The 958,750-nt window shown below is 49.2% G+C and overlaps 11 protein-coding genes, 5 long non-coding RNA genes, 2 other non-coding genes and 1 pseudogene across 60 annotated transcripts; 11 read left to right on the top strand and 8 right to left on the bottom strand.

The window, feature by feature from the left end:
* Positions 1-17,432: 17,432 nt before the first annotated feature.
* Positions 17,433-33,754, top strand: DNAJB12 (DnaJ heat shock protein family (Hsp40) member B12). Its single transcript, NM_001017946.1, is given in 11 exon segments — positions 17,433-17,572; positions 24,951-25,128; positions 26,500-26,645; positions 28,483-28,668; positions 28,790-28,869; positions 29,942-30,051; positions 31,736-31,908; positions 32,455-32,516; positions 32,519-32,523; positions 32,526-32,552; positions 33,681-33,754. Coding segments are annotated over 11 exon segments (1,107 nt in total). The 5' UTR covers positions 17,433-17,439; the 3' UTR covers positions 33,688-33,754.
* LOC107131941 (uncharacterized) lies at positions 20,888-43,561 on the bottom strand. 3 transcript variants are annotated; one of them, XR_009493290.1, is made up of 3 exons: positions 43,470-43,561; positions 22,861-31,885; positions 20,888-21,161 (listed from the first exon to the last, which is right to left on the bottom strand). It is a non-coding gene; the product is annotated as an uncharacterized lncRNA (long non-coding RNA). The 3 variants fall into 3 exon arrangements; XR_009493289.1 differs by lacking the exon at positions 43,470-43,561 and having other exon boundaries at positions 22,861-30,185; positions 31,685-31,772; XR_009493288.1 differs by lacking the exon at positions 43,470-43,561 and having other exon boundaries at positions 22,861-29,279; positions 30,060-31,736.
* Positions 43,562-44,987: 1,426 nt separating this feature from the next.
* On the top strand, positions 44,988-59,192 carry LOC112444774 (uncharacterized). Of its 2 annotated transcripts, none has more exons than XR_009493291.1 (3): positions 44,988-45,726; positions 49,568-49,804; positions 51,132-59,192. It is a non-coding gene; the product is annotated as an uncharacterized lncRNA (long non-coding RNA). The 2 variants fall into 2 exon arrangements; XR_009493292.1 differs by having other exon boundaries at positions 49,568-52,032; positions 52,726-59,191.
* Positions 59,193-59,203: 11 nt separating this feature from the next.
* LOC112444749 (uncharacterized) lies at positions 59,204-73,718 on the top strand. The gene is made up of 2 exons (XR_003033101.2): positions 59,204-60,022; positions 73,471-73,718. It is a non-coding gene; the product is annotated as an uncharacterized lncRNA (long non-coding RNA).
* A 2,674-nt stretch (positions 73,719-76,392) lies between these two features.
* Positions 76,393-78,424, bottom strand: DDIT4 (DNA damage inducible transcript 4). The gene is made up of 3 exons (NM_001075922.1): positions 78,386-78,424; positions 78,008-78,263; positions 76,393-77,734 (listed from the first exon to the last, which is right to left on the bottom strand). The coding sequence occupies exons 2-3, from the start codon at positions 78,201-78,203 to the stop codon at positions 77,241-77,243; spliced, it is 690 nt and encodes a 229-aa protein (NP_001069390.1). The 5' UTR covers positions 78,204-78,263; positions 78,386-78,424; the 3' UTR covers positions 76,393-77,240.
* Positions 78,425-104,650: 26,226 nt separating this feature from the next.
* ANAPC16 (anaphase promoting complex subunit 16) lies at positions 104,651-114,975 on the bottom strand. 4 transcript variants are annotated; one of them, XM_005226446.5, is made up of 5 exons: positions 114,897-114,975; positions 113,537-113,698; positions 111,885-112,053; positions 106,510-106,584; positions 104,651-105,475 (listed from the first exon to the last, which is right to left on the bottom strand). In XM_005226446.5, exons 3-5 carry the CDS (start codon positions 112,024-112,026, stop codon positions 105,360-105,362), a joined length of 333 nt encoding a protein of 110 aa, XP_005226503.1. In that variant the 5' UTR covers positions 112,027-112,053; positions 113,537-113,698; positions 114,897-114,975; the 3' UTR covers positions 104,651-105,359. The 4 variants fall into 4 exon arrangements, with proteins under 4 accessions (XP_005226503.1, XP_005226504.1, XP_005226505.1 ...); XM_005226447.4 differs by having other exon boundaries at positions 113,576-113,672; NM_001014960.1 differs by having other exon boundaries at positions 104,660-105,475; positions 113,537-113,672; positions 114,897-114,922.
* ASCC1 (activating signal cointegrator 1 complex subunit 1) lies at positions 114,575-224,464 on the top strand. 6 transcript variants are annotated; one of them, XR_816208.4, is made up of 11 exons: positions 114,760-115,096; positions 116,646-116,781; positions 117,681-117,780; positions 121,859-121,956; positions 127,138-127,316; positions 159,571-159,707; positions 171,535-171,654; positions 189,579-189,703; positions 194,274-194,359; positions 222,498-223,050; positions 223,702-224,464. XR_816208.4 is itself a non-coding variant. In XM_010820598.4 (11 exons), exons 1-10 carry the CDS (start codon positions 115,028-115,030, stop codon positions 222,612-222,614), a joined length of 1,167 nt encoding a protein of 388 aa, XP_010818900.2. In that variant the 5' UTR covers positions 114,760-115,027; the 3' UTR covers positions 222,615-222,654; positions 224,072-224,464. The 6 variants fall into 6 exon arrangements, 5 of the variants coding, with proteins under 5 accessions (XP_059738539.1, XP_010818900.2, XP_010818899.2 ...); XM_010820598.4 differs by having other exon boundaries at positions 222,498-222,654; positions 224,072-224,464; XM_010820597.4 differs by having other exon boundaries at positions 222,498-222,654.
* Positions 128,402-129,364, bottom strand: LOC783294 (voltage-dependent anion-selective channel protein 3-like; annotated as a pseudogene).
* LOC112444781 (U6 spliceosomal RNA) lies at positions 182,837-182,943 on the top strand. Its single transcript, XR_003033151.1, has one exon. It is a non-coding gene; the product is annotated as a U6 spliceosomal RNA (small nuclear RNA).
* Positions 224,465-231,868: 7,404 nt separating the features above from the next.
* SPOCK2 (SPARC (osteonectin), cwcv and kazal like domains proteoglycan 2) lies at positions 231,869-257,128 on the top strand. The gene is given in 11 exon segments (NM_001101115.1): positions 231,869-232,270; positions 245,162-245,170; positions 245,539-245,584; positions 245,844-245,958; positions 247,041-247,155; positions 248,781-248,895; positions 249,315-249,434; positions 249,938-250,156; positions 251,592-251,654; positions 253,121-253,258; positions 253,355-257,128. Coding segments are annotated over 11 exon segments (1,275 nt in total). The 5' UTR covers positions 231,869-232,081; the 3' UTR covers positions 253,501-257,128.
* Positions 257,129-257,615: 487 nt separating this feature from the next.
* Positions 257,616-265,264, bottom strand: LOC104969714 (uncharacterized). The gene is made up of 3 exons (XR_816223.4): positions 260,103-265,264; positions 259,674-259,760; positions 257,616-259,380 (listed from the first exon to the last, which is right to left on the bottom strand). It is a non-coding gene; the product is annotated as an uncharacterized lncRNA (long non-coding RNA).
* A 34,720-nt stretch (positions 265,265-299,984) lies between these two features.
* CHST3 (carbohydrate sulfotransferase 3) lies at positions 299,985-337,936 on the bottom strand. Of its 18 annotated transcripts, XM_059882466.1 has the most exons (8): positions 337,844-337,932; positions 328,634-328,728; positions 319,485-319,607; positions 318,417-318,598; positions 317,989-318,060; positions 309,193-317,861; positions 307,638-307,859; positions 299,985-306,163 (listed from the first exon to the last, which is right to left on the bottom strand). In XM_059882466.1, exons 7-8 carry the CDS (start codon positions 307,775-307,777, stop codon positions 304,864-304,866), a joined length of 1,440 nt encoding a protein of 479 aa, XP_059738449.1. In that variant the 5' UTR covers positions 307,778-307,859; positions 309,193-317,861; positions 317,989-318,060; positions 318,417-318,598; positions 319,485-319,607; positions 328,634-328,728; positions 337,844-337,932; the 3' UTR covers positions 299,985-304,863. The 18 variants fall into 18 exon arrangements, with proteins under 18 accessions (XP_059738449.1, XP_059738445.1, XP_059738448.1 ...); XM_059882462.1 differs by lacking the exon at positions 328,634-328,728 and having other exon boundaries at positions 318,386-318,598; positions 319,454-319,607; positions 337,844-337,936; XM_059882465.1 differs by lacking the exon at positions 328,634-328,728 and having other exon boundaries at positions 319,454-319,607; positions 337,844-337,936.
* On the top strand, positions 306,159-346,701 carry LOC132344156 (uncharacterized). The gene is made up of 3 exons (XR_009493287.1): positions 306,159-306,280; positions 310,565-310,639; positions 346,088-346,701. It is a non-coding gene; the product is annotated as an uncharacterized lncRNA (long non-coding RNA).
* A 57,965-nt stretch (positions 346,702-404,666) lies between these two features.
* On the top strand, positions 404,667-437,130 carry PSAP (prosaposin; the record flags this gene model as incomplete). Its single annotated transcript, NM_174161.3, is given in 14 exon segments — positions 404,667-404,739; positions 422,858-422,991; positions 425,058-425,132; positions 425,692-425,817; positions 426,756-426,959; positions 427,343-427,486; positions 428,586-428,642; positions 432,779-432,910; positions 434,417-434,512; positions 434,839-435,025; positions 435,112-435,269; positions 435,589-435,669; positions 435,959-436,066; positions 437,036-437,130. Coding segments are annotated over 14 exon segments (1,578 nt in total). The 3' UTR covers positions 437,072-437,130.
* Positions 437,131-438,371: 1,241 nt separating this feature from the next.
* Positions 438,372-898,753, bottom strand: CDH23 (cadherin related 23). Of its 12 annotated transcripts, NM_001191206.3 has the most exons (69): positions 831,527-831,593; positions 824,157-824,234; positions 760,363-760,505; positions 759,359-759,406; positions 759,154-759,246; positions 702,617-702,811; positions 698,916-699,044; positions 690,267-690,345; positions 650,221-650,333; positions 647,238-647,426; positions 624,663-624,668; positions 622,724-622,873; positions 622,081-622,239; positions 591,843-591,907; positions 574,223-574,460; positions 572,701-572,806; positions 571,029-571,156; positions 566,151-566,223; positions 564,115-564,231; positions 560,307-560,419; positions 558,966-559,073; positions 552,452-552,641; positions 551,997-552,142; positions 549,110-549,329; positions 547,292-547,444; positions 545,156-545,269; positions 542,276-542,424; positions 532,006-532,066; positions 530,959-531,107; positions 526,155-526,290; positions 524,263-524,651; positions 523,334-523,435; positions 523,017-523,019; positions 518,947-519,096; positions 517,778-517,906; positions 516,464-516,592; positions 515,138-515,365; positions 476,959-477,180; positions 476,580-476,699; positions 475,770-475,950; positions 465,655-465,788; positions 464,897-465,106; positions 464,273-464,380; positions 462,520-462,622; positions 461,154-461,279; positions 460,260-460,463; positions 458,282-458,740; positions 454,880-454,996; positions 453,552-453,776; positions 452,490-452,659; positions 452,130-452,267; positions 451,023-451,142; positions 449,130-449,307; positions 448,782-448,993; positions 446,469-446,660; positions 446,173-446,286; positions 445,387-445,516; positions 445,037-445,288; positions 444,796-444,957; positions 443,099-443,355; positions 442,660-442,757; positions 442,130-442,250; positions 441,967-442,046; positions 441,795-441,835; positions 441,584-441,644; positions 440,975-441,104; positions 440,705-440,827; positions 440,226-440,330; positions 438,372-439,420 (listed from the first exon to the last, which is right to left on the bottom strand). In NM_001191206.3, exons 1-69 carry the CDS (start codon positions 831,591-831,593, stop codon positions 439,094-439,096), a joined length of 10,065 nt encoding a protein of 3,354 aa, NP_001178135.2. In that variant the 3' UTR covers positions 438,372-439,093. The 12 variants fall into 12 exon arrangements, with proteins under 12 accessions (NP_001178135.2, XP_059738605.1, XP_059738604.1 ...); XM_059882623.1 differs by lacking the exons at positions 516,464-516,592; positions 517,778-517,906; positions 518,947-519,096; ... (31 more) ...; positions 824,157-824,234; positions 831,527-831,593 and adding an exon at positions 439,517-439,581 and having other exon boundaries at positions 439,402-439,420; positions 515,138-516,109; XM_059882622.1 differs by lacking the exons at positions 516,464-516,592; positions 517,778-517,906; positions 518,947-519,096; ... (31 more) ...; positions 824,157-824,234; positions 831,527-831,593 and having other exon boundaries at positions 438,452-439,581; positions 515,138-516,109.
* VSIR (V-set immunoregulatory receptor) lies at positions 481,568-506,578 on the top strand. Its single transcript, NM_001080347.1, is given in 7 exon segments — positions 481,568-481,769; positions 492,892-493,317; positions 494,152-494,208; positions 500,221-500,328; positions 504,201-504,228; positions 505,538-505,734; positions 505,895-506,578. Coding segments are annotated over 7 exon segments (936 nt in total). The 5' UTR covers positions 481,568-481,687; the 3' UTR covers positions 505,933-506,578.
* On the top strand, positions 528,238-543,060 carry C28H10orf105 (chromosome 28 C10orf105 homolog). Of its 3 annotated transcripts, none has more exons than XM_015461036.3 (2): positions 528,238-528,711; positions 538,712-543,060. In XM_015461036.3, exon 2 carries the CDS (start codon positions 538,717-538,719, stop codon positions 539,086-539,088), a length of 372 nt encoding a protein of 123 aa, XP_015316522.1. In that variant the 5' UTR covers positions 528,238-528,711; positions 538,712-538,716; the 3' UTR covers positions 539,089-543,060. The 3 variants fall into 3 exon arrangements, with proteins under 3 accessions (XP_015316522.1, XP_015316521.1, XP_015316523.1); XM_015461035.3 differs by having other exon boundaries at positions 528,238-529,517; XM_015461037.3 differs by lacking the exon at positions 528,238-528,711 and adding an exon at positions 535,127-535,905.
* Positions 898,754-903,056: 4,303 nt separating the features above from the next.
* On the bottom strand, positions 903,057-948,247 carry SLC29A3 (solute carrier family 29 member 3). 2 transcript variants are annotated; one of them, NM_001080223.1, is given in 6 exon segments: positions 903,057-904,479; positions 908,810-908,972; positions 913,763-913,989; positions 921,583-921,665; positions 944,546-944,844; positions 947,945-947,988. In NM_001080223.1, coding segments are annotated over 6 exon segments (1,425 nt in total). In that variant the 5' UTR covers positions 947,946-947,988; the 3' UTR covers positions 903,057-903,827.
* A 748-nt stretch (positions 948,248-948,995) lies between these two features.
* On the top strand, positions 948,996-949,067 carry TRNAR-GCG (transfer RNA arginine (anticodon GCG)). The gene has a single exon. It is a non-coding gene; the product is annotated as a tRNA-Arg (tRNA).
* The last annotated feature ends 9,683 nt before the right edge of the window (positions 949,068-958,750 follow it).

Genomic DNA, 958,750 nt, shown 5'->3' with positions numbered 1-958,750 from the left:
TTTTCTCAACTATAAAATGACAGATAGGGTTCAGCCTAATGGGCTTAGAGATTTTACTCCATGTCCAGAAACCTCTCCCTCAGCTCTTCTCCAGGGTACCTCCAACCTCCAGAACCTCCAGGTAATGCTCCCTGGCAGGATAGGGTCTCACTGCCAATGTAATAGAACCCCAATACCAAAAGCCCAGTGCTTCCTTTGAATCCTGAAAGTTGGTAGGGAGTGTTTATCAGCAGGAGAAGAGCAGAGATGTGGGTCTGCACCTGTGGACTGTGCCAACCCCAGCATTTTCTCCAGAGCAGTTTAATAAGTCTAGTCCTAAGATCTTTTCTGGGAGCAGATTAGATTCTCTCTCAAAGGAGTTTGCCAGTATCTTCCAGTCTGTGCTTTCTTGGGGTACGTATTCTTGGTACCCAAGTGTAGCCTTTGTCTTGCTCATTGTCTCAGGGCTGAGGATCAGCAAAATATGAGCTTTTTCTTAAATTTGTCCCATGGTCCCCAAATCACTCTCTTCCCCAGTCCTTGTCTCTCCAGCCTGAAAGAAGAGTCCCATTCACAGCCTATGTGGGGCATTCATTCCCTCAAGGAGAGACCTGCCAATGGCCTGCGTTCACCGAAGCTGAAAACCAGAGCACAGAAGGAAAGGGAAGGATCCCACCCACAACATCTTAGACCCGGCATCAAGAGCACAGGTACATGGAATTCCAGCTGAACTCCCGTTAGCTCCTAGGAGAGCCTGAGGAAGCAGAGGAGGTACGGGTGCTCAAGAAGACGGGAGAGCCACACCTCGGCACAGCAGGGCAAATGTGCAGATAAGAAGCACAAGCTAAGGCACCCAGAAGAGACCAGATGCCCCAAGGGAGGCTTTGACCAAGGATGCCTATAAGTAGGCTGAGAGGATTTTAATAGGCAGAGTTTGGAAATACAGAAGGCTGATTTGTGTTCTCCTTTTATTCCCATTGTTTTTCTGCCTAGATAGGATAACCTTTCCCTCTGCCATCAAGAGTCACATCAAACTGTCCCTTTGTTGACCCTCTTCCAGACAAGATTAGTAGCCCCACCATTACCTCCCAAGGATCACTTGCCCACCTATAAAAGCACTGCTGTAATTTGATGTAATTTTTGTGAGATTGTCACCCATCAAGTTCAGACCCGAAGCAGTGACATGATCAAAGGAACTGTCCACCACCAAAAGCTAATTTTAAAATATGTCTCAGACAACGTAGAGGTGATACTAGCAGTGCCTCAGGAAATTCCTCCCGAGATAGACTGGAGTCTGGGACCCTTTCCCAGAGTGCTTGCACTTGCAGCTGGACAAACATCTCCTTGAGCAACAGAATGCAGAGAAACTACACGGAATTAAAAACAACAGCATGCCTGCCTCAATCAGTGCAGTGATGAACAGTAAGATAAAAAGCTACAGACCAACTGCCACTTAGGTGCCAGGAGCAAAAGCAGGGTACTGCGCATGATCCCTGCACACAGCGCCTTCAAGGGAATGGGCAGAACACCGAACCCACCCTCCAGCCCCAGCGTGATCCACTCCTATTCTCACCCCATTGAAGGAACAAGCCTGCCCTCCATGTGAGAGCGAGCAGGGCACTTGTTACCTGTTCTTGCCCTTTTGTGCTAGTCTAAGTCCCAATAAAGCCTCGCCTGAATTCCTTATCTGGCCTCTTATCAATTTCTGTTAAAGAATCTAGGGACCCAGGTCAGCTGCTGCTGCTGCTAAGTCACTTCAGTCTTGTCTGACTCCATGTGACCACATAGATGGCAGCCCACCAGGCTCCTCTGTCCCTGGGATTCTCCAGGCAGGAATACTGGAGTGGGTTGCCATTTCCTTCTCCAGGTCAGTGGCACTCCTAAACACACATACACACAAAAGTTGTCTACTTTTTGTTCTCTACTTCTTAAAAAAAAAAATAGGACTTCCTGGTGGTATAGTGGGTAAGAATCCACCTGCCAGTGCAGGAGACATGGGTTCGATCCCTGGTCCAGGAAGATTCGATCCTGGTCCTGGAAGAGCAGCTAAGCCTGAGCACCACAATTACTGAGCCAGTGCTCTAGGGCCCATGAGCCGCAACTGTTGAGACTGTGAGCTTCAACTGCTGAAGCCCGTGCCCCTAGAACCTGTGCTCTGCAACAGGAGAAGCCACTGCAGTGAGAACCTGAGCACCACAACGAAGAGTAGCCCCCACTTGCAGCTAGAGGTAATCCTTCACACAGCAACAAAGACCCATCACAGCCAAAAAAAAAAAAAAAAATTGTTTTAATATTTAAAAGTAAAAAGAAAAAAATAATAACTGCAGTTCTAGCCCTTAGGCTTTGGACAGGAAAAGAAACTAAGAGGGGAGCCAAGCTGCTGGGCTTCCTTGATGGGCTCAGATGGGTTTCCTAGATGATCTAAGAGGAAGCAAGGAGAACATGGAGAGAGGGTTAATAAGGAAAGAGCATAAGAACATACATGATATTCAAAAATCATCCTTTTATTAGCATTTAGTGCCTGTGCAGTTCAGGAAGCAACAGTTAGAACTGGACATGGAACAATAGACTGGTTCCAAATAGGAAAAGGAGTACGTCAAGGCTATATATTGTCACCCTGCTTATTTAACTTATATGCAGAGTACATCATGAGAAACGCTGGTCTGGAAGAAGCACAAGCTGGAATCAAGATTGCCCGGAGAAATCTCAACCTCAGATATGCAGATGACACCACCCTAATGGCAGAAAGTGAAGAGGAACTAAAAAGCCTGTTGATGAAAGTGAAAGAGGAGAGTGAAAAAGTTGGCTTAAATTTCAACATTCAGAAAACGAAGATCATGGCATCTGGTCCCATCACTTCATGGGAAATAGATGGGGAAACAGTGGAAACAGTGTCAGACTTTATTTTGGGGGGCTCCAAATTCACTGCAGATGGTGACTGTAGACATGAAATTAAAAGACGCTTACTCTTCAGAAGGAAAGTTATGACCAACCTAGATAGCATATTCAAAAGCAGAGACATTACTTTGCCCACAAAGGTCCGTCTAGTCAAGGCTATGGTTTTTCCAGTGGTCATGTATGGATGTGAGAGTTGGACTGTGAAGAAAGCTGAGCACGAAAGAATTGATGCTTTTGAACTGTGGTGTTGGAGAAGACTCTTGAGAGTCCCTTGGACTGCAAGGAGATCCAACCAGTCCATTCTAAAGGAGATCAGTCCTGGGTGTTCATTGGAAGGACTGATGCTGAAGCTGAAACTGCAATAGTTTGGCCACCTCATGCGAAGAGTTGACTCATTGAAAAAGACCCTGATGCTGGGAGGGATTGGGGGCAGGAGGAGAAGGGGACGACAGAGGATGAGATGGCTGGATGGCATCACCGACTCAATGGGCGTGAGTTTGGGTGAACTCCGGGAGTTGGTGATGGACAGGGAGGCCTGGCGTGCTGCAGTTCATGGGGTCGCAAAGAGTCGGACACGACTGAGCGACTGAACTAAACTGAACTACCTAGTTCTACATCTGATTGGAATGTACACACTGAATCAGACTATGAGGCAAATGGGAAGTCCAAGCAATGACTGCTACTAGATCAGGAGGAAAGGACAGCAGCATGGGAGCCAGGAGCCAGGTCCACAGGCCAGAGCATCTTCTCCAAGCCCAAGCATAGCCCAAGCCAGGTAATGTGTCCCAATAAGCAGCTCAGAAAAACAACGTGGAACAGAGTAGTTCAGCTTTCAGGCTTTGGGTGCCACCTGCTGGCAAGAAGGCTCAGCGCAAGGGAGTCACTGAGCTCTGGAGCAGGGTAGGGGAATCGGCTGGAGTCCAGCCTGGCCCCAGTCCTGCTCTGGAGAATAGGCCTCCCAGGGACCTGGGTGGTGTGGGCTGGAGCTGGATGAACAGCCAGTGATGGACCATAACCATAAAAAAAGATGCGGTGGATATGATGATACTCCTGAGGGAAGGGAAGCAGCCATGTATTGTTCTCTGTGGCTCCAGAACAGGAATTTTTACCAGCAAGTGAGAGGGTAAGAGTCATGTGGCCGGGCATTGAGCAAAGTCTTCAAGGAGTTTGCAGAAGGAGATTCAAAGTGAGGTGAAAAGAAAAAAAAAAGCAGTAAGGTTAAGTGTAAGCTGTGTGATAGCACTTAGAAAAGCAGAAGGCTATCTAATCCAGGTTGGAATTTCAAGACAGATTTGCAGAGAATTTTATTTTAATTAAAAAGATATGAGCCCTGATGGTTGAGTGATTATTCAGTCGCTCAGTCCTGTCTGACTCTTCAGACCAATGGACTGCAGCACGCCAGGCTTCTCTGTCCTCTTATCTCCCAGAGCTTGCTCAAATTCATGCCCATCAAGTCGGTGATGGCATCCAACCATCTTGTCCTCTGCTGTCCTCTTCTCCTCCTGCCTTCAATATTTTCTAGCATCAGGGTCTTTTCCAATGAATCGACTCTTCACATCAGGTGGCCAGAGTATTGGAGCTTCAGCTTTAGCGTCAGTCCTTCCAGTGAATACTCAGGGTTGATTTCCCTTAGGATCGACTGGTTTTATCTCCTTGCACCACAGTCCAAAAGCATCAGTTATTTGGCACTCAGCCTTCTTTGTGATCTGACACTCACATACGTACATGACTACTGGAAAAACCATAGCTTTGACTATACAGACCTTTGTCAGCAAAATGATGTCTCTCCTTTTTAATATGCTGTCTAGGTTTGTCATAGCTTCTCTTCCAAGGAGCAAGCGTCTTTTAATTTCATGGCTGCAGTCACCATCCACATTGATTTGGGAGTCCATCATTGTTTCCATTGTTTCCCCATCTGTTTGCCATGAAGTGATGGGACCAGATGCCATGATCTTAGTTTTTTGAATGTTGAGTCTTAAGCCAGCTTTTTTACTCTCCTTTTTTCACCTTCATCAAGAGGCTCTTTAGTTCCTCTTTGCTTTCTGCCATAAGGGTAGTGTCATCTGCATATCTGAGGTTATTGGTATTTCTCCCGCAATCTTGATTCCAGGTTTTGCTTCATCTGGTCCAGCATTTCACATGATGTATTGTGCATGGAAGTTAAATAAACAGGGTGACAATATATAGGCTAGACATACTCCTTTTCCAATTTTGAACCAGTCTGTTGTTCCGTGTCTGGTTCTAACTATTGCTTCATGACCTGCATACAGGTTTCTCAGGAGGCAGGTAATGATCTGGTATCCCATGTCTTTAAGAATTTTCCACAGTTTGTTGTGATCCACACAGTCAAAGGCTTTAGCATAGTCAATGAAGCAGAAATAGATATTTTTCTGGAATTCTCTTGCTTTTTATGTGATCCAACAGATGTTGGCAATTTGAACTCTGGTTCCTCTGCCTTTCTAAATCCAGTTTGTACATCTGGAAGTTCTTGGTTCATGTTCTTTTGAAGCCTAGCTTGGAGGATTTTGAGCATGACCTTACCAGCATGTGAAATGAGTGCAATTGTGTAGTAATTTGAATATTCTTTGGCATTGCCCTTCTTTGGGACCATTGAGTAGGAGTTAATAAAGCAGGGAGGAGGAGTGTCTGGGCAGAGGGAACAAAGTATGCAAGAGTCCAAAGGCCAGAAAGCATGTCTCTGGGGATGGAAGTTCTAGGATGTATCCAGGAAGTACAGACTGGGAGTGATTTTGTGACCCAAGGATTAATTAAGATTGGTGGTCATTCACAAAAAAGATAAAAAATACAGTTGGGCATTTTGAAACACTATTAGTTATAGATAACTATTGAAACCTATTAGTTATAGATAACTAACACATCATGATTGAAATTTTTAAAAAGTTAGAATGGAATATGATAATGAAAATACTAGATATGAAAATTTGTCAGACACAGTTAAAGGGAAAGTTAGAAACATCTTAACAACTTCCATACTTATTTACAGAAGATGGGCTGACAATTAAGAAGCTAGGCATCTGCCTCAAAAAGTTGGGAGAAGAACAACAGATTAAAACCCAGACAAAAAAATAACAGAAAAAATAAATTTTAAGAATTTTCAAATGTATATAACTAGATACTATCACAGTTTAAAAAATAATACTATAGACAACTTATGCCAATAAATCTGAAATGAACAGTTGCCTAGGAAATATAACTTACTAGACACAATAAAAAAATAAAAATCTGAATAGACTATGAAAGTGAAAGTGTTAGTCAGTGATATCTGACTCTTTGCTACCCCATGGACTATATAGCTCTCCAGGCTCCTCTGCCCATGGAATTCTCCAGGCAGAAATACTGGAGTAGCCATTTCCTTCTCCAGAGGATCTTCCCAACCCAAGGATCAAACTTGGAATAGACTAAGCTATAGTAAATTCATAGCATCCCTACTCAATGGACATGAATTTGAGCAAACTCCGAGAGATGGTGAAGGACAAGGAAGCCTGGAGGGCTGCAGTCCGTGGGATCACAAAGAGTTGAACACAACTTAGCGACTGAACAATAGTAAATTGAATCAGTAGTTAAAAATCTTCTTAGAACAAAAAATACCAAGCCCAGATGGCTTTATATAAGGATGAAGAGAAAAATAGAACCAAGTTCTATAGGACCCCAATAGGAGTTTGGACTTCTGTCTTAATGCCACGTAGGAGACACTGAAGGGTTTTAAGCAGGAAGATGACATAATGAGCTTTGCGTTTTGGAATGATGACTTTGCCTACAAGGCTACAGATGGATTGGAGCGGGATCCAGGTTGGAGACTGCTATAATAATCCAGTTAACAGATGCTAGAAGCCTGGATTAGGGGAATGGCTGCAGAGTTGGAGAGTTGCTAACAGATTTGGAGATTTGAAAGATGTTTCAATCACGCCTGAGGTGAGGCGTGAGGATGAGGTGTTCAAATCAGAGGATGGTGAGGGAGAGGAAATAACTCAGCCTGAAACCCAGATTTGCTTGGGTAACTGCGTATGTGATAGTGCTCTTCAGGAGGGTTGGGAGGCTGAGAGAGCCAGGTTTGGGTGAAGAATGATGAGGCAATTTTTTGATATGATGAGATGCCTGAGAGAGATCCCAGTAGAAATATCTAGTAGGTAGATGGGTATGTGTGGACCCAGGAAGGGAGTCTCCGAACCACCTGGGTTCTCCCAGTTTCAAGACCAACTAACCACAAACACATGAAGTCTGAATCAGTGTCTTAACCAGCTCCATCTCTTGCCCAATAGAAGCTGGGAATAGAGGCCATCGAAAGGAGTTTGAATCAAAAGAACCCATGCTTGGTGGGATGTCCTTGAAGCAGACATGTTTGGTAGAAAGGGCTTCAAGTGCCCTTATCCTCCAGCCTCTGGCTTTCCATAGTTGTGAAGTCTCCTCCTTCTCTAGGGAGAAAGAGCAAATGACTGAAGTGGAGATCCAGAGGTGCTATAGGGAAATCTTCTGGTGTTCACCCAACAAATAGTTTGTTAAAGCTCAGATTGAAAATTCATCAGTCATTCACACTCGGGTGAATTTTACATCCTCTTCAATGCGAGGTTTAGGTTTCCCTCTATTTTTTTAACAGGTGAACATTCACATGTTTCCAAAATCAAACTCATATTTTAAAAGCATACATTGGAAAGCCTTATGCTCAACCATTCACACAGCTGCATTTCATCATTTATCAATAAAGGGTGGATTCTTCAGAGACATTTTGGAGCCTAGAACTCTGAAAGGGAGGCCTTGGTGGGTCACATTTGGAGGCAGCAGGGGACACTGGGGAGTCAGAGAGCAAAAGAGCAAAGGACGGGAAACGGGACATTCCACTGACTTGGCACTTCTTCCTGAAGCCTTAGGAAGGAATTTACCCTGGCTAGCTCAGGGAAACTCTGGATCAAGTGTTTGGGAACAGAAAAACCTCTCATTCTATTCATTTAACAAATACGTATTGAACCCCTATTCGGTATCAGGCTAGTGATCTGACCATGGAGAGTATGAGGGCAAGATCTCCATCCTGGTTTAGTATGAGACAGGATGTAATCAGACTCACAAGTGAAGAGCAACAACTGTGCAAGGCAGTCAAGCCAGGTTTCCATGGAGGGGTCAGGTTTAAGTGCTATGGGAATTCAAAGCAAGGAGAGCTCTTAGAGAGTCAGCCCTTTCTCAGCCTCGGCCTCCGATGTCATCTCCCCGAGGAAGGCCATCCCCTTCTACACACACAAGTAACAACTCCCTCTTCTGTGCCTCTTCAAGTTTACACCCAACCCCACTGTCGTACTTAGCACACTGTCCTCTAATTCTTTTAACACCTCCCTTGGCATATGTGCGTGATCAGCCATGTCTGACTCTTTGCAACTCCGTGGACTGTAGCCCTCCAGGCTTCTCTGTCCATGGAATTTTCCAGGCAAGAATACTGGAGTGGGTTGCCATTTGCTACTCCAGGGGATCTTTCCAATCCAGGATCAAACCCACATCTCTTGCATTGGCAGGCAGATTCTTTACTACTGTGCCACCTGGGAAATCAATACCTCCCTTACTAGACTGCAGACTCCCTGATGCCGGGTTCTGTCCTTTATTCACAGTGCATCTCTGAATCCCGGAAACTCTAGAGTGCCTGGCTTTCAGAATAAACATCTGACTTTCTGTTTGTTGATGTTGTTTTGGGAACTGCCTCGGGTCTTAGTTGCAGCGTGTGAACTCTCAGCTGTGGGCTGTGGGATGTGGGATCTAGTTCCCCAACCAGGGATCCAACCTGGGTCCCCTACACTGAGGGCTCGGAGTCTTTTTTTTTTTTTTTGCACATTTTTAATTTTTAATGTCAAGCTTAAAGAAAAGTTCCAAAAATAATACAAATAATATCCATATAACCTCTGCCCAGATTTTTCACTTGTTCTTATCATTTCACCCCATTTCTTTATTATTTGTCTGCTCCCCACCCAAAAAGTTTTTTTCTAAACTCTTGGAAGGCCTGCTGCAGATATCATGGTTTTTATTCCCATGAAGTATCCCACATACTTCAGTACATATTTCTGAATTTCCTAAGAATAGGGATATTCGGTTAATAACTGTAATAGTACAGTTGTCAACTTCAGTAATTTAACATGGATAAAATACTTTTATTAAATCTACTGTCTGTATTCTAATACTGTTAACTGACCCTCAGTGTCCTTTTTAGCACTTTTTCCTTCTAGTACAAGATCTAGTCCAGGATCAGATATTGCATTTCATTGTCATGTTGATAAAGTCTCTTTTAATCTGGAACACTTTTACAGCCTTTCTTTGTTTTTTATGATATTGTCATTGTTAAAAAATACTGCCTCTACTTTGTTTTTTTTTTTTTTTTTTTGACAGCTTTAATTTTTCAGCACTTTATTTTTTTTTTTATTTGATAAATTTAACGCCTTTTATTGCCATACCTCATTTTACTGTGCTTTGCTTTAGTGAGCTTTATAGATACATGTTGTTGTTTTTTTTTTTTTTACTGGACCACCAGGGAAGTCCCAAACATCTGACTTAAATTAATTCCATCTCTCCACAGAGGAGATAGAGTTTAAGCTTAGTCCTGAAGAACTAGTTAGACTTGGACAGGTGGCGTTAGTTGTAAAGAACTCTCCTGCCAGCGCAGGAGACGTAAGAGATGTGGGTTAGACCCCTGGGTCGGGAAGATCTACTGGAGAAGGAAATGGCAACCCACTCCAGTATTCATGTCTGGGAGATCCCATGGACAGAGGAGCCTGGCAGGCTACGTCCATAGAGTCACAGAGAGACAGGAAGCAACTTAGGACGCACACACAAGAGATTTAAGGAGGACCGGCAGATGGATAGGGGTGGGGTGGAATGTATCTGAAGAGAGATGAGGAGGGAACCGTGGGAGACCAGAGCATGTTAAGGTCAGACTGAATTCTTGGTATCCTCCAAGAAATCTGGAGGCTGGTGGTCACCTAACACAAGGGCTGTTTCAGATCTGGGAGCAAAATGAGAAGCTGAGATTCAATGGGAGATTCATTTCCCCAGTGACTTCACCTGGTGGAGCACCTGGATATCTGTGGCAGCAATTAAAGATATTATGTCTCTTTTCAGACCTCATCCTCCCATCCATACCATGATTCAGCTAATTAGGATAAAATTTCTAATTTTTTCCTTAGATCAACATCATGACATCTTGATTTCAAGAACTATCAAGGAGAAACTAATTTCAAGTCACCCTGCATATCAGTTCCATTTTTAAAAAACATCTATAGACCAAGGGCCATAATATTTAACATAAACTGAGCAAAAATGTGGCTCTCTTCCTGGCCTTTTAACTGGGAAAGGACCGTAGAAAGTCAAATTGCTTCTGCACAAAAATCATGACACCTGGTTTGGGATTTTTAGGAAATGGAGGGAGTGATTACATAGAGGTTGGGTAGACCAGCATTCAGGCTCAATTTATAATCCCTTCTGAAACAAGCCTTTCTGAATTGAAACAGTTCTGTGAAATAAGGCAGGAAAATGTCCTACCATGCACAGACTCCCACCCAGCCTACCTCTCCAGATCCATACTACTCCAGACCCTGCCAACCAAGCCAAATTATTGACTATGAACTCAAAAATGATTTGCCTTGGAAAGAAGAGGCGTTTACCAGCCAATAGCTGAGCAATCTGGAGAAGGCAATGGCAACCCACTCCAGTACTCTTGCCTGGAAAACCCCATGGACGGAGGAGCCTGGTAGGCTGCTCTTATCGACCCCTTAGTGCCTCTCTAAGAGTCAGGCACGACTGAGTGACTTCACTTTCACTTTTCACTTTCATGCATTGGGAGAAGGAAATGGCAACCCACTCCAATGTTCTTGCCTGGAGAATCCCAGGGACGGTGGAGCCTGGTGGGCTGCCGTCTATGGGGTTGCACAGAGTCGGACACGACTGCAGCGACTTAGCAGCAGCAGCAGCAGCTGAGCAATCAAAGTCCAGTTCCTTAACACAATAAATTATAGGCTGCCTTTTACACACAGCACCCTCTTCACAAAATGAAGTGCCTGTTGTCAGCCCAAGGAGGGGGGACCTCATGACACTCAGGAGATAGAAGACATACTTGGCAGGAGAGGGGACAACCTAGCAGTCCTGGGTCAACAAACCTGAGAGAGGCTATTTGATAGGTGTCGTAGTGTTTACCCTTTAACACATATGAAGGACCTAACAATTTGTGGAGACCTTCACTTTCTCTACGTGTGCATGTGTGCGTGCTAAGTCATTTAAGTTGTGTCTGACTCTTTTCAACCCTGTAAACTGTAGCCTGCCAGGCTCCTCTATCCATGGGATTCTCCAGGCAAGAATACTGGAGTGGGTTGCCATGCCCTCCTCCAGATCTTCCTGACCCAGGGACTGAATCTGCTCTCTTGTGTGGTGTTGTTGTTCAGTTGTTGTTCAGTGTGGTGGTGTTGTTCAGTTGTTCAGTCGTGTTTGACTTTTTGTGACCCCATGAACTCAGTATGCCCGGCTTCCCTGTCCTTCACAATCTCCCTAAGTTTGCTCAAATTCATGTCCATTGCATCCGTGATACCATCCAATCATCTCGTCCTGTGTCGTCTCCTTCTCCTCCTGCCCTCAATCTTTCCTAGCATCAGGATCTTTTCCAATGAGTCAGCTTTTCACATCAGGTGGCCAAAGTATTGGAGCTCAAGCTTCAGCATCAGTCCTTCCAATAAATATTCAGGGTTGATTTCCCTTAGGATTGACTGGTTCGATCTCCCTGCTGTCCAAAGGACTCTAAGTGTAGGGCTGTCTTATTGAAACCCTTCACCTCAGATTGGGACTTGAACCCATGTGCCAGGATTTGAACCTAGCCAAAACCCAGCTTGGGACTAACCCATGTGGCCAGGCCAAAACCTACGGTGTTGCAATTGAGATCACACATCTGGTTTCTGGACCTAATGAAGCTCAGGTTCTCGATGTCTCATCACAGAAAGAATTCAGTGAGAGACAAAGTGATAGGTCATAAGTGGATTTACTTAGAAACACACTCTGTCTTTAGAGTGTGGACCATCTCAGAAGGCAAGCGTGGCCTTCAAATGTGGTGTGGTTAGCCTTATGGGCTGGGTAATTTCATAGGCTAGTGAGTGGGAGGATTATTCCAACTATTACGGGGAAGGGGCGGAGATTTCCAGGAATTGGGCCACCGCCCACTTTTTGGTCTTGGAACCGGCAGGGCACCTGTGGGTGTGTCATTCGTCTTGCTGGTGAGCTACAGTGAGCATACACTGAGGCTCAAGGTCTAATGGAGGTCCATTTGTCCATCATGGGCCTATCTGGTTCTAATCAGTTTATGTCACATACTCGAACTATGTTATTCTTTTAAATTTTGTGCCCTGCCCCCTTCCCTCCTGTTTCATTATTAAGGAGAGGCTGATTTCTTCACTACCAGGACACTCCCTGTTGGCCAGCTTAGAGTCTTCATGGGGAAGTAAACAATGTGAATGGAAAGGAAGGTTGGATGTGAAGAAATTTCCAAGGGTGAACATGTAGCCAAGGAGGCCACAACCTTGCTGCTTATTACATGGAGAAAATAAAAGCTATCTGAAAAGATCTGCCAGCTGGCCTGCAGCGTACCTAACCGTACTGCCTCCCTCCTGAAAATCAGTGTCGTCCACGTCACTGTAAAGCCACGCAGTCGCCATGCCCGTAGACCACTGCCTCTGTCTATTCTTGTCATCTCCTCTCTCTCCTTTTACCAAAATGTCTTGACAGTTAAATAATTCCTATCACAAAATGCTATAATATCTGCCATCTTAAAAACCAAAACCAGGATTTCCCTAGTGGGCCAACGGTTAAGACGGCTGGGGGCCTGGGTTCAATCACTGCTCAGGGAACTGAGAGCCTTCGTGCCAAAGGTATGGCCAAGACTTCTCCATGTTCCTCCTCACAGTCCCACTCTCCATCCATTTCTTCCTCACGCTCACTCCCCAAATTCATTCCTGTCGGACTTTTACCACTACCACGCGCTGACAGCAAGCCGGTCAAGTCGCCCTCAACCTCCACCTTGTAACAGCCACTGCTCATCTCACGGTGCTTGGTCTCCCACATGGTTTCCTGAAATTTGGCCACTCCCTCCCTCTTGAAACTTTTGTTAAAGTAATTTTACCTTATGAGTTACTTTTCTTCTCTTCCAGACGTCTAAATATGGGCATGGTAAAGGGCTCTACCCTATCTACAGTCACTTTCTAGGTACATTTAGTTCCAGGCTTTAAATACTATTTATATGTCTTTGTCTACCTAGTCTTCAAACTTTAAATGTCATTTTGAAACCATTTACCTCAGATTGGGACTCGAACCCTCATGACTGGGACCTGAACCCAGCCAAAACTCACAGTACCTGGTTTCAGGTCCTAACAAAGCTCAGGTTCTTGATGTCTCATTGCAGAAATAATTCAGTGAGAGACAAAGTGATAGGTAAGAAGTGGATTTATTCAGACACAGAGAGAAGCACACTCCACAGACAGAGTGTGAGCCATCACAGAGGGTGAATCCAGTGGCTGTGAAATGTGGCATAGTCAGTTTTAATAGGCTGGGGAATTTCATATGCCAATGAGCGGGAGGACTACTCCAACTATTTAGGGGATGGGGCAGAGATTTCCTGGATTTGGTCTTAGTGACTTGGAACTGTCATGGCACCTCTGGGAGTGTCATCTCACTTGCTGATTCAGGATCAAGGTCTAGTCTTGTCCCCCATCTTTGGTCCCATTTGATTCTAATCAGTTTATTTTGTGTCCTTGGGCTGTGTCATTCTTTCAAAAGTTGTGTCCTGCTGCTTTCCCCCGTTACAATTTATGTATACTGATAATTTCCAAAATTATATTTCCAGTCCCATCTTCATCCCTAAACCCTACATATATACAAATTTCTACTCCACTTGACTCCAAAAGACATCACAAACTTAAACCACCCTAAATCAGACATCTAATATTCCTCCTACCAAATTGCTCCTCTCATGAACTTCTCCCAGTTTCAGTAAACAGAAACAGTTCTTCCACATACTCAGGGCAAAATCTTGGAATCATCCTTGACTTCTTTCTTTCTCTCACATTCTACATCCAGTCCATTAGAAAAATAATTTTGATTATCTTCAAAATATATCCAGAATTTGACTACTTCTCACCACCTCCACCATCACCTTTATCCCAGGTTACTATTAATTCTCACCTGGATTATAGTTCAGTCACTCAGCCGTGTCCGACTCTTTGCCACCCCATGGACTGCAGCATGCCAGGCCTCCCTGTCCATCACCAACTCCCAGAGCTTACTCAAACTCATGTCCATCAAGTCAGTGATGCCATCCAACCATCTCATCCTCTGTCATCCCCTTCTCCTCTCACCTTCAGTCTTTCCCAGCATCAGGGTCTTTTCAAATGAGTCAGCTCTTTGCATCAGGTGGCCAAAGTACTGGAGTTGCAGCTTCAACATCAGTCCTTCCAATGAACATTCAGAACTAATTTCCTTTAGGAAGGACTGGTTGGATCTCCTTGCAGTCCAAGGGACTCTCAAGAGTCTTCTCCAACACTGCAGTTCAAAAGCATCAATTCTTCAGTGCTCAGCTTTCTTTATAGTTCAACTCTCACATCTATACATGACTACTGGAAAAACCATAGTCTTGACTAGACAGACCTTTGTTGGCAAAGTAATGTCTCTGCTTTTTAATATGCTGTCTAGGTTGGTCATAACTTTTCTTCCAAGGAGTAAGTGTCTTTTTATTTCATGGCTGCAATCACCATCTGCAGTGATTTTGGAGCCCCCCAAAATAAAGTCAGCCACTGTTTCCACTGTTTCTCCACCTATTTGCCATGAAGTGATGGGACTGGATGCCATGATCTTCGTTTTCTGAATGTTGAGCTTTAGGCCAACTTTTTCACTCTCCTCTTTCACTTTCATAAAGAAGCGCTTTAGTTCTTCTTCACTTTCTGCCACAAGGGTGGTGTCATCTGCATATCTGAGGTTATTGATATTTCTCCCAGCAACTTGATTCCAGCTTGTGCTTCATCCAGCCCAGAATTTATGGATTATAGTTCAATTCAGTTGCTCAGTCTTGTCTGACTCTTCGCGACCCCATGAATCGCAGCACACCAGGCCTCCCTGTCCATCACCAACTCCCGGAGTTCACTCAGACTCACGTCCATCGAGTCAGTAATGCCATCCAGCCATCTCATCCTCTGTCGTCCCCTTCTCCTCCTGCCCCCAATCCCTCCCAGCATCAGAGTCTTTTCCAATGAGTCAACTCTTCGCATGAGGTGGCCAAAGTACTGGAGTTTCAGCTTCAGCATCATTCCTTCCAAAGAAATCCCAGGGCTGATCTCCTGCAGAATGGACTGGTTGGATCTCCTTGCAGTCCAAGGGACTCTCAAGAGTCTTCTCCAACACCACAGTTCAAAAGCATCAATTCTTCGGCGCTCAGCTTTCTTCACAGTCCAACTCTCACATCCATACATGACCACTGGAAAAACCATAGCCTTGATTAGACGGACCTTTGTTGGCAAAGTAATGTCTCTGCTTTTCAATATGCTATCTAGGTTGGACATAACTTTCCTTCCAAGGAGTAAGCGTCTTTTAATTTCATGGCTGCAATCACCATCCGCAGTGATTTTGGAGCCCAAAAAAATAAAATCTGACACTGTTTCCACTATTTCCCCATCTATTTCCCATGAAGTGATGGGACCAGATGCCATGATCTTCGTTTTTAGAATGTTGAGCGTTAAACCAACTTTTTCACTCTTCTCTTTCACTTTCATCAAGAGACTTTTTAGTTCCTCTTCACTTTCTGCCATAAGGGTGGTGTCATCGGCATATCTGAGGTTTTTTATATTTCTCCCGGCAATCTTGATTCTCCCAGACCAGCATTTCTCATGATGTACTCTGCATATAAGTTAAATAAGCAAGGTGACAATAAACAGCCTTGACGTATTCCTTTTCCTATTTGGAACCAGTCTGTTGTTCCATGTCCAGTTCTAACTGTTGCTTCCTGACCTGCATATAGGTTTCTCAAGAGGCAGGTCAGGTGGTCTGGTATTCCCATCTCTTTCAGAATTTTCCGCAGTTTATTGTGATCCACACAGTCAAAGGCTTTGGCAGAGTCAATAAAGCAGAAATAGACTTTTTTCTGGAACTCTCTTGCTTTTTTGATGATCCAGCGGATGTTGGTAATTTGATCTCTGGTTCCTCTGCCTTTTCTAAAACCAGCTTGAACATCAGGAAGTTCACGGTTCACATATTGCTGAAGCCTGGCTTGGAGAATTTTGAGCATTACTTTACTAGTGTGTGAGATGAGTGCAATTGTGCAGTAGTTTGAGATTATAGTAGTAGCCTCCTAACCCTTATCCGTGGTAAGACTCTTACCAAATCTCGCTGGGGAGGCCACATAATATAAGGACTGAGAAATGACTGATGGATTTGCCAGTGCAGGTCATTAGTAACTTTAGTAAGACTGCTTTACTGGATTGATAGGTAATGTGAAAATCTGACAGAACTGGATTCCACAGTACAGTGGGATTCTATATGCTCCTTGTTGATCTGTAATAACTCATCAAGAAAATTCTCCTTTCAGAGTCTTTGTATTTGCTCTTCCTTCTGCCTGGACCACCTTTCTTTCTGGACCAGGTAGTCACATCTGGATTATCTGCTCTCTCTCTCTCCTGAATTCAGTTTTCTGTTAAAATTACAGCTTCTGAGAGCTTTCTCCTATCAGGTTATTTAAAATAGCACCATCCACTCTCAATCCCTTTACTTCTTTATCTTTTTTTTTTTTTCCTTCTTAGCATTTATCACTATTTGAATATATCTTTTTATCCGACATCTCCCCACCCCCACTACACACACTAGAATATAGGCTCCATGAGGGCAGGAACTTTTTTGTTTTCTATTATATATTTAACCTGGCAAATAGCGGGTACCCAAATATCTGTCGAATGACTAAATAAGAAACCTTCGTCTCAAATGCATAGAGTTACTACCAAGAACTTGCGAACATACAAAACTTTAAGATCTCGGCAAATGACCGCTTGGAATGTGGGCTTGCACCATTAGGGCCTCTCTTAGACGTCCCCCTGGGATTTCTTTGGAGAGAATGATGCTAAAGCTGAAACTCCAGTACTTTGGCCACCTCATGTGAAGAGTTGACTCATTGGAAAAGACCCTGATGCTGGGAGGGATTAGGGGCAGGAGGAGAAGGGGACGACAGAGGATGAGATGGCTGGATGCCATCACTGACTCGATGGACGTGAGTCTGAGTGAACTCCGGGAGTTGGTGATGGACAGGGAGGCCTGGCGTGCTGCGATTCATGGGGTCGCAAAGAGTCGGACACGACTGAGCGACTGATCTGATCTGATCTAGACGTCCCCCTCTTAGAAGACATACGGTAGCGCTTCCGCCCTCGCTCAAACCTCAGGGAAGGAGGGGCGGAGGGTTTATGTCATCACCCTGCGACCGCCTGCCCCTAGACGCGCCGGCTGCTGGCGCAGCCCTTCGCTCCCCCGGCCTCCCCCTCCCTGGTTCCGCGCTCTGGTTCCGCCATGGAATCCAACAAGGATGAAGCCGAGCGCTGTATTAGCATCGCCCTTAAGGCCATCCAGAGCAACCAGCCGGACCGAGCGCTCCGCTTTCTGGAGAAGGCGCAGCGGCTGTACCCGACGCCGCGAGTTCACGGTGAGTGTAAGATGCCGGAGACACTGAGGGGACATAAGAACCGATGGGGGGAATACGGGAACGGACCGACGGGAGCAGTTGGAGGAGGGGGAGGGGTGGCGAGGCGCGGCTACGCATGCGCACTGAGACGCGCGGTGGCCTTCGGGAGGTGTAGTCTTTGGCGCCCACCTCTCTCCGGGATACTGGACACTTGGTGACAGGGGCAACGGTGACTTTAGCTTTCCGGGTGCTTGCTGAACCCTTTGAGATTTGGAGTTCCCAAGAATGAGAGCCTCTCTGACAGATGGGGCGAAAGGAACTTATATGGAAGCGAAATCGAACTACTTTTCCCAAGGGGCCATTCGGTGGCCCAGGGCCAGTTGCCGGCCTGGGAAATATTATAGTTTAGGAAAATAAACATAACTCCTCTGAAGGAAGAAATAAGTTCCAGAGAAAAAAAAAGGACTTATGACCTTCGGACGGCCTGAAAAGTCATCTCCGTATGTTCACTCCCTGGCGTGTCTCCGGGCTAGGGTCAAGGACCACCCTCACCAAACTAGAGCCTGCCTTTTTCCCTTTCCACACACCCCCTCACTCCCTCTTGGAGCCTCTTCTCCTGCTTGCGAGATTGAGAGCGATGGCCTCAACCACTCCCACCTACCCTCGCCCCCAAGAGTCCGTCAGTGGCCGGCCATATGAGCGGCAGGACAGCACCAGGCTGCTAAGCAGCCCTGGACTGTTTCCAAACCAGAGAGGGAACAGTGAGGTTGTCTGTACTACTCTATCCAGGAAGCCTTTTTTTTTTTTTTCTTTAACCTAAGTCTTCTTCGGAGTTTTTCTTCACACACGCTGGAGGAGAGAAAGAGGTAGTTCATTAAAAATACAGAGTTTGTACCTGCAATTACCACTAAGTAAACTGGCCGATAGCAGGTACTTAGAAGACGGGAGTTTTCATCCTAACTGCTACGCTGTGATCTTTCTGAGCTTGGGTTTCCTCAACTGGAAAATTGGAGGGCTGGCACAGATAATGTGACAAACAATCATACCCAAAAGGGCTTTTCAGTTTAGACAGCTCTTTCAGTGCATTTTTTCTCTTGAGCCTGCCCTATCGGGGAGGCAGAGCAGATCATTATCTTTGTTCTGTAGATAAGGAAATACCTCAGAGGCTAGGGACTTGTCCAAGATTACACAGCTAGAAATTAGAAAGTTCTGTGACTCTTTACATGTTTGCTAAAGGAATAAAATGAAACTGAACGGCAGCAGTTAGCTTTCTAACCCTTCATGCCCACATTATGAAATTGAGAAAGGGGAGTAGTGGTGGAAGAGGTAGTCTAGAATGCCCGAGTTTTTCTCCCTCCTGACTGCAGGTTTGGCCTGTTTGCTTTAGAGAGAGTTTCAGTCTCTCTTTTCCACAGCTCCTGAAGTAACCTGCTCAAGGAACTTTTCTACGAAATCACAGTCTGTAAGAGGGCCCTCTGTATACGGGGGCGTGAGGGCAGCTCCCAGACTGACTCTGGTACTTCTGGAGGTTCAGAAATAGGCAGCCAAGAATGGATGGTAACAGCATGGCCTGTGGAACTCTTCTGTTACCAGGCCCCCCGGGTACACGTCAAGTGCCTGGATGGTGTCCTTCCTGGGGCACAAGTACTGGAATTTGCTCAGGCAGAGGCGTGACCTGCTGCATATTTGTCATATTCATATTATTCTGGAAGGGGTACATGCCTCTCAGCTCTCTGTAAACTTTACCTTGTGCCATTTGCAGCCCTGCACTGAGCTGACGAGGAAGTAGGGGTGATTTAGGCTTGAGATAGGTAAACCTTGATTAAAAAATACTAGGTAGTTGTCTACACTTGATGTTTAAAGTTTGAACTCATTCCACACACTCATTTAATGCAAAGACTTCTTTGTTTTTGTTTGCCAAGTCTCTGCTTGGTGCTAAGTGGTTGTAGAAGGATTGGTAAGATGTGATCATTCACCTTAAGTAGCTTATATCTAGTGAAGGAGACAGTTACAGAAAAGATGATATTGCAAACTGTAAAATGAGAGCTGTGATTAAACAGAAATGAAGCCCAGTGTTAGATGCTGAGAACCTCTGGGTGGATGTGAAAAATGCAGTCCCTGCCCTTCACGAGGCGGAGGGGAGTCTTGGGGGTAGGAAGCATGGAGAGTAAATGATAAGTAGTCTCGTGACAGGGATGTGAAAATAATGGTAGATCATAGTGAGGGAAGGCTTCAGGGAATAGGATAAGAGGGCGCGTTTTAACTGCACTTCAGAGGAGAGTAGGGGGCTTGAGAAGAGCATGTGGGGGGAAAGATATGGAGGCTGCAAGTTGTAAGAGATGTGGGGGAAGAGACTGAGAGTAAGAAGATGTGGAGGCCGTGGCGGTGGTAATTGAGTATGGAGGGGCCTATGGTGAAAACAGGATGGGACCAGACTGGGGGAATCCTTTCCTGTCATACCCGGATATTTTCACTTTTTTCTGTAGTTAGTGGAAAAATGACTGAAGTTTTTGATAGCAGGTGGAAGATAGGCTACTGATCTTAAAACAACATATAGGGCTGTTGAGTGGGAAGAGAGACTCAAGGCAGAAATCAGTTGGGAAGCAGTTGTGTGGCGTGGGTTAAGTGTTACGAGGGCCTAAGGTCAGGCAGCATGGATCAGAATAAATTCACTGGAGGAGAGGTGCTGAGGCCTCTGAAAGAAGGATGCTGAGGAGAAATGGGGACTCAGAATCCAACCCTATGTGATCAGGAAGAAACCAAGCTAAAGAACAGAGTGGTGGGCAGAGATGGGCAGAGTGCAAGGTGCTGGTGGGATGTTCCAAATAAGCTGTCAGGTTGGAGCTCAGGAGAGAGCTCCCAGTTCCGGCTGAGAGTGCCGTCATCAGTTGGATGGAGCTCGCTGGCTGAGGTCACCATGGGAAGGTGTGAATGTGTAGCAGAGGTTACTGCAGGCAGTCATTGCCACATCTGCCCGTAGCCAAAGGGCAGAGACAGAGGAAGCAAGAGGTGAGATGGAGCAACAGCAGAAGAGGCGGTCCCAGGAGGGCACAGCGGCCAGGTAGCCATGGAGCCCTGTGTCGAGGAGGTGGAGAGCAGCACTGCCAGCTGCTGCAGAGGCATCGTGGGAAAAGGGCAAGTCAAGAAGTGAAAGGCGGAAAATCAAGAGCATCAGAGGAGGACTGGTCTTGGAGACGTAGAAGGACAGACAGGAAAAGTTTAGGAGTGAGAGGAGGCTCAGAGAAATCTTGAAGACTCCAAGGACCTCACAGTGAAAGAGTCCAAGAAGACTTGGAACTCTGCTGCAGGAGGTGGGATGGGGACCAGGGCTACTGATGTGCTCTGGAGCAGGGGTGGGGCCCTGAGGTGAGAGTCACAGGGCCGGGGGAATGGAGCCAGTCGGTCCCTTTCTGAGAGTTTATATCCAGTCCTGCAGCCTGGTAAGCAGTGGCTTCGCCTCGGGCTTAGCGACAGTGGTGGAAGGCACTGCACTTTCCTGGGAGCTGTTAAGAACATCTGCAGGCCTGTGTGTTTCCAGCATCCAGAGTGAAGGTTAGCCATGGAGGACAGCTCGGCTGCCTCAGGTTCTGTGAGGCACCTGCCACAGAGACTGACAAGGTTCAAGATGAATAGCTGGTAATGTCATGATTTGGGCTCATGAACCGGCTAGCCCCAGGAACAGGCCAGCCAGGGAGGTGAGGGGACCCAAGGTGGGGGGCTGGGAGGCTCCAGGGCTTCAGAAGGTAAAGTCTCAACACTCAGCAGGCTGTGGACTGAGTTGTAACCAAGAGATGTCAGGAAGTCCCAGACTCCAGGTCCATGCTGACGCTGCCCAAGGTTTTGGCTGGTGCTGGCTCTGGGGTTCAGGCTCAGTCAGGGAGGCCAGCACACGGGAGAAGAGAGGACGGGCCACTGAGAGGGTTTGGCATTCAGGGTCTAGGAGTGGGGGATGTTTTAGGACTGGCAAGGTCCAGAGTGTGGAGCCTTCTGTTCAAGTTGGTCAGCCTTTGTGTACCCCATTGTGCACTCAGTCCTCCATTTATCTTGTTTTATTGAATCTTCTTTACCCCCCTGAACAACCCTGTGAGGGCAGGGACTGTGTCTTCACTGAGGAATTAGGTAACTTGACAAGGCCATGTGGCTAATTAGCAAAGGATCCAGACTGTGCAGCCCCACTCCCGGGCTCTTGCTCTAATCTGGCCTCCATCTCCCGGCCACTTTGAGCACTGCAGGTACCTAGAGAGCCTGGAGAGGAAGTGTTCCCGGTGACACAGTGTTTGCTGGAGGTGGTGCTCGGTGCTTTGCCCGCATTCACTCATTTGCTGTTTGAGCTGTCTTGAGGGAGACCCAGGTTTACATGGAGAAGCTACGTTGACTTGCCCAAGGAAACAGCGCTGTCGAGTGGCAGGGCCAAGTTTGAAGCGGGCAGTCCGACTGTCCAGTCTGGGTTTGAGGAGGGGTCTCCTCTAGTAGCTTTGTCTGTGCAGATGGTCTCACCTCCACCTCAGTGGCTCCTGCTCCCACCCCAGCTTTGGTCTCTTCCTCCAGTTTCCCTTCTTTCTAACCGTCTGCCAGCTTTTCTGAGAAGGGGCAGAGTTGGGATTTGAACCCATCCCTGTCTGTCTAACTCTATCGCCACATTAAGCTATTCTGTTGCCTACTCTTCTGTGACTTTGCTTCCCAGGCACTGTGCTGTGAGGCGTGTAGCAGTGAGACAGCATGAGGCACTCATATCCACGGGCTGGCAGAGGGGTTGTCCTGGCCACAAGAGAGTCTTAATTGTTAGCACCCATAAATCTTGAATTGCCACCTCAAACAGCAGTCTTCTGTGTGACCCAGAGCACATTCGTTCCCCTTTGCGTTGTCTTTGTGCAGTGTAGGGAAACTAGAAGGGCTGATTCCACATAACTGCCTAAAAAATCTTCCAGAATCTTCCCTGAAAGGTACCAGAGAGAGTCCATCCCACTTCCTGGCTGATGCTCCTGTGTATCTACAGTAACTGAATGGCCAGTCATATTTTCCTGAGGGCATCAGCCTGGACCCCTGGGGCTTCCAGAGAAACCAAAATAAACAACCTCTTTAAAAGCCTTAGGAAACCAGCAGACCGGCTCCTCGCTCAGTCCTGTCTTGATCAGCATCACTTTGTTGGTTTCTACTTTTGCCGTTTCCTTGGTACCCGGTGTAAAACTGGAGCCTGGGATGGCTTGACATCTCATGCTTACAGCTGAGTCCAGAGCCTACTGGGTGCTGAGATTTTGCCTCCCCAAGATGTGGCGTGCCCTGCCCACCCCGCACCTTGGTCACCTCACCTCCCTGGCCAGCCAGCTCATCAGCGCAGGTCGCAGTATTAGCAGCTCCTCATTTTGAACTTTTACTGTATGTCAGCGTCTGTGCCAGGTAGATCCACCTCTCATTTTATCCTCATCTGCTGTGTGGGGACATCCCCTGCAGGAGGACGTGCCAACCCACTCCACTCTTCTTGCCTGGAAAATTCCATGGGCAGAGGAGCCTGGCGGTGGGGTCATGTGGTCAAAAGAGTTGGACACAGCTGAGCGCGCGCGCACACACACACACACACACACACACACAGTGAGGAAACCGAAATTCAGAGAAATTTCACCAATCCGCCAGAGGTCGGAGTGTTAGGCTGGACAGCGGTTCGAAGCCTGGGTCTTTGGGAATGAACTTCTTTCTCAGAACAACATGGCTGGAAGGAGCTTCTCCTGCCAGGCTCATGTGGTCTGGGATGGCAGAGTAATCAAGAGCATGGTTTCCGGAACTGGACATCCTGGAACTCGAGTGCTGCCACTCACCTTGTGTAGCCATGGGCAAGGTGATCAAACACAGCTCCTCCCTTGTAACAGGGATGACAGTGATGAGACCCAGCTCTGAGGCCACTGTCAAGTTTAAATGGGCAAGGACTTCCCTGGTGGCGCAGTAGATAGGAATCTGCCTGCCAGTGCAGGGGACAGAGGTTCCATCCCTGGTTGAGGCAGATTCCACATGCTGCAGAGCAGCTAAGCCCATGCACCACGACTGCTGAGCCCGCGCTCTAGAGCCGGCGCGCCACAGCTAATGAGCCCCTGTGCAGCAGCTGCTGAAGCCTGCGTGTCTAGAGCCTGTGCTCCGCAACAAGAGAAGCCACCGCGATGAGAAGCCCACGCCCGCAACTGGAGTAGCCCCCGCTCCCTGCAGCTGGAGAAAGCCTGAGTGCAGCAACGAAGACCCAGCGCAGCCAGAAAATAAGTAATTAATTTTTTTAAAAAGATTAAATGAGCGAAAACATGCAGAGCACTGTGTCCAGGCCTGCTGACTCACGGTGAGCGCTCACCACTGCGGCTTCTCTCTGAGCACCCTCTTGGGCTTTGCTGCAGGAGCCCCTCCACCCCCTCGTGCAGGGCCAGCTCACCTGTCAGCCTCTGTGCATCTCCCAGCTGCTGACTCGGTGAGAACGTGCAAGTGTTCCACAAGTAGCGCAGCAGCGGCTGTGGCTCAGGATACAGTGGTCCACTCGAGCCCGAGTGCTCTGCTCCCTGGAGCCCGGCTCTGGGCCTCCTCCAGGCCCACATGCATCATAGTGCCTGGAGCCCAGCAAACACCTGGCATATTTGAAGGAAGCTGGGGACCAGCCAGGCTGCACCGCTGCCCCTCCTCTGCACGGAGGGGTCCCAGCTCCCTGCAGTGGCCCAGACGCCTGGATTCCCAGGGTGCTGTACCCCAGGCATGACTCAGGGGCTCAGAGCTGGCTTTGGGCCTGTAATGAGTGGGCACAGGGGACTCCTTCCAGAGATACGGGCCTTTCTTCATTGAATCAAAAGGCACCAAGGACTTGGGTTTAGATATCTGTGAGCCTCTCTGAGCATGACCGCTAATGCCCTGTACAGACTGTGAACGCTGACGCAGGACATTGGGCGTGGCCAGCTGTTTGAAGAAGGTAAACGGTAGCAAGCCATGAAGCAGATGTGTGTCCTGAGCCGCACACACTCCTGGCCCCTGGGGCACTGTCACTGCTCCCTGTCCTCTCCACAGCTAGCGGGAGGAGGCCTTCCTCCCAGTCCCTGCTGACTCTTATGGTCCTGCCAAGTGGAGCCCCCTTACAGAGCACTTTGCCTATCTTGGCACTCAACAGAGGGTGGCTGTTACACACATTACTTTGGGATTTTAAAAACCTAAAAGATTAATAGTTTATTTTTGTGCTGGGTTTACCCTCAGAACTGTAGCTCCTCAGAGAGCAAGCAATTATCCCCTTAGGCCCTCAGGCCCAAATCAGGAAAGAAGCAAGCTATGTTGGGAAGAAGAATGGGTGGGGTGCAGGGGTCCTGGGATCTCCCAGGGCCAGGTAGGCCCTCAGCTGCTGCTGGAGCAGGAGCCCTGAACAGTTGTCTTGCTTTCTGCACAGCCCTGATCGAGTCCCTCAACCAGAAACCACAGCCTGCCGGCGACCAACCCCAACCCACAGAGGCAACTCACACGACCCATAGGAAAGCAGCTGGGGCCAACACGGCCTCAGCCAACGGTGAGGCAGGAGGAGAGAGCACCAAAGGCTACACCGCCGAGCAAGTAGCAGCCGTGAAAAGGTAAGAGGACTGGGCGGGCGGAGGGCCAGAGCCCGGGGCTTGGGACATTTTCACATCTAGAGAAGGCTTCCTGCCGCCCGGCATCCACCTCGCCTGGGAGGACCTTGAGGCTGGAGGATGCTCAGAAGTTGGGCTCACAAGGCCCTCTCCTATTTCCCATGAGGCCCTGGAGTCTAGTGCGGGCCTTGGGGCCCCGCTGTCCCCTGATGCCCCGGCAGCCCACAGCAAAGGCTGGAAACCGCTGATGCTCCCAGCCTCCTCAGCCACAGGCCAGCAGATCCTGGGCCTCTTTACACAGCCCTGTTTGTCAGAGATGAGGTCTGGTCTCCCCTACAGATACTCCCCCAACCCACACTCCTGCCCCCAACAAAGACCCTTTCAGATCAGAGCCTGTGTGGGGTAGGGTGGAGACAGGAGGAGTTATCCCTCCAAGGCTTGGGCAGGCCCAGCACGGAGCAGCTCACACCAGGCCGAGACAACCCAGCCATGGCTGCTCAGGATTAGATACTCCTGCTCTCATTTCTCCAGAGGCCTCCTCACCAGCTAGCCTTGAGAGTCCCTCTGCGGTCACTCCCCCATGGTCCTGGCTGCTAGTGAAGATGTTGTCAAGCTTCAGGCCTGTGTGTGACCCAGTGTGACGATAGTTTCCCATGAAAGTATTTGCTGAATTTACATCTTTCTGACCAGACAGCACTTCGACCAGGCAAGCCCATGGGTTGTAGGCAGTAGGAACCAGTGACGGGACTTTTCCTGGTGGTCCTGTGGCTAAGACTCCACGCTCCCAACACTGGGGCCCAGGTTCGACCCCTGATCAGAGATCTAGATCCGACATACTGCAACTAAGACCCAGCACAGCCGAATAAAAATGAGTATTAGAAAGAAAGAAAGGAAAAAAAGAAGAAGAAAGAAAGAAACCAACTGTGGGCCAAGAGTCAGGGAGTCTCCAGGGACCCCAGGAGTAAAAATTAGAGGGAGAGAAACAGCGTCTCTTCAGGGCCCTCCGATGGGTGAACAGACACCTTCCACGTCTGGCCTGTTTGCCCCCTCAGCCTCTGATTGCCAGGAGGGCAGAGCTGCCCAACACGGGGCACACCTGCCCCTGGGCAGAGGTCCCTGGCCGACAGTCCTTCCTAGGTGCCTGCAGCGAGGGTGCTGTTGTTAGCTCAGGGAAATGGTTCCTGGCCCGGCAGAAACAGTAGCTGCCCCCTCTTAAATCCTAAATATATTTTTGCTGTCTCCGCTGGGCCTGTCCTGCTGGTCCCCCAGCCTGCTCAGAGCTGGGCGCCCACACTGCTCTTTCATCAGCCACCTCCCTTCCCAGCCTGGGCCCACGAGAGCTCCCTCGACAGGTTCTACTCCCTCCTCCTCCAGGGTCAAGCAGTGTAAAGATTACTACGAGATCCTGGGAGTGAGCAGAGGGGCCTCAGATGAGGACCTAAAGAAGGCCTACCGCAAACTAGCCCTCAAATTCCACCCCGACAAGAACCATGCGCCTGGCGCCACTGAAGCTTTCAAAGGTAAGCTGACCTAGGTTTCCTATGTTTGGGTGTTCTGATCTCCTATCCTTGGGAGGGAAGGAGGGGCTTTTCCTGGAAGTTGCCTTGGACCCAAGTCCTCCCAGCTCAGGAGCTGCTTTTGGGAAGAAGGCCCTGCAGTCGCCTCCACCCAGCAGTCGCAGAATGCAGATGGCACCGCTCCCCTCTCTCCTTCCCCCTCCCTCCCCGGAGTTACAGCGTGGAAGCTGAGAACCAGTGCCTTTGCCAAGGTCACATGCTGATTGAGGGGCTGAAGGAGGCCTCCTGACCCACCCGTGTCACTTCCACATCCTGGGAGCTTGAAAATAGTTTCCCTGTTCTGAGAAGCTGGATGGCCTGGCTTAGAGCTTGCTGGCCGCCTCAGACCAGCAGCCACAGCCAACCCACCCATCTCTACACTCACACACCCCACACATACACACCACGCACAAGCACTCACCTCCAGTAGGGGACATGGCAGTCTCTCTGGACTCAGGGCCTGTTATTTCTGGGGAGGGGGCTTCAGTTCTGGCTGAAAACATAAGCTGCCCTTTAATCGTTTATATTTTCATTGAACACGTCAGGCACGCGTGCCGGCTCTGTGCCAGTGCTGAGTTGCTAGGCCTGAAGTTCCACAGACATCCCTTCTCTTTTCTCACACATGTCTGTCCTCCACGGGACCTTCATGGTCTTAGGCTCACCTCCCTCTGGGGTGTGGTGACTGGCCCCCTTCCCCGGCCCAGGCAGGGTGCTATGCTGTACCGGGGCTATGACCATCGCCAGGTGGGGAGCCTGCACAGAACAGACCCCCAAGATCCCATGTGCCTCTCTCGGGGCCACTCCAGGTGCTCAGGGCGCAGTCTGCAGGCATCTTCCCCTACTGCCTGTCCACCAACCCCGGGGCAGAAGGATAAAGGAATGAGGAGGCAAGGCAGTTGGAGTTAACGTTTCTGCAGCCCTGGCCTCGGGGCCCCGTCACAGTGGGAGGAGGAGAGGCATTCTCATTCTCGTCGTTGCTCGCTCTGAAGCAGATGCAGCTTTGACCTGCTGCCTTGAGGGTGTGGGCCGCTGGAGGAGGAGAGACTAAGGAGGGCTCAGAGCTGGGGCCTTCCAGGCACAGGCTTCCCCACCCCCGGGAGCTCTAATGGGGGCCAGCAGAGGAACCGCAGCTGGGACCTGGGCCCCAGGGAAGAGAGGGCTTGCCCAGGCCACACCACCAGCAGTGGAGTCCCGACTAGAGCCCGGGGACCTGGTCCCTCTTGGCAGTTCCTGCTGCTCTCCGGTTTACAATAGCACGTCACGTGTTTGTTCAGCCCCTGTGTTATGTTGTGGTGACTTGAAGATTACATACCCTCCAGAAAGGATGCCCCATCCCACCAGACACCCCAGGAGAAAGGAATGAGGAGGAGGTATTTTGGTGGTTTTCATAAAGTCAGAGAGCAGACCTGAAGCATGACTCACCTGGGTTTGATTCCTGGCTCTACAGCATCAGACCTGTGTGAGCTTGTACTTAACCTCCCTGAGCCTCAGTTTTCTCATTGGTAAAATGGAGATGAGTTCTTAGGAGTAAGTAGGGTAATACCCATAAAGGACCTGATCGATAGAAAAAATTGGACCATCATCAGGTGGTGGAGAGTGAGGACTGAGTGTTAATCCTCCACCCAGTCCAGCCAGGCTGCCCCGATTCATTCAGAGGTGTTCCAGCATCCATCCTCCCGCCCCACCCTCCGCACCTTAGGGCACCACTTGAACACCTGAAGGAAGTGAGCACTTGGCCACCATGGGCCTACACCCCCAGCATCCTCGGACCTCACCTTTCTGCCTCCTTTCTTGCTTCTAGCCATCGGCACAGCATATGCGGTACTTAGCAACCCAGAGAAAAGGAAGCAGTATGACCAGTTCGGTGATGACAAGGGCCAGGCAGCCCGGCACGGCCATGGGCATGGGGACTTCCACCGCGGCTTTGAGGCTGACATCTCCCCTGAAGACCTCTTCAACATGTTTTTTGGTGGTGGCTTCCCATCTAGTAAGTTTCCCTGCTCTCCCCCACGTCCAGGCCTCCCTGGTGGTGATGGTGGGAGATGGGATGCCAGCCTCTCTCCCCTTCCCAGCAGCCCCACTCCTGACTCAGTCCCTCTGACCCCCAGGTAACGTCCACGTCTACAGCAATGGCCGCATGCGCTACACGTACCATCAAAGGCAGGACCGCAGGGAGAACCAGGGTGATGTGAGTGAGGAAGGGGTGGGTACGGGGAGAGTGCCTAGTCCCACCCAAGGGGGGAGGCCTGGAGCGGGGAATACCTTGCTCTCCTGCGACAGCAGTACCCCCACAACTCAGCCAGGGAGCTAACTTGGTCCCCCATTGCCATTCCACGAAAGGACACCAGAGGGAGCCACACTCCACAGCACCCACAGCTGGAGTTGGGTGTGCTGGCCTCTGCTGGGAATGCAGAAAGCTCCCTACTTCCAGGCAGGTTCCAGTGTTAACGGCCTTCGTGAGGTCTATATGTTCTTAAGGTCAGAAGATGTTTTCCAAGCAATGGAAGGTTAAACTTCACAAGAGAATTGTGAAGGATGACAACATAGGGTTGGGTCTTCTTGCTTCTCTTCAGTATCCTTTAAAAATGTGTACAAGAGCTGTAACAAGACAATGCATCAAACATCCTTTGAGTGCCACAAATTATAAGAACAGGTGGCTGACTGAAATTAAAGCAGTTAGCTAAGATTAAAATACTGTGGACAGTTGCAGAATATTTAAAATTATACCAGGCAGAGGGTTCTCTTTTGCTCTGATAACGTGGCCTTCTGTTTTTGTTTATTCATTTTTTAAACTTTTATTTTGTGTGTATTTAACATACAGAAGTTTTTTAAAATCACAAATTATCACACACTGGACAAATTTATTTTATAATTTCTCAACTGGCAACTTTTAAATTGGTAATACAGTCATAGGGTTCAGAATTCAGAAAGGTAGATATAGTGAAAGCCCCCTTCAAGCCCTGCCTCCCATTCTTCTGAAGGCAGACACTTTTGCTCGTCTTTTTTTTTTGTATTCTCTCATAAATATGTATACCCACCTCCCACCCCAGTATTTAACCCCAGTTGCTGCTTTGTTTTTATTTGGGGAAACTGGCAGGTAGAGGGATTTCTGTGTTTGGGAGCCCATGGGAGGGAATGGGAGAGAGAGGCATCCTGGCCTGTCTGCACAGGCTCCCACCACCTGGGCTCCATTGTGGTGTTTGCCGCCAGCGTTTCCCTCACTAGGCTCAGCCTGGGTGACCATTGGCTCTTCCCTCCAGGGTGGGCTGGGGGTGTTTGTCCAGCTGATGCCCATCCTCATCCTGATCCTCGTGTCAGCTCTAAGCCAGCTCATGGTGTCCAGTCCACCCTACAGTCTGAGCCTAAGACCGTGAGTACCTGCTGCTGGGGTGAGTCCAGGTTCATGGGTACACGGCGGGTGGGGCGGGAGCTTGGGAGTCTCAGCCCCCAGCAGGGGCCTTCCTTCCCATCCTCTTCAGCAGGTTCCTGATCAAATTGCAGATGCTGCTTAGAATCAAGAAAATAGACCTTGTTAAGCTGAGGTTCTCGATCTTTTTATGGTCATAGTCCCCTAAGAAAACGCAGTGAAACCTGCAGCTCTTTTCCCTAGAACTCTGTGCATGCACACTGTTCTGCATATGGTTTCACAGGTTTCATGACACTCTCCCCATCTCATCTGCTGGCCTTGAAATAGGAACCTCTGTTCTTCCATTCCGCTTGAGGGCCCTGAGACCATGAGAAGAACAGAGGCTCTAGAGTCAGGGCAAGGGTCTCTTTGAATCCCAGCTCCTCTACTAACTAAGCAGCTCTGTGACCCTGGACTAGTTATGTAACTTCTCTTGAGCCTTTGTTTCTTCACCTACAAAATGGGAATATCTGCTTGTGATAATTAAATGAATAATACACATAAAATACCAGGCTCATTAGAAATGCTTGCTAACATTTGTCAAATGAATATACGGTCTCAACCACTGATGGTGAACTTGGGCAAGTTATTTGCCCTTTTAAGGCATCAGCTCCCCTCATTTATTTCCAGCACCTGACCAAGTATCTGATATAGAGGGACTGCTTGGCTTCTATGGCTGGAAGCCCAGTGCTCCCACCTAGCGGTCAGGCTTAGCCTGGGAGCCTGGCAGGATCCCTCTGAGCCAGCAGGGGGCAGAGTCGGTCCACTGGACCCGCACCAGCCAGCACAGGCACTCTGTGGCCTGATGCCAGCCTTTTTCTCTGTAGCTGGAGAGCTGAGAGGCAGGAATGGGCAGACAGAAGCTGTCCTCACCAAAGCACTAACTTCTATCAACATGTAGAGGCTCTTCCCTGAGCCTGCATGCATGTATGCTAAGTCACTTCAGTCATGTCTGACTCTGCAATCCCATGGACTATAGCCTGCCAGGCCCCTCTCTCCATGGGATTCTCCAAGCAAGAATACTGGAGTGGGTTGCCATTTCCTCCTCCAGGGGATCTTTCCGACCAAAGGATTGAACCTGCCTCTCTTATGTCTCCTGCGTTGGCAGGCAGATTCTTTACAACTAGGGCCGCCTGGGAAGCCCTGAGCCTGCAGTTGGAGCTCGAAGATTCCAAGAGGTGGAAGGATACAGCGCCTTAGAATCCTTCCTGTCATTTTGTTCCTAAGGCTCTTCACTCTGGACTGGGAGCCCCTGGATAGGAGGGCAGGCCTTCAGCAAGGGTTGGCTTAGGGGATGAACAAGGGAATGGAAGCACGGGGAGCTCAGGTCACACAACTCATCACAGAGGGAGCCTGCGCTCACCCTGGGTTCGCTGCTGCCCTGACCAGGCCCTCCCAGAGAGGGCTGCTCCCCAGAGGCCCCAGGCAGCAGTGTGGTAAGCAGAGCGCTGGAGGCACACCTTGCCGTGGTCCAGGCCACTCTACAGGAGGGCGCCTCATTCTTTTCTCCAGAGCAGCAGGGAGTTCCTGCTCCAGCCCTACCCCTGTGACCTGTGTGGCACCTTATGCTGGGGGCCCCAGTCATCCCTAGTGCTACCTTGGGCCTGTGGACCCCCGCCCACTTTGCGCTTGGTCTGTTTCTGGCCAGGTCGGTGGGCCACGTCCACAAGCGAGTCACTGACCACCTGAACGTCGTCTACTATGTGGCAGACACGTTCTCCCAGGAGTACACAGGCTCCAGCCTCAAAATGGTTGAACGGAATGTGGAAGATGATTATATTGCCAATCTTCGAAACAACTGTTGGAAGGAGAAACAGCAAAGTAAGTTTGTGTGTGTTTGTGTGTAGGGGTGGGGGGGTGTGTGTGCACAAAGCCTGAGAGCTTGGAAGAAGAAGGCGCTGCTCCCCCCGTGATCTGTGGGCCAAGCACCTGGCCCTGCCCTGCGCCAGCCTTGGCCCAGCCAAAAGCCACCTACCACCCCTGTGTTTCCTGGGGCTAGGAGCCAGGGGCCACCTGGAGATTTCTTCCAGCTTCCCATAAATCACTGCAATCAGCCTGTTGTTTGGCTGCCATAGGTAACTATGTAGAGAGAAATTGGGGCAAATCTCTTGGCCACTCGCTGATTGGATATCTGGATCTATCTTGGGGCCCTGGGGCAGTCTGACCAGGATGACAGGTTCTCACCTTGGCTGGCCTCACCTGTGCTCTATCAAAAGGGGCCTCTATCCTGCTCCCCAGCAGGGGTCTACCCTAAAGGGGTTCTGCCTCTGTCCCTGGGCCCGTAATCGCCCTTCCCCTCCTGCACAGACCGTGCTGACATCATAGCAGCCTTAGAAGCACGCCCTAACCTGCCCCATTGCTTTGCAGAGGAAGGCTTGCTGTACCGGGCCCGCTACTTTGGTGACGCGGACATGTACAACAAAGCACAGAAGATGGGGACCCCAAGCTGTAACCGACTGTCAGAGGTGCAGGCCTCCCTGCATGGATAGTCCTGGGCCAGCCGTGCCACCGAGGTCCAAGTATGAGCCAGGGCCTCCTCTGCCTGGCGACTCCTGGCAGCTCTGGTCTTGGTCATGAGGCAAAGGAGGGTATGAGGAGGGAGGGTGGGAGCCCAGTGATCGCGCAGCACAGTTTCCCTGTCCTCAGCCTCACCCCAGCCTGCAGAGTTGGGAGTGCTCTGGGGTGCGTGGGGAAACTGAAGTCTGTGTCAGCCCTCCAGGATGCCTCCATGCCACCCTTCCCTGCCCCCTGGCTCCAGAACTGAGGGGTGCCCAGGGCTGCTACTCATGCTCACTTGGTCTACTCCAGCCGTATGGCCCCCCAGGGCCCTTTCCCAAGTGTTACAGGCTGTTATCTGTGCCCTGGGATCTAGGCCGCCTGGTATTACTGGGCAGTCAGTAGCCCCCCACCCCCCGCCACATTCCCTAGCAGACACCAGGATAAACTATGTGGGGATGGGTGAGCGGACAGCCCTTCCTCTGCCCCTGTCCTTCCAGGCAGGAAGAAATGTGGTGCGCGTGGGAGGGAACCCATGTGCAGGGCAGGGACCCGACAGGCTGGGAGCAGGAGAGCCCTGCCCCCAGACTGGTCCTAGTCTGGGTGGAGCAGAAGCACTCTGAGCAGCTCTACACCTGGCAGCCACAGGCATCTGACTGCCCATGCGTCTCACCTGTGGTCTGAGGAAAGGAACAAAAGGTCACAAGTTCAGGGCCCAGTGAACAGAGAGCCCTCAGCACAGAGAAATGGGAGGAAAAATTAAAGGTGGTGGTAGCAGGCTCTACCACCCTACCCTCCCACCTTTACCCCCTTACTGCAGGCTCTGTCCCCAGCATGTGCCAGAGGGGACAGCTTGGACCAGGCCCAGAGGAGTGTGGGCAGAGCTGGTCAAGGTTCCTTTTTAGTTGGTGCTCTGCCCAACACCTCTTCTGCCTGTGTCCCCTCAGCTGCAGGCTCTGCTCTGAGGCCATTTTCTGGTGCCTCTGGGAGAGAGGAACAGACTGCAGGGCCCAGGACTTGGCTTGTCGGTGGGGGCTAAGCTCCAGGCTGCGGGACACATAACTGCCAGGCTAACTGTTAACCACTCTCCTCCTCAGACTATGAAATCCCTGGAGAATTTTTGGTGACATGCACTGAGCCAAGGTGATGGACTATACACTTAAGGAAAGACAAAAAAAGAAAAAAAAAATTAAAATGGAATTGGAGGCCGAACGCTGCACAACTGCCCTCTCTCTCACCCAGTAAATGCAGAAAGCTCTTAGGACAGACAGGAAAACCTGCCACGGGGCTGCTTCCCTTCCTCCCAGGGCTGGCAAACGCTCGGGCTCCACATCAGCTCTCTCCTAGGATACAGAAACCATGGCAACGAAAGTAGAATGTAAAACTTGCAGCAAATGTCTGTGGGAAGGGCTGGGGGAGGGGGTGCCCAACTGCCTTTCTTCCCCCCTCCCAGGAGCACCACCATTCACCTCAGTGGAAGCAGTCAGATGTGTTGGCCAAGGATAAAGAGGAAGAGGAAAGAGAACTCTCCATAGAATGTAATTTATAGATACGTGTATATGTATATATCTATTTATATGTAAATAGCACATATAAAGATATATAGAGAGAGAGTCTACTTTTTGAAACTATGCAGGGATTTGGTTAGGTTGTTGAGTTGATTTCTTCCCTGATTTAGAAAATGAGACCTGTTTGGGGAAGGGAGCCTGGTCTGTAGCTGACAGCAGAAGGAAAGTTGGGTCACAGCTTCTAATGTTGCCCTCAAGCCCAGCCTGTTTTTGATGGCAGCAGTAATCATGATAGCATAAATCTGTAGAGAACTTGGAAGGCTGCCAACTTTATGATTAAACTGGAGGGGAACAGGCCATGGGGAAAAGAAGGTGCCCCTAGGGCCAGGTGCCAGGTCAGTATTGTGTCATGATAGAGGCCCCAGATGGCCTAGGGGGATGAGCCTACCCACTGTAAGTTAGGTCAGCTCAGGTGGCACTTAGTCCTGGCGTCCAGGAGCCCCCTGACCCCCCACCACCGAGAACAGCAGGATTGGAGAGGGGAATCAGGTTCTGCCTGACCACCTCCCCGTTTAGTCCCTATGTGAGTTTTGCCTTATAGGTGCCTCCAGGCACAGCCCCGTTGTTGCTACTGGTTTTTCCTAAGTCATGGACCAAGGCTCCAGAAGGCTTTTCTTCCAAGAGTCATCCAGGTGGCACCCAGGACCCTGGGGCAGCAGCCAAATCCTGAAGAAAGTCCATGACCATGGGCACCTCTGTCTCTACCCTCCAAGGATGTGATGCCACCCGGCCTTCTCTTGCACTTTGGACAAAGGATGAACCAGAAGGTTTTCTTATCGTCACCTTCAAATGAGGATTTTTCTCAAAACAGCAGTTGCTGCCAGGGGAAGGGAGGGAGGTTTTATCTATTCCCACAGTTTATACTGGGCCTTTTGGAATTACCGTTTTCCCCATATTTTCCTCTCGTGGTGGGTGTGTCAGCTGAGCCTGCCATCCTCCGAAGCCTTACTACCCCAAACCAAGTTGCCAGCCAGGAGGGGGTCACCACCCTCCCAGAGCTTCTCTTGGCTCTTTTTTTAAAAGTCTCCCAACAAGTAGGATTCTTGCTGGGAAAGGAAGCTTGGTTAAGAAATGTCAAATATGGTTTTTAAACAAGGTCCTGCCCTGTGATGAAGTGGCTGCCCAGCCCAGAGAGATGCTCAGAACTGGATGCGGAGGAGAGCGCCCTGCCCGCGGTGGCCCCGGTGCTCCGCCCCAGCACCCCAACCCTCTGGTCTCAGTAGATGTCCCTAGACGGGCTGAGCCATGTGCAATAAGAACACAGATCCTGACGGATCCCCTGAGAAGCTGTATTTCTTGAATTAGAATTCTGAAATTGTATATCTATAAATATATGTTTATTATGTGATTGGTGGGTCTGTGTTGAGCAAGGGGGCCAGGTTCGGAGGGTAGAAGGGGGTACGAACACCTGCTGCTGCTGACACCGTCCTGCCAAGACCACGAGGAGTTTGGTGGCTAGTCGGCACGTCCCCTCGCCCCAGCTGACAGCCACTTCAGTCACAAGTGGTGTTTCAGGGCTGACTCCCATCGCAGTGAAGAGTAAGCAGCTCACTTAGGCCAGGACCCAGGGGAATCCCTGGCACTAATCCAAGGTGGGCAACCTGGGCCTCCCCTAGGTCCTACCCCTCTGACTCCATCAGGCCTGTGGTGAACACAGCAGATTTAGAACCTCCCTTCTCCCCAGCCTGGAGCTCCAGCCCACCCTGGATCCAGAACAAGGGAAAAGTTCTCAGAGTTTCTTTCCATCTCTGGCTGCACACTCTTCCCAGCCATCCCTGCCACACCGCCCCCACAGCCTACCCTCCTCCCCCATGGAAAAGTTAAAAATGTGGCAGCCTCCGTGAATGGAGCAGCAGATCTGCCCGGGCCTCCCAGAGACAGGGCCCGGCAGCCCTGACTGGTGGCCTGAGGCCCCTCCTGCTGCAGCTCCAGCCAAAGACAGGCCGGCTGCCCGGTGGTGCCACGGCAGCCCGGGAGCTCATTGGCTGCCCCCACCCGGGTCACTGCGGCCCTCGCCCGGTCTGCGAGCCACCACTTGTTGGCTGCGGTTGGCAGGGGCGGTGCCAGCCGCCCCCATTCAACCCCCCTCAAGTCCCCCTGCCCTCAGTGTGCAGTTCTATGAGCCAAAAGGGGCGGACAGACTCCGTCTGACTGTTTGCTACAAAAAGAGCCTTTGACAAGTGTCCCACCCACTGTCGGGTGGCACAACAGGGCCCGAGTCGGTGCAAGCTCCCGGAATCAGCCGGCTTATCTCCTCATTCTAGACTTGCACCAAGGGGCAAGGAGCACACACCCCAGCCTGACTGTAGCCTCATCCCCACCTAGAGTTCCTGGGCAGAGTCGCCTGGCTGTTGAGAGGTGCACAGACTTGGATGAATAGACTGTTGACACAACGTGGGCTCAGAATCTTTACCAAATGTCACACCATGTGGTCTGAGCCAGTCAGCCCATTTCCCAGAGCAGGAGACTCAGACCCTGAGGCAGGGAAGTTCATGCCCCGAGAGCCTCTATGAAGCCGTGCGTGTATTTGGGGTTTATGTAGCAGAACAATCAGTCCTTGAAGGGTCAGACCCACTCACACCAAGTAGAGTGGCAGGAGCCCTGAGTCAGAAGGGTGGGAGTGGGGAAAGGCCATGCTAAGGGAAATGAGACTTAATCTGGGGGGGCTGGGACTGGGGGCAGGCTGCCCTCAGGAGCTATGCACACTTACTCTCTCCCGGCGATGAAAGAGGTGTCCACCTGCTGTGCGGGCAGCTTCCCTGAGCTGGCCACACACTCCAGAGGCAGGACAGCAGATCCGTCAGTGTCGGCATGGACCCCACAGCCCAGCTGTGTGGACTGATCCCTGTACTGGTTGGGTGGCCTTGGGCATGTCACTTAACCTCCCTCTGTCTCGGTGGCCTCATTTTAAAAATGCAGATAATAAAACCACCTACCTCAGTGGGTTACTGCAAGGAGTAAAAGTTTTCCCATACGTATTAAAAAAAACAAAACAGGTACACAGGAAGGTCTATGTGTTGTCTGTCCTCAGGGAAGATTCACCAAGCACCAACTGGAGTCAAATCCCACTCCAGACACGAAACCACAAAGGTGACTGAGACTTGGGCTGCCCTGGAGGCACTTGCGGCCGGGTGGGTGAGCCTGGTGTTCAGCAGACCCCAGTGAGCAGATGACTGTGACAACAAAGCTGGGAGCTTTGGTGGTGGTGAGAGCAGCTCTCAGTAGAGAGACCCATCTATGAAGGAGTGACAGTGGGCAGGGCTTCGGGTGGGCAGGCACTCTGGCTGGAGGGGACGGTGCGGGCACCCTGGGAAGGTACGGGAGGGAACAATGCATGCACCAGGTCCCCGGCCTATAGTTGTCAGCTCACCCAGTCACACCCAGGGGCCTTGGGCAGAGAAAGAGACCTTCACCGGGAATGAAGGAACAAGAGCCCCTGCGCCTCCAGAATCCTGGCTGTTGGGTTCACTCTGTTAGGGATCCACCAAGTGTGTCTGAACCTTTGTCGGTGCTGGGCCCTGCCCTCAGGGAGGCAGCCTTGTGAGGCCAGTCGCACAGGACGGGGGACAGAGGAGTTGGGGGAGAGGTTGGCAAACTCGGAAGCCTGTGCTGTGGCATTCACACCATCGCCCTGTCCCCGCCCCCTACCCCCTACCCCACTCCTGACCCTCATGGAGGGATGTTTCACCGGGCACAGAGCCCAGGCTTCCTGTTCCTTTCAACAGCCCCACAGCTGTTTGGGCAGGAAATAAAGTTCCAGGGCCCAGACAGGACCAGGGGTGTGATGGGCATCTTCAAGACGCCCACGTCCAGGTAGCCCTCCGAGAGTCCAGGAGTCCGGACTTTGCTCTGGAGAAGAGCGGGCAGTCTGACCTTGTTTATTGCGTCCCCCCTTCCCCTTCATTAGTCTAAATAAAGCCCCAGGGGGGACCTGGCTGCCTTTCTTAGCTCCGACTTTGTCTGGGCTTTTCCCTGGGGATGATGGGGTGCAGTTCCACAGTGGAGCTGGTACTGGTGAGGCCGAGAGGTCAGCTTAGGGCATTCAGGATTCTGGTCCGCAGCCCCACTACCTGACCACATGGGTGGTTGCCGTTTTTCTGATGGACACCGTGAAGGGGTCCGAGAGACAGGCACCCGAACAGCGCAGGAGGATACTGACAGACTCGATACAGAGAAGTGGAGGCCGGAAAAGTGGAGTGAGGTCCCCCTCCTGTCTCCAGGTGACCTCCTCTCTGACCTTGCAGACCTTGCAGGGGCCTGGTGCAGCCCCTTCCACCCACCCTTCCCTGACCCACCACCCAGCTCCTTCTGCCTGCAGCCTCCCTGAGCCTCTGCCATCCTCCTCCCCCAGAAGGCCTGACTATGTTCACACAGCCTGGGTCTGCCCTGCTGTCTCACTGGAGGAGCTCATGTAGTTCTTGGAAGGAGGTTTCACAGCCTGGAGAGGCGTGGGCCTGTCTGGGGCCTGTCCACTTGTTCAGTGCTGCGGCCCCAGGGCCTGGGCACAGCGGGGCATCCATGAACACTGCCGAGGCACAGTGGGGCACCCCCAACACCACGGCACCTCTCTGATGGCCACTCATAGCTGTCCCTCTGTGATTTTCCTCCCAGCCCTGCCCAGGGTCACCCTCCAAGTAGCTTTGCAGCCATAACCCCTCTTGCAGGACCAGGGGCACTTCTGCCACACCTGACAGGGCTCCCGGGAGGGCCAACATCCAGCTGGACAGATAAGATGTGTGAACCAGTCTGTTGTGAGATGAGCACTAAGTGAGGCCTTTCGCTTTTCCCCACCTCCTGAGGGAAGCAGAGTCCTGCTCAGATGCCCACCACGTCTCCTCTCCTTGTGGGAGGGTGGCTGGACCAGGGGTTAAAGTGAGACTCATAAGCAGTGCTCTTGCTCAAGGACACCTCTGACGGCTGTCCGAAGCGTCCCCACCCCAATGGGTGGAAGAGGACATGTTCTCTGGCTCTCAGGCCTCTGCCAGGTGGCGCTACCCACTCGTGGACTCAGACCCAGTTCTGTCCCTTGCTGCCTCAACGTGGCCCTGGCCACAGGCCTCAGGGTCACCGCTGACAGGCTTTGCTACCTGCTGGCCACCAGCCCAGGGCCCTGGGTGCTGAGGATGGCACCCTGGACCCCGTGCGTCAGACCACCTCCCACGGTGCCACATGGGCAGCAACTGTTTCCATGGTATTCCGGGGAAGGGGCTTGGGGCCACTCCTCTTGGGACTGTGTGGGCCTCAGTCTTCCCCTGGTCCCTCCTCAGCAATGAACCACTGTGCACAAAGTCCAGAGATCAGGTTTCATGCCTCAGCTGTGAAGGACATTTGTATCATATTTCATTTGTATCTTTTAAAATTTTTTTGTTATAATTGTAAAATTATACATAAAGAAGCACTTTTCATTTGTATCATTTAAACATTTTTGTGACAGTTATCATCATTCCACAGACCACACCAAGTCCTTGATGTCGACCTCTGTCAACCATGGAGCCTACCGGCTGCTAGCCTGACTGGGGTGGGCTTGTACAAACAGGCCAACCCAGGGGTTCAGGTCCCTCCCAGATGCAGCCTCACCCCAGGACCTGAGCCTGGGGTTCACGCAGCAGCGCGGGATCCAGGCCACGGGACGGAGTTGTATGACCTACATGTGTTTGTGTTATTAGCTCCAGAGCTGGCAGGCGGAGGCAGTGACACAATCCGAGGAACTGTTGACTCCGCTCAGGGCCCTCCCCACGCCTGCTGCCAGAGGAGCCGGCATGAGGACTGCACGTCCCCGCAGGGCCCTGCTGATGTCAGTGCCGGCGGGGGCCTCCCATGGGCCCTTGGGTGACCCTGGTCAGCTGCCTGGTCTCTGGCATCCTCTGTACCCATTTGTGCAGTCCCAGCTTCTGAGGTCCTGGCCTCCCCACTCCTCCCATGCTCCCTCGCCCTCCCCACCCCTCACTGGGGAAGGTGATGGGTGGGGCCGGAGTATCCCTGCCTGTTGGTAAGCTGGGAACAATGACCCCCAAGATGAGGAAGCAAGTTCCCCCTCTTTCCAGCCTTCCTCATAGATTCCTACCTCCTCTCTCTGTTGGTCCCTGTTGCTGGATGTTGCCAGCATCCGGGGATAAGCTAGGGAGAGCTGGGGCCTTGGCCAGGTGCCCCAGACTGCGGCTCCAGGGAAGGACCAGGGCTTCAGGCGAGGTGCCCAGCTCTGACCCACAGGTGGGGGGATCTTGAAGCCAGATCCCTGTCACACGGGAACCTCAGGCCTGTCCTGAGGACTGGGCACATGAGATGAGGTACGTGGAAGTTCTCTACGAGCCTGGAAGTGCCCCACAAGGTTAGCTGTGGTGTTGGTTTTGGTACTGTAACTTTCCTGAGACAGGACAAGGGGCCTGTGGCCACACAGAACTCTGCAACAAGGGCTGAGATTGACATCAGTGTCAACAGGAACCGGGAGCTAGAGAATCGAGTAGAAGGTGCCAGGTGCTGGGCTTGGGGTCTAACTCCAGGCTGCTTGGGAAGGGCAGCAAGGACACCCTTGCCCTCAAGCCACAAATAATAGTGTTGGAGAGGGCAGGCACGCCGAAGAAGGGCCTCATACTGTGTCTGCCTGAGCCCTTGGGCCCCTGTGGGGGCAGGGGACGGGGTGGAGGGGGCCACCGGGCATTTCAATTGCCCACTAAACAAAGCAGGTCCCTCTTGTTCAGTGAGTGCAGTTGGAACTTTGGAAAAGAGATTCCACTACAAAAATGAATATTGAAAAACCAGAGACCTCATCTAACCCCACAGCTTCACCAGTGAGGAAACTGAGGCCCAGAAAAGAGAAGTGGTTTGTCTAAGGCTGCCCAGCTCAGTTGCATCAGAGCTGCTGCCTAGGCTACTCACCGCTGGTCTGCGAAAAAAGAGCCAACACCCCGAGGACGAGGAGGACAAAGGCAAAGCGGGGTGCTGCCATGAAGGTCTGGGCCTCCGCCACAGCAACTCTGACGTGACCCCCGAGGTGAGGCCTCAGGGCCAGGGGCCATGATGAGCAGATGCTGATCTGGGATGGAGAGGAGGGCAAGGCCTCCTCTGCCCACTTCTCTGACCAGCTGAGAGCTCTGTGGGTGGTCAGCCCCCTGCAAGCCCTTTCCAACTAATCAACCACTTCACCCCCTGCTTTCCAGCCTGCTACCCGCTTCTCCAGGCACTGTCTCACAGAACTCACTGCAAGTAACCGCGGCAGGCAGACAGGCGCCCCTCTGCCCATTTTACAGTTAAGCGCACTGAGGCACCGGCAGTAAGTGGACCTGGAACTGAGCCTCCCTGATGTCAGAGCTGTCCTCTCGACACTATTTCCTGATCTTTTCAATGTCTTTCCTCTGCTCTTCCTCCTCCCCACAACACGGGCTCTGCTCTCCCTGCACCCAACCCTGTGCTGACTGACCCTACTTTGCCCTCACTGGCTTTAGCAAGGAGTTGCCCCAACCAGGGGCTTCCCAGGTCTCTCAGTCCACAGAGAGCTACCCGCCTTTCGCAGAGCCTGGGCCCAGTCCCTCCCCAGGAGGTGAACTTGACTGCAGAGCAGGCTCGGGCCAAGAACTTGGTCCTTCAGCCATGACTGGGTGGGACTAGGCCGGGACATCCAAACAAGCTCCTGACACCTGCCCTTTCCCTAAGATACAGCCCACATTTCAGTGCCAGGGCAACCAACTGTCTCAGCTTATCCAGAACTCTCCTGGTTGGCACTTAAAGTCCCCAGGAAGTTCCTCATACCTGGGCAAGCTGGGACACCTGGTCACCCTACTCAGCATACACGTACCTAGGGTCTCCACGCCTTCCCCGCCCTCCACTGAACAGGGTCTTTCTTCTTTCTATTCCCCTGATCCCCACTGAGGTCAGTGAGTCCACTCAATCTGTCTGGCCCCCTCAGACTCGGCTGAGGCCTAGCCCAGGCCCAGAGTAGAGTTAAAGGCCCAGAGTCTGCTAAGGTGAGCAGAGGGTCTACAACCTATTGGGGGCAGCCTACTCTAGACCCTGTGAGAGAAATAGCAGAGGGAGCCCACAAAAAGCCTAGTGGGATCCTGGGTCTTGATCTCAACCCAGCTTTATCTTCAGGCTGGGAGGTAGGTCACTCTGGGTGACCCCAGGTGGGGGAGCCCTAGAGCTGGAGTCAAGCAGGGCTGCCTGGGGCTCACTGAGACAGCTTCTACCTGTCTGGGCTTGAGGTGAGTCATTTCCTCCCCCAGCTGGTATGAGGCTGGGAGGGGAAAGGAGGGGATAGTATCTAAAAATAGTAGGGCCCAGCCTTGGAGATACCCAAAGAGCTTCTCCTTGGGCAAGGGAGGAGCCAGCTTCTCACCAGAGCTGACACCAGCTGTGACTTCAGCCAGCTGCCTGCATCCGGCGGAGGAGAAGGGCGCCGCCCACCCCTTCCCAGGCTCAGAGTAGGGTGCTGAGGTGTGGAGGAGGCATCTGGAGGGCTGAGGCACAAGTAGCATTGGGGTGGAGTGGGAGATTGTACCGAGGCCTCGAGCAGACAGGGCCGGCAAAGAGGAGGGTGAGTCTGTGATTTGGAAGGCTCGGCCCTGGCAGGAACGGCAGGGACTGGATCACCAGCCTGGATTTCCCTCCACATCATCTCCACAGAACCCGGTTCACTCCCCACCCCTACCCACACACAGAGACACACACGCAGATGCACAGACACAGCCGCACACTCAGCTGGCCTGTGAGTCACTTCCCTCTAAGAGGACTTATCCCCCTGCTAAGTGGGACTCAATTTCCCTGGTCAGCAACACAGACTGAGGACCCACTGTGTGCTTGACCCACACCCTGGGAAACAAGGAAGCGAACAGTAATCATGACTGTCCTTGGCCTTGGGGACACTTTAAGAGGCCCCCTCAGGAAAGGGCAGCAGAACAGCCAGAGCAGAAACATAAGAGGCAGGGAGGGCCCTGAGCGGTGGGACAATTGGGAGGCCTCGGCTCAAATCCTGGCCAGCCGTCTTCTACCCACAGGACCTGACACGTTACTTGACCTCTCCCTGTCTCAATTTTCTCATCTGTATAATGGATGATATATAAGGTCTTCCTCACATGTCAAATGCCATATTGCCTATAGAGTCTCCAAGCAAACAGACCTGTTTCCATTAAAGCTCATGGTGTGAGGCTATCAACTTAAAAAACCAAAAAGGCACCACAGGCTTCAGTACACATTTGTAACTTAAAGACCCAAAATGATAATATTCTGCCTGGCCCCACTCGTGACAGGTTAAGATGAGCAGCGGTGTAAAACTGCATTTTACAACAACAGCAATGGCCACTAGTATGAACACATCATAGTTACCTCATTTTCTTTAAAAAAAAAAAAAAAATGTATTTGTTTGGCTGTGCCGAGTCTTAGTTGCAGTGTATGGGCTCTTCGTTGCAGGCGCTCGGGCTTCTCTGTGTCTCCAGGCCTCCAGAGCGCGCAGGCTCAGTGGCTGTGGACGGGGGTGCTTAGTCGCCCTGCAGCATGTGGGATCTTAGTTCCCCAACCAGAGATGGAACCCACGTCCCCTGCATTGGAAGGCAGATTCTTAACCACTGGACCATGAGGGAAGTCCCCCTCATTTTCTCTTGTCCTCACAACAGCCTCATACAGCAGGCATTATTATCCCCATGTCACATGTGGAAAAATGGAGGCCCAAGGACAGTAACTTGCCTCACATCATACAGGTAGTATGGGGCAGAGACCATGTTTGGACCCACTCTTGAGTCCAAACTTTTTGTACTTCGTGGGGTATAAGTGGAGGTCTGTTATGTCTGGAGTTGGGTCTGTGACTCTCTGACTTTTGGAGGAAGGGGCCCTTGGAGACTAGCCTGGGGTGACTAGACTATGCCAAGCCTTTAGGGGCTGCCTTCTGTCTCAACTCCCTCACCCTGAGGCCCCACCTAGAAACACAGAATGTACTCTGCCCTCTCTCGGGGTTACCTCTTGTACTCACAACAGCCCCGTGAGGGAAATACCACAACTCCCACTTGACAGAAAAGGCAGACAGATCAAAGGGATCATGAGCCTTTGGTGGCCACAGACCTGGGGGAGGCAGATTCTGCGCCCAGTGCTGGCCCCTCAGACTCCTAACTGAGGCTCTGTCCCCGCACCCCGGCTGTCCGATTTCAAAGGGGAAGGGGCAGGAATGCCTCTGCTCTCTCAGGCTTTTCACACTTTCCCAGAACCGTCCCTGTTCCCTCCTGCTAGGTTGCACGTAAAGCCCAAAGCTTGCATCACTCAGTGGGCCCCCGGCTCCAGTAAGAGCCTCTTTTCTGTTTCTGTGGGCTTTCCCCACCGTTATCTGAGTCATCCTCTGCCGGTCCCAGGAGAAGGGACAGAGGAGGCCTCTTATCCCTACAGTACAGATGGACAGACTGAGGCAGGAAGTGACTTAACTCCAATGCGTCAGGGGCCAGGGCTGGCAGCAGTCCAGGCCAGGAGGCCACTGGTGGAGTTGGCAGCACCCGGGGTGCCACGCCTTCAGTTTTTAATGCTGTAGAGTAGGCACAAATATCAAGAAATGTGTGTTGTGTTGCAGGCCCTGGGTGGAAGGACAAGTGATACTGCAGAAAAGATTAATCTGATAAAGGAAATAAAACAGACAAAACCCAGCACCCAGTCTTGCTCCTGTTACAGACTCCCTGAGCCCAGCCAGGTAGGGCTTGTAGCTCAGTTTTCTCCTCTATAAAAATCATCAGGGTTATCCTTTATTGGGTGACTTCTAATGACCACTGGGTCTTAACACTTTATAGGCACTGTCTTATTTAATTCTTACTACAAGCCAGTGAGGTTGGTATGTGTTAATACTATCATCATCTCCATTGGACAGATGGCTTACCTGAGACTCAGAGAGGTTAAGGAACTTCCCCAAAGACACAGCGCTTGTTCCAGCAAGTATAGGACAACAAATCTAGGGGCTGGCTTAGAACAGCTCTCCAAATACAGAGGCAGAGGGGCCTCCGCGCGTGTGACGCCCACGTGGAGCTGCCCAGGTGTGTCTGCAGGTTGGTAACAGGAACTCATGTGTCTGTCAGCACAGTACGGGGGGCGTGGAAGGACCAGAGAAGAACAGAACGCCAATCGCCCGGGGTATAAAGAGCCAGGGCACCCTGGAGGCAAGGGGGATGGGGACAAGCCTTTCCGCACCGCCCACCCGTGCTGGGCGGAGCCAGAAGCCGACGGCGCCCGCCCCGGAGCCCAGCACAGGTGGCTGGGAGAGCAGGGCGCGGGGAGAGGGCGTAACTGCTTCGGGCGGGTCCCGCCGGCACCGTCCCCTCCCCCTTCCCAGCCGCAGCCCCTGACGGGCCCAGCCGCACGTTCCCCGCGATTGCCTCATCCGACCGCGGCGGCTCGCGCCCTCCCGCACGTGTAGCACACAGCACACCCCTGGCACCGGGAGGGCGGGGCCGCCGGGGCTGCCCCCGGCCTGTCCCTCCCCCTCCCCGGCCCAGACCACGGCCAGACTGAGTCCCCAGCGGCCCATTCACCCGGCTGCCGGAGCCTCACCCAGACACCTTTGATGGCTGCCCTTTGCTCCGTCTGGTCCGGGTGGACAAATGAGGGAAATTGAGTAAGCCAGCTTACCAAAGCAGGAAACTCCTGGCCACTTTGTTACGCATGATTTTTCAGCAACTTTTCGGGGGGAGGCGGGGCAGGGAGGACTTCTGGAGTGAGGATGACTGGGGACTCATGCCGTCTTCCGGGCTGTGAGCACCCTCCAGGATGACTGGAGACTCATGCCGTCTTCCGGGGCTGTGAGCACCCTCCAGGCTGGCCTCACAGCCCTGTGTACCTCCCAGGCCAGGCACAGTGCTTGACACTCGTGGGTGTTCCACAAATTCTGAAAATGCATTTCCTCACCCTCTTCCTGTTTTGAGTGGCTGCCAGAAAGAATGCCCAGGTGAAAGGGGGCGGGCTTTAGTGCAGGAGCTGAAAGCTGGCTGTTGGGGCTTTAGGTTTTGCCTTTGGCAGTGAGTTTGCTGTTTCTCTTGGGCAAATCCTTGATCTCTCTGGGTCACATTTCTGGGGAACTCAGTAATAAGGTAACGTGCTTGGCCCTAAAGCTCAGGACAGACTTTGAACTTCTAGCAGGAAAACGAACCTTCCATTTAAAGCAGAGATTTCCTGTCGAACATTAATATTCTCCTGGATCTTTTAGGCAGGAGCCCACAGTATTCTGTCTAGACTCAGTGACATGTTGAGAGGCTCTGTTGAGAGAATCAAGTCCAAGTTCCTTGGCTTGGTATCAAGGCTTTCTCACGTGAGTTCCACCCAGCCTATCTAGCCTCACCCTCAACCTCACCCCTACTCTGTAGCCTTAGGGGGAATCTCAGACTTCCCCAAACATACTACACACACAAGGTGTTCATACAATTCTGTCCTTGTTCATGCTGTTCCCTCTGCCCAGAATGCTCTTCCCTACACTCCTCAAATGATTGGCTCCTGACACAGATCTCCACTGAAATGACACCACCCCAGAGAGGTCTTTCTCCAGTGTCCAGGAAAGCAGGGGCTCTGGCTCTGATATTCCCTTTAGCACTTCCTTCCCTCCTCGGCTCTTATTGCACCTTGGGATTAGAAGTTTGTCTTTCCACTGGACTGAAAGGTCTATGATTGAGAGACCATGTTCATTTTCTTCATCTCTATATATCCAGCATTTACCAAGATGCCTGGCACATAATTAAGAGGTTAATAAATATTTGTGTGAAGGAAGAAAGGGTGGATGATTGATTAGCAAAAACATTGAGAACAACCTACATGTCCATCAGTAGGGGATTGCTGTTATAAATGATGGCATGGTGGGATACGAGGCAGCCATTAGATAGATATAAACCCACATGGAAAAATGTTCCTGGTGTCTCAAGAAGTAAAGAAACGAAGTTGGTTCCTTTCTAATTAAAAATGTCAGAGCATGACATTTTTTAAATGTCAGGAGCATGTATATAGATAAAGACACAGATATGTCTGTAAACATAAGAAAAAGTTGACAGCGTACGTCAACTGAAATACCCCTGAGGAGCAGGATACAGACATTGTCACGGTTTATTTTCTATCTAGTACCTTGCTTAGACATCACCTCCTCTGAGAACCCTTCTGATGCTGCCTTTGTGTTGGAGGAGCTGCCTTGGAGCGTGCAGGCAGGTGCTCCAAAGCAAGGCCTTGGTGTTCCTTCCTCAGAGCCCATCCAGAGGCCATCGAGTGCGTGCAGGCAGCTGGGACGGGGGACAGCAGCTCCCCTGGGTGCGTGAGTTTGTCCACGTGCAGGTGAAAGCAGAGCTGCTGAGGACGAAGAGCAGACTGTCTCTACCCGCCCGGTGACATTGCTGCAGGTGGTCTTGGGCTATCAGAAGAGCTCCAAAATGCGACAGGAAACCTGGCCTCCGTGCGGGTCTGCACCCAGCCGGCTCAACTGCAGATTTGAGACAGTCAGCTTCGGCTGTGGGAGGTGCACAGGGCAGCTCCTCACTGTCCACTGGGCGCCTCAGAGTTGAGAGGGGTGAGATGCAGTTCGGTGAAAACAGGCCTCCTGCAGCCAGCTCGCTTGGCTCTGTCCCACGGTGTCTGTCCCATGAGGCCTGGGACCACACAGTTCAGACCAGCGGGGCCAGGGGAGAGGAAGGAAGAGCGGCCAAGGGCTCAGGGTCAGATGTCTGCGTTTCTATTCCCACGGGTGCCTCTCATTATGCTTGTCAGGAAACGGAAAAGAGCGCAGACCTTCGCCTTCACTTTGTTTCGGATCTCAACCCAGTCTCTCTTCCCCTTGCCTGTCTCAGAAAAGGTTTCCCAGCTGGACATTCACGGGGTGGTGCAGGCGTGGGCCCTCCATCTGGACTCACCTAGTGTCCAGTGGTTTCCTGTTCACACCTACCAACCCTGTGACCCTGGACAAATGGCTTTGCCCCCTGTACCTTGGTTTCCCCACTAAATTAGGTAACGCCCGGGAAGCGTTTACAAACGGGCCTCATACCTGCAGGTGTATCTGTTACTATTTGTGTAAGCTGTCTTACACAAAAACAAATTGTCTATCTGTCTGTCTGGGGTAATAACCATGCCTATTTCACTGAGCTGTTGTTAGGATTAAGTTAGATAGTGCGTGTTAGATGCTTGGTGTGTTCAGTGTTTACTTGTTTTACTAAAGATAATAAGATGGAAATACAGATCCCTGTCCCGGGGATGCCGGGAGTGGGGTGGGGGGTTAGCATGGTGGCTGCTAGTGACATCCCGAGAATGGCGTGCAGGGCCTCTGGTGGCCCAGGCAGTCATGTTGGTTCAATGGTGGTGTTACTGTGCTGGGTGTTGCTGAGTTGTCTGGTTAGTCAACTGCCTGTTCCCTCAGACCCATGTAAACCAGCTCCATCTGGCCTAACTTTCCCAATGCACCATCCTGGCAGCTGTCACAGGCCCAGAGCACTGGGCAAAGTGTCAGGCCTGCTGCAAAATATGTTGGAACTTTATCTGACCCCTGGCTCCTGTCCCATCCAGAAATACATTGGCTGAAACTTGCAGCCAAGCTCAAACAAGCCTGGGGGTTGGAGGGGGAAGGCGGTTCTGAATCACAAACCAGCCATTCCCTACACCCTGCATCTTTGTTGGCCCCCTTTTTATTTGCACGGTTCTACCGATTAATGCTGTTCCTAGTTATGAAACAGTTTTGAAAACCAAAGGTTTAATCCTGAGCCCTGGATTTGCAGATAAGGGGAAGAGGACTGTGCCCCCAAACTCAGAGAAGTTCATTGCAGAATTTTCTTCTTTTTCTTCTTTCGCTGTTGATTTGCGGTCACCTTTCTGGAGGCCAGGATGATCCTCTAGGCCACTGTCTGGAAATCCCCAGAAAGAGGCTGTGACAATGGCAGCGCTGGCAACCACGCTGGACTGGCACCTGGCCAGCTTTGGAGAGGGTGGTGCTAAGTCTGGGAGTCTCCACCCCAGTCAAGGGCTGGTGGAGTCTGCATCCCTGCACCGCCAGCCCAGTCTTTGTGACTCCCCGAAGGGGGCTCCCAGGCAAGTGTAGCAGGCCCCCAGGCCAGCAGGTCTTCCTTCAGATGCTCCTAAGGCTAAATCTTAGAATTAGTCTTAGTCTTAGAATTCTAAGTCTTAGAATAAAAGGAATTCCAGGAGCACCCCACCCCAAGCATGCATTTGGGCTTTCAGAGAGCTGGCTCACTAGAGAAAGGAAATGAGGAAAGGGAACGTCAGTGTGGTGTGGGGCAAAGAGTTCTAGATACTAGGTTAATTTTCAAGAGCTCCCAAATTTCCCATTACACGGGTCATACTGTCAAGACCCTAAACTTCACAGATTTGAAATTCATCAGATTCAGAATTTTTGAAAAATCAGCCTTGTCAAATTTGAGTATGGACTGGATATGAAATGACATTATGGAACAATTGGTTTTCTCAATGTGCTTATATAGGAAAACAGCCTGTTCCTAGGAAAAGTTAAAATCGCTGTCATGTCCTGCTTGCGACCCCATGGACTGTAGCCCGCCAGGCTCCTCTGTCCATGGAATCTTCCAGGCAAGAATACTGGAGCAGGTACCTGTTCCCTTCTCCAGGGGATCCTCCCAACCCAGGGACTGAACCCAGGTCTACCCACATTGCAGATGGATTCTTTACCCTCTGAGCCACCAGGGAAGCCCAGGAATACTTGAGTGAGTAGCCTATCCCTTCTCCCCTACATCTTCCCAACCCAGGATTCGAACTGGTGTCTCCTGCATTGCAGGTGGATTCTTTACCAGCTGAGCTACCAGGGAAGCCCTCATTCCTAGGAAATTCATGCTTAAATGTTTGGGGCTAAAATATCATGATGCCAGCAACTTCTTTTCAAGTGGTTCATCAAAAAAACTTGCTACAGATAAAGCAAATCCTGCCAAAGGTTAATAATCGTTGCATTTAAGTGGAAGGTACATAGGTGTCTATTGTGCCATTCTTGCAGGATTTCTATTTGTGTGAAGACTTTCTCCCTAAAATCTTAAAGGGAAAAAATTTAAATAAAATAAGCTATCCACGTGCAAAACAAGACAATGTGTAATTCAGCCTGCTCCAGCTGAATTTTACCTCTTTTCTGAGGACAGAAATAGTAGAAACAAGATGGTGTCCAGGATTGCAGAGTTGAGCCAACCAAAGAGAACAAATTATTTTTAAAGAGTTTATTAAGTACTTGTCTGGAAACAGTACTGGTAGTTAAAAATCCTTTTAGTTCATGGCCAGTGGAGGACTCATTGTGGAATATGGGAAATTTCAGCCCTTTTAGCTTATTGGCACCAGATTTAACACAAATCAGGAAACACATTTTGAAGACTTGCTATGAGCATGGCCCTGAAACATCACCAGAGGTGTTTTTCCCCTGCCTACAGTCTGATACTGCGTGCAGGGTAGCCATAATTTTTCACTGTGGTTTTTATGGGCTGAATTGTGTCCCCCACAAAACTCCTATGTTGAAGTCTTCATCCTTAGTGCCTCAGAATGTGAACTTATTCAAGAATAGGATCATTGCAGATGTCTTTAGTTAAGATGAGGTCAACAGCGTGGACTCTATCCAATCTGACTGGTGTCCTTATAAAAAGGGGAAATCTGGGCACACGGAGAGAGCCACATATACACAGAGAGAACAACTTGTGAAGATAAAGGCAGAGACGGGAGTGCTGCTTCTACAAGCCAAGGAACGCCAGAGCTTGCCCGCAAACCATCAAAAGTTAGGAGTGAAGTATGGACTAGATTGTTCTTCGGAGCCTTCGGGTGTCAGCGTCACTGGGACCTTTATTTCAGATTTCTAGCCTCCAAAACTGTGAGACAGTACATCTCTGTTGTTTAGGCCATCTAGTTTGCGATTATTTGTTATGGCAGCCCTAATCAACTCACACAGTAGTAAAATGAACATACCATAAAATTTGCTATACTAACCATTTGTAAAGTATCCAGTGAATTAAAGACATTCACATTATTGGGCCACCATTTTTTTAATTTTTTTATTTTTAGCTAGGGAAAAACCCAAGACTGTGGGAAAGTTGGAAACCCTAGTTGCATATCTGCTTCTGCTTAGCTGAGTGACCTATTTCATCATGTGCACAGTAAAGAGACCGGCAGATGACTTCCTGCTCTGATACTATCATTGCACGTATGTGGAGAAATTATAATAGCAGTAATAGCTCACAGCTTAGTGAGCAATTATTACGTTCCAGGACCATGCTAAGGGCTTTAAAAGGATTATCTTCTTTTAGTAATTACAATAACTTTATCAGGGAGGTATCATTAGTCCCATTTTACAAATGGGGAAATTGAACCTCAAAAAGATTAAAGAAATTAATTGAGCCTCGATTTTGGCAGCCCTGGGATTTGAATGAAGGTAATAACCACCACTGTGCCTACTGCCTTCTAGCTCTTTTGGCCACACTGGCCTGGGAGCAAGTTAAAAACAGAAGGTACTGATTGGATTGAAACATAGTTTATGTTTTTGCCAAATCAGCCAACTGCTCTAGAGCCCCACTTGCACAGTGGTTACCAACCCACCCAGCTCTCTCGTGTCCCTCCTTGTGTTCTGGAGGGACTCTGAAGAATCCAAGAATTCTAAATTCAAACTTGACTTTCCAGGTCATTCTGAAGTTATATTTTAACAGCTTCTTAGGTTGACTTACACATTTTGGATATCGATACATGTGGTATATGGGTTTCCATTTGTGTTCTTTCCAGTGCCCCAAATGACAGAGGCAGCCTGGTTACTATGGTTCCCCTGAGCCAATGGATCTCCAGTGGCCTCCCAGTGGTGGCCAGAGCTTGAGAGTCTCTTAGAGTCAAATGGAGAAGCCACAACCTTTGAGCAGGGACCAGGCCAAGATCTGCCCTCCAGCAAGTTCACCTGTTTGCATCAGGAGGCAGGAAGGTACGTTGCTGCAGCATGGGGAGAAGCCCAGCTCACCCACCTGGCCTGAATTGCTGCTCCACCCACTGCAGAGCCTCCTTCTCCATAACGCATACCCTCCTGCTCAGCCCAGATTTATCTCAGTTCTTAAATCACATTTGTTTTCTATCCCTCTGCATACCCCTGTTCCCCAGAATAGAAAAATCTAGAGCAGGTTCTCTGGCCAAGGAGAAGGAAAGACGGAGTCCTGGAGAAGATGACAGGGTGGAGGGGAACTCGGGGAGAAGACCGGGGACCCTTAGCCTTAAGAACGGGGACCCTTAGCCTTAGGGTGAGTGAGAAAGCAGGAGGAGATGGGTAAGCTGGACGGCTCAGCGCTGCACAGTGATCCTGCTGGGAAGAGCCACTGTGCCTTATGGAAGGAGTAGGCGGGGAGGGGGGTAGCTGGGCAACTCAGCAAGGCCCGGGTGCTGCAGAGATGGGCTACCGTGGCCTCTTTGGGTGGACTGCAGCCCCACGGCAGAGCCAAAATAGAAACACTGCCTCAGCTTGAGGCTTGATGAGGAGATGAGGGGGAGATGGCAGGAGGCTGAAAATGCCCATGTGTGGCTGTTGCCCCATTCCAATCCCATTCTCCCAAACACCCTGCAACTGTGGCCAGGACTGATGGGCTTCTGAAGCACAACGGTGACCAGTTCCCTGTGCCCCTCACAGCATGTCTCTGGGCCCAGCCAGGCAGTTGTTAAACCCATTTCACCAGCGAGGGACATGAGAAGCGGAGAGGTGATATGCCTCACTTGAGGTCACACGGCCAGGAAGGTGTGACCACGAGGTGAGGCCAGCAGTCAGGCGTGGGAAAGGAAAACCAGTGGCCAGATTCCAAAAAGGACACACGACGCTCCAGCATCGGAGCTCCCACTGATGGAGCACTTCCCGGATGCCTGCTCTCTCGCCCAGCCCCCCTGAGCCTTGGGAAAACACCTAGAAGGTACTTATTATCCCCATTCTGCAGATGAGGCATCAGATGCCCAGAGATGTTAAGTCCATTGCCCAAGGTCACACAGTTGCAAGTGATAAGACGGACACCCCAGGTCAGGGGGCAGAGTGTATGCTGGCCTTGTTTACAAGTGTGAGCCTTGAGTACACGGGAGAAAAACCCACAGCGAATGCGTGTGTGAGACAGAGGGCCCGATTCCAAGCAGCGGGCAACAGCTGTGCTGGCAGGAGCGGGTGGGAATGCATGTGAGAGCGCCGCTTTGACGGTGGCCAGCAGCGCGTGGGAGTGTGTTGACGGCAGGGTGTGGGGTGGCAGTGCCATTGCCGTGTGTATTTCTGCTGGCAGCGGAATGTTCTGGTCTGTGTTGATAAACAACAGTTTGGGCAGGCACAAGGCTGGAGCAGGACAGAGGAGAAGCACCAGGGGCGGGCGAAAGCAGGAGGAGGGGGTGTGTGCCCAGGGGTGACGGTGGCCCAAGCCTGCAGCTCCTAGAATGAGGGGCAGCAGGATGGTGACTCTTGTTTTCTCAGCTGACCTCACTGGGTGCAGGTCCCTTTACAAACCACCTGCCCATAAACATGAGAAACAGGAGCGGGGAACACGCTGTGAGGAAGAGAGGGTTCTTCCTGGGTTGGTAGTTACACGGATGGAGGTTTAATCAACAGCTGAGGCCAGTGGAAACACGTCATGATTTCCATGGCCAAGCAAATTCCTCAAAAGTCAGCTTCTTGGAAAAGGGGTCACCCCTAAGACCAACCCGGGTCATGACTGTAATTGGAGCACCTGAATCTCACCCTCACCTCCTGGCAGATGCTGGTGTAAGCCTGCCAGCATCATCCTGGGAGTCACCACATGCAAGACTGCCCGGAGCTTAGCCCACACCCCATCACTCCCTGGGCAGGTCCTCCCATCAGAATGCCCTGTTCACCTGCTCCCTCTCCATTAGCTGAACTGTATGCTATCTCCGCAACCCTAGGTATTCCTCACCTCCTCCTGGATGCCTTCCAAACTTCCTGGATGGCCTTAGAACTGCCTCCTTCAGAACTCCGACCTCTCCTGTTGTCAGGGCCTCACACAAAGGCCTTGCCATGTGGATGGACCCTAACCATCTGCTCTGTGTGGGGCACTGAACTGGGCAAAACCCAGGGGCTTTGAAGACCCCTGAAGCTCCAATAGCTGCCCTCAGGGATCTTATGGCTGGCTACAGTTGGGGTGCCTGCTGGTTCATAAAGGGATTGAAGTACCCAACTGCAGGGCATGAAGTCTTGTCCAGGGCATTCATGCCACAGCCTGGGTCCTGCCACAGTCTCCCTCCTGACTTGTAGTTTCCCTGATGTGCCAGGCTCGCCCAGACCTCTTAGTCTATACAGATCCTGTTCCCTCTGCCTGGGACTCCCTTTCCTTTCTCTTCTGCCTGGCAAAGGCCACTGTTTTCTAGATGATAGAAATGTGAGTAATTTTATATTCATTTTTATATTGTTTTCAAATCACTGGGTATATATTATTTGTCTAATTAGAGAGGAAGATAATACCCATTTTGTTTTGAGAAATAAATACTTTGACTTAAAAAAAAATGACAATTCATTACTTGGAGAGGCAACACCTTAAGTCATTACGTGTCTAATTTTTCAGATCAGGGAGTTTTGAAAAGGATCCCCGGAGAGGATGGAAGAAATGCAGGTTCCCTGGCTCAGGTGGCCCACGGGTGGCCCAGCAGCCCCAGTGGTTCCGAGGGCAGCCAGGCCTTCGACTCCAGACCTCGGAGATGAGCCCAGGAGCTGCCAGAGCGGTGGGAAGGGAAGAGGGCAAGCTAATAATGCCTTGCCACCCTGGCCTGCTGTTCCTGACACGCCCTCATGGGGCAGGGCCAAGATGAGAGGTTCCCAGTTCCTTTAAGTGGGAGCCGCCACAGCCTCGCCGTGTCTAATAGACACTGGGGAAACGGCAAGGAAGGCTGCCTTGATGGCAGGGTGCACCCAATCTTTGGGCTTGGATGAGGCTTGGAGAGGTCATTCAGTCCATTCTTCTGCCTCTAGGCAGCACTGACATGATCCCAATTGGGCCTTTATCTTGTTCTGAGGACTCCCAGTTTCCCTCCTCGGCCAATCATTCTCGTGCCTAAACATTTCTAGCCAGGAAGTACTTCCTCATGTCTAATCCAAACTCTCTCCGCCATGGGATGCCATCCTATGGCTCTTGTGAGTCTGGCTAGAGACAGGAAAATGCCTCTTGCTTCCCTGCCTCCTCCTAGGTCGGGAGCCCTAGAGCCTTGAATCAGGACCAAAGTCCTGTCTGTGTGACCCTAAGCAAATCGCTACTACTCTTTGAGCTTTGGTTTCCTCACCTGTAAAATGGGGCCAATGATATCCATAGTGTAGGAACCAAGAGGACTGAATGAGACTGAATGCAAATGTGTGGAAGAGGCATATAGCTTGCTGCTAACGTGAGGCTATAATTATTAATAATAATAACCACCATCCTGGCTGAACCATTGTACAAAATCGTTTCCATTGTGAAGGTACACAGGGTAGTTTTAGGTGATACAAGAACAGGTATTTTAAATGAAAATTTAATGTGTGTTAGAAAAAACCCTGGCACATCAAATCCAGGATTTCACAAATATTTAACAAGGGCAAGTTAAGACAAAAATTGAACATGGTTTTAAAGAAAACTATTAAGTAAACGATGCTCCGGGTAGCACAGGGTTAGGGCAGAAATTGTAAAGGTGGTTTGGAAAATGCCGGCTGAGTGGAGACAGACGGGATGTGGGAGGAGGAGGTTAGTTCTTCAGAGTGGGCAAGAGAGGCTGAGCCGGGGAGGGAAGTCCCCGGGGACGGGAGGAGACACCTGTTGAGCGGCTGTTGAGCATCCTGCCCACAGATGCAGCCCTCTCTGGTTCTGGAACAGTTTGTCTTCCCCAGAGCTGGGTTGTTACAAATTCCAGCAAGGCTGGTGGGCAGGCAGGGTTGGGATTTCCTGCCCACAATCATGGTCCCCAAGAGCTCAGAGCCCTCTCTGCATGCAGCTCTCCCCTCTGGGGAGAACTGAACAATACCAACTCCACCCTGGAATCCCTGCTGCAGCATCGCCCACCCATGGTTGCGAGCCTGTGGTGTGGAACTCAGCCAGTGACTGGGAAACCACAGCTTCCCAAACAGATCCCCTCTTCCACGCTCAACGTGGGGCTGGCCCAAGAGGCCCTGGCAGAGAAGGTCCTCTGAGACCCACTGTGTGCCGGGTCCCTCTCTGAGCACCAGGGACATAGAGTGAGCAAGAGAGGCCCCTGCCTTTCAGGAGCTCACAGCCAAGCCAGGGAGACCCACCTCTCCAGAGGTTTTGGGAGAAGCTCCAGGCCCCTCGTTTATCTTCCATCCCCCAAACCTAGAACTGAGCATTATTATGCTTCCTCTTGAGCTGGGGTTCCTCAAAGCCTGGGATCTGTAGACGAGTTCTCTGGAGTTTGAGAGCTCTCTGTGAGACTATACAATGTTTGTGTTTTCATTTGGAAATAATATAAAAAATGAATATAAACATATTCTATATCATCTGGATGCCTGGCTCACAGCCGATTATGGAATCACAAAGTTTTAATGTCTACATTTGCACTGATGTTTATAGAAAGCAGTTAACTTTTTTTTTTAAGCGGAAGCTACATACAGTAGAATATACAAAGCTTAAGTATAGAGCTGGATGAATTTTCACAAAGAACACATCTGTGAAATCAACACTCAGATCAAGAAACACAATATTATTACTGCCCTCTGGACACCCTCCTTAAAATCTTCCACATCCCCCCAGAGGTAACCACTATCCTGACTTCTCCGAACTTGATATAAGTGGGTCATATAGGATGACTCTTTCTTGACCCTGACCTCTTTCTCTCACCCTGTGAATTTCATCCCTGTTGTTGGCCTGTAGCCATAGTTGACAATGGTTTTAGCTTCTAATCCAACATTTCTCAAAGTGCGATTTTCAGCAGTGGTTCTAAGGGGTCTATGAATCCACCATTTGGAGCAAAGCAAATGTGGGTGCCTGCTGACTCATAGATTAAAACACCCAACTGCAGGGCATGCAGCCTTGTCCTGTGCGTTCACTCCACAGCCTAGGTCCTGCTGCAGTCTCCCTCTTGACTTGTAGTTTCCCTGATGTGCCAGGCTCGCCAGGCCTCTTGGTCTTTGCAGATGCTCTTCCCTCTGCCTGGCACTCCCTTCCTTTGCTCATCTGCCTGGCAAAGGCCAGGCATGTCTTGTGCCTCTGAAAGGCTACTTCCTCTGGGAGGTCACCCCGGCTTTGCTGGGCGGGTTCAGGCACCCCTTCTCTTGTGAGCCCTTTGTGTTCTGCCCATGTTCTCCCTGCAGCATTTATCACACTGTGCGGTCATTGCAGGTCTGTTTCCTAGTTAGGCTGTGGATTCTTCTTCTTTTTTATTGAAGTATAATTGATTTACAACGTTGCCTTAGTTTCTGACGTACAGCAAAGTGACTCAGTTACACATACCTACATGCATACACTTATTCTTTTTCATTTTCTTTCCCATTGTGGTTTATTACAGGATTTTGAATACATTCCCTGTGCTGTACAGTAAGACCTTGTTGTTTATGTATTTTAAATATAGTAGTTTTTATCTGCTAGTCCTGAATTCCTAATTTATCCCTCCCCACCCTTTCCCCTTTGGTAACCATAAATTTGTTTTCTGTTTGTTTGTGCGTGCGTGTTAAGTCACTTCAGTTGTGTCTGACTCTCTGTGACCCCATGGACTGTAGCCCACCAGGCTGCTCTGTCCTTGGATTCTCTAGGCAAGAATATTGGAGTGGGTTACCATGCCCTCCTTCAGGGGATCTTCCCAGCCCAGGGATTGAACCAGTGTCTCTCACATCTCCTGCATTGGCAGGTAGGTTCCTTACCACTAGGCACCACCTGTGAGTCTATTTCTATTTTGTAGATAAGTTCATCTGTATCATGTTTTAGATTCTACCTGTAAGTGATATCATATGATATCTGTCTTTCTCCTTCTGATTTACTTCACTTAGTATGATCGTCTCTAGGTCCGTCTATGTTGCTGCCAGTGGCATTATTTCATTCTTTTTAATGGTTGAGCAGTATTCCATTGTGTTGACGTAACATGTCTTCTTTAACCTTTCTTCTGTTGGTGGACATTGAGTTGCTTCTTTGTCTTGGCTATTGTAAATAGTGCTGCTAGGAACCCTGGGGTGCATGCATCTTTTCAAATTAGAGTTTCCTGCAGATATATGCCCAGGAGCAGAACTGCTGGATCATATAGAACTCTATTTTTAGGACTCTCCATACTATTTTCCATAGCGGCTACACCAATTTACATTCTATATTGTGGGCTTCTTGAGATGGGGAGTATGGAGTGATCTACTGGACTCACTCGTAGAAGGACTAACGAGGCTGTCTTGCTGCACCCCCACCCAGAGCCATCAAGGGCAGGGGCAGGGCTTTCTGTCCTGGTTCACCTCCCTCGTTAAATATGGGTTCAGGTGGCCCCAGCATCCCTGTATCATCAGCAAGGGTGGACAGCGTCAACCCTGTGGCATGGGGCTTCCTTAGACAAGCCACCACGCCAGGGAATTAAAGGCCTAGACAGCCCTGCTTGGGCCCAGTGCCAGGCCCCAGGGCCCAAGGGTGAGATACTTTACCAGGTAGGCATCGGTTTTCTCATCTGTAAAATGGGGACAATGAACCTGGTCACCTTCCTCTTTCCTGGGGAGAGTTCAAGGTTAATGAATGCCCAAGACCGGACATGACTATACTGACGATGGAGTACAAGCTGCCTGGAGGGAAGGGAATGGCCTTGGTGACCTTGGTTCTCTCTTCCTGCCTAGAACTGAGGGACTGTGAGACCCATAGTTCAGCTGTGGCTGCTAATCTTGGTCCCCCACCCTGCCCTGGGTGAGCCTTGGCTCAGAGGCCCTAACTGCTTGCTAGGCACCTACTACCCTTATTTCTACCTAAACTGCCCAGCCTCATGCCCTGCCCCTCCAGTGCTATGGCCACTTCCAATACAGTAAATTGGATTTCCTTGTCCCTTCTAACAGAAGCCTACTCATAGTGTTCTGCCTCCTGGCAGCCTTCTTTTTCATCTACGCTAGTAGCATTTAAGAAGGGCTTGGGCCCTACCTGGCCCTCAACTTTGACCCCATCCTTATCCTAAGGTAGAACTGCCCCCCCCCCCCCCCCCCCCCCCCCCCCCACCCCCGAGTGTGACCTGGCCGCTCCTGGGAAGAGTAGTCTCCGCGGAATGGGGGTAGTAAGATGTAGCTCCTTGTTGCCGTGACAACTAGAAGCACTTCTGTAAGCCTCTTCATTGGCTACTGAGGTTGAGATCCCGCCTCTGCCATCAGAAAGCACCAACCAGAAGCAAGCAGAGTGAGTAGGGGCGATTAGAGCTGGTGAGCGTCTAGCTTCCTAAGAGGCAGGGAGACTCAGGGACAACTGATCGCACCTATCCTGGCTACAGTGGAGGTGTGTCCAAGAGTCTGTCGTGGGTGAGGGTGGGGGTAGGGGAGCATCTCGCTGGACGTTTCTCAGGCCGACCTGGGTGAATGGACAGGGGAGGAAACAGTTTTTCTTTTCAGCAGTTCAGGCCTGGGAGGTCTAGCTCCGTGAGGCTGAGGCTGAGGCTGAGAGTTCCCCGAGGGCTGCCAGGCGGAAGCGGGGCCGGGGAGGAGGCTGAGGAGGAAAAGTATTAGGGAAGGGGGTGGGGAGGATCTCACTAGTAAAAGAGGTAAACGTTCCTGGAGGTAGGGGTCTGGGCTTGGAGTCACCAAAGAACCGAGTTTGAATCCTCTCTCTGTCCTTGCCAGCACACACGTGTGCCTTCCTCTCTCCGTTTGGGGGAAGGATTCCAACACTCATGACTTTGTGCAGATCCTTGTGCTGAACATTACAGGACTTTTCCCTCCGTGATGCCCTCAAAACGACCCTGAAATGGGTGGGTGCCATTTACAGGTGAAACTGAGGCTCAACGAGGCTACGTGGAGAAAGCCGAAGGTGAGCTCAGTCCCCAGACGTGAGAATGACCTGGCAGTTATCTGGAGGGAAGTGGGAGGTGCCGTTCCCACCCCCACCCCCAGGCATCCTGGCCTGTCCGGAAGGAAGGGTCGTGCCAAGCCTTGAGGCTTGCGTGGTTTCCTTTAGCAAAACTGCGTCAGGCTCTCTCTGGGGGGTAAACCGCCTCTGACTGGTGACAGCCTCTCTACTACTTAAGATCAGAAAGGGGAAACCTGTAGATTTCATTGAAGTTCCTGTGCAGGAGACGTGGGTTAAAGATAAAGCCGCCCTTGGGGAAGGAGGGAGAGAGTGCTTATAACTTTTTGCCCTTTTCAAAACCGCCTAGAATTACTAATGGAAGGCTTCATTTAACAATAACAGAGCCATTTATTAATTTAGCCTAGTTGGGATTGAGACTTGGCAAGAGGTGGCCCTACTATGGGACCGCTCTGATGTGCTCCAAGGGAGGGGCTGAGCCAGCAGAGTGGGTGGTGGAATTAATCTTAGATTGGACCTAATCTGAGCCTCACATTCTTCATCTGTAAAATGGGCTTCATTGTGAGGAGTAGGAAAAATAATCATGACACCCACTAGAGCTTTTCTTGGTGCCACCTGTGATCCGGATGGAAAAGCAGTCCTCCCTGAAGAGCGTCCTCCACTCCACCCCCACTCCCCAGAATTTCCTGGGACCCCTCAGTTATAGGAAGAGGTTTTTTCCCAGATGCCCTTGCAGTTCACATCCCAGGGCCAGATTTGTTAACACTTATGCTTACTCCTTGGAAGGAAAGTTATGTCCAACCTAGATAGCATATTAAAAAGCAGAGACATTACTTTGCCAACAAAGGTCCGTCTAGTCAAGGCTATGGTTTTTCCTGTGGTCATGTATGGATGTGAGAGTTGGACAGTGAAGAAAGCTGAGCACCGAAGAATTGAACTTTTGAACTGTGGTGTTGAAGAAGACTCTTGAGAGTCCCTTGGACCGCAAGGAGATCCAACCAGTCCATCCTAAAGGAGATCAGTCCTGGGTGTTCATTGGAAGGACTGATGCTGAAGCTGAAACTCCAATAATTTGGCCACCTCATGCGAAGAGTTGACTCATTGAAAAAGACCCTGATGCTGGGAGGGATTGGAGGCAGGAGGAGAAGGGGACGACGGAGGATGAGATGGCTGGATGGCATCACCGACTCGATGGACATGAGTTTGGGTGAACTCCGGGAGTTGGTGATGGACAGGGAGGCCTGGCGTGCTGCGATTCATGGGGTCGCAAAGAGTCGGACACGACTGAGCGACTGAACTAAACGGAACACCTAGGACTTCCCAGGTGGCACTATTGGTAAAGAACCCCCACCCCTGCGAGTGCAGGAGATGTAAGAGACATGGGTTTGATCCCTTGGTTGGGAAGATACCCTGGAGGCATGGCAACCCACTCCAGTATTCTTGCCTGAAGAATTTTATGGTCAGAGAAGTCTGGCAGGCTATAGTCCATGGGGTCGCAAAGAGCTGAACACAACTAAAGTGGCATAGTACAGCACACATGGAACACTAAAGAGTTGCTGCTGCTGCTGCTGCTGTCACTTCAGTCATGTCCGACTCTGTGCAGCCCCATAGACGGCAGCCCACTAGGCGTTAGGTGGCTAACACTTAACAGTCTAAGTGTTGGACTCTGATCAACCCTTTGAATCACCCTGGAACAACCCTTCCTTTCTTCTGAAAAATGCTTTTTATCACCATCCCCTTTTTGTAGATGAGGAAACTGAAATTTACAGAGAGGTTAAGAAAGTTCACCATGTAAATTTCAGACTCTTTCTGATGCAAGTGACAGAAAAACCTGACTCAAACTTGTTTATACCAAGAAGAGAATTTACTGACTTGGGAAACAAAGTTGAGGTATGGTTTGATCTGGAAGCTCGAACGTATCATAAAGGCTGAATCTTTCCACTCTGCCATCAGTGGTCTTCTGCAGCTCCAGGTTCATATCATCCCAAATTCTAGGTCGGTAGAAAAGCATCTCTTCTTAGTAATCGTGACACAGGTCCCAGGATTTACTTCAATTAGACTACTGGTGGTCATATAACCACACAAATAAAAACCCTGCCCGGGAAGGTTCAGTGCTGTCTGATGGGTCTGGTCACAGGTCCCATGCCAGCAGCCTCACCTGTTCAATGAGCTGAAAAGGAGGAGGAAGAAGTGTTTGTCCAAAGAAGCACTGGAAGAGATGAGGGATGGATGCCCGCAGCTAATCTACCTCTGTCCCCCACACCGATGTCACAAGGTCACACAGCTGAAAAGAGGTAGACCCTGGCAGTCTGGCTCCAGAAACCATGGCCCTTAGGTGCTAGCCTGGTACTAAGGTTCTAGTAGAGATAACTTAGATATGGGAGATGAGGCTCCCCCTCACCCTGGGAGGGAGCCCACCACTTCCTCACTGGTCCCAGGTCAGTCCTCATCACACCTGGTGCGCATGTCCACCTCCGGCCCTGGCTCTGTTGCTCCCTCGCAGGTTCCGGAGCCCTTCTTATAGCTGGGCCTGGGCTGTTGCCAGCCACGCTGCCAGAGGCACTCCACGTGTTGGAATTATGCACTGTCCTGGGGGCAAGTTGCTTTCTGTTCCTACAAGCAGAGAGGAGGTTCCTCAGCGGCTGAGACTGTTCTCCCTTGGCCCCTATGTGGTCCTCCTCTGGGACCCGGCAGAATTTGTGCAACAGGCAGCAACTGTGATTTTGAGGGACCCTAGGAAGGTCCTTCTCTAACCCCTATATTCCTCCTTTACTTTTGAAAATTCCACCACTAAATAGGATTTCACTCCTTTGATTCCTGTGAAGATTCAGATTCCTCTGAGAGGGGGGCATAGTAGGTCTTATTACTCATTCACACTTTAGTGAGATGTAGTTTACAGAATCTTTCCCGAGAGCAGGTTTTGTTATCATGGCCACCATTTATTGAGTGCCTGCCATGCATTCTCCCCTGATTCAAGAGTTTCTCGTACATTATCTCATTTAAATCTCACAACTCTGTGACGTGAGTGCTGAAGTCTTCCTTGTTTTACAGATAAGAAAACTGAGGCCCACAGAGGTTAAGGATCCTGCCCAAGGTTTTCAGGCAGTGGAGCAGGAATCTGTAGGAAGTCTGGTTCCAGAGCCTTCCCTGCCTACCACGGCACCAAGACAGTCCCTAACACTCTTCAGTTTACAAATGGGTTCAGTGTATTCACTGACATCTTTTGGACCTCCCTACAATTCAATGATTTAGTTGGTAGGATCATCCTCATTTGTCAGAGGAGAATGTTGAGGAGGCTAAGTTCAGTCAACTGGCGAGAGGCAGATGCAGAATTCAGACCCAGCACACTCCCATCTCTGCTCAGCTCTCCGTGACCACATGTGGCAACACTCAATGAGAGGAGCTTTGAGGCAGCTCCGAGATGGGAGAAGGAAGATGCAGTGGGCACGAAAGCAGCTCCTTCCTCTCTTCTCCCCCTCCTCCCTCCATCTCTTCCTTCTTTTCTTCCTTCCACTCATTCATTCATCCACCTGGGCACCAAGAATGGTCAAAACAAATGGCCCTCATGCCCTCATAGGACTGACAGTCAAACAAACAGAAACACTTGCCATTTCTTAAGTGTTAAGGATGAGCTGGGCCCTGTGCTGAGAGCTGAACATGCATCATGTTTCAGAGCCCTCTTTATCAGGCAGGAGACTGGGACTTAGGAAGGGAAAAGTGCATTATGTCACTCATATTTTAAGTCCATTCAGACCTCAGGGTTCCAGCATCTCACCACTGGGCTGAACTGCCTCGCTCTTGGGGTACAGTGAGGAGCCAGTGAATATGTTCAAAGTGATAGACACACACACACAGACACAGCCCTGGCTCTGTGACCCTAGCACCTGAGTCAGCCATCTCTGCTGTCTCCAGCACCAGGAGCCGGGCCCCATCCCATACAGAAAGGTGACGGGAGAGGCTGGTACACTTCAGAACCTCTGGGTTGAAACTCCCAGGGACGCTGAATGAGAGTGATCTAACCAGAGGTGCTGGAAGGAGAAACCAGGGCCTGGGGTCCGGGGGCGGTGGGGCAGGGGTGGGACAGGGAGGCCCTCCCTGGGCAGCCTTTCAGCATGTCTTCCTCGTGCCTCAGTTCCCCCTTCTGTAGGTTGCTGTGCTCACAGCTGTGTTTGAAGTAAGAGCTATCAGACACTTCCTAGAGCTGGCAGGATGCTCCATCCTCCCCACTTTCTGACCTGGGTTTTCTAAGCTCTTCACAGGGATTTAGTTTCCTACTTTACAGATGAGGAAACATGGCTGAGAGAGGCTGACACATAGCCACATAACGAGTGTTAGAAATGTGATGAGAACCCACCAAGGTCTGAGTCTACTGCTCTGGCAAGAATCTATTAAGCACTCAGTGGGGCGTCAGAGTCTGAGCTGTGCCCAGGACACACAGCAGTGAGCAGGACGGGCTTGTCCTTCCTCCAGGAGCACCAGTTCCAGTGGAGGGTGACAGACAAGGGAGGAAATGTTGAGAATCTTAACAGGACAAAGTGGCAAGAGCCAGGAGACCTTTGGCGGGCAGAGGTAGACTCAGGGTTGTCTCAGTTCCTGTACTTGGGAGGACCCGGGCAAAGGTTTGATGACTGGGGAGTTGAAGTGGGGAAAGCTGGGATCTGGGACCAATATTCCTGGCTCAAGTGGCGTGCTGACTGGGAGAGGGAGTTGGAGCTGCCCCACCCTCAAAAATACCCAACCAAGGCCACTTTCAGCCTCTGTCGGCTGCTTCTCAAGTGTGCTCTGCCTGCAGGGAGTTTCCACCTGTTGATTTCCTTGTCTCGGGTGATTTCCAGTCCCACCTGCTCTCCTGGAACCCAGTCCACTCACCGTTCTTGCCCGGCATATACCAGGGTCACTCTGAGTAACTCTAGGGACCCGGGGTGACCTTAACTGCTTCTGATTCAGTTTGACTCATCCTCCCCATTTCTGGAAGGTGGCTCTTGGCCATTCTTATGTCATGCTTGGGCACCCGGGGCCTGTGGGAGTGGCATATCTCCCTCCCCACTCTCAACGGGTTAACCAGGTGGTTAACCAAGTCTGTGTCACACAGGGGAGGTGCGGGAGCCCTGAGGAGGGAACCCTCATCTGTCCAGATTAATTCACTCCCTCTCCAGCTCACTTTGGACATCTCCTTTCCAGTGAGCATGGACATTGTCCAGTCTACTTTCCTGTTTTTAACCGGAAAAGGACAATGTCTAGGAAGACTGTTGTTAATTGACCACTTACTATGAGCTGGGCACACTGTGCTGCTAAGTCGCTTCAGTCGTCCCCGACTCTGTGTGACCCCATAGACTGCAGCCCATCGGGCTCCCCCATCCCTGGGATTCTCCAGGCAAGAACACTGGAGTGGGTTGCCATTTCCTTCTCCAATGCATGAAAGTGAGAAGTGAAAGTGAAGACGCTCAGTCATGTCCTACTGTTAGCGACCCCATGGGATTTTCCAGGCAAGAGTACTGGAGTGGGGTGCCATTGCCTTCCATCATTAAACTCTCAAGCACTTCATTATTGGTCTTCATTTTCTAGATGTGGAAGGCAAAGTTCAGAGAGGGAGCTTGACTTGTCTGAGGTCACATTGCATGGGATTGGCTGAGCTGGAATTGGAACCCAGGTATTCTTGACTCCAGAGTTGTTTAGCCAGGGCCCCTCACCTGACCATGCCTTCTGCCGCCCACAGGAGGAGGAGGACAGAGGGAGATCACCCAACCCCCAGCCTGAGCCGGTGCAGATCCAGCCTCACACATCCTCAGGATCCCTTCATTGTGGTATTGGAGGGGATAGAAGCCCCATGAAAAGCCACCATTTGCTTAACCCAGGGGTCTGAGGGCCATCACTGTCTTGGTGGGCAGAAACCCAGACTACAGACCCATAGGAAGTGATCGCCTCGTGAGTGGGCCAGATGTATGCTGCTTGGTAGGAGTCATGGCTGGTCAAACCACCTCATTTTTATGACCAACCTAGATAGCATATTCAAAAGCAGAGACATTGCCAACAAAGGTTCGTCTAATCAAGGCTATGGTTTTTCCTGTGGTCATGTATGGACTGTGAAGAAGGCTGAGCGCCAAAGAATTGATGCTTTTGAACTGTGGTGTTGGAGAAGACTCTTGAGAGTCCCTTGGACTGCAAGGAGAGTCAACCAGTCCATTCTGAAGGAGATCAGCCCTGGGATTTCTTTGGAAGGAATGATGCTAAAGCTGAAACTCCAGTACTTTGACCACCTCATGCGAAGAGTTGACTCATTGGAAAAGACTCTGATGCTGGGAGGGATTGGGGGCAGGAGGAGAAGGGGACGACAGAGGATGAGATGGCTGGATGGCATCACTGACTCGATGGATGTGAGTCTGGGTGAACTCCGGGAGTTGGTGATGGACGGGGAGGCCTGGCGTGCTGCAATTCATGGGGTCGCAGGGAGTCGGACACGACTGAGCGACTGAACTGAACTGAACTAAGGCCTGCCACCTCAGCTCCCCTGCCCTTTTCTCTCCTGTCTGCTCCGAATCCCTCCCCCAGGTCCCTCCCACCCAACCCTGCCTTCTCATCAGATGAGGCTGCGTACCCCACAGTGGACGCTAGTCACAGGTGGCTTTTGAGCACTTCAAATGTGCCTAGTGCAGCCAAGGAACTGAGTTATCATGTTCTTTAATCAATTTACATGTAAGCTTAAAAACTGATACTTGATGCAGTGGTTAGAAAACATTACAGTACGTTTGAAACAACCTGAATATGTGGGTCTACTTTTTCAACTGCAAATTTCCTGAAATCTAAATACAGATCATTTTCTGACAAAAATTTAACAAGTGTTTTGTATGTAAACGAGGTGCCACATCGTGAAGACAGAAGCAACAGTTAGAACTGGACATGGAACAACAGACTGGTTCCAAATAGGAAAAGGAGTTCATCAAGGCTGTATATTGTCACCCTGTTTGTTTAACTTATACACAGAGTACATCATGAGAAACTCTGGGCTGGAAGAAGCACAAGCTGGAATCAAGATTGCTGGGAGAAATATCAAAAACCTCAGATATGCAGATGACACCACCCTTATGGCAGAAAGTGAAGAGGAACTAAAAACCCTCTTGATGAAGGTGAAAGTGGACAGTGAAAAAGTTGGCTTAAAGCTCAACATTCAGAAAACGAAGATCATGGCATCCGGTCGCATCACTTCATAGGAAATAGATGGGGAAAACAGTGGAAAGAGTGTCAGACTTTATTTTTGGGGGCTCCAAAATCACTGCAGATGGTGACTGCAGCCATGAAATTAAAAGATGCTTACTCCTTGGAAGGAAAGTTATGACCAACCTAGATAGCATATTCAAAAGCAGAGACATTGCTTTGCCAACAAAGGTTCATCTAGTCAAGGCTATGGTTTTTCCTGTGGTCATGTATAGATGTGAGAGTTGGACTGTGAAGAAGGCTGAGCGCCGAAGAATTGATGCTTTTGAACTGTGGTGTTGGAGAAGACTCCTGAGAGTCCCTTGGACTGCAAGGAGATCCAACCAGTCCATTCTAAAGATCAGCCCTGGGATTTCTTTGGAAGGAATGATGCTAAAGCTGAAACTCCAGTACTTTGGCCATCTCATGCGAAGAGTTGACTCATTGGAAAAGATTCTGATGCTGGGAGGGATTGGGGGCAGGAGGAGAAGGGGACGATAGAGGATGAGATGGCTGGATGGCATCACTGACTCGATGGACGTGAGTCTGGGTGAACTCTGGGAGTTGGTGATGGACAGGGAGGCCTGGCGTGCTGCAATTCATGGGGTCGCAAAGAGTGGGACACGACTGAGCAACTGATCTGATTTGATCTGAAAAAGAACTCATTAATATTTTATGTTGATTGCATTGAAATGATAGTATTTTTAATATATCAAATTAAAATGTTAAATATTATTGAACATTTAAGTATTTAAACTATTATTAAGATTACTTTCACCTGATTCTATTTTTAATGTAGCTATTAGAAAAATTTTCAATTACTTATGTGGCTCATATTATATTTCTATCAAACAGTGCTAATCTAGAGGATAAATGTGTGGGTTCAAATTCTGGCTCAGTGTGTCCTTGCAACTTACCCAACCTCTCTGGCCCTCAGTTTCCTTACCATTAAGATAAAGATAATAGCAGCACCTCCCTCATAGAGTTGTTCAGAGGAGTAAGTGAGATAATGTTTATAAAGCATTTAGCACACTGCCTGGCATACAGTAGTCCTCAGGAAAAAACAACAACAACATTATTATAGGCTTCCTTTTATCATCGAACCCAATTGCAGTTCAATTAAACTCAACAATATATATGGAGGGCCAGCTATGTGCCTGACTCTGAGGAGTCAATGAGGAACAAGCTGGCCTCTGTTCTCATGCAATGTGCATCCTCCAGGAGGGAGGTGGCCACTGAAAGAAACAAAGAAGAACAGGTAGTGATGAGTGCTGGGGAGAAAATGAAGCAGGGAGGTGTTGCTAGAGACTGCTACAGCAGGAGTGGCCAGGGAAGGTTTCCCTGTTTAGCATGGCCGACTTGGAACCAACCAGGTGATGCTGTGAGGGAAAGGTGTTTCCAGCAGAGGGAACAGCCAGTGCAAAGGCCACAGCCAATCCCCTGTGACGGCTATCTGTCTCCTGGATTGCACCATCTGCTTCATCAAACTTTCCACTTCTTTCATCTACCTCTCTCCTGGCTACTGCCCAGCTCCTGTGTTCATGGCAACCTTTGTAAAGCTAGTCCACATTATTCCTCATCTGTTCTGCTGTCTCCTGTCTGCCCCGGAAAACCTCCTCCCTCCACTGGCCCTCCAGCTCAGGTCCCCTCTTGCAGGGTTTCCTCTGACGGTACCTGTCCCTGCTGGTCTCTCTCTGGGATTCTTCTAGATCGAACACTTTGTTCTACACCATCCCCATTCTCAGTCGGCCTATTCTTCTTTCTGTGGCAGTCGTGCCCTTTTTCCCAGGGCAGGAACCAGAATCAGGTCTTCCATTCTTCCTAGCACTCAGATGAGCTGTCCATTAACACCTATGGATTGCCAGATCCCCCGGGGAGGCATGTCTGCCCAGGCAGAGTGGAAAATCCCTGGCTGCGGGGAAAGGCCGTGGAAATTTCTTCTTAACATTCTCCTTACAGACTTGGACTTGTCCCAGGAAGCAGTGAAGCCTTTGCCCAGTGACCTGCAAGGCGGCTCTGTTCTTCCTCCGGCCCCGCCCCCGCCCCCGCCCCCACCCCCACCCCCACCCCCCCCACCCCCACCCCCACCCCACCCCGCCTAGGCTTGAACCCAGGGAGCAGCGATAGGGCGGGGCTCCGGGAAAGCAGCAGAGCAGCAGCTGGCCGCTGAGCTCTGCCGCAAAGATCTCTTGGTGTCATCCAGTCCAACCCCCTCAGTTCAAAGATAAAGAGACAAGGTCAGGGGCAAAAGCATGCTAGACTGCAGATTTCCTCTCTCCAGTTTAAGCTCCTTCCATTGGCCCACGTTCCTGGGTTTCCTCATCTGTAAAATGGGAATAATAATAACAGGACCTACTTCACAGGACTGGTGGTATGTTAAGTGAGCTAAAGATGTAAGGGTGAAGTGAAGTGAAGTGGTTCAATCGTGTAAGACCCTTTGCGACCCCATGGACTGTACCCTACCAGGCTCACTCCGTCTACGGCATTTTCCAGGCAAGAGTACTAGAGTAGGTTGCCATTTCCTTCTCTAGGAGATCTTCCCAACCCAGGGATTGAACCCTGGTCTCCCGTATAGGCAGATGCTTTACTGTCTGAGCCACCAGGGAAGTGAGCTAAAGATGTAAGGATAAATGTAACCCTAAGCCTGCCCTTTCTCTAGCCCTGTGGGGGAGTGTGCAGTTCCCACTCTGCCTGCTTCTGACTTCTGGGGGTGGGATGGGGAGAGCAGGAGGGCCTCAAAAGGGTTTGACGTTTATCACCGGGTGCTGGCAGATTCCAGCAAGGCTTGCCCAGTGTTGTCTGTAGGTCTACAGCACGTCTGGCCCATGTTCGTCCTGCTGCTTTTTTAAATGTCAGTAGATGCAAATTTGGTGAGTAAAGTACATATTCCCTTAACATTGTTACTGAAGTCACAGGCTTGTTAGGTATTCACCCAATGAATGATGCTGCTGCTGCTGCTAAGTTGCTTCAGTTGTGTCTGACTCTGTGACCAGGCTCCTCCGTCCATGGGATTTTCCAGGCAAGAGTACTGGAGTGGGGTGCCATCGCCTTCTCCGAATTAATGATGGTAAAAGTCACAATTTTTGGAGGCTGAGAATTGGTTGGGGGCAGGTTCTCCAGGCCTCAAGCCTTTCTCTCCTGGGGCCCAGGTCCCTCTCCTGTCCTCCGAGATGTGCCAGCCTGAATCAACTCTACTACTCTGTCCTCATGCCTAGATTACCCTCTCCCCTCTGAGGGAATGGGAATGTGGTGATAGGAGGCCCAGGAGAGAGAATGAGGAAAGCTGCCTTCACATTTTCAGGGCTGAAATCGCGTCCTTCCTACTCTGGGACCCTGTTCTCACTCTGTCTCCAAATTCCTGCAGATTCATCACCCTCATTCAGCCCTTTACCACTTACCACCTATGGGCATGGGTGCAGTGGGCTTGACTCTCCACATTGTCCTGATGTGGAGAGGCATAAAAGTGTTTGGAAGTGTTGTGCACTGTTGGTAGGAATTTAAAATGGGGAAAATGATATAGAAAACAGTATTGTGATTCCTCAAAAAATTAGATCTAGAATTATCATATGCTCCAGCAGTTCCACTTCTGAGTATATATCCGCCCCAAAATCAAAGCAGAGTCTCAAAGAGATATTTGTATGCCAATGCTCATAGCAGCATCATTCACAATAGCCAATGGAAGCAACACAAATGTCCTTTGACAGATGAAAGGATAAGAAAAATGTGGTATATCAATATACTGCAATATTATTCAGCCTTAAAAAGGAAGGAAATTATGACATTTGCTATAATATAATTGAACCTTGTAGCTTTGTGCTGAGTGAAGCAAGCCAGGCAGAGTAAGACAAATAGTGTATGATTCCACTTATGTGATGTATCTAGAGACTTTAAATTCATAGAGACACAGAGTAGAATGGGGTGGGAGATGAGGCATTGTTATTTAATGGGTGTAAAGTGTCTGTTCTGCAAGATGAAAAAGTTCTGGAGATGGGTCGCACAGCAGTGTGAATATATTGAACACTACTGAACTGGACACTTAAAAATGGTTAACATGGTAAATGTTATGTTATGTGTATTTTACCGTAATAAAAAAGAAAGTATTTGAAAGTGGTTCCAGTGGGCCTCTCGAGGAGCTGGTGGGTTTGTCTTTTCTTCGACATATATGCATTGAACATTTTCTAGAAGCCAGGCACTTTTTTAGGGCTGACGTTCTGTTGGCAGAGACAGACACTAAATACAATTTGCTCGTGGCTTCTCTTTACCTTCCTTAGTGAAAAATTTACTATATTTACACTGCTACTTCTAAGTCGCTTCAGTCGTGTCCAACTCTGTGCGACCCCATAGACGGCAGCCCACCAGGCTCCCCCGTCTCTGGGATTCTCTAGGCAAGAACACTGGAGTGGGTTGCCATTTCTTTCTCCAATGCATGAAAGTGAAAAGTCAAAGTGAAGTCGCTCAGTCGTGTCCAACTCTTAGCAACCCCATGGACTGCAGCCTACCAGGCTCCTCCATCCATGGGATTTTCTAGGCAAGAGTACTGGAATGGGGTGCCATTGCCTTCTAAATGGAACCCTAATTATAGCACTATAATAATTTATGCTTTAAAACTTCTAGGGGTCATTTTATGTACTTTTTCATGTGTGTTAAAATTTTTTAATCGATGTATAATTTACATACAGAAAAATGCACCCTTTTATTAGGTGTTCAATTCTATGGATTTGAAAAATGTATACTTAAAAAAAAGTTTTATTGATATAATTTACAGGTGTGCTGCCGTCCATGGGGTCGCAGTCAGACACAACTTAGCAACTGAATTGCAGATTTCCCCTGTTAAAAGTGTACAGTTAAATGGGTTTTAGTATATTCACTGAGTTGCAGAATTAAGAATGTTATCATCACCCCCAAAAGAAACTCTATATCCACTAGCATTCACCCCCATCTTCCCCTGTCGCCCAGGCCTAAGCAACTCATTTACTTTCTATTTCGATGATTAGTTTTTTCTGGACATTTCGTATAAATGTACTCATACAATATGTGGTCATGACTTGCTTCTTTCACTTACCATGACATTTTTGAGAACCATCAAATGTGGTAGCATGGATTAGTACTTCATTTTTTTAATTGACAAATAATATTTCCACTGTATGAATATACCATGTTTTATTTATCCATTCATGTGGATGGACATTTGGTTTGTTTCTACTTTGATATTATGAATAATGCTGCTATGAAGATTCATACATTCATACATTCATTCATTCATTCATTCATACATTCATACATACATTTCATTTCTTGGGTATATCTTAGAAGTGGAATTGCTGTGTCATATGGTAACTATATGTTTAACATTATAAGGCACTACCAAACTCTTTTCCAAAATGACTGTACCATTTTACAAACCATCCAGCAATGTATGACGGTTCCAGTTTCCCCACATCCTTGCCAGTACTTGGTATTGCCTGCATCTTTGATTATAGCCATTCTGGTAGTATGAAACAGTATCCTGTTTTACACTTCCCTAATGACCAATAGTTAAAACAATTTTTTTCATAAATGCTTATAGGGCATTCATATATCTTCTTCGAAGAAAGCTCTATTCAGATCTTATGTTCATTTTTTAATTAGGTTTCATGAGTTCTTTATATATTCTAGATGAAAATTGCTTATCATGTATAGGGTTTGTAAAATATTTTCTCCCAGTTTGTGGGTTGTCTTTCTACTTTCTTGATAGTGTCCTTTGAAGCACAAATATGTAAAAATTTTATAAAGTCTAACTTGTTGATCTTCTCTTTTAAAACTTGTAATTTTGGTGTCATATCTAAGAAGTCATTGCCTAATCCAAGATCATGTAGATTTACTTCTATATTTTCTTCTAAGAATTTTATAGTTAGTTCTTCCATTTAGGTCTGTGATCTACTTTGAGTTAATTTTTGTGTATACATAATTCTTAAAAAATTCAGATATTACGGTATAATTTACATTCAATAAAATTCACCATTTTAAGCATACAATTTAATTAGTTTTATGTAGGTATACTTTTAATCTTTCTTGATTGTTAGATTTTTTTTCCTGGGAAGTTAGGGATAGGGAAAATTGAATATATAGCCATTTTCTCTCTCTCATTTTTCTTTGCCTCACAGTTTTGCTTGTAAACGTATGTGTGTGATTATGTGGGAGTCTGTGTGTGTGAGAGAGAGAACTTTGACTTTACCATCAGATTTTTAAGGGTTCCCACTTACTTTGGCTTCGTCTTGCAGGTCCACGGCCCCATTTCATTGTATGTAGGTTGAATAAATGAATGCAGTGATCAAGTGACCATCTATCTGCCAGTGTCTGCCCTCTGGAGCCATCAGTACTGCCTGGCCACAGATATTTTCATGCAGCTGCCCATTGTTGGGACTGAGATGGAGACTCCCCAGCTGGGACCCTGCATGGATGTGTCTGGGTTTAATGGACTGTTTTCTAATTTGTGATTCCTTCATAAAGAGCCCCCCTTGCAGGATAATTATAGAGTCCTGTATTCATCTATTAATTGGGCCTGATTTCTATGCCTCATGTTTCCTCAGCTTGCTGCCCCAGCAGCAAAAGCAGGATGAGGCTGACCGGGACACCTGAGCTGGGGAAGCAGCAGGGTTCAGTGAATTGAGCCAAAGGCCTAGGAGGTAGGAGACACTTTTCCCTTCTTACCCCTGCTCACTGAGCCGCTCTGAGCCTTCGAATTTCCTTCTGAAACATGAGGCAGAATTAAAGGAACCTTATATAGGGTGCTTAATATGCACTGGGTTTAGAAAACTACAGCTTAGAAGTGATGCTATCTGAGCACAGTAGCCCAATATGATGTTTTTTACAAGAACTTATTAAGATTATATGTTGACATGACTGTTGTTAAGGTGATGACTTTAGAGCATTAGAGGAAAGTCAGATCAGAAGGGAAGGCAGTCAAAGGTGGTTTCTATCACAGGGTGTCTGCTCTGCCACAGCTCAGGCCTCCCATCTCTTGCCCAGCCACTGACTTCCTCTGCCAGTGCTGGACTCCAGTTATACATTTTTCCAGATGGAAACTGCAGTCTTTCAGTAATTCAGAAAGGTCTGAGTGTCAGGCTAACTACTGAAAATTCATAAACCCTGAAAATTGAGGTCCAGCGGGAAGTGGGACCTCAGGGTCCCTCCCACTCAGGGTCCGCATGCCTAGACTAGTACCTGCCCGGCTTTCAGGCCACACTCATGGCCTTCCTGCCTCAAGATCAAGGAAATCAATACAAATTTTATAGGCCAAACAGAATGATTTCAGAAAGCATTTTTCAAAGTTGGATTTTATACGGAAGTCTCATAAGCTTTATTAGCTTTCAGTCTTGGCAACAAAGAAACCTGCTTCATCTTCTCTTCAACAGCCCAATATCTAGGACAAAGCTCCCTTAGGCCTCATAAGGGGGTCTAAGAGTCCCAGCCTCGGGGGCTCTTTCTATCCTATTTGGGGGGATTTTCAAGCACCATGAGGATGAGGAAAGGGAATCTGGCCACAGGAAAGAACATCTTAGCTGAGCCTTCTTGGGAATGCAAGTTTTCCTCTGGTCTTCCAGCTAAGAGAAGGAATGACCTGAGGGTGCTTGCTGCTTCCTGGTCTAGGAGAGGGTTAATGCTTACCACTCTATCCCTCTCTTGCTTCCAAATACCAATAAGACTCTCTAGACATGATTGTTTTCCTCTTTGGGGGCCAGGGAAGCACAGCCATGAGAATTGCCCCTGATCTCAGTTCCTGGGAGAGTGCCCCCAGACACCACCGAAGTGCTAAGTCTGCCTTACTTTCCACCCTGAGGGGTTAAGAGTGGGCAAGGACAGCCAAGGTCAGAAGAAGATATGGTCATTTAGGGGTTAGGCCTCTGTTAGTAAACGTTTCTGCTCCAGCCTGGACCTCCCCCCAGCTCCAGATGCACAAATCCAATCACCTACTCCAATTGGATGTCAAATAGACATCTATAAAACTGTTTACTAATCTGTAAAACTTTACTAACCCTCACCCCACCCACCCCTCCCAGGGTGGCTATCAGGAAGATGTGCCAAGAAGTAAGGGCTCTCTTAAAACTGCTCTGGGCACCTTCTTACTTTTACCACCATTTTCAAATCTAGTTCTAACCACTTCATTCATCTTGGGGAACAAGTCATTTCATTCCACTAGAGACGTGAGTCTTCTAGACCATCCCGAAGTTCAAGACCGTGTCAGGATCCTGAATGAAAATGCAGATTCCTGCGGCCCTGCCCCAGACACATGCAGTCAGAATCTCCACCAGGGCAGGGGGCTCTGTGTTTAACTCAGGCCCCAACAGATTTGACTCTACAATCCAGTGGAAGAACTACTGTTTCACAGTTGGGCAAACAAGGTCTGTCTCAGACAAGGAAGAGAAACAAAGGAGATAACAACCCTCCAGAGGCTGGTGTGGGAGGACTGGCCGAGTCGCCGGGAGGGAGGAGTGGGAAGGGCCCTGGCCTTCATCTGGCCCAACCCCAACTTCACTGATAAGGAAATTGGGGCCCAACGAGTGTAATGAGTCCAGGTCACCAAGAACATTCACGAAATGTTCTGGAGTCGCCTGGCTCCCAAAGCCCTCGCCACGCCTCCTGTGCGTGTTGTGTGTTTTGTTCCTGCCTGGCAGGTCTTGCCCCTCTCTGAGCCCTAAGTTTCTTGTCCAGTCAGAGGCTTGAACAAAGTAAGTCTTTTTCAAACTCCATGCCTTTTGCTCCTGCTCCCTAGCCTGTTCTTGTCCGGAGATAAAATGTGTAACTTTCATGACTGTAGAACCAATAGAATGTGCCTTTTTTCACACACCCAAAATGTCTTTTGCAGTCCTTTAAGTGCCTGGAAGAACCGTGGGCTCAGCAGTCCTTTGCGCCAGGCCCTTCTAACCCCAGGCACTCAGGTGAGACTCTGACTCTGTGAGGTCTGACTCCCTCCTCAGCTTCCAGGGCTTCTCCTTGGTAGCCTCAACCAGCAGAGCAAAGGGAGCCAGGGTTCTTGACACAGAGGGCGCTCAGCCTGCATACCTCCATTACCGTGCTGGCACGGGGCCTCAGACCTTCCTGAGGAACAGAGAAACACCGAGCTGCACCAGAGTCTGACAAAACCCACCCTCTACAGCACCCATCTCCCTCCCTTTTATTTCGTGGCACTAATGAGAGACATGTGTTTTAACAAACTTTTTTTTATTAGAAAAGTAAAAAACATTGCATAGGTCTTAATACTTGAACATCAAGTGTATTCATGAACAGCGAGTATCTTCATGTAAACAGTTCTAGATGGAAGATCCAGATGGTACTCCTCTGGGGGAGGGGTGCCAGCCCCTACCCCAATCAGCCCCATCCCCTCACAGCTCAACCCTTTAGTACACATCCAAGGATGGGCCACACACAGCTCCCAGGTGTATTTATTCTTCAAGTGTCAAAGATCCCCAAGTGATCCTAACACCCACCCCTTTCCTACTCTTACATTCATGCGTCTGTAAGATAGCTGCCTCGAACAGGTCAGTAGTGAAGCTATGATCAAAAAACAAAAACAAAGAACCAAACATTTGGGCCCTTCAGACCATGAGATACACGAATCACCTCGATGACCTCCCCCCCTCCCACCAGGGCCAGCTATGGTGAAACACACATCCCTCGAAGAGGCCAGAGCAGCCCAGCTGCTCTCCCGGCTCTGTCACACCACTGTTGCCTTAACTGTCAGTAACAGTAAAAATAACTGGGTACATGCTACATACACATCCAGTCAGAAGCCTGGTTGGCCCCTAAGCCTTTGTTCATGCTACAGTACTGAGGGGCAGTGCGTGCCTCCAACTGGGAGCCACCAGCTCACACCTCAGTGAGCTTCCTAGGGAAACACTGTGTTCCCCCCACCTTGACTTTTCTACCCTCAGGTGGCTGTTGTCAGTTTTCTAAGGGCAGGCACCAGTCCCTCAGCCTCTGCTTGCCCCCCACCCCAAAAGTTCAAAATTGTCTCTGACATGGGGGCGTTATCGGCCCCCCAGGCCCAAGTTCAACACTCCTCGATGAGAAGTTGCTCCGAGCTGTACAGTTTCTTCTTGATTACTCTGAAGCCAGTGCTCAGCGTCAGGGACTGGCTGAAGCCAGGGACGAAGGGAGAGTTGGCAGAGCTAAACAACCCCTGGATCTTGGGCCAGAGGCGTGAGTCCAGGCGCAGCACGAGGGTCAGCTGGAAGGTGGGCACCAGGCTGGGGTCGAGGGCCAGTTGCCCCACGCTGTGGCAGCTCTTGCCCTGCTCTACGCAGACGTCCAGCAGCGCCCCTCGCAGGCCGCACGGCTCGCTGTAGGCCAGGCGCAGTAGTTCTTTGCCCACCTGGCTCACCAGCTGACCCGGCATCAGCAGGCGCGCGGGGCGCCGCGAGCCCAGTCGGGCCTGGGCCAGGCTCTCCTGCAGCAGCTGCATCAGGCTGGCACACAGGTGCTCATCCTCGGGATCGCTGAGCAGCTCGAAGTCGGGCAGGGACACCCCATCCAGGTATGCAGAGTCTGCAAGGGAAAGCAATAGGGGAGGATTAGGTAAGAGAAGCTCCAAACGGGGGAAGTGCTGTTTCGCTAAGAAACCAGCACTTGTTCCCACTCCGTGCCTCAGTTTATGCCCCATGATAGTACCCTATACCTCAATTCCTCTCCTCTGCTTGCCCCCTTCCGCAATCCGGATTCTGATGGGATAGGAAGTCTAGGTGGGCTTTGACTCCTAGCGCGGTGTTTCCTCACCTCCCCGGCCCTTCTACTCGCGTCCGGCTCCTGCCTACCGCTTACCTTCCTCCGGCCCAAAGCCACTGTTGCTGCTGTCCAGGGATTCGCAGTCCGAGCTCTCCAGGCTCCCGCAGCGGCCGAGTCCTTCTTCTCGGGCCGCCGACCCCCACGCTGAGCGCGGCGGCTGATTTGGGGTGGGAGTTCGGGACAAGGACGAGGACGAAGAGGACGACGAGAAGCGATCCCAAAGGCTAGGCATAGTGAGGATGGACGCCAGGGCGTCTGCCGATGAGCTCAGGGTGCTGGAGCTCAGAAGACGCTGTAAGAGAAAAGCGGTTCAGATTGGGCGTCAGTCTGGGGGCTGGATCAGACAGAGCGCTAAGACCCCCACGGCCGAGGCCTCTCGGCTCAACGATCAGCATAAACAGAAGGGACACTCACCAGTTACTGCGGTCAGCGAGGACTGCTGGGACAAGTGCGTACTGCCGCTTGAATGAGTGCGCGAACTGGTGCCAAGCCCCGAGCTCTGCCCAGACCTGTCCCTTCTACCCACCCGCACCTCCCCCTAGGCCTGCCGCGGTCCCTAGCACCAGCGCCGAGAGACCTATAAGGGCTAGTGCAGAGAGGCCACACCCCTTCCGCGAGGCGGCCCAATCCAGACCCGGGAGTGTGGCCCACCTCGGCCAATGGGCTTCAGGCGCACGTTCGCAACGTTCTCTCCTGCCCAGTGACAGCCGCCTGGCCCCGCCCCCGTTGAGCCCCAGAACGCTCGGGGACGAACCCCCGAGCCGCGGCCACGCCCCCTTTCTGGAAGGGATCTGTGGCGGCTGCAGCTGCCAAGGTCCCCGAGGGCGCTCGCGGCAGGGGAGGATCAAGGAAAGACTTGTTTATTATACGGTCGTATTTCTGATGGAGGGGGTAGGCCGCAGCCGCGGGGGGAAGAGGCAGGGGAACTTGAGGGGGCAAGAGGCAAGGAAAACGGTTGCACCCAGCGTCTGAGAACCTGCGAGCTACAGGCACAATTGGGTGCCCGGCTGGATACTCGTGGGACGGCGGTGCGGGAGCAGACGTTAATCCAGCCGGCTCTCGCACACGTACCCCACGCTAACCTTGCCTTACGAAAGGACTGGGGGTGGGGTGCAAAGACTGGGCTGCTCCGGGCACCGTTCTCCCTCTTCCCGGCCGCCCCACCTGCCCGCCCGCCTATTACTCTCCAGCCCCAGGGGATGGACTAATGCGGGGGCCAGGGTCCGTGCCCGGAATGTGAGCCTGGTCCCCAAACAGTGTCCGCTCCTTCCAGCTGCCTACAAGAAGAGGGTTTGGGAAATGTGGTTAAAGCAGTATTGATGGGCCCGGGTTCCTAGCGCTTGGTTCTTGAGCTGGGAACTGACTCTCATCATAGAGACACACAGACCCACCCGCGTGCCCGATGGACCGACTGCGGTGCGGCTGTCTCTCCAGTCCGCAGCGGCGAGAGAACCCAAGGCGTCTGCTGGGTCCTAGCGCCCGTCCTCACCAAAACGCTTTGTGTAAAAGACCCGGAGAGTTGCATCAGGATCAAGGACCTAGATCTCCAGAAAAAGCCCCGGAGAGCAATCGCCATTCCCTGTTTCGTCATTCAGGCGGTGCCACAGAAAATGTGACCCGACGGCGGTAATATAGAAAACTAACAGAGATTGCTGACGGTGAGAAGAGGTTCTGACAGATTCGACCTTTATTTACTTAAGAGATTTATCAATCTGGGACACAGAATCCTGATGGAAGAGAAAACCAAACTTACATCAGACGCTCCCGTGCCGGGGCGGGCCAGAGCCTAACCAGATCAGACTGGCGGGCCTCGCTTCCGGGCAGACTTGTGCGACCAAAGACACTCGCCACTGGAGTAGTCAGGCCGCTGCCATCCACACACCCCGCTCCCATTAAAAAAAAAAAAAAAAAGACTGACCCGTGGGTCTTCCGGGTAAACCAAGACTTAAAACTGTAAACGATCAGAATTCAAACCCTGCACCCCATCAGCTTCCAGCAGATGAGAGAACCATCTCTGGAGACAAATTCATGGATAAAAAAGAAATCAGATGACTCAGATTAGGAGATACCTTAAAGACTGCTGCAAAATAGAATAGTCTTTTGGCTGCCAGAGCTTTCGAGGCCTCCACACTGGCCCTTTCTTCCTATTCTTCCAGCTCCAGTAACTTGCTGGGAGCCTTAAAGACAACAGTTGGGTGAAGTGCTTGGAAGACTGAGGGGAGATGACATCCTCTTGAAATTACCCTTTACTGAGGTGAAAAGAAAAGAGTTGGGGTGACCTATATGGGTGTGTCTTTCTGTCACTCAGAGTAAAGATCAGGGAATTAGTTTATCAAGACCGTTCTCTCCTCCCAGGCTGACTGGACTGGGGAGACAGCAAGAGACAGAGTGGTTTTCTTCTCTCTCCCCCATTCCCTGCATGAAAAAACATTCTGAAAAATGTGGAACACTAATCTATGAAAAATAGAGGTTTTGTAAGCAAAAGAATCCAGAGTTATTCTAGAAAGGTCAGTTTACTAGGAATCATTCATTCATTCAATAAATAGCCATCATGGAAGTAGTGTGTTGTGGAGCCATATACTGTGTGCCAAGCACCTTTTTTCATTCACTGTCTCATTCTGTTAATAAAACAGCTTAAAACACACACACACACACACACACACAGCTTTTTATAATTGGAAAGGGTTATGTTAAATGAGCACTGGATAATTTTGTTTCTTAAAAAAAAAAAACTCCATTAATGTTGTCTCATTGTTTTCAAAAAGTGATGAAAAAAGGACAGGCAGTCTTAACCTTAAAGGTTTTTCCCTTGTAGGAGAGAGTAGGCTATAGGGTAAAAGACCACCCAGGAGGAGGCCTAGCTGCAGGGGGATGAGGGTGGAGGGCAAAATGGCTTCTCCACTGACATTCTTCACCCATACTGTTGTCTGTTAGGAGAACCTTTGGATCTAAAGGGGAGTTTCTTAACAACCCCTCTGAGGGGCCTGGTTGAAGGGTCTTGGTTCATGCTGTGAGGTGAAGGGCAGGATCCCTTCCCCAAGGCAGTGGCTGGAAAGACATTGTTACCATCTCACATACTGAAACAGATGGGATGAAGGGGGACCCCAAAAGGTGGTACTTGCAGGAAGGAGACAGCTACATCTCCTAGCTTCTGAGCCAGGCCTCTTCAGAGCCTTTAAAGATCCTATGAACCCCGCATTTGGTGTGCTTCTCTCCCTCTCAGGCCTAGGCTGGCTGCTGGTCAGGCTTGCCTGGACATGTTTCCACCAGCAGATTTTGAGACCAGCTCTGGCATCCCATCCTCCAGGAAGACCTCCCCAGCTGGTGAATCCAATTCACCATCCCTTAGATGCCCCTCCTTGGGTCATCCTTGCACCTCATGCGCATCTCTGTTAATAACTGTTTCCACTTTAGTTTTCTCACTGGACTATGAGCTTCTTAAAGGTGGTGTTCTTCCCTCTCTCTCTCGTTTTTTTTTGGCCACACAGAATCTTAGTTGCCTGAACAGGGATCTAACCTGTACCCCCCTCTATGGGACAGCAGAGCCTTAGCCACTTGGACCATCAGGGAAATCCCTGTTCTACTCAACTTTCAGTGTAAAGCACATAGTAGAGGCTCAGTGAATACTCCTTGGATGAACAAATGAATTAATGGATAAAGCAAGAAGGTGGATTCTCTGAGAACCGCAGGCCTACATTTGGATTTTCATGATCTGGTGGACTTTGGGGTAGGCCTTCAGAAGAACTGCTTGCTACCTTTCTATCCCATTTCTGACAAGTGCTGCCAAAAGTGTTGGATGTATCCGAATATTTCCCTTCTTCCTTTGCTCAGGTCTAGCAGCGGGGCTTCCAAGATAACCTAATTCTTTCAGTTGGAGTACAGTCGGCAACCCCAGGAAGCTGGGGAGAGAGGTGCATTGTGGGAAACGCACACATTGTCAGAGAGGGCTGACTTGTGGGAAATCTTTTAAAGCAATTTGTACTTTCCTTTCGAGTGCCTTAAAAAAACTTAAAAAAAATTTTTTTTTATTGAGATGAAATTCAAATATAAAATGAAACTTTTTAAAGTGCACAAGTCACTGGCATTTAATGTGTGCACATGCTGTGCCCTCACCACCTCCGTCCATTCTACAATATCTTGATCATCCCAAAGGAGACCCTGAGCTCACCGAGCAGTCACTCTCTTCTACTTTTGAAGTTTATATTCCTGTGTTGGTGGTAGTACGGATGTCCCTTTGCACAACTCCAGAGGGCATTGTTAACCATTCAAGTCTGTGCATTTACATGTGTCTTCTGGGGAAAGCACGCCTAACATAGACACAGTGTGCAACATGGAATCTGCGCCAAGCGACCCTGAAAGGGAGATGGCTGAACTCCCAGCAGCAATGGGCTAAGTGTCACGTCCCCTGTGACTCAGGCCTCTGGAGTTGGTAACCAGGTCCCAAGTCCCAGTCTCTGTGGCCAGGGCCCTGCCCATGCAGACACTCCGCATCTTCCCAGGCTCTGCTGTCTTCCCGTAGGACCCACAGCAGCCTGCAATTTAAAGTCAATGAGCACTCACCCCTTGGCCACCTGCCCCTCCCTGTTCTGGTGGTTTCTGTCCTGCGCACAGGTTCCCAGGGCCTCAGTCTGGCAAGTTGCTCCAGTCGGGTTTGGGGAGTTTAACCAGATCTTGGGGTGGGAGTGTGGTTCTTGGAACCCCAGAATTCAGGATGGGAACCCCTGAAGGCCAGCTGGCATGCCTGTGTGGCTGTGCTTGGGGCGCCTCCACAGCCCTTTGGAAGCATGTCATTGAGGGGAGTGGAGGAGGCTGGAGGAGCGTGGGGGGTAGGGAGAGGGTGGAGCGGTGGTGGGAGGTGGGGACAATGAAGCCAGCAGAAGTGTTCCCAGGACTTCTGTGGCTTTTTTACTTGAAAAACAAACAACTTGGTCAAAATAGCAAGATTATAAGTGCACCTGGTTTACTAGGAGGGCTGTGAAAAGCTGTTGACAGCTGAGGACTACCGTAGGATTTTAACTGTGCTGTTGGAGGGATAATTAAAAATTCAGTGAGGAATCTTTTTGCAAATAAAGCTACTTTTTGAAATGGAAATACTGACAATACATTGTATTATGCAGCCTTTCAAAGAAGCTTTTGAATTGTATTATCTACTTATACCCAGAGGAATGAACATAATACCATTCTACAGAGGAGCAAATTGAGGCCCAGAGTGAGTGTCCTATAATCTTTCCATCAACTAGTGGCTTTTAAGCCTGATTGATAATTAGAATCTTCTGTGGAACTTGTAAATCATAGAGTCCCACCTCCCCAGCCCCCATTCTGATTTGGTAGGTCTGAATGGGACCCTTTTGTACAAAACCTCCTCGGGAGGTCTTGATGCTCTTGTTTAGTTGGGATGTCTGCGAACTGAGGACTGACTTCTCAGGAAGAAGGGTAGGCCCTGGAAGGAACACTGGGTTGGCTCCCCAGCCTCTCTGTGGGTGGGGGGTGGGTTCGGGGTTGGTGAAATGGCAGACAGCTATGGAGAGTAGGCCTACTTGTGGCAATGGTGAGCTCACAGGCAGCCAGTTCTGCTGGGCTCCCAGGTTTCACAGGAAGCCATTTCCTCTGGGGACAGGACAAAGGGCCGAGGGAACCCCAGGAAAGGCTGGCTTGTTAAACCACCATGACAAAGGCGGAGGATAGCCTGAGGCTCCTGCAAGAATTCAGGTTACCCGTTGCACTGATGAAAGTCCTGACGGCCTACCAGACCTCACTGCTCCCCTCCTCGTCTCCCATGCAGCCAGAATTGCCCATGGGACCCAGACTCCAGGCACTGTCTCTTTTCTCACTGACACACTGCACTGCTTCTCAGGAAGGAATCCCATCTGCGGGGTCAGCTTTTGGCCAGCTTCCCAGAATCCCTCTCCCATCCTAGCATCTGAACTCTTATGAGAAAAGAAAATAGTGAAGTGGAGGGAGGGTGAGGCAACACCCCTCTCCAGTTAGTACCCAAAACTGCTTTCTGAGGCAAGCCCAGGTCCTATGAAGGGACAAGAGTCAGCTGACCCCAATTCAGGCCATTTGGCTGCTAAGGATGAATAGGGTACTGGGCTGTGGCCTGAAGCAGCCCCTAGGAAGCATAATGTCTTTGAAACTCAGTATTTTCATTACAAAGTATCATTTTATTTTATTACTTTTATTACAAATAATATAATCTTGCATTCTATTTTATATTTTATCTGTGTAGGGGAATTTGTGTTAATTTTAGTAGCAAACTTTAAAATGACTTAATATTAAATTTCTTAATCTTCCCTGCCCCCACAAAAACCCTTTTTAACAAAAGATTCACTGCGTTTATCCTGTGGCTTCATATACTGCTGGGGATTTTCATACCCCAGTTTTGAAAACCCAGAACTAGAGAGTCTCAAAGGCCTATTCAAGCGCCACAAAGATCATAACAAAGAAAAAAAAAAGATTTAAATTCTATGGAGCTCCTTTTCTAAAACTCCCAGGCCTGACCTGTAGGGTGGTGGACCATCTGGAGGAGGCCTGCCAGAGAAGGTAGAAACAGACGTCCCAGTTCAGTCCTTTCAGTGTGCTTGCTTTTTGAGGGTTTCCAATTGCCATATATCAAAGGCGGGAGGCGGGGTCAGGTTGGGCTTTGTTCCCTCAAGCTGGGGGGTGGAGTAGGGGTGGGGGATGACCAGGGTGATCAGAAGCTGCTACCCTGGGGACAGCCTGAATCTGGGCTTGCTGCCTGCCTGGGAAGTAAAATGAGCTCACCCCCTCTACCCCCGCTGCTACACACACACACAAGAAAAGAGAGACCTCTGGGTACCCCCTAAGGGGCTGAGGTGAGGTGAGCGCGGCTAGATTAATACTCAGCAGAGAGAGAAGTCAGTCCTCCACTCTCAGGATTCTTCTTCATGGAGTGAGTGAATCTTAAAATCTTTGAATGTTAGGGCCTGCAGCCCCAGGGAAAGTGCCTCTTTTAGGAACCCCCTCCCCACTTTATGGATAAGGAACCAAGCTGGAGAGCAGGGAGCCTCATGAGTTCTCCTAGCAATTAGGCCTTATTCAATCTTCAAGAACTTTCTTTTCCCAGGCTTGTAACCCCTTCCTGGCTCCTGTCAAGTTTCTTAACTTCCCTCAGAATTGCGGCTTTTCTCTCTAGTGGCCTTAGTAGCCAAAGGCTTGAAAAACTCAGGTCTGTGCAAAAAGGCAACCACCCAGGGTCTGCATCCTGGGTCTTTGTCTGGAACTCCTTGGCTTGCTGGTGATGACAGCTGCCAGTTCCACCTGGCAACACTGCCACCTCCTCACAAAGATCTTTGACCTTTCTGGAACTCCTTATGGTTTTAAAAACACTCATATCTTTAGCATCTTCGTAACTCTGTCAATAAAAACAACTTTTATTTGCGTAGTGTAGACAGGACAGGCCTCATCAGTGTCATTTTACAGATGAGAAAACAGGCTTGGATAGAGGCAGGGACTTGCCTAAGGTCACATAGCCAGTCGGCAGACTGGAGCCATGACTCTAGATCTAGGCTCATTTCCTTGATTCCAAGCCCCTGACTGATACTCTTAGTTGTGAGCCAAAGGAGACTGCATTGCTGGGAAAGGGGTCAGTACACGCTGGGGACACATGGTGTAGAACAGGTGGAGTGAACACCTGGAGTCGACATGGTGTTGTTGACAAAAAACTTTCTCTGCTGGTTTGGCTCTTATTTTATCTGATGAGGCTCTTCCTCCCCCTGCAGAATTCAGCAGGGCCCAGCAGTGCTGACTCAATGGCAAAACAGTGTCGCCCAAGGGATCACCTTCAGCTAAACAACCTCAAGCCCAGAAGTGACAGTGATTCTGTCACGTTCCCCCATCCCAGCATCCTCCCTGAGAGCTCTGGTCTCCTCTAGGAAGGCCCATCTGTGAAGTGGTGCGCTGAGGGGTCTCTCCCTGCCCCATCTGTTCCTCTTGTAACCCACAAAGGACAGTTTGACAGAGGAAGCTAGAAGCCATGGCTCAATCTTTTTGTACTTAAAAATCAAAGGCAGAGAAACACACACACACAAATCTAGACCTCTAGATTCTGCTCTGGGAAGAGGTGTACTTAAGAGCTGAATTGACTTCCCTAGAGCTGAACCGACTTCCCTGCTGTGATTGGTCTGCAGTGGGGGCCAGCGGGATGGGGGAAGGGAAGACCCTTCCTCCCTCTCCTTTCCCCTCCCACCCCCTACCCTCAACCGAGGTGCGCCCTCTGGGGAGTCTGGCAGTGGAGGTGACAGATGCTGAGCAGCTGACTGGGGAGGGGGTGTCCATCTCCACGGACCCCTTGGTGTGTGCTGAGGGGAACGGGGACGTGACTTGGAGAACGTGTGCGTGGGGGACGAGGAGAGGGTAGGAGGGAAAGTGAGACAGGGGAGGAGGGCCGGGCCAGTGATAGCTCCGCCCACTGCGGGGGGAAAGGAAGGGGATGACTCCTACCGTCTTACAGGAAGGCGGCCGGGCTGCGGAGATGCTGAGCTCAGCGCTACGGCCGTTGGGCTGCTGGGTGGGGGCAGGGCGAGGGGCCGGCCCCTCTCTCGGTGAGGGCAGAAGAGCGGGGAGAGAGGGAGGGCGGAGAGGCTGAGGAGGCCCTCACAACCCTGAGGCTGTAACTCTCCTCCGACCGGGTCTGCTAACAAAGCGGTCTCTGTTGGGGTAGGGGAGGCCTTCTGGGTTGCGCACAGAACCCTTATGAGGGTGGGCGGGGGAGTGTTTGTGAGTTACCACCCTACACCCCGACTTAGGTGCAAGAATTCATGGCAGAGGCCGAGCGCTTGTGCCCTCTGACCCCAGGATTTGTTCGATGGAAGGAGCGCACGGAGAAGTGCCTGCTCCTGTAGGGCTGCAGGTCAGAACTGCCCGGGCCAACTCCAGCCCATGCAGGAAGGGACTTTTATTTAAGGTAACCTTATAAAAAAGCAGGGAAGGTCAGCTTGGGAGAGGAGCGAAGAAAACTTTGGACCCACTTGGCACAAATGGTTACCTAGGTCAAATGGGTGGGTGGCTGGCTATTTTTGAGCTGACCTACATACCTATTTGCCTTTTTATCTTTTTATTATCACACGTGGTTATTATGGGAGCTTTTCCTTAGTACTCGGTGCTGCATTTACTGAGGGCTGCACAATGAGGCTTGTTTGTCATTCTCCCAGAAAGTTTTAAGAGTCTCTGGCCCCAGGAAAGGACATCAATAGGCCAGCAGAAGCTTCACTAAGTTGCTTCTCAAAGGAGCAGGATCTGAACCCAGATGCACCAGTCCAGAGACAATTAGCCTTGGAGGCCAGGAATAACATTCAGATTTGACAGCAATGTCCCTGAGTTTTGCCCAGGCTGGTTTAAAAGCTCCCTCAGCCTGGGCCTCATTGCTTGCCAAGGTTGACCCGTGGTGCTACAGCCCCACACTGGCAGGTGAGGCTTCTTCCCTTTACAGGTGGAGAAAATGAGGCAGAGACGAGTTGTGGACAGAACTTGATTTGGGAGTTCCTGCTTTGGTTGTGGAGGTAACTTTGTTATCTTAAGGAGAAACAAGGAGAGCCTAGAACTATTTTACTATTGCTCTGCTTCCCACTACCTTTAGAGCAAGTCTGGCTCCATACCTCGGCCTCACAAACCTCCAGCTTGACTATCTCTAGCTGCATCTCCTTCCTGAAGCTAGGAGGGGAAAATCACAGATGGTTCTAATTACCTCTGAAATGCTCTTACATTTTCCATAAAGTACAGTATGCCTGGCTTTGTGTATACAGCCTTGCACAGTAATACGTATGTAGATGTGCAAAATATATACAGCCACATACAGTGGCTCACAAAGAACATCAGCAAAGTAAAAGCATATGATTTACAATATTTTTAATCACGCTAAAGAGAAACAGACATGTAGACTTGGAAGTGAGACTGGCAGAGGTAACATTTCTGTCTTCTCCCATCTGGTGCCCTCTCTGGGGCATGAAATCTTTGGCTCCCAGGAGGAGAATGGGGGATGCTTGCACTCCTTAAACTGCTCTTTTGTGCTTGGATTTTCTTCCAAGGCTGGTATAGTTGACTTTGCTCAGGTTCCCTGTGGGTTACTTTTCCTCTGTGAAGTCAAGTATCTTCCCTTCAGCTTGTTCCCATCTTCACACAGATTACCCTTCCCAGATCCCCTTCTAGCTCTTGTGATTCATACTCCAAGCTTGTCTCAGCTCCGGGCCCTCCAGGAGCCCTTTTTGAACACACTTGGAAAGTTCCACATTCCCTGGCTGGTGAGTGCAGGACAGCGAGTCCAGCCCAGAGCTGCCTGCCTGTGAAGCTAGTGCTCAGTTCTCAGAGCTGTGGATGAGCTGTGCTCTCTTCTCACCTGATGTATATTGAAATGATCCTCTCCTGGGCGTGATGCTCCATCAAGTTGTAAACTCCTTCAGAGGTCACCTATTTTAAATCTTTAAACACCTAACACCACAACTTGCCCCAACACACACACATATGTCCCTACCTCTGTATGTTAGCTACATATGGTATGTGCTCAGTAAGTATTTGGCCTGGGGAACTCTGCTACCACTGAGCTCTGATAGCGTGTCTTACTGTCACAGAAAGTTAAAACTGAAAGGGGGATTTCCCTTCTCATCAGCTGAGAAGAGTAAAGGGGAAGTGGCCTAGAATGGAAACCAGATCCCACGGTCTGCCAGCTTCACAGGCCCTCGCTCCTGGTGGCCCCCTCCCATCTCCTTGGTTGTTTCCTTTCAAAGCCCTCATCCCATATGTAATTATCCATGTATTTATCTGTGTGGATGTACAATGCCTTTCTTTCCCACTGAACTGCAAGCTCTGAGAGGCCGAGGTCTGCATCTGTTTCATCTCAGAGCTCCAGTGCCCGGCACAAGCCAGGGCCCCAGAGTTCTCAGCATACAAATATGAAAAAAGAAAATGAATATCCACGTGGCCTGAGAACCTCCTTCCACTTTCCCAGGGCAGCACTGAGATTGGCTCGAAAACTGCACAGTTGATAGGCTGTCCTTGTCACGACCTCTAAGGCTAACACCCTGTCTTGAGCTTAAGACCAAGGAGGAAAGATAAGACACCTCGTGTGTAACCCTAATGCAGGGAAGACAGCTGATCCAGGTATGATAGACTGGGTGTTGCAATCCGGCGGCGGTGTGGAAGGCAGATTGGAAGTTTGAGACCAGAGGCTGAGAGTCAGTTAGATAGTGACAGAAAAAACTGAAAACCCCCTTGAGTGTCTGTGGCAAATAGTTAAATAAGCTCCAAATCATGGAGCATTATGTGGATGTTAAAAAGAGTGAGGTCAGTTTTGGAAAAATGCCCAAGATATGTCGTTAGGTAAAAAGGACAAGTTGCAGAACAGTTTGTATCCTCTCATCTCATTCTGAAAGTAAAACAGAGGACGCTCCCCAGCAGACACACACTTAGATGTGCAGAGAAAACATCTAGAAGGATACTGTCCACAGAGGTTATCTCTGAGGGATGGAGGGGAGGAAGAGGCTTTTACTTTTTCACTTCATATCTTTTTTGTTTGTTTTTCAGGTTAAAAACTAAGGTTACCTTTATTTTGCTTTGTAGAGACATTGGAAATTGGATTTTTATCATGAGCTTGTATTACTCTCAAAGATTTTGGGGTTTTTTTTTTTTTTGCTATTGAAGGACTGCTGATGGGGTTTGGGGTTAGACAGAGGTGGGGCAGAGCTGCGGCAGTGGAAACCCAGTGGGAAGGGGCCACTGACAAGATCTGGACAGAGGGAGGGAGGGTCTGGGACAGCTCTGTGGTTCCAGATGGGGAGAAGTGAGGATGGCTGTGGAGACGATTGTGGAAGCACGGGGCAGTGTAGGAAAGGCTCGTTCAAGGTGACTGACCTCCACAGTGCCTGTGACCCTGGGTAGGTGACAAGGAGCCCAAGGCCAGGAAACTAACATTTGGGAACAAGGGCAAGGAAAGGAAGAAGGTCGACCTTTAGGACCCTACGGATTCCTTGGCTGTTTCACCATCTTTGAGTACAGACCGTTCTTGCTGCAGCTCGGAAACAAATAGAGCAAGGAGGGGCCAAAACCAAAGGCAGCAGGAGGAGTGGTCTTCCACTGGCCGGTTGCGGGTGTGGCCTGGGTCTCTGCCCCACCCCCACCCCCACCCCCGCCTGCTCTTGTGGGCACACGTCCAGGCTCTGGTGAAAGGTCAGGGCTTCTGGCCCCTTCTGGAGGCAAAGCAAAGGAAATCAGACTCGAATCAGGAGCAAAGGAAACCAGAACCCAGCTGTTCATGGGGAGATTGGGAAAGAGGGAGCTGAGTTGGGGCAGGAGAAGTTTCTTGGCTCAGATAAGCCCGTCAGAGCCTGGAGAAGGTCAAAGATGAGGAATGTTCTGTGATTTCTAAGACAGCAGCTCATTTATCCCGTGAACACTTGCTTGGAGCCTGAGTCCGGTGCTAGGGCTGCCACCGTGCACGCTGGGTACAGCCTCATCAGAGGGACTGTGTTTGGAGTCCCATCTCCACGTCTCCCTACAAACGTGCCTGTGAAAGGAAAGGGGCACTTTCACGGGCCTGTTCAGTCAGCACTCCAGCCCCTAAAGGAAGTGTTCTTTTACAAATCAAGAAACTGAGGCTGGGGAAGACAGTGCCTTGCCCCTGACCGCATGGTTAGGACGTGTTAAAACTGGGATTCGAACCTGGGTGTGCCTGTGTCCCACTTATAATTTGGTTGCTTGGAGCTCAGAACACATTTTCCCATCAAAATAATGCTGTAAGTGGTGGTTTGGTTGCCATAATGGCCTAGCTCACCCAGGGTATAGCTGGAATTAATTCTATGTTTCAGTGCGGTTGTGGATGAATCAGGCTTCTGTGGGCTAGCCTGGAAACCCACAGGAGAGGGAAAATGCATTTCAGGGTGTGCCCAGCTGGGAACTCTTGCCCTTACCATAGCGCCTGATTCAGGGCAGTCAGGGGATTGGTGGCTCAGGGAGCACTTGCTCATTTCCAGAGCTCTTCCAAGCCAGCCCTGGTGAGTTCTAGCTGTTCACTGGACGGGGCAGAGCACTGGGCAGGTTTGGGGTTTCTAAGACAGGGAGTGTTACGTGAGAATATGCACTGATTTTCAGACTCTGACCATCTTAGTCCTCTCCCTTCTTTCCTTACACTGCCTCTCAGCTTCCTGCAGTCATCTTTTATCTTCTTCCTCTAGGATGGATCCTGAAGACAAGATCTAGGATTTATTTTCACCACTAAATCTGATGTCTGTCTGTGAAGTATGTGGGCAATAATGACTGCACAGGGTTAGAAGTGATAGAGATCAGAGCAGCTGCTAAGAGAAGCAAGGATCCATCAAAGCTTCTAGAGTGACTTCAGGGAGAGCAATCACATATTCATTCAACAAACATTGGCTGTGGGTTTGCTGGTCAGTGTACTCTTTCCTTTCTTGGCACTTCTGTTGCCAAAAGAATCCTGGGAAGGACTGAACATGGGTCTCAAACCCAGAATCTTAGCATTGGAAGAAATCTTTTTCCAGATGGAAACTGCAGTCATTCATTAATTCAGGAAGGTCTGAGTGTCAGGCTAACTATTGAGAATACATAAATCCTGAAAATTGGGAAGTGACTTGCCCAGCATCTCAGCTCAGGGTCCCCATGCCTGGACCAATACCTGCCCTTTCAGGCCACTCTTGTGGCCTTTCTGCTTCAGGATATATCCCAGTCAGCTTTTACGATTCCTCTGATTTGGAGCCTAGAGCCTAGGGGAAGGCCAAAGGGAAGTAGCAGGATTCCTTTCTCATGGACAGTAACAACAGCTGGACTCTACCCTGAAGTGAGAACTAGATTTCCCACTGGTGGGGTTCTGAAGACAGAAGACATTTCTCAGTTCTTTCAGTGAGTCACCTGCTCTCTAAATTCAGGTCTTCACAAGTACTATTACCTCTGCTGGAAGCTCCCTTTCCCAGCCTCCTTCCTCTGGCTAATTCCTAACTCCCCTTTGGGTCTCAGTTTGAAGAGCTCTTCCTCAAGGACTTTTCTGGGCCCTCAGCGTCCTTAGGTCTCCCTGCTCTGCATGCAGTCACAGCACTCCTGACTTGCTCTAGGATAACCCTGGACCCTTGGAATTGTTCTTGCTTATTGAATGCGTTTCTTTCCAGAAGACTCTGATCTCTAGGAGGGGCCAACACCATGGCTGCCTTCCCTTTGTTTGTATGTTTGTTTTTAGCAATTGTGTGCCCTTTATCAATCAGTGCCTACTTAGTACACAGTAGGTGCTCAGTGTGCAGTTGGGAATGACTTTGCTCCATAGCTACAGGCTCGGCCTTCTTTCTGGTGAGAGATTTCCATTCAGGTCGTGAAGGTCGTCCAGCAACTGTTTACCAAGGACCGGCATACCCACAGGATACAAGGATGATTTGGAAAAAGAGGTTCACCGTCTGGAATTGACAATCCAGAACTCATTTTGAAAACTGTAAAAATCTCTTCTAACCAGAGTGCTTCCAGCCCCTCCTTAGGCCCCTTTCCTGCTCTACTGGCCCATTGATTCTTGGCTCCTTGGGCTGGGGCCCAGCATATTCCTCTGAGTTTCAAGACCTACCCAGGCCCAGAACAAGCCAGGCCTGCTGTGGGGCTTCACACAGGCTCCTGGTGGCAGGTCCAGGGAGCTGAGGCACAGGGCAGACAGCACTGGGCTCTCCAAGCTCCTCTGGACAGTGCTACACCACATGCCTAAGCCTTTAGTTGTTCTGGAGAATTTGTTAGGAAATCACCTTTTCATCAAATTCATCTGGAGAGAAACTTTGAGGGTAAAGGCTTACATTCATTTTAATGATTTGAAGTGCTGGTCTTAAAATAGTTATCCCTGAAGTGTCGGGTTTGCACAGCAAGTAAAAGACATTACTCTGCCAACAGAAGTCCATATAGTCAAGGCTATGGATTTCCCAGTGGTCACATATGTTTGTGAGATCTGGGCAGTAAAGAAGGCAGAGCATCAAAGAATTGATGCCTCTGAACTGTGGTGCTGGAGGAGACTCCTGAGAGTCCCTTGGACAGCAAGGGGATCAAACCTGTCAATCTTAAAGGAAATTCACCCTGCATACTCATTGGAAGGACTAATGCTGAAGCTGAAGCTCCAGTATTTTGGTCATCTGATGTGAACAGCCAACTCATTGGAAAACTCCCTGATGCTGGGAAAGATTGAGGACAGGAGAAGAGGGTGTCAGAGGATAAGATGGCTGGATGTCATCACTGATGCAGTGGACATGCACTTGGGCAAACTTTGGGAGATGGTGAGGGACAGGGAGGCCTGGCATGCTGCAGTCCATGTGGTCGCAAACAGTCTGACATGACTGGGCAACTGAAGAACAAAGTGTCAGGACATCTGGGTCCAAAAACCTTGAATTTCTGATTTTGGTTGTTCCTCCCAGTTTCCCAGAGCCTCAGCTTTGTCATCTGCAGGATGTTTTGTTGTGAGGAACATGAGATGTTACTACGTGGCAGTGCCAAGCAAGTTGAGGACGCTTCATGATGATCGGGAACATCAGTGCCCACAGTCTGGTCGTGGGGCCTCACACAGTAGGGAGGGCACAATGGAAGTGGCCTCCTGGGGTCCCACAGTGGGCTTCGTGTGGTGCAGGTGAGCGAAGGCTGAGGCTAGCGAGAGGCAGCACTAGGACCCAGGGGCCGAATCTGGAGCGGCTCAGCTGGGTAAGTTCACAGCCAGAACACAATGTTCTCAGTGTACCCACAGGAAACCCTGAAGAGGAGAGCTGCACATGGCCTTCTGCTGGGTGTGTTCTGGTCCTAGCCTTTTATTCTTTTTCCTAACCTCAGTCCCCACTTTCACATCCTGTGACCTGCAGAGCTGCAGGGCCCCACCCTGCTGGGCTGGTCCCAGGCCCTGGGAGAGCAATCAATGCAGGAAGCCCAAAACCTGGCTGGCCTTCACCATTTTCAAATAAGACCGTTTGCTTCTAACCTTGGTTTCCTGAATCAGCCCTTTGTGATGGAAACTTTTCACGGTGCGGAAGGCAGACACAGGGGACAAAGTTGGGTTTCTAGCTGAGGCGAGGGTCTTGGCTCAGAAGTAAGGGAAACAGCTGATACCTCTGAACCACCTCCTCCCTTCCTCCCTGAAGGCCAGACTCCACCTGGGATGGGGCGAGGGCCTCCACGGCTGCTGCATAAATCAGGAGGAACTGGGAGCTGCCTGGGAAACCAGGGCCAGGTTTGGAGCAGAACGTTGTATGATGTGGTTCCTAGTTTTTATTTCCACGAATGCTATAATATGTTGTCCTACCGAGCTATTTTTATTGAATGAAAAGATTTTAAAAAAGCAAACCTCTACAAAACCAATAGCCCTCTGTTACAGGGAAGGACAAGGTGAACTTTTCACTTCCTTCCCCACAGCCTATCAGCTCATCTGCGGTTTGGTGTCACCCACACTTTCGTGTTATATTCAATCTCAATTTTTGCCTCCTTGTTTTTGAAACTGCAAGAGCAAGGCTTTTAAACTCATGTTGCTCCTGCATGTTGCATGAGACTTGCAAAAGAGTCTTTTTAGTGAGTTGTCACAACTGATTGCAGAGAGGCTAGATGCCAGCCTGGAGGCAGAGGTAAGCCCAGAGAGTAAACAGTAGGGGAGTCTGTGAGCAGCCAGCACCACCCAGCTGTACTCAGCAACCTGAGCTGTTGGGGGCAGCAGATAAGCAGCAAAGCTCTTCCTTTATGACACCCACAGGTCTGCCTCCTTAATGAGGGGCCTGGTCATTGAAAATAAACCCTGGTGCTTATATTATGCTCCATTAATAAGGCTTTTTCCACTCTAGCATTTCAGAGTCTTTTCCCAAATCTTGATTTGTAAGAGAGTTTTAGTATGTCCTCCCCAGAGGCTGATAGAGATTCGACTGGGTGCTTCCCAGACTTGTCCAAGCTCAGGGATTCCCTTCTTAGAGAAGGAACTTCCCCAAAGCCAGCACTACTCCTACTCCGGGGAAGTAAGCACAAAGCTTGCAGCTCCCAAATACCTGGGGTCTAGTCTTAATTTTGCCAATTTGCTGTGCAACCCCGTGCAAGTCACTTTCTCACTTGAGACTTCAATATCCTCATTTATAGAAGGAGAGGGTTTGGTCAGACACCATGGCTGTTACAGGTGTAATTGTGTCCCTCCTCAAAGTTTATATATTGAAGTCCTAACCCCAGTGACTTAGCGTGTGACCTTATTTGGAGATGTTATTGTCTAGTCACTAAGTCATGTCCGACTCTTCGCATGCCCATGGACTGTAGCTTACCGGGCTCCTCTGTCCATGGGAATCTCCTGGCAAGGGTACTGGAGTAGGTTGCCATTTCCTTCTCCAGAGGATCTTCCCGACCCAAGGATCGAACCCACATCTTCTGCCTTAGCAGAAGGGTTCTTTATCACTGAGCCACTTGGAGATAGAACCTGAAAAAAGGTAATCAAATTAAAATGAGGTCAGTAGGGTGAGCCCTAATCTAAGATGATGACTGGCATCCTTAAAGAAAAGGGAGATTTGGACACAGAGATGTGCATAGAGCAATGATGATGTAAAGAGACACTGAGAGGAGGTGATCATGTATAAGCCAAGGAGAGAGGCCTCAAATAGATCCTTTCCCTCACAGCCTCCGGCAGGAACCAACCACAGTGAACCAGCCATGGTGGCATCTTGATCTTGGGCTTCTGGACTTCAAAACTATGAGGTAATTAAGTTTCTGTTGTTTAAGCCACTCAGTCTGTGTACTTTGTTATGGCAGCCCTAGCCCAAAGGAATACAGTTGCCAAGGCCCTTCAGCTCTTAGACTATGGGATTCTTTCCTGCCATCCCTTGGTGGCTTCCTCTGCCCCACATAGCCTTTCTGCTACCCTCTCCCAGTAAGTAAATGGCATTATGTGTCTGAAGTGCTTAGCACAGTGCCCCACATATAGTAATTCCTCACTACATATTAACCATGATGAACGTTCTTCGAGTGCCTGGATATGACCTGTACCTACCCCGGGAGCCTATGTGCCAAATGAGAGGTGTGGGTACTGAGCCTGGGCCCTCATGGTCACTCATACCTTCATTCCCGAAGCCTTTCCTATCCCCCTTGGCAGCTTTTTTTTATTTTTGAAAACATTAATTTATTTATTTGGCTGCATTGGATCTTGTGACATGCAGGATCTTTCAGTTACAGCATGTGGAATCTCATTCTTTGACCAGAGATTGAACCAGGCCCCCTGCATTGGGAGCGCAGAGTCTTGGCCACTGGACCACCAGGGGAGTCCTCCTCCCCTCGGCAGCTTTTCAACTGAAGAGTATTAGAGTGACACCTTCTAGAAGCCGAACTCTTTTTTCATGGAAAGTTCATTCTGGCCACAGAGCCAGTAGGACTCAAAAGAGACTGCAAAAGCTCAGGCTGGATGATGGTTCCTCTGTTCTTAGATTCCCCAGGGTCATGAAGAGGTGTAGAACTCTGAGGTTGAGCCTCTGCTTTCATATTTGCTCAATGAGGATGCCCGCTGGTTGGCAGCAGAGTAAGGCTTAACTACGGGTGCAGCTGGGGCTTGCCATCCCAGGCAGCGCAATGCTGCCTTCCTGTTTGGGCATCCCTCCCCGCTTCTGCTGCTTCTCTAGCTCTGCTCTCAGAATGAATTCTCCTCTGTACTGAGAGATGGCATGGGGATGAGGTCTTGCTTTCTTCCTGGCTCCTGAGTCTATAGGTCTCTGGAGGCGATAGCACCTGGATCCTCCAGCTACCATCTCAGGCAGGCTGGGAGACTGTGATTTTCCTTTCCATGATCGGGAGTGCTTTCAAAAAGCACTCTAGCCTTGAGCATTGAAGCAGTATCACAGAATGAGCCTCGAGTCTTCTCTGGGCAATGACACTGGTCCAGGATAGAAGGTCCTGGGTTGTCCTCTAGGCAGTATATTGGAGAGCTAAGTTGCCCTGACTTCATAGAATATTCCAGACTTACTGTATTTTGGAGACGCTGCAGAAAGTTAAGTGGGTAGAATCTGACTTCAACAACCCCCAAGCATGAACTTTAGGTTTGCTAAACAGATGAAATGCCCGTACTTGTGTGGTTTATATGCCTGGAGATTTCTGAGAATAAGGAGAGGGAGAGAGGGTGTGGGAGTTTACTTCAGGCCTTCAGGGCCAGGCAAGGAAGGAGGAGAAACCAGTCCAGGGGGAACAACATCTCTCCGCATTGTCCATATACTTTAAATTTGATCCCTTCAGACTGCCTCTTATCCTGGTTTGGCTCAGAGCCCAGAAGGGAGGTTCCTTCGGTAATTCTGAGCTTGGAACATCTGCCTTCCCCTAAAAGTAACTAAATAAGTACAAATCTGTAAATGCTTCGTTTCTCAGCCAGAGCAACAGCACCGTGAACAGTACTGCCTGGTGGCCGGTAAAGATCACTCTGGTGCCTTATGCCAGGCTAAGGGGTTTAACCTTCCGGGCCCTGAGGAGCCTGCTTCCCCAGTTATTTATTGTGAAGGGCAGGATTCTTGGCCTCTTTCTTAGGTGTACCCTGGCCCTGTCAGAGAAATGCTGTCTTGATGGAAAGTAGAGCATGGCTCAAAACAGTCTGGTTCTTGCTTCCTTCTCCTGAGAGGGCACACCCCTCCCCAGTTTACAGGCTCAGCTCCAGCCACACCAGATGACTTTCGGAGTTCCACGAATGCAGCCCTGCCTATGCGCGTGCTAGTCCCTGTACTTGGAATGCTTCTCTGGCATCTTCCCCTCTGACCCCGACTGACCAGTCCGCTCAGGCCCAGGCTCACCTTCCCTAGGAAAATGTCATCTCCCCTTCCTTCCCACCACCAAGCCCTCTTGGCTTCCACAGCACCCCGTATAGACCAGAGTCATGGAGTTATGGTGCTGTACAGATTCCGTGTTTCTGTTGACTTCTCTGCTTTTTTCACTGGTCCAAGTGTTTTCTCAACTGGCTGCAGGAGAGTTACACGAGACCCCTAATTATAGACCTGTTGGATCCCAGGAATCATGCTAGCGAGTCTGTATTTTTATTAAGCTTAATTCTGAGGCACAGCTAGGTTTGGGAACTATTGCCCCTTCTTTGTATTTCTGTTGCCTTACATATTACCAGAGACATAGTTGCTGCTGCTGCTAAATCGCTTCAGTCATGTCCGACTCTGTGCGACCCCACTGACGGCAGCCCACCAGGCTCCCCCGACCCTGGGATTCTCCAGGCAAGAACACTGGAGTGGGTTGCCATTTCCTTCTCCAATGCATGAAAGTGAAAAGTGAAAGTGAAGACGCTCAGTCGTGTCCGATTCTTCGCAACCCCATGGACTACAGCCCACCAGGCTCCTCCATCCATGGGATTTTCCAGGCAAGAGTACTGGAGTGGGGTGCCATTGCCTTCCACTCAAGAAATGTCTGACCCTTCTAATCTTTCTCTGGTAACCTCTTCTTGTTTTTACTTCCTTCTCTCACTAGCCCCAGACCAACCATCTGCTTACCCTCTTGTGCTTACCGTATAACCACCAACTATGCATTTTTTTTCTATTCCTACTGCCAGGCTGCTAGGAGCTCCTGGTATACTTCTCCAGTGACTGCTGCCATGGCAAATTTAGGGACTTGAACTGCAAATGGCCCCTGAATGTGCTTGGCAGTCTGACCCTGGTCAGCTCCTTCCCATTCTTCACAGGGACCATTCCCAATCCCACTGTTCCCGCCTCCTGCCACAGGCCACAGACCAACTTGCCTCCTGCATCACAGAGAAAAAAGGAGCCTACTGATGGGAACTCCCTCAGCTTCCTGCCACCTCACCTGCATTTACCCACATCAGCACTACCCTTTCGCCCTCCTTCCCCTCTAATAATCGCCCCACCTGGGCTCTGGGTCCCATCCCTCCCACTTGTCAGGGACCTCACACCCTCAATTATGCCCTCTTTCTGGCCTCTCCCCAAAACAAATGTCTTGACTGTGTTTCTTCCTTTAACTGTCATGCTCCCTGCCCCTCATTTTTGCTTCCCCTTACCACTGAACTTCTTAAAAGTGTTGCCTAGATTTGGCCCCACATTTTCACCTTCCACTCACTCTCCCAGCCACAGCAGACTGGCTCCGCCTCCACTGTGCCACTTAGGTGGCTGCTCTCGAGACAAGGTCACCAACAAGCTCCTTGGTAAAGTCCCAAGGCCTTCTCCACCCCTGTCACTTAACGGCTTGGCTACACCAGATACTGGTGTTTGCAGCAGCCCCCTTCTTAAAATGTCCTTTCTCCTGGTTTCCCTGATGCCATATTCCTCATTTTCCAGCCATTTCTGGTGACTTCCTGCCACTTGCTTTCCTGGGCTCCTCCTCCTCCTCTGAGAAGGTTCTAATTCTCTTCTCACTCTGGGTTCTCTCCCTGGGCAGTGCCATTCGTGCCTACGTTTGGCTGCATATCTCTAGTCTGGAGAGTCCCAAATCTAACTCTAGCCCAGATCACTCTCCTGAGCTATAGACCAGAGAGTCAACTGCCAGATATCTCCTTGAATCCACATCTCTCCCTGTATCCCTGTCTCAGTGAATAGAATCCTGTCCATCAGCTATTTAGACATGAAACCCAGGAGTCTTACTTGAATTCTCCAAGTCTGACGAGTTAACCAGGTCCCACATAAGGCTATTCCTTGAGTAACTCTCAGTTAAAATCTATCCTCTTGTCTCCACATTTTTAAGGTTGCAGTTAGGTCTCCCCTGGATTTCCATGACAGCTTCCAAAAGGATCTGGGTCTTATCACCACTAATTTGCACTGTGCCTTGCAGCAGCTGCTGCTGCTGCTGCTAAGTCGCTTCAGTCCTGCCCGACTCTGTGCAACCCCATAGACGGCAGCCCACCAGGCTCCCCCGTCCCTGGGATTCTCCAGGCAAGAACATGGAGTGGGTTGCCATTTCCTTCTCCAATGCATGAAAGTGAAAAGTGAAAGTGAAGCTGCTCAGTTGCGTCCGACTCTTCTCGACCCCATGGACTGCAGCCTACCAGGCTCCTCCGTCCATGGGAGTTTCCAGGCAAGAGTACTGGAGTGGGTTGCCATTGCCTTCTCCTTCCTGGCAGCTAAGATTTCTAAAGTGAAACCAGATCTTGTCATTCCCCTACTTCAACCCCTTTAATGGTTCCCCACTGTCCTCTAGTTGAAGTTCAAATTCCTTAGCAAAACCCATCAGGTCCAGTTTTGTCTCATCTCTTGTCTTTATGAATCATCCATAACAAAGCAACCACAGCCCCACAGAAGCACGATGCCCTGCCGCACTCTTGGGCCTTTGCATATTTCGTATCTTCCATCTAGAGTCCTTCCTTCTCACCCCACCTACTTGTTCTCCAGGTCTTAGCTCGAGTGGGTTGCCATTTCCTTCTTCTTCTCTAACCCTTATTCAGCTGGGTTAGCTGTCTCTGATTTTACATGGTTTCTGTTATCATACAGTTTTTAGACTGAAAATTACTTTTATCTCTTTTAATATATCTATATAAACTCAAAGCCGATGACTGTGTCTTGATTGACAGCATATCCTCAGCAGCTAGCAGATGCTAGACACAGAGTAAGTGCTCAGTAAATGTCTGTAGAGTGAATAAAAGACATTTGGAAATAAACATCCACTCTGTTGTTCCTTTGGAGTAGGAAATGGCAACCCACTCCAGTATTCTTGCCTGGAGAATCCCAGGGACAAAGGAGCCTGGTGGGCTGCTGTCTATGGGGTTGCAGAGAGTCGGACACGCCTGAAACGACTTAGCAGCAGCAGCAGCTGTTGTTCCTGGTAATAAACTGTATGTTGTTTCATTACCTTCCCTAAAGAGCTTATATTATAAAAATGAAGTAAGTGGATTCTGGAGAAGCAGCTTCTCTACAGAGACTGGTGGAGGAGGAAATGGCAACCCACTCCAGTATTCTTGCCTGGAGAATCCCATGGACAGAGGAGCCTGGTGGGCTGCCGTCTATGGGGTCGCACAGAGTTGGACAGGACTGAAGCGACTTAGCATGCATGCATGCGTTGGAGAAGGAAATGGCAACCCACTCCAGTGTTCTTGCCTGGAGAATCCCAGGGACAGGAGCCTGGTGGGCTGCCGTCTACGGGGTCGCACAGAGTTGGACACGACTGAAGCGACTTAGCAGCAGCAGCAGCAGCAGGAAGACTGGACAGGCTGGAGAAATCAGAGTATCTGGAGAGGTGGAGAGCAGCTTGTGGATGCTGACGTGCGGAACCACCATCGGGCCTGTGTGCCGGAGCCTATGAGGAAGGCAGGGAGCCACCAGCATCATCTTCCCAGGCTCCTCCCATGGCTGTTTTGGACACAGCTTCCACTTGTCAGTACAGCATTATAGAGAGCTCTAGGCTGGGCTCTGGCTTATTGTCTTGTCAATTAATTGCCTTAGGCGTTTCTCCAGTATGGATGCTGCACCATAGCTAGCCCAGCTTCCACATGAGGGTAAACATAAACATACAACAAATTCATGCTTCCATTCACTCAGTAAATACCTGCAGCATACCTACCATGTGCCGGCTAGTGTCCTAGCTACTGAATATACATACAGCAATGAATGAGACAGGTAAGGGCCTGTTAACCAGGCGGATGAACTAGATGGTCTCTAAGATCTCTTCCATTCAGCTCTAAGTTCTGAGACTCCCTCTTTGACCAGATGCGAAGTAAGAAGGCAGGCTAGTAGCACAGGGTCCCGTTCCAGCCTCCTCCTCCCATTCTTCACTCTTGGTGCCATTTCCATCGCAACTCAGCTCTGGGAAACCAGAGATCCAGCATCATTTGCCTTCTGCCTGCAACCCCAAACTTCCCCAAGTATCTGTTAGTTAAACCTTGTACCTCTTTTGTGGAGAGGATTTGTCTTGCTTGGAACTTTGGGCAATTACAAGGAGGCCAGGCGAGATACTTTAGGCAAGGTTAGGTGCTCTGACAAAACGAGAGGGAGAAGCATAACGGCCTTTTCCTCCAAGTGTACTATCTCTTGGGTTTGCCTGAAAGGGAACCATGTCCTTGGGCTGTTCCTCCTCTTCCTTGTAGATGATAGGCATCTCCTGGTCCTATCTCTTTTCTTCTACCTTTGGCTTGGCCTTAAGGTCCAAAGTTTCTACACTTCAGTATCTGGCGTTCTGATCGGAAACAAGGGATTCAAGGCCTCTCAACCATGTGGGGGAAGGGAACCTGAGGGCTTCAAGTAAGTGGACTGAGCAGAGAGATCGTAGTGTCAGGAACTTGATTTAGAGTTCCAGACCACTGTCATTCCAGGTAAGTATCACGCATAGGATGGCACTAATAAATAAAGCACTTAAGCTTATCAGTGAACACTGAGAACTTCGATGCTGATCTTAGATAATTAAAGTAAAAAAGTAAGATTTTTAACTTCATAAAAGTAAAACCAGCTTTATGTAAGTTTTGTGTATCAAACTGATGTGAACAATTCTTTATTAGCAAATTCTGCCTTCACATTTTCTAGTGTATGACAAACTAGAAGGCATAAAGGTTTGAAAGGCCTATATTGTTAACTGTACTTTGGTTAATAATCTTGGTACTTTACCTTCTCTGTACTGGTTTCCTCAACTGTCAACTACCTGCCTCATTTATCTCACAGGGTTGATGTGGGATTCAAGATGAGACATTTATGAAACTGCAAAGTGTTTTATGCACTGAAACACTCGTTACCATCAGCTTTCTTAAGATGGAGGCTGTCTGTGAAATCCTGGCTGTTGCTGCTAAGTTGCTAAGTCGCTTCAGTTGTGTCGGACTCTGTGCGACCCCATAGACGGCAGCCCGCCAGGCTCCGCCATCCCTGGGATTCTCCAGGCAAGAACACTGGAGTGGGTTGCCATTTCCTTCTCCAATGCAGGAAAGTCGCTCAGTCGTGTCCGACTCTAGCGACCCCATGGACTGCAGCCTACCAGGCTCCTCCGTCCATGGGATTTTCCAGGCAAAAGTACTGGAGTGGGGTGCCATTAGCTGCCATCTTCCCTGTCTTCCTCCTTGCACACACAAGGAGGAAGACAGGTATACACACACAAGGTATGTATCCCTTAAGCATCTAACTTCATCATGCCGAATCTTAAAAGGTTATGTAGATACTGACATAGCTACTTCCAATCAGTTCTTAAAGGAAGAGGAAGAGGCTGTTCCTTCATTGAACCTTATCACCAAGCAGTGAGAGGAAGCAGGGAGGGTGGTATTAAGGTTTATTTCCTCCAGGTAGTTAATTCATTTTATCACTAGAAAAAAAAAGATTTTAGTGTTTTTCTTTGTATGAGGCACTGGGTTGGGGTCAGTGGGATGAAGCATGATACATATATGTGTGTGTATGTATATATATATAAACCTTTCAATTTTATATATATATGTATATAAAATAATCTCAGCTTTGGAGCCTGGCACACTCAGTTCAAATCCAGACTTGGCCACTTACTTAGCTAGGCAGCCTGGGCATGTAGTAATGCCTTTTCTGAGCTTTAAGTTCATCTGTATTAGGGCTTTTTTAAAATATCTTGCAGTGTTACTGAAAGGACTATAATTAGTTCCTTTGAGTGACTGGCACATAATGAGTGCAGAAGTGATGAAAGATGAACAACAGGTCCATCTTCAAGCCCAAAGCATGGTAATAGGAGTTATAGATGAGACATAATGACCAACAGAAACGTGCAGAGAGGGAGGGGCCATCTTCAAACAGTGAGGGTCTTGTTTCTGGCAGCACTCAAGGAGAAGCTGAACGGTCTCTGGAAAAGGTGCTTCAGAAAGTATTTCCACTGAACTCTATAGATCTCTTCAATTTCTAAGGCCATGAAAAGAAATGTACAACTTAAAGAGACAAAAATTCTTTAAGTTCAATACCAGAGGGTAAAGACGAGGTAATATAGTGGGTGGGTCCTCTAGTTACATAAATCAATGAAAGTCAGTGATTGTTTCTAAACTGTCACTAAAAATATGATTGCAAGGTTTATTGCAGACTAGGTATTTAAAATTTTTCCTTTGGTAATCATGAAGATGGTTGATACCCAAAAGGACAATGTTAGGAAATTCAATGGCTTTCAATAATAGAACTGGTTTAGGTTAAGAAGTATTACATGGAAATTAGTGAGTTTGAGGGCTGGTAATTTTTGTGCTCTGATGTGCTTCAGAGACAAGGTTAGTGGGCTGAATTGTCAGTAAACTGCCATCTGTTTTAAGTTCCAAGATTTTCTTCGGAGTCTGGGCTTACGTGGCCATGTGTGGGTCTTCATCTTCCCTGTGCTCAGATTCCGTATCAACTCAATGAGGCCACCACCTCCTTGTCACGGAGTATGTATTAAAACGTTCTGAACTCCTGAGATTAAGGCCAACTGCTACTGGGATTTTATTTATTCATAATTAACTGACTCTAAGCAGGTCAGGAACAAGTTATTAATGAGGAGAAAGGCAAATTCTGTCTGGGGCAAAATTTGCATACAATCTAAATGATTCTCCTAACTATGTAGTGTGGACGTGGGGGTCCCATGAGGAAAAACAAAAGATTATCTCTTAGCTTATCAGGTTTTTCCTTATCATGGTTAAAAACCTACTTAGATGTTGATGATAAATTCATATACTTCTAAAAAAACAAATATCCCTGAGATGAAGCAAATCTACCATTTGTTTAGGAGAAATGGTTTTTAGATTCCCTTCTTATAAAAAAGTAATTTGACCTCTTCCCCCTATCCCAAATCCCTGAGGCTTTGAAAGGATAAAGAAACCAATTTGGAGTTCTTTCAAAGGATTTATTTGCTACAGAATTGCCAGAGCCCACCAACAAGATGAACTCAGGATTTCTGTGTTTAAAAGGATTTTGCTCACTGCTTTATTTTTACAAGAACTTCAACATTCAAAAAGCAATTCTTTTTGCCAGCATTGGCATGCCTAGAAGAGGTTAGAAAAAGTTAGAATCTATAGAATTAGATGTCTAAAAATAGAAAAAATCCCAAACATTAAAAAATTCCTAATTTGGACAAGTCCTGAGTCGAAATCACATTCATCTGCAAAAAGAAGGGTTTTAGGTCAGAAATGTATTTTATAACTTCAGATCCTGACCTTGGACTTGACTGGTGAGGATTCTAGGAACTGCGTGAATGACAGGAGGGATGTCTTTCATCTGGCCAATTCTGCCATGTGTCCTGGATTGTGAAGTTTTATAAATCTCTTTTAAACCCAAACTTCCTGGTTCTCTGATGTCGACCGTCTAAATCCAATTCTCAATACTTTTTTAAACAAATAAGCAAAACATTTCCCTGCAAGATCACACACTTAAGAATTTGTTGCTTGTGTATAGACACAGAGAAACCAAGTATGAATATGAATTAACAGTTCAGTGATGGAGCCGTGAATCTCTGGATGGCTATATACATTGTAAGAAAAGTTCCTTGCTAGACCTGCACTTGCCGTGCACCCGAGATGACCATCCAGGCCAGGTTAACCTGAAGAGGGTGTGAACCCCAGCAGCTGCTCGATGGGTTTAAATCGCCATTCATCTGCCTCCAGCTCTTCTACCAAACCAGCTAGTTTTTCCATCCGAGCAACCTGCTGATCTGTAAAGAACCAATGAGATAGTATTTATTAATTATACACCAAGCAGCAAGATGATGACTGATTTAAAAATAATTTCTAGAAAGATTTTTTCCCCCCTCAATATTCTAGTAATGGGGTCTTACCCTATGTTGTCAGAAGACCTAATCTTTTAATTTACATTTTATTTTTAATTGTAGGATAATTACTTAAGACAATCTTAAAAAAATAGTAGTACTTATATTCCATGCCATTTGTGTACGAAATTTGTGACTGCTACTAAGAATCTAGGGTTACAAGTAGTTAAGAATCTGTGCTTCCACTGCAGGGGGAACTGGTTCTATTCCTGGTTGGGGAACTAAGATCCTGTATGCTACAAAAAACAAACAAACCCAAAAAGCCAAAAACCTAGGGTTACAAGCAATTGCAGCTCCCCCTACCCCCACCCACCCCAACATTATGTTCTCAGGGGAGAAACAGTCTGGTTTGGTGGTGGAACAGAGTTCCCTGATGCATAATGAAGACCTGGTGAGGCATGATAGAGTAGAAAAGGTGTTACCAGGATCTTCGAATCCAGGTAGACCAAGAAGTATTACATACACACCCGAAGATGAAGACAGTGCTACCAGTGGAGGACAACAGGAAAAGAAGCTTTCAGGAAGGAGTGGAAAAAGCAATACAAGAGGAGAAGGAAATGGCAACCCACTCCAGTGTTCTTGCCTGGAGAATCCCAGGGACGGGGGAGCCTGGTGGGCTGCCGTCTATGGGGTCACACAGAGTCGGACATGACTGAAGCGACTTAGCAGCAGCAGCAGGAAGCATTAACTCCCCTAGAAAACTAACCCCTCTGACTTCAAATTTAAGCCTTAATGTAACATTATGTGTGGATTAAGAGCTGTAGAATGTTCTTGTCTGCAGGCAATTTGGGAAGTCCACTTGAGTAGCCTTGCTGAGTTTTTGTTACAGAGCACTCTGACCTTTCTAAGTGCCCCTCTCCCACCCTTCCGCTCCCTAGTAAGTTCATTTTCAGTTAAGTACACAGTACTCATGTGCTTACCATGTTTCACCTGTTTAAGCGTAGACGCCACTTGATAGCTGAAAACAGATTCACAGAGGAATCTCTCAGAGCCGTCTAGAAACAGAAGAGGACAAGTTTTAATCTGCTCCAGTCCATTTTAATCTAATGGCTTCTGATAAACGTAGTAAACACATCCATTCTCCCTGCTTTTACATTCAGGTCTGGTTTTCAGTGTTTACAAAGGGCTTCTGTTTCACTTAGAATTAACAATACTGTGTTATAAAAGCTACTTCTATACCTAGAATGTTAAAATAGTCCCTCTACTTGTTCAAGAGTTTAAAAATAGTGTTAAAATAACAAAAACAAGAAACCCCAGTCTGATGTCCTGGTCAACATTTCTCCCATCCTAACTAGACAATTTCTTAATGTTCTCCTATTTTGTATGTCAAGCAATCACTGACAACTAACGCATTTGGCCATGTGGCCCTGAACTTTGAAAATACAAAGGTACACCAAAACTCTTAATCGTTTTCATTCTACAAAGTAAAGTTGAAGAAAAACAGCTATTGTCAATATTTTGTATATCAAATTATATCACAGTGACCATCACAAACACTGCTGGGAAATTTCATTCTGTAAACGCAAATTGTAACCTTGATTTTCCAACTAAACCAGAACACTGCAATTTGGATGGTGATAAAAGTATGGTGCAATTTCAGAACCTAGCATTGTACTGATGCCAAGAACTGGATACATGAAGGTAGCTAATTCAGTCACCCCAGTACTTGGAAGATGATTGTGAAACATAAGCTAGTTCATGTTATTCCTTATCAGGCAAGGGCTGATCCAACAAAACATACCCCTAAAGACGTAGAACTCATGTAGGAAAATGTGACTTCATGGGGTAGCAGAAACCATTCAGGGAAGGGATCTTATTGCAGAAATTCTAAAACAAATGAAGGTAGAGGACATGGCTGTCTTTTTTTAGATGGCAGTTCATGCCAACACTGCTGGGTGTCAAGCACTCACCCATCAATCACGGGTTGCTGCCGTCAACCAGCTATTAAGTGACAAGGAGACAGGACTAACATATTCTGGCTTCATGCTGAGTTTCACACAAGGAAGACCTCATTTCAGAAGCTCATGATAAATAAGAAAAACCATAGATACTATATTCAAATAGCTTAAATATATGACCAAGAGGGCTTCTAATATCTTCAAAATTGGTGCAAAAATATAATTATTCCATACATAATATGTATGAAAATTATTATGTATTAATATATATGCATCGGAGAAGGCAATGGCACCCCACTCCAGTACTCTTGCCTGGAAAATCCCATGGATGGAGGAGCCTGGTGGGCTGCAGTCCATGGGGTCGCTAGGAGTCGGACATGACTGAGCAACTTCCCTTTCACTTTTCACTTTCATTCATTGGAGAAGGAAATGGCAACGCACTCCAGTGTTCTTGCCTGGAGAATCCCAGGGATGGGGGAGCCTGGTGGGCTGCCGTCTATGGGGTTGCACAGAGTCGGACATGACTGAAGCAACTTAGCAATATATATGCATATTATATATTATTTCAAAATATAATTTCATATAGTGATGTAGACTTTGAGGAGAGTGTTATTCTTTAAACTCAACTTCTTTTCTAAATATTGGAAGATGATTCTAAATATTGTGTCATATGGGGATATGATCCCATTCCCTCCTCCCACCCCATTCCTCTGGCAGAATGTAACTCATTTATAAGTATATCATCTAAACTGAGCAAAAATTTAATTTTCAATTATTGAATATTATACTGGCTGTCCAGTTTAAAGATCTATGATGTTAAGATGATATTACTGAGTTTTTCAAATAAGGGAAATGTAAGCCAATGATATTACTGAGTTTTTCAAATAAGGGAAATTGCCTGAAAATAACTATGAATCCCACAATGGGAAGAGGGACTGTGTGAACATTTGACACTAATGATGCAATTTATTATGCCTAATAAATTGTGTAAGTATGCCAGCATTCATACCCTTGCTTAAAGAATCAAATTATAACTTAAGTTTTATTTTAGGAAGAGCAAAGCATACGGAATTAGAGCTCTTCTCAGGTGGTTTGATTCTGAACTTGAGGATATCACACAAGGCAGTGGGGATTCTGGCTGTAAGGACCAGGCCAAGATTTGTTTGCAAGCTCTTCAAAGTGCTACCTCCCGCTTACATTTAATCACAGGTGTTATTAGGATAAATGCTTAAATTATAACATTTGCATATTTCCCTTGATAATGAACTTCAAAGCAAAAGGATGTAAGCTAATCTTTCAAAAAGGCACTTGCACATCACTTTGCTGCTTTGTATGTCTATGGAACACATTTTTGCTGATTTGCAGCTTTGTATTAACCACAAAGTCCACTGCTTCTTAGCTACATCCTATTAGATGTGATATCTGTAACAATCTAAAGTCTGGAATTTCTCCAGAGAGGAGTCAGCCTGGGGCAATCTGTCTTCCATTTAGAAATTGTAATCAAACTCTTTGTAACACACCAAGTAGCAATACATCAGCTTTCCTCTTAAGGGACAAGTAAAGGTTATAAATGGTGAAAAGTTCAGTAAATTGTCCAAATCTAACACTACTGTTAACTCCAATAAATAGAATGCTAACAAATTCATTTAAAAGCCTATTATCCCACAGCGGGAAAACAGGCAATGGCAGATAATTTATGCTCCAGTGGCGTACGATGCCACCAAAATCCAGCCATTTCAGACTGGAAGGCAGTCTCTAATTTGCTTACTAATATCTGGGTGAGAGAATCCTAGCCAAAGGCAGGGGAATGTTGAAAAGTCCTGTACAGTATACTGCTTATGTGAGGTGTCTGATATCAGACAGCAGATACACAAAGAAGTTAATACACAAGGTTAAGTACAGGTTATTTGGGTTTATTATCCTAGACTAGGAGGATGCAAGACCAAGTTGAACCTGTTAAGATAATAAACAGCACCTAATTGCTTTTGTTCTTGCTCTGAAGAGGCAACCCTTCCTACTCTATTTTCATGCAGGCATATCTCAGAGATGTCGTAGGCCTGGTTCCTGACCACTGCAATAAAGCAAATCACACAAATTTTTTAGTTTCCCATTGCATATAAAAGTTATGTTTATACCATGCTGTAGTTTGTTAAGTGTGCAATAGCGTTATGTCTAAAAAATACTGCTAAAAAAATACTAACCACCATCAAGCCTTCAGGGAAATGTAAACGTTTTGCTGGTGGAGGGTTTGAAATACTGTCAGCATTACCAAAATGTGACACAGAGATAGGCAATGAGTAAATGCTGTTGAAAAAATGGCGCAACATACTTGTTCAAGGCAAGGTTGCCCAGACCTTCAATCTGTAAGATACACGGTATCAGCAAAGCCCAACCAAACAAGGTATGCCTGTATTCCATTAAACTACCGTAAGAAAAACGGTCAGGTACACGTGCATTAGATTACTCGCATAGTAGTATCACCCATAAACATAGCAGGATGAGGTATCCAAATCTACCATCCCTTTTAATTCAAATTTAAGGGTAGCCTTTTCAGTTTAACATTTTTCACTTGACTCAAGATAGTTCAAGGGCTGCCACCTCTAAGTTTTCATAGTTTGTCCTTAAATGTATAGGTGAAACTTTAAACCTAAGGAAGAAATCCAAAACTGGGCACTGCATATTTAAACTTAAATTCATTCTACAGTAGAAAGGCAACACAGTCCCCCGTGAAGCATACTGGGATGGAATAAAAGTGGACAGAACTATCACTTGTTAGAACATCAACATTTAGACTAATCTCAGAAGCCTTTCTTCTTTAATGTTTCCAAGAAGTCTGGTGTACACCAACAAAGAATGCTGACAGCTCTGAGACCACGGAGGTGCCACATGCATTAAATTCCTCTTATAGCTAGACTTTAAATGACTTTAATCTTAAGCGTTCGTTGTTAAATAAGGATTCCTTTTCTGCTGCCATAAAACTCATTAAGCAATTTAAGTACCTCCAACTTTTGATTTGTTTTGGGAGAAACTTCCTAATACCAGGTCTCTGCAGCATATAACTTCAGTCATAATTTATTTTTAGTGCCAAATATGGCAAACAAGGCCCTAGACGTTCACTACCTCCAGACTCCGTGATGTTAGCTTGAGTATTCAGCTAATTGAAGAAAACAAAAGGGCATAGACAGAAGTATCAGTACATACACCTCATATGTATCACTAACTACAATATCTGATTGTTTACTTCACCAATCATGATTTGAACCAATTCTAAAAAGTCTTCCTATGTTTAGTCCCAGTCCTCCCTATGGTCCCAGTCTTCCTATGTTTTCCTGTCACAAGTGATACTTCTGTCTGAGTTGGCTTGATCCAAACCTCTGCTTTTTATTATACCTGATATAAATGAAGACCACCCCCCAAAAGCTGACTCTTAACTACAGTCTGTGCCTTTCTCAGATATTTCCAGATTAATTTTTAAGTATATTTACTGAAATTTGCAATATTTAAAGCAAAAAGGATCAATATACAATTAAGCACAGATGTGCTAGAATCAAGATTTTTGAATCTTTAATAGGTTCTTGGCTGATTTTTTCTGAGGTAGGAAGAATAGTTTAATAGTTAAGGGCCATTTTTATGAGAATCCCCTGGATGTTAGTCGAAATGGAGATTCCTGTGCTATAGACTAATTTGGAATCTATAGGTGAGCCAGAAATGTGCATTTTAAATAAGCTCTTTAGGAGGTTTTAATGCTCTCTATTAAGAATTTATTGGTCCATCTCCTAAAGTGAAGTGTACCTGATGAATTCTAGGTGCTAAAGTTGTTTCATGCTTACAGCCTGTGCCCTGATCTTGGCCAGCCAGTTTGCAAATGTGTGCAGAATAAGATGGGGGATGATTGGATGCAGATCCAGCTCCAGTGCTTGAGAAACCACACCACACTGTCCTGCAGTGGGCCACGTAAGAACAGTAGATTGGTTTTTATTTTCTCTCAGAATCTCTTCATCTATCTATAAGTGAATTATATTAGAAAAAAAATATATGAAACCTACTAACCATAGGGAAGCTGACTGGTGCCAGGATAAAGCAAACTGGAGCAGGAGTGTAATGGAATTCCTGGTTCAAGTGCTGACTGTCTTTTCACATGGTCAAATCACTTTATCTTTTCTGGATCTAAATAACTCTAAATGACCTCCATGATTTCCAAAGTCTTTTTCAGCTCCAAAATTCTAATTCTGGAGAAACATTTGTGTTTTAAAGATATTCTGAAATGAGGACAAGAGATGAAATGTGGAGCTGAAATCAGGACAAACTCGTAACTAATCCACTTAATAGCTTCTTTACAATTAATATTCATTGCAGGTCTGAATCCAATTATTCAGCAAAAAGCAGCATGAGATCACCTTCCAACATCTCTCCAGCTCCTTTGGGGTAGGTGAAAAGGGCTTTCCGTGGTGGGGCAAGGTCTGAGACACTGAAACCAGATCCAGCGACAGAACTTCCACTGACCCCACCAGCTGAGGAGGAGGACGAAGAGGCAGCCATTTCCTCTCCAGTAGAATTCTCACTTCACTACAGAGAAAGAAAAATAACAATTGGCAAGTTTATGGAAGTGAGACTGACAGCATTTCATTCCAGCTACCATGAAAGCCAGCATACAGTTTAGTCAAGAATTAGTTCCAAATTTTTCTACCCTCTGTACTCCCACGATCTTTTATGGCTCCTTGGGCCAAAACGTCACTCAGGATTTTAAGTGAAAATATGTTTATTCTTAGTTTTTCTACACAAAACACTGCTTCCTACCATTAGCAAACTGTTTATGTCATTTGGGATTGACTGTGGGTGATTTATGGGTTATGAAAGGGTGATATGGCAGTGCCAAGGTAGCAATTTGACTGAGGAAATAAATTATATGAGGATAAAACAACCATGCCTCATGGGACAGTTTGTCTTGGATACATCCTGACCAAGCCACACCAAGAAATTCACTTATAAAATTTTCCAAATAAAATTTCAGAATAACACTATGTTCTGTTCCCAAGGAAGGGGAATGGTTAGGAAATACATACTGGCCCTTTCATTAAATTAAAAAAATTTTTTTCATCCAAATGTAATACCCAAATTGATCACTTGGTGGTGTCCCAAAACTGGAACAAAATAGTTCAAGAATGATCTTAGAATCATGGCTTATTAGGAATTAGAGGGGCTGTGAGTGTTTAATCCTGTATCAAATTAAAAAATCAAAAGGTCCAAATGTAAATGAGAAAATCTGTATACCAAATACATGTCTCCTTTAACAAGTTCAAAACAAAATAGAAGCTTACACTACACATTTACAGAAGATTCTAAAAGGTTTATGTTTTCCATATAAAAAGAACAGTCTTCTTTCAAACTCAGAACTATCATTCAAGACATAAAACAGCCAGGGTTGAAAAGTGGAGTGCAGAATTAGCACTAATTTTAACACATATAAGCAGTTTTCTGCTGAGATGGAAAGATTACCTAAGTAATTTTTAGCTTTAAAGATTTAGGTTAAATTTTGAATGCTACCAGCAGGTGGTAACCAAAGTTAAAGTGAAACTCACAATAAACCCTAGTTTGGAACCGCTCTATAAAGGCAGGCATTCTGATTACCAAGACCAAACATTATGCTTGGCTTATACCAACTAGCTGTTGATTTAAATAAATGTTTGCTAAATGAGTTAACATTTCACAGGAACCACAAGATTCCTTAAAGATCATCTAATCCAATCCCCCCATTTTGCACATAGGCATACAGACTTCAGCTTATTTGTTGTGCCATTTTTAAAGCAATGGCTTCATTGCATTGTCATGTGCTATATGGGGTTCCCAGGTGGCTCAGTGGTAAAGAATCCACTTGTCAATGCAGGAGACATGGGCTCGATCCCTGGGTTGGGAAGATCCCCTGGAGAAGGAAATGGAAGCCCACTCCTGTATTCCTGCCTGGGATCCCATGGGGACACAGGACCCTAGTGGGCTATAGTCCTGGGGCTGCAAAGAGTCAGACACGACAGAGTGACTAAACAACATGTACCCTGTGAGAGGTGAAACAGCACAGTGATTAAGAGCTCACTCTGAAGCCTCTTGGCCCAGGTTCACGTCCTGGCTTTGTTACTTGCCGTCTGATTCTGGACAAATCACTCGACCTCTCTGCTCCTCAGCTGCCTCATCTATAGAATGCAGATAATGACAGTACCTACATCAGAGGTGTCAGGAAGGTTAATATAACTAAAGCATTTGAACACTCATAGGCACAGTAAACAACAGCTATCCAAAACTACCAATGAATATTTAGTCCTGAATCTTTTTTTTTTCTTCTGCAGATTCCAGTTTTTGATACTTACTATGTTTCAACACACTCATGGGAAAAGTCTTAATTCTCTCCATTTGACACAGTGTCAATGTCACATGTCTCTTAGAATGGAAAGCATGCTCAGCGAAGAGGGAAAATGCACCCCATACTTTCATTTTAAGGTTAATGATCTTAGGAAGAACCCTTTTCTTAGGAAAAGGGGAAGGAGTTGTCTTTCTACTCTCAAGGCCTAGCACAGAACCTGGATTGCAGTGTTTCCTGAATGAATCAGGAACAAATGACAGAACACAGGGCTAGCAGGGGATAGATAAGTTTGATGTCAGGAGGGTGGGTTCATTACTGGTTTTTCTCCCTCATTCTATAGATCTATTTGGACAACTATTTTTCCAATTAGGCTGCCAGGCCCAAGGTAGGTGCTCAGTAACATTTGTTGAATATTTAAATCCTAATGATGACATAAGCTGGGACTTGACCCAATAAGCTAGATTGCAAGTAGAGATTCTTACAGGAGAGCAGGGATATTGCATGGTTGTGTTCACAGTGACAGGATGATCAACACATTTACTTCATGCATGATAGGGATGACCTCATATTCATAAACCACTTTCCTTCCTGGCAGATACATGCTTATATTCTTGAAAAGAATCCTTTTTAAAAAGTCTCCTTATCAAAAAGACAAGCAATTATTAAACTCTATCATCAGAAATCATTCCAAATAGCTGGATTACCAATCAAAAAGGTGCTGCAGCTAAAAACAGCGTAGGTGGAAAGGGGATGAAGAGAAGATGGGTCAGAACGTCAGCTGTTCCCAAGCTAACTCCAAGCCATGACCCCACACCCACCCAGACCTCTCCAGGGGGCGACACCACTGGCGCCATCCCACTGCGCAGGCGCCACCGCTTGGCCCGCATGCGCAATTGTCTCGTGCGGCCTGAGGAAATTTCCTCTTACACGCCCTCTGCGGCAGGCTCCAGTTCCTCCTCCTCCTTTCTCCACTTCACTAGTCCCTTCAGGTAGGATCTCAGGGATCAGCTCCCTTTCCAGCAAGCTCCTGAGGGTCCCTGAGCCCTCGACCACTTACCTCGGCTGCTTTGGCACTTTACAGCCCCGCCCCCAACTGAACCGGCTGCGTTTTCCAAGACGAGGGCGGCGGCGTGCTCGCGCCCGTGCGGAGGGAGCCCGCGGCGGCCGCGGCGTGCGCGTGCCAGTGCAATGGTGGGCGTGGCCGGGGCGGAGAGCCGCGGAGACCCGGTTCTGGGAGAGACACCTTCTGGATCCTTGGTCCGCTCTCACTACAGCGGTTTTCCTACCACCGCGAAGTCCTCTTTTCACTTTCTTTGACGTACTGGGGTTGATTTTTGCTCGCTTTTATGATTCAGGGTTTCATCTTCCTTCCCGACTTTGTAGGCCTTCTGCTTTCCTTTCTGTCTCTCCAAACCACCACGGAGCAGGATTAAATTGGCTATTCCCCCATCCTTCCTCCTGAGCAGTCTTGCAGCCCAGGGCCTTATAGGAAAGGCAAATGGAGGGTTTGCTATCTCTGAGACAACCCTCTATTCCAGAGCTCAGTTTGAGGACCTACCTTGACATTGACTTCTACTTTTGTGGCGAGCGTTTTTTTTTCTTTGAAAGGTCCTGGGAAATTGAGTATTAGGGTGTAATGTCATTAAAGTATTGCTAGTTATGCCTCCTCTTTCGATGTTCAAGTCTGTTTACTTTATATATTATTGTTTCTCACAACACGAAACTAACTCATTGATTCTGTAAGCAAATTACCAATGAAAGCGATTTACTTCCTGAGGTTGGATTGAGCATTAGTGTGTTTAGTAAGGATTGATCTTTTCGGAGGGGGACTGCTTAGGTTATTTTGGGTTTCAAGACCATGTACTATATGTGGTAGGAACCTTGGTTAAACATAACCAGAGTTAACCTAAGAAGCTTTGTTTCCTAAATTGTTAATTCATTAAGTGGTGACTAGAAACTTGGTTTCTCCTGAGTGATGTACAGTTTTTGGCAGTGACCTACAGAAATTGAATTCCTTCCCTCAGCAATGTGTTAGTTTGCAGAACCATGTTGGTTAAGTTATATTTTAACTTTGTTTTAATAGGCAACTGGATCTAATTGTTGAGTATGTATTTCTAGCACTTGTAAAAGTAGTTAAGGATTTTTTTGTCCTCCCCTTGAGGATAAATGTATTAAACATCCCTAATTGTCTTAACTGTCATACTGGGTAAGAGCGTGAGACGCTTCACAAATGTTCAGATAAGCACAGAGGTTGAATTTTACTCCTTTTGCTGCTGCTGCTGCTCCTGCTAAGTCGCTTCAGTCTGTTGGACCCTGTAGATGGGAGCCCACCAGGCGCCCCCGTCCTTGGGATTCTCCAGGCAAGAACACTGGAGTGGGTTGCCATTTCCTTCTCCAGTGCATGAAAGTGAAAAGTGAAAGGGAAGTCGCTCAGTCGCGTCCGGCTCTTAGCAACCCCATGGACTGCAGCCTACCAGGCTCCTCCATCCATGGGATTTTCCAGGCAAGAGTACTGGAGTGGGGTGCCATTGTCTTCTCCTTTACTCCCTTTAGGTTAAAGTAATGAAGAACCTCTAGTCTCTCTTCCGAAGTCATGGACAGGCTCAGTATTTTGTAATCACTTTTTTTGAGGAATGCTGAATAGATTGCAAATTACTGTCTTGAGTGTGCCAGGAGTGGAATAGTGTAGTGGAAAATGCAGCAATTGACTTAATAAAACAGCTTCTAGATAGGGGAAATCTAGTGGAAACAGTAATGCTTTTGCTTAGGGTGTACTATGAACTGATGCCCAATTCTGTCCTTGTAGGCCTGTATAAAGATCCACATAATCATGGAAGTTCTGCGTCCACAGCTTATAAAAATTGGTGGACGGGTTTATAGGAAGAATCCCATCCAAGAACAGACTTATCAACATGAAGAAGAAGATGATGACTATTACCAAGGTAATCTTAGTTGCTCTTTGGTCAGATTAGAAGTACAATGTTATCTGTATTGTAGAAGCAATTCTTTGTTTCAGTGTTTCTGTGTGAGCACTGAAATTTGACTTGTTGGCCCCTCATAGCTCCCTTGTTGATTCTGAGTGGGCTGGTAATTTAGTTTGATGAGGTATTCTCAGTTCATAAGTTAAGTTGTGTCATCTTTGTGCAGAGGCTTAAATGTAATAAGGGGTAATTTTAGTTAGCTATTAATATTAACAATTAATTATCTGTGGTAAAATTAAGTTCTTTTATCTGTAAAGCTATGAACTAGTTTTTATGAATTGTTGAAATAAATGAACATATGCCCAATATTAACTGTTATTGTTGTGTCATAATTTTTCTTTTCTTCTCTGCAGTCATATACAGGCAGTTTCAAATATACAACTGACGTGGCTGTTTCCCTTTAGCCCTGGGGCCTTGAGCTCTTTTATTTCAGCCTCCTGTTTTCTCTTTGTCTCACTCCTGCCTACCTCATTCACTGAGGTGATTTTGTGTCCTAATACTAAAAACCACTGAGTTGTACATTTTAAGAGGATGAATTTTATGTGAATTATGTCTTCGTAAAATAGTACAAAAGATTTATTTCTGGGAGAAAACAATTAAATAGTGGTATGTAGATACTCCTTTTCCAAGGTTCCAGGATTGGAAGATTTAAAATAGTCATGTGTTTTTATTCTTTATTTGTTTGTCTAAGAGCAGGTGAGGAGGAATGTTGGAGCAGTGTTCTGCAGTGTAACGTGTATGGCTGTTCTTTTTGTGTGTGTGTTGCTTTTCTTTAAACCTTAAGAATAGTTGGACAGCTGAGGAGAAGAAAGACTGTTGTCCACAGAGCAACTGAGTGAGGTGTTATGGTTTCTGTGCAGGCCTCGTGGAGTGTGCAGAAGAGCCCTGTGAAACCTACGAGGTGGTGCAGACCCCACAAGGTTTCCGATGTACCGTGAAGGCCCCCAGCCTACTCTACAAGTGAGTGATGCCCCTTGGCAGCTTCATGGGGAGGCACTTCCAGGAAACTTAGAAGGAAGCTGCTGCTTCTCTTTTCCACACTTATTATAGTACTTACTAGTGACAAAATGGTTTAGTGTTTAACATCCTAGAATTTCTAAAGACTAATTGCAGATCAGTTTCATCGTTCCATATACATCACCAAAGCCTGTTGATTTTTGCCTCTTAAGTATCTTTTGAATCCACCACTTACTTTTTCTTTATAGCCATTCTGCTACCTCTTCTGTGGATTATTTCAAATAGCCTACTTACTGGTCTCTCCACATTGATTGTTGCTCTCTTCCAATCAGTTCTTCACATTGAGGGTGGAATAATCTTTTTAAAAGGAAAACCTGATTATTTTATTAACTTTGCTTGAAATCCATTAACATTCTTCCATGGAAGATGGAATTTTATTCCATTAGAGCAGTGGCCAAAATCTTGAACGTGACTTAGCCAGCCCTGCATTTTTCAGTTTCAGCTCACACCACTCTTTCTCTGGCTTTGCACTTAAGTTTAACTGGTTTTCTTCAGTTCCTCAAATGTTCTGGGTTCCTTCCTACCTTCTAGCTTTGGCATATGCTGTTCCCTTTCCTTACATTACCTAGTTATTAATATATTCTCCTTCCTTAGGGAAGCTTGTTTTGACACCGGCATCCCCACCCGCCACATTGATTACCGTAGTATATGTTTTCATTACACCACTACTTTTCTTTTATAGCATTTCTCAAGCCTCATGTTTATATTTATTTGTCAGCTAGTTGATGTTTCTTCCCCTAGACTGGAAACTACTTGAAGGCAGGAATGTGTCTGTTCTGTTGTCCTCCAGTTCTTGTCAAAGACTAAAATGCTTTTTCCGGAATCATCTTTAGTTTTAAATTGCTTGGAAGCTTTGTGATCATTTCAGTCTGTGCCTGCTTGCCTTCGTGTTGATCATATTCTGTCTCTTATTAACCACTAATATCGTTAGCTCTTGTAGCTGGCTGGCTTCTTTTGGGCTTGCACCTCTGAAGATAGGATGGTCTAGGAAGTCATAGATTGTATTTCTGTGTTGTACCGATGAATAAAGTCTGTCTATACTTCTCTATGAGAGAAGGTCTACAAATACAGAGTCATACACCTTTAAGTTCCAAGAGGCAAATAGTTGCATGTTTTTCAACTTGAGAATTTTCTGAAACACCTAATGAGGATGACATTTCTCTCCTGGAATGGGACCAAATGAGAAACCAAATGCGAATCCTGACAGCTCACTTTCCTCTCAGGTTTCAGGCACATTTTCTAATAAGAAATGTGATTTTAGAAAGCTGTGACTCAGATTCCTTGTAAAAATCAATGCAACATGTCTTCCTTAATGTATATATTTGTTACTGCTAAGGTATGTAAAGATTCCTTAAATGTCTGATTCTAACCATATGACCTTTTGAATTTTATATATTCTAAATACTCATTTTGTTCCAGATGACTTGCATGTTACATTAAGTATTGGTTCTGCTAAATCCTAATTAATAGACAATATTTACTAGGAAGACTTCTTTCTTTTTTCCTTTCTTCTTCCTTCCTTCTCTTCCTCTCTTCCTTCCTCTCAGTCTTATTGACAAATGATTGACCTACATGGAAGATTTCTTTCTGAAGAATCATTTATGTAAGCTTATTTGGTCCAAGGAAGAAATTAGTTGACCAAACTAACTTATAATCTAAGTCTAATAGTGGTGCACATGTCCACAGACGAGGTCTAATACTGTGGCTGTCAACTTCAGGTACAATTAGAATCACCTGGGGAGTTTTAAAAACTCCCAATACCTAGGTGTACCCCAGACCAGTTGAGTCTGAATCTCTGGGAGCTGAACCCAGGCATCATTAATTTTTATAGCTACCCAGGAGAAGGCAATGGCAGCCCACTCCAGTACTCTTGCCTGGAACATCCCGTGGGCGGAGGAGCCTGGTAAACTACAGTCCATGGGGTCGTGAAGAATTGGACACAACTGAGTGACTTCACTTTCACTTTCATGCGTTGGAGAAGGAAATGGCAACCCACTCCAGTGTTCTTGCCTGGAGAATCCCATGGAGAGAGGAGCCTTGTGGGCTGCCGTCTATGGGGTCGCACAGAGTCGGACACGACTGAAGCGACTTAGCAGCAGCAGCCAGGTGATTCCAGTGTGTAGCCAAGATTGAGAACTACTTGATCTGGCAAGAATTTCTACTTATACAATAAACGAGTCATCCTTTCACTGTTTATCTGTATTATTTTAGTGAATGCTTTAGACTTTCCGTGTAAACCTCTTTTGGGTCTGTCTGTACTCTTAACTGGAAGGATGCCATCATGGCTTTAATGAGGATGACATGGTCTGTACTGAGCTATGTGCCAGTCACTGGGAAGTCCTTTTATATATGATCACATTTAATCCTTACGACCAACCTTATGATACTTAGGTATTATTCACTCCATGTTTTTAAGTGAAGTAGTGGGGTACCATTGCCTTCTCCGAAGTAGTAGGCTAAGAGTGGTTAAATGACTTGGCCAAGGTTTGTTTGCTTCTAAAGCCTCTTTAACCTCAACCACTTCCCTTTCTAAGGTGCCTAGACTATTAATAACACTTTGAACCAACAACTTTATGAGAGGTTTGTCCACTAGCCATGTGCTAACAAATAGGAACCTGACTGAAAATACCCCTTTATTGATAAGACCTGGAAAGACAAAGGCTGAGGGGGTTGGTGCTACATAGTCCCTAGCTCAGCACAGAGAAAAACTACATGGAAACTGTGGAGTTCCAGTCCTCCTCTGAACATCTTGTTTTATAAAAAGCGGCTTACTACAATAAATCTTAAAGGAAATAATCAGACTTGGTTATCCCATGTAAAAACAAATACAGGAATTTTAGACATAGTCACCAATGCTGTGAATGAATGTGAAGTCGCTCAGTCGTGTCCGACTCTTTGCGACCCCGTGGACTGTAGCCTACCAGGCTTCTCCGTCCATGGGATTCTCCAGGCAAGAATACTGGAGTGGGTTACCATTTCCTTCTCCAGGGGATCTCCCCGACCCAGGGATTGAACCCAGGTCTCCCGCATTGGAGGCAGACGCTTTAACCTCCGAGCCACCAGGGAAGCTCACCACCAATGCTGTAGTGTACTGTAATTGAAATCATCGAAGTCAAAATACTGTTGATGAGGAAGTTTTTTCTCTTAACTTTATGGTCCTGTGATGGTCTCTTAGTGCTTTATTTAGACTCTGAAACTTTTCTCCTGGGATCCAGTAGTCTCATTTGCCTTGATACATCTAATTACTATGGGTTCCAGAAGATAGCTTTGGATGGTCAGAATTATTTATACTAGGAGGCCTAAGTAAGTAATGTGAGCCAATAGATGATTGGAGTCAATAAAAGACAGTAGGAAGTGGCAGGGATTGTGATGAATTCATATTCCATTTTCAGAAATGAGCTCATGTTCCAGCCTGTTTTTGCCATTGAGTAGACAGATCTCCTAATTTTTTGAAAGAACTTAGAAGTCTATATTTTTTAGGTGAAATTTCCCAAACAACACATGTCTATGTGTTTGAATTCAGTCTGAGGGTTACCTCTTTCTGTGCTTGCATCTTGGTTGGTGGACCCTGCTCTTTGCTAAGCTCTTTACCATTATTTAATGAATGAAGGATAATTCCCTTAGGATGAATTCAAAATGTAGTTAATTTGCTCTCAAAGAGGGCAAGATTTTCCCCCTTCAAACTGTAGACCCATTCAAGTGTCCAATGAGACTATGCTAGCTTTTCTTTCACTTAACTGCAGACCCAGATTTTGAATCTAGTTTTGAGAAGCAAACAGGCATTGGGTATAATTATTCTTTCTATGCATTGAATTGGCTGTAGGACATCGTTTTGTCAGTGAATATAATGCAACACGTTCTATAAAGCTATATGACTTGTAATTTCCTCTACGAATACTGAGTTTTTACTGAAGCACTCTTCTATGAGGGAGTATCTCTGGCCACATATGATTTAAATATGATGGAGTTCTTTATTCGGGTATATTTTGACTTACATTAATTAACTTTCTCTATATTATAGGCATATTGTTGGAAAGAGAGGGGACACTAGAAAGAAACTAGAAGTGGAGACCAAAACTTCTATTAGCATTCCTAAGCCTGGACAAGAAGGAGAAATTGGTGAGACTCTATATATGTTTGCAGTCACTTTTGTATGTGTATGGAATAATGTGACCCAACTGAGTTTGATGATTATATTTTTTGTGTGGTTCTGTAGCTATTGTCCTTTTTATATCAGTATCAGTCTCTCAGATGAGGAAAGATGTACTTACACAGCCTTATCTTGATTTGAGTACCTGGGCCTTAATTTGATACTTTACTACACACTGATGGAATAAAGCTTCCAGATTTTGTTGTGGACTAGGCGATTTCTTGTATGCTTCAGTAGCTTGAAATGGAGTTTGTGAATTATTTCAGGTTAGAATTAGAGGGAAAAAGTGAGATCAGCAAATTTGAAATGAGGTTCAGCCCTTTCCCTATTAGTTATCTTGTTTGTATCTTGCTTTGTAGACTAGGAAGGAAATTGTAAGAATAATAATTAAAACAACAACCTGATTCAAGTAAGTGTTCAGGTGAGGAAAAGTAGTTTAGCAATAGAAACCATGTCAGAAAGTTCTGTACTAAAGCATCAATGTGAACCAGGTGCACAGACTTGTGTTGTAAAGTGACTTTGAGTGAGGGGTACTGAAGGGACAATTTTTAAAACAGTAGGAATTTTTCAGCCTCAAGTAAGTGCAGCAGCCTCCAATAATCCATTTTCCATAAACATTCATGGATTGTATTAAGTCTTAGGAGAAAAGAATTATAAGTACTCTTCTTATTTTGTTCTATGTAAAAATAATCACTGTGGCAGATAAGTAGCAGTTGACTTTAGAGTGGCTGTCCAGAAGAACTTTCCATGATGGTGAGTATGTTGTATATTTGCAGTATCCAAAGAGCCACTAGCCACTCGTGTGAGTACTTGAAATGTGGCTAATGTGACTGAGGAACTGAATTTTAAATTCTATTTAATTTTAATTCATTTATCTTTTAATTTAACTAGCTGCACGTGGGCTCCTATTTTGGACAGTGAAGTGCTGGAGTTTTCCCTAGCCCCTTGGTAACGAGTAAACTCTTTTTTGTTTTTTGGCCACGTGGCATGTGGGATCTTCATTCCCTGACCAGGGATTGAACTGGCAGCCCCTGCATTGGGAGGGTGGCGTCTTAACCACTGAACCAGGGAAGTCCCCATGAGTAAACTCTTAACTTCAGAACTTTAATGACATTTTTGAAGGACTCCCATTAAAATAGATATTTAGTTCATTAGAATTACTGTTTTAAAAAAAAAAAGCTTGTGTCTTTCCCTAAGTGTTAAAGTTCAGGCTACAAATACTGAAGTAATTTTATTAATTGCATTAAAGCTTATTTCTCTTTTTCTGATTTAAAAATTAATACATGCTTTCAAAAAGAAAAGCTTGTAGAAATTATATGTAAAGTATAAAGGAAAGTCTTTTATGTTATGAACTTCAGCCATAATTGTTGCTAACAGTTGAATCTGTTCCCCATTTTTTTCTATGAGTATAGTAACAGATGGCTAATAATTTTTATTTTGGTAAAAATTATAACAGGCAATAAATGTGAAGACCTTAGCCATTTTAAGATACTGGAGTCATTCCAAAACTTATCCAGAAAAGGTTAGACAGGTTATTGACTTGAAAGCCAAAATATTTCAGTGTGAATAATAAGGGTGTTTAATTGTTAAAAGTAAGAATTTAGTGGAACTAATTTAATTGAAAAGCAAGAGGATAAACTGGCTTATTAGTCTTGTAGGGAAGTAAAGTATATAAAAAAATTGAATTTACTGGTTACAGTAAATTGGGTTCTGATGTGAAATCAAAACTGCAGTTGCATTGATATGGTATATGCTGTAATTAGTTGTTTTGCCTCTCCTAAATTAGAGAAACTAGAGAAGAAAATGATCTGGTAGGTTTCAATTTGCTTCCCTGGTGGCTCAGATGGTAAAGCGTCTGTCTGCAGTGTAGGAGACCCAGGTTCGATCCTTGGGTTGGGAAGATCCCCTGGAGAAGGAAATGGCAGCCCACTCCAGTATTCTTGCCTGGAAAATCCCATGGATGGCAGAGCCTGGTAGGCTACTGTCCATGGGGTTGCTAAGAGTCAGACACTGAACGACTTCACTAATTTGTCCTCTAGATAAGAATTTGGTCTAGTCTGTTTTGAAGCCTCAGGCAGTGGGATATAAGAATGATTTTTTTGTGCGTGTTTTAGCTGTATCCGATTCTTTGCGACCCCATGGACTGTATTTGGCCAGGCTCCTCTGTCCATGGGATTCTCCAGGCTTTTAAAATTATTTTGTCATTTTAGTTATGCAGTTGGTTTTTATAAAGTTCCACATTAGTGCCCTTGTTTTCTTCCTCTGTATCTCTTGTTGTAGTCCTTAGACCCATGTCAAGTAAATTCTGACCCGCTCAGATATTTGTAGTTTTAGAATATTTCTAACCTCATCATATTTGCTCTGTAGTCATTGTTTGCTCAACTTTGAATCTTTTTCTGGAAATAAGTCTGAGCACCTTTGACATGCCCTTAGCAGTTTTCTGTGTTAAAAAAATGAAAACATCTTACTAGTCTTATTCTCTGCCAAACTACCTTCTTAGTGCAAAAGGATAGATATAGTAGGAGTTTTAAGCTTCCCTCCCCTGCATACCTTTTTCTTTTAGTCTCTTACCATATTTTTTTCCTTGTACAGAGATAGTTATAGTTTCTACTTTAACATTGTTCCAGTTTACCATTGAGTCCTCCTTTGTCAGTCTTTCTATGGCACATTATTTGAATGCCTGCTTGGACACTTCCCTTCACCGGGCATTTGAATCTTTTGGATTCTCAAAGTGTTCTACTGAAAATACAATTATATCATCAAAAAAATACTGTATCTCTACTTCTTAATTTTTTTGTGCGTGCTTGCCAAGTCGCTTCAGTTACGTCTGACTCCTTGCGACCCCATGGACTGTAGCCGGCCAGGCTCCTTTCCTTTGTCCATGGGATCCTCCAGGCAAAAATAACTGGGGTGGGTTGCCATGCCCTCCTCCAGGGGTCTTCCTGACCCAGGGGTTGAACCTGAGTCTCTTACATCTCCCGCATTGACAGGTGGGTTCTTTAGCACTAGTGGCATTTGGGAAGCTCTCTTACATTTTTTGGTTATGACTTATGTCAATTTTCTATTTAGGCAAACAGGTTTTAGGCTTTCTGTTCATTCATTCACATGTGCGTGCGTGAGTGCTCAGTTGCTTAGTCGTGTTTGACTCTTTGTGACCCTATGAAATGTAGCTTGCCAGGCTCCTCTGTCCATGGGTTTCTCCGGGCAAGAATACTGGAGTGGGTAGCCATTTCCTCCTCCAGGGAATCTTCCCGACTCAGGGATGAAACCAGTGTCTCCTTAGTCTCCAGCTGTGGCAGGCAGATTCTTTTATCATTGGAATCCCAGTTCATTCATAATTTACTTCTTTTCCCAGAAATTTCCATCTTGTTTCTTTACAACAAAATGGATATGATAATTTCATTTTCATTAAAAAAAATAGGCTGTTCTTGTAGAAAATTTCAAATGCTTTAATGGGAAGTATTAGGACAAATAAATGGAATTATTTGTTCCATTCCAAGCAACTTCTGCAGTTGCTTGGAAGGAGCAAGCTTTGTGGTTTTGAAAGTACATAGCAGATGTTGCTACTATTGGAGTTAATACTTCAGTATTTCACATCATATTCGGAAGTCTGTCCTTGCCTCTTTAGTAAGTCCTCCATTGAGATGGCAGTTTTGGTCACTGTCCTATCTTCTGCGTCTGTCCTTAGCTTCTGTTTTGAACCAAGCACTGCCAGTTCTGGAACCTAGAGGTTTAATCTCTATTAAACAGAGGTTATGTAATCCTTAAATGATTTTTTTTTCTGTACAGATTGTAGTGTAAGGTTTTGTGGTTTTTCCTCTTATTTTCATTTATATATAAAGACAGCCCAGATCAGAGAAGACCAAGTTACATTAAGGTGTGGAAATTTTATATCCATACATACAATGCAGATATAGATAAACATTTTTACTTAACCTTGTATTTTTCATACAGTTAGGGTAGGATCGTATATATTGTAGTAGACTCCGTTTTGCTCTTTTACTATAGCAAATTGCTAAAAATTTTGCCACAGTATTTTTTAAAATTGAGGTAAATTCACATAACAGAAAACTCCACTTTTTTTGTTCTTAATTTTTATTGTTTGAATTTCTGTGTAATACATTGTTCTTTTTTTTTAAAATGGTAGAATATACACAACATAAATTTACCATTTAGACCACCTTAAAGTGTTGAATCGAGTGGCATTATTAGTACATTTACAGGCTTCCCTGGTAGCTCAGACTGTAAAGAATCTGCCTGCAATGCAGGAGACTCAAGTTCGATTCCTGGGTGGGAAAGATGCCCTGGAATAGGAAACATTTACAGTTGCTTGACAGCCACTGTCTAGTTCCAAAACATTTGTCAGCCAAAAAGGAAACTTCATACCCATTAACCAGCCACTCGCCATTCCTCACTACTCCCCAGATCTTTGTCACCACTCATCTGCTTTCTGTCTCTGAATTTGCCTGTTTAGATAGTTCCTATACACAGAAACATGCAACATGTGGTCTTTTGTGTCTAGCATCTTTAACTTAGCATACTGTTTTCAAGATTCATCCATGTTTTTGCATGTATGATTACTTCACTCCTTTTTTGTTTTTGCCAAATAGTATTTCAGTGTATGATAATACCTAATACCACGGTTTATTTGTTCATTTATTGGTTAAAGAACATTTGTGTTTTTCCACCTGTTGGCTGTTGTGAATAAAGCTGTTATGAACATTTGTACAAGTTTTTGTTTTTGTTTTTGAATACTTGCCTGTACTTCCTTTGAGTTTCTACCTAGGAGTGGAATCCCTGGGTCATGTGATATTTCTCTGTTTAATTTTTCATGGAACTGCCAGACTTCTACATATCAGCTGCACCATTTTACATTCATACTAGCAAGGTATGAGGGATAGCTTTGTAGCTTTTGAATTCATTTTCTTACTTCATCAGACGGTCTTAAGGTTACTCTGTTTAAACCTCATTCTGCTTAGACTGGATTCATTAACAGCTTTCTTACCCTTGATACTGTCTGCTGTTGAGAATTATGTACACATTCATGACAGTTTTGTTCCCCAGAGATGACAGTTTTAAGAGGTCACCTATTTTACAACCAACTGATGGTCCTTGAGCGTGTTAAATCTTTTTTTTTTTTTTGCTTACAGTAATCACTGGTCAGCATCGAAGTGGTGTAGTTTCAGCCCGAACTCGGATTGATGTTCTTCTGCTCACTTTTAGAAGAAAGCAGCCCTTCACTCACTTCCTTGCCTTTTTCCTCAATGAAGCTGAAGTTCAGGAACGATTTCTGAAATTCCAGGAGGAAGTACTGGAGAAGTGCTCCATGGTAAGCAACAAATAGAACAAAATTAAAAGTTGAAAAAGTATAAGGAAGAGTAAAAAAATGGCTCATAATTCAAACAGTAGAAAGATACACATCTCTTCTCCCACTGAAAAAGGGAACCATTTCTGATGGTTTCTTTTAATTCTGAACTGAAAAAAAATACCTACAGTTGTATCAGCACATAAGTTTGCATGTATTACAGAAATATCCTCTAAAGGATGACACAAAAGGATCATCCTAATGTACCTACCATTCTGCACCTTGTGGGTGTATTTTTATTCATTTTAGCACATGTATAGATTCCTGTAGCCACTTAACCACAATCAGGATACAAAACAGCTGCACTCCCCCCAAAAACTCCCTCACGTGGTCTCTTGGAGTCACCTCTTCCTCACCCCAAACCTTGGGAATCACTGATCCCTTCTTGGTTACTATTAGCATTGTCTTTCCTGAATATATACTATATGTTTTCCTGAGAATGTACTATATGTGAGATTGTGTTTTTTTTTTCACTCAGTGTAATGGCTGAGTGGTCTGTTTCAGTAGATTATCCTCTTTCATTGATTTGTTTCCAGTTTTTGGTAATTATAAGTAGAACTACTATAAACATTTGTGTAAAGGTTTTTATGTGAACATAGTTTTCATTTCCTTAAGTACCCAGGAGTGGGATTGCTGGGATCTATGGTAGGTATTTTTTTTTTTTTTTTATGTTCCAAATGTGATGGGTTTATTTTATTTTACTCTGATGCAAAACCAAAGATTCTACTACCATACAGAGACCAATATATTGCAAGGTCATGAAAAAGTGGTGTGGGACATGCAGGACGTGATAGACAACTGGAGGGTCAGGTCATCTCCTTTGAACATGACACTACACTGTCGCTGAGGAACACTTTGAAAATAACACTGTGGAACTGAACTGAAACAGGGCAAGAACGTGACCACTTCCGGGCATGCCTTCAAGCACCTCCCTTAGGATGGACTCAGTATCTAAGTTTCAGTGTGGGGAGGAGTACACTTCTTTGGAAGAATAAAACGTTCACACTTTTGAATTTCACAGAAGAATTTTAAGGCCAAAATATAGTGGGTTCATTTCTCTTCACCTCCAGGGACAAAGCTGATGCTTTATTCAAAACCACATTAAGCTTCTAGTTCAAATCCCAGACCAACCTTGTGCCCTCCTGCATTGAAGTTCTTTTCAATCGATTAGAGCTGACAGAGTCAGTTTCACTCCTGGTCGAAGGGTCTGAGTGTAACCTAGTCCAGTCAGGCTGGCATTGTTTACTTTAGCAGAGAGAGAAGTTCTGCAGTCCAGCTTGTACTTAGCAGCGATGCCTAGGCGGGTGTTGTTACTGCCGGCTGTCCACTCGAGGTTTATCGACATTTCAATCTTCTCATTCACTTTCTGGTAGATCAACCCTCCAAACTCAGTGCTATCATTCACCTGAGTGTGCAGATGGAAGTCTGCGGCCTTGTAACCCATGGCGAAATTATTCTGTGACAGTTTGGATTTGGCTGTGTCAAAACTCAGGCCAACCTTCAAAGGCCAAAACAGCCCAGCCATAGATGGTTGGTCCTGAAAAATCTATATCAACATTACTGCCAAGACTGAAACAATCCCGTTAATATGAAGCCTTCAATTCCCCATTCTTTTCCTGTGTTCAGTACAAATACGATATTGAGTCAGTTTCAACCCTTCGGCCAACTTATTCTCCCAAGAGATTTCTGTCCCAAGAGTATTGTCTGTGTTCCACTTCTGGGTGAAGGTCAGTCCATAGTTACAGATCTTGTATTTGGTCTCTAGGTTGCCTGATGCTTTCCCTGTATCAGTGTAAGCATGACCAGAAGTAGAAAATTCCATTCCACTACATGACTTGGTTCTCATATCTATTTTGACCATGCCAAATCCATATCCTTTGTTGAAGACATCTTTGGCAGCCTTTCCTAGGTCACAGTAAGTCGGCGTGTTACACATATTTCCAACCGGAGGGCCCGTCCGCTCCACCAGGAGGGGCCTGTCCACTCCGCCAGGGCACCGCTGAAGGTCTTCTTCGGACCATGCTCGCAGCACCTGCACTAGGTGTATTTTTAACTTCATAAGAAACTACCAAACTGTTTTTCAGAGTGCCTTTATTACCTTACACTCCCATCAGCAGCATAAGAGAATTCCAGCTGTTCTGCATACTTACCAGTATTTGCTGGTGTTGGCAGTTTCATTTTAGCCATTCTAATGAGTGTGGTGTGTAGTGAGATGTTATGGTGGTTTTAATTTGCATTTCTTTAATGGCTAATGGTGTTGAACATCTTTTTATTGTGTGTTTTTTAACCATTCTTATATCTGCTTTGGAGAGGTGTTGACTTTTTTTTTTAAGATTTGTATTTTTATTTGTTTTTGATTGTGGTGGGTCTTCGTTGCTCATGTAGGCTTTCTCTGGTTGTGGTGAGCAGGGGCCGCCCTTCGTTGCAGTGTGTGGGCTTCTCATTGTCGTGGCTTCTCTTGTGGAGCACAAGCTCGAGGTGTGTGGGCTTCAGAAGTTGCAGCGCATGGACTCAGTAGCTGTGGGATCTTCCTGGACCAGGCAAGGTGGATTCTTAATCACAAGGGAAGCCCATGTTCACTTCTTATGCACAACTTAAAACTGTTTTCTTACTGCTGAGTTTTGAGAGTTCTTTTGTAAATGTTACACATACAAGTCCTTTCAAGGATATGTGATTTCCAAGTATTTTTTCCCAGGCTGTAGCTTATCTCTTCATCCTCTTATCAGTGACTTTTATAGAGCAAAAGTTTTAAATTTTGATGAAGTCCAATTTATTAATTCTTCTTTTATGGATTGAACTTTTAATGTCATGTCTAAGAACTTTTTGCATAGCCCCAAGTCACAAAGGTTTTCTCTTAGAATTTTTATGGCTTTGCTTTTTTACACTTAGATCTGTGATCTAGTTAATTTTTGTATTTGTTTAAGTTGTAAGGTTTAGGTCGAGGTTCATTTTTTTGCATATGGGTGTCCATACTGTGTTTTCTCAATCTTGTAGTAAAGAGAGGAATAAAAGCATGTGGATAAAATAGAATAGTGGTTAGGATTTTTTTTCGTTCTTGAAACAGATGGACCTACATCTGATTCTGGGTTCTTCAATCTGTATAGACTTGAACAAGTGAACCTCTCCAGATTTTTACAGCCTGCTTTGGAGAGTTGTAGGAAGGATTAGATGAGATGACATATAGTACTCAGCATGGTGCTGGATACAAAAGAAACATTTGATAAAAGGTAACTGCTATTCCTGATATTTTTATGACTGGTTAGGTTAAAAGTATTACTTGGAGTATTCAGAGTAGATAAGCCCTCTATTTGATAGTTGTGAGCAAGGTCAGAGAAAATGATTTGGTGAGCATTTTTGTAAGATCCTTTCTTCTTTTTCCTTTCCTTTTTTCATCTTGTCCATATTGCTCGAGCTGGGTCTTAGGTATTAGGATAGAGTGAGATATAGGTATCCAGATATAGAAGTATTAGAATCCAAGTACTTTTGTGGGACGGGGGTGACAGTTCATCAACTTGATTATTTAATATGATAAGAAGATAGAGACTGGGCAGATGTGAGCAGACAGTACAGAACCATATAATCTCAAAGTTTCTTAGCATTTGTGTGCTTGAACAAAGGTACATCTATAAGTTCAGTACTCAAATACTATACATATGTGTGTATCCATGCATACATATATATGATTAGAAAGCCATCAGAATATTACTAATTGTCATTAGTCAACCACCAGAGTATCTTTTTTCCTCTTAAAAATTTCATAGCAAGAGGATTTATTCTCAGTGGGAGTGGAGGGTAGGGTAGGAGAAGATCAGGAATATTGAAGTTTCAGTACAGTTTGAATAAATTTTGTGGGGGTCGTGCTGGTAAGTTTTGGAATTGTTTTACCTTGTAAACACCACTTGTTGAAGCTCAATGATTATTTATTTTTTGAAATATTACAAATACCTGGTATGTGACAAGCAGATTGTAATAAATTGGCCTTTTTCTTTCTCTCTCTCTCTCTATATGTGTGAATGTTTTTCACTTTTCTTTCGTTTCCTGGCATGGGCTGAAAAGGAATAAATATTGGAATGATTACTTTAACTCAGCTGGAATGAGATTGGCCACTATGTGTATCATGCTGGCCTTAATCAGTCCCAAGTACTTCCTTCCTGCTCTCAGGGAGACTCCACACTGACATGTCGTCTTCCTGCTTTTAAATCAGATCTTGATAACAGCAGGGAAGTAAGCACAGCATAAAACAGTAAATAAGGAACCATTATCTACCTATTACTGAAGAAAGTTTTACTGAATTTAGACTGATAAGCAGATGACCATAAAACCATGCAGGCATTTTCCACTGGTACTCTTTTATTTTTCCGACTGAGGAGAGTTCCTTTCTGGTGACTTTGAAGAATGTATACCTGTTCATTGAGATATCAGTGGTTTCCTGAAAGACCGTGTGGCTCTCAGTCTTATTTTGACTCCTCTGACACTTATCTGACATCTCTGATGAGAATTTCTTCATCTCTAAAATAGGAGTGGTCTTAGCATTTTCTTCCTTATAAGAAAGAGATGACCTCTCTTGGTATACAGTTGGCTCATACATTTTAAAAAATTTACATATGTATGTATTATGTATATTTATTTAAATTGTCACACACACTGTTTTCTAATTACCTTTTTGGGTTTGTTTTTTTTTTTTTTGGCTGTACATGGCTTTTGGTATCTCACTTTCCTTGACCAGGGATGGAACCAGGGCCATAGCAGTGAGAGTCCGAAATCCTAGCCACTAGGCAACCATGGACCTCCCTATCTTTTTGATTTAACAACATGTTTTGGGTCAATATATATAAATCTAACTGGTGCCTTTAGGTGCTGTAAAGATCCTAGTCTGTGTATGTACCCTAACTTATTTCATCAATCCCCTGCGATGGACCACTAAAGGAAACTATTTATATTAAATAATGCTATAATGAACATTTTTGTAAATACATCTTTCTGTTTTTGGCTGACAGTTTCTTTGGGGTACATTTTCTGATAAATTCTTAGAATTGGAATACATGGGTTCAGTTCAGTTCAGTTGCTCAGTCGTGACCGACTCTTTGCGACCCCATGAATCACAGCACGCCAGGCCTCCCTGTCCATCACTAACTCCCAGAGTTCACTCAAACTCATGTCCATCGATTCGGTGATGCCATCCAGCCATCTAATCCTCTGTTGTCCCCTTCTCCTCCTGCCCCCAATCTTTCCCAGCATCAGGGTCTTTTCCAGTGAGTCAGCTCTTCGCATGAGGTGGCCAAAGTATTGGAGTTTCAGCTTTAGCATCATTCCTTCCAAAGAAATCCCAGGGCTGATCTCCTTTAGAATGGACTGGTTGGATCTCCTTGCAGTCCAAGGGACTCTCAAGAGTCTTCTCCAACACCACAGTTCAAAAGCATCAATTCTTTGGCGCTCAGCTTTCTTCACAGTCCAACTCTCACATCCATACATGACCACTGGGAAAACCATAGCCTTGATTAGACGGACCTTTGTTGGCAAAGTAATGTCTCTGCTTTTGAATATGCTATCTAGGTTGGTCATAACTTTCCTTCCAAGGAGTAATTTCATGGCTGCAGTCACCATCTGCAGTGATTTTGGAGCCCCCAAAAATAAAGTCTGACACTGTTTCCACTGTTTCTCCATCTATTTCCCATGAAGTGATGGGACCAGATGCCATGATCTTCGTTTTCTGAATGTTGAGCTTTAAGCCAACTTTTTCACTCTCCACTTTCACTTTCATCAAGAGGCTTTTTAGTTCCTCTTCACTTTCTGCCATAAGGGTGGTGTCATCTGCATATCTGAGGTTATGATATTTCTCCTGGCAATCTTGATTCCAGCTTGTGCTTCTTCCAGCCCAGCGTTTCTCATGATGTACTCTGCATATAAGTTTAATAAGCAGGGTGACAATATACAGCCTTGACATACTCCTTTTCCTATTTGGAACCAGTCTGTTGTTCCATGTCCAGTTCTGACTATTGCTTCCTGACCTGCATATAGGTTTCTCAAGAGGCAGGTCAGGTGGTCCTGTATTCCAGTCTCCTTCAGAATTTTCCACAGTTTATTGTGATCCACACAGTCAAAGGCTTTGGCAGAGTCAATGAAGCAGAAATAGATGTTTTTCTGGAACTCTCTTGCTTTTTCCATGATCCAGCAGATGTTGGCAGTTTGATCTCTGGTTCCTCTGCCTTTTCTAAAACCAGTTTGAACATCTGGAAGTTCATGGTTCACATATTGCTGAAGCCTGGTTTGGAGAATTTTGAGCATTACTTTACTAGCGTGTGAGATGAGTGCAACTGTGCGGTAGTTTGAGCATTCTTTGGCATTGCCTTTCTTTGGGATTGGCATGAAAACTGACCTTTTCCAGTCCTGTGGCCACTGCTGAGTTTTCCAAATTTGCTGGCATATTGAGTGCAGCACTTACACAGCCTCATCTTTCAGGGTTTGAAATAGCTCAGCTGAAATTCCATCACCTCCACTAGCTTTGTTTGTAGTGATGCTTTCTAAGGCCCACTTGACTTCACATTCCAGGATGTCTGGCTCTAGGTGAATGATCACACCATCATGATTATGTGGGTCGTGAAGGTCTTTTTTGTACAGTTCTTCTGTGTATTCTTGCAACCTCTTCTTAATGTCTTCTGCTTCTGTTAGGTCCATACCATTTCTGTCCTTTATCGAGCCCATCTTTGCATGAAATGTTCTCTTGGTATTTCTAATTTTCTTGAAGAGATCTCTAGTCTTTCCCATTCTGTTGTTTTCCTCTATTTCTTTGCACCGATTGCTGAGGAAGGCTTTCTTATCTGTCCTTGCTATTCTTTGGAACTCTGCATTCAGATGCTTATATCTTTCCTTTTCTCATTTGCTTTTCGCTTCCCTTCTTTTCACAGCTATTCGTAAGGCTTCCTCAGACAGCCATTTTGCTTTTTCGCATTTCTTTCCCATGGAGATGGTCTTGATTCCTGTCTCCTCCATCCATAGTTCATCAGGCACTCTATCTATCAGATCTAGTCCCTTAAATCTATTTCTCACTTCCACTGTATAATCATAAGGGATTTGATTTAGATCATACCTGAATGGTCTAGTGGTTTTCCCTACTTTCTTCAATTTAGGTCTGAATTTGGCAATAAGGAGTTCATGATCTGAGCCACAGTCAGCTCCCGGTCTTGTTTTTGCTGACTGTATAGAGCTTCTCCATCTTTGGCTGCAAAGAATATAATCAGTCTGATTTTGGTGTTGACCATCTGGTGATGTCCATGTGTAGAGTCTTCTCTTGTGTTGTTGGAAGAGAGTGTTTGCTATGACCAGTGCTTTCTCTTGGCAATACTCTAGGTAGGTGTTGCAAGAGGGCATCAGAGGGCAGACACACTGAAACCATAATCACAGAAAACTAGCCAATCTGATCACACGGACCACAGCCTTGTCTAACTCAATGAAACTAAGCCATGCCGTGTGGGGCCACCCAAGACGGGCGGGTCATGGTGGAGAGGTCTGACAGAATGTGGTCCACTGGAGAAGGGAATGGCAAACCACTTCAGTATTCTTGCCTTGAGAACCCCATGAACAGTATGATACATGGGTTAGGCGAATGTAAACTTAAAATTTTTTGATAGATTTTTTCCATTTTATTTTAAAAATCAACTTCATTGAGTTACAACTTACAAAGTATGTAATGCACATATAATATAAAGCATAATGCTTAAAATATAAAGCATATTTTAAGAATATGCTTTGAGTTTTGACAGACATAAGACATATACAGCTGTGCAACAACCATCAAAAACAAGATGTAGAACATTTCCATTAGCCGAAAAAATTCCTTTGTGCATCTTTGCAGCCACTTCCACTTCCTGCCATCTCATCTCCTACCAGTGATTCCAGCCAACCACTTATCTGCTGTTACTGTTGGATTTCCCTTTGCTAGAGTTTCATATAAATGGATTTATGCAGCATGTAGTCTTTTTGTTGTTGTTGTTGTTTGGTTGTGCCGTGCAGCATGTGCCATCTTAGTTCCCTGACCAGTGATTGAACCCATGCCCCCTGCAGTGAAAGCACGGAATCTTTACCTCTGAGAAGACCCCAGGATATAGTCTTTGTGGCTTTTATTTTTTTTTTTTTGTTCAGTGGAACGTTTTTGAGCTTCATTCATGTTGATGTGTGTTACAGTAGTTCATTTCTTTTTATTGTTAAGCATACTCCTTTGCATGACTGTACCAAAATGTGTTTAGTTCAACTCTTTAAGTGGTTTCTAGTGTATTGTAAATGAACCTATTTTAATCATTTGTATAACAATCTTTGGGTTAAATATGTTTTTGTTCCTCTTGAGCAGGTACTTAGTATAATTGTTGAATCAAGTGCAGATGTAGGTTTAATTTTATAGAAAACTGTTAAAACTATTTCAGGTGTGGTTGTGCCTCTTCCTACCACTAATGATGTGTGAAGAGTTTAGGTTTAACATTTGGTGGTCTCTCATTTTTTAAATTGTTTATTGAAGTATAGTTGATTTACAATGTTTTGTTAGTTTCTGGTATATAACAAAGTGATTCACTTACACATCCATCATACACATACTCTTTCATATTCTTTTCCCTTACGGTTTATTGTAGGATATTGAATATAGGTGTGATATAGTAGGACCTTGTTGTTTAGCTATTTTATATATAGTTTGTATCTGTTAATCCCAAGCTCCTGGTTTCTCTCTCACTAATCCTTTTTACCCTTCGGTAATCATAAGTTTGTGTTCTATGTCTGTGAGTTTCTTTGTTTTGTAAATAAATGCATTTGTATCATATGTTTCCACATGTAAGTGATGTCATACGGTATTTGTCTTTCTATTGGACATATGGCTAGCACCTCGAATATAGTGTTGAGTAGAAGATGTGAGAGAGGACAATCTTTCCTTGTTGTCCATCATAGGGGAACAATATTCAGTCTTCTACTATTATTATTATTGTGTTTTTGACTACACCACAGAGCATGTGGGATCTTAGTTCTGTTGCAGTGAAAGGGCTGAATCTTCACTGCTGGATTTCCAGGGACGTCCTCAGTCTTTTATTATTAAGTTTTACAGATGCTCTTTATCTGGTTAAGGAAATTCCATTTTCTTCCTAGTTTGCTGAGAGTTAAAAAAAATCAAAACTGAGTATTAAACTTTGTTAACCTTTTTTAATATGAGATTTACATATTTTCCTTCATAGTATAAATACACTTGATTACATTTATTAATTTTTTTAATGTTAAGCCAGTCTGGCTCTTCAGATAACCTCACTTATTTTTTGATGTATTATAATTTTTATATTTTCCTGGATTTGTGCTCGCTTTAGCAACACTTATACTAAAACTTGATTTTGATGGATTTGATTTATTAGAGCTGTGTTCTTTGGAAGGAATGATGCTAAAGCTGAAACTCCAGTACTTTGGCCACCTCATGCGAAGAGTTGACTCATTGGAAAAGACTCTGATGCTGGGAGGGATTGGGGGCAGGAGGAGAAGGGGACGACAGAGGATGAGATGGCTGGATGGCATCACTGACTTGATGGATGTGAGTCTGAGTGAACTCTGGGAGTTGGTGATGGACAGGGAGGCCTGGTGTGCTGCAATTCATGGGGTCGCAAAGAGTCGGACATGACTGAGCGACTGAACTGAACTGAACTGAATTATTAAGGATTTTTATATCTGTTCATAAGAGATACTGGTTTTAGTTTTTTTTGTGATGTCTTCACCTGTATGTGTTTGTATAACTAGCTTCAGGTGTGTAGCAAAGTGATTCAGTTGTGTGTGTGTATATATGTGTCTTCTTTTTCAGATTCTTTTCCATTATAGGTTGTTACAAGACATTGAATATAGTTAGTTCCCTATGCTATATAATAGGTCCTTGTGGTTTATTTATTTTATACATAGCAGTGTGTATATGTTAATCCCAAACTCCTAAATTATCCCTAACTCTTACCCCCCACCCCTGCTATACTTTCTGGTAAACAAATTTGTTTCCTGTGTCTGAGTCCATTTCTGTTTTGTAAATAAGTTCATTTGTATCACTTTTTTAGTCTTCATCTGGTTTTGGTATTAGGGGTAGTACTGACCATCTGATTAAAAACCAGATTAGTCAAGTGAGTTAAGAAGTGTTCTCTTCTAACTTTCTGAGTTCATGTAAGTTTGTGTAGGTATTGTTTTTCCTTAAGTGTTTAAGAAAATTCATCATTGAAGCCATCTAGATCTGTAGGTTTCTATTGTCTGACTCTGTGACCACAAGGATTGTAGCACACCAGGCTTTCCTGTCCTTCACCATCTGCTGGAGTTTGCTCAAACTCATGATCTTAGTTTTTTGAATGTTGCATTTTAAGCCAGCTTTTTCACTTTCCTCTTTCACCTTCATCAAGAGGTTCTTTAGTTCCTCTTTGCTTTCTGCCATTAGAATGGTGTCATCTGCTTATCTGAGCTTGTTGATCTTGATTCCAGCTTGTGATTCATCTAGCCCAGCATTTCACATGATGTACTCTGTGTATAAGTTAAGTAAGCAGGGTGACAGTATACAGCCTTGAAATACTTCTTTCCCAATTTTGAACCAGTCCATTGTTCCTTGTCCGGTTCTAACTCTTGCTTATTGACCGGCATACAGATTTCTCAGGAAGCAAGTAAGGTGATCTGGTACTCCTTCTTTTTAAGAATTTTCCACAGTTTGTTGTGGTCCACACTCAAAGGCTTTAGTGTAGTCAATGAAGCAGAAGTAGATGTTTTTCTGGAATTCCCTTGATTTTCCTGTGATCCAATGGATGTTGGCAATTTGATCTCTAGTTCCTCTGCCTTTTCTAAATCCAGTTTGTATGTTTAGAGGTTCTCGGTTCACATACTGCTGAAGCTGAGCTTGAAGGATTTTGAGCATTACTTTGCTAGCATGTGAGATGAGTGCAATTGTGCGGTAGTTTGAACATTCTTTGACATTGCCTTTCTTTGGGATTGGAATGAAAACAGACCTTTTCTGCCGGGGTCCAGCCCCGGCTGATCCAGGGTATTCGAAGGAGAGACGGCATAGGCAACCTGTTTATTTAAATATTTTATCAAAGATGTAAAGAGTAATAGGATGAGGATAGCTCAGTAGGAAAATTTAGTGGAGAAAAGAGGCTGAGTAGCTTGGTTTACCCGGGAGACCAATAAAACTTCAAGACAAGAAGTTTGCACCTCTTACGTAGGCCGCAGGCGTCCTTCTGTTCTCCTGAAGGAGAGGAGACACTGAGGCCTCCCCGGTCGGATCTTAGAAGCCCAGGCATAATTAGCAAGCATGGCGGGTTCCACACTCCAGATGGAGACTTAGCCAGAATTTGAGAGAGAGAGCGACATGGGGAGACCAAGTTTCGGTGAACAAGGCCCGCACTTTATTTTCCAAAGTAGTTTTTATACCTTAAGTTGTGCATAGAGGATAATGGGGGAAGGGGTGGAGTCATGCAAGGACAGCAGTCCTAATCGAAGCCAGGCTTTCAAACTTACCATATGCAAAAGTTCAGGTGAATTACATCATCTTCTGGCCAGGAGGCCTGTTAACATTTTAAGAAACTTATCTTTCTCTAAAGGTGATTTTTCCAAAGTCAGGCACCAGCCTCCAAAAAAGCATTGGACAGAGCTGCATTCCTATAGGGCAAAGGTGAGGTGGGCTCAGTCAAGAAAAGAATTAACTCAAGGGTCCCAGGTTACAAACATTGAGGCTACTACTTACATTTCTATACACCCATTATATCAATCAATACACTGCCAAGGACACAGTAGGTAAGGAGTATGGAGACTTAGCAGCAAACATTGGCCCAATAAGTGAAAAACCCTTCACCAATACAATTTCTAATCAATCTTTTAACTACTCAAAGGAATCTGTGTTTAGACAGTTTAGAACATCTCCTGCCTCTCACAGTTGGGAGGCTCTGAACAATCACATGTGGCCGGAAAAACCTATTCAGGCAGGCTAGAGGATTTCCAAAGGAGTTTGTAGGTTGAAAACACTGTCACACCCAGGAATTATTAACTGGAGCTGTAAGCTAACTCTCTTTTTTCAGAGAGAGGTAGTTGGGGACAGCCCCCCGTAAAGTCAGAGGTGTAGGTGAAAGCACAAAGCAGAAAGTAGGCAGACTCTGGTTTTGGGGGTAGATGCTCGAGAATTTCCAGGGGGACTCCTGAGGCTCGATCCCGCCTTTGCGTATGTCGAGCCTCCTTCCTCATGACCTTTGTCATGGGTGGAGCTCCTCACGCTGGCTCCCGGCAGTGATAGAATTCCAGTTGAGCTATTCCAGATCCTGAAAGATGATGCTGTGGAAAGTGCTGCACTCAATATGCAATATGCACTCAATATACAATATGCCGGCTCCCAGCATCTCCCCCTTTTTTATTTCTTAAAACAGCCAAATGCAGCTCAGTCGCAAGCTTCTGAATGTTCTGCCGAAGAATCCTGACAATACAAAGAAGAATGATTATGAGAAGCAAAATTAGATCTAAAGATATTAGACAGAATGTTTTTTTCAGAAATAAAGTTAGAGAAGGTGTGAAATAAGTCATTAGCTGCTCCAGCGGCGGTAAATCCAGTCTAGAGTGTTCCAGGGTCTGTATTTGATTATGAAATTTTTCTAAGTCCGGGCCAATGTCAGAGCTGTTCCAAACACCTGAGATATGATTTTTGATTTTTTCCCATTCATAATCTGTCTCGTTTACCTTTAAAGATGTCACGCATGTCCACTGGTAATCAGCGTGGCATGACAGAGCCATTTTCACTTTTAAAGCCTGTAACTCAGTCCCAATAAGCATTATTGCCTCTTCCAAGGCATCTACTTTCATCTCTAATTTCCTATCTATAAGCTTCTGTGTTGCTAGAGTTAGTGAAACATTTTTAGACATGATATCAACATATTGGGCAGTATGCACTTGTTGAGTCAATGATATTGCTGCCACAGTAGCAGAAGCAATTGCTGCTATTAAAGCTGATATTCCTAAAATAAGTAAGCCCACAAATTGTCGCGATTGCATTAAATCCTGAAGCTGTTGTAATACAGCAAGACCAATAATTATCATATAAATAAGTGGTTACATCATAACATAAGGTGGACATTGTAACACTACAAAGGAGCAAACATTATATTGAGGGTTTAAACAAGATGAGAGCATGCATTGTTCACAAGTCACTACATTGGGTCCACCAGTGAAAGTCATATGTACATTAAGTTTTCCAGAATCGTTGGTAAAGAGAAAAACATAAGGAGAGGGTAGACAAGCCAAAACAGAATAAGTAGAATTATTTTCCGGTTGGAGTTCGCGCTGCAGCAGCCCCGTCGGTCCCGCCGGGATCTCTATGTTTATCTTGCCTCCCCTTCTGGCGGGCTCCTCTTTTGTGATCGAAGCAATGGGGGAACTGGATGTCTGGGGGACTGCAACATGGCGAATCAGCCTGTTCCGGATGTAAATTGGAGAATCTGCATCCTGTGGAAAAATACAAGCACATCCTTAACCGCTAGTTAATAATGGGTCAGGACCCTTCCATTGTCCTGAGAGGAGGTCCTTCCATTTGACTAATGGTTTTGTGTTTAATTGCTCCAGGCACCAATGATGAAGCATTGCAGTAGTTCCAGCCAGATCAGTATTTAGAATATTTATTACAAAAAGAGCATGTTGCAAGATTTGATGGGGAGAGCTATACTTAAACTCCCCTTCTTTTAGTTTTTGAATGTGGATTTTTAATGTTTGAATGCGCTCTTTCAACAATGGCCTGTCCCTGGGGAGATTATAAGGGATGACCGTATTATGTTTAATTTGAAACTTTATACAAAATTCCTGAAAAGACTTAGAAGTGTAAGCAGGAGCACTGTCAGTTTTCAGAGCCTTTGGCAGGCCCAAATATGAAAAACAAGTAAAGAGATGTTGTATCACATCTTTAACCGCCTCTCCGGTACGAGCAGTTGCAATAATAATGTGAGAAAAGGTATCTACAGTTACATGAACAAAGGACAGTTTTCCAAATGAAGAGACATGAGTTACATCCATTTGCCAGAGTACGTTAGGTTTGAGACCGTGAGGATTAACTCCCATAGGTAGACTATTATAAACAGTGGGGCAGTGTAGGCAAGAACGCACAATCTCTCGAGCAGTCTCTCTGGGAATTTGGAATTGATATCTTAAAGCAGTAGCATATTGATGATGAAGTGAGTGAGAGGCTCTGGCCTCCTCAATCACAGTAGCCACTGTATTTCTGGTTAACAAGTCAGCCAAATCCAGTCCCCACTGCTGAGTTTTCCAAATTTGATGACATATTGAGTGCATTGAGTACAAAAAAGATCTTCACTACCCAGATAATCACGATGGTGTGATCACTCACCTAGAGCCAGACATCCTGGAATGTGAAGTCAAGTGGGCCTTAGAAAGCATCACTACAAACAAAGCTAGTGGAGGTGATGGAATTCCAGTTGAGCTATTTCAAATCCTGAAAGATGATGCTGTGAAAGTGCTGCAGTCAATATGCCAGCAAATTTGGAAAACTCAGCAGTGGCCACAGGACTGGAAAAGGTCAGTTTTCATGCCAATCCCAAAGAAAGGCAATGTCAAAAAATGGTCAAACTACTGCACAATTGCACTCATCTCACACGCTAGTATAGTAATGCTCAAAATTCTCCAAGCCAGGCTTCAGCAATACATGAACTGTGAAATTCCAGATGTTCAAGCTGGTTTTAGAAAAGGCAGAGGAACCAGAGATCAAACTGCCAACATCTGCTGGATCATGGAAAAAGTAAGAGAGTTCCAGAAAAACATCTATTTCTGCTTTATTGACTATGCCAAAGCCTTTGACTGTGTGGATCACAATAAACTGTGGAAAATCTGAAAGAGATGGGAATACCAGACCACCTGACCTGCCTCTTGAGAAACCTATATGTAGGTCAGGAAGCAACAGTCAGAACTGGACATGGAACAACAGACTGGTTCTAAATAGGAAAAGGAGTATGTCAAGGCTGTATATTGTCACCCTGCTTATTAAACTTATATGCAGAGTACATCATGAGAAACGCTGAACTGGAGAAGCACAAGCTGGAATCAAGATTGCCAGGAAAAATATCAATAACCTCAGATATGCAGATGATACCACCCTTATGGTAGAAAGTGAAGAACTGAAGAGCCTCTTGATGAAAGTGAAAGAGGAGAGTGAAAAAGTTGGCTTAAAGCTCAACATTCAAAAAACTAAGACCATGGCATCCGGTCCCATCACTTCATGGCAAATAGACAAGGAAACAGTGCAAACAGTGTCAGACTTTATTTTTGGGGCCTCCAAAATCACTGCAGATGGTGACTGCAGCCATGAAATTAGAAGACGCTTACTCCTTGGAAGGAAAGTTATGACCAACCTAGATAGCATATTGAAAAGCAGAGACATTACTTTGTCCACAAAGGTCCATCTAGTCAAGGCTATGGTTTTTCCAGTGGTCATGTGTGGATGTGAGAGTTGGACAGTGAAGAAAGCTGAGCGCTGAAGCTTTTGAACTGTGGTGTTGGAGAAGACTCTTGAGAGTCCCTTGGACTGCAAGGAGATCCAGCCAGTCCATCCTAAAGGAGATCAGTCCTGGGTGTTGATTGGAAGGACTGATTTTGAAGCTGCAACTCCAAGACTTTGGCCACCGGATGTGAAGAGCTGACTCATTTGAAAAGACGCCGATACTGGGAAAGAGTGAGGGCAGGAGGAGAAGGGGACGACAGAGGATGAGATGGTTGGATGGCATCACTGACTCAGTGGACATGGGTTTGGGTGGACTCTGGGAGTTGGTGATGGACAGGGAGGCCTGGCTTGGTGCGGTTCATGGGGTCACAAAGAGTCGGACGTGACTGAATTGAACTGAGTGCATTACTTTAACAGCATCAGCTTTTAGGATTTGAAATAGCTTGGATGGAATTTCGTCACCTCCACTAACTTTGTTTATAGTAGTGCTTCCTAAGGCCCACATGACTGCATATTCCAGGATGTCTGGCTCTAGGTATGTGACCACACCATTGTGATTATCTCAGTCATTAAGAACTTTTTGGTATCGTTCTTCTGTGTATTCTTGCCAACTCTTCTTAATCCCTTCTGCTCCTATTAGGTCCTTGCCATTTTTGTCCTTTATTGTGCCCATCGTTGCATAAAATGTTTGTTATCTCTGATTTTCTTGAAGAGATCTCTAGTCTTTCCCATTCTATTGTTTTCCTCTATTTCTTTGCATTGTTCACTTAAGAAGACGTTGTTGTCTCTCCTGGCTGTTTGCTGGAACTCTGTGTTCAGTTAGGTATATCTTTTGTTTCTCCTTTTCCTTTCACTTCTCTTCTTTTCTCAGCTGTGTCTGGTGCTGAAAGTCAAGTCTGTTGCTGTAAAGAGCAATATTGGATAGGAACCTGGAATGTTAAGTCCATGAATCAGAGTAAATTGGAGGTGGTCAAGCAGTAGATAGCAAGAGTGAACATGGACATTTTAGGAATCATTGGACTAAAATGGACAGGAATGGGTGAATTTAATTCAGATAGCTGTTGTATCTACTACTGTGGGTAAGAAATCCCTTAGAAGAAATAGAGTAACCCTCATAGTCAGTGAAAGAGTATGAAATGCAGTACGTGGCTTCAATCCCCAAAACAACAAAATGATCTTGGTTTGTTTCCAAGGCACACTATTCAACATCACAGTAATCCAAGTCTAGGCCCCAGCCACTAAGGGCCAAGAAGATGAAGTGGAACGGTTCTGTGAAAACCTACAAGACCTTGTGGAACTAACACCAAAAAGACATGTCGTTTTCACTGTAGGGTATTGGAATGCAAAAATTGGAAGTCAAGAGATAACTGGAATAACAGGCAAGTTTGGCCTTGGACTACAAAATGAAGCAGGGCAAAGGTTAAGAGTTTTGCCGAGAGAACATACTGCTTCTGCTACTGCTAAGTCACTTCAGTCATGTCCGACTCTGTGCGACCCCATAGACGGAAGCCCACCAGGCTCCCCCGTCCCTGGGATTCTCCAGGCAAGGACACTGGAGTGGGTTGCCATTTCCTTCTCCAATGCATGAAAAGTGAAAGTGAAGTCACTCAGTCATGTCCGACTCCCAGCGACCCCATGGACCACAAGCCCACCAGGCTCCTCCGTCCATGGGATTTTCCAGGCAAGAGTACTGGAGTGGGGTGCCATCCACTGTCATAGAAAATACCCTATTCCAACAACATAAGAGATAACTCTGCACGTGGACATCACCAGGTTGATTATATTCTTTGCAGCCGAAGATGGAGAACCTTTATATACTCAGCAAAAACAAGACCTGGAGCTGACTGTGTCTCAGATTATCAGCTCCTTATTGCATAATTCAGGCTTAAATTGAAGAAAGTAGGGAAAGCCACTAGGCCATTCAGATATGACCTAAATCAAATCCCTTATGATTTTACAGTGGAGATGATGAATAGATTCAAGGGATTAGATCTGGTAGACAGAGTGCCTGGAGAACTGTGAATGGAGATTCATAACATTGTAGGTTTCTGAGAAGGTTTTAAATTAGGAATTTATTTCGTTGAGTTAGAACTATCCAGAGTATCTTCTTCTTGAGTATGTTTTTGTAATTTGTGTCTTTGAGAGAATTTGTTTGTTTCATCTAAAGTTTTTGAATTTCATTAGATGGAAATGTTCATAATATTTTATTATTCTTTCATGTCTCTCGCCCTGAAGTGATGTTCCCTCTTTTCTTGCTGACATCCGTAATTTGTGTCTAGTCTTTTATTCCTGATCTCTCTGGCAAGAGGTTTATCAGTTGTATTGGTCTTATAAGAAGAACAACAAAAAGCTTTTGGTTCCACTAATTTTTCTCTATTGTTTGTTCATTTTCTGTTTCATTGACTTCTGCTTTTATCTGTATTGTTACATTTCTTATGCCTAGCTTTGGGTTTAATTTGCTCTTTTTCTGGTTGCTTAATGTAGTAACTTAAATTACTGATTTGAGACTTTTTTTAGTATTTTAGTGTTTTAAAAGTATTTTAAGTAAACATTTTTGAGATAATTGTCAATTCATTTGCAATTATAAGTCTTGTGATTTATTTCATCTATTTAGAAGTATGTTTAGTTTTCTACATTTGGTTTTTTTTTTTGTTACTGTTACAGATATCTCTGTTACTGATTTACAGTTTGATTCTGTTTGTCAAATAACGTTCTGTACAATATCAGTTCTTTTAAATACATTTGTACCTGTTTTCTGTTATAGAATATTATCTATCTTGGTAAATGTTCTATGTACATTTAAAAGGATGTACATTCTGATGTTTTTTTGTTTTTTAATTGATCTATAAATCTATAAATATAGCATCTAGTTGTTGGTGATCATTGTCTTGTATATCCATATTGATTTTCTGTCTACTTGTTCTGTTAATTACCGAGAGGACTGTTGAAATCTCCAACAGTACTTGGAGATTCGTCTATTCCTCCTTTCAGTTGTGTCAGTTCTTCCATATCTTCTTGGCAGGTCAGTTCCTTTATAATTACAAAGCATCCCTTTTTATCCCTGACAGTATTTCTTGTTCTGAGGTCTACTTTTTTAGATATTAATATAGCCATTCCAGCCTTCTTTGCTTTGTATTTTTCATTGTATATATATTTTTATTCTTTTACTTTTATTTATTATTTTTAAGCTAATTATTTTTGACTGTGCTGGGTCTTCGTTGATGGTTTCAGACTCTCTCTAGTTGCAGCAAGCGGAGGCTAGTTTTTGTTGCCATGCTCAGGCTTCTCATTGTGGTAGCTTATTTTCTTGCAGAGCATGGTCTCTGGAGTGCTTGGGCTTCAGTAGTTGTGTTATGTGGGCTCAGTAGTTGTGGTACACAGGCTTAGTTGCTGCATGGCATGTGGGATCTTAGTTCCTAGGCCAGGAATTGCACCCATGTCCCTTGCATTGGCAGGCAGATTCTTAACCACTGAACCATGAGAAAGTCCCTAAGAAGATTTCTTAAAGATAGCATATAATTGATTTTTTAAAAATCTGGTCTGTCATCTCTTCCTTTTAAGTGGAATGACTAGATTGTTTACTTTTAATGTAGTTATAGACATAGGTGGGTTTAAGTCTACCATTTTGTGATTTTTTTTTTTTTTTGGTCTTATCTTTCCTTTGTTCATGTTTTCCTACTGTTTTTTAGATTGAGGGTTTTTAAAACTTGCATTTTCTTGACACTGTTGGCTTATTAGCTACAACCGTTTTATTTTTCAGTAAATCTTCATAGGTTTACAATATATATTTAATTCATCACCTTCAAATAATATTACATAACTTAACATATAATTTAAGAACCTCACAATATGTCATTTTTTTCCTTCCTTCTATCCTTTGTCTGATTGTCATTAATCTTGCTTCTATTTATAAACAACTTTCTGTAAGATTTCTTATAGTTTGTTGGTACTGGATACACTTTCAGTTTTTTTTGTATGAAATAAGTCTTTAATTTGTCTTCTTTTTCGAAAGATAATTTTTACTGGTTACAGGATTTTTTTTCTTTTGGAATGTTTTTTAAAATTATTTATTTATTTACTCTTGATTGGAATGGATCTTGGATGCTGTATCCTGTTTCTCATTGGCATTTTCCTCAGGCTTAGCGTCCACTGGTGATTCTTACCTGATGATTCTAGCACTTGCTCTTCATTTAGTATTCAATTTTCTGCATTCATTTGTAAGTAGGGGACCTTCCTTCTCACCTTACTTTTAAATTTATTTGTTATGGGTGTGATTTCATAAATTTTCTTTTCCAAGGGCTTATAATTTACTGTTGTGCTTAATTATTTTGATACTTAAATTATCTCAGATTTATCTCGGAGTCCTCTGAAGCCTTTTCTGGGGATGCATTTTCTTTGGCCTGTATTTGTACTTTTGTTTCAGTTCTCCCATATATATGTATACATGTCTGCTTTAAAATGTCTTAATTTCTCTAAGGTCTCACCCGGTGCCTCCCCTTAGAGCTTTAGTTATTCTGTCGTATTCTTCTGCCGGTAATCTCTTGTCCCCGGTAAAAGATCTGTCGTCCCCTGTAGTTCCTTTTCTCCCTCTGCAGGCAATTAACACTTCTTATAGTGGCCTCCAACCTGGTATCCAGACTGTGCTTCTGTCCCCAACAGCACTGCAAGTTAGGCAAGACAGAAACCAGTTCCTCAGGCAGCCTCTTAATAAGCCGGAACATTGCAAACCACTTTTACTCTTCCTTCTCCCCTGTTGGAGGAGTAGAAACTGGGTGGCTTCTTTCTGATCTGTTGTGATGTCCTAGGGCAGAGTGTAGGGCAAGGGGTAGATAGAGAACATGAGGGTTCCTACCATTTTGAGTACAGTTTTCCTTTGGTTAGGCATTTGTTTGGTTATTGCAGGTTCTTAACTCATTTCTAGCATTCTCCCAAAGCTACTTTCGTCCATATGTTGTTCATTTAGTGTTTCTGTCTGGGAATGAGAAATGAGAGCTTGATTCTTCTTGTGTGATTGCTCCCTCTTCCCAGTCCCTAACAATCACTAATCTACTTTCTGTCTTTATGAATTTGCCTATTCTGAATATCTGATAGAAATGGACTCATACAGTATGTGGCCTTTGTCTCTGGGCATCTTTCATTTATAATGTATTTAAGATTTATCAATGTTTTATCATGTAGTGCTACTTCATTTCTTTTAATGGCCAAGTAATATTCCATTGTATGGCTATACCGCAGTTTGTTTATGCCTTCATCACTTGGTGAATATTTTGAGTTGTTTCTGCTTTGGGCTTTTATAAATAACACTGCTATTCATACATGTTTTCTTGTAATAATTTGTAATATTGTAAACAAGGCTGAGTTTACCGTTTTTATTCATTTAATTGACCTTGATCTGATAAGAGAAAATAACTCTTCCATTATGCTAGACAGTGTTCTAAGTGCCTCCTTTGCTTATTTTGTGTCATCATCAGTGTATCCCTTTGAGTTAGATACTGCTTTTCCATTTTACTTATTAAGAAACTGAAGTTTAGAGATGATAATTTTCTCAAGGTACCACAGCTAGTAGGTCCATCATGCTAAGCAGGATAGATTATGCAAAGTTGTGTAGGTCCTAATAACGGCTGCAGTTTATATAGTCCGATAGAACAGATAGATGAAATTGGTTCTTGGAGTCACTGTGGAAAATTATTTGAATGGGAAAAAAAAAAAAAAAAAAACTGTTTAGGGGCTTTCCTGGTGATCCAGTGGTTAAGACTGTGCTCCCAGTGCAAGAGGCACAGGTTCAATCCCTGGCTGGGAAACTAGGATCTCACATGCTGCACGTCATGGCTAAAAACAAAACCGTAATACCAAAAAGCCTCCAAAAGCTGTGTAAATTGAAGGTCTTTTGCTTATCTGTAACCACTGGCATCAGTCTTTCAGCAAGATTTCTTGGGCCCAACCTTGACTAGAGTTAGGTAGTAATTTGCACAGTATGGGCTTCCCTGGTGGCTCCTACGGTAAAGAATCTGCCCACAGTGCAGGAGAACTGGGTTTGATCCCTGGGTCGGGAAGATCCCCTGGAGAAGGGAATGGCTACTCACTCCAGTATTCTTGCCTGGTGAATTCATTCCATGGACAGAGGATCTTGGTGGACTACAGTCCATGAGTTCACAAAGTGTCGGACATGACTGAGCAACTGACACGTTCCCTGAGCATTCAGAAAAGCTCCCCAGGGTCTTCCCAGTTGTGCTTGGGTTTTTCAACTCCAAATCATATTCTGTTCCCTAATAGTTAAAGTTATCATGTGAATCAGATGTTAAAAAGAAGGACTTCTGTTCATTAGGGTTATCCATCTTCACTCCTGAATCGGGACTGCAGGAGGTAAGATTCTTTATCTTTTTAAAAATTCATTCATATTATTAATTTTTTTCTTTCTTTGAGAAGGCGAATTTATCCTTCTTTGTAGCTGTGCCAAGTATGTGAAGTTCTTTTGGGATCTCTGAGGTGCAATAGGAATATAGGTAATGTTGAAAAAGGAATTTATTAGTTTACATTTAAATCTTCCTCTACTATATTAGGTTTCTACTGCTATGTGATAAATTACCACAGTCTTAGCTTAAAACCACACTCATTTATCATTTCACAATATTGTAGTAGTTTTGTAGATCAGAAGACCTGGTGGACTCTATGGCATTCTCTGCATAGAGTCTCGCAAGGCCAAAATCAAGATATTGGCCAGACTGATCTCTTATCTGGAGGCCCTGGAGGAGAATCTGCTTCCAAGGTCATTCACATTGTTGTCAGAATTCAGTTCCTTGTGCCTATAGGTCTGAAGTCCCTGTTTCCTTGACATGTGACTGTTCTTGTTTCTGTCATATCCTTTTTGTGCTTCACATCTCTGCTTGTGCCACCAGCCAGAGAATACTCTGCTTTATAAAGAGCTCATGTGTATAGATCAGGCTTACTGGGATAATCTGCCTATATTAAGGTCAGCTGTGCCATATAATATAGTATAATCATAGCAGTGATATCACATTCACAGGTTCTATCCACAGTCAAAGGGGATTCTACGAGGTTAAGGGTCTCTGAGGGTCATTCTTAAAATTCTGCCTGTCATAGCTATTAATGTTCATTTTAAAACATTGTGGTGAAGGTCACATTTTTGATTCAGCAGATAACTTTTCTACTCCCGGGTTTCATCCTTCCCTTCCCTCACCCTTCCTAGAATTCTTTTCTTCCTTAAAGTAGCGGGCCCCTTTTCTTTCTTTATTTGATAGTATGCTTGTCCTTGATCTCACCCTTGACTCTCTTAAGGAAACCCTGTATTTACCTTTTAGAATAACGTTTCCTGAAATCATTTTCTTTTCTGCTGGTCAATTATATAAGAAATGTTGTTTGACTCTAGACGTTATCACCATCATCCTTGTGCTTCAGCTCCCTAAGCCTGAGTATTTAATGTAGGATTTAGCTACTCACAGACATAAGCAAGGTATTTTTCATCTATGTGATCTGCAGATGAACTGCACTTTTACTCTTTCCTATCTTGCATTAAGATTCAAAGATGTCTCATTGTCTGCAAGTTCAAGAAGCATAATATATTAAAACCCTGTATGTCTCTCAATCTATCTATAGCTAGTAATGCTGCTATAATTTCATTTTATCTCACAGCAGGGCCTAGTAGAAAGCACATCAGTAATGAAAAATAGTAATTCAAAACTGTGTTCGGTGGAGCATTCTGAAAGCTTATAGATATGTCTGAAGCAACAGGGGACTTTTTTGGCTGCCTGGAAAACCTAAACAGATTATGGACCAGAAACTACATCATCCTGCTCATACTGTAGTCTGAAGGCTGACACTAGGCACAAATGGCTCTTGGATCTGGGGTTCATATTCTGTCCCCAAGTTAGGATAATTTTTTTCCATTTAGTATTATTCCCTGAAGAAGAAAATTTATATATAAAAGCTTTAGTGTATAATTTGGGATTTTTCATGTGTAAAGGGAGCTGCAGGATTTATAATTATCTTGTGAACTAATTTAGAATGAAGACAGATAACAGAGATACCTTGGAGATATTGTAAGTTTGGTTCCAGACCACTGCAATAAAGTGAATATTATAATAAAGTGAGTTACATGAATTTTTTGGTTTCCCAGTTTGGTGTCTAAAAGCGTATATATCTTGATTAAAAATGTTGTTTGAAAAATGGTGCCAGTAGTCTTGCTCCACTCAGAGTTGCTACAAAAACCTCAATTTGTAAAAAAACTTATCTGTGAAGCACAGTAAAGCGAAGCACAATTAAACAAGGTGTGTCTGTAGTTGTCTTTGATTGTAATAAAAGTTGTGAACGCCTGAGGTCTTTTGTTAGGTGGGAAAGTCAGAAAGGAGGTGGTATAATAACAAGATTCATATAGTGCACCATTTGGATGGAGATGGTGGTTGTGTTTATCTTTTATTCATTCGTTAACTATTTTTTAAACATCTATTATTGGCCAGACTATATATTTTATACTAACAATGGACTTTACCTTGGATCTTTACCTTTACTTTAATATGGACCCCATATTCTAGTGGGGGAAAATAGTGTTCTTATAGAAGGAGTTACAGTACTGAGAGTTAAGTGCTATTAGAGGGAAGTACTCTGCAACCCACTCCAGTACTCTTGCCTGGAAAATCCCATGGATGGAGGAGCCTGGTAGGCTGCAGTCCATGGGGTCGCAAAGAGTCGGATACGACTGAGCGACTTCACTTTCACTTTTCACTTTCATGCATTAGAGAAGGAAATGGCAACCCACTGCAGGGTTCTTGCCTGGAGAGTCCCAGGGACAGGGGAGCCTGGTGGGCTGCCGTCTATGGGGTCGCACAGAGTTGGACACGACTGAAGTGACTTAGCAGCAGCAGCACAGTGGGTACCCAGGGAAGAGATTCTCCAGTGTTTGGAAAAGGCTTAATAAGGGAGGCGACACTTGAACAGTCTTGAAAGAAGACTTTTGCTGTTGTAATAATAGTACAGGTTACCATGTAGGAGATGAGTGTCTAACCTGAATAGGAGGTTTACCATTAACTCACCACTACTGTTTAAGTGATCGTTGTCTTTGGGAATAAATGTAGGTTGGTAGGTGAATTGCCAGCTGGTACTTACAAGTAACTTATGGAGGAACTAGTTAAACTTTTAGAAAAGTAGGTTTGAGTACTCATTGTGCTTATCTACTTAAGAGAGATGTATCCTTTAGTGAAGGGGAGATACTCTTTGCCCCTTTTTAATGGGTAAAGATATTTAAACAATAAGTGAGAACATTCATTTTTTTCTGGTCACTGTAAAAGCTGATCCTTGAATATTTGCTCTTTGTTTTTAAGAGCCTCTCTTCTTTCCTGTAATTATGTCTGAATAGAATTTATAAAATAGAACAGTCAAAACCCTGTTTTCTAAGCTTATTCAACATAACAACATAACATATAGAGACTCTCAAAGTCCACTTTTGTGAGCATTCTTGAATAGATATGACTCAGCAGAGCCTGATTAACTCTTGGCTGTGCTTTAGAAGGAAGAGTAAAGATGGCATTTATTTAGAATGTTGCATAGTCACATGAAAAGCGAGAAGGGGTAAAACCTGCACTTACTATATACTACTGTGTTCCAGAGGCCTCAGCACAACCCTGTTGTCTGTTTTAAAGATGATGAAATTGAGTTTCAGAGCAGTGACTAGCTCACCTCAGGTAATATTGATAAGTGACAGAAATAGAATTTGACCCTAGGCCTACCTGGTTGCAAAACCAAATGCTCTTTTTTACCAGTCTGCCTATATGAATAACTTTCCTGTGTGAATGAGGTTTATATCATTCACCCAGGAGTGATTTTCTGGGATTTGGCCATAAAGAAAATTTAATGAGCGTAGGAGGAGAAGGCTTCCATACTAATTCCCTCTTTTTCTTTGCATAGAATATCAGGAAGTGAATAGGTGGACACCTCACAAATAACCTGTTTTGTACTTATTTATAGGTTTTGTGAGAGCATGTAAAAAATCTATATAGGACCTTTGAGTTAGAAGTAAACTAGGCCATCTCCCTTATCTTACAGAGAAGGAGACCAAGGTCTAGAGAAGTGAGATGGTATGCCTGATCATAGCTGGTTTATGACTGCATTGAAATTAGAACCTGAGACCCTATATTCCAGGTTACAAGACTTGTAGCTAAATCCCAAGCCTGTGTTATACCTGGAGTTCCTGGAAGATGATACATATGTGAATATAATTGGAGGATTACTTTTTTGTCTGTGCCTCTCAGCATGTTCTGTCAAGGCAGTGTGCTGTAAATTATGTTTTGTGTTACATGTTTGGATCATATTCATAGTCATTCTTAACTCATGTAATTGAGCATGACCTTTGGGATCTGAATCTGAGAGGCTTCATTTCTGCTAGCTGAGAGCTCTGGCAGATATATCTTAAGTTATATCCCAACCTCAACAGATCAGTTTGAATTCTTATTGGGGCTTTTTGTTTTGTTTTTATTAATTTATTTTTAATTGGAGGATAATTGCTTTACAATGTTGTGTTGGTTTCTGCCTTACATCAGCATAAACCAGACAAAGGTATATATATGTCCTCTCCCTCTTGAACCTCTTTGCCACCTGCCACCCCATCCCACTCCTCTAGGTTGTCACAGAACATCATACAGCAAATTTACTCTGGCTGTCTATTTTACATGTGATTAAGTAATGTATATATTTCAGTGCTACTCTCTCAAGTCATCCTACCCTCTCCATTCATCCCATCCCATCTCCATTGCTATCCTGCAGACTTATTAGGGCTTTAAGGGAAGAAAAAAACTGAGCTAATCCATACTTCTCTCTATTGGCCTTTTCCCCAAACGTGGCAATTGTTAGATATCACTATGCCTCCTTAATTGTTCATTCTGATAGGACTGCCAGCAGTTCTGCCCAGGAGTGGAGCCTGAGGGCTGGATTAAAAGTGAGATCAGTGAAGAGCCTGTGACCATGTGGTTGGTGATTGCTAGTAAATCATGGAGCTATGGGCTTCCCAGGTGGCACAATTGGTAAAGAATCCATCTGCCAATGCAGGAGGCATAAGAGATGTGGGTTCAATACTTGGATTGGGAAGATTCCCCTGGAGGAGGGCATTGCAACCCACTCCAGTGTTCTTGCATGGAAAATGCCATGGACAGAGGAATTTGGTGGGCTACAGTCTATAGGGTTGCAAAGAGTCGGACATGACTGAAGCCACTTAGCACGCACACACGCACGCTGAGTTACAGCTTGACGTTGAACTCTGAGCTTGGGCTTAGGCCTGCACACAAGCTTTCTGTGGAGGTAGCTTTTGCATGTATTTTTTTCCTTAGATGAGGTCTTATTTAACAAATAAAGAAACTGAGGCTCTTAGATGTGGCTTAGCCGTGAAGAATACACCCCCCACCCCCAGTCGAGATAGAACTGCCCTAGGGAATTCCTGTTACTTCACCCTTTGCTTCTGCTTGCTGGGTGGAAGGTCACCACCATTAGAATTTTCAGGCGCCAGCCTGGGTGGCCAACCTAATGAAGTAAAATAGTTCCAGCTCCGAGTAATGGTGAACTTGGAGCAGGGCCCAGTGTAATTAAGCCCCTGGAGTAAAGAATTTGTTGTTGGCCTTTATTCATTTCAGTGAAGAGGGTTGCGGGTAGGAATATGATATATTCCAAGCAAAGAAAAACAGTGACTGTAGAGATTTATGCCATTGCCTTGAAGATTGTTTTGTTCCACATTAAATTTAGATAATTCAATAGGAGAAGAGCTTTTCTTGGTAGATGGCATTCCTAGGCAGGGTAAAATTTAGGGCGTTTCTTCATTTACTAAAAGATTGTACAGTAGGGTTGCATATGCATTATATGATCTCCAGTATAGTTGAAGACTGTTGGAACTCCTATGACTCAGAATTCCCCCAGACTTCAGATTATGTGGCCTTTAGGTATCCTATCTGCTCCTTTTCTTCCTCTTTTGCATTATCTATGTTTGGCTTCCCAGTATTTGGGATTTTTTGTGGCCAGTGAATTCAAATTGACTAGAGTGGTAGACTCCCAGAGAATAAGGTAAGTGAGTAACATAATACATTTGTGTTGTTTTTAAATGTCTAAGTGGGCTTCCCTGATAGCTCAGTTGGTAAAGAATCCGCCTGTGATGCAGGAGACCCTGGTTCTATTCCTGGGTCGGGAAGGTCCACTGGAGAAGGGATAGGCTATCCACTCCAGTATTCTGGCCTAGAGAATTCCATGGACTGTATAGTCCATGGGGTCGAAAAGAGTTGGACACAACTGAGTGATTTTCACTTTCAAACCTCTGAGTTTGTGGTAATTTGTTACAGTAACAATGGGATACCAGAGAAGGCAATGGCAACCCACTCCAGTACTCTTGCCTGGAAAATCCCATGGGCAGAGGAGCCTGGTAGGCTGCCGTCTATGGGGTCGCTAAGAGTCGGATCCGACTGAGTGACTTCACTTTCACTTTTCACTTTCATGCATTGGAGAAGGCAATGGCAACCCACTGCAGTGTTCTTGCCTGGAGAATCCCAGGGACGGGGGAGCCTGGTGGGTTGCCGTCTGTGGGGTCGCACAGAGTCAGACACGACTGAAGCGACTTAGTAGCAACAGCAGCATCAACGGGATACTGATAATTTTAAACTCACAGAAAAGTTGTAAGACTGAGAATAGTACCCTTTACTCAGATTTGCTTGTTGTTAATATTTTACTTTATCATTCTCTTTTTCTCTTTTTTCATTCTTTCTGAACTTCTATAAAGTGCATTGCATATGTCACGGCCCTTTACACCAATACCTCAGTATATATTTCCTGAGAATTGGAATTTTTTTGAATAACCATGTATATCTTCCCATGTTTGAGTCATTTTTATTTTTGTCAAGTGTCTTGTTTATGTCTGTTTTCCATTGCTTAATAGCAATAGTATTTTAGTCATTTTCCTTTGGAAGTTCTTTATATATTAGAGATATTACCCCTTTATCTGTGACACTATTGTAAATATTTTCTTCTAGTGTATTGTTTGTCTTTGGACTTGCTTATATATTCTGCCATATAAAAGTTTTCTCTTTTTAAATAATCAAATTTATTTGTCTTATCTCTTATTACATCTGGATTTCTAGTCTTAGTTTGAAAATCTTTTTCTGCCTTCAGGTTAAAGAAGAATTTACCCATTTTTTTTTTCTTGTATAGTTTGTTTATTTACATTTCAGTCTTTAATTTGAAGTTTATTCTTGTGTCTGGTGCAGTGAATACATATAATTTTATTCTTTTTCTAATTGACTATCCAGTTGCCCTAATACAATTTATTAACAGAAACGATACTTGCTTCAGTGATTTGAGATAACACCTTACCTTCCACAAAGATTTTTGTATGTACATGGTATTCTTAACATATGTTAAAAGACCTTTGGGAAGTCATCAAATCCAGAGGGTCAACTAAGAGTTGATCAGACGGTCAAATGAAATATTCCATGATAATTGAGTTATAGGAGAAAACTTATTTCAGGATTGCTAAGATGCTCTTAAACAGAAAAGACATATACATTTTTATATTTAACAGCTTTATTGAAGTACAGTTTACTTAAACCCCACCCCTTTCAAGTGTATGGTTCAGTCATTTTTAGTAAATTTACGGAGTTGTACAATCATTACCATAATCTAAATGTACTTTTAGAACATTTCTGTCACTCTAAAAAGATCCCTTATGCCTAATCCCAGACAACCATCTGTCTTTCAGTCTCTATAGATCTGCCTTTTCCGGATATTTCATATAAATGGAATCATATAATATGTAGTTTTCGCATCTGGCTTTTTTACTTGGCTATTGTTTTTGTGGTTTATTCATATTATTGCTGTTGCCCAATAGTATTTCATTGTATTTCTATACTAAATTTTGTTTAGCCACTCGTCAGTTAATAAACATTTGGATTATTTCCATTTTTTGGCCTTTATAGATAATATTGCTATGATGTTCACCTACAAGTCTGTATGTGGACTCAGGCTTTCGTTTCTCTCGAGTAAAGTCCTAGGAGTGAAATGTCTGGGTTGTATTGAAATTTCATGTTTAACTTTTTGCAGCTGCTAAGTCACTTCAGTCGTGTCCGACTCTGTGCGACCCCAGAGTCCGACTCTGGCAGCCCACCAGGCTCCGCTGTCTCTGGGATTCTCCAGGCAAGAACACTGGAGTGGGTTGCCATTGCCTTCTCCAATGCATGAAAGTGAAAAGTGAAAGTGAAGTCGCTCAGTTGTGTCCGACTCTTCGAGACCGCATGGACTGCAGCCCACCAGGCTCCTCCGTCCGTGGGATTTTCCAGGCAAGAGTACTGGAGTGAGGAACTGCCAAACTTTTCCAAAATGGCTGCATCATTTTACACCCTCCCAGCAACGTGCAGTTTAGTTTCTCCACATCCTCACCAACACTTGTTATTGCCTGTCGTTTTGATTATAGTCATTCTAGTGAATGTGAAGTGGTATCTCATTTTGGTTTTGATAGACTAATGATATTTAGTGTCTTCTCATATGTTTACTAGCCATTAGTATATCTTCTTTGGTGAATTATACGGATACTTTGCTCATTTTTAAGTTGGATGGTGTATCCATTTTATTACTGAATTTTTAAAAACTTAAAAAAATTGTATTTATCAGATATATGATTTGCAAATATTTTTCTCCCAAATAATTTTTTTTCTCTGTGGCTACTCTTCTTACTTTCCTAATGTGTCTTTTGAAGCACAATTTTTAACTTTGATCAAGTTCAGTTAATCCTTTTTTTTCTTCTTTTATGAATTATGCGTTTGGTGCTCATATCTCAGAAAAGGATGTATGGCAAAACCAATACAATATTGTAAAGTAAGAAAAAATAATAATAATAAAAATAAATAAATAGAAAAGGCAAGTATTAAAACTACCTTTCTTTTCATGGAATTATGAAATTTGCCTTATTTTCAGGACTAGTCTGGTGATCAGACCCATTTATTGTGTGAGTTTTATTGAAATGTGCAAGGCCTTGCTTCTGCGTGATAGCCACATTGTTCCAGCTTTTCAGGGCAACTATTACTGGAGAGGCAGTGTAATATTGATCAAAAGTGTAGGCTTTCGGACCTGCCTACCTGGGTTTGAATTGTAGCTTCATTGCTTCCTACCAGTGTTGCTTTGGGTTAGTGGCTTTATTTCTCTTTGCCTCAGTTTTCCTCATCTGTGAGCAGTGAATACTACTACTTTGCTCACAAGATATTTGTCTATATAAAGTTTGTAAGAAATGCTTAGGGCAGAGTAAAGGGCTTAGAAAATATTAGATCTTATTACTAGGGAATCAATTCTCAATTGTAGTTCGTGATAGGGTTGTGCATATTGGCATCATTTGGGGGACTTTGCTTGCCTTTCTAAAATGACAGCTTCTGCCATGAGTTACAGCAGCTAGGGTTTGATAAGCATTGTGCTTAGTCTTCCTCGACACTTTTAAAGTTGATTGTTCCTTAAAATCACTTTCATTAAATGAGGCAATTTGAGTTGATCTGTAGAATCATAAAACTCTTCATTAGATGTAAAAATAGGTCAAGCTCTGTTAACACTTAGAAAATGAATACTCTATTAACTCCTTTTGCCAAGGCAAAATTAGTCTTAGGCAAACCAAGAATTGGGATATAAGACTATCTGCATTTGATAAATACGTTCTTCTGCCTTTAGGCTGATTTACTAGCACAGAGATCAGATTATGGGATAAGAACTTGAAATTCAGAGGTAGAATTCCTGTTTGTTCCTGTTGGAGGAGAAGATGCTCAACTTTTTTTTCTTGACTTCATTTGCAAAATGAGTTCAATGAAAGTTGAGACCTAATTACTTTCAAAAGGGATTCATGATTTAATAGGGGACTAGTATCAGAATATATAAAGAATCCTTATAATTCAACAATAAAAAGACAGAAAATGGGCAACGGAGATGTACAAATGTCCAACAGGGACATAAGAAGATGTTCAGCATCATTGGTCAATAGTGAAAAGCAGATCAAAACCACCTCATAGTAGATGCAATACCATTTTATACCTACTAAGATGACTATAATTTAAATTATAAATTTAAAAAGGAAAATATTAAGTATTGGTGAAGGTGTAGAGAAATAGGAACCCTCATACATTGCTACTTGGAATGTAAAATTGTTGAGTTCCTGTGGTAAACAGTTTGGTAATTTGGAGAAGGCAATGGCACCCCACTCCAGTACTTTGCCTGGAAAATCCCATGGATGGAGGAGCCTGGTAGGCTGCAGTCCATGGGGTCGCTAGGAGTCGGACACGACTGAGCGACTTCACTTCCACTTTTCAGTTTCATGCATTGGGGAAGGAAATGGCAACCCACTCCAGTGTTCTTGCCTGGAGAATCCCATGGACGGGGAAGCCTGGTGGGCTGCCGTCTCTGGGGTCGCACAGAGTCGGACACGACTGAAGCATCTTAGCAGCATCAGCAGGAATTTTGTGATTATGTGGTTTTTGGCTCCTATATCATTGATCCATTTTGATATAGGTTTTGTATATAGTATGAGGTATGGGTTCAACTTCATTCTTTTGCATGTAGGTATTCAGATGTCCCAATATCATTTGTTGAAGAGACTCTTCTTTCCCCACTAAATTGTCCTGGCACCCTGGTTGAAAAGTCAGTTGGTCATGGATGTGTGACTTTATTTCTTTCTGCTCAGTTCTGTGCTGCCATTTAGTTTTGTATGGGCTGAGTTTCTTGTTTTTCTCCCTTTGATAACAGGATCATGGGGTTGATAGCAGCATTTTCCAGAATCCTAAAAAGCTTCACCTAACTATTGGGATGTTGGTGCTTTTGAGTGAGCAAGAGATCCAGCAGACATGTGAGATGCTACAGCAGTGTAAAGAGGAATTCATTGAGTGAGTAATCCAGAGGAGTGGGGAGGGTGGTTGCCCTGTACTGGCCTTTTTTTCTGGTATCACAGACTTGTTTTTGGCCTAGGGAGCTGGGTGACTTGGAAACAAGATTTGTTGACTGACCCATTTGTAACACTTAACATTGGGTTTCTTGTGTGAAAGGTTTAAAGTGGATTTAAAGCATATATTTACAAATTTGTATGGAAAGGCTCTACCTTAAATTTTGCTAATTCACTAAGTAGTTTTTATTCTTTAACAGGACATCCCATTCCTTTGTCAAAAAAGAAATTCTCTTCATTATCTGTGTTAGTGTATTAGTTTTCTGTGCTGCTGTAATACATTACTGCAAGATTGGTATCTTAAAAAAACCCAAATTTATAATCCTATAGTTCTGTGGGGCAGAAGTCTGATACGGGATTCACTGAGCTATTATCAAGGTACTGTCAGGGTTGTGTTCCTTTCTGGAGGCTCCAGGGGAGAATCTGTTTGCTTGCCTTTGAAGTCCTGTTTTTAGAGGCCACCACATTCCTTGGCTAGTAGCCTTCTTCCTCCTCCTTCAACACTAACAACATTGCATCTGTTTGGCCCTCCGTCTGTTGTTACATCTCTCTCTCTGGCCATAGCAGGGACAGGTTATCTTCTTTTAAGGATGCGTGTGATTTAATTGAACCCACACAGGTAATGCAGAAAAATCTCCCCACCTCAAACTCTTAGCCTTAATCACATCTGCAAAACCGTCTTTGCTCTCTTTGAACTAGTGTATTTACAAATCCAAAGAGTAGAACACGGGCATCTTGGGAGGGCTCTTACTATGTTTACCATGGTTACTCAGACATTATAAGATGATTCCCTAGGAGAGTCTTCATTGTATTTCAGAAAAGCAGCAGACTTTTTCTATTTTTTTCAAATTCAGGTTATTTTGTTTGAGTCAATAAGGATACCAAAAAGTATCCAAGCAGTCTGGACAGGGAGAACATTGCTGTGCTGATGGCTGACTTCTTATTCTTTTTTATTGTAATATTTTAACTTGTATGTACATCTGACCTAACAGGTCTGTTTCAAAGGATCATCTCTCCCCACTGACCCCTTCCTTTACTCTTTTCGCATAAGATTGATACAGAACAAGAGCAATTTGAAAATTGACTCGCTTGAATAATTTTATTTTTATGCAGTTAAAAATACAGTTCAGTTCAGTTCAGTTGCTCAGTCGTGTCCAACTCTTTGTGACCCCATGAATTGCAGCACGCCAGGCCTCCCTGTCTGTCACCAACTCCCCGGAGTCTACTCAAACTCATGTCCATCGAGTTGGTGATGCCATCCAGCCATCTCATCCTCTGTCGTCCCCTTCTCCTCCTGCCCCCAATCCCTCCCAGCATCAGAGTCTTTTCCAATGAGTCAACTCTTTGCGTGAGGTGGCCAACGTACTGGAGTTTCAGCTTTAGCATCAGTCCTTCCAAAGAAATACCAGAGCTGATCTTCTTCAGAATGGACTGGTTGGACCTCCTTGCAGGCCAGGGGACTCCGAAGAGTCTTCTCTAACACCACAGTTCAAAAGCATCAGTTCTTCGGCGCTCAGCTTTCTTCACTGTCCAACTCTCGCATCCATACGTGACCACAGAAAGAACCATAGTCTTGACTAGATGGACCTTTGTTGGCAAAGTAATGTCTCTGCTTTTGAATATGCTGTCTAGGTTGGTCATAACTTTCCTTCCAAGGAGTAAGCGTCTTTTAATTTCATGGCTGCAGTCACCATCTGCAGTGATTCTGGAGCCCCCCAAAATAAAGTCTGACACTGTTTCCACTGTTTCCTCATCTATTTCCCATGAAGTGATGGGACCAGATGTCATGATCTTAGTTTTATGAACGTTGAGCTTTAAGCCAACTTTTTCACTCTCCTCTTTCATTTTCATCAAGAAGCTCTTCAGTTCCTCATCACTTTCTACCATAAGGGTGGTGTCATCTGCGTATCTGAGGTTATTGATATTTCTCCTGACAATCTTGATTCCAGCTTGTGCTTCTTCCAGCTCAGCGTTTCTCATGATCTACCTTGCATATAAGTTAAATAAGCAGGGTGACAATATACAGTCTTGACGTACTCCTTTTCCTATTTGGAACCAGTCTGTTGTTCCATGGCCAGTTCTAACTATTGCTTCCTGACCTGCATACAGGTTTCTCAAGAGGCAGGTCAGGTGGTCTGGTACTCCCATCTCTTTCAGAATTTTCCACAGTTTATTGTGATCCACACAGTCAAAGGCTTTGGCATAGTCAATAAAGCAGAAATAGATGTTTTTCTGGAACTCTCTTGCTTTTTCAAAGATCGAGCGAATGTTGGCAGTTTGATCTCTGGTTCCTCTGCCTTTTCGAAAACCAGCTTGAACATCAGCAAGTTCACGGTTCACATATTGCTGAAGCCTGGCTTGGAGAATTCTGAGCATTACTTTACTAGCGTGTGAGATGAGTGCAATGGTGTGGTAGTTTGAGCATTCTTTGACATTGCCTTTCTTTGGGATTGGCATGAAAACTGACCTTTTCCAGTCCTGTGGCCACTGCTGAGTTTTCCAAATTTGCTGGCATATTGAGTGCAGCACTTTCACAGCATCATCTTTCAGGATTTGAAATAGCTCAATTGGAATTCCATCACCTCCACTAACTTTGTTCATAGTGATGCTTTCTAAGGCCCACTTGACTTCACATTCCAGGATGTCTGGCTCTAGGTAAGTGATCACACCATCATGATTATCTGGGTCGTGAAGGTCTTTTTTGTACGGTTCTGTGTATTCTTGCCACCTCTTCTCAATGTCTTCTGCTTCTGTTAGGTCCATCCCATTCTGTCCTTTATCGAGCCCATCTTTGCATGAAATGTTCCCTTGGTATCTTTAATTTTCTTGAAGAGATCTCTAGTCTTTCCCATTCTGTTGTTTTCCTCTATTTCTTTGCATTGATTGCTGAGGAAGGCTTTCTTATCTCTCCTTGCTATTCTTTGGAACTCTGCATTCAAATGCTTATATCTTTCCTTTTTCCCTTTGCTTTTCACTTCCCTTCTTTTCATTATAGGGGAGTGGAATGCAAAAGTAGGAAGTCAAGAAACACCTGGAGTAACAGGCAAATTTGGCCTTGGAATACGAAGGCTTCCTCAGACAGCCATTTTGCTTTTTTGCATTTCTTTTCCATGGGGATGGTCTTGATTCCTGTTTCCTCCATCCATAGTTCATCAGGCACTCTATCAGATCTAGTCCCTTAAATCTATTTCTCACTTCCACTGTATAATCATAAGGGATTTGATTTAGGTCATACCTGAGTGGTCTAGTGGTTTTACCTACTTTCTTCAATTTACGTCTGAATTTGGCAATAAGGAGTTGGTGATCTGAGCCACAGTCAGCTCCCGGTCTTGTTTTTGTTGACTGTATAGAGCGTCTCCATCTTTGGCTGCAAAGAATATAATCAGTCTGATTTCCTTGTTGACCATCTTGTGATGTCCATGTGTAGAGTCTTCTCTTGTGTTGTTGGAAGAGGGTGTTTGCTATGAGCAGTGTGTTCTCTTGGCAAAACTCTATTAGCCTTTGCCCTGCTTCATTCCGTATTCTAAGGCCAAATTTGCCTGTTACTCCAGGTGTTTCTTGACTTCCTACTTTTGCATTCCAGTCCCCTATAATGAAAAGGACATCTTTTTTGGGTGTTAGTTCTAAAAGGTCTTGCAGGTCTTTATAGAACCGTTCAACTTCAGCTTCTTCAGCTTTACTGGTTGGAGCATAGGCTTGGATTACCGTGATATTGAATAGTTTGCCTTGGAAATGAACAGAGATCATAAAATACAGGTCCCATCCTATTCTGACATGGTCTTGTAGAAATGGGCTACCTATTCACTGGGTAAAACAAGGTAAAATGTTTTAAGTTTTTTCTATAGTTATGTTGTATATATAAGGAGATCCAACCAGTCCATCCTAAAGGAAATCAGTCCTGAATATTCATTGGAAGGACTGATGCTGAAGTTGAAACTCCAATACTTTGGCCACCTGATGCAAAGAGCTGACTCATTTGAAAAGACCCTGATGCTGGGAAAGATTGAAGGCGGTAGGAGAAGGACATTACAGAGGATGAGAGAGCTGGATGGCATCATTGACTCAATGGACATGAGTTTGAGTGAACTCAGGGAGTTGGCGATGGACAGGGAGGTCTTGTGTGCTGTGCAGTCCATGGGGTTGCAGAGAGTCAGACACGACTGAGCCACTGAACTGAACTGATGTTGTATATGAAACTGTAATACAGAGACTTATCTGTCAGCCAGTTCTCATTTTTTTCATTAATTATTTTGAAGACAAAATATTTTTCTTGAACAAAATCATAAGCTGATCAGGTTTGCAGCTACCTGTTCTTTCTGAATTTCAAACAGCAAGGAATACTTTGTCTTGTTGTTTGCTTAGTGATGGAAATATTTTCTGTCTTATCTTACCTAAAATTCAAAATAACTTGATGTTTGTATTTAGATATTTATAGTTTTCCTTGCATAAGATAAAACTTTATGCTTTACTTTATGAAGCAGAGCCATTTTACCTTGTTTAAGATAAAATACTTCTGATACTTTAACTTCCCAGATTACTTTTTGTTAAACAGAAATGGAAACAGCTGCATTTTTTGGCTGCCATTAGGATAATCCCGCAAAGAAAAAAACTAAAGGCAGATAAAATATTTGTTTAAAGAAGTATTTGTTTTTTTACTTTATGAAAATCAGGTCACAGGATTTTAATCATGGAAGCTTTATCCTGAGCTATGTGAGGATTTAGCTGAGTTCTTCCCTTTTATGTCTGTTGGTGCCTTTTGTGACTAAATGCCAAATCTGAACCCTTTAAGCATGTCAGGGTTGGTGTGCATAGGGAATGAAGAGCGTCCTTAATAGTTACTAAGAATTTTTGACATGACAGGATGAAAACAGTAATTGTAGTTTTTCAAATTCAGCAAAGCTTTTGAAATAGGACACATTACCCTGCCAAAAATCTGCAGTGCAGGCAAAAATTTTTTGAAGATGCTCTTTTCAAAAAGCTGGAAAGATTTGAAACCAACAAGTAAAGCAAGCCTTTCCAGCTGCCTTCTCTCACCTTCTCTGTCACATACACTTGTTTAAAAAGTATATAGTGCAAAATTAATTTACCTGATTGGCTAGGGGGATGATAATCAGTATTGGTTGTTTGCCTCGATATGCCTGATTTTCCTAAAAGAAAGAAAAGTGAAAGTGAAGTCACTCAGTTGTGTCCAACTCTTTGCGACCCCATGGACGACTGTAGCCTACGAGGCTTTTCTGTCCATGGGATTTTCCAGGCAAGAGTACCAGAATGGGCTACCATTTTCTTCTCCAGGGGATCTTCCTGACTGAGGGATGGAACCCTGGTCTCCTGCATTGCAGACAGATGCTTTACTGTCTGAGCCTCCAGGAAAGCCCAAGTACTTCTAATAAAGCCCTGGTGGGAATTGCATCATCTACCTTCTTTTTCTTCACTATTGTTGATCTTTGATCTCAATCTTTGTACTTGGTATGCTTTGAAAAAATGTCAGTAAATAATGGCATTTCTAACCCCAGCCTTTTATGATGTAAAGATTTCAAATTAAAATATAAAAATGGAAAACATTGGGAATGAATTTGTGGTTGTTCAGTCACTCAGTCATGTCCTACTCTTTGCGACCCCATGGACTGAAGCACACCAGGCTTCCCTGTCCTTCACCATCTCCCGGAGCTTGCTCAAACTCATGTCCATTGAGTCAGTGATGCCATCTAACCATCTGATCCTCTGTTGTCCCCTTCTGCCTTCAATTTTTTGTATAACATGCTGTAGCTTAATTTGATGGCTTTTTAAATTGAGATATTAAATAAATGTGGCTGTATTGGAATCTAATTAAAACTGTGGTGATATATAAATATTCTAAAGAAATGGGTGGTTGAACATTTGTTTCAAATTTGGGGGTGGTAATTAAGTTTAAGGGATGTGACTTGACCAGAAATAGAATTTTGATTCCAGTTCTTAAGCTTAAGGCTCATGCAGCTGTGTAGATTTCAGATGAATTACTCAGTGTTCAGTAAGTCCTGACACTCAAGTGTGTCCCTTGTGACTTTTCTTTGTGAGATATGAAACACAGACAGTGCAGTGGTTCTGAGTATATAGTCTGACCAATATGCAGCTCTTCCTTAGCTCCCGTATCACTCAACTCATACCTGAGTGTTCCCAGTAGGCCTGAAGTAAAACCAAATAAGTTAAAAAGGGAGAAGAATGAGGAGAGAAGAGAAGGGAAAATACCCAAGGGCAAATGTTCCTAATTATTGCCTTGGATATGTTTCCATTGTGAAGTGTGCTCACTGGTGTCCCAGGTGGAATAGTTTGGTCACCAGGACAAAGAGCATTTATCAGCGTTTTTCTTTACTGCTCTTTAATTCTCTCTCTTGATAAATCCTAGAGATACGTTGAAAGAGTTTCTGTTCCCGCTGGTAAGGCAGACTTTGGATCCTGTTTCAGTGTTTTGTTTTTGGTGCTCCATCTAATTCCAAGGGCTTGAGGTCGTTTAGAGTGAGGGCGTATATACAAAAGAAATGTTAAGACAGATTAGAAACCATAAAGATGGAATGGGAAGAAAATTCTATCTAGAAACTGAGGTTTGATAATAATTGTGCTAGAACATTAAAATTTAGTGCTGTTTTCAAGCGTCAGTGTATTTGAACTAAATTCTAAAAAGGAACACACCAATTATTAAAGTTCTTATCTGACAAAAAGAAGCATAATAATTTTAAGGGAGAGAATCCTTTTCTGGCTCTCAGTCCAAGAAAAATTTGTGTAAATCTTAGCATAAAGAACCCAAGAATGATGATGAGCAGTGTCTTTAACGGGAGTTTTGCAGAAGATAAAAAAAACATTGTTCACGTGGGTGTGACGTGAAATTGAGGGTGTAACATTAAGTACAACCTGGTACAAGTTTTTTAGTGGGAAACTAAACCAATGGTATGGTGCCTTCTGGTGGTCTAACAATGCAGAGTTGGAGCTGAAAAAAATGTAGAGGAATGTATACTTAGTATTAAACTTTTTTTTTTTTCCTGAAAGCAGTTTTGTTGACTGCACTTGAATGGATTGAATGGCAGTCTTTCATATTGAATTCTTTGGCTATTACTAGGACTGAAGATACCCTGTATTGCTGATTGAAGCTAAAGTCTTCAGTCAGGTGATATTTCAGAGTTCGGCTTGTGTTTTCGAATATCCCACTTACTGGAGGTGGTTATAGAGATGATTGAGGCTGTTATTTTTTCATTCAAGTGACTGTATGAAATAGCTGGGTTATTTAGTTTCTTAGAAAAATTCTGGTCTTGTGAAATAATAATGGCCTTAATGTTTTAAGAGGAAAACAACAGAATGGGAAAGACTAGAGATCTCTTCAAGAAAATTAGAGATACCAAGGGAACATTCCTGCAAAGATAGGCTCAATAAAGGACAGAAATGGTATGGATCTAACAGAAGTAGAAGATATCAAGAAGAGGTGGCAAGAATACACAGAAGAACCGTACAAAAAAGATCTTCACGACCCAGATAAGCACGATGGTGTGATCACTGACCTAGAGCCAGTGACTTAAAGCTTAAAGCTTAGAGCCAGACATCCTGGACTGTGAAGTCAAGTGGGCCTTAGAAATCATCACTATGAACACAGCTAGTGGAGGTGATGGAATTCCAGTTGAGCTATTTCAAATCCTGAAAAATGATGCTGTGACTATGCCAGCAAATTTGGAAAACTCAGCAGTGGCCACAGAACTGGAAAAGGTCAGTTTTCATTCCGATCCCAAAGAAAGGCAATGCCAAAGAATGCTCAAACTACCGCACAATTGCACTCATCTCACACACTAATAAAGTAATGCTCAAAATTCTCCAAGCCAGGCTTCAGCAATATGTGAACCGTGAACTTCCAGATGTTCAAGCTGGTTTTCGAAAAGGCAGAGGAACCAGAGATCAAATTGCCAACATCCGCTGGATCATGGAAAAAGCAAGAGAGTTCCAGAAAAACATCTATTTCTGCTTTATTGACTATTCCAAAGCCTTTGACTGTGTGGATCACAATAAACTGGAAAATTCTGAAAGAGATAGGAATACCCGACCACCTGACCTGCCTCTTGAGAAACCTATATGCAGGTCAGGAAGCAACAGTTAGAACTGGACATGGAACAACAGACTGGTTCCAAATAGGAAAAGGAGTACGTCAAGGCTATATATTGTCACCCTGCTTATTTAATTTTATGCAGAGTACATCATGAGAAACACTGGACTGGAAGAAACACAAGCTGGAATCAAGATTGCCGGGAGAAATATCAATAACCTCAGATATGCAGGTGACACCACCCTTATGGCAGAAAGTGAAGAGGAACTAAAAAGCCTCCTGATGAAAGTGAAAGTGGAGAGTGAAAAAGTTGGCTTAAAGCTCAACATTCAGAAAACGAAGATCATGGCATCTGGTCCCATCACTTCATGGGAAATAGATGGGGAAACCGTGGAAACAGTGTCAGACTTTATTTTGGGGGGCTCCAGAATCACTGCAGATGGTGACTGCAGCCATGAAATTAAAAGACGCTTACTCCTTGGAAGGAAGGTTATGTCCAACCTAGATAGCATATTCAAAAGCAGAGACATTACTTTGCCAACAAAGGTCCGTCTAGTCAAGGCTATGGTTTTTCCTGTGGTCATGTATGGATGTGAGAGTTGGACTGTGAAGAAGGCTGAGCGCCGAAGAATTGATGCTTTTGAACTGTGTTGTTGGAGAAGACTCTTGAGAGTCCCTTGGACTGCAAGGAGATGCAGTCAGTCCATTTTGAAGGAGATCAGCCCTGGGATTTCTTTGGAAGGAATGATGCTAAAGCTGAAACTCCAGTACTTTGGCCACCTCATGCAAAGAGTTGACTCATTGGAAAAGACTCTGATGCTGGGAGGGATTGGGGACAGGAGGAGAAGGGGACGACAGAGGATGAGATGGCTGGATGGCATCACTGACTCGATGGATGTGAGTCTGGGTGGACTCCGAGAGTTGGTGATGGACAGGGAGGCCTGGCGTGCTGTGATTCATGGGGTTGCAAAGAGTCGGACACGACTGAGCGACTGAACTGAACTAAACTGAATGTTTTAAGGGAGTCTATCATTAGGATTCCTAAAGAATCTCCCTGAGCCTTAATTAAATATCAGTAAGACTTTTTCGTTTTTCTTTATTTGGAATTATCTTTTGATTAATCCTAACATCCTGTTGTCTCTGAGCCAGTACCACATTTTATTCAATGATAATATAGGCATATGTCCATAATCACAAAATTGTCCAGAACATCTTCTTCATTTATAGTGGAACATATACGAAGTACTCACTGTATATAAGGCACTGTTCCAGGTGCTGGGGATATGGGAGTAGAAAATATGAATAGAGTCCTTGGCCTCATGGGACCTAGAGAAGGCTGTGTGGTGAGCTGAGTTTTAGCTGGGTTTTGGGTTGGCACAGCTATTTACTTGTTGAAGTATAAATCTGTTTAAGGGGTCTGTGAAGAAAGCAAGATGGTGGGTTTTATTTAACAGAAGAGCAATACATACTAGCTTTATAAAAGCCCAAAATTGTGGATAAACAAGATGTCCCTTGTAGTAGTATTACCTAAAGATAATTACCATCAGCACTTTGGAGCATATGTGCCCATACTTTTTTGTATTCATATATGTATTTTTGCTTTACGGTGTTTTACTTACAGTAAAATTTATGGATCTTAAGTGTAGTTGATGAATTTTAATAAATGTGTACACCCGTGTAACCTCACCCAAATCTCCATGTAGAATATTGCCATCACCCTAGGTTGTTCCTTCATGCTCTTTACCAGTAAATTCACTTCTTCCAGAAGTAACTGCTGTTCTGATTTCTGTTATCATAGATTAAATGTGCTTGTTCTTTAATATCATATAAATAGGATCATTAAGCACATATACTTTTATGTTTGGCTTATTTTTCATGTATGTGCAGTATATATACATCTTGTATTTGGCTTCTTTTGCATGTATTTTTTTATTTTAACTTTTTAAAGAATAATACATTTATATGGTTCAAAAAATTTTTAAGTACAAAGGATATGTGGTGAAGAGTTTCCTTCCCACTGCTATCCCACCAAGCACTCTGATCTCTAAAGGCAACAGATTTTAGCAGTTTCTTTGTATTGTATCAGTTCAGAGATTTTACTTATGTACAAGCATATATATGTGTATGTGTGTGTGTATATGTATATAATGTATATGTTTAATTTTTCTTATCTCCATCCTTGTTGGCTTCTCTGGTAGCTTAGGTGATAAAGAATCTGCTTGCAGTGCAGGAGATTTGAGTTCGATTCCTGACTTGGGAAGATATCCTGGAGAAGGAAATGGCAACCCATTCCAGTATTCCTCACTGGAAAATCCCATGGACAGAGGGGTCTGGAGGGCTACAGTCCATGGGGTCGCAAAGAGTCGGACATGATGGAGTGACTAACACTTCCACTTTCCATCCTTTGTACAAATAATGAAACTGATTAAATATTTCATCAGGGGTTGCAAAATGGTGATATTCTGATTCTGTTTTTACTTCTGCATTTATCTGTTGGAATTCTTCTGAAAGAACTTCATTGGCTGTGGTTGGATATGTGCCTGAATTTATGATTATTTGGGCAAGGAATTGAATTGCTTGGGCAAAGGGTTTCTATTCTTGAAGACTTTTTATAAATATTGCCAACTTGCTCTTAAAGATGTGTTACCAATTTGCACCTTCACTGTTGTTACATGAATAAAGTACTGTTTGCAATTTGAATTATTAGAAATAATGAGGTAAAAACTGGTATTTTGCCGAATGTTTTGCCTTGTTTTAGGTTTGAAGGATTCATTAACAAACCACTCATTACACACAAATAAACAATTTTAACTTCTAATAGAAGATTATTTAACTTAATTCCAATATACAGTCATTGGGGGAAAAAAGAAATAGAAACAATAGAAGATGCAGAGTATACATCACCAAATTGAGCTGACACCTACACCCAGACTTGAACCCTTCTTGGAAATACCTCATTAACAGCAATCTGGAGTCTCAATTGGAAAAGGGCCCTGGGCCATTCATCTACTCCGTGGGCGAGATTTTGAATTGCAGTTTGGGGGGGCTCCCGTTTATAATCCCAGGCCACAAACTGGTATCATCATCAGTTTGTGTGCAGAAATGCAGCTGTGGTTTTCTTTTACGATGCTGATTGTTTCATCTTGTGAGTCACCAAATTTCCTTAGACTCCAATAGGGTTAGCCAGGCCTCCAGGGGCTTGAAAAATTCCAAGATCCACTCCCTTTCTTAATCTAAAGTGCCACTTGACTTACTGGTAACGATTGGTGTGTTCACAAGCAGGCACGTAGTCCAGGCAGGGCCCAGACAAGGTCAGAAGTTGGTTGGAATCCTCTCCCCTACATCTAAAGCCTGAACAAGACCACCTCCATTTTAATTTCCCTAACAGCTGGAGAGGTGGGCAGTGTAGTAAATGTCTTTGTCAGTCAGAACTGTCATTACTTGGCCTTTGATTAGACATTCTTAGATATGCTATTAATAATAAACTGGTTTTGGGATAGATGTGGTGTGACTTTAGGAATACTTGTGGTTCTAGTTTGTGTTCATTAAACATGTATCAGTTTGAAATTAGAAGGACATTTAAATCATATTAGTTAAATAAAACCTCAACAACTTCATTTTTGTAATATTTGACTATATTTATCATATTTCAAAATATAATAGCCCTCTTAGCTTAAAAAATTTTGAAAATCTAATGTTTTTTCCTTTGCAGTGACATTTCAGGGGGCAAACCCCTGGAAGTAGAGATGTCAGGGATAGAATACATGAATGATGATCCTGGCATGGTGGATGTTCTTTATGCCAAAGTCCATATGAAAGATGGCTCCAACAGGTATGTTTCTGAAGTATTCCTTTGTTTTAATCAAGAGGTGCCTCAAAGCATTCCTGAAAGTTCAGGTAGTTTTGATTCCTTTTCTTTGAGATCTTATTATTGTAAGGAGTGTATTGTATTTCTTATTCTGAAATAGTAAGTTAATATTTTGCAAGAGGAATTTGTTGTTGGAAGAAGTTATCAGACTTTTAGTTTGGTAATTATTTAATTACTTGGTTGGTGGATATTGATAGTAGCAATCTAGTTTTTATGGAACTCAGTGCTTCCTTGATGTTTTCTAGGATAATAGGAGGCAGAAGAATGGCATACTAGGATGGTAGTTTCAAAAGTGACATAATGCAGATCAAATGAATAAAAGGGCAAAACAGAACTGTAACACAAATTACATAGGAATATTAAGATTGGATTAATATAAAATTCCTAGATCAGTGCTTGGCACTTGCTGACATCATACATTAAAAATGGTTGCTGCTTTTAATTTTTGTTACTACCACACCTTAATCCCTGTTAGAGATTCTCAGTCTGCAACCCATGCTATTTCTGAGGCCATTTTCAGTGTTAGTGCTATTTTTTAGCCTATGCAAGGCCTTTGGTGAGCAGAGGAGCCCATCTTGAATCGGAAGTTTGTTTTTGTGTAGCCTTTTCACTGGGACAGGATAAAACAGAGCTCACACAGAATAAAAAATCCTCTAGAGAAAATCTGTGTCTCTAGGCAGGCCTCCAAATTGCTTTCCTGGAGGGTCTCTTGTAAAGTTTCGCTTATCTCAATTTGAATTAATAATCTCAGTTGTCTCCTCTTTCAGTTCCAATGAAAGTGAATTTTGAGTTAATGGAAGAAAAAAAGGGTACAGAATCAGTTTTTTGTGTGTGATGAATATCAATTATATCTCAGGAAAACTGGAGAAAAAAGTACATTAATATCACTACTAATTTCATCAAAATCTCTTAAGTATGGGAAGCTGTCAAGCTCATGGTAGCAGATACATGTTTTCCAAAATTCTTGTTTTCACTTGAAAGCTTGAATTTTGTTATTGGAAAAAAAAAATACTGGTGATTGTTTTCCATGAAATTCTTTTTTGAGAAAATGTCTGCCAAAAAGCCAAGTCTGAATAACCATAATTTGTCTGTCAGTTGTTCTTTGAAGCAAAAATGGTATTCTATGGACAAAGAGGCTAGTTGAGCTATAAATCTAAGAAGCTTGCAAATGCCTCCTACAGACAGCCATATAGTCTCATACAGTCCAAGTGATTCATACATCCTGCTAATTTCTTCACACAGAGTACTGAAGACACCTACTCAAGGGCTGAGATTCAGTAAAATTGATCAATTTAATTTTAATGGGCCTGACTTTGTGCTTAGATTGTTTTATCTCTATTTTATCTTCATAACATTTATATAAAATAAATACTTTTATTATATCCATTTTATAGATGAAGGAGGTTCAGAGAGCTTAAATAACTTGGCTAAGGAACACATAGACAGCAAAACCTTGCTCTGAATTCCTGCGGTTTTTAGTGTATGTATTGTGCTCGGCTGAGTAGAATAAACTGTGTTGCAATTCTTATTCCTAAAATAGAAAATTGTGACCTACGTTTCTTTGGAAAGTGGTAAAGTTCATATAATAAAATTCATCATTTTAACTGTTTTAAAGGCTATAATTGAGTGGCATCAAGTATATTAATAGCATTGTGCAACCATCACCACTGTCTAGTTCTAGAACATTTTTATCAACCCAAAAGGAAATCCTAGACCCAGTAAGCAGTCACTCTCAGTTTCTCCCTTCCCCATATTTCCCTCTTCCCAGCTCCAGCCTCTGGCAGCCACTAGTCTAGTGACTCCGTGGACTTGCCTATTCTGTATATTTCCTATAAATGAACCATACCGTATGTGGCCTTTTGTGTCTGGCTTCCTTCAGTGTATGTTTTCAATATTCATCCATATTATTGCATGTATCAGTACTTATTCCTTTTTATGGCTAAATAATATTCCATTATATGAAAGGATACCACATTTTGTTTATTCATCAGTTGGTGGGCATTTGGGTCTGTTTCCACCTTTTGGCTATTGTGAATAGAGCTATTTTCAGTTCTTTGGGGCTGACTCACTTTTAAAAATGTTTTAAAGTCATGTTTTTTATTTCCTTGATAAACCTCGTAATTTTATAGAACATCACAGCGACTCAGCCCAACCTCTGTCATTTCCTTATTCTCTGTTTCGAGTCTTAATTTTTGTCACTACCTTACTGTTGTGAGACTAAAGTCTGTGATAGCGTATAGTTAGGCAGTTAACATGAAGCTATATGGAAAATTTACATGGATTACAGTGTTTCATTAAATAAAATAGTGAATTTTTCCTAATCTAGGGCTTCAGGTCTGTTTTACCATACATATGTCATAGACTGCACAGTTTTGGTTTACCCTATTGGAGGTGGCTCCCAGGAAGAGAGGGTGGTCATTAAGTAAGGGTAATGAAATCATTACTTTGAGTGTTTCCGTTGATTATGTTTAATGGTTAGATCCTTAGTTCTATAGAAGGTCTTTCAAGTATTATGTTGTTGTTCAGTTGCTAAGTCGTGTTTGACTCTTTGTGACCCCATGGACTGCAGCACACCAGGCTTCCCTGTCCTTCAGTCTCTCCCGGAGTTTGTTCAAACTCATGTACATTGAGTCAGGGATGCCATCCAACCATCTCATTCTTTGGCATCCTCTTCTCTTCCTGCCCTCAATCTTTCCTAGGATCAGGGTCTTTTCCAGTGAGTCAGCTCTTGGCATCAGGTAGCCAAAGTATTGGAGCTTCAGCTTCAGCATCAGTCCTTCCAGTGAATATCCAGAGTTGACTGCCATGCTCTCCTTGCTGTCCATGGGACTCTCAGGAGTCTTCACCAACACCACAGTTCAAAAGCATCAGTTCTTTGGCACTCAGCCTTCTTTATAGTCCAACTCTCACATCCCTTCATGACTACTGGAAAAACCATAGCTTTGACTATACGGACCTTTGTTGGCAAAGTGATGTCAACTTTCAAGTATAGAAAAGAATTGCTTTTTGAAATGTGAAGGAAAATAAGAGCTATAGAAGCTAGATGTCTTTTGAAGATAGTGCTCAGACATAATTTGTCCTTACATTAATGGAAAGGAAAGGTCTTAGGAGGTGAATGTACCCTTTATGTTCCCACAAATCCAACCAAAGTGGGAGGGAAGTGGGTAGGGCACAGCCTTTAAAAGAATGACATAGGCTTTGTTGCCCAGTCATGTCCAACTCTTTGCAACCCCATGGACTGCAGCATCCCAGGCCCCTCGTCCCTCACCATCTCCCAGGGTTTGCCCAAGCTCATGTCCATTGCATTGGTGATGCCATTCAATCATCTCATCCTCTGATACCCTCTTCTCCTTCTGCCCTCAATCTTTTCCATCATCAGGGACTTTTCCAATGAGTCAGCTGTTTGCACCAGATGACCAAATACTGGAGTTTCAGCTTCAGCATCAGTCCTTCCAATGAGTATTCAGACTTGATTTCCCTTAAGATTGACTGGTTTGATCTTTTTGCTGTCCAGGAGACTCTCAGGAGTCTTCTTGAGCACCATAGTTAGAAAGCATCAGTTCTTCTGTGTTCTGCCTTTTTTATGGTCCAACTCTCACAACTGTACGTGACCATTGGGAATACACAGCCATGACTATGCAGATCTTTGCCCGCAGAATAATGTCTCTGCTTTTCAACACACTGTCTAGCTTTGTCATAACTTTCCTGCCAAGCCATAAACGTCTTTAGATTTCAAGGCTTCAGTCACCATCTGCAGTGATTTTAGAGCCCAAGAAAAGGAAATCTGTCACTACTTCCACCTTTTCCTTCTCTAATTGCCATGAAGTAATGGGGCTAGATGACATGATCTTAGTTTTTTTTTTTTTTTTTTAATATTTAGTTTAAGCCAACTCTTTCACTCTCCTCCTTCACCCTCATCAAGAGCCTCTTTAGTTCCTCTTTACTCTGCCATTAGAGTGGTATCATCCACATATCTGAGGTTGTTGATATTTCTCCTGACTATCTTGATTCCAGCTTGTAACTCATCCAGCTTACATCACTGCCTTGTTCTAGTGAAGGGGCTGTGTAACTCGATGAAGCTATGAGCCATGTCGTGTAGGGCCACCCGAGATGGACGGATCATAGCAGAGAGTTCTGACAAAATGTGATCCACTGGAGGAGGGAATGGCAAACCACCCCAGGATACTTGCCGTGAGAACCTCATGAACCCTATAAAAGGATGTAGCCATAGGGCATGACAAAAGCTGGTTATAACCAACTAGATAGAAGATGGCAGAAGATTTGACTTCCGGTGGACCTTGAGCCTTACTGTAACCTCATTGTAATACATTAGCACTAGCTAAGTGACACACTCACCAGCTCCATGACAGTTCCAGAGTGTGTGTTGGTTATTCAGTTGTGTCTGACTCTTTGTGACCCCATGGACTATAGCCAGCCAGGCTTCTCTGTCCATGGAATTCTCTAGGCAAGAATAGTGTAGTGGGTAGCCATTCCCTTCTTTGGGTATCTTCCCAACCCAGGGATCCAACCTGGGTCTCCTCCATTGCAGGCGGATTCTTTACCTTCTGAGCCACCAGTTTGAAGGCCAGCCATAATAGGTCAACATGTGGATGGTGACCCAATTCCTGGAAATACCTGCGCCTTCCCAAAATAATTGGAATAATCCTACCATTCATTAGCTAATGAAATTACCCAGCCCTGTAAAAACTGACAGCCCCATACTCTGGGGCCCCTCTTGCTTTTTGAGATGGCCCATGCTCTGTTCAGTATGTTTCTTTCTACATGAATTCACTTCTTGCCTATCACTTTGTGTCTCACTGAATTCTTTCTGTGATGAGACATCAAGAAGGTGAGCTGCGTTAAAACCCTGAGGCCACGTGTGTGATGTGTTTCAAAACCGTGGGTTCAAGTCCCCATCTGAGCTGCATTGTTTCACAGCCCTTACAGATTTTGCACACTTGCTATTATGAGGGCTTGTAAGTTGAAAAGTCATGTGAAATGTTGACTAAATCCACTAATAGGATCAAGCAAGAACATTTTTTTAATAACTCTCATCTCTCTTGGAGAAGGCAATGGCAACCCACTCCAGTATTCTTGCTTGGAAAATCCTGTGGACGGAGGAGCCTGGTAGGCTACAGTCCATGGGGTCACAGAGAGTCAGACATGACGGAGCGACTTCACTTTCATCTCTCTTACTGCTCTGTTTTCTCTTTTTCCTTGCCCATTCCACTTCCACAAGAAGAGACACATTTGTGTTATTTCAAAAAGATTTGTAGATTTCCCCTCCCCAAATTGCAGTGTCTAAGGGACTTTATATACCTCTTATTTAACTCGACATTAAAACTGTTTGAAGGCCTCCTCTGTGCAAGGTATTTTGCAAGACTGTAAATTGATAGAGAAATGAGTAAGACATAGCTCTGTTTTTAAGGTACGTCCAATCATTTGTGTTTTTTTATGTGAAGAGACACTGTTCAATGCAGTCATGGAGGAGAGGCCTTGTTGTAATTAAAAAAACACTCAGCTTTCTCTGTATGGTTTCATATATTTTTAAATCAGAGATTCCCTTAAAATGCTTGACTGTGAAGTACCTGACCTTCAAAAGAATGGAACCACTTAGATCAGATTTTTCCTCTGAAAACAGAGCTGGGACAGTATCAGTTCAGTTCAGTTCAGTCGCTCAGTCGTGTCCGACTCTTTGCGACCCCATGAATTGCAGCACGCCAGGCCTCCCTGTCCATCATCAACTCCCGGAGTTCACCCAAACCCATGTCTGTCAAGTTGGTGATGCCATCCAGCCATCTCATCCTCTGTCGTCCCCTTCTCCTCCTGCCCCAAGTCCCTCCCAGCATCAGTCTTTTCCAATGAGTTAACTCTTCGCATGAGGTGGCTAAAGTACTGGAGTTTCAGCTTTAGCATCATTCTTTCCAAAGAAATCCCAGGGCTGATCTCCTTCAGAATGGACTGGTTGGATCTCCTTGCAGTCCAAGGGATTCGCAAGAGTCTTCTCCAACACCACAGTTCAAAAGCATCAATTCTTCGGCACTCAGCTTTCTTCACAGTCCAACTCTCACATCCATACATGACCACAGGAAAAACCATAGCCTTGACTAGACAAGCCTTTGTTGGCAAAGTAATGTCTCTGCTTTTGAATATGCTATCTAGGTTGGTCATAAGCTTATTGTTAGATCCTTACATTTTGTAAAGCCTTGACTATGTAGGGCATTCAACCATTTTACTCATTGCTTAGTAGTCAAGTATTGCTAAGACTTAAGCATTGAACACAGTGGCTATTCTGTTCTGTCTCTTACTCTCACAGGCCTTCACCCTTGCCCCTCTAGAGGAATATCTTCCTCACATTAAACTGAGCATGTGAAGCCAAGTCAACTTCCTTTTTCCCTCACAGTCTTCCTGTTTTCATCATACCCACCACATTCAGTTTCACACTCATTCTGAAGAACGGCGTGCATTCTCTCTCATGAGGCTAACCCTTTATTTACTCTGGGACCCCATTCTTTCTTATCTCCGCAAAGACCTGACCCCATCAGTTATTCCATCTTGCAGGGCGTTTCCAGTCCCCTTTTCCCTCAGGCATTTTTCAAGTGCCCAGAATGTGAGGCGCAGTAGACCCTAGGGATTCTTTGTTATGGATGAGGCAGATATCAGTAACTAGAATACGCTAGGGTGAAGAGTGTTACTGAGATTCTGGAGGTGCATGGATTGAGGCAGTAGCAAAGATAAGAGAAAAAAAGAATAAATGCACACAATAAATAAAAAGAAATCCATATCAAGATAAATCACAATGGAAGTGAAGAACACTGAAGACAGAAGAGTTTAAAAGATGCCATCTATAGAGGATTAACTATTATCAGGACTGCGGACTTCTCAGTATTAACAATGGAAGCCAGAAGACAGCGGGCTGTTTTCTAGAGAAAATGGCTGTCAACCTAGAATTATTTTTTCATTTAAAAAAACATCTTAAAAAACAAAAGTGAAATAAAAACTTCTTGTGTCTAAGTGCTGTCTTTCCTTATTTCTATCCTTCTTTTTCCTCAAGTAGACTTTAAAATTCTTGGAGGGCAGAGGGTTTGTCATACAATTTGTAAATATACATTTACCTTTCCCCCCTCAAAAGTGGAAAGAGCGAGCAAGAGAGAAATAAACTAGTTAGTCTGAATATATAAACATCTTATCAGTGGCTATTTTTTTGATAGTAATTTTTTTTTCTTTTAGCTTATCAGTAAGTTTTTTTGTTTTTTTTTTTTTAAATAAAATGTTGGTAAAGCAGGCAAGTGTTACACTTGCTCAGATATACCTGGTACACTTCATCATACCGAGGTCAGTAGTAATCGGTATGTGCATGTAAGTGACAGAATTATGGTTTGACCCAAATGTGTTTGGCTGTAAAGCCTATGCTCATGGGGCAGAAAAGGGAGTTTAAAAATAATTGGAGACAGACCACTCTTTTGAAAAGTTTGGTGAAAAGATGAGAAAAGTGTAGTTAAATTCTACAACTGTGCAGCCCAGCATCCCTGTACTGTCTTCCAGTTTGCCATCTTCCTTTCATATTATTTTCTCTCAAAAAACTAAAGCCTCCCAGATTGGTAAAATGAAAATTAAATGGCTCCCTTTCCCCCTGCCCTGACTTTCCCTGTATTCTTCTGCGATAGATTGTAAGCAGAGCAGATACTGCTGAGAGTCACTGTCTGTGCATTTGTTTTATACAAACTGGACCACATTGTTCATATTATTCTATACTTCTTTTCAAGAAACATTACTTAGACATTACTTTATGCCACTGTGCATAGGTCCTACTACTACATCAGCCTTCCCAAGCTTTAACCTATATACAGTAGGACTTACTATGACTTAAAAATCTCCCATCCTTTTACATCGTTCTTTGAGTTAGTTCATATTCTTCAGTCTAAGTAGTTAAGACTTCGGACGACTTCAGTCTAGTAGTTAAGATCTTGCAGGATGAAACCAACTTAATATTTCATCTTGATTTTCCACTGTCTTGCACTTGCCCCAGGCCCTAGCCGGCTTCACTGCTTATTGATGATCCTTTGTATCTTTCTCAGTGTCGTTTCTTATGACTAAAATTTCTGTTGCTCCTCATCTCTTTCTGTCCTTCTTGCTATCCTTCCTTCTTTTTGCTCAAGTAGACTTTAAGATTCTTGGGGGCAGGGAGTGTCTTATTTCAGCATTATGTATCCACTGGCTTTTATAATTCATGGCTTATAGTCGATGTTCAGTAAATGTTTGTTTATTTAAGTGATTTACTTATTCAGCTGATTTTCAAAGGTGAAGTGAGTCTGGTTAACTACTCACCCCATCCTCCTGGTAGCCTCTTCTGGTCTCAACCTAACAGTACTGTCTTCCACCTTTAAATTACCAAAGCACCTTGCATTGTTTGTGTCATTACCAACGTCCTCTTTATAGTTATTTTAATAGATTGTGAGTTCCTTGATGACAAGAACTGTGTGTGCTTAGTTTTTAATTCTTTCAGTGACTGGCATAATGCCTGTATACAGTGAGCACTCAGGAAATGTTAATTGGATAGAACTGAGTTAAATTGGGGGGGTGGTGGCAAACAAAAGTCTGGAATTTGTACTTTCTAGGGAGTCAGTGATCATTCTGCTGTACATTTCCAAGCCTCTGGAATGTTTGAATGCTGATAAGCCTTTAAAGTAAGCTCAGATTCAAGACATTAATAACTGGCTTCTGTTTTCAAACACAGAGTTCTGTCAAAATGATAGGCTGCTTAAAAATAATTTGTTATTTTTCTCACAGCAATTCTGTGTTGTTTTTATTTTGCTTATGAGGATGCAAAGGCATAGAGAAGCTTTGTGACTCTTTCATAATCAACCAGGAAAGGATCAATGAAGTAGGAATTGAAAGACTATATTACTGTTAGAAATATACTGACATACTGTCAAATGTAGTATCTGTGACAGCAGCCTGAAATTTAGTGTGTGTTTCTAAGCACCCTCAAGTTCTTTTAATAGATCTCCAAAGATTTGTCATCTGACTTCATGCATACATACCTGCAACAGCTTATTCATGGAGCACTGGTGATTTGTCAGTTAGGCATTAACTTAGGTGCCAGTTAATCCTTGGGTGCCAGGATAAGGGAGTGAATAAGATAAAGAGCCGGCTTCATGGAGTGCACAGTTAATTGATAGCAGAGCAGCACTGGCTGCCAGGAGCCTTGGAGTCCCTTTCTCTCTGTCATGACTGAGCACCTCAACCTGTCTGCTTCATTTCCTCTTGTCTAAAATGAGCAGGTTACAGTAGAACATTTTAAAGGACTTTAGTCTCTTCAAAGTTCTGAGTGTGTAAGTTTGGCAGGAGTCTTAATTTTCCAAAAAGACAAAGCTGGAAACTGGACTCTTTCATTTGATCAATTTAATTTCCTTCCTCTAGTATTAACATGCTCGCTGTTTCTCTCTATCTGAGCTCCCTGTCCACTTCTTTAATAGACAAGAAGGAACAGGGAGGCATCATTCTGTTGTGATTTGAAATTGAGGGGAATTTTGCAGTGCTTGATTATGTTTAGACTTGTTACAATATTTTAAAATATTTTAAAGTTTATGAGGTGTTGTTAGTTAATCAGAAACTTTAGACATGATAATGTAGGTCCTGGCTTGGAGAGCCACATGCACAGTTAAGTAAATCAAGTAACTGCAAAATCAGATTATGTGCATTGTGAATATATTTTATTTTCCCTTTAGGAATGTAGGAACAAAGTCATTTTCTTGAATCAGTCCTCTTTCTCCATCCTTATCAATGTATTATTGGTTAACCCTTTTGGTTAAAATACTGGTTTAAATACTTGAGAAAAATATTTTATATCATGGGGAAATATTCAGGGTATATTAAATAAGCAGGTTACAGAAAACTGTTTTGTCTTTTTAAAATTGATGTCTGTCTGTAGCAAAAGACTTAAAAATTATCTAACCCCCAAATAAGTGTTTCATCTGTGGGTGGTAAGGTTTTTTTTTTCTTTTTCTCCTTTTTTGCACTTTCCATTGTTTTTTATAACTAGCGTATTATTTTTGTAATCAGAAAAAGATTAAGACAACTGTGCAAGGAAGCACAGCATCTGTTTTAACTGGCTTCCATGCCTTTGGTTTTCCCCTCGTGTATCTTGCTTCTCACCTGGCTGTCTTAGGCCTGCCAAGACTGCAGCATCCCTGCCTGACACACAGGAGCCTTCACAGCCTGCTTCTGCCTGTCTCTGCTTCATCGCTGCCCTTCTCTCTCCACAGAATTTCTCATGATCCGGGAGTATGGTTTATTCTTTGATATACACTCTTTCAGTTGTTCAGGACAAAAATTCTTTTAGAATCATTATCTTCAACTCCTGACTGCAGTGTATTAGAAAAGCCACCATGCTCCTCGCCACCTGCATTGGTGCCATGCCCGCCACCTGGCTTGTGACAGCCTCTGGACTGCCTTCCTGCTTCCTTCCTTGCCCACCACTGTCTCCTCCATAGGGCCGTGAGAGGCTTCCTTTTAAATGTCAGTCAGATTATGTCCTTCTTTTGCTGAGAACTCTCCAAAAGCTCATTACCTCACATGGACTAAAAGACAAGTCCTTACAGAGGCCCAAGAGCCTTACAGAAGCCCCCGTGACCTGGTCCTCCCGCCTCATCACCTCTCCTCACAGCTGCATTCCACACACTGATTTCTTCCTGTTCCTCTGTCATGCCATGCTGCCTCAGATGACTGTGTCTGCTGTTCCCTTTCTCTGAAATGCTGTTCCCCTAGGTCTGTGCTCAAGTGTCACTTTATCAGGGAAGTCATCCCCGAGCACTGTGTCTAAAATAGTACACTCACCATCAGACCCTTTCTCCTCTCTCTGTCACATTTTGTTTTCTTAATGGTGCTTAGCACCACCTGATGTCAGGTACGTGTTTGTTTATTGTTTGTCTCCTTCCACCAGAATGTAAGCCACTCTAGGGCAGGGACTTGTTCGCTCATCTCTGTGTTCCTATCACCTGTGACACACCAGCCCTTCTTGTCTCATTTGAGATCTTGTTCTGTCAATCCCCTCTCTTGCTAAGGTTTCATCTTCCATCTCTGTTGGATAGTTTTCTTGTTGTCAGTGAGCATTTTCAACTCTTTCTCATTGAAAACAAATGCAGTGCTCGCTTCGGCAGCACATATACTAAAATTGGAACGATACAGAGAAGATTAGCATAGCCCCTGCGCAAGGATGACACGCAAATTCGTGAAGCGTTCCATATTTAAAAAAAAAAAAGAAAAAGAAAACAAATGCAAATAACTTGCCCTTGATTCTTTATCTAGTTACCAAGGCAATTAGTTTTTTCCCTTCCTTGTGAGTTTCTTGAGTTTATGTGCCCGTATCCCTTCCCTGTCTCACTGGCCTCTCCCTTGGTCCTCTGCAGTAAGGCTTTTATTGCCAGTATGCCAGTGAAACTGCTCTAGCAAATAATGTTATGATTTTAAGAAATAAGTAGGCATCTTTTGCTCCTTTTCTTACTTTACTTTTCTTTTTTTGTTTATTTTTTTATTATTTGTTTATTTTTTTACTTTACTTTTCTATAGCATTGTACTATACTGAGTATTCCTCCCTCCCCTCACCCCACCCACCTTTTGTAATTCTCCTTTCAGCCTTTCTGAAGTTTTCCTTTTCTTGTTCCTCATCCTTATTGTTTTAATTTAAATTTATTTTTTTAATTGACGGATAATTGCTTTATAGAATTTTGTTGTTTTCTGTCAAACCTCAACATGAATCAGCCATAGGTATACATATATCCCCTCCCTTTTGAACCTCATTCCCATCTCCCACCCCATTCCACCCTTCTAGGGAGATACAGAGCCCCTGTTTGAGTTTCCCGAGCCATACAGCAAATTCCCTTTGGCTATCTGTTTTACATATGGTAATGTAAGTTTCTGTGTTACTCTCTCCATACATCTCACCCTCTCCTCCCCTCTCCCCATGTCCATCAGTCTGTTCTGCATGTCTGTTTCTCCATTGCTGCCCTGTAAATATATTCTTAAGTACCATTTTTCTAGATTTCGTATATATACATTAGAATACGATATTTATTGTTCTCTTTCAGACTCACTTCACTCTGTATAATAGGCTCTAGGTTCATCTACCTCATTAGAACTGACTCAAAGGTTCCTTTTTGTGGCTGAGTAATATTCCACTGTGTATATGTACCACAACTTCTTTATCCAGTCGTCCGTCGATGGACATCTAGGTTGCTTCATGTTCTAGCTATTGGAAATAGTGCTGCACTCAACAGTGGGATACATGTGTCTTTTTCAGTTTTGGTTTCCTCAAGGTACATGCCTAGGAGTGGGATTGCTGGGTCATGTGGTGGCTTTATTCCTAGTTTTTTAAGGAATCTCCATACTGCCTTCCATAGTGGCTGTATCAGTTTACATTGCCACCAACAGTGCAAGAGCATTCCCTTTTCTCCACACCCTCTCCAGCGTTTATTGTTTATAGACTTTTTGATGATGGCCATTCAGACTGGTGTGAGGTGATATTTCATTGTAGTTTTGATTTACCTTTCTCTAATAATGAGCAATGTTGAGCATCTTTTCATGTGGTTGTTAGCCATCTGTATGTCTTCTTTGAATAAATGTCTGTTTAGGTCTTTTTCCCACTTTTTGATTGGATTGTTTTTCTTGCATTGAGTTTCTTGATTGTTTTTCTTGTATGAGCTGCTTGTATATTTTGGAAGTTAATCCTTTGTCAGTTGTTTCATTTGCTATTATTTTCTCCCATTCTGAGGGTTGTCTTTTCACCTTGCTTATAGTTTCCTTTGCTGTGCAAAAGCTTTTAAGTTTAATCAGGTCCCGCTTGTTTACTTTTGTTTTTATTTCCATTCCTTTAGGAGGTGGGCCATAGAGGATCTTGCTTTGATTTATGTCATCGAGTGTTCTGCCTATGTTTTCCTCTAAGAGTTTTATAGTTTCTGGTCTTACATTTAGGTTTTTAATCCATTTTGAGTTTATCTTTGTGTATGGTGTTAGAAAGTGTTCTAATTTCATTCTTTTACATGTAGCTGTCCCGTTTTCCCAGCACCATTTATTGAAGAGGCTGTCTTTGCCCCATTGTATATTCTTGCCTCCTTTGTCAAAAATAAGGTACCCATAGGTGCATTGGTTTATTTCTGGGCTTTCTATCTTGTTCCATTGGTCTATATTTCTGTTTTTTTTGCCAGTACCATACTGTCTTGATGACTGTAGCTTTGTAGTATAATCTGAAGTCAGGAAGGTTGATTGCTCCAGCTCCATTCTTCTTTCTCAAGACCACTTTGGCTATTCGGGGTCTTTTGTGTTTCCATATGAATTGTGAAATTTTTTGTTCTAGTTTTGTGAAAAATGCAATTGGTAATTTGATAGGAATCACATTGAATCTGTAGATTGCATTTGGTAGTATAGTCATTTTCACTGTATTGATTCTTCCTACCCAGGAACATGGAATATCTCTCTATCTGTTTATGTCATCTTTGATTTCTTTCATCAGTCGCTTATAATTTTCTGTGTACAGTTCTTTTTGTCTCCTTAGGTAAGTTTATTCCTAGATTTTTAATTCTTTTTGTTGCAAAGGTGAATGGGATTGATTCCTTAACTTCTCTTTCTGGTTTTTCACTGTTAGTATATAGAAATGCAGTGATTTCTGTGTATTGGTTTTGTATCTTGCAACTTTGCTAAATTCACTGATTAGCTCTAGTAATTTTCTGATCATCCTTATTGATTGTCCTTGCGGGTTCCTTTTGGCCCCTTACATAGGAGTGTCCCATAAGGTCTCTGTTCTTGGCTGTCTTCTTGCTCTGACTCCTCCTCACCCTGTGGTTGCATCTTTCCCACACTTTTAACTACTGTTTTTGCACTGATGACTCCCAAGTCTGTCTTTGGCCCAGATTTTTCTCTTGAGCCTCAGGCTTGTTATTTCGATCTGTCTCCTGGACATGTCCCACAAGATACCCAGTGCCACACATGCAGAAGTATACACACTGTTAACCCTCTCTCCACCACTTCCCACCTGGTCAGTGACACTCCTGGTCATTCAGTTAAGGTGTGCTCTTGGGAGCGGCTCTCGGCTGCCTCCTCTTCTGTGACACTGTGGTGCTTGCGGGTCCCAGCTTCTCTCTCACAAGCTCTTTTGAGTATTAATATATGACCTTGTCTCTGTTCTCCCTGTCCCTGCCATAGTTTAGATATTCCTCCCTTTCTCCTTTATAGTGTGGTCCTCTGAAGCCAGACTGCATGGGCTCTCATTTTGGATATATCACTTATTAGTTACGTCCCTTGGTCAAATTTTATAACTTCTCTGTGCCTCAGGTTCCTCACTGGTAAGATAGAGATAATTTATCATGAAGATTAAATGATTTAAGAGATACAAAGTGCTTAGAATAGTGCCTGACACATCATGTTTGTTATTATTTCTATTATTAATACCACCTAGCTGACCTCGGTACCGCTGGTCCCTTCCCTTCTGAAGCATTTTCCAGTCTTCCACAGTGTGAGATTAATGAATGGACATCTGACAACATCATTCCCTTTTAAAAAATTTCCGTGGCTTCCCATTCTCTGACCACTTGCTTACATCCAGTTCATCTCCACTTTTTTCTCTAACTTGTTACAGTTATATTAAGTAATTGGTAGTTTTCAAGGTAAGCTGTGGTCTTACATGCCTTGGCATCTTTGCACACTATTTCTCCTGCTTGATGTGTCCTTCCTTCCCTAGTTTCATCTGAAAATCTTTAATAATCCTTTAAAACCATACTTATTTTATTTTTTAACATTCACTTCTCAGTTTTTAATCAGTCAAATGCATGAGTTAACCAATCATAGCAAGTAGTTACAGAAAGTATAGTACAGTGGTGCTCTGGTAGATACAAGACAGATATGCTGTTGAGGAGCAGACAATCCAGTGGGGAAACAAGACAGACAAACGTGAAACATTAAGGGACTGTCCTTGGGAAGGTTAAGTAGAGCCTACTTAGTGGGGTAGCATTTCAGAGAAGAGCAAACTCATTGGTCATGGATACTGAGGGGTGGTTGTGTTAGGTACTTAGAAAGACTTCGTGGAAAAGTGGGATTTTAATTGGGCTTGGAAGGGTAATGAAATCTGTGTAGATGGAGGGAAGGGGAAGTGGGCGTGTGGGGCCCAGGTAACAGAAGGCAAAGAGGCGGCAGTTGGAAGCTGCTCAGTGGAGGAGGCCTGCTAGGAAAGTGTGCATGTTGAGGAGTTTGAGGATGTGAGGCCGCCTCAGCAAATGCTGTGGCAGGCGGCAGGGAGTTATGGGGTCTGCAGAGCAGGAAGTACCCTTGGGTTCTGGTATGTCCTATGCCAAACTGTACTGAGGCAAAAGGAAAACTCAATAATACTGATCCTGCCTTCATTCAGAAATGTGATATTTTGTTCATCCTGAGTTTTTTTGCATTAATTTTGAGTTTTAAAATATTGCATTAAAGCCTTATTTATCTCCTTTATAAAAAAAAAAATTAGTTCTTGTGATTACTGCATTTTTTGGCACATCCTTAAATTGTGTGCCTCAGGCAAGTGTCTCACTTACCTCACCCTCATCCCAGCCCTGTGTTCTGTTTCTGGAGGTCAGTGGTGAGGGTCTGGAGGTCAGTGGTGAGGGTATGGATATTTATTTTATTATTATTAATTATAGCTTCTTGTTGTTGTTCAGTCGCTCAGTCATATCTGACTCTTTGCGACCCCATGGACTGCAGCATGCCAGGCTCCCCTGTCCTTCACCATCTCCTGGAGCTTGCTCAAACTCATGTCCATTGAGTTGGTAATGCCATTCAACCATCTCATCCTCTGTCATCCCCTTCTCCTGCCTTCAATCTTTCCCAGCATCAGGGTGTTTTCTAATGAGTCAGCTCTTTGTGTCAGGTGGCTTACTCATGTTTAAATATTTTTGGTTAGTAGACAGCATTTAATAGAAACAATTAAGATAAAGAAGTTAGAATTACAAAAATATTAATTTGGAACTTTGAAGCCTGAAAAACATGAAAGGGAAAAGAATCCTTTGTGCTTCTGAGATAATCTCTACAGGAGGATAACCCCCTCTTGCTTCAGCGTATGAGTGCAAGCAGAAGATGGTTGTTTTGCCCACGTTCTATAACTGAGAGATAGGGGTACCAGAGGCTGCTGAACTTGTGGATATAGGCATTGGGCAACTCAGCTGTTGCAACCAGAGATTCTGCCCCATGGCCTCAGGAAAACTCCCACAAATGGGCCATCCAAGGTGAGCTTGACCCACATCTCATATAAAACAGACCCATCCAGCCTGCTCAAAGAGAAGCCGCTCACTGGGCCACAGTGTTTTACCACAGGCCATGGGCATCCCAGGTGGCACAGTGGTAAAGAACCCACCTGCCAACGTAGGAGATGCAAGAGACTCAGGTTCAATCTTTGGGTCTGGAAGATCCCCTAGAAGGAAATGGCACCCCACTCCAGTATTCTTGCCTGAGAAATCCCATGGACAGAGGAGCCTGGTGGCCTACAGTCCATGGGGTCGCAAAGAACTGGACATGAGTGAGCACACGCAAGTGGCCCAAGAAGCAGTGGAAGATTCACAAACCCTCCAAATGTCTCAGGGCCACTTGCATCTGGGAAAAGAGGTGGTGTGTGATACAAAGAGCATTCCTAGTATGTATACCTAACATGTAAAAGCTAAAAAAAGTGAAATCTGTTGTTCATTAGTACACTGGTGACGAATGAAAGATTTTGAGCCAGGAAAGTTAGAGTGCAGTACAAATCTCAAAAACAAACAAACAAGGGAAAAGTTAAAAGGAACACACTGCTCTCTGTGCTCGTCGCCAGGTGAGCTGTTCTGTCATTTGATGCAGACCTCCCTGTCAACACCTGTGTTCAGAGAGCACTTCACCAGGCCCAGGGTGGACGTTCGGGCACAATAGGTAAAAACCCCAGGCTGAACTTCACCGTCAGGTACGTGGGTGGTCACATAAGATGGCTGTTTTCTGAATACTCCAACCAAGATCTGCTCCACCACACCCTTGCTGGAATAATGACCCCTTCTCAGTGGCACAACTGGCAAAATTCTTCAGAACTGAAGGGGAGATAAAGAGTTTTTCAGACAAACAAAAAATGAAGGAGTTCATCACCACTAGACCAGCCTTATAAGAAGTGTTAAAGGGAGTCCTTTAGGCTGCTGATCAGGACACCTGAACAAAGGGAAAAATTCTTGTGCAAGAATCGTTTCTGGTGGAGGTATTGGAATGAACAGCCATCACCAAGACAGAACTCATCCACTACAGAGCCCCAGTGCTTAGAGCCAGCTGGAGTCCCTTTGGAGCATCAGTCACGGTGCCTGTGGATTTTCCTGTAGTCGTCTTCACTGGTACCGCACTTCTGCCCCTTTGATGTAGTGGCCAGGGCTGCCGGGAACTTCACAGTGCATGCTCTTTCCCAGGGAGTAAATGTCTTGAATCGAGTTGTGGCAGACCTCATTTGATCCTGGCAGAAACACATCAGTCATGGTAGCTTTTGGTTCTGTGACTGGATTGACCACTAAAGCACTTTCTTTCAGGCAGCTCTCTGTTGAACCTGGCTGCTTGCACCAGATTTCCAAGATGATAAACTTCCATGTTCCTTCAAGACCATGCTTAAGCCTCCTGTGAAAACCTGGCCCCTCCAAATACAGTTGGTCACTCCCTTAACACTCACCATGATGTTCTGCAGTTGTTTCCAGGTCTGTTATCCACATGAAGCTGTGTGTTTCATGATGGTGGGGACTGCAGCCTCTCTTCTGAGGGCCTTGTGCAGTAACCGGCTCAGAGCAGATGCTCTGTAAATGTTGAATTTGTAATCGGGGTTCAGTTTACTAAGGTTTCTGTGCTGCTTTCTTCAATTTCCGCAGGCTGCAGGAATTGGTTGATCGAGTGCTGGAACGTTTTCAGGCATCTGGACTAATAGTGAAGGAGTGGAATAGTGTGAAACTCCATGCTACAGTCATGAATACTCTGTTCAGGAAAGACCCCAATGGTAAGTGTTCCATAGAACCACAGTACAGTTTGTGACCACCAAGATCTAATGATATCCCTGGGGTTTGAAGAATGGGCTATCAAAGGATCTCTGACATATCTTTTTTATATCCATTATCTTGTTTTGATGAGTACAGTGGAAGAGGGCAGGATCATATCGTGCATGGGACTGTATAGCTTCTCAAATCTTATACTCTTCTTGCACATAAGGTTGCTAGATGTAGCAAATAAAAATGCAGGATTCCTAAGTAAATTTTAGGTGGACAGTGAATAATTGTTTTAGTGTAACTGTGTCCTAAGGAATGCATGGCAGCTTTTTTTTTTTTTTTTTCAGGAACAAGAGAAGATTAACTAATAAAAGTAAGTGTTAGAGCAGTGATTCTCAACTAGAGGCAGTTTTGTCCTTCCAGAGGACATTCTCTGGAGACACTTGGGTTGTCACAGTTAGGGAAGTGGGAGTGGGTTGATAGTGGCATCTAATGCATAGAGGTTAGGGGTGCTGCTTATCTCTCTCCAATGCACAGGACAAGCCCCTCATAATGAAGAGTTTTTCAGCCCTGCATGTCAGTAGCACCAAGGTTGAGAAACTTTGTGTTAATGTTTTTTTTTTCCCCTCCTGAATCTAAAAGCCTTCATATAAAAATGCCTTGTTTTAACCCTTTATTTGGGATAATAATCTGCATTTTAAAAAGGATTATTTTTCTTCCCATCCCCACCTGCCAAGTGAAAGCTGTCTGGCACATTCAGCATCTATTTGAACAGGAGCTACAAATTCAAGTTATGTGCAGCTTCTTCTTTAAAGCCTGTTGTTCAAAATATACCACCACCAAAACCCCATATATAGGTTTTATTACCTTTGTTAGGACTGACCTTGGTTTTAGAAAGTCTTCATTGGAAGAGGACTTCATTAGGACTCCATTGGAACCCATGAACTATTTAAGATTTATAGTTTAGGACAGTTTTTGTATCCCTTTTTGCCAAAGTACATCTTTTAATTTCTCTCAGATACATACCAGAGATCTCAACTGTAAGGTGGTTTGGTTTGATTAGAGCCATTGTAGGACTGAGAGAGACGTAGCTATCCAATTCTTAGTTCTAGTGTTATGTTTTTTTGATGCTAGATTGTATTTTAAGACTTTTAAAAATAAATTGTTGTCTTTAAATCTTAGTTCAGAGCTCTTACAACTTATTTCATGCCCCATTATTACCTAACCTCAACATAAAAGAGTTGAATTATATAGGAATCTGTTTCTTTTAAATTGTGTGGATCCAGATGTATATTCAGTTGGCACCAGAGCATCATATAGGAAAATATTCTGTGTTGACAGTCTAGTTATCCTTTCCTATTGACAGATATTTTAAATGTAACAGCTTTATTGAGATATAATTCATATAGTATATTATTTATCCATTTAAAGTATATAATTCAGTAATTTTTAGTATAGTGAGTTATGCAGCCTTTACCACAGTACATTTTGAAACATTTTCATCACCCCAGAAAGAAACTCTCTAGTTACTGGCAGTGACTCCCCGTTTCCCCCTTGCCGTTCAGTCCTCGGCACTACCAGTCTACTTTCTGTACAATGAATTTGCCTTTTCTGCGTATTTCACATAAATACTGATAGAATCATGCAATATGGGATCTTCTGTGACTGGCTTCTTTCACTTAGCATAATGTTTATAAGGTTCAGCCATGATACAGTGTCATTCCTTTTTATTACCAAATAATAACCCATTGTATGGACATAGCACATTTTATTTATCCATTCAGCAGTTGATGGACATTTGTATTGTTTCCACTTTTGGGCTATTATGAAAAATGCTGCTGTAAACATGTATGTATTTTTATGTTTTCATTTCTATTAAGTAAATACTGAAGAGTGAAATTGCAGAGTCATGATTAATGCAAAGTTGTAACTTTTTGCGTAACTGCCAGACTGTTTTCCACAGTGGCTGCACCATTTTACATTCCCACAAGCAGTACAATAGCCACCCTGCCTTATCTGCAGGAGATACATTCCAGTGTCCCCAGTGGATACCTGAAACCATATACCAGACATCCTATATTTTTCCTATGCATGAATACCTATGATAAAGTTTAATTCATAAATTAAGTACAGTAAGAGATTAACAACCAATAGTAAAGTAGAAGAATTAAACAATATACTATGATAAAAATTATGTGAATGTTATCTATCTCTCTCAAAATTTCTTCTTGTACAAATTTAATGCCTTTTTCATTTTCACCAAGCACTTACCATGCACGGTGACCATAACTCTTGCGGTTTGAGGTGTAACAGCAAAACTAGTTATGAATTTATTTTTCCTTCATCCCAATTTCATTGATAGATTTGTTCTTACTGTAGATCTTAGCAAACTTTAGCTAAGATTTTTTTTCTTTCCTTATTAAGTCACGAACTTTCACCTTTTCACTTAAAGAAAGCACTTTATGGCTTTTCTTGGGCATCTCCAAATTGCTAGCATCACTATTCTTGTATTTTGAGCCCATGATTAAATAAAATAAGGGTGATTTGAACACAAGCCAGTGCAATACCTTGGCAGTCATTATGATAACCGAGAGAAAGGGGTATGTTGGACAAAGTGATGATACTTCCTGGGTGGGATGGATCACACTGCTCAGAATGGTGCATGATTAAAAACTTAGAAATTGTTTATTTCTGGAATTTTCCATTTAATGTTTTCTGATCTTAGTTGACCATGGGTAACTGAAAAGGTGGAAAGAAGAACCATGAACAAGGAGGGATGCAGTACATCAGGGCTTCAATTTCTCTACATCTTTACCTGCACTTATTATCTGTCTTTTTTGTTATTGCCATCATCTTGAGTGTGAAGTGGTATCTCGTGGTTTTGATCTACATTCCCCTCATGGCTAATGCTATTTACTTATAGATTTTGAACCTGTTAGTAAACATTTCAATCTCCAGATTTCATTACTGCTTTTTTAAATTGACATTTACCTAGTATGAATTTTGCTTTATAAAGTTTCACGTTTTCTTTTAACAGGGGACCTATTTTTACGTTGTGAAAAACTTTGGGCTCTTTATAAGAGAATAGTTCTCATTAGAGAAGTAGTCCTATAGTTACCCAGGTGTAATTCTAATGGACTTTCTAAAATATATTATCTTCCTGGGATTAGCTGTTTGAATATATTTTATCAGTTCTGATGTGCAATCTCCATAGTTACATACAATAAAAGAGTATACTCAAAAGTAGAAATACACATACTTTTAAGTGTCTGTTGGTGGGCAGGAAAAAGTTGGTATTTCAGAAAATATCCTGAGAGTTAAATAATTCTTGAAGATGTTTTGAATTTTATATACCTTGGATACTTCTCTATCTTGTATTTTCTTTTGAAAAGGCTGTTGAATACATTGTTTTGCTTTTTCATAATGGTTATCCTTTTCTTTGATATCCATTTTTTTCCTGCTGTATTTGAAGGACAGCTTTTGGTATAAGCAAGCTAAATTAATACAAGGATTTAGAGCACAGCTTTGATGAGGCTAAGGTCATAGATTTGCAGATTTCTGTGTAGAACATAAGGATACCTTTGATTGGAACTGGAGAGGTTTTTCTCATTTCAGGGGAGTCCTTAAATCAACCCAAACCATGATTATCAGCATTTTTTACTAGTTAATGGGTGAACTTTTATGTATTTAAAAATCTGTACAGCTTATAAGGAATCTTGGGTTTTAGACTGCAGGGAATCTTTGGAAATCACCCACTCTTAACTTCTAACTTTGTAAATGAGGAACTGAAGAGATATAATTTGCCTAAGAATATGGTTTGTTATGTAGTTTATGTACAGTGAGTACGTGGACAATGTTGAATGAATAAATATATACCAAATGAGTTGATGACAGAGCTGAGACTAGTCTCTCGACTATAATAATATGATGTTTTCCCCTCCATGTTAAGTTACTTTCCAGGCTTCCCTCATAGCTCAGTTGGTAAAGAATCCACCTGCAATGGAGGAGAACCCTGTTTGATGCCTGGGTTGGGAAGATCCCCTGGAGAAGGGATAGGCTACCCACTCCAGTATTTTGGGGTTTCCCTTGTGGCTCAACTAATAAAGAATCCGCCTGCAATGCAGGAGACTGGGGCTCGATCCCTGGGTTGGGAAGATCCCCTGGAGAAGGGAAAGGCTAGCCACTCAAGTATTCTGGCCTGGAGAATTCCATGGACAGTCCATGGGGTCGCAAAGAGTCGGACACAACTGAGTGACTTTCACTTCACTTCACTTCACTTGTGGCTCAGCTGGTAAAGAATCTTCTTGCAATGCGGGAGATCTGGGTTCGATCCCTGGGTTGGGAAGATCCCCTGGAGAAGGGAAAGGCTACCCACTCCATTATTTTGGCCTGGAGAATTCCGCAGACTGTATAGACCATGGACTTGCAGAGAGTCGAACACCCAGAGACTTTCACTTTTTCACTGTGTTACTTTCTAGGTAGTACATGAAGGTCTTGCTAGTTGTCCCTGTAGAAATCCAAGAGGAAACAGACAGCTCAATAACCCAAGCTTCTGTTCTAACACTGTCTTTGGAATATTTACAGCTGAAGGCAGGTACAATCTCTACACAGCGGATGGCAAATATATCTTCAAGGAAAGAGAATCATTTGATGGCCGAAACATTTTAAAGGTCAGTACAAATCTGAGTGAATTGGAAATCCTTTGGCATGTGTCCTAAAATAAGGGAGGACAATAAGTTTTCCTTTTAACAGTAAAGTATATTTTTCTTATACTTCCCATGAGGATTATTGACTGAAAGGACTGTTAAATTTCTTTTCATTGTCCTAAAAGAGAAATCTTTTTGACCTGTTAAGGCTGTTGGTGTCTCTTAGAGTACTTAAAGTTGATGATTTAAGAAACAACTATACTATTTGAATCCATAGGAATAAGTTGATTTTAACCTTGTGAGTCTTACTCTGTATTTTACCCTTGAAGGACTGAGTATGCATTTTTTAAGTGAAGAATTGTCTTGTTCTAGTAGATTTTTCTCTTCACCCACAGAGTCACTCTCCAAAGTTCCTGTGTAATCTATTTTTACTCAGGAACAGCCCATGTGCTAAAAAGTAGGTGGTCCATTTCTGACTGTTGAGGATTTGCTTCTGAGTGTTAAATTAACCTATGAAATTTAAATGAAAAGGGTTCTTCAGGATTGCATTATCTTTCTCCCACAGACCACATTCTATAACATCCACAGTTTAGGCCCTCTCTGTCAGGTTAACATGCCATTGTGCCTCTGGGAAAAGGGAAACATAAGTTGATATCAAAGGAAAGGTTTTTGATTCTTCATTTTACTTGTTCTATAATGGTTTGGGTCATGTATTTTCAAGGCCATGGGTGTTTTTTGGAGCTGGGAGGGAGAGGATGTAAATAATAAAACTTCAGAGCAAGCTCTAGCTTTAGAAATGTTTTTTTCTTTTTCCTCCATTCCTTTATCTTGTCACTTGACAGATTTCTTGCCAAATGCCTAATGTGACCCCATTGCCTCTAATTAATGACATCACTCTTCAGCAGCTGCAAGCTTCTCATTGCAGAGCCTAGCAGAGCAATGGCAGCATTCTCTTTAGGCAGGCATTCCAGCTCCCACATTACAGAGCTTTGTTGATTCCTTCTTTTCCTTGATACCTTTCCTCTCTTTGAATAGTTTTATTTTCAGAGTAGTTCTGGTAGCTTCAGTTTGAGTGGCAGGTTGCTAATGAATTCAGTTGCAGTTAACTTTTTTCCCAGGCCACAGCTTTATTGTGATATGAATCTCTTTCCTCCTCTAGCTCATTTCCTGAGGCTTTTAAAATAATAGCATTAATTATTTTGCTTTCTTTGTTACTGCTAATTTGATAAAGAAAGAAGCTAGATGAATGGGGAAAGAAATCTGTTGGAATGACTCAAGCCAACTTGGTTTCTTTGAAATTAGAATTAAGCCCAAAAGGTATAAGGTATATTGATGCAAGTTGCGGGTGAGGTGCTTTGACATCTGTAAGAAGGAGGTAACCACAGGTAGCCTGAGAAGTGGCTGTATGAACAGTATGGGTCTCTTGTTTGGTATTTAACTTCTCTCATTCTGGAAAGTCAGTTTTCCATTTAAAGATGCTTGACTTGGAAATCTTTCTAACCCACCCCAATGATAACATGGCCATAGCTCCCTCTAGTGTTGACAAAGCTTGCTGTAATAGTTGTACCCTTACTGTTTAATGCCTAATTGGAGTTTTAGAACTGGGCCCAGCGAGGTTCTTGCAAACTATTTAGTCCAGTTCCTCATTTTACTCTCTAAGGGTGCAAGATCCAGTATGGTTAAAGTGACTTGTCAAAGGTTATTGCTAGATAGTAGCAGAGTTTGAATCAGAAAAAAAGATTTAAAACTCACAAATTAGCTTTTCTACCTTCTTCATAAAGATGCTCAGTGTTTAGGCAGAGATCAGTAGATACTTGAAATTGGGCCTCTCCGTTTGAAATGTGATAATATCTGACTGGACATAAATGTTGGGGCAGTGGATATGCCAGTTAGTCTAAAACTGGCAAATTAACAATTAGACTTTTGAGGTGAATGTAATACTAACACCAACAGAAATACTGACTGTGTGCTATCTGTCAGACCATGTGCTCTGCAGATAAAACAGTCATTATGATACAGTCCCTACCTTCCAGGAGCTTCCTATCTTTGAGAGATACAGCAGATTAATAGGCAGTATTTTAATATATAGTATAAAATGATGGGAGCAGATTATGAGATGGAGGAAGAGAAGTACCTTTGAACACAGTTCCTTTGAACACAAGTAGTTGTAACAAAATATCTTTTGATAGAATCTATAACATATTATTTTTAATCATTAGTTCCAGAAAATATAATCTTTCACTTATATTTAATCAAAGGAATTAACTTTTCTTTGAGAATAAAGATAAAATGTAGCATCCAACACTGATTCCCCAGACATATAAGAGGTAATAGCTATATTTATAAAGTAGCTATAGCAGTGCACTTTTTTGGAATTACAAGTCTTTCTCAATTAGAATATGAAAACACATGGCCCCTGAATCCCTGGCAAAAAAAAAAAGCAAGAGATTAAAAAAGCCTATGGATTATATATGTAGTTTTTGTACCACATATAATTATTATGTTCAGAAAGGAAAAAAAATCACTTTCACTAACAAGATAGGAACTGACTTGGAGTAAACAGAAAGGTTAACAGCATTGGTTGTTAAGGAGCCCAAGTATATGTGCGCAGCATATTGACAGCTACACAGGTCAAGGATCAGGAATGCTGGTGATGGGAAGCAGCCTTGGAAAAAAATCAACTTCATCTGCTATTCAAAGAGAAACAAAACGAGAATGAGAGTCATTGCTCATTGCTGTAAGAATTTAATGAGTAACAGCCAATTGCTATTCTACTCCATGAAGAGAATTGGTCCTTTTGATTCAGTGCAATATTATGTGTTCTGGATGCCTTAATAAGAAAAAAAAAGATCTCCAATGACTTTTGGAGGTAGAAGCTATGTTTTTGTTTTGTATAGCTCTTTTGAGAGTTCTTGCAGCTATTATAGACTAGTATCTGATTATTCCTTGTTAAAATAAGAATTTTATTATTCTAAGAAGGACTTTGAAAGAAGAACTGACAACTAGAGAATCATTCCCTTGTGTTTTTCAAACCAGAAAAGCAATGTATTTAGTAGTGGTAGTTTTTTATGAAAGACTGACAGATGGCTCTGAAAGGAGGATGTACATGCGAGTGAAGACGACCTCGGCCTCATTAATAGGATAGTGTGCTGTCAGAGTTTCCATTTCTCATCTAAGAGATAGGAGCGAAGATGTGGTTTGGTTATCTGTAACGCAGTGATAAGCTTGTAAATGGAGAAATCATGCTGACCTAAAAACATTCTGCCAGGAAATAACTGCTCCCTCACTAGCTAGAAGTAGGATAGTCATTGACTGCCAGCTTCTGGAGGGAGAAGTGGTCTTAGTTGTTGGGGGCCAGCGTGAGGCGCTCCGCCCATGGCAAAGGTCATGAGGAAGGAGGCTCGACATACGCAAAGGCGGGATCGAGCCTCAGGAGTCCCCCTGGAAATTCTTGAGCATCTACCCCCATAACCAGAGCCTGCCTACTTTACTACTTTGTGCTCTCCCCTACACCTCTGACTTTACGGGGGGCTGTCCCCCACCACCTCTTTCGGAGAAGGAGTTAACTTAGAGCTCCAGTTAATAATAATTCCTGGGCGTGATAGGAGTGTTTCAACCTACAAACTCCTCTGAAGGTTCTCTAGCCTGCCTGACAGGCTTGTCCGGCCACATGTGATTGCTCACAGCCTCCCAACCGTGAGAGGCACGAGATGCTTTAAACCTTCTAAAAACAGGTTCTTTAGAGAAGTTAGAAAATTATTAGTATAAGTATAGTGGGCTGATTATAAATTGTGTTGGTGACGGGTTTTTCATTTGTTGAGCCAGTGTTTACTGCTAAGTCTCCATTTCCCCTGCCCTTATACACATTAATGAATATATAGAAGAAATAAGTATTAACCTTTGCTATAAATCACGTTAGACCTTAGGCCAAGTAAATTCTTTCCTTAACTAAAACCCACTACACCCTCACCCTATAGGAATGTAACTTTATTTGAGTGACATCTGTTTTAAGAATAATCACCCCTGGAGAAATAAGTGTTGACTGACCGCTGTCACAAGGAGAGGGTCGTAAATTGTCAGCAGGGCCCCCTGGCCAGAAGATGATGTAACACCCCTAAGACCTCTGTATACATTTGTGTGAAGCACCTGACTTTAATAAAAGTCAGGACTGCTATCCCCACGTGACTTTTGTATAACGTCTCAGTGTATAAAAACAGACTCTGGAAAATAAAGAATTGGGATCAGTTCCTCGAAAGACTGGTCTCCCCATGTCGCTCTCTCTCTCACTCTGGCTGAGTCTCCATCTGGAGCGCGGAACCCCCCAAGCTTACTAATTTTGCCTGGGCTTCTAAGATCCGACCGGGGAGGCCTCAGTGTCTCCTCTCCTTCGGGAGAACGGAAGGACGCCTGCGGCCTACGTAAGTGGTGCAAGCTTCTTGTCTTGAAGTTTTATTGGTCTCCTGCGTAAACCAAGCTACTCAGCCTCTTTTCTCCACTGAATTTTCCTACTGAGCTATCCTCATTCTATTACTCTTTACATCTCTAATTAATGTCTAATTGAAGCTATTGTATCCTGATCCTCGCCGACGCTGTCTCCCCTTCCAATACCCTGGATCAGCTGGGGCTGGACCCCGGCACTTAGTGGCAGTCTTGTTTGGGGGACCTATGAAATGCCCTTATGCAGTTGAATCAGTATTCTAAGACTATGCTCTCAGCAGATTGAATAGGGGTGCAGTTTTCACTTTCATGCATTGGAGAAGGAAATGGCAACCCACTCCAGTGTTCTTGCCTGGAGAATCCCAGGGACGGAGAGCCTGGTGGGCTGCCGTCTATGGGGTCGCACAGAGTTGGACACGACTAAAGCAACTTAGCAGCAGCAGCAGAATGTACTGTAGGTCCAAAAGCAAAGGACAAAAGTGCCATTTCTTTAGATACTTAAAAATCCTGGAGCATATAAACCAAGTAAAAAGCACATGTGTTTCCATTTTATATATAAGAATATTTAAATTTAGAGAAAGAGGGAATTGTCAGTATTTTACTATATTAATATTTAATAGTACTTTACCTGAGAATATGATTTAAATCTAGCTAGCTACATTGAGAGTTTTCTTGAAATATGTAAATAAGAGTGACTCAAGTATTTCATTCAGTTTTGCTCTTTTTCCATCTCTGGCTCTTAAAGTATTTAAGAGGACAGTAGAATGAATACATTTAAATGAGTGCTTTATTTAGTTTTTGTTACTTAGGGAAGTTTCTATAAGGAAGATGTTTAAAAATGCATGCTATTTATTCTCTTGGTAGAAGTGCACAAACATATATGTACTTTTAAACAAATAATCATAAAGTGAACAATGTAACTAACTACCAAGGTCCAAAAGCAGAATGTGCCTCACATGCCCCTCCCTGGCCAACTCTGTGGTCTGTTTGTCTTAAGGTAACAAAGGCACAATTAAGTTCCTAAACACTGTTAGTGAAGAGCTTTGTTTTCAATGATTACTTTGTTTTGGAGTATTAGAAGAATACTGAAAAAAGGAATACATTTTTATTCTTTCAAGGGAAGAGAGATTAGATTGAGAACTCAGTCATGATTTTTTTTAAGAATATATTAATGACTACAAAGGAAGACAAGCATTTAGAAAGTATATTATTTCTGAGGAAGAAAAGATTGTGTTTTTTTCTTATCCAATTCAGTACTAAGCTGTATTACATACTGTTCCTGAAAATTACTCCTTAGTCTTGTGGTTCATCTTTAGAACTTTTTCCTCAAACTTACCTTTTTCAGAAAGCCTGTCCTTGAAAATCTATCACTAAATGTTTCATTGCACTATTACATCAGTATTAATAACAGCAAATTGAATGTAGAAAGAAGTTGTTCTCATTACCACCACAGCTGTGGTAGTATTTTTGCTACCTGATATTTCTGTGACTTGAAATTTTAATTTTATTTAAGTAGAATCACTAAGCAGATGCCACTTTCTCTTTAAGCTGTTCATGCTTATACACCATGGACACTTACTAACTTCACTGTGCTTGGACATCCTAATATTTTGTAATAGCTTTTATCCATACATTGAAAGCAATCACATTGTTCTTGACAATCATGTAAAATAGGCATCTTGTTAGAGGAACAAGTGTACAACTTTCTGAAGAATTTCACTTGGAAAATGAAAATGAGATGCTGTGGAAAAGGTTTCTGTCAGAAGAGAGTTCATAGAAATAACATATATACCCACATATGTATATATTCAATTAAGGTTTAGAAAATAATGTCAAGGAAATCTCTGACAGTGTGGAGAGAGACAGAAAATATGAGGGAAAAAATCTGATGAAGAGGATCCTCAAGCAGTGCAAAAATTAACTGTTAGGATTCTTAAGGGGAGAACATAGACCTTGGAGTCTTGAAGTTGGATGAGAGCCCCAGGACTGGTAGTGTTTCCAGGGACTTGGCAATAGTAAAGAAAAAAAAAAAAAAAAACCTCTCTGGAAGAAAGTCTCATCACTCTCTGCCTAAAAATATTCTTCCAAAGAATTTTTGCCCCCCAAATGTCCAACACACAAATAACTAGGCATATGAGGAAATAACCCACCATGAGCAAACAGACATCCAGAACTCATAGACATGAAATAACTAAAATTATCATCAGACTTTGGCTAAAAATAACTTTTTTCTAATCAGGTAATTGGAAACTATTGCAAACAAAAAGTGATGTAGCAGTTTTGAAAAAGAACCAATTAGAAATACTAGAACTGTGAAATACTAGAACCATGAAACTGTGTAAGTGAACGTAAGAGCTCAGTGGATGGATTTGGCAGCAAATTAGATACGGCTGCAGAGGGAAATAGTGACCTAGAAATTATATCAGAAAATATCCAGCATGTTACATTTGCAGAGAGGAAAAGTAAAAATTACAGATAAGAGAAAAAGAGGCATATAGGAGAGAATGAGACATCCTAACACACATTTAATTTGAATCCCAGAAGGAGAGGAGAGAGAGAATGGGCCAAAGCTGATGAAAGACATCAACCTACAGATTAAAGAAGCCAAGTGAATTCCAGTTTTGTTGAGTGAGCTGATATTGCACTTTTCTTTCCTACAACTTGTGACTGAATCATGGACAGCATTAACTAAACTACTTAGACCCCAGCACTTTTTAAATTGAATGTCCAGAATTCGTTGGCAGTATCCACATTACAAAGGACAAAAACCAGGAAATCAACAGAAGAATGCTTTGATTAAAGTTGTTATTTTAATTTTTTTTTAAAGGATAAAAGGTATCCAGGAATTCTTTTTACAGTTTTTGTAACTTTCTGCAAGACTGAAACTTCATCGACATACAAAATTTTTAAACTAAAAAAACAGCAAGGAAAGAGAAGGGAAATAGGACACTGCCGTTTGTTATAGTTGTTTTTGTTTTTTTCTTAAGAAAATTTGCTGAAGTCTTTCCTGTGTTTTGTTCAGCATTTAGGATAGATGCAACTTTTATTAATTCTTGATCTTACCACAAAATTTGGCCCGTTTAATTTCAAAGGGTATTAGAATTTAATGTAAGAAACAGCTTCCTGAATAGGGTGTCTCATATTGAGCAAGCTCCTAATAAGGTAGTGAAAGTGAAAGATACGACTTTCACTAAAATGTTTTTTGTTTTATTTAAGAAAATAGTGTATATCTCTATAAAGCCATTCTTCCCACCAGCATCCCTTTCAGGCTTTTCCCTACTTAATTCCATGAAACCTATCTGTCAGCTCTATCATTACACTGAAACAGCAGGATAAAAAAGTCAGCAACAGCCCCCATTTGTCCTGTGCCTTGACCTACTTTTATTTTTCCCAGTAACCACATTGAGAATTTTAAGCCCTTTTCTCTTTCAAATGTTCTCTTCTCTTGGCTTCACTGGCATTTGGTTCTTGCTGGTTTTTTCCCTTTTTCTAGATATGCCTTTTTTTTTTTTTTTAATTCATTGGCTTATATGGCTAGGTCCTGAAGTTTTGTCCTTATCTCTCACTTTTACTGCAGTCTTGTTCTATCCAAATCCCACTCATTCTTCAGAGTCCTATACAGATGTTACGTCCTCTCTAATGGTGAGGGCCATCCCAGTCAGTGGCAAGCTTCCAGCTCTCAGTGCCTTGCCTCCACCCCTTACTTTGTGCAGAAACTGTCAGTGCTTAGCCATGTCTCTTGTGCTGGCAGGCATTCAGGGAGCTAAAACTGTTTTCTACAAAGATCAGAAACCTGTAAATTTCTGTTGATTTTTCTTTTCAAAAAAGAAAAGAAAAAGGTTTTGTTTGACGAAGGGGGTGTTTTTTGCCCCATACTTGAAATTGTAAACTCTCAGGAGTCAGCAAGCTATGGTCTAAGGACCAAATTTGCCCTGTTACCTGTTTCGTTGTGTGGCCCTCAAACTATGAATAGTGTTTCTAGTTTTTTAATGGTTGAAAAAAATTAAAAGAAGAATAATAGTTCATGACATGTAAAAATTATATGAAATTCTAATATCAGGGTCTCTAAGTAAAATTTTATTGGAGCACAGCAATCTTCCTTTATTTATCCACTGACTGCGTTTGTGCCACAGCGCCATAGTTAAGTAGTTGTGACGACAGAGTATGGCTATTTCATTCTTTGTATGTATGTTTATACACGTATGGGACTTCCCAGGTGGATCAGTGGTAAAGAATCTGCCTACAATGCAGAGACTCAGATTTGATCCCTGAATCTGGAAGATCCCCTGGAGAAGGAAGTAGCAACCCACTGTAGTATTCTCGTCTGGGAAATCCCCATGGACAGAGGAGTCTGGGGGTGCTACATACAGTCCATAGGTTTGTAAAAAGAGTCGGACATGACTTAGCAAGTAAACAACAGCAACTTGAACCTTTATGGAAAAAGTTTGTTGACCCCTGTCTTAAAGGTTAGTATTTAGTTTAATTTTTTTTTAAATTTCACCCAATGTCCTTCCTGCTTTATGATTAGATATGTGCTCATATTTAATAGGCACTCAAGATATATTTTGGAGAAGGCAATGGCACCCCACTCCAGTACTCTTGCCTGGAAAATCCCATGGATGGAGGAGCCTGGTAGGCTGCAGTCCATGGGGTTGCTAAGAGTCGGACACGACTGAGCAACTTCACTTTCACTTTTCACTTTCATGCATTGGAGAAGGAAATGGCAACCCACTCCATTGTTCTTGCCTGGAGAATCCCAGGGACGGGGGAGCCTGGTGGGCTGCTGTCTATGGGGTCGCACAGAGTCGGACACGACTAAAGTGACTTAGCAGCAGCAGCAAGATATATTGGTAGGCTGCAGTCCATGGGGTCGCTAAGGGTCGGACACGACTGAGCAACTTCACTTTCACTTTTCACTTTCATGCATTGGAGAAGGAAATGGCAACCCACTCCAGTGTTCTTGCCTAGAGAATCCCAGGGATGGGGGAACCTGGTGGGCTGCTGTCTATGGGGTCGCACAGAGTCGGACATGACTGAAGTGACTTAGCAGCAGCAGCAGCAACAGCAAGATATATTATTGCCAAATTCAGACTGAAATTGAAGAAAGTGGTGAAAACCACTAGACCATTCAGGTATGACCTACATCAAATCCCTTATGACTATACAGTGGGAGTGAGAAATAGATTTAAGGGACTAGATCTGATAGCGTACCTGATGAACTATGGATGAAGGTTCATGACATTGTACAGGAGACAGGAATCAAGACCATCCCCACGAAAAAGAAATGCAAGAAAAGTAACATGGCTGTCTGAGGAGGCCTTACAAATAGCTGTGAAAGGAAGGGAAGCGAAAAGCAAAGGAGAAAAGGAAAGATATAAGCATCTGAATGCAGAGTTCCAAAGAATAGCAAGGAGAGATAAGAAAGCCTTCCTCAGCAATCAGTGCAAAGAAATAGAGGAAAACAACATAATGGGAAAGACTAGAGATCTGTTCAAGAAAATTAGAAAAACCAAGGGAACATTTCATGCAAAGATGGGCTCAATAAAGGACAGAAATGGTATGGACCTATCTGAAGCAGAAGACATTAAGAAGAAGGGCAAGAATACACAGAAGAACTGTACAAAAAAGATCTTCGTGACCCAGATAATCACGATGGTGTGATCACTCACCTAGAGCCAGACATCCTGGAATATGAAGTCAAGTGGGCCTTAGGAAGCATCACTACAAACAAAGCTAGTGGAGGTGATGGAATCACAGTTGAGCTATTTCAAATCCTGAAAGATGATGCTGTGAAAGTGCTGCACTCAGTATGCCAGCAAATTTGGGAAACTCAGCAGTGGCCAGTTTTCATTCCAATCCCAAAGAAAGGCAATGCCAAAGAATGTTCAAACTACCGCACAATTGCACTCATCTCACATGCTAGTAAAGTAATGCTCAAAATTCTCCAAGCCAGGCTTAAGCAATACGTGAACCATGAACTTCCAGATGTTCAAGCTGGTTTTAGAACAGGCATAGGAACAAGACATCAAACTGCCAACATCCGCTGGATCATCGAAAAAGCAAGAGAGTTCCAGAAAAACATCTATTTCTGCTTTATTGACTCTGCCAAAGCCTTTGACTGTGTGGATCACAATAAACTGTAGAAAATTCTGAAAGAGATGGGAATACCAGACCACCTGACCTGCCTCTTGAGAAACCTATATGCAGATCAGGAAGCAACAGTTAGAACTGGACATGGAACAACAGACTGGTTCCAAATAGGAAAAAGAGTACATCAAGGCTGTATATTGTCACCGTGCTTATTTAACTTCTATGCAGAGGACATCATGAGAAACGCTGGGCTGGAAGAAGCACAAGCTGGAATCAAGATTGCCAGGAGAAATATCATAACCTCAGATATGCAGATGACACCACCCTTATGGAAGAACGTGAAGAGGAACTGAAGAGCCTCTTGATGAAAGTGAAAGAGGAGAGTGAAAAAGTTGGCTTAAAGCTCAACATTCAGAAAACAAAGATCATGGCATCCGGTCCCATCACTTCATGGGAAATAGATGGGGAAACAGTGGAAACAGTGTCAGACTCTATTTTTTTGGGCTCCGAAATCACTGCAGATAGTGACTGCAGCCATAAAATTAAAAGACGCTTACTCCTTGGAAGGAAAGTTATGACCAACCTAGACAGCATATTAAAAAGCAGAGACATTACTTTGCCAACAAAGGTCCGTCTAGTCAAGGCTTTGGTTTTTCCAGTGGTCATGTATGGATGTGAGAGTTGGACTATAAAGAAAGCTGAGCGCCGAAGAATTGATGCTTTTGAACTGTGGTGTTGGAGAAGACTCTTGAGAGTCCCTTGGACTGCAAGGAGATCCAACCAGTCCATCCTAAAGGAGATCAGTCCTGGGTGTTCATTGGAAGGACTGATGTTGAAGCTGAAACTCCAGTGCTTTGGCCACCTGATGCGAAGAGCTGACTCATTTGAAAAGACCCTGATGCTGGGGAAGATTGAGGGTAGGAGGAGAAGGTTGGATGAGATGGTTGGATGGCATCATTGACTCGATGGACATGGGTTTGGGTGGAATCCGGGAGTTGGTGATGGACAGGGAGGCCTGACCTGCTGTGGTTTGTGGGTTCGCAAAGAGTCGGACACGACTGAGCGACTGAACTGACTGACAAGATATATTATTTATGTCATAAGTATTGAGTTAACAGCCGTCAATCCTATTGCATTTTTGTTAACTCTTTTCAAGCAAATATTTTTTAAAAATTAGTTTATTAAATTGCAGAAAAGAGAGCCCAGAGTCACAATCCTCTGTTGATAAGTTTATTTTCCAGTTAAATTTGACTGTAACTTTATTACTTCACATCAGCAAAGTTCAGCTGATAGGAATAATTTTGAGCTTGAATTTACACTTAAATTTCTTTTATTTCAAAATACATCCAAAATTAGTCTTGTGTTTGTCTGTGAAAGTGAAAAAGTGAATGTATTAGTCACTTTTCGTGTCCAGCTCTTTGCAACCCCATGTACTATAGTCTACCAGGCTCCTCTCTCCATGGAATTTTCCAGGCAAGAATACTGGAGTGGGTAGCCATTCCCTTCTGCAGGGGATTTTTCTGACCCAGCAATTGAACCCAGGTCTCCTGCATTTCAGGCAGGTTGTTTAGTGTCTGAGCCACCAAGGAAGCCCATTGTGTACACTGATTAACTTGAAACATGAACAGTGATTTCTTTCACATTTTCATTTATGCCTTATTGCAGAATGTATTAATAAAAAATATTGAATGAAGAGTAAATGCCAGTGAACTTTTACGTAAATCAGTCCCAAATATATTACTAGCATGACTATCAGAAAAATGTGACATATAGGAAGGAACCTGTGATAAGACACCTTGCCACAATATGGCCTCTCTTGCTTTGCTGTGTTAGTGATAAAGTGTGGCTCAGCCTTCATTCTTGATGATTACAGAATGAAACTTAAGCAAATGGGAGATGTAAGAAATCATTAGGGGCTTTTCATATTTTGCTAGTAATAGAAATAATATGTTTTATGTTAAAAATCTGAAAGGCTTCTGCCAAGTGATAGGCGCATCAGATATATAAGGAAAAGTACAGTTTGAAGCGCTTCAATTTGGTTTGGTACATTTCTTGTTTTAGATTATTAGGTTGGGGGCAGGGGGACAATTTAAATCCAAGTAGGATTTCACCAAAACTTATCATCTGAATTTGCTTCATGTGTCACTTTGCCTGGAAAGTGAAGTCTTAAAACACTAATGAGGGCACCCAAAAATATGACTGTCAGTGAGGCAAAACCGTTCTTAAAATGAAACTGGAAAACAAGCTCTTAGCTGATTTTGACAGAGCCAGCATCCATTCTAGAAAGATGCACCCTCCCTGGTCTGTTGCTGTCTGTTTATACAAGATGTTTTTTCCTCCCTTCACTCTCTTTTGAATTTCTGTTTATTGGCTGTTCGTCTTTGCCATGGTTCTGGGATACTTCATGCCTTGTCTTGGCTCAGGCAGGGAATGACAGGTTTGGAAAGCCTAACCTATGTGATGACAAGAAATAGGAGAAGACAGTGAGAGTAGAAAGTAATTATTTGGTTAAAATTACTTTTCTTAAAATCGCTTCTGTGTTTTATCAGAATGAAAAATATTTTATTGAATCCCTCCTCAATGTAAAACACTAAGCTACTGTTTGCTGTATTTCTGGGAGATGGGGACAGATATTCAGTTGGTCTCTCTGATCCCATTGCTGTGAACTCTTTGAACAGTGTACTTGTTATTATTGTGGGAAATATTCATCTCTTTTATATATTCATTTCTAGGGGTCTAGTATATTAATTTGGGTGTACTTTACAAATGAAGGGAGTTGGGTTATGATTCACTTGGATCCATTGAGTTTTATGGGGTTTTTCAGTTGCGGTAAAATATACATAAGATTCACCATGTTAACCATTTTAAGTATATAATTCAGTGGCATTAATAACCCCATCACACTGTCCTATAACCATCACTACCATCCAGCTCCAGAACTGGATCATCCCAAGTTGAAACTCTGTACCCATTAAACAGTAACTTTATTCTCCCCTCTCCTCCGCCCTTAGCACTCATTATTCTGCTTTCTGTCTGTGAATTTGGCTCCTATATGTACCGCATATGAGTGGAATTATACAATATTTTCCTTGTTTCTGGTTTATTTTAATCCTATAACATTTCCAAGTTTCATCCACATTGTAGCATGTATCAGGATCTAGTTTTTTTTAAGACTGACTAATATTCCACTATATGTTTACATGCCCATATAATATTCCATTGTATGCATTATATGGGCATGAATTATATATTCCATTGTGGTTTTTTAGCTACAATGTAAACACACTGCAAAGAATCTGATGCTGGGAAAGACTGAAGGCAAAAGGAGAAGAGGGCAGCAGAGGATGAGATGGTTAGTTATTAATAGTATCACCAACTCAATGGATATAAATTTGAGCAAATTCTGGGAGATAGTGGAGGACAGAGGAGCCTGGCATGCTACAGTTCATGGGGTCTTAAAGAGTCGGACACGACTTGGCAACTGACCAACAACAAGCCAGCATAAATCTGTACCTAGAGATGGTGGCAGGGCACTGTCTTTTTTGAGTCAGCCTATTGTTTAGAGACCAGGCCAAATGAAACCATGTTAGATTAGGTGGCTTGGTGCCAACAAATGTCTAAGTGTTATTCCAAATGTTGGAGGACATCATGGGAAGAGATAAAGAAATGAGAGTGAAGTTCATGATGCCATGAAACTGTGATGATTTCTTAAGAAATAATGTCCTCTTTCCCATAACTCAGTGATGAAGCAATTTTAGAATTAATGCTCATAGGTGGACATTACTATTACAAAATAAAAGTAGAAAAACAAAATATAAATCATTCAGAACTCTAGTTCAAAGTTTGTTCTCTCAGTTGTAAGTTAAAACATTGATACCAGTTCCTTAAATTGTAGAGGTCTTGCAACCCCTGAAGTGTGTTGGCGGGGTGGGAGTGATAACCCTACCCCTGTCCCAAGGCCTTTTGCTTATTTGGCATTTAGCCCACACCTTAGCAGAAGGGAAGGAGGCCATCTGGACTCGATTACAGATAAGAGTGTGTCATAATAGATAATGTTACATTGGTGCTACTGAAAGCAGGTCTCCTATGGTCCTGACAGAGGACAGAATATTTCATGTTTTGTTGTCTAATAAGATAAGATAATTTAGTTGAAAATCTAAGATAACATGTGGCAGCCTCTCTCCCATCTTCCAAGGAAGCATTTCAAACCCAGCTATTTTTTAGACAGCTCCTATTTATATGTCTATATACTCTTGCCAGTGCCTGATGTTGCCAAGGGGCCTCTGATTTGCTCTTTCAACTTTTCTGATTGCTGTTCTCCCATTGGAAAAGTTGGAGAGGAGGTGGCTGCACCTGATGGCCTTTTCTCCCATCTCATTGTTCTTTTTCCCAATTTGTCACTTGACACAATAGTCAGCATATTTGTGCCCTGCCAGCCTAAAGCTGCTTGCCCAGAGAACCCCCAGGCTGAGCAGAAATCATCTCTGCCCCTTTCTGCTGACTCGCACTTCCTTTCTCCTGTATGATATGTATGATACAAAGATCAAACACTTACCTCCTGTTGCTATTGTTTGAGGGACAGTTATGAGTAATCCCTGAGGGAAGATGACCAAGCTGAAAGTAAGAGTTGAAACACATTTGAATGAGCATTAGGTCGCCGCCTTCTGAAGGAAAGAATTTATCTGTGGAAACAACCTAGATTCTGAAAGGGCATCTGCCCTTAGGGTTGGTGGGCACAGGCTTAGGGCATTGAAGAGTTCCTGCTCGCCAGCAGCCACCTGGGGCAGTTTTGCCCTGAAGAAGCAATAATATCCATGCCTGAAGGCAAAGCTTTCTCCGGAAGTAATTTTGCACCAAACTGAATCCCAGCGGCCTCTCTCTGATGCTAATTCTGCATGGTGCTGTGGAAACTGGCAGAGCGTGCTGGTGTGTGCTGAGACGAGGTCGGGTTCTTCAGCCGTGTCAGCACAGCCTCTTCTCTCTTCCTGCCTCCTACCTCCACCCCACATTTTTTTTCTTGCTACTTTTAAAAACCGAAAAGGGAAGGGAGAGGAGGGGAAGTCCCTTGGCATTTTGAGTATTGAGATGCTCAGCAGAACTGCCTGGCATTCTGTTTGTATAGAACGGTTTTAATTCACTCTCTTAATAGGTCATTTGACCTTACCAGCTGAGTCTTAAACTTGATAATCCTCACGTCAGCAGGGAGGCTCAGGCCACATATCCAGAAGTGCAACCCTGCGAAATTATTTGAAGGAGGTTTTAAAGCCTTCATTCCTTGGCTGTTTTGTCTGGCTTCTGCCTGATGGCTCCTCAGGTCAGGCTCCTCATAACATTCCTCATGCTCACTGCAGCCAAGACAGGCACATGGCTTGGGAGCAGAATCAATGAGGGAAGTTCACATTCCTCTTCTGTGTGCGCAGCCTGATGACGTTCCCATGTCATTGAAGTCAGTGGAGATGAGACTTCAGCTCTGGTGACATGCAAGCTTTTTGGTACTGATGTAATGGAGGTGCCAAAGCAGGAGTGATGTGTTAATAGGGTTGGAAAATTGCGGCTGAGTCCTCTGATTACAGAGGTAATTGACGATAAGGATTACTTCTCACACAGACTGGCCTTGACTTGTTCCTTGGCTCTGAGGTGCCCCTGGCCTCCTGGAAACACATTATGTCCCATTTTTATTGGCTATTATTAGCTGTTATTATTGGCTGTCTCACCACTGATTACTGTAGTCTCAGATTTCAGATTAGATGTGGTATCTGAGGTGGAGTTAGGGCTGTATTTGGAAAAGACTGGGAGAGTAACCATCTAACAGCCACATTGTCTTTTATTCTGAAGTAGATGTTTCTGCTCCATTCTTTAAAAATATTACAGCCCCATGAGACCAGTTGATGACTGCAGAGACTGTAAGCTATCAGAGTTCCTACTTGACTTTTCTTACTTTCTTTTAAGGAAGCTGCTTTTTGTCCTGTGATGATGCATTGGAGGTTTTAGTTGGTGAGTGACAATAATAGAGCTCAAAATACATTGATAATTTATCTTCCTGTAACTACAGAATATCCTTGTAAGGTGTTGTCCATGTGTAAAGATGGAAAAATTGAGGGATAGAGTAGCTGTGTGGTTATTGACAGGAAAGCACTGAAGTCTCGTTTGCCCTAAGAACTGTTTTGATTTCTCTCTTCAGTAAAAAAGAAGTTTCTATCTTTGGTTTCCAGGTGAAGTTGTATGTGTTTGTGTGTGTTTGGAGGGACATGGCTTACCTCAGTGTGAATAGACTCCATTGTATTCTTCCATGAAGATTTAGAAAGAATCCATGTGAGTGCAGCCTATATGAATATTTTTTTCGTGGATGGAAGGTGTTTTGGACCTGAGATGTCAGATCATCATTTTCCTTCTTGTGTCTTTGCATCTCTCATATTTGCTCTCTTTGAAGTAATGTCACACATAGCCAGAAGGAAAATGCAAGGTCCAGGAAGGCTTGAAGGTTGGAATTGCTGGGTTCCTTGACAGAACTCAGAATCATTTTTTAAGGTTTGGGGGATTTTAACAAATAAGACTTTGAAACAAAACTTACTTGTGGGAAAAGAAACTTATTTGTGATCCCAACTCTTAAGTGAGATTAGCAATATAGCATATGAAAAGCTGTGTGGTATTTTTCAAATTTTTATCTTCTTAGTCAGTCTGATGTCCACATCTTTCTGTTTACTGTCTGAGTCTTTTTATTATTGTACCTAGAGGCCAATTGGGTGAAGAATACTTGTGAAGTATACCAGTATTTATTTTGTTGTTTTCAATTAGGATCCTCCAAGGGCTATGATTAAAGTTTTTTCACATTACTTATTTCTCTTTCATGGCCACAAATCCAAGTGACCACTTCCTTTGCTGTCAGATTGCATACCCATAGCCCACAAATGGAACTTCTTCCCCACTTATTGTTCTTCCGTACAGATTTGTTACTCAGATTGTGAGAGAAATGCACACTGCCATGTAGACATGGCCTGCTGCTGGCCTATGTTTTAGGCCTGCTCCCAGAAACTGTTAAATTTATATCACAGTGTTTGTGGTCCTAGCCTGTCTCTGTTTCTTATCTTATTTAAATGAGGATAGTATCGCTGAGCTCTGGTTTATGTCACAGTGATTTTTGGAAGGGTTAATGATCTGGGCTTTGTGAGATTCTTATAGATCCTTAGATGAAAGGTGTTATTTAGCCTCAGCAAGGCTTCCTGCAGGAGTGCCTTCCAAAGAGCTCAAAGTGTTTGTCAGACTGTCTTCCATTCATCCTCATACCATCCCTGGTAAGGAGGGAAGTGGGTGAGCATTACAATTAAGTACAAAATGGTGTTATTACTGTTACTTTTATCTGTAAACAGGAGGTAATTGTGAGAAATAGAAGTTGGTAAAACAGATTATAGAAGAAAAACACTGGGAAAACTTCAAAGTAGTGTGCATTTGCTATCCCTGTGTACTTTAGGCTTCAAAAGTCTAATTGCCATACATGGAAACAATAAAGATCATCCTTTGTTGGGGGAGAAACAGGACCCACTCTGTCCTTCTAAATACTTGCATTAATTGAATACTAGTATTATTTTCAATTGCACCAGATTATGTTCTAAGAGTTAGTTTAACTCGCATATATCAAGAATGACTATAAATTTCATAGGACTTACATTTAAAAACTATATATATAGTTGGTTTACAATATTATGTTAGTTTCAGGTGTACAGCAGAGTGATTCAGTATTTTTATAGATTATACTCCCTTTAAAGTTATTTCAAAGTAATGGCTATGATTCCCTATAGTATATGATATATCTTTGTTGTTTATCTACTTTATACATAGTATTTTGTGTCTTTTAATCTTATATCCCTATCTTGCCCCTTCCCTCTTCCTTGCCACACTGGTATCCACTAATCTGTTTTCTGTATCTGTGAGTCTGTTTCTATTTTGCTGTGTATATTTGTTTTATTTTTTAGATTTTATATATAAGTGATAGCATACAAATTTGTCTTTTTCTGCCTGACATATATAAGTTAAGTATAGTACTCTCTAGGTTTATGCATGTTGTTGCAAATGACATAATTTCATTCTTTTTATGGCAGAGTAATATTCCTGTATATACACACACACACACATTTATGTGTATATGTATGATGTGTGTGTGTATGTGTGTGTGTGTATATATATATATATATATTAGATACACCACATCTTCTTTATTTATTCATCTACTGATGGATACTCACTTTGCTTTCATTTCTTGGCTATTATGTAACAGTGCTGCTATGAATATTAATGTGCATGTATTTTTTTGAATTGGTGTTTAAAAATTTTTTTAAATATATACCCAGAAGTTGAATGCCTGGGTCATACTCTGTTTCAGTTTTATAAGGAACCCGCATGCCTGATGTGCCAGTTTACATAGTGGCTGGACCAGTTTACATTCCCACCAACAGTATAGGAGGTTCCCTTTTCTCCACATCCTCATCAGCATTTGTTACTGACTTTTTGATGGCAGCCATTCTAACAAGTGTGAGGTGTTATCTTATTGTTGTTTCCATCTGCATTTCATTTGTCTAATAACGAATGAAGTTGAACATCTTTTCATGTGCCTTTTAATCATCTGTATGTCTTTTTTGGGAAGATGTCTATTCAGGTCTTCTGCCCATTGTTTAATTTTTTTTTTTTTTTTGGTTGTTACTGAGTTGTATGAGCTGTTTACTTATTTTGGATATTAACCCCTTATCAGCCATATCATTTGCAAATACTTTGTCCCATTCATTAGGTTGTCTTTTCATTTTGTCATTGATTTCCTTTGTTACGCAAAGCTTTTAAGTTTAATTAGATGTCATTTGTTTATTTTGGCTTTTATTTCTTTTTTTTTTTTTTTTGGCTTTTATTTCTTTTGCCAGGAATTACGTATTTTGAATCTTCATTTTAGACTTCAAAACTGAATTTCCTCTTTTTGAAGTCATATTAGACAGCAAATAGCTCGCTGAGTCTACCTAGCACAAGAAATAGATTTTCTTAAAGGAGAAATCTTTGAAGAGAGTGGCCACTACTTTGTCTAAGATTGAAGAAAGAGAGTGGGCCTTATTTGGGAAGTCCAATAGACAGGGATCTCCAACATGTCTGTCATTATGCTGTTGAAGATTGGCCATTCATTCAGTTCTGTAGCTTGAGATTGTAGACATGAGAAGGTTCCTCTCCACCCTCCTCCCCACTTCTCACTGAGATTTTCAGACTCATCTTTTCAGCCTCGTCACATGTGGAATTATTTCTGGTATTTTATGGTTGTGTCACGGAGCCTGAGAGGAAGGAGTAGAAGGTCTGAAATGAGAGCGAGGAAAAATGACCACAATTAGCCCTGAAGTCTTGCTCTTTGCTTTCTTTCAGTGTATACCACTATACTACCAGAAATAATAATTCCTTCTGTGTTCTCCCTAGGAAACAACCATGTACAAACTAAAACATGGTAGGCTTCACAGATCATGTGAGCAGGGCACACCAAGATGGTTAGATCTTGGTCTTGAGATTCTGTCAAGGAAGCTTTGGTTTTGACCAAAAACCTTTTCATCTTGGTGGTCCACATTTCTCTCTTTACTCGGTAATAGGAAAACTTTGTTTAATTTTCTGAAGATAACTGTGAGTAGTAGTGTAGTCAATAAAGGGTAGCAACCGTGTGGTTGACATTTTTCAAATGTCATACTTAAGTTTTAAATTTTCTTCTTAAATTGTCCAAATTAGTACATATTACTTACAAGTGATGTTGCAAATATTGGCGGTCTTAAACTCTGTTTTTATTTTCTCATCAAATATTTATAGTTTTGTGCAGCTGTTCATTGTTTTATTCCTTTATGGCAGACTTCAAAAAATACTGGCTTCCAGCACAGCAGGGCTCTATGTGTGTGCGCATCAGAAAGAAATGTTTTCAGAAAGAAAAAGGTTTAGGTTTCAAAATCCCCAAGGAATTGTTATAAAACAACAGTCAGGAGAAAAAACTCAACATGATTTAAATACCTTGCTGTAATTCTTTTTGAATTTAAAATTTTCCTGTTCTATCTTTTATTTTCTAAACAATAGACCACTTTGCTCTTCTTGGGCTATGTTAGCCTAAAAGGAGCAACCAAGTTTCTCTTTTCTAAACTTGTAGTTTAAGCTTTTTCTTCTTCTCCATTCAGGTATCTAATTAAATGGAGCCATTTAGTTGATTTGTGCTTATTTTCAACCAGAATTCAATTAAAATTCTTATAGCTGAACTAGAGCCACTGATTCTTAAACCAGGTCCAAAATAAGAGATTACAGTGAAAGTAGAAATGACAAGGAGAGAATATGTTCATCTCAGCTTTTGGGAGTTTTGTGAGTCAAGCTTCCTCTCTTGTTTAACAGGGCCAGGTTTTAAGGGATCTCATCTACTAGGAAAGAGTGCAGAGGTTAAAGAGCTTAGACTCTAGAGTTAGGCTGCCTGAGTTTGAGTCTTTTTTTTTTTTTTTAATTTATTTATTTTGGTTGGAGGCTAATAATTACTTTACAGCATTGTAGTGGTTTTTGCCATACATTGACATGAATCAGCCATGGGAGTTTATGTGTCCCCCATCCTGAACTCCCCTCCCACCTCCCTCCCCATCCCATCCCTCAGGGTTGTCTCAGTGCACTGGCTTTGAGTGCTGTGTTTCATGCATCGAACTTGGACTGGTGATCTATTTCACATATGGTAATATGCATGTTTCAATGCTATTCTCTTAAATCATCCCACCCTTGCCTTCTCCCACAGAGTCCAAAAGTCTGTTCTTTATATCTGTGTCTCTTTTGCTGTCTCGCATATAGGGTCATTGTTACCATCTTTCTAAATTCTATATATATGCATTAATATACTGTATTGGTGTTTTTCTTTCTGACTTACTTCACTCTGTATAACAGGCTCCAGTTTCATCCACCTCATTAGAACTGATTCAAATGCATTCTTTTTAATAGCTGAGTAATATTCCATTGTGTATATGTACCACAGCTTTCTTATCCATTTGTCTGCCGATGGACATCTAGGTTGGTTCCATGTCCTAGCTATTGTAAGCAGTGCTGCAGTGAACATTGGGGTACACGTGTCTCTTTCAATTCCGGTTTCTTGGGTGTGTATGCCCAGCAGTGGGATTGCTGGGTCATGGATCATATGGCAGTTCTATTTCCAGTTTTTTAAGGAATCTCCACACTGTTCTCCATAGTGACTATACTAGTTTGCATTCCCACCAACAGTGTAAGAGAGTTCCCTTTTCTCCACACCCTCTCCAGCATTTATTGCTTGTAGGCTTTTTGATAGCAGCCATTCTGACCGTTGTGAGATGTTACCTCATTGTGGTTTTGATTTGCATTTCTCTGATGATGAGTGATATTGAGCATCTTTTCATGTGTTTGTTAGTCATCTGTGTGTCTTCTTTGGAGAAATGTCTGTTTCGTTCTTTGGCCTATATTTTGATTGGGTCATTTATTTTTCTGGTATTAAGCTGCATGAGCTGCTTATATATTTTTGAGATTAATTCTTTGTCAGTTGCTTCATTTGCTATTATTTTCTCCCATTCTGAAGGCTGTCTTTTCACCTTGCTTATAGTTCCCTTCCTTGTGCAAAAGCTTTTAAGTTTAATTAGGTCCGATTTGTTTACTTTTGCTTTTATTTCTCTTACTTTGAGAGGTGGGTCATAGAGGATCCTGCTGTGATTTATGTCAGGGAGTGTTTTGCCTTTGTTTTCCTCTAGGAGTTTTATAGTTTCTGGTCTTACATTTAGATCGTTAATCCATTTTGAGTTTATTTTTGTGTATGGTGTTAGAAAGTGTTCTAGTTTCATTCTTTTACAGGTAGTTGACCAGTTTCCCCAGCACCACTTGTTAAAGAGATTGTCTTTTCTCCATTGTATATTCTTGCCTCCTTTGTCAAAGATAAGGTGTCCACAGGTGTGTGGATTTATCTCTGGGTTTTCTATTTTGTTCCATTGATCTATATTTCTGTCTTTGTGCAAGTACCATATTGTCTTGATGACTGTAGCTTTGTAGTATAGTCTGAAGTCAGGCAGATTGATTCCTCCGGTTCCATTCTTCTTTCTCAAGATTGCTTTGGCTATTTGAGGTTTTTTGTATTTCTATACAAATTGTGAAATTATTTGTTCTAGTTCTGTGAAAAATACCATTGGTAGCTTGATAGGGATTGCATTGAATCTATAGATTGCTTTGGGTAATATACTCATTTTCACTATATTGATTCTTCCAATCCATGAACATGGAGTCTTTTTTTTTTTTTTTTTTAATCAAAGTGTTGTTGTTCAGTCACTCGGTCGTGCCCAACTCTTTGCACCCCGATGAATTGCAGCACTCTAGGCTTCCCTTTCCGTCACTATCTCCTGGAGTTTGCTCAAACTCATGTCCATTGAATTGGTGATGCCATCCAACCACCTCCTCCTCTATCACCCCCTTCTCCTCCAGCCTTCAATCTTTCCCAGCATCAGGGTCTTTTCCAGTGAGTTGGTTCTTTGCATCAGGTGGCCAAAGTATTGGAGCTTCAACTTCAGCATCAGTCCTTCCAGTGAATATTCAGAGTTGATTTCCTTGCTGTCCAAGGGACTCTCAAGAGTCTTCTCCAGCACCACAGTTTGAAAGCATCAGTTCTTCTATGCTCAGCCTTCTATATGGTCCAACTCTCACATTTGTACATGACTACTGGAATTGAAGTATAGTTGATTTACAATGTTGTGTTTGTTTCAGGTATACAGTAAAGTGATTCACTTGTGCATACATGTGTATCTTTTTTTTTTCCAGATTATTTCCTCATGTAGATTGTCACCCAATATTGAGTATAGTTCCTGGTGTTATACAGTAGGTCCTTGTTGGTTATCTATTTTATATATAATAGTGTGTATAGGTTCAGAGAAGGCAATGGCAACCCACTCCAGTACTCTTGCCTGGAAAATCCCATGGACAGAGGAGCCTGGTAGGCTGCAGTCCATGGGGTTGCTAAGAGTAGGACATGACTAAGCAACTTCACTTTCATGCATTGGAGAAGGAAATGGCAACCCACTGCAGTGTTCTAGCCTGGAGAATCCTAGGGACGGGGGAGCCTGGTGGGCTGCTGTCTATGGGGTTGCACAGAGTCAGACACGACTGATGTGACTTAGCAGCACCACCAGCAGCAGTGTGTATAGATTAATCCCAAATTCCTAACTTATCTCTCCCCCACTTTCCTCTTTGGTAACCAGACATTTGTTTTCTATGTCTATGGGTCTGTTTCTGGTTTGTATATAAGTTCTGAGTTTTAATCTTAGTTTCCTTTTTTTCCCCTTTTTCAAACTTTATGAATGTCAGTTTTCTACTGTTTACTTGCTGTGTATTCTTAGGCAGGTTACTTTAGCCTTTTAAACTTCACATTCAACTCCAAAATGAGGAGGCCATTAGATAATCACATACAGCCCAAAGTGTAATGCCTGACATGCATGGTTACTCAGTAAACTCTGGCTGTTATGATCTTCATTTCATTAGTGTTATTGTCAACACTTATATGTTTGTTGTTCACCTTGATGTTTTAATATATAACAGTATTTGCATTAGGTAACTTTGTTTTAAAAATCTCCTGTTATGATATATTTGAGTTTATAAAAGTTTAAATTGACATGGCAAAAATCACCATAAGTAAAGTCAAAAGACAGATGACAAACTGGGGGGAAAATATATTTGTGATTCATCACACAAGTAGTTCATTTCCCTAATATATAGAGAACTACTACTCAATTTAAAAAAAATGGACAGTTGTAAAGTTTTTTATGGGATGTGCTTCCACTTAACTGTGCTATAGATTTCATGCCTTTCATTTATATTCTCAGAGGATACCAGGCAAACCCGTGGTTGGAGAAGGGCTTGAGATACACAGCTAAAGATACGGACCTGAATTGTCTGTTTTTCCTATAAAATCGCTCCACTCAGAATTATTCTGCTACTATCTCTGATGCCCTCACATACCCTGTCATCCATGACTTTTCTCATCTCCTGTATTCTCCTTCATATCCAGAAAATCACAGAGTCTGTTCTGTGTTTCATTCATAGTATTTCACATCTGCTCCAATCTTTCTAGGCCCACTACTAACTATTTTTAGTCAAGAGACACTCAGTATGTCACAACTTAACTACTACCCTCGTCTCCTTTTCTTTATTTGCTTGTTCCTTTCTCTAGTTAGCGTGATATATATCACACCCAGATTAAGTTCCTTTGGTTTTCATCTTGGGCCCCAAGCTTACTCAGAAGCCTTCAGTGGTTCCCACCATCTAGAATGAAGTCTCACTTCTGAATCCCACCCTCAGGCCCCCTGCCTCCCTTAATCTGATTCACCTTCCTTATGTCTCTAGCCTTAGTGCTTCTCACTGCCTCTCTTTAGGAACCCTGCATACATCTAAACCGATCTCCTTGGCCCTCCAGACCCATTTCTGCTTTCACGCTGCCCTCCCTCCTCCTCTTCTCTAAGTCTTGGACTTGCTATGAGGCCCAACTCAGTGTCTGTCTCTTCTAAAGGGCTTGTCTAGAAAGCAAGCCCTCTCCATCGTTTTCTTACCTCCCATTGCATTTACTGATTGCCTGTGCCTCTCCTCCCACACTTAACCTTTACTGTCTATATTGTGTTAGGTAAACTTTTTACTTGAATACATAACACAATAACTTGTCACAGGGTGAAACACAGCCGTGTCATCAACATGCCTCTCTTCTGACACATACCCCGTCTCCCTAACCAGATGGCCTGGGATACAGCACCATGTTATATGCCTCTTTATAGAAAAATGCACATCATCAGGTGCTCAGTGACATTCCAGATCAAAAGTTTGAGTCAAGCCTAGGCTTTGACAAATAAGAAACATAGAAATTTAAAGGAATATATGAAATTTCTGTTACTAATAAAATTTTTCTTCACTAATAAAAATTTTCTTCATATTCAACTGAAATATACCTTCAGTTGAGGTATAATTAGAAGTAATACCATTGAGTAGGTCCTCAAGGATTCCTAGGCAGTGATCTATAAATAAAATCTTTATGCCCATCTAAACAGGGCCATGTTTTCTCTTTTCCAACACAAAGTACACAGATATTTTCAACATTTGTTTTTGTTGTCATTTTATCCAACAAATATTTATTGATCATATACAGTCTCCTGGCTACAGTTACAGCATATAGTGGAATTCAGCTTTGACAAACATAAAATACCCTTCTTCCAGAGTGCTTATATTTTAATGAATCACTAGAAATAATTGGTAGAACTAAAATAAAAGCTTAAAACTGAAGATATAACAAGATTAAACATAAAATAACTATGAAAGATTGTTACTAAATCATCATAAATAACACAGAATAAGGACATGGGGACAGAAAAGGCCAAGATGAAGCTTGACAGTGCAGTAGGGACTTTGGATAAGAAATTCATTTGATTATGTGGAAGAAGATGGCAACCTATGAAGGTAGAATAAGGACAGGTTAAAAAAGCGCCTGCAATGGGGGACACCTGGGTTCAGTCCCTGGATTGGGAAGATCCCCTGGAGGATGGAAAGGCTAGCCACTCCAGTATTCTGGCCTGGAGAATTCCATGAACTGTACAGTTCATAGGGTTGCAGAGTCGGACATGACTGAGTGACTTTCACTTCACTTCATCACTTCAGAAAGAGCAGAGACGTGTTGTAAACATCATAGGCAATATTTACTTTTCAATAGTGCTTTGCAGTTTATAAGGAAGGTACTTTGACTTATTCATCTTTTTGAGTCCTTGCCCTTTATGGTCTTGTGTTGTGGGTGGTGGTGTCTGTCCACAGCTCCCACATGGCCTGTTGAAAGTTTAGACTGACTTCACTCTTCCCACCCACTGCTCTTGCTTTAGAGAAGCAAGAGAATTTGTGTTCAGTCTTCAGTTTTGTAATTACTGCATTGAAATCACATCCCAGCTAACTTCATTATAGTTGTATGTACTCTTTGCTTCAAACCTAAAGCATGAGAAATCTCCCTGTCAAATCATGCCAAAGTGAAGTCAGAGATAAGTACCTCCCAGCTCCTAGCTGTGGTGTCTCCATCTCATGGAAACATAGGCACAAAGAGGAGAACCATGGGCTGCTAATCCCTAAAAAGTAACTCTTTAAAAGTATTATGAGTTCCCTTTTAGTTTTGTTTTTGGCTTGTTTTTTATTGCCCATTTGGTTATGTCTTTTTTGTACCTAGAAGGCTTCAGTTTGTAAAGCTACAAATCTGTCGGTCTTGTTGACGTGGTTTTCACTTCAAATTAATGTTCAGCAAAGGGGATTAGCCAATAAACCTTTCAGGCAGTATTTTCTTACACAAAAGTGTGGATATGGTTTGAACATGCTGCCAAAGGCAGGAAGAGAAGTTAATTGTGTAAATCAATGTAGGCAGGAGCTGATCACCTTTCTGAAAGACAAGACAATGCAGCGCATAAGCTCTAAATAGATCTTTGGGGTCAAGTTGATGTCATGTTGAAGAATCAATATTTACTGGGCTTTATAAAGTTAGCCTTTAATGAACCCCAGGCACTTTGCTAGGCGATTAACTGCAGGAAGAGAAAAGGTGACAACGGCTAAAGTCCATGGCTGTAGAGAGTAAAAAATGAAGAGACAAGACAGTCACTTGCTAGTGTGCAAAGGTCTCAGCCTTAGGTTCTACTCAAGCATTGTTGGTTCACGTACTGAAAGGCTTTCTTGGGATCATGCTGACATTTAAGAAAGAGCAACTCTTGCATCCTAACAGGAAAAGGGCAGCCCTTTGCTCTTTGATGCTCCTTCTCTAAGCATTGTAGCTTAATTTTCTTGGGATGAATTCTGATGTCATTTTGCATTCTGCCTTGTAAATGTGCTCATCATGGGAGTAGGTCTTTCTCATAACGTGGCTCATCCCTTCCTCTGACAAAGCTGAACGCTTTTAAAATAAAGAATTGTAGTAAAGAGCATTTACTTTAAGATGCTGGCTTGAATCCAAAGTCTAATGAAAGGTTTTTGATAAACATTATCATTTGTACTTGTTATTATCATTGAATAGAAGTGTTTCCCTGGCTGTTTTTTGTGTGAGAGTGTTCTGAACTCCTCGCTAGGTTATCAAAATCATTTGTAGGGCAGGAACCTTATCTTCTGTTTATTTTAGTCACTGTTTCTAATAAATGTTGTTGACGAGGTAGAGGAATGTATTATATCAAATTTTATCCTGGCTGTAACAAAACTAACATTCCCCATGGTCAGTAACTGAAAGTCCATAGAAGCAGCTTTGTTAGGCCATGTGAATCAGGGTATGGCCCCAGGATGTTTGTTACAAGTTCTTGGTGGTATCTCCTCAATAGATACATTTTGGAGTTGATTTCTCAGACCTCTTTCTCTAGTGCATTTTGTCAGAGGAGTCTTTTCAATCAGTCGACGAAGAGTTGCTGTTTTTTCCTCAATCCCACTCCTATCCCTGCTCTCTAGGATCATTTTTCAGATGAGAATACTGAGAAACAAAGCATAAGAGGTTTATTAGGATTGTTGGGGACACACACAGCAAGAGATTTTTACAAGAGAATCTGGTGTTTACTATTTTTGTCTGTGATATTCTTTGGATATTCATTCTGGGTTTTTTATTTTTCCTTTTCAGCTATTTGAGAACTTCTACTTTGGTACCCTAAAGCTCAATTCAATTCACATCTCTCAGAGGTTCACAGTGGACAGCTTTGGAAACTATGCCTCCTGTGGACAGATTGACTTCTCCTGAGGTGGATCTTGGGAAGCACTGAAGTTAAAATCCTCACAAGGTGCTGAGGGAGAAGTCTCATCACTTTAAGCGCCAAGGAGGGATGTGGGAAACTGGGGATAACTTCCCTGGGCGGCTCCCCGAGGATGCCACAGTGCCTCCTGGTTGTCCACAGTCACCGCAGTCAGCCGGGATGGTTTTGGGCGTGGGGAGAACATGTGCCTGTAACATATGCCTCTTCATCTTTCTCATAATCTACCTCTCTTTCCAAAGCTCTTCTCTGGAAATGTACCTCTGAAGCCCATTGGAGCTCAGACTCATAGTATTTCTTACATACCTACTGATTTTGCCCCAGCCTTTAAACTTTTTTGTATTAATATTAATACTTTAAGAGAATTACAGATGTGTGATCTTATTAATCTCTCCACCTAGATAAAATATCAACAAATTCTAGAAGGTTTGTATTTTTCCCTTCCTCTTACACTCTAATTTTTAATCAGTACCCAGAATTTCTTTTTCATTGTGGTAAAAAAACACAGAACATAAACTTTAGTCTTAAACCACTTAAAAGTGTACAGTTCAGTAATGTTAATTATATTCATCTTGTGAAATATCTCCAGAACCTTTCGTCTTGCAAATCTGAAACTCTGGACTCATTAAAAAACTCTTCTTTTCCCCCTGCCCCCCAGCAACCACCATTTTACTTTCTACTCCTATGCATTTGACTACCTTGTATAAGTGGAATCATACACTGTTCATCTTTTTGTGACTGGCTTATTCTCCTTAACATAATGCCCTCAGGGTTTATCAATGTGTAGCATGTTACAGGACTTCCTTCCTTGGTAAGAATGAGTAATATTCCACTGGATGATACAGTCATCCCTCAGTTTCTTTGGTTCCAGGACCTCCCTCTGTATCTGTGGATTCTCAAGTCCCTTATATAAAATGGTATAGTATTTGCATATAACTTATACATACCATCCTGGATACTTTAAATCATTTCTAAATTACTTATAATGACCAAATACAATGCCATGTAAATAGTTGCCAGCACACAGTAAGTTCAAGTTTTCCTTTCTGTAACTTTCTGAATATTTTTGGTCCACAGTTGACTGACTCCACAGATGTGGGATCCATGGATGTGTTGAGGGCCGATTGTACCGCATTTTGTTTATCCAGTCTTTCATCGATGGACACTTGGGTTCCTTCCACCTTTTGGCTGTTGTGAATAATGCCCTATGAACGTCGGTGTACCAATATCTGAGACCCCGCTTTCAGTTCCTTTACTACTTAGAACTTTAACTTAAGCAAAATAACTGGTAAAGGTTTCAGCCTCTTACTTTGATCTGTCCTTTTTCTTCTGAAGTTGGTCCCTTTTGTGCTCTCTCAGTTCCTGTCTCTTCACCCTACCCCAGCCCTTGCCTTCCCATACCACTGACGGAGCTGCAGTATTTGGCTCTTTTCTGTTTACTTCCCAGGGCAGCAGCAGTTGAAATGGTGATATCAGCAGGACTGTGCAGTTTCCCAGGAGAATGTCAGCCACAGAAGGCACTCCTTTGCTGCAGACCGGCAGAGGGTGGGGGCTCCTCTGCTCAGCCCCACCCGTCAGCCCTGCCACTTTCTCTGCTAGGGAGCCCCAGCCTCACTGTCACCTCTCATCCCTGCCCCCCTACAGCTTTCCTCCCTCCGTGGCCTCTGTCTTTCCTTCACCACTTAGTCTCATCCTGATTATTATTTTCTGTTTGAGAAGTCTGATTCTGAACCCCATGTGTTAATAAGGCCACTAACTGGTTAAGACTGTATGTAACACTCAGATTTGTTATCCTTGTAACAGCACAAATCATTTGTGAATAAATGGATTTCTAAAGTGACTGTGTTTTTCTTCTGGTATTCCTGTTTAGTTTGTTTGACCCCCTTGGTGTACATTGGGATACGATGCTGCCATCACTTATTCGCTGGCATAGCTATTTTATTCTTCCAGGACTTAATATTGGTGCCTGCCGGGTTCGTTGTTTTCCCAAAAAAGCTTTCTACAGGTAATATTCAGTTTTTATTTAAGTGGAGCTTTTACTTTGCTCACCTCTGATTGTTCAGTGGCATATGGGAATAAGCGCTCCCAGGGGTAGTACTGAATAGCAGAATCGAGTGTGGAGTTGAGTGCCCTCATGTCATCTTGGTTTTGCTTCTAACTGGCTTCTTTCTGACAGCTACCATTGAGCGACCTTGGCCAGAAAATAAAGATGTCTTCTTTTGAGTATCAGAGGTATGATTTCAGTTTTTAGAAATAAAATTTTTGTCTTTGGAAAATGTAACTTTATATGTTCTTGTTGTTTAGTTGCTAAGTTATGTCTGACTCTTACGACCCCATGGACTGTAGCCTACCAGGCTTCTCTGTCCATGGGATTTCCCAGGCAAGAATCCTGGAGTGGGTTGCCAGTTCCTTCTCCAGGGGGTCTTCCCAATTGAGGGATTGCACCCATGTCTCCTGCATTGGCAGGCAGATTCTTTACCCCAAGTCATAAATTCTTAACAGAAATTCTGTTATTTAGTATTTAGAGGTAACCGAGCATGTAAGGACTTAGCATTACTGTTAAGTGGAGTTTTCCAGCAGCTACATGAATAGGTGACATCATCAATCTGATGGTTAATAGTGTATGCACCTGTGTATTTTTGTGTTTTGTAGAATTTTGTAGCTTAGTAGTTATCAGTAGAACTGGCGGGGGGGAATGTGTTTATGTTTTAAGTTGGTTTTTTTTTCCCTGGATGCCAGTAGACAAATTTTTGAGACACCATAGCTCTAAAGAAAGTACACTTTTAACTGCTTATTATGGAGAGGGAGTAGCAGGTAGTTTTGATGTATAACAGAAATTTTATGAAGAGCAACAGTGTAAGCAAATAATTTTTGATGGCGCTAACAGAATTGTTTAAGATTCCAGGTCCCCTTTCACCAAACTATAATGAGGTCAAGGTTGGAGGATTTGATCTCTACTTATCATCCAGTCTCCCTTAGTGTTACCAATTTGCAGTTCATTCTGCACTGAAATAGAGTTAAGTTGTAGCTAACATCACTCCGGTTGACTTTTTTTTTTTTTTTTTTTTTGACTTTTAAGGCACCACTGGCTTCACCCTTAACTCTTTTTAAGAAGAGGAGGGGGAAAAGAATCTCTCACCACGATTGTTACACGAGATCTGTATTGTTATAAAAAGAACTTTGTTGTGAGAATAGTTTTGTGGGGTTTTTTTTGGATGGGGCATAAGAAGTTACCCCCAAATAAACTCCATATCCTTGGTAGAGACATGATAAATATTACTTATAATGGTTATTTTTTAAGTGAACTTCAGAGTTTACTAAATTGGACACTGATGAGACTCCAGCTTCATAATGATGAAAAGCTTAGTTCGGGTTTGCTCTTGCACTCTGCCATTTTCCTGGCGCTAAAGGGAGCCAGAGGGGTATGAGTTAAGGAACACCTCTCAGATTCTGTCTTTATACCTGCAGGGAGATGGATAGCCAAGCCCAAGGATGTTATAGGTAAGAAAAGGGGCAGCTGTTGTGGTTGTTTATCAATAACTTTGTTGTTAATAAAATGATCTCTTAAAGGTAAAATAAGCTTACTGTGTGAAAAAGCATCAAGCTATATATACTTTTATGTCTTAAACTTTTTCCAGTCTGTGTGTTATGTTTCAATTTAAATATTCGTTTAAAAAATAAATTTCCTCATCCACAAGCTACTACTTCTTATGCATTTAAGCACATATATCATATTGCTAAGTAATTTTTCACAAATGATAACAGCCAATATTAACAGAGTATTCACATTTGTCATTTATTTGTAAATGTGTATTTATTCATTAAATCTTCACAAGCCCACTTAAGTTGGTGTTGAAGTAAAGTGAAGTGAAAGTTGATCAATCATGTCGAACTCTTTGCAGCCCCATGGACTATACAGTTCATGGGATTCTCTAGGCCAGAATACTGGAGTGGGTCACCTTTCCCTTCTCCAGGGGATCTTCCCAACTCAGGGATCGAACCCAGGTCTCCCACATTGCAGATGGATTCTTTACCAACTGAGCTATCAGGGAAGCCTTGATAAGTTGATAAGTTGGTGTTATCGTACCTCATTTTAGAAACTGAGATTTAATAAGGTTAAGAAATTTGCCTGAGGTCATAAAGCTTGTATCTGTGGTTCTCAAAATGTAATTTTTGGACCCCTCGGAGTCCCTGATTCCTTTAGAGGGGTGAGAAGGTCCTATTATTCTCATGAAAATACTAAGATATAATTGGCCTTTTCCACTCTAATTCTCTCCTGAGTGTACATTGGAGTCTCCAGAAGCTATGTGATATGGTAACATCACCACACTGATGGTTAATAGAATTGTATGTGTGTATATTCTTATGTCCTCTAGAATTTTATAAGGTGGTAGTTTTAGGTTTTAGATACGTGTTTTTTAGAGATAACTTAGTTTGCTCTCAGTACTTCTGCTGGGCTATTACTGGCTACTTCCCGTTTTACCTGCTGTTAGGGGCTGAATCGTGTCCCCTGAGAATTCATGTTAACACTCTCACCCCCTAGCACCTCAGAATGTGTCTATTTTGAGATAGGGCCTTTAAAGAGGTCGTTAAGTTAAAATGAGGCTGAGGCTATTACTGTGGGCCCTAAGCCAGTCTGACTGATGTCCTTATAAGGAGAGGAAATTTGGACACATGAAGAAACATTGGACCCCAGACTACCAAGATCATCAGTCCCTGGGTCTGTCTGCAAAAATGTTTGGTTGATGATATTGCCTAGTAACTGGTGATTAGAAGAGTCTGAGAATGACATTGAAACTGACCAATACAGAACAGACAGGGCCAGACTGAGGACGTTCCTTTTGCCTCTTCCCTGATCATCCACACCCTCAAGGAATGGCCAAGAGACAGAAAGAGGCAGAACATTAAGCACAATGAGATTGTCAGCATTGCCCAGCAGATGTGGCACTTACTTTTAGTTCAAGAACTGTCTGGAATCATTAAAGAGATCCCAGGGACTGCCCAGGCTGTGGACTGCAGTGTTGGTGGCTGCCGCCCTCAGTGACATCATGGATGACATCAACAGTGGTCCAGTGGAATGCCCAGCTAGTTAAGGACAACAAAGGACAATACCTCAATAAAGTATCATTTGACAACCAAAAAAGAAAGAAGCATCAGCTATGTGCATGTATAGAGCAAATACCATGTGTGACAATAAGAAGGCAGACATCTGCAAGCCAAGAGGAGACAAGAGAAGCCAAGTCTCCCAGCAGCTTTTTCCTTTTTTTTGGCTGTGCCCAGGGATCAAACCCGGGCCCAGCAGTGAAAGCAGAGTCTTAACCACTGAAGTACCAGGGAATTCCCAAGTCTGCCAACACCTTAATTGTGAACTTCTAGCCTCCAGAATTTATTGAAAACATAAATGCTGTTTAAGCCACCCAGTCTGTGATATTTTGTTATGGCAGCTCTAACAAACTAACAACACTCGCTATAATGCAGAAGCTAATCTACCTTTCTTTCTTTGGGCCAGACATTAAAGAGATTTGCCAGAGTATAAAACAGTACTACATTTTGTGGGGAGTAGGGTGGGGAATATAATTTTTTTCCTTAAAATACATTATTTTGTTAATAGGAGTCAGTGTTGTTATTTTTAAATAAACTTTTTGGATGTGAGAGTTGGACTATAAAGAAAGCTGAGTGCTGAAGAATTGATGCTTTTGAACTGTGGTGTTGGAGAAGACTCTTGAGAGTCCCTTGGACTGCAAGGAGGTCCAACCAGTCCATCCTAAAGGAGATCAGTCCTGGGTGTTCATTGGAAGGACTGATTTTGAAGCTGCAACTCCAATACTTTGGCCACCTCATGCAAAGAGCTGACTCATTGGAAAAGACCCTGATGCTGGGAGGGTTTGGGGGCAGGAGGAGAAGGGGATGACAGAGGATTAGATGGCTGGATGGCATCACTGACTCAATGGACATGGGTTTGGGTAGACTCCAGGAGTTGGTAATGGACAGGGAGGCCTGGCGTGCTGCGGTTCATGGGGTCGCAAAGAGTTGGACACGACTGAGCGACTGAACTGAACTGAATATTAATTTTTCCTTGAAAGATCTTTTAGAGCAGTTTTAGGTTCACAGAAAAATTGAGAGGCCGGGTTTTTTTTCAAGTACAGTATATCAGTGTCTATATTGTATATCTCATTTAAACAAAAATAGAAGTTCTTTGGACTCCTCTATAATCTTTCAGTGGACAGGAATCCTGAGACCAGAAATCTGAGAACTGCTGCACTATACTATGTGCATGCATGCTCAGTCGTTCAGTGGTGTCCAGCTCTGTGACCCTTTGGACTGTAGCCCACCAGGCTCCTCTGTCCATGGGATTTTTCAAACAAGAATACTGGAGTGGACTGCATTTACTCCTTCAGGTGATTGTCCCAACCCAGGGATCAAACCTGCAGGCAGATTCTTAGTGCTGAGCCATCGGGGAAGTCCAACCTGTTATATATGGTCTTCTATAATGAGCTTGCGTTACCCAGTAATACACAGTGGATCCAAGTAGTATGCAGTGGATCACATTAGTTGTCAATAGATACAGAGTTACATTATTTTTAGTGTCTGCAGAATAGCCTTTTGTATGTTGTTATAATTTAACTCGTTGATCCCTAGCTAATGGACATTGATTGGGTTTCCAGGTTTGGCTATTTTAAATAATTCTGGATTGAACACCTTTGTTTGTATTTTTATGTCTGTGAGGTCCTCTAGAAATGAGGTTAAATGGTTTTAAAGAGGTGGTTAAATTTAAGTTTCTTATTTGAAAACTAAGGCCTTCTTCCATTTTGTATTGCTAAATATTAAAAAAAAAAAAAAAAGTACCATTTATCAAATATACCCAGCAACTTTGAGACCCCTTTGGTTTGAAAAGGCTGACCTGCCAGTAAGTCTCTCAAAATTTAGGAGAACATTTTCTTCTTTATAGTTAATGTCCGTTTTCTACAACTTTTTTCTTATCTGGAAATTTGAATTTTCTCTAAGTAGCTTTACAGTAGAATTAACAGTTCTGGATTGTTGTTGATTTGCCCATGGCTAATATTGACCCGCCCATGGCTAATATTGACCCATCTTGAAGGTGCTACAGAAGGCAAGTCCTATTGGAGGCATTACCCAGAAATATGGGAAACATTTTGACCTTCAAGGGTCTGGAAACAGCTATTGTCTTATTGATGGGCATCTTGTTAAAGCCTTTCCAAACTCTTTATTGGGCAACCATAGTCATTCCTGAAGATCAGGGACTTCATAAGATAGCATTGACATGGGAGGTGTATGGTATCTAGGTTCTGCCTCCTTAATGACTGGGAGGCACATAACTAGCTTTGCTAGAAGACTAGGATTGAAATGGAAAAAGATGGCAAATGTTAGTATGTATTCAGAACTATGGGACATCAAAGCTACCTCTTCCCAGCCTGCTGCTAAGTCACTTCAGTTGTGTCCGACTCTATGCGACCTCATAGACGGCAGCCCACCAGGCTCCCCCGTCCCTGGGATTCTCCAGGCAAGAACATTGGAGTGGGTTGCCATTTCCTTCTCCAATGCATGAAAGTGAAAAGCGAAAGTGAAGTTGCTCAGTCGAGTCCAACCCTCAGCGACCCCATGGACTGCAGCCTACAGGCTCCTCCATCCATGGGATTTTCCAGGTAAGAGTACTGGAGTGGGGTGCCATTTCCTTCTCCGTTCCCAACCTGAGGGAAGAAGAAATAGCATTTTAGAAATGTTCACTATGCCCAGGCACTTAGTATTTAATTTTGCATGGGTTCCACAGCAGTCTTCTGAGGTGAGTGGCATCATTATTAATTTATAGATAGAAAATAGATATTTTGCCCAAGAACCCAGCTAGTAAGAGGGGGTCCGCCCTCAGTCTATATGACAACAAATTGCTCTTCCATTATACATTGCGGCTGCGTACAAGTGGGCAGGGCAAGGCTGCTTTATTTACTGTGAGATGAAAACATTAATGGCCCGGGCCTCATTGCATCAGCACCTCTAAGTCCAGCTGCAAAGAAAAAAGAAAACACGGAATGGGAGCTGTTGTTTTCTGTTTTCCCAAGGGACCCCAGCCCAAGCCATTGATGCATTCAGAATTCCCAGGCAAGCCAGACTCAGGGCAACTATGAACCTTGTAACCTGTATTTTTTCTCCCTATCGATTAAGATCATGTTTTTCATTGCCTTTGATTTCTTTCTTTTTTTAAAATTTGTTTGTTTTTTCAATAAAAACAATCCAGGGCTTGGGTCCCAAAAGTTTAATATGTTTTGTCCTGTCAGATTATCTGTTTCCTCTTCAATTTATTTGTGATATAAACCTTGCCCCATTTCTGCTCCGATCCTGGGACTGTGCCCAGAAATGTTTAAGTCAACACATTTCTAAAGGCAGTGATAAAGATCACAATTTTAACAAAAACACCTCAAAAAAAACCAGCCTCCCCACACCCTCTTCCCCAGTGACTTATTAAAATCAACTTGAAGTCAGAACCGTAGCAAATGTGCCTATTTCAGATGTGAAGCCTCAAGGCAGATGAAATGGCCAGACATTTGCCTTTTAGGGTTGCCCTCAGAAGAGCTAACAAAAAGGGTGACAGCCTTTAAACAGCTGCCTGGGGAGGAGGACATCTGCCTCTGTTTTACCAGCTATTCAGTGCTCAGGCCTTGCCTTGAAAAGCGCATGTGGGGCTTGGCAGCAATAGTTCTGAGGCAGCCAGTTGTTATATGGCTTTTGTCTTAACGAAGCCACCCATTATTGTAGAGCCATAACTCGCAGGAAGCCAGCTGTCAGGGCTATGGCGCAGGCCCATCTGGGTGGGAGGCAAGGGGAGAGAAAAGAGTGTCTCTGGCCAAATTCCCTTTTAGACACCTGAGCCTGGTTGGCTTTGTAACTGGAGAGTTTTGTCTTTTCCTAACTCCCATCTTCCCTGAGGAGGCCCAGCACCGATTTTGATCTCTACCCTTGGAGAGACAGCAGGGACATCTTGGGATTTGGATTCCTTGGTTTGCAACTCCCTAAGTGCTGGGCTGGGCTGGGCTGGGCTGGGCTCTGCAGCGGCTGACTGGCATTTGGCGCTCCGATTAAGCGCTTCCCTTTGAAATCTACCCCCTCCTTTTTTTTTTTTTTAAACCAGGTATGATGATGTCAAACGTGATGCTGATGCTACAGTTACAGACACGGCCCCTACTGGCGCAGCCTCTCTGATTCTCTGTTCCTCTCCACGTCCAGCGCTGGGTTTTTTTTTTTTTTTTTTTTCAGACAAGTGCATCTCCTAACCAGGTCACATTTCAGCAGCGACCCACTATCCGTCTGTCATCGGAGTCAGACCGCAGGAGGAAGGCTGAGGAAGACGAGGACGTTTGCCTCGCCAGCTGCGGGGTGGGAAAAGGACATTAAAATACTGCAGAAGTCAAGACTCCCCCACCCTCCAGGTCGAATTCAGACCACGATGCGCGCTCGGGGCTGCGGGCGGCTGGCGCTGCCGCTGCTGCTGCTCTCGGCAGCTGCCCTGGCCGAAGGCGACGCCAAAGGGCTCAAGGAGGGCGAGACCCCCGGCAATTTCATGGAGGACGAGCAATGGCTGTCGTCCATCTCGCAGTACAGCGGCAAGATCAAGCACTGGAACCGCTTCCGAGATGTGAGTCTGCAGGGCCGAGGGTCCGCGCGGGGGGTTAGGGAGGGAGCTTCGGAGCAGAGACCCTGGGGCCAGGAGTGGCGGTGCCCATGGCAGCCACGGGCTCCCGCAGCCCAACCGGATAATTGCACTGAGAGTAAACAGCGCGCACCCACCGGGCTCCTGAACCCCTTCCTCATATTCCCCTCAGCCCCGGAGCTGGCGACCCCCAGTCCCATACATACATGCCCCGAGTGAGGAGCTGCTCTGGGGGCGTGCGTTAGCGATCAGCTCTCCTCTGCAGGCTGGATGCGGAGAGGGGTGCGAGATGTGGAGGGCAGGGGGAGGAGGCAGGGAGGGAGGGACGGGAGCCCCGGCTTTGGCTGAGTCCCTGACCTACTCTTTTTTTTTGGCGAGCCACCCCCAGGTGTCCCCAAGGTGGGTGGATGCTGCAGGTTCCACATACGGGCCACTGCGGAAGGAGCAGGTCTGGGTGGGGCCGGCGGGGAAGGCAGCATCTTCCTGTGCTTGCCCTCTATTTCCATCTTGGGCTTTGGGCTGGGGGCAACAGAAAGGACCGGCCCACGGTTGGCGCTTTGAGTTAGGGTCAGGGGGGCGCTCTGAGCAATCCTCCTAAAGGCGAGATGGTGAAAGGCGTGTCCGTCCGTCCGTAATGGGGGGCGGGTGACGGCAGTGAAAATACCATAGGCCACCTCTGGGTGGCCGCCAGAGCCAGGTCTGGGGTTCCCATTGAGGGACGCGAGCACTAATGGAGGATAATTTTCCAGGGCCAATCTTTCATGGGGTAGAATGACCCAGAAGTTGAACCTCCAACCTGGAGGGAAGACTCCCTAGCCCAGTACACTTGAAAAGAGTAGACAGCTCAGTAGCTGGGTCGGGGGACCCTTTGCATACGCCCGCTGGAACCCAGCTTAACCTTGTGCGGAACTTTGCCGTGTAGGGGGTGTGGAGGTGGCTGCGGAGGAGCAGGCAACACTGCAGCACTTTGTTTACAGGCACCTGTAGATCAGAGGGGAAACTGAAGGCTGCCTCGTTCCCAGAAGGGGAAGTAGGAGTGAGGAGGGGCGCGCAGAGGGCGTGGCTGGGACCCAGAGCAGGGGGGGGCGGGGGGGGGGCGGGGGGGGCGGGGTGTGAGGTGGAGGATGGGCCCGGATGCTCCAGAGAAGAGGAACGCAAAGTCCACCACCCGGTGCTCTCCAGCGCCCTAACCCCAGGAAGCCTCTTCTACGGCCCCGTTCTTGCTTCTCCAGTTCAGTTCCCCAGATTCCCACAGCAGACCCACGTAGTATAACACCGTGACCTTTCTCATCGTATATTGTATGCATCCAAAAGTTCCTTGGCAATGCGTTTAGAACACACATGCTTCATGTGATAACCAGCCGAAGGATGGGAGCAGGCAGATACGCATCTTTTTGTTCCTGTGAAACAAACGACTGTTTATCTCCAAAGTCAAACTGGTGGGTTGTAATTCATCAGAAGGACTCGCCGGCTGCCTGGTCCTCAGGGCTGAGTGGCCTGGGCCCCAGCCTGCGGTTTTCCCCACCCATGGCTGGTCCAGCGACGAGCCTGGCACTCCAGCAAGGCCTCTTCCGAGTCCCCTGCAGGCCCAACTCAGATTAGCTGCAGTCTCCTGCCGCTGCCTGGGAAGCAGCCCCGCCACAGCAGTAAGAGGGTGGCAGCAGGCTGGCCCGTCCTGAATCCATGTGTCACTGGTCCAGGCCTCCCTCTGACTCTCTGGCAGTTTGCTTTTCCAAAATGGAACTGGTGAAGGTCAGAGAGAAAAGAAATGCTTAATCAGAGCAGTACAAGTTTAAAAATAAAAGATTCCTCCCCACCTTCCTTCTTCCTCTGACTTCCAATAGCCAACTCTGTGGGTGAGGATAAATGACTGACTCCATGACCCCCTGGCACAGGGCTGCCCACCTGTCTCCCTGTACTGGTGCCAGTCACTTCCCACTTCCTCCCATGCTTATCAGAAGAAAGGCACCAGAGTGAAATTCTGCAAGATCTGCCTCCATAGGATTCATGGAAAGCTTCAAGGCATGTAATGGTTTGGAGGGTCTCAGGCACTTTATAGGGTAGATTTCCTCTAAAACCCCATTTAAGGTAGCCCTGGCTATAGGAGAATGGGGTCAGGGAGAGAAGGAGGACAAGGAAGGCTTGGCAGGAGGGCCTGGCTGAAGGGATTCTTTGGCAGCCTCTGCAGAAATGCGGGAGGCTGCTAGCTCAGAGCCGCTGTGCTGCATAACTCTAGGGGTGCCATCATGTGAATGATGCCCCTGGAGTGAGTTGTGCAGTGCACAGACCATACACAGGGGCCATGCCAGGACTGCAGACCATTGTCATCCCTCCTCTGTTAGTAGAGGCCCCACTTCCCACCCTAAGGACTGAAGGCCTTCTAGTTGGGCACAGTAGCATTGGGCTTTATGTACCTTTCATCAGGCAGGCTTTCTTAAAACTATACTCCTTGGCTCCTCAAAAGAGAGGTAGGAGTTTCTCTTGAACCTCTAAGGCATTGCCAGGTTGAGCAATCTTGTTGACTATCAGTCACAAAATGGTGCAGGGCCCCCACTCTGCCTTGGTGCAAGGGAAGCACACAAGCAGGGGGAGTGGAATATCCTTGGGGAAGAGGATCAAGGAGTCGAGTGTGGGTGGGGGCAGTGTCTCATTAAATGGTTGGACCGAATTGAGGGCAGGGAGATTGAGGGAATCACGTCAAAGCGGTCAGGAAAACCAAGAAGAGAAGGAAAGCGTGGCCATGGTTCCAGCGTGGAATTGGTCTGAGCTGGTCAGCCGGGAATTCAGCTTAGCATTCTTCCTCTGAGCAGTAGGATTATTGATGGGGGGTAGGGGGTGGTAGGGGGTATTGTGAAGGGTTTACTGACAGAGTAATCCTCCTCTCCAGTGGGCTTGGGGCTCTCACATGTGTCTGGATAGATCGCTTTTAATGCCTCGTGTCCTGTTTCCAGGGAGGAGGGAATTTCAAGTCAGAGGAGCTGGGATCTGGCTGCGCCCCAATCTGTGCAGGCCTGGGCTTTTCGGAGCCCTGCTCCCCGGTGCTCCCATCTCTCGATTTAACTCCCTGCAGAAGTGGGTGGATTTTACTGCAGTCTTTGGAACAAAGCATCCAGGGCCTCATAGATAGAGATGGACACTTGAGAGGAGACAGGCCATTACGCAGCATTCTTCCAGGCAGGCTCCAGGAGCTGGCTGGACAGTGCTGACTCCTCTTTATCTTCTTGGCTCCTCTGCTTTGTACTCCACTTCGGTTACATTTTAATGATATTTATGAGTGTCCAGCACAGCGCTGGGCACCTGGGAGGCACACATCGCTGGCTGTAGGGGGTGTTTACCTCTGCCAGTCCCTGCAGTCAGCACTTTGTCCCTGTTCTCTCTGCCCCCGCCAGCACCCTGTGAGATACTTACCATTACTCTGTCGTCCAGCCATTTTCCGGCTCAAGAAAAGGAGGCACTGAGAAGCTGAGTAACGTATCCACTATCAAATCGCTAGCAAGCGGCAGAGCTGGGGTTTGAACCCAGCTCCTCTAACTCAACTTTGCTTTTTAGAACTTTGTGCCTAACACTTAGTGGAGATGGAAGAGAAGAGCCTACCCTGGCTCGTGTCCTATGGGCTCAAGGATGCCTGGCCAGGAGCACCGCCTCCTTGGAAGGAGGGCTAGGGTGCTCAGTGTCTTCAGCAGCCTGCCACCAGCCTGGCCTAGTGACCCTCCAGAGGCAGCTCTCCACCAAGGAGAGGCATGAGGCCTGGGGTCAGGTTCTGACTCTTCCGCTGCCTGGCCACACAATACCAGGTACATCACATAACCTCTCTGAACTTCAGTTTCAGTCTGGGAGACTGAGCATGAAGACATCTTGTCTGAGGGCTGGAGGGCATCCATTTCAGGCAATAGAGAAAGAAACTTCAGCCCCATAGAAAAACCACCAGATGGATCAGTGTTTCTGGGGCTGGTTCACACCAACCTCCATCTCCATGAGAACAACACCGGTGTATGTGCACTAATTCACTCACTCACTGCAGATCTTAGCACCTCCCTGGAGCCCAGGACTTCACCATGAACCTAGGGTCTGGCCCAGAGAAATACCACCTGCTAGCTACTTAGTGATTCTCATATATGAGAATTCTCATATATTCTCATATGTTTATATGAGCACCAAGTAGGCCAGTAGCAAGTTTCAGCCACAAAGAGGCTCCCCTCTCTCCACCTCACACAGCTGAACCAGGGCAAGTGTGGGATTGAGCTGCACAGGTGTTTGTGGATAAGTGTGGGTGTGTGAGAAGAACCCCAAACTGGGTCAGGATGGATTCCATCTTTGGGGTTTCAGGCTGGGCCCCACTCTGGCCTCCACCTCCTCCAGCCTAGTTTCAAATCCTCTCCCACCCTGGAGGAGCTGGCATCACCCAGAGCAATGTAGCATGGTGAGGGGCTCTTGAACACCCAGCAGGGCTCCAGGCCTTGAGCAGAGAGGGACAGGAGAGGGCGAGAAGAGCACTCTGCCTGGAGAGGCTGTCTTAGTCTCCTCTTGACTTCCAGGCAATCTGAAGAGGATGGCCAGCCCACACCACCCCTCCATTCTCCAGAAGGTCAGCGGGCTCTCTGGAGGAGTGGGAGAACTCTAGCCTACCCTGAGCCCCAGGGGCCCCAGGAGGGCTCTCGGCTTGTCTTCCTCCCTGGCAGAGCCACTTCCCTTTGCCAGCCCTTGATTTTCCTCTGGGTTTAATGGGCAGCCCTTGTCATCCTGTGACTCCGGAAGATGGCACTAGAGCCCACCTACCGCCCCTTCACCTGCATGAATCTCTCACCCCCCCACCCCCACCCTTGCCACAAGCTGAGCAGCAAGACTTTGGGTTTAGGAAAAGGATTTTCTTATTTGCTCTTTAGGTAGCATTTATGACCAGATCAGCATTGAGTGCGTACTAACCAGAGACAAAGGAACCTGAGAAATGAAGCCTAATGGCATCCCAGGGCAAACACCAGTCTGGGGATGGCCATGTCGCCACTGTGTAAGGTTCCCGTGCAGGTATCACGTGAGTCTTTTTAGTGCTGTAGATGGGGAAAATGTGTCTGTGCTTCGTGGGCAGACCCAGGCCCAGCTTCAAGCCAGGGTGATATCTTGAAATGTCCCAGCCTCTGATCCCCTGAGGGCTCAGCCAGTGTTCAGTTGTCGATATAGCCCCTTCCTCGGGATTCCTGCCACGTTTATTGGCCATAAACTCACTTGGCACGTGTTGGTACTGCCTCCCTGCATCCTTTACACTGTGGGCTTATAAAGAGTCCTCCTGCTGGTATGTATCACGTTCCTCCCAAGGCAAGTCCCTGAGGGCAGGGTTTAGAGATAGACTGCTTTGTGACCTTACACCCCATCCTCAGAGCATTGCATGTGGCTGTGCACATAGTCGGTGCTCCATATAAATGTATGCACCATGGAATGTGAGAGCCAGGAAGGATCTCAACTAATCTGTCCTCTGAGCCCCTCCCTCTTCCCTCCAGGTAGCAGCTGTCATGGGTTCAGGTGGGGCTTTGGGCTGAGCCATGCTGACTCTTTGGGGTGCTCTCTTCCCCTTTCTGGGCCCTGAATGGTTGGGATAGTCAAAGCTAGAACCCCAGCACTGACTCCAGTGATTCATTTGTACGATAAGGGAATGAAAGATGCCAGGAAGGAAGATTGCCCTCAGGCCTCCCTGTTTTCCCCACGTTTACCAGCCTGGACCTGGGTGCAGGCAGCCTCCTTTCTCCTCGGTGAGGGGGTGCATAGGCGACTCAGAATTTCCCCCCACCTCAGTGGGCCCAGAGAGCAGGTCACCCTCCATCAGACCTGTGTGTGGGTGAGCACAGGGCTACCTCAGGTGGCAACCAGGTTCCCTGAGACAGGGCATCCTGCCCTTCCAAGTCTCTTCCCCGACATCTGAGAACAGGTCAAAGCTGCACACAGCAGGAAGGACAAGCCAGGCCCAGCCGGTGTCTTACCCCTGCTTGGATGCAAGCTGCTGACTCCTTCCCTGATCCCTGGCTCCTTTGCACAGGTTAGAGGACATGGAAGAGTCTAAACTTGTTCAGGCTCCTTTTCCGCTCTTCAGTTTAGGAGGTTTGGGCAGCAGAATCATGGAGCTTGGCAGCATTAAGCACTGGGCACTTGCAGGTAAAGAAAAGGACCAGACACAATGCCACATGCTCTTTCACGACCCCATTCCTGTGCTTCCTCAGCTCCAGTGTCTGGGCCTCCTCAGAGAATCCTGGATTGCAATCCTGCCCCCCACTCATGTTCTAGAAAGGAAACAGAGGTCCTGAGGCAGCTCAGAACAGAGCTCCAGGTCTGCTCTCCCCTGTTTCTCTCTCCTATTCTCTGTCTTCTGTGGACCCCTGGGACCACTGCCTGAACTGGAAACCCAAGGACTGGGGTCTGAGATGCCCCTGGAGCAGTGGAGAGCTCAGGCCCCATGGAGTCTGGGGGTGGGTGGGGGCTGGTACAGGCATACCTGAGGCCAGGTAGAGATCCTGGCATGCAGGGAGCAATAAGCACATTTTTGTCCTCCAAGGAAATTCCTCCGAGGGGAGAGGTGGGAGGCAGGGAGTCTGCCAGATGCCTGTCTCCGTCTGTTTGTCCAGGCCTCACACAGCCTCCACCACTCCCTCTGAGAGAGGGGCAAATATTTAATGACTGCCCCCCTCCCTTCTCAGTCTCCTCCGTGTGGAGGGCGCTGCCTCCTCAAGATGCCTTCTGCCTGGGCATGCGATGGGGGTGTCAGCCTCAGCTGAGGAGGAGCCAGACGGCCCCCACTTCACCCCTGCTCGTTCCTTTCTGGGCCCCTCCCTCTGTGCTCCCTGCTGGTTTGCAGGGAGTCACAGCAGGAGCCCCCAGCCACAAGTTCCCCACTCCTGGGCGTTCTCAGGGGACTGGGTTCTGTCAGAGGTTCCCTCACCTGAGGAATGAGGCAGAAATAATGCCAGCTACAAGGCTTTTCAGAGGTTGAGAGAGGCCTGGCGCACTTCCATTTTTAGAGGTTCTTGATCTATTAAAAAATTTAAAAATGCCATAATAGGGTTACAGAAGTTGTGGTTTCTTTAAAGTCTCATGATGCACCTCTTTCCGTCCTGTCAGCGCATCTTAGAGCCTCAGCTGGAGACAACATCAGAAGTCTGCATTTGAGGCTCCTTGTGACTATGAGACCGGGAAGTACCTCTCATCTACCTTGTCCCCCAGACTCCCCGTATGTGCGAAGAACCCAGCTTAAGTGCTCCTATTTTGTGGGTTTTGAAAGTGTATGGCTTTACAGTTTGCAAAGTGCTCTCACAGCCACACTGAGTCCCTCCACACCTCAGGGAGGAAAACAAGAAAGTCATCCTCACTTTGTAGACCAAAGGCCTCTCCAGCCCACATCTTGTTGGCAGTCAGAGGCCAGGCCAAGTGGATACCCACATTCTATGCCAGGGCGGGGGTAGGCGGTGTCTGTCTCCCCATCACGCTGTGCTGCAAAGAGGCAGGTGGAGATTCGCCCAGGTTGTTTTCAGCCCTGGGGCGCTGCTCTTCTGCTTGATTCACTGCCGCGTCTCGTCCTCCCCACCAGATGGAGAGGTTGGGAGAGATTGGGTTAATTCAAGCTGTGAAGTGAGCGGGTGATTCGGGTGCTAATTAAAATGACAGGAAGTAAACAGCACTTGGAAACACCCAGCATGTGCCCCCCTAAGCCCAGCTAGGCCTGCGCACTCACCACTGTTTCTCCCCCAGCTTGGCACAGTGGGCCCCGTCTCCATGGCAACCGGGCTGAGCTGCCGAGATCAAAGCAGGAGATGGGTTAGCTCCAAACCAGCCCAACCAGGGGTGTGTGAAGGGATTCTGGAAAATGCCTGAAGAAGGGGGGCCCCCAGGTGTCTTCCTCCACCACTCTCAATCCCTCCATTCTGCTACAAGACTTCCAGCCTAGGGGTTGGAACAGAGCTGGTGTGGAGGGAGAGTCACTCATGGGCTGGGGTTAGGCCTCCTGGGTTCGATTCTGAGACTTTTTTTTTTTCTTCTAACATTTAAGGAACAGTGAGAGTCCTGATTAGGGGCACAAAGTCTGGAATCCCAGTTCTTGGAGTTCTAATACTTTTCTGCTGTTCAATTTGATGTGTGATCCTGCATAAGTCACTTAACCTCTCCAAGCCTCAATTTTACCACCTGAGAAATAGGATAATAGTAGTAATTTTCCCTTAAATTTTTATGAAGAGCAAAATGAGCCAATGAGTGTGAAATGTTTAGTACAATGCCTCCCACATGGTAATTTGTGAGAAACTATTAGCTGTTCTTGGGTATTTTTAGGTGAACTTCATATGGTCTCTGCCCTCAAGAAACTGGCCATCTAAAGAGGTCAGAAGCTATGGCATTGCTTCATGTAGCCAGAGTAATAATAAACTTCTGCTAGGTACAGTCGGCCTGAAGGAAAACTAGATATGGGGCAAAGTTAGGGAGGATAAAGTTTGAAAGCTGAGTTTTGAAATATGAATTGAAGTTCTGGGGGCTGGATGCAAACACATTCCAGAGCGGGAAGAAGGCTCTGCTGAGGCCTGGCCAGACTGAAACATCTGTTGGAAGGACATGGGGACAGGAACAGACTGAGAGAAGATGGACTTTCTTCTGTTGGTGACTGGGAACCTGTGAGGGTATTTAAATATGATATTTATTGTGGTTATTTTTTTCACCTTCATTACAAAACTAATACATGTTCATTGTAGAAATTTTGGAAACTTATGAAAAAAGGCAGAAAGATGCTGAAATTCTCTATTCCTCTCCCCAGGGGAAGTCACTGTTAATATTTTGATTTTCATCCTTTTTAACCTAATCATCTTTTAAACAGTTTTTTTCAAAATGAGAGAAAGTTGCATATTCAGTGAAGGGTTTAAAGATAGGAGAAATATGATCAGAATTATGTCCTAGAAAGATCCCTGTGCCTGCAGGGGTGTGGGAGTTGGGTGGGGCCAAGGACAGCCCAGAGGAGACCCTGAAGTACTTGAGGCCAGGGCTGCTAGGGTGGCACCAGTGGGTGTGGGGAGGGGAGGGCAGGCTGGAGAGAGAGCAGCGGGTGGAGTGGGCTTGGTGTCATGAGATTTGAGAGAATAAATTAATCTGCACTTCAGCCACAGCATCCCTTTGGACTTCCCTGGTTGCTCAGACAGTAAAGAGTCTGCCTGCAATGCGGGAGACTGGGTTCAATCCCCGGGTCAGGAAGGTTCCCTGGAGAAGGAAATGGCAACCCACTCCAGTATTCTTGCCTGGAAAATCCCATGGACAGAAGAGCCTGACAGGCTACAGTCCATGGGGTTGCAAAGAGTCAGACAGGACTGAGCAACTAACACTTTCTTCACTTTCCAAAGGAAAAGGCTTCAAGCTGGAGGTTGAGAGTCAGGAGACCCGGGGTTAGTGAGTTGGCCTGAGTGTTTGCTTTGTGTGAGGTGTCCTCAGAAGGAAGTGAATGACTGCTCTTTTTCCTCCCTGAGGCCCGCTGTGAGAGCAAATGAGAGCATTAGACCAAGAGACAGAGCTGGAAGGACCTGACACCTGAGGGCTGTTGCCATGGGCTCACTCAGCTGCCTGCTGAGCACCAGGGGAGCCCAGGGCTGCCTGCCCTGTGGGCTTGGGTGGCGCCAGCAATGGAGGGCTGAAAAAGTTCCTCAGGTTGTTCCGATGTTCAGCTGTTGCTGAGAGACACCCCAAGAGGGCAAGTGACTTGCTGAGGACGCACAGCGAACCAAGTTTAGAGCAAACTGAGGGTCCAAAGTCCTTGCTACCCATTCCCCTTGTCCCCGTAAGAGCAAAACTTTCCTGTATAGGGTTAGGGTCATAGGGTCAGGCCCAGATGGGAAGTCCTGGCCCAGCTCTTCATCTGTCTTGGGACCCTTGGCCTATTGCCCTGCCTCTCTGAGCCTCCATTTTCTCTTTTTTTTTTTTTGTTGTGTAGCTGATCCTATCCATTCTGCCCTATTCACAGGAATCTGAGAATAAAAGGAAGACAGACATAAAAATACATGGAGAGGATTTAATTTAAAAACACCATGACATATAAGCCGCTTATATATCCCAGCCTTTCCCCATGTGCCTGCCCTGTGCTGAGCACCCCTGGGTGCAGCGGTGGTCATGGCTGGTTCTACTACCAGATAAAATAGATGGGCTTTCCCTTTGCCTAGAGCTTTGGGTCTCAGCCTATGACCTATCTGCCCTCTACCCTGGCCCTGGCCCCAGAGTACTGGAGGTGGGCGCTTCCAAATCCCCATTTCTCAGGAGAGGACAGGGTTGATTGGCAGCAGAGCCGGGATGGAAACAGGCCTGTTTGCTGAGAAGTCTCCGGTGCCCTTATCAGACCGTTTCTCATAATTGCTAGTGAGCCCATTTGGGTGCCGTAAACAGACACCACTGCTTTGAAAGGCATTGTTCACACTTGCCAACAGATGCCTCCTTTGCACCTTACAGATGGACCAGCCCACACCTGACCTTAGGAGCTCCTAAGTGTGCCCCTGGTCTCTGCCTCAGAGCAGCCATTCCCATGTCACCCACTGGACTTCCTCATCGCCCCTCTCACTGAGGCCCCTTGGGGTGACCCTGCTCACACTCCTGTGTCTTTGCTGTCCCAGTGGTGGCCGCTTTCTTCTCCACTTGCAGGGGCCCCTCGTGTAGCCTCTCCCTGCTCATTTCCTGCCCCTGCACTATTCTTCCATCTGAATTCTCTGGTCTCTTCCGCTATAACAGCTTTTATTTGTTGAGTATTCTGTGAACACCAGGCACTTTTCAGACCCTATCTCCTTTTATCTCCAAGTGGTCCCAGGAGATAGATGCTAAGCTCCAACAGGCCAAGGTGCTTGCCCAGGGTGTGCTGGTGGGGAAACGTGGGCTTCTGTGTGACTCCAGGGCCCTCTCCTCATCACTCTTTTCTGACTAGCTTCTCCCATTTTCCTGGGAGTAAGGGCCCTGGGATCTAGAACCACTTAGGCCTCCCCCTACCTCATCCACAGCAGTGGAGACAAGGAGCTCAGCTAGAACCCAGAACAACACTTGTATATGAAAGGGGCTCAAACCTTGTATCCTGAATGAGAGGAGGGAGTCCTACCTTTGCTCAGGTTGGGGTGGGTGGGGATGGCTCCCCACCAGGGCTCTTACACAGCAACTGGACAGGGAAAGTCCCTTTCTTAGAACTCTGTCTTCCACCAGCCCACTTCCCCATGGATTTCTAATCAGAAATTCTTGGTATTGACCTTTGAGGACCTACTCGGTTCTGAGTCTCAAAGGCTTCTGCTCACAGCCTGGTTAGAGGTTAAAGCAGCAGGGTAGGGCCAGAGTGAAGGGGGAGTGAGCAGGCATCGAGGCCCTCGGCTGACACCCCTCCCTGGTCCAGTTCAGGTGTGGGTAGGTTCTGTGGTACACACACCTCGTTGGTTGAGAGCGGGTGACTCACACCAGCTACTTCCCCGGTCCTCTTCATAACCTCATGCCCACTCCCCTCCCAAAGAATACCGGGTTGGTGAGAAGACCCCAGTTCAGTGGAGGCCAGCCTCTGCCTTTGCCCCAACTTGTAACTCTAGCCTCAACCACTTGGCCACGCTCAGCCTCATTTCCCATCCATGGTGGAGTAGACACCGCAGGAGGGACCCCTCACCCTGATGAGTTCCTGGAGAAGAAGGGCTGGGTCTGGGCTGGCTTCCTTTGGTTCTGACAAACAGGGAATTATGCTGTAGTTCCCTGAGGGCTGCCCTGCAGTCTCTGTAGAAGCTTGCCCAGGGCAGGGCACAAGAGGACTCCAGCCGCCCTGTGGAGTCAGTTGGCTTCCTGAGCCAGGAGTGTGGGCTGGCCTGTCCAGTGCCCAGGGGGCCGCCCAGGCCAGGTTCCCTGGAAGCCCCTCCTGTGGCCTTCCTCCTGCTGCTCCTGGATCTAAGGGCTGGGGACACTTGGCTGCTTGGACACATATGTGGGTTATTACTTCATTTTCAGATAAAAGATATCTAGCATTGGGTGAACTTTATTGAAGCATCCTTTTTACCTGTGAACACCCAGCACACACTGTTGCCTTGGGTCCCTAATGGTGTGTTGTATCCAGCAGAGCGTTCTATGCTGGGCACCAGGAGACCTGGGCTTTGAGATGGTGGGACCTGGATGAGGTCCTCTCTTGTCTCTGGGCTTCCTGGCTTCTCCTGCACACAGCGGGGGCTGGGACAGATGACCTCAGAGGGGCTTTTCAGGATTTTCTGAGTCAGGATTTGCAGCTGGATGGTGGAACTGAGAAAGCCATCAGGAGGGGCCAAGACCCCCCTTTCTCTCAGTACACCATTTGAGTTCTTCAGGAAAGGTAGATGTTGACTGAAAAACAGTCCCCAGGCAGCCCAGAAGGAGAGGCCCGTTCTGCCTCACTTGCATGGTGGGCAGGTGTCAGTTGAGGCGACTGCCCAGGAAAGGACCCTGGCAGAAGGAGAGAAGGCGTTTCTGAAACAGCCAGGGCAGAGGCATAAGAATCCCTTCCCAGGCAGTACGGCCCCTCAGACATCCGTCCTGGTGGTGGGACCAGGGCTGGGCCTTTGGGACCATCTTCAGGGCCTGGAGTGGAAGGATGGGACCTCGTTCTCAAAGCCCTGATCCTCACCTCTACTGCTCCTAAGGCCAGCCTTGAGTGTGCCCAGGCCTTAAGCTCTCTACTGTAAAGACATAGGAATACCATCCTCCAATTGGAAGCTGTAGAGATCAGAGGACCGTAGCAGTCAAAGATTGTTGCCCAGCACCCACAGTCACATGATGAAGGCCTGGGGAGCCCTGAGACCTTGTGGTCTGAGGATAGGCCGCACACTAAAATCACCGTCTCTCCCTCTCTCCTCCTGCTCCATTTCCCGTGGCCTGCTGATGCTGCCTGATCCCTAGGAGGTAGAGGTGAGTTCTGCCTGGGGCCCCCTGCATAGGTATCTGTAGCTCTACACCCCACTCTTCTCCCTTGCACCCTCACCCCAATTTCTCCTTCCCTGCAGCATTCAGTGTGGGATGGGGGGGTCGGAAATAAGGAACTTAGGGATAAGGCCAGAAGGGATTCTGGACATGGGTTTAGGGGCTAAAGGTCTGGGGCAGGCAGCTGGCAGGGCCTGGGTAGACAGGGTCACCTGGGAAGCCACCAGAATGGTGGCAGTTGGCATGAGGAAGCAGTGGCCCGGGCCCTTGCTCTGTTGGCCCTGGAGTTGAACTTTGGCTCTAGGTTGTAAATCTTAGCCCTTTTCTACCCCCTCACCCACTCTGTCCTTCCCTAGGATGACTACATCAAGAGCTGGGAGGACAATCAGCAAGGAGATGAAGGTAACATGCCCCTCTTACAGGGGAAGGTGACTGATACCCATGAGGACTTGTGACCAGAGGGCAAGTCCTGATTGTGGCCTTGGAGGCTCCTTGGGGAGCCAGGCCCAGATCGAGATGAGACTTCCAAGTTGAGGAGCTGTGGTTATCAAGGGCTGCTAGTGAGGGGGGGCTTCCCAGCTTAGAAGTGGGGCTGTGGGCTCCTGGGCTCTCTGACACTGAATCCCAGATGACCTGTGTTCTAACTCTACATCCTCTGCAGCCCTGGATACCACCAAGGACCCCTGCCAGAAGGTGAAGTGCAGCCGTCATAAAGTGTGCATCGCCCAGGGCTACCAGCGGGCCATGTGCATCAGCCGCAAGAAGCTGGAGCATAGGTGAGGGCCTTGGGGAGGTGGAAGGGCTGGAGGGGGTTTGCTTAAAGAGCAAGGGCTGAACTGATCCTCTCCTAGGTAACAATTATCTTTTGCTGCAGATCAAACTACCCCCAAACTTAGTGGCTTGAAGGGACAAATGTGCGTCATCATACAGTTTCTGAGGGTCAGGAGCGAAGATGTGGTTTTATTGGGTGGTTCTGGCTCAGGGACTGTCAGGGGGTTCCAGTCAAGATGTGCGCTGAGGCTCCCTCATCTGAAGGCTGGACTCAGGCTTGAGGATCCACTTCCAAGCTCACTCACTTGGCTGTTGGCCCTAGTCAAGTGGACCTCGCAGAGGAGGGAAGCAGTGAGGAGCATTTGAGGCTTTAGCTCCAGTCCAAGGGCAAGACCCTACCTGACTCGAAGACCCTTGGAGAAGGTCTCATCTTCCTCCCCTCTCTGCTTAATCATATAATCAGTGACCAGGGACTTGGGATTGCAATCTTAGATGCCTTTAGGGGCCTGGCAGGTAATGTAAATGCGTGAAGAGAGAGCTTGCATTGGTGATGAGCCAGTCTGGTAGGCCCAGGCCTTATGGAAATGCGGGACCAGGACTCCCATATCTTCCATTTTACCTAGGCCAGAAATCCAGGATTCTTTATGTGAACTCTTCCATTTTGCAAATGTTGGTACATAACCCAATTGAAAACAAAAATCCTTGGTGGTGCAATAAAATTCGGGTCTACAGACCACAAGTGGCCCTCGGGCCATCAGTTTGCAACCTCTGATTTGACCTGACCCCTTATGCCAGTACAACTCCCATTTACATCTTACAGTTGAACCTGGAGTTGAACCTGAGGGCCCTGCTGGAAAGGGGAAGCAGGGAGTGTCTATACTCTGCCTGATTGGTTCCACTTTTGTGAGCGAGAGGAGGGTCTGACTGGGGGTGATGGGAGGCGGGGCGGGAGCAGGGAGGCAGCTGCAAATGCTGTAGATCACCAAGAGCAGCTTCTTGTTGGAACCAGTCTCCTGCACCCTCCCTTCCTCTGTCTGTCTCATGTTTGCTTCCATCCCTGTGCCCTCCTATCCCACTCCTCCTGTAGGATCAAGCAGCCCGCTGTGAAACTCCATGGAAACAAAGACACCGTTTGTAAGCCCTGTCACATGGCTCACCTTGCCTCTGTCTGCGGCTCTGATGGCCACACTTACAGCTCAGTGGTGAGCAGCCATGGTCCCAGGTGTGGTGGAGGGAGGGTGCACTTGGGGCTACAGGGAGCAGAGAGAACAACTCAGCCAGGCCTTCTGCGTGGCTCCCAGTAATGATGCGGGGCCAGGCGCGCTTGTCAGCACATCAGTGTGGCCAGCCACAGTGCGGACACCAAGCCCAGGAGCCTGAGACAGATCCTGCGCCCGACCTTGGGCAGGTGAGGGGTAGGGCCTGGAGGAGGCCGGTAACTACAAGTCCGAGCAGGTGAGGGAAGGGCTTCAGGAAAACATAGAGGGCAACAGAAGAAAGGAGTTCTGTCATCCAGGTGTTGGGGGTTGACATCTTTCCATGGTTGGGTATCCATATGGACAGGATGGTTCACCTGCAAGCAGCAGGCATTCTGGGACAAGAGGAAGTAATCCTTCATGAGATGACAGTGTGGGAGGGAATGGTGGTCGGGGGAATGAAGACCAACTTTGTAGGGTTTTTGTAAGGGTTAAATGAGACAATATTTGTGAAAGCATAAACTTTAAGTACCATAGAAATGCAGGTGCTAATTGTGAATGCTCCTACTAGCAGTGAGGACTTGTTTGGTGTTTGGGGGGCATGGACTATTAGCTGGAGTTGGGTTCTAGGCTTAGGAACCCAATTGGGGTGTGAGGCACATTTAAGAGTCATCTGCTGTGGGTGATGATTGAAGTTGGGGAGAGGATGAGGTCACCAGGGAGAAGAGGAAGGAGAGAAAGAATAAGCCAGAGGGCAGAAGCTGCCTGGAGGAGGCAGAGGGTTACAGAGGAGGCAGGCAGAGCCAGTCGGGGTGGGGAGGAGAGCACCAAGTCATACCACCTGAGGGCAAAGCGAGGTGTGGGCAGGAGGCTGTGGTGTGAGGGTCCCTGCTCTGCCCAGGGAGGAGGTGGAGGTCATTAGAAGGTCTGGATTCCAGCTCAGCCCTGTGGCCTTAGCTGAGTCACTGGGCCTCTCTGAATGTCTGTGTTCTCTGCTGAGCACAAGAAACACAATTTCTCCCTCATGGAGCTGAGGGGGACCAGGTGAGATCATGTAATAAGATGCTACCAGGACCTGAGTTTCATGAGCGGTCATCCCATGGGGAGAAACCAGACACCACCACAGAAAAATGCTTTAAAAGCAAGGAATAAATTAACCTCTCAGAAGCTCTAAAGGCCAGGGAATTAGCAGCAGCAGCAGTAGGTAGTAGCTGTTTGTTATCAAGAGAGCCCATGGAAGTGACTGTGGGAAGGCCGCGAGGGAGGGGCCCATAGCTGGTTACCCAGGGGCCAAGGGACTGTGGGGAGGGGGAGGAGAGGCCAAGAGGGCAAGGAGGGGTGGGTGCATGAGGTGAGGGCATGCAGGTACCCTGGGAAGGACAAATGTGCAGAGAGGGCAGGCTGGTGCAGAGTGGGGATCCCGGGAGCATTTCATTTCCCGCTTTCCTGGGTCTGCTTCCTCTGACCAGTGGGCACCTGTGGCCTGCAGAGGGAGTGGGAGGGCCTTTCTGTGCTATTTGCAGGTCTGGCCCTCCCATCTCCAAGGGGGAAGGCAAATGTGGCTGCCATGGTAGGCTGGAGGGTGCCCCCAGCAGTGCCCCCGACACCCAGCAGACTTTCTTGTCCTGCAGTGTAAGCTGGAGCAGCAGGCGTGCCTGAGCAGCAAGCAGCTGACAGTGAGATGCGAGGGCCCCTGCCCCTGCCCCACAGAACAGGCCGCCACCTCTACCTCCGACAGCAAACCAGGTAATGAGTGCTGGGCCACGGCAGGTTTGGGGTGGGGAGCGGCTCACTGCCAGGGCTCCTGGGGTCCTCCTTCAGAGCTCTGAAAGGGCAAGGGAGGTTTGCAATGGGAAGGGAGAAGTGACCAAAACCAGGAACAGGCCTGAGGGACCTGTGGAGCTGGAGGGTCTGGTTTGCATGGAGCAGGAGGGCTTGGTCTCATCACAGGGAGCCGTGTGCTTTTGGTCCTAGGGAGTGAGGGGGAGGGGAAGATGGGAGAGGAGGAGAGAGAGCCTCTGGTTTCTAGCTCCCTTTTCCCCCTGGCGCTCCTCGCCACTGCCCGGCCTCCAGGCCTGTAGGGCACCACCCCCAGCCGAGACCATGCTTGCTGCTTCACCCCACCTTCACCCTCTACTCCTTTCTCCCTGTTCTGCCAACTGCAGAGACATGCACCGGTCAGGACCTGGCCGACTTGGGGGATCGGCTGCGGGACTGGTTCCAGCTCCTTCATGAGAACTCCAAGCAGAACGGCTCAGCCAACAGCGGAGCCAGCCCGGCCAGCGGTATGGGAGCTGCTTGCTGTGCCGGGGAGGAGGGCGGGAAAGTGGGGAGATGGGTGTGCACTGGGGCCAGTTGGCTCCACTGGGGGGTACCCACATTTTTCCCCCTCCTGCCAGACACTGAGCGCCTCAAAGAGCCTAAACTTCAGAACAAGGGGAGGTAGGCTTCAACTGGACTGGAGGGGTTTGAGTTAGCTAAAAGGAAGAACTCCTTAAAATGGGTGGAAAGAAACTAAACCCTGAAATGAGCAGCCAAGGGAAGGTAAGGAATTACTTTCCCTGAAGGTCTTTCTAAACAGGATTTTGACTGGTTTGGGTGGTCCTGTGAAGAGGCTGAGGGGTGGGCCTTCAGCTGTTCTTGAGTTTCTCACCCCAGTGGTCGGATTGATTCTGAGCTGTCCTGACCCTGAACAGAGAGCTGGGGCTGACAGAGAGTTGGAGGGATGGACAGACAGATGGATGGAGTGATTACCTCAAGCAGGTCTGAACTGTGGCTTTCTCCTCAGGGCTGGACAAGAGCCTGGGGGCCAGCTGCAAGGACTCCATCGGCTGGATGTTCTCCAAGCTGGACACCAGTGCCGACCTCTTCCTGGACCAGACAGAGCTGGCTGCCATCAACCTGGACAAGTACGAAGTCTGCATCCGCCCCTTCTTCAACTCCTGTGACACCTACAAGGACGGCCGGGTCTCCACCGCTGAGTGGTGCTTCTGCTTCTGGAGGGAGAGTGAGTGGGCCCCTCCCCAGGCCCCTGCCTGCCATGCGGGCTCTGCCTCCTACTCCAGGCTCCCTCTGGGAGTCAGGTGGCTACCTCTTGGCCACCTCCCACCACCCAGAACCTTGCCAGCTCCCCAGCTTCCTGCACTCTTTAGCACCTCATCTCTTGGAGCCCAGGGGAACCAGCACGTGGACCCCCTTCCTCAGCAGGCCCTGAGTGGATATTATGGGTCCTGAAGCTTGTGCACTTTTGGAGGCCTACTTTGAGGAAGAGTATTAAAAACTACAAATGTAAAATTTCTAGGGCCCCTCAGAGGGCTTGGAAGAGACTAAGGGGTCCTGAAGCTGAAGCTTCATTGGCTTCTTAGTGATTCCACTTTTGAATGCATCTCATAGTATACGCCCCAAATATGGGTGTGCATGTGATCATTAGAGATGTGGTGTCATTTGCCAGCTTTTTATATCCTGAACCAAAGCGGGACACACACCTAGAGACCACCTAGGTCAAGGGGTAACCATCATCGATGGGGAAATTGAGGTTCCAAGGGGTCAGCTGACCAGCCAGAGGTGGGGCAGCCCCTGCTCTGCCTCTGGTGTTTGGCCTGGTCCCCACTGTGGTCGTGTGGTGGGAGGGTTACAGCATCTGTGGCCTGAGGCTGAGGCTTCCGCTAGGGCTCCACCGTTAGCTGGTTTGGGAGCCTGGGCAACTGAATGGGGAGATAACAATACCTCAGAGACTGTTGTGAAGATGAAGTGAGAAAAATCTGGGTGCAGAGCACCATGTAAATCACAGCTCCCCCTGCCAGTGTCTCATGTTTTGATCAGTCTCATTGTCCCTAACTGTCCAGGCTTCCACTCTCTCCGCATGGCTCCAGCAGCACTTATTACTTCCCAGGCCTTTGGAGCTCATGCTCTCTGTTCTGTACAGCAGCCGTCTAGCTGGGAGCTGATCTCATTTTACAGCCAGTCGGGCCTCATGCTGGGAAGGGCTAGGGGACTTCTCAAGGTCACAGACAAGTTAGATTTGGCTGCCAGTTATTTTCAGGCCTCCATTGAATGTTCCCTCCAGTCTTATGTTGCCCTGGAGGCCTCTCACCCTGGGGAATCTGTGCATTCACCCCCACCTCCTCTTCTGAATCCTGTTTATTTATCCCATGAGTCCCCAATACCCTCCCCAAGGCCCTGGGGAGCCTCAACCCATCCCACAGCCTTGGAATAGCCTCTCTCAACTGGAACCTGGGTGTTCTCACCTGGCAGAGCCCCTCTGTCATTTCAGGGGACCTTAGAGGGATCAGTGCATCCCGCAGTCGGCAGTGTGTCAGAGCCCGGGTATTTTAATTTTGCAAAGCCCCCTGCCTGGTTGCTAAGCCTTGGGTAGGGGGGCTCAGTGAGTCCCGTCAGCACCACGGGCTGGCCCCCATCAGAGGCTGCTTCTCTCCCCACAGAGCCTCCCTGCCTGGCAGAGCTGGAGCGCATCCAGATCCAGGAGGCTGCCAAGAAGAAGCCAGGTGAGGAGGCAGGTGCCCCAGGGTACCTCTGAGGCCCAGAGGCTCTAGCCTGTGGGTGTCATGGAAAATGCTGAGTTCAGAGGAGGCCCTGGCTTAGGAAGACAGGAGAGGGAAATTCCTCTCCTGTTTATCCTCGTGGTGAGGCAAGGTCTCCCAACCAGCCCCTCAGTGTGTTTTAAGCACTAATTTTGTGCCCATTCCTGCTGGGACTGTAGGTAGAAATACGGAAAGTTCCTTGAACCCTCCTTTCAATTCAGTTCAGTCAGTCAGTTCAGTTCAGTCACTCAGTCGTGTCCAACTCTTTGCAACCCTGTGGACTGCAGGGTGTGCAAAGCTGAAGGGAGGACCCCCCCCCCCCACAGCAGATGCTCATGTTCTCAGCAAATACTTGAGTGCCAACTCTGGAGAGACAGCAGTGAACCCTCGCAGATCAGAACTGATGGGCAAGACAGACATGGTCCCTGGACTCAGAAAGCACACAGGCTACTTGGGGAAACACAACCCACAAATTGACACAACAGAAAGAGCTCCTGTGTGTGTGGTGCCGAGGGAGAGCACAGCGGACAGAAGTCAGCAAAGGCCTCCCTGGGGTGCTGGTGTCCAAGAGGAGAGCTGAGGGGATGAGAGTGAGCCAGCCAGGAGCAAAGCCGAGGGCAGGGAAACGTTCTTGGGAAACAGAAAGCTCATGCTCTTGGCTGAGCCTGGTGGGTGAGCGGACAGATGTCCACGAGGCAGGTCCCATGGGGCCTCCCAGTTCCTGAGTGCAGCCTGGCATTTAACTGAGCAGTGACACCAGCGTACATGGAGCCCCCTAGAACCTCCCACAAGGCCGTACCGACTGAGAGCCCAGTGGCCCTCGGGCTGGGTGTAGCACCACTTCTGTCAGGAAGCCAGTCTCTGCCTCCTGGGAGCAGTCCTCTCTGGTCTGTGCTCCTGGAGCGTGTGCACTGAGCAGCTGTCCTTTTACACAGGTCACCCCACAGAGTGGGCAGTCTGTCTATCCCCAGGGCCCCGGGGTGGGGGTCTCACTGAGTGAACTAAGGAGCAATCTGAAGGAAAGTGGGGGGCCCCGAGGGCAGGTCAGAATCAGAGGGCTGGGAGGAAAAAGCTGGGCATTAGCAGGCCTAGGCACAGCCCAGGATCCAGGGCGTCTGGCACAATGAGGTCAGATTGGCCATCCTACAGGACTGGGGGGCCGTGGAGGCAGATGGGACCCATAGCAGGGGCTGAGCAGGTGGCTTAGAAAGGAAGGCTTTTTTTTGTTTGTTTGTTTCTGGTCAGTTGAACTGGAAGAAACGTTGGCGTCCAGCCCTGGGTGTCCGAGCTTGTTAAGTGGTTGGTAGCTGGTCTGGCTGGGCTCTGGTGGGGCCCACGTGCTTGTGAGTCCGAGGTTCCGGGAGCCACCTCTCAAAGGAGCCCACACCCTGAGGCCCCTGCTCTGACCCTATGGGGCCTGCCCCACGCAGGGATCTTCATCCCGAGCTGTGACGAGGATGGTTACTACCGGAAGATGCAGTGTGACCAGAGCAGTGGAGACTGCTGGTGTGTGGACCAGCTGGGCCTGGAGCTGACCGGCACCCGCACACACGGGAGCCCTGACTGTGGTAAGCCAGGGGCCGGCAGCCGGGGGCCCCGCTTGCTGGGCTGGGCTTCCCTGCCGGCAGGGTCCTAACCTGCCCCTTGGCTGGTTCCCCTCACAGACGACATCGTGGGCTTCTCAGGGGACTTCGGGAGCGGTGTCGGCTGGGAGGACGAGGAGGAGAAGGAGACGGAGGAAGCAGGCGAGGAGACAGAGGAGGAGGAGGGCGAGGCGGGCGAGGCGGACGATGGAGGCTACATCTGGTAGACGGCCCACGGGGAACCGGGGCAGGCCAGGGTGCTGACGGCCGGGGAGACACGGCAGCAGAGACCTGGACAGAAGCAGGCAGATTACAAATGGATCCAGAAAATACAGCCTAAAGGACCCTGGCTCCAATGGGGAGGACCAGACGTGTGAGTGCGCATGGCACGTGTGTGGATGCACGGCCAGGATGTATGACTGCGTATGCAAGAGTGTGTGTGTGTGTGTGTGTGTGTGTGTGTGGCATGCACTGACAAATGTGTCCTTGGTCCACACTGCTAGTGGCAGAGGGTCACCCAAAGGCCCCTAAGGTCTCTTGTGGTTGTTTTCTTCCATTTGTTACTTTTGAAATACGCACATTCACACATATGCACACCCTGCAAAGTGAAAATTGATTCAGAATGGCTTCTGTGCCCCCTTGCCAGCCCCCCAGCCCCATCCAAGCCGCCCTGTCACCCTGGGGTTCCTGGTCCTGGCTTTCTGTCCTTGCCTCAACCAGCCCCCTCCTCCTGCCTGTGCCCTTCCCTGCTCCCCGCGCCCACCCCCACCCCGCCCCCCAGCCCTGTCCCTTCTGGAGTCAGGCCCTGGCCTGGTGGGATGGGTCCCAAAGGGGAGGGAGGGCAGGGAGCTGTCTGCTGGCCGGTTTGGCTCTGACATTCCCCCTCCTCAGACTCAGATGAGGTGAGTCGGGCACCCACCTTAGGGAGCCCTTTCCCTCTGCTGGACTCTCCTCCTAACCCAGGCCAGGGCGAGCCGTGGTGGCTGAGAAGCTGGGGGCAGAGGCTGAGAGGTGGGGGAGGAGAAGCACTCGCCAGGCTGCTGGGATGGTGAGGGGGCCACGTGAGCGGGGGCGGGGGGTGGGGGGGGCGCCAGCGGGAGCTGCTTTTGCAGATCTCTTAGAGCTCTTAGGAGGAGAGGCGGGGTCGCCCTGATGTCAGAACAGCTCGGGCCTTCCCTGCAGCTCTCGGTGGGGCCTGGTCTGTGCTGCTCTGTGGAGGCAGTGGGTGGCAGTTGTACAGCTGAGCTCCCTCTGCTCCTGTTGGGGTGGGGGTGCACACCTTCCCTGTCTCCCTGGTTGGGGCCCCCACTCCAGGAGCCTAAAGATCAGGCAGCAGATAAAGAGCCTGGGTCTCGCCAGTGTGTGTGCCACCTCCTCCCTGACCCCTTAATAAATGCTCCCCTCCCATCCAGACCCATAAAGGCATTGTCCCTGAGGTCCTGTGACGGAGGGGACAGCTGCAGCCTTCTGCCCTCAGAGACCACGACATTTCCCGTCCCTCCTCCGAGAGAGGCACCCCTGGGCTGTTTCCAGCCCCAGTCCTCTCAGCTCCTTGGCTTTTCCCTCCTCCCCTATGAGGGATCCTAGGGCCGCTGTAGTGGAGGGCCTCTCAAGCGCTGGGGTGTTTAGGGCTGCGAAAAGTCAGAGGGGACGGGTCTGGGGTAGCCAGAATCTGAGGCGCTGTCTCAGTGCTTCCCCAAATCTGCTTAGCAGGTGGCAGCTGGGGTGGATGAGCAGGTACCCCCTGGTTTGTTTTGTTTTTTTTCCTACTCTGTCCAGTTCTCCCTGTTGAAGCAAATTTCCTAACACTTTGGTAAAGAATTTCTTTCCTGGGTTTGGGCCTCTGATGCCCTATGGTGTATGGCAAGTGCTGTGTGTATGTGTGAGTGTGTGTGTGTGTGTGTGTGTGAGCCAAGGGGGCCTGGCGTGTGAGGAGGAGCACCCTGTGTGCTGGGTGGTGGCAGGTGTGGGGTCCATGTGGTGAAGTTCCCTGGGCAAGCCTCCCAGCCTGGCTCCCTGGCTTCTTTACTTCCACCCTGGGATTCATATCTTCTAGGTCCTCCCTTGAGGGGAAATAACGAAACTCCAGTTAGCCCCATGAACCGCTTCTCATTCTCCAGCACAGTTCCGGCTGTTAAGGTGTCCCGCGCTGCCCCAGATCCCCCTTGCCCGTCTCCCGCCCCGCTTCCCAGCCTCCCAGCCCGCCCTCTGCTCCCCTGCTCGGTTCAGGGAAACACCGGTCCAGTCAGCCCTCTGCTCTCTGAGCGCAGCCCCTCTCAGAGCTACTTGAAACTTTGTGCTCTCACAGGATTGGAGTCTGTCTGTTTCCTCCCTCTGCCCTGGCTCAGACTTCTGGAACCATCTCCTGGGCGCAGCTGTTGAGGATGTTGGGGCGTCCTGGGGTGGAGGAGGGGCGCCCCTCTCCTCTCACAATGGCCCTCCCCTCCTGGGGGCACGCATCCTCTCCGTGTCTCTGGGTCTTCCGGCTGTGCACATTTTTATGACCTTGTATATATGTTGTAGAAAGAAAGCAAAAGACACTGAACTAGACGCTGGTGGGACTCAGGGGTCCAGCCTTGCCCTGTCTGAAGCCCCTATGCTGCTTCACCCCACTTTCTGGGACCGAGGCCCCCAAAGTTAGACCAAGCAGCTTGAGCCCAGTGGGCTGAAGGCCTTCAGGTTACTTCCTGTCAGACAAGGTGCAGGTTTCCTTGTGAGCAAGACTGCAGGGCTGTCCCTCCTCACTCCTTGGATGTGTGCCCTCGACCAAGCTGTCTGCCACCCGGCCTCTTCTGCATCCCTCTTCTCTGTGTCCTCTCTCTGTCCTGTCCCCACTCCCCTGGTTTAGGCAGGCAGTGGAATTTGAGTTGTGTTGAAAAGAGCGTGACCAGATTTTCAAAGAAATTTCTGGCCTGGCTCTAGAGCTGCCCTTGGCCACCCCAGTCTCCTTTCCCCTGGGCGCTGGGAGAGACAGTCACGTCTAAATGGGACAGGTTGGAGTCAGAACAAACAAATGTGCCTTGAGAGACCACTCAGAGAGGATTCAGGGCAATGGGGAAGGAGGTGTGAGAGCTCAGGAAGGAGGAGGAGGGAAGCACAGCCGATGAGAGCGTGAGGGGGCGTGACTGCGCCCCAGTACCCCCTGGGGCTGTGACCACACGTGGCCATGGCCACACTTCCGTCCTCATGCCACCCCATCTGGGCAGGCCACCCACTCACCCCTCATGAGCTCCATGTGCTTTCAGCTTCACCAGAGTGGGTGGGGGGTCCATGGGCATCAACCTGGGGACCCTCCATTTCACCAAAGCCTCCCCCTCAGCCCTTGGGGAGAATGAATGGCTAATCCACTGACCCCCAGCATCATCATGAGGCTGTGGACTGGCAGGGGTCAAAGGGAAGAGACACTGGGGGTGCAAAAGGAGACTCGAGACATCCAAGGAAGTCCCAAGCAGAGCTTATAGCCTGAAGCCTACTTAAACTGTGTTATGTGCAATAACTGAGCTTAGAGTTAAGAATTGTGTTCAAGTGCTTGGATTTCCGTCTGTATATTTAAGTGCTGAAACTGTATCTCTCAGTAATTTTAGATGTCTTTAAAAAAAATCGAAAAACAAAGTGTTAGACCGTGTCTGTGCATTGATGGGCACTCAAGCGTCCCGTGGGTCACCCACCCTCTCCCCTGTGCCCCGCCTCCCTTTCACATGCCCCCTCCCCCCACTTCTACTTGGGGACCCTGCCTCGTGTTGTCTTTATCTGCCTATTAACTCAGCCTAAGAAAGCAAGTACACTTCACACATGCATAAAGGAAATCAAATGTTATTTTTAAGAAAACTGAAAATAAAAACTTTATAAACACCACCTACTGGCACTACTCTGATTATTCTCTCCCTCGGTGTCATTTTTCACAAAACAAGTTCCCAGAGTCCAGGCTTCTGGTCAGCAGGCTTCTCTTATTCAGTTTCATATGTTAGACCTCCATGAGGGTGGGGCTGCGAGGAGGGGCCTGATTTACTGGGGGAGGACCAGAAACAACTTAGAAACATTTTTGGTATTATTGTAAATATACGCGCTATATATACTTGTAGCTGCTAAGCTGCTAAGTCACTTCAGTCGTGTCTGACTCTGTGCCACCCCATAGACGGAAGCCCACCAGGGTCTCCCGTCCCTGGGATTCTCCAGGCAAGAACACTGGAGTGGGTTGCCATTTCCTTCTCCAACGCATGAAAGTGAAAAGTGAAAGTGAAGCCACTCAGTCGTGTCCGACTCTTAGCGACCGCATGGACTGCAGCCCACCAGGCTCCTCTGTCCTTGGGACTTTCCAGGCAAGAGTACTAGAGTGGGGTGCCATTGCCTTCTCTGATATATATTTGTAGATAGGCCAATAAATATATCTATATCACAAAGCAGAGATCAAACTCTATATTCTGCTTTTTAAAATTCAGCCTGTTATGAATCTTTTCCTATGTCATTAAAATTATTTGAAGACATGCCTTTTAAAATTTTTGTTTTTAATTTTATTGAAATATAGTTGATTTACAATGTCGGTTATTTTCAGATATACAGCAAAGTGATTCAGTAAAGAATATATATATTCTTTTTGGATTCTTTTCCATTTTAGGTTATTACAAGATATTGAGTGTAGTTCCCTGTGCTATACATAGGTCCTTGTTAGTTATCTATTTTATTTATAGTAGTATGTATATTTTAATCTGAAACTGCTAATTTATTCCTCTCCCCCACCCCAATATGACTGTAGTAGTTGATGTAGTATTCCACAATATGGATGTACTCTAATGAATTTAATCATTTCTCTGTTTTTTAATATTTCTATTGTTCCTAGTTTCTTGATACTCTCAGCTCTAGCCCTAGAACTTGATAACCATGACCTTGGTCAAGTCATCTGCAGAGGTGGAGAAGTCATCTCACAAGGATCACATAGAAGTGGTTTCTCAACAGTGAAGACCCTGCATAAATGTCTAGCTCTGCCCCTCGTGCCAGCCCATAGAGCAGACTTTGCCCGTCTGGCTGGAATAGATCCTAAGGAAAAGGAGCTACCTTCTGGGTGGGGGGAGTCTGTGTGCACTGGTTTTCTGCTCTCTGACACTTCTCACTGTCACCCGCAAGGTCAGAGGTCACCTGACCTTGTCACCTGGAGGCCCAGAAGTCTTCCTGGAAGGAAGTGTAAAGATGGATATGACTTGCCTAGAAGCTGCTCCCAGCATGCAGGTTGCAGGAGAAAGTAGGTTGGAGATGGAGATGGAGATCCCTGGAAAATGGTTCATTCTCTGGGTTTGTGGGGACCTATAGTTTTGGAAGTAGGGGTGCCATGGGGAGGTGTGGGGTCCTTGAGGTTGGATTGGTCAGTGGAAGCATCTTATACCAGTTTGTGAAGTAGGTACTATTATTAATGCCCATTTTGCCAGTGAGGAAACAGTCTCAGAGAAGTTTGGTAACCTGACCAAGGATATGCAGCTAGTGTGAAGCCTTGATTCTGTTTCCTAATTACTACCTCACACAAAGCAGGCTGTTATCAGTGTCCAGTGACTGCTCCTTGTATGGCCCCCAGGCTCCCAGAGGAGGATGGTCACCCTCACAGGGGTAAGCCAGGAAAGCTTCCTGGAGGAATGGGACTTCAGCTAGGCCCGCTACACGGGGAGGAGCTACCTAGTAGCTCAACCCTGGTCGCATATTGGGATCACCTGAGGGAGTCCAGGCCCCAAGCCCCACCCACAGAGATTCTGATTTCATTGTTCTGCGTTGGAGCCATCACTAGATAATGCTGATATGCAGCCAGATGTGGCATCCAGACTAAGCAGATGGGAGCAGGGCATGTCCCTTAGGTGAGGGCAGGATGTGCAAGAGGCCAGGGCAGGAAGAAGCCCGTGAGGAGCCAGGACTGGGCCCCTGTCTCTGGGTGGGGGCAGTGTGAGGTCTGCAGGCCAGGTCACGGGCAGGAGCCAGGAGGTCCAGCGGTCCCCTGGCAGTAGGTCTTCCTTTTATTGTTTCATCTAATGTCAGTCACCAAGCCAGGCCTGGGTACTGGATCGAGGAGCCTGTAGTCTGCCGTATGTGCCTGTGTCCACCCCTTAGGAAGTGTGAGTATCTTCAGCCTGCAGGGAAATGTTGGTGTTTGCACTTCATGATCAGCATTTGTTCAGGCAATGGGGAGGCAGAGGCTAGGCAGGGCCCAGGCTTCTGGAAAAGTTCATCCCTTGTCATCATAGCCCAGCGTCCTGGGTTCCCAGGGCGGTGGACAGAGGGCATCTCCCAGGGCAGGCCCAGGAGCTGACGCAGAAAGCGAGTGACTGGGATGCCCGCTGCCACTGCTCCTCCTGGACATGGTCCGTCAGCCCTGGTCATCCCACCCGCTCCCTGCACTGTGGCTGCCACCCTGGTCTGGTACCTCGCTTTTCCACCGGATTGAGCCTCCTGGAGACAAGGACTGTGTATTTACTGCTCTCAGGTGAGTAGCCAGGACCTGAGAACAAATCTAAAAGAAAAAAGAAAGTCACACATAAACCCATAGAGAACCAGCCTCCCCACCACCTACCCTGTGGGCCCCATGCCTGTGGCTGGTCTCATCCTCTTTGGGTGGAGTGAGCTTAAAGAGGGGGTAGTTTTGACCAAGAACAAATAAGACACCAAACACAAAACAACAGCAACAAAACACCCCCTAGCTTAAAAAATAATTTTAAAAAATTTATTTTTGAGCAACACAGGTGAGGGAAAGGAGGAAAACACAAATGTTTCTCTCTTTCCATCAGCATCCCACGTGCTTATTGCATTATGTTGCTTAATATTCCCAACAACCCCAAGAGACAGGTATTATTACCCATCCACTCCCGTTCATGCAGGCAACAACTTCGCCTCCAGGGGGTGACCTTGATTCATTCCTGTATCCATGACGTGAACCTGGCCAGGCCGACTCCAGTGTGAGCCTCCGCGTTCTTCGGCCACTGCTGGGTGATCCTGCAGTGAGACAGAAAGTACCGCAGAAAACAAGCCATGGCAAACGCGGACAGGAGTGTGTGTCGGGGAAGAGCTCGGAAGCGAGGCCACCTGGGATTTGCCTGGTCCGGTCTCCGAACGTGGGTCAGCACCTCCCCACGAGCCCCAGTTTCTCCAGCTGTGAGAGGACGGGGTGGGACTAGACTACCCGGTTTTGTGATTCTGTGCCAGAGTGCAAAGGCAGGAGTCCTGACAGGCTCAGAATTTTCTTGCTCTCCCTCTCACATTCCACATTTCCTCTAATTAACCCCAAGGGCTCACACATTTGCAGAGCAAAATTAACTGTGCTTTAAAAAGAATGCTGGAGAAGGGCTGTGAGCTGTGGGAGCCATCTTTTGGAAGGCTCAAAAGACCAAAGGATGGAGTGACGACTGGAGGTCGAGAGGCTGGGGCCAGACGGACCGGGGTGCTTCCTACAGTTGAGGGGACAGGAGGAGAGAGCCATGCACTCTCCCTTCAGCCTGAGCACACTGCCACATGGCAGGGAGGGGCCGAGGAGGTCACCTCGCTGACACAGTTCCCCAGCGGGCGGCTGGGGCAGACAGTGGCCTCAGGCCCAGCCAGGTCAGAGCCTTCACGTGCATGATTTCATCCAAGCATTACACGGACGAGGACATTGTTACACAACTGTCTGTGACGAGTCCTCTCACTGCTGCTGCTGCTGCTGCTGCTGCTAAGTCGCTTCAGTCGTGTCCGACTCTGTGCGGCCCCAGAGATGGCAGCCTACCAGGCTCCCCCGTAGTCCCGCTTTATAGAGGCGAGGCAGAGGCACTGGTAACAAAGCGCACGAGGCTGAGTGCCAGATGAAGAGGGCACGTGGGCGGCTGGGTGCTGGGCCCCTGGGGACTGTGACAGTCAATCCAGCTAAGTGAGGAGAAGGGTGGGTGGAGGGCAACACTTGCAGATGGCTTGGTTCCCAGAGGACTTGCTCCGCACCAGGCCCTGTGCTGTGGATGCACTGACCCGGGCCATCTCCTTCACTCCTTGAGTCCAAAGAGCGTGGGGAGTTCTGAGGGACGTGGAGTCCCGAGACAAGAGGTGTGGGGTGGGATGGGAGGAGGCCTCCCCTGCCCTCCAGGGGAGGAGGGCCTGTGCCCAGGCAACAACAGGTCCCAAAGCCCACGGGATCCCTAGCAGTTCCTCAAACACAGGCCAGGGCAGAGGCTGCAGGACGAGCCCACCTCCATGCTCCTCTCCTAGAGTTACAGAACCCCCCGATAATGGCGGGGCCCCTGGCCACCTAGACAAAGGCCACACCTCCCAGCCTCCCTTGCAGCTCCCCATGAGCAGAAGTGACAGGCACCACTTCCTGGTGGTGGTCTTCAGGAGAAGCTGCCATACCCCCACCCCCCAGCCCAACTCCTTACTTGGGAACACAGACACAGCTGCTCCATCTGAGGTGATACAACCGGAGAAGCAGCCTGGGCCTCACTCACCCCAGAGTCACCATTCCAGCCAGTAGAGAGACACGTAAGTGTTTATTTTGTTTAAATCATTGTTATTTTTAGCCTCTGATACAAGTGCCAAGTTGCTTCAGTCATACCTGGCTCTTTGCGACCCCATGGACTGTAGCCAGTCAGGCTCTTCTGTCCATGGGATTCCCCAGGCAAGAATTCTGGAGTGGGTTGCCATGTCATCCTCCAGAGGATCTTCCTGACCCAGGGATTGAACCCACATCTTTTATGCCTCCTGCATTGGTAGGTGGGTTCTTCCCCACTAGCACCACCTGGAAAGCCCTCTGATATAAGAGCTAAATCTATATCTGAATTACGAGGGTCTCGAACTCTTTTTCCCTGACCACAGGAAGAAGTAGATTTTACACTGGGCTGTGAGCATGTAATCAGAATAGGCCTTCATGAAGCAATACCACCCCTTCCCACACTCTGCATTCAATATTTTAACTTTAGTTTTTAAAATAAAATGCTTATCGTGTGCTCACTAAATTTTGTCACGACCTGAAGTCTGAAAAACACTGTTGAGGCTATTACCCAGGTTGACGTTGCTCCCCTCAGGCCACCAGCTTTCCCACTTTTCTGTGACCACCCACTGCCCCTCACTATCTCTCTCACACCACTCTTTTTTCCCCCTATTTCTAATAGTCATTTATTCAAAAGACTATGAATTACTTACTCTGGGGCAGAAACTGCTCGAGTGATCATCCTGTTAACAGTAGCTGGGAGCTACTCTACCCTAATCAGTGTTCAGGGGAGGCTTCCTGGTGGAGGTAGCGTATACATTGGTCCTTGAAGGGCAGAGATAAATGCGGATGAGCAACACATCGCAAGACTGGCCTCAGTATTAGCCTCTCCCAGCCTCCCAGTCTTGAGGCTCTAGCCACATGGTTCTTGCTTCCCTGCCTGAAAAGAATCCAAATCTTTCCCACCATAGGGCCCCCACACTCTGTTCTCTGTGGCTGGAATGCTTTCCTCCCCTTTGATCACCCGGCTTCTACGCACTGCTGAATCCCCAGCACTGATCACCTGATCTGTGCCTGTCTCTAAGCAGGTGGTGATCGATAAGTGTATGTTGAATGAATAAATTCTAACTTAGCCCGATTCATCTGTTGCTTGGACAACTACAGCAGCCTTCAAACTGGCCTTCTAGCCCCTTCCTTTCTAGGACTCTTGGTCCATCTTGGTCACAGCTGCCATGGAGGCAGGATTTGTTTCCTCTACATAATACCCTCAGTGACTCCCTATTACCCACAGAGTGAAAGTCAAATTCATTTTGACTGACCTCTTAGGGGCCTGATGATCTGACCCCCGCAGTCCTTTTGCTCCTCCTCTTCCTCTTCTTCCTCTCCACCTCCTGTACCTCAGAGTCTTAGTTTAGTCTGTACTTCCTGCCTTGCCCGGAGCCGGCATATTGCATATTGAGTGCATATTGCATATTGAGTGCAGCACTTTCCACAGCATCATCTTTCAGGATCTGGAATAGCTCAACTGGAATTCTATCACTGCCGGGAGCCAGCATGAGGAGCTCCACCCATGACAAAGGTCATGAGGAAGGAGGCTCGGCATACGAAAAGGCGGATGGAGCCTCAGGAGTCCCCCTGGAAATTCTCAAGCATCTCTGCCTACTTTCTGCTTTGTGCTTTCACCTACACCTCTGACTTTATGGGGGGCTGTCCCCCACTACCTCTCTCTGAAAAAAGAGAGTTAGCTTACAGCTCCAGTTAATAATTCCTGGGTGTGACAGTGTTTTCAACCTACAAACTCCTTTGGAAATCCTCTAGCCTGCCTGAATAGGTTTTTCCGGCCACATGTGATTGTTCAGAGCCTCCCAACTGTGAGAGGCAGGAGATGTTCTAAACTGTCTAAACACAGATTCCTTTGAGTAGTTAAAAGATTGATTAGAAATTGTATTGGTGAAGGGTTTTTCACTTATTGGGCCAATGTTTGCTGCTAAGTCTCCATACTCCTTACCTACTGTGTCCTTGGCAGTGTATTGATTGATATAATGGGTGTATAGAAATGTAAGTAGTAGCCTCAATGTTTGTAACCTGGGACCCTTGAGTTAATTCTTTTCTTGATTGAGCCCACCTCACCTTTGCCCTATAGGAATGCAGCTTTGTCCAATGCTTTCTTGGAGGCTGGTGCCTGACTTTGGAAAAATCACCTTTAGAGAAAGATAAGTTTCTTAAAATGTTAACAGGCCTCCTGGCCAGAAGATGATGTAATTCACCTGAACTTTTGCATATGGTAAGTTTGAAAGCCTGGCTTCGATTAGGACTGCTGTCCTTGCATGACTCCACCCCTTCCCCCATTATCCTCTATGCACAACTTAAGGTATAAAAACTACTTTGAAAAGTAAAGTGTGGGCCTTGTTCACCGAAACTTGGTCTCCCCATGTTGCTCTCTCTCTCAAATTCTGGCTAAGTCTCCATCTGGAGTGCGGAACCCGCCATGCTTGCTAATTATGCCTGGGCTTCTAAGATCCGACCGGGGAGGCCTCAGTGTCTCCTCTCCTTCGGGAGAACAGAAGGACGCCTGCGGCCTACGTAAGAGGTGCAAACTTCTTGTCTTGAAGTTTTATTGGTCTCCCGGGTAAACCAAGCTGCTCAGCCTCTTTTCTTCACTGAATTTTCCTACTGAGCTATCCTCATTCTATTACTCTTTATATCTTTGATAAATATTTAAATAAATAGGTCGCCTATGCCGTCTCTCCTTCAAATACCCTGGATCAGCTGGGGCTGGACCCCGGCACTGCCTGAAAAACTTTCTCCATTCTCTTCCTTTACATGGTAAACTCCTACACATTCTTCAAAACCCAGCTCAAACATCATGTCTCCTTCCCACCTCCACTCTGCTTCTGTCCCTCCCTGGCCTATATTCTATCCTAAGATCCCTGGGCTGCATTTCCTTGATTCCCTGGGTTTTCCCTGCTGGAGGTCCTTGAGGGCGTGGATCATGTCTTGTCACATGTGTTTCCTTGAGTCCTGGGCCTGGCACAGGGCAGATAACCAGGATGTATATGTTAAATAAATGAGTGGCTAGATGAATTATCTTGTCTCAGTTCAGCCTGACATCTTCCTTTAAAAATCATCACTCCTGGTGCAGTTTATCACCACTAACTTCTCTTCAGGTACGTGAACAATTTTACCCTTTCCTGTAGACACTTTCTTCAAATTGCTGCCAAGCTAAAGTATCACAATCATTTCATGTTGAAAACCAAGTGTCAACATTTTATAGAAAGTGCTGAAAATTTTATATTTAGTTAAAAGAAACAAGCTTCTATAATTTTTTTTTAAATCTAGTGAATTTGGTGCATTCAGGTATATGAAATTTTTGCCAAATTGGCTGCCTTACTGCCTCCTGAGCTACCCTCCCAGCTTATATTTCAAAAGAAACACTAGCCCAAAGGAATGATTCTCTAAGAATGGAAATGGGTGTCCTTTTGGGTAGAAAACAGAGAGGCTTTCATGCATTATCTTATTTACATTGTGCTTGGGTTTTTCTTGCAGTCACACATTGTGCTTGGGTTTTTCTTGCAGTCACACTCCTGTGCTTTTTTAGCGTCACCCCAATAGGACCAAGTACTCACGTGCTCATCAGAAAGTGTTCGGGTGACCTCTCTCAACTGGAGAGAGGGCCACCAGCCTGGGTGGGAACCATGCTCCTTTCTCTCATCGGCTGCTTGGCCACTGGGGATGGGAGAGTGTGGAAACAGGACCGTATCAGCCAGGACCCTTTGGTGCAAGCAACAGAAACTCAACTCAAGACTAGCCTAGGCAGAGAAATAATTTACTGGCCCTCATAAAATAGGAAGATATTGGGGCCGTTCTTGGAAGTGAAGGATAAAGTCTAGGAACCAGGGCCTCTGTGATGGCAACTGTGAGGTCAGTGCCCCGAAGGCTGTCCCCGGTGCTGCCTGATTCTCATCAACACTTTATTGTTTCTTTTCACCTGTTGGCCTCATTCACTCTGACTCCTGTTGAAGTGTTCTCCGTGTGGCAGAGAACTTGGCGGCTCAAGCAAAGAGAGAGCTGCTTGCTCCCAGAGTCTACACATCAGTCACAGGAAAGAACGACTGGACCCATCACTGCTGCCAGGTGGGTGGGGTGCTGTGAATGGCCAACCTGGATCATATATCCACCCCTGTGGCCAGGACATGGGCTGTGACCAGGGGAAGGGACACAGGCAAGCATCTTGGAAAGATACAAACTAATAGTCCTCTATACAAATGGTGATTAGAGTAGTTTCAGATCAGATCAGATCAGTCATTCAGTCGTGTCCGACTCTTTGCGACCCAATGAATCGAAGCATGCCAGGCCTCCCTGTCCATCACCAACTCCTGGAGTTCACTGAGACTCACGTCCATTGAGTCAGTGATGCCATCCAGCCATCTCATCCTCTGTCGTCCCCTTCTCCTCTTGCCCCCAATCCCTCCCAGCATCAGAGTCTTTTCCAATGAGTCAACTCTTCGCATGAGGTGGCCAAAGTACTGGAGTTTCAGCTTCAGCATCATTCCTTCCAAAGAAATCCCAGGGCTGATCTCCTTCAGAATGGACTGGTTGGATCTCCTTGCAGTCCAAGGGACTCTCAAGAGTCTTCTCCAACACCACAGTTCAAAACCATCAATTCTTTGGTGCTCAGCCTTCTTCACAGTCCAACTCTCACATCCATACATGACCACAGGAAAAACCATAGCCTTGACTAGATGAACCTTTGTTGGCAAAGTAATGTCTCTGCTTTTGAATATGCTGTCTAGGTTGGTCATAACGTTCCTTCCAAGGAGTAAGTGTCTTTTAATTTCATGGCTGCAGTCACCATCTGTAGTGATTTTGGAGCCCAGAAAAATAAAGCCTGACACTGTTTCCATTGTTTCCCCATCTATTTCCCATGAAATGATGGGACCAGATGCCATGATCTTCGTTTTCTGAATGTTGAGCTTTAAGTCAACTTTTTCACTCTCCACTTTCACTTTCATCAAGAGGCTTTTAGTTCCTCTTCATTTTCTGCCATAAGGGTGGTGTCATCTGCATATCTGAGTTTATTGATATTTCTCCCGGCAATCTTGATTCCAGCTTGTGTTTCTTCCAGTCCAGTGTTTCTCATGATGTAATCTGCATATAAGTTAAATAAGCAGGGTGACAATATACAGCCTTGACGAACTCCTTTTCCTATTTGGAACCAGTCTGTTGTTCCATGTCCAGTTCTAACTGTTCTTTCCTGACCTGCATACAAATTTCTCAAGAGGCAGATCAGGTGGTCTGGTATTCCCATCTCTTTCCAAATTTTCCACAGTTTATTGTGATCTACACAGTCAAAGGCTTTGGCATAGTCAATAAAGCAGAAATAGATGCTTTTCTGGAACTCTCTTGCTTTTTCCATGATCCAGCGGATGTTGGCAATTTGATCTCTGGTTCCTCTGCCTTTTTAGCCTGAAGAAAAACCCAGTAAATATCACATATTTTACTTAGCTTGCTCGGGAGACCAGGACTTTTAGAAATTTAGACGCTTCACACTTAATTCCAACCGACTGACCCCACCCACCCCACACACATCCCTTCCAACTAAGCTCACTGCCCACTGCTCAGAGAATAAATATTCCTAGAATGAATGGATGAATGAATCAGTCAATCAGTCTATATATGCATAGCCCACACTTTCCTGCTTCTGGGCCATCCACTGCTCGGTTTCATCTGGAACATAGGTCACCACTCCTGTTTCTGCTTGTTTTGATCATGCCCATCATTTAAGGCCCACTTCAAGTGCTGCCTCCTCCATGAAACCCCTGAGCCATAACCAGTAGGGATTTGTTTCTTTTTAAGAGTGGTTTCCCTCACTCTTTATAGACTCCATAAAGATTTTGTGTTGTTTTATAGACTTTTATAGACTTTATATGATTTTATGTAGTTTGTATTATGTATTGGTTTAGCAGGAAGAGTTTCCAACAATTAGGCCATCGCAATTACTTCATCACACAAGTGGGAGGTAGTAAGTTCCTTGTCCCTGTAGGCTTTATTTATCTATTGATCGATCGATCAATATGTATTTATGTGGCTGCACCAGATCTTAGTTGCGGCATAAAGGTTCTTTTTTTTTTAACCTGTGGCATGTGAACTCTTAGTTGCGGCATGTGAGATCTAGTTCCCCGACCAGGGATTGAACCTAGACCTCTTGTATTGGGAGTGCAGCATCTTAGCCACTGGGCCACCGGGGAAGTCCATCCTATAGACTTTAGAGCAGAGGCCTGTTTGGGGGTTGTTGTAAAAAGGTGAGGACCTCTTAGGTACTGTAGATTAGTTTACTAGGACCACTGTAACAAATTACCACAAACTGAGTAGCTTTAAGCAACAGAGATTTATTCCCCCACAGTTCTGGAGGCCAAAACCCCGAAATTACATCAGTGGGGTTGTTGCTTCTGGAGGCTGTGAGGGAGATGCATTTCCACGCCTCTCTCCTGGCTTCTGGTGGTTGCCAGCCATCCTTGCTGCTGCTGCTAAGTCGCTTTAGCAGTGTCCGACTGTGCAACCCCATAGACGGCAGTCCACCAGGCTCCACCGTCCCTGGGATTCTCCAGGCAAGAACACTGGAATGGATTGCCATTTCCTTCTCCAATGCATGAAAGTGAAAAGTGAAAGTGAAGTCGCTCAGTTGTGTCCGACTCTTCGCAGCCCCATGGACTGCAGCCCTTCAGGCTCCTTCGTCCATGGGAGTTTCCAGGCAAGAGTATTGGAGTGGGCTGCCATTGCCTTCTCCGCCAGCCATCCTTGGCACTCCCCAACTTGTAGACACATCACTCCAGTATCTATTTCACATGAAAGATGTCTCTGTGTCCTCTCTACTTGTTATAAAGACACCAGTGGTTGGAATTTAGAGTAATCTCAAGATCCTTAACTCATTCCATCCACAAAGACCCTGTTTTTCAAATAAGATCACATTCTGAAGTTCCTGGTGGACATGTACCTTTGGGAGACACTATTCAACACACTCTGGGGAATCCTGTGTAGGACAAACTAACACAAATCAAAGTGGCCACAGTAGAGGCCAGACAGGTACCTGGAGAGCACAGACCTCAGCCCCAGGCATCCTCAGGTCTGGTTTTCAAAAGAAGCCAGAGGTCAGACTTTGTAGGGAAAACATCTGGATGTTTAAATGTGAACAAAATATTCAAAACCTGAGAAAGTATTATGATCTATACAACTGTATATTTATAGACAGTACCTCTGTATATCAGATTTGGCCTGCGGAGCGTCAGTTTATGACCCACCAGTGGAAGCTACAACTTGGCTTATAATGAGTTCAGAAAAGAACACGGCCCATGCACTTCTGCGAGAAGCCACCAGATGGCGCGCTGGCCATTGCATTAGCCAGGATTGGGAGACGTCCAGGGGCTGAAATCCAACAAGTGATTTTTTTTCAAGTCAGAGGTGGTGGGTGGAGGCGGGGTGGGGGTGGGGGTAAAGTAGAGAAGTGGGATTAAGTTGATGATCAGAGTTCATTCCATTTAAAACTTTGCATCCTTTTCTCTTTATCTTTGATGCCTGCTGTTTCTTGTCTGCTAGTGATACCTACTCCCTTGGCAGACAACACAAGTTAAAAAAGTAGTAAAGATATTACTATAGGAAAAAGAAAGGAAGAGCCAATTCAACAGCTTTTTCTTATTATAAATACATCAATTAAGTTAAAAAAATTGACACATACACACAGCAAACCATACAGGATATTCCTGCCTCCCACTGCTAACACCAGCTATGTATGTCTCCCTCATTGCTTTGAGAGTTCTGAATTCAGGGACTGGGACTATTTTTGTTGTTATTGCACATATATAATACACTTCTCTTAAAAGGAAAATTCTGCATTGTTTGTACAACTGAATTAAGTACATCAGAATAGATGATTGCTAACTTCTATATTTATGAAAGTGAAAGTGTTAGTCACTCAGTCGTCTCCTACTCTTTGCAACTCCATGGACTGTAGCCCGCCAGGTTCCTCTGTCCGTGGGATTTTCCAGGCAAGAATACCTCAGTGGGTTGCCATTTCCTTCTTTCTGTATACATGACTCTGGTAACTGTAAACTTGGAAAATTCTGAAGATGGGAATACCAGACCACCTGACCTACCTCCTGAGAAATCTGTATGCAGGTCAGGAAGCAACACTTAGAACTGGACATGGAACAACAGACTGGTTCCAAATAGGAAAAGGAGTACGTCAAGGCTGTATATTGTCACCCTGCTTATTTAACTTATATGCAGAGTACATCATGAGAAACACTGGACTGGAAGAAACACAAGCTGGAATCAAGATTGCCAGGAGAAATATCAATAACCTCAGATATGCAGATGATACCACCCTTATGGCAGAAAGTGAAGAACTAAAGAGCCTCTTGATGAAAGTGAAAAAAGAGAATGAAAAAGTTGGCTTAAAGCTCAAAACTCAGAAAGCAAAGATCATGGCATCCGGTCCCATCACTTCATGGCAAATAGATGGAGAACCAGTGGAAACAGTGGCAAACTTTATTTTGGGGGGGCTCCAAAATCACTGCAGATGGTGACTGTAGCCATGAAATTAAAAGACCCTTACTCCTTGGCAGGAAGGTTATGACCAACCTAGACAGCATATTAAAAAGCAGAGACATTACTTTGTCAACAAAGGTCGGTCTAGTCAAGGCTATGGTTTTTCCAGTAGTCATGTATGGTTGTGAGAGTTCGACTATAAAGAAAGCTGAGCACTGAAGAATTGATGGTTTTGAACTGTGGTGTTGGAGAAGACTCTTGAGAGTCCCTTGGACTGTAAGGAGATCCAACCAGTCCATCCTAAAGGAGATCAGTCCTGAATATTCATTGGAAGGACTGATGTTAAAGCTGAAACTCCAGTACTCTGGCCACCTGATGCAAAGAGCTGACTCATTTGAAAAGACCCTGATGCTGGGAAAGATTGAAGGCGGGAGGAGAAGGGGACGACAGATGATGAGATGGTTGGATGGCATCACTGACTCCATGGACATGAGTTTGAGTAAACTCTGGGAGTTGGTGACGGATAGGGAGGCCTGGCGTGCTGCAGCCCATAGGGTCGCAAAGAGTCAGACTCAGACTGAACGACTGAACTGAACTGAATTATGGGGAGGGGACATTTCCAGGAACTTAATTACACCTAATCAGTTTCAATTTTAGATGCAATGCTTAATGATGTGTTCTTAATTTGTAATATAAATGTATATTTTTTATAATGGAAGTGTTAAACATTCACGAAAAAAGGACGGCATAGTATAACGAACCTGGGATATTGGTGTTGGCTCTGTGTGATACTCATCATGCTGTTAGGAAGCCCAAACTATCACACATGAAGCAATCACATGGAGAAGCCCTGAGACTACATGAAAAGAGAGAGAGATGCTTGGTCATCCCCCCAGCCGCCACAGTCCTATGCAGTTCCAATGCCAGCTTCCCACTGACTACAACCTCATGGGATCGTGAGCTGGAACCACCCAACTGAGCCCAGCCTTGACTTCCCGGCCCACAAATACCATGAAAGATAATAAGATGGTTGTTGTTGCTTCAGGCCACTAAGTTTTGGGGTGATCTGTTAGTAGGTAAACAGAGTGTTTGGGAATTTCCCCCTGGGGATAGGTAGATAAGCCTTGGGTGGAGTGAATAACTTTCTGTGTGATCTGATTTCAGTCACCCCCAAACATTCTGTTGTTTGTGCCAGAAAGACCACCATTAGAGGCTGGCTCTTTGAGATGTGTCTTTGACTCTCCTGTGAGAAGTGAACAGAGTTTCAGACCCCATCTCACCCTACACCTCTTTGATGGAACGAGTCAACTCTTTTCCTCAATGGGGTCAGCAGAGGGGAGCTGCAAGGCGTACCCCTGGACAGACTACCTGTATTAGCAGACCCCTCAGCCACACATCAGATTTGTCCTGCACCCTAAGGCTAGACAGCAGGAGGCTTTGTAACACATACGTTTTATATACAACTTAAATACCTAGTCATGGCATTATATGACAGTGACTTCTACAAGACAGTGACTCTTAATTTCTTGGGAGCTGCAGTCATTTCAAGAAACTCATGAGACTTTTCATCTTTTTCCCATAAAAATACCCTTAGGCATATAGACATACAAATGTAGTTTTAGATTCTATAAATAAATACACTCTTTATCAATATAAATAAATTTTATTATCTAGCTATAATTTTAATTGTTATGACTGCATAACATTCAATTGTGTGGCGTTATTGTAATTTATTTAACCAGTCTCCTATGGTTGGACATTGGGCGGCTTCCAAGGTTTCTGTGTTTTCAACTGTACTAAAAACCTCTGCCCCAAGATTTTTGTAAGCATCTTCTCCTGGTTCTTAGTTTTTGCTGGTTGCATCTTATGTGTCCTTGTGGCTGTTTTGTGTTTTTGGAACAAGACAGGGCATGTTTAATAAATGCATACAATGTTTTAGAAGTGAGAAATACACGAGTTGGAGCCTCCTCTTGCTGTAGCCTTGGGGTGCAGCCAGGGGCTCCTGGCTTGGCCTCACCCAGGCCTGGGAGAAGGGAGGGTACTGCATGGAGGGGAGGCGCTGGGAATGTTTTCCAGCCAGCAGGGTGTCAAGGATGCCTGTGATGCAGGCTTGGGGGGGAACCTGGTCTTGCTACCTAGCTGGAGGAGCAGTAATTTATGTCGTGGGATGAGGAAAAACAGGAGCTGTGTGTTCCGTCCTGGAGCCAGGGGTCCCGGGGAGTGGGGTGGGAATGTGGCAGGAAGGTGGAAACAGCTGCCTTCCAAGAGCCTGGGTGCACCGGCCGACAAATCTTTATGTCCATAAAGTGAGCCTTCAGCAGTGGGCAAGGGCTTTTCCTGGTGCCACCAGCAGCAGCCAGAGCCTGCCCTTGGAAGTGGGCAAGGCCCAATGAAAACAGGCGGCAGAGAAAGGGGCCTTTGTGGAGAGCGGAGGGTGGTCGGGGGGCTGCAGGGAGGTTGCCAGTGCTGTGTGGCCAGGGAGGTGGCCGGCAGGTGCTGCCACCGGGTCACCCCTGTTTACTGGAGGAAAAAGCCCAACCCAAACTGAAAGTTAAAAATTCGGTTTTATTTGGAGATCTTACTGAGGACTATAGCATGCACAGACAGCCTCTCAGATGGCTCTGAGGAGCTGCTCTGAAGAGATAAGGGAGGAGTCAGGAAGAAACCACAATTGAACATCAAAAGATTACAGCTAATCACAAAAAAACTGTTATCTTCCGTTAATTATTGTGGGAAGATGCAAGAATCTGGGTTCATTGAAATTGTTCTCCAGACTATCCCCTACATAGTCTTAACTATCTAGGGCCAGTATCCAAAGCACAGAATTTTTCCTGCTTTTCTCCATCCTGAACTCCCCTCAGCGTGCACGGTCAGTGGGAAACTGCTGTGGCTAATGGCTCGATCCTTGTAGAACTGGGGCAGTGGCAGCGGTCCCTGTCCACACTCCGATGCTGCTGCCCTGGTGGGGGTGAGGGTCGCTAGCTGTGAAAGGGACCGTATGGAGTGTATATTGTGCTAGGGGGTGGGGACTTTGGTCTCCAAAGCGGCCTGCCTTCCTGCCTCCCTTCCTTCTTCCCTCCTTCCCTCCCTTTCTCCCTTCCTGCTTTCCTTCCATTTTATTTTTGTTCTTGTTATTCTTTCATTATTTTTCTTTTAAAAGGTCTTTCTCCTACTTAATTTTGGTAATTACAAGAGTGACATGGACTCATTTGCTTGGTGAATCCATACAAAGATGGAACCAGGCATAGAGATCCTCTCCCTCCCCATTCCCGTATTAGCCCTGGGGACCCTTTCACCCTCCACATGTCTGTACAAGCACGTGGAAAGTTCTGTACAACTAGGATCTTACTAATATTTGCTAAAAAAAAACCAAAACCCAAAACCCACCTCAGGCCTCGCTGTCCCAGTGGTTTTTAGCATGGAATATTTAGAAACATGCTAAGGTTTTTTTGTTGTTCCTTTTTTTTTTTTTTTTGACAATGAGGAGGCAGAGTTGGTGTGACCTGAAGGGAAAAGGGATGCTGAATGTCCTGTAACGTGTGTGGCAGTTCTGCACCTGAGGTTCCCGGAGTGGCCCAACTTGGCAACACACTTTCTAAATTTCACAGGATGTGCACAGTCCTCCAGACAGTGGAGCTGTGTCTAATCTACCTTTAAAAAAAAAAAAAAAAATGCAGACTATGCAACAGGAGGAATCTACCGTGTCCATTCAATCATTTCTCTTATAGAGAAATGGCTCTTCAGATACTTACGTTGTTTCGAGTTTTTTTTTTCTCCCCTATTTCAAATTGTATCACAAAACCACTTCTTTTTATATATCCTTTTGGTGGGTGCTTCTATTCCTCTAGGAAACCTGTCAGTGTTGGGCTGTGAGGCTATAGTATATGTATTTTGTGTTTTAGAAGAAAGCGTCAGGTTATTTTTCCAAAGAGTGATGCAGTGTGCTCACAGCAGAGCACAGCTGGCTTCCCAGGCACTCTCAGTGCCCCTGGCTGTTGCTGTTTGATGTTTGAAATTCTTGCCTATTTGCACAGTGAAAACCAGTATTTCATTGTGGCTTTCATTTATATTTTTCTGATCTCTGAGCATCTTTTAACACTTTTTTTGGCCACTGCTCCATAGATGCCTCTGGGGAGGCAGTCCCTCTGGGAGTCAGGGGATCCCTCGGCAGTAAAGTGCCTTTCTCATCACATCATATCAAAGTGTATGGTCAACATGACTTACCACTGTTGATGATAACCTTGCTTAGTAATCTTTGCACAAAGGCCCTGCATTTTCCTGTAGGACCAGGCCCTGACTCTAATATATATATCCTTCAGCACCCGCTGGGGCAGCTGCCCAGGCTCCTGCCTTCCCAAACCTGCTTGTCTGCTCTCCAGGATCCCTAACTCTTGGAGACACAGGGCAAGCTCTCCTGAAAACTCTGCCTATGCTTCTGGGTCACTAGATGGCAGCCCCTCCTCCTTGCAGGAACCCCAAGTATCCATGCAGAATTCTGAGGGTCCCCCCTACTGGCGACAGGGTGAGCCACCTTCCCACCGTGGGGCCAGGTGAAGAGTTATTTGTCATCTGAATTTTTTCCCCTCAAGGAATATCATCCTCCACACCGACTGAGTGAGGGTGGAGGCTACTGGGGTAGGGTCAGTTTGGCTGGCATTGAGGGCTCTGGGGAAAGGGGTTAAGCCCCAGATGGGCGGCTCTCTAAAGCCTGGGCCCCATTCTGCCTTAGAGATCTGCTTTGCTTTTCTGCGACTTTTTGAAACCATGGGACAAGTCTCTCACCTCCTGTTATGCAGCTGAATGAACAAGTGCATCCCGGTGCTGATTCTGGGCCCTCTTCATAGAGACCAAGCATCTGCTGTACCTCAGCCCGAGTCGGGCACAGGGCCACAGCGGTGAAACAGAACCAGGCAAGGCATGGACTCTGAGGGTGCTCTCACATGACAATGAATCTGAAATAAAGCGGATAGCCAGCAGTCCTGGGCATGAACACCCAGCAAGCTGGAGAGGAGACTGCTCCTCTCAAGCAGATTTGCAGTGGGGGTGGGGTGGGGGTGGGGAGCGGGCAGCGTTCCTAAGAAAGAGTTTAAACCGAGACCTGAAGGGTGAAGGGGCAGAAAGTGTTCCAGGCAGAGCTAAGTATGCACAATGTGAGAGCTGCGAGTTTCAGTTTTATTGGATAACTTACTGAGGACTACTCAGTAGAGGGAGGAACTGCTCCGAACAGGGAGGCGAGGTCAGCATAAACCTGATTTTGATGAAGGGGGTACATGCAACCAAGCACATATCTCAGTAGAAGTTGCTGCTGGTCACGCGGAGCAGAGGTGTCAGTTAGTGCTTTTAGCGCTTTTCTAAGTGTGGGAAGATACAAGAATCCGCATTTGAAAAAAAATTTCTCATGGAAATACTTACCTGTCTGAAGGCCTGTTTTGTCGGTTTTCCCAGAGCACAGAGTGCCTTGTCCTGATCTCTGTTCTGAACTCCTGGGCGTGTTGAAGGTCAGCAACTGCAGTGACTAATGACTTAATTCTGTGGAACTGGGTGGCGAGCGACATTTTTTAGTTAGCAGGTCAGCAGGACAATAGATCTCACCCTGCCGTGAAGAGGGGAGGGATAGCTCCTGCGTCATCCCCACTGCTTGCCTGCCAGCCTCAGTTCTGGTGGCATTTTCCTGGGGTGGGCGTCCCCAGACACAGCTGGTTGCAGGTGTCCGTCTCCACGGCTGCCAGCCACCTCTGGGCAGGAAAGTGTGGGCATCAGGCCTGCTCTTCCCTGTTCTTCTGTCCTCCAGCCCCACCCTGGCCTTGCCACCACCACCTCACCCTGTAATTTCTCTGTCTGCCATGGGAGCTTCTTTAGGATTTAACTGGAACTGCTCCCTCAACCCCCTCCCTGAGACAGGCCTCGGCCCACCCCCCACCATCGCCTCCCTGCAGAGGCCTAGGTCATGTGGTGTGGAAGACAGGGGGCTCAGGCCTTGTCTGGCCCTACTGTGGCTCCCTTCTGGCGTGTCATGGATCTCTCTGCCTCTTTCCAAACTCTTAGCACAGAGTTCATCTGCAGGGAATGTAGAAAACTCCTTAGGATCTCAGATGGTAAGGAACCAGAGGTAGAAACTGTCCCCATGCTGCGGAGGGAAAAACTGAGGCCGTATCATAACCTGCTGGCTCAGGGGCTTCACAGTGTGGGGACAAGAAGTCAGGCCTACAGAGTGGGGCTCTGTCCTGGTCTCCACCAACCACGAGGTCTGGCCGTGGAAGACTCTCAGAACCTCGGTTTCCCCGCCTGCAAGTGGAGATAAAGCTCTTTCTGTCAGGGCTGCCATGAGGTGTAAACAAAGTTAAAAGGCTGCAAAGAGACTAGCTCCTGGGGAAAACTTGTTGTTTGTAAGACAAGCCCCTCGCCTCAGCCCTGCCCAAGCCTCTGAGTACGTAAACCTTGAGCAGCTTCAGACAGAGCTCAAAGGAACAGATGTTGGAGCTGCATCTTCCTGAGTAGCCAGGAGGAATGTGGGAGGGGCAAGGGGGCAGGAGGCAGACATTCTTTAAGGGTGTCTATGTGACAGCGGCCAATTTTGCCCTGTCTCTGACCCCAGTTCCCTATCCGTAGAGAAGAATCCTAAAACCTCACCGATGCATGTATTTATTAGCAACTCATCAAATTAGAAGCTGTTATTATTACTGTTACTATTACTATTAGTTGCTTTGCATCGATGAGGGAGATGTGGGGCAGACATGTGTCCCTATTTTACAGATGAGGACAGTACGCAATAGGGGAACCCCAATGACAGACTTGCCTCCTCTCTGTGCATCCTCGCAGAGAGAGAGGAGTGGCTCTGGAGATGAGGTGGGTCAGGGCGGGCCTGAGAAGCAGGGCTAGGATCCAGATTAGGTCACTGGGGGACAGGGTGCTGGAGGAGACGAAAACAAGCCCAGACCATTTCCTGGTTGGGCGCTGAAAGCCAACACCACCTCTTTCTGCTCCATAAATAAATTTCACATTTAAATAAATATGGAACGGCATGACATTATTTTCCTTCTGCAAAAGAAAAGAGCATTTATCCGGTCTCCAGAAGCTGGTTCCTTATTTCCAGCTCCTCTCTGACCTCACCCAGGGGCAGCCGGAGAAAAATTTTCTCATCCCCTGGGGGGAGTCGGGTCAGGAACAATGTGTGGGCAGCTCTAGGTCCCAAGCCGCAGACAGACTCTGTTCCTGAAATTCTTCTATAGGTAGTTGTTGGGAACTCCAAGTGGATTTTCCCTCTGAAGTAATGTTGTCAGGGCTTCTTTCGTTCCCAGGCTGGCCCAGAAGCCTGTTTTGGAGGAAGGGAGGAAAAAACAGGGGTGCAGGAGTCAGATTACCTGGGGTAACCCCAGCTCTGCTGTGTGACCCTGGGGAAGGGACTCAGCCTCTCGGGGCCTCATCTCAGGCTGTCAGGGTCAGGAGATAGTTCTCCAGGGGCCTCTGGAATTTCTGGAGTCTTGTGACACCTTTTGTTCTGGACTATCTTTCCAAGGGTGTTTGTTTAGCAAACAGCCTTGGCAGATAAATACAGTGTCTCCCTTGGGCAGAGGGCAGATTTGTTTGCTTTCCAGGACAATAAAAACAATGTCTCCTCCAAGGCAAAGATCCAGCAGGTTTGCTAGAAGCCGCTTTTATAAGGCTGCTGCTGCTGCTGCTAAGTCGCTTCAGTCATGTCCGACTCTGTGCAACCCCATAGACGGCAGCCCACCAGGCTGCTGTGTCCCTGGGATTCTCCAGGCAAGAACACTGGAGCGGGTTGCTGTTTCCTTCTCCAGTGGAAATATAAGGCTTTATAAGGCTAGGGGTTTTCTAGTCTCAGGATTCCTTGGCTGTGACACCAGCCCTTTGTGGGCACAGAGTTCCCCTGGGCCTGCCTCCCCCTTGGCCCATGAGACAAGGGGGCAAAGGGAACCGACATGCACATGGAGCTCGTGTCCCCTCTTCTACCTGCGGGTCTGTTGTCTCTGTCCCAGAAGTCTTCTACCTTTATTCAAGGCACTGGCAGGCTGGCTGCTGGCTTATGAGCAAGAGGGAAATCTCAGGCCTGCCGCCATTCTTGGCAGTCCATGCCTGACTCTAATACCCACCCTGCTGTGGGAGGGTAGGAGGCCTGGCCCTTGGTGGGGAGTTAATAAATGATGTTTGGAACAATTTTACTATCAGCGTATGGGAGGCCAGTTATTCACAAAGAGCCAGTGAGAATTCCCACCCAAGACGCCAGCAGTACAGCACGGCCTTGGCCCTGGGGTTAGGAATTCCATCCCGGCAGGATCTGACACAGGCTTTCTGGGGCAAGGGCTTTCTAGGTAGACTTCAAGTCCCTTTTGACAACCCCCTCAGCCTCCTCCCCTCTCAGAGGCAGCCTCTATGATCAACTTGAAATACATCTTTCCAGGCCTTTCCCTGTGCGTAGATATGCTTAGAGAATGTATACTTGACTTTTACAGAAATTATTTATACTATATTATCTTGCACTTTTCATTTTTCTCTTAAAAATACATCCTAGACACCTTTCTGTGTCAGCCCACTTGGCTCTTAAGAACCGCTGGACAGCGCTTCTAGAACGATAGTTTTGACCGATAACAAAATTCACAAGCTAGAAGTCAGGCGGTCTATTTTACTTGGCGGGCTTTTTGAGGACTTCAAGTCCAGGAGACAGCATCTCAGATAACTCTGAGGAAGCTGTTCTGAACAGGCAAGTGGAGGGGGTGGTGGTGAGGGGGTGGAGGGAGGCAGGATATTTAGGAGTTTTTACCAAAGAAGACCAGGTAGGTGGAATATCAAAAGATTACAGTTAATAAAGGAAAACCAGTTATCTCAAGGAATTTGGTGCGTTTCTGTATATGGGAAGGTGCAAAAGTCTGGGCTCACTGAAGTCATTCCCTGGCTATGAACCTCAGCTCTCTGGGCCTGGTGTCCTGGGTTTTCTCATCCTGAGTTTCCTCAGGTGTACCCCTGGGGGTGACTGCTACACGGGCTTGGCAGTGGGCACCCCCTTTGTCTCCATCCTGAGTTCTCTCAGGGCTCACCATCCAGGCGGCCATAATGTAATGGCTTGGTGGCTGCAGTATCCATTGTTTACTGAGAGTTTACTGATAGTTTTAGTTCTCAGCTGCCATTTATTTACTACTCCCTTCTGGATGGACATTTAGTTGCCTCCACTTTTCATCAGCACAAAGATGCACACCGCACATATTGAAACACCTCCTTTGGATATGGGTGAGGGCTTCTCCAGGGCAGAAAAGAAGGTGACACTGCGCCCCCCGCCCCCCGCCCCACCACCCCTGCAGATTAGAAATATGGCAGTGGGGACCCTGAAGGGCTGCAGACTTGCTCAGATCCCCTGGTGGGTCGGAGGATGCAGTGATCTTAGCCCCGGGGCTCCCTCTTCCTTTCCACTAGGAGTCTCCACCCTGAGGGAGTGAGAGGGCCAGGGCACCAGGCTGCGGGGGAAGGAGGTAACGGGGGCTGGGCCGCAGCAGCTCTCCCCGAGATGCTGGCAGGCCCAGAGGAGACAATTGCTGAGGCACCAGAGAGGCCCCTGAGGAGCCATCATGGGGGTACCCAGAGGGGAAATACATGCTTGCCAAGGGCTGCTGGGCCCCACGTTTCCTAAGAACCCTCTCCTGGGTGCCCCAGTTTGGAGAGAGGCTCTGTCAAGGATGATACTGGACTTAAAAGCTAGGAGGTCCTCTTGAGGGGCCCAGTCCTCTCAAGCTCAACCCAGAGACCGTCCACCAGTCCTAAGTCCTCTAGGTTGTAGCTACCTGTCACATATCCCTGTGGCCCAGACACTCAGACCAAACCAGTCAGGCAGCCCACAGGGCAAGATCTGAGGGAGAGACCAGCAAAGACCCCAAGCCAGGCCTCAGAAACGCCAGCGCGTGTCCACAAGAGCCCCTGCCAGGCGCTGTGCTGGGCTTGCCGAGGGCAGCTAGGAAGGCACGGCTTGCTGAGGTCAAGCTAGCACAAGAATATGACATCCAGCGTAACAAGTAAAAGAGAATGAACTCACTGTTCAGTAACTAACAACTCTCAGTACTTCCTGGGAACTGACATGCCAGGCTCTGTGCTAAGTTCTTTATCCTATTGCCCCTATCATCACATTAACCCTGTGCGGTGGGCTTTATTATAACCCTGTTTTGTTTTTTTCACAGATGAGAAAATAGCTCAGAGAGGTTAAGGAACTTGGTCCAGGTCCTGCAGCTAGTAAACCAGATGCCTGGGACTCAGACCCATGCTTCTGACTCTGGCCTTCTGCTACCAAAGGGTTCTTAACCTTGAGACTCATGGACCCCCTTGAGACTCTAATGACAGCTCTGAACCTTCTAATCAGAAAAAGTGCCTGCAAGATAAACATCCAACCCACTCACAGGCGTGAGGCCCCCTTCCTGAGCAGGCGGCTATGCTCAGAAGGGCCCCAGGCCTGTTGTTGGCATCATGAAATTTTTAATACTTTCTGAACAATGGGTTCCACATTTCGTTTTGCCCTGGGCCCTGCAGATTATGCCCTGCATAAGCCTGCATTTCTTATGCACAAGCCACACACCACAATTTGCAAACGACTTCAGATGTGCAGGAATCCCACGACACCATTCAGAGACTCAAGAAAGACACGTCTTGCTTTCCCCTGCTTCCTGGAAGGCCGTGTATGTGTACACACTGCATGTGTGTGTTTGCAGGTGTGTGTGTGTGTGTGTGAGTGTGCTGTGCGTGTGTGTAGCACACTGCCAGGTAGAACTGTGTTCCCTGGGGAAGGGAGCAGAGGAAGAGGTGGTGGGCTTGGCATCGCCCTCCACACAGTTCGTGGAGCAACTTCTTCACCTCTGAGAGAGTAAACCCAGTCCTGATGATAAACAGCCCGGTACTAAACCCATGTCCTTAAACACCTGCCACCTCCTGAGACAGGACAGGAGGCTTTGTCCAGATGGCGGCCTCAGGGTAAACACAGAAAGGTGGCCAGAGGCAGATGCTCAGGACTCTCTGTGCGCACCCCTGAAAGCAGAGACTCTGGTGAGGGTTGGGCACTGGGGTGTCACATGTGTCCCTGAGGACATAGAGGGCAGAGAGAGCCTTTACAGTCAGGAGCGGGCTGCAGGGGGCCTTTATGCAGTTTTCGCTCTTATCTGTGTCACCTTGGGCAAGTGGTTTAAGTCACCGTGACTCAGTTTTCCCACCTGTTTAATGGTTGTTGCTGTTGTTCAGTCGCTCAGTTGTATCTGACTTTTTGCAGCCCCATGGACTGCAGCATGCCAGGCTTCCCTGTCCTTCACTATCTCCCGGAGTTTGCTCAAACTCATGTCCATTGAATCAGTAGTGCAATCCAAGCATCTCATCCTTTTTCACCCCCTTCTCCTCCTGCCCTCAGTCTTTCCCAGCATCAGGGTCCTTGCCAATGAGTCGGTTCTTCACATCAGATGGCTAAAGTATTGGCGCTTCAGCTTCAGCATTAGTCCTTCCAATGAATTTTCAGGGTTGATTTCCTTTAGGATTGACTGGTTTGATCTTCTTGCTGTCCAAGGGACTCTCAAGAGTCTTCTCTAGCACCACAGTTCAAAAGGCATCAGTGCTTCAGCACTCAGCCTTCTTAATGTCCAACTCTCACATCCTTACTGTTTAACAGGGATAACAGTAATAGCACCCATGAGGTTATTGTGAGTGTTGAATTTAGTCAAATGTCCTTCCAACATAGCATAATAAATGATAGCTATTGTTGCATTCCTGGAGAAGGAAATGGCAACCCACTCCAGTATTCTTGCCTGAAAAATTCCATGGACAGAGGAGCCTGGTGGGCTACAGTCCATGGGGTCGCAAAGAGTCAGGCACAACTGAGTAACAGAGCACATTGTTGTATTATTATTAAAAAACTGGATAGGAGGACAGGGCTTCAAGCATAACAGCTGTGGTTTTAGTTCAGGGCTTTATTCTTCTTGTTTTTAACCATCCCCATGTGAGATACCACTGTGGGGGCAGGATTCTGTGGCTAACAACTAGGGAACCAATGCTGGGATGGGAAGTGCCCTGAGGGGAGGTGAGAATCTGCGGGGAGGCTCATCCCTCAGGACAGGGGTCCCAAGATCCCAGGAGGGACCTGGATTGGCCGAGTCTGAGCCTGGGGCTCTCTGCAGCAGTTGGGTTTGAACAGGAAAATTTCTTTTCAATAACAACAGCAAAGGGCTGTTTCTTTGTCTTCAAGGGTGACAGATTCCTGGCTTCCCATCCTTACTCCCCACCCCCGCCAGCCTCCCTGTGAGCCAGGTCACAGGGAGGAGCTGTTCCTGGCGCTCGCGTGAACCACCTCCTGCCTCAGAGCAGAGCAGGGTATCCAGGGGCTGAAGGAGGCCAGCAGCAGGGCTGGAATGATGTCCTACACCGGGGCTCCCAGCAGGTCAGAGCTCCACCTGTGCTGGGGGTCTGCCCTGGGGCTCTACGGGACTGACTGAGGGGGTGGCCTTTAGTTACCACTGTCCACCCTCCACATCTCCCAGAGTAGATGTGATTTTGAAGTTCATCCCTGCCATGCATGTGTGCTAAGACATTTCGCTCGTGTACAACTCTTTATGACCCTATGAATTGTAGCCCGCCAGGCTCCTCTGTCCATGGCAGAATACTGGAGTGGGTTGCCATGCTCTCCTGCAAGGGATCTTCCCTAGCCAGGGATTGACTCCATGTCTCTTATGTCTCCTGCATTGGCAGGTGGGTTCTTTACCACTAGTGTCAGCTGGGAAGCCATAAGTGCAGTTAACATTTTTTTTATTTAAGATTTTTTTTTTTTGGCTGCGCCAGGTCTTAGATCCCATGGCATGTGGGATCTTTGATCTTCATCATAACATGCATGCAGGATCTGCAATTGTGGCATGTGAATTCTTAGTTGCAGCATGTGGGGTCTAGTTTCCTGATCACAAAGCAAACCCAGGCCCCCTACATTGGGAACAGAGTCTTAGCCACTGGACCACCAGGGAAGTCCCTAAGCTAACATTTTTGAGGCTCTCTACCTGCTGAGTTCTCTCCTAAGCTCTTTATCTGCTTTATGTCATTAAACTTCACAGCATTCATTAACTCCAAGAGTTATCACAGATGAGGAAGATGAGACTAGAAAGGGACAATAAGCAGGTAACAAACTGCAGTTCCGTTCAGGGGATGTCAGACCTACATCCTCAACCATGGGCCACTCAGACCCTGGGCCCCAAAACCACAGTGTCACGCTGACTTCTCTCCACGGGACAGAGGCCCAAGGAGGCTGGCAGGGTCTGAAGGCTGAGAGGGAGTGGTCCTGTGTGCCCTCTTCCTCCTCTGGCCAAGATGACTGATGACTCACTCTAAATAACCCTCACACCTTGGTGGCAGAGGAAACTCTGAGCCTTACTTTCAGGGAAAAAAAAAATCAGGTTGGGTAAAGTACTTGATACATCATAAGTGTTGCATAACCATCTGCTGTTATCATTAGCTTTTGAATGGGGTCACTGGCCTCCCCAGCCTGCTTCGAGGATGTTCTATAATCCTCCACTGGAAGGGTGAGGACTCAGCCTGAGGGTGAGTAACTTGCTTGGGCCACTCACACGCCTCATTGCTGGCACCTTGACCCTCATAGACACATCATCCCCCTGCTGGAGCGCTGAGTAATAGGGGCGGGGGCAGGTTGTGAGTGGACGCACCCAGGGAGAGAGAGGTAAGCCAGAAACCAGAGACACATAGCGAGGAACTCAGGAGGCCAGGTATGGCTTGACCATTCCCCAGGTGTGTGGCCTTGGGTGGGACGCTGACCCGCTTTCATGGGATTCGTGGCAGAGAATGATAGGCGTGACACCTTGACCACACCCCAGCCAGGCTACTTTGAGTCCTCTTGTGGAATAGGCCTTAACCTTGAACTAGAAAGAGCTGAACAGGACTTCCCTGGTGGCACAGTGAGTAAGAACCTGCCTGTCAATGCAGGGGACACAGGCTCCATCCCTGGTCCAGGGAAGATGCCACATGCTGCGGGGCAGCTAAGGCCAAGTGCCTCAACTACTGAGCCCATGCTCTGCAACAAGAGAAGCCACCGCAGTGAGAAGCCCATGCACCACAGTGAACAGTAGCTCCTCACTGCAACTGGAGAAGGCCTGTGCAACGCAATGAAGACCCAGCATAGTCAGAAATAAATTAAAAAAAAATTTTTTTAAGAGACCTGAACAGACACTAACAGTTTCTAACAGCTCAGAGCCGTATTTCTAGGATGGATCCTGGTCCCTTTTAAAGTGCCCACTTGGGAGAACTCATGGCTGCTGATAGAACTGACTGTCCCAGCTGTTACCTGAAGAGATGGCCCACCTCCCAGCCTCCATGGGAGGGGAGGGGCATAACCTCTACAAGGCCAGTGAGCCAACACTCAAGGGTTTCATTTGGACCAACGCCTTGGTCTTCACTACCCTGACTCTCCCAAGCCCCTGCTTACCCACTTCCCTCTTCCCTCATTCTCCCTTTAAAATGCCCAGGCACCTCTGCACAAGTCCAAGTTCAGTTTAGCTCACATCTGACTCTTCTCCCTACTACAGTGGTTATTACTGATTAAAATCTGTCCAGACCACTCTAACTAGTGCCAGGCTCTTTCATCTTCCTCAGAGGCATCTCAGGCTTGCTGTGAGAGTTTAGATGAGATGCTCAGCCCATTGCTGGGCATGGCCTCGCTCATCGGGCATCTCCACCGGGTGTGTTATACTTCTGTGGGTGGAAGGTGTTAGAGAATGACATGCAAGAACATCGACACCAAGACTTTAAAACTTTTGGATTGTTTTCTTCCTCTCTGGGCTAAGCAGAGAGGAATCCTGCACCAATCCAACAGAGACTTACTGGGCGTGGTGTTGGGCAAAGACAAAAACTTAGGAAGATAAAGATGGGATCTGTGTCCAGTGGGGCTGGGAGAAGTAAAGGGTAGGAACCTGGGGTAGACGGCAAAAAGGTATGTGAATCAACACACGAGCACACACACCCTTTCCCGTGTCCAGTTTGTTTACTGTCAGACCCTAGGAGGCGCAGTAGGTCAGCTGTCACACCTCCCAGATTTATGCTGGGGCCAGACTGCCATCCTAGTTCATAAAGACGGGAAAGACAGAGGCATCTTCCTTCTAGATCAGGCCTATGGTTGGGACCTGAGAGATGAGAGCCCCACAGCTGTCTGTTCTAAGGAGAACACTGCATTCTATTTGGGTGGAGCTGGTAGAGAGGAAGAGGGGTTTTAATTTATAGGAAGTTTTCAACATCCTAGATGAAGATTTTATTTATAAGAATCCTAGTTTAAATGGATATCATATTTTTTAACGACAAGTGTAAGAGTGGTTTTGTGAAGTATGATCCTTGCTTTTGGAGACTGACAAGAATAACATGATTAATTCTCATCATCAACATGGCTCCAAATGCTTTATAGACCTCCCATTTCAGAGGAAGTAATTATCACCTTGGATGGAGAGTTAAAATTAGTCAGACAGACTAAGGTACAAGTTATTCATCTTATTGGCTCTGTGTGACCTTGAACAAGAATTACAGGCTGAATTATGTCCTCCAAAATTCATATGTTGAACTCCTAACTCTCAGAACCTCGGAATGTGACCTTATTTAGAAATAGGATTGTTAAAGATGGAATGACTTAAAATGAGGTCATATTGGAGAAAGGAGGGCCCCTAATCCAATATGACTGATGTCCTTATAAAACGGGAGAACTTGGAGGCAGACACGCATAAGGAGAACACCATGTGGAGATAAAGGCAGAGACTGGGGTGAAGGTTCTACCAGCCAAGAACCACCAAGGATGCCAGCAGACTACCAGGAGCTAGGAGATGGGCCTGGGACAGACTCTCCTTCACTCCTCATGGAAGAGACCGGCCCTGTCAGACTTCTAGCCTCCGGAGCTCTGAGACAATCAATTTCTGTTGTCTAAGCCACCCAGTCTGTGGTACCCTGCTATGGCAGCCCTAGCATGGCACCTCACCACTCAGTCTCAGTTTTCTTGTCTGTAAAATGGGGATAATAATAGTACCTACTGGGAGGAGCAGTATAGAGGTAGGGGGGAAATAAAAGCGTCATTACGGGATTATATGAAATCGTGTGCGTGAAATTTTGTAAAGCATTATGGGATTTTCCAGGCAGGAGTACTGGAGTGGGGTGCCATTGCCTTCTCTGTATAGAATTTAAAGAATCTTTTTATTTCATTCAATTTTTAAAAAATGGTTAAAAAAAAAATACAGTACTTACTGTAGCAGAGATAGTGACAGTCACCAAATGTTCTGTTTGTTCCCTCATATTTCCCACCCCCCTGAAATTGGGTAGGTGTCACGTGATTAGCACTGGCCAATGGCCTGTGGGCTGAATGAATGAGTCACTTCTGGGAGAAAGGATAAAAGAGATGGTGTACAACCCTCCAGTTTTTTTCTCTACCTCAGCACCAAGGCCTCCTGTTCAGTTGGTTGAGTGATAAGATCAAAGCTACCCGGCTTGCTGAGTCCCTGTATGAAGGAAAGACGCCCCAGAGAGGTTCATGGACCCACAGCAGACTTCGTGTAGATAAGAAGTAAATCCTTGTTATGTTAGGCCCTGAGACTTTGGGAACTGTTTGTTACCACGGTACACTATCCTACGCAGACTAAAACACTACCTCTAGGACCGTTGTGAGGATTAAATGGGTCAATACATATAAAGCAAGTGGCATATAGTAAGATGTTCGTTACAACAGTAAAGGTTAGCTACAGCTGTGTGACTGTAGGTAGGCTATGTGACCTCTCTGAGCCTATTTCCCCTTGAAAATATTAGAAGCAATGACAGCATCTAATATGGAGTTGTTGTAGGGATTAAATAAGGTTCTACTTATAAGTGCCTGGCCTAGGGGTGGTAAAGTGTGTTCATTCTTCTCTCTCTGCTTCTCATTATGGCGGCCTGGTCAATGTGCTTGCCTGCCTGTCTCTCTGAGGCTCCTCTGAGCAGGACTTGGCCGGCAGCCACTGACCTTTCCCTCCCTGATGAAAATGCACTGGGCCCCATTCTGCGGTGAAGTCATTACCGAAGCATCTGCTCTTTGTTTTGTAAATCTTCCCACAGTGGGGCTGGAGGCCCACCCTGACACTGCTGCCAGGTCTTGGAGGCGGCTTTGTGCCCATGCAGACTGAGGATCGGCTGTGTGCTAGGCAGACTGCACTTCCCAGGGCTGGCCAAAGTCTTGTGCTCAGTGGACCTCGGCTTTTCCATGGATCAAGATGAGTCAGCTTTCCTTGGGCTGCGTCATAAGGAAGGCGTGCCATAGGGGCTTTCTGTGCCATGTGCAAGGAAAGGGAACATTTCTCTTGAACAAAGGGAAGAGGGAGGACGTTAAGACACCAACGGACCTGCAAACTGAGAGCTGAGAGCTGTGACCAAGTGCTGAGGCCCCAAAGATCAGCCAGAACTAGGGGCAGAGCAGGGATGTGCAGAAATGACCTCTGTGAAGTTACAGACCTGCTAAATCAGAGAGAGATGTCAAGATTTTCCTTTAATGTAAAAAAGGAATAGATATTAGGTAAGGCCATGGTTGAGAACAGCTGGATTCTACTAAGTACTTCACTGTTAACAGCTGTTTGTGCTGAATGTGCTCTTGTAGTTGATCTCACTTCAATTGGCCATTGCGGTGTTAGCGGTGGTTCTGACCAGGATCTCCTGGGCCCTGGTGCCGAATCCAGCCTCTGTACCTTGACAACAAATTAAATCTCAGAGACAGAGTTTTGGGTGAAGTAGAGAATAGCTTCGGAGAAGGCAATGGCACCCCACTCCAGTACTCTTGCCTGGAAAATCCCGTGGACGGAGGAGCCTGGTAGGCTGTGCAGTCCATGGGGTCGCTAGGAGTTGGACACGACTGAGCGACTTCACTTTATTTTTTTCACTTTCATGCATTGGAGAAGGAAATGGCAACCCACTCCAGTGTTCTTGCCTGGAGAATCCCAGGGACGGGGGAGCCTGGTGGGCTGCTGTCTCTGGGGTCACACAGAGTCGGACATGACTGAAGTGACTCAGCAGCAGCAGCAGCAGCAGAGAATAGCTTTATCGCTTTGCCAGGCAAAGGAGGCCACAGAGGTCTAATGTTCTCAGAACTGCGTGTCCCAACCTGGAGGTGGGTAATGAGATTTATAGTAATGGTTCAAGGAGGAGGGTGTGATCAACTCATGGACATTCTTCTGACTGGTTGGTGGTGAGGTCAGCGGGCGTCAGCATCATCAGCTTTCTTCTGGTTTCAGCGTTCTGGGGTCTCAGAGCTTGTGAGCAGCATACAGTAAACTTTCCCCCCTGGTGGGGATTTCAGCATCTGTAATACAGCTGATATTACTCAGCAGTATTGTTATGTATATTCCCTGAGGGGAACCAGGACCCTGCCCCATGCTGCCCTATTGTTTCTTGACTGTTCCACCCTGTCTCTAAATCCATTTCCTTCCCTAATTAGTGACCGGCTGAATCTGTGGCTAGGAACTCAGGGAAGGTCATGGAGGCTAAATGAAGCCCATTTCCCGTAATCAAGAAATGGGGGACACAGAAAGGCTTTTGTGCCCAGGAGCCCCATGGGGTCTTGTTTGGCTTCAGCCTCTTTAAATAGCAGTTGTCCAGATCCCACTTCAGATCACTTGGGTCAGTCTCTGAGGACAGCAGGAGGCAGTGGCTCTCAGTGTGCGCCAGGGACCTGCAACACCAGGGCACTAATCTGGTTAAAATGCAAGTCCCCTAGCCCCATCCCAGACCAATTGAATCAGGAACTCTGGGGTGGGGTTCCCAAATCTGCAATTTAACAAGTCCTCCAGGAGAGTCCTACGCACAGGAAAAGTTTAAGAAACAGTAGATTTTTGTATATAATTGTATTTATTTTCTTGTCTCTTTTTGGCTGTGTTGGGTCTCTGCTGCTGCATGTGGGCTTTCTCTAGTTGCAGCGAGCAGGGGCTGCTCTCTAGTTGCGGTGCACGGGCTCCTCATTGCAGTGGCTTCTTTTATTGCAGAGCGTGGTCTCTAGAGCACAGGCTCAAGAGTCATGGTACACTGGCTCAGTTGTTCCATGGTGTGTGGGATCTTCCCGGATCAGGGATCAAACCCATGTCTCCTGCATCTGCAGGTAGATTCTTTACCACTGAGCCATCAGGGAAGCCCAGTTGGTAGTTTTACTGTGTGTCCAGAGTTGAAAACTCCTGGGTTAGTTTAGGACCTTTGTGTTTTTAAAATGAGTGAGTGGGTGAGGATTGAGTTTAGCGGCCTCTTCAGTGGTGACTTATTTCCTCCCTGCTGAGGTTCAGAGTTCAGGATGAGAGGAGCTGGCCTCTACTCCCTGTAAGGTGAAAGGGGACAGTGACCTCCCCATTCTTTGAAAATCTGCATACGTGAGTGAGAACGAGGCCGCACGGTGAGCACTGCTGCCCCTCTGCTCTCTCACCAACACCCGTAACAGAGGGGGCTGACAGGCTGAGGGCATCCTTGACGAACTGTATTTTGAGACAGTATTGAAAAATGCAAAGAGGTGGAGCCCAGGCTCCCTTAGCTGCAGCTTAGTGCGTCCCAGCTAAGCCAAGTTCACACCCTGAAAACATAAAGCCTTTTTCTTGGGTTTTGGCACATTCTTCACAATCCTAATCCTGGAGGAATTATTTTCTCATTTTGGAGTAATAGAATAGTTGTGGGAAGTGGGTGGAGTGGGAATTTCTAGGAATCACAGCTTTTTTTTTTTTTTCATTCACTTTTTTATTTTCAATTTAATGTCCCTGACTGCTTGTTCCTGATGCTCCACCCAGCAACAGTTACTCTGCTTTGTCTTGGGATCATGTATTGGTATTTCCAAGCAGAAGGGACTAAAGTATGCGTCTGGGTTAAAGCAACTGGAGGATGAGATCTGGCTAGAACTCCATACCCTCTGCTTTCCCAGCCTGGAAGGTGTGTGCGTGTGTGTTCACCTGGGTATGTCTATGCAGGGGACAGAACATGTCCCCTGATCTGGTTCTTCCACACCTGAAGAAATCTGTGACCCATATGAGCCAGCTCTTGTCTAGTGAGGGGCCACAGGAGAGGAAAGAAATCGAGGGTGGGTGGACACCTGCTGGAGGCTTCTGTGGGTTCCAGGGGCATCTCTTTCTCTCCCTGGCTCATCCCTCTGGATTCTGAACACATCAGCTTCCCGTACATGCCTTGCGCCCTGGGCACACCTTGGTCCTCACTTGGTTATTAACCACCCTCCTCTTTCCTGTCTGTCTCTGCCTTTCAGGGCTTCTGCTGGCAACACTGTAGGGTTTCTCCTTGGCTTCTTCCAAGTCTGCTGGGCTAAGGGAGATGTCTTGGATTTATGAAAATCAGCCCCATATTGGGACCAGATGCTTCAGAGAAAATGAGGTGGTCAGGACGAAGTCAAGAACAAACAGGGGAAAGAAGGAGGCCCAGCTGTGAAGGGCAGTCTCCTCCAGGGGCTTCTGAAAAGTCTCCTTTCTCCGCGCAGCCTCTGCTCCTTCTCCCAAACCAAACATTTGCTTATGGTTTTTGTAAACTTCCATGTCTCACTCTGGGGCCAGCACACCAGTGTTTGCTGGGCTGTTTCTTCCTCTCTGTGGACAGGGGCGAGGAGGACGGAACACGGGAGTCCTGGCAAGTGTGAATTGAATGCCTTGCAGGAAGTTGAGGGCAAATGCCAGCCCTGAGTGGGGACAGCTAGCAGACATGGCTTTCCGAGGTGGGTGAGGAAGCAGGCAAATGTTCAGGCTCTTCTCCTTCCTAATTGCATGACTTGTATTATCAGAAACATAGTTAGTTATAGAAATCATAGCAATGGTGATGATAAATCACCCTGGGGCACTGTACTGAGAATGTCACACATACCTTCTCATTTAGAGCCTCCAACACCCCCTGAGCAGGCGCTTTGGTGTTGTTATTACCTCCATTTGTACTTTGAAACTCAGAGAGGTTTCCATGAATCAGGGATGGAAGTGAGATTTGAACTCAGGCAGCCTGATTCCAAAGGCTACACTCATTTTTCTCTTTTTTTATAGAAATCATGTATTTGACCGGGCCCGGTCTTAGTTGCAGCCCACAGGATCTTTGATCGTCATTGTGGCATGCAGGTTCTTAAAGCTGCTGCATTCCATCTCTTAGTTGCAGCACGGGGAATCTAATTTCCTGACCAGGGCTCGGACCCAGGTCGCCTGCATTGGGAGCATGGAATCTTAGCTACTAGACCACCAGGGAAGCCCCCAGACTCTATGTTCTTAAACACTATGTGATGAATGTAAGGAATCCATGTTTGTTAAAGAAATTGCTTAAAATTCGGATAAGTAATTTACTGTCAACAGTTTGGTTTATGTCTTTCCAATCATTTCTCTGTGCAAAATATTTCACATTATAAAAAATATTTTATGTAAATGGAATTTTATAGACTACTTTTGTTTAATATATCCTGCTGCTGCTGCTACTAAGTCACTTCAGTCGTGTCCGACTCTATGCGACCCCATAGACGGCAGCCCACCAGGCTTGCCCGTCCCTGGGGTTCTCCAGGCAAGAACACTGGAGTGGGTTGCCATTTCCTTCTCCAACGCATCAAAGTGAAAAGTGAAAGTGAAGTTGCTCAGTCGTGTCTGATCCTCAGTGACCCCATGGACTGCAGCCTTCCAGGCTCCTCCGTCCATGGGATTTTCCAGGCAGGAGTACTGAAGTGGGGTGCCACTGCCTTCTCCTATATATTCCTATAATATATTCTAGATATCTTTAATGTCATAAAAGGCCTTCTGCATGATTATTTTAATAGTTGCAAAGTATTCCATCATATGTGTAACCATAATTTATTTGACCAATTCCTTATTATTCAATAGTTGAGGTTTTTTCTGTTTGTTTTTCACTGTTAGAAATGTTTAATGATTTAAACATTAAATCTTAGCATTCAGCCACAGTTATTTCCTTAGAATAAACTCCTGTACTGGATTTGCTGGATGAAAGGGTATGAAAAATGTTAAGGTATTTGATGCATATTACCAAACTTTCCTCCCAGTAGATGAATGGGTGTTTCTCTATGCCTCCACCAGCACTAGGTTTTAGTATTTTAAAACTGTTGCCAACTTAAGAGGTCCTTGTTTTAGTTTGCATTTCTTGGCTGTCTGCTGAGTTCGAGCTTTATGCCTGTGTTACTGTGGGCCTGTATCTGGAGGGCAACAGGAGAATTTCCTCTAGCAGCTCTGCGTGTGATATTTCTGTCTCAGCTCCACTCTTCTGGCACTGAAAGCCAAGTCCTAAAGAGAATCTCTGGTCCCACTGCTTCTTTCTTGGCCAGGATCCTATGAGCGCTGTTAGCAGAGGCAGATGACATCTGCAGGGATTGCCTAAGACCCCAGACAACTGGACTAACAAGCGCCTTTTATATGCCCCTGTCGCCAAGAACAGGATTGAGGGTGCCAAAGGCCTGAGCACAGTTCCCCACGGTGATGTGGCACAGCTGTCCTGAAGTCCAGTCCAGAGCAGAAAGACCTGGGTTTGCAACCTGGTCCACCCAGGGTCTGCCTCTCCAAGGCTTAGTTTCCTTACCAGTAAAATGGGGGGATAATGAGTAAAATGATCAAATCAAGAGCCAGTTTCACAGGGATGGAAGGATCATCCAAGGAGATAATGCTTGGAAGGTACTGGGCGTGTGCCAAACTCAATAAATCATCATCATTATGATTTTTTAAATTGTTCTTTATGACCTTATATATGAGATTACTCATCTTTACCTTCCTCCCCCCACCCCCACCTCCTCACCCCCCCACCGCCACCCCCTTTCCCCCCACCCCCCGCACACACAGCAACTGCAAATCAGTTTTCTTCCTTTTTTTTTGGCTACCGTGGATGGCATGAGATCTTAGTTCCCCAACCAGGGTTCAAACCCATGCCCCCTGCAGTGGACACATGGAGTCTTAACCACTGGGCCACTGGGGAAGTTCCTCATTATGATTACTGATCAGTTGTGAGTATCTGGAGGGTTTTGAGAGAGGTATTTTGAGTGAATAGAGGTCTTAGTCCTCTGAGGAGACTGATAAAGCTCAGGGAGCTGTTGCTACAGGTAGAGACTGAGTGACGTTGCATTGCCAAGGTCAGAAAGGAGCTGGTGACTTACACTTGAACCAGTGAGGTCTAAACCACTTGAAATTGGACAGTGCCATCTGTCATATGCAGGGAGGGACGGACGCAATCGTTGGGTCTGATGGTAGGTTTTATTTTTCCCTTATTGGGAATTTATTGGGACAGATGATTACAAATTAAGCCATATCAGAATTGTTGTTGAGTTTCCAATGAAATGGAAAGTATAGAAGTAAGTGATACTGAGTCTGCCTGGCAAGTCTGACACAGGCTGTCTGTTGTCACACAGACAGGGACAGTGCTCTTCGCTTCCATGCCCTGCAGCCCGATGTGGGGGCTGCATGTTGTGAGCACAGAGCCAGTGTTTGTTGGGCTGAACTACTTCTGCTACTTTTCATCACAGCAAATTCCTTAAATCTTGCAGACGTTCCGTTCCTTTATCTATAAAATGGGGAAGTCATTTCCACCTCAGTTGAGAGTGGTACTGAGGATTCAATAATAGACAATGAGTGAGTCCCCAGTACAGTGCTAGGGTCATTGTAGGAGCTCAGGAAATATTCATTAAATGAAAATGGTGCCAAAAAACGGAAACAACCCAAGTACCCATCAGCTTACAGATTTATAAACAAAATGTGGTTTATCCACACAATGGATTATTATTTAGCCTTAAAAAGGAATGAAGTTCTAATACATTCTACAACATGGATGAACTTTGAAAATTTTATGCTAAGTGAAAGAAGCCAGAAACAGGTGGTCATGTGTCGTATGATTCCATTTAGAATTTGTCCAGAATAGACAAATCCATCGAGACAGAAAGCAGACTTGCAGTTGCAGGGCATACGGGGTTTCCTTTTAGGGTGATGGCTACATATTGCTTGCCTGTGTGCCTGCTCAGTCACTTCAGTCATGTCTGACTCTCTGTGACCCTATGGACTCTAGTCCACCAGGCTCCTCAGTCCATGGGATTCACCAGGCAAGAATACTGGAGTGGGTTGCCATTTCCCTCTGCAGGTTACACATTATGAATGTCCTAATTTCACTAACAGTAAATTTTAGGTCATGTGTGTATTACTACAATTGGAAAAAAATGTTTATTCCAATTGCCTCTTAAACTTCCTCTCCATTCATTCATTCATCCACCCAGCATTTGTGCTGTGCCAGGAGACACGATGTGAAGGCTTTCACCGAGACTTAACCACCCGTGAAAGAGAATATGAAGGGCATGTATCAAGAAGTAAGTTGTCAGGAGCATTTCCCTGTTGTGAGCTCCTTGGATTCCTACTTCCAAGGGCAAGTCTCAACATGTCTTCTCAGCTGTTCCTCTGCTCCCAGCCAAGCGAGACTTGCTTCAAAGTGGTAGGCTTCAGACCAAGTCTGAACACACTTCCATTTGGGCCAGCCAGACCCCTCAGGGGCCAGGTCATCAGGGAGAAGTGCTGCCCATTGGGCAATGTTTTGAATGAATTGACTTAAACCCAAATCTTCTTGGTTCTCAAGGGTCAGCCTTTCCACTCATACAGACAGAAGGTAGAGGGCAGTTTTTTCCTGGAAAGGGAACTGCTTAAAGAAATCAACATCAAGTCAGAGGAAAGAGACTGCTGAAACACAGAAGTGGATTAATGAAAGCTTCCAAAAGGAAAGGGAAGACTAGCTCCTACTCACTCAACCAAACTCTGGAGGTTGCTCTGTGGGCCGTCTGAGGGTCGTTCCTGGAAGCTCAGCACTGCTTTCTATGATTTGTCCTGCTGGGGCAGATACTGAGGGACCTATTCTATTTGGTCCCAGCTTCCACTGTGAGCTCTATTTAGGATTCCCTATAACCTTAAAAGGGCTTCCCTGATGACTCAGTGGTAAAGAATCCACCTGCCAATGCAGGAAATGTGGGTTCAACCCCTGGGTTGGAAAGATCCCCTGGAGAAGGAAACAGCAACCCACACCAGTATTCTCACCATGGGGAATTCCCTGGACAGAGGAGCCTGGAGGGTGATAGTCCATGGGGTCCCAAAAGACTTAGCAACTAAACAACACTAGCCTTCAAAATATTTGTTGATGCATTGATTAACTGAGGCATCCAAAAGTGTGTGAACATTGGGCGAAGGACCTCTGTCTTCAAGTAATAGCAGCCACTGTCTACTCAGGGCTTACCATGAACCAGACATGCTACACTCACCCTTCACATCCTTCACAAATATTATCCCTGTTTTAATACATGAGCAACCCAAGGCTCAGAGAGGGCAGTGTACTGTCCAAGGTCACACAGCTGGGACACCTTGCTGGAGAAGAGCAGACTCAGGATGACTTTAGAAAGCTGGCACATAGGGAAGAGGTTAGGCTTGTTCTGTATGATCCCAAAGGAAACCCTTTGGTTCTGGATCTCCACAGCATTTTCGTGGCCTGTGGGGTCCTAAAAGATGGAAGTGGGAGACTTGAGGCAAAAGATGGGACAGAAGGGTCTTCAAGGATTAGGGATGTAGATTCACGTGCTGACACTGCTGGTCATGCCAGCTCTCTGTGCCTCTCTCTTCTCATCTGTAAAATGGGACGTAACTGGTCAGGCCAGCCCACACTGCTTCACTCTATCTATCATTCAGCAGCTCCCTACAGTTCTTGGGATCAAGTCCAATCTCTTCTTAGCATGGCTTGGAGGCTCCTTCATACTCAGGTCCTAGCTTTCCTCTCCAGCCTCCTGCTTCGTCACCACCTCAACCAGAGCAAACCGTTTCTCGGTCCCCAAACCCTTCAAGTCCTCTTCATCCTCCAGGTCTTTTTGCACGCTGTCTCCTTGGTCACCCTGTTGAACTTTCCTGGGTGGGCAAGAATGGGGTGGCATTTGAACCCAGGCACTGAGGATTGCCCTTGTGAGCATCACAAGAGCACACCCAGGGGCCTGTTAGGCCCCGCAAGTGAGCATCACCTACTATGTGCATCAGAGCAGAACGACATGGAGGACTTTCCAGGGAGGGCAGCACTGGTATGGATCAGATGCTGCTTGGCGCGTCCATCCTCTGCGCGGGAAAAGCACCTGTGCTCCGCCTCACTGTGTATTCTGGCCTCCTGCTCCGGTGGGCAGCAGCTGTTTTGGGGTAGGGGTGAGCAGGTGAAATTCAGGTGTGTGTGTGGAGAGATGGCGAAGGGAAGGGGGAAGGTTAAATTCCACGGTGTTCTGACCAGACAGACCTAGGCAGAGTCCTTGGTATCCAGAACTAACCACGTTATGCCCAAGGTCTAAGCATTAAGGGCCCCTCAGTGGGCCCTGTCAGGGGAAAGCCAACTCAGACCTCAGCATTCCACCAGGACTTCAAGCGGGGTTTGAAAACTCAAATGCTCCAGGGTCTGGGGTGCTGTCCTAATGAATGGGGTCGTACTGTGGCCTTCCTGGCCCGTTGCTTTCTCCCTTTGGATGGCCATGGATTTACAGAGAGAAATCCATGTGGCCAATGTGTCCGTTGGAAGTAAAGCATCAATACTGATGCCGTGATCAGTGCTGCCTTGTATTGGAGAGACCAGAGGGAGCCCAGGCCCTGCCCTTCTCCGCAGCTGCAGCCAGCTGTTCTGCCAGGGTGAGAGCCTTGGGTGACTTACCACCCCAGGGAGCAGGTGCTGTCAGGCCCCTCCCCTCTCACATACCTTACTTTGGAAACTTGCACGGTGCTCTGGAAACTTCCAACCACTTGTATCTTCCTTCCTTTCTGGGCCTGACAGCTTTTTTCAGAATTCCAGGATGTTGTTCTGCCAGCAGGGCAAGTGCTAAGGGAATTAATACATCCCAAGAATGGCCTTCAGCCCAAGACTGACGGGTCTTTGATGTAGATATACTCTCAGTGTCTTTGCCTTGCCCCTCAGCTCGGGTCATCCTGAGGTTCAAGCTTTATGCACCCCCTGGACGCATTCAGCTCCAGCTGTCCACGGTGGCCGCTGGCTCAGCACTGCCCCCTTTGCTGCCTGTCTCCTCCCCTCTTCCCCTGCTGGGCCGTCTGCAGCTCCATCATAAACCATTTGTTCTCAAACCTTTGTCTCAGCATCAGCTTCTTGCGTGACTCAAAGCAAGAGGCCTGATTGTCAACATGAAGCAGAAATCTGCTTTTTATATAAAATCCCTTAATTTTTAAGTGTTGGTCAGTTGTTATAAACAAAAGCAGCCCACTCATGGACCACGCATCCACAGGGTAGATTTGGTCCATGGCCAGTGGTGTGTGGGGCTAGGTGTGCACTGGGCCTGGCCTGACCCTGGCATCCCTTAAATGCTTGGCATCATGGCTGTGGCTATGCTCATGGGTGTTCTTTCCAGCAACGTGGCTGTCTTCCTTCCCTGCATCTCTGAGAATGTCTCTTCCTTGTTGTCACTCTCCTTTCCCCCCTCCCTCCCTTCCTTGTCTCCCTCATTCTGATTTTCTTGGGCAAGCCTCTCCAGCTGAGTCTTTACTGCTTGCTTGCTCTTCTAATAAACTGCACAGCAGCATTTAGCAAGGGCTTTACTAGCTACTAAGGGGTTGCATCTCCAGGGAACCTGTTTACTGTTGGTAACCTTTGTCCAGATATTTTAGAAATGGTTCCTTTAAGAACTACCCCAAGCTTGAGTTTCTCAGATCAGTAGTGTCCTGTGATGTTTATGCCTGGCCTGGCTCTCCAGGGTCCCCACTCTCCATAGGGGTCACTACATCTTTTGGGTAATGCCACAGAGGCCCCACAGGTGTGGGTCGATTTGAAGATGCCAAGGGTTTCAAGTCACCCCGGCAGGTTTTATGACAGCAGCATGGATGCCTTGGAGCTGTGAACTCTGACCCCCAGTGACCCCCAAGGCTGACTCTTGCTCCTGGCCTGCAGCTCAGTTAAGGGGATGGGAAAGCGGGAAGGGGCCCTGAAACCCTGGGCTTTTTCTCCCTTGAAGTAGACAGCTACATCACCTACCCCCTTACTGTCTGCTTACCATGGCTTTTAGTCCTAAACACTTACCCTTGCAGGTTTCTGGTAAGTACAAATTGTTCTGTAGAATGCCAAAGTCTTGAAAATCTTATTCAGGAAAAAAAAAAAGTTTACGTGATAAAAATTCCACCCATAAAGTTGGTTTTGAGGGAATCCTGGTAAACTGGATCAGTCAGAGGAAAGCAGGGCTTCTCGGAGCCTTTGATACACTAATGTGAACTGTACCTCCTTACAAGAGGTTAGGTGACCACAGGTCCTCCAAAGAGATTTGGGGACATTGCTGTGGACTCCAGGACCTGGCAGGGCTCTGTGTACAAGTGCACAGGCCCAAGGCCTCTCTCTGCGCGTGATCAAGCTGCCCGCTAGGATCGAGCCAGCTGACTGGCTGTCTCAGCGACCCCAGGAGGGTGTTCGGCTCCTTCCCAGGGTGGATAACTTGCAGTGCAGTACAGGAACATACAGGAGCCCTCAGAGGTCTGGGAGTGGAAAGAGGCCTGGCCTAGGCTGGTGGCTGAGAGTGGGAGGGTGGGGAGGTCTCCAGGCTTCTCAGCTCTATGATTAGGGCAATTTGTTTCTCCAGGGGGCCATTTGTGGTAGGAAACACAGCCTAGAAATTAAGCTAAATATATCCAGTGCCCAGAAGATTGGAAACAGCAGTGGCACCTGGCTGGGGGCCGCATGGCCAAGATTTCACCCAGGCTGGGGTGTCATTGTGCTGCTTCTGTATTTTAAGGGTTGGGAGGGGAATGGTCTGAGTTTCCAAGGCTTGGCCTGGGTGAAATGACAGATACAGGTTTGAATTTGGGGGGAAGAGGCCTTCTGCCCTCATATCATGCTTTCCTCTGTCACCCCCTCACTCCCGGGACTACTGTCCCGTTTTCAGCTGTTCTCTGCCTCTTCGTGGCTGCTGCTGTTTCCGCTTTTCCTGTGTCCCCAAACCCACAAAGTTCCACAGGCTCTGTCTTCTTGGGTTCTAAAATGAACCGTTCTTCCTGGGGGAAAAACTGTTCCCTCCAGGTGGCTGTTAGGAAACAAAAGCGTGGAAATTTAATTTGGACTAAGTTGATATGACTGATACAGCATGTAACGGCACTGCATTTCTTAGCTGCAAGGGTTCTTGGAAATCTCAGGTGATTCTTGAAATTTATTTGAAGGCCAAATGAATGCACAGCTGCTAAGTGGGAAAGCGTTGCCTGCCCTTACAGCTGACTTCAGTCCATCCCTAAAGGGGTATTTTTGGAACAATGGTTGTCAACTATTAATTACACCTTTCATTGTAAAGGCACCTGGGGTACAAATTAAGGGAACTGACTTACCCAAAATCACAGGACCAGAAAGTGGCAAAGCTGGGACTTGTCACCAGGTCCCCTGGCCTCTAACTAATGTCCCTGTCTGACAGTGCCTGGGTATTTCTCTCTCAGACGCTGTCCTTGCAGCCAACTCCAAACTGTTATTGCCAGCTCTGCCATTCTGGTAACATAAAGAACATTCACCTTCACCACAGGCCCTGCACGTATCCCTACTTTCCGTGCCTTTCACCTCTCAGGAACAGGGAGCAGTTTCTGTGACTTGCTTCATGCTGGAAGCTACCCCTTTCCTACGGCTGCTAATTTTTTTTTGTTAATTTTTTTTTTAATTTGCCCCAACACCGCTTTATTGAGATATAATTGATGTATAAGTTTTCCTGTTAATTTTCACAACCTAATTGCTGCTGAGAATAAATACAAAGAGGACAGAGACACATTTCAGATTCTGCTTGTTGCATGTTTTCATTTTTAATTAAATAATTCACATTCTGTTCTGCAAAGCAGATCCTGACTGGCAGTAGCCACCAGCTTTCTGAAGGCAACTCCTGTATTTTCAGGAGACTGTAGCCACGGCAAGAACATTGATGGCAAGGGGGCTGGGAGCAACAGGGCCAAGCAGGCTGAGCTACATGCTACATATACAGATGTGTGGACACATATGTACATACCAGGCCACCTATGGCCAGGAAAGGGGTATCCTGTACTACGTGGCCGTGAAATATGACATAAGGCCAAGGTCTTGGCAAAAAGAGTTTGCAGGATCCAGGAGTGAGCAGGTGAATCAGGCAGATTTGGCCTAGAAAGTATAGATGAAATGGAGACTTTAGGGGGTGCCCCGTTCAAGCCCAACGTTAGAAGAAGCAAGATACATAGGTCATTTTATTTGACAAATAAATACAAATAAAATACCTGGTCCACAATATGGGCTAGGCCCTGAAGACGGCACCACGTAATCTTGGAAACGCATAACTAGTTAGTCCCCCATGCACAGTATGGAATGACAAAGGTCACAAGATCCTAGGATCTTGAAGTTCTTAAGGCATCTGTAGTTGCTAATTCTGCTTCATCCTTTTGAGGTAAAGAGCAGCTTCCACTCTTCCTGAAACCATGGTAGTTGAAAGACCACGTGGCTGCATTCAGGAAACCCTGGGCCTCCTCCCTCCCTTTCTAACTGGACTGTGTCCTAGGACTCTTTCAGGCAAACCCATCAACTTTGGATTTCAGAGGATGCCTCTTCTTTAAATGTGAGCAGACTGACAAGACCCGCTTCTTCTTGGATCTCATCAGTCTGCACAAATTTAAAGGAGTATCCTCTGCAGGCATCTGTTCCCCCCATCCCCTCCCTGCCTCAGGGACACAGCCATCCAGTCTTCTGCTTCCATCCTTCATAATCCAGGGCCTCTTAAGGGACAGGCCCCACAGTCAATTAACACAGGCCCAGGGCTGGAAGAGACCTTCAGGGTTAGGACTAGAGTATTGGATGCTTACACCTCGTGTCTGCTGCTTGGCCAAGCATACCTCTTCTGGGACACGGATTCCCTGGAGCTCATCTGGAGAGCAGAGGTGGAAAGATGTCATTGCAATGGGTTCGGTGGGACTTTTGCTCTTAAGGGTTTGGTCAGCAGCTGTCCCATCAGACCAGATTCTGGCACAGCTCCCAGGCTGAGGGTGCTGGCAGACAAACATTTTGTTTTTCCGTTTTTATTTTCAAGTGAGTACATCACATAAACAGACAAAGGGCTAGAATTTGCCTGTTTCTCTCCACCTTAGTGATAACTTGGTGATAACCCGCAGGAGCTGTGCTACAGAGCCCTGCACATCTGCACTTCTTACCTCTCTATGGGACTCAGGAATCCTGCCCCCTCCCAAATCCTGCTCCCATAGCCCTTTCCTCATGTCCTCATCCACTCCAAGATTTATAAACAAGGTCCAGAGGAAACGCCAGGAATGGGTAGCAGGGGTGACGCCCTGAGGGTGCTGGACACTGCCCTGTCTCACCAAGGCCTGGAATGTTCTGGGCTATTTTTATAGGCTGGGCTAAAGAGGTCTTCATGAAGAAGAAGAAAATGAGTAAACGCTCATTGCTGAATGAGCCTCTTGTTCTGAGGGAGCTGGTGGCTGGCAGAGGTGAGGCCTCAACGCTCCCTGTCTCCAGGCAGGTGGGTGTTGCAGAGGGGAAGGCTCCGGTGTGAGGGGGGAGCACAGCGGGAACAGAAAAACAAACCAGGGCTGGCCTTGCTGGAAAACGAGGCACTGCCTCTCAGCCGGACCACTCTCCCTAACACAGCTCCCTGCTGGTAACACCTCAGGTGGGTCTCCAATCAGGTCCCAAGGAGTATAAAGTCAGTAATCACCCCACCCTGTCCTCCCTAAAACCCCAAGGGTTCCCAGAGCATTGCTGAGCCCAAGGCAACACTCAGGTGAGTTGTGTCTTATTTCAGACACGTGGGCAAAGGTAGTAATGCAGAAAGGGTCTTACTGTCATATCTTCAAATCAACAAGAGGGAAAAACCCAAGCTAAAAAAATACCCGGCAGCTGTCATGACTCCCATGCTCTCAGCTTTGTCCTCTGGTGTACTTTGAATTGTCTTGGAGTGTCCTTGTATACATGAAGTGAATGGCTTCTATTACTGTTGTCTTTCTTGATTTGGGTACAGCTTTGAGTCCCTGCAAATAATAAAATATTTTTCCATCTCTTCTTTGTCACAAAATAAATAAATTAAGTCAACCTGCAGTGTACAAATTGTCAATGTCCTGAGAAGTCCCAAAGGTCCATTCTCCACACAGTCCTCAGGACTCAGGGGTAGAGGCCTTAGCCCCAAAGGCATAGGAAGGAAAGAAGGAAGGAAGTCTGCTATCCACACTAGGAGAGCCCCAGGACCCAGGAAGGGTGCTGGATAGAGGTGTCTGACCCCCACCACCCCAAGTAAGGGACAGTGGAGGGAGCAGGGCAGGGGCTGGGGAAGAATGGCCAGCACTCTGGGCCTGCCAGAACCATCCTGGCACCACTCTGCCCTAGGATCAAGTTTTCAGAGCTAGAGTATCTTTGGACCCAAATTAGAGCCAGTTCCCTGCACAGTTTATGCTTGGGACTATAAAACCTAGAGATTTCCTTGATCGGTTGAATCCACGGTGATGGAGACCCAGGGCACTGATTGTAATGGATCCCACAAGATGGCCACTGTCCTCACCTTTTCAAAGGCTGGCTTTCCACCAGGATGCACCCCTCTCTTCCCTAGAGCAACCCCAGCTGGACTCAGATCTTGTATTTCCCTGCTGTCCATAATACTCGAAACAAAACTCAGCCCTCCAGGCTTGATAATGGGATGGATCTGATACAGAGGTTGTCCAGGAAATCAGAAACAGCCCTTAGTGAACTTCTGTTTCTTCCTGCAAGTTCTCAGGGGGTACTGAGTTCTACTCCCTGGTTTTGGGTGAGAGTGGGGAAAGGCTTCCGCTTTGGGGACATTTGGTGCTTGATCATAGGCTCCTGATCCCCCAGGAAATATGTTAGGGCTTGGGAGAGATTTTCAAATCTGGCCTTTTCTTGAGGAGGGGTGAGAACTGCTAATTTATGCTGCCTCGGACACTCAGCAAAGAACACTGGTGATTTCTGAGATCTGTTCCACATGGGTTCAAACAGAAAAGCCCGTGGGGCACTGTGGGCTGCCATGTGGCCATCCAGGCTCTGATCCTTCTGGAGGAAGTTTCCTTCTCCTAATCCTCTGGCTCCAGCAGGATCTGAAATGCTCTGCACTGATCCTCCCAGCCCCGCTCAAGGCCACAATGCTTCCAAGCAGCACTCCTGCAGAAACAAACCTGAAAATATAGCCACAAGAGACCAAACCATAAATAACTTAAAACACTCAGATCATCCCATGTTGAGCAACACTCTTCCTAGAGCCCTAAAGGAGGAATTCCAGACACCAACCACACAACCATGACAACCAACCATGTGGCTGACCTCGGTCCACTGTCTTCTCAGGGGAGGGGCTATCCTGATGTGACTTTTCCCCCAAGAGCGCTCTATACTTCCATTTGGGCCCTGCTCCACAGAGGCCTGGCTGGAAATGACAGGACTCCTGAGCTGCCTTTTGTCTCCAGGGATCACAAATGCTCCTGTCACTCAGGCCTGAAGCAGCTTTCAAACATGGACATGCTCTTGGGGAGTCAACCAAGCTGGGACGGGGCCTTCAGGCTGCCATCACACGGGGGTCAGACACGCCAATTTAAAACATGCTGCCTACTAGCAGCAAGGACAGGAGGGAAGTAGCCATGAGAATCTAAGGGGGGCAGAGGCCATGCACTTAGCAGTTCTGTACCCATCATCCAGCCTCAGACTTACATGGGGAATAGGGTCATGGTTCACTCCCCCATCCTCCTGCATGCTGCAAGCTAATTCATTTGTCCTGTCCGACTCTTTGCAACCCATGGACTTTGGCCCGCCAGGTCCCTTTGTCCATGGGATTTTCCAGGCAAGAACACTGGAGTGGGTTGTCATGCCCTCCTCCAGGGGATCTTCCAGACCCAGGGATCCAACCGAAATCTCTTATGTCTCCTGCATTGACAGGCGGGTTCTTTACCACTAGCGCCACGTGGGAAGTCCCTCCCTCATGCTCTAATAACTCTGAAAAGCTTTTTTTCTGTATGTATGTGTGCATGTATTTCTGTTTTTCTGTGTGGGGTGTGAATGTAGGTATGTGTCTTTATACGTATATTTTGTCGCTCTATATAGAGCTGATTTCACCTCTCCCAGTGACCCACTCAAATGCTACACTGGATCATGAAGAAATTCAGAAACCGAAAGGTTCACACTGAGTAAAGCAGGGGGTCTGACTGTGGCTAGTTCATGTCGGAACCCCTTCCGGTTGTTAAATAGTTGTAGACCCTTGCCCACTAGGTCTACAGGCCATCTATGTGTTTCATGTATGTTTCTCTGTGTGTGTGTGTGTGTGTGTGTGTGTGTGTGTGTGTGTGTGACAGAGAGAAAGAGGGAGAGAAAGGGAGAGGAGAGAAAGAATTGTGAACAGGCCCGGGCCTGCCTGGGTCTGCTCAGGAGACGACAGTCCCTTAGGTCTGGGTTTGACAGCCCTCAAAAGGGCCGGCCACCGTCCTGTTCTCAGCGGGAAGCCCCGGGCCCACAGCTGCAGGGGAAGCGAGCTGGCTGGGGGCCTACTTCTACAGCGCAGGCGCGGCTTACGCCCGATGCGTCTTCCAGCCCACGCCCTGCGGCGGCGCCGCAGACTCCCCGCGGGCCTGGGTGAGGCAGGCAGAGCGGGACTTTCAACAGCAGGGGTGCTGGCACCCTGGGCCCCCTACGTGACCCAGAAGGTGCCGCGCTCCTCCAGCAGGCTGACGGAGCGGTTGGAGAGCGAGGCGGCATCCTGCACCGGCTTGTAGCCGAAGAGGCGCATGGCCGGGCCGCAGGCGGCCTGCACCACCTGCGCCAGCTTGAAGGGCATGCTGAAGCGCCACTTCTCAAACTGTTCCGAGGAGTTCTTCTGCGTGGAGTAGATGCCATCGTGGGCCGCTTGGGTGTTCTTCTGGATCCAGTCCTCCACCTGCGGGGTTAGGGGGATGCCTGCAAAGCGATACATCTCCTGGGCCTTCTGCAGCGGCCGGAGGGCCACGTCCTCGTAGCGCACCAGCATGTAGCGGCCCCGCAGCCAAGCCGGCTGCCTCAGGCCCAACTCGGCGGATAGGCGGATGCTCTCACAGTTGCCCTTCAGCCGCAGCACCTCCTCCTCCCTCAGCTGGTCCTGTCCCTTGGCCAGCCAGTTCTTCCAGGTCTCGTACTTGTCCGCGAAGGCCACCATGCGGGAGGCCAGCACAGCGCGGGGGTCGCGCACCAGCTGGATGACGCGCAGGTCGAGACGGGGGTCCTCGGCCAGCGGCTGGAGGAACTCCAGTTGCCTGATGCGGACGGCCTTGATGGCCATATGCTCCTTGCGGCGGCAGGCTTCAGCGGCCAGTGTCATGTTGAGAGGGCCACAGCGGCGGTTCTTGCAGGGATACTTCTCGAAGACCTTCTTGACGAGGGGCGTGCAGACGGGGTCCTCGCAGAGGGAGCGGCTGGAGCCCCGGCGGAACACGAACTGGGTCAGGTGGTCCTCGGGCGCCGGGATGATGAAATGCTCCAGGATGTACAGGTCGCACAGGAAAAGCTGCTTGAGCACGTCGCGGTAGACCAGGGCTGAGCCCGCGGCGTTGGCGCCACCCTGCTCGAAGGACACCGTGCGCTCGATGTGCCACAGCGGCTCGAAGAGGTAGAAGATATTGCCCTGCTGATTGAAAAACTCACCCACAAACGAGGAACCAGTGCGAGTAGTGGCCATGAGGAGCACGTGGCGCCGGGGCGGGGCCTCGGCGGGTGGGCGGGGTTCCAGCTGCTCCCACTCCTCTTCCGCCTCCAGCGTCTGCTCCTCCTCGGCCTCCTCTGCTGGCTCCATGCCCAGTTGCAGACTGAGGTTTCGCAGGCGGCTCTGCAGCTGCAGGAAGGCCGAATCCAGCTCACTCAGTGACAAGAGGGATGCGTTCTCGGCCAAGACCAGGGCTGGGTCGGTGCTATTGGCATCTACCAGGGATTGGGGGATCTGCTTCAGCTTGTCTGAGACCCTGTGAGAGCAAAGGGATACCGGGATCAGTGATTGACTGGGGACTCTATCCCCTGTGCCACCCTAAGGAGCGTCCCAGGATGACCACCCAGAAGCTGACGTTGAGGCAAGGATTTGAGTAAGTAGTTTATCTGGGACATGATCACAGGGGGAACGGGTAGCGACTTGAGAAGGAAAATAGCTGTGGCCAAATTGCTCTGCCAGGGGAACCCCAGGTGACAGTGTAGACAGAGCACACCTCAGGATTCCCTCACCCAGGGGATGTGAAACTGCCAGGTGGCCTTGGCTGAAGGCTTCTCCCAGAGGTATTTACTCCCCAGGACTTCTGGCTTGCCAGTGTGCAGGTGGAGAGTTGCAGGGGCTTGCAGCAGGACCCAGTAGGCACAGACTGGAATAGTCCATGCTGAGGAACCCAGGGAGGGCACCAGCATAATGCCTACTAGCCAGCTGAATTCCTAATCTGCCGATTTTGGTTGATGCTTCTGTGCAAGGGTTGTGCCTGAGGGAGAGGGTCTATAAATCTTTCCATGTATAGCAGGCTCACTAACAGGGCCACTGCACACAGTGGTACACTCCCAATCTATGCATCCTACGTGTAGCCTATGAGAGTGCACACCCCTGGAGTTGAGCAGTACACAACCTGGGCGGCTGAACATGGTAGCCCTGCTGACAAGAGTATCTGTACCAGAACCCTGCCTCATAGTCATCCATGACTTTATTTGGTTACACCAGATCTTAGTTAAGGCATGTGGATCTTTAGTTGCAGCACGACGGATCTAGTTTCCTGACCAGGAGTGGAACCCCAGAGCCCCTGCACTGGGAGAACAGAGTCTTAATCACTGGACCAGCAGGGAAATCTCTCATCCATGACTTTGGATTAGTATAGGAAATATGCTGTTAGTGTGAGGTATCATCCTAGGCCAGGAAGTTAACTAATCATAATAGCAACAGCCAGTAAGCACAGGATACCAACTGTGTGTTAGACACTGGGCTAAATGCTTTTACATTTTATTTAATCTTTACAACAAAGCAGGCCCCATTGTTAGCCACATTTTAGAAGAGGAACTTAAGGCAGAAAAGTGAAATGATTTATCTAAGCTGTCACAGCTAGAAAGGGCCAGAATCATGGGAATTCCCTGGCAATCCAGCAGTTAGGACTCTGTGCTTCCACTGCAAGGGGCATGGGTTCCATCCCTGGTCAGGAAACTAAGATCCTGAAAGCTGCATGCTGTGGCCAAAAAAAAAAAAGGGCGGTCAGAATCAGGATTCCAACTCAGGATGCTTGAGTCCAGAGTCCAAGTCTTACTGCTGTGCGGTCATGAGGACGTGGATATGACCTGCCTGGGCACAGGAGGGGCTTGGTGATGGCTGGCTGAAGGATTGCCTTTCTTGGTCCACAGAGAGAGCCCTGCAGCCACCTCTCTGCCCCCACCCATCCCACCTGGATAAGGAAGACTTGTGTTTGCATCCCTCACCTTGATATGATTTTATTTTCCTTTTCAATGAAGACAAAAACCACCACCACAAAAGCCAGGAAAAGGGCATATTTGCTCCTCATTCTCAGGCTGTGCAGAAAATGTCGGCAGTCCTGGGGCAAAGACAATCCTTTCTCCATGGGGCAGGGTGGGGCCGTGGGCACTCAGCTCAGGGGCACCACTCAGGACGTGGCTCGTCCTTCCCGTGGGGGACACCTGGTCCTGTGGAGAGATGGGCAGTCAGGACACCCTTGTCTATAGTTGAGAACAAATAGGAGCTTTTCCACCAGATGTTTGGGGATCCCAGCCCTGTTTAGCAGCCAGAACTCCAGACCCACTCTCCCAATGGACTGTGCCCCAGAAACTTGAAATCAGGTCATTTAAAATGTTAACGAACCTTCTGATTCATCCATGTAACTTCCATCAAATTTATGCTTTGACCTCATGAGTCAAAGGCAAAAGTACAAACAGAATACTCCTTGCAGTATGTATTTGCAATAGCAAAAAAGTACAAACATCTAAATAAAAAAATGATGGATTATTATGCAGCCACAAAGAATGAGATGGATCTACTAATGCTGATATGAATAATCTACTATATATAGTTATATATAATGTGTAGATGTTATAGATAAGCAAGCTGCAGACATAGTCTGCATATAGGATAGAGTTTCTTAGCACTATTGACATTTTTCAAAATTAGCTTTTACTGGGGTACAGTTGACTTAGAATGTTAATTTCTGCTGTACAGCAAAGTGAATCAGTCATACGTATATCCACTTTTTTAAAGATTTTGTTCCCATATGCTCTCCTTATTAGTTATCTGTTTTATAGATGGTAGTGTGTGTATGTCAATCCCAGTCTCTGAATTTATCCCTCCCCCTCTTTCACCCTTGGTCATAAGTTTGTTTTCCACATCTGTGACTCTGTGCTTTGTAAGTTCCTTTGTACCATTTTTTAGATTGCACGTAGAAGCTGTATTAGCTGACATTTGTCATTCTCTGTCTGACTTCCTCAGTATGATAACCTCCAGGTTCATCTATGTTGCTGCAAATGGCATTATTTTGTTCTTTTTTATGTCAGCACTGTTGACATTTTGGATCAGATAATTCTTCGTTGTGGGGGCTGTCCTGTACATTGTAGGATGTTTAGTGGCATCCTTGGCCTCTACTCATTAGATACCAGTAGAGTGTCCTCTGCTCAGCTGTGACAATCAGAAATGTCTCCAGACATTGACAGATGTCCTCTGGGTGAGGGGGAGTGGGTAGGGAGGGGTGGGGCGGTGCAAAATCATCCCAGGTTGAGAACTTCTGATGCAGGATGAAAAAAAATTAAGGGAGAGAAAAATATAAATGCTAGATACAAGTGGACTGTGACGGCAGGGAGACACGAGGCCAGTAACAGGAACGGGTAGGTCAGGAGAGAAGGGTGAGGTGAGTCTCAGCATTTACTGTGTAGCATTGCGCACTATTAGAAATTTTACCATGTGGATGTATAAATTTTACCATGTGGATGCATAAATGTTTTAAAATTAACTAAAGGTTTTCCACCATACCATGTGAATTTTAGCAAAATCCTTCATACGGCTTGGCCTTCAGGTCTCAGCTTCGTGGGGCAGCTTCCTCCTGGATAGGTTAGGGCCCCCTTGGCCCCACCGCATTATGACCTGAGACTCTGTCATAAAGCACACCCACTTGAAATGACTTGTTCAGTGCTGACCATCTCTTTGTGGAGGGCAGGCAGTTGTCTGGGCCCCTCACTATCCCTTAGTACTGGGCCAGGCACACAGGAGGCACTCATGCATGGCTGCTAAATGACAGAATGGTTAAAGGAATAAATGACTCCTAACTGAAACTGTATATATTTTTAAAAGCCAGAGCAAATACACCATTGCCCAGTGCAGCCTGAATCACCATTGCTTTCATTTATCCTCACCATCAAACACATACCTGTACCCCAAGCCCCCAGATTCCAGCACAACCCCCTCTTCCAAAAGTCTCTCTGTTTCTCCACAAGGACTCTCATCCATGGGAGACAGTCTGCTATAAGTTTAGAAAAGTGTTATTGTGACCTTGTGCATCCGGGAGCATCCTTCTTTCTGGGAAAGATGAATTTTTTCCAAGCTGATATTGACGCTGAGGAGTGGGAGGGCTGAAAGGAGGGTCCCCAGGCTGCAGCTTCATCATACAATGGAAGTGGTTTTAGGGACAACCAGAAAATCTACCCTCTGGGGAAAGCAGTGAGACTCAGGTTCTGCTTATGAGAAGACAGATGTGTACCCTGGCAGCCAAAGCGGAGGGCCTCAGCTGTGCAGGGCAGAGCGGTGGGGGGGCCGGGGGGGCGCAGCAGGCAGCTCACCCTGGCCAAAGGACAGGGTGCTTTGGGAGTAAAGGTGGGTGGACATGAGCCAGGAGGGAAGAGGGCTGCAAGGCCAGTTCAAGGGTAACTGAATATTCTTGCCTCTTCCTAATTCTTCTGGGCCATTTCCATGCACTTATTAAATATCTCCTGAGCACCTACTATGTGCCAGTCTAGGCACTGCATCCCACAGCAGGGAACAAGCAGACCCCACCCATGCCCTCATGGGACTTATACTCTGGTTGAAAGAGCCAACTAGAAGGATGTGAGTTGATGAAATTTGTTGACATTTATAAAGTTACTACTCTGTGCCTAGTAGCATGCCAAAGACTTGATTTGTATTTCCTCATCCCACAAAAGCCCTGTTAGATAGTGACCCATTTTACAGATGAGGAAACTGAGGTTGAGAGAGATTAAATAATTTGCCCAAGTTTCCTCCAGCAACAGCCTGATTGCCGCTCCCAAATCTAAGTCATTCCAGCCTCTCGAGGTTCCACAGTGACACCCCCGCTCCACAGCACATATGATTGGACTTTGCAGTTGATGGCGTGTCTGTCTCTCATTCCTAGGCTACAAGTTCTCTGAAGTCCAGACCAGCATCTAGAACAGCACCTGCCATGTACCCACTGCCCAGCAAGTTCCTGGTAAGTCAGCTCACTGAAGCTGCTGACTGGCAGGCGGTCAGCATGTGTTTGCAGAACTCTGGGCAGGGCTGTGTTCCTCACTCACCCAGTTTAGCCTGTGGTGTGTGAGGCCGCCTGTCCTGCTAGGAGGGTGAGACCCAGTACTGAGTGCAGAGCACAGAGGATTGAAATATTGGCTTTCTTCCCTCTAGGCTCTCAGCAGAAAGGGCCCGGATCTGATGATGTGAGGGAAGCAAAGGAGCTAGGACCAGAAGTCCTGGGTTCTTGTTCTTCCTGTTTGTCTAACATGCTGTGTGACATTGTATAAGTGACTTAACCTCTCTGGGCCTCAGTTTCTTTACTGGTAGCATGAAAAGGGTGGTTCCTGCTGTATAATGTTGCTCTAAGGAGCAGTATCTGGTGCATGGAGAGGGAGAAAAAGCAGGCATAGGGCACAGGGAGTTGTGTTGGCTGTCCTCTCTCTTCTGGGTCTAACATTTTTGGTACAGTTTACAAAGTTGACTGTGTTGATGACAAATATCCTGAACCTTCTCCTTCCTTCCCTTCCAGGAAGTGTTTCTATTTTTGACTTGCTGTCCCAGCCCCCTTAGCCCCTGAATAATACAGGGTTCCTGAGAACCTTGCTGACATTGCCCTAAAAGGAAGATACGAGGGTGAAAACTCCCTCCAGATGAAATCCCAGGCAGGCTGTTGGCTCCTCGGCCCTGGTCCAGGCAGGCTGCCCCTAGGGTTAGCTTTGGAAGGCCAGCAGGCAAATGGGCAGTCAGGAGAGGGTGGTTTAGAGATCCCCAGACCCAGGAGGTAGCAGAGGGTCACAGATGCCAGGTCACAGGGTCATGGGGGATGGCCGAGATGGGGGTCACGCACGTGGCCTGCAGGAGGCCCTTTGCAAGAAGTGTGTCTGTGATATCTGCGACACTGGACAAACCCTCCCTAGAGCTGTGGTATCCGCCTTGCTTAGCTCATGGGAAGAATGAAAAATTCTTCCTTTTCTTGGCAGATGCCATCTCTGGGGGAGTACTCGATACCTTTCTTCCCCTCAACACCCAGCAGTAACGCAATAGCCAAAGGAAAAGGTGGTATCCCCCTGCTGGGATGCCAGCAGAGGTCACACTGCCAGGGCAGCAGGGCCAGTGGTGGAGAAGGCCAGGGGCACATGCCGGCTCAGCCTTGCCTGAATGCAGGGGAGCAGGGCAGCTGTCCTGGGCCCAGTTAAACTCAGGACTCAGCTCAGAGTCCCTCCCTGCCCGCTGACCTAATGTGGACCGTCTCCCTTCTCCCTGTCCCTTTTAGCACCTTGCTTGCTCCCTTCTTGGATGGAAATGTGCTTGTTCACTGCCTGTTTCAGCCACTGGCGTGTGAGCTCCCTCTGTATCCCTGCTCCGTGTGCTCCAGGCACAGTAAGTGCCTCTGTAGAATGAATAGTTGAATGCTTTTTCCGAAGAATTTAGCCCACTGTGAGATGCTCAGTTATTCTAAGTTGATGGAAAATACAAAGAGAAAGAAGAAAAAGCCACTGTTCCCTATCTGAGTGAAGCAGGTCTATGCTGTGGCCTGTGCTGCATGTGTGCACTGAGTATTGCTGATGTTTAGTCGCTCAGGCGCATGCTACTCTTTGTAACCCTATGGACTATGGACTGCCAAGCTCCACTGTCCATGGGGTTTCCCAGGCAAGGGTACCAGTGGGCTGTGCGCTGAGTGCCCCCCAAACAGGGACCGAGTGGATACTACATGCATACACTACGGGAGTGTGCTACAAGCGTGTACTGCGGGCCAGCCTTTGTGCGTGGGGCTTCACATATGTTAGTCTCGAATTGTCATGACAATCTGGGATACCCTTTTGAGGTATAAAAGAACCTCGGCCTGTGGCTTTCAGTTCCAAGTCTCCCCAGCTACGTGGTAGTAGCAGGGAGGGCAGAAAACAGCGGAGGCAGCCCAGGCAACCCCAGTGAGGGAGCCCTGGAAAGAAAGCAGGCGGTGATCTGAGGCCCTACACTCCAGGCACTGGCTTCCCTACCCTGCTCTCCCCTCGGGGCCCTTTCTGCTCAGGCCTCCCTCGTGACCTGGCAAAGGGCCCTCAGCAGAGAACAGTTTTGTACTTGGATGGCTTCCTCCCGTGGAGGAGGTGGGATCCCAGACTCTGCTGTGAATGCTGCTCTGATAAGGGACGGGCCCTGCCAGACATTGCATCAGGCAGCAAAGCTCCACTCCCCTCGCTTGGCTCGCTCCGGGCCAAGAGCACAGTGGGGATCAGGGCCTCTGCTGTGGCAGGCTCTGCTTACAGCCTTTCCGCCGGCAGGAGGAGGAGCTGCCTGGGCTGAGGAAGGCCAGGGGCTGAGACGGAGGAGGGTCCTGGGCAGAGACAGGAGCAGTGAAGCCCATTGTGGGGAAACTCTGAACCTACTCATGAGCTGCAGCCCTGGGGGCTGGGAGGTACCCTGACCATGCCAGGTGCCCGGACACCTAGGAGGGGAGACCTTGGAAGGGCTTCCATGAGTGGCTCTAGATCCCCTTGAGTGGAGGCAGGGGGCAGGGCCAGGAGAAGGAGCACGCATGCTCAGAGGCGATCTCTGCTGGGAGGATGCAGGAGTCCATTCAGTGGCCTGTCCAGATGAGGTTCTGTTTCATGTAAGGATATCCAGAGATGGATATCCAACTTAGTGGGCTGTCCAACTTGGTGTCTGACAGGAGAGTAAATGCCCAAGTGCCATTACATGAACCAGGGATGGAAGGAAGAAGAGAAGGCATGAGAGAACAAGGAAGTAGATGGGGACCTGGCTGAGGGATGCTCCCCTGCACAGCCTGGGGGTGTCATTCCTTCCCAAATCCCTCCTGTTCCGGGACTCCAGCTTCCTCTCCTAAAAACAAACCATCTAAAACTTTCTTATGGGCACATGTCCAGCCTCAGCCAAGACAGAGCCAGAGCAGACACTCCCAAGTTGGAGGTGTGTATCATCTGAGCAACAGTGGACATCTAAGAGCTTATGAGAAGCCGTGGGCCAGAGCCATGGGATGGACCAGAGGGCTGAGGGCTAGCCTGGTGTGGTGGTGGGCGTGGGGGTTGCCACAGACTCTCAGGGAGCCATCTCTGGAAGGACAGACCCCCGCGGCCCCTCAGCCCTGTTTTCCTGTGTGAGGATGGGGGGGAGAGTTCTCTCTACCCTCATTTGACACAGTCACTTCATCAGGGCCTGCTCAGCTGTGTGAGAAACACATTTTGTGCAAAACGCTGACAGCTGCATGGATACAGGGCCCCAGAGAATAGTCCCCACCCCCCTATCAGCAAAGGTACTTCCCGTGTCTCTCACGCTGGCCCTGGGCCAGGTCAGCGCCGAGCCACTGCTCTAGGCTTTCTAGCCCTTGCCTAGTCAAGGGTTGCAGCAGAGGCTGGTGTCCAGGATGCCCACAGCTGTGCAGCCGGGCAGCCAGGTGAAGAGTCAGTTGGCTTGTTTGGAACTGACCTCTATGTGAGCTGAGACTCATGGCCCAGGATGTGCACCCAGCCTTGGGAGTCCAACGTGTGAGAAGCGCCTTGAGTGTCTCAGCAGACGGGGGCTGGTTGAGGCAGTGCACTGGCCCGGTGAAAGCAAGCCATGCGGGGGTTACAAACGCTGACGCACAGCTGCAAAGATGGAATGTTGAGTGATGCTTCTTTACACTTTCTACCTTTTTGTATTTGACTTTTTGACAACCATACCTAAACCACTTTAATTAAAAAATTTAAAAATCTAATCTGAAGCTTAAAAAGAGAAATGTAAAGTTACTTTGGAAATGGTGTGGGAAATGCACTGAGGAAGGAAGGACTGGAGGCTGGGAGACCAGGCTGTCCCTTTTGCGCAGGTCCAGGAGAGGGGAGGTGGTCTGAGCAAGTGGGGAGAGCGTGGAGGAGAGGAGGGAGGGACACATGGGACCTTAAGGAAGTCAGTGTGGGGCCTGTGACGTGCACAGCGTACATGAGCCTGAAGGACGGCGTGCTTAGGAGAAATACGCCAGCCATGAAAGGACACATCCCATATGCTTCTGGTGGTAAAGAACCCGCCTGCCAATGAAGGAGATGCAGGGTCAATCCCTGGGTAGGGAAGATCCCCTGGAGGAGAGCATGGCAACCCACTCCAGGATTTATGCCTAATCTCATGGACAGAGGGGCCTGGCAGGCTATGGTCCCAGGGTCACAAAGAGTCAGACACGACTGAAGCAACTTAGCCCGCACGCATGCACTTGAGGTGCCTAGAGGAGCCAAATCAGAGAGACAGAAAGGAGAAAGGTGGTTGCCTGACCCTGGGAGTTAGTATTCAATGAGGACACGGTGTCAATTTGGGTAAATGAAAAAGTTCTGGAGATAGACTGTGGTGAAGGCTGCATAACAGTGTGAATGCACTTAATGCCTCGGAACTGTGCACTTAAAAACGGTTAAATAATACATTTTATGGTATGTCTGTTTTCCATAGGGGAAAAAAGTGAATTTATAAACAATAGGCAGGGGAAGGAGGGCAGCGGAGGACTCCGGGAGGGTCTGTTGTTCATTCCTTGGACAGCAGCCCCGTATTGTGCTGTGCCCACAGCACCTGGCATGAGGCAGGGCTCGTAATGTTTGTGAGGCGAATGAATTGATTCATAACTGTCTCTAAAAGTTGGCTGTGGTTTCTCGTAGTTTTTCTTCCCCCATGCTACATGCCAATGCAGGAGACGTGAGACTCAGGTTCACTTGATGGGTTGGGAAGATCCCCTGGAGGAGGGCATGGCAACCCACTCCAATATTCATGCCTGGAGAATGCCACGGACAGAGTAGCCTGGTGGGCTACAGTCCATAGGGTCGTACAGAGTTGGACAGACAGAAGCAACTTAGTGTGTGCGTGCACACACACACTCATATACACACACACACACACACACACACACACACACACACACACATATATAGAAAGGGAGAGAGACAGACAGACAGACAAGACAGCCTGGAAAAGCCTGAACAAATCATACAGGGACTCTCTCCACAACTGTGGCTTCTCTTGACTTCTTTGCTTTTACACGTTGACCTTGATGCCCTGTGACCTTAGGAAAGGAACTTAAACTCGATGGTTTCACTGTTTGTCAGTGGGACACTTACAGCATCTATTGTACACTCAGTGGTCATGAGGAACCCAATGAGAAGATGCTAGGGCAGTGCCTAACCCAAGCCCAAGTCATAATAAATGGTCCTACTTAGGAACCGCTCACCCTGTCTTTACAGATGCAGCAGATTCTGTGGCTTGTGATTGGTGGTGAGTACCGGATTGGTTGCAGTCGGGTGGGGTCTCAGTCTCCTACAAATACCAGGGTGAAGGAAAGTAATGACCTGACCACAGCTAGAAGTATCCCTCAGGCAGAGCCAATATCCTGTCATTTATGGACAGCATTTGGCCCTGGGCATCTTATCCTCACTGTCAGCCTCATCTGGGGATAAACGTGCTGACTTCCCTGTCCCAGGTACTATAGTCAGCCCCGAAGCAGCAGAGAAGCTGGACAGAGACCCAGAAAGACAACAGGCAGAACCCTTAAGGATGCTCCCTCCCCAGCTTCCCTGTAGATCAGCGCTGCTCACAAATTCCACACGCCCCGCCTGGCCAGGAAGCTCTGAGTGTGCTGATGAGAGTGTGGCTGCAGAATGACAGGAGCCTGGGGTACAGGGGACCCCTGTGGAGGAGCCGGCTCCACTCTGGCTGCAGTGAACAGAGGCAGGAGGCCTCAGAGCTGTCAGGCTGGGGTCAAGTTGAATGCCAGTGGATTTTGCCCCCAGGACATAAATCATGCTGTCGGCAGCAGCTCAGGCCAGAGCCTTATACAAAGCAGCTTGACTTTCCAGCTCTCATTGTACTTGCCTTCAGCAGTGCAAGTCTGAGAGGGTGTTTCTTTTGGAAAGGTCCAAGGGAAATCTGTCCTGTACCCTACCCCACCAATCAAGAAAAACATGGCTCTTGCCCTAAAAGTGCAGAATGTCAGAACTGGAAAGGGCTTGGAGATTTTCTTACCTACCCTTCCTCATTTTTCATCTGTAGCCATTCAGGCTCAGAGAGGGGATGTGCTTCACGAAGGCATGACTGGATAGTGACGATACTTGAACCACTAAAAGGTCTCCTGCCTCCCAGGTTAGTGATGGCCCTGCCCAACTTTATTACCCTGACTCTCATAGCTTCGCCCATCAAGAACCTCCAGCACAGGGTTGTCAGATAAACAGTACACATTCCACTCCGCAGTCCTATGCCCGGGGCAGACATCACTGATCAGTCACTGTCTTCTTTTCAGCTGAGACTAGATGTGGCCTCACACGCCTTCTCAGTGCAGTGCCAATCCATTAGAGCTGGCGTGTGAGATCAAATCAGCTTGCCTTTCCAACTTTATGGGATCCTTCCTGGCTACCAAACGCAGTTCCTTACCACCCTTTGGTTTGCCATTCTGCCATCTGACATCACCCCCCAGTGCCAGCCAAGTTGCAAGCCTCCTCTTACACAAACCCTCCATCTGAACATGCCTTGTAGATCTATCCTCCAAACCTTTGATCTAGCACATAAAACCCTTTCGGGTTTCCCTGGTGGCTCAGTGGTAAAGAATCCACCCACCAATGCAGGAGATGCAGGTTAGATCCCTGGGTTGGGAAGATCCCCTGGAGAAGGAATACTAACTCCAGTATTCTTGCCTGAGAAATCCAATGGACAGAGGAGCCTGGTGGGCAACAGTCAACGGGGTCGCAAAGAGTGAGACATGACACAGCAGCTAAACAACAGTAACAGTAAAACCCTTTACTGAACAAAAGCACATATTATAATTAATGGTGAGGTCACTAAGAATAGTTAAAGCATCAAATGGGGGAGCAAAAAGTACTTTTGAAAAGAACTGCAATGGATACAAGGTTCTTATGATTCCACCTTCCTCCCTTGCTTGGCTTTTGCTTTCATGAACGAGAGCAGAGGTAGAGTTACAGAGAGCCTAGGACACTGCACAGAACTGCTGCCAATCCATCCCACACCACGGCTGGCAAAGCTCTTCACACGGCTAATTTTATATTCTTACTCACATACCTTTATATGTTTTCATGAATAAGAGCCAAAACTTTAAAAGTCTTAGGGCTTTCCTACAAAATGTTTCTTGGGTTTTGGGAAAACTTGGGCAAGTCCATAGGAGTGTGCCTTGAGTGTGAACATAATCTGCCATGGGTATTACAGCAGGGAAGGTTGAGGTCAGCTGCCTAAAGAAAGCATATAAAGGGCAAATCAAAATGGGGCGTGGTCCATTAGATTGAAGAACAAAATGTTCTTTAATATTCTGTGTGGGTGAAATTCTGGGCAAACAACTGGCAGAGACTTGGTACTCACCAGGTACCCACATGCTCTTTGCCTTCCCCAGCCCCTCTTGCAATTAGGTTGGGCCAGTGACCAGGTTTTGACCTGTGGGGATGGAGATAGGTTAAAGTGATGTCAGTCACTTGAAGTCCTGGTCCTTAAATTGATCCCAGACACCCCCCGGGTCCTGTCTTCTCTTGCTATGGCAAGACTGGAGGCCACATGTTCCAACTGGCTTACTGCAAGGTGGAAGTGGCCCAGATCCTGAGCTGCTGCTCAGGAGCCACCCTGCCTGCATCAGATGGGATGCAAAATGAGCCTTTTTGTACGGCTGAGCCACCATGACAGGATTTCTGTGATGACTGGAAGAGAAAAAAACTCTCAGTACCTGGGCCCAGGATCCCCTTCCTGCTTTCTCCCACTGACTGACCTTCCTAAGGAGACTTCGAACCTTTCTGCACCTGGAGACTGTCCATGCAAGGGACAGATGGAGAGAGGGGAATTTCTTTTGCTGCCTGGTTTTTTCCCCCAGTCCTGCTGTCTTCAATGCAGAGGACACAGAATTTGGATCCTCCAGGGTAGTCCTCAGTCCCACAGTTTCCTCCAAGCTCCTTGCTGTTAACAGCAGGAAGGGACTTTATTCCTAGCAAAAACAACAACAGAAAAATCAGAATCCCAGCCTCTTCTCTTTTTCACCAGGGAGTTCTGCCTGCCCTCCCAGCACCAGCTCTGTGGGGGAGGAAGGGGCAGGAGAGAGGGCAGCCCCGGGGTCTTAGCCCACACTGACTACTGCTATTGTCTGGGCTGCTCCATGGCTGCCAAGGAGCCCATCTGTATCCAGCCCCTCCTGGAAAGGAGAGGCGGAGGCTGAGGGTGGGGAGAGAGGTCCAGGCTATCGATAGCTAACTGCTCCGAGGACTAAACACAGGCCCCATACTTGCAATCAGTCTTGGCTTGAGTGCCAGCTCTCCCATTTGACGATGATTTAGTCGCTAAGTCATATCCAACTCTTGCGACCCCATGGACTGTAGCCCGCCAGGCTCCTCTGTCCATGGGATTCTCCAGGCAAGAATACTAGAGTGGGTTGCCATTTCCGTCTCCATTTATTTAAGCTCTCCCATTTATTCTCTAGTAATTTTAGGGAAGGTATTTAATCACTCTGAGCCTGGGTCATCCCCACAGGGTTGTCATGAACATCAGCTAAGCTGGTGTGAGGCTCTGAAAATAGAGAGGATGGCACACAGGCTGGTTGTTATTACAGGCTTGCACCAGTGTGCGCCTGAGCCTGTCTGTGCTGACTGCACCGCTGGTTCACCCTCTGCGTGTACATCTCCCCCACAGCTGGGCTGTAGGCTGCTGCAGGGGATGGACACTGGCTGATTCCCTTCGCCTTTCCCTACAGAACCAGCCCAGAAAACCTTGGCCTGCTCTAGCTTTGCGGCTGCTGTTACTACTGGCCAAGCCTCTCCTCTGTAGCATGATTTGGAGGGACGCTTACCTAATGCATCAGGCCCCAGGCCTAGACACACCTGGACAGGACGGTTGCCAGTTTCAGGCTTCTCAGCTGGGAGGGCAAGTCAGTTGCAGTTCCTGGGCCAAGTCGATCAGTTGGAAGTGACTGCCTGGAGCGCCGCGTTTGCAAAGGTCGATCTCTGCAGGAAGAGAGTACGGTGACTGCTTGGTGATATCTGCCATGTCTAGAGGGGTAGCGTGCTGCTACGCATTTGCTGACTCTGCCTGAGCACTGCATTTCGGCCCTGACAGCACGTGAGAGTTATCTGGAGTTTCAGAAATTACTGAGGCCGGGGTCCCACCTCTAGAGATTACAATTGAGTTGGTCTGGGTATGGCTTGGGCATCAGTTGTTTAAAGCTCCCTAGGTGATGGAAGATTGAGAGCCACACCTTAGAGCACCCAGCTTCCTCTTAGAGAGCACCATCTCAGGGCATCTCAGCGGAGCCACTGCCCGGCGTGCACACTAGCTCAGCTTCAAGGCCAGACTGGCAGGGGAGCTGCTGACCGGGGCTCGATACCGGGTGAACATGCCAGTATTCTTGTTTTACTCAGGATACAGTGCTTGGAAGCTTCTAGGTTAGTGTTTGAGTGTTCTGTTTAAAACCAGCCGCCCGATACCACGGCATACTGCTCAGCTGTAAAATGGCACAACTTAAATGAATTTGGGAGTATTGAGTGAACAAAGCCAGTTTTAAAAGGTGACATACTGCATGATTTCTTTTCTATAACATTCTTGAAATGACATTATAAGAGAGAAAAACAGATTGTTATTTTTAGGAGTTTAAGAAGGGGTGGGGGTGGAAAGGAAGTGGGCACAACTGTAATACAGCAGCATGAGGGGTCCTTGTGGTGACGGAAATGTTCTGAACTTTGGCTGTATCAGCATCAGTATCCTGGTTGTGATATTGCAGGAGTTTTTCACCATTGGGGGAAACCAGGTAAAGGGTTCAAGGGATCTCTGTATTATTTCTTAAAACTGCATGTGTGTCTGTAATTATCTTGAAACAAAAGTGCAATTAAATAGAAAAAAAGAAAACTAGGTTTTGAGGAGATCTTTGTAAAATGCAGCGAGAGGTGAGAGATAAGAATGAGCAGAAATGCATTTCCCGGGGCAGGAGCAGCATAGGAGTTGAGTCCAGTCGGGAACTCCAAGTTTGGCTTTTTGGAATAGCAGGAACTGGCTACTCTCCTGGGGTCTATTCATGTGCAGGGACAAGCTTGGGGGAGGAAGCCCATCCTCAAAATAGGGGAAAAAGAAAGAGGGGGACAGGTCTCTGGAGGGATGACAGGACATCTGAGCCCCCGTCAGCTGGAAGAGCTGGTGTGGATGAGGTGCTCAAACTGGGCTGCCGCATGGCTCAGGGGTCCCAGGGAGGCCTGAGTAGGAGGGTCAGGCATGGTCCTGAAGCGAGGAGGTCTGGGCAGCATGTGAACTGTGCAGCACTGTCCTCAAGGTTGGTGATACCTGGCGATCCTGGGTTATCTCTGAACTGCTCATGGGCCTACCACGGGGCAGAGCAAGCGTCAGGATGTTTTGTGCCAATTCTGTAGCTCGCAAGCAAGGAGGAGGAGGAGAAGGGTTTGAGTAACTAAGGTGGAGTGTTTGAAAAGTGAATACATTTGGGAAAGTCCCTAGGGAGCCTCTGGCTGATAAATGCTGATAGTCAACCAGTAAATTCATTTCCTGAGTTCTTCCTTTGGGCCAAGCAAGGGAAGAGGCACTGGGAATAGAGGGGAGGAAGACAGTCTCTGCCCTAGGGGAGCTGAATCATAACAGAAGTTAATACTTCTAATGAAGCAGCTACTGTTCCAAGCACTTCACACACATGTATAAATGGAGTCCTCAGAACCATCCTGTGAGGAAGGTGCCCCAGTGCCTTCACAGATAACAGTCACAGCTCTCCCCTCCCCCCCATCAAAGCACTCAGCTTGCACTCCGTTGTAAGGTAAAGCTGGGATTTGAACCCAGGAAGTCTGTCTCCGTAGTCCATGGACTCATCCACTGTCTTTAGCACTGAGTGGGCAGATTTGGCCAAAAGGCAGCAGCTGTGTGGCAGGGGGCAGATCAGAGTCCTGGCCAGGGACCGGTCTTCCAAGACCAATACCAACTTGTGCAACTCTGAACATCTCCGGGACCTCTTTATGTCTCACACGCCTTCTCTAAGACACGCATGGCCCTAAACACAAGGCTGCTGGAGGGCCCTTTGAGGAAATGTGCTTTGGAGGCACCAGGCCATTGCTGGCCTCCCATGAAATGGGAGCTTAGCGGCCACCCCAGACTGGCTGCAGGTGACAGTGAGTAGAATGCTGCTCCTGGTCCCGGCCCTGTAGTTCCGCACTGCAGCTGGGCTGCTACAGGAGGGCCGGATTCCAGAGACTGAGTGGGCTTGAAAGTCTGAGGCAGCATCATGAAATGCAGAAGGAAGAAGAGGATGGCACCTTGTGGGCACCATTCCTTCAGAATCAAGTTCAAGCTCTTCCACGTGGTGTTCCACCTGGAGATAACCTGGCCCACACTAGCTTTCCAGTTGGTCTCCACACCTACCTCGCTGCAGCCTCCACCCTGGCCAAATGTACCCACGACTAGCAAAGGACGCAAAGACAGAACATGGCAGAACTGAGATTTGAATCCATGTCTGGTTGGCTGCAAAGTAGGGGCTGTGTGGTGAGGTGGAGGGAGCATGGATTAAGGGGTCAGATGCACCTGAGTTCTTCCTATTCCAGCTCTGCCTTTGTGACCCCAAGTGAGTGCCTCACATTTCTGTGCCTTGTCTATAAAATACGGTTAGTAATATCCCTGTATTAACACCTTATCACAAACTTGGTAGCTTAAAAGCACATATTTATTATCTTGCAGTTCTGAATGTCAAGTCTAAGATCAGTTTCACTGGCGTAAAATCAACAGGCCTGTGCTTCTTCTGGAGTCTTGGGGAGACCTTCTTCCTTGCCTTTTCCCGCTCTCGTGGCTGCCTGTTTTCCATGGCTTGTGGGCCCCTTCATCTGCCTTCAAAGCCAGCAGTGACTGGTTGAGCTTTTCTTAATGCATTACTCAGGCCTCTTCTATAGTTAAATCTCCCTCTTATAAAGACCCTGCTGATTTTACTGGGCCCACTTGGATAATCCAGGATAATCTTCTTATCTCAAAATCCTTAATCACACTGTAAAGTTCCTTTTACTATGTGGAATAACATGTCCGCAGATGTGGGGATTCATACGTGGAGATCTTGGGTGGGAGGCACATTATTCAGCCTCCCACAGCAGGTGCTACATGAAACAGGTCGCATCAAGTTAAATTCTCAGCGTGGTGTTTAACCAGTAGAAGACTGGTGATGTTTAATGTCAGCTGGGCACGAGAAGCACTTAGCTTTTACAAAATAGTGCCGGGGTTCACTCCGAAAATTTGGGGTTGGGGAAAGTGTCTATGCATTGGAATTTTTATAAGCTCCCTAGTGACTCTGTTGGGCAGCCAGGGTAGGGCTGATTATAGTAAGCGCTGAATTCATGTCAGCAGTTATTCTTATTCCCACAGCTACTTAGCTCCGAGCCTCAGTGCCCAGGAGCTGTTCAATAGACGTTTGTTGAATTAGACTGAAGTGAATCACTCCTGGGGCCCCAAGCTATCCCTGGGATAGCATGGGAGGGGTGAGAGGGCTTCTCACTGCTGCATCACAGGGCCTGAAGAATGAGGTTCTGTGGGCAGACAGATGCCTCGGCCTCTGAATCAACCTCACACCCAGAAGTAGCTGCCTGGGGGGCTGGAGTCTCTCCTCCTCTCCGAAGTCCAGTCAAGGGGCCCAACCAGGCAGAATCCAGTCATCAACGGGCCATTGTTAATGGAACAGAGGGGGCTCTGTGCCCATTTAACACTTCTCTCCCTCACGAAGCTGCTCCCAGCTGAGGGCTGGCTTCTGGAGGACTGCGGAGCTGGGGAGGGGCCCCAAGGCTACGAAGGGAACGAGGGAGGATTCCGGGTGGGGGCTGAGCCCTCTGGTTGGAGGAGCAGAGGCAGCTTGGGACACAGGCCAGTCTCGTAAGTCAGCAGGGTGGAAAGTCTGGGCACTGAAGCGGCCACTCAGGCCAGGAAGAGTTTCCCATTAAAGCTGGGGATCCAGGGACAATGAAACCCACCAGACCCCAATGGGAGCCAGGGGACAGCTTTCTCTGTGGGGTGGTCACACTTGACCTACCTCCTTCCCTTTCCAAAAACAGAAAAGTGAAATCCACACGGTAAATGGTGCCTTTCATTGCCTATAGAACAGTGTTTTCAAAAGGGCTGGGAGGGTTTTATGTTCTGTGGGCTTGGGATTAATAGGCAGGCAATTCAACCAGGGCTGGGTATAAACGTCCTTTTGCTTAGCAGACCTTTTCTGTATTCAGGAGGGTGGATTTCAGGAGGATGGTGTTTAAGATCCCAAAGATAGTGCCTGATCAGTCTCCTCAAAAATGCCAGAGACCTACAGTTCTTGGGCTAAGGCACCAGCAATTCTCATCTGCTGAATACAGCAAATTCTCTGATCGTTTCTGCCAAGAGAGTACATTGCTTTAAAACATATTCTAGGAGGGTGGGATCTCAAAGATGGGGGCCTGGATCAGCAGCAGCACCTGGGAACTTGATAGAAATGCACATTCTTGCCGCGCCACCCCCCATTCCCAGCCCAAACCATCTCAGTCAGAATCTCTCGGGGGTGGGCAGAGGACTGTGTTTATCAAGCTCTGCAGGTGATGCTGATGCACGCTCAAATTTGAAAATCACAGTTACAGAGCCATACGAAACTTCAGGTTGTAGAGTCAGTTTGGTAGGTTGGACAAGCTTTTTTTTTTTTAAAGAACAGAACCATGAAGGCAGAAAATACCAGAGTGTATTACGGATCTCTAATAAGGATAAGCATGGGTCTCATAAGACTTTTGTTTCAGTGACGTGGATGTGTCTCTGTCTGAGGTTTTGGTCCCAAAAGATCGAAAGCTATTGTTCTAGAGCCAGAATGTACTACAGATAGTCCCGGACTTAAGACAGTTGACTTTTAAGATGGTGTGAAAGTGATACACATTTGGTAGAAACCATAATTGAATTGGGGCTAGGCTGTACAATCAGCTGGGGCTTCCAGTCAGCCACATGGTCAGGAGGGTAAACAACCGATACACTTAACAACCATTTACACCCACACAACCATTCTGTTTTAAACTTTCGGTAGAGCTCAATAAACTACAAGAGAGGTTCAACGCTTTCTTATAAAACAGGCTTTGTGCTAGATGACGCCGCCCAATTGTAGCATTCGAGCCACACTAATGTCAGGGTTCTGGACACGTTTAAGGCAGGCTAAGGTAAGCTATGATGTGTGGGAGATTAGGTGTATTAAATGCATTTTCAATTTATGATGGATTTATTGGGATGCAACCTCATCATAAATCAAGGAGGATCTGTAATTCAGCCAACTCATTTTTTTGTCTAATTTGTCTGAATTGGGAGGTTTTAAAGATTCCGGCATGAGAGTTCCCTTGCCCCGCACCAGACCCTCAAGTAGATTACTGAACAGATGAGGGGGCCTGCTTTGGGGGCAGACAGCCTCTTTACAACACCGGCCTAAAGCTGAGTTAAACTGTGTGTTTCCCCCATGTTTATAAAACCTTCTGTCCCTCCACTGCTCCCCTTTCTTTATATATATATATATATGCCTGAGACATATGTGGACCATAGGTAGTCAGTTACATCTGGGTAGTAGATTGAGGGGTGATTTGTTGCTTTCTTCTCAGTGTTTGTCCATTTTACTTGAATTCTGCATGCTGAACATCTTTCATTATTACAAAAATAAAACATATAAAGCCGAGGGTCCATCTCTGTGTGGAAATACAGAAAAGGAAAGCCACTGCCCAAGGCAGAGATAGTGCTGCCCGAAGGGCCACCCCTCCCCCATGCATGCTCTAGGGCTTAGCCCAGACCTCACAGGTGCTCAGAGCCCATTCCCTTAGAAGAAGAGCACTGCCCCCTCCCACGCTTCAAACTTGTCACCCTCTTAGAAAGCCCTTTGGCAGCTCCAGGTTCTCCAGGCAGCCCTTTGGACCCTGGTTGCCGCCCTTTCTTTCCTTAGCAGCTGAGAAAGGGAGGTTCCAAGAAGCTAAGTGGTCACCCACTTAGCTAAGCCCAAGGTCACCCAGCAGGAGGTACAAGGCTGTGAAGGGATGTGAAGGGCAGGTCTGCTGAAGGCCATTCTCAGGGACTGGGCTCTCCTAGCGGCACTCATCTCTGCCTTGTGCCATTCTTGGCACTTTCAGATTCATTTTACTGTTTGCTGAACAGCACGGACTGAAGAAGAAAGGAGGGGAGGAGCAGGGAGGAAGGGAAGGGAGTAGAGGCGGGGAGAGGAAAGCGGGTGGGGAGAGGAGCACGCAGGTCTCTGGTTATACTCAGAATAGGAGTGAAGGATGCGCCCTATCTGTGTGCCCCTAGCGGACTCGGAACACTCAGTCTGGCCAAGAGGCGGCATGGTCTGGTCAGATCCCCATCGCCAGGCCCTGACCCCACAGGCCCCAGCTGCGGGCCCCCGCCCAGCCAGACCAGAGGGGAGAATGGACAAGGGGCAGCCTGGAGCCTGGAGGAGCCACTCGCTGTAGATGGGGACAACCTCGGGCTGGCTCCCTGGGGCTGCCGGGATGAGGGATGTGAGGGCCTCCGGCTATGCTGCGTGGGTGAATCCCAGGTGACCACTGAGGAGTGGGGGCTAGGACGTGGGCAGCCAGCGCAGCTCGTAAGGGACAGCTTATTTTACATTGGTGTGTAGCTGATTAAGTGTTGTGATAGTTTAAGGTGGACAGCAAAGGGACTCAGCCATACATATACACACATGTATCCACTCTCTCCCAAACTCCTCTCCCATCCGGGCGGCCACATAACACTGAGCAGAGATCCCTGTGCTATATGGTAGCTCCTTGCTGGTTAGCCATCTTATTTGCTTTACAGTGTTGTGTTGGTTTCTGCCATACAATGACATGAATCAGCCATAAATATACGTATATCCCCTCCCGCCCTGCCACCCCTATAGGTCATCGCAGAGCACCAGGCTGAGCTCCCTGTGGGTTGCCATTTTAAATATAGCAGTGTGTACATGTCGATCCCAAACTCCCTAACTATCTCTTCCCCCCAAGGCAAACCATAAGTTCTAAAACTGGACAATTTAAAAGCAGCTTATACACAAGAAACTGATAATGCTGGTTGCTTTCGAGGAAAGACCTGGGTGTCTGAGTCAGTCCTGGGAAAGAGGTTTCACCACCATGCATCCTTTTGTACCTTTCCAATTTTATACCGTGGGCCTAGATTAGTTACTTTGATAAAATTAATAAAACTAAAAATAAAATAAAAGCAGGTGCCAGTTTACTACCTGTAGAAGGAAAGGCAAAGTTCCTTGGAGGTGAGACTCTCATTTTGGAAGAGTCATCTGAACAGGCTTTTGAATTTAAGCAGAGGCAAAGCCAGAATCCCATCCCAGAAGGAAAACTTGGGGGCGGTGAGAAGCAAAACTACCCCTACAGCCGAACTTAACAGTCTGCTTTCTCTGTGAGAAAAGTGACAGCTCTCCAGAAATTATTTCTTTAGTGGCTGGGCCTGAGACTGACAAGATGGGAGGAGCTGGCTTGGGTCCCCTCCCTCCTGTGCGGAGAGGAAGTGCCAGGAGGAGCCGCCCTGCAGACAGTGGAGTCCTGGGGGATTCCCAGACATGCCTGGGGGAGGGGGGACAAGTGGACTTGTGCTCACCACGTGGGCCTCGGGCATTAAAGGGGACAAGGGACCCCTCAAGGCTGCAGACCCCATAGACCTCTGGGAATGTGGCACCTGTCTGCTGAGAGTAAGGCGGGGGTAACATGATGGGTAATCACTGAGGCAGGGCCTCTGGTGGAGGCCTCTTGTTTCCTGGCCCTTCCCCAAGCAGGCAGTGTCAGGGCCAGGGTGGGGCTGGCACTCAAGCAGAGAAGGAACCTGCTCCCCTCCAAAGCCTGGGGAGAAGCTCTATGGCTTCAAAAGTGCTCCCAGAGAAATAGTGACTCATGGCCCAAGGGAATCAAAGCTTTTCTCACCCCAGAGGTTATTCATCCTGCAACACAGGGATCTGGTGATGACAGATGAATCAGAAATACTAGTCTGAGAGCAGCCAGCCTGTGTGGCTCAGTGTCAGAGGGCAGGCTAACCCCTCCCTCTTCCCGTTGGTCTCTTAGCAAAAGGGAGACTTAGGAGTCTCAGTTCCTCCGTTTTCCTGCCAAAGGAGTTCCAGTGCACCAGAAAACTTCTCTAAGCTTCAGCGTCCTAACCTGTGAATTGGGAAGAACTGTGCCCCTCTAGCTAGGTTGTGGTGTGGGTGAGAGGGTGCCACTCAGCACAGGGCTGGCCACCAGCCCCTCCTGCTGGCTGGGAGGGCGTGGGGAGTGGTAGCAGCAGCTGCGGCAGCCTGGCATCCTGTGCCGTGGACTGGGTTGAGGAAGCTGGCACTCGCCCCTCGCTTGACTCATACTCCTTTTCCAGGTCAGGCCCACCAAAACCAGGACAGACACACCGCCCACCCCACCCCCCACCCCGCTCCGAGCCCCGGTGCTCCTTCCAGTGGGAAGAGTCTCACCCCAAATGGCCACGTCAGCAGGGTTTGCTCAGCCAAGGAACCTGGGAGCTCTCTGTTACCTCTTATATATATTCACAACCTCCAACAAGCTCTGGGGAGTGACCCACACTCTTGAGATGAAAATTCTCCTGGAATTTCCTGTCTGCACTGCATCATTCGGCAGACATAGGTTCGGTACACCCCACCTTCTATGATTGTCCAGTGGCTTTACTTGAGCCTGGAGTGGCTAAGTACACCTGGAATAGGAGAGCCAAGGGTTTGAATTGTGGCTGTGTGACCTTGGACAAGTCACCTAGCCTTCTGGGCCTCAGGGATGGCATCTATAAAATGGGGCTACTTCATGCAATCAGATTGACGCAAATAAATCACTTAACCTGAGGACGCCTAGTACATAAAGAGCTCGCAGATTCTCAGCTGTACCTTCCAAGAAGGCGGAGGCTGCTGGCACCTGGCATAGTGCTGGGCACACTTTTACTTTTAAGAAGTGATTCCAGTGGAATAGCAGCACCATTCTTAAGGGAAAAGCAGCTCTAAAACTTCAACCCAGCAGTCTCTTCTCACCCAAGATTCCAGTCGCAGGCTTGGCATGGAGGTCCTTTTGGAAGCTCTTCATGCCCATCATCACTTCCAGAAGCTCCTGCCGCATCCAGGTGGGGCTGGAGTGGGAGGGGGGCAGTGGGAAGATGGGAGACAGAGGTTGGGGAGAGCTCAGGGCAGGAAGCCGGGGAGCTGACCTGGTCCTGCTACCTGGGTGTGCAGGTGCCCTTGCAAGGCTCTGGGCACGAGAACTGGCAGGTGGGCAGCACACAGCGAAACTCAGTGATGCAATGTTTTCCCAGAGTGACTCAACAGCTTGTCCCTGGGCTCTGAACAGTGAGCGGTGTGCTGTGGCCCCGGGGCATCCTCATCTCCTTGCCTGAACCTTTCCTTCCCTGTTACCACCCTCTCCAGCCTAGGGACCCATGGCTCTTCCACCCATGCTCTGCTTCTGGCCGTGAGCCCCGGCCCAGGGGAGGTCCCCAGGCTGCCTCCGTCATGTCTCTCTAATCTCCGTGTTGAAGAAAGACCTAAGCGCCAGACAGACCTGCGTTTCACTACTGCCTCTGCTTCTACCTGGCCGAGTGACCTTGGGCAGGCTACCCTACCTCTCTGAGCCTCAGGTGCCTCATCTATAAAATGGAGGCAGTGCTAATAATTTTGTTTTATTAGTTGTAGGTTGCTTAGTGAGAAGGTTTGTAAAATGATTGGCATACAGCGGGTGTTTAGCAAACAGAAAGCTTGACCTCCAAAGGCCTCTATGATCTGACCTCAATTTACTTTGCTAGTTGCCTTAAAAAAAAAAAGGATGATAGGTCACTCTTCATTTTATTCTCCTATCACCGCCATGTTCAGTTCAGTTCAGTTGCTCCGTCGTGTCCGACTCTTTGTGACCCCATGAATCGCAGCACGCCAGGCCTCCCTGTCCATCACCAACTCCTGGAGCTCACCGCCATGTAGTGGATACTATTAGTATCTCCATTTTACAGGTGATAAAAGTGAGGCATAGAGAGGCTAAGCAGCTTGGCCATGGTCACACAGCAGTGACTGCGGACGGAGGCTCCTCATGCAGACAGCCTGGCTCCAGAGCTTGCACGTGTAACCACCTCCTCCCTGTCTCTTCTCTCTCTCTCTCTTCTTCGTCCATCCCACACACTGCAGTTCAGTGCAGCTAGACTCCTCACCCACCTCTGCACTCGATCTGAACCTGCCCATACCTGTGCTTGCTGCCCGGGCTCGCCTCTTTGCGCTGGAAGCCCACCTGCTCCGTGAAACCATCCCCAGATCCTCCCTCATGTGCACCTGTGTGGGCTCATTACCGTTGGACTCCAAGGTGGTTATTCGTGCCCAGGTGTCCTGCCCTCTTCTAGCCTGGAGGCACCTTCTGCCCGGCGTGGTGTCAGGCATGAGCAGGCACCCAAGGCCAGAGCACCCTGGTCAGAGCATCACACGTGTGCTCCCTGGGTGGCGTGGAGGGGAGCCCAGCACTAAGGGCCCTCCTACTTCTGCGAGGACAGCTCAGAGGCTGCAGCTGGAACCACTCCCAGGAGGCATCTTGCCAGCTGGGCTTCTGTGACTCTGCTCGGGGAAAAGGGCTCACTCATGGGGGCTTCTGCAGCCGAGAGGGTTGGGTTTGAGACCCAGAAGAAGATGAATGGACGTCTGTCCAGTGAGGGGAAAGGACTGAGAACTGCGTGCTGTTAGGGCCCATACTGCACAGTCTGCTTAACTCCAAAGGGTCTCTTGGAGGGTTTCAGGCCCATCCTCGGGATCCCAGCCCAGAGCCCACAGGGTAGTGACCACAAGAGGCCATCCACCCAGGGTCCCACTCTCCCATTCCTTCCTGGTCCCATACAGGGCCTCTGGTCCACATCAGCTGCCCTCTCCCACTCACTATGACTCCACCACCTCTGCCTAGACTCAGATCCCTCCCTAACAGCAGCATCCTCTCCTGGGAGACTGGGCACTGTCCCATGCCTCCTTCCTCCTGGGGCCCAGTGTCACACCCATCATTTGTGCTCCCCAGTCAGGCATGGGTGCTCAGTGCTTGCCGGGGGCTGCACGGGACACTGGAGACACGTGAGAACAAGGCAGACTCTGTCCTGCTCACAGAGCTCACTGCCCGGTGGAGACCACAGAGCACGAAAGCAGCTGGCGCAACAGAGCAAGGCAGAGTGTGAGGATGGGGACGTGCAGGCAGCCACAGAGAGGGCCACTGACGGAGGCTTCTAGAAGGAGACATCTAAGCTGAGGCCTGAGGGTGAAGGCAGCTGGCCATGAGAAAAGAAGGAAGGAGAGAGTGTTGTGAGTAGGGTGTACCCTGGTCACAGTAACGAGAGGACTGTCCTGCTGAGCCGTTCCGCCCCTCCAGTCGAGGCTCCAGCAAGGTGGATACACCCAGGGTCAGGAGCACTGACTCTGGAGTGAGGCAGCAGGGCTCAGACCCAGCTCTGCGCTCACCAGCAGCAGGGTCCCAGCAACTTCCCCGTCTGTCTGGTTCTGTCTGCCGGTCTGTACAACGGTGATCACACGGTACCTGCTGCCAGAGCTTCCAGTGAAGACTCTGAGTGTGGGCCCAGACAGCACTAATTAAGCACAGGGTGTGCAGCCAACTGTTAGCACCAGCTATCTCCTGTGTCCCCAGCCCCAAGGCCCCTGCGCCAGATGCAGAAGGAGGTGGAAAAGTGAAAGGGCAGTGGCATCTGTCAAAGGCAGAAGAGGACGGGTCCTGACCTCTGTGGTCACAGAGGCTTTTATTTCTTTATCCTGTGAGGATAACCTCCCCTTCCTGGTTCTAGGTTTGCAATAATCTTGGGCCTCTTCAGGCCTGTCTGTCCTAACCCTGCAGATTCAGGGCCCCAGCCTCTTTCAGACGGCCCCGCCCACCCACCTCAGAAGTTGTGAAATGCTTTGCTGAAAATCATGCAGTCTCAGCCAGGGGGGTGGCCCAGTTTGTTTTCAAAATATTTCCTCTGATAGTGCTATTTTGGCTCAGACATGTTAGCACTTTGCAGAATCCTGCAGATGGCGAGGCAGCTGGAGCGGAGAGGAGGAGGGAAGCAGGGAAGGGAGTGGGAGAGGCCCCGGGCCAGGGCTCAGGTAGCTGTAGGGGCCCGCCTGGGCACGGGTGTCACGTGGCATGCTGGGACAGGCGCACACAGGATGGGATCGGGCCAGCCTGTAGTGGGGAGCTTTCAACTGTCTAAGCTGTGGAGCCTTCTTATGAACCAGAACTTTCCTAGGAAACCCAATATGTAGAACAGATAAATGGGGGAGAGGCCTGGAACCCCCCTCCATCAGGCTTCTGAGGGGTCCTTGTTGAACTCCGGGGCGCCATGAAACCCAGTGTGAAAACTGATGCTGCTAAAGGAATCATAACCTTCTCTGGGGGAGTCAGTGCCCACATTGTTCTAAAATAAAGATCTTCCTAAGGGAAAGTGGAATGATCTTCCTAATAAGTTCTAATTCAAGCCTAGTCCAGAGAATGCCATGCATCCTGAGAACCAGGACTCAGAAAGTGCAAAGTGACTGATCCTCTTTGCTGACAAGTTTGTGAGCACCTCTCTGGGAAGCCTTGCGTACTTGGGCCTGAGTGTGTGGGGCAAAGAGTATGTGGTGAGCAATAGTTAGGGCACATTTCTAAACTCCTCACAAATACAAATTCATTTATAGCCTTATTACTTATAACCTATTACCATCCCCCCTTTTCTAGGAAACTAAGGCCCAGAGAGGTTAAGTAACTTGTCCACGGTCACACAGCTACTAAGTCGTACAGAGGGCACTATCTCATAATTTGTCTTTTGGGATGAGTGTATTGCTGTGCTTATCTTTCTCTCTCTCTGTGTATGTGTGAGTGTACTCTGGCCCATAGTGATTTGTGTTAATCTGTGAGTATGTGGGCGTGCAGTCTCTTTTCCAAGACTGCAAGCCACAGGGCTTACCCCTTAACTTGCCTCTCAGAAGCCTGGCAACCACAGGACAAAGGGCTCCGGCATGGGGGCAGGACCAGTCTAGGGCTGGTGCCCATTCCCGGGATCCCAGGGGGTTCAGTTTGCTGACCTGGTAGGCACAGCCACAACAGTGGGAAGCCCCCCCTCCCCCGGCCACTCCCTGTGACTGAAGCGGAGTCCTGAACTGGCAGTCCCACCGGGGAGCTACCCCCATCCTGGCAACCTGGTTCGTCCCTTCTTACCGGACGCTGGGTTTGGAGTGGGTCAGCTGAATCAAAGGAAGGTATTAATGTATCACGAGTTTACTTCCTACCCCCCCAGACAGAGAACTTATAAGAGTGCTTGAGCCTCTTGAAAACACTGTTGTGAACTCACACCACCAGCACCCTAAACAGGGCCTAAGCTGATAGAACTCTGCTCAAAAGCAAAGATCCCTGACCCCTGACCTGCTGGTTAGTCCAGGAAGCCCCACAATGTAAACGGGGTTTTGAGGGTTTCTTCACATGTGAGCCCACCTTGGAGAAAATCAGCTTTGCTCCGTCCACTCTAAACTGATGATTAAGATGCAAATCTTTCTTAGATGCCACAAAATTGGAAAAAGCCCCACCATCCTTCATCATCAAAGTCAAACTCACCACGAGAGACCACCCTGCCTTGCTGAGCAGGGCGGAAGCGGGGAGACTTGCTCAGATGGAGCAGGGCTGTGCCGCAGCCTCGGGCAGTCTCCTCTCCCACAAGCTCCTGTTTCCCCAGCCACCAGTGTGCCGGCATCCCGCAGCACAAGGCCAGGCTGGAGGTGGGGGTGTTCCCTGACTTTTGAGGCTCCCAAAGGCAAGGAGGAGGGGCTGGACGGGCAGAGGCAGGAAGGAGGGACCTGGTGAGGCCCCCAGTGAGCCAGGTGAAAGCACGGAGGCCAAGACAGAGCTTCCCAGGCCAGCTGTTTACTTGCGGCATTCAGGAGAGGCTGAGCTGGGGACTAACTGGCTTATTTATTTTCCACACTTTTCCCTTCAAGTCCTTTTCAGAGAGCCTTCTGGAATTCCACTGATAAATTTCCCAGAGTGCAAACAACCATGGTCCCTCAGCACACAGCCATCTTTGTGGGGCAGGAGGGTAAGGGGAGGCATGGAGGTAGGGAGAGGCATAGAGAAGGAGAGATGGGCTGTAAAGACCTGAAGTTACTGATGCTCAGGGGCTCCCATGGCCTGCATGCCCCTCCTTCCAAGCTTGCAGAAGCAGGGATGTGCTGGGGTATGCAGGAGCAACTGCCAGATTTAGGTCGATGAAGACAAAGGCGGAGACCTTCAAGCACAGAACAGGCTGTCCAGCCTGCCAGGGGCACAAGCCGTGGAATCTGCAAGCTCAGAGCAGGACAGGCAGCGTAGCTACCACCTGTTTAAGCATCAGACAAGAAAAGGGGACAAGTATTTCTGTTTAAAGAATGAAAAGGAGAGCTGTTTTCCTTTCTTCCTGCGTGACTTCGTGAAGGGCAGAGGCCCGTCTGAGCATTTCCACACGACTGATACTTGGCTCCCTGCTTTATCACTTTCCAGCAGAGGCACTCACAGCTGCTCCCTGGTCTTCACCCATCCTCTGAGAAAGTCCCTAAGTACCGCCGTGTGTCACACACTGGAATGGAGCCAGGGGACAAAGATGAATAACCCCACCCTTTGGATGGGGCAGCTTCTCCCCATGCCCAGTCTCCCAGCTTCCATCCTGGACAGTGAGTCCACGCCACAGTGAAGCAGGGAGAGGGCTCCAGTATCTATGCAGCTCAGCACTATAAAGGCTCTGGCACTCACCCAGGTGGGCTTACTGTGGAAGGTGGGCAAGGCTGGCTGGGCTGTGCTTATCCTCTGCCCCTTGTTTAAGGTTGCCAGCTTTCCCCATACCATGAACATCTGTATCAGAGGCACTGGGGGTAGAGATGGGGGTAGGCAGTGCTGTGGCGACTCTGCTCCAGCAGGGGTACCCCCTCTCAGCCCTGGGGCTAGGGAGATAGAGTACCAACCAGGCAGAGAACACAGCTGTCGCTAAGTGCCTGGAAGGGAGTCCTGAAGGCAGCATAATTCACATTTGCTGTTGTTCAGTTGCTAAGTCATGTCCGACTCTTTGTGACCCCATGAACTGCAGCATGCCAGGCTTCCCTGTCCTTCACTGTCTCCTCGAGTTTGTTCAGATTCATGTTCATTGAGTTAGTGATGCTATCTAACCACCTCATCCCCTGCAGCCCTCTTCTCCTTTTGCCTTCAATCTGTCCCAGCATTAGGGTCTTTTCAGTGAGTTTTTTCTTCGCATCAGTTGGCCAAAGTATTGGAGCTTCAGCATCAGTCCTTCCAATGAATATTTAGGACCGATTTCCTTTAAGATGGATTGGTTTGATCTCCTTGCTGTCCAAGGGACTCTCAACTTACACTTCCTTCTTAGCTTTGTGACCTTGGGCAGCCACTGCACCCCTCTGAGCCTCATTTCCTCATCTGCAAAGTGGAACGGTAACTGCTGTCCCTCTGTGGGGGTTGTGTGAGAAAGCGTAAGCTGGGGACCAGACAGCCATGTGGTTATCACAGCCCCGGCTATCTCAGCTCTGCCTGTCCATCTCTCCTGAGGACCAGACAGTGCCACGGAGTGTAGCTCTCATGGGGGTGTGTGGGGTTGGGGGAAAGGACCTGCCCATGGATATTCAGGGAGGGCTGATTTTCCTGTGTAATAGGAAAAGACCAGAAGGGGAAAAGAACATAGTAATCCATTTGATGATGTTTACCTGGCAGTTTCTGCCAAACTTGTGACTTGTATGGTCACAGTGGTAGCTTTGTCCCCATTTCTCAGATAAGCAATGAATCATCTCTCATTGGAATTACCCTCATATCTGCCCCACAATCACTCCCAGGCCCCCTCTGTTTCCCGACTCCAGATGCATATGGAAGGCTGTAGCAGCCTGATGGCACCTATCCTTGATTTCCATGATCCATGGTATAAGCCAGGTTGGGCAGAGTGAATATAAAAAGAGGACTGCAGTCAGGGGCCCCAGGACCCAGTAAGTGCTTCAGTGTTGCTTCCTTGTTGCTATGGAGAACCAGTTAGGGACCTTAGAGGCAGCTGGGCGTGGTGGAAGCAGCATGGGTTCCTGAGTCAGACTGTCCAGTTTCAAATCCTGGCTTTGTTCCCTCACCAGCTGTGTGACCCCCAAAACGTTACTTAACTTTTCTGAACCTCAGTTTCCTAATCTGTAAAATGGTGATAAGATGCTATTTATTGGGAGGTAATGTAGAGCTCGTGATTCACAGAAGACATAATTAAGGTGGAAAGGTGATACTGGGAAGGGACTGGCTGCAGCGCTCCACCTGAAATTGGGGGTGGCCAAGCCCAGATCGCACTCTCGTCTGGGACCACATTCCTGGGTGCTGCCTACAAACTTTGCTCATTTCAGCATTAAGACCATTTAGATACTTGAAATGCACACCAAACCTAGTGACAAAGGGGTGAGGGTGGGGGTGGGGAATGACACATTTCTTTCTGATTACACGGCCCAGTCGCCACCGCATCGTTGCATGTTCCCAATTCCATGCCAGTAGGGAATCAGTCCCAAGATTGCTTGCAATCCCAGTTCCGGGAACATGAGATGTTTCCACTCCTCTGGGAAGCTCATGCCAGCTGGTGCAGAGGAACCCACCCAGTACTCGGTACAAGGACTGTGACCACTCTTCCACCTGCTGCCACCAAAGAACCAGGCCACTGATGCAGGACACAGCTCCTGGATCCTTCATGAGAATTCATCTCCTTCCAGGGCAGTAGGAGCCAGGAAGAAGATCCCACGACACTCCCAGCTTAGCCAGATGCAGACATGGAGCCTTTCTTACTGCCCCTCTTAGGGAAGCAGAGGCCAGTGTTGAAACTCAGGCCCCCAGTGCCAGCCCACAGGGCACAATGGAATGTGCTACTTGGGCTAAACGGATCAAGCAGGGCTCCCTGGAACCACTCAGGGCCCCGTCCTCTGCCGAAAAACCACTTCCAACCCATCTGAGGCCACCTGGCTTGGCTCATAGAATGTCCCTAACACATATAAATTATGGGTGTCATTGTTCGACAACTATTTATTGAGTACCAGCGACATGCTTGGCACTGTACTAGATCCAGGACAACCTCTGAAACGTCCTGGAGTCCCAGGACACCAGGGTATCCAAAATCAGATACAACTTCAGTTGCAGTGAAAATAAGACTTCAGGACTGCCATGCTTTCTCCACGAACTCAGTCTTAAACATCCCCTACCACGTTTTACGGGCTTCCCTGGTGGCTCAGACGGTAAATCGTCTACCTACAATGCGGTAGACCCGGGTTCAGTCCCTGGGTCGGGAAGATCTCCTGGAGAAGGCAATGGCACCCCACTCCAGTATTCTTGCCTGGAAAATCCCATGGACTAAGGAGCCTGGTAGGCTACAGTCCATGGGGTTGCAAAGAGTCGGACTTCCCTTTCCCTTTCACCACGTTTTACACACACACGGCCGGAATCTCCTCAGCCCATCCCCTGGAAGTCCCTGTGAGGAAGCACATCCGCTCGGGGGAAGGGTCTGTGCTTCCCTCTCAGGCCCTGTCACTGCCACCACCCAGCTGTCCAGGGCATCACTGCCTGCCAGTCTTCTCTGCTCACAGACCCTAACACTGGCGGATCTGAGTTTATGAATCACTCCCTCCTTTCTCCTGGCCTCGCCTCCGGAAGGACGGCGCACACCCAGACACATCAACCAGACACTGAGTTTCCACACCAAACTCAATCCTGACGAACCCGGAGAGCCGACTGCAATGTCTGATTTCTCCTCCCCACTCCTCAGTCAGCCTCGAGGTGCTGGCCACGACTTTTCAAAGCCAAGGCAGCCCCTCTCCTGGCCAGTCTCGCTTTGGGGACGCCTCACTGTGGGGCAGCAGACAAAGACAGTGGATTTACTTGAGGGCTGGAGGACATGCTTGGTGTAAAAGATCCAAACACTCCCAGAATTGTACAGTCGGGCTGAAGCGGTCGGTGTGGCGTGCATGCGTTGCCTGTGGCTCGATGGGTGATGAGCTGTGCGTATCAGGCAGTTGTGAATCTGGCTGCAGTGGATCTGGAGGTGTGGGTGCCTGCGTGGAACTTGCCCCGAGCCGAGAACTCCCTCTCCCACCTTCGGTTTCTTCCCCTCTTCTTCCAAAGTTTGGCGCGCGCGCCCGATCAGGCATGGTCGGGGTGTGCACCATTGGGCCACCTCCCCCTACCCCCGGTGGCAGCTCCGGGGATGCGGTCGCCCTACTTACCCCGCCACGGAGCCTCCTCCAGCGGGGGTGGATCCGACTCTCCGAGGCTAGGGTCCGGCGCCGGCAGCATCCGCCCGCAACTTTGCCCTCCTCCCGGCAGGACCAGGCAGAAGCAGCTCTGGGACTCCAGTGCCCTCGTGGCCCCGGCTCTGCGCGCCGCCCCCGGGGGGACAGCGGCGGGGCGGAAAGGAGGCGCGGCCCCTCCGGTTCGCACGCCGGGCGGAAAGCGGCGCCAGGCGGGCGCCGTCCTGCGCAGCGAGCAAGCGGTCCTGCCTGGCTCCCTCCCTGCTCGGCCGGAGTCCGCGAGCGGCCGGCAGCGGCGGCAGATTCCTGAACCGCGTCCAAGGCGCCCGGGGAGCCTCCTCCTCCTCCTCTTCTTCTTCCTCACCCCACCCAGCTCCCACCCCTGCGCCCCAGCAACTTGGGAAACGTTGGCGAAGTTGGCGCAGCTCTGGCTGCGCGATGGGCCTCTGGGTGGAAGCAAGGGAGGAGAGGGAGGAGCTGAGGGGGTGTGGGCGGCCCTCGCCCCAGCCCCCGGGGAGCTGCGCTCGGCAGGACCCTTCCGTGGGTCTTTGTTCCCAGTGCTGCCTCAGCCCGCCTCTCCCCTGGGACTCTCTTAAAGACGCTGGGATCCCTACTCGCTCTCAGAGAAGCTGGGAAGAGCTCGCCTCCCGGGTTGGGAGGGGAGGGGGAGGGGGCCTGGAGTTCCTCGTGGCTTCACCCTGCCAGAGCCCCTCAAGCCCTTCCGGCCGCCCATCCTATTGAATCAGAGTCTTTCTAAACCCACGTTCCCTTTTGAATTAATGATTAAAGTGTCTATCCCAAACTTTATTCCCTTTCTTTCCCCCTCGGAATTCAGCCCTGTGCTAACCGAACACTCATCAACCAGGGTCAGATGACTAAAATTGCTTCTGTTGAGAACATTGTTAATGTACTGCGGTTGCTGTTGTGAATAACATTGTTAACGTACTGGAATTGCTGTTATTGATGTCGTTAATGTATAAACTCAGGTGGTTTCTCCAGGGCAAGGTAAGTTAACAAACCCCTGAGGCCTGGACCACCTGGCCAGAGGTGGTCGTGACCCTCAGAGACATCCTGACTCTCAGAACCTGAATGTCACAGAAAGTACAGGGAACTATATTCAATATCTTGTAATAACCTATAATGGAAAAGAATCTGAAAAAGAATATATATATATATATACATACATATATATATGTATAAACACACACATACATATACACATACATGTATAACTGAATCACCTTTATACGGAAACTGATACAACATTGTAAATTGACTACACTTCAACTTAAAGAAGGTATTGTGGCTCGGCCTGTAAAGCATCTACACGCAACGTGGGAGACCTGGGTTCAATCCCTGGGTCAGGAAGATCCCCTGGAGACAGAAATGGCAACCCACTCCAGTACTCTTGCCTGGAAAATCCCATGGACAGAGGAGCCTGGTAGGCTACAGTCCATGGGGTCGCAAAGAGTCGGACACGACTGAGCGACTTCACTTCTTCACTTCAACTTAAAGAAAGGTTAAAAAATGCCACAGAAAAGTCCCAAGATGATGATTAATCCCAGCCTCTTTGTTGTTCTGCTTTATAACCACCCCCGCCCCTGCCTCCGGGAAAGACCAAGTGGAATTGATCTGAGGCCTGTCCCCCACCCCCTTGCTGAGTGCCCTGCAGATAAACCCTGTACTTTCTTTCTCCACAACCTGGCCTAGGTATATTGGCCTTGCTACTTGTTGAGTGAGCATACCTGAGTTTGATTCAGGAACAGTTTTGACCACCAGGAAGGGACCACCAACTGGAACTGTTTTGTAAAAGGGAAGGCAAATGGCTTGAGTTTCTTTGTGTATAGGCTTTTATGCTGTTGTGTCAAAGTGAGCCTTTTGGAGCTGATTGGGCTTTGGGCCTTTTGGAATTGGTTTGTTGTTATCTTTGTGTGTGTGTGTGCGTGTTTGTGTTAGAGAAGGTGCACTATTTTAATTGTGGACATGGCAAACACAAATTCAGTACCTAAAAACAGCCCTTTAGGATGCATCCTGCAAAACTGGACCGGCTTTTAGTTCTGATTCCATGACTAACGCCAAAATTATTATTATTATTATTGGTAACAATGTGTGACCATGATATTCTTTAGACTCTGGAGAAAAATGCCCGAGGTTGGGCTCATTTGACAATCCAAAACTAATTCTGCCAGCTTGATAAGACATCTTTTCAGAATTCTGACCCTAAGGGAACAAGTTCTAGGAGAAACTTGCTTTTCTCTCCCTGTGCCTTGAGATGTGAATATTCTACCAAGGCTCTCAGGAACTCCTGTCTTATCTAGACATCTCCAATTCCTGAAACTGACAGGAAAAATGGGGGGTAGGGGAATGCCTTTTTAAACTTAACTTACTCCAACTGTTAGTTATAAACTAAACTGTTAGTTATAAACTAGTGAGTTTTATATTGTAACCCCGATTCACAATTAAGTTAAAATGAAGCTCTGAGATCTCTAGTTGTGTCTGTCTGTATGTCTGTGTGTACCTTATACATACGATGTATCTCTATTTACAGACCTTATTAACAAGATTAATGAGCTCTATTTAATTGGCTTAAAAGGAATTAAGCGTTACATAAATTCTCAGAAATATAAAAGAAACCAAAGAAATTTCAGGTTTATGTGAGCTGGGAAATATTCAATATTAAATTAACTTTGGCATTTAGGTCAATTTTTGCTGGTTTAATCAGACATGTCCTTGGAGCCATCGACATAAATTTTTTATAGTATCTAGGCTTACTGGAAGTCAAATAAGATCTGCTGCAAAATTTGTCAGCAAGAAAAATAACTTGGTATGATGAAATTTTTTTAAAGTAAATTAAATGTAAATGAGATGAGTTTTTTTAAGGAGAACTCTTTAGGAATAGTTATGTTTTATGGCTGTCTACTTAAAAACAGTTTCTTCAGATATTTGGTACCTTGAAACTTTAGAATTTTGTTAAGTTAAACAATATATTTATTGACTAATGTACAAGTTTGCCAGTCAACAGAGTGTTAATGTAAAAGACAATTCATAATTGCTTATTTCTTAGTTTTCACTAGAAATTAAGTTTTTTAAGAGTTGAGAATTCTAATATATGAAATTAAAACTAAAATTTAGTAAGGAAAACATCTTTGTATGCAAGGAAAAGAAGGTATAAGAAATGAAAAGGCATTTTTTTAAGAGAAAGAAGGAAATTTAGTCCTAAAGCTGGTTATTTCTAAATGGGAAAGAAAATAAGGGACAGATTAATATGGGTATAGAAAGTTGTGGAAGCTTTGCAAGAGGGAAAAGTTCTTAAAAAGAAATTCTATGTGTAGTCAAGACTAAGATTAGAATTAGTTTAATTGAGTCAATGAATTTTAACATTAAAGGTAAGATGGTGCAAAACCTCAGTTAGGTTTTTCTATTAAGAGAACACTTTTTTTTTTTTGACTGTTGAGCTGCTGTTGATAACAGATTGTTAAGTTTCTTTCCAAGCTTTTAAGTTATTAATTTTTTTTATCTGCTTTTGAAATCTTTTATTGTCATTTGGTTAAATGATTATTATTTCAGTGACCTGTAATCGTATTTAACCAAGTGTGGTACCTCCTGAGCGTGGTGCAGCGCCCCCTGGAGTCCAAGGCTAGCGTAGTAATGGGCTTGGAGTTGGAACACAAACAAAAAACCAAAAACCTCAATCTGCACTTGGCATCTGTCATTCTCAGTGTGTGTAGATGAGAAACCCAAAGAGGACTGAGAATGACCCAGGCCTTCCCGGGAACGGGTCCTCACCGGTGCAAGAAGTCAGAGGTCCCTGTTCATTACCTGGGTCCAGACCATCCAAAGTCTCAACCAACTGGCAGCTGGAGGGGTCCTGGGCAGTGTTCCAGGCTATGAGATGAGACCTTGGTATCTCTTATAGTAGAAAAATCCGACTGGGCGCTTCCCTTATGTTATTAACCTGCGTGCGTGCTCAGTCGTATCTGACTCTTTGTGACTCTATGGACTGTAGGCTGCCAGGCTCCTCTGCTCTTTCCTCCTCCAGGGGGCTCTTCCCCACCCGGGGATCGAAACTGCGTCTCCTGCATCGGCAGGTGGATTCTTTACCACTGAGTCACCTGGGAAGCCCTGTGTTACTAACAGTGACCTTCGAGAGGGGATCAGACCCCAGCTCACTTCCTGGTTTAGCTCCTGGAACCCCTCCCTCTGCAGCTCCCTCTGTTGCTCTCACCTCACATCACAGAGGCTGGGCCTCTGCCCCTGAGTCAGTCTGCAGGCTCTCCAGCTTGTTTCGGAGTAGGTATCATGGCATATAGGTTTCTCCAGACCCTATCTCTTTTCTCAGAGGTGAGAGTCTCCATTTCAACCCCACAAATCTGTCAAAAAGCTATGTTTAACTGCACCTGCTGTTCTTATAAAGGAAGGCCTTCCTGTGGGACCTGCAGAGTCTGGAATTTTATTGCCAGAACGTTGTGATGGCCCCAGTGGATACAGAGGTGGAAACGTAGACTGTGTTACTACCAGATTATAGATAATGAAATTCTTTGCTACCGATGTTCGTCAGGGGTGAAGAGGGTGCGCCCGAGTGGTCACTGAGCAATTGCTGTTGAGCACATACTGGATATGGGGCCCAGAGAGGTGAACAAGCCTAGGCTCGCCTTCTGATTAGAGGAGACAGACCTACATGTAAACAAGCACTGATCAGTCCACATGCTGTGTGAGCTGAGGCTGGGGGTGGGGACAGAGGTCTCCAGAACAAGAGCACAGGCTCGCACAGCTCCGGGGGGATCAGGCTCGTCGTGGAACATGGTGTGACTTGGCCCCTGGGACTCTGCAGTGTGACGGCCTTATTCCTGGAGCTGAAGACTGCAGGCCTGGGCTTAAGAGATGAGTGGAAGTTCTGCAGGTGGGAAAGAAGGTAGCGATGAGCTAGGGCTTCCTAGGTAAAGGGACCAGCAATTGAAAGAAACATAGGTGTGAACGAGTATTCACTCCTCAAGCGCGCCAGCCACCACTTGGGCCTTCAGTGAGGGTGTCTTGGGTGCAAAAGGCAGAGGTAAAGAATGAGGATCTGATCCAGGACACTGAGAATTTTCATCCTAAAATCGTTTCCAGGCTTAATGTCTCCCCACAGTTGCTCTGCTAAGAGAGTTAGTCTCTCTCTCTCTTTTTAATGATGTTTGAAAAATTGAAAGAACTTTCCAGGCCAGAGGCAGAATTGCAGGGTAGTTAAGATTGTGGGAGCCTGAGCACCATTTTAACCAAGTGATCCGATGGATGAAATAAAAATTCACACTTAAAAAACAAGTGAAATAAAAAATTCTAAAAATTCACACTTTAAAAGACAAGAAAAATTTAAACAAAGTTTTCTCTGCTCTTTCACTTCCTCTCTTCCCTCCAGCACACTTTGTACATCTGCATTGCATGTTAACTAGACCTTGACAGTGGCAGAAATACCTGCTTAACCAGAAAGATCCATTTTTCTCCTTGTGACACTAGTCACGTAACTCCTTAACAGGCATCTTTCTTTTCTCAATCCTGTAAAGGGTCACGGTGATCCACCACTCGCTTTGTATGTGCAGATATCTTTGGTGAACTTGTTATTAAAATGTCAATATATCATTTCCTTTAAAGATGTTGAGTTGTGCAGAACAGACTGGTCAGATGACCTGGGGAGATACCAGCCACATCTAAGGGAAGTTCTTAGCTAAAATACTTATTTCTGACCTTATTAATATTACTAGCTGTATTACTTGTATTCTGCCTATTTTACAAGATTCTTTTACAAGATTATTGTTTCTTGCATTTCCAAATGTGTGACTGAGCCTCTGATAAAGATAATGGTGACTAGGCAATTTGAAACAGTTGACCAAATATATAGGAGAAGGCAATGGCACCCCACTCCAGTACTCTTGCCTGGAAAATCCCATGGACAGAGGAGCCTGATGGGCTGCAGTCCGTGGGGTCGCTGAGAGTTGGACACGACTGAGCGACTTCACTTTGACTTTTCACTTTCATGCATTGGAGAAGGAAATGGCAACCCACTCCAGTGTTCTTGCCTGGAGAATCCCAGGGATGGGGGAGGCTGGTGGGCTGCTGTCTATGGGGTCGCACAGAGTCGGACACGACTAAAGCGACTTAGCAGCAGCAGCAGCAGCCTAGTCCTATAAGATCATGATGGTAATAGTGTTAACTCTAGATATGGGAGGAAGCATTAAAAGGGAACTGTTTCCTGAACCATAGCAGATTAGTAAGAAAGGCAGTCCAGAGGCTTTTGGTTGCTCTTAACAGGGTAATAGCACAGAGAGTGGCTTATCAATGAAATCTTCATCTGACTTGAGAAAGAGCATCCTTAAGGCTATGGGACACATTGGTCATGAAATGCCTCCCAAACTTTGGTCGAAATTAAGACTGAAAGAGAGGGGATTAAGAATGTTATAAAAAATGTTACCCACCACCCAGTTCTACAAGGAATCAAACTGTTATTGACTGCAGTTGTTGACCTACAGTACGTGTTGAAATGGGTTCAGGGATCCGGATGAGGCACTTTGTGCCTCTAGGGAAACTGATAGAACTGGTCCTCAGATAACTGGATATGTTCAGGAAAAATTTTATAAACTCAGATTCTTGGATCTTCCCATACTTGGAAAAGCACTAAAGCCATGAACTAAGATCTCTGTTCCTCCAAATAATAGTAACCTTCTACCACAACGTGGGCTTGGTTGCTGTGGACCCCCTTGCCAAACTCACATATATACTGGCCTCCCCAGAGAGTCCCAAAGAGTTCCAAACAGTTCTCAGAGCTCTTAGAAAGATTGTCTCCCAGATTATAATTCTCAGGTTAGCTCACATAAAATGTTCCACTTCTTTCTTAGATTGACTGCTGATTAATTTTTTCATCAACATTGACACAAGCTGAGGTCACTAATAATGGGACCCAGCGACATCATGTGTCTCCTGATATGATGGACGGGAGGGAAGGACAACGTGTACAGTATTCCTGCCCCCAGAACCACACACATCACTCGAGTCTCATCGTGAGGAACCAGCAAACAAATCCAGACTGAGAGACATTTGCAAAAAACAATTAGCCTGCAATATTTAAAATGTCAGTGACATGAAAGATAAAGGAAAAGGCTGCGAAACCATTCCAGGTTGGCTTCTAAGCCAGCAGGCAGGCTTCTAAGGTGGTCTCCAGTTATAACCCCCTCTTTTGTGTCTTATGTATCATCACCTCGCCTTGAATGTGCCTGGGTCTGGTGACTTGCTTCTTTTTTCTTTTTTTATTGAAATATAGTTGATTTACAATATTGTGTTCATTTCAGGTATACAGCAAAGTGATTCAGTTTTTTTTTTCCCAGATTCTTTTCCATTATAGGTTGTTATAAGACACTGAATATAGTTCCCTGAACTATACAGTAAATCCTTGCTGTTTATCTATTTTATGTATAGTGGGGTGAATCTGTTAATCCCTAAGTTATCTATCCCTGCCACCCCACCATCTTTCCCCTTTGGTAACCATAAATTTGTTTTCTGTGCCTGTGAGTTTGTTTCTGCTTGTCAATCATTTCATTTTTTAGATATATATATTTTTAGATTCCACATGTAAATGATATAATATTTGTCTTTCTGACTTCACTTAGTGTGGTACTCTCTAGGTTCATCCATGTTACTGCAAATGGCAATATTTCATTCTTTTTAAGGCTAATATTACATTGTATAAATACATCATGTCTTTTTATCCGTTCATCTGTTTTATTTTTTTAATTTTATTTATTTATTTTTGGCTGTGCTGGGTCTTTGTTGCTGAATGCAGGCTTTCTCTAGTTGGGACAGGCTGGAGCTACCCTCGAGTATGCAGGCTTCTCATTGCAGTGGCTTTTCTTGTTGTAGAGCATGGGCTCTAGGGTGCACGGGTTTCAGTAGTTTGGGCTAAGTAGTTGTGGCACACAGGCTTGGTTGCCCCATGGCCTGGGGAGTCTTCCCAGACCAGGGATGGAACCCATGTCCCCTGCTTTGGCAGGTGGATTCTTAACCGCTGGACTACCTGGGAAGTCCTATCCATTCACCTGTTGATGGACACTTAGGTTGCTTACATGTTGATGACTTGCTTCTAATGAACAGAGTACAGCAAAGGTGATGGAATATCATGTCTGAGAATCTGGAAGAATGTGTTTAGATTACAAAAGGCTATGACTTCTGCATTCTTTCTCTCGTTCTTCTCAGCTTCCTTGGTGTGATGAAGCAAATCGCCAAATTGTGAGATTACCCAGTGGAGAGGCCAGTGTTTTAAGAGACTGAGGCCCTCAGGCCAGTAGACTGAATCCTGCCAGCAATCCCTGAGTGAGCCTGGAAGCAGATCCTGTCCCAGTTGTATCTTAGGATCACTGCAGCCTTGGATAACACCTCAGCTGAAGCCTTGAGCCAAATAGCCCAGTGAGGCCACATCCAGATTCTTGACCGACAGAAACGGTGAGATGTTAAGTTTTGGGGTGACTTGTTATGCACCTACTTACAGGTAATACAGCTACTAAATGTAATGTCTAATCTTGAACTGGATTCTGGAACTGAAAAAAAAATCAACATGAAAGACATTATTTTGACCATTGACCCAATATGAATAGGGACTGAGTGAATAATAATAATGTGTCAATATTTGATAACTGTACTGTTTTGTAAAATGATACTTGATTCATTAGAGATACACACAGAAATATTCAAGGTCATTCTACCACTTCCTCTCAAAGGTTCAGGAATAATAATAAAAATGTGCATTGTATGTAATTATATATAGCATATATATTATATAGAGAGAGTTTCATTTATTTATTAATTTATCTGTTGTGTAACAAACCACCTCAAAACTTAATGACTTAAAACAACAGAAACGTTCTCCCTGTCTTGTGGGAAACTGGGCTCTCGCTCCACCTGGCATCGGCCGAGGCGGCTCACTCTGCTGTGTTCAGCTGACAGGTGAGCTGCGCTGGGCTGGAAAGTCCAAGAGGCTTCACTCCTACGTGTGGCGCTTTAGTGCTCCTCGGTGTGGCCTTTCTCTCCCCACATGGCTGGCCTGGCTTCCTCCTAGCATGGTGCTTTCAGAGTAGTCAAGCCTCTTATGTAGCAGCTGCCGTCCAAGAGAGAGGAAGTGTAAGCTTCTCAACCTCTTAAGGGAGCCCAGCCACATGCTGCCAAGGAATTGCCGAGCCACTCTTGGGATCTGAGACATCTCCTCTTCTCTGGGCCAGGAAGAGGTGATTGGCAGTGACTCAGGGGAGAACCCTGTGGGCAAAGGAAGAGAGGAAGGGGAAGGATAAGAAGAGGCTTCCCCCACTGGAGTTAAAGGGCCCGAGGCCCATGCGCCTAGAGTAAGTTTTTCCCTCTCCCCGCTCAGCTCCCTGGGCCCCCATCGTTTTACCTTAAGAGCTCATTTAAAGATGTCAAGGAGTGAAGAAGGAGGAAGAAAAATGGCACTTATTGGGCAAAAAGTGCCAGGAGCTGTACCTAGGTTATTTTATTGAATCCTCACAGCAGTCCTACAAAGAAACCGTCATTATCCCCTTTGCAAAGAAGAGATACAAGAGGTCTCAGCAGGGGAGGTGACTAGAACCAACTCACTGCAAAGGTATTGGATCAAAGGATGTATTTGCGTCTTTACTCAGCAAACATCTTTTGGTCCATGATTGTGCCGGGCTTGGAACACTAGGATGAATGTTGTTTTTGTCAGCTGTTGCTGCAGTAATGCTGCAAAACAAACATCCTCCAAATCCCAACAAGAGGTATTATCTTTCTCTTTCCTAGGTGCACTGGGGTAGGGGGAGTCAGCAGGGGTTTCTGTTTCAGACCACAGGTTGGCTGGGCTTGGTCTGCTCTTCATATCCCCATATTCCACATGGACCAGTGGCCAGCCTGGGGCACGTTTTTCTCAAGGAGATCACAGGAACACAGGCAACAAAACAAACCGCCTGAGCACATTTAAAGCTTCTGCCAACATCACTCGCCAGAACAAATCCCATGCCCAACCCCAGAGTATAAAGGTAGAGAAGTCTGTGTATCCACCATGAAGCCATGGTGATGGCATAGAGAGTGAATTCTGTGATGAGGGGAATGCATTGAGACCAGGGATCCAGTCTGCTGTAGGTGACAAGACACAGGCCTTGCCCTCAGGAGGCTTAACAGTCTAGTGGTGGAGGTGCTCATAAAGACACAATTACACTGCAGTGAGGGAAGTGCATCGAGGAGCGGTATGTGTGTGCACGTGTGTGTGCATGCAGGCGCAGTCTGGGACCATGGAGACGGTGGGTCCCTGCAGCCAGCTAGACATCTGGGCAGACTTTCTGGAGAAGGAGGTGCTCAAGATAAATTCTAAAGGATAAGATAAAATAGGAGCTCTTGGTTGAACTGGAGAGAAGTGACAGGGAAGCGAGGAAAGGCATTGCAGGCAGTCACGACTGTGAGCACAAAGGCACGGAGACTCAGGAGCAGAACGGTGTGTGTAAGAAAACCAAGGAGCTGCTCGATGGAGGCAGGAGCCCAGCCGTGGGGGGCCTTTGTCAAGTGCTTGATGGCATCTTCCCTTCACCCCCAGAGCACTCCCCACCCTTCTCCGCTGCACTCCCTGCCCTGGGTCACTGGCCTGTACGGATTGCATCCAGAACCTCTCTCGTTCTGGGAAGACAGCAGAATGCGGTGCTAGCCTCTCTCCAAGTGCTCCCTGTTACCGACTGAACCCTGTCCCCCTGAAATCCACATGTTGAAGCTCTCACCCCCAAAGCGGCTGTACTTGGAGATAGGGCCTTAAAGTATATAATTAAGGTTCAATGAGTTCATAAGGGGCCTAATCCAGCAGGAGTGGTGTCTTTGGAAGAGGAGGAGACACGCGAGATCACTCTCCGTCTCTCCATGTGCTCACAGAGGACAGGCCATGTGAAGACAGAGAGAAGGTGGCTGTGTATAAGCCAGGAGGAAAGGTGTCACTGAAACCAACCCTGACAGCACCTGGATCTCGTACTTCTAGCCTCCAAAACTGTGGGAAATACATTTCTGTTGATTGAACCACCCAGCCTGTGGTATTTTGTTATGACGGACCTAACAGACTCATATGCCACCCTTCCTGTCCCCCACCTGTAGAAAAGCAACTAGAATAAAGAAAGCAGAAGAGTCACAGACAACTTCTACAGCAAAGCTAGGTGACATAACCCATAAGCTCAAAATACTGATTGTGTGGGGACAAACCACTGTTAACTAGACTTACATGATACTGGTTTCTGTGAAGGCGAAAGCAGAAGGAAGACACCTGGGCTTCTGATGGTCCTGAGAACAGTTGAATTCTCACATCACCAACTTGTATTCAATCGCAGGCCAATTCAAAAGCAGCTGAAACTAGAAAATACTTCTCATATGCAATACTTCCAGTTTGCATATGAGTGCCAGGGGACTGCTGTGCAGTGATATCTGATGATGCTGAGAACCATCTGGGTCCCATAAACTCATTTTTGCCTCCCCTTTACACTCTTAAAACTAATAGGCTGAAGCCCTCTTTAATGACAAAGTCCCACACTGGGACTTGGAGAGTAGAATCCAAACTAATCAGGACAGGAACACTAGGGACAAAGAAAGAAAAACTCCAGACAAAAATGGGGTTGGAGGATGGAGGATCAGGGGGTCTCAAGAAGTACAAACGTGTGTGTATGTGTGTGTGCATGCATATGTGTTATACACACATTTATGTATGTAATTACTGAGGCAGATTTTATTTTCCAAAGATGACTGCAAAAATCATCTCACCCACATGCCCTTCTTACAATGTGGCCTTGACTTTTGTCCCTTTAAATGGTGGGACCTATGTACCTGACTGGAACTTTGTGACTGACTTGACCAACAGAGGTAGAGGCCGTGTGGCTTCCAAGACTGCTCAAACGCCATGCATGTCCACTTCTTTCTTAAAATGTTCACTCTTGGAAATCAGCCACCAGGTTGTGAGGAAGCCCAACGAGCCACATGAGGAGATCACAGGTAGGTATTCTAGCAGACAGCTGGCAGACAGCACCAGGTAGGTGAATGAAGAGATGTCTTCCAGCCGGGGCCCCAGGCATCATGATGTCAGACGTGCCTTCTTCACTGCTCTCTTTGTGAATGTCTGACCCACAGAATCCATGAACACAGGAAAGGGGTTATGTTCTACACTAAGTTTGGGGCGATTTGTTTTGCAGTACTCGTCGGAACAGTCACTTTGTAAACTCAACAGAATGAGGAGCTAAAGATCCATGAAGCTAGAAAAATAACCTTACTCACCGCATGTCTCCTAAAAGTACTAGAAAATTCCTTTTACTTTAAAAAGGAGCATCAGGAAGCCATTAAGGTTGGATCCTGAGTAAAATTATGAGAAAAAGAGCAATGAATTGTAAAATAACATATTCTACAATTAGTAAAGGCACATGTCAGAAAAACATGTCCACGAAGGAGGGGAAAACTTCATATTTCCAAAAAATTAGAGAAAAAATTTAAATGATAGAAATTATGAAATTAAAACATAAAGTAACAATAGATGAGCTCAGAAGTCAGGTGATTAGGGAAAGATGTTTTGAAAAGGATGATGATAAAGTCAGAAAATAAATATAAAAGAACAAGAATCCATTTCATAAATGAAGATGAAAAGAATAGGAATAGAAGAGAAAATAACCATAATAGAGAATATTTTTCAAAGAAAACTAAGATAGAAGGAAGGCGTTTCAAAAGAGAGATAAAGAGATAAAAAAAGATTTGAGAGTGATAGAGCAGAGAAAATACAGAAAAGGAAGAGTCAGCATTCATGCAGTAGGAATTAATGAAGATCCCTGAAGGAAAGCAAAGCAATGGGACAGAACAAATACAGAAATCTATAACTCAAGGAAATGTTCCTTGCAGAGAGCCTGGCCTGAAATTTCATACAGAAGAAGCATACCATATGCCTGGGCAAATCAACCCTGAGACTTATATCTAGGGCTTTAAAGGGGAAAAAAAAAAAAATTAGAATACAGGCAAAAAGACCAAATCACTTAAAAAGGAAAGAAAAACAAATTGTCATCTGACTTTTCAACAGCAATACTTTATGTTACAGGACAATATAATGACATATTTCAGGAAATATGAACAAAAGATTTTTATACTGAGTGAAATTGACCTTCAATATAAAAGCTGAACTGTTATGAACATGGAAGAACCCAAGAAATTTTGTTCCCTTGAGCTCTTTCTGGATAATCCAGGCTTCAAAAAACCAAAAACACTAGAGAATCATTGATATTGTCTTGCCAGTTAATAATCAAATAAGGAATCATGGAGTTAAATATCACCATTTTGCATCCCTAATGAGTTAATGGGCTTCCCTGGTAGCTCAGCTGGTAAAAAACGGTTGCTCATCTGGCTGCCGGCAATGCAGGAGGCCCCATTTTGATCCCTGGATTGGGAAGATCCCCTTGAGAAGGGATAAGCTACCCATTCCAGTATTCTTGGGCTTCCCTGGTGGCTCAGACAGAAAAGAATCTGCCTGCAATGCGGGAGACCTGGGTTCAGTCCCTGGGTTTGGAAGATCCCCTGTAGAATGGCAACCCACTCTAGTATTCTTGCCTGAAGAATCCCCATGGACAGAGGAGCCCGGCAGGTTATAGTCCATGGGGTCGCAAAGAGTCAGATACGTCTGAGTGACTTTCATTTTCACTTTCAATGAGTTAATGGATCCAGGCATTGATCATCTGTGACTGGTAATAACGCAAAAAGAAATATCATCAGACATTGTGCATGCCCTGATGGAAGAATGAAATATCAAATATTAAATAGAATTGTCCAGAAAAAGAAGCAGAAGAGGGAGCAAGAGGAGAGGGAGGGGAAGGAGAAATGAACATGGATCTGATAAAGCCTATAATCTAACTACCAATTTAAGGAAATACAGTGACAAAGAAACAGGATTAGAATGATGCCCTCAAGACCGACACAATCCAGACTGTGGGAAATTCTGCAGATAAAAGACACAAGTCTTCCAACAACAACTAAGTGAAAATTGTAAAGAGAAAAATAAGAGATGGATAGGAAACTTATAAATTAAAATAAATTGAAGGAAAAAAGCAACCTAAATCCATATGAATCAAACAGTGTATGGGATTCATTTGGATCCTGATTCAGTCTTCCTAAGAAATGCATAAAATAATTGGTAAAATGTAAACTCTGACGGCATCTTTGGTGATTTCAGGAACTATTGTTAAATTGTGAAGATGGGATAGTAGTATTGTGGTACTATTTTTGTAAAAAAGAGTTCTTATAGAGTTACATAGTGAAATAGTAACAGATGAAATTTCCTCCCAAATATCTAGGGTTTCCCTGGTGGCTCAGAGGTTAAAGCATCTGCCTGCAATGCGGGAGACCTGGGTTTGATCCCTGGGTTGGGAATATCCCCTGGAGAAGGAAATGGCAGCCCACTCCAGTATTCTTGGCTGGAGAATCCCATGGACGGAGGAGCTTGGTGGGCTACAGTCCATGGGTCGCAAAGAGTCGAATATCTGAAGAGGAGGAAGGAGTGGATGGGAGCAGAGATGAAACATGATTGGCCATGTGTTAATAACTGTTGAAGCTGCTTCCTTACAATAGTCGCTTTATTTTATATGTGTTTGAAAACTTCTTCAATAAAAAGTTCAACAGAAGTCTCCCTGTGTCTCCTGGTACTTGATATCAGGCAGATGAGGAGGGGAATGGGATACACAGTCTTCCAGGCAGAGACCAAGCGAGGGAAGAGCTGAGAGGGGAAGGGAAAGTGGCCAGGAGCCCAGATGGGGTGGGCATGGTCAGTGGGGAGAGTCTCGAGTCTCCCCACACAATGGAGTTTGCACCTTCTTTTTTTTTTTTTAATTGAAGTATAGTTGATTAACAATGTTGTGTTAGAGTCTGGTGTACAGCCAAGTGATTCAGTGATATATATATATATATACACACACACACACATGTTCTTTTTCATATCCTTTTCCATTATAGTTCAGTGCAAGATATTGAATATAGTTCCCTCTGCCAGTAAATCCTTACAACTTATCTGTTTTATTTATAGTAGTATCTGTTAATTTCAGACTACTACCTCATCCCTCCCGCCAGCCCTTGCTTTCCCCTTTGGGAACTGTAAGTTTGTTTTGTAAGTCTCTGAGTCTGTTTCTGCTTTGTAAATGAGTTCACTTGGATCATATTTTGGATTCTACAGAGAAGTGATACATGGTATTTGTCTCTGATTTACGTCTTAGTATGAGCCTCTCTGGGTCCATCCCTGTTGCTGTGAATGGCATTATTTCATTGTTTGGTGTGGCCGATAGTACCCCTTGTATGTGCCGCATCTTCCTTACCATTCCCCGTCGATGGAGTTGTTTCCACGTCTTGGCTACTGTGACTAGTGCTGCTGTGAGCGTAGGAGTGCGTGTTCCCTTTTGGAATTAGAGTTTGGAGCTTGCATCTTCTTTAAGGAGTCATGGGGAGAAATGGCAAGCTTTCAAGTAGAACAGCGGCAGATTTGTCCCTTGGGAAGGTCACCATGGCTGCAGTGACAAGCGTTTGGCGGGGGAAAGCCGCTCGGCATCCAGGCAAGGAGCAGGCGGTGGCCTGGACAGCTAGTGGCCGCGGGGATGGGGCTGGTGGGCCTAGTCAGGATTTGATGAGCAGATGGACTGAGAGGGCCTCCTGCCTGATTGGCTGTGGAGGAAGAGGGAGAAGGAGGGTGGTGGTAAGACAGAAGCCCACTGGTGCCGGACCCTGGTCTAAGCACCTGACTTAATGAGCTTATTTCACCTTCACACAGACCGTCTGTAAGGCTATTAGCGTAACTGACGCCGTCTTGGGCCTGTTGAGTTCCTCCTGTCCTTCCACTGACCCTACCCCAGCCTGTACTGCACAGTAAATCACTTCTCTGTCTGCAAGGACTTGGTAGTTAATAAATGCTGTTTAATAATCATCTGGACCAGGTGACCGCTATGCCCTGTTAGTCCCCAAACAATGATAAAGACCTGCCCCCACGAGACAAGTTACTCATTCCTGAATCTTGAGAGTAAGTTATCCTGTGATAACAGATCCATTGATGAGATGGAGCTGCCTGCCTCGTTTTTCTGTCTCAAGACGCCTTTCTTCTCAGTTCAGTGGCCATTTCTGTTCCCTCCATCCTCTAACACCCTTTGAAGAAGATGACTGTTGTCGTATCTGGGTTCCTAGAAAGCAAAGCCTGAGGCCAAGAGCTGATGCCCATTGCTGTGTTAGGAAGAGTGACCCCAGGGAGCAGGAGGGAGGAAGGGATGGAAGTTAAGCAGGGAAGGAGGCAGAGTCGAAGCCAAGATGTGTGATCCACCTGGCTGCCTCTGGGTGCACTTGAACGATTGCCCTATCCCCAGGGGGTATCCTTTAAGATGGCATATAAAATGCAACTCAGGACAGCTGGACCACGAGGCATAGGAGGGAGAATTTATCCACAAGCTCCTGTTTCTTACTGGCCAGTGTCCACCCCAAAGGGCTGTACACACACACACACACACACACACACAAAAGCAGAGCCATAGGCATCCTGCGCTTTGATGGCCTCAGAGAAGCCCCAGGACAAGAGGCCAGATGCGTGCAGCATGGTCACGAGGCCAGGCGCCGTCAGGCTCCACCCTGGCGAAGCTGATCACAGCGCATGCAGAGCTCATTGCCACTTCAGTGGTTAGAGTAGCAGTAGAGGCCAGGAGCTGCTCAGGTGTGGCTGAGAGCACACCCCATCATCGTTCACAGCACACACCATCATTATGCCCATTTTAAAGGTGAGAAAACTGATGCTTACTGAGGTCACTCAACTAGTCAGCAGCACAGCCAGGATTCAACCCCCCATGGTTCGGCTCTAAAGATCGCATGCCTTTTTTTTTGAGGGGGGGTGGCTCTGTGTCAGGCCTCAGCTGTGGCACGAGGGAGCTTCCTTGCATTGTATAAGACCTCTTCTTTATGGCTCAGACTCTAGCTGTGCTGTGTGCAAGCTCAGCAGTTGCGTCACACGGGCTCCAGAGTGTGTGGGCTTCAGCAGTTGTGGCGTGGTGGCTTAGTTGCTCTGAGGCACGTGAGATATTAGTTCCCTGACCAAGGATCCATCAAACCCGAGTCCTCTGCATTGCAAGGCGGATTCTTAACCATTGGACCACTGGGGAAGTCCCTAAAGATTGCATTCTTATCCATTATATTAAGCTGAATCTCAGAGGCAGTGGCCCCACACCTCCAGTTTTAGTGGGCCTAGGGATTCCAAAGCTTTCTGGAGGTGTGAAGGGAAATAGAGCCACCAAAATAGACTTAATTATTGGTGAAGAAGGGCTGTAATGTGATAAATATAATTAACACTGCTGGATATGATATATGAACGTTGTTAAAAGAGTAAATCCTGAGTTCCAGTTTAAGAAAACAATTTTTTTTCTTTAATTGTGTATCTATATAAGATGATGGATGTTCACCAAACTTGTGGTAATCACTTCAGGATGCTGGTAAATCAAATCATTATGCTGTACACACTATATTTATATAGTGCTGTGTGTCAACTACATCTCAATAAAACCAGAAGAAAAAAAAATGTTAACATGATTGGGGGGAGTTTTCTAGTGATCCAGTGGTTAGGACTCCATGCTGTTACTGCCGAGGGCCTGGGTTCAAACCCTGCTTGGGGAACGAAAATCGTACAAGCTGCACTGCATGGTCAAAAAAAATTTTTTTAATTAAAAAAAAAAAGAGAAGTCGAGAGTAAGGGGGAAAAGGTGAGCAAAGAAATATATATTGGAAAATAGCTTTGCAATTTATAATTAACCACTAGTTTATTTAACAAATATTTACCATCACATGTCCAGCCCTGTGCTTGATGCTGGCGAGGCGGAGGTAAAACCAATGCACTCTCTCTGCTGGTGAGCTTGCACACTGGTGATGAGACAGACATGCATTAAACATTCCACAGCAAGGAAATCAGTTCTGCCACCTGCTGGCCATGAGAGCTTTCTAAGCCTCAGTTTCCTCATCTTTAAAATGGGCCAGTAGCAAACTCTGCAGCATAGGTGCTCAGCATGGTGGCTGACACAGAGTGTGGTAGTGCTTGTTACTGCTGTCATTGTGTGGGAGATACAGAGGGAACATCCCTTTATCATCAGGCCCCTTGTGTTCCAGATCAGCAGCTCCCATGTCCTCTGTTTCCCAGCCTTGAGCACAGTGTTCCAGCTACCCCATCTCCCTGCCAAACAATCCGATGCCTGGCATTCTCTCTTTTTTGTGATCTTGATCAGAAACTAGGTCAGCAGATCAACCCTGAAGCCCTGGAGGCCTCAACCCACTTGGAGTCTCTCTCCAGGGCTGGCTTAGGCAATGAGGGCTTGTGGGCCGGTGGGATGCTATTCAGAGATGCCTACAGAAGGGAAGGCAAGAGGCCAGTTTTCTGGGTGATGAGAATGCTCATGGGGGTGGGGAGTCAGTTGAAGAGCACAAAAGACTGTGTGACTCTTATTACAGGCCTGGCAATGGGATACCCACCTTGGGTCCAGGCTGGCCAAGTGTATGCCTCCTTAGCTGTGGTGGGAGGTGTTTTATGCAGGGATTGGCCAGCTTAGTAACTCCCACCCTGTGGGAGTACTTTGAATCGGCTCTGCTGCCAGACTCAGAAATACTGAAGTTTCCTGCCATCCACTCAGATCCCTTTGCTTGAAACCTCCCAGGTCGGAGGTGAGGGAGCAGCAGAGGCGGATGGCAGACCCTTTTGTAGCCCCTCCTTCTAGGGCCTCTACCAGGAAAGCCTGGGACTGGAGGCATGCTCAGTCTCTCAATCACGTCTGACTCTGCAACCTCATTGTCTGTAGCCCACCAGTCTCCTCTGTCCATGGGGTTTTTCAGGCAAGAATACTGGAGCAGTTTGCCATTTCCTCCTCCAGGGGATATTCCTGATCCAGGAATCCAACCTGCGTCTTTGCCGTCCTGCATTGGCAGGCAGATTCTTTACCGCTGTGCCACCTGGGAATCCCGGGAGTGGAGGACCTGGGTGCAAATCCTGAGCCCAGCCTCTAGCTGGCTTCATCTGTCACATAGCCTCTCTGAGCCTGTGTCTTGGGCAGGATAGCAGGATGGAAAAAGTACCTGTTTTGGAATCAGGCAGATCTGGGTCTGAATGTAGACTTCACCCAAGAATTTATTCAACAAAGCTTGCTGATTTTCCCGAGTGGGCCCTTCCTGTTCTAGGTTCGGGGATTCAGCTGTGATCAAAGCCACCCAGATCCCTGTTTTCAAGGGGCTTCCAGTATGCAGGCCACGGACAGTCAAACAGTGTGGTGGAACAAAGTGGAGTGTGGTGTGATGTACCATTTAGGGGTAGCACGTAGAGGTGCGTGCTGTGAAGAACTGTAACTCAGGGCAAGGGACAGAGAAGGGTTCTCCCGGGGCAGGTTACTTTAGGTAACGTGCTCAGGGAAGGAGCTCTGGCCCTGGTAAAGCTCCTGGCCCAAATCTGAGCCTCAGTTTCCTCATCTGTGACCTGGAATGAAGCATGCCCACCTCCCGAGGGTCAAATATCATCACAAAAACCTTTGTCACCCAGAGTAAGTGATGCCAGAAAAAAATGGCGTGTTTTTAAGCCAAAGACTCACCTCCAGTGATGTGTGGTCAGGGAAAGACAGTGTAGCAAACGAACTCATCCATTTTCTGATTTTATTTCCTTTCTTTTTCATTAAGGTTTCTGTGTATGTTGATGTATTAATACTCATTAAATAAATGAAAATCTGCCCCTGAGAAACCCCAAAGGAAACAATCTCAACCATTTTGGGTTCTCTGTAAGTCCTCAATAGCACCTGAGCTTCTTATGAGCAGTTAGAGGAGGCGCACGATGGAAGTTGCGTTGTAGTGAAATAACTCGACAAGCACACGAAGGGTTCCTGGAGTCATCTTTGAGGCAGAAGAGCAGCCACGTCACGACTGCCAGGCCAGGTCAGTGGGGAGCCAGAGGTTACTCTACGTCTGAGCTGGGTATGGGGCTGCTCCTGCCAGTCTCACACTCAGCACCAGTCCTTCCCCTGTGAGAAGAGATGTCACACTCAAGATGGCCAAGCCCAGTTTAAGGGTGAAGAAAAGGCGGATGCAGAAACTCCAGAGGCCCAACCTCCTCCTACCCCAGTTTTGACACCACAGCACCAAGTCCCGACCCTCATTTGCAGAAGAGGCTCTGGCCACAGAGCATCACCAGAGTGTGTGTCGAGGGGCCATTTTAGGGTCTAAGTTGTCTGCTGGGAAATTATAGTACAGAGGTGGCTAGGCTCCCAAATGACAGGGCTGCCAGGCTAACTGGTAATTGGGACGGATAAAAATAATCTATGGCTGAGGGCAGGAGGTGAGGAGTGGGATCTCCCCCTTGGAGAACTGGGGCAACAATAGACGTGGCCTCTCAGACACTGGTGGAAGGGCCACGACCCCTTCTGCACGGAGCTTTGCTGCCACATTGGCTGCCAGGAAGCCACTCCTTTGCCCCGAGTCTGTGCCAGAGGCCCTGCCCCCAGGGTAGCCTCTGTTACCCAGCCTTACAGCAGCTGATGGTCACCTCAGTGCCACCAGCTGACTGTCACTTACACATAATCTTGGTAAGAAACAGAATTGAAAATTATAATTCTGGGTTATTTTGCTTTTGTCCAATCTTAGGTATCTGATATTAAAAAAAAAAATACTTGAGTTATTTTAAGTCCAGTTTATATGACTTGTAGTGTCTTTTGTTTTATTTAGGAATGACTGGGAAGGAAAGGGGGCTCCCAAGTGGTGCTAGTGATAAATAACCCACCTGCCAATGCAGCAGACATGAGCTGTGGGTTCGATCTCTAGGTTGGGAAGATCCCTTGGAGAAGGAAATGGCAACCCACTCCAGTATTCTTGCCTAGAGAATCCCATGGACAGAGAAGCCTTCTGGGGTCGCAGAGTCGGACACTACTGAAGTGACTTAGCACGCACACAGGAAGGAAAAGTTTATATGCATTAAATTCTCTGGGAGTCAGGTGCAGTGGTGACCAGTAACTTGTTTTACTGGTGCCCAATTCTGCCTCCTCCTCAGCTGTATGTGAGTTTTGGGGCTCTGGGGTGCCCCTTCTTAGGGCTTCAATGGAAGCCAGAGGAGATGGTTAGGCTGTTCATGAAGGCAGTTTGGACATCATTACTGTGGACAGTTGTATAAAGCTCTTCATCATCACCTGTTCCAGCCCCTTGTGAATCTGTCAGGGTGTGCGTGGGGCTGCAGAACGCTGGGGCCAGCTTCCCAGGCTTGAGTGCGGTAAATGTTGCCTGGTGCTGCCGCCTGGTGGCCGTTTCTAGGAGAGAATTTCCTTTCCTTGACTCTTGAGTGCTATGCTAGAATTGGCCACCAGAGGGCAGGATTCTCCACACTAGGCATCTGGCTGAGGTTCCCTTGTGGAATTCCAGCTTCATAAAAGTCGATTAAAAAAAAAAAGCATTGAACTGTAATTCTTTTAATTGAAGTACAATCTACTTTATGTGAGTTTTCAGGTGTATAATTCAGTGATTTCATACATTGCAATACCATCACCAGGATAAGACTATTTGCCCTCTGTCACCATTCAAAGTCATTACAATATTTTGAATGTATTTTTTGTGTTGTACATGATATTCTGTGACATAATTATAAGTGGAAGTTTATATTTTTAGTCCCACTTAAGGTATTCCCCTCATTGCCCCTGTCAGACCACCACCAGTTTTTCTCTGTATTTCTGAGCCTTTTTCCATTTTGTTACCTTCACTTTTTTAAACAATTCCACATATGAGTAAAATCAGAGTGTTTTTATCTTTCTCTGTCAGGTTACTTCACAAAGCATAATACCATCTAGATGAATCCATGTAGTTGCAAATAACAAGATTTCTTGCTTTCTACATTAAGTAAGATTTGAATGTCTGTGTGTCTCTATGGACTTCCCAGGTGGTACTTCAGTAAAGATCTGCCTGCCAATGTCACGGATGCAGAAGACTGAAGAGAGGCGTGTTCAATCCCTGCACTCCAGTATTCTTGGCTGGAAAATTCCATGATCAGAGGAGCCAGGCTGGCTGCACTCATGGAGTCGAAAAGAAGAGGACACGACTGAGCAACTGAGCACACACACATGTGTCAGTGTGTTGCTGTGTTCAGTCGCTCAGTCGTGTCTGACTCTTTGAAACCCCACGGACTGCAGCACACCAGGCTTCCCTGTCCTTCACCATCTCCTGGAGCCTGCTCAAACTCATGTCCATTGAGTCAATAATGCCATCCAACCACCCCATCCTCTGTCGTCCCCTTCTCCTCCTGCCCTCAATCTTTCCCAGCATCAGGGTCTTTTCCAATGAGCCGGCTCTTTGCATCAGGTGGTCAGAGTATTGGAGCTTCAGCTTCAACATCAGTCCTTCCAATGAATATTCAAGATTGGTTTCCTTTAGGACTGACTACTTTGATTTCTTTACTGTCAAGGGACTCTCAAGAATCTTCCAACACCACAGTTCAAAAGCATCAGTTTTTTGGCGCTCAGCTTTCTTTATGGTCCAACTCTCACATTCATATACGACTACTGGAAAAACCATAGGTTTGACTGTACAGACTTTTGTTGGTAAAGTGATGTCTCTGCTTTTTAATACACTGTCTAGGTTTGTCATGGATTTTCTTCCAAGGAGCAAGTGCCTTTTAATTTTGTGGCTGCAGTCACCGTCCTCAGTGATTTAGGAGCCCACATCTCCATTTTCTGTACCTGTATGGATGACACACAGGTTGCTCACACAGTGCATTTATCTTTTCAAATTAGTGGGAGTGTGTGTGTGTGTGTGTGTGTGTGTATGTGTGTGTGGAGAAAGACACAGGATTGGGTCACACGGTAATTCTACTTTTAATTTTTGTTGGAATTCCCACACTGTTCCCTCAGTGACTGCAGGAATTTGCATTCCTACCAACAGTCCAGGACGGCTTCCTTTGCTCCATGTAATCACATGCTTGTTACTCCTCGTGTCTCCTAGTCTTTCCTGTCCTGCCGCAGCCCTGGGCCACCAACTCTACCTAGACTCTGCTTCCTCTTATTTCCTCTCGCCCACTTGTCAGTGCGGTCACTGTGAGCATGTCCCAATTCAGTGTCCCGTGCTTCAGGATTCCTAAACACAAAGGCCAGCTCCTCCCTGGTTTCCCGGGCAGGTGAAGCCTGCCAGTGCCCCCCGAACCCTGCGCTCCGTGCCTGCCTCCCCCTCCCTCAGTGAGCCACATACACTGGGCTGTGGCTCTTCTGGAGCTGACTTTCCAGGGAGAGCAGATCATTCTTGTTCAGAGCATTTGCTTCGTCAGCGTTTGGGGCCCTGTCACGTCTACATTGTCCCAGAACGTTGTCATCACGCCGAAAGGAAAGCCTGCACCCTGACGCAGGCACTCCCCGTCCCGCTCCCCCAGCCCCTGACAGGTCTCCTCCCTGTGGGTTTGCTATTCCTGGATGGTTTATAGAATCGGAAACGTGTTGGCGGTGACTCTGGGACCCAGCTTCCTTGCACTTCTCAGAGCGTTTTGGAGGTTCATCCACACTGGGGCCCGTCTGAGAGCTTCGTTCTGCTCCGTGGCTGTTATCATCGCAGCCTAACTAGCCTCCTTCTGCTCCTGGAGGGCCCCGAGCCTTTCTTGCCTCCAGGACCCCCACTTCTGGCTCCTCCCTCAGCCTGAAACTCCCCTTCCCTGAGCAGCACCTGAGAAACTCCGATGCCTTCTCCAGTTTCTGTCTTGCCTGTGAGGATGAACAAGACCTTCCCTCACGTGCTCTTAGGGCACCTGTCCTCCTTCAGAGCCTCTGAGTTTTTTCTTTTTTTTTATTCTTTTGGCCACTCCACGGGCCAATGGAATCTTAATTCCCTGACCAGAAATCAAACCCTCGCCCCCAGCAGTGGAAGTGGAGATTCTGAACCGTTGGCCCGTCGGGAACTTTGCGTGAGTGAGCTTTGATTTGGGTGCCTGTGAAGTCTTTCTCAGGCCTGCCTCCTCCAGTAGGTGCCGCGGCCCGTCTCAGCAGGCCCCGGGGCCCCTGGGTCCTCAGTGGCTGCTGGGCAGTCCCTGACTGGCACTCTGGAGGTGCTCCAGCGTCTTTTCTGGATGGAATGAACAGTGGATGGTGTTTTAAATCCCCTACAGGGATGAACTGTTTTATATGTGTCCAGTTCTTTGCACTTCAGATGCAGTGGTGATCAGAACTGGCATCCAAGAACTTGTGGGTCTCTAGTGCCCAGTTCTATATCCTCCTCAGCCCTGTGTGAGTTTTGGGGTCTGGGGTGCCCCTCACTAGGGCTGTAGTGGGAGCCAGAGGAGATAGGCTGCTAATGGGAGCACTTTGGGCATCATTACTGTAGACAGTTGTATCAGATCACTCCTGCCCTGGGTCTTTCTTGTCACCTGTTTCAATCTCTTGGGCATCTGGCTGGGTGTGAGGCTTCCAAAGACTGGGAACATTTTCCCAGGGGTGAATGCAGCTAATGTTGCCTTTTGCTGCCCTCTTGTGGTCATTTCTAGGATAGCAAGTGCCAGTTTCTTTGTCTCTCGGATGCTATTCTAGAATTGGCCACAAGAGGGAAGGATTCCTCACATTCAGTTCAGTTCAGTCTGTGTCCGACTCTTTGCGACCCCATGAATCGCAGCACACCAGGCCTCCCTGTCCATCACCAACTCCCGGAGTTCACTCAGACTCACGTCCATCGAGTCAGTGACGCCATCCAGCCATCTCATTCTCTGTCGTCCCCTTCTCCTGCCCCCAATCCCTCCCAGCATCAGAGTCTTTTCCAATGAGTCAACTCTTCGCATGAGGTGGCCAAAGTACTGGAGTTTCAGCTTTAGCATCAGTCCTTCCAAAGAAATCCCAGGGCTGGTCTCCTTCAGAATGGACTGGTTGGATCTCCTTGCAGTCCAGGGGACTCTCAAGAGTCTTCTCCAACACCACAGTTCAAAAGAATCAATTCTTAAGCGCTCAGCTTTCTTCACAGTCCAACTCTCACATCCGTACATGACCACTGGAAAAACCATAGCCTTGACTAGATGGACATTAGTCCTCTGGCTAAGATTCTCTGTGGAACCCCAGCTTTGTGAAAGTTTTGAAAACAACAGCAACAACATTGAACTGTAATTCTTTATTTTTGTAACTGAAGTACAAGAGACTTGCTGTAAGAGTTTCAAGTGTATATTACAGTGATTTGATACACTGCATAATGATCACCAGGAGAAACCTTGTAGCTTTCTCTCACCATGCAAAGTTGTTGCAAGATTTTGGGTATGTTCCCTACTCTGTACATTATATCCCATGACATAATTGTTTTGTAATTGGAAACATTTTTTAGTCTCCATCAGTAATTCTATGCATCTCCCCAGCCACTGCCCCTAAGGAAACCAAGTTTTTTCTCTGTATCTCTGAACCTGTTTCCATTTTCTTATGTTCATTTGTTTTTGTTTTTTTGATTCCACATATGAGAGAAATCAGAGGTTATTTTATCTTCTCTATCAGACTTAACTTCATTTAGCATAATACCTCCTAAGTATATCCAGGTGGTTGCAAATGGCAAGATATCTTGCTTTTTACAGCTGAGTAATATTAAATATGTGGTAATAATACATGTGTATGTTTATTTATAAGTATGTATGTACATTGGAGAAGGAAATGGCAACCCACTCCAGTATTCTTGACTGGAAAATCCCATGGATGAAGGAGCCTGGGGGCTACAGTCCACAGGGTTGCAAAGACTCGGACATGACTGAGCGACTTCACTCACTCATGTATATACATACATTTATTAGTATGTGTATATATTTAGAAATATGTGCATCACATCTCCATTCTCTACACCTGTGTGGATGAGCACATAGAGGACTTCTGTGTTTTGGCTATTGTGAATAATGCTGAATTGAACATAGGAGTGCATTTATAGGCCTGCATTTCAATTACTGGCTTACTGGTTTTTTCTCCTGTGGATAAATACATAGGCTGGGAATCGCTGGGTCACATAGTAGCTCTAGTCTTAGTTTTCTCATGACTCCGACACTGCTTCCCACAGTGGCTGCACGAATTTGCACTCCCACCAACAGTCCATGACGGCTCTGTAACACTGGTTATTCCTTGTATTTCCTTGTCTTGCCTGTCCTGCCACAACCGTGGGTTATTAGGTCTGGCTTATCCTCTCTCTCTTGTCTGCTTTTGCCCACCGGTCAGCGTGGTCACTGGGAGCCTCTCCCCACTCAGTGCTCCATGCTTCAGGACCCCTAAACACGGAGGCCAGACCCCTCCCTGCCTTCCCGCCAGTGCCCCGCCCTGGGCTTCCCTGCCTGCCTCCTCCTCCGTCACTGAACTCCACGCACTGGGCTGTGGCTTCTTTGGAGGTGAAGTCACAGGACATCAGCTCAGTCTTGTGCACAGCACTTAGTCCATCCAGCATGTTGCGCCCCCATCACCTCTGCCTCATTCCAGAACGTTGTCATCACCCAAAAGGAAGCCTGCACCCCTGACGCAGTCACTCCCCAGCCCCGACAACCTCTCGATGCTTTCCCTCCCTGTGGATTTCCGGAGTGTGAATCCTTCACAGACACAGAGTCATGCAGGAGGTGACTCTGGGACCCGGGCTCCTTTCACTTCTCAGAGTGTTTTGGAGGTTCATGCACACCGTGCCCTGTCTGAGAGCTTCATTCTGCTCTGTGGTTGATACCATTGCAGCCTAACTGGCCTCCTTCTGCTCCTGGAAGGTTTTCTTGCCCCAGGTTTTGCACTTCGGGCTCTTCCCTCAGCCTGAAACTCCCTTCCCCAGCATCACCTCAGAAACTCCTACACCTTCTCTAGTATCTTTTTCTTGCCTTTAAGGATCAACAAGCCCCTCCCTCAGATGCCCCTAAAGCACCTGACCCCCTCAGAGTCCCCGAGGGAGCTTATTTTTGTTTTTGCCACTCCAGAAGTCCTGTGGGATCTTAGTTCCCCACCTGGGATCAGACTCATGCCCCTGCAGTGGAAGCTTGAATTCTGAATCCCTGGACTGCTGGTAAAGTCCCGTTAAGTGAGTTTTTGTGTGCTGGTGAAGTTTATCTTCAAATCTGTCTCCCCCACTAGATGCCAAGACCCAGCTAGGCAAGATCTAGGCTTTCTTGCTCATCCTGGGTCCTTGGTGACTTCTCTCCAGTCCCTGGCACTCTGGAGGTGCTCCAGCATCTTTTCTAGATGGAATGGACTAGTGAATGGTGTTTTACATCCCTTATAGGAAGGAGCTGTTTTATGTGTCAAGTTCTCTGTGAATCAGGTGCAGTGGTGTGAAGATGGGTCAGGCTGCTGTTGGGGGCAGCTGGGCATCGTTACTGTGGACAGTTGTATAAGGTCACTCCTGCCCTGGCCTGGCTCTTGCTCTTCACCTGTTTCAGTCCCTGAAACATCTGACTGGATGTGGGGCTTCCAAAGATTGGGAGCAGTCTCCCAGCGGTGAGGCAGCTACTGTTGCCTTGCGGTGCCCTCCTGTGGCCATTTCTAGGATAGCAGCTGCCAGTTTCCTTTCCTCTGGGAGGCTGTCCTAGGGTCGTCACCAGAGGGCAGGATTCTCCACGCTAGCCTTCTGGCTAAGGTTCCCGGATGCAATCCCGGTTCCAGAAAAGTCAATTTTGAGAAAGAAAAACAACATCATTGAACTGTAGTTTTTTTTCTTTTCTTTTAATGTAAGTACAGTGGACATACTATAAGAGGGTGTAATACACTGAGGTTTCAATACATTGCAGATTGGTCACCTCTATAGGTTAGTTGCCTTATTGTTCTTCAGGCACTCAGTCATGTCCTACTCTTTGTGACCCCATGGACTGCAGCACTCCAGGCTTCCCTGTCCTTCACCATCTCCCAGAGCTTGCTCAAACTCATGTCCATTGGGTCGGTGATGCCATCCAACCATCTCATCCTCTGTCATCCCCTTCTCCTGTTTTCAATCTTTCCCAGAATCAGGGTCTTTACTAATGAGTCGAATCTTTGCATCAGGTGGCCCAAGTATTGGAGCTTCAGCATCAGTCCTTCCGATGAATATTTAGGATTGATTTCCTTTCGAATTGACTGGTTTGATTTCTTGCAGTCCAAGGGACTCTCAAGGGTCTTCTCTAACACCGCAGTTGGAAAGCATCAATTCTTTGGTGCTCAGCCTTCTTTATGGTCCAACTCTCACATCCATACATGACTGCTGGAAAAACCATAGCTTTGACTATTCGGGCCTTTGTTGGCAAAGTAATGTCTCTGCTTTTTAATACAGTGTCTAGGTATGTCATAGCTTTTCTTCCAAGAAGCAAGCATCTTTTAATATTATGGCTACAGTCACCATCTACAGTGATTTTTGGAGCTCAAGAGAATAAAGTCTGTCAATGTTTCCATTGCTTCCCCATCTATTTTTCATGAAGTGATGGGACTGGATGCCATGATCTTCGTTTTCTGAATGTTGAGCTTTAAGCCAACTTTTTCACTCTCCTCTTTCACTTTCATCAAGAGGCTTTTTAGTTCCTCTTTACTTTCTGTAATCAGGGTGGTATCATCTGCATATCTGAGGTTGTTGATATTTCTCCTGGCAATCTTGATTCCAGCTTGTGCTTAATCCAGCCCAGCATTTTGCATGATGTACTCTGCATATAAGTTAAATAAGCAGGGTGACAATATACAGCCTTGACGTACTCCTTTTCCTATTTGGAACCAGTCCATTGTTCCATGTCCGGTTCTAACTGTTGCTCCTTGACCTGCATACAGGTTTCACAGGAGGCAGGTAAGGTGGTCTGGTATTCCCATCTCTTTAAGAATTTTCCACAGTTTGTTGCAATCCAGGTAGTCAATGGCTTTAGCGAAGTCAATGCAGCAGAAGTAGATGTTTTTCTAAAATTTTCTTGCTTTTCATATGATGTTGGCAATTTGATCTCTGGTTCTTCTGCCTTTTCTAAATCCAGCTTGTACATATGGAAGTTCTTGGTTCACGTACTATTGAAGCCTGGCTTGGAGAATTTTGAGTATTATTTTTCAAGGGCATGAAATGTGTGCAATTGTGCAGTAGTTTGAATTTTTTTTTTGCCATTGCCCTTCTTTGGGATTGGAATGAAAACTGAACTTTTCCAGTCCTGTGGCCACTGCTGAGTGTTCCAAATTTGCTGACATACTGAGTGCAGCACATTAGCAGCAGCATCGTTTAAGATTTGAAATAACTCAGCTGGAATTCTATCACCTCCACTAGCTTTGTCATAGTGACGCTTCCTAAGGCCCACTTGACTTCACACTCCAGCATGTCTGGATGCTCTAGGTGAGTGATCACACCATTGTGGTTATCTGGGTCATTAAGATCTCTTTTGTATAGTTTTTCTGTGTATTCTTGCCACCTCTTCTTTATATCTTCTGCTTCTGTTAGGTCCATACTGCTTCTGTCCTTTATTGTGCCCATCTTTGCATGAAATGTTCCCTTGGTATCTCTAATTTTCTTGGAGAGATAGCTAGTCTTTCCCATTCTATTGTTTTCCTCTTTTTCTTTGCATTGGTTACTGAGGAAGGCTTTCTTCTCTCTCCTTGCTGTTCTTTGGAACTCTGCATTCAGATGCTTATATCTTTCCTTTTCTCCTTTGCCTTTAGCTTTTCTTCTTTTCACAGCTATTTGTAAGGCCTCCCCAGACAGCCATGTTGCTTTTTTTCATTTCTTCTTTTGGGGGATGATTTTGATCACCACCTCCTGTACAGTGTTACAAACCTCTGTCCATAGCTCTTCAGGCGCTCTGTCTATTAGATCTAATCCCTTGAATCCATTTGTCCCTTCCAGTGTATAATTGTGAGGCATTTGATTTAGATCATACCTGAATGGCTTAGTGGTTTTCCTTACTTTCTTCAATTTAAGTCTAAAGTTGGCAATAAGGAGTTCATGATCTGAGCCACAGTCAGCTCCTGGTCTTGTTTTGCTGACTGTATAGAGCTTCTCCATCTTTGGCTGCAAAGAATGTAATCAATCTGATTTTGGTGTTGACCATCTGGTGACGTCCATGTGTAGAGTTGCCTTATGTCACCATACAAAACTGTTACAATATTTTGAATGTATTCTCTATGCTGTACACTGTATCCTGTGATGTAATTGTTCCATTGGTGTAAGTGTTTATTTTTTAGTTTCTCTCATTTATCCTCCTTACCCCTTCACTCACCTCGTTTCTGGCAACCACCAGAGTTTTCTCTGCATCTCTGAGCCTGTTTCTGTTTTCTTCTGTTTATTTATTTTTGTTTTTTAGATTCCACATATTAGTCATTGCAGAGGGTGTTTATGTTTTCTTTCTTACTTACTTCACTTTTCTCAGTATAGATGAGTTGGTTTTATTTCCGTATGTTCAGTTGTGTTTTTTTGTTAGTTTTTTTTTTCCAGATTTCATACCTGGGTTCAATTGGATTTTTTGTTTCTTTGTCTTATTTTAGTTAGATTATACCTTCTATTGGAGAAGGCAGTGGCAACCCACTGCAGTACTCTTGCCTGGCAAATCCCATGGACATAGGAGCCTGGTAGGCTGCAGTCCATGGGGTCGCTAGGAGTCGGACACGACTGAACGTTTTTACTTTTCATTTTCATGCATTGGAGAAGGAAATGGCAACCCACTCTAGTGTTCTTGCCTGGAGAATCCCAGGGACGGGGGAGTCTGGTGGGATGCCGTCTCAGGGGTCGCACAGAGTCGGACACAACTGAAGCGACTTAGCAGCAGCAACAGCAGCAACATACCTTATATATTTATCCATGTTGTTGCAAATGACAATATAGCCTTTACATGAGATGAGCTATATTCTATAGTGTATATACATCCCATCTTCTTTATCTATACACCTATTGCTTCCCACTTAGGTTTCTTGCATACTTGGACTATTTTGAATGATGCAGCAGTGAATATAAGGATGCATATATGTTTGAAATTACAGGTTTCATCAATTTGGTAGGTGGCGCTTTCCACTAGCCCAGTGCCTGCCAGGCCCTTATATTGAGGCCCTTCTTGTAGGTGGGGATTCTGCACTTTTTGGCTCATCATATGGCCTGGGGTTCAGGATCTGTTGCTCACCTCCTTGTCTGTGGGTATGTTCCTGGAACTACCGGGGTGGGGGAGTATTTCTAAATGGCACTTGCCAGTACAGTGTCCTTGGGATAGAAGGAGTGACCAAAAAGTCTTTTTCAGTTTCACTGTCCCCAGTGTGGGTCTCCATTGCCTCCTTCCTCTCTGGAGGTTTGCCAAGGTTAGCAAGTGACCTGATCCAGCCTCCTTTAAAATGACTGTCTCTGGGCTGAAACCAGAGCCCATGAGATTTTGTTTCTGCCCCTTTTTCCTCTTGCCAGATGAGGAATCTTAGTTCCCTGGCCTGGGACCAGGGCTTGAACCCATGCCCCCTGCAGCGTGCAGTGTGAGCACGGTCTTAACCACTGGATCACCAGGGAGTCCCTTGCACGTGCCTTTTAAGAGGAGAGGCTATGTCCTACCACCCTCTGGCTCTTCAGTACCCATACCCCTGAGGGCCTTCAAAGCCAGACATCCTGGGGGCTTGTCTTCCAAGTGCAGGGTCCCAGGTCTTGAGGAGCCTGATGTGGGGCTCAGACTCCTTGCTCATTGGGCAGAACGTTCGCAATTGTGATGGTCCTCCTGTTTGTGACCACCTACCCAGGGATGTGCGTCTCGCCTAGACTGTGTCTCTGCCCTTCCTGCCTGTCTCGATATGTTTCTGTGTGTCTATCTTTAGCTGTGGAAAATCTTTTCTTCTCCTCTTCGGGTCTTTTTCTTAGGAAGTTGCTCTGTAATGAGTTGTAATTTTGGTGTACCCGTTGAAGGAATTGAGCTCCGGGTCTTCCTACTCCACCATCTTGGTTGGCCAATCCTTGAACTATAATTCTTATATTGTACACTCACCCACTCAAAGTGTACCATTCTGTATTTTTTAGTGTATTCATAAGAGTTGTGCAACCATCACCACAATCTAATTTTAGAACATTTCGTGACTGCAAAAAGAAAGTACCCTCCATTAACTATTACCCCCCAGCCCTGGGAAACCACTAATCTGCTTTCCATCTCTATAGATTTGTTTGTTCTGGACATTTTGCAGCAATGGGGTCAGACAGTATACACTCCTTTGTGACTGGCTTCTGTTTTTTATCACAATGTTTTCAAGGTTCATCCAGGCTGTAATATGAACTGGTACTTTATTTCTTTTTATTACAAAATCATATTATATGGATTTATCTCATTTTGTTTATGCATTCAGGAGCTGATGGATAGTTGGGCAGATTCTACTTTTGTCTGTTGTGAATAATATGGCTATGAACATTTGTGTACATATTTTGTGTTAGATATATATCTTCATTGCTCTTGGGTGTGTACACGTCAGAATGAAATTGCTTAACTCTTAGGTTTAACAGTTCAAGAATTGCCAGATTTTTCCCCCATTGCTGCTGCACCATTTTATACTCACTCATTTATTTTCTAGATTCCACATATAAATGATGACATATTATTTGTTTTTCCCTACCTGACTTATTTTACTAAACATAACGCTCTCCAAATCCATCCGTGTTGTCGAAATGGCAAATTTTCATTCTTTTCAATGACAGGGTAGTATTGCATTGTCTGTCTCACGTCTTCTCCATTCACTTATCTCCTGGTGGACACGGAGCTTGCTTTCATGACTTGGCTGTTGTAAATACTGCTGCTGTGAACGTGAAAGGCATGTATACTTGTAAGTTAGTGCTTTAATTTTCTGTGAATCTATAGCCAGGAATGGAATTTCTGGACTGTGTGGTAGTTCTGTTTTTGGCTTTCTGCGAACCTCCATCCTGTTTTCCACAGTGGCTGTACCAATTTACATTCTCACTAACAGACAGTAGGCATCGCTGTCCTTCATGCCTTTACCAGAGTTTGTTATTTGTGGTCTTTTTGATGATAGCCATTCTGACGGGTGTGAGATGTGATACATTTTGGCTGAAGAAAATCTAGCCTCACACAGTATGTATTTCGAAAAGAGGAGGGTTTTAATAGCCTTTGCAGATAATTGTGGATTTTCTTCCTTGTTGCTACACAGAAATCAACAAGTGGTAGTTTCTTTTTTTTTTTTAATTTAATTTTTTAACTTTACAATATTGTATTGGTTTTGCCATATATCAAAATGAATCTGCCACAGGTACACATGTGTTCCCCATCCTGATCCCTCCTCCCTCCTCCCTCCCCGTACCCTCCCTCTGGGTCGTCCCAGTGCACCAGCCCCAAGCATCCAGTATCGTGCATCAAACCTGGACTGGCGACTCGTTTCGTATATGATATTATACATATTTCAATGCCATTCTCCCAAATCATCCCACCCTCTCCCTCTCTCTTTAAGGTTAGTACAGTGTGGAGTCTGAAACCGTATCAATGAACATGTCATACTCTCTTACTTTAAAATGTTTGGGTCTTTCTTGTGCTCTGTTGTTGAGTCACTCAGTCGTGTCCGACTCTTTTGCAACCCCATGGACTGTGGCCTGCCAGGCTCCTCTGTCCATGGGATTTCCCAGGCAAGAGTGCTGGAGTGGGGTGCCATTGCCTTCTCCGACCTTGTACCCTAGGTGGACCTTTCCCTCGGGTGTGGTTTTTATTGTGCACCCACATTGGTCATTTGGGAAGTTTTGTTAACCCAGTGGTTCAGATCTTCCAAAAGACGACACACATCATTCAGATCAGATCAGTCGCTCAGTCGTGTCCGACTCTCTGCGACCCCATGAATCGCAGCACGCCAGGCCTCCCTGTCCATCACCAACTCCCGGAGTTCACTCAGACTCATGTCCATTGAGTCAGTGATGCCATCCAGCCATCTCATCCTCTGTCGTCCCCTTCTCCTCTTGCCCCCAATCCCTCCCAGCATCAGAGTCTTTTCCAATGAGTCAACTCTTCGCATGAGGTGGCCAAAGTACTGGAGTTTCAGCTTTAGCATCATTCCTTCCAAAGAAATCCCAGGGCTGATCTCCTTCAGAATGGACTGGTTGGATCTCCTTACGGTCCAAGGGACTCTCAAGAGTCTTCTCCAACACCACGTTTCAAAAGCATCAATTCTTCGGCACTCAGCCTTCTTCACAGTCCAACTCTCACATCCATACATGACCACAGGAAACATCATAGCCTTGACCAGACAGACCTTTGTTGGCAAAGTAATGTCTCTGATTTTGAATATGCTATCTAGGCTGGTCATAACTTTCCTTCCAAGGAGTAAGTGTCTTTTAATTTCATGGCTACAGTCACCATCTGTAGTGATTTTGGAGCCCAGAAAAATAAAGTCTGACACTGTTTCCACTGTTTCCCCATCTATTTCCCATGAAGTGATGGGACCAGATGCCATGATCTTCGTTTTCTGAATGTTGAGCTTTAAGCCAACTTTTTCACTCTCCACTTTCACTTTCATCAAGAGGCTTTTGAGTTCGTCTTCACTTTCTGCCATAAGGGTGGTGTCATCTGCATATCTGAGGTTACTGATATTTCTCCCGGCAATCTTGATTCTGGCTTGTGTTTCTTCCAGTCCAGCGTTTCTCATGATGTACTCTGCATAGAAGTTAAATAAACAGGGTGACAATATACAGCCTTGACGAACTCCTTTTCCTATTTGGAACCAGTCTGTTGTTCCATGTCCAGTTCTAACTGTTGTTTCCTGACCTGCATATAGGTTTCTCAAGAGGCAGGCCGGGTGGTCTGGTATTCCCATCTCTTTCAGAATTTTCCACAGTTTATTTTTTCCACAGTTTATTGTGATACAAACAGTCAAAGGCTTTGGCATAGTCAATAAAGCAGAAATAGATGCTTTTCTGGAACTCTCTTGCTTTTTCCATGATCCAGCGGATGTTGGCAATTTGATCTCTGGTTCCTCTGCCTTTTCTAAAACCAGCTTGAACATCAGGAAGTTCACGGTTCGCATATTGCTGAAGCCTGGCTTGGAGAATTTTGAGCATTACTTTACTAGCGTGTGAGATGAGTGCAATTGTGCGGTAGTTTGAGAATTCTTTGGCATTGCCTTTCTTTGGGATTGGAATGAAAACTGACCTTTTCCAGTCCTGTGGCCACTGCTGAGTTTTCCAAATTTGCTGGCATATTGAGTGCAGCACTTTCACAGCATCATCTTTCAGGATTGGAAATAGCTCAACTGGAATTCCATCACCTCCACTAGCTTTGTTCGTAGTGATACTTTCTAAGGCCCACTTGACTTCACATTCCAGGATGTCTGGCTCTAGGTGAGTGATCACACCATCATGATTATCTGGGTCGTGAAGATCTTTTTTGTAGGGTTCTTCTGTGTATTCTTGCCATCTCTTCTGAATATCTTCTGCTTCTGTTGGGTCCATACCATTTCTGTCCTTTATTGAGCCCATCTTTGCATGAAATGTTCCTTTGGTATCTCTGATTTTCTTGAAGAGATCCCTAGTCTTTCCCATTCTGTTGTTCTCCTCTATTTCTTTGCATTGATCGCTGAAGAAGGCTTTCTTATCTCTTCTTGCTATTCGTTGAAACTCTGCATTCAGTTGTTTATATCTTTCCTTTTCTCCTTTGCTTTTCACTTTTCTTCTTTTCACAGCTATTTGTAAGGCCTCCCCAGACAGCCATTTTGCTTTTTTGCATTTCTTTTCCATGGGAATGGTCTTGATCCCTGTCTCCTGTACAATGTCACGAACCTCATTCCATAGTTCATCAGGCACTCTATCTATCAGATCTAGGCCCTTAAATCTATTTCTCACTTTCACTGTATAATCATAAAGGATTTGATTTAGGTCATACCTGAATGGTCTAGTGGTTTTCCTTACTTTCTTCAATTTAAGTCTGAATTTGGCAATAAGGAGTTCATGGTCTGAGCCACAGTCAGCTCCTGGTCTTGTTTTTGCTGACTGTATAGAGCTTCTCCATCTTTGGCTGCAAAGAATATAATCAATCTGATTTCAGTGTTGACCATCTGGTGATGTCCATGTGTAGAGTCTTCTCTTGTGTTGTTGGAAGAGGGTGTTTGTTATGACCAGTGCATTTTCTTGGCAAAACTTTATTAGTCTTTGCCCTGCTTCATTCCATATTCCAAGGCCAAATTTGCCTGTTACTGCAGGTGTTTCTTGACTTCCTACTTTTGCATTCCAGTCCCCTATAATGAAAAGGACATGTTTTTGGGGTGTTAGTTCTAAAAGGTCTTGTAGGTCTTCATAGAACTGTTCAACTTCAGCTTCTTCAGCATTAACAGTATGAAAAGGCAAAATGATAGGATACTGAAAGAGAAACTCTGCAGGTCAGTAGGTGCCCAATATGCTACTGGAGATCAGTGGAGAAATAACTCCAGAAAGAATGAAGGGATGGAGCCAAAGCAAAAAGAATACCCAGCTGTGGATGTGACTGTGATAGAAGCAAGGTCCGATGCTGTAAAGAGCAATATTGCATAGGAACCTGGAATGTCAGGTCCATGAATCAAGGCAAATTGGAAGTGGTCAAACAGGAGATGACAAGAGTGAATGTCGACATTCTAGGAATCAGCGAACTGAAATGGACTGGAATGGGTGAATTTAACTCAGATGACCGTTATATCTACTACTGCGGGCAGGAATCCCTCAGAAGAAATGGAGTGGTCATCATGGTCAACAAAAGAGTCCGAAAGCAGTACTTGGATGCAATCTCAAGAACGACAGAATGATCTCTGTTCATTTCCAAGGCAAACCATTCAATATCACACATTGTTAAACAGTGGCAAAAATAGCAGGCATGGATTTCCCTGGTGGCACAGTAGATAAGAATTCACCTGCCAATGTGGGGCACGTGGGCTGTATTCCTGATCTGGGAAGACTTCACATACTATGGAGCAACTAAGTCTGTGCCACAGCCACTAAGCCTGCACGCCGAGAGCCCATGCTCTGCAACGAGGGAGGCCACTGCAATGAGAAGACCAAGTGCCGTGATAAAGAGTGGCCCCGCCCAGCTCGCTGCAACTAGAGAAAGCCTGCGTGCAGCAGGGAAGACCCAGCACAGCCAAAAATATATAAATTAATTTTTTAAAAATAGTATTCATTAACACTGCCACTCATCTCAGTAAAGTCTTTAAATATTGGGAAGCTGTCAAGCTCATAGTGGTGGATACAAGTTTTCCAAAATTTTGATTTCTGCTCGAAAGCTTAAACTTCATCATTGATAACAAACATGATCAACTATTTTGCCTTGAAAGGACAGGCTCATTCTGCTCATTTTATAAAGACTGCCAAATAGCCAAGTCTGAATACCCAAGGTGTCTGTTGGCTGTTCTTTCCAGTAAAAACAGTGTTCCGTGGACAAAGAGGAGAATCAGCGCCAACGCTAATGAGCTTTCTAATGCTTTTCCTCCACAGTCGTCTACCCAGGCTTCCAGCCAAAGTGCTTTATACAGCCTGCCAATCTCATGACACGGAGTATTAAAGGTCATATACTCAAGGGCTAAGGGTCAATGGAATTTATTATTTTTACTGCTTCATCAAGGGTCCTCTTCAGTAATACTGACTATTTTTTCACTGTGACTGTGCGTCTATATAGGACACAGCCCAGTTTCGGGCTACTTCCTCGCTTCCTGCTGGAGTGCCAGCAGTTTCACCCACTGTGGCTTTTTAATCATCAGATGTTATCATAGTGATATCAGCACTGCCCTGGAAGAGTCTCAGGGACTCCGGGGGGGTCCATGGACCTCACTAAAAATCAACAGATAATAAAACTTACTATACATATAATTTTTAAGAAGCTATAATGAGGCTTCCCTGGTAAAGAAGCTGCCTGCCAATGCAGGAGACACAGGTTCAATTCCTGGTCTGGGAAGATCCCCCCATGCCGCAGAGTGATTAAACCCCTGAGCCACAGCTGTTGAGCCTGTGCTCCAGAGCCTGGGAGCCGCAACGACATGCTACAACTTCAGAAGCCTGTGTGCCCTAGAACCCCTCCCGCTCAACAAGAGAAGCTACCGCCGTGAGAAGCCCGCACGACACAGCTAGGGAAAAGCCCAAGCAGCAGCTAAGACCCAGAACAGCCAAAAATAAATAAATACATAAACACATAAATTAAAAACAGTATGATGTCCCAACTGGTATATAAAGGAAAAAGAAGGTCATAATAGCCTATGTGCATCTCAGCTGGTACATGCCCACCGATTCCACCAGCAGGCCCAAGGTGGCACAAGGGGAAAGAGGCTGATGGCACATTAGAGCATCACATGCACCTGGCTGCAAACGCAGGGGCCGCAAGGCTGCTGTTTTGGGGACTTGAATTCCGGGAGAGATGTGGCTGTTCCACTGTGATTTTCTGAAATGGGTAAAACTCTTGGTAGAATTTCATACAAAACAAACTATATTTTCCATTAATTTGCCTCCTCAGAGTGTGTTTTAAAATCTGTAAACCCTCTTGTGCTAAAGTGTGACATGCAGTCTGGTGTTCTTCACTGATGCGAATATCTGAAGGCACATACGAGAATCAGGAGCGGGCACGGACGATGTTTCTGTCCTGAGAGGCAGCCTCGAGCACTGTGGAATCGGCGTCCTCAGCCTCTGCCACAGATGCCAGGGGCTCCCCTCCCTCATCACTGCAGTAAGCCAGGATGCCTCCAAGGGCACTGTCAACAGGGAAAGTAATCAGTAGTCAGTCTAAGAAAGGAATGGAAAATTGTCTTCAAGATAACCTGAGGATTATAACCCAGGAGATGGTCTCTCAGAGAGCGCTTAATTTGCTCTCTGAGGGGAGAGGCCAGTATATGTTATTTTTTAAAAAGTTTTGCATGTCTTTTTTTTTATAATTAATGAGTTTATGGCTGCACCGTGCTTCTCTTGGACTTTCTCTGGGGGAGGGAGCAGGGGCTACTCTTCGTCGTGGTGCACAGGCCTTCTCATTGTGGTGGTTTCTCTCGTTGCAGAGCACAGGCTCTAGGAACACGGGCTTCAGTAGCTGTGGCATGCCGGCTCAGAAGCTGTGGCTCCTGGGCTCTGGACTGTGGGCTCCAGTAACTGGCACACGGCTTGGTTGCTCCGCAGCATGTGGAATCTTCCCAGACCAGGGATTGAACCAGCGTCCCCTGCATTGCTTATCCACTGTATCACCAGCGGAATCCAGTGCATATGTGATTTTGAGGAAGGGGTGTGTGCAATCCAGCATACCCCTTGGTAGAAGGTTCCTGCTGTTCATAAGCAGCAGCTATCATAGTTAATGTTTTTAGTGCTTTTCTAAGCATGAGAAGATGTAATTAACTGAGTTAAAACTTTTCTCTTGAAAATGTTTGATTATCTGAGGATCAATTCTGTCGGGATGAGCACAGTGTCTGAAGAAGCACACTCCCATCGGGGGTACTGCAGGTCAGCAGCTGCTGCGGACAGTGGCTGGCGGGGCAGCTGTGGGAACTCAGGCCCCTCCCAGGGAGGGACGCGGCCCAGCGTCCCCACGCCCCACTCCCGGCTAGTGTCCAGAAAGAGGAGCAGCAACCTCCAAGCAAGGATGGAACAAGAAATGGTCACACAGGAAGTGCACAGGCCCTGAAATGTCTAACGTGCTGGGTCCACGGGGATGTTTAAACTCGCCTGCTCCGCCATAGTGAGGATGGAAAACGGAGGCCTGGGGCCCAGTGTGCCATTTCCTGGGGCACAGTCAGCCTTTGGAATTTCTCATCTGTAGAAGATGAGAGTGCCTAACTCCAGAAACCCTTCCTCTGTTGTGTTCTGCTGTGGAACCACTGCCATGCACTTCCTTAGCTTCAAGTGGAAATCTTGGTTTCAAAGGCCCAGAGGAACTCGGTGGGGCTGGGTGTGGGTGCATCACAGGGCTCAGCTGAGTGACTGTGAGCCTGCAGGAAAGCGGCCTGAATTCTACGTAGAATCTCTGTATCTTAATTGTTGGCAACAAAATGAAATTTTTATAAACCAAACATGATTCCTTGAAGACTGCAGTTCAAACACATCCTTCAGGGGATGGACTCAGTGGTCACCGGTTTGCTTTCTCCTTGATTGGAAATCCCCCCTCTCCCTTCCCAGTGATGTGGATGACTGGACCCCAGGGACTGTGCTCAGAGGCTGGCTCTGGGGAGCAAACCTGCTTCCTTCAGATGTGGTCAGAGCAGCTGCACAAGCTTCCTCATTGTCGTTACCTCATGATATGCAGTCCCGGAGCTTCTCCAGCTCCATTTTAGAACTCAGGAGGCGAGAGCCTCTGAAGGGATAGACCAACAGCAAGCTGGTGGCAGGGCCTGGGCCAGGGGAACGTGGGTGGAGGTGGAGCTCAGGCCTCCAGGCTCTTTCCTCTCCCAAGTGGAGGGTGATGCCCATGTGTTCTCAGCACTTCAGCACTGCCCACTCACGACCACCCAGTCCCCTCTGGACAGGCCAGGAGGCTCCGGGTGCAGGGACAGGGAGCACTTTCCCAAAATTCTGACTCTTCCTAGTTGGACTCCCACCTCTGCCCTCAAGGGCCCACTTACAGTGCTTCCCGCCCGTTTCCTCTAGGACCAGTTTGCCCTGCTGTGTGAAAGGATGAATGGATGGATGCCCGCAGGCAGGCACTGAGATACTCCCAGGCCGCCCGCGCACTGCCACGCCTCGTCTTGGCCAGCACCGACCTGCTGCGCCTGGCGCCCGCCGGGTCTGCACCGACTGCCCCGCCGGCCCGGCGCTGCCCCTTCGTCGCCGTGTGCGTCCTTGCCTCCTTCCTGATGGACCACCTTGAACTTGAAATCACTGGGCGCGGTTTCTGATCCTCTTTCGCTTCCCTTTCTCCGTAGACCAGAAGCTCAATCCATTAGGGTTGCTTAAAATTGTGTTTTGAAAGCGGATGAGGATTGCAGAGCCCACACCATCCGTCCGCAGGGTCAGGCGAGTCTTGTGCAAGTTTGGGGAGGAGAAGGGTATCTGCAGAGGGAACAGAACCTCGGTGGCCCCAGGAGCTTTAAAACCCCCACCCCACCCTGCTCCCCGATAGCTGGTTTGCAGTCACTGTACTGGAAAAAAGTCAGGATAAAGGTTACTGCTCCTGGAGGAGGTGGAGCAGTGCTTGGGAACTGGCTCGTGGAGGGCATTGCGGGAGGCTGGCCAGGTTCTTTTTCTTGGTCTCGGTGGCATTCACCTTGTAGTTATTATTAGTTAAGCCATACATTGGAACCGTAGGAGTTTCTGTTTCTGTGTTTTATTTTCCAGTGAAAACACTTAAAAGATATTCAGCCAATTAAAAGCAGACACATCACTTGCCAACAAAGGTCCATATAGTCAAAGCTATGGTTTTTCCAGTAGCCATGCATGGATGTGAGAGTTGGACAATAAAGAATGCTGGGTGCCAAAGAAATCAACCCTGAATATTCATTGGAAGGACTGATGCTGAAGCCAAAGCTCCAAAACTTGGGCCAGCTGATGGGAACAGCCGGCTCATTGGAAAAGCCCCTGATGCTGGGAAATAAGGCTTCAATAAGGCAGGAGAAGGAGGAGGTGGCAGAGGACGAGATGGTTAGACAGCATCACGGACTCAGTGGACGTGAAATTGAGCAAACTCTGGGAGATAGCGGAGGAACAGAGGAGCCTGGTGTGCTGCAGTCCATGGGGTTGCAGAGTCGGACGTGGCTTAGGGATTGCACAATAACAACCAATTAAAGTTGTAAAAGTAAAATTCCAGTTCTGATTTTCTCCTCCCTCCTTCCCTCTCTCTCTCCATCTCTTTCTCCCCCTCTCTTTCTCTTTGCCTCCCTGCCTTTTCTTTTCTTTCTTTTTCTTCCCTTCCTTTCTTTGAACAAGTTTTCTTTTTTCTTTCACTCCTTTTCCCCTTTCTTTATCTTTCTCGGTCCACCTTTAACAAATACTTCCTGAGGACCCACCATGTTCCAGGGAATGATCTGGACTCTAGAGCTCCACTGGTGAGCAGATACGGTTCCTGTCTCCTAAGAGCTTACCGTCTAGTGAAGGGAGGTTGACAGATGAATGGGAAAACAAATACTGCATCACTGCACATTGTGATACAGATTCTGCAGGAATGGCATATATCAGATTTTTTATATGCATGCTCAAGATGCAGAAAATTTTGTATAATATGTATATGTAGACTTGTAACAATATAAGGATCATATACAATACCTACTGTTCAGTAAATTGTCTTTCTCACTATAAAGCAAGGAGTGTTGCCCACCATCCAGTTTTACAAGGATTAAGTCATTAACCACTGCAGTCACTGACGGACAGTACCCTGTAAAGAATTCTGGGTGAGAAACAGGATTAGGAGCTCTGTGCTTTGGAAAAGCAGGCCCCTTAGATAGTTGGTGATATCTCAGAAAAAAATCTAATGGATCTAGATTTTTTGCATCTTCCCATACACAGAAGAGCACTAAAATCAACGGAGACATCTGAGCTATGACTAGTAATAATCTTCATGCTTGGCTGCATTTATTATTCTCTCCCTGAGATCATATATATACTGACTTCTCCTCCTCCCTCTTCAGAGCAGTCCCCTCAGAGCTTCTGAGAGGCTGTTTCCTGAGCTGTAGTCCCCAGCAGGGTCCCCGAGTAAAACTGAAACCCACAGGGACTTCCTTGGCTGTCCAGTAGTTAAGACTCTGAGCTTCCAATTCAAGGAGCATGGGTTCGATCCCTGGTTGGGGAACTAAGAGCCCACGTGCCATCTGATGTGGCCAAAAAAACAAAGAGAAAACTGAAACTCACAGTGTTACACTGTGGATTTTTCTTTCAGTCCACATCACTTAAAAATGCATCATGGGAAATTTTCCCCTGGGACACGCAGGCTGCCTTGTTACTTTTGATGGCAGCCTAGCGTTCCTACAGTTGTGGGGTTGCTGCATCAGTGCCTCTCCGCAGATCACTGGAGCCAACGTGGTCCTGGAAGCAGCCTCCAGGACCTCACAAGAAGGGGATTTTGTGAGGTTTGTGACTCTGCCTCTTTTTAGCCAGAGCAGTCCTGCTTTCTTGTGGGTCTTCCACTCTGGCTGCACACGGAGCCACTTGAAGCTTTTTAAAACGCTGAATTCGGATCTCTAGGAATATACATTCTTTTCCACTATGGTTTATCTGAGAATACTGAATATAGTTCCCCGTGCTATACAGTGGGTCCTTGTTTATCCATTCTGCATGTAACAGTCTGTGTGTGTGTTTCTGCTCCGTAGATTGGTTCATTTCTGTCACATATTAGATTCCACATGTAGGTGATGTCATACGATATTGGTCTTTGTCTCGATGACTTCCCTCGGTATGATAGTCTCTAGTTGCATCCTGCTGCAAATGGCACTATTTCCTTCATTTTTCATGACCGAGTAGTGCTCCATTGTATGTATGCATCACATCTTCTCTATCCATCCCTCTCTCAGTGGACATTTAGGTGGTTTCCGTGTCTTGGATATCATAAAGAGTGCTTCTGTGAACGTCAGGGTGCAGGTATCTTTTTGAATTACGGTTTTCTCTGGGAATGTGCTCAGGAGTGGGATTGCTGTATCATATGGTAGTTCTATTTTTAGTTTTCTGAGGCACCTCCATCGTGTTTTCCATGGTGGAGAGCCTGACGTTTTGCTGCATCCACAGTGGCGCATTAAGCAATCATGGGGGTAAAAACACAGAGGCTAATCGTGTGCATGCACGTACATGCACATGGAGAAACGAATGCATTATATTGCATGAAAAAAGCAAGTTCCAAAACAGGGCTTATATATTGTGTTAAAGGAAATAATATGTATGTGTATTTGTGTATATATCAGATGTTCAAGCTGGTTTTAGAAAAGGCAGAGGAACCAGAGATCAAATTGCCAACATCCGATGGATCATCAAAAAAGCAAGAGAGTTCCAGAAAAGCATCTATTTCTGCTTTATTGACTATGCCAAAGCATATGACTGTGTGGATCACAAGAAACTGTGGAAAATTCTGAAAGAGATGGGAATACCAGGCCACCTGACCTGCCTCTTGAGAAACCTATATGCAGGTCAGGAAGCAACAGTTAGAACTGGACATGGAACAACAGCCTGGTTCCAAATAGGAAAAGGAGTAAGTCAAGGCTGTATATTGTCACCCTGCTTATTTAACTTATATGCAGTGTACATCATGAGAAACGCTGGGCTGGAGAAAGCACAAGCTGGAATCAAGACTGCCAGGAGAAATATCAATAACCTCAGATATGCAGATGACACCACCCTTATGGCAGAAAACGAAGAAGAACTAAAGAGCCTGTTGATGAAAGTGAAAGAGGAGAGTGAAAATGTTGGCTTAAAACTCAACATTCAGAAAACGAAGATCATGGCATCCAGTCCCATCACTTCATGGGAAATAGATGGGGAAACAGTGGAAACAGTGTCAGACTTTATTTTTCTGGGCTCCAAAATCACTGCAAATGGTGACTGCAGCCATGAAATTAAAAGATGCTTACTCCTTGGAAGGAAAGTTATGACCAACCTAGACAGCATATTCAAAAGCAGAGACATTACTTTGCCAACAAAGGTCCATCTAGTCAAGGCTATGGTTTTTCCAGTGGTCATGTATGGATGTGAGAGTTGGACTGTGAAGAAAGCTGAGCACTGAAGAATTGATTCTTTTGAACTGTGATGTTGGAGAAGACTCTTGAGAGTCCCTTGGACTGCAAGGAGATCCAACCGGTTCATCCTAAAGGAGATCAGTCCTGGGTGTTCATTGGAAGGACTGATGCTAAAGCTGAAACTCCAATACTTTGGCCACCTCATGAGAAGAGCTGACTCATTTGAAAAGACCCTGATGCTGGGAAAGATTAGGGGCAGGAGGAGAAGGGGACGACAGAGGATGAGATGGCTGGATGGCGTCACCGACTCGATGGACGTGAGTCTCAGTGAACTCCGGGAGATGGTGATGGACAGGGAGGCCTGGCGTGCTGCGGTTCATGGGGTCACAGAGAGTCAGACACGACTGAACGACTGAACTGAACTGAACACGTACATCTGTGTATGCTTGTAGATAAGTGTGTATGTGACTAAGAGGACAGTGACTAAGGCTTTAGATATTTAATTAGTTGGCAGTGCCAGCTCTTAGTTGTGGCACGCAGGATCTTTAGCTGTGGCGTGTGAACTCACTTGTGGCGTATGGGATCTAGTTGCCTGACCAGGGATTGAACCCGGGGCCCCTTGCACTGGGAGCTTGGAGTCTTAGCCAGACATCCTGTGGGATTACAAAGGTTCTTTCACTTTTTACTTTCTATTTTTTCTGACCATGCCGTGTGGCTTGCTCTATCTTAGTTGCCTCACCAGGGAGTGAACCGGGCCCTTGGCAGTGAGAGCACGGAATCCTAACCACTGGAATGCCAGGAAATCGCCCACTTTTACTTTCACACACATCTATATTAATTTTTTTTTTTTTACCAACAGAAGGTATTAATTTATAATCAGGAAAGTGTTTAAAATATTTTCCATTTTTTTAAAGAAGAGAGCTCCAACAAGCAGAATAAACAACCCAAGTTCCCTTGCTCTTATCCCACAAAGGCCACTGCAGTACCACTTTGGCCTGTGTGCTTCCGATTTTTCTCCTGTGCCTGGTTTAGATATCAGTTGTCATTCGGCATGCGTAATTTCACATCCTGTTTTTTCTCCGCCTGCACGTTAGTGTCAGCGTTCCCCCCAACCATGAGAAAGCCCTCTCAAAGAACACTGTAACTGGCTGTGTAATAGTGTATGACTGTCTCAATTGTATTCATAATTTTCTTATTGTCAGCTATTTGGATCATGTCCAGCCTCTTACTCTTATGACTAATGCTGTGTAAACATCTTTGTCCGTAATGCTTCCCTGCATTTGGGCTTTAGAATCCATTCCCAGTAGTTACATTCCTGGGCTAAGTGGAAAGAATGCCTTTAAGTCCCTGGCACTTCTTGCTGAATTGCCCACGAAGGAGAGGAGACTGTAGCCACTGCCCTGTACCTCTCGGAGCCTGCCCTCAGGAGGTAGCTTTCTACTTCATTTTCTAAGAAGGCCAGTTTCTTTTCTGAATCTTCCCCCTGCAAACAGACTCCGTTTTCCCTACTTCTGTCCCCCTCTCCCCATAGTTTCGTTGACTGAGCAGGGAACTGAAATCATGTCTGGCCCCGTGACCGACTATGACTTAACGAAAATCACTTGACCTCCCTGGACTTTTATTTTCCTCTTTTAGTTCCTCCTTCCTTCCCACTTGGCTTGAAAGATGATGCACCTGCCCTTGCTTTCCGGTGATCAGGTGGGGCTGGAGAGTATTCTCTGGAACTGCTCACACCTTCTCCCCAGGTGTCCTCCGGGGATCTGGCCGGGAAGGCTCTCTTGCTTGCGAGGGGCACGTCCTGGTGTCTTTCTGGCACGCTGGCAATGACCTCGTACTGAGAGGAAGTTGCTCTGTTTCCCTTTTCCAGGCCCTTCTGCCCAAGGCCATTCTCTCCCAGGTAGGAGAGCAGGGGCTTGTTGGCTCACAGTTCTGTTTTTCACTTTCTTGCAAACCAATATAGAGACGCTGTAAGTGGTGTGAAATATGATGGGCCCAGCTAAAGACCCGGGACCAAATCAGCCTGGAGATCTGGGTTCAAATCCTGTCGCTGCCACTTCCTGATCGGGCAAAAGGTGTTGAGTGAGCACCTCGTCACGCCAGACACTTCTGAGCCCTGGGAATTCAGTGACCATCACAGTGGACCCAGGCCCTGTTCTCACAGATTCTTCCAAGTTTTCATAACAGTATAGTCTGCAATGAAGACTATGCCATGAATATGGATTATGACTCAAAATTCTCTTACCTGATGTTTGTTTTTTTCTTAAAAAAAAGGTGACTTAAAAAACATGAATCAAAGAAAAAGTGATTAAAAAATTTAGGCTGTATGGTCTTTGTCAAGACCATCAGAAGGGATGGCCTATGTAAAATTGTTTGTGGTGGCGGTGGAGGGGACGATGAAGATGACAGTGATGTCTGAGATTTAGGAGGTCCCGGAGATGGGCACTTGGGGAGGTAGGACATCTCTTGGTCTGCATGGAGCCTTGGTGGCCCCCTTCGGAATCTCTTGAGGCCAGGGCTCCACTGTAGCCTCCTCTTTGTCTGTACCCAGCATCCAGCCAGCCTGCCATGTGTATCAGGGTGAGCCAGGTGGAGGGAAGGACTATGTGTAATCCCTTCAACTCACAGCTGATTCCTTTTCCAGGGAGAAGGCCTGTCTTTAAAAGATAATAATTAAAAAAGTTATTTATTTACTTACTTGGCTCTGCTGGGTCTTAGTTGAAGCATGTGGGATCTAGTTTCCTGACCAGGGAGTGAGCCTAACCCTGACCCTGCACTGGGAGAAAGCAGTCTCAGCCACTGCACCACCAGGGAAGTCCCAAGAAGACCTGTCTAGTCTCCCAGTGAGTCCTGTGTCTCTAAGCTCAGATGAAGCGGCCCCGAGATCGTGAGAGAACAGTGAGGGCTGTTGCAGGCTGAAGCACAGCCCTGGGCCGGGCTTGGCCTCTTTCTGGCCTCCGGTCCCACGCCTGAGGCCACTTCCAGAACGTCACTGGATGGAGGCCTCCGGTTTTCTCTGGGAGGCAGCCACCCCAAGGCCTCTCAGGAACTGATAACACTTATCTGCTGCTGCGCAGGCTGCCAGTGCTGTGTCATCAGGGACCCCTTTGAGGTCAGTCCACATATCTTGGGATGTGCTCCCCCGTGGAACCGAAGAAGACTGCAACAAATTGGATAACCCTGGAGCTGCATCAGAAGGACGCATTAGGCATTTGTCAGACTGGGCAGAGTGTGGGATTCCAGGCGCTCACATCCGAATTCCTCTGCTCCTTCATTTATTCACTAAGTCATTCCCCAGTGCAGTCGTCCCTCGGGAGCCACAGCATTTGGTTCCGGGACCTCCATGGACACCAGGATCCGAGGATGGACACCTCCCTTATGTAGGATGGCGTAGTGCACTTGACCCCTGAGCAGCACAGGTTACAGCTGCGTGAGTCCACTTATACGCAGATTTTTTTTTTCAATAATAAATACTGTAGGACTGCATGATCCAGGGTTGCTTGAATCTTCGGATGCAGAAACACAAATACGGAGGAACTGCACACGTGGAGAGCTGACTAAAAGTTGTATGCAGATTTTCAGCTGTGCAGAGGGTTGGTGCGTCCAACCCCTTCCTTCACCAAGGGTCAACTGTATTTGTATATAACCGTATGCACATCCTGCCCTATACTTCATATCATCTCTCCTTATAAAACCTAATGTTAATGCAATATAATGCTATATGTATAGTTGCCGGTGTGCAGAAAATTCAAGTTTTTGCTTTTTGGAACTTTCTAGAATTTTTTTTTTTCCCTCCTCTTTCAGAAAACATTTGATCCTCAGTTCAATTGGTTGAATCTGTGGATTTGAAAACTGCGGACATGAAGGGCCAACTACAGTGATTATCTGTGGCCCAGACTGGATCTGAACTGTGCCCACTTCATCTAGAGAATGTCTGGAGCATGTTTCCAGAGCACTTAGTGTGTGCCAGGCCCTGACCCAGAGGCTGGAGATGCAGCAGGATTGAAAGGGGCCTCCCCGCTCTCCATGCTTGTCTCCTGTTGTCGTTTTCTCCCGCCACCATCCTTGGCTGTCCAAGAGTGCTCTTACTTACGGTGCAGCGTACTTGAATGTAAGTGCCTTCCTTACACTTATGACAGCAGGGTGGCAGGTATGGCGAGTGTGGAGGCTCTGTTGGTTGCGGTGACCGGAGAGCGGACATGAGAGCGAAGGTCTGGGGAGAGACGTTCTAGGGAAGGGAAGGACGAAGGGTCATAACCCCCACCTTGTGGGAAGGAGCTGGGTGCATTTGAGGAGGAACAGGCGACATCTCTGAGCAGGTAAAAATGATGGGCATTGGAAAAGACAGCTTGAACAAGGCAGTGGTCTTCACAGTTTTTCTTCACAAGCACCCTTTAAAACACATTTGAGGTCTTTTTAATCATACATTTAAACTTGCAAAATGATGCTTTTTGTGGCTTGCTGTATGCTGTCAACGTTTTAAAACTATTTTTTTTCACCCAAACTTGGGGCTGCAGCTTCAGTTCCTTTGATTTGAGAAGCTTATCTGTCACATCAAGCTGTGTCACCGCAGTCAGCCAAGCAGACTTACCTTAGTATCAGAAAACATCTGCCTTCAGTTTTTAAATTCAAGTAAGTATGCATCCCCATGGCAACCTTTTTGCTTCAGAGTTCTAACTGCTGGGAGGCGGCAGGAAGTAGAGCCTTGTTGGGACCTGCCCTCATCGCTGTGCTCTGGGGCCTGGGTCTGCCTCATGGTTCTCTGTCTCAAACTGCCCCTTCCCTGGGTGCCAGGAGGTTGTCATGGGGGTGCTCCCCAGAGAACTGGGGTTAGAGTCAGAGAAGGACACCCAGGAATGGGTACATGGGAAAGCTAGATGGGTGGCCTTGGCCATGCTGATGTCTTTGTGTATCCCAGGAGCCTCCGTGGGCATGGATGGCTTTTAGGGAGGGTTCTGTCAAGGGCTTCCCTGGTGGCTCGGATGGTAAAGAATCCTCCTGCAATGCAGGTGACCCGGCTTTGATTCCTGGGTCAGAAAGATCCCCTGGAGAAGGAAATGGCTGCCCACCCCAGAATTCTTGCCTGAAGAATCCCATGGACAGAGGAGCCTGACGGGCTGCAGTCCACGGGGTCACCAGAGTTGGACTCGACTTAGTGACTAACACTTTCACGCTTTCACTTTCGTCATCTCTGCACTGATTCGCCACACCCACATTCCTGGCATGCATGCTGGAAAACAGGCAGTCAAGGGGGGAAACAGGAGACCCCCAGAGGCCTCTGAGACCACCCTGGGAGGGTGGGATGTGGTCCGGACTAGGGCAAAGGTGGTGAGAGGTGTTTTCATTCAGTAGATATCTGGCTGCCCCCATGCCGTGTTCTGGAGCCTGACACACTTCTCTGGAGGGGTGACTGATCCTGGGCTTTGTATAAACAAAGGGACTCAAAGCCTAACCCTGCCACTAAGCAGCTGTGTGACCTTGACAAGGCCGTTTCTCTGGGGCTCTTTTGTCACACGGGAAAGGTTAATCTGACGTTGCCTAACTCTCAGGGAGTGGTAATGGTGAGCTGGTGAGGGGGTGGGCTTTGGGAGGGCTCACCCCACTTTGTGCGTCCAGGGGTTAGGGTCCCAGAGGCCCAAGGTTTCCAGGACCAGCACCAAGGAACCCAGCTTGGCTCTTCCTCCTGGCACCGTCTTGAACTTTCTCGGCCCAAGCTCACCCCTCAGAGGCATTTCCCTAATGAGTAACCTCCCTGGTTGTGATCTGAATGGCCCAATTCATAGGTCAGAGGAGAGGCAGAAAGGAAGGATTTACCAGCAGGCCCCAGGATCCCTGGCCCAGCCTGGCTCCACCTGTTCCCCCTTCACGGTAGTACCTCTGGCGTCAGTTTCCCCTCTCGAGGCCCTGCTGTGTGCCAGGCTGACCTCTGAAGGCACAGCACGGAGGTTCTAATGGGAGAGTTTAGACCTGTGCTGGGTGCTAAGTCGCTTCAGTCGTGTCTGACTCTTTGTGACCCTATGGACCGAGTCTGCCAGGCTCCTCTTGTCCATGGAATTCTCCAGGCAATAATACTGGAGTGGGTTGCCAAGACCTACTAGGTACCTAAACATCTATTTCTGCTTTATTGACTATGCCAAAGCCCTCCTGTGTGCAGAACCTGCCTGCCTATGAAGACCGCAGGTCTGGGAGGCCACACACACCAAGGCACATAGCAACCCAGAGTAAGAAACACTTGGCGAAACCCAGTGCTGGTCAGCGTCCAGGCCGTGCTGGGGGTGGGGTGCAGGTATCAGAGCTCCGACTGGCTGGAGCTGGACATTTGAATTTGAATTCTCCTGATCTCCTGGGGAGAAATCTGGAGCCAGGCCCTTGGCCTCGTCGAGCTGCTGGTGTCCCAGGCCTACATTACAGGGATACACCAGACGGGTCTAGAGCTCTCAAGGGGCACTTTCAGCTCTGAATGATTTCAGTCCACTGTCGTGGGCCGTGTGCTACTGTCCCCTGGGACTGAGGCTTGGCAGGACAGGAGCTTCAGTTTCATTTCCCATTGGGTGCACTTCCTGTGCCCAGGGAAACCTTAGCCCCTGTGTCGATTGACGCTCTAACCCACTGCGAAGCTCAGGACACTAGGTGGGTGGCGTGACCGATGACTGATCACTCACGAAAGTGTCCTAGTCAGGATGAGAACCTCAGTGGTGCTTTGACTGTGGGCTGTGGGATCCACCCACACCTCACCTTTGAAGCCTCCCAGAAGTCCTAAATGGGGAAGGGAAATTGAGGGAGCAGCATCAGATCCCCTGACTCATGGGGCACCCCAGCGCCCAACAAGCCTGTGGGCCCTGCCCTCCTGCAGAGAAAGCCTTTTCCATAAATACCAGCTGCTCCTGGCCAAGGGGCAAGGGCAGCTCATGTCCTTCTCAACCCTGTCACTTCCAGAATCATGTTTGATAATTCGTCCTCTTCTTTCCTTACGCAGGCTTCCTTATGCCTTAGAGATTAAGTGAACTTGCAGGTTGGTGTTCTTAGCAGTGTTTCCAGGACAAAAAGGCCAAAACTGCAGAGGAAGTGCCGTCCAGGGTGTCTGGAGACTTGGGCTTAGCCTCAGCTCTTGCTTTTCTTTGCGTGGTCTTGGAAGAATTCCCTGTTTCTGGGTCTCAGTTTCTCTTTCTGTAGAAAGAAGATCTTGACCTTGGGGGCTCTTGGGGGGACTGAAAATTCTGTCTTAACTGGTCTTGGTGCCTTAGGATCAGGGTCTCCGCCGAGCAGAGGAGAGCCCACGGGCCCCAGCCAGGGCTCCACTGCAGGCTTCGCTCAGAGCCCAAGGGAGGAACCAAGGAGGAAGGGAGTACAGGTTGTCTGAAAGTGCTGACATTTGGTTTGGAGACTTTGGTCCCATATTTGCAGCTCTGCACGTGACCCCAGGCCTTCTCAGCCACCCAGTAGGTCCAGGAAGGGTGAGCCTGTGGCCGGGCTTCCTACCAGAGCATGTGACCAGGTGGCCGCAGGGTGTGACTAGCATTGAACTTCCTCAAGGCTGTGATTCCAGGCGGGGGTGGAGAGGGCCTCTGAGAGTGGGTGCTGGTCACAGCTCCTTCTGGGCCCCTCTAAGTAAGGCCTTGCTCCAGGTGAACGAAGCTCCTCTCCCTTTTTACAGTCCTCAGGAGGTATGATTGGGAAATGACATTTACCTCCTTCTTTGTGCTTTCCAGAACTTTCTTAATTATAGGCAGTGAACATACCTGCTTTGATAATCAGGGGAGAAGCCGGTTATTATTTTAAATGCCAGTCCTCAAACTGTCAGCAGACATTCCCCTAATTCCTCCCAAGGTCAGAGAGGGCAGGTGTAAATGCCCAGTGACGTCAGAACACACACACCCCCGAGACCCCTGGGCTTCTGGGTCACCGGGGGCCTGAGAACAGGATGGGGCCTGGCAGCCTGCCCCAGTCTCTCCCGGCCCATTGGTGATGGCGACAGCACACCCGGGGAGGCATATGTGTCACCCAAGGTCCTGCAGCTCTTACAACGAGTGGGAAACAGGAACCACGTCTCCCGGCTCCTCAGGGCCCCTTCTGCGGGCGACAAGCCCCTGGACCAGGAGAAGCTCTTTTGGGAGGCAGAAGGCAGGCTCCTACATTCCTGAACCCAAATGTTGTCAGACATTCTCCGAGCACCTGCTGGGTGTGCTGGGGTTGGGGTGTGGGGGGATCTGCGGGAGCACCTGAGGGTGTGGGCAGACCAGAGGAAGCAAGGGCCCCTGCCCACAGCCAGCAAGCAAGCTCACAGGCAGCTGGGCTTGGGGGGGGCTGGTGGCGGGGGGGCCAGGGGATCTCTCTCCTTCCCCAGCATTGACGTCACCACCCCTCCAGTTCCTGCAGGCCCCCAGGGTGAGATGCCCACGGTGATGTGGCTGTAGGGTGCTCGGGCTTAGGGGGACTTAAGTCTTGGGATGATACAGAATTGTGGAGCAGAAACAGAGCCATAGCAGGGGTGTGGAATGGAGAACAACTGCCCCCTGGGATGCACAGGCTTTGGGGCAGTTCCCTACTTTCTTTGTCCACCTGAGGAGACCTTCTTCTCTTGCTCTTAATAAATAAGAGAGAAGCAACGCCCATCCCCCAACGCCTATACCATCTTCTTGCTTAGGGTTCCCTTATGCAGTGCTAAGAAATTGTCATCACAGAGTCGGACATGACTGAAGCGACTTAGCAGCAGCAGCAGCAGCAGCAGGCCTGTGCTGGGCTCTTTGAATACCTTGATCTCATCCAGTCCTTACAGCAGTCCTATGACCGTGGTGCCGCGTTCTCCCCATTTTCTGGATGGGGACACTGAGGCTTGGTAACTTGCCCAGGATTTCACAGTTGGTACAGCAGGTGATAGAGTTAATCAGTTAATAGTTTTAACCTTCTTTATCTTTTTTGAAAATGGGTAGTGCCTTTACATGATTTCTAAATTAATTCTAAAGGAAGTTTCGTAAAAAGGTTCCCTTCCACCTCCCCTAAATTCTTCTGGAGATATTCTATGCAAATATGATAAAATATGTGCTGTCCCTTTTTAAACACAGATGGAGCATAATAGACAACTTCTCTGTGCTTTGACTTTCCACTTGCTATCATTACATAGTTCAGCATTGCTTTCGTGCTATAGGAGCCACTGGAGGTCCCAGTGTGACTTCAGGGTCATGACCCTTTAATATGTCTCAGGAGAGGCAGAATCGGTCAGAATCTGGGAAGGCCTTAGGTCTGGTTTCTGTGACAGGGTGTTTTTGTTTGTCTGCTGTGTGTGTGTGTCTTTTAGTTAATAGACTTTATTTTTTTTAAGTAGTTGTAGGTTTGTGGAAAATTGAGCAACTAATAGAGTTTTCCGGAGAAGGCAATGGCACCCCACTGCAGTACTCTTGCCTGGAAAATCCCATGGATGGAGGAGCCTGGTAGGCTGCAGTCCATGGGGTCACTAAGAGTCAAACACAACTGAGCGACTTCACTTTCACTTTTCACTTTCATGCATTGGAGAAGGAAATGGCAACCCACTCCAGTGTTCTTGCCTGGAGAACCCCAGGGACGGGGGAGCCTGGTGGGCTGCCGTCTATGGGGTCGCACAGAGTCGGACACGACTGAAGAGACTTAGCAGCAGCAATAGAGGTTGCATACGCCCCTTCTCTCCCTCCCGTTTCCCCTATTACAGCCGTATTGCATTTGTGTTGTATGTTTGTTACAATTAGTGAACCAGTTGATGCACTGTTTTTATGTTTTTTAAATTTCATTTCTTCGGCTGCACTGGGTCTTAGCCTTGGCACGCAGGATGTTCTAGCTGCGGCATGTGGGATCTAGTTCCCTGACCAGTGATGGAACCTGGGCCTACGGCACTGGGTGTGCAGAGTCTCAGCCACTGGTCCACCAGGGAAGTCCCTTGATGCACTGTCATTATCTAAAGTCCATACTTTATATCGGCTCCCTCTTTGTGTTATAGTTTTGACAATCGCATAACGTCCTGTACCCACCATTTCAGGATCACACAGAACAGTTTCAAATCCACCTACTCACATCCCTCCCGCTTTCCCCACCCCAGGCCACCACTTATCGTTTTACTGATTCTCTAGTTCTGTGTGCCAGGGTTTTGAAGGGCACGCCTGCCCTCTTCATGGCTGATGCTCCCAGCTCCAGGGAAGGACTGGAGGCCACTCAAGGGCTCAGATCAGGGGGTCTGTTGAAAGCTGTCAATTGATAAACCTAAAACAATTTAGTCATGTTTGAGGTCCTTTATTCAAGGGAGAAACAGCCCACAGCTTAGGGGGACACAATACCCGACAAGCAGGGGCGCACTCTTGCTGAGGAATTTGAGGCAGGAGCACATTTTCACAGCATTAGAAGAGGCAGTTTGGAAACAGGACAAGATTGGCTAAAGCTGATGGGTTCTGTTTTCTAGGGTCCAGTGAGCTGGCTAAGCTGCCGCTTGGAGGACTGTGATGGTGTACGGCAAGTTTCCTAGCCAGGGGTTTCCCATCAGTAAATTAAGTAAGGCTGACCTCAGCATGTTGATTTGTGACTTGACGAGGGCAGTCCCCATTTTGTGAGTCCTGATACACGCGTGAACTTTCTCAGAACTGACCTCGCTGTACCCCAGAGGAGCCCACGAAGGAGTCAGGCGCTGCATGGGTCTCCTGGGCAAAGGATCTGGATCATGAAGGGCATACCTTCCTAATCCTCCATGGAGAGAGGGGAGAAGAGTTGCTTAGAAATTGTCTCCTCTCAGACAGGGTGGGTGTTCATTTATCCATCTGCATTCCCACCGGGACTGCCACCTCCTGAGGACAGGAAGACATCTCCGCCATGAGGTGCCCAGCGCTGGCCAGGACTGCACATCAGTTGAACTCGTGGCTGAGTGGGCAGATCTGAACTTGAAACAGACATATGCCTCCCAGGGTTACAGTGATCCCTTTCCGTGGGCTCCGCTGTCTTCAGCTGATTTCATAGGGTGTAACAACTGTGATGAAATGACTGTGGTCCAAGGATCTTAGTCTACTGGCCCAGTGAGAACTTTAATGTCTTCAGAGCCCAGAGTTAATGAGGCTCACACACCAATTGGCAGCAGTCTCCCCACTGTGATCAGGCTGGCCAGACAAGTTACAGAGTCTGCTCTGGGCACGTGGAACCTGAAACGGGAAAGGTGTTGTCTGATGGCATCAGGCGCTGCTGGCCCCTGTGCCTTGAGTATTAAGATGAGTATCCCAGCTCTGTCACTCCAGGGCAATTCTGGGCATTCTCTTTCTTTTTTAAAAAATATTTCTTTGGCTCTGCCAGTCGTCTGCGGGATCTAGTTCCCTGACCAGAGATTCAACCTGGGGACCCTGCATTGGGAGCATGGAGTCTTAGCCACTGGACCACCAGGGAAGTCCCTGGGCATTCTCAGTGGAGTCTGTGTGGCATTGGCCTTGGCCCCAGACTCTCTTGGGGTTGAATCTTGGTTTTGCCACGATCAGGGATATCCTAGGTAAGTCAGCCTCCTGAGACTCAGTTTCTCTGTCTGTAAAATGGGCATGATCCTTGATTTAAAGATTTGAGCCCATGTATGTAGAGCGATCAGGAGGGAGCCTGGCGGGTAACAGCCTGTCGGTTAATGCCAGTTGTGGTTGTGGTTGCTGTTGGATAATGCCAGATTGCCTTTTTGGTTCTTCTCTCCTGCCTCCTCTAAAATCCAAGTTCATTAGGAAGCTTCGCTTGTTAAAGATATGCTAATGTACTCAATGTGATTATTGAACAGTTCTTGCTTTCCTTTCAGGCTCAGGAACTAACTCTTCAGTCTAATCTTATCTTTGTTATTGTTCACCCTCCAAAACTGACCTGGAGCAAGGGCTTGTGTGTATTCTAGAAGTCAGAGAAAGAGAATGATGCCTGAGGCTGGAGGGAACTGGAACACTTTCCAGGAGGTGAAAGGCAGGTGCTTGGGACTGAGATTAAAGTGTTAAACCAGGAGGACTGGAATGGTCTGGTCCCAGCTCTGTTCCCTACTGGCCTTGTGACTTGTTCTGTCACATTCCTCTTTGGGTTTACTATAGTTCTCATTCTGACATTCACAGATGGACAGTGGAGGTCTGAGAATCTCCTGAAACTAGTGTAAAATGTTGTGTCTGAGCATTTTTTTGGCAGAGTGCTCCCAGCTTTCAGCAGATTCTCAAAAGGGTTCCAGCCTCTTGGGCTGGCAGACATTATTGCAGTGACTCAGCTGTCTCTCATGGGCTCCAATGCCCACAGCTGACTCACCAATGCGAGCTCTTAGCAGCCCCCAGACCAGCTCCCCACAGAGCACCCAACTGGCTTAGCCAGGCGTGGTCCACTAGACTATACCTGGGAGCAGAGCTCTGGGGCCAGGCCGCATCCTGGCGGTGGTCAGCCTCCAGAGCAGACTGGCTGCCTGGGACTAGGCTCATCTCCAGCCCAGAAGGTGGCAGAGCCCCAAGGTGCCAAATGGAAATTGGGCACCAGGAACCTTGACAGAGCCGTGCACCCAGTGGGCACTCTGGCTTCCCTGGAGAGCGTAAGATAACACCAGGCCCTAAGTGTGGCTTTTCCATTCAGCCTGTGTCTTTCAGTTCAGCATCCACAGCCTCTGGTATATACTAGATGCTCAGTAAAAGTACTGCTGAAAATAACAAGACAGCTACTTGAGAAGTGAGTCAAGTGCAGAAGGGGCAGGAGGGAGCCTTGACCACCTCCTACAGCATACAAAAGGCTTTCCTCTAGGAGTATCATTTTAACTGAGTTTTGAAGGTTAAATAAAAGTTCCCCAGGGAAAGAAGTAGAAAAGGGAATTTAAGGTGAGGAAGTAGGTATTACTGGGCACAAAGATGTGAAACCACACAGGTTATTCAGGCAACCCTCAGTGGGGGTGGGGGGCAGAGTGGCTGGGACCATGCGAGGGAGGGGCAAGGCTGGGACTTCGAGGGAGCAGATTGCAGAACTGGGTTAGGGCCAAGGTTTGTGTCCTTTATCGAGCCCATCTTTGCATGAAATGTTCCCTTGGTATCTCTAATTTTCTTGAAGAGATCTCTAGTCTTTCCCGTTCTGTTGTTTTCCTCTATTTCTTTGCATTGATCGCTGAGGAAGGCTTTCTTATCTCTTCTTGCTATTCTTTGGAACTCTGCATTCAGATGCTTATATCTTTCCTTTTCTCCTTTGCTTTTCGCTTCTCTTCTTTTCACAGCTATTTGTAAGGCCTCCCCAGACAGCCATTTTGCTTTTTTGCATTTCTTTTCCATGGGAATGGTCTTGATGCCATGATCTTCATTTTCTGAATGTTGAGCTTTAAGCCAACTTTTTCACTCTCCACTTTCACTTTCATCAAGAGCTTTTGAGTTCCTCTTCACTTTCTGCCATAAGGGTTGTGTCATCTGCATATCTGAGGTTATTGATATTTCTCCCGGCAATCTTGATTCCAGCTTGTGTTTCTTCCAGTCCAGCGTTTCTCATGATGTACTTAGCATATAGGTTAAATAAGCAGGAGCCTTGACGAACTCCTTTTCCTATTTGGAACCAGTCTGTTGTTCCATGTGCAGTTCTAACTGTTGCTTCCTGACCTGCATACAGATTTCTCAAGAGGCAGGTCAGGTGGTCTGGTATTCCCATCTCTTGAAGAATTTTCCACAGTTTATTGTGATCCAAACAGTCAAAGGCTTTGGCAGAGTCAATAAAGCAGAAATAGATGTTTTTCTGGAACTCTCTTGCTTTTTCCATGATCCAGCGGATGTTGGCAATTTGATCTCTGGTTCCTCTGCCTTTTCTAAAACCAGCTTGAACATCAGGAAGTTCACGGTTCACATATTGCTGAAGCCTGGCTTGGAGAATTTTGAGCATTACTTTACTAGTGTGTGAGATGAGTGCAATTGTGCGGTAGTTTGAGCATTCTTTGGCATTGCCTTCTTTGGGATTGGAATGAAAATTGACCTTTTCCAGTCCTGTGGCCACTGCTGAGTTTTCCAAATTTGCTGGCATATTGAGTGCAGCACTTTCACAGCATCATCTTTCAGGATTGGAAATAGCTCAACTGGAATTCCATCACCTCCACTAGCTTTGTTTGTAGTGATGCTTTGTAAGGCCCATTTGACTTCACATTCCAGGATGTCTGGCTCTAGGTGAATGATCACACCATCGTGATTATCTGGGTCGTGAAGATCTTTTTTGTACAGTTCTTCTGTGTATTCTTGGGAAATGGATGGGGAAACAGTGGAAACAGTGTCAGACTTTATTTTTGGGGGCTCCAAAATCACTGCAGATGGTGACTGCAGCCATGAAATTAAAAGACGCTTACTCCTTGGAAGGAAAGTTATGACCAGCCTAGATAGCATATTCAAAAGCAGAGACATTACTTTGCCAACAAAGGTTCGTCTAGTCAAGGCTATGATTTTTCCTGTGGTCATGTATGGATGTGAGAGTTGGACTGTGAAGAAGGCTGAGCGCCGAAGAATTGATGGTTTTGAACTGTGGTGTTGGAGAAGACTCTTGAGAGTCCCTTGGACTGCAAGGAGATCCAACCAGTCCATTCTGAAGGAGATCAGCCCTGGGATTTCTTTGGAGGGAATGATGCTGAAGCTGAAACTCTAGTACTTTGGCCACCTCATGCGAAGAGCTGACTCATTGGAAAAGACTCTGATGCTGGGAGGGATTGGGGGCAGGAGGAGAAGGGGACGACAGAGGATGAGATGGCTGGACGGCATCACTGACTCGATGGATGTGAGTCTGAGTGAACTCCGGGGGTTGGTGATGGACAGGGAGGCCTGGTGTGCTGTGATTCATGGGGTCGCAAAGAGTCGGACACGACTGTGCGACTGAACTGAACTGAACAAGGCTTGTGTTCTGAGAAGAGATGTCAGAGAAGAAGGAGGACAGCTCAGAGCAGGGGTGTGAGAGTGGTGCTGTGCACCCCTAGATCTCCCGTCAGGACCAAGGGACTGTTAAACAAGACAGCAGGCCCCAAATGGAGTCATTTATGTTAATCCTGGTGGCTCCAAACTGAGACTTCATTACAGTATTGGATTTTCCAGAAATGGAATCTTTAACCAGTCATTCGGGAATCACCTAGTGAGCAGTCAGCATTAAATGGTCAGGTCATCTGGCTGATAGACTCCTGACATCCCCTAAAGGAAAGTGACCAAGCCAAGCTGCTTGTCTTGACCTAGTCAAACTTGACCTAGTATAACGTCTTTGTTCCTACTCCCTTCTGTCCATTACAAGTGTTTCATTTTGTACAGCTCCTCCAAGCTCCTTCTTATCTCCCAGATTGCATGCTGCAACAATTCATGAATTGTTGAATAAAACCAATTAAATCTTAAAAATCTACTCAATTGAATTTTGGTTTTTAACAGAACTCATTTCCCTTTTGCCTAGAGTGCAGCCTGCTAAGGACTTACATTTGCACACTGGTCCTCATCAGCTTGGGCTGCCACAGTGAAATACCACAGAGCAGGGGGCTTAAACAACAGACATTTATTTTCTCACAGTCGTGGAGGCCAGAAGTCTAAGATCAAGGTTTCTGCTGATTTGGTTTCTGGTGAAGACTCTCTTTCTGGCTTGCAGATGACTGCCTTCTTGGCATGTGCTCACATGGCCTTTCCTAAGTGTGTGCAGTTGGGGTTGGGGGTTGGGGTGCAGGGGGAGAGCAAGATCTCTGGTGTATCTTCTGATAAGGATGCTAATCCTGTGAGATCAGAGGCCCACCCTTATGACTTCATTGAACCTTCATTACTTCCTTAGGGGCCCCATCTCCAAATATAGTCACTGCATGGGGATTGAGCTTCAATGTTTGAATTTTGGAGCAGGATACAAGTATTCAGTCCATACTGATGGATGAAGTGAAAGTCGCTCAGTCGTGTCTAACTCTTTGCAACCCCTGGGCCAGAACACTGGAGTGGGTAACCTTTCTGTTTTCCAAGGGATCGTCCCAACCCAGGCCTCCTTCATTGCAGGCGGATTCTTTACCAGTTGAATCACAAGGGAGGCCCATACTGATGGATAGCCCCTGTTCAGGAATTGCCCTCAGCCAAAGGGAGCCCCTGGCCCAAAGTTCTGCCCCTCCCCTGGGACACTGTTATACTGAGGTGCAAGGGCCATTCCTCTTGCCTCAATTGAGGACAATTCTGCAGGGCCATCCCTACAACACGGGGGTGGGCTGAGGGCCTCAGTGGCAACTTCACTGGAGTGCAGTTTCCCCCTCTGCCCTGTCTTGCTGCCCTCATTGCCTCACAGGTGATTCTGGGAGCATGTGCTGAAAACTCCTGCCCACACATCTCAGTCTCAGAGCGTGTTTCCCAGACATGTGAAAGATGGCAAGTACATGTCAATCCAAGATCCAACTTTGATCAGCTGGTCCTAGCAGCTGGAGTACTGAGTTGAAGAGGCTTCAAAGTCAAGTTCTTCTAGTGATGTCTATCATGGGTGAGGGAGCAGGCACGGGGACGTGTGTGCTGGATGTCCAGCATTCCGCAGAGAGCTGTGGTGTTACAGATGCCAAGTTAGGAGAGCTGTAGGAAGGAGGAACAGGCCAACAGGGTCAGAGGCTAAAGGGAATGAGAAGCTGCTGTTGGACTTTCCAAGTAGATTTACTATTTTACTTTCAAAAAGCCATTCCATGGAGCAGTGGGCAGGGTTATGGTTAGTCTGGAGGGTAAACAATTTAGGTGACTGTTTCAAGGAGCAAGGAAGTGAAGGGATGGTATGAGAAAGTAGCTGAAGTGAAAGTCAGGGGTGATATTTCTTTTAGGCTAGGAGAGCCTTGTGTATATTTATAAGCTGAGGGAGAAGAGTCAGTGGTGAGGGGGAAGACTGAAGATATTAAAAAGAAAAGGACAGTTGATGGAGCAAAGCACTCGAGGGATGAATAATAAAAATATTTGACAACTGGGAAAGTATGAGGAGCAAAGAGAATGAACACACCTAAAACTTGTAATATTGTAAATCAACTATACTCTAATTTTTAAAAAGGAAAACATATATTAAATATAAAAAAGAATGGACAGGGTATCAATTCTGTCCTCATAGGGATCAGTCATAGGAGCTGATCAGCAAACGCACAGGAGGGTTTAGCAGCTACAGTCTGGCCTCACAAAAAGAAGAAAAGGCATTTCCTTTTCAGAGATGGAAGGAAAGAGGTAAAAATAGGAATTGAGGATGAAGAAGACAAAGATGCGGTTGGGACTTGAGCATTGTTGAAAAGATCTGGAAGATAATAAAAACTTGAGATAATGAAACCTTAAATGAGGTATGGATGTGTTTCCATAAGTAGTAAAGGTGTATAGTACTTTAGTGGAGGTGGTCAATAGTGGGGGATAGTAAATAGTGGAGGTGGATAATATAAAGCAAATGTAATTATCAGGGATCCAGGTTCTTGTTGCTTTGTCATCCATAGCAAGGCTTCTACTTCATGGCCCAGAATGGATGCTTGAGCTCCTGCCATTGTGTCTGCAATCCAACATAAGAAAGGAATTTGCAGCCACAGCTGATGTTTAGCTGGTGCAAATCAACAGCATTGTTTAGGAGTAAAATTACTGAAATACTTCTGTTGTTGTTTAGTCACTAAGTCATGTCAGACTCTTTTGTGACCACATGGACTGTAGCCCACCAGGCTCCTCTGTCCATAGGATTTCTCAGGCAAAAATACCAGAGTGGGTTGCCATTTCCTTCTCCAGGGGATCCTCCCAACCTAGGGATCAAATCTGTCTCCTGCATTGGTGGGTGGATTCTTTACCACTGAGTACTAGGGAAGCCCCAAATACTTCTGTTTTGTTGTTCAGTTGCTAAGTCTTGTCTGACTCTGTGACACCACGGACAGCAGCATGCCAGGCTTCCTTGTCCTTCACTATCTCCCAGAGTTTGCTCAAATTCATGTCCACTAAGTTGGTGATGCCATCTAACCATCTCAACTATCTCATCGCTGCCCCCTTCTCCTTTTACCATCAATCTTTCCCAGCATCAGGGTCTTTTCCAATGATTTGGCTCTTCATATCAGGTGGCCAAAATATTGTAGCTTCAGCTTCAGCATCAGTCCTTCCAATGAATATTCAGGGTTGATTCCTTTAGGCTTGACTGGTTTGATCTCCTTGCTGTGCAAGGGACTCTCAAGAGTTCCCCAGCACCACAATTCGAAAGCATCAATTCTTCGGCACGCAGCCTTTTTTTATGGCCCAACTCTCACCGACTTCTGTACCAGCTGGTAAATAACTGCTGACTCCCTGATGCCCATTCCTCTGCTTACTCATCCTCTGGGACCACCCGATCCTCCAGGACAACACCTTGGCTCAGCTGGGATCTTCCAAGACATTCCCCCAACATAATGGTCAGTGTCCTGGCAGCGAAAGTGAAAGTTTTAGTCGCTCAGATTTGTCAAATATTTGCACTGGCTGTTTCTCTTCCTTTTAAGAACCGGACCTTAAAGTCACAAAATTGGCACGTGTTCTTTTATTTCATTGGCCAGAATGAAGTCCTTTGGCTGCAAGGGAGGTTATGAAATCTCTTTTTTCTGCATGGCCATATGTGCAGACAGAAGTAGGGAGTTTGATTACTAATTATCAAGATCAAGGGAAAAAGCGGTGAAGGATATTAGGAGACAGTAGCAGACTCGGCCACATGGGAGAGCCAGAAAGGTGCCAAGTATTAATAGCACAGAGGGATTTGTGAGCCTAGTTGACACAGTTGATTTCCCCAGAAGTCCAGGGTTGGTGGGAAGAGAGGAAAAGACATCAGAGGCTAGGAATTGGCCGGGGAGAGTTAGGGGTGCTTCCAGGATGAGGGGGAGCCAGGGTGCAGCTTTAGCGCCAGACAGCTGAGCTGGGCCTTCCCAGTGGATGCCTCTGTTCTTTCAGCTGTCTTGGCCAAGGGCTGTTTCCATTGTAGAAACAGTGACAGATGGATGCTGTCCAGGGCCAGAAGGGGAATTATTCATCTTATAGCTGGCAGTCTCACAGATCTCAGGTCCCAGAAGTGGGGCCTTATGAGGAACTGGGACCCAGAACTGGAAAGCCGTCAAGAACCCCACCAGGATCTCCAGCATGGCTCACATTTCTGAGGAAAAATATCTTTACAGTTCCTGAAAACTTGAGCTCATAGTAGGGAGGAAAAGAAGGGGATTTTCTTTTACCTTTTAAAATTTTTTCCCATAATTTTTTTTAAAGTATAAAATAAAACATGGACATGGCAATGAGTGAAATAATGTAAGGAGGGTACAACCCGAAGTCAAGACTCTTCCCACCTCTGATTCTCTGTTCCTCTCCTGAAAATCCTGCCACTTCTGAGAGAGAAGGGCATGCTGCTGCTACTGCCCCACGCTTCAAAGCTGCTTCAAGTAACATTGTTTCGTCCAGGCCTATTTCCTTAGCTAGCCCATCATCTTTCAGCATTTGAAATCTTTCCAGTTTCCACTGTTACAAAGGGCCCTTCTGTGAACACTTTGGATAAAATACTTCTTAGCTCTGGATTACTTCTTTGAGGGGGGTACAAAGCTAGGAATGGTATTATAGGGTCAAGGGGTCCAAATAGCTTCATAGCTCTTGTTGCCTACGCACAGATGGTTAGGAAGGTATTTTAAGAGGATTTAAGCATCTACTGATTTGGTAAAAAATGATCATAACCCACTTACTGCTTTTATATTCTTTATTAAAATCCTATCCTTACATGGAAGAGGGTGGATTAAGGAACATATTACTCTTGTGTTCCAGGTGTGCAAATAAAAGGCATGAAAAGTTAATCACAAAAACGCTGACATATCCCTGTGGTTATGAGGGAGGTGGGGTATTAAAAAAGAGTCATGGTTGGTTCAGGCTCTGTCAATAAGTAACTCTGTGAGCGCAGTAACTCCAGCAAAGTGAGAGCCTGTGACCTGAAGGTCTCCAGGTTTCCTCTTGGCTTGGGGTCTTGTAACCTCTGCATGGGATGCTTTGCCTCCTTCACTGATGAGAAGCTGGGGATCAGGCTGTGTCCTGGGACCCCACGTCCCTTGCCCTTATCTGGCTGTTTGGGTGATGTGCCCCATGCTGTGCCTGGACTTAGGAAGCCTGTGGATGGGGGCAGCCGTGCAGCCTCCATCTTGCCACTGAGGCCAGTCAATGAGGCATCCAGTTTAGACCGAATCTTGTCCCAACTTTACTCAGCTCTTTCACATCACCCACTGCAGGGCACACTTCCCCATCCTGCTCCACAGTGGGAAGTAAGAGCCGTGGTGTGGAGGAGGTGAGGTGGAGGAGGTGAGGCCAAAGGTGCCGAGACCTCTGTCTGTGGCCTGTTCCTAAGATTGTCACAGATGGATGGGACCCTGGGTCTGCCCCTCCCTGGTCAAATGTAACCTTGGATAAATGCCCTTCCCATTCCAGGTCTGAATGTCTCATTCGGTACAATGATGGAATGAGACTAAATGACCTTTTAGGGTCTGCCCTAAAATTAGGCTGAGATTTCCTTCCCTTCCTGCCTTTGAACTTTTAGGTACTTGTCCTTTGGGAGATGGTGAGGTGAGGATCATCATCTCTGTGCTCAGAACCAGAGGGTCAATCATGGATAGAAGGCGAGTGGCTTTGTGAGCCGCCCGGGCCTTTCTCATTCTGGAGTAAGGAGACAGTTGAGCACCAGACAGGGGGGCGGGGGCTGCTTCCTTCTCCAACAAGGCCACTGGCTGATTTTTAGCCTGATTCTCAATTCCCGCTTCACTTCTTGTTCCCTTCTCCAATGACTCATGCACTTCCTATCCTCCCCCATCTTGCTCCTCAGTCCCTTTCCTCCTCCAGGACAGACCTTAGTAGGGCCTTGGGATGGAGTGTGTTTGTTGGGAAGGGGAAATTTTCCCTTCCCTTCTTTGGTTCTTTTTGATTGGTCAGATAATTAAAATGATGTGAGGCAGATTAACAGAAAGTAAAATTTAATTTCATATGTTCAGGAATCCCACAAACAGGAGCAAGCCAGAGACAGAGAGGTAAAATGAGATATATACCCCATTTTGAGATAAGGAATAGAGTAGGGACCTGGGGCTTCCAAGGACAGGAGGGTCTCCCATAGGCGGATAAGAGCAGATTTTTAGGTAATTAGGGATCTGCCCTGCCATATAGATGGAGGTCATGTAGATAAAATGTGTCCCTGGTAATAACTCTCTGGGAAAAAATTCCCAATTTATTTTTTTTAATTTCCAATTTAAATTCTTCTAGGTAGTTAAGGGAGAAGCAGTAATTTCTCTTAAGTCCACAGGGTCTCCACTGCCTTTGATGCGAAAGACAAGTGTGTGCGTGCTCAGTCGTGTCTGACTCTTTGCAACCCCATGGACTGTAGCCCACCAGGCTCCTCTGTCCATGGAATTCTCCTGGCAAGAATACTGGAGTCGGTTGCCATTTCCTACTCCAGGGGATCTTCCCAACCCAGGGATAGAACCTGCATCTCTTGCATCTCCTGCATTGGCAGGCAGATTCTTTACCACTGTGCCACCTGGGAAGCCCCTTATTACCCATTGTATGTGCGTGTGCTAAATCGTTTCAGTCCAGTCCGACTCTTTGCTACCCCATGGACTGTAGCCCACCAGGCTCCTCTGTCCATGGAATTCTCCAGGCCAGAATACTGGAGTCAGTTGTCATGTCCTCCTCCGGGGGATCTTCCACCCAATATCAATTCTCAATCAGCCAACCATGTTTTACTTTGTTGACATGATGACAGTCGCTAGTCAAAGATAGTTTAAGACCTAAGAGGGGAAAAATGAAATAGAAAACCACTGTATGGCATTTCTTAAACTAACACGTTGGATGGGCGAAAGACTCACATGCCAAAGTGGCACATCTGAGACCTGCCGTGAAACCCTACATATCTAATATTGGAAAAACCGGTCTGTGAGTCATAGGGAGAAGGGATGGTGGATGTGAAATGTGAAGAGGGAAAATCAGGGACCAGAATGAAGCTACGCGCTAGCCCAGCCACTTAAATACCATGAATGTCAATTTAGCTTTGGGTCAGGTGGTGAGTTTGAGTTCTGACTGTGAAAGCTTAGAAAAAATAGATAACCTTTTCAATTCTCGGCTGAAAAATGGCCCTAATAACAGAAAATGGCACGTCAGAGAAAACAGGTGAGGCTTGAAAGATATTTTATATAAATAATCCGTCACGTCTTCAATTATGTATTCTTTTCTGATGACCCCTCCCTCTTTCCGCCCCGCCCCGCCTCGCCTCCCCTCCGCGCAGGCGCCCTGTGTGGCGCTGAGTCAGGCTGCGGCGGGGGGCGGGGCGGGGAATTCGGACCCGCCCGGCGGGGATTGATCTTGCGCTTGCGCAGTGGGCGGCTCTGGGGCGGAGCAGGTTTATATTCGCCGAGAATCAGCTGACGCTCTGCATTGCAGACTGCGGACTCCGGTGGCGCCATGTACTCGTTCTTCGTCCTGGCCAGCCTCCTAGGCGGGGGTAAGCCCTGAGAACACCCCCCCCACCCCCAGCCTGGGGTAGGGGTCCTCCGCAGAACGCGGCCCGCTCGTCCTGGAGCCGGCTGTACCGGGCCTCACTCCTCCGCTCTCCGTAGGGATTGGCGGGGGGCACGCACTGCGCAGGCGCGTGCGCAGCGCCTGGTAGCTGCTGGGCGGAGGACGGGCTGCGGGAGGCCGTTGGAAACCTGGTTGTTAAGGGTCTGGGGTCCGGCGGGTAGGGCAGAGGAAGTAGCGTCTCCCTCAGGGCCTAAGTGGGCGTGGCCGGGGCTCACCGGGGCCGTCCCTTAAACTCTGTCCTGCTCTCGGGGTGGGCTAGTAGGATGACCCCTTCCAGCAGCTGTGTTCTGCTTCTGCTGGACGCACGTGATCGAGATGGACTGGAGCCTCAACTTCTGGACAGACTTCGGCCCTTGGCCTCTCTTGCCCCAGTTTTTAAAAATATTAAAGTTGCAGGAAGCACAGAAGTATTCTGTATCTTCTGAGTTGATGCTTATCTTTGTATCCATGTTTACTCTTCACCCTATATCTCGAAGATGATATGAGGGTTTTGTTGTTTGCAGTGGAGCTCTCCTTTCATCTTGCATGGCCATTGGCCGGCTTTCGCAGTGGCCTTTATGTTGGTGAAAATGTAGGTACCTGAGAAGTTGGCGCTACACAGCAGTATTCTTACACCCACTAATTGTCCTGAAGTAGTACTAATGGTTGTTAAAATCTCTACAGGGCCGGGCTTGAGGACTAGCTGCACTGCCTTCCTGGAATTAGAAAGGCCCTATGCCCTCCCCACACCCTCAGCCTTTGTCTTCACATCTTAACCTCATTTAAATCATCATGGCAAAGGGCACGGAGTGAGATAAATAGAGCCAGAGTTTAATTTAAATACAGAGAGGTGCTTTCAGATAATAGCCCAATGAGGGAAATAAATCGGGGCTTTACAGCCATTCTCAGTCTGTTTCTGGTGAACTGTAATTTAAGGGCTCGCTTCCATTTTAACTCATGCAGCAATCCAAATTTAAATTAAACCATAACAGAACGGATGACAGTTGATGGAAAAATCAAAGAAATAAGTTATTTGTAGGTGAGATAGATTTAAGGTGTTTTTCCTCATGTTAGCTTTCAGCAACTGCCAGGAATGTGTCTTAACCTTAAACCAAGCTCCTAACCTTGTATTACTTGTGGATTATGAAAGGCGATCAGTTTATATAAAGATTTTTGGTTTATAATCACTGAAGAAACTTTTTCTTGCTGGGGTTGATACTTCTTGTTATTCCATGGTCTGTAGTCCCTAATTTATCTATCCTGATTGAGAACAATTATTTTGTTTTTCAGTATCCAGTTTTTCTTACTGGCAGTGAGTCACTCCTCACAAGACCCTGAGGGGTTCTGAATCACACCACACAAAGAGGAAATGTCCTCCTCTGGTACAATAGACATGGGAGTGTGGCTAACCAGACAGTTAACCTAGACACCTTCTTCCCAGAGCACTTGGGAGATAGGAGTGTGTAATAATGTGCTCTAACCTTGCTGCCCAGCCTTCAGGATTTCGGCAAGGTCATGCTCTGAACTGGAGAAGGAAATGGCAACCCACTCCAGTAGTCTTGCCTGGAAAATTCCATGGATGGAGGAGCCTGGTAGGCTATAGTCCATGCGGTCACAAAGAGTCGGACACGACTGAGCAACTTGAGTGATTCATACTCTGAACACAATGTGTGAATGCCTGCTTGCTTTGACAGTTCTGGCCTCAGTGTTGGTTTTTGAAAAGATAAAAAATGTTTAGGGTTGATGTTGAGCTTGTTAATGGAGGTGCCTGGTGATGGCAGCCATCATTTGCTTCCTGAGAGCGTGTCATTCTGGATCTGCGGAGGCTTTCTGCCTTGTGTTTCAGTGATGTCCTGGTGGTAGAGACGTTTGCTTTTGAGTTACTTTTCCAATCATCCTGTTGCTTGTCCTTTTTCTCCACCTGGAAAAGAAATGGCTCTGACTGCTCAGGAATGAAGATACCGAGACTCTCAGAAATGACTCCCCCAAACCGTAGGCCATTTACTGGGGAAGTCAGAATCAGAACCCAGGACTCCTGACAGTGCTTGCTCTTTGTCTGTCCTTCCATCAACATGAACTGCTTAATTCTTTACAAATTTATTGGGCTATAATTTACACACAGAAAACACGCACATTTTAAGTGTACAAATTGAGTTATTACTGCTGTGAACAAGCCCTCTCCAGAAGCCCCTGTGCCTCCCCGTCTCTCTCTAACTTGTCCCAAAGGAGACCACTTGGTTAGCTTCTAGCACTGTCGATGTAAAAACCCAACTGCTGTTTTTGAGCTTTTTATACATGGGATCATATAGTGAGGATATACTGTTGGGTGATTCTTCTAGTGGAGAAAGGCAGGCCCAGTGTTAATGAGGTGAAAAGTATAAGACTTGTGGCTTGGTGTCTGGGAGGTGGTACATATTCCCTAAAGCTTAGCTGCCTATTACTGGCACTTGTGTAGAGGCTAGCCAGCTGAACAGTTTGCCCAGCTGAGGCAGGTAGCTCTCTAGGGATGCTGCTGCTGCTAAGTCGCTTCAGTCGTGTCCGACTCTGTGCGACCCCATAAATGGCAGCCCACCAGGCTCCCCCGTCCCTGGGATTCTCCAGGCAAGAACACTGGAGTGGGTTGCCATTTCCTTCTCCAATGCATGAAAATGAAAAGTGAAAGTGAAGTCGCTCAGTCATGTCCAACTCTTAGCGACCCCATGGACTGCAGCCTTCCAGGCTCCTCCGTCCATGGGAGTTTCCAGGCAAGAGTACTGGAGTGGGCTGCCATTTCCTCCTCCAGGGGATCTTCCCGACGCAGGGATTGAACTCGAATCTCCTGCATTTTAGTAGGCAGATTACCACTGAACCACCTGGGAACCCATTTATAAGATGCAAGACATGATTATGGCATGCCTGCTGAATATCACCAGTTTCAGTTCTCACCTGTCAGAAAGTGAAAGTGTTAGTCGCTCAGTTGTGTCCAACTCTTTGGGACCTCGCTTCGGGTTTCTTCTGCCTATGGGATTCTCCAGGCAAGAATACTGGATTGGGTAGCTATTCTCTTCTCCAAGGGATCTTCCTGGCCCAGGGATTGAACCTGGGTCTCCTGCTTTGTAGGCAGATTCTTTACCAGTCTGAGCCACCAGGGAAGCCAATTCCAGTTTTCACCTGTCAGGAATTTGGACAGTTTCCCTGTTTATCAGTTTTTAGTCAAAATCAACATTCATAGTAATATGAATATAATCGTGAAGGGGTTATTTGTATTAGCTAATCAAGGATTTATTAAGTGCTGTTTAATTGCATTTGACAAGGTGTATCCAGTGCCACCTACAATAGCTGAAGTGTATTGGATCAGGTGGTCTGAGTTTTTCTAGATGAGGAAGGGGAACTTGCTCCTGCATTTTCTTGAGATGTGAAACCGTGGAATGGCAGGCTGTGGCTTGACTGGATTGGGAAGAGGAAGGGTGAACAGGGAACTGCTGGCTGGGGAAAGCACCTAATAAGGCATGGGACGTTCTCAAGACCAAGACCTTGCCTCATTGGGCTGGTGTGCGCTGCGGCTTCTGGACGCGGTCTTCCAGCATGGGCATTCTGAGCCGTGGTCCTGACACCCATGATTTAGTCTTCCTCCTGGATGGAGGGTCTGGATTTTTCTTGCCTTGTTGTTATTATTATTTTTTAATCATTTAAAAACTGATGGTAAATACTGTAGTGATTGGCATGAAGAATTTGACTGTTGGCAAAAGCACTCATTCCTTTACTTCTGTTTCTTGAAGTTCCAGAAAATAACCCCTGAATTGTGACCTTGGGTAATGGCCTGTGCGTTGAAGAATAATCTGTCCAAATTTCATGTTTTCTTGTGGAATTTGTAATTCTTTAATATGGGAGTGAGATGATACTGTGGAATTGAAGTTTTAACTAATCACGCCACTGACTGTATGACCCTGGGCAGTTTTCTTAAACTGCTTCCTCATCTGTAAAGTAGGATTGATAGTCATTCCTATGTAACTGGGCTGTAGTGATGCTTTCATAGCTTACTGAATGACAGGGCACAGGTAAGCTTTGTTGTCACACCATGTATAGAAGCAGTGTGTGTTTGGTAATGTCCTTGTTCTGCCGGCACAGCAAACCCTCTCAACCCTTGATTTTGTGATGTCTCATGCCTTCTTTCATTTCAAAAGATGTAAATTTAACAACAAACAAAATTACATTGACTTGTAAATGTGTGTGTTGGTCATAATTACTGGGTCAGAAAACAAACCAGCGTAGGTAGTCAGCCATTAGGAGGGAGGTGGGTAGGAGTTTGGCTGGGCAGCCAGACTCTCAGTTTATACATCAGTCTTTAACAGAGCAGCCCAGCAGATCACGTTGGCTCCCGGTAACCTGACTGCTCAGATTCTAGGCCCATCGTTACTAACCATGGTCCCAGAGCCTGTTCCACACCCCTTCTGCGACCTCTCACCCCCAAGTCTGGTTCCCTATCCATCAGTGGAGGTGAACTAACTGGGTAAAAACTGCACATCACAAACAAGTTACATTATGGTAATAGGGCAGAGAGGAAAAAGTCTGTCTCCCTCCTTCCACCTTCCCCCACCCCTACCCCCACCCTCGTGCCCTTCCCAGAGGCAGCCTGGTACCAGCTTCTTTAGGAACCTCCCTGGTCACCTACAGGTGACTGGGTGTATAATTCCCCTTCTGTTTTTCTTTTTAACACAAACACATATTACACTGTTTGCTCCTTGCTCTTTTTTTTTTTCCCCCAATCATGGAGCATCCTGGACATCCAGAAAAGTAGAAGAGTGATTATAATGAAGACCCATGTGTATTTGTTGTTGTTGAGTCACTAAGTTGTGTCCGACTGTTTGTGACCCACGGACTTCTGCACTCCTGTCCTTCACTGCACTCCTGTCCTTCACCATCTCTCAGTTTGCTCAAACTCATGTCCATTGAGTCAGTGACGTCGTCCAACCATCTCATCCTCTGTCATCCCTTTCTCCTCCTGCCTTCAGTCTTCCCTGGCGTCACGATCTTTTCCAGTGAGTCAGCTTTTTGCATCAGGTGGCCCAAGTACTGGAGCTTCAGCATTCAGTCCTTGCAATGAATATTCAAGGTTAATTTCCTTTAGGATTGACTGGTTTCCTTTAGGATCTCCTTGCAGTCCAAGGGACTCTCAAGAGTCTTCTCCAGCACCACAGTTCTAATCCCCTAGTTAAGATACGGAGAAGGCGATGGCACCCCACTCCAGTACTCTTGCCTGGAAAATCCCATGGATGGAGGAGCCTGGTAGGCTGCAGTCCATGGGGTTGCTAGAGTCGGACACGACTGAGCGACTTCACTTTCACTTTTCACTTTCATGCACTGGAGAAGGAAATGGCAACCCACTCCAGTGTTCTTGCTTGGAGAATCCCAGGGACGGGGGAGCCTGGTGGGCTGCCGTCTATGGGGTCGCACAGAGTCGGACACGACTGAAGTGACTTAGCAGCAGCAGTTAAGATACAGAAAAACCCACCTCCTTCCATAGATAACTGCCTTCCTGGGCTTGGTGTTTATCATCCCCCTGCAGGTCTATCTTTATACTTTCATGCATGTAAGTGTGATCTTCAGCAGGTATGAGTAGTATTGTTCAGGATATTTTAAACATTTTATAAATAATATGTATTCTTGGGTTTCTTTTTTTTTTTTTTTGCTAATGAGGTTCATTTTGAAAATTTAGGTCTGTTTAATTCATTTTCACTACAGTACAGTATTTCATTTATATGATACTTATTATCCATTCTGTTGCTAGACATTCAGATTATTCCAGTTTTATTTTTCTGCTGTAAATAACTGCTGTGCACATGAATAGACACTTCCCTACAGGATATACCTAGAAACAGAATTGCTGAGTTGTAGAGTATATCTGGGCTTCCCTGGTGGCTCCAGATGGTAAAGAATCTGCCTGCAGTGCAGGAGAACGGGACTCCATGCCTGGGTCAGGAAGATCCCCTGGAGAAGGGAATGGCAATCCACTCCAGTATTCTTGCCCGGAGAATTTCATGGACAGAGGCGCCTGGCAGGCTAGAGTCTATGGGGTCATAAAGAGTTGGACAGTATCTATTTTCATCTTAATTAGAAATTGCTGAATTACTTTCTAAAATGATTTTAGGAATTTCTGTTCCCACAGAATATGTAGTTTTTAATTATTAACATTTGATGTCAAACTTGAAATTCTGCCATGGTAAGAGAAAAAAAATGAGGTGGGTTTTTCATTTGCATTTCTCTATATCTTTAGAGGTTATCCATGCTAATTACAAATCTATACTACTTACCTTTCTAAAAATTTTTTCAAATTTTGGAATAATCTTAGATTTACAGGAAAGTTGCAAAGCTAGACAGTGAGTTTCTGTGCACCCTTCACCCTGTGTGCCCTGCTGTCACCATCTTGTGTGATCACTGTGCACTTGTTAGAAGTGAGAAATTCAACTGTTAACTGGACTGCATGGGTGTCCCAGGTGGCTCAGTGGTAAAGAATCTGCCTGCCAATGCTGGAGACTCGGTTTCAATCCCTGGGTCAGGAAGAGCTCCCAGGGGAGGAAATGGCAGCCCCCTCCAGTCTTCTTGTCTGGAAAATCTCATGGACAGAGGAGCCTGGTGGGCTATGGTCCATGCAGCCGCAGAGTCGGAGACAGTTGAGCACGCATGCAGACTGCACACTTTATTTGGATTTTACGAGTTTTCCCACTAAGCAAACTAAGTTTTTGTTCCAAGAGTGGATCCAGAGTACCACATTGCACTTCAGTTATCCTGTGTTCTTAATCACTTTCTGCCTCCCAGCTGTTTAAAAAAGTAGCTGCAGCGTATTTTATTGTATAGATGTTTCGATTTAGTTAAACCTGTTGATGGACATCTGTGTCCCAGAAAAAGTGAGATGGATTCTAGTGACACTTCTAAATTTTAAAATTGAATTATCCATAATTCATATTTTGGATAGATACTGCTTTTGAAAGGTAATTCTTTACATGACAGGAGATGTTATAGAAAGTTCTTTTGGCCAGTCTTAGTGATGTCACTTATTACAGTAAAAAAAAAAGTAAAAGATAAAAGCCAAAACAAAACTCCCTTGACAGCCATGCTGGGCTGCTGTCCTACCTGTGCAGGCGCTGACACCGGAGGGCCATGTAGGAGGAAAACCTGCAGTTTATTCTGCATGGTCACGTCTTCTGGTCCTCGCATACTTTGAAGGCTTCTTCTCCCTCTCCTGTCCGGTCAGGGCTGCTGAGCTACTGTGGCTCAGAATTTTGCGTTTGTGTTCTACCGGTCTGGGACATCTCCCTTTTTAGATAATCGTGTGGTTCCTCTCTGCTTAGCTGTCGTCCACTGCTCTGTCTGAAATGGCTGTGCCATCCCGCCCCCGTCTTGCTTTTCCTTGGCTTCATGTTTCTTCATAACACTCAGCTCTGCCTGGCGTCACGTGAGGTGTTTTTATTTGTTGTCACGGTCACTTACTGGGTCTGCAGCATGCATAACAGTGTTGAGCACCTAATAGGTGCTCAGCACTGCTGGACTGCGGTGTGAGGCATAGAAAGTAGACGTCAGCTCAGTAAACCTGAGTGCTGGTAGCACCAAGTCTTTGCCACGATTAAAGAAGGCATTTTCTTTTATTAACTGAAACTAATTTTGAGACGTCGTGTTTAGGAGCTGCCAAACCAAGAGTGGCTTTGGATTCAGGTGAACTGTTGGCTTTTAATACCAGCTTGTGTCCAGACTAGAAACTGCCCATCCCTTGTCCCCCAAGCCTGCTGGAGAGGGTTTTGTGTAGGGAGTAGGGACACCAGAGCCTAACATGACTTAGATACCCCTGGTGGCCCTGATAATTTCTGGAAGTTATTTCCCCTCCTTTTGGTTCCAGAACTTGATTGTTCCTACATGTTTTAATGCAGTGGTTCTCCAGCTTTTTGGTCTCAGGATTCTTGTGTATTCAGGAGACATTGAGAGACCCCCAAAGAACTTTTCTTCATGTGGATTATATCTGTTGATATTTACCATCTTATAAATCGACAAAATTTTAAAAATAATGCTTAAAAAAATAAATCCATTGCATGTTAAAATACTGTGATTTTAATGAAAAATAGCTCTTTTCATAAACATAAACATACTTAGGGAAGGAAACAGTTTCTTTTCCAGTTTTGCAGTCTTTTTAACATCTGGCTGGACTTTCAGTTGCTTCTGCATTCATTCTTTGCACTGTCACATGTCACATATTTCCAGAAAAATTCCACTGCTGCTTTGTGGGTGAATGACTGAAAAAGGCAACTAGCATCTTCATATTACTCTTATTATGAGAATTTTGACCTCACGGACCCTCTGAAAGAATCTTTAAGAAGACCCTCAGGGTCCATAGACCATACTTGGAGTGTGAACCACTGGTGTAGCTGATTTGCAGGAACTGCAGGTGTCAGAGTAGGTGACCCTTCCCGAGAGTTCACCGTGTGTCCTGCTCTCTTCTAGGAGCTTTTTGCTTAAAATCGATTTTATCCTCACAAGAGCCCTCACGGGTGAGAACAACTAAATCAGAATGCTGGGGGCATTGTAGTATCCTGCCCTCATCCATGCTGTGGTCTGAATTTTAGATTTCGGCATTTTCAGTGAAGGTGGCATTCTTTTTAAGTGTTAAGTGAAACTTGTTGTAGACACACACGTGTCTGAAACTTCTGTTTTATTTTACATTTAATTTAATTTATTTGGCTGCGTCAGGTCCTAGTTGCAGCCCGCAGGGTCTTTAGTGGAGGCAAGCGAACTCTCAGTTGCAGCGGGTGGAATCTAGTTTCCCGACCAGGGATCAGACCCAGGCCCCCTGCATTTGGTAGCATGGAGTCTTAGCCACTGGACCACCAGGGAAGTCCCTGGAACTTTTTAGTTAATAAATAATCAATGTGGGGTAAGCCCAGAACACTCCTTATTAGTGGAGTTTGCATGAAAATCTTTTTTTTTTTTTTTAAAGAATATTTTCTTCTTCAGGGGTGCTGAGACCACCTGGCTGATTAGCAGGGATGGGGTAGAGCCTGGACTGGCTGCTGGCTGAATTGACTCCTGGGCTGTACCTTGGGCCACGCAGACGTGCATTTTTGACTTCTGCCTATACCCATCCATGTGGATGTTAGGCAGTCCTGTCTGGCCCTGTGGCATAATCTTACCTAAGGTGATTTAAGTCCATCTCTGATCATTAACCTAATAGGTTGGCATGTTGGCAGAGCTTTTGCTGATAGTTTATATTGGACTAGAGTGCGCTCGTTTTTTTTTTTTTTTCAGTGTCTGTATTGGAGTATCGTTGATTGACAGTGTTGTGTTAGGACTGGATGCTCTTGAATGAAGGAGATAGGAATTTCTTTCCCCCAAATTAATTATGCCAAGTTGAATCGTTCTTTTACAATCTTAAGATCACCTTGCCCCTCAGTGTGTGTGACCACACAGGGCCATGTGCCTGAGCTTTCTTCACGTGGATTAATTTCTTCCTAGAATGGTTGGGCTTATGAGGAAAATTTAGAAACATGGTGGCAGCGGGAGAGGAGAAACAGGGAAGAAAGAACCTTTGTCTTAAACAGTTGATGTATGGCAAAACCAATACAATATTGTAAAGTACAAAAAAATAATAATAAAAAAAATAAACTATCTATGTAGAGAAGAAAAAAAAAAGAAATAATAGCTTATCTGGGCCAGAGGTAATGGGATGTCAGCCTAGGGAGCTTGAAGGCTTTATTGCCACAGATTTCTTTTGTGATAAGAGGAATATTTGGACCTTACTTCCTCCAGATCAAGGCAGGTTGCCTCTTAGCTAATGCCGTTCTGAATGATTAAATGGGCAGTGTTTTTATTCAGCTCTGTGGAATGTTCTCCAAAAGCAAGATCCTACAGAGAAGAGACAAATGTTCTTTGCCATCGAAGGTATTTGTGACACCAGCTGTTTCACCGAGTAGTCAGTGTTGACTGCATTGTATTATCTCCTTGCTCTTAGGGAATCTAAGTGCACAAATTCTCCTGAGAAATGTCTGAATGCGGGCAACCCGAGGTAGATGCTGCCCCTCCTGGGGTTCATCTCTCTTGGTTTCCTAGCAACCTGCTTGTTGCCATGGCAGTGCATTACCCCGGCATCAGATCCACTGCCCTGTGGAATGTGTGCTGAGTGTTCTGATTATTGATAACAGGGATGCTGCTTGCATTTTCTGTAACACTCTCCCCCCACCTCTTTTTTTTTATAATCTCATTTGAACAGTATTTAGCTTATGTTACCGGAAATATTTAAAAAGAAAAGGTTTTATATGGCTAAAATAATAAGACTGATTGTTGTAACCAATAGGGCATAAAATACACATTCTAGGAATAATTACCCCCTTCATTCTCAGGTTGTTTTCGAAAATCTTTGTCAATTATGTTGTGTACATAGATATTTAAATATCCTTAATAAAGTTAAGCCTTAGTAAAGACTTGTCATTTGGAGACTATTTTGTTGAGTGAGGTAGATGATTAAGCTGCTATTAAAGTTAGCCGCCAGTTGACTGCAGGCAACAGAGACCTAGAATAATGATGGCTTACATGTTATTGAACTGTTCTTATCTATCATAGTAAGTTCAGGAGCCAGGCAGTCTAGGGTTGGTATAGTGTTTCTATTTCCAAAAGAATTCAGAGACCCACATTCTTCTGGGTTAATGTTCAGCATCGGAGAAGGCAATGGCACCCCACTCCAGTACTCTTGCCTGGAAAATCCCATGGACGGAGGAGCCTGGTAGGCCGCAGTCCATGGGGTCGCTAAGGGTCGGACGTGACTGAGCGACTTCACTTTCACTTTTCACTTTCATGCATTGGAGAGGGAAATGGCAACCCACTCCAGTGTTCTTGCCTTGGAGAATCCCAGGGACGGGGGAGCCTGGTGGGCTGCCGTCTATGGGGTCGCACAGTGTCGGACACGACTGAAGCGACTTAGCAGCAGCAGCAGTAGTGTTCAGCATCCTTGAAGTTTAGCCCCTTTCTCTGTGGCCCATCCTGGCTGCCAGAGTTCCTGCTATCACATTTGTCTTTAAAAGTTCAGTAACCTCTGCTAACATCCACCCCATCAGCCAGAATGTGGTTTCATGGCCAGATCTTGCTAAAAGGGGAACTGGGAAATGCGGCTTTTAATTTTGGCAGCCTTATATGTAGCTAAGAATTTGTAGTCTGTCCCTTTGAAACGGGTGGAGAATAGATAGAGGGAGCAACTTGTGGTCTTTGCCACACTGGGCGATAATTGTTCCCTATGACAGGTTGTAAGATTTAACAGACTTTCCCCTGATTTTAAAGGTAACATGAAAAAAAGGTTAATTTATGCCAAAACATAAAATTAGGATGTGCCCACCTCCCTTTGTCATCCCCCCAGGTTCACCGTTAATAACAAGCTGGTTTGTCATCAGCTGAGCTTCTTAGGTACTAGGCACTGTCAGTGCTGTCTCTGCTTTCTCATTAGTCTTCCCAGAATTCCTGAGAAGAGGGCACTCTTACTTTCCATATTTTGCAGGTATTGTGGCATTAGTGAGTTGTCCGAGGCTTGGCTGTCATAGGCAGCAGAGCAGGGGTTTCTTCAGGTCTGTCTACCCCTGATCACCAGGGCAGTGATCATGGTGCCACACTGCTTCCTGCCCTTCCAGAAAAGGAGAGGTTTTGAAAGGGCTTTTTAAAAAGGTGGGTTCCAAAAATATTTTGAACAGTGGCAGCTTTCTTGGGATTGGAGGGCAATCGGCCTGTAGCTGCAGTTACATGAATTGCGGAAAGCATTTTGCTGGTGCTCTTACTGGTATCTTGCTGGGCACCTCTCGTTTTCATTCATGCAGGGCTTGTTGTTTAATTCCTAGATACGCAGTGTCTGCTCCTGGACTCATTAACAGTATAGCCTGTGCTTCACTCTCCTTCTGATTTCTGGGTCTTAATTTAGCAACCAGCAACTTCTGAGGTTGTTGGGGTGCAGCTCTCCAGGTCATTGAGGTGCCATTTAATGACCTGATTAAATGTAGAGAAAGCAAATTGAACAGCCTTGATTCAGCTATTTGTGGAATGCTTGTTCTGGGCAGGGTAGTGGACCTGAGAAAGATCTGGTTACTGCTGTGGATAGTAATAGTAATGGTGCTCATTGGACTTTCATAGCTTGCCAGCACTGCACTAACTTTGTTTTACAAAGATTAATTTTTACAAATCCCTTGAAGTAGGTACTCGTAAAAGGCCCATTTTGCAGATTGGAAGACTAAAGTTCTGACAAGTCATGTGACTGGAAGTAATAGAGCCATGATCTGAACCTTCACTGATTTCAGAGCCAGTCTGGTAGGGGATAATGTAGATAAATTAAGATTCCGGAGATGGTAAGGAATGATGGTTGAGAGAGTAGTACTCTGGCAGTTGAAAGTGCATAGTTTTGTCATCATGTTTCTCAAAACAACCCAGTAAAATCCTCACTTAACAGATGAAAAACGAACTCAGAAGGATAATGGTTTGCTTGAGGTCATTTGGACAGGTCTTGCAGGCAGATCTTATTTTCTTTTCAGTAAACCACGTTTTAACTTAGACAGTGGATACGTCGCTTTAGAAGCTTCACTCTAAACTCGTGATTTAGTTCCTTCTCACTTAAGAAGTCGTCATGAGAGCACCTGAAGCGTACATGGTTATGGTCAGCTCTCCCCCCTCCCCTCTCCCAGGCTTACTGAGGATTTTTGGTCAGAGTCTGGAGCTGCTGCAAGCAAAGCCCATGGCTGATCGGCTCATGGCAACTGTTCTCAAGACAGTAGAATTCCATTGCAGCCCATCTTTGATGACTTACATGTGGAGTGGTTTAGAACACATCTGCTTATTTTCTTTTAAGCCTGGGGAGTAAAAAGGGAATAGAGCACCCACCCCTTTCCTAAGAGAATAACAATTGAAGTCTTTAAAAACAAAACCAAAACCCTGTTCTAATAAAATGGAACTTGCCTGTGGTGTGTAGTGACTCTGAGGCCATTGTTTGTCTGACTTCAGCCCACCAGTGCTTGTCACCGAGGGCTCGAATGCCAGGCCCTTGAACTAAGAAGCATGGTGCTTGCCTCACCCTGAGCAGTGATCCTACTTACTATGACTGACTTAAATCAGAAATCTCCAGGGGGTCAGGCAGACGTTCTAAGAACTTTCTTCGAGTTCAGGCTGTTGCCTCAGAGAAGGAAGTTGGTATTTGGGGGCAGTGTGGGAAGATCAAAATAGAGATGAAAGCTTTGCTGGGAACATGTTTTGAGAAATAACACCTAAGAAAGTAGTTTAGGGTAATTTCAACATTGGTTATGTGTAAATACTGAATGTCATTTGCCTCGTTATTATGAGAGTGAAGACTTGAAGCCCCTAGAGGTCCCCCCCGCTCACCACTCAGGATCCCTCTTACACAGAATCCATCACAGGTTGGGCATTTTCTTTGCTTGGTTGCTCCTGCTCTTGGCAAGGTCATCATGTAATGAGCCAACCCACTGCCTTTTTACGTCCTGTGGATGTTAGTGTTTCTTACCTTGAGCTGCGGTCTGCTTCCCTTCACCTCTCCCCACTGCGCTGAGGTCTGAGGTCTGGGGTCTGCCCCCGTGTCCGAGGTGGAAGGTGTCCTTGGCCTGTGATGGTAACTGTGCATGTCCTGGAAACCTTTCGTTTCCCAGCAGAACGTCTCCAGTCTCCCGGGGGCCTCACCTTCCCACCTGTGCGCCCCTCACTGTCCCAGGAAGTAGGCACACACCCGTCCGTGCTCTGCCTGCCTGTGCCCCCGGGTCCTCCCCCACCTCCGTCCTCGTGCTGTTGGCTCTTGCTGCCCTGTTCTCTCTTCCGGCTGCACAGACTTCAGATTGAAACCTAACCCAGAGGGTTTTATTTGTCCAGCTGTCCCCTTCTCTCCTTGCTGCCCCGCTCCCTGCTTGGTCTTTCTGGGTGGAGCCTTGCGCTCCATTAGGTGCCCGTCATCCGGATCTCCCGCCTCCCTCTTGCTTCTCCCACATCCCACCTGGAGACACTAGCGTGTGCTGTCACCCAAAGGACCCATCACAAGGGCGGAGTGCCAGCTGGGGCCCTCCCCAGTGGGCCTGAGGTCTGCTGCAGCCCGGCTCCTGAGAAGAGAAAGCCTGGTGCTGTGCCTTTATAAAGAGCACTGCTCCCCACTCCGCGCACCCCGCACACACTCCCGCCCCCGCCCCCTGTCTCTCCTTAGATAGTCTTTCAGGTGCCACTTCATTTTCAGTTTGGAAGAAGCCGCCCCTGGCAGTTTGGCATCCTCCTTGCTGCTCCCAGGCCGGCACTGCAGTGTCTGTCCCTTCTGCTCTGGGGTCCAGGAGTCTGTCTGTCTTCACCTTGATCTCGCACCCAAAGGCCCTGTGCTTGTCTCAGTGGGGCTGATGATTACATCTTCATCTTAGTTGTTCTCCCACTTCTGTGGAGAAAAACCACGCTTACCACTAGAGCTTGCTCTGTGCACAGCTGTTGAGAGCCCCTTGAAAGGGGTGTGAGGGTTTTGTGTACAAGAGCATTTTCTGGGGAAAGGATCTGTGTCTGAAACTTGTTCTGACCCACTATTTGGTTCCAGGAGACCAGCTCCTGGAATAAGCTCTGAACCTCAGCAGGTAGCTCGCTGGCATCACCAGGCTTGTTTGAGCCTTGTTACCAACCTGAGAAAACGCAGTTGTTTCCGGTCATCTTAGGAAATCCCGCCACAGGCCATCTTAATAATATGCACCTTTGTAAATTTGGCTTTAGGTTGGAGGTAAATGGGGATGTGTAGCTGAGAACTGAATTTCTAGGAGCTGGGACTTCAGTTTTCATTTCTCAGTGCCCATGAAGTCTCTTAGGTGTGAATCAGGTGACCTCCTAGGTCTACCAGATGGGCTACCTTGCATCTTTTATCTCTAGTTCTGAGGTGCAGGCTTGTTACTACTCAGTAACTGTTGGAATTGGGAAATGACCTTGGGTTCTTGGTAGCTTGACCGATATCAGATAAAAGGGGCTACTTTTTAAATTTAGAATGGCTTGGCCAAAACAAGTAGCAAAGTCTTTAGAGCAGGGGGTTACTGCTTCAGGTTCCTAAGGGAGTAAACAAGTACAAAGCATTCTTGGCTGCCTGGGCCTGTGATGGTGCGTCCTGTTCCTGAAACCTGATAGATTTCGGTCAGTTCCTAGCTGGGAGAGTCGGATGAAGGTTGTCCGGGACTGTGTATTTGTAAGGATGGAGAATGGTGGTCGGGCCCTGTGCAGGCAGTGCTGTTCACTGGCCCTGCTTTTGTCTGCTGAGGTCCGTCCTGCTTCTCTGTCCCACTCTGTGTTCCTTTGTGCAGAGACTCGTTTTGCAGGCTCCTGTTGGTAATTTGCGTTCCCTGTGTGGAGATGGAAGCAGGCAGTGTGTTTTCATGGGTACCGTTCAGGAGAACCCCGAGACCAGTGCCTGGGAGGAGCGTGGGAGGTGCTAGTGGTAGCCCCCGGTCTGGGGCTGTCTCTGTGGCCCCCTCACGGCTCAGAGCCCTTACCCTCGTGACTCCGCCCGCTCCGCCGTCCCTGCCTGCAGCTGAGGGCCCAGCCCCGCTCGGCTCTGTTAGGGTTCACTATCTGGGGAGTGTGGTGCTGTTGTGAACCTGGCACGTGTCTTCCCACAGAGACCAAACCAGACCAACAGCTTTTGGCATGCGGCCAGTTCTGTTGAGCTCATGAACTGGTTGTGGGTTGTGGTGTTTTTGCTCCAAAAGGTCAGAGAGGGCTGTAATCTGGGCAGCAGGTTGGGAATTTGTTTGTTGGTGTCTGAAGGGGCGCACATCATCTGACTTGAGCTTTGTGGTAATGTGCGACTCCCATCTTTGCATGAATAGTTTGTGGAACTATAACTAGACTTGAATGCTAGTAAAGTGTTACAGCAATGGCATTTCCTTCCTTACGGAGGGAGAGCGCCTGCCACCCTCATTGTGTGTAGCCCATGGTGGGAGGGTGGGTGTGAGAGAGAGAGGTGTCTGTAGAATTTGCCGTGTCCTCTCGGTTTACTGGGTGAAGCAGCATGATGCCTGAGGTGCTAAATCTGTTTGTTTCACGGCTCTGGGGTTTTCTTCCCAGACCCCCACCAAATGTTTTCTGTTTGCAATAGAAGTTCAGCCCTGTCATGATATATGCTGGAATTTGACCCCTGGGCGGTCGTCCATCTACGTGCAGCCTGATATAATCTGTAGTTTCCTAGTGAGGTGTGAATGTGAGAGTTTTCTTGCTGTTTTTCAGTTACACAATTAAGGAATACCATAGCAATGGCAGCCCACTCCAGTACTCTTGCCTGGAAAATCCCATGGACGGAGGAGCCTGGTGGGCTGCAGTCCATGGGGTCGCTAGGAGTCGGACACGACTGAGCGACTTCACTTTCACTTTTCACTTTCATGCATTGGAGAAGGAAATGGCAACCCACTCCAGTGTTCTTGCCTGGAGAATTCCAGGGACGGGGGAGCCTGGTGGGCTGCCGTCTATGGGGTCGCACAGAGTCGGACACGACTGAAGTGACTTAGCAGCAGCAGCATAGACCTGTTCTAAGAAACACACAAGCGCTCTCAGGCAGTTTATAAAGTATTGTTTAAAAATTACACACACACAACATGCCTTTGGGAATTAAATAATTTAGCCAACCACATTGTTTTATTTTCTGATTTTTGTAAAACCCCAATTTCGTATTCTTTTTGAAATTTTTTGGTTTGACATACGTCATCTTTATAAGTATACTTAGCAGCTGCATATTTTGGTGAGAATATCACTAGTTTCCCCTGATTTTTGAGTTTCCCCTGATTTTTTGACCATTTGGCTTACATCTGCCTTTTTTTAATATGGTAAATTTTACTTAATATATATACTTATGTGTGTCGATTTTACCTGTTAAATTACTGTATTTCCTGACAGTGTTTTATTAGAAGTGGACTTTTGAAGAGGAATTTCTCTCTCCAGTTCTTAAAATATATTAATACATTTTGAGAAATGCTTACCAGTCACACTGCTGTCAGCCTTATAATAATGCATTTTTACCACAAATTTGTCACTGTTTTGTGACAAGGTTTTTGTCTCCCCTTGGCTATTCAGACATATGGCGCCTTCTCACTTTAACCTGCGTTTCTTTGGTCCCAGGTGACTCTCTTTATTTTTTGCTAATCCCGTTTCTGTGGCTGTGACGTCTATGCGAGTACTTGCCTTGTTACACCATAGATGAAACTCCATGTGTGCAACTGGTTTCAAGTGGGCACACATATACTTTGTGATATCTCAGTAGCTATGTAGTCTTGTTTTTTGCTAGTTGATTTGTTTATATGCAGAAACTCACCCAATTGATTTATAAAGGGTCTTGTCTACTACAACAACATTCAGTTCATTCGCTTAATCGTGTCTGACTCTCTGCGACCCCATGGGCTGCAGCACGCCAGGCTTCCCTGTCCATCACCAACTCCTGGAGCTTGCTCAAACTCCTGTCCATTGAGTCGGTGACGCCATCCAGCCATCGCATCCTCGGTCGTCCCCTTCTCCTGCCTTCAGTCTTTCCCAGCATCAGAGTCTCTTCCAATGAGTCAGTTCTTCATATCAGGTGGCCAAAAATATCAGCATCAGTCCTTCCAATGAATATTCAGGGCTAATTTCCTTTAGGATTTACTGAGAATGCAAGAGCCATTGTTTTTTAGGCTATGAATCTTGGTGGTCTCATTCCAGTTTTTTAAGCTTTGGCTAGTTTTCATTCTGTAGAAGTTTGAATCTTGTTTTTAAACCTGCCAGTCTTTTATTTTTTGATTTCTTTCTTTACTTCGTGGAAGTTTCTAATGATTAAAATGACTGGTCTGTTGCCTGATACTGTTCTAAAAATAGTGGTCGAGGAAAACCGTTACTGAAACCAGTGAACCAGATGGGTAGTCCCTCCCCACGCGGGACACAGGAGGCAGTGCAGCTCCTCGGCTGTGTGACTCGCATCTCCCGTAGCTGGGCAGGGGCGGCCGAGTGTTCCCACAGAATGCCAGGGCCCTATCCCGGGGCAGCGAGGGAGGCGGGCCTCGTGGGAGTGGGCCATGTGCTCACGCTGGTTCTGCTTGCAGCTCTCGCCAGCCCCGTCCTGGGCCTGAGGGAATGTACCAGAGGCTCGGCCGTGTGGTGCCAGAATGTGAAGACGGCGGCCGACTGCGGGGCCGTGCAGCACTGCCTGCAGACCGTCTGGAGCAAACCGACTGTGGTGAGTGTCGTCTGGAACGGCTGCCCGCAGTGCAGCGCTCTCTCCTGCCTCCTCTTGTTTGCTCCTCCGCATGACCCTGGGGAGGCAGGACCTGTTTGTCAGGGGCGCTGGGCGGGGTACCCACAGGGAGTGATGGAGGGCTGGCGTGGGGAGGCCCCCCTCCGCCAGTCACTCATGTCTTCATGCGCAGACGGGCAGGAGGCCTCCGCATGTGCCCCGCTCTGTGCTGTCTGCCCCAGATAAGGTGTGGCTGCCATTCCCGGGGCTGCACCCATGGGTACAGCTCTGCCCTTGTCACTCATCAAAGTAGATGCTAAGCTTTTGAAAATCTTTTCCCCCTCTTTTGCTATTTTCTCTCTCTGCCTCTCAAACAGGCACATCATTGATTCAGACCCTAGAGCTTGGTAGCTATCGAAATTTTATTTCCAGTTACAGCCAACCTGGAAAAGATGCCACTGATTTTTCATCTGAGCAGTGATAAATATATAGCACATTAATGTGGGAAAACTCTTGAGATGACAGACCTCAAGTGCGCACTGCACGCAGTCTGAACCTTCTCAGGAGACACCCAAGCTCTGCTGCTGAGTCAGCCGACTCTGGGAAGTGCTTCCACCCATGGTACAAGCCAGCTTTGACTGTGTGGAGCCTGAAGTCTTAACACTTGTCTGTGGCTCCTAGTACTTCACTAAGAGAAGAAGAGTTAATTAAATAACACTGCTCTTTAAGTTTCTGAATTCACTCTTGACCTGCTATCTGTGGCCAGAATTTCAGATTTTGTTTCTCATTTGCTTCTGGTCTTGTTTTTAATACTGCTTCCTCTTTTGAAGTTTAGTGTGTCATGAGGAGAGCTTTTTAGATCTCTCTCTCTCGACAGGGCAGTCTTAATGGACATCTGAACCTCACGGGCACTCATTCAGGATGGCCAAGTGGCTCCATGCATGGGATTAGCCTGATTAGGTCCGAAGGTTCAAGGCAGTTTCTCTAAATGCAGCTGAATTCACAGGTGTTCCTTTATCTCACCTGTGTCAGTTGAGACGTGTCAGTTCCTTCTTCATGGGTCGAGAATCAGTTGACGTACGGAAGGGAACACCCCACAAGCTTTGAGGACTGGCTAGACTTTGCATGGTCCTGGGTCACGGAGGGGTGCCAGGTTTTCCGTCTCTGAGCTCTGCAGCGGTGACGTGTGGCCCCCACTGGCGTGCAGCACGGCCCAGGAGGTGGAAAGCAGATGAAGGGCTGGCAGTGGCGTCAGTGTGAGTGTGCAGAGGGTCTGGCTGGGCCTGTTTCCCTGCCTTCCCCTCCTTTCTCTGCACCACAGTACCAATTTTCTCTGATTTTTGCTACTCTGATTTCCAGCTGGTTTTTAAAAATAGTTATTTACTTAGGCTTCCCTTGTGGTTCAGCTGGTAAAAGAATCTGCCTGCAGTGCAGGAGACTGGGTTCGATCCCTGGGTTGGGAAGATCCGCTGGAGAAGGGAAAGGCTACCCACTGCAGTATTCTGGCCTGAAGAATTCCAGGGGCTGTATAGTCCATGCAGTCACAAAGCGTCGGATATGACAGAGTGACTTTCACGTCACTTAGCCAGGTCTTGGTTGCAGCAAGCAGGATCTTCAGTGGACGTGAGCAAATTCTTGGTTGTGGCATGTGGGATGTGGTGCCCTGACCAGGGGTCAAGCCCAGGCCCCCCTGCATTGGGAGCATGGAGTCTTAGCCACTGGACCACCGTGGAAGTCCCTCCAGCTGATAGATTTCGAGCCTCAGTTTCCTCACAGGTGTGCTGTGAGCAGGTATATGAAGTGTGGCTGGCGCCAGGCGCACTGAGCGCGGCGCCGAGGGGTGGGGGGCACTCTGTGCCTCCCATAGGAGCGTGGAGTAGTGATCAGCACACCTGATCCTCCCCTGTGGTGTCCGTGCTTCTCACCTGGGTTGGGGACTGGCCTGTGCCGTGTGTCAGAGGTGGCCCTGGCTGGATGGAGTGAGAAAGAAGGCCGCGGTGATCTTCAGCCACGTGCAGTGTGAGTTTTGTCTTACAAATACAGACCTCTCTTGTGTTCTTTCCTCTTAGAAATCTCTTCCCTGCGACATATGCAAAGATGTCATCACTGCAGCTGGTAACCTGTTGAAGGACAACGCCACCGAGGTGGGCCGCCACAGTGTGTGTGGCCGTGTGTGAGTGGCGGCTGTGTGGCTGTGCATCGGTTCCTCACAGAGCTGTGATTCTGGGGTCCAACTGGGAATAGTCCAGGCCCAGGTGGGAAATAACTGTCCCATGGGCCACAGACTGTTTCTGTCACATGATCCCCCCACCCCCATCCTTTAGAAACGTAAGAACCTTTCTCAGCCGCCGGCTGTACAAAAACAAGCTGTGGGCACTAGTTTGCTGACTCCTGAGCTCAGCATTAAATGCCCTTGGTTGACAGGGAGTTTGTATCACATGCTGTTAACCTTTAGGTTCATTTTTTGGCGATTTCTGCTCAGAGTTCCCTGTGCCTGTCAGATTGCAGGTCCGAGCATCTCTGTTTTGAATAGTGCTCGCGTCTGCTTTCTGCCTCATTGGTCTAACAGAGTCATGGCTCCTCACTAGCCCTCTCCCATGTCCTTTTCCCTGAGGGCCGCTGGAGCTGGAGGGCCTCTTGCATTCTGTCCCTTGGCGGAGAAGAGGTCCATTCTGGTCTGACTCTTGGCTCTGTCCTCTCTAGCAAGAGATCCTCATGTACTTGGAGAGGACCTGTGACTGGCTCCCTAAGCCGAACATGTCTGCCTCCTGCAAGGAGATCGTCGACTCATACCTCCCAGTCATCCTGGACATGATTAAAGGACAGATGGTATGTGATGGAGAAGAGCCTCTTTTTTTAGGGCACCTCTGAAGCCAGGGGAGGTTCCAGATCAGGTTACAGTGACCACGATGGAGAGTTCATTGGTAGATTAGGATTTTGTCAACAGATCTTTTCTACAGTTTTAATATCCAGAATGGCTTTGGCACAGCAGGCCACTCAGCTTGTAATGGTCAAGGGTTGGGGAGGGCATAGGAAATACGGGAAGTCATAGAATTATTGAGGGAATGTAAACTGGTGTAACAGTTATAGGTGTTGATTTGATAACTCATGTCAGCCATAAGGATGCTTGACTTTCATTTAGTAAGTATCTGTTATGCATAAACCGCATGTCATAGGTTGGGTTTTCAGCAAGGAACAAGGAGCCAAGTTCGTGAATTTGGAAGAACTCTAAAAACCTCTAGTGGGGCGGGGGTGTCCTGGGCGGGGACCACAGTTTTGGTGCGGAAAGCAGGGCTCACCACAAGACCTCAGGCCATGTTCCAGCATTGCCGGTGCAGTGGGGAGTCCTGGGAGGGGTTCACGGGAGAAGCGACAGGATCCTTGTTCAGAGGGGTTGATCTGGGTCCCACCAATGGGGAGCTCCGAGAGGGGAAGCTGGCGGGACGGTCAGGTATGAGATGTGAGGCGGGTGGGGGAGGCGGAGAGCCGCACGTTGTCTTAGAGGATAAATGGACTAGACCTGCTGGTGGACGGGGCTGCAGGCAAGGGGAGAGTTAGTCGTGCCTTCCAGGTTTGTGGCCCGTGCCTCTGGGAGGACGGTGGTAGCACCATTTGTTAAAATGGAGCTGCGGAGGGTTGAGTGGTTCAGTTTGAGGTGCCTGTGAGCTGGGCATGGGCACGTGAGTCAAGCAGGGAGAATTCTGAGGCACCAGGTGGCCTGTTTGCTTCTGGGGCAAGGGTTTCCATTTGGGCCTCTTTCCCCCCAGAGCCGTCCCGGGGAGGTGTGCTCCGCTCTCAACCTGTGTGAGTCTCTTCAGAAGCACCTGGCGGAGCTGAATCACCAGAAACAACTCGAGTCCAATCAGATCCCGGAGCTGGATATGGCTGAGGTGGTGGCTCCCTTCATGGCCAACATCCCCTTCCTCCTGTACCCTCAGGACGGCTCCCACAGCAAGCCCCAGCCCAAGAAGGTGAGGCGCCGGGCCAGGCTGCTCAGGGCCCTGTTTGGGGTTGGGGTGGAACCAGAGCTGAGACACAGAAGGGGCAATGTGTACAGTTCTGAACCCGGGGCCTCATTCCTTCACCTGACTCCACAGTTACCCCAGCCACCCTTCAAATGGTTGAGCCACGGAGATTCTGAAGAACTGGGATGTTTAACATGCCCCCTTTCCTGTTAAGTTTCACTGTGATAAATGCCTGCATGGTTTTAAACTTCAGTCACTTTAGAGCCTATAAAAGCACGTTAGGAACTGTTTAGGGACTCACTTCTAGTGCTATAGTATGAGCATGTAGGAGTCTGAATACCCTGAGCTGTTTAAGGAGGGTGTAGAGCCTAACCACCCCGTCTGTCTAGGCTAATGGGAACGTCTGCCAGGACTGCATTCAGCTGGTAACCGACGTCCAGGAAGCTCTGAGGACCAACTCCACCTTCGTTGAGGCCTTGGTGGACCACGCTAAGGAGGAGTGCGACCGCCTGGGGCCTGGCATGTCCGACATGGTGAGCCTTGCCTCCTGCATCGCAGGGTGTTCTGGGCCAGGGAGCTGGGCTCTGGAGATAGGAGTGGGACAGCCAAGAAAGCTCACTTCTGGGGTACCACTTCAGGTTCCACCTAAGGGCCCTGAGGAAGAGATCGTTCTTCTTTTCTCTCAGTTGCCACGTGTGTGAGGAACAAGAATAGAACCACGTAGAACCCTGGTTTGAAAGGTTGGGCTGTCGTATGTTCATAACTGTGCTGTCCCTGCCACCCGCAGGGCGGTTCCCTGGGGGAAGCTCAGGCCCCTGGATGGCAGGAGGCTCGCCCAGCACCCCTTCTTTAACTCTGGAGGATGTTGGTCCTGTGGAGTCAGAAATTCTGTTAGCTCCACGAAGGTTTTATTTCTTGGACCCTCATGAGATTGACATCTAAAACCAAATGCTGTTTAATGCCCGACAACTTGGAAGCTAAACCTCTGTTAGACCTGGACTCCTGGGTCTGGGTTCTAGAGCCACCTTTCCAGGTGGAGCTCTGGAAGCTAAGGGTCCCTTTCTGTCCACGTAAACCTGGGACACTCTTAGCCTCATTGAAGAGTCTTTGTATGTTTGCTATGTCAGTTGGCTTCCCCAGACTAACCTCTCTGAGGGCTGTTATATCACCCTCCGTTTTCTTGCTTATAGACACTTCACAGTCATGACCAGAGGGTCTGCAAGAAATACCTAGATATTTATGAAAATCATTATAACTTAACTGGATTATACTAGATTTAAACTTTATAATCCTGTCTAAGAACATGTTAAATGAATTTGGGAAGTAATCTCAAATTGATCAGTGTATCTCACAGTTACCCTAAATTGCCCCTGAGTAGTTGCTGTGTGACCTTGGGGAAAGCAAGGGCCATAAAAGGAGATTGGAGGACCTCATCTCTAAGGGCCTTTGGAAAACATTTTCAAAACACTTTGCCATTTTTTGTCTTATTGAGGCTGCCCAGAATAGACATTGATAGGATTCTGCTCTTGGAAACCTGCCTTGATATTTGCATATTGACACTGTTGGAAAGGCTGGCGTGGTGGTATATTATTGTAGCAGTGTTTTACTAAAAGTGTGTTTCTGTCTCTCCAGTGCAAGAACTACATCAACCAGTATTCGGAAGTTGCTATCCAAATGGTGATGCATATGGTAGGTAGCATTTCTCTTTGTCTCAGGCTGTGATTTCTAGGATTTTGAAAGTTGTACAGTTTATTTTCCCTTTTTTACCTTTGAGTACTGAATTAAACCAAAAGGAGCCCTCTTTGACCACCTACAGTTTAGTACCGCCCCCTCGCGTTCCCCGGGCCGGGGAAGGGCGGGAGCAGCCTGACCTGGGGACTGCCGTGGTGGCTTCCTGGCGGCCTGTTTGCCTCTGTGTCTGTGAGCCGGCCATCAGATTTCCGGTATCTGGCCTCATTCTGGGACCCGTGGGAAAAGCTGCTCTGTAGCTTGGCCAGGCCTGAGGATTGCTCTGTTGTAGCCTGAGTTCTGAACGAGGAGAATCCGCCTCCCACGGTTGGTCCTCGCTCTGCAGCAGTGTCGGCTGCGGCTGCTGCTTGAGCCCGTAACCGCTGCCCTTGCTTCTGATACATCCAGGTGGTTGGGGGTGGTCCTCCACTATTAGAGGCAGAAAACATCCATCGCGTGGAGGGAAGCCAGCTAGCTCCATGCAGGGAACGGTACAGAGCAGGGTGGTCTGAAGGCATCCTCACACAGGGAAGATGCCCTGGCCTCGTAGGATCTATCTGATCCGCAGCGGGTGAGGGGTGGGTTGTATTTAATACTGCTTTCTGTCTGTCATGCTGACTTCCTAACTGCGTTGAGATTGGCCTACAGTTCTTAAGTTTGTTCTCTAACCAGGGATCAGAAAGCCATGGCCTGGTAGTTTTATTGGAGTATAGTGATACCCATATTTGCACTGTAATAGTAGGATTGAGCAGTTAAGACCTTAGGGCTGTAACGCCTAAGTGAGTTACTCTCTGGCCCTGATCTGACCACTCAGGGGTTCCATCAGGCATAATAGAATTTTTGTGGAAATATTACTCACACCCTGCCTTGTTCTAAAAATAGTTTAAAGGCAAAGGGCTTTTGCATACAAAGACATGCTGCTAAAGCAGGAAAAAATAAGCCTTTGATGTGGCATGGTCTAGTTAAGTGCTTCGTCACAGCTAACAAAATATTTTTATTATTTTTAAAAATCATGCTGTATAGACATATTTGGAAATAGGGATAATTACCCGTATTTTTGCATTTTTGTCTAAACTCGTCTTGGTCATTAAATATACTGCATGTACAATTGCTAAATGGCTGCATAATATTTCCACTGTACAGATAAAATTCCTTATGGCTGGTGTTGAGGTTGTTTTCAGGTTTGCTCTTAGGATAAACCGTATGATGAACATCCGTAGAGCCAAAGAGATAGACATGCACATCCCTGTTTTTTCCCCTCAAGATAGGTGAATGGTAAGTAAGACTGGATTGCTGAGTAAAGGGCAAGGCTTTGGCGCGCGGGCTTGCCTCGAAGACGCCACAGGTTTAGTTTCGGACCACTGCAGTACAGCGAATCAGATCAGGATAAAGTGAGTCAAACAGATATTTTGGCTTTCAAAAAAATTTCATTTGAAATTTCATATGAAAGTTACGTTTGTACCACACTCTGTGAAATATGCAGTAGCATTAGGTTTAAAGAAACAATGTATATACCTTAAATAAAAATACTTTATTGCTAAAAAATACTACCACGGAAGCCTTTAATAGTAGTAACATTAGAGATTATTGATCACACAGATCACCTTAACTAGTAAGATAAAAAATTTGAAGTACTGCAAGAATTACCAAAATATGACACAGAGACATGTAGTGAGCAAATGTAACAGAGGGGGTCAGTAGACTTGCTTGAAGCAAGGTTGCCCCAAACCTTCAATTTGTGTAACCTGTGACGCTCACCAAACTGAGGCATGCCTGCATTGTCAGACCAGCCTTCCAGGCTGGCATTTGGCCACCTGGGGGCAGTCTGCCCTGAGACCTGGGCCAGGGCTCCATGGCCTCTCTGGGTGTATTTGATGTTCTAAGACGGTGCTCTGATTTGAGCAGCCCCGTGTCTTGTTCCCGGCTGCTCATCACCAGCCTGAGGCGAGAGCCTTGCAGGCGAGGTGGGCTTGGCTTCTGAGCTAGGAGAGCCCTTCATAACTGGTGCTTTCCGGGGACTTGCTGCTCAGGGTTCCGATTCGTTGTCAGGGACAAGGGGACGGTGCACAGACAGGCTGGACAGTGTGGTCTGACCCTTGAAGGGAGAGCAGCTTTCAGGCCCCCATGTGCAGGCAGTAGTAGGCTCAAGGAAGGTTGCTGATAGATGCCTGAAAGGGCATTTCCCCTAAACTTCCGGTGACAGACGTTTTTACACCTAGTTAACTGCTTGATTATTGTTGTTTCAATTTTTTCTTAACTGTTGTGTCCTTTCCTTTCTCTTATTTTCATCTCCAATTTCCTGTTTTTTTTTTTTTTTTTGTTCAACAGCAGGATCAGGTATGTGATGGGGATTTGCTTGTAGTAGTGGTTTGCTGCTGCTTGTAGTTATTTTGCTCATCTTTTTTTATATCAGCTCTGACAGATACAAGGAATGATTGTGACAGGTGGGCTCCCTCTCTCTGTTAACGAATCGGCTGGCAGGGGGAGAGTCTACATCTCTCCTGTGTGATTCAGCACTGGAGGGGTCAGGGGTTTCGTTTCCCCTGCAGGGGGACCCGAAAATGAAGCCTGCAGAGCCTTATGCTCTGGTCAGATGGGGGAGTGGCCGGCCACGTGCAGGCCACCAGTGGGTGGGGAACCGTGGGTGGCCTCTGGCCACTGCTTTCTGCAGTGCAGGCCTGAGTCCAGGGGGACGCCTTGTTTCTGTCAGGCCTCGGGAGAGCATTGCATGTCACAGTCATGTTTCTCATCAGCCCGGAAATGCTTCTGCTGCATGAGTGAGTCATTTGCAAATAGCGAGCAGACTGTTCCCCTGTCTGTTGGATCCAGAGAATTGGAAACAATCTCTTGATTATAGCTTCTCCTCCTCTGGGTGATGGGGTCCTTTGGGTTCTGGAGCCACATGAGACAGCTTGAGAGCAAGGCCATTGGTGGCAAAACCTGGGGACTGAGCCCCCCGACTGGACTTACTGAACCAGTGCCCTTTCAGGGTTGTACTGAGCACTGCCCTCCTCTAGTTCTAGAATTCAAGATTTTCAAAGGTATTATGAAGTCTAATAGGAGAACACCTTGGTTGAAATACCTGAATTTTCACATAGGCGTCCTCGAGGAGTTAGTATAGCAAAACTGGTCAGAGACAAAGCATCCATACCTCCTGATCTTGGTCTTTTTTCTAAAAAGCTTGCTCTGTCTGCAACCCTTCTCTGATTTTTTTTCCCCATTCTTAAAGCCTGTCAGAGATAGGATACCATGAGCCATGGCAGTGGGCTCGCTCTCTCCCATTAATAGGGCTTGTTTCTACAATCCTCTCCTCGCTGCTTTATGGTTTGGTGGTGGGAGGCAGATGCCATCAGGCCAGAGCAAGTTGCTGAGCGCGTTTGTTTACAAAGTATACCCAGCATGTATACTTCACTTGCTCTTGGCCACCTTCATAGTGAAATGGTTAAGGTGTTGTCCAGACTCTAGTTCTCTGTGGTTTGGTGTCTGGAGGGGAAGGGGATCAATCTGTGGATCTTCTGACTTGAACAGCTTCATCACTTGGGGAGACTGGGCTTTGGTGTGTGCTGTGTGTGTGCCATTATGAACACAGGCTGTGATTTTATAAAAAGTCAGCGTTTCCCCGTAATGCATCATTTTTAATGGTCCTGCCACCGAAAGATCCGGTATGGTTTTATTTGTAACACCTGGGGCTTAGTTAGGTCATGGGCATGCTTGGTTCTTCCTCCAGAAAGAACATATAGCTTACTTCCTCCTGAGAGCAAGCCAGCTTAACAGGAAAACAGGTTCTAGAACAGGCCAGGTGGCCTTGGAGAGGATTCGCTTGCCGGTGAAAGGTGTCAGGGGTCGTGCTTCTCTGGGTGCTCCCTGGCTGGAGCGACCTTGGTTGCTGATCTCCCTTCAAAGCTTTGCATGGCCTCCTCGGTACATGTGTATTTGCACAAGCCCCTTAGATTTAACATGAGTCTTCGCCTGACCAAGCTTTGACACTGGGTCTAGGATGTTCCTCCAGCACCGTGACCTTTGTGTGTAGCGCGTGGGACGGTGTGTGGGGGGAATGCGTGCCTGCTTCTTAACAGCTGCTTCTGTGCTCTTTTCAGCAACCCAAGGAGATCTGTGTGCTGGCCGGCTTCTGTGACGAGGTGAAGGAGATGCCCATGAAGACCCTGGTGCCTGCTGAGGTGGTCTCAGAGAACGTCATCCCTGCCCTGGGGCTGGTGGAGCCCATCAAGGTAGCCGGTGCCACTGGTTTATGATGGCCCGCCCTGCACAGCACACACGCCTGTGGCTCCCTGCTCGGTTTCTAAGGTTACTTGAGTTGGGGACCATTAGTTTACAGCATTCCCCTAAACTAAGCAGCACCCTCATTGTCATATGTTTCTTTCCCGAGTTACGTTCCCTAGTGCTCATGGGATCAAGTCTGCGTTTTTAACACACCTTTCAAGGCCACTTTCCAGTGCCTGGCTCCAGCCAGATCTTCCTGATGCGCTTTCTGTGGCCGCTCCCGCATCCTTCGTCACACTGTAGCCAGGGTCCCAGCTCGATGTTCCTAGAACACTCCCAGGGTTTGTGCAGGAGCGTCTCTGGGTGCTGCTGCTTGTGTTGTGTTGTTTCCTGAGCACCCTCCACTTGGTAAAGATCTCCTTCCTTCGATAATTGACTTCTGTTCAGTGTTCTTGCCTGGAGAATCCCAGGGACGGGGGAGCCTGGTGGGCTGCCGTCTCTGGGGTCGCAGAGTCGGACACGACTGAAGCGACTTAGCAGCAGCAGCAGCACTTCTTATGGGTGAGGTAGTGTTCTAGAGATTGAGGCCTACAGTAGTTCGTCAGCAGTGAACAGAATCACCCTTGTGTTCAAGGAGCACCCAGGCGTGCGGTGTCTCACCACCTGGCACGCATGTGCACTTCTTGTTCTGGAACTTTCCATGTTAGTGTTGCTTGACCTTTAGTGGTCTTGTTTCTTCCTGCAAGCTTCTCAGCATATGCCCTGTGTGGACCACGCATGGGTTAGGTGTCTGACTGCCCTTCCCGCTCCTGCCCAGTCCATATGCTCAGAGGCTGTGGCCCATCTCGCTGACTGCATTAGTGGCCAAAGTGGAGAAGTATAGCTTGTACCCTTAGACGTGTGTGGTACTTAAAATTAAAAACAAAATTCAGTTCCTTGGTTACGCTGGCCACATTTCAGGTGCTCTGTAGACACACATGGCCAGTGGCTGCTGTACTGGATGGTACAACTAGAGAAGGTTGTCATGGAAAGTTCTGTTCAGCATTGTTTTATCAAAGATAGGCTCTAGGAAAGCAATCTCAGGTGCTGAGACTTGAAAGTCAGGAGACGATCTCAGATGGGTTTAAAACTGTCTTCTAAATAGTAAAATACTGGGTCCTCTGTTCTACTGCCTCCTTCATCTCCCCAGAATGAATGCTGAATGATGAGGTGACTGGAACCAAACAGATGTTGAATGGACAGCTCTCTAGGGTTGGGGGACAGTTACTGCTTCTCGTCCTAGTTTTGGGTGGGAGGTGGAGCATTAGGGAAAGGGCCAGGTTTCCCACTGTACAGGAATTGCAGGGCCCAGGGCTCAGACACGAGGAAGAAGCCCCGCCCTGTTTGGAAAGCAGCAGAAAGTGGCTTCTGGGTGACACTAGCCCATCCTGGCCTCGGCCCCCTTTTAGAGGAGCAGGACCAGGGGGCGAGGCGAGGCTCTTGGTGGCAGTGTTCTTCTCCTGCCCTTTTAACAGAAGGACCCAGCCCCTGCAAAGGCTGACATTTACTGCGAGGTGTGCGAGTTTGTGGTGAAGGAGGTGGCCAAGCTGATTGACAACAACAGGACGGAGGTACGTGGATCTGGGGGCGTCTGCCGTGGCAGAGGGACAGCTCTCCTGGCCCTGGAGCCAGAACAGCCTCGTGGGAGGACCAGCAGAAGACCTGGGCTTGGCCCTGGCGGGTGAGGGACAGCAGCCTGGAGGTTGGAACACCCACTCCCCACCAGCAGGTCCCTCTGGGCTGGGGCTGGAGGAGGCACCTGCCCTGCTCTGAGCTCTAACCTTTGGGGGACAGCACCTTGCTTGTTGGCTGGTTTCCTGGTCCCATCAGCATTTTCAGAGTCTCTTCACCCCCATGCGGCCTCCCACCTTCTCACTGAGCCTCTCTCGTGTCTCAGGAAGAAATACTTCACGCGCTGGACAAAGTGTGCTCGAAGCTGCCCACATCCTTAGCTGAGCAGTGCCAGGAGGTGGTGGACACCTACGGCAGCTCCATCCTGTCTATCCTTCTGGACGAGGCGAGCCCCGAGCTGGTGTGCAGCATGCTCCACCTCTGCTCCAGCCGGGGGCTGCCGGCAGCGACGGGTGAGCTCCGGGGTGGTTGGGGCTGGCTGGCCCCTCCTGGGTGAGGCGGGGCCTCGCCGCCTCTGAGCCTGGGCTCTCTCGTGTAGTCCGTGTGATGCCGAGGAAGGACGGTGGCTTCTGCGAGGTGTGCAAGAAGCTGGTGGGCTATTTGGACCGGAACCTGGAGAAGAACAGCACCAAGGAGCAGATCCTGGCTGCCCTCGAGAAAGGCTGCAGCTTCCTGCCGGACCAGTACCGGAAGCAGGTATGCCGTGGGCTGCTTTCGGCCCAAGTGTCAGCACCTGCTCGGGGAGTGTAGGCGCTGGGCACTCATCGACTGTGCCTCTGGGTGAAGTTTGCCATTTCTGCCTCTGGCGTGGAGTCCACTGGGATTTTCTTAGAGGTGCCCTGTTGGCCCCAGTGGAGCCACCGGGAGGAAAATGAGCAGGTGTGGGTCGGTAGTTCACCTGGGCAGGGAGGCTGGCAGGGCCAGGAGTTCTGGCAGAAGAGCCTGTCGAGCACCCGCCTTGTCTGCCCGCGCGCTGCTTGCACTCACCCAGACCGCGCTGCTGTTTCTCTGACAGTGTGACCAGTTTGTGACGGAGTATGAGCCAGTGCTGATAGAAATCCTGGTGGAGGTGATGGACCCTTCCTTCGTGTGCTTGGTAAGCCGTGTGCTAGGCTGGTAGTTTCCTGGGTCGTGCCGCCTGGCAGGGGAGTGCTGTGTGGACCCTGGAAGGGTTCCTCTCAGATCTGGGGCTGGAGGCAGAGTCTGGGGACAGTGTATGAGAGAACCAGGCTTCCAGGCCCCACCACTTTACCGAGCAACCTTGCCTTTTTGGGAAAGTGCTTATTAGAGCTCTGATTCTAGCTGCTTCTAGCAGCTGATAATCTCAGTTTTGAAAAGGGTTAGGTGAGCAGACCTAATACTTTCTGCTCCTCTTGACCATATAGAAGATTGGAGCCTGCCCAGCAGCCCACAAGCCGCTTTTGGGAGCTGAGAAGTGTGTCTGGGGCCCGAGCTACTGGTGCCAGAACATGGAGTCGGCAGCCCTGTGCAACGTGAGTGACTGCTCTGTGGGCCCGCCTGCCAGGCCCATGCCTGTGCTCTGGTGGAGTGTGTGACGCCGAGGAGAGGGAGGCTCAGCTCTCTTTGTCTTCGGGTTAGGATGGGGGCGTGTGGTCACCAGCAAAAGCAGGGCTCCCTGCGCTCTCGTCTCAGGGGTGCTGGGTGGCAGGGGATGTTCTCCAGTGTACTTTGCTCCTGCTTTCTTGCTTCTGCCTTTGGTTCCCTTGTGACAGGGTCAGGTTCATAGGAAGTCAGTCACCCGAGGGATTGCACAAGGCCTGTTGGATTCTTGCACAAGGCCTCTTGTCCCTTGGCTCCCTCTTGCCCTGACTGGAGCCTGGCCTGGTTCTTCACCAGGGCCTGGCAGAGCTCTTCTCGAGCCACCCTGGGCGCTGGCTCCCAGCTGGGCGGCCACTCCTGGGTGACCTGTGCTGCTTTCCTGGGTGGAGACGTGTGTCTCAACTTCTGTTACCTGGTGTTTCTTTGCGCAACTTTCTCTTCCTTGTGGGGATTCTTTCAGTGAGCCAGTGTTGAGGGTGTGAGGCCCCCCCACCTCCAGCCCTTTGCCCCAGTACTCTGCCCTGCAGCACAGTCCATGGTGGAGTGGGATCCCCCGCTTTCCTGGGTACTTGGGCCAGTTCTGAGCTGGTATGAGCAGCTGAGTGTTAGCTGAGGAGTTTTGCCTTGGGGCCCTCTCTACAATCAGAGGGAGGGGTCCTGGCCCTACCTGCAGGGGCGCTGTTCACCCACTGCTCTGGACTCTTGCCTTACGAGTCTTAGAACCCCACCACATACTATGCCTGGGTTTAAGGGAGATAATGGCCTGGGTTTTCAGCATGTGTGCCCTCCGGCTGAGCTGGGCCAGGGTGTCGGGTCCTCTTTCTGGGTGCAGGCTCATGTGCTAAGGGGCGAGCGGTGGAGCGTGTCACCTGCAGACTAAACTGTCCCCTCTCTCCTGTCAGGCCGTCGAGCACTGCAGGCGTCACGTGTGGAACTAGGGGCACGTTCCGTCCTGGAGAAGCTGCAGCGTCTTTTCCTGCTCGTGTGTCTGGGGGAACGAACACACATCTGTTGACTTTGTTATAGAAATAGGACCCCCTCTCCCTCAGTCCCTTTCTTCTCCCCCTCTTTGTGGCGTTGCTGTCAGTGGCATGCTGACGTCGTTGCTTTCGTGTCCCTTTCTCTGCTAGACAGATGCCGACACGCGTACACTGGAGGTCTTCTGAGTCTGTCCCGAGTCTGTCCCTGCGTGTGGTTATGTGGAGGAGAGGGGGCTCTGGCTGGGACGTGAGCCGGAGCCTCCGGACGGAGGTGGCCCGTCCTCCTGGCTGGGCTTTGGGTGCTGGGGCCTCTGCCTGCTCTAACGAAGGAGTCGAGTCACCACCCCCTTTTGCGGGCCTGCTGACTGCAAAACAAAGGCAGTTTTATATGACAGATGGGAGACTTAGAATAATGAGGCTTTTTAAACAATGCGGTTCTCACTGTAACAGAGCTGGGGGGTGGGGGGGCGGGCTCGCTACCCCTGGGTCAACCTTCAGTTCGGCTTTCTTGTCTTTTCTGATGGATGTGGTTTTGGAGTTCTGTGGTTCTGGGTGGGAGGGGAAAAAACCAGTTCAGCTGAACGCGCCCTGCTAGCTCTCTGTGGAGGGCCTGTGGCTGCCTGTGTGCGTGTGTGTGGGCCCTCGTGGCGCCTCCTGCCTGCTCGTGCCCACCCTGGTGCCCAGCGCCAGCACCGCTCTGGGCAGGACGGCCCCTCCCCTCCGACCTCCCTCTTGTAGATGTTCTTTTTGACCTGCCAGTAAATGTGGATGGCAAGCTCCTAAGCCTCTGGCTTCCAGGTAGAAAAGGTCTGCTGGGTGTGCCGTCCCAGGGCCTCGGCTGCCGCCCTGCCTTCTTCTCTCCTGTTTGGCTGCTTCTGTTCCACTTCCGGTTGCCAGGAGAGAGCAAGACATGCGGTTGCTATTAAATGAACTTAATGATTTTTTGGTTTGTTTTGCACTAGAATTTCTGTGATTTAACAATAAAGTCTGTCAACCACAGCCTGAGTGTGTGTGATACCTCAGCCAGAAGAGTTTGGCTTCTGAAGGGCTCTTGAGGCTGTGAGCTGTAAGTGCCCAGCAGTCCTCAGGCCCCATTTGGCCACAGGAATGAAGTCCCATCTCTCGTTCTCCGTGGCAGCCAGTGGTCAGGGAGTGCCCCCGAAGATGGGTCCAGCTCTGGCCCGTGCTCACCCCCACCGCCCCCCTGCCCCAGCCCAGCCCCACAGGTAAGTTTACCAGAGTGACATGCTGGTTCCTTATGAGTTGCTTTTCTTTTTAAAATTCAGACCATTCCAGAGACGTTCAGTGCATACCAAGTGAACAAAACCGAGGGTAAAATATTGAGGGAATAACTTAGTTTAAAAGGGGGATACACACGAACATTCTACATTCAGAACCCAAGGGGAACATCAGTCGTTTTCTCTCTCTGAGCCGGGAACGTCTGGGAAGCCAGTGAAATGGAGCGGGTGCTCTTTGCTGACATTGACTGTGTCCGTGTGGCGAGACAGGAAGGACTCACTGCCCCACCTGCATGTCCAGTCAGGGCTGTGGCAGAAATGTGTTGGGGCTTGAGCTGGAGTCCAAGAGTCAAGGCCAGGCCGGGCATGCCTGCCCTGGGCTCCCGTGCAGTGGGCTAGGGTTGGGGGGACAGGGCCGGCTTGGCCTCTTTCAGCTCAGCCTGGGCTGAGTTGGACCTCAGACTCCTGGAGTCTCGGTGACCCTCCTTACCTCGTCCCTAGATGCTTACCATTTGTTTGGTTTTCTTAGAAAAATAACTTTTATGAAGGTAGAGATCAGATGCTGAATGAGCGTCTGGCAGAAGTGGAATCTGGGCAGCTGAGGCAGGCCCTGTTGCTGGGCCAGCCCCAGGTTGTGTGCCCAGAGCTGCCCCCGGAGGGGCCCGCACCCCGGAGGTCCTGCCCCTGCTCTGGCGCCTGGAGGGGCTGGGCTGCTCATACCAGGTGGGCTCCCCCCATCGAGTCACAGCTCCGTGATCTCCAGGGGGCTCTCCATGATCACGTCTCGAAGCTTATGCAGGGGTGTGGATTTGGCAGACTCTGTGCGGGCGTTGCGCTCAAAGGCGCTGGCCTCGGCCGTTGTCAGCGTCTCCAGCGAGCGGCCCAGGCCCTTCTGGTCATCCTCGGGCAGGCTGTTGAGGTCAGTGGCCAGCAGCGTGCCCGTGCTCCCGTGCATCACATGGATCCCGTCTGGCCCTCTGAGCTCGGTAGGCGGCTTGTGGCAGAAACGCAGGCTGCCCTGGCCGGGGCTGCGCTCCCCTGGCTCCTCTTCCAGCTCGGTCTGGATCAGCTGCAAGAGGCCAGGACCCCCACATGCTCAGGGCCTGCCCCTGCGCAGGTCAATGGCCCCAGAGTCCCACCTGCTACGGGCTTGTTTTCTCCTTACTGCACACAAGGAACCCCGGGCTTGGGTCTCAGAAGCCTGCGCAGCCTATGACCGTGTTGCTCAAACTGGGTACAAAGGAGAACCATAGATACGTCTGGTGTTACAGGTGTGTTTCTGCAGAGCATGGGGTTCCTATGAGAATCTGTGTAAGTTCCTGTATTCACTCAGATCTACGAAGATCCCGTGACTGCAACTGTGGAACCTGGACTTGCTACCGGGCTGGCCTCAAGCAGGATCAGCTCTCACTGTGGCAGGTGGGAAGTGTCCACAGTGGAAGCTGGAGGGGACTGATAAGGTCGAGCAGAGTCTCAAGAATGGTGCTTCTGTCCTGTGTGGAGCTTTTCAGTTTTCATCTATGGCAGTGGGGAATATTGGCCCAGCTGGAGATCTGAATTTTTTAGATAAAGTCTGACTGTTTAAAGTGATTGACGCGGCACTGCAGTCAGTTTCTAAAAATGACATGATCTGTCAAAGATACCTTCTTGGGGGTTTCTCAGTTCTGAGAAACACTGCCTCAGCACCCACCCATCCCTGAGAAAGCCCACTGCAGAGTCCAGAGAGCAGAGCCCAACTGACTCTCTGGACCTCCACCCACTGCAGTCCTGGGTCCCGGCTGCATCTCAGAGACTCGGAGGAGGATGAGAGAGGGAGAGGGAGAGAGCACCCCCAGGGCTGGGGCACAGCACACAGCTCCCGGCCCACCCGCTACCTCGGAGATGGAGGAGTGGCTGGAGGAGGCTTTTTGCACCATCCGCTGTGCAAAGAGCTTTTTGAGCCGCAGGTAATCCTCCAGGACCACCTTCAGCAGCGAGCCCTGGGGGAGGGAGAGGGTTAACCCCCACCAAGGCCCTCCCCTTCCTGCCCCACCCCCCACTCTCCCCTAACAGGTGAGGGTAATGGAAGGTGACTCTGGGGATCTGATCCTAGGGTAGAGGGTGGGAGCAGAGCCTGCTGACAGCGGCCAGCCAGACCCATGTCGCTGGAGTCCTGGCCTTGAGGCCACTCAGGCTGAAGCAGCTCATCAGCCCAGGGCCACTCTCTGTTCTGGCCCCCCAGAGGGCAGGTCTAGCTGAGGCCCTAGAGGTGGAGGAAGCTGTTTCCCAGGACCCTCCCCTGTCCCTGCATCCTCTGGAGTAAGTCCAAGCCCAGCCAGGGGTCTGGGTGCAGGAGCCTGCCAGGACAACTCACCTTGATGGGCCCTTCCCGGATGATCTGGCCCAGCTTGGCAATGTTATCATACTCCTGGATAGCAGCCCGCAGGTACCGGTCATCGTCAGGCTTGACCGCTGCTGGTTCACGCCCGAAAGTTCCCTGGGGAGAGGAGGTGTTGGCTGGAGCAGAGGTAGACGGCGCGCACACACGTGTACACACAGGCACACACGTGTACACACAGGCACACACGTGTACACACGTGCATGTCCCGCATGGCTGTCCCCGCCCGCTCTGGCCCAGGCTCACATGGGTGCGGGTGGGGCTGTTCCACAGGTCAGCGACCTCACTCAGGTTCTCCGGCAGGTCATCCTCGTGCTCAGCCTGGGCGGCCAGCTCCAGGTTTCGGCAGAAAGGATCCAGCCACACAGGGTTGGCCCTGCAGATGGAGTGGGGTTGGGGGAAGGCTGAGAAAGGAAGGCTGGAGTGGACAGACACTTCTGATGCCTTTGAGGGAAACAGGCCCCCACTGTTTCTTTGGCCGTACCTGGCACAGGACTGGGGGTTGAGGGTGGTAAAAAACGCCCCTTGCCTGTGGCACCTGTGGGTGATCCTCCCCTCAAAGATCCCACAAGAACCAGGACAAGTCCCCATCTGGATCAGCTTTGGTGCGGAGGCCGCCCCTTGCACCTGGTGCCCAAAACCGATGTCTCCCTGGAACTTGCAGCCCAATCAGGTTGGGGAGCCCAAGTCAGGGTGGAGAGAGGGTGTTTGGGCCAGCAGGGGGCACCCACACCCCAGGTTTCAGCCAGTCCATGATGCCCTCAGGGCCTGAGAGGCAGTAGGGACTTTACCCCAGCTTGGTCCAGGGTGTGTCTCCCTACAGTGCACCCAGCAGGGTTCAGGGACCCCACTCACCCATCGAAGGAATACTTGTTGGTGTTGGGCATGTCCATGATGTCAATGAAGCCACGATTCCCTGTAGGAGAAGGGTTGGGGTGTGGGGTAGAGGGGTACACCCTGCTGGGGCTGGGGAGCTGGGCCTGAGCCAGCCCTGTGAGGCCCTGGCGGTCACTCTAGGGCCTCAGGGGCCCCTCCAATCTCCCCACCCATCACAGCCCTGTCTTACCTGCGGAGCCAGCCACGATGGCTTTGAGCTTCCTCTTGTGTCTAGAAAGAAGCAGAGGGGCTGGTGAAGGAGGCTGGGGCTGGACTGGCACCTTAGGGCCTAATGGCCCTGCCTGCCTCCGTGACTGTCCGCAGTCAGCCTGTCTCAGGGCAGGGCAGTAGGGGTCACTCACACGGTCCTGTAGTACCAGTTCATGAGGATGAAGAGCATGGCAGCCAGGAAGAGGAGAATGGCCAGGACAATGATCGCCATCTAGGGGAGCAGGGCCGGGCCTGAGTGGGTGGGAGCACCCAGGGCAGCACGGGGCCTGGGGGGGTGGGTGTCACCAGGGGTACCTGCAGGGCAGACATGTCATCGGGCGGGCGGACAGAGATGGCGGGCTGCACGTCCAGGACATTGTAGTTCCGGAACAGATTCCTCAGTTGCTCCTTGTTTTCGTCGATCATCTGGATCACCCTGGGCGAGGGGGCAGAGGCCTCAGCCATTCCTCAAGAGCTCGTCCCACTCAGGCCAGTCTGCCCCCAAATTCACCCCCCCACCAAGCCTTGGGAGGTTCAGGCCCCCTCAGCTCAGATAACCTTGTATCTTACAGCTTCACCATCCCTTCACATAAGATCCTATTTGATCCTCACAATTGCTGTAATAGTCCCATTTCACGCATGGGAAGAGTAAGGCTCAGGGTAGATCTCTCTGTTCACACACCTTCTCTCTACCTGCCCTGCCCACCCCTGGGTGAGAGCCCCCCATTACAGCAGCCATGATGGTGTTACCCTGCTCCCCAACTCCAGGGTCAGGGAAGGCTGACAGACCCAACTCCAGGGCAGGGGGCAGACAGACAGACAGCTGAGCACAGATGCACACCCACCGGTCCACATCCAGGATGTGGTTGGTGTCGCGGTTCACCACGTGGATGAGCAGCTCCGTCTGTGCGAAGTTCACCCGGCCCTTCTTGTCCACGTGGAACTGGGTGAGAAGGGCATCATGGGAGGCGTGGCAGGACAAGGCGTGGGAGGGGCAGGCCTCTTCCAGCAGCCCCTCCTGCCCTGCCAAAACCCCAGCACTACTGAATGCCCCCCAAGGGTCAACTTCAAGGCTGACCACTGAACTGCACTGGGCCAGACAGTTATCAGCCCCATTTTATAGAGGAGGAAACTGACGCCCAGAGACATGGAAGGACCATGCTCAGGCAGCTAAGAAGTGACTGATCCCTTTCATGCACCCCGATCTCTGCACTGCTCTGTCCCTGTCCTGGCCCCTCTTCTTGCTCCAGTGCCCCTAGACCCAGGGCAGGTTCCTCAGGGTACCTGAACGTCATCGGTGTTGACGATAGCACCGGTGATGTTGGACAGCAGGCGGATGAACTCCTCCTCAAAGCCACGCACGCGGTCGGGGATCTCGTTAATGACAATCTTGACCCGCTGGTCGTCCCTCAGGATGTAGATGCCGATGACAGCTGTGTCATTGTGGCCAGCCAGGTCCCGGGCCATGATGTCCACCACAAAGTAACCAGGGCTGTAGGCCATGAAGAGGTCGAAGGTGCGCAGGATGCCATCCACACTCCCTGCAGGGAGAGCCCATGGCTGGTGCACTTTCTCTAGAGAATTCTGCTGCTGCTGCTGCTGCTAAGTCGCTTCAGTCGTGTCCGACTCTGTGCGACCCCAAAGATGGCAGCCCACCAGGCTCCCCCGTCCCTGGGATTCTCCAGGCAAGAACACTGGAGCGGGTTGCCATTTCCTTCTCCAATGCATGAAAGTGAAAAAATAAAGTGAAGTCGCTCAGTCGTGTCCGACTCCTAGTGACCCCATGGACTGCAGCCCACCAAGCCCCTCTGTCCATGGGATTTTCCAGGCAAGAGTACTGGAGTGGGGTGCCTTCGCCTTCTCCACTAGAGAATTCTAAGTTTTATTTAAACATGTGGCATACTAAAAATACAACTTGGGCTGCACTGGCCCAAGGATGACAAGCTGGACCCTGCCATCCCACGCTGGGAGGCTGCGGAGCACTTCTGAGCACCCCCCGTGTCTGTTTCTCACATGTAACACATGCGCCTTGGAATTTCACAACCACAGCAGAGAGATGACCGGCGGTGGTATGGCACAGTCTTCTCTTAAAAGACTGGATTCAGAGACTTAGATCTGGGTTCAACATCCGCCACTTTGTAGCTTTGTGACCTGTAGCAAGCTGCTTATTAGTTTAAGAGCAGTGGGAAGTTGGAGGACAAAGCGATGGTTGTCTGGTGGTGTGGCTGGAGGTGGCGGCACGTGAACCAGACTTTAGAGGGTGGTGAGGGGAGCATTCTGAAGGCGGAGATGAAGGTCAGGATGGTGTTACAGGAAGTGAACACAAAGGGATCCAAGGCCCGGGGAGGATGGTGTGAAGCAGGCTGAAGGAATAGTGAGTAGTTCAGCCTGAGTGGGACCCGTGCCCGTAAGGGTAAAATAAGGGCTGTGGAACCAGCAAGCGGGATTAGAAGGAAGAGCTGATGGGTCTAGAAAGCCAGGCCAAAGAACCTGAATTGATTGCTGTGGGCAGTGAAGGGCAGGGAAGTGGCTGGAGGTTAGATTGGGACACCCACTGGGACACCTTCTAGAACCTAACCCAGAGATGCTCAGCTCTCCACACAGGCAGATGCACAAGCAACCATGCATACTTTTAGGGTGAAGTGTGCTTTTTGAATTCTGGCTCCCCAGTGCCTACCTAGTACAATGCCTGACACAGGGGAGGGTGAGGTGCACAAGTGGAAAGAGGAGGATATATGGAAAGGAGAATGGGGAGATGGATGGGCAGATGAATGAATGGATGCATGGGTGGACAGATGGATGGATGAGGAGATGGGAAGAAGAGAAGAAAGTGGGTGGGTAGATACAGAGATGGATAGGTGGATGGCCAGATGGGTCAACAGAAGGACTGATGTGGCTGACTGGCCACTTATACCTTGTGGGACCCCCATAGACCCTATTTTGTTCAGACCTATACTCCATGAAGTGGCTGGAGCCCCTACCCATTGTGAAGACCTGGCCCACGTCCTCAGAGTCATTGGCCAGGGCCTGGAAGTAGTGGATGGCCAGGATGCTATAGAAGACAAGGCTGTTGTTGCCAATGTCTGCGTCCAGGGCCAGCACCTGGATCAACTCTGAGCCCACTTTGGCGTCGGTGGCCACTCCTGCAGGAATAGGCAGACGAGTGTAAGCGGCAGAGGAGAGGCCACGCCACACCCCAGGCCCAGGCTCTGGTCCCTGCACCTGCAGTGTACTCAGCCTTGGTGAAGCGTGGCGGCTGATCGTTGATGTCCTCCAGCACGACACGCACTTCCTGCAGAGTGAGGTCAGTGACCAGGTCAAGGGCTGGGGAGGGCCTGCGGGGAGGTGTCCAGCTGCGATTGCTTGAGGCCTTGACGATGAAGGAGAAGACGGCTTCGCGCTCCCTGTCCAGGTCCCTCAGCACCAGCAGACGCCCGTCGGGCTGCAGCTGGAAGTTCTTCTCTTCATTGCCGACTGAAGGGGACCGTGGCACAGCATGAGGGGCCGGGAGGGGGCACATGTGGGTCATTTCCAGCCCCAGCGTAGGGAGGCACCACCCTGCCAGGCCCCACCTGCGATGAAGTAGTACACGATGGCGTTGGAGCCCTCGTCTGCATCCACAGCGCCTGTCACATTGCCCACAAGGGTGCCACGTGGTGAGTGCTCGGGCACCGTCAGCAACTGGTACTGGGGGCTGCCTTTCTGCAGAGGGAGAGGGAGGTCATGGGACGCCAAGGGAAGGCCTGAGCCTCTGCTCCTGCCAGAGGGCACTGGGCAGTGCCTTCGTGGGTGCTGAGGGAATTTCCTGCCCAGGCCTAGAGAAACTGCTGTAACCTTAAGGGAGCAAGCGTTGGGCTGGAGAGACCCCTGCTCTGCCCTGAGGGAGTGTCACCCACGACTTCCTCCAGGAGGGCAGGGCTGGCTGGGCACATTCTCCAAGGTCTCCTAGGACCTGATGGGTGTTTGAACAAGGGGGGCTGCATGTGCACACATACACACTCTCACACACACACATACATGGAGTCTCCAGGAAACATCACGCCCTGTGTGCACACAAGATGAGAAAACTGCCAAGTTAGAGAGTCTGAGTCCACACGAAGAGGCTCAGCCCCAGCTCACTAGAGCAGAACTGACTTTCAGGCTCCTTTTGTGAGCGTGTATGCAGACACGGGAACGTCAGCTCCAGGAGTCAGGCATTTCTGTCTGCATTTTGACTGCTGGGTAGTGCCTTGACATAGTAGCTGTTCAGACAATATTTGTTCTGTGAAGTGCCGGGCAGTTTCCAAGTGTCCACGTGTGTCTACAGCACAGTGTGGACAGTGTGTGGTGTGACCGGCACAGGGGAGGGGTAGGCTCACTGGCGGCCTCACGAAGAGGGGTTCGTTGTCGTCGATGTCCTCCAGAGCCACCTGCAGCGGCTGCATGGTCTCATAAGGCACCGGCTGGCCCAAGTCACTGGCCACCAGGATGAGCTGGGGGAGGAGAAGTGCCGTCAGAGCGGACGAAGGGCCCCAGGCAGGCATCCCCGGAGGACAAGTCACTACCCTCGCAGACATTCTAGGTGGGGACTAGCGGTCCTGCGCCCATAAGAAAGTCTCTTTCTCGGCCGGCCCCGGCCCCGGCCCCGCCCCCGCCCCGGGCCCCGCCCCCTTACGCTGTACACTGCCTGCTTCTCCCGGTCCAGGCGCTGCGCGGTCTGGATGAGGCCGCTGATTGGGTCGATGGTGAAGTACTCCCAGTCCCGGTTGCCTGTTGTCTTCAGGAAGCTGTAGCGCACGGCCCCATTGAGGCCCTCATCCTTGTCCGTGGCGTAGACCTCGTACACGTTGGAACGCAGTGGGATCTCCTGCAGGGGGTACAGAAAGAGGCATCCTGAGAGAATCCCAGCTCCCAGAGCAGAACATCCTTGCCACCTTTCAGCATTCCTAGGAAATGCCTGTCTGCTTAGCTGGACTCTCCTGGAGTCTGAGCACTTGCTAGAATGTTCCTTCACCCCCAACCCCAGCCAAGGCCACTGCCTACGGACAGTCCAGCCTTGGATCCACCATGTTCCAGACTTGGGGTGACCGCCCTTCCAGGGCTATCCCATCCCTCCATCCCACTGCATGCTGAGGTTTAGAAGACCCTGAGAACCACCCTCTGTTTCTAGGCCTACTACCCCAATCACAGGAGCTCTAGGTATCCCCAAAGAACACATCCATCCAATGGGGTCCCTGAAAATGGGGAGGGCATGCAGGGAGGGTGATTTGGTGGCTAGAGATTAGACATTTGGGTTCAAGTCTGTTACTAATTCACTCTGTGACCTGGCCACTTCTCTTCTCCGACCCTCAGGCTCCCAAGTCCCTTAAGTCTGAGCTATCAAAAAACCTAACAGACATCAACATTGGCCCATGAAAAGGTTGCCAAGGGCACAAGAAAAAGAACAAGATTTTGGCTTTCAGTTAAAAAAGCATCAGCTCAGCATGATTTCACTGTTTTATCTCATTGATCACGACAATCAGAAACTCCAACTGGCAGTTACCTCTAATAGATTGAAAGTGGGATGACAGAGGTAATTACTTAACAAATGCTGGTTGTTCGAGAAACATGAATCTTTCAAATATGGACCCCTTGAAGGGAAAAAAAACCAAACTTAGTAAAAGGGGCCCTTTGGTGTGGAAAAGAACCATGCTTAGTCGCTCAGTTGTGTCTGACTCTTCGTGAGTCCATGAACTGTAGTCCACCAGGCTCCTCTGTCCATGGGATTTTCTAGGCAAGAATACTGGAGTGGGTTGCCATTTCCTTCTCCAGGGGATCTTCCGCACCCAGGGATCGAACCTGGGTCTCCTGCATTGCAGGCGGATTCTTTACCGTCCGAGCCACCAGGGAAGTTACAAAGAACTAGATTATTATTAATTTATACACTGCCTCGTTCTGTAAAGAAGATTTGAGGCAGTGGACAAGAATGTATAAACTATAATAAGGGTGAATGGGTTAAAAAAATCAGAATAGAGAAAAAAATGATTGGCAGGAAGATGGAAACAGAGGGATAGGAGGGAAGGTGTGTACACGAACATGTACATCAATCAAGGTGGGCTGACCACTCTGAGCTCTCTAGTGAACAAAGAAAAGAGGGTCACTGTATCACTGCAGTAGACACAGGTTAAAAAAAAATCACAAGGTAAAGGTGTAGTGTTTCCTAGAGCTCAGCCCTGGGAGAAATTCATCGTGTGGGGCCTCAAATGAAACAGAGTGACAGCGAGGACTTAACACTAACATTCTGAGATGTGGAGAGATGCTGAGCCCACTGGCTCATTTTCATTTCGGGAGAAAAGAACAAGTGGGAGACACCCCAAGTATTCTTTCAAGCAGCATTTTGGGCTTTGGTGCTGAGAAGAAGGAGGGGAAGGGCAGGAGTCCTTCCCTATCTTTATAAGACATTTGAGAATAAGGCATGAAAGAAGAATTGGAAACACACACTCAGCCACTTCCCCTTGTTTCTTATTTTGATGATCATCCTCAGGTCCCAGGCTGTCTCAAACACTGGTATCAGCAGGAACAAGAGACAGACAGGAGGGGCTGCATGTTTATTTTGAGACAAGTATGGGGGAAGTGGCCTGTGGGGAAACTGTCCTTGGCAGACATTTAGGAGCGAGAGATGGGACACCTACTATTATTAGTCCCACTTTGCAGACGGAAAAAAAAAAAAAGACTCAGAGAAGTCACTTGCTCAAGGTCATCTGGCTGGTAAGTGAGAGAGTCAGATGTGGGTCCAAGAGCTTTGGCTGGCACAGCCCTTCTTACTAACCGCTGTTCAGCTCTGCCCTGTGTGGCACTGAGCTGGCTGGCTCCCTACTCTGGCCTCAGTTTCCCTGCTTTCGCAGTGGGGGCCCCTTCAGCCTCAGGCTGCAGAATGACTGCAGAATACAGAAGTAGACTGGATCCAGGAAGGGGTGCAGGTGGCAGGAGGCCCCGGGGACAGCAGTACCTCTCTGATGTGGAGGACAGTGCCATTGGGTGGGCGCACAAAGACGGGGCGGTTGTCATTGACGTCGATGACCTCCACCAGGAGCATGGTGGTGCCCCAGAGCGGGGGCTGCCCGCCGTCTGTGGCCACTACGGTCAGGCTGAACCTCTCGTAGGACTGCAGTGGCCGCTTTGTGGTCACCAGGCCCGAGTCCATGTCCACGTGGAAGGCCTCTGGCAGGTGGGGTAGGAAAGCAGGGCATGGGTCTGGCTGAGATACCCTTCCCATCCCTCCTCCACCCCCAACCTTCTACCTGGCCTGGGGCTGCAGCCCCTAAAGCATCCTGGGAGCGGGGAGCAGGCTACGTACCCACGCCAGGGCCCTCAAGTGAGTAGGCCAACTCCGCATTGGAGCCCTCGTCCTGGTCGGTGGCCATCATGGTGATGACAGAGGTGCCTGCTGGCTCATTCTCGTACACGCTCGTGCTGAACTGGAGCTTGGAGAACTGTGGCCGGCAGTCGTTGACGTCTAGCACCTGGATCACCACCTGGAGGGGGGTTGTGGTCAAAGGTCAGGAGCGTAGTGGGGTCTGCTTCAGGTGACCCGGTGAGACAAGAGTAAGCTGGGGTGGACAGTGCCCACTGTTCAGTCTGACCTCAAAATATTTCCTTAAGCCCTTGAGCCTTGGTTTTCTTACGTGTATATTGGGGACAAGAAGATCTTACCTCTCAGGGCTTGTGAGGTGCGCCTGTGACGGTGCATGCGCAGTGCCTGGCCTGAATAAATGCTCAGCAGCTGGCACTGTGGTTACCAGGTGGTCTGGTGTCTGGGTCCTGCAGCGGGGACCCCTGCCCACCCACCTTCTACTCTGTCCTTCGTCCCTTCCTACAGTGGCCCCACACATCTGCCTCTGATCTCTGGACCTTAATGCGGGACTGTGCTGCCTACACTCCTGAGGGCCCCTCTTGCCTGGTGTTTGTGTCTGGCCTGGGACTTGGCTCTGTCTGCTGACCCCACAGCCCAGGCAGGTCCTCTAGCTACACCAGGAGGCCTTTTTTTCCCCCCTGGCTGCTGTGGCCCTGCCTGACTGCACTTGTATCAGAGCTCTTCACAGCCTTGACACCAAGAACCCCTTTCAGTGCACAGAGCACTTTTCTACCTCCCGTCTCCTTGACTCAGCGCCCCTCTGGGAGGGAGGCCTCCCCAGGGCTGTCCCTGCCTCCCTTTCCCTGCACTGCTGACAGCAGAGGCTCAGAGAGGTTACACGCAGTGCGCTCAGCTACTGTAGACTCCTGACTGCACATACTGTGTTCTCCCCACCACAGCGCCTGCCTAAGTGACAGGCGAGAACGACGGGATGTGTGAGTGCTCCCAGCCCTGCCCCCTATCTGCTAAGGAGAATTTTTCTTTGCCAACCCAGCTTCTTATCTCCCCACCTTTCAGGAGACTTTTCTTTGGATGGTTAGGTTACTACTGAGAAGTGGAAGAACTGAATACAGAAAGACAGGACTGGAAAGGCCAGAAAGAACAGAGAGAAAGAAAAGAAAGCAGAGTCTTGAGGAGGACTCTGGGTCGAAATGGGGACAGAGCGAAGGTGGGATGCTGGCCTCCCCAGAGCAACTGTGTGGACGCTAGACCTGGCCTGGGAATGGGGTTATGAATTCGATTCCTCATTCATGTTCTCTGAGACATTAAATAAATATAAATGCTTTATAATTATGTTTGGTTGCTGGACTGTGTTTCTTTCAATGGGACACCATGGAGACACTGGGCCATGTAGAGCCCAGGCTTTATCTGGTTTACACCCAGGTATGTGTGGGCTTCCCTAATGGCTCAGATGGTAACGAATTTGTCTGCAATGCAGGAGACCTGGGTTTGATTTCTGGGTCAGTAGATCCCCTGGAGGAGGAAATGGCAACCCACTCCAGTATTGTTGCCTGGAGAATCCCATGGATAGAGGAGCTTGGCAGGCTACAGTCCATGGGATCACAGAGTTGGAAATGACTGAGAAACTGACTCTTACTTGCATGTATGTTTAGCTGCCTTAGTAGGGCTCTGACACGGCAGTTTCTCCTGCAGAGCCCCTGTCTCCCTAAGCCACAGCCACTGTGAACCCCGGCGATGCTCCTGCTTCTCCCTCCCGCCACCACAGCTCTCAGGGGCCAAGGCGGCCCTGCTTCTGCCCTGCAGCACCCATCCTGTAAAGGCTTTGCCTGCTGCCTCCACAACCACATCCTTAGTGTCCACACCAAGGTCCCTCACCTGCACCGAATTTTCTCGACGGTTGCTGGCCACATCCCCAGGGTTGTCTTTGGCCAAGGCAGTCAGGATATAGTGGTCCTTCTTCTCCCGGTCCAGAGAGGACAGCACGTAGATGTCACCCTAGGAGGGGGAGGGTGGAGTCAGGTCCTTCATCAGTTCGGCAGATATTTATTGAGCATCTGCTAAGTGCCGACACTGTTCAGGGCTCTGGAGATACAGCACTGAAGAGACACCAGCCCCGGCCCCGTGGCGCTCTTGTCCTAGTGGCTCTTCTTGCCTTCACCACTCCAGAGTCTACCTGGAGGTGGGATAAACAGCCCAGGCTGGAGCTCACTACCTGGCCAGGTACCAGGTAATGCCCCACAAGTATTCACAGTCATAGCGCCAGGCTGGGAGTATGTCTTATTGTTCACACCGAGAGGAGGGAGAGAAACCCGGCTGAAAGGGCAGAGCGCAGGGGGATGTGGGCGGGCAGCGGGAGGGAAAGTCCAGCTTCAGCCTCACAAGTGGGGAAGGCTCTGCCTGGCCAGCCAGCCCCAGGCCACAAGGCTCTCTCCCTCCCTCCTTGTACTGAAACGGCACATTTGAACCAATTTGCCGACATTCAAAATCTTGAGCTTCTGCATTCCCACAAGTCTGAGACTCATGGGAACACGAGGGCTGAGTGGTGGGCACTTCTTCCCTCTCCCAGCACTGAGAGTAGGGCCATGTATACAGTAGGTGCTCAGCTACTGTGCTCACTGTCTACAGAGCTTCCTATGCCTCTCTTGGGCAGTTTCGAAAAAGCAGACTCATGGACTTGAATCAAGTCTTCTAGTCTGGTGAAGACAAATCTCAGATTCTGTCCCACAAGAGGCAACTTCCAAAAGACTGCCCTACTTCCTTCCAGGTCTACTGGGACAGAAAGGCTGCAGTCTAAGGATATCTGGGACTCTGAGAACAGTGCTTGCCAACTTGACTGGAAGACCTCTGAGGCTAAAGATGCCCAGGTGGCAGGACCCAGAAACAGAGGGGTGACTGCAATACTTTTGGTGGCTTCTCAGCCTATGACCCTGGGCCCTTCCCACTTCCCATTCCCCAAACCCAGGCCCTCCATTGCCCACTTACTGTGGTGGGGCTGATGGCAAACTTGCCCTCACCATCCACAAGGCTATACTCAATGAGGGCGAAGTTGCCTGAGTCAGCATCAGTAGCAGTGACCGTCAGGATGACTGTGCCCACAGGAACATCCTCAAAGACAGCTTCCTGGAGCCCAGTGGGCAGAGAGAAAGCATGGGCCATGGTCAGTCTAGAGTCTCTGCCCTTGCCCAAGAAACTCACTGATGCAGACAGCCCAGAGCATCAAGCTACTCATGGATGGTCATTCCCACGGGACTTGAAGGCCGCCAGGGTGGGAATAGAAGATGCCCAAAGGTCCCAAGGAATGGGCATGGGTCCCAGACCCAGTGTGCAGGCCTGGTCACCCACCTGGTAGGACAGCTGGTCAAAGATGGGGTTGTTGTCATTGATGTCCACAATCTCCAGGTAGACAGGGATCTCAGCTGCCCGGGGTGGGGACCCATTGTCTGAGGCCCTCACGGTGAAGTTGAGCCAGTGCACTTCCTCATAGTCCACTGTCCGGTTGGCAATGACCTTCCCTAAGACACAGAGACTCTCACCGCCATCCTGGCCACCCCTCACTCGTGGAAGCTCTCTGAAGTGGGAAGAGAAGGATCTGGGGCTCTGAGGATGAGCACAAGGGGTCCACTGAGGGAGAAGGGTGGCTAGGCGTCACTGCCCAGCGGCTGGCCAGAGGGCCGAGAAGAACTGGTGTCTAGCTCTTCTCCTCACTGGAAGGGCAAGAAAGCTTTTCACAAGGCAGAAAGGGACTTCCCTGATGGTCCAGTGGTTAAGAAATCGCCTGCCTATGCAGGGGATATGGGTTGAATCCCTGCCGAAGGCAGGGGATATGGGTCTGTTAAGATTCCATATGCTGTGGAGCAACTGAGCCTATGCACCACAGCTACTGAGGCATACTTAGGGCCTGTGCCCTAAAGAAAGCCACTGCAATGAGAAGCCTTAGCACTGCAACTACTGAGCCCATGCCCTGCAACTGGAGAAAGCCCATGTACACCAACCAAGACCCAGTGCAGTCAAAAAAAGAAAAAGGGAATCGTTAAAAAAAGTTGGGGGGGGATGTACAAAAACAAGTCGAGGACCTCCTCTTGGACACTTCTCTTGGCCTACTTGTCCCCTGAGTGATACGAATTGTGGAGCTTGAGTGGTAGAGAGGGTGAGGGATTATTCCAGGTTCCAGCAGATGCTGAAAGGGCTTCCGTTCTAAGCGGGAGCGAGGCACCCCATCCACGCTTCCAGACCAGGCGTGTAGGAGTGACTAGAATGTTAACCATGTCGGCCCTGGTCCCGCCCGCTGAGGGGTCATGGTGGGACCTCAACTGGAGGGTGAGAAGTGATCCTGGCCCCTCTGGGAGGCTAAGCAGACACAGACAGATATTCCCCAGACTTCCTCTGGCAGACCTTCCCACCTACCTGCCGAGGAGTCTTCCAGCTGGACATAGCCCGGGGGCATCAGGTTCAGCAGGGAATAGGTGATCAGCCCATTGAGACCCTTGTCGGGATCCACAGCTGCCACAGCGATGAGCGTGGTGCCTGGGGTGGCCCCCTCCAGGATCCGCTCTGTGTAGTAGGTGATCCCGAAGGGCTTGAACTGGGGTGTGTTGTCATTGACGTCCAGGATGTTGACCGTCAGTTTGGCTGGGGTGGAGGTAGCAGGTGAGAGTGGCATGAGAGGCCTGGTGTGGCTGGGTCAGGCCTTCCTAAGTCTCAGCCGAGCCCGGAGAGGACGGCAGCATCTTACAGACCTCCCGGGGCTCCCTGAAGCTCGGCCCTAGCCTTGGGTAGTGGTCTGTGCCCGCTGACTCTGGTCAGGTCACTCACTCTTCCATAGCGAGAGGGGCTTGGGTTCTGCCAACTGACTGGTAACCTTGGTGGAAGCCCTGGCCATCACTGTTGTGCAGTTTCCTAACTTGTCCCAGGAGACAGAACTCGGATGATCTGTAAGACCCTTTTCCATGATTCGACCTTTTGTTTCCCTCTGACTTGTTCCCTCTGTATAACCAGCCTGGGCCCTTTGTTCTCTGAGCCTGGGACAAGTAGCAGATGACTAGGTCCACCCTTCCTGAAAACTAGGGCTTCTGGGCTATAAAGATAAGCAGCTAGTATCTGCCAAGCCCCAGCCAGTATCTCCCCGACTCCAGCTGTCTCTGCCTCATGGCAGAGGCCACGCCATCCATAAATCCCCCTCCACGCTCCCTGCTTGGCAATATTCAGTGCCTCTAGCAGCCCCTCCTGGCTCATGCTGCAGGCAGAACAGCCTGTGCCCAGCCACAGAAGGCAGCCTGCATGCCCTTCTCTTCTCCGCTGTGGTGTCTGTGGCTTCACAGATTTGCCTTGCTCTTTGCTGCCTCTGGCCTGACCATGTGGCTTCTTAGCAGATCTGAAGGTCCTGTCTCACATCCCAGCTATACCCTGGTTACCAGTTCTGACAATGGGATTCCGACCTAAGTCTCTATCAACCCATCCTTTCCTCAGTCCCCTTCCAGCGTCTACCATGCCTCCTTCCTACTCTGAGGCTTAGAGTTCAAGACACACATCTCTGGGCTTCTGGATCCGCCACTGTTGAGCTCTGCCTAACAGCAGGGACACAGGGCCACTCCCGGCCTCGCTGTAGCTGCCACCTTCCCCGGCCGCCACCCCTCCTCATGCAGCCTGACTGCTGGCAACCCCTGTAGCCGGTCTGCTGCTCGCCCCCAGGACCAGGCCTGCCTCTCTATGGGACCATGTGGGAGAGGCCTTACCATTTGGCACACTGACGGAGCGCTCTGGTAGGTCGCTGGCATTGTCAATCACAGAGAGAGTGACCTCATAGGTGGCAACCAGCTCCCGGTTCAGAGGGGATTTCACCATTACAGACCCTGTAGACCAGACCAAGTCAGGTTCAGCCCCAGGGGAACCCCCTAAAATCTGGGCCTCCCAGGGGTGCTCCTGGCCAACCCTCCCAATCCCCACCACGGGCAGTGGGCCCCAGTGGACCTGGGACTTGCCGTCTCCTCTGGCTGGATGAGACCACAGCTCCTGCAAGCTGGGGCATGTCGCTCTGCCCCTCACTCAGCGCTCGCCAGCCCGGCAGTTATCTAACCTCTCTGTACCCCTTTGTCCTCATTTGTGAGATGAGGACGATTACTGTACCTACCGCAGAGGGCTATTTGGCAGATTATAACAATTAAATGAATTTAATGTACTTGTAAAGGGCTTAGAACAGGGCTTGGCACATAGAAAGCGCTATGTAATTGCTTGTTTAAAAAAATGCTTGTTGGAATTTCCTGGTGGTCCAGTGGTTAGGACTCCATGTGTTCACTGCCGAAGGCCTGGGTTCGATCCCTGCTTTGGGAACTAAGAGCCCACAAGCCACACTGCATGGCCGAAAAAAAAAAGCACCTTGTATTCCACAACACGTGAATATACTGAACCATTAAACTTATGGTTAAAAATGGTTACGATGGTAAATTTTATATGTATTTTATAACTTAAAAAACACTTGTATTCTAGGGAGATCAAGCATAAAGGAAGGTCAATGCATTGAAAATCCCTGATGGGGGTCCCTGGAAGGGACAGCAAGCAGTGGCACAGCTGGACAGTAAGGCCCACCCCCTTGTCATGATAACGGGGTTGCGGGGCGTGGCATGGCCGCCTGACAAAGGAGCTGTACAACAAAGAGCTGTTTCCTTCCCTCCTACCCACTGCCCCCAAGCCCTAGCCTGCTCCTGATTCACAGAGGAGCCCTCCAGAAGTTTGGGCTTGAACTGGACAGACAGTTTTGCCGATCTCAGGCCTGGCTCTGTTCTTCCTGCCAGTGTGAGGGCCTGGTGGCTCTTCCTCCCATTGGCCTCATCCTAGGGTGAAACCTCCTCTCTTTCCCAGCTCCCTCTCAGGTACTGGGGTGTCTGGGACTCCCTTCCCCCTTGGCAGACTCCCCCTGCTGAACTCCTGTCCTCCTCGGGTCCCCCATGGTGGGGCAGTCACTTACCCTGGGCCGCTGCCTCCTCCTCCTCCTCCTCTTCCTACTCTCGCTCCCCGTCCCCGAGGCTGGGGAGCGAGGATGGGGAGAGGGTGGCTGCATTCAGTCTGCAAAGGCTGGGCCACGGCCTTGGCCCAGGTCCCACAGGATGGGAAGGGTGGTGGGGGTGCGGTGGGTATGGAGGAAGGCGATGGGGTGAAGCAGAGAAGAGATGAGGTGGGAAGTGACAGAGAAACAGAGCTCAAACCTGTGGGCCTGCCAGCCATGAGGAAGAGAGAAGAGGGTTAACACCAGTTAGTTCAGGGTGCAGAGGGGATGGAGCAGAGCAGGGCATAGGGGACTGAAGGGCTCAGAGCTGATCAGGGCAGGAGATTTGGGAGGGATGGGGTGGATGGGAAGAGGCAGAGGGGTGGGAAGCTAGGGGAGAAAGGGGGAGCCTAGTAGAGAGGAGCACCCAGCGGGCTGAGGCTCTAGAAAGAGAGAGGCGAGCAAGGGAGGAGGAAAGCATGAGAAAGAGGGGCAGAGAAGACACTGGAAAGGAAAACAGAGAGAAGAGAGTCAGTTGGAGAGAGAACAGGAAAAAATGGTAGAGGCAACAGTATGCATAAAGCTGGGCAGGGGCATGGGGCAGCTCTCCATGGTCCTGAGAAACCACTGCAGTGGGAACGTTGCTAACCTGACTCAGGACTAAGTCATCTAATTCCTCCTAGTGGCTCCTGGTTTTCCTGTCTTCTTTTTCCCTTTGGGCCTCAGAGGCATATTGATTTAATCTACTCTTTAGTTGTTTGCACATGATGGTCATTGGCATTACTCTTGTTTTATGTATGTATCTCTTCCCTTCTGTTCTCACACTCCTCTCCCCTTCTCTCCTCCCCTTGGGCAATGTATTCAAGTGTATTTATTGAAAGTGTTCCTGAAAATCATGTATTGTTTTTGTGTATGTATTTTATATTTATGCAATGGGATTTGAGTATACACACACACACACGTATATATATACGTATATAACCCATTCTGTTTCTTATCATTTTCAGTAAGTACTTGATTTTAAGGCTCCCTGCCCCCACCTCACGTTTCTCTGTGTGAGCCTAGTCTATTGCTTCTAAGCTGCCTGGTGTCCCATGACGTGCACCCACCACATTTTACTCTCCAGTATCCCAGGGATGGATGCCTTGGTTGCCCTCAAGCTCCTGTCACCAATAACACTGCAGTGAACATCCTCAAACAGTCTCATTATCAACCTGAGAACCTCCTTGGGACATATATCTAGGAGCAGAATTGCTGGGTCATTGGGTATTGCTGGATTGCTGTCTAGATAGGAAATTAGTCAAAATTCCTACAGTAGTATATGATGTTCCCACATTGTTACCAATACTCAGTGCTGTCCAGCGTCCTAATGTCTGCTGGTCACATATGGAAAACCAATATCTCATTGCTGTTTTACTATGCATTTCTCTGAGTAACAATGATTTTTAGCATTTTGCCATAGCCATGTTAGTTTTTCTGTCACTTCTCTGGGCCATCCAAGAAGTATATCTATAAGTTAGTTCCATGTCTCCCCCTTAACTCCCCTCGGAGGCAAAAATGCTGAACTTTTAGAAAAATAATAAAATTAAAGTCAAAGTTATAAGCTGCAAAAATTGTGAAAGATAAGCCACAGTTTCCCTTTGGTTTGTGATAGTGTAAGAAAATCATTAAGGGTATACATATACACACATATAACATAGAAATATATATGTGTGTGTACATATATATGTGTGTGTGTGTGTGTGTGAAACTTAGAAAGAAGTTAAATGGCCTGGATACATATGAAGAAAGTGTTCAGCCACTCAGTTATTAAAGAAATACATATTAAAAAATGCAATTTTCCTATAATATTTAACGCTATCACAAGTGTGGTGAGATGGGCACACTCATACAATACTGGTAGAGTAAGATAATTAGGGAGCTGGTCAAGGGGGAAGGAAGAAGAGAAGGGAGAGAGGGAAAGAGTCAGGGGAGAGATGGCAAAGAGAGGGAAGGATGTGGTGTCAGTAGGAGGGAGAGGAGAGGAGGAAGGAGCAGCTGATGGGTAGGGAGGAGCAGAGAGAGGGAGCAGCAAGGAGGGTAAGGGAGAAAGCAGAGAACCAGGAGACTGGGCAGGGAGTCCGGAGGAGGGCCGGAGGGGAGCAGGCCTTTGTACCTGTGTTGATATTCACGGCAAAGGCATCCTCCTGGTCAGGCACCAGGCGGTCAGTGTCGTCCTTGGCCACAATGTCGATGATGTGGTACTCCAGCTCAGGATTGAGGTCACGGTCAATGGCGGTGACGTTGGCGATGACAGTGCCTGGCTCAGCTGACTCCAGCACACTCACCGTCTGGATGGGGTTGAGGAACTCGGGGCGGGAGTCATTGATGTCATCGATAAGGACAGTGATGATGGCTGTGCCCGAGAGAGGGACGGCGCCCCGGTCGGTGGCCACTACTGTCAGCCTATACGACTCCTGCTCCTCCCTGTCGATGGTGGCATTGCCGACGCGGACGATGCCGCTGACTGGGTGGATGAGGAAGCGGTCCTGAGCCCCAGCTTCTATTCGGTAGATCAGCTCCCCATTGAGGCCACTGTCCTCATCCGTGGCTGTGATCTGAAGGACTGAGAATCCTGTGGGGGTGGGAATGGGGAGCAGCTGACAGTTACCTTTTATATAAAAACATCCCACCAAGATACTTTCCTTGGGGGTCACAAGGGCCTCTTCCCACAATAGCCTTGCTAGCACCTATCTTTGTTATTTTGTTATATATTTTTAAATGTATTTATTTTTAATTGAAGTATAGTTGATTTACAATGTTGTACTAGTTTCAGATGTACAGCGAAGTGATCCAGTTATATGTATATAATATATATTCTTTTATATTATAGGTTATTGCAGGAACATTAAATATAGTTCCCAGTGCTATATAGTAGGTCCTTATTGTTTATGTGTTTTATACATAGTCGTGTGTATCTGTTAATCCATAGTCGTGTGTATCTGTTAATCCAAAGCTCCTAATTTATCCCTCCACCCCCAGCTTCTTTTGGTAACCATAAATTTGTTTTCAAAGTCTGTGAGTCTAATTCTATTTTGCAAATAAGCATCCATCTTTTATGCATTTTTTTCATCTGCAATTTTCTACAAAAATGGTGTCCTATTTTATTTTCCTTATTTATTTTGATTTTGTCCTATTTATTTTGATTATTTGAGACTGAACAATTTTTTAATAATTCAATGATTAGTTGTATCTTCTCTTCTGCAAAGTGTCAGTTTTTGTCCTTTGCCTATTTTTGGTCAATTTATACAAACTATATAATTATAATAACTTGTGATAAATATCTTTTCTTCTCAGTTTTTAGTTCACCTTTTGATACTAGTTATATGATGTAAAGAAGTTGAAATGGTTCATATGTACCAGAACTTAATATTTTTCCCTTTTTTATGTTTTCCTGTTTCTTAAATGCTTAGAACCTTATCTTTAAAGCAGACAAATATTCACCTGAAGTGTCTTCTCTTATTTTTTAATGTTTTATACTCTTTTATATTTTCTTTAGGGTGTCTTTGGGTTTCTTTCTGGTGTCTGACATGGGATGAGAATCTACACTAAATATGAACAAATGTTTTGCACACTGAACAGTTTTCACTACTGGTTTTATCATTTCCTTTATGACATAATGTTACATTTCTTAATTTACCCATCACTGTTGCTGGGCTACTTTGTCTCAGAGTCTTGTGTTCATATCATGTGGTTTTAAATACTGGTAATATGTTGTAAAACCTGGTAAGACAAATCTAGCTTTATTACACTTATTTTTCAAAATGTTCTTTAGAATCAAACTTATCTCCCAAATCATATTTGATTTTGATGGAAATCATGTTAATCCTATTTTGACTTTGAAACAATCAATCTTTCCATACAGGAACACGGAGGGAACATATCTTAACAATTTTGTTTTGTTCACAAGACACTGTAGGTCTGAGAAAGGAAGGGAGGGGGACGTGGGTCTCCTGACCCCCTCTCCGCCCACCCTTCTCCCCGCTGCCCATCCTTCTCCCCGCTGGAGGCGACTTCTGCCTCCAAACTGTGAGGCTGCAATCCCCACACACGACCAGCTCCCGTCTGGAGGCTGGGGCCTGACCCCCGCCTACCTGGTGGGCAGTTCTCCAGCAGGTGGACGGTGACAGCGGCAGGGCTAAAGGTGGGCCAGTTGTCATTGTCATCCAGGATGGTGACGAGCAGGTCAGCGGTGCCATTGAGCAGCCCGATGTCCTCAGCCAGCAGCAGCAGCTCCAGGACGGGGGGTGAGAAGGCCTCCCGGTCAATGATGATACCTGACCTCACTGTCACCACACCTGGTACCCAGCACCACCGGCCAGGGAGATACAAAGGATAAGAGATGTGGTGGAGAAACCGGGCAAGAGCCAACCCAGGGGGGACAGAAAAAGGTAAGGCGTGATGGGGACAGAGATGAAAGAGGAGCAGAGAAAGCAACACAATGACTTTCTTCCTCCAAGGTTCAACGACCAATGTTTAGGGAGGTCCCCTCCCCAGGTGTCCTTGGCAATTCTCCAGAGTTCTGCCTGAGATGAGTGCCTCAGGCTGGAGGGTTGAGCAGCTCTGCTGAGACAGGTGCCAGCACATCCCTCCTTGTCTCCTGTCACCAAATTGGCTCGGCCTAGACTGACGCAACAGAGCAGTTTTGAGTCTGGTTCGAGGGTGGTTGCTTCCTCTGGGAGACTAGGGGCCCCATCCTCCAGCGGGGGAGGAGACAAGGAGGAGTGGGTTTTGGGGGCTCTCTACTGAGGCTGAGTTTATGCATCAGCAGGTCACTTCTGTTGACCCCAAGCCTCTTCCTGGTTCTTCCTCGCTGGCCCCTGGGTGGCCTAATCCAGCTGTAAGATGGGGGCTGTGAGGAACAGGGTCCCTCTGGAGAGCCTGGACCCAGCACTGAGAAAGGAGACCCCAGATCTAGTGGTGGAGGCCATTACAAGGAAGACTTGGAGCTGGGCTGGGAGAGCTGGGGGCGTGTGCAGAGGCCTCACCGGTACTGTTGTCAATATCAAAGAGCCCGCTCTGGGCGCCCAGCAGCTGGTAGGTCACCACAGCGTAGACGTCCAGGTCTGCATCCAGGGCCAGGACCGGCCCGTTGAGCACCGTCAGGGAGGTCCCTGGGCCGGGGGAGAGGGGTCACTGCAGGGTCAACTTGAGCCCCCGCCCGCCCTCCCCCGCCCCGCCCCGGTGAGCCATGGCTGACAATGGATGAGAGGAGGGGAGGTGAGGCGGACAGGTTGGGGGGCCCTGGGCCGGGCTGCGGCAGCCTTGGCAGACTGACGCAGATGCTTGGGGAGCAGCCTCAAAGCCCTGCTGGGGAGAAAACACAACAGCGGTGAGCAAGCCCCTCCGGCCCGCCCGGAGCACGCCGGCCTTCCCAGCAGCCTTTGAGGCTGGCCACCACGGGAGGGTCTGGGGGCTCCCTGACGTCCCCTCCCCGTGTGGGGCCCTGTCTAGGTATGCACCCCCGGCCCAGTCTGCCCACATGTGTGTGTACACAATGCTCCAACGGCTGTCTGACCACTCAAGACTAGGACCCACATGTGTGCACCAGACTCCGTGTTTACACAGCCACAGCACTCACTCTGTAATGCTCACAGGCCTGGGAGGCCCACGCTGTGCATTCTGCCTCCGCAGGCGGTTATATCTGCACATGGAGTGCATCGTGCAGGCACCTCTGTGTATCTCTGCACACGTGTAAGCTGCACATATGCCTCACATGGACGTGCACTGGCACATGTGTGAGCATATACACAGGCAGATTTAAGATTCATATTCCTACAGGGGAGACAGCCAGCCAGAGACAGGGAGTATCCCAGCTCACCTCTTCCTAACTTAAGACTCCAAGCTCTGGGGGCTGGGGAGGAGTGAGAGGACGTCCTCGGGGAGGCAGTGAAGAGGAGACAGTGCACGTGTGTGGGGGAGAGCCACACTGATCTGTGAGGGGCCCTCCCCCTTCTGATCTCACATGCTCCCTGAGCTCTCAGAAGCCTCCAGGATGCGCTATGCTCCTGGAGCTGGGGGAGCATGAAGAGTGGGCTTACTCCCCTCCTGGGTAGCCTTATGGCTAAGTGGCCCTTGAGGAGGGGAAGTGGGGCTCTTCTCAGTCTTGGGGACCAATGACTGCCTCCAACCAGACCTGCGGCCTCCTTGGTGGCCTCTAGGAGCCTGGCAGCCCTGGTCCTCCAGCCCTTCAGAGCTGCACTCCCTTCTCCCCACCACACCCTTCTGCACTTGCCAGCTCTGTGTTCAGCCAGGCCTCAGCTGGGCCCCGAGCAGGCACAAGCAGGTCCTCGGCATCTGAGCTCAGGGGGTGCCTGGTAGCAGCAGGGGTTCCCAGGTGGGCCCAGCACCTACCAGCAGGAGAGTTCTCCATCACCTCCGCCAGGTAGGTGCTCTCAGTAAAGACGGGGTGGTTGTCATTCTCATCCGCAAGAAAGATGAGCAGCAAGTCAAAATCCTGTGGGAGGCACAATGGGGGACAGGCTGAAGGCCATGTTCTGGTCTGGCGAAGTGCTCCAGGGGAGGAAGACTGGGAAGTGGGGTGGGAGGAAGGTCCAGGAAGAGAGGTAGATGATTAAAGAGCCCACACCATGGGTCCAGAGACCTGGGTTCAAGCCCCAGCTATGCCAGCAGCTCACAGGGTGGCCTTGGGCAAATCTTTTCCCTTCCCTGGGACTCAGTTTTCCAATCTGATGAATGGGGATCTTAACTCCTTTTCACAGAGATGTGTGAAGTTCACAGGAGAATGGATGTAAATGGTATTGAGTCATGTTCCATCTCATGATAAGGAAGGACTTCAGCCAGGAAGATGAACCTTAGTTTCCAGATCCTCTTAGCTGGCCTCATGCCCTGGTCAGAGTTCAGTCCGGTACTGCACTTCACACCTTTCAAAAACCACAGGTACAATCCTTATCTCTTGGAACCTCCCCAGTACCCTGGAAGCTTCTTCACTGCAGACATGGGGGAACCAGAGAAGGCGGTGATTACTCAAAGATGCCTGGCAACTTAGCAGCAGGATGGGGCCCAGCAGCCTCCAAGCTTCCTTCCCATCACTCCATGCTGTTCCTTTCGGGATGCCCCAGGCCCTCCTAAGAGGGCAGGTGTCCGTGGGGGAGGGCGTGACAGCAGGAGGAAAAGGTAGGAGTGAGAGAAGGAAGGAAGGAAGGGAAGGCACAGGGGATGAGAATACTGGCGGTCAGCAAGGACCTCTGGCCTTAAGGCTCCTCAGCCTGTACAGACACGAAAACCAAGGCCCAGAAAGGGCTGAGACATCAACTGGTCAGAAGGAGAGCTGAGATGAGCCAGACCCTAGGACTCCTGCCCAGGACCCAGACCTCGTGGACAGGGAAGAGGGCTGACCCGACCCCTGAATGCACTGTTTGCTTTGCAATACCCATCTCCTCTTAGTAAAGAGAGACAACTTTTTGGCTTTTGAGGGAAAGTGAAGTGAAAGTTGCTTAGTCATGTCCGACTCTTTGCGACCCCATGGACTGTAGCCTGCCAGGCTCCTCTGTCCATGGAGTTTTCCAGGCCAGAATACTGGAGTAGGTAGCTATTCCCTTCTTCAGGCTCAGGGAATCAAACCCAGGTCTCTCAACTCAGGAATTGAACCCAGGTCTCCCACATTGCAGGCAGATTCTTTACCGTCTGAGCCACCAGGGAAGCCCTTTAGGGAAAAGCCACCTGGAAAATGTAACCCTTTTGGAATCCCAGAGTACATGCTGTGAGTACAGGTACCCCTGCCCTGCTCGCACCCTCCCCCTCCCCCCAGTCCTGTATGCCCAGATATCAGTGGTTTGAGGAGAAAAGATGCTAGCTGGTGTTTACTGAGTGTTTGCCATGTGCCAGGCTCTGGGCCAAGGACTTTACAGGTATTGGCTCCTTCGAGGCCTCGCCATGACTTTGGTGTGTGTCCACTTAGCAGAAGAGAAAGTAGACGCTAAGGAAAACTGACTTGCCAAAGCCACACACCCACTGACAGGCGGAAATAGGATTTGAACTGAGCCGTTGCTTACTGTAAATGCAATGCATCTAAGCCCAGGCCATGCCACCTGGATAAATCCAGTGGAGCCGTGCCCCTCCCCCACCCCACCCCCTGCAGTCTCACCCTCCTGGCTATGCGTGGGTTCTCTGGGTTGTCCTTCACGGAGATGGTCAGCCTGTATTCTGGGATCCGCTCACGGTCCAGGGGCCGGTTCACTGTGATGATCCCTGTCTGGGATGTAGAGACTGGTGAGTTGAGGGGTGACTTGTCCCCCACTTTGGGCTCTGGCTCACCAAGGCCCAACTGCCCTGCCTGCAGGAGTGTCTGTGGATGACCTCCCTAAATCGCTAAAGATGCAACAACCACAATGGGTTAGCAGGCCAAGAGTGCCCCCCTTCCTGAGAGGGATGGTCCTTCGGAGGACTCCAGGGGGTCAGCAGCTAGTAACACTCCAAGAGGCCATGTGAGGACTTCTTGGTGCACCTTGATGCAAACAAGGGGCACCAAAGCTCTGGTCTCATCCCTGCACATGACAAGCCATGGGGTGACAGGGGTCCCAGAAGTGGCTCACTTAGGAATCCAAGACTCCAAGCTTTCCAGACCCCCAAATGCCAATCGAGGGCAGAGACTTGAGGAGGAAGTGGAACCAGCAGAAACCCAGACAGTAGAGTAGCAAAGCCCCTAGGGCAGGGTCCTCTCTTTTAGCAAAAATCCTGGGGGCTTCCCTGGGGTCAGACTTGGCCCTACCGTGGCATTGATGGAGAAGGCCCGCTCTCGATTGCCTGCAGTGATGTTGAAGGTGAGGAGGGCGTTGCACCCGCTGTCAGCATCGCTGGCCAGGATACGAGCGACGAAGCTGGAGATGGGGCTGTTCTCACTGATGGTGACGTTCATGGGCAGGTTGAGCAGCACAGGGTCGTTGTCGTTAATGTCCAGCACCCGGATCCCCACCAGCATCTGAGGCAGGTCAAGGGGGAGAAGGAGGTGAAGGAGGAGGACCAGGAGAGAAGGGGGTCTGGGGGAGATGGAGGGAGGGAGAGGAGGAAGAGAAAGGGACGGTGGACATGGTGGCCAAGGAGACAGTGGAGGTGGGGGCAGATGGAGCAAGATGGCAAAGAGGTGGCACCTGAAGAGGGAGAGGCGCCTCTGGTCATGGGGAAGAAAGAGGAAGAAAGGAAAATGATAAAGGCGGCAAGAGGATGAAAGTGAGGATAAGAGGGAGGCAGAAAAGGTAAAGAGGCAGAGGCAGGGTGCAAACAGCAGTGACAGGTGCTGACAGCGAAGTCTCCCCTGGGAGCGCCGAGCGGCCGTGGCCGCCAGGCCCAGCCTCCACGGGTGAGCCCCACAAGGACTCGCAGGTCTGTTAGGGGCCCCGAGGGCCTGGACTGGCTCTAGAGCAGCCTGAGGCCGCTCTGGGCGTGAGGGTGGCAGTGTTTAGAGGCGTCTCTGTGGAGAATTCCGGGGGTGGGGAGGTGAAGCCAATGGTACAGGGCCCCCAGACTCACCGTGGAGCTGAGCGGGGGCACCCCTCTGTCTCGGGCACAGATGGTCAGGTTGTAGAAAGCAATGGCCTCCCGGTCCAGCTCCACATCCTTCCGGACCCGCAGCACCCCCTCCACGGGAGAGATCAGAAACTCCCCTGGGTGTTGCCCAGGAGAGGCTAGAGTCAGCGGAGAATGGCCAGGAGTGGTGGGGAGCCCAGGCCTCTTTCCGCTTCCTCCAGTGAGCCTTACAGTCGAGGCAAGGGGTCTCCAGCACCCCCAGCTTCAGGACCTGCCAAAGGCTGGGACACGTAGGCGGAGGGGAACAGGTAACTGCTAGGGTACAGCTAGGGTACTGACAGGGGCCACTCAGGCCCTGGCAGCCCTGACCACCTGGGTATGATGGTTATGTTGAAAAGTGGGGGCTCCCTTTCTACACAGGCATTCGTTTTCTCTCCACCCTTGATCAGAAATCAATGAATGAAGGTATCGGAAACTTCGTAATATGCTATTCTTTCCAGATAGCTCATCTTGCAAAACAGGATACTGGGGAAGGGCAAAGCTTACCACAGAGGAGCACCCTGACAGTGGTGAGGCACTAGGGAGGATGGAGTGGGAGGGACTGAGGACGGGGAGCCCCCACCTGCCCTCCATTCAGCCCTGGTACTGAGCCAGGTGGCGAGCAGCCAGGGATCTCCCGGGCCTGTGGCCACCCCTCAGCCCCTGGTCGGCCCTGACTTCCTTTCTCTGAGGTTTCTGAGGCCCCTCAGCTGGCCCTGTGGCCTCAGTCCTTGTCTTGGCCTGGCTGAGGGGCCAGATGTCTGGGAATGCCTAGAGTAAGAGCCTCAGATTCTCAGGCTCTGAATGGGAAGAGACCTCAGACACCATCCCGTGTCCTTTGGAAAATGAAATGGGAAAGAAGGCTGATGGTTCAAGCTCCCACTGCAAGTTAACAACAGCAACTGGACTCAAACCCAGTGCTCTGCATCTCAGCTCAGTGCACAAGGGCCTGAGCACTCAGAGCTGGCCAGGGTGGGAGGGGTAAGGTCAGGGAGGGAATGGAGGAGAAGAGCAGGGGCGGGGGAATGCCAGGGGAGTGAGTGGGGTCCCAGCTGGATGGGAGCGCTCAGGGGGCTGACAGTGAAAGATGAACAAGGGAGGAGCAGCAGAGACCCTGAGGAAGAGGGGCTCCTCTCCATGCACTCCCCCAGGAAATGCGGACAGGGAGAAAGTTACTTCCTTCGCTTTCCCTTTTGACATTTAGGGGCAGAGGCTCAGGGTGGGGCACTGACTTGCTGAGACACATAGCCTCAGGGTGCGGTAAGGACAGAGGCCCAAGCTCCCCAACACTTTGCTCTGCCTGCTCCTCCACATCCTACCTCATAACTCTCTGCCCCCAGCTCCCACTGCTCTGATTCACCAAAACAGCCTGTCTGAGGCCCACCTGCAGCTGGGAGTTCCCACCAGCCCTTCCTGCTCCCAGTGGCCCTATGGGCTACACCCTGCTTAGTGGGGGGCGGAAGCTGCTTGAAACAGGATTTCCTGAGCCCGATAGTCCAAGGTCTCCAGAGGACTGGGGATTCCCTTTGTAGGGGTTTCCCAGCCCTGTCTCAGAACCTGGCCATGTGTGAGCAGATGGCCAGCTGCCTTCTTTCCAAAGACAGCCACCTCCTGGAAGAAAGGGAAGAGGTTCTGAAGCTCAGGGGAGCAGGCTTGAGGTGATGGGGGCTGGGCCCAAGCTAGAGCCGCATGAGGTCAGATCAGTGAGGCAGTGGGCAGGTCAAAGGCCCCCCACACTGCAAGTTATCCTCCTCAGAGCTTGCCCTGGGGCCTGAACTCCCCATCACTCCACTGCTTCTGGAGACAGAGGTTTAAAATCAGAGGCTTTCCAACAGTCATATCCAGGTATGCATGCTGACTCACTCCTATGTGCCCTTGGGCATGCGATTAAATCTCGCCTTCATGTTCTCATCTGAAAAATGGGCTAATAAGGACAGGCCATTGCAGGGTGGTGCTGGTACTGGACAAGGCCCCGTTCATCCTGTGTGTGCTGGACCCACCGCAGCTCTTTATATCATTAGGGGAACCCTGAAAGGGAGCCCAGGCAGCCCTGTGAAGAAGCTGGGGGCTTACACAGAAGATGAAGATGTACGAAAGGGGTCCCAGGAGTGGACCTACCACAAGGGGTAGGATGTAGGTTCTGAGAAGGCTGGGGCTGGTGGCAGAGGCACAAGCGATATGGCCTGTTTCCCAAGTGCTCTTTGACCACGTGTCTCCTTGCAGCTTAGTGGGGCTCCAGTCTCCCCCCAGCAGGAGCCCCCTCCATGCTCAGACTGCAGTGGTGGGAAGGTGACCTTGAGGCTTGGTGGCCTGGAGAGCATCCCTTTACCCACAGTGTCGCTAAACCAGCTTTCTGCGGAAAAGAGCACCCCACCCCCTGATTTACCAACATGGTGTCAGTGAACCCAGAGCTGAGGAGAGAGATGGGGAGGGGATGTTGTGACCTGTGCCAGCTGCTCCAGCAGGGCACTGTCAGCCTCCCCACCCCTCCCAGCCTCTGCTCATCTCCTCTGGAGTGGGGGCTCTGTTCAGTGACCAGCCCCCCCCACCCCCGCCAGGTTATCCTTGGGCTCTGAATGTCTACTCTTGGCCTGCCTCCATGAGGCCCCAAGTTCCTGGGCTGGCCCCAGTCACGTGTACATCTAACCCAGCAGGCTCTGCACAGGACTGCAAAGGCTGGTGCCAGGGAACAGTTTGCTGGCCATGTGTGTGAGTCCTGCACCCTAGAGGCAGGTGCAGAGAGGGCCCCTGTCTGGGAGGGGGCACAGCTGCCCACCCAACACCCACCTGTCAAGCAGGCTCTGGCAGCCTCCTGAACAGGAGCAGGACTCCTGTTAAGTGACAGCACCTCTGTGTGTGACAATAGCAGAGAAAGGCCCAGGCTCTGCTGGCTGCAAAGCAGGAAGGCACAGAGTGCTTGGCCAGAGAAAGGACTTTTTGGGACATGACAGAGTGACATATCAGAACAGAGTGACCCATCCCAAGCTCTGGACAGCAGGGGCTCCAAGTCTGGCCTTACAGAAGTAGATTTGCTTTTATAGTCTCTTAATTGAAAATTCATCCCAGGCTCTATTCTCCTCTGTCAGCCAGCTCAATGCACTCCTCTCATCTCATGCCTTCATATATCTCTGGGGTGACTACTCCCAAATACCTCTCTCAACAGCAGACTTCTCTCCTGAACTCCTGGTTTGTATACCCAAGCCCTATCTGACATTATATCTGCTACTGTGGGCAAGAATCCTTTAGAAGAAATGGAGTAGCCCTCAGAGTCAACAAGAGTCTGAAATTCAGTACTTGTAGGCAATCTCAAAAACAACAGAATGATCTCAGTTTGTTTCCAAAGCAAACCATTCAGTATCACAGAAATCCAAGTCTATGCCCTAACCACTAACACCAAAGAAGATGAAGTTGAACTGTTCTGTGAAGACCTACAAGACCTTCTAGAACTAACACCAAAAAAGGATGCCCTTTTCATCATAGGGGACTGGAATGCAAAAGTAGGAAGTCAAGACATACCTGGAGTAATGGGCAAGTTTGGCCTTAGAGTACAAAACGAAGCAGGGCAAAGGTTAACAGAGTTTTGCCAAAAGAACACACTGGTTATAGCAAAAAAACCCTCTTCCAACAACATAAGAGAAGACTCTACACATGGACATCACCAGATGGTCAATACCGAAATCAGATTGATTGTATTCTTTGCAGCCAAAGATGGAGAAGCTCTACAGAGTTAGCAAAAAAAAGACCTGGAGCTGACTGTGGCTCAGATCATCAGCTCCTTATTGCGAAATTCAGGTTCAATTTGAAAAAAATAGGGAAAACCTCGAGGCCATTCAGGTATGATCTAAATCAAATCCCTCATGATTTTACAGTGGAGGTGACAAATAGATTCAAGGGATTAGATCTGGTAGACAGAGTGCCTGAAGAACTATGGATGGAGGTTCATGACACTGTACGGGGGTGGTAGCCAAATCCATCCCCAAGAACAAGAAATGCAAGAAGGCAAAGAGGTTGTGTGAGGAGGCCTTACAAATAGCTGAGAAAAGAAGAGAAGTGAAAGGCAAAGGAGAAAGGGAAAGATACACCCAACTGAAGGCAGATTCCCAGAGAATATCAAGGAGAGATAGAAAGCCTTCTTAAGTGAATAATGAAGAGAAATGGAGGAAAACAACAGAACAGGAAAGACTAGAGATTTCTTCAAGAAAACTGGAGATACTAAGGGAACACTTCATGCAAAGATGCGCACAATAAAGGACAGAAATGGCAAGGACCTAACAGAAGCAGAAGAGATTAAGAAGAGATGGCAAGAATACACAAAAAACTGAACCAGTTCAGTTCAGTTGCTCAGTCATGCCTGACTCTTTGCAACTGCATGAACCGCAGCACACCAGGCCTCCCTGTCCATCACAGACTCCCGGAATTTACCCAAATACATGTCCACTGAGTTGGTGATGCCATCCAGCCATCTCATCCTCTGTCATTCCCTTTTCCTCCTGCCCTCAATCTTTCCCAGAATTAGGGTCTTTTCAAATGAGTTCATGGAATATGACTTTTGGCATAGTCAATAAAGGAGAAATAGATGTTTTTCTGGAACTCTCTTGCTTTTTCCATGATCCAGCAAATGTTGGCAGTTTGATCTCTGGTTCCTCTGCCTTTTCTAAAACCAGCTTGAACATCTGGAAGTTCACGGTTCACGTATTGTGGAAGCCTGGCTTGGAGAATTTTGAGCATTACTTTACTAGCGTGTGAGATGAGTGCAATTGTGTGGTAGTTTGAGCATTCTTTGGCATTGCCTTTCTTTGGGATTAGAATGAAAACTGACCTCTTCCAGTCCTGGGGCCACTGCTGAGTTTTCCAAATTTGCTGACATATTGTGGGCAGCATTTTCACAGCATCATCTTTTAGGATTGGAAATAGCTCAGCTGGAATTCCATTTGCACGTAAAGGTAAGAGAAACCCAAGTAAGACGGTGGGCGCTGAGAGGGCGTCAGAGGCAGACACACTGAAACCACAATCACAACTAGCCAATCTGATCACACGGACCGCAGCCTTGTCTAACTCAATGAAACCAAGCCATGCTGTGTGGGGCCACCCACGATGGACGGGTCATGGTGGAGAGGTCTGACAGAATGTGGTCCACTGGAGAAGGGAATGGCAAACCACTTCAGCATTCTTGCCTGGAGAACCCCATGAACAGTATGAAAAGGCAAAAAGATAGGACACTGAGAGATGAACTCCCCAGGTTGGTAGGTGCCAATTATGCTACTGGAGCTCAGTGGAGAAATAACTCGAGAAAGAATGAAGGGATGGAGCCAAAGCAAAAACACCACCCAGTTGTGGATGTGACTGGTGATAGAAGCAAGGTCCGATGCTGTAAAGAACAATATTGCATAGGAACCTGGAATGTTAGGTCCATGAATCAAGGCAAATTGGAAGTGGTCAAACAGGAGATGGCAAGAGTGAAAGTTGACATTCTAGGAATCAGTGAACTAAGATGGACTGGAATGGGTGAATTTAACTCAGATGACCATTATATCTACTATTGTGGGCAGGAATCCCTTAGAAGAAATGGAGTAGCCATCATAGTCAACAAAAGAGTCTGAAATGCAGTACTTGGATGCAGTCTCAAAAACGACAGGATGATCTCTGTTCGTTTCCAAGGCAAATCATACAAAATTATGGTAATTGAAGTCTATGCCCTGACCAGTAATGCTGAAGAAGCTGAAGTGGAACAGTTCTATGAAGACTTACAAGACCTTTTAGAACTAACACCCAAAAAAGATATCCTTTTCATTATAGGGGACTAGAATGCAAAAGTAGGAAGTCAAGAAACACCTGGAGTAAAACCAAGGCAAATTTGGCCTTGGAGTACAGAATGAAGCAGGGCAAAGGCTATTAGAGTTTTGCCAAGAGAACACACTGGTCATAGCAAACACCCTCTTCCAACAACACAAGAGAAGACTCTACACATGGACATCACCAGATGGTCAACACTGAAATCAGACTGATTATATTCTATGCAGCCAAAGATGGAGAAGCTCTATACAGTCAGCAAAAACAAGACCGGGAGCTGACTATGGCTCAGATCATGAACTCCTTATTGCCAAATTCAGACTTAAATTGAAGAAAGTGGGGAAACCACTAGACCATTCAGGTATGACCTAAATCAAATCCCTTATGATTATACAGTGGAAGTGAGAAATAGATTTAAGGGACTAGATCTGATAGACAGAGTGCCTGATGAACTATGGACGGAGGTTCATGACATTGTACAGGAGACAGGGATCAAGACCATCCCCAAGAAAGAGAAATGCAAAAAAGCAAAATGGCTGTCTGAGGAGGCCTTACAAATAGCTGTGAAAAGAAGAGAAGCGAAAAGCAAAGGAGACAAGGAAAGATATAAGCATCTGAATGCAGAGTTCCAAAGAACAGCAAGGAGAGATAAGAAAGCCTTCCTCAGCCATTAATACAAAAAAAGAGAGGAAAACAATAGAATGGGAAAGACAAGACATCTCCTCAAGAAAATTAGAGATACCAAGGGAACATTTCATCCAAAGATGGGCTCATCAGAAATGGTATGGACCTAACAGAAGCAGAAGATATTAAGAAGAGGTTGCAAGAATACACAGAAGAACTGTACAAAAAAGATCTTCACGACCCAGATAATCACGATGGTGTGATCACTGACCTAGAGCCAGACATCCTGGAATGTGAAGTCAAGTGGGCCTTAGGAAGCATCACTATGAGCAAAGCTAGTGGAGGTGATGGAATTCCAGTTAAGCTATTTCAAATCCTGAAAGATGATGCTGTGAAAGTGCTGTACTCAATGTGCCAGCAAATTTGGAAAGCTCATTAGTGGCCACAGGACTGGAAAAGATCAGTTTTCATTGTAATCCCAAAGAAATGCAATGCCAAAGAATGTTCCAATTATTGTACAATTGTACTTATTTCACATGCTAGGAAGATTATGCTCAAAATCTTTCAAGCTAGGCTTCAGCAGTATGTGATCTGAGAACTTCCAGATATACAGGCTGGATTTAGAAAGGCAGAGGAACCAGGTATCAAATTGACAACATCCACTGGATCATAGAAAAAGCAAGAAAATTCCAGAAAAAGGCTAAAGCCTTTGATTGTCTGGACCACAACAAACTATGAAATATTCTTAAAGAGATGGGAATACCAGACCACCTTACCTGTCTCCTGAGAAACCTGTATGCAGGACAAGAAGCAACAGTTAGAACTGGACATGGAACAGTGGACTGATTCAAAATTGGGAAAGGAGTATGTCAAGGCTGTATACTGTCACCCTGCTTATTTAACTTATATGCAGACTACATCATGCGAAATGCCAGCCTGGATGGATCACAAGCTGTAATTAAGATTGCTGGAAGAAATATCGACAACCTCAGATATGCAGAGGATACTACTTTAATGGAAGAAGGTGAAGAGGAACTAAAGAACTTCTTGATGAAGGTGAAAGAAGAGAGTGAAAAAGCTGACTTAAAACTCAGCATTCAGAAAACTAAGATCATGGTATCCAGGCCCATCACTTCATGGCAAACAGGTGGGGAAACAATAGAAACAGTGAGAAACTTTATTTTCTTGGGCTCCAAGATCACTGTGGACAGTGACTGCAGACATGAAATTAAAAGACGCTTGCTCCTTGGAAGAAAGGGCAAGGAAATGAGAAACCTAGACAGCGTATTCAGAAGCATAGATACCACTTTGCTGACAAAGGTCCGAATACTCAAAGCTGTGGTTTTTCCAGTAGTTACGTGCAGGTGTGAGAGTTGGACCATAAAGAAGGCTGAGCAACAAAGAAATGATGCTTTCAAACTGTGGTGCTGGAGAAGACTCTTGAGAGTCCCTTGGACAGCAAGGAGATCAAACCAGTCAATCCTAAAGGAAATTAACCCTGAATATTCATTGGAAGGACTAATGCTGAAGCTCCAATACTTTGGCCACTTGATGCAAAGAGCCAACTCAGTGGAAAAGGCCCTCATACTGGGAAAGACTGAGGGTAGGAGGAGAAGGGGGCGACAGAGGATGAGATGGTTGGATGGCATCACTGACTCAATAGACATGAGTTTTAGCAAACTCCAGGAGATGGTGAAGGACAGGGAAGCCTGTTGTGGTGCAGTCCATGGGGTCACAAAGTCAGACATGACTTAGCAACTGAATGACAATCTGACATCTCAAACCTAACCTCACCTTTCCCATTCCCCCAACCCACTTTTCCTACTCCTCCTGCAGTCTTCCCATCTGCTAATAGCACAGTTGCTCAGGCTCCAATCTTAGTGTCATCTGTGAGTTACATCTCACATCCTGTTGGCTGTCTATGAAATACACTAGAGTTCTCACCATTTCCAATGCCGCCTCCCTGGTTTTAGCTTCACATCTCTAGCCCGAGTGACTGCAAGGGGCTCGTATCAGTCATTCCTTAACCTCTATTCTCTGTTCTGAGCTCAGGAACTGGAGTGCTCCTGTTGAAATTCAGGTCAAATCATATCCCTCTGGTGCTCAAAGCTCTCTTATGCTTCCCACATCACTTGGAGAAGGCGACATGTCTTCACAATGGCCTGCAGGACCCAACAACATCTGGCTCTGTTACCTCTCTGATCTCATCTCTTCCTACTCTTTCCCTTGTTGGCTTCATGCCCGTCACTGGGCCTTTTTGCTCCTCTGTGAATAAGCCAGGCACACTCCAACCTGAGAGCCTTTACACTTGCTGCTCTCTCTGTCTACCATGCTCTTCCCTGGATATCCACATGACCCATTCATCACCTCCTTCAGGTCTTTGCTCAAATGTCACCTCCTTGCACAGGTCTTCCTTGAGCGTTCTAAAACTGCAGCCGTTACCCTGGCACTCCCCATTCTCCTGGCTTTATGTTTCTCCATAGCACTTCCCTCTGCTGCTGCTAAGTCGCTTCAGTCGTATCTGACTCTGTGTGACCCCACAGACGGCAGCCCACCAGGCTTCCCTGTCCCTGGGATTCTCCAGGCAAGAACACTGGAGTGGGTTGCCATTTCCTTCTCCAATGCATGAAAGTGAAAAGTGAAAGTGAAGTCGCACAGTCGTGCCCGACTCTCAGCGACTCCATGGACTGCAGCCCACCAGGCTCCTCCATCCATGGACCTTCCAGGCAAGAGTACTGGAGTGGGGTGCCATTGCCTTCTTAGCACCTCCCAATAGACAAAGTCATCTACTTAATCAGTTATGTTCATGGCCTGTATCTTCCAACCAGAACACATGTTCTATAAAGGTAGGGATTTGTGTCTGATTTTTTTTTTTTTTAACCATTCTGTATACTCAGCGTCTGGAATGTGATCAGCAAATATGGTCAATAATATTTACTGAGCAATCAATTAAAAATTAGGATGTTTCACAATGATTTGGATTTCCATCATTTCTTTATAAAAACGGGAAGTCCTCACCCCTGGGTCTGCATCAGTCTGACCCCATTGGCTGCCACAGCCCCCTGGCGCCCTATTCTCTAGCCCAGACCTTTCCCCCCATGTATGCTCCCTGCACTGCCCCAGTAGGCCTTGAGTTTGGGATTCCTACTCCACAAGCGTGAGTAAAAACTATCTTGAGAAACTGCTGTGGCCAGGCAAACACTGCTCTTCAACTGAGGGGATCAGCCAAGGCAGCTGTGCAGGCCATTAAGGGATGACGATGAGGTGTGCAGAGAAGTCTGGGTGCTCCCTCAGGTGTGCATTTGGGGGGTCCTGAAGGTCTGGGGCAAGCATGCTTGTCTTTCCTTCTTTCCTCTTCCCTGGAGCCTTTACTCTGGGGATGACCCAGGGTGTTTTCTATCAGATTCTCAAAGGAGACTGTGACCTTCCAGGCTACAAGCCTCTACTCCCAGATTTCAGGGTGTTCTCACCATATTCCTGGGATGAGTTTATTTTCATTATCTTATGGATGGGGAAACTGAGGCCCAGAGAGTGCAAGATCACACAATTCCGGGGTAAACTACCATTAGCACTTAGAAAGACCTTTCTCATCCAATTCCTGAGAGGGGTCAGGGAGAGGCCCACTGGGTCATGCCACCCTCATCACCAAGCTCAGGCCCACTCACCCAGGGGGTCTCCATCCACGATGCTGTACTCCACCTGCCCATTGGGGCCTGAGTCCTGGTCATGGGCTAGGAAGGTCCACACTCTGGGTCCTGGCTGGCCCTCAGTGACATCAAACGGCCCCTCGTAGTCTCTGGGGAAGGTGGGCGCGTTGTCGTTGATGTCATTCACATTCACAAGCACCTGAGACGATGGGCGAGCTTAGTCAGGACGGATCCCAGCCAGCCCTGTTATCTGTAAACTGGACCTGACAATTCCGCTTCCCAGGCTTATGTAAGGATCATACTGCTTGATGGGTGTGGGAGGGTCTTTGAAGCTATACATGTAGATAAATTATTGTTATTCTCAAAGTCTTTCTATGGGCAGAATAATATTATGAATAATAATGCTATGAACTTCTACTTATTGCTGTACTATGGTCATTTTATCTGGTCTTATTTTCTGCTCCCATACTCTGAAACAATGTGTATTATCCCCCATTTACAGAGGAGGAAAGTGAAGCTCAGAGAGGTTAAGTGACTTGCCCAGAGTCACAGAGGAGATAGAAGACCAGGAACATGAACCCCTGCTGGCTTGACCAGAGTCTGTGCTCTCCCCATGAAGGGGAGAAAGGCAGGCATACTCATCTGTCTCACAGCTGCAGCCACATGGAGGTGCAGTAATCTCAAAGTCATAGTGCAAATTTGGGTGAGTTGCAGAGACCAGGACAGGGCTTGTGGATTGAGGTGTTTCTCCTGAATAGTCTTTCCCTACCCTGTTTCCCCATGGAGCTGTCCGAGCTGGGGCCGTGTGCCACCCACCCATCCACCCACCGTGGTGGTAGAAGTGAGGCGATGTGACAGGAGTGGGCACTGGTCCGTTGCGGTGACAATCAGGGTGTAGCGGCCGTGGCTGATCTCATAGTCCAGCTCCTTGGCAGCACGGATGATGCCCTGTGGGATGTGCAGAAGGACAATGGTGGTCAATGGGTCATGGGTCTGGGGTACTCTCTGACCACTCTGGGAGGTAGGCCCTGACACCCTGGCCGTGATAAGGAGCCCGTTATCCCAGCCTTTTCATCTTCCCGCACATGCTGCCATCCTGTTCTCCTCCTGGACTCCGTCTTTGCTCTGCCCCCACAATGTCGCTAACTTCCCTCCAGTCCCTTTAGCCAGCTGACCCTCTTCTCGGGCCCCTCCACCAGCTGCTGACCGTGTGTCTGTTGATACGAAAGGTGCTGATGATGTTGCCTGCCACGATGGCATAGGTCACTGTGCCGTTGGGTCCTTCATCTAGATCCAGGGCCCGGATGGTGATGAGGCTGGTGTTGATTGTGTCCGGGCCCTCATCCAGTAAGATCTCGTAGTGGGGCTGCTGGAACACGGGCGCATTATCGTTCTCATCCACGATGGTCACATACACGTGGGTGGTGGCCTGTGGAGAAGAGCGTGATTAGCTTCCTCGGTCAGCTGGCTGGGGGGTTTGAGGTGGAGCTAGCTGGACGTGTTCCTAGGGTGAACTTACTCAATGTGATCCAACATGGTGAGGTAGAGAGAGAAGGATGAGAGTGAGTGAAGTCACGGGCTGATAGAGGAAATCACAGAGGCTCCACTGAGAGCCAAGCTAGGTAACTCCTTTGGTCCAAGATGGCGCTTGCACCACCACCCTTATGTCCATGTCAGTGGCAGACATCACTAATCAACCATTGTACTGCTGAGGCCAGATGCAGCCTCAGGATCCTTGTCAGAACACTGATCTAGTGATTAACATTGGCACATGAGATGAACCCCAATAAGTGCCTCCAGCCCATAGCTTTGACTGGGCCAGGGCCTTACTTGCCCTGGACCTCCTTCTAGATCACAAAAGGCAAGAAAGTAATGTGCACAGCCCATGCATTTTAAACTTCACCCACCACTGTTCAGGTCAGTGGAAGAAATACCTATTTTCAGCACTTTTGAGAGGCAGGACCTTGGGTTTGGGGCAGTTCCATGGACAGAATTTGTAGAGTTGTGAAAAATAAAGCTAACAGCATATGACTTCAGTGCAAGAACAATTTCACACCGTACTCTCCAGTGACTGGCCATTTTTGATGGATGTTTGGTCCAATCAGACCACAGGTAATACTTAGCCAAATCAAAACTCAGCAAGCAGCACCCAAGAACCATTGAGAAGTGGTTGATGTGGCACTTCACAAGCAGAAGCGATTCGTGGAAGAAAGAAATTAGCCACGTGCTGGTATTCTCTGTCCCTCGGCTTCCCTCTTCCCTTTTCTGCTTCTCCACCTGGGAGCAGGTCCTCTGCGGACCGCCTTCCCTGGGCTCCCTTGCCATTTGGCTTCCACATGGTTTGGCCCATGGCAGGTCCAGGCAGAAGATGGAGAGGGGGTGGGGGCGTTTCTACTCCCTTTTCTTCGCTGCCCTCTTCTGCCAGAGGCAGTGGTTCTGCTGGGTGGCCCCTCTTTCATGGCTCTGGCCCTCACTGGGCTCTAATTACCTCATCCCCCTCTTGCCTTCTGCACCCATGGGTGGAAATGGCTTCCTGCAGTTTTTAGTCTACGGGTGCTTTACCAGCCCTCTGTAAACAATCACAATCCCTCCATTAAGTTCTCTTCAGTTGAGCCCTTTCTGAGTGTGCCATCTGTTTCCTTCCAGTACCCTGACTCATACAAACTACAAGTAGTGACTAATAAAATACAATAATAAGGTTATAACCACTTTCAAAACATCTGGGTAGAGAGAATGTGACCAGGCAATTGTCAAGGGCAAGGAACCAAAAGCAGGTAGTGCAAAAAGCTGGATATAGACAACTCATGTGCACCTTTATTGGGGGTTGAGTTGGTTCTGGAATCACCTGTGGAAGGACAGACAGATGGACAGGAGACCGGCACCCAGGAAGACTTCACTGCCCCTGGGGCGGCAGGGACAGCTGCAGCTCTGGATCTTGGCAGGGGTTGGGTGGGGTATGTTAGGTGGTTGCTAGAACTGTTTTCAAAGCAGGTAGTGTTGGAAACCTGGAGATGGGGCTCAGTGACCTTGGACATGTCACAGAGATCCTTTCTGGACTTTTTTGTCAGTGAAGGACACGACTTGTTCTTTAACATCCCTTCTGGTTCAGACATTCTGAGGAGCTGATCTGCTACCATCAGTCTTAACCCCTGCTCCATCAGGGAGATACTCTTTTGGGTCTTAGAGTCTCAATGACTCTTCATAAAAATTACAATCACACAGTGAAGGAAAATGCATTGTTTTTACATTTCTCAGACTTTCCCACCAGAGTGGAGAGGGGACTTGCACTGAATTGGGGAACACCCCTGAAGCATTTATCCCAAGAATGAAATATCTTTGAAATCTCTCCTATTGAAAGCTCATGTAAGTTTCACACTTTTTTCCCCATAAGGTGTTTGTTAGTTTCCATTAAAAATGGTGGTGGAGGGCCCAAATCTTTGAGTAAAGATGTCAAGGAAGGACACTGTGTTCATCTGTGGCTCTGCACACAGATGCAGCTGTGAGCGCTTACTACCAGCGAGGAGCCCAGCACTGCATCCTTCTGAGCCCCTTCTGCCAGCAAGACATGCCAGCGCCACTCTCAGCCTCACCAAAAGGGTGGTGGTACTGACATTTCCCATTTTCCCAGACTCCTGGAAGTGGGTCTAACCAGTGCAGGACTGAGTGAGAGGGGGCTCTAACAGAGCTCCTCTATGGTACCCCTTCTCTCTAAGACCAGGTCGGAGCTTGGGATGGGGAGGTGGGTCTGACTTCCCCTGGCCTCTAGTGTGAGGAGGAAGTTGGTGCCCCGATGGCCCTCTCAGCCCTGATACTGCAGAAACAGTGCTTGAGGTTTCTGGACCATGCCCACACCTTGGGCAATGCCTCTGTGTCTCACCCTGATGCAAACCTAGGAGGCTCACGGGGGTGGGGGGAGTATGGTGGGGAGGAAGTAAGTGGAGGGCAGAGGGACTGGGCCCAGCTCAGGTGTTCTCGCCTTCTGGGTAAGGGGTTGGCAGAGCAGTTGCTCCTCTCCCCCAGTCCCAGCCTCCTCACACCCACCTTCTAGGCCCTGGGGCAGAGGGAGTCTGGTTTCAAGGGTGGTCAGGGCCAGGCCAAGCCAGGAAGGGATGAGGGGAGGGAGAGCAGGTGCTCTAGGGTCTCACCCTACAGTGACCCCACCTCACTTCCACCGGACGATGGCCAGGGTGGGAAGAGTGCCTGGTACCCACCTGGTTTCAGTTGGCTTTGTAACTTCCCTGGGTGGAAGAACTCACACTCTGCCAGGAAGAAGGGCCCAGGCTGTCCCCTAAAGCAGGGTCACAAGATCAGGACTGTGACCAAGAACTTGGATTATGTCCTGGAAATCACTGGGACTCCCATCCCAGGGGGAGTCCCTGGCTTCAGGGAGACTAGGCCTATGCCAGTTCACATAGTAATAGCATGATGCCCACCCTTCCTCTGTTGCAGCTTTCCCTACCCTGTGAGTGAGGGCCGGAAGCATTCAGAGAATCTCTGACTTGGATCAGTCCACCCATGGGACACCCAGAGTTCTTGGCTTTCCTTGAGTCTCACCACCCTGACTCCTGACCCACACGGACTCCGGCTGTACTTTGTCTTTCAGCCTGGGTGTTGCTTGTGAGCTCAAGACCCTTAACGGGTCAGCAAAGCCTTTGGAAGCTTCACTTAGGCTGGGGTAAACAGAGTACAGTGCTGGGCTCTCCCTCTCCCCTGATCCCTGGCCCTTACCATTGTCATCTCCACTTCTATTTGGGAAATCACTACTCACTTACACATCAACTTATCCATTCAGAGAAGTGTGTATCAAACATCTCCCCTATGCCCAGTTTTGTGCCAGGGACTCGGAAACATCAGAGACAGACCCTGGTTCCCAAAAGCTCATAGTCTAGCCCAGGAGGGCAAATGAGCCTGGGGGGAAGACCAGCTGTTTGGTAACCCCACGCTTGGTGTGGTAGACAAAGGGGGTGTAGACTGGACAGAAACCTTCAGGGGAGATTCAGGGGGCTTTGTAAAGGGAAAGAGCCTGAGTCGAGCCCTGAGCGATAAGAAGAACTTGGAAGAAAGGAGAGAGACATTGCCAGGAGTGCCAGGACTGGGTGTGGTGCAAGAGGAGAGGGCTAGAGGTGGGCATGTGTGAGAGCGTCCTGCAGACATCTGGGTACAGGGAGTAAGAGAGGCTGCAAGGTGATGCTGGGGCCTGGGCCAGAGGAGTGGTGGTGATTTTCTATGGGACACACTACCCAATGTTGTGTGCGCGTGCACACACACACCTCACACACGTGTCCCAGTGTACGGGTGTGCCAAGCCTGCACCTGTGTGCATGTGTACATGTTCACAAGAGTGTTGCAGGCTCTGGAATCTACAGTCGAGCCTGCTCCAACTCACCCAGCTCTTTACAAAAGTTAGATTCCATCCATCCATTCCACTACTGGGAGTGCCTACTACATATCAGGACCTGGGCTGGGTTGGAGGGTGATCGGTACAAGCCCCTGCTCGTGGGTGAGGGCTGATACAATCTGTGATGATGATGCTAAGTTAGACGTAGATGTACTTCTCAGGCTTTGCACCAATACTTATCCTCTGCAAACAGGAATAGAGGAGAGAAGAAAAGGCGTGAAACTAGCGATCAAGCTGCGCTGCTGACTCTCTGGGATACTGCCTGGCTCCTCCACCTTACAGGGCCAGGCCGTGCGGGACAGTGGGAAGTCCCTCCCATGGAGCCTTGGAGAGGCAGTGCCCTCCATGGCCGCCCGGGGGTGCTGTGGGGCCCCTGGAGCGGGCGGCCGTCTGCGCTCACTTGCTCGACACTCACTCGCCCGGAGGTTTCCCCGCCGGCCGCGTCCCGTCCGCTCTCTGCGAACCAGGAGTACCCTCTGCGTGCCCCTGGGCTCCGCTCTGGCCCGGCTGCGCCAGACGCAGCTCTGCCCGACGGCGACATGGGTTTTCCCCCAGTCCCGGAGGCTGGCAGCCGGCGCTGGAGGCCTGTGCTCCTCGCCTTCTTCCTGGCTGCCTCCCGAGGTAAGGTCGGCGAGCCTGGGTGCGGGGGAGGAGCACCGGGAGAACACAGCGGGCAGGGTAGGGATCACAGGTCAGACGGGAGTGCCCTGGGAGTCCCCTTCAGCCCCCTGTGACCTACCGCCCCCCCCCCCCCCCCCACCCACAGCAGAGAGACTGCTAGGACTACTTGGCAGCGGGCAGCAGCTCTCTGCCAAGTGTCCTGGCTGGGTGATAGGCACATCTGTTTGCTGACAGCTGCCTAAGCGGCTGCCTGTCCAAGCCTTCCCAGCCCAGAGAGCCCAGGGCAGGAGCACCTTCTGCCGAACAGGAGGTGGACGCAGTGGAGACAACCCAGTGTGTTCTAGTGAATGCCCCTGGCATTTGACACCTGCAGCATCTCCCTGCCCCGCCTTAGGGCTCCAGGATCTCACACGGTAGGGGAGTTGTATACTCACACCACTGTCCTACACCCTGGGGACACTCACGGTTGAGCCTTTTGGTGGGCACTGGCCAGTGTGGACACTGGTCTACTGCTGGACATGCACACCCCTCTGAGGGTACGAGTGCTGAGTGGCGGGCTGATTCCCGGCATCCTAGCAAAGCTGCCCCCAGAGGGGACTGATGTAGGGCATGCGCTGGGGAGAACATGGGGGCATTTCCCAGCTCAGTTATGAGCCCCTTCTAGGTCCTTAGATAACTTATAGCATCTTTCGGGTCTCAGTTTCCTTAGCTCAAACACAGAAGCCATACACGGGGAGGTGTCACTTTCCTCTTCCGAAGTGCAGACTTTCACAGTTCTAAGTGGTATCCTGGCCAGGACACAGGGGCTCCTTGAGTTGGGGGGGGGGGCAAAGGAGGTCCTGGCACCCACAGTCTGGGCGACACTTCTTGTCTGTCTAGGATTGGGGCAGTTGGATCGTGAGGGAGGAGGGGACCGGCAGGCAGCCTATGGAACTCAACTTTTAAACTTTTTCCCTGGGAAGGAGGAGGGAAAGTGTGAGTCATGCAGGGAGTCAGAGGGATGCAGGAGGGAGGTGGGGAGCTTGGCACCGGACCCAGTGGGCGAGTCGGAAGAAGGGGAGGGAGCGGACGAGAGGGTAAGAGCAAGAGGAGGAGCCTGAGAGAACCTGGAAAACACCTCAGAAACTGGGGAGCCTGCAGGCAGCTCATGTCATCTCAGCTCTGGGAGGCTGGCCTGGCCTCCTATGAGGAGGAGGGAGCCCACCCCGCAGACACGGCTGCCTAAGCCCTGGGTGCTCCCCAGGAAGAGTCAAAGCGGGCGGGGGAGCAGTCTCGGCACCAAGGCCATGGCTCGTGGCAGACATGGTTTCCCAGAGGAGCAGGGGATGGTGGCAGGCAGGAAGGCCGGCAGCCTGCTGGCTACAGAGCCCTGCCCTGTCCCAGCCTCTCCAAGTGACCCTGAGACGCACTTCAGTTCTCTTACCCCTACCCTGGGTCCTCCTCTGGCTGGGCTGCTCTCTTTCAGCAGCCCCAGTTTGGGAAACTGAGTTCCAGAGGAATAGGGCACAGGGCACTGGCTCGCAGAGCAGCCAGCAGCACGGAGGCTTGGAGCCCCTTGCTTCGTGTTGTCTACACAGCCCGGAGACTTCCCAGAGAGAGCTTGGTACTCCATCTCTTCCTGGGCCCAGCTCAGGGGGATAATTAGGGTTTGAAGCAGTTTTCCACTGAAAGGAGTCACGAGAATTCTCTTAGTTTTGAACTAGTCTGGGACTCAGTATTCCTAACTGTAATATGGGTGTGCTAATGAGTATTCATGCTGCTGCCTAGTAGAGTGCGCAACAAGGGGGCTAAGAGATGGGCAGGCCTAATTGTAGGCATGGTCCAGAGGGTCTGTGAACTGAAAAGACCTGCTTACCAGCCCGCTGAGGGGCTGGGTTGCCCTGGGCAGGATTGATGCTTCAGGAAGGTGAGATGGGGTGGCTGGTGCAGACCTGTTCTCTAGCTCTTGGGGCTGGGCCAGCACCATGGGGAATGGTGGTGGTGAGCCTGATGCTTAGGAGCCCACTCTTGGGGCTGGGCCAGCACCATGGGGAATGGTGGTGGTGAGCCTGATGCTCAGGAGCCCACTCCCCAGCACCGTGGGGAATGGTGGTGGTGAGCCTGATGCTCAGGAGCCCACTCCTGGGGCTGGGCCAGCACCGTGGGGAATGGTGGTGGTGAGCCTGATGCTTAGGAGCCCACTCCTGGGGCTGGGCCAGCACCATGGGGAATGGTGGTGGTGAGCCTGATGCTTAGGAGCCCACTCCTGGGGCTGGGCCAGCACCGTGGGGAATGGTGGTGGTGAGCCTGATGCTCAGGAGCACAGGGAGAGTTGCAGATACCCCTTTCCTGGATCTGACTCAGGGTGCGATGGGTGGAGGGAGGTACCTAGGAGGCCAGAACCCAGAAGACTCCAAGGATGGCAGAGCCGCTTCTTCCCCTTTGGCATGCCTATGGAAGTTACTGACCTTGCCATGACCTCACAGGCTGACCCAGGAGTCTCCAACTCTGGGACTAGTCCATGGAGGTGCACTGGGGAGGGAGGAGCCCATCCTCCCCTGTAAGCAGTGTTGCAGGCCCTTGTTGAGTAACCCAATGGTGCAAGCCTCTGACACAGCAAGGACTAGTCTTAGGAAATCCACGATCCTCTGCCCAGAAGCCCTGGGGTGGAGAGAAGCAGCCTTGAGGTCAGCCCATGGGTACAAGGGAGCCTTTACCCAATGGCAGGGGTCCCCAGCTATATTGGGGAGCCCCTGGCTGGGCTGGTTGCTCTCTTTTTCTCCCAAAGGTTCCCTGCTTGGGTCTGACCTCCAGGGTCAGGGTGGCCCCAGTGGGAGGTACACTGCTGAGGGGTCACCTCCCTATATGCAACACACACAGAGGGGCTTAGGGCCAAGCAGACTGAGGGAAAGAAGAGAGGAAGGAAGGGGTCCTCAGTGCCCATCGAGTATACTGGCAGTGACCCCTCAACCAGCACTGACCAAGTCCCAAAGACTGAGTTTGAGGCTCCAGGTTTTAAGCCAGCTGTTCATCCAGGAGCAGTCTGGCCTTACCAGGGGAGGGGGACCAGGGAGCACCGGGACAGCTTCTGATAGACCCTGGGGACCCTCAGTAGCAGTGCTGGGGGCCTTCCTGATGCCACCGTGTGTGAGAATGGCGAAGCTAGGGACTTGGAGTCGTGTGCCCTGCCTGCCAGGGTTTCTTATACAACCCGTTACTTAACAGTCCAGCTCGGGGAGGCAATGAGCCCTCCATTCGCCTCTCAAGATGGCCCTGTACTGCTCTGTGATTTTACGTGCTGCTCAGCATGGCTGAGCAGGTTCTATCATCTCTCCAAGAGGCACGATGGCAGTGCCTGCCCCAGAGGCTGTGGCGAAGGGTACACACACAATATAGCACCTGGCACTTGCTTCTGGTTATGTGGTATGATTCTGTCTCCTGGCTTTTGACGACCACATGCCACTGGCTTACTGTCTTAGCTCCTTGCTGCCTTAGCTCTTAGCTAAGCTCCTTAGCTCTCTTGCTGTCCAACGGAGTGCCCAGAGCATGGGAAGGCACTGACTGGCTTCCCTGGGGCAGGGCTCTCTAGAATCCTGGAGGTGTGGGGTGCTGAGCCCAGCCCTTTGTGCCACCTCTATGCACTTTGAGTCTGAAATGCCCATGCAGGTGCCTGTAGAGGCTCCTCTTAAGGTTCCCTGGAAATGGGGACTCTGCAATTTCAAGGCAAGCCAGGGTTTGCTTGTCTTCTTAGGGTCTTTTCTTATAACTGAGCTTAATATTCAGCCTATTTTACTTTGGCTGACCACCCCCAGAGAGAAAAACAATGGCCACCTTTGTGTACACCAATAATTCAGTAATGAAGCTGCTCTGCTCCTTGGCAAGCCAGCCTAGTCTCTTAGCCCTTCTATGTAGGATCTTACTTCTCATGGGGACCAGGGGGTCAAGTCCTGCCTCTGCTGTTCACTTACTATGGGACCACAAACACACACTCCCTCTTTATCTGAGCCCTGAGCAGGCTGGGTAACAGGGTCTCAGCAAGGCTGAAGACATGCTTCTGAAGGGTAATTCCATGATGGTGTTTCCTGACCTTCAGTCCATTTCTTCACCACCTTGGGGATTTCTACAGTGTCTGCCTATTACCATATGTACTTTAAAAAATCTACTCATTTCTTTTACTTAGGTAAATAGATTTTAAAAGGAAACTGTATATCACTTGCCATAAATGGAAAGCCAGTGTCACTTGCCATAAATAGAACAAAATCATAAAAGTGCATAATAGGAAAACCAAATATGGTAAATTCTGATTGGAAACTATAGCCTGGAGAAGGCTCCAAGCCTGCTGTACCTTGCAAGAAAAAAAAAAGATGACGAGTTTAGCATATAATAGAGATGTTTTGAAGATACACTGGCATCAAACTAGGACTTTCTCTTTGATGTAATCAGGACTGAAAGAGAATTGAAAAGGGAATAGCCTTCTCTCTATGTGATTCAATGTTATTTAATGACATCAAACTGAAAGTAAAACTACTTATGCTACAGATGCCATCAGCTCCTCTCCACTGTGCAGAGTGGCAGCTGGTGACAGGGGGCAGTTTAGCTCTCCTGGAAGAAGGGAAGGAGGGCAGTTTCCCATCCTAAGAGGACAGAACAGGGTCAGCAGGGCTATCTGGGCTTCTTCCAGACCCCAATTCTCCCACCCCCCCATTGCCTTCTCCAGATAAATACAGTGGCTCTAGCTGGGTCCTCTCCTCATGCTGGGACTGGCTGGCTGTCCCAACAACCAGTGGGGGAGAATGGGAGAGGGAGCTGGCAGCCCCATTGGCCAGGTCACACTGTACATCTGTAGGAAGGAGGCGGGGACCCTGGTTAATCCTTGGCTACTTCTACACTGCAGACCTCAGGAGCCAGATGACCTGGCCTCAAATCCTGGCACCACCAAGTACTATTTGTGAAACTCTGTACAAGTTACTTAGCCTCTCTGTGCTTCAGTTTCCTCGTCGGTAAAGTGGAGATGGTCACAGTCCTGCCTCACAGGGAGTGGGGACTCAATAAGGGAATCAATGTAGAAGTGATTAGAATGATGCCTGGTACAGAGTAAGCACCTGCGGCTGCCATTACCACCAAGCCTCCTGCACTGAGGGGCGGGCACAAAGAGATATCAATCTGAACCTTAGGACGTCCTCAAGCCACAGGATCTTGAGGGGAGCTGGCTGGAGCTGGCAATCTGGGCTACACAGAGCTGTCCTCAGGGAAGGCCTGGGAGAGCTGAGGAAGGAGCCATCCAGAGGAGTGGTCACTGGCGCAGCTCTGGCCAGCCCCAGCCTCTCCCCGGGGAGGTGTGCTGGCCAGCAGCCTCCAGCCCCAGAGGCACGATGCTTTCCCAAGGTGCTGGAAGTGCCACTTCCTCCCATAGAGCCTGGCTTCCCCTTCCTAGACTCCTTGGTCTGATGTGAATGGACATTTCCTGCAGGAGGAGGTATCAATAAACACATCTGAGATGCCCTTTGTCCTCACCAGCTACAGAGGCCCACGGGCGGACCTGCCAGCTTTGGGGCCTCAGCCCCTTGCCCTGGAGCTACTTCCTGGAGCTTAGCGCTGGAATCAGGACCAGTCCTGATTGGTCCTTACCTCTGTTGCCCTCTGTGCTCTGCATCTTGATCAAGACAGAGCCTGGCCTTTCCTTACACCCTCATGGACTGCCCTGGCAGGGTCCATGTGGGGTCCGCTGTGAGGGTGAGGACCTGGCCTTTTGCATCTAGCACAGGGCCAGCAATAGCAGGCCACGAGTAACTGTTTACTTACAACCCCTAGCAGCGAGACAGAGTCTAGCTGTTTGGGTGGGGCCTTCTAGGCCTGACTAATTGAACCAGGGACCCACCTCCAAAGGCCGGGGTGTTGCCTTGGTGACTGTGGGCTAAGTTCATGCCTGGTCAGAGAAAATACACAGGCCTGTTTACATGCCCTCCCCCCACCCCCACGCCCATCCCATGCACACCCCCAGGATTTCACGAGGTGCCTGCTTGCGGGGGAAAGGGGTCACACAAACTAGCATCTTGAGATGAAGCCAAACAAGAACTTTCCCTTAGACTAAAAGAGAAGCTTTTACAAGAGGCTCAGCCCCTCTGTGGCTGAGGGTCCCATTGCTAGAAAGTGGCAGAAGCAGGACTGAATTCTGAGTGGAAGTCCCTTAAGGAACTCTGCACCCCCACGGCCTCTCTGCATTGGGCCTGGCTCAAGTTTGGACCTTAGTAAATATTTGTGGAATGAAAGAATGATGTTTTTGCTTTGGGTCTGAGGCAGAGCAAGGATGATTACGTGGAGAGCGCAGAAGTCAACTGGAGGTCAGTCAGTTCACTCTGAGTAGCTAGAGGATGAAGTGTTAGCCCCACCCGCTGGAGGGGTGGAGGGCTCTTCCTGTCTGCAGCATTGGCTTGTCCAAGGTGTGGGCCTCTGCTCAGCCACGTAGGGCTGTGTGGCCTTGGGCAAATCGCTTCACCTCTCTGGTTCTATTTCTTCTTCTTTAAAATGGGCATAATAAGACCTACATCAGAGGTTATGAGAATTAAATGAGTGTGAAGTGCTCAGCAAGTCCTAACATGTAAGAAGTGCTCATAAATGCCTGTGATCATCTTCGTATTGTTGCCCATTCTTGTCACCCTTCTCTGCCCTGAAGAAAGACAGCCTTGCTCACCTGTCGCAGGGTTTCAGAATTGGAAGGTGGCTAGGAATGTGGAGAGTCTCTCAAGATAGGATAAAGAAAAGGAGGCCCAGAGAAGGATGGGACCTGCCCAAGGCACACAGTAAGGGCATGGCTAAGTGGGGACTGGGGCCCAGGGATCTGCCCACCCAGGCTAGTGTTTTAATCCTAGACCTAAAATTACCCCAGAGTCACAGCATTCTTCCTGCAGGTGCTTCTGAAAACTCACCCAGCAGCAGGGTGGGGGTGGGGCTGGGCCCTAAAAACAGCACAATGATGGATGGTTCCCACCCAGGCACAGGTTCAGCCTAGGGCCTGGGGCCTTTTCCTGTTCCACATGCTCTCGGCCACCCTGGAGCCAGGGGCCTTCCTCCCTAGTCTCCGACAATGCCCCAGGTGTCCAAAAGGATCTGCTCCTTACAATAAGCAACATCCTCTGGTCAAATAATTATAATTCCAGCTGGGCTATTTATAGCCCCTGATAACACACATGTGTATGTGCAGTCGTGGAAGGCAGGGGGCACGTGTGTAGTTTTCCCTAACACCGTGCCCTTGAGAGTCCACCTAAGGACAGGCTGCCCCTGGCCTTATCCTGGTTGGAGTCTCAAACACAACAAACAAGATGTTTTCTCTCCCCCAGGACAAGTCTTGTGAACATCTGGCCCACCGATCCAGTGCGTTTGCTGGAACTGAATACTCTCTCCCACACCCAAACCTAAAGCCCAGTGTAGCTTCTCCTTTTTCTAAAAGGGGAAGAGGGCCTTCTGGGGTGCTTGGGGTGTTAGGAATTGAGCAATGATCCTCCCCAGCTCTGTCTCTGAACCCCAGTTCTGTGTTCCCCTGTGAGTCTGCAAAGAAACTGCCTCTTGGGCTGAAAAGCCCTTCCCCACTGCTTTTCTGGGGAATTCTGTGGTCCCTAACACCATTGCTTGGACCAGGGAAGCTGTGGGCTGGTGCCCCATTGGAGGCCCTGCTGCTTGCTCCCACCCTACCCCATCACCCTGTGCTCACGGACACCTATCCTGCTCACAAGCTAGCCTCATCTTGCCTACATACTCGCCCCACCCCATCCACACCTCTGTCCACTTGATAGTCCCCACCCTGCTCGGCTCTGTGCTCACTTCTTGCTTCTGCTTCCACTCACCCAGACCTGTGGCCCTGGCCTCCACTCGCCCCATCCACTGAGCCAGCCTCCCCCTAGCCCCCAAGGTGTGCATGCTTCTGCCAGTACTGCTGGATCTGGATTCGGCTCACACCCTTGGGGGTAGTTTTAGGGCTAAAGATAATGCTGGGGAAAGGGAAAATGGGGTATCAGTTGGGAGAAGGGCTGGTGGGAGCTGTGACATGGCCAGCTGGGGAAAAGGGGGAGCACAGGGCAGAGCTAATCCAGGCCCACTCTCTGGGTGGGTCTATATTCTTCCTCAGAGGGCCCTTTCTGTGACTACTTCCCACTTTCATTTATTGGCACAGCCATAATTCAGTAGCTTGGTTTCCGCTGGGGGCCTTGGGTGGATCACTTTCTCTCTGAGCCTGACTGTTATATCTGTAGGACAGTGGCTTGGGGAGTGGAATGCCTCCCTGGTTAGACACCAAGGAGCCCACTCACGGACCAGAAACTCAAATGTCCATGGGACACTGATGGCAAGAGAGTGAAGCAGACTAGGGGGAAACATTGGGGAGAGGTGGAGACTGCGGCCAGCTAGAACACCAATGCCCCGTGGGAAGAGGAGGCTGCTACTCTCAGTTCCAGTTGACAAGTGCCTCATAGGAAAGCTGTGTGTGCTTGCGCTCAGCTGCGTCCAGCTCTTTGCGACCCCCATGGACTGTAGCCCACTATGCTCCTCTGTTTGTGGAATTTTCCGGGCAAGAGTACTAAAGCGGGTTGCCATTTCCTACTCCAGGGGATCTTCCTGACCCAGGGATCAAGCCCAGGTCTCTTGTGTCTCCTGCATTAGTGGACAGACTCTTTACTACCATCTGGAAAGCTGGTTTAGTGTTAATGTTCTGATTTTCAAAGAGAAGCTGGAAGTCAGAATTTTCGTATCAAATTCTTGGTCTGTAAAATTTGGCAATCTCAAAAAAAAATGTAAAATACTTTGAGGTTCAAGTAAAATATATTTGAAGGCTGAATATGGCCTGTGGGCTGCCAAATTCTGAAATTTTTTCTTTTAGTACAGGGTCTAAGTGCTTGGGTTTAATTCTGACTCTTGTATTTTCCCTGTGAACTTCAGTGAGTTATTTCACATCTCTGTGCCTCAGTTTCCTCATTGGTGAGACAGGAATAAAAATAACACCTGCCTTACTGGGTTGCTGGCCATGCCCATCCTATTTATTATTCTTCTAGTCCTAACTAGATCCTTCTTTACCTGAAGAACCCATGCTTCAGGTTTTGAGTTTATACCCTCCAGAACTTCAGGCAAACCACTTTCCCTTTCTTGACATCTATATTTCTCCCTGAAAAGGAAATGAGCATCTTGACTAAAGTTCTGAACTAAAGCTCTGAAGTCTTTGCTCACCTCGGCAATGACTTTCCAAAAATCTGGGATTCCTAGAAATGGCTCCCTCTCACACGCAGGTGCCGCAGGTGCCGGGAGTGGGAGGCTCTGGTGCGTATCTGTCCTTTTTACCCTCTGGGGCTTAAAACTCCACCCTTGCAGCCATATTCTTTGGGGGAAATGTCTTTGCTGCTTCCTCACACTCTGCTTGAAATATGCAAGCATGCCAAGATTGGGCCACAGCTGTTACCAGTCATTCACACTTTGGTGAGAAAGAATTCAAAGCAGGCTTCTCTGTTCTATTTTCACTCCTAAGAAATGTCTTTTGAATTGCAGAAATGACTTAGAGACCTATCTAGCTCCCAGGTATCAAGCTCCAACTTTCAGAGCATTTCACGTAAATTATCTGTAGTTTTGCCTCAACTCTGGCAGGGAGCCGTTCCACTTCTGTGTTTTACAGCGAGGCATCTGAGGCTCAGAGTCCATGTACCTCTTAGCTATTGGACTCCTTTGCAGGCTGAGCCAATTCCAAAGCTCCAGCGGCTGCCTCTCTCCTGACTGGGCCAGGCTTTCAGCTCCTCTGGGTAGGGGTAGGGAGACAGGCTGTAAAACAGGGAAGGGGCGTCTGGAAAGAAGCGGCATTATTATCTCGGGTTCAGGCAATGGCAATGGAAGGGGCATATCCATTTGGATCCTGTACATATTTCCAAACCCTCCTTCCCTGTCGGCCCACAACCACCCCGAGATGCAAAATGAAATGAAAACATCGCTAATGTCTAGTAACTACAGCTATCGCTCCAATGTCTGCAGAGGGCACGAGAGCTCACGTAGTGTGTTCTCCTCTTTCTGTCCTCTCACAACCCCACTGTAGCTAATATTTTCCTCACTGCACACACGAGGAAACTGTGGCTCACAGCTAGACAGAATTTTCTGTTAAAGGGCCAGTGCTTTGGGAGGTCAACATGGTTACATGCTGGGAGATGGGGGCAGGGTAAAGAGGACCAGGGGATGGCTTCATTTGCTTATTGAAGCAAAATGAATGAGAAAAACGTGTCTAAGAAGACCGGGTGGCAGGCAGGCGCCTGGATGAGATGACCTTCTCTTCACACCTGTCCTTGCCCCTGAGACACCTTGGGTATTCCTGCTTTACTGCCTTCCATGTGCTGGGCTCCTGTCTGTCCATCAACCCCAAAGACTCTCCTTCCTTTAAGAAGTCTCCTGACTATCCCCAGGAAGGTCACGTCCTCTTTCCTTCAAGTGCCCCGAGGCTGGCGCGGCTTTGCCCTTTGTCCTGTGGGGTTACTTTGTCAGGATGTAGGACTTGTCTACCCAGCTAGGCCATAAGGTCCCAAGGGAGGCTCCGTCTTCAGCATCCAGGTGAGATAGAGCCCCTGGCACAGGCCTCACACGGGCAGATGCTGCGTCAGTGCTCGCTGATGAGGGGGGTGCGGGGCAGGCTGGCCCCAGGAGTGGCAATAGATGCCGATGGCCCCCAGAGGGGTGGTCCAGGGTAAGGGGCTGCTGTTCCCAAACTGCCTTCTGCTTCTCCCACCTGATGTGCTGAGCACAGGAACTGCAAGTGCCAGGGGCCAGGTCTGGGCAGAGCCATGGTGCCTGCAGTGAAGGGACAGGAGCTGGGGTGAGCGCACATGTCCCTGGGATAGGGACACCGCAGGCCCGGCCCGCCCTACTGCCTGCCTGGTTTCTCGCCTATGCCTCATCCAGCTTTACCTGGGGAGGCTCCTGTGGCTCCTCCCACACAGCCTGGAGGGAGCCAGGTTCATGAGCAAAAGAAGAAGCTGAGGCTTGGGGAGGTCAGCTGACTGGCCCTGAGCTTGTGGCTGGGGAACCCATATCTTTGAAGCCCCAGGCCAAGGTTCTTCCCTACTCGGGTGGGTACTGGGAGTGTTGCCGGCTCAGGTGGGTGACAGGCTCTCGTCTCTCTGAGCAGACCTGGTGACAGCGTTCAAGATTGCCACGCCCTACTCCCTGTACGTGTGTCCCGAGGGGCAGAACGTCACCCTCACCTGCAGGCTCTTGGGCCCCCTGGCCAAAGGGCACGACGTGACCTTCTACAAGACTTGGTACCGCAGCTCGAGGGGCGAGGTGCAGGTCTGCTCAGAGCGCCGGCCCATCCGCAACCTCACGTTCCAGGACCTGCACCTGCACCACAGTAGCCACCAGGCCAACACCAGCCAGGATCTGGCCCAGCGCTACGGGCTGGAGTCGGCCTCCGACCACCACGGCAACTTCACCATCACCATGCGCAACCTGACGCTGCTGGACGGCGGCCTCTACTGCTGCCTGGTGGTGGAGATCAGGCACCACCACTCGGAGCAGCGGCTCTTCGGAGCCATGGAGCTGCAGGTGCAGAGAGGTGAGCCCGTCCTCTGTGGGGCGGCCAGGGGTGGCTGTCACTGTGGGGATGGTGTCTGAGCTTGTCTGGGAGGATGAGCAGAGGACTGAGTGACTGGTGGGGGGTGGCGCTGTGTGCCTGGTGGTGTGACACTGTGCTGGGGGCTGTTTGATTCTGTATGGCTGGCACTCCAGGGGTGGTGGATGGGATGTGAGGATGTGGAGCTGTGAACACCTCTTTCTGGGTCGCTGGGTGTGATGGAGAGGAAGGGCATACAGGGCTCTGTTTATGACAGTGGGGTTTTTTAATGGGAGAGAGTATAGGGACTAGTGGAGAAGGAAATGGGAACCCACTGCAGTATTCTTGCCTGGGAGATCCTATGGATAGAGGAGCCTGGCGGGCTACAGTCCATGGGGTTGCAAAGTGTAGGACACAACTGAGTGACTAAGCATATGAACCTGGGCTGGGAGTGTGTCTGCTCACGACAATTCCAGGGCTGTGATATATGACCTGCACTGTGAGTTAGGAGTGTGTGTGTGTGTGTGTGTGTGTGTGTGTAGATGAGATGACAAGGGGCAGTAGACTAGATAGAGGTGTGGGTGTGGGCAGGTAGCCACACACCCATGGGGGTGTCATGGCGATGGGCAGGGCTTGCCTGGCTGTGCAGTGAAAATATGCCTCCGTGTGAGTGTGTGTGTATGTGTGTGTGTGTGTGTGTGTGTAGCTGGGCCAGCATTGCCAAGGGGACATGAGCAAAGGTATCTGTGACAGGAGCAGGGCATACCAGCCTGAACAAGTCTTCCTGGCCGCCAGGGTCTGAAACCCACTTAATGACCCTTCTCTCTGCTCCCACAGGCAAAGAAACACTATCTAAGTGCATCGCGTACCCACCCTCTTCCAACGAGAGTGAAAGTAAGGAACCACCTCTTGGCTCCTCTGGATTCTCTGTTCTTCTCTGTCCTCACCCTGGACCCAGACCTCATTCTGAACTCTGACGTCATCACCCCAAGCCCACAGAACCCCATTCCTCCTCTTTTGCTGCTGCTCCTCTCTTTTGCTTCCTCCTTCACCTGAGCCATTGGGCTGCAGGCCCCAGAAGCCCATGCCCCTTCTAAGGCCTGAAGCTTGAGGAAGCTGGCTTCTGAGTCCTACCCCTGACTCTTGGGTGAGGCTGTGCCCTGGCAGTGACCTTGGGCCAAGTGCCCCCATGACAGATACTGGGTGCCACAGGCTGCCGAGCTTGTTTTCAGTGGGGACCACTCCCCTGCCACATGGGAAGGAGGGCGGTGTGTGTGTGGGTCCTCCTGGCTTGGACTCAACCTTGTTCTATGTGTGTGGAGAGGGCTGAGGGAGAGGCTGAGGCAGGGGAACAGAACGACCTTTCCTAAAGCTCCTGCTATATCTCAGGCGCTGTGCTAAGTCCTTCTAAGCATTGGTATCTCAATGGCTTCTTACAAGAACCCTGCAAAGTAGGTGTCACCAACTTCGTGGCACACTCGTGGAAACAGAGGCCCAGAGAGGTGACATTACTGGCCTCAATTCACACATCCGACAAGGGAAGTCAGCTGGCACTGTACTCAACCCACCTTCTGGAGGTGAAGTGCGCACAGCTGGGGAAGGAGATTGGATGCACAGGGTGGTGGGTGGCAGTCAGCCCCCAGGTGTTTGCCCAGAGGTGCCCATGGAGGGCAGGGGCATTGCTCCGAGGGATGCCTGGGCACTAGCAGTCCAGGTGAGAATACCCAGCAGCTTGGAGACAGCAAAGGGGAGATGTCTTAGGGGTGCCCCCTCTTCTGACAGGAGGCGTTCTTGGCTTCCTCAGCCTTCTATTAGTATTTGTTGGGCATCCAGTCCGGACCAGTTCCTGCCTAGGTCCTGGAGACACGAAAGTGCAGGCCTTCTCCCTGCCCTCCAGGACATCCATCACAGCTGAAGCCAGGAAGCTCAGCCACAGCCAAGCCCCCACTCAAAGGACATGGTGACTTTCTATTCAAACTACTCTTTTTTTTTTGAAACAACAAACAGACTAGCCAGGAATAAAATTAGAACACACTTTTGGTCTGAGCCAGACCCACATGGAACTAAGAAACGAAGAACAAGCCTCTTCGTCTGCACACCACAGAGCTCATGTGTGGCCTCGCACCAAGCTGCTGCCTTCCTCACTTCCTCCACTGGTGGCTCCCTGGGGAGGGTGGAGAGCCCCCTCCCCCCACACCCCGGCAGCCCCTTCCTGCCCATGCAGCAGCCTCACGACTGTGTGTGCACACACGTGCTGTGCACAGGACAGGGAAAGCCTCACCGGGTGGGTCCATGAGTGTTCACTTCCCCATCACCCCTTCCACTATGAGCAACCCCCTAGTCCCACTTCTGCCTCCAGGGGCTCCTGCAGAACAACTCTGCCACTGCCCCCATTTCACAGATGGAGAAACTGAGGTTCAGATGGATGGAGTGAGTGGTTCTTAGTCTCCCAGAGCCAAGAGGAGAAGCCAGAGCAACCTGGTTCTCAGTGTGCAAACCCGGCCTGAGTACTGGAGCCCTCCCCTCTGAAAGTCATTCATTTTCAGAAAAGCACTCACGTTCTGAAAGTCAGCTGTCTTGGAGACAGTGACAAGAGATGCCAGAGGGGACAGTGTCAGAGAAACCAGGTGTGAAATGGAGAGGGAGTGGCGATCTGGGTCATTTTTCTTGCTCTAGACTCGAGAGCAGCAGCTGCTGGAGTTAAGGGAACAGAAGTCGCCTGGGAAGTTCCAGGAGTCTGACTGATAAGAGCCCAAGGGTGAGGCAGAACTTGACTGCTAAGAGTAGGTCAGGCTTCCTTTGCTGGGCACCTCGACTCTCAGGTTTTGACATAGTCCTTCCTCTCCATTCACGGGATGTGCAGCCTCACTCTGCTCCCTGCTTCCCTGAACTACTGTCTGCAGGGAATTGGCTTCTTAATGGCCACAGGCACATGTTCGCTTCTGTCCCAGTTGTCAAGGGCAGGGGTAAAGCATCAATCTGAAAGCCTCTTAAAGGCTGGAGTCCCCTTTCAGAGTCTGGGTTCTGGAGGTCTGGAGACGACAGCCGTGAGGAGTCTTGGCACTAAGGTGGAAGGGGTCTCAGATGAAAAGAAACCCAGCTGTACTTTGGGGTGGGATGTGAGTGCTTTGACAGTGCTTCTGTTCTCTGGGTACCGTGTCCACTGAGCAATGGGAGCACGCGTGTCCCTTTCCAACTCACAGGGAGGCACCCCGTGTTATCAAAGGTGCTGAGTCAGGGATCAAAGACTGAATGCCCACAGGGCCAGGGAGCTGGTGGGGGAGACGGTACGGAGAAGCAGAGACTGGTGAAAACCCAGCTGCCAGTTTGTACATGCAGTTCCAACTGGCATACGCCAGGAGAGGGGCCCAGGGTTGCCAGAATCACTAAATTTTCAATCAAAGTCAGAAGTCCAGATTTTACTTGAGCTCTCAATTTTAAACTTTTGGCAACTAATAAAAAAAAAAGCTAAATACTAAGCTGGCCATATATGCAACTTGAGTCTATTCTAATGAAAGGCAGTGTGGTGAAGTGGTTAAGAGCACAGATCCTGAAATCAGTCAAGTTGCTGAACCTCCCTGTGCCTTGGTCATTTCATCTGTAAAATGGAGATATGGTTTATGTATACTTTTAAGGTTGTTCTGAGGCTAAAATTGGAGAAGGCAATGGCACCCCACTCCAGTACTCTTGCCTGGAAAATCCCATGGATGGAGGAGCCTAGTAGGCTGCAGTCCATGGGGTCGCTAGAGTCGGACACGACTGAGTGACTTCACTTTCACTTTCACGCGTTGGAGAAGGAAATGGCAACCCACTCCAGTGTTCTTGCCTGGAGAATCCCAGGGACGGGGGAGCCTGGTGGGCTGCCGTCTATGGGGTCGCACAGATTTGGACACGACTGAAGCGACTTAGCAGCAGCAGCAGCAGAGGCTACAATGAGGTACTCTGTGTAAAGAAAGCACTAAGAACCATGCCTGGCACAGAGTAAGTGCTGTGTATGTGTTGGCTATTATTACTTCTAACGTGCAGTTCTAGGCCTGGCTTCCCAAATCATCTCACCCATTCCCCTGTACCAAGGCAGGATGGCAAGTAGGTGGCAGTGGACGGTGGGCGCACATCCTGTTTTCTAACAGTCTGAAACATTCGCCTGGTGATCCATGTGCGTAGGGGGTCCCAGGGCTGACTGCTGGGTCCTGCCCTCTGCTGCCACTTACCTTTGGAAAGACCCCAGTCCCTGCTATAAGACTGGGGCTCCACAGCCAGCCTTGGTACCAGATGAGTTAATGATGCTTCCAGCCAAGAAGCTCTGTGAGTTTTCCTTCTCTAACTGCAGTCCATAGGGTTGCAAAGAGTTGGACATGACTTAGCGACTGAACAGTAACAATAGCAGCAAACTGCAGCCCCAGTCTCCTAATGTCTTGGGGAAGTAGGAAGGTAGCTGGTGTATGAAATCCTCTGAAGGCCCACATCAGCTTGAGGCGGCTGGGGAGGTGATGAGAGAGGAGTGTGATGAGGAAGCTGGTACCGAAGGAGCCCGGGAGCCCCGAGCTGCTGAGGGGCTGTGGTTTTTCACCGAACCTGTGCCAGGAGGCTGGACAGCTCATCTCCCTGAGAAGCAACCTCTCCACCCCGCAGCACAGCAGGATGTATGGTTTCATCCAGCCCCCTCCCTGGAACCAGACAGTCCTAGCGAACTCCCTCCTCCATAAACACCCTCGGGGTACTGACAGGCCCTGGACAAAGCCTTGCTGAGCAGGCTGAGCCCCTTCTATCCCACCCCCCTCTGTAAGGGCCTGGCACACTGCTTGGTGCTGGCTGGGCAGCTGCCTCTGCCAATGCCTGATCACCTTCTCAGCATGAGCCTGCCTCTGGATGGCTACAGGACCAGACCCCTCCCCAACTTTGCCCCAGGTACTGGCCACACATGGGGGGTGGGGTGGGGAGCTGTGGCGAGGCTGCGCTCTGCAGAGGAGCCCATGGTCTCCGAGGGCAGCTGGTCCACAAAGCTCTGCCCAAACTCTGCTCCCTGGGCCTAGCCTCAACTCCCAGCCTAGGCTGTAAAGAAACCAAGACCTGATCCCCTAGAGGGGCCAAAGAGAGGGAGTCTTTGCTTGGGGACCGGAGTCAGGAGAGAGGTTGGGCCAAGATGCTCAGTGGTCAGTGACTGACTACATCATACGCTGCTTAGTGCCAGTCTGGAGGAAACCTGCTTTGATGACCAGGAAAGGGTGCTTTGTAGCCGGCTTCTCAGTGCCCACAATAAGGTCCTGTGATGGGGTTCAGAGATACTCAGATGTCTGAATTAGAAAATGTTTTACTTTCAGTACTCTGCATCAAAGCGCAGCCTCGCTAAGGTACGTGGGGAGCCTGCTTTAATGTGGAGCCGCACTCGCTTTGTAACAGCACAGCAACTGTCCCTGTACCAGCGGGTACTTCTAACGCACCCGAAAACAGCTTTTTCTCTTCCGAGGTCTGAACAAACCCTCTGAAAGCTTGTTCACACTGTCGGGTTGTTCAGTAATACAAAGAGATAAAAAACAAGCTTTTATACCCAAGTAAGTAGTGCAAAGGCAACAAGGAGCCCGTTCACCTTCCCAAAGCTGGGGCCAAGCTGACACTGTGACAAGGTATACTACCCCACTGATTTTTTGTCAGAGGGAAGGGCTAAAATTGGGAAGGAAAACCATTTATGCTGGTTGTGGTTCTGAGGGCACGACTGTTCCCAGCTAAACTCCTGGAGTCAGCAGATGGACTCAAATAAAACCTCCCATGCCATGGATGGGACCATGAAGTGGTACAACTGTTTTTTGTTTTTTTTTTTTTTCAGGACAATTTAGCAATAGCCTAAAAAAAAATACACATACTCTTTGGCTCAGCACTTTCACTACTAGGTTTTATGTACTGATGTATTTGCCTGAGTGAGCAAAGATGCCTACACAAGTTCATTGCTACATTATTAGTTCTGCTGAAAAATGGAAGCAACCTACATACCCACCAGTAGGGGAATGTTTCAATAAACTTAGGTGAGACCCGTGATAAGCCCTAGGCAGAATGAGCTAGATCTCTGTGCCAATACAGAGAGGTGTCCAAGCTGTGCTCAGTGGGAAAAGCAGTTGTCACATGATCCCATATATGCTGTACATGTGGAGAATGTATCTAGATTATGTCTCGGGAGGGGGCCCAGGTACAGGTGGAGGAAGAAAATGTTGAATTAAAAAAAAAAAACTTGTAAATTTGTGTGCGTGTAATTTCGAAAGCTTAAAAAATTTAAATTGGACAAGGACTCACATTTCCCTAGGTCTTGCCCCAAGATGTCTCCCTGTGAACTGTACATGTGAGATGACTTTCAGAGGCCCTGTCCTGGAGCCAAGGGGTCTCTCAGGGGATAAAGAGGGCTTTTCATTCATTTATTTTTCACTGTGATAGAACATACATAACATAAAATTGCCAGTGTAACCTTTTTTAAGAGTACAACTCAGTGGCATTCATTATATTCTCAGTGTTGTGTAGTTATTACCACTCATCTGTTTTCACACGTTTTTTTATCTCTCGGGCTTCTTTCAACCTTGAACTCTGTGACATGGGGTCTGTGAAGGGCCTGCTCTCCTCTTCAGGGAGCAACCAGTGGCCCAGGTGGTTGAGATGTTTCCTGCAGGCTGTGATAAGGCCCCTTCTCTTTCTCCCCTGTAGCTGCCTCAGCTGTAAGCGCCTGGCCTGATTTCTGGGTGCTCTGGCCCTCTTGGGGTTCCCAGACCTTCCACGCCTCTGCAGGGCACTTCGGGTCTAGCTGTGGGGCCTGGGTAAAGATGGGTCCCCGTGTTGCTGGGCCTTCCCTCTCTGGGCTTCAGTTTCCCTCAGGAGGAGTAATGGGAGTGGGGCCTCACCTTGGCTGCCTCTCTGTCCATTCAGGCATCACGGCTGCTGCTCTGGCTACGAGCGCCTGCATCGTGGGTATTCTCTGCCTCCCCCTCATCCTGCTCCTGGTCTACAAGCAAAGGCAGGTGGCCTCCAACCGCCGTGAGTATCCCCCTCTGCCTGGGCTAGGTGGGGTGTGAGTGACCTGCCCCAGCGTCCCGCTCAGCCACAGGGAAGAGCCAAGGCAAAAGGCTGATCCAGTTCTGCACTTTAAGAGATAAGAGCTGGGCTCCGTGGTGGAGAGGACGGGACCCACTGGCCCCTGGCAGTGCTGGCTTGATACTCAACAGGGATCTGTTGAATGAATGAGCAGTCATATGGAGTAGCTGAAACTGGTTTATGAAAGTGCTGCCACCCAGAGATTGTTGGGGGACCTGCTTTAACATACAGGTGGGTTTGTCTTTGTAGCAACAGTTGGGACAAAATGACCTTTGGATTATCAGAACTGGGAGGGATCTTCGAGATAACTCGATTCAACTCTTTCCTTTTACAGGTCACAAACCTAAGATCAGCAGGGTTAAATAACTAACTAAATGTTATAAAACTTAGTGAGTAAGACTCAGACTCAACGCTTTTCAACTCAGTGGTTTTCAGGGAGCATAGTTCCACCGCACAATAAAAACACTCCGCATGAGCATCGTAGCTGAGGACCCCTAACTAGCAGGATTGCTGGGCCAGGTACCATGCCCAGACTGCTATGTACATTCTCTCATGTGCTCCTCCTAACAGAGTCTAGTCCTACTATTGGCTCCGTTTTAAAGCTGGGCAAACTGAGGCACAGAGCAGCTAAGGAGCTCCCTCAAGGAACCACTTATGAGCACGGAGTGGAGCCAGGTTTCCAGTTGTGAGGCCTTTTCACTTGTCTCTTCGGGTGACAGTGCCCCTTTCCCTTCCTTCGACTCCACCCACGAGCCTCGGCCAGCCTCAGTCCTCCTGGAGCAGGAGGGCGGGGGCCCTTGCCTGGCCTCCCCCACCTCTTCCCGCACCGCCCCTCACCCCTGCTGTCTGCAGTAGGAGGTAACTGAGGGGGACTTTGGCTGGACTGGAACAACTGGACACCCCTCTGCCCCTCTTCAGTGGGTCACTCTCCCCCGCTGCTCAGGAGGCTCTTATACCTCTCACAAAGGCTACCACAGTTTATCTACACAAACACCCCAGGGTTGGGGCTGGGGCTGGGGTGGGGGAAGGGGAAGGGATCTGGAGCTGAAAGAGGAACCCAGGAGATGAACCAGGGAGAGGCATGGCTGCAGAGCCACCCTCAGCTCCTGCTCATCTGTGCTTCCACGGAGGTGGGGAAGGGACGAGGAGGGGCCGTGCTCAGGCAGGCTTGGCTCCCAGCAAAAGAGGGGCTTTCTGTCCCCTCTTATTCCAGACCATAGGTCTGCCTCCATCAGGGAACAGGAAACTGAAAGTGAAGTCGCTCAGTCGTGTCTGACTCTTTGTGACCCCACAGACTGTAGCCTATCAGGCTTCTCTGTCCATGGGGTTTTCCAGGCAAGAATACTGGAGTGGGTTGCCATTTCTTTCCCCAGAGGATCTTCTTGACCCAGGAACTGAACCCAGGTCTCCTGCATTGCTTTACCCTCTGAGCCACCAGGGAAGCCCCCAGGAACTGGGAAAACAAATTCCCGGCAGAGGTGGGCACGGGGCGGGGGAGGGGCACTGCTGATCCTCACGGGGCCCCCAGGGTTGGGCCAGGGCTCCGCCTGTGTCCCAGGCTGGAGGAAGGAAAACCAGGGAGGGGACACCCCCAGGCCGGAACGCTGTGGCCATGTCCTGAGGACACGGGCAGCCTGGGGTCAGCCCCCAGTACCTCCTGCTGCAGGTGCTGGGAGACCTGCAGACTGAGGGCTTCACAGTGAAAGGGACAGATGAGCTGGGTGCTGAAAAACTGCAGTGAAAGAAAGCTCGAGGGGTGCGGTGGGGCAGCCAGGGCTATGCCATGACCAAAGACGAGCACGCCTTCTGAGACTCTAAACAAATTCCGTTTTCACGATGGACAACCACTTCATAGCATCTTATCCCCAGATTTAACACATGCAGTAACATGAAGGTATCAGTCATTTATCTCCTAATAAAAGTATTTTTGAGGCTAGTCCTCTGTCCTCTCCAAAAAAAGACTTATACAGTTGAAGGTTTAGAGACAGACACACGAGATGCCAGAGGGACAATTCTAGAGAAACCAGGTATGAGATGGAGAGTGAGTCATTTTTCTTGATCCAGATGCCAGAGAAGCAGCTGATGGGATTATGGCAACAGAAGTCACTTGGGACATGGCAGGAGTGTGGCCCCAGGGTAGAGGCTGAGTGGCCTGGAGCAGGGGTGGCAGGTCAGAGATGGAATGGATAGGACTGTGTGTGGTGTGCTCCGGGCAGGGTGCTGCCACGAGAGCTGGGCATGGAGGGAGTGCTCGGGAGTAAGCCACACTCAGGAAGAAGAGAAAGAGCAAGGCTTGGGAAATTAAATTAAATTAAATTAAAAGATGCTTGCTCCTTGGAAGAAAAGCTATGACAAACCTAGACAGCGTATTAAAAAGCAGAGATACTGCTTTGCCGACAAAGGTCTGTCTAGTCAAAGCTATGGTTTTTCCAGTAGTCATGTATGGATGTGAGAGTTGGACCATAAAGAGGGCTGAACGTCGAAGAACTGATGCTTTTGAACTGTGGTGCTGGAGAAGACTCTTGAGAGTCCCTTGGACAGCAAGGAGATCAAACCAGTCAATCCTAAAGGAAATCAGTCCTGAATATTCATTGCAAGGACTGATGCTGAAGCTGAAGCTCCAATACTTTGGCCACCTGATGTAAAGAACTGACTCACTGGAAAAGGCCCTGATGCTGGGAAAGAATGAAGGCAGGAGAAGGATGACAGACGATGAGACAGTTGGATGGCATCACTGACTCAATGGACATGAGTTTGAGCAAGCTCTGGGAGATAGTGAAGGACAGGGAAGCCTGGCGTGCTGCAGTCCATGGGGTCGCAGAGTCGGATACGACTGAGGACTGAGCAACAGCAACAGGTGTTGCGAGCACTGAGGAAGGCAGTGTGCTACAGAGGCCAATGGGCATGGTGGCCTCCCTAGTATCAGGCAGACTTGGTTTCTTCAAGGGCAGAGGAGAGGATGAGCTGAGGGAAGGCCGAGGCCTGCAGGAAGCCCCACACAGAGTCGCCCTGGTAAACAAGAAGCCATGATTCCGATACCGCGGAGATTTCAGGAACTTGTATGCAACTTCCCGTGGGTATTCTGTTGCTGTGCCCCTCCCCCACCACTTGTTTCCCCATCGTAATGTGCAGCAAAACTCTTAAAAAAACAAGATGGATCTGTGGGAGTACGTGGGGAGCTGCAAGAAAGAGGGAAGTTGGGGTAGCTGCATCTGGTTGGTGGCTGGTTTGTGGGATGGGGAACCTCCACAGTGGGGCAGGGTGGCAGCAGCTTGACTGCAGGGTAGAGAGTGGTAGTGTGGCTGAGAACTGATGAAGTCTCTGGCCCTCTAGGGTTCCTCTGAGAGATGTTGACCCTATTAGGCAATGCAGAAGACAGAACAGAGGGGATCAGGAACTCTAATTAGGAACTGACCTTGCAACACTCCTGCCCAGTAAATCATGGCTGACGACCAGAACGTGACAAATGGCCACACAGGAAGCAACAGTTCAGGAGCCAGGCCTCTGGTTGATCCTGAATGCCTAACATCACCACCGCTGCCTTTGGTTTCGTAGCTGCCCCACACGCTTGTCAAATGCATCCCGAGTTTAATTTATCATGGGTCAACACGGGCCGCTGAGCAAGGCCCCACCTGCTGGGTAGACACACAGCACTGCCCTCCGGCTTCTTGAGGGAGCAGAAGCGGGATCCGGGGCCGAGCACAGCCCTGCCCAGGTTCACTCCCATTCCCGAGGGGTGTCTGCCAGTGAGGGCCAGGATGCTGTCTGGGAAAGCCTTCCCTCTGTGACCAGCTGCTCTGTCTGTCTGTCCCTAGGTGCCCAGGAACTGGTGCGGATGGACAGGTAAGGCCCACGGAGACCTTCCTGAGGACACCTGCCACAACTGTGCCGTCCCACTCAAAGTCTGGCAGGCTCTCTCCGTGCCTTCCCTGGGCTGTGGTCTCTGCTGGGCAGTATCTATCTACACCCAGCTTCTTATACAGCAGTTAATGCGGAAAGGGTTGGGGGAACTTTATAATCAGGACAGACTGATTCTCCTGACTCCACTCCACTAGGTTCTTTCCCCCTCTCCTCTCTGGTCACTGCTTATATCACAGTGGGGCTGAGAACACAGACATGGGCTTCCTGGTCCTCCCTGTGCTCTGGGCCAGCTGTCAGGAAGGAGGTATGTCTGTGCAGTAGGGCCCCGGTTTAGCTGCCTGACACAGCTGGTTAGAAGAGCATTTGCCATCTGCCATCTGTGCCGACTGGCTGTTTGCCCTGCCACCCCGCACCCAGCTGGCTGGCTCCAATGCTGCTTGGATGAACGATGCATCCACCCTTGGGCCTCAGTGGTCAGCTGGGGTGGGGAAGGGGAGGAAGCAGCTGAACCCGTGCAGACCCTGAAACATGCAAAAGAGGTCAGCACACGTGGGGCTGAGGCCCCAAGGAGTGCAGGGCACCCCAAGGAGAAAGCAGTCAGGCCACAAGGGCAGAGGCTGACCTAGCTCAGACGTGGTGGTGGTGGGGAGGGCAGCTTGGGGATGGAGTGGATGGGGAGTGTGTGTGGTGTGCCCTGGGCAGGAAGCTGGCATGGGGCCTGGCACGGAGGGCGTGCTTGGGAACACGCCATGCTCAAGAACTTGCCCCCAGTACATGTAACACCAAATTCAGAGCTTCTCCCTGGTGTCTGAAAGGGATAATATTTAAGACAGGTCACAGGAAGTCCTAGCTAGATCCTGCTAGAATCTCAAAATTAGAGCGGTCCTCAGAGGTTGTCCCACTCTGAGGGAGGAAGAAGGTCTCCCTTTAGCTCAAGACAAGCTGTGGGGACAATCAGTCCTAAGGCCATTAATTCTACTGACCAAAGAGAGACTTGTGCCCTGATTCCTGAGGCCAGTGTCCTGGAGCCACTCTTACCTGGGGCTTCCTTCCTGGGCCTGGGGGCAGATGGTCAGATGCCCTCAGCTCAGAGCAGGTGGAGAGTGCAGCCCAGCTTTTCCTCCCTGGCCCTGGAGCCTCCCTTCCTGCTAGGAGGTGCTGCTGAGGCCTGGGTGGGAAGGCAGGTGAGGGGAAGGATGGGGAGATGAGGGGAAAGAAGTGAGGCAGGCCAGGCGGGAGGTCAGAGGCCTAGCCCAGGCAGCACGCATGACCTTCTATCCTGCTTCTCCAGCAACAACATTCAAGGAATTGAAAACCCTGGCTTTGAGACCTCTCCACCTTCCCATGGGATGCTGGAGGCCAAGCCCAGGCAGGCCCTGTCCTACATGGCCCAGCGGCAGCCTTCTGAGTCTGGGCGGCACCTGCTCTCTGAGCCCAACACTCCTCTGTCTCCACCCGGCCCCGGGGAGGTCTTCTTTCCCTCCCTAGGTGAGTGCTTCTCTTCCCTCACAGCGCTGTGACCGGCAGTATACCGGCCTCACTCCCCACCTCCCTGGGAATCCTCACAGCCTCAGGGTGTGGGGTTGTGGGGGGGGGGATGACGGATAGAGGAGCCCCGCCTTCACTCTGCTTCTCCTTTATTTTGCAGACCCTGTCCCTGATTCCCCAAATTCTGAGGCCGTCTAAACCTGCTGGGGGCCCATGGGAAGTTGTGGCTGGGCCTGGGGCAGGGGCATTTGAGCCAGGGCTGGCCTTCTGACTGGTCCCTTTGGCCCTGGTTTCTTCCCTCCAAGCTGTAAAGTCAGACTCTTTGAAATACCCCTGATGACCAGACCTTCCACCTCTCTGGATGGCAGAAGGGAGAAGGTGTTGGACAGTCCAGCCCCTCTCTCAAGGACGGTGAGAGGCTGGGATTCCACCCTAGGGACCTGAAATTCACCAGCTATCGATACCAGATGACCTCCGTTCTCGAAGTCCCAGGACTGCCAGCTCCCGTGGCAGCCTCTCTCTCTGGGACATAAGCCCTGGGACCTGAGACCCATGCGCCCTGGGCAGACCTCCCAGTGCCACCCTCCAGGCCTGAGACACAGGATAAGATGTGGAGAGACTTCCCACTGCAGTGGGCCTGGCTCCCCACTCCCGCCTGAGACTGCTCATCCATCAGACTCACTCTTTGTAATCATGAGGCTCTGGGGCTAGGCCTGCCTGACCTGGCTGCCTTCTAACCAGCAGACTCTCTGAGGGGCTATCAATTGGTTAAATAAATCTGGGGTTCCCACGGCCTGTACTCTGGGTCCCCAGAATGCACTGGCCGGAAGCCCCAAAACGGGAAGTACGCCCTGGGGCACGGTGACCACTGTGAGCCAACTGGCATCTTGGGCAATGGGAGCCAGGTCAGAGGTTGTATTGCAGCCCGCCATAGGTGGGAGTGGAGGGAGAGTGGGCTGGCGGGGGGTGGGGGCCTGCTGGGAAGGTTCAGAGGAGAGGGCTCCTCCCCGCTCTCCCTGTGGTCAAGAGAGCTGGTGACCACATAATGTACTGCCCGAACTATGACTACTTTTCAGTGTGAAGAGGGGGTGCTATTAAAAACTACGTGGGTGACAGTGTAAAAACCCCATGGATAGATTCTAAGAGCTGGGTTGAAATCCCTACTCTGCTTCCGAGGTGCCTGAGGCCCAGGGAGCCCTCCACCCCTACCCCCAGTCTTCGAGGACCTCTGTTCCAGTCACTCTGCACTGAGCCATCAGGGCAGCAGGACCCTGTTGGGTGGGAGGAGCGGCGTGTCCACAGCAAGTCTGGGCCTGCTCTGCCCTAGACCCTCTGCTCCCATCTCCTGCTTTAGGCATGACCGGGTTTGTCTTTATATACAAATAGGAGGGAATTCTTTGTGGAATTTCAATTAAAGAGCTTTAAAGCGCGGAGAGGAGTGGGGAGGGATCTCTGTGCCCTGTGGGGTGAATATGGGTGGTGGGGCCATTTGAGCTAGACAGGCACCGCGGGCACTGCACTGTGGAGGGTGTCATTTCAAGTGGGCATTCGTCTGCCAGCAGCCTATGCTGGCTCTGCTGAGCCAGGCCTGGGTGCTGAGAGCCCGGGCTTCTGGCCAGGATAAGGGCCCAGCAGGCAGGGAGACGCCCCTCTCCTGCACCTGGAGCCAGGGAGCTCCCTTCTCAGGTCCAAGGCTGTAGGCCAGCGTGGGCCCTGAGCTGTACAGGGGGCTTGCCGGAGAGCGTGAGTGTGTGGGCCTTGGGCCTCAAGACTGCACTGACACCTCCAGTGGCCAGAACACTGAACCCTGGCTCCTGCTTTGTCCCTGGGGGTCTACTCCTGTTTTCTTTGCTGCTGTGGACACTTAGTGCCAGCTGCCACAAAAAGAGGGTCTGTCTTCACAGCTTGTGGGGTCCCAGGGGCAGGGATGGGCAAGGTGATACCTGCTGAAGGCAGGGCCAGGCTGCCCCTGGGGCTGAAGGACAAGCCCACAGACTAGATTCCTCATCCCCCAGCTCAGAAAGAATGTTCCCGCCTGTTGGGAAGGCTGGCCTGGCCCAAACCTCAGCTCTGACCTCAAGGCAGAGACAACTTCTAAGAATTTGGCTGCCAGACCCCAGGCCCACCTGCCGCTGTGTGAAGGGAGGAGGCCCCGGAGTAGAAAGACACCACACTTCCTCCCCAGCTTCCTCCTGCGTGGCCTCAAGCTCGTCTCTGGACACTTACTACTGAAGGTATAGCTTCGTGGTTTCCTGTTTTCAGCGAAATTTACTCTGAGCTCCAGTCTCCATCTTCATCCACGACAATACACCCTGTCCCTAGCAACCCTAAAGGCACTCCCCTGCCATCCCGATGCTGTGGGAGAAGGCAGGGTACCCAGGTTGTCTCTCTGTGCTCGCCTCGGGTGGCGGTACCTCTGGACGTGCCTGTGGGCTGGGGGTGTGGAACAGAGTCGGGGAGCGAGAGCATGGTGCCTGCCTTTAGGGAGCTGGGAGGAGCCCTGGGAGGGAAATTTGTGTTTTTAGGCACTAAGTCATTGTTAAGAGAGGTATCAGGAATTATGGGGCCTGTAATATCTCTTGATGTTCACATTTAATAAAGATCTCCTGCCTTTGTTTCCTGCAAGTGAGAGGCTAAGGGAATGAGATTGACACTGTCTGAAAACACACTGCAGAGACCACTGGAGATGCTGCTGTTGGGTCAGGTGGGCCCTGCCTGGGAGTCTGTGGTGTTAGACTAGGGTGGGTATGCAGGAACCCCCAGGGGCCCTTCTCAGAAGACCATCCCTGGGGACACTCTGGCTCCTGCCTGGCCAGCGCTCCCTCCTACACGTAGCAACCTGGGACAGAGGAGCTAACGCATCGCCTTCTTCAGGGAGTGCTCTGTGGTGCAGGAATCGGGGGCTGCAGAGGCCTTGTCACCCTCCACCCTGGCTGGGGCACTTCCCTGCCTCCTGGAAGAGGCCTTCCGGTGTCAGCTAGAGCTGACAGGCCTGGCCTAATTGTGCTGGGGGCTGGGCTAAGATTTGCTCAGGGAACTCGAAGGGAATAACAGTGGCGGAAAGAGGAACTGGAGACGGCAGCCAGAATGCTAGGTGCAAAGTGTGCTTGAGAAGCTGACACTCACAGCTCAGATGAACTGTCCCAGCCCATCAAAAGCTCTGCCCATCCAGTCCTCCACTGGGACTGTACCCGCTGCACGGCTGCCTCTCCTGCATGGCCCCTGTGTCTCCCTAACTGTTTTGGAGGTTAGGGAACTGTTTTGGAGTTCTAGGGCAGGGGTCCCATAACAGCCTGCCCTTTGGACCCTGTTGCAGAGCTGATGACCAAAACATAGCCACTGGGTGATGGGCTGAAGCACCATGCCAGGGTTCCGTTCTCCGGACCATCAGAGTCGGCAGGGCAACCTCTGACTTTCGACTGGGCCTCGTGGAATCTCCTCAACAGCAATGGTGCCCTGAGCTTTTGCAGGCCAAGGGACATGGGTTTACTTTGTTTTGCAGTTCTGATCTCTTGGTATGGCTTCCTGGGATTCCCAAGTATCAATATAGTTCAATGGGAAAGTGCTGACATCTGCTACCAATGCCTGCCTTGGGCACAGGATAGGGAAGGGCAGTACGTGTTCTGTATCTTTGCGCTTCTGTGATAATGCTCTGGGCTTTCCAAAACACTTTCTCAGCTGTTATGACTTCTTTGGTTCCTACTCACTCTCTCCCCCCACAGAAAACCCTGGAAGGTTTTATTGTTCCATTTAATGCACAGGAAAACTGAGGTTCCAAAAGGTTTGTGTCTTGTCACAATTGAATGTGGAACTGGGACTGAAGCCTGTGTCTCCTGCTTCCCAGCCCTGTGCTCCTTTCTCTGCACTGAGCAAGTCGCCTTACAGGCCAGGACTTGGACTTGCTTACTGTGCATACCGGGCCCAGGGGATGAGCCTGTGCCCACAAGCCCATGGCTCTACTCCTTCCACATCAGTCTTTTCTCTCCCCTTCCGGCCTGGCAGCCCTGAAGCCACAGGACTCCCGGGGGGCATGGCAGCCTGTGCACCCACTTGCTCGTGGGCGGGGAATGGGGAAGGTAGGAACTTGTCTATCCACAGAGCCTCAGGGTCTCCGGGAGGAACTGAGCCAGTTGGATGTGTAGCATTTGAGCAATTGCAGAACATTCTCCAGAAGCAGGGCTACAGGAAGGGCCTGACTTGAATCAGGCTGGGCCAGAGAAGGCCGGCTTACTTGGCATGCAGCACGGGGAAGGGGCTGGGTTAGCGTTTTCCTGAGCTTGAGCAAGGGGAAGCAGGCTTCATAAACAGCAGCAGGGTCCAAGTTTAATAAACAGAGGCGCCCTTGGCCTTAAAAATACGAGGTGAGCTACAAGAGCTGCATTCCCCACTCACAGACTTTTATGGGGCCATTACTGGCAGCTCTCGTACTAGAAGTGGTGGGAGATGTCCTGTCTTTCTGCAGGTGTCTTCTGCAGGTCCTCACCAGCCCAAGAAGCCAGGGCTGGTTATCTGGGACTGTCTGACCTCTGGCTGTGATTCGTACAGCAGGAAGGTTCCTTCGGGAACCTCCCTCTCCCTATCCCCCTGCCAAGGTGCCTTTGTGGCTGGGGCTCAGCTTCTGACCTCCCAGTTGCCTCCCGTCCTTCCTCCCCGGCCCAGCCCTTCCTCTCGCAGGGGCCTCCTGACGGCCGCTCAGACCCCTCCCCCAAGCCTGGCCGCCCTGCCTGTGGCCTGGAGCGAGGCTGGGGACTGAGGCTGTACGACTTCCCTTGCTGGGTGGTACACCATTGTGTGACCGGCCTGGGCTGGCCCGGATGCCCCGTGCAGCCCAGCTGTTCTGAGCTCTGGGTGATACAGGGCTGAGAGCGGGGTGGGGATGGCCTTGGCTGTTTGTAGGAATGCTCTGCTCTCAGGAAACTAGGGTGGAGGAGAGCCCAGGGAGAAAAGAAGAGACAGAAGGGCTTGCATATAGGATTTCTCTTGGTTTTAGGGAGACTTTGTAGCCAAATCCCACTTTCCTGCTTAGGAAGCCTTATCCTTTAAGACATGGAGGCAAATGCCTTGTCCAGCGCCTTCCCATGGCTCCTGTCTCTGAACTTCTAGCACTCTGTCACATCTGAGGGTTGTCAGGTCTCTGTTACGTGTCTATTTCCCCCCACTAACTGTAGGCTCTGTGAGGGCAGAGCTGTGTCCAACCCATCTCTGACTTACAGGCCTGGCACACATTTAGTGTTGAATGAACGAATGAAATAATGAATTAATAACTCTTACTTGCTCTTGTCCAACAGGAAGGTTGGTCCTGTGCTACCTCAGAGGGCTGGCTTGAACCAGGCAGATAATTGTAGGTGGGAACAAGGGGACTGCATGTGGGTCTGATGGGTGTGTTTAGACAGATGTATCGGAGAAGGCAATGGCACCCCACTCCAGTACTCTTGCCTGGAAAATCCCATGGACGGAGGAGACTGGTGGGCCGCACGCAGTCCATGGGGTCGCTAAGAGTCGGACAAGACTCAGCGACTTCACTTTCACTATTCACTTTCCTGAATTGGAGAAGGAAATGGCAACCCACTCCAGTGTTCTTGCCTGGAGAATCCCGGGGATGGGGGAGCCTCGTGGGCTGCCGTCTATGGGGTCGCACAGAGTCGGACACGACTGAAGCAACTTAGCAGCAGTAGCGGCAGCAGCATGTACCCTGTTAAACCATGGTGGCCTTTCCTGGAACTTTGAGATGGCTGGTCTGAGGCTTCTTGGGGCTCTGGTTGGCCTAGGAGAGGCTGGAATGATGCTACTTCTTCAAACACTCCTCCAGAGGAATCTGCCCAATAGTAGAGAAGGTCCCTTCTCTGGTCACCTTTGGCTTGGGGGCACTCATGACCCTGGAAGGTTCATAGTCCAGATGTGACAGTCTGGTCACTGGCAGCAAATCTTCAAGGGTCCAGCACTCCTTGGAGACAAATGCCAATTCTGGGGAGCTGGGGGCAGTGGCTGTAAGGTTCTAACTTAGCTGGGGCAGGAGGGAGTGAAGGGGATGCCCGAGAAAGCATTGGCACCAGCCTTTGGGGCCTGCTGCAGACAGACATCATGGGGAGGATATGTAGACAGAGAGCCCTGCTCTGGGCTCTAAATGCTGCCCTGGGTCTAGACCACCTGCGGCTCCCTGGACCCGCCCTGGATTATCACTTGCTCTGAGGTCTTTGTTCAGGTTGATGCCCAGATCCAGAATATGCTTCCCCCCTTTGTCGTGCTAACTGTGACCAACCGACTGACAAGACAGCCCAGGGGTCCCCTACCCCCAGGAAGCCTTCCCCAAGGCCCCATCTACACCTGGGCCTCACTGCCTCCCTTACGTGGCTGCGCTTCACTGTGGCACACTGGCTTCACCTCTGTGTCTCTGGGGCCTGGCACAGAGTGGGTATTCAGGGACTGCCGGCTGACTGAATAACTGCGCAAACGCGGTCCAGTGCTAAGTTCTCAGCAGTGCTCCTGCGGTCCCTGCAGTTCCTTACTGTGGTGTTGCCAACAAAATATCAAATCAAAGTGATCTTTTCCCAACATGAAGAAGCAGGAAAAAACTTGAAGGGATGGATTCATTTTGACTTAAAAGTTTTCTCCTAGAAATGCTTCCCCAGCTGGTACTTGATGCTGTTTGTCTATTATGATATTACAGCCCAGGAGCCATAGGCACACATGTACATACACCCCATCCCTGATCTTGGTTGTCCCCAAGTTATTTTCTGGGAGCAGAGTTAGTGATGACCAGGATGAGGAAGGCAGACAAAAGGAGACTGCGTTTCTCACCACCCAAATCCCCACACTCCTACCAGGGAGCGAGAACAGGCTGAGACCTGCTTCAAGGAGGGCTAGGATGCTCTCCCTGTGTGTATGAAGAGGCAGTGCTTGTGGGTCTCCACTGGGCTCGGGTGGATCTCTACAGAGGGTATGGTCAACAGATGAAACTTCTGACCATGGGGACCAGCCCCAAGTTCTGTGGAGACTGCTTGGGGAGTAGCCCACTCATTTTGGGTGGTTAAATGTGGCTAGGGTGATTTCACATTTCTCTAATTCTCATTTCTTCCTGGGACCAAAAGGAAACCAGACGTTGCCTCCCCAACTCAGGGTCTTAGAATATTATGGGTCTCACCTACTGCCTCCTTGGGGAACTCTAGGACTGCGGGGTGTGGGGAAGCATGGGGAGTGGGCATGAGAATGGTGTGTGCACTGGCCTAGGTCAGGATGCAGAAGAGCAGCATGGCAAATGCTGAGCTGCCCATCTCTTTCTCACTAACAGAGCCCTACTTTTATTTGAGGCAGTGCTATATGTGGCCTCTGAGTAATAAGCCAATCCCAACAATCCTGTCCCTCATTTTTTCCAACCTCCTTACAGCTAGGGTGCCCCTGGGAACCTCTTCTGGCCAATGAGCCACAAGAGAACTCTGGAGAATAATTCCAGAGAATTTTGTGCTTTCCTGATAAAAAGGCAGAAATTGTTGCATGGCTTTTTTTTTTTTTTTTGTCATTTTATGCCTTGAATGCTGACATGATGGCTGGAGCTATAGCAACCATGTTGCAACCATAAGGGAAAGGACAAGAAACATCAGCTCTGACATCAGTGAGCACAAAATCAAAGTTTGTAATTCTCTGCGGAATTGCTGTTATGTGATAAAAATGTATTCTCATTTATTTATGAATCCCTATTTGCATTTCTGTGACTTGTAATCAACACATCTTTAAATGCTATTGGAGAGATGACCAAGATGATGATTCACTCTGAAGCTAGGTGCAGGTACAGAGGGGTTGCCACATAAAAAAACTGAGTCCCTCCATGTCTCCACAATAAATGATACCCTACCTGTCCTCCCCTCAGTTAGTTATGTGTGTTCTGTAAATATGTTTCTGTTTGGCTTACTGGGTGTGATTGGTTGAAGTGATTACTATCACCCTGGGGTCTTCAGGATGTGGTTTCCTTGGATTGGCCCAATTCCACCATCCTCCCCAGAGAAACCCCACATAAAAAGCCCAGCCCAGACCTGCTCTGACCCCACAGTCCATAGTGCTACTGCCAAGGAGAGGGGTCTAACAGAGTCACCTTTGGGGGGCAGAAGGATGGAGCTGAGGTCTCATTTACAATCAGGGTGCCTAGGATAAACAGATTACACAAATGTTGCGATGCCTACCCCTCCCTGTATCTACGCTCTGTGCAGTGTGCCTTTGCAGTTCACTCCTTCAAGAGATCAAGTTTATTTCCCCACATCTCGAATCTGGGCTGGTCTTCTGGCTTGCTTTGGCAAACAGAAATGTGGCAGAAGCAGTCATGTTCAGTTCCAAGCCTTATGAGGCCTCGCATGCTTCTGCTCTTTTCCCTGGACTTTTTCTGGCTCCACATGAACCAGCATGGACTAGCCTTCTGGAAGGAGAGAGAGAGGTGGCCCAGTTGCCCTGTTATCCCGGCTGATTGGCAACCAACCCCAAAAAGAACAGCTATCCAACTGACACACACAGCTGCCCACACACACATGTGGGAGCCCAGCTGACAGCAGAACCACCCTCCAGCTAAGCCAGGTCTCAAATGCCAGCCTGAAGAACTGGGGCTAAGTCGATGGTTGTTAATGCCTCTTTGGTTTGGATTTGAATGCAGGAATATTGTGGTGATAAGATAGCTGATACACTCCTCTTCCTCATGGCTTACCAAGCACTTCCACAGACAAGAACTAACTCAATTCCCCACAACCATCTATGAAGCATATATTATCTCTCTTTTATAGATGACAAAACCAATATTCAGAGAGGTCCTGACTTGTTCACGATCATGCAGCCAGCTCACAGTAGAAATCACACCCTGGCCCATCACCCCACATGGCATCACCATCCAGCCCTGCCGGTCCCACCTCCTTCTCCAACTCTGCAGACTTTGCACACTGCCTTGGGCAGTGGCCCCACCCATTCACGCACCAGGCTGGATCACAGACATGAGCCCCGTGACCCAGAAATGTTGCCACAGCATGTTACACCAACACGACGCACGGGAAGAGGCCAGAGGGCACCTTTCCGCATTTGGCACAGAGGCCCACAGATATGCAGCACACTTGGCCGGCGGAGTGCAGGCTGGCCAGACTCCGAGGTACAGGTTCCCTCCGTATGGTCTCCTGGCACTGCCCTGGGTGAGCAAACACGGCTAAATCAAGGCTCAGAGTGGTGCAGAGGCAAGTGAACCGGCCCCCTAGCTTGGCACACACAGGCCCTCCATAAAAGACTCACAGGCTGAGGGATTCAAGGCATGATAAAGCAGTTGTTGCGTACTCAGCAGCGCGTGGCATTCCACTCCTACCCATCTCGTCCCGTGGCACAGACAGCGGAGCCACCCTCCCCCAGCCTCCTCTCCCAGCGGCCGCCCCCAGTCACTCACCGACAGGGTAGGGGTGCCCTCGTCCTCCACGGTGACCACCAGGTGGTAGAAGCTCTGACGCTCGCGGTCGGGTGGGGCGGGGCGAGTGGCGATCTCGCCACTGACGCGGTCCATGCGGAAGGTCATGTCCTCATTGCCCCCGGTGATATAGTAGGACAGGACGCTGTTGATCCCGATGTCATGGTCGGTGGCTCTCACCTGGACCACAGCAGTGCCCCCGCCCACATTCTGGGGGGAAAGCAAGAAAGCGGTCATTCCAGGTTCAAGGCCTTTGGGGCACAGTCTAGCTCCTGTTCCTGCTCCGGAGCCCAAGACTTGGACCTCTAGCAAGCTCTGCTCTGATGACCCTGCGACAACGATGAGGCAGATAAAGATGATGGTGGCGAACATCCTGCAGGTACCTACGACATGCCTCGGCCTTCGTGAACACATCCAATCCTCTTACAATGCTATAGATTAGGTTACCCTATTTACAGATGCAAAGACTGAGGTTCAGGGAAGGGATGTGTGCAAATCACACAGCCAGTCAGTGGCAGAGCCAGGATCTGAATCGAGGGAGGTCTTCATGAACGTCCAACCTGACATACCCACTAGTGCCTGGGCAAAAATTTTCCTGGAGTGGCTTAATCTTACGACTGAATAATAAATGAATTGTTTATACAGATATCAAAAACAAACTTAAGGTTACCAAAGGAGAAACTGGGAGCAGGGGGTGGGCATACATCAGGAGTTTAGGATGAACATACACACCCTACTATATATAAAATAGATAATCAGCAGGGACCTACATATAGCACCATGAGTTTACGTAAACTCCGGGAGTTGGTGATGGACAGGGAGGCCTGGCGTGCTGCAGTCCATGGGGAGCAAAGAGTCGGACACGACTGAGCGACTGAACTGAACTGTATAGCCCAGGGAACTCTACTCAATATTCTGTGATAACCTATATGAGAAAAGAATCTGAAAAAGAATGAATATATGTATAACTGAATCACTTTATTGTATACCTGAAACTATCACAATATTGTAAATCAACTATACTCCAATAAATATATTTTTAAATGACTAGTTTTATTTAAAGGCAGCTCTCCCAGGTAAACCTCAGTCTCCTGTTGGTGGTGAAATGCCACTTTCTTCTTTCCCTTTTTTTCCCCCCCAGGACCTGGCCCAGGTGTTAGGGATTGAACCGTGAAACAGTAAGCCAGGTCCCCATCCCCGTGATCTGAGAGACTAGTGGGCCAGGCAGATATTTAAACAGGTGCTTCACAGTTGGCTATACCCACTCTTCATTCTGGACAGCTGTATGGGCCCCAGGGCCACCCTCACCTCATTGACACTGACGTTGTATCCAAAGGGGCTCTCGATCACTGGAGGGTTGTCATTGATGTCCAGGATGGTCACCTGCAGGATGTGGTCCTTCTTCCGTGGAGGGGTGCCACGGTCGGATGCCACAACCTGCAAGGAGGGGGAAGACTGGAGTCAGGGTTAAAAGGTGGGGGCTGGATGAGGAACATGGAGTCCAGATGGGCTGTCTGCTCAGTGGGGAGGACTGCGAGGTCAGAGAGACTTGCTGGCCCATCCCGGCCCCCTGGCCCTTCGACTCTCCCCAAGGTTTTCACCTTCTGCCCCATGCTGCAAACAATTGTTGCCCAATTCTTGTCTGTTTAGAGACCTGTCTTTGCAATCTGACACTGATGTGTCTAGTCTTTACCTCCCTATTCTGCCCCCAACTGTAACCTTGGGCCTGCAACCAGACCCAGGGCTCCTGTGTTTAGCTTCTATTCCTCTGTTCCATGCACTCAGATCTGTTGTGAGGGCATGGAACTCATGCAAATAGAGAAAGAGCTTCAAATAATCTTTTCAGGAATGAGCGGGAATCCTCAGGCTCATAGACTGAGCCTGTCCCTAGCAGCCTTGATATTTTCTGGAGGCCTACAGTGTGCTAGAGCTCAGACTGCTGCAGAAACATGGCTCTGGGGTCCCCAGAGACCCCTCAGGAAACACAGTGCATAGTGTGTGCTACGTCACTTCAGTCTCGTCTGACTCTTTGTGACTCTATGGACTGTAGCCTGCCAGGCTCCTCTGTCCATGGGGATTTTCCAGGCAAGAATACTGGAGTGGGTTTCCATGCCCTCCTCCAGGGGATCCTCCCGACCCAGGGACTGAACCCACATCTCCTGTGACTCCTGCATTGGTAGGCGAGGTGTTTACCACTAGAGCCACCTGGTAGCCAGAGCAGTTCAGCAATAATGGATGCCTTCGTGATTCCTCACCTGCATTTATGTCTCACCTCAGCAGAGGAAGTCAGGTTTTTCTGCCTATTGCATAAGAAGGGAAACTGAGGCCCCGACAGAGCAGACCACTTGCCCCGCTCACAGTGTGCTTGTGGGGGAGCCAGTGCTCTGTCAGCTGCCAGGCTTTCTCTCTTGGCTCTTACAGCAGGGACGACCACCCCTGCTGCTTCCTACTCTGGGTCCAGGGACCCCTTCCAGCACACCTTTTTTCCCCAGGTCAGTCTTGCTCATGCTCTTGGCCCTAAGGGGTGCTGCCTGCCCCACGGTACTTGGTGATGTGGGAAGCTGACCACCAGGGCGTGCTGATGGGCTGAGTGCTCTTGGGATGGAAGGGGTTGCTGCCCACCTTGAGGATGTAGTGGTCCAGCTCTTCTCTGTCCAGGGGTCTGGCCACAAATATTTCACCAATGGAGTCGTTGGTGGTGACGATCTCAAAGGCCCCGGCGATGTTACCAGCAGCCAGAGAAAAGACCACCTGTCAGGGAAGAGAGAGGGTGAGGGGTGAGGGTGAAGAAGTGGAGAGGACGAGAGGCTGGCGGGCAAGCCAAGGCACGCTCCCCTGTCCACTGGGGCCCTCTGCTCAGCCTGGGCAATTGAGAAGAATGTATTTTATGCAGAAGTGATTATATCCCTCAAAATGGGGTCCACTGAGAGGGCTTCAGGGGATGGGGAATGATGTGAGCATACTGGCCTGGGGCCAGAAAGGCAGGTGTGAGTCCCACTACAGGCGATTTCCTCAGGTGGGGGGCAGGGAAGCACTGAGTCCCCTGCAAGGAGAGGCCCAGCCCTGGTGTCACATGGGCTCTGTTCGGTTCTCACAACAGCCCTGATAAAGGAGCCGTGCTCTTCAGCTCAGAGAGGAGGCTCAGGAACAAGAAGCTGCTGGCAAGGTCACACAGCTCGCAAGTGTCCAAGAGAACAAGGATTTGAACCCAGAGGCTTCTGACTCTAGAGCCCCCTAGAGGTGTCCAAGCACTTAAAAAATGATGGAAACCTCCTCCAACACGGCTCAATTTGTAGGATAGATCAAAGTGGTGTAAAGACTGGCATGCTCTGCTACCCCTCTTCCTTGTGCTCTGGGGGTGCCCCAAACTGTAGCGGTGGGGAGGAGGGGCCCAAGAAGCAGGGGGAGGAGGAGTGTGTCCTCTTGGGGCCCTGGGGCTGTGTGCGGAGGGCTGGCCCCTGGGGTGAGATGCTGGGTGGTTTGTGGATGAGGTGACCAAGGGGTCATGGAAAGGTTAAAACCCTCTGTGTTCAGCTCGCTGCGGGGGCTGAGCCATGGCCAGCCGTGGCTGCCATGTCCCTAGGACCCAGGCAGGGCTGACAGCTTGCATAGCTCTGTCTCCAGCCCTGGCATGGACTGTGGTGAGGGCAGGGTCGTCTGCTCAGGGCCTTGCAGAGCCTGGACGACCTGCTCCCGCTCAGGATGGGGACGGCTCCAGTGACCCCTCTGGCTGAAGGGCTGTGGGAGCCCTCGCTCACAGCGCGGCTCTGGACTATTTCACTGGTACCCACCTGCCCGTTGCTGCCAGCGTCTGGATCCTGGGCCTTGACAGTGGCCACGCGCTGGCCCACGGTGCAGTCCTCAGGCACACTGATCGCTGAGTCGGAGGTGAAGTCGAACCGGGGGCTGTTGTCATTCTCGTCCAGCACAGTGATGTAGACCTGGGAGGGAACATGGCCAGAGACCTCCACCTCCTTCCCTTCTTGGGCCCCAAAGATGGGGTCCCACTATGGGCCCAGTGGGGACCACACCTCCAGTCAGTTCCAGCAGTCAGCAAGCGTTCAGAGCTTGCCTAGGCCAACCTGACTTTATACAGAGGCCCTGAGTGCGTTTCTTCTGAGAGTCTGGTGCCTGGGAGCAGGGGTTGCTGCAGACAAATGCTGGGAGCCTGGAGGGCACTCAGAAGTGGTGAGGCCTGGGAGAACTGGAAGGCATAGCCCTGGCTAAAGGAAATGGAAGCTACTTAGCTCCAAATTTGTGAGGGTGTGTCAGCTTGGCATTGGCATAGCTTCCTGTTTTTCAAAAGGAACTAAGGAATCCAGATTTTTATGTGGAATTAGGTGGTGATTAATAAAAATTAAAAAAAAAAATTTTTGTGCAGCCCAGCTAAAACACATCTGGTAACCAGGTATTGCCCAAAGGCCTCTTCATTTGCACCTTTGGAGGGAAGGAAACAGGGCTCAGGAGCAGGAGAGGGGACACAGGGGGCTTGGTGGTCCCAATGTGGAGAGGAGAGGGAGGGAATTTTCCAACTACCAGATAAAAACAGGAGACATGTAAGTTGCATGCGAAGAGCACACTGTTTTGTGCCTGCAGCTCAGGCTTCTCCTGCAGGGTTTGAAGAGCAAGTCTGGAGAGGAGGCCCAGCTGGGGATGCAGCTTCCAGCCCATGGATGGCCACGGGCCATGCAGCCAGAGTCATAGGTGCCCCTCAGGTTCACTGATGAGGGGACTGAAGTTGGGGTGGGAGGGAAGCAGGCTCAGGGTTTAGCAATCCCAAGCCAGGCCTCCCCACCACCTCACTCTCCTTCCTCAGGCCTGGGGCTCCAGGGCTCCCAGGTCTACTTCTTCCCTGGTGTGCACAGGACTCCATGGGGAACCTATGGAAGCTCACCGCCATGCAGAGAAGGTTCCATTTCATGCCCCCTCCTTCCTAATCAGGATTTCCCCCTTCTCAGTTTTAACCACACTTCCAAATTTTAGGCAGCTGTCAGCAATGTAGGGAACAAACTCAGGCTTCACAGCAGGGCCAATTCTACCTCTTACTAGCTGTGTGATATGGCAAAAATTATTCAACTTCTCTGATTTTCCATTTCCTCAGATGAGAGGAGGAACAAGAACACCTACAGCATCAGGATGCTAGAAGGAATAAATGAGCCAACAAAAAGTGATGGTGTAGCAAAAAGTGGTCCCTGTTCTGCTTCTGGTCTGACAAGATGCTGCCTGTCCATCATGAATGTTCGTCAGGGAGTTCTGTGAAATCCTAGAGCCCCAGTCTGCTCACCTGCGAAATGGGCATAATAATGTCTACCACGCTGTTCTCAGAGGGAAAACAAACAAGGCCCCACAATCTGCGTATCTTAGTTGCTCAATTGTGTCCAACTCTGCGACCTCGTGGGCTGTAGTCTGCCAGGCTCCGCTGTCCATGGGATTTTTCCAGGCAAGAATACTGGAGTGGGTTGCCATTTCCTCCTCCAGGGGATTTTCCTGACCCAGGGATTGGACTCACGTCTCCTGTGTCTCCTGCACCGCAGACAGATTCTTTACCCTCTGGGCCATCCGGGAAGCACTCTCCCAAACTCTTCTCTCTCTGGTCAAGGTCTTGTGGGGAATCCCCGTGTTTTCTCTCATGTCAGGGGCTCTGCACATGCCATTTCCTCCACCTGAAATGGTCTTCCTTCTCTATGCTTTCTGAGGAATCTCAGCTTGAATCACTTCCTCCAGGAAGCCTTCCTCGATTTCCCTGATATCTTATTATCCATTCTGTTGTGGCATATATTTCTCGGTGTGATAATTTGATCAGTGTCTTTCCCCTCCTCTATTTTCTGTCTGTGAAGGCAGAGGCTGCGTCTGATTTTGGTTTCCTGTTGCATATACCCTAAGCCAGCCCAGAGGCTGGCACACAGTAGGTATTCCTTCTGTGATGGAATCAGAGCACTACTCTGATGATGTGCTCCGGCAATGGGGAATCTGCATCAGTGAGTGAGGAGGGAGGGCAGGTACCAAGATCTACCGGAAGGAGCCATGGGTCTGTGCCCTCACCCAGGGTCTCATGGTCCAAATATCCCCGCCCCCATCCCTCAAAAGCCTGAGAATATTACTCAGAGCTCCTACGGCAGGGCTGTCCCCGCCCAGCGTGCCCCTTCCGGCTGCCTCCCCACCCGTCTCAGGGCCACGGGCTGCTGGGACTGGGGAGGAGTCAGGTGTAGGTGAGCTGTGGTTTGGGGGTTCCGGCCTCACAGAGGAAATGGTGGTGCCTTTAAAAGGCCCCTCAGCCTGCCTCCACCCCGACACCTCCAAGTCTGGGGCTGACAGGGCTGCTGTATCTGGGCCAGTGGCTCTGGGAGCCTCTGAGAGGAAGCCAGGGCAGAACAAAGCAGGGTGGGTCCTGCTTCCTGGAAGACGGCGAAGGGACTAGAAATACAGGGGCCCACGCAGGAGTGTGTGCTCTGAAACACCCTTGCTGGCCCGAGCACAGGAAGTGGCCGCCTGGCCCCCCGAGGGCCTTTGGCACCCTGCGGGGAATGTCCCTTGACAACAGGGAGGAGGAACGACTGGGCCCGCTTTATGGGTGAAGCTGCTGGGGCTCGGTGAGGGGCCCTAAGGAACCCTCCTGGAAGACCAGGGGTCTCGCTGGGAGCTGCAGGACACAGAGCACCTGCCCCCTGTCTGCTGCCTGTGGGCTCTGCTCACTGGCTGCCTTCAGGGACCAGGGGTCAGGGGAGCTGTGTGAGCTCCCAGTTGCTTGTAGCCTCACTCACCCCAGGCTGGCCCCGTGGATGATGGGGTCTTTTGGGTGCGGCCTAGCCGCAACCAGGGCCCCTGGAGTCAGCACCTCGAGGGAGCTGTGCACGGGTCACAGCAGCTGCATTTGGCTCTTAGCCTTGACATCAGGTTGGTTTCCTCCTTGAGGTTAAGGTGAAACGGACTCAGCAGGGGTGAAAACATGGCTGTAACCAAGGCTAATGACCAGCTGGACACCCCACACAGTCTACAGATGGCCTCAGACCTGTCTGGCTGGAGCCCAGGCCGAATCCATAACGTTCTCCTTAACATGGCAGGAGGCCACCTCATAACCCGCCCTTGGGTCTCACCTCCTTATCCATGCCTAGCCTGAGGTCATCACCTCTCCCATCCTTCTAGGAATCTTGCCTAACATCTTCAACCTCACTGTCATCCTCCTCCCAGTCTAAAAGGTCTCTGTATCTTTTCTGAGAGTCCTCAGGGGCAGTGACTCACACCATATGCCAACCACTGCCCCTCTCAGCGCTCCCCGGGCCCTGGGACTAGTGCCCTACCTCACAGGACTACTCTAAAACACTCCTTCCACCAGCCCCAAGAGAGGGAAGGGCCCCCTTTACAGGCGCTGCTCCCGTCAACCCTAGTTTACAGAGGCCTCCTCTCCGCTATCTCCATCACATGCTCTGAGGAAGGCAGGGCAGCTAGCACGGTCCCCACTTTAGATCCGACAAGAGGAAGCAGAGAGAGGATGCGCAGCTAGTGCACGTCACACAGCCACCGAGGAGCAGAGCCAGGGTGAGGCTGCAGCATTCCTTCCACGGTGTGTTTCACCCACCCGACGTTAGTGCAACACCCACCCGGCCACCACGGGAGGTGCAACAGGACACAGAGGGCAGAGAAGATGGAGCCGGATGTGGAGTTCGTGCTTGATAGGGGCCTGGGCTCAGGTGTGAGTGGATGGGCTGGGGAGGTTGGGAGGGGTCTGAGCAGGGACCAGCGGCAGGCCTGTCCACATGCCCTCTCCCCAGGAGAGGCAGGAAGGCCCAGCACCTCACAGGGCCCAAGCCAGTCCTGGCCACAGACAGCCCACAAGGGAGAGCCCAGTCCATAGGTTACTCACCTTCTGGAGATGGCAGAGGTGGCAGGAGGTGGCCGAGGGAGAGAAAGAAGAAAGATGCAGATGGTTATCAGTCCCAGCTCTTCCAGCCCCCGCTCCTGGAGCAGTGGTCTGTCGAGGACACCACCCCTCTCCCACTGGTCTGAGGTTTCAGCCAGGAAGGTGTGGCACGGCCGGCTGCAGCGCCATCCCCAGGCGACTGAAACCCTCATCCACTGCCTTCCTGCAGGTTGGGTGGCTGGCAAAGATGTGGGTTTGGGGGGCCTTGGAGCGGTGATGGGCTGTACCCGTCGGGGACTCGCACCCGGGGATCCACTCACCACGGTGGAGTCCACCTTGGGGCCACCGTCATCCGCCACGACCGTCAAAGTGTAGAAGTCACCTTTCTCCCGATCCACCAGGCCCTTGACCGTGATCACACCCTGCAGGGAGGGGGCCAGATGGACAGTGACATCGTATTCCAAGCTGTCCTGTGCCATCCCTGGACGGTCGGCCCACCTTCCCACCTCCACAACACTCCCTCTGCTGGTGTACTTCTCCGTGAAGCTCTGTCCACTGATATCCTACTTCTCTCTCAATCCCACTCGGATACCACCTCTTCCACGCAGGCTTCCCGCTTCCCCAGCCAGGCACGGGCGTTCTCTTATTTGGGCCCCAGAGGTGCTCCATTACCCCTTTACCAAAGTTCTTTTCATACCTTTCCTTGTGGTGCTCTGATCTGCATATTAGATTATTCCTGCTTCTGCTGCTCCTAGCCTGAGAGCTCTGTGAGGGCTGGGAAAGGTCTTGTTCATCTCTGAGCCCCCAGCATGCCCTGTGACAAGGCCCGGCACACTGCAGCAATTACTATCTTGCCTAATTTCAGAGAAGGGATTCTGACAGAAGACCCACTAAAGCAAAGCTGGAAGAGTAAGGTCTAGGCAGTAGGTAAGACATAGCTGCACTAGACACCTAGCTAAGACAAGCTATTGCAGTGATGCCCTAAATTTATATCTGAGCTTCCTAACAGCCAAGGTAAAAAGGGAAATGTGATGACTTGCACAACTTTCATTGTCTAGTTAATAGGAAGACACCAGATTGCCTATGTATAAACTTCATCTTATCACTACATGTTAAAGGGATGTTTATGACAAAGAAGAGAGTGCTGGTCATATAGAAGGAGCTCAATTAATGCTGGTTAGCTTTAAAGGAATTGCGCTCCCTGCCCTCAGAGGGAGCCCTGGCTGTGCTTGTCCCCAGCCTCCCTCACCGTGATGGCATCTATCTTGAAGAGGGCTTTGGCCTGGGCGCTGGTGTAGGCATCAAAGCGGTAGGTGATCTGGTTGAGGTTGTCGATGGAGTAGGCCTGGACACGCACAATCTCGGTGCCCAGTGCCAGATTCTCCAAGATGGCAGCCTCGTAAGAGGCATTGGAGAACTGCACAGCCTCGTCCAGCTCGTTGAGCAGAGTGATATAGACGCTGCAGAAGCCCTGATTGAAGGGGAGTGCCTGGTCAGTGGCGGACACGTTCATCAGGTAGCTGGTCTTGGTCTCGTAGTCCAGGTAATCCACAGTGATAATAAGCCCCGTGCTCTCATCAATCTCAAACTTCCCCTCAGCGCCCGACAGGATGCGGTAGTTCACCAGGCCTCCGTCCCCTGCAGGAGGACGCAAGAGGCTGTGCAGTCCAGGCGGGGGTGGGTTGCCTTGTGGCTTTACAAGCTGCCCCAGCACACCCACTGCTGTCCCAGAGGGACAGGGCGATGGGCTTGGCCTGCCTCCCCAGCGTGCACCACCCTCGACCTCTGTGTGTCAGATTTTCCCAAGAGAAACACAGAGGATGCGGTCAAGGTCAAGGATGGCAAGGCCCAGCATGCACTGTTGACTCCCCTGGGGTCTGGCCTTGAGATGAGAGGTATGCCAGTGGAGGACTCAGCTCTTGGAGTCCTAAAATTCAGATTCCAAGTACCTCCACTGGGTATTTGGACAAGGAGACGGTGGGGTAATTAGGGGTCTCTTCTATAGTGGAGGCTTTGATTTAGAAAGTGTTAGATGGGGCAACATCCTCAGAGGTGGCTAAGCCTTCATTTGGTCCCTCCAAAGGGCTCCAGTGCCAGAGTCACCTTTCTCTGTTCTGCCCACTCCCCCCACCCCCAGTCCCTGTGGCCTTGGAGTACATGCTTCATCCAGGAGCCAAAGTCGGGATTCCTTAGCTGAAGTCCACATACTTCAGAGAAGATGGCTATAAAATCACTCAGGAAGTCCCAGACTTCCTTGAGATTATTTGTAAAATTCTAGGTGCATTCTTTCTGGGAAGGGATCCATAGCTTTCATTAGTCTCTCAAGCAGATTCCTGACCCAGAAAAGGACTTGGACCATTATCCCCCAGCAATGTCCGTGTGACCTGCATGGTATAAACCTGCCATTTAAGGGAGAGCAACCACCCAGGAGTCTTCAGGCCCAGTTCTCCACCTACTCCACCCCATGCTCCAGGAATGAGCTGGGGATGCTGACAGGGGCTGGGTGGGAAGCCACCAGAGCAGCTGACATGAAAGAAGGGCAGGATCTGGGAAACTAGAAGGATAGGAAGGGGTCTCCTCTGGCTGTATCCCTGGCCTGGGGCAGAGGCCTAGATAACCAGGCCCTGTAAAGAGGGCCAGAGTGACCTGACTGCCTTTCTGCTTCACTTTGCACTGCTAACGATGGCCACCTCTGGGGCTCCAGGGATGTCCACTGCCCTATAGAACAGGACACTGGCTTCTGTTAAATGTGTGTGCCAGGCCCTGGGCTGTGTTGGCTGGAGGAGCAGGCCTCAGCCAGCTTTTGGACAAGAACTTCACACCTCCTGGCCCTGCCCAGCTCCTAGCCAAAGGTTAGCCCGGAGCTGCCAGGTCCTGGGATGACTAACCTGGACTTCCCCAGCTGCTGACCTCTCCTCTCTCTGAAACCAGGACCACTTCCCAGACTCCTTTCCTCTTGGGACTGGGAATCTGGTGGGGACCCCACCAAGACTGTCCCAGGAGTCCCTGCCCACTTGGGAGCCACTGAATGGGGGAGCGCAAGGCCAACCAGAGGATGCCAGGCCCTTTGGGAGAGGGGGCCTGAGCCGGGGCGGGTCACTCTGGGGAAAGGACTCCCTGCCTTCCTCCCGCCGGCCTCACCCGTGTCTCGGTCCGTGGCTCGGACCACGATGACTGACGTGCCAATGCCCGTTGTCTCGCGAAGCCCCAGGCGGCTGTACTGCTGCTGCGTGAACACTGGGGCCTCGTCATTGACATCCTCCACGTACACAATCACCTGCGGGAGCCGGCCGGGGACGAAAGGTCAGGGTAGGGGTCGGGGGAGCCCAGGGCTGGGCCCAGCAGAGCCTGCATATGTGGTTACTGTGCTCCTAGGCCAGCTATGAGCTCTGCAGAGGGCCTGGGCTTGTCTGGCTGGTCACTGTGTCCCCACACCTCACACAGTACCTGGCACGTGGCACCTGTTTAAATATCATTTTGTCAGAGAACAAATCTTGTCTGGCTCTTGACTCTGCTATGAAGCCTGTGGGAACCTGTGGCTAATCAGTGAAACTTGGGCTGTTCAGCTTCTCAGCTATGAGACAGTAACATCAGTTCAACAATTCACACCCTGTGCCTCTCCTAGGATGGTTATGAAGACAAAATGAGCCAGGGCTTTGCAAAAGTGCTTGAAAAGTTTAAAGGGACCCCATTCAAATACCAAGATACCTCTGGGAGAAAAGACATGAAGACATTTTTAAGTACAGTCATAGCAGAGGCTGTTGGTGCTCAGACTCCTCCAGATTCTCACGCGCTCTCTCTGGTGCTCTCACCACCAGTGGGCAACACTGTAGCTCTTTGCGGGGGACTAACACCACCCCACCAGCCCCACTCCTGCTGCCGGAGCCAGAAGACGCCCAGGGAGCTGGAGCCGCCTGGGAATTACGCCCACTCAGGCTGAGGCAGTCCTCAGCTGCCGACAGGCGGGCAGCAGAGATGACCACCTCCAGAGCTCCCTGGGGGACTGAGTCAGTTTCCTGTGTTCCACTTTGCTGGCTGCCTTTCCTTCCTGGTCCATGCCCCTTCCGGCTTTTCCCGGGCACACTTCCGATACTTCCTACTAATCACGTTCATACTAGCCCTTGTCTCAGGATTGGCTTCTGCGACCCAGCCCAAGACAGCGGTTATCTCCGAGTTGTGGAATTATGCAGTTATCATCACTGCTTATTTACATTTTCTCCCTATTGAAATGTATGTCTTACATAACAACAATGGCAAAAAAAAAAAAACAAAAAAAACAATGTGAAAGATGGAGAGAGATGTGACAGCCAGAGATCAGCACCTCACTCTTCTTTCTGTGCACCCCTCTCCTCTCAACACACACAGGAGCATGTGAACATGCACAGAAGGTCTGGCCCAGGCAGGGGCAAGGCCAGGGCTGTGTCCAGAAGGACCAGCGTGGCGGGGAGGGGAGTTATAGTCAGAGGGTGGTGGTGCTCGAGGAACCACAGGGAGGCCCAGGGCTCCTGCCTCTTTTCCCAGATGAGGGAACAGAGGCCCAGAGATGGGGAGGGGCTTGCCCGAGGCCTCAAGGTCACTGACAGTTGAGAAGAGAGTGATGGTTCTCCTGGTTCCCAGTCCAGCAGCCCTAACACTCTTTGCTCCATGCTGGGGATGAGCTGGCCTCAGAACAGGAGAGAGACCCTCCTTCCAGACTAACAGAGCCTGGGCCAGCAGGAGCTTGCAAACAGAGGAGGCAGGGAGCCAATGGGGCTGGGGCAATGACGCGCAGCATGGGGTTCGCATGTGGTCCCTAGTGCTGATGGCGGAGCGAGGTCCCATCTGAGAACATGCATATTTGGCTTCTGATCGATTACTGCCACTCAGATCAGCCTCAGCTTCTCCCTGGGTTAGTGGGGAATTAGCTAGATGGAAACAAAGGGGCTTCTGTTGATATAAGCAGAAATGGTGGCCTGAGTGGCAGAGAACTATGAGGTGAGTGGGGTGGCAGAGTAGTGGGGAGGATATGTCTCTGGGGGTGAAGTTTTCTCTACTTCCCTGCTCTTGGGGCCCCTGTAGTTCTGCTAGGTTATCAAATTTTCATGTCCAGACACCCAGAACCCAATATGCAAACTAGCATGCCTACTCCAGAGCACAGCTGCTCACAAGCCAGAACCTTCTAAGTCTGGCTTCACCAAGAACTTGGCTGGGGAGATCCTGGGTGGGGTGGGGTGGGTAGGTGTGAGGGGGAATTTGCATGGATGAATTTCAGGAACTCTCTTGCTATAAACAGAAACTACCCATCCATCTTTCGAAACTGTGAGCCTTCCCCTTCCCGAGTTGGCTTGGCCAAATGACCTTGACTCCAAGAGTCATGGGGAGAAAAAAACAGGGCTAGTTTGACAGTGTAATAAACAGAGGAGTGAGGTAGCATGGAGCCTGGGTGTGGCCCTCCCTAAGACTGGCTGCATGCCACTCTCCTCTTGCTGGTTTCAGCCTTGTTTATAGCAGCAGAGACAGGAGGCAAAATGGTGTGTGGTTTGCGAACCTGAGAGACACAGATGTACAGGAAACAGGTCTGCCAAGTTCCTGCTGAGCAGGAGGGCTCAGTGACTTAGCTGCTGGGCTCCCTGGAGAACTAGCCCCATTTTCTGTCTAGTGCTGTGCCCTCCACAGGGGACGAGTCAGGAGACTGCCTGTGCACATGCGCAGTATGCAGGTAAGGCCCCCAGTCTCTACTGTTTCACTCCAAACTCGCTGGCCCCTCGTAGGTGCTGTCCTGGTCTCTGACCTGAAGACTGTGGATGGCCCCTCAAGTTGCCCCTCGCTCAGAGCGGCAACTCTGCTGCTGCTGTGGAAATGAGTCCAGGGCAAAGCTGGAGTCCCCATACTGTCTTCAGGAAGGTCCTGGATTTTCTTGGGCTCAGGGGTATGGGAGCTATGTACGATAAGGGCCATCAAGTTCTGACCCTGTGGGCAAGCAACCAAATCCCCACCTTAAAAATGACTCTTGGGCATTAGGCAGTGGTGGTTTCTGTGCTCTGGAACCTTATGTGAGGCAGTGGAATACAGCGGTTAAGAGAAGAGATCTGAGCTGTCTGCCTGGGTGTGAAGCCTGGCTCTGTCTACCCTTACTGCCGTGTGACCCTAAACACATTGCCTAGTCCTCCTTGCCTCAATCTCCTCATCTATAAAATGGGTATAATAACAGTGCCTACATCAGAGGGCTGTTATGAGGCTTAAATGAGCTCAAGCACAGGAGGCACTTAGAAAAGTACCTGGCCCAGAGTGAGGGTGCTTAATGTTCCTCAGGGCTCATGGGCAGAGGCACAAACAGAGTGTGGCTGAGCAGCTGTGGCCCTGGTGTCTCACCCTGCACCGATGGGCGTAGCTTGGCTTTGTTCTGTTTTACACTGTACCTGGGGTGCTGCATACTATTTTGTTAGAAAGGTTTGCAGCTGCAATGCTGAGGCAGTGACAGGAGCAGACGCTGGAGAGAGGTGCCCACCTGCTCCTGGGAGGGAGGTGAGTAGGGGTGGGGCAGAAGGGCTGTGGTTACGCAGCTCAAGGTCCAGGGTGCCAAGCCAAGCCACGCCGACATCGGTCACCCTGTGGCCTGAAGCTCGCCCCACCGAGGGCATGCTCTGAAATGGGTGGGTCACTTATTCACGTGCTGATTCAGTATCTCCTAGTCATGAAGGTGAGTGTGGCTGTGTGGGGCTGATTCGGTGCACATTTAGGTCGATGTCTGACCCTCAGTCACCAGAGCCCTGGAATCGTTCTATAACAGCCCCAGGGTATGAAACACCGAGGGATCTAACCCCCTCGGCCACCTCCATCAGGGCAGACCTCGCTCAGGGCAGCAGCCGTAAGCACCCAGGTTTCCCTCACCATCTCTTCCTGGGGCAGAGCTGCGGGGCAACAGCAGAGGATGGGCCAGGGCTGAGTCACCCGCTCCCCAGCACCCTCCTTTGTGATGGGGACCCGAGGCAGGCTTCTGTTCATTGTTTCCAGCCTGAGGGAAACAGCGGGGTGGAGAGATGGGGCCGATAAGAGGAGCTGATTCTGCCCCACTCAGTTCTGGGTAAAAGTCCCTGCTTGCTCCCCACCCCAACTTTTCCCATCTTCCTCCCACTCTTCACCTTTAAGGTCTGACTCACTTTCCACCTGGTTAAGGGGAAGGGGCTATGAGTTGCTGAGTGTGCAGTGGGGTAGGGTGGGGGTGACCTTGTAAGTCATCTCATTATCTCTGTCATCCCCTTGTTACTGGGCAGGAGAGTACACCTAGCCCAGCCAATGGAATATCTGGGTGCATGTTCTGACCATTCAGGAAGATTAGAGTTGATCTGATTTTAGCTGCAGAGGGGAGAGGCCTGAGGGGAGTGAGGTGGGCAGAGAAGATGACATCTGATGGGGCAGCTGGGAGTGCTGACTGGAATGTTTGGCAGACACTTTCAATGGAAAGAACACTGAACTTGGACTCAGAAGACGTGGGCTCAAGTCCTAGATTGATCACAAGTGGCTCCTCTGTGCCTCAGTTTCCTCATTTGTAAAATGAAGTTGGTAACATCTATAGCTCCAAGATCCCATATGTGAGATTCCCTTGGCCTGCACTAGAGAGCTATTTGGATACAGGGGTTGGTGTAGTAAGGATACCTCATCCTTTAGGACAGACATCAGCATCACTGACCCCTTTCCACATTTGGAAAAACTCGGGCTAGGAGCAAAATGACACATCCAAGATCCCAGGCGGGTCTGAGCCCAAGGCACCCCTACTGAGCCCAGGTGTCATTGAGCACCCAGATGAGTGGTGCCCCCCACCCCGCCCCGGGCCCCAGCTGCTGGCCATCTCTGGTCCACCTGAGGCTCTGGCTCAGCCTGATAGCAGTGCTGAACAGAACACAGGGCTTCATGACATGCTGCCCCACGTGCAAGCCCCCTGGCCCCAGAGCGCCCTTGGCCTCACCCTGACGGAGCTCCGCATGGGGCCCAGGTCATGGTTGTAGGCCTCCACTATCAGAACGTGTGACGAGTTCCGCTCCCGGTCCAGGGGCCGGGGCCCTCGCATGAGGAGCCCATTGCTGACGTGGATCCGGAAGTTGTTGCCATGATTACCTGTGTGGAGGGACAGAGGATATGCATGGGCTCTGCCCTGGAGTAGGATGCTTGTGGGATCATGGTTATGGAGGGGAAGATGGGGAGCCCAGACCCCCAGAGGGCAGACCCTTCCCAGAGGTCTCAGGCACTTGGCCGAAGCCTGAAGTGGTATAGAAGCCTCGCCTCACACTCTCCTAGCCTAGCAGGATTTGAGGGAGGGGGTAGACGCTCATTTTGTGCCCACCTTATGGAAAGCCTAGAGGTCCCGAGACCTCCACACCTAGAGGTGTCAGCAGATTCACTATTCCAGAGGACACTGGGGCATTACAAAGAATGGAACACAAAAATTCTCTGTGAGAGGTTTAGTGAGGAAGCACCCACTCCCTCCCCTTGCGGACTCCCATTTTCCTTTGGGATCCAGCCACTTCTACTCATAGGGGTGAGCTCACCCCTGATTCCAGAAGCGAGATCAGCATATTGCAGTCTCGGGTCATAGTGACTGGTTCAGGCATGGTCCCGGAATTCTAGCTGGCCCAGTGAGACTCAGCCTTGGGAGGGTGCTGGGGTGGGGTGGGGGGCTGTCCCAGTGTCCAAGGCCACAGTGACTGGTTCAGGCAGGGGCACATGATACACACTGGGCCAGTGACCTTAGTGCCTTGGGAGCTCACTGCTAGGGGCTGCTCTGGTCTTCGAGGTCCCCTCTGTCAGGGTGATATCCCGCTATGGGGCTTGAAGAACTTAGCACAGCAGTCAAATGCATCCTCACCGAAAACACGACCAACTTGGTGCGAATGATTTGAGAACATCCCTGGTTCCTCCCTCTGACCCGTCTCCCAGACCCTTGGCAGCCTAGAGGAGCTCTGCTACCCCGGGGCAGGAACCACCTCCCCCTGCCATCCTAGGGCAGCCTACTCACCGTGAACGATGCGGTACCACACACGCCCAAACTCGCCCTCATCTGCATCTGTGGCTTTTAGCTGAGGGAGAATGAGACACGTGGTTACTCCTCGAATTCCACCCATAGGCAGAGAAGGTGTTTTTGGAGCCCCTCCCCTTTCCTTACGCCACCCCACGCCTGTCCTGCCCAAACCCAGCTTCCCATGAAGCTGGGGGTGTAGGAGAGGAGAGGGACATGTCTTTCTCGTCCCCTATGAGGACACCTGTCTGTTGATGGCCCCAGGCTGCCCTGTCCATGGCGGGAGACCTGCCAGCTCTTTCTCCTGACACTCCTCCAGGCTCCTGGTGAGCACGGGCAAGACGGTGGGTGACAACACCATGGCTCTCTGGATCCAGGCTTGGCTAGCACAGCTTGGCCCTCCACGGTTCCCCGCTTCAGCCTTCTGAGAGTCCAGGAGACTCACCTGGGGTAGGTGGGGTGCACAACTGCTCCTTGCCCACACTTCCTTGGTCTGAAGCTATTCTGGCTCCCAGCCTGGCACTGTATACACTACAACTCCCGGAAAGTATACTGTACACTATAACAGCCACATTGTGGAAACCTAGAAACCCCATTTGCCAAAGGAATGGCTCCATGTCCATTCACATACACGATCATTCCAGTGTAGTTCCAGCCCACCCTGGCTTGCTAGGTTGCACCTCAGGCTTATACCGTTTCCAGTGGGACTTGGGGGTGCTCTTCTCACTCTGAGAATGCCCAGTGTTTAGCCCTTCTGACAACGCATGTGACCTTGAGGCTGCTGGCAGAGCCACAGACGGCCCTGAGGTCTGTCCCATCAAACCAAGAGCTGAATACCTCCTCGACCCACTACACACTGGAAAGAAGCAGAGAACACCCCTGCAAAGTGATGCAGAGAGAGGCCTGGGCTTGCATGGCTGGGCAGGCTCCCACGGGGCCACCTTATGTGCGACTTGATGGGTAATGCCCGGGACCTTCGCCCTTTCCCTGGATCTGCCCTCTTGTCCTCAGCAATCACTTCAACCTTGTGCTGTGTGTCTAAGGGTTTCGAAGAGCATGTTGATGGTGCAGAGAAGGCAGTCTGTTGGTGTGAAAGGAACAGCGGGTTTGGGTCAGGCAGACCCAAGCACAAGCCCTGGCTTTGCCACTTCCTGGCTATGTGGCCATGGATACAATAACCCCACTGAGCCTCAGTAGGTGCAGTGATAATTAACTTTGTGAGGTTGATGGGCAAATTAGATATAATTGCTGCAAAGCGTCTGGTCTGGTGCCAAGATAGATGCTGAAGGCTGATGTTATGAGACATGCCACCTTTTCCTGAAAGGTCCTCTTGATTTACACTGGGGTGGGGATGGCTGCGTTGCCCCTTGCTGTGGAGTTCTTCCCTCCCCTGAGAGGACTTAAGAGCTAGAAGGTGGAGGTGAGAGAGTCATTTCCTAGGCAGGTTGATAAGGAGTCTGCTGCTGCTGCTAAGTCGTTTCAGTCGTGTCCGACTCTGTGTGACCCCAGAGACGGCAGCCCACCAGGCTTCCAGTCCCTGGGATTCTCCAGGCGAGAACACTGGAGTGGGTTGCCATTTCCTTCTCCAATGCATGAAAGTGAAAAGTGAAAGTGAACTTGCTCAGTCGTGTCCGACACCAGCGACCCCGTGGACTGCAGCCTACCAGGCTCCTCCGTCCATGGGATTTTCCAGGCAAAAATACTGGAGTGGGGTGCCTTCGGATAAGGAGTCTAGGGGTCCCCAAAGAGACAGGGGTCTGGAATTCTCAAGAAGGAAGAAAGGACAAACTTTTTTTTTCCTTCTCTACATTCCTTAGGATTATATAACAATAATGCATCCTGCCTGAGGGCAGTCTCTGGATTAAGGACAGTCTCTGGATTAAACCTTCTGTTATCATAAAATGTAAATTATGGGAGTAGGTCTGGTAAGGTCTTTACAACCTCCAGACATTCTTTGGATTCACTGGAGAGTATATAACTTCATTGCTAACACTAGCAAGTGGGTACTCTTTCTGCCCCCTTCTGATGCCTATGTCAGAAGCTTTCTCTATCTCCTTTATACTTTAATAAAACTTTATTATACAAAAGCTCTGAGCGATCAAACCTCGTCTCTGGGCCTGGATTGAATTCTTCTCCTCCAGGGGCCAAGAATCCCAGTGTCTTCAACAACAACCTTTCAGAGGGATGTAGCGGGGCACTTTGACAGCCTGGCTCTGAAAGGGATCAGGACAGGAAGAGGGCTGAGCTGTCCAGTGGACACCCTTGGGTGTTGCTGTCCGTGGTGCGACTTCCCAGATGCCTCCCTTTCCTGGCAGCCTGTGCCACCTGGGGAGTTTTGCCTCCGGCCATGTAAGAAAAACGGAGGTCACAGGTGAGGTGTGCTGTCAGCGTGGGAAGAGAAAGTGAATGAGGTTCACCAAAGGGCGAGGTGTAAGATACAGGCATCCAGCAGGTCCATGGAGCACTGGGGACATCTTTAGGCTGATGTGGCTCAGGGTGCCAGATGCCGGTGCCACGCCTGCCCAGCCTTTTCAGGAAAAGCACCAAGTCCCCACCACTAGCTAGGCGGGGGACCCTGGCCAGGCTGCACCTCTTCAGATCTCAGTTTCATTATCTGGAAGACAGGGCTGGATAAGACGACCCCTCAGTCACCTAACGGACTCTCCTAATCCTACCCACTTGGGACTATGCAGAGGATGCTTCTCTTGTTGTCAAGGGCTAAGGGCAGGAAGTGAAAATGTTAGTCGCTGAGTCATGTTCGACTTTTTGTGACCCCATGGACTGCAGCCCACCAGGCTCCTCTGACCATGGGATTCCCAGGCAAGAATACTGGAGTGGGTAGCCATTCCCTTCTCCAGGGGATCTTCCCGACCCAGGGACCAAACTCAGGTCTCCTTCATTGGCAGGCACATTCTTTACCATCTGAGCTACTTGTCGAAAAAACAGGCTCCCCAAAAAGCAGGTGGACTCCAGGCTCAGGTCTTGGTCAGAGCCACAACTCCCCCTATCTGGGAGCTTGGGGGTCCTTGATGGGAAAGCTGCTGAAGACTTAGGCTTCTAAGCAGACTGGTTGCCAGGGAAGTGCTGGCTTCCAGGAGGAAAGGAGGCGGGGGTGGGGGGGGTGGGACTGTGTGTGCGCGCGTGTGTGCATGCGTGCGTGCGTGTAGCCGCCGCCTGGGGGTCTCCAAGGGCTCACTCAAACTACAAGGAGTGCAGCCCTAGCAGGCTTTCAATCCTCTATGTTCTGCCCTGTGATTTCTCTGACTTTTGAAAATGCCTCTCCCCCTCACTTCTACAGCCAGATACCCTCAAAGGGAAGGTGCTCTTCTGGGAAGCTAAGGGGAGGGGGGCCTGGGGGCTGCCAGGGCCCATCACTCTGCCCGGTCCCCTCCCGCCGCGTGGCTTGTAGCCCCTCTCCCCGGTAACCTGGAGGCTGGCAGGCACTGAATAGCAACCCGCTGGCTGCCCCCGACCATACCATTCAAACGTCCAGCAGGGGAAGGTGAGAGCCTCGGGTACAGAGTCAGAGAGACCCTCCCCCCTGCGTTCCCCCCAAGGCCCCCCGCCCCTCCAGAGGGCTCCAAGGAGACCGGCCAGTGAAGGCCGTGGGAAGGCTCAGGAGCGCCCAACTCCTCCACGAGGCTCCCTCTTCCCAGCCCAGTTGCCATCCCGACCTTCCTGGCTTTCCCCTCCCCCCAGGGAGGGCCCAGACTCTTCCAGACAAAGCCAGGTCTAACTGGAGAGTGAGGGGCGAGGGCCACTCTGCCTGGCTGGCTGAGGGACACAGGCGGAGCCCAGGGCAGGTGGGGGTCACAGAGACAACCAGTGCTTCCGGGACCTCCCTCGAACAGCTGAGAAGACCTCTCACCCAGCTGGAGACCGCTGAGGGCTGGCTCTGAGGTCAGTGCTGGGGCCTGCAGGGAAGTGGGGGAGCACGCTGCCTGGGGTTCTGCGGGGAAGATGTGCGCATGTGCTCAGACGTGGGGAATCCCTCTGCTTTTGTAGTGAGTGGAACCTAGGCCCAGGTTAGTCTCAGGCCACCCAGAAAGATGTGCTGAGGTCAGTCCCCTCTGATCACAGCAGGCCCTGCTCTTGGAGCTCTGAATGAAGAAAAAAGGTTCTAGACTGAGCTTGCAGAGATATGTCCAAAGTGAGGCCTGCAGGCATGCCTGGGGCTCCAGTGGGCAGGGAGAGGCTTCAGCTGCTCTTTGGATCATTCCTAGCCTTGGTCTGACAGAGGCCTCCTTTCCCCAGAACCGCTGGCCCTGGCTGGCTGCTCAGACAGGGCAGCCGGGGGCCTGCAGTCAGTCTTGCCGCACCTCCCTGGAAGGATGGCCTGATATTTTCAACCACTTGGGAATCTCCTGCTCCCAGAGAAAATACTCCAATGCCAATTTAGCCTCACATGTTTTTTCAAAGCACTGCCCCAAGGACTGAAGCCTGGACCTGCTTTGCTAGTCTGATAGGGTCTCCAGGTCCATGTGGAGGTCTCGAAATAGCATTAGGACTAGCAGGGTTGTGACTTCTCTCACTTCAGACTGCCCTTTTCTTACTCCCAGCCAAGCGCTTCCCTGGGGAGGATGGCGGGATGGGTAGTTCTCTCCCCAGGGGACATGGCAGTGGGCACACCCCATCCCTCTTCCCTTCCAGATTCAAGGAAGGGCCAACCCACATATGGCCTGGCCAGTGCACTCTCTAGGCCTGATGCTAAGAGGCGGAGGCCCCAGGCAGCTAGATGGGCATCAACATTTCCATCTGGGAGCTGGGAGGGGTCATTCTCTGGAAATGCTGGGAAGGAGTGGTGGTGGGGACTGGGTGGGGGTGGGGGGTGGGGTGCACTGGATGCCCTTAGTCCCTGGGCACAGGGCAGGCTGCAGGCAGACGAGGCTGGGCACAGAGAGCCAGGAGTTAGGTCCTGCGGCTGTTGGTGAGTGCCTGGGGTGGCAATGGCGGCTCGGGAGGGTGTGGGCTGGGGGGGCCCCCTCTCCATTTCCCACTTCCTGCGAACCTGGTGGGCTCTGCAGCCCACAGGCAGAGTCTCGGTTTAACCTAAAGCCCTTCCTCCTCCCTAGTGTTGGTGCTAGAACTTGACTAAGTTAGACTAGGCTGTGACTTAGGAAAAGGAGAGAACTTTGTTATCCTCTAGGTCATGAAGGTCTCAAAGGTCAAAGAGAAACAAACGATTATTTCTTATTAAACCCCCTTCTGGATTTCCTGTCCTGTGTTTGTAGAAATCAAAGATCACAAATGTTGGCCTGCAAGCTGTATGTAGCCTCCTTATGTATTTTGTTTGGCCCATTTGTAGTATTTTTAAATATTTGAAAATTCATTTGGATTAAAAAAAAAATCAAGTTTGTTTGGCCTTTGCAGTGTCTTTTTTGCCACACCACTCCCCCGCACCCCCCGCCATCTCTTCAGAGGGGATTCAACCAGATTTGAATTAGTTGGCAACACTTCAACATCAGGAAAGTTTGCCTAAAAAAAAGTGCAGATTTCTGGCTTCTCTTGGGAATCTGGAAGAGGGACCACAGTGGCCTGCCTTCTGGGGTTCTGTCAGCTTGGCCGAGGCCCCTCTGTCCCCACTCTTCAGGTAGACCTGCCCACCTGTCCTGCTGGGAATATGCTATCTACTAGCTGGTCTCTAACCATGTTAATTTGCAACCAAGAGCTCAGTTTGATTTGCCAGCTATAAGGAATCTGCCGCCCCACCCCCCACCAGTGGGATGATCCTAAGTGGTAATGGATGACTATGTCTGGGGGGTTTCAAGCCCCACCTTGTCAAGTAGGCTGCTCTCTGGGGGTTCTTTCCCACGTGTTCTCAGGAAGTCCTGGGAGAGGGCTGGGAGCCAGCAGGGTGGCAATGCCACCAGTCCAGGGGTCGGGAACTTGTTCCTGGTTCTGGCTTTAGCTTGGCCATTGGCTCACAGTGTGGCCTTGGGCCTGGCTACCCCTTATTTGGGCTTCAGTTTCCTCACTTGTCTCTGGAGCAGGCTGGACTTCTTTGGGAAGCACCAACAGGAACTCTCCTGGGGGTCAGGTGGGTGACATAGGTGTGTGGGGGGCCAGAAGGCAGGGAGTGCAGTGAACTGGGGGCCAGCACCCCGTCTAAATCGGGCAGCTGCTGCTCAGCCCCAGCCCCTGGGGGCCGGCAGCAATGGACCCCATGTTGCTATTGCTAAAATTCTGGAATTTCAAGAGAAGCCAGGTGTTCAGATATTTATGTGAAACCTCGTTTTTTGTTTTTTAAAAAAATTCACAATTAAGTTTATAAAAGCACTGTAAGAACTCGACCAGTTTGTAGCCTTGGTGGCAGTTAACTGCTAGGGTCCTTGCCCTCTGCAGCTATAACTCATGGTTTGTTCCTGGTCACAGAGCAAGTTAGGGACGGGATTGGTCTTAGATCCCAAGACTCTGTTGTGATTCATGAGAATTGACTTTAAAATGCCAGAAGGCATTACCCTTCCTGCCTCCTCTGCGACAGGTAGGCAGGGACTGTAGCAGATGGAGGAACTGAGTTCAGGCCCAGTTCTGTCACTCTCCCACTGCATGACTTTAGACTTGTTACCTCTCCCAGGCTCACTGTTCTAACCTGGAAAATGACTGCAATCTTATCTGCAGCTAGTTTGGCAGTGCTCAGCACCCAAAGTCCCCCTCCCCCTCCAGTCCTGAGTCCAGCTCATTTGCTCCTGTCCCATTCCTGTTGCAGGAGCCATGAACACAGAGGGCCCCAGCCCCCTCGCCTTCCTCACAGCTCCAGCCACTCCAGGGAGGCTCTCAGAGGCTGTTGACCCCATCCCCGTGCTCATTGCCCTGGCCTGCATCTTCCTTCTGCTGGCCACCTGTCTGCTGTTCATGACCCTCTGCAAGCCCCGGGCACTGGACCCGAGCCGCCGCCGGGCCCACGAGTGCATGCCCCACCACCCGGGGAGCCCCAGCGAGCCCCAGCTCCGCCTCTGGAAGCGCCTGGGCTCGCTGCGCCGCTCCCTGCACAGCTTCCGCCGCGGCCGGCCTGCCCCCCGGCGCCCCCTGCCGGCCAGAGAGGACAACCACGACTACGACTGCACGGAATCTACCAAGATGTGACAGGGGTGTCCTCCTATCTCATCCACAGACCCTCTTGCCTTGGGCAGAACCAGGCACCTCCGGCTGCAAGAGGACAGTGGCCCAAACAACCTGGGCCACATGCCCACTGCCATTGGTACCCTGTGCACTCAGGCCCGTGGCCTTTCCCAGGGATCGTCCCCGAAGAATGCCTTCCTTCCTGCCGCCACTTTACCGCTGCGGGTTGGAAGGCTCCTGAACCAGTGACTGGGCACCTGCAACCATCTGGACCCTTGGCCCAAAGCTTTCAACGGTACAAACGTGGGGCCCCCAAGGCCCCTCTCTGACCACCAGGCACCAGCATCTCCAGGAAGCAGTCCCCCTTCTTCCCAAGAGAAGCCCTGCCCACCCTCCAGGTGCCAAAGCCCAGCTCAGATTCCAGTGCGAGTTGCTGAATGGCCAAAGGTTCCCTCCAGCCAAGTGAAATACTCAGCCACGCTGGGGGCAAGGGAGTGTCCTGCCCTCTGTGCCAACTCAGTGCCCGAGGCAAAGGGGAACCCAGGGAATCCTCTCCCCCGACTTCCTGGACGCTGCCTGCATTTGCCTGTAATGCATGGGAGCAGCCAGCACCCCTGTGGTGAATCAGATGCTGGGTGCCTGCTAGGAGGAGGGGCATTCTGGGGGCTCTCAACACACCTAGCCAATCACAATCTTGGCTGTCACCTTGGAACCGCCGCCCCCCCCCCCCCCCCCCCCCCGCCCCAATGCACCTGAGCCAGGATGGATGAGGAAGGGGCTGGGAATGACTTAAGCAGCTCCTTGCAGAGGCCAGGACTGCCGCTGTGTCAGAGCGGGAGGAGGCACTGTCAGCAACTGGAGGTGATATTATCCGGGCTCTGAGAGCATCGTAGAGGCTCCATGCCTCACCCAGGGAGGGAGGCAGGCTTCCTCCAGCTGACAGGGTCCAGGCCTCTCCAGGACAGCTGTGGAACCTCAGGCCTTGACCACATGAGGTGTGCTATCATATTTTTGGTGATTGCTTCAATGACTGGCTACTGTCAAAGCAATCCCACCCCAGGCTGGGCTTCTCAGAATCCCAAACCTTCAACCTCTCCTCGTAAGGCTGGGGCTAACCACTTTGGTTGGTCCCCAATTTGGGGGGCTGGGCAGAGGGGTCTGAACTGCCCAGCTCCTGCCCCAGAGTCACCCGGCTAGGGTCACCTGTACCCCATTAGGGACTGCTCTACATAACCCTGCTACAATCCACAGAGCAGCCAGGCACGTCTTCTCACAGAGTGAGCTCTGGTTCTGCCACTCCCCAGCTCCAGAACCGTTGCTGGTTCCCTACTGCTGGATCAAGCCAGAGCTTCTTTGTCTGGTGCTCGGTGCCCACTGGGAGCTGACTGCGAATGATGTTTCTAGCCTCATCCTGACCCAAGACTCCAGGCAAACTGAAATATCTGTCCACCCTGGGCTACAGCTCACTCAGCATGCACGCCCTCCATGAAGTCCTCTGTCTCCACCTGAAGCCTCCTCCTGCTGAAATCAAGGGAGGAAAGGGACCAGTTCCTTTGGGCAGTGCGGGTCATCCCCATCATGGCTGCTCCTTTCTGCAAGCCTGGGATGCCCCCAGAGAGCAAGACCAAGTCTAGCCCCTCATCTGCCTCACCAGCAACAGGCTCAGAGGCATGGGGCCTCTGTTTACTTAGTGAAGGGTGGCCCTGTCTAGCCCTGGGGGCACCCCCTTCTTCCCTTGGATGCCCCTGCAGGGAAGCTGTCTCTCCCAGCAGGCCCACTGTGCCTTCCTCTCAGGTCAGTCTGACATCTGAGAGCAAGTCCACTTTGGCCAGAAACTTACTTCCAGGGCCTTGAGAAATCACCAGAGCCTGATTTTCTCCCTGAGAAATGGGGAGAATCGGTGACTGCCTTATATTACTCACAGGCTCTAGGATCTCACTCTGAGTAGTCTATATAAATAGAAACCAAGTCTTGGGGTTTAGAAAGCGGGGCAGGCCTCCTCCCACAGCGCAGTAACCTCTTCCTGCACAGGTTTCCCCCCGTCACGTCTACCTGAGACACCCCAGGCTGAATTCTGCCTGGAGTTGGTCACCGTATCACCCCCCAGGCCAGCATGCTCTGCCTGGCATGTGGTGTCACAGGGGTGGGCAGTAAGGTTACCCTTGACCTGAAGGACAAAAAGCTAGGGGTGGGGAGGAGAGGGCTCTCAAAGGTCTGCTGTACCCCCATCTGTGTTCCCAGGTTGATCCTTGGAGACCTGTGTGAGTTAGGGGTGGCAGGTGCTAAGTTTTAGGCTAGGGGAGAGTGGGGCCCCATGGCTTGGTGTGGTGGGTGTCTTTAAGGCCCTAGGAGCCGAGGCTCAGAGGGAGAAAACTTTTTCTGGAACCAGCCCCCATACCCTGCCAACCCATGGCTTCCTGGACTCTTGGTGCCTCTGGGAGTCAGCACCCTGCTCCCTGCTCCCGGCTCCCCTCCTGCCCCACGCCTGGCCCTGATGCAGGGAGGTGGGCACACTGCCAACCTCCCACTCTTCGGCCCCTCCCAAGCCTGGGAGCCTGTCCCAGCGGGCAGGCCCAGATTTGCTCTGTTTGGCTCAGCCTCCAACTTGGAAACCCCACAGCTGGTTAGGAGGGTACTTTATGCCCGGCCTCCCTCCCCACCCAGCAACTGAGGCCTCCAGGGAGGGTTCAGGAGGGCACCCAGCCTCCTTTTTCAGGTCCCTGCCTTCCTCCCCCGAGGCTCAAAGCTGTAGCTCCTGCTCCTTGGGCAAAGGAGCCCTTTCTTTTTGTGCCTGTTTATTTCCCGAGAGGGGAGCTTCAGCCAAGAGCCCTGTGAAAGCAGCTCTGTTCTGGGCTGTGCTGGGCCGTGGCTCTCTCCTTTCTGGGAAATGTGACGTTTCCAGCTCCCTCCTGCTCTGAAAGGGCCTTCTGGGTGCAGTAGGGGGTGGGGAGAGGCCTGTGGGGGATGGAGGGAGGGGGGAAGAGGAGGGCCAAGGCCTTCTGTTTTGGGCCCATCCATCCTGGGTTACATAACCTGGGGGCTTACTCTTCCCAGGAGGGAGGGAGCCTGGGTCCCTCTTTGGTTCCAGCACTGGCTACTTGGGAGCAGCAGCTGGACTGACCCCGGTTTCCATCCTGCCGCAAGGCCACTGAGCGCATGCTCTGAACTGAATGTGGCCCTGCCTCCCCCGCCCCCACCTGCCGTCACCTGCCTGCACGATGCTGTGGCCCTCAGGGATGTCCTCGGAGACGCTGGCCTCGTAGCTACTCTGCAGAAAGATGGGCCGGTTGTCATTCACATCCAGGACGGTGACAAACACGGTAGCTGTGCCCGTGCGCCGCTTGCCCACGGGGCCGTTGTCTGTGGGGGGCCAAGGACGGTGGTGTTAGCAGCTGCCTGAGGGGCGCGCTCCCGGGTGCCAGCCAGACTCTGTTCCCCCACCTCTGCAAGGGAGTGGCTCTTTTTCTCTAGGTTAGGAACAACACTAACAGTATCTAACATGTCCCAAGAACTCATTCAGTCCTCACAGCAAGCCTGCCAAGCGGGTGCATTATCAGAGGAGGTGACTGAGGCTTGAAGTAGATTGAATGGTGACCCCCGAAAGACACACCTATTGCAACTTCCGGGGAGCCTGTACATGTAACCTGACAGGGAGAAAGTGACTTTGAAGATGTAATTAAGGATCCTGAGAGGAGGTATCCTGGGTTATCTGGGTGGGCTGTAAATCCCATGACAAGGGTCCTTACAAGAGAAAGGCATGGGGGTGGGAGGGCGCGGATTTGACACAGAGAGGAGAAGGCCATGTGAAGTTGGAGGTGGAGACCAGAGTCCTGCAGCCACAAGCCAAGGGACACTTGGAGCCACCAGAAACCGGAAGAGGTGGGGAAGGACCCTCCCCTAGAACCTTCAGAGGGAATGCAGTCCTGCTGACACCTTAATTTTGAACTTCTGGCCCCCAGAACCGTGAGAAAATAAATTTGTTCCTTAAGCTACCAACAGTGTGATCATGTGTTTCAACAGCCCTAGGAAGCAGCTACAGGGACTGAGATGACAAACCCCACTGCTGTTGGGGCCAGGAGGGTGAGGTCCATGGCACACACCCGCGCGTGTCTGCCTCCGGGGCAGCCGTCCTCTGCTCCCGTCCACACTGGACAGGCGGAATGGGGCCCAGGGACACTAGATGTTCTGATTCTTCAAGAGAAAGCAAACATCTGAGCTTTTGACTAAAATCGCCTGACTTTTAAATGTTCAAAACTAACTATCATTTCTTATGAAACATGAGATGGGTCAAACATGCCTGCCAGATGGACTGGGCCTCTGCATTCAGTGATGTGGGCTCTGCCTGATTTCTTTTTTTTTTCCTGCCTGATTTCTAAGCCTTAAGTATTCAGGGATTCTGCCCCCTCAGTTCCTGGAAGGACCCTCCCAGGGCTGGGTCATCCTTCTTGTGCCCAATGCTGCGTGTCCAGGCAAGGGCGGTCACCCCAGGGAGGAGTACGGGCAGCTGGTATTGGCTGAGGACCAGGGATGACTCTGTCCTTCTTCCCAAGCCAGCTGCCGAACTGCTGGGGTCAGTGAGTTATCCTGAGGTAGGTCACTTTGTCCTCCTGAGCTCCTCTCCAGGACCAACCTCTCATTGTCCGGGGCTACTGCTTACTTGCCCCGTCTGGGGACAATGTAAGTTGCCAGGCTCCATAGACGGCCCCAGCCTCTCCTCCTCGCCAGTGCTTCGTGCAAAGGCTGAACCCAGGGCGGGTGATGGGCCTCCAGAGGGTGGTGTGGCCACTCCAGGATGGGGGAAGGACAGGGCAGGGGGAAGATGCACGGGGGAGATGCTGGGGAGCGACTGCAGGCTGGCTAGAGTGAGGCACAGAGAGCTCACTGCCTCTCACCCTGAGATCACTGCAAACACTGAAGAGGGCGTTCCTGTGAGCACCAGGGGCGTCTGGGGGACACAGGCCTCATCACACCCTTCTTGCCATCTGGTGTCCTCAAGGGCTCCCTGCTGCCTGGAAACCAAAGACCAAACTTCCAGCTCAACATTTAGCCTCCACAAGGGGCCCTACCTGATCACAGCCCCCACACCAAGGGACACCCAGACACAGAGCTCTCTCCCATCTTCCAATCCAGGCCTGAAATGCCCTCCCTGCTTCTCCACATATGGAAACCCAATGTGGTCCCCAAGGTGGTGGGCAGCATGTCTTGTTTCTATCAGCACTATCCTGCTCTCTTAGGCAAGTCTGTGCCCCAAAGGTCCCTCTGAGAAACTTCCCATTCCGACTCTGAAGCCTGGGGTTCCAGGTGGGTCTGACAGCTCCCCCAGCGACAGGGACAGACCCAACTAATTAGCACATTACACCCCCTTTTGGTCGTAATGACGGGTTCAGAGACAGGTGCTGGGACAGATGGAACTAATCAGAGCTCATCTGAGGGTTTCTGCTGGGAAAGCTGGGAAAGATACAAGTGCAGTTCCCTGCCGCTCAGGGAACTCAGACTAAGGCTGGGACTGCAGCGAGAATCTGTCACCATGTGAGCCAGAGGATGGGGCTCACACACAGGGGGCAGAGGCAGCCAACGCAGAGAGACTGAGGCCTGTGGCATCGTCTGAGCCCCAACACCAGTCAACAGTTAAAGCTCCATCTCGCTGTGGACCAGTGCGGTTTTGTGAGCCTATCCTGCTGAAACTAGTTTATTTTAAGAATTGCCACTAACAGTCCTAATTAATCCAAAGGCACTCCCAGAGGCAACTTCCTTCAAGCAGCCTGTCTTGATCACCGTCCTCTGCATGTTTCTACCACCCTTGCTGCTTGTACTCTTGGGCCATCCCTTCACCCTTTCCTGCTCTGTTCTAGTTTTGCAGTGATTTGTCTACATGCTGGTCTCCTGTCTGGCCCCCATGTAACCCCCACCACACCACCTTAGCATCTTGCACGTAGCAGCACGCGCCGAGCCTCATGGCTGGCAAGGCGATGCTGCTATGCTGAGGGTCTGGATGCCCTTTTCCCACTGTCACCAGGGCACACAGCCTTTGCCTCAAGGCCAGCTCCTGGAAGGGCACCCACGCAAGCTTGGTGGGTGGGCTGGTGCTCACCGATGGCCTCCAGGACGAGCGTGTATGTGGCTGTGGTCTCCCGGTCCAGGTTCACCACTGTTCTCACTGTGGCATCGCGGTAGCCAACACTGAACTTCCCGTCCACATTTCCACCTGCGGGGGAGAGAGAATGAAGCACTGGTCAGGAGCCAGGGAAAGGGTGGTGGCACCCAGCTCGGCTTCTGAGCCAGGACACCACAGGGCTGGCCCAGGGGTGAAAGGCTGTGTTGTCCACTCAGCACTACCAGGTCCTAGGGGGCTCTGATGAGGGCGTGGGCCTGCCTACGTGGGCTTGGGTGAAGGGTCGAATGCCTGAAATCCTAAGTCTAACACTGGTAGAACACCTACTGTGTACCAGGCGCTGCATCTCATTTGCGCTGTCGCTACGTCACAGAGCAGGAAAGTGGTCCTTTAGTGAGGCTCTGGTGTACTGTCACCTACTCGGGGTGTAGGACTCCAACTGGAAAGTCTGGTTCCTGAACCCAGGTCCTTCTCCACTCTGCCCCCTGCCTGTCTGTTAGAAAGGTCAGGGCTTTTATATGTGGTTGAGGACTTTGGGGTCAGCCGAGTGGTCTTGGGCTCTCTGACTGGGGACTCCCGGAGACTACACGGAGTAAAGAGTGGAGGCAAGTGGACAGGAGACAAGCGTTACTGAGTCTTCCTGAGTTCTGGGCCAGGTGGGAAGGGGGATGGTCTCCCCTCTGAGGAGAGGAGAGGAAAGGACAAACATGGAAATGACTCCATCAGAACAGTGTGGAGACCCTTCCCGGCCAGCTGGGAGGCAGCGTGGCCCTCTGGGCAGCAGAGGGCGTCACTGAACTGGGATTGTGCTAGCTTGGATTGGGATGCTGTGCAGCGCCTGGCAGAATGTGCAAAATTAAGATCTGAGAAGCCTAGGGCTGGGGGGCTCTCAGGTCAGCAGGGACTGGCCACTCTGAGGCGCCGGGAAGTCACCCTGGAGGCTGCCACCAGCTGCTCCCTTGCCCTCACATGGTTGGCCCCTGGAGAAAGCACTCTGTCCCCCGAGTCTCTAATACCTGCTTCCCAGTGTCTGAAGCACCATCTACAAGGGGCACAATCCGGCTTCAAGGGGCAGGGGAGGAACTAAGACACGAGCAATGCCGGAGGCTGAACCATGGCTGGTGCCACGTCGGGTCTTGATAACAGCCTTTTCCAGAGCAGTCTTGAGAACAACCTGCAAGGAGCCGGTCTGAAGGTGTGGGGCCTCTTTCAGGGAGGGGAAGGAGGGAAAGGATCTGGAAAGGAGAGGTGGAGGCCTGGGAGGTCACCTGGGCAGCAGCAAGCTGGGGGTGGGTTGTAGCCTGGGATTCTTTACTCAGGGGAGAGGCGTCAGGGAGGCTGGTGTGTGTGTAATGTGGTTGCAGGCATGCCAGGGGTGGGGCGAAGACTGAGCCAGTAAAATGGCTGAAGGGAGGGCTGAGGAATGTGAAAGAACTGCCCTGCTCTCTTCCATGCACCCTGGCACCTCTCAGGTGGGCCATGGACTGAAGAATGCTGGTAGACTGTTCTAATCCAGGAATGGCTAATACATAGCATGTCTGCCACCACCTACCAAGACTACTGCCGTTGCAGACATCACTAATCGGTCACAGCTCACTTTCTCCTGTGGAGCCAGGACGTGGCCTCATAACATTTCTCCACAGCTCTCTAGGTGGTAGCCACTCGACACTTTTAAGCTAAAATCATTTCACTCAGAGATATCTAAACTATTTGTCTCTAAACAGATGAAAAGTCTCATCATGAGTGAAAGGCGCCCTGGGAAGGGCTAGGCCACATTCCTTTAGCCACTGCTTTGTTACCCTGATGTGGGGTGGAGTTGGGGGCAGGCTTCTCCCCAGGAGTCACTGGCTCCACCACCCTCTAGAATACACCTCAGGAAGACCCCCCCCATCATCCAATAGGTACAGAAGGCATGTCCCTGCCCTCCCCCCACCAAGAGAGCCAGACCAGAGGGACCCAGGTGCAAAGCCTTTGGGAAAAGTCAAGAGCAAATCTTTGAGGCCCCAGCAGGGGCAAAAGGCTGATGGCCAGTGGAGGTCCTATCCCTTCCTCCCCGCTTCCCGAGCCCACTCCGGGCTGGCTGCTCATCTGAGGGGCGGGGAGGCAGGGCCGCACCTGTTATGAAGTAGCTGAGCTCGGCATTGAGGCCCACGTCGCTGTCGGTGCAGTTCAGCCAGACCACCCGGAACTCCCGTGGCACGTCCTCCGACACGGAGACATTGTACACGGCAGGGAAGAAGGTGGGCGTCTCGTCATTCACATCCAGCACTGGGGGCAGAGTCGGCACTCAGGGCTAGGCCTGGCTTCCACCCTAAACTGCCAGCTCCAAAGGCAGCAGTTCATGCCACAGACCAACAGGAAACACATTTCCTAGGAGTCAACACCTGCTGGTCATGGGCCAAAGGCCCCCATGGCTGCTGGGACCAGGACAGAGCTGAACAGAGATTCTGCCCCCTCCTGTAGCTCATGCCACCGAAACCCCAGAGTCTCCAGTATGTGCCTAACAACGACAACGACGACTGTGATGACAGTCATCACATTCCTCCGCTCTCCCCAGGTGCCAGGCCCAGGCTAAGTGCTTCCTGTAAAGGACCACAGGGGCCCCTCATGTCATCCTCACTAGGCACCCATCATTCGGCACACTATATAGATGAGGAAGCTCAGAGGAACTGAATGACCTGTCCAAAGTCACACAGCGAGAGAATGGTGGGTGGGGGTCTTGGGGAGGCCTGTCCCCAGTTTATCCCAGGGAAAGTAGCTGGCTTTGAGAACTAGCCCCCAAAGTCTAATTTCCCTTACAGATTTGTTTTGCAGCTCTGCACGTCAGGCCCCCATTCCTTTGGCAGATGACCTAGGATGACCTTCATAGTGAAATGAGCCCCACCCTGCTTCGGCTCCTCTTTGCGGTAACACCGGGAGAAATGATCAGCTCATGGGATGACATGGTTTCTGCTGTGTCTTGGAAAACGAAAATCTGGGGTCCTCTTTGAGAGGGCTGGACATCTGCCTTGTCAATCACGGGCACAGACATGGGTCATCAAACTGGCACGAGGAACCCCCAAGCCTTGGATCAATAAGAGAGTGGATGTTCAGCTCTCTCTAGCCTCCATCATCTTGGGTCATGATTAAGGAAGGTGAACGTTTGTGCCAGGCCAACTACTACCCACTCCCCATCCCACGGAGGCCAGCAGGAGCCAGGACAGGACCAGGCCTATCCGAGATAACAGCCCATCTCCTGCCTGTTGCATTCTGAACTAATTTCCCTGGGATTACTCCTGGCCCCCTGGCAAGAGTTCATGTCCACGTCCAAGTTTTGTCCCAGAAATTAAACATACAGTCCGAGTAGGTGAGCAATAGTAACCCTCCTCAGCCTGGCCCTGCCTTGCTGGAGGGTGGAGAGAGTGGGAGTTATCGAGAGGGCCCCAGGGGGTGAGAAATCTTAGGGAGTCTGGGAATCCCAGCTGCCCTCTTCCCAGGTGCTGCCCTTCCACAGCAATTTCAGGCGTTCCCTGAATACAGGAAGGGAAGCTTCCCTTTACATCGCAAACAGGAAGTCTTCCAAAGACAAAGAGCTCTGAACCTCCCTGCCTGCTCGTAACCCCGAGGGTGCCACCACCTGTTCAAACCCTCTCTGATGCTGCTGGGATCAAATTGGGGGACCTGAGCAGTGTGGCCAGGTCACTGCTCCTGGGCTCTGGGACCCTGCAGTCAGTGACCAGGTAAAGAGAAGGCCCTGCTGGCATTTTTGAACTGGTGGAGACATGAAAGGGCTATGTCGAATGGCTCCAACTGAAGAGGATGCCCATCTGCAAGGCAGTCTTTGCTGCTCGGACAGTGGACAGCAGTGACGGGCATGGGCTCCCAGCCAGCTTGGCATTGACCTCGGGCCCACGCCCTGCACTCAGCACAGCAGGAGGCACGCCGCCCCCTCACCTCGAATGGTGAGCGTGCTGGTGGAGCTCTTGGTGGGCGTGCCTGCATCACTGGCCACCACGCGTAGCTGGTACTCGGCGATGCGCTCGCGGTCCAGCTCAGCGGTGGTGACCACCACGCCGCTGCTGCTGTTGATGACGAAGTCCATGCGGGGCATGCCCACCTGCATGCGATAGGACACCAGCCCGTTCAGGCCCTCGTCCAGGTCGATGGCCACCACCTGGGGGAGAGGCGGCGCTGGAGTGAGGTGTGGGGACACCGGTACTGATGCGCACCCCCCGAGAAGTGCCCCCTCCTTCCCAATGACACAGCTGCTACCCCAGAGCCTCAGGCCAGGCCACTATCCACAATGCGGCCTCCCAGATGCTCTTACGGGGGTCAGCCTGTCCGAGCTGAAAGGTATACAGATGCGACAAGTGGGGCTGGGGGTGGGAGAGGTGGGAAAGGGGCTTTCCAGAACCAGTGGCCAGGTCTACAGCCTTCTCCCTTCAAAACCCTGCTCTCCTCAGAAGGAAGCTCTTCCAGACTCGCTCCAGCTGGCCCAGGACCCTCTCCAAACTCAGGGGTCTCCTTCACCCCTGACTCTCACACTGCTGGCTAGGAGCAGTTGTTAACAGCTCAGACCCCTTCAACTATGTGGAACTCAACGACACAAAATGCTTGATAAAAAGGATTCCATCCCATGGTCTCTTCTATTTGTAAGACAACAAAAATAAGATGATACAGCTGGTTGTTAAAAGTCATTTGAGGACACACGTAGGCCAGCTTTCTCTCAGTCCTGAGGCTGCTCCCAGCTCTTACCGTTTGCACCTCCAGTGCCGATGAGAGAGGTCCTGACTCAGGGCTCTGATATGTTGAAAGTTTTACAGAAGAAGATTCAAGACATTTGAGGAAAAATGTGCAAAAACAGTTAAAATGAGAGCTTTGGATCTAACCAAGACTCTCAGGATTGAGGGGATTTCCCAGGTGGTGCTAGTGGTAAAGAACTCATCTGCCAATGCAGGAGACTTAAGAAACGTGGGTTCAATCCCTGGGTCAGGAAGATCCCCTGGAGAAGGAAATGGCAACCCACTCCAGTATTCCTGCCTGAGAAATCCCGTGGACAGAGTAGCCTGTGGGCTACAGCCTATAGCGTTGCAGAGCTGGACACGACTGAAGGGACTCAGCACAGCACGGCATGGCTCAAGATGGAAAGTCAATGTTAGTGTCACCTGGTCTAATTTACATCCAATAAGCCGGACAAGAAGAGAGTATCCAGACTCAGATTGAACGGTTTCCTCACTGGGGGACTTGCTACTTCTAATTTATCTGCACAGCTCTAATCCCTGGGGAAAGTTCTTCTGCACATTCAGCAGAAATCATTATTATCTGAGGTTGTAGAGGGGATCTGGGGAACTGCACAGCTTAAGTTAGAGCCCTCTTTCTGGAGAAGGAAATGGCAACCCACTCCAGTACTCTTGCCGGGAAAATCCCATGGACAGAGGACCCTGGTAGGCTGCAGTCCATGGGGTCGCAGGGAGTCGGACAGGACTGAGTGACTTCCATTTCCCTTTCTGTATCTAAAGACAGTTTCCCAGTTAAACACTCCCAGTTCCTCCAACCATCTTCACATGACTCTGAGCCAGTTCCTCCATAAACTCAGAAGCTGTGCTGTTGGGTGTTTCCTCCCTCTCTTGTCTGTGAGTCTAGAGGAGAACCTGTCTGGAGGCTCCACCCTCCTATTTGGGAGGGACTCCTCCTCAGGGAGTGGCTGCAGTTTCCTGGATTGCAGCTCCCCCTGCTGGGGGTTTGGGGAGAAGGTTCTGTTAGAGAGAGAGAATGCTCCCTGGAACCTTAATCTCCTTTTATAGATGAAGAAACTGAAGCACAGCGGGGCTTCAGGGCATGGCCAAGGTGAACCGTTCTGGAGTCTTGACAAATAGCCCTGTCTTCTTTGATGGGATCAGGCTAACCCCTTGCTATGGGATCCCACTGTCTCTCATGTAGAAACCCTTGTGACAGACACACACGTCATGAGTACATCACTTGCTGTGTATTTCCTGCAGTCCGAGTGCCAGCTTGCTTATACATATGTCTGATTGGATCCCCACAACATGGCCAGCCAGGTACTGTTCTGATCCCCATTTCACGGGCCCAGAGTGGTTAAACAGGGTGCTTCAAGTCACCCAGCACATCAGTGGTAGATTTGGGAAGCCTACTCCAAAGCCCAGCTCTTAACTTCAAGGGCCTTTCAGTGTTTCTAAACAGCCCTATTAGGGCATCATCTCCCCTGAACCTGAACCTTCGCCCCCCCCGCCGAACAGAAGGGTGGTGAAGCGGGAGGCAGAAGGCCCAGGCCCATCTCTTCTCGGCCACAGGGACTTGGGCAAGTCTCTTTATGTCTCCTGAAAAGTGGAGGGATCCCACCCACCATGTGGGGCTGCCTTGGGGCTTACAGGAGAGGGGGCTGCCCACAGAGACAGAATGTCTGGGCTACACTCGTCTGACCTTCTTTGTGTCCTAAAACCACCTACAGAACCACCTACAGGCGTGAAGTGTTGAGAGTCTCGGGCCAGACCATCACAGTCAGGCTCTGAGAAAGCCATTTGGCTTCCCAGAATTCTGTCTCTGCCTCCCTCCCTCTGCCTTTATCCATCTCCTTGGGCGCTTTCCTGCAAGACCCAACTCAAGCCTCTCCTCCTCCAGGGAGCCTTCCATTTCCATCTCTCAGAGCACTGGCTCTCCAAGCCTGGAGTGGATTGTGTCCTGTCTCAGCTGCCCCTCACCCATGCAAAGTGCCCATCGCAACCTGGGCACACACAGCACCCACTGCTCCCTGGCTGGCAGGTTGGTATGAAGTGAGGAGATGACAGAGAGCAGGATCTCAGGCCACGAAAGGGAAACTCACCTGGTAGACAGAGACTCCTGCAGGGGTACCTTCAAGCACCTCAGCCACAAAAGGCAGGTTCTGAAAGGTGGGGTCATTGTCATTGAGGTCCAAGAGGTTCACAAACACGGTGGCACTGCTGGTGGCTTTCAGAGGGGGTGTGCCACCTAGGGGGCCACAGAGAGGAGAGGGGAAGAGGGGTGCAGGAGAAAAAGGGAGAGGGAGAAAGATGACTCAGAGGCCTTCCATCCCAGCGGCCCCTCCAGGAGGCAGCCTGGGCCCTACACCCCCAGCCCCGCTCTGCCTCCTAAGGGTGCTCTGGCGGTCACAACTGGGAGGTGGGTGTCACTCCGCTCTTGATGATGAAGTTACCGCCCTCCTGGGCAGGCCCCGGGATGGCCAGAGGACATGCACTGGGGGAGGTCCCCAGGTCACTGAGGGTCAGGGGCCACAGCCCAGGAGTGAGGGGAACGTACAGTCCGTGACAGAGACGATGATTTTGCGCATCAGCTCCGCCTCGTGGGGGTCGGGATTCTCCCGGTCCAGCATGACGTGGGTGGTGCGGATCTTGCCTGTGCTGCTGTTGAGGCTGTAGAACTTGTTGGGTGGCTGGATGCTATACACCAGGGTGCCGTTCTCCCCCACGTCTGGGTCCACAGCCACCACCTGCCGGGGAGAACTGGCCCTTCAACTGAGCCCAGCCCAAGAAGCTTTCTCTGTGGCCTGCGCTGCCTGCCCCGGTTGTCTGAGCTCCCATGCTGGGCACCCCACTGCCTGGGTACTGGAGGCATTCTGGCTCAGACTCAGGCATTGGGTCTTCCTCCTGGCTTCAGCAGGGGGTGTCTCTAGGGGTTGGGAGGCAGGAGGTTCAGAAGATGAACCACAGTGGGAATTCAGGGCTCCTTGGCTTCTCTACCCACTCAGCTTCGGTCTTAGGTAGTAAGTTCCTTTCCCCACCTAAGCCGCGGTTTCTTAACTGTAACAGCGATACCTAGCACCCACCAGCCTGAAGGGGCTCCCTGAACCTCACAGGCCTTCTCCACCTACTGTGTCAGCAGTCTGAGGAGGAGGGCACCTAGAAGAAAGCCCTCTTTATAGACGAGGCACGAGTCTCCCTAAATCTCCCAGCCAGGAAGTGGCTCTAGATCCCTCTAGCAGGCAACACTGGCGGTGCCCCTCCTTCCAGACAAGTGGGGTTAATGTGTTCATGGGCTCCTGGGGCAGCAGGGAGGCCCTGTAGCCTACGACCATGGAATTCTTCAGGGTGGGGGCTAGGGAGTGCTGTGGAGTCCAAATCCTTGGCTGATCTTTTGAAAGTATCTGAAACTCCAGATTTGGGGATCTGGCTCCTTCATCATTGAACCCTTTCTTCCTTCCTTTGGGGCTTTAGATTGTGAGGACTCTGTGACACCAAGAATGACAGGGCATGGGAAAGGAGCCATGGACAAGCCCCCCGGTTTGAAGAGTGGGTCCTAGTAAATTGGGGCCAGTCATGGGGCTGGGGGGGCTGGGGGACAGAGAGGGGTGACTTTCCCTGGAGCGAGGGATGCCATATCCGAGAAGGGGGAGGTCTTAGGACAGGGGCCCCAGACACCACGGCCCGTTAAACCTTTCAGCCCCACTGTGGTATCCCACTTGTAAGCCCCACTCCATGAAGGGATCAACCTCAATGCTGACCTAGTCCAGGGCAACAAACCCTGTAGCCCATTCTCTCCCAGGTCCCTACGCCCACCGATCTCTGCTCATAGGGAACTCCTCTACCATCATACCTCCCACAGGGGAAAGCAGAGCTCAGAGAGGCCTGGACCAGACTCAGTATCACACAGCACCACCCGTGGAGCTGACCCAGCTGCCACCCTAGAGGCCTCGTAGGGTCCCAGGACAGCAGTGGCACCCACCCGTCAGCTCACCCCAACCCTGTACTGTGGGGTCTACAGCAGCACCCAGGATGGACAAGATCAATGGGGTGTGACTGCAGCCCCAGGGGCTGCATCAGGACGGTGTCATTCTTAACTCCAGGACACTCGGGGATGACAGCCTGGCCTTGTCAGCTCCTTCATCTTACTTGATGTGGGGCCTTTTGTGCTTTGGCAGCAGAATTTGTCCCTCCTCTGGCTTAAACCCCAGACAGAGGCATCTCAGGGGCCATTAGACCAGAACAGACAGATGGATTGTCCTGCCGAGGGCGTCTGTCTGCCCCTAGGCCCCGGGGAGGCAGGGAGAGGGACCAGTGTTGGCTCTGACTCCAAACCATCCAGGTCTTTTTTCACTTCAGAGAGTGGGACATGGTGCTACTCCCACCCCACCTGCTCAGCCCATCTCCTCCCTTCCCAGCCTTGGTGTATCCAGGGGGCAGGGAGGTGGCCTCAGCCTTCCAGGCCTGAGGAGCCCTCACTGTGCTGTGGGCATGGGGCTAAGTTTCCCCAGGCTCTATAATGGGGGCCCAATCACCTCTGTATTGACAACAAGAGCTCTGTCCCCTAGGCTTTCCTGTTATCATTTTGGCCAGGTAGTCAGCCCACTGATAGAGGCGACCAGAAAGCCTTGTGCTTCTACAATGCTTCTCTCAAGGTAGAGGATGGAGATAGCTTTTATTCCCATTTTCTGGATTGGTAAACTGAGGCACAGAGTAGCTGAACCACCCTTTCTAGGACAGGCACACTAGCCTGTTGCTGAGTGTGCTGATACACCTTCTCCTATCCCCGAGTGCTAGAGAAGGGGAATCTTGGGCAGCTGCTTCCAAAGGACCATGGTTGGGGGTGGGTCCCGACTTCTGGCCCTGTGGCCCACTCCTGGGTGGTAGGATGGTGGAGGGGCACAGCAGAAGGGGGTGGGCTGGGACCCCTCCCGTGAGCTCCCTGCTGGGCGATTGTGTAGAATCTCACCACTTTCCCCTCATTTATTTCCCATTTCACGCCCGTCATTTTTCTCCTGGCCTGACGGGGAATAATTCTCTCGCTCTCCCCTCTCCTTTATTTTGCTGGAGGGCTTTGAAAGGCTCTAAATCAATGCCCATCAGCCAGGTCCTTGAAGGAGGCTGCAGGAGCGGGAGGGAGAGTTGGGCCAAAATCTTACTTGCAAACAGAGAACAGCCACTCTGCAAGCTCATGCCCACGCAGGTGCGGCGCACATGGGCACACAGACACGCACCTGGCCAGCTCCCAGTGCAAGGGAACACAGCACACACTCGTCTGCACACCACTCTGAAGAAAGAAAACACTGGAATCACCCTGCACTTCAGGCTTTAGAAGCTGTGCCCAGGGCCCCCTCTAGAGGAGCCCTTGGGAAAGTCCCAGGACACACACCCTCATCTCCCTCTGACAAGGAAGACTTGACCCCACCTGTTGGAGGGGGTGCTAGGTAGGATGCGGAAGAAAGTTGAACAAGTCCATCAACAGCTCTCATTCACAAATACTGAACCCTTATAATGTGCCAGGCCCTGTGCCAGGTGCTGGGACTCAACTGTGAACAAGACAGTTTGATTCCAGCAGGGGAGGCAGCTGATGGAGACAGAAGCTGTCATTTGCTGACCAGTCACTGTGGGCCAGGGTACTTTGTGTATTTGGACTCATTAAATATGACCACAGTCTTATGAAGTGGAGACTTTATCCCCATTTTCTACTTAGGAAGGTTGGAGCACAGAGAGGTTAAGTAACTTGCCCAAGGTCACACAGCTGGTGAGTGGTATGGCTGGGGTTAGAGCCCAGACATTTTGGTAGCAGAAAAGGCTTCTCACTTAATCACTGAGCTACACTGCCTCTTAATAAGCAAGCAACCTAAACACAGATCGTGGAGTCAGCTCTGAAAGAAATGGAGCGTAGAGAGGTGGCATTTTAAGCTGGGACAGAGGGAGGAGAATGAGCCAGCCATGGGAAGAGTCGGGATGTGGGGGACGGGTGGAATAGAGGAAGGAGAGGGCATCCTGTGGGGCTGGAAGAGCTGTGCAGAGGCTCCAAGGCGGGAAGGAATTCAGCAGGCTCAGGAAACTGAAAGTCCTGCGTGTGTTGGAGGTGTGTGGTGGGTGTGCGAAGGCGGGTGGGAGATGAGTCAGAAGATGGGCTAGTTTCTTTTCCATTGAAATATCACCTCCTCCTGATGTCACCTCTGGGTGAGCTGTTCCCTCCTTAAAGACCACTTTTCTCGAACCCCAGCCACAGATCCTACCTCACTCAGGGCCATTATGAGACCTTAGAAGTTCCCAGGGGGCCCCCTAAAGGTCTTACAATATACCCACTTATACACACATACACATATTTCACGGCTATAAAATCTGAAAGAATTTTTATGACTATTCCTTTTGAAATTATTTTACTATAACAAGCTCAATTAATGTATGGGCTTCTTGATTTCTGGCGTCCTGACAAATTATCACATTAAAAAATTCTCCAGAATTCTAGAAAATCAAGCCCACAACTTGTCCTTAAATGCAATGAAATTTTTATACACCTTAAATATTGTAATTTCTAAAGTTGTCACAACATATGTGGCAGATGTTTAATATAACAAGCTTTAATTCTGTCTCTGTTCTTTTTGAAATTCTGAGTAACTTTTTTTATTTTTTTCCAGCTCTCAAACACTACCACGAGTCACGGAAAAGCTGAGGTGCCCCAAACCCGTGGCTGTGGACAGCCGTGTCTACTCAGTACTGAGGGGTGGACTCACATGTCCTTCTCCCCAGAGTTAAAGTGGGGCAGATCTTGTGGGCCAGGTAGGCCCAGTAAGGAAGGACCCTGGCTTTTATACAGGGTGAGATGGGAACCAGGGGTGAGTTTCAGCCTCAGAGTGACACGCAGCTCCCTGAAGGCAGAGAGGAAACTTGCTGCATCCCGAACTCCTGAGCCTGCCAAGTCTGGCATACAGTAGGTGCTCACTGAAGGCTTGTGGGGGTTTCCTGGAGAGTGAGACAGCGCTGGGCAGCAGGCCCCTGGCCCACTGTCCGTACCTGCCCACGGCACGGAGGATGTGAGGAAAGGCTGGAGACCCTTTCCTGGATGTGTGGAGAAGGCTACGGGGGCTGATCTGGGAACGCCTAGAGCCGACAAAGTACACTCCCGGCCCAGCAGACCTACTCTTTGGCCAGCAGGCAGACTCTTTACTAACGGCGCCCCCAAATGCTGCCCCACGCAGCCACTCTCTCCCCTCAGTTTCCTCTGGGAGGGATTTCCCAGACACGTAAAGCCAAGGTAAGAGTTGACCAGACAGGTGTTCAGAGGTGGGCATTCTGCCCCAGCTTTTTGGAGTCTCTGGCTGGGGTTATCCTGGTCTAGAGCCCTAGTGTCCATGAGGTGGCAGCAGAGAGTGCCCATTGGAACTGGGAGTGGTTGCCAAGTCTGGCTTTGAGCTGGAAGGATTCCCCAACCTGGGACTTTGAGAAAACAGATTCCAGATCCTGCACCCTACTGGAATCCCTTAGAGGGGATCCCGCCCGGAGTTGAGAGTCATTCGTATCATTAACATGTAGAAAGGAAGACAGGACAGGTGTGATGGCCAACCCCTCTCCCTCTTTCTCTCTCTGTCCTTCCTTCCAGGTTGACATCTTCCTCCATCGAGACCTGGCAGATCTTGTCACTACTGCCTGTGGTTGATGAGGGTAGGGGTGGGGAGGTTAGGCATCACCAGTCTGAGGCTGCCTGCCCTCAAGGTGGGGCAGCCTTCCTGAAGAACTGGATGTGAAAGTTTACCATCCCTTCTCCCATCCCACCCGAGTTCTCCAGTTTTTCAGGACCTGGGCCACCTGTCAGAGCACCCCTGAGCCAGCGGAGGGGCAGAGGTCAGGTAGTTTCAAAGTCAGCCAGACCCTGGTTTGAGTCCTGACATGATCTCTTACTATCTCATTAGCTCTGTGATCTTCGGCAAGTCCCGCAAACACTAAGTCTCCATTTCCTCCATTGTACAGTGGAAGCAAGGAATCCCCATCCATAAAGATCCCCATAAAGGTGAGAGAATCTGTGAGATGTACCCAGCACAGCAGCTGGCATGTCCCCGGCACTCAACAAATGGGGACTTTCACAGTGGTTCAGTTGGTAAAGAACCTGCCTGCAATGCAGGAGACCCAGGTTCGATCCCTGGGTGAGGAAGATCTCCTGGAGAAGGAAATGGCAACCCACTCCACTATTCTTGCCTGGAGAATCTCATGGACAGAGGAGCTTGGTGGGCTACAGTCCACAGGGTTGCAAAGAGACAGACACGACTGAGTGTCTGAGCATATGATCTGTCAGGATCGTGTCCATCACAGGGCTGGCTGGTGTCTGTGGGGCTGGACACTGGGGCAGGAGGCTCTCTGAATGAGGCCAAATGGGGTACAAGCGTGAGGGGGAAAGAAAGCCTCATAAATGTGAATCCCAGCACATAGACAGTGCGATGCTTTAGTCCAGCTTTCCTCAGCTTCCCCAGGACACTGCTCTCCTTTCTGGACGCCCTGAGGTTTTTTGGTTGTGTCTCTCACGCCCTATCCTGAGCCATATCCCCACACGCAGCACACCTAAGAGCCTGTGCAAACCAGAAAGTCCCTGGGTGAGCTTTGAGCCCCCTGCTGGGGCAGCCCTGGGCTTGCTGATCCAGATTGAAGGCTGCAGTGACAGAAGTGAGGAAGGAGGAAGGTGATGGGGGAAGGGCTGAAGCGTGCGTGATTTGAAGGGGGGTTCCTGTGCCTTGCCAAGTGAGGCTGGGGGCTCTCCCGAGGGGGTGGCCAGAGTCCTGGCGTCCCAGGGTAAGGGTGACCCGGATCTGAACCAGCCCTAGCCCCTCTGGCACTGTCCTTGGGCTGTCACTGCTCCTTTTGACAAAGTCTGGAGCCTGCTGTCTCCAAGCACTGTGTGAGGGCTTTCCCCCAACTCTGGCTATCTTTCACCACGCAAGAGAGCATCCGGAACTCTGCTCCGAGAGCTGCCTCGGAAACAGCTCCACACTGGCTGGCCCACAGGGCTCACGTGGGAGAGGCAGACACTCCTTGAACAGCCACCTGGACGCTCGGCTCCCCCCACCACTTACCGTGGTCACGTCAGAGTCTGGAGGGGTCATCTCCACCAGGTTGATGTAGTAGGGAGCGTCCTTCCAGGTGGGGTGGTTGTCGTTGATGTCCAGGAGGGTGATGTTCACCTATGAAGCCACAAGGGGCACTGTAGGCTGTGTCAGGACAGTGCCCACACTGGGGACTCACTCAGACGCCTATGGGCACCTTGGCACTAATTCCACCAGCTCTACCCACTCTGGGGGCCTCAGGAGAGATCCTGGGCTTTCAAGAACAGGAGGGGGCCTAGACCTTTCGGGGAGCTTAGGTGCTGTCCCATTAGGAGACAGAGGAATGGATGAAATGACCCCTGAAATGGTCCCTGCGACCCGGGATGCATTCTGTCCACCCCGGGTCTTGGCTGAAGGTGACTGACAGGGTGTGGGAGGTTGAGGTGGGACATCTGATAGGATCCACAGAGCTTCATCCCCTTTTGGTCTCAGCTACAAGCCAAGCAATTTCTCTGCTCACCTGCCACCCAGGTAAATTATTTATAGAATTCTGAGTCCTATTAGCAGGGGCCTCTCAGGACTGAATAGAGCACTGGGGATTTTTCTGCCAAGTGGCTGGCCAAGTGACAGCACCCCCAGCCCCTCTGGCTGGGTAAGAATGGGGGCAGCTGCTGTGGATCGGGTGAGGGCTGAGGAGAGAGGGCTCCAGATGGATTGCGAGAGCGCAAAGGAGGATAAGGAGGGGAGTGGCCGGAGGGGCCTGTCAGCTGCTCTTCCTGCCCCACAGCATGAATGTCACACCCCACCCTCCTCTGCAGCGATTGCAGCAAAGACCTCAGTTGGGACCCTCTAAGGGCTCTCCTCTAGCTTCTACTCTCAGAGGCAGGAAGGCCTTGGGTGGGGCTGTGGGCTTCACGGGTCCTACCTGCTCATGGGAGGGAAACCGGGGCATCATTTCTCAGCACGGCAAGGTAGGGGTGGGTGGTGACAGCCCCCAGGAACCCTCAGGGCCCTGCCTCCTGTTCTGAGCTGCTCTTCCTGGCAGTCCTTTCTCCTGTATCTTGGCAGGTGCCACGGCAGGGAGGGAGTTATGGGGCTCATGCCTTCTGCCCAGCTGGTCTTTGGGGGCAGGAGAGAGTATTTGTTCTTCCCAAGCACCCCCATGTCTTTCTTCCCCTAGCTGCGAAGGCCCCAGGGCTGACCTTGGCTGACAACGAAATGGTACCTGCCACCCTCCACGCCCACAAGGCCTCACACTGCTTCGGGACACAAGTGTCCAGGGGCCTAAGTGGTACAAGCTGAAGATGAGCTGGAGCTGGCAGCCTGGCTGGCAAGTGGGGAGCTAGGGGCAGGGGCTGGCTGGATGCTCACAGTGGCGATGCCGGTTTTTTGGTTGTGGCCCACGCCCCCGTCCACGGCCCGGACGATGAGGATGTACTCAGACTTGGTCTCACGGTCAAGCAGGGAGGTGGTGGTAATTTCACCTGCAATAAGAGAAGGGTGCGTGAGAGACGGTTTGGGTGGGCCAGGGAGGGAATGGGGAAGGAGGGAGAGTGCAGTGAGAGAGATGCTTGCAGGATCAAGTGACCTGTGTGAATAGGGGGTGGTGAGACGGTGCTCACAGGGCACAGCAGCCATGACTGGGAACCTGAATCCCAGAGCTGGGCAGTATAACCCCAGGAGGAGGCGGCATTTTCAGATGTGGGAGATCGAGACAGATTATGGGATTAGGGGCTAGAAAACAGGGCAGGAGCGTCACTTGGCTTCAAGCTCAGTCACAAAGTACCTCTCAGTTAGGCTGCAGACATTACCTAACTGGCTTTATCACCTGGAACTAGTTACCTAAATCCCCCGTGCCTCAGTTTCTCCATCTGGTTAAAAAGGAACAATAATAGGGCCCATCTCATAGGGTTGATATGGGATTAATTTGGTTCTAAACTTAGAGAGGCATCTGGCACTGTTTATTCATTTGGTTATAGAAATACAACAACAGGACTGAAACACGCTGAGTGCTTCAGGCATGTTCCAACGCGTGGCTCTTTTGAGACAGCTCAACCTATAGTGGGTTGAGATTTAATATTAATAGCTATAAAATAGTTTCCTTAATTACCTTGTAACAATGCTTTGGATTTTTTAGTGTATAAACATGTTATTTTAGTAAATATAAACATTTAAAATAGACCATAATCTTTGTTGGGTCAGAAGGATCCCCCAGAGAAGGAAACAGCAACCCACTCCAGTATTCTTGCCTGGGAAATCCCATGGACAGAGGAGCCTGGTGGGCTACAGTCCATGGGGTCGCAAAAGAGTCAGACACGACTGAGTGATTAAACCACCACCACATAATCTTTGTCGGTCTGTTTTTGGCTTTTCTCTGTGTTTTGGTGTAACTAAGATATGGAAGTCGTTTGGTAGTGGTGTTACAGTAAATGCTTGACAGCTGGATCCCCAAAGGGAAAAAAAGGGCATTTGCTGATTTCCCTGGTTATAAATATTCCCACCAGGGCCCATTTGAAGCTACCCACTCGGTAGCACTGAACTTGGAGTTGGGAAGAGATGTACATAACTCACGAGCAGGTTCTCACCAGCAGGCAGGAGGCAGCTCAAGCCAGCTTCAGTGCGGTCTGGCAACCGGCCACCTATCGTCTCACAAGGGCCACTGGACAGAGCCGGCGCTCTGAGGACAGTGAAGTCCAGGTGTGACTTCTGATGACTGTTCTTTCCAGGAGCTTAGCCTGGGAAAGTTAGTTAATTTCTTCGAGCCTCAGTTTTTCATCTAAAACAGATTAGTATGCTTTCAAATCAGAGCTTTGTGAGGATTAAATAACTATAGGTGAAGTTTCCAACGTTCAGAAAATGCTCGTTTCTTTCCAAGGGACTGTGAGGGCCCTCCAAGCGCAAGGACTGGGTGCCATCCCCGTCGGTTGAGCTGTGTGACCTGGGGCAGGTTACTTAGTTTCTCTGTGCTTGGTTTATTCTACCATAATGTAAGGGAGCTGGGCCAGTGGCCCCTAGGACTCTTCCACTCCCGTATTTCCCCTTCCTGCCATGATAAGGAAGCTGGGGTTGGGGGCCGGGGCTCTGAAGGTGCTAAGGTCAGGAACAAAAGCCTGGCAATCGTCTGCCTGCCAAGCCACACTCCGTGCTGGGGTGGTGTCAAGTAATTGGCAGGGCGAGGAAGAAATTAATCTCTAAAAAGTTTTAAACATGAACTTGTCGGCATGATAGATGGCTCCTCCTGTCTGGGAAATTAGGTCCAATTAAGGCCACCTTTGAGGAGTGGGCCTGGCTAATTTGACCAAGGCGCTCAGAGGAAAACGCTTACACCTTTGGAGCTGAAGGAGCCGTGTTAAGGCAGCAAGAAAATGTCCAAGTCATTATTAAAGGCCCCAGGGTAGAGATGGAGTCCCTGACTGGGGAGGCAGGGTAGGTGCTGAAAGGTCAGTGTGCCCGCCACTGTATCTGGGGGCGGCACACAGCTCTACATGGCTTTAGAGAACAGAGCGCTGAGAGTTTGGGCTCTGGAGTCAGAAGTTCAGGCTCTGTGAATCCTGAGTCCAGTGATTTAACCTCTCTGCCTCAATTTCCTTGTAAGGAAAACAGGGATGACGTGAAGGTAAGACCTACCTCAGAGTGGTGGTGATGTTGGTCAGAGACTTAGAACAGTGCTGAGTGCCTGCTTAATGACATTACTCTGAGCTCCCCAGAAACATGGACTTCCTGAGGGTGGAGGCTCCTGAGAGGTCAGAGGGATGCGCCGGCTTTGTCAGAGGCGGAACAGGAGGCGCAAGCTGGCCCTGGACGTGTTAAGTCTTTGTACACCAGCCATCTGCTCCCCGAGCTTCCAGGAAAGTGGGGTGAAAGAGACTGAAGGCAGACTTGGAGCACGGAGGCACAGATAACAGGAAGACTAGATGCCCTGCTGGGCCACTGACCACCCATGGCAAGGATGGCCAGTGTCCATCAAAGATTCCTGTTCCCTTCCCAGGCCAGAATGATTGCTGGAGAGGAGCTGCCAGGCCAGGGACTATGATGTTCCCCAAGCCTTCCTTGCATTTGGCAGGGCCATTGCCTGGCTCTGGCCAATGGGATGTGGGCACAAGTGATGTCTGTTACCTCCAGGTCTGACCCATAAACATCTCCTTGCACAATGTCCCACATTCCCTCTTCCCTTCTGCAGTGACCCTGGAGCGACAACATGGAAGGAGTCTGGGTCCCTGAATCACCATGTGGAAGACTCTCCACCAAACACAGCACTGGATTGCTGTGTGAGTTAGAAGTTCTATTGTGTTAAGCCACCGAGGTTTCATGGTTGGCCTGTTCAGCATCTACAAGTTCCCTTACCTAATACAAAGGAGAACTTGGAAGTGGGGAGCCTTGCACATTCACTGAGCTGACTTAGAGCCCCGTGAGGGTGAGGCCATGTCTATTCCATTCCCTTTCCCCAGCACCCAGCGCCGCACCTGGTGGAGAGCAGGCCCCCACTGACAGCTGAGCAAAGGTATGAATGAATGTCCAGAGGCCTCTCATTCCTTTCCAGCTTCTGACTTAGAAGTCTGGGGTATCTTGCTGCTTTTTTATGCCCTGCTTTCCTCCCGGCCTCAAGGAGGACAGAAAGCTGGAGGGAGGCATATGGAGAAATGAAGAAGAAAGGAGAGTTATACGGACTGAGCAGGGAGCTGAGGATGGGGGCCCCAGGGTGAAAAGACCAAGAAAATAATGCTAACAACCTAACATAGTCAGTACTTACTGCGTGCCAGGGACAACTCCAAGTTCTCTATAATGACTCCTGTTTTCACACAACAGCCCTAGTATGTATATCCTCTGTCGGTGGGGAAACTGAGGCACATTTCATGTTAGGAAGAGACATTGAGAATGAGGTCAGCCACTGAGACACTTAGGCTTGAAGAAAGGTGTCCTTGAAGAGCAGTGGTTTAGCCAGATAATTGTGAAATGGAACATATTTAAACCATGACTCTTCACCACCAGAAAGACATTCTTTGGTGAATGAATTCACATTGTGATCTTTTTTTTTTTTTAATATCAGTAATCTCACTCGGATATTTTAGGAATAAGGCCAAGTGCTCCAAGCTGGTGTGCTCAGGAGATTCTGGCCCAGAGGACGGTCCCCAGGCTGGGTATGGAGCATCAGCTGAACGTGCAGAGGATCAGGGCTCACCTGAGCGGGCATTGATCCGGAACTGGGAAGAGCCCTCCAAGGAGTAGATGATGGACTCCTGGCCGTATTCCCGGGAGCGGTCCAGGTCTGTGGCATTCAGGAACAGCACTGTGGCTCCTTCCGGGAGACAAAAGGAGTGGGGTCTGCTCACCCTGGGCTCATAGCCCCAGGCTCTGGGAGCAGGACAGGGCACAGGAAGTGGAGGAGACCTCAGAGGGTAAGAGGCCTGCCCCAGGGGCCATCTAGGGATGAGAGTGGGCTCCACCACCTGCTCCTGTGGCCCAGATTCCTGGACTGTGTGGGAACAAGGCTCCATGGGAGGGAGTGGAGCCTGGGAGGGGTCAGGCCCACCCCCTTCCTCCCGCAACTCAGTCCTGGTCCAGCCCCAGAGCACACCATGCCCCACCCCATCCTTCCCTGACTGGCCCCCGCAATAAATGAGCTCAGAATGGCCAGCTCTGACTTTGACTCAAAAAGAAATGAAGCTCCATATTAAATTATTCTACATTTATTGTATTCAATTTTGGTCTTATTTTATCTTGCTCACAAGGAGAATTTGTAAAGGGTTTTTATTTTCTCTTTACTGCTCAGTTAAGGCCCTCACTTTCATCTCTGTGAAACCCTGGGTCAGGGGTTCAGCCTTTCCAGCAGCCTGTCCAGACTCTGAGGGCAGTCTTTCCTACAGCCATGCCCCCCAGGGCTTCCGGATCCCTCCTTCCAGTTCTGGCAGGGTGGTGAGAAGGGTCGGTGTGTGGCCTTCTAGAGTCACCATGCCCTGGCTGGAATCTGGTGGGACCTCTGGCAAATGCCTTACTTTGTCTTAGCCTTAGCTTCTTCCTCTGTAAAATGGGTATAACTATAAAGCCTGAATTGTGGGGTGGCTGGTGAGGATCCTGCGGGATAAAACAGGTAAGACACAGGTCCGACCCATGTCAGACCACGGTATCTATCATGCCGGTGAATCAACAGTTCCTGGGGGGTGTGAGGGCCAGGCAGCGGCTGTGGACAGTCAGGTCTTTCTGGGTTCCTCTGGGGAGCCATGGGGCCTCTGATCTGACTCCTAGTCCTGTCCTGACAGGAGGACAGGCACCTTTGCCCTGATACACTCCTTTATCCCGGCACACTCAACGTGGAAGAGGATTAAGTGCAGGATGAAGGCCTCTCCTTGTCAGTCTCTAGGGACAGAGGGGAGTGCAAGGGGCTGCTTCAGTAGTGGTGTTCTCCAGGGGGTGCCTGAGACTGGCATGCGGCAGGGTGGGCTGGGTCCAGCTTGGGCCCTGTCCAGCAAATCATCCGACGCCAGGTGGGTACTTTTAGAAGGTCTCTTCAGAAGGCCCGGCAGTGCTAGGGAAGGTTACCTCTGGTTCCAGCTGCTCCCTGACCCCTCTGCTATCTCTGACTCAACGTGTCCCTGACTCCTACAACTGTCCCTACTCTAGCTGTCAGATTCCAGCTGTCCCCTGGCTCCTCTGGGTGACCCTAACCCCTCCAGCTGCTGTAGCAATTCCTGACCTGAGTCTCCCCCACGGAACACCCACTCGGGGTGTAAGGGTAAAGCTCCTGGCCTGCTCTGAGGACAACTCAGGTGTGGAGCTGGTGGCTCTGGGTCTGCAAGGTGGGCCCTGGCACTTGAGATGCAGCCCAGGGAGGAGCCTCCCATTCTCTCCTCACCTAGGAACACACGCTATCCTCCAGGGCGACCCCTTCAGCCATCATGGGCCCTGGGACTGGCCTCATGCCCCATAAACCCGGAACTTTCAGGGCACTCTTGTTTACCTGAGGTTGCTGAATTAATCCTCAGCCATTGTTCTCTTCCCTGAAGGAAAACTAGCTACAGCGGGTGTAGGGACCAAGCGTCCAGCAGTGTCTGCACACAGTCGGCGCTCTGGAGGAAACTGCCGGCTGGTGGACAACCGCACACCTCCAGAGGTCCCACTTGTGGAAACACAGGGAGGGCAGGGGCCTCTGGCATGCATGCAAGGTCAGGCCTGCACCCTGAATGCTGTGCCTGCCGGCCTCCCCGACCCGGGCCGTACCTGCCATGATGTTCTCCACCACAGATACAAAGTAGGCAGGCTTGCTGAAGGTGGGGGGGTTGTCGTTCTCATCCTGGAAAGAAAACGGACAGGCTTCAGGAACCAGGAGGCAGTCTGGATCGGTCACTGCAGGGAGGCTGGACACGGCTGGCACCAAGGAGCTCTGCTGACCTCAGCGTGTCACGGAGCCAGGTGGGGTGTCACAAGGCAATCAGGTGACCCTCCAGCTGGGCTCCAGTTCACAGTGGCAGGACAGGCCCTGGAGAAACATGTGGGAGTCGAGAACGGATGGTGATGGCCAGAGTGATGGAGAATGAGGCGTCAGTTGGGACTGCCCATAACTCCCAGTTCACCTGGCTCCAGCCCCACACTTGGGCCTTCCCATCCAGCTCCACCAAGATGCTAGTAGAAGGTTCCAGGAACCCTCCTATCAATGTTCGCCCTCTTAGAAATAAAGGGAGAGAGGAGTATCTCAACCCAGAAGATACTGAAGTATGCAATGGCAGGCAGGGGGCTCCCAGAGCTGGAATTCCAGACCCTTCTGCACACACGTAAGAACAGCAGCACCTCCACCTGCTTGAGCAAACCCGGTCCAGAACCCCCAGCTCCGGTTCTAGAGCAATCCCTCCTCAGGCCCAGCCTGCATGAGTGGCCAGAAGATGGTGCTAAGTCAATGGGTTGCCTCAGCAGTGCGGGGCCCGGGCTCCAGCCTCTGCCTCCTCCTGTTCCCACAGCTCCTCCACAATCGGGCAGACTTCCCTACCCTCAAAGACTCTGGTCCTCAGTGCTCATCAACCACCTTTGCAATCACCCAGTGAGAGTTCCTCCCCGTTTCTTCTTGGAGGAAGCCTCGCTGGCCCACATGGCTCGGTGCCTTCTCCCCCTCCCCAAGAGCCCAGTGTGGGGCTCAGGGGGCAGATGGGTGGTAGCCCCCTGGGGAGGCTGTAGGCTTCGGCCCTCAGTGATGCAGACTCCCAGGGGCCCACTTCTCCCCTGGACTGGGAGTCCTCTGGGGGAGAGGCTCCTGTATGAGTCACTCTGCTGGAGTCACTCACTTCTGGCTGAGCAAACAGGAAGGAGGAGGTGGCCTGGACACAACATTAGCAATCAACTATTTGATAAGACAAATTTTAAAAATAAATTAGAAAGGAAGGAGACAGCCTGATATGTGGCTGTCCACCCCTTGGGACTTCAGAGGCTCCCATCGTGCTGCGACTGTGGTGCCCAGAGTGTAGTGCTCTTGTTCCCCAATCTGGCCCCTGGCTCTGGACCACACACCAGTTCCCGCTGACCTGTCCCTCTCCCCGGCCTCAGAGAACTGGCAGTGAGAGGCCCCACCTGATGTTTGATGCCCAGCAGCACGCCTGGTCATCCCTGGTGTGGGCACGTGTGCCCCATATACGTACATATTTAAGCCTTTTGCTTGGCTGCACAGAACGGCGCGGAGAATGTCAGTGACAGAGCATGAGGCAGAAACTTATTAGCGCTGATATTTCCCCGGATCCTGGCGCTATATTCACTATTAGTTCTAATTCAGCGGCTCCCTCTACAAAAGCTTATTGTCCCCTAATGGGAAATCTACAAACCAAGTTTGACTTCTTTATTAAAAACCAACAAGCAGTGGATGAAAAGGAATCACCTGGCCCCCACGCACGCCCCCTCCTTGCACAGCCCTGTCGCCTTGATCTGCCTCTCCCCACCCCCAACCTGAGCAGTAAATGCTGCCATCAACTCCTTCATCTCTGCTGGGGCTTTTTTTTTTTTCCTCCCTTTTCTGTTGAGAGAAAATCCCTTTGGAAGAGGGAGGAGGCAGCTCAGCCAAGTGACAGCTACTTAAAAATCACCCACATGAAAAACCAACCCGGAGGCGGTGACCTTTTCAAGTGTGGTCCTTAGACATAAGTGACTGCACTGTCCCAAAGCTCTGCTCAAGAGACGATGCTCACTCACAGTCAAGGTGGTACCTGCCTTTGTTACCAGATCTGCCCTGCTGCCACAGGCCAGGGCAGACCCAGAAGGGAAGTACAGGGTCCCTGCTGACCTGCATGATGGTTGTGAGGAAATCTGAAAATAGCACCCCTTCTGCTGGACTGAGGTGGCTCCAGGCCAGGGCACGTGTTGGCTTGCTGAGAGGACAGCAGCCAGGTAGACTCCTGCCCTCACTTGCCTCTGGACATGGAGACCCCCGCTCCCTGGTATCAGGGAGGGAGATGGAGGCTGCTGGTCACTCTTCTATTCACAGTAGATAAAAGGTCAGTTCTGACTCTGGGCCATTCACTTCCTGTTCCAGCTCCATGTGAAGGGTTGAGGCAAAAAGAGAGAGAGGCCCTCCCCAGGTCCTTTCTTAGCGAACCACAGGTTGGGAAGCGGGCTGGGATTTGGGGCAGTCCCTGGGATTCAAGATCCCATGAGGGCAGATTTTTGAAGGCCTCACTACTCGTGGTTCCCTGGCCAGAAGGATCAGTGTCTCATGGGAGCATGTAGAAACGCAGAGCCTCAGCCCTTCCCCAGATGTGCTAAGTGAGAATTTGCATTTTACGAAGACGCCTGGGGAATCCACATGAACTCTGAGGCACACTAGTCTCAGTCACATGAAGACTGGGATGTCTAAGCCTCCAAACCTAGGAGTGTGGTGGGTAGAACGTGAGCCCAGGAGTCAGACTGGTCAGAGTTCAAATCTTGGCTAACTAGGACTGGAGGTAAATTCAAATGCCACTTACCGGCCAGAAAGCGAGGAAGGCACTGGTGACCCTGCACCAGCTATGCTCCCTCCCTGAGCCTCAGCTGCCTCGTCTGCAGAATGGGATCGAGAGAGCCTATGTAACGTGAAAGCCGCTGGCACAGCACGAGGCTCCAGAAGTTTGAATTTCCACTTGGTCAATGCTACGTGCCCATACCTGGGTAGCATGGAACACCTCAACTTATTTCCCTAAACCTCCCCTACTCTCACCCTATTTCACATCCGTTTGCAAAAAGTCTAGAGCAGGTCCTTCTCTGCCCAGCTGAATTCCCTGGAACTCCCTGTGCATTAGAGAGCCTGGAGTATGCATGCTGCCATTGGAACATATCTGTCTTACCAGCAGTAAGATGGCCCATGTTACTGGAGCCAAGTACCACCCACAGGATCAAGCTTAATCTTCATGACAGTACCATGAGGATCCCCACTCTTTAGATGAGGAAACTGAGGTTCAGAGAGGAAAAGAATCCCAGGTCACATGGCTAGACGGTGGCAGAGCTGAGTGTCAAAGCCATACGCCTCCCAAGCCATGCTCTTCTCTCTCTTCAGTGTCCCTTTGTGGGGGAGCAGGATTCATAGTCACCTTCATATCCCTCCCCAGTCTCTACTGCACAGCACACACGGGAAGAATTCACTGCTTGCCTGAGCAGAGCAGGATTCTGGTTGAAAGTGGTGGTGGTGGTGAGGGGACTGGTCAGGGTTACGAGTGTGGCCAAGATTAAGGGGACACTGGGGGCTGTGGTCAGGGTCAGGGCCACGCAGGCAAGAATACCAGGATGTGGTCAGGGCTGGTAGCAAGCGTACTGTGCTTCTCCGCTCTTAGCCTTGGGTTTCAGGTGGGTGGTCTCAGGTTAAAGGCAGGCATGCTTTTGGGTTTTTGAGGATCTCCTTCTGGCCTCCCCGTGGAGCCTGAAGTGTCAGATGAGGGTCCTAGACTCTGCCCTTCCATTTCCTGGACCTGGTTCTATAGAGCCTCTCTGTCCCCTGTTCCCCCTAAATGTTGCTCCCACATGCCCAGACGCAAGGTTCCTCCAGGCATCACCCTAGACTTTTCCATCACTGCCCACCCCAACATATTCTGTAAGCAAGTGGGGTCCCCTGCCCAGGGCTGGCCCTGGAGGCTCAGTCTTGGGTTGAGAGGATGAGGCTCGATAAAGGCAGGTGTGAGGCAACACCAGGGGATGTTGGCAAAGCCGGCTGGGATAGGAAAGTCATCCGGCAACCTGCTCTGGGCAAGTTTCTGCTGCTGCTACTGCTGCTGCTGCTAAGGCGCTTCAGTCATGCCCGACTCTGTGCAACCCCAAAGACGGCAGCCCACCAGGCTCCCCCGTCCCTGGGATTCTCCAGGCAAGAACACTGGAGTGGGTGCCTTTGTCAAATCACAGCGAATCTCCTAACCTGACAATCTGATCAAATCCTCCAGGAGCCGGTAATGCACTAACTCTTCCATCAGCACGTGTTCACCGTCTCCACAGGCAGTAGCCTTTAATGGGATGGAGGTGGGTGTCTGGGCCGGGGGGCGGGAAGGCCCACTGGCCTGGTGTCAGACCATGATCTGCATCCCTGGGATTGCTGTGGGAGCTGTGTGGGGCCAATGAACCAGTGTGGAGATGGATTCAGTGACTGATAATTTCAGACACGGAAAGCACTAAGGTGTGCTTGATATTCGTGTCAGACAAGCTGTGGTTTGGTTTCAGGCCCCTTTAGATCTTCAGAGGAATGGAAAAAGGAAGTGAAGAAGAAAGAGGGGCCCAGAGAGAGATAGAAGAGAGAAGATGACCTTCCAGGAATTCCCTTGAACTTCACGGAATGTGGCTATAAATGAAGGAACACAGGACATTACCTCCCTGCATGAGCCCCAGCTCCTGCTCCACCCCAGAGGGAGTCCCAAGGCTCCGAAATGAAATTACAGCAGGACTATCAGGCTATCCTTGGGTCCCAGTGCCCCGTGCCTTTCCTGGCCAAGCGAGGAGGCAGTTTGCTAGGGGACAGCCTTTGGGACAGTCTGAGTAATGCTCTGAGCTGTGGGGACAGCCAAGGATGTGGGGACACAGGGTTTTAGCAGGGCTCCAACACTCTGGGAGCACAGTCACCACCTCAGTTCCCAGAATAGCAAGGCCAGTGCACCCCTGGGTACTTACAAACACCTCAATGGTGACAGAGACAGTGCTGTTCAGAGGAGGGTTGCCAGCGTCCTTCGCCATGACGGTCAGATAAATCAGCCCATTGGGTATCTGTTCATAATCCAGGGGGCGGCTCACGCTGATCACTGAAATGACAGGACAGGCCCCAGGCCCTCTGTAAGCAGACTTTACATGCCCATCTGGCCAGGGCTCCCCTTTGGACAGACAGGGTGTGGCTGGCTTGGCCTGGTTTTTCCCTTCTGCCTGTGAACTCCCAGAGCCTCATGGACTTGACTGAGGTTTACTGACTACTTGATCTGTGCCAGGCCCACTCTTGAGTCCAGCAGCTGGCAACTATTTTGGTGGTAAGGTAAGCCCCACTTTACAGATGAGGAAAGCAGGCTCAGAGAGGTTCAGTGTCTTCCCCAGAGACACACTGCACATGCCTGGACTCTCACCTTTTCCTTTCATGCTAAGCCATTCATTTTCAGTTTTAGGAAGGAAGACATACTGGCTTGGGAGTGGGGGCATAGGTAGTCTGCAAAGGCATTACCCACAATATTAAACTGCCACTTTCTATTTGGGAAACAAACACAATTACCACTTTAGTGATATAAAGCCCAAGGGTGGTTCTTCTTGCTGAGAAGGTGGTGAGGTGTGAGGGTGGCAGAGGTGTGGGACTGCTCAGCTTTTAAAAGCGGGCACAGATCTTACAGAGGCCCTTAGGCTGTAGCATCCTGAGCCAGGATGCAGCGTCTGCAGGTCCATGTCTCTGACACAACTGTGGGGTAGGAGGAGGAGTGAGTCCCACACTCAGAGTCACCCAGTGCCCATCTGCTCTGTCTTGGGGACACTGAGCTCATCTTCCAGCATTAGGGAAGCTTTGCGGAGGAGAGGACATCCAAATGATCTTAAAGCTAGCCAGAGGTAAAAGGGAAGCAGGGCAAAGGGGTGGGGAGGAAGGGCTTTCCCAGTGGAAGGAGCAGACTGCAAATCACAGAAGTGGCCCCGTCAGGTGCGAGTGCAAGTGGTTCTCAGCAGCTGGACTCTGGGGGGGAGGCAGGTGCTGAAGGCAGCCAAGAGCCCGATCACAAGGGCCTGCCCGGACAGTTCTGCTGTGTGACTTCGGCAAATCGCCCTCTGTCTCTGGGGCTCGGAAGAAAAACAAGTGGTCTCTTGGGATCTTGGAGCTTGAGGTTGTTGCTGCTATTTCCTTCCTGGGCTCCTGGGATCAGGACCCACAGTGGGGCAGGTAGGGCAAGTTCCAGAGTATGGCAGGGAAAGGGAAAGGCCACTTCCAGGAAGGGCTGGGCAGTAGCCACAGCATACCCAAATGATGGGGAAGCTTGGCTAATAAGCCTCCCCCAACCCGCGCCCCCCACACACCACAGATCTGCCCAGACACCTTTTCTTAACAAAGACCTCACACACGGTGGTAACTTAAGAAGCCCAGCTGGCCACAAAACTAAGATTCAAAGATCTGGCTGATCAGAGACACAGATCTTGAGCCTATGAAAAGGTGACCCCACACCACATGCTGCTCCAGCCGACAGGAGCTGTGGGGCAGCTCCCCAAGTGGCCCAGGGTGTCTGGGAGGCAGAAGGGCCCCCTCCTGAGACAGGTGTGAAGTGCAGCCCTGTTCCCACCTGTCGACCCTCCTCCCCAGCCGGGCCCTCACTCCCGCACGTACCACCATAGCCTTCATACACACTGATGTCGAAGTAGCTGCCGAAGGCAGAGGCATTGACGATGCTGTAGGTGATCTGGTTGTTGGGAGGCGAGTCTTCATCCGTTGCCTGGAAGGAAGACGGTGAACAGAGCCCATGAGCTTTCAGTGATGCTGGGGCCAGAAGAGGGTGGAAGGAAAGAAGGGCTGGACTCTCTCTGAGCACCCTTCTCTGGGTAATCCAGGCTCTCCTTGTCCCCAAGTTGACGGCTACCCTCTGGCTCCCAGCAGACACACATGATGTAGGGGTGTGGAGGTATCCTGGAGAACCTAGAGGGCAGGCTGAAGGCCTAGAGGGAACAGAGGAAGTCTAGGCCTTATCCAGAGGATGAAAAGGGTCTCTACCACACCTGGCATGACCATCACCTAGACCCCTAGTCCCAGCTGGACCTTCCTATGTACGGAGGCCTTCCCTGACCACTGGACTGGGTTAGGTCCTGTGCTGGACACCCCATTCGTCTCCTTCCTGATTATAGCCTGCCTACTTTCTGCCTTCCTTGTTCAGACTGTCAGCTCCATGTGAGAAGGAACTTCATTTCTTGACTGCAACTGATACTTAGAGTTCAGCCCAGTGTTTGGCACCCAGCAGATGTCTAATAAATGCAGGTTGAGATGGATGGATGCAAGGAGAGAAGATACTTGGAATGGGGTCAGGTATCCTCCTCCTCCTTGACCGTCTCTGGTGTGGCTGCATTAATTAGCTCTTCCCAAATGTCTCTGACCCTAGGAGCCTCCAGGGGCCTCCCTCTGGTCTGTGTGTAAGAGGAGCTGGGCAGGGAGGTGGGCAGGGTCCACTGCGGAGCCATGGCCATACTGGGTGGGCACGTGGTTATGCCTTCTGTGTGTCCCCCATGCCCACCTCTTCCACCTTGCCCTTATCCCTGCCTCCTTCAGAAGTTCTTATTGGAGGCTCTGGGTCCTGTCACTCTGGGTTGGCAGAGTGAGGAAGGGGCATGAGATGTTAAGAAGTTTCTGATTACAGGTCACTGGCGTATGGTGGAGGGACTCACTGCAGGAGGAGGCCTGAAGCATGGAGCCCCAAGTTCTGGTCCTGGCTCTCTACTAATTCACTGGGCCTGCCTCTCCCTTCCTATTTCCCCTTCCGTGAACTGGGTTGTGTCCATGGTCTCTGGCTCCTTCCAGCCACAGCGGTACCTGACTGTAGGCTATCACTAAAGGGTTTGGATGGGGGGCTTTACACAAAGAACTGCTTGGCACTCACCAAGGGAGGTGCAGGGTGGTGACTGGAGACCTAAAGTCTAAGCCAAAGCAGACACTAGTCTTACCCAGTAACCAGGGATGCAAAGTGATGCTCAGAGGTGGGCCTGACACAGATGGAGAATGTGACCCCTGATCTGAGCAGAATCCCTCGTGGGTGGGTGTCAGCACTTCTTGCAGTGGCTCTACAAAGGGGTAGTCAAGGAGACGGCAGAGAGAGAGAAGGACAAGGGAAACAGACAGATCAAATGGCACCCCGGTATCTTACCCGGAGTCGCACCAGCTGTGTGACGGAAGGCTCGTTCTCTCTCAGGGCGCCCACATAGGCATCCTTCTGGAAGGTGGGCACGTTGTCATTGACATCCAACACGTTGATCCTGACCCGGCCTGTGGTCTCCTCACCGCCCCCGTCCCGGGCAATGACCGTCAAGGTGAAGCGCTGGATGAGCTCGTAGTCCAGTCTGGCAATCAGCACAATGAGTCCTGTGTCCTTGTCCAGAGAGAACCTGTGTCAGGCCGGGAGGAGGAAGGGAAAGGACACCCTGGTTTAAAGCGGTTTGTGGATAAGGGCCTGCGTTTACCAGCCTGTCCTTGCCCAAGGTGATTAACAGAGAGACATTAACAAAGTCTGAAATTTGCCTTGTCATTTTCCCTAAATAAGAAGAGCAGCTATGTTTAACAGGAGGTGGTGGGCAGGGATCAGGACCACATGAGAGATGAATGATGGTCAGGTACTGAAAGGGCAGGAGTATGTTGATTTAATCAATGAGGAAACTTGGGCAGAATTATGCTCCTCTTGCTGTGGACAAGAGTTTCTGCCTACTGGAGATATTTAGATGTTAAGGAACTGCAGTGGTCAGAAATTCTTAAAACTGATACCACAGAAGTACAAAAGATTATTAGTGACTACTAAGAAAAATCACGGAGAAGGCAATGGCACCCCACTTCAGTACTCTCGCCTGGAAAATCCCATGGGCAGAGGAGCCTGGTAGGCTGCAGTCCATGGGGTTGCAAAGAGTCGGACACGACTGAGCGACTTCCCTTTCACTTTTCACTTTCATGCACTGGAGAAGGAAATGGCAATCCACTCCAGTGTTCTTGCCTGGAGAATCCCAGGGACGGAGGAGCCTGGTGGGCTGCCATCTATGGGGTCGCAGAGTCAGACACGACTGAAGTGACTTAGCAGCAGCAGCAAAAAAAATCATATGCCAACAAACCAAACAATCTAGAAGAAATGGATAAATTCCTAGAAACACACAGACTATCAAGATTAAATCATGAAGAAATAGAAAGTCTGAACACACTGGTTACTGATAAGGAGATAAACCCAATAGTCAAGAATATCTCCCAAACAAAAGTCCAAGACCAGGTGGATTCACTAGTGAACTCCATCAAAAATTTGAAGAACAATCAATTCCAATCCTTCTCAAACTCTCTCCCAAGAGAGAAGAGTAAGGAATACTTCCAAACTCATTTTATGAGTCCAGCTTTACCCTGACACCAAAACCAGATAAGGACAAGACAAGAAAATGACAGGCCACTATCCCGATGAACAAAGACGCAAAAACCTCAGAAAACATTACAGATCAAACCCAACAGAACGTTAAGAGGACCATACACCACGATCAAGTGGGATTTATTCCAGGGATGCAAAGATGGGTCAGCATCTGCAAATCAACGTGACGTGTGACACTAACACAGCAAAAGATTGTATCATATGATCATCTCACTAAACACAGAGTAAGGGCTTCCCTGGTGGCCTAGTGGTTAACAATCCACCTGTCAATGTAGGAGACGTAGGTCCAATCCCTGCTCTGGGAATATCCCACATGCTGTGTAGCAACTGAGCCCATGTGCCACAACTACCAAGCCAGTGCTTTAGAGGCGGTGAAGCACAACTACTGAGCCCACACTCTGTAACTACTGCAGCCTGTGCCCCTAGAGCCCACGCTCTGCAACAAGAGAAGCCACTGCAACAAGAAGCCCACACACCACAATGAAGAGCAGCTCCTGCTCACAACGAGAGAAAGCCTGTGTGCAGCAATGAAGACCCAGACTAGCTGAAAATAATTAATAAACCATCTTAAAAAACACAGAATAAGCATGTGGCAAAATCTGGTATACATTTATGATAACAACTGTCAACAAAATGGATATAGAGGAAAAGTACCTCAAGATAATAAAAGCCATATGTGACAAGCTCACAGCGAACATTATACTCAATGCTGAAAATCTGAAAGTTTTTTCTCTAAGATCAGGGACAAGATAATGATGCCCATTCTTGTCACTTTCATTCAACATAGTACTAGAAGTCCTAGCTACAATAATTAAGCAAGAAAAAAGAGGGCATTCAAATCAGAAGAGAAGTAAAACTTTCACTATTGACAGATGACATCATGTTATATGTAGAAAACCCAAATCACTCCACCAAAAAAAAAAAAAAAGGTTAAAATCAAAGGAATGTGGTAAAGCTGCAGGATACAAAATCAATATACAAAAGTCTGTTCTGTTTCTTCATACTAATAATGAACTATCAGGAAGAAAAATTAGGAAAAAAGTCCCGCTTACAATTGCACACACATACACACACAAAAAAACCACAGTAAAATACTACCTAGAAATAAATTTAACCAAAGAGGTGAAAACCTATACACTGAAAAATATGACATTGATGAGAGAGACTAAAAAAGACAAATAAAAAGATATTCCATGCTCATGGATTGAAAGAATTAATATGGCTAAAATGTCCATAGTACTTAAAGCAATCTGCAGATTCAACGCAATCTCTATCAAAATTCCAATGGCACTTTCCACAGAAATGGAACAATAATCCTAAAATTTGTGTGGAACCATAACAGAGCCAACCTAATCTTGAGAAAATAAAACAAAGCTAGAGCCATCACACTCCCTGATTTCAAACTATATTACAAAGTTACAGGAACCAAAACAGTATGGTATTGGCATAAAAGCAGACACACAGATCAGACGAACTCTGGTCTGAAGTGCTGGGTGGAGGCCTCTGTCTGAGGTACCCTATACATATCAAGTGAAGCTAGATGAAGCACAAGGAAAAAAAAAGTTCTTTTTGGAAGATATGATGATGGAGTAGAAGGATGTGACCTTACCTCTTCTTACAAAAACACTAAAATCACAATTAACTGATGAACAACCATCAACAACAAGAATCTGGAACCTATCAAAAAGGATATCCTAGATCCAAACACAAAGAAGAAGTCACGACAAGATAGTAGGAGGGATGCACTGTGATAAAATCACATCCTATGCCTGCTGGGTGGGTGACCCACTGGAAAACAATTATATCATAGCAGTTCTCCCCTAGGAGTGAACGTTCTGAGCCCCGTGTCAGGCTCTCCAGCCTAGGAGCTTGGCAATGGGAAGAGAGGCCCCAGAGAATTTGGTTTTGAAGGCCAGCAGGGTTTGACTGCAGAAATTCCAAAGGACTGGGGGAAACAGAAACTCCACTCATGAAGTATGTCCACCAGGACCCAGGAAAAGAGTAGTGCTCACAGAAGAGCCTGGGCCACAACTGCCCGCTGGTACTGGAGGGCCTACTGTGAAGGTGGAGCGACTATGGCTTCACGCACAAAGACACTGGAGGCAGCAGTTCCGGGGAGCACTCACTGGGAGCCCTCTTGGAGGCAGCCATTTTCTCATTAAGGCCTGCCCCAACAAAAGCCTGCAGGCTCCAGGGCTGGGACACCCCAAACCAAACAGGCAATAGTGTGGGGACACAGCCCCGCCTGTTAGCATACAGGCTGCTGGAAGTCTTCTTGACTCTCAGCAGTGTTAAAGAAGCGTGCAGCTATTATCTGTTTAAATATTTTCTCAGGTCCCGCACAGCTGCTCACTGAACACACCCCCTGACACGTCTCTGTCCACCAGAAGGACAAGACCCAGCCCCACCTGCCAGTAGGCAGGAACCACGTGCTCCCGTCAGAGTCTGCACAAGCCTCTCAGCCAGCCTCGTCCAACGGGAGGGCAGAAAGCAGAAGAAGAACTACAACCCTGCAGTCTGTAGAATAGAAACCACAATCACAGAAAGTTAGACAAAACGAGCCAGCAGAAGAATGTGTCCCAGATGAAGGTAACAGATAAAATCCTAGAAGAACAACTAAGTAAATAGGAGATAGGCAATCTACCCAAAAAAGAACTCAGAGTAATGATAGCAAAGATGTTCCTAGCTCTCAGGAAAATAATGGAGCCACAAATCAAGAAGACATAGGAAATATTTAACAAAGACCTAGGAGGACTAAAGAACGAACAAAGAGATGAACAATAAAGTATCTGAAATGAAAAACACACTAGAAGGGATCAATGGCAGAACAAATGAGGCAGAATGCAGATAACATGGAAGACAGAATGGCAGGAATCACTGCCACAGAACAGAAGAAAGGAAAAAGATGAAAAAGAAATTAAGACAGTCTAAGAGACCTCTGGGACAACATTAAATGCATCAACATTTGCATGATAGGGGTCCCAGAGGAGAAGAGAGAGAGAGAAAGGACCTGAGAAATATTTGAAGAGACAGTAGCTGCAAGTTTCTTTAACATGGGGAAAGAAACAGGCACCCAAGTCTAGGAAGCACAAAGAGTTCCGAAGAAGGGCCCTTTGGGAGTCTTTAAACCCAAAGAGGAAGATGCTGAGACATATTAGTAATTAAATTGACAAAAAAAAAAAATTTAAAGTAACAAGAGAAAAGCAACAAATAACATAAAAGGGACTCTCATGAGTTTATCAGCTGATTGCTCAGGAGCAATTCTACGGGCCAGGGGGGAGTGGCACAATACACTTAAAGTTGAAAGAGAAGCACCCACAACCAAGAATACTTTACCCAGCAAGGCTCTCCTTCAGATTTAAGGCAGAAACCAGAAGCTTCACAGACAAGTAAAAGCTCAGAGAATTCAGCACCAACATTTTACAACAAATTCTAAAGGAATTCTCTAGGCAGAAAAGGTCTAAACTATAAACAAAAAATTCATGAATGTGAAAACTCACCAGTAAAGACAAATATACAGAAACAGGTAAGAAATCATCCACACACAAATATGGTATCAAAACTAAGCAAGTGTGAGAATGCAGGATATGGGAAAAATATTTGCAAACAATGTAACTGACAAGGGATTAATCTCCAACATCTATCAGGTTGGCCAAAAAAGTTTGTTTGGGTTTTTCCATAAGACCCATTCAATATCACAGTAATCCAAGTCTATGCCCCAACCAGTAATGCTTAAGAAGCTGAACGGTTCTATGAAGACCTACAAGACCTTTTAGAACTAACACCCAAAAAAGATGTCCTTTTCATTAGAGGGGACTGGAATGCAAAAGTAGGAGGTCAAGAAACACCTGGAGTAACAGGCAAATTTGGCCTTGGTATACGGAATGAAGCAGGACCAAGACTAATAGAGTTTTGCCAAGAAAACGCATTGGTCATAGCAAACACCCTCTTCCAACAACACAAGAGAAGACTCTACACATGGACATCACCAGATGGTCAACACTGAAATCAGACTGATTATGTTCTTTGTAGCCAAAGATGGAGAAGCTCTATACAGTCAACAAAAACAAGACCGGGGGCTGACTGTGGCTCAGATCATGAACTCCTTATTACCAAATTCAGACTTAAATTGAAGAAAGTAGGGAAAATCACTATACCATTCAGATATGACCTAAATCAAATCCCTTATGATTATACAGTGGAAGTAAGAAATAGATTTAAGGGCCTAGATCTGACAGATAAGAGTGCCTGATGAACTATGGAATGGAAGGTTCATGACATTGTACAGGAGACAGGGATCAAGACCATCCCCATGGAAAAGAAATGCAGAAAAGCAAAATGGCTGTCTGGGGAGGCCTTACAAATAGCTGTGAAAAGAAGAGAAGCGAAAAGCAAAGGAGAAAAGGAAAAATATAAGCATCTGAATGCAGAGTTCCAAAGAAGAGCAAGAAGAGATAAGAAAGCCTTCCTTAGCGATCAATGCAAAGAAATAGAAGAAAACAACAGAATGGGAAAGACTAGGGATCTCTTCAAGAAAATTAGAGATACCAAGGGAACATTTCATGCAAAGACGGGCTCGATAAAGGACAGAAATGATATGGACCTAACAGAAGCAGAAGATATTAAGAAGAGGTGGCAAGAATACACAGAAGAACCTTACAAAAAAGATCGTCACGACCCAGATAATCACGATGGTGTGATCACTCACCTAGAGCCAGACATCCTGGAATGTGAAGTCAAGTGGGCCTTAGAAAGCATCACTATGAGCAAAGCTAGTGGAGGTGATGGAATTCCAGGTTGAGCTATTCCAAATCTTGAAAGATGATGCTGTGAAAGTGCTGCACTCAATATGCCAGCAAATTTGGAAAACTCAGCAGTGGCCACAGGACTGGAAAAGGTCAGTTTTCATTCCAATCTCAAAGAAAGGCAATGCCAAAGAATGCTCAAACTACCACACAATTGCACTCATCTCACATGCTAGTAAAGTAATGCTCAAAATTCTCCAAGCCAGGCTTCAGCAATATGTGAACCGTGAGCTTCCTGATGTTCAAGCTGGTTTTAGAAAAGGCAGAGGAACCAGAGATCAAATTGCCAACATCTGCTGGATCATGAAAAAAGCAAGAGTTCCAGAAAAACATCTATTTCTGCTTTATTGACTATGCCAAAGCCTTTGACTGTGTGGATCACAATAAACTGAAAAATTCTGAAAGAGATGGGACTATCAGACCACCTGACCTGCCTCTTAAGAAATCTGTATGCAGGTCAGGAAGCAACAGTTAGAACTGGACATGGAATAACAGACTGGTTCCAAATAGGAAAAGGAGTACGTCAAGGTTGTATATTGTCACCCTGCTTATTTAATTTATATGCAGAGTACATCATGAGAAACGCTGGACTGGAAGAAACACAAGCTGGAATCAAGATTGCTGGGAGAAATATCAATAACCTCAGATATGCAGATGACACCAGCCTTATGGCAGAAAATGAAGAGGAACTAAAAAGCCTCTTGATGAAAGTGAAAGTGGAGAGTGAAAAAGTTGGCTTAAAGCTCAACATTCAGAAAACGAAGATCATGGCATCCGGTTCCATCATTTCATGGGAAATAGATGGGGAAACAGTGGAAACAGTGTCAGAATTTATTTTTTTGGGCTCCAAAATCACTGCAGATGGTGACCGCAGCCACGAAATCAAAAGACGTCTACTCCTTGGAAGGCAAGTTATGACCAACCTAGATAGCATATTCAAAAGCATTACTTTGCCAACAAAGGTCCGTCTAGTCAAGGCTATGGTTTTTCCTGTGGTCATGTATGGATGTGAGAGTTGGACTGTGAAGAAGGCTGAGCGCCAAAGAATTGATGCTTTTGAACTGTGGTGTTGGAGAAGACTCTTGAGAGTCCCTTGGACTGCAAGGAGATCCAACCAGTCCATTCTGAAGGAGATCAGCCCTGGGATTTCTTTGGAGGGAATGATGCTGAAGCTGAAACTCCAGTACTTTGGCCACCTCATGCAAAGAGCTGACTCATTGGAAAATACTCTGATGCTGGGAGGGATTGGGGGTAGGAGGAGAAGGGGACGACAGAGGATGAGATGGCTGGATGGCATCGCTGACTCGATGGACATGAGTGTGAGTGAACTCCGGGAGTTTGTGGTGGACAGGGAGGTCTGGCGTGCTGCATGCAGTTCATGGGGTCGCAAAGAGTCGGACACGACTGAGAGACTGAACTGAACTGAACTGATAAGATCCAAATAAACATTTCTCCAAGGAAGACATACAGATGGCCAAGAGGCACATGAATAAACGCTTAACACTGATAATTATCAGAGAAATGCAAACCAAAACTACAATGAGATATCACCTCACACCAGTCAGAATGGCTATCCTCAAAAAGTCTACAAACAATAAATGCTGGAGAAGGTGTGGAGAAAAGGGAACATTTTTACACTGTTGGTGGGAATCTAAATTGGTACAATTACTATGGAGAACTCTATGGAGTTTCCTTAAAAAACTAAAAATAGAGCTGCCATATGATCCAGCAATTCCACTCTTGGATATATACATGGAGAAAACCATAATTTGAGAACATACATGCACCGCAGTGTTCACTGCAGCACTATTTATAGTAGCCAAGGAATGGAAGCAACTTAAATGTCCTTTGATAGAGGAATGGATAAAGAAGATGTGGTACATATGTATGATGGGATATTATTCAGCTGTTAAAAAGAAAGCAATCATGCCATTTGCAGCAACATGGATGGGCCTAGAGATTATCACACAAATGAACAAATCAAACAGAGAAAGACAAATATCATATGATATCACGTACTTGGAATCTAAAAAAATTACAAATGAATTTATTTACAAAACAGAAGCAGACTCACAGACTTAGAAAAGAAACTTATAGTTACTAAAGGGGAAAGGCAGGGGGTGAGGGAAGGGATAAATTGGAGTTGGGGATTAACATATATACACTACTATATATGAAACAGAAAATCAACAAGAACCTACTGTTTAGCCCAGGGAAGTCTACTCAATATTCTGTAATAAACTATATGAGAAAAGAATCTGAAAAGGAATGGATATATATACTGGAGTGGGTTGCCATTTCCTTCTCCAGGGAATCTTCCTGACTCAGGGATCAAACTCACCTATGAGTATGTCTCCTGCATTGGCAGGGGGATTCTTTACTGTCTTAGCTACCAGGGAAGCCAACAATAAACACAGAGTTCCTAAACACAGAAAACATTGGTGGTTGCTAGAGGTAGGGTATATTGCAGGGGTGGATGGGAATAACAAGTAGGGGGTCACCAAGTACAAACCTCTAAATGTCACGAGGATGTAATACACAGCATGGTCACAATCCTTAATAATACTGTATTACACATGTGAAAGTTGCTGAGAGTAGACGCCTTATCACAGGAAAAAATTCTAACTATGTACAGTGATGGATGTTAACTAGACTTACTGCAGTGATCATTTTGCAACATATATTGAATGACTAGGTTGAACACCTGAATGTAATATTACATGTAATTGTACCTCAAAAAAAAATAACATATATTGGGGAAATTAAAAAAGAAATCCTTCCATCCAGGCAGTTTTGCACCAAAATGCTTTGAAAAGGCAGCAAAGCCTCCAGCAAGAGGAGGGGTGGCTGGTCCTCTCTTGGGAGCATGTCTTCCACTCGAGGGACCGAGCCTTGAGTAAGTGGCTGGCTAATGTCTCCCAGGGAGCAGTAAGGTCCAGTGACACCATCCTTCCATCTTCCTCCTCTAAACATTTCCTCAGGAACCTCCTCTGAGCTTGTCCACAGCTGCCAGCCACCAAGCCTGTGAGGTCCTGGCTCTGAGACCAGGAAAGTCCTAAGCCCGGAAGACGGGAAAAGATGAGACAAATCCAAGATGATTAGAACAAGGCCACGTGAACCTGGGTGTCCCAAGGGACAGGGGCATCCTGTGCACTGGCCCTACTCTTGGTTCCTTCCTTTCATCTGGAGAGTAGCTGAGGATTGTTAGGTACACCTAACAGTCTCTGTCTCCTGGTCATTTATATGGAACTGGGACCAGTAATCCAAGCTGACAGCAACTGTCTTACTCATTATGTTGGGCTTCCAGATGTATCAGACACTTCGTTTTCAGAAACAGACATGCTTTCTGAATTCAACCTGGCTTTTGATCATGTAGAAAATAAGAGGGCTTCACCTTGGCTCAGTTTAACTGAAGACAAGGGAAAAAGATGGCTCAGAACCTTGGTGGGTGACAGAGCAAAGCTGGCACAGGTCAGGGGTGAGCTCACCCACCCACCTAATGGTCGAGGCACTTTGAGAGCAACTTCCTGCTGTAGGCTGTGTACCCTGGTGATGAAGACCAAATGCTGAGTCCTGGCTCTGGCACTTATCAGCCAAGTGCCTCTGGGCAAGTAACACAGCCTCTCTGGGCTATAGTTTCCCATCTGTAAAGTGGGGATAATAAGAGAGCTTAGCACCAAGTTCCTGCAGCATTTAGTTGTGAGGATTACATCACATCACACCGGCAAAGCACTTGAAAAAGAGCCTGACGAATAGTGAGGGCTTCCTAGATACAGCCACTGCTGTTGCTGCTGGTGTAATGTCAGCAGTGTTTCCGAAGTGACAGTGAAAGTCGCTCAGTTGTGTCCAACTCTTTGCAATCCCATGGACTGTAGTTCCTCCAGGCTCTTCTATCCAAGGAATTCTCCAGACCAGAACACTTGAGTGGGTAATCATTCCCTTCACCAGAGGATCTTCCCAAACCAGGGACTGAACGCAGGACTCCCAAATTGCAGGCAGATTCTTTACCATCTGAGCCACCAGGGAAGCTCAAGAATACTGGAGTGGGTAGCCTATCCCTTCCCCAAAGGATTCTTGACCCAGGAATCGAACCGTGGTCTCCTGCATTGCAGGTAGATTCTTTACCATCTGAGGTCCCAAGGAATTTATTCCCAAAGATGGTGGAGTAGAAGAAATGAGTTCACATCCTTTCAGGAAAACACCAAAAATCATAACTAACTGCTGAACAATCACCATCAAAAAAAAAAAGACTCAACCTACAAAAAAAAAAAAAAAAGAGGGCTTCCGTGGTGGCTCAGTGATAAAGAATCTGCCTGCAATGCAGGAGACCTGGGTTTAATCCCTGGGTTGGGAAGATCCCCTGGAGAATGGCATGGCAACCCACTCCAGTATTCTTGCCTGGAGAATTCCCATGGATGGAGGAGCCTGGCTGGCTATAGTCCGTAGGGTTGCAAAGAGTCAGACATGATTGAAGCGACTTTAGCAGCATTAAAAAAGATACTTTACATCCAAAGTAATGTAGAAGCCACAACACACTGGTAGTAGGGGTGCTTTCATGATGTAACTAAATCCCATACCTACTAGGAAGGTGACTCACAAACTGGAAAACAATTATATTGCATAAAATAATTATACTCCCACAAGAGTGAGAGTCCTGAGCACCACACCAGGCTTCCCAACCTGGAGGTATGGCATCAGGAGGAGCTCTCAGAGCAGTTGGCTTTGAAGGCCATGGGGCTTGAGTACAGGAGTTCCATGGGACAAGGGGAAACAGAGACTCCACTCTCGGAGGGTGCACACAAAGTTTCCTGTGCACTGGGACCCTGGACAAAGAAGCCTGGGCCGGACCTACTTGGGGGTCTTGGAGGATCTCCTGGGGAGATGGAGGTCGGCTCTGGCTCACAGTGGAGGCAAGGACACCAGAGGTAGAAGCCTCAGGGAATATTCATTGGCATGAACTCTCCTGAAAGACACCATTTTGGCACGAAGACCTAGCCCTACCTATCTAACAGCCTGCAGGCTCCAGTGCTGGGACACCTCAGGTCAAACAACCAACAGGATGGGAACACAGCCCAATTCATCAGCAGACAGGCTGCCTAAAGCTATCCTGATCCCACAGCCACCTCTAAACACAGTCTTTCACATGGTCCTGCCCATCAGAGGGATGAGACTCAGCTGTACCAACCAGTGGGCAAGCACCAGTCTTTCCCACCAGGAAGTCTCCACAAGCCTCTGGATCAACCTCACCCACAAGGGGCAGACACCAGCAGCAAAAGAAGCTTACAATCCTGCAGCCTGAAGAAAAAGGTCACAAACAGAGAAAGTTAGACAAAATGAGATGGCAGAGGAACATGTTCCATATGAAAGAACAAGACAAAACTCTGGAAGACCAACTAAGTAAAGTAGAGATAGGCAATCTTTCTGAAACAGAATTCAGAATAATGATACCAAAGATGATCCCCAAGACCTTGGAAAAAGAATGGAAGCAAAGAGCCAGAAGACACAAGATATGCTTAAGAAAGACCTAGAAGTACTAAAGAACAGAGTTGAACAATACAGTAACTGGAATGAAAAATACACTAGAAAGAATCAATAGGAAAATAAATGAGGCAGAAGAATAGTAAGAGAGGTGTAAGATAGAGTGATGGAAATCACTGCAGTAGAAGAGAATAAAGAAAAAAGAATGAAAAGAAATGAGGACAGTTTCAGAGACCTCAGGGACAACATTAAACACACCAACATTTGGATTTTAGGGGTCCCAGATGAAGAGAGAGAAAGGGCTGAGAAAATATTTGAAGAGATTATAGCCAAAAACTTCCCTAACGTGGGAAAGGAAACACTCACATTCAGGACATGCAGAGTTCCATATAGGATAAGACCAAGGAGGAACACGTCAAGACACATAGTAATTAAACTGACAAAAAGTAAAGACAGAGAAAAAATACTAAAAGTAGCCAGAGGAAAAAAAATTATAAGGGAATACCCATTAGATTATCAGCTGATTTTTCAGCAGAAACTCTGCAGGCCAGAAGGGAGTGGCATGATATAGTTAAAATGATGAGAGGGATAAATCTACAACTAAGAATATTCTACCCAGTAAGGCTTTCATTCATATTCAATGGATAAATCAAAAGCTTTACAGATAAGCAAAAGCTAAAAGAATTCAGCACCACCAAACCAGCTATATGACAAATTCTAACGGAACCTCTCTGGGTGGAGAAGAAAAGGCCATAATTAGAGACAAGAAAATTATAAATGTGAAAGCTCAGCAGTAGAGACAAACACAGAGCAAAAGTAGGAAATCACCCACAGACAAACACGGTATCGAAACCAGCGAGCTCGAGAAGACAAGAGGACAAATGCAAGACACTGGGAACGCATTTGACATTAAGAGACCAGAAACTTTAAACACTCTTGTTTATACATAGATTGCTGCATCAAAACCTCACAGTAACCACAAACCAAAAATCCACAATAGAAAGATCTACAACACACAAAAGAAAGTAATCCAAACACGAAACTAAGGATAGTCATCAAATCACAAAAGAGAACAAATGAGGAAGGGAACAAAAAAACCTACAGAAACAAATCCCAATCAACCAACCAAATGGCAATGAGAACGTAATTATCAAAGATTACCTTAAATGTAAATTGACTAAATGTTCCAACCCAAAGACATAGACTGGTTGAATGGATACTAAAAAGAGACCCATATATATGCTATCTTGGAGGAGGAAATGGCAACCCACTCCAGAATTCTGGCCTGGAGAATCCCATGGACACATTAGCCTGGTGGGCTATGGTCCATGGGGTCACAACAGCTGGAAATGACTGAAGCAACTCGGCATGCACACATGCTCTCTAAAAGAGGCCCACTTCAGATCTAGGAACAGAGACAGACTGAAACTGGAAGGATGGAGAAAGGTATTCCATGCAAATGAAAATCAAAAGACAGCTGGAGTAGCAATACTGACATCAGACAAAAGAGACTTTAAAATGAAGACTGCTATAACAGACAAAGAAGGACACTACATAACGATCAAGGGATTAATTCAAGAAGAAGATATAACAATGGTAAATATATATGCACCCAGCATAGGAGAACCTCAGTATATAAGCCAAATGCTAACGGCCATAAGAGAGGAAATCGACAGAAACACAATAATAGTGGGGGACTTTAACACTCCACTTACATCAGTGGACGGGTCAACCAGACAGAAAATCAATAAGGGGACAAACATAGACCTTAAATGACACAGTTGACTACATGCATTTATTTGATATTTATAGAAAATTCCATCAAAGTGAGCAGAATACATTTTCTTCTCAAGTGCACATTGGAACATTCTCTAGGATAGATCCCAGGCTGGGCCACAAAGAAAGCCTCACTAAATTTAAGAAAGGTAAAAACATATTAAGCATCTTTTTAGACCACAATGCTATGAGATTAGTAATCAACTACAGAAAAAAAAAAAAAAAAACCCTGTAAAAACACAAACACGTGGAGGCTAAACAATATGTTAGTAAACAACCGATGGATCACTGAAGAAATTAAAGTGAAAATTTTCAAAAATCCCTAGAGACTGACAACAAAAACACAATTCAAAACCAATGGGATTCAGCAAAAACAGTTCTAAGAGACAAGTTTGTGGCAATACACTCTCACCTCAAAAAACAAGACAAATCTCAAATAAACAACCCAACCTCACACCTAAAGCAACTAGAGAGAGAACAAACAAAACCCAAAGTGAGAAGGAAAGAAATCATAAAGATCAGAGCAGAAATATAAAAAATATAGAGACAAAGAAAATAATAGAAAAGAACAATGAAACTAAAATCTGGTTTTCTGGAAAGATAAACAAAGCAAAACTGGTAAACCTTTAGCCAGACTCGTCAAAAAAAAAAGGGAGAGAGCTCAAATCAATAAAATCAGAAATGAAAAGAAGTTACAACTGACACCACAGAAATGCAAAGGATCATAAGAGAGCACATCAAGCAACTACATGCCAATAAAATGGACAACCCAGAAGACATGGACAAATTCTTAGAAAGGTACTATCTCCCAAAACTGAACCAGGAAGAAACAGAAAATAGGAACAGACAAATCACAAGTATTGAAATTGAAACTGATTTAAAAATGTCCAGCAAACAAAAGTCCAGGACCAGATGTCTTCACAAGCAAATTCTATCAAGCATTTAGAGAAGAGTTAACCACTTATCCTTCTGAAACTCTCCTGAAAAATTGCAGAGGAAGGACAACTCCCAAGCTCATTCCATGAAGCCACCATCACCCTGATCCCAAAGCCACAAAAAGATATCAAAAAAGGGAAAATTACAGCCAGATATAACTGAAGAACAACACGGATTCAAAAATCTTCAAGAAAATACTAGCAAACTGAATCCAACACTACATTAAAAGGATTATACACCATGATCAAATGGGAGTTATGTCTACAGATGCTAGGACTTTTCAGTATCTGCAAATCAATCAGTGTGATACGCCACATTAACAAACTGAAGAATAAAAATCTTACAATCATCTCAATATACACAGAAAAAGCTTTTGATAAAATTCAACAATCATCTATGATAAAACTCTCCAGAAAGTGGGCTGAGAGGGCACCGACCGCAACATAATAAAGGCCATATATGACAAACCCACAGCTAACATCGTACTCACTGGTGAAAAGCTGAAAGCATTTCCTCTAAGATTAGGAAAAGACAAGGACGTCCACTCTCCTAACTCTTATTCAACAGTTTTTGAAGTCCTAGCCACAGCAATCAGAGAACAAGAAGAAATAAAAGGAATCCAAACTGGAAAAGAAGCAAAACTGTCACTCTTTGCAGATGATGTGATAATAAAAGATTCCACCAGAAAACTTTTAGAGCTCATCAATGAATTTAGCAAAGTTGCAAGACATAAAATTAATACAGAGAAATCTATATACTAGATTAATACAGAGAAATCTATACACGAGTACATTTCTATACACTAACAACAAAAGATCAGAAAGAAAAACTAAGGAAACAATCTCATTTACTATCAGATCAAAATGGATAAAATAGGAATAAACCTACTAAAGAAGCAAAAGATCTGTACTCTAAAAACTATAAGATGTTGATGAAAAAAATCAAAGATGACACAAACAGAGGGAAAGATATATCACATTCTTGCATTTGGAGAATTAATTTTGACTATCCTATACAAGGCAATCTACAAATTCAATGCAATCCCTATCAAATTACCAATGCTTCCCCCCCCCCCAACAAAACTAGAACAAAAATGTTTTAAAGTTGTATGGTGACACAAAAGACCCCGAATAACCAAAGTAATCCTGAGAAAGTAAAATGGAGCTGCAGGAATCAGCTTCCTTGACTTCAGACTCTTCTACAAAACTACAGTAATCAAAAGAGTATGGTATTCGCACAAAATCAGAAATATATATCAATGGAACAGGCTAGAAAGTCTGGAAATAAATCCATGCACCAATGGTCAATTAATCTGTGACAAAGTATGCAAAAATATACAACAGAGAAAAGACAGTCTCTTCAACAATGGTTCTTGGAAAACTGGATATTACTTGTAAAAGAATGAATTTAGAACATTCTCTAATATTGCATGCAAAAATTAATTCAAAATGGATTAAAGACCTAAATGTAAGGTTGGACACTATAAAACTCTAAGAAGAGAATGTAGGCAGAATACCCTTTGATATACAGCATAGCAACGTTTTCGGATCCACATTACAGTAATGAAAATAAAAACAGAAATAAACAAATGGAATCTAATTAAACTTAAGAGCTTTTGCACAGTAAAGGAAACTGTAAACAAAACGAAAAGACAACCCACAGAACGGGGGAAAATATTTGCAAAGGAAGTGACTGACAAGGGATCAATTGCCAAAATCTACAAACAGCTCATGTAGCTCAATTAAAAAAAAACAACAAAACCTCAAACCACCCAATTAAAAAATGGGCAGATCTAAATAGACCTTTATCCAAAGAGGACATACAGATGGCCAAACAGCACATGAAAAGATGCTCAACATCACTAATTATTAGAGAAATGCAAATCAAAACCACAGTGAGGTATCACCTCACAGCAGTCAGCATGGCTATCATCAAAAAGTCTATAAACAATGCTGGAGAGGGTGTGGAGGAAATAAAACCTTTGTTGGTGGGAATGTAAATTGGTACAACTATTATGGAGAATAGAATGCATGTTCCTTAAAAAACTAAAAATTGAGCTAACATATGATCCGGCAATCCTACTTCTGGCTACATATCCAGAGAAACCATAATTCAAAAGATACACGCACCTCAATGTTCACTGCAGAACTATTTACAATAGCCAAGACATAGAAGCAACCTAAAAGTCCTCTGATAGAGGAATGGATAAAGAAGATGCGGTACACATATACAATGGAATGCTATTCAGCCATTACAGAGACTGCAATAATGCCATTTGCGGCAGGACTTAAAGATTATCTAAGTAAAGTAAGTCAGAGAAAGACAAATATCATGTGATATCACTTATATATGGAATATAAAGATGATACAAATAAACTTCTTTACAAAATAGAAACAGACTCACAGGCTTCAAAAACATACTTGTGGTAACCAAAGGGGAAAGGTAGAGGAAAGGGTAAATTAGGTGTTTGGGATTAACACATACAAACCACTGTAGGTAAAATCAACAAGGACCTATTGCATAGCACAAGGAACTCTACTCAATATTCTATGATAACCTATACGGGAAAGGAATCTGACAAAGAATGGGTATATGTATTTGTATAACTGAATCACTCCACTGTACATCTGAATCTAACACATTGTAAATCAGCTATGTATGTGTTAGTTGCTCAGTCATGTCCGACTCTTTGTGACCCCACGGACTGTAACCCGCCAGGTTCTTCTGTCCGTGGGATTCTCCAGGCAAGAATACTGGAGTGGGTTGCCATTTCCTTCTCCAGGAGATCTTCCCAACCAAGGGACTGGGTCTCCAGCATTGCAGGCAGAATCTTTACCATCTGAACCAACAGGGAAGCTCAGCAACTGTACCCCAATATAAGATGAAAATTAAATTAAAACAAAGTATTGAAGACTTAAAAAAAAAATGTGTGTACAATTGCACTCTAAGATTTTTAGAAACTAAAGCAAAAGGGAAAATCTGTTATTTGATTTTCATTTTTCAACAACAGAAGGAAAGGAGAGGAAAAAGTTTGTTAAAATGGTTATTTTTCTCCATTGGCTTAAATGTCCTCCTTGCAAAATAAAGATATTAGGCAAATTATAAAAAAAAAAAAAGAAAGTAAAAGAAAAAAAAAGCTTTTTCATTCCCCAAACTAAAATCTATTTTTGGGGGTCAGAGAAACTATGCCCCAGAGAGTTTTGGGGATGTGAAGAACACTGTATCACAACCAGGGTCAAACCAGCATCAGTGCCCATGAGTTCTGACTCCCAGCCCAGTTCCCTGGCCACAGGGGCACAGCTCTTCTTCTGGGTACAAGTGTCCTGGGCCAGGTGAGTGGCAGCGGGCCACTGTGGGGGGTTGGGGGGGTGCTCACCGGTCAGGGTCATCGCTGAAGAAGTAGTTGACCTCCCCAAAGGTGCCCACATCATTGTCTGTTGCCTGAAACGGTAAGAACAAGAAGTCATTACTGCCTGAGCCAGCTGAGGCTCCAGTGGCACCAGGAAATGTCCACAGTGAATCCACGCTTCCCCTATATGGTTCCCCAGGCTCAGGCAGAATTTTCTAGAGCCATGTGGTTTAATAAGGTTTTCAGCATCACAAATGGAGATTTAATACTGGAGTGCACAGTTCCAAAGGATTGGTCTTCTCCCTAGATTCGTAACTTTGGGAAACCACCCTTCTGGACTCATGTCAGACATTCTCTGCAGATGCTCACAGGGCTTGGACCTGTGGAGAGAGACCCTGGACCAGAGGCGTGGGGTCACAACTTGTAGGTCAGCAAAATATCTCAGAAGTGATGGTGGGTTCAACCATCTGGTGGCTTCCTTCAGTGACTCTCCTCCAGCCACCCAAACCTCCAAGGCAGATGTGCTACCCAGAGAGGGAGGCCCTGTGGGGAGATTTCTGGTGTTCCCCCTTCTTTAACCCTGGGAATTAATCCACTACACGCATGGGGCAGACTGTTATCTGGTTGGCAACCTCTTCTGCTGGAAGCAGTCTGCTGCCCAACCCCCCAGCCATCTTCTTTGGCATCTGACTCTGCTCGAACAAGTAGTCTGAGTAGGGGCTGCTCTGCCCATGACCTCAGGGAGTGGTCCTTGACCACAGCTGGGGCCTGTGGTCAGAATCCTTCCCTGGGATTCTTATTGCTGCTGGGGATAAGAACTGTCCTCTGGGGTAGTGAAGCTGGAGCGATGGTAAACTGGGAGCTGCTGGATGTGAGAGAGGATGAAAAGAAGGGCTGGTCCTGGTAATTCTAGAGTCCTGAACCTGACACCCCTTCCCACCTCAGTTTGGTTTGTGAGCCCAAGATCTGTCTTATCCAGGCTGGTCCAAGTTGATTTCTGTCGCTGACAGTCAAAAGAGATTCAAGGGAGAGTGACATGCCTTATGCCTAATGATGATGGCAATAATGGTGACCACTGCCAGCCTACACTGCTATCAAACACTTTATATTGTCAAGGGCCACCCATGTTTATTATTACTCATTTTATCCTCACAACTGTCACAGCATGAGGAAAAAGATACACATTTCTACCCATCACACAGATTATAAAACAGGCCCAGACCACAGTGAGGTCCAGTGTAACCTTGCCACCACTCTAGGTCATCAGGAGGTTCAAGCATAGCTGGGCAGTAGCTGGGATTCCCTACTCTGAGTCCAGGGTTCCTCTCTTTAGGCCACCCGACCCTCACCATCCCCTCCCTTCTCAGGACGATGGTAGTTACAATGGAGGTCTGGCTTTTGTGGTTGGGATTTCTGGGCTTCTGCATCGCCCCTGGTGTGGTTACATCCACAGTACAGACGAAGTGACACCATTCAAGTGTTTATTCAGCAGTTCCTTAGTAAACATGTGCTCCATACCAGGCACTGTGGCCTCTGCTCCCTCCCAGGCCACGGCCCTAGAGCCGGGCAAACTGCTTCCCGACACCAACACCAGGAGAGAAAGGCCTTGGGCTGACCTTGGGGTCATCTGTTTTTCACTCATAGCGTCTTGATAAGATCACAGTTGGATAAAGGTTCTGTTGCTAAAAATTTGTTTCAATATATTTTACTGAATATATCAACTGAATATATTCAGTACATTTATTTTTTAGTTCTGAGATGTAATTAATGAAAATTATTTTATAACTTCATTACACATAAGTTATGGTAATATGTGATAGTGTGAAAGTGTTAGTCACTCAATCATGTCTGACTCTTTGCGATCCCATGGATTATAGCCTTCCAGGCTCCTCTGCCCATGGAATCCTTCAGGCAAGAATACTGGAGTGGGTAGCCATTCCCTTCTCCAGGGGATCTTCCTGACCCAGGGATCAAACCCAAGTTTCCTGCATTGCAGGCAGATCCTTTACCATCTGAGCCATCAGGGAAGCCCTGATATTACATTGAGGTATAACCAACAATGGAAAGGATTCCCATTATTGAGTTAATTAACTACCTATAACTTTACAGATTTCCCTTTTTTCCCCCTGTTTGGTGAGAACACTTAAATTCTACTCTCTCAGCAAATTTCAATTGTACAACACACTGTTATCTACTACAGCCACCACGTTATGCATTAGATCCCCAGACCTTACTCATCTTAAAACTGAACGTTTGTATCCATTTATCAGTATCTCCCTATTTCTCTCTCACTCAATACCTTGGTACTAAATACTTTTTTGAGATTCCTTTTACAATTCTTAGGTTCTGTGAAATCTGTTACTTCTGTGTGCTTTATGATAAACCTGAATTTTCAAAAAAAATGCTCATTTGTGTTCAGTATGTTCAGTTCAGGAAGGCAGAGAAATAAACGATATATTTCTATTCCAAATGATTTAAATGGAAAAAAATGTGTTTATACTCAAAGGGTTAAAATCTTAGTTTTCCAGAAGGCTTGGTTACCCAGAAGGAAGCCATCTCCAGGGGCTGTGGGCAGCCTGCTTTGTAGGACGGCCTTCTGTATCCAATTTCCACGTAATATCGCCACTGTGCTCAGCAGACTCTGGGCCTCTGTCCTCCCGCTGCCCTGGCCAGGCTCTGAGCACATCCCAGGTTCCCAGGGCACGCAGGGCAAATAAGTGGAAACATCAATGCCAAGCCACGCAACCCATCCTCCAACCCAAGACTGACTCCCCGGCAGACCCTCCCCTGTGCCTGAGACACTCGACAATTCCTTTACCAGCTCCTCGAGCTTGTCATGTGTTTCATCTTCATAACGACTCTGTGTTGCTGCTGTTCAGTCGCTCGGTCATGTCTGACTCTTTGCAGCCCCACTGGCTGCAGCATGCTTGGTAGGTGCTGTTATTAGTACTACCCCCCAGTTTACAGATGGGGAAACTGAGGCACAGAAAGGGTAAACAGCTTATTCGAGGCTTCTCAGCTCAAAAAGTGGCAGAGTTAGGATCTGAACCCAGAATCAGCTTGCCACACCCTTCACCTCAATGTGTTCTTGCTTCTAAACCAAGAAGAGAACCTGTTCTCAGACGGAGAAGTGCCTGGTTATTCCAGGAGAGAGAAGAACACAACCCCTCATCATAAGCCCACCTATCATCTCACCTTTCAGGGGCCAGAGAAGTGGGGGAGGTGCCCATAAGCCCCTCCGGTTCCACCAGCAATCAACCACATGTATGGTATTACAGGCTACAATAACTGTAGCCTGGTCTGGGGAGGAGACGATCAGATGCCATCAAGCCCTTTGGCGAGCGGTCAGTGTAATATAGAGACCCCACTTCCAGGTCAGCGTTAATAGCTGAGGTCATTATATGACCAAAGAGCAATCCCCTGGGGCCTCAGCATTCTCATTTATCAAAGAAAAGGGTCTTGGGAAGCAAGAGGGGCAGAGCCGCGTCTGCCGGGCTCACCTCCTAGCCTAGATGGTGCCAGCACCCAGCAAGTGCTTCACAAATGCTTGGAAAATGAGTGAATCAATTCTAGCAAGAAGGGAGAAGTGAAGAGATGGGGGCAAAGGCGAGAAGAGAGGATTCTAAGGAAAATGGAGGGGCAAAGAGGACAGGGAAAAGGAGGGGCGAGGCCCAGAGGCGCAGAGGGGGTCAGCAGAGTGGGCGTTTCCTGCCCCTGAAGGTCACATCAGGACCCTGGGGGAAGCCCTTCACATGGGTGTGTCCTATGGAACTGCACTTGGCCTGCTAGAGTGGGGAGGGCCCCTGAGGTCCCCCATCCAGTCCCCTTCACGGTGAGGCTCAGGGAAATTAGGTGATGAGCCCCTGGGGATAAGACGGGACTGTCTTCTGTCTCTAGGCTGACACTGGCCTCTACCACCCCTCCGAGTCCCCACTCCCTCCCCGAGTGGGCTGAGCACAGCCTGGTTCCCACGGTGACCTCCTTCCCGGGGGGCCTCTTGCTGCCTGCCCAGGCCGCCGATGCTGACCAGGGAAGATTTGTGAGTCCTTTACTGCCACCGTCTAATGACCGTATGAAATATGTATGCCTGGTGAAGAGGAGAGGGAGAACTTTCATTTTTCAAGTGCATGAAGCAGAATAATATGAAGACGAAAAGCTGCTTCTGTGCGCCTGCCAGGGTGGGGGCAGCCGGGACTGACACAGAGGGAGGGCCTGGCTGGGGTGCTCGGGCCAGGGCCAGGCTGTAGTGCGGCCAGTCAGGGGCCCTGTGCCCAGGACAAGGCAGCCAACTGGACCCACTAGGCAGCCCTGCGGGAGACCCTCCTTTACAGTCATCCTTAGCCGTGCAGTCCGGCCTCATCTCAGCTGGACCACGTGCAGCTCTGGGACCTGACATGTCCTCCGGCTCCCCAAGGTTGGGTCAGGCCTCCATCCTGCCAGAGACAGCCTGACTGCACAGAGGGATGAAGCTGTGCCAGGGTGGGGTTGTGGCTCAGGAAAGCTCGGATCTCCGTCATCTGTAGCTACACCTGCATTCACATACACACCACACAGGTTAAGGTGTACTATACACTTAACTCAAAAAAGATTTTGAGCCCTGTGCCAGGCAGGCACACCAGGGGATACAGAAATAAGGTACAGACTTGTCTGTCAAGGGGAGGGAACAGGGCACACACAGGCAGATTTCAGGAATGGCAGACTGTTCCCAACGGCACATGTTTCAATGTGCCAAAGTCCAAAGTCCCAACGGCAGATTGTTTCATTCTGACCACATCTATAAATGGTAGGTGCTTAAATAGCCCTCGGATCTTGTCTTTAACAGACAAGGAAAGAGACAGGATGATAAGGAACTTGCCCGAGATGTCACACCTGCTAAGCAACAGAGCTCGCTTCCGAATCCCTGTGCTGAAAACCATTTAGCACCTTGTGGGACAGGCCCTGGGAGCTCCATCCTGTGGAGGCCAGGGAGCAGCTCGGTTCTACCTGCTCTGCTACCGGCCTGCAACCTGGCCCATGCAGGCAGGGCTCTGTCCCACCCACTTACTGCTGGTTACCGTACTTTTCACAACAATCTCCTTCCCAGACCTTGCTTTGTGCTTGAGCAACGGAAAGATCAACAGATGAATTAGGTGCCAGACAGTGACCACTGGCTCCCCTTTAAGAAGGTGGGTTTGAGGAGTGACCAGGGGACAGTGCAGAGAGAACAAATGTCCTCCTCAGGCCATGAACACCCCCCTCCCTCCTGCCATGTTCTGAGAACGCTCTGTCTCCCTAAAGGGTCACCCCCAGGATCTTTCAGGCCAGTCAGAGGGCTGCAAGGATGGGGGAAGGGGATGGCCAGGATGGGTGGCTCTCACACTGTACCTGGTGACTCTAAGAAATGCAGAACCAGGGTTCCAGGTGGGCCCCTGAGCTGTGCTCCTGGCCCTCCCTCTGACGCCTGTGTGACCCCGCTGCTATCCCACCTGGGCTAGAGTCTCACCCACAGGTACATACTAGCACATTCTGCCACTTGCCAAGATGCTCACAAGAGGCCCAGGGATAAGGTGGCAAAACCTGGGGACCACGGCATCAAGGCTCTGCACAGTCCAGCTGGCCTTGGTGATTCTGCATCCAGGTCTCCCTGATGAACCCAAAGCGTCCTCCTGCCTGGTCAACCACAGCTGCTGTCCACACTCTGGCCCCGCCCTCAGAGCCCACCCCTAGAGCCCCCTCCCTTAGGGAGCTCCCTGGCTGCTCACTGTTCTTGGCCTGAGAGCCCCTAGCTGGACCGGTTTGGGAACAGTCTGCCATTCCTGAAATCTGCCTGTGTGAGTCCCGTTCCCTCCTCTTGACAGACAAGTCTGTACCTTATTTCTATATCCCCTGGTGTGCCTGGCACAGGGCTCAAAATCTGCCAAATTTAGTAAAGTCTGGGATTTTCATTGCCAGACACTGAGGGCTAGCTTGGCCTTCCTTCTGCTGGGGGGCTAATGCTCCCTATCAGCAGGGCAGGGGCTTCTTGGGTGGCTCAGGAGGCAGGGCTGGGGTTCATAAAGCATCCCCAGTGAGTCTCCCAAGCTCAGATCTCTTGTCCAAGCTCTGTACTGACCAAACCCCAGAGGCAAGTGGGGTGGGGGCGAGCACTCAGTGAAGGGCCCTCACAGTCAGCCTGTGGCACGTGCAGGGCAGGTGAGGAGGGCACAGTGGGTCTGGAGGGGCTGATGGGGGGGCACCTGGCATACCTCAGAAACAACCTCTACCAAGATGATGACCAGACTTGCGCTCAGTCATGTACTCAGTAAACACTTTCCGACATTTCCAATGTGCCCGCTACCATCCCAGGCCTTATGCTACAGTCATAAGCATGACAACACCCTTGCTGGAATGTGACTTACAATCAGAAAGCAGAGACAGACAATAACGGAGAAGAGAAATAGCTAAATAACAGACAGTCACAAGAATGTTGGGGAAATACAGAAGATGGGCTAGCAGGTGACTGGGGTTGCCGGTTTAGATCGATTTGTCTGTGAGAGGCTCCTTGGCAAAGTGTACTTGGGTCCACAGGACAGTCATGGCTAGACACCGAGAAGCCCGGTAGGTCCTGGTGAGAACTGCTCTCACTGAGGCCTGGAGGTGGCTCAGACTGTCTCTGCCTCCCCAGCAGAAGCGTCTGCAGCCCAGGAAGACCACCGGCAGGTCAGCATCTGTCCCTGTGGTCAGTTCGAGGGAGACGGTGCGGCTGGGACTGGCTGCTGCCCAGGGCCTGATTTATAAGGCGTCTCCTCTGATTCTCCCCAACACTGGCATTACTAGCAAAACTAATTCCCTCATTTGGGCCTTTATAATTGCATCCAAGAGTGCTTATTTCCGTGATGGACAATGCTGGCAGAAGTGTAATTTTCTTCTGCTGACAAAAAGGAGAAAAAATAAATACACGGGGGGGAAAATTCCAAAGGTTAAGACAAGGTGAACCTGCAGTGGGGGAACAGCCATCCCTAGACAGGCCAGGCTGTGTCAGAAACATCCAACTCTCCCCTGGCTCTAGGGTGGGGCGGGGGGCAGAGAACCCCCTGCCATTTCCCTTTGAGCACTTACTGTGTGTCAGGAGCTGTGCCGGGCATTTCCCATGCTCTATTTCATCCTGTCTCCCCCAGAGTCCTATGGGACCAGCACCAATATTATTTCTGTCTCAGAGATGGAAGGAACTGAGGCTCAGAAAGGTTGGTCAACTTGCCCAAGGTCAAACAGTACCAGGACATGAACCCAATACAGTCAACTGCAAGACAGATGCTCTCAACCACTCCCCTCCCCTCCAGCCGGTCCCCCGTCGGCAGGGCCAGGGAGAGGCGTCCTCCTGCAGTTTGAGAGCTCAGCCACGGGGTCCAGCCACTCCCACCAGGCCACTGTCCCCACCCTGGAGATGAGGCCCCCACAGGCAGTCTTTTCCTTCAGAGGCTCTGCCTCCAGCCTCTGCCTGGAGTGAGTGGGCTCCAGCAATTCTGGTTGTACCCATCACAGAGGACACAGGGGCTTCTGGCGTGGTGTCCTCAGCCAAGACACCTGGCCCTCAAAGCAAGTCCCCCGCTCCATCTCGTCCCACCCAAGCTTAGTCTTGGTGTGTGCAGGTGGCTCAGGGCCTAGACTTGGGGGAGGCTGCCATCTGCTAAAGACGGGGGCAGCCTGGTGGCTGTGGGCACCCTACTGACTTGTGCAGGGCTTTTCCCTAGCACCTTGGGGATATAACTCTCCCTTCAACTTGGATGGCAGGGCTCTATACTCAGACCAGCTCCCTGCCCTCTGATGCTCATCACAGCATCTCACTCCGACTCCCAAGGACCTGGCGTGTCAACAGCGGTCAGGTCCTCCTGTCTCTTCCCCAAAGCTCCCTCCTGACCCAGCCTTTTTGACAGTGAGCAGACGCCATCTCTCACCCTCTTCCATTCACTTGCCCTGGGCCAGAGGCCTCCCTTGCAGGCTCTCTGCCTTGCCGATACCATTTCCATGGGTCCCCAAACCGTCCTGTCATCCCTCGTCATGGCGCTGCAGACGCCCATCCATTGATGCTGGGCCTTAAGCCCCAACCTGACTCCCACCTGCTCGGGCCCCCTGGGTCTACCTCTGGCTCAGCAGAAGCTGCTGCACTCTGATACCCTGATCCCCCACCTCGGGCAGACGCCCTTCTCACTCCTGTTTCTAAACACCACCCCTCTGCCCTTCTTTATGGCTAGAAAGTCCTGCTCTTGTGTCTTCTCTCATCCATCCTATGCCGTCTCAGTTTCCTCGACCTCACTCTCTCTTCTCTACACACACATGTACACACTCCTTGCCACTCACCCTCTCTCTCTCCCTCCCTGTGTCTCGGGCAGCTCCCCATACCTCCCTGTCCTCACATACTCTCACCCTCACATACTCTCACATAAACCTGTCTGGCTCAGATGGACCACATCCTGCCACATACTCACGTACGCCAGCACATGAGCATCTGCACCCGCCCTCAGTCTTGAGCCACCCCTACCCTGATCCCAGCCTCAGCCCCCGTGGCCCCTCCACACCCCTTCCCCAGCCACCTATGCGCCTCTTCCTGGGGCCGGCAGCTGGCAGGCACACACTCAATCACTCCCCACCAGCGTCCACACTCCCGTCACGCACGCTTGCCCGGATGCCCCGCATGGGCTTCTGCTCTGAAGCAAGGCGGGCCCAGCTGCCTTCCCCAGCAGCCCCAGGTCCCGGCAGCCGTGGCAGGCAGTGGGCACCGGCGAGCAGTTCTGCTCCTGTGCACAAATCTGCAGAGAAGGGCACACAGTACAATTTGTTCAGGAAACAATAGCAATGTTTGACATGTCATAAGGATTGATGGAGCAGAAATTTCCATGGGAGAATGCATTTTTAAACAGCTCCACGGAGCCCCGGTGCTTCACTGGTAATGCTTTCCACATTTATCTTTCACTGAGCCCCTCTGAATAACTCTTTAAACTATGTAAGATTAACTGCACTCTTGCAAGCTTGCGGTGGGGTGGTAGTGGTTGGGGGTTGTTGCTGTGTGAGGCAGGGAAGGACTCCTCTGGAGGAACCCAGTATCCCAGAGGCTGGGGTGGCCTCCACTTGGCCTGAGTAGGCCCTCTCCCCTATTGCCACGCTCCCTCCCATGCGGCTGTGGACGAGGATTTCGGCTTCTCTCTAGGACATAAAGCCTATGACCAGGAAATAGCATCTGGTCTGTGCCCACTTCCAGGGAAATGCTTGTTGTGTCATTTCTGTCGTCATCTCAGAAGGAAGCTATCTGACCCAAGAAGGAAGCCAGGGCTCACGGGTGAGGGCATGGTGAGGGGTGGGCAAATGAGGTTTGGCTGGAAGTTGTTGCTGTGAGTACCTTCCTGGGGGTTCTTGGCCTGGGGGTGGGGTGCCACACTCCTGGGAGGAAAAGAAATGGCAGCAGTAAAGAAATGACAGTAAGGAAAGGCCTCCCACTGGACGTCATGTAGGGTAAGAAGGTGAGTGCTCTGGGTGGGCAGTGGGACCAGGGAGTGAGCAAGAGGGTGCAGGAGAGATCCCGGGGAGGCTGTGGGCCATGGGAAGAAAGATACATTCAGGAAAGTCCCCGGGGCCTGCTCTCGGCCTTCTGAGTGTGAGGAGGCTTCAGGACAAAGGCTGGGGACAGAGGCTCAGAGCCCACGATCAGCTGAGTCGCCGAGTGGGAGGGCAGTTAGGAAAGCGTGGGGACCCGGTGGGTGGTGGACCTGGGGTGGATGGCCACCACTCCATGGCGCATGCCCACGCCGCGCTACCTGCGGTCCTAGCACTGAGCGCAGAGGAGGCCTCAGGATGTCTCAGTCCACCTTCCCTACGGGAGTCAACAGCCAGTGGGACGTGGGGAGAGCCCCTCTGCTCTGCCTGCTGGAGGGTGAGAAATGTCCTTCTCCCTGGGAGGCCAGCACCAAGGCCCTCAAAAGGACCTGTGGCTCTGTGCAGGGTCGTGAAAATCCCTCCAAAAGGGGAGGGCGAGATCTGGGGTCTGGTCCAGCTTCTGCCCAAACATCAGCTGTGGGACTCTGAGGAAGACCCTGGCTTCTCGGCCCACATGCTGCAGAGCCTCCTGACCATCTGCCTGCTTCTCCTCTGATGCTAGCAGCCCGTCCTCCACCAGAGCCAGACGGAGCATCTGGCCACATGGGACACCATTCTCCAGCTTAGAAGACTCCCAGGGCGCTGAAGACAGTCCCAACTGCTTGTGGCATCCCTGAGGCCTGATGTGGGCCAGCCTCTGTGGCCTCTGACTTCCTTTCCTGGCCTATTTGCCAACAACCACGGTCACATGCTCTCTAATCCTGTTTCTCATCTGTAAAATGGGGATAATGACAGCAGCTGCCTCATGGGATTGGTGTGGGGAGACCCGTGCCTGGCACATAGGAACCTGCTGTCCAAGTGGAGCCAGTATTCATCGTTCCACGCACAGTTCTAACTATTCACTCTTTCTGGCCCTCAGCAGACCTGCTCCTGCTGAGCCCTCTCTCAGCCTGGCCCTCCTGCCTGCAGCGGGCTGGTGGAGGAGGAGGGGAGTGGCCCTGAGCCCTGTGGGAGGGGGAGCTCCAGCAGGGGCCAGACCCAAGCCCCGCCTATTGCTGTGTCCATCTGCAGCAGGGGGAGGAGGAATGAAAGCTAAGAATGGGCTGACAAGCACACTTAAGGCGTGGGGTCCTCAGCTTGCTTGTTACTGAAGACATGGTGTTGTTCTTGGGCTCCTCCACCCCTTCCTTATTTCTCTCTATTTTAAAACCTGGAAATAAAAACTGATGGGGAGCAAATTGCTCTGGCCAGAGGCTCTGTGCTTAAAGAAGTTGTCACAGGAAAGCAATTACGGGATGTCAAGGGCTGTCAGGGTGACCATGGCTGCCTGCACCTCATGCCTGACGCTGCCTGGTGGTCCCCGGGCCTCCTGCTGGGGAGATGCCACATTGGTCTAGGGGGCCCCACGGAGGCAGGGGGATAACTGCCATCACTGTCCTCTGAGTGTCAGCTCTGGGCCTGGCAGAGCTGTGAGAAACGTGGCATGATTTGGCCCTAGTCCTTAAAGCAACCAGCAAGATGGGACCACAATCCCATTTTACAGGTGAAGCAATTCCAGCTGATATGACTGCAAAAACAGAAACAGCAGCTCACTCTTGCTTAGTCCTTACTGGGCTCTAGGATTTACTCCAAGAAATCTACAAATATTAGCACATTTCATCTCCACTCCTACTCTGTGAGATAAGTACTAATTCTACCCTCATTGTAGGGAAAGTGCTCGGCTGCAGCAGAAGCTTCCGGCACCACACACGACCCCCTGTGCCCACTTCCAGGCGCCAGGCTGCTTTAGGGGAAGCGCCTGTGCCTCTCCTGTCCTGTGGACTTGCTTCTTAAGGGAGCAGTTGGAATGATGGGGTGGCCACATTCCCCAGAAGCTGCCCCCACTCAAATGGGGCTAGGACTCATTGGACCCATATCCTAGCCTCCTTGTCCTGAGCTCGGATAGCTCAGGCACAACCTTCCCACTGATTTCCCAGCGGATGGCACTCCAGGAGCCCCCCGTGGAAACAAGCTTCACGGTGCCATCTTGAGTGACCTCGTCTCACTTCCTACTCCCATCTGAGTTTCCTGGGGTCACCTCCCAAGTAAACTGCCTGTCTTCATGTCCCTGTCTCAGAGTCGGCTTCTGGGGAGCCAGGCCTCAGACACGAGCCTCAGGCTGGATGCTGGGCACCCATGGTGTGTCTGACAGTATGCGCCCAGTCCTCTTGGTACTCACAGTGGCCACGGCTCAGGGACAGCTGCTACTTAGCTCAGGGTCCTGCAGTTGGTCACTGAGAGGTGGGACTCAAACCTTCAATCTGTCTGACACTTGCACACGGAAATCAAAGAGCAAAGAAATGCCACTCCTAACTCTTCTATAATGCTGTCCACTTCTTTATGCCCTTGGGCTTGAGCAAGACTCAACCGAGTGCCTTTAAAAAAAAAAAAAAATCACATCAGACCCCTTCAAACAAAGAAGACTGGAATGCAGAAAGTCATTTTCCCAGGGATATGGGAGGGTGACTGGGGGTGAACGTGATCCTCACAATCAGAAGGGACTCGAGGCCAGTTATCAAGATGGGATTATGTGGTAGAGGATGAGAAGGGGAGAGTGCCAGAGAAATATGGAGACAGACGTCGTGGCTGAGGCTCAGTCAAGTGGGGCCTGATGTGCAGAGGAGATGGAAGGAGGAGGAAAAGACAGTCCAATCAACCCCCTGGGATGCAGCCAAGCTGTGGTTGGGAACGCCTCCCCTCACTGCTGGATCTCACCACTCAATCCTTGCCTGGAGTCCGAGCCCCTCCCTCCTCTCCTTGCTTGCTCCCATGGGATGCAACAGGCGGTTCCAGGCCTAGTGGGAAGGTGGGCAGAGGGACCTGGATGGGACTCATGTGCCAGGACACATTCCCACTCAAGGTGACCTGGAGCTGGGTGGCACAGCTCCCATGCCTGCTGCCATCGGTGGGCTCTGACTGGGCCAGCACGTGTGTCTCACTAATGAACCGCATTGATTCCACATCCTCCTGTTGTCTCCCTAAATGGCAAGTCACACATCTGATAGATTAAATACTCACACGATTGCCCACCTGACATCTCCATCACTCCACCTACAGGTCCCTAATGAATTTTACAGCCCCACAACGACAGAAGAAATTAAGGTCAAAGTCTGACGCAGGAACTATAAATCACCCGTGATCATGAGCCCAGCAGAGGGCTGCAGTCCCAGCCCCTCTCACACCTGAGCCAGTCCAGCCCAGGGACTGGTGGTGAGACAGCCAGACTGTGTGTATCAGTGTGGGCCTGGAGCAGGGGGTGTGCTGGGCGCCTTCGTGCCTGAGAAGCAGCCCCCATCCATAGACATTTGGGTTTCCTCACTCCTCTGCCCATTCCACAAGTAGTTAGAATGCTCTACCTAAGACTGAGAAATGAGCCAACAGGAGAGCAGCGCATCTCATTTATACAGACTTGCTTCCCGAGGAGTTCAGAACAGTTTAGCCACACTGCTCTAAAAATGCCTCAGAACAGGCAGAGGATTCAACAGCCTTCTGTCCATTTTGCAGACAGAGAAACTGAGGCTCATGGAGAAAACGGGTTTTCCCAGGGTCCTTCAGCAAACTGAATCATTGACCTTCTGACTTCAAGGCTGCAGGTCTTATGACAATGGGAGCCTAAAGGGATTTTTGATCCTGGTCCTGTTTCTCCTTCATTGGGTATCCTGGGTAGAGAGAGGGAGCTCTGGGCCTTGGGTTCAGCCTGGACATCAGCCAGCCCAGTTTCCATTCTGTCACACCTCTCTGCCCCATAGTTTCACCAGGTGAGCCTTGGAGGGGTTCAGTCTCTAAGGGAAGGCTGTGGTGCCTCATGGTGAAGGCAAGGGCTCACCCTCAGCTCTGCCTGTTCCACAGGTGTGTCCTCTAGCAAGTGGTTAACTACTCTGAACCTCAGTGCTCTCATCGATAAAGTAAGGACACTAATTTCTGCCTCACCAGGTTGTCGTGGTGATTCAATGAGATAACACACAGAAGCTGCTTTGTTTGGCACCAGGCACTTAGCGTTAGTGCCTGTCATCTGTTTAGCATGCACTCTGTGGCAGGCGCTGCACAAAGTTTACATTATCTCACCGACCCCCCACAACAAATCCATAAGGAACTATCGTCATGGTCATTTTCCAGGAGAGAAAACTGAGGCCACACAGAGGTTATCTGGCAGAGACTTAAACACCCACGCCACCTTTCTCAAGTGAACCAGGCTTTTTAGGCGGCACAACACTACCTGGCTGAAATAGTACATTTCCCATCTTCTTTTGCGGATAAGCACATTCACACAACTAAATTAGAGTTAACACCTATCCTTCTGAAACTCTTCCAAAAACTTTCAGAGGAAGGACCACTCCCATACTCAATTATATGAGGCAACCATCACCCTGATCCCAAGATGAGAAAAAGATACCAAAAAAAAAGAAAATAACAGGCCAATAACATTGATGAACAGAGACGCAAAAATCTTCAACAAAACACTAGCAAAAAGAATTCAACAGTAAGTTTAAAGGATCATGCATCATGATCAAGTGGGAATTCTCCCATGGTTATTAGGACTTTTCAATATCTGCAAATCAAACAGTGTAATACACCACTTTAAAAAACTGAAGAATAAAAACCTTATGACCATCTCAATAGATGCAGAAAAAGCTTTTGATAAAATTCAACACTCATTTATGATATAAATTTTCTAGAAAGTGGGCAGAGAGGGAACCTATCTCAACATAATAAAGGCCATATATAGCAAACTCACAGCTAACATCGTACTCACAGGTGAAAAGCTGAAAGCACTTCCTCTAAGATCAGGAAAAAGAGAAGGATGTCCACTTTGTCACATTTATTCAACATAGGTTTGGAAGTCCTAGCCACAGCAATCAGAGAACAAGAAGAAATAAAAAGGAATCCAAACTGGAAAAGAAGTAAAACTGTCGTATTCTGCAGATGACAAGATACTATATAGAGAAAATCCTAAAGATGCTACCAGAAAACTACTAGAGCTCATCAATGGATTTGGTAAAACTGCAGGATACAAAATTAATACAAAGGAATCAGTTACATTCCTATACACTAACAATGAAAGATCAGTAAGAAAAATTAAGGAAACAGTCTTATTTACTATCACATCAAAATGAATAAAATACTTAGGAACAAACCTATCTAAAGAAGCAAAAGACCTGTACTCTAAAAATTGTAAGATACTGATGAAAAAAACTGAAGATGACGCACACAGATGGAAAGATATACCACAGTCTTGGATTTGGAGAATCAGTTTTGACTATCTAAGGCTATCTACAAATTACCAATGGCATTTTTTTTAAACAGAACTACAACAAAAATTTTAAAAGCTGTATGGGGACACAAAAGGCTCCAAATAGCCAAAGCAATCCTGAAAAAGAAAAACAAAGCTGGAGGAATCAGGCTCTCTGACCTCAGACTATACTACAAAGCTACAGTAATCAAGAGAGTATGGTACTGGCACAAGGCCAGAAAGACAGATCAACAGAACAGGACAGAAAGCCCAGAACTAAACCCAGGCACCTATGGTCAATTAATCTGTGATAAAGGAGGGAAGACAACAAAATGGATAAAAGACAATCTATTCAGTAAATGTTGCTGGGAAACCTGGACAGCTACATGTAAAAGAACATTCCCCAACACCATACACAGAACTAAACTCAAAATGGATCAAAGACCTAAATATAAGATTAGACACTATAAAACCCTTAGAGCAAAACAGAAGCAGAACACTCTGACATAAATCACAGAAGTATCTTCTTTGATCCATCTCTTAGAATAATGAAAATAAAAACAAAAATAAACAAATGGGTCCTAGTTAAACTTGAAAGCTTCTGCACAGCAAATGAAACCATAAGCCAAACAAAAATATAATCCACATGATGGGAGAAAATATTTGCACATGAAACAACTGACAAAGGATAAATCTCCAACAATATAAACAAAATATATGCAGCTCTATTAAAAAAAAAAAAAACCCAATCAGACAATGGGCACATCTAAATGGACATTTCTCCAAAAATGACATACAGATGGCCAAAAAGAGCATGAAAAGATGATCAACATCACTAATGATCAGAGAAATGCAAATCAAAACCACAATGAGGTATCACCTCATACCAGGCAGAAAGGCCATCATCAGAAAGTCTACAAATAAATACTGGAGAGGGTGTGGAGAAAAGAGAAACCTCCTAGGCTGTTAGTGGGAATGTAAACCGATACATTTGGAGAAGGAAATGGCAACCCACTCCAGCGTTCTTGCCTGGAGAATCCCAGGGACAGAGGAGCCTGGTGGGCTGCCGTCTCTGGGGTCGCACAGAGTCGGACATGACTGAAGCGACTTAGCAGCAGCAGCAAACTGATACAACCACTATGAAGAATAGTATGGATACTTCTTTAAAAGTAGAACTAGAACTATCATATGATCCAGCAATCCTACTCCATATATCCAGAGAAAATCATAGTGTGAAAGGATATACAGGCCCCCCAGTGTTCACTGCAGCCCTATTCACAATAGTCAAGACATGGAAGCAATCTAAATATCCCTCAACAGAGAACTGGGTAAAGAAGATGTGGTACATATATACAATGGACTATTAGTCATAAAAAAGAAGAAAATGCCATTTGAAGCAATATGGACAGACCTAGAGATTTTCATACTAAGTGAAGTAAGTCTGACAGAGAAAGCCACATATCATAGGCTATCACTCATATGGAGAGTCTAAAAAATGATACAAATGAACTTGTTTACAAAACAGAAGCAGACTTACAGACATTGAAAACAAATTTATGGTTACCAAAGGGGAAATGTGGTGGGAAGGGATTAATCAGGAGTTTGGGATTAATGTACACACACTACTATATATAAAGTAGATAACCAACAAGTACCTACTGTATAGCACAGGGAATTCTATTCAATATTCTGATAATCTGTACAAGAAAAAAAATCTTGGACTTCCCTGGTGCTACAGTGGATAAAAATCTGCCTGCTAATGCAGGGGCACAGGTTCAATCCCTGGTCCAGGAAGACTGAACGTGCTGTGCAGCAACTAAGCCCGTGTCCGACAACTATCGAGGCCTTGCTCTAGAGCCTGTGAGTTGCAACTGCTGAAGCCCACGTGCCCTAGAGCCTCTGCTCCACGACAAGAGGAGCCACCACAATGAAGAGCCCACGTGCTGCAACAAAGAGCAGCCCCTGCGCACTGCAACCAGAGAAAGCCCGCACGCAGCACATGGTCCAGTGCAGCCAAAAAGAATCTGAGAAAGAATTAATACATGTATATGTGTAACTGAATCACTCAGCTATATACCTGAAACTAATATTGTAGATTAACTGTACTCCAATAAAATTTTTAAAAAATTAACTCAAAATGGAAGAAAGATGTAAATATAAGACCTCAAACCATAAAACCTGAAAAGAAAACACAGGTGGGGAGCTCCTTGACATTAGTCTTAGTGATGATTTTTTTCTGGCTTTGATGCTTAAAGCAAAAGTAATGAACTAAAAAAATAAACAAGTGGGACTACATCAAATTAAAAAGCTTCCAAACTTCAAAAGAAACCAACAAAATAAAAAGATAACCTACTGAATGGGAGAATATATTTGCAAATCACATATCTGGTAAGGGGTTCATACCCACACCTATGGAATGCATACAGCTCACTAGCAAAAACCCAAACAATCTGATTAAAAAATGGGCAGAGGATCCGAATAGGAGTTTTTCCAATGATGATGTGCAGATGGCCAACAGGTACTTGAAGAGGTACTCAACATCGCTCATCATCAGGGAAATGAAAATCAAACCACGGAGAGCTATCACCTCATACCCATTAGAATAACTACCATCACGAAGATAACAAACAATAAGTGTTGATGAGAAGGTGGATAGAGAACCCTTGCGCACTGCCGCTGGGAATATAAACTGGTGCAGCCACTGTGGAAAACAGTATGGAGATTCCTCAAAAAAATTAAAAATAGAGCTACCAAACGATTCAGCAATTCTAGTTCTGGATATTTAACTGAAGAAAAGGAAACACTAATTTGAAAAGATATCTGAACTCCTATGCTGACATCAACTCTTTTTTAAACAATAGCCACGATACAGAAACAAACTAAGTGTTCACTGAGAGAATGAATGCTAAGTCGCTTCAGTCGTGTCCGACTCTGTGCAACCCCAAAGATGGCAGCCCACCAGGCTCCCCTGTCCCTGGGATTCTCCAGGCAAGAACACTGGAGTGGGTTGCCATTTCCTTCTCCAGTGCATGAAAGTGAAAAGTGAAAGTGAAGTCGCTCAGTCGTGTCCAACTCTTTGCGACCCCATGGACTGCAGCCCACCAGGCTCCTCCATCCATGGGACTTTCCAGGCAAGAGTACTGGAGTGGGGTGCCATTGCCTTCTCCGAGAGAATGAATAAAGAAGATGTATACATGCAGTGGAATATTATTCAGCCATAAAAAGATGGAAATTTCGCCATTGTTGACAATATGGATGAACCTCCTTGAGGGCAGAAAGCTAACTGGAATAAATCAGACAGAGAAAGACAAATACTATATACTGTTACTTATAAGTAGAATTTAAACAACCACCACCACCACACCCAGCTCACAGCTACAGAGAACACATTGCTGGTTGCCAAAGGCTGGGATGGAGATGGGTGAAATGAATAAAGGAGGTCAAAAGGTACAAACATTATAAAATAAGTTCTGAGGATGTATGTAGAGTATGGTGACTATCGTTAATGATACTTTACGGTATATTTGAAAGTTGCTAAGACAGTAGATCTTAAAAGTTCTCATTAAAAAAATGAAATCTAGTAGAATAAAACAGAAAGAACTAGGGTGTATTATCACACTCAGTAGGGAAGTATTGCTATGTCCTACACATGGATGTGTGTGAGTGTGTCTTCTGGGTTATGAAGTTAAATGTAATTTTTATTATGGATCATGATTAAAAAAGAAAGAAAAGTTTAAAAAACATTAAGCAAGCCAATGGGCATATGGTACGTTGAGCCACTCCAGGAACAAGGTGAAAGGAACTGTAGCTATCTTCCCCGCAACAAGGATGATGCAGTAAGATTAGGCTACTCCAGACGCACGAGCTCAGCTCAACAGAACCCTAAACCTCTGTGGGCCCCCTCCATGCTCCCGCAGCCTTTCTGCCTCCCGCTTCCAGGGTCAGCTTTCAGGCCTGTGCCCCTCTCCTGCTGACCGGTTCCAGGGCTCCTGACCCACCCAATATAGGTGGACTTTGTCAGACATTTGCTTTACTGCGCTGATGAACTCATTCCAGCCCCGGCTGCAGTTACAGCTGCCCACTATCCCCTCACTCGCGGGGTCCATTCCATCTTCTTTGCTCTGGTGTCTTCTGAGAAACTGCCTGAGAGGAGCAATCGGCAGCAACCCTACTGCAGGGGGTCTGACAGGAGCAGAGGGAAGGGAGTCACAGCTCCTGATGTAGGAGGGGAGTGTCAGGGGCAGGCGGTCGCATGCTGTCGGGACAGACAGACAGCCTGCGGGCATCCAGCAGAATCCCTTAATTTTACAGAAGAGGACACCAAGACCCTGGGAGCAGGGACCTGCACAAGGTCACCCAGCGACGACGTAGCTCCAGCTTCTGGAGGGCAGGCTGGGCTCATCTCTCTGGACTCTGGAAACAGCTGATTTCAACAATAGGCTGGAGCTCAGCATGGGAATGGACACCTCATAGTGACAAGCAGCAAGTGGGAGGTAGACCCCAGGGCTTTGGAATCAGGCAGATCCAGGTATGAATCCTGGCTTGGTCACTTGCTCTGCTGGCTGACCCTAGACAGGTTACTAGACCTCTCTGGGCTTCCGTTTCTTTCTTCTGGACAATGGGTCCTGGAAGAGGTACATAGCATACTGTAAAGTGCTTGCCATTTATACACTAAGCTTACAGCATGGGCTCACCAGGTCTGTGATAATGAACAATAGTGTCCTTTTTTTTTTGGACAAAGGGGCAAAGGTCAGCAGCAGACATAGCTGTTCCTGTCAAGGATGGGAATTCTGGAGGCACCAGTGAGAGAGGCGTGAGAGGCCTGATGGAAAACGAGGCTTTAGATCAATTTGCCAAAAATCAAGCAGTCGAGCGACTAAATGGCAGGAAACTGCTGGACCTTGAACAAGGTCTGGGACAATCCACTTAAGGGCCGAGCTGGGGGAGCCCTGGCTCTCCATCCAGACCCAGGCTCTAGGCAGTCAGAGGCAGCAGCCCCTGGCCTCCAACCACAAGTCCTGTCAAGGCTCCTTCCAGAAGCCCAGGGTGGCAGTGGGCAGTCAGCTGTGTTCTCTCTCTCTCTCCTTAGCGCCTGTCCTACCTCTCATTCCATCCCATTCCGGGTTTCACGGATTGATATTTAGATTAAAGAGATAAACACATCCAGAGGAGCACTGAGGCCTGACAGACAGAGGAACTTGGAGCCGTCAATCACCATCAACCAGCTCAGCTTCCTCCCAGCTCCTGGCCCTGCTGACTGGAGATGAACGAAGAGCAGATTAAAGGGGCCCAGAAGTACAGTTTAGACACCCCCGCCCCGAATGGGGGATGGTGTGCCTATGAAGACCTTCCACGACAGCTTGGGAGCCGGACTAGGGTGACTACTGTTTATGTGTGCCTGTGCTTGTGTGTGTGTGTGCCTGTGTGTGTCTAACCTCTCTTCCCCTCCCCAGGCTGCAGATAAAGAATTCAATTTTCTTTTAAACGGTGGGGAAATTGGAAGAGATTTTGTTCTCTTTAAGCACAGCTGGAGTCTCAGGTCTCTAGGGACTGGAGAACAATGAGATCAATTAAGATGCCTGCGTGAGGGGGTGTCAGGAGGAGATGGGGAGAGAGCACAGAGGTGGGGGCACAGGAAGAAGGGGAAGGGCAGCTGAGGGGACCCACCTACCAGGAAGTCCTGCCTCCGCTCTTCCCTGTGTTGACCTGCTCACCTCTGTTGGGTTTTGCTAAGGAACTTGGATGAGGTCTAACCTTTGGGTGGTGTTATCGCCCAGACTTGCTGATACTTCATGTTGCCAATTTCTGTCACCAACTCTATGCAATGATAGAATCGACCTGAAACACTGCTATCAGAAACAGGGAGAGGCCAACTATCCTAGAGGGGCACGGATAACCCGGGACGCCTGGCCTGCAGCAGAGGCTGGTACCAACAACTTGTTATGCATAGGCACCTTTACACGCATCATCCTACAACATTCCTGAGACGGGAATTATTCTCCCTGTTTCAAAGAGGAGGAAACCCAAACTCAACGACAGTAAGTAATCTGCCCGAAGCCAACCTGCTGGTGAGAAACTGAGGCAGGACTCCAGCCCAGGGCTGTCTGTCCATTTCAGTGTTCATGAAGGTGGCACCTGGCAGTCAGGTGGGATGAAGATGGGCGTGCCTTGCTGGGTCTGGGGAAGAGCATGGCGGGGCCTCTGTCCAGACCTGAGCAGGGACTGTGAGAGAAGGGAGCACGGAGGAAGGGCTCCCGAATCTTCCACCTCTCCCCATTTCCACTGTCACCTGAGTTGTTGGAGCTGTCGTCTCTCACCTGGTCACCCCACTTGCGCCCTGGGAGACTCCCTCTCCTGCTGGCCTGCACTCCACACAGCAGCCTCCGTGATTCATCTGGCTCCCCTTCAGCGCAGTCACCCATCCTAGGGTGACTTCCTGACCTCCTCTGGTCTTCCCTCCTCACGGAGTATTCACCTACACCAGGCTCTTGTCTCAAGACTCTCACCTGTGGCTCCCTCAGCCTAGGGCAGCTCTTTGCAGAATTCTCAACTCAGACTCCCCCTGCCATCCTTCAGAGCTCCATCCATTGTCACCTTCTGTGAGAGACCCGTCTTCCTTGACCACCTGGTACAACAGGTAACAATGCCACAGCTGGGACTCCCCACTTTCTGCCCCTGGCTATACCCTCCCCATGGCACGTGTCCCTCTCTGACACACTCTGGATTTCCTTATTCTCTCGCCCCTGCACATACAGGGAGGTTGGTCTGTCTCATTCACTGCTATCATTTCAGGCCACTGATCAACAGTCATTGAATGAAAGAGTATGGTGGATGCATCTGGGGGTGTGAAGGAGTATAGTAGAGGTCCCTTTTCCCCCAGAGAGAGCAGAGTTCTGCTCTAGAGGGGGTGGTGGGGAGGCTTCTGCAGGGGGGAAACAGGCTCACGGCGCACCCAGCGCCATCAGCTGCAGCCCAGGCAGCAAGATCAGCTGGAGCAGACCTGTCTGCAGGGGGAGGCTGAAGGGCGGGGCACATTTCAGCCTTGACCTTGTAATCACATGCCCTGATTAGGACAAGGAGGCCTAAGCGACCCTCGAATCTGGTGGCCATTGCACCCCCTGCACCCCAGACCCTGCCTGATGTAGGAGGGATAATCAGAGGGCATCCAGCTTACCCCCTCCTTGGAGTGAGCAGGAAGCCAAGGCCCAGAGAAGGAATGAGACTGGCACAGGGTCACAGGGCAAGTCGGGGTCTAAGAGCCCAGGCCTCGGGGCTCCCTGTCCAGCAGTGTTCCCCCAGTGCCTATCGCCAGAGCGGGTGTTTGGGAGCCTGGCACAAGTAGGGAAACAGAAGTTACAAGGCTTCGGATTCAGACAGACACCTCTGCCCCTGACTTGCTGGGTGAACACGGGTGTATAATCTACCCTTTCCCTGCCTCAGTTTCCCTCGTGAGACTGCTGCCTCCATTCCTCCTTTGAGGAAGCTGCCCTAGACACTCCAGACCATAGGAGTCCAACCTACTCTGTGCCACACACCCCAGGCAGGGGGGCACCCGGGCAGAGAGAACCTGTCTTCAGGAAGTTCTCTGTGGAGTGGGCAGGAGAGGACATTAACCATGTTGCCCCACAGAAACGGTGAGAACAGCCAGGGAGAGCGAGGTGCAGGCGCAAGGCATGCAGGGAGCTGGCGAGGAGAGGGATGGCCTCGGGGGAGGTGGGCCTGTGCCCATCACAGAGGGAGACGGCCTCTTATGGGGAGGCCGCCGTTAGAAGAGCTGCCTCTTAGGGTGGGCAGGCTTCTGATGGTCTCAGACAGGAGGGAGGGAAAGCCAGGTCAGGAGCCATGTGAGGACCTGCAGGGATATGCAGGGAGGCTAGAGACTCCGGGCAGGAGGAGAGAAGGGGTGTGAGGGATGTAGTGGGGCCGAGGGTTGGAAAGCGGCTCAGGGCTGGGGTGTGGGGGCCTTGAATGCTGACCCGGGCCTAGAGCGCTGGAACTTTATGAGCCGGGGAGTACCAGGGGTTACTCTCTTTCCTCTCCCTTTCCCTGTTGGTGGAGAGCTCTTCCAGGCTGAAGACGATATTGGAAGGGTTCCTATTTGTGCTCTTCTGCTTGTGTTTGCGCAGGGCTTCCCTTCCCTGGAGGCTCAGGTGGTAAAGAACTGTCCTGCAATGTGGTAGACCTGGGTTCAATCCCTGGGCCAGGAAGATACCCTGGAAGAGGGCATGGCAACCCACTCCAGTATTCTTGCCTGGAGAATCCCCATGGACAGAGGAGCCTGGTGGCTACAGGCCACGGGGTCCCAAAGAATCAGGTATGACTGAGCAACCTACCTACCTTCCTTCGTCCTTTCTGGAGGAGGAGGGGGAACTGGCTCTCTCCTGGCACCAGGCTCACCTGCAGTATTTCAGGAAAGGGGTGCTGACTTGGAGTGAGCTCTGAGGGGGTCTAAGGCACCTTCACTTGTGCAAATTCTATGACATTCTTCCCACTGACGGCTGGGGAGGGACTATAGCTCCTCTGCTTAGGTGTGAACCTGCCTTGGTGACTCACTATAACCAACATTCAGCAGAAATGATGTGGGGTGACCTCTAGGCCAGGTCACAAAAAGCCACGTGGCTTCCGCCCGATTCTCTTGAGACACTCATTCCCTGGAGGCCTCTTCTGGGAGGCTCCCACTACAGACCGTGTCTGAGATGCCTGGGCCATGTGGAGAGACCACAGCCAGGAGCTCGGGACACACTGTCCAGTTGAGCCAGTACTTCAGCCAGAGCAGCCCAGGCACTGGACAGAGAGGGGAGTCACCCCCAGACCTGGAGGGGCAGAGAAGGGTTCCCCTGCTGCCCTGTCCACATTCCTGACCCACCCGATCCACGAAAGTAAGAAAACGGTCATTGCTTTTTGCAGCCAAGTGTGGGACGGTTTCTTACTCAGCCCTTGGAACCGAAACAAGCTTGGTGGGCCCCTGCTTGGAGCACGGCGCATGGCAAGTGATTACTGAGGCAGTGCTGCTGGAACGTGGGGGCAGACAGAAACAGCGGACCACCATGGAGCTCCTTTGGGCACAGAGCTGTGGACTTCCCGTAGCCAGGACAGGCTACATAATCTGCATAACTTCCCAATGCAAAATGAAAATACAAGGCCCCCTGTTCAGAATGGAACAATTTCCAGATGGTGACAGCAGAGCATCAAACCTAGGGTGGGGCTCTCCTAATTCCAGCTTCCCAAGCGAATGCCCAGTCTGCACTCACAAGGAGCCCATCCTCCTGTCTCACCTGCTGTGGGCTCCTCTGAGTCTCAGCCCTCCTGCATCCTCATTTAACATCTGTCTTCTGTTACCTGACACTGCGGTCTGAGTGCCAGAGTGGACACAGGCAAGAACTAGCCAGAGTGTCCACTGAGAGGACCCACTGTCCAGTGGAGTCGGAGCCAAGGACAGAGGACCCAGGACCCAGGTTTAAGCACGGCAAGTGATTCACGGCAGGGATTCCTCAGTGTTCCCTGAAGCTCCACTGAGCCCCCAATTCTTTGGTGGATAAGAACACAAATAACAGTCCTAGCTGTTACAGCTGCCAGCCACTCAAGCTTTCTGGGGGTAAGCGATCCAAATGGACCTCTTTTCATCCTGGGACAGATACTACTCCTATCATCCCCACAGCAAATTCTGGGGACTGGAGATTGGACACAGCTAGGCATCTGACTAGGGTCACAGAGATGGCAAGGTGGGGGCACGATTTCAACCTGGGTCTCTCTGGTTTCCAGGTTTTGCTCCTAAGGTTCCCTCCTGAAGGTACTGATGCAGCTGGGAGGCATCTCCCCCACTTGCAGAGTAGCAAGTCCTTCTGCGAGGGGCCAGGGGCACTAGGGAGCATCACTTAAGTCGAGGCAGGGGACTGGCCTTTCCAGACCACCTTGCAGGGCCATTGAGTTCCCAGCACCCGGGGTGAGGCCCATGTTAAATTCCTTGGATTTAGCAACATGGGAGGGGGTGTGCCCTGAGCCTGCAGGCATCACAGAGCTAGGGAAGAGGCTGATGAAGAGGCACGCTGCATTTCAATTCTTCCAGGACCGAGACTGGCCTTTACCAGGGTCCGCCTGGGGCAGTGACATCACGTCACCTTTCCCTTTTGGTGCCAGTGTCGCTCACTATGGGCAGGGGAGGAGGAGCAGGGGCCCACAGCAGCAGGGCTGCCTCTGTTGGTGCTGCTGGGGAAGGAGGCCAGGCTGGATGACAAGGGAAAACTGGTGAGCTCCAGGAGTGGGGAAGTGACCACCCTGGAATCATCACCAAACTTCCAGATGGGGGCTGAGAGGGAGGCAAGGGAGGGGCAGGCAAGGGAGCTCTAGAGAACAGTGGGTGGGTGAGGGACCCCCGAAGGCCAGGAGCAGGTCTTTGTTGCCAGGAGTGAAACTGGACAGCAAAAATCAACCCTTCCTCTCAGGCACAGTGAGCTGGAATGAAGCCTCATGGAACCAGAAGGCCCTGAAGCAGCACTGGCCCCACCATCTTGCTTTATAACGAGGACACTGGGGCCCCAGGGGCTCAGGGACATGCCAAGGTCACATGGCTTCTCTGGGGGCAGAGCCTTGACTCTGAGTCCTGGTGCCATCAGCTCAGCCAGGAGGCCAGCATGACTTGCTGACATTTTCTGAGTGTTCCTGGCCAGGCTCAGCGCCGAGCATCTTCACCCACCATTCTACCGAACTGTCACAACACTCCCAGGTAGGATCCTGTCAGGGTACCTCTCCAGGTGGCAGGGGAGGAAACAGGCCCATCTTGGCAGAGTTGGGCTTACACACAGGCTGAAGGGCGCCCAGATGGGGCCCTTTAAGGCCAGTGACAGTAAGAACCGCAATTTAGGTCTGTAAACCCTTAACTATTTCATCCATCCCACTCCGCTGAAGCCTCCCAGCAACCCAGGCCATACAGGCAGGCCGACTTTCTTGACCACCTCCCAGAGAAGCAGTGACTGGCCCACAACAACAGGACTCAAGGGCCTGCCTGAGACGGTGCCAGCCTCCTGGGGGCGCTGGAAGAGGGGCCAGGAGCACTTGGCACCCCACCCCTGGGTAGCAGACTGAGCTGGTTCTGGGCCCCGCACCTGCCCCATCAGGGCCCTTATGCACCTCTCCTTCTTGCATTGTTTCCTGCCCAGGGAAGAATCCTGTCTTGTCCAACAGTCCAGCCTCTGCCCATCTCTGCTGAGCACTGCCTATCCCCGGAGCAGGGAAGAAAGTGAGATGAGACCTGCCCTTCCGGCTGCTGCTCCTCCTCAGTGTCTTCCTCTCATTGCCCTGGGGACACGGAGCTAGTAAATCTGGGGGCACGAGCTCCATGCTACAGGAGGCCAGACTGGTTCCTTTCTGCCAGCTGTTTCCCAAATGCCAGCCACAGGCCTCCAGGATGGAAGGAGTAAGAGAATGTGAATGGGTGAACACAAGACTTCTCCACTATCAGGAAAGCAGCCCAGTGGCTGCGTCTGGAGTAGGCACAACTCAGGAGGAAGACAGACTGCTGAACGGCCCCCCCACCCCTCACGCCCACCTCAGAGGAGCAGCACTCCACCTCCTTATACATCACACGCCCCTCACTGCATTCTAGCCTCAGGGCCTTTGCACATGCTACACCCTTTTTCTCCAATGTGCTTCCTTCCGTTTGCTGACCTGTTAATGCCTACTCAATTGCTACATCCTCAGGGAAGCCTTCCCCGGGCCCAGCCAAGGCCAAGTGCTCTGTTACAGGTTTTCACAGCCCCCTGATCTCTCCACACAGCCAGTAATGCTTAATGTAAAGATTCACTTCTCAGTACTAACATCAGGCCTTCCCAAGAGACTATAAACTTCATGACGGCAAGACTCACATCACCATTGCATCCTCAGGGCCATGTGCCTGACACAGTAGTAGGGATTCAGAAAACATTTGTTCCATGCATGTTTAGATTTCTCTCTTACTGTCCAGCAGCACCCACATACCCCACCAGCACCCAAGTACCCATCAGCAAGGCTACAGGGCTGCCTGAAGCCCAGAAGAATCCTAGGTAGAAACCCCAGTCTTTCTACTCAAGTCCTATTATTATTAGGTCAGGAGGCGGGATTGGAAGGTGAGAATCAGAGCAGGCTGGGGATATGAGAGAAGAAACCACACCACCCAGAGGATGGGGAGCCATCAGCACCGTACACACACGTGCTATATACACGTATCTGAGTGCATGTAGTTGCAAACACAAATAAAGATACAGACACAAGGACATGTCTGTGCACATGCACACACATGCCCACAAGCAAACACAGGTGGTGAGTGTGCCCCTACACAGCCTTCCCCTCTATGGTCACCCTTCAGAGTGGGGCTCAAGGTCAAGCCTGTGACCGCTACATTCCTGCCCTCTCCCCTCCACCAGTAGAAGCTCATTTTTCTAGAGCTGGGGGCTGTAAGGGTCTCAAAACCTGGGGTGAGGGAGGTTCAGGGAGCAGGGAGGTAAGAAGAGATGCCATCCCAGCTGGGATGCCTGCTGCAGTGAGGGTCAGAGAGGCCCCTTGCAGCAGGCTCTGCCCCGGCCTTCAGTGCAAATTAAAACATTTTCCCTTTCTTCATAGTTTTTTTTTTTTTTTTCCTGACATATCTGCCCAAGAAACATTTTAATAACATCCCAGAAAAGGTCAAGGAGAAGGAATTTCACAGTCTCTGAGCAGGTGGCTGTAACTTCAGCCCCTCCTGGAGCAAAGCAGGTGGAGAGACTGGGCTGACACTGGACCCGAGGGCAGAAGGGCAGGGTGGGAGAAGCCAGGGCAGTGGGTGTGGCGGGTGTGACCGCGGAACTTGCCACCTGCTAGCAGCTCTGGAAGGACCTTGGGGGGAGATGGGGGTGACAGTGAGTGGGGGTCACCAGGGGGTGCTTTCACGCCTGTCATTCACACCCACTGATGGCAGCCTTGGTGGGGGGAATCATGCCCATTTTGCAGATGGGAAATGAAGGCTCTTAGACGTGATAAGGGTAGAGGAGTACGCAGTGAAGGCAGGGCCCATGGTTTCACTCCGGGACCTGAGCTCCTTCAGACACAGAGTCCTGCTGCTAGAGCTTATTGCGGGGTGAAACGACCCCCTCACAGCTGCACAATTCCACAGACCCTGGGGCTAGGGCTGGGGCTGGGGCTGTGACAGGAAGGTGCAAAGGGCTTGAAAGACACACTCAGGAACTAGAGGCAGCCCAGATGAGCCAGTCCTGAGTGGAGACCCTCAGGCAGCCGCAGAGGCTGAACACATCTGCTAAACATCCAGAGGGGCTGGAAAAGGGGTCATAGGCAGTGGGCAGGGGGTCCGTGCAGGCCCAGGAACTGCTCCAGTGCCTGAGGACACCCAGTGTGAGAACCTACTCTCCAGTGCCAACCCTGGATGGAACTGGGCTTCACACATAGTCCTCGGCACCGCAGCTGCGCATCAGCCAAGAGGTGTGCCACCCTACACCTCACACCCCACCCCTGCCCCCTAGGCTCCCTCAGCCCTTGCCAGGGCCACGGGAGATGGGGACTGCAAAGCAAGACCCTTCTCCAGCAAAAGTGACAGGAAGGAATCCCTCGTCACCTGCTAAGCCTGGGCCTTATATATGAATTTTTGTATAAGCTTTTTATTGAAGTATAATATGCAGAAAAGTACACAAGTCACAGGTGTAGTCTTATGAATTTTCAAAGAGCACACCCCATGTGACCAGCGCCCAGATGAAGAATCAAAACATTCTATGACATCAGAACTTTCCCCTGAACATCCTATGACATCAGAACTGCCCCATATGACCACTATGCTGATCCCTTTTTCTACAGATCCATTTTGCATCTATTTTACACTTAGGGAATCATACAAAAAGTATTCTTTCATGTAGAGCGCCCCCCCTGAAGTATTATATTTTTGTGAGATATATCCATGTTCAGTGTGGCTACAGTTTGTTCATTCTCCTTGCGGTACAGTACATCCATATGGCTGCAGGCCCTGTGAGAGACAGGCTGCCTGGGTGTCCTTCACCCTGACATTGGAAGGTGGCTGGGGGGATGAAGAGGATTTCTTCGGGTCCAGAAGGCCAGAGCCCCTGGCCTTGCTCTCTGTGGGGCCCTTAGAGGCTGCAGGAGGGCCCATGGGGCCTCAAGCACCAGGTGACTGATTGCAAGGAGCAACTCTGTGAAAGCCGGCGGAGCCACGGGCTGGGGAAGCATCCGGGAAGAAAACAGCCGCAGCAGACTTACTGTTTATGTCTGACGGCCTGCCTAGCTAAACATCTGTTTGAAAAATTAATAACTGTCAGATGGGAAGGACCTGGGGGCTGAAAACAGTTTCATACCATCTGTCTGTAGAGTAAACACACTTTGGAGTAGGGGGTCTGGGATCGACAGGCAATGTCTGTGCCTGGAGTCAGAATTCAGCGAGAAGGGCAAGAATTTTGGGGGCCTCAGTGGGCAGGGAGGGGCAGCAGCAGGTTAAACTAAGTTTTATTGAGCACCTACTATGGGCAAGCCCCTGAGCCTGTGTAGCACACATCTGCCACTGACCTGCTCAGCAACCCTCTTTGTTCTGATAACAGAGGCTGCTGTAGAATGGCCCCTGTCCCATTCTCAGCCCATGTAATTTGAATGGGGCTGATCCACGCCCTGACTCTACTAGGGGGAGCATGACCCATCTCTGGTGTATCAGAATTATGGTGGCCCAGTAAGCTGAGTCAATGAGAATCAGCTCTGGGAGTTTTGCTGGAACTATTGAAAAAGAACATTTCTTTTCCCCCACTGGGGTTGATAAATTGGTAAGAAGTGAGCCTAGGGGTGCTGGTGTGCCTCTCTGCCAATACAAAGAAGCAGAGGCCAGTGCTGAAGTCAGATTCCTGCTCAACTGAGTGCCTGGATACAGCCATGCCTGAAATCACGTACACTCTCGAGTTACAAGAGCCAATCCTTTTTTTTGTTTGTTTGTTTGAGCCAGTTAAAGGTTTCTATCCCTTGTGATTACAAGTCCTGACTGATACAAATGGACACCAGGAGGGTCCCCTGTCAAGGTCCCAGCAAGACAGCTGGGGAGGTCCAGGAGCCCATTCTTCTGTGGTGCCCACGCTCAGAGGGACAGGACTGCCCTCCTGAGAGATGGCTGGCACCTGTCCCCATTAGAAGGTAGGTCTAGGGCTCCCGGCCCACTCAAGCTCACCATCTCTCAGGGACAAGGCAGAAAACTAACCCTGGGCCCAACTTCATTTTTTCCCAGGTGGGTGCCTTTTCCACATTGCTTCCCTGGCCAAGGAAGCCTCATCATGAAGAAACCGGATGCTCTAATACACCAACACCACAACCTCTGAGGGCTTGGGGGTACCCCCTCCCCCTCTCCCCTAACTGCCCACACTCCTTGGGCAAAATCCCTCTGGACGCCTCCTGATGGTTGACCCCAGAGCTCAGTTGCCCTGTAAGGGAGAGAGGACTCACCAGGACTGTTAGCACTGAGGTCCCCACAGTGACATTCTCATACAAGCTGACATTGTACAGTGGCTGGCTGAAGATGGGCCGGTTGTCATTCTCATTGATGAGGGTGATCTTCACCTTGGCATAGCCCACGTGGTCAGGCACACTCTCATTGGCAAAGAGCTGGGTATGCAGAGCAAGGAACCAGTGAGCACTTGTATGCTCCTGGAGCCCTCGTTCCCATAAGTTCCCCTGGGGCCTCCACCCATCCCAACCCAGAGCACCTGTCTGAGTCACTGCCCATCCCAGATGTGTGCTCCTGGGAATCCCTTTATCAGTGCTCACAGGGCCAGGGTGGCTACAGAATTTGCTGGGGAGGCAGGGGCTAACGGGGGCTGGACTGGCTGAGGCTGGGCAGCAGAGGCTCTCGATGGGCTTCTGAGACTGTGATGGGACCTAATAAAATTCCACTCAATGCTTGGACATTTCCTCATCCTCCTTGAGAAGGGGAGGCCCAGGCCAGCCCCTGCCACAGCTCGGTGGGCTTCTCTAGGTCAGACCCACAGGGAAGAATGGGGAGAGGAGTAGGGGACATTTAAGGGGACGGTGTTGCCCCGTGCCTCACCTGAAATCCCCCTCCCAGCCAAGGAGAGGTGAGGGGACTTACGTCAAAGTCGTAGCGGTCCACAGTCTCATAGTCCAGGGGGATTGCCACTCGGATGCGAATGTCTGCTTTCCCTTGGACGGACGTCGGGGAGATGATGAAGTGGTGGGAGTTATTCCCCACCAGGTACACCTCGAACATGCTGTTCAGGCCCTGGGTCAGAAGAGAGAAGAAACCAGTCAGAGCGTGGGAAGCCAAGGCTCGGAGCGCGGCTGGAGGAGCAGGGCGGCAGGGGAGGCAGATGAGGTGCTGGGACCAGAGTAGGACTTGTCAACTCCCCACCCCAAAGTGGTCTGGCTTCCCCTGTGTGATTCCGGCTTGGCTCCCTGGCCCTCCGGCCCATGTCCAGGCCTTCTGGAAATTTCCCCCAATTCTTTTTGCCTTTATCAGCCCATCAGATGCCCACCATATCTCTTTTGGGTGGTTTGATTCATTTTCCATCTCCCACTCCCTCTTCTGTTCCAGTGACACTAACTGGGGGAAGTATCTGCAAGACCCAGCAGGGAGATGGTAGAAAGAAAAGGAAGAGGGCCAGAAGGGAGTGGAGGGGGATGAAGCAAGTAAGCATTCAGGGTCAGCTTGGACCAGAGAGGGCATGAGGGCTGCAGCTGGCAACTGCTTTTCCTACATCCCCTCTCTGGATTGTGTCAATCAGGGGGAATACTGCCTTCCTTACATGTGCAGTAGGAACCACCCAGATGGCTGAGTGGCAAAGTGAACCCCTGTATTCCCCTCTCTGTGGCCAGCCATGGTGGCCGGGAGGACACAGGATCCCAAATAGTGTAGAGTTGCCGTGCCCTTCACTGGTTCTGCCAGAACCCAGCAGCCAGAGGCCATGGTTTCAGGCAAGGAGGCCTCACTCTAGGTCAGGTGTTTCTGATCACTCCAATCAGGGCCAGAGCCCAGGGAGCCCTCAGACGCCACCTGGCTTGTCCTCACACAGGAGGTGTGATATCTCCATGCTACCCACGCCCAGATCAGTGGGAGAAGCCACTACTGAAGGCGGGAGACAGGGCTTACTGACCCCAGAGACTGGCTTCCTCTGAAAGTGATCCAGGCTACTGCTTGGGGGGAACTAACCCCCAGACTAGCACCCCCCACCTCAAACCTCAGCACGGGGCCTGTGGTTTGGAAGTAGTCAAGAGCCCCTCTCCACTTGTGAGGAGAAGCCCAATGGGTTCCTGAGCTAGGCTCTCAGCACCAGAAGGATGCCTCCTCCTCCTCAGCCTGCGTGACCCTCCCCCGGCCCAGTGTCCAGCACAGCCCCTCTGTGCAACTGGGGGCTGGCAGGGAGGCACACCCCTTTCCTGGGCTGCCCAGGGATATGTCTGTCGAGGGGCTTCCTTCCAGAACTTGTTTCTGTTGAGAGGGGCATCCAGGCAACCTGGAAGCCTTTACACAGCCAGAGAGGGAAGGATGGTCCCAGCAAGGATAGAAAGGACCCCCTCAGGGAAGCCTGATGCCCCCAGAGCTGTCCATTAGGTGCTCAGATACACTTGTGCAATGAGTACATTTTAACATTTACCCCTAGGTCTCTTGAGTTTTTTCTACTTACAACTACAAATTAGTGAAATAAAGGCACTGCCAATTTTGGGGTCCAGGCAAGCAGTGGGCCCTCCAGGGCCCCCAGGACAGAAGGGATCCCGCAAATTGTGCGGGCAATGCTCTTCTGGCCATGTTGGGCTGTGGAGTTTCCTAGACTCCTTGGCGTAGAATCCATCCGTCAGATGGAGGGGACCAATTAAATGCCCGAGGGGGCACTAATAGCCAAAGCCAGCAGACTGTGACAGCTCCGAGCAGCTGACATCGACACCTCTTCCTCCCATGGACCTTGGCCCTGAGAGGGTGGGGCTTTCTGAACTGTTCCTGCAGCAGGTGGAGCAACACCCCGCCCCCCTGCCCACTATGCCTCCCAGCCTCTGCCCTTCCCAGGCTCACTTACCAGGTTCTATCAGAGGGAGTCGGTCAGTCAAAGGATACGTATGGAGACAGAGAAGAAGCCGGAAAGGTACCGAGAGGAGGAAGGAATCAGAGAGAACGTGGTGAGGTCCGAGGTCAGGGTAAGGGAGAGGGGCCAAGATGGACCTCGGGAGCACACTTGCTCCAGAGGAATGGCCCCCTCTGCAACTGATGGGCCATGGCCTCTGGGGGCGCCAAGGAGGGATGGGTGTGTGGGGGGCATGCACTCAGGTGCTGGGGTGTGGGGAGGTCTGTGCAGCCCAACACCTGGGGAGGGGGGACACAGAGGAAGCTGGCACAAAGTTGGGAGGGGGCTGGGCTACTGTCTACCTGAGCTCCCTCCCTCCTGACCGAGAGCGAGGCTGGGAGAGGAGGGGCCATGCCCCTCTGTCCTACTCCCAGGAGCCTGGCAGAACCCCTGGAGGAAACAATCCCAAGCATTGTCATGTTTTAATCTTTCTAACACAGAAAATGTCCACAGCATAACAGATGTGGGGAGCCTTCACATAGTTCAAAAGTATAAAGGGCACATGACAGACACACTTTCCCCACTGTCCCCACCACTGGAGAGTCTTCCCCAGAGACGACCACACCCCGATCTTTAGTATCTTTCCCCAGGAAATCCATGCACATATAAGCACTGTGATCTCTGGCTTGCCTCTTCCACACACACAGTAGCGTGCTTCCACTTAAAACCATGTTGTGAAGCCTGATTCACAATTGTACAAAGAGCTGACAATACGAACAGCAGCCACACAGCACACGCTCACCGCACACCAGTGAACTCTGCCAGAATGACCAAAGAACAACACTCTGTAGTCCTGGTGGGACGCGGGAGCCGAGGCGCCGCCCATCCCTGGGGCAGTGCAAAGCCACAGCAGAGCAGGCAGGCCGTACCGCAGGTGCTCAGACGCCAGGGGGCTTCCGCAGCTTTTCCTCACCCATTACCCTGTGCGAGCTTCTTCCCGAGGGCCACATGATGGACGTGAAGGAACACTGGAGCTTCGGAACGCCTCCAGAAGAAATGGAACTCACAGAGGTGGGCAGCAGAGTGAGGATAAGAGCCCGGTGCGCAGGCCCGGGTGCCTTCCAGACCAAGGGAAGCCGAGTTGGGGCCTGACGTGGGCGTCCCCCAAATGCAGCTCCTGGGTGTAGAGGGGCATGTACTGGCATTTCAGCCAGCAGTATGAGTCGACTGAGCAAACCGAGATGGCATTGCTGAGCACTCCAGGGCCGAATCTAAGAGAACACCAGCGGAAGTGGGCTGCCCCAAGAGAGGTTGTCTTAGGAATGAAGGGAAAATGGATTCCGGGTGGAGAAAGTGGCTTTAAACTCGAAGTCCTTGGGCCTCAGTGTGTATTAGAATCACCTGGAGGCTTGGTAAAGTACAGACTGCTGCCCTCCCTCCTCCAGGAACATCTGATTCAGTAGGTCTGGGGCGGGGGGTGGGGGCAGGGGGAGGGTCGTGAATTTGCATTTCTTACAAGTTCCAGGTGATGCTCCTACTGCTGCTGCTGGTCTGAGCCCACCATTTGAGAACGACTGGTCTAAACAAAGGCGTGGAGAGGGGAATGAATACTTAATAATGAGGCAGACAAGCGAGTTGACTGCAAAGGGTTCACGTACAGAAACTGGAGAGCCTGCTGGGGTATCAGGGGGTTGTGTCTCTCCTGGAGGCCCACCGCAGGCACCATCTGGAGGGCTCTGGCCTTGTGTCCATGTGCAGTGGGGACATCAGGGTTTAAAAAGGAAGATGAACTTGGCGGCCAAGTGCAAATCACATCCGCACAGCCCTCCTTACCTGGCTGCACATCAGAACTGCCAGTGGAGCTAGAGAAGAAACACAGATGTCCGGGGCCACTGAGTCAGACTCTCTCAGGGGTGGGGCCCAGGAAGCTGCATTTTCTGACGGTCTTTCGCGAACCATGCTGCACAGTCAGGAAGACCTCAGGCAGGACAGGGAGGGCAGCCTGGAGCACCCGCAGGGATCCAGAAGGGCGAGCAGGGCAGCGTGGAGTGGCGGTTACCCACCAGCCACACATCAAAACCGCTGGGGGAGCTTTAAAGTACCCCCATGGCTAGGCTGCACTCCAGACCAAAGAAATCAGGGTGAAGGAGATGAGACATCAGGATCTTGTACTGCTCTCGGGTTACTCGCTCTAACGTGCACCCAGGGATGAGGACTACTCAGAGAGAGCAGCGGTTCTCCTGGCACGCTGTGGGAACCAGCGGCATTATCCAGAAGCTTGTCAGAAATGCACAATCTGCGGTCACACTCAGAAACTCTGGGGGTGGGGCCCAGCACTGTTTTAGCAGACTCTCCAGGGGTTCTGATACACGCTGACGTTTGAGAATCAGCTGGACACAGCAAGGCTGCTGGCAGGGTGCAGAGCAAGTCAGAACAGTGAGAAAACTGACCAGGACATGTGGTGGATGAGAGGCTGGAGAGAGGATGGAGTGGGGCTGAGACCATGGCGCACAGAGGGACTGAGGGGACACCTGGGAAGGTGGTGCTGAGCTCAGTGCAGATGCAGAGCGAGCACCTGGCCAGGTATGAGCACTGGGTTTCCTGCCCCTATCCCCCATAGCTTCCTGGCCCCTTTAGGTGAGATCTCTGGGTCTCAAGGCATGAGATCTCTCCCCTGCCCTTGATCTGCCACCAGGGGCTGGGAGTGCACTAGGCTTGATCCTGCAGCTGGCAGGACCCCTCATGTGGCTGTCCTGAGACCCCAGGACCCCTCTGGCTAAATTCTCTCAAATGCTCAGCCTGCTCCTTTCAGAATCTGCCAAGAGGTACTTGGCTTGTGACTCTCAGTCCCTTGGGATGTGTGTATGGGATTCTTAGCTGGTTCACTAAGTGGGTGCAAACCCCCTGTGAATTACAGCCTTTGGCCCAGAGCCTTCAAGAACAGCCACTTCCATACACCAAGCCCCACCCCCCCCCATGTGCTTCCCATCCTTAACCAGAATCTTCAAGACATCCCACTGACATCGGCATCGGTCCACCCCTTTTTACAGAGAGGGAAACTGAAGCCAGAAAGGGTAACTTGTTCAAGATGCACAGCTTGGGTCAGTACTGACTCATAGAGCCTAAGCCCCTCACCACCCTGCTCTCCTGGTCTCCTGCATATCACTCCCTCTCCAGAACACTGTCCTCATGGGTGCAAAGAACTGGCATTAGATGGCACTGGAGAACCCTTCCTATATTCACTAAATGTCAGAAGTGTGGCCCAAGGGGCAAAGCGTGCCTCTCCCAAGATCAGGGAGAAGGTGGAGGGGAGGGCAGTCAGATGGCAGAGGGTACGCCCGCTCCTCCCAGTCCTGGCTGGGTCTCCTCCACGCCCTTGCTCCTTGCTTGCTGCCAGGCTACTTGGTGAGGCAGGGAAGGAGGGAGGTGGGGAGAGGCAAGAGGCCCTCTTGGAGCTGTCGAGGGGCAATTTTGTTGGGAGGGAAGATAAAGAGAAACATCAAAAGGAGTCCCAGTGTGTGTGGAGAGGAGCCCGGTGGATTAAATTCTTTTCCAGCTGGGAGAGGCGATGAGAAGGCTGATAGCCAGCAGCCGCGGGTCCCAGAGCCGAGCAGCAGCGCCTGCCCTCCCCGCACCAGGCTGGGGAGCCGCCTGGCTGCCCGTGGGGCTGCGACAGTTCGGCTTTATTTATTTATTGGAGGGAGAAGGACGCATGAAATCACTCCTCGCTCCCCCAGCCCCGTGCAGCCAGCTATGATTTGCTTTGCTCCTGGTGACTGAAGTCTTGCCACCCCCCGTGGAGGGCAGCACGCCAGCCCCTGGCCCAAGTTATCAGCTGCTGCCAGAAGGGGCTGCCTCCCCCTGCCTCCTGGAAGTGGAGGGCTGGCCTTGAAAGCGGTCAGAGCAGACACTGCCCGGCAGGGACGCTCTCGCCTCACCTGTTTGCAGCTCCCACAGCTACCACTGGCTCCATGATGGACCCAATGTCATTTTCAACTACGTATTAAGAGTTTATTGCAACTATTAGCTCACTGAGTGTTCACAACAACCCTGGCAGAGGCTGGGGTGGGATTCACACTGGCTGACAGCTGCCATATGCAGGGCCCTTCCCTCCTCCTGGGGAGCGGGTTCTGCCCTGTCAGGCCACTATGCCTGCTTGGGGCTGTCCTGTGTCCTGAAGCTGCACCTGACTTCTCTCTGGATGTGGCTTCCCGCAGTCATCCCCGGTACCTCCCTCTGCAGATGACCCTGTGCCCCAAAGGAGGAAGGCCTGACCTAGCCCCCAGGCTCCTTCCTCCCTCCGACTCCTGCTGGGTTCTCCCCATCCTGAGGCACTTCCCTGCTGATGGTGGCACCAGTTTGCCCCTTGGGGATGCTCATCTCCCTCTGCTGTTGGTCAGGGTTATGGCCGGGTTGGTGATCCATGGTGTAATGTAGTGGGGACAAGGTTTCAGAGTTGGGAAAACAGGCTCTGTTGCTTCCTAGCGGTGTGACCTTCTACTACTGGAGCCTCAGTTTCTTCATCTGTGAAGTGGGGAGAATAAAGCATAACCCATAGGATTAAGCAGCAGTGTCGTCTCTCTGCCTTACCAGGTTTTGGTGGGTGACTTGTGGATTATGTTTTCTTGCTTAAGAAAGGAGTCTCCCTAATGGCAGGAGCCTGTGTGTATTTTTCCTTTGTACCCAAATGCCAGGGGGCCCTCATCCATCCTATGAACCACAAGGTGTCCTGGGAGGGGACCTTAGTTCCTTCCAGAAGCAGAGGAAGGACTAGGGTCACATGTATGCAGGGGGGACTGGTGACTTCGCAGTGTTGTGAGTCACAATGAAGAAGGGCCAGGGACCACTCCAAAGGCACAGAGAGAGCTCTGTGAGCTGGCGGGACACCCTGAGGTGGGAAGCGGGCCGGAGATCTGGAGTGTGCAGATGGGCCCACGGAGTCAGTGCCATCCTCTCAGAAGCCCTGTCCAAAACTTGTGCCAGCCAGGGAAGAGCCCTCTGACCAGTGATTCCAGGGTATGAGACCCTAAACTTCAATGGTGGCTTTGGAGTTAGACCTAAGCCCAGATACAGGTAATACCCTTTCCAGTTGTGTGACTTCTTTTTTTTTTTTTTTTTTGCACAATTTTATCTCCTTGAGCCTCAACTTTCTCATCTGCAAAGTGGGAAGAATGAAGCCTACCTGATAGGGCTATTGTGGGTGAGCTGCAAAATCTTAGTCAAGTGCTTGGGATGGAGTAAATGCTCAACAAAGGAGAGTGGTTATTACTGTTCTAGAAGGGAAGTGGGGGTACTCCTGGGGTGGGGCTGATTTCTAGACCTTGGTTTGGCCAGGAGTGAAGGTAGCAGGCAGAGGACAAAGGCTTGGCTGTAAGCAAGGGGCCCTAGGTCTCCTTCCCTCCCCCACTGTGCCCTGTTGTCTAATCCATGCTATTGAGCGACAGAAAATCAAAGTCCACAGAAGATGTATTCTTTATCACTCCTTTGTCCATCCTTTCACTTAATTAACTCCAATCAGACATGCCAGAGTAAACTTGGCAGGGAGCTGGCCTCTCCTCGCCCCTTCACCTCAGAATTTGCTACTTCTCCCTCTAGCCCCCACATTTAAGGGGTCACCCAGTTGCTCTGGCCCCGCCTGCCCACGGGGGGCAGCTACCCCAGGTCCACCGCAGTGGGAGCCCGCTGTGAAGTCAGAGTCCAGGGGACAGTGGGGAGAAGCCGTGTGCTGCCACTGCCTCCACCCCCGGGGACCTTCCGGGTCTCCGTCCAGGAGAGCTGATGCTGGCGCCTCCTTGGTAATTTCTGGGCGAACAGCCACCTTGTTTCCTTGTGTCCCTCCCACTCAGGGGCCCAGCAAAGCCCACACACGCCACACGGGGGGAACTCAGCTCTGCTGTGTTTTTCTCTTCTGCATTCCAGGCTTGCCTGGCTCAGAACCTCAGCTTTTCCTGCCTGGGAGTGGGCCACCACTTAGGCCTGAATCGAGGTGCTGAGTCCTGTCCCTAGTTGACCAGCTGTCCCAGTCGGCCTTGGCCTGAGAGTCCCCAGGGTGCAGCAGAGTGGAGGCCAGGCCTCGTTTCAGGCTCTCCGTCCACCTGTACCCCTGTCCCAAATTTCTGTGTGCTTTGGACCCTTGAGCATCGTGAGCCTGAGGTCAGGAAAACCAGGGATCTGAGGTTTTCTCTGGATCTGCTGTTCCTCTCTGGGGCAGGCCCTTTTGTCTCTCTGGACCTAAGTTTTCTGACCTGCGAAATGGGGAGCATGGACCAGGTGATTCTCCAAGGCCCTATTATTATTGCCTTCTGTGCTCTTTCCAATTGCTCTTGCTCCTCTCGTGTTCACTCTGTCCACTCCTTCCCTCTCTCCCCTCCCCTCCCTCTCCATCGTTTCTTTCTTCTTTTTCTATCCCTCTTCTTCCTGCTTTCCTCCCCTCCCCTCTCGCCTTCTCCTTTTCATTTTCTCCCTCTCTGCTTTACCGTCTACCTCCAGCTCTTCTTCCTTCCCTCCTCCTCCTCCTCCTCCTTGGTTCCTCTCTCCAGCAGATCCCACCCTCTTCTCCCCAGGTTATCTGTTGAATTCCACACACGCCTGCACAGACGGGATCAATCTGAGACTGCCTTGCCTTCAGCTTATCTCTGCTCCAAATGATTGATTTTCCCTCTTTAAGAGTAATTTGCTGGTGAATTCCATGTATTGCAAAAACCCCTGTGAAATCTAATTCAATTCGATTGGCAGCTGGCACTTTGGAGAAAGAATACTGGAGAGCTGTCAGTTCCATTGCTAGCAGAGGTGTGTATTATTCGTCTACAGGAGAGGGTGCGAGGCGGGCAGGTGCTCCTCACCTGCTCGTGCACACCTCTCTCCCTCTCTCCAGAGGGATCTGCTCTGTCAGTCCCACAGCCAGTCCCAGCACTTCTGGGAGATGAATTATATACAGTGTGCACCGGGTCCTTGCGTTAAAGTAAATGAGGGACAGACACTTTCAAATTCTGTTTTCCTAATTTGCAGCCCATTACCCTAGTACACTATGGGGATCTCACACTTCCGAAGCCCAGCTACACCTGATGGCCTCTTTCTTTGCGCCTGTCCCCACCCCTCCTGTCCCTGGGCACTGAGTCCCAACTCCAGTGGCCTAGCAAAACCCATGTCACGTAGTGGGAGCTCAGCTGTTGTTTCTTTCTCTTCTGTGTTCCAGGCTTGTCTGGTTCAGAGCCTGGGGTGGGTCCCCTCTCAAGCCTCTATCAGAGATGATGGGCAGTGCTCCTCATTGACCAGCTGTCCCAGTCTGTCTGGGACTAAGAGCGTTCCCAGGATGCTGGTTTAAAGTGCCAAAACCTTGGCAATCTTAGAAAAATTAGGACAATAAAGGTTCCCCTCTCTATAAGGAGAGTCTGAGAGCCCGCAGGGGCCAGCTGGCACCACTGCTCAGGTGGCGGCATCCACTGGGTGTGGAAATCAAGGAGTCTAAGCATCTAGTTCTAACCACACTAGCCCTTGAGTCCCACAGGTGGTCCACAAAGTCTGGGCTCACTTCAGAGGCTCAAGCCCCCACGCAGCTCACACCAGCTGGGCCTTATCAATGAGGATGCGTGCACGGCTGACCAGCAGCTCAGCCCTGGTGTCTGTGCATCACAGGTGCCACTGGTGTCCATTGGATACAGCAAAGCTAACTGTGCCATCATCCCCAGAGACGGAACCAGACACTCTGACCTCATTCCTATGTCCCAGGCCAATAGTCATTTCTGGTGGGATCCAAATCTTTATTTAGGCTGCCCTGGACTTCTAGGGGCCTGAGCAATCAGCCCAGTGGGCACTTACTGAAACAAAGTGGCTTCAGGGGATACTGGTCAGGAAGACTGCTAAGTCACTTCAGTCGTGTCTGACTCTGTGTGACCCCAGAGAGGGCAGCCCACCAGGCTCCCCCGTCCCTGGGATTCTCCAGGCAGGAACACTGGAGACTAGGCTCCCCCTGACAGTGCCTGTGGGTGTGGCCGAACAGCAAGCTTTATATGGAAGGGACCTTTCCAGGCCCACACATGCAGGGGACTGCTGCCCAGGCCAGAGGTACTGGATTGGTATCTTGAATGTAAAGGGCAGAGGGACCAAGTGAGATTCACGAGACCTGAGCTCTTAATTCTGGAACAATATGCTCCACCCCACAAGATCCCAAGGAATCCAGGCCATGCCCCCTCCCCCATCCTTTCCTCCCTCCCTCCCTCCTGCATGGGACCTTGTTTGAAGGAACCTGCCCTCAGTGGAAAGCTTGAAGAGTCCTCGTGGCCCTGCCTGCCAGCATGCGGCCACTTTTCTAATAATAAGGTCTGCTGTTCTGATCAGAATCTGCCAACTTGGATCTCACTCGCATGCCTGGCTTTAATTCCCTTTCTCGCTCCACCAGCGAACTCTGCACCAGAGTTTTGGCTGGGGTTGGGGCAGTGCGCTAAAGGGTAAGTGTACTCAGAGGTGCAGGGCGAACAGGCCAAAATGCAGGGTAAAAGGGTGTGCATCCCAGTCTGCCCCAAGGCCAGAATCATCCTGCCCCTCCTCGGGGCACCTTCTGCAGAAGGCCATGTGGCCTCCTGGGCAGGGGGCAGCAGGAGGAGGATGAGCCTCGCTGGCGCTGGCGGAGGGGGGCTGTCCTCAGCTTCAGAGCAGGGAGGGGCAGGGTGTAGAGCTGGCCACGGACCTTGCACTGAGCAGCTGCCTGGCTCTGTCGATTTACCATGCTAAAACTATTTCCCTGTTCCCACAGAGAGAGAAATGTGGCAAGGCAAAGAAATCTAAACGCCTTATGGAAATCAGGAGGGGGACTCTGCCTGCTGCTAATCACACCACTTTATATTCCTCTGCCTCTCCAGTAGTCAGTCCACCTTCAGCGTGCCTCTGGGTGGCAGGGGGGTTGCTGAGAGGGATCCCATTGCATCAAGAGGCTTGGGGTGGTGTAGGGTGGGTAGAACTCAAGACTGTTTAGAGGCCATGACCCTGGGTGTCTTGGGAGCCGGAAGGGAGTGGGTGAATTCATTTTCCTGCTCCCAGCCCTCTGCCCAAGTGGACTGCCCAAAGAGCACTGTCTATATGACCCATGCCACGCCTTTCCAGGCACACAGCTATTGGACACATAGTAATTGTGGTTAAACAGACAAAGCAATACAGGCCTGAGTGAATGAGCTGCGCGGTGTATCTGTGAATATACGGGTGTGAGGAAAAATGTCTGAAAATCGAGTCTCTAACACAGAGACTCAGAGAGCGAGCAGGTGAGGATGGTGGAGGAAATTCAGATAAAGAACTAAGTTCAGGATTCTGGCCATGGTGGCAGATGGTGGCAGCTGCCACCCTGTCTTCCATCTAGGCTCTGCCCTGGCCTGCCCTCTGAGCTTCTGCCACTTCCTTCCCTGGGATTCTAAACGCGAGCCTCGCTCCAGCCCTCAGCTTTTGCACAAACCCCACATCTAGCCCTCATCCATTAGTGCTATCTGCCATCACTCTCGTCTCTGTCCCATTTCTCCTTCTGTCCAGATTAACCAACCTAAAGATGAATCAGCTCTGAGGGTACCACTTGCACTCAAGAACTGTCAAAGGCTCCCAAGTGCCGACGGAACTGGGTTCAGACTCACTGTGTACTCATGGCCCTCCAGCCCACCTTTCTCGCTTTATAGGAGGGTGTATCACATACGTGTTGAATTAAATGCCAGGGAGGGAAGGGCAGTGCTGAGTGTAAAATCCACCAGTAGTGTTATTTATGTTGGTGCTTTTCACATCATCTTTTTGGGGAGGATGAGGGTGGAGAAGTCTTCAGTAATATACATTTTTATAAATTTTATAACGAACATGCAGTGGAATTGACATCTGGGGGCATACACTTCTATAAACCTTAGAACGTATAGCTTGGCTTTCCCCATCACAACCAGGCTACAGATGTCCACCCCAACCCCAAACTCCCTTTTGCTCTTTCTTTCCAGTCATCCTCTCCTATCCTGAAACCCCTAGGAACCATTGATGGGTTGTCTGTCACTGGAGTTTTGTCTTGCAAGAATGCCACAGAATCACTCGGAAGCAGCCTTTGAGGCGGCTGCTTTTGCTCAGCAGAATGCCTTGGGAGATCCATCCGACTCTCACTTCACCTCGGAGGCCTGTGTATTTCAGCACACTCCCGTTCCTGTAGGATGAGTTCGCATATCTGCCAGGACTTCGGAGCTGGGGGAGGAAGCCCTGCATCCCTCTAAGAGGCGGGCCATGCTGGTGCACTGGGGAGAGCTTTGAAGGTGGACTCAAGAAGACGGTTAAGTGGATTAAAAAGAAAAAAACAAAGCCTGGTGGGCTTGCTCGGTAAATGTTAGTGGATCTGGGCATTCCCTAACGAGGGTAATTAAGAGTCCTTGTGCTGAAAAGAGAAAAGTAAACACAGACACGTATGCTAATTGGGGACTACTGGTGGATGCTCAGGCAGCGCCTGCTCCCTCTGCGCTCCACTGCCTCAATCGTTCTCCTGTCCTTCAGTGCTCCCTCCTGGTCCTCCTCCTCCCTCAGGGGCGCTTCCTTCTCAGTGTCTCTGCCGTTTCATCCTCATCTCCCCTAACTGTGAGGTGCCCTCCGGCTGCTTGGCCCCCAACCCTGCTCTCTAGTCTACCTGTACCCCTTTCCTAGGTAAGCCCAGTTAGACCCGTGACTTTAAGATTCAGACGCTGGCAACGATCCTGTTTCCTACTTGGCTTCCTGGCACTTCTATCTGAATGTCTAACAAGCAGGTCAAACCTAACGTGTTGAAGGCTAACGTACAGCTTCTGCCTTCTCCTTACCAAAGCTACTGCTTCACTGTCTCAGGAAGTAAGACTCCAGGTTCCTAACTGCTCAAAGAGCTCCTGCAGCCATTCTCAGTTCAGCTCAGTCATGTCTGATTCTTTTCGATCCCATGGAGTGCAGCACGCCAGGCCTCTCTGTCCATTACCAACTCCCAGAGCTTATTCAAACTCATGTCCATTGAGTCAGTGATGCCATCCAACCATCTCATCCTCTGTCGTCCCCTTCTCCTCCCGCCTTCAATCTTCCCCAGCATCAGGGTCTTTTCAAATAAGTCAGTTCTTTGCATCAGGTGGCCAAAGTATTGGAGTTTCAGCTTCAGCATCAGTCCTTCCAATGAATATTCAGGATTGATTTGCTTTAGGATGGACTGGTTGGATCTCCTTGCAGTCCAAGGGACTCTCAAGAGTCTTCTTCAACACCACAGTTCAAAAGCATCAATTCTTCAGTGCTCAGCTTTCTTTATAGTCCAGTGACCCTCATCCCCCTCTCCACCCCAGCAAATCCTCTCCCTTCAAAACAGGCCCTGGAGCTGTACACTCCCTACCCCTGCACACATCTTACTGCCCTTCCCTCCTAGGAATGGCCCTGCTCTGCTTTGTCTATGAACCCAGGCAGCCAGCACATTCTTACAGTTTTTGAATTGAGATACAGTTGATCACTTTAGCTGTTTTAATGTGTGCAGTTCAGTGGTTTTGAGTATATTCGCAATACTGTACAATGACCACCTATATCTAGTTCTAAAATATTTTTATCACCCTGAAAGGAAATCCTGTTCTATAAGCAATCCCTCTTCATTTCCTTTCCCTCGGCCCCTGTGACCACTGGTGTGCCTTCTGCCCCTACGGATTTGCCTGTTCTAGACACTCCACGGAAATGGAATCACCCACGAGGGGGCTGTTTGCACCTGGCTTCTCTCACCTAGCATCCTGTTTTCTAGGCTCTGTGTTACATCGTGGCTCAGAACTTCAGTACTGTAACAGATCTACAGTATTTCACTGTATGCCACACTTGTTCACCACTGTATACCACATCTGTTTGTCCACTCATCAGGTGCTGGGTATTTGCGTTGTTTTCAGAGTCTGTCCTCTTGAAAAACTTTAGTCAGATCAAGTCTCTCATTCGCTGCTCACTGCCTTCCTGCTGAGCCCTGACAGCAGCCAGGCCCGTCCGCCTCCTCCGCTACCCACGCGCCTCCGCAACCTGCAGCCACACTCCTGCTCCACAGCCACCACCCCAGCTGCTCCCTCTGCTGGGAACGCTCTTCCTCCAAATATCCACAAAGCTCACCCCCACTTCACTGAGGTCTCTCCACAGACATCATCTTATTGGGAGACTTCCTCTGACCCCTTCTCCTCCCCAGCACTCCCTCAGGCCCCTCACTGTGCTGTCTTTTTTTCCATGGCTCCTCTCACCACTTGACATATAATAATATATATCGATTTGTTTCTTTAGTCTTTTACTGCCCAAGGGCTGTGCTCACTTATGAACAGGGCCTAAAAAGCACGTGGGACGCAGTAGTTGTTCAACAAATACTCGCTGAATAAGTGAACAAATGATCCATTCCTGCCTTCCACTCAACGTGGGAGCTGCTCTAGGGCAGCCCTCTCCTGCCCTTGGCCTGGGCGCTCACTGCACAGCAAGCTTCACTAGCCGCTGTGTGCGTTGGCCCTGCTCTGTGACCTCAGGTGGAAGGTTCCTCTCCGAGCCCATGTAAGAAGAGCAGAGGTGACATGTGCCTGCTGACGCCAGGCTCTGGGCCCTCATCAGGATGAAAGAGAGGAAACGTGCTCTGCTCTGTGCTAGAGTATCTTTCCAACCTGGGATGTGTGCATTCGGCAATACTCATCTCAAAAACTTCTCTCACTTCCAATTCTTTTTTCAAATTCACTGGGGAAATTAAGGCCTAGAGAGGAAGGAGGAAAGCTTCCCCCAGGCCTTCACGGACAGTGACGATACAGCCACGAAACCCTGCCTGGCATGGAAGGCCTCCCACCCTCTCGCACCCCGCTCCTGCACCATTCTCCCCTCTCCAGGGACAGAGGAAAGCAGGGGAGGAGGCTCCCTGCCCTCCGTGGCGGCCGGCCTCACCGCAGCAGCCCTGTGGGGCCCTGCGCTCCCTGTGCCTGCTGACAAGGAGGTTTCCCAGCCCATGATCACGGTGATGGGGAGGGACACCAGCCATAGCGCCCAGCCACACTGTGCTTACCCTTACACTTCAAGTCGGGGATGAACAAGGCAACCACCAATTGCTACTGGGGCCATGATGGGGGGTGGCGAATGGGGCAGGCGGGGGAGGGTGGGAGTCAGAAACCACCATTTGGAGTGAGGCTGGGCTCAGCAGGGCCCATGGTGAAGGGGCACCAGAGTGGGCATGACCCAGCCAAGTAGCGATGCAGACAGGGTGAAAGTTGTTAGTTCTGCTTCTGATCTGGGTGGGGGTCTTCAGGGAGGCCAGCTGCTGCTTTTAGGCAGCACGACTCTGAGGATAAAACGATACATTCCAAGGGGAGGTGTGGGTGTGGGGAAGGGAGCTGAGTGAGAGGGGAGCAGTCCCCCAGATACAACATGGACGATGACCTCCAGCGGCTGGTGGGGACTTCAGAGCCACAGGTACTGGGGTGGGGAGGAGTGAAGTATGGGTGCTGACCCTGCTTCACACCGCCCTCCAAGGCTAAGGGGCCTGGTGTAAATAGCACGCTAATTAGATTTACGGTGAGACTAAATTAGGAGGTGTCTGAATCACGCTGAGGATACCCTCTGGTCCTGGGAGAGGCTAGGGCTTAGCATGCTGGGAGGAATCACACCACAGGATGCAGCCACGCACAGAAAAATCCTAATAATCATCGTCGTCATAATAAGAACCTCAGCCAAGGCAACTGGGGAGAAATTAATGGGAAAAAGCACTAATGGGGCCACCCTGCTCCCCCTGGCTTCCCTTTCAGAGTGGCTTTGCTTTGAAGCCAACAGATGTTTTCCTGGAGAGCCTAAATCTTGAGACAGGAACCTTAGGAATGTGCACTGAAGCCAGGACAGGGCCAAGGTCGTGCAGACAGACCCCTGCCCGCTGCAGAGGCAGTGTTCACCCAGGTCCCAGCCGTGTTGACTGTGCTTTGTGGGGGTGCTTAACCCCTGCTCTGCAACAGAACCCGAAGGAGCAGTGGGATGGCCACCTGGCCGGGGGAAGATGGGTTAGGCTGGCCTCCTCTTCTCTGTGTGCCTGGTCTTGGTCGTTTCCTGGGCCAGATCACCCAACCCCTCCCTCCTGGCTGCTTTGCTTCAGTGATGAAGTCATGAGCTGGATGAGGCACCCAGAATGTTGGAGGCACTCCATCTACTGCCTTTATATCCCCTGGGGGATTCGGTGGGAGGTGGGAGATTTCCCAGATCCCAGTTATCTCCCTAATGGAGCGGAAAGAAGGGACTGGATGACTGGATAATTGCACATCCACAGGGAGCAAAGACCTACATGTGCCTCCATGGATGCTGGCAGTCTGCCCCTCCCTTCCCTTCCCTCCACCCCCTCTCCCCCACCGCCAACCCCACCCCCCCACCCCTTCAGTGCTTCTATAGTTTGGTTTTCAGCTCAAATTGCTTTGGAAAATAGGGAAGCAGAGGTCTGTGCCTTGGGTCATACTGGCAGGCAGGGAGAGCTCAGGACAGCGGGCATCACTCCCTGGGGTGCCAGGGACATATATTTCCTGTGCCTCTACTGCAAAGTAGATGCTGGTGGGTGGATTTATGGGGCCTGGGTGAATAGTGGCCTGGAAGCTCCACAGCCAGAAAACGGACCCTCAGCTGAATGTGTGACATGGAGAAAATGGCCTCCCTGTTCTCACCCACCTCACCCTAAACGGATATTCAGTTCAGGATGGCAACTCTGAGAACCAGTGGAAGGTTGGCCTTACAGCCAATGCCTGAGGAGGAAGCTGGGCTGAAGGGTGGCAGCTACTGAGGACGGGAATTAAGGAGGGGTCTTCCATCTTTTTTGTGCCATGGACCCTCTGGAGGTCTGGTAAAGCCCACGGACCCCCTTCAAGAGAATAACATTTTATTTGCATAAAATAAAATACAAAGGACCGCAATGTCGATTAATTATCTTGAAACACAGTTATCAAAGTACTTTAAAAGGGTATTATAGTACCGTTACGTGCTTCTTAATGCATGAAACAATAAGATTTGGCAGCGGGTCTAATATATGCTGTAATTTCAAAGTAGTGATGAGTGTAAATGGTGTTTTGAGATCCCTGTGACACATGTAATGTGATATGAAAATATCTGAGATTTCTCTTGGGCTCAGAGTCACAGGTACTCCTAAGGCTGCTGTGATTTGTTTCTATTTCATGATCAAAGAGATCTCAGAAGTTCAGGTAGAGGTGAGCAAAAATAAAGATGCAGATTTTTCTCCACCCAGGGTCAAGGATGCCTTGGAGAGTCAGTGGGCTCCCACTCCTGGATTCAGAACCCCTGGACTGAAAGGAAGTCTGGGAGGGACTTGAGGGGCCAGCACTGCAACCCTGCAGGGCTGTGTGGGGAGAAGGGCCAGAGGGATCGCAGGCCGGACAGGCCAACTAACGGGAGCGAATGAGAAAATGAATTTAAGTAAATACGAGGTTATGGACTGGGCTCCCTGACAGGCCTGGAACACATGTGGAATGGAAAATGAGGGTGATAGATAAAAATGAAGCCAAGACGGACAGGAGAGCGAGAGCAATCTCTCCTTCTCACTGCCGCCTCAGCCCCGCCTCATCCCTACAAATAAACCCAGCATTCTGGAATACGGTCTTTTCTCCTCATCATTTGCCTTCTTTTACTTGTTTGTTCTGTGATGTTTTCTCCTTGGGGAGGTGGGTAATGCTGGTTTTTTTCTCCTGTGCCCCTCAAACAAATGAACTGTGTCATCTTCTGCCTGAAACAGGAATTAGCTCCTGCCAGATGTGTCCCTGTTCACCCCTGCAGGGCAGCCACCCCCGCCTTCTCACCTCCCCCTCACCTTCCTACCAGCCAGGCTGGAGGTGTGGGACCCACCTGCTCTGGTGGGACCAGATCTCTGAGCATGGGGAGCCCTGGCTGTAAACGGGGAGCCCAGCAGCACAAGCAAGAAGCCCAGGGATGTTTAGGGCCAAGCTCTGAAGCCCATTGGCTGTGCCACCTTAGGGAAGCCCCTTAACTTCTCCGAACCTCAGCTTCCTTTTCCCTAGAAATGACACAATAATACACATATCTTCCAGGGCTGGGAGTAAGAATTTTTAGGATTTTAAGAGTATTTTTTATGGGCCAGGCACATCTAAATACACATATGCTGCTGCTGTTGCTAAGTCGCTTCAGTCGTGTCTGACTCTGTGCGACCCCATAGACGGCAGCCCACCAGGCTCTCCCGTCCCTGGGATTCTCCAGGCAAGAGTACTGGAGTGGGGTGCCATTGCTTTCTCTGAAATACACATATAGGCCCACTTAATCCTCATAATGGTTCTATGAGGTAGATATTATTACCACCTCCATTTTTTCCCAACAGTTTCAATTTTTATAGATTATTTGATTTAATTTCAATCTACAGTCATTAAGAGAAAAGAAGTAAAAATAATAGGGAAATGTAAAAGCGTATATATCCCCAAATTGGGGTGACAACTACATCTAGACTTGAACAGCGCTGGGAAGTCTCACGCTGACAGCAATCTGGAGTCCCAATTGGGAAAGGGTCCTGGGCAGTGCATCTACCCCACTGGTGAGACTTCAAATTGTGCTGCCTCCATTTTTCAGGTAATAAAACTGAATCCATGAGGGTAAACAAGTCTCCTAAGGTTACACAGAAGAAAAATGGCAGCGTTAGGGTTTGAACCCAGGTAGTCTGGCTTTGAAGCCCTTATTTTTTAACAACTCTAATTGGCTCTTTCTTCCTAACCCGTAAAGTGATACTCCAGATAGTATCAAATAAAGAAGCACGTTGGTGGGGGGAAGAGGCTGGGGGTGGGGGATGAGGCCCACAGAGGTACCGGGCCTATGCACCCAAAGTGGGGAGCAGAGGCGACTGGGGCAAGAACAGGGGAGAGACGATGGGCCGACATTGGGAAGCAGTGTGGGGTGGTTAGGGAAGCTTCGGGAGGCGCCCTCCCTCTTCCCACCCAGGTCCTCTTGGACAAAAAGAATGTTAGGGTTTATAGTCTTAAGGCTCACTGGTCCAACCCATGGTTTCCCAGAGGTGGTCACAGAGAGAGGACAAAGCTTGCCTGGAATCCCTCTGTGAGGAGGCTGGGACCTGGCTTCCCTGCTCTCTCTACCACCATCTTTCCTGGGCAGTCCAGGCAGGTCTGGTAGCAGAGGGCTATGGCCAGAGTTCAAAACCCTGGGTCAACTTGAACATGGGAGAGCCTCTGTCACAAAGACTGAAGACGGCCACTCAGTGTCCTGAGAAGTGTTCTGGAGGCATTTCTTCTAGATTTTTTAGGTTTCATTATAAAGGGTCTGGGGTTCTCTGGCTTCTTGCAAACACTTAAGAGGAAACTGGCTAAAGGGCAGGAGAGCCTCAAGTCAAACACCAGGATGCACCTGCCAGCTGGAACAGTGGGCAATGGAGATGGGGGTGTTTCTCTGTTTCCGCCCATGGCCCCTGTCAGCCCCTCATTTTCAACACAGCCATCAGGGAGCTCCTTAACAAAGATGACTCAGAGCATGTCAGCTGGTTCCCCTCCATGCTCACAGTCATGGAAGAACACCTTCCTGAGGCTGGCAGGCCTGGCCTGGCCCCTGATGATAGCACCAGCCTTACCTCCTGCTGCTCACTCAAGCTCCCTGGACCACCCCACCAGCTTCTCCTCTGCTCCTTGGAAATACCTACAAGGTTGGATCCCTTGTAGGGGACCTCTGCCCTTGCAGGGGAGCACACTCCACAACTCTGTATGGCTGACCCCTCCACATCACTGAACTGCAGCCCCAAGAGCACCTTTTGGGAAAGGCTTCTAGGACTCCTGAATCAAAAGTAGTCCCTCTACCCACTACCTATCACTCAGCTTGTTTCCTGACTTCCTGATGTTGGCACCTACTCCTCTAGCTTCCCCCCTAGAATGAAATAGAAGCTCTTGGAGGGCAGGGACCACATCTTCAGCACCATTTCCCCAGTGGTGAGAACACAGTAGGTACAAAATAACGTTTGTTGACTGAATGAATGCATCATCCCCCACCTGTGTATATTTCAATATATTTCCTTAGAAATGCCAGGGGCAGAGGGTGGCCAACAAATTAATGAGGTCTGAAGGCCATTCTTTAATGACTATAATTCCCAGGGCCGGGCAGTAGAGACCTCTCTGGGCAGGAATACTGGCACCCCACCCTACACCCCAACCCTCTCTCCTGCAAACATATTCTTAAGCACAGTAGCAATTCTGTTCCAAGAAGCTGTGGGTCAGAAGTAAAGTGCATCAAATGCCCCCAGCTCCTGAGAAGAAAGGCAGGAAGTAACACGGACGGTATTTCTACTGACGACCATGCAAGAAGAATTCTCCGTTTGTTTTTTTTTTTTTTTTTTGAATTCTCCGTTTTTATCCCTGTCAACTGGGTAGGGTCGTGCATAGGGCAGAAACAATATTTTTTAAGAACCCCTTTGCTGGAATTTGTAAAGCAGCAAGCCGCATGGATGGGCTTCCACACTCCCTGCCTTCAGTCCCCAACCCTTCAGGGTCAGAATGCAGATTAGAAGAGTGGCTTTTTAGGACAAGTGAACGGAAACTTCCAACCCTCCCAATCAATGCAGATGGGAACACGCGACAGCCTGTGTCTAGCTCAGCTGTAGGCAGGACCTGGGGAGGGCTGCAGGCACGATTAGGAGAGGAAAAGTTGACCAAAGTGGAGAAACAGCAGAGATCATGTCGAGGGCAAGGGAGCGGGTAACAATGTGGTAGGAATCCAAGTAGGTAAGTGTGTAGTTATTTCCTGTGGCTTCCAAGAGAAGAGCAAGGAGGAGACAAGAGAACGCCCAGCTAGCAGAATGAGGCTGTCGCAGCCTTTAATTTGGAGCTCAGAAATGAGCTCCTGTACCAAGGCTGACTCCTGGGGCCTGTACCTAGAGACTTTTTGTGTGATTTGCATTACAACCATCTATTTGCATCTCAACTGTCACAAGGTGTAAATGGGTGGTTGTTGGTCTCAGCCCACCCCAGCCCTTTCTCCTCTGGCTTTTATGTGTTTTCTATAGCTGGACAAAGGGGAGGAAATTACTCAGACTTGACAATGGAGATGGAGTCCTTGGGGCAGAGAAAGGGTCTCTTTCAAGCACCTTTAGGTGCATTTAAGGGTCTGGCAGAGCCCAAGATTCAGCAAGAGGCTGAGCAGAGTCTGGAGGTGATGGCAGGCATTATCTAGTCTTTGTGAATTAGGTCAGCATCCTTATTAGGAACGGCTGCCACAAAGGCCTGACTGAGACATTAAACTGCTTCCTCCTTCCCTTTCAGTCTTGCGTCAGCAGCCTCTACTGCCCCACAGTGGACCTCTCAGCTCACCTTCCTACACAAACTCAGTCGAATTTGGGCTTCAGCATATGGGTACTGACGATGACTCAGTTTGGATAAAGCTCTGGGCTACTTCATTGCTTCTTTTATCATTCAATCGTGCTTTCTACTCAACCAAAATATATTTTTGCAGTGCCTCCCAAGTGCCAGGCAGAGTGTGAGGCACTGGGTGGTTACACGGGTGAGCAAACAGACGTGCTCCTACCCCTGGGTCATTCAGTCTAACGGGGAGACAGACACTCTTGAGATCACCACACCAGTAACTGCAAAATCACAAGCATGGTGAGTGCAAGGGAGAATCGTGTCTTGGAGAATCTATGACAAAGGGACGTGAGCTCTCCTCATGTCCCTTCTCCAGGTCTGCTCGATAAACATTCTCCTGCCATACCTAGCAAATCCAGAGTCACTTTCAACCCAGAAACAAATCCCAACAGATGGAGTCTCCCCTCAGCAAGAGAAGTCAGAGGAATGACAAATCTTTGGCAACAGGTCTTGTCTCCTCCTTGAGGTTCTTTGATTTTCTCCAGACTTGGGACACTTGGGCCATGCTGTGCGTGCCAATGCCCTCTGTCTTGTGTTCCCGCTGGCCCTGTGGCTGAATACTCCACACTGGGAACCTGAGGTCTGACCATCAGCACCCAAGACCAGGCTTTGGGAGCATTCACCTGGGCAGATCTGACCCTCATCCCCCCGAGGTTTGGAGAGTGGAGAAGAAATGGGAGCTACAAAAGAGCAGGGCAACTGAGACAGCAATTTCTCTCTCCTTCTTATTTAGGAACCAGCCCAGGACCACATCTGGGGGGTCTGGGTACAGCCCTACTGGGAAACTGGAGGAGGGCCCAGTGTCCTCTACTTAAGGTCAACTGGAGGTGACCTTAGGGTGGGATGGTCTGGGCTGCTTCTCCTCCTCTCTCCCTGCACCTTGCTGTGCCCTGGACAAGTGTGACCCTGTGGGAAGGAGGCCAGTCCTGTACTGTTAGAGACACTGGCCAAACCCCAGCGGATCAGGGTCCCTGCCATCAGCATTCCTATAAGTGCTTTAGACAGGATTCCCGGGAAGGGAGCCTGAGGTAAAACCCAAGGGCACAGGCTAACCTTGAAATCCCACAAGTCGAGGTGAGCGGGCCCTGCCGGGGGTGGTGCCCCTGCACCCATATGGTGAACACCTGTGTGTGGCCGGCACATGCCAAGTCCTGCACACTCTCAGCTGATCTCCTCCTCTCCCCACACCTTGCTGCTGTCCTTTGTGGCAGACACAAATATTTAGCCGCTTACCTCCATCCCCCGGCCTTCGGGTAGCGAGGTAGGGGCACATACCTAGTGCTGGGTGATGGGCCTTCAGCAGAAGTCACACTTCTGAGATGAAGCAAAGAAGAGCCGGAGCTTAACCTTGTGGCTGCCTCCTGCCGCAGCCACAATCCTGCAGAGTGTGCACCTAAGTGGCCACACCGAGGGGCTCTCCCTGCCTACCCTGGCTGGACAAGCAGTCCGAGGGAGAATAAACTGCTCTTGCAGGGTTAATTTGTTCCTGTGATAGAAATTGACTATTTTTTACTACACAGGTGAGCAAAGTGAGGCTTAGAAAGGGTCAATGAGTCATCCAAGGTTACGGAGCTGATAAATGGCAGGTTTGGCCTTGAACACAGGCCCCGGCTGATTCCTTGGCTTGGCACTCAAGGCTCCCCAAGGTCTGTGTCCCAGCCCACCTTCCCAGCAGGCTACTCCACAATCCCTGATCAGTTGCACAGGTTACTGCCTGTTCCCTTGATCCACGTACAGCTTTCTCCCTCCGGTCCTCTCTGGGGGCCACAGCCTGGTCCCCCGTCGTCCTGAGCACTCTTTTACCACCTGACTTTTACCCCAAGGCTTAGCCCTAGTCCCCCTCCTAGGGCAGAGTCTTTCCTGACCCTCCCGGTCCCTGCTTGCCTCCTCCTCAGCTGAGCTCTGGAGCCTCACTGCCTACAGTCACTGGACCCTGGACCACACTGTTTCTGGTGTCTCTCTTCCCTTGGGCATTATCATCAGCCTGAAACCAAAGATGGGACTTTCTCCTGAGGTTCTCATTCACACAGCAGTCTCTAAAGGGGGTCTGGTCTTCTGGGGAATACAACGTGATCCATGGGGAGTGAGAACATGTCAGAACCTGTTTTTACACCTGTTTATCTCCACCGTTTAAACTTTCTACATTATTGCATATGTTTTAAAATTACATATTATATTTGCATAAACACATTTGGCCCCATGGGGCAGGGACCAAAGATCCCACTTCCTGGATTTCCTTAAGTCATCAAATATAGCTCCTTGTAAACAATAGGTGCTCAGTACATACTTCAGTTATCTCAAAGAGGTAGGTTTCAAAAGACTCAGCGGGACAAGAAGGCATATCATATGTGTACACATGTAAGAAATGTGACTGGGCATATACGCGTGCGCGCGTGCACACACACACACACACACACACACACAGAGGCACTGACTTGCCCTTGTGAACCTGAGTCCTTGGGGGGATTGGGTACAGTTGAGAGAAGCCGACAGGAGAGGGGCCCCAGGCCTGGAGTAAGGCCAGTGAGAGCGCCTCACGTGAGGAGTAATTGCAGAGAAGCACCTCTGGGGGGAAAACCTAATGGAATTCCTGAGCAGAGTAGGCCGGGAGAGCAGCGGTAATAAATAGAAGTCCTATTAAGGTTGTGACTGCTGACGGGCAAGGGAGGTAGGGCAAGGGGAGGCATCCAGGCCAGCAGCATGACACGGGGTGCAGCTGGAGCCCCCGCCTCCTGGAGCTCCCTCTAGAGCTGTCTCTCTCACTCAGGACCCACGCCTTCCCTCACTGGCCTCAACCCCCAAGTTCCAGGGCAAGGGGGTGCAGGCATCCTTGTGGCCTGGGATCACCTGGAAGGTACTTGCACTACTTGCAAGGAAAAGGTGGGGTTGTTATCACCCCCAAAGCAGGAATATTCCAAATTTCCAAAGTCACCATTTATATAAGAGCCTCTCCCTTTTAAAATGTCTATTTTCTGCATGTATGTTTCATAATACACATACTAGGTTAGTACGATGATCACACATATAAATTTCTAAAATAGAACTATACGTTGGAGGTGTGTGCTCAAACACTTTGTGCGGGATTTTTGCAGCCTTATTTATCCTCAGCACGTAGCAGGGGAGGGCGAGGCAAAGTTTTTTTCTATTTTATAGATGGCGACCTGAGAGCCCAGAGATCCCTGGTGTCCCCCCCAGGGTTGCACAGCCCAGACTGGGTGCAGGACTGGACACCACATTTTAAGGGACTCACCTCGTCCTTGTCTACCACCTGGATGAAGAGGGGGAGAGCAAAGCCGACCTGTGCCAGCTCAGTGATGGCCACGCTGTACTCAGAGCTGTTAAACTCTGGGGCGTTGTCATTGATGTCAATCACCAGGATGTTGAAGGTTGTGGTCACTGTCGCGTCAGATGGGGTGCGGTCATCATTCAGCTCTGTGCCCTGCAGACAGAATAAACATGCCAGGGATAAAGGTAGCCATGATCACAATAAGAGATGTCATTCATTCGGGCTTTTTCAATGCTGGGCACTGCACTTTATGTGAATTATCCCATCTCATCTTCACCATAACCCCAGGAAAAAGATTCTACCACTCAGTTCAGTTCAGTTCAGTTCAGTCGCTCAGTCGTGTCTGACTCTTTGCGACCCCATGAATTGCAGCACGCCAGGCCTCCCTGTCCATCACAAACTTCCGGAGTTCATTCAGACTCACGTCCATCGAGTCGGTGATGCCGTCCAGCCATCTCATCTTCTGTCGTCCCCTTCTCCTCCTGCCCCCAATCCCTCCTAGCATCAGAGTCTTTTCCAATGACTCAACTCTTTGCATGAGGTGGCCAAAGTACTGGAGTTTCAGCTTCAGCATCATTCCCTCCAAAGAAATCCCAGGGCTGATCTCCTTCAGAATGGACTGGTTGGATCTCCTTGCAGTCCAGGGGACTCTCAAGAGTCTTCTCCAACACCACAGTTCAAAAGCATCAATTCTTCGGTGCTCAGCCTTCTTCACAGTCCAACTCTCACATCCATACATGACCACAGGAAAAACCATAGCCTTGACTAGATGAACCTTTGTTGGCAAAGTAATGTCTCTGCTTTTGAATATGCTATCTAGGTTGGTCATAACTTTCCTTCCAAGGAGTAAGCGTCTTTTAATTTCATGGCTGCAGTCACCATCTGCAGTGATTTTGGAGCCCCCCAAAAATAACTGACACTGTTTCCACGGTTTCCCCATCTATTTCCCATGAAGTGATGGGACCGGATGCCATGATCTTCATTTTCTGAATGTTGAGCTTTAAGCCAACTTTTTCACTCTCCACTTTCACTTTCAAGAGGCTTTTGAGTTCCTCTTCACTTTCTGCCATAAGGGTGGTGTCATCTGCATATCTGAGGTTATTGATATTTCTCCCGGCAATCTTGATTCCAGCTTGCGTTTCTTCCAGTCCAGCATTTCTCATGATGTACTCTGCATATAAGTTAAATAAGCAGGGTGACAATATACAGCCTTGACGTACTCCTTTTCCTATTTGGAACCAGTCTGTTGTTCCGTGTCCAGTTCTAACTGTTGCTTCCTGACCTGCATACAGATTTCTTAAGAGGCAGGTCAGGTGGTCTGGTATTCCCATCTCTTTCAGAATTTTCCACAGTTTATTGTGATCCACACAGTCAAAGGCTCTGGCATAGTCAATAAAGCAGAAATAGATGTTTTTCTGGAACTCTCTTGCTTTTTCCATGATTCTGCCATTAGCATCTCTATTTTACTGATTCCTGTTACTGATGGGGAAACTGAAACTCAGAGAGGTTAAGTGACTTATACAAGGACACACAGCCAGAGTAGGTGTTAAACTCAGGCAGTGGGTTGAAGTGGGGTGAAGAGGACAAGACAGATTTCAGGGTTCATCTGGAGGTAAAGGGATGAAAATGATGCCAAATTATTCATTTGGCAAATGATGAAATTGAGGCTGAGAACATTTGTGCTAGCAGATAATCAAGACTTAATTCAGCACCTGCTATAGACTGAACACTGTGCGGGCCCTGTGGGGGTCCTAGCTGGACTCAGACACCTGGGCACCCAGTCTCTGGACCAGATTCTCTGGGCCACCAAGTAGCCATTCCCAGACCTTCTGAACCAGAATCTCTGGGTGAGAAGCTCAGGACTAGGTATCTTTTACTAGCTTCCCAGAGGACTGGGATTCACAGCCAAGTGGGGACACTCTACATTATATTTTACAGAAAGATGGAAAAGCTGAGCTCAGGGTCCCACAGTGAGTTGGTGGTGTTGCTGGGACTGTGGAGTGGCTCTCTCACACTGGAGCTGCCTGCCTCTGGAGGAAGGGAACAGACAGGAGAGGAGGCTGAGAGGCACCCTGGGGCTTGGAATTGGATGGGGAAAGGCTGTGTTAGCTCGCCCTCCCCCACTGGCCCACGTGTGGACAGCAGGTAGATAGGACAGAGCCAGTGGGAGAGTCAGAGCTAATCAATCCATCGCTGCCACAGGCCTTCTCAAAGTCAAGGAGAACAGTGCAAGGCCAGGCTGGGGGCACTATCTTTCCCATGCCAGAGAAGGGCCTTCTTCCCAGAGCCCCCCTCCCTGGTCCTTGTATTAGCCCCTCTCTAAATCGAAGTCTGGGGCTGGGGAGGACGCCTGCGGCCCAGGCAGCATCCACACCCTAAATGGGTTTCCCAGGGAATGCCTCAGCAAGTCATTGATTTTAATTAAAACCAGCCATGAGTAGCAGGGGGCTGCAGGAGGTGGGGGGCTGTGGCTCTGTCATACCTTCTGGGGTGGGGACCACTGCCGCTTTGGCCTCTCCCTTCTGCATTGCTCTTTCCTAACCAGCTAATATCCCCCAGGAAAGCCATGAAAATTAGATACAGGGGAAAACCCCAGAAATGGGGTAACTCTAAGAATCCAAGTTGGCTATAAGAGAACTTGAAATCATGGGGTAACAGAAAGGACAAGAGGATGCCCACCCACTCCGGGCCTCCTCATCCCCTGAGATGCGGAAGAAAGCCACAGTTCTCTGTGGTCATCAGTAAGGGCTCTGAGATGGCCAGCAGGGTCCCTGACAAGGCCCACGTGTGACAAGCGCTGGTCCTTCCTGGCAGGGGCCTGGGCACAAGCCCCGGTATGGGAACAGCAGTGATGTGCCTCCTGGAGCCTCCACCTTGGGCACCACTGGAGGCTGGCACCAAGGCATGGGCATCCCCTATACCCAGGATGGAGGTGTCCGGCTCTCACCTTCACGGTCAGGATGAAGCCATGGCTATACAGGGGGTTCTCCCGGTCCAGCAGGCCATTCAAGGTCAGTGCCCCACTGATGTAGTCCAGGGCAAAGATGCTGTTGGTATTCCCTGTGAGAGAGAAGAATTCAGGGTGTGACTGGGGCCCAGGGCAGGTGGACAGGGGGCTGGCGCTGGGATTCCTTTCTGGGGCTCAAGGACTAATCAGTAACTTAAAGTCGATGCTGGTTCCAGGAGCAATGAAAAGAACCCTGGGATACAACAGAGCACACAGCCCAGGCAGCAGACGACACTGAATCACAAGCTGAGAACATTCTGCCTGTTCCGTCTTCCTCGAGGCTCTCTGACTGAGTTAAGGAGAAAGTCTTGACTTGGTGTATATATGTCTTTAACACCCTCTCTAACATTTGCTTCTTTTCCTCTTTAACACAGAGAGAACAGGCTTCAGGATCTGTAATGAGTCATTACTGCTACGTCTAAATACCTGTGTACCCCAAGACTCTGTATGGTGAAATCCCAGTCTCCAAAGATGGTAGTAGGTGCAGTGAGCAGGTGGGGCTTCTGGGCTTAGGTCATGAGGGTAAAACCATCCTGCACGGGATTCATGCTTTATAAGAGACCCCGGAGAGCTCCCCTGTCCCTTCCTAGATGAGGATTTAGCAGAGAGGCGCCATGTGAACCAGGAGGCGGGTGCTCACCCTGCTGTGCTGGCACCCTGAACTCAGGCTTCTAGCCTCCAGAACGGTAAGAAATAAATTCCTACAGTTGCCAAGCTACCTGGGCGATGGCATTTGTTACAGCAGCCCCTGTGAACTAAGGCAGTAGCCTTGTTTTGTTTCCTTGTGTTCATTTTTATGGTCATTCCCTGTTCTATTCTGTCCTTTCTAATCTATTCTATTTTACTATAATTTTCTATAAGGCAGTGATATAAAGTTTCCCTTTATGATAAATATAAGTTAAAAACAAAATTCAATTTTAAGTTTTAAGTATTTATTAAAATTTAAAATACACCTTGAACGTACTGGCAAAAATCACACATAAATGGCACCGGCTCAAGCATACCCTTACCCTACTCCTTCCCACCAACTTTCTTTTGTGCTCCCCTACAGGCACCCCAGCCCTCACAGTGGTTTCTGCAGGGTCCTCAAATCCAGTCCTGCCTCTTGTCTTTCATTATCCACCTTATCTCTCGGCCTTACCTCCTGTGCTTCCACCCAGTGCCAGCCCCTCCTCCCCCTCCTCCAGGAAGACGGTCCTAATCTCTCTTACTGACCCTCCAGCCCCACAGGCTGCAGCCACTGCTCTGTTTGTTCCCCAGTTGCTTCCTGGGTGTAACTGGGCACTTTCCACCCAGCCTAAAAGCCCCCTGAAGGTGGGAGGCTTTCAAGACTGTTCTTCAAGGTACCCAGCCAGTGCTGGGTGCACAGATGTAAGCAAGTTTCTGAAGGACGGCTGCCCCCAGTTCACCTGAGCCCCCACCTGCCCTTGTGCCCTTCCCATCAGCCTGTGAGTTCACTGGAAACTCCCAATTCCACTACTTTCTCTTCTTCATTAACCAGTGTGTTGGTTCATTCAAATATTCACTGCCATTCATTCACATTTTCAGCAGTCCCCTGGACAGGCCATCCCATGGCCAGGCCCAGTGCTTGGCACTGTGGGGGACACAGAGGTCACTCTGCCAGGAATTCTGATGCTGAAGCGATTATAGCCTCGTCAGAGAGTGTTGACATCCATAAGAATCAGTATCTCCTTTCTATAAATCATGCACAAACCAGTAGCCTTTGTTGAATGATGTTCCTGCTGCAGGAAGAGGCTGTTCACACAGGGAAAGGCTTAAAGAAGGAAAGCTGCATGGAGGAGGTCCCATTAATTCCCTGCACCACACCATTGGCTAGCTGTGTGACCTTGGGCCACTTATCTAACCACTCTGTATCTTGGTCTCATTTGTAAAATTAGGATAATAATGGATCTATCTCATAGGGTTGTGAGAACTAAATGAATGTGAAAAAAAAAAAAAATACACGTGTACAGACTTGGAACTGTTCCTGGCACAAAATAAGTACTTAATAAATGTTGTTTGAGCTGGAACTGGAAAGACAGGCAGGACTGGGGAAGGGGTGGATGGACTCTGATTCCATAGGTAGGAACTAACATCCAAGCCCCCGATACACAAGGTAGACGCCAGGATGGCCCATGGAGGCTGCTGTATCTCCCCACTGGGTCCCTTCCCCAGCTCCAAGGGATCTATACACAGTAGGACCTCAGATCCTCTCTTGGATTAACTAGGGGGAAAGAAGAGGGGAGACGACATCCCTCTCTAACTTTAGACTGAGGCAGGGGCTGTTCTCGGCTGGCCCATGCTGGTCAGCAAGGTGGCCCACTCCCAGCCCATCCTCCTGGGCTCCTGCAGCGGCTGCCCAAGGCAGGGGAGAGGCTGCTGGTGGAGGACCCCATTTGGGTCTCATCATTCTCAGACTGTGGGCTCTGAAGACTCTGACCTGGGCCAGGCCAGGGAGGGGACATCCCCCTAGCCTTCACCTTGCCTAAGGCTTTGTCCTGCAGCCTGGGTACCCTCCTGAGAGCTTTTGTATGACTGCCTTCATGGAGCAGGAAGGACAGGGTTGCAAGGAGGCATATAAATGCATGGATACAAAGGAGTTTTTTAAGCTAGGAATTCTGCTGTTGGGGAAACAAGAGGACGTGTGCTTTCATCTGCTCATCATTAGCTAATCCACTCGGCAAACAATTACTGAGCTCCTACAATGTACCAGGGACAGCTTCCAATGGGGAATGCATAGCCCTCAACCAGACATTCCCATGACAGGGTGATCAGTGCTGAGGTGGCTGGAATGTGGACAGCGCAAGGTGCTTCAGGGGCTGGGTTTTCAGAGCCCGTAAATGCCGAGCTGGAGGGCTGCCCTGAAGCAAGACCTCCAGGCTCCTGCCTCCCACACCCACTTCCCCACCACACACATATTCATGGACCCCGCCTCCCCAGGCTCTCTGTTCCAGCATCCCATCATTCCAGATTTTCATATACATTTATTCTCCTCAATAAAGGAAGCTATCAACATTTAAATGTGATTCAACTTTTATCTTTGCAAGATTTTTTCTATAAATCATTTACAAACCAGAAGCCCCTTGTTGAATGACGCGCTCTGCCTTTCCGTTTGGTTCTCTCTCCTGGCTCACTTAGTTGGGCCCACCACTCAGAACCTTTGTCCTACTCATGGCCACGCTGCCCATCCCCAGCTCAGAGTCTGTCCTCAGCACATAAAATAACCCCTTCTCCAGCCTAGGCACTTTGTCCAACCAACCTGCAGGCAAATATCCCTCAACTGGTACAAATTCAAACTCAAGGACCCTTCCCCAACACACACACACACACACACACACACACACACACACACCCATTATTTTTCACACATCTATCTGTGTAGGACTCACCTATCAAAGTATGAGTGACTAACTGCCAGGACCAACAATCAGAAAGGGTTATACCCTGGGAGCTGACAAGACCACCTAAGTGAGTCACCGGCTCTGATGATCCTCCTGTCACCATGGTAACATCAGCACTCACTGGGAAGCTGGGCTTGGGCTGGAACAGGAGGTGAGTCCCATATCCCAAGCAGGGCAGGTCTCATTCGAAGACTGATGGACCAATCAGCTCACTCATTCATCCAAGTTCATATCGAACACCTACTGTGTGTGAAATGCTAGAGAATCAGCAGAGAAAAGCAGGCAAGGTTCATACCTTCAGTCTCACACAAAAGATTCACAATCAGGACACAACCACACTGCTACTGCTACTGCTGCTAAGTCACTTCAGTGGTGTCCGACTCTGTGCGACCCCATAGACAGCAGCCCACCAGGCTCCCCCGTCCCTGGGATTCTCCAGGCAAGAACACTGGAGTGGGTTGCCATTTCCTTTTCCAATGCATGAAAGTGAAAAGTGAAAGTGAAATCGCTCAAGTCGTGTCCGACCCTCAGTGACCCCATGGACTGCAGCCTACCAGGCTTCTCCATCCATGGGATTTTCCAGGCAGGAGTACTGGAGTGGGGTGCCATTGCCTTCTCCGACAACCACACTACTGAGTGTATAAGCACTTTCGAAGCTAAGGTACCTGAATGAAAGCCAGGTGGAGCAGAGAGACAGCTGTGCCCTGTGGAGGCAAAGTGTCTGGGTTCCCATCATGTTCTGCTGTGTGCTAAATGGGTGACCCTGATCAAGTTATTTAACATATCTGGCCCTCAGTTTCCTAGTCTGTAAAATGGAGGTAATGGGGTAATAGTCCCAACTCCAGAGTGTTGCTGTGAGGATTAAATGAGTTAATACAGTGTCTGGCACATAGGAAGCTCTCAATAAATGCTGGTCACCTGTCCTGTACCAAGATACCACCATGAACCATCTCCTTCACCCACCCCACCCAGGAGCCTTTGCCTAGAGTTTGTGCCCAGCGGTAGCACTGAAGCCAACACATTCTCTTACCAGCAGAGTCTCACAACCCAGGGCTCAGATGTATTAATATGAGGTGGCAGCCTTGAGGCTAAGTCTGAGAACAAAACCCTCAGGTCCAGAGCGTATTGCCTTCAGGGTTCCAGCCTTGAGGTGGGTCCTCACTTCCTTGCTTCCCTCCCTTACTGCTCTTCTCCCATAATCTTTCCTCCCTGGGCGGGAGGGAGGGTGGCATGGGCTTGGCAACTATATACATGAGTTTCTTTGTTATTCTGGAAACTGACACTACCCTGTCAGTGCTCTGGTCTCCCAGACATTTTTCACCCAAGTCCCATGGGGACCAGGGGCCTGGGGGGGCAGCTCACGGGGGATGCCTTTCACCTGTTCAGCCCCCACTGCTGAGCAGAAGGGCAGCTGGTTCCCCTGGGTTGACAGGTGCTGTCCTAGGCATGTGGGGATGTACCTGGTAGGGGAGGGGAACCTGTGGGGGGTGGGGCTGCACCTTGAGAACCCTAAGACTGCAGGAACAGGTGGCTTAAAGCATTCACACAAGAGAAGAAGCAGGTCATTGCTGGCCCTGCTGGCTCTCCTGGAACCCTCCAGGAGCTTCAGGCATTAAGACCTCTTCTGATTTGCAAGAGAGCGGTTGAGAAGATGTGAATCAAGTTCACAAAAGCACATAAGGCTGCTGAAGGCGAGTCATAGCCCTCTTTCCCCTATTTATTAAAAAAAAAAAAAATAGTGGCCACAATTTATTGAGCCCTTCCCTGTGCCAGGCACTGAGCTAAGCTGTCGGCACAATTATATGACTCAATCTTCACAATAACTTTAGAAGAAGATATCCCACATGCATATGAGGAAGCAGGCTCAGAGACGTTAAATAACTTGTCCAAGGTCACATGGCTGGTGCGTGGCTGGCCTGGACTGAGATTTATGTCTCTCTTTTTCTCTTTGCAGCCATTCATCCCGCACCCACGCTGCACCTGGCCCTGGGCTGAGGCACAAGAAACAGGGTGAGACAAGTCAGATATCATCCTCCTTCACAGAATGAGGGGTCAAAGAAGTTGCTTTTTTTCTCAAGAGGGAGTTCTAGTTAAAAAAAAAAAAACTCCATACATTCTAGAAAGTTCTAGATAAATTCCTCATAAAATGACAGAGTTTTACGCAGCAGCAGAATGTCCATGTGGTGATGGCCTCCAGGACAGGGGTTCCCAACCTCCAGGATCTAATGCCTGATGACCTGAGGTGGAACTGATGTAATAATAATAGAAGTAAAGTGCATAATAAATGTGATGCACTCGAACCATCATGAAACCACCACTCTGGTCCCTGGAAAAGCTGTCTTCCATGAAACCAGTCCCTGGTGCCCCAAAAAAAGGTTGGGGTCTGCTGCTCCAGGAAGTGGAAGGGAGGGCTATCTGGGGACTGGAGTGGGAAGGCTGGGGTTGCCAGCACACCGGTGATAACGTACATAGGGCACTGGCAAGCCTGGCTTTAGGGAGACCTATGGCTCCAGTGAGAATGCGCGGGAAAAAAATGGAAATAAGCAATGCAATGGTCAGGGAAGCAAATGAGAAAGCAGTATAGAGCCAGATGCCCAGAGGGAGAAGAAAGGAAATTCTGAGAAAGGGATGGTTATCAGGGTCAAACAGTCTGAGAGACAGGCTCAGGAGAAGAAAGATCCAGTGAAGGTCTCCTGTTTGGATCCTCAGATGCACCCGGAGGTCAGACTGTGAGATACTGTGGCTGAGTGGGGCACAGACTTGGGGACCGTGAGTACAGATGCTGCTGCCTGGAGCTCGGTGTGAAAAACAAGGAGGTGGACTGATGGCTAGAGGGCGCAGCAGAGTTAAGCAAAGGCTTCTGTTTCATAGATGGTCAAAGCCAGAGGGAGAGGGAAACTGGATTGGAGGGAGTACAAGTGGGGGTACAGGGTCAGGCTTGGAGAGCAGGAGGGCAGCTCTCTTTGGGCTGTCGGAAGCTCACCCTGTACCTCCTTGCTCCTTCAAGGCTGGCAAGCTCTCCCCTTCCCCGGCACCCCTACTTCTGGCCCTTGCCAAATCTCATCACTCCCACATCTTGTCCCCTTGTTATCTCGCTGGCAGCGTCTTGACCCATGGCGGAGCTAGGTCTGGGCGAGAAGCAGTTTAGTGACTGGCTGATGGTGCGTGTGGGAACACAGGCTGATGACTTTCAATTGCTTTGTCTGCTCTGCTGGGCTGATAGCAAGCACTCTTGCTGCCCTCTGAGTTATAAGGAAAACCAACAGCTCCCACCTTGGTCCTGTCTGTTCTTAAGATCCACTACCAATGTCACCGATTTCAGGAAGCCAGTCCTGAAGGCTGTGTCCTCTCTCACCCCACTGAGTCCCAGGGCTGGGCTGGCACCCTCAGAACAGCCCTGTGCCGTGGGGCCTCCCTGGGCCTCACATCCAGAGACTCAGTGTGGCCTTGAGGGTGAAGGGTGGGGTTTCATGCTCCTGTCCATGGTACCCAGAACGGTGCTCATTACCCATCTGTTGGATGGCCTGAAGTTTCTTATCCCCTCTGCAGGGATTAGGAAGGGTCAGTGAGCACACACCAGGTGGGGTATGCTCTGGGTCTGGCCTATGCTGGGCCATGAAGTTGGAAAAAAAAAAAGAAAAAAGCCATGCATATGAGGCACTCATGATCTAGCTGGTCTTCTGGGTCCAGTGGTCTTCTATCAGTCCACTCAAACACTAGTCCCTAAATGGATGAGGGGACCAGTGGGAGCCTGATCCCTCACCTGGCCTCTGACTCTGTCGCCCGGCCCTCCCAGGGAAGTGAGCAGAACGGGGATGTGCGCCCCCTACCCCCGGTGGCCCCTCCTTCAGCTGTGGTCTCTGCCTGGAGTCTGTTAGGTCAACACCTGAGTGAAGACTGCCTACTGTGTGTGAGCTCGCAGGATGCAAAAGAGACCTAGGTGCCAACAACAGATCTGCCAGTTACTAGCTGTGAGACCCCCTGCAAATCGTGAATTCCCTTGAGCCAAATCCCTTATCTATAAAGTGTGCATAACAGCTCCCACCTCACAGGGTTGTGTAAGGATCAGGTGTGATCATGTATGTACAGGACCTATTGTGGTGCCTGTCTTGGTTCCTGTTCCTTCTTCCCCTACTATGACTGTTTTCTGAATAGACCAAGTTAGCCCCAACCATGCCCGTCTTATGCAGAATGTGCCAGGAGAGGCTCTGTCCATAAAAGCCAACATATACTGTGCCTGGCACTGTGCAAAGTATATTGTATGTGTATGTATATATATGTATTTTTTAATATTCACAAAACTCCCATGACATAGGTCCCCCTTTTCCCAACAAAAAATTAAGGCATAGGGAATAACTGGTCCTAGATCACAGTGAGGGGTGGAACAAACAATTAACCTCAGCTCTCACTAAGCTAGAGTTCATGTCCCACTCAGAGGCCCCTGGATTTCTCTTCCCCCCTTGTCCCCAGCCAAGGATACCCTACTAAACAGCTGCCTGTGTGCTGCCTATGTTGCCTGGGCCAGCGGGACAAGCTGGCCGGCAGGCCCATCACTGTCGAGTGGAGCTGTACATTTCTGACTGGTACAGAACGGTATCACTGCATAATGAAAACTGGGAGTCAGTCTGAGATATGGGCTTTGGGCAAGATATCTTATGAATTAAAAATTGTTACTTAGCTGCCTGCTGACAAAAGGGGCCGAGTCGAGTCCCAGGTGGCACCTGGGCTGGGCTGCATTCAACAGCTCTGTGTCCAACATATGGCAACCAGAGGTGTGGGTTACCTTAGCTTTCAATCACAGGAGATGCACGTGAGAGCTTGTGGCATGCCCCTGCCCCAAGGACCGTGACGGTAGATGAGGCCTACTCCCTTCTCCAGAGCTTTCCCTGAAGCTGCCTGGAATGCTCTCCCTGCATCTTCGCAGGTGCCTTGTCTGCAGTCCAGCCTCAGTCCACAGGTTCACCTTTGAGGGGCCTCGAGAAACACTCTCTAGTCACCCCGCCATCCTGCTCTCGCCTTCATCACCCTCTTCTCCATTATCCTGTTTGGTCTCTTTCAAAGTGCTTCTACCTTCTGAACTTCTCTTTTCATCTGTTTATGTGTTTGGTTACTGTCTGTCTCCCACACTGGAATATAAGCCCCAGGAGGGCAGGGACCCGCTTCTGCAAGTGCCCGGGTGACACACATAGGTGCTCAACAAAGGCTTTTGAATGATGTGTGGGCTACAGCGGGGGTGTTGGGGTGCCATTCTGAGGCTGGTGTAAAGGGCTGCAGGACAGAATGATACAGGGGTGACTTACAGTGTCACACTCACAGAGATCATAACTGCAGTAGGGTCATGGGGAGGGGGCAGCCAATTAGCATTTCCAACTGGGGCGATCACACTCTCCTGATGCACCCACAGTGACATGTCTGAGCTGAGTGCGTCTTGTTAATTACAGTTATTAGCGGCCAGTTGGGGAAAGACGACCTCCGAGCTCCACAAGCAGGTGGGAATTACAGTCTGCTCGTCTTGTCGGCGTTTCACAGAACGACGGTTCTCATCAAGCTCAACTACACCAACAAACGGTCACCTCTCCTAATAAGACCACAGACTGGACTCACTAATCTGCTCATAACTGGCTCCAAAGTATGAAGCATTCACCTGATCAGCCAAGGACAGCAAAGCCTATTATGTCAGGGTTGCAAAGGGTCACACCAGACCCTTCTCATGGATGGCAGTACCCGACTCCCTGTCTACAGGGACAGGCGACCCTGGTTCTCTGAGGACACTTTAATGGGGATTGACAAGATGTCGCCAGGAGCCAGGGCTGCCATCAGAACCTTCTGATTTCCTGAAAAACCTCTACTCTGCGACCAGGTAAACTTCTCCAGAGGGAATAACAAGGGACGTGCCCACTGGTGCAGCTCCCAGGACTTTCACCATGGTTGTTCACTAAAGGAAACAGGCAACAACCCAGATGTCTAACAACAGGGATTAATTATGCTACGATATGAAATTTGGTCAGCCACTAAATAATGTTGTAGAAAAGAAGTTTGTTACTTAAAAAGATAGATGTTTAAGACATTTCACCCCTGCAAAGGAGGTACAAAATAGCACAGTTCACAGTACACACTTTTGTTGTTGTTTAAATATATATATATATAGGTACATATAAAGAGAGAGAGAGAGAGAGAGAGAAAGGAATGAAATGAAATGTTGACAAAATGTTAACAAAAATGATCTCTGAGTCATGATATGAGAACAGTGTTTTTCAACCTTAGCGCCCATGATGTCGGGCTGGATGATTCTCTACTGTGGGAGACTGCTCTGTGCGTTGTGGGGTGGTTAGAAGCACCCTTACCCTTGAGCCACTAGAAACCGGTAGCACTCCTTCTCCCAGTAGTGACAACCAATAAATCTTCAGACCATTGCCAAACATTCCCCGGGATGGGGGCTGAAGGGGCTAAAATTGCTCCTGCTTGAGAACCATTGCTCTAGAGCCGTTTCAGCTTTTCCTTGTTGATTTATGTGAATTATATTTGTAAAAAAGAATTAATACAACTACCTTTAAAGAAAACTCCCCGAAGTTCTGGAACTAGACAGTGGTGATGGTTGCACAACATTGTGAATGTATGTAATGCCACTTAAAAGTGATAAATTTTATGTTATGCATATTTGCATTACCCAAATCCCCCAATGTCTGATGATGTGTGTCTAAGTTGGTGCTCAACATGGGATGATCTGGAAATTGATTCACTTTAATGAGTAACCCTTCCTCTGCCTAGGTTACCACCATGACTGATTATGATAACTTGCTGAATTTAACCTCCCTGAGGACAGGGACCTTTCCCACCATGGTTACTGCTACCTCGGCCAAATGAAATAAGGGCTTTACTTAAAGAGGAGTTTGCAAGACACTGGAGGGGCTGAGCAGCAAAAGATAAGGTCTCTGTGCCCAAGTGGCACCCAATCTAGACGAGAAAGCTCATGGGGCCTGGTGCAGGGGGGGCTCCTCTGCCAGGTCTTGAAGGGCTGGGTTAGGGTCAGTGTGGAGAGGAAGAGGGCATTCTGAGCAAAGGGCTGGAGGGGACAACCACTTCCCAAGGCGGGAGCCAGTGGGAGGAGCTGAGCTCACACAAAACAGTGTCAGGAGTGGCTGATGTCAGGAGTGGCTGATGTCAGGAGGCAGGAGCCTCAAATGCTGGGTAAGTAGCTTGGATTTTTGTCCACAGCAGTGGGGAGGCTCTGGAGGCAGAAAGGCCTGTTGGTGATGCATGGACTGGGTGATAGTGAGAGAAGAAGCAATAGCTAGGGCCATTCATTCTGAGCACTTCCCATGTATTGGTCAATTACTTGTCATAGAAATTCCATCTGCCAGGTTGTGGTGGCATCATCATCATCATTATTCCCATTTTACAGGTGAGAAAATCCAGGCACAGAGAAATTAGACGATTTCCTGAAGTCACACCTCTGGTAAGTGGCAGAACCGGGATTTAAGTCTGTCTGACTCTGGAGCCTGGAGGCTTAGTTCACATACCAGGCTACCCCCTACAGGGAAGATGCCTGCTTCTGCCCACTGGCAGAGCACTTCTGAGTTTACTGGATTCTCCCACAAGGCCAGCACTGCTTTCAGATGAGTTAACTGAGGCTCAGTTAGGGAAGTGATATGTTTAAGGACACCTGATTATTTAAAGACAATGTTGGCATTAGAACTTGGGTCTTTTGGATCTCAAATGGCTTTCCTAACTGTCATAGTTTCTCCAAGGTGGGGCTCACACTCCCTAGGCTCTGGGGGCCAGAGACTGGCCAGGAGATGAACAAGGTGAAGAGAAGGGGAAAAGCGGCTGAGAGTCCCTCAAGGACTCACCTGCTCACTTGCCTGGAGGTTTTACCTCCAGGATCTGGGGCAAGTGGCCCCAGAACACCCAAGCCCACCCTCAGTTGGAGCCCCTCCTTGGGCCAAGGGTGGGCACTGAGCTGTGCTGGGTCCTTCAGCTGTGTGCTGCCTGCTGCTGGACCAGCCCACATAATTCACCTGAGGCCTGGCACTCCAGAGAGCGTCAGGGCTCTGGGAGATTTACGGGCTCCGATAAAGCCATCTCAGCCCTCGCATAAGAAGCGTTTGATATTTGATGATCTGAAAGGCCTTGTCCCAGAGGGGGAGTGTGAGGGGGGAAGGAGGAGGGGAGACACTTAAGAAAACAAAGAGGACAGTGATCAGATGCCCAAGGAGAAGGAGGCAGGGAGCGGGGTGTGTGCTGTCTGTCATCCTGACGAAGCCGGCACCCCCTCCTCCAGCACCTCTGCATGGATCCAGCACTGAGACAAGGGAAAGGCAGGCCGAGGGGACTGGGCCAGTGTGCCGCACTACAAGGCCTCCCTGCCCGAGGCACAGGACGAGGGGGTGATGCGCAATGTCCCTGGGGAGCCCACCAGCTAAGGGGGAGGACTGGTCACCCCCAGGGGAAGGACAAAGTTTATGTATAACAAAGCTGATGGAAGAACTCATAAAGGACCTGACTGGATGCACACTTATGGGCTTGTGGCCTCTCTGAGCCTCAGTTTCCCCATTGGGGGTAAGAATACCTATCCTACTCACTTGGCTATTTGGAGGTTCAGTGGAATAAGGGACCAGAAAATGCTTTACAAACTGTAAAGTGCTAAGCCTACACCGGGTATGTGTGAAGGATAGTGAACCCAGTGCCTGGGGCAGATGGAAGTCAGCAGTGCCTGGAACTGGAAGAAGACATTAGATGGGAAAGACCATGGCGAAGAAGGGCAGGGTGGGGGGCAACGCCAGCTGCCGGTACATACTGAACTTGGTGGGAAGAGGAGGCTTGACACTCCTGAAGTCCCCTTTCGATCCTGTTTCCCAGGCTCTAACCTCTTCCTCTAAACGCCGCTGGTTCAGTTCCTTGTCTTGTCATCATCACGACAGTAAAAAACTTCGGCATCAGAAAGCCCTGAGTTCGAATCTAAACTCTGCTACTTCCAGCCACGGGACTTTGGGCAGGCAAGTGACCTCACCTCCGTGAGCTTGTTTCCTCATCTGCCAAACAGGGATGATGATAATGGACGGTGCCTCTTGGGGTTGGGGGGAGGACTCAACGAGATGGAGAACAAGGAGCAAGGCTCCCTGATTCCCACCCACCTCCCCGCCCCCGGCTCTCCTGCTGCTTTCCCTCCTTGAGTGCTGTTCCCACAGCTGCCCGCCCCCTCCACCCCAAGTACTGCACGTTCCGGAGTGAATGACTTTCAAATCTGGGAAGGAGAGCCCATCACACACACACACCTTGAGCTGGGTAATTTATGAATCAAATTGTGCTCCGTCAGGGCTCCGCGGCCCAGAAATAGATGTGGTCAGACGAGGTTCAGGAAGCCAGCCTCAGACACAGTTATCTTCATAGAAACTGGCCACCAGCTGGCAGAACTGGCCCAGACTACTGACCTTGAGGAGCTCCCTGAGGGCTGAGAAGTCCCCCTCAATCTGATCCCCGATGAGTCCTGAAGAGAGGACAGAGGTCTCTCTGGGGCTCAGGAGGAAGGCTGGAGAGCCTGGGCAAGTTACTACACCTCTCTGGGCTTCAGAGTCCTCCCCTGTTTAAAAAAGAGGGGGCTTTTCTATGGTGTGTTAGTCACTCAGTTGTGTCCGACTCTTTGAGACCCCATGGACTGTAGCCCACTGGGCTCCTCCATCCATGGGATTCTCCAGGCAAGAATTCTGGAGTGGGTTGCCATTTCCTTCTCCTTTCTATGGTAGTGGTTTTCAAATTTCCTTGTTTTAGTAGAATATCCTTTTTATTAGAGAAAATCTTGCACAGAATCCCAGTGTATAAAGCAACCAAACCCAGGGCTAGCTGCTCTGGCTGGAGCAGATGAGGGGGACTGTGCTGGAGTTCAGCACAATCAGTACCCCCTACCCACAGAGGGGGCCCTGAGGATGGGTTTGGGGGCCTGGAGACTCAGGGAGCCTGGACGTCACCATGGACTCTCAGTATTAGGATTCCATGGCTGTCTATGAGCATTCAGCCAAGGATGCACAGGGCCTGTCATCATACCACCTGGGTTACTTGAGAACCAATAAATGCCAGCCAGGTAGGTAAGGTAAGAGGTTCATAAGATCAGCATTGCTTCACCTGGATCAGATGTGAAAAGGGCAGATGTTATAGTGTCTAGGACCAGGGCTAAAATCTTAGCATAACTCCTCTTAAGCTGTGTGTCTGTGGGCATGTTACCTACCCTCTCTGGGCTTTGGTCTCCTTGGCTGTAAAAGAGGAGAGTTAATACTTGTCTCTGGCTTCCCTGGTGGCTCAGTGGTAAAGAATCTGCCTGCCAATGCACTGGGTTGGGAAGATCCCCTGGAGAAGGAAATGGCAACCCACTCCAATATTCTTGCCTGGGGAATCCCATGGACAGAGGAGCCTGGCAGGCTACAGTCCATGGGTTGTACAAGAGTGGGACACAGCTGAGCGACAAACAACAATGCTTGTCTCATGGAGCTGATGGGAAGATGAAAGCAGGAAATGCATTTGTTTAGTTCAGCACATAGTAAGTGCTAGTAAATATTAGTTGTTACAAATTTTTTTGAAGAAGGAAGGAAACTCGGCACTCAACACATTCTTTGCAGCTTAGTCCTCACCCATTACTAAATAGAGGTGAGAGGTTAAAAAAAAATTGGTCCCAAGTCATATGGCTGGTAGGTGGTTGAGCTAAAATTTGCACCTACAGTATTTGATAGCAAAGCCTGAGTTCTCTGTACTACACTGCCCTAGAAACATTGCTTCTAGAAAGCCCCATCAGGAAAGCTCTAGATGGTGCCAGGCCCAGTTTCCTGATGTCAGAGGGTTTTCCAACATCTGGTCAGTGACTCAGTGTGTGACATCAAAGCAGATGTTTCTGATCAGGGAATGACTGGGGGGGAAAAACCAGAGATTTAGTTAAGGACAAAATCCACTCGACAATGTGGAAAACAAATCTTGTGTTCTACTGAAAATAAGTCAGAATCATCATGAAAAAAAAATGGCAAATTTATCCTTCACGGAAGAAGCCCCCATGAAAACTGAAAGGCTGGGGTTTCCCAGAGGTTGTCCCTAGTAACTCTGATGCCTGGGGTACAGGAAAGGCCAACTTTTTAAAGTTCTACAGTCAAATAAATTTGGGAAATGCTGAACAGGCATCTCTGCTACAGGACTTGTCAGAGCCTTTAATGTGCTAATGTGGCTTGTGATTTGCCAGGACAAGGATGATGTTGTGATGAGGTGTCTTTCCAACTTATTTGGCCACAGAACCCTTTCTGCAAAGGCTGTTTTGAGGAATGGTGTGGAAACCCACTGCCCTCCAGTGGGGACCCTGAGCACGCAAGGTAGATGTGCCCAGTGTCAGAGATGGAAAATGGAAGATGGTTAGAGCCCATCACATTCAAACTTCTCCTTCTCTCCTGGAGAACTGAGGCCCAGAGATGGTGAGTAACTTGACCAACATCACATAGCAAGTTAAGAGTTAGAGCTGACACCAGACGGGTCAACCTCAAGTCTGGCTCAAGTCTGGGTGCATGTCCAAGACACATTTGGACGTGGATTCCAGACCAGGGGTGGGTGCCCTGCCAACTTTGGGATCATACTGGGGAAAAAAGAAACTTTCTACTATGAAAAATTTCAAAGATAAACAATGCAGAGAGAAGAACACAATGAAGCCCTGTGTACCCATCACCCAGACTCAATAATCATCAGCATTTTGCCAATTTTCCTTCTTTTGAACTCACTCCCTCACCCCTGACACCACTGGAGTTATCAGAGCAAAGTCCAGTTCATCCTTAAATACTATTCACATCACTGATACGGATTTCATAAATGTGGCCAGACACGCATTATCACACAGAACAAAGCTGATGAGTCCTTAATATCACCTAAGACAGACCACAGGCAAGCTGGGGGCCATTTTTGAGGCTGACATTAGGGTTAGATGCCTTAACCTTTCCTACTCAGTCCTCAGAGACCAAGCTTCTGGGATCAACAAAAATGAAAGAAGGGGTTCTTATAACAATATCTGTCAAGTTCCACTTCTGAAACAAGAACAAAATGAAGAGCAAAATGATCAGGAGTAAATATGGTCAAATGTCAACAAATGTTATCTAGGTGGTGAATACACTGGGGGTATCTTATGTCAGTTTCTGTACTTTCCTAGATATTTAATATTTCACATTTGCTGGTGATCCTGGCCCTGCCCCTCTCCCCAGGGGTCATGGCCTAGTGTGTGTGTGTGTGTGTGAGTGTGTGAGTGTGTGTGTGCGCGTGCACACGTGCGCATGCATGGTGGGTGGGGGTGGGTGCACACACACACACACACACACATACACACTAGGCCAGGACATCTGGGGCTGATACTCAAGCTGGAAAGATGAGGGCATTCTGGAAGCCAGGCTACCCTCATCTTTCCAGCTTGAGTATCAGCCCCAGATGTCTCATCATGTCCCTGGGCCCTGGCCCGGTGCCCCACACCAAGTGGGTGTTCAGAATGCTTGCTGAGTGAGCCCAGCCAGACAGGGAGGGGTGTCCCGAGACATTTCCGTCCCCTTGGCTCAGACAGGCAGGAACTTCTGCTGAGCAAGCAAGAAATAGGAAAAAGAGAGATGTCCTTGCCTTTTTGTTCAGGCAGGATGGTCAGTCACCAAAATCTCTGCAAGACCTCTGACCACTTTTTTGAAAGAGAAAGGTCAGAGTTCAAGGTGTTTCCCACTGGACCACCCTCAGGACATGTGGCCTGGGATCCTTCTCAATTACAGGAGGTGGCCTGGGCTACAGACCCCTACTCCCTCGGCAGGAGGGCTGTTTCTCTGGGATACTCCCAACACAGCTGAAGGGACAGGCGGACACCCTATGGTCCCCCTACTCCAAGCTCTGTGAATGTATGCTTCTGCAGGGGAGGGGAAGCAAAGGATCCAGCTGGAAACAGATGGCATCTGCGGGGATGTTTCACAAGCCTGAGACTCTCAGCGCCCATGGAAAAGAGGAAGGAAACCCTTTGTTTGTGGAGGAAGCTCCTGGCACCACCGATGGCACTGATCGATTCCTCAGACCCCAAACACCCTTTCACCCAGGCCAGACTGAGGGCAGTCTTTGATCTTTTGCCCCCTCCAACTTCTGCCCAGATGTGCCCACTCTCCCTCCAGCACTAAGCCCCAAGCATTGCCAGCTGCAGCAGCCCCAGCCTGCAGCTCCCCTGTCCGAAGATGACTTATGGCTTTAATTACCGAGAGCCGGGTGTGAGCCTCAGGAAGGAGCCAGCCCCACCAGGCTCAGTTCCTGTTGACAAGGGACTGCCAAGTTGGCGAGGGCAGTCCTGCACGCTTGCCACACTGTCCCCCGTCGTCTGGGTGGTGACCAGACTCTTCCTTCCCTTCCAGGGTGCCTCCATATGTGCTCTGACAGTGGGGTGAAGGAATGTAGATGCAGTGGGGAATGTGCGCAGAGTGGCTCTGAGGCTGGCCCATGAGACAGCTTTGTCTTGAGAGGCGTGGGGAGATGCAGGAGGGAGGAGCTGGGGCAGGGAACCGTAGGCGAGGCCCAGGGGTGCCCAGGACAATGACCAGGCTCTCCTGAAAGAGAAAGGCTGCCAAAGAAGCTAGGGTAGCATGGGGAAAGCTGTGAGCAGCTGGACAGACAGATGGATACAACTGAGACGGTTCGCATGATGACCCTTCCAGGTTATCTCTCACCTGGATACCCCAGAGGCCTTCCAGCTGGTGGCCCTGCTTCTCCTCTAGCCCTCTTGCCAGCTCACTCTCCGCCCAGAATATCTTTCAAAAGCCTGATGCAGATCCAGTTACTCCACTGCAGTGTCTTCCCAGTGCAAACGGAACAACCCTGAATCCTCACCCTGGTGTGAAAGCCCCTAAATGATCAGTCTCTGTTCAGCTCTCTCGCCTCACTTCCTACTCCCAATTCTCTACTCCCCACCACACCTGAGTCTCAGGAAACCTCTTTTCCCAATTTTCTCTTTCTTAAATATACCCAGCTATTTGCTATCTCGGGGCATTTATACACACTGTTTCCTCTGCCGAGAACTCTTTTATCCCCAAACCTCCGCACAGCTGTCTCCTCTACCTTTGTTCAGTGTCCTCGCAAATGTCACCATATCAAAGCGGTCACTACCCCAGCTAAGTGGCTGAAGCTCACTCTCCATCATACCTCACCCCCTGTTTTATTTTCTTATAAGTCCCTGTCACTCTCTAAAATTACCTTATTCATTCATCTGTTCAATAGTTATATTCTGAATTTCTCACCAGACTATAAGATCCATGAGGACAGCAGCATTCTCTCTCTTGTTCATGGCTGTGTCCCCAGAGCTGATATAAGAGAGGTATTCGATATTCACATAATAATAAACATTCATGAATAATCATCAAACTAGCCCCAATTCTTTGTGTTACAAAAAGGGACGAGAACCTCTGCACTGCCCAGCAACTAAAAGCAGAGCCAACAGACCAGAGGTGGCCCCTGCCCTCCACGACCAGGCCACCTTTCCCTGCTCAGCTGACCAGCTCTGTGTAGGGGATGAGCTGCCTGGTCTGCCAAGCTCTGCTCCCTGCCTTACCATGAGAGCCTCCTAGGGGGGCAGGCTCCAAGGACTGTTGTGAGGTTTTGAGGAGTCCTCCCAGTGATGGACCTTGACAGCTTCCTGTACCTGAGGCAGCTTCAGGGCAGAGCAGGAGGGGACTTGGGAGGGGGCAGAAGTAACAAGGATGAAGAGTAGGTCAGAGTAGCTGAAAGAGTGAGCCTGGGAATCAGGTCCCTCCCTCACTGCTGTGGCCTTGGTTTTCTCATCTGTGACTTGGGACAGTTGGACTGGTTGACATATGGGTCCCTGGGGTGTGTGACAGGTGAGCCCCCTGAAGCCAGGCCCCTGGCATTGGGAGAAAGTTGGAGATTGGCAAGGGAACAGGTGAAGGCACGAAGGTGCCTATCCTGCGCCCTCCCTCCCTGACCCCAGCACCGCTACAGGCTCTTGCCCAGGCCTGCGTTATCAATCTCCCTCCACCTGGAGAACACCCCTAAATGAAATTCCTATTGGCGTGAGGCCTGTGATATAACAAGTCACTCGCTTTGCCTGGGAAATGAAAGATGATAAGGCAGAGTTCCTGGGACAGAGGCGATCTCCATAAATCTGCCAGGGAGTGCTGGGATTACTTTGTGGGATTAATTATCCGTCCTTCAAACAAAGACCTGACCTCAGCAGCCGAATGTCCCCAACCTGTGAGGGAGAGAGCCTTGGGCAGTGGCAGGGGTGGGGGTGGGAGGGGGTGGCCTGGGCTGAGGGGCAGGCCATGGTGCGGGCTGAACAAGCACTGTAAGATACCAAGTCGGCACTTCACTTCTAGAAGACCCTACATAGTTCCCTCCTGCCCAACACACCATGTTTACCTGCTTCTAACACTTTCTGTGGCCTGACTCTTCTTAGTTTCCAACAACCCAGCCACCGCTCCCAGCTGTTTCTCATGCCAGTTCAGGCAGTACTGTCTCCTGTCCTCTCCTAGCTACACTCCTACTTCCCAGAATTGGAGGTGTCCTGATATGGATAAGAAACTTCTATGTGCAATAGAGTAAGCACTGGACCAGGAGCCAGCTCGATGTCTACCTTGAGTTTCCTGAGCTCTCAGCCTCAGTTTACCCATCCATAAAATGGGAACAGCAAAGACAAAGTCTGTACATGAAGAGGTTGTCAGGAAGATCCACTGGGACAGAGTGGCCTGTGGAAAGCACACGGACTTCAGACTCATGTAGACAGGCCATTTCTTGGTCTAGAATGACCCTATCTGTTCCATAACCTTTTGGGGTTTGTTTCCTCCCCTGTGAAATGGGGACACTGATAGAGTTTGTTTTCAGCGTAACATGCAACGTCTGTAGATGGCCTGGCATGATATCCTTGGGAGGGGGTCTACTGACATCCTAATTGCACTGCAAGAGGAGTGCGGTCACAGTGGCTTTCCGTCTGCCCTCCCCTCGGGCCAGTCCCTTCTCACTGCTGAGCGCAGACTGTGTGCAAACTCTCTAGACTCCCAAGTGGAGCCGAGCATAAGGCACCGCTCTCGGAGCCAAGGAGCATCAGCGCTAATCACAGAGAGGCTTCCCAGGGCCAGCCTGCATGCCAGCCAAGCCCTGGGTATCTGCTTTGAGTCACAAGGCCACAGAGGAAAGGCAGTTGGTATAGCCTTCAGCTCCATGAAAAATGCGGAGGTGGATGGATTCATGGTAGAAACGTAGACGTTAGAGGGTCACCTCTGGGTGGAGGTGGTTGGGGTGTCACAAAAAGGTCCTGGATGTGAGATGAGGGTGGCTCGGTAGCAACTGCTGGCCAGGCCACACAGGACCTGGGCAATCCCAGGCAGACCTCACCCAGTTGACTTCCAAGTTCTCATGGGGTGAAATAGGAAGGCCAGCCCTCCCTTGCAGTGTCACACAGAGGATGGATAACTTAGGTGGAGGCCCCTGGCAGCTGCTCAGGCACACATGAGCCCCTTAGGAAAGAACGGCTGCTTTATAGGCTCCCAGGGAAGTGTGGGTGTGGCCCAAGTAGCCCTCCAGGGTTCAGAGGCTCAAGTCCCAGGGGCCTGGTGGACATGTGGATTCCAGAGGATTCCACAGTCACCATGATGAGGAGGAAGAGAACAGGATAAGAAGGCAGATGCTTGTGGACCCTGAGCCAACAAGGCAGCCATCGGCCAGAGGGGACATGGTTCTGGCATAGGGTAGGGAACAGCAGGTGAGAGCGAACACAGAAGCTGAGCTGGCTGGTGAGCATGACTTCCCATCAGAAAATGAAAGGGAATAACCAACCTTCCCCCATCAACTCAGCATAAAGGGAAGTTGGGTGGTCAGGGAAGGCTTCTGGAGGTGGTGAGTGGGAAAATAAGGCTTAAAGGAAGGGAGGAGTATAGAAAGATGGATAAATAATGGCAGCAGGCTCCTCTCCACTCTTCCCAAGTTCCGTTCTTTCAAGAAGGTGCAGTGAAAAGCAGTCACTTCCCCTAGGTGATGTCAATGAACTTAGGAATGATAGCAATTTATTGAACACTTACCATGTATATCAGTCACTGTGCTAAATAGGCCCTGCCTTCTCTTTGGGGGTGGGGGTTTGAATGTCAATTTACAAAAGAGACTGTTGAGGTCCCACAGCCAGATGAACTTGGAGTCAGGATCTGAACTCAGATCTAACAGACCCAAAGCCCTAAGTTGCTACCTCAGCATACAAAGCACTTCCCAGGGGGCAGCCAGTTGGTTATTTTGTCCTGTGGGTGGCACAACCCAGCACTCCAGCTTGAGTCAAGTTAGGGACACAGTCCATACGTCCTAACTCTGTGCCTGTTGGATGGCCAGTGGCTGAGGCAGGTTCCAGAGAAGCAAGATGAGAAAGAAACAGAGATGGGTGTCGTCTTGGAAAAGGAATGGGTGTTGGGTTTAGGTAAATGGGGGTGTTTGCCTCTTCAGATCTGTGGGGTCCATCTACATCCCTTCGAACAATACCCATCTTACTGGACTCCAGATTTGATCTCCAAAACTGCAGTCCAAACTGCTTGGGTCCAAATCCTGGCTCTGATGTTTACAAGCTGAGTGGCTTTGAGAAAGTTACTTAACCTCTCTGAGCTTAGTTTCAGTTCAGTTCAGTTCAGTCGCTCAGTTGTGTCCGACTCTTTGCGACCCCATGAATTGCAGCACACCAGGCCTCCCTGTCCATCACCAACTCCTGGAGTTCACCCAAACTCATGTCCATCAAGTCAGTGATGCCATCCAGCCATCTCATCCTCTGTCGTCCCCTTCTCCTCCTGCCCCCAATCCCTCCCAGCGTCAGAGTCTTTTCCAATGAGTCAACTCTTCACGTCAGGTGGCCAAAGTATTGGAGTTTCAGCTTTAGCATCAGTCCCTCCAATGAACACCCAGGCAAAATGATAGGATACTGAGGAACTCCCCAGGTCGGTAGGTGCCCAATATGCTACTGGAGCTCAGTGGAGAAATAACTCCAGAAAGAATGAAGGGATGAAGCCAAAGCAAACACAATACCCAGTTGTGGATGTGACTGGTGATAGAAGCAAGGTCTGATGCTGTAAAAAGCAATATTGTATAGGAACCTGGAATGTCAGGTCCATGAATCAAGGCAAATTGGAAGTTGTCAAACAGGAGAGGCAAGAGTGAACGTTGACATTCTAAGAATCAGCGAACTAAAATGGACTGGAATGGGTGAATTTAACTCAGATGACCATTATATCTACTACTGTGGGCAGGAATCCCTTAGAAGAAATGGAGTAGCCATCATGGTCAACAAGAGTCCGAAATGCAGTACTTGGATGCAATCTCAAAAATGACAGAATGATCTCTGTTCGTTTCCAAGGCAAACCATTCAATATCACGGTGATCCAAGCCTATGCCCCAACCAGTAATGCTGAAGAAGCTGAACGGTTCTATGAAGACCTACAAGACCTTTTAGAACTAATACCAAAAAAAGATATCCTTTTCCATATAAGGGACTGGAATGCAAAAGTAGGAAGTCGAGGAATACCTGGAGCAACAGGCAAAGTTGGCCTTGGAGTATGGAATGAAGCAGGGCAAAGGCTAATAGAGTTTTGCCAAAAGAATGCACTGGTCATAGCAAACATCCTCTTCCAACAACACAAGAGAAGACTCTACACATGGACATCACCAGATGGTCAACACTGAAATCAGATTGATTATATTCTTTGTAGCCAAAGATGGAGAAGCTCTATACAGTCAGAAAAAACAAGACCGGGAGCTGACTGTGGCTCAGATCATGAACTCCTTATTGCCAAATTCAGACTGAAATTGAAGAAAGTAGGGAAAACCACTAGACCATTCAGGTATGACTTAAATCAAATCCCTTATGATTATACAGTGGAAGTGAGAAATAGATTTAAGGGCCTAGATCTGATAGATAGAGTGCCTGATGAACTATGGAATGAGGTTCGTGACATTGTACAGGAGACAGGGATCAAGACCATCCCCATGGAAAAGAAATGCAAAATAGCAAAATGGCTGTCTGAGGAGGCCTTACAAATAGCTGTGAAAAGAAGAGAAGCAAAAAGCAAAGGAGAAAAGGAAAGATATAAACATCTGAATGCAGAGTTCCAAAGAATAGCAAGGAGAGATAAAGCCTTCTTCAGTGATCAATGCAAAAAAATAGAGGAAAACAACAGAATGGGAAAGACGAGATCTCTTCAAGAAAATTAGAGATACCAAGGGAACATTTCATGCAAAGATGGCTCGATAAAGGGTAGAAATGGTATGGACCTAACAGAAGCAGAAGATATTAAGAAGAGGTGGCAAGAATACACAGGAGAACTGTACAAAAAAGAGCTTCATGACCCAGATAATCACGATGGTGTGGTCACTGACCTAGAGCTTAGTTTCCTCACTGGCAAAGTGCCAACAATGACAGCACCTTCCTCATCAGGGCGCTGTGAGGGGCAAATGAGCTAATGCATGGGCTGCTTAAAGCAGTGCTAGGCACATGCTGCTGCTGCTGCTAAGTCGCTTCAGTTGTGTCCAACTCTGTGCAACCCCATAGACAGCAGCCCACCAGGCTCCCCCATCCCTGGGATTCTCCAGGCAAGAACACTGGAGTGGGTTGCCATTTCCTTCTCCAGTGCATGAAAGTGAAAAGTGAAAGTGAAGGCGCTCAGTCGTGTCTGACTCTTCACAACCCCATGGACTGCAGCCCACCAGGCTCCTCCGTCCATGGGACTCTCCAGGCAAGAGTACTGGAGTGGGGTGCCATGGTGATTACCAAGTAAATGCTGGCCAATGTTGTTATTAGTTAGGTGGGGTTTCCCCTTTTACCTCCCATTCTACTACTCTTTTCCCAAAGAAGTACCAGTCCCACGCTCTGCTAAATGTCTCTGTACATGTATGTATTATTGCTAAATACTACTGTTTCTAATGTGTTTTTCAACTACAGACACGGTATTATGTTATTCCATTCTGTTTCTTTTATCACTCAACACTAAGTTTCAAAGATTTATCTATTTCGCTGCCTATACATCTATTAAGTTGAATCATGAAACTGTTCACATTCGACCATTTTTGACCTACAAAAATGGTGATTTCATGTGATTAAACCTAATAGTATCTGGCTTCTTATTGATACAGAGCTTTAGTGTAGAGGTTGTAAAAGGCCATAGTAAGTATTTTAGACTTTGCTGGTTAAGAGGGAAAATCGAGGACATGATGTTAGTAGTTACTGAAGAGAAGAGAAAAAAAAATCTCCACAAAACTTTTGATGAAATTTGATATATAACAATAATTGAGCACATTTTTATAATATTGGTCTACTAGTAAGAAGAATGAAATTTGGGGAGCAAAACATTTCACTTAAGTGGAATTCAAAGACAGTGCTTACTATCATCAAATCACCTGCAACAATACTCATCTTTAAAATCCATTCATAACTTGTAGATATGACAAAACAGGCAGGAGATATGAAGCAGTTGGCCACTGTAATTGCCATTTGCATTTCTCTGATTTCCAGTCAGTGTTGGTACCTCTACATACATTCAGTAATCTCTGGGGCATCCCATTCTGTGAATATATCTTGTCTTTTTTCTATTGAATTTCCCAACTTTTCCTATTGATTTGTAGAAATTTCTTATATATTCTAAATATTATTCCTGTGCTGGTTTTCTAATTGTCGCAAAAATCTTTTCCACACATGTCATCTATTGTTAACTTTGTCTATATATTTCAACGGAATTGGAAATCGTTTGATGATCAAGTTTTCACTTATGGCATATGCTCTTTGGGTGGTAAGAAGTCCTTTTCAACTACAAGGTCACAAAGATATACCCTCACATTTCCTTTTATGAGCTTTGTATTTCACCTTTCACCTTGAAGTCTTTAATCCATCTGGAGTCTACCTTGGTGTACGGGAGGGATCTTGTTTTATTTTTCTCCATAGAGCGAGCTAGTTTTCCCAACACCAGCTACTATACAAGTCATCTTTTCCCCCATTGATTTGTGGTGCCACCTTTATCATATATCAAGTTCCCATATTTATATGCGGGTCTGGTTCTATTCTGTCCCACTGGGCTATCCACCTATCTTTTTAAATGTACTAGATAAATTTGGGGCTGGTCCCCCTCCTGGCCCTGCTGCCCTCTTCTGTGCCAGGTGCTTGGGGTGACACCATCTCGGGCTGCCAGCTCCCTATGGCTTTGGACATCGCTTGTGACGATGAGCCGGCCAATCTGACCCCTTCTAGGAAGTCTGGAACTGGAAAACTAGAATATGGAGATGACTGACAGCTGAGACAGAAGCCAAAAGGACATTTCAAGGGTATCCATGTTGAGAGAGGTCAATATGGCCATCATGGACTAGGTAGATGCATGGATCCATCCTGGGAGACCATGAGGGAGCCAGTGCGGAAGAGAGGTATGAGTCGGGTAAATTATCGACAGGGGCAAAGATGCTGTGGTAGGCTAAATAAAGGCCATCATATATCCAGGTCCTAACTCCTGGAACCCCTGAATGTTACCTTGCATAGCTAAAAGGAAGTTACAAATGTGACTCAGTTAAGCATCCTGATATTGGGAGATTATTGGCTGGACCCTACAAATAATCACAAGAGTCCTGAAAGACTGAAGCACAGGGAGATCTGACCGTAGAAGAGAAGGCAATGTGACCACGGTAAAAAGACTGGAGTGATCTGGGCACAATCCAGTGAATGCTGGCAGCCACCAGCCCCTGGAGGAGGCAAGGGGTGGATTCCTCCCCGGAACCCCCAGATGGAACCAGCCTGGCTGACACCGTGACTTCAGCCCCATGGAGCTAAATCACTGCAGACTCTGGCCTGCCAGAATCAGAAAAGAGAACATTTCCATTGTTTTAAGCCCCTGAGTTTCTTGTAATTTGTTGTTGAAGCCATAGGAGGCAAACTCAGATGCTGTAAGAAAGGAGAGAGGATGCAAGCTCTGCCCCAATTCCTCATCCCTGGAGGTCCGACTCTGAGGAAGGTCTGCCCCGGATTCCTATAAGAACCCCACAGCTTCACCGAGGCCCCTTTCCCTGAGCTTCCAAGTGTTCTCAAATTCTTGGGGCCATAGGTGCCCTGAAAGGAACAACCAAACACTCCTTAGTTTGACCCTTGAAATCACCTTCCTCTTCTGCAGCCTAGTGGCCTTGTCTGTTGCCCCTCAGACATCTCATGAAGAGTCCTTCCTCAAAGATTTTGCTCCAGTTGGTCTCTCCTGCTTGGGATGCCCTCCTCCCTACCTAACTCACCCATCCTTCAGTCCCAGTAATAGCTTCTCCCCCATCTCTAAGGTGATATCATTTACAGGATCCTATCCAATAGAGGGCTGGTATCTCCGAAGTTCTTACCCGGTGTTGGACACTGTTTGGAACACTTGACATGCGTGGATACAACTGTCAGATCCTGCAGCAGCTCCACCATCCCTCCCACAGTACAGACAAGGAAAGGCTCAGGACAAGTTACTCCAGTGTTAGGACTGCCCAATCCAGTCATCTGGACGTCCAATTATTTCCATATCTGCATGTCACACCTATTATTATTATTTGCCTCTTTTCTTTCATTTGATTCAGTTTCTCCTTTAAAAAATCATTCTAATAGAGTCTATTTAAGAATATTATCAATGGGGAACCAGTTCATTGGCCATAAATAGTGATTATAAAATAGATAAAATTAGCCTATGTGGTGAGATTTTAGTTACATGAGCTTGGCATCTGAAGGCTCTAGCCTGCTTTCTGTTTGTTAAATAGAGAGATGAGCTAAATGGTGAAGAGGTGTTCAAGATGTGAGTACCCAACTGGACTTTCTCCTGGACAGGGCTGACAGAAATAGAAAATAGAAAAGAGAATTGAGAAGGGAATAGCCGTCTCACTGTGTGATTCAGTGTTATTTCATGCCCCACCCATGCGGCACTTAAAATCATCTCTCTGGGGAATCAGCTGGGGTGAAGCTGCTGCCCTCACCCCATCCCCCTGACCCCTGACACACTCAGCCTCCTCTGATCTCCCAGAGGACTTACTGATGGCATGAGTCCCTCAGCAAATGCTGTATGGGCGGACAACCAACTTTTCATATGCCTACTCCCCAGCAAGTCCTTAAGCTTCTCACAGAATGGTTTTCCATTTCCAATTTCCATTCTAGTTCCTGTCTCCCCAAGACCACCAAGAAGGGAGGCTGGCTCATCAGGACCTCCTCACTAAGCATCTGCTGAGTTGTGAAGAGCTGACTCTCCTGTCCCCATAAACTTCTAAAGGACCCACAGCATCCCAGGACCGCAACTCCTCCTTTCCAAAGTGTTCCTTAAGTCCAAACTAAATCATTCTCAGACATTTAAGACTCCCCCTGTCATTAAGGAGCTTCCCAGGTGGTGGAGGATAAAGAATCCACCTGCTAATGCATAAGACATAAGAGACGCAAGTTGGATCGCTGGAGGAGGAAATGGCAACCCACTCCAGTATTCTTGCCTGGAGAATCCCATGGACAGAGGAGCCTGGTGGGCTATAGTCTATGGGGTCACAAAGAGTACACACGCACACACTGTCATTAAGAAGAAAAATCAGTCACTGGCTCCTTTAAAATAACCCTTGCTATGCTGGACATTGTGGTAAAGTGCCCTTCAGCCTCTGCTTTCACTGATTCAAAAGCGTTTCACTGATATGGTCCTTCAGGATGGTGCTTCTACCTGCACTGGCAGCAGGAGGGTGTGGGAGGGGCAGTGAGCTGGAAAACAGAGGCAGCCTGATTCCACCCCACGGGCCCCCACAAAAGAAAGGCCTTCTGAAGGTGCTGGAATGGAGTACAGCCCAGCAGAAGGAAAATGTGAGCAATAAATCCCTTCTGTGTCAGAATGTTTGTTCAGTTCAATCAATGTCTGAAAATATCTGCCCTGAAATCTCTGTTTCCAGGATATTGGTCAAATATTTGAATGGGGCAGCCAGTTAATTGACTCAGTAGGAGCACTTGACACAGGGGCAGAGGGAGGGCTGTGGGGGCACAGGAAGACAGCCAAGCCCACAGGCAGATCCAGTGGCCCCCAGCCTCTGGCAGCACCGCCAGGTGTTCAGGGCAGGGGGAGGGGAGGCCAGCGGCCCTGGAGAAGTGCCAGTTCTGGAGCTAACATGCTCTTCCCTCCTGCCAGCCATGTGACTCTGGGCAGCTGGGCCTCAGTTTCTTGATCTGCAAAATGGGCTGACAATGACAGTACCTACCTCATGGGGTTAGTAGGGAGAATTTAAAGAGTTGATGCAGGAGAAGCTTTTAGATCTAGTTCTAAGCATCCACAAAAGTGTTCGTTACTATTCCTAGGCTATCGTGACCCCTTACTCCAGCATTGAAAGCTCTCCCATGTGAATCCCTTGCTGTAAGAGGGTGTTAGGGCTGATGGGGAGGTCCCCTGAATGTGTGGTCACACCCTGCCTTGTGACTGGTGACTTCACCTTCCTTGTGGTCTCTCCAAATCATCCCTCAAGTACTGCCCTTCTCAAGATCCAGCACCTTCCTGACCTCCTGGAGCATCCGTCATACATGCCACGCTTCAGGCTCCTGTGACGCATTACCTGTGCAGTCAGGTCCTCTCTGAGGCTGACACTGGACCTGTCTGGTGAACCTGTGGGTGGGCCTGCATCTGCTGACATGTGGGCTAAAAGAGAGATCCCTTCCTTTCCTTCCTCCCATATTTTAAATTTGCATTAAAACATGGGTTCTGTAGGAGAGATAGGGGTGGGGAGGGTGGCATGGTGTCCTCGTGGTCTGTCTGGGCCCCATCCAGAGAATAGCTGAAGGCCGAGTGGGAGAAGCTGTTTAAATGGTGGGGGAGGAGATGGAGCATAAAGGGGCCCAGCAGGGATGCTGAGGGGCCCAAGCCCAAGTACAGCTGCAGGGGGGCGATGAGCAGCCCGTGTCCACCCACGATCCACTTTGGCTGCAAGGTCATGGGGTGTCTGGGGGATGCTGGGCCATTTCAGCGGCTAGGGAGGGTGCTGACAGCAGCGGCCCAGGTGACTTACTGACTTGGCTTTGTGCAAGGGACACCCACAAGGGATCAGGGGCAAAAGAACAGGTCAGTTGGATAGCATATGCCTTCCTTCCTGCCCATAGGGGCCCTGCAATGCTTGGGGATTTGCTAAGAGCTATAGTCTTTGATTTTTGCAGGCAGAGAGGAGGAGCAAGAGCCAGTGACATTTACTTTTCTAGAATCTCCATTACCACCTATGTGCTGAGGAATCCTAGTATCTTTTTGTGTATGCATTCGTCATCAATCAGATGATAATGTTTTGATAAACTCTATTAATATTCCCATTGTACAGATGAGGAGACTGAGGCACGGACAAAAGTAACCTGCTCAAGGTCAGCTGAGACCTGAACCAGGCTGGCTGTGAGACTGTGACTAAGATTTCTCCCTCTCTTTCTCCAGAGTGCCTGGCCCATAGCAGGCACATAATAAATACTGATGACATGGAGATGCTGACAGGAACATAGCTGCAGATGTTAACATTTTTGTTCCCCCAGGAAATCATGAATCAGAGCCCTACAGGGACGGGAGGTGGCTGATGGGCTGAGCCAGTAGAACTCCATCTGCTTTGCTCACCCTCTCTGCAGGGCACCCCAGGTTGTCTCCCTCTTTTGGAACCCACCCCATCACTGAGCCTAGAAAGGGGAGGGTACAGCCGTGTGAGGCTGTGGGTGACTTCGGGCTTAATATCTTTGTAACCATATTGCAAAGGGGCATGCCTAAGACGGCGCCTTACACTTAATCTTTCTCTTATTGCTTTTTCTCTTGTATGATTTAACCTTGCACCAGGTATCAAGCTAGATAAATAAAAACTTTTATTTCAGATTAGCCCCGGCTGGGGGCTGCCTTGAAAGCGGAGCAGTCATCCAGGGAGTGAGATGAAAAAGGGAGCGGGGAATGTGAGCTGCTGAGAGGGGCTCATTGTATCTCCCAAAAGATATTTGAGACCTTTTTTGAGGAGGGAGGGATGAGATCTCCTGCCAAGCCCACAGCCTGGGGAGGCTGAGACGGGCGGCTGACATCCCCCTAGTCCAGCCTTCCTGACCCCCTCTTCCTGAGTGGCTCTTCACCCCAGTTACCTTCTCACACTAGTATTTCCTGCTCAGTGCTTAATATGGCCAGGAGACACTGCCTTTGCTGATATTTAGTTATGTCTTCCCCACTAGAATGTGAGCTCTGTGGGCTCAGTGACAGCAACTTCCCTTCACAATTGGTCCCCAGGGTCTGGCATGGAGCCTGGCACACAGTAGGAACTCAATTAATATTGGCTGGTTAACCGAATGAATGAATCCTGGGGTTCTAGTTCGGTACATAGACCGGGGGTTGACATGAATCATTTGGTTTCCCAGGCAGAATAGTAAAAGATGGTAAAAAGGATGTGGGTTTTGGAAGCAAGAAGAGCTGGGTTTGAATCCTGTGCCCCCAACTTATGTGCTGTGTGAGCCTAAGTGTTTCATGAGCTCTGTGGGTCTAGTTTCCTTACCTGTAAAATGCTCTGGCCGGCTGCGTTCTGGGGTGAGAGTGAGGGTGAGGATGACAGAGAGTATCTGTAGCCCAGAGCAAACCCTCTCTCACATGTGTAGAGAGAGAGAGATGCACAAGATGTTAGAGCAGCATGGTTTGCAACAGCAAAAATCAGTGCACACACCATTCAACAAGAAAATGGATTACCTGTGATATTTTCACATGATGTAATACAGAGTAATAAAAATGAACAAATAATGACACCCCACCCAGAAAAATGTAGATGGATCTTGTATGTAACATTGAAGAGAAAACACAAGTCCAGGAGACTACGTGTAACATACTATTAAAATAAGGTTCAAAGACAACTGAAATATGCACGTGTGACAAAACATTTTTTGAAACCAAAGAAACAAAAAAGAAAAAAAAAAAACCAACGCAAGGTGCAAAGAGATGGCTGTGGGATGGGGAGTCAGGATGGACTGGATGGGAACACAGGGAGATGTGTGGGATGAGTAACGGTCTGGCTCTTGGGTTGGTTGGTGGGTTCACAGGTGTCCACAAAATTATTAAAAACTAATAATGAAACTAAAGAGGGCCATACAAGGACCAGTGCTGACTCTGAGCCAAAGATGATGTCTAAATCAGTTCTGTGCACTTGAAGTGTGCCAAGATAAGAAAGAAAGAGAAAGCGAAACAAATGCTGGCTAATTTCACAATCCTCCAAGGACCTCAGTGCAATAAAAAGCAGTTACTTAGAGATGAGGAAAAACTAGAAACGAGTCAATTTTTTTAATAAGACAAATGCCTGTTGACATCAGACTAGAACTTCTCTCCAAAGCAATCTCTAGGCATGAACTAGAAGGAGCCCTAGCCCCTGAAAGTAGCCTTCAGCCATGACTGGTCTGCCAGATCCCAGGCCTGGAGAGAACTGCTTCTTGAGCTGAGCAAGGGCCACCCCTGCCCAGCTGTGGAGGTGGAAGCCAGGTGCTGCTTGGACCCGAGTGGGAGGTCCTGGGTAAGCTCCCACAGTACACGGGTCCCATAGGAGGCTCTAGAGTGTCTTGAGCAAGAGTCAGAGACTTCTGCCCATGAGGAGGGTAAGGGAAAGAGGAGAGGCAGAAAGGGAGCGTCTCAGACCATGGCGGTGAAACCTCTTCAAAACCCACTGGCCAATTCGATTCATGAGAAGGATGCCAGAGGCAAGGTACAGCTACTGACAAAGAGCGCGCAGGGCCTCAGGAAAGGCTCAAAGACAGGGCACAGAAGACTGTGGGGAGTGGAAGTGAAGAAGCAGTGTAATCCCGAAGAGAGCAGGGAAAACGAACAGGGAGAATGAAGTGACGGCTCCCCCGAGGTTTACCAGGAGGAATTCAGTGTTAGTGTGACCTCTTGTTGTTGGTTTGGTATGGTGGTGGGAGAGCACTGTGAATAATATTTTTTAATTAAAATTTTTAAAAGTCAGAGGAACTGCCCCTTAAATACTGTTGAAAGAAGAGAGCCACAGGATGCAAACTGGATAAACCTTGGGTGGCATATTCATTCCGGCTCTCTGCTACTGCTGCTAAGTCACTTCAGTCGTGTCTGACTCTGTGCGACCCCATAGACGGCAGCCCACCAGGCTCCCCCGTCCCTGGGATTCTCCAGGCAAGAACACTGGAGTGGGTTGCCATTTCCTTCTCCAATGCATGAAAGTGAAAAGTGAAAGTGAAGTCGCTCAGTCGTGTCTGACACTCAGCGACTCCATGGACTGCTGCCCTCCAGGCTCCTCTGTCCATGGGATTTTCCAGGCAAGAGTACTGGAGTGGGGTGCCATTGCCTTCTCCATTCCAGCTCTCTAGAGAATGCCTATCAACTACCAGCGGCTGATGGAGGCTCGGAGGCCCACTCAGGCTCAGTGGGAAAGTGTGCTGGGATCAATTAGTGATCTCTGCCTTGACACGGGATACGGGTGCTCTGGTATATGTGCTGACATGTGTCTAACATGGCAGTCACAGGTGTAAGCAGATCAGCTTTCCTTATGAATATGCCCCCTTCTGCCTAGGTCACTACAGAGACCCTAGATACCGAGACTTAGAGCTTAGATGCTTCTTTGTCTCCCTCTTTGCCTTCACTGTCCATTCTCACTATATTGCCTTGATGAATCTCCTCCTTTACATCTCCACAACAAACCCTAGTCCTCCCCTAGTTTGGTGCAGCAGCCTGTTAGAAGACCATCCTCATTCCAGTGCTTCCCATTCTGACTGTCCAGACCTTCCATGAGATAAATCTTCTGATGACCCTCTCACCCCCAGACATGCTCAAGAACCCACATCTTTTGCCTTGTATGCCCTCCTCCACCTGGCCCCAGCACTTGTCTCCCATCAGCCCCGACTCCTCCCTGGCTCCCTCTTGGCTCCAGCTGTTCCCCACTGTGCCTGGCCAGATGCCCTGAGGTTTCTGGGGCTTTCAGGTGCCCGATATGTACTCCAAGCCAGGGGCTTTGATGTGCAATTCTGATTTCCAAAGCAGATCTGCTTTTCATAAGTTTTTACTTCTTGGGGGGAGAAAAATGCCAAGCAGCTTAATCACAAGGGCTTTGAAGTGATTCAAATGATGGTCTTCTGTGATAGCTGTCCCCTACCAGGCCATGGCCAGGGGCCCGATTTAGTTATTGGCATATGTGGAGGTGTATGTACTGGCATATGTGGATTTGTGCAAATTTGACTGCTTATTCTCTGTCTCTACACACACACACACACACACACACACACACACACACAGCTTTCCTTTCAGTGTTCAATGTGTTTTCAAGGAACTGCCTCACTTGGTAACATTAAAAGTAAAATTCAGCAAGTGATGAGTGAAGACTTTGTCTTTCACTAACATACCTGGGCAGGTCCCCCAGCATGACCCAGTGGTAAGGCCACTGCCTTTTAAGCTGGGACTGAGGGGTTTCAACCTTGATACTGCACACCTATTCTTCATTCGAGGCCATTGTTTCTCAACCCTTTATTTTCATTATCACACGCCCCTCCAACCTCCCTAGCCATTTAAGACATTTTTTTCTAACTGCTCCCCTAACCTGCATGAAATTTTAATATCACAAATATAGCATATGTATATCTGTGCTTTATACATATAAGGGGTAAGGTATTTTTTTACCTCTCAGAACAAATCTTTGCCCCCTTGGGGGCGATACTGACCTGTTGATGACACGTTTTCTTCAAGACCAGAGCTTCTCAAAGGGTGGTCCCCAGGCCATCAGAACAGTATCATGCAGGCCCCACCTTCTAGAGTTTCTGATTCAGGTTTAGGGTAGGGTACACAATTTTTCATTTCTAATAATACCCAGGTGGAGACATCTGGAGACATTACTTTGAGAACAGCTGCTGTCACACAAATTCTGGCTATATTCTAGAGCCCAAGAGACCTGGGTTCAAATCCCTATTCTTCCGCCTGGTGGCTGTGACCCTTGGTCAATATATAAAAGTCCCCGAGCCTTGCCGTACATGCCAACAAAGTGCAGTAATACTGTCTCCTTCATACACTATTGTGAGGGATTAAATGGCCAGTGGCTCACACACAGCAGGCACCTAACAAATGGGGTATATGGCAGAATTGTAGGAGACCCAGAGAAGCAGGACTCAGACAAGAAAGCGGATGATGGGAGATGGTAGGCTTCTTCAGCCTGAAAGTGGAGTCTTGGGCCGAGACGGGGGCTGTAATGCAGGTTGGAGTGGGAAGCGCTAGCTTGGGCTCCTTCACCAAATCATCATACCCCAGGGTGGCGGGGGGCCCTTCGGGTGCTGGGGAAGGGTCTGTTTAGCGGCAGTTATGGGAAGGAGAGAGTCAAACGACAGAACTCAGCAGTCCAGTACTTCTGGAAAATCAAAATGCTTCTAAAGTGGAGGAAAGGATTCAGACAGTGTTGGAATCACCTGGAGGACCTCATAAATAGTCTCCTGGGCCCCATCCCCGAGTCTGACTCTAGTTCTGGGGTGGCCTGAGAATTCACATGTCTAACAGGTCCCCAGGTGACGCTGTGGCTGCTGGTCCGAGGCCCCACCTTGAGGACCACTGCTTCACAGCCTCTCCTGGATGGGCTTCCTGTGACGAGCGCTTAAGGAGAGAAGAGTCTGGGAACTTGTGGGAAGGTGATAGCAGGACAAAATGCCAGGCCTTAGAGCCCTTGGGACTGAGAGGAGCCTCCAATCTAAGTCCCCTGACCACCCAGGCGGCCTGCTCGTTGACACATATGAGTGGTCGCAGCTGGTAAGATGGGCTCCTGACAGCATGGTGTGCGCTCGTCCCCACTGCATCCTGACCAGTGGTAGGCAGGAGGCACATGTGAGGCCTGCTGTGTGCTGACCTATGGTGGACAGGCACCAAATGCCACTTGCTTTATATAATGGTCTCATTTCCGTGTCACAACTCTGTGAGAAAGACACCATCACCTTCAGATTAAAGATGGGGGAACTGATGCTTCAAGAGTTTTAGTGACTCCCTCCAGGTCACTTAACTGGGAAGAGAGGATGCCTCTCTGGAACAAATAGTGGTTGAAAATTAAATAATTTCTCTGCCTGAGGGGACTCTAAAGGCATCTCAGGCCATGGTCCAGTCCTGGGCTCCTCCTGGTGCCTACAACAACTGCCCTGCCAGCCACCTCCTGACAGCATGACCTCCTCATCGTCCTTGGCTATGTCTCTGTGCCCCCTCTGTGATGTCCACCACTTGGGGACACTAGGGCAGCCTCCCTGCTGATCTGCTTGCTCCCACCTGCCCTGCCCCCAACCCACTGTGAGCTTTGTACAACACACCCCTGACCGTGTCCCTCCCCTGCCGAACTGGTGGCCCACTGCCCCGAGGACCAGGGCCTCGTGTTCTCCTGGGCAGAGCATTCCACACCCTGCGTGTCAGCCTCGTCTCCCCTCTGTGGCCTCCCTCACGCGCTATGCTCAGCCACGCGCATAACTGCAGCTCCATGATCGGGTACATTCTCTCTGCTCTGGGATCTTGGTATGTGCTGCTCCTCTGCCTGCGACAGACCCTCCCTCTACCCTTCCCAGCTGCTCATCTGTCAGGGCTGGCTTAGAAGATCTCTCCTTGGTGAGCCTCCCCTCCTGGTGATGGCTGGGAGGTACCCCCTCCCACGGATTCTTGCTCACTTCCTATGATGGATATTTTTGAATATATACAAGAGTAGAAAGAACAGTCTAGTGACCCCCCTGGGAGCCACTGCTCTACATCAACAATGATCAGCACAGCCCATGCCTGTCTCCACAGCATTCCACCAGGGCGCTGCAGCCCATCCCCCAGACTGCCTGCAGGTTCCTGCGGCTGAGATGGCGACTCGGGCCTTACCAGCTCTCAGGACTTTAGAACAGAGAAGACCCTCAGTCCACTGTAGGTGGATATTAAAGTCCCTGTGTGTTGAGCACTGACTACACATTTAGGTGCTCCACTAAGTGCAAACATGCCATAGCATCCCTGTGAGAGCTGGGTTATAACTACCTCCACTTCAGAGTGGAAAACTGATGCCCGGAAGGTTACACACGCAGTGGAAGGCAAGCTAAGGCGGTCTACCCCTGGAATAGAGCTGCCCATAGAAACAGAATGCAAGCCACACCTGCTATTTGAAATTCTCTAGTTAGCCACATTAAAAGAAAAAATAGGTAAAATTACTTTTAATAATATGTTATCTTTAACCCAGTATATTGAATATACCATTTCAACATGTCATCTGTATAAGGCATTATTGAGATATTCTACAATCTATTTTTCGTACTACATCTTCAAAACCCTGTGTGTTTACAGCACATCTCAAATCAGACCAGCTACATTTCAAGAGCTCTGTACATTTCAAGGCAACCGTACTGACCAGCTCAGCTAGTGGTCACCACCCTGAACATGGCCCTAAAGCCTGCACGCTCAACCACTTACGTCTCTATACTTAAATGAATGAAGGAAGAAATGAGTAAGAGTCCCAAGAACCCCTGGTCCTGAACTTTCTTCAACAATTAATAATGTTTAATATTTTATGGTCCTTTAGGGTCTCTCTGGCATCGTCTTATCTGCCATGGGAGTTGTCATCTCTGTTCCACAGATGAGGAGATGGGGCTAAGATGGCCAAATGCCTTGCTTGAACACCCTGCTGCAGGGGCACTGCTGGGCCTCAAACTGACAGTTCTGGACTCCTAGTCCTGTGCTCTGCTGGGCACGGGGGCAGCCACCCCTTGAAGCAGGACTATGTCCATCTGGCAGGGGAGGGTGTCTGCTCAGACCACAGGTGAGGCTGACCACTGGGGACAGGAGCCCGCAGAGCTCTGGAGGTCAGACGCTGGAGGAAGTGATGCCCTTGGTGAGTGGCAGGGCAGGCGCAGGCCGAGGGAGCATGGGGCCCGTGCCAGAGCCTCTATGGGAAACGGCCTTGTCGTTCTTCGGTCGTAGTTTGGCCACAAGAGGCTGAGAACAAATTGACGGCAATGGAGCCATAACTTACCTCTGAAGGCCTCTTTGTTCTTGGCAAAACAGAGGGGTCATTAGTAATGGGGAAAGCACTGGTGTGTGGACATAAATCCCCCCAGCTGCAGGGCTGATAAACAGTCTGGAGGGGACAGGGCCTCAGGGAGCTGGGCAGGTTAACCGTGTGCCATGCGTCACTGTGGGCTCGGGCCTACGTCTGAGACAGACCACCTGCCCAGGCTCCTAAGGTGCCCAGAGACTGGGTAGCCCACGGTGCCCTCAGGACTTGCGCCTGGCTCTGGGAGCCCCTGAGGCCCTCAGTCCTTTCTTTCAAATGCAAATGATTCCAGAGCACCTGAGCTAGAGCAGGCTCCCAACAGGCACTCAGGGTCAGTGTGGGGCAGTCAGTGTGAAGGGACACTGGCAGGGCATCCCTTCTTCCATTTCGAGCCAAACAGGCACTGGCCAAGCCACCCAGACCTTAACACCACTGGAGAGGAGGGCACGAGAGGCCAAACCCTCAGCAGACAACGTTCTTTGCAGTACTGTCTACACTGACTAGCTGAGGGAAGTAGAAGAGTCAAGTCTTAGCCTCTGCCCACTGCTCCCCTGGGCAGTGTGCCCTGTTGCCTGACTGCCTGCCTAGACTTGGGCTGAGGCTGGCTCGCAGGGGTCCATGCCAGCCCAGGCCTGGGGAGAAGGGCAGGGAGGGAAACCAGGTGCTCAAGATAGGAAGGAAGAAAGAGGACTGCCCTTTCCTCAAACTGTCTGAAAAGGATCTGGGGTTGCTGGTGACAAATACCCATTACAGTGAGGACCGTCATGGCCACCCTGTGAACATGGTCCAAGTGCTATCCCACCAAGGATGGCAGACAGCTGACCCAGTGCGGTCCCCTCCATTTCCACACCCACTGCAGCCTCTGCCAATTGAAGACCGCGCTGAACCTGTTTGACTTCCTGGTCCCCTTTAGACAGCCATTACCAGTCAATCAAAGCTGGCAGGTAAGAGAAAACCCGTTTGTCATCCTTTCTAAAAGCCGTCAAGGCACATCTGTTCTGGGAATCCTATAAAGCTATGCTAAGTGCTTGAGGTTTTCCAGAAACTTCTGCCTCTGCACCCACCTTCGCAGGCATCCCCTACCTCTACTTCCACATCCTGGGTTTCCCGTCTTATCCTGTTTTTTGCACTTAGAAATTTCACAGGATGCTGCCATTTCATGCAATGCTGCTGCAGGCAATTGTCCCAGACTCTAAGCTCCAGAGCACCATCCTCCTGCTCCAGGGGAAAGGGGTGGCTGGGGCCATCTCTGTTATAGAGGGCCTGAGGTTCTGGGGCTGGTGGCTTGGCACCCAGCACAGACTGGAAATAGACCAATGCCTTGGAGGATGGCCATCTGGTATCAGAGAGGAATTTCTAGCTGTCCATGATCTCAGGTCAGGTCCTGACTCTCTGCTCCCCACTCCTGTCTGGGAGTATGTCTAGAACTAACCCAGAGATAATGAGAAAAGGAGACAATCCCCTACCCAGCCAGGTGCCCCCTTCTTGCTGGAGCTTATACTAGGTCCCCAACTCCATCCGCCTTGGGGCTCACTGGTGCTCACTCAGATCTCCAGCACAAGCCCCGTGTTACTGGGGGGCACTTGTTTCGCTTCCCAATTTGACAAACTCATGAAGGAGACCAGCACCAGCATGGGCCTCCCTTCTCTGCCCACCAGGAGCGAGTCCACTAATTCCCAAGAGGACGCTGCCTTCCTATAGAATGGATTCCTCCCTAGGACCTCCTTTCCCATATCCTGGCCTGAGGACCAGCTGCTTCTGGGGCTCAAGGAGAAAGGACCTTTCCTGGGCTGCACCCTAGTCCTATAGAATGAGAACCTTCATGGATGCCAAGGACTCTGCGTTTTTGGTAGGAGCTCCCAGGTGATTCTTGGGCAAAATGGAATTTGAAAACCCATTCCCTTAGAGTAACATACATTAATTCATGTATCCATCCATCCATTCATTCACTCTACAAGTACAGATTGGACTTTACTCTTGTGGAGCCCTGTGCTGGGCATGAGAATGGGGAGGAAGAGGGGTGGGGGAAGCAGAGGCCCAAACCCACTCTGCTGTTGCTGCCGCTCACCACATGAGCTGGTCTGACATTCACCCTGGGTCTCAGGGTCCCATGGGCTTAGAAGCACAGTTAACAGTTGTGCTAGAAGCTGCAGGTCACAGAGAGCCCACAGTTCCCCTGATTTCCTGCATTCCCAAGGATGTGGCTGGTCTCCCTCCCACCACCTAACCCTCAGCACCCTGAAGGTATTATTAGACGGCCCTGGTGGCTCAGGTGGTAAAGAATCTGCCTGCAAGGCAGGAGACCTGGGTTTGATCCCTGGGTCAGGAAGATCCCCTGGAGAAGGGAATGGCTACCCACTCCAGCATTCGTGCCTAGAGAATCCCATGGACAGAGGAGCCTGGGGGGTGACAGTCCATGGGGTCACAAAGAGTCAGACACAACTGAGCAACTAAGCATGCACACATGCACATTATCAGTTAACACTTACAAAGTGTCAACACCTTACATACATTTATTATGGTCTTTACATATAATAAGCCTTCTGATTTTTGAACCACCTGAGGCAGGTATTCTTACTGCTCCCATATTATGGATGAGAAACTGAGGTATGGAGATCCACCCCTAGACAGTATGCTCAAGAGACTCCATCCATGTTCTTGATCACCGCACATTGGTGTCTTGAGCTTTAGGGAGAAAACGCCCCTACACGCCAAGCCTACTCTCTTGGCAGTGTGGTAGGGGGAGCAATGGGGTGGACACTGGCCTAGCAGCCTGCCACCCTTTTGGCCTTCAGACAGCGCCCCCCACCCCCGCAGATGCACCAGGCTCGCGTTTCACTCACCAGCAGGCTGGGCAGGGAGGCCAGGGTGGGGTAGGAGAACAGGGACAGATTTGACCCAGCCTGTGAACAAGTGAACAGTTTCTCCTGCACCTCTCATCAGCCTCCTTGCTCCAAAGCCACCCAGACCCAAGACGGCCAAGGAGCTGCTGCTTTGTTAGTCTCTAGGCGGGGATGTGGAGTCAGGGGTCCCACCAAGCAAAACTTTCTCTGCACTCAGTCACTGCTCTGCTCAACCAAGAGCCTAGGCGGGAAAGGAGGGTTTACGTGACTCCCTGCAACATTCCAGATAAACGTGACTGTCTGATGGTCAGAAATGTGAAGAGAGCATGAAATCAGCCACAGTTGCAGCTGAATTAGTTCTAAAATGATGTAAAAACTGCCATCTTTTCACCAAGCAAGTAATGACAAACAAAGAAAAATGCAGTGTACTGAAGCAGGTTAGACAAGAATCACCAGTAACCTGGGCTCAGAGCCCTAACGTGCGCAGACAGTGGAGACCTCGGAGAACAATGCACACTCCTGTCCCCACCATCACCCGAGCGCCCCACACACCCGAGCCTCTGTTTCGAACTCCTCTTCTCCTCCCTGGCTCCTCCCTCCTTCATCTAGGCAGCTCCTTCCTGAGTCCTTTGGCCTGGGTTGTCCCTGGGGACACGTGCCCTCATGCCACTGTCCCACACACCCACAGAGCCTGACACTCCTAGAGTGGCTCTTCTTGAGTAGGGGTGGGGCACTAGGGCACCCCAGGCCTTACCTGAGACGATAGTGTAGCCGATTCCCCGGGGACGTCCTTTATCCTGGTCAATGGCAGTGATAATTCGCACTGTCGTGCCCTGGGTGGGAAAGAGAAAGGACTTGAGTTTGGTAGGCCAGGCCCCAGGATGCTGTTCTTCTTGTAGCTGTCCTGACACCCACAGCTTCCCTCCCCCTGGGGACCTCAGGTCAGTCTAGGAAGTAGGGGCCAAATACAGAGACCTTAGCTGCCCCTATCATTCCTGGGATACACACTGAGGCCCCAGGCAAACACCTCAGTGTCCGCTGGAGAGGCCCAACCTTGCTGAGGCGCTCACTCCCTCTTCCGTTCCCCATCTCCCTTCATTCGGATGAACCACCCACGGAAGAACTGACAGAGGAGCAACCAGCAGCAGGACAAGAGATCTGGTCTCTATCTTGAACTCATCAGGTTGCTGTGTGACCTCAGAAGTTTGCTGCACTCCTCTGGTCTCAGATTACCCCAATCTTAAAATGAATAACGCAAAATCCTGGGACATTGTTTTCACTAGGACCTGAGTAAAGAAGAACATCAAGGATGAATTATTCTGTGAATGAAAGCATCATAAATCCTGAAAGTGGGTATCTCTAGGGATGACCGTGACAACTGTGGTGGCCACCACGGTCCTCTGAACCATGCCCCATCCAGCATTGCAACCAGCAGCTCCTACCTCCCATGGCTCCATCCTCCACCCCATTCATTCTCCCTACAGCACCTGGGGAGAAGCTCCCAGGGTTGGCATACCCACGATGGGATTAAGGGGCCCCTGATTTTGAGGAGCACACAATCTGTAGTAAGGGGTCAAGGACATATGGACAGACACTGCTATACAGATACGGGGTTTCTTGGAGGCATAAATGTACCCCAAAGTATAGAAGTCCACCAGGAGGAAAGAGTTGTACAAATGGCGACATTTAGGATGGGTCACGAGGAGTGGGGTTTCCCTGGTAGCTCAGCTGGTAAAGAATCCGCCTGTGATGCAGGAGACCCCCAGTTCAATTCCTGGGTCAGGAGGAACCCCTGGAGAAGAGATAGGCTACCTACTCCAGTATTCCTGGGCTTCCCTGATAGCTCAGACAGTAAAGTATCCACCTGCAATGCAGGAGACCTGGGTTCAATCCCTGGGTTGGGAAAATCCCCTGAAGGAGGGCATGGCAACCCACTCCAGTATTCTTCTGGGAGAAGCCCCATGGACAGAGGAGCCTGGCGGTCTGTAGTCCATGGGGTCACAAAGAGTTGGACACAACTGAGCGATTAAGCACACACGCAAGCATGAAGTGAGTAGCTTGCCAGAGAGAGAAAACAAAAAGGAACGTGCTTCAGGCAAAAGACACAGCCCTGCAGGGATGTGGAGGTATAAGACTCTCTAGGAAGAGATGCTGGCATATAATGGACACATTCAAATACCAATGGGCTTCCCACATGGTGCTAGTGGTATAGAAGCCACCTGCCAACGCAGGAGACATAAGAGATACGGGTTTGATCCCTGGGTAGGGAAGATCCTCTGGAGGAGGGCATGGCAACCCACTCCAGCATGCTTGCCTGGAGAATCCCTTGGACAGAGGAGCCTGGCAGACTACAGTTTATAGGGTTGCAAAGAGTTGGACATGAGTAAAGCGACTTAGCCCGCACAAATATCAACTGGCTGGCTGATTCACTGAATAAATGAACATGTGAACAACTGGATCCTAACTTCACCACCACCACTTGCTGAGTTGCCCCTCACCTGGGGAAACCTTCAGTCTGCTCTGCAGGCCCTATCACACCAGCCCTGTCTGCCCAGCTTCTGGCTCAGGCTGTAGGTCCCACGGCTGATGGAGGGAAAGTAGGACAGCCCTGTACCCAGTGCCTAGGGAGATACCAACCCTGGCATTGGCATGTCTGATGAAGGTCTCTAATAGCCATGGCGCCTCTTAAGCGTTAGCCATTCATCACCTAGAGACTGAAGCCTGCAGGCTGCACCCTCTACCCCCAACTGAGCACCTTGTCCTACGGAGAGAGGCTGGCTCCTGACATGCAAGACTCTGCCCCGGAGGGAGTGCCCTGGGGGGCACGATGCCTCCCCGACTCCTCCTGGTCTCGCTGTCAGGACACAGGAGGGGCATCTGCCACCTCACCCTCCTGGGGCAGCGCTACCCACACACAGCTGTTGCCCCGGCCTCTCCTGAGCCCAGGTACACTGCAATCCGGAACACCCCCAGGTTCAGCTGAAGGAAGGTGAGAATGTTGCAGAGGAAACGTCTGCAGCAAAGAGACGGTCACAACACAGAGGCTGCGGCTGCGCAGACAGCAGGCCTGACTCCTTCCATTCATAGCTTTCCCCTCAACCCACCCCTCACAGGAGCTCTGTCTAGATTCCCCTGGGTGGGGGGGGAGGGCGGGGAACAGACTGTTACAAAGTCAGAGAAAGATGCCATTAAAGGTGTATCTCCTGAAGTGGGTTCTGAGAGCCTGAGCTGTACCAGAGAGTGTGAGGCACCCACGGCAGCAGGGGTCCCTCCCCAGCGCTGTGCCTGGTACCGCTGCAGGCACTTTTTATGCCTGAACTCATTTCACCCTCACAACTACTCCAGGAGACAGCTCCATTCTATCGATGAGGAAACTGAGGGCCACGAGGTAAGCGGCCTTTACAAGGTCCCACGGCAAGGAGTGAATAGTGAAGCCAGCATTCGATTTCAGGTACTTTAGCTCCAAAATGCTCTTGCTCGCCAGACAATGCTGCCTCTGTAACAGGTTATATGATAAATATAATAATGATAACTGTAATTTATGAAAGTTTTGGCTATGTGCCACAAGTATTAATATAAGTATTAGTTCAAGTCAAATGTGGGGAAACATATACCCCTCATCCCTCCCTTGGAGATGCACAACCTGCTTTAATGTGGTAAAGGCTACCGAAAGTAGCAAAGTGATAAAGAGATGCATCGACCTTTGCTCTCCCAGGCTTTCTAAGCTGAAGACAGGCTCTTTTCATGTAACATCTTGATAGCCCTGGACCTAGCAGTCCACGGAAGGTCATTTGGGAAGCATTGCATCACATCTGAAGGGTTTACACAAAGGGCTCCCCTGTCACTCCAGGGGAATCCTTTCAGGGGGATGCTTTTCCTGGTGTCACCTCTTAAACCTCCTGGATATGTCCCCAGGAGGAGGTCCTGAGAGCATGGGACTTTGATCTGAGGCTCTAGCTGCCAGAAAGGGCTTCATAGCCCATCTGACCACAGCCCATGGCTTCACACCCGTGCTGGGTGCTCCAGCACGGAGGGTCTCTGGCTGCCCTGGGCCTGCTGAGGGCAGGGTTGGACTGCCAGGTCATCTGGGCCCAGTGCCTACCAAAGCACTATTCCAGACAGTCATTAAACAATAAACCTTGGTCTTCCCTGGTGGTCCAGCTGTTAAGACTCCATGCTTTCACTGCAGGGGGTTTGGGTTCAACCCCTGGTCAGGGAACTAAGACCCTGCATGCCACTCTACGCAGCCCCAAATCACATAATAACAAACAAGCAAATAGTAAACCTTGAGGGGACAGCTGCACGCCCATAGGTGAACGATCAGGGCCTGGTGTGGCTGGTTGAGTCCAGCACCGTGAGCCTCAGCACCACTTAGTAAAGGGGGCCAGTGCTGGCCTGTGCAGATAGCGGAGCTGGCGGCCAGGGAGCCCTCAGTTTTCAGAGCCTTATGAGCACCCAGAGCCACCGAGCTGGGTGGCCTGGAGTCCCCCTAGGTGGACTGAGGCTCAGTGGGTCCAGCAGCGAGCCCAGGACCAGAGATCAGGGAGGTCGGCTCACCCCTGGAAGAGCCATGCCTGAGTGTCTACAACATGAGCTCTGAAAGGCTCCTGATAAGTTTGGGTTTCATCTCTTTTTGGATAAATAAATCCATTTTTAATAAAACCCTGAGCTTTTAATACAAGCGCAGCCACAAAGACGGGAAATGTTATGAGAAGGAATTAACAGGGAGGAATGGGGGCTCCTGGGAGCCCACAGCTCTTGTTTCAGAGTTTCAGTGATTATATTTTCAATATACTGAAACTTACTTCCTAAGATGAGGAGATGGAGACATGTCCGCCCTGGGCCCCTCTACAGGGGGGCATTCTGGCTGGCTGGCTCTCCAGAGAGGGACCATAGTTCAAGGAGCACCAGAGTATGACCAGGAGAACAGATGGCCCCAAAGACTAGAGATGGGCCCACCTGGCTATGGAGCTTCTTCCCTTCATAAGAACTCCCACTGCAAAGAGGAAGCCCCGACATTCCCACAGAGAGGCTAAAGGTACACAGGCCTGTGGGGTCCCAACTCCGTATTGTGGGAAGATCAGTACAGCAAGGGGGTTAAGGGTCTGACTCTGTGGTTACACTGCCAGGGTGTGAACCCTTTGATTGAGTTACTTAACCTTTCACCGCCTGGTTTTCCCAATGTATGAAATGGGTATAAAACAGTCCCCACACCTCAGCAAGTTGATGCATGAGCACTTGGAACAGCACTGGGTGCATAGAAAAAGCTGTAAAAGTGCTGTCACTATTCTCTGGGGCCTGGAACCTCCACGTGCTTCTGGTGAAAGCTAAGACACCTCTTCCCAGACAATGCACACAATGCGATGTTCCAAACGATTTCAGCAAATGCAGACTTCCCAGGACCCAGGTTCATCAACCCTATGCTGGAGGTAAGGAGCTTTCTGGCCATTCTATAGAGAGAACAGCTAGGATCTCACAGGGAGACCTAGCATTAGTTGAGGACCTACTGTGCGCCAAGCAATGTGTTGGGCCCCCGCATGGGTCCTCCGTTTTGTCCTCATAGTGAGGGTACATGTGGAGAGATTGCGGCTTAAGGGTTCAGGGATTTGCTTAAAGTCCCAAGCTCTGGTGAGTGGGGGTGGGTTGCCAGGCAGCCCCCACCTCTGAGGCTTGGGTACCAGTAGTGAAGTCGAGACAGACTCAAGAGGAGCTGGGATTCCTCTAGAAGGAACACAAGCCTCTCTTCTGTGGCTGCCTCTTTCCAAAGTAGCTGGCCAGGAGAGTGGCTGAAGCTGGAGCCTTGGCGGTGGGGGCTGTCCACCTCTTTCTCTGCTGGCCCAGCCCCTCCTTTCCATGACAGGATTAAGGACTTGAAAGGCCAACCTGCAGTTTGCTTTGGGAGTGGGAGGCGCCCTTGGTGGGGAGGAGGCCGGAGGGGGCTGAAGGGGACTTCCGACAAGAGCTGCCACAGCAGATTCTGAGGCAGAAAATCCTATTTCTCAGTCCTTAATTCCAGTCAATTCCAGTCAAAGGGCTGATAGGCATCGGCTGGCAGTAATTTGTGCAGTTTATCCGCTCTTTTCACCTTCTATCGGTCCTTCACTGACGGGCAGGCCGACATGCTGCTGCTCGAGTGAGGAAATTAAAATTCGATGCAATAATCCCAAATAGGAAGGATTTTATTAGGTAATATATACACTTTAGATGAGGCATGCTGGCCTGATACACTGATAGAGAGAGGCATACATGCTGGGAGCCGCAGATAAAGAGGGGGAGTGGGGGGAGTGGGCGAGGGTCTGGACACAGGCCCCCGGGCCAGCAGAGGCAGGGCTGGGGATGGGGGACGCCTGGGGCCTCTGGCCCCAGGGGACTAATCAGGCCTTGGTGCTCCTCAACCCTGGCCCAGCCTGCGAAGTGCTGCGTTAAATCAGGCTTCCACACTGTAAAGGGACATGGAAGGCCTGGATCAAGGCACGGAAACCGATTAGAAGCAGGGAAAAATCAGGCTCAGCGTGTATGGGAAACTGCGCAAGAGGCGAGGTAAACTTTCAAATCTGGAGGCAGGGAGGAAGAGCAGAGGTGTGCGGACATGGAGGTGATTCTGTGGGTGCTGGGAGAGACCGAATCCCCCAACTCACTTCCTTGTCTGGCTTGCCCGAGCCTGGTCACCACACAAAAGGCAGGACTCAGACCTGCTCTTTGGGAGCCCCCAGACATGGACTTTAGTGGCCTCGTGGAGCCAAAGGGACAACCGTCAAGGCAAAGAGATATCAAGGTCCCTCACTCTGAGAAAGAACCATATCAGGTGCCAAGAAACTGGGCATAAGGAGGGTGGAGGCCACGGGGAGCAACGGCCTATTTGCCTGTCCTGAGGAGTCATCCTAGCAGGGGCCTGTGGAATCATCTGGGAAGGAGAGGGGCTGGCTTAGCACAGGACCCTGCACAGCACAGGGACTTCATAAACATCTAGAGGATGAGTAAACGAATGAAAAATAGAATGGCCAGGCAGACTCAGAAACCTGCAGATCTGAAAAAATCACCTGTAGTAATAGTTTGATTTAGTATTACTCTGCTACAATACAGGGATGCTGGGAAAGGCGAGACAAACTGAAGGGTCTCAGAGGACACTCACCCCAACACCCTTCTTGTTGACCACTGAGACTCTGAGATGAGGCTGAAGCTAGGACCTCCCAACCCAATCCAAACACAAAACCCCCGCATTCTAACATCTGCTCACGCTAGACTACTAGGTGCTCAAGTCTCTAAAACCACCAGGCCAAGGAGGCACTACTGAGACAAGGAGGAAGAGGTCTGGATGTTGTGTGATCTGGCCAGGCGAGCGCACGGTAGTACAGGGACCTGTTCTGAGATCCTCCAGCTGCTGGGCCACCATCACCTCTTCACTTCAATCTACAAGTTGGCACTGCCTGTCTTTCCTGCATTCAACCCTGGGCACAAAGCCCTGGGAAGCCCTGGTTTGAGACCCAAAGACTCAACCACCCTGAGGACCAGGAGCCCCAAAGTAACCCCCTTACATATCAGTGAATGTTACAGATGCAGCTACAATTCAGAGGGGAATCGTGCAGCCTAAGGACCAGGGAACTCCAGCAGAGATGAGGAGAGAGAGATGGCTCTGCCTGGTGGGCCGGTGAGGATGAGGCCGGGAAAAGAATTCTAAGAAAGGTCGTCAGTGATGGGAACCAACAGATGGGTGGATTTCAGACTGGTGAGTAGAGCAGTCACACGGTGTGATGAGGATGACAGGATAGTAAGAGAGCTGGCCTGAGTAGTGAGCACTTGTTCGTTCGTTTATTCATGCATTCATTCATTCCACAATTACCTCCTGAAGCACCCATGGTGAGCTATGCCCACAGCAGAGCCCATTCCCGCTGCACTATTCTCGCAGGCCAGGAGAGAAGCCAAGGGTGAGCGTACCGTGCAGGAGCACTGAGCACTAGGAAGGGATGGCCAGAGGCTGAGGACAGGTGGAAGGACCCACCTCACCTAAAAGGTCAGAGTTGAGCATGTGTAGGCTTATTGGCAAAGAGGTTTGGGGACAGGCGGAGTTCAGTCTCAGAAGTCTAATCTCCTACTTCCATGGACCACTCAGAAAGAAAGGGTTGGAGTGGGGACATTTAGATGTCCCCCTCTACTCTCAAAGCAGCTTCTGACACCGGCAACAGGAGGCCACCTTGCTCATCAGACCCTCCAGTCTGCAAGTAGCCCCAGGAAGGAAGTGGCTACCCTCTCACACCTGGAGCCTGCAGCATGGTGCTTGGAAGAGGCCAACCGTCAGGAGAGACCACAGTGCCAAACTTGGGACCACGCTACCTAGTCTGTGGTGGTCCAGGAGCCCAGCCTGCAATCTGGTCAGGGAAGCCTGCCTCTCACTTGCACCCAAACCTGTGAGCTGTGCAGACATGCAGGTGGGGTCCGGAATAGCCACATGATCAGGTGGGCACCCCGCTTTGCTCTCAAAGCTGTTTCCTTCTCCTAAGCACATTGAGTGCCTATAGAAGGAGAGGCACAGTTTTCTTTCCATAGAGCTGCTCCCCTGCACGTTCAGGGGTTGTGTCTGCCCAGAGGAGCTGCCTTTTCTAATTCATCAGCCCTGTGCGGGTATTCTGTTCTAGTCCACACATAAGCACGGATGGCTACTGGAAGTGGGGTGCATGGCACTGCCTGCTTGGCCCACAACTGAGCAAAGCTGCCCACCCAGAGCCCCTGCCTAGGGGCAGCAGTATGCTTTGTCTCATAGTCGACTGGACCACAGTGGACACAGGGCCCATGGCCAGTCAATCTACAGGCTGGCTGGCAACTTGTGACCTTGTGATATGGCACAAAATCAGACCACAGCCAATCAGGTACCTCTCTTGAACACATGGCTTTGAGAAACCCAAAGTCTGGGCAGTTAGAAGGGGCAGCAGGAGCTGTGAGTTCTCAGGGAGGAGCCAACCCTGAGAGGGTCTGTGGGGCAGATAGTAAGTGGCCACCATCTTGGCTGGCCAAGAGAGGTGGATTGACCAGCTGACCCGTGGCGGGTGTGGCTGAGCCCCACTGATGTTTTGGTGAGCCTGGCTGAGTCCAAATTCACTCTCCAGTTCAGGCTGGATTTTCCACGGGCATCCCCATTTCCCATCACCCCACATGAAGCTTTCTTAACTGCTGCCCTTCACTTGCACTAGCCAGTCTCTTCTCTCTGTCCCTTGGAGAGCTCTGGGGATGAAGTGAGACAGCGAGGAGGTAGGGTGGAAGAGGAGGTTGGGTTTTCAATGCGCTGGGACACTCATCACTGCCAGGCACGTGGGAGCCAGAAACACCAAGGAGCCCATCCCACCAAACAGGGCCTCCATGCCCACCGGAAGTGCAGAGGGACGTCTCACAAGGGCAGGGAGGGTCTTACCGGGGGAGAATGCTCGTAGATGTTGGTGCTGTAAGGCAGGTTGATGAAGATGGGGTCCATGTCCTGGACGTCTGTGATGATGATGGCCAAGTTGGCCAGGGTAGACAGAGGCCTGGTCTTATCTTGATCCTTAGAAGGACAAAGAACACATCAGCTTAGGTCAAGTGATATGGACAAGGACACACACGGACACACACGCACAACACCCATGTGCACAAACGTGTGCACAGACGTACACACGTACTCCTACACTCCCACAGGGAAGGACATTAGCACACAGAGCTCAGGAACTCTAAGAACCCTCAGTGATCTCTGACCTGTGCAGGAAAACACACACAGGGCCCCCAAGGCCCAGTGGAAGGCGGCGTATCCACAGTCACAAAGCAGGGCTGGGGCGGAGCCACCCCCGCCCCCCGCCCCCAGGCTTGACCAGTGTGACCTCTGGTGGGCGGGGTGACTGCCTTGGGATAAAGGAATGGTGTGGCCCTTAGCTCCTTCTCTGGATTCAGCCTGGGGGCCACTGCTCCCTCCATGCCTACTTCCTGCACCCTCTCTTTCAGGGACAGCAAAGGAATTGACTAGGATGGGAGAGTTCCTCAGAAGAAAAGCCCTTTGACTGCAGAAGGGGCTAGTCTGGGCCCTGCACCCCTGCCCTGCACTCTGGGTTGACTGGTCAAGCAATTTTGCTGGTAGAACCAGTAGGGGGAGCTCCGGGGCCTGTGACATTTGGGGGACTCTGGGAAGGAAGCTTGAGAAGCCATGTGGCCAAGCAGGCAATGTTTAAACCCTCACAGTTGGAAATGCAGGCCTATAAAAGCTCACCAAGAAAGAAAAGCCAAACCCATTTTCTATTACCCTAAATGTGAAATAGTTGCTGCTACTGAATAACAATAGCCAAGAAGAATAGAAACTACCTGCTGAATAGATTATACATCAGGCACTGTACTAGACACCTCACTCGCTTTGGTGGGGTGCCCGTTATTTCAGTTCAACAGACTCAGACAGGTTAAGTAACTTGCTGTGAGTCACACAGCTGGTAAGAGTGTAGCCAGGATTCAACTCAAGTCGTTTTGACTTGATCTGTCTTGATTTGAGGCCCTAACCTCAGCCCAGTTGCTGACTTGCTAAGTTACCTCAAATAAGTTATCTCCTATTTTGGAGTCTCGACTTCTTCTTCTGTGAGATGAAGGGACTCGCGGGAATGACCTCTATGGACTCTAGGCCTTGTAAATTCTCTGCTCTGGGACTGGAGAAGTGACTGTCCTTAGGTTAGATCTCCCTTGGTCTGTTTGGGATAATGTGAACGATGCAAGGCAGTCCCCACATTACAAGCCCAGTGCCTGCTCCTGCCCTCCAGAGACAGATGCTGAGCCTTCAAGGAGAAGGAAGGGCTGGCTGTCCTAAAGAGTCCTTGGGGGCAGCCAGGGAGACAGAGGAGAGGCTTTGAGGATGGGTCATGGCTGCAGCAAGGTAGGGGAGAGTCTGGAGGCAGAAGGAGCTGTGTCCCTCCAAACCACAGTAGAGACAGTCTCCCAGCCTCCAAGATGATGGGGCCCACAGCCCAGGCTCGGGGACCACCCTAGGGAGTGGTGAGAGCTCTCACCTAGGGACTGGAATGGGCATCAGGCAGACAGAGCCAGAGTGGGAGGCCCATCAGGAAGGCCCTTGACCTCTGGGGCTGGAGATGCCAATGGTTATGATTTGCTCTTACAGGCTTCTGTGGGCAGCTGGCTTTGTCCAGTCTGGTACCTGCCCTTCCTGTCCCACACCTGTGGCTGCAGCCCTGCCTCTGCCATAGATGCCCCCATACAGCCTACCCTGGACTCCATGGCTGGGGAAAGGGGACGGCAGTGGGCACATCTGGCAGGCAGGCACCTGGCCAGGCTTCCAGCTGTCACTCTGGCGCCTACAGGTCTCAGCAACTTGTTCCCAGAGGAGTTGCATGTTTTCCCACCCACCACCCACCCAGCGGAGGCTGGAGACCCAGATGTTCCCTGCGATGCCACATGGGAGAATCTCCTTGGGGAGATGCCCAGCGGCCAAGGGCACAGTGCCAGCCCTCAGAGGGACTTGTGCATCAGATGGGGGAACCACCAAGACCTAAGGGAGTTAGTTCCAGGGCCCCTCCTGTTCCACTGCTTCAAGGCCTGGTCGCTGGAAGATTGATGGCAATTTAACCACATTCACCATCCCAGCTTGAGCCCAGGCCTCTCAACAGGCCCAGCCACCCAGATTCGTGCCGATGCCCAGCTCTGCTCTCTTTGCCACTGGCCCAGCCTGAAGCCATTTTCACTGCAGATGGAAAATATCCCACAAGGACAAGTTCACACTGAAAAAGAGAACAAGCATCTGTGCATTTCTGGGCCCCAGTGTAAGGACATGGAGAGTGGTGGGAGGGGCACCACCTTAAGTGAGTGTGCAAGGGTGTGCGGAAGGATATAGATGTGCCCCAAAAGTGGATTCCGGTCTTATAAGTCCCTTTGATCCCAGAAGTCAGTTTCACAAATAGCAGCACACATGTCCTCCCAGGCAACCAACACTTAACCAGGGGAGAAGGCAAAAACATGAGTATCATCTGCAGTGGCCTCCCCAGGGTCCCTGGACCAAGTTTGCATTTCCTGGTCTGGGAGGCCTCTCTGGATCTTGTCCAATCCTGGGGGAAACTCATGTTTCCAACTGGTCCCTAGCCCCAATGCAGTGTGTCTTCCCCTGGGATCTGAGCTCTGTGATCTGCCAAGTAGAGCCCACAGAGCTACGGGCAGCCCCCCTGCAGTGACATGGGGCCAGGTGGTGGATGCTGTGGGTCAGGCTAATGAGTCCCAGAGGCTCAAGAGGGACTCCTGTGATTTGTTTAACAGTTGGCCTAAGCTTTGTAAACAGAAGTCTAAGAACCAACAGGCCAGCTCTCGCCCTGCTGCCAGCTAAAGGCTCCAGCTGCGCTTGGAGGCCATGGCCAGGAGCAGGAAGCAGGGCGAGCAAGGAGAGAACTCTACTGAGGCCGTGGCCTGCCTGTCCTCCAGCCCCTCCGCAACCGCTGGTGACAGAGGCCACGCAGCTATGACGTTCTGGAGATCTGGAGACTCCTGGCCGTGGGGCCCTGGACAACCAGGCTTGGGTTCTTGCTGCCCACCCTCATTGGTTTGTGTCTCAATAGTGTCAGCTATAAAATAGGATAATTATTCCTCTTCAACTTCCCTCTCCTGACTAATTCATCTTGGAATTCCCAGGACCCAAGCACAGTGCTTGGCACTGATGGATGTTCCCTTCTGTGTAAGTGTCACTGCTCCAGCGCAGTGGCCAGGATGCTGGACTCTGACTCCTGCATGCTGGGTGGTGTCAGGACACAGCTGGGCTGACACCTGTCTTGGGTCTCAGAGCGAGAGGACATCCTGCACTAGGAATGACCCATGGTGCAGGTGCTGGAGGTCACTGAATTGCTCCTGTGCCTCTGTTTCCTCATCTGTAAAATGGGCCATAGCACCGTTGTGAGGTTTAAAGGAGACAATCCACTCGAGTGCTCCCCACAGCACCAGGGACATAGCACGAACCCTCAGGAACATCAGCTGTTGTTATCATTATTATGATCATCAGCAACACCATTATAAGCCTTGCCCAGCAGGGAAGGAGGCTGACATCCTGTGCCTTCTCTGAGGGCAGGAGGCTGGCATCTGGCCGCCTGGGCCCCTGGCACAGGGACTCACCGTGGCGTTGACGGTGAGCTGGTAGGCCTGCGTGGTCTCGTAGTCCAGCTCCCGGATCACCGTGACGATGCCGCGTGCGCTGTCGACGGCAAAGAACTGGGAGGGGGGCTGGAAGGAGTAGAGGACGCTGCCGCCTGCGCCCAGGTCAGGGTCCGTGGCGTTCACAATGAAAATGGGCGTCCCCACCGGTGTGTTCTGGGGGTGAAACAGAGCAAATAAAAGGGTGAGCTGGAGCTCAGAGCAGCTGCCTCCATCAGTGACTATTCCCCCAAAGCCCATTAACCACGTCCCTCCAGCCAACCAGACCTGCGGCTTCATCATTTTTATTCTAAAAGGGTTCACAGGAATTTAAAACGCTATATCTGTTTTTTTTTGCTCCATTTTTTGATGGCCTCCTGGTGGCTATAACAGCAGCAGTCCCAAAGATGATCTACTTACCCTGAAGTTCCGGATGAGGGCCTTTTGGTCCCCAAACCCCTGTTTCTTGGCAGTTCTGCTTTCTCTGTTAGGTGCCCCTTGGCTGCCCAAGCCTCAGGCATGGGCTGCTCTGGAGGGCAGCCAGGAGTCTATGTGTTGGGAGGTTCCAAGGACAGGGAGCTGGAAGATGTGTAATATGGGGAGGTGGCATAGAGTCTGTGGTGGGGCAGGCCCACAGAGATTTCTTGACTTGCCTAGGGGTGGGGCATCCACATAACATCCCTGGGCCATGGCAGCCTGTAACCAGAGAGGCCCACAAAGCCTGCTCAAATGTCACCACCTCCTGGGAGCCTTCCATGATTCCCTTTGCTACACACTGTGTTTGTAGATAGACCCCTGCCCCTTTCTGACTTGGGGTTTCTGGTTAAATGTAACTTCCTCATGGAAGCCTTCCAGACCCTTCAGGCGGGTCAGCCCCTACCATGCTCCCAAACCCCTGCCACTATTATATTCAGGGTCCCATAGCACCCTGGAATGTTTGATCACCCACAGTTCCTCTGTAATTCCCCAGCCAGTGCCTGTCTCTCATTGCACATGTGCTCCATAGAAACCATAGAGCTCTATCTGCCTGGCCCAGCAGGTGCCTGCCACATGGCAGGTGTCCAGTAAGCATCCTTTATGAAGACATGAACGAATCTCTATGGCAGCATCTTAGCACATTGTATTCTAAGTATCTGTTTGCATCCTCTGCCCAACTGTCAGCTCTCATCACGATCGTGCCCACCACAATGCTTGGCAGGTAAGCCACATCGGCAAAATTCTGCGTGAGTAAATTTACTCTTGACTCAGTGAGCTCTGGACACATCAGAAGACAGGCTACCTAAGGAGGCTCTGCCCAGAGGCAGGAAGAAACAATTCCTGCTCCCACTCACTGACGGTGCTGTGCCACATCTAGGCTGTGAGCTGCACCCATCAGCTCCGTGACAAGTAGCGTTTCTAGGTGCTTGCTATGATCCCTCTTTCAAAAAGGAAGCCAAGGCTCAGACAGGTTAAGGAACTCATCCAAGTCACCCAGCTAGGCAATGGCAAAGACCCTAAATTCAGGTATAGTTCATTCTAAGCCTATCTCTTAGCTCTAAACACTTCTGTAAACCTTGAGGGCAGTTTTTTCCCCTAAGTCTTCCACACAGTGCTGAGGTCACCTGCCAGCATGGGTGGTACCCTCTAGCCCAGAGTGTGGGACTGGCCTGAAAGTTCCCTGAGGGCAGAGACAACATTCCTGTGTGATCTTTTTACACTGGGACAATGACTGAGTACCTTTCGGACACCTGCAGGGCTCCTATCAAGGAAGACATCACACAGCTGCCCATCTCTGTGCTGCTGCCCATGACCTGGGTCACTACCTCGAGAAGCTTCTCTCTTCGAAGACCAGTCTCAGGCATACTGGAAGCCCTTCCCCAGGGCTGTCTGCTGGAGGCAAGTGTTCTCTGTAAGACCTCTAATTGGGTTGGAAAGGGCCTCCAGAGGACAAAGCCATCGAATTGCCACTGTTTCTCTCTGAGTGTGCTGCCCCTCCCCCATCACCAGGCAAGTGTCCACCTGAATGGACAGGCTTACATCCTATCCTTTTCCAAACCACGCTGAAGATAGGGGCAGACAGGTAAGACCCCTCTCCTCCATCCCATCCTTGATGCTCCATGCCCCTCTGCATAGGATACAAGCCTCATAGTCTGGTCTTGTCTCCCCCTTCTCGCTTTATTTCCTGGCAGGTATCATATCCTAGCCTTTTGGCTAAGATCATGTGCAATATCTTTTCTTACCAGTTTACTATTTCCTGGCACATAGAGCTATTTGTACTTCTCCAAACCAGCACACTCCCTTACACTTCTGAGTTCCTGCACCTGCTTTGCCTTTGCGAGGTCTGCCCTACCCAGCTCAGTGGCTTGGAAAACAGATGCTCTCTTTCTCTCCAAAAGAGGGAAAATGTTCAAGTGTACAAGGGGGCAGAGGGGACAGGTGCTAGATTTCAGGGATGGACAGACTTCTGTTGGAACCTAAGTCTTATTGTGTGTCTTTGGGCTAGTTACTTCATCTCTCTGATCCTTAATCCCCTTTCTGTGCATCAAAGTTAATAATATTTCATACAGTTAATGTGAAGAGTACACGAGCTCCTGAGTATAAACTTCCCAGAATATATTAAGTGCTCAGAAGATGGCAGTTGTGATTTTATTGTCTGAATGCCTTCTAGAGGGTGGCAGACAAGAACATCTCCAAGGGAAGGGCAGGGAGGCATAAAGAAGCACCATGACTACTAATGATGCTGTGCTGGGCATTCCCTGTCTGCAGTCCCCAGATCCACCGAGCACCCTTCTCTGCCATGACCCACCCCCTGCCCGCCTCCCAAGCCAGGGTGGCCTCAGTGCACTGCATTCCCAGGCTGCCAATGGGAGGGGCTGGTAGGAGCCCAGAGTTTGGGGAGGAGGCAGGAGGAGAAAGGGTTTGAAGTGTTACTTTCCCAGTCCCTCCAGCTCCAACCCAGCAGCCCCTCCTCTCCAGCCCCAGGTTTCAGTGGCTCCAGCCCTTCCCCTTGCCCCTCCAGTCCTAAGAGTAGAAAGAACTTGCCCGTGTTGCTAGTCCTTGGAGCCTCAATATCCCTCAGTGTCGCTCTAGCCCTGCACCCCCTCTGGAAGTTGTCTCTTCACTGAAATGCCTTTATTGGAACTATCCGAGATGAACTGTTTCCTGGGGAACCCTGACAGATGCAGGCACTCTGCAAAGGACCTACCCCAAGCCACACGTTCAAAGCCCCAGAAACTGAACTCCCCAGGTGCTGGGGTGAGCAATGCCAGCCTCCATCCCAACATGCCAACCACAGGAGACTGGTCTGGAGGAGATCTTCATGAGGTTCTCAGCTAACCTACAGCTCTCTCTCTTCCCTCCTCCCCGTCTCTACATCCAACACACACATCTCAGGAGTGCCAGTGTCAGGCCCAAGCTCCAGAGCACAGCATGCCATTGCAGCCTGTAGCTCTTGCCACAAGAGGGATGGACATGTTCTGATTTCAGGGTGGCCAACCCCCAGTGAGGCAGCTGGACAGCACTTCAGAGCACACCCCACATGGAGTCAGTGCCCAGAGGAGAGAGACGGCTCCCACGAGAATGTCAGCTCTCCAGCTGCCTGCCTCAGGGAGGAAAGGACATTTCATTCATCCATACTGCATAGTCTGGGGCGAAGGCTCTCTGAGCATCTGGTCAGAGGATTTAAGAGCAAGCTCCAAGAAGACAGGAAAAGGGGGAAAGGAAGGGATGGTCCTGTGTCTGACCTTCTTGGATTATGTTTCATGCCCTGCAGTGAAAACCCATTTAACTTCTGCGTAACTTAGAAAAGGTTTTAAATAGGCCTGACAAGGAGCCATTCCCTTAGAAGGGACAGGCCATTGGAGAGGAAAGAATGCTGACCTCCTGCATTTCCAATCCTGGGCACCATGCTTTTCTGGGAAATGGGGGGAGGGGACTCTCACCAGCACATACACTGGGGGATTCTTGGAGCACCCAGCTACTGGTTCACAGAAACATCAGATACGTTCACAGGTTGACACTCAACGCAAGCAGATTTCCTCCATGGGGCCAGGCACATCTGGATTTTCAAGTACATCGTAGGCAGTTAACACCTGGTGCTCAGAGTGTGGGCTCTGAGTCAGACCTCCTAAGTTTGAGCCCCAGCCTTTTCCCTTGTTGGGTGGAGACCCTGGACATGTGCTGTTAAATTTATTATTTTGGTCTCAGTTTCCCTATGTAAAGGAAAATGTAAAGGTGGAGCTGTTAACACTACCTATGTATCCTGGGGTAGTGGGAAACTTTTACATTAGCTAAGGTGTGGGGAGAAAACCTCTCACTGAGCCGGGCACACGGCAATACTGAGTGACACTCATAAATGGTCACTACCATTATTATGGTGGTAATAAAATACCATCACAGGCGGCATGAGATGAGCCTATTTAAAGTGGTGTGGAGGGATTAGAAGCAGGGTAAATGGCTGATCTCTTCATCACGAATTTAGACAAATGGGTAGATCAGAATTCAGGAAGAGAACACCTCTGTTGAATGGTTCACGGCTGTTGCAGACAGGATGGGAGAACCTCTGAAGACCCTCCAGAGTGGGTTTGGAGAATGTGAGACGAGGGGTGGGATCTGATGGAAGGGTGAGAGGAGTTCCTGGAGGAGCACAGAGGCCAGGCCTGACCATGCACCACTCAGCGAGAAGATGGCTTGAATGTGGAAGCTGGAAGGCACCTTGGAGATTATCCAGCCTAGTCTCCCCAGTTTTTAGATGGGAAAAGTAAGAGGGTGCACTTCCAGGCTTTCTGTCTCACATGTGCTTAATGGCAGAGCTGTGCCTGGAAATCAGGTGTCTTAACTCAAGTGCTTTACTTACGCTACCCAGAGACACTACCCACTGTGTCCTGGCCCACCCTCCTTCCAAGCAGAGATGCTCTTTTTACCAAAGGGATGGATCTAGGCAGCCGTGTTTGTACCAAGTGACTTCAGACCCAGGCCACATGCGATTGGTCCAGGGGTAAACACATGACTCAAGCAGGCCAATCAGATGGGGTCTTGTAAATTAAAGCAACTTTCCATGGGAACTTGAAAGAAAGATTCCTGCTACCTGGTTGGGGTAGAGTGGGTCCCACGACAGGCTGAAAGTCACACAGAAGCTACAGAAACAGAGGTGTAGAGGAAGCCCATCTGCAGTGAGCATAGGGCATGGTAAAGCAGAAAGCAGAGATGAGGGCTCTGAGGGCCTCCCCTGCCCCAGCCTTCACAGAACCTGTCTGGCCCTCCCCTCCTGTCCTTGGCTGTGGTCCTGAGACACAGTCCATGCTGTTCTTTCTGTGGGTACCACCTGCTCATTCCAGCCTGCATGGGTCTCAGCTCCTTGCCAACCTGGTCTGCTCAGGACGCATCCAGCCACGGCAAGGCCTCCTCACTGCATACCTCGCCCCAGGTTCATCCTGCCCCTCGCCTGCTGGGATCTGGCCTTTCACGCTCACAGCTGGGTCATAAAAAGCAAAGCTCATAACTGCTGAAGGCACAAGAGGTGACGTGGGGAGAGGAGAGAGGCCTGGATGAATGAATGTCGGCTCTGTCTTCTTTTCAAGTGTCCCCAGACACTCCTCCTAACACGCAAATCCACTCAGGTCATTGTGAAGGTCAGCGAGCATGTGGGGTGGGAGGGTAGGTCTGGGAGAGCTTGACCATGGGGCTGACACAATCATCCAGGACAGACCTGGAGAAGAGATGCCCCAGAGAGTCAGCTTCTGCCCGCCTGGAGTCAGGGGACCAGTGGGACAGTGCCTCTATAGTGTCTGGTCTTAGAGTTCGGGGTCTACAGAACCATCTGCCAGGTGGGCCAGGGCCATGAAAAAGTAGGCCAAATGGCCCGTTTCGGCTGGGGGTGGGGAAGCCCCATTCTAGGGCAACTTCTCCCCACATATTCACTGTGGAAAGTGGCTCCGGGTCCACCTCTGTGCTGGAAAGGAGCAGCTGGTCTCCGGAGGAAAGGCTGCACAGGACATGATTACTCCCGTTCCTGAGACAGGCCTCTTAGCCCATGTCTCTGTCTCAGCTCGGCTTCCAGAGCTCCTTCCTCCACGGCACCCCCTGTCCAGCCCCGTCCTCTCCTTCACAGCTTCTGGGACATCTCCTCAAGTGCACTGCCCGTGCCTCCTGGGGGCCGGGCAGTGTGGTGAGGCATAGTCCCCAGCAAATCTCCTGCCCTACCAGACCATCCCTCTCGGTGAGAGGCCCGCTCCATGCAGGTCACAGACCGGGCAGGCCCCGCACTCTTTCCACTCCCCATTTAAGCTCCGCATCACTCCTGACGGACCTGCTGTAAACGGGCCACCCTGTGCAATTCAGAGACAAATAAATCTTTTTGCTACTCCTGGGGTGACAAGGGAATAGACTCTGGCAAAGTTCTACCATTTCAGGGATCTTGTTCGTTAATAATAATGATAAATAGCTCACTTCTCACATGCAGTGTGAGCCGCGTTACTCTGGGTTTCTACAGAGGTGGCCAGGGGTGCTCACTGGAACGGGTGAGGGGCGCAGGGGCAGCGAGGGAGGAAGAGGGCCAGACAGGCAGCACAGAGGGTGGAAGAAACAGGTGGAGAGAGTGCAAACAAAGAGGAAGGGAGAGAAGGGGGAAGGCGGAAGGAAGACCAAGGGGGATGTGAAAGGGGCAGAACTGGGGGCCAAAGCAGACTGGGGATGCGGGGGAGAGAGTTTGTGAGAGCAGACAGAGGGAAGACAGTTGGGAAGAAAGGAAAGGAAAACTTTAAGGAGCAAAAGAGAGATTCTAGAGGGAAAGTTGTGAACAAAAGACAAGAAGTAAAAAAAAATTCAGAGCAGCATGAGAAAGATCAGAAAGAGACATAAGCCTGCCATACCCTCTCATCTTCATAGTGCACCCACCTCCCCGCCCGTGAGATTTATTCTCAGTCCTGGACCAAACCTCGAAACAAGCCCAACCGTTTCCGTTGTAGGTGCCATCTCTAAAGGCGTTATTAATATTTATGGAATGCTTGCTAGATGCTGCCACAGTCTTTAATATCTTATTATAAAGCCTGTTATAAAATGCATTAGTAATAAATTCTTGACAGATGGACTTCTGACAAGGTGCCAGTGCCTTGGTGAACAGACCCTCCTGGACTGAGCTTGTGGCTCAGAGGCTGGGCTGCTGGTCCCTGAGGAGGGGACTCAACCCTTCACCTGTCAGCATTGTTACAAATTTTATCTCATTACCTCCTTTTCCCAGATGGGGAAATGGAACCTCAGAGAAATGAAGCTACTGGTCCAAAGTCACACAGCTTTAAGTGATGAGTAGGACTTAAAACCAGGTCACCTCTGTGTTCCCAGACCTTGGGAACCCTGGAGATGAGGGTAGAGAGTGAGCTCAGGGCTCCTGCTCAAGCAGAACTGGTTCATTTCCTCTATAGAAGGGCTGGGGATGACACGCCCAAAGACGGTAGATTCAAGTTGTCTGGGTTAGGGAAGAGAGCGTTGGTAGAGAGTTTTAGCCCAAAAAGAATTTCAGAAGGAAGAAGGGTCTCAAAATTTGCACACTTTCACTGGGGAGAAGGAAAGGGGCTCCCACTGTGACTAGAATAATTAAAGTTATAAGTAAAGACGTTTCTGATGGGGGTGGAGGGGTAGGTGGTGCCAGGCAAAGTGGAGGTGCCCATGTCTTGGTCTCCACTGATGCCAAAGAGGTTCTTTTTTTCACTTATGACTCTGGAGCCGGGGCCTACTGGGGAACTTGCGGATGGTATAAAGTTTGGGAGGCTTTTGGCATTCTAGCTTATAGAGGAGAAGAAATGAAGTCTATGGGAGATATGGGCTGTATTTCTTCTCAAACAAGAAGAAGGCCTGTGTGGGCACCAGATGAGAGCAAGGTCTAAGAAGAGAACTGGTGCAAGGAGGAGAACCAGGAGAGGCGGGTGCCCACTGGGCCTCCGTGGATGTTTCAGGTGCCCTCATTCTGGTCAGGGAGAGGGCACATGGTATGTACAAACACCCACACATGTACCATACCCACACACGTGCACACACGCTCCAGCACCTCCCTCTGCAGAGGAGGCTGGAAGAGATCAGTTACAACATCTCTTCTGTCGACCAGTGTCTGTTCTCTCTCAGACGCTGTGCACTGGACTCTAAAAGGTGTTAGATCTTCCCTGAGGGCCAGGATTACTGTCAGGTGGACGTGCCAGCTCTGTGGGCAGAATGAGCCTCAAAGGGCTGGGCCCCAAGCCCCGCATACCCTAATGTGGCTCAAGCACTTTCTCTGGACTGAGCTGGACTCCTCAGCTGTTCCATTCTCCATGGAGCAAGCTCAGTGCTCTCGTATCTCCAAGAGCCTGCTCCTTTCTCAGCCTCTGGCTCCATACTGTCTATTCTGAATCCTGGAAAGACCTGCATCAAAGTGCTTACCTAACTTCCATCCCCAGTGGATGAATCTAACATGAATCCCCGAGTTCTGCCAGTGTCTTCACCTGCCGGATGTGCCCCTCTCTCTGGCCTCCCACTCCTCACCAATCACCAGGCTCTGTCAAGCCTTCCTTCCACATTCCTCAAATCCTCCCCCTCTCTCTGTGATTTACCTTAGCCACCTCTGAAGTCCTAGCAGTGTCACTGGCACGTAGAAGGCATTCAATAAATGTTTTAACAAAATCAGGTCTTGCTGTTAAACACAGCAGATTGAACATACCCACTGATTTCTGTTTCTGTCCCAACCCCTCACCAAAATGACAGTATGGAAGTCTAAAATGCATACATCCATAAGTGCAAAAAGAACAGGAAAGGAGGTGGCAACGGATGATTGGTGTCAACAAAATCCTGGAAACAGACGCAACTGGAAATTGCCTTAGGAGAGAAGGGAAAGCTGAAACTCTGGCTAACATCTTAGAATCTCAGGAAAGCTCAGGAAGTGGAGACACAAAGTGATACTCAAAACAGGAAGACTGGCTGCAGATCTTTAAGAAGAGTGGTAAGACTCCCAGATGCCTTCCCCAGCTCTTGCAGAAGATACGAGGTTTGCGTTCTGGAGGGGCTGAGGTAGTCAGGTTCTGGACTCAGACTGGGAGCTGGAAGAGGCACTGAAAACTGGGAGGTTAAGTGAAAAGCGGCATCTCCCCTCACTACCATCTCCAGTCAGGCCTCTTATAATCATTCAGCCTTGTGAAGGCTGACAGCCAGGCAGGAGATAGGGAAAACCGGCCCAAGAGAAAAAATATTTACATGTTGAATACCCCCAACACATACAAATCCAAGTCCTCACCTAATTATCAAGTCCACTGGTTAATACGCAGCACCCTCCTTCTTCTGCTGTGCTTAGTCACTCAGTCATGTCTGATTCTTTGCAATCCCATGGACTGTAACCTGCCAGGTTCCTCTGTCCATGGGATTTCTCAGGAAAGAATACTGGAGTGGGTAGCCATTCCCTTCTCCAGGGGATCTTCCCAACCCAGTGATGGAACCCAGGTCTCCCACATTGCAGGCAGATTCTTGACCATCTGAGCCACCAGGGAAGCCCAAGAATACTGGAGTGGGTAGCCTATCCTTTCTCCAGAGAATCTTCCTGACCCAGGAAACAAACTGGGGTCTCTGCATTACAGGCGGATTCTTTACCTGCTGAGCTTCCAGGGAAGCCCACCCTTCTTCCTACCCTGTCCTAATAAGCCTAGTGAGCTTCCAGGCAGGTAAATGTGAACTCACTCTTAAATATGAACAGACAACTAAAGATCACTAAACATTTGAGAAGAGCTTCTAATGTGAAAGACAGAGAGGAAAATAGTAAAAAAGGAGTAACAACAATACATATCTTTAACATGTTTAAGGAGACAAGTCAATCCTAAAGGAAATCAGTCCTGAATATTCATTGGAAGGACTGATGCTGAAACTCCAATACTTTGGCCACCTGATGTGAAGAACTGACTCACTGGAAAAAGACTACGATGCTGGGAAAGACTGAAGGCAGGAGAAGGGGACGACAGAGGACAAGATGGTTAGATGGCATCACCAACTCGAAGGACATGAGTTTGAGCAAGCTCTGGTAGTCGGTGATGGATAGAGAAGCCTGGAGTGCTGCAGTCCACAGGGTCACAATAAGTTGGACACGACTGAGTGACTGAACAGAACTGAGAGAGGTAACATAAGACAGCATCTTTGAAATAACCTTTCAAGAAGAAGAAAGAGCTAGTAGATAGTAAAAGCTCAACAGAAGAGTTGGAAGATAAAGAAATTTCTCCAAAACTAGGACAAAACTTAAAGAGACTTAAACAGGGGAGGAAAGTAAGAAAATTAGAGTAGTTTAGAAAATTCAACTCCCAACTAACAGGGATTCCAGAGAGAAAACAGAGCAAATCAAGGGGAGGAAATTATCCAAGAAGTAAAATAAGAAAACTCCCCAAACTGAAGAACATGCTTCCAAATGGAAAGAGACCCTATCTGTTCAGAAGAAAGTTCCACACTGAAGCATAAAACGATGACATTTCAAACACTGAGGATTTAGACAAAAAAATCCTAGAGACTTTCAAAGAGAAAACAAAAGGCCACAATCAAAGGGTCAAGAATCAAAATGGCACCAAAGTTCTTAACAGCCAGAACACAAAGGAAAAATGATTTCACAATATGAGGAAAACTAGTTTTATTCTAGAGTTCTATACCCAGCCAAACTATCAACACACATGCATGCAAAATAAACACATTTTTCAAAACAGAATTTTAAGAGATTCCCCATGAATTCTTGTTCATGAAATTAATGGAGGGTGTGTTCTACGAAAATGAAGGCAGAAACTGAGATAGAAGATATTAGGGAACCCATGTAACAGGAGATGTAATGCAGGAGAAAGAAAAATGGACTTTGAGTGACTTCCTTACCTCCCTTATGCATACCCTACATCAGGCCCCTTTAGCCATTCAGCCTCCAGAATAGCAAGCAAGCCAGAGCATACCCAGTCCAGATTGGAGCAGGAGGATCAATGCTCCAGGGAGACTGTTGCCAAGAAAAACATAAACTGCATTTAAAAATCAATATACTTTTAATACATGGAGAGGTGGTATTCAATTATGTCAGAATATTTAGGGGTGAACAAATGATAGGTTTATAGATCACTAAGCAAGCAAACAAAATGAGGTAATTATTAATTCTACAGAAAGCAAAAGAAGGGATATAATTACACTGGAAATATAATGACAGTACGGTACACTATGTGGCTCAGCCGTGAATAATATTTACATAATTATAATGCTGCATACACTAAATGTTGTGTGAGCTAAAAGGAGGAATATAATTATGTTGGAAGGATGGGCAGAGCACATTAAGAGTGGTGTGTGTATGTGTGTGTAGCAAAGATGAGGTAAAGGGTGGTGTAGAAGTTCAATTCTCATCCTTCACAGCTGAAAGTCGATAGATAATGTCTAAAACTAAAAAAATGTATAAGCATGCAATTTGGAAATAAGGTAACTATCAGTAGCCATCAGAAATTGAATGAGGTTATCTCAGAGTGGGAATCAGGAATGGGAAAGAATGAGGCAGGGCACTGCTATTTTTATTATAAGCCTAGCTTTACTATTTGACTTTTAAACTCATGCATATATGACTGATAACATTAATATAAAAATTGAGAAAACCTCCCTATGGCTGAACCACTGCAGTGGCCTCCCCTCTTTCAGCTCTGCTCCTGTAACTAATCTTGGAGAGTTACTGCCCTAAAGCACTGACCCTTCATCTTATTTTTCTCCTCAAACACCATTACTGGCTCCTCTTTCCTGTCCAAGGCAAGTTCCTGCTGCACTTGAATGTCACCATAGTCTGGTCAAACTTCCCTTTCCAAACTCATCTTTCGTTTTTGTCCTACTGAGACCCTCTGCTTCAGTCAGACTGGTGTACACAGCAGCCCCCAGAATGCTGGCCCACTCTGCTCCAGGTACTTGTGCCCTCTCCACATCTCCACATACATTCCTGCTGATAGTCCTCCTAGGGAACAGACATCACCAACCAGCACGGGGGACCGAGGCTCTCTCCCTTCCCCGAAGCGGCCTGGCTGCCTGGGCTTCCTAGGTACACAAGCCCAGGCTGGGATTGAGACACTGTCTTCTGCCCACACTCCTAGGCCCTGCTTTACAGAGATGCTGGACGTGCCTGACTGGAAGAAGCTCATCAGAGGAACATCTGAGGTCTCCCTTCTTTCTTCTCAGAAATTTGGTTTTCAAAGCCAGGGAGGATACCCAAATATGAAATGGCCCCAGCTATCTCTTTATTCAGAGATTAAGGAGATCCAGGTAGTTTTTCTCACTCCCCGTGCTACTGAGCACCCTGGCCCAGGGACCTTCCAGCAGAATGAATAACAGAAGAGTTTCAAGATCCACTCCATCCCTGTGTGCCACTTCCATGTAGCACCCACACTCCAGGGCTGTCCCTGCACCTGCCTTCCTACAGCCACTCTCTCCCTGCTCTCACCTGCAGACCTGCAGGAGCTGAGGGAGGGGGCATGCTGCAGTACAGGGTGTGATGCCTCATGGACAGTGCATGGCTGGCAGAGTGACCCAGCAGCTGGCTGCAGGACCCATGCAGGGAGAAGGGGACAGGAAGGGCTGTGGCAGCAAGACAGCCCCTGTGCCCATGCTGGCTCCAGTCTCCATGACATGCTGCTTTCAACACCAGCAGTTCAACACCCCCTCCCTCAGGACTGTGATCCCACCTCCCTCTCTATGGCATGGCAGGAGTAACACGAATCAGAGTGGAGGCAGGAATCCAGACCTTGGCTGTTCACTTTTACCATCTCACCCTTCCCCAACCTGAGAGTGTCGCCCAATGGACTCCTGGGAGCTTTCCCTGCTCCCTCCCACAACAGGAACTTGGAAACTGGCTTCTGGAGGCAGGAAAGGATCCATTCAATGACGATTACCCGCCCCCACCCCCACTCCTCATGCACATTGGCCTGACTGGGAAAAAAGAAATCAGAAACACCTGTCCTGAAACTCTGGGTCAAATTCCAGCTTTCCAAAAACAATCTATATGACTTCCTTCTCTGTTGCTACAGGGCATCAACGCAAACATCAAATGCCTCAGTTTTCCCATACAGGAAATGGGTACAACAGTCCCTGCCCTGCCCTTCCACACAGAGCTGTGAAGGCAATACAATGATTCACTTTGAAAAGTCAAAGGTCAAAATAAAATCTTTATAACTTTCTGCAGAAGGAGAAAATTCTAAGGCAAAAAATTAGGGAAAGCTACAATGAGACATATAGAAGAGTCCTCTCTAGAAAGCTACCTTGGAGTCCCAGAACCAGGGTCATCTGGGTTCCAGGACACTGTCCCCGAGCCTACGACTGCAGCAGGCTGAGTTCAGGACAGAAAGAGGCTATGCCTAAGGCATGAGGTGGCTGGTCATGAGACTTGGTAGATTCTGGAAAGTGGCAACTGATAAAGAATGGAGTCTCCTGGGATTTTTTAAAAACAAGAAAGGTCTTCCAGGGGTCTAGGGTAATAACTCACACCTACTGAGGACTTCCTATGGTGAGGCCCTGTTGTAAGTACTTCCCATGCACTATCTTGTATAATCCTCTTGGCAGCTTGTGAGACAGACATCATTACTATCCCCATTTTCCAGATGTCCAAGGCCATGTATACTAAGCAGGTACTCTGGGACTTGCACTCAGGCAGGCTGCGCCAGAGCCCAGGCTCTTCAGCACCGTGCTATACTATTCTCAGTGCTGAGTAAGCAAATGTATTAGGTCCAGGAGGCAGGGGGATGGCCAAGATGACCTTGAGAAACTTGGATCCTCTCATTCATGTTAAATGCCAGGGCCTACTAAGGATGTTTAAAGGGGTTGCCACAGAATGACTTAGGCCATGCAGAGGTTCCAGGCTCAGGACTTTACAGGTGCCAGGTGCCACCAGGAAGATGGTGGAAGGGGAGGAGTCAGTTAACAGGAGCTGTCAGGTTCTTTCATCCATCAATCCCAAAAACTGAACGGAGCAACACAGTACAAGACTGCACTGCCTGTATGCACATTCCTTATCTTTCCACAGGAAAATGGTTACAAGCAATTACAAGTGGTTATTTGTGGGCAAGAACGATATGATAAAGGAGGCTTTGAGGAGCAAGAGCAAAAGGTAATGTGCTCTATGACTCACAGCTCTACCCTTTATTTGCTGTGTGACTTTACAGAAGTTAGGCAACCTCTCTGAGCCTCAGTTTCCTTATAGATGGGCATAATAAGAAAACCCGCCCCATGGGATTATTGTGAGGCTTATGGGAGATAACACACAATACATGCTTAGTGCATAACGGATGCTCCACCAATCTTAGGCTGTATCATAATGTTATTATCTCATGGGGCAGATGTAAGGGTCTATAAGCTGTAAAGCACTTAGTGAATGTTACTTCTCGGGGAAAGTTCTGAAAGGGCAGGGGATGCCTCTAAAGGCTGAGGTCCTTGCTCTGCTTTCAGCAGAGGTAATAGTCCAGGATGAGAGTCGGGGTGGGGGTCCTCCCTATGGCACACACCCACATCTCTGTACTAATGGAGCCCACTCTGGGTTGTGCGAGGCTTCCAATGCTGCCCTGAGCTCTCTGTGCACAGCTCCATGGCTCACAAATGGGGTTCCATCTTCCAGCCCCAAATTCCTTCCCTGCATGATGATGAATCATGTTAAACAAAACGAATATGCAAATCTCCTTGGGGCGGGCCCTACATCTATGGAAGCTGAGGCTAATAAATGGATTCTGAATAAGAAGACAGCTCAAGCAATGCAACTTCTGCTCATCTCTCCACCCCCGCCCCTTGGGCTCCACCCTCCAGTTGGGGGTGCACTCTGAAGGGCTGGGTGAAGGAGGCAGCAGAGGCCCCGGCAGGCAGCAGGTGTGGTCTAGGCCTGGTGAGGGTTTTGCCTCTCTGATCTCCTCCCTGTGGCCACTGCTGCTGGCCCTTCAGGCGGTGTGATGTGATAAGTGGAACCTGTCACTTGGTGCCTAGGGGCTTAAAGGCTGACAGGCTGAGGGAGGCTGCATACCTGGCTGCAGGGGCACTAGGATGGTGAGGGCTGGAGAGAGGAGGCTTGAGGGCCCGGGGCGCAGGACCCAGGTTGGGAGAGTGCAGCTACAGGAACTCACCGGGTCATGGGACCTTGGGAAAAGGTTTAAGCTTTGTTAAGTGGAGAGAGACTGGGGATATCATGGCTGCAGAGGACTTTAGAAAGCACCTCATCCAGCAGTTTACTCCCCTGGCTGTGTATTAGAAAACGTGGGGAGCTTTTAAACTATATCAATGCTGCAGCCCACCCTAGCCTCTGTGTCTTTTAAGTTCCCAGAGGAACGCCCACATACAGCCTAGGGTGAAAAGCACTGCCCTAACCGGTCACCCTGCTCTGTAGATGAGAAAGCCGAGATGCAGAGTGAAGGGACTGACTGAGGTCACACAGATGGCGGTGGTGGCAGACCCCCACCACTATGCTTCCTCCCCAGTCTTCCGCTCCCATGTCCGGGCAAGGGTGAGGGTGACTCCCTCAACATCCATCACTCTTTTTTAAAATTAATTTATTTTAATTGGAAGCTAATTACTTTACAAGATTGTGGTGGTTTCTGCCATACATCGACATGAATCAGTCACGGGTGTACATGTGTCCCCCCATCCTGAATCCCCTCTCACCTTCTTCCCCACCCCATCCCTCTGGGTTGTCCCAGAGCACCAACTGTGAGTACCCTGCTTCATGCATCGAACTTGTACTGGTCACCTATTTTACATATGGTAATATACATGTTTCAATGCTATTCTCTCAAATCATCCTACATTCGCCTTCTCTCACATAGTCCAAAAGTCTGTACTTTACATCTGTGTCTCTTTTGCTGTCTTGCATATAGAGTCATTGTTACTGTCTTTCTAAATACCATATATATGCATTAATATACTGTATTGATGCTTCTCTTTCTGACTTACTTCACTCTGTATAATAGGCTCCAGTTTCATCCACCTCATTAGAACTGACTCAAATGCGTTCCTTTTTATAGCTGAGTAATACTCCATTGTGTATATGTACCACAGCTTCCTTATCCATTCATCTGCTGATGGACATCTAGGTTGCTTCCATGTCCTGGCTATTATAAACAGTGCTGTGATGAACATTGGGGTACACGTGTCCCTTTCAATTCTGGTTTCCTCGGTGTGTATGCCCAGCAGTGGGACTGCTGGGTTGTATGGCAGTTCTATTTCCAGGTTTTTAAGGAATCTCCACACTGTGCTCCCTAGAGGCTGTACTAGTTTGCATTCCCACCAACAGTGTAAGAGGGTTCCCTTTTCTCCGCACCCTCTCCAGCATTTATTGTTTGTAGACTTTTTGATGGCAGCCATTCTGACTGGTGTGAGAAGGCACCTCATTGTGGTTTTGATTTGCATTTCTCTGATAATGAGCGTGAACATCCATCACTCTTACCCTTCAAGTACAAGGAGCACTGGGCCAGGGAGCAGAAGACCTAAAATCAATGTGGTTCCGTGGGACCCTGGGCAAGTTACAAGCCTCTTTGACCTTCAAGTCCTCATTCGTCAAGTGAGGGAGTTGAAGCCCATTCTCTCCACATTCCCTTCCCGCTCTACAAGGGTGTGACTGTAAGTCCTTCCTGAAATCTAATCCAAGGCTCTCCTGCTCCAAAGCCAGTCTCTTCATTTGAGGCTATCTTCAGAAGATATAAAGGCAGCATGCACTGAGCTAAAAGTAATAAAGGCATGTGCCTCTCCCTGTCCTTCTTTTTCCGTGTGTTGCTCTCTACTGAGACATATTACACTCTCACGTGCACAGAACACAGGTTGAAAAGCCACGCCGCTGGTGGTAGGTGTTTGCTCGGCACTAGTATTGCAGAGCACAGACCCTGAGTGTGGGCAACAAGCTGAGGAAGAACATTCATTCTGGGAAGAGCAAAGGGCACCTTGGGGGCTCTCTCTCTCTCACTAGCTCTCAAACGGTCCCAAAAGGACAGGAAGATACTAAGACACTGCAACCAACCCAGATGTCTGTCCTGCCCCCTCTTCCACTTCTGCGTGATGTTGGGAAAGTACTAAGACTCTTGGAGCCTCAGTTTCCTCATCTAGAAAATGGAGATAAAAATACCTGCCTCTGGGATTTGTGAGTCCTAGATGAAGGACTTCATAAATGATGAAGATGATTATGAAACACTCAGCCCAGTGCCTGGCCCATCGTAACAGTGGCAGCAACAGCTCCCATCAATGTGACGAATCTCTTTACAACCAGGTAATGGCAGTCTCCCATTCTCCTGCTTTGGTGGGGGTGACTCAGCGAGACCCACTCATCCAAGCAACACACCTGGGCAGGAGGAGGGCGCCCTGCTCTGTTGTCCTTGAGAACTTTCCCATGATAGGGGTCCTGAGGCTTTAAAGGCCGGGGTGGCGTGAAGCGTCTGTTCCTAAGGCTCTGGGGAGAGGGTCCCTTCAAGGGGATTGTGGGAAAAACAGGGCAAGGAGCCCAACTCTGTGGTCTACTGTGCCTGGTAGACTGAGGACCACCACACTGGCCTCAGGGACAGGCGAGAGTCTTGGCTCACACAGACCACCAGACTGACCCCAAGACAAGATAGAGACCCAGAGTCCCAGATGCACCCTGCTCGAAGGTGTTTCTAGGACAGCATGGTCTCATCTGTTAAGACCAGACTCGACAAGAAACAAACCAGCCTCCCCTTTCTTAACAGAACCCAGAGAAGGTGCTTCCACGTGTCCTGGACGATTCAACTCAATGACCAATTGGGTCAGCAAGTTCCCAGGGTCTCCCCATGCCACTCCTGGAGTTAAGAACTACGGAGGCCAGTTTCTACCAAGAAACCGACTCTCCCCCAGCCCTCCTCCTCCTGGCCCCAGGGTGCCCAGTGAAGCCAGCTCTGAGGGCCACTGGCCTTCCCCTAGGACGTGGGAGAGACCATGGGTAGGAATTGCAAATGACTTTCATTAAGCAGGGTGCTAATACCATGAATTACAAATGAAACCCAGATGAAGAGGACCCTGGCAGCCTTACCTCCGTTTGATATTAATTGGGCGACACTTTGTTTTAATGGTACATTAATTAATGCAGAATTTCGACGGAAGTCTGCGTGACACTCACATTAATACAAATGAATTCATTACCATCGGTGTTATTACAAGAAATGACAAATAAATCTGTAACAGTGGGACCCTTCAAATAATAATCACGAATCATTAGGTTTGCCGCTCGTTTGTACTGTAGCTTGCAAATATGCGAGTATGTTTGCTGCTGCGAATGTGCCTCTGCCTTTTGGTGGGGGAGGCAGCCCGTGGCCAAGGAAGGGGAAGCCTCTTCTAGACTTTGCTACACCTGCTTTCGCTCCCTTTTCCCCTCACCTCGACCCCTAGAGAATTCCACATTCTCTCCCCAGAGCCCTTCCCCAGGCTCAGGACCCACATGTCAGGACAGTGGGGTTGGCCCCCAAATCCAGCACACCCAGTGTGTGCTGTCTGGCCCTGAGGATGGGATGATGGGGAAGAAACAACAGCAAGAGGACCCTGGAGGGGGAGCCGGGCTTAATGAGGGTTGAAGGGGTGCAGCTATGGCCACCATTTGTTCTGCAGAGGTTCCCCCAGTCCGACTGGTCTTAATGTTTCAGGGAGAGAGTTCAGGTGTTCATTGACCAGCACTGTACTAGGAGTTGTATCCACTTTCTCCTTTTCAGTGCTCACCATGGTCCTGGAGGCTGCATCCCATTGTAAAGGGCAGGAAACAGGTTTAGACAGTTTGAGCAAGGAGGGGCCAAGCTTGGGACTCAGCTCTGCCCGACTGCAAAGCACCCAGTGCACCAGCTCTTTCCAGCAAGAAGATGCCATCTGCCTAGTAAGGGCTGGCATCCAGACAAAGGCAAAGTACAGCCTGGATGAACCCGACAGGCTGGACCAGACTCTCCAGCCCGCTGCTCAGGGCTTCATGTTGTAATCTCCCCGGTCTTCCAGGAGTAAGAGAGAGGCCTTCAACAAGTCGGGTCTATAGCCATCACTCGCTTTGTCTCCCACAACCTCTCAGTCCCCTGAATGCGAGATGAAGACCATTTTTGCTCCTAAACGGCAGTAATTGAGGCCCCAGGAAACCACACTGGAGCAAAGTGTCAGATCAGCCTGGGTGACTCAGGCAGGTTCTAAAGATCTGCCAGCGGCCGGCACTCAGGCTGCCTCTTCTCCTCTCTGGACTCAGGGCAGACAATGCCAAACGGTCACAGAGCTCTTCCTCAGTTTTGGCTGCAGGATTCCCAGCCCAGTGCTCTAAGCAGCTTCTATCATTGGATTGAAGTTGATGCATGACTTGAAAGCTGTGTGCTATCCCTGTTTTAGAACATCTTTCCTTGGAGAATTTAAAAATATAATCCAGTCTCCTCTGACAGGGATGCCCAAGAGCAGTTCAGCTCAGTGGCCAAGAGACTGGTTACGTGGGCTCCTGCGGTCCCTCTAACCCAGGGAGCCTAGAGCTCGATGAATCAGTTGCTTCCTCCCCTCCTACATGAATCAATCGATCTGTTTTATTTCCACAAACAACAGCTTTCTGACCTTTGGCTATCATGAAACAGCATGGAAGTCAAATCCAATTCCTTCTTCCCTCGAGTCTTCACTGATGTGGCCACACTCAGTGAGCTCTTGCTCTATGACCTGCCCTCTGCCCTGGCCCCTGGAGTCCCAGTTCTCAGAGGTTAATGCCACCTGACTATCAGATGCTGTTTCAGAGGCTAGATCCTGGCTGACGAGCAATGGACCATGGCTGGGAGTTTGGGGAGCCTCCAAGCCCCCCTCTCCCACTCATGTTCTCCCCCATTCACACTGGTACTGAATGAACCAATTAATCACCTAAGATTGTTAACGGTACTAATTACGCTTGCTCTTGAAACTTGTGGAACAATTATTTACTGTCTCTGCCTCACAAGCTATCAATTATGGTGATTGCAGGCAGGCTGTCACTTCTTTCAAGCTAACTTAGAGCTGGTTTCTCAAGGAGAACTCTCACAGGACTTTGTCTGAGCTTAGGCTACATCCGATAGATATGGCAAAGCCTGTGGCCTCGTGAGGCCTTGCAATCTAACAAGAGGCAGCTCAATATGGATCTTAAATGAAGTATTTATTTTATGAAAGTAGTTCCCTTGTTCCCCTAAAGGACAAAATGACAACCACTAAGTACTACTTGGGAATTGTACTACTTCCTTCTTCCTTGTGCCTCTGTGAGTGAATACAGATTGTGCTCCTGGGTCAGAGCTGGCATCATCACACCCCTAGAAATCGACAAAGAAGTTGCACATACATATTAATTAAATTTCCCTCTGGTTCCCCAAGTCAAGGGCTTTATGTTGAGTCTCCCCAGCCGACCTCAATACCTGTCCCAGATTCTGACTCCCCTGTTTCCCAGCATCATCGCTTGGAGAAGAGTTGGTGTTTCTGGCCAAAGATCTTAGCTAAATGAAGGAAGAAAAACAAGGGAGGCATTTTCAGACTCTGTCCTTCCTACCTGGACTTTGAAATATTCCTGTCCTCTGAGGCCACTGGACTTCAGAGCACAAACCCACAGGCCATCACCTCCCTTACACACAGACATACTCTCCCCTTCCTGCCCTCGAACACCCCAATCCCCACCCCACCAGGGTGACAGGGTGTGACGTGAGGTATATGTGTGGCTGTCGGGTAAACATGTATTTATTCAGACAAGCAGCAGGCCCCAGCAGGCTGTGGCTCCTGTCCCCTGGGCTCCCTCCCCCATCCCAGCCCTCCTGCAGCCCACGGTGCTTGTCTCCAAACGTCAGGGCCAGAAGCACTTAGAGCCAACTGCTGAGCCCAAATCTACTATGGTGCCGAGAAATGCACTCCATCACCGTGCAGATGACAGGCTCCAGGCAGGCTGGAGCATGTGGCCAGCCTCCAACTGACCCCACCCCACTGGGCCTCTCTTCTGGCTTCTGTTACCAGCAGGAGTCAGACAAGCAGAGCTGCTCCTTAACTCTGGCTGCTGCAGTCAAGGGACCCCCAACCTCCGTGGAGGCCCCTCTGGGATCTGAACAGGCCACTGCCCACTTGACACCTCCGCATGATGTCATCAAGATACTTTTAGAAGCCACTCGTTCAAGAGCAGGCTCTCAATCTCCCCTGGAAACTGCATCCCTTACTCTGATGGCTTTACACCCCCTCTGCGTCCAGGTGCTAAGCCAGAAACCAGAGTCCTCTTTGCAATTTCTTCCCCAAACATCAGTCGACAGCTCTCCCTCACTCTCACTGCCAGCTCACCACTGGCACATGGCCATGGCTGCCCAACTGGGTGCCTGCAATGTGCACTCCCCTAGAAACACACATCTGAGTGTGTTCCCACAACCCTGTCTCCTGTGCTTCAATAACTCCCCAGTGGCCTCTTGCTGACCTTAAGATAAATATCAGAGAATCCCTTCCATGGCCCTGGACAGCCTGGCCCTGTCTAGCTCTGCTTCCCTCTGCTCACCTCCTCCTCCTCCACGCTCTAGCCACTTTGATCCTCTTCCACCTCCTCAAACGAACTAGGTGCTGTTCTGCCTCTGAGCCTTAGCCCATGCTGTCCATCTGCCATTTCTCATTCTCATCCCCAACAAATGCCCTACTTAGCCTTTCTATCTCAACCAAGTCCTATTTCCTCCAGAACATTCTCTGACCCCCTCAGCTTGGGTCAGATCTTTGTCTCTACTTGCTTAGAGCCTCTTGGGCTTTTTCTCAGGGGCCCTGATCTCACTGGGTAGTTCTGTGATCCATCAATTACCATCTGTCCCCCCACTAGAGGGTAAGCCCTTGGAGGGAAGGGGCCATATCTGGTTCTACTCATCACTGTGCCTCTAGGGCCCAGCGTGCAGCTGGTACTGGATAAATATTTGTGGAATGAATGCCATCTTGGGCACACCTCTCTGGGCACTCTTCCCATTCTCCTATTGAGAGAGATGGTTGGGAAACACCAGCTCCAAAATTTCTCCCTTTCACGCATTCAACAAATATAAACTGAACGCCTCTGATAATGCAGACTCTGCGGGGTGGTGAAGCAACACTGACGGGTACCCTCGTGGGGCACGCTGTCTAGGAAATCTGAAGGCATCAGAGACAGAAGGGCAGATGCTGAGCCTGAGTTCTGGCTCCCAGCTCCACCGCCACCACCTGGATCTGGTACCTGCTGGCCTTTGCTCAAGCTGTTCTCCTGCCGGGAACATTCTTACTCATTCATCTGACAAATAATTACTGAGCACCTAATACATATCAAGCAGTGCTGGAGATGCAGGAGACACACTGGCAAACTCCTATGGACTTTCAGTCTCAGTTTGGTTATCACCTCCTCCAGGAAGCCTTCCCTAACTCTTGGTTATCACCTCCTCCAGGAAGCCTTCCCTAACTCCTGAACCTGGGTTCAGTGCCCATCCTCTGGGCTCCCACAGCTCCCTGCATGCACTGCCACCATCAGAGCATTTATTGCACTGCATTCAAACTGCCTGCACAGCATTAAAATCCCGTGACTGTCCTGCTCTCCACAGGACCCTCAGTACCTGACCTCTGCCGGGTGCACAGCAGTCATTTGAGATATTTTCAGTATGAGCAAACCCCTCCCTTTCTTTCTCATGTGTCTCCCCAAGCTCTAAAGGTAGGGACACTTTGGACTGAGGTACAGCTGGCTGAAATAAACATGGAGAAGAGATTTGTGAGAACACCGTGGGCAATGATGAAGAGGAAGAGAGGATGGCTTTGAGATAAGACACTGAGTGGGGATATACGTTGAAGAACTGGGATTTCCCTGCCCTGAGTCTGAGGCCAGCAGGTCACAGGGGAAAGCTCAGACAGGCCAGCTCAGACACCTTTGTTCCACAGGACTCACACCCCTCTGCTCTGACCTCACCCAGGGTTGGGCCCCACTGCTTCCCTCTGTGTCTGTAGCCCCCAGGTGCCCTCCTGGCACTGCCCTTACTGTGGGTTGGGAGGCAGCCTCTGCAATCACTTTGCCCTCTGCCTGGAGAGCTGCCATCCCCAAGGAAGAGCATGCTTCACTCCCTCAAGGTATCTCCCCCAGCATCCGTGGAGAGGCCTTCCCTGGCCATGAATCCTGTTCGAGCCCCTGGCCTGCTTTATTTTCTTCAGGGCCCTTATCACCAACAGACGTAGATTTATGTGCTGTTCGTCTGTCCCCCCACTAGATGAAGATGCCAACAGCAGCGACTTCGTCACTTTTGTTCAGCTGAGCGCCCAGCTCTGAGAACAGGGCCTGACACAGAATAGGCCCTCAAGAACTATTTCTTGAACAAATGAATGCACAAAAAGGAAGATGGTCCGTGGGCTAAAGTGTAAAGAGACTAAGAGCCAGGTTCCTCTGTGGCACAAACAGAAACTGTCCACCTGCAGCCCCACCTGGAAGATGCAAAGAGCGCTCGCTGAGAGTGGAAGATGTGAACCACCTCGAGGTGCTCCTATTGAAACACCAGGAGGATGAGAACAGCCTAGTGGGTACCTCTCCAGGCCTGACCTCTGAGTCCAGGACAGGCGCCTCGTCGTCCCCTCCCAGTCACTTCCCCCACCCCCGGTGGCTGTTTCCCCTTGGGATATGAGAATACAGCATGGGAGCACCTATGCCTCTTCTGGGCCACCGCGTTCTGCTGCCCTCAGCCCTCCTTCTGGCCAGAACTAGAGAGGTTAAACCATCAACTGCTGGGAAAGTCTGGGTGAGAAATGCTGTCTCAAACTATCACATCCGGGGCTTTTGGGCTGAAGGCTCTGTTGAGTAGCCATGAGTACCTCCTGTGACAGTGACTTACAGGGCGGTTGTGGCTCCTTCTCTTCCACTGCCATAGTGAGAGGGAGCAGCCTTGACCCAGACCCCAGGCTGACCTCAGGCTCCACACCGCAGAGGTCATGAGTGGATACCAGACCGCAGCTGTGGACTACCACTTAGTGCTTCAATCTAGCCACAAAATGACTCCCAAACTATGAAGAAATTGGAACATCACTTGATAGGCTGGCTGAGAAGTCAACTGAAAATGATATGACTCCCCACGTAGGTGTGATAAAAAGAAGCACCGTCTTCTTCCCCCAGGCAGCTGTGCCCAACATTCTCTGCCTGTGGGCTTGTCTACGGCACTGGTGACCCCGACTTCACACCGGAGGGTGGGAGAGGGGTTCGGGGTCAGGGCAGCACTCCCCAGGACAGTGAGCCCGTGCCCCTGGGTCTGGGGTGGGTGTGTGGCTCCTCTCCCTCATCTGGTCACTAACCAGTTAACCCCCGCCGCCAGGTCATGGGGCAGGCTCTGCTGCAGCGCCCTGATGGCCCACTGGCCAGCCCCCAGCCTGCCCATCTCCCAGCCTGTCTGCTCCGCCCTCCCCTTGGTGGAGTGGGGGTGATTGGAACCCCTTCTGCTAGGGCTGATTAGGCCTGATTTCACCAGCCTGCCACCACCCCTGTTATTAAAGTTGTTTTCCTCCTGTTCGCTTGGTCTGCTGGATAAGGTGAGTTTATTCGACTTGATTTCTGCCCCCACCTTCCTTTTTTCCTCTACACTCATCCACTCTGCCTGGGTCTACCGCAGCCATGCAGACTGGAGTTCAGTAAAAACCAGGAAAATTACCTTCTAACCTTAGAGTAAAAATAGCTATAATGAAGCCAGGTGAATAATAAAGGCTTCATCTAATGTAACTTTGATTAAAAGCAGAGACCAGTCTCCTCACTTCCTGCCACAAGGATGCAGCTGGCCCTTTACAGGAGGATAGGATTGCAGGGACAAAAGAGGCAGCCTGCTCTCACCTCCAGTTTGCTTTTTTTTCACTCTTTTCCCACCTTCTCAGCCCTCTAAGAAGCCCGAGGATAACACACACCAGTCTTCTCTCTACCCTCTGTACTCGGCAACTTTAGCAGGACTGAGTCCCTTGGAAGCAGCGGCTCCCAGCAGTTCTGGCCTCTCCCTGCCCCCCCACCACGGAGGGGGGGTGGGGGTGGGCGGGGTGGTGGCTGAGAACATGATGTTGGGAGATTCAGTTTTACCTTGGCCCCTAAACTCCTACAGGGCATGAGAGTAATCAGAGTACCCCTCTGTGCTCCTATTTTCCCATCTGTCAAATGAGATGAGAGAACCATTTTCCCTACTAGAGCGGTCCAGAGAAGTACAAGGATTTGGCATAATTGAGGTTACTGATTAGAAAAACGATGGTGGTCTTCCCATTCTTTGCTCACAACTGTTATAACCAGAATCATCTATGAGGAACTGGGTGCTTCCACAGGAAATCATCTGACACGTAATTGCCTGGCATGGACAGCATGCAGTAAGCCAGTCCCCTAGGGCTGGACCCTGGAGAGGTCATCGCCAATGTGTATGCTCCCTTGATGGTGCTCTGACAGTGAGGAGGGGTGGTGAGGAGCTTGCCCACTGCCCATCCTCAAGTCTGCCTTAGCTACGTTTCTTCCAGGTCTCTCTGGATGACAGAGTTCCATGGAGAAGGAGGCCTGGAGCAAAGTTCTAAACTGAAGAGGTGACAGCCCCCACCCGGAACCAGGGCCTGGGCCCCCACCTGACTCCCTGTGTACCTGGTGCTTAGCCCTCTGGGCCTTGGTGCCCCAGCCTGTTGAATGGGACTGTGGAGGGGCATTCCTACAGTCCGCATCAGGTGGTTCTGAGAGGGTCTGGATGGGCGTAATTCCACAAGGCAGAGTCCACACACTCCCCCAAACCCCTTTGCCAAGACTTCCCCTTCCCCTCCAAAACCAAGGGTTCACAAAGCCCACTAAAAATCCCACACAGGCCCCTCCCAGCCTCCCTGGATAAGGGCTATCTGCTCAGAGCCACTGGCATCCTCAAAGAAGCTGGATGTACGAGAACCTGCTCTTCCTGCACTTCTGCAAGAGGAGGGGCGAGGAGCTGATGTGTGGCAGCTTGGAGCCCAGCCCAGCGAGCAGGCTGGGAGGTTCGGTTTCATACACCATCCCAGTCCTCTCTCACTCAGGCACCGAGCTGTGGAGGCAAGAGTCTGCTGCTTTTCAATTTCACGCCAGGTGTCCGTGGCCAGGCCTTGGCTGGCCTTATCTCCTCGGCCTCCTGCCCAGGTGGGTACCTGCTGAACTCAGCCTCCCTGCAAAGCCCAGAGCAAGGCTGCTCCAGGGACAAGACCTGGGGACAGAGAGCTGACATCTGCTGTGCAGGTAGGGAGGCCAGGTTGAGTCCTCCTATAGGAGATGAGGCCTTCTGATTCCAAAAACAGAGCAACAGGAGTGGTAAATCAAAGCCATGAATGAATCATCTCAGAGCTGGAAGACCCCTGTGACTGCTGCCTCCTCACTCCCACCCTTCCCCACTTTCCATAAGGAGAAACTGAGGCTCTGGAGAAATTTCATAACTTTCCCAAAGCCACATGGAGTTGATGGAACTGAGGTCCAACTGCAGACCAAGTTGCCCAGAATCCCCCGGTGAATCACTGAGCCCACCTCTCTGTCCTCAAGAAAACTACATGGAAACTCCCAAGAGGGTCTTCATATACTGAGAGATCCCTCAAGGGAGTTCTCCTCCTTCATGTGGCCAAGATCCGTCCTCTCAGAGCCTGGGTTTCCTCTCTGGCAAACAGAGAGAGGAATGGAGAGTGGAAAATCCTTGCAGCCCTTTGTAGATCCAAATCAAAAGTCAGCAAACCACGGCCTATGGGCCAAAACTGGCTTACTGCCTGTTTTTGTACAGCTCATCAAGAATGGTTTTTTGCATTTTTAAGTGGTACAGATAATGAAATATTACTCTACCATAAAAAGAAGAAAATAATGCCATTTGTAGCAACTTGGATGGACCTAGAGATTATCATACTAAGTGAAGTAAGTCAGATTAAGACTAACACCATATGATAAGGCTTATATGTGGAATCTTTTTAAAAAGAACAAATGAACTTATGTACAAAACAGAAAGAGTCACAGATGTAGAAAACAAACTTATGATTACCAAGGGGGAAAGGAAGAAGGGATAAACTGGGAGATTGGGATTGACATATACACACCACTATATATAAAATAGATAACAAATAAGGACCTACTGTATAGCATACAGCACAATATGCTACTCAATACTCTGCAATGACCTACATGGAAAGTGAGTGGATATGCAGGTACAACTGATTCACTCTGCTGTATAGCACAGAGACACAGTCTTGTAAATAAACTATACTCCAATAAAACTTTTTTAAAATGAAAAAATTAAGTATTTGGGAAAAAACTAAAAAAAGACGATAATAGTTCATAGCATATATAAATTACATGACATTCACATTTCCACATCCACAGCCGTGTTCATTCATTTGTATGTTATCTGTGGCTGCTTTTGTGCTACAACAAAGGTGAGACCATGTGGTCTGCAAAGCCTGAAATATTTTCCAAGATCCTTTACAAGAACACATTTCCCAAGCCCTGATTTGGCTGAGCTGGATTTGGACTCCAAAGCCCCCAAGTAAACAGGGCTGGGAAAGCTCAGAGAGGAAGCTGGGTGTAACAACTCTTGCTGGAATCACTCTGCTCACAGGCATACAGGAGTCTCCTGAAAGGCTGGGCCACACCCCCTGCACACTCCCAGGGGCACACCCTCCTCCATGTCTAGGATGCAGAGGTTTCCTCCCAGGAGCTGTAGCTCGGGGGCCCTGCCTCCTACCTGCTCTCCAGCCCAGAGCGGGCCCCAGACCTGCCTTCCCAAAGTTTCTTCTCCTGCCAACTTCCCGTGGCTCACAGGTCCACAGACTCCCTGACGGGCTGGTCTGGCCTTGAGTGTGTTGTCAATAAGCAGGTGGCCCCGCTGGCTGGTGTGGGCGTCCGGGAGGCGAGGAATCAAAGCGGGTAATTGCTGCGTGAGAACGGCAGCACAGCGACATATCCACCCCAAGATGGGCCTCGGCATGCCAAGAAGCTGCCGGCAGCGAGGAATCAATACTGCCCCGAGGAGGGATTATTAGGGAGAAAAGGGGGTTTGAAAGATCCATAAGAGCCTGATGACTGTCTATTTCCAAGGGGACCATCAGCTGCATGAGAATTGTGTGCAGAAGGAGCAGAGCTCTGGCTGGACTTGGCTGAGGAGGGGAGCCCTAACCTTATTCTCCTGCTCACCACCAGGAGGACCAGGTTGGGCTGCGCATCCTTGGGAGGAAACTGAGGCTCCAAGAGCCAGTCTGATGTGGAAACAGTTGGGTACACGAGGGAGGCCAGCCACCCCACGTGTGTACCTGGCCAAAGGATATCCTGTTGCAGGCCCAGAAGCAGCCCCGTCTGCTGTGTCATCCTGAGCAGGCCCTTCTGGTTGGACCCTGCAAACCCCAGCCCCAGTGAGGCCCAAGCCATTAGAAGATACCTGCGAACTTGAGATGAGCACAGAGCTGGGCTGGAGGGGATTCCTGAGCTGGGGCCCCAGTCAGCACAACTTGGAGAAGGTAGGAGGAGGCATGCCTCTCTGAAAGGGTCTTCTCCAGCCCATCTCAGGTCCTGTCTCTGTTCAAGTGGGCAGGGAAGGGTGAACTGAACTCATCCCTGCTCCCTGATTTCTTGGGGGAATACACAAGGGATCCTCTTAGGGTAGGGGAGACCATACCAAGTCATCTCAGAGCATGTGTGTGGTTGTGCAGGGGATCAGAGCAGTCCCCACTCCTCTGTCAATCCCTGGGGGTCTGTAGCTATAAGCCTGGGAGGCTGGGGTAGGCAGGACGTTCTAAGACCACGTCGAGTACATGGTCCACACAGGCGCCACCTGCAGGGTCCTGGTTGCTCAGTGCCAGCACTGAATAACCCATCATGCTGAACTTGCCAAGCGAGGTGCAGGGAGGGAGCTGCTTTCTCCTCCAGGGTCTGGGCTGATAAAGGGCCGGTTAAGAGGACCCCCGTGCAGACCCAGGAGGGCTGTGAACTGCTGGTTGGTGAAGGAGGCTCAGCCCCCTGAACCCATGACTTTGGAGGTAGGGAGACGGGAAGGTCACCCCCATCTGATCATTTAATATCCCAGAGGGTGGGGTGGGTACTGAGGATAGCAGCCCTAAGGAACAGAAAGTCCTAGTCAGCTTTGGGGGAGGGGTGGGCCCCCTAGAACCATAGGGGTTCCAGTTAAAAGAGATGTCCTGAAACTCCCCAGCCAGGACCAGGCAGCAAAGAAAGGACTGAAGCCAACCTGCTTCCCGCCAGCTGCGCCCCTAGCAAGCATACGGCTTCTTCTGCCATTTAACAGAAAGAAGGCAAACACAGGCAGCCTGTCTCCAGTGAGAGAGAACAGGAAAGATGGGTGGCGGGGGGTGGGGCGAGCAGCAGAGGAAGAAAGAAGCAAAGAGAGAGAGAGAGAGGGAGACAGAGGGACAGACAGAGATCAAAGAGTCAGAGCAAGGGATAAATGGGGGAAAGAGACAGAAAGGGGGAGAGGCCAGGAGAGACACAGACTTGGAGAGGTAGGCAAGAGAAGAGGGGGAAGAAGGGAAGGAGACCGCCAGCCTGGAGGAAGGGCCTTGAATATGCAAGTTCTTGAAGGAGGGAGGCTGGGTTTGCCGAGCAGCCCTCAGGAGACAGCAGGAACAAATTGGGTTTTGAAATGAGAGATAAAAGGAGCTGTTATATCTCCAGCTCTGCATCATTTAGTTCATCAGGCTTGACATGTGTCTAACAAGCAAAGCCACAAGCAGGGAACGACAGACACTATAGAAAGAGAAAGGCAAAGGAAGGGAGACAGCCAAGGAGAGCAGTCTTCCCAGGCTCTGAGCACTGAGCAGTGCTTCTAATTTTTATTCTGAGGAGCAGATGCCCTGCTCAAAGAAGCTGGGAGCCGGGAAGCACTCGGCTGCAGGTGGGAAGGCATAAGGGGAGTCGGTCCCGGCTTGGCGAGCACCGTCCACCAAGGTGCTCCCTCTTGGCTCCCAGCTGCAGTACTCAGGGGAGGGGACAGAGGGTGTGGGGTGGACAGGTCCAGGCTGCTCCCCTAGGGAGGGCATGCTCACCAGCTGAAAAGGCAATCAGGGGGACACAGTGAGGAGAGCCCCTCACCACTTTTCTGGGGCTCATGCCTGGACTTGGTGGGGTTGCACTGGAAACTCTTCAGAGGCCCAGGAGACAGGCAGAATCAACCTCATGGGATGGAAATCAGAGAGCCCAGGGCTCTTGTCCTCTCCTCCTACTTTGTCTCCCAATTTCTGATCCTCTCCCTTTACTGTGTGAACTCAGCAAATCACTGCCTCCAGCCTCAAACCTCGTCTGTACTGTGGGGATAAGAACTCCTGCCCAGCAACCTCGCAAGGTTCTGGTGACGCCTTACTAGAATGGGGCAGGCAAACGCCCCCGGTACACTTTCACAACCCAAGTGTGCTCATTTGAAGAAAAGAAAATACACACAGTTATGATGGATTGCTAACCCCTGGGAGTTCATCGCTCACTGTATCCACTGAGAAGACAGCACTTGTAGCTGCCTGTCATTTGCCAGAATGTATTCACCTCAGCATCAGTCCTGATACACTTTCCTCTTTTCTGTTTTGCTAAATCAGATTAATCTGAGGAACAGGAGAAAAATATGTTGGACATGACAAGGGAGTGGGAAGAGAAATGGTTTGGGGTGGGGCCAATAGCTCTGCCCATCATGTGCCAGAGAACAAGTCTCTTCTCTTTCCTAGACCTCAGTTTCCCCAAATGTCAAGTGAGGGTAGGCCACACAGGCTCCAGAATTCTGTAGGGCGCCAGGACGACTAGGCATCAGACCATCAGGTTCCCTCATGGTGGAAGGACTGGGGGCAGCTTATTAGCACGTGCTGAAGATGTGGGAAGCTGATGGCTTCAGGGTAACCCTTGGTGTATTTTAACTACTTTCTCAGTTGCTCTTCCATGAGCAATAGGACCACTGGAGACCTCACGGGGCAGTGCAGGCCAGAGGAAGACAGGCCTGTTTCTCCCTTCTCCTGCCTGCCAGCCTCAGTTACTCCTATCTGTAAGAAGGATGCAGTGATATGGACAATGCTGAGTGCCAGATCACACCCCGGAGAGCTGTGGCGGAAATTAACAAACCCGCTTATTGGGCACCTACAGTTGACCCTTGAACAACCCAAGTTTGACCTGCTTGGGTCCACTTACATGAGGACTTTTTTCAACAGTGAGTGCTCAGTTGTGTCTGACTTTGCAACCCCATGGACCTGTAGCCCCCCAGGTTCCTCTGTCCATGGAATTCTCCAGGCAAGAATACTGGAGTGGGTTGCCATTTCCTTCTCCATTTTCCAACAGTAAAGACTACAAAACTACATGGTTCGAGGTTGGATGAATCCACGAGCATGCATGGATATGGAAGGCCGACTCAAAGTTATACTCAGATTTCTGACTGCAGGGAGGGCTGGCATTCCTAATCCCCACACTGTTCTAGGGTCAACTGTACTTTTCCAAGAGGGAGGAGGGGAAACCACATGTTGGAATTTCAGCTCTGCTCTCCACCAACCGAGTGAACCTGAGTAGTTGATTTGTTCTCCTCGGTCTTGGTCTCTTCATTTGTGAAATAAGATAATGACACCATGATCTCAAAAGAGGCAGGAGGAGGAAATGAAGTGAGGTTTGAAATCAACTGACACAGTGCTGGCCCAAAATAAGGACACGGTCGCTGTCACGATGTGAGCCCTGGGATGAAACTGGATCAATGGCTGAGAGCCTGGATCTTTTGGCAGGTGGGCTGGTGGAAGACTGAAAGCCAGACTGAGAGGATGGGCAGGAAGCAGAGACAAGCCAGGAGATGCACACCCACTGAGTTCATTCCGTATCATTTTCCTGGGGCATGCAAAGGAAGAAGGGATGAGATGTGGAAATTACCTTGATAACACTCAGTTTTTAAGGAAACATAAAGAGCCATTTGGAAGAGACAAAGCTATTACTGGCTGCACTGTCCTTGGCATCACAACACCAGAGAAAAATCCTTCAGATTAATTTACTTTTGTGAATCTTGACTTCTTCTGCGGGGGGGGGGGGGGGGGCGGGAGCAGGGGGATATTGGTGACATTCTGTTAGCCAACAAAAATGCAAATGGGATGACTCCCCCCGGCTCCCCCGTGTCCTCCCTCTGTCAGGTCCCTGACAGATCCTTTCGGCTGTGTTTATTACTACTAATGACTTTCTCGGTATGATTTGGCTCTGAAACTTAACCGATGATTCTGGAGAAATCCTATTATTTCCCCACATTTTTCAATTAGAGATCCGAGCCACTCTTCTGCCTGGGGAGTCAGTGTTGCCGGCCACAAAGCGTGGCCACATGCCTCTTGCTTCCACGCCTAGGCCCTCAGCTGTGGACCCATGGAAGCTGGGATGATGGGGCTGGAGGGCAGGCACTGTTGCGTGGCCCATGCTCTCCTGTGATGGTTCTGTCACATTGCAGGTGTCAGGGGAACATGGAACCTTCAAGAGCAGCCTTGCAAATACACATCCAAATCGTCCCAACCCTTGTCCTAATTATAGGCCAGACTGTCCTCCTTCCAGGACACCAGGGGCCTCCTGTGTGATGAGGGGCGTGGCTGAGACGCTCACCCTTTAAGTCTGACGGTCTCCCCACCCTCCAGTCACACCACTGAGCGCTGCTGTGACAGGTCCTTTGCATCGCCCCAGCCTCTTTGCCTTGTGGGGACATTCTTACCTTATCTCCTGTCACACTTCATGCCCCAGCTGACCCCACTGACCTCTTCTGGGTCTGGATGGAACAGGAGGGGTCTAGATTGACCATGGGTGGTGGGTTTCCATCCCCCACTGTCTGTAGTTCTACCTGCCCACAGGGTGAGTCTCTAGACCCACTGCAACCACTCATTTCCTGTTTCAGGACAGTCTTCCTCCCACTCTCATCCAGTCATGCCATCACTCCAAAATCTTTAGAGACTATTTCCACTGTATGGAAAGCAAACGCTCCCCACACGTTTCAGAGCCCTGGGAGTTTCTTCCTTCCCACTGGCTCCAGCCCACTCCTTCCTCTTCCCTGAATGCCTTGTGTGATTCAGCCAGGCCAGCCCCCTCCTCATCGGCCCCAATCACACCACACTCTCCCCACCTCTGCTCCCCTGTCCTCTTCCTAGAACATGCCCCCTTCATCACCCTGGGTCCAGGGGCCTCAAGTCCTCTTTCCACAGAAGCCCTTCTGTCCCCGCAGGCCCTCAAAGGTCTCTCCACTCTCTCTCCATCAGCAGCCCCCCAGCTTGTACCCCACAGAGTGATACTTCCCCCCAGTCTCCCTGTCCCCATGAATTCCTTTTGTTTTAGGTTCTCCATCCTTTGAGGAGAATGTGGGCTGTCTGAGGGCAGGGAACACACCAAGGCTGAAGGAACTTGACCCTCCAGCTTACCCTCTGACACCCAGCCAGGGTGGGGCTCAGGGCAGCTAATCCCTCAACATGCAGACTGGGTGCTTCGGCTGAGAGAATGTGGCCTTTCCTTGGCAATTTCCCTGTCCTGGGCTGGCGATGTCTGTGTTAGGTACAGGCACTCTCCTCGGTGTCCAAACTCATGCCACAAGCAGAGAGCTACCAGCTCAGCACTTCTGGATGACAACGGAATGGAGATGTGATGCCAGTTGACTGGCATAAATCTTCATGTTTCCAGTGCACAAGGGCGAAGGTGGGCCCCAGCCATGCCCTGGTCTGACTAACCAAGTCCCTGCCCTGGGTGGGGATCAGGGAGGGTCACGTCAGGGGCCCTTGCCAGCCTCAGGGCAGATGCCACTGGGCGTGAGCAACACACAAAACTCTGCTACTGGGCAGACACAGGTCAAATACCCTGCACAGCCCCACGCAGTCACAGTCCATTATGATGGATGTCTTCCCATCAATGAAGCTTTCTTCCTGTTCCTTAAGACCCACTGAATGGTCTCAACGCATGGCAGTTTTCCAGGGCTACCAGGATGTGAAGCAACACCAGGATGTGGCACAAAGCCTCCTATGATGCCCCAAACCCCAAGACGTTTGAGAGTCAGGGTCAACTTGAAAAATGAGCAGACGCCTGGTGTCTGTGGCTGTGAAGACCCCTTTCCCCCTGGAACAAGATCCAGGAATCAGGAAGGCCCTGGGCCCTGTATACAGAGGATCTCTCTCCCAGCAGAAAGTGACGATCTGATCAGGAATGCAAAGTAGGGACGAAGGAAGACACGGGCCATAATTTACACAGTGTCTTTGGGCTTAACCAGAGGTTATAAGTACCATCCACCCCGCCCCCAGCCAGTCTGCCCTTCCTTCAGTTCTACTGCTGTCTTTCTCCTGCTCCATAAACCACCATCTCCAAGCCATAAAAAGTGCAATGAGCAGTCTGGATGGAAGAGATTGGGCATGGAGAGGGCAGTCAGCCGTGCTTCCCTGAAGAGCCTCAGAGGACGCAAGCCGGCAGCAGAGTGAGTCTGGCCCCCAGGGACCCTGCCCTGGTCACCCGCGCAGGGAGGGGACGATGGGGGCTCTTGGCAACAGGCTAGGAACTATTGGTTTTCTCAGCTAAAAGGACCTCTTCCCTCTGCCTGCCCAAGCTGATGGGCAGCCTCCAGGCTCCTGGAGCTTAAAGTGAAAGTGAATCCTATAGATCTCCAAGCCTCAGTCTTTGGTTCCAAGCAAAGTCGTCTGTGCCAGCGTCTATACCTGTCTTACCCTTGGCGTCCAGCATGCATGGCAGTCTTTGCCCTCAGAACAGAGCCAATGGACCTGGAAGTCAGGGCAGAGGAATGACCCTTAAAAGACCCCTGGAGCCTACCACTTCCGGTAACCTGGTCTGACCATCCAATGAGTTTAACTGGTGGTTTTGATGTGGATGGTGGTGGTGGCAACACTTTGGGAGAAATGGAGATGGGCATGCTTGTCAGGTTGGCAAGACTTCTGAACACCAGGAATAGGAGACGATTCAAGAAAGTACCCAGCTCAAAGAGGTTTAAATAAACTTACTTCTATATCAGTGACCAAAGACTGAAAGCGGGTGGAGCTGCTGGCAAGTGGGGCTGGGAGACCCCAGGACAATAGGGAGTTGTGCCGGGCAGACTGAAGGTACTAGAGTGGTTGGTCGCAGCAGCCAGTTCTTCCAGGTGTGGAAGTGGCAGGAAAAGTGTGAGAAATCAGGACAGATGTCCCTTGGTTGAGTTGAGGGGGACCGTTCCACAGGCTAGTTTATGAGCCAGCGTGACCCAGATTCAGCCTGAGATGATGGACACTTGCCCCCAAATTTTATGGATCTGGGGTGGCCGGAGGTGTGCTGGCCACTTAGAAGGAACCAGTGGTAAGTGGGGATAATCACACAGCCGGGTGGGGATGAGACTGGGCATCTCAGTGAAGGGACGCAGCAGCGCCTCGAGGGACAGCCTGACACACTTAGGAAAGGCATCAGAAAACACGGGCTGTTTATCATAAAATCGGTAGAGAAAATAGAATGGTTAAAATTCAGAGCCTGGCTGGGCATGGGGCGCGGGGGCCGGGGGGAGCCTCAAAGGAGACGCTTTCTGAAACCTCAGGAAAAAACAATGCAGGGAAACGAGAAGTGGGACAAGATGCCTTTTCTGGAACAGGGAGTTATAGGTTTAGACAGTCTGTGGTGGTAATGGGTGGGCGGGGGGGCTCAGAGAAAGAATACTTGCACAGTGCGCTCTGCCTCACCCATCCATCCTTTCTGCAGCCATGACAGACCCTTCCCAAAAGCTCAGCTATGACTGCATCCTTCCCTGGCCTCCACCCCTCTTCACTGTCTAAGAGAAGAAAATCTACTTACTGGGATACCTGGGGTCCTTTATATTGAGGCTGTAATCAACATACGTTTTTATCTTATGTCCATGGGGCCTATTCCAGCATTTCTTCTCACAGCTCCCCAAGCAACCCTGGCCTTTTTCTGACTCCACACCTTTCTTCATGTTGACCCTGCCCCACACCCGCAGGCTGCCCTGCCCTCCATCTCAGCCCATTCAGCGCTGAGCAAGGCTGCCTCCCCCATCAAGTGCCTTCCAGCCTCCACCTCCAGCGAGTGTTTGCAGGTGTCCAGTTTAGCCAATCTCCGCTCACAATTATGTGCATCTCCCTCATTAGACTAGAAGTTCCCAGAGGCCAGTGCTGAGGGGCACATGTGGTTTCTCATCTCCCCAGAGCCAGTAAGTATTTGTGGAACTTATTACCCATAAAGTTGAAGGCTAAATACAGCCTGGCAGGGCTAACTCTGTGAGGTGGGCAGGGTGGCTGTCACATCCTTCCTGTGTCAGTGAGGAAGCCAAAGTCCAGTAGGAAATGACACCCCAAGTCCCCTGCCAGTGGCAGAAACAGGACTAGAATGAGGGGGGCTTGCGGTTCTGAAGCCCGTCACGCTGGGTCTCTCCTCAAGTGCCGGCTAAGCCAGGCAGTACCAGAGACCCGTGCTGTACACGGAGGTGGACCCCAGCCAGGAGACGCCGGAACCACAGGGCACTGTTATGCCCGGCAGTGCTAACTCTAGTGCTGCGTACATACCGACAATTAGAAACACTTGCCAGTGGTCAAACTTAATGCTGTTAATCTGAGACCTCCAGAGCTTAGCATCAGGAAAACTCAAGGGTAGGGATTCAAAAGACCCAGCTAGCCTCAGTCTAGTCCAGAGTGGCCCAGGTGGGCTTCAGGGAGGGTTCCATGGAGAGTGGAAGAAGGTGCTGGCAGTGGTCTCAGCCTCCAGAATCAGAAGGCTAAGGGTTAACCTGCCTCCTTGAGTTTCACCCCCTCTACCACCCTGTCCAGACACTCAGTTCCCCTGAAGAAGGACCTGCCATTACCCTGATTGGACGCTCCAAGATAATCGCGGGGCCTCTGAGCCCAGCTGCTCTTGTGTGCACTCTCTTTCCCAGCCACAGCCGGGAGGCGGGCCGAGCAGCCTCAGTGAGAGGCAGATGGGGCTGTAATGAACTGAAGACATGTGACAGCTACGGGGAACAAGTTCATCAATTAGAGCCTTCCTGCCTGAGGACTTCTGGGAAGAGCTGCAGTGGGGGAGGGAGGGGGCCGACTGGTTTCCCTGCAGAAGGTCCTGATGCCTCAAGCCACCCAAGCCCCTGAAGGGGCCTCAAACTCAGCTCCCAAGCAGGTGCTTCTGCCTTTTGCTGTGGATATCAGGGGACTCGGAGGGACTCCCTCTTTCTGGGAGGGGCTAACCATCAGTTTCCCTGAGGTAGGACTAACTGTTTTCTGAACAGGAGGAAAAAATCTTCATTCCAGTTCCAAACTCTTCAGCTTCTGAGAAAAACTGAACTTGGGAGCTCGGTGTAAAAATGAACACTGCTATCCCCTCTTTGCTTCTGACCTGCACACTCAGAGGCCAAGAGATGAGGAGTATCTTGGTCCCAAAGGGGCCAGGGCTGAGGTACCACACTAATGTTGAAGTGGACCAGGTAGGATCTTAAAAATGTCAGCACTTCCTGTCTGCACAGTAAGTGCCAAATGTGGGTGTTGGCTATGGCTGGAAGGATCAGGCAGTGATGGCCTTTGGAGGCTCCCTATTCCTCAGGACTCCAACCCAACTCAACCTGGCTTTGCTGGTAGGGCTGGGAAGGGTGAGTCATGCCCACATTCCTAAGGATGGGGCCCTGAGCTATTTCCTAGGAAGCAAGGCTGAGGAGCAGAGAGCAGTCACACACTGGTGAGGTGAGTGTGGTCATCATTTATGCAGGTGAAGACTGGAGATGAATCTCAATTTTATGTATTTTAAAATCAGGGGCAAATGGGCATCTTAGAATGGAAGAAACAGAATATTTCAGGAGGAATGTTAGTGCCAGTGGAGTCTGAGAACCCCCAACTAAGAGGGTTCAGAATCCTGAATGGAGACACTGGGCTTATTACCTCCAGGTCTTGGGAGTACTAACTATTTGCCCTGACCAAAAGCTAGAGGAGATGAAGCCCTGGGGTTCAGAGCTGGAGGAAATCCTGGGAAGAAAGGATTACTCTGAGGCTTCCCTTGGTCCTTGCAAGTCCTTACATGCTGGAGCTAATGGGGTCAAGGTGGTGAGTTCAACCACATGGCAGCCTCCTGTGGCTACACTATCACACACTGACCCTAATACCGGCCAGCAAACCTGGATCGATGCAGCAGAAGTGGCATGCCAGCATATTCCGGCTCGACATACGAAGCATCTTCTTACCATTCAGAGATGCCTGAACTTGTCCTGGATGATCCCAGGGGAGCTGGGAGCTCCACACCATAGGAAAACGTCCAAATGGAGGCATTTCTTGGCCATGCGTATTGTGGTGCTGCTTACTGGAAGATTGTCTGCAAGCTGCGTGACTTTGAACAGTCACTTAACACCTCTGGGCCTCTGCTTCTTCATCTGCATAATGGAAAGAGTGAACACACCTTTCTCCAAGGTGGTCTAAGAATGAAATAATGCCGAGAAAATGCTGAGCACTGTTTCTGGCACACAGGACGTGTTTGATAAGCATTAGCTGTCCATTAAGTATTAACCCTATGTATTACTCTATTCACTGGTGGGACATAGAGGTGGAAAAAATAAGCACCCAGACTCCTCCCTCTTGTGATGGTCACAGGGGCCGTGAATGCAAAGCTAGGAGGGTTGTTAGATGAGAGGCTGTCAGAAAGGTAGGTGTTAAGAAAAGAAGGCAAGAGGAGGTGATCCACCTGCAAGAGAGACCCTGCCTTGCACACCTGCCCACCTAGCACACCAACCAGGCAAGAAGAATGCCACGGCGATCCATCACAGTCCTTGGCATAGCAGCACTGAAGGATGAGGGAAGTCAGGTCTGAAGCAGAAAGGGTGGATGGGTGGGCGGGTGGGTGGGGAGGCTTCAGGCGCAGTGTGGGGTGGGAAGTGGGCGTGACAGCCGTGGAGACTGTCCTCGGCTCCACCCAGGCTGCAGGCATCAGCAGGGTAAGAGGAAGCGCTGTACTTGGTTGGGACCTAGCAGAGCAGAGCCAAGGAGGGCTGGGCCACTCTGCCCTTGCTGGGCCTGGCACACAGGCCCAGAAGTCCCCGAGGAGGGCTCGTTAGATGCCAGTGGAGTCCTGTGCAGGGAAAGCCTGGCTGAGAGAGATAAGCTGCAGCATGCCAGCACAAGCCCCGGCTCCTCGGAGCTGCCAGAGCACATATTAATGGGACCCATTCAGCTCAGCCTTCGTGGCAATTAATAATGGGCCAGGCAGAAAGACTGAGTTCGGTGTGTGTGTGTGTGTACATGCTGGGGTGGGGGGTGTAGGCTGTGTGTGTGTATACACGCTGGGGTAGGGACTGTAGGCTGGTTTGCTGGGGTGGCTCAGTTTCTTTCCTCAGGGATAACTCCTCCCTGCAGCAGACTCTGTCCCCATTCCCAGCTAGGGGAGAGGGGCTGGTTCAGCCTAACCCCTCCAGCTGAACTCTCTGGGCAGGGAAGAGGCAGGAGGCAGGAGAGGGCCTGTTCCTTGGGCTTCTGGGGCTCAGGAAGCCCCATGCCCACTCTTCACACCCAGGTGGGGCTGGAGTGACTGAAGAGAGAGACTCTGGGTCTGAAGGTACAGGCGTGACACACTCGAGTTCTCGTCTCCCTGGACTTCCATACTCTGCAGGAGAAACTGCAAGATTGGGCTGAGGGAGGAGGAACACGGGGATGCAGAAGTAGCACAGAGCGACCGCCTGGAGTTTGGGGGCAAGCTGGTGCAGTGCCTGTGTGCAAAATCAGGAAAAGATGGCCCTTCAGAGTGGACCATTCCCGCAAGTACATAGCTTGGTGAGCACACTGATCTATGGAGCCAAGAAAAATGTGCTCCTTTCTCCAGGCAATGCCTCCAGCTCTGACGTACGCGGCTTCATGAGCAGTGCTGGGCTGGACTTTATCAGGGCGCTCCTGCTTGCTCGGTGCGCCACGTGCACAGCCACAGGGGGCAGCCTTGCTCGGGAGCAGCCTACGGTCCCTCTGGGTGTCTCTTACATCTGGGCCCTACACTGAGAATCTGGGTCCCTCCTGCTTGGCCCTGGCTGCTTCCTGTACCTTTCCTCCTCAAAGTGAAGCTGTGGATCACTGGCATAGGCATCCCATGGGAGCTTGGTAGAAACAGGGTCTCAGGCCCCACCCCAGACCTACTGAATCAGAATCTGCATTTTAACAGGATCCTCAGGTGATTCCGCTGTGCAGTAAAATGGCTTAGAAAACACTGGGGCTGTCCAAACACTGGCAGAGAAAGGGCAGAATATAGACGGAGGGGCAGAGACTGAGGAGCGGGCAGAGAGAGAGAAAGGAGAGCTAGGTGAGGAGAGATGCAGAAAGCAGAGAGAGAGACCCTCTACAGGTAGGGGCGGGAGAAGACAAAGCAGGGAGAAGGGCGCAGAGGACGCAGTGCCAGCCTGTTCCGCTTGTTTCAGTCCAGCGTCCAGGCCCCTCCTCCTAGCCCCAACATAGCGGGGACCTGGCTATCTGCTCCAGGTGGGTGGAGGCCCGGCCTGGCAGCTCAGAGTCCCAGGGGAGCACAGTTCAGGGCAGGAGGCCTGTGCCCCTCGGGTGGGGGGGGGTTTGGGGGGCCTGGATCCACTTCATCTATCACCCCCCATCTCTGCACAGGCCTGATTTCATCAGGGTTCCCAGGCTGGTACACAGGCCTGTGAGCCTCAATCACTCCTTTCGCACTGTTCGCAGGAAGAGAATAGCTTTCAGCTCAATTACCCTTCACATTCCAATATCATAACGCTCCGATGAGGCTTTTTAACCAAAAACAAAAAAGCCGTGTCTGCCACAGGCCGGCTGCAAGGCCAGCCGTGCAGAAGGGACAGCCCTGCCTGCCTAACGGCCCCCAGGTGAGACTATGGGAAGGGAACGGTCCCAAGGTACCAGCTACCCAGAGAGGACCTTGAGGTCCAGGGCCCCAATTTACCAACAACACATGCCCTGCTTCTGCTCGTCAACCACTGGGCCTAAACAACAACGAGGCCTGGGACAGAATGCTGAGGCCCACGTCCAGAGGGGCAGCAGGCAGTGCCGTGCCCCAGCGTGGTCTGCACGTCACAACACTCGTCCTACTTCCTCCTTTTGGGGCAGGGATGCTACCCAGACCCCTCTGAGTGCCACGACACAATGGCCTAATTCAGCTGGGCCACAACCTGGGAACCTGGGGTCTAGTCTTCAAGTCATGCCATACCCATTGGCTCATGTGCTTTACAACAATGATGACTAGTTAGGAAGCTAGCTAGAGCTAAGGTTAAATATTAACGCCACTGCATTGGTGTGTAAACTGAGGCCCGAGGAGATGAAAGAGGTCCAAAGGCATGAAGTAGAATCTGTCTGGTGTTTCTTTAAGATACACTGCTGCCACGGGAGGTGAGGGGTGGGGGGTGGAGGTGGGGCGCAGGGGGGAAGTCTCCTCCAGTCCAAAGAATCTAGGCAGGAATGAGCTTATCTCTACTCCCCTATGTACGCAGTGAGTGTCCCCACCTGAAACTGTTCTCACGGGGGAGGCATAACTCAGGGTCTACACCACGAGTCCTGCATGCTCAGTGAATTCCCGGTGAGCACACACATTCCACACCTTGGAGGGCTCCAGAACAGTGCCCAGAGAAGAAGGCTGGCCCCCCGCTCCCAAACAGCTGTGCTTTATCTCCCTGGCCAGCTCAGTGCTAATGGCCTTGATGGCCACATCCCTCCCTATGTCCTCCTGGCCTCCTGTTGGCTGTGGCCAATTTGCTCGTGATTTACCACTCCGGGGCGCTGACCCGTGAGGGAGACACACGGGACAGAAGGAGGCAGAGCGGACGTCATGCCTGATGCGTGTGCACACGTGCATGTCCGGGCGCAAGGGTGGGGAGGCGTCTCTCCAGGAACGCGCTACCCAGCCAGGCTCTCTAGGACTGGGAGCAGGGTCTGGCACCCCCACCCTTTCGCTATCCCATGCTGATTATGGCACTAGGCACTGTGCTAGAGAGAGGAAGGCCAAGGGAGACCTTGAGGGCTGCCAGGAGCCACAGGCTGGAAGTCAGGCCCAGGAGCAGCCCTCTCACAATGGTCTGGAGCCTTCTGGGTCCTCTGAGAATCCAGGCATGCGCACAGGACACACCTCCCAGCCGTGAACACATCCACGGCCCTGCCCCTGACCACAGTCAACAGAGGCAGCACAAGCGTGGTGGGGCCCTGGAGGTGCACCCGCTGGGTTCACATCCCAGCTCAGCAACTGACAACCTTTGTGAGCCTTAAAATAATGAGGATAATCCCAACACCTACACCAGAGATGGGCAATGAAAAGTACCAGGTGAATGCATGTACAGTCTCAATTATTGTTATGGATGTGGTTATTCAGTGCTTTCCTCATGCCAGTACCCATGGCCCTTACGGGTCAAGGAATTATAAGACACAGATTCCATCTTTAATCAGCTCACACACCTTGGAACTTGGGACCAGGAGGACCCATGCTTCAGACAAGTGGTATTGTCAGAAGCTGGAACAGGAGGTGGGAGGGAGGGCATGGCCACCAAGCCCATACCAAGTCCCCTACGTGTCTGGCATCATGTCCCTTCCTCAGCAATGCCCCTGAATCCAGAGGGCCTTTTCTATTCCTGTGGGGTCTGCACCCATCTCAGATATAAGGAAGCAGATGGGGAGTCCAGACACAGAGGAAGCCTCTCTTGGTCTCAGACCCAAGCTGGTCCCTGCTCCTCCCTCCTAGGCCAGACTGAGAACACCCTGCAAGCGGCCCAGGCTGCTGAAGGGTAGGGTGGCGAAGGGACAGGACAGACCAGAGAGAACAAATCTGCCAAGCTCATTTAGAGCTTCCGTGTCCAATCCTGCTGCCCGGAGGGAGGGAGTGGTGCTCGATTTCCACTCATGTCACATGTCACAAGGGACTTGGGAGTTAGGATGGGGTGGGAGGGTGGGTGGCAAGGCCGAGGACTCCTGTAGCACTAAAGCTGGGATGGGTGAACTGTCCTATTTCACCCATCAGCAATCCAGAAGGGGCCAAGCTTTGGGTGGTAGCTGCCCAAGTCCTCAAGCACTGGCCTCCCTGCCTGCTTTAAAGGTGCCACCGTGGGTGAGCAGGGCCCAGCTGGGACCTCCAGAGGCCAGGGACCATATCTCACTCCTCTTCTGTCCCCAGAACCCACAATGGACTTGGCATCCAGGAGGAGTCCAGGAGATACTTGATGAACGAGTGATCAAATGAAAGAGGGTGGGGTCAAGTGCGTGGGATTAATAACACTTCTGCCTCCCATCACTACTCCCGCAGTAGTCAAGCAGAGACCCCTCTCTGTCTCTGAGCCTGTTGGGGTGTGGCTAGAAGTCCAACATGAGTCTTACTGGACTAAAATTAAGCGGTTACGAGGCTTGCATTCCTTCTAGGGGCTCCAAAGGAGACTCTGTGTCCCTGCTTTTTCCAGCTTCTAGAAGTCATGCTCATTCCTTGGTTGGTAGCCTCTTTTTCCGTGCTCAGACCATAAGTATAGCACCTTCTAATCTCTCTCTCTGACCGCTGCTTCCATTCATACCCTCTCTGATTCTCCTACCTCCCTCTTAAAAGGACCCTTGTGATTACAATGCGGCCACACAGATCAGCCAGTTATCTCCCCAGGAAGGCCCATAACTTAATCATACCTGCAGAGTCCCTCTTGCCACATGGGGCAGCACAGTCCCAGTTTCCTATGATTAGGATATGGACACTTTTGGGGTTATTGTCTGCCTACCATACCCCACCCCACTAGATGACACCCTTTCCTCTAGCATTCCTGAGTAAGGCATTCTCATTTCCCAGTGCTGTCTACAAACTCTGGTGAGGCCAGGCTCAACCCCGCTGCAAAGGCCTTGGAGGGGGGTTCACAAGAACTGAGCTGCCTTCAGCATCTAGCTTTGGGAACAGGGCACACCAGGAATAGCTCATGAATGGCTCATGAACAGAGTGGGAGGGAGCAGCCGTGCAAAGATCCTGTGGCACCAGCCCCCAGGCACCAGGAAGAAGGTAGAGGCATAAGAAAGCACAGGTCAAAGGGAGGTGAAGAAGGGACTGGAGCCAGGTCTTGCCAGCCCAGTAGGATTCTGGTCACTGCCCTCAGAACACCACGGAAAGGTTTTAGCGACATCCCTTACACATCAGAGGAGCTTGGTACAACCGAATGAACGGATGGATGGAAGAATGAATGAATGAGCCCGTCTACCTTGCTTCTGCCCCTCATCAGTGACCTGCCCCAAAACTGCCTTCTGCACAGCAACAGTTAATGGGGTCTCCCGGGCTTGCTCACTTATTTATTTCCCCATGGCTGCTGCTACCGACCCATGCAGCCCGAGCGTGGCTCCGTGGAAATGTCTGTAATCGCCAGCACACTTTAGGCATTACTTCCACACCATTTAGGGCTTTCCGCCCCAGTAGCTGCTGCTGCATGTCCCTCTGCCTCTATCGTTTGGGCTGGATTGGGTGGATTTTTTTTTTGTTTGTTTTTTTAAAGGTCTGGTGGCCCCTGAGTTTGGGGAACCTGATGATGTGGAGAGCTGAGGAGAAAGACAATGCTTTGGAAGAATTTATTCTTCTTCTCCCACTGTCCTGGCCCTGCCCCAGCCCTGAACAGAGAAGGGGAAAAAAAACCAACAACAATCACTTCAAGCTGCTAAGAAGCCTTTAAAGATTTTTGTGTTTTCTCATGCAGGCCTGAGATTGGTTTGCTGATAGGAGCTGCAGCTCTGGAGAAGACTGAAGGAGCCAGATGCAATAAAGGTCACTTCAAGAAGCCGTCTCCTAAGCACACACCTCCCCCCTCTCAGAAGCAGACAGACTTACAGTAAACCCCAAATCCCAAGCAGATACACTGAGGGTAAATGCATCTGGACTCACTCTGTGGGGGCAGAACAGAGGAAGCCATCTAGGACAAGCTGTGTAGCCCTGGGCAAGTTACTTAACCTCTCTGGGCCCATTTCTCCAGCTATAACATGAGGAAAATCACATCTTTCTTACCAAGGGGATGACTTCTATGAGGATTAAAGAAGGGTGCAAGAAGGAAGGGGCCCACCTTCTTTTTTCCTTTCCCCTTCCTCTCAACCCAAGTTTCAGCCATTCCATTTCGTTCCCCGTGTAGCCTCCTGTCTCAGCTCCCAGGCAGTTCCACATCCACCTGCAGGGATGACCCACGGCCAGGGAGGGGCTGCCTAGAGGGGATGCCCACAGGGGATAGTCCATCCGGCCTTGCTGTGTGTGGGCTGAAGGCTGAGCCCTGCACATCCATCGTCTCAAGTCACCTGCATGGTGGCGACCCCATATCAGCACCACAGTCATTTAACCAGAGACAGGAAGTTTCCTAGAGACTCACAGGTGTAAGCTGGGAGCCCAATATTCAAACCACTAACCTAACCACTGTGGTTCTATTCACTGTGGGAAGTGACCTCCGAGAAGAAGCTGGCTGCCTGTACCCTGAATCTTAGGTGATTAAGAAAACCTTCCCCGGTGGCTCAGTGGTAAAGAATCCACCTGCAATGCAGGGGATGCAGGGAGATGGGGGTTGGATCCCTGGGTCAGGAAGATCCCCTGGAGGAGGGCATGGCAACCCACTCCAAGATTCTTGCCTGGAGAATCCCATGGACAGAGGAGCCTGGTGGGCTACAGTTCATGGGGTCTCAAAGTGTCAGACAAGACTGAAGTGACTGATTATGCACACACGCAATAGAATGTACATAATAAAATGAAAATGGGCAGAAGTAACCCATAAGGTTAGAAGCCAGGATACTGTTTACTTTCTGGAGGGAGGAGGAAGGACTAGAAAGGTCACAAGGGGGCTTCTAGACACTGGAGAGGTTCTGTTTCTTGATCCAGATGTAACACAAATGTATTCACTTTGCAACGAATTCATAAACTTATGAACAGTTATGGTTGCTCACTTCTCTATATATACACTTAGGTAATACACAGACTCAAAAAATGGAAGGAAGAGGGAGCAGGGAGGGAGTGGGGGAAGGAAAGAAGGAAGAAAGGAAAAGAAAACTCATGAAGCCTGCAGGGCCATTGGAGAAAACACAGGGGTTAATCCATCAAACCTGAATGAGGCTTCAAGTTCAGGGCCTTCTTATCTGTCCTGTAGTTTTACTCACACTGTGGAGTGGACAAGACTAACAGTCCTATCTGACAGAGGGGCAAACTGAGCCCTGGAAGGGGGAAGACACTCACCCAGCCACAGGTGGTGGGGCCCCTGACCTCGCTGGGCTAGAGCTCATCCTGCTTGAACTTGCTGAGTCGTATGGACAGGTGACAAGCTGGAGGGGCTGTTCACTGGCTGAGCCAGCCTGAGGAAGGCCCAGTACCCAGACCTGGGACTGGCTGACCTCTCTTGCCTGAGGCGAGGCCTGGTGCCATCCCAAGAAGGAAAGGCCAGGCCAAGGTAAGGACACAGAGGGTTCACCAAGGAGGAGGTTTAGAAGCCAGGGTCAGTGGAATAGGTGTAGGAGCAGCTCGAAGGGCAGGGACTAAGAGAGGCCTGTGCCTTCAAGTCCAGTGGAGAAGACCAAGTGAAGAGCCTGGGTCTGATCCCAGTGGGTCACTTCCAAAGGCAATAACCTTGGCAAGTCTTCCAACTCCTCTAATACTTGACTTGGGTATCTGTAAATATGGACACAGAAGACCTCCCCTGCCCTCCCCACTCTGTTCTGAGAAAGGAAGAGTAGGGCTTGGCTAAATGATAGGAAGGAAGATGGCACAGGGGGTTTGGGTGAGAACAGTTCAGGGGAGGGCACGACATGAACACAGGTAGGGCGGCAGCAAAGTGAACAGACTGCAGGGAGGCTCTGAGACAGAAAGGACGGGAAAGCTGGGAGACCAAAGCCTCATGCAAACAGGATGGATTTCTACCATGCAGGGTTTGTGCTGGGAATGGTGGAGGCACAGCTGAGCTCACACTGGAAGATACCAACAGGGGAGGGGTTGGAGGGAGAGGCTTCCAAGCCTTTTCCCTCTCTTGGGGGCAGAGCTAGGAAAGGGGAGCAGGAGTGTGACCCTCCTGGACAAGGACGTGACCAAGCATTCAGCTCCTCACAGCTGGCAAGTCCCCATGCCATGGAGGTGGGCTGGCCAATGGATGGCAAAGACGGTGAACAACTGCACTGAACCTAGTGATCACGCCCAGGTGAAATCTCCCAGCTGCATCATCGCATCTGGAGAGAAGAGCTGGCTTTTTAACAGATGGACAGGAGGCTTCCACTTAAGGTTATTATAAAGAGGGAGAGTTCAGCCCCTCTCAGCTTCCAGCCAGCACCACAAAGTTGCAAAGTAACTAAAGGATGCTAAGGAATCACAGAAATTGTAATAGTTTCATCACCCGAGACCTCTCCTCTTTCTCTCATTTCCTGGTAGAAAACAAGGTGGGTCAAGCCGCCTGTGAACGCATTAAATCAAGCTTATTGAGTGGGGGCCTCAATATTATTACGGGGGGTTGACAGGCCCGCCGCCAAGCCATTCTGACAATATTCAAACTTGTCAGGGGAACTAGAGGGGCTGAGGCAAAATCCCAGAGCCCCTGAGAAGAGGCAAGGCAGAAGTGCAAGCTGGTGTCTGGCCCACACCCTCATGCGGGCTTTGCATCCAGAAGGCAGCCTGCGGCCACTGCCCCTGGGGTGTACGGGGTCTGTGGGAGACCAGGAGGCACCCCTCATGCCGCTAGCCCAGCTCTGGACATCCACCTGGGAAATCAGTGCTGCGCCGCCCACCCAGGCACGCCCTCAGTCTCATCACAGGCTCTGGAAACTGCATCTGAGAATCTTGCCCAGTCCCCTGAGGTCTTCAGCGGTTTGCCACTGGTTTAGCAGGTGGCCTTGGGCTCATCCTTGGCCCTCTCTGGCTTCCGATCGCTACAGAAGGTGTGATGGGAGGAAGTCAACTTGCCTGCCCGGGGTGCTGGTTTCCAGGAGCCTATCTGAAATGCTCTCTGCCTGTTGCCAGTAATTTCTAGGTGACTCTGTTTCCATCTGTCCCTTCTCATGTCTTTGCTTCATGCTTCCCAGACGTTTCCTGTCTCCCACTGGACTGTGAGTTCTTGACCACTGACACCCCAGTACCAACCATTCAGTGCATAGCAACAGAGCCTACCTGTCCAGCTGCAACTTGGACTTCAAGCAACTTTCCTGAAGTTCTTGGGGAACTTCTCAGAACAATAGGAACGTCGATCAACTATCCTGCGTGGGTGCTGCTTCATACACATGCTCTCATTGAACTTTCACAACAACCCCAATGTACCCCGATTTTATAGATGAAGAAATGGAGGCTCCAGGAGGCTGAGCCCCTTGCTCCCAGTCTCCCGCTGTGGAGTAAGAGCCCCTGTGTGCCTGGCTCCCCCACAGTGCTGCTGCAGGGACCCCATGCCACAGATCGGGCTCAGGTTCTTATACAGTGAAGCCACAGCTGCCCTTGCCTGCACGAGGGACCTTCTTCAACCCTGTTTCCTAAACCTGTCCTCCCACTCAAGGTCTAAAGAAGCCCCTCTGCCTAGAGGGAAAGGGGTGCAGGCAGGAGTTCTGCGCCCTTCCTCCAACAGGCCCCACCAGCAGAAGAGGAGAACGCTAAGGAGAAAGGGAGATGAAAGATGCCAGATGGACTCTGGCGCATGAGGCTGACAGCCCAACAATGCAGCGGGAACATCTCCAGTAGGCAGCTATCATCTCCTTCCATTTAGAGGTTCTTTATTTAAAGGGCGGAGGGCACAATAAAAGGTAACCCAGCACGTGCCAGAGAATCCCTAATGCACACAAGGTGGGTTCCACAGACAGCCCCCTGCTTCGTATGCATGGTAGAGGGTCCTGCAGTCATTGCAACAGAATTATATGGGCCCCCAAAGACCCCCAGTGAGAATCAGTGAGGAAACTGATGTAATTAAGAACATTATTACCATTCAAACAAAATAATAATTTTAATTACATCTGGGCTCCTTTCACCTCCTGCTCCTGCACTGTCCTCCCTTCCTCATGCTGAGGATGGTGGCGAGTGTCCACAGCCCTGGCCATGAACCCCAGGCAGGGAAGGAGGTGCCACAGGGGTCTCGGGGGATGGAGGGGGAGTCCTGGGCTTCACTCCACAGTGGGCATGAGGGAGCAAGGAGCTTCAAACTATGTGGCTGGGCTGAGCTCTCTAGGCCTGGATTCTGTGGGACTCTGTTTATTCCCTCCTGGACACCTAAGACTCAAGGAAGAGACGGCAGAAAGTTGTCGAATCATCCCTGCAGGCAGGTGGAGCAGGCTGGCATCTACCCAGGTGTGTCGGTCTCTTACTTCTCACAAGTAATGCTGCGTGTAGATGCGGAGTCGGAAATCTTGGAGGCTGCTTTGGGGGGCTGACCCAGCAGGTCATGCAGAAGGTGCATCACTATGACCAGGGCTGGATCCTGACCATTGGGATGGTCCTCACTGCAGACCGCCGGCAGAGGGCTCTGAGTGAAGCTTCTCCACCGGACCCCCACAGCCTGTGCACAGGGCTCATGGGCCAGCCCCAGCCTTGCATGGGGGGAAGCCTGTGCTCAGAGCCCAGAGTCCCCAGCTCGCCTCCCTGCATCCTGTCTAAATCAGGGCAACTGTTGGCAAACCACAGCAGGTAATGGCAGAGTGGCAAAAAGACCCATGCAAAGGTGCTGAAAGATGAGAGACAGCAAGACTATGGCTCTAGTTTCAAGACTATCTGACACCAGGGAACTTAGGGAAGGCAGTGACCTTGTACTGGCCTCAATTTCTCTCATCCTGAAAATGGGAAGAAAAATTGTCCCCTAACTTACAGAGCTGTTATAAGGACAAATGAAAGACAGTGAAAACACCAGGACACAGAGAAGACATCACTTAAGTGCACACACACTCACACACCACCACCACCACACACACACCTCCAGACTGTCGCAACAGCCAGCGCTGTTGCGTTGCTGTGTGCATAACTTCATGCTACAAGCCCAGAGCCTGCTGTCCTTGCTCTGCAGGCTGTGACACCCACTCAAGAGGGGAGGAGTTCTAGGGACCGGTCACTGTGCTGACAGGAGGGGACCAGAAAAGACACAGGCACCTCGGGATGCTCACCGCAGGGCACAGAGGCGTGACCCAGGGCCGCCACCCACTCTGCCTCTGACCATCAGGATCCAGGGCCCCTGAGATGACCAATTGGTCTCCCTTTCCCAGATCAATAGGCGGGTAGTTATAGATGCAGAGGGGGCCGCTGAGCACCGTGGCCCCAGGGTATAAATTAATATGGCCTGTCAAGGGGCTGCCTCTCCTGGCATAGGAGATGATACTCTTGTGAGCAGAGCTGATACCTTAGGGGGATGGCAGGCACAAGCCAGTGGGAGTCCCTCTCCTCCCCACTTCTTTCTGCACCCTGAGGATGCAGTTTATAAATCATTCATCGTCTGATGGGCATACCTTGAGGAGGGCAGCTGGGGGCACTGCCATAGGGCCCAGTGGGGCTAATAAGTTTGGCAAGTCCACCTCCGAATGCTCTGGGCCACTCTGGGCTCCCCACATGCCCAGGGCACATGGGATGGCACGGCTGAGGTTCAAGGATTGGCAGGCAACAGTGGGCATCAGTGAGCGCCAGCAGTGAGTTCTTGGCATAAATCCTTCCGTCCTTCCAACCACCCAAGAGGCAGAGGAAGCAGCAGGGCTCTGCCCATTTGTGAACTTTACATCCAAGGGCCAGATCTTGGGCTGGGTACTGGGGACGCACAGGTACTTGAGCTCTGTCCCTGCTCTGTCTGGCAGGAGAGATGGACATACAATGACTATAACTATGACCATTTATTGGGCATTTACACTGGGCTCTAGGCTAAGCAATTCTCATACATGGTCCCTTATACTTCAATCTCACAATAATTTTGCAAGGCATGCGTACTTACCTCCATTTTGTAGGTAGAATTGAAGTTACCTGCTGAAGGTCACATAATCAGACCTGTGCCTGAATCTGGCCCCATCCTTGCCTAGCTTTGGACAACTTATATAACCTCTCTACTTTCATATCCGCATCTGTAGAATGGGGACAAGAGTGGCTACCCCACGAAGTGAGGGCTCAGTCAGTGCCCATACCAGAAGAATAGTATTAGGCACACAGGAAGCTCTCAATAACAAGACCCCAACTTATTATTATCATCATAGAAATGAACTCTTTATTTTGTTTCACTGACAAATGATTATCAAGGATACTTTCCTCCCTGTTTTCCCATCCCTAGGAAGGACATACAAGGAGTGACTTTGATCTGTCCTTATTAAGTGATATGGAGAGATGGTGTGGCCTGGTTGGACCCAGGGCCAGGAACCCTGGGTTCTGGCTCTGATCATGTCCCGAGCCATCTTTGAAGATCTGAGAAAGAGCTCCCAGTCTCTCCGGTCCCTTGTGACTCATCTCAGCCCCACTCCTCCCCACCTCCAACCGCATCCCCATCTTGTTACATGAAGCCAGGGGTGACAAAGATCTACACAGGACCTGTCTGTCACAGAAAGCTGGGCCGGGAGCCAGAAGGCCCACTTCCAGCCCAATTTGTTTCTACAAGGTAGCAGGGGGCGCTTGCAAGGGACACACACACCTGTACAGTCACTGTCCGACCTCAGTAGGATCTCTGGTCAGGAGTTAAGGGTTTACCTCCTTCTTGGGGAAATTCCAACATATAGAAAAAAACTAGAGGATCTCAGAAAGTATATGATATTCAGAGACAACATAACTACTTCTCTGCATAACAAACTCCCGCTGCTAAGTCACGTCAGTCGTGTCCGACTCTGTGTGACCCCATAGACAGTGGCCCACCAGGCTCCCGTCCCTGGGATTCTCCAGGCAAGAACACTGGAGTGGGTTGCCATTTCCTTCTCCAGTGCAGGAAAGTGAAAAGTGAAAGTGAAGTCACTCAGTCGTGTCCAACTCTTAGCGACCCCATGGACTGCAGCCTACCAGGCCCTCCATCCATGGGATTCTCCAGGCAAGAGCACCGGAATGGGGTGCCATCGCCTCTACTCATCCTCTAAGGTCCCATAAAAATAGCCCCCATATATAGACCAGTTCACTCCTTCCACAGTTCACTCCATAGGTCTACTCCTTCCATCCCACTTTGCACATTCTAAGCTGCCATAGCATTGAATACATTTAGAGGTAGTTAGAGATCTACTTACTTGCTTTTCTCCCTGTAACATTACCTTCCCTGAGCACAAAGACCCTGGTCTCAATCACTAGTGTTTCACCAAATATATTATGAGCCACAAACTGGACTAAGGGCTTTTCCTACCAGCATTATTATAGTTCTCACAACAACCCCACAAGGGAAATACCGTCGTCCATCTTATAGATAAAAAAACTGAGGTCCAGAAAGATTAAGTTCCTTCCAAAGTTATACAGCCGACAAACAGCAGAATCTGTTTTTTCTACCCTGAACTGCCAAGCCAACTGAAAATCCCTGGGCCCCGCTCCATAGCTTTCAACAAATGTTTGTGTTCATTTCAAACAATTTGAGGGAATCAAAGCACGGTGGATCAGATTTGGGCTTTGAAGGACAGGCAGAATAGAGTTGGGCTGCAAGAATAAAGAAAACACTCCAGAACTAGTTAGAACAGTACAACATGTGTTTTACAAAGAAAAGAGACACATGCTCAGAGGCACTGGCTTAGCCCCTTGGCTGACAGGAGGACTCATGTGGAGGAATACCAGAAGATAAGCTGAGAAAGGTAGGTGGAGGCCAGATGGCTAAAAGCCCAGCTAAGGAGGCTGAACTTCTCGGAACGTCAATGACATGGCCAACCCTGACACTCCAGAGGCCCTCCTGAGCCCAGGGAGCCTCCTGGCACCATCTGTCCTCTGACCCAAACATCTAGGCCCTAGAGCCACCTCCCTGGGGCACAGCTGAAGGGCTGAGGGGCGGGGGCAGGAGGAGGAGCACGAGGCAGTGCTGAAGGTCAGCGAGGTGGGCACGCACCCCTGACGGAGGTGCTGGAGCAGCGCTGCTGGGCAGAGACACAGGCAAACACGTTTGAGCAAATTGGAACGCCATAAAAGTCTATTACAGCAAATCAAACAGCAGTCAGCATGACAGCCATTAGCCTGAAATGAATACACGGGGACTTAATGAGGTCTGTCGAGGCTGGCTTGGTGAATTAAGTTGCCAATTCTAGCAGGATTTCCCTTTTCTTTACAGACTTGAAAGCATCCACGCTGCCTCGTTAGGGCTTCGACAAGTGAATTGCAGGGCCTTTCACCCTGATAAAATGGATAATTACATGTAGAACAGCTTAGTGAGGGGAGAGGGGTGGGTAGGAGGGGAACTGATAACAAACAAACCCAAACACACCTGCCCGGCTTAGGCACGGGCTTTCGGAGGGAGACAGGGCAGGTCTGAGAGGGCAGGGGGCCAGTGAACTTCTCTAGGAAAGGGGCAGTGCCTGGTCTTGACCCGCCTCCTACCTGCTCAGGTGCTAGGCCTGAGGACGTGATTCCCCACGGGTTGATGTCTCTAGGCAGCTGTGGACAGGCTGAGAGCTCTGAGAAACCCTCTGGTGGGGACGGCCACAGATGTTATCCCCCAGGGCGTGCTGTCACCATGGAGTTAAAAATGCAGCTTCCTGGGCCAGCTCTCCCCACTGATTCAGAATTGCAGGGGCCCAGGAATATGCAGCCTAACTAGTTCCCCAGGAAATTCTGATGGGGTATGTTTGGGAGCCTCTGATTCATCACCTTTCCAATACTCAGCACTAGATGGCTTCTGAAACACGGGCTTCTGCTTCTGTTTGCATAACTTTAGGGATGCGGAGCTCATTACATCCCTCAGCAGGGCTGGGGAGGAGACTGTGAAAGTTTCAATCAGCAAATTCTTCCTTCTGTAGACCTAGAATTTACCTCCCTGTAACTTTTTCCTCCTGCCTATCCCAGGGTTCTGGGCACAACAGACCCCAATATTATCAAGACCCCTAGGGCTCAGGGGAGTGGAGGTCAGGAAGGTTAGGGATGACATGCAGGTGGCTGGGACTGCCAAGAGAGGAGCTAAGTGGATGGAGGGAGCCACTGGAGGTCTTTGCCAGCCCTTCAGGGAATAATGAAGTACCGGAGGATAAGAAGGAGCCGCTCATTTTGGATTCCTACTCAGACCATGGAACGTCAGTCTTGGAAGGGACTTGGCCAAGTGCCTCAGCTTAACAGCTGTTGGAGTTGAAGCCATCAGAGGGGCAGCAACAGGCCTAAAGTCTTAGTTGTTAGCACTAGAACCCAGGTGTCTTGACCTCCAGGCTACCTCTTCCCACCATATAACACAGGAACTCTGCTGCTCACCTTGGCGAGCTTCTCCTGGAAACCCACCTCTTCCAGGAAGCCTATCGAGATTGCTCTGGTAACCCCTGAGGACTGATGCCTTGTGGGGTCTGTAGTGCCCCCTCCCCATTCCTCTGGTTTGTGTTCTCACCCTGTTCACACCCACAGGGGCTCTGCCACTGAATCATGCTTCTCAAGGGTGAGGGCCTGGGGTTTCCAGGGTGGCCTCCACGTAAGCAGGAGATCCCTGGCTGAAGCCTGGGCCAGGACCAGGAGAATTTTAACTGGTACTCCTGCTGGGACCTGAGTCCAGCAGCTAAGCTCTAGCTCAGATGACCACCCCAGGGCAGGGCTGGTCAGTGCCAAACCACCTTGGGTCAGGAGTGGCCAGGCCTCCATCCAGCTGACACCGCATCCCCACTGGCTGCATGGAGCTGCCCTGAGCAGGGCATCGAATATCAGGCCACTGAAGTGGCCCAGGGAGGTTTACACGCAGGTGAGTAAAGCACATGGGCCTGCCTCCAAGGACTGTGTGTCCTTCGAGCTAGCCCCTCTTGGCCCACCCTCTCCTCATCAGATGTGCAGGAGGCAGGCCACTTTATCTCACCTGTCCTCTGCTTTTATTAAAGAAGGAGGACTATGGCCCAGAGAGGTTGAATGATGCACCCTAATGGACCCAGAAATCTGGGGGCAGAGCAGGGGCTAAGCCTGGGGTCTCTGGCTCTGGCTCTGGCTCCCGTCATTACATACTCCTCTGGCCTCCCAGGCCTTTATGCAGTGAGAGCTTGGCACGGCGCCACGCTCACAGAACAGACACTCAATAAATATTTGTTAAATAAATGAACGACTGAAGAGGCTCTCTCCTTGGAGGCAGAGGCCTTTGGAGAATCCCGGGGGATTCCAACGGGGCAGTGTTGGAGGTCACATTTTCTCCTGGCAAGGGAGATAGGAAAGGCTGGCCCCAGCCCAAAGGCTGAGAGCAGGGATGCGACCCCTCATCCCCTTGCCACTGCTGCTGTCTGCTGCTCCTATGAGGGAAGGCAGAGGGCAGACATGCCTGCCAGGATGGCAGCTGAGCAATGGGTCCAAGGCTCATTAACTCCGAGCCATGCCCTTGGTTTCTAAGCCTGGGCCCGGAGTGCAGGCTGGCACGTAGAGACCCTTAATTAAATTATGGAGACTTCCAAATGAGCAGGGGCCCAGAGCCAAGCTGCAATCCTGGGCATGCCGGCCACAGCTCAGGGCACTGTGCCCCTGTGCTTGGGACTGCAGGGTCTCTCTCCCTGTGTCCCACTCCATCAGGGAGGGCATGAGTGCCTCCGGTGTACCCCACCCGCACATTGGTCCTCTTTCTGGCACAAGCATAGGACCCTTAACTCACAGCTGAGTAAGGAGGGCCAGCAACAGGAACATGGGAGCATGATACCAGGTTTCTTCATCCTTCAGGCATCTGAGGCTGCCCTGGGAGTCAGGAAGCTGGAAGTCAAGGCTGTGTGACCTTAGACAAGTCACTCTCCCACGCTGAGCCTCACTTTTCTCATCTATAAACTAAATAGGTATTTTCTAGAGCTCTTTCAGTTTCCTTATCCAATAACATAAAGGGGGAGAACTCCAATGCCACAGTGGCAGCCTGCCTCTCCCTAGTGGATACCATCTCCCATCCTCACCCTTTACTGCTGCTGTCCAACCCAGAGCCCCTAGGGCAGGCCTGAGGGACACCCAGTTAGCAGCTCTTTATCCGCCACCTTCAAGGTCTCTGAATCACTAACTGCCAGCCCAAAAGCCTGCCATCAGCCACCAGGGAGAGGGACAGCAAGCAATGAGAACCCAGGGGCCAGCAGCCAGCTTATAATCGAACCGTCCGTAATGCAATAATTTGTACTTCTCAATTACCAGCAATGGCTCGGTTTTACACTCATGCACTCATGCAAATACACTCAGAGTACACAAACAACCCAGAGGAGCCAACGGCCAGCAAGCCAGCGGGGCGAGCGTGGGGTTGGAGAAAGAAAGCCCCTCCCAGTCACTGCACGTGCCCTGCATCCTGGGGGGACTGTTCTGGCCAAAGCTGGGAGGCCTGGGGTTTTAAGTCTGCCACCCCACCTGTCCAAGGCCCACACGCTGTGAATGGAAAAAATGAGGTACAACCTGCCTCTCCCAACCTCTGTCCTGTCCCTGACTCTGGCCAGAGTTTGGGGATTTATCCAGGGCCCTCTCTCAGGCATGAGGCTGCCACCAACCTGCTCTCTGCAACCAGCAGACAAGCCCCCTCAGAGGTACTGGCTTGGTCACCAGTGTGCCCAGAGCAGATGCCCGGGCTGACGAGAGGGCAGGAGAGAAGGAGCTGGAGCTGTGCTTCCCCCAGCATCAGTCTACACCCAGGTGGCCCCAGAGCAGCAGACCCCAAATGTCCCTCGAGTGTGATCCCAGGGGCACCTACCTCAGGGATGCGGACACTGTAGGGCTGATTATGAAACGTGGGCGCGTTGTCATTCACGTCCCCGACCTGGATGTTCACCTTCCTTGTAATCACCTGGCAAGACAAGCGTGGTGAGTTAATGTCGGCCTCAGCCTCTGGCCTCTTTCCACCCGAAGGCCCAGGGACCCTGCCTCCCTGGGCAGCAGGGGTCTCGGGGGACACTCACCCCCTGGTGGTCGCTGACAGAGAACTCCACTGTGAACTCTGACTTGGTCTGAAAGAAAATGTAGGGAGGGAGAGAACAGAATTAGAGAGGCGAGCTGAGGCCCTGAGTCCAGAGCCCTACATGGGGGTGGAGACCCTCCAGCATTGCCCTAAGAGCTGGTCTGGCACTGGATAGCTAAAGGCTTCCCTACAAATAAGCATTGTCTTTTGGATTGGAGAAGTAGGTTCAGAATATGGATCTTTCCCATAAATTAAAAGTCAAGAAAGATTTAAAGTCAAGAATCTTGGGTTCTAATCTGGGCTCTGTCTCTAATCTGCTGTGTGATCTCAAGCAAAGTGTGGCCACTTCAATGTGAGGAGAAAGGAGGGGGTGGGTTTGCTCAAACTCTTACTTTAATTTGCTAAAGGCTACTGTCATCAGTTCCCGTGTCTCTGGAAAATATCCTTTGGGGGAGCATTTGTTGTGGGGAGGGGGCGGTGCAGAATGTGGGAGACCTGGGTTTGATCCCTGGATTGAGAAGAGCCCCTGGAGAAGGGAGGGGCTACCCACTCCAATATTCTTTTTTAATTAATTAGTTTTTTAGTTGCTTTACAGCATTGTGTTGGTTTATGCCAACCCCCTCCAGTATTCTTGCCTGGAAAATACCACGGACGAGGAGCCTGGCAGGCTACAGTCTAATGGGTTCCAAAAAGTCAGATACAACTGAGCCACTGTCTTTCACATACATGGAAACAAGTGTGGCTCCCATGGAGCCTCTATCCTACAGGGGATGTCCCCAAGGTCACTGTCCCTCTTGCCTAGCCAATGTTGCCCCCTACTTGGAGACACTCCCAACCGCCCCATTCTAAAGCCAAATGCAGACATCAGCACTGGCCCTGGAAGAGGGACACCATTCAGGCAGGAAGATTCTGCTTAAGGGTGAGAAGACGATATACCATTTTCCTCTAGCCTGTGCCCCTGCCTTCCCAGGGAAGGACTGGGGCGGAGGTCGAGGCGGGTCATACCTCTCTGTCCAGCGGCTGCCGGAGCCACACCACGCCTGTGTCAGGCTCCACAGCAAAGAAGCGGGAGGCCTCCTCCCCAGACACGCCAAACACCAGGGGGTCATTGTCCATGTCTCGAGCCAGCAACTGGGTCACAGAGGAACCTGAAGTACCCACAGGGGACAGCAGAGGACAAAAACAGGAGGTTAGTCCATTCTTGAGCACCTTACTCAGGTAGCTGAGTTCCTGGGGGGAGCAGTCGCCCAGTAGACCACCAGCAGGTCACTGACTGCTGCAGGACCCCTTTGCATCTTTGGCTCCACCCCAGGCTCCCTGCCTCTGCCCTGGTCACTTGTCACAGTGTTTAACAGGGAACTATCATTCACCTTGTTCTGTGACTTCCACCTATCCTCTTTTAACTTAGAGAAAGTGTTCTCCATGTGGCTCAGATGAACACAAGTCCACAGCCCTTCAATTCTTATGTTCCAAGATGGACACACTACTTCAGTTCAGTTCAGTTCAGTCGCTCAGTCATGTCCGACTCTTTGCGACCCCATGAATCGCAGCACGCCAGGCCTCCCTGTCCATCACCAACTCCCGGAGTTCACCTAGACTCACGTCCATTGAGTCAGTGATGCCATCCAGCCATCTCATCCTCTGTCATCCCCTTCTCCTCTTGCCCCCAATCCCTCCCAGCATTAGAGTCTTTTCTAATGAGTCAACTCTTCGCATGAAGTGGCCAAAGTACTGGAGTTTCAGCTTTAACATCATTCCTTCCAAAGAAATCCCAGGGCTGATCTCCTTCAGAATGGACTGGTTGGATCTCCTTGCAGTCTAAGGGACTCTCAAGAGTCTTCTCCAACACCACAGATCAGAAGCATCAATTCTTCAGTGCTCAGCCTTCTTCACAGTCCAACTCTCACATCCATACATGACCACAGGAAAAACCATAGCCTTGACTAGACGGACCTTTGTTGGTAAAGTAATGTTTCTGCTTTTGAATATGCTATCTAGGTTGATCATAACTTTCCTTCCAAGGAGTAAGCGTCTTTTAATTTCATGGCTGCAGTCACCATCTGCAGTGATTTTGGAGCCCCCAAAAATAAAGTCTGACACTGTTTCCACTGTCTCCCCGTCTATTTCCCGTGAAGTGATGGGACCAGACACACTACTTAGCCCTAGCCAATCAGAGCACAGCATCTCCCTGATCACAGTGATTGGTTCAGGGATGAGCATGTGACCCAAGCTGGCCAATCAAAGCCAAACCTGGCACTTCTACTGAAACAAATAGGAGAGAGGTGCTTTTCTTCCCCTGGGGTTGGTCCTGCTGGCAGCCATCTTTGACACCACAGGAAGAGCCTGGCTGAAGATGAGGCCAACAAGGGGGAAAACAGAGCCAAATGGTACATGGAGAGAGATTCCTAATGGTTTGAGGGTTTGCAGTCAACTATACGTGATATTAGCTCTATCCCCTGGACTGCTCAGCTGTGTGAGCTAATAAATCAACCCCTCCTTTTTTTTTTTTTTGCCTAAGTAGAGTTGGATTTCTGTCTTTTACAAATGGAAGCAATATGTTCTAATTCAGAAAATTTTACAAACCTGGCAGTCATTCAACAGTGATTAGGTGCTGGCTGTGTGGTGTACACTGGAGTACACAGAGGTTAGGAAGATATGCAGCAGCAGCAGGGGACTCCAGCCTACAACCAGGTGACAAAGTCTAGCTCCTGTCCACAATTAGAGGACTCAGGTGCTGCCTTCACCAAGAAACAAACCAGGCATCAGAATGCCTGGCCTAACCCTGCCTAAGAAGTCTTAGAGTAGGTCACCTTCCCCTGGGGTTCACAGCAGCCCCCTCAGGTAGCCTTCAGGTAGGGTGACCAACCACCGAAGTTTGTCTAGGACTGAGGCATTCATTATTTCTAGGATGAAGCACAAGCTGGAATCAAGATTGCTGGGAGAAATAGCAATAACTTCAGATATGCAGATGACACCACCCTTATGGCAGAAAGTGAAGAAGAACTAAAGATCCTTTTGATAAAAGTGAAAGAGGAGAGTGAAAAAGTAGGCTTAAAACTCAGCATTCGGAAAACTAAATCATGGCATCCAGTCCCATCACTTTTTGAAGGATTCAAAACTTGGGATTTTATTTAGAAAAGAATGCTGATGAGCTTTTCTAAGTCAACTTGGGAAAGAATTTCTAACGTGACTATGAGAACCAGTATTCTGGAGCACTAACCACATTCCAGATACCTGGCTAAGGATTTCTGTGTAATATCTAATTTAATCTTTCCTGTTATTGTCCTCACTTAACAATAAGGTAACAGAATGATTAAGTAATTTACCATGGCCACACAGTTAGCAAATGGCAGAGTAGGACTTCAAAGCCCAGGCATTCTGCCCCAGTGCCCCCATTTGTTTCCACAGTCTTACAAATCTCAACACTTGATATGTGAACTCAAGATTCAGGACTTCCATGGACATGACTCTATCAGGCCCTAAGTGACTCAGAAAAAGAAGATACTGGGCAAGCATTGGGCTCTTATGAAATGCCAGACATGAAATGTGAGCCCATTCAAATCGGTTCTTTCACTAAATCCTCTCAACAACTCTGTTTGGTAGTTGTTTTTCTTCCCATTATACAGATTAGGAAGTTGAGGCCCAGAAAGGCAAAATAGCCTCTCCAAGATCACACAACAAAGTAGGACATGGCAGCATCCAAGGTGATGAGAGGAGGTAAGAAGCAGAAGGAGGAGTGGAATCATGGAGCAAAAAAGTCAGAGACCTTTTGGGGAGTTCCCTTCCCATTTTAAAAGTGGAGAAACTGAAAGCATTTAGCAACTTGCCCAAAGTACAACAGTGAGCAACAGAGTCAGGGCTTAAGCCCAAGTTTCCAGACTCCCAGTACAGTGCTCCTTCCTAGGAGGGGAAGGAGGAGATATGTGAAGTCATAGAAAAACCAAGCACATCTCCCCAAAGCATCTGTGTCACTTGGTGACAAGCAACTGTTTTATACCAAGACAAATGGGAATATAATGCAAGTATAATATTTAATTCATTTTTAAAGATATAATCTAAAACCATAAAAGAATTTCCAGCCTCCTGCTGACTTCCGGGGATACCTTTCTGATACCCTTAGGGGTCCTTTAGTGGCAAAGTTTGAGGAATACAGCTACTTCCCAAGGCCTTGGGGAGATTCAGCACGAGGAAACTGAGGCCCACAGGGGCCCTGCTTGTCTACAATACATCAGCAAGTCCACGGTAGCCCCCTGGACTGGAAATCTCACTTCTCAACCTCCTTCAGGGCCCAGCCTAGGTGGAGAATATGGGGCCAAGCTCTCAGCCCATCCATGGGGTTCCAGAAAGGCCACACTGGCCCCCCAACCCAAGGTCACACAACTTGGCCCAGTATCCCAAATGGCTCTCCCAGGCCTGATGCTCAGGCTCTCCCAAGAAGCGGGGTGCTGGGCAGGACAGGGATGGGGCCATCAGCTGCTGTCACCCACCCTGTAATTTTCTGGACTTTTATCCATTTTCCCCTCAATTATGTGCTGCTCAAAATGGTCCTTTTCGGCTTCCTCACGGGCTCTTGCCTGCTCACGCCTTCTTTGTATCCCAGGTAATTGCTAGTGACCTTTTCTAAGTGTACTAATTAAAGGTGCCAATTTAATATTATATTTAAGACAAGATGCCCCGCAATTTTCCTGCTAGGCACATACTCCCCCGCCCAGCTAGCCTGCCATTCTGTAGAAGCCAGGCCTAGCTTTGGCTCTCCAGGACACAGGACTCATTTCCCCATTAGGGAGGCTTCCAGCAACCTCTGTTTGCACCGTTCAGACAGGAAAGAGGCCAAGCTGTGGGGCCCAACTCCCACTCAGTGCCCCCAGAAGCAGCCCCTCAGGAGAGCCATTCCAGCTGTGGGACCCTGGCACACACCATGCACTGTTTCCCACCTGGGAAATGGTAGACCCTGCAACTCAGGCTATGCAATACCTGGAGCTCTTGTTTTTAATTGTAGTAAAATCAATATAATATAAAGTGTATCCTTTTAATTAATTCTGTGGCATGCAGTACATTCACAATGTGGTGTAAACATCACCACTATCTGTTTCCAGAACATTTTAATCACCCCAAAAGGAAACCCATCCCCATTAGCATTCCTCCCCATTCCCTCCTCCCCCAGCCTCTGACAACTTTTAATCCACACTGTCTGTCTCTACAAATTTTCCTGTTCTGGATATTTCATATAAATAGAACCATACAGTAAGTGCTGGTTTTTTTTCACTCAGAATAATGTTTTCAAGGTTCATCCATTTGTAACATGTATTAGTATTTTTAACTTTTTATTTTTCATTGGAATACAGGTGATTAACAATGTGAGAGTTTCAGGTGGACAGCAAAAGGACTCAGACATGCATACATACACATGTATCAATTCTCTCCAAACTCCCTCTCCTAACCAGGCTGCCACATGACATTGAGCAGAGTTCCCTGTGCTAATATGTTAGTACTTAATTCCTTATTGTGACGACTCCTCCACTGTATGGTGTGCTATATTTTGTTTACCCATACCATCAGCGGATGGACATTTGAGTTGTTTCCCCCTTTTGGCTTCTCTGAATAATTTCTGCTATGAACACCTGTGGACAAGTTTTTGTTTGAACATCTGTTTTCAATTCTGGGGTGGGGTGCGGGGGGGGTGGGTATATATCTAGAAGTGGAATTGCTGGGTCCTGTAGAAACTCTTAACTCTTTGAGGAACCACCAAACTGTTTTCCATAGTAACCACACCATTTACATTTCTGCCAACAATGGATGAGCCTTGAAGTTCTCTTCAGTGGTCAGGCAGTTCAGTGGCTCAGTCGTGTCCAGCTCTTTGCAACCCCATAAGACTGCAGCAATGCCAGGCCTCCCTGTCCATCACCAACTCCTGGAACTTGCTCAAGCTCTCCTCAGTGGTAAGGATAATCATTGTTTGACAGGGGCTTACCACTCCTTGTATGTGGAGTGATGGGAACTCGGCAGCCCTCCATAGCCGATGCCGTTGGTACCCTGCCCACTATGCCTTACATACCACTGCCACACATACCAGCCTCACCGCCAATTGCCAGTCCTGAAGGGTTCTGACCACTGGAGACTGCTTCAACCATACACAGGACAGGCCTGCTTATGCCAGGAAACTAATGCCTCTGCTAGAGCACTCAATGAATGACTGGTAAAAGATGGCAGATAAAGAGTTGGTAGACAAATGCCCTAGATCCCTCATCTCTCAGGGGGTAACTCAGAGGCTTTTTTCCAAACCAGCTCTTGAAGTTCCCCCATGGGATTCATGTCCACTTGCCCACTGAGGTGACTTGGTTGATGAAGAATCTTTATGTCTTCCTTCTCTTCCCAGTCTCATATTCTTACTCCCTGACCTGTGTTTCCTGGACTCTCCTCCCTGACAAACTATTTGCACTTGAACTCTCATCACAAGACCTGCTTCTGCTTCATAAGACCCCCTAAGACTATGCCATCAGGATCACCCAGTATGCTTGTTACAATACAGATTCCCAAGCCTTGCTCCTTGATAGGCTGCGGAGGGAGCCTAGAGTGTGAACATTTAAACAGCAGCTTTCATTCTCCCTGCAAGAGATTCTGACACACAGCCAGGTTTAGAAGTTCTGAGATTGGTTTATAGCAGGGTGATATTCAAATATTTAACAACAGGCCCAGTACAGGCATCAACCAATCAGAAAGGATGCTGGCCATAAACAACCAGACCAGTGAGTACTGCCTGTAAGTCAGCCTGGTTTATGGCTCACATTCTGGATGCAGAGAAAAGCTCCTCTGGCCCCAGGATGATTTAAAGGCTCAGTCTTAGGGCTCTCAGCTCAATTGGTGCTTCTGGAGGATACTCTGTTCTTGGCCTCCCCTACCTCACGGGGAAGGGTAACCCAGAGAAGGCTGGCCCCCTCCACCCTGAAGCAACCCAACCCAGGTGAGGGCTCAGCCTACCTCATGGGTGGAAAGTGGAACCCTGAGGAACTTAAATCACTATATACCCATGTTCAGAGCAGCATTTTAGTTACAATGGTCAAAAGGTGGAAGCGACCCAAGTGTCCACTGATGGAAGAATGAATAAACAAAATGGAATTAAACCTCTGTCTTTAGATTTACAGTCTAATGCTTACTCAGCCATTCTACCCATGTTCATTAACCGCTGACTACAGAGGATGAGATGGCTGGATGGCATCATTGACTCAATGGACGTGAGTCTCAGTGAACTCCGGGAGTTGGTGATGGACAGGGAGGCCTGGCGTGCTGCGATTCATGGGGTCGCAAAGAGTCGGACACGACTGAGCGACTGATCTGATCTGATCTGATTCTCAACCAACCATAAAGATATTGGTACCCTATACTTACTATTTGGTGCCTGAGCCGGCATAGTAGCAACAGCCCTAAGCCTGCTAATTCACGCTGAATTAGGTCAACCCGGAACCCTACTCGGAGATGACCAGATCTATAATGTAGTTGTAACCACACACACATTTGTAATAATTTTCTTTATAGTGATACCAATCATAATTGGAGGGTTTGGTAACTGACTTGTCCCTCTGATAATTGGTGCCCCCAATATAGAATTTCCCTGAATAAATAATGAGCTCCTGACTCCTCCCTCTCTCTTTCCTACTACTTCTGGCATCATCCACAGTTGAAGCTGGGGCGGGAACAGGTTGAACCACGTACCCTCCTCTAGCAGGCAACCTAGCCCACGCAGGAGCTTCAGTAGACCTAACCATTTTCTCTCTACACTTGGCAGGTGTTTCCTCAATTTTAGGAGCTATTAATTTTATCACAACAATTATTAATATAAAACCCCCTGCAATGTCACAATACCAAACCCCCCTATTCGTGTGATCCGTACTCATCACCGCCATACTACTGCTCCTCTCACTTCCTGTATTAGCAGCTGGCATTACAATACTATTAACAGATTGAAATCTAAATACAACTTTCTTCGACCCAGCAGGAGGAGGGGACCCTATCCTATATCAACACTTATTCTGATTCTTCGGACATCCCGAAGTATATATTCTTATTCTACCCGGATTTGGAATGATTTCTCACCTACATCCAATGAAAATTATTAAGCCTTAAAAAGGAAGGGAATTCTGACACATGCTACAACGTGGATGAAACCCAAGGACCTTATGCTGTCTATGCTGATAAGCCAGTCACAAAAAGGCCAACAGTGGTATTATTCTCCTTACATGATATACTTAAAGGAGTCACACTCACAGAGCCAGAATCTAGAAGGGTGGTTGCCAGGGGCTGGGGACAGTGAGGGATGGGGGTTGTTGTTTACGGGGTTCAGTATTAGTTCTATAAGATGAAACTAATTCTGGAGATTGACTGCAGAACACTGTGAACATACCTAACACTCTGTATACTTTAAAATGGCTAAGATGGTGAATTTTATGTTATGTGTCTTTTACCGCAATTTAAAAAAATTTTTTAAAAACCCAAACTTAAACCAGATCACATCTAAGGCCCCGGTGACCTGACCCGAGAATCCTGCCACTGCATCTCACAAAGTGACTCACCCTGGACTCACCCCCACCTCTGCCATGGTCTTGCCTCTGCTCCTGAACACTCTGTAGCTGCCTCAGGACATCTGCCCTGGTTGTATACTCTGCCAGGAATGTTCCAACCTGAGGTCACTATATGCTACTCATTACTCACCTCTCAGGTCATGAGTTCCCTTCTCGGAGAAGGTAAACTCACATACCCCATCATATAGATACAGTCTGTCTAAAGAGATGTCATTCTGTGTCCTCACACCCCATGTCACTGTCTTCACAGCCCCTACCTCATCTCAAATGATCTTGTTTATTCACTTGTCTTGCTGACTACCTGCCCCAGCCCATCTGCCTCCCTCCCCGCACACACATTCATGTTAGCTCTATGGGGGCAGCAGCCTAGCCTGCCATGTTCCCTGTTGTATCCCTAAGTCTAACACGGGGCTGGCATCATGGAGGCACTCAGTAAATAGTCATTGGGTTAATAAATGGATGCTGCCAACTGCTGAGAGGTGTTGGAGAAAGACAGCCCCCCAAAGTCACGTAGATCTCTGAGCCACGACAAGAGGAGAGAATATAGCAAACCAACTCTTAATTATGTACACTAATGGACCTGGAGAAGCACGGCTAATCAAAACTACTAATGCCCAAACCAGAGGCACTTGGCTTTGGATGCAGGTGGAATCATACTGGGGCATCACTGGCTGATGGTCCATCCATTCTCTCAGGGACAGCCTTGTACCCTATCCTGAGGCCACGTACTCTCTCCTGGGGGTCATCTGGGGCAATGTACCTTATTCTTGGGGCCAAAGACTCTATCCTGGCCGCCAGGTACCCCATCCTGGGACCATGTACCCCACCTTGGCTTCAAGTACCCTATCTTGGGGCCATGCATCACATACTGGGCAGTGTATCCCACCTTGGGTGCCATGTACCCCATCACGGGCAATGTAGCCTATCCCAGGGCCCAAGTACCCCATCCTCGGGCAGTGAGCCCTGTCCTGGAGGCCAGGAACCCCAGTCAGGGCAAGGATCTGTCCAGCAGACTGCAAATGCCCCTCCCTGGGAGGCACAGGGCTGGTGACACATCCCCACAGAGGCCTCAGCCCCTTAGCAGCAGGCCACATCCATCTTCCACAGAGGCCTCAGCCCCTTAGCAGCAGGCCATATCCATCTTCCTGGCAAGGGGTGGACAATCACGGCTTCCTCTGCAGCCCTGCTGGGCCCATGCTGCTCGCTGAGATGACTGTTATTGTTATTATTGTTATTTGCACGAGGGGTGAGGCCTGGGATTGGCATGTCATGCACTCCTGGGGAGCTGTGAGTCTTTACCTGCTGGACCAGGGGTGGGCCAGAAACTCAGGCAGGGAAGTGTCAGGCTGCAAGGCCTTTTTATATTATTTTTATGTTTTGGATGGGGGAAGGATGAAGGCTAAGTTCCCCAAACACGGCGAGGGCACTACAGAATGAATTAAGGGTAAGGAGAGTATACCGTGCTTTGTCCTCATAGTAGCATCTGCTGAAGGCAAGCCTCTGACTGTGCCACGCCTGTCTCAGACACCTGCCACGGTTCACACGGAATTCAAATTCCTTCCTGGAAAGCCAATGCTCCTCCTAACCTGTCCTCAACTCCCTGGCCGGTCACGTTCCCACCATAGCCCTGGGCTCAGACCGATGCACTGCTGTCACCTCTCAAGCACACCAGGACCTCGTCTGCCCTACGCACACTGGGGCTGTTCCTTCAGCTTGGAAGGCCCTTCCTCCTCTCATGGACTCTCAACTCTCGGTCACCCTTAAATACCTGCCTCAAATGCCCCCTCTGTCATGAAGCTCTCCCTCCTCTGTGCTGCCTGATTTGGCGTCTGTAACTCTGCACAACAGTGAGCAGGCACCCTTGACGGTGGAGGCTGATGTTCTGGGGTACACTTGGCAACTCTCCCCACCCCTCCGTGACAATCAGTCTGCTTTTGGGGTTGAGGAGCTGGCCCATTCCTTCCCCTACCCAAGCAGACATTACTAATCAATCACAGTTCCCTTTTCTGTTGAGTCTATATTCAACTTTAGGATCCTTCACAACACTGGGTTCCATACAGCCACTGCTAATCAATCCTCCAAGGTATGGGGGAGCAAACCTTCTGCAACCTGTGACTTATGACGACTTCACATCAGCCCTGATCTACAGTCACTTCCCAATCAGAGGCCAAGTATCTATTAACAGCAGTCTGTGCCTATCAGGTTCAGGGCAGTTAGGAGGGAGAGAATCAGACAGGTAAGCTCAGAAACAAAGACTAATAACAGCAGAAATGAGAACCAAAAAAGCCCCTTCTCACTTTACAGAGAGAGGAGCAGGGGTCCTGGCTGGAAGATGGCTGCTTGAGATGGGGCTGTGTATGGGTGAGTAAGGAGCAGCAGATAGCAGGCCTCCAACCCCAGGTCATAAGCCCTGGGTTATACCCAGGTGTTTCTGAGAACAACCACTGCCCCCCTCCCCATGGCCATGAGCCTGCTACACAGGGCCGCCCCATTCAGGAGGGACCCTCACCCCTCCAACCCAGGTCATAAGCCCTGGGTTATACCCAGGTGTTTCTGAGAATAACCACTGCCCCCCTCCCCATGGCCATGAGCCTGCTACATAGGGCTGCCCCATTCAGGAGGGACCCTCACCCCCACCCCAGGTCTGGAGGGACCTAGCTGCTCTGGCCTTGATATCTGCAGAGCCAGGGGCTCCTGCCCTCTCTGTCTCCCATGGAATGAGCACCCCCCTCCCCGAGACTGGGCTGGCCTTGGAGCCTGTAATCTCATTTGTCTCCGCTCTGGGATCAGACAGGCCAGTTAAGTGCCTTGATTCCTGGGGATAATCTCATTTGTCTTAGGTTTTCCCCTCCCCGCTCTCCTGCGTCTATCAGGCTCCTTCCCTCTAACTCGCAGGGGTCCTGAACTCGGTTTGACCTCAGGGGAGCCAACTTCGTTTGGGGGTTATCTTGTGGTCCTGGGCCCCACCTTACACCAGCGTGAGATGTGAGGCGGGCCTGCTCTCAAGCCAGCCCTGCACTGGCCAATGTCCTTACACTCATCAGAACACGTTTGTCTGGTAAAGGAAGTACCTCGGACACCAAAGCCCACAGGCCCTCTTCACGTCCTTTCTTTCCTACAGCTCAGTCTACTTGGCACAGATGATATGAACTGCCTGGGAGAAGGAAATGAGCATTAATTTAGCACCTACTATTTTCCAGGCACTATGCTCAGTGGTTTCCATTCATTCTCTGTCATCCATTTCTCACAAACCCCACAGAGAGGGGTTAGCATCTCCACTACACAGATACGAATACTGAGGCTCCTAGGGGTAAAATAACCTACCCAAGGTGGCAGAGCAAGGATTTGAACCCAAGTCTGTCTGACTCAGAATTCACCTTCCCTCCACCATCCTCATAGCTTTAATCACAAAGCCTTTTGGGGGGATCTGAGGCTTCCCTCTCCTCACTCCACAGAGACTAACCCCCAGGCTCCCTCCGTGTTTCAGGCTGCTCTGGACTCCTGGGTTACTTGGCTGGCCTGAAGGTGAGTACCCTTGAGGTAGGAAATGTGGACCCCCTCCATCACCTAGGCTTTCCATGACCCACTTATCATTGGCCAGGAAGATGGTGAGTCCCTCCTGAGAGTCAGCGAAGGGGTGGCCAGCTCACCTGGGCACACAGGTGTCTGATGCCCAAGGGGATAGGCTAATTCAGCAGAACAGGAGACATTTAACAGAGCAGGATGATGTAAGCTCAGAGGCTTCGGAGGTGGGGAAGAGCCAGAGCTACACGTGGCTGTTATTTTAAAGTAATAAAGCAGAAGAGGAAAGATAAGACATTAAATATTTGAGGGGTCTGACGCTAAGTCTCAGAATCCCAGAGTTATTCTGCTTCTGGCACAACCACGATAGAGTCATCACGGCCAAGGGCTGCCTGGCCTGGTCACAGACACAGCGTACTTGAATCCCCTAGGACCTTATGAGCCACAGAGAGGTTGATACTCGCCCAAAGTCACATAGCTTACACAAGGCGGAGCTGGGGCTGTTTGGTGACTTTCTAATCCCCACAAGGCAATTACAGTTCTTCAGTCATTCACTCAGCAAACCATGCCTGAGCACCCACTCTGTGCAGGGCACTACTCTTGGCAACAGTGAACAAAACAGACCGAAGTCCCTGCCCTCCCAGAGCAGACAGTCCAGCGGACAGGCCTACACACACATCCCTCACGCCACATGCTTCTCCTGGCCTTTCACACGCACATCTGGGAATGAAAGCACGGCTTTGGGATCTAGTCAGAGCCAGGCTGGAGGAGGAACTTTCCCTTCTGAAGGAAAGTGTTCTTTCCCTTCCCCCTGGTGCACAGGCTGTGACCCCCATGATGAGCGCTTGGCAGTGGGGGCACTTGGGACCTAGAACCAAAGGACACAGCCGTTTCGAGGAAGGCAGCCTCAGTGAAATCCCTTCATTGAGGCAGAAGCAGTGGGGCTCAGAACTAGCAAGGCTGGCAGCGGGCAGCATTCAGCCTCCACTCTCCTGTGACTGAGCATGAGCCACTCACCTCTCTGAGCCTCCCTTTCCCCACTGACACTATGATGGGGCTGATGTTAATGGCCAGAGCACAGAGGTCCTTGGGGAGAATCGAATCCAACATGCTGAGTGGCCAAGGTGCTAGGCTGGTCCCCAGGTCATGGGCATTGTGTGGCGAAGAATTTCAAAGCTATACCTAGGTTTAGGAGGATGCTCTGATCCATTAAAGACGTGTGACATGAGTAGGGAAAGGGGTAGCTGTACACGTGCCACATGTTCACCTTATTGATGAGGCCAACAAGCCAAAGGAGATGTGGGGCTGGGCGGCGCAGTGAAGCGTCCACCGTCACCCAGCGAACCCCTACGGGTGGCAGAGCTGACACTCAGGTGAGTCCTGGGCTCCCCAGTCTTCTTCCCACTACACCACATGAAGGTCCCATCCAGCTGTGATGCTGCAATTCTGTTTGCCACACACTATGTCCAAGGCAATGTGGAGGACAGAAGGGCATGGACGACCCAGCCCCACTGGCAAGGATTTCCAAGCTGGCTGAAACACTCCCAGAAGAACCTGACTCATCAGGGCGGACAGCCTGGGTCCAGGGTAGACTAGGTATTCTTTTCTGCTCAAGAACGGCAACCTGAGCATGAAATAGCCATGAATAAAGGGCCTTCAGAATACTCTGTTTGACCTTCCGGAGTCCTTGCTGCAGCTCCCTGGCTCACAGGGGTTGAAGTCCTGTCACAGAGGCCAGGAAAGCCAAGCTGTAGTTACCAGATTTAATAACAATGATAATAGTGGGGTGGGTATTTTTTTCCTTTCTCCTGAAACTTTTCAATTCATTGAACTGTTCAATTAACTTTACAAAAGGAAATGTGGAAAAATGACAGCAAATTGAACTTGACATTATCACTAAAATAAACAGAGCACTGCCAGCCCTTAAAGGCTCAGAAGAGATTATCCAGCAGCTGCAGGCACATGCTGATTCCTTCCTGCTCAGAGGACCCTGGTGCTCTCCTCCTGCCTCTCATGCATCGTGCCAACACTCACACTCTTCCTGGCTCGGAAGGATCCCGGCTACTGTCGTCTATCAGCACGGCCCCCCGGTGAGAGCAGCCACCTCAAGGTGAGGCTCTGCTAACGGGCTGCATCGTCAGGGTGCCCCGTCCCTCTCCTGCAGATGACGGGGCAGTTCAGTCCTGTGGGTCTTAGGCCAGGAGACATGTCTGAATCACCTGTGGCGTTTCTGCAACTCCAGAGGCCCAGCCATACCCCCCAGATCAAGTACATCTGAGTTTCTGTGGAAGGGACTCAAGTATCAGAATGCTGGAAAAACAAACAAACAAACAAAAAAAGCCCAGATGATTCCAAAGGGCAGCCAAGGTTGGTAACTAAGCCCTGAGATTCTTTCAATTGCCAGGTCTAATCCAATTCCCTACATCATCGGAAAACTCACAGGTAGTGGCCCCTGAACTTGTCAGCACACTGAAATGTCTTGGAGCTTTCAAATAACCCCCATGCCTATGTCCCACACCCTAAGGCTGTTGTTAACTGTGCTGGGGTACAGCCACGCTTTGGAAAGTTCTAAATCCTCAGGTGATTCTAACGTGCTGGTAAGACTGGGAATCACGGCCAAGGTGGTGCTTTCACTTGGTGAATGGGGAAGCTAGTTTCCCAATGACCCCCGCTCCAGGGGACTCCACAGTGTCAACATGTGGGCCCCTAGCTACATCATTCCACTCAAACCAATTCCACAGGTGGGGCAGAAAAGGAAAAACTTATTTGCTCTGTTGCCCCTTCCCGTATTCAAAATTTCCAAGTCCCAATATTTTTTTTAAAAAAGAAGTAAATTTATGCCTTTAAAGCAGTGAACCCTTACCTGATTTCATATTAGCATCACCTAGGTAGCTTCTAAAAATAAGGATGCCCAGGCTCTACTCCCAAAGGGTTCTGTTTTAATTAATTGGTTTAGTCCAGGGCCCAGATATCAGTATTTTGCTATAATTCCCCTCGTGATTCCAGTGTGCAGCCGAGTAGAGAATCACTGGGTTAGAGTACAGGTTCTCAAACTTGAGTCTTCAGCAGTGGCACCAGGAGGGCTTGTTTAAAACACAGATTCATGGGCCCCTGGCAGAGTTTCTGGTTCAGAATGTGCATTTTTAACAAGGTCTCAGGTGATGCTAAGCCCACTGGTCCGGAACCACAACTCTGAGAACCACAGGTTGGACCTTCCAAGGGCCTGGGCCCCAGTCATTTAGAATTCTTTTCAAAGGGAATTTGGACCTTAGGGCCTGGTTTCAGAATCTCCTGTGCCCCCTTCCTGTGCCCAAAAACCCAAGGGGCTGCTTCTTTTCACCTCTCAATAGCAGGAAAGGAGACTAGGAAACTAAGAAAGGTACAATCAGAAAACAGGTGAGAAAGACACCTTTCCCCTCACCCCTGCTCCCCCTTCCTGCCTCCCACTGTGAAGGAGGCCAGAAAAGTCCCTCTAGAAATCACTTCCTCTTTGAGGAGACTCATAATTACCCACAGTGATCACAGCACCATTCATTTTGCCCTAAAATTAATACATCACGTTGAGAATGATATCGTGCTAATTTATCACAAGATTTATGAAACTTGCACTTTTTCTAATGAGATTTATGCAAATGCTGCTCTTGCCACTGTTTGTGTTTTTAAAAGTTTTGGCAGGGAAGTGGGGTCCAGCCCAGCTGGCAGAGGCCCTGCTGCTACTCAAGGGTTGGTGGGGTGGGGCTCTGTGGGGGTTCCTGACCTGGGAGAGCACACGTGAGCAAGCCTTCCCATTCAGCTCATTCCTCTGTCCCACCTTGTCCCAGGGATGCCTTTTTACTCGTCTGGGGCCAGTCCTCTTATGGTTCGCCTGCCGCCACAGCGGGGGAGGCAGTTACAGGTAGTGGGCTGATTCTCTAGGTGAGCATGGGTCGATTCATCCAGTCAGAGGCCTCCCGGGCCCTTAGTCTCTGAGAACTGTGAGCCACGGCTTCCCACTAGCAAGGGTGTGAGACCAGAGAGGCGCTGGGATGCAGAGCCTAAGGCTGCACTCCCCCAGCGCCGACCCTGTGCTCGCACAGGTCAGGGCGTCTCCCCAGTTTCCGCGCCCTGGACATCCCACTTGTCTCCCCCAGCCCTGCCTTGCCACGAGGTCCCATTCACTGAGCACCTGCTGTCTGAGAGGCACTCTGTTACGCACTGCACAGGCATAATCTCTTTTAATATCTACCACAAACCTGTGAGACAGGTATTCCCACACTCAAATGAGGTGACTGGGTCTCAGAGGTTTAGCAACTTGCCCAAGATCACACAGCTAAAACAGGTGGAGTCAGAATTCAAATTCAGGACAAGCTGACCTTGATGACAGTGTTCCTATTCAGTAGTGGCCCCAAATGACAGGCCCCAAAGGCCTGTCCTCTGCTGGGGCTTTAGTAACACTCCACATATTCAAGAGTCACATCCCACGTATTCACTTACCCAGAACATAGATGAAAAGCAGGAAATTCGTCCCAAAGGTCTTTGAACAGCTAAGAGTCGTGGTATAAAACCCATGCACCAAACTTTAAGCCCGTTATAAAAAGAGAGATGTGGTCGGGTTCTCACTCAGAGCCTGTTTACTCTTACTTTACATACAATTATAATCAGACTGGTTCTTTGTATTTTCAATTCATGGGTATTTCAAGCAGGTATATGAACAATGCATGCATGGAAGAAGAAATTATCAACAGCTTCTGCTACTCACAAAAGGGAAAGATCAAAACTTTCTGTAAAGTAAAAACTTAAAATATTCTAAGTGCCTTCACTAGCTCCTATCAATGACAACGCATTGTCCCAGAGTGCCATTCACAGTGATATGCTCAATGATGTGCCAAGAATGTGCTGAATGTTGAGTCATCCCTATGTAAGGAGGCAGATGCATATAAAATAGATCTTATGAATATTCCATGCAAGTCATTATAATTAAAAAAAGATTTTGTGCTTAAAGGAATGCTTCCCAAAGTGTATTTCACGAATCATTAACTCCCTAGGAGGCTAATGGATACTCCACGGAAAAGCACTGCTCGGACGCAAAGGTCTAGGGAACGCTGCGTTAAAAAAAAAAAAAGGCAAATCAGTTTCTTTCCTGCAGGACATCTCAGAGCCTTTATTACATTAATGTGCATTGTGAAGAGCTCCACGAGGTGATGGAAAAGATACAGCTTCCCCCAAATTTATTTGGCCAAGAAACTCTTTCTTCCAAGAGCCTATCAAAGGACATCAGTGGTTCAGGAAATAATAACTGGAGAAACAGTGGGCCAGGAAGATTTCTGGCTGGTTTTACTTCAGGCATATATTTTCTTGGAGGGGGTGGGTGGATGAATGGATAAGCAAACGAGTAAAGGAACAAAAAAACAAGTAAGCTGTTCTCATCCAAAGAGCCTATCGGAGTGTCTGTCACAGAGGGGAACAGAGGAGGCAGAGTCTGAGACAGCTCCCCCAGATGGTACTGCCCACCTGCCAGCCAGGTTAGGAATCACTGCTTCATGATTAGGGAACCTAAGTTGCCTGAACTGGGTGGCAGGCGAGCTGCTTTTCGCTCAGGCCAAATTCTGATCACCCGACACCTGAGATAATAACAATAAGTCTAAACATATACAGGATACCCAACACTTAGAAAGTGCTTTCCTGGATTCATTCCAGGTCCACACCACCATACCTCCAGTCAGGCCTATCCAGGGGCTATATGCTCTCTTAATAGTGAAGAAGCTGTGGTTCAGTGCAGTTGAGTGATGAGCCCAGACTTGTACAGTGTGGGGCTCCAGGTCCCATTCCTGGCCCCATCTGTGTCATCTAAGCAACTCTTGCCACCTCACTGGCCTTGTTCCTGCCTTAGAAGGCTGGGGCAAAGGCCGGGCCAGACAACAGAAGAGGAACACGTCATAAATCCCAGACATCCCAGAGAAGCTCTGAGGCCCCCACAGCAGAACCCAACCAAAGCAGTCTGTACCCTGTATCTTAATGAGGGGATGATCTTCTGGTCTGACTCTTCCACCTGATGGTGAGCAGCCTGAGGGGGCAGGGACTGTGGCCCTGTTCCTTCCTGGATCCCCACATCCTGGCCCAGTGCCTGGCATAGGACAGGCCCTCAGTCACTGTCCACTGAGCAAGTGAGTGAATGAATGAATCAATGCATTGCTGCGTAAACATGAGGTGATATGGTTCTAGGGTTTGCGGGAGTGTGGTTACTGTATTAAAAGCCATGCCAAGGACTTCATCCTGTCTCTAATAGGCATCCCAAGGAGTGTCTTGTTGCTTTTCTTTGAGGAGCAGAGAAAAGAGAGTAAGAGCCAGACAGCTTTCCCAGTGCCCACCTGCCTAGTGACTATGTAGCTGGGAAGATATTCTTCAACTGGGTATGTTTATCTTCTAATTAGGCAGAGGGCAAACTCCTGGAGTCCTTGGAGATCCTCTTCCTATTGGAACCAAGATTCTTCCTTCTAGTCCCCTGTGGACAGAGCTGGAAGCTCTCAGCCCCACGTGGTGGAAATGGTGGGCGAGAGGTGGGAACAAGTAAGTGAAGAGTTGCAGGTGGGCTGCAGAGGGGTCCCCTTGCCATTCAGCCAAGGCACTGCCCAGAGACAAGGTATCCACACACCTCTGCATTCATACTTATCCCCCCATGGCTCTCAGTGCCCCCATTCTCTGAATATTGGGGTGTAATTCCCTTCAGGAATCTTGGGGGCAAGACTCTGGCCTCTTTCCTTTTTCTCTCTCTGGCAGGGTCTTGCCTCTTAAATTAGTTGTGAAACTGGCTGGTGCTTCAAGAAACCTAGAAAGGGAGGCAGAGGACATGCATTTCATGCCCCCTAAGTCCCTCTGCCCTTCACTGCAACAGGGCCTGAGGCTGGGTGGCCAGGGCACAGAGGACCACTTCCCCACCAGAGCAGGTCAGAGAGCATGGCGGGATGCCAGTGAGAGTCTCCCACCACCTGCCAGGCAGATGCAGGAGGCACTGGCTGCATTCCCATCCCCACCTCACCAAGGCTGATGAGACACTGTGGGAACCTACGGTGGGGCACAGAGCCCCTGAGCATGGCCCCAGACCTCTGTGCTCCCATGAAGAGGGGCCTTTGGCTCCAGTGGGAATCACAGAATGTCAGAGCTGGACAGAGCCTTAGACACCATGAAATGCCTTCGGGCTACTTACAGGGACTTGAAACAGAGGGGTGGGCGGGGGCTAGTCAAGGTCCCCTATACAGGCGTGGAGTCAGGACTAAACTCCTGCTCCTTCGGTCACAATTATGTGCTCTTTTACCTCAACTTCGCTGTATCCCTTCCTCCCACAAGTTGTACAGAACACATAAGACAACCTCAGAGAACAAAATGTAATGTTTCTAGTTGTATCACAAATGAAGGGCTTAGACTGTGACCCTAGTTTAGGTTATTAAAAAATAAATGACTGATTCCTCCAAGGGCCACTCAGGCAAATTAACCACCAAAACTATAGTTCAAAGCCCTTTTGTGGTAAACAGGTGCTGAGGCTCGGTTCAAGTCTGGAGGATGGTACTTTGTTGGCTTCAACTATGCGCCCACTGGGGACCTCAGTGTGACTGATGTTTCCTGGGGGTGCGTATAGGCAGGGAGTTGATGCATAAGATGTTTTGGGTGAAGGTACCATTGAGGGAGAAGTTGTGCTCAAAGTGAGCCACAGCCAGGCCATGTGGCACACAATGGTGCTCCCTCAGAGCCCCAGCCAGGACCAGAAATACTAAGTGAAGGGAGAAACACAGAGAGGCTGCCTAATGCCTCGCGGGCATTTACTGAACCAGGTAAAACCGAGTTTTCATTCTCAGAGCCCCCAGGGCTCAGAGAAGAGGAGAAAAATGATAGGGTCCACCAGGCCCCATTCAGGGTAGGGAGTCTAGAAGAAAACCATCCACACCAAAGCAGGGACCTCAGGAACCACACCCTTAGTGTAAGAGTGAACTGGAAATAAATCTGTTCAGTTCAGTTCAGTCACTCAGTCGTGTCCGACTCTTTGCGACCCCTGAATTGCAGCACGCCAGGCCTCCCTGTCCATCACCAACTCCCGGAGTTCACTCAGACTCACGCCCATTGAGTCAGTGATGCCATCCAGCCACCTCCTCTTCTGTCAACCCCTTCTCCTCCTGCCCCCAATCCCTCCCAGCATCAGGGTCTTTTCCAATGAGTCAACTCTTCACATGAGGTGGCCAAAGTACTGGAGTTTCAGCTTTACCATCATTCCTTCCAAAGAAATCCCAGGGTTGATCTCCTTCAGAATGGACTGGTTGGATCTCCTTGCAGTCCAAGGGACTCTCAAGAGTCTTCTCCAACACCACAGATCAGAAGCATCAATTCTTCAGTGCTCAGCCTTCTTCACAGTCCAACTCTCACATCCATACATGACCACAGGAAAAACCATAGCCTTGACTAGACGGAACTTTGTTGGCAAAGTAATGTCTCTGCTTTTCAATATGCTATCTAGGTTGGTCATAACTTTCCTTCCAAGGAGTAAGTGTCTTTTAATTTCATGGCTGTAGTCACCATCTGCAGTGATTTTGGAGCCCCAAAAAATAAAGTCTGACACTCTTTCCACTGTTTCCTCATCTATTTCCCATGAAGTGATGGGACCAGATGCCATAATCTTCGTTTTCTCCCGGCAATCTTGATTCCAGCTTGTGCTTCTTCAAGCCCAGTGTTTCTCATGATGTACTCTGCATATAAGTTAAATAAATCTGTACTCCCACACAAACTTGGAGTGTTTGAAAAGAATAAAATGCCTATCTGAAACCATGGTGCTGACTGGAAAGGGGAACACAGTCCACAAGGATTCATGACCACAGACGCTCCCAGATGCATCTGCAGTCCAAGTCCACCTTGTCTGTGTGTCCAAAACTCCTTAAGCAAAAAATTGCATTTAAAGTGGTCCCAGACAAATAGCAAGCCCAGCTGTTTAATAAGACAAATACAAATCCTCTCTGGAGTGACTGACCTAAAGGTCTCAGGTCTCAAAGAATCCCTCCTTCACACTGCCAACTAAATGAGGATTTTGCAGTCAAAATCCACAGACACTCTAAATATCATGACTGAAAACCTGAAGAAAAAAATAGTAATCAGACCTCAACCACTTTAAATATTGGAATGATCAGGCATGAAACATAAAATGTTCACTATGCTTCAAGAAACAGACGAGGGGCTTGCCAATAGAAACAAAGAGCGAGTACCTGTAAGGAAGGGATCAAATAGAGCTCCTAGAAAGCACTGTGATCATTAAAGTTTCAAAAGCATTGATTTTACCAAAAATTAGACACTGCTGAAAAAAACTGGTGAAGTGAAAGATAAAATTGATGAAATTATCCAGAATGTGGCACAGAGCATCAGAGATAGAAGACAGAACAAGAAGGTAAGCACGGGGATGAAATTGAAAGGTCTAAACTATATTTAACTGAGATTCCAGAAGCCAAGAATGGACAGAAGCAATATTTGAAGAGCTAATGTTCTAGAATTGACCAAAGACTCCAATCTATAGATTCAGGAAACCCAATGAAACTCAAGCAGGATAAATACATAGCAATTATTTGGTCACAGCAAAACCACAGAAACAGCAAAGAAAAACAGAGCATCTTAAATGCAACCAGAGAAGAAATACAGACTACCACCAAGGAACCAACATTTTAAACTGGAATTAATTTCCCAAATACAACAATGGATGCCCAAGTCAATAGGTTGATATCTTTAATGTGCTGAGGGGAAGTACATGCCAACCTAGAATTTCTCTGTGAAGCAAACACACCTTTTAAGAACAATAGTGAAACAAAGACATACTCAGGTTATTTAATTAGTCATAGTTAAATGTCACTAGGAGTCAGGCTGGAGACAGAGATGAACAAAGAAGTTAAGGTGGGGATTATGCTGAATTGCAGGGCACTCATCTCAAGGGGGCAGCTATCGGATCGTCGCCAGATCCAATCAATGAAACTGGAAATCCATGTTTTGATATAAAATCTCCCAGTGTTTAGGTGTCGGCAACCAATCAGAGGTTTAAAGAATCCCCGGGTGGGCCAAATAAAGCCAGTGTGGGAACAAAATGCAAGTGGTAAATCACTGCTGTACACTATTAGCTGGCGGAGGCAAATGACCAACCAAGTGACAGAGTAAGGGATGTTAAAGTAGCCAGGGCAGCATGAGAAAAAGGCTCTGTGGCCGACTGCAGTAACACCGGGAAGCCCAGGACTGGTGGGCAGCCTTCATTCCTGGGTGAAAGTTTCCCATCTTTTTGTCTGAGCACTATACCCAAACTCATAGCACCCTATGTGCAGGAAGGTACAAGGCCAAAGCTCCTGTTTGGAGAGCCTTCACTTCCTTTCTCCCGGTATATGCCTTCTCCATATTTCAGTTCAAACACCTCCTGGGGTGGGGTGGGAGGAGTCGGGAGGCATCCCTGACCCACCCGCAAAGATGCTCATGCTGGCTGCTATCGGAGCATGCACTCAGCACATGCAAGAACAAGTCCATGCACGGCGCTTGAGAGCCTGACTCTGAGTCTCGTGCAGGGCGTGGGGTAGCTACCCAGTGGACAGTAGTTGAGATTCGCAGGAAGGTACAGACAAGGGCGGGGACCATGGCCCAGGGAATGCAGATGCCTGCACATTATGTATGCAATGACTCTCCACCCTGTGCACAGGATGGATATATTATGCAAAGGGCCTCTAGGCTGGTTGCATAAGTGATCATAAAGAGCATTAATAAGCAAAAATGGAAAGAAAGCAGGCCGTTTTTATGCATAAGGAAGGGAAGGAGAGAGGTGAAGGAGAAGCAGCAGCCAGCCTGAGGACATGGACTGGATCTCCTCCATTGCGCATTAGGTGTGCAGCACACTGGGTGACTGTGGTGGACAAGACGGCCTTCACCGAGCGTACAGTCTGCGGGTGGAGACGGACTCTAAATAGTTACACCGGGAATTATTTAATTACAGTGGTGAGAGGCCATATAGAGAAGAGTAAGCAGCTAGGCCCTACCCCAGCAAATGATTTAACCATCCTTTTCCTTCTTTGTGTTCTTAATAATTATTTATTTTACTTTTATTAAATTTACTACTTATTTACTAAACTTACTAAATTTATTTACTAAGTTTACTATTTATTAAATAATTGGCCTAATTTAGAGTCGTTAGAGTAATTTACGTCACTCTAACTTCGTAAGGCACAAAAAAGCCCCCACCCACTTGGACCTTACCTTGCAAGCACCCGCTGTTTGCAGTTTCTTATGTATCTTTCCAGAGATATGTTTATATTATGTATACATAAGCAAGTATGTGTGTATACATATATACAGATATATCTGTATATATATTTTTGTTTCTCTCTCTTTTTTTTGGTAAAGAAGTGGGCATCTACTGTCCTGTACTTTGTTCTATTTCAAACAGATTTTAGAGCTAAAGGAAATGGCCTGTGAACCTGGAGGATAAGCTGGAGTTCGTCTCTATGAAGGAAAGGACCATTCCAGGCAGAGGGAGCAATGTGTTACAGATATACTTTGAGGCGTGAGGGAGAGCAGCAGCATCTGCCAAGAGGGGGAGGCTATGAAGCACACATCTGTGCCCAGTGAGTGACTGATGGAGGGGACAAAGGCCTGGCCCCCTGCCTCATCCAGCCCCTCATCTGGGGCTGGATCATCCCAGCCCCAGAACTCCCCAGAGGATTAGCTGAGGTGGCTGTTGCAATGGCAGCACAGCTCAGACTCTCCCTCTGCCCAGTCCTGCTCCCTTCACTCCTGTATACCCCAGTAACCTCAGCACACACATCTTCATCTCAGTCTCTTTCTAGAGAACCTGGCCTGAGGCAGTGAGATATGATCCAAGAGCAGCAGAGTTGGTGTTCGCCATGCCACGTTCAAGTTGATTCTCCCCCTTACTGACTATGTAACTGCAGCTATGTCCTAAGCCTCCGTTTCTTACCTATAAAATGAGGACTACAATACTAAGCCTACTCTGTTGGAAGCCTGGTGTGAGATGATACGTGGGGAAACCTTGGTAGACAGTGTGGCCACCTTAAGCCATATCACCGCAGTCAAGTCCAGCCCATTTATCCCATCTCAGCCCTCCCCTCCTATTCTCTGCTCTAGGCTGGTCCTGTGGCTACAGAAGCATACTCTTCCTCCTCTTTTCCAGCTCAAGGCCCACCTCCTCCAGGAAGCCTTCTCTGATATTCCTGCATTCTCTGCCTCCCTCTCCTCTGTATTCCCAGAGTGCTGGAGTCTCCGACAAATAATAAGTTAATTCAATGCTTCACACCAAAATAACCCTAGAGACAAGAGAAGACGTGAACTTGTATCTTGGGAGATTTTGAAGATGTGCAACCTAAAGAAGCAGATCCCAAAGATGAAATTAACTCAAAGTCTGTTTGATATTTCATTTATTTGCATCTTAGTTCACTCATTTATTCACTCAATAAAGCTGCACTTGAGAGCCTACATAACACTGAACAGGACAGATATGGCTCCTGTCTTCAAGGAGCTTAGAGTCCACTGGGCCTATCTTAAAAATCTATAAATTGTGCATTCTACTCCATAATGTAATGAAGCTTATTTTTATATGAAAATTTTCTCTCTCTGTTCCACTGTCAAGTAAAATTAGCACTCCAGGAACTTAAGTCAGATTTATCTGTGGCTTTTTGTGTGGCTCAGCGGGTAAAGAATCCGAATGCAGGAGACCTGGGTTTGATCCCTGCATTATTGGTAAGATCCCCTGGAAAAAGGAAAGGCTACCCACACTAGTATTCTGGCCTGGAGAATTCCATGGACTGTATAGTCCATGGGGTTGCAAAGAGTCGGATACAACTGAGCGACTTTCACTTTTGTGTGCTGCTGCTGCTAAGTCACTTGAGTCGTGTCTGACTCTGTGTGACCCCATAGACGGCAGCCCACTAGGCTCTGCCATCCCTGGGATTCTCCAGGCAAGAACACTGGAGTGGGTTGCCATTTCCTTCTCCTTTTGTGTGCTACTTCTCAGATATGCAGATGACACTACTCTTACGGCAGAAAGTGAAGAGGAACTAAAAAGCCTCTTGATGAAAGTGAAAGTGGAGAGTGAAAAAGTTGGCTTAAAGCTCAACATTCAGAAAACGAAGATCATGGCATCTGGTCCCATCACTTCATGGGAAATAGATGGGGAAACAGTGTCAGACTTTATTTTTTGGGGCTCCAAAATCACTGCAGATGGTGATTGCAGCCATGAAATTAAAAGACGCTTACTCCTTGGAAGGAAAGTTATGACCAACCTAGATAGCATATTGAAAAGCAGAGACATTACTTTGCCAACAAAGGTTCGTCTAGTCAAGGCTATGGTTTTTCCAGTGGTCATGTATGGATGTGAGAGTTAGACTGAAGAAAGCTGAGTGCTGAAGAATTGATGCTTTTGAACTGTGGTGTTGGAGAAGATTCTTGTGAGTCCCTTGGACTGCAAGGAGATCCAACCAGTCCATCCGAAAGGAGATCAGTCCTGGGTGTTCATTGGAAGGACTGATGCTGAAGCTGAAACTCCAATACTTTGGCCACCTCCTGTGAAGAGTTGTCTCACTGAAAAGACCCTGTTGCTGGGGGGGATTGGGGGCAGGAGGAGGAGGGGACGACAGAGGATGAGATGGCTGGATGGCATCACCAACTCAATGGATGTGGGTTTGGGTGAACTCCGGGAGTTGGTGATGGACAGGGAGGCCTGGCGTGCTGTGATTCACGGGTTGCAAAGAGTTGGACACGACTGAGCGACTGAACTGAACTGAACTGGGTCCATGTATCCCAGCATTAGAAGTCCAGACCATGCCTCCAGCTTACTCCTGGCTTTGTCATAGAATCTGAGCATCCTGGGCAAGCAAGACGCAGGGTCACCTGGAGATCACCTAGAGCAGTGGGTTCCAAACCAGTCCTCGCCACCTAAGTGACAACTGGCAATGTGCCTGCCCAGATACCATGCCCGCTCCACACACACAACCTTCTCTGTCCACACAACTTCATTCTTTTCAGGCGGCCAGTGCAGTACACGTGACTCCAGAGAGGTAGAACCATTCCTGGCCTCAGCATCAGGACCAAGCTAAAGCAGTCAAACAGGCTCACTTTCCTGGACAGACTCTGGCCAGTGAGACTTAAGGGGAGGTCTTCGTGGGAGCAAGTGGGAAGGTTTTCTCAAAGACACGCCAAAGGAAAAGGCTTTGGCTCCTTCCTGGAATAAAGAGGCAGAGGTGATGTCTGAGGATGGGGCAGCTCAGGACAAAAGGTCACTGCAGGAAGGACGATGAAAGAAAGAGCCTGGGTTTCTGATGGTGTTGCTCATCCACTAGCGAACCAGTTCCAGCAGCCACCCACCTTCAGGCCTCCTTCTAAGGAGGACACAAGCCCCATTGGTTTATACCATGGTCAGCCAACTTTCTGTAACTTGTAGCCAGATAAATTTCTAAGTAACAGAGCTCTGGTGAGTGTACAAGAAATTTTGTGTCAATTATTCATTCAATCCCCATGATAGCTACAAGGTGTCCATTTTACAGAAGGAGAGTCTATCAATGCATATGATTGAAAGCAACACCTATTTGTAATAAAACTCCAGCAAACAAGGAATAAAAGGCAATTTCCTCAATGCTGTAGAATCTGGATACCAAAAATCTACAGCAGGCGTTATACTTAATGGACTTTTTAAGCTTTTTAAGACCAGAAATGAGACAGGGATGCTCACCATCACTGCTGAGGTTTAGAGATGACAGGCTCGGCAGTTAAATGGTGTCCCCAAGGTCATCATCTGGAAGCAGCAGAGCAGGGCTCTGACCCCCTGACTCTCAGCCCAGGGGCAGTCAGACAGACAGGCATGTGTCTCTAGGACAGAGGACTGCCTGTGAGTGCCACACAAGCTCTGGGGCCCAGAGGAAACAGAATCTTGCCAGCAGCCATGCTTGTCCCATACCGGCCAAGTCCTCTGTGTTTAGAAAAATAGGCGAGTCTGTGAGCCTTTCTCCAGGCTGGAACATTCGTTTCACTGAGTTTCCTACCTATCGCCTCCTCTTCCTCCCACTGTTCTGGAGATGGAGGAGGAGAGAGGAAGATACTTGGCAGGTGTCTTGCAAGCACCTCGGCCCCGTCTGCTTATCTGCGTCCCTGCCACCTCGCCACGGCAAATTGCTTGTTGATAAATGAGGCTATTTAAGAGCGAGTGATGCTGGCATTACAGTTATTAATGAGGACGACGTGGAGAGACGTTTAAGAGTGGCCCGACTGTTCTCACATCCTCCCACCTGTGAGTAATGGGACCGCTGTGCCGCAGGCCCTCTCCCCCCACTTCCAGGCACAGGTCCCAGGAGAACCACAGCCACGCCCCACGGTCGTGGGAGGTGTGGGGGAAAAGAGGATCCCAGAACCGTGAGTTTGACAGAAGCATGTGGGTTGCAGGACAGGAGCCAGTGACTCTGGGAGCTCAAACAGCAAAGATGCAAGAGTGTGCACATCAGAGGGTGTGTGCATGCATGTGCACATGTGTATGTGTGCACACATGTGTGCAGCAGTGTGCATGTGGAGACACAGATGATATGTGTAAGTTAGCAAATACACCAACAGTAATTTTTGTTTCACCCAGTACCATGACTACAACGTAAACACTCTAGGCCTGTGTCCTTGCCTGTAGAATGGGAGTGATAACCACAGCACCACACAGCCTGCCAGGAGGACCAAATCAGCTAATCACACAGAAGGCTGAGCCCCTGAGGACAGAGGAGGCCCAGGAAAGGGTGGGGAGTTCTCCTTCCACGGCTGTAATTATTATGGCAAGCCTGCATGTGAGAGCAGGTGCCAGGATGAAGGTGCCATATGAAGGAGGGGGACGATGGGTACTCAAGTCTGTGAAGGATGCTGGGGATGGAGCACAGAAGGGCATGAGAGGAGGGCCAGGGCTGAGCACCCACTGGGGTGCTCCCAGACAGGCACACCAGTTGTTAAAACACTGAAACCCCAAGAGAGTGAGGCTGCCCCAGACCCTCGCCACCTCCCTGCCCTGGCCCCCTCCCACAACAGCTCAATCCTACCCACCAGAGAATCTGTAGGACCTGCTCTTGCCCCATGGCAGGATAGTGTCTGCTCTTCTTGGTGTGTCCCACTCTGGAAAGGTTAGGAAGCATCTTGAAATTCACCTGTGGCAGGTGTGAGGGTGTGATTTCACAGCCTGAGCAGTGGACGGTTATACCAGATGGGTGGCCAAGTCCTAAGGACTAGACCCTATCAAGGGAACTTCACAGAAAGCAAGGCCCCAGCCCAGCCCCACAAGGAGTCTGAATCTCTGCCGTGTTGTGATTTATCATTAGGCCCCTGCCTTCCTCCACGGTCAACGTCAGGACAGGTGAGCAGCATTTCAGATCTGCTGCAAAACCTTCCTGGAAGACACTAGGGACTGTCCCCCTCGATGTCCTTTAGTACTAAGACCCACATGATCAATTCCTGCTAGAGATTTGCTTCCAGGGAGAAGAACTGCCTCTCTAGATTAATGGGCACGCGCTCTGTTGCCTAGAAACACTTCAGCAAGGCTCCCTTTTGGATTTAACTGTCAGGACACTTAGGGCCAAATGCCAGTGCCCCAAATGCTGTAATCTGCTCAACTCGGGCACCTGAAACCACCTAATCCCCTGGCTTCCCCTAGATCGCTGAGATGCTTTATTCCCCTGAGTCTCCAGTCACACTGGGCTTTTCCTGTTGAGTCCCCAGGTCTTTCTGGAAGTCAGAAATCTGAAGTAAACCACCAGGCATCAGCGACAACCTGGCCCTTCAGCTGCCAGCAGTGTAGCCTGGCCTGTGTACTCTCAGCACTAGAGCCCCCGTCCCACCAGCGTTCTCCTGGGGTTGGGGAGGCAGCCTCTTCCTTCCCCACTGGGTGTTTCCACCTCCCCTGGCCTGCGTTGTCTGCCTTGGCCTAGAGGAAAGAAGCTTTCCAAGGGGCCAGAAACTTCCGGCATCAACTATAAAGCAGCTCTGTGACTGAGAGAGGACAGAGATGCTTCTCTCCTGGGATAGGGACTGAGGTGGGTGGGGAGGAGGTAGATCCACAAGGGATTCTGGGTCTGAGGTCCTTAATGCCTGTGAACTGTACTTTGGAGGTTCAATACTAGAGGAGGTAAAGAAATGCAAAGGGAAAGGAGAGGAGGGACAATGGAGAGAGATGGGGAGGGGGCCTCCCACCTGGAAGCTGCTGGGAATGAGGCCTTGCGGGCAGGGAGTGCACAGAATAGGGCAACCAGGCAACCACCCTGGTGGCTCAGTCAGTAAAGAAATCTGACTGCAATGCAGGAGATGCAGGTTCAATCGTTGGGTCGCGAAGATCCCCTGGAGAAGGAAATGGCAACCTGCTCCAGTGTTCATGCCTGGGAAATCCCATAGACAGAGGAGCCTGGTGGACCCCAGTCCATGGGGTCGCAAGAGTCGGACACGACTGAGTGACTAAACTACCACCACTACCACCACCACTGCAAAGAACCTCCATCGAGCTCCCACTTCTCTGGGGAGAGTGGGTGGGTGGGCAGTGACTCAGGCCAGCCGCAACTCCCCTGTCCCTTGTAGGGAAGGGTGGCCCAGGCTCTCCTGGCACCACTGAGCTGCCCTGAGACAGCGAGATGCAGGCCAGGCCCACAGCATCCAACTCCCCCTGTCTTGGGAGAGCATCGTCAGCCTGCTGTGGACTGGTGGGAGCTCGTTCACCCCACACGGGCAAGAGGAACCCTCTGAGAGCCAGATCCTGGGCTGCCCAGATGTTCCCGCCACAGCCACCTCCCAAGACTCAGCTTGAAGAGAGAGAGGAAAGCCTTGTTCTCTGGAGTTCAGCTCAGGATGGCATTCCAGAGGAAGAACTGACCCAAGAAGTCCTTCCCTCCTTCTGGCTCTCTTCAGTGGTTTCCCAGCTTTCAGTTTCATCAAGTTTTCCTCCCGGGCCCTGATTGTCCATTTTCAGACAGAGGCTGCTACCGACCAAACTCTTTGCTAACTGGCACCCAAGCTGGCGGACGTGGCAGGTCAGGGCCTGGCCCAGGGCATCTGGGCACCCAGTGACCCCAGCGACTCTGAGAAGAGGTGCCACTCCTATGCTCTCACAATACTTGCTCCCTTCCCTGGGGCTGTGATTCTCTCCGACACCCCTTCCTTCTCTGTCTCATGACTTCCAAGGGTGTGGCGGTCAGTGGACAGCTGCCCACCTGCCACAGCTGTTTCATGTAAGCCCCGAGTTTTTCACAAAACCATCTTGACATGCCCACTTGGATGACCAAAGGCTAAAACTGAACCCCTCTCTTCCTCTAAGGGGGCAGTCCCCGGAAGTCATTAACTATCTAGTTCCAAAAGCCAGAACCGGAAGGTTAGTCCTGATAGCACAAACTGCCGTACATGTCACCCCACAGCCAGCATGCTGGCAGGAGCTGCTGTCTAAAGCCCAAATGTCCCCCCATCCATGTCCTTCTCCTTGTGTGAGAAGGAACCATGACTTCCTCCCTGGTCTCCCTGCACTTATTCCAGCTCCTGCAACCTCATCTCCACTCAGCACGCCAACTCCAATCTTTCCCTCATCAAACACAACAGTGGCTTCCCGCAGGCACGCCTGGTGCGGGCGAAAGCTCTCTCCTGGCCCTGCACCCTTGCTCCTGTTGCCCTCCCCACCCATGCACCCCCACCCATGACAGCCCCCTGGCACTGGGTGGGCCATGTATCAGGTCTGCCAACAGGACAGAGAGGCGGTGCCGTGGGTCACCTCGCCACATGGAGGAGCAGGGTGAGTCCTCACCCTTCCTTCCTTGCCGTGGAGGACTGTAGAAGCCACATGAGGAGACAGCGGCGGAGCCATGAGATTGAAGCAGGCTGCATCACTGAATCACCATGTGGGGGCCAGGTACCTGGTCACCCAATTTGCATTTTGTGTGAACAAGAAGGAAATGTATTAAGTCCCTGAAATATATAAGTACGTGATCTCAGCCATGTGTGTGTCCAGAGACTCTCCAGCCCTCGTGGATACACACACACGGCCACATGCACATGTGCGTGCATGCACACACACACCTCTGAACCTGTTGCACTGCCCTTACAGTATTTGGTGCCCTCCCCTTCCTGCACCTCTGTCCAGGCCCCTCTTCTCCCTCCCTGATCATCAGCTCTGATCCTCATCTGAGTCCCCATTCTCGAACATCTGGCAGCTGCAGGCTGTCACCTGAATCATGACCAGTTAACTATTGAACATGATATGCTTCTCAGAAGCGCTTTATTTTTAAAGAATCAGAATTTTAAAGACCCAATGGAATGACACCCTAATGGTGGAGCTTCTGGTACTGACAGGAACAGGGAGTTTCCTGGCTCAAGAGAGCCCTCTGCCCCCTTTCAAAGTCCCCTGGCAGAGGACAGACCTACCCTTGACCTCGTCCTCTTCCCACTACTCCTGCTCTCTTCGGGGATTCAACTCACCCCAACCCTCAACTCTTCAGACAAACCTCCTGGAGGTTTCACCCTGCAGACTCCCGAAGGAACCTGGAGGAACCAGTCCTTGGAAAGGAGAGAGAGGATGAAAGAAATGAGCATAGGAGACCCCAACATCAGGGGGTGTCTTCCACTTCCTTTCACATGGGTGGTTTGGAGATCAGTTTTAACCTAAAGAAAGACAAAAGCATAAGGATTTGGGACACAGCTATGCCTGGGTTTGAATCCTGCCCCCGTTACTTGCCTGCTGTATGACCCCAGGCAATGCACTTAACTTCTCTGAGCTTCGTCTATATAATCAGGACAATTATTCCTGCTTCTTAAGAGTCTTTCTGAGAATTAAGAAAAGAAACACATCTAAAAGTTCCTGCCTTAAAGGGGATTCTCAGTAAATGGCCAATCCCTTCCCTTCTCTAAACCAAAACCATTAAATTTCCAAGTACCAATGAACAGACATAAGAACCAAGGGGACAGATAAGCCAGCCTACTGCCTTCCAGCCTCTCCATTCTTACAAAGGGAGGAGGAGGGAAAAAGACTTCTTTTTTGGTCAAGTCTCTTGATGAAAGTGAAAGAGGAGAGTGAAAAAGTTGGCTTAAAGCTCAACATTCAGAAAACTAAGATCATGGCATCCAATCCCATCACTTCATGGCAATTAGATGGGGAAACAGTGGAAACAGTGGCTGACTTTATTTTTTGGGGCTCCAAAATCACCGCAGATGGTGATGCAGCCATGAAATTAAAAGACGCTTACTCTTTGGAAGGAAAGGTATGGGCAACCTAGACAGCATGTTAAAAAGCAGAGACATTACTTTGTCAACAAAGGTCCATCTAGTCAAGGCTGTGGTTTTTCCAGTAGTCATGTATAGATGTGAGAGTTCGACTATAAAGAAAGCTGAGCGCAGAAGAATTGATGCTTTTGAATTGTGGTATTGGAGAAGACTCTTGAGAGTCCCTTGGACTGCAAGGAGATCCAACCAGTCCATCCTAAAGTCCATCCTAAAGTCCTAAAGTCCATCCTAAATCAGTCCTGTATGTTCATTGGAAGGATTGATGTTGAAGCTGAAATTCCTATATTTTGGCCACCTGATGCGAAGAGCTGACTCATTTGAAAAGACCCTGATGTTGGGAAAGATTGAGGGTGGGAGGAGAAGGGGATGACAGAGGATGAGATGGTTAGATGGCATCACTGACTCAATGGACATGAGTTTGGGTAAACTCCAGGAGTTGCTGATGGACGGGGAGACCTGGCGTGCTGCAGTTGATGAGGTCTCAAAGAATTGGACACAACTGAGCAACTGAACTGAACTGAACTTAGGAATAGGCTCTTGGATTTCTCCACAGCCACTGGAGTTATTGATGTACTGCTGAATGTGGGGTGCCCCTAACCAGTAGACAGCAGTACCAGAGACCAGTGAGAAATATGGAGAAGAGGGAGGCATGGCACCCCAAACTCTGCCCCAGTAACATCCAATGGATGACCTAAGGATTACATATACTCAGTACAGCATCAGATCCAGCAGATGTCAAGATGAGTCAAGTGCAGTCAAGTGGCAAAGGGAACCTAAGATAAGATCTATCAGGCAGGATACTCCAAGAGGTCAGGGAGGAGCAACTCACTTTGATGGGGTAAGGAGACCATGAAATCCGAGAAGATAAGAGTCTTGAAGGTAAAAAGGAAGTAGCCAGGTAGGGGGCAGGGTAGGGGTTCCTAGCAAAGAGAAATGCAGGTGCAAAGGCCCAGAGGCATGAGGTCACATGATGTGTCTAAAGAACTGCAAATCTCCAGGTGCGGCAGGAGTGAAGGGACAGTGAAGCAGCAGGTAGGAGATGAGATTAAGAAGCTGAGAGAGGTGAGCAGGGCCTGGATCAGGAGGAGCCATATATCTAGGGCTGAGAAGCTCTTATTTTATCCTGTTGGCCATGGAGGGCTATAAAAGGATTTCATATATTTCTGTTCATATACATACATGTATGAAAATAGCAAAAGTGTTAGTTACTCAGTCATGTCCGGACTATAGCTGACCTGGCTCCTCTGTCCATGGGATTCTCTAGGCAAGAATAAATACTGGAGTGGGTTGCCATTCCCTTCTTCAGGGGATCTTCCTGACCCAAGGATCGAACCTGGGTCTCCTGTATATATGTTCAGGCACATGTATGTGCCTATATAATTTTAAAGTATAATTTATAAAATCATAAAAATATATATTTAAATTTCAGTAAAATATACATGACATAAAATTTACCATTTTGACCATGTTTAAACATACAGTCCAGTGGCATGAAGTACATTCACAGTGTTCTGCAATCATCACCACCATTAACAGTAAGGTCCACAATCCCCCTCCTCCCAGGCCCTGTGATCATTCTTCTGCCTTGTCTCTATGAAATGCACTATCCTAAGTACCTTATATAACTGGAGTCAAACAATATTTTTCCTTTTGTGACTGGCTTATTTACTTAGTATATGTCTTCAAGGTTCATGTCTACAGTAGCCTGGGTCAGAATTCATTTTTTTTCTCCAATGTTTTTGTAGAAAAATGAACATTATATAAAATTTACCATCTTAATCATATCTGAGTGTACAGTTCAGCACTATTAAGTACACTCACATTGTTCTGCAATCATCATCACCATCCATCTCCAGAATTCTTTTCATCTTGCAACACTGAAGCTGTATATCCAATAACAATAGTTACAGAAGAATTTTAAAGTAGAAGAGTAACCTAGCCTCATTTGTACTTTTAAAAGACTCTTTTACAGGGGGGAAAAAACTGCAAAAAAACCCACAAATGTGTGAAGGCTAAACAATATAACGGATACTAATGGATACTAATGGATCACTGAAGAAATCAAAGAAGAAATTTTAAAATACCTGAAGACAAATTGAAGCATAAACACAATGATGCAAAGTCTATGAGATTCAACAAAAGCAGTTTAAAGAGGGAATTTTATAGTGATAGAAGTCTATCTCAGGAAATAAGAAAATCTCAAACAACCAAACTTTACACCTAAAGGAATTAGAAAACAGAGAACAAACAGAAGCCAAACTTAGTAGAAGGAAAGCTATCATAACAATCAGAGCAGAAATAAATTAAATAGAGACTTAAAAAAAATAGAAAAGATCAGTAAAACTAAAAGTTAGTTCTTTATAAAGGTATATAAAATTGATAAACCTTTAGCCACACTAATCAACAAAAAAAAGGGCCCAAATTAAGAAATGAAAAAGGAGAAGTTATAATCAACATCACAGAAGTACAAAGAATAAGAGATTACTAGAAACAATTGTACACCAATAAAATGGACAACCCAAGCAATGAACACATTTCTAGAAAAGTATAATCTCCCAATATTGAATCAGGAAGAAATAGAAAATATAAACAAATCAATTATCAGTGATGAAATTAAATTGGTAATTACAAAAACAAAACAAAACAAAAAAACTCTCGACAAAAAAAGTCCAGGACCAGATGGTGAATTTTACCAAACACTCACAGAATAGTTCAGTATAGTCAAAGCTATGATTTTTTCCAGTAGTCATGTATGGATGTGAGAGTTGGACCATAAAGAAGGCTGAGCACTGAAGAACTGATGCTTTTGAACTATGGTGCTGGAGAAGACTCTTGAGAGTCCCTTGGATAGCAAAGAGATCCACTCAGTCAATCCTAAAGGAAATCAACCCTGAGTATTCATTGGAAGAACTGGTGCTGAAACTGAAGCTCCAATACTTTGGCCACCTGATGCGAAGAGCAGACTCATTGGAAAAGACCCTGATGCTGGAAAAGATTGAGGACAGGAAGAGAAGGGGGCGACAGAGGATAAGATGGTTGGATGGCATCACTGACTCAATGGATATGAATTTGAAAAAAACTCTGTGAGATAGTGAAGGACACAGAAGCCTGGTGTGCTGCAGTCCACGGGCATGCAAAGAGTCAAACATGACTTGGTGACTGAACAACATCTTTTTCAAACTACTCCAGAAAAATCAGAGGAAGGAATGCTACCAAACTCATTATATAAAACCAGCATCACCCTGATGCCACCACACACAGACACCACAAAAAAAGAAAATTATAGGCCAATATCACTGATGAATATAGATGTGAAAATCCTCAACAAAATATTAGCAAACTAAATTCAAAAATACATTAAAAGGATCACACATCATGATCAAGTGAGATTTATCCCAGATAAAAGGATTTTTTGATATCCACAAATCAATCAATGTAATATACCACATCAACAAACTGAAGAATAAAAGCCATATATCATCTCAAAAGATGCAAAAAAAAAAAAGCTTTTGACAAAATTCAACATCCATTTATGATAAAAACTCTCCATAAAGTGGACATAGAGGGAATATACCTCAACATAATAAAGGCCATATATGATAAACTCATAGCTAACATCATACTCAATGATGAAAGCTGAAAGCATTCCCTCTGAGATCAGGAACAAAATAAGGATGCCCATTTTCACCATTTTTATTCAATATAGTATTGGAAGTCTGAGCCACAACAATCAGACAAGAAAAAGAAATAAAAAAGAATCCAACTTGGAAAGAAAGAAGTGAAACTGTCACTGTTTGCAGATGGCATGATACAATATGTAGAAAATTCTAAAGATGCTACCAAAAAACTACTAGAGACCATCAATGAATTTGGTAGTTTCAGGATACAAAATTAATATACAGAAATCTATTGCATTTCTATACATTAACAATGAACTATCAGAGAGAGAAATTAAGAAAATAATCTCATTTACCATTGCATCAAAAAGAATAAAATACCTCAGAATAAATCTAACTAAGGAGTTAAAAGACCTGTACTCAGAAAACCATAAGACACCAATAAAAGAAACGGAAGACAACATACATAGATAGAAAGATATGCTGTGTTCAGGACTGGAAGAATTAACATTATTAAAATGACCATACTACCCAAGACAATCTACAGATTCAGTGCAAACCCTATCAAAATACCAATGGCATTTCCCATAGAACTAGAACAAATAAATCTAAAATTTGTATGGAAACACAAAAGACCTTGAATAACCACAGCAAGCTTGAGAAAGAAGAACAAAGCTGGAGGTATCACTCTCTGATTTCAACTATACTACAAAGCTATAGTAATCAAAACAGCACAGTACTGACACCAAAACAGACACACAGATCAACAGAAGAGAATAGAAAGCCCAGAAATAAACTCACACAATTAGGGTCAGATAATCTACAACAAAGGAGGTAAGAGCATACAGTGGGGAAAAGACAGTCTCTTCAACAATTGTTCCTAAAAGCTACCCGTAAAAGAATGAAATTAGAACATTTTCTCACACCATAAACAAAAATAAACTCAAGATGGATTGAGGACCTAAATGTAAGACACAAAACAATAAAACTCCTGAAAGGAAATATAGGCAGAACACTCTTTGACATAAATCATAGCAATTTTTTGGGGGATCTGTCTCCTAAGACAAAAGAAACTAAACCAAACAAAGACAAATGAGACTGAATTAAAATTAAAAGCTTCTGCACAGCGAGGGAAACTATGGACAAAATGAATGAAAAGACAACTGCTGAATGGGAGAAAATATTTGCAAATGATATATGACTGATAAGGGGTTAATATCCAAAATATATAAATAGCTCATACAATTTATTATCAGGAAAAAAGCAATTATAAAATGGGCAGAAGACCTTAACAGGCACTTTAAGAAGATGTACAGCCAATCAACAGGAACATGAAATGATGCTCAAAGTCACTAATCATCATAGAAATGCACATCCAAACCACAATGAGAGATAATCTTACCCCTGTCATAATGGCTATAATCAAAAATACCACAAATAACAAATGTTGGTGAGGAAGTGGAGAAAAGAGGACTCTTGTACATGGTTGATAGGAATGTAAACTGGCGCAGCCACTACAGAAAACAATACGGTTGTTCCTTAAAAAACTAAAAACAGAACCCCCACAGGATCTAGCGATTCTACTCCTGGGAATCTGTCCAAAGAAGATGAAAATGGGAATTCAAAAAGACACCTGCAACCCAACCTTTATAATAGCTAATAGCTTAATTTACAATAGCCAAGATACGGAAACAGCCTAAGTGTCCTTCAACAGATGAATGGATAAGGAAGAGGTCACACACACACACACACACACAGTAGACTACCAGTCGGTCACAAATAAGAGTGAAATTTTTCCATTTGCAACCATTTGTATGGACCAAATTTTGCCATTTGTAGGGACCCAGAGGGTATATTATGCTTATTGAAATGTCAGAGAAAGAAAAATACTGTATGTTAATCCTTAACAAGTGGATTCTAAAAAACAAAATGAATGAATGAATATAACAAAACAGAAACAGACTCAGATATTGAGAACAAACTAGTGGTTTCCAGTGGGGAGAGGGCAGGGGGAAGAGGCAAGATAAGGGTGGGAGATTAAGAGTTACAAACTAGTATGTATAAAATAAATAAACTGCAAGTATATGTTGTATAGCACAGGAAATATAATCAATATCTTAGAATAATTTTAAATTAAAAAATCTGAATTGCTATGCTGTATATTTGAAACAGATAAAATTGTAAATCAACTATACCTCAATAAAAATAAACAAAAGATCTTTTGGCAGTAGTATAGAAGATTTGTGTGGGCAGACCCCGAAAGCAAGGAGACCAGTTGGGAAGTTATTTTGAAAGCCAGGCCATGGATAGCAAATCAGTTTCATCTCATGCACCAATTCTGACAGATTGATACAAGTGGCTGCTAGGGCACTGCACGGAAGGGGGAAAAGTCTAACGATTGACTAATGATGTCTGGCATTGACATGGGACAAGAGAAACGTGGTGAGTGCTAGGGATTTCCTGCGCTAAGTAGAGATGATAAAAGCCCAGCATAGAAGGAAAGGGACACGTGAGAGAGACATCAGAAGTAAAAACAGGAAGACCTAGTGATTTAGTAAATCAGCTTAGGGATAGGAAGGCTGATGTTGTAGACTTCTGGCTTAGGCAACTGGTCCCACTAACTGAATTTGGGAAGATAACAAGAGACAAATTCTGGCTTAGGCTTGTGTTGGAGGTGCCTGTGGAATACATCACGTATGGTCCAGGAGACAGGTGGACATACATGTGTATCACTCTGGAGGTGGTTTGTAACGCTGGACCCTGCTTGTGGCACCTGAAGCCATGGCGGGTGGGGATGAGGGCCAGGGAAAGAGCTGTAGAGGGTGTGGGGAAGCCGCTTGAAGTCAGGGCCTGAGGAACGCCAGCATTCAAAGAGGAGCAGTGATGTGCTGTGCTTCTGCTCAGTCGCGTCCAACTGTCTGTGACCCTGTGGACTGTAACCCGCCAGGCTCTTCTGTTCATGGCATTTTTCAGGCAAGAATACTGGAGTGGGTTGCCTCTTCCTCCTCGAGGGGATCTTCCCAACCTAGGGATCAAACCCCCATCACCCTGCATCTCCTGCATTGCAGGTGGATTCTTTACCTGCTGAGCCATTCTTTAGCCTGCTGAAAGAGGAGCAGGGAGGAAGGCAAAAAGGGATGTTTAGAGAGGTAGAAGGTGGGCCTTGGAAGAGCAGATGGAGAAGTGGGAAGGCTGGCTATGCGGGATGCTGCACAGAGGCTGTCATTCAAAGTCAAGCATAAACTAGCCCTGATGCTCCCAGGGCCCCTCTCTTAAAGTTCTTCTCAGACTCTTCTGGAGAATGTTCTCACTTTGAAACAGTTCTGAAGGAGGGGTGGCCCCACTCCTGATGAAGAGGGAACAAGCCAAGCAGGCACAGGAAGGGGTTGCTTTAAAGGTCCTGGCAATGCTCATGGTGAGATCACACAGGTGTCTGCTTTATAACACCTCTTTAATGTGCATTCAGGTTCTATGCACTCCTCTTTCTGTGTGTTATATTTTCACAAAAGTGAAAACAAGTTGTCCCATGTCCCCTCCCAACACCACCTTTGTCCCTTCAGCCAGGTCAGTGGTTTTCCATTTGGCTATGAAGTGTCTGTTTCAGCTCCGAATCTCTGCAGAGAACCCAGAAGAGCAAATTGGAGACACATCATCCCCGCTTCCCGGCCTCTCACACAGCTACCTGCTGTGTGTGCTGCTGTCCATGTACAGCTCTACCCAGCTCCCATCAAACGAATCACCAAAGGTCTGTGTGCCCTTAGGGAGTCAGAGCTGTGTAAACACAACCCGAGGGCAGAGGACCTCAGAAATCATCTCAACCACTGCAGATGCTAAATCAGGCTCGAACCCACAGGCTGCTATTCCTCCCACCCACCTCCAGGCTTCTGGAGCCCAGACAGGGAATTAGGGCCAGTTCTCACCCGGAGCTTCTGGCCTCCACCCCTCAAGTCCTGCGCTCCAGGCTGCTGGAGCCTCATCCCCCACCACCAGATCCTGGACCAATCATCCCTACCTTTTCCCTCTCCTTCATACCCCTACCCCCAGCCACCACCCTCCCCAGGCTAAGCCAGCAAAAGGCAGGGACCCCTCAGGTGACAGATGGGGCATGCGGTGTTTTTGCTTGTCACGCGGGCATACAGAATGACAGACCTTGGGAACCAGGCATTAATACTAAAGATTTATAGTCAAATCTGTCACGGCTGAAGGCACTTCCCCCAAAGTTGGCTCGGCCTGAAGGTCGCTTTTCTGAGGTGATAAGTGCAAAAAAGATGTCCTCACCCACCCTCCTGGGCCCTCCCCTATCCTAAGCAAGAGCGCAGGCTGCACAGAAGGAATCCAAGGGAAAGAGACAGGAATGGAATTTCTCCAAGAGAGTCTGGGCTTGTTGCCCCCATTTTCCCTCCATTCCCGCCCTCCCCTCCCCCTGCCATGATCCTCAAATGTGTTCACACGTGGCTGTGAAGCGCCAGGGAGGCCAGGGGAAGACAGAGAGGCAGAGGACACTCCTGGCAGCTCCTGAGGATTGTACCATGCGCCCAAGGGCCAAGCCGGGTAAAGCACCTCTCTGGCTTCCCAGAAGTGATGGCTTGGGGATGCTGAGGGGAAGAGAGAGCTATGTCTGATTCAGGTAAAGTGGCCCCACTCCAAGGGTGCACAGCTCAGACCAGCCTCTGATCTTGAGCCCCATTTGAGAAATGGGAGCTGCCCTGAGAGGGGCCTGGAGGGGAAATAAACCCCTGCTCCAGTCTTCCTAGTGAGAGCCAGAGGTCAACATCTATCCACTCAGCAAGCATTTACCCAGAACCTCTGAGGATTGGAGGTTGTCTGTCAAACAGACATGCTGAGAGGGCACTAAGAGACTGACCAGGCTGATGGACCCATTTTACAGATAGGAAAACTGAGGCTCACACATGCGATATAAGTATCCAAGCCCATTCATTCATTCGTTTGACAATTACTGGCACCACGCTGGGAGCTTAGCCTGTCAGTCAGGGTTCTTGCCCCACTGGCTGCTCAGAGGAAAATCCAGCACTGGGCACAGAGTGGGGCGCAAGGATGCATAAAGAAGAGGCAAGATGTAAGCATACGGATCCTTGAACTACACTGGGAGTGTCAACAGCAATGATTCACAGCTGATGCAATGATTCATCTCACCTCTACAATGACCCTAGGAGTAATGGACTAGTGCCCACTGCCCTGAAGAGGAAGCTGAGGCACAGGCCTCAGGGCTGCTATTTGTCAGAACCTGTGGCCCACTCTCTGATGACCAGGCTCTACTATCTCCCAGGAATAGGCAATCTGACAATCACTGTCATAGACAAATTTTTAATTCACTACCAACATTTTTCCAGTGAGGACAAGGCTCTCTAAGAGAGGAAAGGGTTCCGTGGGCTAAGGCAGTCTCTGAAGGCTTCCCGGAGGAGGTGGCAAAGGTATGAGAATGAAGCCAGAGCCTTCCTAATAGGAAGTCTCCCAGACTGGGGGCCAGCAGGCACACACTCTGATCTATCCCTGAAGGACTTGCCTACGAGTCCCACCGGAGGACTCCCTGGAGATGGGGACCACTGGGCCTTCATCAGCAGAACAAGATGGCTGGGTCGGCCAGGCAGTGCAGGCTGTACTGGCAGCTTGTGCCTCCGTGCTGCGGTGAAAGGGTGGGGGAGGCAACGGGTGCCAGCATCCTGAACCTGGCACGTGAGCGGTGCCGTTCCCGGGTTATAGATGAGCTAAATTAGCTGTGACGCTCATTAGCGGCAGCTCCTAATTAGTGAAAATTAATATTGGCTTTGATAAAGACATTGGCGCCAGCTCTCCAAGGCTCAAGCATTATCGACCTTGTCGGCAGGGCTAACGAGTGGGTAAGTGGAGGCGACAGGGTGTCTGGGAGTGGGCAACAGGTCACTGGGGAGGAAGTACAGGGCTCTCTGGTGCACTGACCCTCAGCAGCTCTCAGCCCTAGGGGCAGGGGCATGAATCTTCCCTCCCAGGGAAGGGACCTGACCTCCTAGCAGTCCTTCTGCAAGAACCTATCCCCATACCACAGATGCTGTGGAATCCCCAAGCAGACCAGTCCCAGTGATGGCTAGCACCTATAATAACTTCCTTCAATATTGTTTGGCTATTATGTGCTCCAGGCTGTACATTAAATGTCTTCACATGTATTTAATGCTCCCCAAATCCCTGGAAATAAATACTTTCATTAGCTCCATTTTACAGAATAGGAAAACTGAGGCTCAGGGAAGCTGAGTATCCTACCCCGGGATAAATGGGTAGCAGGGCTAGACCCAGGCAGCCTGACTCCAGAGCCACGCTCATGGTCTCTGTATTATGCTACCCCTCCCCTTGACCCCATCCCTGAAAAAACCTCCTGAAGGCCGCATAGCTTGCCCAGCATTTAACACTGAATCTGGCGGGTGATCAACACTTAACTTTCAAATGAACAAATGAACAAGCAAAGGGAGCTCTTAGTTCTTCCAGATGGTTTACATTTAATTACACTTTACATCTTCTTTCTCAATCTATTTGGTACTACAGAGAACCTGAATTTCAATTTGAGGCTACTTCTCCTAAAACTGCCCAGGACAGAATCCACACTCTGTATCCCAGAACACTGCCTCTGGCAGGGGTGACCCAGAAGCACCCCTTCTTCTCAGGGAATGACTGGAAACCTGGAGGCCTGGGCTCATCCAGGTCCTAGCTATGTTATTGCCAAGTGACCAGTCCTGGGCCTTGTCCCTCGGGAGGTGACTAGGCAGATGTGACTTCCCTTCACCCAGACCCTGCTCCCAGCTGTGGTAATGAGGGGAAGTAACAGATACATCTATTTTTAATCCAAATAAAGGGAAAAATGTTTGCCACCATGGAGTTTATAAAAATAACAATACATTACTCTGGCATTAATAACAATAAAGATGTCAAACTGTCAGATAAGAAGTTAATCTCATTTGAGCACAATTAAAGATGCTATTATCCCACCACCTGGGGCTACTTTGGCTTTTACCACTCAGCAGGCTTCATGGATAAAGGGGCCAGGCCAAGAGCGCGGGAGGTGCTGGAGCTGCCTGCCTGCTCAACCCATCACTCAGCTGCTCCCTCAGTGACCCCAGCACAAAGGATACAGGCCCAGCTTAGCTGTGGAGTACCGGGCAGGACTTTTAGGGCCAAAGACTTTAGACAGAGCCTGCTGGGCCTGGCCTCCATGCCTGCCATTTACTGTGCCTTCCCAGGATCAGTGATACCAGGTGGGTCTTCGGTATCAGCAGAAGGGCCCCTGCCCATCTGAAAGGGTCCAGCCAAGAAGAAAGAAGCACTATCAGTGTTGAGCAGACACGGGGTCCAGTGCAGGGAATCAGTCATATGGACGGCAAAAGGAGAGCTGAGAGACCAAGAAGGGGATGGTGCAGTGACCCAGGGATCAGCAGCAGCAAGAAGCCACCACTGCCAGCTCTGCAGAGCAGGGTCAAGGGAGAAAGCGGCATTTCCAAGCCTAGGGGCTATGGCTCCTGATGGGAGCTGGAGCCACCACCCAAGTAGTGGACAGCCTTCCCCTCACTGTCCAGTCTCCTGCCAGGCCCCTCATTGGCTAAATCCAGGTAGAAGCCAGCAGACCCAGGAAAAGACAGCCCATGGGGTCAGCTCCCTGTGATTGAGGGCAGAGCTGAAGAGGCCAAGAATGGATCTGAGGAACAAGCTTAGGACTGACCCAGGGTCCTGTCCTGAAATTTAATCACCCACCATTTTCCGAGCACTGAATCCATTCCAGGCACACCTGCAGATGTGGGGCATACGAACACATATGTGGGGCATATGACATGGGTTAGAAGTCATATGGGCCCTCTAAGCAATTACTGCCTAGTGAGGGAAATAAACACATGTGCTAGCTCACTTCAGTCGTGTCTGACTCTGTGTGACCCTACAGACTGCAGCCCACCAGGCTCCTCTGTCCATGGGGATTCTCCAGGCAAGAGTACTGGAGTGGGTTGCCATGCCCTTCTCCAGGGGATCTTCCCAATCCGGAGACCAAACCTGTGTCTCTTAAGTCTCCTGCATGGGCAGGCATGTTCTTTACCACTAGTGCTACCTGGAAAGCCCAGTAAACATGTAAACAGTTCATTTCCACATAAAGTGACAGGTGCAAGGCTGTATCACCGGCCAGGAGAGGCCAGAGGACAGACCCCCCGAGGCAGGAATTCCAGGAAGGCTTCCTGGAAGAGAGACGTGTGAGGTAAATGAAGACAAAGAAAGAGGAAAGGAAACTCAAGAAGCGCATCTTAGGCAGCAGAAGTGTGCAAACCAGGCACCGAAGCAGGAAGCAGCAGAGTGTTCCGTGCATGACAATGGAGGTGCCTCTGGGCTTTTTAGAGCAGCTGCAGGGCACAGCTGGGACTGTGTGTTCTGAGTTGGTGAGGCAGCTGGGCTGCAGACAGCGACCTAGGTGTCACTGGCTGTAAGTGGTCATGGGACAAGTGGAGGGGGAGATCCCATCATGGGGAGCATGTATAAGGGGTCAGAGGACATTTCCTGGGAAGCACTGCTCAGTGGAAGGAGACCGAGAAGGAGTGGTCACAAAGGCAGGAGAGGGGCAGGAGGGTGCCTGGGGAACAGTGAGGCAGGTCCCAGGAGCCGCAAGGTCAGAGAGGTGAGGTCTGAAAACTGCCCCATCGGCTGGCTCTAGGGTGAGGTGTGTAAGTGCAACGTGGGGAGGAGCCATGCAGGAGGGTCAGGAGCAAACGGCAGACCAACCCAGGTCAAGAGGGAGTGAGTGAGTGCAGACCACCCAGCAAGAAGCCTGGCTGCATATATTTAAAACCTTGTTCTTCAAAAGACACTGCTTAAAAGGATGTACAGAGAGATACAGACTGAGCGAAAGTCTTGGCAAATCATCCATCTGATAAAAGACTCTGATCCAAAATATATAAAGAACTCTCAAAATTCAATAATAAGAAAAAACTTGTTTTCAACAATGGTCAAATGATTTGACTAGCCGCTTCAGAGTAGACATATGGTTGGCAAATCAGCACATGAGAAGCTGCTCAACACTGTTAGGAAAATGCAAATTAAAACCACAATGAGATACCACACATACCTACTAGAATGTCCAAAATTAAAACTACCTCCCATCATGGAGTTACCAGAGTCTGGAGGTGGGTGGAAAGAATGGAGTTATTGTTTAATGGGTAGAGTTTCTGTGAGGGACAATGAAAATGTTCTGGAAAGAGTGAGATGCTTCCACAGCATTGGAAATATACTTAATGCCAGTGAATTGTACACTTAAAAATAGTTGAAATGGTAAATTTTAGGTATTATATACATATATATTTCCATAATTAAAAAAAAAGATCCCGTGCCAAGTGCTGGCAAGTATAGTGAGTGGAACAGCTGAATAGGACTGTGACTGGTACAACCATTCTGAAAAACAGTTTAGCAGCTTCTTAAGAAGTTAAATGTACACTTAAGACTCAGCCATTCCACTCCTAGATATCCACCCCCCCCAAATAAAAGCATATGTCCATATAACGTACCTGAGTTTTATGGCAGTCTTATTTGGAATAGCCAAACACTGGAAACAACCCCAATGTTCATCAACAGGTGAATGAATAAACAAAGTGTGGTCTCTCTCTGTTTGGAATACAACTTGACAACAAAGATGGATATGCTATGACATAGCAACAATATGAATGGGTCTCAAAATAATGGTGCTGAGTGAAAGCAGATAGACAAAAAAAGTACATACAGTATTAGTCTATTTGCATAAAGTTCTGGAAAAAGCAAACTAATCCACAGAGACAGAAGGTAGGTCAGTGGTTATCTGGGGAGGGAGGGTAGGAGGGGTAGAAGGAAGGATTACAAAGAGGCACAAGAAGACTTTTGGAAGGTGATGGATAAGCTTAGTATCCTGACTGTGGTAACGGTTTTCAGGGTGTACATACATCTCAAAAAGAATCAATTACACACTTTGAATGTATATAACAACACAACATTTTTCATATGTTGATTATGTCTCAATAATGCTGTAGGTAAGGCAATGGCAGCCCACTCCAGTACTCTTGCCTGGAAAATCCCATGGGGGAGCCTGGTAGGCTGTAGTCCATGGGGTCGCTAAGAGTCGGACACGACTGAGCGACTTCACTTTTACTTTTCACTTTCATGCATTGGAGGAGGAAATGGCAACCCACTCCAGTGTTCCTGCCTGGAGAATCCCAGGGATGGGGGAGCCTGGGGGGCTGCCGTCTACGGGGTTGCACAGAGCTGGACACGACTGAAGCGACTTAGCAGCAAGTTCTTTTTTTAAAGGAGCTTGAATGGGAAAGGAAGGAAAGTTGGTGGAGGGAGCTTCAGGGTCCAGAAGGGCTGTGTTTTGGGATGGAAGGGATGTGAGCCCTGCTTTGGAGCTCTTGTGGAGCAAGGGAACTGCTGAGCCTTCCTGAGGCCCACAGAGAGGAAGCCTAGGAGAAAGACAAGCCCTGAGAGCCAGCATGAGGAGGACACCGTCTAGAAGGCAGAGGGGGAAGCAGGCGAAGGCTGTCGGGGGAGGAGTTCTGGGAGGGGCGAGGAGCGGAGGAGGAGTGGCTCATGTCTGTCCCATCCCTTTGCACCTGCGGTTTCCTCTGTCTGAGAGCTGACCCAAGTGCCTGTGCTGCACACTGAACCCCTGATATATATTTGCTCCTTGAATCCTTAGGAAAGACCAGGGAGGACCCTGGTTCTAGAGAATCAGGGGCAATCACAGAGATGACCTGGAGACTTGGGGTCTGTCTGACTGCAATCCCAGGACCCCTCCTGAGGGTGAGACTCTCTCCTGTGCCCACCCCATCCTCTCAGCTTGCCCCTCGTTACTACCATGTCCAGCCTGGGTGGCCATGGTCAGCTGAGAAGCATCTGACCCTCCTACCCCAGCAGAATCCCCAGGAAGACGGGGTTGTTGGACCTGCTGAGCTGCTCCAGCACCCGTGGGTGCTCAGGAGACATGGTGGAGCAGGGTAGAGGGGACTCATGAAAGGACTCTTGAAGGCGTGCATCAGCGGTTCTCAGAGTGTGCGCCCCAGAGCAGCAGCAGCAGCAGCATCACCTGGAAGCGGTGAGAAATGCAAATTCCTGGCCCTACCCCCGACCTCTGAATCAGAAACTAAGGGGTCAGGACCCAGCAATTTGTTCTAGCAAGCCTTCTAGAGGATTCTGAGGCTCACCAAAGTCCAAGAACCAGTGGTGTACATTATCCACCCACAGAATGCTCTAATTCAAGTTCACACTTAGGTTTGTCAGCTGCAACTCGCTGAAATTAGATGGCGGATCCCATCCCAGCAACCGTGATCCTGGGGATCCTCTCCTTGGTCTCCAAAGGGGCTCGCTCAGCCATCCTGCCCTATGGCAGCCCCTCCTCACCCTCCTCCCACCATCCCCCACAAAGGAAAAAGAGCCAACGTGCTTCAAATAATCACAACCTCAGAGAGCGTGCAGTCCCACAAGGGCGACCCTTGTTGCTCTTCCCCAGATTCTGACTTCAAAATAAACAGCAGCCACCAAGGTGGACCGTGACCCCGTGGGTGTGTGAGCACAAACACACGCACACACACACCACACTCTGTCTCGTCCGTGGCCAAAGGCCAGGGTGCCGAGCCGGCTCTTCTGAGACATTACCTTCTGAACATCCTATTCCTCCCACACTCAAGAGGAAAATTATGACTTTCTCAGGGAGCAGTTTTTTTTTTTTTTTTTTCCCCTGTGTTTTTTCCTCTCCCCTCGTTCGGCGCACGGCACTAATTTATGACTATTTTCCCAAGTCACTGAAGTAAGAGGGTAATGGCTTTCAGCTGCTTGCTTTCTCTCACCTGTCACTCACCGCTGGCTACCTGACAGGACTGCAGACAGTGTTCCAATCACAGGGGCTGTTTTCCTTCCCCAGGAAGCAAAGAATTCATAGTGGCCGTGGGGAGAGTTATTTCATTCCTGGACGGAGCAACGTCAGGTAAACAGCTGTAAAAATTCATAACCAGCAGGGCTGCCTCTGGTCTCCAGGGCCCCAGCTCTGAGCTGGCCTGGCTGGGATTGGGGAGCTGGGTGGCACTCGATGACTCAGACCCCCTGGTTTCTATCACCCCATCAACTCCAGCCTCCTGACCTTGAGTAGGTCACATTGTCTCTCTGTCCCTGAAGCTTTCCAGCTATCACCTGGAGAGAAAGTTCTTTGTCCTCAGGGCCAGGCATGGAGAACGGGGGTGAAGAGACCAGGCATGCCCTCAGAGGGCCATCTGTCCCCAGCTGAGTGGCCAGGGGCAGGATGCTGAGGCTTAGTTGCTCATTTGAAGATCAGAGAGACTTTGTGCCAGCGTCGTCCAACCAAACGTGCAGGGCAAACGGAAACATGATCTGTGTTGCCCCAGACATAGCCACTCCACAGGTGTGGCGGCTGAACACTTGAAACATGGGGAAAGAGAGACTGAGTTCTGCATTTTCATCTCATTGGAATTAATGTGCACTTAAGTAGTCACGTGTGGCCAGCAGCCAGTGCATTTCAGACAATGCAGCATTATGCTTTTCCACGGGCTTCAAGTGTCTCGCACTGACAGGAACGGAGATATGAGTATAGTGCCCTCATCCTCGGTGGCTGTGAGGATTGAATGAGATGATGCACAGAAAGCCTCGTCACCTAGTTGGCTCTCCGTAAATGGCAGCTCTGGTTAACTCTATGGGACAGGGTCGGATGGACGGGGGAAGTGTCTAGTTATAACAGCTCTTTAAGTGACTTGCTTTTCAGCCATTTGTTTCCAGTTGACCTAGTAGGGAGGTCTAGCTGCGGCCAATGAGGGGGCACATGGGGCACGAGGCCAGGGTCAGCAGTCAGGGAGACGGAAAGGGTCCACGAGAGGCCCTGCTCTCTGGCACGACCACCCGCTCTGCGCCCTCCATTCCCAACCCCGATTCCTCATTCAGCAGCACCAGAAATGTAAAGGTGCGCCATTCACCCAGGCTCTGGACAGTGAGGCTGCGTGGAATTGCTTCTGGGTGAGACAAGTCCTCATCACAGATAACTGGCGGGTTTTAGAAGATTCTCTTCCCTGGAGCCAGAGCAACAGGAGATACAGCAGGACTGGCTGGGGAAATGACTATTTGACAGTCTTCTAAAACCAGGCAGTCAGGGATTCACAGTCTGCCCTGGATTTCAGTCTGGACTCCACTGTTTACTAGTTCAGGGAGCAGGGCATCTTGTTTTTTCCCTCTGAGCTTCAGTTTCCTCATCTGTCACACAGAGACTTAAAGACCCTCCTGACAAGTTATCATAAAGATTTGATGCAACAATGTGTACAAAGTGCTTCCTAGGTGCTCAGTAAATAAAAGCTGTTATTACTATTGTCATTACTATTATTGGGAGGTAGCAGAACACACTGGTTAACAAGCCAGTTGTTGGAGCAGGACCACCCAAGTTCAAATCCTGGCTCCACCCCCACTCACCAGCTATATGATCTTGGGCAAGTCACTAAAACCATTTGCCTCAGTTTCTCCATCTATAAAATGGAAAAGATAGTAACCCTTCCTCACTTTAAAGGAGCTTACAGCAGCTACTGACACAGAAAAAGTACTACACGTGTTGCTGAAACTAGATATTCTAATGAGGCCTCCAAAGATAGAGTGGTGGGTGGACAACATCTGTATGTTCCTCATAAGGAAGCAGCCAATGTAAGAAATTCCAGCAGGCCTGGGAATTGACATGTTGATGGCAGGACACTGCCCTGGGTGAAGCAAAAGGGCAGAGAATGAGAAACAGCAGAACTTCAATAAAACAGATCAGTTCCAACAAGAAGATGTTTTGACCTCAAGGGGCCTGGCTCTCAGACACCCTGAGGTCTTTACACCCACTGATACTTTGTCATGAGAGAGTCAACGTCCTGATTTATGGATGAGAAAACTCTGGCCAGAGAGCCAGCCAGTAAGAGAATGCTAATCCCCTCCACCATCCGTCCAGCCTCCCCTGTCACTCACTCACCTCTTCTAAAGCCCAGACGGGAGACCGAGGGATAGAGGAGGGGGAGGGTGACCCTGTCCTCAGCCCTCATTATTCTTTTAATGGCATCGATGGCACAGAAAGTAACTGGGAAGGAAAAGACAACACTTCCTGCCAACCGGGTGTGCGCAGGCTGGGATTAATGAGCCTTGATGGTGTGCCAGGCGTGGTGCTGGGCATTTGTCACAAGTCCTATGTCACAACTCATATGTCATCTCACCAAATGAGGGTTCCAGGCTGGAGCAGGGACAAGCACCCAGGCTCCCAGGCAGCCTGTCTTCTCAATGTGGCCCCTGGTCTAATTTCAGAATGCAGTTTCATAACTGCCACTTCTCAAATAAACTCAGATTTATTTATATATTTGGAGCTAAAAGGCAGTGCAACTTTTCTCATTGACATGTTTCTAGTCAGTAAAGTAGGTAATTTAAGCTGTAAAAATATTCATTCTCCTCCCCTACCTTCAACCATGGCACTCAATGAAGCTATTTTTATTTTGAAAGTGTTAGTCATTCAGTTGCGTCCGACTCTTTGTGACCACATGGACTGTAGCCCACCAGGCTTCTCTGTCCATGGAATTTTCCAGGCAAGAATACTGGAGTGAGTTGCCATTTTCTTCTCCAGGGGAATCTTCCCCACCCAGGGATCAAACTTGGGTCTCCTGCATTGCAAGCAGACTCTTCACCAACTGAGCCAAAGAAATGCAGCTGGGGAACATTTTAATTTTCCTAAGTTGACCTTCAGGCAAAAGAGGAAGCATTCTCCCTTGGATCTGAGGCCTGCTAAGTTTGAAGGTCCCACCCAGAGGAGCAGGCACCATAAGCCCACTCCCCACACATGTCTTCTGGTTTCCTGTCTGGAGAGTGAGGGCAGGCACTGAACCAGGCTCAGGGACACCTCAGAATGTCAGCATCTGATCAGCTTTTTTTTTTTTTTGCTTTTTGAAAGCATCTGTACAGGCAGGGGCAGATCCCCAGGTGGGACAGGAATGACCATCCCTGCCACTGCACACCCAGTGGGGGCCAGACCCTGTGCCCACCGCATTCATTATTTCATTCAAGAGTCAAAATAGCTCTGCGAAGTGCATGGGATCAACCCCATTTTATAGATGAGAAAAACTGAGGCTCCCAGGGCTGGAAGGATCTGCCTGAGGCCTCAGCACGGGCAGGGGCGAAGTCCGGCCTCAGAGCTCCCTCCATACCTCACAGACTATCACACCACCTTGGGAGTGCATAGCTAGGAGTTGGTGATGGACGGCCAGGCTGCTGACGGCGAGGCCGGCAGGTTCATCACTTCAGAAGCCACCCCACCCTCCCTGACAGACCCTCAAACACACCCTGCCCCCAAGCCAGCTCCACATTTTCTTGGGCAGGACTCATTCCCAAGCAGGTGGGAGCACCTGAGAAGGAAGCAGTTTCCTGCTCCTTAATTGACTGTAAATTGCTCCAGAGCTTTTAATGAAGGCCGTCAGGAGTAATTATGCCCACTGCTGCGCGGCTACTCTGTGTAAACACAAAAGGCGGGGGCTGAGGGCATCTCACTATCTCATCTCGGCTCTTCTGTGCCTCCCCTCCCTTGCAGACCCCCTCCTGTTTCACACATCTGTCACCTGATGAGGAGCCACAGCTGAGGTGTAGAAAACACTGGTGATGTCCCAGCCAAGGGACCTGCAAGATGGCCAGGCAGGCAAGAGACGGGTCCAGAGAGCCCAACACGAGGCCCACCAGGCAACCGCCACCAGGGCTGCCTGCCTGAGCAGGCCTGGATGACAGAGGACTCATGCTGGACCCCAGAGCCAATTCCAGAGGCTGGGAAGCAGCGGGGCAAGGGGAGAGGCCTCAAAGTGTGGTCCCCAGACCGGCAGCAGCAGCAGCATCTAAGAACTTGTGGGAAAGGCGAATTATTGGGCCCCAAGCCAGACCCACTGAATCGAAAACATAGAGGGTGTGGCCGGCAATCTGAGTTGTAACAAGTCCCCCAGGGGGTTCAGAACTATGAGAGGGAGGGAAAGATCACAAATAGCATGAGCCTGTTAGCCTCAGTTTACAAGACGGGGAAGCTGAAGTCTAAAGAGCCATGGCTTACTTGTGGGCATGGAGTGGGCACGCAACCGGGCACTGCAGCCACAAGTCCAGGCTGGGGTCAGACCAACCAGTTCAAACCCTGATACAAATATTTAAGGCACCCTTTCACTTTGGACAGGTCACTGACTTTTCCTCATCTCTAAAGTGGGAGCAGTTCAGTTCAGTGGCTCAGTCGTGTCCGACTCTTTGCGACCCCATGGACTGCAGCACACCAGGCTTCCCTGTCCATCATCAACTCCCAGAGCTTGCTCAAACTAATGTCCATCGAGTCAGTGATGCCATCCAACGATCTCATCCTCTGTCAGGCAGAAGTGGAGGCAGAAGTGGCCCTTCTCAGCTGTCCTGAGGGTCTCGTGTATGGGAAACTGGCACAGGGTCTGTAAATTGCTTTCATCCCAAGACACTGCCATCAGACTTTGAATCCCACGATGTGGCCAGGAACTGAGAAGAGGCAGGACTGAGGAAGTCATGAGGACTGTTTTAAAAGAGTCAGAATGCTGGTGCCACCCCCCACCCAGGGCACTGACTGTCATCACTCTGACCCCTGTCCCTGGGAAGCCCCCGTCCCTGCACCCTCCTGTCCCCAAGCTGCTCCTCATGTGTGGGGCGTGTCTCCCTGTTCACTTCCTCTCCTGGACGCCTGCCTCTTCCTCAGAAAAAGCATTCTGACATTTGCAGCCCAGGGAAGAATGAGCTTTCAGGCTGGGACAGACACTTAAGGCAAGAGATGGGTCACTTTGTCATTACATGGGACACTTAAGTCATCCCATGGGACGAGTGCCACTCCCTGTGCCAGGCTCCACAAGGGACATTGAAGAAGGAGGAGGCCACTGCTAGCCTCCAGTACATCCCAGTGACCCCACCAAACAGGCTTTAAGACTGGGTTCCTACTCTCAAAGAGCTCACAACGTGGTCTATTCCCTGGCTCCCCTCTGGCCAGTCCTCTACCATTGAGGGGCAGCCATGGTAGCCGATTAGGACAAACACCTGGGTGACCCGGGTGAGGTGAGCTGCCAGAGCCCCACAGGGAGCTCTGCGCCCTGGACCTTGTGCCCCTGTGTGTCAACACCAAGCAAGATGATCCCCTGAGGACATCTCCCCAACAGTTCACTGAGTCCCCAGCTACGGATCCGCTCTGATCTGCTGGGACGTCTGTCAGCCTGAAGAGGCAGTGTCCCCAGCAATGGGACTGGGGTGCCCCTAGGGGTGATAGGCTGCCAGAAATCAGTGAGATTTACCCACAGGCTCTGGGCCACTCACCTACACCCTACCTGCAATGTCTGAGGCAGTCTGGAGCCAGGGTCCCCAGGGGGACCGGCAGGTGGGCACCACTGCTCGCACTGCATTCTGGGGTGACACAGGATGGATAAGGGGGGAGGGACAGTGACCTGTACCGTAACAAGGCTGGAAGCCACTTCTGGCACCCAGGTGAGCCGAGTAGGGTGCCTGGGCCCCGTCAGCCCTGCTCACCCACAAGCTGCCTCCCTGCCTGAAAGAGCTGAGTTATCCCCGGCATAGGGTTTTCTGAAGAGCTCATAAAGCAGCTGATGCGGTGAAGCAGGTTCAACATTCAATAACCCCTCCATCTCACTCGGGTCGGACGCCAGCATATTCATCTTGAATTATCCTTTTCAAAGACCAAATCAATCCTAGGAGGTGCTAGGCTGCTGTAACACACATTCCTACTGCCAAGATAGCCCAGGAACAGAGGGTCCATGGGGACACCACGGTGTGGGGATAGAAAGAGGCGGCCGAGGAACACCCTCTCCCTCACCCAAGGGCAAGAGGCAGAGGGGGAACCAGAGTTTGATGCTCTCCTCCCCTCCATCCACTGTAGTATGAGGGCAGGGTGAAGAAGCTGAAGAGAGGCCACAGATGGTGGGTGAGGACCCTGTTCTACCCCAGGGCTGGAAGGTTCTCCTCTTTGCTTACTCTGATCTGCTCAACTGCAAAGAGGGTAGAGTGTTGGTTACGGAAGGAAAAAGACCTGGGCTTGAATACAGCACACTCAATAACTTGGGTGGGTGATAATCTCTCTAAGCCTCAGTTTCCTCATCTGTAAAATGGACTGAATAACCACCTCCTTCATAGGGAGCTGTGATGATTAAATGAGCAAGGCATGAAAAGCCACTGGGCATGGCACCTGGCACATAGAAGGGTGACCACGACGGAGGAGGTGGGAAAGCCTGTCCTGAGTCTGGGGGCTGGCTACATGAACGGGGACCTCTAGAGTAAAACAGAGAAGATTCAGGGGCAGGTCTTGGTCTTCAGACCCCAAGCAACATCATGTGCAGAGGAATAGGCTGACTGCGGGGAGCTCTGGGCAAAGCAGGAATGATAAAGCATGGGGAAGAGGCAGAAGGTCCATGAGCAAGAGGGTGTGCCCACTATCCAGTGAGATGGGGCATCGCCCGCTGCTGCAAGGGTCCACCCTGTGCTTGCACTACCTGCTGGCTGACAGCTATATACCAAGAGCATTCCTGGCCAGGCTGGGAGGTGGGACCAGGCACCTCTGGGCCTTTCCCACCTACAAAGTGAAAATATCCTTGGAAGAGCAACACATAAATCACACCAAATCTTTTATGTGTTGAGCACAGTAGGGTTGGGCCACTTAGCGTATCATTCTCATCCTCAAGTTGCTTCTATCCTAGTTGGGAAAAGCGCGAGTCAATGACAACAATATAGTTAGCATATATTAGTGCCAAGTACAGTTCTCAAGGTCTGAAGTTGACTTATTTAACCCTATGAGTACATACTATGTGATCATCGTCCCTGTTTTCCAACCAGGTAAACTGAGGCATAGAAAGTTTTTTGGTTTTTTTTAAGTAGCTAGTTCATACAGTCCATACTTGCTCAAGATTCAGTGGAGGGCTTCTTGGAAGAGGAGGCACTTCACGACAAATATCTCAATAAAAACAAAGCCTGCTATGTTTGTGGCAATTTAGTTTTCAAAGCTCTTTCATAAAGATCCCTGTGAAGTCAGCTGGGCAAGTTGATCGGCCTCATTTTCAGACGAGGAAAAAGAGACTCAGAGAGGCTAAGGGACTTGCATACGGTTACAGAGATAATAGGTGGTACAGTTGAAATTAGAACCCAGGCCTTGTGCTACCTCCCAGTGCTTGGTGCCCTGTGCCCAGATTGGGGAGAGGAGGAGGGAGATGGCACCCAGGCAAGGGGACCTTCAGGGAGATCCTTGCATCAAAGGACAACTTTCCTGAGTGTCCAAACACAGGTCCAGGGCTGACACGGAGACTTGATCTATTCCGGGCCAAGCTGTAGTTGGACAGTCAGGCTCACAGGTCCCCTGAGCCATGTAAAGAATAGTCAGGGTGAGGGGAGTGATGACAAGTTCAAAGTCGGCTCTGCCTGCCACCGTCTCCCCAACCAGCTGGAGGCTTTTCAGCTCCTGTAAATCATACCTTCAGCTGGTTCCCAGAGAGCCCAAGTGTTCCTGGCTGGCTGCAAGCTCAGCACAATCTCACCCAATGACACAGCTGAGCCAGGCTCATCTGCCAGCCCCCCCACCCCCCTAAAGCGGGTGCCTGCTGCCTGGCCACCAGCACAGCTGTTCAAAGCCCCCACCTCCTTCACTGCTGATCATGGGAAAGGCCGTGGGCCCGGGAGCTAGCAACCTGGTTAATCTAACACTCTCATCTGTTTCCCCAGTTGTTTTTCAGCAATATTTCCAACTCTGCACAGTAGGTCCAGCAAGCACTAGCATAGTCCAAGTAGCTGGCAAAGTGAGGCCCAGACAGGGAAATCGACTTGCCCAAGCTCACACAGCTGCACGGGAGCAGAGCCCAGCCGGGAACCCAGGCTTCTGCCCCAGTCCTGGGCCTGCACTTGAAGGCAGAGCTGTGCTGGCCACTTTCCCCTCTCTGGGAGCAACTAACTGCCCCTCCTCCCAGCTCCTTCCCGTGTGCAATCATTGAGCACCGAGACCCTTTCCTGGGTGACAAACTGAGCAAAGACCCTCAAAACTCCTGAGAGGTAGCAGAGGAGGGTAGTAAGAGTGTGGATGTTGAGGACTCAACTCTTGGGATTCAAATCCCGAGGGAGCTTGGGCAGCTTGACTGATTCGAGTCTGTAACAGGGGATCACGATAGAGCAGACTTCCCATCATTGCTGTAAGGATTCGGTGAGATCATACAAGTAATCTAACTATTAAAATGCAGGTACTAGTTGGTCACTACTATTATGTTTATTTTTAACCACAGCAACCTACTTCTGCCACCCAGGACACAAGACAAGTTGCTTGCCCCATGGTGGGCTGACCTGGTCCGTGGCCTTCTGAAATGCCACTCCTGGGGCTTCTGCCTGTACACCCAGTCACTCAATGCTGCCTCCACTATGAATCTCCCCGTCTCCAAGCCCAGAATGAAGTCCTTCCTCCCCTCAAGCATTAGCAGCACCCTGGAGCTCACAGTTCCCACTTGCCTGGGGTGGACTGGACATTTACCACAACATCCTCTTCTCAGCTCCAAACGGGGGCTCCTTAAAAGCAATGACCCACACACAGAGTCCCCAAGTTGTAGTTAAGCACACAGACTTTGGGGTCAGGCAGCACTGGGTTCAAGCTCAATTTCCGCCCTATATAAGCTGTGTGACCCAGTGCAAATTACTAACCCTCTCTGAGCCCTCTGCCTTCTCATCTGTAAAGTAGGGATTATAAGGCCCACTTTCTTGGTCTGCTACAAGGATTCAATGAAGCAATGCGTATGAAGAGCTTACCTAGACATAGAGTAAGTGTGTAATTAAAGATAGTTGCCATTTTCCCGGTTATCCTTCATGTGTGTCCCACACTGCCACCAAGCACAGCTGGCACAGGTGCGCAGTGCAGACCATTAACGCCGGCCTGCACGACAGGTGGCACATCATCGTTACCATTAGTGATATTACGGCTGCACCCAAAACACTCACCCCATCCCCACTCGTGCCAAGAGGGAGTCCACGGCTGGGTGTGCCACGGGCTCCAGATGTGCCCGGGCAGGGGCCTCTAAGGAGTGGCTACAGTCTAGAACCCCCAAAGGACACCATTCTGCCCTATAACCCCTTTGAGGGCCGATGCTGACCTGGGGAGTGGCAGAAAGGAAGCAGGGCCACAGCGGCATCCAGGCCCTTCCGGATCCTGTGAGTCATCCACACCTCCCAGAAGGAAGCATGAAAGTCCTGCTCTGTGAGGGCACCACTGAGCCCCGGACTGGCTTGTTCAGCACCTGCTCACCTGGACAGATACTAGATCACCTCTTTCCTCCAGAACCTCACCTAGTGCCAACAGCCTTAGGGAGCAGCTGGGCTCCCCTCCCTAAGCACTCCAGCTTCGGACTGTGGCAGCTTTGAGGCACCTGGACTCCTTTTCTCTAAAATCAAGTCCCAAGCTCACAGCCCACCAACCCAGGCCTCTTCTTCCCTAGGCCCAGATGTACCCCATGCCTGCATGGGCAGAGGCCCCTTAAATCCTTTGCAGCTGGTATAAGAAGTTAGGGCAGGAATTCAATAGTAACTCTCTGAGGCCCTTGGGCAAGCTCCCTACTTGGGCCTCAGTTTCCCTATCTGTAAAGTGGGAGTGATTGACTAGTGATTATCAAATTGTCCCACAAGAGGCCCTAGTTGTTCATTGCTGATCCTCTGAGGATTCTCAGGTGAGGGATAAAATCGAAGGTTAGGAATACAGGCTGTTAGTGCTGTCTACCTCTGACCTTAACTTCAACCACAGATTGTGATTTCTCCTTAACACATTACTGTCTCAGCCATTCTAATTTTTTTTTTTTTTTGTATTGTTCTTAGCTACTGAGCTACATTGCCTCTGTGCAAGTGGCCAGCAGAAAAGCACAAACCATGCTCGGAGCACACACCTCGCTGATGCCTTGGACTGCCCCCCACCCACTGGATTCCTCATATCCACGTCCCTCTAACCCTTCAATTCCTGTAGCTTTGCCACCATCCCCTGCCAAGGAACTGCTTTGGGAGACAATGACCTCCTCTTCTCTGTGTCCTAAGGAACACTCTGGTTAAGGAAACAATCATTCTCAACTTGTGGCTCTCCATCCTCTCCCGAGAGATGACTTCTTCCCTTTACTTAGACAGAGGGAGAGGGGCACAGAGAGGGATAAAGCCCCTCCCGGGATACCAGGTACAAAGAGAGTTGCAGAAAAGCCCCTCCCAGAGCCCCCTCTTGCCCGCCCACTTTGCGTCTGCTCCAACCTCATGCCTGATGTCCTGCCATCCCCACCCCACATCTCCCACTCCGAGCCAGTGTGGGCTGCCCCCGCAGGGAGCTGTCTGCGTGCATGCAGGCACACAGCTCCTCCATCTACTGAGACCGCGGACGCGGGTCAGCCCACCTGAAAATTGCTCTCACTGGGTCCAGACGAAACAGCTGGGCATTGATGGAGTTTGCAGAGAAATTAATCAGCACCGACTGGCAGCAGTGCCAGGCGCTGCCTGGGCCCAATCCATCCTAATGAATCCCGAGCTCCTGCCTTAATGGCTCCTGACAAGACTAATTTAGTCGTGTAGGTGATTAGCGTGGGCATTATCACCTGAATTGTGGCTCAGGACACTCTGGAGGTCTGAGAGGTGGGGGGGAGGTCTGCCTGGGGAAGTTGGCTCCGTGTGCGCCAACCTTGGCAACACATGGAGGGACTGGAGCCAACAGGAGGGGAATCGGCAAGACATTCACATCCACTCACCCTTCCATCCTTCCTTCATCCCTCTACTCATCCGACCAGCATCTGTTAAGGCCCACTTTACACAAAGCACTGTGCTTGGCACCGAGGACATGTGCCAAGACGCTCAGCTTGCTCTCGGCTGTACAGTGGACACAATGCCACCTCTCTGAGACTCACTGTGAGGTCGACAGGAGCCCACGTTTCAAATGCTCAACAGAGGCCGTGGCTGGAGGCTGGCAGTCAATAAACGCTAGCTAATAGTATTGTTCTACAATCTTACATTATACATAAATACCAAAATGATAATGAATTGCAATGTCGATATTAATTAAGGTCATAAGCAAAAACGAACCACCAATGGGGAGTTACCACAAATAACCCTGACAGGACGTTGCTAAGAGCTTTCATAGAGTCAAATTTAAAGCAAACAGAGGGCGAGGGGTGGGGGAGCTACGGCCCCTCCCAGGCAGGTGACATCTGAGCTATATCTCAAAAGATAGCAGGAATCCATCAGGCAGGGAAGGGGAAAAGGTGCTCCCTGCTGAAGGAACAGCATGGGCGAGGGTGTAGTGATGAGACGGAGGTGAGAGGTCTGGGTGCTGAGCAGGTTCCCATGACTGGGGAGCAGGTATAGAGCGGTATGTGACGGGCTATGATAAAGAGTTCTCACTCCTTTCTCTGGGCACTTGGGAGGCTTTAAGCTGGGACTATTTAGAATTGGGATAGGATGAGTGACCCTGGGACCCAGCCCTGAGGAACACTGCCCCCTCCAGGACCTGAAGAATGAGGATTGGGTGCCAGCCAAAGTAGATGGACTAGATGCCCTCCATCCCCCTCAGAATCCTAAATCAGCTTGGTGCCTCCAAGCCAGGTGTCACGGGCTGCTTCTGTGTCCATCCCTGGAGGCCAGCCAGAGCTCAGTGCCCTGAGGGTCCCTAGAAAATATGTCACATACAGGCCCGGCAGGCAGCTGGGGTAATAAACACACGACCCCTGGCACAGTGTGGGCTTTGCCATTCACATGTGCAGGCACAGACAGCACCTGTGCCATCTGGGGAGCACGCTCTCCTGGGCCCTCTCACTGGCAGCCATCCTTGTCATCACCCACACCTCGTTCCCAACACCTTTGGGGGTGCAGGGTTGCCTGGCCTGAGACTTTAGGTGGATAGCAAGCAGGCATGGAGCCAGCCCTAGTCCCTGCCTTGGAAGGTCCCCCCACCCCTGCCACTCACAAACTCCAGACTTCACTCCTGCCCCAAGGCACCTGGAGCCCTGGGCATGAGCCAGGCACAGGGGTGGGCTCAGGGGACACGGAGATGCCAGGCACCTGGAAGGATTCACAGGGCAACACGGGAGACAGAGGAGGAGCTGAGTAACAGCTCTGCAACTAGACTAGCAGAGGAGAAAGCAAAGGAAGCGGCACTTGAACCCTGCCTGGGGAAATCCAGGAAGGCCCCACAGAGGCAGCGGCATCTGAATCAACTCGACTGACCAACAGAGGTCCATCACGTTCCAGGCAAAAAGGAGCAGCAACTGCAAAGGGTAAAAGGTGGGAACTCACCTTTCGTGCTCAAGGAACTGCAAGGAAACTGATGTGGTTGGAGTGGATGAGGCACTCCATTGGGGTGGGGGTGGGGAATAGACTGAGAAGGCACAGCTAGAGGTCATGCCCTGGAAGAGATAAACTTCGCTGCGGAAAGGCCACAAGGCCTGAGGATTAGGTCGGCTTTAGCCACGGGGAGGTGGTTGGTGATCTCAACACAAGCAAAACTGGTGGAGTGGATTGGGGAGGGCAATCAGAGACAGCAAGCAACCTTGCACCCTGTCCCTCATTCTAAAGGTGCCACACAGCCATTGCTGCTGCCAGCCAGGGCCAAGGTGTGGGCAATGCCAAGCAGCCCTACCATTACGTGCTTGCTGTGCCCTTGCTCTGCCCCGCCCAGGCCAGGCTCTGCTGTCAGTGACTGAGGTTCACGTCTGGAGAGGACATGCAAGGATAAGGGAACCCTGGATGTTAACAGGCCGGGGGAAGGCAGAGCTGCTTGATGACTTTATCTGGCTGCTGTCTTTTTCTGCTGGGAGATGGTCTACAAAAGAAGATCACACAGAGGGAATTGGAAGCTAAGATAGGAGGAGACAGAGACGGAACGAGCAGCCGGTGCACGGGATTTCAGACGGCCAGGCTGTGCCCTCCCATTCCACTCCCGAGTACAGGGCCGCTCGCCTGTGGTCAGAAATTGAGGCAAGAGCATAAAGAATAGAAATGCTCAGAAGGTTTGAGGTGAATGAAAGTCCTAATCTCTAGCCCAGGAGATTACAGAAACTACATCCTGACAGAGCCTGTAACCAAACTCTACCTTCCTTCCATTCTTAAAAGGAATTTAAAAACAAAACGCTCAGGACACTGCCTGGAACACTCAATAAACACTGTCATTATAATAATATATATTATACATGTATCTTTTATATCATAGTTATCATTATTATTCTGTAAATTTCCAGTGGTCAGAATTAGGCTCAGTGGGTAGGAGTTCCAGGGACAGGTTTCATAGTAATATTACAAAGACTTTTGCATTCCCAGAACTGTCTCCAAGAACAGAAATGAGCAGCCTGATAAGACCCTGAGTTCCCCATCACTGGGGGTCCAGGCAGAAGCCAGATATTCTGTCCCAGATTACCTTCCCAGCTGGAAGTTTGGTCTGCCCACAGCTCTGACCACCTCCTCTGGTAAGCTGACTAATTTGGGCTCTGGTTCTAGCCACTGGCACTAGCCACCCCACCGGACCCAGCTCATTTGCATGCTTGTCTGTCCCCGCTACAAACTGGTGGCTGGTGGGACAGTAAACCAGTCATCCTTGGGCCATACGTTAAGTCCTCCTTTCTGTAAGAACAAAGCATTCCAGGCACGGAGGCTTTCGAGTTAACAACAGGGTATGTACACATGCCAATGATCCAGAGGGGAAACTATTCCATCCCATTTTACAGTTCGGAGCACCAAGATTCAGAGAGCAAAGGGTAGTGAGAGCCAAGGCCCAAAGTCAAGTCTCTAGGCCGCCTCATTCCACACAGCAGGCAAAGGGCCAGTCCCCTGACAAACTGTTTCAACCCTTACCCTCACTCTGGCCTCTGCTGGTTGGAGGCCCGCATCCTGGCACGTTCACATGACTTCACACCCACTGAGTGGCCCAGGGCAAGTAGGTGACAGCACTCATTGGAGGTTTCCAGGGCTGTGCTATCGGAGGGCCCAGAGATACAATACCCTGGGCTGGCAGGATTGCCCAGGCCAAAGCTCACTGGGGCCCACCTGCCCAGTGCCTTCTCATTGGTGAGATGGGGAGACAGAGGCTGAGAGAGGGATGGCACTGTGCCCAATGCCACACTGCAAGGAATAGAAACTGGGTGCCTGACTTTCAGGGTAGAACTGGGCTGTGCCATCCTCATGTAAAAAGAAGCAAGGAGGCCAGGACAGTGCAGGCCAGCTCAGCACTGGCCCCTGTCCAGAGAGAGGAGCAGAACTGTCTTCCAGCTCACTGAGTCCTCTCTCACTCCTGCAGGCTCCCAGAGCCGGGGATCAATCCCCACTGCATCAGATGGACACCCCTGCTGTGACTGCCACAATGGGCTGCGTCCTAGGAGTTATTCCTGGAGGCTAACCAATGTTAGCATCTCCAGAAGACAGTCAAGAGCTGGGGCTAAAGGTAACTGGAGCAGGGCCTGCTGGTGTGTTCACTGGGGGCACCCCACCCGCCTCCCTGCAGCACAGGCCTCAGAGAACCCCCCACTCTGGGCTGAGCGGGGCAGTGCAGGCCACAAGCACTCCTCACCCGAGGGGGCTTTCCTCTGCGTCAGCAGCCCCAACTAGTGAGTGGCTGGCCACAGCTCTGCCTCAGGGACCTCACCTGTCCCAGATATATTTCTTCCACCCTGAAGGACTCTCCAGGAGGATAAGGTTGAAACAGACACTTAAAAAACCAGCCACAGGAAACAGCATGTGAAGAAATGGAAAGGACACTTTCGGGACTTGGCTCAAGCGCCATCACCTCCCCCAAACTTCTCCTGCTTCTCCCTGCCCCCAGGGGGCATGACCCTCCCCCATCAATCCCCACTGGGGCTTAACCAGACAACCAGCTCAGCTGCTACCACCCAAGACTCTGGTTTCTTTATCCCTCTGTCAAATTCCTCTCTGAATTCACAGCACTCGGCCCGGCACAGGGGGCACCCCGTCTGTATCTGATGAATTGATGAATGAACTGAAAAAAGTAGAGCCCCTAATGGTGATAAACACTGCCAACATTCATCATTCACAGATCCACGTGCAATGGGTCTCTGCACTGCTGGCTCCACGCCAGCCCCGCACCAGGTCTGGGGAGGAGCCATGAAGAGTCCAGGAGCCCTCAAACAACACCCCTGACCCAACTCAGCACGGTCCCCAAAAGACTGCCAGCCATGCTTTCCACCCCGCAGAAGGTGCTCTAAGCCTCTGGGAGAACATTCCAGAGAAGCAATCTGCCTCACTCTGGGATAACACTTCAAACACCACATCCCCGATCACCAACCCCCAAATCCAGCCTCACAACACTGCTGTGTGGGCCTGCTAACCATCAAAAGAGAGGCTACTTTCTACACAATGGCCCCCATAGCCCTAGAAACAGAGCATCACCGGGCCATGGGGACAAGCCCCACAATAGTCAGAAGCACACCCGCCGTGCCCGGCACCCATCCACAAAAAAAGGAAGACTGGAAGGGAAGGCCTCTGCAGCAGGCTGCTTGTGTATCCCTGCATACAGCAGGGTGAGGCTGGGTCCCACTAAGGCTGAGATTTTCTTTGGAGAATTTTGCATTTAGTTTGGTTTTATATATATGAAAGAGTGCTTTAAATGACCTATTAGTTAAATATCTTCAGAGCCCTTCCCTCTCCAAGCCATCCTGCTTCACTTTCAAGTACAAGTGATGCTCCTGAAAGACGCACCATGCTGGCCCGCTATGTACACTGCTCCTGGTACACAGCTCCACTCTGATACCCACAAAGCAGGCAGATTTGACGGTAAGAAGCCCCAGGGTACAAGCGCTTTCTCTAAAACAGACAAGAATGAAGGGACGCAAGAGGGAGTGTTGGTGAATGTGACGTGGAGTGGTTTTCCTCTGTGCTCGCAGGCTTCCTTGGTGGCTCAGATGGTAAAGAATCTGCCTCAGTACAGGAGACCTGGATTCAATCCCTGGATGGGGAGGATCCCCTGGAGAAGGGAGTGGCGACCCACTCCAGTATTCTTGCCTGAAGAATTCCATGGACAGAGGAACCTGGCTGGCTACAGTCCATGCGGTCACAAAGAGTCAAACATGACTGAGTGACTAACACACACACACACACACACACACACACACAACCAGTGCTGTCCCATCAGCTCAGCTTCAAGATGGGTTTGATCAATTCAACCCCATTTATTGAGAAGCTTTGGGATCCCTAGAGCTGAGCTAAGGCCATGGGGCTACATCTGCCGACCTCCAGCTGCAGGTAAAGGAGCCTGGCCCTCAGGAAGGGCTCATGAGGACAGACCTGGGTGATGAGGTGAGTCAAGCTGGGGCAGGTGGGAGGTGGTGAGGGGCACGGACCAAGATGCTCATGATCACTTCCTAAACAGTTTTTTTTTTTTTTAAATGACAAAAAAAACAGGCATATCCAGTACAGAGAAAACTCAGTAATCACAGAAAAGTACAAAAGGCTGCAAATCAAATTATAAGAGCTTCCATCTTCAAATTTTCATGAGGAAGAGGAACAAGCCATTTTGTAGGACAAAATTAACGTAGAAGTGAAAGTCAAGCAACTTGGGCTCAATGTGATAAAATCTTTGATACTGAGACCTCCTCTCTTTTTGGAATGGGCCAACACAAGAAGTAGTGAGTGCCCCGTCCCTGGAGGCAACCAAGAAGAGACCACATGAACACCCATCGTCACCATGGCAGAGGTTCCAATCACAGGGGGATGATCATCTCCATGTCTAATATCTCTTTCACTTGTGGGAAAGGAGCCCACCCCACACCACCCAGCATGCCCACCAGCCCTTGTGCCAACTCACCCACAGGCGTATCTTCACTGATCAGCAGGTATGTGTCAAAGAAGTGGTTGGTGAAGAAGGGCAGTCGGTTCACCTGGCCTGGAAGTTAGAGAAGAGCATCAGTCAAGTACCCTCATGCCAATTCTATACGTTCTGCAAGGGGTACAGAGTGGGGGCTACAGTCGGCACTGAGCCTGCATCCAATGCCATGGCCCCTGGTAGCTCACTGCTCTGCCCCAAGGCAAACCAGGAGCAACTACGAGGCAGGCAGAAGGCTGTGAGGTCATTTGGTCAGCCAGGCCACCAGCCACGTGTAGCTATTGAGCCCGGGTACATATTGGGATGTGGTGAAATGTAAAATACATACAGGTTTTTGAAGACCTTGTATGGAAACTGAAAGTCACTCAGTCGTGTCCGACTCTTTGACACCCCATGGACTATACAGTCCATGGAATTCTCCAGGCCAGAATACTGGAGTGGGTAGCCTTTCCCTTCTCCAGGGGATCTTCCCAACCCAGGGATCAAACCCAGGTCTCCCACATTGCAGGCAGATTCTTTACCAGCTGAGCCAGAAGGGAAGCCCAAGAATACTGGAGTGGGTAGCCTATTCCTTCTCCAGAGGATCATCCTGACCCAGGAATTGAACTGGGGCCTCCTTCATTGCAGGCAGATTCTTTACCAACTGAGCTATCAGGGAAGCCCTGTATGGAAAAGTGAGTATAAAATATCTCATTTGTCTTTTATATTGATTATGTGTGGAAATGATAATACTGTAGTTATACTGGATTATGTAAAATACATTATTAAAATGAGTTGCACCTGTTTCTTTTCTAATGCAATTCCTGGGAAATTTAAGACCACACTTGTGGCTCACATTGTATTTGTACTGGGCAGCCCAGCTATACACAGAATGGGAGCTAGGTAAAGAAAAGAGCTGTCTACTTTGTTAACCACTGCAACTCTGGTGCCCAGAATTTGGCTTGGCACAGAGCTTCAAAACTCCTTGGAATTTTTCAGAGCAACAGGAATGTCTTTCGTTATTCATAAGGAGTTCCTTTGACCACATCTAAGTTTATGCAATACTTTGGCCACCTGATATGAAGAAATGACTCATTAGAAAAGACTCTGATGCTGGGAAAGATTCAAGACAGGAGGAGAAATGGACGACAGAGGATGAGAAGGTTGAATGGCATCACCGACTCGATGGACATGAGTTTATACAAGCTCCGGGAGCTGGTGATGGAGAGGGAAGCCTGGTGTGCTGCAGTCCATGGGGTCGCAGAGTTGGACACAGCTGAGCAACTGAACTGAAAGTTTATGCAAATGAGGTGACTTTTTAAATTAAAAAATGCTGTGTTAATTTCTGGTGAAAGAAAAGTGATTTGGTTCTTTTCATGTTCTTTTCCACTGTATAGTTTATTATAAGATATTGAATATAGTTCCCTGTGATGTATGGTAGAACCTTCTTGTCTATTTATTTTATATATAGTGGTTTGGATCTGCTAATTCCAAATTCCTAATTTATCCCTCCCCCTACCTTTCCCCTCTGGTAACCATGAGCTTGTCTTTTGTGTCTGTGGGTCTGTTTCTGTTTTGTAAATAAGTTCAGCTGTGTCATATTTTAGATTCCATGTATAAGTAGTATCGCTGGTAATTTGTCTTTGTCTGACTTACTTCACTTAGTATGATAAACTCAGATTGTATCCATGTAACTGCAAACGGCATTATTGCATTCACTTTACGGCTGAGTAGTATTCCACTGTATATATGTACCACATCTTCTTTATCCAGTCCTCTGTTGATGGACATTTAGGTTGCTTCCATGTCTTGGCTATTGTAAATAATGCTGCTGTAAACACTGGGATGCATGTATCTTTTTGAATTAGAGTTTTCTCCAGATATATGCCCAGGAGTGGGAATGCCGGATCATATGGTAACTATTTTTAGTTTTTTAAGGAACCTCCATTCTGTTCTCCATAGAGGTTGCACCAATTTACATTTCCACCAATAAGATAGGAGGGTTCCCTTTTCCCAGTGAGGTGATTTAGAATGGAGCCTCTACAGAAAACCTCAGGATGGGGCCAATCACTAAAGACCAAGTGATTTGATGGGAACTTTCAGTCCATCCCCAACCTTAGGGAGGGAAGGATAGGAGGCTGGAGATTTCCAAGATTTGATGAGCTTCCAGGTTGGTGAACACACCCATGTGCTGAAGGATGATGCTCCTAGAGAAACACGGAAGCTCCAGCTGACCCCAGGCCCTGCCGCCCCACACATAGATCTCATCCCATGCACCTCTTCCATCTGGCTGTTCCTGAGCTGGACGCTTTATGCTTTATGTTCAACCAGTAAATGTAATAAGTGAACTATTTTCCTGAGTTCTGTGAGTCATTCTAGCTAACTGAACCTGAGAAGGGCTAGTGGGAAGCCCTGATTTATAGCTGGTTGGTCAGAAGTACCGGTGGCCTGGGACTCACCACTAGCATCTAAAGTGCAGCTGAACCCCTAAATCTGTGGACTCGGACCCTAATTCCAGGTAGTTAGCATTAGGATTGAACTGAATTGTTGGACACACGGTCGGTGTCTGGAGAGTGAGAGAACTGGTTGTTGGTATTGAAAAACACCCCAGTAGGCAAGTGAGGGCACTTCCCCCTCTGACCCCGTCAGCTGGGGTTGGGGGGTTGGCCCGTCTCAATGGGGCCGGCATTGTATAGCGCACACATTAGCGGCTTGTGCTGGGTCTTCCAGGGGCCCTGAATGTGGATGGGCTGCAGCCCTCTTCTCCCTCATTTCCGTGGACCTGGCTGCCTCAGAGTTTAGGCCAGGGCCAAGAACACAGAGGCCAGCATTTCCACCATTGCCTGAGATCTCCTAGTGGGGAACAGGCAGGACTAGCGGCATTTCCACCCCCACCTGCCTTCACTCACTTGACCAGAAGCTGTGTCACTTCTGGTTCTGCAAGCGTTGTAGCCTCTTTCTCCCCTCCTGGCCTGGACTGCTGGCCCTTCTGCCTTCTCTTGCCAAATTCCTAGTCATTCTTCAAGTTTTTGTCTTAGATGTCTCTTCTTCTAAGAAGCCCTCCCTGACCACTGCATTTCATCCACACCCTTATACCCTCTCGTATGAGGAATCTGGGGCTCCTCACATACACAACAGCCTCAGAAACAGGCCAGTGGTCAAGAGCTGCACTTTTGTTTGGAACTTCCCCGCACCTCTTTCTAGTCATGCGACCTTCCCAAACCTCAGTTTACTCAGGTGTAAAACAGCGATAACAACAAGACTTAACTTCTTTGCTGTGCTGGGGATTAAATGAGATTACATACATAAAGCGCTTAGCACCATGCTCTCGAACACAGCAAGCACTCGATAAGTGGTAGCTATAATTAACACCAAGATGGTTAGACATCATCGCTGACTCAATGGACATGAATTTGAGCAAACTCTGGGAGACAGTAGAGGACACAAGAGCCTGGCATGCATGTTCACGGGGTCGCAAAGAGTCAGACACGACTCGGCGACTGAACAGCAACAAAAATTAATGGCAGTGCTTCCCATGCAGCCAGAGGGGGATGGATCCCTGCTGGGGGCCTCGAGCTCCCTGACGGAAAGCGGCTGAGCCAGGGGAGAAGGCTCAGGGTGCCCAGAGAATCGAGGGTGGGCTCAGGCTGGTGGGAGAGGGAAATCAGCCGGGAAAAACATCACCCGCAGCAGCATCATTCTTTTTCAAGTATTGTTTCACACAACCTGCCAATAATCAGCCACTGAGAGTCCTGCACGGGCAGCTGGGCAGAGCCTGGGGGACGTGTGTCGCCTGCCATACAGCGAGCACAACTGAGCTCTGGGAACAGGCTGCTACCCCAGGAAGCCCAGTGGCCTTGGGCTGCCAGTGGGGGCTGGAAGGGTCCTGGGAGAAGTGCGAAAGGGGAGGGCCCACAGGTCACTTGTTCACTTAAAAACACTTTTAAAGCACGGAGGCTGTGTCCTCCCGCCTCAGGAGCCTCAAGGCCTCTGGCCAAGTGGGAATGTGAGTGAGTGCGGCAAGGGGAGGGGACCGTGGTGACTTCTGCGAGGAAGGGGAGTCCAGTTGCCTGCAACCATGATGCACCCCTCTGTCTCTGCCCCACACAGCTCATTCCCTGCTCTGGCATCTACTGTTCACTCAGCCCTGGACGCCTTCTCCTCACATTCCGGGCCCACTCGCACTGATCCTTCCCTACAAAGTCCACCAGCTTTAAATGTTTCAAACACACAAACAAGATTCAAGCTTTAAACCATCACAGGCCTGAGGGGAGAAGGGAGAAGGCGAATTTGGGCTGCAGGTCCTGGACGACAGGCCTTCCCCACAAAGGCGAGGAAGGGAAAGATTTGAGAAGGAAGCAAAGCTGGGAGCGGTCAAGACACTCAGTGTGGGAAGGATCAGGTGTCCAGCAGGCCAGGAAGCACAACCTCACTCAGAGCTGTGGGATGGGACAGGGAATTCTTACAGCTTGAAGAACACTGAGAGTGGCAGAGCCTGGACTGGGACCAGGAAGGCCCGACTTCAGCCCAAGTCCGCCTCCCCAGGCCTCTGAAGGTACCAAGCTTCTCACTGAGGTCCACACGGGGTACAGCCCTATGCCCCACCCCCAAACTCAAGACTAGAAGGTGCGCAGGACAAGGAGCACGGAGCAGTAACCGGGAGTGAGGCCTGGTAAGCCCTGCCACTTGCTGCTGCGTGACCTGGGCAAATCGCTCTACCTCTCTGGCCACCATTGCCCAGCCTCAAGATAAGGACAAAAAGCCCTCACTGCCCTCCCACCCTACAACTCCCTGTCAAGGTATCCCGTGCACCCCATCACTGTTACGGTGACTGCAGGGTGGCCCAGGGGAGCGCAGCAGTAAGGGGCCTGACATGGCGAAGTCTGGGGGCTCCACCATCACATCCCTCACACCCGGTGCCTGTGGGATCCGGCAGGAGGCTCACTGCCCAGGCTAGACAAGGGTCAGGGCAGGTCTCCTCAGGCCTTCACCTCCTGCCTTCCCAATAAGCCCACAGGCCCACAGTGAGAAATGCCAGGGAGCACAAGGATGCAGGAGGGATGCTGGGAGGGGGTGTAGAAATCTTCGGCAGAGAGGACAGGCTGACAAAGAGATATGACATCGAGGGGGAGTCTGTCCCTAGGCCTGACCTATCACTGACTGCCAGGAACGGGAGGAGAGATCAGCTGGGGCTACATGGCCCCATCGTGCCAGAGGAACCACACTGGCTGCCCCCCACAGGGCCCAGGAAAGGGGACTGTGCCAGCAATGACATAGACACATAAATACATACATACACACACATGCAAAGCAGGCTAGCTCACAGCCAGGCTAGAGAATGGCTGGGTGGCCTAGGGAAAGGCCTCAACTCCTCTGTTTTCCACACCCCATTTTTCTCCTCTTAGAGAGAGATGCAGATAATAATAAAAGAGCTAACACTTAAGGATGAGATGGTTGGATGGCATCACCGACTCGATGGACATGAGTTTGAGTAAGCTCTGGGAATTGGTGATGGACAAAGAAGCCTGGTACGCTGTAGTCCATGGGGTCGCAAAGAGTCGGACGTGACTGAGCAACTGAACTGAACACTTATTTTAGCACTTAGTATGTGCTAGGCACTATTCTAAGTGCTTGATATACATATTAACTCATCTAGTCATTCTGACAATGTAAGAAGCAGAGTCCTATTGTGCTTCCTAGTTTAGAGAGAAGGAAGCTGAAACATGGAGAAGCTAAGAAACCTGCCCAGGAGAACCCCTTGGAGAAGCGGGGCTGGAATGCAGCAGTCCAACCGCATGCTGCTGCCTTATGCCCACTCAGGATGCACGAACCATCTCCAACTTAGAGAGCCCAAGGGGAGACTGCCACCTCTTCCAGGAAGGCGGCCGAGCTCTTAGCACCTGCTTTACTTTTACATGTATATTTCTTTTTAATGGGGTGGGGAGGGCATGAATGTCAAGATCACAGAGTCCCTGAGGAGGCTGAGGACATCGTCCAGCAAAGTCAGAGGGTCAGAGCTGGTCTCTTGGGCCCCTCACTGAGGTCTCTGTGAATGGGGCAGAGAGGGGCAGGGGCCTGGATTTTTTGACCAAAGCCCCAGGGGAGGACAGAGATCTGGATGGAGACCCAGTTGGGCCCTGCTCTGTACGACCCTGGGCCAGCTGCTTCTGCGGGCACCTGTTTTCCCCTTTGTGAAGTGGGCCAGGAGTGGAGAGAGGGTCTGAGACCACTTCCAGATCTGCCCCAAGAGTCTCTGAGGCTGTGCTGTCATCCTGGGCTGCCTGGGTGGGAGTGAGCTCCCCACTGCAGGGGCATTCCAGCAGAGAGCACTCCCAGCCTGGAAGCCAGGACCAGCAACTTTCACGGGACTCTCGGGCAGCAGGACGCCAGCAGCAACCCACCAAGCATGAAGCTCTGGCCTCCTCCAGAGGCTCCCGGCTCCCTGGAGTGGGAGAAGGAGCCGGCCCCCCTCAGGAATGTGCTTGCCTGTGTCGCCTGGCACGCCGTTCCCATAGCTCTTCCCTGAGGGCGCCCTGGCCCCGGGGGACACCCAGCCAGCTGTGCCTGCTGGCCTTCCTTCCTGCAGACCAGAGCTGCTTTTCTCTCACTGTCCAGGAGAAGGCAAATGCCCAGGCCTTCCCTGACCTCCTCCGTGGGCACTAGAGCTGGCACTGACCTGGCTGCTGCAGGGGAAGGAGGGCTGGTCCTCCCTGCAGGGAGGAGAGACTCCTGGCGGCCACACCCTCGCTCAGGTTGTTCCCTCCTCCAGGATGCCCCCCGTCTCTCCCTCTTAAACAACTTCTCAGTCTTCAAGACCCAGATGAAACATCTCCCTTCTGTCGGGCTCTCCTGTGCCCACAGGCTCAATGGAGCGTTTCTTCTGATGGGCTTCTCTGGAGCTCTATGTAGCCTTTATTACCACTTTATTCTGCTCATAGCAGTTCCACCCGTGTCTTTCTCCCCGATGAGACTTGACTCCCGAGAATGTCATTTCTTCCATACCCCCACAGTTGGACAAACAGGAGATCCACAGTAGGTGCTCAGAAGACAACCATGGAACTGAAGAGAGCCAGGGCCTGTCCCCGCATCCCAGAAGAAGGACAGTTCATCGTCACAGATGCCTCCCTTAGAGCACAAGTATTTCTCAAGGCTCCTCCCCTTCTCTCCTGGGTCCCAGGCCCTGGAGATGGCTGGTATTTTCAGCCCTGTGAATCCTACAGAAGCAACTGAGGCCCAGAGAGGGACGTGCGTGCCCAGTCTCACACACGGCAAGGCTGGTCTCTGGAGTCCCAGAGCACAAACCCCAACCACATGTCGTCTAGCCCAGCCACCCATGCCTGCTGTGGGGGGAGAAGGCAGAGGGTTGGACTTACCCCAGCATCCAGAGATCAGCACAGAAAGCCAGACCACGAGGCAGCTGGAGGCTACGTGGCACCTCATGGCTCCTGAGGACAAAAGGGGGAGAGGGTTAGGAGCTGCCTGTTGGAGCTGCCCTGCTCTTCCAGAGCCTCCAGCACTGCCCACCCCTGCTGCTCCCAGGAGAATTGGGTCTGAGACAGGAGGAGAGGGAATTGAGGCAAATGGGGGTCGGGGGCGGGGAGAGGACATGGGGAAGAAGAGAGGGTCTGCAGCCTGTGGTTTTGTCATCGTCAATGCTGGGTATAGCACAGCGGCCTGAGAGTGACGGAGATGAGGGCAGGGGCAACAGTCTCCTCTTTGCCCTCATGGGGGCGGGTTGCATGGCTGTGGGCAGAACTCGGGGGCTCAGGGACAGGTCTGTGACATACACTAGGCTCCATGGGTGGAGGAAAGGGCTGCTGCCCGCCACTCTAGGATAGCATCCCTCAAGAGTGATGGAACCTGGTAAGGGAGGGACAGACTTAGGACCCAGGTGCTGAGCGGGAAGGCGGGTATCTCAGTGTGCTTGGCAGACCCACCGCTCCGACCACCCCCCCAGCCAAAGTGGCCAACAAACACGTCCTTTCCTGTTTTTATATCTGTATATCATCTCATAACCTTGGCTATGAAGGAAGCACCAGGCCACAGTGTCCAAAGAGGCACAGAGAAGGGAGGTAACTTGCCCCCAGCAAGTCTGTGGGAAGTTGGATCTGGATTTTTCTGTCTAGCTAAGCTCTAGAGAGATTTGGGATCCATCAGCCAGAAGCTCAGCAAGGCGGGCTCCCATCTCTAAGCCTTCAGATGTGGGGCTTCACCCCACCCTTCAAGCCCAGCCCCATGACAGCATGGCCATGGTTCTCTGGTTCCTTCTTTCGCCTGCAGGCCTCCTTGGAGCCCAGCAGTGACACCGAGAGGCCTGCACTCCTCAGCCGGGAGTCCCTGCCTCCCACTGAACAGTCTGTTAGTGCGGTCTCACCTCCGTGTCTCAAGTCAAGCCCATTCACTTCCCCATCCCCACGGTCTAGCCAAGGGCCCACACACCCTCCTTCAGGCAGCACTTACTATGCCCCTCGCCTGGGAGGCATTACACTTCCCAGTTCGTAAGGGTCTGGAGGCTGAGAGCTGTTAACAATTTGCTCAGAGACCCTCAACCAGTGAGTGGTGAGGTCAGCATCTGGACCCAAGGTGATATGTCCCCTCCCTCATCAATACATGATCAGGAAAGCCCTGGGGAGGCTGGGGGAGCTGAAGAAAAGGGTTTTGTGGAGAGACTTCTACATCTCTGCAAGATCTGGGCTGGGGGCTTCAGAAAGGGCCCAGAGTACAGTCCCTTGGTTCCGGACGTGGAGTCAGCTCCCTCTCCCAGCCTCTTGCTGAGTGCAGGATGGAGCCTGCCCCACACCACACACAGTGGCCCATGGTACCCCGTGTTTCCCTGGAATACTGTACTTAAGATGTTCTAATTATCAGGTATGAAACAGAAATGTGGGAAAGAAAAGATTCTAAGATGTTTTCACATCATAAAAGACAAATGCCCCCATCATAGCCCTATACTGCCACCCCTTTGTGTTTTCAAGGGTCAAGAACCTATCCCAGGGGCCAGGCAGGGCACAGAAATGAGGTGACCCAGTGGTGGGGAAGACGGCCATTCAGAGGCCACGAGCTCTGTACAAAAGCAACCGCTGCTGATGCGTTTCAGCCAAGAGGGAATGTGGGCCCAGTGTGCCCAAGCTTCTGAGTTTTCTCAACGAAAAGCTGGAAATTTGGCTTTTACTATGAATTCAATTTTTACATGTTGGCAAATAATTCCATTTTATGAGCCAAACATGACCCATCTGATGGCCAGAGCAGGCAGCTTGGGCCTGGTATGCGTCCTGCAAGGCCTTTCTCCCAACCCAGGCAGATCCGTTCGTACTACAGACGTACGCCAGCGATGTGGCTGCTGTTTCTCTTTAGGATGACGGAGACACCCTCTACACAAAAGAAATTCACTTTTCTCGTGTCACGATAATTCACACATAACTCTCCAGGTCGACACTGCCATATCCACCTCCTCCATTTTCAGAGCTGGGTAATAGCTCATGGTCTGGATGTTTTGTCATGGAGACAAACAGCCCTATCGTTGGGCATCTGGGTATTTCCAGGTTCCTGCCACACAGGCAACGTCGCAGTGGACATCTCTCCACACGTAACTGGGTTGGGACTTTGCTCTTAATCTTGGTTCTCCAACAGTAGCATTAATGGGCCAATTAAATACAACACAGGGCACGTATGTAAACTTCTCTTAGACATTGTCATATTATCTTCTGAAAGGCTGTGGCAATTCCCACTCTCTCCAGCAGTGTAGGAGAGGGCCTCTGTGCCCACCTGGAAGTCATCCCTCTTTTAAATGGCTGCCAATCGGATGCATGAAAAATGGTATGGCCTTGTTGCTTTAATTTGCATTTCCCTAACTGCCAACAAGGTTGAACACGATGTCTTTTTCTAAATGTTCAAACCACTTTCCATCTGTTATCTTGTGTTAGCCTATCATATCCTGAGAAGAAGCTAGCCAGCACTGCTAGCATTATCCCTGATTTACAAGTGGAGAAACCGAGGCACAGAGCAATTAAGTGACAATCTGACATCTCACAGTGAGTGAGTGTCTTTTAAAAACAGATTTCCAGCTCTCTGCCTTTGGAAACCTGCTGTTATGAGAATTAAACAACATCTGCTAAGAAGATCATCCACAAATAGCTGGGAGTGCACACGTTCTGCTGGGTGTTGCAGGAAGTTCACAGTGGAAGGAAGGAAGGAAGAAAATGAATGAACACTTACTGGGATTTTCACAGGTATGACTTTATTCAGTCCTCCCAAATGTCTCTAAAATGTAGATATTATAGTCCCCATTTTACAGATGAGGAAATTAAGGCTCAGAGAGGTTACCTAGGATTGGACCTGAGTCTCACACTATTTTCATCACACTTTGCTGGAATTCCCAGGTGGTAATGGTAAAGAACCCACCTGCCAATGCAGGAGAAATAAGAGACACAGGTTCAATCCCTGGGTTGGGAAGTTCCCCTGCAGGAGGGCATGGCAACCCACTCCAGTATTCTTACATAGAGAATCCCCATGGACAAAGGAGCCTGGCGGGCTACAGTCCATAGGGTCACAAAGAGTCAGATATGACTAAAGCGACTTAGCGTGCACACACACACACATGCACACACTCACACAGACATGCTGCCCACCCCCACCCCGTCCACTCTGTTTCCTAATCTATAAAAGAGGAAGCCGTGGCCCCTCCCTCAAGGAGGACAATACAGACAATACAACAGACACAGGATGAATGTGACACAAAGAGGTGAGTGCATGCGCACAGCACACAGGCGTGTGTAACGCAACTCCCTTTCCGCATGCTGACTTAGGCTCTGGCGCTGCTGGGCAGGCACCCTGCCCCATCCTCTCTCCTTAAACATCTGTCTCCCCTTCAGAGGCACTCACACTGCCTCAGTGTCCCCCTTCTGTCGGTCAATGGCAACCAGATAATGTTCTCACTCGGCAGGATTGGCAGAGGCCACCTCGCGAGTATCCAAACACCGGGACAACCTGAGCTGCATCCTGACTCTCCCTCCTCACCTCGGGGCCAGGTGGCATGAACACTATGTCGGGGAGCACAGGCTTCAAAGGGTAAAGCAGAGTAGCCAGGACAACGTGGGTCCGTCCCGCCACTGGGTTTTCCCAGAGATCCCAGGTCTTACTCTTCCTTTGGTTCCTTTGGCCACGAGGAGGAAAGCAGAGAACAGAGGTTGGTGGCTGTGAGAAGCAGCACCTGGGCCCCCACCTCCAGGTCAGGTGTCACAATGGATGCTGCCTTTGCCTGCCAGCATTTCCTCAGTGCTGAGGCTGCAGTGAGTGGCATGGGTCCCCTGGGAGAGCCTGACCTCGTTCCACCCTATGCAACAGCTGTTCCCCAGCCTCCTGGCCCTCTGCCCTACCCTCCAGCAGAGCTACATGGCCTCCTCCACCCTGGGAGGCTGTGCCACCCTGAGCTCCCAGCAACCCTCACGTGTCCCTGCTGGACCAGGAAACCCAGACACACACCCTTCTGTGCTGGGCTTCTTGTCTTGCCTGGGATAGGTGCCAGAGACCTGCCCCAGAGGTAAGAGCAGGGTTAGAGCTGTCTGCCCCAAAATCCACTCTGGCAGGAAGCTTTCCAAAATCTCTGAAACATACCCACTGCCAAGAAGATCCAAAGCCCTCAGGCTGCCGATTTCCAGCATCTTTTTTCATGCCAAGCCCAGTACCAGGCACTGTGGGAGGATTAAGGAGCCATGAGATGGGCTGCAAATGTGGGTGAGGTACCAAATAAGCAATGGCGCCTGTCGCTGTCCGAGGCCATGTGAACAGAGAGCTCTCGAGCCTTCCCGAAGAGCTGAGACGTGAGCTGCACAGAGTTCAGGAGGCAGAATGTCAGCGTCTACTGAGTGCCTATAATGTGCCAGCCACTGTGGCGTACAGTGTGTTCTGCATTCTGGGGCTCAGAGAGGTAAAGCTTGAGGTCACACAGCTAGTATGTGGCCAAGCCCAAGGTCCCCTAGCCTCAGCCCCAACCCTTGCTGAGCTCAGACATGTGTCCTAGGGCAGGCCCAGGGTGAGGGCCTGGTGGGAAGGGCCTGAGCAGGATCCTGCATCTACTCAGAGGCCAGGAAGTCAAGCCATGGTCCACAGCCACAGTTTACAGGAGCCAGCAGCAAGGCCAAGTGCATGTGCCAGGAAGAGGAGGCACAGCTAGGGCTGGCGAGCAGGATCCTGTTTCCTCTGTCCTTCTGTGTTGTTGGTATCTGACAGACATTGCTCTGGAACCCGTACCAAGAAGAGAATGCATGAACCACCAGGGTTGACCAAGTCCCCTCCCCTGCACCCTCATCCCTGAGAAGTTAACACCTTTGTCCCTGGAGGGAGTGGACAAAAAACTGTCCCAGATTCAAGGCAGCACCCCTGCCCACCCTGGCCTTCACCTTGTCCTGACTTCAGCCCACAAAGTCCTGCTACTCATAGAGGCCTGGGCTGAGGGCCAGCAAGGGAGGGTCTGGCAGGTGGCACAGTTACAACATCCAGGGAACTGCCCCACAGAGGAATGAACCCCCAAAATCAAATCAAAGCCTCATGTACACCTGAGAGAGCTTGTGAGCTGCAGGGAAAAGCTTCCAAGCCAAGAGTGGCCACAAGGCAATGTCTACCCCAACATTACCTGCTGTGGGCCAGGCGTGAGCATGGTGCAAAACACTGCCATACAAACTGAAGACCTGGCCAAGAGGGAGCTGGCATCCTCCCTGGGAGACCAGCACAAACAGCATCGGTGAGCAAGTTCTACAGCGTGCTGGGGCTGATACACGCCAAGGAAAGAGGAAAGCAGCGGGGCGAGAGGTCTGAGTACCACTGAAGATAATGTATGAACACATGCTTGAAGAAACAGGAGAGCAAGCCACGCTACCTGGGTAAAATGCCTTCTGGGCAGACACAACAACCTGTGCAAAGGCCCCGAGGCAAGATGCACTAGCACCCCTGAGGATCAGTGGGGAGGCCAGTATAGCTAGCGGGGTGTACTGTGGGGAAAATCACAAGAGATGAGGGCAGGGGGCGATGGGCCCACCGTGGGCACCTTGTACACCAGGGACATAAGTCAACTGGGAGTCATGGTCTTCAGACAGCCAAGAGGGATAAGAACGACTCAGGGGTTAAAAAGCACACTGGCTGCGGAGCTGAGGACTCACTATGAGGGGTAAGAGCAGATACAGGCAGACAGGTGTGGAGGCTATCACAGTGACACAGGCTGCAGGGGACAGGGGCTCCGACAGGGACTCAGGCAGGGAGTCTGAGATCTGGCAGATGGGGACATTTTCAAAGTAGAACTCAGGGGGTTTCCTGCTGGAGTGGATAGAGCTGTGCCAGAAAGAGCTGAGCCAAGGGTTCTGGCCCAGGACAGGGGAAAGCTGCTGCTGGGACCGATCAGGGAGCAAGATGTGAAGCTCAGGCTGGGATGCAGTGAGTCTGGAATGGCCAGTGACCACAAGGCAGCAATGCGAGACAGGCAGGAGGACACCCTCAACTGGAGCTCAGGCCCCAAGCGGGGCTACAGATGCAGACGTGGGTGTCACCAGCACTTGAAGCCACCAGAGGGACAAGATCTCTGTGCCCCATACCTTTGAGCTGAGGCAGCTCGGCTGAGATCAAAGGAATACTTGGAATCTGTGTGCAGAGCCTAAAGACGCGTCTGTCCTCGTGGCCCAACAGTCCAGAACTTTAGCTGAGGAAACCATCGTGGCTGAGCACAGACACTCAGCCACAGGATGTCCATGGCTGTGTTACTTATGACAGTGGCACAGCCCAGACACCCTCGGGGACTGGTTCAGTGGTGGGATGTCCACAGAAAGCACACAGGATTGTGTATGGCTTCGAACATGTGTGCACGTGTGTCTGTGTGGGATGCATATACAGGACAGTTATGTGGAACAGTGGTTTTAGCTGACTGGTAAGGTTATGACTGATTTTATATTCTTCCATTTACAATTTTCATTTTCCTCATTTTCGATAATACATACTCAATGTTTTGACAATCAGAGCCCTAACTTGTGTCCACCCTACCAAAACAATGATTAGGAAGCTTCTTCCTATGCTCCGCTGAGCCCTGCCCCAACCCCTCCACCCCAGGCCCGCAGTCCTCTGAATGCCAGAGGAGACCCTTAGAGCTGGGTGGGTCCTCTATGGTCTTCAGGTTAACCACACCCCTCAGCAGCTGCTCAGACCCTTCTAGGGACAGGAATTCCCTCCCTCCAGGGCAGAAGGTCCCAGCTCAGATGCCCTGCCTCTCGGCCTTCAGCCCCATGCTGCACTGCGGAGAGGAGGCCTAAGGAGGCCCATCATCAAGAGGACTCTGCCTGCTCCGCCCATGGAGACCCAAGAGCAGAAGAGTGGGCTAAAGCTGAGGCTTTGGAGACCAGGCCCAGGTCTGAAGCTTGGGCCTGTTCTGAGGGCTCTTCTTTCCCAGGGTAGGGAGCTGGGGTGGAGCAGGGGGACACTAATAATTTAAAAGTAAAACGAGTGCTCTAATGTTTTTCATTCGCTCTCACACACATGCAAACTCTGTGAACTGCTGCAGGGGATGTCCCATCACCCAGTGGGGCCCCTGGCCCAACCCTGGAGGGTCCCTCCTTCCCATCCCCCCTTCCGCCGGGTAGGAGGATTCCAGATTACTCCCAACCTGCAGGGGTTTCACCAAAAGCCTCTGAACCAAACCTGAGATGAAGCCCAGGCAGCCTGGCTTCTCGGACAGACTGGAAAGCCTGCCTCTGCTTGGTGTGGAGCAAAGTCCTCTCCCCTCTTCCCAGAAACCCGCCCACTCTCGGCTCAGCTCCTGGGTGGGAGCTTCCTGTCCCCTTCTCCCACCGCTCCCCACAGCAGCCCAGTCAGGAGACACAGGGGCAGAGCATGCGCTCAGTGCATGGAGAGGCACTTTCCGTCCCCGCAAGCAAGGGGACAAGAAGGAGCCGAGCAGAGGGAGGGAAAGGGCAGGAGGGGACATCTGAGCAGCATTTCAGCTTCTCAGGAAGGAGAGATTTTCACTGCAGGGTGCCACGATGTCGTTTGAACTGTTATGAATTCCCATAAAATCAGACGCACTCAACTTTGAATAGAAATACAGAAATACACTGCAGAAATCAAAGACAATTTGGGGATTATTCACCACCACTACACACAGAGATGTTCGTGCATGCGAGGAGGCACCTGCAGACACACCATTAGGGCCACTGATGGAAAAGCCACGGTCGGTCACCGACCGCCATGCTTCAGAGTCCACACCATCCAGGCCAGGCCGCTGGCTGGGGAGGCTGCTGGGATGGGAGGACACTTACGGGGACCCCACCCAGAAAGAGGGAAAAGCCCACCTGGTGGCCATTCTGTTGTGTCCTCCCCAGAGTTCCCACTGAGTGAACCAGGGTCCAGGATAGGGGGAGGCAGGTGAGCGAGGCAGGTCTGGGAGGGGCATAGCCTGAGACCCCCATGGTGGCACGGCAGGCGGCCCAGCATCCTCCATGGGAGGCCTGGTATCCCGAGTACCCTCAACCTATACTTCAGAAAAAAATCATCCAGCAGGAACTATATTTTATTCTGTCCTTTTTGGAAGTTACACACGGGCATGGGACACAAGTGCACAGGAGGGTGCTGGGCAGGAAGGGAGTCTCCCCTCCACCCAAGCCCACACCTTTCCAGAGGCAACCAACAATTCCTGAAGTACCGCAGGTACACGTAAGGACATAGCACATGGGTCTCTCCTCTTAAAAAAAAATCTAAGGGCTATTCATGCTATCCATTCCTAGCTGCTTCACATGAAACGTATCCTGAAGGCTGTTCTAGCGCAGTACACACAGAACTGCCTTGCTATTTTTAGCAGCTGCAGAGGGTTCTATATGAAGGGACCATAATTAACCCCTGCTGACGGACATGCTGGGCATAACAAATACTCTTTTCTAACAACTTTAGAGACGACTCTGCACGACTCTGGTGGGCATCACCAGATGGTCAATAACGAAATCAGATTATGTTCTTTGGAGCCAAAGATGGAGAAACTCTATACAGTCAGCAAAAACAAGACTGTGACCATGAGCTCCTTATTGAAAAATTCAGGCTTAAATTGAACAAAGTAGGGGAAACCACTAGGTCATCCAGGTATGACCTAAATCAAATCACTTATGATTATAGAGTGGAGGTGATGAACAGATTCAAGGGATTAGATCTTGCAGACAGAGTGCCTAAAGAACTATGGATGGAGGTTCATAACACTGTACAGGAGGCAGTGACCAAAACCATCCCAAAGAAAAAGAAATGCAAGAAGGCAAAGAGGTTGTCTGAGGAGGCTTTACAATAGCTGAGGAAAGAAAAGAAGCAGAAGGCAAGAGAGAAGGGGAAAGATATACCCAAATGGAGAAGGCCTTCTTAAATGAACAATGCAAAGAAATAGAGGAAAACAATAGAATGGGAAAGACTACAGAGATCTCTTCAAGAAAATTGGAGATATCAAGGGAACATTTCATGCAAGGATGGTCATGATAAAGGAAAGAAGTAAATGGTAAGGATCTAACAGAAGCAGAGGAGATTAAGAAGAGGTGGCAAGAACACACAGACCTATACAAAAACTCTCTTAATGACCCAGATAACCACAATGGTGTGGTCACTCACCTAGAGCCAGACATCCTGGAGTCTGAAGTGGGCCATTACTTAAGGAAGCATTACTATGAACAAAGTTACTAGAGGTGATGGAATTCCAACTGAGCTATTTCCTAAAAGAAGATGCTGTGAAAGTGCTGTACTCAATATGTCAACAAATTCAGAAAACTTGGTAGCCACGGGACTGGAAAAGGTCAGTTTTCATCCCAATCCCAAAGAAAGGGCAAGGCCAAAGAATATTCAAACTACCATACAATTGTGCTCATTTCACATGCTAGCAAGGTTATGCTCAAAATCAAAAGGTTATTCCAGCGCGGCTTCAGCATTACGTGAATCAAGAACTTTCAGATATACAAGTTGGGTTTAGAAAAGGCAGAAGAACTAGAGATCAAATCGGCAACATTTGTTGGATCATGGAGAAAACAAGGAAGTTCCAGAAAAACATCTACTTCTGCTTCATTAACTATGCTAAAGCCTTTAACTGTGTGGATCACAACAAACTGGAAAATTCTTAAACAGACAGGAGTATCAGACCACCTTACCTGTCTCCTAAGAAACCTGTATGTGTTCAAGAAGCAGCAGTTAGGACTAGACATGGGATAGCTGACTGGTTCAGATATAGGAGTACAAACACTGGTTCAAAGGAGTACAAGGCTGTATACTGTCACCCGGCTTATTTAACTTATATTCAGAGTACATCATGTGAAATTCTGGGCTGAATGAATCACAAGCTGGAATCAAGATTGCTGGGAGAAACAGTCACAACCTCAGATATGCAGATGATACCACTCTAATGGCAGAAAGTGAAAAGGAACTAAAAAGCTTCTTGAGGGTCAAAGAGGAGAGTGAAAAAGCTGGCTTGAAACTCAACATTCAAATAACTAAGGAAAAAAAAAAAAAAAAAAACACCAAGATCCAGTCCCATCACTTCATGGCAAACAGAAGGGGAAAAAGTGAAAACAGTGGCAGATTTTATTTTCTTAGGCTCCAAAATCACTGCAGAGGATGACTGCAGCCATGAAATTAAAAGACATTTGCTCCTTGGAAGAAAAGCTATGACCAACCTGCTGCTACTACTGCTGCTAAGTCGCTTCAGTCGTGTGCAACCCCATAGACGGCAGCCCACCAGGCTCCCCGGTCCCTGGGATTCTCCAGGCAAGAACACTGGAGTGGGTTGCCATTCCCTTCTCCAATGCATGAAAGTGAAAAGTCAAAGGGAAGTCGCTCAGTCGTGCCCGACTCTTAGCGACCCCATGGACTTCGGCTTACCAGGCTCCTCCGTCCATGGGATTTTCCAGGCAAGAGTACTGGAGTGGGGTGTCACTGCCTTCTCCGATGACCAACCTAGACAGCATATTAAAAAGAAGAGACATCACTTTGCCAACAAAGGTCCATATAGTCAAAGCTATGGTTTTCCCAGGAATCATGTACGGATATGAGAGTTGGACCATAAAGAAGACTGAGTGCTGAAGAACTGATGCTTTCGAATTGTGGTGCTGGAAAAGACTCTTGAGAGTCCCTTGGAAAGCAAGAAAATCAGACCAGTCAATCCTAAAGGAAATCAATCCTGAATATTCACTGAAAGGACTGATGCTGAAGCTGAAGCTCCTATACTTCGGCCACCTGATGCAAAGAGCTGACTCTGGAAAAGACCTCGATGCTGGGAAAGACTGAAGGTAGAAGGAGAAGCGGCAGCAGAGGAAGAGATAGTTAGACCGCATCACTGACTCAATGGACATGCATCTGAGCAAACTCCAGGAGAGAGTGGAGGACAGAGGAGCCTGGAGTGTTGCAATCCATAAAATCACAAAGAGCTGGACACAACTTAGAGACTGAACAACAATGGCGATGTACATTTAGTTTGTTTTAAACCTTTGCATTAATGAATGAAACCACATTGAATATCCTTATTTCCATGTCTACATACATATGTGAAGTAAGAGATTTTCATATTTTTATAGGTGTTGACAAACTGTTCTCCAAAAAGGGTGCACTAAATCGCACTCCCTCCAACAATTAAGAAAGGGCGTTTCCCCATACCGTCACCAGCACCAGGGACTCATTCTTTTTTTATTTCAGAAAAGGTATCTGAGAGTCATGATCCTCAGATCCCCAGTCCCACTAGGGCTGGGAGGAAGAACAGAGTTGATCACAGTCAGCTTTCTCCTAGCTCCCAACTCACCATCCAGAACAGGCAACAGACACTGGCCCAGCTCTGGCATGTTGCGAAAATCTGCACCCTCTACCCCAAGGGGCACTGCCAGTCACCACACCCTGTGCTCTCCCTCTGTGCCTTGGTCAGGCTGTTTTCTCCATCCAGAGCACCACCTGGCCGCACCCAGCATAACCAGCCTCTCTTCAATGTCCAGCTCTAATGCCGTATCTTCCAGGAAGGCTTCCCAGACCTCTGCTGGAAGTGAGAGCCTCAGCTCCCCTCATCCTTCATACGTTTTTGGAGACAGCTATCCCAGCCGCCAGGGTTAGTTAGACTTTCACACATCCTCCTTCTGCAAGAAGAACCTCAGTTCCTTGCAAGCAGAGTCTACCACATACAGCCATCTGCCAACTTAACATCTCCTCTTGGTGTGTCTCTAACATTTAACTCATCCGACAGTAAGCCGATTTCTTTTCCAAAGGTTCCCCTCCTTGTCTTTCCTATCTCAGTAAATCCACTTCCATTGATACATTCTTTTAATTTTTTGATTAATTCAGTTAACCGATATCTTTCATGCATCCAGTAAGCGGCACTTTCCTTCCTATACCCTTCGTCACCATATTTCAGGCACACTACCTACTTATCAGTCTCAACTCTGCCAGGTTCATCCCTGTCCCCGGTCATCACTGTGGATGATCAAATTACTGGTCCCAACCCTTCACTCTGCATAGGATTGAGCATCTGCACCCATGCTGGGATCTCACAGTAGGCAGAGGATGCTGTTCCACCCTCGATGCTGGGCTTGACCACGTGACTCGCTTTGACAAACGGATGCTTTGGCTAACCTCCCTATGAGCAGAAGCACAGTTTTTATGCAGAGGGCTTGCCTCCTGAGCACCTGCCATTCAATTTGAGAAGAACATCCCTCAGGCAAAGTGAGCAGACTGAACCCACAGAGGGCCCAGAATCAGGCTCAGTCCCGTCAGGCCTCGGCTTGCTGACCCTCCCCAGTTGGCCCATAGACACATGAGTAAAAGTACATGATTGTTGTGATGGTTTGTTATGCAGCTTTACTGAGGCGGTAAATGACTGATACCAGCACTACGAAATGCATATAACCACAGGAGAAAACACAGAGGGAAATCCTCTTGCCATTGGATTTGACTATAACATCAAAAGCACAGGCAATAAAAGGATAGATAGATTGGACTTTATCAAAATGAAAAACTTGTGTGCATCAAAGGACACTATCTGCAAAGTAAAATGGCCAACCTGCAAAAGATATTTGCAAATCACATATCTGATAAGGGATTAATACCTGAAGTATATAAACAATTCCGAAACAGCTTTTGAGTCAGGCTATATTCCACACTGTGTTTTTTATGAAAGTCCCCTCTAGTATGAATGGTACAGCTTTCTGGGAGGCCATTTGGCACAATAAAACTCTAACCTTAAAAACACTCACACACCTTTTGACTTTGCAGTTCCACAAGCAGGAATTCCGCTAAGGAAACTGTCAGAATCGTGGCACAAAGGTTGGTTTTGAGGATGTTTGTGGCAGCACTGTTTATGCTCATAAAAACAGGCAAGTCAATGATCAATGACAGAGGTTTTACATGAGCAAGTTAGGGCGGTTTCATATAGGCACCGATGAGGCAGCCACGGAAAACCACGTCTTCAGAGAATGTTTATCGACAAGGAAAAATGTTCACTGCAAACTGTTAAACAGAAAACACAATCTACAAGACTATGCAAAGCGTGTTACCGTGTTGGAAAAAAATGATAGATGTATATATCTGTAGAGAAAACAAACAGCAGCAATACAGTAAACACAATAAAAGCAGTACCTTTATCTTATTTTTGTGTAGTGAGATAACACGTGGTTTTTCTGTCCTTAATGTTTTTCTGTATTTTCTTAGCTATCTGCATTGAGGTACTAATAGTATTTAAACAAAGCAGCAAATACTCCATCTAAAAACAAGCTAGTAATCAAGACCGTAAGGTTCTGGCATTGAGAGAGACTTACAGATCAGAACAGAACTGATGCTCCAGAAAGAAAACTATATGTCTATGGTCAACTGATTTTCAACAAAGGGGCCAAGTCCATCTAACTGTCTTTTCAACAAATGGTACCGGGGCACCTAGATAGCAAGGTGCAAAAGAATAAAGTTGGGCCCTGACTCACTCCATCTACAAAAATCAACTCAAAATGGATCAAAAACCTAAATGAAAGAGCTAAACTCATCAAAGAAAAACAGGTGTAAACCTTCATGACCTTAAATTAGGCAACGGTTTCTTAACCATGACACCAGAAGCATAAGCAACATAAGAACAGTAGATAAGTTGGGCTTCATAAACATTAAAAATATGTATACTGCAAAGGACACTATCAAGAGAGTGGAAAGACAACGCAGAATGGAGGAAATATGTGTAAATCATACATCTAACAAGGGACTTATCTAGAGTATATAAAGAATTCTTACAACCTAATAGTGAAAAGATGAATCACTCAATTAAAAAATGGCCAAAGGATCTGAACAGACATTTCTCCAAGGAAGATGTATAAATGGCCAATAAGCTCATGAAAAGATGCTCAGTGTCATTGGTCACGAGGGAAATGCAAATCAAAACCATGATGAGCTACCCTTTCACACTCACGAGTACAGCTGTAATCAAAAAGACAGATAACAGCAGTGTTGGAGAGGATGTGGAGAAATTGAACCCTCCTACATTGCTGATAGGAATGTAAAACGGTGCAGCCACTTTAAAATAGTCTGGCTATTCCTCAAACTACTACAGAGTTATTCTAAGACCCAGCAATACCCCTTCTAGGTATACAGCTAAGAGACATTAAGACCTATGTCCACATAAGTCCACACAGAAACTTGAACATTCAAGCATTATTCTTCTTAACAGTCAAAAGGTGAAACAACCCAAATGCCCATTAATGGACAAATAGATAAACGAAACATGGTCTATCCAAGCAATGGGATATTATTCAGGCACAAAAATTAGCAGAGTACTGATACAACATAGACGAACCTTAAAATCATCATGTTAAGTCAAAGAAGCCAGTCACAAAAGACCATGTGTTATATGAGTCTACCTATATGAAATGTCTGGCCAGAAAAGATAAATCTGTACAGACAGGACATAGATTAGTGGTTGCTTAGGGTTGAAATGATGGAAGGATGCAGGGGTGATAGCTAAAAGGTATGGAGTTTCTTTTGAAACGGATGAAAATGTTCCAAAACACACTGTAGCAAAGGTTGTACTTTTCTGTGAATGTACTAATAACCACTGAATTGTAGACTCCAAGTGGGTAAATAGTATCATATGTGAACACCATCTCAATAAAGCTGTTTAAAATGCAAAAACTAAATTTAGAAAGAAAGCAAACTAGTGTAGAAACTGAAGTGTGTCAGAAGGTAAGCCAGTTAACTTGCCAAGTTCGACCGCCATGCACACCCTTCTGCTTGCCTCCCTGGGCCCTGCCTCCCGCCTCCAATCCAGGAGGTGGCTTGGCCTCACCTAGCCCCATCTTGCCACCCCTGAGGTCCATGCCCCGTGATGAGCCAAGCTGGGCCAGGCAACCCATGTTGCAGACACAGACACTGAGTGCCATAGGGCTGCCTTGTCTTCAGCCTGAGAGCCAGGGATGGAAACGGAGAGTTCTGAGCATAGCCTTTGGAAAATCCGGACCAGCCTCTGTGAAGGGCGAAGTGGACTTGGTTTTCCCAGCTCTGCTTTTTTCTGCCTCTCAGATGCTGACCACCGCCCTGCCCCCAGACAAGTCAAGACCATTTGCTCGGGGACCAGGGGGCAGTCAGGGGACTGTGGGTGGGACCGTGTTCAATCTCTGTTGCGTAGTTCACTGCCGTCCCCGATTCAGGGGGGTGATCATTCTCATCAGACAGATGGAGGGGTCCACATCTGTTCCAAGTCTCCACCTCCTTCTGCCCTTTAACCCTTTCCACTCTTGCCTCTTATACCCCAAAACCTACCCCAAAGAGTCTGGAATGCTGGGCAGCCATCACCCAGCAATTTCCATGCTGCATCCTGAGGCATGACCCCCAACTCTAGGCAGCTGCCAGGAGGACATCTCTGCAGATTTTAACTCTGCAAAGGCTTTCTGTGAACATGACTGCAAATCTAGACAGGCAGAGGTTAGGGCCATTTTACCAAGGAGGAGGCTGAGCGCTGAGAGGATCAACTGTATGCTGAAAACTGGCCAAGGGGTCAGATGGCCAAGTCCAGGCCTCTTCCTTGGCACTGGACCCCAGAGAGCTGCAGAGAGTGAAGGCGAGAGAGAGAGCATGAAGGTGCCCACTTCCTGCTGTGGTCTCACTCACAGGAAGCATGAGAGTCCAGGCCAGGGTGGGCGCAGTCTTAGGAGATGGGTAGGGAAGGCTCCAAGCCAGCCTCACTCCTAGGAAAGGCCCCTGCCAGGCTCTTCATCTCCATGTTCACAGCTTAACAACTGGGAGCCCATTCACATTCTTTCTCTCTCTCCATCTCCCGCTGTGAGTTAGCCACACTGGTTCCCTTGCCTGCCCTCCACCCTACCCGCTCCAAGACACCCTCCATGACAGTCTCCCGTCTCTCACGGACACCAGTTCAGCACTGAGCCTCTCCTCCTCATCCTTAGGTGCAAATAGGAGTTTTCAATCACAGGGCAGACATAAATCACAGGGTGACCCCCGGGCAAGGCTGCGGGTCTCTCCAGGCTTCAGTGTCCTTGCCTGCAGAAAGCCACTTAGGATGTCACAGCTCGTGCCCTTGCTGGGGCATCTCCATGCCCAGAGCTCCTCCCTCCCACCTGGCCACATGGGGACTCCATTGCCAGGAAGAGGCTGAGATGCCACCTCCCCTGAGGAGTCTCCCTTGACCCCAAGCCTCCCAGGCAGAAGGGCCCCCATCCTCTATCTGGGATTCCTGTTGTGTGACTCACTCTGTTTTAAAGCACTTGACAAGGGCATGCGAGTTCCTGTTTCTGTGCTAACCATGCTGAGCGCCCCTTCCCAGCCAGCCCGAGCCTGTGCATAGTAGGAGCACAGCCAGCCTGAGCCTGTGCATAGTACAAGCACAGTCAGCTCGAGCCTGTGCATAGTACGAGCACAGCCAACATTCCAGGAAGAAATGGATGTAGATGCAGTCCCTTCAGCTTGAGCGGCCTGAGGCTGTGATGCAGGGAAGGCCCAGGCCCGAGCGCCACCAGCCAGCAGGAAAGTGACTCTCAGTCAAGTCCACGTGGTGGAAATGGGGCCCCCAAACAGGGCTGGGATCCCTACCTTAAGGAACGGGAGGAGGGAAGGTAAGACCTGGGCTCTCTAATAGTAAGCTGATAGTTTTCCTTGTTAAGTGATTAATATTTTCCAGATTGTTTGTGACAGCTACTTCCCCCCAGATAATTCTGTGAGACGCTGTTCAGTTGCCTTTATGCTTATTAATATCACAACTCCTGAAGGGAGAAAGGGGAGCCCAGTGCAGGCTTCGTGGGGAAGGAGTTTTGGACCCTCGACCAAGAGCTCAATGAGGAACTCAGGTAACGCAAAACTGTCTCACTACGGGGTAGGGAGAAAGGGACCATTCCACACAGGGACCTTCAGGAGACTGGAAGGAGACACCTGTACTCAAATCTCTGCTCAGCCTCAGTTTCCCCTCTGTATAAACCGAGAGAATAGCACCACCACGTTGGCAGCCATCGTGAAGATTAAATGCACGCCTTCGAGCGTGCCTCACCCATGGTGAGCACCCACTAGATTCAAATGTGCTCTGCCTTGCTCCACCCTCAGTCCCCGTCTCTTCTGCCTGATTCACAGAACACTGACGACAGGAGCAGTAACGCCCGTTACACGTGTAGGACACGCCACTGTCATGCGCATCGCAGCCCGGTTCCAGCCCGCCAGGATTGCGGGTCCCGAGGGATCAGGCACCGGGTGGTCTCAGAGGACAGAGAGCACCATCCGTCCTGGCTGCCCCGCTCAGTGCTGCCTTTTAGGTCACCTGGCTCTCCCAGCACCTTCCAGGTGTCAACGGCACCCACTCTTCCAGATGGTGAGACTGAATCTCAGGAATGATAAGAGGCGTGGCCCCAAAACCCCTGAAGCGCTTGAACCTCAGTTCAACCGACTCAACTAGGAATTGGTTTAGGTGAGCCCGGAATCTGTCACCTCCTGCCACAGCTTTCCCTACCTCCCCCATCCCACTCCCCAGCAAACAGACCCTGCCAGAGAGGCTGAATCACCCTGCCAGAGCTGCTAGCTGGCTGTCCCTCTGTCATCCATTGCTAACCTCTGCTCAGATGTGCCCATCACCAAGACCCAGCCAAGGACAGCTTTCCTACTTCACCTTCCTCCTCCAGGGATGAAGGACTTGCCCCGAGCCTGGGGCAGGTAGTGATTTCAAACCCAGCCCCAGCTGCAATGCATGGTCAGCCATTGGTTGTCACTGAGTCCCAGCTCTATAGGGGCACAAAATCCACAGCCAGTTCCTTTTTCTCTGTTTACAGGTAGCTTAGCCATCACCTCCTCTGGGCAGTCTTGTCTGATTCTACCAGCTAGGCTGCAGCATGAAGCTGTGCCCCTCACTGTTACAGCACACCACACACTGTGTGTGTGTGTACACACATCTGTCTCCTCCACTGGTCTCTGGAATCCCCTAGAATCAGGGCCCTGCCTTATTCACTTTGGTTGCTCTGGAGCCTAACATGGGGTTGTCATAGCACAGGAAGAGTTCAATATTAGGTATTGAAAATATGCAAGAATAGAGGGAGGGAGGAAGCAAAGGAGAGAAAGTAGAGGAGCAGAGCACAGCTGCTTGTCCCAAAGAGAGACTACAATTTGGCAGAAAGATGGAAAAAAGAGAGCGGAGACTACAGTGGGTGTGTTCCATGCCAAACACTCCCGGAAATTCTGAAGGCAGTCCCCTCTGCTCCCCACAACCCACACCTGCTCAGGAAAGGAAGTTAAGAAGAGGGGGCCCGGGGCTGTGGTAGGGAGGGGCAGTGAGCATACTCTACTCTCCTCTCTGGGCCTCCGCTTTCCCATCTATGAAATGGGGATCCAATTTCCCAAAGGCAGGACAAAGACATGGAGAACTGACAGCAGATCCTTTGAGCAGGAAAACCATCTATGTCAGGGCAGGAGGCCATCAAGGAGGTTCAAGGTGCTGGAGCTGCTGGGGCTCCCCTTACGCCAAGCACTTTCCTTCCTCACACAAAGAACACTGGACACCTGGGGTGGAAAACTAGAACCAGAAGAAACCCAGCAGACGGTCCACTTTGCAGATAAGGAAACGGGCCCAGGAGGGAGGCAGGAACGGTATTAACACACACAGAGTGTGCCTGCCGTGTGTTAGACTTTCTGTAAAATGTCATAGATCCTTCCCACTGCCTATGAAGGGGCCTTACTGACCCATCCTACTGAGGAAGAGACTGGGGCTGAGGAAGAATCCACCACTGGACTGACGTCTCGCAGCAGAAAGTGAGGACAGCTGGATTGGAACCCAGGGGGCTCTGGTGGTGGGAACAGAGCTCTTTCCATAGTACCGCACAGTGAGGGCTGGCCGGAACCAGGAGCGCCAGAGCCGGTGAATTCAAGGTGGGAGGATTTGTCCCCCAGTCCAATACTCTATTCTATATGATGCAAGGCTGCCCCACACTGTCCTACCCCCAGACCTGGTGTGTGAGATTCACAGAGTCACTGAACATCAGGACTGGAAACAACTACAGGCGGCCCTTCACCCAACTGCGGGCCTCTACAGCGTCCTCCTTTCTAGACTTTGAACCTGAACTTGTATGCCTCCAGTGACAGAAAGCTCACTACCTACACAGGACACATTCCCTCTCTGGACAGCTTGGTTAATTAGGAAGTCCTTCCTCTTAATGAATAAAACACTTCTTTTAAAGACCCAGAGGTTTTATGTGGTTTCTGGTTCACTCTGTCCACACTTGCTTCCATCTAGCTCTTCACACACCCTCTTTCTCACCATCCCCCACCCCAACCTCTTAATTTATCTCCTGACCCTCCCCAATTCCTTGTCCCCAGTACCCACTTTCTAACCTTTACTAAGGACATCTTTTTTAAAACACTCAATTTAAGAAAAAAATTTTCACATCTGTATGAGCAATACACAAATCATAATTCTTAAAAATAACAAATTGCAGGCCAGAGTAATCATAAGTGAATTGATATTGATAAATAAGCTTTTCTCTAGAGCAGTAGGTGGTTTATTTTAATCTAATGAGTTTTGTATTTTCCCAGCTTTCAGATTCCATGATGAAGGGCTGTCTGCAATAGAATTACGACACTCTCCGAAATATTGTAATTTAATGCCTCATTTTGTCAAGACTTTCTTGAAAATGAGATTTGTTCCTAGTGAAGAATTTTACTCAGCTCTTTCCCATATGCCCCCACTCTCCTCTCTGGGCATACGGGTTCTCCTTAGGCCGGGCCTGGGATGGGGGATGGAAAGAGCGAGAGAAGCCAGGTTAAACACAGGGGTCAGAAAAGGAGTGGGAAGGACCATTCCTGGCAGACCCAGTCTTGTTTGCAGCTAAATAGCTCTCATTGCCCGCTCTGTGCCTCCGTACTGCCTCCTGCAAACAGGGCGAGGCCACCCTGCCCAGACCTCATCCTTCCTTATGAGATGCTCAAAGGGCTCTTCTCTGGGGGTTGATAGAATAGGGTACAGACCTGAGACCCCTACAGAGAGGACAGAAAACCGATCCCACAGGCAGGAGAGAAGCAGAATCTAAAGCTACGAGGGAAACTAACAAGGCTATTTGTAGAGAAGCCTTTGGGCTTATTTAGTTGAGTGCCCTCCAGGGACAGGGAGCTCACCACCATATCAACCAGGCTGGTGCACTGTTAAATGCACAGTTGCCAGGTCACTGGAGGGAACTTTTGATAGAGCTGGTTCCAAGAAACACTGAAAGGAACAGAACAAGAGGTCAAAAGAGCAGCCAGACCAGCTGGACTCACATCCCAACTGTCCATGTGGGTATGTGAGCTTGCCTGAGCTGCTTAACTCCTATGGGCTTAGTTTCCTACATCTCTGAAATGGAGATAATAATAGTACATATTCATAGGGTTGCTACAAAGATCAAATGAAGTAATACATGTCAAATACTCAGAATACAAGCTCACATACAATAAGCTCTCAATAAGTGGTATTAATAGTGTTACTATCCCTGGTGACTCAAATTGTAAAGAATCCACCTGCAATTCAGAAGACCTGGGTTTGATCCCTTCATTGGGTATATTCCTTGGAGTAGGGAATGGCAACCCACTCGGGTGCCTGAAGAATTCCATGGACAGAGGAGCCTGGCGGGCTACAGTCCATGGGGTTGCAGACAGTCGGACACAACTGAGCAACTAACTCTTTCACTATCACCGTCAACACATGTGTACACGGACTACTTGAGAGGACACCCAGAAACCGGAAACTGACCACCTCTGGGAGCGGAACCTGGGTGGCTGGAGGAGAGAGGGAAAGAGAGAGATCTCACTGCATTCCATTTGGGACCTTTTGAAGTTTCTGCATGCTGAAACATCCCATGGACAAAGGAGCCTGGCAGGCTACAGTCCACGGCGTCACAATAGAGTCAGACCCAACTTAGTGACTCAACAACAGCAACAACATGCCTATATTACCTACCTGAAAATAAAGTTGTAGAAACAAAAGTTACTCTGGTACTTCAAAAAAGAAAGACAAATTTTCTCTTTTAATGGACCCCAAGCTGCCTTCCAGGAGCTTTCACTCTCTGGGCTTAGAGCCTCCAGAATCACACAGTCAACTTCTGCCCTTTGCAGCACACCACTCATTTGCACAACAGACCTGTCCTGAACACCAGCCCCAAACTGCTAGAGGCAAAGAACTCAAGGGAGGCCAAGCCAGACCCCATCCCTGTTGCCTGGAAGGTGTGAGGGACACTCAGCCTCACCATCACCACCCTAGGTCTCCCAGGCGAAACTCTTGTGTGACACGTCTTCTCTCCTACTTGCACGTTCTCTGAAGAGCTGCCCTTTGTACCTGAACTGTTTCAGGTCCCTACTTTTGATTTTAAAATTAGGCAAGATGACTACTTAATGATACACGTTATGGAGGGTTTAGGGGTGAAGTGAGCCAGTTACACAACTAACTTTGAATACAGCCCTAAAGAAATGGTTTGATGGATACATACATGATAAATGAAAAGCAACAAAATGTACACTGTAAAATCCCCAGTGGTGGGTACATGGGTGTTCACAGTACAGGTCTTTCGAACTTTCTGCATTTGAAAATCTGTATGATAAAACTGGGTGAAAAGGAAGAGAATTTAAAACCACATGAAACTTTTGACATCTAGGTGACTCTCCAATGGCCTTGTCCTATGGATTGGGGACTTTCAGAGAAAACTAGAAAGAGAGATGAATCTACAATTGTAATAGAAGATGTCAACACATATTTCTCAAAAATGGATAGAAAAAGTATAAAACAAATCAGAAGGATACCAGCATCTAATCAGCCTGACTTACGTATCTGACCTCACTGAGAAAATGAAAACTGCGTACAACTACAGAATAAATACTCTTCTTATGAAGCAATGGAGAATTTACCAAAATCCTACATTCTGGGCCATAAAGTAACTTTCAAAACATTTCAAGGAACTGAAATCATTCAAAGTATGTTCTCTAATCATAGCATATTAAGCTCAAAAACAAGCATAAAAAAATGAGGAAATCCCCAAATGTTTGGAAATAAAGCAATGTCTTTCTAAGAAATCATAAATCAAAGAAGAAACTGCAACAGAAATTAGAAAATATTTTGAGCCTTAAAATAATTAAAATATAACATTAAAATTTGTGACATATAACTTTTTTGCTTGGAGGAAATTTTATAGCCTTAAATTCAGATTTTCAAAAAGAAGAAAATCCAAAACATAATAATCCATGTATCTATCTTGAAACATGTTTTAAGAAGTAAATTAAACTCAAAGAAAGTTAAAAAAAATTTTAATTTACTAAAGAAAGGAAATGAAATATAAAACAACAATCAGTAAATTAAAGGTTGATTAAAAAATCAGTAAATTAAAAGATCAAATTGCCAACATTTATTGGATCATAAAACAAGAGAATTCCAGAAAAACATCTACTTCTGCTTTGTTGACTATGCTAAAGCCTTTGACTGTGTGGATCACAACAAACTGTGGAAAATTCTTAAAGAGATGGGAATACCAGACCACCTTACCTGCCTCCTGAGAAACCGCGGTCAGGAAGCAACAGTTAGAACCATACAAGAAACAACAGACTGGTTCCAAACTGGGAAAGGAGTACGTCAAGGCTGTATATTGTCACCCTGCTTATTTAACATAAATGCAGAGTACATCGTGTGAAATGCCAGGCTGGATGAAGCACAAGCTGGAATCAAGATTGCCAGGAGAAATATCAATAACCTCAGATATGCAGATGACACCACCCTGATGGCAGAAAGTGAAGAGGAACTAAAGAGCCTCTTGATGAAGGTGAAAGAGGAGAGTGGAAAAGCTGGTTTAAAATTCAACATTCAAAAAACGAAGATCATGGCATCCGGTCCACTCATTTCATGGCAAATAGATGGGGAAAAAGTGGAAACAGTGAGAGACTTTATTTTCTTGGGCTCCAAAATCACTGCAGATGGTGACTGCAGCCATGAAGTTATAAGACACTCCTTGGAAGAAAAGCTATGACCAACCTGGACAGCATATTAAAAAGCAGAGACTTTACTTTGCCAAAAAGGTCCATATAGTCAAATCTATGGTTTTTCCAGTAGTCATGTAAGGATGTGGGAGTTGGACCATAAAGAAGACTGAGTGCCAAAGAACTGATGTTTTTGAACTGTGGTGTTGGAGAATACTCTTGAGAGTCCCTTGGACTACAAGGAGATCCAACCAGTCCATCCTAAAGGAAATCAGTCCTGAATATTCATTGGAAGGACTGATGCTGAAGCTCCAATACTTGAGGTAATAATAATTTCTAATGAGAGTCAGCTCATTAGAAAAGATCCTGATTCTGGAGAAGATTGAAGGCAGGAGAAGAAGGGGATGACAGAGGACGAGATGGTTGGATGGCATCACTGACTGAACATCATCACTGAACATGAGTTTGAGCAAGTTCTGAGAGATGGTGAAGGACAGGGAAGCCTGGTGTGCTGCAGTCCACGGGGTCGCAAAGAGTCAGACATGACTGAGTGACTGCACAACAACAAAAAAAGGTGATTCTCTGAAAAGACTAACAAGACTAACAAATCCAGTGATCAGCATGACAATGAAAAAAATGAAGAGAGACGGCATATATTACCAGTATCATGAATAAGAAAGTCTCACTGCAGATTCTACAAAGTATAGAGACTACAATACAATAACGAAGGAGATACTATGAATACTTTGTCAATTCATATAAAAATTTATACAAAGTAGGTAAAGTCCTCAAAAAGTACAACTTACCAAAACAGACACATGAAAACACAGAAATATAAATAGTTCTATTTCTCTAGACATACTGAAATTGTAATCAAAAACCTTCCCACTAGGCCTTCCTTGGTAGCTCAGCGGTAAAGAATCTGCCTGCCAATGCAGGAGACACGGCTTCAATCCCTGATCTGGGAAGATCCTACATGCTGCAGAGCAACTGAGCCTGCGCGTCACAACTGCTGAGCCTGTGCTCTAGAGCCCGGGAGCCACAGGTACTGAGGCCCATGTGCGCCAGAGCCCATGCTCCACAACAGGAGAGGCCGTCACAGTGAGAGCCTGAGCACCACAGCCAGAGAAGAGCCCCCACTCGCCAGGACTAGAGGAAAAGCCTGTGCAGCAGTGAAGACCCAACATAGCCAAACATAAATAAATTCTATTTTAAAAAAATAGCCTTTCCTTTAAGAAACATAAGCTCATGTGGCTTCTCTGCTTAATTTTCCTAAATTTGAGGAAAAACATAATACAAATTTTATCCAAACTCCTACAGAGAAACAGAAAAAGAAGGAACAGTTCCCAATTTATACCACAAAGCCAGCACAACTTGATACTATAATCTGATAAAGATATCAGAAGAAAGGCAAATCATAGGTCAATCTCTTTTATGAACACAGATGAAAAAAATATTTTAAGGAATACTAATAATTCACATGCAAAATATGGTCAAGAGAAACCATTAAATCTAGTCCAATAGCTTCCAAGGGATTATGAAGAGAATATCAAGACAAAGTTGGATTTATTCCAGGAACGCAAAGTTGGTTAACTTTTGAAAATCAATTCATGTAATTCAGCATATTAACAGGAGAAAGAAGAAAAATTAAATGATCACTTCAAATAGATGCAAAAATACATTTGATAAAACTCCATACACACTTATAATTTTTAAAAAACTCTCTGCAAAGCAGAAGAGGTCAGATACGAAAAACCCACAGCTAACATCACACTAAATAGCTAAAGACATCCTTGAGATCAGGAACAAAACAAGGATACCCACTATACCACTTCCATTCAACATAATATTGAAAGCTCTAGCCAGAGTAACTGAGCAATAAATTCCCAATTCCAAACTGGAAAGAAAGAAGTAAAATTATCTCCATGCACAGATGACATGACCATATATAAAGAAAACTCTAAAGATCCCATTTAAAAACTGTTGGAGCTAATAAATAAATTCAGCAGTTGCAAGATACAAAATCAACTCATGAAAATAAGTTGCTTTTCTACACACCAGCGATGAATAACCTGAAGACAAAATTAAGAAAACAATTCCATTTACAACAGCATCAAAAAGAATAAAATGCTTAAGAATAAACTTAACCAAGGAAGCAAATGACCTGTGCACTGAAAACTGTAAAACATGCTGATAAAAATCAAAGAAGACACAAATTAAGTGGGAGACATCCCATGTTCATGGATGGGACGACTTAATATTGTTAAAATACTATCCTTAATATTAAGATAAAATATTACCCATAGCAATATACAGATTTAATGCAATCTCTATCAAAAGGCCAATGATGTTTTCTGCAGAAATAGAAAAACCCATCCTAAGATTTGTGTGGAATTTCAAATAGCCAAAACAATCTTGAAAAAGAACAATGTTGGAGAATTCATACTTCTTGATTTCAAAACTTGCTACAAAGTTACATTAATCACAACAGTGAGGTAAGGACATTAATATAGACCAGTGGAATAGAACAGAGAGTACAGAAATAAATCATCGCATATACTGTAAACACATTTTTGACAAGGGTGCCAAGATCATTCAATGGGGAAAGGGCAGTCTTTTTCAACAAATGATCCTGGGAAAACTGAATGACCACAAGCAAAAGCTGGACTCTTATAACATACACAAAACTTAAAAAAAAAAAAATAGATCAAAGACCAAAATATAAGAACTAAAACTATAAACTTCTTAGGTGAAAATCTTTATGATATTGGATAGGCAATGATTTCTTGGCTATGACACCAAAAACATAGGCAACAACAATAACAAAAAAGATAGACTGGATTTCATAAAAATTAAAAACTTATGTATATCAAAGGATACTATCAACAGAATGGATACCTATAGAATGGGGGAAAAATTTATATTCTGATAAGGGATTATATCCAGAACATATAAAGAATTCTTACAACTCAACAACAAAAATATAAGCAGCCCAATTCAAAAATAGCTTTGCAAAGTACTTGAATATATATTTCTCCATAGAAGATATTAAAATGGCCAATTAAGAGATACTCATCACAAGCCATTGCTGCTGCTGCTGCTGCTAAGTCACTTCAGTCGTGTCCGACTCTGTGTGACCCCATAGACGGAAGCCCGCCAGGCTCCCCCATCCCTGGGAATCTCCAGGCAAGGACACTGGAGTGGGTTGCCATTTCCTTCTCCAATGCATGAAAGTGAAAAGTGAAAGGGAAGTCGCTTAGTCATGTCTAACTCTTAGCGACCCCATGGACTGCAGCCCACCAGGCTCCTCCGTCCATGGGATTTTCCAGGCAAGAGTGCTGGAGTGGGGTGCCATTGCCTTCTCCGTCACTAGCCATTAGGAAAATGCAAGTCAAAATCTCAGTGGGATACCACTTCATACCCATTAGAATGGCTATTATAAAAAATATTAATAATAAAAATAACAAGCATTTGTGAATATATGGAAAAAATTGTAGCACATTGCTGTGGGCACATACAATCAAGCAACTTCTGTGGAAAACAGTGTGATGATTCCTCAAAAAACTAAATGTAGAATTATTTATGATAATTTCACTCCTAAATATATACTCAAACAGACTGAAGGCATGGACTCAAACAGATATTTGTACACTGATGTTCTTAGTAGCACTATTCACAATAGCTAGAAAGTAGAAACAATCCAAATGACATCAATGGTGAATAGATAAATGAAATATGGTATATGCATACAATTTAGCTACTATTCCACCTTAAAAAAAGGAATTCTGAGACATGCTAAACATGAATGAACCCTGAAAGCATGCTAACCAAGCCAGACACAAATTACAATTATTATATGACTCCACTTACATAAGATACCTAGAAACAGGCACATTTACAGAGACAGAGAACAGGTTGCCAGGGCCTGGAAGGAGAGAAAATGGGGAGGTACTGTCCAATGGTTACAGAGTTTACAGAGCTTTTGTTTGAGATGATTAAAAGTTTGGAAATGGACAGTGATGGTGCGTACAACACTGTGAATTTTATTAATGCCAATGAAACGTATACTTAAAATGGTAAATTTTATATTATATGTATTTCCCCACAGTTTTTAAAAAATAATGGAAAAATTTCCCTAATATGATAAACTAGATCTGCAAAAAACTTACAACAAACATCATACTTAACGGTGAAACATTGAAAGTTTTCACGATACCAGAATCAAAATAAGGATGCCCACTATTACCACGTCTATGCAATATTATTTTGGAAGACTTAGCCATTGCAATAAGGCAAGAAAAAATACATAAATATTGGAAAGGAAGATATAAAATTGTTATTATTAATTGAAAACATGATTGTGCAGGTTAAAAAAAATCAAAGATTCTATAGATAAACTATTGGGTATAATAAGTAAATTTAACAAAGATTGTTGGATACAGGTCAATATTTTAAAAATCAATGGTACTTGTATATGTCAGAAACAAATAATTAGAAATGAAAAAAACCTTTAAATATCACTTATAATAGTAGCAAAAGCATAAAACATATAGAAATCAATCTAATAAAAGAAATATAAGACTTCTACGTGCTCAGTCACTTCACTCATGTCTGACTCTTTGTGACCCCATGGACTGTAACCCACTAGGCTTCTTTGTCCATAGGATTTTCCTGGCCAGAATACTGGAGTGGGTTGCATGCCTTCCTCCAGGGGATCTTCCCGACCCAGAGATCGAAACTGCGTCTCCTGCACTGCTGCTGCTGCTGCTGCTGCTGCTAAGTCGAATCAGTCGTGTCCAACTCTGTGCGACCCCATAGACGGCAGCCCACCAGGCTCCCCCGTCCCTGGGTTTCTCCAGGCAAGAACACTGGAGTGGGTTGCCATTTCCTTCTCCAATGCATGAAAGTGAAAAGTGAAAGTGAAGTCGCTCAGTCGTGTCTGACTCTTAGGGACCCCATGGACTGTAGCCTACCAGGCTCCTCTGTCCATGGGATTTCCCAGGCAAGAGTACTGGAGTGGGGTGCCATTGCCTTCTCCCTCCTGTACTGCAGGCAGGTTCTTTACCACTGAGCCACCAGAGAAGCCATAAGACTTCTACACAGACAACTAAGAAACATTCTTGACAGAAACTTATTAAGACCTGGGAAAAATGGAGGAGTATATTTTACTCATGGATCAGAAATTCAGCATTATAAAGATGTCAATTTTCCTCAAACTGATCTACATATTGTTGATACAGTCTCAATCAAATCTCAGCAGAGTCTTTGTGGAATTTCAAAAGTGGATTCTAAATTCATACGGAAATGCAAAGAGCCAAAATGAAGAATAAAGCTACAAAATGTATACTACTAGATACATCAAGCTAGTAATTATATTATAGTATTTGTATTGCTAAAAGGACAGTCAAATATACCCAAAAGAATTGCATATATATATATATATACACACCAAAAGACACATACCAAATAATCTGAACAGACTTTTCCATAATAGCCAAAAACTAGAAGTAACCCCATTGTCCATCAACAATAGAATGGGTAAACGGTGGTATATTCACACAATGGAAACTTATATAGTAATGAGAACAAACAAATGTAACTATTCACAGCTTGATGACCCTCTCAAATAAGTTGAGTAGAAGAAAACATCGCCAAGAGAAAATATTGTATGAATAAATTTCTATGAAGTTCAATATAGACAAAAATGAATGCATGCTATTAGAAGCCAGGATTAGAAGTTACCTTTGGCTCATGACAGAAATGCTTCTGTTAATTTCTTTTTTCTAGGTTTGCATGGCAGTCACAGGGGAGGGGCCACTTTGTGATAATTCAAGCTGTACGTGTATTATTTGTACCCTCTTTCGTAAGTGTTATGCTTCAATTAAAAAGCTGACTAAAAATATTCCAGTTGACGTGGGAACAACATTGATGCTACTAACCCCTGAACTGCCTGCCTCTCGTCTTGCCCTGCTACTGTGGCAGTACAGTGCCAGTGGGCACAGAGAAAAGCCACAGCCTCTCAGCAAGGGCACCTCTTCCTCCATGAAGCCTTCCAAGACTGTCCTCTCATCCCCACCCAAATGCTGCCCCCACCTCCTCTGAACCTACAAAGCTTTTCTCATAGGTATAATAGCCACTCCTGGCACCCTCAGGTAGTCTGCAAGACTGTGAGTTTCCAAAAGGCAGGAGCTAAGAGTAACAGTGGCATAAAAGTTTAACAGTAACCTACAAGTAACTAACAGCATTTCTTGAGCATTTCCTATATGGCAGGCATATTTTCTAAGCATTTTACAGGCAATAACTCGTTTAATTCTCCCAATAACCCTTTTAGGTAGGTTCTATTACTATCCTGATTTTCTAGATGAGAAAACTAAAGAACAGAATGATTTAAGTGCCGAAGGTTACACAACTAATCATTGGAAGAGCTAGGATTTGAACCTGGATGGTCTGGCTCAGAGATAGAAATACTCTCCTGGTTTAAGCAATGGGCCCGAAGATGAAGCCTGGTGCTTGTAGCTCTGGCCACACACACCCAGACCATACACAGAGGAGGAGGTGCTCCCCATACTGTCCAGGCAGGCAAATGTGTCTACGAGTCTGTGCAGAGAGGTGTGTGTGTATACGGAGGTGCACCACCTTTTTTTTTTTTTTTTTGGTCCCCTTCCTTGCAGTACCACATCTTAAAGGCCTAGTTTTCAGAGGGCAGCTGGAAGGCCTAGGTCACTGGGCCTGGGCTCCTAAGTCTGAGGAAGCAGGCTAAGGCCAGCGTGTGGCTTTGGAGGAAAGTCCCTTTCCAGTCCTGGGGAGGAGGGCCTGACCCCCTCCTCAGGAGTCAGGTCCTTGCTGACAGCACTCAGGACCCAGGAGGAGGTGCAGGCTGGGGCTCCTGCCCTGGTCCCAGGTATGGCCAGGGGCCCTCTGCTTCCCACCCCTAGGCCAGGGGTCTGCAAACAGCTCCTCGGAAGGTAAAGCCAAGTAAAGTCAGTCTCCTCTGGGAATGGACTACAGCATCTCACGTCCTCCTCTGCCCTTCACCCCACACTCTGTTCAACCAGCTTCTCCTCGGGTCTGCCCTTCTACTCTCCTGCTGCAGTTCAAGCTCATTTCCTTCTGCTTGGTCCTAAAACGGCCCCCATATCTGCCCAGACATCTTCTTTGTTTCACGGGGAGCTATGGGAGCTAGGGAGGCTCTTCTGCGCCACATCTGGGTGGCTGTAAATGGGCTCCGGTGACATACACTTAAAAATGACAGACCCCCCAGCATTAGAAGAGAAAGTCAGGGCTGCCGACCCCCAACTTAGATCAAACGGTGCTTCCCTTGTCAGAGGCTGTTAAACCTTGGGATGCCATACCGTCCTGGCCCAGGAGCCTGTATTGTCCATGGTGGCCAGAAATGGCCCAGAGAGGGGGCCACCTTGGCAAAGGTGACGCAGCACATCAGGCCCAGAGGCCAGGAGCAGGGCCGCCCAGTTCAGCAAGCAGACCTGGAAAGCAGGCCTGAGAGGCAGGGCACCGGAGAAGGCCTAGCCTCACGTTCCGCCTCTTCTCAGGAACACGCTGGTGACCAGCACACCTGCCTGAGTGCTCGCGTGCGTCCACGTGCACGCCCGTGCGCCTACGCTCGCTCCCGAGCACGCATGTGCCCGCGCGCATGGCCAAGGCCAGCTGGGTCAAAAGCAGAAGGAGAAGGAGCTGCTAGTACAAAGAACTTCTGAGCTGGAGAGCTGAAAGGAGAGCGGGAAGGAAAAGAAGGCCCTGCTTCTCCACTCGGCCTTCCCCTCTCCCCTCTGCCCTCGCCCGACACCCTGGCCTCCCGTGGCGGCTCCCCAGGAAGCTGTGAAACACACAGGTGCAACGAGGTCACCTAGTTAACAGCCTCCCTCCCGCTGTATTATTCATGGGCTCCCTTCTTCCGGCCCGAGCTCCAGTTTCCAACAGCCCTCAGGCTCGGCTTGGCAGGTCAGCCAGCCTGGCAGGTCCAGACTGCTGCAACCCCCACTCTTTACACCCCATGCCCTTCCTGTCTCCTTCCCAGGACAGCAGCCATCCCGTGCTACCTCGGTCCCCAGCTGTCACACACCGCACTTCGGTGAAGGGGAGAGCTTCGGTGAGGAAGACCAGAGAAAGAAAACTTTAGCTGAGGCAGACATGAGATGCTGAAGTTCCCAAAGGGGGCTATAGAGCGCTCTGTCTCTCTCTCTCTCTCTCTCTCTCTCTCACACACACACACACACACACATCAGATTGACCGGCCCAAATATGGTACTCTGAATAGTTGTGAAAGCTCTTGTACTTTCTGTGCCTTGCACAGTGCCCGCAAACAGTAGTCCTTTGATTCGTTGACTTACACACTTTCCCCAAAGAGGGGTGTCAAGTTGCTGGAGTGGACATAAGCCATCAAGCCATTCAAAGACACTGCTGTTGGAATTTAGAAGTGTTTGTGATATTTACATATCTATCTGCATATCTCTTGTAAATCCTGCATAGTTCAAGTCATTAATGCATAATGACAACTCAAAAATATTTATTTACTGAGCTGTCTATATATCACAATTCATGTATATCTCACAAGAGTCCCTTCCTCCCCGAAGCAAGGGTCAGAAGGGTTTTTCCTTCTGCTGAGAACACTGTGGCTCAGAGGATGAAAGCACTTGAGCCGACCTAAGAACTGTCACACAGTCTTCCCAAGCCTGCCAGGGGCATCTTTCTTCACCGTTCACACATATTCCTCTGCCTTATGGTTACCATAGGTACAGCAACACAAGGAAACTACAAGATGAATCCATGGTCCTCTAGTCACTCAGGTCAGGACCCAGAGTCCAGGCCAGGATTAAAGTTCGGCCAGAAATACTGAGGGCAGTTCACCAGCAAGCCTGGCCAACAGCAGTGGGAAGGTGTGCGGCAGAGATTAAACCACAGGAGTCATTGCATTCGACCCCCCTGGTTTTACAGCTGAAGTTAGGCTGGGGTCTCCAGTCTAGGCAGGAGCAGAGAGCACTGACATGGCTGGCCGTCCCACATGGGGCAACCTGATCCAAGCAGAGGACCTGTAGTCCAAGCTGGTGAACTGTCCCCCTCATTTACTCCCATGGATGTTAAGTCACTGCCCAGCCCTGCTCTTAAATGCCTGGGTGCTGTAGGCACCTGAATGTCCAACCCCAGGGCAGAGTGAATCACAGGTAAAGTCCACAGGGCAGTAAACACACCTGACGGGCCTGGACTGAAAGTCCACCCCGCCACTGCCTCTGTGCAGACCCAGCGGGGCTCACGGGTCTTTTCCGGACAGTTTCCATCTGCCGAAGCAGGGATCTGGCTCTAGCCCTCTCTAAGAACAGTACAATGAGAAGAACATAGTAAGGATTAAGGACTCAGCCTGCCTTGGGCAAATGACACCCCACTGCCTGCTAACTCTGTGACTCTGGGTACATTGCTTCACCTCTCTGTGCCTGACTTCTCACCTGTAAACTACACCCAGCAGAAGTCCCTGTCTCATTTGGTTGTTGTCAGGACTAAGCAAGGGGTTTTGTATGAAGTGCCAAGCCCAGGGGCTGTCACACAGTAAGTGTTTAATAAATGCTTCCTGATGTTATTTTCATCCCCGAAACTCTACGTTTATGACAAAGATCATATATCAACTGGCCATCTGTAGCCTACATGCAGCTTACATGAGGGCCTTTCCCAACAATATATATTACACAGGGTGGAGCATCACCAACTCAATGGACACAAGTTTGAGTAAACTCCGGGACTTGGTGATAGACAGGGAGGCCTGGCTTGCTGCAGTCCATGGGGTCGCAAAGAGTCAGACACGACTGAGCGACTGAAATGAACTGAACTGGGAGCCACTGACAGACCCCAGAGGCCTAAGACAGTGCCTGGCACACAGTAGGGGCTCAATAAAAATTTGACCAATGAATGAATGGCTTCATGGTGTTTTTAAATACTTGAATGGGTTGCTAACATTTGAAATACAATTTTGTAGTTTTTAAATCTAGATTTCCAGAGAATTTTGAGAAGTCGAAGTGTCTAACCACACTTATCCTGCATGCTGCTTTACAACCACAGGCGAAAACCGTAGCAGCGGTGCCCCCTTTTACATGGGGCGAGTGTGTGCGATTTGCCCAGTGTCCGCATAGCCAGCCTGACTCTCTTACACCCGCTGCCCAGACAGACTGGACGTTCTGGGCACCTGAATGTTCACCCTGGCCCAGGTCAATCAGGTAAAGGCCAGACAGCAAGGAAGGTCTGCATTTACCCAGCCCCAGAGCACTCTGTCCATGGCATTTCTTGCAAGCCCCAAGATCCCCTCCCAGTCTTCCTCCCATCCCAGTCCAGCGGGAAAAAAATGGGCCTTCAGGTCTGCTAAGCACCAGAAGCCCCCTGGCATCCAAGCCCCACTACTTTGGACAGGCCAGACCCTCTCCTCCAGAGGACATAACCCCAACTGCTCTGGGTTGCCCCAACTTCCTCAGCTGTCCAAGCCAATGTCCTTCTTGCTTGGAAAACTCCCAAGTGTAAAAAGCAGCAGAAAGATGAACTTAATCCTTATCTTTCTTTTAGAAAGTATGCATAGACAATGAGATACACACACACACACACACACACACACAGACACAGATAAGGTGCTTTTCTAAAACACTGCTAGCAGTTCCAGGCTCCCTCTATTTCAGTCTTCTAAGGAGAGGGGATATTTAATCCCATGCTTGGTAACCAAGATGCTGTGGGATACTGGGGGGCTGCCTGAGAACACATGGGCCCCTCCCCACCTTCCACCCCCCTCCCCAGCCCTGCCAGGGCTCAGGCCCATGGAGCTAGACCACATCTTCCCATTCTCCAAGAAGCCTTCCCCAACTCCTCTGTCTTCTGCCTTTAGCATTTCAATGATCCTCTGTTTTCTCTGTAGCTCTCCTGACCATCTGTAATTGTCTTGAGTGTGTATTTATTATCTATCTCCGCCAGTTCAGTACAGTAGCCACCATGGCCAATGCTGAGTCCAGCTGAGAAGTGCTATAAATGCGAAACACACAAAAAATTCCAAAGTCTTAATTAAAAAAAAAAAAAGAATGTAAAAGATCTCATTAATAGTTTGTTATATCGATTATTGCTAAATGGTAATATTTTGGATACAATGGGTTAAATAAAATAGATTATCAAAAATAATTTCATCTATTTCTTTCAATTCTTTAAAATAGCTACCAGAAAATTTAAAACCATGTATGTGGCTTGCATTGTATTTCTATTGAATAGCACTGCTGTAGATGATGCTCAGCATAAATCCCCAGTCACTAGATAAGCCTGGTACACAGGTGATGCTCAGTATTGGTTAACCGAATGGCTAAATGAAAGGTCTCCCCAACAGTGGATGTAGGACCCTAAAACACAAAGGAAGGACCTCCTGCCCCACTGTCCAACACACGCTGGTTTTCCTGTGACAATCTACCCATGCCTCTCCTAAGACAAAGCCTCGGGCCTCTGTAGAAGGGACAGAGAGAGACTTGGCTTAGAGTTCTGTCACCACCTGTCCCTGAAGATAGCAGCTCTTCTGGCCCCAGGAGAAAAGGTCAAAATCAGTCTCCTCCCAGGGCACGGGCAGGCGACAGCCAGAGAAGGGATGCAGAGGACTGGAGAGTGAAGCCCTGGGTAAGTCCGGGGCAGGATGACAAGTCTTTTATCTCTGTAGCAAAGAACAGAAGAGGGGCAGAGCTAAAGGGAAGCCCTTTGAGGGACCCGGCCCACCCTGACCGAGCCCCAAGGAAGCCAGGAAAAGCCAGCACTTCTTGGGGACAGGACCAGCACTGCAAATGAAGACCCAGACACAGTCCCAGCCACCCCTTCTGTTTTCTCTCCCTTCCCTCCCTTTCTCTCTCTCTTTTGCTCTCCTCTATTTCCCTCCCTTGATTTCACTGGCTCCCAAATTACAGCCTTCCTTTCAGAAACAGACACAATCAAGGTGGTACACAGGGCCCTTGTCAGAAATGGCATTGCAGGTCCTCTCCAAATGGAGCATGGCCTTTAAAGAGGGAGGCAGCACTGCTAACAGCCTGTCCTGGGGAAGATACATCTTCAGGAAGGACTCCCTCCCTGCTAGGTTGATCAGCTTGCGGGAGGCTCTGGGTGAGTGTGATTGCAGGGTCAGGCCCTGGCTGCCAGGGACCAAGAGACGACGGTCTGCCTGGCCTCATGCTGGGGTGGAAGTAGCTGGGCTCTGCCCTTGATTAGCCACCGCCCAGGCCCACCGCACCCCAGGAGAGGGTCTAGAAGCAGCCCACTCCCTGACTGTGAGCCTCAGTTTCTGCACCTGTAACGTGGTACATGGTACATCCAGCTAGTTTCTAGGGACTCTTCTAGCCCTTGGCATAGATGTCACAAACTCAAATGGCTAAAGGGGCCAGGATATAGTGTAAATAAATAGGGTCAGATGTGAGGTGACAGGGAATGTGGAGACTGAGGAGAACTGAAGGCTATAAGCGCACCTGTAAAACTCACGTGCTAGCAAAAGCCAGGGCAAAATCATAATAGTGGTTACTTCAATGAATATAATGAAAAACTAAACAGTCTCTAAAAATAATGCTATAGAAAACTCTGTAGTTACATTATTTGATTATAATATGCTATTACGTAAAATAGGAGTATCACACACACACACACACCCACAAAAAGAACAGGAGATGGCCTGAGGGAGCCTCGTCAAGCCACCAAGGATGCATCAGATCCAGCTGGGGTTACACACATGCACACATATGCAAAAACCCATCACTTTCATTTAAGATCTGTTTACTTTATTGTATGTATATAACCCTCAAAGCATGTTCTAAATAAAAATACAAATAAATAAAAAGGGGTGGCTGCAACTCAGCCCCAACCAATTACTGTCAATTGGAAACACAGACCCAATGTTTCCTGTTCTAGCCAGATATGCCAGAAATCTAGCTCTTTATTACAAAAATGCAGTTTTTTAATGTTGCTAATAATTAATGCAAAATGAAAAACCACAACCACACATGCATACATCCTCAGGCAGAACTCGATTTGAGAACTTATAGATTGTCCAACTCTCAAAATAAGGGGAGGTTTCACCTCTTTGCTGGAATACAATGTGCCTAACACATGACTGAATCGAAAAGGGATAGTAAAAAAGCTACCACATTCTGCATGTGTACCATGTGCCAGGCCCTGCACAAAAGGCTTTCTGTAGAGTTTCCTTCTTATTAATGCTGACAGCAAGCTTGCAGTATAATTGGAAATTATTCCCATTCAACCACTGAGAAAACTAAGGCCTGGGCAAGGCCTTAGCCTTAGCTCAGGAATGGAAGCTCTACCTGCCTCCAAGCAGCCTCACAAAAATCAGAAAGGGAATAGGTTTATGATCATAATAATAACCAACTCTTGCATGAGCTGTTAGACTCTGCAAAGGAAAGATCAAAACTACAAACGCTAAGCCTGAGCCTGCTGTGTCACTCTCGGTGTCACTGCCTGAGGCCCCTGGGGCTGGGAACAGACGTCTGATAGCCCCGAGCCCCCAACAATACACGGAGCCTCTCAGACTGTCACTGTTGAAGGGAGACAGAGCCCCAGGAGCATGATCTCTGAGGCCCAAATACACAGCCAGAAAGAAGCAGCAGCAGCAGCCCGTACCACTCCCCGGGACAGAACCAGATTACATTTCACAATGAAAGACTAGAAAGCTATCTCCATGTGGCTACTTCTTAAATATGCCAAGTTTCTCACTGACACCCTTCTAGTCAATAGTGTTGGTAAGAGTATGCGTTTTCTGCCTTATGGAATTCAATAAAGCTATTTTCATATTGAACCAAAATAAATATGCTTCTATTTATCTCCATAAATGCTCTAATTCTTCTGAATTGACTCTTCCGCACAAATGATCACTCACCACTCTTGTAGATAGTTAGATCAAGATATGGAAATTTCCAGCACTCCAAAAGCAACCCTTAAGCCGTAGTCATCACACCCTGGAGCAACCATGATTCTGACTCTGTCATATAGGTGGGTTTTGCCTACAGGTGTGCCTTTTACTTGGGACCTGTGCTTTTCTATTCTCCACAGTCCCCACCACGCCCTATCGTCTTACACTTGATGCTGCTTTACTCTCTGGTCAGATTCCCAGCCCCTCTAGGCACATGAGTTTCTGCCTCTACTCCAAAGGCATTTGCCCAGAGCCCAGGATACAGCAAGATGGGCGCTAGCTGCCTAGTCTGAATGGAATCAATGTGAATAGTTAAAACCGGTTATAAGCATACTAGATGCCAATGTAATAGACACTGAGTCAATGGACAGTGATTAAGCATCAGTCCCTGCGGATACAAGAAGGAATAAGATACAGCTCATGCTGAAGGAGCTCACGGTCTAGTGAGACACCGGACCGCTGCAGAGTAGGGCAAAGTGCGACGTTAGGGCCTAGAGTGAGGAAGACACAGCTAGGGAGTTAACCGCCCCTCCCACCCACCTGACTCATGGTACTGTCCACACTGGTGCAGGGGGCTGGAGCCCAGAAGAGCCTGTTCCCCTCCCCACTTCTCTTCCACTGGAGGCAGAATAACCCCATTCTGAAATAACCCATCCGGCAGGGTCCAACTCACAAATAACTTTGCACACCAATTAAATGGACAAATAGGACTACCTGGGGCCAAGAAAAACGCAAATCAAGGCTCAAAAATAATTTTCTAAAAAATGAACAAAGGCAGTTAAATTAATTTGCTAAAAAAAAATCACCATCACGTTTTAAAACAATGAATTTTGTTTAAAACCTGAGGGTTCTAGGAAACAGTAAGACTTCTATTGACCACGTTGTTTTTGAACTCACGGATGAAGGTATCTTTCACTTGAATGTCACTGTCTGTTAATTCCATGACCATGCCAACCCACGTTCTCCCACAGCTCCCCCCGGCCACTCTGCCTCCTGGCAAAAAGGCCAGCACAGAGGAAGGACAGTCGTCTTTTAGTAGGTCTAGGGTGCACAAGTCATGCCATAATCTTTCGCCTGTGATACCGCTAGCCCCACCAAGGCTCTGAAGTCCTCAGATCCCCAGTCTCAGGCCAGCCTTGTCGGTGTCAGGGTCACCATTATTCCTCCAGAGGACCATGAGTGGTGACTTGCACCATGTCTTGGCATCATCCTGTTTCTTGGGCCTAGGGGCCTCCAAGGGCACCGGGTGGCAGAAATGGGGTGTCCAGCCTGGGGTGGTGGCAGGGGTAATTAAGAGTGGAGCTTGGTTGGTATCCTCTCCTCTGCTGACTGCCCCAAATTAGCATTTCTGCAGCTCCCTCTGCATAAATCCTGAAGACCGTGGAGAGGTGTGATTGATGGGTCATTCCATTCATTTGGGAGGGACAGATGAAGTGGAGGACAGTTCCTTAATTCTTTCTCCTTAAGGGACAGCATCTACCCAACCCGAGGCCTCCTAGAGGCAGAGCAGTTTATCCAGCTTCCAAAAACCCTGCCCCTTCCGCCCACTTCCGACTGGCCCATATGCAGCACACATGGCAGTGTTTTCATTACACAGAAAACTGAACTGCTACTTGAATCTGTATTAAGATGCCCAAAACACAGTTACCCTCCTGGCACTAGCAGGGAATACCCTCAAGGAGCCAGCCGTCGACAATTAATCCAACCCTACCATAAATGTCCAGGAAAAGAAGTTCCAGTCTCAATCTCATTCTCAAACCTACATTCTTATCCAGTGACCTTTTTGACACTCTTTCACCAAGGGCTGTGAAATGCTCATTCCTGAGAAGGTACTGTGGAGCAGGGCTTCTCAAACTTTACTGATAAAACAAACCTCTCAAGGATCTTGTCAAATACAGATTCTGATTCAAGAGGTCAGGGGTGGGGTGCAAGAGTCTGCTTTCTAACAAGTTCCTAGGTGATGCTGATGCTGCAGGTCCACAGGCCACACTCAGAGTAGCAAGGCTCTACTAGACCTTCACCTCCCAGAAGTATGTCCATTTTAAATTAGGGCTTCAGAAAGGCGCCCTTCAAAATATTAAGCTCAAAGAAACGAACCTCAAATGGTGAGTTTGCAGGTAAGGTTGCTTGTTGGGCAGAAGAAATATCTGGGAGGCATCCAGGACCATCCACCATCATAACCCTCAAATTAACTTCTTTGGTAAGCAGATGTGAGAAGCCCAGCTTTTTGAGGGGTCAGGAAGGTGGAGACAGACATGTATATTGCGGCTCAGCCCAGAGAAGGCCAGGATGTCAGTCAGCTCTGGGCCTCTCACACACTCTCGAAGCTCTCCACCACCCAGAGCAGAGCCACCTGGTTCACACCTGTCACTTCTGTAGTGTCACCTTTCCAGCCCACAGGGTACTCTCCCTCTCTGCCGTTCAGCCACTCTGCATCCCACTCTCCACTCTTCCCACAGCACCAAGCATCCCAGTTCCCCCAGTTAAGGGGCCTCCTCCAAGCCCCTCCACCGCAGTGACATCTGTTAACCCAGACTCATAGGTGCTGACCACCCTCACAGGTGCTGACCACAGTGCACTTATCCCGCACCATGAACCAAACATTAACTCCAATCCTGGTCTCCCCCATAAATGGGCTGACTCATCAGCACCTCTCTTCCTGGCCCCCAGCCAGGCTTTTCCAGCCCACCCAACCCTGGGTAGCTTAATTGTCCCCTGGGCAACTCTCTGACTCCACCCAACACACACACACCCACACCCACACCCACACACCCCACCCCCACCCCCCCCGCCCCCCGCCCCCCCGCCCCCCCCCCCCCCCCCCCCCGCCCCGTGCCTCTCCAGCTTATTTTAAAATCCAATCCAAATTGGGGCGGGGGTACTTGCTAAGCGGCTGAAAGGTAAGGGTCAATGCTTTCTCTGGTATGAAGGCAAGGTATGAAAAAAGAGGCAGGCGCTGCTCTCTGAATTACTGGGGAGGGTGGGGCGTGCTACTACCCAGGAAAGGCTAATTTGTCCCTAGTGGACTGCTGACTGCACAAGGGCTGCGGGTTGGGGTCGCAGGGGGCGGTGGCCGGCGGCAAGGGCACAGGATCTCGGCCGGAGGCACGGAGGTAGCGGCTCTAGGTGCTGGCTCCGCGGGAAAGCAAGGCACTGAGTGCCCTCCGGCTGGTGCCGCCACCACCTTGGCACGCACAGGTTCTGCAGGCGTCCCGGGCTGACCTGCAGGGGAGACAGGGGCTGCGTTCCTGAGTGCAAGCCCCTGGGGACAACCAGCACTGCCGGTGGCCGGGGAAGGCAAAGCGCGAGCCGCACAGGCTCCCTGCTCCTCGAGGGGTGCGTCTTCCCATAGCCGGCCCAGAGCCCGGAGGATGCAGGGGTCTTTTGGGGTCTCTGATGGGCACAGAGATGTGATGAGGGGAGGGGAGAGCTACGTGACTTTAGGTCCCTCCAGTGCCGACACCAACCACCCGGTGGGGTTGTGCCCCACCCCATCTCCACTGTCCAAAGGGGGATCCAGAGCGCAGAAGGAGACGAGATCGGACCCCAACGCCCTCTTTGCCCTCGAAATTCTCCCCACCCCAGACCCAAACCCTCTCTCAGGCTCAGAAAGCAAAGCGCACGAACGTTCCCGGGTCCAGGAAGCGAGGTGGGAAGTGGAGTGCCTTTCCTCCCAAGGCCAACGCGGAGGGAATTCGAGTTGCCAGGAATCAAAGTTGCCGCGCGTCCAGCCGCGGGCTGGGAGTGGGACCCAGGATGCAGGCTGGGAGCCGGGGATGGAAGGAGGCCCCGGGCGCCAGCCGAGGGCGATGGCCGTGCCGAGAACAAGTGGTTCGGCGGCTACGGTCGCGACCCCACAGCTCCAACTTTCCCACCGCGTGGCGGGTGAACGGCTCGGAGAAGGCGAGGGAAGCGGGGAAGGAAGGGGCGGTGCGTGGCTCTTGGTACCGTGTGCATGTGCGGAGCGGCGCCGCGCCTTGGGCTCTGCTCTCCGCTGGATCGGCCCCGGAAGGCCGCCTGCTCGAGTGCTGACCACCGCCGCGTCTCGCCGCCGGTGCGAAGGCTCATCCGCGGCGCGCTGGCCGCTCCTGGGTCCCCTTCGGCCGTCCGCTCGCTGTTGGCCGCTTGCCGGCCGCAACTTCAGGCGCGCCGCGGGCTCAGACGAGGCGCGCCCCAATCGTCCCGAAGCCCGGCACCTCGGCGCCCCATGCCCGGGGCCGGACCGCCCCGCCCCGCCGGGATCAGCGCCCAGCAGCCGTCGGACGCGTCTTCTCACCAAGCATCGCGCTCGCAGCCCGCGCCCCTCTTTCTGGAGCCGCCGCCGCGGCTCAAGTCCGCGATCAACTTTCCCTCGCTTCCTCCGCCCTGCTCGGCCCCCGCCACCCAGACCCCGCCTCCTGACGCTCCCTCCCTCACCTCCCGCCTCGCCCAGCCCCTGCCCGCCTCGCCGCGCCCCACTGCCCACCCTCCCACCACGGTGGGCGCCAGGATCCCTGAGCCCCCTACCCCTGACCCCGCTCGGACCCCCGGGAGCAGCGCGAAGCCGGGGCCAGGCGCTTAGGGCATGAATATTTCAGTGCTGGCGAAACTGCCCTCTGCCGATGTCATGGCACCGGCTGCTGTGGCAACTCGACGAATCCCCCAAAGGGGCAAGGAGGAAGCCAGAGAAAGCGGCCCCAGGTGCATGCGGGAGCCGTGCTCCGCAGGGCCGCCCACTGTCCCGCAGAGGGGTGGGGGCCAGGCTGGCCTCGGGCGGAACGGGGAAACACTCCCGGGAAGCCAGAACGAGCGGGTGCCCAGGTCTAGGTAAGCCTGCGCCATCTGTTGGCTTTAAGCGCCCCCTCTCTGCTCCCAAAGTCGCTCTGAGCCCGAACGGGGCTGTCCCTCCAGTCACTGGGACCACTTAGCTGTGTTGGCTCAACCAGCTGGCTTCGCCTACTCCACTCATAATCTCCCATCTGTGCCCTCTCCATCAATCAAAGCTGACAATATCCCCAGGTGCTTACAAATGAGGGCCCCGAATTAGAAGAAACCTGCGCTGTCACCTGAGGACCCTCACCCATGCAGGGTGCACACCTGAATAAGGGTCTACAAATTTCTTTTTGCACATGTATAAGGTTGGAGACTTCATGACTTTTCCAGACAGCTGGAAACAGGAAGAGTCTATACTGGCATCCTTGAAGATGGTCATTCCCTGACCTTGATCTTTACCTCCCAGGGCTAAACATTCTGAATTCTTTTAACCATTTATCATATGACTGGATGTCTGGACCTGTATCAGCATATTGACAATAGCTGCCTGGAGTCAGGCACTGGGCTGAGACTTTTGGCCTGACTTCATTCTAATCGCAACACAGCTTTTCTGGTAGGTGTGTCATTAGCGTGGCTACATGAATAAAACGGGCTTTAGGGAAGTGCATGTGGAGAAGGCAATGGCACCCCACTCGAGTACTCTTGCCTGGAAAATCCCATGGATGGAGAAACCTGGTAGGCTGCAGTCCATGGGGTCTCCAAGAGTCGGACACGGCTGAGCGACTTCACTTTCACTTTTCACTTTCATGCATTGGAGAAGGAAATGGCAACCCACTCCAGTGTTCTTGCCTGGAGAATCCCAGGGATGGCAGAGCCTGGTGGGCTGCCGTCTATGGGGTCGCACAGAATCGGACACGACTGAAGTGACTTAGCAGTAGCAGGGAGGTGCATGAGTTACCCATGTGGTGGAGTCAGGTACTGAACCTAGAATCTACCTGCTTCCAAAGCTCCTGTTCTTTACCATTTACTCATTATTGCTAATATACGCTAGCTAACTGAAATAGGTTTTGGAGATGTGACAGAGGAAGAAATAGGCTTGGTCCTTGTACCTTGCAGAGCTTCTCTAACGGGAAAAACAGTCAATGAAACACAAAATCAGGTAAAATTACAGTCAGAATTGGTGCTAGGAAGAGGAATATTTTAATGGTACCTGGCCTAGGGGACCAGGGAAGACTTCTTGGAGGAGATAACACTGAGCTGAGATCTGAGGGCTGTACGATGGGGAGAGAGAGAGTGGGTTTTAGGCAGAAGAAACAGTATGTGCAAAGGCCTCATGGTGGGAAGGAACTGGTATACATAAGGAAGGGAAGGAAGTCTAGAAGGGCTGGGGCGCTGCAAAGGGTGAGGAGGTCAGTGAGTGTAAAGCCACAGTGGGAGCAGGGCCCGGACGCACAGAGCATGTTGGCTTAATCAGGGTTTGATCTCTATCCTAGGAGTGCAGGCTTTGAAGCAGATGGTTGGGGTGGAGGTTGAGGGGTGGGAGTGTCATGAAAATAGGAAAAACAGGGAATTGATTGGGAGGTGATAGATGATAAGAGCATCTTTCTTCAGTTAGAAATATTTACTTACCATCTACTGTGTGCCAGGAAGTTCTCAACCAGGAACAAACCGCACATTTCAGACTAAATCCATCTTGCCCCCCATTTTTGTACAGAGAGTTTTAGCAGAACGTAGACATGCCCATCGGGTTATGACTCCTTTCATAGTAAAACTGCAGAGTTAAGGAGTTGCAACAGAGATTCTTCAGTCCACAAAGCATAAGATATTTACTATCTGGCCCTTTACAAAAAAGTTGCTAACCCCTGGGAATCTTGACACTGGGATACATCAGTGGATAAAACACACACAGAAATGTATGCACACAAATCCCCCCCCAACCCCCACCCCAGAGCTCACATCTCTGTAAGCTATCTCAGCTGTCCAGGTATCAGAGTCCTGGCCTGGGGTGGTGATGTAGAAATGGAGGGAAGGGATACTCAGGAGGTAAAAAATCTACAGACTTGGGAGATGGAGTGATGCTGGGGGTAGAGAGGGAAATGTCATGGAGACCCCAGGTTACTGGCTTGTGGAAATCAATGGACAGGGTGCTATTCTCTGAAATAGGGAGCGAGGGAAGAGGATCAAGAGGGAAGAGAAGCGAGCCGCACCCCCTCCCCCACTCCCTGCCAGGGTGTGTAGAGTGTGAGAGGCCAGTGCAGTGACTGAGTGCAGAGTCAGGGAGGCCACTGGACACACGAGTCTGGGGCCTGAGGACAAAGGGCAGGGCTGGAGATGTGGTCTGACAGGTCTCAGGGAGTCACAGTTTCAGATGGCGATGGAGCCAGGAGTTGGGAGATCTGGTTTCTAAATTTCAGACAGCTCTCTAACTGGTTTTGACCTAGACATGACTTCTCTTAAGACTCCTGTTCCTCATTCATAAAATGAAACTACTGGAAGAGGTGCTCTTCAAAGTTTCTCCAATCTTAAATCCTTCTTTCTTTCTGCTTTGCCACCTCTTCTCAAACTATGACTCCCCAGGCTTTCTGCAGTCATTTTACAAGTGAACAAAACAGCACTGAATTCAGCTGAATTCACCTCCTCCAATGTGGGCATCATACTTCTGTTCATAGAAATTCTTGGGCAGCCACTGTTATTCCACAAGCGTTTGTCAAGTGCCCGCTCTGTGCCAAGAACCGTGCTAGACCTAGGGTGTCTGTCTGAGTGCAGCCCACCCACAGAACTGCTTTGAGTGTGTAATAGGGGATTCAAAGCAACTGTGGTCATGTAGTGATGGAAGAGCTGAGAATTCAAATAGGGGAAGATAAGGTGACTCAGTTCAGCAACAGCAGAAAGCTGCTACCCACCCTAGGCTGGAGGGACGAAGAGAGGAAGCAGTCACCAGGATCAGGGCACACAGCACAAGATGGGAGCACAGTGGAGCTGGCAGGTGGGAGCCAGAGACACAGTTCTACCAGAGACACTGCTTGAGGTCAAGGATGAAGAAGAGACACCCTGGCTTCTCTCCCCCAGCTCTGGCCTCCCCCAGCACCTCTCTTTGGCTGACCCCAGCCAGAAGCTGCAGACCCAAGTGGGATTTGGGGTCAGTCCTGCTGTGATTTGAAGCAAAGCAGAGGAGCCGGGAGTGGATCTGCCAGGAGCAAGCCCACACTGCACACTGGGGACACAGCTATGAATAACAGGCTGTCTTTGAGGCACTCCCAGTCCAAGAGGGGACAGATATATAAATCAGGTACAGGCTGACAAGGTAGGTGTCACAAAGCGGAGAGGTAGTCCAAGGAGAGTGGGGTGATGGATTCTCAGGAAAGTTGAGTCCAGAAAAGCTGTCTGGGCCAAGAGACTTAGGGCTGAGTTTTGCTACGATGAACAGGAAGTCCACAGGGAGCAAAAGCACAGGGGCATCTCGGGTGGAGGGAAGAGTGTGAGCAAGGTCCGGGGACATGTATGTGGACTCTCCCCGCAGGAGCCGTGGAAGCTTTCTGACCCTGTAGGCGAGTAGCAGCCCAGCTATCCACACACCAAGCAGCCAAATGCAAGATGGCAGCATCTGCAGGAGACTCTGAGCTGGTCAAGGGAACTCAGTCTCTATGCCCTGAGCCAGCGCCTTCTCCTCTCCAGGGGATTATTCCCTGGAATGCTAGCCTTTCTTCCTGACTGGAGTTTCCATCTCTCAAACCATTTCAGGGTTGTCCACCAAGAGCTCAGAGTTCTCCCCATCTGCCTCTCCGTAGGAAACCTTTGCCTCTCCCCCAAACCTGTGACTCCCCCAAAATGTGACTTTGGACAAGTCTCTTGGCCTCTCTGAGCTTTGGTTTCCACTTCTGCAATTACGACCATGATGCCCGCCCAGCCTTCCTCCTGGGGCAGTGAAAGAGCACTTTGACAACCGTAAAGAACCATGGAGATGCTGCCAGCCCAGGGCCCAGCATCATACAGACCTCCCTCCTCCTGGGCGGAGCTCCCTGCTGAGGAAGGACCAGGCCCTGCTCTAACAACTGAAAGGGAAGGCCCTCTACCACCGTCTCCTGGCCACAGGGCACAGCACGTGGCCCAGGCCAGCCAATCAGAAGCTCCCCTCTCAACTTTGAACCTTGAAGAGAATCACAAAGTTTAGAACTAGTTTAGAATAGTTCAGAAGTTATGGAAAGTACCAAACCCTGCCTGACAGCACTTGAAGCCTGACCTGGGCTTCATTCTCAGCTGTGTTCTTGGCGACCTGCTTTATTCGGTCCCTCTCTGTTTTCTGGGCCTATCCTCCAGCCTCTGTTTGGTTCTATAAGAACTCTCCCTTATCTAACTAGCAAACTCATTTTCTGCATCAGCTAGCCAGAGGCTATTTCTGTTGCTAGCAACTATGAGAACCCTGCCAGGTACGGACCATATGAAGATTCTCCTGTCAGTTGTAAGGGATTACAGAGCAACATGGGGTCAGATTTGCCAAGGTACCTCCATCCCTTCTTTTCCAAAATTTAAGAAAGAAGGAAAGAAAGGGAAAAAAGGAAGGAAGGAAGAAATCGAGAGTAAGAAAGAGGGAGGGAAGTAAGGGAGGGAGGGAAAGGGAGGAAGGAAAGACGGAAAAGAAAGAATTGATATATTGGCTCTTCCTATATCAGAATGACCTTGTCCATGTTTCTCCAGAAGTGGCCACATCTCTGAGTGGGTTCATCTTTAGCTCAGAGATACATTTGACTTTAGGATCCTCAAAGGCAGAGACAATGTCTTTGTTCATTCATCTAGCAAGCATTCCTGGAAGGTCCATAGTGTGCCAGGCTCTGGACTGGGGGCTGAGAACACAGAGAAGCATATGACCTCTTCTGGCCCTCAGAGAAGCTGTAGTCCAGTTGGAATGACAGCTACAGAAATAAGTAGCTGGGAGGCGTAAGACAATGCTATTCGAAGCCAGGACCAGGTGCAGCAGTGACAGAGGGGCTCCAAATAGGTTACAGTTTCCTAACCAAGAAAACTGGGCAAGACTTCCAAGAGGCGAGACCCCTGAAGCAGAGCCTTGTAAGATGAGTGTGCTTGGCCAGATAAGGTCAGCAAGCGCGTCTGTGGTAGAGGGGCTGTGTGTGTGCCAAGTCACGGGGGCATCACATGGGTTAGAGACTTCAGGTAGTGGAGCAGTAGGGCTGGGCCCAGTTGTGCTGGGAGGGGTGAGAGAGGAGTCTCAGGAGAGGGGCATGGGCTGGATCATGAAAGGCCTGGTCTGGCACACCTGGGCCTGGCGGTCACTCAGCAAATGATGCTGGAGGCAGAGGGGGCTGGGCTTGGAGGCAAAGATGCCCCGTATGATGCCTGACGATACTAAAGAGTATGATGGGCTAAAGGATGGAGAGGAAGAGACTGCATGGCCCCGCAGTGGCCCTGGGCTGGCATCTTGGAGGAACGGGCACCTCTGCTTCACTGTCTCTATATCCTTAAAATGCCAAATACTCCGGTGGCCCTCTGGCACTCTTCGTGAGAAAGAACGGGAGGAAAGGGGCCAAGGGAATCCAAGTCTGCTCTTTTAAATCTGTCCTGCGTATTAAACCACCTGGGACTGAACTGGCTTCCCCCTGGGTCCCCCAGCCCCGACTGGGGTGCTTTCCTCCCCTCCTTCCTTCCCCAAGAATGGAGGTGAAGCAGGGGGTATAATGGGTCTTAGCCAAATTCTCTGAGCCTCAGCCTCCTCGGTTGTAAGTGAGCCCCCAGCCTCCCCGAGGGCCTCCCAAGGTTGCCATTCAGGACGAAAGAGAAAAACACACGCTCAAGTGCTTTATAAACCGTGAAAACAAAACAACACTCACAAACAAGCCTCATCCCTGTGAGGGCCGATTATTATTTTTAACGGACATAAACGCCTCTCCTCTGGGCGCCCTCCATAACAGCCTCCCTCTCCCACTTCACGTTCCCTGCCCGCCCCCTCGGTTCCCAGCCCTGAGCTGTGGCAGAGCCCCTTTGTCGCTTCCTATCTGCATCCCGCCCGCTCCCCTCTCCCGGGGCAGCGCCTGCCACCATAAACCAAGCATGTGTGCTCCTGAGTTTAGTTTGTGGGCCCTCGGAGCCTGGCACAGCTGTGGCGGCTGGATGCTGCTTGTGAACGAGCAAGGCTGGAAGGCGAATGGGGTGGGCTGGGGCCACCCATCTGCATAGCCGGGGCCTGTCCCCGGGGGTGGAGGGGGTGGGGGGGTGTGCCCTGAGGGCATGGCTTCCCTAGCCTCTCCATGGAAGCTTATCCCTCCCCCACGAGGCCTAAGGAGCCAGGCTCCTCCCCTCACATTTCTGCCCCGCTCCCTGCTCCCCTCTCCCATCATTTATTTATAAGGTATTCACAGCAAAATGAATGACAAAAAGTTAGGAGCTAATTAAAGCTGGCACAGATTGGCACATGGGGGCATGAATTATGCATTGGTGCAGAATGGCAGTTGGTGGCAAGACCGGCACCATGTGCCCTGGGCACTAGTAGGAAGTGGGCATGGGGTCCCCTGCTCTGCCAGGGTCCCCTGCCCTGCCTCTTGGAGGGGGCCCCCATCCAGGCCCCTCTGTATTTCTCTGGGGGCAGCTGGAGCTGCATCCACCACCCCCAACCATGGGCAATTTCTCTTCCTACAGCCCAGCATGTCATGGCTGTGAGCGGCATCAACACCACGATCAGAGGCTGGACTCAACCCACAGAAGCAGGTCCCTGGTTCTCCTGGCATGTGCTTGCTGCAGCCTCCAGGCAAAATGGGCAGGGCTGGGCTTCTCAAAGAGTGGGGGAGGCAGCAAAGGCTTGAGACCAGCCAACTAACATTGATATGAGCACATTGGAGCTGGAAGACGCCTTTAAGACCAGGCAGTCCACACCTCGAGGTGCCTTCACAGATGGAAAACCTGAAGGGAGAAGGGTAAGCTTTCTACGAAGCTACACAGAGAATAATAGTAATAACACCATTAATTTAAAACAGATTTTGTGCCAGACACTGTTCCAAGTACTTTGCATGGATTATCTCATTCAATCCTCACATGAAAAAGTGAACCAATCTGACAGATGAAAAAACTGAGGCAGCACAGAAATGAAAAGGCAGGTTGCCCAAGGTCACGGGGAGCAAGGTCTGAATTAAATGAAATCCAAGCAGTCAGATCCCAAGCTCTGCCCATGTGTGGGCCCAGACAGTGGTTCTCAACCCTGACTGCACTTCAGAAGCTCCTGGAAGGAGGGCTAAGAGTGTAAAATCAGGATCAGAGATTTGGATTTGATTGATCTGGCTGAGAACTGCACAGGGCATTTTTGAAAGCTCCCTGGGTGATTGTAATGCGCATATGAAAACCACTAGTCTCAGGGGGAGGGGGATGGATATTGACCCCAAAAGTCACAGATGCAAGTTCTTGCTCTGCTGCTCCTGACTGTGAAGCAGAGCGCATGGCTCGCCCTTCTGGGGCCTCTGTTTCCTCATCTGTAAAATGGAGTTAGTAACTGCTTGGGCTCTGAAGCTGGGCTGTTTGAATTTAGCCTGAATCCTGCCTCTGCCTTGTGAAGTTCTCAGTTTGCTCATCTGTAAAACGGTGACAGTACTGGTATAGCTGCGAGGAGGGAACGAGCTGATGAGTATGAATTGGTGCCTGGAAGCCATGGTCGTTAGCTGTCCTGGGAATGGGAACCTTGCCCCTCCTGGCCCACAGGGCTGGGGCCAGGATCTAAAGAGGACCTAGACAAGGCCGCGAGGCTGTGCGCGTTGGCGGGCACAGCGAGAGGCTGTCGGTCAGCAAAGACCGGGTCTCCCAGCTGCCGGTCCCAGACCCTGACTTTTCCTTGCACACTGGAGACGGGAATATATTATCAAGGCAGGTGCTTCAGACCACAGACAAGCTACCCCTCTCGATGTGGTGTGTTATCCTGCCAAGTAATGTTCTGTGGACACGTGGAAATATATAGTTTGGGGCTGGGGTTAGGCAGGGGTGGGAGAGAGAGACATTGATTATAGAACACTTCTCTTCTTTTGAATTTTGAACCATCTGAATGGTTCAAATACAAAAATAAATATAAGGGGAAGCTTCAGGCAGAAGGAAAGTGGTCCCAGATGGGAGCTTGGATATTCAGGAAGGAAAGGGGGTGACAGAAAGGGAAATACAGAGAAGTACACATGAATCTTGGTTGTATAAAACAATACAACCAATGTTCAAAATACAGAGAGAAAATTAAAATACATGGCCCAACAGCACATGAATCAGGGAGGGGGTAAAGAGAATGAGAATGTTCTACAGGCCTTGCATCGTCCGGGAAATGGGTTAAAATGTGATGTGTGGGAAACATTAATACATCAAGGATGGCTGCTCTGGCTCTCGGCTAACCCTAAAAGAACCATAAATGGATGGATAGAACCAGTCAATAGAGGGGAAAATTGAATAATAAGGTTGCATGTGTGTGTATAATTTTAAGAATTATTTGTTGTTTATAAACAGAGTCATACTTCACATATTGTTCTATAACTTGATTTTTTGCTCTTAAAATATATCCTGGAGCTCTTTCCACATGGGTACACAGAGGGGCTGCCTGCCTCTTGTTAATCTGCCAGTGTGCATTCCATAGAAGGATGGTAACAGAGCTTGAAACGGGCTTGGGCCTTCCAAAATGGGGCCCTGTGTGCCGCCCACAGAGCCCATTCCGGCTGCAGACTGTGGAACCAAGGAATGCAATACCCCTGGGCCCATCCACAGCCTGGACTGGGGGGGCGGGCAGCAATGAGCAAGAGCTGCTCTCTCCAGGCTCTGAGCCCCACTCCAGCCCCATCAGTCACACAGCAGAAAACCCAGTGTCCAGTAAAGAGAGGCACACACCCCCGGCCCCACATCCCACCTCTGGGCCCTATTGCAGTCAAACTACCCCAGAAAAGAGCTTGTTCCCATTTTCAAGACTCCTAAAAAAAAAAAAAAAAAAGACTCCTGATGCGAAGAATTAAGAGGAAGCCTCAGAGTGGTGTTCAAAGCCCCCAAACCTAAGAAATTAGGCCCGATATATCTTTGGGCTTCACCCCAACCTCTCTTCCCCACAAAGCCTCTATCTCAGCTGGCAAAACACACAGATACACAGAGATGGGTACAGAGATGTTTAGTGCAGTGCTGTTAATAATGGGGGGAGGTGGGGAGGGAGGCTACATGACCCCTCACCAGGGACTGGTTCAGCAGACCATGCCTTGACTCATCTATTCTGTGGGCCACTCGGCTCTTCAGACTTCCCCATCCCCGGTCCTCTCTCCTGCCACTGCTCACTGCCCTCCTTGCTCTCTGCTGAAGCCCATTTTCCAAGCCCCACCATCTCCTGGAAGTCTTCCTTTCCCACCCTGCAGACCCCCAGGTCCTCCTCTGACTCTCAGAGTTTTCACTCTCTGGACAACTCCCACATGGAATCTTCAGGGATGGTTTTGTTGTATGTCTGTCTGTCCTGTTTCCAATCAAATCATAAGCTCCCAGAAAGCAGGGACCAAGGTGTGTCCAGAGGAGCTCTAGACAGATGTCAGAAGACTCATGATTCAGCCCTGTGTCTGCCCTTTTCTCCCTGAATGACTTTGAACAAGGTATTTCTCCCCCTGAGCCTGCCTCAGGGCTCTGTCTTATGTAACCACGAGGAGTGAATTCAAGGTCCTTCCAGGGTCCTTCCTGCTCTCAGAGTCTAAAGACATTTTGTGCTTTTCTGTACCTTCCTAAAAGGTAATAAAAACTAAAATTTTACATCTTAAGAGGGTTACACCCACCGTCTTCCTTAATCCTTACAATGATTCTATGAGAATGGCACTTTGTTGTCCCCATTTCACTGATGAGAAAACTGAGGCACAGGAAGGCTGTATCAGTGAAGTTAAACTGGGTTATGGTCAGTACAAACAAACTCTGAAGTCTCTGTGGCAATAAAAGTTTACTTCTTGCTCACACACAGTGTAAGGCTATGGTTCTCCTCCGAGGGTGATTTGGGGACTCAGAGAACTTCCATCTCAGAGCTATACTCTTACATGATAACCCTGTGGCATACTGCAACACAAACCCATAACCCTGTGGTCCCACACAGGCCACAGTGACAGGGCAAGACAGGGATAGAGGATGTCCACATAGGCTCTTAGCCACCTTTCCTAGAGCAGCACACACATCACTCCTGCTCCCATTTCTCTGGCCAAAACTAGTCAGTCACATGGTTCCAACCTAACTGCCAGGAGACTGGAATGTTTAGTGGGTAAGCACCAAGAATCTGCAGCAGGGAAGTGAAGGAACTTGACCAAGGCCACTCAGGGAGTCCTGGAGTGAAGGATTTGAACCTAGACAACAAGACTCCAGGGCTTTCTGCTTTAATCACTATTGTGCATCATCTCCAAAGAGGTATTAGGTCCACAAGAGCTGGGTAAGAGGCTGATGGTGATGGATAAGGTGTGGTATGATGGACCAAGGTGAGAAAGGTGAAGAAGAAATAGCAGCCAGGCAAAAGTAACAACAGGCAGCCACCAACCACGGAACAATCCTAGTAGTTTCCCTCCAGTGAGCATGTGCAAGGGGCTAGGCATTTTATAAAATGTTCATCTGATCCTCTCAACATCCTGGCAAAAGAAACCTCACTTCCATTCTACAGATGAGGAAAGTGAGGCTCAAGGAGACTGAGCAAACTCCCCAAGGTTGAGCAGACGGGCAGCATCTGGGTGACTCTGAAGGTTCTCACCCATGGAGCTGCAGAGGGCTTCTAAGGGAGGACCAAGTTGAGGCATGAGCTCCCAGTGTGGGCTCTGACAACCCTTCGCTGCCAAAGCCAGAGCAGAAGAAGCCTGGAGGAGGGAAAGGGGAGCTGTTGCCCGGGGTGTACTGAAAACTCTGGGGACAGAGCAGCCCCCAGGGTACAGACCAGTTCCCCAGGCCCGGGCTGCCCAAGGGAGTCCAGATCTGCAGTACGGGCGCCACCTAGAGGCCAAGTGCGGCGCAGCACCTCTCACCCTACGGAACCCCACCCGTCATCTGGAAATGGAGGGAACAGGGGCTTTCCTTTTAGAGAGACCAGAGCCAAAAATGCGGAGGCTTGGTGCCTGCCCTTCACCATCTGCTCCACACATGCCCCATCCCCAGATCTCCTGTCCCAGCCATCCTGGGTCTCTCTCTAGACTTATTTTTATTAAAAATACTAATTGATGGGCCAGGCACTCTTACAGGCTCACTTTGGGACTGACAGTCTAGATTCTTGGGTTCAGTATTTACTGAGTGATTAGCTGGCTGTGTGACTCTGGGTAAGTCACTGCCCTTCTCTGGGCCTCAGCTACTTTCCTTGTAAAATGCAGGTTACATCCAGAGGTAACACAGGGGGCCTAGAGTTTGAATTCCAGCTCTGCCACTTCCTTGCTGTGTGGCCCTTTGGACAAGTTAATTAACTTCCATGTGTCCAGTTAAGTCATCTGTAAAATGGGTGGATGATGCTTATTCAAAGAGCTTTATTATCAAGGTTAAATGATTACTTATATATGTAATAAAGTCTATAATATACTGGGTTCTGAGTCTTGCTCCCTTTCCTTAACTACCTCAAGTTTTAAAGCTGAGGTTAAATGTCCAGGACTTTCCTACCTTTATCCCTAAGAAGGGTGAAGATCAGCCCCTGGATGTCCACACTCCAAACGTGGACCCTGCCAGGGAGACCGGAGACTGTCCAGGAGCCTTGGTTCCTGCAGAGTTCTTTACTCCAGCCAGTGCATGAGGAAGCTTTCCATCTCCTCCTTGGGTCACCTCCAGCTTCAGAGTGAGACTTACCTCTTTACTGCTGTCCTGGTGAATGGCATCTGTCCCCTGGAGTTGCACAGTGTGTAACCTTTGTGGCTGTTCATGGCAGCCCTGAAGTTGAAACTGTCAGTAATTAAAAGTGCACTTGGATGTCAATTACAGCTCAATTAAAAGAAAAAAAGAGAGGAAAAAACTTATCTAAAAAAACAAATGCAATGGGATACAGCCCATACCAGGCACAGCAGGAGCAGAGCGGGCAGAGTCTCTGCAGCTTTGGAAAATCTCAGAAAGACTTGTAACTCCACCCATGACACAGGCCGGATTCTTCATGAGCCCAGTACTCCGCTCACTCTTCCTGGCAGAGCCGAATTGGCATGAGATTAGCTACCACTGTTAACACTTAACAGACCACTGTTGATCTCCCTGAGCCTCAGTTTCTTCAACTGTAACATGTGGGTCTAACCCTTGACCTGCTTACCTTCTCTGGTTGTGCAATAAAGATCTTGAGTCTTCTATAAACTATCCAGCCCTGTTCAGATGTATTAATCTCCTCCGCACCTCAGCAAATTCATTCACTTATTCGTGACTGAGAACTCAGCAAGGCAAAGGGCTGGGGATATGATGGTGAGTGCAATAGGCATCCTCCTCTGACTACACACCTTAGGGAACAGAAGAGAAAAGATATAATCGGCACCTTCCCAAGGGCATCCCTGCCTCCTTCTCCTTCCCCTGTCTCTGCCTCCTTCTGGGAAAAGCAGGAACCACCAGGACTTCCTTAGCACTTTCTAGGTGCCCAGCACTCTGCTCAGTGCCTCACAGACAGATCACAGCTTTTATTCCATTTAGCAGACTTTGAAAGGGTGGTACTGCTCACCCCATTTTAAGGGTGAGAAAGCTGAGACTCAGAAAATGTTTCCTTTAAGCGGAAAAAGCCAGATTGAAATCCAGACCTGTTTGGCTCTTCAGTGAGAGTTATCCCCTGAAATTACAAAGGGAAACAATCACCATTCCTGAGGGCTTCTGATGTGTCAGGGGACGGGCACTTGATGTACTTCATTTTACTTAATCTCCAACCAATAATGCCAGTTAGGCCCACTCACCCAGCTTTACAGATGAGGAAACCGAGGATCCAGGAGGGTAACAGAAGCCCTGTGCTGGCTGACGCCATGGGAGTCGGACAGATTACAGTAATCAGCTAATGCCTGAGTGGCTCTGAAGATGCAAAGCCCTGTATTGAAAGCCTAAGGATGATGATTAAGTCAGAAGGTGGAATTAGCTGCAGTAGAGGGAGCAGGCTGCTGCCATGAGGAGAAGATTAGTGACTTGCTGCCCGATTAAGCTGAAGGAGGGTTGGGAGGGAAAGAAACTGAGAGGTTTACGGTGTCGTTCACGTCAGAGAGAGTTTGTAACTGTTGACCTCCAAGGCAGCGATCACAACGATCACACGGCAGTGCTGAAAGGACGGAGCAGCATTCATAGAAAGCAGGCTGGGTCCCCAGCACCTCTTGCCTTTCTCCCTTTCATCCATCCATCCATCCATCCGTGAAACAAATACCAAGAGTGTGCTAGCTCTCAGGCACTACGGATACAGCCAGGAACAAGGTTCTCGTGAAGCCCCCCGCCGGGTGACAGACATTTAACAATAATCACAGAGCAAGGAATTCTCATTTTTAAGTGTAATCATGGCACTGTGGTTATATTTCATAAAAGAGCCCTAATCGTTCAGAGACACACACCAAGATATTTACAGATGAAATGATGTGATGCCTCAGATTAGTACAGGAGGGGGTAGTGAGTCCAGATAGAGGTGAAAAAAGACTGACCCTGAGCTGGCAATTGTTGAAGCTGGGTGATGGGTACATGAGGGCAATGTATTACTCTGTTTTCTTCTGTAATTGTTCTCAAATTTCCATTTAAAAAACATCTAAAAAAAAGGCAAGTAAGTAATTACAATTCTTGATAACTGCCACAAAGGAAAAACAAATATATGGTGGGGAATTATTATAGAGAGGCCTGATTTCTACTGGAGATCGGGAGTCATTTTTTGGCAGGGTGAGGCAATGGAACATCCTTAAGCTAGTGATTGCTCAAGTGAGCTTGTCTCTTCCCACCCTGAAGGAAGGGCTGGCAGAGCTCTCCCTTTTGGGCATCACCAGCAGCTTTCTGGCAGACCAGAGGGCCTGGAGGACCCAAGACCATGCCCCAGGTCCCTCGTCATTGTGATGGAGGGAACAGGAGACCCCAGGTGCAGACTGCACCCCTCATGGTTCATGACTGTGTCGTGTGCATACATCGCTGTCTCCCATGAGCATCATTAGAAAAACCTTGAGGAAGAGGAGGTGCACTCTCCACTTTACAGATGAGAAAAACAAGGCACTGAAGAGTTTTTTTTTTTTTTTTTAAGTCCTGCTCAAAGTCAACAGCAGAGCCGAAGATTGAGGCCTCTGCTCTTGTCTGTTTCCTCCACTCACCCCGAACTATTAACACAGCCATCGTTCCTGGATCACAGGTAGGGGACTAGGGAGAAACTGTTAACAAGAAAGACAGCTGGGACCTCAAGCCCCAGGTGCTGTGAGCCCAGAGAAGGCAAGGGTATCCCTCGGGAGCATACAAGCCTAGAGGGCAGGTGACAAGGCAGAGAGAGCTGGAGTTTCCTGGAAACATGCAGAACCAAGTGACTAGGGCCTCTAACATCAGGGGAAACAGAGTTCAGGGGTCAGCACTCACCCCTGCTCACCCCACCCCAAGTAGCTCTCTCAGCTGCAGAGCTGGCCAGATTTCAACATCTGCAGAAGAGGCTGCAGTTCTGGATTAAGGGCACATGCTTGGGCACAGAAGCGGCCTGAAGGGCGGGCATAGGGGCCAGCCTTGGACCCAAGGGAACTCAGCACTGGAGTGAGGGCGCCTCTCCAGCTGCGGCCTCTGTGAGGCCAATGCACTCACCATTTCAGTATCCCTTAGTGAGTGCTCCAGCTGTGTTCAAAGGGAATAGGACAACACTGAATTCCTGCCTGCGCAGAGAGAAGCAGCAACGACAAACGGACATAATGTAGGCTGGCCCTCTGCCCTTGCATGTAAGGAGCCTACCCCTGGGACTCAAGCAGTCTTGGGTTCAAATCTTTGAGTTCAAAGCCACTTAGTAACCCTCCAACCCCAATTTCCTCATGGATGGGTGGGGTTGGGAATGAAACAATGAAAACAAAGCCTTTAGCAGAACATTCAGCCTCCATTCAGTGGGTACCAGTCATCACCCTCCTCCTCACTGTGCAGTGACACCTCCTCCTGCTCTCACCCACGCTGGTGTTCCTCTAGAAGCAGCCTGAGACAGGGGCTCAAGCGCAGGTAGTTTATTGGAGATGATCCTAGGAAGCCCCAGTTGAAGACTGAGAAAGTGAGACAAGTAAAGGAGGGAGACAAAAAAAAAAAAAAAGTGTTATTGAGCATGTTACCAGTGTAGACACGGGAGGTCCAGGCCACGGTGAACTGTGGGAAGCACTGTGGCGTAACAGTGGTTCTCACACTTGAGTGTGCATCAGTCTCTCCAGGGGTCTTGTTAAAATACCAGTTGCTGGACCCCACCACCCAGTGTCAAGTTCAGTAGGTTTAGGGTGAAATCTGAGAGTGTGCATTTCTAACAGGTTCCCAAGTGCTGAAGGACCACACCCTCAGAGTCCCTGATATAAAAGACGTCTTGGTGTGATCCTTCTTGACTGCCAAAGGTTAGCATCTCTGGGTCTCTCAGTGTTTGAAGCCTGCTTCCAACCAAGTGTATTAACTCTCTGACTCTTCAGCTTGCTCACTGGGCAGGCCAAGCTTGCTGTCACAACCAGAAAAGCCCTACTAAAGGCATTGCTAGGGCCCAGCCAGGAGACGGCCTGTGGCTGGGATGCAGGGCGGTCAAGGGGAGGCGAGAGAAGCCTGCAAAGCAATTTGATGTCTGACTCAAGGACTTCAGTGGGAGCTAAGGGCCAAGGATGCCTTTGGGTAGGGCCCTAGCAACGTGTTCACATGGTTAGATAGTTTTGTAAAATTAGCAAAAGTGTTTTGTAATGTTTTTTCATTCTAAACAAGTTTTCTTTTTTGCACCTAATTTTATATTGCAATTTGTTTTTTCCTAAAAAGGGCCCCCAAATTGTCTACCCTTCAGACCTCATAAAGCCTGGATTGGTGCCTGCAGGTACGAACTCAGACTTCTTTTCCTGAATTGAAATAGGAGCCCACTACTTGACTCAGTAAGAACACAGACCACATGGGTTCAAGACCATCCAGGTTCAAATTCCTGGGTAGCTTTCTACTCTCTAGCTGAGTTACTTCGGTCAAGGTGCCTACTCTGTGGAAACCTCCGGTTATTCATTTACAAACTGAGGCCAGCAACCATGCAAAATCAAATGAAATAATCCCTGTCAAGATCAAATGAAATCAAATCAAATGAAGATCAAATGAAATAATCCCTGTCAAGAGGAGGCCCACGGTACGTGCTCAATAAACATGAATATCTTTATTACTTCTCATGGTTTATTCTTGTCATTTTTCTCAGCAATCTCTTTCCTTAAAGCCCAGGTAGGAGTAAAGGAAATGGGGACTGGAAAAGCAACCTCCTCCGGGATTGGCAGGTCGCCTACCTCTCAGGGCTTGCACACCTGTTCACCCTGCCTTACTGGCCTCTTTTGGGCGCCCGCCCCGTTGCCAAGCAACTGCTGCCCGCCCCCGCGCGGGGATTGGCTGTATGGCCTGCTCCCGGCATGCCCCGCGGCTCCCGGAAGTCGCATTTGGGAGCCTCCTGTCCAGAAGGCAGGTGTGGGGTCAGTTCCCAGATCAGTTGAGCGTGGCCGGCTGGTCATCGGTACCTGTCATTAGGCTGGACGGCCTCGCAGAGCTGAGGATTCGCCGTATCCCGCCTGGGAGGTCACTGCAGTGTGAGTCTCCGGTCAGTTCGATCCCCAGGAGAACGGGGCTGGGGCCTGGAGGCAGCTTGGAGCACCAGCCAGTCGGCCTGGGTCCCTGTCCAGGAGCCCCTGTCGCGCCACCTCAGCCCTGGTCCCCGAAGCCCAGAGGCCCAAGCACTCCTGGACCTATGCCACCAATTTAGGCATCCTGGTTCAGCTCTGTGACCTTGGGTAGAATGACTCTCAGAAGCTTAGCCTTCCTGGTGCTGATATCAATATTGATTGATAATGAGTGACGTCATTGTTGATTGCTTACTTTCTACCCTTGATAAGTTTATGATTATAGAAACATTCTGATCCTGAAAAATAAATATATTGGCTACCCACTGCAGTATTCTGGCCAGGAGAATTCCAGGGACTGTATGATCCATGGGGTCGCAAAGAGTCGGACAAAACTGAATGACTTTCACTTTCACAGAGAAGCATTCTGATCCTGAGAAATAAATATATTATTATGTTTATTTTAGAGAGATGAGGAAAATGAGGCTCAGGAAGGGATTTAATTTGCCCGACCAAAGTCAAAGTCAGAACCACTCAAAGAGGCCAGTTTTCCAACCCCATGTAGTGCAACTCCAAAGGCCAAGATTTTAACTTAGAGGTTTCTTGTGAGGATGAATGAGAGGATGTCAAAAGTTAGCCAAGTGCCAGACACCCACCAAGTGCTCAGGCAAGGTTAGTGGGCGAATCATCACAGCTGTGGTAACAAGGAATAGTTCTATCAGCATTAAAGGGTGACTTTGGCCAGAACTTTGTCAGAGGCATATTGCTTTGTCTACTTGGAACAGGTACGGTCTGGGAGACTTAGCTGCCCCCCTCCAGAGTTTCAGGTCCTTAAAAATGTTGAAGCTGCTGTGTCTTCTACTTCCTCCTTAAACTTCTTTCCACTTCTATTTTTACCTCATTCCTCTTCTCCCTACCAGTCACTCCTAGCTTCAGTGATGAAGCCCTTTGTCTCTGAAAATGGCCCAGTTTGTGCCCTGAGTTTAAGTGGGATAATCAGTAACTTCAAAAGTTCTCACTTTTATTGGTTAAACTGGACATAGTGAAAACACCAGCCCTGAAACAAGTTAATGAGAGCCTGAACTTAGAAGGGGGGACATCACTTAGCCTGTGACATTCAAGCAGAAAACCGACTATGGTTTTCAGGGAAGAGAAATATCTGTCCTTCCTAAATGTTAGAGATACTTACCCATTCTGGGTTCTGGGGACTCCTGTCTGGGTCTCAGTTTCCCTGCCTCTAAAATAGTAAGATTGAATGATATTAGCCATATCCAAATACTGTCTGTATCTTTTAAATTTGATATTCATTAACTCAGATGGTTTACTTAAATTTACTATGAAAACATACTGTATATCATTACTGGAAAACCAGTATCACTTGCCATAAGTAGAAGATAAGCTATAAAAAGAAATAAAAACAAAACCAAACCATTGTTCTCAATTTAGTGGGCAAGATCGTGAAGTGAGGTCTGATGGCATTTTGTTAAAAGTGGAGAAGAGCAAGTTTTTAGCAAGGTGTTGAAGACACTCACGAATTAAACCAAAATTTCCTCCAACGGGTAATTAGGATCAAAAGAACTGAAAAGAGAAGAACTTCCACATGCTGAGATTCTGTGTTTAATGCTCTGCTGGATGGCATGTAGATTCACCCAGCACAATACCAAAATAGTTCACTCTCAACACTTGGAAAAAATAGTGGCCAGACAGTCCATGGAGTTGTCTAATAGCCAGATTTTGGTCTGATTCTTTTAAGGTCTGTGGGGCAGGTGGGGAGCAGGAGACACCTCCTAGTGGGCCCACTGGAAGCCTTTTCTCCCCATGTCCTTCCTCCTCTACATATAAACATCCCAGGCACAGGTGAGATGAACAGAATGTGCACAAAAAGCTGTTTGACCACTGTCTGCATCTTCCCAGGATCTCAGAAGGTAAGGGGAAGGAGCAGCTCTTCCTGTCTTACTGTCTGGGCAGGGGAGACTTAACTCAGAGGCAAGCAGCCCTACCTCCGAATCAGAGTCTGCATTGTCAAAGGGTGTCTGAATAGGAAAGGAGTCATTGGGAAAGGGTTTTATATGGAGCAAAATGTGGATCACGATACCAGCAACACCAGGCCACGGAAGAGGTAGGGGAACCTGATGGGGCGTGAAGTTGAGGTCTGCTTCCTCTCACCAGCCAGATCCTCCCCTGCTTCTGCCACTGAGGACCTGCATCCTTCCAAAATAGAGATGGGGGAGGACAAGGCAGCACCATTCTTCCTATGGTTGCTCTTTGTACAAAATTCTAGGCTTCTTGGGCCTCCCCCACAGCCCAGGATGGAGCCCATGACTTATTTTTAGCGTCATTTAGTCCCCATCATTTAAACCCCATGGTGGCAGCAGCATGGAGCTCTATCTTCATACTCCAAAGTAGTACAGACACCCACTGTCTGGATACTGCTTAGAAGACCCTGCCCACAGTCTGCCCTGTGTGTCTCTAGGGGGTGAGAGATGGTTTAAAGGAGAGAAGAAAGAGGGCCCCTGGAATCTCAATGAATTTCCACTAGTCCTGGCTACATTTCCAAGTAAGGCACAGCTTTGAATATTTAGGAAGACAGAAAAAAGGAAATAGGAGGACAGACTCAAAGAGGAAAATAAGAGGTTGACCTGACTCAAAGAAAGTGGAATTCAAACTTCTAGTAATAAAAAGGAACATCTGTGGGCCCCCAGGCAAGACTACAAATGGAGGCTCATATATCTTGTATCTCAATGTTAGTTATAATCAGGTAGCAATGTATTCTCTTGCCTACCTTGACACATACACCTTTATGGAACCTGGGATGCCATAAAGGTTGGCAGGTTTGAACCTGGGATTCTCTGACTCTGGAATGTGGTGGCTCAATCCCACACCTGGAGAGGTCTTCTATGCACAATTGTGGATACCCCAACTCATATGTCCCAACTCAGCACCACTTGCACACAGCCAGCCCTTGAGTCTAGAAGGTCCTCAAGCAGTCTGCCCTTGAGGGATGGATTGAGTAAAGAGCCTGCCCAGGTTGCACTTTGAGCCTATTTAGGCAAGAGATCCCGGGAGCCCAGAGGATGGTCCAGAGGTGTGACCTTTCTGCTGTCAGGTCCCCTTAGATCTGCAGATACCTTGCCCCACGGGATGCGGTACAAATGAAACTCCAGTAGTTTTAGAATAATAATGAGAGCAAATAGCTATGGATACCTTTTGCAGTTTATAGGGTACTCTGACCTGATCAGGATTTTAAGATATGGAAATTAATATCCCCATTTTGCAGGTAAGCACACTAAGGCTCGGAGAGGTTAGCGACTTGCTCAAAGTCCCCTGAATGTGAGGTCAGCACCCTGGCTCTCTATTTCAAGAATTGAGCTGGCTAGTCCTTACCCATCATGGCAGAGCCTGAGGTTCTGGAGCAGCAAAAAGCAAGGAGAGGGAAATTTCCTGATATCCTCACAACAGGCTTGCTCTAACAGGCTGGCACAATTTGGCAGATGATCCTCCACATCCCTCTTCACAGAACTGTGTGAGCAGAAGGTGAGCCAGGGACAACTTCTGAAAGGCAACTTTAATAAAGGAAGGCCAGATTTCTGCATTTGGAGCTCATAAGATGTTATTAGAAAATGCAGTCAGTTCAGTTTCTGTTTCAAAAAGGACTGCTGTTTGGTAATGGCTCATTTCCCTTTTTGAGTCTCAGCAAAGACTCAGCAAAATGAGAACCAGTATTAACACCACCTCAGCAGCTAATGAGCACCCGAGAACAGGCAGGAGGTGTGACCCCATCCCTGGCAGGAGGTGGTCAGCACCCCCACCCCACCACTCCCCAGGGTGCCCCAGAGGGAGTGAGACCACAGCTCCTTCCAACCTGCCAACTGCAAGGGGTGGGCTGGGCCCTCAGGCCCTACCTATTCTCACTCCCTCCTTCTTCTTGAATATTGATGCAGAAGGGAGCAGGGGGGAAAGATGCAGCCATGAGTAAAGACACGGAGTGCCAACCTTGGGGTTTGGTGAAGATGAAAGTGTTAAGTCACTCAGTCATGTTCAACTCTTTGCGACCCCATGGATAGTAGCTCACCAGGTTCCTCTGACCGTGGAATTCTCCAGGCAAGAATACAGCAGTGGGTTGCCATTCCCTTCTCCAGGGGATCTTCCCAAAACAGGAATCAAACCCCAGTCTCGAGCACTGCAGGTAGATTCTTTACCTTCTGAACCACAGATGAGCTTGGCACTTAAATGGTCTCTGCCCCAGATCTGTGATCATTTTAAGGAATGATGTAGAGTGTCCACAGTGCTTCTTGAAAGACTTTTCAGTCCTGAGCCTTCACTTGACTGGAACTGGAGCAGATGGAGCCCTTGCCTTCTCTCTGTTCGGGGCACGTGTGAGCTCCTAACAGCCCCTCATCCGTCTCTGGAGGTCTAGCACCTTGCTTCTCCAGGTGGGACTCCCTGACCAGCAGCCTCAGCACCACTGGGAACTTGTTAAAAAATGCGCATGCTCATGTCCCACCCTAGACCTGAAAAATCAGAATCCCTGCGGGTAGGTACAGAGGTCTGCACTTGCTCAAGTGCTCCGGTGACTCTGATGCGAACTGCTGCTGTCATAATCGTTAGGAGCCAGAGTCCTGGAGTCAGACAGACCTGGCTTTGAATCACAGCTCTGCCACTTAGCAGCTATGTCTGAATCTTAGTTTGGGCCCCAATAAAATGGGGATAATACTACTTCCTTATAGTGTGATTGAATGGATTAAGATTATGTGTTAACATGCTTGGCTCATAATGCTTGATAAATGGTAGCTCTTCTATTTCTCTGGAAATCAGACTAGACAGGGGGACCTCAAGGAGGCCATTGTGAAGATGTTCACAGGTCGGGATGTCAGGCAAGCCCATTCGGGTATATAGCTTCTGACTCAGACCTAAAGCCACCTCCAGCCTCCTGTGTCCTGTGACTGAAACTGTTGGCAGATCCGGTTTATTCCCCAGCTTCTCTGAAGGGAACCCTCCCACCTCCGAGGGCATTGTCCTAACTTCCTCTCTGCAGGGATCTCAAGGGCTGGCCGGTGGGACCTGCTGCATCTGTAGGCAGAGGCTCTGTCCCTGAGTTACAGTCTCCACCATTCCCTCCTCATCAGAAGAGGTGAGGATCACCCCTGACTTGCCAACTTCACAGGGCGATGAGCAGAATTAACAGTTTTAACACAGATGAAGAGCTTTGTGTGGATTAATCTTCACAACAACCACCTGAGGATAGGTAGTCTGTCAACTCGACCTGTTTTACAGATAAGAAAGCAGAGAGGTTAAGAAACCTGCCCCAAATCACTAATAAGATAGAGTCTTATTATGATTCAGAATCAGGCACCCTGGCTCCAGAGTCCCACCCTTCAGCACTGTGCCCATCTAGGGACACCATCTGTTAGGACAGGTCATTGTAGCCTGGTCCCAGGGCCTCTGAAGCCTTATGACACAGCCGCTTTGACAATCTGATGGAAGCTATGGCCCCTTGGTCCACAGGAAGCATCCCAACTTCTGACTATGATCTCAGGGTTCCATGAGCCTCTCATTCCATCCGGGGATCCCCAGTCGAGACCTGTGTAAGAGTCTTAGAAGGAAGTAAGAAGGACTTACAAGTTTAGGGGTGTCAGACATTATGCCCTCAGTGAACTCCAGGGAGCAGGACTGGGGCCAGAGCAGCAGAGATGGAGGCTGTCGGGTGAGGCTGCTGGGGAAGAGGTCCCATGTCTTCTGTCCAGAGTGAGCTATGTGGGAGGCGCCCTGGGACACATGGCTGTTTCCAGAAGAAGAGCAGGGCTGAGGTGCCTCAGTCTCCCTGGGGCTCTGGGACTCAGTCTGGAAGAATCTTCAGGGTGGCACAGGCCTGGTGCCAGCTGGTCTAGAGCACCCCAAGTACTGCCCTGCCAAGAGGCAGAGGGCAGCCTTGGTGACCACAGGTTCCCTCCCAACTCTGGGCGTGTGTTTAGTCAGGGACAGGCAATGTGGTCATCCCAGAATGTTACACTTTACTCTGTTCCTTGCCTGGGAAGGTGGGCCCTGGAGCAGATAAATGCAAGGCGTCGGACATGTAAGGTCCACACAGGGACACTCCTGCCTCTGTCACATCTCTGTAAACCTTGCCTTTGACTTGGTGAGCTTGTGCTTCAAGTTCCTGTAAAGACTGTAGCCTTGGCCACTGAAGATCCGTGACCTCCACACCAAAGGGCAGACTGGGTGGCCGCTGTCACTCACACTGGACAGGTTACTCCAGCCTCCTGGAGCCTCATCCCACTTACCGAGCATGTGGCCTGGGGCTCCTCAGACCTGCAAACCATTTAAATTGACAGCACCTCCTCAATCCTCTAGGGCTTCCCTGGTGGCTCAGATGGTAAAGAATCTGCCTGCAACATAGGAGACCTGGGTTCAAGCACCCCTTCAATTCTCTAGGGCTTCCCTGGTGGCTCAGATGGTAAAGAATCTGCCTGCAACATAGGAGACCTGGGTTCCATCCCTGGGTTGGGAAGATCCCTGGAGAAGGGAATGGCAACCCACTCCAGTATTCTTGCCTGGAGAATCCCATGGACAGAGGAGCCTGGTGGACTAGTCCACGGGGTTCCAAAGAGTTAGGACTGAGTGACTAACACACACACACAATTCTCTAAAAGAGCTGGATGGACAGGAGATAAGACAGGCTTTGGGGCCTTACAGCCCTGGTCTGTATTCCAATTCAGCCTCTTGCCCACTTAACCCCTCTGAGTGCCAGTTTCCCCCTCTGTGAAATGGGATGCGAGCCCTACCTGGCAGGGTTCTTGTACGGGCACAGCCTGGCCACCGCAGGCGCTCATTCATCAGCCCCTCCTTTACTGTGATGCAGACCATACCCTTGCCAGGCTACAGCATCTGGGCCTGCTCCTTAGAATCGTGGTCTCCGACACCCACCACCCAGCAGAGAAACAGCTCACCCAATGAGTGCTCTTCCAAGGTTAGAGGCACCAAAACCCACTTGGGGATAACAAAGCAGAGTGTTGCTCCATGGGCCAGAAATGCCTTCCCAGCTGCCTCCACCGAAAGGTAGACTGGTGAAGCAGGTAGGTGAGAACAGGAAAGGAAAGCATCTGTACTTTCCAGAGAGACCCAGTGGACACAGCTGGCATCTTTCTAGAACTCTGCACTTAACAGATTTAAGTGATACCCTCTCACTCCCATTCACAAACCCACCTGCATCCTAGAGCAGACCCCAGACTCCCAGCCCACCCTCATCTCTTTTCTCTTCCTTCCTCCCTTCCCTTCCTTTCTTCTTCTCTTTCCCTTTTTTAAAAAATATCACTGGATGAGCAGCACCATAAAGCCATATTCGTGGGAAGCTCCTGCAAATAGACTCTGTTGGCACCAACTATGGGCAGCCCTTGGCACATGGGAGGGGCCAGGAAATGGGATGCAGGGCCATGCCCAGCATCCAGTGAGGAAAAGAAATGAGGGTAATGGGTTAGTGCTGATGGTTTAGCGTCAGGTTAACAGGAAAGGCTTGAAGACATAACCTTCTGCTGCTGCTGCTGCTGCTAAGTCACGTCAGTTGTGTCCGACTCTGTGCGGCCCCATAGATGGCAGCCCACCAGGCTCCCCCGTCCCTGGGATTCTCCAGGCAAGAACACTGGAGTAGGGTGCCATTTCCTTCTCCAATGCATGAAAATGAAAAGTGAAAGAAGTCGCTCAGTCGTGTCCGACGCTTAGCAACCCCATGGACTGCAGCCCACCAGGCTCCCCCGTCTCTGAGATTTTCCAGGCAAGCGTACTGGAGTCGGGTGCCAAGTGCCTTCTCCAGACACAACCTTCTAGGAGGAGGTAATTAGCACTGATTACACACCAGAGTCAACCCTAAATGTTCTGTGTGCATTACCAGTTACCATTCGGCCTACACAACCACCAGACGCGAGGCCGGGACTACAGTCGCCCCCAAGGTCAGTTGAGAGCACGGAGTCAGATGAACCTGCCAGTGGTCACACAGCTAGCAAGTGGTGAGGGCTCAGACCCAGACAGTCCTGGCTCCAGAGCACAGACCTGCGGAACCACTTTGGACAAAACCAAGTTTTTAAGGGCATCTGGGTACCTGGCCACATGTCCATGATGAAGGCAGGATAAGTGCTGGAGTGTCCATTTTTTCCAGCTGAGGTTTAGAAACAAAGTGAAGTGTCTTGGCCAGAAGTTCAAGTCGGGGGCAGAGCTTGGCCTGGGGTCGTTTGGTGCACCCGGCCCACCCCAGGTCACGCATGACCCAGGCAGGGGCCTGGGCATCAAAGACTGGGCATCAGAATTAGAGGTGCTGGTGCAGATAAGTGCTGAGCCTGGGGGCCAGACAAGGGGGGAATGAGCACTGGGTACAGGGTGCCCGCCGCAGGGAACGCATTGGGCATTACCACAGACTGTCCAGGAACCACTAAAAAATGCGCAGAAAACACATGCACCGAGGACCTGCCATATGCCAGGCACTTTGACTTACAATACAGGGGCATATTTAACCCTCCAACAGCCCTGAAAGGCTTCTCACTTTAGATATGAAAAGTATCTGCAAGACCGGGCCAAAGCAACCCAGCTAGCAGGTGGCAGAACCAGGATTCCAGCGTCTGCTGGGCACCAGAAGCCTACGAGTCACCCCTCCATCCCGAGCTGCAGACCCTGGGTACCCTTTAGCTTGAAGTTGAAGGCAGGAACTGTTCTCAGTGGAGTTCGAAGGGTCAGCTGGCTGGAGTCTCATGGGGCAGAGGGCACAGCCGTCTTCATTGCTCTCCTTTGAGGTCAAGTCCACAGCAGCCTGAAGTTGAGTTCATCCTCTGAGGCTGATGCTGCCTGTGTTCTTCCTGTGTGGCCAGATCCTGGGTGGGAGCGGAGGGTGTGAGTTGTGCCCTTTGGGTCGCCCTGCTTGTGTGGGCTGGGGAGTGGGCATGCCCGGGTGTGCGTGGAGGTTCACTGGCACAGCAGGTAGTCTCAACTCCTGGACTTGTCACCCCCCTTTACAGATGAGGAAACTGACTCAGGGTGGTTTCATGACTCACACAGCCAGTGCCTGGGGGAGCTGGGCGCAAGCTTCCCGACCCCCAGCTGCCCTGTGTCCTACCACCCTGGGTCCAAAGATGGGTCCAGCAGCAGCCATGCTGGGGTGACCTCAGCAGCTGGGGCTGGTGTGGGGGAGGTGGGGGCGTGGGACCAGGAGGGCAGGGACTGGGGATTGAAATGGACTGGACAGAGCAGACCTGGAAGCAGCCCAAGAGCCCATGCCCGGCACAGCTTGGTCAGAGTGGTGAGCCTGATGTGGCCTTGGGCCTGGATCCACAAGTGATCAGTCCAGCAGGGATTCTGGTCAGCTGTACTAGTCAGATCAACTAGGCCAGGGTTCTGGGCAACAGAGCTACTCGGAACAACACTTCAGTAATCTAAGACAAAGAAACAGGGGCAACAGAACCAAGGAGAAAGTGGAGGTCCAACATGGAAGCGTGAGGGCAGGCTGGGTGAGGACCTCTGAGTGTAGGAAGAACTGGGTTTCTTGTCTTGGGCACTTAGTAGCTGAGTGATCTTGGGTAAGTTACTTAACCTCTCTGAGCCTCACTGTCTTTATCTACAGATGGGGGAATAATGTAGGTAAAGCTTTGGCACAGGGAGCAATGAGCCAGAAGTCTGGGCAGCTGATAGAAAGGCTGACCAAGACCCTGGGTCTCCTTTGAGTTTCAAGGAGAGGTCTGTGACCAGATGGCTAGTCCCTGTCTCCACCGGCTAGTGGGCTGAAATTCCTAGTGGATCCTGCTGAGGTCAAAGCTGGATTGGAAACTGGGCTGACCCTGGCTGACAGGTGGAGGGCAGCAGTTGACTTGAGCCCCAGGCATGACCGGCACTGACCAAGTTGCCACCAAGGAAGTGATGCTGGTAAAGTAGAAACTACATACTTTCACTCAGAATGCAACATGGGATTAAGATGAGCATGGGCTTAATGGGCACATGAAAAGATGCTCAACATCACTAATAGAGAAATGAAAATGAAAACTACAATGCCTCACACCAGTCAGGATGGCTGTCGTTACAAAGTCTACAAGAGTAAACGCTGGAGAGGGTGTGGAGAAAGGAGAATGCGCCTACACTGCTGGTAGGAATGTAAGCTGGTGCAGCCACTGTGGAAAACAGTATAGAAGTTCCTCAGAAAACTAAGAATAGAATTACCATACGATCCAGCATCCCACTCCTGGGCATACATCCAGGCAAAACTATAAGCCGAAAAGGAACACACACCCTTATGCTCCCAGCAGCACTAGTCACAAGAGCCAAGATACGGAAACAACCTAAGCGTCCGCGTAAAGAGCATGTGGCATACATGTATGATGGAACACTACTCGGCCATAAAAAGAATGAAATAATGCCATTTGTAGCAACATGAATGCAACTCGAGATAATCACACAAAGTGAGGTAAGTCAGAAAGAGAAAGAGATAGTTATATGTGGATTAGTTATATGTGGAATCTAAAATGTGACACAAATGAGCCCATCTACGAAACAGAAACACAGACAGAGAACAGATCTGTGGTTGCCAAGGGGGAAGCAGTTGGGGAAGAACGGAGTGGGAAGTTGGGGTTAGCAGACCTAAGCTTTTGTAAGAATGCGTAAACAACAAAGTCCGACTGTGCAGTACAGAGAACTATATTCAATACCCTAGATAGTCGAGGGTATCAGGCTTCAAACCAAGCTCATGGGCCACAACTATCGAGTCTGTGCCCTGGAGCCCGGGAACGACAATTACTGAGCCTACGTGCCCCAATCACTGAAGCCCCCGCCCTAGAGCCCATGTTCCACAACAGAAGCCACTGCAGTGAGAAGCTTGGCACTACAGCTAGAGAGTAGCCCCCTGCTCACCGCAACTAGAGAAACCCTGCACAGCAACAGAGACCCAGCATGGCCAAAAATAAATAAATAATTAATTTAAAAATATTCGATGATAAACCATAATGGAAAAGAATATTCTAAATATGTGTACGTACACCCGAATCACTTTGCTGTACAGCAGCAGTTAACACAACATTGTAAAACAACTGTGATACAGTTTTTTTTTTAAAGATAAACATCTTTTATTTAAATGTAACCTCCAGTGGAATAAAATCTTCTTTCAACTGACTTTTGGCCTTCCCTCTTTTAGTTGGTGTTCTCTGTTAAAGCATTCCACAGTCTCAGAAGCTGAGGTCCTGAAGTGACCCCTCCATCCCAACTCATGTCACGTCCAAGCTAATTAGAAGGCCCCAAATCTCCTTGGCAGTACTGGGCTGAAGACAGCAGAATGAGGGTCTTTGTTAATAAAATCTACCCCTGATTCAAGCCTTCTCATGGCCTCATGGGTGCAGGAACTGGTCACCCACTAGTTAAACAGTCAGTCGTTTGGCTGCCTTTGGCTTTCTGTTTTGAATGAAAGGAGGAAAATGACAATGTCTGGAAATACACAAGGGCATGCACTAAAAACTGCCACTTGGGATTGAATGAGAGAACTATTAGACAAAGGCAATGTCTCGGGGATCCCTCTCCACCTCTTTCACGGAAAAATCCTTCTCTTTAGCAAGTTTTGTTCACACCCAGAACATGTGAGCTAGTTCCACAAGCCTGCTAGGGTCACACGAGACTTGAGACCCAGAGCAGCCAAGCCCCACGAGCAGCTGTTACAGTAACTCGGGGACAAGAGTGCCTGAACTCCACGGTCTGCCCCTCTACTTGGAGATGTGTTTTTATTCTCCTTCCTCCCTCCCTGAGAAGAAATGATCCTTTGCAAAATCCCCACTAAAGTGAGCAACAAAGAAGAGTGGGAAAAAGCCTGAATACTCTTCCCACCAGCTGAGCAGCCGGCCCTTCCTCTAGCAGCAGAGCTGGCGCTGGCGCTGGCACTGAGAGTCCATCATCTCAGTTCCCACAGCGCTGCACCGACATGGCTGGCCACCCTCCTCCCCCTCTCACTTCACGCTAATTTCAAATCATCTTACTACCAGAGGAAAGCTACCCCTCTTCAACAGAGCATGAGAGACCCCCACTCCTCCTCTGTTAGCTCCAGGTAGTCCCCACCCCCGAGCTCAGAGACTGCAGTTTTACCTTCACACAGACATGCTGCCCATTTATAAGATACCTGAGGTTGAGATGAGCCACCTGCCAGACAGATGCCCCAAATGATCAACAGCACCGAAGGCAGTGAAAAAAACCAAGGGGGAGATTTCAGCTTCCTGCAAGATGAGGGGAGATGGGATAATTTATTTTTTTAATTAAAAAAAAATTTTTTTTCAAGTGTCAGGTTTCAGAAAACCTTTCAAGGGTGTCCTTTTCAATCTCTGGTGAAAGAAAAGGAGTGTGCACTAGCCTGAGTCGGTAGGGAACATAATCTGCTGCCATTGGGTGGATTACTGGCTGCTTCCCGGTTTAATCAGCTGTCTGCAGGACATCTCAGATCTGGCACTCTTCAGAGCAGGGGCTCCTTGCTTTATGTCTCTCAGGGTTGCCACTTCTTGGGGGTAAGCTCTGTGTTTCCAGGATGATTCTTGAGAAAGAACTCCTGCTTGATCTAGTCCCTTTCTCTAATTCCCACGTCAGCCTGCTCCCCCAGGAACAGCCTTGTGGGAGCCTTCAAGGAACCTGAAAAAATACAAATTATTACTCATGTCAGGGGAGCATGTGGGGGCCTCAGAACACGAGCATTGCCTTTGGAAACAACAGCTTCAAAACACACAAGTACTCAGAACAAGCCAGGACAAAGGAACATCTAATTCTGTTGACAAAGCTTCAGAGCTCTACGGATGCTCATAATAAACCACTTATGCAAGTGAAGGGGCCTGTGGCTCCCCCTGGACACCTGCCCCTCCATCCACACTCTGTTCTCCGCCTGATTCTCGGCTGTAGAGGGATGGCAGGGAGGGGACACACATCCTGTGGGCTACAGCAGGCTGGACGTGCCCCTCTCCTCAGGCCTGGAAAAGACCACCTTACTACTTCTGGGATATAATGCACATAACCCCTTAGGGTTCCTATATTCACTCTTCAAATATTCTTAAATTACTCAATTTGAGTATGCTGTTTCCTGCCAAGACCCTAAAACAGCCATCAATAAGGCTTTCATTAAATACCCAGGTATTTATTAGGCCGTTGAACCAATGGCCTTGACATTCTGTAAACAGGGACGTAACCCTGTCCTGACCCAGGCCACAGACCACTTGAAGGATCCCTGTTTGAAATCCAGGCCTGACATGCTTGGTCCCGTGTACACAGGGAGGCCCTCTGGAGCCCACGTCCAGGGAATGAAGGGCTCCTGGAAGGCCTGCCTTCCCAGGGTTGCGGTCTGGTTAGTGGAAAGTGGGGTTTGCACAGGCTCGGGTCCTGGGCCTGAGGACTGGCCATCCCAGGGGGACTTCCCTGGGAAGTCCCCTGGCCATCCCAGGGGGACTTCCCTGGGACTTCCCATCTTGCCATCAGCTGGAAGGAGCAAGGCTGGGAGAAGGCAAAGTGACTGGAGACAGCCTTGGCACTCGCCCTCTAACAACTCAGAGCCAAATACTGGCAACACAGTTCCCAGGAGGGAATAATGACAGGCAGAACGCGCCCACTGGCAAGGAGTTTTCTGACTGTGTAACTGGTAACTGTGTCTTATTCAGGTGTCTTTGGTCCTGAAACGTCTCAGGACGTCTGTTGAAGTGTCTGGAATGTCTGCCTGGCCTGGGAATGGCACCGGTCCCAGATCCCTGGGAGCAACCAGGCCCGGGTGTGTGCTGGGCTCTGCAGAGACCAACTCCAGCCTTTCCTGCTCACCACCTGGGCCCTTCTGGCACTTCCTGCCCATCCTGCTGAAGCTCCCAGGCGCCATGCAGCACTGAAGTCCGGTCATCGCCCTTCCTAGATGAGGTGCACAAGCAGGGCAGAGCAGGCGGAGCCAAGCACCAGGCCCAGGCCCATGTAAAAGGTCATCACCACCCCGGTGGCCTCGGCCAGCTCCCGGGGCACGATCTTGGGCCCGTAGATGAGAGCCAGAGTGCTGAGGTAGCCGTTGCTGAGCCCCAGCAGCGAGGTGAAAAGCACCGGGTACACATCAGACTGGAAGAGCACTGTGTGCAGGTGGCCGCGGGGCTGGTAGTTGCAGAACACGAAGAGGGGGACAAAGCAGGTCCGGAGGAGCGCGAGCCCGGGCAGCGCCTTGCTTCTGGGCCCGGGCACCTGGATCCAGGCCGTGACCTGCCGGCCACACAGGTCGGCAAAGTTGTACAGGAGGAAGGTGGTGAGGGGGACGAAGAACTTGGTGCTCCACGGCGAGCCTGAGCCCTTGCTGAGGGATTCAATGTTAGTGCAGATGGCGGGGAAGATGAGGCTGGTGATAAAGAAGAGATAGATGATGCAGAAGCCCAGGCCAGTGGTCTTCTTCAGGATGGGGCCAAGGGGTGGCGTCTGGGGGTCGCTGGATCCTGGGGCCACTGAAGTGGGACTGGGGGAGTCCTGAGGCAGCTGCTCTTCACCAGAAAACACGGTTGGCCAGACAGGTTTCATGTAGTACCTGCACGGGAGAAGCTGGTGGTCAGAGGGCCTAGAAAGAAGGGTCACTTGGGATTCCCAGGGACAAGGTGGTCCAGCACGTAGAGCCCAAGCCCCAGGATGCCCTCAGATGACACATGTGCTGCAGGGTGGCTGGAGGGAGGCCTGCAGAGTCCCCAGGCTTCCTGCCCTGGTGCTGCCTGAAAGGCTGGGCTCCAGTCCGTTGTTCTGTGGTGCTGGTCATGTCATGAGTGGGGACAAAGGAAGCCAGTACTGACCCTTCACGATGAGCCTGGGCTCTAGTCTTCACTCACTCATTTTTGCTTGGTTATAGGGTGGGGAGAGGTGGAGCTGAAGTAGTATTTATTTTTCAAATATAAAATAGCTTAAAATCTTAAATTATAGAAGTCACACATGCTTGATGAAACGAACCCAAATAATACAGAGTGAAGTCTCTTAAGCAAAAGTGGGACTAAAGTTTTATGTATTGTAAAACTTTCTGCAATAGTATAAATGACATAATATAAATATATTATATAATTGCCTAAATAGATGCATAACTATTACACATAAATGCATGCACACTATTGCTAAAGGACAGTATCCTGTGGCCATCCTTTCACAAGGGACAGGCGGTTCTGCCTCCATGCTGTGTTGCCACTGAGTATTCACTGCGTGTATAAACAGTTTAACTGTTCCCCTAATGCTGGACATGTTGGTTAGCTCTAGTTTTCTCTACTATAAACAATAGTACAATGAATATCCCTATACATAAATCTTTGTATAGAATTTCAGTAGAGCAGATTTCTAGAAGAATTGCTGGATCACAAGCAATTTTTAAAATTGCTTTAAAATCTTTAAAAATTTGATAGATATTGATAACCTGCTCTCTGGATAGGTAGAACCAATTTATCTCCACTTTGTGCCACCTACCCATCCAAACTAGCATAACCTACCCTTCAATCTCCATGAGAGCACCCGTTTCTTTAGAAAAAACTGACCACAGTTTATAATCATTGTGTTGGTTTACTGGTTTATCATCTGTCTCCTTGAAGTGAAGACAGTTCCCTGGGGCAAGAACATGTATGGCTGTTCCCAGCTAAATCTCCAGGCAGAGAATAACCCTTCAAAACAAAATTGTTGAAAGAACTGATAAGCCTATAAAAGTATATTTTCCCCCCTATTCTCAACACTGAACATGAACATTTTTTTCAATTTCTTTTACTCTGACCAGAGTAGAAAAGGCTAAGTTCTCTTTGCGTTGCTGTCCCTTTGCCCTGCTGCATTGCCTGAGTCACTCAACCTCTCTGGGACTCAGGTGCCTAAAAACCAGGAGATACAAGCTGATTGTATTACCACGTGCTGTGCTGTGCTTAGTTGCTCATTTGTGTCCAACTCTTTGTGAGCCCAAGGACTGTAGGCGGCCAGGTTCTTCTGTCCATGGGGATCTTCCAGGCAAGAATACTGGAGTGGGTCGCCATGCCCTCCTCCAGGGGATCTTCCCAACCCAGGGATCGAACCCAGGTCTCCTGAATTGCAGGTGGATACTCTACCATCTGAGTCACCAGGGAAGCCCCAATATGTATTAACATATCTCAAACAGAAGACTTGGGTGAGGCTGGGGAGAACAGAAGGTTGGTGATAGTTGGGTTCTGGTTTCAGCCCTACTTCTGCCTCCCTGTGTGACCTGAGGCCAAGTCTGTGACTGAGGTGTCTTGGGGCCTCAGTTTCCTCCTCTATAAAATGGAGGGTTCTGTGGCTATAAGCTTCTGAGATCCCTGCCAGCCCTCCTATCCTAAGGGCTACATATTGTCAACAAGCAAGTCAGTGGGCGGGTTCCTCTCCAGAATCACTCTTCCATGTGATATTGAGCTGGGCACTTTGGCCTTGAACCCTGTCTTGTTTCCCAATCACTATTTAGGGAAAGGGCTATTCTTACTTCCCCTTCTACTCAGTGTCAAGTCCTTGCCTTGGTTGACTCTGAGGAAGCTCCCCACCAAGTTCCTCTGGTTGAAGCTCTTCCCCATAAGTTCTTCCAGATCTAACTGCCCCCGAGGCGGTCAGCAGACTCCAACACTGTGTGAGGCTCAGTTCCTCCTGAGTGTGATGGGGCAGTGTGGCCCAGCCCCACTGGGTGCAGCAACCTGTAGCAACCTAGGACTCCTTTCAAGTAAAATTTAGTCTGAGCAGCCCTGGGGCACTGCTCTAAAGCTCCATCCTCAGATGAGTTTCTGTAACCCAAAAGTCTTGACCGAAGTGTTAATCAGCAAAGAAATAGAAGCTTCACGGCTGGCAGAGTCCTGAGTATGCTGTCTCATGTGCTCAGCTGGAAGGCATTTTGGCTTGCTTAAGTGACTCTGAAAACAAGGGTGACCACCTGTCTTGTTTTGCCCGAGACTGTCCTGGTTTTAGCACTGAAAGTCCCTGGTCCTTAGGACCCCTTCAGTCCCAGGCAAACAAAGAAGGCTGGCCACCCCAGTGGAAACAGCACATTCGAGGTTCCCTGAAACAGGACACAGGAAATAGCAGAAGGAGAGGGGGAGCCTCCTGCCTTCTGTTCACTGACTCAAATAACTTAATTAGGACCAACAAGGTGCAAGGCAGTATTAATATATGGGGTGCTGGGGGACAGTAAGCCAGCCGGACCCCAGGAATCACAGGGATATCATCATGGAATACAACTGGGTAATTTTTTATGACAACCCTGAAGGGTCAGAGAGGGGAGGGCAGACTCATGGATTTGAAGTCACCTATGGTACATGGTGTCATGACTCCATCCCCTTTTATCCTGCGGCCACTGGGCCAGCTGAAGTTCTAACAATCCTCTAACTGGAGGGAGAAACCGGCCCCTGGCAGAGTCAGGGTTCTAATGAAGGCAGGTGAGTCTCACAGGGGCAGGAGGAATGAGTGGGGAGGAAGGACCTTGCAGTCACAAGCCAGGGATGCAGCATGAAGCAGTGGAAAGAATGCAGCCCAGAAATAGCTCCAGGTTCCAATCCCTGCCTACAGCTCACAAGGTGAGCCACCTGGGGATGTTGGTTGATTCTCTAAAGCCTCAGTTCCTCATTGGAAACATGGGAAAATATGAAAACAACTGTGCTAGGTGGTCATACAGCCTGAGTGAAAAAATGAACTGCTTAGCTCAGTGCCCCGATACCAAATAGGTTCCTGTGGACCCGGCAGAGCCAGGACCTGTGTGCTCCCCAGCTCCGCTGGCTTGTGTGCCATGGGACCACAGGCCAATCGCCTGGCCTTCTCTGTCTCCATCTCATCACCTCTGAAATGGGGAAAATAACTCCTGCCATTCCTATATCAAATATGACAATGGATGTGAAAATGCACTGAAAAGAATAAAAAGCCATGGGTTGTTTTTTTAAAGAGATGTAAGAAGCAAGAAAGAAAAAGGAGGAAGGAGAGAGAGAAAGCAAGAGAGACTAAGGCAAGAAAAGTGGTCTTGCAGAGCAGAGAGGGGCCTCAAGAGATAGGGACTAAAATCAGTTTTGGAGTTGGGCTCAAATCCTAATTCTGCTGCCAAAGGGCTGCAGGACTCAGGCAAGTAATTTAACCTCTTTGAGCCTGGTTTTCTCATGTGAGAGTGGGAATGACTGGGGTAAGTCACAGCCCTACCTCAAGGAGGAGTAGATGTATGAGCTTCAAATGAGAGGCCCCAGCAGGCTGGGCTGAGTGCAGAGAGGAACAACAGAAGGGCTGAGCCCAAGGAGCCACTGTTGGCCATCAGCCTTCCTCAGGCCCCACTTTCACTGCCTGCCCTCTAACAGAAAATATGCAGACTCCAGCTGCCTGGGGTTGTGATGCAAAGCCAGCTTCTTACATCCAAGGATGTACTTACATCCAAGTACAGCCAATGTACTGAGCAACTACTGTGAGCCTGGCTCAGCCTGAGGCATGGCATACAGCAACGAACAAAACCCACATGACTTCTGCCCTCAGAGGGATCACACGCCAATGGGGAGATGTGCAGTAAACCAGGAACCAAACACGAGCTCTACCTAGAGGAGAGAAGAGTGCAGGTAGACAGGATAAAGGTCGAAGGACGCCACACAGGATCATATGCTACCACTTATTATGTGGAGTCTAAGAAAAGGCTACCAACGGACTTCCTACACAACTGAAATAGAGTTACATATGTAGAAAATAGCAGTTACTGAGGGGCAAGGTGAGGGGAGGGAGAAATTGTGAGACTGACAAGCACACACTACCATATGTGAACAGATAACTAACAAAGACCTACTGTACAGCACAGGGAACTCAACTCAATACTCTGTAATGGCTTACAAGGAGGCGAATCCAGAAGAAGCCGACTCACTGCCAGGAGCGCGTGTGGGCCTCACCTGGCATAGTCCAGCCGCGGCAGCAGCAGGTAGAGCCCAATGCAGAGCGCCAGGAAGATGTCTGCCGTCAGGAAGAAGGCCAGGGTGCTGTCTGTCACGTCACTGGCCACCGCGAGGTCCACCAGCGAGGCCACGGCACTGAGGGTGCCCCCCATGGCTCCTCCTGCGGAGAGCGCGGGACATCATGGGGAAGGTCAGGGCGGGCGCATCCTCCCTGCCTCTCAGGCCTGCCCGTTCTCTGCTCCGGCTTAACGTTCTCCCTGGTGAGAGAGATGCTTCAGTTCTCACAGGACCCTGAGGCCTTGGCAGACAAGGAGGGCCCTGTGGCCATGAGCTTTCTGACTCTAGGAGGTGTCCCTAGCCCAACTCCTCTCCCATGGGCATGAAGGGGCTGCTGCCTGAGGAGGCAAATGGCCTTCAAGGTCTCACCTGCTTCCTGGTTTCAGCTCTGACCCTCGATCCTCCTTCCCTCTTTACTGTCCTTCTGATGGGGTCAGAAACTTTAGATTCAGGGGTGGGATGTGTCAGAGAGCTCGGCTCCTGCCCTGGACCCAACCACCATGAATCACCCTGGGGGAAAAGCTCTGGCCTGTCCGAGCACAGGTTCCCCGCTGCCCCGAGTGAGGCTGGCCAACTGGGACGCCTTAAGGGTTGGAAAACCAGCCAGGAGCCCACAGAGCTCACCCTGTGCCCTACAGTAGCTGTGTACCATACACGTATGAACATGCATGCACACTCACCCACATATACACTGTCACATACACACATACCCTATCACAAGCTATCTCACACACACACACACACACACACTCACACCCTATTACACACACTCACAGTCATACGCTCCCATACAGTCACACACGATGCTTCACACACTCGTGTGTGTGCAACTGCCCCACCACCTGGAACGTGCTGTGCTGCCAAGGGCTCTGACAGTGGCCCAGGTGACCGCGTGGCACCACCCCTTTCTGTGCTACGTCACATCCTAGCCCAGGGGACCCACGGGTCCAGGAGTCAAATAGGTGTACATCTGACACTTGACTCCACCACTTACTCGCTGTGACCTGGGGGCTCACATGGCTTCTTGGGACCAGAGTCTGCTCATCTGTAAAGTGAGAACAATGACACCCGCCTTGCAGAGCTGTTTTAAGGGCTGGATGAGATGATGTTTAGAAAGGGCCCAGCACAAAGCAGGCTTTCTACAAATGCCAGGCCCTTTCTTTGCCACAATCACACAGTCACTTCTGGGAGGCGGGGCAAGCATCTTGTTTCTCTGTTGAGCCATCACAGCCGTGGGTGGCCACGAGTCAGAGCTTATGCATGGTCATGTGTGAGCAGATCATTACTCCTCTGTTTATTTGCCAGAAAGGTGGGGCTCATACTTACCCTATCCCTCCCTTGAGACTATAGTGGGATGGAATCAATGAATGGGAAAAAAACATTGAACAAATGGACATGTCCAATAGGGTTAACACAGTAAGGGCCTATGAATACAGGATTGCCTGGCTGCGAGGATGGATTTGCTGGCCTTAGAGGACCACGACACTGATTCTCAAGGAGGCAAGCAGGCCACTGACTGCAAACAGCCACCTGGTCCAAGTGGGCTCCAGCTGCGTTGTCATTACTTGGTGGGTCTGACCAGATACCACCTTTCTGCCCATTGCTGCGTGAGCGTGGTGCAAGAGTGATGGTCAGGCCCTCATCCACCTTGATGACCGCCCACTGCCTCACCCACACCACAGCCCAGCACTCTGTGGCCCTGCAGGGAAGACCCCATGACCCTTTTCTCCCCAACCTTCTCTATGATCTCTGCTAGCCTGGGTGGGGCCAGAGGTTGGAACTTGAGGGAAGGGCAAAGAAATGAAAGTTAGCATAGTGATTAAGAGCACAGACTAAGAACATCTCAGTCCAGTCTTGGCTCTGCCACTTCTAGCTGTGTGACATTCAGCAAATCACTTAACCTCTCTATGCCTCCATTTTCTCATCTGTAAAATGGGAATGTTAAAGCTCACCTCTTAGGAAAGTTACAAAGATTAAAAGGATCATTACATGTAAAGCAGGACAGTGTCTGGTGCTGAGAAATGCCATATAAATCCTCTCTGATCCCCAAATAGGTGTTTGGCTATTTCTGTCCTTCCTACATCAAAGCAGCAACAACAGGGTAAACCTTTTGCCAAGAGGGTGCCAACTTCTGAGAAGCTGTAATCCCCACCTGGGTGTTTTGTAAGAACCGGAGTTAAACTTGGTAAGACATTCCCCGGCTGCCCCGAGGAAGAGATTTTAACATCACTGCCTATTGATTTTCCTCTCTCTCTTCCCAACTTGTAGAGAATTTACAATATTATCATCAACAACAAACCAGGCCTCTGGGAGCTCATCCTTCTTGACTCCCCACTTTTATCTCATCAGTTATGGAAATACATGCAAATGAGGAGCTTAAAAAAACACCAGTACAAAACAAATGAGTTGTTCCTCAGATGCCAACACACCGAGAATTCACAGATAAACTCCTCTGGATGGAAGACAACGGGGGCTGGACAGGGGTGCTGGGGCCCCTGGGAGATCTGGACACCCCAAATCCTCCCGGGTGAAGGGCGTGCACTGGGGGCTGCGCACAGTGACAAGGCTCAGGGCCCGGGGTAATGAACACCGAAGTGCGAGCGCCAGACCACTCCCCTTTTCCAAAAATGGACTTCCTTCAAAATGCACAGGAGTCTCCTTCTCCAGAAGATCTGCAGGTGGTCAGATGAACCTGAAAGGCCTCTCGCCAACATATTGGTGTGTTTGGTCACTGGTTCCTGCAGAGATAGCCAGCAAGACTGTTATATTGAAAAATATATCCTCTAGCAGGATGGAGGGAGATGAGGGGACAAGAAACCGGGGTGACATAAGGGATTAAATCCAAAGTTCAATGGTCACTTCCCTCAGCCTAGGCAGGCCCTACTTGAAGCACTGCAAGGGGTGTATTGATTGTACTCAGGAAACTTAGCAATGGGCCCACTTTTACTTTATTTTAGGCCCGAGAGCATCTCTGAGGATACAGCCAGAAGCCCGGTCTTTTATCAAAAATGGCAAACACATCTGAGCTCATGTTTGATCTCTAATCTGTTGACGGTAAGTGTCTCCAGTGCTATGCTGAGAAGGATTTAGAAGTTTAGGAGAAAAGATACAGATCAATCAGTGATGTCTGGCCCTGGTGTGGGGATGGGGTGGAGTTATACACTTGTCGAGGTATTTGTCATCACATACTGCTCGGCATTATCAATTAATGGGCACAGAGAAGATTCTTTGCAAAATTCTTCTCAAATGTTCCCTGGTGGCTCAGACGGTAAAGTGTCTGTCTACAATGCGGGAGACCCAGGTTCAATCCCTGGTTTGGGAAGATCCCCTGGAGAAGGAAATGGCAATCCACTCCAGTACTATTGCCTGGAAAATCCCATGGACAGAGGAGCCTGGTAGGCTACAGTCTATGGGGTCGCAAAGAGTCGGACATGACTGAGCAACTTCACTTTCAATTTCACTTTCTCAAATGTTTACAGCACTCCCTTCACAAAAGACAGACATGCAGGGACACTGAACAGAGCAGCTGAGCCCCTAGTCTTGCTTTAAGGGACAGTGGTCTCCTGGAAAAGCACTGATTCTGACCCAGCTTCTTTTTACCTTGTCAAGACATTTGGGTGAGAGAACAGAACTGCTAAGCTCTAGGCAACAGGCTCAGGTTAGCATCAACATTCAGTTAAAGGAGTCGGTCCATCTGTGGGAGAGGGAGAGGGTGGGAAGATTTGGGAGAATGGCATTAAAACATGTAGAATATCATGTATGAAACGAGATGCCAGTCCAGGTTCGATGCACGATACTGGATGCTTGGGGCTAGAGCACTGGGACGACCCAGAGGGATGGTATAGGGAGGGAGGAGGGTTCAGGATGGGGAACACATGTATACCTGTGGCAGATTCATTTTGATATTTGGCAAAACTAATACAATTATGTAAAGTTTAAAAATAAAATTAAAAAAAAAAAAAAAAAAAAAAAGGAGTTGGTCCAAATCACATCAGCACCCCCCAGAAAATGCTAAAGTTCAGGGAAACAGCAGAGTTTATTACTAGGCTATTATCTCCCGGGAGGCTGAGTCTGGTTCATCCTTGAATCCTTGGTGCACAGTAAGCCTTCTACAAAATTAGAGAGGAAGAAAAGACAAATAGAAGGGAGGAAAGGAGAGAAAAACAGGGAAAGGATAAGGGAAAGGAAAAGAAACAAGAAGGAAAGGGGACACAAGGGAAAGGGGGAGAGGAGGGAAGGAAAGAAAGGAACGCTGTTCAGGAAACCCACCGGGCAGGCAGACTGTATTTTCCTAAAGTAGCAGCAACTATGTCTCCCCTCACAACTGTCCTTCTACAGTATAACTTTCACACTCATCCACTGAGGTGTGGGTCTGTGCTTTCTCCCCTTGAATCCAGGTAGGCTTATGGTAATACTGGAAGTGCCTCTAAATGTCTTTATGGCTAAGTCATAAAAGGACACAGTGCTTCTGCCTGGGTCTCTTGGGATACTTGCACTTGCAATCCAGATGCCATGCCCTGGGGAAGCTCAAGTGGCCGTGGGTAGGTCCATGTGGAGAGGAACCCTGGCCCCAGCCCCAACCCCACCTGAGCTTCCAGCTAACAGCCAGCATCAACATGCCGGACAGGTGAGTGTGCCACCTTGAGAGTGGATCCTCCAGCCCCAGGCAAGCTATCCTGGCTGCTGCCACATGGCTGCTGCCTGCCAAAGAAATGATTCTTATTGTTCTAAGTCACTGGGCTTGGGGGTGCTTTGTTCTGTAATAACAGATCATGGAAACACACCTAACACTCATTTCTTTTTCTGGAAGGGCTACCACATGCTCACCTCTGGCTCCTTCAAATGATCTCCAGGTAGACCAACCTGGTCAGCTGTCTGGACCCTAGTCCTCACCTGATATCAGAGCCTGGGAATTCCTCATGGGGAAGGAGCCAGTCATGCCAAAGACGCTGCTGTTGAAGATGGTGGAGGTGCCGCTGAGGATCGCCATGCAGGTGATGGTGATGGTGAAGAAGCTGTGGGTCCAGGAGGAGGTGTCCACCTTCACCAGCACGGTCATCACTATGAAGATGGCCAGCATGACCGTCAGCGAGGCTAGCACGCGGACACGAATCGGAACCCTGAGGCAAGGACACCAGAAGTGGTTAGAGACACCCCGCCCCCAGGCCTCCCAAGCCGGGTGGGGGTTAGTGACCATTGAGGAAGCAGGTGTGCTCAGTGGCTGAGACCATGCACTCTGCATCAGGAGGCCTGGGTCTGAATCCTGCCTTCCTGGCTCACAGGCTGTGTGGCCTTAGATAAGTGACTCTACCACACTGGATTCAGCCTCTGCGTCCGCAACACAGAAAGAAGATCAATCTGTCTGAAGGCACGGTGAGGGTCTCCGGAGAGGAGTACATAGAGAAAGGAGGCAGGGTCAGCTCGGGGCACGTGCTCTTGGATGCTGCTTCTTTTCGTCTTGCTGTGATGCTCAAGGACAGGAGATGAGAGCTCTCGAGGCAAGACCCCTACTCCTCCCACGGGCTTTGTCTAGTATTTAAACAGAACCACCATTCACTGGCTTCCTTCCCCCAAAACTTAGCAGCAGCAGAGGGAGGAGGCAGAAGGGAAGAAAATCATCGCTGTCATCAACATCACGGCACAGTGCTGCATTCGTGCCAGGTACTCTTCCAAGAGTTTTCTAAATGCTAATGTGTTGAATTCTTCCACCAGTTCTACAAAATAGGTATTCTTACCTATTCCACAGACACAGATAAGGAAACTGAGGTCAGAGAGGCTAAGCAACTTGCTCAAGGTCACTCAGCTGTGAACCCAGGAGGTCGATGCTTTCAGAATGCCACTTTACTGCCTCCCTTGACATGAACGAACTATGCTGCTCCAGAACAGGTGGTGAGGACAGGAGGCGGCTCCGGTGATGGTCTCCGCTGTCGTGGGGAGCAGCTGAGGCCAAGCAAGAGCCAGCTCCCTCTAACTCTATTTCTGCATCTAAGCTGTACACTCCTCCCAGCCCCCAACCTGCCTAGACACCACCCTGCAGGGAGAAGCAGGGAAGCTGGGATCTCTGAGAAACTGCATTTTTATTCCAGGGAGAGAACATCATCTGAAGAGGCTGTTTAAATCATCAGATTACACTAAGCTTTAAACCAGATTGGATGTTTAGTTAATTTTCCCGCTAACCAATTAGGAGGGGGCTGAGCGAAAAGGCAGATTAGTTAAACACAAATTTCTTTTGGATAAAAATAAGAAAGACACGAAAGGTAGGAAAGATCTGTACATATGTAAATAGGTGTGAAATGATGAGCATAAAAAGCAAGAAAGGATTTTTTTCAAAGTGCTTTTGTGGCCCCAAGGCTAATCTGAGCTTCCTTCCAATCCTCGGCTGAAGGGAGACCAGGTGCCGCCTCCACTGGGTCAGGGGCAGAAGGAAGCCCGCGGAAGTGAAGGGAGAGTTCAAGGTTGTGGTGTGAGGAGCTGGGATGAGACCCAGGTCTGCTGAGCCCCAGCCCCTGGCTCTCTGCTGAGACGCATCCGCTCTGGTGCGTTCATTCCACAAACACACAGGCAAACCACAGTGTGTCCAACCCTGGGCTGGATGCCCGGGACACAGGGCAGATGAGGGACGGGCATTTTGTTCCAGCACAAAGTGTTCCATCAGCAGGGCCATGGGGCTTCCTGGGCACTTCTGAGAGGCACAAGACCCACCCTGGGCTTCTCACAGGCTTTTTGGAGGCGATCCCTAGGCTTGAGTGTAACGTATGTCTTGGATGGGAGCGCACGTATCTTGTGAGACAGAGTGTGGCACATTCAGGGAATTGAAGTGAACTCTGCCTGCAGGTGACACTGGGAGCAGAGCACGCCGAACAGATACAGGGACCCCTCCGTGGAGGGCCTTGTCCCATGGATAAGTGCCAAGACTCGATCCTCCCGGTGGAGCAGAGAGTGGACGTGCAGGCTTTGTCTCCAGCATCCCTCCCACCAGAAGCGCTCCTTCCATGCCAAGTCGTCCTGCAGAGGTGGCCGCTCATGGGGTCTCCACCAACCCACCTACAAATGAGTGCACACAGGCCAGTCTGGGGTGGTCAGTGTTCCATACTTCCAGCCACTGAACTGGGCTAGGTGTCAGCATGTGACCAACTCAGGGCCAGTCAGTGAACCCCAGGATCCAAAGGTGGAGAGAAGTTGACTGTCTGCCAAGACTGTGTTGGGGGCTGCTGGTCACTATCTGGCCAGCTGCATGGAGAGAGGCCACATTTGAAATGAAGCCAAGCAGACACACACAGAGCCCAAGGTTGGTGGATGAGGACATTGGTACTCTCCTAGATCCAGCAATGGAGGCAGGCCTGACTTTAATTTTCCAGGGAAAGAATGAGAAAATCCTTTTTGTGTCTCTTCCATTTGTCTCCAAGAGTACCAACTGGGCTTCCCTGGTGGCTCAGGGATAAAGAATCGGCCTGCCAACACAGGAGACATGGGTTCAATCCCTGGTTTGGGAAGATACCACATGCCACAGAGTAACTAAGCCCCTACACCACAACTATTGAGCCCCTGCTCTGCAACAAGAGAAGCCACCGCAATGGGAAGCCAGTGCACCACAATGACAGAACAGCCCCTACTCATTGTACCTAGAGAAAAGCCTGAGCAGCAATGAAGATCCAGCATAGCCATAAATAAATAGATAAATCTTTAAAAAAAAAAAAAAGAGTGTCAAAAAACACAAAGAGGCACATGTAGCTGGGGAGCAACATGGTTGGAACTCCACCTCTGTCCTGTGGGTGCCCTACCCATCTGCCCTCTCCTCTCACCAGGAGGCAGGCTGTAAGTGACAGGTAATTCAGTTCAGTTCAGTTCAGTTGTGTCTGACTCTTTGCAACCCCATGGACTGCAACACGCCAGGCTTCCTTGTCCATCACTAACTCTCTGAGCTTGCTCAAACTCATGTCCATCAAGTTGGTAATGCCATCCAACCATCTCATCCTCTGTCGTCCCCTTCTCCTCCTGCCTTCAATCTTTCCCAGCATCAGGGCCTTTTCCAATGAGCCAGTTCTTCACATCAGGTGGCCAGAGTACTAGAGTTTCAGCTTCAGCATCAGTCCTTCCAATGAATATTCAGGACTGATTTCCTTTAGAATGGACTGGTTTGATCTCCTTGCTGACCAAGGGACCCTCAAGAGTCTTCTCCAACACCACAGTTCAAAAGCATCAATTCTTTGGCGATCAGCTTTCTTTATGGTCCAACTCTCACATCCATACATGACGACTGGAAAAACCATAGCTTTGACTAGATGGACCTTTGTTGGCAAAGTAATGTCTCTGCTTTTTAATATGCTGTCTAGGTTTTTAACACCTTCCAAGAGCTGCCTTCACCAATGATGGGAAAGTGGGTGGATAAATCCGCTGCCCCCACTCCCCACCGCCTCGAGTGTGTGCTCCCCACTGGCTGTCAGCATTCTGGGGCAGGTCAACCTCGGTCACCCACGGTTGGAGCTGGCTCGACAAGGAATCCTTTATTGGCTGCCACGCCTTCCTGGTCTCCCCCCTTCTCCTACCATGGTCTCCTGGATGAACTACCTACACTTGAATCCTTGTTCTAAGGTCTGTTTCTGAGAAACTCCGCATTAAGACATATCTTCCTAGCATCTGCAGGGCCCTCCACTTGGGTGGGAGTTGGTGGGCAATCGGGTGAGCACCTGGACTCCAGGGGACCCAGAACGTCCATTTTAAATGCACGCCTGATACCCTGAAGACTGGGAGTCAGGCCTTACTCCTGATGTTCGGGGTGATGCTACACATGTGGCCCCTGTCACACGATGTCCCCCACCTTATCCCAGCAGCGGGAGCTTCCCTGCACACTCAAAGATAAGAGCCACAGGGGCACAGAGCCTGAGTCCAGAGACAGGAGCCCTGAAACTCTGCCACCAGTTCACAGTGTGACCCCAGGGAAACACTCAACCTCGCAGGGCCTTAGCCTCCTCATCCTGAAAAAGAAGAGGTGGGACAAGATAACATTCGTGTCTCTTCCAGTTTATGCTTCTAAATCTGAAAAAATTCAAGTGGAGAGAGAGACTGAGGGCAAAAGCCCAAAAGTTTAGCAGTTCCCTGGGGCAAGAAGCAGGCACAGCAGAAGTGGGAAGCCCCACAGGGACAGGACCCTGCCCTGTTCTCACCCATGGGGCTGGCACAGGGCCTGGCACCCACAGATTGACCAGCAAGGAGCCTAGCAGAGCACGCTGGGCCTCAAGCTTTTTCAGTCCCTGCTTTTCGACCCCCTCAGTGTGGCGGGGAGACAGCTAGAAACAGCAGCAGCGATCTCAGCCAGCCTTCGGAATGGCCTCAGCTTCTTGCCACCTCCTCGTGGAAGCAACATAGAAAAAGTCCACCCCAGGAATGATGCGGCCATCTCAGAAACTTTCCTGTGTCTTCACAACGAGGTAGATGACTGCTTGAACAGGACAGCGGCTTTGGAGAGAGCTGGGGGACTTCCAAGCCAGGCAGGGGCGGTGCAGAAGAGGAGGTGAGCAGGTAAACACTAAATGCATAGCAGAAGCAACGCAGCTCCCAGCTCTCCCTTACGCATCCCGCCCCTCACCTACACAGGCTCCCCCTTCTCATTATCAGCTGCAGGGCCCATTCTCAGCAGGAGCATCCCTGCAGGGGCTCCAAGCCCTCAGGGATCTTGCCCAGGGCTGTTTTCAATGCTAGTAAGCTTTCTGAAATATGCCCTGTGCAAGCCCACCCCGCATCCACTAACAAGGGCATGCTGCCTGACTCTCTGCTCCTTCCACCTGGACGGTGGCCCAGGGGCTGGGGACACTGTGGGGGCTGAGGCAAAGTCTAGACAAGCGCAGCCTGGGGTTGGTGGCTCTGCTCTGGGACAGGGGCTGTCTGAGGTGAGAGCTCCAGTCCCGGGACTGTGTGGCAGGCACACTGATGTGACATTCTTGGAGAGGATCACCAGCTGTACCCAGGCTGCCAGCTCCACCCCCCTCCCTTGCTTGTGAGGGCTCAGGACCCCAGGGGACTGATTTCTTCATAAGTCTCCAAAATGTAAATCCTCCTCATAAGTATTTATGATGCTACAGATTTTACATAATAAAACACTTGGCGATTATGGATGAGCCAGTTAAAGAAAGCCAGGGTTCTCCAGGAGGGAAGAAAAGGGGACATTTCAATCTCACACATTAAATAAAAAACAGCTTAGCTCCAAACCATCTTCCCACAGTCCAGAAACAGACAAGAGGCTGGAGCGTTCCCCACAGTGCTCTCACCTCCTCCTGCAGCTGGGAAAGGGCCAGGGCAGGCCCTGGGGTGGACCAGACCCTTCTGGAGGATGCCCTGTAATGCTGAGCTCCCAGAGCCAGCTCCCAGCCATACTCAGCAGGGCAGCTACCCGGGCGACCCACAGTCCCCACTGCAGACAGATCCAGACCTTCTCCACCACTTCTTTCCCTCCAGCACCTCGAAGCCAGGGCAGAAATGGGCTCTCACTTACAGGGTCTGAGATGTGTCTCTCGGTGCAGGGAGGGGGCAGGCAAAGCTAGACAGCTAGGAGACAGGAGGCCCAGAGGTTCCAAGTCCAGACGTGGGGGGAGAAGGGTCCCAGTTCCAGTCCTGCCTCAACCTCTTAATGGTTGCATGACCTTGGGCAGGTCACCCTGTCAGCCTGTTTTCCCATCAATAAAACAGGGGAATAGGTCTGCTGCTCTAGGCCACTGCCAGGATTAAAGGAGAGAACGCTGCCAAGGACTGAGTGCTCAGACTGCTAACTGTGAGGATTAGAGACGATTCGCCCTGGGCCCTGAGGCTGAACCTGCCCTGCCACTGCTGACCCCAGGTCCTAGCCGGCTGCTGCCTGCTGGGCCTCACGACCTCAGAGCGGGCAGTGCTGGGTAAGATGTCAGCTCAGGCTACCCCTTCCTGGCCCTGTGGGCCTGGGCACACATCTCCTGACTTCCACTTTGCACAGAGAATCATGAGAGGGGCCTGGAAGCGGAGAGGGCAGTGAGAGGCCAAGGGACTACCCACCGCCATGGCTCGGTCACCTCTTCCTCATCATCCTGCTCTTACATGCCATCCTTTTCTCATGCCTTCTCTTCTGAGTTGCTGTCAGGAACCCAGCTCTCCCCTTAGGGTCCCCACTCAGCCTTACTCCTGACGAGGGTCCCTGGAGGCTGTGTTAACCCCTGCTGGGACACTGATCATAGCCCTGTGTGCTGGGCAGGTGCAAGGAGGCAGGCGGGGCAGGGGGCAGCTGGCATTCAGCCCCTAGGCTGCCTGAGACCACCCTCCCTCTCGCTTGTCCAGCCTGCACTTTGGTTTTAAGAGGCGCGCAAATTCATTGACATTCCTTCCGTTGAAAGATGGAGTCTATGTCCCCTTGAAACTGAGTAAGCTTGGTGACTGCCTTGGCAGAAAGGACAGTATGTCACTGCAGAGAGCAGGGTACCAAAACCAAGCAGCTTCTGCCTTGCTCTCTAGGACCAGCTGCTCTTCAGTTACAATATGAAAAGTCCTACTACCTGAGGCCAACCTACAAGAGACCAAGGGGAGGGACAGAGAAAGAGCTGTCCCGCATGAGAGACGGCCAGCCAGAGCTGCCAGCTGAGCCTGCGGACTCCCAGGACCGCGAGAGACACCGATTACTGTCAGTGTTTTTAGCCTCTCTGTTTTGGGATCATTTTTATGCAACAACAGTTCATTGGAATAACCTCATAACATGTTTGGAGAGACTGATCTGCTCAGGCTTAGCACACCTGAGGCACTTGTGCTGCCCTCTCTCCTCATGGACTCAGAACAGACATCACTAATCAATCACAGCACACTCCCTGAGGCCAAACCTGCTTTAGAATCCTGTTTGAGCAGAGATCCAAGGAGTCACTTACAAACTGAGCAGAGTTGGGTAAAACAAGTTTGCCACCAGGGACCGAAGGTTTCAGTAGGCTGTGCCTGAGAGATCCCCAGGTTTCTGAACCATCACATAGCCACCATTATCAGACAATGATTGCTTAGGAGAAATGGGGGCAAAGTAACTCAGGCTGTTACCCCTGTAAACCTAAATGGAGAAGGGATGGCACCAGTCACACAGTGGGTTTCAAGGGTTGTCTTCTAAACCATTCTTCCTTCCACAGTGCATCCCACCCTTCACGGATGCAGTGTGAAGTCACCCCGTGATCCCCTTGTGAGTGCTCGGCTCATGAATTGCTGTTACCAGCTCCACAGTGAGCACAGGTGGCCCTTTTCCACATAGAAGAGCCAGGCTGGTGAGCTGACAGGCTAACTTCCAGCTCGGATTTTTTTTTTTGGCCACTCCATGGCATGTAGGATCTCAGTTCCCCAGACCAGGGATGGAACCTGTGCCCCCTGCTGTGGAACTGTGGAGTCCCAGCTACCGGACTGCCAGGGAAGTCCCCAGGCTCCTAACTTCCTTCTGCTCTCAGAAAGGCTTAGAAGACCAGCCTCCACAAGCCTCGCTCCCTGGGCCCCGACAACCATCCATGGTGTCCCTGCAGCCCAGGCAGCTGACCCCACTGTCCCAGGACCGGGCATTCTGTGGGCAGGGCCCCAGGTAACCCATCTGCCTCTCAGTCTTTGTGAAGGAGTCTGAACTGCTTGCCTCCTGCTTTGGTGGCCACAGTTCAGGCAGCCGTGGACCACGGGAGAGAGGATAAGCTGCAGGAGAAGGTCGGGGGCCTGGGAGAGAGAGGAGAGCGGCCTACCTGTTAACAAGCAGGAAGTTCAGCGCGAGGCACAGCACGGAAGGCACAGTGGAGGCGACGGCCAGGTAGCTCTCAAAGTAGTTCTGCAAGCAGAGAAGAGAGGGGGTCGCTGAGGGCACTTGGGATGCAGGGGAGGGGCCCCACCTGAGAGCAGCGTCGGGGATCCTCTTGGTGGTGCTCCTCCCTATAATCTTCAGACATCTTCAAGTGATGGCTAAGTCCCCCCTGAGACACCATGGCCTCTTCCATCTCTAACCTAAGACCACTCACTCAGTCACTTGACAGACACCAGCTTGAGCTGTGCTAGGGGACATAAGGAAGGGTAGGACATTGTCCTTGCCCAAATGTTCTGCAGTCCATGCTCCCATCCATCCCACCTATTCCCACCCCTCATGGATGAGGCGATGGAGACAGGACTCAATGTATGTTTACAAAAAAAATAATAAAAAATTTTGTCCTCTCAGTGATCTTTTCTCATTGTCAAATTTTGGAGTTATCCAAGTGGGTTAGTTATGGTTCATTCACGGTCTCACATTCTTGCAACCAAGTGAGTACTCTTAGCAATACACGGGGCCCTGATCCCTGCAGAGAAACTCTGTTTTGACTGTGGATTTGCTCCTTCAATAGAGCTGTACCCCAAGATCACAGTCATTTTGGCAAGTGGCTTCTAAACTGGCCACGATGAGCAAAAGGGGCATTTTCCTGGAAGTGGCTCAAAAGTAGTGCAGACAAAGAGTGCATGAGACCACAGACAGGATGAGGGATTTCTGAGTATGATGTGCTGGAACTTGCAACTGAAGAAGCTAAGTAGCAACTGTATGCATTTTTCAAAACTCAGGGGACTGTCCACTCATTAGGGTGGCTTTAACTGAGTATACCTTATCCTTCAATATACCCGTTGAACAAAAAACCAAAACATTGGAATGGGATGATATATATTGGCTTTGGTGCTTTTATGTCAAATCGTGAACCCCAGATCAGTAATGACGATGGGTTCTGTCAATTACAAATTGGCAGTTGCCATTGGCACTTGCCATCTACCTCTATAAGAATTAAATCATGTGCTGCTGCAGCTGCTGATTTTCAAGACCCCCTGAAAGGTGTTCAGGGTGGAGAGAAAAAAATGAGGAACTCTGTGCTCAGGGGACTGGCAGAACAGGTTTTATGAGCCCAATTCTTGTATCTCCTCATATGTGGAAAAGCACTAAAATCCTTCATGGTGATGACTGCTCCTCGTGACTAGCAGAAATCTGCAAAAAATATGTTGACTGCATGTACTCTCCCTTTACCAAAATCATGTATGTACTGACCTTCCCTGCCTCTTTGGAGCAGTTTCTCAGAGCTATCTGAGGTGCTGTCTCCTGAACTATAGTCCTCACTTTGTCCCCACATAAAATTTAACTTGCAACTCCCATGCTGTGCATTTTTTAAGCTGACAGTTCTAAGCCATGAAAACCGCTTACATGAATGAAGCATACTGTGTGCAAGCACAAGGGCTTTATACAAATGATATTCTTTACCCGCAAAAATAAAAATGTGAGGACTCTGGAAAGCTTACAACACTGAACTTAACTGGGGAAATATTTTGAGTACAAATGTGCCAAGTGCAAAGAACAATGTGTGCAAAAATCTTGCCAATGCACAAAGAGCCCCAGTAACAGGGATCTCTACAGAATTTAAGACAGCTTCTTCCCTGTTAAGAACAGGGTGTCCCATGGAGAGTGTAAGATAAGAGTGTGAGGTTTTTTAATGTCTCAAAACACCATAGGAAGAGCTGTCAGAATTCTATGGGGTTTTTTTGTGATTGTTGTCATTGTCAAATCTGTGGTAGGGGCCATGTGTTCTAAGGGAGTTCCAGGTAGGGGAGTGGGATGAGGGGCCTGAGTCCTGGAGAGAACAGGAATGAATAAGGGTTTGGGGAAAAGATCCCAGAGGAGGTGGGATTTATGTCAGATCTTAAAACGGAGGGGGAGCTCTTTCCTTTCTGGGAGATTCTGGTTGCAATGTGGAGGCCAAGAAAGAAAGATGTCATAATGGGTCCCTTTTAGTTGAAGCACAGACCATTGCCATGGTCCCTTTTTAAGCCTGCGGAGTGCTTTGTGGTCTTTGAAATCTGCACCCTGAATATAAGGTGGTGGTGGCCTTGCAATTAAAATGATAATCACAGCTAGTGCAGTCCATCAACCATGAACCTCAGAAATAGCCTTCCTTCTTTGAGGAGCTACCTCATTGTTCCTGCCCTGATGGGCTCAGTAGAGCCTGGACTGGTCCGAGGCACTCAGTCAATTACATCTTGACACAGTGGCTGGGTGTACGTGAGGTCAGGCAGGCGCTGGGCGGGCAGAAGCAATGGAAAAAGGCCTCAAGGAAAAGATGGCTGCAGGTGGGGGCCAGGATGGCCCCAAATCTGAGCTCCAGATGACAGCATTCCATCAGTGGCTGTTCATTCTGTGACAAGTCTATGAAGCCATTACGTGGAATGCAGAAGCTCTTTGTTTTTTCAAGCAGGCTCAGGTTCCCTGAACATTTTAGGAATGGGGATTTTCTAGGTTATTGTTCTGGCTTGTTGATATTTAAGCAGAAAAAATTCCTTTTAGTGTTGGAAAGCTTTTAAAATACTGACAAGTGGATAAGGCTAGGACTCCCTTTCTGCTGATTGAGCCCATTTCTCTGCCTTACAAACAGCATGTTGGGGGGGTGGGGTGGGGGGTAGGCGATGAGGCAAGGAAAGAATGGACTTGATCATGTGCCATCTTTCTACTGGATCAGATCAGGAAGCTGTGGTTGGTGATATAAGTGGACTCAGCACATCCCAAAGAGCTTTGTTTTTTTCTTGTTTTCCCACACTTAATTCCTGATATAAACATGTGGTGGTTTTTACTTAATTAATTGTTGCTTTTGCCTCTAAGTGGAGTTCTAACAAAATGAAGTGTGGTGGGCAGGTTCTTAGGATGTCCCCCATGATCTCAGCCTCCTGTGTTCATGCCCTTGAATCCTCCCCTCTTCTGAGTGTGGCTGGGACCTGTCTGGACTTGCTCCTAACCAAGAGGTCATGGCAATGGTGAAGGGTATGCATGAGTGTGTGGACAGGATTATATTGCATGAGACGGTGGCACCCATCTTGCTGGGCTCCTTTATTCCTCCCGTGATGGCTTGGGGTAGGCCAGTGGCCAGGCTGAGGAATCCCAAGTGGCAAAGACTGCAGGTGACCCCTAGTCGCTGACAGTGGTTTCTGACCAATGCCCAGCAAGAAACTGAAGCTCTCAATCCAATGAATGCAAGGAACTGAGTTCTGCTAACAACCCAAGTAAGCCGAAACGGATCCTTCTCCAGTCTAGTCTCCAGTAAGACTGCAGCCCTGGCCAACCCCTTACTGTAGCCGTGTGAGACCTTGAGAGGAGGACTGGGACAGGTTATGCCCAGACCCCTGGTCTACAGATACTGTGAAATAATAAACATGTCTGTCGTAAGCCACGAAGTTTGTAGTATTTTGTTCCATAGCGATAGATTCCTAATTAGTGAGGGTGTGGGATAGCCAAGTTCTGAGTAACTGGGGTTTTTCTGAATGCTGCAGCCTTCCTATAGCTATTTAAATTCAGTTCCTGATGAAAGCAGAGACAGCTGACCATGATTTCATTCCACTTCTTGCCAGACATGAGGACTGATGTGCCCGCGCACGAGGGGAACAAAGGTTATGCTGGCTGACCACATCAGTCCCCCAAGCCTTTCCTCTCCAAATGCTTTGCTGAAATTAGGATCATTTTTGCAAGCAGCATGCACTGATTTCAAGAAACTGGACTTGGCTTATGCGCCACCCCAGGTCTGCTCGTCTTACCTCCCCCTCAGGCCATTTGCTTCTCTGTTTGGTCCCACACAGTCATGAAGCCACGGCCACTGCTGCCACCAGCAGGGGAGCCAGCTGCCAAGGAGAGACCCCTGCACCTGTGCACTGCCCAGTCTGCGCCTGCAGAGGCTCTTGCTCCCTGGGTGGCTGTGGGAGGGGCCAGGTGACCCTCTCAGAAGGGTGGAGGAAGCCCCACCCACAAGGTAGGTTTCAACCGATGAGAGGCGGGAGACGGGAAGGAGACTAGAGACACACTGCTGGCCATTCCTCCTCCGGCCTAACATCTGTTCTGAAATGTGGTGGCTCCACGTGGCTCCTCAGGAGACACCCCATGTGCCTGAGCAAGCAGCTGTGTTTTAGTCGCAAAGCTGTGGCCTGTATCTGCTCCCCTCCATCCCTGCCTCACTTCCCTTTTCCTCACTCTTACTTCCCTAGGACAGCACTCCCCAACAGAGTATGGCACATAAGATGCAGCCTCAGGCTCCTTTCTAAGAAACATCCAACCGCGAAGGCCCTATGTTCAATTCTCGATTCTACACACTGCAGACTCGCAGCTGGTGCTCCCTTCCTGGGTTCGTCTCATTTGTTTCCAAGGCCTGTTGAGGTTACCTTCCCTATTTTACTCAAGGAAATATGAAGACAGCTGAACACTGGTTCAAACACACTGCAGTCAGAATGGTAACAGCACTGCCCCCTCCAAAGCAATCTGAAATCTCCATTCTATAGGGTGATTTTTGAGTAATGCAATGCTTGGAGATAATTTGTGTCATATAGTTCACCTCCACTTGGGACCGATTCCTTAGAGCTCCCTCAATAGGCTCTGTTGTTATTTGTCCCACCAGGTGCCTGGCAACAAGGTTGCAGCCTCCACCTCCAGAGATGAGCCCAAAGGCCCCATGGACTCCGGTGACAGAGGAGTGGGGCAATGAGAAGACCACCCCTCCAGGGCAATGGCACTGGGCCCCCTCCTATGACAGTGGAGGCTGTGCGCTGCACAACCCCAGGGGGCAACAGTCATGTGGGCGGTGATATGAACGGAGCTCCTCAGAGTTGTGCAACATGGCAGCCCTGTTTACACAGCTCATGGAAAACCAGGGGGTCAGTTTGGGCCTGATGTAATTGCAGGTGGGAGACCCAGAGGCTGGTAACCCATAGCCCCGAGCCCAGCTGAGTGACCACTTCCATCTGGATCAGCATCCCTTCATGTTCTACCCACTCCCTGGTTCACTGAAGATGCAGCAAGCCCCTGTATACCCAACACTAGGCTGGTGGTCTGGCATATAAAATAGAAGAGATAGGGTGGCTGATGCCCTTAGGAAGCATATAGTTGGGTACAATCCCACAGCTGTAGGACAATGGATCCAAGGGGTGGGGAGGGAAGGAGGGAGTTTAGGGGGACTTCCCATAGGAGGCCATCTTGGACTGCAGCCTGAAAGATGGGGGGAAGTTTGCCAGACAGATATGGGAACGGGGTGGGTGTGGTAGAAAGAGAAATGGCATTCCAAGAGGCAGAAGAACACATGCCAAGACAGGAATGGACACTTCTTCGCCACTTAGGACTCTAACCCCGGCTCATTTGTCGGAACAGACTACCCTGAGGCTTCCCTCAGTATCCACAGGAATCTACCAAGCTGAGGCAGGAAGGTACGAGTGGTCCATTCAATCCACAGGGCAGGAGGCAGGAGTGCAGCCAGGGCACCCGCCCCTCCCCCCGGGGGCGCTAAGGAGAGAGGGCTGCCCCACTACTCTGAATTCTCCAACCCAACGTGAGGTAAGTCCAGCTCTTACGAACAGGAAGAAAACTTCTGCTCCTTGAAGGTCTAATTGAATACCCCCGCCCTCCAGTATCTTCCCTGCACTCTGCAATTACCTCGGGCCTGGCCTCTGGCAAAGGTAATATCAAAAGTCCTCTTTGGCACCTGCCAGGTAACCCAATGGGCATCCCTCATGGCTCAGTTGGCAAAGAATCCGCCTGTAATGAAGGAGACTGCTGGTTCGATTACTGGGTCAGGAAGACCCCCTGGAGAAGGCAAAGGCTGCCTACTCCAGTATTCTGGCCTGGAGAATTCCATGGACCGTATAGTCCATGGGGTCACAGAGTCGGACACGACTTTCACTTTCAGGTGACCCAGTGGACACGGAGGCCCTGCAGAGCACCAGGTTATTGACATTTGAACAAAACTGCTTTCATGTGACCTGCACAGGTGCCAGTCCATCTGCTCTTAATTCAGCCTGTAAGAGCAAGTCAGAGCTGGGACTGCTCCCATTTTACAGATAAGAAGCTTGAGGCTAACAGGTGGACGAACTGCACAGAGGTGCACACTTGGGGAGTGAGGCGGCAGGACGCGGGGAGGGGGATGGGAGATCATCACTATCACTCCTCAAAACCAAGAGCCATGTAGCCGGGGCTGCCTGCCTCACAGTTGCACCAACCCAAAGACCATCGCTGGGATTGCAGCATGCCACTGGATGCCCCAGAGGCCGGGACTGGCAGTGCACATGGCTTCCCAGCAGTGAGCAGGGCCCAGCCCACGGGTCAAAGATGTCATCAGGGTGACATCTTCCCTCTGCCCCAGCCAGCAAATGACAGGCTTGATTTTTCCCCTCTGCTTACTAACTATCTCTTTTCCTTAAACCCCACCATCCATTCCCTTGGGCATTTCCTCAGGCCTGTGGATCTGAATAGCATCAAAAAGGAAAAAAAAAAAAAAGATTAAGAGAAAAGCCCTCACTTCTGTCAGCCACCAAAATGGATGGTCACGGTCTGCTGATAAGAACAGACCATGTGAAGGAGGACATTATAGTTGGGAAGCACCGGGCAGGCTTCCAGCTTCTCTCCTGACCATGCAAACCCCAGCAGAACGCCCCAGGACAGGTGGGGGTGGGGATCAAAAGCCAGACTGTGGACAGAGCCACCAGGGGCACACCAGGGGGTCAGAGACTTCCAGGTGCCAGGGCGGTGTGGAGCCGCCCTGTGGTCAGGGTGCGGGGCATCGATCCACTTGTGATGGAGATGAGGAAACCTGTTTTTATCTGTGACACTCTGGCCCAGCTTGTGAACACCAGGAACGGGGAGAGATGCTCTAAAAACACAATCTAAAACTCCACTTGAGCCAGCTGGCCAGATGTGAGGCCCATTTTACGATGGGAACATTTCCTCTCCTCCGCCATGCTGAGAGGCTCCGTGCTAAGCATCTCTTCTGGAAGAATTTAATTCAGAGCTTGGAGTCCAGGTAAAGAGGTTTCTTCGGGCAGGGAGGCCCCAAAATGAGCCTGTTTATCTCTGGCAGGCTCCGGGTAAGCCTCCTCTCCCCCGAAAGCCATTAGGGCACTTTGAAATAAGTGCGGCAAATTAGTCACGAGCCGCGGCCGACTAGTTTGGGCCGGCCGCCCAGTGGCTTCCGAGAGGCAGCTTTGCGTGGCCCCCACCTCAACAGCGTGGCAGAGGCAGCTGGGCTCCTGCGGGTCGAGAAAAAGCGATTCAAGCCTGGGGGTGGCAGCTTGGGGCAGCAAAGCATTACCTGGATCACGGGGGCATGAAATTAGCAGCAGTGAGCAGGCTAGAGCCAAGAATAGCTGCCGTTGCAAACTTGCTGCCTTTGGACAGTGCAGAGCCGAGCTCTGTGTCCGGGATGTTGCTGGGGAGGCAATCCCATCCCGGCATTGGGTGGGGCTCCTTGGCAGGCCAAGAATGGAGCAGAGGGCTGGTATCCCCACGAAGATTCTGGTGGTGTTCTGTCTGTGGGTTCTAAGGCCCCTGTTTGGGGCAGTGTCCTCGGAAAGCTAAGGGGTTTGTGGCCCAAGGCCTGGATGAACAGGGAAGGCTGGCTGGGCAGGGCGGGAGGGGCAGTGACTGTTTCTAAGGTCAGACAGGTGAGGGAAACAGAAGCCCAAATCCATCTAGGTGTGATGGGGTACCAGGGACCCAAAGGCACAGCAAAGCTGGGGTCAAGACAGGTGAGGTCCGGAAAGATGACCCAGCCGCTCAGAGGAAAGAAGTCCCCATGAGACCTTGCACCCTGTTCTCACATCGGCCCTGATGCTTGGCCTGAGGTGGCCTCAAGGCTGACAGTCTCCAGGCCCAGACTCCCTGGGGTTACTATGGCTCTTGCTCTTTCACAGCTTAGAAGGCCTTCCCAGACTGCAATCTTTTTTCACAGCTCCTTTGGAATTCCTGCCAGCGGATAATAAGCAAAGTTCCTGAGGTTTTCTGGAAGGAGCCTCTCCACCCTTCCTCCCCTCTGTGTAAAGCTCTCTGGGGCAAGAAGGTACCCCTCCCCCACCAGAGCCTGCGTCTGGGAGACTCCTCAGCGAAGCCTCAGCATCCTAGTCTGCATTTTCTCTCTCCTGCACTGCTGCTCCCTCCTCCTCTTCTGCCTAACATGCCCACTCAGGTCTCCTTTGGGCTAAGAAAAAAAAACACCTCTTTGACTTCACTGTCCCCAGCTACCAGGCCCCTCCTTCCTTTCACTCCAAGCTCCCTAAAAGAGCGGCCTCTGCCCTCAGTCTGAACTGCTTATCACTCCTGGATGGTTCTACAGAAAGACTCCTTCGAAGGGTCCCTTTGTAGTCCACCCACATCCAAGGCCTGTTCTCAGCCCTCGGGCTCCTGACACACATGCCACCCCTATAATGGGCTGAAAAGTGTCCCCCCGCCAAATTCACAGCAACCCAGAACCTCAGGGTTTCCTTTGTGGGTCAGCTGGTAAAGAATCCACCTACAATGCAGGAGACCTGGGTTCAGTCCCTGGGTTGGGAAGATCCCCTAGAGAAAGGAAAGGCTACCCACTCCAGTATCCTGGTCTGGAGAATTCCATGGACTGTATAGTCCATGGGGCCAGTAAGACTGAGCGATTTTCACTTTCACAGAACCTCAGAGGTGACCTGATTTAGAAACAGGGTCTTATAGAAATATAATTAGTTAAGATGAGGTTATACTGGATAAGAGTGAGCCCTAAATCCAAGGACCAGCGTCCTTCCAAGAAGGAGAGGGCACCTGGAGGGCGCCCAGGGACTGCACCGGCCGAGACCAGAGTAGTGCTGCCATAGGCCAAGGAAGTTCAAGGCTGACTGGGAGTCCTGAAACCTGGAAGAGGCAAGATTCTCCCTAGAGTCTTTGTCGGGGGGAGGGGGCAGGCAGAGGGGCAGCATGGTTCTAGCCTCTAGAACCCTGAGGATGAACTCCTGCTGTTCCACGCCGCCTGGGTCGTGAGGCAGCCACAGGAACAGGAACCCCCAACCTGGACTCGTGGGCCACCTCCCTGCCCTCCTGACCTGCTCTCTCTGCCACTGGAGGGGCCTTGTTAGTTTCCTCCCTCCTGCGCTACAGCCCTGCCCGGGAGTTCCCCGGCCGCGACAGCCCCACACGTGCATCAGTTTCTGCCTCCAGAACACTTTCCACTGCCAGCCAGCCATGCTACCTGAGCCCAAGCTCCACCCTCCCCAACCAAAGACTCTCAAGGCAAGCCCCCCTCCAAAGGCCCAGGGTTCCTCCTCCTTTTCTGTGTCTTCCTGTCAAAGTTTGCTTGGTTTCCCTTTCACTCTCACCCCCAGCTCCATCATTTGCTGGTCCCCATATCCCCAGCAGCTGACTGGGGCTCATGCTCACTCCACCAGATCCCAGCTCCACCCATGTCTCTGCTCAGCTCCTTCTTCTGCCCACACCTCCTCACCCCCAATCCAAGCCCACTTGTCCTATGTTTATCTGCCTTGCAGGCTCCAGCAGCTGTGGACTCTTCCCCATGCAGCCTGGCCTCCTGGCCCCTCCTTGGACCTCCTCACGCACTGTTGCCTCCCTTTTGACCCTTTTTAAGCTGCAGTTTGGTTATATGATGGCACATGGGGGTGAAGAAGGATAATGGGTGGTCTCATGTAGCAGGCTGAAGAGGGGTGTTTATTTCAGATAGTACTAGGGAGCTATGGATGGAGAAGACAATGGCAACCCATTCCAGTACTCTTGCCTGGAAAATCCCATGGACGGAGGAGCCTGGTAGGCTGCAGTCCATGGGGTCACAAAGAGTCGGACACGACTGAGCGACTTCACTTTCACTTTTCACTTTCATGCACTGGAGAAGGAAATGGCAACCCACTCCAGTGTTCCTTGCCTGGAGAATCCCAGGGATGGGGGAGCCTGGTGGGCTGCCGTCTATGGGGTCGCACAGAGTCGGACATGACTGAAGTGACTTAGCAGCAGCAGCAGCAGGAAGCTATGGAAGGCCTCTGAACAGCAAAACCATATGGTCAGTGCTAGGTCTAGAGGGTCACCTGGCAGGAGGTGGTGGAATGAATGGAGGGACAGAAGCTGGTGGCAGGGGCTATGCATGTATCCACTCATTCATTCACTCAAGAAATGGTAAAAGGCAGTCAATCTTTCAGAGCCCACTCAGTTATGCAACAGGTAATCGCCGAGCACCTTCTATTTGCCCAGCATGTGCTGGAGGCTGGGGTACTCTAGTGAGGGAGAAAAAAAACATGAGTAAACAACCTTTTTAAAAGACAGGAAACTGTAACAAATGCAATGAAAAGAAAAAGACAGGAAACTGTAACAAATGCAATGAAAAGAAAAACCAAGGAAGGGGATAAAACAGGGCCTAATGCGGGGACTTATATTGGCGAGAGTAGTGAGATGGTAACATGTGAACAGAGACCCAAGGATAAGCTCGTGAAAGGTAAGGGGATGAATGAGGTTGGTGTATTCAAACAACTGAAAAACCAGGGTGATTCTGGAATCCAGGGAGTGAGGGAGAGAAGAGGGGACCAAGCTGGCTGAGGCCAGAGTTTGGATGTGAGGTTCTAAACCCTTGAGAAATTGGGTACCAGCACCCACTCACCAAGCCCCCACCATGCAGAGCTATTTCAAGTGTTCTTCATGTATTTAATGCCTCAACATTGCAGACAAGGACACTGAGGCTCAGAGAGGTCAGGTACTTGTCCAAAGCCACACAGCTCAGACCCAGTCCTTTGTCCTCTTATCTGGCCTCTCTATTTTGTCTTAAAGAAACCACTTCTGCAGCCTCCATGGAGAATTGATGGCAGGGGACACCCTGGGAGCCAGCGAGGCTGAGGCCTGTGGAGGGAAGAACTGGAGGGATTAAGACGTTTCAGAGGTAGACTTGACAGGACTTGCTGAAAGGCTGACTGTGGGGGTAGAAGGACAGAGGAAGACAAAGGGTAACCCCTCAGTTTCAGGCTTGAGCAACTCGACTGGGCAGGGAAGGACATCTGCTCCAGTGTATTCTGTGCAAAACTGACCCCACGGTGAGAGTCCTGAATGCGGGACCCCGGCATCTAATCCTGCGAGGGTCTTCCACCCGTGCCCTCTCCCCATGAGTCCAGCACAGACAGGCCCTCTACAAACACTTATCCATCAACTCCTCACTCTGCTCGTCTTTCTGAGCCCAGTAGTGATTCAGGGGGAATTTAGTTCAAGTTCCTGCTTTCATGGAACTGATGTTCTGGTCAAGGAGACAGTCGGCAAACGCATAAGAAAATAAACAGACAATATGTCAGGCAGTGGTAAGTATTATAAAGAGAAATCAAGTCAGTTAGGCACCTCTATAACAGATCTCAGAACACTTGTAGGGGGAGAACCACAGGGAGCAGCCAGTCCTGGGGTTGGCAAGAGATTGGCCTGGGGTCAAATCTGTCCAGCTTCCTTTTTTTGGGAAATACTGAAAAAGTCATGCTTGTTTGTTTATGAATTATCCACAGTGGCTTTCACTCTACAAGGGCAGAGCCAAGTAGCTGCCACAGAGATCCCGTGGCCCAAAAAGCCTAAAACATTTACCATCTGGCCCTTTGCAAAAAAAAGTTTGCCAGCCTCAATCTAGTTTCTTAAGGAAACAAGAGCCCTAAGTCACCCAGCAAATTCGACAAAGAGTCAGAAACAACCCAGCCTTCCCGAACCCCAGGTCCTTCCACCAGGCAGGGTGAGCAGGGTAAATGGCAACATCACTCCTGCCAACCTTCCACTCTGCTCCCCGCCCCCCTTCACCTTCACCTGGTCCCTGACCAGGGGCAAGCAGGCCTTGGATCTTCACCCTTTACGTGCTACCTACACACCCTCATTCCTGCCTGGAAGATCCCATGGACGGAGGAGCCTGGCAGGCTACAGTCCATGGGGTGGCAAGAGTCGGACATGACTTAGTAACTAATCCACCACCACCAAACACCCTCAGGCTAGAACCTTAGTCAGCAGGGAAATGGCTCAGAAACAGACAGGACAAAAAGTCAGAGAAACTGGAAGCCTACAAGTCCATGCACAACGTCCATGGGCTGAGAGCTGATTCGGGGCTCGGCCCCTGATGTTGCTTGGCCAGCCTGTCCTTCCTCTTCTGCTGCTTGACCATGTGGCCAGGGCGAGGAGGAAGAGGCCTTCCCAGGAAACTCCCCACCTACCCTGTTTCTGCAGCTCCCAGAGGGCTGACGTGCATTGGTCCCCAGGGCTGACCACTGAGGGCAGGGACCAGGCCCTGTGGCATGTCTGTAACGTGGGGTGGTGTGGCAGTGCTCTAGACTCTCTGTAGAAGGAAACCCAGGAGAACCACCAGGAGGAGGGAGTCCTGAGCAGCCTAGGCTGCCATTCCTCACCCAACATGACCTCTCCTCTACAGGGAGGCTGTTTGTTTTTGAGGCCCATGTAGGCAGAATCCATAGGCTGCTACACACCTCAGATGTGTGTACACACAAGTGCACACACAGACAGGACTCCCAAGAGGACCACCCCCCAGCCCTTGACACCACCACATGCCCCTCCCGGATCACGGCCCTGTAACAAAGGCGCCCACAAAGACTACAGTCTGTTTCCGCTCTCTGGACCCTCGGGATGATCAATCACATTAAGGAGACTCGAAGCCCTTGAATTTGTCAAGGAAATCGCCTCTGGATTCTAAGGATGAGAGAGGGAAGGAATAAAACCGAAGGCAGAGGGGGAGTGATCAATAGCTTGGGAGGGCCAGGGTGCAGGGTGCCGGTATAGAGAGGGGCCCTGAGCACACAGGGAGAAGACAAAAAGAGAAGTCGAGGCCATCGAAGGCATGACTGATGGCGTCTCAGGCTGGGCTTTTTCTTTCCCTCTGTAGGACACAGCAAGAGCTAAAAACAGAAGAAAAAGCCATCACAGTGTATTTATTGGGAATGGCATGCTGGCTGGGTCTGCAGTTAGAATCAGAGGGTGGACAAGGGAATAAAAAAAAAAAATGACTCACTTTGGTTCTAATTTTAAAAAATGGTTTAGAGCAGCCATCCATGTTTGCCCAGGCTGTTGGACAGTGCAGGGGGAGGGACCTGCCCTCTGCCTGGCAACCACTCGCCCATGCCCTGTGCAGGAAGCCTGGAGCCCCCTCCCATTCTGCCTGACCCCCAGACTGCCCCCACTGTCTCCTTTTCTGGGATGACAGGGCTCAGGCAAAATCCTGCCTTAATATGCTTTCAAAGGGTGAGGAAGGGTGTTTCACTCACTTGGCATCATTCTTCAGCATTCATTCAGCATTAAAAAATAGACTCCCAGATGGAATTGGTGCATCTTTTCCATTCAAAGAGATGTGAGTTGCACTAGGAGTGGACTGCAGGAGGGCCACGATCTATCTACATCCAGAAAGGCGCAAGCTTCTCAAGGAACAGCATGTGGCACAGAGGAGACCTGGATGCCCACTCCCCTGCCAGCTGGCTATGTCAGGAGCACCTGGCCCGCCCGGGAGAGGCAGCCAGCAGGGCGGAGCCTGAGAATCTGAGTGTCTGCTGGAAGTGCCCCAGGAAATCTAAGGCAACCTCAGGTACCCCTGGGTTATAGTCCCTACCCTTGTCTTCACAGCCCTATGGCATCAGCTCATCATTTACCGCTTCACTTTCCTTCCCTCTGAGCAAAATGCATCCTTATGGCTGACTGTGAGGTCACAGGCAAACAGGTGAGGGCTTTTCAAATAACGGGTTGCAACCCACTAATGGATATGAAATCCACTTAATAGATCAGGACCAAAATTTTACTTCATTTTCTCTTTGGCTGCCTTCTCTCCTGTTCCTGAGGATGAATCATCTGTAGGCTTGCCTGGGACCCCTCCACTGCTCTGAGCCCAGGCCTTGTCTGCTTGCGGACCTCACCCAGCTCTGCTTCCTCATGTTCCTCAGCACACATGGTCCCCTCTCCACTGGCCCACTCACAGACGCATACAAACCGCCTGCCATTTCCCCTGTATGAAAAACAAAACAAACCCAGAGAGATCCATACCCTCCTGACCACACGTCCCCCTGTAACTCCCGCTCCAAACCTCCAGAAGGAGACAGGTGCAGAGTAGAACACCCAGAGGTGCTTCCCAGGTGTGCAGTCTCCCGGTCCAGCTTCTGCGCCTCCCCCACGACACTGCTCCCCCAGGCCATCATGGGCTCGTACCAAAGGTTAAATCCCAAAGCAAACTCTCCATCTTCAGCCTGGGTGGCTCATAAGCCATTTATAAAATCAGCCCTATGATCACTTGCTCCTCTTTGAAAACTACAATCAGAGATCTTCTTTTAAAAGTGTAGATGCTGCTTCATGAAATGCTGTTTCCATTACAGACACGTAGGTTCTGCCAGGTGAAATGTGCACCGGGGTCAAAAGCAGTCTGAAAACATCTGGAAACGAGGCAGGAGGTGGATGGGCCCTCCCCTCCCCCAACCCCTGCCACCGGGGTAAAGTGACAGGTGATTCATTCCCTGAGGACTGAAGCCAAGATAGGGCAGGACAATCAAGGGAGGAGGCTGGGCCCGACCCAGACCACATATTTCTTATTCTTGAAATCAGGGTACCTTCCTGACCACACAGGCACAGAAAGGCTCCTTGGAGGTCTAAAGGGGAGTGATATCTACTGATGCTAAGCTACCCACAACCTTTTCGATAGAGTCCATCTTGGCTAAGAGCTGAGGGCACACACATGTGATGATCCTGAGATATACCAAATATGGACTGAAAGTGAAAGTGAAGTCGCTCAGTTGTGTCTGATTTTTTGCGACTCTTTGCATGGACAGTAGCCTGCACCAGGCTCCTCCATCCATGGGATTTTCTAGGCAAGAGTACTGGAGTGAGTTGCCATTTTTTCCTTCTCCAGGGAATCTTCCGAACCTAGGGATTGAACCCAGGTCTCCCGCATTGTAGACAGACGCTTTGCTGTCTGAGCCACCAGAGAAGCCCAAATATGGACTGTGAACCAGGCAAACCAAGATGACTGGCCAAAGGAAAACCAGAAGAAATGCCCCATAAAATTCAAACTGCCACCAGGGTGCGACTCTGGGACTCTCTCTCTCTCTCTGAGTCTGCCCATGTGTCTATCCACATGTACTGTGTACTCTTTCTTCCTCTAATAAACACTTCACTTCCTTCACTACTTTCCAACTTTGTGGAAATTCTTTTCTGCAAAGAGGAAGGGCCCGGGCCCTTGTCACTGACCACTGGTCTAGTGGCTAGGATCTGGTGTTCTCACTGCCATGACCCAGCCTCAATCTCTACCTGGGAACCCAAGCCCTGCTTCAAGCCACTGTAGGCCAAGGCGACCCGAGATCAGAAAGGCAGCTTTGGGGCACAGGAACTAAGGGCATGGACAATAGGTTCAGATGGCCTGGCTTGAGTAACAGTTGTCACTGACTTTGTGCTTGGGAACAAATTACTTGTATTTTTCGAGCCTTGGTTTCCTTCTCTGTAAAATGGGCATAATAATACCCTGAGGGCTATAAGGACCAAGAGAGATAAAGAAAAGAAAACCTCTGGCACACAGTAGGTTGTTTAATAAATCTCATGGAATTAATAAACAAACCAGGGCTCTTAGTGCAGTGGCTGGCACAGGGCCAGAGTTTGGTAAAGGTGGTGAATATTATAAGGATTCGGCCCAGCCCGCACACTGCAGATGCCTCACAGGAGATGCTCAGTAAATACCAGACTTCCCTCCCAGCAATAATATCCTGAGCACTTTGTACATACTGCAGGTGGGTCTGCGTGCAAAAGACCCAGAAGCCATGGAGCCCGACCCCAAGCCACATGGTAAGGGAGGGCACTACTAAAACTGGAGCTGAATAAAGTCCTGTCACCCCCCTGGGCTCCTCCCAACTCCCCCGCAGTCCCATGGGACAGACAGACCCAGCTTCCTCCCAGGTACTGAGCACTTACAGAATAAATGACCCGCGGCTCTGAAACTCCAGGAGCAGGTCACAGCCCACTGGTGGGCCCTCAGAGAGGCAGCAGCGCAGGAGAGGGGAGACCAGGACCACCTCCACTTCTCTGTCCCCCATTCTCATGGCTCCCCTGCTCTTGCCCGTGTCACCCCAGGTGCTAGGACATCCACCTTGGGGCCCAGTCGGCTCTACTGCTCCTCTCCAGGAGGCTGGCAAGTGAGGAGTAAGAGAAGGGTGGCAATGAGCCCCCCAGCTCACACTAAGCGTGTGATCAGAGGAAAGGCTGAAGTCTCTTCCCCAGGCTGTCAGGCCCTGGGGGAACAGCAGAGGCACACTGAGGAATTAACGAAGCCCGAAGTGTTTAGGTCAAAGGAATACCAGAGCCCGCGTTCAGTGAGACTGAGGAGGACCCTGGAGGGCTTCTGGGCACGGGAGACTTTCTGTCCCTTTTCTTGTAGGGAACAGACTCCAGCCTCCAAAGGGCAGATTCCTCCAAAGGGCTCATCTGGGAAGGTATAGAGATAAGGGAAAGCAGCTAAGAAAAAATAGTGCAGCCTTGGGGCTGGGTTCTGGTTCCACCTCATGGGATACACAATATCTCTGAGATCTTTACAGAATCAAAACCCCCAACAAACGGAATTAGCATTCTTCACTGCAGAGAAGACAGAAGACCGGAGGCAGATTAAAGGCCTGCAGGCCCCACACACACATTCCTCTTATCAGCAACCCCACCCTTGAACTATTGCTATAACTCCTCACCAAATCCTCCCATGTAGGGACGCATAGTTTTTTGGGGCAGGAGCCTGCTGTGTCTCCCTTTGCCTGGCAAAGCAATAAAGCTATTCTCTACTTCACCCAACACTCTGTCTCCAAGATTTGATTCAGCACTGGTGCATAGAAGCTGAGCTTTCAGCTCCACCATTTCTGTTTGGAAGGGTCCCAGTGAGGACCCCACTCTCTCTGAAGAAGCCCAGGCCAAGGAAAGCCATTCCTTGAACTTCCAGCAGGGAGCCTACTTTCATCCTCCCCTCCACTGCCAGCTTTGACAACCTGCACTGTAGGAAGTCCTTCCAGAGGGCTCACTTACATCTCTCATGAGGTCCCTAAGCCTGTTTGATGGATGCTCTGGTAGAGGCTGCTCCTTACCCCCACCTGGTAACCCTTCTCTTAGATCATGTGGCTGCACATTTAGCCTCACCCAGAGAGCTTTACCGGAGAAGGCAATGGCATGCCACTCCAGTACTCCTGCCTGGAAAATCCCATGGACGGAGGAGCCTGGAAGGCTGCAGTCCATGGGGTCACTGAGGGTTGGACATGACTGAGCGACTTCACTTTCACTTTTCACTTTCATGCATTGGAGAAGGAAATGGCAACCCACTCCAGTGTTCTTGCCTGGAGAATCCCAGGGACAGGGGAGCCTGGTGGGCTGCTGTCTATGGGGTCACACAGAGTCGGACACGACTGAAGTGACTTAGCAGCAGCAGCAGATAGCTTTTCAATACTTGTGTCCAGGCCCCTCCTTCAATGTTGCCAGAATCGGGTGGGTGGGGCAGGCGGGCAGGCTTCGCAGCTCACTGGGTGATTCTAGTGTGTAGCCAGAACCGAGGACTCTAGGGGAGATGGAGAGTCCAGAGAATGTTGCTTACCAGCACAGGTTCTTGCTAAACTCCAGACTGGTCCACAGCCCACTTCTGTCACTTGGGAGTCAGTGACCTTGGGTCACTAGCTCCAAATCTGTGAGCCTCAGCTTCTCCATCTGAAAACTGGGCACAGCACCTAACTCACCAGGTCATCCTACAGACGAAATATTAGTAAGATGGTGGGTCCATTGGTGGTGGGCACAGGCTGCGTGGTGGGGACTCTGTAAAACCAACAACTCATAACCAAGGCATCTGATGATCTGTCCTTCTCTAAACTAGTTCATCCTGGTTGCTTTGAACCCTCCTCCTTGGACTGGGATGTCTGCTCTTAGTTTTAAGAATAGCTCCCCAGTCATGCTATCCTGCTCCTTTGGGTGGGGCTGAAGGGTGAGATAAGGACAAAGCTACCATAAATGAGAAGATGCTCAAGATCCCCACCTGCTAAATCAGATCAACCTGGGTCCCTTCCCTAGGCAGGAACCCCACTTCATGTCTCTGCCCACCACCTGAAACATCAGAACTCCTTTGGTGGTGACCACTGTGACCCCCAGACCTTCTGCTCCCTTGCAAAGCCCTCTTTTGGATTGGGGTCATGAGGCTTTCCTCCCCTGTCATATAATAAGTAATGCAACAAATATTTATCACGTGCAACTCTTTGATGGGAACACAGGGACATATAGTAAGAGGCCTGTATTCACAGCGAATGGTCTGTGAAAAGGGTGCTGTCACCATGGATGACAACAGTTCCCACCTCACAGGGGGCAGTGGGGTTAAATGAGTGAATGCAAAGTGCTGAGAGCATGGCTCCCCAGAACAAGCGGTCAAGACCAAGGGCTGTGGGGTAAGGGCCTGATGGGGAAGTGCACTGGGCGCTGGGAATGCGGATGAGGAGCCCATAGCTCAGACGGCTGGCAGCAGGGGAGGTTCCCAAGAGTCAGAGATGCACCTGCCTCCTGCCCCACTCCTTAGGACTGGGCCACTGGGGCCCCCTCTGGTCAGCAGATAGATGGGACAGCTGTAGATTGCCAGGCCTGGGTTCTGGCCCTGCTGACACCAACTCAGACTGTGGGTCCCACCCATGACCTGGCCATGTCCACAGCCCCCTCATAAAGGAGCCCTGGGTGTGTGTGTGGGGGGCCATGGAAGCCTCATGACAGAGGAATGACCAGGAGAAAACGTCACCACTGTCCTCTCTGGGTCAGAAAGGGGGTGTGTGGCTGACAGACGGTCCCTGGCCAAGCAGCAGTCCTACAGGCTTGCAGGAAAGGCCGAGGGGAGGGCAAGGAGGCCCCACAGGATCAGGGATGGTTTAAAAACCCCAGAGCCAAGGGAGGACTGGGGCTGGGGTGGAGGAAGTCGGGGGCTGGGGAGGGATCAGCTGACAACTTGGAAGCTGGGTCCAGAATCCAGGAGTAGAGCTAAGGCCCCTGGGCTTCCTGGGTAGAAAGGAGACCAGACCAAGGTCAGGCTCTCCCTAGGAAGAAAGACAGGGTTTGGCCAAATCCAGGTGTGGGTTGGCCCCTGTCTCCACAACAGTCCCCTTTGCACCACCCTCTGAACACGACAAATGTTGCAGTCATCTATCCTCCTAAGTTCTCCATAAAACTGTTTACAGCCCTTCGAGCTGTCTGATTAGGGGCAGGCTATTGAACCTCTTTGAGCCTTTAGCCTTTTTGTCTGGAAAAAAAGAAAAAAACAGGGTTAACAAGAGACACTGTGTATAACACCCTTGCCAGCATGGTGGGCCTACAGTCGGGCTCAGAATATGGCAGTCGTCGTGGTTCCCCCTGCATCAGATTTTCCTGTCAATTCTTCCTTGTTTACGCTCTAATTTTTTTTGGCTCTGGGCCCACAGTCTTGTGGTGAGTTTATTCAAAGTTCTTATTCCAGAGAATGGAGACAAGGGGGCAGGTGAGCAGAAAGCTTTCTAAACCATCCCAAGGCTGCTCCAGGCAGAAGGAAATGAGCCTGAGAAGGGAGGTGACCTTGAAAGTACATAATTTGGGCGGTAGGGGCGGGGGTGGGGGGTGGGGGGTGGGGTGGGGTAGGGAAGCAGTCTGTGCAAAATTCCTATAGCGTCAAACTCCCCACCCAAAGGTATCCATCCCTGGGAAATACAAAGGAAAGTACAGAGAAAACACAACAGCCAGACCCACAGCTAATTGAGTTGCAGGTGGCGGCTGGAGACAGACCCGTCCGACTCTTCCGGCTTCCTCCCCCAGAGTAGCCCTCAGGTGACAGCACAGACCAACCACCTCTCACAGGGAAATCAGGAAGAGAGGGGAAAAGAACTGGGGAGGTGGGTGGCAGAAATGAGGAATTAGGCAAAGAAAAATGGTCCACAAAATGCAGAAACACCCCAGCATGCTTGCTTCCCAAACCCGGCCCATGAATCGAAGGGTGACAGGTCTCTCATCTCTGATGCCAAGAGCCAGGAGCTCCGGGCAACCGCAGGTACTACATCTGCACCTGCCAGCACTTGGAAAGAGGCAATAAAGCATAGTAGCAGGGCCTGGAATGCTAAGTGCCTGCAGCTGGGAAAGGACTGCCTCGCAGCCAGAGCGGCTCACGGCACATGGCCACCGGGCAAGGGCAGGCTCCCAGAGACGGGACTGCACGTCCTCCCCACCCGGGGCAGCAGGCAGAGGGGCAGCAGGCAGAGGGGAGGCAGGACAGGTGCACACAGAACCAGCCCTGGGGGCTGCCCGAGGCCGGGTGCTGGCCCAGGCAGACGGGGATCTCCTGGATGAAGCCCAAGAGGGCTGGCTGATTTACCGAGGCTGGCAGAAAGCTGGGACGCTTGAGTCACTGGTAAATAAAAGTGGATCATAAAGCACCCTGGCTAAGCCAGCCGTCTGGAAATACACCAGGGCCACATGCAGCTCAGAGTGTGGGCCCCATCGCTCGAATGATAGTAATAATAATGTTTATACGGCACTCACAGCAGTGGTACCAGACTCTGTTCTAAGTGCTGTGTGTGCATGTTAATTTACTTAATCCTCATAACAACCCTAAGAAGCTGGTGGGGGTATAATTCTGTTACATACTGCAAGATGAGCACTGAGAGGCCAGGGAGCTAAGAACAGAGGTAGGGTTTGAACCCACACAGTCTGTTTCTAGAGGCCCTGCCCTAGCTCCACGGTGCCTGCCAGTCACCAGGGTGGCATGTTAGCAACTCCTGACTCAGCCAGCCCGGGGGCTTGAGACTGCATCACTAACACGCTCCCAGTGAAGCCTGGTTCCGAGGCCACACCTAGAGTAGGACGCTCTAAATTACTACATTACATTCCTGTGACAGCCCTTCAGCAGCGAAATGAGTTTATACTGGCTGTTCTGGTCCCTAGAGGCATCTATGAATTCCTCAGTTAACAGAGAGAGGCACTCGCAGGGTGTCAGAATCTAGGGGTTGGGGCTGGAGGAGGAGACGTGAAGTCTTAAAATTCCCATGTCCACTTCATCTCTGCCTGATTCAATCAGAATGTCAGGGGAGGAGCCCAGATTGGAATTTTTGAAAAAGCTCCCTGGGTGACCATGTAACTGGAAGAGCCCTTCCAGTCAGACATGAGGGAAGCCTCAGTTAACGTTAGATTCATCGAAAGTTCCACGGGGCTAGGTCAGGGATCTCAAAGGTATTTTCAGAAGAGGGTTGGTGAGCCAACTCCCAGGCCAGTTGAGGGGTATGGCTGGGTCAGCTAGGGTATCCTGTTCCTATTCCCTGCGGCAGCCCTAGGGGCAACAGGTGGCAGCTGGCAACCCCCAGTCTGGCTTGCCTTCAGAGACACCCTGCTTCCCCATCCACGAGCTTTCAAGAGAGAACAGACACTGCTCTGGATCAGTTGTGGAAACCGAGGCTCTTTCAACTATACTTCAGTAAAATAAAATTTAAAAAGAATTCTCAAATGCTCTGGCTATTTCCCAAGTAAGGTTACTGACAATTTTTATACTAAACCAAAGTATAATAAAACATTAATTTATGAGGAAAAAAAAAAAACCTATCCTTGACAGCTCCTGTTAGTAATTTGCCATCCACTGACCTCTCAGCTCGCTCCCTCGCCATAAATCCCCTTGTCCTTGCAGGAGGTGAGCCCAGTCTCTCTCCCTTACTGCAACAGTCTTGAGTAAAGGCTTCCTTACCGCTTTAACAAGTGGCAGAATTATTTTTTCTTTAACACTCTCCCTGCTTGAGGGAAAAGTCACCCCACAAAGTGAGCAGCCCTGGGTGGCAAGGGTAGACCTGATGCCACTGCCAACCACACAGAGACTCCTCACCTTGACATTCAAGTCCCGGGCAATGACTGCAAGGCCGAGGCAATAAAATCAAGCCTTATTTGTCTCTTACGTGTGCGGGTGCCCCACATTCAGGAAAACTAGATGGTTCACTGTTCCTCATAGACATCTGAATTTTCCTCCCATCCTACCATAGCTCAGACTTTGCCTTCCACCTGGAATGTCTGTCTCCTCCCCATTCTTCTAAGTTGCAGAGATCTCTCCCTTTATGACAAGACTACTTATCCCCATTCTTCGATTCCCCTGTCTTCCACAACTATACAAACTCATCTGAGCTGGGTACATGGTTCTCTGGGATAAAGACTATGCTTAAAGACTGTATTTCCTAGCCTCCTTCGAGGTGCATGTGGTCATATGACTGCATTACAGCCAATACAATATGAGCAGAAACCATGTGCTTAATTCCCAGAGTGCTTATGTTCTTATGCCTCTCCTCCTCTTCCTATGTGATGTAATGGCAAGAACTCCTAGTTCTTGGACTATGAAGTGATCTTGAACATGGAAGCTACAGATGGTGGAGCAGCTAGGTTCCTGACAACATGGAATATCATGCCAGCACTGGGCTGGCCCCTCCAGACTTGCACATGAGAGAAAAATGACCTTCCTTCCATCTTGTAGTAGCCACTGCTCTTTTGGAATTTTCTGCAACTCATAGCTGAACTTGATGCTATTAGAGTCACCCTTTCAAACCCATGGAGGCATAGACTCAGGATTTTGGGGTTAATTACTATACCACACTACACAGACCCATCATTTGCATCTCCTCCCCAAGTTAAATACTAAGCAATGTGAAGGCTGGGACTGTGTCTTATCCAATTCCATATTATCCTGCCATGTGAAACAAAAGGCCTCATACGTAACACAGAGCATGTCTTAGGGCTGAAATGAATTCCATCTACGTACAACACTCCACACAGCCTCCCAACTTGCATCCATACTCGCAACATGCGACAAGCCTTCCTGGAAGGGTGGACCCAAGTGAACTCACCCTTTGTCCCTTCCAGGAAGCTTGTTCCCCACTGACCCCCAACCCCCTGGGAGAAGCTCGCCTTACCAGGATGTCCGAGTCCTTAGGCTCCTCCCCAGCGGCTGGGCTGGAGCAGTTGCTGAGTTTGAATATCCAGTACTCCTGGGCCGTGACAAAGAAGTTCCATGGCAGCAGGCCGCCAATGCCCAAGCTGAAGAAGATGATGTAGGTACCATTGAAGCGGTCCTCAGGCCTCTGCAAGCTGGGTGGCGGGCGGTCCAGCAGCTTCTCAAGCAGTGCTTCTTGGTCAGCTCGGAGGGAGCTGCTTGCAGTTCTGTAGGTGGAATTGGAGGTATGACGAAAGTCGTCTTCTGAGATGATGGCCACTGTTGGAGTGGAGAGACAGGGCAGGTGATCAGAAGCTGAGGCCAGGTACAGCTGGAGACTCACCCATCTTACAGAGCTGATTCTGCCCCTACCTGGGGATCTGTGGAGTCACCAAAGTGTGATTAGAGAGCTTCAGGTTTAATTATTAGGGGCAAAGACGTCAGAATTGTAAGTGACCTCAGGATGCCCCCAAACTATACAGAGGCCACATGGTGGCAGGTTGGTTGAGAGTAAGGCAATGCAGCATAGTGGAGCCTGTAGCAGTCAGTCCAGAGGGGCAAACCTGGTCTCAAGGCATTCAAATTTCTAAGCAGCCATAACAAAAAGAATTAGGCCCCTGGGTGAGCCAAGAATGCTCTCTAAATTCTTTTCAACTTTATGGGAGAAAATTAAGGATGAGGTAAGTGTGTAGAATATGGTACTATCTGTACATAAGCAGCACAGATCGGGTAGGCGGGGAGGGGAAGATGTAAGTATACCCTCTGGAAGGATACACAAGAAATTTCAAACAGTGGTTGCCTCTGAGGAGTGAGGCTGGGGACTTCACTGCATGTTCTTTTGTGCCTCTTGAATTTTGAACTTTGTGAGTGTATTATCTGTTCAAAACTAAAAATTATAAATAAAAATAAAGGCATTCAAATAACATTTAAAAAATAAACCTCATAGTGTCTAGAGCTGCCCCCAGAAGCTGGTTTGAAATAGGCCACTCCCTCATGTCATTGTGGGAAAACTGAGGTCTGAAGAACAGGTCACAGACCAGGCAAAGGGCCAAGCCTGGGTTTGCAGCTCCTGCCTGGGCCCCCCCCTCTGTTCATTACATCCCACCACAAGACAGCAACTCCCCATCTGCAGCAGCAGCTAAAACAAACTAAAGATTCTGGGTTGCCAGTAACGATTGTGTACACGGCCTCGGGCAAGTCACCAAGTTCTGAGCCTCACTTTCCCCATCTGCAAACCCGGGGAAGCCTTTTTACAATGGTTATTGTAAATTGCAACTGGCTGGCAATGCTGATAAATGTCAGCATCTTCCCTGCCATCCTGGGCCTGTCAGCTGGCTGGCTGGCTGTGGAGTTTGGCTGTAAGGTAGCAGGCCTACTTCTATGCTCTATACAGCACCTAGGCTGTGGCAGCAGCTTGATAAATGGGAAATATTTCCATAAAACTGAGGATGGGACGCTCTGTAGTCCCTTCTGCAATAAATAAATCAGTGCATCTAGGCTCGCATAGGAGGCTGAGCCTTAACTCAGCATTAAGCCAGACCAGGAGAAATGCGAACACTGTTACAGAGGTACAGTATAGGGCCTTATCTGCTATTTCAGGAGAGCCTCACAATATTCTCAGAATTAGGCAGGACAGGAATTACCGCTTCCTTTTTATCAGATGCAAAGAACGAGGATGTAAAGTTGCTTGATTTGTCCCGCATTCAAACACTGGGAATTCCCAATAGTTAAATCCAGCACTGGGGCATGTCCAGGTCTGCACCTGGCACTTGAGGCTGACAACAGCCCAATATGGTAGGTGCTACTCTAAGACCCATTTCACAGGTGAAGAGTGAGGCTCAGAGAGGCTGAGTAATTTGCCCAAAGTCATGCAGCTAACAAACGGGAAAAGTGAGGTTACTCAGCCAGTCAGTCTGAGGGCCATGTGGATTCCTTGGCCTCCCTGGGAGGAAGGTGGTTGGCAATGTGCATCCTTGTCTACTGGCTCCAAGTACAGACCTTCTGGAAGAATTCCTGGTCAGTGAGCTGTGAACAGAGGCGAAGGCAGCACTGCAGGGCACCTTTATCAATATCTGCTGAATGAATGGATTCTGAACAGCCAGGATATGTACCCCTACTGGGGCAGCATGTACCCTGCAGCAGGCAGGCAGGAGGCAGCCAGAAGCCCAGAGCATCTGTGTCAGCAAGTCTATTTTAAACTCCCTTGGTTGAGCAGAGCCTTTTCCCAGCTTGGATTCACAGGGAGCTCAGCACTAACAAACTAACCAGTGTGGCCATGCACGCACATGTGTGCACACACACATAGAGTTTCTATATTAGTGTTTAAAAATGTAAAACTTATGACCCATGTAGGACAACAGACAATGGGCAAGTGGTTCTTTCCAGATGCTCCAACTCCAGGGGTAGCTGCCGGGGCTAAAGTTCAGTCACTCAGGCCACACTGGCTGGAGTCCATTCTCAGCTCCAGGGGCCTATTTGTTCAGGACCGTTCGGCCTTGACCAAGCTTCTGAAAGAGCCAGGAATTTTCTCTCACTCAGGTCACAGGCTGGGGCACTGGAGTGAGCAAAGTCTTATTACTCTTTATGAAAGCTAGCTGCTGGCTTTGGATTAAAAAAGAAGAAAGGCAAGGAAGAGTCCTGCCATCCCCGGGGAGGGGCTGGCGATGCCCTGGGGTGTGTTTCTCAGTCACCTGTAGGAATCAGCAAGGCTCAGCCCTGCTCCTGTCCTGGTTGACTTGGGGCAAGGGGTAGACCCTGCTCAACGCAGCAGAAACTCGTGGGGCCTGGGGCCACCGCAGACCATCCTCCAGGTCTGGGCGCTGGTTCCCAGGAAGTTTTTGACTGACCCTTAAGTCAATCTTGCCTCTGTGCCTCGATTTCCTCACCTGTGAAATGGGGGCAAGGGGCTGGGGAGGCTACCCTATGGGAAAGCACTGTGGGAAGCACAGGGCGGGGACACCCCCAGACTCAGGCGCCCCAATTTGGGCTCTCAGCCACCTTCTGGATACTTTGGGCTAACTTGTCCATACCCAGGCCCCCCACATCCAAACGGTGTTGTCCGATCTCAGGAAATTCATGAGGGGGCGGGAAGAGAATCTGGAGAAGAACGCAGACCGAGGAGGAGGGAACGTGAGAGGAAAGTGAGAGGAGAGAGCAAGGGAGGAAGAGAATGGACGCCGGGGAGCGGGGGTCACAGCGAGAGGCGTCGCGCCGAGCCGGAGGCCGGGTCCGGGTTTTGAGGCTCCAGTGGAGCGCCCCCAGGAGGGCCGCGGGGTTGGGGAGGGGGTAGGCCGCCCCCAGCGGGAGCCCGGGGAGCGACCAGGAGCCTGAAGAGCTGGGCGGGGGCCAGGCCCGCGCCCGACCGCCGGCCCGCACTTACTGTCGCCGTCGCTCGCCGCCACCGCCGCTGCCTCCCCGGCTGCCGCGGCCACTGCGACTCCGGGCTCGGCCGGCCCTGAGGCCGGGCTCCGCCTCCAGGCCCCGCCCCCTGCCCCACCCCCTCCGGCGCTTCCGGGTTTGCAAACGGGTCTCCTTTCGCGGGCGGCAGGCTGTGGACACGCGCCCATTTCACAGGTGGAGGGAGTGAGGCGCCAGCCGCCAGGTGCACCGCCCAGGCTAGCGCGCGAGTGCGCAGTGAGTCGGCTCCCGGTGCTGCCGCCGCTGCTTCCCCACCGTGGAGCCCGAGCACCCCGGCAGCTCCCAGAGCCCTGCGCCCCAGGACCCGGAAGAGCTCTCCACCCGCTCCCCACAGGCAGCTGCGGAGTCTCACCTGCACCTCCCTGATCCCCCAGTGTTCCCCGCACCCGCGGGGACCCTCCCGGGAGCCAGCACCTTCCAGAAGCTCACTAGTCGAGGCAGAGGAGTAGCTAGTCCTCAGGCCAACTCCGACCCCATCAGGCCCTCCCACCGGCCGCCAGAACTTCCTGTCTAAATTACCGCCCCAGGCAGTCACCGTCTCTCTACTTAGACCTGACGTCCGCGCTCATTATTGTCACATGCCCGGAGGGGCCGGAGTTGCCTGTGCCCCTCTCACGGACCTGAGAAAGCTGGGCTTGTGGGAAGCCCCGACGGAAGTGTGATGTAACGCTGCTGCTGCTGCTGCTAAGTCACTTCAGTCGTGTTCGACTCTTGGCGACCCCATGGACTGCAGCCTACCAGGCTCCTCTGTCCGTGGAATTTTCCAGGCAAGAGTACTGGAGTGGGGTACCATTGCCTAGGTCTGTCTGATTCTAAAACTGTTGAGTCCCCTGACCCCACAGCGGTGGGTCAGCGCTGGGTGCTCTCAGGGCCACGGGGAGGTGGCAGCCTTGTTTCATGGTGAGACCATGTTTCATTAAGCAGACCTACCATGTGCCAGGCTCTGCAGTGGGGCCTGTGATGTGTTAGGATCAGAAATATATTTGATCTGGTCCCTGGTTCCTGATAGGGCTTCCCTGGTGGCTCAGACGGTAAAGCATCTGCCTGCGGTGCGGGAGACCCAGGTTCGATCCCTGGGTTGGGAAGATCCCCTGGAGAAGGAAATGGCAACCCATTCCAGTACTGTTGCCTGGAAAATTCCATGGACTGAGAGGCTCCTCAGAGCCTGGTAGGCTACAGTCCATGGGGTCGCAAAGAGTCAGACACGACTGAGCGACTTCACTTACTGGTTCACTTACTGTTCCTGAGGTGGTGATGGACAGGGAGGCCTGGCGTGCTGCGATTCACGGGGTCGCAGAGTCTGACACGACTGAGCGACTGATCTGATCTGATCTGATAGACTGTTTCTAAAACCCATAGAATTTCCTGAGTGATGGGTGTGATAGGAAGGTTTTTTGTTATTCAAGCCTATTTAAGCCACACCTGAATTTATGCTAATGAGGTGGGTTTGGTGGGCCCCAGATAGCTTCTGGTTGAGGGCTGGTGGAACCCACCCAGGGGATTAGAAGGTTATAACTTTCAGCTCCATGCCCTGCCTCCAGGGAGGGCGGAGGAGCTGGTGATGACCTAACCACCCATGACCAATGAGTTAATTAACCATGCCTACATAATGAACCTCCATAAAACCCCTAAATGATGGGGTTCAGAGAGCATCTGGGTTGACAAACATATCCACCTTCAGGGAGGGCGGCACACCCCAACTCCATGGGGGCAGAAACTTGGGACCTGGTACCTTGGTCATTTTGTACCCTTTATATAAAATAAACCAGTGATAGTAAGTTTTCCCTGAATTCTGTAGGCCGTCCTAGCAAATTATTCAAACTGGAGGGAGTGTGTGGGAACCCCTGATTTTGTCACCAAGTTGGACAAAAGTCTGGGCACCCTGTACTCTATACCTATGACCGGAGTCTGAAGTTGAAGTAGGGGCAGCCTTGTGGGACCCTTCAGTGTGTAGGACCTGTGGCTCCAGAGAGTGTCAGAATTGAATTGTTGGGTCCCCAGCTGGTGTCCAGAGAGTTGGAGAATTTGTTGGAGTATACATGTGAAAAAGAAACCCACTGCATCTGTTGTCAGAAGTGTTGAGAGAGTAAAAACAGTGCGAAGACCCAAAGGTGGAAAGGGCTGGGGTCTTGTTTTAGAGGAGCTTGCACTCTCCCCGGGGGACAGGCCAGAAGGGGCAGAGGACATAAGAAGCCCTGCAATCTACAGCCGACTTGAGAGCAGACCGATTTCAGGACCAAGGAGGGGATGGGAACAAGTGGGCAGGTCATGGTGATTGGTCTGGCTGGATGTTGTGGACTGGCTGTGGAGGCCCCTTTTGATAGGTGGTGCTAGAGGTAAAGAACCCGCCTGCCAATGCAGGAGACTCGGGTTCGATCCCTGGGTCGGGAAGATCCCCTGGAGGAGGGCGTGGCAACTCATTCCAGTATTCTTGCCTAGAGAATTGCATGGACAGAGGAGCCTGGTGGACTACAGTCCATAGGGTCGCAAAGAGTCGGACATGACTGACGTGACTGAGCAGGCATGCACGGGAATGGAAGCAACACTTTCCTGCCTGAGGGCCATCTACTCTGTGTCCGGGGTGGAGATGAATTGAGGCTTTTCAACTGGGCGGAGTTGATGCCTGTTTGCAGGCAGTCAGAGAATGTCAGGGAAATATTTGTAAATGGTACAGTGCTGCACAGCTACCGGGCATCACCATTGTTCTGAAATGCACATGAAGAAGAAAGAGAAGCGAGGAGAGAAAGGAGGAAGAGAGGGAGAATAAGAAAGAGAAGGAGGAGAGCAAGGGAAGAGAAGGGAGAGAGAGAGGAAGAAAGAGGAAAGAACAAATGAAAATTCAAAACATCCCAAGCACTCTTCACTGGGTTGATATTTTGTAATTCTCCGAGTAAAGCATCCTGCCACACCTTGGCTTGGAAATACTCTGAAAGTTCTGGCAATTGAACAGAAGCTATCTCAGTATTACAAAGGGACTTGCTCCTGGCCCCGGGGAGCTGCAACGGTAGGACAAGGACTGGCTGGGGAGGCCTCCTGGTGTGGTGGACGAACTGGAGCCTTATGAACCTGGGCTTAGGCTTAGACGCTGTCTAGGTATGCCTAGGAAGTCAAGCCTCGTTTCCCTACTCATATCAGCCCAAGCTAATAGCCTTCTATGAGGCCTGGGGCAGGGGATTGGGGGGTTCAAAAGTAATATTGATAGCTCTCAAGGACGCTCTGGCTGCCTTCCCCCACCCCCAACAACCATCTCCTTTGAGGCTGGTACTCTAGTTAGCTTCTTTTACATATGAGGACCAACTCCAATATTCTTGGGCTTCCTTTGTGGCTCAGCTGGTAAAAGAATCCGCCTGCAATGCAGGAGACCTGGGTTTGATCCCTGGGTTGGGAAGATCCCCTGGAGAAGGGAAAGGCTACCCACTCCAGTATTCTGGCTTGGAGAATTCCATGGACTTATAGTCCATGGGGTTGAAAAGAGTCAGACACGACTGAGTGACTTTCACCTTCAGGTGTGAGGAACCTGGGGTGTTGAGAGAGACCTTTTCAGAGACACATAGCTGATAAACCACATAGCCAAGATTCAAATTGTCGCCCTTCTGCCTCCTGAGCTCGGTCAGGGGTTCCATCCAAGGTGGTTGGGAGTGGGGGCGGGGGAGGCTCACATAAACTCCTCCCTGCTCCAAAGCCTGCAAACCTGTAGGCAATTAAGCAGTAAGAGCCTGCCTGCCGGAAGGCGGGCCACCACTGGAGGCGGAAGCCTCATTGGGCTGATGCTGCCATCTTGTGGCCCTTCCCTGTCACGGCTGTTCTCACGAGCTGGGCTGCCTCAGCGCATTTCCTGCTTTCTAGGATTTCCTGGGCCCCCAAGCAGGGCATGTGGCTCCTGGGAGATAAAGAATTATCCATAATTGCTGACCATAACTCTGTGCGCCCACATCACTAGTTCAAGTTCTAACCGTCTCTCTGACTCGAGCCACCCCTCCTTTGCTTTGCCTAACTGCTCCCACTGAGGAATGTTCTGGACCTGCTGGGGACTCCAGCCCTGACCCATCTATCTTCCCTCCATGCATTGGGCATCTTCCTTCCTCTTGGAGCCAGCTTAGATTACATGGCTCATCATCTCAGTAACATCTTGACAATACTCTCAATTCTCACACCCCTCGACTCCCAGTGGCACTCCCTACGCCCAAGTGGATGAGCCTTCCTGCAGAAAGTCCCCAGCAGGCCAGTGGCTCCACTCTGAATTCAAGTTACAATCTGGGCTGGGCATCCAGGATTCTGGTAGTCCCACGGCAGTCCTAGCTCCTCCTGTCCATAGAAACGGCTGCCATCTTCCTTCTCCATTCATCTCAAACATCTGAACACATCCCACCCTGAGACGGCCTTGCCTCCTGCCACCTACCTGGCAGAGAAAACAGAAACCAACAGGGAGGAACTTCCTCATTTCTCAGTACCAAATATGCCCCCCTTCTGCTCCTATTTTTCTTTTTCCAGTTACAACAGGAAAGTTCTCTCTGTCCTAGGTCTGCCCTCTATGGCCCCAGATCCTAAACCCTCCCCTCCCACCAGCTCAGGAGCCTTTCAGGATCCATCAACCCTTCTTTTTCTTACACCTTTAGTCTAACACTCCTTAATGCATTCTTACCACTGCTTAGTTTCCTTGTTTGACGTTTTCTGATGGAAGTATAACCTACAAATTGTAAGTGTAGGGTTTATGAATGACCACACAATGGATGTATTTATGCCATCAGCACCTGGATCAAGAAATTTCAGAACATTAGTAAGTGACACAGGCTGAAACCTGGGATCCTTTGCTGCAGTGCTTGCACCTGGACAAATGTCTTCTGGTATCCTCGAGCAACAGAATACCAAGAAACTACAAGGGGCTAAAAAGGTAACTGCATGCATGCACAATTGGGGCAAATTAAGAGCAACAAGACACAAAAAGGCCAAAACCCAACTGCCGCTTCTGAGGTGCCCAGAGCAAAAGCAGGGCACTGAGCATGATCCCTGCACACAGCAACTCCAAGGAGCTGGGCAGAACACCTAAGCCACCCCTCGGGCCCCACATATTGATAAACCCCTGCCCTCATCCCATTGAAGGAACCAGCCTGCCCTCCATGGAGAATGAGCAAGGGTGCCTGTTACTTGTTCTCACTCCTCGATGCTCGCATGAGACCCAGTAAAGCCTCACTGGAATTCCTCACCTGGTCTCATCAATTGCTATTGTTTAAAGAGTCTGGCTTCCCTGGTAACTCAGCTGGTAAAGAATCCACCTGCAATGCAGGAGACCCCAGTTCGATTCCTGCATTGCGAAGATCCCCTAGAGAAGGGATAGGCTACCCACTCCATTATTCTTGGGCTTCCCTTGTGGCTCAGCTGGTAAAGAATCTGCCTGCAATGCAGGAGACCTGGGTTTGACCCCTAGGTTGGGAAGATCCCCTGGAGGAGGGCATGGCAACCCACTCCAGTATTCTTCCTTGGAGAATCCCCATGACAGAGGAGCCTGGTGGGCTGCAGCCCATGGGACCGCAAAGAGTCGGACACAACTGAGTGACTAAGCAGCTGTGCACAGAGTCCAAAGGTCTCAAAGAGTAGACACAGCTTAGCGACTAAACACCACCACCAACGAAGAGTCTAAGAACACAGGTCAGGAACACTGGCACCCCAGAAGCTCCTGTGTTCCAGTTACTATGGCTGCAAAATGAATGACCCCAAAATGTAGTTATAAAACAACTATTTATTATATTACAGATTCTGGGGGTCAGGAATTTGGTTTAAGCAATTGGCTCAAGATCACTTGGAAAGCAGATGATGGAGTCTGGTTTCAGACCTAGGACAGGCAGACCCCTGAACTTGTCCCCTTAAAGCCACAGCTGAGATGGGGCTATGGGTAAAATTAACTTCTATTTCCTGAGCCTCCTCAGTGCCACCCCTGATCCTTGGCACCTCCCAGTTGGTGGCTTTTATGCCTCCCACACCCTAGATGCGGGCAGCACTGTCACTCCCTTATGGGAGTCAAAGTAGCAGAGGCAGGTGAGCAGGAACCTAGGGAGCACAGACCACATGGGGACACGGAGCCACATCACGTGAGGGCCTGGGAGCATTTGGTTGGGGAGAAGTGGTTCCAGGGTGGACCATGAGGGCTGTTTTCAAATGTTTGAGAAGTTTTTAGGGACTAGAAGACTTCAGACTTATTCTTCTTAGTTCCTGAGGATAAGATCAGCACCTTACAGTGAAAGTGAGTCAGCACTCAAATGCCAGCCTTTATTACTGTTAGTAAGTGATGAGTTCCCCAACTCTGAAAGTATTCAAGCAGAAACTGGTCAAGCCCATGTGTAGGCCATTGTGAAGGGAATGCTGGCATCGGGTGAGGGTAGATTATCGAATGGTCAAGAACCCCAGCTCTGCCATCCTAGATGTCTGTGAAATGGATCCCAATGCAATGCACCCCTGCAGTCCACAGGGACTGCCTCTGCCCAGTGTAACCCCCTTGGGTAGTCACGGTATTTACTGGTGTGAGTGCAGGGCATCGGTGCCTGAGTTCCTGGTCATGGGGCATTGCTGGGACCTGAGGGCTGGCAGCTTAGCCCTGCCCTTCCTGGGGAGAGGAGCAGCTGAGGCCGCCATCCAGTGGAGGGATGCAGGAGGGGGGCTGGGACAGGGGCCACTGTCCCTCTGACACAACCTGAGGAAAACAGCGCCCAGGCAGGGCCTCTGGCAGTCTGCAGAGAGGACCAGGGGCTCAGGAGCATGTCCTGGGTGCCCCCTCAGCCTGGCTTCTGCCCGGTCCTGGTGTACCCACTATACGAATTTGCTTTTCATTCTGTTGAGCTGTTTGAGGGCTGAGTCCAGGTCTGATTCACCGCTGTGTACTCCCTGTGCTGTGTCAGTCTACGGATCAGATCAATAAACATTGATTGAATTTCCAAATATCCAGACCTTCTCCTTGAGGAGGCTTCTTGGGCTGAAGAACTGGGATGGGCAGATTCAAATCCCCTGCAGTGTGGCCTGGGCTAGGCTGGCCCTTCACCACTGCAGGAATAGCAGACTCGCTGGTTCCCCCTCCCACAGACTCTCCCCTGCCTCCCTCTCCCAGGTTAGGATCCTTAAGGGGACACCAGCCCACCCACACCCCTCACACTCATACACACACACACACACATACAGGGCCCTGAGGCCACCCCAGCACCTCTGGCAGACAGCAGCCTTCACATCTGGCCCATCACCTGCTAAAAGGACATCAGCACCTTCTCTTTGTAAGAAGTTTCATTAAAAAAAAAAAAAAAAAGTTGCTGCCGACTTTTGCCTAAAAGCATCTTCCACAAAATGCATAATTGAGAAACTGATTCAGAGACACCAACCCTAGTGTTCTAAAACATAAAGTCTTTGTAGAACCTCCAGGCTGAGTTGGAGCTTCTGTGGTCCCCTTGCCCATCTGTCTCCCCTCGGCATGGCTCTGGGGGCAGTGTGTGCTGCCCGGACCTGGTACCCAGCGGTGATGGCCCCTGTGCCCAGTGAGATGTGCAGCAGCATGGGGCCACTCCCTGCCCCACCACTTGTGTTTTGAAATATCAGGTCCTGGCGGTTCCTAATCTCGAGCGCCTCCTGTCCTTGTAACGATGGTCGAGGGCAGGGATCATGGTTAGAAACGGCAACCTGTTGGGAACGGTCACTAGACCACTCCCGCATCCATTTGGAGAAGGCTGGGGTTTTGGTGTGAGATTCGTGTACCTGGTGCAGGAGGAGGCAACTGGTTTGATGGCAGCTTTTTGGATGAAGTGACAAGGGTGGAGGTTGAGAGGAAAGAAGATATCCGCAAGTCGGAAGCTGGGAGTGGTTGGCAGAGGCAGTAGAGAGGGGAGGGCAAGGGGGAGGTGCAGAGAGCTGGCGGCACAGCCCCCAGTGGCCTGTAGAGGGCGCTCCCAAGGACTTAGTTAAACGTGGTTGGAGTTCCAAGATGGATGGGTTGAGCCTTAGCAACCAAAATGAATATGTCTTAATAACTGCAAGGGAGAGAAAAGTTAGGGACCTCCGTGGAGACATCGTTAAGGGAGTTTGCTATCCAGCGGGAAAGATGGTGTCAACAAAATGAATATCTGAGCAGTTATTGGAAAAATAAAACTAGTTCATGTTTATACCTTGAGGGGTTGAGATTCTTGGATCAAACCCATTATATTTAAATATTTACATGTACAAATATATGTGTGCATATGCATAGATCTTCCTGAGGGGATATATAAGAAAAGTAACAATTGCCTCTATGGGGGGAGGACTGAGAATGGGGAGGGTGGCAGGGGAGGGGTGAGGCAGGAGGAGGTGGGGTATCTACTTTTCACCTATTATTTTGTACCTTAATTTTTAAACCATAGGCATTACAGCGTTTTGAATTAAAATGGGCAAAGTTTCAAAAATTTGCCAAACAGAAATGGATGGAGGCTTCCCGAGTCTGATCTTAAGCTGTCAGCTGGGGTTGGAATGGACTTTCTCTCCTTCTGGCCCCCAGTGAAGGAAGGGGCAACTGGTGAAAGCTGAACCCAGAAACCCTTCCAGGGCAACAGCAGGTGGCCTGAAGATCGTGCCTGTGCCAGGTTGGCTGGCATGTGCCTTGTCACCTTGCCGCTCTGCTCTAGAGCATCTCACTGGGGCCACTCGGTTACTAGGGCAGAACTGGCCCATCTTCTGCCTGCTCCTGGTTTTCCATCATCCCCCCGGGACAGTGATAGAGGAGGGCCCAGGGGGTGGGGCTGTCACCTCTCTTCCCCCAATTATAGAACCACACCAGCCAGAGAAAACTTAGAGAGCAGCAGGTCTAAGGCTGCCATTTCACGGATGGGGAGACTGAGGCTTGGGAAGGAAAAGTGACCCCACAACATCAGGACCAGAATCCAGGTCCCCTGCCTCCCAGGCTGGAACTCTTTGCACCCCACCAAAGGGCAGGTGGCCATCAAGGCCTTCCTGCTTAGGTGATGGGATACACTTAGGGGTTTTAAATGGGTGACTCCTGGGGGGACTGCAGATAACCTACCTGCCTATGGGGGCTACTTCCCACCCTCTCCCTGGGCTGCTACCCACCTCAGGCTATACCCTCTTCCCCCTTGTACACACTCACAGACACACACACAAATATGATGGCTCTAAGTACTCCTGGACGTCAGGAGAGGATGACAGTCTAGTCGTAGGTCTATGCGTGTGTATGTGTATGTGCCTTGTTTATCCCGCCTTCCCTACTAGGCCATAAGCCCCTGGAGGACCCAGCCCACAGGTGCTCCCAACCCCCAGGGGGACAGCCAGGCCATCCTTGGCACACACCTCAGAGCCACAGGTCCCTGCAAGTCAGAGCTGTCAGGACCCTTCAGGGCATGAAAGGTTTAGAAAAGGGTCCCATAATAGATAATAAATAAAGACCTACTGTATAGCACAGGGAACTCCACTCAATACTCTATAAGGGCCTGTACAGGACAAGATTCTGAAAAAGAATGGATATATGTATAACTTATTCACTTTGCTGTATGCCTGAAACTAACACAACATTGTAAATCAACTATGCTGCAATAAAAACTTTAAATATAAACATAAAAAGTATCCCATGGCCAAATACATGTAGTACACCCTATATTATGAGACCAGCATCTTCACACCGGCCTTCTCAGAGCCTTTAATGTGCTATGACTCTCTACCACGAAGCCAGAGGGTGCTCTCATCCCAGAATTCAGAGATCACAGAATTCATCTGCAGAATAGGCAATGAGTGCTGGAAAATGCTGGGACCAGACTCAACTCACACAGGGAGACCTGAAGTCTACAGGGCAGAGGGGTTCAGGGCTGCTGTGGTTGTATGGCACCTTTGTGCAAATTAGAAAAAAAAATCCCTTGAGACATTTTCATCTATGAGTGAGTCAGTGAGTGAAGTTGCTCAGTCGTGTCCGACTCTTTGCGACCCCATGGACTGTAGCCCACAAGGCTCCTCCATCCATGGAATCCTCCAGACAAGAATTCTGGAGTGGACTGCCATTTCCTTCTCCAGGGGATCTTCCCAACCCAGGGATCGAACCCAGGTCTCCCGCATTGCAGGCAGGCGCTTTAACCTCTGAGCCACCAGGGAAGCCCATTTTTTTTTTCATCTATAGGAAAACTAATACCAACATATTGATGTTATTAGAACAATGCCCTTTACTGCCCTCTGCTGGAAATATCTCATAGTATAATAAATACATAAATCTTCAATCTGAGTGGGAAAGGCACCACCTTCCCCCTTAGATATGGCTTTCTTGTTCAGTATGTAAGCTGCCCAACCATCATGGCAGCCATGGGTCCAAAGTCACATAAGCCCAGCCTGCCCATCATTCCCTTTCTGCTGGCAGGATTTTGTCTCAGGTGAGTGCTCTCAACTGACCTCGGCCCAGTTGGAAAACACGCGTCTGAATGCCTCACAGGCAGACAAGGACACTGAGGGCTTCACCTCTGTTATTCCTCCCACTCATCACCTAGCCCACGACAGGCTCACAAGACTGACCCTGAGCACATCCCACAAATGCTTACACACTGAGAGCACTGGCTGGGGAGCAGGGGCTGCGATCAGAGTCAGCATGGCCTCCAGCTTGCTGCGTGACCACGGGGAAGCTCTCAGTCCTCTCTGGGCCGCTTTTCCCTTGTATAAAATTAGGCAGTTGCACTTGATCATTTCCAGGAGCTCAGAGAGCTCTGGCAATGACCCCTTGACCCCAAACTCATGGAATTTTGAGAAAAGCAGGAAGATCATTCCCAACTGC

The sequence above is a fragment of the Bos taurus genome, chromosome 28 (genome assembly GCF_002263795.3).
Source record: "Bos taurus isolate L1 Dominette 01449 registration number 42190680 breed Hereford chromosome 28, ARS-UCD2.0, whole genome shotgun sequence".
NCBI classification, from domain to species: Eukaryota; Metazoa; Chordata; class Mammalia; order Artiodactyla; family Bovidae; genus Bos; species Bos taurus.
The sequence above is the reverse complement of the archived record's forward strand: the minus strand, read 5'-3'. Positions and strand labels throughout refer to the sequence as shown.

Coding starts and splice junctions, on each gene's coding strand:
- C28H10orf105 (XM_015461036.3), top strand. CDS start 538,717: ATGAACACAGAGGGCCCCAGCCCCCTCGCCTTCCTCACAGCTCCAGCC.
- DDIT4 (NM_001075922.1), bottom strand. CDS start 78,203: ATGCCTAGCCTTTGGGATCGCTTCTCGTCGTCCTCTTCGTCCTCGTCC. Junction 77,735..78,007: donor TGGCTTTGGGCCGGAGGAAG/GTAAGCGGTAGG, acceptor TTTCCCTTGCAG/ACTCTGCATACCTGGATGGG.
- ASCC1 (XM_010820598.4), top strand. CDS start 115,028: ATGGTGGGCGTGGCCGGGGCGGAGAGCCGCGGAGACCCGGTTCTGGGA. Junction 115,097..116,645: donor AGACACCTTCTGGATCCTTG/GTCCGCTCTCAC, acceptor CTGTCCTTGTAG/GCCTGTATAAAGATCCACAT. Junction 171,655..189,578: donor ATGAAAGATGGCTCCAACAG/GTATGTTTCTGA, acceptor CAATTTCCGCAG/GCTGCAGGAATTGGTTGATC.
- ANAPC16 (XM_005226446.5), bottom strand. CDS start 112,026: ATGGCTGCCTCTTCGTCCTCCTCCTCAGCTGGTGGGGTCAGTGGAAGT. Junction 106,585..111,884: donor AGCTGGAGAGATGTTGGAAG/GTGATCTCATGC, acceptor TTCTGTTTCTAG/ACGGCTCTGAGAGATTCCTC. Junction 105,476..106,509: donor GCTTAAACAGGTGAAACATG/GTAAGCACATGA, acceptor GGTTCTTTACAG/ATCAGCAGGTTGCTCGGATG.
- CDH23 (NM_001191206.3), bottom strand. CDS start 831,593: ATGAGGTGCCACGTAGCCTCCAGCTGCCTCGTGGTCTGGCTTTCTGTG. Junction 464,381..464,896: donor CCTTCTCCATCAATGCCACG/GTAGGGCCAAGT, acceptor TCTACATCCCAG/ACAGGGATCATCACAGTGAA. Junction 440,331..440,704: donor TCCGGGAAGGGCCCATCAAG/GTGAGTTGTCCT, acceptor TCCCTCCCCCAG/GGCTCGCTGCTGAAGGTGGT.
- CHST3 (XM_059882457.1), bottom strand. CDS start 307,777: ATGGAGAAAGGATTGTCTTTGCCCCAGGACTGCCGACATTTTCTGCAC. Junction 306,164..307,637: donor GAAAATAAAATCATATCAAG/GTGAGGGATGCA, acceptor TTGCTCTCACAG/GGTCTCAGACAAGCTGAAGC.